Here is a 1,153,433-nt window from a genome sequence, read left to right on the forward strand (position 1 = left end):
AATCCTCTTAAAGATTAAGACTAGAATTGGCATGATGTCATCTTTATCATATTCTGTTAGTTAAAGCAGTCACAGCCAAGTCTAGAATCAAGAAGAGAGGAAATAATAGAGTGTATCCTTTCTCAGGAAGCTCCTGCAAGATGCACTCTACTACAATGATCAAGAAAGGAAAAAATTCTGTATCTCTTGCAATGCTTAGGAAATTCTCCTCCATAATACCTTGGAGTAGAGCATCTGTGCTTTTAGGACCATCCTCTTCTTCAGGAATCCCTATAATTCGGATGTTTGATCTTTTGGGATGAGATGTCGATATATGGAATAGAATAGAGAATCTAGAGATGAACCCAGCGACATATTGTCATTTGATCTTTGATAAGCCTAACAAAAACATGCATCGGGGGAGAAGATTCCCCGTTTAACAAATGGTGCTGGGAGAACTGGCTAGTGACCTGAAGAAGACTGAAACTGGACCCACATCTTTCAACACTAACAAAAATTGATTCTCACTGGATAAAAGATTTAAATTTAAGACATGAAACTATGAAAATACTAGAAGAGTGTGCAGGGAAAACTCCTTAAGGTATTGGACTGAGAAAATATCTTATGAGGAGGACCCCCCACTCCCAACAATTGAAGCAACACCAAAAACATTACTGGGATTTGATCAAGCTAAAAAGCTGCTGCATAGCTAAGGGCACTGTAAGTTAAGCAAATAGACAGCCTTCAGAATGGGAGAAGGTTTTTATGTGCTGTGAATCTGACTAAGGGCTGATAACTACAGAGAACTCAAGTTAATCAACAAGAAAAGAGCAAACAACCCCATTTGTAAGTGGGCAAGCGACTTGAACAGAAACTTTATGAAGATAACAGATGAATGGCCAACAAACACATTAAAAAGTGCTCATCATTTTTAATCATCAGAGAAATGCAAATCAAAACCACTTTGAGATATCACCTAACTCCAGTAAGATTAGCCCACACCACAAAATCCCAAAATTGCAGATGTTGGGGTGGATGTGGAGAGAAGGGAACACTTCTGCACTGCTGGTGGGATTACAAGCTAATACAAGCACTTTTGAAAAGAAGTATGAAGAATTCTCAAGGAACTAAAAGTCAACCTAATATTTGATCCCACAATTCCATTACTAGGCATTTACCCAGATGAACAAAAATCATTTTACAACAAAGATATTTGCACCAGAATGTTTATTTCAGCCCAATTCATAATTGCCAAGTCGTGGAAACAGCCCAAATGCCCATCAACCCATGAATGGATTCACAAATTGTGGCATACGTATATCATGGAATACTATGCAGCCATTAAAAAAAAATGAAGACTTTACATCTTTTTTGTTTATCTGGATGGAGTTAGAACATATTTTTCTTAGTAAAGTATCTCAAGAATGGGAAAAAACGTATCCAATGTACTCAATACTATTATGAAACCAATATATAACGTGATTACTTACACGTTCATATAAATGATTAAACACAAATATAGTCCAGCAAGAAGGAGGAGAGAGGAAGGAGAGGGGAAGAAAGGACAGAGGGTGGAGGGAGGAAGGAGAGAATTTGGTGGGATCTTGCCTATTGTGCACAATGCAAGGGTACATTTCAAAACAACTAAGAGTAAATTATAAATGTCTTACCACAAAAAAATAAGTGAGGTGATGGTTACGTTAATCTGTGTGACTTAAGCATTCACATTCTATATCAAATCATCACACTGTACCCCACAAATGTATACAATTGTAATTTAATAAAAAATTAAAATAAAAAACAAAAACTAAATAAAAATAAATATTTAATACAAAACAAGCCATACTACATAATGGCCATCCTATTTTATAATAAGATCATTTACCAATTATTCAATTTGTTGTTTATTAGAACTATGATAAAGGCAATTTCCGTATATGTAATTATTTTTCTTCCCAAGAATCATGTTCACCTCCCTGGTCTTTAAGAGACCTTAGTCTTGTGACTATCTAATTGGTTTTAATCATTCATCTCATTCTTACAACATATGATTTTATGGCTGAGACAGATAATGCCCAGTCACCATAATGAATTCAGCTTGTGTCTTAGTGACATCCAAAAAATAAATAAATCAATGTATGTAAAATGGCACAGCTTCTGTGGGAAAAAAAAAAGAGGATGACAAGGGACCTAAAATAGGGAGATCCAACATAAAAGAAAGGCGAAGAGAATCCCCAAATGCAAAGTGAAAGGAGATACCAATATGATGACTGTGAAGTTGCTCTAAAGAGCAGAGATCAAGAGCACTGAAAGTTCTATGATTAAAAACATAATAATAAACTCACTTAAATAACTAATGTGTCAGAACGTATTGAGAGGAGATTAACACTGTAGGGGGCAGAATTTGATAGTGAATCATTGATAAGTAATTTGAAATGTGAAAATGAAATGCTTAGAATCACAGCATTAAAGAGAAATTTTGCACCAGATATACATGTTTAAAACAGCAAAGATGACTTTACTCAGGACTGTTACAATAGAGCAGTGATTTTCAACTGATGCACCAAGAAAATTTTTAAAGATTAATTAAATTAGTTTTGAAAGAAGTTGAAAGCGCAGTGAGTATATTCTTTTTTTCACTCTTTTTTTTTTTTTTTTTTTTCAATCAACATAGTTTAAGTGTGCTCAGAAGTTTAACTATAGGTTTGGGTGTATGATGAGATAAAAAAAAAAAAAAGGTTGAAAAACACTTCAATAGACAGTAGAGAATGAACTCAACTCTAAATACAACAGGGATAAATGGACATGCACAGTTAATGGGCATGGTAAGGGGGCGGTCAGTGGATGGAAATTTAGTAAGAGTAACTTGGTTAGGTATCAAGAGTAGGAAAAAAGGAGATCTTGATCAGATCTCGAGGGTGATGGGATTCTGAGTAAATTGGCTTAGCAGTATCCTTTGCTAAAACTAAACTCAGTAGGCCACAAACAGGCCTAAGGATAAGGCTTCCTCAAAAGGGGGTCTCAGAGGAACCTGACTAAAGTTTGGTCAAAAAGGGAGTCTTTGTCAAATGAAATATGGCATTTCTTTTAAAAACAGATACAAAATATTTATTTTATTATTTTGTATGGATTTTTACAAATTATTTCACAGGCATAAACTATGAAAACTTCATAAAGGACTAGAAGAAAGCCCTATAAACTTGGCAAAATAAGTCAGGAAAGGCAGGTAATAGTGACGAGAAAGGGATCTCACCCACTCCCTGTACCTGCGCTCCCCAAAGACGGCTGGTACACTGAAGACAAACTTTAAATCCACTACAATTAAAAGTAAATGTGGGGAACAAGAAAAAAATCAGATTTGAGATTGACTTTGGAGGGTGAGTGGACTAGACTTGCTGGTGGGTGGACATAAGTTGAGAAAAGAAGGAATCAAGGGGGCTTCTAGGTTTTTAGTTTAAACAATAGGTAAATACAGATGTAATTTACTGAAATGGTAAAGACTGATTTTAGGCTCAGCGCCTGTAGCTCAGTGAGTAGGGCACCAGCCACATACACCGAGGCTGGCAGATTCAAACCCAGCTTGGACCTGCTAAATAACAATGACAACTGCAACCAAAAATAGCCTGACATTGTGGGGGGCATGTATTGTCCCAGCTACTTGGGAGGCTGAGGCAAGAGAATCATTTAAGCCCAAGAGTTGGAGGTTGCTGTGAGCTGTGACGCCACAGCACTCTACTGAGGGCGACATAGTGAGACTCTGTCGCAAAAAAAAAAAAAAAGAATTCTAGTTTTAAATGATTGCTAGTTACCAAATTGCATATCAAGGAAGAGGTTGAATATGTTTAGAGGTTAGTGGAGCTAGAGAAAAATTTGGAAATCATCCTCCTTCTGGAGGTTTGTAAAGGGAATGAATGAGATTGTATAGAACAAAGATAAAAATAGAAAGGCTCAGAGAAAGCCAGGTGTGGTGGCAGGCACCTGTACTCTCAGCTGCTTGGGAAGCTAAGATCCAATTGTTTGAGTCCAGGTGTTCCAAACTGTAGAGTTATATAATTGTGCCTGGGAATAACCACTGTAGTCCAGCCTAGGAAGGACAACATAGTGAGATCCTATCTCAAAAAAGAATAGGAAACTATAAAATATTCAAGCATATAAAATATTCAAAAATTTGGGATTTGAGCAAAGAAAGAACCCAGGAAGGGGAAAAACAGGATAAAAACCATTACCTATGCCAATGGTATAGGAGAAAAATTAAAAGACCATGGTATCAGGGAGCCTAAGGGTGTGTTTTAAGAATGAAAGAGGCTAAGCATAGTGGCTCATGCCTATAATCCTAGCACTCTGGGAAGCCAAGGTGAGTGGATCACCTAAGCTCAGGAGTTTAAGACCACCCTGAGCAAGAGTGAGACCCGTCTCTAAAAATAGCCAGGCGTTGTGGTGGGTGCCAGTAGTCCTAGCTACTGGGGAGGCTGAGGCAAGAGGATTGCTTGAGCCCAGGAGTTTGAGATTGCTATGAGCTATGATGCCATGGTACTCTCCAAGGGTGACAATGCAAGACTTTATCTCAAAAAAAAAAAAAGAAAGTGATAAAAAAAAAGAATGAAAGAATAGTTCACCACATGCTGATTGATCAGTAAAATGAAGTTGTGAAGAATGTTAGCCATTTTACTGGGCTAGCTGATATAGCTATAAATCTTAGCAGAAATGAAAGCTATATGGGATGGGATGGGATGTGAAAGGTTAGCAAGAAAAGGATATAAAGAAATGGGTAGAGATAGTATGAATGGGGTGCCAAGGTTAGAATAAAAGAATAAAATCCTTAGAATAAAAGGATCTGGTGTTAATGCCTGTAATCCCAGTACTTTGAGAGGCTGAGGTGGGAGGATCACTTGAGGCCAGGAGTTTGAGACCAGCCTGGATAACATAACAAGACCCTGTCTCTAAAAATGATATATATATATATAAACTAGCCAGGCATGGTAGCATGTGCCTGTAGTCCCAGCTGCTCGGGAGGCAGAGGTAGTGAGGAAGGAGGCTCACTTGAGCCAGGAAGTTGGAGTTTGCAGTGAGTTGTAATCACACTAGTGCACTCCAGCCCGAGCAACAAAGTGAGACCCTCTGTAAAAAAATGACAATCTGACAACTCTCACTCTTTTTCTAAGAGATTATAGAATTGGGAAAATACATCCAGGTGACTTGTGGTGCCTTGATCTAAAAGCTATTGCAAGAGGAAGGAGGTAGGAGCAGTGGCCAGCCCCAGCACTGAGACAGAAGGAGAGCGTGATGGTGCTTCTGGGTATCAAAACAAGAAAGCTAAAGGAGTCCTGATCTACCCCCCCATAAACAGTGTGGATGTGGAACTAATAGATCTGATTGCTAAGAACTGTAGCATAAGGATCAACCTGATTCTAGCCTAAAATCCTCTTGTGACTGAGCATAATCTGGGAAAAATTACCTTCCCTTGAAAAAAAATTTTTTTGCAGTTTTTGGCCGGGGCTGGGTTTGAACCCGCCACCTCCAGCATATGGGGCCAGGGCCCCACTCCTTTGAGCCACAGGCGCCACCCCCCTTGAAAAATTTTTATGAATGAGAAAATCTTGTCTTCATCCCCTTAGTCCTAGTCACACTCAGAAATAGTCAAAGAAAACCAACATAGATAATTAGTAATTCCACAGCAACCACATCTCAGCTACTATCAGCCTGATAGTAATTAATAAAACCAAACCCGTTGGTCTCACCTTGAGACCGCTTAGCAGCCTGGGAAACAGTATTAACCCAGAGGGCCTTGGGCACTTTGGATGGAAACCATCTTCACTGAGTTTAGCAGTAGCGAGTATCCGCCCTTTCTTCAAGAGTCCGATCACTGAGCAGAACATGGATGTCTCAAGCCAAGCAAGCAGAGAGAAAGGGGTGAATTCACCCTTCCTCTACATTTGATTGCAGTCAGGCCCTCAGTGGAGTGGATGGTGCCCTCCCACTCTAGGGAAGGCAATCTGCTTTACTGACTTATAATCCAAATGCTAATCTCTCTTAGAAACACCCTCACAGGCACATCCATAAGTAGTGTTTATTCACATATGTGGACATCCCTGATTCATTCAAGTTGATACATAAAATTAATTATTACATCATCACCTTCTAAAAATCTTTATGACCATTTGCAGTCAATACCCTTTTTAACCCAATCAATAGTAACTACTAATGTACTTTCTGTCTCTAAAGATTTGCCTTTTCTGGACATTTTATATAACCAAAATCATAAAATGCTTAGTCTTTCATTTGGCTTTTTTAACTTAACACTTTTGAGATTTATCCATGTTACAGCTTGGTCCTTTTTATTCCATTGTACAGATATGTGTATACCACGTTTTGTTATCTATTTATCAATTCACAGACATTTGACATTATTCTTTAAAATCCATTCCTGAATGTATATGGGTCACATGTATTATAAAATTTTCTTGCAGGTAGCTTACATTTCCTTTCTATCTAGATGAAGACTATATCGGACAGCACCTGTGGCTCAGTGACTAGGGCACCAACCCCATATACCAAGGGTGGTGGGTTCGAACTCAGCCTCAGCCAAACTGCAATAAAAAATAGCCGGATGTTGTGGTGGGTGCCTGTAGTCCCAGCTACTCAGGAGGCTGAGGCAAGAGAATCACCTAAGCCCAAGAGCTGGAGGTTGCTGTGAGCTGTGACACCACAGCCCTCTACCAAGGGCGACAAAATGAGACTCTGTCTCTAAAAAAATGAATAAATAAATAATGTATCTTAATCCATTTTTTGCCTGTATGACAGAATACCACAAACTAGGAGCAATTTATAATAAACATAAATTCATTTGGCTCATGGTTCTGGGGACTGGAGACTGGGAAGTCTGAGATTGAGGGTCCCATTGTGGTGAGTGTCTTCTCGCTATGTTATAACTTGGAGGAAGACATCACGCAGCAAGAGAGAGAGAGACAGAGAGAGAAGAGGGCTGAACTTGTTCTGATAGAAAACCCACTCTCTCAAGAATGACATTAATCCACTCATGAGGTCAGAGACCTCATGACTTCATCACCTGTTAAAGGTCCTTTGCATTGAGGATTAAGTTTCCAACACATGAACTTTGGGTGATGCAGTCAAACTGTAACAGGGAATTACAAGCACTTCCTCAGGACAACTGTCAGAACCTCAAAACTATTCTGTCTGTCTGTCTCTCTCTCTCTCTCTCTCTCTCTCCCCCCTAAATTACAAGACAGAGAAATGAGATTTAGCATGGATATCCCTAGTGGTCTTACAATGTCCCAGACACAAGGGCATTGAATTCTCTTGCAAAAGCCAAATAACAAAAATCAATATTCAAAATCCTAAACAACACAGGAAAATAAGGTTGGTCCTGACCTCAAAGGGTAGGAATGCTGAAGGAGGGGAGGGTTCCCACTCTAAATTAGTAGAGCACCAAAAGGTTTATGCCTAGTTTTAAGACACCAGCTGGCCCTTTGTGAGGAGGAAGAAAAACACTGCGGTGTTATTCAACAGTTACCTCCAGACCGGTCCCTGGGGAAATGGTTCCAACTTCCTTAAGCAGTGGAGCCAAAAAATTTGAAAGAGTGAGACTACCTCTTGGGGACCTAAAATATCTGCGGTGGCTAAGCTAAACTATCAGGTCAGACCACCCAAGATTTCCGGAGTGGTATTCACTTTGATTGAGAGAACGGCCCCTCCAACCAGGAGCTGGCCACGGGCTAGCTGGTGGAGGTGGTGGAGAGCAGAGGGTGGCGCCCACGCAGGCAGCAGCTGTGGGAGGAGATGGGCTGGTGAGCAGCCCCAACGCAGAGCCCACGACAACAGCAGGAAAACTGTAACAGCTGCCGAGGCCGGTGTGGAAAGGGAGCTGCCCCAGTGGTCTAGAATTCTATAATGCAATTTAGTGAGGGCCTGGAGGAAGCCCCAAGAGAGTTGCTACCAAACCTGTGAAATATAATTTGGGCACCTCAAACACGCCGAGTGCCTTCCTAACTCTGTGCCCTGAAGTTGTTCTCTCTGCATGGAATGTTCTTTCTTGGGCTGTGGCAAGACTAACTTCTTATTCTTCTGGTATGAACTAAACTAAAATGTCACCTCCCAAAGGCCATCCCTATTTGAAGGTCCCCCTGTGGTAGTCTAGCACAGTCCTCCAGGCCTTTCCTTAAGAGTGCTGCATTCATGCATTCAACTGATTCTCATACACGCTTCCCCCCACCCCGCCCACATTTTAACATCTCTGAAATCAGGATGAACCTTAAACATCAATGGTGTGTTCTAGTTTAATTGGCGACAGTTTTCCTAAGTGATTTTTAAAAGGTACGTTTTATAACTAGTACTGTTTCTGTTCAGTAAAATGAAACAGATTACATATCATATTCTGTGTTTTTTGAGTGTTTATTGATTTTTTTTGAAACAGAGTCTCACTCTGTCTCCCTAGGTAGAGTGCCATGGCATCATAGTTCACAGCAACCTCAAACTTCTGAGCTTGAGCAATCATCTTGCATCAGCCTCCCCAGTAGCTGGGATTATAGGCATTTGCCACAACATCTGGCTAATTTTTCTATTTTTAGCAGAGACTGCTATAGCTCTTGTTCAGGCTGGTCTTGAACTCCTGACCTCAGACAATCCAATCCACCTGCCTCAGCCTCTCAGACTGCTAGGTTTACAGGCGTGAGCCACCTGGCCTACAGGTAAGGGCCATGATGTAGTACATGCCTGGTGCATCCTGTGTGCCGCATAACAATTAATAGATCGACTGAATTCATTAAATTTAGGTCTCGGTTATATCTTAGAAATAAATAGATAAATAAATGCCACTGAGCACAATACTATGAATAAGCAAGTGACTTAATAAGCTTTTTGGACAAAATTAAACATACAATCTTGGTGTCAAATTCACAGGTACCCAAGATCTTACCTCAAAGTACTGCTTTTAAACAGAAACTTCCACGAAAGCAGATACCTGAAAACAAGCAACAGATATATCTGTCCAAACAAAAATGACTACTTTTTTGCATTAGACGTTTCTCAGAAAATTACTTTTTAAATGGGAGATATTAATAGGAAGTATTTATGAAGCAGCTTTCAGTGTAATGCCCGGGTGCTTTGACAAGTATGCTATTTTTGCATGTGGAAAAAACTCATTGTCACCAGTTTCTCCTGCTTAATACTATAGTTAACTCTAATCCTGTGTTTATAACCTCTTAATCTATTTCCATGGAGGAAACAGATTTGGCCTTATCTTATTCACTTGGTTCTAACTCCAGTAAGTAGAAAAACCAAGGGATTTAATATTGGCTAAAATAATTTAGTAATTAGCAAATATTTCAGGAAACACCAGTTAGAAAACATAAATGGATTTCAATGCATGGTTGATCTTTTTGAAAATTTTCCTCTGAATAAAGGTCCTTCTTTAAAACTGATGCAAGGCTCTGGATAAATCTCATTATTATGAAAGTCCCCAATAGTGAGAATTTAAATACAAAATTATGCAAAATGAGAAAAATGGGTCAGTTCTGCCACTGCCTCATTCCTGGGATTTTTGAACAAAATAGGAGTGGAGAATAAAACCATCTCAATTTCATGGTGTGCCGCATCTCCCTGTATCATTCTGAAGCTGTTTGGCATGATGGAGAAAGAATGAGATTCTGATTGTAGGCAAGTCTCACTGCTCCAGACCTCAGTTTCTGCTTTTGTAAATCTAATTGATAAAAGTGCCCTTCACAGCTTTTTGGAGAAACCTTCCAGACTTCCCTGGTCACAGTCAATGTCTCCTGATGCTTCTGGACACCCCTAACATTTTGTTTCTACTTGTAGTGTAGCAATTCCATGATCTTCCCAGTAGTACAGATGGGGGTAGATCTGCTTATCTACCTCAGAAGGCCGTGAACTCCTGGAGAGCCAAGACTATTTTTATTTATCTTTGGGTCTTGCGCTTGGAAGGCCTCATGTCCTTTTGCCATATCAAATCAAATTGCCTTATAAGATCAGCCTTACCTTATTATTCAGTTCATGTTTTCTAAGGTTTTGTTTTCATGTACTAATATTCCAGATTAGAAAAAAAAAAAAATCCAGCTCATCTTAAACCCTCATGGGTCTTTTTGTGTGACCTGGAACAAAGAGCTGGGTTGAGTCCAACCTCCATTGAAAGAGTACCTCCAGAAGTTCAGACCAAGTTCATGTCCTGAGATAGAGTTGGTGGGGCTTCAGAAGGCCCTGGAGGAGAGGGGTTCCTACAAGGTCCTAGAGATGAAAATTGATTGCCTTTGGTTCTGAGCACAGATGCTAGTGTCCTCTGCATATACAGTCTGCTCCTAATGGATCTAAATGGGTCTAATACTTATTTTCTGGGTGATGATAAACAGATCCCTGAAGACTATAGATCATCAAATTGTTGATCTTTAAGATGGGGAATCTAATACTAAAATTGCCCTACAACATGGACTATTGTGAAAACTAATAAAGACAAAGAGTTCTCAAGCACTCTGAAGCATTCAGCACCAAGTACAATGAAAACAGTGTAGCCAGAGGCCTTGGGTCTATGCCCGATGGAACCAGCCTCGGCCACCCTTTCCCATCCTGCTCCCAGCTGATGGAGGTTTGGCTAAAAATTCTGCCAGGACCCACACATCAGTCTTCCCAGAGGGAGCCCCAGGGCACAGCCTGGTGTGGGCTGAGAAAGCCCCCGAGGAAGGCAGGCCCCATGCAGGGGCATAGCTAATTTCATCCCAGAAAAGAAACCCATGAATTTTCCCAGCCCTGAGCATTGCTTTGTGTGTATCGGTGCTCTGACCACCAGTGATGCATTTGTGATACAAAACTCTAAAAATAAAATGCCTTTTATTTTAGCAAATTTTGGTTGCAGTGAACCAGGCTGCAGGCAGGATTTCGGTTTTTTATCTGCATACCACCTAAACTATTGGCCAGTTGAGGTATTTCCTTGGAAAATCAAACCAACCGAGCTGTTTGATGTTGCTTAGCCACATCAGTTGATTGGCGTTCTCACTTCCTGGCCAGTTGCTTGGGCATTTCTTAAATGGAGCTCAAATTAATTTTTTTTTCATTGGTCACTTTTCATAAAATCTGAAATCTGAAAGTTCAGCCCTAACCACCTCACAAAATGGGTAGTCTTGTTCTTGACCTCATTAACAAAGGAGTCTCCTTCCAACACACACCAACCTGGGGGAGGAAGTCAGCCAGACAGCCAGAATGACGACAGAGAGGGATGAAATAACCCCTCCTCGGGACAATGCCTTTTCCTGTTGCTGGAGACTCCTCCTATTCCCACACTGGCTTCTGCATCCGTTTCTCAACCAGGATCCTCTTTCACATCAAAGTGTCCCTCCTTGGGCTTCACAAGTAGGGGCATAACCTTAGTTTCTACAGGAAGGCATTTTCATCCCAAAGGAAAGGGAAAAACCATGTGTTTGGTTGCTATAAAATTACAAGCCACTTTCCTTGTTTTTCATTTTATAATCATGTGCATGAAAACTATAGGCAGGTTTCTGGCTACTATGGGCCAGTTGGTTCCCAGATTCCTAAAGTTCAAGCTGAAAGCATTCACAAAATTAAACTCCAGCCATGCGGTCTTCATTCATAATACCAAACAGCTCAGTCAAGAAAAGTTTTAGTAGAGGATACGATTTTTCTTTTATTTCAAAAGAACATGAAAGAGCATAAGCTAGGCAGATATTTCAGGGAGAGAGGTTGCAGAATGCCATGCTTTCTGTCTCAGACTGGGTTACTCGGACCCTTCTTGGGAGGTCTGGATTTAAATCCAGTTTTGAATGACTAAGTATAATCATTGAGGGTAGGACACTAAAGCTTTTCCAGAGTTATCATTTATGTCATTGTCAAAAGCACTTATTTAGTACCTAATATATCTGTGCATGGCAGATGTTTAAATAAGAATATCCCTGCCTTTCTGGGACCTCTGATCCGACACCTGTGGGAACAGGGGGAAAATAGTTTTCTGGGGTAGGAGACAGCGTGTCCAGTAGTATTTTCTAGATATATAACTGAAGGGAAAAATTTAAAAAAGTGAAATGCCACAAAGCTTTAACTGGTGGAGTATGTATAAAATGCAATTCATTATCTTTGAAATGGGACCCTTTGGAAGGTGATCACATTTGGGGTTTGAGAGATGTTGATCACAAGATAGTACATGTTTCAAAAAGTGAAGAGATTTCATTCTAAAAGTATTCATTCATTAATGTGTTCACTTAGTCGTTCAGAATTTACCAACTGCCTTCTGGATGCCCAGATGTGTAGCTGGCACTGGGAAAGGTATAAAAAACAAGTAGACCTCACATATATTCAGGAGTACATGACAGGACAACGTTAAAGCAATGTGGAAGGACATGGCTTGTCTCAATCCAGACAAACACAGACAAATTGGTAATTCAGAGACAGAGTTAGACTCTATGTGACTCTCACTCACTTTGGAATAGACAAGGATATAAAGTGAGAGACAGACAAATACAATTCCTACTGGACCCTAAATAACATCCAGACAAGGCTCCTGAATGTTCTTTTTTCCTCCATATTCTGATGGAGGTGGAGAAATTAAGCCCTATAGGGTTGAATTATAAATTTCTTTGAGCACTTGGGAAAATATTTATTTACCAGAGGTGAATATTTTAGCTTTTCTCTTGAGCTAGGGAAAAGGAACATTGAAAATGAATTAGCTCTTCCATGAGGGCCTTGTAATCATGCTATTATAATAAAGAAAGAAGAAAAGAAGTAAAGAAGGAATGAAGGAAAGAAAGAAGGAGGAAAAAAGGAGAAAAGAGGCCATGTGTGGTGGCTCACGCCTATAACCCCAGAACTCTCAGAGGCCAAGGCAGATAGATTGCTTGAGTGTAGGAGTTCCAGACCAACCTGAGCAAGAGCAAGTTCCCATCTGCACTAAAAATAGGAAAACTAGCTGGGCAAAGTGGCAGGCACCCACAGTCCCAGCTACTCAGGAGGCTGAGACAAGAGGATCATTTGAGTCCAAGAGTGTGAGGTTGCCATGAGCTATGGCACCATGGCACTCTACCCTGAGGCAATGAAATGAGACTGTCAAAAAAAAAAAAAAAAAGTAAAGAAAAGAAAGGCTCAGCACCTGTGGCTTAAGCAGCTAAGAAGCCAGCCACATACACCTGAGCTGGTGGGTTTGAATCCAGCCCAGCCTGCCAAACAATGACGGCTGCAACCAAAAAATAGCCAGGCATTGTGGCAGGTGCCTGTAGTCCCAGCTACTAGGGAGGTGGAGACAGAAGAATCACTTGAGCCCAGGAGTTAGAGCTTGCTGTGAGCTATGATGTCACGGCACTCTACCCAGGGCAACAGCTTGAGGCTCTGTCTCAAAAAAAGAAAGAAAGAAAAAAGAAAAGAAGGGCAGCACCTGTGGGTTCAAACCCAGCCCTGACCAGACTGCAACAAAAAATAGCTGGGCGTTGTGGCAGGCACCTGTAGTCCCAGCTACTCAGGAGGATGAGGCAAGAGAATTGCCTAAGGCCAGGAGTTGGAGGTTGTTGTGAGCTGTGATGCCATGGGACTCTACTGAGGGGGACAAAGTGAGACTGTCTCAAAAAAAGAAAGAAAAGAAAGAAGAAAGAGAGAAAAAAAAGTGCAAAGTAGAAAAAACCAGATTCCACTCTGCTAAAGCCACCATTGTCTCTGAGAAATTTATTTGGTAACATGAATGACACTGATTCCTACACCTACTGAGAAGGGCAAGGAAAGAAAACAACACTGGCAAAGCCTTTAAGGCCTTTCCTATATGGTATGTGCTTTAAGGCCAGGATCTTAGTTGATCCTTATAGTAGCTTGCCAGGAAGGTATTAACAACTCTCATTTTACAGATGAGGAGACTAAAGCTTCGTGAGTTTTGGTGGCTTGCCTAAAGACACATAGCTAGTAAGTAGCCTAACGTTAAATCCAGGCTGCCTGATGCCAGTGCTCATGAACTTTCCCTTCCCTCCATTCTATGCTCAAAGCTCCAGAGCAAAATGTACATACATCAGAGTGTTTTTCAAATATAGTCTCCCTACTTCCCTCACCCAAATTCTTTATTATTTCTATAACATTTTTATAATAGCACCTATGGTTTGTATTGGAAACTGACTGTAGATTGTTATCTGAAGTGTTTATGAATGACAATTCTATGTGAATCCTAACCCTGTGATGAATAAAACCTGTATACATATATACTTACAGTATATAAAATATTGTAAAATAAAATATTTAAAAATACATACTTTTCGCCCGTAGCTCAGTGAGTAGGGGTGCCAGCCACATACACTGAGGATGGCAGGTTCGAACTCAGCCCAGGCTGGCTAAAACAACAATGACAACTGTAACAACAATAACAACAACAAAAATAGCTGGGTGTTGTGGCAGGTGCCTGTAGTCCCAGCAATTTGGGAGGCTGAAGCAAGAGTGTCTCTTAAACCCAAGAGTTTGAGGTTGCTGAGAGCTGTGACACCACGACACTCTACCCAGGGTGACAGCTTGAGACTCTGTCTCAAAAAAAAAGATATGCTTCTATTTGTCATTCTGATGCAAAATTATACTGTATACACTGTATTCTGACTATTTATAAAGATATTTCCTCTATGTGTTTTCTATTTTTTTTCATCCTGTCATTCTTATTCCCCCGGTAATCTCTATATATCTACGGAAGAGGAAGCAAGAAGTTGTTCCACCTGTTTTTACTAATTATAGCGTTAATTCTTAGTTTGTTAGAATGCTGATTCTCTCTAGCGGCTATCTATCCCTACCTTTTCCTTAGAGCTGACAACAATTTAAATTCAAATATCTCCAAAATGGGCAATTTTATTTTACATAATGCACTAGAGAAGTGAGTTGGTTTAGACTTCTTTTTTTTCCTTTCTACTTTTGGCAGAAGGTTGTGCTTCAAAAAAGTGTGTTCAGTTGCCCTACACGATTGGAAGACTTTCTTGAGTTTTTCTACCCATATGCTACAAGCCTGACCTCAGGAGATACCAGCTCCAAGAAAAAGGGCAGGGCAGGGTATTCTAGCTCCATGAATAATTTCATTTTTAGATTCTCTTTTGAGTCTGCCAATAAGTTCCAGATGGGATGTGTTGGTGTTTTGGATGCAAGTTACCTGTCCACTGGGAGCAGGAGACTGCTAGTTTGGGCCACCCACAGGTAACAGACGGCAAAGTCACTGATGATGGTAACTGGATTCAAGACAGATTAGAAGAGAAGAAACCATAACACCCTTTAATAATTTCCTTTGCTATACCTGCAAGTTCTGCTAAAGAAAAGATTTGAAAAGTCAAGACTCCAGTGCCACATGTGCAACATTAACATCTGGACAAGGGCTTGAAGGAATTTCCATGAAAACAGAGAAGAAAAAACCCTGTAGGTCCCTGTTGCTCCCTCACTCTGCAGGGCAGCAGACCTCCCACCCAAGGATGACACAGCTGAGTGGAGATAGGGTGGGCTGGAGCTGTTGGTTTGTGGAAAGAGCCAGCAATGGTTTGGCTGGTTGGTTATACAAATTAAAACTAATTTGCATTCATCTAGAAAAATTAGTAAGTAGAAGTTGCCCATTATATGCACAAAAGTATTCCTAAAAGACTATGAATGTGTGATAAGATTTTATAGATATGACTTTTTTATAGACAAAAGTGTTTAGAAAAAGTTTCTGAATTCTGGATCTAGGTTCCTTGGAGAAAAAGCATTTGAGGTATCCTAACATATTATGTCCAATCCCTGTACCACAAACTGCATGAAGACCAACTCAGGCCAGCCAGAGTGCAACAGTACACTTAAAAATTGGTTTTCTTGAAGTTGTTCAATAAAAAAGAAGACCTTTACATCCTTTAGTGCTCTTTTTCAGGATTTTCTGTCTTCTGTTTGGAAAGTCACTTTCATATTAATATGGTAAAATTAAGTAATTCCATAGGCTTTGGAGTCTTAAAGACCCAGGTTGAAATGCAATTTTGACTTTTGGCAAATGACTCAACATCCCTAAGCTTCAGTTTCCTCACCAGGGGAATGGAGCACCCACTTTTCAGAGGTGTGAGTATTAAGTGGAATACACACAGACCATTGCGTAAGATGGGAAGCACTCGGCGACTGTCAGAGGTGAACATCACCATCGCCGCCTTGGTTTCTGTTGCTGCTGCTCCCTCCTGAGCCCCCTGCTCAGTTACCAACATGCTGCCTGCTGACGTGTGGTGTTCATGGGCAGCACAGTACACCAGTAAGGAGCATGGACTCGGAGGTCCCACTGCCTGGGTTCACTTTCCGTCTCCCTACTTACTGGCCTTTGGCTTTGAGTGAGTTTCCTCACCTCCCTGTGTTTCAGTATTCCCACCTTGACAACAGGAATGACAACAGTGCCTAATTACTAAAATTACTGTAAGCACTAAAGAAATGAATACAATTAAGTGCTTAATGGCCAGCTGCAGTGAGCTCTCAGTAACTATTAATATTTAGTTTTATGTCTCTTGGTGCAATGGAGTCATACTCTCTTTAAGTCGAGGTGCTGAACTGTAATGTCTGTGAAGTCTGCTTTCATCTTCACTACTGCCACAAGCCCAGCACTTTATTTGGCACCAAGAGGGGCCTCAATAGGTGTTGAATCTCTTCTATAGGCTATGAAGTGGCTTTCTAGCAGCTCTCCTGGCCTATGATACCACCACCAAAATTCATCCAATCTCATCTGCCTGTCCATCTGCCCTCCCATCACTATCCCACACATCTCCAGTGAACACTGCTGATTCCCTCCACTTGGACATAAACTGCCAGGCAAACAGGCCTCCACTCCATCCACAGAGGAGGTAAGTCATTCATTCAGACCAGTCATGCTGTTCTCATTCCTCCTATGGACATATAACAGAATTTTGGATCAATTATTTGATAGATAAAAGAGCAACCTTTAAAAGAGGGGGGAGCTATCTGAGAAAAAGAGTTCTCAGACACTGAATAAAAATAGACAGGAAGAAATGGTTTCTCTTCTCTCACTGGATACTGTGGCATTTGCAGGTAAGGCCTGGAATTGCTGTGTGAGAAGGAAAGCTCACCACTGAATATGACTAATGATGCACTGTTCTGTTGAGTTAATCACATCTCTACCACTCTAGTTATGGAATTCTTGTTATACTAGGTGTATATCCAAAAGACCAAAAATCACTTGGCAACAAAAATATTTCCACCAGATTGTTCACTGCAGCTCAATACATAATTGCCAAGTCTTGGAAAAAGCCCAAGTGCTCATCGACCCATGAATGGATTAATAAATTATGGTATACGTATACCATGGAATACTAAGCAGCATCAAAAAAAGATGGAGACTTTATCTCTTTTATGTTTACATGGATGGAGCTGGAAAATATTCTTCTTAGTAAAGTATCTCAGGAACAGAAAAAAAATCCAATGTACTCAATACTACTATAAAACCAATTTATAATCACTCACACTTTCATATGAGAAATGAATCACAACTATAGCCCAGGATGAAGGAGGGAAGAGGAGGAGCAATGGAAGGGAGGGGGTGGTTTGATAGAGGGAGGGTTAATGGTGGGACCACACCGATGGAGCATATTGCAAGGGTACAAGTCAAATCTTTCAAGTATTGAACACAAAAGTCTTAACACTGTGATTAAGTAAATGAGGTGAAAGCTATGTTAATTACTAGGATGTAAGCACTCCAATTTGTACAAATAATCAACACATGGAATCCCCAAAAGGCATAATGTATTCATGATCTATGTATATATGACTTAATAAAAAAAGAGAATATATGTATACATATGTATATATACACACATACACACACACACACAAGATTAGAGCTTTTCTGTTACTTGCAGCCTCAAAGTAGCCTAATAGATATATAAGATATCCCCACCAAGGCCAATGTATAATACTTATCCCAGTAGAGTGTGCATACCACTAATATTTAGCTCACTGAATTTTCACTAACTAAATACAACCATGTAACCCAGTACTTACATGAAAATTAAACTTCCTTGATAGTTAAATAAAGAAAGTGAAAACTAAGACTTTTTACCTAAAACAAGAAGAATGGCAATGATGAAAGATTACTTTCTTTTGACTTGGATGTAAAAAAGTATATTCTCACATATTTTTGGTAAGAGTGTGATTTAGCAAAAATGTATGAACATTTTAAACATGCTTACCTTTTGACCTAAAATTTTAACTTCTAGGAGTTTATCTAAAGAAAATAATTACACAGATGTGCAAAGAGGCACGTAAATCTTTATTGCTAGCGTTTCATAGCAAATATTTGGAAATAATCCAAGTAGCCATCAATACAGAATTATTTAAATAAATTTTTGTGTATCTTTAAAAAGATGTGATCTCTATGAATTGAAACGGAAAGCTGACCATGTTGCATGTTACAACATAAGTATAGTATGAATTCATTTGTAGTATTCAAGGATATACATTAAACAAAGGTTATCTGTGGGATAAAAGCATGAACAACATTTACTTTGTACACTGTTGTAGTATGTTGCTTTTTAGTGGTGCTAGTACACCAGGATGTATGTTAATTTTTGAATCAATAGACACATGTTATTATTGTCATCAGAAGTCACATTGGAAGAGCAGAGAACAAACACTCCACAGGCTCTGGATAGATATTCCACCCAACACCCCAGCATCTCCTGCCGACCCTGCATGAGGCAGGGATTCTCTCCAGGTTATCTGAGAACCACTGGTCAGATACAGACATGGTCTAGGTAGGACACTGGGTTTTCAGAGCAATCACAAGTAATTCATTATAGAAATTACAGCCAATTATCTGAATGAGAACTTTTATGTTCTTACAACTTACTGTAAGACGAATTATTTTTAAATTTCCTTAAGGATTCCAAAGATATGATATCCTGCAAAAGACAAAACTATGCAGACAGTAAAAACATCAATGGCTGCCAGGGTTTGGGGGCCAGTGAGATGCACAGAGGGAGCACAGAGGATTTGCAGGAGAGCGAAACTATTCTGTGTGATACCACATGATGGATACATGTCATTATACACCTGTCAAAACCCGTAGAATGTACGAAATCAAGAGGGAGCTTGATGTAAATTATGGACTTTGGGTGGTTCTGATGTGTCGATGTAGGTTCATTCATGTTAGTGACTCTACCACTATGGTGTGGGCTGTTAACAGTGGCAGAGCTGTGCCTGTATGGGGACAGAGGGCATATAAACAACTCTCTTTACTTTCCACTCAACTTTGCTGTGAACCCAAAACTGCTCTAAAAACAAGGCGTGTATTTTTTTAACTTATAAACATAAAAATGTTCTTAGGAAATGCAATCTTTTATTTCTTGAATGGTAAGAAAGATCAACTAGTGTGACCTAACATCATAGAAGTTCATGCTACTAGCGTACAAGGGTAGTTTCTGAGGGCCCACTGACCGCAGAAGCCCAAACAGCATTTTATCCTTCTCCTATCTAGAACACTTATCTTCCCAAAGATGTTTCCTACTTAGAGTTAAGTTTCTACCCAAGCATCTCAAGCAATACACAGAAATCAAGTAGACACAGTTTCGATCACTTGCAGTGCTTAAAATATTTATAATCCTTTTTATAGCCAAAGGCAGGCAAGCTAATTATTTACCAAGCAAGTGGAAATGATGCCCCCGGGGGATACAAAGAACTGATACATCAATTGGGAGAAAGATTGGGAGTAGGAGTTCAGGGAGTCTCAAAAGCCTCTCGGAGTGGCTCTATTTTAGCCTCACGTAAGAACTGGACCACCGTGCTACAAATGACACATTTGCTACTGAAAAGATCAAAGGGTGCTGGGAGGGCTTCTGTAGCTAGTCCTCAAGTTGATTTTCTGAGCATCTCTAATGAGCTGCAGTGAGAGAAATCTATGCTCTCTGGGGCTACAAGGTCCCAAAATGGAAAGGCTCTCTAAATTCCTGTAGAGAAATTTAATGGAGGTGAGAGATTATAGGGCCTCCGCAAGGGCTTCAAATTCCCCAGCTGAAAAGCTTTTTATAGGAAATGACAGTGATTTTATGAGTTTTGCTAATTAGAAGACCAATTAAGGCTTACTTTAAAAATTTTCAAACAACACAGTAACATCTGGACTTCACATCGGAACTGCCTCTCATCTCATCCTGCAAACATGACAGTTAATGGTTTAATTATATCCCAGGATTTTTCTATGCATACACATAGGTATACGTGTGTATTGGCTGTATTTTTAGATATCACATTGCAATGCTGTTGCTCATTCTTAGTTCTTGAAATCTTCACCGAATGACAGAGAAGTCTGAAGATTCAATGCAAAGACCAACATCTGGGACTGTGGTTACCCAACAAGTTACTGTCCAATGTTAAAATTCCTGACGTCCAGCTTACATCACTCATGAGAACACCTCCTAAACACTGCCAGCTGTGTTTTCTCAGGTTAAAAATTAAGTCATGAGTATTTTGCAAGCTAGAAACCTAGAAATGCAATCACCCTTAACAACACCCTCTCCCTTACCACCGTGTTTGATGCACAATTAAGTCCAGCCAATTCATCTCTGTCCCTGTTCATGTCTCTCCATTTTATTGTTTTATTTTTAGTTTTTGTTTTGTTTTGTCTTGAGACAGAGTCTTACTTAGTTGCCTGGGCTAGTGTGTTGTGGTGCCATCATAGCTTACTACAACCTCAAGCTGCTGGGATCCTCCTGCCTCAGCCCCCTAAGTAAATTGGGACTACAGGCAGGTGCTGCCATGACAGGTAATTTTTCTATTTTTAGTATAGCACTTCTGTTTGGGTTATTCTTGAGCTGTTGGTCTCTGGCGATCCTCCCTCCTTGGCCTCCTATCTCCATTTTCAGCACACGACCTTGGGCAAAGTCATCACAATTTCTCATCTGAACTGTTGCAGTAATGTCCTCGTGATCTTGCTCTCTTCTAATCCATTCTCCACAAAACACCTAGAGAAATCGTTTTTTTCAACGTTTAAATCTAATCATCTTGCTCACTTATCAGAAATTTTGCCTCATCCATGCAGCAAAATCCAAACTCCTTCTATTACGCTGCCTCCCTCTCCTGCCTCAGCCACTGCTCTCATGCCCCAGGCTCGAGCTATGCTGGCTGTTAAGTTCTAGAGTGCCTGTGTTCCCTCTTGGCTTAAATGCATGGACCCTGCTGTTCCCTGTGGCTGGAATCTTCTTCCTTAACCCTTCCTACTTCACCTAGTTAATGCCTATTCAGTTTTGAGATCTCAACCAAAACATCACTCTGTCGTGATTATTTTTTGGACTCTACACCTGTATGATTCTTTGGTTAATGTCCCTGCTGCCCTTCGACTGTAGGGTTCAGGCAGGCAGATCTGTTTGAGTACCTGGTTTCCTCAGAAACTAACAGTATGCCTAACATGTGGCAGAAATTGGACTATTTGCTGAGTCGATTTATTTCCCAGAAAAAGATCTTAATTTAATACCAATTAAAGGACCAGTGCCCATGAATCCATTGAACAGAATCCTAACTAAGGAAATATGGTACATGTCCCCTTGTTTGGAAAAAGAAATGTATGTACAGAGTTTTTTCTCAACTTCAGAAACTGTCCATACACGAATATACCAAACCCTGGCTTAAGGCCGGGCTGTCTTCTGTTTGGCCATGCCTGGGTAGGCAGAAATTGAATTACATATATGGACAGAGGTACTGATTCCTCCCTACTCAAGATGGAAAGATGACTTTTCAAAGGTTTAAAAAACCTTTAAACCTTTAAAAGTGTATGTACTAGTGAACTGAACCAGAGAAATCAGCCACAGCCATCAATAATTACTTTCCATCCTTTGGCGCCCTCTATTGACAATAAACTCAATTGCAGTGAAATTATATCAACACATTTCACAGCAAAAACAGATGTGGCAGGCAGGTCCTTCTACAACCACGTTTTTTTTCCATAGATTGTCTTTGGGAAAATCCAATTACTCTTTCATCAGATGCATTGGTTCATGCATTCTAACTCTTTTGCCACATCTTTAGACATCTGCATCCAGCCAATGTTAGAATGCAGAAGAAAATTGTGGTAGAATTTCCATGTCTTAAATAGCAGCAAGAAAGCATCATCTTGAAGGTGCCTGGATGGGAAATACACAAGAGCCACCAGGTTTTCTTGCCTGGGAAAACTAAAGCAATTCTATACTAGAGAAAAAGGACAACGCAAGTATTAACTTACATTATCTATTTAAATATTTTATTTTTCCACCTCGTTCCAAATAAATAATGTTAGTCCTTTTCCAAACACATGAAAAATAGAAAATGGATGAGTCAGTAAAAAAGGATAGAAAAACAAACAAATCAGGCTGGGCCCAGTGGCTCACGCCTGTACTCCCAGCACTCTGGGAGGCCAAGGCTGGTGGACTGCTTGAGGTCAGGAGTTGGGAGACCAACCTCAGCAAAGTAAGCAACCTGCCTCTACTAAAAACAGAAAAATTATCTGCATTGTGGTGAGTACCTGTAGTCCAGCTACTCAGGAGGCAAGAGGATTGCTTGACCTAAGAGTTTGAGGTTGCTGTGAGCTATGACATCACAGCACTCTACCCAGGGTGACAGAGTGAGACTCTATCTCTCAAAAGAAAAAAAAAAAAGACAAATCAGACAGCCTAGATCTGGCATAATGGCCAGCCAAATAGCAGCTTCTGGTGAATGCCAGTTCCAATGTTGTCTCTGTCCTGGCTCTGCCATTAAGTGACTTGATGAGTCACCAGCCTCCCTTGACGTCACTTGCCTCATCTGTAAAATGAAGGTGTTAAACTATGTGATCTCTGAGACACTAGCTCAGCTATTATTTTATATGTCTAACCCACTCCACCCTCCTTGGTTTCCTCACATCTAACTCCATTTCCAGAAAGAAAAGCAGAAAAGCTCTGTTTAGTCCTCAGCTATCAATTCTGTCCTGCAATCTTTTATGGAACATCAACTGTGTGTGAAGACCTGAGGGCACACGGATTAATATGTTCCTGGCCCTGCCCCTGGAAGCTGATAGTTGGATGATATAATTCACTATCCCACATGCAGGAGGAGTTATGTTTGAGCTATGAACAAATGCTACAGTAACATATTGGACAGAGTTCATAAAATGATTGTTTCAATTTAGCAAATTCAGTGAAAAATCAGTAGAGCCGCGTGCTTGGCATTATCCCAACAATACAGTAAGTTGAAGTTTTCTCTTTTTGAACCTGTGCTCTAGGTTTCACTTGGGCATTGCTTAAATATCTGAAAAGAAATGGCGCTAAAATTCATCCATCCTCTTCTGAAACGTGACTTTATTAGGAAAATGGGGTATAGAAATCATACTCTGATCTGCTCACCATGGACTCTCCTCAGAACAGCAAGACCTCTTGCCAACGTTTGCCACACAGATATCAGCCTGCCTGCAAGTTGAAAGTTTGCACAAAGCAATTTCTGGTGGAGGCAAAGGCATCAGAGCCCCCACTGGCTTTGTCGGCAGCATCTCTTTCAACTCACCTGGTCTAAACGCTGCAGCTGGTCTGTAAAATAATCCATTTCTACCTCAGCTGCTGAGACCTTCACGTCACCTATTTTTCTTCAACTCTTTGCAAATTAGAGCTCATGCTGCTTCCATTTGCTAATAGTAGCCACAGACCTGTCCCTCCAAAACCCTACACTGTAGGACAAAGACATAAGCTATAAATTCCACCAAACCTCGAAGCTATTTGGAGTTTTAAGACTCTGAAGCATTTATTTCTGTCCCACATAGAAGCATTTCCCTACAATGAAATGGAAAGACTTCTCAAAATAAAGCATTTGATGACCTGGCTGATAAAAACATAGAAATGATTAAAACATAGGCCAAGAGGCCACATGTTGCTATTACAGTGATGATGAACATGCAGCTCTTTAATTTAATCCGACAGTGGCCCTCCTGTGGGTAGACAACTCACATGTAATGCCTTACTCCAGCTGACAAGACTCGTCCCATGCCAAGCTTGGTTCCCCATTTCTTTTATTTTTAAGAAGCCATGAGTACAATCGACAATGATTAAAGCAATAGAGATTGAATTGCAGACAAAGAACATCAGGCTGATTCAGGGATGGGAAAATAAAACTCCAAACAAGTACAAGACTTAAGGGACTAACGATCAAAACATTCAAGTTTCCATTTTTTTAAAGCTGGAATATTCAACTTTCTAGTTTATAACATGTAAGAAAAAAGAGCTGACATAATCTATTAATACACCAATGATTTTTCTCTAGGAGGAGTCCCCTGATAGTCCCCAAAAGAGAATGCTTAAAATCATATACACATTGTACCAAAAAGTGTCAGAGGTGGAAGGGAGCTCATGAAACAAAGGTATTGGATCTGGCTCTCTTCGTCCATAGCTACTCCTTGCATAAAACTGGAGAAACCCTGGAACTTCATTATGGGCAGGACTATTAGCAGAACAGCATCTAAAACATTTAATCATGAAATATAAGAAACCAGAATACTTAACATCCCACAAAAATTACAGAAAAATAAAAGAAAAAATCTTTTTATTTATTGCCTCTGTAAACCTAACCCTTGAAAAAGAATATTTTCTCATAATTATTCCCATGCATGAAACTAGAGCAAATAATTTGAACCTCCTTTATCACTCAAAAAGTAAAGAAAGTCTTTTCTATCGCTAATAGAGAAGATTTTTAAAGTCCTTCTTAAACCACTTCTCAGGCGTGAGAGTGGAGGTTTGTTCTTTTTCCTCTTCAGTTAGGGCTAATATTAATGGAAACTGCACCCTTGGGGGAATTAGGTTGGCCTCCAAAGGAGATGCAGGCTCCCTCTATTTTGCATCTTCTTTCGCATTTCATCTGTTCCCATGGAACCTTCTTGAGCTAACTGATGATGTAGGACATCAATTGAGTGAGGATCACAATTTTTTAGATGAGTCCTTGCTCTGTTGCCCAGGCTGGAGTGCAGTGGCCTCATCATAGTTCACAGAACCTCAAATTCCTGGGCTCAAGTGATCCTCCTGCCTCACCCTCCACAGCAGCTGGGACTACAGGCTTGTGCCACTGCACCTAGAAAATTTCTCTTTTTTTATTTTTTTTTTTTGAAGTCTTGCTATGTTGCTCAAGCTATCTCAAATTTCTGGGCTCAAGTGATCCTCCTGCCTTAGCCTTCCAAGGGTTGGGATAAGCTTACCTGCAGGAAGGTGACTGTGGACTGTCTAATACGATCTATCTTGCCCATGTGTTGACATGACAGCTGTATTGCCTGTGGAGACTAAATGGGATGCCACAGTCATTAGTTTTTTATTTGTGTGGATGGGGCATCTTTCTGGTTGGTATTTCTTTTAGCTTAGTAGAATCAGGGATAGGATATCCATGCCTAAGAATAATGTTTAATGCAAAATCTTGATATTTATATGAATTCCTTCATTTAAATTCCTCTTTGTGACCTGCTATTTAACATGCTTTACAATGCATTTACCATGTTTCAATTTTAGTTTGGGGCCAACAGAAATAGTTCAGCTAATGAAAATAATGATTTTTTTCATGCTGTACTACATGGTAATTTAAAGCACTTCAACTAAACAAACTGTCTCATTAGAGCTCCTTGATAATGTAGTTCTGTTTGCTTTGATATGGTCAGAAATCCCAAAGATGCTTTTGGGATACACTCTCACTATCATGAACTTGCTTAAGAAGGTTATCAGACACCAGACATTGATGAGTACTCAAATGACCTATTTTAAAAACGTTTGAAGCCATTTTGTGGTGTGGACCCAGAACAAATTATCCTTATTTAATAAGTAGCTTCCAATTTGAAATCCAAAAGGCAGATGAATTCTACCACTGAGTTTTATCTTAAAAATTCCATTTTTTCCAAATGCAAGCAATGTAATTTGGTTCTTTAAGCCCTCAATGAATCCCCAACAATAAAATAAAATAAAATATTCCATTTTTCTCATATCATATCTGAAGATTTAAAAGTATATTTGTTCATAAAATTCTCATCCTATTACTACTTTATTTTTCACAGAACAGTCGCATAATAAATATTATAACTCAAAAATTCACTATTTTATGTCATATTCTCTATCATTTTTCCCCAGAAGATTCTAGATGCATTTGAATATTTCTCCCAGAAAGAAAAGATTAAGTACATAAATAAACTAAATTGGTGAAAGTATCAAGATACTATGAAGATTAATTAAATATTGTTCCTTTAACTTCAAATGCAACTGCTTCATGTAGACTAAAAGTTTAAAAAGATAAGGAATTCTTTTAGTTTTATGATGGCTGAAAATATACATTTCTCATGCTTCTAACATAAGTAAGAAGTAAGACTTAACATTTTGTTTGCTATTTTTTGTGTGAGGTGAGTTAGAGACAGGGTCTCTTTCTATCACCTAAGCAGGAGAGCAGTGGCATGATCACAGCTCACTGCAGTCTCCAAGTCCTGGGCTCTAGCAGTCTTCCTGCCTCAGCCTCCTCAGTACCTCGGACCAAGCCTTGCTAATTTTTTTTCTTATTTTTTGTACAGACATGGTCTCACCATGTTGCTCAGGCTGGTCTCAAACTTCGAGGCTCAAGTGATCCTCACGCCTCAGTCTCTCCAAGTGCTAGGATTACAGGCAGGAGACATTGAAATTAAAATTTTTTGTGTGTCACCAAAACAAATAGCCTCCTGAATTAAATACCTGTTAATTTAAATATCAGACAAACCAGCTGTTGAACATGATAGCAAATTGCACATGGACCGACTGGCTGGATGTCAGCTGGTTCCTTTGGCCTTGTACGCTATAGCAGTAAAAGTATAGATTTTAAGATCTTAATTCAAATCCAATTGCACTTGCAGAAGTGAACAGTTTTATTTTTTTAAGGCTGCTAATAATAACACTATCCTCAAGTCTGGTGCAGTGGCTCACACCTGTAATTCTAGCACTCTAGGAGGTTGAGACAGGAAGATCCCTTGAGCTCAAGAGTTCAAGACTGGCCTGATCATGTGTGAGACTCCTATCTCTACTAAAAATAGAAAAATAAAAACCTAGCCCGGGCCAAAAAACCAAAAAAAAAAAAAAAAAAAGAAAGAAAGAAAAATAAGCTGGGCATAGTGACAGGTGCCTGTAGACCCAGCTACTTGGGAAGCTGAGGCAAGAGGATCGCTTAAGCCCAGGAGTTTGAGGTTGCTGTGAGCTAAGCTGATGCCATGGCACTCCAACCTAGGGCAACAAAGTGACACTCTGTCTCAAAACAAACAAACAACAAACAAACCTATTTTTACTTTGATTTCAAAGTCTGTTTCTTTATTAGAGTAAGTAATCCTAGCTGCTATAACAGATCCCAAGAGCTCATGGCTTACCACAATAAAAGTTTATTTCCCTCAATGTCCAACGCAGTCATTCCATCTTGTGACTATAAAATTAATTGAAGTCTTAGACTCCCTAGGATCATAGAGTGAAAGGATGGACATCAGAGAGAATATGAAGAAAACTGCAGGAGTTTGGAGTTTGGGGGCTAACAGGAGGGGTGGGGTGGAACTGGGCTCAGAAGTCATACATAACCACGTCTTCCCACATTCTAGTGCACAGAACTCATTACAGGTTTACAACTAAGGATAGCACAGGCTGGGAAATGCCCTGGAGATTTAAAACATAGATTTTGGTGAACATATAACAATCTTGCCACAAAAAAATCTCTACAGCCTCAGCAGGGATTTGCTAAAAGGAATAAAATCTCACGATTGCTCTTATAACTAGAGAGATTATTATCTAATAATAAATACAAAGTCTATTTAGTAACACATTACTTTTCTCACTAAAACATGTTAAGTAATCAGTAACCGTCTACATAACACGATGTTCAATCATCTGTCTCAGGTGCCTCTCCACAGCACACAGATTCAGTTTTTCCCATTTAATACGATGAATCTCTGAGTTCTAAAAGAACTTTTCTTTTCCACTCACCTGGCTAAATTTAACTTAACTTTAATCTTGAAAGCTGGAGTGAATCAAATTAAGCATAATGTTGGGTTTTTTTTTCTTTCTTTTTCATTATTTTTTTCTTTTATTTTTGAGACCATCTTGCCCTGCCACCTGGAGCAGTGTCATCAGTGTAGCTCGCAGCAACCTTGCACTCCAGGGCTCCTACCTCAGTCTTCCAAGCGTCTGGGATTACAGGACTGCACCTTGACACCAGGCTAATTTTTCTATTTTTAATATAGACAGGGTCTCGCTCTTACTCAGTCTGGTCTTGATCTCCTGAGCTCAAAGGATCCTCCCGCCTCGATCTCCCAGAGTGCTAAGATTACATGCATAAGCCATCACACCCTGCCCTAACCTGTGTTTTCATATACCTGATGAACCAATTTGAAGCTCAAGCTGTGGTTTTGATTTATTTGTTTGCTTTCTTTTCTTTTCTTTTTTCTTCTTTTGCTATGTATTTTTGAACACTTCAACTAGACAAAGCTCAATATAACAACCCGTCTCTGAACTGATAATTCATTCAGTTTAAGTTCCTGACAGATGCCTGATTTCATGAGCCCTTGTTAATTACCAGGCTTTCCAAATTTTCTGTAAGGTCCTCTGATGCAAAAGCAAATCTACCCATTGTAAAACTCGTCTCCAAAACAAAAATTAAGGAGAAAATTGAGGAAAGAATCCTGAAACCTCACAGCAAAACCTCACAGCTTGACTTGTATCTACCTTTAAATATTACAACCCCTGAGCAAAACAACAAATAATTGACAGGTAATTTAGAGCAGAATAACTGATAGCCTTGAAACTAGCAGGGACTGACCTAGAAAGAGAGATAAAAGGAATGAGAGAGACTGATCTCTCTGTCTTAGCACAGTCCCGGGAGGTGGATGGGTGAGGGAACTGCAACCTTGGGGTCAGCATACACTTCCGGATCCATGAGTGTCACCTTTTGACTGAATCCAAATTTTACGGAACACGTCCTTTTAAGAAAGGGATTTATTCTGTGAAGTTTGGATCCAGTGGTGGGGCTGCATTTAAGGATCTCAAGGGCCACATGTGGCCTCAAGGTTGCCCCCTTCTCCAATGACTTCAACAGTTCCTATTTTGCGGGCTCTTACTCTTCCAAATGAGGATAATATAAAATGGGTTAAAGCTCATTTGGGGGCTAACGGTGACATTCACAAGGCACCCATCTACTGCATTTCCTGTCTAGAATGCAACCATCCATTGAGGCCTTCCTGGGAGATTCCTCTGACACCTGTTTCAGGCAGCCATCAGTTGACATCCTGCCTGCCTTTCACACACCAAACGAAAGATGCTTAACTCGTTGCCCTCAGTTTTCTCTTCTGCAAAATGGGAATCAAAAATACCTACCTCCTGGGTTTGGATGAAAGTTAAGTAAATTAAATGTTTAAAGTCACTTAGCAGAGGGCTTTACGAATTAAAAAGAACTCAAGTAGCTATTGTTATTTTGAAAAAGAAAGTTTAGGGTGGTCCCTGTGGCTCAAGGAGTAGGGCACCAGTCCCATATGCCGGAGGTGGCGGGTTCAAACCCAGCCCCGGCCAAAAACCACACAAAAAAAAAAAAGAAAAAGAAAGTTTAAACAAGCTCTCAATGACTTTCTTCAGTATCCAATGATCTTTTAAGTTGGTAAATATTATTTGAAGCCCCAATATCTATGTACCTAATGGAACCCTAATTCCATTCTTTCAAAGTTATATTTTAGAAAATTACATTCTACTTCTATACAGTTTAATGTAGTTTCAATTATTTATTTTTGAAAACTCAGGGGATTCAGGAAAATGGTAATGTTAAAATAGATGGCACCACCTGTATGCAAAGTTCTCCGCACAGGGGCTCAATAGGAATCTGAGGTGAAGTAGTACTTGACACACGACAGCAAAGATAGGACAGAGCTTCCCTCCAAAACGTGCGTCTATGCCTGCTAATGAACATTTACGTCTGCTAGCAGGTCACCAAAACCATGGAGTTCAGATTTTTCCAGAAAATACTTTTCAAAAATACTTTAGACAGGTGTGCCACCAGTCACCTCTTATCTTTTCCTTTCTCATTTAAAATGAGAAGGTAGCCTGGAAGCAGGACAAACTGATTTTGACTATTTACTTTTGCTTTCTGTGTGTGGAGACTAAAAAAAAAGAATCAAGCCAGTTATTGATCATCTATGATAATGGACAGTATGGTTTAGCATGAACAAACAAATTAATAAACTTCAAAAGCATGTTAGAAATGAGACTCCAACAAAAATGATGCCTAAATATAGGAATTCAAGGAGCTTAAATTTCATTTGAAAAGAAAATGGGGAAAAAAAATGAAAAGAAAATGGGAAAAAGTCAATGGTAGGCAAACACAGACAAAGAGTCATCTTTTGTCAGAGCCGGTGTCAAGAAATAACTAAGCCTTTCACCCCCTCTGCCCTTCACTGTGTATAGACTGGTGAGGGGGTGATGTGAAATGGGCAAGAGGCAAAAAAGGACAGACACAACTGAGCTGGGAAGCCACATACATGTTGATCGGTTTTTTAATAATTGATATGTGCAAGGTTATGAAATTTTCAGTGATTAATGTATGAAAACAGTTCTCAGTGCTAAAGAGAGAGAAAAGTTTAAGTACAATATGGGAAGCTTATAGGACAAAGCTAAAAATATTTCAAAGAAAAATATGCAAATTAGAAAAAATGTATTTCATAAATAATTTTATTTAGCCCTTGGGTAAAAGACAAGACCGTCTATGTCCATACCTGGTAAGGATGCTATATCTTTACCTACTACTGTTTGAAAGAAGTAAAATAAAGAGCAGTGTACAGACTCTGGAGGAGCCAGACTGTCTGGGTTCAATACCGGTTCTGCAGCTTTCCAGCTTTGTGACCTTGGACAAGTTGCATGACTTCTCTGTGCCTGTCTTTTTTTTTTTTTTTTAATAAAGTGAGGATGATCAAACAGCCCACCTCGTAATGTTCTGACAAAGTTATATGAGTTAATACCTCTAACATCTAGAGTACTCTTGATACACAATACGTATTATCCTTGAGTATTTGCTGTTATTTGCTACAACCTAGTAAAGAGCAAACCTCAAGAAAATGATGGATACTTTCAAAAAACAGCAGGAGGTATTGTTGAGTTTTGTTATTATATTTATATTTTAAAATACATTTTAGAAAGTGTATCCTATCAGTTCTCTATTGTTACTATAACCTATTTCCACAGAACAGTGGCTTAAACAACCCAAATATTATTATAGAAGTGGTGGAGATCAGAAGTCCCAAATGGGTCTTACTGGGCTAAGATCAAGGTGTTGGCAGGGCACTTCCTTTCCGGGAGCTATAGGGGAGAATCTATTTTGTGGCCTTGCCCAGTTTCTGGAGGCTGCCCACGTCCTTGGCTGCCGGTGCCCATTGTCAAAGGCAGCAATGCCCCCCTGTCACAGCTTTCTCAAATTCTGTAATTTTGATACTGATTCTTCTACCTCCCACTTCTGCACATCATGACCCTTTGTGTTCATTGGACCCACCCTGATAATCTGGGATAATCCCCCTATTTAAAGGTTGGCTGATTAGCAACCTTAACTCCATTTGCAACCTTGATTCCTCTTTGGCACACAATGAAACACATTCACAGGTTCCTGGGATTAGGGTATATATCTTCGTGGGTGGGGGTTATTAACGCCTGTCACAGAGAATAACAGTCTGAAACACCGAATGATTGATATAGTCAGCATGGTAAAGTTAGAAGAGTTCTAGAGTCAGAGTACAAGAGATCTGAGTTCAAGCCTGTGTTTGGTTATTGACTAGTTTTATGACCTCAGTAAATTTTAAGCCACTTTATCTCCCTAGACCTCTATGCAATAAGAGTTGGTGTTACATGACCTATGACTCTAGTTAGTTAAAAATAAAGGGCTAAAGTCATAGGATCATGCAACAAGGTATCTGAGAAGTTCTATGCAGAGAACAGCTCTAAACGTAGTTCTAAAATGAGTCTGCTCTTACTTGCCCTTTCTGACCCTGAACTTCCCCCCTTCCATCACTTGCAAAAACCATCCTCACAAGTTCTGGGGCACTGGCCGAGATGCAGTTCTTCTGAGGCAAGGTGTGTGAACTGTTTCATTAATCAACACACACCAACTCTCATTCCAATGTGGGAGCAACAGTTTCTATGATGTACATTCTTAAAGCAAATTTTCTCTGTTCTTGTAGCTAGACACAAGTAATTTTTTAAAACAAAGTCTGACTTTATTGCAGCTATAATTAGAAAACATTTACTTGAGCCTTGTTCTTTTTTGAAAATGGAGTGGAATAAATCACCCTTCCCAGGACTTCCTGAAACCATGAAGACCAAAAGATCATCCTTTGTTTTCCTTTCTCTTACTTTTCAATCCTTTAACGTATTTGTGGCGAATTTAAGAGATTACTTTTAACATTGAGAGAGAGTGTTGTCAAACAAAAAGGGAGCATAAAGGAAAAACCAAATCCAAGATAACTATTAAGCTAGTAGTGTTTGTCCTTGTATTGAAGATCCTAGCAAAAGAGACAAAAGAGATATTTCTTCATTTTTAAAATTCATTTTCTAAGCAGGAAATAATAGCCATCTTAGCTCTCCCGACTTTTTATAGTCTCAGAAGTGTCTTGGTAATGAAAGAGAATCCTGCTAGAACTGACAAACAGTGCAAATTCAAGCCTTGGCGATGTCACCAACTTGCTGCGTGATCATGGGCAAGTCATTTGACCTTTCTAGATTTTTATTTCTCAGTGTTGATTCAGTGGAATTCAAGAGAGAGATTGGATCCAATAAAGAGTAACAAAGAAAAAGGGATAGGGTAGAAAAGACGTGCTAAGAAGGAACCTGTAAACTGTTTTAACAAATGTCAAAATTCATATAGCACGGATTTACCAAAAATTCCCTCAATAGGGAATTGGATGGCCTAGTTATATGATTTATTCTGTCAAGCTGCCCAAGAATGCCAGCAGCTTAGAAAATTGTAATGATTAAAAGAAAAGAAAACAGGTTTCTAGAATATGTTTTGAAAATAAGAGAATATCCATATTTTTTATTTCATAATTAAACATGTTTCCATTTGCAAGACTCTATTAAAAAATGAAGATAATGCTAAACGCCCAGGTAGTTCAATTGAGCGCAACACTTTCAAGGGCCTTATTTCTCCAGAAACCAACCAATCTCTTCTTGCACTCAAAGTCTGAATTTTAACTAGGTTGTCGCCTCAAAAATGGTGATTTGGTAACATACAGCACAGAGCAAGAAAGTACGAGATCACCATCTCTAGTGCAAAAGCAACTCAAACATACCTGAGTGACAGACAATAGCCATAAAAAACCATGTGTCTTTTACTTGTGAGAAATATTAATAGCACATCTCCATACTTTGGTTAATCTCAAGAACAGACTTCAGTTTCAAATGGGAAAGAACTCAGATCTCGGGGACTCTCCGATCTATTCTGTTTTGAGTTCTCCCAGATGTCTTTAGCTGGTGGGACACAGATGCCTTTAAGAGTCTGTTCTACAGAATCTTGGAAAGTGGGTATGAATGTTCCCTGCCCTCGTCCCAGGCAGAAACAGCTGTGTGATAGCAAATCCATCAGCCGTTCAGCTGCTTCTTGTCCCAGACCTCCTATGTGGTCGGCCTGTCTTCTCAGGCAAATTGGAAGCTTCTCTTTTCTCTTTGTTCCCCTTGGCTATCTATGACAAAGGGATGGATCTCAGAGTTGTGTGGTTCAGTAGGGATATTTTGGATTAATAACATCCATTGTGCTTGGAAACTTAACATTTGTGTGGCACCACAGTAAAGTTCCTGAGTAAAATTTGGTTGTCTGAGCTAAAAAACAGGAGTAGACAATTGACATGGAACCACAGCCTCAAAGGAAGCAAGAGAGCAGGCGTGTCCAACGGAGGATACAGAGCAGGGAGTAATAGAGTTTAAATCAGTGATTTCCAATCAGTGTGCCTCGGCACACTGGTGAGCCATGAGAGGATCTTAGCTGTGCTTCAAAAATTTTTAAAGATCATTAAAAATTATTTCCAAAAGAAGATCAAAGCCCGGTATTATATATATTTTTTACTTGTTTGGGGATCAACACAATTTAAATGTGCTACAGAAGTTTAACTATAGGTTCAAGTGTGCCATGAGATTAAAAAAGATTGAAAAACACTGGTTTAAATGAATGACTTACCTTTATTTTTGAAGGCATGACCTTGAAAAGATTTGAAACCAGAAACCAGGAAATGAATATCATATAGTTGCCCCTCATTCCCAAGCAAAATAAATTTTTGCTGCCTTTTCTTTTAACATTAACAAAAACTGTGCCTTAAAAAAGGTAAGAAATCATTTCTCTGAAGTTTGTCTTGTGAAAAGAAATCACTTGTTCTATTATCTAGATTTAATTTCTTTGGGTGGAGGTATTTGGCTGGACTAACACCAATGCTCAAGCATACAGACGCAAGGCCAGAGGCAGGTCTCTGTGTAGAAATGATTTTAGTAGATGTGGCCCTTGACCTTCAGGACCACAAAATCTCTTTTTGTTCTGCAGGCTAATATCAGCAAAGCTCTCCTGTTTTTCTTTGCATTTGGAAAATTTGGATTGAATTTTATTAGACAGTTTGATCTCTTTTAATGTATCAATTTTTACTTGGTGTTGGAAAAAGCTGATTAATCAGAATGCTTGAATAACAGCTTGAATCACTAATTAAGAATTGTAATCATTAACATTCACTTAGCCAGAAAATATTTTTTGCCTCAATCTTTATTAATAGAATCATGTAAAAATGTACTGGTTGACATTGGTTATTGGAAAGGGAAATATAAGGCACTAAATCTAATTTCATCCTTTTTCTTTTTTCAGTGTGTTACTATCACACCAAAGATGTTGCAAGGCACCAAGATCAAGATTCTGGGCATCTTTGGACATTGTACAGTTGTGGGTTGAAGACTGGGATGAACATACACTGACCTTGAACTTGCCTTTGTAGCTATTACTTCTCATTAAATGACTGATACTGCATTCTTTTTTTATGATTTCTTTGTTTTTCCTGAAAGCCAAATGTGGAAACTAATTCCATTTAATTATGGCTTCATGTAATTAAGTTCCAAATAACTGAGATTTTACTGTAATATGGACAATTCTATTATGAATTATTAGATTTATCTGGGGCAACATGAACACTTACAGGGCAGAAGAAACTTAATGTCTTTAAAACTTGAAAGATGAATCTTCTTAGAACTTATTTTGGACCTGTTCCTGGTGCACCCTGATTCCAAGCATCTCTTTTTAGCTCTAAGAACGCCAGGTCTGATTGTGTCTTTGGGGACGCCCTGGTGTCTTTGTGTTGCTCAGAAGTGTTGAAGACTGTGGAACATCCTGATGAGCTCCGTCTGTCTTGTCCATCTCTAGGCCGAGCCTCCCTCTCTGAAGAGTCCTGCCTGACCCTTCTGTCTTTGGGGTTGGCTTTGGGTTAGGAATTAAAACTCTGCCTCATCGTATGCCATGTGCTCAGTTGCTATGTTTCTTTCAAATAGTAAAAAAAAATCTGGCAGAGAATAGCTTAATGCACAAGTAAAAACAAATTGAGAGAAATTATCCATCTTCTTGTACAATCGCTTCATGTACATGGACAGCAGCTAATTCTACACAGTATTAGATGTTCTTTCTTTAATAAATCAAGAAAAAGAAAAGATCCCAGAAATTTCTTTGTCATGCTTAAAAGGCTACTCCCCCACCAACTCCCTGGTTTTTCAGAAGGGTATTTGTTCTCTCTTATAATCCAGGAATGTATGTGCCTAATTGAAATAAGATGTACTCCTTAAATGATGAAAATAAAAAGTGATCAAAATAGATTTTTGTTATCCTTTGGGCATTGGGAGTTTAAATGAAAACTGCATGGCTTGCAGTGTAGGGAATTAATTATTGGTAATTGAAGTTGTAAGCTAAATTCCCTGCTTGCTTCAATGAAAATGAATCCTTTTTTTTTTAATATTGAAATAAGTGCCACTAACCTCTTGATGTCGGGCAGCAAATGTATTCAGCTACTGAGCAACAGTGAATGCTAAAAAAGCTTTATCTTTTAAACATGGAATTGTGATTAAAACAAAACAACAGCAACAACAAAAATAAAATGGTGAAAGTGGATAAATGCATTAGCAATTAACATAATAGATGCTGTTGATACTCTTAATAGACCCTGTTCTTGTTTGCCAGTTAGAAACCCCATTTTGTATTCTAATAAAAAAAGTCTAAATCATTAAAAAATACGCATATATGTGTGTACATGCTTTTTTTTTTTTTTTTGAGACAGTGTCTCACTCTGCCACCCCTTGGTACAGTGCCCTGGCATCATAGCTCACAGCAACCTCAAACTCCTAAGCTCAAGCAATCCTCTGTCTTGCCTCCCAAGTAGCTGGGACTACAGGCACTGCCACAATGCCTGGCTAGGTTTTCTATTTTTAGTAGAGATGGAGTCTTGCTCAGGATGGTCTCAAACTCCTACGCTCAGGTAATCCGCCTTCCTCATCCTCCTGGAATGCTAGAATTACAGGTGTGAGCCACCACACCAGGCCTCTTTTTCTCATTTTTTTTTTTTGTAGTTTTTGACCGGGGCTGGGTTTGAACCCGCCACCTCCGGCATATGGGGCTGGCACCTACTCCTCTGAGCCACAGGCGCCGCCCTGTCTTTTTCTCATTTTTTAAATGGGAAATGAGTGAGATTAGCATTTTTATGTTTATCACACTTCATAGTAAGACCTCAGTGCACCTTTCCTAGAAGACAATTTATACGTATTTTAGTAAGTAACACATGTATGTCTTATCAGAAAGTAAGCTTGCTTGTTGTTTAATGTGTTTACTAGAGAAAACCTAGGCACTGAACTTCCTCAGATAAGAAGGGACAGTTTGAGTCTACTTTGAATGGAACCTATCATTTCCGACCCAGGAGAAGCAATAAAATGCCTTTTCTGCTTTAACTAGTCAGTCTGTGCCTCTCCAAAGATGGGTCACGGATTCTGGAAAATCCCTCTGGGTCAGCTCCAAGGACCAAAACGGAGTTGCTCAGACTGTTCAATCGTTCAAAACTACTTTTCTCAAAAGCCTATGCTTAATGGCTTCGATGAACACTTATTTGATCTTATTGTTGTTTTACATTGTCACAAATAGAAAAATAAGGTTTCTTAGCATTCAAAAACTTCCACATTATTATTCATTTGGAAAGTAGCAAAAGTGGTTCTAAATGATTTTCTGGATCAAGATGGTAGACTAAACCACACATCTAATTTTGCTTTTCTGCAAAATTCCACTAAAACTTGAGTAAAGCAATTTTCTTTAGAAGACATAAACTCACATGAAAGAGAACACAAGAGCAGTAAATTTTGAAATGTGGAAAGCAGATTGATAACTGGCAGGGCCGTATGCCCCTGCAATTTGTGTGAAGGGGAGGCTCAAAGAATGAATAGGCTAAAATAAGGAGGATTGGGTGAAAGCATTTCATTGGCTTAAATCTCTATCTCCACCAACAGGGCACATTACGGGCAGTGTGCCCTTTCTTCACCAGAGTGTAATGGTTTATTCTCAGGAGTAAATGCACTAAAAGGCCTCTGGACTACAGAACATGAGCTACGGTTGAAGATATGTACATTGTTATCATTCCAGACCCAGAGAGATGGCATGACAAAATGCATATTGAATGCAAAGTCCAGAAAGTTCTAATCTCTTCTCCCATTTCTCTCCCCAAATGCCAGCAGCCTGATCATTCCCCTTCAGAAAGGAGATCGGAAGTTTCTTTCCTGATGCAAATATCAAGCAGGAGTTCACCTACAAACAGCCTATCTAGATCACCTGACAGAGACACACAAAGTAAACAAACCTCATTGAAGTGCTCAGAGCAATTAATAATAATTTTAACCCTTCATTCTTAATCATAAACATCTAAGAAGAATGACTAGATATTCGAGGAAAACCTCTGACATGGAAGACAGACATTAAAACAGCAACTAGAAGAAAACAACTTGGATGCAACAGAGATGCTATCAGGAGAGAAAACTTCAACAAAGCCCTTAGAATATCCTCGGAGAAATCAGAGAAACTATTTCCCTTGTGAAAATAGGAAATAGTGCTATATAGAGGGAAAATTCATAGAATAAAAGGAACTCTTGAAAGTGAAAAGATAGCTGCAATTAAAAATTCAACGGAAGAGTTGGGTGGTACCTGTGGCTCAAGGAGTAGGGCACCAGCCCCTTTATACCAGGAGTGGCAGGTTTAAGCCCAGCTCCAGCCAAAGCTGCCAAAAAAAACAGTTGGGAGACAAAGGACAAGAGAGTTCTGAAATAAAAAAGACAAGAGACAAGGAAAATAAAAGAGAAGATATAAGAAAAATAAAGGGGGCAGCCCTAAGTGACAGGGATTCCAGGAAGAGAGCACAAGAAAACCAAGTGGAAAAATCACCGGTAAAATAAGTCAACAAAAGTTTCTCAGAACTGAAGATGTGAGTTACCAGATATACGGGGCCCATCAAACGCCCCTGCAAAATAGATTCAAATAGATCTGCGTCAAGGAACATTACTGTGAAATTTCACCACAGCGGTGATAAAAAGAATATGCTATAAACTTTAAACAAGAGAAGCGATTACACAGAAAGGATCAGGAATCAGAATGGCTTCAGATCTCTCAACTGCACCAAGACAAGGGAGAAAACCCCTCAAAATCCTTGAAGAAAAGTATTCTACTGCCATGCTGGATTCAGCCAAGCTATCAAATACATATTATGGAAGAATAAGGACATTTTCAGACAGGCAATGTCTCAAAAATTTAATTCCCCTGTACTCTTTCTCAAAAGGCTAACGAAAAAAGATCAAGACAGAGGAAGACGGGGCATGCCGCAGTGTGTTTCTGCACCCTGTGTGGGGGGAGGCTGACCTTAATGGATTATAGCGCAGATTCACATGCCAAAGAGAGCCACAGTAAGAGACCTGGGAGAGAAGGACAAACAGCCCAGCGTCCTGGGGGGTTAGAAGACCTAGGAAGAAGGTAACCACACCCCTGCTGTCACCCATTTCTCAGGGATCTCTTTTTTCCTCTTGTCTTCCTTTCTCTCTCTCCTAACTTCCTAACCCTCTCCTACTTTCATATTCCCTCTCTCCCTTTCCTTCAATCAACAAGCTTTGAAAGTAGTCTTAGCTTATCCTTTAACTACAAAAAAGGGCAATTAGGCCAAAAGAGGCAATACAGCACAATGGATGAAAGAGCACGGGTCACGGAGCCAGTGAACAGTGAGCTCAAGTTCCTGCTCTGTCACTGAAGACAAGGGTGATGCTGGCAAGTCACTCGCCCTTCCTGTGATACGAAGATCATAGAGATCACTGCAACTACCTCAAGGATGCATGGGTTTATTAAATACGGTAGCATATGGAAACTAATACCGTTTATATGGATGGAACTGGAGACCATTCTTTTAAAATACCACACGTACTCACTATTAAATTGGAAATAATTGGTCAACACTCATGTACACATTTAGTAGTAAACTAAACGGAAAGCAAGTCGGGGTGGGGGGCCGGAGAGGATGGGTAAATTCATACTTACTGAGTACAATGCACACCATCCAGGTGTGGACACACTTATAACTTTGACTCAAACTGTGCAAAAGCAATTCATGTAGCCAAAACCTTTGTACCCTCATAATATTTCGAAATTTAAAATAATACAAAACCTTTGAATAGTGAATCACAGATTAAGCTCTCCATAAATGGTAGCTACATGTATAATCACATAAATTAAAGTGCCATTCATCTGGTGAAGGGAAGCTAGGTTGCTTTCAATTCCTCACTTCACTAATATAACAAAAAATATTTTGATGACACTTCTGTAGAAAACAGTACTGTCCACCAAGTATTTCTACAACTGCTCCTCAGCACATGGTAGGACTGCACTTTGTGGCTACTTATTTTCTCCTTGGAGAGAAGTGTCACCAAGAGACTGCCTCGCCTGAGGAAATGGGAGTTGAACTGATTTATATTATCTGTGGGTGAAAGCTTTAAGAAATAATGTAGAATTTTAATTAACTTTCAGATTACCAGTGAGTTTCTTCTACATTGAATTGCCTATTAACATACGCAATTTTTGGTTATAAAAAACCCAAAGGTTCTATGTATCCTCTGGGTCTGCAAATATTGAGCAATTGAAATGTGTCTAGGAATATTGAGAAATCACATTTTTAATATAATTCAATTAAGTTAATTTAAATTTAAAACTGAAGCAGCTTTTTGGTAAGTACATTTCACTTTAGCTGTTGCATCATGCAAGGTATTGTTATTGGTTCATGATAGTGAGTGTATCCTCAAAATGTCTTCTTTTTGATATTTCCTATATCTTCAGGTAAAGAAAAAACTCATTAAGGGCCAGATCAGGGGAGCAGGGAGGGTGTTCCAATACAGTTATTTGCTTACTACCTAAAAACTCCCTCATGACAGTGCCAAGTAAGCTGGTGCATTAGTTGTTAGCCAAGATTTTCAGTTAATAATTTTAGTAACTATTTCTCTATTGACATGTACTTTGTCCACTATGCTTCTATAGTCAGCCAATGATTTTGATACACAATTCAATGAATTTTTGCAGCATTTTGTCAGTTCTGCTCATTGCTGGCTGCCCCAACCTCTCTTCATCAGTGATTCTCAGAAAAATGTTTAATCCTTTTGTATACTGCCATTTTCTTCAAGGCATTATTCCTATAAACTTGGATTAACAAGTCTCTGATTTCAGTTCCACTCTTGCCAAGTTTAAAAAGAAATTTAGGAATTTGTGTTCATTGCGCTGACATTCTTACCACAGCACATAAAAACACATAACAACAATAATGAACACCACTCAGCAAGACACCTCCACACGGCCACATGAACACAGCTGTGAGAGACTGATATACCAAGGTACTGAAACCCTATCAAGTTGTTTGTACAGTGCTGGCAATGAAAGCACCCAGGGGCAAGCTTAATTGTCAGACCTCTTAAAACCACATCCTCCCAGCTCCTTCAACCCCCAAACCCTGGCAAACATTGGTCCTGGCAATATGTCTCCATTTCTTAACTTTTGTCATTTCAAAATGTTAGAAAAATGGAATTATATAGTTTGCAACCTTTGAGAGTGGCTTTTTCTATTCAGCATAATTCCCTAGAGATTTATCCCTTGCCACTTTTTAATTATAATGTCTTAACAGTTTCCTCTATGTACGTTGAGCACCACATAACAGATTGGCATTATGATTTTTTAATCCTATGATATTACCATCATATCATTACTTGTTTCAAGTTCCAAGTTTGCTGTCAGAATCTGTTAGGTTACCTGTGAGATAGCAGATGGAATTAAGACTACTAATCATCTGACTTTAAAATAGAGCAATTATCCTAAATTATCAAGGTAAGCCCAATGTAAGCATAAGGATTGTTAAAAGTAGAAGAGCAGCTGACTCAGCGGCACCCACCTGAAGGGCCACGTCAGCCCAGGAGTTTAAGGCTAGCCTAGGCAACATAGCAAGACACCCCCCCCCCACCATCTCTAAAAATAAATATATAAAATTTGTTAAGTAAGAGAAGGATCCATAACAGAGAGCTAGATATAGGACCGCGTGAGTGTAAGAAGGACTCAACAACATTGCTGGCTTTGAAAATGGAGAGAAGGGGGCTGTGAATCAAGGAAAGTAGGTAGCCTCTCGAAGCTGGGAAAGTCAAGGAAACGGACTCTCCTGGAGAGTCTCCAGAAGGAATGCAACCCTGCTGACATCTTGCTTTTAGCCTAGTGAGACCCACTTTGAACCTCAAATCTTATTAAGATAATACATTTGTATTGTTCAAGCCATTATGTTTGCAGTTGTTTCTTGCAATAGCAATAGGAAATGAGTGATTTGTTTGAACAATAATTAACAGGTGAGAAGCACTGATACAGAATACAAAAGAAGAGGATGATTTGGACAAAGCAGACCAGTTAGAGGACAAGGCCAAAGATAGATTATCAAAGACAATGCCAGTAGACACACCAGGGCTAATGAGGGAGGCCAGAAAGAGAGAAGTCAAAAGGCTGCAAGGTTTCGAGGCCGGATATTTCTGTCTCATTTGTTTTCCTAATAGATTAATCCTCTTCCTTTATTCATTAAAGTTATTGGTTTCTTTCAGTAGACTTTTTTTCTACTTGATTCCCCTCTTCATTAGCAAGCACGGCTTCTTTCTGGCTGTGTGCACAGGTCATCAAGCCAGTGAGAAATGTTCTTCAGCCTCATTCTTAAGGAATGCAGACTTCAACGACTGATGCACCATATGCTGGAAGAAAGAAATCACATAAAGCGATTACAAGGGAGAAAAAAAGAAAAGTGAAAACATCTTCTCTTGTAATTCAGTTTTTCCCTCCCTTCTGAGTTTAATATGAATCAAACAGGTGTGCGTTCAAAGTGTGCAAGTGTGTCTTCACCCGCTTTTAATCATCAGCTTCAAGAAAATTCAGATCTCTCAGAAAGGAAGAAAAGTAAACAGCTGAGCACTGCGACTCATTTACACTTCAAATATACTTTGAATTGGTTATTCCTCAATTAATCAAAAAGCCGGTGTATCCCTAAAGTAGTATAAAGTGACACCCTGTGTGAAATCAATTTTTCTTTCCAAAATCATTAAATCCAGTAGCCTGTGACTACATCCCTGCTAATTCTGGTACCAACCCTTTCATCCTCCATTAACTCTGGCATGCCTAACAGGCTGTCAAGAATAATTTCCCAGGACGTAAATAATTCAGAAATTAAAAATTAATAAATAATAACAGAGAACTACTGGGAAATAGGCTGGGTCAATTAGTGCGCTCTGCATTCTGTTTCTTCGCAGCAGGAGGGGGCAGCCACATTCGTTACTTGAATCTTCCCTTCGATGCTGAGCTCTGATTTACAGCTCTTCATTACTGGATCCAGTCAGACGCAATTACCTCCATCACTATCTCAGTTCCTAACTTCAAAGAAACCAACGTTTTCTTGTCTGCTTTTTTTCTCCTTGCAGCAGGCTCAGCTTGACATCCCTGGAATTTCTTCCACGCAGCCTAATTAATAAGTCTCCGACTTATCATATTCACTTCTCTTCTTTGATGTGCTACCTTAGTCAATCATCCCATTTAATTAGAATTTCAATGATAACTTTACTTATCTTGTGGCTAGATGTAAATTAAAATAACAGGATTTTAATTCTCTTTCGGATGGGGTTATGACATTTTGGAAGACAAAGTTTCAACACAAACATGATATTATGTACTTTTTGCTTTGTGTGTGGGGGCAGGGGAGCATTTCACAAAATTATTTTCCTCTTGCTACAGAAGAGTATTACCTGGGAGCAAGCAATAATGAAAATGCACTGGGTTTTTCTATAGCATCATTCACCAAGCTTTTCACAGGAAAACTACAGTCGTGATTTGCATAAGTAATTGGAACAAGACCTGGGTCATGGAATAAAACAAAAGGCAATGGCTATGTTTGGAAAAAAAAAAATGTCTCCAGAAAGTCAAGGCTTTGACACAATAGCCCTTTTAACTTTTTGCCCTTTTCTGTCAATTCAGGCTATTTCCCATTTTGACAAATTCTATAGTGGTTTCTTTAGACTTTTCCAAAATGCTCCAAGGAAATAAAAAGGCTCTCCTAAGAACACAGCAAACAGTAATATAGCACAAGTCGTGAGACTAATGTGGGAAGTTGGTTAATAAGTTACAGCAGACAGCAGCATTTCATTTCTAGAAAACAACAATAAGACCAGTATTTACTGAGTGTACCCTGTGTGCCAGCCTGGGACACATGCTTTGCCTCTGTTAATCCTCCTGGCATACCCATAATCTCGGATTATTACCCCCATATTACAGATAAAGAGACAATCTCAGTGAGGTTAATTTGCTTTCTGAATGCCACAAGGGTAGCCCATGAAGAGGAACAAATCGCAAGAGTTTATGAGAAAAATGGAGCTTTAAGCCTTTGAGCACAGCATTTAAACCCTTCCATGGGCTCAGCACCGTGGCTCAAGTGGCTAAGGCGCCAGCCACATATACCTGAGCTGGCGGGTTTGAATCCAGCCCAGGCCTGCCAAACAACAGTGACAGCTGCAACCAAAAAATAGCCAGGTGTTGTGGTGGGCGCCTGTAGTCCCAGTCACTTGGGAGGCAGAGGCAGGAGAATCGCTTGAGCCCAGGAGTTGGCTGTGAGCTGTGATGCCACAGCACTCTACCCAGGGTGACAGCTAAAGGCTCTGTCTCAACAACAACAAAAAAACCTTCTGTGGTCTAGACTCAAACTGTCTGCCAAACTCATGCTCTTTCTACTCACCACATTAACTCACTGAAAATAAATCTCCAGGCCAGAGTTTAGTATACACCATGTTATACCTCATTCATAATACATGCTTTATTAATAAATTTTTGATGGGTCCTTTAATGTTTACAGACATTGGCAGAAATTCAGTCTTGTGGCTATAAATACTGAGCATGTTTGTATCTAAAATAGCAATAGTTATCTCAATCATCATGAATACAATATTTTTAAATAGCAAGTACAAACAGAAAACCACATCCTGCATACACATGGGGTTTTTTGTTTGGTGTTGTTTATTTATTTATCTATCTATCTTTGAGACAGAGTCTTTCTCTGTTGTCCTGAGTAGAGTGCCATGGTGTCATTATAGCTCACAGCAACCTCAAACTCTCAGGCTCAAGTGGTCCTCTTGCCTGAGCCTCCCAAGTGGCAGGACTACAGGTGGGCACAACCATGCCCAGCTAGTTTTTCTATTTTGGGTAGAGATGGGGTCTTTTGCTGAAGCTGGTCTCAAACTTCTGAGCTCAAGCAATCCACCACCTCAGCCTCCCAGAGTGCTAAGATTACAGGTGGGAGCCACTATGCCCTACCTTTGTTTTTTTGTTTTACATTTTATCACTTCTTTTCTTTCTTTCTTTCTTTCTTTTTTTTTTTTTTGGTGAGACAGAATCTTAGTCTGTCACCTGGGTAGAGTGTGAAGTAGCATCATAGCTCACAGTAATTTCAAATTTGAGTTCTGTGGCATCATCATAGCTCATAACAACATCAAACCCTTGAACTGAAACAATCCTCTTGCCTTAGCCTCCTAGGTAGCTGAGAATACAGACATCTACCGTGACATCTGGCTAGTTTTTTTCTTTTTTACTAAACTCAGGGTCTTGCTCTTAGGCTGGTCTTGAACTCCTGAGCTCAAGCACTCTATCTGCTTCAGCTTCCCAGAGTGCTGGGATTACAGGAAGGAGCCACTGGGCCTGGCCTGTTTTGTCTCTTAGAGACAGGTTCCTACTGTATTGCCCAGGCTGGAATTCAGTGGCCATAATCATAGCTCCATGTAACCTCAAATTTCTACATTCAAGTGATCCTCCTATCTCAGCCTCCCAAGTAGATAGGACTATAGGCACACACCACCACCATGCCTGGCTGAGTTTTTTAAGTGTTTATATTTTTCGAGGGGGCCAGGTGCCAGAGCTCAAAAGTGGTTAAAGTGGTTAAAGTGCCAACCCTGCACAGCAGAGGCAGCAGGTTCAAACCTCTCCTAGGCCTGCTTAACAACAACGACAACAAAAACCCTTAAAATGTTTATATTTTTCAAAGAGACAGCCCCAAATGATCCTCCCACCTCAGCCTCCCAAAGTGCTGAGATTACAAGCATGAGCCACAGTGCCTGGCCTATATACACAAGTTTTAAAATAAGAAAATAAGCTCTTCTCACATTTTCTTAAACTATTTTTCCCCAGAAATAGTATGACTAGGAAATCATTAGTATGGCTTCGAGACAGTATGGCTAAAAAAATAAAAAGCAAAATATTTTGTTTGTTACTTTAAAAAGTGTTACTAACAGTAGGAACATTAATGGGAATTTCACGAAATTATTCTTAATCTCTCAATTATTTCCCTCCTCTGCTCTCAGTAACAATGTCCAGTAAAACAACAGAGGTTATAGTGACCGACAGAAACATATTTCATTGCCAAAGCATGACGCCACTACATTTATGCCATTGGAATCTAACCTTTCGGGGATTTAATGCAGTTGTTCCTTAACAATAGACTTTGATTCATTTACTACTTAAGACATGATTATTTAAATTAAAGTTAATTGGTTTCCTCACTCCCCTTTAGGGCCTTAGGCTTAGAACATTTCTATTAGAAAAATCTAATTCGTCTCAAATTCCTATTTCTAAAATTTAGAATGGTTAAACTGCTCTGATAATTTAACTGTTTGTCGCAAAAATTATCTTTAAATTACAGCTCAAGCAAAGTAAATAAAGGTACAGTGGCACATTTAACAGACTCAGCGGTAGTTAGGAAAGAACCAGAGCTGCAGGGTGCAAGGTGAGCACGGCCTCTATCAGGAGGTGAGAAAAGCTCAGGGTTCCCCACATAAATTAAAAAGAGAAGACATGCCAGAGCAAGGTCATCAAAGTCATGGGTATTTAAATGTTTCCTCTGGACAAATTACCCTTTTAATTTACAATTTAATGTAAGTAATATATGCATGATGGCATTTCAGTCAACAATGGACCACAGACCCAACCGTGGTCTCACAAGATTTTAACAGAGCTGAAAAATCCCTATTGCCTAATGACACTGACACCACCATACCCACCAGAGCACAATGCATTGCTCCTGTGTTTGCAGTGATGCTGGTGTCAACATCTCCTGTGCTGCCAGTCCTATGAGAGAATAGCAATACTGTTATGTACAGTATGGAATAGCTGGTAATAAATGACTATGCTACTGTTTTATTTACTATACCCTACACAATTATCATTCTTTTGGAGTGTACTCTTTCTACTTATTAAAAAACAAGTAAATGAATAGCCGGGCATTGTGGCGGGCGCCTGTAGTCCCAGCTGCTCGGGAGGCTGAGGCAAGAGAATCGCGTAAGCCCAGGAGCTGGAGGTTGCTGTGAGCTATGCGATGCCACGGCACTCTACCGCGGGCAGTAAAATGAGACTCTGTCTCTACAAAAAAAAATACACAGGAAAAAAAAAAGTAAATGTAAAACACCTTCAGGCAGGTCCTGTAGGACGTATTCCAGAAGGCGTTGTTATCATAGGAGATGATGTGGTCTCCTACGTGTGGTCTTGCCTCTGAAGACCTTCCAGTCAGACAAGATGTGGAGGTGAAAGACCGAGATATTGATGGCCCTAATGTGTGTGTTTGTGTGTTAGTTTTTAACAAAGAGATATACACAGTAAAAAAAAAAAAAAATAGAAAATAAAATAAAAATTTAAAAAGCGTATAGAGCAAAGACATACAGAAAGAAAATACTGTATTTTTGTATATCTGTACAATGCATTTGTGTTTTAAGCTAAGTGTTATTTTTAAAGAGTCAAACGTCTTAAAAAATTAAAAGTTTAGGGCGGCGCCTGTGGCTCAGTGAGTAGGGCGCCGGCCCCATATGCCGAGGGTGGGGGGTTCAAGTCCAGCCCCGGCCAAACTGCAACAAAAAAAATAGCCTGACGTTGTGGCGGGCGCCTGTAGTCCCAGCTCCTCGGGAGGCTGAGGCAAGAGAATCGCTTAAGCCCAGGAGTTGGAGGTTGCTGTGAGCCGTGTGACGCCACAGCACTCTACCGAGGGCGATAAAGTGAGACTCTGTCTCTACAAAAAAAATAAAAAATAAAAAGCAATTAAAAAAAATTAAAAGTTTATAAAGTAAGAAAGTTATAGTATGCTCAAGTTAATTTATTAAAGAAAGAAAAATATTTCTTGTAAATTTAGTGTAGCCTAAGCGTACATTATTTATAAAGTAGTGTACACTGATGTCCTAGGATTCACATTTATTCACCACTTACTTTCTGACTCACCCAGAGCAACTTCCAGTCCTGCCAGCCCCCTTCACAGTGAGTGCCCCACATAGGTGACCACTTACGATGTTTTACACTGTATTTTTGCTGTACTTTGTCTATATTTAGACCCACAAATACTTACTATGTGTTAAAATTGCCTACAGCTTAATGTAGCAACATGCTATACAGGTGTGTAGCCTAGAATAGGGCCTGTGTGATATGTGATAAGCTACAGTAGACCTTCTAGGTTTGTGTCAGCAATGTACACTCCACGGTGTTCACACAACAAAATCACCTAACAATGCATTTCTCAGAAACATACCCTAATGATTAAGTTACACATGACTGTAATTGGGCTATTCACAAATAAACAAAGGATTAATGAAATGCATTAATTCCTGGTGAACTACAGACTGTGAGGCCCAGTAATGGGACACAGTGCACAAGTTCAGTTATGAAAATCTCTCAATCTCTTTACTGTATGTCAATGACTATAAATACAATCTCATCTAGAAATAATGTTAATTTTTTATTTGAAGTTTTTCTCTAATAGAAAGCTCAAATCCAATTGCTCCCTCACCATTCCTTGACACTTTCCAATCTCTACTCATTCATTCCTTTGAAAAATAATTAATATTTTTGAGTGCCTATTATGTGCCAAGCACTCTTCTGGGAATTGAGAATGTACATCAAAAGAAAAAAGGATAAAACTCACTAGGCTTACAGAGTATACTTCCAGTGGAGACAGACAACATACAGTAAACATAATAAATAAATACATATTATGTTAGAAAGTGATAAGTGTGGGGAAAAAATGGAACATGGTAGGGGGAGCGAGAAGTGCCAACAGAGGGCAGCAACATGCAATTTAGATGAGATAATTAAGATGGACTTCACTGCAAAAGTGACCTTGAACAAAGACATAAAGGAAATTATGAGGGCAGTGCTTGTGGCTCAGTAAGTAGGGCACTGGCCCATATACGAAGGATGGAGGGTTCAAACCCAGCCCTGGCCAAACTGCAACAAAAAAATAGCTGGGCATCGTGGCGAGCGCCTGTAGTCCCAGCTACTCGGGAGGCTGAAGCAAGAGAATCGCCTAAGTCCAAGAGCTGCAGGTTGCTGTGAGCTGTGTGACACCACAGCACTCTACCGAAGGTGACAAAGTGAAACTCTGTCTCTAAAAAAAAAAAAAGGAAATTATTCTAGAACCTAAAGAGACAAATAAAAGAAAGAAAAGAAAGAAGAGAAAGAAAAAAGATAAAGAACATGAGAACAAGCCAGGCAGACACCAGGAGGGATCAGAACTTCAGGCAGAGGAGTAGCCAGTGAAACACAAACACCATCATGCCTTTGTACAAATTAGAAAAGGTGTCCCATCACTACCCCTAAATATTATTCATTACATTAATCTAAAGAGAAAAATGTAATTATCATCATAATAGATAATGAGAATAACATTCAAAAATTCAGTATCCATTCATAACATGGTAAAAAAATTAAGAAATAGTAATAATTGGCTATTTTCTTACACGTGACTCTTTGAAGAAACACTGGATGCTCTCTTGCTAAAATCAGGAACAAGGCAAAAATGCCTATTATCTACACTAATTTTTTAATTTAAGATTGTGTTTGAGGTATCAATCACTGGGATTGGAAAAAAGCATAAGAATTAGAAAAGAAGGGGTAATATATCTGGATAATATATTGGGAAATGCCACAAAATTAATAAAAAATGAATACTAATAATAAGAGAATTCAATAAAGTAATAGGGAATGAATGAATAAACACAAATCCATAGCTTCGATTTAAAAGAAAACAGTTAAATGGGAAAAAGGATGTTGTTTACATTAGCAACCAGACAGATAAAATACATAGAAATAATACGAAATGTATGAAGCCTATATGAGTAAAACATTAAGAACAGACATAATAAACAGAAAGTCCATGTTAATTAAAACAAAACATCATGAAAAAGAAAAAGAAAAAAGAAATATTTCATGTTATTGAATAGGATGACTTAACATCAGAAAGACTTCAAGTCTCTCCATGTTAATAATAAAAATTAATGCAATAAAAATTTCACCTGGTGTTTGTCTGAAGCTAAACAAGTTGATTCTAAAATTGTATGTAATAATCAGTAAGAATGGTCAGTAATACCCTGAAAAAGTAGAACAATGCAGGGAGGGGCCAGTCTTACCAGATGTTAAATCATGTTACAAGGCATCTTAACTTAAAATAGGGTGGTCTTAGAAAATGAATAGATATGAAAGGCTTAAAATTATTTTTAATATTTCATATGCCATGTTTTGAAAACAATCACAAATAATCAGGAATATAAGGAAACAAGACAACAAAACCAACAGAAATATTAGACTGTGGAAAGAGACCCTCAGAAATTCAGACAATGAAGTTATTCATCTCAAAACACGTAAATAATTATGCAACTATTCAAAGAAATAAGATTGAAGACTTTAATCTAGAAAAGTATAAACAGAGAAACAAATGGAAATTTTAGAATCGAAAAATAAAGTAACTAAGGCTCGGCGCCCATAGCTCAGTGAGTACACAAAGGCTGGCAGGTTCAAGTCTGGCCCAGACCTGCTAGACAACAATGACAACTGCAAACAAAGGTAGCCAGGCGTTGTGGTGGGCACCTGTAGTCCCAGCTACTCCGGAGGTGGAGGCAAGAGAATCGCTTAAGCCCAAGAGTTTGAGGTTGCTATGAGCTATGACGCCATAGCACTCTACTGAGGGTGACACAGTGACACTCTGTCTCAAAAACAAAAATAGTAATAAATAAAAGTAACTAAAATTACAAACATGGTGCCTGGGTTTAACTGCACATTTGACATAGCTGAAGAGAGAATGAACTGGAAGACAGGTCAGAAGATAAGAGAAGGAAGCAAGTGAAAACAAAAAGGTATAGATATTAAAGAAAGGGTAAGAAATTGTGATGGTTTTAAAATATCATCCGAACATCACACTATATCAAGAATAAGAGAATGAGGTTACTGTCTTTGAATATGGGTGGACTTGTGACAGCCTTGACCATTAGAGTAAGATGGAAGTAATGCTATGTGACTTTCAAGGACATGTTGTAAAAGCTCATGCAGCTTCTGATGTTCTCACAGAATGCTTGCTGTCTAGATGCTCTCTCTTAAGAATTTCCTTCTCAGAACAAAACTGCCATTTGTTGAGAATTCTAAGCCTTACAAAAGGCTATGTGTAGACTGTTATAGGTGAGCTGAGCTTTCAAAGCATCACAACCCAGGCATTAAATCAAAGTGTTCCCTGTGATAGTTAATTTTATGTGTCAACTTGACTGGGCTAAAGAATGCCCCGATATCTAGTAAAACATTATTTCTGGGTGTGTCTGTGCTTCCAGAAGAGATCAGCATTTGAATCAGTGTGCTAAGTAAAGATCTCCTTCACCAATGCAGGTGGGCCTCTTCCAGCACTACAATGGTACTGGTGATGAAAAATAGGAAAAAAAAAAAAGGTAAAGGAAAAATGACTTTCTTCTCTGTGTCATCAGGGCCATCCATCCTTTCCTGCCTTTGGACATCAGTGTTTCTGGTTCTTGGGACTTCAAACTTAGACTGGGACTTACACAACTGGCTTAAGTTGTGGTTCCCCAGCTTATAGATAACAGACCTTGGGATCTCTGGGCTCCTTAATCAGGAGCCAATTCCTGTAATAGATAAATAAGTAGTAAAGAAATACATATCCAAAATGCCCATTGATGAATGACGGTTAAACAAAATGTATTATGTACATACAATAGAATATTAGTTATCCTTTTTAAAAGGAATGAAATTTTGGCTCATGCTCCTGCATAAACCTTAAAAACATGACGCTAAGTGAAGTAAGCCAGTCACAAAAAGACAAAAACTGTGTGACTTCACTTCTGGGCGATACCTACAGAAGTCAAACTTACGGTTACAGAAAATAGAATGGTGGGCAAAGGAGGTGGGAGTAGAGGGAGATGGAGAGTTATTACTTAACAGGTATAGAGTTTGTTTTGCAAGATGAAAAGAGTTCTGGACAGGGATACTGGTGATGGTTGCACAACAATGTGAATGTACCCAGCACCACTGACCTGAACACTTAAAAAATAGCTAAGATGGCAGATTTAAAAAACTTTTAAAGTAACACAAAATCAAAAACAAGTGAGCTGGCTTCCAGATTCCTATAGAATAATGCCAACTACCTAAATTCAAATCTTTCCACCCGTCCTAAAAATAAAACTAAGGAGAGCAAATAAAACCATCTATGGCCACAGCATAAGTAGGAGACAGAGAGAATTGTAAATTTCATCTTATAAATGAGCAGGTAAATATTCATCCTGAGCAGCAGACACACCAAGGGAGCCGTGCTATAGAAGAGAAGCCAGGGTATCACAAAAAGTCTAGAAAGCAGCAGGGCCTAGCGCCAGTGGAAGAAGGATAAATCTTACCACCAGGAAATGAGAGTCCCATCTAGAGTGGAGAATATATCTGGTGAATGAGAGGAACTGAGGAGTCTAAAAAAGGGACTTGAAAGCATTTGAGAATAGAAACGGCAACGGGGGTCAGGGGATTGCTTCTGGAGGAAAGGAGACTTGAAGGGAAGGTACCCTTTGAAGGCATGACAATGAAGTGAAAGAAGGAAATAAGCAGTGAAAATTAACAGTCTTCAAAAATGAAGGAGAACCGCAACATCAGAAGTCATGCTTCACCCCTCTCCCCAAAAAGGCCGTCCTTCTCTTGGGAGGAACAGTGCAGTTAGTTCCACGAACAAAAGAGGGCATTCTTGAGCCTGGTAAAGCGCCCAAACTCCTGTTTCATTTGCAATTTCTGAAACTGGAGAATAAAAGATTTAAAAATATACAGAAAATGAGAGACTTATACTACTGGAATACACCTAGTGATAGATCGGAGGGAAGGAGAAAATCACAGATATTATAAAAAGAAAATTAAAAATCAAAACAGTGGAACCTTTGTAAATAGACCACTGAGGGACAGTAACAAACTGGTCAAAAGCATCCGGGCATGGCAGCTCACTCCTGTAATCCTAGCACTCTGGGAGGCCAAGGCAGGTAGATTGCTTGAGCTCAGGAGTTCAAGATCAGCTTGAGCAAGAGTGAGACCCCATCTCTAAAAATAGCCTGTGGTGTGGCAGGTGCCTATAGTGCCACCTACTTGGGAGGCTAAGGCAAGAGAATTGCTTGAGCCTAAGAGTTTGAGGTTACTATGAGTTATGACTTCACAGCACTCTACCAAGCGTAATAAAGTGAGATTCTGTCTCAAAAAAAAAAACAAAACAACAACAAAAACTGTTCAAAGTAAGGAACTAGCCTTCTGTACTGATATGTACACATGGGGCATGTCCAGTCTATGAAAATTAGGTCAACTCATGGAGGTGGTCAATGTAGGGAGGTGGGCAACTATGAAGGTTCTACTACATTAAAAAAAAAAAAAAACAAAAACTTGCGTGGCGCCTGTGGCTCAGTCGGTAAGGCACCGGCCCCATATACCAAGGGTGGCAGGTTCAAACCCGGCCCCGGCTGAATTGCAACCAAAAAAATAGCCAGGCGTTGTGGCGGGCGCCTGTAGTCCCAGCTACTTGGGAGACTGAGGCAAGAGAATCACTTAAGCCCAGGAGTTGGAGGTTGTTGTGAGCTGTGTGATGCCACGGCACTCTACCCAGGGCCATAAAGTGAGACTCTGTCTCTAAAAAAAAAAAAAACTTTCTTGGAAACTAAAACACAACACCACGAGCTACATTAAATAATCGTAAACAGTCATTTGGTAACATGCAAGAAATACTGTGAAAAATAACCCAGAACAGAGATGGACAAAGAACAAAAAGATCAAGTTTGTCAAATCAGGAGATATTGAAGAAAAAAAAAATAGTGGGGGGTGGCGGAGGACTAACAAGATGTCCAAAGGGAAAGATACTTTATTTAAAATATAATAACTGATATTGGGGAAAGAATTTAAAACAGCCAAGAAAATAAAAATTAAGAAAGCAGTAAGAAAAGGAGGCACCTGTGGCTCAAGGAGTAGGGCGCCGACCCCGTATACTGGAGGTGGTGGGTTCAAACCTGGCCCTGACCGAAAAAAAAAGAAAAAAAAAAAGAAAGCAGTAAGAAGGATCAAAGAGGAAGTGGTGGATACCGAGAGAGAGATACAACATATACTGCAATCCCTGAAGAAGAAAATTATGGAACAGATGCACTATTCAAAACTCTAATACAAGAAAACTCTCTAGAAATAAATCTTGGGTCTGCACTCCAAAGGGTCTTCCATGAACCTAGGAAAATGTATATGGAACGGCCAACTCTGAAGTATAGCTTAGAAAATCAATTAGATCTGAAAGAAAAAAAAATCCTTTGGGTATCAGGCAAAAAGGACATTAGAAAAGTCACTCGCCTGCAAGTAACTACTGGACAAAAACTACGAAACGCTGAAAGTAATTTATGAAGTTCAGAGTTTTGTTACTATTATTATTTTGCTTTTAAGCACTTCTTTGCCTTCGAGAACAAGTTGCTCCGAGTTCATGTCTATACATTTACTGGCCCAGTGCTGGAATCCGATCCTTTACTCATCTTGGAAACGAGAAACACGCGGCGCCAGCGCAAAGACTGGGAAGCGCCCGCGGGTCTCGAACCGGTTCTGCCGCGTGCAGAGAATTGTGCTAAACCACGCATTGTCCAAGGAACGGCTGAGAAAGACTTGCGTCACAAACGGTGACTCACGAGATGAGCTTTCCGACGTGACTGAGCGCCGAGGACCATCCAGTCGGATTCCGCGGAGACGACCGGAGGGCGCCCACGTGGGGCGCCGCCGAGAGGACTCAGGCTTCCCCTTCCCCCGGGCGCGCTCTTCTCTGCTGGGCGGTAACCGGGTCCACAGAGGGAGCGCCTGCTCCAACCTCGGCGCTCCCCAACAACCGCACAGGGTCGCTTTGTGATCCCATCAGCTTTCACAGCTAGTGCCTGGAGCAGGGAAAGGAAGGTGCAAATTGTATTTCAGACCTTTATCTAGGAACTTAGCAGCTAAACAAGATAAACTTCTCCCCAGTGTTACATAATTCTAAAAATCACTTCCTCTGTGCCATTTTAAAAAATTATTTCAATATTAAACACCATGAGAACATCTATTCCTTTTATATACTCTGTAGACGGCTAACCCTTCTCTTACCCAAATTCCTACTTTTCTCTGGTTAGCCACTGTCAATATTTCAGTGTGTTTCCGGTCCTTTTCCTCAATCTATATATGTTAACTGTGCACACGACATAGTTTTAACAATGGCGGGGCGCAATTTGCTGGGAATCCAGTTGTTGGGTGTTCTGTTTACTTAACAGTATGTCTTGGACACCCTTTCTCTCAGGACATACAGACCATATATATATATACATACACACATATGGCTGTGTTATATTCAAGTATAAATGTACTAGCTTTAAGTTTCATTATCATATATAAAACTTCAGTTAATGTCCTTGTACACATCTGGGCTGGGCGTGATGGCTCACGCCTGTAATCCCAGTACTTGAGAGGCAGAGGTGGGTGGATTGCTTGAGCTTATAAATTAAAGACCAGCCTGAGCAAGAGCGGACCCCGTCTCTAAAAAATAGCCTGGCATTGTGGTGGGCGCGTGTAGCCCCCAGCTACTGGGGAGGCTGCAGCAAGAGAATCGCTTAAGCCCAAGAGTTTGAGGTTGCTGTGAGCTATGAGCCATAGAACTCTACCAAGGGTGACAAAGTGAGACTCTGTCTCAAAAAAAAAAAAAAAAAAAAAGTAAAAATCCTTGTGCACATATGTACACATACACAAATGTGTTTTTAGGACAGATGCTTATGAGCAGCTTTGTGGTGTTAAATAATACACATTTAATTTTTGCAGGGAGTTATGGGTTATACAAGAGGCCTTAAGGGTGCCTGAAGCCATAGGGTCATCTTTGGTTCTCCCGGTACTTTAAAAGGCAATTCCACAGAATGTGAGGCCAGGAAGTCTGAGCCCTTGATGCCTTACCCCAGAAGATACTTTCCATGCCCATAACATGCTCACCACCTAAGCACTCGCTGAATGAACACATGCAGGGCAGTCGCAGAGATATTCCTCAGCCAGAATGCAAAATTTCCATGGGTTTTAGAAAGGCCTCAGACATCAAAGACATTTCTCTTCCAGAGACTTTTGGGTTATGTGGGATTACTCTGGACTCCTGGATTTCCTTCCCATCTCCTTCCTCCCTGTTCCCTAAGCCACCACTTGAGCACCTGCAGATAGCCATGAACTTGACAGGTCCTTTGGAGACTCACATCAATTGCTAGTTGCAAGAGAGTTTAGAGAACCTGGAATTCAGAATTACTTTTTAACAGAAGTGATCAGAGGTAAGATTTCACTGTACAAGGGAAACTGTACAAGGGATACAAATCACCTGAAGCCAAGGTGAATCAGATGGTTTCCTAAAGAATGAATATTGATTCCTTCAAGAGTTTTCCCTGCACTTTCTTCAAGTATTTTTATAGTTTCATGTCTTAAGTTTAAATCTTTTATCCAGTGAGAGTCTATCTTAGTTAATGGTGAAAGGTGTGGGTCCAGTTTCAATCTTCTACAGGTTGCCAGCCAGTTTACCCAGCACCATTTGTTAAATAGGGAATCTTTTCCCCACTGAATGTTTTTAATTGACTTGTCAAAGATCAAATAACGGTAAGTAGCTGGATCCATCTCTTGGTTCTCCATTCTGTTCCAGACATCTACTTCTCTGTTTTTGTGCCAGTACCATGCTGTTTTGATCACTATGGATTTATAGTACAGTCTCAGGTCTGGTAGCGTGATTCCTCCTGCTTTGTTTTATTGCTCAGTAATGTTTTGGCTATTCAAGGTTTTTTCTGATTCCATATAAAACGAAGTATTATTTTTTCAAGATCTTTAAAGTATGACAATGGAGCTTTAATAGGAATTGCATTAAAATTATATATTGCTTTGGGCAGTATGGCCATTTTAACAATGTTGATTCTTCCCAGCCATGAGCATGGTATGTTTTTCATCTGTTAACATCTTCGGCTATTTCTTTTCTTAGAGTTTCATAGTTCTCTTTGTAGAGATCTTTGAGGTCCTTTGTTAGGTATACTCCCAAATATTTCATCTTCTTTGGCACTACTGTGAAAGGAATAGAGTCCTTGACTGTTTGTTCGGCTTGGTTATTGTTGGTATATATAGAGGCTACAGATTTATGGGTGTTGATTTTGTAGCCTGAGACATTTGTACATTCCTTGATCACTTCTAAAAGTTTTGTAGTAGAATCCCTAGTGTTTTCCAGATATACGATCATATCATCTGCAAAGAGTGAAAGTTTGATCTCTTCTGACCCTATGTGGATACCCTTGATCGCCTTTTCTTCCCTAATTGCAATGGCTAAAACTTCCATTACAATGTTAAAGAGCAATGGAGACAATGGGCAACCTTGCCTGGTTCCTGATCTCAGTGGAAATGATTTCAATTTAACTCCATTCAATACGATATTGGCTGTGGGTTTGCTGTAGATGGCCTCTATTAGTTTAAGAAATGTCCCTTCTATACCAATGAATATTTTATGAGGAGGACTCCCCAGGCAATTTAAGCAGTATCAAAAATACACTACTGGGACCTGATCAAACTAAAAAGCTTCTGCACAGCCAAGAACATAGTGAGTAAAGCAAGCAGACAGCCCTCAGAATGGGAGAAAATATTTGCAGGTTATACCTCCGATAAAGGTCTAATAACCAGAATCCACAGAGAACTCAAACGTATTAACAAGAAAAGAACATGTGACCCCATCACAGGGTGGGCAAGGGACTTGAAGAGAAACTTCTCTAAAGAAGACCGATGCAAGATCTACAAACACATGAAAAAAAGCTCATCATCCTTAATCATCAGAGAAATGCAAATCAAAACTACTCTGAGATATCACCTAACCCCAGTAAGAGTAGCCCACATAACAAAATCCCCAAACCAGAAATGTTGGCGTGGATGTGGAGGAAAGGGCACACTTCTACATTGCTGGTGGGAATGCCCACTAATATGTTCCTTCTGGAAGGACGTTTGGAGAACACTTAGAGACCTAAAAATAGACCTGCCATTTGATCCTATAATTCCTTTACTAGGTTTATACCCAGAAGACCAAAAATCACAATATAACAAAGACATCTGTACCAGAATGTTTATTGCAGCCCAATTCATAATTGCTAAGTCATGGAAGAAGTCCAAGTGCCCATCGACCCACGGATGGACTAGCAAATTGTGGTACATGTATACCATGGAATATTATGCAGCCTTAAAGAAAGATGGAGACTTTACCTCTTTCATGTTTACATGGATGGAGCTGGAACATACTCTTCTTAGCAAAGTATCTCAGGAATGGAAGAAAAAGTATCCAATGTACTCAGCCCTACTATGAAGCTAAATTATAGCTTTCACATGAAGACTATAACCCAACTATAGCACAGGACTATGGGGAAAGGGCCAAGGAAGGGGAAGGGAGGGGGGAGGTTTTGGTGGAGGGACGGCAATGGGTGGGGCCACATCTATGGTGCATCTTAGAATGGGTACAGGCGATTGCACTAATGTACACAGCTATGATTTAACAATAAAAAAAAAAGAATGAATATTGAACTATAGAAGGAATTCACCTCAGTGGAACCTTCTCCAGCCTGCCTTGAAAGGGGTGTTAGGTCTAGGCTGATAGAAAAATAACTCATGGCGAATTTCCAGACTGCAAGCTTTAAAAATAAGTCCAGTTCACCCTCCAAGATAAATGAAAAAGTACTAATTGATATCTTGCTTCTAGTTCGTTCCCAGTTTCTTACTTGGCTAACTCCTGGGCCTGGGAAACAAACCGATTGTCCCCAAATTGACCTTTAAACAGTATCAGATATATGAATACTGAGACAAAGATATATGGAGGAAAAGTACTGAAACTAACATGTATAAGGGAAAATATTAAAACAAAGCTGTATGATGTATGGCTAACTAACTGCAAAATTCTGTTTCTGTACAATGCTTGCTTGCTACCCAACCCCAATGCACCTGGACAGCCTGAGTGCCATCCAGGATGCAGACTAAGCCTTAAAAACCTGACTTCTTAAGCACTTGGGGCTGCTCTCAGAAACCCCATGTTGGAACACTGAGGCAGTCACTGGCTGGCTCTTCAATAAAAAAACTCTGCTGTAAATTTGGCTTGTTTGGCAGTGTGGTCTTTGTGGAACTCCTGGGCACAGCAGGGCTAACAAAAAGACCCAGTCAACTAGGATAGTATCTTACCCAAGGATCTGGAGTGCACATAATCCTGATAAAGTAAGCACTCACTAACATGCCCCCAATTGGCAAAAAAAAAAAAAAAAAAAAACTATGTCTAAAACTTTGAGCCAGGCCTTGAATAAATGGATGAAGATGTAGTCAAAGAGTCTTCCCACTGGCAAGATTCAGCATCAAAAATTAATTAGGTAGGGTGGTGCCTGTGGCTCAGAGGAGTAGGGCACTGGCCCCATATACCAGAGGTGGTGGGTTCAAACCTGGCCCTGGCCAAAAACTGCAAAAAATAAATAAATAAATTAATTAATTAAATAAAATTAGGTAAAAGGCATGCCTGACAGCAAGGGAATTTTGTACAGAAGTCCAAAGGGAAGTATGTGGTGCTTGTGGGACCCACAATGATTCTGCTGCTGCAGAGAGGTATGTGAGAAGCCAGATGGGGCAGAGAATGAAAAGAAGCCATACAGGCCGGGCACCTTGGCTTGGGCCTGTAATCCTAGAATTCTGGGAAGCCAAAGCAGATGGATTTCTTGAGCTCAGGAGTTCAAGACCAGCTAGAGCAAAAGCAAGACCCCCATCTCTACTAAAAAGGTAAAAACTAGCTGAGTGTTATGGTGGGCGCTTGTAGTCCCAGCTACTCAGGAGGCTGAGGCAAGAGGATTGCTCGAGCCCAAGAGCTTAATGTTGCTGTGAGCTATGACGCCAGGGCACTGTACCCAGGGGGACAGAGTGAGACTCTGTGAAAGAAAGAGAGAGAGAGAAGAAAGAAAGAAATCAAGCCATATGATGGCAGCCTCATTAACTCAAATAGATCCCTTTTTCCAGTGAAGTAGTTATAGCATTTGTCTGCTTCAAGTTTATGTGACTGTAGTTCAGGGGCGTGTGTGTGTGTGAGAGAGAGAGACAGAGAGACTGTATTGGTGTTTTCTTCTATATGCCTTCAACCAGGCACAGTACCTGATCCAGGGGATATCAGATTTTGTGGGGTTTTGTTTTTTTAGATGGCACCTGTCTGTGCTGTCTAATTCTCAAGTTAGACTGATGCAGGGGACTTGGCCTCTCCCAAGGAACACAGACATTTTTAGTTATTACAACTGTGGAAGGGGGTGCTCCTGGCAGCTAATAGGCACAGGTCAGGAATGCTACTAAACAGCCTACGACACACAGCCTTGACCCCACGGCAAAGAATTATCCAGCTCCAAATGTCAAAAATGTCTTGTGCCAAGATTGAGTAACCCTGTGCCTAGCCCAATGGTCGATAGGAAGAAAAACAGCAAGTTTGACCCTGAACTCTGCTGTCCTAAAAACAGATCAAAGGAAGTTAAAATTATAGTAGTTTTGTCCAAACTCCTCTGCACACAGATCCCATACGATAGGAAAACCCACGCATGCTGAAAGAACCTGGGCAAAAATAAAACAATGAAAAGTGACAGGATCAAATAGGAGGAAAAAGAAGAAAATGTTCTATATGGAAATCCTCAACCTGGGCTTGGCTCCTGTAGCTCGAGTGGCTAAGGCACCAGCCACATACACCAGAGCTGGCGGGTTCGAATCCAGCCCGTGCCTGCCAAACAACAATGACAACTACAACCAAAAAATAGCCAAGCATTGTGGCGGGCTCTCGTAGTCCTGCTACTTGGAAGGCTGAGGCAAGAGAATTGCTTAAGCCCAGGAGTTGGAGGTTTCTGTGAGCTGTGACGCCACAGCACTCTACCCAGGGTGACAGCTTGAGGCTTTGTCTCAAAAAAATAAAAATAAATAAAAGAAAGGAAATCCTCAGCTTGAGAAGGAACAACATATACAGAGAAGAATATGGAATGTTCCCACCAAATGTGACACAAGCAACTACTGGCAACATTAAATTCCAGAGCCAGCAAAGCAGAAGCCCTGGGTGTTTTGCAGCATTTTCCCTCACCCCACTTCTAATTTTGGCCTCCTTTGTGGTCAGCTGATTAGTAATCTTCATTACACCTACAAAATCCCTCTAAGAAGATCTCATGTACATATCCCAGAGACTTGAAATCTTACCTCTGTATATATATACACATATATCCCATGTACATGGACCCTATGATCCACTGATTCCACTTCTAGGTATATACCCAACTAAAATTATGTATGTACGTTATCATCACCAAAAGACATGTAGTACAGTGTTCAGAGCAGTGTTAGTCATATGGCCAAAAATGCCGAAACTATTCAATGCTGTGCAACAGAATAGTGGTTATGTTTGCTCAATGGATTTCTATACAGCAGTTAAGAATGAAAAATAATATAGATGAATCTTATAAACGTAAGGTTGAACCGAAGAAGTCAGATACCTAGGATACTTACCATTTATAAAAAGTACAAAATCAGGCAAAACTTATCTTATGGAAGGAAGCACAGAGGGCCCATTTGGAATGGGGATAATATTGTCTTGATCTAGGTGCATCTGATTTGTGAAAATTGATCCAACTATATATTTATTTGTACTGATTTTTTAAAATTTTTTAATTAAATAAAATTAATAGGAGGGTACAATTTTTAGGTTACATTGTTCTCAATTCCAGCATAAAAAGTTCCATTTGTAGAAGAGCCCCCACCCAGGGGGCGTGTTATGCACCCTCACAATGTGCACATTAGGCAGGATCCCCCCCCTCATTTTCCCCCTCCTTTTGCCAAATGTACACCCCTCTCCCCACTCCCTCTTCCCCTGAACTGGACTATATTAGTGTTTTATTGTTCTTATGTGTGTCAATATTTTAAATTACTGCTTCAAAAGAATCTTAGAAAATCAAAAAAAGAATATAAACTACTAGAAATAATAGAATTCTATGAAATTATCAAGATGGCTGAAAGTAAAATTAATATAGTCAATTACATTTTTATACAGCACCAACAAACAACTAGAAGAGAGATGTGAATTACAAAAATGGTGCATAAAGAATTAAGGGAGTGTGACACTAATAAAGAAAAGATAAAGTAACCAGCGGAATAGAATAGAGAGCCAGAGCAGACCCATAAGTGTGTGGAACTTTGGCATATGACAAAGAAAAAATATCACATTGGCGGGGAAAGATTTGTGACTATTTGGAAAATGAAATTGGGAAAAAATATGGAAAGAAAGAAAATTGTATCCCTAACTCACCCTTATAAAGAAATAAAATTGTTAAATGAGTTAACAATAAGGCTTTAAATTACTATAGAATATATGTGAATATCTTATAGACTTTGGAATGCAAAAGGATTTTTTAAGTAAGACACAAAAAGCACAAACTCAGAAAAGATTGAAAAATCTGACCATATTAAAAGGAAAAACTTTTATCAAAAACATCTTAAATAAATATTACACCTCAAAGTTTCCCAGTCCAAGTCAGAAAAAAGTGTGAGATAGCTTCATCTTATTTTAACTTCACAAAAATTTATAAAATATTTTAGTAAATGCATGCACAAAAATTAATGAACAGAGAACTAAAAGAGAGTAATGAAAACAAATGAGGTTCTTTGAAATTTTTAATAATACCTCCATATTTTTGGCAAGACTTATCAAGAAAAAATGCAAACACAGACTGAAAGAGAGGTAAAAAAAATCACCCAATAGAACTAAGTTAAGTACAATAAGGGAAAACTACAATAGAGAGACCATTATTCTTATCTACTAGGGTAGGAGGGCCATTTCTCATATCTTAAGTGATGTATACCACAGCACTGTGTTTAAGTGCTCCTATCTCCTTTTGTACTCATCTGCACAGCAAAGTCTCTCTTGAAATATAGAGAACACATTTCAAGTAGATACTTTCATTAATTCATTTATTCAAAAATTACTTTTGGGTCTCTATGTCAGCCTCCATCTCAATGTCTGGCACAGAGATGAAAAGAATTTCAGAGGACAAAAATCAAAAGACTAGAAAAGAGGGAAGAAGCTAATGACAATGTCAGAGGAGAAGCAGCTATTTGAGAGTGAGCAGAGGCCTTCCATCTAGTGTCATGAGAAAGATGACAATGATGCGAGGCTTGATGGAATTAATAGGCCTCACACTCCAAGACAGACATCTATATGCCCTCAGTCACTTGCCTGCTTTCTTACTTTGCTAGTTGGACTGGAAATCCTTGAAGGGAACTTGAGTAGACATGGGATGCTCTATACAGAACCTGTCTTCTGGGACAAGAGCTAGCTCACAAATTGGATAATGCCTTCGGCTTCAGGAAACTGCCTCATCTGTGGTCAGAGGGCACCAGGTCAAGGACTGGTTCAAGTGGAGCACAAAGACTGGGACATCCTACCTTGTCTGGGACAACTTTGAGACACCATGCTATTTCCAGAGCTCCCTGTTGAAATAGCTGAGGCCTCAATTGCAGCCACATTGTGGGTCATGGATCTTGTCTTTCTCTAGGCTCTACAGGTGTATTTTCTAAGAGGACTCCCCAGTAAACCAGAACTTGACTTTCTCTCTCTCTCTCAGTATGTTTGCAGGAAACTGACTCTAAGATAAAAATTTAAAGGCCCCTTTTAGCATTCTCCCCTAGAGCCCAGGCAAATCATTCTTTACTTTTTTAGAGGTCATGAATCTCTTTGCCAATACATGAAAACTAAGGACACTTTTCTCAAAAAAATACAGACAAATGTGAACTTTTACATACTGTTTTAGAGGTTGTTCCCTCCCTACCCCAGCCTCCTCTTTACTGCCCTGCTCAAACTTTACCACCCATTAAAAGCCTCAGGTAGCTCTTTGTGCATAATCACAAGATTAGCCACCATTTACTGAGCATTGCCTCTCTGTAAGACCCTGCACTAAGTGCTTTATCTTCATAGTGCCTTTGATCATGGCATAACATGACAGTTTAGTTACTAACCATCTTCCTTTTATAGGTTTAATGGTTTGCCTAAAATAACATAGCCAATAATTAGCAGATACTGGAATAAAATCCCAATTTGTTTGTAAAGCTTGTGTTTTGAATAAATAAAAGAGAAGATCCTTGAAGGACACCTAAAGATAAGTGTCAACAGTTGGGATTTAAACTCAGGTCCAACCCCAGAGCTGGCACTAGTATCAACTGGCTTAAAGTGTCATATTGCCCATGAGAAGGAAAGAAGTTTATTTTGCTCCATTTCTGCCTTTTGCAGTTCCCCTGTCATTTATGTTTGACTCTACAACGATTTTCAATCTTGCCCTGGAGCACTAGACTGCAGCTCCACCCACAAAGGGGCTGCACGTTGCTTTCAGTACTTGGGTGCCGCGCCCTGCATTAACTGCCCACGGAGGGGCGGTGCGTTTAGACTTTCGTACAGCATGGCGGCACGCATTCAGCCACGCCGCTGGTTCTGACGCAACTTCCTGTCCTGCGCAGTCACATTTGACCTTTAAACTTGCCATTTCTTTCTTTTTCCTCTTCCGGGGACGCTGTCTAGAGGTATGGCCGGTAATTTTTTTTCTCATTTCTAGTCCTTTTACAATCGGCTGCCATCTGAGATTTTGCAGGAGCCGAGAGCCCTCAGAACGGTTGTTTGAGCTGGCGTAGAGATAAAAAGAGCAGGAGGGAGATTGGTGGTGAGCAAGTTTCCTTTTCTTAGCTTTGGAAACCTCTCGATCGATCCTGACTGCACTTCCGAAACCGTGAGTGGCCGGAGCTGACCACCCCGGCTTTGCCGCGTTCAAAATGCAGCGTTCGGAGACAGAAATGTAGTCTGGCTGGTTGACAGTAGAAAATCGCCGAACATTTTCACATCTTACACCCACGTTTTAATACCACGCTGGTAGATGTTCTCAGGGTTTGGAAGGGCGTGGGGCCGCCAAGTTCGGGGCGTGATTTCACTGTTGATATCAGTTTTCAAGACCCATGGCAAGGAAGAGAAAAATGTGTTTGGGAGGAGTTTTGAGTCTTGGTTTTAGAATAGGCAAACCGGATAGTGACTTCCTAGGTCGCTCGTGTTGGCCTTACATCTCAGTTCTGATGTCTGATAGTTCTTTAATACAACGTTAGAAGCTTGTGACGACAAATGAAGGTTTTTTTCTTTTAAGTAACAAAATTCTGTTAGGAAGCATCCTGTTAGGAAGTGGTTACAAGGCTTGAAAAGAAAGATGAGATTGGTTCAAATCTTGTTTGTGTTTAATGTTACTTTGGGTAGTTCACTTAAAATCGAAGTTGCTTATATGTGTATCTGTATGATCGATTTGTTAAATAACATTATCAAATATTTTTTCCAGTTGATAGGGGGTAAAAGCTGGTAATCTAAAGGCGTTGTTCCAATAAAGCTCATATCAGAAGATACTTTTCCTTGGCTCATATGCTACTTTGGAGCAAAACATAAAACTCTGATGTGGCAGGCACTGTGTTGTGTTGGGTAGCTTTTGTAATAAAATCCTAATAACAGCTATATAAAAGTTAGAAATCCCACTTCAGTGCTGTATATTCCCACTAAGCAGCATAGGTAAGGATTCAACTTTAGAGCTCAGTTGTTGTGCTTTGGGTAAGGCCATGTTTATCCAAACTGCTGGGTGGTGGCATTTAATCTGGGCACCACTCCCAACAAAATCAGACTGTGTAAGGAGCCTGGTAATCGGTTTTAATAAAGTGTCACACTTTCACACTTGGTTAACATCAGGAAAACTAACATTGGTTGCCTTTTATGTTTAGTCACTTGTAAATATAAGTTAAAGTGTGGAATCTTTTAAGACAACATAAGGGGTTTATATAAGAATGTATATGTGGATGTTGTATTGATTACATGATGCTGTTTTGAGGTTTGGATTATTTTTACAATGGAACAACTTGATTTTATTCCATTCTTAATTTAGGCACTCAAAATGGTGCAGCGGTTGACATACCGTCGTAGGCTTTCCTACAATACAGCCTCTAACAAAACCAGGCTGTAAGTATTTCTAAAATTTAAAATACATATTGTCATTATTCATTTACCTTACACAATGCTGACCTGTTGCCTATTTTCACTTCCTAGGTCCCGCACCCCTGGTAACAGAATTGTTTACCTTTATACCAAGAAGGTTGGGAAAGCACCAAAATCTGCATGTGGCGTGTGCCCAGGCAGACTTCGAGGGGTAAGAGTTCTTTTTGATGTTAACAAACATCATCCATGATCCAAATCTTCCAAGAATATAGACCTACTTTTAAGCCAGTGTGAGAGAAATGCAGCAAATGCCCTGAGTCAGTGCGCCATTTCCCTTTTACCTAGTTTACCATTTGCACTTAGTATCTATCAGAATCTATGAAATTTTCTGTTTCTGTTAAAACATCGCAAAATAAACTAAATATTTTCCTTATTGCAGGTTCGTGCTGTGAGACCTAAAGTTCTTATGAGGTTGTCTAAAACAAAAAAACATGTCAGCAGGGCCTATGGTGGTTCCATGTGTGCTAAATGTGTTCGTGACAGGTAGGTAAAATGTTTTAATGGGCTTGCTTAAGTGACTATGTGTATGTGCATCTATCATGCTATAAACTATTAGACGGATGAAAAAGCAACTCATTTTAAGCCAAAGTTGTGTATTATAGAATCTACAGATCATTGAAGTAGTATAAATGAATAAATGATAATCAAATTAATATAGTCAGAATTTGGGGCATCTTTATGCTAGATGTAAAAATTATACGAAACTTGGTTTTGTCTCAGCGCCTGTAGCTTAGTGGCTAGGGCGCCTGCCAAACAACAATGACAACTACAACAATAAAAAAAATAGCCGGGCGTTGGGACAGGCACTTGTATCCCAGCTACTTGGGAAGCTGATGCAAGAGAATCACTTAAGCCCCAGAGTTTGAGGTTGCTGTGAGCTGTAACACCACGGCACTTTACTGAGGGCAACATAATAAGACTGTGTCTCAAAAAAAAAAAGAAAGAAACTTGGTTTTGTTAGGGAAGCAGGTCAGGAAATTTGTTTAAGTGGTTTGGATATAGGAAGATGGGAGAGTAGAAGCTGTTAAATCAGTGGGAATTTACAGATTCTCTGCTTGAGCGGAGAGGGTTGTAGAAGCTGATGGACAACAAAGGTAGGAAAACCAGATTATAAAGGGCCTTATAGGATAAAAGATATTTTTAACTTAATTCTTTAAATTGTGGAAATTGATGAATTTTTAACAGAGTAAGGAATCTTGTGTGTGCACCAGAAACTGCTGCAGGGTGGACAGTGTATTTAGTTCAACAAAACATGCATGTTTGGAAATACGTTTTCTCTCTGTGAAGAATGAGGAAATGGCACTTAAATAAGACCTGAAGGCTGGGTAGTGGGTAGAGTATTCAAGTAGAGGGCTGGGTTTTTTGGATGTAGCATAGGTAAGAGGGGTAGTGGACTTTGTGATGGCAACATTTACTTAGCATTTGTATGATAAAACTCTTATCACAAATTTATCCAAAAAGAATTTCTATTCCCTAGTTTTTTGGTGAAGGAACCAGGACTTATGCTTAGGTTCACATAGTTGATAAGGAGTAGTACTGAGATTTGGTCCAGGTTGTATTGAAATTTTTAATCTTAACCCCACTGGATATGTAAAAGTGTCTTAGGTGATTGGTTTTCACAAATTAATTGATGTAGAAGAGTAGCAGTTGGAGATGAATGGATTGTGAGTCTCAAGCTAGAGGAGTTTGGCTTTTGCATATTATACTTCGCTGAACATAATCAGATGGGCACATTTATTAAAAATACAAATTCTCAAGCTCTAGCTTCTGGGTGTTTGAATTTATATGTATAGGATAGCCTAGAAATTAGCTATGATGCTGAGCAAGTCTTCATGTGGTCTTTGCTTTAAGAAAATTTAGAGAAATTTTAAGGGTGCCATTAGTTTTATTTCTAATCTGATTGCATCAGAGATTTGAAGGAATTGGCAATCTCAGGGTTTTGAGGCTAGGTTATTAAATAACCAGAAGTAGTTGTGGGTAACAACAGGGTGGTACAGGTTTCAGAGGAAACAAGATGAGTACTTTACTTCTGGAAGTAACTTGAATTTAACTGTTAAGGAGTACCTGGTTTTTGTTAGGTCTTACGCAACAGGGTAATGATAGTAATCAGGAATATGTACTCCTTCTCAAAATTGGGGTTCAAACTCTAGAAAATCTTCTAAATTTAACCCCCATAAAATCCTGGAAAATAGGTGTGAAGCTATTATACCTTCTTCCACAGAGAAGGTAGGTTGCCCAAGGTGATACAGGTAGTGTGTGTGGTAGCCCAGATAGGCTCTGGGCCCAAATAGGCTCTGGAATCTGCTCTTGATGAAGTTCCTCTTGTTCTAAAGTCCTTTATTCCTTAATTTTAGCTCTCAGCACATAGCCCTGTCTGTGTTGTTTTTTAACTGGAAATTTTAGAAAATGTGATTAAAATAGTCTAAGGCTAAGTTAAGTAATACCCTTATGTCCTGGATCCTAGTGAAGAAATTAAAGCTATCATAAGTGGCAGAGTAATCTGTGGAGATGATTGACTCATGAAGAGAGCAGGTCTTACAGACATGGAATTAAAGAATTACCTTAATCTAAATGTCAGTGCAAGAAGGAGACCTTAGGCTGAAAGGGTCTGTCCATATAATTTTCACTCTTAAATTTTAATCTGTAATTTTTACACATTTCACATACTTTTCTGGGTTCTCTTGATTGCTTCGCTTAGTCCTTTTATGATACTTTTCTTACTCTGTGTTAAAATATAAAGTTCACTTTTTAAAGGCTGTTCATTTTAATATCTTCCTTTCTAGGATCAAGCGTGCTTTCCTTATTGAGGAGCAGAAAATCGTTGTGAAAGTGTTGAAGGCACAAGCACAGAGTCAGAAAGCTAAATAAGAAAATGAAGGGGTTTTTTTGAGTAATAAAAATTGAGACTGATTTCTGTGTGGGGTTTTTTGTGTTGTAAATTGTTAGTATGCACATTTGGTTTCTTTGTGGTATTTGGGGACCCAGTGGTTTATAGTCCATTTTATTTTTTCTAAGGGAAACAATTGTAGGTTAATGATAGAGTATTTTGATAGCAACTCTAGCCACTGTTGTGGAGCATAAATCTCTTTCCCTTTGTAGGCTGAGACATGGGGTATTTAAACACTGGCCCTTTTATCTGAACCTTTCTTTCATACCACTTTGATCTTTATTGTAGGTCTCCTTTACATCATCAATTTTCATAGGACCGAAACCTTGCTCTTTAAGTTACTTGGATCCTTTTCTGTGCCATCTTTAAACTTTATTCTTTAGGTCAGTTCGGTTTGAAAATGGTCTCTTGGAGAGCTCAGAATTCCTTATTTAGCAAATTATTAGCTACTATATATATAAAAGCTTAGGTCAAGAGTAGTAAAATTCAAAGTCTGATTTACATTGGATTTATAATCTAGGTCAGAACATTAAAATATTATATTTGGAGAATTGTGTGATACCATTTTGACAACTCCCCCCCTCACGTCCCCCTTTTTTTACTTTTTTGAGTCAGTGTTGCCCAGGCTAAGTGCTGTGGCATCAGCCTGGCTCACAGCAACTCCTTGGTTCAAGGGATCCTTCTGGCTCATGCCTGTAATCCTGACAGTCTGGGAGGCTGAGGCTGATGGATTGCTTGAACTCAGGGGTTGGTCTTAGTAACAAGATACCTTGTTTCTATTAAAAACAGAATAACTGTCCTGTGGTCCCAGCTACTAAGGAGGCTAAGGCAAGAGGTTCTCTTGAGCCCTGGAGTTTGAGTTTACTGTGAGTTATGATGAAAACTGCCTTTAGCCACAATACTTGGAGGTGTACTTGACAGTATCTTGGCAAAGACAAGTGACAACCTGATTTTTCTCAAGACACTAAACACATCTCCAGTCCTTCTAACAACTCTATGACACATTTTTTGCCATTTTGCAGATGGCATGTTCGTGATTTTAAGTCTTAACAGGGCACCCAGGTAAATGGTTTAACAAAATGATAGCTGGGACCCCTTATTGTCATAATCTCGGGTAATGGAGATCCATTAGGTTTCCCCAAACATCTGCCAATCTCGAGGATTGTTGTACAATGATTAATTTAATTGCAATGTTGAGAATTAAGGGATGTATAAATAGGAATATAGTTGAAAAGCCTTGGATTCTAAGGTGGGTTGATAAAAAGTTCTCTAGAGATAATAGTAATTTAACCAACTTGAATAATCAACTTGTTTTATAGCCTTTATGAGTTTTGTAACTACTTAGTGGCTAAATGAACTTAAGTAAGCTTTTTGTTATGTTAAAATCTCCACCCTGAGAAAGAAACTATTATTATTTGGGACTTGTGTATTAACATGGCTAAACGAACCACACATACCTAAGTAAAGGTACATCTCTACTTGTGATGACACTTCTTTACTACCCCAGAGAAACCCCATGCCACTTTCCCCTGGGGAGACAAAGTATTCTCAGTGCTCTTCACTTGCGAATGGAAGTACTGATGAAGGCCCCTGTTCACGTGGGGTCATTTGTTACTAGGCAGGTAAACCATGATCTTTCATATTAATGTCACATTTCTCCATGATTTAGGCTTAATACTGCAAGGAGTTTTGTGATCCTGTAGTGTTTGGTATAAGAATCTAAAAATTGGTACTTTTTAGTAACATTCTGATGGTAATGTGCCTTAAAATATAAATTCGGTTTTTTGTGTATTGCTCTGTAAACTAGTTTTTGAAGTGCTCAGGACATAGTTTTGCAAAAGTGGCTGTGGAGGAGGAAGCCTAACCCTTTCCCTCTACTCTCAGGTTAGGTAGAGCAATGTGACTGAACACGGGCTGCAAATGGAACTATCAGGTTTCAGCAAAATATGAAATTAATTAACTTTTGAGAAATTTGAGAAAGCTAAAGCATTGAAATGTATGTACTTTTTAAATAATTCCTTGTATGTTAAATTTAAAATGTTTTTAAATTTGAGAAAGCTAAAGCATTGAAATGTATGTACTTTTTAAAGAATTCCTTGTATGTTAAATTTAAAATGTTTTTAAATGTCTAATTCGTAGACAATTTGGAAAAATAGAATGAAGAAAAATGTTTAATTTCACTAAGATAATTTTTAATAGTTGGATATTTTTCCTCCCATTTTGTTTTATAGGCATAAGATAGACATTTTAAGTCAAAATCAGGAGCATATTACATATGTAAATTTTTAACTCTTTCCTCATAACCACTGTGATTATGTTTCTTTTGAAAGATTATCTTCGCAAAAAAAAAAAAAAAGAAGGATTATCTTAATAGCTGCATGTTGCCATCAAATCCATGTGTTATTTAAATATTCCTTTTGAACATTTGGGCTATTTCCAGTTTTTGTCTACTGGACAAACTTGTAAACATCTTTATACCTGAATGTTTCATTTATGTTGATTACTTTTTAAAATCCACAAGCTGGTATTAAAATACAATACTTAGAAAATTGAAGAACATTGTTTAATGTGAATGTAGTGCCAACTCTATCCAAGTGACCAAAATGAATTCTGTAACTCTTTGGGGTTTTGATTTTGGGGAAAAAAAAAAGCTTTGACTGAATCCAGTTCTCTGTGTGTGACAAAGTATTCTTGACAGGTTCCTAAAAAGACATGTGAATATAGTCAGTGGTTTTCTTTGTAAAGTCTAGTATTTCTCCCTCTATTGAATTGCTTATAAATTTTATTAGAAGATTGAGGGGGTCTTTTGCCTTAAAAGCAGAAATCGCCATATGTTTGGATAAGCAAATCAAGTTTGTTTTCAGCAGCCTTATGACATAAAAACTTTACCCTAACAATTAAGAAGAGCCTGGGTTCCCCAAATTTTGATAGTCTGGGCCATGTCCAACTTTAACTGCAAACAGTGCATTTTTTTATCAATCAGTATCATGTAGTCCTTGTGGAATAAAATGGCAAAGCAGATCTGAATATTAACATTTTTCTCTAAGGTAGATTATTTCTGATAAGTATTCTGTAATTAGATGTTAAAAGTAGAACAATTGGTATGCTGGAGTTACTACCACATCTCAGCTTGTGAGAGCCCGTCATGTCATTTGCCTCTCCAGCTATGCATTCAGCAACTGTCTTGTGCCTTGAAATTGTAAGAGCATTTACACCTGGGAAATTGCTACAAAACCCACCCCACCCCCCAACCTCCAGCTCACGCCAGGGAGTTAGAGGTTAAATATTACCGTAATGCCACTGACGTTACCATCTATTATCACAATTTGCATATGATGCTGTTGGTACCAGAAGCTCTGATGGTACATATTTGATAATGACTTGCACTTAAATTTTTTTCTTATAGATGCTTATTAACACTTTGATTCTGTAAGTATCCTGGGATTTGATTTTATGAAATCCAAAATGAACCCTTATTGCATCCAGTTCTGTGTGAATGTAGAATAGGGAAAGATTAAAAATCTTGCAAAGGCAAAAGTGTCATCTCTTTAAGGAAGGAAAGCTAGATGTGATAAACACCGTTTTCTAAACCAGGAAGAGTAAAGTTAACACCATCAGTTTCATTTCTTAGTGTAGTCCGCTGTAACAAATTATCGTAGACTGGCTTAAACAACAATTACTTCTCACACATCTGGAAGCTCAGAGTCCAAGATCAAGGTGCCAGGAGATTCTATGTCTGGAATCACGATGGCCATCTCTTTGCAGTATCTTCATTCGACAGATCATTATCTTGTTTCCCTTCTTACAAGGGCACTGGTCTTATCATGAAGCCTCCCACCTCAAGACCTAAGTACCCACCGCTTAATACCATCCCATTGGGGTTTAAGATTCAGTATACATTTTGGGGGGGACACAAACATTCAGTCAAAAGAACTTTCTAATTTGAAGCGTAAGATCCATAATTCTGAATCAAAAGATACTTTCTAAATATTAGGTATTTAATAATTTTTAACTTGATTATACTGGGTGGGCCATAAAGTTAAAATTGCACAGTATTTTAAATTGTACATGAACTTTATGCCCACCCTGTATAGGTATTTTTGCCATACACTTACGTTATTTTATAATTTGTTTTAGCTTTAATTTGTTCCCTCAAAGAATATAAGAAAATACCATGTGCCAGAAACTGTCCTGCTAGATAGATACTAATAGAATAGTCAAAGCCAAACAGACTAGACTCTTCCCTTGCCTCATGGTAAATAGGACAGAGAATATTAAATGAGAAACATGTAAACATATTTGTAATTACACACACTGGGATATGAATGGAAACTCCATGGTATTGTGAAACTGTTGAGAGAACCTCTTGGGGCGGTAAGGTAGGCTTTTCTGAGGAAGTGATGGTTAAGCTTAGCAAGGTTAAGTAGGTGTTAACTGGATTGCAGTAAGGGAGAACATTCCAGATGTAGGAACAAGCAATAGCAACCAACAGCATTGACCTATATAGTCCCAGCTACGGGAGGCCAGGAGTTTGAGGCCAGCCTAAGCAAGATGGTGATAGTCTTCCTCTTTTCAAAAAATTGAAGTAAATAAAGTGAATTCGTGCAATCCAATTCACTCTCAATATTGAGAACTCTGTAATCTGAAATGTGGAACAAATTGCTAATCACTAAGAAGGAACATCCTTTTTGGCACATAGATTTAACTAACACATCTACATGGCACCAGGGCCAGATCTATGCCACTTTCCATCCTAAGGGAGACCAGTATAATCCTAGCATGGGAGGCCGAGATGGGTAGACTGACTGAGCTCACAGGTTCAAGACCAGCCTGGGGCAGAGCAAGACTACATCTCTAAAAAATAGCTGGGTGTTGTGGCGGGCACTTGTAGTCCAGCTACTTGGGGAAGCTGAGGCAAGAGAATCAATTAAGCCCAAGAGTTTGAGGTTGCTGTGAGCAAGGATGCCATAGCACTCTACCAAGGGTGACAAACGAAGACCCTGTCTCAAAAGTAAAAAAAAGAAAAGCTTTCCTAAACTGCTTATTTTTGTTAGGAGCAGAGAAACTCCTCCACATTGGGGAATATTTAAATTACGGAGTTCCTTTGATAATTTAGGCACCAACTTTCTACTAAGGAAGAAAAAGATTGAATTTATTGACTGAATAGCCCCTCATTCAGTCAGCTTCTATATTCCTTGGCCCAGGCAAATAGCTGAAGGCTTTGCCTTCCCATCTTTCTAGGGTTGGCAATAAGATCACAAAGCTTGACATGCCTAAAGAACAAATAGTCTTGGGGAAAATTCAAGTGTTTATTACATCTTTAGTGTAAGTCATATAAAGATGGTGCAGGCCATATGCTCTCTTCCATAGTAGGCAATACATAAATCAGTGGGCATGACTGTGTTCCAATAAAGCTTTATTTACAACTGATGTCCTGTTAGATTTGGCCCTTAGGTCATTGTTTGTGGACCCTGCTCCAGATGATCCTGCTTCCAGTCACAGCTGCCATGTGACTACATCTGCAACTGCATGAGAGACCTCAAGTAAGACCAGGAGAAAACTGCATTGTTAAGTCTAATCAGCCCAGTGGATGGTGGGAAAAAAATAAAATGGCTGTTTTTTTAGTCCCACTAAAATTTAAGGAGGTTTGTTACATAGGAAAATATTTAAAGTGAAATCTTTAAATACTTCTTTTTCCTCTTAAAGGATTTTAAAAAGCTATGTAGACCCATACACATTTTTAGATTTTCATCTAAAACTTCTCATTGGCCAGGCGTGGTGGCCCACACCTGTAATCCTAGCACTCAGGGAGGCAGAGGTGGGTAGATTTACTTGAGCTCAGGAGTTCCAACCAGCCTGAGCAAGAGCAAGACCCTGTCTCTAAAAAAAAAAAAATGATTGGAAGTTGTGGTAGGTGCTTGTAGTCCCAGCCACTCAGAGGGGTAAGCTCAAGAGTTTGAAGTTGCTGTGAGCTCTGACACTATGTAGGGCACCTTACCGAGGGTGATAAAGTGAGACTGTGCCCCCACCTTACCCCCCAAAAAATTGCAATGTTCTAGTATCCCTTGAAATGTCTTCTTGTAACTGGAGACGGAAGGTACCCCAAGGGCATGGAATACCTCAATTTGAAGATTCTTGCTGTGGATTTAGGGAGGAAATAGGGTTGTGCTATAATAGTCCTTCAAAGGCCTGGACTATAGTATTGATTCTGCCACTAACTATTAACACTTCTGTTATCTGCGTTAAGTCACTTACCTGCTCTGGGAGATTGGATTAGTGATCTCCAAAGTCTTACATTCCTGGATTCATTCATTCATTTTATTGTCCTGCTGATGGATTGGACCATGCTTCAGTCACTGGACGGGGCTGTGATGGTGAAGATGATCCCAGTGCCGTCCAGGAGCTCACAGTCTCACTGTTTAGTTAAGCCGATTATAACTCTTGGTAGATTAATTTAAATACATGATTCAAGCCTGGGCAGAACCTATGAGGCTTTTGGGAAATTTCTTGGGCCACTGATGTTAGATATTCTGTCACATGTAGGTCAGTTTTCAACAAATTGTTGAGTCTTACATGACTACCCAAAATCCACTCATGTAAGTGGAAAACCTATTTGTTATTATCCAAGCCTTGGTAAACTCCACTTAAATGTAAGCACACAAAGTACTTTTCATATGTTTTAATAAATACTGAAATCTCCAGGACGTAACCACTATGTAAAGTCAGGGGAAGTTATATTTTTCTCCTGAATATTACCTGGACAAAAGTAACATTTTAGGGGGAAAAAAGTCCATAAAACTTTGATCTTCTGCAAGGCATTTTAAGAAAAAATATAATTGGGTGAATTTGCTGATTTACCTTTTTTTCTTAACATTTTTGGTGCTGGATAGTGTTTGTACAAAATCTGATTAACAGCAAATTAATTTGTAGTATAATATATAAATCTATCATGTGGCAAGAGCACCTTGATTTCTAAATGTTTTGCTTTCTGAACAAGTGTGAGAACCACTACTGTGGGCAACTGGGAGACATCAAAGGGTTTTAATTCCATTAGCATTTAGAAAGTTTCTTTTACTGGCTTGAAGAATTCATGGTAATTCATTTAACAAACATTAAGTGTGCACAGCATGAATACCAGACACTGCTGGTGCTGACCTGAGGGGAATTTCTAGATTACACAGTCTCCCCACTCCCCAACCCACCTTCCTTACACCCTCTTTCCACACACAGGTACGGGTCTTGGTACAGTGGACAAAGTATGCCCTCCACTGTTCAGTCATTACATGACCTTGAAAAGTTACTTAAATTCTCTGAGTCTATTTTATGAACCCCTGAAAGGGGAATCAAAATTCCTATCTACCAAGATTGTTACACGTGCAAGGATTAAGTGTGCCTGCCACCTATTAGGTAATTAATAAATGTGATAGTTTCCTTTACATCTCTCTTTAAAAACTAATCTCACAATACATCTGCTGTGAGCCATTGTGAGAATATGAGTCAGTGTGTTCCCTCCAGGAGTATTTACATTTTTAGTTTTATGATTCCTGATAGGGGTTGAAAGACTGACTTCTGCTAAAGGAATTTCAAGCAGGTGAAACTGGTAACTCAATCTGTTCTGAGTCAAGGATCATCCTATTCAACATGAATACAAAACTAACACTGGGGTTGCTGTGCCTTTAAAAATTGTCATCAGAAGCTCAGATGAGGTTTACAGCTGAAATTTCCTTTTATATTTCAAAAACCTGAGCTTGACAACAGAGTCAGTGGTTCTCATACCTAAATTCACTTTGGACTCTTCTGGGTGAGCTTGTTAAAATTCAGATTTGTGGGCAGGCTCAGTGGCTCATACCTGTAATCCTCGCACTTTGGGATAACGAGGTAGGAAGATCCCTTGAGGCCAGGGCTTCAAAACTAGCCTGGGCAACTGCAAGACCTCATCTCTACAAAAAATTTTAAAACTTACCCATGTGTGGTGGCACATTCCTGTAGTCCCAGCTACTTGAGAGGCTGAGGCAGGAGGATCTACTTGAGCCCAGGAATTTGAGGTTGCAGTGAACTATGATGATGCCTCTGTGCTCTAGTCTGGGTGACAGAGCAAGACCGTGTCTCAAAAATGAATAACAGAAATTTAGACTCCATCTGAATTCAGACGTACATCAGAATCTCAGCAGGTCAAGCTAAGAACCTGAATTTTAACAGATCTCCTAGCTGATTCTCACCAAGATAGGACTTGAATTGCCTTTTCACAAAGATAGGGTAGAAAATACATATTATTTGGTGTTAGGCAAATATGGGGTTAAGTCATAGGTCTACTATGAACCAATTATATGACTGTGAGCAATTCTCCTACCTTCTGTATGTCTTAGTCACTTCACCTATACAAAATGAAGATGAATAGTCACAACTGCAGAGGTTCTGGTGGTTGCTGAAATACCCAGTGTTGTCCACACCACAGGGTGCACAGTCTGTTGTGGAGTTCTCAGTTCAGCTCTCTTTCCTGCTTCTAGTAAAAGAACCCCTTCTTACATACTTACAGAGAAACAGCGTGCACCAAGAGGGTCAGACTGGAGTCTCCTCATTCTGAATGATTAAAGAGAAACTATAATATTGGAAATAAACCAAAAAGTCAACTGATAGCCTCCTATGTCATGGTTTACCCCCACATTTTGTTTTTTTCTCTTTGTAAGGAATTACACACATAACAGGGGCTGAAAGTGCCAAGATGTATTTGATTAGTTCTGGGCAGAAGTGTGTTAGGGCATCTGAAAACCACAACTGGAGTCATCATTTCTGATGGGCCTAATGCTCTGGGTATTTCCTTTCAACTGAACTTGGAGAAAAGTACTTTGATATAATGTGCATACGGAAATCTTTTACAACATTCTTTAAACGTTAGATATTTTATTCGGCATATACAAAAAACATACTTTTCAATGTGTGCAAGTATGAGTAAATTCCTTGTCATTTCTGAGCTAGAATGTTTTTGTTTTGTTTTGTTCAATTGACCTCAGTGTGTATCAAAGCTCTAAACTGACAGCCCTAGAGACAGGCATCTTTTTTGTCTGGCTTCTGGCAGACAACAGAAGCAGCTGCTGCTTAAACATACCCCAAATACTTTATCTCTGGAAAGATCATTCTGGGAGGTGAGAAGGCACTTTGATTTCTTATTCCCTCTGAAATGTGTCAGGGGGAGTTGGTGGTGGTGTGGCTGGTCATTTACACAGGTCCTTGCTTCTAAGGCCATTGTCACATTTCACATGTACAATCAAATTACAACCTGGGTTCTGGCTCAAATTCTTTTGAAGAGATGTAAGTCTGTTGTTTAAATGCTATTCCTAATCTTGAGGTAAATAACACATTCCTTGGAAAAATATTCTTCAATTGCAAAAATCTATTAATAGTGGTTACTTTCAGGGATAAGGACTAAGGAAGAGGAGAAGATGATAAGGGGAAGGTAGTGTTTGCTTTTCATTTCTTTTATCCTTTGTTCTCTTTTAGGACTCGGAACATGTCATCTTGTTTTTTTAAAAACAAGAATCACCTGCATTTTCCATGTGTTGCAGGCCATTTTTGTTATTTATTCCTTATAAATTTCTGAATTGAAAAATGAAATCTACTAAGTATACTTTTAAAAGCTTAATTGGAAATTATTTTTTAAAAATTCAACTACCAAAACTTGCCAAATATACTTTTTTAAAACTTTGCAAATCTATATGATTTTGAAGGCAACTAGATACAAAAAAATACCCTGGGTTTGATATTTTATTCATCTGAAAATGATGCTTTCACAAAATACTTCTTTCATCATTGAAAGAATAAATCATTTGCATTTTAAAGATGCTCGAATGCTGGGAAGCAGCCTTTTCCATTTGTGTAATGTTTAGTTGCACTTATCTGATTGAGGCGAGTGTCTCTTAAATAAGTTTGCCTTTTCATTATGCTTGCAGATATAGTTTGTAAATCTCAAGGAATCAAGAATACATTTTGGAAGAATAAAATTATACAGGGTTGTGATTCCTATAAAAGAGAACTCCTGCCCTGCTGTGGCCACAGAAAGGAATTACACACTAGCAGCTGTCAGAAAAACATACTGTTACTTAGTTGAACTGTACTAGATTTGCAAGCAAAGTAAAAAAATGTGTAGATCTTCAATAATTTTTCTTTTTTTTAATTTTTACAATAATTTTTCTTTAAAAATTTTTAATTTCTAAAAAAAAATTAATTTCTATGTGTTTTAATCTGGATCCCTAATGCTACACAGTAATCCAGTGTTCACAGTGGCTTCCTGGAGTCTTTACCCCTCTCCCTAATCCAACATTCACTCCCAGTGGCCTTTTTTTTTTTTTTTTGAGAGAGAGAGTTTCACTATGTTACTCTCAGTAGAGTGCTGTGGCGTTACAGCTCACAGAACCTCCAACTCTTGGGCTTAAGTGATTCTCTTGCCTTAGCCTCCCAAGTAGCTGGGGCTACAGGCACCCTCCACAACACTCAGCTATTTTTTTGGTTGCAGTTGTCATTGTTCTTTAGCCGGCTCCAGGCCAGGTTTGAACCCACCACCCTCTGTGTGGCGCTGTAACCACTGTGCTGTGGGTGCTGAGCCCCAATGACCTTCTAATGGCTGAAAAATAGAAAGTATCAGATAGGAACTTATAGAACTTCCTTTTCCTCTTTGGCACCCCCAAATTTTAACATACCCAAATGCATGAGCTTTGGAGTCAGCAGGCCATGGCTCTACCACTTTCTGGCTGTGTCAACTTGAGCATGTTGCCCAATCTCTATGAGCCTAGTTTCCTTATCTAAAAAATGAAATCAATAGGGGGAGAGGGATGGAGGTTGGGTAAATTCCTACCCAACAGGTACGTTGCACAGGTATATCGCACACTACCTGCGTGTAGGACACACCTACAAATCAGACTTTAACCTTACAGATGCAAACTATGGAATCTGTTTGTACCCCCACATTAATCTGAAATTTTTAAAAAGTGAAATCAGTAATGCCTAGTCCAAAGAATTATCTGATGGACTTGCTAAGGCAGCCTAGTACAACTCCTGTGCCTGGTAGACGCTGAGTGTTGGTTGCTTTCTACCTCTAATCTCCCTTTCTCTGTCTTTTCTTTAGAAGATGGCTTCAATTTTTTCCAAGGTGAACTTTACCCCTATTGAGCTCTATCCCACTGCTCTCCTGTCATGGTCCTAATTTTGTTGTCACTTAACCCCTTCCCCTCCCTCTGACATCTTTGGTCCTTTTTCTCCACAGTTTTCTTCCTTCCTCTTATACAAACGTGCTCAAGTCTCACCATCCTTAGAAACCTCTCTCCCTTCCACCTCAGCTCTCTCACACCCAGCTGTGTTGGGTGGATAAATCACTGCCTCCCATTATTTTTTAAATTCCCATCATTTTTTCTTCCCTCTGTAATCTGGCTTCTTTTGCCAACACACTGCTTAATCTCCATGGATGAATTCACCACAAATGTATAAGCATTTATCATGATACCATGATCCAGGCAACGTGCTCGGTAATTAAATCATTATAACACTGTGTGCTTGACGTACTCACTGGCCAAAAGTCACCAGTGACCAACTGTCAAACCCAATGACTTCCATCAGTTGCACTCTATCTGACTTGTTAGGAACTTCCCCATCTGAGGCTTCTCTGCTCCTGCTCCCTCAGCTCTTCTGCTCCTTTGATCTTGCTGTGTTTACTTTATAGTATCCTCCTAATAATGTGGGTAATTCCCCAGGCATCCCAGTCAGCTCTCTTCCCTCTCTTTTAATTTTATTTTGTGAGCTTTTTTTTTGAGACAGAGTCTCATTATGTCACCCTCGGTAGAGTGCTGTGCCATCACAAGCTCCACAGCTCACAGCAACCTCCAGCTGTCGGGCCTAGGCAATTCTCTCACCTCAGCCTCCGGAGTAGCTGAGACTACAGGCGCTCACCACAATGCCCGGCTATTTTTTTGTTGCAGTTTGGCCAGGGCTGGGTTCGAACCTGCCACCCTCGGTATATGGGGCTGGCCCGCTACCCACTGAGCCACAGGCACCGCCCTATTCTGTGAGCTTTCTATAATTATACACTACATTTGATGGGTATGTGTGGACATTTTTCTAGGAAGAGAGTTCATAGCTTTTTTTAAAAATCAGCTTTGCAAAAAAAGTCTATGATGCTTCCAAAACATCAATAACAAAGCCCCTCCCTGCTCCATCCCATCCTTGGTTAGGCAAGTGATCCATTGTAATCGCTATCCCCCAGATGCTGCAGATGCCGGCCTCTCTACCCCTGGCCTCTTTCCTGCTCTGCAGAGGCTGTCTTCTCACTCCACCAAGGGCCCCTGGGAAGGGTCCTTCTGGGAAAACAGTTCTCATCAGGCAGATGGCTGAACCTGTGCCTCCCTCTTCTTGCTTGCCCTGCTGAGAGGCCTCGTGTGGGGCATGTGATATGTAGTAGGTGGGTGCACATATAATCTGAATTCCTGAGGTATAGTAGCTCCGCTCTGACCTCAGACTGTGCTATCCAGCACTTTCCCATTCTCCTCCTCTGGTTCCTGGAAAAACTTTCTCCTCTGGTCCAGCCTTTGACACAGCTGCAGAGTTGCCTGGAGCCATCATTATGCAGTTTGCTTTTGTCAGCCTCCTCCCTTCCCCGGGTGTCCAAGCCCCACATCCATTTTGTGGTCCTACTATCTCTATTTACAAAAAAGGATCTTTCATAGTTTTTCCCTCACCCTTCCTCCCTCCCCTCATTCCCAGTCTGTCCCAGGCCCTCTCTGTCCCTCATCTGAACTCCTCATTAAGGTCCTAAAAGGTCTCTTGCCTCAAGATTTTTTGTTATTCCCTTTGGTCTTGGAAACACACAGCCAATCTTTTCAATTTTAAAAAATCCTTGGATGCTTCTTTATGGCCTACATGATGAACTTTTTTTTTTTGTTTGAGGCAGAGTCTCACTATGTCACCCTTGGTAGACTGCCGTGGTGTCACAGCTCACAGCAACCTCAAACTCCTGGGCTCAAGCAATTCTCTTGCCTCAGCCTCCTTGGTAGCTGGGACTACAGGTGCCCGCCACAACACCCGGCTGTTTTTAGAGATGAAGTCTTGCTCTTGCTCAGGCTGGCCTTGAACCTGTGAGCTCAGGCAATCCACCTGCCTCGGCTTCACAAATGCTGGGATTACAGGCGTGAGCCACCAAGCCTGGCTCTACATGATGAAATCTAAACACATAGCATTGACCTCCCTCCCCAGTCAGGCTTCATTCTTCCTGTTCAGGTCACAGCTGTTCAACGATTTTTCTTTCACACTTAACTCTTCTGTCATCCAGTCATTTTTCCATCACCTTTTGGACTCCCCATCCCTCTGCCTTTGCTCAGGCTGCTGCCAAGATCTAGAAAGCCTTTTCCAAACTGTTAAGGAATCCAGCTCCTCCATCAATGCCCCAGCTCAAATATAAGGCTGCTTGTCCTACTTGTGAGAATGAATTCACGGCTTCCTCAGGTCTCTCAAAGCAATTCTCAGCTCTGCCCTTGACGGCATATGTGCAATGTGAGGGCTTCAATTTTAAGGCTATTGTGAACATCTACTCACTCCAGAAAGTAAAATTCTACAATGTCCTTTTTAATGATTGTATAATAATTCACTATATGGATGCTTTACAATTCATTTAATTAGTTCGCTATTTTTAATTGGGTATTTTTAATCTTTCAGAAGTAACTGAAGATCAAGTGGAAATTTATTTCACTAGTTTGATCAATAATTTTCTTACAGATAATAATGTCTCTTATAGCCTATACTAATTCAGAACTACGCAGTGAAGGCATTCTCTGAAATGTAATTCCAGTTTAGCTGATTGACACAATACAAATCCACCACAGTTGATACCTTCTGTACTTGGCATCCATTATGCCAATTATTCTTGGCATAATGCAAGAATAGTTGCATTATATTGGGTGCAAGCATGAAGCAGCTATGAAGCAGCATCTTGGTGCTATCATCATCATCATGGTATACCACACAGCATTACTTCTGGCCAAAGAATTCTTATGACAGAAAATAAGGAGTTAATAAAGAAACCTTTTGGAATCATATTCAACTTACTTTTAAATTGAAGAAAATAAGAATATCATGATTGCACCCAACATAATGCAACTATCCTCAATACAACTGAAAAGTACTCTCTCCCCCAAAGAGGAAGTAAACTCTTAAAATGAGTCATAGTCCTTGTCTGATATCAGGTAACTCAAATACTGAGAAGTTAAATACCATTTACAGCACACAATGGCTCTTGGAAGACATTGTCCTGCTCCTGAACATGTTGCCATCAAAAGGCCATTCCACCATCCCACATAGTTGCTTCAAGATAATGGGACTTATACCAAGATCACTGAATTCTCTGAACATGAACCAGTTTTCACAATTTATTTGCTGTCAAAAGAATTCTTTGGCCAGAAGCAATGCCATGTGGTATACCATGATGATGAATATGGCATCAAACAGGTCCACAGAATAGTGATTTTGATAGGAGCATTGTAGGTAAGGAAGGAAAATTTGTATCTAGTATGTCTTTTTTTTTTTTTTTTTTTTAGTATGTCTGTTTCAATGAGAGCCAAGTGCCTTCTGGCCATGGTCCTATGTATTTAACTTGCCACCAGGTGGCTGGCTCATCCTTCTGAAGAATGGTCCCATATTGTGGACTCCTTGTTGGTTTCTATTGTTGGCAGGTTGGACATTCAGCACTGGCCTACCCAAATCAGCCTTGGTGAGTAAGAGACCATACCTAACTTCCATACCTCCTTCCATGACCACTTCATCTGTGGGCCCATCGGGAAAGGACAGAAATGGATAGGAAAAGTGGCTGCCTGACGTCCACATGAGTGATTTGATGAAGGCATGCTGCCATGGACACCCACATTTATTGGATAACAGATCAGACAGTGCCAAAGTGGTGATGGGTAGTTAAGGTATCCTGGGAACTAACTGCCCAAAGCCAGTAACTTGGTTCTTATCCACATGATTTTGAAGATCCTCCTCTTAGTGGTTGCTATTTGGTAAACATCCACTTAGGGCACAAATATCTTTACACTTTGCACCTAATCAGAAAGATCTAGCCATACAACTCTCTTCCATGTCTCCTCAATCATTTTCCCAATTGTGCTTTTTCTTGTTTCCCCAGCATCCAGCCAAATGTTTAGCCACTGCCCATGAATCACTGTCGACCTGCAACTCTTGCCATCACTCCTTCCAGGAAAAATAAATAGCCAGGTATTGTGAAAGTTCTACCCAGTGGGAGAATTTTCCCTCATAACTTTTCTTCAATCCCACTTTCTCCCTTTTCTTCCCTCCCAAAGTGAAGCTGTAGTGCAAAGCAATCTATTTTCAGGTAGTGCCAACATACCATGAAACAAGCCTCCAGTTTTTCTTCTTCGTCACTACTCATAGGGCATTCTCTATAATGCCATAAATATTAAGTTGGAAACAAGAAGCAATGCAGCAGGACTGTGGGCCACATGCATTTGGACTATTTGTCATACAGCTTAACTTGTACCTTCAAGACCTGCTTGAACTCAATCTTATGCATAACACTTTGATTTGATGAAGGAATGCTGCTGTGGACACCCACGTTTATTGGATGATAGATGAAGCAATGGTGATGGGTAATTCAAATTTCATGACAACTTATTGTCCAAAGGCAAAAACTTGATCTCTACTAAAGTTCAGCAACGATTTCAGTGGAAATTATGGAGATTATTTCTCTGTGGAAGATAGCATAGGTTTTCTCTAAAGCCCTAGGGCTCTGTGCTATGATTTATTTATAGGCATCTGTCAAAAGCTCCATAGAGCATCCCTATCTGCCACAATATTACAAGTAATATTGGATCTGCTGAGTCATACACCTCAAGTGGCAGAGGAGTTTGCCATTGAAGAGTCTTTGAAGTTCTAATCAATGCTAGCAGCTTATTGGATTACTGAGTTGGAATAGTATGAATGAGTTGTAGAAAACCCTAAGTGGTATGCTAAGCATTGTGTGTTTTTCTTGATGGAAGGTCATGTCAGAAGCAGCAACTATCTTTCACCTTGGAAGCAATGTCTTAGGTGTTACAGATCCGTGGATCCTTGGAAATTTCACTGAGGAACACCTTCATTTTATTGGGCTTATTTTCCAGTCTCTAGCATGCATATGTCCAACCAATGTGTCTAGTGTAGTTGCTACTTGAATCAGTAGCTCTAATAAACATATCATAAATGCAATAGCACAGTGTGATATCCTGTGAATGAGAAGACAATTAAAGTCCCTGCAAATCCAATTATGACATAGGGAGAATTGATACAGTGTTGAAATAGGACTGTGAAGGTATATTGCTGACTCTGCCAGTGAAAGGCAAATGTCTTCTATGGTCTTTACCAACCAGTATAACTAAAAAAGCCATTTGCCAGATTAACAGCTACCTAACGGGTGCCAAGGGATGTGCTTCAGCACCAAAACCACAAGTGGAACAGAAGCTGCAATTGGAGTTGCCACATGATTGAGTTTACAATAATCCACTGTTCTCCAGATCTATCTTTCTTTTACAGGGGCCAAATTGACTAATTGAGTAGAAGGTGGTAGAAATCACCATTAGGCATCTGTAAAGTCCTTGATGGTGCATCAATCTCTGCATTATTTTAGATTTTTTGCTTCCACAGGTAAGAGCACTTCTGCTGGTTATACTTACTCTTTCCAACCACAAGAGCCCTGGAGAAACCAAAGTAAGGATTCTTCCATCTGCTGAGTATATTTATTTCAATTGTATTTTCCAGAACTGAAATGAGAATGGTGATGAGAGGAAAGTTCTTCTATATGCATCTCCATTATTTGAATTAATCAATTAATTTTACATTAGGCATGTACTTTGGTGGTGTCATAGGTCAATGTAACCTCAAATTCCTGGGCTCAAGCAACCCTCCTGCCTTAGCCTTCCAACTAGCTGGGACAATAGGTGCACACCCCCCACGCACCTATTTAATTAATTTTTCTATTTATTGTACACTTGGGTGATTTATTGTGCTTGAGTGATCCTCCTGCCTTGGACCTCCTGCCTTGGACTTCCAAAGTGCTGGTATTATAGGCGTGAACCACTGTGCCTGGCCTATTTACATAATTTCAAAGACAATTTTCAGAATTTGAAATAACCACACAATAACAAACCCCACAACATTTCATTAGAAGAGTTTATATTTAGATTGTGAGACATAATAGTGCATAACACTGCCTGGCACAAAGTTACAACTCAATAAATACCTGATGAACTGGGGAGACAAAAATTCTCCTGCCTGTACAGAACCTACTAGGAAAAAACAATCTAAGAGATTGTCAACCACTCTGCAAAATGTCTTAATAAAGAAATCTGAGTTAATATTACATGTTACAATCCTACAGAAAAAAAGCTACCAATTTCCTCCCTAGCTCATATTTAAATAAACTGAAGTCAATAGTATTTAATAGCTTTTGTAGCTCTAGTTTGTTTAGAACTTAGTTAAAAAACTTAACCTTATTTTGTAGAGTCTTCCTTCTCTTTTGACTGGCAGCGTTATTCCTGACTTCAAGGCTTTTTATTAAGATTTTCTACCTTAAACACAAAAATCTTAGTAGCTATCAGTTTTATGCTTTTTTTCCTTTTTCTGAGTGTGTATTTGCTTTTGTGTAGTAAGAATGCTAATTTTAGCTTTTATGTGTAGTTTAAGATGACAGGCTGTCCTAAATCTTTGTTTCTTCAAACATTTTTCCTTCTTCATCTACACAAAATAGCCACCCATGGAATGAATAGATTGTATGCCTGTTTAAGGACATGCTCTAATACCCATGGCTATATTCATTATTATTGCTTTGTTTTTTAGTTGTGTAGAGTTGAATGTGTTTAGGAATTGCTGGTTAGCACATGGATACTAACAGATGTGGTGCATATCTTTTGTACAAGGCTTATGGAATATTACAAACTTACGTGGAAAAATATTACAAAGTTTAAGATGTTAAAATATAATAATGAATTGGTTCCTGGAGCAAATTTACTTTTTGGAACACAGATAAGAAAGTGAGATTAATAACTCAATATATAGATAAATGTGATGTATTCTAACTTGGCAGTTTTATTCTTTATGAAATAAATTTTGGGGAAAAATTTATGTGTTAATAATTTCTATATCTTTTCCTACAGTATATATTATTATATAGAATTATTTACCCCAGAATATGTAGGAAGAAGGATAAGCATATAAATGTGTACCATCTTAAACACCTTAAATCCATTTTCCTTTTATAACAATTTGCCTTTTAATTCAATTGCAGACTATACTACACTTTATGAATTTATTTCACTTCCTAAGCTTCAATTTTATCAAGTGAAAAGTGGTGACACTAGTAGTTATTTAATAGAATTATCATGAATATTAAATAAGAACAAATACAAATCACTTTACCATAGAATCCCCAATGAATGGTTAATTAGTGTTAGTTTCCTTTTTGAAGTTATAAAGGAAGTTTCAAAACTTTAATACTTTATTTTTATTTTTTCAAAGCAAATTTTTTTTGGGGGGGAGGACAGTCTCAGTACATCGACCTTGGTGAGTGCTATGGTGTCATAGCTCACAGCAACCTCAAACTCTAAAACTCAGTGATTCTCTTGCCTCAGCCTCCCAAGTACCTGAGGCTACAGGCGCGCACCAAAATGCCCCATGGGGGTCTCACTCTTGCTCAGGCTGGTCTCCAACCTGTGAGCTCAGGGCAATCCATATTCCTTGTCCTCCCAGAGTGCTAGGACTATAGGCATGAGCCACTGTGCCCAGCATAAAAGCAACATATTTTTTAATTGTTCCAAAGTTTTGCTTATTTATAAAACTATGAAAATTTTCGAAACAAAGAAACTTCCTACATATTAATGCTGGTTTTGAGGCCAGGCATGGTAATTCCAGCACTTTGCGAGGCAGAGATGGAGGGATCCCATGAGGTCAGGGATTCGAGACCAGCCTGGGCAACATAATAAATCTGGTGTCTACAGAAAATAAACAAATTTGCAAGGAATGGTGGCATGTGCCTGTAGTCTTAGCTACTCTGGAGGCTGAGGTAGGAGATCACTTGAGCCCAGGAGTTAGAGCAGGTGTCCTCAAACTTTTTAAACAAGGGGCCAATTCACTGTTCCTCAGACCGTTGGAGAGCCGGACTATAGTTAAAAAAAAAAACAAAAAACTATGAACAAATTCCTATGCACACTGCACATATCTTATTTTGAAGTAAAAAACAAAACGGGAACAAATACAATTCACACTGCTTCATGTGGCCCAGCGGCAGTTTGAGGACGCCTGAGTTAGAGGCTGCAGTGAGGCTATCTATGATTGTGCCACTGGTACTTCAGCCTGAGCAACAGAGCAAAACTCTCAAGAAAAAAAAAAAAAAAGCTGGTTGCTGGTTCTGGTGTAAATGCATTTTATTAACTTTATTACTGGGCCCTACATAATCTCAGATTCATGGACCCCCCTTAAATTGGTGAATAAGCATCTGAGGCGATCACACTAATGAATAGTAAGAACAGCAAGCCTCATCTGTACTTAGAATTAGATACTACAAGGTCTGTAAATATTTTTATGATTATGGACTTCAAACAATTTCTCAGTAATTGAGTCATTAACTAACTAAAAGTGCAGAACCAGTTCATAGCATCCTGTAAAAAACCCATCAGCTTAGAAATAAGCAAACAAAAATATATAAACATTGGCTCAATAATGTCAGTATGTTCTCGTTTTGTATAATCAGTCACTCTTACTCCAAAAGAAAATTGATATTTGTAAAGTCTCGAAAGATTATATAAAAAAGAAAAACAAAATAGAAAACAAAAAACCTCTTAGAACATCCAATCCATCTCCAAACACGAATTTTCTGTTATTTTTTTTTTAAATCTATTTAGATTGTAAATGTAGCCCAGGCCAGAGTTGATGGTGGCCCATCCAGCGGTGTAATGGAGAAGAATAAATGAATTAGAGGTATTTTGTCAGTACACCCAAAGAGATCTGCTGATATTTTGGAAGCGGAAGGTTAATTAGGAAAGAAATCAGGATGAATTTCAAAATTTTCGGTCTGAGTGATTTTACCATGTACCAACAACCGCTTCTACTACATCGAGAAGTATAAATTCAACAACGTATGGCTTTCTCAATCCCTTGAAAAAACCGCCAACAGAAAAGGTAGCGCTTTCTGAAGGTTCCCATTCATCCTCCATCTCTGGGAACCTAGAGCGTCTCGTATCCAATCAGCTTCCAAAGCCCCCGCGTCAGGAAGTGGGAGGGGCTCAGACAGGTTCAGCCGTGTCCGCTTCTCCGGCTTGGCCACGTTTGAAGCCCTCTAGGTCCTTGAAGGTACATAAACCACTTTCAGATCTGTTGGCCACGAATTGAGTTTCTATTCCAATTTAAGGTTAATAAGATTAGATAATTAATTATATTTCTCCTATAATTTATTCGTTTTATTTAGGTTCTTAATTTCTTCGATGGGTATATAAACTACCTCCGAGCTTTGCGGATCTGCGGCTCCCTTCCCCGCGCACGCGCAGGTAATCACAGAAGGCGGGCCTGTTTCCGGGTGGCGCGTGGGGCTCCAGGCCCAGAGCTGTCCCGGCTGCCGCCAACATGGAGACTTTGTACCGGGTCCCGTTCTTAGTCCTCGAATGTCCCAACCTGAAGCTGAAGAAGCCGCCCTGGTTGCACATGCCGTCGGCTATGACGGTGTACGCTCTGGTGGTGGTGTCTTACTTCCTCATCACCGGAGGTAACTCGGGCTGCCGGGGGCCGAGAGGCTGAGGCGCCGAGAGCTGACCCGCCCCGGGAGGCGAGTCTGGTTGGGGGCTCTCGGCGCTGGGGAAAGCATCTCTCTGCTCTGGATCTTTTAGTAAGGCGGAGGGAAGTTCTGGGGTCCTCCAGGTTTATTTGCCCTCACTCCCTGCCTTGTATCTTGAGACAACTCATCTTCTCACGCCCTTTCCCTTTCCTTTCTCTCTAGCCTCTTATGCCATGGATCCGAGTCAAAATGTATTTTTCAAGCCCAGAATTGTTGCTCTTTTTATTGCTTGCCATACGTTGTTTGATAAAGGTGCTGAGAAAGTCCAGTTTGTCCCACTTAACTTCCACGGTTGGTAAAGTGCTTATGGGGCTGTAAACTTCTTTGTCTGCGGTCCCAGGAACCTTGGAAGAGACTTGACAGTTTTTATGTTTGTTAGCTCAAACTGAGGGTCCTGTGTTCCTTTTTACGTACTCTACAATAAATATGAATAGCATTTGCCAAAACCACGGTTTTGGTAAATATTTGAGATGAGATTTGCAGAAGATAATGGGACAGAAGTTGAGAATTTCAAAAATAAAAGTAGCATTAACTATTAAACGCTTCTGAATTATCTATCCTCTTTTCCTGTTCCTTTCAATTAGAAAATTGCAAAGGGGCGTGCCCTTGTATGTTGGTGAGTTGGCATTCTGATCGCGGTCTTTTTACATTCACCCTTTACATTTACATTACACCCTTTCAAGCCTCAGTTCAGAGAGTTAGGCAGAGCTGTGCTACAGTACTTTTAAATTTGGGGAAGTGATGTACTTAATTTGGAAATTATGAAATTAAAGCTCTGCAGATTAAGGACAGCAAAAGTTCTTTTAAGGGAATAGCCATATAATCATTATTTTTCATGTATGTTTTGTGAGAATAGTTGGCACTGAAGAGAGGATCTGAAACTCAAAGGGGTTACTCCTTCCCCCAACCTAAAATAGTGAGTTATGTTTATTTAAATAAATAACACTTTTGATGTTTTTTAGTTGGTAAGACACTATTTAGTGTTGCATTAGCACTGATACTTGCTCAGCACATTAATAGCTCCTGTATTGAATAAACAAAATTTAAAATGCATGTGCTTTTTATTTTTATATAAAACATTGAATAATAGAGTCTTCATTTGATAGTCTCTTTCACAAAACCCTTCTTTCCCTTGGAGTCAGATCCTTTATGAGAAGCCTTAGTTTTCATCCTGGCCACTGATTATTGTATTGGGGGATTCCACTGGGGGAAAGTAGAAAGGATATCTTTTAGTGGCCAAGGCCATCAGGTGTCATGCATGATAAATTATTTTTGCCACTGGGAAGAAAGAAGTCTCTTCTAAAAACTGTAACTGTGCTTTTATAAATAAATGATGTTTATTGCTGAAATAGCCAGCAAATAGGTATTGAGTTCCTATTAATTTCTAGGTACTAGCTACTGGAGATAATTAAACAAGAGGACTCAACCCTGCTGAAGCTTATAAGGTCATGGTTGAGACATCTTAAATAGCATATAATTTTTTCTATTAAAAATTGTCACAAATGGGGCGGCGCCTGTGGCTCAAGGGGTAGGGCTCCGGTCCCATATGCTGGAGGTGGTGGGTTCAAACCCAGCCCCAGCCAAAAACCAAAAAAAAATTGTCACAAATGCAGTGAAGGAAAATGAACAAGAGGTTATGAGAAAATGATGGGCGTTGGGAGCATCATGTAAATTAGAATGTGGTTCCAATGACTTGTAAGTCAAAATCTAAAGGGTTGGGGGAAAGAATATGCTCAGCACAAGGAAAAGCAGGACAGATGTGGGATCTGGAGTCCAATTAGGTGGCTTTGGTAGTTGACTGACAGTACTAGGTTGATAGCAGTAGAAATGGCAGAGAATTGAAAGCCTTGGGAACTCAACTTGGACAGAATGTAGTGCTAAGAAGACAGTGGACCAAGCCCTGAGGGACTCTAACTTTTAGTGGTTTTATAGAAAAGAAGGCTCAGTAGAAAGGAAGCAAAAACAAACAAACAAAAACATGGAGAGGAATGTCACAACTATAAGGAGGGTTTTTTCAAGAAAATTGATTTAGTAAACTGGATTGAGTGCTTTTTGGGCAGACTCGTAAGATGAAAACTGAAAAGTGTCCATTGAATTTGACAACATGAAGGTCATTGGCAATCTGCAAGAGCAACATCAGTGCTGGCAGACGCCAGATTGAAATGAATTGAAAATGAAGGGTAAATAAGAAAGGCAAAGTTGCCTAATTTTTTCCAGAAGGAAGTCTGACTCCCTTTCAAAAAGGAAGGATAGAAATAGTATTGTTAGCTAGGAGGGTCCGAGGTCTGGTGTATGTGGGTGATGTAGAGAAAGAGAACTTGGAAATACAGGAGAAAGAACAGACAGATGTCCAAAGAAGTGAAGTCCCTGAGAAGATAAGGGGGAGTGGAGTCCTGTTAATTGCCAAAGTCTCCTATAGAGATGGGGGCGTGACTCTTCTTTAGTGAACTTTAGCCACTACCAGGATTTCATAGATTTGGTGGGGAGAAGATAAGGGAATTCTTCTGTGAATGCTTTGTCAGGCTAGGGTGAGAGAGGCACAGACTTGCTTTGCACTAAGAAAAGCTAGAGTTGGGCTCTGCACCTGTAACTCAAGCAGTTGGGGCGCCAGCCACATACACTGTAGCTGGCGGGTTTGAATCCAGCCCAAGCCTGCCAAACAACAATGACAACTACAACTAAAAAAAAAATAGCTGGGCGTTGTGGTGGGTGCCTGTAGTCCCACCTACTTGGGAGGCTGAAGCAAAAGAATTGCTTACGCCCAAGAATTTGAGGTTGCTGTGAGCTATAACAATGTGGCACTCTACCAAGGGTGACATAGTGAGACTGTCTCAAAAAAAGAAAAGCTAGAGTTGAAAGTAAAGAGTAGATGTTGATGGACATTAATGTTAATGATCATGATGACTTTATGACATAATGGTGGACATTAACATTAGTGGTTATGAATCTCTTGTATTGCTAGTCTGGCTGATGGAATGGTTTTTAAATTTCCTTGTTTTAGGACATTTGTACTAGAATGTTTATTGCAGCACAGTTTGTAATAGCCATGGAAGCAACCCAAGTGCCCATCAACCCATGGATGGATTAATAAACTGGCATATGTATACCCTGGAATACTATTTAGCCATAAAAAGATGGAGACTTTACATCTTTTGTATTTACCTGGATGGAGTTGAAGCACACTCTCATTAGTAAAGTGTCAGAAGTATTCAGTGTATTCAACATTAATATGAAACCAATAGAAAAACAACTGTACACTCACACAAGAGAAAAATACAAGTGTATTCAAGTGTGGGGAAGAGGGAAGGAGGGAGAGGGATTGGTGATCTCTCAACTAACATGCACAATGTAAGGGTATACAGCTCACCCACTGGGTGAAGTACAAGTTGTGTAGCTCAGCCACAACTTGAACTTTACCTTAGAAGTGCAAATCATGTAACCTAATCATTTGTACTCTCATTAATCAGAAATAAAAAAAAAATAGATAAAATTTCCTTTTACATTTAAGCAAGAAAATTTCTCTGGTTAACCTTTCAATTTATAGAAACAAATTCAAGCATATATGGACTGTTATATTGAACTAATATACAGCCGTTAATGTTAAATCTTTATTGCAGAGTCATTCTTTAATATTAGCAATTGTTACTGAACAAATTTCCTTTATGAAATTTGTACTATTGTTTTAAGAGTAATTCTAAAACATTGAGTTTAATATCTGAATAGCTTATTGGAGACTTAGATTAGCTGAGCCTTATTTGATTAATAATACAATCAAAACAGTCCTATTTAAAAGTAAACAAACCTTCAGAGACAATGAAAACTAATCCTATTTTTAATTGAACCTACTTTGCTTTATTGTCTTTCACATAGGAATAATTTATGATGTAATTGTTGAACCTCCAAGTGTTGGCTCTATGACTGATGAACATGGGCATCAGAGGCCAGTAGCTTTCTTGGCCTACAGGTAAAAACAGCTTTTTGAATGATTTGGTAGTGGGTAAGAAGGTTGCTAGGGTATGCCTGCTTGTTTAAAAATACAGTAAAACCTATGAGATCCATCTGTATTTAGACAACAGCTATTTTAAAATGCTGAATTCTAAAATGGCAGGATGTGGGGCAAGAGCAAGATTAGAACTATATATTTATTCATTTATTAGGAAATAAAATATTTAACAGCAATCGTGTCACCAATTTAAAGGAGGGTATGAATTTAAAATGCATTTGTAGACTATTCTGTCGGGGTCAACAAACTACAGCCCTTTTTTTTGTAAATAAAGTTTTATTGAAATCAAAACATGACCATTTGATTAGATATAGTCTGTAGCTGCTTTAAAGGTATAGTAGCTGAGTAGAGTAATTACATACTCAGCCTGCAACCCTCAGATATTTACTGTGTTGGCATATAAGAAAGTATTTATGGACCCTTGGGCTAAACCATTAGAGAACAAAAATAATTTTCGAGACTTGAGGATTTCATTTCAGTAATGAAACACCACTCCAGTGTGGTTTGGTTCATCTGAACAATGCTTGTTCTGCTTTTTAAGTTCTACTTCATAACTTCTACCTAAATATAGCTATGTGTTTATATTTATATTTACAGTAATGCTATTTATTCATGGAATGCTCCTGGAAATGTTTATTTTGATTCTCTTGGGAGGGGAGCTAAAGGAGATCTCCTGAGCTGATAGGAGATCTTGATGGTAGGGAGGCTTTTCATAGTGTCTTCTTTTGTACTTGTTTGAATTTTGAACCTGGTGCATTCATTGTGTTTTCCCTGAAAATACATATACTTTCCTTATATATTCCTATGTATAATCATCCCTTTAACAGGGAAATTTGCTTTTTGAAGTCTCTGAACTCTTTGAGAGTTTGTTGGAAGCTCTGTTTTCCTAGAAAAAGACACACACACACAAATTTGCATACATTTATAAGGGTTTATAATTCACCAAAGTCCTTATGGGGTTCATGGAACCTTATTTTAACAGTTGCTTTTTCTTTTTGAGACAGAGTCTCACTTTGTCGCCCCCTGGTAGAGTGCTATGGCGTCATAGCTCACAGCAACCTCAAACTCTTGGGCCTAAGCGATTCTCTTGCCTCAGCCTCCCAAGTAGCTGGGACTACAGGCTCCTACCACAACTTCTGGCTATTTTTAGAGACTAGGTGTTGCTGTAGCTCAGGCTGGTCTTGAATCTGTGAGTTCAGGCGATCCACCCGCCTTGGCTTCTCAGAGTGCTGGGATTACAGGTGTGAGCCACAGCACCCGGCCTGAACCACTGCTTTTTAAAATATTTTCCTTTGAAACAAGGAAAATATTTTATTCATTATTACACAAAATTTCTAGAAACACTTTCAACCAATTTGAAATTAGTTTGAAATTTATAGTAAAAATGTAAATAACAAAGCTAAAGTTCTGAATAAAGGGTTCACATACATAAAATAATTGGCCTTTCTTAGCTAATATGCAAAGTATGAGTGCTTATTTTATAGGTGGTTATATTAGTTGAGGTTTTAAAACACTTTGAATGTAAGCTCCATGAAGACAGATTTTTGTGTTTCATTCATTGTTGTATACCTGGCATCTAAAACAATGCTTGATACCTAATAGACTCTCAGTAAATATTTGTTTAATAAATGAACAGATGAATATCCTGAGGTATAGTAAAATAGTTATAATGGTAAGAATAAAAAGATTAACATAAAAAGTTTTAGCATAAAACAGAAATATGGATTTCAATTTAAGGAAAAACATTTTCACTTTTCTGGAAATTTTTATTGATTGTTTTGCTATGGTTATTCTTTTCTTTTTCAGAGTAAATGGACAATATATTATGGAAGGACTTGCATCCAGCTTCCTGTTTACAATGGGAGGTTTAGGTTTCATAATCCTGGACCGATCCAATGCACCAAATATTCCAAAACTTAATAGATTTCTTCTTCTATTCATTGGATTCGTCTGTGTCCTATTGAGTTTTTTCATGGCTAGAGTATTCATGAGAATGAAACTGCCGTAAGTTATTTGTGTAATCAGCAGTGTAACTTATGTTGTAAATTAGTAAAATGATTTCCTAGACAACATAAAATCATAGGAGATTTAACTTTGATTTAAACAGGTGAAAAATTCAAGAACCAAAGAAATATGTGACTTGCTCAAGGTAATATAGTTAGTAACAAAATTGAAACTAATAGGTCTTCTTCTTGGTTGTTATCCCCTTGCCCATTCATGAGAAAATTTATTTTGTCTTAGCATCACTGACTGAAGATAGTTATTTATGGTTTTCTAAATTGCCCTGGTTAATCTGTAACATAGAATTACAGTAGTAATGATAATAGTAGGGAGTATTTTCAAGCCATTAATTGTTACTGCTATTTGAATGTTGGTATGAAGAAAACCTGTAAGCCTTGGATGGGAAAGGAGAGTTATTTTCCCACGGAGAAGGGAAAAAGATGTAGGTAGGTAGATAAGTATTTAAAGATTGATTCAGAGAAATGTTAATATATGTATATTTTTTGAGATGGGAGTACAGGTGCCCGCCACAATGCCTGGGTATCCTTTAGAGATGGGGTCTCACTCTTGTTGAGGCTAGTCTCGAACTGGTAAGCTCAGGCAGTCCACCTGCCACAGCCTCCCAAGTGCTGAGATTACAGGCATGAGCCACCACACCTGGCCTAAAATGTTAACATCTTTAGAAGAAAAGTAAATTGGTTTTTGGCATCTCTTAAATTCCACTAACAATCATTAATTTGAAATATGGACAAATTTAATCACATTTTCATATATTCTGATTTCATTGCACTAGTAACTCAGATAAGCATAACACAAAGATTAGCTCTTAGTAATTTTATTTTTAGAGACTGCTTAAATACCACTTGTCAACTCTACTGATTTCCTAGTGTGTCTGTGGCTTAACATGTCTGTTTTCTATAATACATCTGTGGTAGAATTTGCAGGCGATCAGGACTTATCTCACTGTCATCATGTTCCCATCTTAGCCCTGGCAGGGTGGGAAGAGAGGGCACAGGGTTCTTTGTTAGCTGAATATCTGTGTGGCTGAATAGCCCCCTCAGTCTCCTGCTGGTGGCTTTTAGTTTCATCTGGGGAAAGCAGTTCTGGCCATTGGCTAAATTGTACGAAGATTTAAGTACTACATCCTCTTCTTTTTGTTCCTTGTTTTTCTGCGTTGGAAATAAGTCAGCATAGCCTAGTAAAAGGTTACTATGGAAGAGACTCAAGTTTTCATAGCACAGCACAAAGAAAGGTTCCCAGAGAGGATAAAGAGGCTATTAACAATCAATACTCCAAACAGAGAAGGCATCTCTGGAGGCATGTGACAGAACAGAGGAAGTGACCTGGTTTTGCTTATAGAACAGACTTGTTCTCATTCTTCCTTACAGGGTTAGGTCTCCTGGAATGCATGTCGAGTAAGAAAAGAAGCATTTGTCGTTTAGCCAGGCTCGAGGGTGGGAGAAATTGGGTATACTCTCTAGGTTTCAGTTATAGATTATGCTTAGATCTAATCAAAGCAGGATAGTGGTCCAAAAAAAAAAAAAATCACTATTTTCTGTAACTTGTTATGCAGCAAATCTAGGATTTGAATTTTTTTTTTTTTTTTTAGATAGAGTCTTGCTTTGTTGCCCTTGGTAGATTGCAAACAACCTCGAACTCCTAGGCTCTCGGGTGATCCTCTTCCCTTAGCCTCCCGAGTAGCTGGGACTGCAGGCACCTGCCACAATGCCTGATTATTTTTAGAGACAGGGTCTCATTCTTTTTCTTTTTCTTTTTTATCTTTATTTATTTTATTTTTTTTTATTGTTAAAACATAGCTGTGTACATTAGTGCAATCAAGGGGTACAATGTACTGGTTTCATATACAATCTGAAATATTCTCATCAAACGGTTCAACGTAGCTTTCATGGCATTTTCTTAGTTTTTGTATGTAGACATTTGTATTTTGCATTTAGTAAGTTTCGCCTGTACCCATTCAAAGATGCACTGTAGGTGTGGCCCCACCCATTTTCCTCCCTCCTCCCTAACCTCTCTCCTCCCTTCCCCTTCCTTGGCCCTTTCCCCATAGTCCTGTGCTATAGTTGGGTTATAGCCTTCATGTGAAAGCTATAATTTAGCTTCATAGTAGGGCTGAGTACATTGGATACTTTTTCTTCCATTCCTGAGATACTTTGCTAAGAAGAATATGTTCCAGCTCCATCCATGTAAACATGAAAGAGGTAAAGTCTCCATCTTTCTTTAAGGCTGCTTAATATTCCATGGTATACATGTACCACAATTTGCTAGTCCATCCGTGGGTCGATGGGCACTTGGGCTTCTTCCATGACTTAGCAATTATGAATTGGGCTGCAATAAACATTCTGGTACAGATGTCTTTGTTATATTGTGATTTTTGGTCTTCTGGGTATAAACCTAGTAAAGGAATTATAGGATCAAATGGCAGGTCTATTTTTAGGTCTCTAAGTATTCTCCAAACATCCTTCCAGAAGGTACGTATTAGTGTGCATTCCCACCAGCAGTGTAGAAGTGTGCCCTTTTCTCCACATCCACGCCAACATTTCTGGTTTGGGGATTTTGTTATGTGGGCTACTCTTACTGGGGTTAGGTGATATCTCAAAGTAGTTTTGATTTGCATTTCTCTGATGATTAAGGATGATGAGCTTTTTTTCATGTGTTTGTAGATCGTGCATCTGTCTTTAGAGAAGTTTCTTTTCAAGTCCCTTGCCCACCCTGAGATGGGATCACTTGCTCTTTTCTTGCTAATACCTTTCAGTTCTCTGTGGATTCTGGTTATTAAACCTTTATTGGAGGTATAACCTGCAAATATTTTCTCCCATTCTGAGGCCTGTCTGCTTGCTTTACTTACTATGTTCTTGGCTATGCAGAAGCTTTTTAGTTTGATCAGGTCCCAGTAATGTATTTTTGAAGCTGCTTCAATTGCCTGGGGAGTCCTACTCATAAAATATTCACCCAGGCCGATTCCCTTCAAGAGTTTTCCCTGTACTTTCTTCAAGTATTTTTATAGTTTCATGTCTTAAGTTTAAATCTTTTATCCAGTGAGAGTCTATCTTAGTTAATGGTGAAAGGTGTGGGTCCAGTTTCAGTCTTTTACAGATCGCCAGCCAGTTCACCCAGCACCATTTGTTAAATAGGGAATCTTTTCCCCACTGAATGTTTTTAATTGGCTTGTCAAAGATCAAATAATGGTAAGTAGCTGGATTCATCTCTTGGTTCTCTATTCTGTTCCAGACATCTACTTCTCTGTTTTTGTGCCAGTACCATGCTGTTTTGATCACTATGGATTTATAGTACAGTCTCAGGTCTGGTAGCGTGATTCCTCCTGCTTTGTTTTTATTGCTGAGTAATGTTTTAGCTATTCGAGGTTTTTTCTGATTCCATATAAAACGAAGTATTATTTTTTCAAGATCTTTAAAATATGACAATGGAGCTTTGATAGGAATTGCATTAAAATTATATATTGCTTTGGGTAGTTTAGACATTTTAACAATGTTGATTCTTCCCAGTCATGAGCATGGTATGTTTTTCCATTTGTTAACATCTTCAGCTACTTCTTTTCTTAAAGTTTCATAGTTCTCTTTGTAGAGATCTTTCACGTCCTTTGTTAGGTATACTCCCAAATATTTCATCATCTTTGGCACTACTGTGAAAGCAATAGAGTCCTTGACTGTTTTTTTGGCTTGGTTATTGTTGGTATATATAAAGGCTACAGATTTATGGGTGTTGATTTTGTAGCTTGAGACATTGCTGTATTCCTTGATCACTTCTAAAAGTTTTGTAGTAGAATCCCTAGTGTTTTCCAGATATACGATCATATCATCTGCAAAGAGTGAAAGTTTGATCTCTTCTGACCCTATGTGGATACCTTTGATCGCCTTTTCTTCCCTAATTGCAATGGCTAAAACTTCCATTACAATGTTAAAGAGCAATGGAGACAATGGGCAACCTTGCCTGGTTCCTGATCTCAGTGGAAATGGTTTCAGTTTAACTTCATTCAATACGATATTGGCTGTAGGTTTCCTGTAGATGGCCTCTATTATTTTAAGAAATGTCCCTTCTATACCCATTTTCTTAAGTGTTCTGATCATGAAGGGATATTATCAAAAGCTTTTTTTGCGTCGATTGAGAGAATCATATGGTCTTTATTTTTTAGTTTGTTTATGTGCTGAATTACGTTTATAGATTTACGTATATTGAACCAACCTTGAGACCCTGGGATAAATCCCACTTGGTCATGGTGAATAATTTTTTTTGATGTGTTGTTGGATTCTGTTTGTTAGGATCTTATTGAGTATTTTTGCATCCATATTCATTAGTGATATTAGTGTATAATTTTCTTTTCTTGTTGGGTCTTTCCCTGGTTTAGGGATCAAGGTGATGTTTGCTTCGTAGAATGTGTTGGGTAATATTTCTTCTTTTTCTATATTTTGGAAGAGGTTTAGTAATACAGGTACTAGTTCTTCTTTAAAGGTTTGGTAGAATTCTGACGTAAAGCCATCTGGTCCTTGGCTTTTCTTTTTAGGGAGATTTTGTATAGTTAGTGCTATTTCAGAACGTGATATAGGCCTGTTCAACGTTTCTACTTTGTTCTGGCTAAGTCTTGGTAGGTGGCATACTTCCAAGTATTGGTCGATTTCTTTCAGATTTTCATATTTCTGAGAGTAAAGTTTCTTGTAATATACATTAAGGATTTTTTTAATTTCTGAGGGGTCTTTTGTTATTTCATCTTTACCGTTTCTGATTGATGAAATTAGAGATTTTACTCTTTTTTTTCCTGGTTAGGTTGGCCAAAGGTTTATCTATTTTATTGACCTTTTCAAAAAAACCACTTTTGGATTCATTGATCTGTTGTATAATTCTTTTGTTTTCAATTTCATTTAATTCTGCTCTGATTTTGGTTATTTCTTTTCGTCTGCTGGGTTTGGGATTGAAATGTTCTTCCTTCTCCAGTTGCTTGAGATGTCCCATTAGGTTATTAACTTCCTCTCTTTCCGTTTTCTTGAGAAAGGCTTGCAGTGCTATAAATTTCCCTCTTAGGACTGCCTTTGCAGTATCCCAGAGGTTCTGATAATTTGTGTCTTCATTGTTGTTTTGTTCCAAAAATTTGGTGATTTCCTTCTTATCCTTCAGCATAAGGTTGTTTAGCTTCCATGTTTTTGTATGGGTATGCAGATTCCTGTTGTTAATTGAGTTCAACTTTTATTTCATGATGGTCTGAGAAGATACAAGGAATAATTTCTATTTTTTTAAATTTGCTGAGGTTAGATTTGTGGCCTAGGATGTGGTCGATTTTGGAGTATGTTCTGTGGAGCTGATGAGAAGAATGTGTATTCAGTTTTGTTGGGATGAAATGTTCTAGATGTTGAATGGTTAAGTTTAAATCTAAAATTTCTTTGCTAGGTGGTGCCTGTGGCTCAGTGAGTAGGGCTCTGGCCCCATATTCCAAGGGTGGCGGGTTCAAACCCAGCCCTGGCCAAACTGCAACAACAAAAAAAATAGCCAGATGTTGTGGCGGGTGCCTGTAGTCCCAGCTGCTCGGGAGGCTGAGGCAAGAGAATGGCGTAAGCCCAAGACTTTGAGCTTGCTGTGAGTCCTGTGACATCTTGGCACTCTACCGAGGACGGGAAAGTTAGACGCTGTCTCTCTAAAAAAAAAAGAATAATAATTATAAAATTTCTTTGCTTAGCTTCTTCTTGGAGGATCTATCCAGCACCGCTAAAGGGGTGTTAGAATCTCCAACTACTATGGAACTGGAGGAAATCAAGTTGTTCATGTCTGTTGGAGTTTCTTTTATAAATTGCGGTGCATTCTGGTTGGGTGCATAAATATTAATAATTGAAATGTCATTATATTGAGTATTACCTTTAACAAATATGAAGTGTCCATCCTTATCTTTCCTTATTTTGGTTGGTTTAAGGCCTGTTGCGTCTGTGAATAGGATTGCAACGCCTGCTTTTTTCTGCTTTCCATTTGCCTGGAGTATAGATGACCATCCCTTCACCTTGAGTCTATATTTGTCTTTTAATGTAAAATGCGATTCTTGTATGCAGCAGATATCTGGCTTGAGTTTTTGTATCCAGTCAGCCAACCTGTGCCTCTTTAGAGGATGATTTAAACCTTTCACATTAATTGAGTATTGATAAGCCTTTTGAGAGTCTGGTGGACATTTTTAATCCTTTTGCGACTGTGGAAGTTGGAATTTGATCAAAATTTTCTGGGTGGGTTTACTTTTGTGGTGGAGGATTATGCTGGTCTTTATGAAGGATAGGTCTGAGAATATCCTGGAGAGCTGGTTTAGTTATGGCAAATTTCTTTAACATGTGAATGTCATTAAAGTATTTAATTTCTCCATCATAAATGAAACTCAGTTTAGCTGGGTACAGGATCCTGGGTTGAAAGTTATTTTGTTTTAGGAGATTAAAAGTCAATGACCATCCTCTTCTAGCTTGAAAGGTTTCAGCAGAGAGATCTGCAGTTATTCTAATATTCTTGTCCTTGTAGGTGATGGTTTTCTTTCATCTGGCTGCTTTCAGAATGTTTTCCTTCATTTTGACTTTAATGAAATTGATTATGATGTGTCTGGGGGATGTCTTATTTGCGTTGAGTCGTGCTGGAGTTCTGAAACTGTCTGCTATCTGAATTTCGGAATCTCTTGGCATGTCTGGAAAGTTCTTCTCATAATCTCATGGAGAAGAGACTCTGTGCCTTGTGAAGCCACTTCGTTGCTTTCGGGGATCCCTATAAGACGAATATTGGTTTTCTTCAAATTATCCCAGAGCTCTCTGGCAGAGTGATCTGTTTTTGCCCTCCATTTCTCTTCCTCTTTGAGAGTTTGGGAGCGTTCAAAAGCTTTGTCTTCAATCTCAGAAATCCTTTCTTCTGCTTGGTCCATTCTGTTACTGAGGGACTCTACTGTGTTTCTCTGATCTTTGAGGGCTACAACTTCTTGTCTCAATGTGTCAAAATCTTTGGTCATTTGGTCTTTGAATTTGTTGAATTCTTGAGATAATCTTTTGGGTTACTGCTTGGAATTCTAATTTGATCTTATTTGCTATCCAGATTCTGAATTCGATTTCTGACATCTCAGCTATTTTTTTGTGCATGGGATCTTGTGCTGTTTCTGCCCCATTGATCCTTGGGGATGTTGATCTACTCTGATTATTCATATTGCCAGAGTTTTTCTGTCGATTTCGCCTCATGATTGTTTTTCACCGTTGCCTCTGGCTGTCCTCAGAGTTGGGGAGGTGTCTCTCCAAGATTAGACCCCAGTGGGATCACTCTATTGTTGCTGGATCTTTGTAGGGAGTGACCCTGTGTAGTTCCTCTGGGGCTGCCCCAGCCAGGGAGTTCTGCTTGTGGGAGCAGCTCTGGAGTGTGACACATCCGGATCCAGCAACAGGGCGGGGGGTGTTGCACACGGTTCTGGGAGTGCCTGGCGCCCAGTGACTTTGGCACAGAGAGCGCAGGGCTCCAGGAGTCTCTGGCCAGGAGAAGGGCTCCATGCCGATGCTGGGAGGGCTCTGGAGGGCATGCAGCTACCAGAGTCCCTAGCCAGACAGGCTGGCCAGTGTGGTGGCAGGGAAGGTACAGGAGGGAGGATGTGGGGTTGCGCAGCTCCTGCAGTTCCTGGTCATGGGGTTCCGAGGCCCGGTGGGCATGGATGTGGGTCACGGGTGGTGGTCCAGCTCTTATTGAGGTCCAGGCGGCGCACGAGACGGGGGTCTCATTCTTAGCAGGCTGGTCTGAAACTCCTGAGCTCAGGCAAATCATCTGCCTGGGCCTCCCACAGTGCTAGGATTACAGGCATGTGTCATCATTCTTGGCTTTACGATTTGAATTTTTAGGAGAAACAAATTTATGGTTCCTTCTCTGATAACGGAGAATGGACAATCTTGCCTTTCGTGGAATATTGGCAGGCCTCAAAGGAGATGATGAGAAAGTCTGTTGGCCCACATGTTGTATACAACAAAGTTTGATTTAGTATTACCTACAAGGAAGGGGTATAGCTTTCTTTTACACAGATTACCTATGATGTCCTAACAGTTTGATAATAGTGAGTGAAACAACAACAAACATACTAAAAAATGCTGCTAGGCAATGGCAAGAGGATTGCTCGAGCTTAAGAGTTTGAGGTTGCTATGAGCTATGATGACACCTCGTCACTCTGCCAGGGTGACAAAGTGAGACACTCTCTCTCATAAAAAAGGAGAAAGCAGCATTGAACCATTTAGTGATTCTGTTTTCTGATTTATGCTTCTTTAAAGACCTAATGTCTCTGCTGTTGATATGATTTTACTGATTAAAATGTGGTTTTATTTGATGCCTTGACTTTTGAAGAAATGAGGATGCTAATAAAATAAATGACTGCCTGTTAACTATTTGCATACATAGCAATACAATTGCAATGGAAATTTAATTTTAGTTCTTTTTTTTTTTTTTTTTTTTTTTATTGAGACAGAGTCTCTGTTGCCCTTGGTAGAATGCTGTGGCATCACAGCTCACAGCAACCTTAAACTCTTGAGCTCAAGTGATTCTCTTGTCTCAGCCTCCCTAGTAGCTGGGACTATAGGCACCCGCCACAATGCCTGAGTATTTTTAGAGACGGAGTCTTGCTCTAGCTCAGGCTGGTCTTGAACTCATGAGCTCAGGCAATCCATCCACCTCGGCCTTCCCGAGTGCTAGGATCATAGGAGTAAGTCACTGTGCCCAGCCTTAGTCCCTAAATTGTTAATTAGTTCAGAATTTCAAAGGAGCAGTTTTCATTTTGAAAGTAAAAATTTTCTAATATAATTTATGAGGTAGTGTATGTGTCTCTGTGTGTATTCAAAATATTTTAAACGTAAACAGTCTTAAGAAATGTTTGGACAGGGATAGAAGACTATGGTACAAGTTTGTACTTGTTTCTTATGAAAAATAATTAATGGCCATTAAACTGTCTTTGCCCTCCACTAGAGTAAGGCAGTTTTAACTTAAAAGCAGAATCTTACAAATTAAATAAACATAAAAGATGACTTGTAGTGTGGTTGGTAAGGGCCTAAGATCAGGCAAAGTACTAGATTGGAGGTGGAGGGATGGGTTCCTACCTTTAGCCAAGTCTGATATAAACCTACATGTATAAAACTACTCTACATAGATGCTGGTGTAATTGAGGAGAAAGGCCTGCTTTACTCAGACTAGCAAAAGTGAGCTTTCAACAATTTGAAGTACTGTTTATTAAGCCTACTGAGACAAGCTAGGGGGCTCCTGAGTAAATGGGATCCGTTCAGGAAAGTTAGAGAGCTAACTCGGTCATGGGATCAGTCAGAAAAGAAGTCAGGCTTCTTTTCTTTCAAGTCCCTCTCTTAAAGGGAGAAATGAATGAACAGTTAGGATTATAGTAATACTTAAATTCATTTAGGCAATTACATGATTTGCATATGTGATTCTTTCGTAGAACTGAAATTTAGCCCTACAAATACCAAAATATTATTTTATTCATTTTTGACAGACTTTCAAACTGTTTAAGTTATGTTGCTCCTTAACACTCAAACGTTTGTCTACAACATACTTATTTGATATCGATTAGTTATTGGACACAGTATTAAGCATAAGTTTACCCTTTAGCTAAGGGATATTTTCCATTTATATTACACATAGTACTACTTTTTGGCTTTTATAGTTTATTTCCTTAATGTAACCTGTCGCCATCTCATTGTCATCAGTGTACACCTACTGTAATTTCATCCTTTCCTTCCTCCGTTTTGTTTGCTGGTTAATTAAGTGATTTGAGGAAATAGATAACTTAGCTGTTAACCTAGCTCTTTGGTTGCCTTTTAACTCAGAACTAGCTGAAGGAGAGCTTAATGGCTTGACTTTACATGTAACCGCCCTTTCCTATGTTTGAGGGTCTCTTCATTTGCTTCCAGATTTGGAGTTATATTCCATAAAATTAAGGCTGTAGAGGGTTTGGCAGCTGGGTTGTGTCAGTGAGTAAAATCTTATATCCAAGGTTCACTTTTAGGAAGTGAAAGAGGTAATTCTGAAGAAGCAAAACATTTGTACAGCTGCTGAGGACAATGTATTGTAGAGAAAGTAAGAAATTTGGATTCCAGTTTTGGGCTTGCCTCTTATTAGCTCTGAGACTTTGAATTCAAGTTCTGTGAACTCTCTTGGCCTCAAATTCCAAGCCTGTGAAATTAAGTTAAGAATGTACCTCAGAGAGTTACTGTCAAGATTAAATGGGAGGGTGTCGTATGTGCCCTCAAGCATAATATCAATGTCAGTGTTTTTATTATAAAAATAAACCGAGTCCTGAAAGTTACAAGTTTCAAATTGGATTCTGGCCACAGTTTCAAAAATAACAAATAAACCTGTTATAAACCTTTGCTTTTTCTCTGTTTCTAAAAGAAAGTGAGATTTCCATATCTAGGACCACTGGATAAGATAGTTAGGAGTGTAGAAACTTGTGTTTCTGGCCTTGTGATTTTGAGCAGACCACTTAACTGGCCCTATCGTTTTCATACTCTTCAACTGTAAGATGAGAATAATGCTTATTCACATACCTTTGTAGGATTGTTGCAAGGATTAAATGCAATAATGTATGTCATGGTATTTTGAGACATTTCTGTGTTAGTGTTAACCTAGCACAGTGCCTGTCTTAATATGCTGAAGACACTCAACGATCATTCATGGAGGCTTCTCCTATCTGTATTTGTTTTTGAGTTCTTGGTTTACTTTAATTTTTTTTGACACCATCTTGCTCTGGTGTTAGGTAGCGTCATCATAGCTCATAACAATGTCAAACTCCTGGGCTCAAGTGATCCTCCTGCATCAGACTTCCAAGTAGCTGGAATTGTAAGCACATGCCACCGTTCCCAGCTCATTTTTTCAGTTTTTTTGTAGAGACCAGGTCTTGCTTTTGCTCAGGCTGGTCTTGAACTCCTGACCTCAAACAATACTCCTACCTTGACCTCCCAGAGTGCTGGGATTACAGGCATGAGCCACTGTATTTATCAAAAATTTTAATTGTGTAAAATTCTCATACACCTGAATATAATAATTAAAGATGTTGAAATTTTCTGAGTCATAAGAGAGGGGGCTAAATGTGTCCAATAGAAAAAGACCTTAGTACATGTGTTTCAACAATTTTATTTTTTATTTCCTACCAAGAAGCCTATTAATAGTTTATTCTTTTTCTCCTAAAATTATATCTTTATAGCATTATAATATTTCTTAGTTTCCCTAAAACTTTTCTTAAGATAGGAGTATATGTAAGTTTGGCAGCTTTGAACAGGTCTTATTTAGTCTTATTTAAATATTCTTTTCCAGGCTAGACATGGTGGTTCATGCCTGTGATCCTAGCAGTCTGAGAGGCCCAGGTGGGTAGGATCACTTGAACTCAGACGCTCAAGACCAGCTGAGCAAGAGTGAGACCCTGTCTCTACTAAAAATAGAAAAATTACTCAGGTGTGGTAGCAGGAGCCGATAGTCCCAGTTACTCAGGAGACTGAGGCAGGAGGATCACTTGAGCCCAGGAGTTTGAGGTTGCTGTGAGCTAGGCTGACACTCTACCTAGGGCTCGGAGTGAGACTATCTCAAAACACAAAAATAGATTATTTTCCATCTAAATATAGGTTGACCGTAATCTGCAGATTTATAGTACATAAGTATAGGTTACATACTAGTTAGCAGGAAGAATACCACGATCTATAGCCATATGAAGAGTCAGAGGTCCAAAGTACTTATTCACATGTCAGTATCTGCAGATGACAGGACACTACTCCTAAAGAGTTGTTTGTACTCTGGTTCCATAGTGTGAGCTAGCCGTGGGGTACTTCCATAGTATGGTGAAGATTTTAGAGGATACTTGCTTAAAATCTTCTTGAGTTTTTTTCTTGTGAAGCTTTAGGTCTTTTTTTTTTTTTTTTGTAGAGACAGAGTCTCACTGTACCACCCTCGGGTAGAGTGCTGTGGCGTCACACGGCTCACAGCAACCTCTAGCTCTTGGGCTTAAGCGATTCTCTTGCCTCAGCCTCCCGAAGCTTTAGGTCTTAAATATCCTTTTTTTTTTAAGTATCCTTTTTGTGAATCATCAGGCATTATGGTAGCAAACTTATGTGAGGTTCTCAAAATCAACGTATATATAGTCAAAGAACCTTCTGATTTTTTAAAAAATGTTACTCACTTTTGAGGTGGAGGAGTTAAGAAGTATTGGGTTATATTAGAGTTATAAAGGGGGTTGTGTTAGATGAAAGTTCTCTTAACTGAGAGTGTCGATTGGCTGTGCTGATAGCAGAAGGAAGAGTGTGTGTGTTCTGGGTAGATTATTGGGTGCACATAGATCTAAGTCGTATGTAGTCAAGTGAGTCAAGCTGGAAGGGAAGACAATCATATTCTTTAGTGCCTAATATGTGCCAGACCTCAGTGTTACAGGTCATTTTTATTTTTATTTTTTTTTGGCCGGGGCTGGGTTTGAACCCGCCACCTCCGGCATATGGGACCGGCGCCCTACCCGCTGAGCCACAGGCGCCGCCCTACAGGTCATTTTTAAACACTGCCTACTGCTAAAGAAACTTGAGACTAATACAGCAGTTCTCAACCTGTGGGTCACGACCCACAGGAACTGTATTAAAGGGTCGTGGCATTAGGAAGGTTGAGAACCACTGCTCTAATAGGAGCAGCTAACATTTGTGAAGTGCTTATTACCATAGCATGAGTAGCAGGTACTATGTGAGTAGATTCTCATATAGTCGTTAAAACCCTGTGGGGTGGGCAGTGCCTGAGGCTGAGAGGAGTAGGGCGCCGGCCCCACATGCCAGAGGTGGACCCAGCCCCGGCCAAAAACTGCAAAAAAAAAACCCTGTGGGGTAATTCTATGTATAGATGAGGCAACTGAGTGAGATTCAGCTCGGCTTAAGACACAGGGTCAAAAGGAGAGATGTTCTGAAAGCATTAGTGAATTCAGAGTGTACTTACTAAACCCTTAATGTGGATATTTTTACATTATTTTTCTATTTTTTCTTGAACCTATAGATCCTTAATTAATAATGTATTTTTAAGGGTTTATTATAAAGGGGATTTCAGGGCTTAACCTGTACTTTATTAATAAAAGGATCTCCTGGGTGGTGCCTGTGGTTCAGTGAGTAGGGCGCAAGTCCCATATACCAAGTGTGGCAGGTTCAAACCCAGCCCCGGTCAAACTGCAACAACAACAAAAAATAGCTGGGCATTGTGGCGGGCGCCTGTAGTCCCAGCTGCTCAGGAGGCTGAAGCAAGAGAATGCCTAAGTCCCAGGGTTGGAGGTTGCTGTGAGCTGTGTGATGCCACAGCACTCTATTGAGGGCAATAAAGTGAGATTCTGTCTCTACAAAAAGAAATAAAATAAAAAAATAAATAAAAGGATCTCCTATTGGATCAACATGAAGTTTGACAGGTGGAGCGAAAATACCTAACTGCTAGCCAGACATTTCCTAATATAATAGAGGTATGGGAGTAGATGTTTCTGTGCACTGTTCTTGAGAGCTCAAAGACTCATTTTCTAGGCATGAATTCCTGATTCTCCCACCTTCTATTCTGGTAATATTTTAGGGTTTTAAGAAATCCCAGCTACTCAGGAGGCTCAGGCAAGAGAATCACCTAAGCCCAGGAGTTGGAGGTTGCTGTGAGCTGTGATGCCACGGTATTCTACTGAGGGCGGTAAAGTGAGACTCTGTCTCTACAAAAAAAAAGAAGAAGAAGAAATCCAAAAAGTTTCTTTCTGTAAAAAGTTTTGATTTTTGTTGCAATTGTGGGAGTCTAAAGTAGTAGATCGATTGACTCTTAACTTTAATTTTTACATAACATTTCTTCTTTTTTTTTTTGTAGAGACAGAGTCTCACCTTATGGCCCTCGGTAGAGTGCCGTGGCCTCACACAGCTCACAGCAACCTCCAACTCCTGGGCTTAAGCGATTCTCTTGCCTCAGCCTCCCGAGTAGCTGGGACTACAGGTGCCCGCCACAACGCCAGCCCATTTTTTGGTTGCAGTTTGGCCGGGGCCGGGTTTGAACCCGCCACCCTCCGTATATGGGGCCGGCGCCCTACCGACTGAGCCACAGGCGCCGCCCTCTTCTTCTTTTTTTATTCTTTGTTGTTTAGCATATTGCTTTATAACTTTATACTTTGAAAGAGAAGGTTAGTAGAACTGAGTCTTAGTGATTTATTTATGTATTTGGCTAAGGGGCAAGATATGAAATAAGAACCATAATGAGAAATCACACAGTTGTATTTTTGGATTGTCATTTTGTTCATCATAAAATTTGGACATTTTGAAATGTTGCTTCCCTTTCACTTTTTGTTTATCATTTTTATTTCTACAGGGGCTATCTGATGGGTTAGAGTGCCTTTTGAGAAGAAATCAATGGATACTGGATTTGCTCCTGTTAATGAAGTTTTAAAGGCTGTAGCAGTCCTCTGATATGAAATGTGGAAAGAATGAAGAGCTGCAGTAAAAGAAATATCTAGTGAAGTGTATTCAAGCTTGGACTAAAATTACTTCTTCGTATCAAAGACAAGTTTATCACAGTATCTTTTCCTGCAGACCTATACTGACTGACGTACCAACGATGTTAAGTGGCATTTTCTTCTTAGTTTTTCATTTCTTAAAAGTATGTTCCATATCTACAACTATAGTATTGAATAAAATTATTTTTTACAACCCCATTAACATTTTTTGGAGATAATATTTCTGATTTGCAGAAATTAACATAAAATCAGGAAGCGAGATTCCATAAGCTGAGAACTCTGGACAGCTGGTCAGCTTTACTCATGGTGCTTTGTCTTTAAACAGAGTGTGTGATAGTACATTATTTCAGAGATGTTTCCTGAACAATAAGATGTATGAAAGGAGCAGAAATAAATAATTTTTATAATTAATGCCTTTTAGTCTTCTTTTTTAACTGATAGTATTGAATTTTTGGTCTGTAAATCATTCAGTCCTATCATGTGACTGTCTTTAGCTGCTTTTGGTAGCCTAAGGTTTCAAAATATGTTTGGCAGGATGGCTTGTAGGGTAGCAACACCATATCCCTGTAAATATTCAAGCACAGTCTGTATCTATGTCAGAGTTGTAGGTATGATTGTGCTAGATGAAAGTTCCCTATAGTCATTTATTTTCAGTAGTTCAGACATTTTGTGCATATGTGAAGACATCTCTAGACCAGTCTCATCTTCACCTAATTTCTTCTAGCCAACTTTTCACTTTTCTCTGGCTGGCCCTGGGTTTTATCTATTTGTCTGATGGCTCATTCCTTCCTAAGATCTTTAGGTTTATAGTAAAATTTTCTCTGGTGAGCTTTTTGCTCCACTAAGTTCAAGGATGAACTAGTTATAGCTATTCATTAAGTCAAAAAAGGTTCATTGATTTATTCAAAAATTTGATTATCTGTTTTATACTAGGCCATACTGAAGATGTCATAGTAAGATGAATAAAAGCTCTGCCGTCTTAGACCCTACATTCTTGTAGAGAAGTTAATCAATAGATTAAAAATGTTGGTAAACTGACAGATACTGGCCGGGCACACTGGCTCATGCCTATAATCCCAGCACTTTGGGAGGCCAAGGCAGGAGGGTTGCTTGAGGCCAGGAGTTTCAGGCCATGCTGAGCAAGAGCAAGTCCCACTTTGCATGGTGGTGTACCCCTGAAGTCCCAAGAAGCTGAGACAGGATTGCTGCTTGAGCACAGGAATTTGAGGTTGCGGTAAGCTATGACAACCCCACTGCCCTCTAGCCTAGGTGACAGAGCAAGACCCTGTCTCACAAGGAAAAAAAAAATTGAAACTGTCAAATACTAAAATGCGACAAAGAAAAAAGGCAAGATAAGTGAGTAGTCTTGTACTATATAGAGAGGATGATGGGAGGTGTGGAAAAAAAGAGCTGCTACTACATAGAATCCCTGAGAAAATAAATCAAGACCCATATTGTACTTAGCAAGTTCAAAGGCTTGATTCAATATTAATTGCATTTTTTTGTTATTTGGCTATATTTTAAAACCTTGCTCAAGCCAAGTGGACAGAAACTTAACATAAAAGTAATAGGGCTTCAGAAAATGTGCTTTTCTTCACATTGATTGAAATGTAGTGAACAGTTCCTATTTTATAACTACCAGATGGTATAAGGTTTGTTGGGTATTTCTATTTCAAAGCTCTTAATGCTTTGGGGGAGGGTAATAAATGTATCTTTACCAAATATAGTGAACTATATTTAAGTCAGCATTTAGTATTTTAAAATACATAATACATTTTAAATCAGCATATAAAATGTTTTTGCTGGTAAAAGTACAATGTTTACAGGAAGAAACAAAATTATTTTACCTGTACTATTTATTTTTTTATTTTTTATTGTTTGGGATTCATTGAGGGTACAAAGAATTAGGTTACACTGATTGCCTTTGTTAGATAAAGTCTCTCTTATAATTGTGTCCCACCCCCAAGAGGTGTGCCATACAACATGACCCCCAACTTCTTCCCTCTTCCCCTCTCCCCACTTGTTCATTCCCTTGTATTAGCTCATCTACTGCCTTCATATTAGAATGGAGTACATTGGATTCTTGCTTCTCCATTCTTGTGATAATTTACTAAGAAGAATGTGTTCCGCCTCCATCCAGGTTAATACAAAAGATGTAAAGTCTCCATCTTTTTTAGTGGCTGAATAGTATTCCATGGTATACATATACCATGGCTTGTTAATCCATTCTTGTATTGGTGGACATTTAGGCTATTTCCACATTTTGGTGATTGTAAATTGAGCTGCAATAAACAAGTCTAGTCCAAGTGTCCTTATGATAAAAGGATTTTTTTTCTTCTGGGTAGGTGCCTAGTAATGGGATTGCAGGATCAAATGGGTGATATAATTTGAGTTCTTGGAGGATTCTCTATATTTCTTTCCAAAAAGGTTATATTACTTTGCAGTCCCACTAGCAGTGTAAAAGTGTTACCTTCTCTCCCCAACAATAAAAAAACAACAGCATATATATATAGATAAAAAGTGTTACCTTCTCTCCCCATCCACGCCACCATCTGCCGCTTTGAGACTTTGTGATGTGGGCCATTTTCTCTGGGGTTAGGTGATATCTCAGAGTGGTTTTGCTTTGCATCTCTGTGATGATTAGGGACAATGAGCATTTTTTCATGTTTGTTAGCCATTCATCTGTCTTCTTTAGAGATGGTTCTATTCATGTCTCTTGTCCAGTGATATATGGGATTGTTGGGGTTTTTTTGTTATTAATTTGAGTTCACTATTGATCCTAGTTTCAAGCTTTTGTCTTATTCATAATATGCAAATATCTTTTCCCATTCTGAAGGTTGTCTGTTTGCTTTGGTGGTTGTTGCGAAGAAGTTTTTCAGTTTAATTAAGTCCCATTTGTTTATTTTTGTTATTGCAATTGCCATGGAAGTCTACTTTATAAAATCTTTACGTGGGCAGTGCCTGTGGCTCAGTGACTAGGGTGCCAGCCCCATATACCAAGGGTGGCGGGTTCAAACCTGGCCCCAGCCAAACTGCAACAACAACAACAAAAATAGTCGGGCATTGTGGCGGGCACCTGTGGTCCCAGCTACTTGGGAGGCTGAGGCAAGAGAATAGCCTAAGCCCAAGAGCTGCAGGTTGCTGTGAGCTGTGATGCCATGGCCCTCTACCAAGGGTGACAAAATGAGACTCTGTCTCAAAAAATAAATAAATAATAAAAATCTTTCCCCAGGCCAATATCTTCAAGTGTTTTCCCCACACTTTCTTCGAAGATTTTTATTGTTTCCTACCTTAGATTTAAATCTTTTATCCATCTTGAATCAATTTTTGTAAGTGATGAGTGGTGTGGGTCCAGTTTTAGTCATTTACATGTGGTTATCCAGTCTCCCAACACGATTTATTGAATAGGGATTCTTTTCCCCAGTGTATTTTCCTGTTTGGTTTATCAAAGATCAGGTAGCTATAAGATGTTAGTTTCATCTCATGGTTTTCTATTCAGTTCCAAATGTCAATGTCTCTACTTTTGTGCCAATACCATGCTGTTTTGATCACTATGGTCTTGTAGTACAGCCTGGTAGGCTGATGTCTCTGGCTTTGGTTGTTGTTGTTGTTGTTGTTTGTTTGTTTTGAGACAGAATCTTAAGCTGTTGCCCTGGGTAGAGTGCCATGGCGTCATAACTCACAGAAACCTCAAACTCTTGGGTTTAAGCCATTCTCTTGTCTCAGCCTCCCAAGTAAGTGGGACTACAGGTATCTGCCACAACACTTGGCTATTTTTTGGTTGTAGTTGTCATTGTTGTTTGGCAGGCCTGGACTGGATTTGAACCTGCCAGCTCCAAAGTATGTGGCTGGCTCCCTAGCCACTGAGCTACAGGTATTGAGCCTCCCGGTTTTCTTTTTATTACTAAGAATTGCCTTAGATATACGGGGTTTCTTCTGTTTCCATACAAAACGAGGAATTATTTTTTCCAAATCTTGAAAGTATGATGATGGTATTTTAAAGGGGATTGCATTGAATTTATAGATTGCTTTGGGCAGTTTTGTAATTTTCTTTATAGAGGTCCTTCATCTCTTTTTGTAGGTGTATTCCTAGGTATTTCATTTTTTTTTTTTTTTTGAAGCTACTATAGAGGAAATTATGTCCTTGATTAGCTTCTCATCTTGCCTGTTATTGGTATATACAAAGGCTACTGATTTGTGGACACTGACTTTATATCCTGAGGCATTGCTGTATTTTTTTTAATCACTTCAAGGAGTCTTGTGGTTGAGTCTTTGGGGTTCTTTAAGTATAAGGTCCTATTGTTGGCAAAGAGCACGAGTTTGACCTCATCTGCCCCCATTTAGATGCCCTTTATTTCCTTCTCTTGTCTGACTGCATTGGCTAAAACTTCCAACACTATGTTGAATAGTAGTGGCAGTAGAGGACAACCTTGTCTGGTTCCAGTTCTAAGTGAAAAAGCTTTCAGTTTTACTCCATTCAGTTTAATTTTAGCTGTGCATTTGTCGTAGATGGCTTTGATCAGATTAAAAAATGTGCCACCTATGTTCTTAAGTGTTCTAATTAGAAAAGGATGCAGGATTTTATTGAATGCTTTTTCTGTGTCTATTGAGAGGATCATATGGCCTTTGTTTTTGCTTCTGTTGATATGGTGAATTACGTTTATGGATTTGTGTATGTTAAACCAGCCTTGCATCCCTGGGATGAAACCTACTTGATCGTGATGAATGATTTTTTTAGTGTGTAGCTATAATCTATTGGCTACAATTTTATTGAGAATTTTTGCGTCTATATTCATTAGTGAAATTGGTCTGAAATCCTCATTTTTAGTTGGGTCTTCAGGGTGATGTTTGCTTTGTAGAATGTGTTGGGGAAGATTTCTTCCTTCTTAATTTTTTTTTTTTTTGAATTTCTGCAGTATGGGTATAAGCTCTTCTTTAAAGGTTTGATACAATTTTGGTGTGAAACCATCTGGACCAGGGCATTATTTTGTTGGGAGATTTTTTTATTTCTTCGATCTCAGTTCTTGAAATCTGTTCAGGAGATCTATTTCTTCTTGATTAAGTCTAGGGAGATGGTGTGATTCTAGGTATTGACCCTTTTCCTCCACGTTGTCAAATTTCTGGGTATAGAGTTTCTTGTAGTAGTCAGAGATGATCTCTTGTATCTCTGTAACATATGTTGTTTATCATTTCTGATTGAGGTTATTAGAAACTTTACTTTTCTGTTTCTAGTTGTATTATGTTTAAGTTGTTTCGCAGGCAGGACGTGAAACCAAAATGTCACAATCTGAGGGAAAGCCTGCTAAGCATTATTAGCAGAAACAGATATAAATGGATAAGCGAATTAATAGACAGGATTGGAAACAAATTTGTCTTTGGTTTTGTCACAGAAAGGGAACAGATGCCAAAGGGTACATAGAAATGCAAAATACTTAGTTGGTGTAACTCCAGTGAAAGGAAAAGGAGGGATGCAAAGTTAGGTAGGGGAAGCTGTCAGGAAGTGATGCAGAGCTGACACCTGCCATCAGCCCAACAGGAAACTCCAGAGCAAAGACTGCCTATCAGAGTAGTATGTTGGGGAGAAATGGCTGGACCACTGTTCCACCCACTTGATGTTAGGTCTTGCCTAGAAAGTGGAAATGAGCCCCAACAAAGATAAATGGAAGCTAACAGTCATGGTCCTTGGAACTGGGTATCAAATCCTTTCTTCAAGGGAGATCTGAGCAACATGTCCTGTTTGCCACACATTTATAGAGAAAATATCCTACTTACAGAATTAAAATGAGGAAATTTTATACATGTTGCTTAGAAAGACTATATTATGATGGTTAATATTTAATTGTGAAGTATGAAATAACTTAGGTGCTCAGAGAGTGATACATTCCTGAAGGGTAAAGTTGTAAGAAAAAGATATTTTCCCACTTTGCTTGAACTGGAATCCAGGTCTTCCAAATAGAGTACTTGTTTCCTTTAGAGGCTGCTTTTTTCTGGTATCAAAGATTAGTCCATGAACACAGTAGTAGGTATAAGGCTGTGATTTACTGTTGGAACAATGGATTCCGAATATGCTTAAAAGTTTCAAATATGTTTTTATCAAAATCTTTCAATTGTTTTTTTTTTTTTTTTTTGGCCGGGGTTGGGTTTGAACCCGCCACCTCTGGTATATGGGGCCGGCGCCCTACTCCTTGAGCCACAGGCACCGCCCCAATCATTGTTCTTATTATGTGCTAAGACTTTTTTTTTTTTTTAATTTTGGGTTAATATGAGGGCACATACAATTAGCTTACATTAATTTTTTTTGTGAGGTAAAATCTGAAGTGAGGGTGATTCGAGTATTAGAATTGGGAATGTGGTACTGTAAAGACTCTGTTGCTCATTTCTAAGATATTCTATTCTATAGAATAAGATTACTCTGTAAGATTATTCACTTCTAGTTCAGAGTGGTGGGAATCATGATTTAAAATTATCTGACTTATAAAGTGTTAAAAAATGTATTATATTCTTTTTTTTTGGGGGGGAGGGAGACAGAGTCTCACTATTCTTCCCTGGGTAGAGTGCCATAGCATCACAGCTTTTCCATTCTTGAGATACTTTACTAAGAAGAATGTGTTTTTTTTGACACAGAGTCTCACTCTGTCACACTTGGTAGAGTGCTATGGCGTCACAGCTCACAGCAACCTCTAACTCTTGAGCTTAAGCAATTCTCTTAAGCCTCCCAAGTAGCTGGGACTACAGGTACCCACCACAATGCCCAGCTATTTTTTTTGATGCAGTTGTCATTGTTTAGCTGGCCCCGGCCGGGTTCGAACCTGCCACCCTCAGTGTATGTGGCTGGCACCCTACACTAAGCTATGGGTGCCGCCAAAATGGATTATATTCTTAAGAGAAAAGACAACCAACTAAATAAAATAGGCTCTGTTGGGGCAATGCCTGTAGCTCAAGGAGTAGGGTGCCGGCCCCATATACCAGACGGAGCTGGTTGGTTCAAACCCGGCCCCCGCCAAAAACTGCAAAAAACATAAATAAATAAATAAATAAAATAGACTCTGTGATAAACAAAATAATTAAATTAGCAGACAAGGATTTTTGATTTTTATTTTTTTTATTGTTAAATCATAGCTGTGTGCATTAGTGCAATCAAGGGGTTCAATGTGCTGGTTTCATATACAATCTGAAATATTCTCATCAAACGGTTCAACGTAGCCTTCATGGCATTTTCTTAGTTATTGTATGTAGACATTTGTATTCTGCCTTTAGTAAGTTTCACCGGTACCCATTCAAAGATGTACGGTAGGTGTGTCCCCACCCATTACCCTCCCTCCACTCTAACCTCCCCCCTCCCTTCCCCTTCCTTGGCCCTTTCCCCATAGTCTTGTGCTATAGTTGGTTTATAACCTTCATGTGAAAGCTATAATTTAGCTTCATAGTAGGGCTGAGTACATTGGATACTTTTTCTTCCATTCCTGAGATACTTTGCTAAGAAGAATATGTTCCAGCTCCATCCATGTAAACATGAAAGAGGTAAAGTCTCCATCTTTCTTTAAGGCTGCATAATATTCCATGGTATACATGTACCACAAGATGCTAGTCCATCCGTGGGTTGATGGGCACTTGGGCTTCTTCCATGACTTAGCAATTATGAATTGGGCTGCAATAAACATTCTGGTACAGATATCTTTGTTATATTGTGATTTTTGGTCTTCTGGGTATAAACCTAGTAAAGGAATTATAGGATCGAATGGCAGGTCTATTTTTAGGTCTCAAAGTGTTCTCCAAACATCCTTCCAGAAGGAACATATTAGTGTGCATTCCCACCAGCAGTGTAGAAGTGTGCCCTTTTCTCCACATCCACGCCAACATCTCTGGTTTGGGGATTTTGTTATGTGGGCTACTCTTACTGGGGTTAGGTGATATCTCAAAGTAGCAGACAAGGATTTTTTAAACAGATAATACAATCATACTCAATATAGTGAATCAAAATATGATAATAATGAAAAAAGTAGATTTCGGCAGAGAAGTACTAAGATAACCTGGCTGATATCATCAAGAGTTTTTCCCACACTTTCTTGTAGAGTTTTTATTGTTTGTGTCTTAGATTTAAATATTTTACCCAGCATAAGTCAAATTTTGTAAGTGGTGAGAGGTGTGGGTCCAATTTCAGTCTTTTACATTGGCTAACCAGTTCCCCTAGCTCCAGTCATTAAATAGAGATTCTTTTCTCCAGTGTATGCTTTTGTTTGGATTTATCAAAGATCAGATGACGATATGGGAGTGGTTTCATCTCTAGGTTTTCTGTTATAATCCATAGATCTATGTCTCTATTTTTGTGCCAATACCATGCTGTTTTGATCCCTATAGATTTCTAGTATAACCTGAAGTCTGATAAAGTGATGCCTACAGATTTGTTTTTATTTCTTAGAATTGTGTTGGCTATTTGGATTTTTTTCTGGTTCCATATGAAACAAAGAACTATTTTTTCAAATTGTTCCAAATACGGCATTGGTGTTTTATGGGAATTGCATTAATCTATAGATTGCTTTGGGTAGAATAGACATTTTAACAATGTTGATTCTTCTCAGCCGTGAGCACGGTTTGTTCCATTTGTTAACCTCCTTTGCTATTTCTTTTCTCAGGGTTTCATAGTTCTTTCTGTAGAGATCCTTCACATCCTTTGTTAGGTATATTCCCAGACATTTCATTTTCTTCGAAGATATTGTGAAGGGTATTATGCCTTTGATTTGATTCTCAGCTTGACTGTTACTGGTGTATATAAAGGCTATTGATTTGTGGGTATTGATTTTATGTCCTGAGACATTAATTCATTTTTTTTTCACTTCCAGGAGTCTTGTGGTTGAGTCAGCAAAAAGTGAAAATTTGACTTGTTCTGTCCCCGTGTGGATACCCTTTATATCCTTCTCTTGCCTGATTGCATCGGCTAGGACGTCTAGCACTATGTTGAATAGTAGTGGTGATAGAGGACATCGTTGTCTGGTTCCAGTTTTAAGTAGAAAGGCTTTCAGTTTTACTCCATACAGTGTTATATTGGCTCTGGGTTTGTCATAGATGGCTTCTATCAGAAGCCAATCTAAATTGGCTAAAGAAATGTCCAATCTATGCCTGTTAAGTGTTCTTCTTACAAAAGGACACTGAATTTTGTCAAACACTTTTTCTGCATCTCTTTTTTTTTTTTTTATTTGTAGAGACAGAGTCCCACCTCATGGCCCCCGGTAGAGTGCTGTGGCCTCACACAGCTCACAGCAACCTCCAACTCCCGGGCTTCAGCGATTCTCCTGCCTCAGCCTCCCGAGTAGCTGGGACTACAGGCACCCACCACAATGCCCGGCTATTTTTTGGTTGCAGTTTGGCCGGGGCCGGGTTTGAACCCATCACCCTCGGTACATGGGGCTGGCGCCCCACCGACTGAGCCACAGGCGCCGCCCTTCTGCATCTCTTAAGAGAATCATATGGTCTTGGTTTTTGTTTCTATTTATGTGGTGAATTACATTTATGGATTTATGTATGTTTAACCAGCCTTGCATTCTTGGGATAAAACTCACCTGATTGTGATGTGTAAGTGTTTTAATGTGTAGCTGTATTCTATTTGCTAGGATTTTATCGAGTATTTTTGCTTAATGCAAAATTTGATGCAGAATATATGCTCTACTTGATCAGTTGTTTGGAAAGCAAGGGCCACACAGTACACTTACTCGCCGAGTGGTGTCTAGCACTGCACTAATACCAGGAAGTCATCATTGTTCTCACATGTGCATTCAGTCCATTCTCCTCTGCTGCCAGTTTATGTCAATCTCACAAAAACTGTTCTTAGTATATTAACAATGGCTGGATATTTTTTTTTCTTTTTATTATTATTATTAAATCATAGCTGTGTACCTTAATGTGATCATGGGGCACCATACACTGGTTTTATAGACCGTTTCACACATTTTCATCACACTGGTTAACATAACCTTCCTGGCATTTTCTTAGTTATTGTGTTAAGACATTTACATTCTACATTTACTAAGTTTCACATATACCCTTGTAAGATGCACCGCAGGTGTAATCCCACCAATCACCCTCCCTCCGCCAATCCTCCCCTCTCCCTCCTTCCCCATATTCTAAGGTTATAACTGGGTTATAGCTTTTATATGAAAGCCATAAATTAGTTTCATGGTAGGGCTGAGTACATTGGATACTTTTTCTTCCTTTTTTTTTTTTTTTTAATTAAATCATAGCTGTGTACATTAATGCAATCATGGGGCACCATACACTGGCTTTTATAGACCATTTGACACATTTTCATCACACTGGTTAACATAGCCTTCCTGGCATTTTCTTAGTTATTGTGTTAAGACATTTATATTCTACATTTACTAAGTTTCACATGTACCCTTGTAAGATGCACCGCAGGTGTAATTCCACTAATCACTCTCCCTCCACCCATTCTCCCCCTCCCTCCCCTCCCTTTCCCCCTTCCCCATATTCTAAGGTTATAACTGGGTTATAACTTTCATATGAAAGCCATAATTAGTTTCATAGTAGGGCTGAGTACATTGGATACTTTTTCTTCCATTCTTGAGATACTTTACTAAGGAGAATATGTTCCAGCTCCATCCATGTAAACATGAAAGAGGTAAAGTCTCCATTGTTCTTTAAGGCTGCATAATATTCCATGGTGTACATATACCACAATTTATTAATCCATTCATGGATCGATGGGCACTTGGGCTTTTTCCATGACTTAAGAATTATAAATTGGGCTGCAATAAACATTCTGGTATAAATATCTTTGTTATAATGTGATTTTTGGTCTTCCGGGTATATACTAGCAGAGGAATTATAGGATTGAATGGCAGATCTATTTTTAGATCTGTAAGTGTTCTCAAAACATCTTTCCAAAAGGAATGTATTAATTTGCATTCCCACCAGCAGTGTAGAAGTGTTCCCTTTTCTCCACATCCATGCCAGCATCTCTGGTCTTGGGATTTTGTGATATGGGCCAATCTTAATGGAGTTAGATGATATCTCAAAGTAGTTTTGATTTGCATTTCTCTGATAATTAAGGATGATGAGCATATTTTCATATGTCTGTAGGCCATGCGCCTGTCTTCTTCCGAGAAGTTTCTCTTCAAGTCCCTTGCCCAGCCTTCAATGGGATCACTTGTTCTTTTCTTGCTTATACATTTGAGTTCTCTGTGGATTCTGGGTATTAAACCTTTGTTGGAGACATAACCTGCAAATATCTTCTCCTATTCTGAGGGCTGTCTGCTTGCTTTACTTACTGTGTTCTTGGCTGTGCAGAAGCTTTTTAGTTTGATCAGGTCCCAGTAGTGTATTTTTGAAGCTGCTTCAATTGCTGCTTCCTCATAAAATACTCACCCAGACCGATTTCTTCAAGTGTTTTCCCTGCACTCTCTTCTAGTATTTTTTTTTTTAATTTTTTTTATTAAATCATAACTGTATACAATGATATGATTATGGGGCATCATACACTCACTTCATAAACCATTTGACACATTTTTATCACAGTGGTTAACATAGCCTTTCCGGCGTTATCTCAGTTACTGTGCCAAAACATTTGCATTCTACATTTACCAAGTTTCGCAAATACCCCTGTAATATGCACCACAGGTGTGATCCCACCGATTCCCCTCCCTCTACCCACCCCCCCCCTTTCCCACTTCCCCCTGTTGTTAAGTTGTAGCTGGGTTATAGCTTTCATGTGAGAGTCCCAAATTAGTTTCATAGTAGGGCTGTGTACATTGGGTATTTTTTCTTCCATTCTTGGGATACTTTACTAAGAAGAATATGTTCCAGCTCCATCCATGTAAACATGAAAGAGGTAAAGTCTCCATCTTTCTTTAAGGCTGCATAGTATTCCATGGTATACATATACCACAATTTATTAATCCATTCGTGGATCGATGGACACTTGGGCTTTTTCCATGACTTAGCTATTATGAATTGGGCTGCAATAAACATTCTGGTACAAATATCTTTGTTATGTTGTGATTTTTGGTCTTCTGGGTATATGCCCAGCAGAGGAATTACAGGATTGAATGGCAGATCTATTTTTAGATCTCTGAGTGTTCTCCATATATCTTTCCAAAAGGAATGTATTAATTTGCATTCCCACCAGCAGTGCAGAAGTGTTCCCTTTTCTCCGCATCCATGCCAGCATCTCTGGTCTTGAGATTTTGTGATATAGGCTAGTCTCATTGGAGTTAGATGATATCTCAAAGTAGTTTTGATTTGCATTTCTCTGATGATTAAAGATGATGAGCATTTTTTCATATGTCTGAAGGCCTTGCGCCTGTCTTCTTCAGAGAAGTTTCTCTTCAAATCCCTTGCCCAGCCTGCTATGGGATCCCTTGTTTTTTTCTTGCTGATGCGTTTGAGTTCTCTGTGGACTCTGGTTATTAAACCTTTGTCAGAGTTATACCCTGCAAATATCTTCTCCCATTCTGAGGGCTGTCTGCTTGCTCTGCTTACTGTGTTCTTAGCTGTGCAGAAGCTTTTTAGTTTGATCAAGTCCCAGTAGTGTATTTTTGAAGCTGCTTCAATTGCCCGGGGGTTTCTCCTCATGAAATACTCACCCAGACCAATTTCTTCAAGGGTTTTCCCTGCATTCTCCTCTAGTATTTTTATAGTTTCATGTCTTAAGTTTAAATCTTTAATCCAATGAGAGTCTATCTTAGTTAATGGTGAAAGGTGTGGGTCCAATTTCAGTCTTCTGCAGGTTGCCAGCCAGTTCACCCAGCACCATTTGTTAAATAGGGTATCTTTTCCCCACTGAATGTTTTTAATTGGCTTGTCAAAAATCAAATAGCGGTAAGTAGCTGGATTCATCTCTTGGTTCTCTATTCTGTTCCAGATATCTACTTCTCTGTTTTTGTGCCAATACCATGCTGTTTTGATCACTATTGATTTGTAGTAAAGTCTGAGGTCTGGTAGTGTGATTCCTCCTGTTTTGTTTTTATTTCTGAGTAATGTCTTGGCTATTCGAGGTTTTTTCTGATTCCATATGAAACGAAGTAATGTTTTTTCAAGATCTTTAAAATATGACAGTGGAGCTTTAATAGGGAGTGCGTTGAAATTATATATTGCTTTGGGTAGTATGGACATTTTGATAATGTTGATTCTTCCTAGCCATGAGCATGGTATGTTTTTCCATTTGTTAACATTTTCAGCTATTTCTTTTCTTAGAGTTTCATAGTTCTCTTTATAGAGATCTTTCACGTCTTTTGTTAGGTAAATTCCCAAATATTTCATCTTCTTTGGCACTACTGTGAATGGGATAGAGTCCTTAACTGCTTTTTCAATTTGACTGTTGTTGGTGTATATAAAGGCTACCGATTTATGAATGTTGATTTTGTAACCTGAGACGCTGCTGTATTCCTTGATCACTTCTAGGAGTTTTGTAGTAGAGTCCCTAGTGTTTTCCAGATACACAATCATATCATCTGTGAAGAGCGAGAGTTTGATCTCTTCTGACCCTATATGGATACCCTTGATCGCCTTTTCTTCCCTAATTGCGGTGGCTAAAACTTCCATTACAATGTTGAAAAGCAATGGAGACAATGGGCAGCCTTGTCTGGTTCCTGATCTGAGTGGAAATGATTCCAATTTAACTCCATTCAATATGATATTGGCTGTGGGTTTGCTGTAGATAGCCTCTATCAGTTTAAGAAAAGTCCCTTCTAGACCAATTTTCTTGAGTGTTCTGATCATGAAGGGATGCTGGATATTATCAAAAGCTTTTTCTGCATCAATTGAGAGAATCATATGGTCTTTGTTTTTTAATTTGTTTATGTGCTGAATTACATTTATAGATTTACGTATATTGAACCAGCCTTGAGACCCTGGGATAAAACCAACTTGGTCATGATGTATAATTTGTTTGATGTGTTGTTGGATTCTGTTTGTTAGGATCTTGTTGAATATTTTTGCATCTATATTCATTAGTGATATTGGTCTATAATTTTCTTTTCTTGTTGGGTCTTTTCCTGGTTTGGGGATCAGGGTGATGTTTGCTTCATAGAACGTGTTGGGTAGTCTTCCTTCTTTTTCTACATTTTGGAACAGGTTGAGTAATATAGGTACTAATTCCTCTTTAAAGGTTTGGTAGAATTCTGACGTGAAACCATCTGGTCCCGGGCTTTTCTTTTTAGGGAGTTTTTGTATAGTTGATTCTATTTCTGAACTTGATATGGGTCTGTTCAACATTTCCACTTGATTCTGGTTAAGTCTTGGAAGGTGGCGTGCTTCCAAGTATTGGTCTATTTCCTTCAGATTTTCATATTTCTGAGAATAAAGTTTCTTGTAATATTCATTAAGGATTTTTTGGATTTCTGATGAGTCTGTGGTTATTTCGTCTTTGTTGTTTCTGATTGATGATATTAGAGATTTTACTCTTTTTTTCCTGATTAGGTTGGCCAGAGGTTTATCTATTTTATTGACCTTTTCAAAAAACCAGCTTTTTGATTTATTGATTTGTTGTATTATTCTTTTGTTTTCAATTTCATTTAATTCTGCTCTAATTTTGGTTATTTCTTTTCTTCTACTGGGTTTGGGGTTGGAATGTTCTTCCTTTTCCAGTTGCGTGAGATGTCCCATTAAGTTGTTAACTTCCTCTCTTTCCGTTCTCTTGAGGAAGGCTTGCAGTGCTATAAATTTCCCTCTTAGAACTGCCTTTGCAGTGTCCCAGAGGTTCTGATAGTTTGTGTCTTCATTGTCATTTTGTTCCAAAAAATTGGTGATTTCTTTCTTAATCTCATCTCTGACCCAGCTATCATTCAGCATAAGGTTATTTAACTTCCATGTTTTTGTATGGGTATGCAGATTCCTGTTGTTACTCAATTCAAGTTTTATTCCATGATGGTCCGAGAAGATGCATGGAATAATTTCTATTCCTTTAAATATACTGAGGTTAGACTTGTGACCTAAAATGTGATCAATTTTGGAGTAAGTTCCGTGGGCTGATGAGAAGAATGTGTATTCAGTTTTGTTGGGATGAAATGTTCTGTAGATGTCTGCTAAATCTAAATATTGGATGGTTACTTTTAAATCTAAGATTTCTTTGCTCAGCTTCTTTCTGGAGGATCGATCCAACACTGCCAAGGGAGTGTTGAAATCTCCAACGATTATGGAGCTGGAGGAAATCAAGTTACTCATGTCTGTTAGAGTTTCTCTTATAAATTGAGGTGCATTCTGGTTGGGTGCATAGATATTAATAATTGAGATCTCGTCATATTGAGTATTACCCTTAACAAATATGAAGTGACCATTCTTGTCCTTCCTTACTTTTGATGGTTTAAAGCCTACTGTATCTGCAAATAAAATTGCAACACCTGCTTTTTTCTGATTACCATTTGCCTGAAATATGGATGACCATCCTTTCACCCTGAGTCTGTATTTGTCTTTTAAGTTGAGATGTGACTCTTGTATGCAACAAATATCTGGCTTGAGTTTTTGTATCCAGTCAGCTAACCTATGCCTCTTTAGAGGACAGTTTAAGCCATTCACATTGATGGAGAGTATTGATAAGTCTGGTGGAATTTTGGGTATCGAGTTTTTCAAAGGTCCAGTGGACATTTTTAATCCTTTCGCCAGTGTGGAAGTTGGAGTTTGATCCGAAGATTCTGAGTGAGTTTACTTTTGTGGTATAGGATTGGGTTGGTCATTGTGGAGGATAGGTCTGAGAACATCCTGAAGAGCTGGTTTACTTATGGCAAATTTTTTCAACATATGAATGTCATTGAAGTATTTAATTTCTCCATCATAGATGAAACTCAGTTTAGCTGGATACAAGATCCTGGGTTGAAAGTTTTTTTGCTTTAGGAGATTAAAAGTTGATGACCAGCCTCTTCTTGCTTGAAAAGTTTCAGCAGAGAGATCTGCAGTTATTCTAATATTCTTACCTTTGTACGTTATAGTTTTCTTTCGCCGGGCTGCTTTAAGAATCTTCTCTTTCATGTTAACTTTAGTGAAGCTAATTATGATATGTCTGGGAGATGGCTTATTGGGGTTGAATCGTGCTGGGGTTCTGAAGCTGTCTGCTATCTGAATTTCAGATTCTCTAGGCATGTCTGGAAAATTTTCTTTCATAATTTCATGTAGAAGGGCCTCTGTGTCCTTGGCAGCTACTTCATCAGTCTCCGAAATTCCTATAACCCTTATGTTGTTTTTTTTCGAATTATCTGAGAGCTCTCTGAGTGAGTGATCTGTTTTTGCTCTCCATTTCTCTTCCTCTTTGAGAGATTGGGAGCGTTCGAAGACTTTATCTTCAATGTCAGAAATCCTTTCTTCTGCTTGCTCCATTCTGTTACTGAGGGATTCTACTGTATTTTTCATATCTTTGAGGGCTGTAAGTTCTTGTTTCAGTGTGTCTAAGTCTTTGGTGGTTTTGTCTTTAAATTCGTTAAATTCTTGAGACAATTTTTGAATTTCTCCTCGAATTCCTAATTCCATTTTATTAATCTTGTCTGCAAACCAAATTCTGAATTCGACTTCTGACATCTCAGCCAGTTGTTTATGAATGGGATCTTCAATCACATCTGCCGTATCTTTTCTTGGGGGGGTTGATCTATTCTGGTTATTCATGTTACCAGAGTTTTTCCGCTGATTCCGCCCCATGGTTTACTCCCTTTGGTTTTTCCCCTGGGGTTTTATCGAGGGCCCGTACAGTGTTGTGGCCTGAGAAACTGGGGCCCTGTCTGGTGTGGTGGAGCAAAGTGGTTCTGTCTTGTTTTCAGCTGGTTTCTGTTCGATCCTATTGCAACTTCTACTCTGGCTTGAAGTCTCAGCTGTGTGGAAAAATCAGCAATTAAGTCACCCCGCCTGCCCACCTCTGGCCCCAGTTGGAAAAGGAGAATCAAACCTTCCTACAATCGCACACCCAGGGCACCGCCTGAAGAGTCCTCAGTCTATTAGCCCAGTTCAAAAGGTCCGAATCAACTGTCTCAATCGGCACTTGTCTCGGGTGGAAGGGTTCAAAAGGTCTCTGGGAACTGGATCACAGGGGCCTGGTGACTCCTCTGACACGGCTCACCCCAGTGCAGCGTGGAGTCAGGAGGAGCTACCCAGCAAACAGAGCAGTCTGGGAAGGTTGACGTCTCCTTCCCCACTTTGCCCCTCCGTCGGACCCAGTCACTGGTATCTCTGCAGATGGCTAACCCAGTTGCCTGCAGTGAACAGACACTCCAGGGGTTTGCACCTGCCTGAATCGCAAGGAAGTCTGCCAGGCCCCCGCAGACTGCCGCTATCTAGCAGGAGGAGATGGGGCCTGACATCTTTGAGTGTTTGATGCAGGTGATGGGAAGGAGGTGTTCACTCAGGCTTAGCCCCGTCCCTGATGCATGCTGCTAACAGAACAGAACAGAACAGACAACTTTGTGAGGTTCTGTCTCTGTTCTTGTCGTCGCCTACAGGAGACGGGCTGTTTTGAGTTCAAACGTCTTTGCTGCTGGAGAATTGCGTCTGAACACCTCTCTGGGTCGGCCCCGCCCTGGAGGCTTCCGGGTTTGTGAGCCGTGTCACCGGTGGCCTCCTCTGGTTGCCCAGGGAGACAGGGGGTGTGGCCTCAGAATATCCAGAAGTGAGCGTTCTGCCGTTAAAGAAAAAACGGCTGTTGATCTAACTCCAGGGAACTGCTGCTCTGGTGTGGGCACTCAGGCGACCCTTTTCTCCTCTGTCCCACGCCCCAGAGTCAGCACTGAGCGGCCGCAGTTTGTGCTGGGTCCACACCCCTTAAGAGATCCCCCAAGAATCAGAACTCTTGGGGGATGGGCCCCCAGACCCCGATTGGGAGTGGGGCGGGGGGAAGCTAGAGTTTCATTCAGTTTCACGCAATACTACGGTCCGGGGAGGGCTCCTGCACTGCACCGCAGGGAAGTGCCGCCAAGGCTTGATTTCCCCTCAGCAGAGTGCCCTCTCCTCGCTCACGTATCCCAGAGTCAGCGCTGACCTGACGCAGCTCAGGCACTGTGCACTCCCCTCGAGAAATCACCCAAGGAGCCGAACTCCTGGGGGATAGGCCCTCAGACCCCGAGTGAGAGTAGGGGTTCTCAGCTCTCAGCGGGGAGGCCAGAGTCTGATTCAGTCTTGGGCCCCGTATGCCTGGGGAGGGTTGCTGCACTGCACCGCAGGGAAGTGCCGCGAGTCGTGACTCAGCCCGGTGCCCTCTCCTCACTTGCGCGCCTCAGAGTCAATGCTGATCAGTCGCAACTCGGGGACTGTCCACTCCCCTTGAGAAATCACCCAAGGATCCGAACTCCTGGGGGATAGGCCCTCAGACCCCGAGTGAGAGTAGGGGCTCTCAGCTCTCAGCGGGGAGGCCAGAGTCTGATTCAGTCTTGGGCGCCATATGCCCGGGGAGGGTTGCTGCACTGCACCGCAGGGAAGTGCCGCGAGGCGTGACTCCCCCTCAGCCCGGTGCCCTCTCCTCACTCGGCGCGCCTCAGAGTCAATGCTGACCAGTCGCACTCAAGGGGACTGTCCACTCCCCTTGAGAAATCACCCAAGGATCCGAAGTCCTGGGGGACAGGTCTCCAGACCTCAGTGGGTGGGAGGGGAGCGCCGGGGATTCAGGGTTGCCGGCAGAGGATTCCCAAAGTTTTATTCAGCCCTATGTCCGGCAGGAGAATGCCACGGCACCCCAGTAGGGGAGGTAGGTCCAGTTTTTAGAAGGTCTCTCCCGTGGAGAGACCGTGGAAATTAAAGGGCTCTAATTTCTGCCCGCTTGTTCAATTTCTGCCCGCTTGTTCAATTATGGGGCTCTAGAGCCGGTCTCATGGGGGAGGGGGACTCCCGTCCGCTTGGTGGTGGATTTTGTACCTTTTGTTTGCGTCCTTGTGATCACAACTTGCCTCAGCAGTGTTGATGTGCGTTCTTCAGCCTTCTCTCTTGGTGAGGCTCAAGTCCACCAGGATACTTACTAAATTCCTGTCCCTTAACTCTCCATCTGGACGGGAGCCTTTGTTGAAAGCTGGCTTCAGTCCGCCATCTTGTCTCTCTCTTCTAGTATTTTTATAGTTTCATGTCTTAAGTTTAAATTTTTAATCCAGAGAGTCTGTCTTAGTTAATGGTGAAAGATGTGGGTCCAGTTTCAGTCTTCTACAGGTTGCCAGCCAGTTCACCCAGCACCATTTGTTAAATAGGGAATCTTTTTCCCACTGAATGTTTTTTTTTTTTTTGTAGAGACAGAGTCTCACTGTACCGCCTTTGGGTAGAGTGCCGTGGCGTCACACGGCTCACAGCAACCTCTAACTCCTGGGCTTACGCGATTCTCTTGCCTCAGCCTCCCGAGTAGCTGGGACTACAGGCACCCGCCACAATGCCCGGCTATTTTTTGGTTGCAGTTTGGCCGGGGCTGGGCTTGAACCCGCCACCCTCGGTATATCGGGCCGGCGCCCTGCTCACTGAGCCACAGGCGCCGCCCCACTGAATGTTTTTAATTGGCTTGTCAAAGATCAAATAACGATAAGTACCTGGGTTAATCTCGTGGTTCTCTATTCTTTTCCATTCATCTACCTCTCTATTTTTGTGCCAGTACCATGCTGTTATGATCACTATTGATTTATAGTATAGTCTGAGATCTGGTAGCATGATTTCTCCTGCTTTGTTTTTATTTCTGAGTAATGTCTTGGCTATTCGAGGTTTTTTTCTGATTCCATATAAAATGAAGTATTATTTTTTCAAGATATTTAAAGTATGACAGTGGAGCTTTAATAGGGATTGCATTAAAATTGTATATTGCTTTGGGTAGTATGGACTTTTTTTTTTTTTTTTTTTGTAGAGACAGAGTCTCATCGTACCACCCTCGGTAGAGTGCCATGGCGTCACACGGCTCACAGCAACCTCCAGCTCTTGGGCTTACGTGATTCTCTTGCCTCAGCCTCCCGAGCAGCTGGGACTACAGGCGCCTGCCACAACGCCCGGCTAGGTAGTATGGACATTTTAACAATGTTGATTCTTCCCAGCCATGAGCATAGTATGTTTTTCCTTTTGTTAACATTTTCAGCTATTTCTTTTCTTCGAGTTTCATAGTTCTCTTTATAGAGCTCTTTCACATCCTTCGTTAGATAAACTCCCAAATATTTCATCTTCTTTGGCACGACTGTGAATGGAATAGAGTCTTTAACTGTTTTTCCAGCTTGACTGTTGTTGGTATATATAAAGGCTACTGATTTGTGAATGTTGATTTTGTAACCTGAGATGCTGCTGTATTCCTTGATCACCTCTAAGAGTTTTGTAGTAGAATTCCTGGTACAGGATTACAGATATACAATCATTACAGATTACAGATATACAATCATATCATCTGTGAAGAGCAAAAGTTTGGTCTCTTCTGACCCTATATGGATACCCTTGATCACCTTTTCTTCAATAATTGCTGTGGCTAAAACTTCCCTTACAATGTTAAAGAGCAGTGGAGACAATGGGCAGCCTTGTCTGGTTCCTGATCTGAGTGGAAATGATTTCAATTTAACTCCATTCAATACAATATTGGCTTTGGGTTTGCTGTAGATGGCCTCTATCAGTTTAAGAAACATTTCTTCTATACCAATTTTCTTAAGTGTTCTGATCATGAAGGGATGCTGGATATTATCAAAAGATTTTTCTGCATCAATTGAGAGAATCATATGGTCTTTGTTTTTTAATTTGTTTATGTGCTGAATTATATTTATAGATTTACATATATTGAACCAACCTTGAGACCCTGGGATAAAACCGACTTGGTCATGATGTATAATTTGTTTGATGTGTTGCTGGATTCTGTTTGTTAGGATCTTGGTGAATATTTTTGCATCAATATTCATTAGTGATATTGGTCTATAATTTTCTTGTTGGGTCTTTTCCTGATTTTGAGATCAGGGTAATGTTTGCTTCATAGAACATGTTGGGTAGTATTCCTTCTTTTTCTATATTTGGAACAGGTTGAGTAATATAGGTACTAGTTCCTCTTTAAAGGTTTGGTAGAATTCTGACGTAAAGCCATCTGGTCCCGGGCTTTTCTTTTTAGGGAGATTTTGTATGGTTGATGCTATTTCAGAACTTGATATAGGCCTGTTCAACATTTCCACTTGCTTCTGGCTAAATCTTGGAAGGTGACATGCTTCCACGTATTGGTCAATTTCCTTCAGATTTTCATATTTCTGAGAATAAATATTTCTTGTAATATTCATTAAGGATTTTTTGAATTTCTGAGGAGTCTGTTGTTATTTCGTCTTTGTCATTTCTGATTGATGAAATTAGAGATTTTACTTTTTTTTTCCTGGTTTGGTTAGCCAAAGGTTTATCTATTTTATTGACCTTTTCAAAAAACCAACTTTTTGATTTATTGATCCGTTGTATAATCCTTTTGTTTTCAATTTCATTTAATTCTGCTCTACTGTTGGTTATTTCTTTTCTTCTACTGGGTTTGGGGTTGGAACGTTCTTCTTTTTCCAGTTGCTTGAGATGTCCCATTAAGTTGTTAACTTCCTCTCTTTCTGTTCTCTTGAGGAAGGCTTGCAGTGATATAAATTTTCCTCTTAGGACTGCCTGTGCGGTATCCCGGAGGTTCTGATAATTCGTGTCTTCATTGTCGTTATCTTCCAAAAATTTGGCAATTTTCTTCTTAATCTCATTTATGACCCAGCTGTCATTCAGCATAAGGTTATTTAACTTCCATGTTTTTGTGTGAGTATGAAGATTCCTGTTGTTACTCAGCTCAACTTTTATTCCATGGTGGTCCAAGAAGATTCCAGGAATAATTTCTATTCCTTTAAATTTACTGAGGTTAGACTTGTGACCTAAGATATGATTGATTTTGGAGTTTGTTCCATGGGCTGATGAGAAGTATGTGTATTCAGTTTCGTTGGGATGAAATGTTCTGTAGATGTCTGCTAAATCCAAATGTTGGATGGTTAGGTTTAAATCTAAAATTTCTTTGCTCAGCTTCTTCTTGGTGGATCTATCCAACACTGCCAAAGGAGTGTTAAAATCTCCCACTATTATGGGGCTGGAGGAAATCAAGTTGCTCATATCTGTTAGAGTTTCTCTTATAATTTGAGGAGCATTCTGGTTGGGTACATAAATATTAATAATTGAAATCTCATCATATTGAGTATTACCCTTAACAAATGTGAAGTGACCATTCTTATCCTTCCTTACTTTTGTTGCTTTAAAGCCTATTGTATCTGCAAATAGAATTGCAACACCTGCTTTTTTCTGATTACCATTTGCCTGAAATATGGACGACCATCCTTTCACCCTGAGTCTATATTTATCTTTTAAGGTAAGATGTGATTCTTGTATGTAGTAAATATCTGGCCTGAGTTTTTGTATCCAATCAGCCAACCGGTGCTTCTTTAGAGGACAGTTTAAGCCATTCATATTAATGGAGAATATAGATAAGTCTAGTGAAATTTTAGGTATTGAGTTTTTTGAAAGTCCAGTGGACATTTTTAATCCTTTTGTCACTGTGGAAGTTGGAGTTTGATCAAAAGTTTCTGAGTGAGTTTACTTTTGTGGTAGAGGATTGGGCTGGTCATTATGGAGGATAGGTCTGAGAACATCCTGAAGAGCTGGTTTGGTTATGGCAAATTTCTTCAACATGTGAATGACATTAAAGTATTTATTTTCCCCATCATAAATGAAACTGAGTTTTGCTGGATACAGGATCCGAGGTTGAAAGTTACTTTGTTTTAGGCGATTAAAAGTCGATGACCACCTTCTGCCTTGAAAAATTTCAGCAGAGAGGTCTGCAGTCATTCTAATATTCTTCCCTTTGTAGGTAATGGTTTTCTTACATCTGGCTACTTTCAGAATTTTCTCCTTCATATTAACTTAATTGAAGTTAATTATGATGTGCCTGGGGGATGTCTTATTCAGGTTGAGTTGCGCTGGTGTTCTGAAACTGTCTGCTATCTGAATTTCAGAATCTCTTGGCATGTCTGGAAAATTCTCTTTTCATAATCTCATTGAGAAGGGCCTCTGTGCCTTGTGAAGCTACTTCCTCACTTTCAGGGATTCCAATGAGGTGGATATTAACCTTCTTCAAATTATCCCAGAGCTTTCTGAGAGAATGATCCGCTTTTGCTCTCCATTTCTCTTCCTCTTTGAGAGTTTGGGAGCATTCAAAAGCTGTGTCTTCAATGTCAGAAATCCTTTCTTCTGCTTGTTCCACTCTGTTACTGAGGGATTCTACTGTATTTTTTCAGATCTTTGAGGGCTGCAAATTCTTGCTTCAATGTGTCAAAATCTTTGGTGGTTTTGTCTTTAAATTCATTGAATTCTTGAGACAACTTTTGAATTTCTCCTCGAATTTCTAATTCCAACTTTTGAATTGCTCCCCAAATTTCTAATTGCAAATTTTCCTCCATTCTATTAATCTTATTTGCGATCCAAATTCTGAATTCGATTTCTGACATCTCAGCTACCTGTTTATGAATGGGATCTTCAGTTACATCTGCCATATCTTTCCTTGGGGAGGGGGGTTGATCTATTCTGGTTATTCATGTTACCAGAGTTTTTCCACTGATTCTTCCCCATGATTATTTTACACTGTTTGACTTTTCCTCTTTAGCTTTGCCAAGGACGCATACAGTGCTACAGCCTGAGAAACTGGGGATCCGATTGGTGTGGTGGGGCTAAGTGGCTCTGTCTTGTTTTTGACTGGTCTCTATCCAACCCTAGTGAAACAGTTACTCTGGGTTAAAGTCTCAGCTGTGGAGAAATACCAGCAATTAAGTCACCCTGCCCCCCACAGGCAACAATTGGAAAAGGAAAATCAAACCTTCCTACAATCACACACCCAGGGCACCACTTGGATAGTCCTCGGGCAATTGGCTCTGTTCAAAAGGTCCAAATCAATTGTCTCAGTCAGCACCTGTCTCAGGTGGAAGAGTTTAAAGGGTCTCTGGCAGCTAGATCACAGGGGTCTGCTGACAACTCAAATGTGACTTGCTCTGGTGCTCTGTGAGGTCAGGAGGACCCACCTAACAAATAGATTAGTCTGGGAAGGTTAATGCACCTTTGTCACACCCCACCTTGCACCTTTGTCACACCCAGTCACTGATAACCCCACAGGGCAGTGACCCAGTTACCTCCAATGAGCAGATACTCCAGGGGTTTGCAACTGCCTGAATCACCAGAAACTGTATGTCTCCTCAGCCAGGCTGCTGCTCTCTGCCTCTATCCGTCAGGCCTAGGTGATGCCTGACAACTTCGGGGGCTTGATGGGGGGGGGCAGTGTTCATTCAGTTCCAGCCCTGCCCCTGATTGATGTTACTGACTGAACAGAACAACTTTGCTGAATTTGTTTCTGTCCCAGCTAAATTCCCCTGCAGAAGAGAAGCTGTCTTGAGTTCACAGAACCTGCATCTCAGGCCCTGTCTTTGCTGCTGCTCGGTTAGCTGTCAGTTCTAGCCTCCTGCCCTCCTTTGTCTAGACTGACGATCCCCTGAGAGCTGGGTGTGTCTTAGGCTCATTAAAGCAGTCCTCTGGGTCAGCCCCATACTGGGAGTCAGCCGGCACCACATGTGTGTTTTCTAGTCCCCGTGTTCCACCTAGGCTGGTACTGCCTCAGGCAAACCCTTTACTCACGGGGCCTGCATTTCTGTCCCAGATCTTCTGCTGGTGGTTGCCACCTGAGAAGATGCCCAGCCTCCTCTGGTTGCCCAGAGAGACAGGGGGTGTGACTCCAGAATATCCAGGGGTGAGCCCTATTTTTGCCAAAAACGGCTGCTGCTCTGCGCCTTGGGGCACCGCCGCTCTGGCGTGGTTCCCTCTCAGCCAACCGTCCTCACCTCACTCCCATGCCGCAGAATCAGCACCAACCAGCTGCAGTCCAGGCCCTGTCCACGCCCCTTGAGAAATCACCCAAGTATCTGGACTCCTAGGGGACAGGCCTTGAATCCTCAGAGTGAGAGTGGAGGGGAGTGCTGGGAGCTCAGAATTACAGGTAGAGAATATATACAGTTTTACACAGTTTTATGCCTGGCAGGAGAGCGCCATGGCACCCTAGTAGGGGAAGTAGGTCCAGTTTTTAGGGGGTCTCTCCTGTGAACTCTGCTCATTTGTTTATGGGGTACTCTGAGTCGTTCATATGCGGGAGGGAACTCCCGTCTGCTTGATGATGGATTTTGTACCTTTTGTTTGTATCCTTGGGGTGGCAGCTGGCCTTAGCAAGGTTGATGTGCATTCTTCAACCTTCTCTCTTCGTGCAGCTCTAATCCACCAGGTTACTAGCTAGATTTCTGTCCTTTAACTCTCCTTCTGGATGGGAGCCTCTGTAGAAAGCTGGCTTCAGTCAGCCATCTTGTCTCTTGCAACCTTGCTTTGGTGGTTTCCTCAGAAATCTGCAAGCATTTTTTTTTGTTGTTCTAATTTTGTCCTGCATCAGCCAGGAAGAGGTTGCTGTGAGCTGTGTGACACCACGCCACTCTATCAAGGGCAATCGGCTGGATATTTTTTAGACAGACCTTGTATATACATTATGGAATGGCTAATGCAAGTTAATTAACGTATGCATCATCTCACGTATTTAGTACTTTTTTGGTGAGAACACATAAAATCTACTGTTAGCAATTTTTACATGCACAATTTATTGTTATTAACTATGTTCACCACAATGTACAGTAGATTTCTTAAATTTATTCCTTTTGCCTAACTCAAATTTTGTGTTCATTTCCCCAGTCCCCTCTATCCTCTAGCCTCTGGTAACCACCACTTTACTGTTTTTGAGCTCAACTTTTCTAAATTCCATTTAACATGTTCATTATCTTTCTAGTTTTTTAGGGGTGGGGTCTTGCTGTCACCCAGGCTGGAGTGCAGTGATGTGACTATAGCTCATTACAACCTTGAACTCCTGAGCTTGAGCGATCTTCCTGCTTCAGCCTCCCAAGTAACTGGTACTATAGATGCCCACCACCCAGCTGCCTAATTTATTATTATTATTTTCAGAGATGGGGCTGGGCTGGACTCCTGACATCAAGCAATTCTCCCATCTTGGCTTCCTAAGTTGCTAGGATTATAGGCATAAACTACCACACCTGGCTTATGTTTATTATCTTGACTATGGTACGGTTTCAAGGACATAGAGATAGGTCAAAACTTATCAAACCATACATCTTAAATATGTGTAGTTTTTTTTTTAATGTCAGTTGTATCTCAATAAAGCTGTTTTAAAAAAGTCAACCTTAGGCTGGGCATGGTGACATATGCCTGTAACCCAACACTTTAGGAGGCCAAGGCAGGGGGATTGCTTTGCTCAGGAGTTCAAGACCATCCTGAGCAAAATAGCAAGACCCCATTTCTAAAAAAAAATGGAAAAAATTAGCTGAGCATGCTGGTGCCTGCCTGTAGCTCCAACAACCTGGGAGGCTGAAGAAGAAGGATCACTTTAGCCCAGGAGTCAGAGCTTGCAGTGAGCTTTGATCATGCCACTGCCCTCATGAATGCTAACTTTTACCTTTTCCTCCTCTTTGGTCATTCCCCAGCCCTAAAACCCCTAGTGGTCTACTTACCTCTTTACAATAATACCTGAAATTGGCTTGGTGCCTGTAGTTCAGCAGCCAGGGCGCCAACCACATACACTGAGGCTGGTGGGTTTGAACCCAGCCTGGGCCTGCTAACCCACAATGACAACTATAACAAAAAAATAGCCAGGCGTTGGGGGAGGCACCTGTATTTCCAGCTACTTGGGAGGCTGAGGCAAGAGAATCACTTAAGCCCAAGAGTTTGAGGTTGCTGTGACACCATGGCATTCTACCAAGGGTGACAAAGTGAGACTCTGTGAAAGAATACCTGAAGTCCAGTTGTTTGTGAGTTCATGGAATTTAGTTCATATCATTTGTTACCGAGTATGCAAGAAAATTCAAATTCTAATTTCATTATCCAAAATGAGATGTCCTTTAACTACTGTTGATGCTTACTGGTGATGAGAACCACCTTATATCTCAAGGGCGCTATCTTCAGATCTCTTTGTCTTTTAGAAAGCTGTTTTTTTTTTTTTTTGCTTTACTTAATTGGTTTTAGCTCCACCCCGTGTCTATACAGAACATACCTAACTGCACAGCATAATGACAGCCAGCATGTGAAATATTAAAATCCTGTCATGTGCCTCCAGTTTTTCAGGCTCAGAAACATGAGTTCTGGTTCCTATTTGGTTTCTCCAGGTTGTCTATATCCATTTGAAAATAAAGTTCCCAAGAGAATATGCACTGTTTTTGGGGTGCTTGTGTTAATAGTTAGATCAATATAGCCTTTTTAGTGGCTAAATACCTCTCCAAATTTAAGTTAATGTCTGTGTTTTGGCAATAGTCACTATGAATCCAGACAGGCAATATCACGTGTTAGAAGGCCCTCAGGATTTGGGATCTATCCAATTTGGATTCATATGCCAGCTCTGCCAGTTACCAGCAGTGTCATCTGCAGCAAGTTACTTTGAGTCTTTGAGCCTCATTTTTCTCCTAAGAAAATGAAAATAACAATGCCTATCCCACAGGGACATTCTGAGAATTAAACGAGATAATGTACAGCCTTTGGAACATACAGGTGCTCCATAATTGTTTGTTTCTTTTTTGTACAATATTTTCTTTAAAAAAGTGTTCAGGCTCTGTGCCCATAGCACAGTAGATACGGCACCAGCCACATACACTGAGGCTGGCGGGTTTGAACCCGGCCTGGGCCAGCTAAACAACAATGACAACTGCAACAAAAAATAGCTGGGTGTTGTGGCAGGTGCCTGTAGTCCCAGCTACTTGGGAGGCTGAGGCAAGAGAATTGCTTAAGCCCAAGAGTTTGAGGTTGCTATGAGCTGTGATGCCATAGCACTCTACCAAGGGCGACGTAGACTCAGTGTCAAAAAACACATTCTTCTTAGTAAAGTATCTCAAGAATGGAAAATCAAATATCCAATGTACTCCATACTAATATGAAGCCAACAGAGGATCTAATACACACCCACAGAGGAGAAAAACTCAATTCAACTGAAGTTGGGGGGAGGGGGGAATAACAGAGGGGACAGAGGGGAAGGGAGAGGGAATTGGTGTGCTCCCACTTAATGGGAAAATGTAAGGGTGTATGGCACACATCTGGGTGTGGGACACAACTACAAGGGTGACTCTACCTAATAAATGTGAATCTTGTAACCTAGTTACTTGTACCCTCACATTAACTTGAAATTAAAAAAAAGTTAGTTCTCAGCTTATCTATAGTTTTTTCTCCCCTGGTGCATTTTATTCAATGCGTGAGTATCCATTCTCCTTTGAGAACGGGAGTGGTGGAAATGTGCGCTGGTATGTGTGATAAATACAGTTGAAACATGGAATGTAGGCTTTTATTTTCATGTCCATTAAAAACAGTGTTTTTATGATTTGTGTTGTATCCATTGCAGGGTGGCACAACACCACCGCTAGACTGAGGGCCAAGGAGCAGCTTTGTTAATGGATAGCATCTTCTCTTCATAAAGTCCATTTTTCCAGATGCCTCCTGTCAAGGATGAACCTTTGCACGTGCCTTTAAGTGCTTATGTTGGCAATGGTTCCACCTTAGAAAAAGAATTTTCTTTTGACAGCAGAGTGTGAGTGCCAGTCTAAACACAGAGCAATCAAGGTCTCACCAGGTCAATAGGTTGGAACAATGATAAATTAGAATCCACCCTCCATGCCCCACTGCCCTATTGTAACTGAGATGATAGGAAAACAACGAATAATTCGAGCCCCCCATGGCAACTGCTGTACTGTATCTCTTCACATACACTTTAAACTTGCATAATGACAAAAGTGGCCGTATATCTGTCATTGTGTTTAATCCTAACAAGGACCCAATCACCTCCTGGATCTCTTAGTGTCATAAAAAGAAATAGCTGGCTAAGTCAACAAGGGGGGGTACCATGCTGGGTACTTTGTACATATTATTTCCAATGCTTACAATAATTCATTGTAGTAGTTATTATTGTCTCCATTTTATAGGGATCAGCTGGGATTTAACTCAAGTGTGCATAGCTCTAAATCTCTTGTATTTTTTTTTTAATTTTTTTTTTTTATTGTTGGGGATTCATTGAGGGTACAATAAGCCAGGTTACACTGATTGCAATTGTTAGATAAAGTCCCTCTTGCAATCATGTCTTGCCCCCATAAAGTGTGACACACACCAAGGCCCTACCCCCCTCCCTCCTTCCCTCTTTCTCTTCCCCCCCCATAACCATAATTGTCATTAATTGTCCTCATATCAAAATTGAGTACATAGGATTCATGCTTCTCCATTCTTGTGATGCTTTACTAAGAATAATGTCTTCCACGTCCATCCAGGTTAATACGAAGGATGTAAAGTCTCCATTTTTTTTTAATGGCTGAATAGTATTCCATGGTATACATATACCACAGCTTGTTAATCCATTCCTGGGTTGGTGGGCATTTAGGCTGTTTCCACATTTTGGCGATTGTAAATTGAGCTGCAATAAACAGTCTAGTACAAGTGTCCTTATTATGAAAGGATTTCTTTCCTTCTGGGTAGATGCCCAGTAATGGGATTGCAGGATCAAATGGGAGGTCTAGCTTGAGTGCTTTGAGGTTTCTCCATACTTCCTTCCAGAAAGGTTGTACTAGTTTGCAGTCCCACCAGCAGTGTAAAAGTGTTCCCTTCTCTCCACATCCATGCCAGCATCTGCAGTTTTGAGATTTTGTGATGTGGGCCATTCTCACTGGGGTTAGATGATATCCCAGGGTTGTTTTGATTTGCATTTCTCTAATATATAGAGATGATGAACATTTTTTCATGTGTTTGTTAGCCATTCGTCTGTTGTCTTTAGAGAAAGTTCTATTCATGTCTCTTGCCCATTGATATATGGGATTGTTGGCTTTTTTCATGTGGATTAATTTGAGTTCTCTATAGATCCTAGTTATCAAGCTTTTGTCTGATTGAAAATATGCAAATATCCTTTCCCATTGTGTAGGTTGTCTCTTTGCTTTGGTTATTGTCTCCTTAGCTGTACAGAAGCTTTTCAGTTTAATGAAGTCCCATTTGTTTATTTTTGTTGTTGTTGCAATTGCCATGGCAGTCTTCTTCATGAAGTCTTTCCCCAGGCCAATATCTTCCAGTGTTTTTCCTATGCTTTCTTGGAGGATTTTTATTGTTTCATGCCTTAAGTTTAAGTCCTTTATCCATCTTGAATCAATTTTTGTGAGTGGGGAAAGGTGTGGGTCCAGTTTCAGTCTTTTACATGTAGACATCCAGTTCTCCCAACACCATTTATTGAATAGGGAGTCTTTCCCCCAAGGTATGTTCTTGTTTGGTTTATCAAAGATTAGGTGGTTGTAAAATGTTGGTTTCATTTCTTGGTTTTCAATTCAATTCCAAGTGTCTATGTCTCTGTTTTTGTGCCAGTACCATGCTGTCTTGACCACTATGGCTTTGTAGTACAGACTAAAATCTGGTATGCTGATGCCCCCAGCTTTATTTTTGTTACAGAGAACTGCCTTAGCTATACGAGGTTTTTTCCAGTTCCATACAAAATGCAGAATCATTTTTTCCAAATCTTGAAAGTACGATGTTGGTATTTTGATAGGAATGGCATTGAATAGGTAGATTGCTTTGGGAAGTATAGACATTTTAACAATGTTGATTCTTCCCATCCATGAGCCTGGTATGTTCTTCCATTTGTTAATATCCTCTGCTGTTTCCTTTCTGAGGATTTCATAGTTTTCTTTATAGAGGTCCTTCACCTCCTTTGTTAGGTATACTCCTAGGTATTTCATTTTCTTTGAAACTATGGTGAAGGGAGTTGTGTCCTTAATTAGCTTCTCATCTTGACTGTTATTGGTGTACACAAAGGCTACTGACTTGTGGACATTGATTTTATATCCTGAAACATTACTGTATTTTTTGATGACTTCTAGGAGTCTTGTGGTTGAGTCTTTGGGGTTCTCTAAGTATAAGATCATGTCGTCAGCAAAGAGGGAGAGTTTGACCTCCTCTGCTCCTATTTGGATTCCCTTTATTTCCTTGTCTTGCCTAATTGTATTGGCTAGAACTTCCAGCACTACGTTGAATAGTAAAGGTGACAGAGGACAACCTTGTCTGGTTCCAGTTCTAAGAGGAAAAGCTTTCAGTTTTACTCCATTCAGTAAAATATTGGCTGTGGGTTTGTCATAGATAGCTTCAATCAGTTTTAGAAATGTGCCACCTATGCCTATACTCTTCAGTGTTCTAACTAGAAAAGGGTGCTGGATTTTATCAAATGCTTTTTCTGCATCTATTGAGAGGATCATGTGATCTTTATTTTTGCCTCTGTTAATATGGTGCATAACGTTTATGGACTTGCGTATGTTAAACCAGCCTTGCATCCCTGGGATGAAGCCTACTTGATCATGATGAATGGCTTTTTTGATGATAAGCTGTAATCTATTGGCTAGGATTTTGTTGAGAATTTTTGCGTCTATATTCATGAGTGAGATTGGTCTGAAATTCTCCTTTTTGTTTGGGTCTTTTCCTGGTTTTGGTATCAGGGTGATGTTTGCTTCATAGAATGTGTTGGGGAAGATTCCTTCTTCCTCAATTTTTTGGAATAATTTCTGCAGTACAGGAATAAGCTCTTCCTTGAAGGTTTGATAGAATTCTGGAGTGAAGCCATCTGGACCAGGGCATTTTTTGGTTGGAAGCTTTTTTATTGTTTCTTTGATCTCAGTGCTTGAAATTGGTCTGTTCAGGAGCTCTATTTCTTCCTGGCTGAGTCTAGAGAGAGGGTGTGATTCCAAATATTGATCCATTTCTTTCACATTGTCAAATTTCTGGGCATAGAGTTTCTGGTAGTATTCAGAGATGATCTCTTGTATTTCTATGGGATCAGTTGTTATTTCCCCTTTATCATTTCTGATTGAGGTTACTAGAGATTTTACTTTTCTATTCCTTGTTAGTCTGGCCAATGGTTTATCTATTTTATTTATTTTTTCAAAAAACCAACTCCTTGTTTCATTAATTTTCTGAATGATTCTTTTGTTTTCAATTTCATTCATCTCTGATTTGATTTTGGATATTTCTTTTCTTCTACTGAGTTTAGGCTTAGATTGTTCTTCTTTTTCCAATTCCATAAGATCTCTTGTGAGTTTGTTAATGCGCTCTCTTTCTGTTTTTTGAATGTAGGCATCTAAAGTGATGAATTTTCCTCTCAAAACTGCTTTGAGAGGTTTTGGTAGCTTGTGTCTTTATTGTTGTTATGCTCAAGGAAGTTGATGATTTCCTGTTTTATTTCTTCCTGCACCCATCTGTTATTCAACAGAAGATTGTTTAATTTCCATGCCTTTGGGTGGGGTCGAGCATTTTTGTTAGAGTTGAGTTCCACCTTTAGTACCTTATGGTCTGAGAAGATACAAGGTAAAATTTCAATTCTTTTGATTCTGTTGATATTTGTTTTGTGTCCCAGGATATGATCAATTTTGGAGAATGTTCCATGGGGTGATGAGAAGAATGTATATTCTTTATCTTTGGGATGGAGTGTTCTATATGCGTCTATCAAGCACAGTTGTTCTAGTGTCTCATTTAAATCTCTTATATCCTTGTTTAATTTCTGTTTAGAGGATCTGTACAGCTCTGTAAGAGGAGTGTTAAGGTCCCCTATTATGATGGTATTATCAGATATCATATTGCTCAGACTGAGTAAGGTCTGTTTCAAGAATCTGGGAGCATTTAAATTGGGTGCATAGATATTTAGAATTGAAATGTCTTCTTGTTGTATTTTTCCCTTGACCAATATAAAGTGACCATCTTTGTCTTTTTTGACTTTAGTTGCTTTAAATCCACATGTATCTGAAAATAAGATTGCAACTCCTCTTTTCTTCTGAATGCCATTTGCCTGAAAAATTATCTTCCAACCCTTGACTCGGAGCTTTAATTTGTCTTTTGAAGCCAAGTGTGTTTCTTGCAGACAGCAAATGGATGGCTTGTGTTTTTTAATCCAGTCAACCAATCTATGTCTCTTCAGTGGGGAATTCAAGCCATTAACATTTATTGAGATAATTGATAAGTGTGGTAGTATTCTATTCGTCTTATTTTGTGAGAGTCCATTGCTTAGTTTTATCTTTTGCATCAGTATGGAGGTTAGGTTCTGTCCTTTAATTTCTGAGTGCTTACTTTGTTGCTGATCCATTGTGGTGGTCAGTGTGCAGAACAGGTTGAAGTATTTCCTGTAGAGCTGGTCTTGTTGTGGCGAATTTCCTCAATGTTTGTATATCTGTAAATGATTTGATTTCTCCGTCAATTTTGAAGCTTAGCTTAGCAGAGTACAGAATTCTGGGCTGGAAATTGTTCTGTTTAAGTAGATTAAAGGTAGATGACCATTGTCTTCTTCCTTGGAAAATTTCATTAAAGAAGCCTGTGGTCACTCTGATGGATTTGCCCCTGTAGGTCAACTGGCGCTTACTCCTGGCAGCTTGCAGAATCTTTTCTTTGGTCTTGACTTTGGACAGGTTCATCACAATGTGTCTTGGAGAAGCTCGGTTAGAGTTGAGGCGACCTGGGGTCCGATATCCCTCTGAAAGCAGTGTGTCAGAATCTTTGGTGATATTTGGGAAATTTTCTTTTATAATATTCTCTAGTATGGCTTCCATTCCTCTGGGGCATTCTTCTTCCCCTTCTGGAATTCCTATAACTTGTATGTTGGAACGCTTCATAAAGTCCCATAATTCTGACAGTGAACGTTCTGCTTTCTCTCTCTACTTTTCTGCCTCTTTTACTGTCTGAGTTATCTCAAAAACTTTGTCTTCTACCTCTGAAATTCTTTCTTCTGCATGGTCTAACCTGTTGCTGATACTTTCCATTGCATCTTTAAGTTCCCTGATTGTTTCATTTCCTTCAGCTCTGCTATATCCTTTTCTTTTTTTTTTTTTTTTTTTTTTTTTTTTAGATATTGTGTGCTTTTAATAGTTCAACACTGGTCATATTTGATAACCAGCAGTAAATTAATAGGTTAACATTTATAAATGTATACTTTAATAAGTATAGGGCGGCGCCTGTGGCTCAGCGGGTAGGGCGCCAGTCCCATACGCCGGAGGTGGCGGGTTCAAATCCAGCCCCGGCCAAAAAAAAAAATAAGTATATAAACATTTAGGTAAGCTTATGGAGAAGCTGAGCAAAATACATAAATTAGGAGATACAAGTGTCCATCTAAATTTTCTATGTCATTTTTTTAATACAAGATTTATTAAAGTTGTTCAATATACAATTTGTCCTTTTTCATTTGGAAGTCATTTATTGTAAAGGTAATTCTTTTGTCTGATGACAAACAGCAGCCATAGTGATTACTCTGGACCTCCACGTTGGATATATTCAATTTCTTCTTGAGACACAAGTTTCCTTCTGTATTTCTGAGGTAATGTTTTTATTATTTCTGCAGTGTCTGGTGGACCGTGATACATCAGCAAATCTGGTGATTTACTTCCCTTAGAATGCTGGGAAATTGCAGAAGAGTGAGACGGTAGTCCTGCTGATCTCAAAGCTTCTGATACATTGGGTTTAGGATTGTCTCTTCTGTCAGGAAATCGTATTAATGGAGTATGCGGCTTGACTACCTGCACGACCCTGCTGGCAGACGCCATCTTGCTGCCCATCATCGCTATATCCTTTTCATATTCTTCATATCGTTCATCTCTTATTTGATTCTGTTTTTGAATTTCCTTTTGGTTAATTTCCACTTTATTAGCAGTTTCCTTCATTGTTTCCATCATTTCTTTCATTGTTTTCAACATGTGTATTCTAAATTCCCTTTCTGTCATTCCTAACATTTCTGTATAGGTGGAATCCTCTGCAGTAGCTACCTCATGGTCCCTTGGCCGGGTTGTTCTGGACTGGTTCTTCATGTTGCCTGGAGTTTTCTGCTGATTCTTCCTCATGAGTGATTTCTTTTATCTGTTTCCTTGCCCTAATTTTCCTTTCACTTCCTCTTGCTCTTTAAGTTCTCATGCCTGTGGAAGTTGCGGGTGGGTTTAGACGGGTTGAACACATGCGACCACTTGTCGGTTTTCCACTGTTTTAGTCCTCCTCTTTGGTCCAGAAGTCTCTCACTGACTCCCTGTATCCTCTCAGGGGTGATGATAGGCAGATCCCACCAGCCAGAGATGCCTGGAGTCCTATCTCCCCAGACTCACAGTGCCAATCTCTTGTATTTTTATACTGGGTCAACATACACTTCTTATCCTATATTCCAATTTCTTATTAAAAAATCCGTCTTTCCCATGGATAGTGGTTACTTTGAGAGGTGGAGGTAGTGACCAGAAAGGGATATAAGGAGAGCTTCTTGGGTTCCTGGTAATGTTTCTTCTTCATTTGGTTATTACTGAACTGAGTGTGTACACTTTGGGAAAATGCATTCAGTTGTATATTTAGGATTGGTGCACTTTCTTTAGGAATATTATATTTCAATAAGAATTTTTTTCTTTTTTGAAGACAGAGTCTCACTCTATTGCCCTAGGCTAGAATGCTGTGGCATCAGCCTCGTTCACAGCAACCTCAAACTCCTGGGTTCAAGTGATTCTCCTGCCTCAACCTCCCAAGTTGCTGAGACCATAGGCCCCTCTCCCACTAGGCCTGCCTAGATTTTCTATTTTTAGTAGACACAGGGTCTCACTCTTGCTCAGGGTAGTCTTGAACTCCTGAGCTCAAGGGATCCTCCTGCTTCAGTCTCCTAGAGTGCTAGAATTACAGGCATGAGTCACCACACCCAGCCAAGAAGTTTGTTTTTTATTTTTATAAGCCAGGTTTTTTTGGTTTTTTTTTTATTGTTGGGGATTCATTGAGGGTACAATAAGCCAGGTTACACTGATTGCAATTGTTAGGTAAAGTCCCTCTTGCAATCATGTCTTGCCCCCATAAAGTGTGACACACACCAAGGCCCCACCCACCTCCCTCCTTCCCTCTTTCTGTTTCCCCCCCCATAACCATAATTGTCATTAATTGTCCTCATATCAAAATTGAGTACATAGGATTCATGCTTCTCCATTCTTGTGATGCTTTACTAAGAATAATATCTTCCACGTCCATCCAGGTTAATACGAAGGATGTAAAGTCTCCATTTTTTTTAATGGCTGAATAGTATTCCATGGTATACATATACCACAGCTTGTTAATCCATTCCTGGGTTGGTGGGCATTTAGGCTCTTTCCACATTTTGGCAATGGTAAATTGAGCTGCAATAAACAGTCTAGTACAAGTGTCCTTATGATAAAAGGATTTCTTTCCTTCTGGGTAGATGCCCAGTAATGGGATTGCAGGATCAAATGGGAGGTCTAGCTTGAGTGCTTTGAGGATTCTCCATACTTCCTTCCAGAAAGGTTGTACTAGTTTGCAGTCCCACCAGCAGTGTAAAAGTGTTCCCTTCTCTCCACATCCACGCCAGCATCTGCAGTTTTGAGATTTTGTGATGTGGGCCATTCTCACTGGGGTTAGATGATATCTCAGGGTTGTTTTGATTTGCATTTCTCTAATATATAGAGATGATGAACATTTTTTCATGTGTTTGTTAGCCATTCGTCTGTCGTCTTTAGAGAAAGTTCTATTCATGTCTCTTGCCCATTGATATATGGGATTGTTGGCTTTTTTCATGTGGATTAATTTGAGTTCTCTATAGATCCTAGTTATCAAGCTTTTGTCTGATTGAAAATATGCAAATATCCTTTCCCATTGTGTAGGTTGTCTCTTTGCTTTGGTTATTGTCTCCTTAGCTGTACAGAAGCTTTTCAGTTTAATGAAGTCCCATTTGTTTATTTTTGTTGTTGTTGCAATTGCCATGGCAGTCTTCTTCATGAAGTCTTTCCCCAGGCCAATATCTTCCAGTGTTTTTCCTATGCTTTCTTGGAGGGTTTTTATTGTTTCATGCCTTAAGTTTAAGTCCTTTATCCATCTTGAATCAATTTTTGTGAGTGGGGAAAGGAGCGGGTCCAGTTTCAGTCTTTTACATGTAGACATCCAGTTCTCCCAACACCATTTATTGAATAGGGAGTCTTTCCCCCAAGGTATGTTCTTGTTTGGTTTATCAAAGATTAGGTGGTTGTAAGATGTTAGTTTCATTTCTTGGTTTTCCATTCGATTCCAAGTGTCTATGTCTCTGTTTTTGTGCCAGTACCATGCTGTCTTGAGCACTATGGCTTTGTAGTACAGACTAAAATCTGGTATGCTGATGCCCCCAGCTTTATTGTTATTACAGAGAACTGCCTTAGCTATACGGGGTTTTTTCCAGTTCCATACAAAACGCAGAATCATTTTTTCCAAATCTTGAAAGTATGATGTTGGTATTTTGATAGGAATGGCATTGAATAACCAGCCAAGAAGTTTGTTTTTTATTTTTATAAGCCAGGTTTTTTTTTTTGATAGCACAAGCTTTTTACTTACTTATCTCTAGAATCTAATACTATGCTTGTATTCATTGTATGTTGCAATGGAAAAAGTGAGTTCATGGTTATTCTGCTCATTTACAATGGATAAATGAGATTCACATATATGGAATCAAGGGAAAGTGTTGCTTCTTTTGTAACCTTTGGCCAGGTGCAGTGGCTCACGTCTGTAATCCCAGCACTGTGGGAGGCTGAGGAAGGAGAATTGCTTGAGCTCAGGAGTTCAAGACGTGCCTGAGCAACAATGAGACCCCGACTCATGAAAAAAATGGAAAAACCCAGCTGGGCGCAGTGGCGAACGCCTGTAATCCCAGCGGCTTCTGGAGGCTGTGCCCATAGCCTGAGTCTGAGGTTGCAGTGAGCTACCATGCCACTGAACTCTGCTCAGGGGCATAGGGTGGGACTCTATCTCAATAACAAGAAAAAAAAAGTAAAGAAATAAAAAATAAGCAATGAAATAAAATTTTTAAAAAGCCAAAAAAAAAAAATTAAAAATAACCTCCCCACCCCCAAAATTGTAACCTTTGGTACATACATCACTATCTGTGTCTAACTCATACTAACTTCTAGATATATTACACTTTTTTCAGTTTACAAAGAACTTTTACGTTACCTCATTCTCCCGACAACCCTGGTATTAGGCATGTAGGAAGCTATTGCTTCTCCACAATATTAGTAATACCCTGTTTTCAATCAGTGTAACCTGGCTTATTGTACCCTCAATGAATCCCCAACAATAAAAAAAAAAAATACCCTGTTTTCCAGAAAATAAGACAGTATCTTATTTTAAGGTGTGCTCCCAAAGATGCGCTAGGTCTTATTTTCAGGGGACGTCTTATCTTTCCTGTAAGTAGGTCTTATTTTCGGAGGGTGTCTTATTTTCGGGGAAACAGGGTAGCAACAACCACAGCCACCCTTTCTTTTTCTCCATTTTTTGGGTTCCTACTGTGTGCTCACCATTGTATTTTATATAGGTGATCTTATTATGGTGGAGTATTATGACTCACCTTTTATGGATGAAGGATATTAAGCCAAAGAAGTAAATATCTTTTTTTTTTTTTTTTTTTTTGTGGTTTTTTTTGGCCGGGGCTGGGTTTGAACCCGCCACCTCCGGCATATGGGACCCGTGCCCTACTCACTGAGCCACAGGCGCCGCCCGTAAATATCTTTTTTTGTGTGTGGACTGACAATGTTGAGGGCAAACTAGCTTATAAAACATTACTAAATTCATATGAACTTAAAAAGGGCCTGGGCTTATTAATTTAATTTATGAGTGCTCTTTTATTTACATATAAAACAAATTGGTACCATGTAGGCATAACATATAACATACTGCTTTTACATATACATAAACACACCTATATATACATACATGTTTAGGTATACATAAACATATACAAACATGGATCAAGTAGCTTTTACCCAGAGAGGTAAATATCTTAACCAAGAAACAGCCGGCGGTGATCAAAAATGCCATTGAAACATTAGTTTAACTCCAAGTTCAAACCTCATATCATTTTTCCCCCTGAGAAAAGTGGGCAACAGTTTTAAACCAGAAATCATCTTAAATATGTGGATTAATTTCATCTTATAAAATTTCATACTCATTGTTGCTATCATAGTCAATATTTTTCAGATTTACTCTGTGTGAACTAACATTTTGATAAATTATAGTATTTCACTCTTCTGGTTGGGAATATGTCAGTATTGTAACAAGACTCTTAATTTATAAAATAAGTAGTTAGGATCAGATGATCTCTAACTAATCACTTTCATCTCTGATATGTCTTTGCATCTTTTTAAATTTTGATCTAATCACTCTTTAACCACTCTCTAATCACTATCTGCGGAGCCACAGATGAATTCCGTTTGACCAGCAGATGGCGTCCTTGACAAACGAATAGTACTTGAGTTAACTACTTCGTGGCTAGCTCATCAGCCACTGATTAGCCATTAGAAGCATTTATCGACTATAACATCCAGGCATTGGCCTAGAAATAACCCTGCTGCTGCTGCAGATTTGTATAATTATGTTCTTAGGCCTATCTCAAATGATTGTTTTTACATGTGGAAAAAGTTTTAAATGAATACTTACCATTTTACTAAAAAGAAATTTCTCCCTTTGGAAATTTGGGTTAGATCATTACTGATGTTTTCTAACACTAATTGCCATGATTTAAGGCCTGGAATTATATGACTTTAGCAGTCTAGGGCTCCTTTGTGAAGGAGCTGCTATGTCTGAACTTCTGTGGCCTTTGAATACCTCCCAAGAACTCAGTAGCTGGAAAATGTATCTTTTTAAGGTAGCTGTGATCATAAAGAGGGTAAAGAAATGGTGGAAAGTTGAGTAACATTTTCAAATTACACATAAATTCTAGATAATTAATGTGTTTTGCCGACAAGTGGATGTTAATACCATCTTTTATTCCCCCTAGGTATCAATTAAGTGATGCTTCAAAACAGGGAGTAGAAAAATCCAGATATATGTATTTATAAAACTTTGTTTTCTCTTTGTGTTTTCCACTATCAATTATTATTTTATAAGCAGCCACATCCAATTATAGGCAGGTCATTACATTGTACTTTAACATTTCTAAGTAACAGATGTCTTTTTTCTTTTGTGTGTGGTTTTTTTTTTTTTTTTTTTTGAGACAGAGTTTCATTATGTCACCCTGGGTAGACTGCTGTGGTGTCACAGCTCACCGCAACTTCCAACTCTTGGGCTAAACGATTCTCTGGTCTCAGCCTCCCAAGTAGCTGGGATTATAGGCACCGGGCCCAACGCCCGGCTATTTTTTTTGTTGTAGTTGTCATTGTTGTTCTAGCAGGTCTGGGCCAGGTTTGAACCCACCAGTCCCGGTGTATGTGGTTGGCCCCCTAACCACTGAGATATGGGCACTGAGCCAAGTAACAGGTATCTTGAGATAAGAGCTGCACTTTAGATGGCAATACCACCTAAAACTACTTCAGCAATCGAACAGATTCGTCACACATTTAAATAACCTCTCAGAGGTAGGCCAAGACAAACTTCTAGTTCTTCTATTTACTAAACATGGACATGTGTGCTTTGGAAAAGTCACGTTGCCCCTTAGTATAAATGCCTTTTCACTGAGATACTCAGAGGGTGAGTGACCCATGCAGGTCATCACAACCTGCTTGTCATAATATGGACCGTGTGGTTTTGTGTCCACGCCCATGAGCCACGGTCAGCATTTTGAGAAGAGCAAACAGCCATAACAGGGCAGGCTGAATACCAGCTGTATCTCCGGGTCTTCTGAGTCTAGCAACATGCAGAGAGATTTGCCTTTTCTTTCTTTATACACCCCAACCCACGCTGTCTGTGAAAATATCACATAACCAGGTTGTTACTAAAGTGAAAATTTAATAAGGAAACTGCCTTAAGAAGATTGGTTGTTTTCCTTGTCATTCAAATTCATTCTGGACCTACTCCTCTGAGGGTGTGGATCAGTGTTTGCTGGTTTAATAGTCTTTGTGTGGCACTCACTAAAACTTGTAACTCTTTTAAGCCCTGATTCCTCTCTTGGAGAGAATTTTCTTTTAGTGTTGAAAAGCTTTGTTGTTCAAGGAAGTAGGAAATAAAAATAGCTAATATTGGGCGGCGCCTGTGGCTCAGTCGGTAAGGCGCCGGCCCCATATACCGAGGGTGACGGGTTCAAACCCGGCCCCGGCTGAACTGCAACCAAAAAAAAAAAAAAAAAAAATAGCTGGGCGTTGTGGCGGGCGCCTGTCGTCCCAGCTACTCGGGAGGCTGAGGCAAGAGAATCGCTTAAGCCCAGGAGTTGGAGGTTGCTGTGAGCTGTGTGATGCCACGGCACTCTACCGAGGGCCATAAAGTGAGACTCTGTCTCTACAAAAAAAAAAAAAAAAGCTAATATTTATTAAGAGCACACTGTGCCCCGGGTATTACTCCAAGCACTTTTTATGTTAACTCACTATGTCTCCACAAAAATGTTGTGAGACAGTACTATTAAACCCATTTTGTAGAGGAGGAAACTGAGGCTTAGAAAGGTTAAGTCACTTGCCAAAGGTTTCACAGATACTAGATGGCAAGCCTGTTGTCTGGATCCAGACCCTCTGCTCCTAACCAGGATGGAGCCTTCCAGGAATGTATTCTTACTTGGCCTCAGAGGAAATATTGTATTTACAGAAAAGAGTCGACTAGATTGGAAAGTGCCACAGTTCAGGGTCTGATTCTGTTTTTTATTTACTTCTTTACAAAATTTTCTGCACTGTCCTTCTAGCTGTAGACTCACATTAACGTGCTGTAGCATTTAACGACATTTTATTGGCCTGGTTTCACTTCTCTCAGCATCTGAGAAATATACACAGTGCTCAGCATATAATGTACGTATATATCTTGCACTCATCTTAATACATGTTTGGGAATATAAGTAGAAATAACTTGGAGAATGCTTCAAAGTTTACAATGTATTTACAACATATTTCTCTTCCAATACTCCAAGCTCCTTGAGGGCCGAACCTGGTTTTGCATGACCCATTGTAACAGAGAAGAGTGCTGGACACATTCTTGGGGTTCAATAATCTTGTACTATGTGCAAAAGTTGCTTTGATTATTTGCTTATCTTTTCGCTGTTAGCATAGCAATTCTAAACACAGGTGAAAACAGATGAATAGTGTACTAACCCTCCTCGCCCATTACTTGGCTTCACCTGTTATCAATTTGTGGCCAATCCTGTTTAATCAACACTCTCACTCCCCTACTTCCATCCCAGATTAATTTGAAGTAAACTCAGATAATGAGATATGTATTTATCTGTAAACAAATACATAGTTTTGAGTATATAAATTTATTAGAGCAGAGCTATTAGGCCAAAACTATAACATTCACTCAACATTTCATAAATGTCAGTCACATTTCATGAACTCTTAAGAAGGGGAAGTTATAGCCCAAATACTGTAATTATGACCATATTTAAATTCTATGATTAGTCTCTTCTGAATGTGTTTGCTTGTGACAAAAAGGTATTACTGCCCAACTTGAATGCTTCTCTTGCCTCCAGCCACTTCTGTGCTTGGAAGGTTTTACGTTGCCTTAGATGTAGATGAAGGTTTTTCCCCCGTGACAATCTTGGCCACCTCCAACAGGCTACAAGGGAAGCGACCCTGACACTCTTCACTCAGGACACATCAATGTGCGGCATGTTTTTTCTAATTGTTTATGAAGAGATGATGGTCCATGTTGGAAAAACACAAACCAGCTGTCAAAAAGGCTCTCTTTGTGCAATAGTTCAGATTACAGCACCATTGGGCAACCCTGGACGGGATCATCCACCTTAACTTTCTGAGCTGCTGGTGTTTCGTCACTAAGTGGGTGGGCTGCAGAGTATTGAATTCTCTGGGACAATGGCCTCTGTCCAGATACATTCTTGGATACAGCGATTGACATTGCTATTTCCCCTTCTAGCTGGGGGTAAATATTATGCTGCTGGTCATCCTAGATAGCATGAGTTCCAAGAACAATTCTTTCTCTCTTTGTTTTTAAAATCAGGGGTCTTATTTAAATAGGCAGGGGCTGAAGGAAGGCTTTCTTTCCAGTGCACCTGGGCAGTGTCCTGCGAGGTTGTAGAGCATAGTGGCAAAGCCTGGAGATGCTGGGGGCAGTCTGGGTTTTAACCTTTTAACCTGGCCTCCTCCACCTATCTGCTGTGTGGGTTTGGCAATTTACTTGGGCATTTAGTGGTCAGTTTCCCTCTCTGAAATAGGGGTAATCATAGCACCTGTGCCATAAGTTGCTGGGGGATTAAATTTATTTATTCAAGAAATATTTAAAGGATGCTACTAATTGTCATATATTCTTACAGAAGCTGGCAATGTAACGGTGAACAATATCAGCTCTTGTCCTCTTGAGTATACACACACATATACACAGTAGAACCTCTAAGTTGATCACCCAGGGGACTGTAAGACAGTGGTCAACAGAGGTGGTCAACATAAGCAGCGAGCCCTACTGTGCTGATATGTACATGTGGTGCGTGTCCGATCTATGAAAATTAGGTCAACTTAAGGAGGTGGTCAACTATGGAGGTTCTACTGTAGACATGTGTGTGTATGTATCTGAACAAATAAATACATAATGTCGGGGAGTTAAGTGTTAAGGGAAAATGAATGAGGGTCAGGGTATGGTAATTTAGAGTTAATACAGCTGTCATCTGAGCAGTCCTAGAGCCAGCACTGAGAGGGCACCTGTGTGTAGCTGAGGAGACAAGAGGGTGCAGACACTGTGACTCTGCCCTGTGCTGGAGTCCAAGGTTTGAACCTCGCCCCCGCCCCATGTGTGTTAAGTCTACACCACACTCCTGCCTAGATGAAGGTGCCCAGGATTAGAACTCCAAGCCGACAACCCAGTGTTATAATGTGGATTTCTTCCCCAGACTTGCCAGTACCTTGCCACGGTTGGGATTTCCGCCCAGCTCAGAAAGGGACTCAGAGAGGGGATGAGGGAGGAGGATTGGTGTGCTCCCACCTAAAGAGCACAATGTAGGGCAGCACCTGTGGCTCAGTGAGTAGGGCACCAGCCCCAGATACCAAGGGTGGAGGGTTTGAACCCGGCCCTGGCCAAACTGTAACAAAAAATAGCCGGGCGTTATGGCAGGTGCCTGTACTCCCAGCTTCTCAGGAGGCTGAGGCAAGAGACTCGCCTAAGCCCAAGAGCTAGAGTTTGCTGTGAGCTGTGATTCCACAGCACTCTATCGAGGGAGGCAAAGTGAGACTCTGTCTCAAAAAAAGGGCACAACGTAAGGGTACATGGCACACCTCCTGGGGGAGGGTCACAATACAACAGGAACCTCACCTAACAAACACAAACCTTGTAACCTTATAGTTTGTACCCTCAACATTAATCTGAGATTTAAAAAAACCAAATAAATAAAAATTAAAAATGTTTAAAAATTAAAAAAATTTTTTACGAAGGGACTCAGCACGTGGCCCCTCTCCAGTCCTTGATGTGACAGACCTCACCTGGAGGCCCCAAGTTTTATTTGGCTAACAGGCTGGAGGACAAACGCCCTGTGTCTGTAGCAAGGACTAAGGCTAGACTGGTTTTCCTGGTCCCTGCAGCCTCCCGGGGGTGACAAACTGCAGGAAGATCAGCCAGTGGAAGCTGCCCTGTGGCCCTTACCACTCCCTTGCCCCAAGCAGTGGTCACTGAATCATCAGCCACATTTCTTTCCTAGATGGGCGCAAAGTGCATCCCCAGTCTCCAGGTCTCTAAAGAAGGCTGGGTACTCAGGAAGAGTTGGCCATGGCCTGGCTTCTGAGGCCATGCATTCCTGAGGTCCCCAAGGAGGGGAGGCCACCTGGGCAGGAAACGGCACCAGAATCCTGTCGCTTACCCTCAGATTTCAGCCTCCAACCAGGGGGTGCCTAGTGCTTTCTCAGGGCTCCCTAGGGGAACAGGCAGGCTGGGCTCTGCTGGGTAATAACTTCATGATCCCAGCTCAGTACAGAGGTGTTCTCATCTTTTCACCTCTAAAATGGGAGTGTGAGTTGGCTCTCTCACTAGCCTCATCAGAATTAAGTGATAAACCCTTGGTAAATGGCAACTATTAGCCACTGCCTCAGTGACTTTGCTGTTCCCTCAGCCTGGAGCCCACCTGCAGTCCCCAGCCAGCTGAAACTCGCTAATCCTTGAGTAATACTGACCAAAACAGCCAAACACCGTCCTCAGTGCTCCACACGCATCAGCTCATTTGTAACAGCCCTCTAGGATAGGGACTATTTATTAGCCCCATTTTACAGATAAGTAAACTGACTCTGAGGTTAAACCCAGTTCTGTATTCTTATGCAATGACTCCTTAATAATATAATTAACATGATAATCGCTCAAATAACAAGTTCACAACAGACAAAACTGGTGCAGCAAATGCTTCCTAAGGACTTCATGGGGCGAGGCCGAGACAACTGCTACACAAACTTGTCTATGAGGCAGGGTTTAACAGAGAAAGTGGAGATTCTGAAGGGCAAGGTCGCAGAGGGTGGCAGGACCAGGCCTGAACCTGGGCTTGGCTGATGACAAACCCCTTGGTAATGACTAATCTCGATTCCTTCCTCGTCATCCCCCTCCCTACCAGACTGAGCAGCTTCTGTCTCTGCCCTCTCCCTGGACTCACCTGTTGCCAAACAGATTCACCATTTGCACGGGCCATGTCCTCTGGCTAGAGCTCTCCTTTTACCTGTTTTGCTTTGGATGTCAGCTCAGGAGTTTCTTTCTTTCTTTCTTTCTTTCTTTCTTTCTTTCTTTCTTTCTTTCTTTCTTTCTTTCTTTCTTTCTTTCTTTCTTTCTTTCTTTCTTTCTTTCTTTCTTTCTTTCTTTCTTTCTTTCTTTCTTTCTTTCTTTCTTTCTTTCTTTCTTTCTTTCTTTCTTTCTTTCTTTCTTTCTTTCTTTCTTTCTTTCTTTCTTTCTTTCTTTCTTTCTTTCTTTCTTTCTTTCTTTCTTTCTTTCTTTCTTTCTTTCTTTCTTTCTTTCTTTCTTTTCTTTCTTTCTTTCTTTCTTTCTTTCTTTCTTTCTTTCTTTCTTTCTTTCTTCTTTCTTTCTTTCTTTCTTTCTTTCTTTCTTTCTTTCTTTCTTTCTTTCTTTCTTTCTTTCTTTCTTTCTTTCTTTCTTTCTTTCTTTCTTTCTTTCTTTCTTTCTTTCTTTCTTTCTTTCTTTCTTTCTTCTTTCTTTCTTTCTTTCTTTCTTTTTCTTTTCTTTCTTTCTTTCTTTTGAGACAGAGTCTTACTATGTCACCCTCAGTAGAGTGCTGTGGCATCACAGTTCACAGCAAACTCAAACTCTTGGGCTTAAGCACTTCTCTTGCCTCAGCCTCCCGAGTAGCTGGGACTACAGGCACCCACCACAACGCCCAGCTATTTTGGGGTTGCAGTTGTCATTGTTATTTAGCAGGCCTGGGCCAGGCTTGAACTCGCCAGCCTGGGTGTATGTGGTTGGCATACTACCCACTGAGCTACAGGTGCTGAGCCTCAGGAGTCATTTCTTCCAGGAAGCCCTCCCTGACTTCACCCCCATCTGAGATTAGGTGAGGCTTCCAGTCACATACTCTTAACATGACTCGGACTTTCACATATTACTCACTGTCAAAGATAATCATGTTGTCACCTTCCTTCTATCTCTCTGACCTCTTAGTTCTGGCCAGCCCCAACTCTCAGGTTTGGTCCCTCTCTCTATACTGTTCATATCATAGGGCACCTCTCCAGGACATATTGCTTAAATTCCCTCTCTAGGCTATGAACACTCACCTTTCTATCTTCAGCCCAGTCTTCTCCCTTGAACTCCAGGCTCCTGCATCCTGCATTCTATTCACCACCTTCACGGGAAGGGGTGGAGGATCTTAGAGGCATTTCAGGCTTTACGCATCCTAAACTGAGCTCCTAACCTTCCCCACCTAGGTCAGTGGCAGTTCTGTCCTTCCAGTGACATAGGCCAACCCCCCCAGCATCATCCTTAACCTCTCTCTTTCCTTCACACCCACTCCAACCTGTCAGCAAATCTTATTGGCTTCACCTACAGAATCTAAACTCCTCTTCCTCTCCATTCCCCCATGCTGGCCCAGCCTCCATCTGCTCCCACGTGGATAACCCAGCAGCCTCCTCCCTGGTCTCCTGCTCCCATCCCTGCCCCCACAGTCTGTCCCCCACCCTCAGCCAGAGGGAGCCTGGGAACACAGAGTCAGATCGGAGTGCTCAGAGCCCTGCCTCAGCTATACCTCACTCTGGGTAAGAGGAAAAGTGCTCACTGCAGCCACCAAATCCCTAGTGTTCTGTCCTGTCACCTCTCTCCCCCTCTTCTCCTTGAGAAAATAAGAAGAAACACTAGTGGCAGCTTCCCCTGGATCTTCCCAGCTGAACACAGACGAAACTCAGCGTGGAAGCCCTGCACCTGGGCCGTGTCCAGCAGCCCTCATCTGGCACACACGAGGCCACCAAGCTACCGAGGCCCTGCCTAGTCCCCCATTAGTGCCCAGGGCTACAGATGCCGTGCTCTAGAAAAGGTCCTCCTAGACCTCCGACTCAGCTCCTACCTTCTCCATCCTGTGGCAACACTGCTGTTACCCTTTCTCACCCTCCAATATATTGTGCATTTATCCAGAGTTTTGTCTGTCTTTTCCATTATGAGGACAGGGAGTTCCATCTATCTTCTTCACTGCTATGTACTCACTCATAGCTATGTACCAGGTCCTACAGCAGTGCTTAGCACTTGACATACCATAGGTGCTTAATAAATGCTTGTGAATTAATGAAAAAAAGGAGTTAATGGGCAGCGCCTGTGGCTCAGTGAGTAGGGCACTGGCCCCATATACTGAGGGTGGTGGGTTCGAACCTGGTCCCAGCCAAACTGCAACAAAAAAATAGCCGGGCATTGTGATGGGCACCTGGAGTCCCAAATACTTGGGAGGCTGAGGCCTAAGCCCAAGACCTGGAGGTTGCTGTGAGCTGTGATGTCGCAGCACTCTACCGAGAGTGACAAAGTAAGGCTTGGTCTCTAAAAAAAACAAAAAGGAGTTAATACAGATGAAGCTTTCAACAAATATTAGGAGTTACTATTGTTCACCTTTAAGTCCAAAGGAGTAGCCAGACCTAGGTAAGCTTAGCTAACGAGGAGGTGACCTTATTTAAAGACTCTGCATGAGCTGGGCACAGTGGCTCATGCCTGTAATCTTAGCCCTGTGGGAGGACGAGGCAGGTGGATTGCTTGAACTCAGGAGTTCGAGACCAGCCAGAGCAACAGTGAGACCCCGTCTCTAAAAACAGCTGGGTGTTGTGGTGGGCATCTGTAATCTCAGCTACTTGGGAGGCTGAGGCAAGAGGATCACTTAAGCCCAAGAGTTTAAAGTTGCTTGTGAGCTATGATGCCACAGCCCTCTACCAAGGTGACAAAGTGGACTTTGTCTCAAAAAAAGAAAGAAAAGTCTCAGCATGCATGATGGTGTGCTTCAGAGGAAAAGAATGAACCTGTTGATCAAATTGTGATTATGTGTTTGGACTTATGTGCAGTATTTTTTTTTTAAGTCCTTCAAACAGTTCTGTAAGTTGGGCATTTTAAGCCCAGATATTAAGAAGATGAAACTAAAAAAGAGAAGGACCTTTGCCTGCATCACACATGTGCACAGCTCTTGTACTTTCCTCCATATGACATTCCTCAAGGGTGCTGTTTTCCATGGAAGGATTCAAAGAGACCAAATGGTATGAAACCATGTGTCCTGGACAGGCCATTTGGCCTGCCATTTCCACCACCCCCTTCAGAGATAATTGATTATGGGTAGTGCTTTATGCCTGGGTCTCTGTATTCTGAATTCCATGGCTTTGCTGCCCTGATCTCAACCCATCTGCCCTGAGCCAAGGCAGCTGTATAGAAACTGACTAGTGGCCTCTATCAAGGCTAACAAAAATGCATTTGGCTGTGAAAATGGACATCATGAGATCTTTTAAATGGTGGTTGGCTGTAGCAGGAGAGGCCGACAGTGTGTTAATAAAAGCTGTGGGTGCAGCAGAGGCTAAGGACGACTAGACAGCCTGCACTCAGGAACTGTAGGCTGCCTGTCTCGTGTGGTCCTGAGTAACTGGACACTCAAGGCCAATGACTTGACTGCTGAGGGGCTTCCTGTCCTTGTTTCCCTTTGGTACTTCTGGTAAGTTTTCTTTCTTTCTTTTTTTTTTTTGTGTGTGTGTTTTTTGGCCGGGGCTGGGTTTGAACCCGCCACCTATGGCATATGGGACCGGCGCCCTACTCCTTGAGCATAAAAACTGAAAAAGCCAGATAGCCACGCTCCACGATGCCGGTATACACAGAACTGTGAACATTCACTTTATAGAACTATTAACAATAGGGTACTGTCAACCTTTCCATTTCTTTTCTTGTTCTAGATTAGGACAGATGTTAGAAAATATGGCTTCCCAAGCCAGATTTTCAATACCCTTGAGAACCTGAAAAAAAAAAAAAAACTTCTCTGCTGAGATGCAATCGGTTTTACCATACCAACAAACATCTAGGTTTAGAGTTTGATTCATAGCTCTTGAAGCCACTCTGGAGCCTCTTTAAAAGCAGAGGTTGGGGTGACTCGAGGAATTTAAGGTATGAGAAAGTAATTAGGTGAGACTGTAGGCTTTTCCAGGCTGCAAAGGTCTTTTGTGACCAAAACAGCTGGAGGAAAGAGGGGCTTGGAACAGAGGAATGTTGCCTATTTCCAGTCTGCAGGGAAGCAAGACCGGCTTGGGTTATGCTGGAAATAAGTTACATGAATTGATGTATTCACTTGATATGGTTTGTCTTCGTCTTCAGATTAGGTCATGTTGAGAGACAGGGTGACCTAAGTCAACGTGCATGCTTAGAGAGGGCAGTCACCCTCTCAGCCTTGCCTTCCTCAACAGTGGAAAGACTCACACTTGGGAAAAGCTGGTCTCCAAAGTCACAGTTCTAATAGTCTGTGAATTCAAGGTAGAAGACCTCGCAAGCAAGTACGTGGAATTATTTCATCTAGGCTGATGATCACCATAGAGGGAAATTCCTAGGGACAGATCAAATGCTATGACTTGGAAACATGTAAAAATGTGTAAAGAAGAAAATTATTTTTATTTAATTTTTTTCTTCACCAGTAAGAGGGAGATAAAAATCAAGTTAATTTAACTGGAGCACTGGAACACTGTTCAGCTTCAAGATGAGCACAAAGAGACTCTGGTGTTGTATCAGGTGAAGCAGGGGGCACTGTGCGTGGGGAGATTCTTGTGCAGTTATTTTGAGTAGACTGCACTTTCCCTTTTTGTCATCTTTCAAAACTCATTTATCCCTGCAGATTTCATTGCTGTCTGCTCAGTGCTCCCCTTAACCCTTTGTCACAAATCTCTCCTGTCCTCTAGACTTTGATCTTCTCAAAGGCAAGGACTGGACCTTATTTATTTTTGCCTCCATTATACTATGTCTAGAAATGTATAGCTCTATAAATGTTTGTTGAATGGTGAATGATATCATACTTAAATGTTTATGCTCAGGCTGACACTGAGAGCCAACTACAGAAGTGGAAAATCATAACACAGCCAGTTCCTTAAGAGTTTAATTAAGGCTGAGTAGAAACCATCCTCAACTGGATATGGGAACAAGACTGAGAGGCAAAAGGCAATAAGATTGAGAACTGATAACCTAGTTGAATATTGAAAAAGGACAAAATCCTATTTGTCTCTGTTGATTAGATAACAGCAATGAGATTGGCAAACTCCTGTTAAAGAGCCAGTCCTCTCTGATCACGTACTAAGCTACATCAGTGTGTGATGCTGTGGAGTTGAGGTGAAGGCCATCCAGCCTGGTGCTTTAGCAACAGCAGACACTTACAGGGCACATAGATGGCCTAATCCATAGCAAAGAGGTGATTTGATGCCAATATTTGGGTTTCATTTTCTTAATAGCATACTAATTACAATAAACTAATTTATTAATTTGTTTCATTTATTCATTCATTTATTTAGAAAATACAGTAGACCTTCTGTAAATTGACCAACCAAAGGACTGTAACAAACTGGTCAATCAATGGAGGTGGTCAACATATGGAACTTCTGCTGAGGACATGTTCAGTCTATGAAGTAAGGTCAACTCAAAGTAGGAAGGTCAAAGTAGGAAAGTGGTCAACGATGGAGGTTCTATTGTATTTATATTGAGTGATTTTTTCTTTTTTTTTGAGTGATTATTCTTTACCAGACATAGTTCTAAACACTGGACAAAATAGTAAACAAAGTCAATAAAAAAGTTACCTTAATGGAGCTTACATTCTAACATAGAAGACAGATAATAAACAAATGAATGAAATGTAAGTAGATATGAAAAATGCTAAAGAAGAAAGAGGTAGAAAGAGGGAGATATGAATTGGGGGGATGAGTTTATAATGTTTGATAGTATGACCAGTGAGGGCCTCACTGAGATGGTAACTCTTGAGTAGGGAAATGTACAAAGTGGCCATTTGGGACAGCATGGAAAGAGAAGCAAAGACCCTAGGGTTGAAGTGGGCCTAGTGAGCTCAAGGACCAGTGAGGAGGCTGCTGTGCCTGGAGTTGAGTGCACGAGGGGAAAGTGGGAGGAGAGAAGAGATCAGAAAGATAATGCAGGATCACATCACTCTGGGTCTTGTGGGACATGGTCATGACGGGCTTTTACTTTAAAGGGGATGGGAGGCCAATGGAGTATTTTGAGCAGAAGAATAACTCAACTTATATTTCAGCATCAGTTTGGCTGCTGTGGTGAGAATAACCCACATGAGCAGTAGCAGAGAGATCATTAGTAGTTACGAGGCTAATAGCAATATGGAGGTGAGAGATGATTGGAGCTGAGATAAGGCTGGGGCAGTGAGGTGGAGCTAGACATGATATATTTTGAAGGCAGAACCAATAGAGGAGATTGAAATGAGCAGCTAGAAAAGTTGGAGGAAAACTGGGCACATGTAATCTCCTCGAAGTCAAGTGAAGAGGGTATTTAAGGACGAGAGAGTGTCAAATTCTCTATATTATTATGTCAAATTCACCTGCTAAGTTAAGTAAAGTGAGGACTGAGAAATGATCATCAAGTTCACCTCTGTGGGGGGCACTGGTGGCCTTGAGATGAGCAGTTTCAGAGGAGTGGTGGAGGCAAGAACTCAGATGTGATGTGTGGGATTTAAAAAGTTATTTTTAGATGGGCAGATTAACAATATGCTTGTGCTAGCCGGGCGTTGTGGCGGGCGCCTATAGTCCCAGCTACTCGGGAGGCTGAGGCAAGAGAATCGCTTAAGCCCAGGAGTTGGAAGTTGCTGTGAGCCGTGTGACGCCACGGCACTCTACCGAGGGCCATAAAGTGAGACTCTGTCTCTACAAAAAAAAAAAAAAAAAAAAAAAATGCTTGTGCATTGATAGGAGTAATTTAGTTAGAGAGAGAAAAATGGATGATACAAGACAGAGGAGAATGCTGATGTAACATCTCGAGTAGGTAGGAGAGGGTAGCCTTGACTAGACGCACAGAAAGCTCATCTATTCATAGAAAGAGGAGAGAACACAGAATATATGGCGATGGAGATTGTAGAGATTCTCTTCTGATGGCTTCAATTTCCTCAGTAAAGCAGAAAGTAGATTTTCTGGGCGGCGCCTGTGCCTCAGTCGGTAAGGCGCCGGCCCCATATACCAAGGGTGGTGGGTTCAAATCCAGCCCCGGCTGAACTGCAACCAAAAAATAGCCGGGCGTTGTGGCGGGCGCCTGTAGTCCCAGCTACTCCGGAGGCTGAGGCAAGAGAATCGCTTAAGCCCAGGAGTTGAAGGTTGCTGTGAGCTGTGTGATGCCATGGCACTCTACCGAGGGCCATAAAGTGAGACTCTGTTTCTACAAAAAAAAAAAAAAAGAAAGTAGATTTTCTACTAATGAAGATGGAAGAAGAGTTGGACATTTCAGGGGAGAGGCAGCAACATGACCCAGCACTTTCCTGGCAGAAGGAGGAACTGTCCATAATGGAAAGCTTGCAACATGGAACCAGTCGTCAATGGAGAGATGTAAGCATAGGATAGCATTTGTCAGATGTCTTAGAGGGAATTCAAGGATCAGATTGAGGGTGGAGTGAGCATTGTGTTCCTTTCTCAAATCCTTCATGTTTGTTCCTTCAGGAACTTTTCTTTGGAAGAAGTTTTTAGTATTATATATAAAATCACTGATGAGGTTTATACAGATAAGTATTATATACACATATAAATATGTGTAAATATATTAGAATATTTATATATTATAATTTGCATAAGACTTTTAGAATTCCATCTTAAAACTGCAAAGATGAAAGACAATGAATTCACAAAAATCTGAAAAATTAAAAGTAAAAGTTTTTATTTAATAGTCTGAGGAAAGTGTTTGCTATTTTATAAGCACTGGAAGTCTCTAATAATCTTGTAATAATAATATCAATACATTCTCTGCTCTCAAAAAATCACTGGGAAATTGCCTCATTAACCTTTATAATACCCTTGTGAAATCCCCAGGAATTTGATGAGATTTCCATTCTCTATGATAGGCAAATGGGGACAGGGATATTTGTAGAAAATTGTGGACAGAGTTTGAATATCAGTAAATCTTGAGTTGAGTCCTGTGGGAATCATCAGTTTGGGAAAATAAGAATGAAGTAAAGTCTATTAATCAGCTTAAAATGAACCAGACATTTTTAACCTGTATCATAGATTTTAAGAACAAAAAGTCACGTCAGAAGAAATGAAGAGAAAATAAAGTCTAGCAAGCACTTTTTATTCAGGCTTTGTTGTTGTTGTTGGGGATTCATTGAGGGTTTTATTCAGGCTTTTTATGTTTTTGTTTTGTTTTGTTTTGTTTTTGAGACAGAGTCTCACTATGTTGCCCTTCGTAGAGTGCTGTGGCATCACAGCTCACAGCAACCTCCAACTCTTGGGCTTAAGCGATTCTCTTGCCTCAGCCTCCCGAGTAGCTGGGACTATAGGCGCCCGCCCCAACACCCCTGGCTATTTTTTTGTTGCAGTGTTGTTGTTTAGCAGGCCTGGGCCGGGTTCGAACCCGCCAGCCTTGGAGTATGTGGCCAATGCCATAACCACTGTGCTACAGGTGCCAAGCCTATTCAGGCTTTTTAAACTATCTCTGATCATAGGTGTTAGAAAAGCGAGGACTCATTACTGTACAGAGGGCAAGATGTATGAGAATAAAATGAATACTCTGAACAAAAACAAGAATTCTAAAGCTGCTAAAACAAAAGAAAGGAATGGAAATGAGGTTAAACAAGAGAATATTATGGGAGGTATATATAAATACCGGAGAATGAAAAGGAAAAAGCTCTGAGATGTTGAAGTCTGGGAAGCTGAGCTGACTGTAAATCATGAGACCATGAAGTGGAGTGTTTGTATGAGGGGAGGTGTGAAGGAAAGGTATGATAGTCACCTAAAATTAGAGTTCCTAGTTAGAACACCCAAGTGGCCTTGTGTTAATAATAAGCTAACATTTTATACAGAATTTCCCATGTGCTAGGCACTCTTACTGCTGAACCTGCATAGTGTTAATTTAATTCTTACCGTGGATCTATGAGTAAGTACGACTATGATATTCATTTTACCGATTAGTAAATTAAGGCATGGAGGTGAAGTAACCTGCCCAAAGTCAGTCATTAAATGGAGCAATCTGACAATCCAGTTCACTAATTTATTCTATACTTGCTATGAGGAGCAGCTATGTGAAAGGTGCTTAGTAAATATCTGTTGAGTCAATGAATGAAAGAACTCATGAACAAATGACGTAGCAGGATTTAAAGCCAGAGTGAGACGCAGGCAATGCTCAAAATGCCCACGGATGTAAGAAGGATGTCCTGCCCTCTCTTTCATCATTTTATCTTTTTTACGGGGGCTCTCCTTACCCCACATCCTCATTGCTTTCATCTTGTACCCAATTCCTTACGTTTTTCCTTAAACCACTGAAAACCATGTTTTTTCTTAGAGTTTAAGTTCTGGGATCCACCAGCACCCCCACACCTCTTCCATTTTCTTTTTAGCTTAAGAATCAATGCATGTATGTAAATAATTTAACCGTATTCAAACTTTGAGTGTCAAACAATTCTCACGGGGCAGGGATGAGAGACAAAAGCAGAGCCCCCAGACAAATGTCTTCGGCCTTGTTTTTCCAGGGATCCCCCTCTGACAGTGGTAAACCCACCTCACCCTTATAGCCTTGAAATGAGGAAAGCTTTTAATGTAGATCTTGTGTGCAAAAAATCCAGAAGGAAGCTCGACTCCCGTAGCACAGTGGTTACGGCGCTGGCCGCATACACCGAGGATGGTTTAAACCCAGCCTGGGCCTGCTAAACAACAATGACAACTGCAACAAAAAAATAGCTGGGCGTTCTGGCAGGCGCCTGTAGTCCCAGCTACTTGGGAGGCTGAGGCAAGAGAGTCACTTAAGCCCAAGATTTTGAGGTTTCTGTGAGCTGTGATACCACCGCATTCTACTGAGGGCAACACAGTGAGATTCTGTCTCAAAAAAATAAATAATAAATAAAAAATCCAGAAGTAAGAGTTAGTTTTTTAAAAGCTAATATCCGTAGATATAGGTAAAAGATCTTTGCTATGCTTTTTTGATATCTATGAAAATAAAAATAGTGATAACTTGAGGATTGCTTACTATGATCTAGTAATATGGCTGAGCACTTTATATATATTTCATCATTTAACAGCCCTGAGGGACATGAAAACTAAAGGTCAAGGAGTTACCTTGACTAACACAATAAATAAGTGGAAAAACTGAAATTCCAATTCTTTCTCTGTAACTACAAAACTGATGGTTATTTTGCACTTCAGCCCTGTAACCAATGCCCTTCTCCTGGAGATAAAAAGGAAACATTCATGGCCCCAGGGGCTCCACCACCTCTCTGAGGAGACTTTCTCAGCAAAAGCTTTTCAGCCTGCAATGAAAGCTTCACTCATCTGTTGCAGTAATTATAACATTTATTTTTTGGAAATTCTTCTAAGTCAGGTCCCACAGGTCCTAGGGAGAGATGCACATTCCTGTTCTGGAGGTCAGGGGGTAGCATTAGCCCTGACCCCATTGTTACTTCTTGCCACAGAAGTGACCCTCAATGCGTCCCTGCTCAGGCCACACCACCCCAGGTGTTGGTGATGGTAAGAAAATAAGCATTGGTGCAGACATTCCTCTCTGTGAATCCTCTTCCCTTTCTCATTCATTAGACCAGGAGCTTATAAAGATGTACATAGCTCCTGGCCTTAGATGCTGATGAGTTGTTATCATGTTCCAATTGATGAGTTTCAAATCTCTCCCAGGGTAATCCTGGTAAGGATAGGAACCTTACCGTCCTTAGTCACGCTGCCCAGTGCCTAGCTCTCCTCCGTATATAGTAGAAAATCAATTAATGTTTGTTGAATGAATGAATAGGTGAGTGAATTGGTCAAACTCCACCATATTATAGAAAAATAGCAAATGACCTTAATATCTTGGCCTTTGAGTCTTTACAAATTTTGCAAATATAGATTTCCAGACTTTGCCACAAATCTGCAGAAATAGAATCTCCATGGCAGGAGCCTGGGGGTTTGTACTAAGAACACCAGACATGTCTTAGTAGCAGGCAAATTTTGGAAACATGGCCCTAGAGTTTCAAAGAAATAAGCTAGGCAGACAGGGTCTCAAACAGTACTTCCGTCCAGCCATTTAACTATTATTTATTGAGGAGGTACTATAGGATTTCTGAGTCAGGGCAAAGCATATGTCTTTTTTCCTGCTATATAATACTGTTAACGTTGATTCGTGGGCTGTCTTTGTGTTGATATATTCTTTCACCTATTCATTCATTTGTTCATTCATTCAACAAACACATGTTGAAAGTCCTTGGCAGGCCAGTTGCATCCAAATATGCTTGGCTATAAGAGGAAATGTTCACTGAAGTTACATCTCTGGGTCCCTCTTCAGCTGCTTTCACTCCGTCTGACAGGCACTTCATGAGGTGGTAGAGACCTGGGGAGGAGGGAGAAGCAGGAAGAGATGTGGGTTGGCCCTTTGTCAATGTTACAATGCAATTCTGCCCTTGGCAGACAACAGACTCTGAGGGACTTTCCAGATTCCTTTACTGGCCACAAATGGGGTTGGATAAAATACTGTGTGCCACTGGGGCTTGAAAATTATTTTTTTAATACAGAAATCTGGGGGAGAAGGCAATGGTATCTAACTTGGACTGATTCTCTCCTGCTTATGCAGGAAGGCATTTAATTTTCAAATCTGGTTTGTCCTTACCACTTTGCCTATGATCTTTTCTTTAAGTATGGAATCCTTCTTGCCAGACAGTACTATTTATAAAGCAGAATTAAAATGCCAACCAGAATTTCAGGCTTGACCCTCTTCGATTTTATGTACGTTAATAGATGATTTTATTCATGGGTGTTTTTATTCAAGTTAAAAAGCACAAGTATGTGACAAGAAAGTGCCTTTGTGCTCAAGAGACCTGTCCTTGGAGCTGAAGCTTCTGTTGCTGTTATCTAAGCCACCTTGGTGGTTCTGAAGGAGAATTTATCCACCTCATCTGCTTCCAGCTCTTGGCTCTGTCTCTTCCCCGCCTCTAAACCCCCGGGCTTCAGGGTAACTCACTGACATCCAAAGATGTCTATGATAGGTAAGCCCCACAGATATGTGAAGCATTTACTTTAATAATTTTAACTATTGCATCACAGCTGTCTCAGTCATTACTCAGTTATTACTGTAGCCAAGTTCCAAATCTACCCCTCTCCTCTTCACCCCTCCTGCTGCCCCCACTCCCCGTTCCTCCTTTTTCTTTAGTATCTCCTATATTTGGGCACTGTGCCACAGGAAACAGCAGTCAGGAGACTCTCAAAACCCTGTGATCCACCCGTGTTGGACTAGCCTGGAGTGCTCTTGAATCACTTTAAACCCACTGAATATAATTGCTGGGAGACAGGGCCAGATGCTTTGTTAGCACAGGCCTCTGGGATGCTGAGGCACATGGAAGGCTGAGACTGCCCGGTAGATCAGGAAATTTACAAATTCTGTGCTTTAGGAACTGTTTTTAGGAGAGTTTCTTCATCTCCCCAAGTCTTAGCTTTCTTTCTAACTCACCCTTCCTTCCTTCCTTCCTTCCTTCCTTCCTTCCTTCCTTCCTTCCTTCCTTCCTTCCTTCCTTCCTTCCTTCCTTCCTTCCTTCCTTCCTTCCTTCCTTCCTTCCTTCCTTCCTTCCTTCCTTCATAGGCATGAGCCACTGTGGCCAGCTAGCTTTAGTTTTCTTAGCCAAAAAACATCTAGGGTCATAAACGTTAGCCGGTTGCCAGTGCTGTGGAGAATAAAAGGTTTAATCAGGCTCGGCACTTGTAGCTCACTGGTTAAGGCACTGGCCACATGCACTGGGGCTGGTGGGTTCAAACCTGGCCCAGACCCGCTAAACAACAATGACAACAACAAAATGGCTGGATGTTGTGGCGGGCACCTGTAGTCCCAGCTACTTGGAAGGCTGAGGCAAGAGAATCTCTTAAGCCCAAGAGTTTGAAGTTGCTGTGAGCTGTGATGCTACAGCACTCTACCAAAAGAGACATAGTCAGACTCTGTCTCAGAAAAAAAAAAGTTTAATCAAAATAGTTCTTATCATCTTTAGCTTTTCCTAAAACCTGCCCAACTTCCTGCCAACAATGTATTCCCTTTCGATCAGTGGTTCTCAGCCTTGGCTGCTCAATAGAATTACCTAGGAAGCTGGAGTGTTTTAAAAATTCTGACTCTGGGGGCCTAGACTAATTCCCTCAGAATCTCCAGGGGTGGGGCCCTAGCATCATGACGTTAAAAGTTACTCCAGATGATTCTGATATGCACATGTCTCTATCTTTTCCTTGCTACCCTTTCTTTGTATTTAATAACATGCTTGTGCCTCTAATTTTTTTTGGAAAATAGCCCACAGTACTGTCATGCCCATCTCTACCCATTTAGCTTATTGTGCGTTTGGGGGGTTGTTCTTAAAAAGGACAGGTTATGGGGTCCATCCCGTTGATCGTAAAATGGGCACATATGCTAATCCTGAGACTGGGGCGATACGAGGTGCTGGAGAGATGTGTGATGAAGCAACCCTCAAAGACACAGGAGGAGCTGAAAAGGGTGCGCGGGTGGCGTGTAAGGGGCCTCAGCCGAGGCAGACCAGCAGGGGTGTCCAAGGACTCTGCCTCTTCTCTAAGCTTCCCTATAGGAATAGGGAGAATCTTCCCTGTAACCCCCTCTTTCCACTCACGATAGTTTAAGATAAAAACCAGCAAACCACTGACATGGATAGGAACGAAACAGATGACAGGATGGGACGAGGGTCCAGGGCCAGAGTGCAGTGGGCTCCAGGAGGGGCTGGGATGAGGAACCAGCACACCCGCAGAGCTCTTTTCCCGGTCCTCCTTTTCTGCTTCTTTTTGCACAATGGTTTTCCAGCTCTTTCTCTGGTGCAGAGATTTCTCTGCTCCTCCAGGCGCAGGGCATATTGTTTCCGCAGAGTTCCTGAGCGTCTGTGTTACATGTCTGGCTAAGAGACCCAAGTCACTCTTTGTTTCCACTCCAAATTTGCAGCAAGGGATCTTAATAGTTTTGGGTCAAGCATTGCTTGTGACCACACAGACAGTTTCTCTATTGCCCTACCAGCAGCTAATTTTGTGTGCTGTTGGTGATTTTATTTCCTTTGTATAGTGGAACAATCTGGCTATGAAATGCACATGTGATAACTGAGATTCTAAAGTGCTCCTCCATCATCACAGTTTTACTATGATAAATTAATGCTCATTGATTAGGGGAAATCATTGTGGTTATTTGTTGATTCTCTGACATGTGGCCATCTGCCTTGGATAAATGATTCAGGTTAGACATACATTTTTTGGAACAGTCATCCATTGCAAAATGGAAATGTGCTGTGTCTGCTGGTCTGTATGTATGAGTGTATGCATATCTACCATTTCAACCCAGATCTTATCATTATACAAATTTAGAAACACGGTAAATGTCTCCACAACCTACTAGTTGTGGAACATTGGGCAAGTCATAACCTCTCTAAGGCCCAAATGCCTTATCTGTAAGATAGAGGATAAAAATATGAATTATTATTATGTAAGGGTTAAAAAAAATAAGGCACCTGAAATATTCAGCAGGTTTAATAATCACTCAAGATATCTTAATGATTATTGTTTTAGTTTTATTATTAAGGGATAAACCTTGATGCCTAACTCATAAGATCTGCACTGCAGGTATATATTTACACACACACACACACACACATATATGCACATCTATATGTGTATATACATATAAAAACAGGTGCTCCGTGGCATTATTTTAAAGAGATCTCAATTCAGGATGAATTCTTAAAAAAAAAAAATCTACCACCATTTGCTACAACCCAGCAGTGCTTACCAGTAGGGGTCAAAGGCTGCAGGTTCACTTTCTCTAGACCCAAGGGCAGAGTAAAAGGGGTGGGGAGAAAGGCCTTTGCCAATTGCTGACTCTGGCATGAGGCTGGTTTAGAGATAAGCATTATTGAATGAGCTTCACTTTGTCCTACACCTAAGGTGACGAAACTGACAGATGTCATGACTTCCAGAAAGAACAGGAGATAACCACACTGTCCAGTCAACATTGCTTTTGTGTAGGACAGAGTGTAAGTCTGAGACTTCATGCAAGGGACTCCCGAATACGTGACTCTCATAGAGGTTGTCCTCTCTTCTCTGGCTGTAGTCATGCTACATGGTTGGGGGAGGAGAAAGGAAATCAGCATTTTAAAATTATCTATTATTTCTAAACACTGTACTGCATGCTGTGTGCAATATAGTAGTATCCTGTTATCCTGGAGAATATATGTTCCAAGACCCCTACTGAGTGGATGCCTAAAACTATGTATAGTACAGAATCTTATATATACTATGCTTCTATCTATCTATCTATCTATCTATCTATCAAATACCTATGATAAAGTTTAATTTATAGGTTAGGAACAGTAAGAGATTAACAACAATAGCTAATAGTAAAGTAGAACAATTATAATAATATACTATAATCAAAATTATGGGAATGTAGTCTCTTTCTCTCTCTCTCTCAATCTATTTTGTTGTACTGTGCTCACCTTCAGACCTCAGTCAAATGTGGAAAGCAAAACAGAAGATAAGGGGGAACTACTGTATTTTTTTCTTTAGAGACAGAGTTTCACTTCGTTCACCCCAGTAGAGTACTCTGGCATCATAGCTCACAGCAACCTCAAACTCTTGGGCTCAAGCCATCCCCTTGCCTCAGCCTCAAAAGAAACTGGGACTACAGGCACCTGCCACAGTGTCCAGCTATTTTGAGAGACAGGGTCTCTTGCTCAGGCTGGTCTGGAACTCCTGAGCTCAGGCCATCTACCCACCTCCACCTCCCAGAGTGCTGGATTACAGGGCCCAGTGGGGGACTATTGTATTACATGAGGAAACAATCTTTGATGCAGGTAGTAGCCCCGGTTTATAAATGGGAAAGCTGAGGCTGAGAGAAAAAAAGAGAGAAAGGGAGAGAGAGACTAATGTAACAAACATTAATGTAACTACTAGCAAGAGGCAGAATTTGAATTTTTAAAGTATTTTATTGTGAAATATGCATATAAAAATTAAAACAAAATAAACATTTTAATAAAGAAGGCAGACACCTATGTAACTACAATTAAGTCAGGAAGTAGAATGAGGGCTTCCTATGTACCCTCCGAATCACAATCCTTACTTCTCCCTTGTAAGTAACCACTTCGGTGAACTTTGTAATAATCAATTCCTTGCTATGTTTAAAATTCATCAATCCCCCAAAACTATAGATTAGTATTTATTCATGTTTAGCTGTATATAAATAGAAATACACTATAAAAGTGTCCATCCTCCCAAAATTTAATTACAGATTCAGCAATCACAATCAAAATCCCAACAATTATTTTGACAAGTTGATTATAAAATGTATACAGAAATACAAAGGGTCAAAAATTAGTGAAAAAATAACAAAGTAGGAGAATTTGTTCTATTAGACACAAAGACAGTGTGATGTTGCCCCAGGGATGGACAAATAGACTAAGGCAACAGGACAGAGCCTGAAACAGATTCACACAGACACTTGATATGTGACAAGGTGACAATGCAGGCTAGTGGAGAAAAGATGACCTTTTTGATAAATGTTGTTGAGACAATTGGCTACCCATATGGGGGAAAAAAACCCTCGTATACAAAAGTCAATTCTAAAGAATGCTTGAATACTTACATGTAAAGGCTATAAGAGAAAGCTTTTCAGAAAGCTTTTCCGTAAAAAGCTTTCAGAAAGTATATTGCAGTAGGTCTTCATGACTTCCGGGTTGAGAAGGTTTTTTTTAGGGCACCAAGGCAGAAATAGAATTAATTTTATATTTGATTGGTTCCAATATCCACACCCTTTGGCTGTGACACATTTTAATAGAGGGACAAATATCTCTGTCCACTGGTTCCTTGATGCTGGGTTTACATTTGTGGAAGAAAAAAGGGAAAGAGAGACTTTATCAAAATCCTGGTGCAGATTTGGGAGTAAGACTATTTCTTAAAAATAAACACCACTAGTTTCATACATGCATGACTAACTCCACAAAACAGCATCTCCAGTGTGCAACGCCATGTGCAATGGCTCCAGCGATGTTCCCTGACAGGTGCAGCTGAGTAGGAATGAGCATGGACACATGGCCCCGGGCCTCTCTGTGTTCTTTGTCTTTTTTAAATTAAATTAAATTTAATTTAATTTAATTCTTATTAAATCATAGCTGTGTACATTAATGCAATCATGGGGCACCATGCACTGGTTTTACGTACAATTTGAAATATTTTCATCAAACTGGTTAACATAGTCTTCCTGGCATTTTCTTAGGCATTGTGTTAAGACATTTATATTCTACATTTAGTAAGTTTCACATGTACCCTTGTAAGATGCACCATAGGTGTGGTCCCACCAATAACCCTCCCTCCACTCATCCTCCTCCCTCCCTTCCCCTCCTTTTCCCCATATTCTTAGTTTATAATTGGGTTATAGCTTTCATATGTTCTTTGTCTTTCGACTTCATTTCATGCTGAACGATGCCGTGCTTGTGTAATAATGGACCATGGCTGAAGTGCGGTTGGAATAAGCAGCTGTAGCAGATGCTGCGATGTCCTGCCCATGTTCCCCAGGACCTCACTATTAGGGGAAATGTGGAAGTGTCCCAATGTAAGTACCGTGACTGCCTGAGAGCTCTTTCTTAATCCAAGCATGAGGCAAATTGATTCTTAGAACCAGCCCTCAGCTAATGATGACTGGCAATTGCAAGATAAATAGATAAAGAATTTAGCATTCTTGCCACTTAGAGTGGGAAATTCTGAGGCTAAACTCTGTCTCCCCTAGTTCCTCAGCAGGACCGAGCCCCTATTTCCTAGAATGGCAACCTGCTCTGGAACACACCCTTGGTCAGCTTTTTTCTCTTCTCTATCTTCTTCCCCCATTTCCCTGCTGGTACTTACTGAGACTGACTACTCACACCAAATCCTTCTATCAGGGTTTGTTCCTGGGAAACCCAACCTCAGTCTAGGGAGGGAAGAGACTCCTTGCAGATTAAGCCACAGGCAAAAGAAAGCAGATAGAGGATTGTCCCAAGAAAGCCCCTGAATGTAGAACTGGGAGCCAGAGGTCCGCGGTCCTGGCTTGTAAGGTAGGAGGGACAGCAGAAGAACTGCAGTTAGGGAATGTTGATTTCCAAGGAGGGGACCCAGCCTTCACTAGACTTGCATAAATGCCATAAGGACATGGTCCAAGAGCACACAGAGACCATGACGGCAAATAGCCCTGTTAGGATCACAGAGGGAAGGAGAAAGCCATGGCCAGGCTCTCAAGGGAGTGTTTGGGACAGTAATCCAGCTTGTCAGGCAAGCTGAGCTTTGGCCTTGGCCCTCGTGGCCAACTTTCCATACACGTCCCTGAAAAGTGGGCATCTTAGCAACATCCCTACAGTGCTTCCTCCTTTGAGGCTCAGTAAAGCCACAAGGTGAATTAACACTAAACACTTTTTGTGGCCAATTACAATACCTTCGATTTGAGCACCTATAGATTCAGCACTCCTCATTTTCAAATTCTATATTTTCCAGAGCCCAACAACTAACCATTTCTGGTAAATACTGGGTGGGATATCTTTGTAGAAGAGCCTACATGTTTTAGCCAAGACTCCTTTCTTTTTCGAACTGGCCTGGATTATCTTCCTTCTGGAGACTGGGAGCAGGCCGGAACTTGGTTCAATGCTTTCTGTCTCTTTCAAGCTCCGCACGGAGGAGAGATGGCAGACATCCTGCTGGAGGCAGGTGGGTGGTTAGAAATGGATAGACTATGCTTGTTGGCTGTCTCACCTTCCCTCCTGATAAACGGCTTATTTGCTTTAACTATGAATTCATACTAGATAATAGAAACAGGCAGAAAGTGAGTAAATAACCTTTTCCTCAGTTTACTTCTCTCTCAGTTCCTCCCAGCCTTGCACATTATCTATATGTATGCCCTGTTGTACATCAGATGTTTTCCAGAACCGTTCAAGTTTAAGTGGCATCAAGCTGTGGGTGCTGCGCTCAGCTGCGGCCACTGAGACCGCAGAGCAGTGGAAGGGGCACAGGAGCCCCGCCCACTTCCCCAATGGGTGGAGAAGCCCCTACTTGTGGCTCCAGTAGCCACCCCCGGCTCCTCCTGCTACTAGCAACCACTTTGGTCATCTCAGGGGAGTCTTTTCAGCCAGTAAACCACTAGCCTGTTAACAGAAAGTTAACAATTGCTGTGTCCCTGGATCTCCCCCCAGAGTCCCTGAGCCCTGGGAGAGTCAGAGCTCTGGCATGAATGGGTGGACATACATGCAATTTGCAAGCACCATGTCCTTGTAATTATTGTCAATGTAATAACATTATATTAGCATTTTTCAACCCTTTTTAAACAGCACACTTGAACCCATAGTTAAATTTCCATGGCAAACTTACATTATGTTGATCAAAAAAAGTTATAAAAAGAATACGCTTACTGTGCTTTGAACTTCTTTAAAAAATAACTTAATTAATCTTTCAAATTTTTCAGGACACATGGGTTGAAAATCACTGTGTTACACCTATATAGTACTTCCTATTTACACGCCCTTTTCTTCTTTCCATTTTCTCAGCCTGTCAGATGAGGTAGAGCTTTGTGTATGAAGCCCCTTACCCGAGGGGGGCTCAGATAGCTGCCAGTTCTCAAGATTCTCAGGGCAGGGAGCTTTCAGCTAGTTCCCCGGCTCCCTTCCTAATCCGCGGCTCAGGAGTCCCTTTCTACTCTGCATCCTCCTGTTGTCTCTAGTCTCTCAACGCAGACCAGAATGGAGGAGGGGAACGGGCTTTCTACCAGTATGTGAGACGGGAGACCTGAGTGCGACTGAGAAAGACAGAAAAGGAGTTGCTCTGAGGACCTCACTAGTATACACACACGTACATAGAACATTTAATATGTAAATTATATCACTCTAGCTGCCACTTGCTAATAATTCTCCCACATCTATTTACAAGCAGTTTTTTAAAAAATTGTAAAGGCTTTTACAAATGGATTTTCACATGGCAGATGTAAAAATGGTTTCTGAATTGTATAACACATTTAGAAAGGCTTTTTGTACTTTACGATTATATATTATGTTTATTTTATTATTATTCTTTTTTGAGACAAAGTCTCACTGTGTTGCCCAGGCTAGAGTGCTGTGGTATCAGCCTAGCTCACAGCAAATTCAAACTCTTGGACTCAAGGGATCCTCCTGCCTTAGCCTCCTAATTAGCTGAGACTATAGGCACCTGCACAACACCAGGGTCTCTCACTCTCCTTCAGCCTGGTCTCTAACTCCTGATCCCAAGGGATCTTCTTGCCTTACAGTGTGCTAGGATTACAGGTGTTAGCCACTGTGCCCAGGTTTTATGAGTACATTTTTAAAATTTCTCCTATAATATTTTTCTAGTTTTTTTAAAACACAATTCTTTTTGCTTAAGGGGATTTAACCAAAAGTGAAGGGTGGACTATGACCCATCTTCATTTTTCTCCAGGAGATTGCCTAGTTCTCCTTACATCAATAAGAAATAATTCATTAATTAAGAACAGTTCAGAACCCAGATGGGTAGGGTTTATGTTTGTGAGCCTTTGTATGTGTTTCGCCGCTTGTATTTTATATTATTGCTATGGGAGACTGCAAGTCATGTTTGAGTACATGTTACCTGAACTACTCAAGAAAAAAATTGTTTAACATGCTTAGATATATTTATAGTATAAAATCATGTCTTTGATGGAAAAATGCAGTGAAAACTCAAGAATAAAATAATAACATTTAAGTAAAATATTTAAAATAGCAGTAGTGGCTTGGTGCCCGTAGCTCAGTGAGTAGGGCGCCGGCCACATACACTGAAGCTGGTGGGTTCAAGCCTAGCCTGGGCCTGCCAAGCAACAATGGCAATTGCAACCAAAAATAGCCAGGCATTGTGGCAGGCACCTGTAGTCCCAGCTACTCGGGAGGCTGAGGCAAGAGAATCTCTAAGCTTAAGAGTTTGAAGTTACTATGAGCTATGATGCCACGGCACTTTACTGAGGGTAACATAGTGAGATTCTGTCTAAATAAATAAATAAATAAGTAAATAAATAAAAATAAAATAAAATAGCAGTAGCATTAGTTAGCATAAATGAAAAGTCAGCAGAAATCTCAAACCTCTAAGAAGCTGTTTTGCATTTTCTTCTGAGAGCCAGCTGAGTAAGACAAGTTGATAAATCAGGCAGAATAGCAGGACAGATAGGAATCTTGAGAGGGAGTATGAATTCTGGTGGGAGGCCACATTGTAAGGGTGGCGTAGGCCATATCTATTACTTTAGAGCAGTGATTGTTAACCAGTTGTAGCACACTAGTGTGCTGTGAGAGGATCTTAGGTGTGCCTCAGAAATTTGTAAAGATCAAAATTAAATTACCTTGAAAAGAAGTTCAAAGTACTGTTAGTATATTCTTTTATTACTCTTTTTTCTGGATCAACATAATGTAAATGTGCTGCAGAAATTTTACTAAGTGTACCCTGAGATAAAAAAGGTTGAAAAAACACTGTTTTAGGGAGGTGCCTGTGGTTCAGTAAAAAAGGCACCGGCCCCATATACTGAGGGTGGCAGGTTCAAACCCAGCCCCAGCCAAATTGTAACAACAACAAAAAAATAGCTGGATGTTGTGGCGGGCGCCTGTAGTCCCAGCTACTCGGGAGGCTGAGGCAAGAAATTGCCTAAGCCCAGGAGTTGGAGGTTGCTGTGAGCTGTGACACCAGCTCTACCGAGGGCAATAAAGTGAGACTCTGTCTCTAAAAAAAAAAAAAAAAAAACAGAGAGAGAGAGATTTTATCTTAACTGCTTTATTAACAAACTTATGTCATGTAAAGTGACCTGGGCACTGGGTTCCTTTTCAGTTGTGCAACTTATTTCCTTATTTGACATTTAATTATGCTCCATGATTTTTGGAAAAGGCATGAGGAACAATCTTTGGTTCAGGAAAGGCTTCAAGGAATAGCCTTGACACTCTGATAGTCTCCATCTGTGCCCCAAAGCCAACCTGAAAACTAGTATTAGCTAAGGAAACAAAAGTGTATCTTGCAAAAGCTGCTTCAAGACCAAAACCTTGGTTCTCAGCAATCAGATTAAGATTGTTGCCCCTGAACCCTTCCATACAGAAAAACACTCCTATCATGACTCTACTTAACATATATAACTCTAAAACTGTCTAGGGCTGGGCGTGGTGGCTCACGTCTGTAATCCTATCACTCTGGGAGGCCAAGGTGGGTGGATTGCCTGGGCTCACAAGTTCGAGACCAGCCTGAGCCAGCATGAGACCCATCTTTAAAAATAGCCAGGCGTTGTGGCAGGCGCCTGTAGTTCCAGATACTTGGGAGGCGGAGGCAAGAGAATTGCTTAAGCCCAAAAGTTTGAGGTTGCCGTGAGCTGTGACGCCACTGCATTCTACCAAGGGTGACAAAGTGAGACTCTGTCTCAAAGAGAAAATAAAACAAAAGAAGCTAACTATATTTTCCAAATTTCTGCCAAAATCCATAATAAAAGCAGAATAGCATTATGAAGAATGTTGTAATGAGAAGGTTTTTCCTGTTATTCATTTGTTCCCTGATGTTCATTCAGCAAGGAATAATCATATCCCTGTTAGGAAATGCTAGTTTGCAAAAAGAAAGCCCAATTCAAATTAGTTTAATGAATAGGAAGACTTATTAGCTAATGTAACTGGTAAGTCCAGAGGGAGGTTAGGATTTGGAGTTAATTTTTTTCTGTGGTTCAATCATGTGCTTCTCTTCACAGAGCTATCATTTTTTACCTTCATGCCAGCTGAGTGTTTGTGGAAGCTCCAGAGTCACACCCTCGTAGCCTGAGAACTCTTCTGTTTCATCATTCAGTTGGCCTGGACCACAGCAGGCCAATGGCCTGTGGACTGTTGCTCAAGGGATAGAAAGTGCTGATTAACTTCACCCACAAGTGTGGAAGTGCGTGTTGGAGATCCAGTTGAAGATCTAGTGCTGGATCTACCATGCAGGAAAGAGGAAGGCATACTGTATCAGCAGGCAGCAAGTGTCCATTGTATGTCCACTCCGTGGGAGATAAAAATACCAGATGACCTTCTGCTCTCAAGGGCCTCACAGAGAGATTGTTGAGATAAGATGTATTCCCAGAATACCTAAATATCAATGTGTTCTCGCTTCAGTATTCATCAAACTGACTTTGATGTTGTATTCAACACCTCAATGAAAGAGACCATTGTAATGTTTTGCAGAACTCCACGGGCATTGTGACCCTGGAATTATAGCACTTAAGTAATGAAAATAAATGTAGCAAAAGTGCTGGATAAGAAGAGGAAAAAGGCTAGCTGTAAGATCCAAAATATGAATTCCTTTCACCTAGTATATTGGTTAATGGTCTGCTCATTTGTAACAAGCTTTTCCTTCTGCTTGTGGGGAAAGAATATGAAACATTATAGTGTTCTTCCCTAGAACTCCCTAATTGTAAACTATGCCCATGTATTTGGGGAGTTAATTTGACTTGTCTCCTGCTTGGAAGCTACCACAGTAGGCTGAATACTGGCCCACCAGAAATGTCCTCCCGGGAATCCTTGGACCTGTGAATGTCATTTTATATGCCAAAAAGACTTTATGGGCATGCTAATTAAGGGTCTTGAGATGGGGAGATTACCTTGGATTATCCAGCAGGATCTGGTGTAATCACACAATTGTAAGAGGGAGTGTTATAAGAGGAAGTGTTGTTTTAGTCTTGTGTGGTTCTGTTTTCTGGGTAGAAGCCAATGCTTTCAGGCAGGAACACCAGAAGGATCGGGTAATATTTGCCAAAGCATGGATGATCATGCCTGTGTCTCACCATCTTGCCTCCAGGTCTCTTGTGAGCCATACCAGCCCTCCTCTCCTCCTCCAACATTGTGTAGACGGGCTCTAAAATCCTTTCTCTGGGTTGGCATTTTCCAAACAAATGTACATTGCAGTCACAGTAGAACTAGGGTATTAGATGTTCTTAGTCTGGCCGGGTGCAGTGGCTCACACCTGTAATCCTACCATTCTGAGAGGCTGAGGTGGGTGGATTGCCTGAGCTCAGGAGTTCGAGACCAGTTTGAGCAAAAGTAAGACTCTATTTCTACTAGAATCAGAAAAACTAGCAGGGTGTTATGGCGGGTGTCTATAGTCCCAGCTATGGGGAGGATTAGAGGCAAGAGGATTGCTCGAACCCAGGAATCTGAGGTTGCTGTGAGCAGTGATATCACAGCACTCTACCCAGGACAACAGAGTGAGACTGTCTCAAAAAAAAAAAAAATGTTCTTGTTGAGCATAACCTTTGCATTTGTATCCACTATATTTATGGACACAAATATTGTTGAGAACAGGCCTAGCAGGGGTATATTTTTAGAAAGAAAGGTATATAATAATTCTAAATTGATGGAAGTAAGGGAAAGTTAATACTTAAATTAATGATCTCAAAGTTCTTTAAGGAGGAAAACATAAAACCGAGAGGGAAGAAGGTGCTTCGACCTGTCACCTGGCAGAGCCAGTACTCTGTTCACTGCCAGTTTGTTCTGACCTTCTTGTTCTTTAGTCTGGGGCAGAAGGTGGTTCTTGCTATATTCCTTTGTCTCAGGCTCTGTGAAGCTAAAGGAAATGATAGGAAGAGCCAGGGAGAGCAGGAAAGATGCAGAAAGAGCAGGCAGGCAAAAAGATTATTCAAAAAGAAAAATAATTAGATGAAAAAGAAGAAAAATAATTGAATCAAAGTTTAAACATTGTCATGATATAGTCCCAAGTTGGGGGACTATATCATAAAACCAGGGACCTAGATGCAAATCCAGGCTTGGTGGACCCTAATTCTTATATAGCCTTGGTCCCTCTTTAAGAAAAAGAATACGCCACTATGGAACCATGAAAAGAAAACAAGAAAGAAAAGAAAAAGAATACAAAAATCTGACGTAATTGTTCTACATAAACAAGTGATCATGTAAACCTATTAACAGGAACTCTTTTGGGCAGCGCCTGTGGCTCAAAGGAGTAGGGCGACGGGCCCATATGCCAGAGGTGGTGAGTTCAAACCCAGCCCCGGCCAAAAACTGCAAAAAAACAAAAAACAGGGACTCTTTTAAGGTTTGGGAAGGGACCTGTACTAGAGCACTCCTCCAGTTGAAGCCATACTTCACACAGATCCTCCTTTGCAAGACCCAGGAGCAGTCTGCAGATGGCACTTGCTGTACAGCCACAGTCATCCCTCCCATCTCGTCTCCCAGTCCTGATCCTGGGCCAGCAGCCTAATAGCTCCTGCTGGTGATGGTGGTGATGCTTCTTGGATCATGAGTTGGCTTTTGAGGCCTCTGCAAATGCTCATGTCCTGGGAAAGCTGAAGGTATTTGGTTGAGTCTCAGGACTTTATCTAAGCAGGCCAGCTGTGCCACCAGCATCAATATCACTCAAAAATGAGGGCTCAGTATCCTCAAAAATGTATCTTTCATCCTTCCAGCAATTATGTATGTAAGTTTAGAGAGGGCTCTCAGGAAAATCCCAGTGGGCCTCCCTGCCTCAGAAACTGGTGGCATCTAGCTCCCTGGATTACTGAGTTCACAGGGACTGCTTTGGAGGGCTCTGGGAAGTACCAAGGCCTCACCAACTGTCCCTGAAACAACCTCAACTAACAGGGAAGGGAAATGGAGAAATGCTCCCTTATTTCCCTCCTGAAGTGGGACAATTCTAGAATAAGTGCCACAAAATTTGTTAAGAGAGCTGGGGTTGCCCAGGGCTGGGTTCTTTCATTATTGATTTTCTCCCTTCCCAGCCACAAGTTCCCCACTTCCTCACTTCTGCATCCTGGGATTATCTCCAAACCAAACTATCTGCTTCCAGGTCTTCATCTCAGGATGTGCCTTGGGGAAAACCCAAAGTGGCATTGTTTAAAACCACAGGGCTACTCATTAGGGAAAGTCAAGACTTCCATGACTTAATTATGGAGCTAGAGATAAGAACAATTTTCTGCTCCTTCATTTCAAGTCTCACTGTCCTGATCATTGGGCAACATAGAGGATACTGACAGTTTCTCTTTCCCCAACTGGCAGCAACTTTCTCTCCAGGGGCCATGTCTGTCTGCACTCCCAAATTATAACACCCAGAATCAAGCCAGATCAGATACAACACCAATGCGGGACTGTCTAATGCAAACATGCTATTAAAAAAAAATACTGCTTTATGTCACTTTTGGACTTGACTTGCGAAACTTTCTAAAAGACACATGGAAACAATCACAATGTAAGGATTTATGCATTTTTGGAGCAAAGCTTATATATTCAAATTATCTTTACAGTTGGATCACATGATATTAGAGGATTTTAGAGAAACTCTTAGGTTTCATTTTCAAAGCTATAAATGTCTTATTTGTATTATTTTTATTTTTTGGTAGACAAAGTGACCTAGTTAGAAGGTTCAGTTGGAATTCTATATTCTTCACAGGAGATATTTCTTCTTGGATATGCAAATTGTTATTTTGTTTGACTATTCCCTAAGCTGTTCCTGTTAATAGTGGTAACATTCCACATTTTCATTTAAGGCAAACCTTATGTAAATAACCAACTGCAGAGATTCAGGTTTTATTTTAATCCATCGAATGATCTTGACTTTTCTGAGTTTTATTTGTGTAACACCTAATATCAGAGAATGTTTGTCATTTTGATTGATCCTTCTTTTAATCAGACTCACTGGGACTTCATTGGCTACAATAAAGAGGATTAAATTAACCTTGAGTTGTTAGGCAGCTGGTGTGGGACTTCCAGAGCTGAGAACATCCTGATTTCCTCAAAGAATAGAACTTCAGGGACCGGGCAGGCCGGGTGGCCTATAATCCTAGCACTCTGGGAGGCTGAGGCAGGCGGATTGCTTGAGCTCAGGTTCCCAGAGTTGGAGACCAGCCTGAGCAATAGTGAGCCCCTATCTCTACTAATGATAGAAAAACTGAGGCAAGACGATCTCTTGAGTCTAAGAGCTTGAGGTTGCTGTGAGCCATGATGCCACAGCACTCTACCTGGGGTGCCAGAGTGAGATTCTGACTCAAAAGAAAGAAAGAAAGAATAGAACTTCAACTCTTGACTCAGAAGTGATGACTCTAAGGAGTAACTTGGAGTCTCAACCTGAGCAGAGCATAAGAAAACACTCAGCTCCCATATTGCTCACAGAAATAGTAGATCCTCACATTTCCCCATTAAGACTCAATGGTAAGTGTGAACTAAAATAAAATCTGAAGGCTCCCCCTAAGTGGCTGACTGACTGGACCGTCCTTGGCCATGAGGATCCCTGAAACTGAGTTGCTGGCCATGAGAAAAGAGACAAGACAGGCCACATCATGCTTCCCTCTCCTTAGAGATGTCCTTTGTGACTCACTAACAGGCCTAAGGCTGTGCAAGACCTACCTGCAGGTCCTCATTATACACAACAAACCCCATTGACTGTCCTGTCTGTCCTTTGTCTCTGATTAACAGACCCTTGATCTTAAGCATTCCTTTTCACTGACTCCTGGTCTTTTATTAGACAAAGCCTAACTCTTTCAGCCAGTTGTCAGCTAATTTTTAAACCTACCTATCATCTGTAAGCCCCCACCTCCACTTCCAGATGTCCCACCATTGATTTCAGACCTCACTGTCATTCCTGTCTCCCTAAAAGGTATAAAACCAAACCATGACCCCACTACCCAATCTGCTTGCTCAAAGCTTCTTGAATAGGGCTCTGGGTTCTCAAATTTGGCTTAGAATAAACCTCCTTAAATTATTTTACAGAGTATGGCTTCTTTTCCATCGACATAAGCAAAGATCTCTGAGTGCTTCCATACAAGTGAGAGATCTTTTATCCTACCCTCCCCAACCAATTCACAGGACTGAAGCTTTGAGCCAGAAATACATTCCATGAATATGCTATGGACTGAATTGTATCCCCCCAAATTCAAATGATCCCTAATCCCTAATGTGATATTTAGAGAGGAAGACTTTGAGAGATAATTAGGTCTAGATGAAGTCATGAGAGAGGGGCCCTCATGTAGGAATTAGTGCCCTTATTAGAAGAGACACCAGAGAATGATCCTTCTCTCTCTCTGTCTTCTTAGCTGCCATGTGAAGGTGAGAACAGAGTGAGAGGGCTGCCATCTGCAAGCCAGGAAGACAGCCCTCTTCAGAAGCTGACCATGTTGGCACTCTGATCTCAGCCCCCAGAATTGAGAGAAAATAATTTATGCTGCTCAAGTTTCTCAACCTGTGAAAATAATTTATGCTGCTTAAACTTCTCAATCTGTTTTGCAGCCCAAGCTTATTAATTCAGTATATAAACTCTACAAGCACCACTTGGATATGTAGAGAACTCAAATATTCTTCTTGCCACTCCCTTGGAGGCTTATAATTTAACTTACGATTTTCCTCTAACCACAGAATCAAACACACAATGACTACAGTCCAGAAAAAAAGGGTTTTGGTTATTTCCCTTCTTTTTATATGTGTTTGTTAAATATACAATATGTTGTTATCTCTCTGTAGACCTAATAAGTGTTAATTTTACCATGTATAATTTATAGTTCAATCAGTCTGGATTAAAAAAGACTAGTGCGTAGGAAATAGGTTTCTGTGAGGAAAACCTGGAATAACTGGATCTAACTTAGACAAATTTAGGAGTAACTTAATAATATTTAAAATCTAAGTGTCAATTTTCCCTTCCATGTTGAGAATCACTTTGCACTGTTATATTGGGTAAAGTGCAAAAAAAAAATAAGACTCAATCATAAATGATTTTCTTGGTTGCAGGATGGTGTACAGTGGGGTTTGGTATACCATTCCAGAAACCCCACGTAGGGTGATTGTTGGTCTGCCCAAGTCTAATCCTTTTCAAGGAGTCCCTGCCAAGGTCAGTTCTGCAGAAATACTATACGTGTTTATTTTTCCAAGAGTCCAGGAGGTATCTGCTGAAAAATAAATACACACATATATGCACACATGCTCATAGATATCTTCCAAGGAACAATATAAATTCTTGGAAGTAATACAGACTAAACAAATAAAAGAGAAGGGAACCATTTCACTAACTGATTCATAATTTATGAAGTTTACTCTGCCCACGATAAAATTGAACAATGCCCACTGTCCATTCTCAACTGTTCTATTACTGACTCACAGCAGCTCCCTTTGCTATACAAACACGCCTCTTGCTTCAAGTTTTTAACCCAGTATTTCTCAACATATGGTCCTTGGACCACCTGTATCAGAATGATCTGATATGATTTTTACATATCAGAGTGAACACTGTGAACACTCTTTTAATTTTCATTATTTATTTATTTATTTGAGATACAGCCTCAAGCTGTCACCCTGGGTAGAGTGCTGTGGCATCACAGCTCACAGCAACCTCCAACTCCTGGGCTCAAGCAATTCTCTAGCCTCAGTCTCTGAAGTAGCTGGGACTACAGATGTCCACCACAATGCCTGGCCATTTTTTGGTTGTAGCTGTCATTGTTGTTTGGCAGGCCCGGGCTGAATTTGAACCCGCCAGCTCTGATGTATGTGGCTGGTGCCTTAACCCCTTGAGCTCTGGCATATGTGGCTGGTACCTTAGCCTCTTTCTATTGTTTATTTATTTGTTACATGTACAGAATTGAATCCATCAGAGTCCTGGGTCATAACGCAGCTGTATCATTGGTTCATATATTGTCTTTTATTTTATTCAGTTACTTAATTAGATATTTTAACTAATGTAATAAATACCTGAGAATTAAACTCTTAGTCAAGAGATAGTACCTTGATGATAACTGTGAGCAGGACACCAAAACCACTCAGCTTTTCTGGAAGTCTCAGTCAAGGGAAGCCTGGACCTGCCAACTTGGCAAGAAGGTAAGAAACTCTTTTTGTTGCTGCTGTTATTTTTTTCTTTAAGATGAGATACTTGGCCGGGTGTGGTGGCTCACACCTGTAGTTCTAGCACTGTGGGAGGCCAAAGTGAGTGGATTGCCTCAGCCTTCCAAGTAGCTGGGATTACAGGCATCCACCAAAATGCCTGGCTATTTTTTTGTTGCAGTTGTTCAGCTGGCCTGGACCAGGTTCAAACCCAGCACCCTCAGTGTATGGGGCCAGCACCCTACTCACTGAGCCACAGGCGCAGCCCTACATCATTGTTTTAATTACTAGAATTCTTTAGAAATTTAGTCACTTTATAAAAGTTTGCGTGTTCTTGGGTCTTCACACTTCCACATAAAAATTTTAAATATTCTTGGCAGTGCCTATAGCTCAGTGGGTGGGGTGCCAGCCACATACACTGAGGCTGGTGGGTTTGAACCCTGCCCAGTCCAGTTAGAACAACAATGACAACTGCAACAGAAGAAATGGCCAGGTGTTGTGGCAGGTGCCTGTAGTCCCAGCTACTTGGGAGACTGAGGCAAGAGAGTCACTCAAGCCCAACAGTTTGAGGTTGCTGTGAACTGTGATGCCATGGCACTCTACCCAGGGTGACAGCTTGAGAATCTGTCTCAAAAAAAAAAAGGTTTTTAAATATTCTTACCAGGTTCCTGGTTCAGAACCCTCAATTGTAGTTGAACACCAGTAGCCTGAAGCTGAAAACCTCCCCCTTATAATCTCCATATTTCTGCTCAGGGGCAGGACATTGGTACTTTAAGATGGGAGTCTACCTACCTCCTCATTTGCCAGTAAATTTATAAACTTCTCTTTCTTTTTCTAAAACCACTTGTCCTTATTGTTCTGATGCAGCCTCAGGGACACATGTTCAATTTTTGGTAACACTGTCATTATTCTCAGATGATATAATTATTTGTGTGGAAAACACAGTAGAATCTATAGACAAATTTCTAGAGATAATTTGGCAAAGTAGCTGGATATAAGATTAATACACAAAAAACAGTTGAATTTTCATACAACTGAAGAACTTAAAGAGAAACCACTATTTATAATATTATCAGATAGAATGAAGTAGCTATGGTTCAAAAAAAAGGTTTTTAAATATTCTTACCAGGTTCCTTGAAAACCTTTTTGGAGATTTGATTGGGATTTAATTGATTGTTTGGGGGATATACTTGTCATCATTAATATTAATTTTTTCTATTATGAACATTTAATTTCACTTTCTTTAATGCTTCTTAGTAAATTCATAATTTTGACTGTAGAGATATTGAACAATTTTGTTGAATCAGACAAAAGCTTAATAACTAGGATCTATAGAGAACTTAATTTAATCCACATGAAAAAAGCCAACAATCCCATACATCAGAAGAGAGATAAACAGAACCTTCTCTAAAGAAGACAGATGAATCGCTAGCAAACTTATGATAAAATGCTCATCATCCCTAATTATTAGAGAAATGCAAGTTAAAAGATATCATCTAACTCCAGCGAGAATGGCCCGTATCACAAAATCTCAAAACTGCAGATGCTGGCACAGATGTGGAAAGAAAGGAATACTTTTACACTGCTGGTGGGACTGCAAACTAATACAACCTCTTTGGAAGGAAGAACGGAGAACCCTCAAAGAACTCAACCTAGACCTCCAGTTTGATCCTGCAATCCCATTACTGGGCATCTATCCAGAAGAAAAAAAAAAAAACTTTTATTATAAAGACACTTGTACTAGACTGTTTATCACAGCTCAATTTACAATTGCTAAAATGTGGAAACAGCCTAAATGCCCCTCAATCCAGGAATGGATTGGCAAGCTGTGGTATATATATTTAAAAAATGGAGATTTTGCAGTATTTGTATTATGGAGGTGGAACACATTATTCTTAGTAAATCATCTCAGAAATGGAGAAGCATAAATCCTATGTATTCAACTTTGATGTGAGGACAATTAATGACATGGTGGGGGGTGGGGGAAGGGGAGAGCAGACAGAGAGAGAAGGAGGGAGGGGATGAGGGAAAGGAAAAGAAAAAAAAAAGAAAAGAAAATGGTTACTAATTCTCACATAAATTGGATTTAATTTTGACCATAGTAATTATTTGGACAATAATTTTTAATTCAACTTGTTAATATGTTGTTTAGGGTATTGCATCCTCATTTATCAGTGAAATATGTTTGTAATTTCCCTTTAAAATAATATATTTTTTCTAATTTTAATATCAGGTATATACTGGCTCAGTGCCTATGGCTCAAGCAGCTAAGGCACCAGCCACATACACTTGAGCTGGCGTGTTCAAATCCAGCGCAGGTGCGCCAAACAACAATGACGGCTGCAACCAAAAAATAGCCAGGCGTTGTGGCGGGTACCTGTAGTCCCTGCTACTTGGGAGGTGGAGGCAAGAGAATCGTTGAGCCCAGGAGTTGGAGGTTGCTGTGAGCTGTGATGCCACAGTACTCTACCCAGGGTGACAGCTTGAGGCTCTGTCTCAAAAAAAAAAAGTTTGAATATCAGGTATATCCAGATAAATGATTTTGATGTATTCCTTCTTTTTTTATTGTCTATAAGATTTAGCATGATCTGTTTTTTGAAATTATCTTCTATTTTTATTTATAAATACTAGTTGTCCATTTTTTGAGACTTTGGGAAAAAAAAGAAATTAACTGATGACTCCATACTGAACCTCAGAGTCAAAACATTTTGTAATAGACAGACTTTTATCTGACAATGTGAATGTTACTTTTTTGCATTATTATTTTATTATTATTGTTATTGCTCAATATTTCGTTGCAGCAATCATCTGATTTCTTTTCCGAATGTATTTATCTTTGTTCGTTCTTTACAAAGTTTTTGTTTCTAGTCCTTATCTTAAACATTGTTATTGTTATTAAATTTTAAGCCTCTTTAATTTTGTGAAGGCAAAAACTGGAAACCAAATAAACACATATACATGTATACAGAAAATAAAAAAAAAAATTTAAGAAAACAATCATTCTTTTCTTCTTCCTGTAAGACCAGAAATGTGACTACACCGAAACAGACTCTTTCAGAAGATAATGTGCCACCTCAGAGACTCATAAAATTCCAAAGGGAACTATTTATCAGTTAATCTTTGCTCTTTATCCATTCATCCACCCCAATAATTCTTTAATTCCTTATTGCTCCTTAACAGAATTTCTGTTTTTCCCCCTCTCATAACCCATTTTATTGGAAAGGCACATAAAGTTTCTGAACCCCATTGAGGAGTTGAGTCTTAATTTTCTGAAGGGTCCTGTGTATATATACTAAATTAAATATGATAACCTTTCTCTGATTAATCTGCTTCACGGTGAGTTGATCTTTTCAGCCAGCTTTTCAAGAAGTTTTCCTTTTGCCCCAACAAATCCCCACTTGTCCTTGTTGCATTTGAAGTTGAGCCCATCTCTCTCTCTTATGCAAAACCTCCATTTTAGTGGTAGTATCTCTTGACTTTCTTATCATCTTTCACAAGGTATTTAACAACACCTCTAATTTATTTTATTTATTTATTTTATTTTACTTTTTGAGACAAAGTCTTACTCTGTTGCCCCAGGCTGGAGTGCCATGGCATTACCCTAACTCACAGCAACCTCAAACTCCTGGGCTCAAGCAATCCTCCTGCCTCAGCCTCCCAGCGTGCTAGAATTACAGGTGCAATTTTTCTATTTTTTGTAGAGATGGAGGTCTCACTCTTGCTCAGGATGGTCTTAAACTTCTGAGCTCAAGCAGTTTTCCTGCCTTGGCCTTTCAGAATGCTAGGAATACAGGTGTGAGCCACTGTGTCTGGTCTGTGTTTCCCTCTCTTAATTTTTGAAAATTTGCCTCCTTTATTTCCATTAGGAAGTTGGTAGTTAGACTTGAGCAGGGTGATGATGGATGCAGTTAGGCTACTGTAGACTTGTTTGAGGCTGATCTGAAGGTAGTGAGTTATCTCACTTGATTGTTAACGGTCAGTTACAGATTGAACTTCTTGATCTATTCTTTCCTCTCTTCTCACTACTGCACTTGATGAGCCTTAAAAAAAGAAAAAGAATAAAAAAATAAATGGGTTTGGGTCAGGCTGACATGAATTATTATGGGAATGGGGCTAGTTAAGAGCATGCAGGTGGCTTGCCTTGAGTAATGGGAATGAGGCTCGTCAAGACCTTGCAGGTGGGTTGTTTTGAAATAGAGGCTGATTAATGTCCCAGAGATTTTCTGATATGGTCAGACAGATGTGGTCATGTTGACCTAGGTTGTTTTAGAAACAGAGTTGATCAAGACTCTGGGAGATTTCCAAAAAGCAGCTGGAACCTCTCAAAATTGTGTATAAAACCCAAAATTGTGCTTTCCATGGAGCCTGCAGTCACTAGGATGGGCCTGGCTTGCTGCACAAGCTGTCAGTGGTTAATAAACCTTCCCTTTCTTGCTCTTTCCAACTACTTTGGTGATGACCTCAAGCCACCACCATGCTGCTCTAACATTTCTTCAAATATTATTTTAATTTCTCTTTAGGACTTGTGTTATCTGGCATACAACTTTGTGTATCTTCCATATCACTTATCCTTGGTTCTCAAAGCATGGTCCTCAAACTAGCAGCCTTGGCACTACTTGTGGGCTTTTCAAAATGAAAACTCACATTCTTTCCCACAATCTAGTGAATCAGAGTCTCTGAGGCTGAGGGCCAAAGTATGGTTAACAAGTCCTCCAAGTAATCCTTTTACAAATTAAAGTTTACAAACCATTGTTTTATATTTTTATTTTATTTTTTGTTGTGGGAAAGTCTGTCGATCTTATCTTCTAATTTACTGATTATTCCTCAGTTGTATACATTCTTCCAATTATCTCAATTATTTATCTCACTATTCTTTAATTCAGAGCATCTTAAAGTGGAATCAGCAGTCTCAGTATCACCAGGGAACCTGTTAGAAATGCAAATTCCAGGACTCCCACCAAAGACCAACAGCATCGGAAACTCTAAACAATTTACTTTAACACACTTTCCATGTTATTCTGATCCATGTTTAAATTTGAGCACCATTGCTTTATTCAGCTCTTATTTTTTCTTTTCTTTTTTTGTGTGTGTGGGGACAGCATCTCACTTTGTCACCCTGGGTAGAGTGCCATGCCATGGTGACATAACTCATAGCAACTCTTGCCTCAGCCTCCTGAGGAGCTGGGACTACAGGTGCCCACCACAACACCAGTTATTTTTAAGAGATGGGGTCTCGCTCTTTCTCAGGCTGATCTTGAACTCCTGAACTCAGACAATCCACCCACCTCAGCCACCCAGAGTGCTAGGATTGCAGGCATAAGCCACTATGCCCAGCCTCAGCTCTCATATTTTGAAACTTCCTACTTTTTAAAGTTTTTATGACCTTGCTTTATATTCTTTTGTGTGTGTGTGTGTGTGTATGCCGTAGGGTCTTACTCTGTCATCTAGACTAGATAGAGTGCAGTGTCATCATAGCTCACAGCAACCTCAAACTCCTGGGCTCACTCGATCCTCCCACCTCAGCCTCCTGAGGCATCTGTCACCATGCCCAGCTAATTTTTCTATTTTACTGTAGAGACAAGGTCTTGCTTGTGCTCAGGCCAGTCTCAGACTCCTGGCCTCAAACAGTCCTCCCACTGAAACGGCCCTTACAAATTGATAAAGGGGTACAAGGTGAGAACTAGAATAAAGGCCCAAGAAACACCCGGAAGGAGAAGGCTTTGCTAAAATAATGATGATCATCAGCAACTGTCCCCTTATTTGGTTGATAATAATCACTGTTCCCTCCGTTTGCTTCTTTACCCTGGACTCGTGCGTAGTTGTCCATATGCTGTTATCACCTGTTTGGAACCCAGGGGTAGTTTTTGTAATATCTTCCAGGTTCTGCATTCTAGTGACAGACAACCACCCAGACAGCAGAACTGACTCAATTGGTCTTGGACGCTCCACCCGAAATCCTGCATTCCAGTACCTGCCCCAGCAGACATTGGCAAAGGACTGAGGGCTCCACCCTGAACCAGCCAATCAGGAGACTCTGATTGTCTAATCATCTGCCCACCAAACGATCTTTAAACTCAGTCCCTCAATTACTGGGGAGGTGGATTTGAGAAATTTCTCCTGTCTCCCCACTTAGTATTATGAAGAATAAACCCTTTTTCTTCTGTGAACCCAGTTGTCTCAGGATATTGGCTTTCTCTTGTGCAGTGGGAAGATGAATCTGGCTGGGCAGCAGCCCTACCTCAGCCTCCCCAAGTGCTGGGATTACAGGCATGAGCCACCATCCCCAGCCCTTTATTTTAATATGTTTATTAAGCTAATTATAAACTCTTGATCTATTTCTTTTAATATTTTGGCCCGTTTGGGTATTTGTAATCTATCGTGTTTTTTTTTCATTGTTGAAATGCTTGTGTTGGGCGGTGCCTGTGGCTCAGTGAGTAGGGCGCCAGCCCCATATACCGAAGGTGGCGGGTTCAAACCCTGCCCTGGCCAAACTGCAACAAAAAATAGCCAGGCATTGTGGTGGGCATCTGTAATCCTGGCTACTCCGGAGGCTCAGGCAAGAGAATCGCCTAAGCCCAGGAGTTGGAGGTTGCTGTGAGCTGTGACGCCATAGCACTCTATCAAGGACAATAAAGTCAGTCTCTGTCTCTAAATAAATAAATAAATAAATAAATAAAATAATAATGAAATGCTTGTGTTTTTCCAGATGTCTTTTTATTTTAACCCGCAATTGTGCTTCCCCCTTGGGTTATTCTTTACTGGGTGAGGCAGTGAATTTGGGTGAAGGCCAGATACTCCAGCTCAGGGACAGGAACATAAAGGATAGAAAAGCACCAGGCATCGGAGTTCTGGTCAAGCTGTCACCATCTCGTACAGTAACAGTGCCAGGCTTTTCACCTGAGAAAAGCTGCCTTGGGACGAAGAAGCCCAGTTTAGATTATGCTTCTTGGCCAGAAGGTTTGGAGGAAGATGGGAAAGCAACAGTATGAGGTCAGTTAGTCTCACCCACACTTCTCCCATAGACTTCAAGCTGTGATGTTCCTCCTGAGGACACCTGGACCTAAGGTGTGGAGACACTATGTGTCCCAGAGCAATGGCAAGGGTGAAGCCGGGGCAGAGCTCCTCCACTTCCCCTCCTGCTTCCTTCCTTCACCACCAAGCTCAGCTGCCTCCTTCCCAGATTCGCCTTTAGCCCACTTACAGACACCAAGCTCAAAAGCCCCCAGCCCGAGGATGTCCTCTATTTTCCCTTGGTGGTTTCTGGTACTTTAGTCTTTGGGGAAGGAATCTAGGTTGGATTTGTTGGGTTTTCAAAGTTGGTACTACAAGCTTATATTGGCATGGCCCAGATTTCAAAGTGCTCTCTTATCTCATTTTATTCTCACACTCACCTAGGGGGTAACTAGGCAGGTGTTGTTATTTGTAGTTTACAGATGGAGAAATGGATTCTGAGAAGCAAATGACTCACCAAGGTCACATAGTGGTTGAGTGGCAGAGCTGGAATGTAACAGAGGATGGTCTGTAAAAAAATAAAACAAAACAAACAAAAAGAAAAAAACAGGAAAAATGTTTTTCATCTTTAAATGTTCCCTCACCTTTTTAGAAACTGAGGACTGCATCCCTGTCTTTGACCTCTCCAGAACAAGGCCAAAGAAAATTTTTGTTCTTTGTGTGATAGGAAATGGGTCAGATGAACTGTGGAGATGGAGATGGAGGCTCAGAGCCCGGCTGGCAGCAGCCAGACGGGCCACCCAGGTGGGTGGAGGTCCTGGTTGTGTCTTCAGCAGAGATGGGATGATTAGAATCATTAACTTAGTGAAATAACAATAGGCCCTCCCTTATTTTTCTTTCATCACATAGAAGAGTCTGAGAGATAATTGTTTTGAAGAACATCAATTTGGATTAATTTTTCTCATGATAACATTCAGGTTAACCATTTCTGGCAGAAAATTTGGTAGGTGATGTTTACAGATTGATTTTCAAATGCTAAACTAACCAGAAATTAACCCAATTTGGTCATGATATATTATTTTTAAGATATACACGCTTATGCTCATTAAGATATACACATTATCCTCATTGCTTTTGTGGGACAGGATAAAATGTCCATTTCCACTAACATCATTTACTATTTTGATCATTGTTCAGCTTCTTGAAAAATATTGTGATTGAGTTATAAGAGTTCTCTATAAATGCTGTATCAAACCCCACTGCAGATACATGAGTTGTGAATATTTCTATGAAAGTATACCTTGATTTTTTTGTTCTCTTGGCTATGTCATTTGAAAAATAAAAGATTTCTCTTAAAAAAAAGATATACACATTAAGTACATGAGTGATATTAGTAAGTAATGTCTTTTTTTCTGAGGGTCCTTTTCAGGTTTTATTATCAGGGTTAAGCTGACCTAATTGAACAAATTCTATTTTTTGATCAGGCAGGTGGCACATGCCTATAATCCTAGCACTCTGGGAAGCTGAGGCGGGTCAGATTGCTTGAGCTCAGGAGTTTAAGACCAGCCTGAGCAAGAGTGAGACCTCATCTCTACTAAAAATAGAAAAATTAGCTGGGCATTATAGTGCCTCCCTGCAGTCCCAGCTACTCTGGAGGCTGAGGCAGGAGGACCACTTGAACCCAGGAGTTTGGGATTGCTGTGAGTTCAGCTTATACCATAGCCTGGCAACAGAGTGAGACTCCTAAAAACAACAACCACCACCAAACAGTATGTTTTCTACAATATCTTTTGTGGGGTGGGTTGTGGACCTATTTTATGGTCTTATTTTGATGAAGTATTTTCAAACCTTTCTTACTTATTCACTTTTTTTTTTTTTCTATGTCACCCTCCGAGGAGTGCTACAGTGTCACAGCTCACAGCAACCTCAAACTCTTGGGCTTAAGCCGTTCTCTCGCCTCAGCCTCCCAAGTAGCTGGGACAACAGGCGCCTGCCACAACACCTGGCTATTTTTTGGTTGCAGTTGTCATTGTTTAGCAGATCTGGGCCAGGCACAAACCTGCCAGCCCCGGTGTATGTGGCTGGTGCCCTACCCACTGAGCTATGGGCACTGCCTATTTACTTTTTTTCTTTGAGACAGGATCTCACTCTGTCGCCCTGGGCTGGAGTGCCATGGTATCAGCCTATCTCACAGCAACCTCAAACTCCTGGGCTCAAGTGATCCTTCTGTCTCAGCTTCCTGAGTAGCTGGGAGTATAGGTACCCGCCATGATGCTTGGTTAGTTTTTCTATTTTTAGTAGAAACAGGTCTTGATCTTGCCCAGGCTGGTCTCAAATTTCTGAGCCCAAGCGATCTTACCCACCTAGGCCTCTCAGAGTGCTAGGATTACAGGTGTGAGCCACCTTGCCTGGCCCACATTCTATTTTTGTTAATTTTCCTTTTCTCTGAAAGTGTTCATGAAGATTAGCATAATTTACTCCTTAAATATTAGGTAGAATTTACTGTGTGGTCATGAGCCTGGAATTTTGATTTTGTGGGAAAGTCTTAAATTACAAATGCAATTGATTTCTTACTGCATTTTGGTAAGAGAGTATATTTTGTATGCTTATCATTCCTTTAAAGTTTGTTGGGATTGACTTCATGGCTCAGCATATAGTCAATTTTGTTGTGTGTGTCACACATTCTTGAAAAGAATAAGAATTCAGCTGTGTTGGGGCAGCACCTGTGGCTCAGTGGGTAGGGCGCTGGCCCCATATACCGAGGGTGGCGGGTTCAAACCCGGCCCCGGTCAAACTGCAACAAAAAATAGCTGGGCGTTGTGGTGGGCGCCTGTAGTCCCAGCTACTTGGGAGGCTGAGGCAAGAGAATTGCCTGAGCCCAGGAGTTGGAGGTTGCTGTGATCTCTGATGTTATGGCACTCTACTGAGGGCAATAAAGTGAGACTCTGTCTCAAAAAAAAAAAAAAAATAATCAGCTGTGTTTTAATTATGTAGTTAAGTTCTTGATCATGTTCAAATCTATGTGATATTGAAATTTTGTTCCATTTTTCTGTAATTCTCTATTTTTCTGTAATTCTATCAACTTTTGCTTTAAATAATTCATAATACATTATAACATGCATACAAATGTATAATTGTTAAATATTCCTGGGGAAGAATCTTTTCCTCCTACTCTTTTATCTTCAACTTTTCTGTATCCATAAGTTTTAAATGTCCCTCTTATAAATGGCATATAGTTAGAGGGGTATTTGCTGCTCAGTCTGACAATCTGCCTTTTAATTTGAGTGTTTCTACTTATTGTAATTCTGACATATATGGATTTAAATATATCATGTTATCAATAATCATATGTTCTTCTTGTTCCCTTATTTCTCCTTTCTTGCTTTATATGGAATTTATTTGAATATTTTTTCTTTTTAAAAAACATATCCAGGGTGGTGCCCCTAGGTAGCTCAGTGGGTAGGGCACTGGCCACATATACCAGGGCTGGCAGGTTCGAACTCAGCCTGGGCCTGCTAAAACAACAATGACAACTACAAGAAAAAAATAGCCAGGTGATGTGGTGACAGCCTATAGTCCCAGCTACTTGGGAGGCTGAGACAAGAGAATCGCTTAAGCCCAAGAGTCTGAGGTTGCTGTGAGCTGTGACGTGACAGCACTCTACCCAGGGTGACAGCTTGAGTCTCTGTCTCAAAAAAAAAAAACGAAAAAACATATCTAGTTTGCCTGGAAACATTGAGCATTTTTTATTCTATTTGCTACTTACCCTACTATGCACTTAGAAATCATATATCATTTTCTCATTTTTTGATGATTATGTAATTATAGCTTATATCCTAAATTCCTTAAAATCCAACATTGACTGGGATTTTTGTCCTCTTCCTCATCAGTGCAAGGACTTTAGAATACTTTGACTTCATTTGTCACACCCTGACTGAAATGTTAGTGCTATGTATTTTAAATTTGTAATTTTAGTCCTAACTTATCTATAAATATATATCTATGTCTAGATTAATGTGTTGATCTGACCAATGTTAAATTAGATTTACATATATCATAATTGCTTTCCATTTTTCTTTGCTTTTCATTGCTTTTTATTTCTTCCTTCCTTATAGCATGCCCTTTTGGTGTTTTCTTTTAGTTCCTGATTCAGCAACTTTGTTTGGCTGAGGATAAACTGGAGGCCACAGGTGCTGAGTGTCCCACAACGAGGTTTCCCGCATTCTCAGAGGCGAAGTTGGGAGAGCTCAGATGGCTCTGACTCCTCGGCCAGTCACATCTTTTAAAACTGTTGGGATCAGACACAGTGAAAGAGTAATCAATTGACATGGATGGTTGAATCTACTAATTAAATGTTGCAAAACCAGTGGATGAATTGGCTTTCAACTACTGGCAGGCACAAAGCAAAACACTGTTTATCAATCAGTGACCGTCATGAAAATGTTCATTAGGAAAAATCACCCAAGTGACACAATAACAAACACACAATAATTCTACAAGGTAATATTAACTTGAACATAATGAAACATTGGCCACCAAATGCTGACTTATGCATCCTTGCTACTTTTCGTATCAATCTCAGTGTCCTCTGTGAACTGAAATAGCTACCCCAAGCAATTAGAAATCCAGAGCTCATTTGCAACCCCTGGAGAGAATAAATAGCAGCAGTAGCATAGAATTGGAAGTGGGACTGAGCGTATGGGAGCAGAGATTACAGATATGGAAGAAAGAGGGTTTGCAGAGAGCTGGTCCTCTAACATTGTTCCTTAAAACAGAGAGACGAGTCCCCTGATAGGAATCATGCCCCATCATGCCTCACACATGTGAGGCCTGACAATTAAGTTCGTGAACTCGTCTTAGAAAAAGTGCTACTACCTCATTGCTGAATATCACTATGGTCACCTTCAAAGTACTCCCCCTTGGCCACCTGGTGACCATAGTGATATTCAGTGAGGAGATATTTAGTACTGACAGCTCTGTTAGCAATTTCACAAGAAAAGTTCCAAAATTGCTTTGAAGGGTCAGTTAGGCATTGGTACACAGCTTCCTAAGGGGAGTGAGAATCTGCTCAATCTGCCAACAGCCGATTGTTAAATATTCCTGGGGAAGAATCTTTTCCTCCTACTCTTTTATCTTCAACTTTTCTGTATCCATAAGTTTTAAATGTCCCTCTTATAAATGGCATATAGTTAGAGGGGTATTTGCTGCTCAGTCTGACAATCTGCCTTTTAATTTGAAAGCACTCCCAAAACAGCATCATTTCCCAGGGGTCAGCCAGCTCCCGAGTAGCAGGTCAATTACATTGTACTGCTTCAATCACAACAAGGGGAGAGCTTTGTCTTTACTGGAGGTGACAGTTACTCTGGCTATGGATTTTCCTTCCCTCCCTGCAATGCTTCTTCTAAAACTATTATTCATGGGCTTACAGGATAGCTCATCCACGGTCATGGTTTCCCACATCACATCATTTCTGACCAAGGAACTCATTTCACAGCAAATGAAGTGTGGAAAAAGGGTGAGGTTCATTAAATTCACTGGGCTTCTCATGTTCTCCAACATCCTAAAAAACTAGCTTGCAAGAGTGAAGACTCAGGTAGGGTCCTGGCTAGAAGGTCTCAACCTGAGAGGCTGGAGAAGTGCCCTGCAGACACGGTGTTTGATATAAACCAGGGACCAGTGTATGGTGCTTTATCACGGCATCCTTGTCCAGAAAGCAAGATGAAGAAATAAAAGATGCAGAGATTACAAAGACATAGATAAAACTGCCAATTTTCTCAGATGATGTGATTAAATATTTATAAGTCCAAAATAATTGAATTAGTTTTGGAATTTGCCAGTGAATTTAGCCAGTTGTCTGAAATCAAAGTCAATATACAAAAATCAACTGAATTTCTAAACATGCAGAACAGTTATAAAATGAAAAATTTAAGAGGATATTATTTATAATAGTACCAAAATGTATCACGTATCTCTGAATAAACCTAACAAAATGTAGAACCCTCAAGGCATAGACTGTTTCAGAACAATCTTGGAAAAGATCTTGGAATTTCCTTGCTTCTACTTGGAGTATCCTTTGATATTCTATTTGAAAATTGACAGCTTTTTTCTTGCTGTCTCTGAAAAATAATCCTCCGCCCCCTCTTCACAAAGTGCTTAGTTTATAGCCTTATTTATTTGCTTGTCCTGCCCCAAAGACAGTCTTATTGTATCACGCAGGGGGATACCATGCCTTCTCAGAGGACCAGAGGACCAGAGGACTCAGGGGACTCTCTATTTTCTTGAGGCTTCACCAGTAAAGGTGAAATGACCACCTAGGGTCATTTCCCCAGTCCTTGCATGCATGATTGGGATGGATATACAGGCAGTTCCTGTTCAATTTAAGGTTTTTTTCAATTTGAGTGGCGCCTGTGGCTTAGTGGATAAGGCGCCAGCCCCATATACTGAGGGTGGTGGGTTCAAACCTGGCCCCCAGCCAAACTGCAGCAAAAAAATAGCTGGGCGTTGTGGTGGGCATCTGTAGTCCCAGCTACCCGGGAGGCTGAGGCAAGAGAATCGCCTAAGTCCAGGAGTTGGAGGTTGCTGTGAGCTGTGACACCACGGCATTCTACCGAGGGTGATAAAGTGAGACTCTGTCTCTACCAAAAAAAAAAAAAAAAAGATTTTTCAATTTGGGCTGGCTGCCCATAGCTCAGTGTTAGGGTGCCAGTCACGTGCTCCAGGGCTGGTGGGTTCGAACCTGGCCCAGGCCTGCTAAAAAAAATAAAACAAAGATTTTTCAATTTAGCTGGGCCCGGTGGCTCACACCTATAATCCTAGCACTCTGGGGTCTCTACTAAAAGTAGGAAAAATTATCCAGGTATTGTGGTGGGTGCCTGTAGTCCCAGCTACTTTGGAGGCTGAGGCAAGAGGATCAATTGCTTAAGCCGAAGAGTTTAAAGTTGCTGTGAACTAAGATGCCACAGCACTCTACCCAAGGCAATGTGTGAAACTCTATCTCAAAAAAAAAAAAAAAAAAGATTTTTTGACTTTACAAAGGTGCAAAAGCAATGCACGTTCGGTAGAAACCATATTTTGAAGTTTGGATTTTGATCTTCTGCTGGGCTAATGATATGTGGTAGGACACTCCCTCATGATGCTGGACAGAGGTGGTGAGCTGGAGCACCAGTCAGCCATTTTCTTGAAGATAAACATTCAAGACTCTAAGTGTACTGTGTTGCCAGAGGACTTTCACAGCTCTAAGCTAATGTAAGTGTTCTTAGCCCATTTCAGGTAGGTTAGACTAAGCTATGATGTTGAAGTAGGTTAAGTGTATTGAATGTATTTTTGACTTGTAGTATTTTCAACTTATGATGGTTATCTGAATGTATTCCTATTCTAAATTGAGGAGCATTTGGACTTGGCAACTGGAGCATCCCCCAAGCCCTTGGCCTAAAAGTAAGAACTATTACAGTAGAAGCCAGTTTGGAGCCCCTGAAACTACCCCTTCTCACACCTTCCCCCCAAACAAGATGATAAATTGGAGACAATATCACATTCTGGAAGGTGATGGTGAGGAGTGGTGCCACTCTTAAAAATCTAAGGGATGCAGCAGTGGCAGTTCCTATCCATCATATCTCCTCTTAATTAGCCAGTCTGGCACAGAGACCAGATGACAACTGGGGAATGGCTGCACATTATTGTAAAGCCAGCCAAGCAGCAGTCCCAATTGCAGGTGCAGAGCAGAAGGTGGTATTGTTGCTGAGGCAGATTGGTAAGGCCTCAGCTCCATGATATGTGCTTGTTAATTTGAGAGGTTATACTTATTTTTGGTAAAATCAGAGAAGGAAATCAAAAGCAGTTTGTCTTTTTATGAAATGGATAGCAGTATTCTTTACTCTTTTGTTCTAGAGCTATGTTAATTCTCTTGGCCTGTGTCATAACTCAGTCTGCAGAGATCTGGACCATCTGGGCACCCGCAGGTTATCATAGTGATATCCTGTGATGTCCATGACACACTGAAGACTTGGCAGGAGAAGTTAGTGTGCTAGGGGCCTCCATAAGACACATACTCTCAAGAAGGTGGGAGACAAACTCTCTGAAGATTCAGAGACCTGCCATTTCAGTAGAATGGATGCTGGCTCCTTTATAGTACTCAAGGGTGGCCTGGAAAGAGCAGCAACAGAAAATCTTCCCACGGGCAGAACTCTGAGTGGTCAATCATGTTGTGTGGAAGGAGAAGAGAGGTGGTATATACACGGTGGCCATAGAGTTCATGTGCATTGTACATGAACTTTATGGCCACCGTGTATATGGAGTCAAGAGTAGTGGTGGGCTTGGCACCCATAGCTCAGTGGTTAGGGTGCCAGCCACATATACCAGGGCTAGTGAGTTTGAACCCAGCACGGACGGGCCTCCTAAACAACAGTGGCAGCCATAACAAAAATATAGCTGGGCATTGTGGTGGGTTCCTGTAGTCCCAGCTACTTGGGAGGCTGAGACAAGAGAATCACTTAAGTCCAAGAGTTTGAGGTTGCTGTAAGCTGTGGTGCCACGGCACTCTACCGAGGGTGACGTAGTGAGACTCTACCTCAAAAAAAAAAAAAAAAAAAGAGTAGTGGTGAAAGGCCTGGTTACCTGGCCGGGAGCCTGAAAGTACTAGAACATCTGAGACAAATGAGAGATGAGATAGGGGCAAATGAATTGTTACATGGAGTAAATAGCACATATTAAGTTTTTGCATCACCTTTTGATGTCCATCAAGAAGCATATACCACATAAGAGGCACCAAGTCGACAAAACGACTTAGTTGGTTGACATTAGCCACGTTTTGTCATCAGCTATCCCATAACATGCATAGTGGGCTTGTGAACAGAGTGCACACAGCAGCAGAGATGGAAGCAATGCGTGAGCCAATAGCAGGGACTCCCAGTTGCCAAGACAGTTGTAGCCAATGGGCCCTGGACTCCCTTATCTACAAGAGAGAACAACATTGGGCGCCTGATAGGAAACTATTCCTTGAGGAGAGCAGTCACGTGGTCAGTTGACTACTGTGGGCCCCTTCTATCCTGGGAGGATCAGTGATTTGTTTCCACAGGAACAGAGTGCCTGATCCAAGCGATGGGATCCCATAAAACATATTATCCAAGAGGGGAGCTGAGCACAGGGAAGATGTGCATGGGTGGCCCGTGACCAGGAGACTGACTGGCTGGAGTACACTCACACCCTCCAGAAGCAGTCAGCCCATCAGGGTCGGACACCTGCTGAAGGTGCAGGTGAGATGCCAGCCCAGACGGCGTGCCTGCAAACAGGGGCGCCATTCCTCAGGATGCTGTGTGTGCTCTGAAGCAGAGATTTCTGTATGGCACTGTGTCTCCATTAGACTTCTGGAGCCAAGAGGTGAAAACAGGTATGGTCCAATTTGCCTTCAATGACAGTTTGGAGAATTTTGTTCTTTCCATTGCTGCAACTTTGAGTTCTGCAGGGATGAGGGTGCTGGTCCAGTAATGAGGTACTTTGCCAAGAGACAAAGCAAGGCTCCTGTTAAATTATAAGCTATGATTGACACCTCAGCACCTTGGACAACTTGTGAGTGACAGGTGAGGAGTCACCATGTGACAGGGCTAGTAGATCTTAGTCAGCAAGGCTCAGTAGGGCTGTAGGGCTGCTGTTCTACAGTGAGGGTGGGGAGGGCTTGTGTGGAACTTTGATATCCCTCACTGCTCCTTGCCTAGTACTAAGTGTGACAAGTGTAGCAGCCTTGGGCCAAGAGGGTCATGGTTACCACAGTCTCAGAGGGGCAATACAATACTCAGTCATGCATAAGTGTTAGATGAAGGGGAGTGGAATTTCTTGTCCTTTTCTTTTTCTTTTTGAGACAGTCTTGTTCTGTTGCCCAGGTTACAGTGAAGTGATTTGATCATAGCTCACTGCAGCCTCCTGAGCTCAAGTGATCCTCCTACCTCTGCTTCCTGAATAGCTAGGACCACAGTCTTGTGCCACCATGCCCTGTTAATATTTTCTTTCTTTTGTTTTTGAGACAGAGTCTCACTCTGTCACCCTTGGTAGAGTGCTATGGTATCATAGCTCACAGAAAAATCTTGGACTTGAGTGATCCTCCTGCCTTAGCTTCCTGAGTAGTTGGGACTATAGGCATGTGCCACCATACCCAGCTAGATTTTTCTGTGTTTAGTAGAGATGGGCTCTCACTCTTACTCAGGCTGGTCACAAACTCCTGTGCTCAAACAATGCATCTGCCTCCACCTTTCACAGTGCTAGGATTATAGACATGAGCCACTGTGCCCTGCCTAGTTTCATTTTTTGTAAAAATGGGGTCTTGCTATGTTGTCCAGGCTGGTCTCAAACTCCTGGTTTCCAGCAATCCTCCCACTTCAGCCTCCCAAAGTGCTTGGATTATAAATGTGAGCCAGCATGCTCAGCCTGAGTGTAATCTCAGTAGTAAAGAAGAGAAATGATGAGGGTGGTGCTTGTGGCTCAGTGAGTAAGGTGCTGGCCCCATATACTGAGGGTGGTGTGTTCAAACCTGGCCGTGGCCAAACTGCAACAAAAAAATAGTCAGGCATTGTGGTGGGCACCTGTAGTCCCAGCTACTCGGGAGGCTGAGGCAAAAGAATTGCCTAAGCCCAAGAGCTGGAGGTTGCTGTGAGCTGTGACATCACAGCACTTTACTGAGGGTGACAAAGTGAGACTGTCTCTAAAAAAAAAAAAAAGAAAGAAAGAAAAAGAAAAAGAAGAGAAATGATGAGTTCAGTTGTGGCCCTGACAGGAGTTGTAGTTTGTCCTGGTAATCTCACTCTTCCGAGTCTCCCCTAAGGAAGAGAGACCCATGGAATCCCTGGGGGCTCTGCACTCCAAGATGGACAGGTAAGTGCAGCAGCCTTGGGGGCGTGCTGCTCAGCTGTCCCTTCAGAACACGGTGAGGAGGGCAGTCATCAGCTAACAGCCTCCAGCTACAGTGTCTTCAAGATCCACCACAGTGTTTAAGGGGGACATGCTATCCCTGGCACCTCCCAGCCAATGACTGAAGTTGGCAGGAGTACTAGGACCTTGTCCTTTCTGGCTAACACAGGTCTCCTTTACGGGTGATCTCACACTGGAGCTCTCCAAGATGCTGGCAAAGGCTTTCTCAGAGCTGCATCTCAGCCTAAGGCTCTGCCCACTCAACCTCCTTCCTGGCTCTTCTCTTTTCCCAGGCGTGTGGCCTGAAGGTTTTCCTGCTCGTTGCTCCTTTATGGCCCTCACTGACATCCTGCACTTCTAACTCTAGCTTGCTGTTCAATGTCTAACTATTTTGGGACTCTGTCTTGGGGCCAAGAGTACCCAAACTGTCACTGCCTCTACTTGACACCACAGAAACGAGGCAGCTACCTGGAACCTCACCAACAGGAGTGCCATTGCATTCAGGAAGGAGCCACTTATTTCTATCTCTCCCTTATTTATTAAACCCCAATTTAAGGCCAGGTACTGTGGCTCATGCCTGTAATACCAGCTGTCTGGGAAACTGAGGCCAGAGGATCTCTTGAGCTCAGGAGTTTGAGACCAGCCTGACCAAGAGAGAGAGCTGGTCTCTGCCAAAAACAAAAACTAGGCAGGTGTTGTGACAGGTCCCTGTAGTCACAGCTACTCAGGAGGCTGAGGCAGGAGGATTGCTTAAACCCAGGAGTTTGAGGTTGTTGTGAGCTAGTTTGATGCCAGGGCACTATAGCCCGGGCAACAGAGTGAGACATTGTTTAAAAAAACAAAAACAAGGGCGGCGCCTGTGGCTCAGTGAGTAGGGTGCCGGCCCCATATACTAGGTTTGAACCCCGCCCCAGCCAAACTGCAACAAAAAATAGCCGGGCGTTGTGGCGGGCACCTGCAGTCCCAGCTACTCGGGAGGCTGAGGCAAGAGAATCGCCTAAGTCCAAGAGCTGGAGGTTTCTGTGAGCTGTGATGCCACAGCACTCTAGCAAGGGTGACAAAGTGAGACTCTGTCTTAAAAACAAAACAAAACAAACAAACAAAAAAAGCAAAAAAAAAACACAAAAACAAACAAACAACAAAACAAAACCCCCCTACCCCCCCGCCCCCCAATTTATAGGTATTGAAGAAGCAGAGTATGTCAAAGAGTAATGTCTTTGTTTTCTGTCATTTATGCTGGGAAAACTCAGCACAGAGGTGTGGGTCTTTCCCCTTCCCCAAGTGGCAGCTCCAGCAGTGAAGGAGACAAACCCTCCCTGAGGTTGGTAACAAGAGGCACTCCGGGGAGGCCGCACAGACGCTCTGCCCTCTGCTCCTCACCAGTTCCCAGGAACCCTCCTCAGCGCCATCCAGCTGGATCCACTTTTAGGAATAAAAAGTATTTTTATGGTGAATTCAGAAAGGAAGCTTTTTACAACTGATTTTTCTTTCAACATCTCTCTTGTTTATCATGAAACAGGCATAGCAAAAGGATCATTTTTTGTGGAACAAAAACCAAAACACTAAATTTAATAACTCTTAGGAAGGCAAGAGAGAGATAATAGGGAAAGTCAACACTAAAATTCAAGTCATTTCCTCCAGCTCAGCACTTCAGCCCCCACGTGATCCTCTGGTGGGACTGACACCTGACATAGAGGCCCCTTCATGCTCTGGGCCTCCTCGTTTCCTTTGCTAGTGTCTGGCTAGAGGTGTGTGTGTGCACGCGTGCGTGTGTGCGTGCATGCAAACATGACCACTCACAGGTATGAGCCGGTATGTGCAAGTGATGATAAACTTGAGGATAAGGGGAAGATGGTTGGTTATAAGACAATTTCTTCCCTGACAGGTACATGCCTTGGCTAAGGGGCTACAATCTGTGAGAAGACAGCGCTGAAGTCTCTCGACTCCGACTGCTGTGCTCTGGCTATTGCTGCTGCTCCAGAAACATTTTTTTTGTTTTTTATTTTTGTGGTGGGGCTGGGGACAGAGACCAGCCAGAAGTCGGCACATGTGCTTCCCCAGATACCTTTTATGAGAGCGTTTCTGTGTATACTTCTTATTTCCCTCTAAATCTCCATGGAATGGTGATTTAGTTTTCCACCAGAGGTCTGAATTATTCATTCATTTTTTAAATATTTACTGTGTGTGATTTTTCCTGAATGCCTTTGATTTTACCACCCTAACCTTTCATAGCCTCTGCAAAAGAAAGGAAAACATTTTCTAGTAAAAATTTCGTTTACATCATATTTCTTTATTATAGTCAATAAATATACTTTTATATATGAAATCATCATGGAATTCATATTTTAAGGCACTAAGTCTCCAAAGTTAAGAAATCTATAACACTTTGCTCTTTAATTTCAAACACTAGAACATAAGAAGTAAAACTATCATTTTAATTTTGAATCTGCAGGCTTAAATTTAGTAGAATTAATTATGTCCCTTCAGAACTTGCAAGTAAGAAATTAATAGGCCAGAGGCTGAACTAATAAATAATCTTGACATGGTTTGATTATCATTTGGTGTATTCTTATTATTAATTTACTCTTTTATTTACAAATCTAAACTGAGTGCCGATTCTACCTGTAGAGAGCACAAGAGAGCTGTCAACAGATGATACACACATCAACTCATTCTCTGTAATTCTGGACGTTTATCTTGCTTTAAAATGAGAATCACTCATGTCTTGACCCTCTTACTGAGCACTGAATGTTTATCTGTGCACATTCCATTTCTCTTCCTACTGGAATTTTCTTTGGAGTCGGTGGCATTATTGAGCAATTCCAAGTGTCCTTCCTTTGACATCTGCAAGACAGGCACACAGAATTCCTAGTTAGTCTGGTTAGTGTGTGTCCACCTCTAAGCCAGCAGCATCCAGGGGACTGATTTCATAGACCAGCCCACAAACGAAAAACATAGCAAAGCAATACTAATTGTTCCTTTCTAACCTTATTAATATCTTCAATAGACGTCTCAAATGTGATGTCAACATAAAATGTAGGCTTCCAAGTCAAAATTTCTTTTTTTTCACCTGCTCACTAAACCACAGAACCACTGTTTAAATTTCATGAAAATGTATGCCAACTTTGCTAACTCCAAAGTTTCCTACAGTAAGGTTTTTTTTTTGTGGGGGGGTGGTGGTGGTGCAAGATCCTTTTCAATGTTGGGTGGACTAGTTTTTACAGTTGTGATTCTGTCTTAGACTTGATGAGCTACTCTTGAACATCTTGATTCCTATAAGTGGTTTGTATTGTTGGAAAAGACAGAAGCCACCCTGTTACCAGATCATTTGTTCTCTGTCAAGCAACCCAATGTTTTTCAATCATGAAACAGACTGTGCTGACTGCCCTGGATGGGCAGGCGGCCTCTAGGCACTGAATGTTCCTTTATGCATTTAAGTCATAAACAAATAACAAATTATGCAACAAAGCCTCTCAAGTTTTTGCCTTTCTGTTTCCTAACCCAGGGTGCTCTTTCTCACACCATGGGCAGTGCAAGCAGAGAATGGAAAAGCCCTCTGCTGGAAGCACATCAAATGCAGAAACTAGGCCACTCAGTGGCAGACGGTTCCCAGGCCCCGGCGGCCATTGGAAGGGAGCGCTGAAGTCCATTTCAGGAGTTTGGAACCGCACTGCTAAAGCTTCTGCTGACTGGAGAGAGCAATGTGTGGAAATGGGAGGCAGTGTCAGATGGTCCTCAGAGCAAACAGGAGGAAGCTCAGGCCGTTTGTTATCATCTCTCCCTATTTCAAGGCCCTCTCTGCAGGTCTGAGGGTTGGTTTTTCATTTCTGTTTTTCACATGGGAATGACTGTATAAGAGTTGTTCTACTGCAGTGTAACCTGGCTTAGTGTACCCTCAATGAATCCCCAACAATAAAAAAAAAAAAAAAAAAAGAATTGTTCTACTGTGGCGCCTGTGGATCAAGGAGTAGGTCGCCGGCTTCATATAGCAGAGGTGGTGGGTCCAAACCTGGCCCTGGTCAAAAAAACTGCAAAAGAATGGTTCTATGGCTTTATTCCTATGAAATGGTATGACACATGCTTTGGAAATTTAATCATGAGCTCAAAATCACAAGAATAAGCAAATCCTAGCATAGGGCAGTTTTGTTCTAATGATCACTATACAATTTTTTTATTTGCATTTTTTTTCTAAAATTCCCTCCATAAATAAAGTAGCCAAAACTTACCTGTGTTTTGCATGGAGTACTCTCAGAAATCACACTTTCAGTTTTCACTCCGAGGGCTCCTTCTAAAACTAAATCAAGAAAGATATAATGGAGAAGACAGAATAACATAAATATCCTTTTTTTGAGATAGAGTCTCACTTTGTCACCCTTGGTACAGTGCCATGGTGTCATAGCTCACAGCAACCTCAAACTCTTGGGCTCAAGCAATCATCTTGCCTCAGCCTCCCAAGTATCTGTGACTACAGGTGTACACCACCATGTCTGGGTAATTTTTCTGTTTTGAGTAGAGACAGGGTCTTGCTCTTGCTCAGACTGGTCTCCAACTCCTGAGCTCAAGCAATCCACTTGCCTTGGCCTCTCAGAGTGCAAAGATTACAGGTGTGAGCCACTGTGCCTGGCCTAATTAGAAATGTCTTTAAAAAAACTTTTTGGTATTTATACGAATACCTTTAATGAAGAATAGACAGATAAACGTCATGTGTTAAAAAATGTATCACTATTAAAATTGCTTTTAAATTTGTATTATATTCTTTCATCATTATCATTTGTAAGTGGAACTGAGCCTCATATCTATGTCTCATTCACTTTATGCAGAGGAGATGCTTCTGGCCCACTACCAACAAGGTGCAAGGTCTGAATTCAGATTCAAGTGACAGATTTCCCCAACTTGCACTCTCTCTTCCACTAGGCTCCATGGACCAGAGGACACACAGCCTGTGAGCAATGCTTGGAAGGTTTGGGGGTGAGTCCAAACACAGTGAGCTATGAATAACTTACGCTGACACTTAAATCTCCTAATATTAATTATCCATTTCTTATGCCATATTGATTCTTGGCTTCCTAGTCTTATCCTAACTGCAAAAGGCTGAGAAGCAAGCAGAAGAGTTGAATCTTAAAAATTTACAGAAATGGGGTGGCACCTGTGGCTCATTAAGTAGGGGGCCAACCCCATATACTGAGCGTGGCAGGTTCGAACCTGGCCCCAGCCAAACTGCAACAAAAAAATAGCCCGGTGTTCTGGTGGGCACCTGCTACCCGGGAGGCTGAGGCAAGAGAATGGCTTAAGCCCAGGAGTTGGAGGTTGCTGTGAGCTGTGACATCAAAGTACACTACAGAGGGCAATAAAGTGAGACTCTGTCTCTAAAAAAAAAAAAATTTATAGAAATGATCTATTTTCGCTCTGGGAGGCCGAGGTGGGTGAATTGCTTGAGCTCCTGAGTTTAAGACAAGTCTGAGCAAGAGTAAGGTCCTATCTCTAAATAGTAGCCAGCATGTGTCGGGCACCTGTAGTCCCAGCTACATGGGAGGCTGAGGCAAGAGGATCACTGTGACACCATGGGACCACAGTACTCTACCCAGGGTGACAAAGTGAGACTGTCTCAAAAAAAAAAAAAAATCTATCCTTTTGATAATACTTTTTACTTTCTAATCAAATTTATGTTTAGAATTGAAAAAGAAATTAATTACATGATGCAGGGAACCAAAAGGTATATTTTTATGATAAGCTATAATTCTAAATGACAAACAAAAGTCTTAAAAAATTAAATTGTAGGCTTGGTGCCTGTGGCTCAAGAGGCTAAGGCACCAGCCACATACACCTGAGCTGGCGGGTTCAAATCCAGCCTGGGCCTGCCAAACAACAATGACGGCTGCAACCAAAAAATAGCTGGGCATTGTGGCAGGTGCCTATAGTCCCAGCTACTTGGGAGGCTGAGGCAAGAGAAATCACTTAAGCCCAGGAGTTGGAGGTTGCTGTGAGCTGTAATGCCATGGCATTCTACCCAGGGCGACAGCTTGAGGCTCTGTCTCAAAAAAAAAAAAAAAAAAAAAAAAAAATTAAATTGTAATAAAACTTTTTTTTAAGCAGTTTTTGGCTGGGGCTGGGTTTGAACCTGCCACCTCCAGCATATGGGGCTGGTGCCCTACTCTTTTGAGCCACAGGCACCACCTATAATAAAACTTTTAATAATATTTTTGAGTACCAGTGTCCAGAATGTTTTAGTATCTGAAATATTAGTTTAAAAAGAAAAAGGAAAGGAAAAAAGAAAGAAATTCAAAATTAAAAACCAAGGCAAGCAACTCAACATATTGCAAAAAATTGTGAACCCTTGGCTCTGCATCCATAGCACAGTAGTTACAGTGCCAGCCACATACACTGAAGCTGGCAGGTTTGAATCCGGCCCGGGCCAGCTAAATAGCAATGGCAACTACAACAACAACAACAAAAAATTGTGAACCTGGGCAGTGCCTGTGGCTCAGTGAGTGGCAGGTTCAAACCTGGCCCCAGCCAAACTGCAACAAAAAAATAGCTGGGCGTTGTGGCAGGTGCCTGTGGTCCCAGCTACTCAGGAGGCTAAGGCAAGAGAATCGCCTAAGCCTGGGAGTTGCAGGTTGCTGTGAGCTGTGTGATGCCACAGCACTCTACTAAGGGCGATAAAGTGAGACTCTGTCTCTATTAAAAAAAAAAAAATCGTGAACCTATAGTTTAGAATGTTTATTACAAATGTTTCTTGTATTTTAAAGGTACAATGTTGTAATACTACATACTGCAGTATTTGTGGTGTGTGGTAAAATCCAGGCATGCAGGTTTCAAATACACAAGCTAGGTTAGGTGCCTGTAGCTTAATGGGCAGGGTGCCAGCCACATACACCAACGCTGACAGGTTCAAGCCCGGCCAGGGCCTGCTAAACAACAATGACAACTGCAACCAAAAAAAAAAAACAAAAAAAAAAAACAGGTGTTGTGGCAAGTGCCTGTAGTCCCAGCTATTTGGGAGGCTGAGGCAAGAGAATCGCTTAAGCCCAGGAGTTTGAAGTTGCTGTGAGCTGTGATTTCACAGCACTCTACCGAGGATTACATAGTAAGACTCTGTCTCAAAATAAATAAATAAATAAATAAATAAATAAGTACACTAGCTATTCTAAAGTAAAAATAAATTATAAAAATTAAACAGTGTACCACTTCAGTAAGAACTTAGATTAGGAGTTGTATGAGTATAAACTGAAAATCTCAGTTTAAGAGTCTACATAGTTAGTTTTCAGATATCCTTTTCTAGTTCTAAAGGGAAAGTTATACATTTCTTTCTGTCCTGCTTCACTTCCATTTTGCAAAGGGTAGAGTGATGTGTCATCGTAGCTCATGGCAACCTCAAACTTTTTTGGGCTTGAGTGATCCTCTTGTTTCAGCCTCCAGAGTAGCTGGGACTACAGGCATGTACCACCATGCCCAGCTAGTTTTTTCTATTTTTTAGTAGAGATGGGGCTGGTCTTGAACCCCTGAGCTCAAGTAATCTACCCGCGTCAACCTCCCAGGTTGCAAGGATTACAGGTTTGAGCCACCATGCCGGCCAGTTCCCTCTTGAATGGCAAGCATGTACAGGGTCAGAAATGACCAGGCTGGGGTTGGGGGAGTGTGAGGGAGGGAGCAGGAGGCTTCTTAAATGTCCCTGGACTGACCTGTCAGAATCTCATCAAGTTGGTCCACCATAAACTTTGCATCTTCTTCAGTGAAGCACATAGGTGGTTTTATTTTAAGCACATTTCTATGAGGTCCATCGGCACTGAGAAGCACCCGTTTTTCTTTCATCCTAATTAGTGCATATAAACGATCACTAAGGTTATTTAAGAATAACGTGAACATGGAGTAGGTAGGCATTCTGCAGTCAGGAAGCCCACATTTGTACCCTGCATGTGCCTTAAATTCCTCTTTTTTAGAGAGACGGGGAAAGTAAAGCAAGCTTGCAAGGGGGTGGGCATTTAGAGCCAAAACACCAAACAGGTAGGTGTGGGGGTGAATTTACTTGTAGATGATGTGCTGAGCTTCCGCTGTGGCGGGGGTCCTTTTCTGAGGGTCCTTCACTAAGTCGATTCCGATAAAAAGGCCAACGCCCCTGAGGGAGGTGAAGAAAGAAACCTTGACACACACTCTATGGACACTGAATTACCACAAAAAGTTAGCACTGTCTGCAAACTTCAGTTTAATTTGAAACTTTAATCCAACATGCCAGTCTAGCTTTCACAGTTGTTTCTAGTTTTTTTTTTTAGACAGAGTCTCACTATGTCAGAGTACCATGTATCTCATGGCATCACAGCTCACAGCAACACCCAGCTCTTGGGCTTAAGCAATTCTCTTGCCTCAGCCTCCCAGATAGTTGGCACTATAGTGCCCGCCACAATGCCTGGCTGTTTTTTGTTGCAGTTGTCATTGTTGTTTAGTTGGCCTGGGTCGGGTTCGAACCCGGTGCCCTTGGTGTATGCGGCTGGCGCTGTAACCACTGTGCTACGGGTGCTGAGCCTGTTTCTATTTTTTGTCATATAAGCTTTTTCTTATTTTAGAAAGGCTTACAAAACAACCCTTTCATGCTATTTAGTTTCTTAGGATGATAGTAATGGTAAATGTTTACATATCTATGAAAAATATCCAGTTTTTCAGGATAGCATTTTAAATAATTTTCAATGGATCATTTAGTGTTAAATTCCCTCATTTCATCTTTTGGGTGCTGAAATTATCCCAGCTTTATTAACAAAGAAACAGCATAAAAGTTGGGAAAGATACACACACACATGTTAAAAGTGGTGATACCTGGTTTCTGGATTTAAAAATGAGCTTTTGATTTCTGTTTTTTTGTGTGTGTTTTTTCCGGTTTTTATTTATAGAATAAAATATGTTATTTTCATTTTGAAAAAGGGAATCAATAACTATATGACAACTTCATGATGAACGTACCTGATATCTCCTATCAGAGTGTGTTTAGCCTTCTGTTCATTCAGTAACTCAGTGAGATAATTCCCTACTCTCACGGCATTTCCTAGAAGGTTTTCACTTTCAATTATATCCAGGACAGCCAAACCAATAGCACAAGATACTGGATTTCCTCCGTACTGCACAAAAAAGATAAAGGAAAAGACATAACAGTGGAATTCATGGTATTCCTTCATCCATGACAAATCATATATTGAAGATATAATTTCAAAATAATTTTATCTTACACTAGCTTCTCAGATTTAGAATATAGGCACAATTCTATTCATTCAGGATTGAGTGAAAATTCATTCCAAATTATATTCTTCTAAGTAACTTCTGCTACATAACTTGTATGAAAAAGTATCAGGGAATTTATTGGCTTATCTGAACAAAAACCAGACATTCAGTCGGGAATTAAGAATCTCAGAGTGGAGGAAAAGTTGGAATTTTGAGACTAATCGAATGATCTGCCATTTTTCCTTCTTTCCTGGAAAAATAATAATTTTTCCTTCACTTCTTCTCAAAAACCACTTATATTTTTTCTGATGTGGCCTGGAGAACAAGTACTGAACATTCCGTAACAGATTTTGGCGTTCTTGGGGCGGGCTCCTTGGCTTCCCAGTGGAATGTCACCTGTGGAAGAAGCAGGGAGTGGCAGGCCAGAGCCGGGGGTCCTCCCTGGAAGGAGGGAGAGTATGGGACGGTCCCAGCAGCTGCTGGAGCCTCTTTACTCTGGGGAACTCCCATCTCTGTCTCCTCCAGCTCCCCGCAACCTGAGCTGAGCTCTGAGAAGGAAATAGATTTGGATAGGGTCCGGACCTAGGGTTTTTGTTGGCCAAGTTCCCCAGGGTGCACTTTGAGAGCGGCATTTCACCCATTTCAGACCTTCCTGCACTGTGGCGGAATATTCTGTTTGAATTCGATTGCAGCAGGTACCATCTGGGTGGAAGTCATGGGTCCAGAGGAACCAGAGAACCTGGTTTAAATTTGTAGCTCATTTGCAGTTCCCAGGGAACACAAGTTCTAGGCCACCATTTGGGAACAGTTTATCTTCCAGCCCTACAGGGCATTTGGGGCACACAGTCTGAGGTGCCATCTTTTCCTCTTTGGATTCCTATTTGTTTGAAAGGCCCCGGAATTTTATGTGGAGAATTCTCTGTGCTGTCTGCATTTGTTATTTGTGGGTTCTGTTGTAACACAGAAAAGCTCCATCTAAAGGTCCTTGAGAACTCTGTCTGAAAGGTCATCTTATGACTATGAAGCTGTGTCTAAGGAGAATGGTTTTACTGTAAACCAATACACGTACTGGAGGGTGAGAAGTGGTTGTTAAGTGAAACCCTGAAGGGCAACTTGAACTCGTAGACTATCCCAGAGCTAGACTTCTAAAGTAAAATCTATTGAAATTGTGTGGGAGTGTAAATGTTTAGGTATGTCTTATGTATTATGTGTTTGTGTCTACACAGTTCTGGACTTGCTTATAAATAAGGAAGCACTCATACATTAATTAAACAAACCCAGATGCTGTTTTTATTTTTGTTCACGTGAATTTGCATTGAGTAATATTTGGTAAATTGGGTTGTCAAAAAAATTTCAGGGTATAGTTCAATGAGGGAAATATGGGTTTCTTCCATTGAAGAGCTGAGTGAAAACAGCTAAGCAATGACATTTTCTCTAGATAATTCCTGTCTTTAGATTAGAATCTTACCTTTAGCCGTAATAAGTCTTGTCATACATACTGTACAAACTATAGTAATTTTTACAAGCGTAAAGCCTATGACTTTGGGAAGTAAAACCAAGGAAATAAATTTCCCCCAAAAGAAAAATTTAGTATCTCTTATGTCAGCCATACAACATTTATAGTTCTGAGTCATCTAAATATTTGAAAAGTGTTTTTGAAATTTAAAGATGTGTTGAACGGTGCCTGTGGCTCAGTGAGTAGGGTGCCGGCCCCATATACTGAGGGTGGCAGGTTCAAACCTGGTCCTGGCCAAACTGCAACAAAAAAATAGTCAGGCATTGTGGTGGGCGCATGCAGTCCTAGCTACTCGCGAGGCTGAGGCAAGAGAATCGCCTAAGCCCAAGAGCTGGAGGTTGCTGTGAGCTGTGATACCATGGTACTCTACCGAGGGTGACAAAGTGAGATCTTGTCTCAAAAAAAAAAAAAGAAAAATTAAAAAATGTGATACAAAACAAAGATGATGTCACCCATTAATGAAAGTATCATAACCTGCATCTATAGTTTGGCATGGCCATTTCAGGAAGGGGAAAGATACACAAGGCAAAATATAGGAGCATTTTGCTAGATAGAATGAAATCTGGTTAGATCAAAGTTTGGCTGGGGTCCTAAAGTGGTTAGCAGGCAAGACTGAGCTTTAATCTTTACTACATTTTCAAAAAGCATAAGAACATTCATTATTCTTCTTAGTATTAAAACTAGAGATCAAAATTTACCGTATTGAAATACTCCATCCCAGAGCTGCTGAAGGCTTCTGCAATTTCTTTGGTTGTTACCACACATGCCACTGGGTGGCCATTGCCCATTGGTTTTCCCATAGTCACAATGTCTGGAACAAAGTCTTCGCCATGCATTTGGAAGCTCCAGAAATGTTTCCCAACTCGGCCAAAGCCTACCTGAACTTCATCAGCTATAAACACACCCCCTGCTCCGTGTACATATCTGAAAAGCAAAGAGTCAGTCTAATGCCTTCAGGTCAATGACAGTCCCCAAACCCACCCTCAAAGATACAGATCATTGAACACAAAAATCCACAAAGCCTTAATCATTGTTAAAAACTTTTCAGTTCTCCAAACCCTACGCAGATGTCATTGACTTTACAATGTAATCTTGAAATTTCTAGATTAGGTATATTCCATATTGTTTGGGTGCTGCTTAAGTAAGCTATATGGCAGTGTTTTAAGTAGGAAGAGAAAGACCTGGAATGAGTAATTTTTAGCAGGGTTCCTCTTCAAATGTTTCCAAATTGGTGAGTCTTGTGCACCAGCCAATTGGACAGAATGCCAGGCTGGGAGTTGGAGCCAAGGCCTGAAATGCCCTTGCTGGACCATGAGTAAACTCTTTCCTTGCTGGATCTTGGAAAAGGTTGGGGGAGCATCCAGGAGTCCTGGGATAGTAGGCACTCGGGTGTGGCTATTTACCAGCTAATCTGGAAGAACTTCAGTATATTAGCAACCAGTATGGCCCTGCAGAATTCTCACAGTGCCCTTAGTTTGACCAAGGATGCCCACGTCAAATACATACTCTGCCACTTTCTGGAAGTAGCCTGCTGGAGGAATTATTTGTCCGCCACAACTCTGCATGGATTCAGCAATAAAGGCAGCAATCTATACAAGAGAAGATGGGGTCAAAGTCCATTAGGCCCCACTCCTACTCCCCGAAAAAGAGGATTTCTTATAGAACAGGTTATTTTTTAAATGGCTAGGAATAGACCCATTACAAGTGGCAAATAGGCCATTTGATTAAAAAGAAAGGAAAAGATGTCTATGTTGGAAAAGCAGCTGAGTTAAAGCATTTGTTTCTGAAATTCGGGGTCAGTACAGCTGCCAGGAGACACAGAGGAGATGAGAGGGCGACTTTCATCTTTTCACTGTTAATTTAAGCGCAGTGATTCCATTGGGATGAGCTGAATAAGACTGATGTTTTGATCAGTCTTTAATATGAACCCCTAAAAATTGCCCTGGGTTCCATAGTCATTTCCGTGGTGCCTCTTTCCTCAGCTTGGTGAAATATTGCTGGAGGGTAGGATTCACACCAAGGAAACGGGAGGGTGACTCATGGCCACACCGTGTAATTACTGCGCTACATTTCTAGGTCTTGCCTTAAACCAGGCTTAGCTCAATAGCGGAAAACTAACAAAAGGAACTGTAGATGAAGCGTTCTGTTCTGAAGGATAAGAAAGTAGGAAATAGTACTGAACTGAAGTAAGTACTCAGTAGTAAGTACTCACTTACTGAAGTACTAAACTGAAGTAAGAAGAGAGAGAGCAAAAAACTCAAAAAACAAAAATGTAGGCTGGGTGTAGTGGCTCACACCTGAAATCCCAGCACTTGGGAGGCCGAAGTGGGTAGATTGCATAAGCTCAAAGGTTCAAGACCAGCCTGAGCCAGAGCAAGACCTGTCTTTAAAAATAGCCAAGCGTGGGCAGCACCAGTTGCTCAGTGAGTAGGGCGCTGGCCGCATATACCAGGGGTGGAGGGTTTGAACCAGCTCCGGCCAAACCGCAACAAAAAAATAGCCAGGTAGGATGGTGCCTGTGGCTCAAAGGGGTAGGGCGCCAGCCCCATATGCCAGAGGTGGTGGGTTCAAACCCAGCCCTGGCCAAAAACAAAACAAACAAAACAAACAAACAAACAAACAAAAAACAGCCAGGTGTTGTGGCGGGTGCCTGTAGTCTCAGCTACTCAGGAGGCTGAGGCAAGAGAATCGCCTAAGCCCCAGAGCTGGAGGTTGCTGTGAGCTGTGATGCCACAGCAATCTACCAAGGGTGACAAAGTGAGACTCTGTCTCTTAAAAAAAAAAAAAAATAGCCAGGCATTATGGTGGATGCCTGTAGTCCCAGCTACTTGGAAGGCTGAGGGAAGAGAATTGCTTAAGCCCAAGAGTTTGACGTTGCTGTTTGACATTGCTGTAAGCTATGACGCCACAGCACTCTACCAAGGGAGACAAAGTGAGACTCTGTCTCTAAAAAAAAAAAAGTATTAGATGATCAAGAGAACCAAGGCTCTAGAGTTCAGGTTCTTAATAACTGTATTTACCTTGGGATAAATGCATCACTTTTTCATTATACTTTCTTAGTAGTAAAATGATGCTGTTGGGCTCAAGAGATGTCTCATTTACAATTCCACAATTTTGGCTTGGTGCCCGTATCTCAGTGATTAGAGTGCTGGCTACATACACTGGGTCTGATGGGTTCGAACCCGGCCCCAGCCTGCTAAAAACAACAAGGACAACTACAACAAAAAAATAGCCAGGTGTTATGGTGGGAGCCTATAATCCTAGCTACTTGGAGGGCTGAGGCAAAGAATCACTTAAGCCCAAGAGTTTGAGGTTGCTGTGAGTTGTAACACTATGGCACTCTACTGAAGGCAACATAGTGAGACTCTGTCTCTAAATAAATGAATAAATAAATTATTAATTAATACAATTCCACAACTTTCCAAGTACATCTAATATTTAGAAGTACTCTTCTTATATTTGCTCATTGCTTTCTTTTCTTCTTCTTCTGTTTTTTTTTTTTTTTAGAGACAGTCTCATTTTGTTGCCCTCGGTAGAGTGCTGTGATATTACAGCACACAGCAACCTCCAGTTCTTGAGCTTAGGCAATTCTCTTGCCTCAGCCTCCCGAGTAGCTGGGACTATAGGGCCCACCACAACGCCCGGCTATTTTTTTTGTTGTTCTTGTAGCAGTTTGGCCAGTGCCGGGTTCGAACCGGCCACCCTCAGCATATGGGGCTGGTACCCTACTCCCTGAGCCACAGGCGCCACCCCTGCTCATTGCTTTCAACACTGCTAAAATAATAGTATTAATCTAATAACTACTGAATGCTAATGTTCTCAAAAAACTATCCACACCCTCTTTTAGCAGCAAGGAGTCCATATGATGGGGTTAATGTAAATTTTTTGTTCTGAAGACATTGTTCACCATTTGTGTAGAGAGGTATGGGCTATGTTTGGAAGGCAGCCATGCTCACCACTGTACCGCCAATGCAAGGCTCACCACACATCAGGTAAAGCTTAGGTCTACCTTTGTGGATATGTCCCATAAGGAGATACGAAAAAACAAGTGGATTGGGAAGAAAAGAACAATTGAGAAATGTGAATGGTGTTCCAATAATAGAGACAAAAATATTTGAATTAATTGAAAAAACAAAGGCTTCATTTTTCTTTCGGTTGTGGTTGGTTTTATTGCCACATCTATGACATAAGCCGGTTTAAGGCAAAGTATTGTCCAGTTGCACTAAAAATCCACATGAGTAACCCCCAAACGGACTGAGAATTGAACATTAAAGCTGAAGACAGGAGGGTGAAAACTGAGAAAATGAAAAGCCGTTTTCTAGCTCTTGAGGGTTCTCGCTGTGTCTTAGAAGTCCAGGCCTAGATTGGAAGAGTATTTTTCTGCCTTGGCTTACCAGGGGCAGAACAATCGCAGACTGTCTGGGTTCAGGAAGTCTGAGCCAGTTCCTGGGAAGCACCGAGGCTTCCTCATGGGGTCTGGAAGTCTGCCTCGGTCTTGGGCCCCAAGGCCAGCCTGTCTTTTCTCCTCCCTTCACCATATTTTGACCCTAGAGGCTATTCTCAGTTGGAATAGAATGTCCTTGGGCTATCACCTTTCTTAATTCTCTCTTCCTCTGTCCACACCACTGAAAGGGTCAGAGTTAGGCCAGTAGATCTAGAATGGGCATAGTGATTATATTACCAGGGTAAACAGAAGTAGATAGTCTTAGAGGCATGACTGTAATAATGCACTTTTTGAAATATGAACCAAGTAACCAGAGAAAACAGAAGGGAAGTTAGAGCTAATCATTTTCCATCTCTCCAGTGAATTACAACAGTTTCAATCCATTTTGTAAATGATGTTAAAAATGTTTCCAAAGCTGTAAATACAAACCTTTCTTCCACTGCTATGAGCTTCTTCAATAATTTTCTTCACTTCATCGGCATAAGCACTAGCTGGATCTGCGTGGTCTTCTCTGTATTTTCCCCTGTAAGTATCCGGAACTGGTGCCTGAAAATAGCAAACAATGCAGTTCCTCATTGTTTTCTCTGTGACAATTTTTTTTTTTTTTTTTGCAGTTTTTGGCCAGGGCTGGGTTTGAACCTGCCACCCTCGGTGCATGTGGTTGGCACCATAATCACTGTGCTAAGGGCACCACCCTGTGACAAACTTTTTTGATAAAAAGCATATCCGAGGGCGGCACCTGTGGCTAAGTGGGTAGGGCGCCAGCCCCATATACCGAGGGTGGCAGGTTCAAACCCAGCCCTGGCCAAACTGAAACAAAAAAATAGCCGGGCATTGTAGTGGGCGCCTGTAGACCCAGCTACTCCGGAGGCTGAGGCAAGAGAATTGCCTAAGCCCAGGAATTGGAGGTTGCTGTGAGCTGTGATGCTACAGTACTCTATAGCGGGCAATAAAGTGAGACTCTGTCTCTAAAAAAAAAAGCATATCCCAGCCAAGCTAGGTGGCTAATGCTGGTAATGTTAGCACTCTGGGAGTCCTGAGGTTGGAGGATTGGTTGAGCTGAGAATTTAAGAGCAGCGTAACCTGAGCAAGAGTGAGATCCCATGTCTACTGAAAATAGAGACATTAGCTGGTTGTGGTGGTTGGTATACACCGTAGTCCCAGGTACTCAGGAGGCTGAGGCAGGAGGATGGTTTGTGGTTGCTGTACGTAGGCTGAGCCCATGGCACTCCAGCCCAGGTGACAGAGCAAGACTCTGTCTAAAAAAAGAAACATGCCCACAAGGGCATGTTAAACAGAGGCAATTTAAGGTAATTTAAGTGATTCTCAGTGAAGAACTGACATCTTTGAATTGTGAACAGGAGCTTGGATTTGCTCCCAGACTATTATAAATCAAGACTGTGTCCCTATGAACATAAATAGCTAATTCAAATCAAAGTGTGATTATACTACTTGAAAATGTCAATGAATAGATTGCAAGGGGACTTTACCTAACAAATGCGATCAGTATAACCTGGCTTATTGTACCCTCAATGAATCCCCAACAATAAAAAAAAAAAAAGAAAGAAAATGTCAATGAATGAAAATGAACCAGCACTTATCAATTGTATCACAAACTGTAATCATTCAGAAATATAAAAAGTGCCTTAGCATGACTCCAGACCTTAACATCCTGAAGGAAGATATTGATGATTCGCTTAAGGAAGTCTACAGATTCTTACAAACACATGAAACAAATTTCCCTGTTTCAACAACTTGTTTAGTTTATTTGACCTAGTAAATAAGACTGCATAATAATTTATCACAGAGAAATTTAAATTTAGACATCATACATACTCAGTTTAAGTCTGAATTTCAAGTTGGCATAAGGGATAGAAAAAGTAACAACTTGGCGCCACACCTGGCACTCTGGGAGGCCGAGGCTGGTGGATTGCTTGAGCTGAGGAGTTTGAGACCAGCCTGAGCAAGTGAGACCCTGTTTCTACTAAAAATAGAAAAACTAGGGTGGCACCCGTAGCTCAGTGGGTAGTGCGCTGCCCACATACACTGAGGCTGGCGGGTTTGAACCTGGCACAGGCCAGCTAAAACAACAATGACAACTGCAAGAATAACCAAAAAAAAATAGCCGGGCATTGTGGTGGATGCCTGTAGTCCCAGCTACTTGGGAGATTGAAGCAAGAGAATCACTTAAGCCCAAGAGTTTGAGGTTGCTGCAAGCTGTGACACCATGGCACTCTACCACGAGCAACATAGTGAGACTCTGTCTCAAAAATAAATAAATAAATAAATAAATAAATAAACAAACTAGTTAGGTGTGGTGGTCCATGCCTATAGTCCCAGTTTGTCAAGAGGCTGAGACAAAAGGATCACTTGAACCCAACAGTTTGAGGTTGCTATGAGCTACGACGCCACGACACTCTACCAACGACCAGAGTGAGACTCTGTCTCAAAAAAAGAAAGTAACTGATAATCCAAGACCAAGAAAAATAAGATGATAGCTCTGAATAACATACTGTATTGCTAAACTAATTTGTCCATTGTAATGTTCATCAACGGACTATGAACGATATTCTCTCCTTATCTAGCTCTTTAACTTCAGCAAGTCACATAACTGTTCCAGATCTTAGTTTATTTTTCAAAATCAAAGTAATAGGCTGGATTATCCCTAGGCATTCTTCCAGCACTAACATGCAGATATTAAGATTCAAAGATACTGGGCGGCGCCTGTGGCTCAGTGAGTAGGGCACCGGCCCCATATACCGAGGGTGGTGGGTTCAAGCCCGGCCCCGGCCAAACTGCAACCAAAAAATAGCCGGGTGTTGTGGCGGGCACCTGTAGTCCCAGCTACTCGGGAGGCTGAGGCAGGAGAATCGCTTAAGCCCAGGAGTTGGAGGTTGCTATGAGCTGTGGGAGGCCACGGCACTCAACCGAGGGCCATAAAGTGAGACTCTGTCTCTGCAAAAAAAAAAAAAAAGATTCAAAGATACTTACCACATGTACAAACTCTTTCTTGACATCTTTGCCTTTCTGAAATTTGTATGGACTGATCTCAATTAAGGATGAGAGGTGACCGTGATAAGCACTGAAAAGATAAAGAAGAGTAATCACAATCACTCTGGGAGGGATATTTGTCTAATGTATGAAATACAGTGTTGTCTTTCCTCCATACTCATCCACTGAGAATGAATCTCAACATTTGTGTCAGATTTAACCCATCAGGATCTAATTTTTTATGGCAAGACTGGCCTTTTAATTTGTCTAATTTTTCTTATATATGCAAGAAAACATACAAATAGCCAAGAATGTGTCCTCATTGCCAATTTATTTTTAGTAGGAAAACCTCTGATTTCTTTGGATTATATTGCTAAATTAGATTCTCTAACTATGGCTCGGTGCCTGTGGCTCAAGTGGCTAAGACGCCAGCCAGATACACCTGAGCTAGTGGGTTCCAATCCAGCCTGGGCATGCCAAAGAACAATGATGGCTGCAACCAAAAAACAGACGGGCACTGTGGCACTTGTGGTCTGAGCTACTTGGGAGGTGGAGGCAGGAGACTCGCTTGAGCCTAGGAGTTGGAGGTTGCTATGAGCTGTGATGCCACAGCACTCTACCCAGGGCGACAGCTCTGTCTCCAAAAAAAAAAAAGATTCTCTAAATATGAAAAATGACTTTCTATATCTTCATGCAAAACTTCCCATGTATATGTTCTTTAAATGTATTTGGTAGTTACATTCTAGTCAGTTTTAAAAACAACTTCAGGTGAGCACAGTGGCTCACATCTATAATCCTAGCACTCCTGGAGGCCAACTCGGGGGTATTCCTTGAGCTCAGGAGTTCAAGACCAGCCTGAGCAAGAGTGAGACAGCCTCACATCTACTAAAAATAAAGGTAGCCAGGCATTGTGGCAGGTACCTGTTGTCCCAGCTACCTGGGAGTCTTAGGCAGGAGGATTGCTTGAGTCCAGGAGTTTGAGGTTGCTATGAGCTCGGCTGATGCCACAGCATCCAAGCCTGGGACAACAGTCTGTCTCCAAAAAACAACAACAACAACAAAAGAAACAAACCAAAACCCCACAACTTTATATATCATAGAATGGGCACATGTTTTTATTTGATATGATTTCCAAAGGATGTTCAATTGCAGGCTGGGTGTGGTGGCTAATGTCTATAATCCTAGAGGTATAACTGGGAGATCTGGAAAGGAAATTACAAAAGGCTCATGAATTGATAAAGTGTAAAAACTTGCCCTACTATAGATTAAGACATGCTACAGAGCTATTGAAATAAAACTAGTATGGTATTGGAACAAGAACAAAGAGACTGCTGGAAAAGAAACAGCTCAGAGACATTTCCATACATATACGGCAACCACATGGACTCCATGTAGATTCAATATAAGGAATAATTGAAGCCCAGGAGTTGGAGACCAGTCTGAGAAAGGGCAAGACCCTTTGTGATCTGGGAGGTGGGACAGAAGTGAAAAGAGAGCTATTAACAAAACTTAGAAAACACAAACTATTTGATTTAATCACAATTAAATATTTCTGTTGACAGACACCAAATACAAAATTAAAAGACAGATGACTGGGAAAAGATATTTAAAATATCTCAGAAGGTGGGGCAGTGCCTGCGGCTCAAAGGGGTAGGGCGCTGGCCCCATATGCCAGAGGTGGTGGGTTCAAACCCAGCCCTGGCCAAAAAAAAATATATATATATATCTCAGAAGGGATGAATGCCCTAGATGGGTGATTTTCAATTGTGTCTGCATGGTAGGATCCCTCGGAGAATTCAAAAGAAAATTATGATCTCCTGTAATCCACCTCTAACAATTCTCTTAATTGGTCTGAGGTTGGGCTGTGGCATTGTCATTTAAATCATTTAAATAATACTTCCCCAGATGGTTCTAAATTGAAGTCAAGGTTGAGATACTCTGATCGAGAATATACAATCGACAAAAAAAAGAACAAGAAAATGAGAAAATATCATGAGCAGGCAACCCTCTAGAAGAGAAATCACAAAAGCATAAAAAGTATGAGGACATACTCAAACTCATAATTAGAAAACACGAATTAAAGCAATCCTGAGGTGTTATTTTGTACCTGCTAGACTGTCAAAAATTAGGAAAAAATTAGAAAGCTGGATAATACTAAGTTTTTTTGTGAGGATATACTCTGTGTAGAGTGTTGCAACCATTTTGCACACCCAGGTGGCAGTGTTTAGTTAAATTAACAAGGTTTATAGTACACCTATAAAGTAGACCTAGCAATCCTGTTTCTGAGTATTTATTCTTAAGAACTTCTCAGAAAAACCTAAGGGCACATCACATGTACAAACATGCTCCTTGCAGCGCTGCTCGTGGTAGCTGGGAGTGGAGGGCAGTCATGGCATCTACTGAGGCAGCTGTGTCACAGAACTATGCTGTGATCCCTGAGGTAGCCATTCCCATATGCAGCTATTGAGTGCTTGAAATGCAGCTGGTCTGATTCGAGATGAGCTGTAGGTATGAAATACTCTTTGGAATTTGAAGACCTAGTACAATGAAAAGTAAAATACTTCCGTATCTTTTATATCGATTACCTTTCAAAATGATAATCTCAGATATAACATCTACCAGAATATTTTAAATTGCTTATATGGCTCACATTATATTTGGACAGCACCAAGATGAATAGGATAGATGTATGCCCAGCAACTTAGAGTTCTGGATACATAGTGCTGAGGAAAAGGCAGAAACAGAAAGCGATCATAGCAATTTTTGTAAAATTAAAACAAATGACCATAAAATAATATAAATTTTATATGAATTTTAAAAATATGCATTAAATATACTATAATAGTTGTCTATAGGTGAGGGAGGATGAGAATAAATGAGAACAAATGACCTCTCAAGGATGTCCATCTCCTAACACTCAGAGCCTAAGATATGGTAGATACAAAGTTCTCATGACAAAGGGGACTTGGAAGATGTGATTAAATTAAGCATTGACATGGGTAGGGCAGCTTGGATCATCTAGATGGTGCCAATGCAATCATAGGGGTCCTGTAGGTGAAAGGAGGCAGGAGGTCAGAGACAGAAGGAAATGTGAGGAGGGAAGCTGAGGCCAAAGGATGTGATCACTGACTGTGAAGATGTCAGAGGGACCATGAGCCAAGAAATGCAGGTGGGTAGATTGCAAAGGCAAGGAGCCCCCAGAGCCTCGAGTGGTACAACCCTATTGATACTGTAATTTCAGCTCAGTAAGATTGATTTTGGATTGCTGACCTACAGAAATGTAAGAGAATAAACTTGCATTGTTTAAGGCCCTATGTTTGTAATAACAAATATGGCAACAATAGAAAACTAATACTCTAACCATCACATAGAGTGGGGCCTAAAGAGGTCACAAAATGAGTCATATATTCAGGTAGCACTCTGTATCTGAGGTCAGTGGTGTGAAAGGGGATGCAAAAAATTACAAAAAAGTCTCCCTAGTAAACATGGCAGTGGTCAGATTTCTGTTTAAATGTAATAAATTCATATTTGAGAAGATTAAATAGTGGCTGTTAATAGTCCAAGCTAATGAGAAAGTTTTAAATTTGACTTGGCTGCTTGTTTTCTTTGAAGTCTGCTCTAAATTGTTATCTTCAAAATTAAGGGCACCGGGTGGCGCCTGTGGCTCAGTCGGTAAGGCGCCGGCCCCATATACCGAGGGTGGTGGGTTCAAATCCGGCCCCGGCCAAACTGCAACCAAAAAATAGCCGGGCGTTGTGGCGGGCGCCTGTAGTCCCAGCTACTCGGGAGGCTGAGGCAAGAGAATCGCCTAAGCCCAGGAGTTGGAGGTTGCTGTGAGCTGTGTGAGGCCACGGCACTCTACCGAGGGCCATAAAGTGAGACTCTATCTCTACAAAAAAAAAAAAAAAAAAAGAGAGAGAGAGACAAAATTAAGGGCACCACTCGCTCATAGCTCAGTGTGTAGGGCGCTGGCCACATGCCTCGAGGCTGCTGGATTAGAACCCAGCCCCGGCCACCTAAAGCAACAATGACAACTGCAACAGCAGCAGCAGCAACAACAACAACAAAATAGCCGGGCGTTGTGGCGGGCGCCTGTAGTCACAGCTACTTGGGAAGCTGAGGTAAGAGACTCACTTAAGCCCAAGAGTTGGAGGTTGCTGTGAGCTGTGACGCCATAGCACTCTATCCAGGGCCATAGCTTGAGACTCTGTCTCAAAATAAAATAAAATAAAGTATTGCAGATAATTGCAATAGTGAAGTAAATTCTCGAATTTTTCAGAAATTGTATTTTTATTTTGAAAAAGATTCAGTGGGGGAAGGGGAGAGCAGAGAGAAGGATGGAGAGGGTGGGAGAAAGGAACAGCAGAGGGAGGGAAGGAGGGAGGCGGTGGGGTCTCGGTGTGTGACGCACCATTTTGGGGCAAGATACAATTCTAAGAGGGACTTTACCTAACAAATGCAATCAGTGTAACCTGGTTTATTGTACCCTCAATGAATCCCCAACAATTAAAAAAAAAAAAAAAGATTTCAGTTACATGTCAACTGGGGCTCAGTAAGTAGTTTATGTGTGAAAAGTAACCTTATAAGGCTTCAGCCCCTACAGTACCCAAGAAAGCCTCATCTCAGGTGCATACTTAGAGAGAATTAAATATCCCCGTGGACTTAAGCTGGCCTTGATACCTTAATACAGGGGTCCTCAACTTGCGGCCCGCAGGCCACATGAGGCGGTGTGATTGTATTTGTTCCTGTTTTGTTTTTTTACTTCAAAATAAGATATGTGCAGTGTGCATAGGAATTTGTTCATAGTTTTTTGTTTTAAACTATAGTCTGGCCCTCCAATAGTCTGAGGGACAGTGCATTGGCCCCCTGTTTAAAAAGTTTGAGGATGTCTGTCTTAATACATAATTTTTAAAACACTGTTATGGGCGGCGCCTGTGGCTCAAAGGAGTAGGGCACTGGCCCCATATACCAGAGGGTTCAAACCCAGCCCCGGCCAAAAACAAAACAAAACAAAACAAACAAACAAACAAAAACACTGTTCCATTGGCTCAGCACCTATAGCACGGTGGTTACGATGCCAGCCACATGCATCAAGGTTGGTGGGTTCGAACCCGCCCCAGGCCAGCTAATCAGTGACAACTACAACAAAAAAAAAATAGCCAGGCATTGTGGTGGGTGCCTGTAGTCCCAGCTATTCAGTAGGCTGAGGCAAGAGAATCACTTGAGCCCAGGAGTTTGAAGTTGCTGTGAGCTGTGATGCTACTGCTCTTTACCGAGGGCGACACAGTGAGACTGTTTCAAAAAACAAAAAAACACTATTCCATTGCATCTGCCTTCCTCACATGTACTCATGATATTAGTCTGGATAGGATCAATGAAATTTTGTCTCTGAAGCAGTGTCTTGCTTAGCAATCTTGTGTCCAAGACTTACTGGTCAAGAGTGATCACATCTTGATGGCCTCTGAATTGCCAAGCCAGGCGTAAGGCTAAATCATTGGCTTCAGATCTATTAAAATAAACATAGAAGGGACAGTGTGACCATAATCTTCTTTCTAAAACATTTATAAATTTAAGATGTTAACTACAAATGTTGTAAGATTACATTTATTGAGAAATTATAGAGGAATATGTTGAAGTCTCTCCTCCCCCTTGAATCAGGCCTACCCTATGATCCCACTTGGCCTTCTAATATAAGTTCCCCAGGTGTTTTTAATAAAGAATGAGCTGCACAGAAGAAACCCAATAAAGGTGAAGGATACATTGTCCATTTCAAATTTCAGTCTAGTTTACTGTCTACGTCAGTAGACAACTAGTTTGAGGACATGAAGGCGCCTGCACTCAGCCTGAGATCAACAGAAGGCTTGGGAGTCTGAGGACCCATTAGGTTGGCAACGTAACTATGCTGTGTTTACTCAGTATTTGATTAGTTTCCTTATTTCGAAAATAAGGATCACATTTTTTCTTTCTGATTCAAAGAATCTAAATATACTAACCAGATACAAACGAGTAAAATAATCATTAGTGTAATTTCACTATCTGCTAGGCATTATGCTCATTATTTTACTTATATTTATTCTCATAAAGTATTGCCAGCTCGGTGACTGTAGAGGTTAGGGCATCAGCCACATACACCAAGGCTGGTGGGTTCCAACCGGCCCAGGAGTGCTAAACAACAATGACAACTACAACAAAAAAATATCCAGGCGTTGTGGCAGACACCTGTAGTGCCAGCTACTTGGGAGGCTGAGGCAAGAGAATCACATAAGCCCAAGAGCTGGAGGTTGTTGTGAGCTGTGATGCCACAGCACTCTACCGAGGGTGACATAGTGAAACTCTGTCTCAAAAAAAAAGAAAAAAAAAGAAAGAAAAAAGACAAGTATTGCCACCTCCTTTTTATGGATGAGGTTAAGTAACCAGAATGAAGTCACACAGCTCATAAGAGGTAGAGCCAGGATTCAGACTGAGGCCTCTGTCATATCCAGTCTTTGGAGACAGAACTGTTTATAATTAATCCCTCTTTGACAGTGTACAATCCCTTAAAAATGAAAGTCAAATATTATATTTCATTTATAAAAAGGCAATAATGCATTATAACAGGTTAGATTCTAAAATATCTTCTTAATTTTTTACAAAGAAGAAAGAACCATCTTTTGGCTATAAATTTGGTTTTAAAATAACTTCTTGAAAAGTGACTCACAGAAAACCACATAATGGACATTCACAGAATCTCTCATAGTTAATTTTAACACATATGTATCACTTTTAAAAATAGGAGTTTTTGCTATGTAGACAGCTTTCCCCCAGTATATAGAATTGCAGTTTGAGCATGTATTTAGGCGCACATTTTCGAGAACTTACTTTTTAATACCTGCATAACATTTTATAGAATGGAAATTATAATTTGAATTCAGAATTTTAAAGTTGGAATGTATCTATTCACTTAAATTTCCTTCTTTTTTCCTTTGTTTTTGTTGGGAAAATAATCTCAATTTCCTTAAGAAAACAAAATCAATCAAAAATCTTAAAATAAGGCCGGGCATGGTGGCTCACGCCTGTAATCCTAGCACTCCGGGAGGCCCAGGCAGGTGGATTGCTTTAGCTCACCAGTTTGAGAGCAACCTGAGCAAAAAGTGAGATCCCATCTCTACTAAAAATAGAAAAATTGAGGCAAGAGGATTGCTTGAGGCCAGGAATTGGAGGTTGCTGTGAGCTATGACACCATAGCACTCTATCCAGGGCAACAGTTTAAGACTCTGTCTCAAAAAAAAAAAAAAACCTTAAAAATATTTCAGCTTGTTTAGAAGAATTATTTCTTTGCTAAAATTTCTCATGCATGCTTTGAAAGAACTGTCTTGGTCTGTGGATTCTTTGGCTACTTAGTCTACACCCTGAAGAGGTGAACATCATTTGACCAATTAGGTTCAGAGTTGTGCAGCAAAGCAGAAGAACTAGAGAGGCCAGGCCCCTAAAGTGTGGTCACTTCATGAATGCAAGAGTCTCAGCAGGGCGGCGCCTGTGGCTCAGTCAGTAGGGCACCAGCCCCATATACCGAGGGTGGCGGGTTCAAACCCGGCCCTGGCCAAACTGCAACCAAAAAATAGCCGGGCGTTGTGGCGGGCGCCTGTAGTCCCAGCTGCTCGGGAGGCTGAGGCAAGAGAATCGCTTAAGCCCAGGAGTTGAAGGTTGCTGTGAGCTATGTGAGGCCACGGCACTCTACCGAGGGCCATAAAGTGAGACTCTGTCTCTACAAAAAAAAAAAAAGTCTCAGCAAACCTTTTTAGACATCTATGCTCCACCACAAATCAAAAGGAGAGACTTTAGTAGAAAAGGGCATGGGTGGGAAACCTCAAAACATACCCTGAATTTGTAAAATAACAAACAGAGAGTTTCTCCGGCAGGGTGGCTGAAAGGCGCTTGGCATACTCGACGATGTTGTCGTTGAGGAATCGAGAATTTGTATTTAGCAGCTCCATCTGTTTCAGGGCAGCACTGACCACGTCTGGGTGACAATGTCCCACTAAAATTTGAGACAAAAGCCCAAGAGATAAGTTACAATTCTAAGTGCCTGCGATGTGAGGGGAATTCTGAGGTGGCTTCTTCTTTTCTCGCACATGTTTTGCTGCAACTTTTACCTGCTGAGACTACTGGGCCATTCAGCCAAGGAACTGCAGACATAGCAATTCCTGAGACAAACATTAACTGTTCCAGTTTGCCTTACTTCATAAACATTTTCTTCAAAGCACTACAAAGACAGGACATTTACCGTGGGCAACGTTGTTGATGCAATCCAAATACCGTTCACCATTCTCATCAAACATGTACTGCCTCTGGGCTCGCACTATTTTGATGGGATCCGCAGCAAAGAAAACTTTGCATGAGGGCCTAGAAGTAATCAAAGGAAACACTTTTGTCTGGTAGGATCTCAGTATTTTTCCTTCTCACGGAAGGTCACCATCGGTGGAAAATTACAATTACATAGGAAAAAAAGGAAAACACAATCTGAGTGACATACATTTCTTTTCATTTCATTTCATATCAGCCTGGAACCTTTTACCTTAATCCCTCATTCATGGCATTGCTCACATTCCTTATGCTTGTTATTAAATTCACCAGGATTTGACAGCTTATTGGGAGGCACACAAATCAGGTCTCCCAAAGCTCTAATCACACGGACCAATAACTGTTTTCCTTTGGGAAATTTTGTTCTACCAGAAAAACAAAGTAACGGAACATTTTTTGAGGGTGGGAGTGTGTATCTTACTATGTGCCAGAAAATGTTACATATTTCATAAATATTATCTCATTTAATTCTTTCACTAATCCTTTACTTATTATCATTAAATAATAATGGGGAGGAGACCAAAGCATGGAGAAATTAAGAAACTTGCTCAAAGTTACAGAGCCAGTAAGAGAGAAAATCAGAATTTGAAAGCAGGCTGTGTCGTCATAGCCCGAGATATTTACCTCTCTCTCTCTCTCTCTCTCTCTCTCTCCTCCTAATCTAATTTACAAAGAAATAAATGGCATTAGAGGCTCAATGCAAATACCTAAGAGGTAAATATTAAAGAGATTTTATAGATCATTTCCATTTTCATGTATTTTGATTATTCCTGGTCTTGGATCAAATAGATTTTCCATTCTTTTTTTTTCCCCCCCGTGGTCACCTGAATTTTATTTTTTATAAGATTTGCCCACTCTAAGTTACAAAACATTTTTACCATTTATATTACACACAAAAAAATGAATAACAGAGAAAACAACAACTAGATTTCTTTTGCTTTCAAATGATTCCACATTAAAACAGTTCACAAAAATGAAGTGATTTTCAATCTACATATAAAAGACTCTCTAAATGATATCCAAGATATATTAAAAGTTTTGTTTAAAATAGATTTAACAGGTCTTGAATTTCAGCAAATCAGGCACTCTGGAGCACAAAGTAAAGGTATAACAACTATGTGGTAACTGCTTAATATTCCAAGGGGATAAGGCTCTTTGTAATATGGAAAGAAATTGAATTGGTCTTTCTACAGTGTCAAATCCTCAGACCTATTCTCCTCTGTAGACTACTCTATTCTTGTCAGTTTCATACACTTTTACTTTATAAAGCACTCCCATAGGAAGTACTTTCTGGAGGTTCTCCCAGATACATACAGCTACATTTTCAGTTGTGCTTACAACATCTGCAAAGTATGGCACATCCAAATCGAGATTCTTATGATAAGAGGCTTCATAATGACCTCTTCCATATATTTTTTGAGGTCGGTCAAATTCATAACCATTCCTGTAACAGGATCAATCTCTCCATGTACTGTCACCACAACTTTGTAATTGTGTCCATGGCCATTCGGATTGCTGCATTTTCTAAATAATTTCAAGTTTTCTTCATCACTCAGATGTTTACTGTACAGCCGGTGGCTCGCGCTGAAGGAGGTCTGCAGCGGGACACCCGCACCCAGCGGCGCCCGCCCCGCCAGGCCGCGCTCCGATTTTCCATTCTTAAACAACGAAATTCAATTTATTCTTCTAACCCTTTAATACACTATTTTATTCTTTTTCTTTTTTCTTTCTTTGTCGTGTCACATTCTTTCAAGCATAAGAAAAAGTCACCCATATTTTCAGTTGTTTGGATGAATGGAGTATAAATTTTAGTAACAGAAACATCTTGGTCTCATGGACATTTAAGAACTAAAGTTGAATATACAAGGTAGACATAAAGTTCGTGTGCAGTTCAAAATAGTTTAACACAGTGAATTGCCCATGAACTTTATGAACACCCTGTATATATGGTGTGTGTACTTTGGTGATTCCGCATGCACAACCCCCCCCCACACACACTTTGGCGGTAGTTCCGGCAGCAGATACTCACACATATCTTTTTTCATTTTTATTTATTTTATTTTTTATTTTTTTGCAGTTTTTGGCCGGGGCTGGGTTTGAACCCACCACCTCCAGCATATGGGGCCGGCGCCCTACCACTATGAGCCACAGGCTCCTCCCTTTACACACATCTTTTTAACATACTTTCTCCCTTGCCAGTCTATAGTTATATTCTTTCTTTCGCTGAATTTGTTCAGCTCTTGTCAGAAACCATTATGTTTTCATTGAGGTCTAACGCTATAGGATTGAAAGCTGATAGAATAAGTGATTAGAAAAAGTAGGGTGGTGACCCGCTAATGCGGGAAGAATCTGACCATTTTGACCCCACTTTGGCTTAGAAGAGATCTGACAGGGCTTCTAAAGGTCTAGAAATCTCACTGGCTGAAGTCAGGAGCCCGAGTATGAGAAACCGTCCTGCAGTTATCCCAAGAGAATATCGGCTCTTTCTTGCGTCCCCCGGTTCTCTCATCCCCAGCGGCTGCGGCAGTTCACTGCACATTGGACTTTGCAGCGTGGGGTCGCTGACAACCACAGCCATCATTTATTTATATTTACACATCTTTTTAAAAACCAGACGCAAAACGCGAACACTCGTACTGTGAAGTAGAGTGTTAGTCCTACTTTCACAGAAGAGGAAACTGATTTGACAGAGGTCACACAGGTAATGTGACACCCAAGAGGGCCAGAGCCCGGGTCAGTTTTGTTTGCTTACCAAGTCGCTTATAACAGGGGCGAAACCAAAGCAGCCTGGGGAGAACACCGCATTTTTAAATCGAAGTGAGGACCCAGATTGGGGGCCAATTTAAGGGTTAGTGGCATCTAACTGAAGTTTTGGCTTTTCTAACAGAAGGTTTCAAGTTTTTCTCCAGGCTGGAATACCCCTTTCCAGCTTAGCCCCGCACGCAGAAAGAAGTTCACTTTAAACCAAAATTGTCAGCACTGGTTTGTTTTCATGGCCATCATGAAAACTATTTCTGATTCAGAGTTTTCAAAAACTTTCGAGTTGGACGGGGTTGGCGAAGAGCCATCCGTCTCGGTCCCAGTGCCCTCGGTCGTCAACGCCGCGGACAGCGGAGTCGCCCATTCACCTGCGGCTGCAGCGCGCTCGCGCCGCGGGGGCGCGCTCCCGGGAGCCCGGAGCGCCGGGTTCCAGGCGCGCTCCCCAGAGCCCGGCCGAGCGCGGGGCGGCGGCGGGGGCGCGCGTGCGTGCGCGTGCGGCGGCGGCCTCGAACGCGGGGCTGGCGGACACGGTCGCCGAGCCGGCTCCGGCTCCTTTACTCCCTGCCGGGCTTCGCTGCCCGCCCTCTGCCCTGGCTGTGGCCCCCTGTCGGAGCGTTTCCTCCGGGCTGGGGAAGCCCTTACCCGATGTGCTTCCCCCTCAGCGCCAAAGTGTCCTGCTTGCTGTACAGCTCGCACATGGTGACGGGGTGCCGGGCGTCGGAGGTGAGCCCGCTTTCCAGTCAGTACGCCTGGGACTGCCTTGGCGGCCGGCTTTGCTCCCGTTATCCGTGGTGGCGTTTCCTCGCCCTGGGCGTCGGGGGCTAGGGCCATCTCTCTTTTAAATCTCGCCCTGCCTTTGCCCCTCGCCAAGCCCCTCCCCCGCCCTCCTGGTGCCCGCCGGGCGAGTCGCCGGGCTAGCCACCCATTCGCCACCCTCCCGCTGGCTTCTGTCGCTGCTCTGCTGATGCCCCTGCCCCTCCCTGTCCCTGTAGTCCCTTTAAACGCGCCTTTTATTTTTCTGAGTTTGCCTTTGCCTTTCTTTTTCTCCCTGTGAATTCTCTCCTTCCCACGTTCTCTCTGGTTTCTTGTTGGCATCTTCCTTTATTTTCTTGTAAAAATTCAGAGGTGGGAGCTCCCTGGAGGTATCAAGACTGCATACAGTTTTCTCCTTCGCACACTGCACGTAGCCTATAACCTGTCATTACTCAGCGCGAGTGTGGGTAAATAATGATCAATAACCGAGACTCAGCATGTTAGCTTCCTTGGGAGAGATCATGCATACGGTGTTTCAAACATCTACTTTAACAATAATCACATTTATGATTTCTCTAATTATACAAATTACGAAAGACATTCACATTCATAACTTACCTCATTCAGTCTTCCAAACAACTCTGAAAGATGAGTAGGAGAGTTGTCCCATTTAATAAATGGAGAAAGCAAAGTTATTCTCTGTTCAGTGATTACCTGTTTACCTGGTGGTGAACACGGGGTTCATTTCTAGGTTTCTTGACTTCCTTTAAGATGATCTTACACGGATCAGACTTGAGATTAAATATGTGGACAGATCAGATGCTAATTAGCTATAACATTAAATCGTAAATTATTCTAACAACTAGAGGTTATCTGGTTTAGCCCCTCTGTTTTTTGATTTGAACAGTGCTGCACAGGAAAGGGGAGGGCTTATTCAAGGTCATATAGATGTTACAGGAGGAAGAGGGACCTGTCGCCTATCACTATCAGACAACTGGGATAAGTCCACCAAACTTTGCTGAAGGCCAGCAATTCTGGAGAACAGTGAAGGTAGCCTCTCGGAATCTTCTGTTCTTCCATTTCCAAAATCAAGTTTTATATATGAAATTTCAAAGCAGTCTGGGTGTGGTGGCTCATGCCTATAATCCTAGCACTCTGGGAGGTTGAGGCAGCTGAATTGCTTGAGCTCAGGAGTTCAAGACCAGCCTGAGCAAGAGCAAGACCCCGTCTCTAAAAAAAAAAAAATAGTTGGGTGTTGTGGTGGGCACCTGTAGATCCAGCTACTCCATAGGCTGAGGCAAGAGGATCACTTCAGCCCAAGAGTTTGAGGTTGCTGTGAGCTATGACACTATAGCACTAACAGGGGTGACAAAGTGAGACTCTGTTGACCCTTATCTTAAACAACAATAATGGACAAAACTCATGACCTATAGTAAACAATAATCAGCATAACCTGACACACAACAACATTTCTAATTCAAAAGTTAATCTAAAGCAGTATTCCCAAACTACTCAAGATACACACTTTTAGATTATACCTGAATTTACAAAACAAGAAAGGGAAACATGAGGTGAAGGTCAGGTAGGAACTAGACTGGCCAGACTAGCTGTGTATCTCAGCCCCAGCCTACCTGACTCCATCTTATTCTTACTACATGTGCTCTCACAGCTGCTTAGCCACTGAGTTAAAACTAGATCATTTGGGTGGCACCTGTGGCTCAAAGGATTAGGATGCCCGCCCCGTATACCACAGTGGGTTCAAACCCGGCCCTGGCCAAAAAAAACTGCAAAAAAAAAAAAGACTAGATCATTTTGTTTTCTCTGTTTTGAAAGGGGAGCAGAGAAAGCCTAATTACTGCCTCAACATATTTGATAAATATTTGCAACTGAAATTTCTCCTGAAGAAAGTTTTTATTAATTTGCATTAATGTAGTATAAGAGGAGTAGAATTGCATTGTCCAGTATAGGAGGAGACGTGGAGTTCCATGAGGAGCAGTGTGCTAAAAATTCTAGGTTTTATAAATGAAGGGCAGAAGGCACTTAGGATTTGCAAGAAATCCCAATTGTGAAATCTTGATCTAGTTGTATATGTGAAAGATGCTGCAAACTGGATATCAGCCCTCAAACTACCTAGACCTGTTGAAGTCATAGGTAGTCACCTTGCCTCCGCAGAACTTCACAGTTCCTCGTTATATCTAAGTGTCTTAATTTTCTTTAAATAACCGTGTACGGAGTCTTGGGTTATATTAATAGATCTGGTTCGTCCCTAAATAGTTTGGGCTTCTTGACCTTTCTGAGATCAGATTTCTTTCTGTTGGAAAACAATCTCTTTTTGCCTCAAAGCATTATAAGTAGGGCTTAAATTAGATCATGATTTGATGTCTTTGTGGGTAGGGTCCTGGACCCTTTTCTTTTGTCTGTATTCTGTCCCACAGAAATCCAGCAATTGCCTTGAATTCACAACTCACCAATGTGCCAAATTTACATTACAACAAGCTCTTTCTTCTCAGACCTAGAATTTCACATTCACTTTCTTTCTTGACATCTCTACTTAAGTGTCTCATTAGATACCTCAGACTTGACAGGTCAAAAACAGAAGCTTTGATCCCTGCCCCCAAAATATTACATTCAATGAGCCCCCATCACCATTTATTCACTCATTTAAAATATATCAAATGCGTACTGTATGCCAATGAATGTTCTAATTGCTAGAGATACAACAGCGGATGAGACTGAACAGCCCCCAGCCCTAGTGGTACCCGCTGCATATCTGCACTGTCCCACTGCAGAGTGGAGCCCTAAGCAGAGGTGCTTAATAAGGACTTGGCATGTGGCTAGTTTGACTGGAGATGTCCTATCAGTATAGAATATGCACTAGATCTCAAAGACTTAGTAAAAAAAAAAATAAAGAGGCGAGGCGAAGTGGCTCACGCCTGTAATCCTAGCACTCTGGGAGGCCAAGGTGGGTGGATTGCTTGAGCTCACGAGCTCAAGACCAGTCTGGGCAAAAAGCAAGACCTTCTCTCTTCTGAAAAATAGAAAAACTGAGGCAAGAGGATTGCTTGAGCCCAACAGTTGGAAGTTGCTGTGAGCCCAGGTACTCTACCCAGGGCAAGAGCTTGAGACTCTGTCTCAAAAAAAAAAAAAAAAAAAGATGTAAAATATCTGAATTTTTTATATTGATTACTTACTCAAATAATACTTTAGATATACTGAATTTGGTAAAATATATGATTTTTTTTTTTTTTTTTGTAGAGACAGAGTCTCACTTTACTGCCCTCTGTAGAGTGCCATGGCATCACATGGCTCACAGCAACCTCCAGCTCTTGGGCTTATGTGATTCTCTTGCCTCAGCCTTCCAAGCAGCTAGGACTACAGGCGCCCGCCACAACCCCGGCTATTTTTTTGTTGTTGCAGTTTGGCCGGGGCTGGGTTTGAACCCACCACCCTTGGCATATGGGGCCGGCGCCCTACTCACTGAGCCACAGGCGCCGCCCGGTAAAATATATGATTAAAATTAACTTCACCTTTTAAAAAATGTGGCTACTATTAAATTAAAATTAGTCATTGGTTTGAATTACCAGTACTTTTTTTTTTTTGAGACAGACTCTCACTTTGTTGCCCCGGGTAGAGTACATGGTATTATAGTTCACAGCAACCTTAAACTTCTGGGCTCAAGGGATCCTCTTGCCTCAGCCTCCCCAGTAGCTGGGACTACAGGCGCCTGCCACAAAGCCCAGCTAGTTTTTCTATTTTTAGTAGAGATGCAGTCTCTCTCTTGCTCAGGCTGGTCTCAAACTCCTGAGCTTAAGGAATCCACCTGCCTCAGCCTCCAACAGTGCTAAGATTACAGGCATGAGCCACCATGCCCTGCCTTTGTTTCCTTTTCTTTCTTTTTTTTTTTCTTTTTTTTTTTTTGAGACAGAGTCTCACTATGTTGCCCTCAGTGGAGTGCTGTGACGTCACAGCTGACAGCAACCTCAAACTCTTGGGCTTAAGTGATTCTTTTGCCTCAGCCTCCTAAGTATCTGGGACGACTACAGGTGCCCCCCCCCCAATACCTGGCTATTTTTTGTTGTAGTTGGCATTGTTGCTGTTTAGCAGGCCTGGGCCAGGTTCTAACCCACCAGCCCCGGTGTATGTGGCCGGCGCCCTAACCACTGAGCTACGGGCTCCGAGCCATTTTTCCTTTTCTTAAAAAACATCATCATCATTTTTTTTTTTTTTTTTTTTAAGAGTCAGGGTCTCACTCTGTCACATAGGCAGGAGTGTTGATGGCATGCAGTGGCACTGCAGCCTCAAAGTCTTGGCTCAAGCACTTCTCCTGCCTCAGTCTCCTGAGTAGCTGGGCCCCCACGCCCAGCTAATTTTTAAAGTTTTCAAAGAGGCAGATCTTTCTATGTTGCCTAGGCTGGGCTAGAACTACAAAGTGATGAGATGACAGGCATGAGCCTTGATGATAGACTTGATGATAGACTTGGCCTCGAATTACTTGAATTACTTTTCTATTGGACAGCACTATTATAATAGGTGAAGGGAGTAAAAAAGCAAACAAGTTAACAAGATAATGGGTTAAATTTCTTTAATCCTGATAAGTGTCTTATAGGAAATAAACCAAGAGGGTGTGGGCAGTGGCTCAGGCCTGTAATCCTAACACTTTGGGCAGTTTAGGAGGGAGGATCCAGAGGAAGATGGGAGGTTCCTTTTAACTCAGGAGTTTGAAGTTGCTATAAGCTAGGCTAACACACCATGGCACCCTAGCCTGGGCAGCAGAGTGAGACTCTAAATTGAAAAGGAAACGGAGTCTGGGCGCATGGCTCACACCTGTAAATCCTAGCACTCTGGGAGGCCAAGGTGGGAGGATCACTTGAGCTCAGGAGTTCAAGACCAGTCTGAACAAGAGTGAAACCCTGTCTCTACCAGAAATAGAAAAACTAGCTGGTTGTTGTGGTGGGCACCTGTAGTCCCAGCTACTTGGGAGGCTGAGGCAAGAGGATCACTTGAGCCCAGGTGTTTGAGGTTGCTGTGAGCTATGATGCCACAGTGCTCTACCTAGCATGACAGAGTCAGACTCTGTCTCAAAAGGAAAAGGGAAGGAAAATGAAGGAAAGAAAAAGGGAGAGGAGAGGAGAGGGTGATCCCATTTGCCTGCACTCTTCCCAGTGTTTGGTGTTTCACCATGTATTATTTGAGCTATGCCTCTCTGCTGAGGCCCCTCTGTAAACGCACTCTAAGGTGTTTCCTCGTCCCCACGCTCCCTCTGCATGCTGAGCATGTCCTTCCCTTTTCTTCAAAACCATCAGTGCCTTCCTGCTTTCTTCCCCAGGACTGCATTGGACCTTATCTACACTGGTCTTCATTGTCCTTAAACACTTTGAGGACTTCGCATTTGCTTTCCATTAAATGGCACAGCCTCCAGATAGGTCATTCTTTACTATTTTGTATCAGATAGTTCTTGATTAATTAAAAAACTGAATCCTGACCATATTTCTCTGTCTTAATCTCCTCTTTGTTTGGTCCTCACCAATAAATCTTGTTCATTAAGATACCCCAGCCCTAGCACAGTGCATGGGGCATGGTAGGCTTTGATAAATACTTGTTGACTGACTATATGCGTGACTGACTGAAAGGCAAACACATTTTAAGACTTAATACCTTGTTTTGAAGATACAACTTCTTATGAGCTAGCTCTTGAAACTCCATTATTCTTGTGTTATTTCTTTACAAAGAGAAATATTTGAGTCACTATCTTCTTATGGGAAAGTGAGTCATTCTTGCATTAAAGATCATTTCTCTATTGTTTAACTTACTTCACAATGGAATATATAATATTAGCTAAATACCAAGGATGGTCTTTAAATAAAGAACCGACACATAATGGCATAAAAATAAAAATGGATAAAAGTCAACAAACATACTTCCTATGCAAAACTTTATCAAAAAACAACTACCGGGTAGGTGCATTGGCTCACACCTATAATCCTAGTACTTCGAGAGTCTGAGGCAGGTGGATTGCTTGAGTTCAGTGTTTGAAACCAGCCTGAGCAAAAGCAAGACCCATCTCTACCAAAAATAGAAAAAACAAGCTGGGTATTATGGTGGGAGCCTGTAGTCCCAGCTACTCTGGAGGTTGAGGCAAGAGGATCAGTTGAGCACAAGAGTTTGAGGTTGCTGTGAGCTATGACATCATGGCACTCTACCCAGGGCAACCGAGTGAGGCTGTGTCTCAAATTAAAAAAAAAAATGCCAAGGCAGTTTTGGGTACATTTTCTCACATACTTCTCCACTGTATGATTATTTGGTAAGAGTTTATGCTGTACTGTAGTGGTGTTCAACCTGTGGCCTGCTGATTTTGTGAGGATTTTTTTGTTTACCTGTGGTGTTGTATATCATGAAAAGCATGCCTGGACCTGTTTTTTGCTCATTGGCTTTTGTTAGTGTTTGTGCACTTACTGTGTGGCCCAAAACAACTCTTACTCCTCCACTATATATCAGAGGGGGAAAAAAAGGTTGGACGCTCCTGAAAGTAGAGCCTTTTCTCTCCAAGAACTGATGTTTGCTCATTTTTGGTCTGGACCCTATTGATTAACTTACTCTCCTGAGTGAGTCCTGACCTAAAGGTCCCAGATTTCTCAACAGTCCAGGCTTGACCAAACAAACCATTACTTACGCATTTTTTTTTTTTTCAGACAGTCTTACTTTATTACCCTCAGTAGAGTGTCATGGCGTCACAGCTCACAGTAACCTCCAACTCTTGGGCTTAGGTTCTCTTGCCTCAGCCTCCCAAGTAGCTGGGACTACAGGTGCCTGCCACAACGCCTGGCTGTTTTTTGTTGCAGTTTAGCCTGGGCCGGGTTCAAACCCACCACCCTTGGTATATTGGGCCAGTGCCCTACTCACTGAGCCACAGGCACCACCCTACTTACCCAGGATTGAAATGAAGAGATTTAGCCCACACAAGCTTAGGACAATAAGAATCCATTCAGTGGCCCCATATGAAAATCTGAATGGCAAATTTTAATTTTCTTGTGGGTAAAAAACATGCAAAAGTGGGTGAACTCTATGTTCCCAAGAACAGAGATTCTCTAGCTTATTAGACAGCACTCTAGATGGAATGTGGGCACTTGAATTTTCTTACTATTTCCTTTTACCCTGTCCTGCCCTGACCCACCCTTCCCTTTTCAGGGATTTATCTTTTCTGAAAATCAGACATCATCTGGGACAAGTGCTGGGCGTGGTGCTTTTCTGACATGACACATGACAGCCACAGAGGGCTTCCTTGACCCCAGACAGAATCTTGCGTGAGCAATAAGGTCACATTTCTGAACTTCACCAGAGGAGTCTACACTGCTGTCAGTGTGTGCGTATGACTGTGCACAGATCCCTCCAAGTTCAGGAGACACAGGTTAACACAAGCCATTCCATCCTGGGAGTTCAAAACCACTTTAAACAAGCCATTTGCCCACAGGGTGTGAATGTGTCTCAACTGTACACCAGTAGCAGGTCAAGGTCCTATAAACCTATCCCTCTATTCTGTTCATCCTGACGTTCTCTCAACTCAGTCCACGGGAGTCTTCCAGACCTGTGCTTGCGTGTGAAGGGGGAGACTTTTGGAGAGGGAGTAGTAAGGTTATGTTTGAAATACCTTAGGCTAATCTTAGTACTTATCGAACCCTGAGGCCAGCCTGAAAGCCATAATGGGTGAACAAACTCAAGAAGCTGTTACTGGTCCTTGTACTTCAGGACGCTCCCGATGGAGACAGGTATCTAGAATAGGCCTTCAGTTTAGTTCTAGTGAGTATTTCTTTTTTTTTTCTTTTTTTTTTGTAGAGACAGAGTCTCACTTTATGGCCCTCGGTAGAGTGCTGTGGCCTCACACAGCTCACAGCAACCTCCAACTCCTGGGCTTAAGTGATTCTCTTGCCTCAGCCTCCCGAGTAGCTGGGACTACAGGCTCCCGCCACAACACCCAGCTATTTTTTGTTGCAGTTTCGCCGGGGCCGGGTTTGAACCTGCCACCCTCGGTATATGGGGCCGGCGCCTTACTGACTGAGCCACAGGCGCCGCCCTCTAGTGAGTATTTCTAATGTTGAAGGGATGCAGAATATGCTATTTAGAGCTGAAAGCATTTGAGAATCAACAGATACTAGAAGAGGCTTTTTTCTAAATCACCTTATCTGTCTAAATGTAGAGTCTCTCAAAGGAACTTAGTGTAAGTACCCTCCCTAGGAGTTTTGCGAAGAAGGAGGATTGATTCTTGTCCCTGGAGCTAAGTAGTCAGCACCAAGACCCAAGACCAGATATGCCTAAACAGACATTGTCACAAAACTATTGATACCAGATTGTTCATCTGCTGTTAAGGTGCAGCCCTTTCCTGTGTGGAAGCCTCACACCAATCAATGCTGCTGCTTGAGTAACCTTAGCCTCCCCGTGACTCACTCTGACTGACCTGAAGACCCTGATGAGGAGATACAGGTAAACATAAACACAATACCAAATCAAAGCCCGCAAATCATACAGTCTGGAGCAGTGGTTCTCCACCTTACTAATGCCACGACTCTTTAATACAGTTCCTCATGTTGTGGTGACCCCTAACCATAAAATTACTTTCATTGCTACTTCATAAATGTAACTTTGCTACTGTTATGAATCGTAATGTAAATATCTGATATGCAGGAGTCTTAGACGACCCCTGTGAAAGGGTCACGACCCACAGGTTGAGAACTGCTGGTCTAGAGGCATGACAAGACAGGACATTTTCTGCAGACCCAAAGACGCCTGGAAAGTGGCAAACCAAGGGCCTGGGCATGGTCTTTGGGAGGGTTTTAGATGTTGGTGCTGCATCAGCACAGCCAAAGTGGTTCTGCTGTGTAGGTATCTTTGTTAAAACTACTGTCTACACTGGCATCCACTGATTTATTGTCAACAAGGTTCGTTTGCTGTCAGACTCATTGTACTGCACCGTCTTGTTTCCAAGTGTATATTTAAATGCTATTCATGGTAATTTGAGTTTGTGGGTTACTTGGACACGACTTTTTTTCCTCCACTTTTTTCTTTATTTCAGAGTAATACCCTGTTTCCCCGAAAATAAGACAGTGTCTTATTTTAAGGTGTGCTCCCAAAGATGTGCTAGGTCTTATTTTCAGGGGATGTCTTATCTTTCCTGTAAGTAGGTCTTATTTTCAGAGGATGTCTTATTTTCGAGGAAATAGGGTATGAGGGTACACACCATTAGATTATAAAATTTACAGACGACAGTTAGAAATCAGAGCTGTAGTTGTGTTCTACCCCTGAGAAGTATGCCATATATCTGTAGGAGAGGCATCCTCAAACCTTCAATCCCCCCTCAGCATAAGCGCAAGCGTTTTAGGGAGGTAGCCATTTAGAGGAACTGGGCCAAAAAAATGAATGAATTAAGCCAAAGGCATAGCGGAGGTCCAGAGGTCCACAGAACAAAGGCCCAGTGGAGGTCCAGAGGTCAAACCCAGAACAATGAATAAAGCACACACCCACCCCCACCCACCCACCCCCGCTCCCCATTTCTGGAATATTGCAGGACAATTACTCCTGGAATGCTGCAGAGTGTGAATTTTCCCCTCTGGCTACCGGCCCCTCTGCAGTTTTAAAAGGCTGCTTTTCTCACCAGTTACTAGGCCTCTAGCAGGACGGGCCTGGTGGTGGCTCACACCTATAATCCCAGCACTCTGGGAGGCCCAGGTGGGTGAATTGCTTGAGCTGAGGACTTAGAGACTAGCCTGAGCAAGAGAGGGACCCTGTTTATACTAAAAATAGAATACGAGGACAGAGGATGACTTGAGCCCAGGTGTTTGAAGTTGCTGTGACCTGTGACGCCATGACACTCTAGCCAGGGCAACAGAGTGAGACTGTCTCAAACAAACAAAAATATTCTCAATAACAACAATAACAACAAAAAGTGCCTCTAGCAGATGACCTTTGATCTCTGTCCTAGAACACCTGCCACCTCCTGAGCTACACTTAGGCCACACCCTGAATTTCGTTAAAACAGGCACCTTACCCTATTACCCTTTTCCATTTTGGGGGGCTCATCTGCTTGAAGATGCTCTCAATAAGTCTCTGCCATTAACTCTACTGGGCCTGGTTCTCTACAGCACCTTTCCACATTTTGACATTTAACAACATCCATGCATTGTACTGATTGGGTGGGAAGCTACGGAACCCCCAATCCTCTCCTCCTTGCTTTTCAAGTTTAATTGAGATTTTTCTCTCATGCGGGTCTGTGATTGCTAATCTCCTAGTTTCAAATTGATGTTGAGTACATGCAATGCTTGTTTTTCCAATCTTGCAATACTTTACTTAGGAAAATGTTCTCCAAATCCATCTAAGGTTGTTACAAAGCAGGCAAAATTCCCATTTTTTTTTTTTTTTTTTTTGTAGAGACAGAGTCTCACTGTACCACCCTCGGGTAGAGTGCCGTGGCGTCACACGGCTCACAGCAACCTCTTAACTCTTGGGCTTACGCGATTCTCTTGCCTCAGCCTCCCGAGCAGCTGGGACTACAGGCGCCCGCCACAACGCCCGGCTATTTTTTGGTTGCAGTTTGGCCGGGGCTGGGTTTGAACCCGCCACCCTCGGCATATGGGGCTGGCGCCCTACTCACTGAGCCACAGGCGCCACCCCCCATCTTTTTTTTTTTAAGGATTAATAGTATTCCATGGTGCACAGACACTACAGTTAATCCATTCATGTGTTGATGGGCACTTGGGTTGTTTCCACATCTTTGTGATCATGAACTGAGCAGCTATGAACATTCTAGTGCAAATGTCCCTGTGGTAAAACATCTTTTTTTCATTCGAGTAAATGCCTAGTAGTGGAATTGCAGGGTCAAATGGTAGCTCTACTATTAGTTCTTTGAGGAATCTGCATACTTCTTTCCGTAGAGGCTGTGCTAGTTTGCAGTCCCACCAACAGTGCAGGAATATTCCCTTCTCCTTGTGCCCATGTCAGCATCTGTTGCTTTATGACCTTGTAGGATGGACCATTCTCACTGGGGTTAGGTAAGATCTCAATGTGGTTTTGATTTGCACTTCTCTGATAATTAGGGCTGATGAACATTTTTTCATGTGTTTATTGGCCATTCCTCTGTCCTTGTGAGAAAAGTTTCTATTCATGTCTCTTGCCCAGTTTTTAACGGGGTTCTTTGCTCTTGTTGACATGCTTGAGTCCCTTGTAGACTCTAGTGATTAGCCCCTTTGTTGGATTCATAGCATGCAAATATCTTCTCCCATTCTTAAGGTTAAAACATAAGAATTTTCTAGGCTTGGCACCTGTAGCTCAGCAGCTAGGGCACCAGCCACATACACTGGAGCTTGCAGGTTCGAATCCAGTCCAGGCCTGCCAAACAACGACAACTACAACCAAAAAAAAAAAAAAAAAAAATAGTCGGGCCTTGTGGCGGGTGCCTATAATCCCAGGTACTTGGGAGGCTGAGGCAAGAGAATTGCTTAAGCCCAAGAGTTTGAGGTTGCTGTGAGCTGTGATGCCACAGCACGCTACGGAGGGTGACATGGTGAGACTCTGTCTCAAAAAAAGAAAAAAAAAGACATAAAAATTTTCTAAGTACACAGTCCATGCGAGGTCTCAATACTTTGCTGAGGAACTGGTTAGTGGATTTTGGTGGCAAGTAACAAAGCCCCAAGGTCAACCGCCGAACAACTGGGGAGGTGCCACGTAGCTCTACAGGGCTTCCATGGATCGTAGGACTCGCTTGACTCCACTCGGGTACCCGTCATTCCGGCTGCTCCTTACAGCGGTCACAGAGTCCCTGCTTCATGCCTCTCTTGACAGCTGTGCATCTATGATTACTCTGGAGAATGCATATTTCAAGGAACACTTCTCAAAAACATGGATTTAGATGATCTGAACATTGGAAATATTATAGCTGAAGTGCTTTTAGTTCTAAGTAGGAAAGGCATCATGTGAACTTCGAGTGGCTGTTTAGGGTCATGAGAATCACAGTCTTGGAAAGTATGGATTTATTTTATAGGGGAAAGGAAGGTATATTTCTCAGTCTACTCTGATGGTTAGCACTGCACAAACTTGCCTTATGGTAAAAATCACTCAGGAAATTTGTTTAAAGTGCAAATCCCCAGTCCTACTCTAGACTCCAAGTAGAGTCCCAGAAACTTGTTTTTAACAAGAATCTCCAGAGTAGTAGAGTCCTGGAAACTTGTGTTTCTTTTTTTATCTTTTTTGAGCCTCAAGCTGTCACCCTGGGTAGAGTGCCCTGGCATCACAGCTCACAACAACCTGCAACTCCTGGGCTCAAGCGAGTCTCCTGCCTCTGCCTCCCAAGTAGCTAAGACTACAGGCACCCGCCACAACGCCTGGCTATTTTTTGGTTGCAGCCGTCATTGTTGTTTGTCAGGCCCGGCTGGATTCGAACCCGCCAGCTCAGGTGTATGTGGCTGGTGCCTTAGCCGCTTGAGCCACAGGCGTCCAGCTGGAAACTTGTGTTTTTAACAAGCTTCATAGATTCTTATCATGAGGCAAGTCTGAGAAACATTAAAACTGGAGATGGCATAGAGCCAATTTAACATATCTCCTATTCTGCTCTCAGATATCACTATCTCTTGCCACTTAATTATGGCTCCAGGTCTCTCCTTGGCTCTCCAGCATCTCATCCTTAGAGCAGTAAGAGTGACCTGTTTAATAATAAAAAAGAAAATCTGGATCACTCACTCCCTTTTGATATTTCTCCACGAACCCCCATTTTCTTTCGTAATAAAATCCATGGGCCTGAACAAAGACTGCCATCCTTGTTCCCCCAGCCTTACCTTTTGCTCCCTTCCTATTACTTGGCCCTCATGTGGGTTCTTAGCGCTGAAATTCTCCTCGTGCCCACCCCATGCATGCCTCTCCCCAGTACGCTCCCAGCCTTGGGCTTCAGCTTCCAGAGGCCTGCTTGAGTGGGGCGCAGTGGCTCACACCTGTAATCCTACTACGCTGGAAGGCTGAGATGAGTGGATATCTTGAGTTCAGGAGTTCAAGACCAGCCTGAGCAAGAGCGAAACCCCCATCTCTAAAAATAGCCAGGTGTTGTGGCAGGCACCTGTAGTCTCAGCTAGTCGGGAGGCTGAAACAAGAGAATTGCTTGAGCCAAAGAGTTTGAGGTTGCTGGAGCTATCATGCCATGGCACTGTACTGCGGGTGACAAAGTGAGACTCTGTCTCAAACAAAACAAAACAAACCAAACAAAAAAACCAGAGATCTGCTTGGTGGTTTTCCAACTCTATCACCCTCTCCACCCTTCCTTAGGAAATCTAGTCTATCCCGCTTCTCTCTGTTTAGTACTTATATTGTATCCCATCTTTCCTTCTGCAGCAGTTGTCATGATTTTTGTTAGTTTTTCTCCACTTCTAGGAGGCCGTAAACATTTATTAAGTCTCTACCTGGGAGGGGGATTTAAACATTCATTAAGTGAAGAACAGGACTTGTTAGTTCTTTCTCTACCTTAGGTGGGTCTAGACATTCATTAAGAGTAGGACTCTTGGGCAGTGCCTGTGGCTCAGTGGGTAAGGCACCAGCCCATATATGGAGGGTGGCAGCTGGTTCAAACGCAGCCATGGCCAAACTGCAACAAAAAAAATAGCCGGGTGTTGTGGTGGGCACTTGCAGTCCCAGCTACTCGGGAGGCTGAGGCAAGAGGATCCCCTAAGCCAAGGAGTTGGAGGTTGCTGTGAGCTGTGATGCCATGGCACTCTACCAAGGGTGATAAAGTGAGATTCTGTCTCTAAAGAAAAAAAAAAAAAAAAAGAATAGGAATCTCAGCTCTGTGCCTGTAGCTCAGTGAGTATGGTACCAGCCACATACACCCAAGCTGGCAGGTTTGAGCTCAGCCCGGGCCTGCTAAACAACGACTGCAAACAAAAAAATAGCCAGGCATTGTGATGGCGCCTGTAGTCCCAGCTACTTGGGAGGCTGAGGCAAGAGAATCGCTTAAGTCTAAGAGTTGGAGGTTGCTGTGAGCTCTCTACTGAGGGCGACATAGTGAGACTCTGTCTCAAAAAAAAAAAAAAAATAGGATTCTTGTGTTTCTTCTGGTTCTGTTAAACTTCCTTCTAGGTTATAGAAGATTCACAACAGATAACCCTCTGACCTTCTTACGAGGCCTCCAACAGATGACCTTTAGTCTTTTCTTTTTCTTTCTTTCTTTTTTTTTTTTTTTTCCAGTTTTTGGCCGGGACTAGTTTTGAACCTGCCACCTCTGGTATATGGGGCCAGTGCCTTACTCCTTGAACCACAGGCGCTGCCCGACCTTTGGTCTTTTCCACCGCATCTCCAGTTACTGAGTTACGGCTGGCACACCCTCCACCTCCTGAACTACGCATACCAAATAGTGCCACAGTGTTCATCAAACAAGACTCAACCACTTATAAAAGTGCCCCTTTACTCTAACTCATCTGCTTGCAGATGCTCTTAATAAATTTCTGCTATTAGCTCTACTTGGCCTGGGACTTTGAGACACCTTTCCACCTTTAGACATCTAACAAACGGTCCTGGGACACCTCTTGACATCTAACAGTTTTAATTCATCACTAAGTGGTTTTATTTTATTATTATTATATTTTGTTCGTAAGAGCAACCTTTGCACTAAGTGTTTTTAAATGTTTAAAGTCTATTTTTTTGTCCCTAGCATCAGAGTTCTACAGGTCAGGGAATGGGTCTGACCTTTTCCCACTGTACCCCCGCATCTAACCCAGGGTCTGGGACATAGTAAGTTCTCAATAGGTATTTTAAAAATAGACAACAAATTTAGTGATCAGTGTAATAGCAATTATAGCTACAAATTATTGCCCTTGCCCACCATGTGATTTGCACATGTAGGTACTTGGATTTACATCTCTCCCATCTCCATACCAGCAGGGTAGATATTATCTCCATTTTCAGAGAAAAAAATCAAGACTCGGGACATATAATGATTTGCCCAAGGCCACAGAGTTGCTTTAGTGTAGAGCCAGGCTGAGATTCTGGATCAGTTTTACTCCAAAATCTATGTTCTTTCCTTCCAGTTGCCTTGAGTGTTACCTAGCATGCTGTCTGACCTACCCTCTTCCCAATACTCTCTTCTTCCGAATTTTGTATTCATCCTGTTCTCCACACTGCCAAGCCAGTCCTTGTTAACACAGAGTTGAGACAAAGCTCCTTGTAGGTTTGGCTGAAATGACAGCATCCTCAGCTTTTCCTGAGAAAGTCTGTGTTTGAGAATCACAGTGAAACTGAACAATTTTTTAAAAGCCACTCATCTATGACAGCACCCATAGCACAGTGGTTATGGCGCCAGCCACATATACCAGGCTGGCAGGTTTGAACCCAGCCTGGGCCAGCTAAACAACAATGATAACTACAACCAAAAAAAAAAAAAAAATAGCCAGGTGTTGTGGTGGGTACCTGTGGTCCCAGCCACTTGGGAGGCTGAGGCAGAATCTCTTAAGCCCAAGAGTTTGACACTGTACGGAGGGCGACATAGGAAGACTGTCTAAAAAAAAAAAAGGCCACTCATCTATGCAGTAGCATTCAGCCTATTTATGAGCTCCCTTTTATATGGAAAAAGTCCAGAAATGTCAACAAGTCTCCAGGTGTGGGTGGTGCCTGTGGCTTAGTGGGTAGGTTGCTGGTCCCATATACCAAGGGCGGCAGGTTCAAACCCGGCCCCAGCCAAACTGCAACAAAAAAATAGCCAGGCACCGTGGCAGGCACCTTTAGTACCAGCTACTCGGGAGGCTGAGGCAAGAGAATTGCTTAAGTCTAGGAGTTGGAGATTGGTGTGAGCTGTGACACCACGATACTCTACCGAGGGCGATAAAGTGAAAAAAGAAAGAAAAGACAAAAAAGAAAAGAAAAGAAAAAAACTTAAAAAGAAAAAAAAAATAAATAAGTCTCCAGGTGACTAAGTACAGAAATAATGAGTGATACTGCAGCCATAGACACAGGCCGCAGGAAGGCTCACTGCCCTGGCAGGCCTTAGTGGCCATGGCCTGCCAAGTACTTGCCAGTGAGATTCCTTTCTTCCTGGCTTGCCACTGAGATTCGGAAGGGCTGTGGAAGCAGGCCAGAAACAGCAAAAATTATACAGTACGTGGGTTCAATTTATAAAAATGAGACTAAAAGTATCTAATTTCATATTACATATTGGGTTTTATAAACTTAAAAAATTTCAAGTATACTGAAGTTTTTATAGCATTTAGCTTTTATAGCCTTAAATCTTTAAATACCACCCCTGTCCCCACTTAGTTTTCCTGATTATAAACGCCTGTGGTATCATTTGTAACAAGGGAAAAAATGCTACTATAAAAACCAGAGTCATGCTTCCTCTGGGAATGAGAGCTACCGTGGGCAGCAAAGCACCTTGAGAAGGGTGAAAATGGAGGTCTCAGGAGGGGTCGCTGGCTGGGTTGCTCTGCCTGGAGAAGGGGAAGAGTGTTCTTTATCTGGAGCTAGAGGGCTCAAGGAGAAGACAGGAAGGAGAAGAGAGGGATGAACTGAGGCCAGCAGGGAAGAAAAGGTCAAGGAAACTTTGTTTTTTAAAAAAGAACAGAGCTGTCCAATACTCATTTTGAGCTGCTCTTCACGATGCAGCATTAAGCGAGTGCATTGTACGCACACACCTTGTTCACCCTGGCATGTACCCTGGCACTGTTTCGTGGAAATTACAGGAACAAGGCTAAATTCCATACCTGGGTCCACAGTGAAAGTGGAACCAGGATTCAGCACTGGAGGGAAGGGAGCCAGTGACAGCAAGGGGCAAACAGCACCCTTAATCACAACTGGGAATCATGGTCTTCTGGACCCTGCCCTGACATCTTCCCATATGTAGAAAGGGGTTCATAGGTGATATTTCCTGGATTTGAAGGGGCATAGGAAGAGTCCCAGCTGACACCTGAGGTGCATAGGCAGAGAGTTTCCTAGGCTTGTTTCTTGTTTTTCACCTTTAGATCTCTTTACCTTTTACAGAAACTATGGTACAGGGAACAAGGCTTTTGAAGACATACCTGAATTTGAAACTGAGCTGTTTCAATTGCTTAACTCATTTGAGGCACAATTTTGTTCACCATAAAAAGGATCTCACAGGACACAGGATTTTGCAGAGGTTTAAATTAAATAACATATCATATATGGGTTAAGAGTTTCAAATACTAGCATCAGAGTGCTTGGTATTTCTTTTCTTTTTTTTTTGAGACAGAGTCTCATTTTGTCGCCCTCAGTAGAGTGCTGTGGTGTCACAGCTCACAGCAACCTCCAACTCTTGAGCTTAGGTGATTCTCTTGCCTCAGCCTCCTGAGTGGCTGGGACTACAGGCGCCCGCCACAATGCCTGGCTATTTTTTGTTGTTGTTGCAGTTTGGCTGGGGCCGGGTTTGAACCTGCCACTCTCGGTATATGGGGTGGCGCCCAACCTACTGAGCCATAGGCACTGCCCAATATACACGTTTTCTTGGATTTACAGGAATAACTTGATAGTTATTATATGTGAAGTCTTGTTGGTAATTTTCTTTTCTTCTTCTTCTTCTTTTTTTTTTTTTTGTGAGGCAGAGTCTCACTCTGTCACCCAAGGAGAGTGCCGTGGCATCATGATAGCTCACAGCAACCTCAAACTCTTGGGCTCAAGCAATCCTCTTGTGTCAGCCTCCCAAGTAGCTGGGACTACAGCTATCTCCACTCACCACTATCCCCAGCTAGTTTTTCTATTTTATTGTAGAAAAGAGGTCTCACTCTCACCCTGGGTAGAATGCCATGGTGTCATAACTCACAGCAAGGTCCAACTACTGGGCTCAAGCGATCCTCTTGCCTTTTCTATTTTTAGTTAAGACAAGGTCTCATTCTTGCTCAGGCTGAACTCCTGAGCTCAGACGATCCACCCACCTCGGCCTCCCAGAGTGCTAGGTTACAGGCATGAGCCGCTGCACTGGCCTATTATTTTTTTTTGGGCGGGAGGGTGAATTAGCAGATTCCGACTACCATGGCCACTGTCCTGCTCTAATCCTTGTGGATCTGGGACTTCTAGAAACATTTTGTTTGCTTGTGTTTTTGGTTTTTGATACCATTTTCTTAACTACCAAGGACATTATTTGAAAGACAAGATATGTATGTAGAGAAAATATATTTCAAATAAGTGAATTTGGGATCAACTAACATGAGTGGAAGGAATTGCAGCTGTAAGTCTTTATTATCTGTGAGCTAATAAAGAAACTGGGTTCAAGGGCATTTAAGGATATGTAACTTTTCTTGGCATTCAGGGTCTGCCCTCTATTGGCGAGATGTGCGTAAAAGTGCTTTTATCACTCAGAATTAGATTGAAATGAAATTTATTTACTAAGCATAGTTTTTATGGGAAGTTAAGTATGAATAAGGTAGAAAGCCCTTTAAAAACTAAAAAATAAGAATATAACTTTTTTCTTAGTGAGGGATGTAGTTAATGCAGGAAGAAGGACTGGGAGAAATGTTAAAGAAAACAGACAAGTTAGAAGCACTTTTCAATGTCATGTTTAGAGGAACATCTGCTTCAAAAATCTTGAATCAGGGCAGCACCTGTAGCTCAATGGGTAAAAGGCGCCGACCACATACACCCAGGCTGGTGGGTTTGAACCCGGCCTGGGCCAGCTAAACAGCAATGATAACTGCAACCCCCCCTCCCCAGAAAAAAAAAAACAAAAAACTGGGCATTGTGGCTGGTGCCTGTAATCCCAGCTATGTGGGAGGCTGAGGCAAGAGAATTGCTTAAGCCTAAGAGTTTGAGGTTGCTGTGAGCTGGGGCGCCACAGCACTCCACCGAGAATGACATAGTGAGACTCCATCTTGGAAAAAAAAAATCTTGAATCAAATGAGGGACTGGATACTTTTATAGATGCACAAATAAAATCCACTCCATTTTTCTCTATGCATCTAATACACTATTTAATTTTACATAACTGTGTTTTGACCCTTTTTATACACCAGTTTATTCCCCAGCATTAAACCCAATGCTTGTCTTAGAATAAGACTCTAAAAATTTGGAGGTAAAAACTTTTTTTAGTTTGTTGCAGAATACTACCAATTTAAAGGCTTCTAAATTATAAGCAATAAGTAATAGTATGCCTGCATTAAAAAACTAAAGCTTAAGAGGATTTAAATAAAAGTATTTAAACTATATACTCCTTGGTGTATAAAATATTTAAATTATATAGAGTTTATTTACTTAAATTTTATATGTGAAAGTTCCCCGAACATTTCAGAAGACACTTACAATATTAATTCAAAATATAATTATTCTTAGAGTACCGAAAAGTCCATGGAAGCTTCATTATGATTATTAGTCTCACATGACACATTGCAGTGATGTGTGTATTTTCACTCCTTTCTCTCTGATTAATGGAGGGGAATCTTAAGGTCATTCCACCACAAAGGAAGGTACTTAAAGTATTTTAAGCATTAACCAAATTTATTCCAATTACCAGCTTTTTCATTAGGCATTCCTTTTCATTATCTGATTAACATGTCTCACCAGTGAGAGTAGTGTAAATGGTTGAATAATCTACGTGTAAGGCAAATATAATGAAAACAGCACTCTTGCTATATAATGAGATTTGTTCTTCATTTTCTCTATGTTAATTTTCTCCTGTGTGTTTTGAAATACCAATCAGCTGCTCTACACTACAAGATTGGTTTTTGGTGTGTTTCCTGCTATTCCAAGACCCCCCTCCACCCCCCAAAATTTTATATATCTTCTATAGTTACATGTATATCATATTTACATATATATTTGTATTTGATGTCTGGGTCTAGAGTTAAGCTTGAAGTTTGTCAGTTTTGCCGTAATAATTGACTTCCTCCTGTGATCAGATTTTTACTCTAACAAAGAAATAGATTACTGTAAATAATTTTAAAAGCAAGGTATATTGGACTGAGGATAGCTTTTGAAAATAGAAAACTCATCAAGAGATAGTGACTCAATTTATTGTGGGATTTGATATGTATGATGAAAGGGACAGAAAATTTTTTAGCAAGTATCACAATTCCTGATTTTTGTTTGGATCATAGTGCAGGGCAGGAATTCACTCTTTCCCTTATGGACCAGTTCCAGACACTGGGAACAGACATTCAGGATATTTCTGGGGTCCTAGGGGGGCTTGTAGCCTCCTATCATAACCCCCCGTTCCTTTTTAGCATTCTTGAGTCATAGAGTAAGAAATGGAGTTGTGACACACTGCACTCTGAACATCCTCTAACTTTGCATTGTAGGTAAAAGTGTGCTGCTTAGTTCCAAATTCTGGCTCTGCTACTTTCTAGCTGTGTAAGCATGGGTGAATTTCTTTTTTTTTTTACAGGTGCAAAACAGAGGCTTTAATCCACACAGCAATGAAGGTGCAAGGGGCTGAGTGCATGGGAGGAGCCAGGAAGGCAATGGCCCGGTCCTAGGAGGAAGGCAGGCACTGGCCTCCCCTAGGAAACTACATCTGTGACTCTTGTGGCTCCTGTCCCAGCCTCTGCCCAGACCACCAGCAAGATCCCGGGTCAAGCCCCTGTGTTGTGCTTCTCAGTGCATGGGTGAATTTCTTAACCTTTCTCAGCTTTCTCGTGTGTAAAATGAGAAAACTAAAGTACCTAACTCATGGTGTGGCTGAAGGATTAAATGAGATAATATATGTGATGGTTCAGCATAATGGTATGTGGTAAGCACTCGGTGGAAGACATCTGTTACTATTATTTCTTTACTTCTGTAGCTCAGAATTTCTTTGTGGGTTGTTTGTTGTTTGCACAGAGCTTGGTAGCAGCCCACTGAGACTGTTGAACTGAATGGATAGGTCAGAGTTTGGTCACACAGCATCCACATTATATAAAGCCAAGAAACTGGTTAGGTCTGGAGGTGCTAGCAGATTGCTTTAATTCATGGCACTGGCCTTAAAAGACAAGAGGAGACTCTTGCTTCGTTGCAAACCTATCACTGGCGCTAGAGAAACATTGTTCATGTGCTTGATTCAGAGGCATCTCCCCTCATTAGAGTTACTTACTGGCTTTTTGCTGTGCTATATTTAATGTAATAATTCTAGCTATGCTTTAGTCAAAACGCAAATATTTTTAAGTGAACTCAACCCTACATTGCATTGCTCTAGCAAGTTATGTGACAGAAAAGAGAGTGCTGCAGTTATGCATGACAGTATTTTTATGAGTCGATCTTATTGCATGTTTATACAATTTTGTACTATTAACATTGAACAGGAGGAGACTAGTTCATAATAAGTTCATAACTCTAACCAAGGTGTTAATAATCTCTTTGTCCTTGTTAATATTACAATATGGTGTGTAGTACCAGGGGCGGAACAAAAAGTATTCTGGCATGTGTAACTGCTTGAATGAGACATTTGGGAGTCTAGCTTGACCAGCGATTTGACTAGGCTGTGCAAAAACAGGGGCAGATATTTAGCAAAACATCCCTACCTCAAGGTTCTTTTCTTCTTCTTCTTTTTTTTTTTGAGACAGAGTTTTACTATGTTGGCCTTGGTAGAGTGCCTTGGTGTCACAGCAACCTCAAACTCTTGGGCTTAAGTGATTCTCTTGCCTCAGCCTCTCGAGTAGCTGGGAGGGACTACAGGCACCTGCCACAGTGCCTGGCTATTTTTTGTTGCAGTTTGGCTGCGGCCGGGTTCGAATCCACCACCCTCGGTATATGGTGCCGGCACCCTATTCACTGAGCCACAGGTGCTGCTGAGCTTTTTTTAATCAGAATTTGTGCTTAAGCTGGTACACTTAGTATATACAGATACTTTTGGGACAGTAAAGCAGTCAATGAAATGCAAGAAAAAGCTTTTAGTTTTTAAGAATAACAAACACCTCACTTTCTTAATACAGAGGAGAACTTTCTTTCTTTCTTTTTTTTTTTTTTTGAGACAGAGCCTCAAGCTGTCCCCCTGGGTAGAGGGCTGTGGCATCACAGCTCACAGCAACCTCCAGCTCCTGGGCTTAAGTGATTCTCCTGCCTCAGCCTCCCAAGTAGCTGGGACCACAGGCATCCGCCACAATGCCGGGCTATTTTTTGGTTGCAGCCGTCATTGTTGTTTGGCGGGCCCTGGGCTGGATTCAAACCCACCAGCTTAGGTGTATGTGGCTGGTGCCTTAGCTGCTTGAGCCACAGGCACCAAGCCACAGAGGAGAACTTTCTAATCAAGGCAGACATTCTACTAAGGTAATACATCTGCAGAGATTTTATTTTATTCTGAAGAGAACAGTAGCTAGTGGTTTACTGAGTGCCAATTCTGGGCCAAGCTCTGACCTTAGCTATATGTATTAACTCACTACCTTGAGGTAGTTAAGTTTATAATTCCCAGTTTATAAATTAAGAAACTGAGGCCCACTGAGGTTAGATAACTTGCCTCGGTAACTGATTGAACAGGGATTCAAATACAGGCCAGTTGGCTCCTGCAATTGAGTCCTTCTCCTCTAAATTACTTGTCTTTTGGATGTCCCTCCCCCCCCCAAAAAAAAACTTCGCAAACATCAATTGAGATCACTCTAGAAATACTTTATTCCTCATATTTTTTTAAAAAGAAGAAAATTATGGAAATTTAAACTAAGTATTTTTCTTGCCTGAAAACATTTCACAGAAAATGATTATTAAAAAGACTTGGGGGAAGGGGGATATAACAATCAAAACTAATTTTTTTGTAGGTAGCCATTACATTTCTTTTTTTTTTCTTATTAATACAGTATTTATTTACCTTTCCTCTGTCAAACCCTGAGCCAACCACTTTCCCCAGGCTGCCTGGGGAGGTATGGGAAAGGAATACACAGGGCAGAGGAGAACGGGAGAGAGAACTATGGGAGGTGGAGACGGCTCCTTCACAGGGCGAAGAGGATGAGAAAGGCCACCATCAGGCAAAAGAGCCCCATGGCCTCCGAGAGGGCAAAGCCCAGAATGGCGTAGGAGAAGAGCTGTTGCTTCAGAGAAGGGTTCCTGGCATAACCAATGATGAGGCTCCCGAACACAGTTCCAATCCCAGCCCCAGAGCCAGCCACACCAACTGTGACAGCCCCAGCCCCACTGAACTTGGCTGATGTCCCTTGAAACAGCACTGGTTTGGAAGCTGCGGCTAGGGACAAGTGAGGCCAGGGAACGTGAGGCTGCCAAGATGCTGAGGTTCTCATCTGTTCATGTCCGTGTCTCTGGTCGTTTCAGCACCACCACAGACAGTGGTCGGCTCAGCAGCTGAGAGGTGCTCTTGACCAAGGAGGGGGTGGAGATGAACTTTGAGCAGGCGTACATTTTCAGGGGTGGGGGGCTTTGGCAGGAAAGCTGCTCCCAGTGCAGAGAAGACAGAGAGGGGCGGGGAGGCGGGAATAGCGAAAGGAAAGCCGATAGCCATTACATTTCTTTAAACTGTCTCAATGCCAATGTGTATTCTACAAAAGAAAATGGTTTCATAAATTAATTGATTTAAAAGTAGGTGCCGGTGTTATACATTTTTTTATAAAAAATAAAATAAACTTATGTAGTGAAAAAAAAAAGACTTGGGGGGAAAAAATCCTGGTCTACAAAGGACACTGCTGGGGAAAAAAAAAAAGGCTTGGTGACACTGTCTGCTTTTCAAGGCTTTCACGTCCTTGGTGAAAGGATCATGTTCTAAGAGTTCGGAGGTTTGGATTCTAGGCTCTTCTAGTAACAGCTGTATCACCTTAGCAAAGTCACTCAACCTCTTTAGATTCTTTTTTCAAATGAAAAATATTAATATGTTGTTATTTATCTTACATAGTTACTGAGAGAATCAGAATTGATAGGAAATGATTTAAAAAATACTACATTCTATGGAAATATAAGGTGGCTTTATTACAGCTTATTGTCATTTGCCATATATGGAATCCTGTAATCTCAGAATCGAAAGACACCACTGGTGTACCTCCCAGAGGGCAGAGTGGAAACAGCTGTAACTATTGCCCTGTGTTAAAACCCTCACTTGGTCCCTTCGTTACTTGGTAACCTTGATCTGACTTCTCTCTCTCAGCTTTATTTATAAAAGAGAGAATAATATTTACTTTTCAGTGGTATAAGGATTAAGTGTGACAGTGTATAATAGCAGTATCCTGTCCCATGTTCTCTCAGGAAATCCTCAGACAGCCAAAACAAAACAAAGCAAAACACAACCTGCCAACTGAAATAAATAAAAACAGCAAAAATAAAAAAAAAAACAACATAATATTTTGAAGATACATGAAGTCAATACATACTTAAGTATTCCCATAATAAGAAAAATGTTAAGTATTCTTACTAGTACGGCATGTGAAACGTATGAGATGCCAATGGCATCTTTATTTTTGGAAAAATAAGCAATGTTGTGCTAACCACTTACAGTTTTCAGAAGACCACAGTACCATAAAATCTTATAAGTTTTAGTTTCTTTAGGTTTAACTTTCTACACAATCAAATAATATGTGAGTAGTGGCAGTGTAGTGAGCAGAATAACGACACCCCAAAGACGCCCGTGTCCTAACACCTAGACCATGTTATGCTGTATGCCAAGGAGGAGTTAGGGTTGCGGAGAGAATTAAGATGCTGACCAGTTGACTTTAAAATAGGAGCTGAGCCTGGTTTATCCAGGTGTGCCCAGTGTAATCACCACCTCATAAAAAGTGAATGAGGAAGGCAGAAGAGGGGAGAAGCAGAGAGATGGCACCATGGGAGGACTTGGCCGAATGTTGCTGCCTTTGAAGATGAGAAAGGGGACCATGTGCCAAGGAAAGCAGGAAGGCACTGGAAGCCGTGCAGGCGAGGATACTGACTGTCCCCAGAGTCTCCAGAAAGGAATGTGCCCTGCCGCCCCTTTGAGTTTAGCACAGTGACATCCATTTTGGACTTCCGAACTACAGAACTGTAAGATGATGTATTTAGGCCTTTTTGTAGGACACTAAATTTTGGTAAGTTGTTACAGCACCCATAGAATATTAATATAGGCAGTTTTCTTTCTTTTCAACCCTTTTACCTTATTTTTCTTTTCTAATTGCATTGGTGGAGACCTTTGATACACTGTTTAATAGGAGCGGTAATACTACATATCTTTTTTTTTTTCTTTTTTGAGACAGTGTCTCACTTTGTTGCCCCAGCTAGAGAGCCATGTCCTCAGCCTAGTTCACTGCAACCTCAAACTCCTGGGCTCAAGTGATCCTTCTGCCTCAGCCTCCCAAGTAGTTGAAACTACAGGTGCCCATCACCATACCTAGCTAATTTTTCTGTTTTTAGTAGAGACCAACTAGGTTTCACTTTGCTCAGGCTGGTCTCAAACTCCTGACCTCAACTGATCTCAGAGTCCTGGGATTACAGGCCTGAGCCACTGTGTCTGGCCCCTTTCTTGTTCCTTACTTGAAAATTAATGTTTCTAAATTTTTGCTATCAAGAAATGTTATTTGCTCTAGGTTTTTAATGTGTTCATCCTTATATCAGGTTAAGGAAAACTCAATTAAATTAAATTTAATTCATTAATTAATTAATTTATTTATTTTGAGACAGAGTCTGTGTTGCCCTCAGTAGAGTGCTGTGGTGTCACAGCTCACAGCAACCTCAAACTCTTGGGCTTAAGCAATTCTCTTGCTTCAGCCTCCCAAATAGCTGGGACTACAGGTGCCACCACAATGCTTGGCTATATTTTTTGTTGTTGTTGTAGTTGTCATTGCTGTTTGGCAGGCCTGGGCCGGGTTCAAATCCACCAGCCTCGGTGTATGTGGCTGGTGCCCTAGCCACTGAGCTACAGGCGCCAAGCCTATTTTATTTTTTAATCAGAGAATAACTATTGAATTTTATCAATGCTATATTTTAATTTCCCTTCTCTTATTCTATATATTTCTTTTTGTATCAAATAGGACATAAATTAAGCCTTTTCCTTCTTGCTTATATTTTTGGGAATGGTGATTAGTCAGGGAGAAGAGTACTCTTTCAAAATTAATGAATATTTTAGCCCTAAAAGTAGAAAAGATAGCTTTATTGTTGTGGAGTTCTCAGAGGAGTACCAAAATTGTTAGATGAATCACAGAAGAAAATGAGAGCCAATTATGGCAGTAAGTTACAGATAACAGATTTAAAACAGCCCACACGTGCAGTCTATGTGGCTGAAACTATCAAAGGGCGGGTTATCTAGTCAAACATCCTTACCCAGTTTTTCTGCTGTCACTTGTGTTTATGTTCATTTTTGTTTTCTGAAGGTAGACGGAATAGCACAGGAAACTCTACAGCTACTCAACATCAAAGAGGCTAAGATAGTCGGTAGCTTGTCTGCCTACCAAACATTTCAACCGCAGATGAAGTCAACGCCGTTTCTTCCATGGTCCGGCTGTTCGGTATTCCTGTCTTCTCAGCCTTCTTTTGTTTTCAGTATTCCTGTCTTGATAGATTTGCTCATTATAAACGTGACTCATTTTCTCTCCTTGTTTCCATTCCAGCGTTTCCTTTACTTTGTGAAGTCTAAAGTCATAATTTAGAAAAGTTGGTAACTAGTTGACCAATTATTTTGTACCCCCCTGGAAAACATTTCCCAATTGGGACTTTCTGATTCTTAGATCTTGTCATTGTCCTTGAATTAGGTGTTTGGATGGAAGTCGGAATCAGTCTTCAATTCAAGGTAAGAAGTGACTCCTCGCTTTCTCGATGGAGCTGTGAGAGGAGAGTGGAGATGTGGAAAGGAGCACCAGAGAGTAAGAAGTTCTGAGGAAAGACAGCCTTGAATCGAGTCACTCCTTGGAACATCTCCTATGACCTGAAGCAGCAAGGCACCTTGGCAGACTGCATACCTCAGCTACAGCAGGTTTTGACTGAGTTAGAGCAAATAATACTGCAACATTAGAGCGGCAGTATTATTAATAGAGCAATAATAATTGCAGCATTGTCCAAACCGTGTCCTATGAAAGCTGTGGCTTTTATCCTTTTCACAGGCATTACAGTTCGCATTCTCATCTTGAAGATATTATTTGTGGAACATCCATACTGTATTATAGGGCACTTGTTTTCTGGAAAATACAGCTTGGTCCAGAAGAAGTGAAGGACAGCCCCCACTGAAGTATTTTTTGCTATCCTTGTTTTGATGTTGATATTATAATTTGTAAGAGAATAGAAAGAAAAATGTACATAGAATTATGTCTCTTTTCTTGAGGGATTCTTTGCTATCAATTCTGATCCAAATTTTTTTTTCTGATCCAAATTTTAACGTGAATTATAGGCTCTCTGTTGTATAGCACATTTACACACCCAGCTGCTTATATTATCCCTGAATGACTTGTTCTGTATCTCCTTGGGTAATTGCTTTCATGCATTTATTACTTATCTTTTGGGTGACAGTCACATGTTGGATATTAAGGACATACGAACAAACAACACAGACATCTCTATTTCTGTAACAGCCTGTAAGAAGTGCTGTGATAAATGAAGCACAAGTGTGAGGCAGCACCGAGGGCAGCTGCCTAACCAAGAGTTGAGGCTCTAGAACGGTGATTATCAACGAGTTTTCTGTGGTACACTGCTGAGCTGTGACAGGATCATAGGTGTGCCATGAAAATTTTTGAACATCATTAATTAAATTATTTTCAAAAGAATTTCAAGCACAGTAAATGTATTCTTTTCTGTTTTTGCTCTTTTTTGTTTGTTTGTTTGTTTGTTTTTGGCCAGGGATGGGTTTGAACCCACCACCTCTGGCATATGGGACCGGCGCCCTACTCCTTGAGCCACAGGCGCCGCCCAGTTTTTGCTCTTTTTTTGATCAACATAATTTAAGTGTGCCGTGGAAGTTTAACTACAGGTTCCAGTGTGCTGTGAGATAAAAAAGGTTGAAAAACACTAGTCTAGGAGCTTGTCAGAAATATAAATTCTCAAATCCCATCCAAGATCTGCTGAGTCAGAAACTGAAGGAGTGGGGCCCAGCAATCTGTGTTTCCTCAAGTCCTCCAGGTAATTCTGGTCAATGCTGAAGTTTGAGAATTCCCATACTATAAGTAGCTTCCTAACCTGGAGGGACAGTGAAAAGCCAATACACACAAATTGAAAGAAAGAAGATGTAGAAGGTAAACATCCGATGGTAAGTGGACAACACTACACACAGTGCACGAAGATACAGATAAGCCCTGCAATGAAATTACTAGATGATATTCCACTCTACTTTATATGAAAACATGTTAGCACATCTTCCCTTACCCAGCATGCCACAAATGAACTGTGAGCATTGTTTTACCTATTATTCACATTCATAAAATTCATAAGTTCCAGGGGGTTTTATTGTTGTTGCAACTTTTGTTATTTTTTTTTTTTTTTAGATGGAGACTCACTCTGTTGCCCTGGGTAGAGTGATATGGTGTCATAGCTCACAGCAACCTCAGACTCTTGGGTTCAAGCCATCCTCCTGCCTCAGCCTTCTGAGTAGCTGGCACTATTGATGCCCACCACCTTGGGCAGCTAATTTTTCTTTTTTTTTATTTTTATTTTTATTTTTTTTGTAGAGACAGAGTCTCACTGTACCGCCCTCGGTAGAGTGCCGTGGCGTCACACGGCTCACAGCAACCTCCAACTCTTGGGCTTACGCGATTCTCTCGCCCCAGCCTCCCAAGCAGCTGGGACTACAGGCGCCCGCCACAACGCCTGGCTATTTTTCCGTTGCAGTTTGGCCGGGGCCGGGTTTGAACCCGCCACCCTCGGTATATGGGGCCGGCGCCCCACTCACTGAGCCACAGGCGTCGCCCGGGCAGCTAATTTTTCTATTTTTAGTAGAGATGGGGTCTTGCTCAGGCTGGTCTTAAATTCCTGAGCTTAAGCAATCCTCCCAGAGTAGGATTACAGGTGTGAGCTACCATGCCCAGCCTAACACAGTAGGGTTTAATAGTGTTTTGAGATGTAAGCCAAGCATATGTGCCCAAATCAGCTTCACTAAAAATAGTTTTTCTTTTTTTTTTTCTTTTTTGAGACAGAGCCTCAAGCTGTCGCCTCTGGGTAGAGTGCTGTGGCATCACAGCTCACAGCGACCTCCAGCTCCTGGGCTTAAGTGATTCTCTTGCCACAGTCTCCCAAGTAGCTGGGACCACAGGCGCCTGCCACAATGCTCGGCTATTTTTTGGTTGTAGCTGTCATTGTTGTTTGGCAGGCCTGGGCTGGATTCGAACCCGCCAGCCCTGGTGTATGTGGCTGGCACCATGCTGAGCCCTAAAAATAGTTTTTCAAGGAAATTTAATCATGCTTAAACTCCTCAGTGTCCCATCACCAGGCTGATAGCTTTGTGTTGAGTAAAAAGCCTCTTGTGATCCAACCTGTGCCCAGTTTTATAGCATCAGCCATGCAAGTCATCAACCCTTGCTTGTGATCTTTCCATGCTCCCTAGCCATGGGATGTCTTCATTTGCATCCCCACCACCCATCTGTGGAATACTTGCTATCCTCCCAAGACTCAACACATGTCAACTTACTAAACATCTCTTCCCACCAAGTTGATATAATTTCTCACACTTGTCACTGCTAAAACACTTCTCAGATGGGTACAAACTGTATGTTTGTCTCCTTCACTAGATAGCAAACCAAGCATGAGCCCAACCCATAGCAGGTTCTCAAGAAATATTTTAAAAGAAATAAATGAGGTCAGGTGCAGTGGGTCACTCCTGTAATCTTAGCACTCTACGTGGCTGAGTCGGGAGGATCGCTTGAGCTCAGCAATTCAAGGCCAGCCTGAGCAAGAATGAAACCTATCTCTACTAAAAATAGAAAAAGTAGCTGGGCATTGTGGCGGGTGCCTGTAGTCCCAGTTATTCAGGAGGCGGAGGCAAGAGGATTGCTTGAGCCCAGGAGTTTGAAGTTGCTGTGAGCTATGATGCCATGGGCACTCTAGACTAGGGCAACAGAATGGGACTGTCTCCAAAAACAAAAAACTCTATTTACTGTAGGGGTATCCTTTATAAGAAATCTCACATGAAAAAATCTTTTCAATTAGGTTTGATTCTTTGAAGTAATTGGTGTGTTTTTACCTTTTGGATAATGTCCATGTGTTATTGATTTATTCCCCTTTTTTGCTATGGTCACCAGGAAGCTCAGAGCCACATCAGTTGTTCAATTTAATGCTATCATAGAATTATATGTGTTAGTATCTTTTCATTATAACTTTCTTTGTGGTCTTCAACTATGTTTATATATGGTTTTCCTAGTTCTTATTTTTAAACTTACTTATGTAAGTTCTTTATGTTTTTAAAATTTGTATCAAAGACTATGTAAAATGAAATGAAAGGATGAATTTATAAATAAGTGGTTGTATTTGCTTTCTTTGAGTCACAATTCTCTATGGTTATGATGAAGGGTGTGAGGTAGAAGGGAGGTGGGTATTAGTTACAGGGAAGCCAGTTAGGCTTTTTTAAAAGTCCAAGAGAGAAATAAGGAGGGTCAAAACTGAGGCAGTGGTAATGGGATGGTGTAAAGGGGTGGCTCTGAGAGAGGTTTAGGAGGCAGGATTGAAGGGCATTGGTAATGCTGTGTGTGAGGGGATGGGAGGGTGATGAGAGGTGGGAGGTTTCCATAACGATTTTGAGATCCCCATCTTGTTTGCCTGGATGGCAGGTGGGGAAGGTGGCACCATTCGCTATGATGGGGTTGTCTGGAGAGAAGCAGGGGGGAGGTGAAGATGCCAAGTATCTGTGGGATAGCGAAATGGACATTTCTATATCAGTTGGTCTGGAACTCAGAAGGAGTCTGTGATGAAGACAGAAACTTGGTCTTGTTGGAAATGAATGAGCTCTCCTGGAGAGAGAGAGAATGCGTGGCAGAGAAGAGCAAAAGCAAAGGAAAGGATGAAAAGTCAGAGCCTTGAGAATCATCATTAATGATCAGGGGGAGGAGGAAGAGCTGGCAGAGGAGAATGAGAAAGAAAACAGGCCAGAGTTTTCATCAACATCAATAAAGCTTTATAACAATACAATTCAGTATCGTTTGGATTAATACTGCAATAATTACACACTTTTTACATCATGAAAATGAGTCATAAATAGTGTAAAAATAATTCTGAAGATCAACTTCTCACAAACTAGGAACCCTGAAAACAAGTTTATAAAGGAAATAAAACAAATTAGAAACTGAACACAAATGCAATTATCTCCAAAACTGCAAATCAAAAGCCTCATGCATCTTTTGATTCAGTAATGGCAGCCAGAGAAATTACAATGAAATTGAATAAGAAATCAAACAGGGAGAATTCAACTTTCAATTATTTACACTACTGAGATAAACAGGTTTGTGCCATATTTACAGTGATAAGATACAACACATTCTTAGAATAATCAATTACATGAGACTGGCCCACAAACATTTTAGAAAAATGCAGTATAATCTTGCCAAAATTTTTTTTGTCATTTTCACTTATTTTGTATTTATGTGAATTTTGGGCAATATAAAAATAGCTGCTCATGGAGATGAACTTTAAAATGTGAAAAATACAAATAAAAATATAATATTTTCTAAAGAAAAATCAGATACATACATCTTTTTAACATGTTATTAAGTTGAATGAAACATTTACAACAGTATAAAGAATATTCACATAAATGCCAACAATATGTAAGACATTCTTTTGTGAATCCACTTCATTATTTTTGAGATATGTGAGAATATCAACTGTATTTTGAGAAATGTTGATACTTTTATGTTAAATAGTCAATAAATCACAAATAATGGTTCAGGATGAAAAATCTTCCTGTTCCCAAAAGGACAGTTCTGTCAGTAAGAAGCATAGGCAAATTTATGCCTTTAAATACTTTTAAATAAAAAAGCTATTAAAATGTTTATTATTATTGGATTAGCAAAACCAAAAATTTAAGTTAGAGGATTATCTTTGCTATGACATGTAACAAATCTAGCCAATATAAATGTATTTCAAGAAAAAGAAGAAGAATTAGGGACTGAAGGTTTCTATATTCTAAAACAATTTAGCAGAATCATAATTGGTCAAGTATGTTAATTCCACTAGGGATGTATGATTATAAGAGTCAGAATCACACATGATTGTTTCTAGTATTTTTTGAAAGATAAAAGTTCCTATGGACTTGACTTCTTAGAGATAATAGGTTTTTTTTTTTTTGGTAGAAATTAGAAAGTCCTACTTTTGGTGGTGTGAAATATTAATATAATTTGACTACTAAGAAATAAGAAAAAAACAAGGTTTCAAAAATGTGCATCTGTATGTCTTGTATGATCTTATTAGATGATAATAAAACACCATCACACAAGTATAATCCAGTTCAGGGTAAGACAATATATAAAAGGATAACAAATGATAACTTTCCATGCTTCAATAGTAACTTCAAAAATAAAACCTTGGAAATTAAGCAAATTTCCTAAGTGATAAAAATATAAGATACCAAAGGCAATTTTTTCATAGGTTACAGACGTGCTGATTTGACCATTTTCTAAACTAGCATATCTGTATCTACACACACATATATGTTTTTTTAAACAAAGAACATGTAGTATAAACTACTGGATGCATATGTTCTTGCTGTCCCATTAAAACATCATATGCACAGACTGTAAGTTCAAAAACAAGACCTTTCTTCTGTTAAAAATTAAAGATGCTCTCATGTCTTCCATAATGCAAGAAAGAAAAATCCTCCAAGATTGCTTTTGATAATGAACAGTGAAAACTAAAAGAAAAAAAATTAAGCATCTTTGTGTACTAGGTACTGTCTGTGGTGTGTACTGACTTCTCTAACACTGATTTTGTCATGCTAAATCAAATTATATAATCGAAAAGATGAATGAACGTAAAAGGAGAGATGAATCAAAGTTGATAAAGGCATATTATATATGAAATGAACACGAAACAAGGGCATCCCTGATACGAGTTAACACATGACATCTGTAGGTACATTGTTTTGTTTTACATTAAGAAAGGCTAGTCATTGAACCATAATTATAGCAAATTCATGAACTTTAAATATAAAATCATACATTAATTATTTAGGAATGCTATTAGAGAAATGAAATTACCCCACAGTATAATAGTTGCATTGTCCATAATAAAAAAAGAAAATAATTAGACATTAGCACCAACTGACATGAATGGAAAACAATTTTAAATCTGAAACAAAATAATTTGGCATCCTTCAGAAATGTTTTAATAGAAATACAACTTGACCTTGCCTTATTTCCAATGTATCTTTTATATATTTTTCTCAGTGCTCTATCAACAGTATAAATCAAAAGAAATCCTTAAGGAAAATATATGTTATTTACCAACATATATCAACAAACATAAGTCATTAGATCATTTAGAAATTATTTGAGGTTTCACTGTATTGATGACAAAACAGATGCTTGAAAATATTTTAGTAACCACAAGTTTAAGGTTATCTATGGCATTCAAGACCTAGCAATGAACAAAGAGGACTTTGTTTTTTCCAAGGAAATAAATGAAATGGAAGTTTACAACTTTAATCACAAAATAAGTCAATGGCATCAAATCAGTTATAGAGCAAAACCCAATACACGCACAGGACAGAAAAACATTCTTTAAAGGGGTGTGTTCAAAAAAAATTTTTTTTATACATGAAGTGATTCTCTTTTGATGTTGAGATATTCCCCTTTGAAGCTGTGCAAGTTTTAAATAGTGATCCATCTCAATACCTCTTTCTGCTAGAGGAGCAGAAAGACAGAAAGGAAGAAATACAGCCACCGGACTTTCTGAAGAGACTCTAGTTTGTTTTCCTGAAGACAATGTATCTTCCCCCCTCCAGTTCATTTTACAAATCATTTAAGACAAGTTGTTTCCAACATTGAGCAATACCTTATCTTAACATCATGCCATGGAAGGAATTGTTAGAAAATGATCTCCCTTATTTTAACATTAGTGGAATGTTACTAGATGTGTAACCAATTAGACTGATGTAATAATTTAAATGTCTATCTAACCTTGAAAACTCAATAGAAAAAGAAAAGATGATGGCATTTTGTATGAGTGATCATTTTGTACATAAAATTAAAGAGATCATAAGGATTCTTATCTTCAAATTACAGCTTAACTATTGTCACCATAAGCCAAAGGTGAGGGAAATTTCCTTCTGGCGGCAAAAACCTACGCATTAAACTAGAAATCTTCCCACAAAATGGCATTGAGACAGAAGAGAAATTAAATTCTTTAATGGGCTGAAAAGGTTACTACTAATTGAAAATATTTCTCTGAATGTGATCCTTCCACTAAGGATAAGCCATTTCAAAACATGCTACCAACTCTTTACTGTGCAAAGAAGTGCTCAGTCTAATACAGTTCGGCAACTTTTGAGAAAGATGAAAAAATACTCCCTTTATGGCAACTAGACTTCACAGCTTTCTGAGATCTCAGATTTGGTCTGTGGTTAAAAGATAAGACAAACATGTAGAAAAGTAAAAACAAAAGAGAAAGAAATCTAAATATGGACAAAACTTAGAACCATAAGAAATAGAAACTAGTTAATACTATCAAATGTGACAAAATCTTGGCTTTAAATTAATTGATAATCTTTATGAATGTTACATTCATCATGTAAAACAGTCAAAAGGTACTAAAAAAACCGCTTAACTTTCATGCTTTATAATGCTTAAAGTGAAAATATAGGTTCTTTTCTATTCTCTTCCATTAGCCCAAACAAGAAAGAAATTAGTAAAAGCTCATTTTGAATGTTGGAGACAAATTATCATGAAGGCTTTTCTCTAAAAAAATTGTTCAAAACAGATGTGACGAAAACTAAAACAAATATTTTCTAAATATTTCTGGGACTAAGAAAAAAAAGAAAAAGGATTAAAATGAATGGGAAATATCTTACTGTTTCTAGAAACTATGTAGAAAATGTTTGATATGGTTGGATCTTAGAAGAAAGGAAAGCTCTCACATCAGCTTTGGTAGAGATTGTACCAGTGAACTCCCCTCCATCTCCAGGAGAGGTTCTTTGGGCTGACCCCTTCCCAGAGCGTGCTGCTTCTTCAGCAACCTGAGCTTTGGTGGGATATACGTACCCTTTTCTCTCAGGGACAGGGGGTGCTATTCCAAGAATCTCCTATCCTGGAAGAAGTACTTTATGCCTCTTGTTATCTTCCAAAACCACCCATATTAACACTTGCTGGCATTCAATGTATTTTTTAAAAACTTCTGCAGTTCTGGGTGTTTGTATTTGTAAACCTCTTTCCTACTTGGTCACACGAGACAGTGCTGGATGCTGAAGCAGTCTTCTTCCCATGTCTTCACTGCCAAGGGCAGCCCAAGGAAAACTGGCAGCAGTAACAGGCTCAACCCCTTGATATTTCAACCAAGGTGGCCCATGAGCCCACAATGCTGGAAGCTGGAGACGAGCAATCGGGACGGCAACTCCCTCAAAATACAAGACAAACTGTGTGTGCGCTCTCCACCACCTTTATCTCTTTTTGGCAATAAGCCACGGTGTAACCCCCTTGAGATGACAGAAGGAATAAAAACTCAGATGTAATCAAAGGACTCATGAGCAGCATGCTAGCATCCATGTAGTTGCACAACAAGCAGGCGTGGCACACAGTCATGCTTTTTTAGTCAGCTTCAAGAGGTGGCGTGGGCGTGGATCAGTGCTAATAGGGAAGGTGAAGGGGAATGCAACAATAAACTCTGAAAGTGGTCAGCATAGTATATTTTTGTAGCTTTGAGTTCATATTTGGTCACAATTTCATGTAAACTATTTCATGGCACTTTTCGTCCATGCAATTAACAAGCCCAAAGTAAGAAAATAGCAAGTATAATCATCCTCCATCACTGATCTGTCCGTATAAATACATATCTTCACATTAGAGAGAGAGATACTGATTTATAATTTGCAGGCTTCGCGCTGGTTTCACAGATTGCCCCCTTTCAGATGTAAGTGGAGAAAAGATGTGTACTACTGCCAACACGTAGAAGCAGCCCTATGTAAACATATCTCAGACTTGTAAAATCTGCACTGCAGTTTTCAACTATAAATATAAAAAGTGGACCATTATATATACAACTTCATGCTTGGAAGGTTAGATTCATCACTGCAGGAAAACAGACAACAAAAAAGACAAATACGTGGAATTAGTATTAGTCTTGGATAAAAATTTTAAATGAACATTATATTTTAAGAAAACTGGTAGAACCTTGAATAAAGTCTTTGATCAATGAGCCAATTGATTATCTGACCTACGTCTTCTATATTACTTTTCTAAACTCCAGGATGTCATGAAAATTTTCATACTAGGTTCAGCCCACAGTTTTCCTTTGCCACATTAAGAATTTTGGGGTAAGTCTTTGTCTCAGTGGCTGTTCTGGGAAAGCAGAAAATTAGGATTTTATCATATGTCATAATTAAATTACATTTTGTAATCAAAGTTTATGTAATCTTCTCCAAGCCTCACGACACAACGGTGGAAAAGGGTAACGATTCTGCCGTCAGTAACACTTGACTATACTCTCTCTGCCCCTTTGATTTTTGGTTTCTCTTTCCTTTAGTGAGCCCTGCTGTGCTGTGAACCTTGTGCAGACAGACCTGCCTGCTCACAGGGATTCAAGGTGTATCACAGGTTCCAGTGTGACCTAAGGCACCCCACTTCCCTGGTTCCTCTGTCTTTTTTGTTGTTGTTGTTTGAGACGAGAATCTCACTATGTCACCCTCAGTAGAGTGCTGTGGCGTTGTAGCTCACAGCAACCTCAGACGCTTGGGCTTAAGCGATTCTCTTGACTCATCCTCCCCAGTATCTGGGACTACAGGCACCTCCACAATGCCCGGCTGTTTTTTGGTTATAATTGTCATTAGTTAGCAGCCCTGGGCTGGGCTCGAACCCGCCAGCCTCTGTGTATAATGAGCTATGGGCAGTGAGCCTTTTTTTTTTTTTTTGAGACAGTGTCTCACTTTGTTCCCCTCAGAAGAGTGCCATGGCATTGTAGCTCATAGCAACCTCAGACGCTTGGGCTCAAGCAATTCTCTTGCCTCCACCTCCCAATTAGCTGGGACTAAAGGCGCCTGCCACAAAGCCTGGCTATTTTTAGAGACAGGGTCTTGCTCTCACTCAGGCTAGTCTGGAAAGGTGAACTTGCGAGCTCAGATGATCTGTCCACTTCAGCCTCCCAGAGTGCTGGGATTACAAGAGTGAGCCACCCTGCCCAGCCCTTGGTTCTTCATTTTAAGCAGCCATATGGTTAAGGTTTTCCTGGAACTGAGGTTAAGTCTGGGATGACAGAGGAACAGAGGTCTTGATGTATGGGTTTACAGAGCTGATCCTAGAGACTTCCTTGATGTCCCCTCAAAAATCAATGAGGAAAGTAGAATGTACAGAGGAGGAGAGTAGTAGAGGCTTCTTCACCTACCCTCAGCAGTGTTTTTTTTTTTTTTGCAGGCTTTGGCCGGGGCCGGGTTCGAACCTGTCACCTTGATATATGGGGCCGGCGCCCTACTCCTTGAGCCACAGGTGCCGCCCTACCCTCAGCAGCGGTGACCGATCCAGAGTCATCCATCAGTTTATTCATAACATTTGTTTTTCACCATTCAAGAAAAATAGATGCTCTACTAGGTGTGTGTAGGAGGTCGATCCTCAGAGAGGAGTTCATTGGACATTCATGCCAATGCCAAAACTCATGCCTACAGGAGGTATTCTTTCTCTACTCTCTCACTTATCTCCAATTTTAAATCCGCTTCACTCTTGGGTGCCATAATCAATGTTTGATAAATAATCTTTTAAAGATTCTTATTTTTTCCCCCTGATTTTAAAACTCTCTTTAAAAAAAAACAAAAAACGAAAAACCTGTTACTTTGCTCTGGTGAGGTTCTGCCATAAACCTCTCAGCCCTGCCTGAAAAAAGTATAATTTAGAGAAACATTAAAAAAGATGCAGGTGCAATACCATCGAGGACAAGGCTACAAGGATATTTCTTATTAAGCAGTTTCTAACCTGTAGATGAGGATGGTTGATGCGTCTACATATCCTGTAAGTAATTTCTTAACAATGACTTCTGCCATTTATTCACTATGCCGATTACACTGGGAATCGGTACACCATTAGACTTCAGATGTAGTTCGGTAACCCTTTTGTGTCGGCTAATTTAGAACGCTGAACTATATTTGGAAAGATAAGTAACTTAAACAAAGATCAAACAGTTTTTCAAGAAATCTTTTTTATTGGGAGTAGCATGAGTAAGAGGACTTGTTAATTAGTCACAGTGATTTTACACTGCTGCCAGATCTGAACCTTAAGTCAGACAAACATTGGCCATTGTGCTTCATACTTTAATAAACACAACAGTCTTTAAAAGGGTGGTCCCATAAAATAGGACTCACTGAAAACAATCTATTGGCCTCATTTTCAAAATATAATTTAAAAATAATTTGACTTGACTATTTGGGATAGCTATGTAAGTACTCTGAGAACATTTCATATTTCTACTTGTTTCTTTGCATTCGTGTGTGTTAGGGGTGTGGTAAGCAATACTAAGGTTTTATCGTTCAGTTATTCTTTATATAAGAAAATGCTAGATTCATGACATCCTTAATCTTTTGTAGCATATTCAGTGGAAAGGTGAACATTGCAAAGAGAAATTTCTGATTTTCTAATGCCATTCATGTTATGACCAGGTTTGTCTGTTTCATGAGCCAAAAAGATGATGAGTTCTTTGCCTGTTGCCATTATTATTATGCCTTTTAAAAAAGGCTGTGATTCAGAAGTGGCCCCAAATGATTATGAACTTGGATTTTTTTTTTTTTTTGAGACAGAGTCTTATTATGTCTCCCTTGGTAGAGTGCTATGACATCACAGCTCACAGCAACCTCAAACTCTTAAAAGCAATTCTTTTGTCTCTGCCTCCCAAGTAGCTGGGACTACAGGCACATGCCACAATGCCCAGCTATTTTTTTGTTGCAGTTGTTTAGCTGGCCTGGGCCCGGTTCGAACCCTCTACCCTATGTGCATATGGCTGGCACCATAACTACTGTGCTATGGGCACCGAGATGTTGAACTCAAGGTTTAAGCGGAGCCAGAAGGCTGGATAAGGTAAGCCTAAGGCACCTCCTGCTTTGTAAAGTATGCTAAGGTTTGGATTAAAAAGTCATTTTACTACTAGATTACAGGACAAAGGTTGGAGAGTAAATGGTAATCCCAGCTCAGGATGGCATTAAAAATTCTGTCTCAAGTGAGGAAGAATGTGATGACAGGTCCATCTTCCTCAGACCCACTTGACCCCAGGTGTGATCGAGCTAATTTTCTGACAGGCTGAAAGTGGAGAATGGGAAGCTACTGAATGAATGACATTACTGAGAGAGAAAGTTTTTCTTTCCCTGGCTGTGAGTGAACCTAGCTAAGAAAGAAGTGAGTTACACAGGATTCCTTGCCAGTAAGCTGCTGAAGTGAGAGGTGACCAAAAGAGTCAGGGACCCCCTCCTACTTCTATGATCCTACCTAGTGTTGCCGTAAGTTTGTTAATGAAGGACTCCTGTCCAAAATTATGGACTAAGCCACAGGTGTTGGAGAAAACATTCAAAATGATCAGAGCAGCTTGTGTACTTCCTCCTTGCTCAGTTTTACCCTAGAGGAATTCCTTTATCCTTCAGTAGCCTGCACACAGTCCTTTATATTGGGACCACACCATGGCTGCATAAAGGCTTAGCATTCCCTGAACAGCACAGCTCATACAGATCTCTTCCCTGCTTAAAATTCTGATGTGGCTTCTCTATCTCTCCAAGTTCTGTCACAGACCATCTGTGTGCTCTTGGAAGACCCTTAACCTCTCTGAATTTCAGTTTCCTCATCTGCATCACTGAGGCTAATAAGATCTTATAGGGTTATTGTGTGCATTCAATGACATAATAGTCCCTATATGAAAGGGCTCATCGCACAGCCTTATTTATATAGAAGGTTCTCTATAAAGGCTGAATTCTTTCCCTTATAGAATACATACATAGTGATTATGGGTAGCCACATAAAGAGATGAGAATAAACTGATATCATAAACGACACCAGTTTAAGTTTAATCAGATTCTCCTAGATAAATCAAGACATCATGGAAAAAAACCATGCTTATATTTTCTGCTTTCTCAGATTTGTCACACACACACACACACACACATATATATTTTCTTTAGTTTATTTGAACAGAATCTGTTGCCCCAGGCTAGAGTGCCGTAGCATCAGCCTAGCTCATAGCAACCTCAAACTCTTGGGTTCAAGTGATCCTCCTGCCTCAGTCTCCTGAGTAGCTGGGACTACAAGTGCCTGCCACAATGCCTAGCTAATTTATCTATTTGTTTTGTTTGTTTGTTTGTTTGTTTGTTTTAGTAGAGATAGGATCTCGCTCTTTAAGACCTCAGGCTGGTCTTAAACTCCTGAGCTCAAGTGATCCTCCAGCCTTGGGTCACCCAGAGTGCTGGGATTATAGGCCTGAGGCACCATGCCCAGCCAGCTTTGTGACTAATATTGACAGGGTTCTACCATGTATTAGCAGTTTGTCTAAGTAATTAAGTATAAATAGAAAAAGTGCTAACAATTAAGTTGAATGAACAGTTTTAAACAGTAGAAGGACACAGAGTTTACCAAGACAAGCAGACCATTATCAAGAGGCACTGCCCCTTTTCATTCCAAAGAAAAGCTAAGATGGGGAAAGCCCCAAACCACGGTGTTTGCTAAAAATAGTTTTCACCCATAAGCTTAGGACAAGTCAGCAGTAAATACATTGATTAAAAGATATTCTAGAGATGGGATCTTTTCTTTTTTTTTTTTTTAAGACAGAGTCTCACTATGTTGCCCTTGGTAGAGTGCCGTGCTGTCACAGCTCATAGCAACCTCAAACTCTTGGGCTTAAGTGATTCTCTTGCTTCGGCCTCCCAAGTAGGTGGGATTACAGGCGCCTGCCACAATGCTCAGTTGTTTTTTTGTTGTTGTTGCAGTTGTCATTGTTGTTTAGCTGATCCAGCCGAGTTTGAACCTGCCAGCCTGGGTGCACGTGGCCGGCACCCCACCCACTGAACTATGGGTACCAGCCAGGATCTTTTGCTTTTTAATACCAAACCATTATCAGAATGCCAAATTCAAAAGGTCTATTCTTCCACTAGGTGAGGTTCAGTGAAAGGGAGAGTGCTGTGCTTCTTTTTAGAAATAATTCAGTAAAGCCTACCTTCTGCCAACAGCCAGGCATGGGTAATCCATCTGGCCCCTGTTTCAAAGAGAAGAAAAAAAATTCCTCAGGCTTTACAAGAGTGATCAAAATTTACAATTAACATGCCCAGAGACTTATAAAATGAACATATACCCATAAGGTGGCTTTGATCATAGTTGTCTTTTACTAATTAGCAACTCCCAATATATTACTCACTATTAATTAAATGAAGAACATTCAAATGTTTTCCAGAGTGAGTATATGTTTTGAAAATACACAAGTAATAGAAAAATCTATGGTTAATTTTGAAAAAGCAATTTATAAAGCATACTGCTGCATTCAAAGCTACACCTTTAGGTAATATATCTATACTATATTTAATTTATTATACTATAATAATATTATATTAAATTACTACACTAATTAAATTACTATTTTAAATTAAACATTCTCTTGAATTTAATTTCTTTAAAACACATATCACAATTATCTTTATTAAATAAATCAAAATAACTTCTCTTCCTGGTTATTAAGGACTATGGCCAAATGCATGATAACGATGAATAATCAATGATAAATCATTTCTATCTGAAGTTTATAGCTCTTCGCATTATTTTTCACTTTTCGACATTGAAAGTAACTGTAGTAGAACATACTCAATTGAATTAAAAAATAAGGAGTCTATACTTTTTTTTTTGTAGAGACAATTCTCTTTTATTGCTCTTGGTAGAGTGCCATGGCATCACACAGCTCACAGAAACCTCCAGTTCCTGGGCTTAGGAGATTCTCTTGCCTCAGCCTCCCAAGTAGCTGGGACTACAGGTGCCAGCCACAACAACTGGCTATTTTTTTGTTGCAGTTTGGCCGGGGCCGGGTTTGAACTTGCCACCCTTGGCGTAGGCTGGCACCCTACTCACTGAGACACAGGCGCTGCCCAAGGAGTTTATACTGTTATGGTAAAATGTTATTTATAACATTCATCATTTAATGTTATTCTTCATTAAATTCTTCAGAAGTTAATAAATTCTGAATAAAATAAGGGGTTCCTAAGTGTTGCAAAAATGCATTTTAATTTAAAGGAAAGCATTCTTCAGATACAAATGATATCAGAAAGATAGGAAGAGTTGGTATATTATGAAAGCATGCTGTGTTTTCCCCCCCAAAAATGCTTATAAAGCATAATTGGTCATTAACACCAAGCAAACAAAAGACCAGGTACTTCACACTGAGATTTGTAACTATAATTATCAACTGAATACATTTTTTCCCTATAAATACAATCTCTTAAAAGACTTTAGAAACATATATTTCTCTTTAAATAAGCATGCTTATATCCAAGACTAATACAAGAACATGCAGACCAAGTATAACCATCAACACAACCATAAACATTTTCCTTTATATCTCAGAAAATATGAATATATTTTCTTTTCAAATGTAAAAAAGAAGTTTAAAATATTTTTATTGAATATCTGGGAAAAAAAAAAAACTGGTAATGCCAGATTGGTACAAGGAGAAGGATCAACCAGTAGAATTTTAGATTTTAGTATAAGGAGGATTTGGAGTTCATGCCAATGGAGATAGGGGAGTTCTGTTTACTTTAGGAAAGTGAGTTTCAAAAGGAGAGGCATTAAATTGAAAAGGTTATGTGACAAAGAAGAGGGTTGGGCTGCAGACTATTATCATTTTTTTCGTCATCATTGTTGTTGTTGTTTTTGTTCTGTCTAGGACTTCCAGTACTACTATTAACATTTTTTGAAGATCAGAGAAGTTTGGTCTTCTTCCCTTTGGTCTCTTAATAGCACTCCCTTGAATTGGTTAGCTCTTGACAACAGAATCTTACTCCTGGAAGTTTGGCCTTATTTACAGACTGAGAGAAATTTAGTGGAAGAGGCAAAATATTTTTTATTTCTTTTAGAGAAAAAGCAAAAAGTTAAACTAAGAGGTAAACCCCAAAGTTATGGCCTAGCAGTACCTTCAAATCAAATATTTTTGTATAATTTTAAGGTAATCTTTGAATATTTATTAAGTAAATTAATAATCCAAAGAACACAGAAGTGGTGGTCATGTCAGTTGTGAGAACAACGTCAGGATGGATTTGCATTCCCTGGTAGAGAAGCATGCTTGCTCTCTTCACTCTGCAAGAGTTGCAGAAGGAGCCTGCTCATGCACATGCCTAGAGTGTTTATCATGGAAAGCTTGCTCCAGCAAGCACCACTTTACACTGACAGAGACGAGTTTGTCATAAACACAGGAACTACATGCAGGGTGGTAGGAAAGAGAAATACTGTACCAATTGGCAAGGGGCATCCAGCCCATCCAGGCCAGGCTGGCCTGGCTCCCCTTTTTCCCCCTTAACGCCACGGAATCCCTGTTTGTAAAGATTAACTCATAATGTTACTAACATAAGAAATCACTTACACACAAATTCTGCTACACAAAGGACAATAATAAAAGGACGGGAGAAGAGCAGCTCTGAAGGGAAAAGTAACATCTAGTGGAGTTGGACAAAATGAAAGGGGAGCTAGGCACATTCTGAATACAAGGGCTTGTCTGAAAACAGCGGCTTCCTCTTTTGTGGGCTATGGAATAGCGCTGGTTTCTCTTCTGATCCCACATTAAAGTTCCAGTTGCACCGGGAGACTTGCATGTTTAGATACCAGGCGGAGCCAGTGGGCAGAGGCAAGATACAGAGCCCATCAGGATAACCTGAGATAGACGTTTCTGGCATCTTAAAGTCCGTGTTACATGACCCCAATCAGAAACCCTGCTGTTACAGGTCCCTCCAGCTTGCTCTTCTCCAGTCTCATCCCCCACACATGGTATCTGGAGACAGTCCACAAGTCAGACATACCAACGGGCAGGGCGCATCTAATCCAGGAGCACCCTGTTCTCCTTTCTCCCCTTTAGGCCCCTTTTTGCCTTTCTTTCCCTTTTCCCCCTGTGGATACAAGGGTTTAAATAAAAGACAGTTTTTATTTGGGGGGGATAATGGTAATTCAAAAGATGGTTTAGCTAAGAAAACTCTGGAAGAGCATTTACCACCGTATTCTGGTTTAGGTGAGGTGTGATTTTATAAATAATAACTTACATTTTCAGAGTGACGCAGATTCTGGGCCACAGTACATAGGATTTTGTTTAAGACACTCAGCAAGATGTAAGGAGGAGACCTAAAAGTCAACTCAGAAAGGAACATCAGTGCTGACTTAGACCATCAAGTCGTAGTCATTATGAATTAGGTTCTGTTGCCACAGATTCGGATATCAATTCTACTGAAGTCAGCCAGTGGCAGGGGAAGTTTGGGGGAATAATGGCTATTTTACCCAATTTTCAATACCTGTCAACTCGTTTTTTTTCTAATACTGTAACAGATGAAAGTTACATTGAATCAGAGGAAAAAGAAAGAATATTAACAGCTTTTAGGTCTTTGACATTTATCCAGTTTTGTGATATTTTTGTAGCTCTCATTAAAAAATATTCAATATATTAAAATATACTTCTATTTCTTTAGTTTCTCATTTAAAGAAACTAAGCAAATATTTTTCTTATTAAGTCAACAACTTTTTTTTTGAGACAGAGTCTATGTCACCCTCAGTAGAGTGTTGTGGCGTCACAGCTCACAGCAACCTCAAACTCTTGGGCTTAAGTGATTCTCTTGCCTTAGCCTCAGCTGGGACTACAGGCGTAAGTAAACAAATATTAAAAGTGTTAATACTTTACAGCGATGCCAATGGCAGAAATGGATGTTTTCATAAACCTAGAGATCTTTTTTTTTTTGTAGAGACAGAGTCTCACTTTATGGCCCTCGGTAGAGTGCCGTGGCCTCACACAGCTCACAGCAACCTCCAACTCCTGGGCTTAAGCGATTCTCTTGCCTCAGCCTCCCGAGTAGCTGGGACTACAGGCGCCAGCCACAACGCCCGGCTATTTTTTGGTTGCAGTTTGGCCGGGGCCGGGTTTGAACCCGTCACCCTCGGTATATGGGGCCGGCGCCTTACCAACTGAGTGTGCCACAGGTGCCGCCCCTAGAGATCTTTTTTAATCCACTCTCTTATTGGTCTCATGCCAGGTATTTACAATGGTAAATGGGTTTCCAGCTTTGCTCACAATAAGAAAAAAAAAAAAATCTGTTCAAGAGAAGAAAGCAGTTTGACTCAGTAAAATATGAGGTAGGCAAGATAATTACATGGTGGGAATGTAGGCATGGAAATTAGTATTTAGGAATCAAGGTAAAGGTTGTGGGAAATCTGCATGATCATAAGGATGGAGGAATCAAGGAAAGGAGGTGAAAGGAGAAGGAAGGAATGCGCCTCAGCTGTTTTACATTAACATAAATGTCTCTGCATATTTATAGACGGGAGTTGGTGCAGTACAGAATTCAAAATACCATACAATGTGTATTTAAATCAGTGTATTCATTCTGCAATCAGGATGGGAGTTACTACACAACTGAATAATCTCGTAAGCAAAGCGACATGAATATTCAAAGGTGAAAAGACAGATACATAACAGAAACATGAAACGTGCCTTCAGATAAATACATTCATTCTGACAGAGTGAGCTAAAGCTCCTCATCTAAATCCTGTATGCCAAAAAGACTGCCTCAGAAGGCTCGGAATCAAAGACACATGGGTTTCTTGAATACCAGTCAGAGAGAAATTCTGTGTGGTTTAGGTGATCAAGATCAAAGGAAAGGAGCTGAGAAGCCAGGGTGAGCTGAGAGCAGGCATGATAGGGAGTAAACTGGGGGAGAATTCAGGAGTAAATTGCTCACTCAAGTAAGCTGAATCAACATCCTCCTTAGCAAATAACTCCAATGCCCCGACATGAAATTGATGTAAACTTGTTTGGGTGGATGCCTCATCACATTGGTGTGTCTGAGAGCAGGTGTGTTCGAATTCAAGTCATTATTTGATTTGTAAATCAACTCAGATTAACCACTCAAAAGAAAAATGTCACATGAATATTACTAAGCCAGGCTATAGAAATCATTTTTCGGTAGTATTTTAGTGAATTTCAAGGTTTATGGAAAAAGGATATTACTGTACAAAGAAAAATGTATCAATATTATTTATATTATTTTGTAATACATAGTGATTCCCCATGCAACCTAAAATCACTTGTTATATCAGTACATGAGGGCTCTTGCTAATTTTTATTTCCCATGTCAAAGATTTACATAGCAACAGAGTGAGACTTTGTTTTTTTAAAAAAAAAAGAATTCTATACATGAAGTGTTCACATGTAGAGTGTAATTTTGCTAAATAACAGCTTCTAATCATGAAATATGAATATGAAAATATCTTTGTATAGGTGATTAACATTACTCTGAAGATTAAGCTTGTGGCTTTATGCTTTTATAAGCTAAACTACTGGAAATTTCTTCCTTGTTTAAAAGATTATAAAAATGAGTATCTTCATGATGGTGACGTGATTTTGAGTAAATAAAATTTTATACTCAGAGTACCCATTAGGTAAATATAAAACATTGCACACAATTTTTAAAACATACTTGCCTTAGGCTGAAAGGTTATATGTACAATATATCTTAAAACATATGTATTTTGTAGTCATAATTTTTGTGCCTCAGTTTCCTTGTGAAATTCGAAAATAATTGCCTCAACTTCAGGGGGTTGTTGTGAGGATTAAAAGACATATGTGAAGCTCTTGGGAAACCATACGAGTGCTCAATAAACGTGATGAGATTGATGACGATGATGATGACGGTGGTGGTAGTGCTTTTCACTTACATGAGCTCTCTGACCAATGGGAGGCCAAGTCATGTTTAAGGGCTAAAACATATACAGAGGGCTTAATACTCTTCTTCTTTTTGACAACTCTCACTTGGCCTTGCTTTTCAACAGCTATGAACTTCATTGTTCAAGAGAATTCGAAGGATTTTAAGTTTTTAAATAGAGCAGGGGCATGAATTCATCTGAGAAATATAACTGGTTTGAATTTGAATAGGGTAAGTGCAATTTCAGCCACTTTCAGATTTTCACTATTCTGTTGAGGTGCTGAGTTTTTCTTGGTTCCTTTTGAGAAAGCAAAAAGGAAAAGAATGAAGGAGAGGAAAGGAAAAATGGTTTTTAAATTTCTTGATCCAAGAAATTCAGTCATAAAACCTTATCGCCTGACAGTGTAATGTCCTGGACATTATGTCCTGACAGTGTAATGTCCTGGAGCAGATTGCCCTGAGATAGGACCTCAACACCAACCTCAGAAGAAACACCAATATTTTCATTAAAAAATATGTAGCTGTCAGCTCTGAATCTGCAAGTGGCAAGTCCTAGTCCTTGCATAATGACTTTACTGTGGTTTATCAGTCACATTGCTTCTCCACCATTTTCAGATCAAGAATACCAAGGTACATATTTCTCTGTACTGGGAAGTGGTGAAGATAAATAAGATGCTGGTTTTACAGGACTGGATTAGATGAGCTCTCTCAAAATATCATTGTAGATTTGTGCTGTTTAACATATATTTTTTTGAGACAGAGTCTCACTATGTTGCCCTTAATAAAGTGCCATGGTGTCATACCTCACAGCAACCTCAACTCTTGGGCTCAAGTGATTCTCTTGGCTCAGCCTCCCAAGTAGCTGTGACTACGGGTATCTGCCACAATGCCTGGTTATTTTTTGTTGCAGTTGTCATGCCCGGGCCGGGTTCAAACTCACTATCTTTGGTGTATGTGGCCAGCGCTGTAATCACAGTGCTACGGGTGCTGAGCCTGTGCTATTTTATATATGAATTTTTTTTTTTTTTTTTTAGAGATAGGGTCTCACTTTATTGTCCTTGGTAGAGTGCCATGGCTTCACAGCTCACAGCAACCTCCAACTCCTGGACTTAGGCAATTCTTTTGCCTCATCCTCCCAAGTAGCTGGGACTACAGGTGCCCATAAGAACACCCAGCTATTTTTTGTTGCAGTTTGGCCAGGGCCAGGTTTGAACCCACCACCCTCGGTATATGGGGCCAGCGCCCTACCCACTGAGCCACAGGCACTGCCCTGTGCTATTTAATATTACTTTAAAATATTTTTTCAAAGTCTATTTATTTTTTGAGACAGTGTCTCACTCTGTTGCCATGGCTAGAGTACAGTGGTGTCATCATAGGTCACAGCCACCTCAAACTCCTGGGTTCAACTGATCCTCCTCCCTCAACCTCCTGAGTAGCTGGGACAAAGGCATCTGCCACCACATGTGATTTATTTTTCTATTTTTTTTATAGAAACAGGGTCTCATTCTTGCTTATACTGGTCTTGAATTCCTGATTACAAGTGATCCTCCTGTCTTAGCCTCCCAGAGTGCTAGAATTACATGCATGAGCCACAGCACCTGGCCCTAAATCTTTTACTTTTTATTAATTCAGGATCAGATAGTTGAAACACTATAACTTGAATATCTTAAAATTATATTTATTTATTTATTTGAAGTAGGGTCTTACTCTTTTGTCCAGTGTCTTAGAGTACAGTGATGTGATCATATTTCATTGCAACCTTAAGTAAAAGTGATCCTCTTGCCTCAGTCTCCTGAGTAGCTGGGAGTACAGGTGCATACCACTATGCCTCGCTAATTTTCAAATATTTTTTGTAGAGATGGGGTCTTGCTATGTTGCCTAGGCTGGTCTACAACTCCTGGCCTCAAGTGATCCTTCTGCCTCGTCTCCCAAAGTGCCAGGATTACAGGTGTAAGCCACCATGCCCAGCCTGAAGATTATAATTTTTTCTTCTATGCTAGACAGTGCCCTTATTTCCCATGGGGTAGCCTTCTTCATTCCTCTTTGAAGAACTGATTCTTTAGATCAGGCATCAGTATGTTTTTGGAGCACAGGATGGAGACAGATACAGTGTCAACACGAGCTGAACAGCAAGCAGACAGCATGAGAAGAATCAAGCAAGGCACATGCTAGAACGGAGAGGTCACCTTTTCTCCCTTTTCTCCTAGATCGCCCTTTTCACCCCGTGGACCAGGAAAGCCCTGCAGAATAAAAAGCAAACTGAAAAGATCTATTGGTGCAACTGTGGCAAAATCATGTTGAAAAACATTGTTAAGATTTCGTGTTTCTGAACTCAAATCTAACAAAAATGGCATGCCAAACAATCTTAACACTAGGTAAGGTAGAACTCAGAAATAATAGTTTTCTGATGTCTCAATTATTACTACACAACAAGTTTCTTGCTTTTTCTTCTCAGAAATGTAGAGTGGAAAGAATACCAGGATACTAGTTTGACAACTGGAATGTTCACTGATTTATGTGGATTTGGGCAAATCACTTACCTCTCTGCATTTCAGCCTCTGGACTGTAAAATGGAATTAATGATATCTACCAGAAGCTGTTGTGAACGTTAAATGAGATACTGTGTATCAAGAATGGTGCCTGAACACAACAGGTGCTCAGTAAATAGTAGCTATTATTACTTTTGCTATTGTCATTATTTGTGTAATACAGGATGAGTAGTGATTGTCTTTAGAGGCATTTACTTTTGACATTCTCTATTTTTATAGTGTTGTATTAGCATAAGATACATAAGGACTTAGTGCTAAAAGGAAAAATACTGGATAACGGCTTTGAGAACAATACATACTACACCATTCCCTATGAGTAGCATGTGAGAGGTATATGAATTTTATGCATTTTTTATAAGTGGGCATGCTGATGTCGAGTATCATTTATTTGGAAAGTATTTTGAAGTGTCAATATCCACCATCAGTTATTAATTTTATGCTAGATAATTTGTTTTTGCTTTTATGTCTATCTCATGCAAACACTAATGTGTTTTATATTGCTGTCTCCATACACAGCAATATATGTGTATGGAGACATCGCTATAAAATATAAGAATAAAATATTCTTATTACAAAAAAATAAGAAGTATTCTTTCTGCTGTTGAATGGAGACCATCACATCCATTACAACAGGAAGATGTTTATCATATTACTTACATCAAGACCAGGCTCTCCATCTTTCCCCTGCCAAAGAACCATAGTAGCTACATTAGTGTTCCTAAGTTTCATGAATAGGTTATTGCTTTGTTTAAGGTTGCCTGAACATGCAACACTCCTACTAGAACTACTTTAGAAATGTGGAAAAGATATTGATTAGAAATACAAATTTCTGTAAATCAAGTGAAGTAATGGTTAGTGTTGCAGTTCAGGGTCATGGAAAGATTTTTGTTATGTATTAGGTTACATAAACTGATATTTTACTGAAGTTTAATACTTGGTATCCAAGTTGTCAGTCAGGGATTAAGTGAAAAGCACAAATATAGTTTAGTTGATTTTAAAACACACAAGCATTAATAAAGGATGTAAATCCATGCTGCTTTAGTTTGGAAACTTAGTAGTTAGCTCATAAATCAGTAGGGAATGTGAAACTGTGTATTGTTAAGCATAGTTTTAATTTAGCCAGATGTGTACCTGGTAAATAAATATTAAGAGTGTGAAGGTTGCAACTTAAAAACTGTTTTGTTTTTTTTTTGCAGTTTTTGGCCAGGGCTGGGCCTGAACCCGCCACCTCCGGCATATGGGGCCGGCGCCCTACTCCTTTGAGCCACAGGCACCGCCCTTAAAAACTGTTTTTAAGTAATCTTTGTAAATAACTGATCCCCAAGTATAACAGAAGTCACGACAGTGTCACTCAAGGATGATAAACTCACCCTGCATGCATATTATGGTGATGGCCCTACTATGTCATACTGTGGATCCACCCAAAGTTTCTGAGAGCCTAATTTGATTCTGCCAATTAGATTTTGAAATATACTTCAAAATCAGAATTTTTTTAAGCACAGAAGTAATCATGGTTTAAGTTTGTTATTTCAGTTCATAAAAAGTATGTGGAAGATACAGGAAGATTTGAACCTTAATACAATGTACGCTTCTATTATAGTCCTACCTTTTACCCCACTGAATCAGTTACAATTTTTCCCAAGATAGTATTTTTGAAGTACAACTTAGGTCTCAACTTTAATTCTATGTAATTAAGAATTTTCAGAGGACAGAACACCATCAACATTCTATGTCCTGAAGATCATTTGTCACCACAGTAATTAGAAAGGTCAGAAACTTCAAGTCATAATACAACTTCAATTTAATTTAAGGAATAAATTTTATTAGTAAGAGTCCTTTTAGTAAACAGCCTATGAGAACAGATAAAATCTTAAGGAGGTTGTTTTAAATGGAGCTTCCACACCCATTTCTTGATTCAGTGACCTTCTAAGACAGTGCCAGATGTGAGTGTCCAGTCAGATGGCACGGGGAGGGTGTGACCTGACAGTCAGAATCCTGCTTTCAGGTTAGGACAGTTTAGCCCAGAGACTGCCTTTGACCCTCTCAATCTTGTGAAGTGTGGGTGTATGTTGGTATATGATGAACGAGTAAGAGACTCAATCGGAACTATTTCGTAAGGACACAGAACTGTCGGCATTGTAGGTAATTAGCAGGTGGTTCTCTGCTCCTCTAGCATGTTAGTCTGCCCCATAAGGGAAGGGTTAACCTTGTCAGTGACTGCTCATCTATGCATGCTAAAGGTGGGGACTGTGCATGTGACCGTGAACTCACGGGTAGGCCGTAGGGCCCTCTGGGTCCAGGCTCTCCCATAGCTCCTTTTTCACCCTAAAACGAAAAGTATAAAGTTCAGATCACACATACACACTGACGTTCACACACTTTCTCTTATGGCCTGTGTACAAAACCTCCATTTAAAGGACCATATATCAAAATCACAAGGATTCAGAATCTCTCAGGGTCACTGCCAGGGATACGGTGAAGGTAATCCACAATAGCATCATTCCAAGGGAGGGCAGTAAGAGCCTGGGGCTGCCCAGCCAGGCAAGAGCATTTCATATCTTGGATGCTATACTTAGGTTTCTTTGGCATTTGGTGAGAAACATTTGTTACTAATTATTCCAAGTTAGTACTTTTTAAAAAACGTGAGAATAAGATGCTTTTTCCTGAACACTATTTAGATAGGGAAAAAGTATGCTTTCTTCCCCTACTAAGCATCTCTCCTTTGGAGAAGCCCTTCCTGACTGCCCCTCCCCTCCCTTCACCTGGGTGTGTTTTACATCACAGCCCTCCCGTACCACACATTCAGGGAGAAGAGAACCTGCTTATTCTCTGCTGCCCACTCTGGAGTATGCATGTAGGAGCTCCATGGTCTCTGGATGATTCCCTGCAGCCCCCATGGCTTGGAATAGCATTTGACAGATCAGTAAATATTTGTCAAGTGAATGAAATAAGTCTAATGAATATAATTACATACATATTTTCTTTTCTGAAATACAGGGTTTCAAGACTTACATTGTTTACACCAAATGCTTCATGAATTAGGTATACATTACCTTCCTCACTCTGTCTCCAAGTGCTTATTTATTTGTTTATTGAGGCAGAGTCTCACTCTTGTCTTGGGTAGAGTGCTATGGCATCACAGCTCACAGCAACCTCAAACTCTTGGGCTCAATTTTCTTGCCTCAACCTCCCAAGTAGCTGGGATTACAGGCACCTGCACAACACTCTGATAGTTTTTCTATTTTTGGTAGAGATGAGGGGTCTCAATTTTGCTCAGGCTGGTCTTAAACTCCTGAGCTAAACGATGCTCCCTTCCTTCGCCTTCCAGAGTGCTGTGGTTACAGGTGTGAGCCACCACCCAGGCCCAAGTGCCTATTTAAATAGTGGTTTTGTCCAGCTGAGATGATCATTCTTATAAAGAATATGTGTTATTGGAGGTAGTTGCATGGATAGAAATAATCATGATATAATGTAAGAGATGTTCTGCTCTTCAAATAGTGTTTTCTTCAGCTGCTGTCTCCAGATAAAAATGTTTGTCAGTGTGTAGGATGAAAACTTCAGGAGTAATAGTGATGCTCGTATGCCCAGTGAAATAGAAAATGGTATCTTCTGTTATTGTACCCCAAGAAGTTGAAAGGTTAACCAGTCTTTTTGCACAAGTAAAACATTAGGTTCAGGTAACTCTGCCTGCAAGGCCATCTGATATGCTTGTGTTTCCTTCTACTCCCGATTCCCATGTGAGAAAATTTGGGGTCGCTGTTAACATTCTTCTTTAATCTCAATTTAAGAGCTTGGTGGAACTAATTAGCATTGTCATTAGAGGCATATAGTTCAGGTGAGATTACTGAACATAAATATGATAAAAGCTTGTTGAACTATTTTTTTCAACCTTAACCTTTTTTTATTTTGTGTATTTTTTTCTCTTTTCTCTTTTTTTTATTATTTATTTTATTTTATTTTACTTTTTATTGTTGGGGATTCATTGAGGGTACAATAAGCCAGGTTACACTGATTGAATTTGTTAGGTAAAGTCCCTCTTGCAATCATGTCTTGCCCCCATAAAGTGTGGCACACACCAAGGCCCCACCCCCCTCCCTCCTTCCCTCTCTCTGCTTTTCCTACCCCCCGCCCATGACCTTAATTGTCATTAATTGTCCTCATATCAAAATTGAGTACATAGGATTCATGCTTCTCCATTCTTGTGATGCTTTACTAAGAATAATGTCTTCCACTTCCATCCAGGTTAATATGAAGGATGTAAAGCCTCCATTTTTTTAATAGCTGAATAGTATTCCATGGTGTACATATACCACAGCTTGTTAATCCATTCCTGGGTTGGTGGGCATTTAGGCTGTTTCCACATTTTGGCGATTGTAAATTGAGCTGCAATAAACAGTCTAGTACAAGTGTCCTTATGATAAAAGGATTTCTTTCCTTCTGGGTAGATGCCCAGTAATGGGATTGCAGGATCAAATGGGAGGTCTAGCTTGAGTGCTTTGAGGTATCTCCATACTTCCTTCCAGAAAGGTTGTACTAGCTTGCAGTCCCACCAGCAGTGTAAAAGTGTTCCCTTCTCTCCACATCCACGCCAGCATCTGCAGTTTTGAGATTTTGTGATGTGGGCCATTCTCACTGGGGTTAGATGGTATCTCAGGGTAGTTTTGATTTGCATTTTTCTAATAGATAGGGATGATGAACATTTTTTCATATGTTTGTTAGCCATTTGTCTGTCTTCTTTAGAGAAGGTTCTATTCATGTCTCTTGCCCATTGATATATGGGATTGTTGGCTTTTTTCATGTGGATTAATTTGAGTTCTCTATAGATCCTAGTTATCAAGCTTTTGTCTGATTCAAAATATGCAAATATCCTTTCCCATTGTGTAGGTTGTCTCTTTGCTTTGGTGTTGTCTCCTTGGCTGTACAGAAGCCTTTTAGTTTAATGAAGTCCCATTTGTTTATTTTTGTTGTTGTTGCAATTGCCATGGCAGTCTTCTTCATGAAGTCTTTCCCTAGGCCAATATCTTCCAGTGTTTTTCCTATGCTTTCTTTGAGGATTTTTTATTGTTTCATGCCTTAAATTTAAGTCCTTTATCCACCTTGAATCAATTTTTGTGAGTGGGGAAAGGTGTGGGTCCAGTTTCAGTCTTTTACATGTGGATATCCAGTTCTCCCAACACCATTTATTGAATAGGGAGTCTTTCCCCCAAGGTATGTTCTTGTTTGGTTTATCGAAGATTAGGTGGTTGTAAGATGTTAGTTTCATTTCTTGGTTTTCTATTCAATTCCAAGTGTCTATGTCTCTGTTTTTGTGCCAGTACCATGCTGTCTTAACCACTATGGCTTTGTAGTACAGACTAAAATCTGGTATGCTGATGCCCCCAGCTTTATTTTTATTACTAAGAACTGCCTTAGCTATACGGGGTTTTTTTCTGGTGTCATACAAAACGCAGAATCATTTTTTCTAAATCTTGAAAGTACGATGTTGGTATTTTGACAGGAATGGCATTTAATAGGTAGATTGCTTTGGGAAGTATAGACATTTTAACAATGTTGATTCTGCCCATCCATGAGCATGGTGTGTTCTTCCATTTGTTAAAATCCTCTGCTATTTCCTTTTTGAGGATTTCATCATTTTCTTTATAGAGGTCCTTCACCTCCTTCGTTAGGTATATTCCTAGGTATTTCATTTTTTTTGAAACTATGGTGAAGGGAGGTGTGTCCTTAATTAGCTTCTCATCTTGACTGTTATTGGTGTATACAAAGGCTACTGACTTGTGGACATTGATTTTATATCCTGAAACTTTACTGTATTTTTTGATGACTTCTAGGAGTCTTGTGGTTCTCTAAGTATAAGATCATGTTGTCAGCAAAGAGGGAGAGTTTGACCTCCTCTGCTCCTATTTGGATTCCCTTTATTTCCTTGTCTTACCTAATTGTATTGGCTAGAACTTCCAGGACTATGTTGAAAAGTAAAAGTGACAGAGGACAACCTTGTCTGGTTCTAGTTCTAAGAGGAAAAGCTTTCAGTTTTACTCCATTTAGTAAAATATTAGCTGTGGGTTTGTCATAGATAGCTTCAATCAGTTTTAGAAATGTGCCACCTATGCCTATACTCTCCAATGTTCTAATTAGAAAAGGATGCTGGATTTTATCAAATGCTTTTTCTGCATCTATTGAGAGGATCACATGATCTTTATTTTTGCGTCTGTTAATATGGTGGATAACGTTTATGGACTTGCATATGTTAAACTAGCCTTGCATCCCTAGCTTGTTGAACTATTACTCATTATTACTAATGAGCAACATTTTAAAGCAACAATATTTGCCCTCAATGAACTGGCTAGGATTTAAATGAAACAGATTTCAATAAAATGAGCAAATAGTAAAATGTTCATGTTTTTACTATATAATCACACAATTTTATATGTCAAAGATTTTTTTTTTTCTTTTGAGACAGTCTCACTTTGTCGCTCTAGGTAGAGTGCTGTGGTATCACAGCTCACTGCAACCTCAAACTCTTGGGCTTAAGTGATTCTCTTGCTTCAGCCTCCCAAGTAGCTGGGACTACAGGTGCCTGCTACAACACCCAGCTATTTTTAGAGACAAGGTCTCGCTCTGGCTCAAGCTGGTCTTGAACTTGTGAGCTCAGGCAATCCACCTGCCTCAGACTCCCAAAGTGCTAGGATTACAGGCATGAGCCACCTCGCCCAGTCTGACAAAGATTTCTCTATGCTAAAACAATTTTATTCTTGTTAAGAATGTTTATTCTAGAGTTAAAAACCACAATGTTTAGGCATATTGTAAGAACCAGTTTTTTAAAATTTAACTTGATAGTTGCCTTGCATTTTGTGAAGGGGGATTGTGTTGTCTGCTAAGATTTTTTGAGGGAGGGGCCAGGCACTGCTGTAATCCTAGCACTCTGGGAGGTCGAGGCGGGTGGATCCCTTGAGCTCCTGAGCAAGAATGAGACCAGTCTCCACTAAAAATAGAAAAATTAGCTGGGCATCATGGTGGACACCTGTAGTCTCAACTACTTGGGAGGCTGAGGCAAGAGGATCACTTGAGCCCAAGAGTTTGAAGTTGCTGTGAACTGTGATGCCACGTACTCTACCCAGAGTGACAGAGACCCTGTCTCAAAAAAAAAAAAAAGAGAGAGAGAGAGAGGAAAAGAAATAAACAAAAATAAAGGGGTTTTTGAGGGAGGGAAGAGGTAACAGCTTGAGAAAAAGTAACTGAACATTGTGGATATTACTATGCTGGATAATTTGTCAAATTTGAGTCATGTTCTTCCATTTCTTTTCCAGGTATACATAAGTTAAAAAGAAAAAAAATCTGAGTCATAAAAGAAACATTTTTAAAACATAAAAATGTTTAAGGAAATAAATGATTTGTAAACCTCAAAAATAAAAAAATAAGCAAATAAATAAAATGGTTTAAAAATCTTTTTTTCTGAGATAAGAGTCTCAAACTGTCGCGCTGGGTAGAGTGCTGTGGCGTCGTAGGTCACAGCAACCTCCAACTCAGGCTCAAGCAATCCTCTGCCTTAGTTTTTCAATTTTTAGTAGAGATGGGGTCTTGCTCTTGCTTAGACTGGTTTCGAACTCATGAGCTCAAGCAATCCACCCTCCTCGGCCTCCCAGAGGTTTTAAATTTTAATTCCTGTTCTGGTAGTTTTAGGCTGTGTGACCTCTGGCAACTATCTTAATCTTTCTGTGCCTAAGTCCCACTGGCTGTAAATGAGAACAGTAATACATATACTGTAAGAATATAGGTAAGTCCTGAAGATAAAATGTGACTGTCATATATGAAACTATATATGCCGTAAATAGTAGCTATTATTAATATTATACTATTCAAAGTCTTGTTTTTAATTTTTTTAAAAAGGGCTTGACAACCTAATGAATACTAATTCAAAATTAATTTCTTTCAGTTTGATTTGGTTGTGTTATTTATGATTTTTAAAATGGGTGTGTGTGTTTAGTGGGACGTGGGGATTTAAAGGCAGGGTTCATATGCAGGAATAGGCCAGGTTAGTGTAGATCTAGTTGGGAAAATCTGCACAGATTATTTTGATATTATCAATGCCTCCCCCCGATCCAATTGAGAAACTTGGTTTTGTTATATTTTATTTATTTATTTAAAGACAGAGTCTCACTTTGTCACCCTTGGTAGAGTGCTGTGGCATCACAGCTCACAGCAACCTTCAACTCTTGGGCTTAGGCAATTCTCTTGCCTCAGCCTCCCAAATAGCTGGGACTACAGGTGCCCACCACGACGCCCGGCTATTTTTTTGTTGTAGTTTAGCCAGGGCCAGGTTCAAACTGGCCACCCTTGGTATATGGAGCTGGCACTCTACTCACTGAGCCACAGGTGCCGCCTGGTTTTGTTTTTTAAAATAAATATACTATGGCTTATTTGAATAAAGCTATCACTAAAACCTTTGACTGAGAAACTTCTAGAATAGCCTATCCCAAATAATTACTTTAAGCCAGGGGTCCTCAAACTGTGGCCCACGGGCCACATGAGGCGGTGTGATTGTTATTTGTTCCCTGTTTTGTTTTTTTACTTCAAAATAAGATATGTGCAGTGTGCATAGGAATTTGTTCATAGTTTTGGTTTTTTTTTTTTAAACTATAGTCTGGCCCTCCAATGGTCTGAGGGACAGTGAACTGGCCCCCTGTTTAAAAAAGTTTGAGGACACCTGCTTTAAGCTAATAGACTCTTGCCAGTGACTGGGTTAGAAATGGACAGATGACCCAGTTCTGGTGAATGAGGTGCCACCAGCAGTCAGCTGGCACGTTCCTTCCCGCTAAGGGAGACACAAAGGCCAGACTCTTTGTTCCCTGCTGATGTCTCTGATGCCAGCTTGCCTGTGGTCAGAAGACAAGGCCGGTCCATGGAAAGGCCACCACAGCAAAGCCTAAGTTATCCTTTGAATATTTCATTATAGGAAAACAATGCATTTCTTTATTGTTTCAGCCATTTTGAGTTTGGCCTCTGTCACTTAGAGCCGAAAGTATTCTAATAGTTCCAGCTTGAATATTTGTAGGAATGAAATATTAACTCAGGGATTTAAATGTGCACTTCTTTTCCTGGATTGAGTAATTCCAAAAAAATTTCTGAACCTCTCAAATGTAATATATTCTATAGCGTTCCAGAGCAGTTTCAGTGAAGAAATCAGGTGAGGGCAGGGAGCATCAGGTGCCTGGGCAGCTGAACACTAATGCTGGTGATTGTATATTTGACAATTTCTGAATAACACCATGTGTCAAATGCATGTTTTCTTTAGGTTGTTTTAATTTCATTCAGCCTCTTTAGTTTGCATGTCTACACTGACATATTATTCCAGAATGCCACTTTTTGCTGATTCCTTTTTCTTTAAAATTTGAAACTTTTTCAAGGGAGTCCAGATGGTTCCTCTATCAATTAACTTGGAGAATCACACTCTAGTTTAGCTCTTTGGTTGAGGGGCACTTGGCAAATACTGATATATGATCCAGTTAAGATGGTTAACATGCTGAGTAAATACAAGTGTAACACTTTACACTCCACACCATTTGACTTAAACTATGCCTTCAAAAATTCTTAGCAATTTCATTTGCTCTTCTGGTTAATTCTGCCCCAGCACTGAGATCTGATACTCTTGTGACATTGTGGAGCTATCGGAAGTAGCAGCTGATTTACCAAACGGTAAACCCTCTTGAGCCTCAAGGCATTCTGCCAAAAGACTGCCTGAGATTTGCTGCTCCGTTTTTAGTACACGGGCAGAATTTCTTCATACAGTTCTTAAGAGCAAATCTGTGTCAGCAGTGTTGAGGCTCTTAGCTTCTAAATATTTTTCATGACAATGATCTTTAGAAGTTGTTGGTTTGATCTTAGAAATAAGACAATTGCAGATTCAAATGATATAATCCTGTAGGATTCATCTGTTTATAGAGGCATTCTTAGATAAAGCCAGCCTTCATCACTGTGTGTACAGCCTGCACCATTTGCATTCACTTTGACCCCATTCTCTGGTTATTTCTTGCATACATTTTTTTTTTCTCTGTAGTTACATTATAAATCTTTTAGGTCAGGGAAAATATCTGCTTCCTTTGCAGCACTGAGTATATATTTATAAGTATTAATAAAAGACTAGGGGATGATTAACCAATTATAGTGGTATTGTTCAAAGTACTAGAGCAAAGCATCTTTATCTAAGTGGGAGGAGAGTTTTTCCATTTCACACTAGAAGTAATATCATGCTTTGTACGTATTTACTACATGAATGAATTCACTTTATAGAACACAGAATTATGGAAGTGGAAGTCATGTCAAAGAAAACACGACTAGCCCTTTTTCTTTTTTAAAGCAAATTACCTTAGACTGATGAAAATCCATCCAGTTTCTAAGACTATAAACTCGCACAGTGAAAGATTTCGACATTTTGAAGCCCTCACTATTCAAATACTTTCTTTCTATCCTATCCTGGATAGTGGGGAAATTGATGACACAAGTCCTTTCAGACACACATAAAAACTTCTGAGTTTTTCAAGGTGAGGAAAAGAAAAAGTAGGAGAAAAACAGAGAGAGAGAGGGAGAAGTTCCAGACAGATGACCAGCTGTGAATACTGCTGTACATTTTTGTGTGTCAGATATTTATCTTCCCTTCTGAACATTTTTTTTTCCCAAGGATAGGGAAACATGGCCTAGCACTAGGGAGGTTAGTGAAAGGTTTTTGTTTTGTAATGAACTGAAATGACTTCCTTATGGTTAAAGTAAAAACAAGCTATTCTTTAGCTTAAAAAAAAAAAAAAAGGAAGCATGTGTAACTTTGAGGAGAATGCTTAGGTTTTGTAATTTCCTTTGGAAAAAGGTTGTAACTCACTCTGAATGAATACAGTAGCTTTATATAAAAGATTATCAAGCAGAATATGTAGTCCTGGAAATTTTAGCCCCACTGACTTCAACTTTTTGGATGAAGGCCAGATGAAAATATCTTCCTTATGGGTTAAGGAAGGATAATCTGAACTATTTATTTTAGCGATGTAAATGTATGCATTGTTTTTATTAAGGCAGCCATCTTCTATTTTATACTCTGTGGTTTTATTCTCTCAGTGTTAGGATACTGGATTGAACTTAAGATGGTATCTATTTTCATTTAATATTAGATAGCCCTTTGTTTGTTCTGTAAACTGGTCAGTTCCAGTTCAACTAATATGGAGAAACCAGGTCTTTAGTACACAGCGTAACAACTTCTGGAGCAACTTACTCTTTCTCCTTTGGGACCTGCAGGGCCATGGGGTCCCATAGGACCATCTGTACCCTAAGAAAAAGATAAAAATAAGATGATATGAGACATCACACAGTGGATACAAGAGTAGCAGTTATAATTGATCCTGGACTTTTCCTGCGTAAATGATGCCTTAGAATGTTGCTAAGACAAAACTAATCTCCCTTCAAGGTGCTTTATCCTTGATTCTTTCAGGCAGTGGTTTTCAAGAAACTCATGCAGAAAGGATGAATTATATAACCACAAATTTTAATGAAAAGCTATATATCATATTATATTTAATTATATATTTACTTCCTGACTAAATGAAACATCTTCACTTTGTCCCCATAATTTTAAGAAGGCAAATATTCTTGTTTTTCTCTCCGGTCACCTCTTCCTCAAGCTCTCTCTGGATACCATAGGCCCCTTGTGGACACATATGCTCTCAAGCTTGTTCAAAAGCTATTTAAGACACTTACACAGTTATGCAAGTGGCAAAAATAAAATTATTAAATAAATAAGAACAGTGTTCAACTGTTGAAACTTTCTGCAACTCTTTTGGGAGCAGCAGGAGCTTAGAGGGCAGGGCTGATTCTTATGGGTTCTGCGTCAGTTGCTGCAGTCACCAGGCTTACAACTGGCAAACCAAGTAGCCGGGATGATTTAATGTCATAAATGCCTTGTGGCTTCCTTGTTAGTTCATGATTAGGATTTCTGTGGGACAGGAGGTAATATTTGAATAAATATTAGAACACTGAGGTCCAGTGAAAATAATTACTGCCCGAATCAGGTTTTTAGAATTGAAAAGCTAAGGATTTCTTTTAGTTAAAAATGTAGCAAGGAATTCAAGTATACTTGCTCATTTTCAGGAAGACTGTGATTAGATAGTCAAAGAATTGATTATAAAATTGCAAATGTATGAACTATTCCAGCACAATTGTTCCATAGTATTCCCATTTACATTCTACTATTCTGGTTTATTCTGTTAGAGCCTTGTGATATACACATAAAAGAATTCAGAGTTTCAAACTCATTCTAATGTTAGAGAATTCTCATCACCTTAACTGATCTTTTTTTCTTACTTGCTGAACTCTAAGTTCACCTTCAGAAGACTTCTAACTAGTGAATGTCTGCGGCTAAAACTCAAGAGATGGAGTTGTTAAGAAGCAAAGAAAAGAGACAAAATGACAGACTGCAGACGAGTCATTTCTATGAACAGAGAAAGTCAGTTCCAAGGCAAAAGTTCCATTCTAGGATGGAGATAAACCTAAAAGGAAAGGCAAGTTAAAAGAAATACACATGAATGTCTACTGGTCACAGACAAATCTTCTGGGATTTTAAGACGATCAGACTGGCCATTCTTCCCACCTAGCAAATTGTTCAGACTTGAATGCAGGCTTCATAGTGATGCTCTGGCAGTTTAGGCTGCACTTCAGACAAAGCTGCAACCCATCCTCTGTACATTGTTCCCCCTACGCAGCCACCTTTGTTCACCTTTCCCTTTTACTCCAGCCTCAAGTACCCTCATCATCATTTGATGGGAGGACATGGAGCAAAGGGGTTCGTCCTGAACCACAGGATTCACAGCTACAAAGCACGTCAGAGCAAGACAAGGGACAGACTCACCCGGGATCCTGGCTTTCCGTCTAAGCCAGATGCTCCCTGTGTGATTTGGTTGGTAGCAGGGTTGGTGGGTGTAACACGAATGACAAGAACAGAGATTAGTATAAGGTACTGATGAACAAATGTAACACTTCAAGCAACATAATAGGCAGTCACAGAGTTCTGGGATGAATATCACATTGCTACAAATTGTTAGTTTTTTTTTTTTAAACAACAAACCACATGACAATAAACACCCCACAGATGATGGCATTTTAATGACATTTCTATGTGACATGTTCTTATTTAGAAATCAAATTAATGAAATTTATAAAGTGGGCTACAAAGTCGTTACTGGTAACAGAAGCTTCAATCTAATTTCCATATGAAACTAATTTTCTAAAGACTGTACTATTTATATTTCTTTAGGTTCTGAAGAAAAAGTAATGGTAATCTCTTAAGAAAGGGCTCATTATAGTAATCAATCAAATTTAGCATTTCAGAGGAGAAAAAAGAGCTCTGGTTACACTTGTTAAAATAGTATTTATGTTCATCTTGAAGCATTTTGTCTAATTTTTTAAAAACAGTATTTATGAATAACAAATATAGAGTTTTAACATGTCAGGATGAGGCTAGGTGGATCTTACAGAACAATACTCAATGTCTAGGTTGTTCCTGCTGTTCACACTAGTTACCACTAGAGGGACTTCTAGGAACAGAAAAAAGCCAGGGAAAAAAAATCGTGAGACCAAGCAAAAAATGACTCTAAAACTAAATCATTTCTCAAATGATTATTTGCTTCAAATAATCCTAGACTCAAAGCTTGAATGGGAAATGAAAAATCACTTAAAAACGTAATGTTTTTAGGCAATGCATGCTTTTCTTTACCGTGAATCTAGGCTACACATAGAGTATGATTTTAAAAGGGCATTTCCAATGCTTATTTCAAGAATAAGCACAATCATTTCTTTGATATGTTTTTTGTATCTTAAAGCCCAAATATTTATTTATAGTCCTTTAAAAATATTGATTAGATCGAGGAGTATTTAAAAAAGACAATGCACTGGGCCTCAAAATTCTCTTGGCAAGGTTGCAGAACTATATCCCAATTTTATGCTTCAGATGCAGTTAATAATACAAAATGGAAGAAAAAAACCTATTCCAGCTGCAGACTTTACCAATGATGCTGTACTATAAACATTTTGGGTATTTTCAGTTTTTTATTTTAAAATTCCTTCTGTATAATCCTACTATGATCCATATAATAAGTGCAAAATACATCTTTAGTTAGCAATGATTACAGTTTTAAAAAGTGTATTGTTGTTTGTTTAATGCTAGCATAGGTAGATCTCTCAGTTAAATGTTGTATAAAAAAATAACAGCATCAGGCATGCCTGTGGCTCAGGGGGTGGGGTGCCGCTAACATGTGCTGAGGCTGGCCATTCAAACCCGGTCTGGGCCTGCTGGACAACAATGACAACTGCAACAGAAAGATGGCAAGGCATTGTGGTGGGCACCTGTAGTCCCAGTTACTTGGGAGGCTGAGGCAAGAGAATCACTTAAGCCCAGGAGTTTGAGGTTGCTGTGAGCTGTGATGTTACAGCACTCTACTGAGGGCCATATAGTGAGCCTCTATCTCAAAAACAAACAAACAACCTCCCCCACAAAAAAAAACCCAGCATCCCTAAATTTGAAATTAGGGCAAACTTTAAAGAAATCATATTGATAGTTAAAATAAAATAGAAATCCAAACCTTTTCCCCTTTTGATACTTTCTTCAATCACCATTTTTTTTAGTTTCACTTTGTCGCCCTTGGTAGAGTGCCATGGCGTCACAGCTCATAACAACCTCAAACTCTTGGGCTTAGGTGATTCTCTTGCCTCAGTCTCCCGAGTAGCTGGGACCACAGGCGCCCACTACAACACCCAGCTATTTTTTTGTTGCAGTTTGGCCGGGGCTGGGTTTAAACCCACCATCCTTGATATATGGGGCTAGAGCCCTACTCACTGAGCCACAGGTGCTGCTCACCATTAATTATAACATTTGAAAGTAAATGGGGAAATGGTAAAAATTTTCTACTCATAATATTATATCTACCTAGAATGTTGAATTAATGACTCACATCTGTCATACATTGATCTAACTGATGTGATTTAACCTATACACATATATATATATATATATATGTTTGTGTGTGTATTTTTGTTTTTTTTAGAGACAGAGTCTCACTTTATCACCCTAGGTAGAGTGCTGTGGTGTCACAGCTCACAGCAACCTCCAACTCCTGGGCTTAGGCAATTCTCTTGCCTCAGCCTCCTGAGTAGCTGTGACTACAGGCACCCACCACAATGCCCAGCTATTTTTTTTGTTGCAGTTTGGCCAGATCTGGGTTTGAACCCACCACCCTGGGTATATGGGGCTGGTGCCCTACCCACTGAGCTACAGGCACTGCCCTATTTTTTCTTTTTTAAGACAGAGTCCTACGCTGTCACCCTGGGTAGAGTGTTGTGATCAACATAGCTCACAGCAACCTCAAACTCTTACACTCAAGAGTTCCTCTTGCCTCAGCCTCCCAAGAAGCCACGACTACAGGTGCCCACCATGATGCCCAGCTAGTTTTTCTATTTTTAGTAGAGATGGAGTCTTGCTCTTGCTCAGGCTAGTCTGAAACTCCTGAGCTCAAGCAACCCACCCACCCTGGCTTCCCAGAGTGCTAGGATTATAGGCATTAGCCATTGTGGCTGGCTTAACCTATATTTTATGAGGCTTAGGTCAGTCATTCAATAAAGAAATACATGCTGACATCTACCTATGTCTGATCTATGTAAGGCATTTGCTATCATGTGGAGTACCTTAGTACTTATATCCGTGGACACAATAAAATAATGAACTTTTTCCCCAGACAGACTTTTACTTAGTTGCCCTAAGTAGAATGCTGTGGCATCATAGCTCACAGCAACCTCAAACTCTTGGGCTCAAGCAATCCTCTTGCCTTAGCCTTCCAAGTAGCTGAGACTATGGGCACCTGCCACAACACCGGACTATTATTTTTTTTTTTTGGCCGGGGCAGGGTTTGAACCCACCACCTCTGGCATATGGGACCGGTGCCCTACTCCTTGAGCCACAGGCGCCACCCCAACACTGGACTATTTTTTAAAGACAGTGTCTCTCTTGCTCAGGTCTCAAACTCCTAAGCTCAAGCAATCCACCTGCCTTGCCCTACCAAAATGCTAGGAACTTTTTTTTTTTTTTTTTTGAGGCAGAGTCTTCCTCAGTTGCCCAGGCTACAGTATAGTGGCATCACAGCTTACAGCAACCTCAAATTCCTGGGCTGGAGTGATTCTCTTGCCTCAGCTTCTCAAGGAGCTGGGACTACAGGTACCCAGCACAAAACCTGGCTAATTTTTCTTTTTTTAGTAGTGATAGAGCTCTTGCTCAAGCTGGTCTCAAATGCCTGAGCTCAATGGTTCCTCCTGCCTTAGCCTCCCAGAGTGATTGTAGGCGTGAGCCATCACACTTGGCAAATTGTCAATTTCTTTCCTCTGGCATCTTAAATGTGTGTATAAACTATTTACTAATAGTGATCTTGTGTCATATCTTACCAGTATAATCTATAATGTTCTTTATGGACTTTTATCTACAGAATGGCCACTGTATATTCACTGAATAGATAGCATATTAAAATCTTGAAATTAAAGTGTCATGTTCAATAATAATTTAAAAAAATCTCTTTTTAGCTGTTTTGGAAAGAAGGCTAGCATAAAATGCATGTAAAGGGGAAGACATATCTTTTTCATTAACAATAAAAATAAAAACTATAAAATATTCTTATAGTATCCACTATTGCCACAAGAACCTTATGACAGAGAGTTTTCCAAACAAACAACATAAAACATGTAGAACATGATGTGATTGATTAACGTAAGGAGCCACAGCACTGAGCTCACACCATCAACAATGGCAATTGCATACCTGCCACCAACGGAGGGCTACAGTTTTGGTGTCCAAGGGGACAAAGCAACTGAGGGAGGATTTTAACCTTCACTAAATTATAAAAAGCTTTTGGGAGAAATTATGAAATAATGAGCACAATACTTTTTGAAGACAGGATGGTGGGAGAAGAATTGTTAGCCCTAAAAGAAGAAGGTTGGCATGTATGTAATTGAAGAACGACAGAACATTTATAACATTGTTTGTTACAGGGTCTTCCTCTGACAGGAGGGCGTACATCAGAGAAAACAAAGCTAGGCTGACCTCTGCTCTAACATAATGTTTTCTATTTACAGAAATCTCAAAAGTAAGATAGTTGCTGGTAAACCAGAGTTGTTACTTAGGGTAGAAAGAAAAATCTGAGATTTGCACTGAAATGGAAAGATTTCTTTACTTACTGGAAGACCAAGGGGTCCTCTGTCACCCTTTTGACCTGGTTCACCCTTCAATCCTTTAACACCATTTAACCCTGGTTCACCCTAAATGCAAAAGCAAATGCCAATTTTGGTTGCTAGTATGGGTGTTTAAACTATGAGAGAAGAAAGCCAGTCTCTGAAATAGTTGCAGATTCCAATTTTAGGTAACAGCAGAGTCAGTCTAATATTTCTTCCATCAGCTCAAAAATTAACTTAAAAATTTTAAAAAGTTAATAAACAGAAATTGACAATTCAATAATATTCTAGAAAGCAAAACTCCCAAGAAAGTGTGCTCCTTACAATCAAAATACATATGAGTTCTCTTTCAAGGAAATTAGTGTTATACTGCATAGTTGCAATCAAGCAAATCAAAGACAATCAGATTGAAGGATGCTGAAAGACGTTCAGTAGGAAAAACCCACTCTGCTGGAATGAAAAACTGGAATATGCAGGACAGTGTTATAGACAGATATTTTAAGCCTTTAAGCATTTTGCCCCAGGGAATGAGCTAAAAATGTAGCAGCTGATATTTGAAGTAATGCCATTTAGCAAGTCCTCATTCACTGACAGTGCCAAGTCTGGTCCCTACATGGATTAATCAAGAGTCAGCAACAAATCACCAATCCCAGAAGGGAATATGAAGATCAAAGAACTTAAATGTAGTTTAACTAGCTGTTTGTCCAATGCTGGAATAAAGGAGGTATGAATTTAACTCTGGGTGACATTACAAAAGCCACGGTGATAGATTCTCTTGACTCTGTTTCTAAAAATCAGAAAATACAGTACACCTATTTTCCATCAGTAATAGCACATCAGACAGAAAGTTCTGACCTGCTCACTTTTCAAGTACAGCCATTAATTTGTCAAGAAAATCTTGAAGGACTTGTGAAAGGAGAATGATTTCAGATTTGAATGCCCTACAGAGCGTCTCCTGAGTGGGGACAGGAAGGGATGAAGTTACGGTCAGAAGGCAGACAAGATTTTTAACCTGAGCAGTACTTACTCAGTTTGTCTGGTGGTGAAAATCAGTGTAGGGCCGGTGACACATGAAAAGTCAGAGCCCTGACCAGTTCATAGTAGCACAGTAATGGGTTTATGCATGTATTTATTTGTTTTTGAGACAGAGTCTCGCTCTGTTGCCTGGGCCAGTGTGCAGTGGCATCATCACAGCTCACTGCAGCCTGAAATTTAGGGTTCAACTGATCCTCAGGTAGGACTCTGGGTGCTCACCACCATGCCCAGCTAATTCCTTTCTCTTTCTTTCTCTCTCTCTCTCTCTTTCTTTCCTTCTTTCTTTTTTTGTAGAGACAAGGTCTTGCTATATTGCCCAAGCTGGTCTTGAACTTCTGGCCTTCAGGAATCCTCCCACTTCAGTCCCCCAAAGTGCCAGGACTAAAAGTATGACCCATTGTATCTGGCCTTGGGTATCATTAACAAGCCTCCTGGGTGATTCTTTTCAATAGGAAATTCCAGGAAAACAATGTGCTAGATTCATTTATTGTATCATGCTAAATACATGAACTTTCAGAAGGAGTCACAAAATAATGAGCACATGGGGATGACATAGTAAATTTTTGGGATTTTGAAGATAAGATGTTCACTGTACAGCCACCACAGCAAATCTATATGTGCTGCTGTCTGTAAGGTGTGATTACCGGAACATCACAGAATCAGAGTCAATATAATACTGATGCCAAGGCTCGACAGTGAACTTCAGTTTGCTGGTCTAAACTTGAGATCCGTGGCTTTGCATGGATCTGTGTGTGCATGGTCTGCAAGTGGTCTTGAGACAGTGGACATCAGGAAAGCCTGGATGGGCTATGAAATCCTTTGGTGGAGAATCATGTATTTTTAGGGGTGGGCATTAATTGAGGTCAGTTTAAAAACAGTTTAATCCAGTAACTAAAAGACCAAACTCTAAGACTGGTCCTAAATTCTAGTTAACCTGCCATTAACTAGCTGTATAATTCGGGGTAAATAACCCAAACTTCCTGGGCCTTTAAGTTTATTATCTACAAAATCATATGTAAAATCAAGTTTGTCATCTAGCATAGATAATCTATGAGGTTCTATTCAACTTTATCATTCTCTGAAATCTATGACTTAAGTAGCAATTGAAGTTACATCGACAAAATACATCATTGCATTTTAGGTAATCAAAAGGATCTTGCGATCATGGTGTTTCTGAATGACTCATGGAAACAGTATTAGTCTTGGTGGCTTTGCTTCTAGTCATTAGTATTAGGCTGGTCTTTGCTGGCATCTTAAAAGCCAAGGAGAAGCTAAGAGTGGGAAACACTGATAGAGTCAAGAGTGAAAAAAAAAAAAAGGGCATGGAGAAGGTATAAAACCACCACAATCAAAAGCTGATAGATGGGGCTCTCTCTTTTAACTCCCTGAACGTAACTCTTCTGAGACACCAGCTAAGACCCCCAGCCTTCTCAGAGGTAAGATATTCTAAGAAGGATAAAGAAGTGTGAATTCCCATTTTTGGGAGGAGTCTGCCTGACTGGGAAAAGGAAAGACGGATTTCCTGAGTCAGACCAGTACCGGCTGCTACCCACAGAACTTGCTGGGCCAGAAGGAACCAACCTCCCCACACCCCAGGTGCAGCTGGGCTGCCTCTGGATTCTGACACCCAGTGCCAATATTGACTTTATGTCACCCAGGACTGCACCTTTTCAACGCACCAGCTTACTACTTACTTATACTTTCAGGAGTCCTTGCTCCTTTTTTCAAGCAACCTTGAGGATGAGCTACAGAATTTTTCTGTGTAGAGCAAAGCATGAACAGAAAAGCTTTTCTGTTCAAGTAGCAATAATAACATCTGACTTTTATTGGGTATTTATGAGCAAGCATGGCAGACCTTTTGCTAAGTATTTTAAAATCATACCTCATTAAATTATCACAACACTGTGAGGTAAGTAACCCAGCTGAGTAAATGGAAGATTAGAGAGGCACAATAATTTGCCTGAAGTGATACAGCCTGTCAGTGGCAAAGCTGAGATTAGAATGTGCTCCTCATCACAGAGGCTCCCTGGAAGGAGGACTTTGTTTCCAGGGCTTTTTTAAATTCCCCATGACGTTCTCTCCATCTACTCAAAGGCAAAGAAAATGTGGAGACCATCATCATGATGCAAGTTGCACTAATGCTATTGTTCTCCTGTTAACCCAAAGAGTATAGAATACATGTAAGTGGTGTGATCTTCTTCCCACAGACTTCCCATTTTAGACCAGCGACTTCTAGGGGGAATAGAAAATTAAGACATTGGAGGTCAAAGTATTTAGATGCTGCACTACTGCATGCCAAGTAAGAAGTATTAATTAAAAACATCAAAATATATCATTAGAGACACTATCAAAAGAAAAAGCATCTGGACTGGTCTGATAATCTCATCAGATTCACTTTCTGTGAATCTGTCAAGTGGTTGACTTAAGTATGTTAATAATTTAAGAAGCTTCCATAGTGACAAGGAAAAAGGAAAAAGGAGGAATAATTTTTCTCCAGGTAACGTCATTTAAATTTGTTGTGAGTCACCGTGTGTTGTGAGATTTAAATATCCAGATGCTTAAAGGCTTAAAGATTATCAACAATACTTGACAAATAAATAAAACAGGACAGACATGCTTCTGTCATGCTTCTCCATGATTATCAAGGAAATAGAAATTGAATAATCAAGGGATTTGTTGGATTACCTTTGGTCCAGGAAGTCCATGGGGTCCCTGAAAATGGAAAACAGAGCTTTTAATTAAGAATTGATTCACTGTTTCCCAGCAGAAGTGAATATTATATCAAGCAACAAAAGAGATGTAAAACAAGAATCTTCTTGTTTGAGTTATAGCTAGAGGCAAGCCAGTGGATGTTATTTATTACCTACCAAAAGTTCCTTCCAGTTTTTGGATTGCTCTGTAAAAGGAAATTCATTTATAGCAATTCTGTCTGCTATATACCTATGTGAGAGAGGGGGAAATCTGCCAGTGTTATATGGAAGAAAAAAATGGGGGAAAATGTATTTTGAATTCATATTACTCCCATTTCTCAAATTTCCATTAAAAAAGTCTAGGTGGAATATATGGGATGCTCCATGAGTTTTAATGGAATAGAGATAAGACTGAAGAGAAAGAAATTTGCCAAAGAGAAGTCTCAGACTTTTAAGTACCAAGGAAGAGGAGACCTTTTCCATTAACTCCTCTAGACCCAAAGTGTCGAAGAATCAAAGGAGACGGAATACTCTGGTTTCTCTTCAGATTGCATATATCTTTTGCTTTTAAAGGAGATGAGAAGTGAGGAGATGACTGCCAATTTTGAGGTTTTCTAGTATAATTCATCCAATTTAAAATTAAGGAAAAGATTCTAATACAGGAAGGTTAAACATTATTATTTAGATTGCATTTAATTTTACAAAAACTAATTCTTCAAGGGTCTAATAAAAATCATTTACCAGTGGAAGGAAGCCACAAAGCATGCATGAATCAGGATAGGAAAAAATACATATTTTGTAGAAAATCTAAATATAGAGACTAATTAACCAATCTAACTTGAGTTATTGTGGATTCTTTTCAACTTTCCAAATGATTTAAATAGACCATTTGTAGAGAAGAGTATTTATTTAAATGTCCAGTGAAATCATACAACAACAGAAAAAATTTTTATCAGGCAATGCCTGGATATCTGTTACATATGTCTACACTAGAATAATATTTGTCCTTTAGATAAGTTGTGGATAAACATTTTTAGGAAATGGCTGTTACTTTATCAGGTATTCTTATCTCATTTTAATAATGGTTTTAAATTCCTTCTAATTATGATATGAACAGGATATAGCATTTTCTCTAATTTAATCTTCTAACTTAAAATAGAGAAGTATAAAAAAGCCCAAAGTATACCATTTGCTTAATTCTTAATTAACCATTTAGTTTTAAGAAAATGATTGTTTTCTAAAACAGAAATAGCAGTCAGGAAGAAGTGGAAAGTTGTCTTCCTTGTGTGGCTCACATCACTCCAATGAAGCTCTTTCTTAGAGCATAAGAGGAGGAAAGAGTAATCACAATTCCTCGAGTTTGCATTATTGAAGTTTTTTAGTTTACTGGGGCACCTTAGAGATGCATGTGACCTTTATAGCCTGCTCAACCTGCCCCTATTCTGCACCGGTCCAAAGTGCTCTAACTGTAACTCACCTGGCATTGGTTCAACATTTAGAGAATGATACTTGCTTGCTGACTGCCTTCCCCACTGGCCTTATGTTCTATGAGGGCCGAATCACCGTCTCCACTGACACATACCTATAGTAAACACTGGGCCTGGCTCATGGAATCAACCAAAGTGTATGGCAACTGTGGAAATAGGCTTCATTTATTTAAAATTTTTTTTTAGAGATAAGATCTTGTCCTGTTGCTCAGGTTGGAGTGTAGTAGCTATTTAACAGGTGCGATCACAGCACACCCCAGCCTTGAACTCCCCTGGCTCCAGCGATCCTCTCACCTCAGCCTCCTGAACATTTGGGACTAAAGGTGCATGCCATCACACCTGGCTGAAGTCCAACTTTCATCATGCTATTTTACAAATACGCTTTTGAAAAAATGAACACATAGTAGCTATACATATTTTATAGGGAATGATGTGATATTTCAATACATGTACACATTGAACATTTCGTTAAAGCATCTCAAAACTCAAAGCTTGTTAGAACACTCTTTAATGGTTATAATCATTAATCTTATTTTGCTACTTACAGACTAGAGTAGTGACTGGTTAAAATGCCTGGCCAATGTTCACACCATAAGGTTGCAGTACAGTTTGCCGGATCTGTCTTTGCTTAACTCTCCTGACATAAAACCGCTCTATCTCTTCCCAACCCATGTCTGGGTGAGAGAAAGACAACACTTTAAAGTCATGTATCTCAAAGCACCTCATACTTTCTGTCCATTCCTCAGAGAGGAGCACAAACCCAAGCTGTCTGTTCAGGGTATGTGTTCACATTTTCTCTAGCAGCATGCTTACTAAACAAATAATTGCATTTTGCAGTGAAAGGAAACTTACCATGGGGCCTGGTGGGCCGTGGGGACCTGGTGGGCCTGGTGGGCCTATGATCTGTATGTCCAAAATAAAACATGGGTTTGGTTACTTCATTTAGCTAGGCAGTTCAGCTTGAATCTTGTGCAGGGGTTCTGCTAAGGCCATTGATAGTTAATAGAGGAAGAAGGATACTGGAAATTAGTGATGTGCCTGATTCTCTAGAATTTGAAATTCCTTCATGAGAATAAAAAATTTCAACAAAACAAAAACAGTTGTTCTAAAAAAAGCCAGAACAAATCAAGAGAACATTAAAAAAAAAAGGAAGTAACTGATCACCAAGAAATGCTCTAACACCATGACCGCTATTAAACTTTCAAATACTTCACTAAGCATAAACAGAGCTCCAGAGAAAATAAAAAGTATGTTCTATATTCACAAAGCTCTACTCAACAAGTGTTGTGGGAAAACCACTGATTTTCTCACGATTACACAGTCCTCTGAAAAACTGCTTCTTCCTCAGACCTCTGAGACACTTTGTCTCTCACTGTTCAAGGCCAACATATACTATTTCTACAGTTTGGCAAACAAAATGGTTTGAGGTCTTTCTACTATTGCTAAGCCTTTTAGCAAAGGTGGAACTGGGGAAAGGATAGGTCAGAGTTCCAGAAGTTTCAGGAATCACGGAAGTTCAGCTGCCATGGACTTACAGAAGGACCCTGAGGACCAGGCATTCCAGAGTCTCCCTTTTCTCCCTTCATTCCATTGGCTCCCTACAAATAACCAGTAAGCAGAATTAAGCAGGAAAAGTTATTTTCAAAGTATAAGACTGAATTTTCTCCCCCAAACTATCACCATCTTGAAATTTTATAATATTATGAACATGACGTATAAAAGAAAGACTTATCTCTTCGCATTCTAAAACAGCAAACTTACCAAAATCTCTAGGATTGTGTGTGATGTGTAAAATAAAATATAAAGTAAAGAAAAACTAGGTTGGGCTTAATTAGTTAAAAATGTTACATCTTTTATAGAGGTGCTCATTTTAAATAGGAAAGGCAAGTCTTTTAACTTAGTTTTCACTGACGTTTATATACACTTTGCTTAAAAAGAGGTCTAATGCACTGAAGTTTACTACATTTTTAAAAATTTTTTACAATTTCTACATTTTCCTCTCCAAATTCTCAGTAAAAAATTATTGGGGGAAGCCATAAAAACACCATTCCCATAGTATTAGACACATAAAGAGGGCACTCTTCCAGGTAACTTATTTTTTAATTATTCTATATTTTGGGTTTTATTTTCTTTATGGTTTATTTTGTAATAATTGGTTACCAACATCTTACACATACTAAATTAAAGTGACCAACTATATTAATTTTACTATCTTCTAGTGAAAATAAATCAGGAATATATGAAGGTTTACTTTATAATTCAATTTGGTTACATGCTTTAAAATTTCAGGCTCCTGGCTGGAGGTAATTAACAATACCCCCAAATATTTCAAAATTAAAAAATCAATGATCCATTAGATGGGATTACAGCTAATAATTTAACTCTTCTTCTGATGGGTTTATCTGTCTTATTAAGAACATATAAAAAGTATAAACATACCGGTAATCCAGGAAGTCCAATTCCTCCTTTTTCACCTGGCATTCCGGGGTCCCCCATGTCTCCCTTTGAGCCTTTGAGTCCCTGCATAGGATAGGAGTTGCATGTTAAGAAGCATAGTGACCCTTGATAGTTACACCCTACGGGAAATGCAATTCCAGATCAATTTTTTCAATAGGTGGGTTGTATGCTGAGACAATTCTTTTTTTAGGTAGTTATTTTGATAGCAACCTTCTATATCCAATCAATACTATTTCCCCTTGTAATGGAAGGGATCAAGTTCTATTAAGCCCCTATTGGGATCAATAGGACTTTGGACAATAAGTTTTCCTCTCATTGCTCCTCGATAGATTACTTCAATCAAATCTATGAAGTCTTTTTTTGTTTTGAAACTCCCACAAACTTAGTCTGATCTGGAGACAATATGATCTAGCTGCAGGCAGACAGGATCTTCATCTCTCCCAAACCTGAGCACCAACACCTTCTCAGCAGTACTTTTTATCACCTGGTCTACTTCCTTTTTGCAGGTCAGCTTGGGCAATAGGAAGCTCATCTTGAAATAATTCAAATGTTAATCTTCACCATCAATTATTGGGGCGTATGTGAAAGTATTTTTCTGGGTGGCTGCGCTACTCCCGGCCCGCAACTGCCGGGCACAATGATACGTCCCTAAAAGTAATATTCTTATCTAACACTTTCTTCTGCTGAGTATATGTTCATTAACTGTATCAAGAATCCCCTTAATTTCTTATGATTTCCTTGATGTTAGCTGTTTTTTGGGTTAAGTATGGAAACCCAGAAAACGCTAAAGACTGCTAAACTAACCGTGATTCCATTCTGAATTCTAAGTTCTGTCCACATTCTTCTGGCCATATTCTTATAGGACAAGAGTTATCAAACCATGGTTCATTAGCCAAATCCATCCCAGGGATTACTTTTGTACAGGTTGAATGCTTTTTAAATTTTTTAAAGGGATGCTAAAAAAAATACAAGATAGACACTGTACATGGCCTGCAAAACCTAGAACATTTACTGTCTGGCCTGTATTTATTTATTTATTTATTTATTTATTTATTGGACAGAGTTTCACTCTGTCACCCTGGGTAGTAGTGCCCTGGAGTCATAACTCACATCAACCTCAAACTCTTGGTCATTCTGTTGCCTCAACCTCCTGTGTAGCTGGGACTATTGACACCTGCCACAATACCCAGCTATTTCTAGAGACAGGATTTTTTTTTTATTTTTTATTCATTATTAAATCATAGCTGTGTACATTAATGCAATCATGGGGTACCATACACTGGCTTGATACACTATTTGACATATTTTCATCACACTGGTTAACATAGCTTTCCTGGCATTTTCTTAGTTACTATGTTAAGACATTTATATTCTACATTTAGTAAGTTTCACATGTACCCTTCTCAGATGCACCGTAGGTGTGATCCCACCAATCACCCTCCCTCTGCCCATCCTCCCTTCTTCCCTCCTCTTAGAGGCAGGATTTTGATCTTGCTCAGGCTGCTCTCGAACTCCTGAGCTCAAGCAGTACACCTGCTTCATCCTCCCAGAGTGCTGGGATTACAGGCATGAGACACTGCTCCCAGCTTTTGGCCAATATTAAAAGAAGTTTGGCAATCTCTGTTTTAAGGTAATCTTTGAAGATACAGCCATGCTCTGCAAAGTGGCAAGTGCCTTGACTGTTTCCCTCTTTTCAAAGGATCTAGAAGATTTGGCATTATCTTTAATTGAGAAAACAAAATATTGTCAAAATAACACATATAAACAATATCTAATTTTGTTGAAACTATAGATATTCATTTTAATCATAAATTACTTGTATTAAACTGATAAAAAATTAGCTATTTTTTCTAAATTGATAGTGATCTTATAAGTCTATTGAAATTTGAAGAGGAATCACTGGTAGCTTGATAGGGAGTATTAATAGCAAAACTAAAACATTATAAAACTTGAAGATTTGCAAATGAAACTAATGTTTAATTTAAAACCAACTGGTTTTTTAGAGTTAAGGTAGACTCTAGAACAGATGATAAAAAAAGAGAGGATATCATATATCAACACTCATGACTTTTTGTCTTTAAGCTTACAAAGTAGTGATCAATAATAATGCTTTAAATATGGTATATATCTTTAAAAATTACCTGCTCTCCATCAACTCCTGGGATTCCTGGAGCTCCTTGCTCTCCCTGTTAAGATAAAAAGTGATAGCTTATCTCCATTTATCATTGGTAACATATTATACTAAATAAAAAATGAAGCTAGTTGAGTAACAGTACAATCTGACTTTCAACAAATGCATGGTAACACAAGAATACTCTATTACAGTAGATATCTAAACTAAGTGAAATAATAATCTTTCTTGAAGATTATCCATATTACTTATATATAGCTTAGATCCAGTGTTTTTACTTTCTTCTCCATGTGAGATGCAGGCTGAAAAATACAGAAAAGGAAAACTGACAGAGATAATGTGATAGGTAAACATATCCTATAGTAACAGCCTATATGCTTTAGTTAATTTTTTTCTCCATACAAAATCTGTGTAGTTTTTCTGTTTCCAACTTCAGTAAAGAGCAAACCATACACTCAATCTAAGAAAAAATAAAATGCAAAACTTCATGAATTTACAAGACTATTTTAATTGGCACAGTTTGAACAGTAGATACAAATTGATGATTGTGAGTGTGCTATTTCCAGAAATACCTCACTGACGGATGTTATAAATCAGATAATCTTTTAGTTTATGTGGAATTACTTTTGGATCAATTCAATTTCCTATACTGTGCTGAATTAATTGGGAAGAAGGGGATTAAGAAAGGCGATTAAGCATCTGTTATTTAAATAAATCTCAGGCATATTATATAAATTTGTTTTAAATGGAATAATCTGTGGTCTAAAAAAAAATCTGTATATTTTGAGTTTGTTGACAGATTTTTTTTTTTAGGCCAAACACTGTTATATTGAAAACAAATTTATATAATATGCCTGAGATTTATTTAAATAACAGATACTTAGTCACCTTTCAGTTTTGAGAGATACTGAACAAATTCCTTAAGAGATAAGACAGTCATTTATGTGAATCCCATCACAGATACCTCTGATTCTCACATTGTGGCAACTGTGTATCAACAGCTCTTCTGAGTGTGAGGGAACTACCTCACAGACAGATTTCCAACCCCAACGGAGCTGACTTGGGGCTGTAGTTTTCTAGAAAGGCTTGTTTGCTGATGCTATAAACCACAATATTGAAATGGGTAGAGCTCTTTGCCCTGGTAAAAACTTTAAGAGCTGTGGGCTACGGGATGAAATTTGAGCTTTCCAATGTTTAAGGAAGGTATGACCTTATGGTTTTAAACAAATGAAATAAAAAAGGGGAAAAGGGAACTTTTCTTTATTTCAGATTTCCTGCTCTTTGTGATAGCAGGAAAGTTTATTTTGCCACAAACAAGTCTGCTGAGTTTGGATGCACCTGGCTAAGCCCTTGTTTCATTCACAGTCTGAATACTTGTCAGCACTGTGGGTCCAATAATGATGGCCCTGCTAAGCTTTCCCTTTAAAATATGACTCACAAGTGTTTAAAAGAAAAGCATCACTCATGAGTCATTCATTTATCCTTCACCCCTCAAATGTGGTTTGTGAGAGTTACTTGATGTCTAAGAAACCAAACAATTCTTGTTTGATAAAGGAAGGAGAAATGCTAAGTGTATAAGTTCCCATTCAATTTGACACTGAGTTCTGAGATGAGAATGAGTTCTATATTTGATTCATGCTACATTTTGCTATCTCTTGGTCATAGCGACATCTCATCCCAGTTATCCCAATCTTCTCAAGCAGAGATCAAGGAAAGCATGAAGGACGTCATCTCAGCTAACACAAGAGCTCAATTACAAGCCCATTGTGGGGTGGATGTGGTAGGGGTGACAGTTTAGTAGAAGGATGCTAAGGGTGGGAGGAGAGGAAGAATGACTAACTCCCCCTTTATATTAATCTGACCAACCTCTCCCCATCTTTCAGTTTCAACTCAAAGTCATTTGTGACTCCCCCGACTTAGAGGGGCCTTCTCATGCACATCCATAGCACATGTTCTTAATCAAACACTTATTTTATTAATAATTGTGACTTTACTTGCCCATCTCCCTCACTAAGCTCCTTGTTGAAACCTCTTACTAGTATCCTTACCAGTTACTAGTCCTTATCATAAAGCAGAGGCTAAAAACTACTTATTGCATCACTTAATTATTAAATGAATAAGAATTGTATTATAAAACCAAGGGGATGCAGGATTTATTTATTTATTTATTTATAGTGGTAAGACAGGATTTTTATTAAACAGAAAAAAATACAGAAGCAGAAAAAGCACCAGCGCCTCTGGCAAAGGGGAAGACCCAAGCTGGAAATCTCTTTCATGGGTCTTTTGTCTAGAGGAGATGCAGGCTTTAGTGGTACTGACTTTTGAATGAGATGGTCCTTTTTGCCTCTTTGTGCTTCTGTAGGCTTTTGGGCTACAGAGCAAAGTCCTAGAAATTTTGAGGTTTGTGAGCAATGAGGTATGTATTTAGCTTTGGGAACAATTTGGTTTTGGAGACTTTGTTAAGTGAGGAGATGAAGCAAGGAGCTTAGACCTTGGTTGACTCTACACAAAGGGAAAAGGAACTTGCAGATTTCCTTCTAGATTGTCTGGTCTAGATCACCGAGATAGTAAAAAGCAGAGATCCCTGCATTCTTGATCATCAGGAATAAAGACTGCATGTGACTGAAGCATTTTTTGTGTAACTTCTCTTAGGGAGACCAGAATGTGGTGGAGAAATACACAGGTAAGAATCCTACACCTTACATTACTGTTATGCAGGAAACCTGTTTGAAATTGGGATCTATGTTCCAAATACATTTTACATAGGCAAGGACTTCAGCAGTATTTTGCCTTATATTCCTTTATATAATAGAAAAATAAAATTTTCTATGTACTAGTTTTCTGTTTTTAAGCATCTTGAAAGAGAAGAGTACAAAAGCTCATATGAGCGTTATGATAGACTTAAGCAAATAAACTGGTTTAAGAAGCATAAACAAAAGATGAATCTCAAAACCACTTGAATCTTCTACAAGAATCTAATGACGAAAGCCATATTTCAACACATGTAATTCAGTTCTGAAAAGCCAGAGTCATGGGCCATGTGTTAATTGATCAAACATGGTTGATTGAATAACTAAGCTTTAGTTTAAAAGGATAAAGTTAACACAATCAACAAATTTAGAAAGAATCAAGTGACTCTAGGTTTTTACTGCTTGTAGTTGGTGTGTTTCATTAGATTAGATTAAAACAGCAAAATGAATATATAAAATACAGGAATATGTCATAAAAAAGACTCAAAAATGATTCTCCAAATTGTCATTTGTGAATGCATCATGCTACAGCTTCCCTTCTTCTTTTTATTACAAAAGAATTGGAAGTAAGGATCTTTCTCAATGTCAAAGTAAATTTCCTTCAATCTTCCTCTATTTTCTTTTATTATTTATTTATTTATTTATTTTTGTTTTTGAGACAGAGTGTCACTTGGTCACCCTGGGTAGGGTGCTGTAGCATCATACCTCACAGCAAACTCAAACTCTTAGGCTCAAGGGATCCTCTTCCCTCAGCTTTCCAAGTAGCTGGGACTATTGGAGCCTGCCACAATGCCAGGCTATTTTTAGAGATGGGGTTTCACTCTTGCTCAGGCTGGTCTTGAACTCCTGAGCTCAAGGGATACACCCACCTCTGCCTCCCAGAATGCTAGGTGAGCCACCCCACCGGGCCCTTCTATTTTTTTTTTTTATACACCACATTTAATATCTCTTCACATTTATAATTTCTATGAAGCATGTTTTTCTTTTGTTTAATAGTCGTTTTTTTAATGTCCTCCCCTTAAATTTAATTTCTGTACCTTCTTTTCTAATTTTCCCTCTGCCTTCAGTCCAAACCTTACTCTTTTCCTTCATTCTCTGAAGCAATATGGCCAATCTCAGCTTCTCTAACATTTTATAAGATTGGTTTTCAAGGACACATATTCCTGTGTACTGTATACAGTAAATGGAAACAAGTAAATAAAGAATAACCTTTGGCCCTTGTAGTCCTTGAGGTCCGGGAGGTCCAGGGGGACCCTAAATCAACAAAAGATACAATTTTAAAAAGTAATAAGTATATGTATTAAAATTCATGCTTTAAATAATAAACACATTTTGTACTTCTCCTATTTCTGTTATAATCAGATATCCCTCAGTCTTGATTATAATGGGGAAAAATTTCACTAGTTATATAATTATAAAATTATTTATATATATTATTGTACCCTCAATGAATCCCCAACAATAAAAAAAATTACTTATATATATGCTAAAATATCTACACATTTTAGGTCAAAATAATACTGAAGATGCTTTTGGGTTTATTCTGCAGATGATATAAAATTGCAGCTGTGCCCCAAATTCACCTTCTTGGAATTAATTAGCTTACAAATATTACCTGTATTTCTAGATACACTCCTTGCCCCCTTCACCCCAAGGGTTTTGATTTCTCAAGTTCTAAAGAACAAAGCTTTATTATTAAGATAAGGCCAAAGACTTAGAAGAAAATGAACAATAACTTTGCTTCATGACTTTTTCACTAAGTAGACAAAGTGATTCAATGGGGACAGATGTTGTAAAAGCTTATTAATATAAGGACACACAAAATTGTCAGATAAAAACAATTGCTACATTAGTACCATTTTGACTGGCATGCATGAACACCAAATACAAATCACAAACCACAGAAATCATGCAATAGGAGTTACCGTGACAGTTAAGGTAGTAATCCTCTGTAGAGAAAATGTATTGACAAAGACAGAGTTACCTATTTGTGTGCCAAAATACAATTATACATTTCTGAAATAGTCAACTTTTTGCATATGTTTTGGCATATTTTCTGAAGACTTATAAGGAATTGAAAAGACGCTGAAAATATATCATCCTATCTTCAACACAGTATAGTTGTAAAGACTTTTAAAAAGTTAATTTTAGAATCTCATGTAAAAAGAAATCTATGGTTGAAGAAAAAAAAGTCAAAATTTTAATTCACCCGATTAAAAACATTATACAGCAAAGTAATGCACACTAGAGTTTTGTCAGCATAAAATTGTGAACTGAGAAATTTTGCTATTGATAAAAGCTCTACTCTATCATCAGGTGGGATAAAAGCTCTACTGTAGAGAGCACTTTGACTAGAGGGTTCAGAAATATTCTATTGCATGCTTTTTCTTTTAATCTATAGCTCATCTGTTGCATTAAAATTAACTTTGTGTGTGTGCTTCTCATGACTAAAGATATTAGTTGACATACAATTAATCTGGTTTCTTTTTTTTTTTTTTTTGTGGTTTTGGGCGGGGGCTGGGTTTGAACCCACCACCTCCAGCATATGGGACTGGCGCCCTACTCCTTGAGCCACAGGTGCCGCCGATCTAGTTTCTTAAAGTGTTAGAAAACTGTAATAAAATACAGAGGGTGCCAAAAAAAATTTATGTACACTTTAAGTGAGGTTATCTACGTTATTACTTGTCAAAGTTGAATTGAAGGTATTGTTACTGGTTAAGCATCCCTAGACATGCTATACACATCCATTTTACCTGTAATTCATATACTTTTTGGGAATGGTTGATTTAACTTCCAACAAGACCTCTTAAAATGTGTATGCATATTTTTTGCACCCTGTATATTCTCTCAAAGTACGACTCTCCAAACATGATCACTAATCCATGAGTCATATTTTTGTATTAATATTTTCTAGTCTAGATCTTGAGTGAAAAGTTCTATGGGGCCTGTAAGCACTGTATGAAATCACAGAGGGGGAATACTTTCCATTAGGGGATCTGGTCATAGAGAAAATTTATTTGATTATATGTAAATTTGTGAGTATCAATTTAACACTATCTTTTTATTTTCTACTACTTCATTCCAATTACTCAAGTGGTTGTTATTGTTTTTATTATTGTTGTAAAAAATAACTATAACATTATTAATCTTATATCAAACACTTACTTGAGTTTCTAGTGACACCATGTCATCATTCTTTGGAAAGTAATATATTTATCCATGTGTACAGATGGTTAAAGTTTATATTTTATAAGAAAAATCAGTCATGGTCATTATAGCTTCAGAGAAAACATAATAGGAAAAAAAATCAGTGCATCTAAGATAAAAAGCAAAATAGCCACAAACTGAGGACAAGGTATAAAAAAAAGGAGGGCCTAGAATTTTATACCCTCAGATCTATGAAACATAAGGCATGGTTACACTTTATTCTTCAGGGATTCACCTTGAACAAGAATTGGATTTATAGTTATGAGAAAACTACTTTTCCACTCTTATAATGTAGATGAGTCATTTAAACAAGGCTATTTGAAAATTATAGAGTATAAGTAATTTTTTTATCATTGCCTTCTGATTATATATTACTTTCAACCTAGAAAACAGAATCATAAAACCTTAGAGAGGAAAGGGAGTTTAAAATTTGAACTGTGAAGTTTTTCTACCATGTGCCAATTCATTTTTTTGCCTGAACACAAACTAGTTTGTAATGTTTTCTATTAAGCTGCATAGTAAAAACATGTTGTTAACAGTAACTCAATGAACAGATAGGTTTTAAATGATTTTGTTAAATAACTATGTTTATAAGACCTGAAAATTGTGTGGCGTCCCATCCAGTTAACAGAAGAACAAATGGCAGCAAGCTGACTTCACACAGACATGGTTCTTTTTTTTTGCTTTTGTTTTTGTTTTAAACCCGTAGGTTTTTTTATTTATTTATTTATTTTTATTAAACCATAGCTGTGTACATTAGTATGATCGTGGGGCACCATACACTTGGTTCATAGATCGTTTGACACATTTTCATCACATTAGCTAACATAGCTTTTGTAGCATTTTCTTAGTTATTTTGCTATGGTTCTGACCACCATCTGGAAGCGTCGGAGTGCGGACACACAGAGAAGTCCTAAAGACGTCGGCTCACTCTGGATTTCATGTATGTGGCCCCTCTAAGTTAAAGCTACATAAACTCAGCAGGGTTTCCTCTTGAACTGCAGTAATGATTTAAAAACCAGAATTTTTGGTAGCGATAGAGAAAGACGTGCCATTCTCTAGTGAGACGTGATGTGAAACGGGAGGTGTGAACTAGAGCAACTGTAAATTGGGTAAAGTCTCAGAGGCTGCTGTGTGATTTATTCCCTGAGATGACCATAGGAATCTCTTTAGAATTCAAGGTTATTTTCTGTCCTTTCTTACAATGATGCAAGCTTAAAATTATCCATGATTTATCCTATGTAACAGGTTAAGTTAAATGGTGATGAGAATTTTTAAAAGTTTGAGTTAGGAAACAGGCTTTACTGCTAATTGTGGAAATTTAAACACCTTAAATAAAAATAAATAGCTTATGGTAATGCTTGTGTAAACAACAATTTTCAATAGAGGCAACAGTAAAGTTTTATATTTCTAATGTGGTCTGATTATAACCGTAATATACTCCTATTTATCTAATTTATCCGAGGTGTTTTCTTTTTCTTTTTTTTTTGGCAGATTGTTTCAAAGAGGCAATAATGAAATGAAATCTGTGAAATTATAACTATACATCAAAAGAATTATGTTTACCACCTCTTCTCAATCTAACTTAATTGATATTATTAGGGACTCTTAATCTACTAGAACACTATACAAGAAAGCCAATAAATAGTTTTGAATTAAAAAAATAACTATATGCTATTTATAAGCACAGCATATAGTTATTCTAACAACCCCACAAAAATAATAAGTCTTTAGGTTGGGACATTAGCCTGAGCTAGTTGACTCCGATGGATATTGACTGCTTTATAGTCATACAGAACTCAAGATAAGAAAAAGAAACTGAGATACATATCTTTTCATATCAAGATGTATCATATTTTTTTTTAAAGTATACTGCTTTCAGACACATCTATAAAAGTGTTCAGAAGCTCCCCAAAATAGCCCTGGGAATAATGTTACATTCCACAGACTCATAGAAAAATTTATTCCAATAACATCTTCATTTTGCCGATAAGATCACTGAAACCTAGATATATTAAGTGATCTCCAAAATGACTCAGCTAGTTAGTAGTAGCTGGGAGATTGAAACAGATATTTCCATTTTAGGCTAAAATAGCTTGCTTCATGCTAGATACTGTTCATGCAAAGAATGCTTTAAAAACCCATTCATACTGTTGCAGAAAATAGCCAATAATTTTGGAGAAGTTTTTGGAAGATAAGAGACTAGGCAGCTCTTAAAGGTGGTAGCAAGAATTATGATGCTACTGAAATGTCCCTGTTTAACGGACATTTACAATACTGCTAACAAATTAAGTTCTTAAAAAGTGTCCATCTACTATTTTATAAGAACTTTAAAACATAGTAAGCACACCAAAACTTTGTCTCTATCTCTTTTTTTCTCCACATATAGTTATCAACCCATGGAAAAGGGAACTATTTAGAAAACTGGCTATAGAACTTTATAATAATCCAGAAGCTGCAAATCACAAAATCCCAAGATTAGAGATGTTGGCGTGGATGTGGAGAAAAGGGAACACTTCTACACCGCTGGTGGGAATGCAAATTAATACATTCCTTTTGGAAAGATGTATGGAGAACACTTAGAGATCTAAAAATAGATCTGCCATTCAATCCTGTAATCCCTCTACTGGGCATATATCCAGAAGACCAAAAATCACATCATAACAAAGATATTTGTACCAGAATGTTTATTGCAGCCTAATTCATAATTGCTAAGTCATGGAAGAAGCCCAAGTGCCCATCGATCCACGAATGGATTAATAAATTGTGGTATATGTACACATGGAATATTATGAAGCCTTAAAGAAAGAAGGAGACTTTACCTCTTTCATGTCAACATGGATGGAGCTGGAACATATTCTTCTTAGTAAAGTATCTCAAGAATGGAAGAAAAAGTATCCAATGTACTCAGCCCTACTATGAAACTAATTTATGGCTTTCATATGAAAGCTATAACCCAGTTATAACCTAAGAATATGGGAAAGGGGGAGGATGGGTGAAGGGAGGGCGATTGGTGGGATTACACCTGTGGTGCATTTTACAAGGGTACATGTGAAACTTAGTAAATGTAGAATATAAATGTCTTAACGCAATAAGAAAATGCCAGAAAGGCTATGTTAACCAGTGTGATGAAAATGTGTCAAACTGTTTACAAAACCAGTGTATGGTGCCCCATGATCGCATTAATATACACAGCTATGATTTAATAATAATAAAAAAATTATCCAGAGGCTGTGGTGTACTTATGCTGGTCTACTTATACTAAGGAACATAACTTAAGATGTTGACTAGATATACCGTACAGCCAACAATTCTCCAACCAGTAAACATGCTTTTGTTTGTATTTTACCAGAAGATAAAGAATGAAAAGATCAGAAAAATAGGCTGAACTAAAAACAGATTTTGCAAAAACCAGATCAGAAAAATAGGCTGAACTGAAAACAGATTTTGCAAAAACCATTTAAGAAATACTAGTTAAAATAACTAATTGTAGCAAAGGACCCATAGAGGTATATATCTCCCATAATTAGATCATGCCAGTGAAATCATGAAGATGGAAAAACGATTCAAATAGGTACAAAATAGTAGAGAAATATTTCAAACAACTAATTTGGTTTTCAAACAAAGCAATGGCTTGTAATATGGCCGGGCGCGGTGGCTCATACCTATAACCCTAGCACTTGGGAGGCCAAGGCAGGTGGATTGTCCGAGCTCATGGGTTTGAGACCAGCCTGAGCCAAAGCAAGACCTCATCTAGAAAAAATAGCCAGGTAGTCCCAGCTTCTTGGGAGACTGAGGCAAGAGAACTGCTTGAGCCCAAGAGTTGGAGGTTGCTGTGAGCTATGATGCCACAGCACTTATTGAGGGTGACAAAGTAAGACTCTATCTCAAAAAAAAAAAAAATGGCTTATACATGTGAATTAACCATGTTTATTCAACCAATAATTTTTAATATTTACATGCCCAGACAATGTAAGTAGAATGCATTTTCTGTCACCAAGAAATTTACAATCTGGTAAGAGGCAAGACTAAATTCAAGTATGGATGATAAACTACTGTGCCCTGACTACTAACATGTACAGGATTAAGAGGTGGAACTCACCTGGGTGGCAACAGTAGATAGTAGAATAGGATTTAGATGGAAAAGAAAGGAAAAAAGAGTGGATGCTTACAAGGGTACATGTGAAACTTACTAAATGTAGAATATAAATGTCTTAACACAATAACTAAGAAAATGCCATGAAGGCTATGTTAACCAGTGTGATGAAAATAGTTCAAAAAAAAGAATGGAATGAACCCAGTTGAAAAGTATATTTGTGTGACTGGGTAAGAATGGTCACATAGGGGAAAACACTATGCTGTGGAGAAATAAAAGGTTCATCATAGGAAGGGCAAGATTACAGTCTTAAAATGGAGACGGTTGAGTTCAATCAAATAAGCAGTGAAAGGTCACTTAGATTTCTGAGCCAATTAGAGCCCTCAAAGCAGAGAGAAATTATTGAAATTAACCTTGGAATGATACACAAGATGGATGAGAAAGTCTGGGAGACATTATGGGAAGAAGAATTACATTAGGTATAAATGTATACCTAATAGGTATCCTAAAGTAAATAGGATATGGACCTTTTGGAAATGAAGAATAGGAAGCCTCAAGAGACACTTTGAAAAGGACATAGCAGCACCTGGTAAAACTGAATAAATATATAACTAAAAATAGTTTTTAAATGTCTCTAAAGTTTCTATCCCCCCAAATTCAAAGACTCATGGTGTCAGTAACAGAAACTAGTCTGTTAAGAAAGGAAATCATTTGGTAGGTGGGAGAGGTAATCGGTCTAACTTCATGTATGTGTGGAAGTTAGTAGGAAATGGAGCTTCCAGAGTGAAAGTATTCTTAGACACATGAAGGCCTACACAGAATAGAGCAGGAAGCGAAATAATCCAGAACTCTAACGTGGAAGAACACAGAAGGATGAATATGCCAAGAAAAGAACATTTCAAAATGATGGTGGTTTGGTATCAATATCACAGAAAAGCAAAGGTGATGAGAATAATGGGCTTGACACAGAGTTAGTGTTGACTTTTGGAAGAGACATTGCCCCAGAATGATGATAGAGACTAGAGTGCAATAGTCTAAACATGAAAAGGATGAACAGGAAGCAAAGGTGATGGAAACAAGCCACATAGTCTATTTTTTACTTAAAGGAAGGAAAAGAATTGAAGGGCAGTAGCAATAAGAAATAGAGAGAGCTTGCTGTGTGGCAACAAGGTTCTAAGTGTGTAATATGTATTTCGCCATTTGGTCCTCTCAACAACCCTGCAAGGCAGACACTGACTGCTACTATCCTCATTTTGCAGATAGGAAAACTGAGGCACACAGAAGTGAAATAACTTGCCTTAGGTCACACATTCGATAAGCAAGAAAACTGACATTTGAACCCAGCCAGCTGCAGCTCCACAGCTGAACTCCCTCTTTCAGCAAGGAGGCAAAGGTTGGTCCAACTGGCACAAGATTCACACCTGGTAAAAACTTAAATATAGTCAAAGGTAGAAGGGAAAGAAAAGAAGGGATTACAAAATGCTACAAAACAAGGAAGATGAACTGGGGCAGAGAGAAGGACATGGGTTCAGGAGAGCAGGGAGAAGGGTGCTTTGAGCAGCGGAGTCCCCTGAGCCAGGGGATGTGGAAGCTCATCAGTGTCCTGTCTGCATGTGAGGGCGGGGAGCAGTCACTTACCTGTAAGGCTTCATGGAGGTTGCCATTGTAGTCTATGATCTCGGTGGCTCCTTGATCTCCTTTTTGACCAGGTGGACCCTGCAACAAAAAACCACCCAGGGAAAATCATGGGAGATATACTAGCATATAGAGTGGACTGTGGCAGAAGCAAAAACAGCAACTTGCAGCTCTCTTTGATATTACTCCTCTACTAAGGCCCAACTGTACTTTAGAATAAATAAATAAATATGTCACAATTTTGTCCTTATTTTGGAAAAGGCAAATTACTTCTAACTTCTTGCCTCTTGTAGGTTGAAGATATGAGATCTGATTTTCAAAATGATAGAACTTTTTTTTTTTTTTGAGGCAGAGCCTCAAGCTATCACCCTGGGTAGAGTGCTGTGGCATCAGAGCTCACGGCAACCTCCAACTCCTGGGCTTAAGCGATTCGCTTGCCTCAGGCCTGGAGTAGCTGGGACTATGTGCGCCCGCCACAACACCTGGCTATTTTTTTGTTGTAGTTGTCATTGTTGTTTGGCAGGTCCAGGCTGGATTCAAACCCACCAGCTCTGGTGTAGATGGCTGGCGCCTTAGCCGCTTGAGCTTTGGGAGCAGAGCCAAAATGATAGAACTTTTAAGAGACAAGTCTGTCACTATGTTGTCTAGGCTGGTCTTGAACTCCTGAACTCAAGCAATCCTCTCATTTCAGCCTCCCAAAGTGATGAGATTATAGGCATGAACCTCTATGCCCAGCCAAGACATGATTTAATCTTTGAAACTGTTTTCTGAAAATTATAAAATATAGGTAAATATATAGCCTATATTTGACATAATATGCAAAATTTTACTGGCTTTCTCCATATTTATTAAAATAACCCCTAAACTTTTCTTACTTATCCATATCTCATAGATTGCTTCCTCATTATTTAAAAAGAACACTGTTCTGTGGAAATGCTTCTCAACAGAAATGTTGTGAAAATTAAATCAAACAGGCAGCAGAAAGGAGAGTATATATCTTTTTAAGACTTCTACCCTACTCATTAGATCTGCTACTTAATTTCTATTAGTCATGTCCTAATTCCCTTCCTTTTTTAAAAAGGCTCTAAACATATGGATTATTGCTTTCTTTATAATTGGGTTAAGTGAAAAATGGAAAATTCTATTAGCTGGATGGCTATGGACTTGCCATTGCTCATTGAACAGAGAGAAAGTGGATAGGAAAAGTTCTTTAGACTTTCTTCCAAAGGAAACTCATTTTATGTGTTAGAATACCCACACTCACTGCTCCTGATGACTAAAATAAAAAATAATAAGGAGAGGGAATAACAGGAATAATTATAGTAGTCTACCTCCAATGCTGTGATTGGGTATTATTAGTCCAGATGCCTTGTGAAAAGACACACAGACACTACTTCAAATCTGAGCTTGTAGGGGGCAAAGTTTAGATGAGAGGCACACTCACCCTCGGTCCCAGAGCTCCAGAGTCCCCTTTGTCTCCACGATCACCCTTTTCCCAGTGAAAAAAAGAAAACCTTAATTATTGGTGGTGCCAACAGTCTAGAAATCTCTCAAGTCTAACGATGTATTTGTACCTTTTACAAAGTTCACTTTTAATGTGAACTTCTGAAGAGGAAAACAATAGTAACCACTACCAAATGGCAAATGCTTATTTAAGATGAAGCTGGAAGGAAATTAAAATTCCTTTTTCACATAATAGAGTATCTCGGAACAAAAATACATAGTAACTCTCACTAGGTGGGATCTGCAAAAGCGAAGTAAATGGTTTCTATGGCACCCACAGAAAGCTTTTACCTTTCAATCAAATCATGTTCTTCCTTTTATTTGAAGAGATTTGGGGCAAAGGGACAGAGAGCCAAGCAATTGTGCTGTCTGTCCTCTGAAGAGAAGTATAGATAATTGGGACAGGGAAGGAAAGCAGAGCTCATTCTAAGCATAATTAGAAGAGAAGGGTCACAGGTCAGGCCTCCCTCAGATGATAGAGATCTAAGGAAAAGTTGGTTGCCAGTGGAGGCATTTTAACACGCAGACAGTGCTGAAGTGGACAGCAGCCAGGTGGACCAGGTTGGCAGGGCTGAAGGTCATAGCCAGGGCAAACCCAGCTCTCTCTTTCTCTTTTTCCAGCCCCCCCAGTGCAATATGAAAATATCTGAAGTTTTAATTATGGTGTAATTACGGCATCAGTAGAGACAACAGGAATAGTCTAAGCCCTCAAAATTCTCAGAAGTGTAAACTGAAACTTTGGAGAAGAAATTTGAACCCGTGTAGATTTAAAGGTTCTTTATGAACAGCCTTAAATATATAGAGGCTTGTTCCTATATAAACTTCAAAGCATTTTTATATGTCTTTCTATATACTCAGATAAGCTGGGTAAGGACCAATGAGGATAAACAGGAAAAAGGATTATAATTTTTCCTATCCACACAATGCTAAGTGCATTGACTATAATAATTAAATTTGCTATGAATAGAACATTAATAATTTCTGCTCTCTGTTTTCTTAATTTTGCACCCATTTTTCCATGTTATTAGTTGATGGCATTTTAAATAACATGATTCTGCTGATAGTATATGCAGTATTACAGACAATAAAAAGAACATGATAATGGGAAGAATTTCAATTGGTGGCAAAACTTTAATGCCCTTTTGGGAGTCTACTAAACTAAAAGCAAAGTATAATTTGAACATTTACCACAAAGATAGTTAGGGGGTGAAAAATAAGATTATATAATACATAATTTAAATTAAGTAAAGTTCTTAATTTTTTTCCAATGAAGCTATTATAAAACAGGAAATGCAACTCCTTTTAAAAGAGTAGTTTGAGGCACCAGTATATACAAAAACAAAACAAACACACAAAATGAAACACACCAATTGTTTTGAGATATCATCATAGGGATGAAATTATTACAACCCAAGGGTGGTTTTAATCTAAAATATAATTTTCTGTGGAAAAAGGCCTCATATTACATTAAAATGGTTACTAACCTTTGACCCCTTTGGGCCTCTAGCTCCTGATTCACCTGGCTTCCCCTATTGTAGGAGAATATGAAGATGAAAAAGAGAAAATGGCAGAGGAGATAAGAAGAGAAAAGAGAAATTAGCAGTAAATCAGAATAATGAAGAAAATGGAAACACTTTATTTTAACTGTTTTTAACAGCCTCAGTATACGGCTCTATCTAATGTTGGTTATTATAACACTAAACTTAAGTACCATCACCATAACGGTAGACTATTCTCTGGTCTCCCCAACCTCCATTCCATTATTATTGAAGACTTCCCTCCCATCAGTGGGTAGGAAGAGTTCTGGGAATAATTCTCATTAGGCTCAGCAGTGTTTGCATAAATTTCCTTTTCATCAGAGAGTATGTTGTTTCCTCTGTCTTTAGGATGGGTTATTAAAATAAAGTGTGACCACATTAGTTTGCCAGAAGTTTAGATGAACAAAGGTTGAACAGTCAAATAAATCCTTAGTGCTAATATTTTTAAGGTGTTACAGTCCATTAAGTTACCATAGAAACAAACACAGCACTTATCGACAGAGATTTTCTCAGCAAGTTTAAACACTCACTGATAATGTGCTAACATAATAGCACTTTTCTCTTTACATCTGGATGTGTTATTAAATTTGCTCACTGAACAGAGTAAGGTAAACAGGGTAAGTTGAATTGGAAAATCACTTTTGAAAAAGAACCAATCGGTGTGAGTTTCAATGAACTGTTTTTTATTTGGGCTGTTTTAATACCTGTTGAGAAATTTTATGCACACATTTCCAAGTCAAAGAATGCTGTTTTCCAGTGTAAGAATAACTGACCTTTGGTCCAGGAACTCCAGGCTCCCCTCGCTCACCTCTTCCAGGAGGCCCTGCCTCCCCACGTTCACCCTGTCATAAATTGCAAATCAAGTAAATAGCAGGTGCCCCAGGCTGGTATTTGGCGATTAATAAATAAGTTGAATGAAATCAAAGAAAGCAAGGACTTATTTTTTATTTACCAAGTACTCAGAACTGTATTAATCTCTTAACATGAATTTATCTCATTTAATAATCAAAACAATTCCGGATGGTTAATTTTAGGTGTCAACTTGAGAACGTGAAGGGTCACATGGAAAGCTGGTAAAGCATTATTTCTGGGTATGTCTATGAAGGTGTTTCCAGAGGAGAGTGGTGTGTGAGTCAGTGGACTGAGTGGGAAGATCAACCTTCAATGTGGGCAGGTACCATCAAATTGGCTGGGGACCCAGATGGAAAAGGCAGAGGGGAGGCAAATTCTGTCTCTCTCTTCTGGAGCTGAGGCATCCTTCGTCTCTTGCCCTTGGACATCAGAACTCCAGGTTCTCTGGCCTTTGGACTAGTAGGCTCCTCCCACCCACCCACCCCCAGAAGGGTCTTGTGGCTTTAGCCTCAGACTGAGAGTTTCCCTATTGGTTTTCTTGGATCTGAAGCTCTGGAACTTGTACTGAGTCTTAGTACTGGCATCCCAGAGTTTCCAGCTTGCTGACAACATACAGTGGGACTTCTTAGCCTCCATAATCTGTGGGCTCATTCTGCTCATAAATCCTCTCTCAGTTCTCTCTGTATATATACATTTTTTTTTATTGATTCTGTCTCTCTGGAGAATCCTAAAAAACCACAATTATTCAATGTGCTTAATAATAGTATTATACTCCCCAATTTACAGGTAAGGAAATGATTTAGTAAATGCCTGACAAATAGCTATATTGATAAATAGAAAGACCGTTAGAGGGAATTGATAAAGATAATGATTGTATCTTAAGATAGGAAGGGACACCCATTTTCATTCTACAGCCACTTTGTAAGTAATCTCTTACAAGAGAAATGACAAAGTGACTTTGTAGTCCAGCATCCTGATTTTTAATCCTGGCTCTGTTATTTACCAGTTCTGCGTTCTGAGGCAAATTCATTAAGTTCTGTAAACCTCAGTTTCTTCCATAAAAATGGAGAAAATTATAGTACTGATCTCATATTTTACAAACATAAAAGAATTCGCAATGGTGAACATACTTTTTAATATACAGGGTGTCTCAAACATTGCTCCTAAAGTCATCATACATAGGGAAGATGGGAAATTATAGCTAAAAGTACCTTTATTTACCAAATATTCATTACAAATTATTACAAATTTATAAAATATTCTTTATGTGTGGGCCACCTCTTTGTAAAATTTCTACATTTTCCCATTTGCCTTATGTTTGGTGACTATCAGGGTGACTTTGGAACATCTTATATTCATGCCTCTATGAAATATAAACGTGGCTTTTACCCTCAAGGAGCTAGTGATCTAGTTAGACAAGAGGCACATGAACAAAATAGTTAAGAATTAAGGACTAAGGCAACATGTGACAGAAGAGGGATCATTACTGGGTTCTGAATGTTGTGGATAGGATCCCTGGCAGTGAGACTTGAGTTAATATCCTGAAGGATGAGCAGCTTTTATAATTATTGCTGTCAATGACTACACCATGGGTAAGTACTGACTGCATGAAACATTTCCATACATTCTCCTGTTTAATCCTCAGGACAAATGAGAAAGGCATTGTTCCAATTTTAGTATATGTGCTGCCGAAGCAAGCACAAGAAAGGCATTGTTATCTATATTCCACAGAGGAAGAAGCCAAAACTCAGAGACATTAGGTAGCTTGCTCCAAGTCACAAAGCTTTTAAAGTGAGAGAGCTGTAATTTAAAACTGTGACCAATCTTCAATTTTTGCATAAATGTTTCTGTATATAATGTTTTTTCATCTCTCTGATTGTTTTCTTAGGATATATATTTCTTAGGATATACTGTTTTCTTAGTTGGAGAATTGCTGAGTCAAAAAGTATGAACAAGCTTAGTGCCCATAGTTCAGTGCCTAGGGCACCAGCCACATACACCGGGGCTGGCAAGTTTGAACCCGGCCCGGGCCTGCTAAAAACAACAATACAACAACTACAACAACAACAACAATAACAACAACAACAACAAAATATAGCTGGGCATTGTTGCAGGTGCCTATAGCCCCAGCTACTTGGGAGGCTAAGGCAAGAGAATTGCTTAAGCCCAAGAGTTTGAGGTTGCTGTCACCTGTGATGCCATGGCACTCTACCGAGCGCAACATAGTGAGACTTTGTCTCAACAAAAAAGAAAGTTTGAAAACTTTATATTTTATTTCTTTTTGTAGAGACAGAGTCTCCCTGTGTCCGCTGGCTTCAAGAGATCCTCCTCTCTTGGTCTCCTGAAGTGCTGAGATTACAGGCAGGAGCCACCAGGCCCAGTCAAAACATCTGAACACTTTAAGCTTTCCAAATTGCCTTCTAGGAAGATGCCATCATTTTGTACTCCCTAAACGTAGGGAAGGGAATGGCTTCCTGCATAAGAAGTAGAATTTTAATAATCGAAGAGAGTTAAAATTCAGACAGTTGATGGCATATTTATGAATGAGAGAAGTGCCCTCCTCACTGAAGGAACCGATTAATCATGGAAAGGATAAAAAAAAAAAAAAAAAAAGGATTGGATCCTTGTTGGGTAATGCAGGACTTTACATTCAAGGATCTTTATCTGTATCTTGCTCATTTTGGAAGCCTTTCTGGTTTTGTAGAGGAAGTGGGTAGATTGTGGCAAGGGCTAAGAAAGTCTCAGTACGTTTCTCAGCATTAACTGAGGAGGATGTGAAAATGGACAGGTTGGGAGAAAGGCCAGGGACTTCACTGGATATGTGACATGGAAAAGATGGTCCAGAAATCAAAGGACTCTTTTTTTTTTCTTTTGTTAAAAAAAAACCCTCTTCTCCCCTGCCAGTGACTAAAGGGCTTCTGTTGGTACATGGAATTTTTATTTTTTGAAAAAATGCACATTATTGGTGTTTCTTCTAAGATTTTACCTTAAGAATTATAGAAGAATCCTAAAACAGTTGCTATAAGATTATTTTAGAAAAAACTAAAAACATTAAAAAAAATTTAGCTATAGTTCATGACAGGAGTCTATATATCTTTACATAGAATCATTTTTGATCACAATGCCCCTAATTAGTTCTCTATTACTCTGTGAAATTATATTATTTGTTTACTTCCATCCCTTTGTGTACCTCTCCTCCAACCATAAAAGACTATACGCTTCTGCAGGGCAGAGGCTGTTTTTGTTGCATCTCCTGGTGAGTATTTTATGAGGAGGACCCCTCAGGCAATTGAAGCAGCTTCAAAAATACACTACTGGGACCTGATCAAACTAAAAAGCTTCTGCACAGCCAAGAACACAGTAAGTAAAGTAAGCAAACAGCCCTCAGAATGGGAGAAGATATTTGCAGGTTATGTCTCCGACAAAGGTTTAATAACCAGAATCCACAGAGAACTCAAACATATAAGCAAGAAAAGAACAAGTTATCCCATCGCAGGCTGGGCAAGGGACTTGAAGAGAAACTTCTCTGAAGAAGACAGGCGCACGGCCTACAGACATATGAAAAAATGCTCATCATCCTTAATCATCAGAGAAATGAAAATCAAAACTACTTTGAGATATCACCTAACTCCAGTAAGATTAGCCCATATCACAAAATCCCAAGACCAGAGATGTGGCGTGGATGTGGAGAAAAGGGAACACTTCTACACTGCTGGTGGGAATGCAAGTTAATAAATTCCTTTTGGAAAGATGTTTGGAGAACACTTACAGATCTAAAAATAGATCTGCCATTCAATCCTATAATTCCTCTACTAGGTATATACCCAGAAGACCAAAAATCACATTATAACAAAGATATTTGTACCAGAATGTTTATTGCAGCCCTATTCATAATTGCTAAGTCATGGAAGAAGCCCAAGTGCCCATCGATCCACGAATGGATTAATTGTGGTATATGTACACCATGGAATATTATGCAGCCTTAAAGAAAGATGGAGACTTTACCTCTTTCATGTCAACATGGATGGAGCTGGAACATATTCTTCTTAGTAAAGTATCTCAAGAATGGAAGAAAAAGTATCCAATGTACTCAGCCCTACTATGAAACTAATTTATGGCCTTCATATGAAAGCTATAACCCAGTTATAACCTAAGAATATGGGAAAGGGGGAGAGGGAGGTGAGAGAGGGGAGAGGATGGGCAGTGGGAGGGTGATTGGTGGGATTACATCTGTGGTGGGTCTTACAAGGGTATATGTGAAACTTAGTAAATGTAGAATATAATGAATCCCCAACAATAAAAGAAAACAAAAAAACTAGGAGGTAGAACTGAATATCACATGTGAATGGGATGGTGAAAAGATTCTTCTCTGCAAGGGGAAAAAAAAGGAAACTGCGTGGTTAAAAGGTTTGACAGCTAAGGTAGAGCAGGAAGCTAAAGCTCTTAAAGTTGAGGCAAAGGGCTGGGCACAATGGCTCATGCCTGTAATCCTAACACTCTGAGAGGCTGAAGCTGGTGGATTGCTTGAGCTCAGGAGTTCAAGACCAGCCTGAGCAAAAGCAAGACCCCATCTCTACTAAAAATAGAAAAAACAGAGGCAAGAGGATTGCTTGAGCCCAAGAGTTGGAGGTTGCTGTGAGCTATGACATGTTGGCACTCTACCCAAGGCGACAGCTTGAGACTATCTCCAAAGAAAATAAAAATAAATAAAGTTGAGGCAAAAGGGAAAAAAAAATAAATGTCTTAACGCAATAACTAAGAAAATGCCAGGAAGGCTATGTTAACCAGTGTGATGAAAATGTGTCAAACGGTCTATAAAACCAGTGTATGGTGCCCCATGATCACATTAATGTACGCAGCTATGATTTAATAAAAAAAAATAAAATAAAATATAGAAAAAGAACTGGCAAAGAAACTTTGTTGAATTACTGAATAAACAATTTTGTAGACGTATTCTAAAATGTCCTGACTGACCATAACTCCATTTCTTTACACTCATGTAGGCGCCTCCCAGGCATGGAAGTAGGCACTAAAGATACAGCAGCACATAAAACAGATTTTTAGGTATCATTACATATTTTTCTTTTCTTTTTTTTTTTTAAAGACAAGAGTCTCATTTTGTCACACTCAGTAAGTGCTGTGGTATCACAGCTCACAGCAACCTCAGACTCTTGGGCTCAAGTGATCCTCTTGCCTCAGCCTCCCAAGTAGCTGGGACTAAAGGCAATCACCATTACGCCCAGCTATTTTTAGAGACAGGGTCTCTCTCTGGCTCAGGCTGGTCTCAAACTCCTGAGCTCACAAAATTCACCCATCTTGGCTTCCCAGAATGCTAGGATTATTGGCGTGAGCCACCAAGCCCAGCCTACATTACATGTCTTTCTTAATTATGGTCCCTCTTCACTGGTTTGGGAGAAAAAAAAAAAACAGTCTTAGTTTGTATTTTAAATCTGAAATTTAGTGGTGCAAATCCAGACTGTTTATATACCTGGAAAATAGGAGTTTTGTTCAGCTAAAAGAGATTTTTAAATAATCATGACTTTCCCATTATGATACTGAACTCTCATTAAGACAGGCAATTCAGATGCCAGTTAACTTCAAATACTGTTAATAAAATGCACTTCCTACCTATATCCCTTCTGTGGAAGCACAAAAGAGGTACAGCACATTCTTTACTGTGCTGTCAGAGGTTCAGAGCAGTACCTGTTATAAAAGTACTTGTAGAACAATGTACTTGTAACAATCTACTTGGTCTGTAGAACAACGCTAGGTTCTTCATAACAGGAACTAATGTTGACTCTACATTTCGATCTTTTTTGGAAACTGCAGAATAGTTTACAATCAGTTAACTAAAGAAAAGAAATTTTGAGATGGAGTCCATTCTCTGCTGCCTGTCTGTCTTCTATCTTCCCTTACACAAGAGCAGAAACTCTATAGCAAACAAAATGCCACAAACATTTACGACTCTGGTCCACGCCTGCTTTCCTTCTACACTGACCAGCTCTCCCTTTCTTTATTACTGTCTTCACCCTCAAGGCTGCCTTCTTTTCTCACCTGGCTCTGAGGCTGCAAACCTGAATAAATACAACAGTTCTTATATCAATAGGGAATGCTCATCATTCCCTTGCTTTCTCTCTCTTTTTATTCCAGAAGGCATTTCTGTGTGAATCTGCTCAAACTAAAACAGGCATTCCTCATATTTTGTTAATAAGTCTGACAGCTCATTACGTGAGGAAGAAATTTCTTAAGAAAACAACAATTTTGCATAATTCCTCTGAGTTTCAGTCCCCCGTAGGCCATACATAGTTTCCATTTACTAGGATTAGAGTTTTTTTCACTTGACCAGAGGAAATGAGTATTCTTCTGTCAGAACACACCATGAACATATTTCTTTAACACTTGGAAATCATCCCTGGTTTATTTCTGGTAAACGCAGTACACATTAAGGCAAAGACTGCTATGGTTTAAAAATAAAAGAATGTAGTTGGATAGGATGTTGCCCCTTCTTTGATTCATGAGCCTGTCATGAGTAAAGTTCCATCATCAGAGTTGTACCTTTTTATGTCTTACTGGGTAGATAAAAAGTGAAGTATGGGCCTGACTATATTCACAGCAACATACAATTTTACATGGCAGCATAAAATTTTTTCTTGTAGCGTTCTCTCTAAGGTTGCCAAGCAGAAGATCATGGTTTTCATTATTGAATATTTCTGCAGACTTTATTCAGGGTAGATCCTTTCAGAGCATGGCACTCAGGAATCTATATGACATCAGTACTTGCCTTTGAAGTATGGGAATAGTAATAACATTTGATTTACAAGTATATCCTAGAATTGCTGGTGAGGAGCAGGAATTAATGAGTTCTAGCTCTCCTCCTCAGAATTCCTCTACTGTTTCATATGGCCAGGAGGTTATAGCATCGTATCAGTTTAGGACCAGTTTAGGAGACAACTGGAACAACAAATATATCGACCATCCTGTTGCCTTGCATAAGGCTTTCTGGAGTTAATTTTCTAGAAACTTAACTTTCTATTTAATATGGTGTTTCCATTTGAAGTGTCAGTAATGGGTAGATTAAGCAGCTTTTGTTCTCTATTAGGCAAAACTATCTGATCATCTTAATAACTGAGTTACCTTGCGTTTCTTTCAATGGACTAAAAATATATGACAAAAATTTCAGAAAAAAAGGAAGGAAGCGATTCTGCTTACCTTTGTTCCCGGCAACCCTGGCAGGCCTGGTTCTCCCTGAGGACCAATGAAACCTGGTTCTCCCTTTAAAAAGATAGGCATATGAGATCATTATTCATTTGACAGTAAATAAATAAAGCTAAACTCATTTCCTGCTCCTAGGATTTTGCTTCCTTTATTGTATATAGCTTTCTGGCTGAGATCTAGCTTCTGACTATAAAATTGACCAGAATAGGTCTGCATCAGTGAAAACACTTTGAACAAAACTTTGAAGAAGTATTAGATAGTGAAAGTGACAAAGTTAGATAAATGTCTTTACAAGCTCCTTTCTTACCTGTCATTCAGTGTTTCTTACCTCTTACCACCTTAAGATCCATTGTGTTTGGGTAGATGTGATAGGCAGCCCTTAAGATGGGCCTCAATGACCCCACCTCCTGGTGGTTAAGCCCCTGTGTAATCCCTTCTCCTTGAGTGTGGACTGGATTTACTGGCTCACATCTAATGAACAGAACATGGCAGAAGTAATGGGACAGCACTTCTGGGTCTATGTTATTATGAAGACTATGGCTTCCATGTAGGGGGCTCTTTCTTGTTCCTTCTGAATTGAATATCTTGCTTTGGGACAGGCCAGCTGCCATGTTGTGTGCAGTCCTATGGAGAAACCCACATTGTGAGGACTGAGGTCTGCCAACAACCACACGTGTGAGCTTGGGAGCAGATGACCCACCCTTGCAGAGTCTGCCACAGCCCCAGTTGACAGCCTCTGCAAACTCATGGGAGAATGAGCCAGATGCCCATCTCTGTGCTGTGTCTGGATCCCTGTCTCTGAGAAACTGTAGGATGATTAATGTTTGTTTTAAGCCACCAAATTTTGGGGTAACATAGTAGTCAAAAATAGACAACTGATAACATGGATGTGGGCAGGGAAGAGATTCAGGAAAATTAAGCATGAAAAGAAAAATCTCTCTCCTTGCCATACCTCTAAAAGCTTATCTCCACTGCCTGGAGGAGACCTAGCTGGTATAATAAAAACTATATTTGGTCTTAGTCCCCAATTCCTGGCACTAACCTCCTAAAAGCCTGGGAATTTTCTGGGTGATAGGACTAAGAAACATTTTTTTGTTGTTCATAACCAACCTCTTCCAGCCATCTCTGAATTTATGTGAATGAAGTGACTCTTAGCAGGACCCTAGATAGCTTCAGGATGGAAACTGGTTGGCAGAGGAGCCAACTGTTGACACGAGGGTTGGTGCTTTCTGCCTCATCTTCCAACCTCTGGGGAGGGGAGAGTGGCTGGAGATGGAGTTCATTCTCCAATGGCAAATGACTTAATCATGCCTATGTAATGGAACCTCCATAATCTCCCTAAATGATAGGGATAAGAGAGCTCTGAGTTGGTGAGCACATCCATATGCCAAAAAGGTAAAATGTACCAACTCCATAGGGACAGAGGCTCTTGTGCTTGGGACTCTTCCAGACTTCACACTGTGTACTTTTTTAGCTGATCGTTCATTTTCACCCCTTTACCATCAACTGCAATACTAATTACAGCATTTTTCTGAGTTTTGTGAGTCATTCTTGCAAATTGTCAAGCTTGGTTTGTGAGTACCCTTGAATTGGCAGCCGAGTGGGTAACCTGAATTAACGTGACTGGTGCCTGAACTGAGATCAGCCTTGTGAGTCTGAGTCCTTAAATCTGTTGAGTCTGATACCAACCAGGGTAGTTAGTGTCAGAATAGGATGGTGTCAGAGAATCAAAGAGTTAGAGAATTGGTGTTGGAAAAGACCTGAGACTAGTGTTCACATTGCTAAAGGTCTTGGATTGTTTGGGGAGCAGTTTTTAATGTTGTTTGATATATTTTATTTTTTTCCTAAGTTGGTAGTATTTCAATCTTTGTTTCATGATACTTGGAGTTGAACAGGAAGTTAGAGAAGGAATGTTTTACAAGATATTCTAAAATGTCATAAACTAGTTTTTAAACAAGTGAATTTTCAAAATATGCTACATAAAACCTTGGGTGTTGGGTGGGGAACAAAAGACTATTACCACCACAATACATATCACACTGATTTATAACTCAAACAGATCTAGCTCTAGCTCTAATGCTCATGAGATGGATTTAAGAAAAATAAAGAGGTTGGAGTAGGGAACTAATGCTCTAGGTTTGTTGCTTGTGAACTTTCTGTAATTCCCTATTGTACCTACCCCATTCCCTTGTACCTAATGGAAAGGACAAGCTGGAAATGTAATTTTGGGTGGATCTCTTGCTGGTCTAAAATGAAAATCTGAACTATATTCAGAGATATCAATGATGACCATTTTACTTCTAGTAAAGGAGTTTAACTTGTTTCATAAACTCAAAAATTATAAGGAATACATTTATTTACATGTAAAATATTTCTCCCAATAAAATGATGTATGCAAATAAATAAATACACCCTCCCCACTTTTAAGAGAAATGCTATGTTAAAGTCAACGTGTGTCACTGGTAATAATTTAGTGTCATGGAAATGCAAAGCACGTTAATATGTTAAAAGTCTTACAGGTAGAAAAAAACGCTTTCATATCTTCAAGTAGAAATAAAATTATCTCATGTTTGTTTAGCAAATCAAGTAGAAGCACCATTAAGACACACTAATAAAAGAAAACTTGAAAAAAAGAGTAAATGTTGCAAAATACACTTCTTATTCAGGTTAGTATTTAGTTTATAAAAGGATGAAACATGCAGGGGCATTATTCGTACACAAATAAATGAGGCTCTAGTAGCCAGACAAAACTGTTTTTTCTCCCTTTTTTTAAATGTAAAATATTATTAAAATAGTCACACTCTAATGGGGGAAGTAGTCAGGGACTCACCCACCAAAGAGTTTTGTACATATGTTTAAACAGGACAACAGAACACATGGAAACAGACTGTCATGGGGTCAATCCATGAGCCTCCCCCATAAGAATGAGACTTTAAATTCCCCTTAGCAAGCATACAGAAAGTTCTTCTAAATAGAATGTTCAGGGGAATTATTTTATTTTACTTGTTTATTCGCAACACATTTAGCAGCCTCAACAATTTTAGCACTATTAATATTGGCTAATTTTCAAGGCTTTGAGTATGATTAGTTATACTTGATCATGCCACTCTGAGAAAACATCTACTATATCTATACATTCCCACATACTTATTTCAATTAATTGAAGAAGAAAAATAGCATACTTTGAGATGACAGTTTTATGTTCATTTATTTCCAGACCTCTCCAGCATTTTAGAGACCTTATTTCCATCCTCTCTGTATTTTGCAGGGTGGGGAGGAGATAATTATTGTGTTCTTTTTTTCTCAGGATTCAAAAGCAATTGTTGAAGTATGTAAGTCATGGATATATCCATTTGTGCTCTTGAGCTGGTTGGGCTGATTCTTAACCTTCTTAAGCTTATACCAGAGGTTCTCAAAGTGTACTCCCAGGCCCTCTGGGGATCTCTGGACCTTTTCAGGGAGTCTTTAAGGTCAAACTGTTTTCATAATACAAAGGCATTATTTTTTTTGTTTGTTTATTTTGACTTTCATTTCCTCTTGTATGCACAGGGTATGAAAAATTCATTACATGGTTGTAGACTCCACATTGCACCTAACTTTTAAGAAACTACCACCTGTGGAGTTTGGAATAGTATCAAAGAAGCATATCAGTAATTATCTGAATAGGCTATTAAAATAACCTCCCCTTATCCAATTATATATCTGTATAAGGCTGGTTTTTCTTCATACAGTTTAACCCAAACAACAAATTGCAGTAAGTTGAATGCAGAAACGTATATGAGAATCCAGTTGCTTTTTAGTAAGGAAGACGTTAAAGAGATTTGACAAAAAAACGAAGAAAAGTATATCAATGTCACTTTTCTTGCTTAACTTTTTTTATCTTGTATTTAAAAAACAGTCATAATTCATAAAACATGCTATTTAACGTGTAATTGATTTAAAATTTTTCTGTTATAATTTCAGATATAAAAATATCAAAAAAAAGCTCTTTCAGTTCTAATTTTTAAGAGTGTAAAGGGATTGTGAGACCAAAATGCTCAAGAACTGCTATACAAAAATGTAGAATTATGTTAAAGACTGACTTCACAAGCTGGAGTCCTGAGTGCCAAATAATAGAAGATCTGGCATTGTTGATAGGTGGCTTAGATAAGATGTACCACAAGAAAAGGCAAGCAAAGCACTTAGCTCTCTCTCTAGAATAAAGTATACGCACTATATGCTTGTTATTATTGTTTACCTTATCTTATAGGCTTAAAGATTTAGCTATTATTAATATTATTAGTAGTAGTATTACAATCTCTGTAACCTAATTGGTAGTATTCAAGGTGACTTCTCATCACCTTTCAACCTGCCTGGGGCTACATTCAAGACTTCTTCAACTTCTCCTAAGAAGTAACCCTAAATTGCCTCATATGAGTATATCATTATCTCTGGGCAACATCTATCTTCTAGAGCAGTGAGAACTGCAAAACCAAAAGACATTTCAAACGTACAAACTATGTAAGACAGAGAAATGACAGATTTCCTAAGAATGAGTTTTCTTCCCTTAAGAAAGGAAAAGAGGAAAATGGTCATACCTATTAAATTTCCCTAAATAAATGAACCCTTAAAAATGTTTTATTGGAATTGATAAATAAATTCAGTAAAGTCTCAAGTGACAAAATCAATGTACACAAATCAGTAGCTTTCATGTATGCCAACAACAGTCAAGATGAGAATCAAATTAAAGACACAATAACTTTCTTGGTAGCAACAAAGAAAATAAAATATCTAGGAGTATTGTTAACAAGGTAGGTAAAAGAGAGAGAATTATTAAACACTCAGGAAGAAACTGCAGAGGATGTAAACAGATGAAAAAATAGACTATGCTCACGGATCAATAGAAGCAACATTGTTAGAATGTCTATACTACTTAAAGTCTTTTATAGATTCAATACAATTCCCATAAAAATACCACTGTCATTGTTTGCAGATCTAGAAAAATAGATCTGTGCTTCATATGGAACCATAAAAAACCCCAAATAACCAAGGCAACCTTACATAATAAGAACAAAGCAGGAAGCATCATTTTAACAGACTTCAAAGCCAGAGTGACCAAAGCAGCATGGTACTGGGACAAAAACAGAGACACAGACCTATGGATCAGAACAGAGAACCCAGACATGAAATCATGCTTATACTACCATCTAATTTTTAACAAAACAGATAAAAATCATATACTAGGGAAAAGAATCCCTAAATGGTGCTGGGAAAACTGGATATCACATGTAAAAGACTGTATGCACCTTTTACCACTCACAAAAATTAACTCACTACGGACAAAAGACTTAAATTTAGGAAACTGAGAATCCTAGAAGAAAAGGTTGGAAAAACTCTTAGAGTTGTCAGCCAAGGCAAAGAATTCATAAAGAAGACCCCCAAAGCAATCACAGCAACAACAAAAATAAATAAATGGGACCTGATCAAATGAAAAAGCTGCATAGCCAAGAAAACAACCAAAAGCAAATAGACAACCCACAGAATGGGAGAAAATATTCACATACTATACATCTGGTAAAGGACTGATAATCGGAATCTATAAAGAACTCAAGCAAATTAGCAAGAAACAACCAAGCAACCCCTTTTAAAAGTAGGCAAAAAAGATTCCTATTCGTCATCATCATGGGAAAATGGACATACAATAATCCAATCATTCTCTAGTGAGAAAGATCTTGGTTATTATCTTTTTGAAAAAAATATATAGAAACCTAATTATATATGTGTATCAGGGCTGATTTAATCACTTTCCACTGATGATCGTTTTGGTGGTTACTTATGTGGGTATGGAATAAGGTGAGAATGTATGCCCCAATCTGTTGTGAGCACTGTGCCATGACCTCAAGCTCTATGGCTGTCTCTAAGGGTTGTGACAAAGATTCCTAATGGCTATTCCCAAATTGATTTAAGCACTCTTCCGTGTAGTGATGAACTCTATGATTGTGTCTATGTGCTGTGAGCATAGAGACCAACGTGACTATAGAGGATACTACATATATTAATAAGATGGCCTTAGTATACTTCAAGAAAGCCAACCATGAATGAATGATAAATAGGTGATTATATAAAACATTGCATGAGGCCCAAGCTTGGACCAATATTGATGACTGGTTACCATCATTAAGAAATCCCAGATGATGAATAATATGTTTGAAATTGAGCGGTCCAAAACAAAAGAAAATCTCACCTACTGACTCTATTGGAAATGATACTTAGACAGATGTTAAGTGTATGTAAAGTTCATAATCTTAGTTTTTGCCTTCATGGTCTTAATTTTATTATTTCATTGTTAATAATTTATTTTATTGGATGTATTAAAATTATAAAAGAATCCATAAACAAATATAAATAAATATGAATAAGGGAAGCATTGTCCCATCATGAAAATATGTTGTGAAGCAGTAGAATCTATTGATATATATTAAAAACACTGAATGACATGGTTCATGGATGTTACTTCTTTTGCTAATCACCTTTTGGCTTTGTACTCCTCAGAATGGATGCATTTGAAGTGATTATGTTTGCCTCTGTGTGTCTGGCATTTTGAAACAAATGTAACAGTTAAAGTTTAAAAAAAAAAAGTAGGCAAAAGGGCACAAACTATTCAAATGAAGCTATACTAATGGCTAACAAACTCATGAAAATAAGCTCAATGTCTCTGATCATTAGGGAAATGAAAGTCAAAACCACAATGAATACCACCTAACATCAATGAGAATGGCTCATATGAAAAAGTCCCAAAAAGATGCTGGCATAGATGTGGAGAGGAAGGAACTCTTATACACTGTTGGTGGGCCTGGGCCTGCAACCTAGTGCAAATTCTATGGAAAATTATATGGAGATATGTCAAAGAACTTAAAGTAGGCCTACCATTTGATTCAGCAATCCCACGGCTGGGTATATACACCCAAAAGAAAAAAGGTCATTTTATAAAAAAGATACCTGCACTTGAATGTTCACAGCAGCACAATTCACAATTGCAAAGACGTGAAAACAACCCAGGTGCCCACCAATACATGAATGGATCAATAAAATGTGATATATGCATACTATGGGATGCTACACAGTCATAAAAAAATGGTGATCTGATATCTTTTGTGGAAATCATTCTGGAAATCATTCTTTTAAGTGAAACATCTTAAAAATTGAGAATACTCAATACCAAATTGAAACTAACTTCTCAAAACTTAAGAGCACATATGAAAATAAGTCTCAGTGAAAATCAAGCTGGGGAGGGCTGAAGAGGAGGTGGGTAAATTCACACTTATTAAGTACAGTGCACATTACCTAGGTGAAAGGCACACTTATGTGTATAACTGACTTAACTGTACAAAAACAAAGTATGTAAAAAAAAATGAGTACTCTTAATATGGGGGAGTCTTTCTTCTTTGAGAAGGACTGATACACAGTTTAAAGGTTCTAGAATCTTCTAAATGTCTAGGAAAAGGCAATAATGATAACCTAAAGTTATAGAAATACTTTCTTGTAATAAAAAAGTAAGCAAGTGTCTATTCTACTATAGTCAGAACTGTTAACAATTCTTATTAACCAAGATAGAGGGAAGAGTCTGAGTCTGGGGGAAAAGGTAGGAAGATGTAGCAAAATACTTTTAGGCAATCATCTTTGGAGTAAATCAGACTACACGAAAACAAGCTTATATACATTTTCAGGGCAACAAATAGAAGAAATAACTATATGGGAAATATATAATGATTCTCTCAGATGTTTTGCATTTTTAATCTTTAATCAATGAGAAATAGGAGAATGCTAAATTGAAAATTATTCACTTACTTGTCTGAGAAGACAAAGTGGGGGAGGAAATTTGAACTGTAATGGAATTAAGCTCTTACATTACTTTTAATAAAGGAAAAAATAAATCCAGAGGTCCCCCTCCTTTTTTCTTTTTTACTAGGCAATTACCAAAATTAGAAAATCTGAATCATAACTTCAAGGAGCTACTTTAGACATAATATGGGAACATAAAGCAGACATCATTTGAAAAGGGCAGGTGGTGGTTATCATCATCAGAGAAATAAGCATTTGAACAGGCAAACAGTAAGTAAAACAGCTCTCCCAATGAAGTGAAAACAATAAAATAGGACATTTTCCCAAACCATTAACCTTTTAAGTTAATGATCTCTTAGTGTTTTTAAAAAAAAAAATAATAAAAATGTCTAAGGAAAATGGGGGAAAGGCAGAGATCTTAAACATCTACTTTCCTGGATATATGAGGGCACTAGGTAGTAGCCTAACACTAAGTTGAGAGGAACACCAATTATTTCAGCTACTCTGCTCTAAAATTACTTTCTTTAAAATATCCTATACACACGCATACATGCCCCAGACACACACACATTTCTTTTCTCATTTCACATATACACATTTCACATTCTCCATCCTATCTTCTCATCACCATCTCAAGTGAGTTAGGATTTTAGGTTTTCATTTTTGTCATCAGTGAGCTCAAGATGACAAAGTTAACTGGGTTTCTCCAATGGCACTGATGATCGTGCAGAAGGGAATGAAGTGACAGCAACCAACCAACAAGTCTTAAAATAAGTCATTTCTTGCAAAATCAGTGCCCAGCTAAAAAGAAAGAGGAAAGAAAAAGAGGAAAGAGAAGGATGGGGAAAGAATGCAGGGCGGAAAGGAGAAAAAGGAAGGCAGACAAGAGGGGAGAGAGGAATGGCGGGGAACAGGTACCTGAATAATTTTTGTTACCCTCTCCATTACCATGACAATTAAATCCAGATGTAATCTGTTATTTTTATTTACATTGTTTTATCTTGTTGGTTTTTATTGGTTCTGGAAATCTCCAGACTAGATTTACTTCTGAGATAAACAGTAAAATCTAAACAACATATTATCTAACCTTTAAAATAAGTACAGAACCACGATTTAATCAAAGCTGGGGATAAGACTATAACACTATTTATCAGAGTCCTTAATATAATCCAAAATTTTCATCACTAGAACATAATTCATAGCTGACACCCTATTCTGCTTCTCAAGCCACATGCTAACCAGTGAGTAAATGAGCTGTCCGAGAAATAGATGGTTTAGCTCTGCTGGTGTTATTGTAAGATGGACTAATGCAGCATTAAATTCCAAAATGAAGACAAATTTGGTCTTTTCCTGCATATTGCATCTGATTTTTCCCCAAGTTCTTTCATAAGAGTTATCCTTTGGCTATCTCTAAAATTAATTAATTAGCTCATCATCATTGAGTTAAAAAATCAAACCAGGTCTCAAGACCATAACAACATATTTCCCTATACGGAGTTGGCAGAAAAGGTGAGCAGCTTTGGTTTTAGCAATTCAACCAGGGTTCAGGGAGGGCAGAAGTGATGCTGCTCATTCAGGATAAAGTACTATATAGGCTGGATGATATACTACTGGGACAGCAGCAAGCAGACCTATTTGAAAATCTGACATAGGCTGCCAATTAGAATAAAAGCTTAGAATAACCAGAGCACATAAAAGAATGAAGTCTGTGGAGAAAAACTACAGCTGAAATCAGAAGTGTGTCTTCACATTGATCTTTCCAACCAGTTAACCATAAGGGTGGCTGCACTTCAGTCTTGTAGTGTTAAGCTCAGTGATTATAAGCTATCATAACTGACGTGCTATATTTGATAATTATCCTGTTTTTATACCAAACAAAAATATCCATCATGGATTAGGGTGTCAATATTAAGTCTCTCTCTCCTTTTCTCCTTTCCCCTTTCTTTTGTAAATTGGCAATATGTACACATAGAAATAAAGCAAACTACAGAAGATTCAGCTATAGAAAAATGGCTCCTCCTCATCCTGTAAAGGATAAAAAGAAGATAGCTCAAAGATATAAGTTTTGACTGAAGCCAGGCTTCTTCAACTCATTTGCTATTATTTGTAGTCTAGCAAACAGTCTATTGAGAAATCAACTTAAATTCAAGGTCTTCTGACCAAAACCCCTAAAACTAACAAACAAAATAACCACAGAAACAACTACCATCTTTAGCAACCACAAGAGCAAAAAAAACCTGACAAGGCGAAGCTGAGAAATTCTTAGCAACATGATACTTACAAAATCAAACGACAGCCACCAAAGGCCTCATTAAGTCTTAGAATTCTATAATAAATCTTACATAATTTTTCTTCAAACCTACATTTAATATATTGCAGGAAAGTATTTTAAATGACCTTATTTTATCTTCTCAATGGTCATGGAACAGTTTACTTAATACTCTTGTCGAATTTACATAACGATGAGAAGAATCAACGAATGCTTAGCTGGATTATTCAAGGTACGAAAACAAGGGATAACCTTATTTATACAGACAGAGCTCACCAGATGTTTCCCTATAAACTTTCTGATATGCCATGCATTAAATTGGAATGGTAGCCAGAAAGTCCTAACTGATTAGCTTTTGCCCATAGAAAAATCTCTGGTTTTTCATTTATTGCTATTTGCTTTATTTTTATAAGTCATTATTAATTAAACAAGTAAAAAATGTTATTTTTCAGCCTTTCTAAAAAACCTCTAATATGCAGCGTAAACCAAGTCATGGTTTCCATGAATTTATTACCCCCAAGCAGATTCAATTTTCATTGCTCAATAAATAGTACAACGGGGCTTGAAAAATATGTGCTGATTTGCCTGGGTGCTAAAAGCATCACCAATAATTTTGATTAGCGTGTCTTGACACTGAATGCATTAGCCATACAATATTCTTACTACTTGAAGGCTAATTAGAATTCAAGTCAACATGATACTTGGTTGTGAGGATTACAGAAAGAACATTTGTTGTAATAAGAATCTCCAGCCAGCCAGTTCTGGTAATGACTGATTTGTAAAATTATAGAGGGGAAAAAAGAATGAGAAAGTATAGTCTGCCCCCAAAACACTTATTTCCCTAAGGATCAAATTTGAGTATAAATTAAGCATCTTGGTGGCTCTGATGAAAATGAACTACAATAGCAGGTTTATTTCAAATCCAGAAAACATACCTTTCTGATTTCTTTCTTTTTTTTTTTTTTTCTTCTAACGGGATCACATCATGAAAGCACATTCATTGTATTTATTGGAGATTTCATTATGGCTGCTGAAAATCTCTGAGTTCTGGTTATATGAGTTGCCTAATTGGGCTCAAATTACTCAACTTCTCAGATGGACTTTGGGCAAGCAGGAAATAATTATAAGTAACAATAACACAATGTTATTCTTTCAATCAGTATTTCTCCTTTTTCTTTTTTTCTTTTAGGAATTCATTTCACATCCTATACTACTTCCAAAAGCTTTGTTCTGCTATTTTTAAAATGTGATTTGATGTCTCTGAGGAAAGAAACCTCATCTCTAGAGGATTTAGAAGATATGTTTCTATTAGATTACTGAACACTATACTTAATCCTAAGAATGCCAAAGCAAATGTTTCTGCCACCTGTAAAAATTAGTCTTTGTATGATTTAGTGTCACGGGTGATTTCATATGATGAGGCATAAAGAGTTAGTGACTGTCTCATACCCACACGGTTCTTAAGTTCGTGATCTGAATGTCCAATTTTTGGTAATGTGGAAGCCAGAACAAAAACATCAAGCTTTGAAACGAGCTATACTGCGAAAATTTCTTTGCCACCTAAATGATTTGAAGTAATTTTTACCATATTGTGTTTCCTTTACTCTGCTATTTTTTTCTAATTTACTTTGTGAATATGGTTAGAGAAACTGGTGATATACTGAAAGGGGAAAGGAAGCACTGAAAATCGTATTCATGAAAAATCTCCTGGGTTAGGCAACTCTGAGTGAGGCCTGAGAATTTCCATCATTGCATGTCATATTTTCTTTTAGCTTTTCCTGTGAACAGTGTCAGGCAGGAGAACTTCAATAGTGCCATGTCTTATACTCAGAAAATTGTGCTCCTTCATTTGTAGTGCTGGAAATACATTTCAGAAAAGGGATACAGTGTGGTGTCACGTTTCAAGAAAAAGCAGGTTATCTTACTGCTCTTAAAGGTAACATACACCTATCGCTGCAAAGGAGTCTTCAGAATTTAGATCTATTTGCACGCTCTCTGTGGAGCATATGAAGCTTTATGTTCTACAGGTTAAAATTGCTCTCATGAGGGAAAACCACACAGGAGAGGTGTGTAACCTATGTTTCTGATATTCTGAGCTGCCCTAAGAGAAAGAAATTATGATAGCCAAAATTCACATAGCACTAACTATATGCTTTGCAATATTTTAGGAGCCATATATATATTAATTTATTTAATTCTCACAACAACCCTTGAGTTATGTTCAGATAATGCCCATTTTATGAGGAAACTGAAGCACAGAGAAATTATAAAACTTGCCCCTTATTGTTAACGCCGATGGGGGTAGAACACACTGGGATCTCTTCTAAAGTGACTGCTTTATACTGCTTAAACACTAGGGCAATATAAATGAAGAAGGGGGTAAGTAATGCATTTTCATTTTCCAAAATAAATATATGGAGAAAAATTTTAAGAAACAGTAACTTTGAGTCTTACCCTTTTATGTGATATCCAAAAGCTGGTTATAATAATCTTACCCATTAAAAATATTTGAAGGCTTGTTTAAAAAACCAATTTTCTGAGCTCAAATCGTGTTCCAGAAGATCAATGTATGCACGGTACATTGTACATAATTTAATTTCCCCCATTGAACATCTTGGCACTACACAAACCATGAATGCATGAAATAGAAATTCCAAATGTCTTCCCCATGGTGAGAGGACTTTCAGAGACTTCTGCAGGAAGCTTATGAGTAGTTTGAAATTGTTATACCTGTTCTTAGTGACTTTTATTATGTATGCTTAAGGTATTAGCACTTTTCTCTGAGTGGGACCTTGAGGTGACAGATAGAGAGCCTGCTGTCTGTATTTAGGTACTTTGCTCATTTCCTGAGCGCTATGGAAGGCATGTGGATGCTCATTAAGTTTCCAGCCATTCCCCGAGAGCAACAGGTGGGGAATCAAAGCTTCCCGGTATGTCATGACTGGTGTCCTCAAAGTCTTGGAAATAACAGATGGCATTTGCATGCTCTCTGTCGTACCAGCAGATAAGGAGGAGACGAATAGCAACAGGAAGCATTTCCAAAGCATAAGCAAACACACAGGTCTAGGAAGATTGTGACTAATGTTCTTGCCCCCACACATTCTTTCTCCATGAATGGTGGCTTCATCCCTTAACTACTGTTACTCATTCAAACTATGAAATCATGGCTACCTAATAGAAGGAAGGTAAATCAAAGGAATAAAGAACATTGCCAGGTAATGAAACTATATCATACAGTTATAAACTCTTAACTCTATATTGAGAAATATCTAATGACTACTAATGACTATGAGAAGTCTTTAAATCATCTCCTTTAAAAAATTAATTATTTATACTGATTACCCACTACTTTTCAAGAAAGCATAGCTCCCATATCCTGGGAGATGACAAAGCTTATTAGACTGAAAATAGAACCTAGGATTTGAATCAAATACGGGATAGATACCCAATAGTGCTCGACAATTACATAGAAAAGTATTTCTAGTGAACAATGAAAAGGGTTTTTGTCAATTGATAGCTTCTTTTCACACAAGTTACTAATCAGGGATAGAAAAACAAAAGAAAACATCAGAGCTATATGACCTTGACAAAATACATTTGGCGATTTACGATGACTGCAGGAATAAAAGCATTTACTAAAGGTGGCAGATCATTAACATCCCTTCCAATCTCAAAAAGTTCAAAATATTCAGCTAGTCCACAGATGACTAGGCAAATGCCAACGGTCCAGTGGGGTATTTTTCATGGTAGAGAACATAAGGTTAAAGTAGTGTAATGATAACATACAGTAGCAATTGAAACTGTTACTTGTTTTTGCTTTGGGGAGAAAGTACCAGTTCCAATTCCTTTCTCTACTAAGAAAGTGTGTCAGACCAAATAGCTTTACATCAGAATTCTACCAAACCTTTAAAGATGAACTAGTACCTATACTACTAAACTTCTTCCAAAATATAGAAAAAGAAGGAATATTACCCAACACATTCTACGAAGCAAACATCACCTTGATCCCCAAACCAGGGAAAGACCCAACAAGAAAAGAAAATTATAGACCAATATCACTAATGAATATTGATGCTAAAATACTCAATAAGATCCTAACAAACAGAATCCAACAACACATCAAAAAAATTATACATCATGACCAAGTGGGATTTATCCCAGGGTCTCAAGGCTGGTTCAATATACATAAATCTATAAATGTAATTCAACACATAAACAAACTAAAAAATAAGGACCATATGATTCTTTCAATTGATGCAGAAAAAGCTTTTGATAATATCCAGCATCCCTTTATGATCAGAGCACTTAAGAAAATTGGTATAGAAGGGACATTTCTTAAACTAATAGAGGCCATCTATAGCAAACCCACAGCCAATATTGTATTGAATGGAGTTAAACTGAAAACATTTCCACTTAGATCAGGAACCAGGCAAGGTTGCCCATTGTCTCCATTGCTCTTTAACATTGTAATGGAAGTTCAGCCACTGCAATTAGGGAAGAAAAGGCGATCAAGGGTATCCACATAGGGTCAGAAGAGATCAAACTTTCACTCTTCGCAGATGATATGATCGTATATATGAAAAACACTAGGGATTCTACTACAAAACTTTTAGAAGTGATCAAGGAATACAGCAATGTCTCAGGCTACAAAATCAACACCCATAAATCTGTAGCCTTTATATATACCAACAATAACCAAGCTGAAAAAACAGTCAAGGACTCTATTCCTTTCACAGTAGTACCAAAGAAGATGAAATATTTGGGAGTATACCTAACAAAGGATGTGAAAGATCTATACAAAGAGAACTATGAAACTTTAAGAAAAGAAATAGCTGAAGACGTTAACAGATGGAAAAACATACCATGCTTATGGCTGGGAAGAATCAACATTGTTAAATGTCCATACTACCCAAAGCAATATATAATTTTAATGCAATTCCTATTAAAGCTCCATTGTCATATTTTAAAGATCGTGAAAAAATAATACTTCATTTTATATGGAATCAGGAAAAACCTCAAATAGCCAAAACATTACTCAGCAATAAAAACATTGCAGGAGGAATCACACTACCAGATCTGAGTCTATACTATAAATTGATAGTGATCAAAACAGCATGGTACTGGCACAAAAGCAGAGAAGTAGATGTCTGGAACAGAATGGAGAACCAAGAGATGAATCCAGCTACTTACCATTAATTTGATCTTTGACAAGCCAATTAAAAACATACAGTGGGGAAAAGATTCCCTATTTAACAAATGGTGCTGGGTAAACTGGCTGGCAACCTGTAAAAGACTGAAACTGGACCCACATCTTTCACCATTAACTAAGATAGACTCTCACTGGATAAAAGATTTAAACTTAAGACATGAAACTATAAAAATACTTGAAGAAAGTGCAGGGAAAACTCTTGAAGGAATCGGCCTGGGTGAGTATTTTATGAGGAGGACTCCCCAGGCAATTGAAGCAGTATCAAAAATACACTACTGGGACCTGATCAAACTAAAAAGCTTCTGCACAGCCAAGAACATTGTAAGTAAAACAAGCACACAGCCCTCAGAATGGGAGAAAATATTTGCAGGTTATACCTCCGATAAAGGTCTAACAACCAGAATCCACAGAGAACTCAAACGTATTAGCAAGAAAAGAACCCGTGACCCCATCTCAGGGTGGGCAAGGGACTTGAAGAGAAACTTCTCTAAAGAAGACAGACACACAATCTAGAGACACATGAAAAAAAGCTCATCATCCTTAATCATCAGAGAAATGCAAATCAAAACTACTTAGTAAACCCCAGTTTACTAAGTTTACCCCAGTTTACCTAACCCCAGTAAGAGTAGCCCACATAACAAAATCCTAAAACCAGAGATGTTGGCGTGAATGTGGAGCAAAGGGCACACTTTTACACTGCTGGTGGGAATGCACACTAATACGTTCCTTCTGGAAGGATGTTTGGAGAATACTTAGAGACCTAAAAATAGACCTGCCATTCGATCCTATAATTCCTTTACTAGGTTTATACCCAGAAGACCAAAAGTCACAATATAACAAAGACATCTGCACCAGAATGTTTATTGTAGCCCAATTCATAATTGCTAAGTCATGGAAGAAATCCAAGTGTCCATCGACCCACGAATGGACTAGCAAATTGTGGTACATGTATATCATGGAATATTATGCAGCCTTAAAGAAAGATGGAGACTTTACCTCTTTCATGTTTACATGGATGGAGCTGGAACATATTCTTCTTAGCAAAGTATCTCAGGAATGGAAGAAAAAGTATCCAATGTACTCAGCCCTACTATGAAGCTAAATTATAGCTTTCACATGAAGGCTATAACCCAACTATAGCACAAGACTATGGGGAAAGGGCCAAGGAAGGGGAAGGGAGGGGGGAGGTTTTGGTGGAGGGAGGGTAATAGGTGGGGCCACATCTATGGTGCATCTTAGAATAGGTACAGGCGAAACTTACTAAAGGCAGAATACAAATGTCTATATACAATAACTAAGAAAATGCCATGAAGGCTACATTGAACAGTTTGATGAGAATATTTCAGATTGTATATGAAACCCGCACCTTGTACCCCTTGATTGCACTAATGTACACAGATAAGATTTAACAATAAAAATAAATAAATTAAAAAAAAAAGAAAATGCCATGAAGGTAGCTACGTTGAACAGTTTGATGAGAATATTTCAGATTGTATATGAAGCCCACACATTGTACCCCTTGATTGCCCTAATGTACACAGCTATCATTTAACAATAAAAATAAATAAATTAAAAAAAAAGTAGTGTGTCAAGCTCAGGAGAAAAACCAATTGGATTTCAAAGCACTGAGGTTCCCGTGAGATGTGCTGGCAGTACAGCTCTGCCAACCTATAAGAATTTGCTGAAGAAACTCTGCCCTAGCTCTTCCAAATGCCCTTTTCTTTTTAAAATGCCTCGCTGCTTATTTCTAATGCTACCAACTTCTTTTTACACTCAATTAATGCTGAATATCATTTTCTTAAATTCGTTTTAAAATTTTATGATCTCCTAATCTTTTATAAAAAGCTATCTTTTTAAAAAATGTGTAGAAGTTACTAAGAAACTGCCATAATTCAACTCTATAATATGAAACCATGTATTAATTTATGAAGTTATTTTTGCTAATTTTCAAGTGATATGAAAAGTGACTTTGACTCATTAGTAAATTATTGCTGCAGAGTGGACTTTTTCACCAAAGATACCAAAGACTAAAAATATACTAAAAGGACATATTTAGTAAATATACTAAAAAGAACTTTTATGATACTGATCTGGAAACATCAAACAAAAAGGCAGAACAAAAATTTCTGAGTGCCAACCTAAGGACAGAGTTGTCATGTTTAATAATTATACCAAATATATTCATAAAGTATTACTAGGATGCCGCGTGATCTCTGGGAACTCAGTAATTTAACATATCTATTTTAAAATCAAATTATTTCATATAACTCACAGTCGAAGCAGAACCTTTATAAAACAGTATCATAACACACACTTGAAGTAGAAATATTAATTTTATAATAGACTAATACATGATGGAGATTGATTGAAAACTTCGATGACAATGATGTATGGAAAAATGCATTTGTGTAATTCTATCCTATCAAGTACTTCTAGAATATATAAACATTTTTAGAAAGAAGCCGGTTTTCCAGGAGAAACTACAGCTTGGGCAGTGTCACTGTAAGCCCTATCAGTTGCCATGTGAAAAATATTTTAACAAATTTTCAAAATGCTTTTCACTTTTTTAAGTGGTTTAAAATCATTTAAAACAATGATTCAAAGGAAGCTTTGAGCAATTATTTCAAAAGATACTTGTAAAGTTTATAGGGACAGTCTATGGGTTGGGTCAAAATATTTTAGTGATATGATATTTGTACTTTGCAGGAAGTGGAAGTACAAACGCTTTGGAGGGATTATTATAATGGGTGAATCACAAAAACAGCTGCTTAATGTTAGATTTATGGGGATGTTAAGACTAATTCTGTTCAAAGTCTGATGGGGTCGTAAGGATAAAATCAAAATGCAAAGGTAAAGAAACATTCTAGACGTTAACAAATTCCAATGACTTTGAATTAAGTGGCATTTACATTTATTTAAGGGGCATAGCAAGATAAATAGCAGAATATACAGTCCAGATACTTCTGGCAAATTTTAGCAATATCTGTACTTAATTGGTAACTAACAAAATTTAGTCCACTGGGATGGTTGGAGGGCATTTAAAGAACAGCATTATATTTTTACTTTTCATTTTTTCCTATTTTCCTTTGATTGAGTGAATCTCATAATTACAGTTCTATGAAGCCAAGACTGTCAGTACAGTATTTACCTTTATCCCCGGAAGTCCAGGAAGCCCAGGAAGCCCTGGTTCACCCTACACAGGAAAATCACATAGCGTTATAGAGTGGTTTTCACTCAGTCACAAGTCTGGAGAAAAACAAGGCAAATGTTCCTAGCTTAATACTTTCTGTATATAGAAATATTTCTTTCAAAAAATGGTCTACTTGCAAAAAGTTTGGTGAAATCATACAATTCAGTCAACTCTTGATTCAGGAGTTGATTGACTAATTTGTAGATTTTTTTAGGATTTTCTCTCTCTTTCTGCCTGTTCACTGCCCATTGACATCTCTATCAAAAGGCAACAAAGAGGAGTAAAAAAGGAGGGAAAAACTCCCCTATTTGACTATTCCTTGGGTAAATAATTTGTTGGAGAGGTTGAAGATATTTACTGAAATAAGAATTATGTGTGCATTTCAACAATGCTTCCTATTGCAATACTCTCTCACCTCAGATAATCAAGAGTTGGCTGTATGAACAGATGGTCACATTAAGGCAAAATACATTAAAAGTTTTGCTCACTCAAAAGTGTAGTAAGCTTTCCTTTCCATTCCTGAATGATGAGAAGATAAATCAATGGTTAAGATTATACTTAACTCCAGCCTGTATTTCTGACAATTATTGAATCTGGGCAACAGTGCTTAGCAGCTTAGGGCTTATGGGACCACACAGCTGTTCCTGAATACAGGTCTGAGATTAAGCCATACATTTGGGTGAACACAGTGGAGTCAAGCTTAACCTTCTCATTTTCACAGAATTGTCTACATTATTTTAAGCGCAAAGAATGGTGAGAAGAGGTTATGTTGTTTAGACAATCTCCTGAATTCTACTGAAAATGTATACGGGAATCTCAGGAGAAAATAAAAAGTCTTCTCTGTTGGATTGAAGTGATTATTATTTGTGGAAAAAGCACGAAGGTTAAAGGATCATACCATTTCATGATGGTCAGTCAGTGAGACACTATAATGGAAGAGATAGGAGCACCAAGCTAACAGTGAAATGGTAGAAAAAAAAATATTTCTTTTAATCTAAATGCTTTAACAATCCTCATTCCAAGGAGAATCTACTAAGAACAACCAGACATTCCAACTTTAATGGAATTAAAGGATTATTTTCAAATTATGAAGAGCCATAATATGCTCTTGTAGTATCGTAAAATGACTTCTCATACTTTTAAGCTGTTTGATTAGACCAAAACAAGAATGACTTTCTTGATGATTTAAGTGAAAGATACTTCAGGAATGCAAAAGAAAAACTATTTTGTTTGAAATAATATAAATGAAAGTTTGCAGTGTGAACAATAAGAATTAATGAGATTGAGCCAGAGAAGAAAATATAATTAAGAACTTGTTATTCTATTAAAAGAATAAAGATTAAATTTAATAAAAGATTAAATTTTACATAGATGTAACATTATACATTTGATTTTTTTGTTTCCTTCTCATCCTTTAATAAATAAATTTAAGAAGATCCAGTAAAAGGGCTTATATACATATTTTACCAAAAAATTCTCTTTTACTTTTTAAAAAAGCGTAAGGCCCTGTGAAAACTATAAATTGCAATAGAATGTACAACCAGTAAAAGTAAACATATTGATGACAAATCTATAGCTCTGTATTGTTGTAGAAAAGTCTCCCAAAACTCATTTTGGAGACATCCCATTTGAAACATTAGTGGAAACATAGGTTATAACCTTACTTTCCAACAGAAATACTCATCACACATTTCCATCCCACCAAATTAAAAGCATAGCATTACTACTTTAAAGAAAGGTATTTATACACACACATACATGGACATCTATGTTTTCTAATAATGAGAAAGACCTATAAGATATTATGGAATATTTTATAATCAGATTGAATCCTTACAGAGACTTTGAACATTTAGGCTTTTTTCTACATCATGTGTGTATATTTATGTATATATGTATATTAAGTCATATATATTTTTTCTGAGATAGGTTCTTACTCTGTTATTTGACCTAGAGTGCAAGGGTATCATCATAACTCACTGCAATCTCAAACTCCCAGACTCAAGAGATTCTCCTGCTTCTGCTGCCACCTAAGCAGCTGGGACTACAGGCATGAGCTGTCCCACTGGCCCATAAGTGTATTTTTTAGTGAACAAATATTTCAGAAATTCATGTGTTATAATCTTGGATTTTTATAAGTTTTATCTTTCCAAATTTTTGTTTAATTTAATGTAGTTGACATAATGAAAGATTGTAATATAGTTAATGTGACCCTTTGTAAAACATTTCAACATTTTTAGAAAGACTCTTCTACTTATATAAATTCTCTATCTTTATACTACAAAATCTTATTTTCTTCTTCTTATTATTTTTTAAACCTTATCTTCTAGCTAGGAGATAGTTTTTTAGGTAAGTTCTCTATTCTGCCCATTCCTTGGCTTAGGAGCTTCTTTGAGTCGAGTTCTTGGCTGTGCACAGCTGGTAGGTCAGATGTGGCTCATAATTAAGAATTGGCTTGTTATTTCAAGTATTCAAAGAATACTCGTCCAAGCAGACTAAACTTTACATAGATACATTATTCTTTTAACCTTATTTCTTGCCCTTTCATCTTTCACTTTCCATTGTGGAAGACCTTCAAAGTCAGGACTGTTTTTATCTATGTACCACTACAGTACCCTGTACTGTTAGAGAAAATTCAATTGTGAGAGTTTCTTCTGATGTGGATCAGGTAATTTTATTCCTTTAAAATGAAAAAAATATATTTATGTATATATTTACAAAGATGTAAATAGATGTGGGGAAATTAGTAAGGAAAAAATTAGGCAATGAAACATAATACTTATTTATAAATCTATACACCCTTTAAGTGAACATACATATACTCCAATTCACATATCAATAACATACTTTGCTGTTGAGGCTATAAAAGAAAGAAAATCCAATGAAATCATTTATGCATTATGAATATTACTTCAGGTATCAAACTTTTAGGCTAGAAAAGACTACACAGTGGAAAGCTAATCAATGAGGTTTTTACATAGATACATTATTGTTATATGTAACATGATATTCTATACTTTTCTGGAATGTTCCTAATGCAGGAGCATAAGTGCCCACGAACGCACAGTACAGTTCTGCAACGGTGACAAAAATGCCATAGAAAATCTTGTGAACTGATTCTGCACTCAGTTCAGTTTGTCATTTTCCTAATCTACATAGGCAGCAAGCAAGGAAATACTTTACTTTTAAATCAATGTTGGGATAAATATTGCCAAATCCCAATATTATGCAAAGGGTGTGATATATTGTGGGAAGGTGAGATTGTGTTAAAGGGTAGAATCTGGCGTAAACAGTAATGAAAAGATATGATGCTCATGTCAGGACACATATGTGTATTTTTCAGTTGGGTCATGAACTTTCAATGAATCCACCCCTTCTCTCAAGATAATTTGAAACTGATTTTTAATGAAATATAAAATAAACCCAATGTTTTTATGTGTAAACCTAGAAACTTCAGAATGAAACTCAACTGCATTGCTAAATAATAATCATGATAAGGCAAATGTCTCATTAAACAATTGAAAATTCATTCGGATATTCTCCTCTGAAAACAGTGGAAACTATACAAAATTGTAAAAAATTTGTTTGCTTTTTTTTAGAGACACAATGGTCTTGCAGACAATTATTTCTTTCCTTTCTTTTTTTTTTTTTTGCAAATCATCGATTTCAAGGGTAGTTTAAATTTAGCCTTTAAGTTTTAAAGACCAAGGGACTGAAAATTAGGTTATCGAGAAGATTGGTTACTTTTCCAAACCAAACCAGACCATGTGTCTCTAAATATGTCACTAATGCCATATTTCCTAAGTGAAGAATCAGTAGAAAATCTTAGAAATTAAAGTTTCGAGTTTGCTAGGCTTTTTTAGAAAATTCTTAACTTATCTGAAACTTGACAAGTTGAGTCATTACTCTCAGACTCTTAGTTTCAAAAGAACAATTTGTTTTTAACTTAGAGAAATGTTAAGAGAATGTAAAAGACTTTCTCAAAAATTATTTACATCCCAAGTATTTAAGATAAAGCAATGATTTCAAGAAGGTGGGAACATTATTTTACTATGTCTTCAAGTTCCAGCTACTCTAATGGCATTTATTCTTTCTTCTCTTTTCTGTTAATGAGGTAACTTCTATCTTTCCATTTATATTCTACAATATCAGCTACCTCTAGACAAAGGCAGAGTCATAATCTTAAGAAATTTAACTTAATATGGAATTCACATTTACTTGTTAGCTACATTATGTCTGTTATCTAAAATCTGACTGCACTGGGCATTGATATCCAGATGCTGAGACAATAAACTGGTAACATTTGTTTCCTGCCTCAGACTCAAATGAGAATATGAATCCAAACATATTCACTGCATGTCTTCTAACTTATTTCTGAGTGAAGCACAAATCATAAAAATATTTAATGTATCCATAGATTGGTTAGTTGTTATGGCTAGTCTCTAGTTTAGTTTGTTAACAAGTTTAGTTTCTATAATATAACATTCATGGTACGAGTAGATAAGATTCACATAAAAAATTATCAGCAGTGAAGCATTTCAACAAAAGAAAAAGGAATATAATTTTTAAAGAACCATGCATCATTCTCTATTGAGATAGGTTAGCAAGTATTCATTCCTTCTCTTAAAAGATAGAGAACATGCAAGTTACCAGGAAGCATGCGAGATAAGTTGGCATTCCAACCCAACTGATCACAAAACACCCTTTTATATATACTAAGTTTGCATATTTTGCTAGGGTCAACATCAAGACCTTTCAAAATGCAAAACAACCAAATTATACTCTGTACCTACAGCATAAAAATTGCATCATTTTGCAATAATTGTTTTCATATTATGCAGTAGCTAGTAGATATGATGAATAGAGAGTAAGAACTCATTAGACAGAGAAATATTGTTACCTTTTGCCCTGGACGACCAGATTCTCCAGGTTCTCCCTGGCCAAAGAAAATGAAAGATGAAAAGGACAGTCTTACAGGAATTTTCGAAAACCCTATGCTTCTGGGTATTTCTCAGGGATACCCCAGCTTCCTTCTGGATCTGTGCATTTTATTCACTTTATTCTGTTACTGTACATCTCACTAGATAGATAAAGGAACATTTTTTTTTCAGTGAATATCCTATAGCTCATGTTTAAATCCACATTTCCATAAAAATCAATCAGAAAGGGAAAAGAGGCAAGACCTCTTACTTAAACCTTCACGGGATTTTCCATGAATATTCCCTATTGTGTTTGGAAGCTGATCATTGCAGGAGAATAGGAACAAAGTGATAAACATCAAAGTTGGTATAAGGGAAGGGAAAGGAAAAATCTATAAGCACCCAAACTGTGACTCCTGCGGTACTAACCCTGCGTTTGCAAGGTTGCCCTTACCTTAATTCCTGCAGCAGATGAGCCGGGATCACCCTAAAATGAAACCCAGGAAGATTAAACCACAAAAGATGAAGATAAGAAACCAACACCCAGAAAGCCATTACTGACTCACGGGGACCCGTGACTAATGGGCCTAACTATTCTCCATAAGACTTTGTACCAAAATGTCAACATAAGATACTAACCTTTTCCAAGATAAACAATGTACTTCCTAAAAATATGGGTTTACTTCAAATGTAAAATATATAAGGACTACATTTCTTAATATACATGTATATATGTATAAATCTCTTCCCTTGATACAATAATAAAAATGCATTACAATACAATAAATTATAATTTAGGGATCTGGAACTTTTGGGTTTATTTCTGGAATTTGTTAATGTCATCAGCTATCATTTACTGGAGTTCCCTGACCCTTTTGGTTTTCAGAAAGTCATGGTTCAACTGATGAAGTCAAAGGGTTAATGATGTTGAGGTGGGAAAAGCCACGTAACAGATCAGTTTGTTTTCCTCAGAAAGCGCTGTCCCGATTACGACCCGCACGTTTTTTGCAGCTTTATACTTATTTCACTGTAACTCGGTCACTGGGAAGCTCCAGGATGATGGATGACTTGTGGGTGAGGAAGACACATGTGAGCTCTGGGAGAAAGTTTTCAGACAGAATCTGGTTTTTTAAAAGGCACTTTAATCCACCCAGATTTTGTAGAGGGTGACTACATTTCTAAAGCAAATATGTCATAAATAGGCAGATAGGAACTAGTGGAAAAACAATATAGAGGCTAGCCACGGATGTTGCTTATTTCTGAAATGAAGCCAATAAAGGGCCTAGATTTTCAAGTTCCTTTTAGCCCTAGTCTGTCCCATGAACACACTAGAAGGAAAAAGAAAAGGTCATCTGAGACATCAAGAAAATAGGCACAGCCACAGGAGGATGGCATATAGCAGGGTTTCCTCAGCTGTCTCATCTGCACATATGCTCAAGTCAAGGAGGGCTGGGGCCCATCTCCTTGTTCTAGTTTCCAGAAACTGTTCATCAGTTTTCGTTAGGAACAGGCAGATACCAGGCCTCAGGCCTTTGTGTACAGGGCACCTGCCTCCTCTCCTAGTTCCTCTGAACCTCATGCGGCTGGCATCTTCTCTTTTTTCCAGTCTCGGCTTCAGAGGCTTTTCCTCAACCTTCACCAACCTGCCTAGACATAGCCCCTCGCGCGCACACATCTTGTCGTGTAGCCTCATGCTCTGTCCATCGTGTTTCCTGCCTATTTCCCGTCTGTCCCTCTGAGAAAGTCAGCTGCATGGGAGTAGATTTGTATCTGTTTTTATTCAGTGCCCAGCCTTTATGTATGCTCAGTACATATAGGGGGAAAGAATAAACAGATCTCTAAAAGAATTTTTAAACAGGTCAGCAAAGATCAAAATCAAAATAAGACCGTTAGGAAGGAATATAAAAGCAGCTTAGGAAGAAGAAAGAAAGTGTAAATTAGCTTGTTGAGGAGGCAGATACCTTTATGAGTTTGACATCTGTAATTGCTATTACCCAAATACTGTCTTACTGTACAAAGATACTGACTTCTCTTCCCAATCATTAACATTCAGTTGATGATGGGAAGCAACATAAATGTAGCCAATAAAATAAAACTTATCCTGTCTCTCCTACTATAGTATGAAAGCTGTCAACATCAATGAGGCAGGTCTGTAATGTTTTGCACACTATGACCTTTGAAGTCATTAAAAGCAATTTTGATTTTGCAAAGTTCCTTTTTTTAATCTTATTTATACCTCATAAGGCTCCTGGGAGATAGGGAAGACATTACTATTTCCATTTACTAGATGAGTAAATTGAAGCAATTGGAGATTGAGTAAGTGTTTGGCTTTCTAAATTCTACTGGCTGTTCTTTCTATTGGAATAAGAAAATAATTATTGGTTTATTTCATTCTGATGCGAGGACATAAAGGTTATAGTAAACTTGCAAATAAAAGAAAGTTGCTTGTATTAACTATAGCTAAAATTTTTTTCAGTGTCTTAATGAAAAGTAGTTAATCTGCTAATCTGAATAAAGACTAGGTTTACTTCTCATTGAAAGTAGATGGAAAGAAAAAAACAGTTTTCTGAAAGGCCAACTTATTTGTGGAAATCTGAGCTGTTTCATTTGATGGACAACTACGAGTGATATTTTTATTCTTTTTAGAGATTTGGAACTGTGAAATCTCAAGGAATTTTTATTTAAGTGTCAAAGCAACTGTTGGAAGACTTTTATAAGTTAAACATTTTAAAGGATAATGCTGCAAACAGTGGAAATAAAATAGTGCATGTTTATAATCCTCCTTCCTTCAAAAGTGAAAATGAATACTGGAATCAAGTAAGGGGGAAAATCCCCAACTATGTCTTAAGTATACTCTTAGCTTCAAAAGTCAGTTGGTTTGGAAGTACAAGTTTCCACAGGCTAAGCCATAGATGCAGGAATTCTGTGAGAAGATATTTGAGATAAATAAATTTGACTTTACTATTTTTCAGTCATGCCCAGTTTCCATTTTTGTTTGCGGTTATTTTCAAAATACTTGGTAGATGATTATGCGCATGTGTTATTAAGGTACTGGTGGACATATGCAGTGAATGCGGTGACATTTCTATCATTTATTAAATCACTCAATAAATATGTATTGAACATCAATTATGTGCTGGGTGTGGATGCAGGGATGCTGGAGCTTGGGAGACAACAGTGAATAATGCAGTTACATACCCATCTTTATTCTGCACACACTTTAATAATTTCCTAATATATGCGGTATACAATATTATTGATTAAAAGCATGAAAGATTTTTTTTCTGTCTTTCCTTTTTTTTTTTTTTTAATCTGGGACAGGAAGAGACTGTCATGTTTGGGAAATTCTGTGTCACTGTATATACACAAAAGACATGATAATAAGCAAATGCATGGCAAAAAAACAAAGTTCTAGCATTTAATGAAAATTAGAAGCAGCTTAAAATATATTTTTTTAAAGATTGTTCATTCAATACATGTTTATTATCTTCCAAATACATGCCAGGAACTGGGATTGGTACCAGGCATAGAACAGTGCAGCATCAAACAAAGTTTGGTTTTTTTTGTTTGTTTTTCCTTTTTCAGGGAGATAGATGTCCAATTAAGGAGTTACAATGAACCATGTTAAGGGTGATGATGACAGGGATTATAAAGAGTGCTGTGGGATAAAGGTTCACTTTGGGAACATAGGCCAATAATTGTTTCTTTAACCACATATTTTTCAAGTAACCTAACCAATCCTGAGGAGACTGAAAAGGAAATGATTTATATATTAAGTTTTCATTATCTTTTATTTTTAATTATCATGGGCATGTAATAGTTATATGTCCTTATAGGGTATACATACTGCTTTGATATAGGCACAATGTGAATTCAGTGGACTGAAGAATGAATAGATTATAATGTGGGGAAATGAAGATGAAGAGTTGGAGAAAGGAGGACAGCAAGAGTGTTCTAAGCTAAGGGAATAAAGTGTGCTGATTAGAGAAGGTCTTGCATTGATTGGGGTGGGAGTGTCCACAGAGACAGGCCTTTACATGTGATTTAAAGAAAAGACAACAATTTGTGTGGTGGCTCCAAATGTGGTGGTTTGGAGGATACAGATCAAAGATATAATGTAGATATAGATATGGAGTAAAAAGACAGCCTATTCATAGAAATCAAAACAGGGAGATCCAAAAAAGAGGAGACAGACAGGTAATGCCAAGAAAAGTGGAGCTTTCGAATCAACAGATAAAACTGTGACGAGTAGGGTGGTGTAGTCAAACCATTTAGCATGCTACATAGACACCCACTTTCACCTGGAGGGAGACACATGAGAAATCCTCAGCCTGGGCAACATAGCAAGACTGTGTTTCCACACACACACACACACACACACACAAAAAATGTAAAAAAAAAAAATAGCTTGGCATGGTGGCACACCGGTTGCCAAGCTACTCAGGAGGCTGAGGTGGGAGGATTGCTTGAGCCCAAGGCAACAGAGTGAGACCCTATCTCTAAAAAAAAGAAAACAAAAATGAAAAAATTAAAAAAATCTATATTTCTGCGTTTGTTGGTGTAATACCCCATAGAACATGACCCTTCGATAGTAATTCTACACGTGAGTGAACTCAGTCTTTGGAAGGTTATTTTTAAACCTAGAGCACTCTGTGGTTGTTGTCCAGAATACACTGAAGTCACTGGCCACAAAGAAAACCCAGCCTAGTGGTTTTTATAGTTCCACAGCATTTCCAGATGACCAGTCTGGAAAGGCTTAGATTGCTTTACCATCCAAAGGCACTGAGTTGGATCAAAAGGAAAACAGTCCTATTAAAATGAATCAGCCAATGACGTAATTTACTACATCAATGGCAGAAAAGAAGCATTTTTTTTTTTTAAATTTTACATCTTAAACTTGGTAAATGATAAATGAGTTTCACATACTGAACACAAAGGCTATGAGGAGTGTTTCCAACATGCTGGAAACAAATTATATGACAGAAGCAGGAAATGTTTAAAAAACACATCAAAAATTATATTCCAATTACAGCATTCTTGGGATAAATGCCTACAGGTCAGATTACATATTACACACGTTACAGATTCCTATTTACAATCCCCTGTTTAGACCCATTGAAAGTTTATAGAAATGATTTCCGTTTTAACTGAAGCATTTCTCATATTTAATTTCAGCTGACTAATAAAACTTTTTGATAAGAAAAGAAAAACAACCAATCGACTTGACTTCAATTTCCATGTGGTAAGAAAAGCTAATATTTATTGAAAGTTTTTTGTGTGTGAGTCAGTATGGTAAATGATTTGCATTAATATAAAATAAGAACAATTTTCTTTAGCGATGACCTTGGTCTTTTCAAAGAAAAAAGGTTGCTTTACTTATTATAAAATTAAATTTCAAAAAATGTGTGGTTAAAGAAACAATTATTGGCCTATGTTCCCAAAGTGAACCTTTAAAAATACATCTTTTAAGTATAAATTTCTTTACATAAAACCACATAGGCATAGTTCGGGCTTGGTATAAATTTTTTTCATTGAAGAAATTGCCCACTGTGTAGAATATTTCCATCTTTTTAAGCAGAGGTTAGCAATTATGGCCAAATTGAGCTGGCCACCTTCAAAATGCATGAGCTAAGAATGGTTTTTACATTTTTCAATCATTAAAAATACCAAAATAACTATAATATTTCATGACACAGGAAAATTACATGAAATTAAAATTTTAGTGTCTGGAAATAAAGTTTTATTGGAATACAGCCATACTCACTTGTTTATCTATTGTCTATAGTAGCTTTCGTGCTACAAAACAAAGTTGACTAGTTTTGACGTAGACGATATGGGCCACAAAACCTAAAATATTTATTTTCTAACACCTACTCACCTCTGCGTTTAAGTACTAATAACAAAGTTAAATATAACATCCAGGTTTATTATTTAGGTTTTCAAATTTTGACTTCAGGAGTAGTCAGAGTATACCATTAGTATTATTTATTTTAAACATATTCATGTCATATGATACCAATATGGCAGATTAAAAGAAATAGTCCTACAGCTGTGGCATTCAACTGGGGCAATTCTGTCTCCTAAGGAACATTTGGCAATTTCTGGAGACACGTTTCGTTGTTGTAACTCAGAGGTGCTTAGTCATCTAATGCGTAGAGTACAAGAATGAAGCTGAACATCCAACCGCTCCCAACAAAGAGATATCTGCCCCAAATGTCAATTTTATGCCTATAATCCTAGCACTCTGGGAGGCTGAGGTAGGGTGGATTGCTTGAGCTTAGGAGTTTGAGACTAGCCTGAGCAAGAGCGGACTCATCTCTACTAAAAATAGAAAAACTAGCTGAGCGTCAGTGGCAGGCGCCTGCATTCCTGGTTACTTGGGAGACTGACCAAGAGGATTGCTTGAGCCCAAGAGACTGAGGTTGCTGTGAGCTATGATGACACGATGGCACTCTACTCAGAATGACAGAGTGAGGCTCTGTCTTAAAAAACAAAAAAAAGGTCAATATTATAGAGTTTGAAGAACTCTTGTCTGTGAGACACTGATTCCACAGTGATTCCCAGATGACTCCTGAACATAATTACAATTGCTACGTGGTGACAGTAATTCATTCTTGCCACCTGGCCCATATTTATATTAATATTTATGAGAGAAAAAAGATAGATTTTATTTTGTGGGTGTGTTTTTATAACTAACCATTACCCATCTGTACTGTAATAATTTTCAAAGTGGAATAGTTTTATGCTCAACTATAAGCCTAAATGAATAATTCTTTTTTTCATCACTCAAATTCTTAGCTTGATTTAAGTTAAAATATATCTGACTCTATTCTATTTTAAATTTCTTAAAAGATCTTCTTAATTCTTAACATGTAGGTAAAGTAAAATAAAATATCCTTCCTATGTCAGAGATGTTGGTGAAGTATGAATCCATGCAAAAGCTATAATGATAGATGGGGGGTAAAAAAGAAAGGAGGCAGAAAGATAAGCTACAAGTCCACTGCAATGTAAACACTACACAGCTATGATTTAATAAAAAAATAAAATAAAATAAACACTAGCCATGGTTTAGAAGACCAAACAGACAAACAAAAAAACCAATGCTCCCCCAAATAAGCAAAAAACAGCCCCCCAAACCAAAGGCTGACATAATATACAGATTTCCAGATTTTGTGGGTTACCAGTTGAGGCAAACTGTCTAGACCACACTAGAGTCTCTAATCAAGTGACATGAACTTATAATCAAACACTCAAATCTTATCTCAATCTTCTGAAAAGATCTCTCCCAAAACTGGGACAAATTGACTCATTTTAGAAACTCTATTTTTATATCTTGCATATAAAAGGGTGTGTTTCATTTACACACAAGTGTTTCTATTCCTTGAAAGTCACATTACTGGAAGCTTAGCTACATTTTTTTCTAGACTTTATTTTATATCATTTTACTTTCAAAATATTTAAATTTTAAGATAGGAGCTTATGGAATAATCACCTTTTAGAAACCAAATATTTAAATGTTTTCTAATCTTGGAAAACTATCTGTCATATTAAGCTATTCTCACTCACCTCTTTCAAATCTTTCCTTTTCAAGTACATGAAATAACACATTGCTCATACACATACCCTTTCATATTTCACAAAACTGTACCTTTTCACCTGTGTCCCCTTTGGGGCCATTCTCTCCAGCATCTCCCTGAGGAAGAAATAAAAGCAATACATGTAAAATACATTGGTGACATTGAGTAAATGGTATTTTTCATGGTTATACGTTTTCTTTCATAAACACTACATATTAAAATCTGCTGCAAATGTTCTACAGAGCTAAGGCACTTTTACTTGACCAGCTGTCTGATATCAATAAAATAAATTTTATTACAATGAACATGGCCAAACAGTTTCAAACAATTCCATTATATTAACAGAAAACAGTAATTTGTGTGCCTGCCTTCTCACAGCTTGTTTGGGCACTTAAAGTTTCCTTAACTCCATCTCTTGTCCTCTGCTCAAAGCTCCTCTCAAACTCCCCATAATTCCCGGAATAAGCCTTGTGCATTACCACCTCTGCACCCTTCTTTCTACCACCATTCCTGCCACCTGACCCCTGCCCTGCCCTTTCTTTTTCCTTCTATCTGTATAAATTCTGCCCTGTCTTTAAGCCCGGCTCAAATCTCCAGGACCTTAAAGTACATGACATACTCTCAAAACCTGTGGACTGAATATATTTATCTGACACACATAGTTTGCATTCATGAAATAAACATTTTATATGTTATAAGAAAACTTTTTTAAAAATCATAAATGTAAATGAATTGGGAGAGTTTGTGTTTTCATTATTTTGAGACTTCCTATGCCTATTTCCTCACCGACATCTCCTTTTTCCCCCACAAAGCAATGCATTAGGAAAAAAGGCATTCGTTTAGTATCCATGATTTGCTTCTTTAAATTTTGAAATCTTTAATTTAAATCTTCCAGCATGTTATCGTGGAAATTTAGAGGACTTTGGAGTTAAGGAGACTGAGCCCAGCTCCGAAGTCTATGGGGTAAGTGAAATTCTTTTTGCATCAAGTTTTTCTGGTATAGTATAAGGGTAAGGATACTTTAAGCAGTTACAAGAAATAAGTAATATGCTGTGTGTAAAGCAACTAGTACTGTATCTGGCATATCATAAGCTGTTAATGATAGCCATTAGAGAAAACAATATATTATTATTCCTATATTCAATAGGCTAGAATATAGTCACTTTTTTTTCTACGTAGGATCTTGTTCTGTTGCCCAGGCTAGAGTGCAGTGGTGTTATCATAGTGCACTGCGACCTTAAACTCCTGAGTTCAAACAATCTTCCTGCCTCAGATTTCCAAGTAGCTAAAACTACAAAATTATACTACCAAGCTTGGCTAATTTTTCTTTGTTGTATTTAGTAGAGACAGGGTGTCACTCTTGCTCAGGCTGGTTTTGAACTCCTAGACTGAAGCAATCCTCCCACCTGAGCCCCCCAAAGTGCTAGGGTTACCGTCATGAGCCACTGAGCCCAGCCTCTACTTTTATATTATTTAAACATTTATTTAAGATAAGACAGGGACTATCACTAATAGTTTGCTTGGTGGGGCAGGAGTGGGGGGAGAGGAGCTTGGGGAGGGAGGCTTTCACTTTTTTCTCTTTTTTTTCTTTTATTATTTCAGATGCACATGAAGTTAATCTGCTTGGCATTTGTATATGGTGACAGACACACCACTGCAGACCATGATAGCTTGGGATTCTTTCTCTGGTGAATTCCTGGGTTGTCTCAACATTTCTCCTCTTCTCTCCTTAATTTCTACACAAAAGAGTCATTGATAACTAATTCATTTCAAGTTAATTACCATGAACTGATCGTATGCCAAATGGATGTACTGGTAATCTCTTATAAGGGCTTTTGACAGGAAGTTGATTTTCATGCTTTTGAAAAAATATTAGAAAATCTCTTAAAAAATAGAACAAAATAAAACCTTCTTAGAAAAACTGGCTCAGAGTAGCAATGAAGTGAAGGATTTGACTGAGCTGTCCCCTTGTCAAATTGTCTTTTTGTACCCCTCTATTTTGCTGTCCTTCCATTTAAATAAATAAAAAAGGCATTTATTTAAATGGAAGGAGAGCAAAATAGAGGGGTAGAAAAAGACAATTTTTTATCTTTTTTGCTTTACAGTGCTGAAAAACACAGTTAAAATAAAGAATTTTTTCTTGATCTGTAGGTGAAATTCTTTTGGGATCAGGGGTTATAATATTGATTTGAAGAAAGACTGTATCACATATGAAGAGACAGTATCACTTTTACATACTATTAAATAGCATGATAATCAGAAAAATAAGTACCACAAGATGCAGTGAGAGTCTAAAAATAATGAGGACAAGCCCAAAGCAGTAAGGAAAGGAGTCTAAGGGAAAAGTAACATGTAACACTGGGCTTCTCCTTTTGTTTTTCCTTCTGGTTTTTATGGGAATTTTTGTGGGCAACTTCCAGATAATTCTGCAGGTAAACATCTGTATCCCTTTAACCTAATGACAGAAGAGAGAGAGGGAGAGTAGAGAGGGATGTGGGTGCTGGCAGAGTACTGGAATGGCATTAGCATGAAGGTAGAACAGAGATTTTGCAGACCTAAGGATTTTTGAAAGTCACATAAAAACCCGACATAGAATATTTAAATTTATTCCCTTTCTCTTCGTTTTTAAAAAAGCTTTTTATCTAAACTTTTGTCCATACATAAGAATTATAATATTTTATTTTTCTGCTAGTTAGCAGTCTGAAGAAAAAATAAAAAACAGTGGTCATTATAACTACATCAGTAACATCATCCATCCATAGAATTCCGTTGGGTACCTCTTGGCAGGGGGTGGGTGCGCTGGACAGAAATACAGGCAGAATCATTCTTACCTTTTCTCCTTGTTCTCCAGGTTCTCCCTGAATAAAAGACAGAGATTGGGTGACATTAAATTATAAAACACTTAATTTTGTTATTAAACAAAACTTTACTGAATGTACTAGTACATGATACTTTTTGTTTAGGCTATATATAGTTGCCATATGAGTTTCCTGGAGAATTGAGTATGGATATCAATATTGAATATAATTTAATTCTTTGCTTTTATAGAACTACAGAAATGTATTTCAAGATTATCATTCAGAAACTGGCTTTGGGGCACTAAGGAGAACAACGGTGCGACCATTCACTATCTTGAGAAGCTTCGTAGTCTGCCCCTTTTTATTCTGCCCAAACTCAGAGTCAGTGAAGTAGACCAAGCATTTGGGGCATGAACTATTTTAGGGGTCTGGAGTGTAGTTCAGTGTAGCTCCCCTAAATGTCATCAACAGTCCTAAACTTGAAGCCCTTTACAATGTCATGAGTTCTCTTTAACTGCTAGTAGCCAGCAAGTTCCAAATCAGGTGTATTTTAGGAGGCTTTGATACCCTCAGGAAAGACACTAGAAGGGGGCAGAGTTTGAGTTTAGGAAAGATGTCCTTACTCTATATGATGGCCAGGATAGCATGAGAACTAAAATGCTAGATTGTTCTCTGAGGAGAATCTCATTTTCGTTTTACTCAGGAAAGGATAAAAGTGAGGGAGTTCTAAAGAAAATTATACACATTATGATAATATTTCCCTATGAAAGGCTGAGTAAGTATTGCCATAAGATCAGACTGCTTTTTTAAAAAAAAGATCAGACCTTCTTTTTTAAAGAAATAATGCAATTACTGTGGGTTTTCTTGAAAAAAAAAATTATAACTCTTTGCAGAAGTCGGTTTGGAGGCAGGACTCTTTTCATTCCCTGGAAATCAACCTGATCCTTTCGTTTCTGAATTTCTGGTCATCTTCATTCTCAAGATCCATCCTGATGGTTGCTAGGCAACATAAGAATAGCACTGTGGACATGCATTAAGCATTAACTCCTATCATTTGGCTTTTTAGCATGGACCAAGAGAGGGAAGAAGACAGGAAAACAGCAATAGTCCCAGAAGGACTATTTTCTTTCTCCTCTTGCAGGATAGAGTATATGTCTATAAATTTTAGGTCTGTCCTAGGAGCCTGTCAATAGCAATGTGATCTGTAAAATCAGCTGACAGGCATCTGTGCGTACCGATACACACAGCACAGCTGATAGGATTAGACATTAGTTTTGCACTTCAAGGGATGTTCACTCATCAAAGGATTTGGGATCTGTCTGCCTATTTGGTTTAAACTCAACTGTCACAAATCTTTTTATATTTAACAGATTCATTTTTTTTTAAGAAACAAAGAAAACTCACAATCCAAAAAAAATCCTCAGTACATTTTTCCCTGTTTATTAATTCAGATTATACAAATTATATCCATTTTTAAATTTTATTTATTTATTTATTTATTTATTTATTTATTTATTTATTTATTTATTTATTTGAGACAGAGCTTCAATCTATTGCCCTGGGTAGAGTGCTGTGGCGTCACAGCTCACAGCAACCTCCAACTCCTGGACTTAAGCGATTCTCTTGCCTCAGCCTCCCAAGTAGCTGGGATTACAGGCACCTGCCACAAGGCCCGGCTATTTTTTGGTTATAGTTGTCATTGTTGTTTGGCAGGTCCAGGCTGGATTCAAACCCGCCAGCTCTGGTGTATGTGGCTGGCGCCTTAGTCACTTGAGCTACAGGTACAGAGCCAATTTTTAAATTTTAAACATCTTTATTCTATCTCTTCTTCTGATTAACTGGTCATGTTGTGTAAGGGGTAGAGGTGGCCAAATCTTGAGGAAAAACCATAGTAGCACTGTGAACGTCATCCCTTGCCTTGTAAATATACAGATTTTTGGAAGAATAGACATAACCTACCTTTTTACATGCTCATTAAGTGGTAAAATGACAATAGACTTATGGGTTTTCTCATATTATTTAGATATCCCACAGAATAAAAATTTTAGACAATCATATTCTATTTGTTTTTCTGAATTTTAATGCTAATGAGAATCAAAAACATAATTTATTCATAAGTCACAAAATTCTATATTATACTATTGAGAAAAAATACATTCTAATGCAACAAGTGAGCTATGAAAATACTGTACCAGCTTACAATTTCATGGACATTTATGTGTCAGATGATTTTTCTTGGCTTTATTTGTACTAACCTTCTGCCCTGGTATTCCATTCTGTCCTACTGCTCCTGGTAACCCGGGATCACCCTCAAAATAAAAGATAGATACTACTAAGTAAAATAGACAAAATCAATACATCATAAAAATGATTAGAGGAAATAGCTATCCAGTAATACTTTAGACGCAGATAGATAATTCAGTGACTATTAGTGTAAATTCGAGATAGCTTGTATGGTCCAACCTTGTTATCAAGGTTAATTTCCTTTATTCACTCTTTTCTATCATTAAAAATGCTGAAGCAACCTATTATTAAAATTAACATCTAGCATGGTGCAGGGTATACCATCAGCATCAAATAAATATTTGTTGACTGAGTAAAGATACCTGAAAATACAAGAATTTCTTGGTGGAAAACTTTTGAGTGATTCATCAGCTCAGGAAAATAAAGACTAAATCATTCATTTTTCTTTTTTCGAGACATAGTCTCACTCTGTTTCCAAGGCTAGAGTGCTGTGGCATCAGCCTAGTTCAAAGCAACCTCAAATTCCTGGGTTCAAGCAATCCTCCTCCTCAGCCTTCTCAGTAGCTGGGACCACAGGTGTTCACCACAATGCCCAGGTATATTTTCTATTATTTTGTAGAGATGGGGTCTCATTCTTGCTCAGCCTGGTATTGAACTCCTGAGCATTCCTCCTACCTCAGCCTCCCAGAGTGCTATGATTAGAGGCATGAGACACTATGCCCAGCCAAGACTAAATCATTCTGTTTTCATGATAGACTTAATCGAATGAACATGTACACATCCAAATAGTGAAGAATATACACATCTTTAAACACCTTAATTCATTTAGATACATTTGATGTAAAAGTGGAAATGGCTTTGGTTTCTCTTTCAAATTTCACTATAAAAATAATCAGAATAAACACTCAAATTACAGCTTTCATTGTCATAGTGAGCAATAGGCTTTTGGACAAAAGACGATGGCTACTATTAGGCTAGACAAATTTCCCCTTTCAGAAAGATGGTGATGTATACCTGTCTTTTCAGATTTTGAATAAGCAGCTATTTTCCTAAGAGGAAAATCCCCGTGAAATGCCCAGAAACTAAGAAGGAAGGATACCTTGGCCCTTCACGCTTCCATGGGGCTCAGACTTACAGCAAATAGAATCACATTTCCACGTAAAAACATCCCCAGCGACCTTTACGGTGTGCTCCAGTTAATGGACAGCTTTCTTTTCTCCTTTGAGAGTGGTAAAATTTCTCCTTAGTTGATTTTTTTTAAATTAGTTTAATTTTTAGAGTAGTTTTAGGTTTGCTGCAAATTTAATTGATTTTTAAGAATGTTCTCTAAGTCATCTGGAAAGCAGGACTTATGTCATTTTTATATTTGTATTCTCAGCTTCCAAAACATATACTTTAATAAGCACAGTAATATTTGTTAAGTGCCAGAATCTTTACATTCATTAACTCAATTCTCACAAATGTCTATGAGGTAAATACTATTTTTATCTCTATTTTGCAGGTGAAGAAACCAAGGCACACAGAAGCTAGTAATTTATCCAGATTTATACCACTAGGGTTAAGTTTTGAACTCTCACAATCTGGCTAAGAGGTAATGCTCTTAACATATTACATTACGGGGCGGCGCCTGTGGCTCAGTGAGTAGGGCGCCGGCCCCATATGCTGAGGGTGGTGGGTTCAAACCCAGCCCCGCCACACTGCAACAACAACAACAAAAAATAGCCGGGCGTTGTGGCGTGCGCCTGTAGTCCCAGCTGCTCGGGAGGCTGAGGCAAGAGAATCGCGTAAGCCCAAGAGTTAGAGGTTGCTGTGAGCCGTGTGACGCCAGGGCACTCTACCCGAGGGCGGTACAGTGAGACTCTATCTCTACCAAAAAAAAAAAAAAACATATTACATTACATTGTATCAAGGATCCTCAAACTGCGACCTGTGGGCCACATGCATGAGGCGGTGTGATTGTATTTGTTCCCTTTTTTTTTTTTTACTTCAAAATAAGATATGTGCGGTGTGTATAGGAATTTGTTCATAGTTTTTTTTTTTTTTTAACTATAGTCTGGCCCTCCAATGGTCTGAGGGACAGTGAATTGGCCCCTGGCCCCCTGTTTAAAAAGTTTGAGGATGCTTGCATATGTTACACTGGAATATATCTAGAAATTAAGAGACAGTACAAGCGTCCTTATGATAAAAGGATTTTTTTCCTTCCGGGTTTATTGCAGCTCAATTTACAATCGCCAAAATGTGGAAACAGCCTAAATGCCCACCAACCCAGGAATGGATTAACAAGCTGTGGTATGTGTATACCATGGAATACTATTCAGCCATTAAAAAAAATGGAGACTTTACATCCTTCCTATTAACCTGGATGGAAGTGGAAGACATTATTCTTAGTAAAGCATCACAAGAACGGAGAAGCATGAATCCTATGTACTCAATTTTGATATGAGGACAATTAATGACAATTAAGGTTATGGGGGGGGAAGCAGAAAGAGGGAAGGAGGGAGGGGGGTGGGGCCTTGGTGTGTGTCACACTTTATAGGGGCAAGACATGATTGCAAGAGGGACTTTACCTAACAATTGCAATCAGTGTAACCTGGCTTATTGTACCCTCAATGAATCCCCAACAATAAAAAAAAAAAAAAGAGACAGTAGATGAATTATTTCTATCTTGATTATCATTTTGTCTATTCATCGCATTTATTTTTTATTTATTTATTTATTTTTTATTAAATCATAGCTGTGTACATTGACATGATCATGGAGCATCATTCACTAGCTTCACACACCGTTTTATTCATCCCATTTATAAGTGGTCTTTCATAATGTATAGAAATCTAATTTATGGGGGCGGCGCCTGTGGCTCAGTCAGTAAGGCTCCAGCGGCCCCATATACCGAGGGTGGCGGGTTCAAGCCCTGCCCCTGCCAAACTGCAACCAAAAAATAGCCAGGCGTTGTGGTGGGCACCTGTAGTCCCAACTACTCGGGAGGCTGAGGCAAGAGAATCGCTTAAGCCCAGGAGTTGGAAGTTGCTGTGAGCTGTGTGAGGCCACGGCACTCTACCGAGGGCCATAAAGTGAAACTCTGTCTCTAAAAAAAAAATATCCAAAAAAAAAAAAGAAATCTAATTTATGTAAAGATGATTTTTGTATGACTACCAGAGAAACTAAGCAGTGTGAAGCTTGTGGTATCTTTTTAGAAGAGCAAAATGTTTTTACTGTTATACTGGATTATTATAATTGCTAAAGTCTTAACCTGGGAGAAAGACTGCTTCCTATATAGAGTCATACTATAATTGTAACTCTTTCACTTTCCTTGGTAAAATGACAAAAATGTTGACTTAGAATAATAGTGGTGATGGTTGGAGGGAGGGTAATTGGTGGGACCACACCTATAGTGCATCTTACAAGGGCACATGTGAAACTTACTGAATGTAAACTATAAATGTCTTAACACAATAACTAAGAAAATGCCAGGAAGACTATGTTAACCAGTGTGATGAAAATATGTCAAATGGTCTATAAAACCAGTGTATGGTGCCCCATGATTGCATTAATGTACACAGCTATGATTTAATAAAAAAAAAAAAGAATAATAGTGGTGATTCCGGGAAAATATGCCATTTGTACATAACGGAGGATAAGAACTTGGAAATAGAATACCCCTGAGAGAGGACTTTCATTTACTATGCAACCAGAAAAAGAGCTATCAAGTCTTTTTACTTCAAAGAATCTACAACAGGATGCATTACTATCATAACTCATGGTTTAACACAAATAAGAGATGTTGCCAGGGAACAATGCAAACTTTGTTTAGACTTTCAAAGAACAACCATGGTAGCCAGAGTTATTTAAAAAAAAAATGGCTAAGTCCCTGGAACTGGACAAAATTCATGCTGAGATTTTGAAGCAAGGAAGAAAAACGTTGTTTAGGTATCTGCATAACATTCTTCTTAATATATGAACATTGAGGGACTAAAACTTGATCTCTTTTTTCTTTGACTTTACTACATATCTTTAAGATGAAAGGCAACCAAAAAATTGCACCCATAATCCCATCATTCTATAATAATTGTTTTCATTTTATCCTGTCTCCTTTGAGTCTTTTTTACTTATGCTTAACATATTTTCTAGCCATTGAAAGCATATTGCCTAGTCTGATATTCTGATTTTTTATTATCTTTATACCACACATTTGTTTTCAGAATGTATTCATGATTATCTTGTGAATAGTTTATCATCTATCAAAGTCAGGTATGATCATTCTTTAATCAGCTCCACACTGTTGAATACTCAGGCTGTTTCTAATTTTTGCTATTACAGATACATTAAATATAGACTTCTGTAAACATACTCATATTTTTCTGTCAAATGACTCAATTATGATAAATTCCCTGAATTTGTTTTATTAGTCAAAGGAAACATTTCTGTGGCATGAATTGCACATTTCTAAATTGCTTTTTAAAGGGGTTCTGAGTTTCATTTGCTTTCACAGGCATCCAGTCTGTGCTACTTTTTCACAAATGTGTACAACTCTATCAGTACTGCATATCACAATTTAATTATTTTTGGCCTGTTTTAGCAGGCACAGATGAGACCGTACTGTTCAATTTCAAATTTCTTCTTTGCTTGTAAGATAAAGTATTTTCTCATGTGTTTGTAATTTAAATAGGTAGTCACAAATTTATTTTTTCTTTTGCAGTTTTCGGCTGGGGCTGGGTTTGAACCTGCCACCTCCGGTATATGGGGCCGGTGCCCTACTCCTTTGAGCCATAGGTGCTGCTCAAAATTTTAAAGCTACAAAGTGAATAAAGCTGTTTCCTAAATGAATCAGGAAGAATGAAAAGAAGAAGAAACAGTGACACACAGAATTTTACTTTTCTAATAATTTATATCAAAAACATTATGTTCAAAGTTAAAGTAGAAGGATATGGAACATTTTGACATTATCCAAACTTAGTCCACATTGTATAAAAGGAATGTTAAAGATGAACTGATGTATGACTGAGCACCAAAGCCAAGCTATGGGAAACGGTGAGACTCTGATTCACTCAGCTAGCAGTGAAACTTTCCTGTATGTTTATTCTGGGCTGAGCGTTTGGGAGATATAAAGATGAAATAGACATGACAGGTGCCTGCATCCCAAAAGTTTATTTCTGAGTTGGGGAAAAATATGTATACATAATAACTCTAGGGGGCATTTAACTGAGTTTAAGAAACTTTTTTAGCAAAGTTTTCTTGCACTTCATGAAGAGGCTTGATGAATTGAAATCAAAGAGAAGTCTTAAGTGCAATGAACCATAAGTCATATTGTGTATTAATATGTTCTAATATATGAGGACAAAAATTTAAGCCACTTCAACTAAAGTCACAAGCATATGCTACTACACTATAATAGTGAAAATGTGCATGGACAGAAAAATATATCAGAAAGGTACAGGCAAGAAAATGGGAATTAGGTTGTGTGTGGGGGGGAGCTAGTTTCATGTTTGCTAGACAACATATCCATTTATTTCTGAATGCATTTCATACTTACAAACACTGAGGACATTTTTAGATGTAATAAAGAAAAACAGCAGCTAACATCTTAACTACAGGTAGATTTATGGGTTTTCTCTACTATACTTCAAATTTTAAGGCTATTTATTCCCAGTATGAAAATTCCCAAATGACTATTTCCATATTTAAGATGAAAATAAGTTGGGCTGACCTGCAAGAAAGATGGCTTGTTGCTTTCATATTTTTTAAACCAAATGCTCTTTAGAACTCTAATGCAAAACACGACCCAAGGCTTTTACAATTATATCAGGTACTGCTATTCAAGGGCAACTTGAAAGAATAGAATGATAGAAAAGAATATAGTGTTTTAAACAAATTTGAATGCGAAAGGGAAATAGGTCATTTAGCAGTCATATTGTTCATCACACTTCAACCACAATAGTTTTCCATTCCAGGGATGGGGATGGGATAAGCTGTGGGATAGACCTCAAAGATGAGCAAAGTTTACACCTGTGTTGTCCAATATGGCACCAAGAGCCACCACAGATTATGGAGCAGTGGAAATGTGGCTAGTCCTGAGGTGTGATGTGAATATATGACACAATTTTGAAGATTTTATAGGAAAAAAACCCTGTAAAGTATCTCATTAGTAATGTGGATATTGGTGGCACCTGTAGCTCAGTAGGTAGGGTGCCAACCACATACACTGAGGCTGATGGGTTCGAATCTGGCCTAAGCCAGCTAAATAACAATGACAATTGCAACAGAAAAATAGCTGGATGTTGTGGTGGGCGCCTGTAGTCCCAGCTATCAGGAGCCTGAGGAAAGAGAATCGCTTAAGCCCAAGAGTTTGAGGTTGCTGTGAGCTGCACTCTACCCAGGGTGACAGCTTGAGACTCTGTCTCAAAAAAATAATAATAATGTGGATATTAATCTAGCAATATTAATTCACATGATGTTTGAATGATAATTTTGACCATATATTGAGTTAAATAAGCTATATTACTAAAATTAATATTTGCTTCCTTTTACTTTTTTTCAATGTGGCTAACAGAAAATTACATATGTGACTTCTATTTGAGGCTTGCATCTTATTTCTCTTAATCATTGGTTTCAACTCTAAAGTTCTTTAATTATTAGAAGACATGATGAACCAAAAGCCTTTAAAAGTAGGGAAGGAATGCTATCAGTATCAAAGCAGGTCAACAAACAGCAAGACTGTAGGATGGAGATGCTAACATGTAGGGAGCTAAGTTCTACCACAGAACTCTGCCAAGTCGGCGTAGTGTGTGTGGACTCAGCAGAAGCAGGAGAAGGCTCTGGTTCCAGTCAGAGTGGCTGCCAGAGGGTCAGTGAGAGCAAGGCCTGTGTGTTGACTGGTGTCACCACAGTTGGCCAGGCATGAGAGGCTGACTTTGGGGATCAACTAACTGAGCTTGCCATCCAACCCTCTCCCAACATTCTCTTACAACAATTTGGGCTGTGAATACAAAGACTGGGCCTTTAACAACCTACCACACACTTGTTCCCTCCCCACTTCCATTGGCTCCTTCCCTCATTTCATGTACTTCAGGCAAAGGGTGAGAAGTAGCTGGAGTGATGCTGGTTCTACAAATTATCATGTCATGTAGAGTTCCCCAAAGACTCTTTCAGAATTTAAAGAAGTATCATCATTTACCTCACTCTAACATCTGTTTTTCCCTAAGCAGAAGCAATCACAAAAGAGTGAAAAATTTTAGTTGAAAAGAAGCAAGCCAGTCATTCTTATTAAAGGAAGAAACACATTCAGAGAGGGGAAGTAACTTCTCCAGAAACAAAAAGCTGCAAAGGGGAGATTGGAACCCAGGTCGGCTGAATCCTATTCTTGTGTTTCTTCTACTTGAGCAGCTTGTATCTGAAAAATTAATTCAGTTTTGTCACATTTCACTTATGTTTAATTTTAGTATTAAATAGTAAAGTACTTTAGGAAACACCCATTCGAATCCCATCATTTTGACTTCTGGTCTTGTGACAGCTTTCGTAAAGTGCACACGCTGAATTGGATGTTTGATGTTACTCAGCTCTAAAAGAGGAAGATTCATTAATATTATTTGTTGTTATTGGACTAAAAGTATTACCTGATGGTTCTTTATTCTTTAGAGATCTGATTAAATTTGGCTCAAGTCCTGACACCACAGGCTATGGAAATCCAGGACCTGCTTTCCCAGCCTCCCTCTCTTGCATCCACACACATGGTCTCCGCTTTCCCCTAGACTCATTCAGATGGGTGAGTTCTTCACCATTTATCTCAAGAACCACTCTCTCCAAGCATTTTACAAATTCAGGATTGGCTATTTGGTGCTCTCAGGAAGATATCACTGCACAGAGCTAAGTCAGTTAGTTGCATCTCGGTGGCTTCTCCTCTCCCCTCCCTGCCATCCCACCCACCTCCTTCGACCCTCCTTCCTACACCATCCTGAGAATTCAGCCTCTCTTGGTGTGGAACAGTAGAACAGTTTTTAGCTCCTGCTTGCTCCTTTTATTTTTCTTTCCTGGAGGCAGAGGAGGATTTGTGACATGGTGAAGGCAAAACAGAAAACCCTTAGTCTGTGTAATTAGGTTTTGGTACACATCAAAGAACTTGTATTCTGTTTGGCGAGTTTTGTCATGTTCACCTAATCAGCAAACTCCTTCCCTAAAATTTGAATCTTTTTGTACACATTGGTAATGTGAATACTAATCAGTAGAAAAGTAGACTGGATATCAGCCAAGAACTTAACATACAAATATGATATTTCAGGTTATTTGCTGAAATGGACCTTAGACTGATTCAAGTAGTAACTAAATTGAATCTAGTGACCAAATCTTCATTATGCTTTTTTAAAATTTACAAATGTCTAAAAGTATAAAATAAGGAAACATGAGAATTATATCAACAATATTACAGTAGGAGCTATTTCAGAAATAAGCCTACTGGTTAACACTTTTCTATTTTAGATTTCTATACTGTTAATGTAGACAGACATATATACAACACAATTTGAACAAAGAAATGGATATGTAGAGGGACAGCCAGATTTTTTTTGTGGGGGGGATTACAGAAAATAGCTTTATTTGGAGGAATTTTACATAAATGAGAGGGGTTATTTGCCTTGATGTCTGGGTAAGAGAACACTTGGATCACACTCCCAGGCCCTTGCTAACTTCCTCCCCTCTCTTCTCATCCCCTCTCCCTCTCCAGCCCTGGTCCTCTCCAGGAAGAGGCTTGAAAGTTGCAGGGCCTGACACGGCTCCTCACCAACACACACTGTGGCCACCCACGGCTCTAGGAACATGCAGGTCCACAGTGTGGGTCACAGTTGGGCATACAGACCTTGGGAGGAGGCCAATCCCGGCACTGCAAGCAGACTCAGGATCGTTGAGGCAGGACTTCTTGGCTCCTGGCACCTGGGACATGATCTAGAAGTGGGGAGACTGGGCTCTGAGTAGGAGAGTCTCTTTGTCCCTGTGGACTCCTGACCCCATGGAAAGAGCAACATCACCAGATTAAGCATCTGGAGACAAACAGGAGGCTCAGAAGAGGAGCACTGCTTGTCTGCACCCAAGGGAAGAACACCTCAGTATTTCCTTTTTAAATGACTTATAAAAAGTGCAAATGTGAGCAAAAAACAGATAGAAGGGTCTCTTTTCTGAATTAAAAAAAAAATCGTCCTCCTGGCACACTCTCATGTGGGGGGGGGGAAGATTAAGAACAAAAGCATATGGTTTAGGAAGACAAAATATCAAAATGGTTGAAGGGGATTGTATGAAGTGAGATTCTTAGAACTGGGAAAGTCAGTTACAATGCAGTTGCTCAGCCGTCTAGTGTTGCAAGAATCTCTTCTAAATGAGACAATTAGTGTCGATGGCAGCTTTCCAATGGATTAGGACCACTAGGAAAGAAATTTCTAGCTAATCAGTGTCTGACATTCCCCAAGCAAGGGAACGAGGGAAGACCTGTGATCTAACGGTCTCCAGTCACAAAGGAGCTCAGAAACATTGTTAGATGTTTAAGAAATCCTTTCACTCTTTGGATGTGGATACGAGAGAATAAAGTTCCATGAGTGATTGGCAGCAACCTCATGATCAAGAGGAGGGCACAACGAGGCCAAAGGTAGCAACATGGAAGAAGGATGAAGAGCTGAAGGAAACTGGGCTCTTAATGAGGAGGTTTAGCTGCCAGAGCAAAGCAAAGCTGAAGCCTGAACTAGTGCTGGACTTTCACATTTGCATTACTTGAAGAAACTCTTTATTTTTTCAACTGGTTCTATTCAGTTTCTATGACTTGCAGCATAATGAGCCCTTGAAAATCTGTCCTTTTTTAAGTTTAAAAACCAGTTAATTTTTTCTTTCCTATAGTTCTCAAATACCAATCTATGCATAGTTTGAATGATAAATTATTCTTTATCTCTTGGAAAGCAAAAGTACTTAATTATCAATGGAAATTATAAATGGTTTTGTCCAACTGGAAAAATGCTAAAGGTCAGAGAAGAGTCGAATGAGATAATACTTCTTATTCATCTTCACTTGGACAATAGGAGGTTTCTGAATCATGGAGGTAATTAGTGCCTCCAATTCAGAGAGGAAAATAGCCTATTCTTATTTAACAATATTTTCTAATAGACATTTATTATTTCCTTTATTTTTTTCTGATTAAACTTTAAGGTAAATTTTATAATCTCTTCTTTGACAAGTGAAGAACTAAGGCTGAGAGAAGGTGAGTAGTTTGTTCAAAGTCATAAAAATACTGAGAAGCAAGGCTGGGATTTTCTGAATTAAAATCTATACTCCTAACCACTATTATGCAGTGGAAACAGACTGCCAAGCTCTAAAGCCACCTGGGTGATGTTATGCAAAATAGTTATCTTTGCTTTGCTTTTATTTCCTCATTAATAAAATAAAGGTAATCAGAGTCCCCACCTCATTGGATTTCTGTGAGGACTGCGTGAGCTAATATGCATGTAATAATACTTAGGATAGTGAACACTGAATAAATCTTAGTAATTATTATATATTGCTTATATTCTCTGCACTGCGTAGAGAAGAGGATTTTGAAAGAAATTCACTTTCTCATGAATTAATCCTAGCAATGTTGTTTTGAACTTGGATAATTGTTATCAGCCCTCTGGCAATGTGGTCTGGTATCAAATGAATGGAATTGGGCAGATGTCAACCTGTTACACTGTAACAATAAGTTATTTCATTGCAGCCTTATTTGAATACAAATTTCAAAATCAAGAGTATTATTTATGGCTACGATCTAATGATACAAGCACAGGCTTTCTGGCTTATATTGATTTAATATTTTAGTGGTCAGAAAGTTGTCTGCGATGAACACAAAAACTCCACAGTGGTTAATAATAATGGTGTTTTAGAAAGATATTTCTACGATCCAGGTTACCTACACTTTAAATACTGCAACATGGTGACAGTTTCTCTTCCTCTGGCCAGTTCCTGCTCATTCTGTAAGTCTCATCTAAAGTCACCCAACCAGGGAAAAGTTTCTTGACCCTTCACACTCAGGGAAGAGCTTCTTGACCTTTGGGCTGCCCTGTGCTCTCGCTTAATACTTAGCAGCACTGTAATTTAACTGATTTGTAGTGTGGTGTTCATTTAATGTCTCTCTTGCTTTCATTAGCCTGGAAATTCCATGACAGCAGAGACAGGTTTAACCTCAGTGTTCATTTGGTGCCTGACACTTAATAAGGGCTGAATAATAAATACTTGAATGAATGAATAAATCAATAAGTGACACTTAATAAGGGCTGAATAATAAATACTTGAATGAATGAATAAATCAATAAGTGAATCAATGAACACATTTAAGGGAATTTAAAAAAAAAAAACACTTTTCCAAATTATACACTATTCAGCCATAAAAAAAAAGATGGAGACTTTACATCTTTTGTATTAACCTGGATGGAACTGAAAGACATTCTTCTTACCAAAGTATCACATGAATGAAGGAACAAGAATCCAATGTACTCAATACTAATATGAAGCCAACAGACAATCTAATCTATGCCCACATAAGAGAAAACTCAAATCAGTTCAAGGTGGGCAGGGGAGTGAGGGAGCAGGAAGAGAGGAGGAGGGAAGGGGATGGGTGTGCTTTCATTTAATGGATACAATGTATGGCACACCTCTTAGGAGCAAGACATAATTATAGGAGGGACTCTACCTAACAAATGCAAACATTGTAACCTAACTCTTTGTACCCTCAAATTAACTTGAAACAATAAAAAAAAAAACTTTCATAAAATGTGCATACAGTGTAATCAGATCTAATGACTCTGTAGTTTTTGTGATTTCTTCTATAAACTACAGTGTCTTTTAAATTAAAATAGAAAATAAGTGGACTTCACAGTGTCAGAATTCATCATACACATTTACTTGGTTGTTCCTTTGTTTTGCAACAGGCTGAGAGAAGCTTCACTTCCTTCCCCACTCCTTTCTTCCACCAATCCCTCAACTTTTTATTCTCCCTTCTCCCAATACTTTCATTTATTTGAATGGTAACTAGTATTCAATTTTATAGCAGCATGCCTAAATAAAGTCAGAGGGTAAAATGTTGTTCTTGTTGTTTTAAATATCTTGCTGTAATTGTTTCATTTCAAGCCAGTATTACAAAACCTCTTTGACTTTTTATTCTCTTCCAAAGGAATTTAATTACGTAAAGAAAAGAAATATATTCTGATTTACTTAATAAACAAAATTGAGTGGAAACTCGCTTTTAGAGCAATCTTGTATATAAAAATGCCCAAGAACATACGAATCATACCCAGAGATGAAGTGATTTGACTTTGTGAAGTATGCTATCATAGGAAAATGATACTGGTTCTTTAATACGAAAGGACTCATCCTCTTATTAAGTAGACAAAAAAGGTCATGTATTTTTAGAATTCTAATTTACACAATTACTAACATTAAAAGACAGAAAAATCAATAAATATGACTTAATTCCTACCTTTAACCCACAAAAGGATTGAATTTTGCAAGATACTTTCTCTGAACTATTATATAGGGTATCCTGAAAGTTGCCCATACAGTCCCCAAAACATGGGGAAAACAGGAAATTATCAGTAAATGTACATTTATTTATTCCAAAAATTTACAAAATATTCTCTATGTGCTGGCCACTTCTTTAAAAAAATTTAGAATGAATATTTTATAAATAAAGGCACTTTTAGCTATAATTTCCTAGTTTCCTCATGCATGGCAACTTTGTGGATGACTATTGGGACATCCTGTACTAACTAATCTAGAATCAGAAATCAGTCACTTCATTTACTCTCAATATCTTTATTTAAAGTCGAACATCAGAAAATCATAAATATATTGGATAATAGATCACTGGAAAATTTTAAGCTAATTAACTAGAAAATAAACATAACTATAATGCATTGAAATCTTCTAAGAATTTTATTTAGATTGTTTTAAATGATAGAGTCAAGGGAGCAAATAAACAAAACAAGCAAGTAAACACACACACAGGCAAAAATACTCAAACCCTGTGTGTTTAGTAATTATAGTAAGTAAATCAGGCATAAAAAATATTAGGTGCATTGTATAAGCCCACGGTATAGACTTAAATCAATGGCGTGACTTTTGGAAGTCTGAGTGCTTCAATTTATCTTTTCTCTAAATATATTTACAATAAAAATGCCATTAGAAGTATGCTGTGAAGATGAATGTCAGTGAATAACTGTGAGGCCCACGGGTAAGAGATGAAAAGGAATTCCAAATGTCCTAACTATAAGCTAATTAAAATTTAACGTTACTTAAGAATCACATAGCTATCTAGGATAGATTCATAGGTGACACATTAATATTAATTTTTTATTTTATGTTATATTTTGAAGTTTAAAAATAGTAATAAATTCTAAAAAGCACTTGAAAAATACATGAAACAAGATCATCCGATATTTATCTTTTGCTTTGGAAAGAAACCCCAGGTCTCTTGTTTAGAAAAATTGAGCTTGCATAGACAAAATCATTTGTTTTAATCTTGAAAATCTTTAACATTATTTTTACAGTTATAAAGAGACAAGGATGCGGACTAAGAGCTGCCTAAATTACTCTTATGCACTCTACATCCCCAGCTCTATCCTTTAGTGGCATCTGTGCAGTGTTGAGCCCTAATTATTGCTCAAATAAATGCTTTCATCTTATAGATGCCAAGAAACATAAAAATATACACAGGTTGTAATAGAATTTACTAAGAATCCAGATATTTAAAGAACTTACATATAAACACACAAAAATTGTAGGGAGCAATTTTGCTAAAGAATTCTTTAGTTAAAATAGTTCTATAACAAAATTGTTTTAAATAGCCTGCACTTCACTAGAGTGACAAATATATAAATGTACATCTCAATATAAGTGCGCACCTGTATGTGTGTGTGGGTGTGGGTGTGTGTCTGCGTGTATAGCAGGAGGAATGAATCATGGAGCACAAATACCTTGCAATCAACAAATTCAATTCATGAGAGTCACAAAAATTATGTTTGTTTCCAATATAATTAGAGAAGAAGATGTAACATTTCCTATTTTAAGGTAAGATTTTGCATTAAACCTGCCCCAACTGCTTTGGGTGGTGAAAGCAAGTCCAGATTCTGAAAACAACAGCTTCCAGAATGGGGAACAAGGATGCTAAAAACTGGTTGAACTAGAAACAAGACATGAGTGACTTTTTGTGGACTCAGTAACTCTAAGAAACTTAGAGATAAATCGGTAAAGCCCTTTCTCTCATTTTAAAAATGAAGCCCTCTTGAGCCCAGAAGAAAAAAGGGGACCCTTCAAAGATTACACGGGAAATGAAAGAACAAAGAACTCAGAGGTTAGAACAATGCTCCTTCACTACTCCACTGGTGGCGGGCCTTTGGAAATAATATGAGACCTGTCTTTCTCTTTCCCCTATCTGTAGTGCTGACATCTCAGCTACTCAATCTGTATTGGTTGAAGGGGTAGAAGGGAGACCCAGGGGACAGAGAAATATTCTACCTTCCTGAGTTAATTTTTCATATTCACTTTCTCTTTCTAAGGAATTCAGGTGGCTTCTGTTCCCTGGTTGCGCTTAAGCCTAGGGCTCCTTTGATGAAAGTCTTAAAGCATAATATTATTATACTACTACAGATACTTGGCAACATTTATTGAGCGTTTATTATATAATGCTCTCTTTAGATACATTGTGTAGTTAATGCAGCAGAGTCTTTTTATACTAAGAAACTTGCCCAAGTGAGGACATGGAGGGTTCCCTCTCCTCTGCCTCCTGCCTCCTCCTTTTCATAGAAGGATGTTTAGCCCTTTGTAGGCTGTGACACAAGAAGGAGTGAGGTTGGAGTTTAATGCATTATCACTGCTTATGTAAGTCTTTTCTCCTAATACTATCAGAAGAACTGGAAGAACATCATAAAAATAAAAATATTCATACTAGGAATCAAAGTGATCAAAATGTAAAGGATAGGAAGTGTAAAAAGAAAAGTCACTGCAAGTTTACTGGGCTAAAGCTGATCACCATTTCATCATTCTGAATGGATGGAAAAAGTACTGGTGGAAAACAGAGCTTTCTCTTAAAATAGTGTGCCTTTCTTTCTTTTTTCAAACACAAGAGAAAGCACTTTTTTTTTTCCTCTGAGACAGAGTCTCACTCTCTTGCAGTACCAGCCTAGCTCACAGCACCCAATCTCAAATTCCTGGGTTCAAACGATCCTCCTGCCTCAGTCTCCTGACTATAAGCATTGCCATGATACCTGGCTAATTTTTCTATTTTTAGTAGAGATGGAGTCTGCTATTTGCTCAGACTGGTCTCAAACTTGTGAGCTCAAGCAGTCCTCCCACCTCAGCCTCCCAGAGTGCTAGGATTATAGGAGTGAGCCACTGTGCCTGGCCAAGAACTTTTTACTTCCTAGTTGTTACTTGCCATCATTCTGATGACTGAGAAATTTTATACTCCCTTAATCACCATCTGAAAACTATCTTTTAAGTATCAAAAATACTTCTTTGGAAAAAGTGAAATTGTAATGTGGAAGAAAATGTTTTCTCATCCAGTTTTAGAATATTGTAGTGTTTTTTAAAGTACATTGTGTCATTGTAAACTCTCTTCTTAGAAAAACAAATTCTAGAATTCAAGACTCATTTCATATGCTTTAAGTATAAAATTATTACTCTATTTCAATGTTGTCTTTACTGTCTAAATGACCTGCTGTCTCAGTGAAAGAGACTAATGCTTTTTGTACTTTGTTTCCCTAATAATGATACAGCAAATACTACAAATGTTAAATAATGACCAAGATTAACAGAAGTTGCATACACAAAGTTTTAGGTTCAGTTCTCTGGAGTAGAAAAAATGAATTTAAACAACATTTTGTTGAAACCTTTATAAAAGTGTGAAATCATTTAGCTTCCCTAGGTTTTACAGAAAACACTTTAAAAATGCCCCAACGATGTATAACACGACATAAAACTGCAAATATTGACTGTCTATTTCCTTGAAATATAATTTAAAGTTGGTGACTAGGACAAGAAAATGTCACATTCCTTTCTCTCGCTAAGGAAATTGCATATTTCCTTTGCAAAAAATAAAAAATATGCAGTCTTCAGAAGAGGATATGTGATGGTTTTGAAGCTGTTTTGTTTCAGGTTAAAGGTTTCTATAAATTTTCCTGATTGTCTCAAAGTTGAAAATTGAAAAGAAACAAAGAAGAAAAAGAAAAACATTAACCTTAGGCATATAAGTTTATTGTTCACTGGTGTTACAAATAACATTTATGCTAGATTTGTTTGGTTTTTCTAAATATTATCTCAAGTTATATAATTTTCAAATCCATGTTAGAATGAATACACTTTCAAATTTAGGCTTATGTTTCCTTGTTTCTCCCATCACCTGCAGTAAATAGAGAGCTAATCTGTCTTTACTAGGATTTGTGAAACACGCAGATATGCATTGTAGTGAGTGGAAGACGCAGCAGCAGTGTGGGTGGGGACTCCTGGGGAGAGTGCAGTGTGTGACACGTGGACTCCATGACACCACGAGCCTTTGTTGAGAACACTGATCTCACGTGGAAACTGAGTAATTCTGGGACAGAGAGCTCTTGCACAGCAAAGATTAACCAAATTTCTAGAATTTCACTAAGATGAAGCACAAGAAAAGTTTAATAATGATATCTAACACTGTTGGAAGGGCTTTACCTCTAGTTATTCATTTAACCTTCACACTGACTCTATCAGGCAGAAGTTGCTATTGTCTCCCTTGTACAGATGAGGAAACTGAGGCCATGAATTCCAAGGGCTTTGGCAAAATTCATACAGCCTTGATGTGGCAGACTTAGGCTTTTAACCACTTACCAGGCTTAAAACTGTGGTTATGTTTTATCAACAGAGAAGAGAAGATGGACAAGTTGGAAAAAGTCAAAAGGAGATTTATTCTGTTTGCAAGGGTTGGGCTACTTAAGATTTCAGAATTTGATTCAGAGCACGTGGATTTAGAATACTGTGGGAAAACAAGATAGCAAGTCATAGGCCAGAGCTCTGAGGGAGACAGGGAAGTCCCTCGTGTAGCTGCCTGGCTCTTGGTAAACTGGCCCAGTGAAGGGCTTTGCTCTCTGCCACAATGCTTTCCTGAGCTTCACAGAGGTTCCAGATGGAACAGCCAGGCAGGGATGTTGGGAGCACAGACTGCAGATGCATCTGTGGGATGATGTCAGATACTTTGTCCAGCCAGTCCTATGCTGCAGGAGTAAATGGACCCACGACTTTGCGATTGTGAATAGTGCTGGTATGTTTTTTATATGATGATTCGTTTTTCTTTGGGTACGCCCTTCATTATGAACAGTACAATCGAAGTGTAGTACCAGACTTTGGCAAGTCTATTTAACTCCTAATTTTTCTGAATAGCAAAAAGAGCTTTCTTCTGGACTCAGAAGGTTTTAATGGGTTCTCTCTGTGAGAATAACTTTTGTTAAACAAGGAAATAATACATATTAGTTTTAGAAGAAACATTTTATCACAATGAATGATAAACATAGCATTCTTCCTACCCTGTATATATTTATGAGAGAGGTATAGTTGTTTGGCATACATAACTTATCAAAAGTAACACATCCAAAATATTTGCAAAGAAATTTTTCAAATAATTTCTGATTTAATGCATCTTTAAAAATTAAAGTAACCTGATAATTTGTACAATAATTTTCTTGTATTTCAAAAGTACATTAGTGTTTTTACAGCATATATACTTAGACATGAGTAATTTTGTGATTTTAATGTTCACCAAATTCTATTTAAAAAATATGATATTCTATAGAGCTCACCTTTTGCCCATTCATCCCTGGAATTCCAGGTGCACCAATAGAACCCTAAGGAGACGAAGATATAAGATTAAATAATGCTGATATAATTACAAAATGTTTCAATTCTAAATTGATATTGTATTAACTATGCTAGCCATAACTTTACTTTGCTAAAACATGTTTAACAGGTTATGTTTTTCAGATCTTATCCACTGTGTTCAAATATATAATAATATAGACAGATTCTTCAAGCTTCCTTAGAAACTATAGAAGTGAAATTTAACTTTATTTCTGAACATCCACTTACCCATAATATGATTTTAAAGAAATTTATAACATTAATTGAGATCCATATCTATCAGAAGGCTATATGGCATTTTTATACAAAATTTGTATTGTTTCTGGTTGGTGCAAAACATTTGTGACACCTTGGGGAGTCTACTCTAGAAGAGTAGAGTCTACTCTGAATCTACTCTGTTTATTCTGGTGCTTTTCAGAATAAACAGGCTTGGTTCCACATGGAAGAAGCCTAGCAGTAGCAAAAACACTTTATGAGTTTAATACCATAAAACAAAAGGTAATTAAAATAACTACTTGTTCCACAATTAAATAAGGGTCCTATTGCTGTAAACGCAAATTTCTCGTATTTGCAGCATTTTCCCCATGGACTCTTCCGGGAGTGATTTTAATGTCTTCTAGAGTAGACTAACCAAGGTGTCACAAATGTTTTGCACCAACCAGAAACAATACAAATTTTGTATAAAAAGATTACAGTACATGAGTGTGCATGGATACACGTGTGTACATGCACATTGGAGTGAGTATGAATGGTTGGACACAGATGGGTGAGCTGAGAATAAGAGCTCATTATTACCTGAGAAAATCTATGACATTTAACTGGATACAGAAACATTAGCAAATATTTTCAACTAGTGATGTCATTTCCCTCCATTACACCCCCATTCAGCCTCTGCAGAAACCATTTTTAAATACAATGTGCTTATTCTTAGTCTAGAACTAGAAAACAGATTTTTCTTAGTAGATGTATGATATTAAATTTCTTTAATAATAATGGGAGAAAGTATTTTTTTTAAACAGTAATTATAAACCTAAAACTACTCTAAAAACTAGTTTACTAAAAAGAAGTAATTATAAGCAAAATAAATTGAGATGGCAAGTTCCTTCATGTATTCAGTGATTATACTGAGTGGATCATTAAAGGACTTCCCGAAGCCTGAAGCAGTAATTTTATCCTGGTCGTATATGGATTAGGATAGCTTTACAATTTCACACCATGCTTAATAGAGACATTATTGCGAAGGACTAAGTGTTCCTGTGCACAAGTTGTCTCGCAACTCATAGGCTTTTACTTGGTTTGTAGGATTATGTTTCAACAGATGCCACATGCCTGGTGCTTGAGGGATAAAAAAGTCTCTATCTTTGATGGCTCTCAAAGATAAAGAATAATCACTTTTCCACCTGTTACAATACAATTTTTTTCTTTAGTTTTGTGCAGGTTAAAGATCCCTTCCCTACCTCCCCAGGCCTTGAGGGGTGGGAGGTGGGGGCAGGCATTAAATATTTTGTTGGCAAATGGCCATCTTCCTGCTATTGTTATGTTTACTGCTGTAGTGTGGGTGTAACTTCAGAAATTCTACATCTTCTCCATCAGAATGGCATGGTCAATTCTGGTGACTATGGATAACATTGAAATGACATCTGAGAAGTCACTTTTCAGGTTACCTCAGCAAAAGATACTAGTGGCCACTAGAATGCAGTGAACCAAGCAACAAGTGTATCCTCTGCTCTGGTCAGTTTTGTGACCATTTGCCAATTATGTCTTTGAGCAAGACCATACATTCAATCTGCAATATCATGTGATCCTTCATATTTTACACAATGTTTTATCACAATGTTTTTTTTTTGTTTTTTGTTTTTTTTTTTTATGAAGGCCAGGGCCCCCATGGTTCCTGGTCAGCTCAAGTTATCACAATGTTTTTACCAGTATTTGAATTAAAAATTCAATAACCTGCAAGTTCACCAGACAACTAAAAACGACTCTGCTGTCGACTTACTGAATTTTCAGTAATGGACTCAATTAGAAATCTAAAGCACACATTATATGACTGTATTTTTAGAAAGCAGAATGTACAAACCAGACAAAGTATGCCAGCATGGCTCACAGTAGCTAATTCCATTCACCTCTCCTACTTGCCATTAGGCCTTCAGAGTATAATTACTTTCACAATATTGTGTTTTATACACTACCTTTTGTCCTGGAGGTCCCAGAGGTCCCTAAAAAAGAAAAACAGTGAAACATGTTTTTCAGAAAAACATGTTCAGTGAACATAATGCAGTAACTGTTTAAGCTTAGATGACCAATTAAAACTGTCCTGTTCTGTAAGGCTCTTTGTTGTACTGAAATACGCTATTTTGTACATGAAGGAATAAGAAAATTTTCAGTTGGAAGCACAAAATGGTCTTTTCTTCTCTCTTATTCTCTTTTGAAGACAATTAAGCATTGGAGTAGGATCCTATGCAGTAGGATTCTGATTTAAAAAAAAAAGGAAGAATCTTTTCTGGTCCAGCATGTGTATTTCTTCAAATACCTGTAAATCTATCACAACTATCTCATTTAGGAAGCTGGAGATACTGTCACTAAATGTAGTTAAAATGTAATGCAGTTTCCCAACAAATGGAGACATTATATGACTGCCGCTTCTGCAAAACTTCAGTAAGTGGATTTGCAAAGAAAATCACTGAATAGCATTACGAAGAAATATGCTTTGTTCTATTCTTCCTCTTAGGAAATACGGTTAATTGACCTGCACAAAAACATGTTTACAAACTAGGGGAGGCCAAGGTCGACTGTGGCACCTAGTATATACTAGAAAAGGCAACAAAAGGTACTGTTCGCTGTAGTTCAGACTATGATGCTGGATCAGAGTGGGGGAATATGATATTTAGTGAGATAAAGGAGACTATATACAATGGAAATGAAGCAGTTTTGAGACTTAGCAGTTTTCTAACCACGGAGAAGAACCTATTCCCCATTTCATTTTGTAATCCTGCAGGAAGACTATCAATTTCTTCATACAATCAGCTTTAGGTTATTGCAAGTGCATCCCTCAATACCACTTTCATATATTCCTATTTGATTTACTCAACCAACCATCTTTTCAATGAGCTTTTATCTGCTGTATTTGTGTGGTCAGACATTCTCCCTATTCACCCTACTCCTTCTATTAAAAATTTTCCCTGTTTAGGGCGACGCCTGTGGCTCAGTCGGTAGGGTGCCAGCCCCATATACCGAGGATGGCAGGTTCAAACCCGGCCCCGGCCAAACTGCAACCAAAAAATAGCCGGGCGTTGTGGCGGGCGCCTGTAGTCCCAGCTACTCAGGAGACTGAGGCAAGAGAATCGCTTAAGCCCAGGAGTTGGAGGTTGCTGTGAGCTGGGTGAGGCCACGGCACTCTACCGAGGGCCATAAAGTGAGACTCTGTCTCTACAAAAAAAAAAAAAAATTTTCCCTGTTTTACATTTCTGTGGAAACAAGAGAGACTAACTATCAACTATAAATTCCCTTGACATCATGTCTCTCATCAACCCAAACCCTTCTTGCTGGATCTTTTTCCTGCATCTGAGGAAGAGTCTCTCCTCTAATGCAAGGCAAATTCATCCGGTAGACTCTGGAATCCATCCTTACCTCTGTCCACAGGGATTTGTCTTAATCAATTATCACTACATCTGCATCAGAGCCTCCACTTCTCTGAGAGTTCCTTCCGTTAGCATATAAACATGTTTAATTATTTCCTCACTGGGGTAAATTGTTTGTGAGTAAATGTTAATACTGGTAAGGGCAGCATTTAGCGATTGTGGCAATAGGAGATCTGAGAGTGAAGAAAAGGCTTTGGTTTCATCACTGCCTCTGACTCCATTTTCTCAAGCATCTCTGGAGGATTTATTTCTTAAATCATTGATGTTATAAAGAAAATCACAGAATTCAATGTTTAGACTGAGAATGTGAATGTCCAATTTACAAAGGGTTATTTCCCATTGTAAGCCTAACTGTCACTTGAAGAATATCGTTCACTAAAATTGGATATTTCATTACATTGATGTATGTGCATAATCCTGGAAGGAAATATTTCAAATGAAAACCAGAGCAAATTTTACATCAAATATTTTTAGACTAATATATCTAGTATTTTCTGATTTGGTCTTTGTTTCATAATCACATCAAATCAGAAATTGAGAGAGACTAATCATCTGGAATCCATATAATTATATTAATTATCTATTTTAACACAATATTTAAGGAAAGTCCAAGGCTATAAAGAAAATAAATATATTTTTCTTTATTGTTAATAAATTACTGCTATTTCTTTTCTTTTTGTGTTTGTGTTTCTTTTTTTTTATTAAATCATAGCTGTGTACATTAATGCAATTATGGAGTACAATGTGCTGGTTCTATATACAATTTGAAATATTTTCATCAAACTGGTTAACATAGCCTTCACGGCATTTTCTTAGTTATTGTGTTAAGACATTTATATTCTATACCTAGTAAATTTCACATAATTACTGCTATTTATGATAAAGTCCAAAAATAAAAGAAGGTTTTAAGATTTAACATTAATTCTGAATTATGGATATGTGTCTTATACATTATTCATAAGTACGCTGCCAAGAATATATTCTTAGCTACCAACAATGTACATATACTTCTTTGATTTCACTGGCAGCAAAAATGGTAGGGAGCCAAGAGAGTGTCATCTGTTATTAGGAGGACAGTAACACATACTGGTTAGTTCACTGAGCAAGATTTTACTTACATGTATGTGTTTTAAGCACCCTTAGCTAATAAAAACATTATATACCTGTGGCACTATAGAAATTAAGTTTAAATTTACAAATTTAAGCTTCCTTGTTCAAAAGTTGATTTTGAAATTAGAGTATGTTTCTACAAGTTGCTTAAGATGTCTACATTTGATTAGTCTGATGGTTTCTGGTACAAACAAATTTATAAAATACTGGGCAAATACCATAGAACTATTTGTTAACATTTTTCTAATGTTTCTTAAATTTATTTATATTTACAGCTTGCATAATGACTTGGATGAAAATGTCATAAATTCTTTATTCACTACTTAAACTAATGCTTCTCATTATTCCTATAATAAAATCAATTGTTCTAGTGATTCAAAATTTCAGAAATAATTCCATTAATATTATCCACATGATTTAATAATATTTTGGGTCAAATGGTTTTCTAAAACAGAGTCATAATCTTTTTGTCTCATCTCTATTAATCAATGAAGTGCTCCTTTCTAAGATGTTTTTTGGCAGGCACATTTATATTTGCATATACTTTGTATACAACCAATTTAGATGGAAATTTAATCTGATTTCTTTCATCTTTCAAAATAATTTCTTTGTATATGTCTCAAAATTAAAAACTGTGTTACAGATAGAATCTCAACATAATAAGCTATATTTACATAAGCTTAACTCCAGAAATGTCTACTATAATTAGAACCTTAAAATACACGCATTTCAATACACTACATGAAGTGTATGAACTTTTCATGAAAGAATTCTGCATAATGAACCTAACTTTATTGAAAAAATAAAAAACCGAATGAGTCACTGAAAAATTTTTAGTGTGGTGTTAACATCACTAAACTGCAAATAAACTATCATGCTGAAGTTTTTATGATCTTTCAGAAAAGATTATAGAGAGCTGTGCGAGATAAAGTTCAGATAAAAATTTATAAACAAAGAAATGATATAGCACACTTGATTTTCTTTCCTGTTCTTCCCAACCCCTGTGAGATCCTATTTCTAAAGATGATGTCCAATACTCAGCATATGGCACGCAAGTAAGTTAAAGAACCATGATAGTCCCCATGTTGGTAAATGTTACTCCTACTTAAGAGTCAGTCCATCAGGTTCTTAAGCATTTCTCTCTGGTCTACCTTCTTCTCCAGCTGCCTTGCTGTGCTCTTGTTAAACCTTCTTCTTACCACCTCCCTAACATGACATCCACCCAATGGCCACTCTATTTTTGGTCTCTCGCAATCCTTTATGCACATGGCTGCCTTCATGAACTTCCTGGAAGGCTATGTAACTTTTGAGAAGAGTCCAAGCTTTGGTATAGTTACAGTTCATCACATAAATCATGCTTCTGTGCCTCCAGCTAGCTACCTTTCTTTTTGCTGGTCTCCTCTCCTATACCCATTCTAAAACTCAAAGCTTGGTGCTCTTGCCCCGGGAGTTAGGTCCCCTTTCCTGTTCCTCAAAGCACTTCTATGATCACAAGTTTTCAAATAACTTACTAACAATTACAGTAATTGATTACTTGTTTATTCACACTAAATGCCTTTTGTCATGCTTATAGCTGGCACATAGCAATTGCTCAGTGAATTCTTTTTGAGTTCATTCATGTATTCATTCACATAATAGTTTCTGAGTGCCCATTGAGTGCCAGACAATGTTCTAGATGCTGAGGATGTAACAGTGAACAAAATAAGACAAAAATGCATGCTACTTCCTATTCTAGTGCATGGAAAGAGACAGTAAAAAAAATAAAATATGAAGTTGTATCAGGTGGTAAGTGCTAAAGCAAAGAGAGGGATATGGATAGGGAGAAGTAGATACTGTAGTACTTTAAACTGGAGGATTGGTGGAAGCCTCGGTGACTAAGAGGTTAAGTAGAGCCATGCACATATAAGGGAAAGGAATGTTCAAGATATGGGTGGTGCCTGTGGCTCAAGGAGTAGGGCACAGCCCTATATATAGGGGAGGGCAGGTTCAAGCCCAGCCCTGGCCAAAAAATGCAAAAAAAAAGAATGTTCCAGATAAGGATCAGCAAGTGCCAAGGCCAAGAATTGGGCACATGCTAAGTGTGTTCTAAGAACACCAAGAAAGTCATAGGTGAATGGTGGGAGATGGAGACACAGACAAGGAAGAGAGATTGTATTTGTATGGCCTTTTAGATGCTCGTAAGCACATACTTTGTTTAAGTATGACAAAAATTACAGAAATGGACAAATGAATATATAAAACAAGTTTTCTTTTAATCCCTTAGACAAAAATAGCTCAAGATAGGAATGGCAAGACTTTTCTCTCTTGTTCACTTGAGTTACTCTAACATTACCATCTTATCTTAATAGCTTCTAGATTACCCCTAAGTGCCAGAGTGGAGGAATTCAGTTTACTACTTTTATATTAAAATTGCAAAGCAAAAATAATCTTAATTACGTGATGTCTATCACTAACACTGAGAGTGTTGTGTATATGTATGTAGGCCTACGGTCTCTAATGCACTTCAGAAAGCCATTATGTAAACAATAGATAGTATCATCAACCCAAGTTAATCTTTAAGACAAGCAGTTCAGAAAAGGATGATTTTTATGACTATTATGCATTCGCTATACTACTGATTCGTAAAAAACAAATGATAATTTTAAAAAAGACTTTCCTTGATAGATCACGGAAAGGAGAAACATTATTGATTTTTTCTGACACTACCAATGTTAGCACTAATTTGATTGAGGTATTAATTACTTAAACAGAATGCGAACTTTCTAAATGATGTGCTTTAGGATGCCTCTTGGGACATGTTTTAAGGCAAGTTCTGGTTGCCTGCTATTAGGAAATGATGTAGGGGGCGGACACAGTTCCTGTTCTGTCCCTGATGGCTAACAGTAAAATTTGAAGCTCTGAAAGCTGGTCATTTCTGGATACATGAATATACAACCAGCTTCTGTAATAAAAAACAGAGAGAACAAAAAAAGAGGTGGTCTATCTGTGAAGGGAAGGATAAAAACCCCAAACGACTAAGCCTTTTAAAATTATTTCTATTTTGAGTTAAGAATTTTTCCATGATTTAATAAAAGTAAGGAAAAACGAAGAAAATACTTTTTAAAGTCTGGTTCCAAAGGGAAGAATGATAACACGTATACTCTAACTTATGGAGTCATAAAACATTAGTACCAGACTTTTTCAAGGGTTTGGTGCAACAGACTTTAATTATTACATTTTGAGAGATCTGGTCAAATGTATCATAAGATCACAAAATATATAAACTTGGTTTATAAAGAGGAAGAGGAAATTTAAAACAAATAATGGAAATTTGTCTTACTTAAGGAGGATTCATTCATGATGCATTTACATAAAATTCTTGTTCTGCTTGGATATTTGACGTGGGAAGGTTAAGAAATATAAACTCTAGCCACTGTTATATGTATGTCTAGAGTGTAATTCAAGTGATGTTTTATAAGATTCAGATTTCATGGCTTAAGTGTGTGGAAATGCCAAACTAGAAGCTATTGGGAAATGTTTTAGAATACAAGAGAGTGGGCTGAAATGTTTTCTCTGTTAAAGCTGATGATTTAAATGATCTGGGGATGAAGAAACCCAGCACAAACAAGAACAGAATAAGACAGTGCTGAGATGGGAGAGCTTCATCTCTTGTTTCAAGTCTTTCATGGATCCTGTCTTCAGTCACACTATCATTTATGTTTGCCCATGCAGGCCATATTCTTCCCTGATTAGTCTTCATGTGAAGTTTTTAATCATTCTTCAAGGTTCAGTAGTAATAACTCACTTCCTTCATGAGCTTTCTCCAGTGCACCCAGACAGAGCTTGTTTTTAATCTTTTGTGTTTCTCTAGCACATTTCAACTGTCTGTGTTTTAATATATTTACACATTTTTAACATTCACTTAGTAAGGCAGCAACTTCCTCAGGCCATATATTTAATATCTTCAGCACCTAGGTTAGTGCCTAAGAAATAATTATTTTTTCTATTCTATTCTATTCTTAGAGAAAAGGTCTTGCTATGTCACCCAGGCTGGAATGCAGTGGATCAATCATAGCTCAATGCAGCAGGCTCTAACTTCTAACTTCAAGTGATGTTCCTGCCTCAGCCTCCCACATGAGTAGCTGGGACTACAGGTGTCTGTCACTGTACCAGGCTAATTTTTAAAATATTTTGTAGAGATGAGGTCTCGTTATGTAGCTCAGGCTGGCAAATCTGCATTTTGAAATAGTAGTTATTGAACTATGATCCATAGAGAACTGGTGTGGTCCCTCAGAACCAAGCAGTCATAGCCTTCTCAACTTTCCTTTTTTTTTTAGAGACAGAGTCTCACTTTGTTGCCTTCAGTAGAGTGCCATGGCGTCACAGCTCACAGCAACCTTCAACTCTTGGGCTTAGGCGATTCTCTTGCCTCAGGCTCCCAAGTAGTTGGGACTATAGGCGCCCACCACAACGCCTGCTATTTTTTTGTTGCAGTTTGGCCAGGGCTGGGTTTGAACCCAGCACCCTCAGTATATGGGGCCAGCGCCCTACTCACTGAGCCACAGGTGCCACCCCTAGCCTTCTCAACTTAAAGAAAAAAATAAGGATTTTTTTCAATTGGTTTTTCTCTATAAAATTTCCTTAAACATTGTCTGCTAGCAAGCATCAGGAGTGAATAAGCCAATGAAAAAGGATATAAAAGTAACAGAAAAATTCAGAAATACAATCTATTTAAATAAATGAGGTCCTTTGAGCTACACATGAAAATAATTACTGACTAAATAGAAATAATTAATTTAAAATTTATTAAATTCTATTTACTGAAGTTCCACCATTATTTTAACACTTAAACTATTATATCTCCATCACTGGGAAGCAGTTCCAGGTTTGAGGCTGTATCTAGGGTTTTGTTTGTATGATGTTATTCTGTAATTTCTATTATTTGAGAAAATTGCTCTAAAACAAATACCCTGCTAATAAGATGGCATGCTGTTAACTTTATTTATGAGTATTTAGTGAAAAAAAGTTCTAAATGCAATAGTTATTTTTTAAAAAGAGTAAATTTTCTTTGACTTCCTATCTCATATACTAACTTTTTGAGGAAAATATTAAACCATGATGATTCATTTATTGGGGTTTCTCAATATCATGAGGCTATGACCTCTTTAAGGGAGGTCTCTTAAAGCTCAGGAAATTAAAGAAGTAATACATTTTTCTTACCACTTGACAAAACACCAGAACCCAAGAATAAATATTGAGCATTAAATACCACCAGCAGATTAAAGACAGATTTAGGTGTTTAAAAATCTATGTTTTGATCAGGTCCTCAAAGAGAGACTCTCTCTCACCTCTCACCAGATAGCCACAGCTAAACTTAGCTCATTTGGTCCCTTCTAAATATTTAATAAATTGTATCTTGTTCCTAACCTCAAAATAGAAATGACCCCAAAAGAAAGAAAAATTAACAGGCTTCTCTGCCCTCTGTGATTAAACATCCCTCAAGTACCATAAAAGAAACAAATTTATGGTTCACAAAGGCCTATCACCCTACACTACTCAGTAAAAAATATTTCCATTGAGTTAAGTGTAAGTGCTTTTCCCATTTTAAATCAACAATGCTGAGAAACAGGGGTTGTAAGAATTTAAATATCCTGTGATCCACAGAAGAAGGTCTTAAATTTAAAATAATACGTATTCATGCACTAGTCAGAGCTATTCTCTATGTAGGTAGATCAGGACTGTCTAAAAGAACTTTCTTCAGACCAATATTGCTCTATATTGGTCAATCCCAGAGGACAGTCACTAATCACAAATGGCTATTCAGTGCTTGAAAGGTGGCTACTACCATTTTTAGACACTGAATTTCTAATTTTTAATTTTATGTAATTAAAATGAAAATTGTAATAGACCCTTGTAGCTAGTGGTTACTGCACTGGGCAAGGCAGATCTAGACTATATAACACAAATATACAATCAGGAGAACTGGATTCCAGCCTCGTTCTGTGAATAATTACTTTGTGACCTTGGCCAAATTACTAATTCACCCTGATGCTGGTTCTTTCAGTGATAAGCTAGATAATTGTAAGATTTCCTCTGAATCTTTTACATCCTTCTTAAAAATAGCCAAACAGTGTGACTATGAATAGATGGAATTGATTTTCCATTGTCCTCATGAAAATAAATCATGCTTTTAGTTATGCCATGCATAATCAATATAAGAAGATACATAAGAAAAGTGGTTTTATAGTAATTCTGTTGCATTTATCCTGCGTATTCCTACCCCAGGGGTTCAATGACATCAGTTGGGAAAACATTTTAAAGCTGATTTCTTTGCATTTGTATCTGATTTATTGAGTGATCAATTCACATCATTTAGTTACTCAGTTTATTAAACACATTAAGTACCAACAATATTATTTTAGCTGCTGTGGACGAGGGGGGAGTGTGAAACTGTACACGTGTTTGTAATGTTTTATCAAAGCGGGTGACCAAAGCAGATGCTTATTTTGTTAGGGCTGCCTGTACACAGGGACAGACATAGGGAGCCTGTACCTTTTTAGACGTGGTAAGAAAGCTCTTGCCTGGAGGCCTTTGCTTTAAAGAGCTCTTCTCTGACTGTATTCATGGGGTTGGGAATCCATGAGTCTAAGGGGACATATTCTCCTGTACCCTGTCCCCAAACCCTGCTCTAACCTTACATCATATTTGGGATACTAAGGAGTCTGGCTCAATGACTTGGGTTGATTTTAAAGACTGTCAGCTGACTCTTTCCCGGGTCTGTTCTGAAGGTGAACCAGACCACTGGTTGCACACAACAACAAACTGGAACAGAAAGCAGAGAAATGGCTATTTAGAGGAATATGGAAGAAATCTGGTCCTGTGGGTATCCAAAAACCTGAGTCCTATAAAGTTAGAGCCTGAATCATATAAAACTGAAGGAGAGAGGAAGGTGTGGGAGAGAAAGGAAGTCTCTCTCTTTTTAGAGAGGCTTAGGGCTTGGGACTAGGCACAGTCCCCCACACTCTGGCTTTGAACTCCAAAGAGTGCAAGAATTCTGAATTTGAAGTTTCCAAGCCATTGTGAGAATAACATCTATGAAGGTTACAGACTAGAACACATTTTACTTAACAGTTTGTTACCTTGGTTTGAGACTTTTAAATATTTAAACATTTTGTATAAGAACTTCGATTTGTCCTCTTGCCCCAGAATTTGTACATTTGCCTTAAATTTGCAAATGTAAAGCACAGACTTCAAATTTTGAAAAGTTTCATCTTCATCAATGATGAAACATGAGAATTTGATGAGATTCATTATATTTTCATTGATATCTTCATGTATATAGGTCAGTATAGTTACAATAGATTGGATTCTAAAGTTAAAAGAAATGACAACTAGAGCAGCTGATTGTAGTTTTGAAAAAGACGAGAATTTTTAAGAATTTATTCCATTAAACTTAACATATGGCTATTCATTGCATGCAATTATTTATAGAATATATACAGAGTGGCCATAAAGTTCATCTGCAATTTAAAATTGCACACTATTGTAAATTGAACACGAACTTCATGGGCACCCTGTGTATATAGGTATATAAAATGAATAAACACAATTTATGTATCTGAACGTATATAATGAAAACTAGTAGGATGATAGGACTTTAGAGCTGGAAGACAACTTAATCATTTAATCTCACCACTTTCTACAGATGAGCTTATAGACTTTACCTGGAATCAGTATAAAGATAGTTAACAATAGAGCTGATTTACAGAGTATAGGTCATTAAGAAAAACAAAATGAAAAAATGAGAGAAGAAAACAGTCATTTACTCAGCCATTTAGACTATTTTTTGGTATGTGTTTCCCACAATTGTTGTGCTTGTGAATCACTGTTGAAAATGCTCTCCCAAGTCAATGTTTTGTTTCTAGGAGACAGAATCAGCTTCAAAGGAAAGTCAATGTTCTCTCTCTCTCTCTCTTTTTTTTTTCTTGAGACAGAGCCTCAAGCTATCACCCTGGGTGGAATGCTGTGATATCACAGCTCACAGCAACCTCCAACTCCTGGACTTAAGTGATTCTCTTGCCTCAGCCTCCCAAGTAGCTGGGACTACAGGCATCCACCACAACACCCAGCTATTTTTTGGTTGTAGTTGTCATTGTTGTTTGGCAGGCCTGGGCTGGATTCAAACCCTCCGGCTCTGGTGTATGTGGCTGAGGCCTTAGTTGCTTGAGCTACAGGCACTGAGCCAAAAGTCAATGTTCTAACACCACAGTGAGGTGACCTTTAGACGCCTCTGGAGAAGTATTGGCACATAGGAGTCAACACAGAGAGTGTCATTATGGGCTGGGCAACTGGAAGGGCTGGTGGTGGGACAGCACCAGAAAAAGGTGGCATCTCTTATCTGCTTTCTGGGTCCATTAGGAAAACAGCATGACAGGCTCTGGACAAAAGCACCAAGGAGGTGGGAAGAGCTCTGTAGGTGGGCCATTTATGTGTACTTCAAGGGCAAGATTAAGTGAGGATAATAACAGTTGCTAAGGCATCTCAGCAGGCAGTGTGCGCAATGCAAGTACTACAGCTTTACCAAATAAGACTTTGTTGTCAAAATCTAGTCTAATAACTATACTAAGATGATTTTGGTCCTTTTTGTTATTAAAAAAAAATATCTTAACAGCTCTTTAAATGTCTGAAAAACCGAAAGCTGAAGATCACTAGTGCTAGGATTCAGAAATCTATTACTTCCAATTGTGGTCAATCCTTGATTTTATTCTTGGGTCTGGTTTTAAAAGAGTAATTCTCTCCTTATTTAGATGAAGTCAAATTTATTAAAGCTCAAGATTCTGTCTTTTAAAATCTCACCCTGAACTTCTCAGACAACCCAAAGGTCATGTTTATAGAATAGAGGCACAGCAGGATTAAATCAATGTGGAACTGTGTGAGCTGCAGGTTTTCTTTTTTATTGTATCATAGATGCTGTTAATCTTCAGATGATTATTTTTGCAATACAAACCGTATATCCTGGATTATGAAAACTAATTCCCTATCTGGCAAACTCATAAACAGTTTTGTTAAGAGCTAATTTTAGATTATTTCTGGCTTCTTTGTTTCATCATCAGAGGCATTTTAAATTTATAAAAATTCTCTAGTTCCCCTTAAGATGCACTCAGGAAAGGAAGCATTGCTCTACAATGAACCAAAAAATGTAATGGGTTTTACGAATGTGGAAAACATGAGAGCAGTGGTGCTTACCATGTTTTCTTTGACCTGGTGGGTGAGACGGGGATGTTATGAAAAATTGATAATGTACAATGATGTGATATATAAGAGAAGAAGGTCAACAACAATAATAGGACAAAAGCAATAAATTTTACTCTCAGTTGAAGTACCTGATGTGCTATAATTCAATTAGTACCTGTGAGTCACCTGTTCTAGCCCTTCTTTTTCACAGAGTATTCTTTCTGTATACCATGTTATATCATTAGACATTTGTTTTAACAGCAATACTTCTCATTTGTAGAACTCTTTGTAGTTTATAAAACATTTCATATTATTTCACGTACTTCTCACTACAATTCAATAGACTAGGAATTATTACCTACATCAGTGAAAAGGATCACAGAACTTAGTGGTACACCCTTAAGTAGTTGCAAAACTAAAACCATTGGCATAATGTACTTATCTTCCTACCAGACTTTGAGTTTAAACCCACACAAACAATTTGAAAAAAATTTTCTAAGGAATTTTTCTCCCAAGAACATTGCAATTATGTTTCCAGTATCCTCCTCTCTCTGTGAAATGGGTTAAAAATAGCATATAGGTGCTATTTAGTTAACAAATAGAAATAGTGATTCTTTTAAGTGATTGGTTTTTAGATTAGAGAAATATTTCATATTAAGCAAATACAAAATGTGGGGTTATACACACATTACGAAAAATTACGAGGTTATATTACTTTATGCAGACTTTGAATAAAATTGTTTTAAATAGAAAATTTCTCCAGCACATTTAAAACATGTTGATTTAAGAAAATCTGATTTATATAAAACTTTACAGGAATGCATCTGTTTTATAAATCCATGCTTACCTATAATTTACTCTGGAGAATACAATTGAGTGATAATAATAATAACATGCTCAAATAGTTCTTCATTATGTATTTTAAAGTGCTTTTCCCTAATTCATCGCATTTGTCTTTGGCAACCTTGTAAGGCAGTGAGGGTATTATTGTTTCTTTACAGATGAGACATTAGGAGGTTAAGTGACTTGGCCAAGGTCAGACAGACATTCATTCACTTACTGCTATCTGAGTGATGTAGTTTTAACAAGGTAGTTAAAGAAATAAGATGCTTCCTCCTTTTTTTTTTTAAAAAGCAGTTGTGAAGGCTATTAAAACAAGGTGAATGATCTCATGAATACAATGTTGAATGAAAGAAACCAGACACAAAAGTATACATACCAAATGATTCAATTAATATAAAATTGAAATGTAGGCAAAACTAATCTATGGTGACAGAAGTCAGAACAGTGGTTACCAGTGGGATGGTGACTGAGGTAAAGGAGGATTTATGACAATGTTCTAGTTCTTGATCTGGTTTACATGTAGTTATGTTCACTTTGTGAAAATTCACTGAGATATACAATATGATTTATCTACTTTTTAAATATATAGTATGGAAGTTTTCTCTTAAAAATTTTTACATCATTAAACATGTAATTTAAATATACTTTAGAAGATCATTGAATACATATGTCCCTGAACATTTGTGATTTCAATTAAGTTTCTTAGCTGCATTCTCTTTTCTTTCTTTCTTTTTTTTTTTGAGACAGAGTCTCACTATGTTGCCCTCAGTAGAGTGCTATAGCGTCACAGCTCACAGCAACCTCAAACTCTTGGGCTTAAGCGATTCTCCTACTTCAGCCTTCCAAGTAGCTGGGACTATAGACACCCACCACAACATCCAGCTATTTTTTGTTGTTGTTGTTGCAATTGTCATTGTTGTTTGGCAGGCCTGGGTTGAGTTCAAACCCACCACCCTCGGTGCATGTGGACGGCTCCATAACCACTGTGCTACAGGAGTTGAGCCTCTTAGCTGCATTTTCAAAATGAGAACATGAACTAAATCTAAAGAATTTAAAGAGAGAACAAAAGGTTTATAGAAAAAAATCCAGTATTATTTTTATCTGAGAAAGTTTCTACATAAAATGGGAGATCAAAACACACTAAGATAACAACAGTTCATTTAGGAGTAGGTCACACGTTTATATATTTAATGATATCAAGGAATTGTAAGAAAATGGGATTATGTGGCTATTCACATAGTGTATACTACAGAATATATATAAATTAAGGAACATAAACATAAAATTTTAAAAAATCCATTTTATTTTAGAACACTGTATATTAGGATGCACTCAGGGGCATCAGGGAAGAAAGCCAATGAGAGTGATAAAAATGTGAATAGTCTGTGAATACCTGGGGACAGACAAGGGCTCCTGAGCATCCCCGGTGGTTTTCCATGTAAGAACGTCCAGAAGGAACATGTTTTGACCATTTTCCAGGATACAAATTACATGTACATTCAATGGCTTAAAACAGTTTTGGAATTTTGTATGGTAATTTTCCAAGAATCCTCCAAACTTTATGACTCCTTACCATTGAGCTAATGCTGTACTTCTCTGCAAAGTTGCCACTGAAGACAACGTTTTGTTTAATTTTTACAGATGGTCATTATTTCTTTTTGTTTCACCTTATTCTTTTAAAAAAATCTTTTATCGTAACAAAAATTTATCTCTGCCAGATATCTATCTTGATATTATAGCCCAGGAACAGAAACGTTACAGGTGGTGGGTCAGATTGGGTCTCAGGGTGGTCAGGTTTGGTCTCAGGGAATCTTCATTTCCCCAGAGATCTTGCCAAGGCAGCTCCATTTACAGCTAACTTGGGGGTTTCTCTCAGGAACGCTGCTGACTGCATCCCGTGCAGGAAGAAGCCTTTGATTTTTAACCCATTCACAAGTTTGTTCCTGACTAATTGTCATGTTCCAATGTGTTAGTTTCACTAGAACCTAGCTAACTATATTTTTAACATAAATTTTATACCCCAAACTCCTCACGCCAAGTGCCAAACAGTATGTACGTACATGCACATTATCAAGCTTACTGTGATCACCTGCCAGCTCTCTGGCAGTGTCTGAGCCCATTCATTCTGCATCCCCCATGGTGTGAGCTGTTCTCTGGCATTTGGGTTATTAGAGAATAACCCATGTTTCCCAATAGTGAAGTATTCACATCTTAAGGTAGGTTGGAAAGGCAGCTCAGAGATGGGTGTGCTGGCTCATACCCATAATCTTAGCACTCTGCGAGGCCAGGCAGAAAGATCCCTTGAGCTCAGGAGTTTAAGACCAGCCTGAGCAAGAGTGAGACCCCATCTCTACTAAAGATAGAAAAACAAGCCAGGTGTTGTGTCGAGCACCGGTAGTCCCAACTACTTGTGAGGCTGAGGCAGGAGGCTCACTTGAACCCAAAAGTTTGAGTTTTCTGTGAGCTAGACTAACTTCACAGCACTCTAACCTAGACAACAGAGGAAGACTCTGTGTCAAACAAAATAATAAAATAAAATAAAATAAAAAAGAAGGCAGTTCAAGAGACAGGAAGAGACAGGGAAAGGTACTCTGAAGGAATTCCACTCTCCAGGGCTTACCAAATACAAACAAATCATGGGAACCTGGGCCCTGTGTATCCATGAGCAAGTCCACATGGAGTCATTTCATGACGATTTTTAATGACAGAGACCCAAAAGGCACAACTTTTTCTCTCTGGGCGGAGCCCTTCAGTAAGTCCTTGAAATGCTACAGAAGGTTTGCTATGCTAATTCACAGTTAGTCACCTCTGATTCCTTTGAAACTTTCAAAATGCACTTCTGTTTAAGCTGCTAGGCATATGCCTAAATGTAACCTTTGTTTTTACAGAGCTGCTTAAATCACATTCTCTCCTTTGACCTCTTTCTGCATCTCTGTCAGTTCCTCGCCTGGAATCTCTCTCTTTTCTCCCACATCTGATGCATAATCTTGCAACTTTAACATGTAGTAGTAGTACATAGGCCATCTTATCTTTTCTTAAATTTATTAATTTATTTTTTTTTTAGAGGCAGGGTCTTGCTCTGTCACCTGGGCTAGAAGACAGTGGCATGATCACAGCTCACTGCAGCCTTAAATTCCAGGGCTCAAGCAATCCTCCTGCCTCAAACTCCTGAGAAATTGGGACTACAGGCAATTGTCACCACACCCAGATTGTATCTTGCTTTTTAACCTTTACTAATTTTAACTTTTGTGTTATAGTCTGTCATATGACAGATAACATTTGTCACACATAAATCTTGACCAGAGTTTTTATTAAGCTGGCTTCTCATTATTTTTACTATGGAAAAGATAAATTAAGATACTTGCCATCAAGCCTTGTTCTCCTGGTTTCCCTGGCTCACCCTTAGAAAAGAAAAAAGGTAATTTTAATAATGCTGTAAACATCAAAAAACAACTTGTCATTTTTTTTTTCTTTTTCCCAATGCCCAGTGGACATGTGAATGTCAAGTATATTTTTTCAGGTTAAATAGAGGAATATAAACATAGCACAATTAAAAGAGAGTTGATAAATGTTCTTTCTTCAAATGAATTTTATAAACATTTCAGGATTTAATAAATTTAGTAGGGTTTATGATATCCTCTTTATGCTGACATAAAAACGATGACATAGTATCTTTATGAGAACTCAGAACTTTCATATGTAGGATAGTGAGACAATTGCTCTTAGTGTAGTACTTGAATAAAATGAATAGAAATTGATTTTAAATTTTGACCTTCCTGGATTAATAATGGCTGAAGTGGCCTGTTTTATTATTAAAATTGATATCAAAAATTCTGCTATAGTATACTAATATTATTTTCTAACATTCAGATTACATACAATTGATTACCATGTTTTACTATCAATTTATAAGAACGGTCATTGGCAAGAAAATGTTCTTTTAGAAAACTGTGCTTGTAATGCCAATATACATAGATATTGCTGGCTTTTCAAAATAAGTATTTCCCAATTTATTTTTATGAAACCTTTTTTTGGTTGAGTGTAGTAGTTCACACCTATTGTCCCAGATACTTGGGATGCTGAGGCAGAAGGATTCCTTCAGCCCAGGCCACCAAGACTGGAATGCAATAGGGTGGCCTATGTCAATAACCACTTTATTCCATCTCTTTAATGAGATTCTGTCCCAAAATATGCCCCCTTCTTATAGTGGTTATCATAATGCATAAAAATTAACTCCAAAACTATATCTAGTTCAAATTATATTTGTGGAATTAAACAAATAAGTTAACTTGTCCTTTGTGTAAAAAGTTTTATTTCTTCCTTACATGAATAAACTATATTCTTTTAAAAAATTAGATAATTTTAGACTGTTTAGTTTTTCATATCTTACCTTTATCTTTGTTTCGTAAAAATAACTTCTACCATGCATTTAATTTCTGTTACAGTACACAATGCTCTCAGTGATCTAATTCTGTACCATTAAAGAGACATTCATTGTATCTCAGTTGGCACCCTGCAATCTACAATGGAGCTTTAAATATCCCGAAAGCTGCAGATCTCGCTCTTTGGGGGTATTATCCTTAGAAAAGGTGAGACCGTAAAAGACAGTTTTAGAATTAAACCACTGCTTTGAAGTGTCAGTGAAAGCAGTCCTAACAACAAGCAAATCAGTTGTTAAAAGTCAATTCCTCATTTTATATCAGCAAATTCATAGCAGGTTTCATAAGGGAAAATAGGGCTATCTCAGGAAAGTTTTAAAGTATTTTATATTCTTACAAAGAGAATCATTCTTTGAAAAAAATGTCACATATATGTGCGTTTGAAGATGAAAGAGAATATACCCAAACATTAATAATTCTGGTGAATTTTTATTTTTTATTTTTGGTTTTCTCTATTGTCGAAATTTTCTTTGTGAATACATATTTTCATTATTACTTTTATACTACGAAATGCTATTGAAAATAATTTTAGTTAAAGAAATACATTAAATAATCCAGTAAGAAGGCTTAATTTTATAATTTAAATCCAATATTTTTGACCTTTTCCATATGTTTCTTTACATTCCTCTACCAAACCAAACCATTCATCCAATGTCTTTTATTATTATGTCATTGACACTTGGCCAATTTTAGTACAGCTAAGTATTGAAATTACTTTTAAATCATTTCTATTAATAAACCTCACATATAACAGACAAGTGACTTTTAAGCCATACCCATCAATGTCTTAATTAATTTTACCGTCTTCAATTTTACTGTTGTTAGCAATTTTGGGGGATTAAATTGTTTACAAGGGATTAAGTATCAAAAATTTTACCTCTTCTACTTTCCATAATCAGTATGGACCTTTATTGCATCTACTATGGACCCTTTGAAAAATGTTAGCAGTCTCCCACTTCATTTTTCAAACCAATCTCTTATGTGAACCAAAGGCATGGATGTATATTACTGTAGGCAGGATACACAAGGGACTGGACACCTCCAATAACAAAACTTACCTGAAAACCCATTCAGTTGCTGTCTCCAGGTCTTTCTTGTGGTTTGCATAGGTTCCCAGTGGATTAAAGAGTAAAATAGGATGCTGCCAGGAGCACCTTGCCCTGGACTTTTCTAATATCCCGCTTCCCTCACCCACTCTACTCACTTGATCCTCTGGCCCTTCCATCCCTCACCATCATACTCCATCCTAGTCCTCAGCCCTTAATATGAAACAGAACCTGTGAGAGCAACTCATCCAAAAAGGGACTCACAGGTACTCCTGGCATCCCTCGGGGGCCGTCTTTCCCTGTGTCCCCAGGTGGCCCTCTTGGGCCTGGCGGACCTGGGGGACCTGGAGGCCCTGCCTGGCCTTGGTCACCCTGCAATGGAGAAGGGAACAGACCAACAATGACCATAAATAATAAAGACCCAGGTCTTCTTTCCAACACTTTAAATTTGTATTATTTTATCCATGTTTGCACTATGAAAAGAACCAGAACCACCAGAAACAGGGCAGCCTGTATGTAATTTTCTTGCCAGCAGGGAGCGCATAAATATTCATGCTAGGTGAGCTGAATACATGCCATTAAAATCACAGCGGCTCAGGAACCAGCACTCACAGCTTTGGGATAAATGTATCTCTGTATTGGGAGCTAGTATGACACTTTTGCATAGCTTTATCCATAACAATGCTACAGCGGTTATATTCACCTTGTTTAACAAAATGGCTGTTATACTTAGACAAATGTGTTTTCTTTTTCAACCCTACAAAATTAATCACATGAGGCTCCTGCAATATTGCATAATAATTTATAAATTACCAAAGCTAGAGAGCTCAGAAACTGGATCTTTACTCATTACAATTTAATTTGTTAGATTTTAATTAGAAAAAAATTAGATAGGCTTCCTACACCTTTGTCTTTTGTAATTAATTAATTTTATTTTATTTATTTTTAAAAAATAGAGTCTTACGCTGTGGCCCCAGGCTAGAGTGCAGTGGCATCAGCCTAGCTCAGTACAATCTCAAACTTCTGTGTTGAAGAGATCATCCTGTCTCACACCCCGCCACCACACCTGGCTAACTTTTCTACTTTTAGTGGAGATGGTGTCCAGCTCTTACTTAGGCTGGTCTCAAACTCCTGAGCTCAAGGGATGTTCCAGCCTCAGCCTCCCAGAGTGCTAAGATTATAGGCATGAGCCACTAGTCTGGCCCTCTTTTGATCATTTCATATACATTTCACACAAATGCAGCTCACTAAACGTAATTTTGTTCTAGGATATTTCCAAATAAATACCCACCCACCTCCCACACCTTTAAGAGGTAAATGGTAAAGCAACAGTACACAGAGCAATAACTGAATGCAAAGCAGAAATCAGACTTGAGCAAGAAGAAGCACTACCTTAATCAGGCGGCGTTTAATGAGCTGCTGATCAGCAGAGAGAAACCCATGATTGATTTTAGGAAACACCATCTGATCAGTCAGGTGAGGTCAAAGGTTGAAGTTCAGAGATGAGAGAGTTGAAGAATAGACATCAGAAGGCCCCAAGAAAGAAATAAAGATATATACATTAGACTTATAGTGACTATTAAACTAAACAGAACTGGCACTTGCATCTCACATTAGACCCTCTGGCTCTTCTCGAAAGAAACAGAACCCTGCAATGGGATGGTGAGACCAGAGTTTTAGTTAGCAATGAATCTTTTTTGGATGCCATCATTTTGCTGTGGGTGTTGGGTCTTGTTATGGGGTCACCCTGCCTCCTGCACTCTGAGCAGAGAGTCTAGAGAGAAGCGCCAGTTCCATTTCCGTCAGACTTGTCAACCAGCATAATGTGGCATGAATTCGACTGCCATTGTTGATGCCTGAGGTCCAGAGAGAGTACTGAGGATTATTTAATTGACCAGAAAAGTATCACAGAGCATTAGAATGCATGCATATCAAACCATCCAGGTGTGGCACGGTCCTGTATGGTTAGGCCTGCCTCTCTTCACTCGGCCTGGGGACCTCAATATCCTCCTTTCACACAGAATGTACCCTCTTTTATTTGACACAGAGTCTCACTTTTTCACCCTGGGTAGAGTGCTGTGGTGTCATAGCTCACAGCAACCTCAAACTCTTGGGCTCAAGTGATCCTCTTGCCTCAGTCTCCCAAGTAGCTGGACATCTGGGAAAAATGCCTGGCTATTTTTAGAGACAGGGTCTCACTCTTGCTCAGACTGGTCTCAAACTCCTGAGCTCAAGCAATCCACTCACCTTGGCCTCCCAGAGTGCTGGGATTACAGGCCTGAGCCACTGTGCTAGCCAGAATGCACCCTCTTAGTATATTTGACCTCACTGTCATTAAGTGAGGTCCCAAATGCCTGATAATTTATACAATGAGAGGAAGCGACCCAGCTCAACAAGCCAGTCGAACAGTCCTTGCTCACTCTTATGCTGGTTGTGGCTCTGACCATGCAGGCACAGGTGTCAACCACAAACCTTGACGGTGAGGATCTGATTGCTGTGCAGAGCAGCAACTGTAGGGAAGCCTGGCAGGCCCTATAGACAGCACAGCACCAAAACAACACGACACAAAACGTCACACAGACATATCACGGGTGGACAAACAAAACAACGTCCCTAATGTCTCCCTTTCCTCGTTCTAAGTCTGCCCTTGTTTGACACACCATAAACAAATGAGACACATGAGGTCCCCCAAGAGAACCGACCATTGCTCAAAGCATGGAACAGCGAGATGGAGATGGGACCTGTGTGTATACACAGGTATAAGAGTTGCTATGCTTAACATTTTTGAGATCTCACTTACAAAATGTTAGTACAGAGTGGAGATAACCACAGACACTGCTACAAAAACAACACTGTAATTTTCCTCTATTGATACTCTATTCACTCTGCAACTCAGGACATACAATACATATATTAAGTCTTCTTTGGACAACAGGAGTGAGTAGAATTTTGCTGTCAGGAAGTATTCCTCAAAATCAACATAGTATGACTCACAAAGAGTCTTACCACCCACACATCAAAATTTCTCTCTCCAATCATATGATGGATTTCAGGTCTCTCCTGTTTCAGGAATTTATGCAGAAGTGGTGGATGGAAATCTGTCTCTTATAACATGTGTATTCCATGTCAGGGGGATTTATGGTCACACTCTCCAGTAATCACTTCTGTCACGTAACTTTTCCAAAAGAACTTGACAGTTCACACAACCCCTTAAAGCAGAAAAGTGGTTCTGAATTCCTTAAACAAGGAGAATGGAGGAGAGAGGTTTTAAAGACTTTTACTTCAATTATTTGTTCTCACGGGCATTATCAATTGGGTAAGTCTGAGAGAGAAATTCTGCCTTTGTTCTTTTTCCACCTTTCCCTCAATTCCTTTTAAAACACAAAACATGTTTACCATACAAATAATATAAACAACAACTGCAATATATGGGCTCAGGTTTCTGCAGAGAGGCAATAAAATTAGGTTTATAGTCTGAATACATTTCTTCAATCCGCATGCCTTTGATTTTCATTCTTTAGAGCTAGAACTTCTCAGGAAGCAAAGCAGAGGAAATCTTATCCCTTTTGCCAAATCCTTTCTGATAAGGTTATTAAGTGGCTGGATAGCTTCAAGGTGACCTGTGTCCTCTTTTTCTTCCCCCTAAATAAAATTCCTTTAAATATAGATTTTGTACAAATTCAGAAATGCTACAAGTTGGAAAACAGATGTGTACAATTTGCTTTTGTTTTACTATGGACTATGAGTTTAAAATGTTATTAGATGGTAATGTGCCAGCATCTTTCCATCTGTGACTCATTAGCCCTATATTACACAGTCAGAATTTTATATATAAATCTCATATTTATGTAACAAAGAACAAAAACAGATACAAACAAGAAGTCTATGAGGGATCAGAATCTTGATTAGTGGCAATAAATCATAATGTCACTTGCAACAGGATTATCTAACAAAATAATTTTAAATTAAAAACCTAACAGCATACATGGTAGGTCTTCCAAATAATAAGTCACTTCTCTTACTTATATCCGAGCACGATCAGCTTTCTGTGTTTGATCATATTTTCAAAATGCTCACCTAAAAAGAGCCTTCCACTTTATGGGAGATCTAAAGAGGGAATTATGTAATTCTCACCTCAGACTGATTCTTTTTCTCAAACAGAAAATCTCTATTTGAGGAAGTTGATCTTACAGTTCTCAATCAACTTAATTATGAAAATAATACCATTTGGGTGTGTAGCGCTATGTTTTAAAGATTTCATTAGTGAGGTAAGCAAAAGGATTTCAGGAGTTTACATGTAGGGAAGTAAAAAGGGAACATATGGGAGGATTCTATTAAATTCTAACAAAAATCCCCTGGCCTGGGCTGCAATATCCTAGAACCCTCTGCTCTTCAAATTGGGATAAAAGTAAGTGTTAGCAATGATAAATTTTCTTGAGATCTAAAGCTATACTTTCCTAAAAAGTATATTGTAATTAACAGTAAATAATTTTTAACACTTTCATGTAAAGCAAACATTGATACATTATGTAGAATGCAAAGTTGCATAATTTTTTTAAAAAATTCACCCTTTGGTAATTGTGAAGAACCCCATTTCACAGCGGCTCCCCCCAGATCATAGAGATTCTGTCTGTTCCTTGGAGGAGTTATTTGGAGGGTGACTTTGACAAGTACTGCTGTAGATGCTTATATGTAGGGCATGGCTTTGTGTGGCCATAACTGCCAGGTTTCCCCCAGCAACCAGGGGCGGGGGTGGGGCATTCATACAGAGAACGCACTTTTTCATTAACTTTGCCATTTTTTCCCCACAATAATATTAGTCATAGTCTTTTCTAAATAAATGACATGGACATGTTTCACTTTACATTTCAGAAAACTTGCCTGGTACACAGATGGTTCTAGTGGGTGTGGGGAAAAAAAAAATTGTCTCCAGAAAAACATGGAAAAACAGTCCAGGAATAAATAAGCTGAAATACTGAAATAATTTGTATATATTTTTACCCCCAGATATTTTGGATTTTTAAGAAATTGGATGTGTAAGAGTTTGAAACTACCTTATACCACTCAGTTTTCTCCTGAGAGCATAAAGCCTCAGATGACATCATGAATCTTCATGACATATTGTGAAGCAGGTAACCATCTCAGGACCTGTGTTTTGACATCATTACAGGAAGGGCCGTATCTCCCTTTATTACCTTCCAGATAAAAAGACTCAAGCCTACCCCAAAGGGTATTGAACAAATAAATAATTCATAAGAAATACTTCTAACTACTCAGAGGTCATAAATTCAAGATGTTATTGTCACTTTTACCATGTACTCAGTAACGATGAGTGTTATATGATTACATTATAGTGAGAAAATTTTATGTTGTGTCAAAAGTCTTCTATAAGGCAAAGATAGAGCCAGAAATTCAATCCAGGTTTTCTGATTCCAGACTTTGTCGTTATTCAATTTATGTGTTATAATTTCTTTCTACTGGTTTTATAGTTTAAATATTAGAAAGCTTGAAAATTACTAACATTCAACAATATTTAAAAAGTATTAAATGTCTTCTGTGTAGCTTTTACTGGGAATTAAGGGGGGGAGTATAACCCCAAGTTATAGGTTTTAACATCTAGCGAGGAAATTGAGAAAAATAAGCGGGGGGGAGGGCATTATATAGAGTGAAAAATATTATGTAGGTGAAGCAGAGGGGCTACCAAGAAAAAAAATGTGCAATTAACATGAGTTTTGTGGAGCCATGGAAGGCCCCCCAAGCTGGATCAATGAGTAAGAGTAAAACCAAAGACAGAGGGACTTTATAGGAAGAGGTTATAATAGTCTAGTTGTAGGATTGTGTCTTAGCACTAGAAAGGGATATTTCGACAATTTTGAGTGATATTAAGGAAGCGGAAGTCACAGGACTTGCAACTTGGCTGAGAACATAAGGGAAAATGAGGAACAGAGAACAGTCCTAGGTATCAAGCTTGAAAGACTGAAGGATGGTAATGGGAACACACTAGAAGAGAGAACCCTTTCTGGGGAGAGTAGGTGGTTACGGATCTTGAATTCAGTTAGAGATTTGCTGAATTTGAGATATCTATGGACAGCCAAGGGGTGGCAGTTGAATATGCTACAAAATAGAGTAAGAATTATGAGTCACAGGGCTGTATGAAGGTACCTCAGGAGGCCAAGAGAGAATTGATATAAGAAAGAATACTTGGAAAGGTTTAGATTTAAAGGATGAGCAGCAACTACAAAGAGGATTAAAGGAAGTGGCTACAGAAGCAGGGGAACGCTAAAGTCTCTTCACAAATTCCACATGGGCAAATGATACAAAATGATAGATGCACAGAGTTTACTTTACCATTGATGGTGCTACTAATTATGCTGTATAACTGCACGTAAGTGACCCATGGTAAGAACAGGCTAACAATGGTCAATGTCACTGACAATGGTTGCTCATTGATCAGCCTAAGGGGAGTATAACCGAGATTGAAGAGCTGCGGAGGCAAAGATAAATAATTATTTTAATTATAAAAGGTCAAGGGGCCCCAAGAGCAAATCATATTGAAATAAAAACTATGTATTATGCTGAGATGAAATCTCCAAGTTTCTCCATAATGTAAATACTATCATGATCCCGTTTGCCCAAAATATGTATTATGCATTACAACATAATCATTGCAGTGGGCATGTGTGCAGCATAAATAAAGATAAATATCCCTCAAAGTTGATAAAATAACTTCTGGCTAACAGAGACCAGATGGGGAAATACTGCAATAGGATGCAAAAATATTTAGGTAAAAGAAAAACTTTAAAAGCAGAAACTGTTAGAAGGCTAAATAAGGAAAGAAAAGAAATTAAGAGAAAAAATAATTGTAGCTAAACCATTCCACATTGCAGCAAATGGTATAATCTCTCTGCTTAAAAAGAAAAATCTAAATAGCTATAGAAATCCTTTGAACAACTAAATAATGTGAGAATTGGAGCCTGTGAAAAACAGAATTTATTACTGATGATAAAAGTTTGCCTTGTAGAAATATTACAGAAAGAATTAGCCTTCTGTTGTTGAATATGATATGTTAAATGGCTCAAAAAGTTAATTTTTTTCTTTATAATGAAAATAAAATTTTAAGGCTAGTCAAGTGAATTTTTTCTTTTTTAATAGATACTCTAAGTTTCATTCTGTTACATTTAATTATACCTGTCAACCTTAGTAATTCTAAGAATTTTCTTTTTATATGTAAATGATAAATGTGAATCTTACAACTAATCATTTGGAAAAGAAAGAGAATAATGCAATTTCTACACTGACAAATGTCATTAAATACCATAGTTACTAAAACGCTAAGGGAGTGAAACCAACTTGCAATAGATCTGTGAATAAGAAGAAAGATGGAAGATAAACTTCAACACTGCCAAGTGTGAAGTATAAGAAGACGTGGGCAAACTACATACAGTGCCAAAGGCTCTACCTGTTGTACAGGATTTATTATGGGATTCTGAGGTTATTGTGAATGTTCCCTAACGACATACAGCTAAGAAAGGACAAAAAAAGATGAGACCCCATGAAAAAAGAATTTCTGAAGAAGATTTGTCTCAGCCTGAAAAAACCACAGAAGTGCAGCCACAAGATATGGGGGAGAGCAAATCAAAACCACTTTGAGATATCACCTAACTCCAGTAAGATTAGCCCACATCACAAAACTACAGATGTTACCATGGATGCAGAGAGACGGAACACTTCTACACTGCTGGTGGGAATGCAAGCTAATATGACCTTTTTGGAAAGAAGTTTGGAGAACACTCAAGGAACTAAAAGTAGACCTACCGTTCAATCCTCCAATTCCTCTACTGTATATGCTCAGATGATCAAAAGTCATTTTACAGCAAAGACATTTACACCAGAATGTTTATTGCAGCCCAATTTATAATTGCCAAGACATGGAAACAGCCCAAGTGCCCATCAACCCATGAATGGATTAACAAATTGTGGTATACGTACACCATGGAATACTATGCATCCATAAAAAAGATGGGGACTTCACATCTTTTCTTTACCTGGATGGAGCTGGAACATATTCTTCTTAGTAAAGTATCTCAAGAATGGCAAACAAAGTATCAAATGTACTCAATACTACTATGGAATCAATATATAATCACCTACACATTCATATGAATGGTAAAACATAACTATAGACCCTTAAAGTAGAAGGGAAGAAGTGGGAGGGGAGGGAGGTGAGAGGAAGGAGAGTATTTGGGGGAACCTCACCTAATGTACATGATGCAATGGTACATTTCAAAACTATTAAGAAAAGAGTATAATTGTGATGGAGATGTTAATCAATTCAATGTAAGTATTTCACATAGTATATCAAATCAGTACACTGAACCCCATAAATGCATCAATGTACACAGTTATGATTTAATAAAAACAAAAAAATAAAAAATACATTAAAAGGAGATATAAGTGAGAAAAATAAAACCTAAAACCTAAAAAAAAAGAAAAAAATTAAATTACAAAAAAGCCTCATAGTCTAGGAAGATGTAAAAAAAATTGTATTGATTTTATTAATATAAGCTTTTCTTTAACTGTATCAGTTATTCTCTCTAAATAAACATCAAGAGAGTAATTCTATCTTAGGATTAAAAATGACAGTGGTTATGATAGTGGTAATAATAATGGTCAATTCTCAGATGATCCTTTCTATGTGCTAAGTTTTATGCTGAGAGCCTTATAAATACTCTTTTAATCCTCAAACCAACCATTTGGCAGATGAGAAAGTTGAGGTGTGAAGAAGTGAAGGGTTTTGCCCACTAAATGTAAATTGCAGAGCCAAAGCTCTATCCTCATAAACAGTTGTTGATAAACATTTCTAGGAATCAAAAGTACCTAGAAAGGTACTCCCCTAAATTGGAAGCAAGGAAGAAGATCTATAGTCTGTAAGAACAGTAGGGACCTAAGCCCTGTTCCCAACACTTCTAGGAAGGCAACAATACCTCAAAGGAGAAACGGCTATGTGATGTGTCTGGACGGACAGGGCCATGGGCAGCTTGCGAGGGATTCTCCTGCCTGAAGCACAGCATAGAAGAATCCCCCCGACCCACAGATGCAGCCGTGACACACTAGGTGACTCTTCGTGGCTGGGAACTCACCACTTTCCTTGCTGACAGTAGCATCAAGATGAACAATGGAACAAATAGAAAATATATTTTCCTTTTCTAAGGACACATTGAATCAACACTGGTATATTGAGATTAGACCCTGTGCTAGGCACTTTCCATTGAGACCTACACTCTTCATTTGGACGAGGTCAAGATAAGGGGAAAAGGGCAACAGCAATGGGTTGTAGGATTTATGGGAGGTCAGACTGATGATAAGGAGAGAAAAAGCGAGAGAAAGTGAGAGAGATTAACTAAAACATTTCAAAGATTTCTTGAATACATGTTATATGTCAAATCTGACAAAAAAATTTCAGGGGTTTTCATCTACTATGGAGAGGGGATTATCACATGAACATCAATTCACATGGCAATTACATTAAATTAGTGCTTTAATTAGAGGGACAGGCTGTACTTAACCACATTCTCTCTGGGGATGAAAGTAAGGCTCCCACAAAGGTAGAAAGTGGGACAGGTGAAGACAAACAGGATGTTGGCAGTGGAAGTGGAGCGTGGACCTGAGGCCCCAGGAAGCAGACATTCACCACTACCATGAGCAAAGGAGAAGGTGCACTCAGGGAAGGCTGGCAGGGTGAGTTTGGCTGGGGTGATATTCATACATTTTAGGAAAATACTTGGCAAAGTTGGTAGGATATGGATGTAGGAAGTCTTAAAAGAAGCTTAAAGGAGGAAGTAGTGGGAGGCCACGAAGGTTTTTGTACAATTAAGGTGTCATGCCACATGTGAGCATGAGAAAAACAACCGTGGCAAAGTTATAAAGAACATATTAAAAACCTAGGTACAGCCCATGATCCCCTATCTGAAATTTCAAAATCCAAAGTCCTTATAGATGATGTTTTTTTCTTAAGGTTTTTCTAAGTTTGCAGCAAACTCATATGATGACACAGACTTCCTTGAACAGATGTGAGGCTATTTATGGTCACTAATAAGGTGGATGTGCATATGTTTCACTGTAGAATTTGAAGTTTTCATTACAAGGTGTCTCAGGCCTCTCTCTATAGGTGTCAGATAATATGCAGTGTGTGAACAATGTTAACTTTCTAATTCCTAAAAACTCTAAATTCTGAAACACATTGGACTCTACTGGTTTTAAGAAGGCATTCCTAGCTTAGCCCAGACTTAAAGACAAAGAGCCCTCTCACAGAATTAAAGAGAAGTAAGTTTTGAATTTAGGGAAATGAATTCAGTTTTGAACAATAAAATTTATTAATATAGGCAAGTCTGGAAAATGCCCTGTCTAAAAATACGAAAATTTGAATTATATATTTTAATTTGTGCCAGTCTGTAACAATAAAATAAATTGATTTTTATGATTTTAATTTTATATACTAATCAGAATTAGTCTGCTCAATTATCTGGTATACATCTTTTAATTAATTACATAAATTAATAAATAAGTGCACTGATAATTAGCATATGTTTTGCAAGTAAATGCAAAAAAATCCTGGAAAAATGTTGTCCTTTTATGAAATAAAAAATAATTCTCCAGAAGTCTTGTTTAGAACATCAATTTGATCAAAACACTGCATAATAATCTGCTTAAACTTCTCTATAAAAAAGTAATGCAAAAGTAGGCTTTAATTCAGCCCCATCTGAATGTTATGCAGTATGCTTCTGAAATATAAATTTCAAACTGTGGAGCTCAATTTAAAAATCTTTTAACTCTGAAGAAGTCTTCTCTCTGGAATGGTACATTATTACAATAGCATGCAATACAATACTATTTTACATCTGCATTTTATAAAACTTGGGGTGCTTTTGGTGAGGTTGCCAGGTCAAAGACTCATTTCAACTTGAATATACCCTAGCCATTTTCTGAAAGGAAACAGTCTACATCTGAGAGAGGAGATATCGGCATGGATCAGGAAAGTCAATCAGCACCAAGAAAATAGGGAATCTGTTAGCCGACAGAGCACTTGATCCTGAAGGGAAAGTAGGCATTTCCCTAGAAGGCTGTGATTAATTATTTTTCCCATTTGTTATGCTGGAAGAGAAAGCATAATTGTCTTGCTGTTCTTATTGTCTTTATTCAGTGTTCTGGGTTAATGAGTATTTGCTAAACTTCCTTTGTATGATATTAGATTGAATTGACACTAAAATATCTTGGGCACAGGCTGAACGTTATCTTCTTTTCTTCCTACGACAGAAGAGGCATATGGCTAGATAGCTGCAATGGATGGACAGTCACCCTTGTATTTCCTTCTCCACCTGTGAAGTCCTCCATCCCATTAAATAAAGGTTAGCCCACAGAAAATGCCCAATCACCCTCTGAGATAATGGAAATCTTCAAAGGCGATTTTAGCAACAAATTCACCAGAGAATAGTTAACTTGCAGTAGAACTCCTATAAGTACCTTCCCCTACTGGTTCATCTGGTCCTCTTCCCTAACATCCTCCTTTAATTCCCATCCTAATTTTATAGTGTTTTCCAGGGTCTATTCAATCACACAAACTAAAATAGAGACTGTTGCTTGGAAGTAATCTTTGAATTAGGCAAGCATCCAAAAGGGGCTCAAATATTGCTCACAATTTAGGATATGGTAGAACGTTCATTTTAAAGCTCTGAGATGAAACTTCATGATATTGCAAACATTGAGATAACGCTCATTATCTAATGATGCTAATAAACTTTCATTACCTAATTCTCCATGTTTCTTAACTTGTGAAAATTTGTGGAAGTTAATGTTGGGAAAGTAGCACAAAACAAATTTGTCTAAGAAAAAAATATTTTCAAGGGAAATGCCAGACTCAACTTTTGTGCAAGGCATCATTATCCTATTTGCGAAATATTAAGGGACTAATAATTTACAAATTAGACACTGGGCTTCCCTCTACTCTCCTGTTCTTTGTAGGATTTCCTTCTTTATGACTATCTTAATTAGATGTAAGAAAGAGAAGAAAATAGAGAGTGAAACCAAGGATTAATATAGATGAGCAGCACAGAACATTATGATCTGTGTCGGGAGCACTTAGGCCCCATGAGGTTTGGGGAAAATGTCAAAGGGCAACAAAGAGCATATTCAGTCAGATTCAGAAAAAGAATAATGAAGTAATAGGTCTATTTTTCTTAGCCAATTGAGTAAAATGTGAGTAGTTGATAGAAGAAAGCAATAGTAACTACTACCTATTCAGCTTCAATTATCTGTCAAACAGAAATAAAAATGGTTATTTGGATTAAAAATTGCCTAAATATTGGTAGTATTAAATGCCAAGAAAAGTGGAGATATTATTAGTGAAAAAGTTGGGAATGTAGCCAGAAAAAACAATTTTAAAAACACTGAGCATTTGCCAAAAAATACCCAACTATCCATATCATTTTTCAGGAATTTGGAGAGTGGGAGGAGTAATAGGAGAAAAAATAGGGAAGAATATAGATTTGCAAATTATAGAAAGATTGGTAAAATTGCATTAAACTAAGTCAAGACTAGAATAGATTTTTAGAAGGTTTGTTGGTAAAGTTTATAATAGATGACAGCAGAGGTATTTTAAGATTTTTTGTATTGTCCTTAGATACTAAATTGAGAAGCCTTAACTGAAAACCAATAGAAATAGTGAATTTATAACTGGTTTAACTGTCTACCCAAATAGCAGTCATACAGTTTATGACTTCAATTCTTAGTCATTCAATACTTCTATCAAGGAATCAATCTTTTCAAACTTAGGGCATAGGAATGATTTCTCCAATCTCCAGGAAATGGGAGAGGAGAAGAGATATAATATTTTTGAATTGCAGAATCAGAAGCTAAAGGGGACCTCAACAGGATGGATTGCTGAGACTAGTATACAAATAACATGAGAATAACAGTAAGGAATGGTGTGTGGATCTCATGAACATGCTATATAAATACATAATTGATCTAAGAGCTGGTAACAGTACAGAAAAAGCTTTTTAGAGATTTAGTTGTAATAAACTTTTTTTTTTTTATTGTTGGGGATTCATTGAGAGTACAATAAGCCAGGTTACACTGATTGCATTTGTTAGGTAAAGTCCCTCTTGCAATCATGTCTTGCCCCCATAAAGTGTGACACACACCAAGGCCCCTCCCTCCTCCCTCCGTCCCTCTTTCTGCTTCCCCCCCTCATAACCTTAATTGTCATTAATTGTTCTCATATCACAATAGTTGTAATAAATTGTTACATTAATATACGATATGGCAGCCAATGTTGTTTAAAGCCAATCTAATTCCAGGCTATATAAACAAGCGCTTGACCTGGATTAATGTGTTTAATTTCTGGACATTGTCCTTTAAGGAAGATACAGGTAGGAGCATTTACAGACAGCCAAAATAGTAAGGGGGTGGCTGAAGCATGGGAAGATGAGATGGAATGTCATCAGGCTCAGGACTGAGTGGAGAGCATAGCTACAGCATAACCATCAGCACCACAGGTGTATTCAGTTTATGCCAGGCCATCACTTTGTCAAAGGACAATACCAATGAGGGGTAGACTAGAGAAGCTTTCACGTTCCTTTTGACATTTCACAATAGATAATTCAAAAAGAGGGAACAATAAATATGTGTTGAATGGATGATTTAATTACTTTGTAATCTTTGAAGTGCCTATGATTAGAATAGTCTGCTTTGTAAGACAGGGAGTCCTTCGTCACTACTGGTATTTGAATAAAATTCAGGAGCCGTGAGCTTAGGATACCCTATGGGAATTTTTAGGCAATTGGCTGTGAAATGGGTTTATTTTGTAGTTAGAAGACAGGGCTGTAAGTGAATTTCTCTTATCCATATTATCTTCCTCCTCATTATTCTTTGAAAACAGGATAAGCAAGATTTATCTAGAAACTCTTTCTGGCATTGGCAAATAATTTTAATTCTAATAAAAAGAAAAATTTAACTCCGATATTAACCAGCAATTAGAACCACTATAAGAAAAAAAAAATGTTTCAGATGCATACAACCCTTTTCAATAAAAAGAAACACAGTCAAAAAAAAAAAAACAAAACTGCAAAACAAACAAACAAACAAAAATAGTTGATGATATCAGACCGGGAAAAGATTTTATGAAGAAGACCCCATTGGTAACTTCATCAACACCAAAAATAAATGAATGTGATATAATTAAGCTAAAAAGCTTCTTCACAGCTGAGGCCACAACGACAAAAGCAAACAAAGTTCTGAAGGGGAAAAAAAAAAAAAAAAGAAACACAGTCTTTTCTTTTTATTTTTAACCCTTTGGGCTATGTCTTTAAATACTGTATTTGTTACACTCAGAGAAATCCATTTTCAATTTATTTTTACATGAAGCAACAAATAGAGGAAAAAAGGGTCAAATAATACTGACTGTCAGTACGACTAGAAGGGACATTCCAAACAATTCATGAACTTGTTCTTCATCAGTGCCTCAACAGGACAATTTTGTTAGAAATGTTCACAAGGGGAGATGTTTCCATTAATCCAACTATAGAAAAATAAAGCTAGAAAACATATATAATGCTTTAAAACATAAATGTTTCTAAAAGTATAGTAACTAGTATTATAAAAGGAATTGTTTGGGTCCAACAAAAAAACGCAAGTAAAATTTACATTATGATTCTAAGTATATATGAACTTTATTTACAACTTGCGCAGATATCTAAGCTTGATCATCTTAAGTAATAAACTAACATATTATTATTTTTTAAGGTCTAAAGGAAATTCTGAAATTTAGAGTGACATTTTTCCTTAAAAGAGTGACTCTGAAGTACTACCTTCCAAAGTCTGTGATGTTTCTAATTTTAAACACATACAATTAAAAGATCAAAACTTATCTTTTGAACATTTTTTGCCTGTTAATTATTACTAGTCAATTCTATATACTAGTATAACTTAAAAAAATTCTTTATTCTATAAATTATATTTTAAACAAAAAAAACCCCCTAGCAATAACATAAATTGTATTGGAATCTTGATATAAAACAACCATGTTTAATGTGGCTGTAATTTGAATCTTTGAACAAACTTGGTATACAAAAAAATCCCCCCAATTCTATAGTACTATCTATTGATTGACAATCACCAGTGTTAGACTAATTCTATATACTTTAAAAACAAATAGTATGTAAAAATTATATTAAAAGCAATAATTTTTTTCTAAAAAAGATTTAAGTTAACTATTTTGTGACCTATTTTTCTGTATATTTTGATAGACTTTGTCATTATAATATCAAAAGAAAAATAATCTTAATAGCTAATCCAGGGATTCCAAATTCCAATGCCAATGGAGAGTGCACACATAATGTGAAATGAAATAGGCTGTGTGTCACTGCATGTAGTCCATAATGAATATCCCACCTAAGTCAGACAGACTTAATTCTGTTTCAACCAACTGAAAAAAAAAGAGGTAGACCCATTGATGCTAGATCTTTTAATTTTTTAAGAAAAAAAAATTTTTTTTTTTTTTTTTTGAGACAGAGTCTCACTATGTCACCTTGGGTAGAATGCTGTGGCATCACAGCTCATAGCAACCTCAAACTCTTGAGCTTAAGAGATTCTCTTGCCTCAGCCTCCCGAGTGGCTGGGACTATAGGCAACTGCTACAATACTGAGCTATTTTTGGTTGTAGTTGTCATTGTTGTTTGGCAGGCCTGAGCTGGATTCAAAACCTACAAGCTCCTTTGTATGTGGTTGGCGCACTATCTGCTGAGCTACAGGCACCAAGCCTCAAGAGAAATATAAAAATAAGATTCTTTAGGCTCAGCACCTGTAGCTCAGTGGCTAGGGTGTACACCAGAGCTGAAGGGTTCTAATCCAGCCTCGGCCTGCTAAACAACAATGATAACTACAATCAGGCACTGTGGCGCCTATAGTCCCAGCTACATGGGAGGCTGAGGCAAGAGAATCACTGACGCCCAAGAGTTTGAGGTTGCTGTAAGCTGTGATGCCACAGCACTCTACCGAGGGTGACAAAGTGAGACTCTGTCTCATAGAAAACAACAACAAGATTTTATATAGAATTGCTCAATATTAGAATATTAGCAACTAATTTGAGAAGGGTAATAAAATTTATCCACTACCAGAATGTGGTCCACAGGCTACTAGTTTGCAGCTTCTAATCTGTTCACTTGAGAATTAACTCAAAATATAGAGGGAAGATTGTGTAAAATAGTACTCACATTTCAATAATAAGGAAAAATAAATTGAATTCCTTTTCCTCACTACCCTAAAAAGAAATCTCATATGTTGTGACAGTTTCTCAAACTACAGCCCCGTTGGCACATGCCATTTCATTTGACACATCCTAAAATCTTGACTTCTTATAACAGTTACTATATACAATTCTGGGTAGATATCATGGCTCAAATTTGCGTTCTTCTCTGACACTTTTTATTGGAACTACTTGACTCCAAAGTGGAAGTAATACCACAGACCACTATAGAATTACAGCCTTAACATTCACCATTGTTCTGGTGACACAGCAAGCTTTCTCCATTTCGATTTTGTTTGACTTTTCTGCCTAAAAGTATAAAATGAACGATGAAGTTGTAAATCTCTACATGAGCTTTCTCAACAAATCCAAAATGTCTACTAGATCTCCAGATAGTCTCTTTTTCCTGTAACTTCTCAACAGTCATTTCCTTTTACGGTATTATTGAATAATTGTAAATGACTACTAAATAAAAGGTTGCAAGACTGAAAAGTAATTTTGGAATGGCTTCATAATGTTATATTCCAGAGTTCCTTAACATTTGAAGATCTTTTAGAAACATCACTTTGTCAACATAGAAATAATGTGTTTATCTGTGCCAGAAAATGAAAATGGCATGTGTAGGGTGGCAAAGCTCTTAATGTAAACATAGTAGTTATCTATTTGGCAGAGAAAGAATAACAGATGGTTCAAAGATAAAATATTCCTTTCCATTGTTTTCATCATCAAAATTATAAAGATTGTCATGGCTGACATATAGATTATAAATTCTTTACAATAAAGACATATTATCAAAGAAATGCACAAATATAAATAAACATATTAAATTGTAGCTAGTGGCTATCAGCCTTGCTAATGGAGATACAGTAATTACTGATTTTCAAAACATTTAATGCAACTATGCTAATGATTTACACTCTTTCCAAAGTTTATTTCTTGAAGTTCAGGTCAGCAGAATAAAAATAATAGAGAAAAACAAAGACTGAAAAATTACTATGTGCTGCTATAACTTAGGTTAAATGCAAAGAATTTATTAGAACCCCTTCCATCTCAACCTGTTTATGTTTCTACAAGGAAATTCTGCTGCTGGAATTCTAGAAACTTCTGACTTCCTCAACGCCTAAGAAATATAAAGAAATGAGTTATTTAAGAAAAGGCAACTGACTTCTCCTGACTGATATCTCCAGCTTTTCTCTAACATTCAAGTCAAGGCAAGTATTTGTCTCTCAAAACTACCTTGAGAAATACCTGTGGATTTTATGTGGAGGTCAGAACCAATCTATGGTGTGTTCATCAAGAAATGTCACTATGGGGAGGGTAATTTGTGGGACCACACCTACGGTGCATCTTACAAGGGTATGTGTGAAACTTACTAAATGTAGACTATAAATGTCTTAACACAATAACTAAGAAAATACCAGGAAGGATATGTTAACCAGTTTGATGAAAATATTTCAAATTGTATATAAAACCAGTGCATGCTGCCCCATGATTGCATTAATGTACACAGCTATGATTTAATTAAAAAAAAAAAAAGAAATGTCACTATGTTCATTTCCATCTCATTTTTCAAAGGAACAATGAAAATGTTTTCCCTTGTAGGCTAAAACATGCAAAAAGAAAAATTAAGCATTAAATTATTAAAAATTAACTTTTCTTTTATCCTAAAATGCCACACTGAATGGAAAAATACTTTTTAAAAAAATTAAGGAAGATATATCAAATTAATCCAAAAAGCTTCATAGACTGCTTTGAACATTTACCTTTTTTTCTTAATTGGAACTAGAGCATAGATAAGAATAGGTTCACATTTATACGTGTTTAGATCTCGTATATGTGTATCTGTAATATGTGTATATGTGTATCTGTAATCTGTACTTATGTACATTCTGTTTCATAAAAATACTATAAGTGCAATTGTGAATAAATACTCACAGATATGTGTATATAAAATATATCTACAGATAGACTATTTCCTATTAGTGAGAACAAATATATGTATACATGCTCACATGTTAAATGATATACCACATAGTATTAAAAATTATTTGTGAAAAAGGTGTTTGATAATTCTTAATAAAAGAAATACCTTATAAATCTTGTTAAGGATAATCCAAATAACACAGCATATGTGAATTAAAACTAAGGCATAGCTCAGAAAGCTCACTGTTCTGTTCTGTGTTTGGACATAGCTACATCAGTCTCATCCTTCATTCTGTACTTCCTGCTTCACCTGTGGAAGAATTTCCCTTTGGCAATCCCGGAAATCTCACAAAGTCATGGCCTCCTCTCAGTGAAGATGAGGTCAAGATTTTGGTGACATATTTCAAGGTTGTACCACAATTTAAGTAGTCCATATAAATAAATTAACCTAACTTCTAAAATAATAAGCCAGATGAAAGGCCCAAGGAATAAAAATACTTGCAATGCTAATCTCCCAACAGAAATGTGTTAATAAGTGTACTACAAGTTGAGCACAATAATGTTTATAGAAGAGGTATTGATACAGCCAAAAACTGGAAACAACTCAAATGCCCATAATGGTGGGATGGATAAGAAGAGCATGATATGAAATACTATTTAGCAACAAGAATAAGTAAACTACAACTCCATGCAACGAGTCGATGACTCTTAAGATGTTCAGAAGTCATTTCATTTAATTTTTATAAAGTTTAAAAACTCAGAGAAATAAGCTACAATATTAGAAGTCGGAATATTAGTTAACTTTGAGGAAAAGGGTGAGTACAGGGATGAAGCGAGGCTTTGGGAAATTGGGGAGTTACATAGGTGTTTGTGATAATTTATTGAGCTTTACATTTATGTACATTATGTCTACTTTCCTGCATATATGTTATTTTTCACAATACACCTATTAAGGGATTCATATCTGAGTCACGGCACCAAAAAAGAAAACAATTAAGGGGGTTTGTGAGGCTTCTAGCAATTTGTTGCAAATGATTTCAATAAATGTAAGACTTCCTTGAAAAAAAAAAAAAATCTTGGAAAACATTTCAATGTATTCTTGATTAACAACCTGACAGTGTCTCCCTTAGCCTTTTCCCACCCCTGCCAATAAGCTCACAATGCTGTGGCTGCCGCGTTCTTTTGAAGACGTGGTAAATGAAGCAGGAAGTACCACCTGTTGTTCCCTTGCACTTCCTAAGGTTACAGTCAGTTCCTGCCATTTCATTTCACATCCCACAGGCTTCAACCCAGAACAAGTCTGTCACTCTGCTATGGCAATTTCTCTCTCTTCTTGTTTATCCACCATAATTTCCCTACATCAATTCTTAATTCTAATAAATTACTAAAATGCCTGTCCTAGAAAGAAGGTCCTCTGTCACTAGTTCTTTGATGTTCTGGATGCTACATTTGGAGGTTCTGAGTCCACCTTTCCATCACTCACTCCTTTGCCAACAGATTCATGCTAAATTCACAAGCTAATAAAGCATGATAAGAATGCTCAGAAGTCTTCTGGTCAGGTGAAAGTGGGAAAACAATAGTGTTTTATTATTATTACCATTATTATTTGTGTATATCAACTCATTCATTTGTGCTAATTAAAAAAAGACCATTAGTGGTTAATAAGGATTTCTCTGAATGTTGACATTTTTCAAACAAAGTTCAAATAAAGCTTCCTCACTCCTCCAAAGTCACTGCAGAGTTACATCCGAAGTCAGTCCTTGAAACTGACATCCTTTTTCTACAAAGCCAGTCCTATTTGCGAATTGTGATTTACAGGCCATGTCTGTTATGAGGAGCTGCTGGACACATTAGTGCACTTATGCTTATGAAAGGACGCTGCTGTTTGGCACTGAATGACTTTCCAGAGACTCATCTCATTCAGACTTACAGGAACTGTTCTCCCTGAACATGACTTGTCAGTGCATAAGCCACATTCCACCCATTTCACCCCTAAGAGTCAAAAATATAGTCCTGGCCTCTGCTCTCTCTGTAAATCCTTATGTACCATTAAAATCTGCTGTTTTATACTTTCTTGATTTCTATTTGGTTAATCCACTTTAAATATGTCCAGTTGCAACTATAATTCTGCAACTGGGAGTGATAGAAAAATAACAGTAGTAATGATGTTGAATTTTGTTAGTGTAAATTGCTTATAAATTGCTGTATTTTCTATGTGCAGTATGTTTATTATTCACAGGTGTTAACAACTGCAGTATAAAATGGATTTTTTTTGTCTATTTCAAATACAGATTTTAGAATATTTACTAAAAGGCTTACTTTCTCTTCCTTTTAAAAGTCATCAACCCCAAATCTCCCTTTACCTTCACGTTTTATTATAGGCCTCATTGATAGACATTAATGCAACCATATTAAGAATTGGATTCAAGTAAAAAATTAAGTTTGCTTTAAACATTAGACAAAGAGAATAAAATCTTCTGGATAGTTTAATATTTGAAAAAGGTTCATTAATATATTACTTATCAAGGTAGTCTTTAAATTATTTAGCCAATATTTTATGAAAAGCAGCACTTGCTAACATTCAAACAAAAGAAATATAAAGGGAATAATATTAAATATATACATGTATATTATCTTTCACCTAGAATCTTTTGTTCTATTTAATTCAAGAAAATTACATAAAAATTAAGCAAAATTGTACACATTAGTCCAGATATATGTCACATAAAAAAGTAAAAGAGGATACTACATTTGATATAAACATTGAGTACAAAAGTATAGACAAATGACATCTTCCCTTTACTCAGTAAAATGGAGAGGAAATGATTATTTAAATATGAAGTTCACTGCGCCCAAAAGACGAAAAGGAAATTCAATGGTTATTTAAACATGTTAGTATCAGTCTCCAAAATTTTTCATCAGAGGATATAGTTAGGATTAGATTTTGGTTTTATTTTAATATCTTGTGGTCATTAATAGAATTCTCAATTAAAAGCTCACATCTCAGGCATTCCACTATTGGTTTTATAAAATATCCCCTCTTACTTTCATATATCTTATATAAAAGTTTACTCAACTGGATTACTACATTTGTTCAGTAGGGATAGATTCACTTACATCATTTTCCACATTAGAGAAAAAATACAGGATTTAGAGTGACATTATTCCTCAGCTTTTCTTAACACTCCTTCCCTCTCACCACTACCACTTGATGAACTCAGTCATTCAGCCAATAACGTTGAGGTAAAATTTAAAACACTGAATTCCAAGGAAAATATTGTCTATACCATTAACCAGTGCTTATAAAAAACAATGTATTTTCTAAATTGACCTATATTAGGACAAATTTACAATTTTTCCTTGGTTCAATTCAAAATGCCAATACTTAGTAGTTTGAAGTATGACAGAGATCACTCAAAAGAGAACTCTGATTAGAAAATATAACAAGAACATTTGCAATTCTTAATGAGCTTGTTGTTTCCATGGCAACCTCTGCTGAATCTGGAAAGCATTAAAATAATTTTCTTATAATTTATTTCTTTTCATTGTGTTATAGCCATTCCTTTTTCACAGGCAATACATTCAGTACCAAATGAGTAGTGTATTTATTAAGGCTAAAGAGAAAGGCAAGGGTTAAATAAATAAGAACATCAAATTAATATCCAGACCTAAATGTTTTAGCAGAGCCCAAAAATCTGTCTAATCACTCATGTCAACAAAGGTTAAGATAATAAAATAAACTTCTAAATGCTTTCCTTTTCTGGAACTTAATCTGTCTTGCCAAAGATGTTTCTAAGATGCTATCAGTTTTGCATAGTCCCAGCTGTTATGAAAATTTACTTGAGCACACAAGGAGGAGAAAGGAATTTTATGAAAATAGTTAAGCACAGCTCCTGGGTGGCTTATTGAAACTTCGAAAGGAGCTTAGGACTCATTTAAAACCAGCTGTTAGCTGATGATGTTGAGACCAATAACCACTAAATCTCTTATTTATCAGGGCTCTGTGTTATTTGGCAAGGTGATGGTAGCCAACGATTAGAAGCTTAATATATAATCAAAAGACAACTTCATGATGTTTGTTCATTTTCCACCTAAGTTTGTTTAATAAACTTGCCACAATTTCAGAAAAACACAGTACCCTAATTAAATAAGACATCATGAAACTTTAAAACTGCTTTGCTTATTTTTAAGGCTATATTTTAAAGTTACTAAGATAGAGGAAAGAAATATGACCCATCATCATCAAAGCTTTAGGTATCCCTGTGATTCCCAGGGCCATGGTTCATGATGAGGGCAGAGGCCCTATGAACAGGGCAAACAAAAGTCCTCTTTAACAATGAAGAAAGACATTAGTGAGTGCAGATGACAATGAGAAAAGTCTTCAAAGTCTCCAGACTTTACATTTGCAATTGAGGTTCTGGTATTGACCAGGAAGTATAATTCATTTTTTTAGAAAGAGAGGCTCAGAATAAAAGTCAAATTGACAAAATGTTTTCTAAAACATGTAAACACAGCATTAAGAACAGCAGAAAACAGACTTCATTCATCTGGTTATCCCAAAGAAAAAACATTATAATAGCAAATATAACTGGGATCTTGATATTAAATAATTTTCAAATTGGTGCCATGAAGCTGAGAAGTAAAACTTATGTTATGACAAAGTAATTGGGTATTCTTACATAACTTGGATAGGGATCAACATGGCCCTGCCCCTATATGTTCCTTATAGTGGCATTAAGGTGTTCATCTGTGGCAGAGATTCTAGGGTGTTATGATGTGGCATTCATTCATTCATTCATTCATTTTTTGGTAGTTGGCAGTACACAGATTTGTATAGACAGAGTCTATCATGATTACAAGGAAAAGAGATCCACCTATTTGCGTTCATGCTTTCCAACTTTTTCAAACTTATTCACAGAGGTATGGAATTTTAAAGTTGAAATGGATCCTAACAGTTATCTAGAAGCAGCCTGACAGTGTGGAAAAAGAGTGGGATTTGAAATTGGAGTGAGTCCCTGCACTGTCTTTTGGTGGACGTGTGTGAAAGAACTGAACAAGTTATTTAATCTGCTTAAGCTTTATCCTTGTCAGGAAAAAAAAAAAGGTAATATTTGTTCTACTAACTCACAGAATTACTTTTGAAGATAAGTGAGAGAATATATGAAAATGTAATCTGTCAATACCTAGGTTCAAATCCTGGTTCTGTTACTGACTGTTATTTTGGACAAAAATATTTAAATTTTCTAAGTCTTGGTGTCTTCATATATTAAATGGTAATAAAAAAAGTAACTACTTCAAATAGTTATACCTTCATAGATTATCTATTTTAAGAACTCAATATTATTTTAGCCATAGATATTTCTGGAACCCCTATCATTTCGCATTGATGTCAATGATTTTATAACAACTGCTTCATTGATAGGGAAGCAGTCTGGTCCACTGGAAACAGCAATAGACTAGAGAAAGCTGAGTTTGAGTTTAAACGTGGGCAAGTTACTTTATACCAGATTTCTCATGTGAAATTTGGGAATAATGAAAAGAATACATGTAATTAGGTATCCTTTGTTGAAGACTTATTAAAGATTTTTCATACATTATTTTCTTAATCCTAATTATAATCACAGAGACAGAAAGTGGTAGAATTTGAATTTGATCCCTGTCCAGCCTGACTGTAGCCTGCGTACAACACAATCATTTCACTCTACTGTATCTACTGTTCCTATTTTTCTTCCCTGATAACCTACCTCACTGAACCATGGTAAGGCTTAGACAGGATGTGTACAACTTACCTAAAAAGGTGTTCAGCAAATTGTAAGACTAAGTAATTAGAAATATTTTGTGAGGTATTATTTCCTTGTCCAAATTCCATTGAATCCCCCATAACCCACGTGTAGCTGGTCATCCAATCTCTACTTGAATGTGGGGGAAAGTCCTACTCTCAAAACTCTGTATGTAAAGCTATGAGGACGAAATGAAGAAAATGGAGTAGGAGCAGGTGACTCAGAGCACAGATAAGGCACTATCCCAATCCTAAGACTAAAACAAAAGGCAAAGTCTGCAAAAATAAATCAAAAATTAGTGGCAAATCTATATTGACATCACCCCTATAATCAAGGAGAGAAGTAGAATTCTAATGTCAAGATGCGTTCATCTGTGAAAATCTAACACTTAATGTCTCTAAAAATAAAACCAAATAATATTTATGATTGTTATAATATACTCTAAAATTGTCAGCTTGAAATTGTACATGGAAAGAAAGCTAATGCCAAAAGTTATCCCACTTTCTTCTGTACTGAATCATATGCCATCAACAGTTTTCAAAGACAGTCAAATTTCCTTCCATTCACCTTTTGACTTTTCCCAGTGTGACTTCCATTCTCACTACTTAACAAAATGTATTCTCTAATGATCCGTGACTCCAAAACACTAAATCCAAAACCTTTTTATAGACCTCATCTCTGAGGCTTTCTTTTTACTAAGAATATTTTGTTGGTCACTCTCATTTCTTTCTTTTCTTTCCTTTTTTTGTAAAGTAGTTCTTCCTTTGGTTTTCATACATTGCAGTGTCCTGGTTCTACCTATGAATGAATGCTCTCTGTCTTTTGCTGATTCTCTGTTCTCATTCTATTCCCTAAATGTGGATAGGGCTATAGGATTTATCTTAAGGTAGTCCTTTCATCACTCTTATACCCACCATTTTTTTAATCCTATGATTTCAATTCTTACTCTTTGACAGTTCAGTTTCTATCAAGTATCAAGCTAGAAGTGTCAGCCCTATCTTTATCTTCTTTTCCAACTTCTTCCCCTACATCAAAGACTTGTGTTGAATTTTCATCTCAATATTTTTCCATTTTCCTCCCTGATTGATTTAAAACAAACAAACAAACAATCCTAAACCTGGCCACACTCCACCCATGGTAACAGGGTGAATATTAATCCAATACAGATAGACTTCATCTCTCACCCTCTGCTTCAAGACTTCCCTCTCGTCAAATTCTCTATCAGTGCTGTCCCTTGTGTCCCTCTTTGTCTGTCCAGGTATTTGCCTGGCCCTTACAGCAAAGCCTATGGGTGAGATGATCCAACTTTCCTGTACAATTCCTTTTTCCTTGTCCCTTTCAGCTTTGACATAACTATGTGATACACTCTGGCCAATGATACCTGAACTGAAGTCTGCTATGAAATTCATGAGGAAAACTTTGTTTTCTTGATACAGACTCTTCTCCCTTTATCTTTCCTCCTGATACAGATATAAATGTGACGATTAAACATGAAGCGGCCTTCTTGCAATCATGAGAAAAAGGCTAAGAGATTCAGACAAACTTTTATAGTAACATCATTAAATTATATAAACAATACTATCAACGGCCTTTTCCAAAGTTGTTCGTATCTGAGAAAAAACAAACTCATAGCTTAGCCTCCAAAATATGGAGCTTTCTTCCATATTTTGTGATCCCTCTGGAATCTCTTCTGTGGCTCATCAACTTTACTCCTGCCTACTTCTGAGCTTTCTGCTCATCAGGTACCCTTACTTCCAAGTGATACCTGATGTTCCAGGCTAAGCCAGCCCTGCTGCTGACCCCTCCCTCCACTGAGGACTAGACAAGTACCCTTCCAGCCCATATCCTTATGACCTTGTCCTGGGTGGCTGACGTAGTTTCCTGGTCAAATTGGTCTCCCTTTCAGTTTCTTCCAATTCCATTCTATAGTGGATATAAACACCAAATAGATTTTCATAAAGAACATTGGTAATACTATAACATCAAATAGTCTTATGGTAATGTACATCAAGTGAATTACTTAAAAATTCTCAATGGCTCCCTATTGCCTACCACACTAGACATTCGAAATGCTCTATAATGTAAATGTCCTTCAAAAACATTTCAACCTTGTTTGATACAATTTTTAAATGTTTAACCTATTTTCTTGGCCAAAGTGGTATTATTTTGAGTATTCTTTTTAAACTGAATTTTAATTGACAAATAAAAATTATATATACTTATTGTGTACAGTGTATTATTTTAAAACATGAATGCACTGTGGAATGGCTAAATCAAGCACTTTAAAGTCTGCAATTTCAAGAGCACAATGTACTGTTACATGTATGTTACAGTACATTGTTATCTTATCCAATTGAAATTTTGTTTCCTTTGGCCAAAATCTCCCTACCCCCACACCCAACACACCCCCACCCAGCCTCTGATAACCACCATTCTACTCTACTTTTATGCATTCAAATTTTTAAAGATTGTACAAGTAAAAGACATTATGTTGTTATTTATCTTTCTATGCGGGCTTATTTCCCCTAACATAATGTCCTTCATGTTCACCTATGTTGTTGAAAATAATAAGATTCCCTTCCATTTTGCTAAATAGTACTCCATTGTATATACATACCACATTTTCTTTATGCACACGTGGAATGCTATTGTTCCTTAAGTAAATCCTGCCATTTTATCCTTGCGTAGCATTGTTTATACTATTTCCTCTTCCAGGGGACATGTACTGTTTTTCTCTTTTCCTTATCTTCTATAGATTACCCATTCATTATATCCTAGCTCAAGTGTCACCTCTCCTTCAGTCTCCACATTATTCAAAATAGGAGAACTTTCACTTTGCTAGTACCTGTCAGAACAGCTATTTAAGGCACATATAATAATACGTCACCACATAGTTTTCTTACTCAGGCACCCACAAGATTATCATTTCCATGAACACAGTGATTACAGAATAACTTATTCATACATTCAACAAATATTTATCAAATCCTTACTATTCCATGTGAAAGTGATAAGATAGAGCAGGTCCTTGCTCTCAGGAAGCTTAGGTTCTAAGGAAAAAGGAGGGCATATTTTCCAGAAAATAAGCAAGTAAATAAATAAAATAGGAACTCTTAGAACTATATTAAGTAGTTACGAAGTTCTCCCTGAGGAAGTGATATTTGATATGAAATATCAATATTAAGAACCCAATCATAAGAGAAGAGGAGAGCAAACAGAAAGCCACTAAGTTGGGTAAGGGTGCAAGGTGTCTGAAGACTGCGTGGAGGGCGGTATAGTTGGAGCACAGTGATGGTAAGGATGACTTGTGTGAGATGAGCTTGTAGGGACAGGCGGGGGCCAGACCATGAAGGCCCATGGAGGCCAAGCACACTGGTTTAGATTTCATTCTAAGGTTTAAACAAGAGTAAAGTGATATAACTTACAATGTAAAATGATCTCCCTGGCTGCTATATAGAAAATGGATTATACAGGGTCAAGAGTGGGAATAAGATTGATTGGAAAACCACTGTAATCATCAAGGACATGAGATGATAGTAGGTTGAATTTGGTGGTAGGAGAGAGAGAGAGACAGAGGGGACACATTTATTGTGTCTATAATAATAAGCAGAGTATCTTGAACATGGCAGATGCTCACTATATAGTGTTAAATATATGTCCAAATACTGCAAAATAGTTTCACATTCTTAGTTTTTATACTATCTTCAAGTTTTTACTGCTTTGAGCCATATACTATGACTTAGATATTCCTGGAAAGCCAAAGAGAAAAAAAATAAATCTCATGTTCAAGGAAATGGTATTGGTCTATAATGGAAAGTCACTTAACAAAGAACTAAAATGATGCAGTTTGGAGGGTCATATTGTTACGTTAATTCTGGGAAGAAATAAATCTTTTGAAACAAATAGTAAAAAGTGAAATTCAAAAAATCTATCATAGGATGAAAATGGACAGGGTATTCAAACAAAAAATCTCCATTTTAAAAAAGAAAAACTCCAGTCAGCATTAGCTGGAATAGGATGCCTCTGCAGAGGATGTGGGCAGAATTAATTTTCATTAAAGTGGAAACTTCCAGTTTTTACTTTTGATTTGTTTTGAAATATAAAACCTTCAATTTACTATCTTGATGTGATACATTTCCTTATGAGTAGCTAATGCTATCATGCCAGACAGTAATGTTTATAAAATTCTAAGAGCATTGAATGTGACCTTCTTTGTTTCTAAATTAGGAATCTGAGAACAGACAGGTAATTTAGGGAGTCTGCTTCTCTTTCACTTACACTGTCCAGGACAGTCAGATTCATACCCATGAAGATTCATCCTGCATTATGAATTTAATCCAAATTCTTTCAATACAAAGAAAAATTCAGGGGAAAATGAGACCAATTTTTGCCACTTTCCACCTAAAATGCTAAATGGCCCCTGAATCGTGTGAAACTTGGCCCCAGTCAGTGTGAAAACTGGCTGAAATTTGTACGAAAGGCAGTCTGGGTTTGTCAAAGTAGTTCGTGAACTTTGGCCAAACTTTCAAGGAACCCAGTCCAAGTCTTAGTTTGTAATGTAACATGAAACCAGGTGAAGTCCAGATGGTTTCGGGTTTCGTCATGAAAATTTGGCCTCGCTTTATAATCAATCATCACTTTTTGTAACGATGAAAGCTAAAACACCTTTTTGAAAATGAGGACTATGTGCATACTGATGACAGCTAAGCTGTGAATCAACCCTTCACTTCCTCTGCCAAAAGAAGATTTCTCAGAATGGAAACAGTTTCCCTCCTTACCTAGAAAGGGAAAGTTGAGTGACTTTGATATCAAAGAAATGATATTCAATATGGGGAGTCATGTTGTGAAATAATCACCACACACTAAGCAAGTGGTTGTATCCTAATCATTTCAGGTTATGAGAGTTTTAATCCATTCACATCCATGACAGTAGATGGACAAGATGTTTTAATCTCCTTGATCATTAAGGTGAGATTTTAACTTGAAGTTAAGTCATCAGCTGGAAAAACTGCCGTGAGAAACAAAATGCTTTGATTATTATTTCTACATGAAGAAGTGCTGAAGAATAGAAGGGAAAGTCAATCATAGCATTGACTTTACCTAGTTAAAGAAACACAAAGAGATAATTAGACCACAAACCTTTCAAGTTTCTATCAACTACCTTTTGTGGAAAAATCCTTATGCAGTATAAATGAATTGAATAATTAACTACGCAGAGTGCATTTTACAGAAAGGCCTATGGGGTTTCTGTTTTCAACCTGAAAGTTTTAAATGTGTTTTCCACTGCAAAAAAAATTACTCTCTTCAACCAAATACTTGCTTTTGTGCATAGTGACATGAGAAAATTGAGAGGTATGTCTGAACGGAGCCACTACATCATTGAAACAGTATGTCTGAACATTTGGGTAATAAGGCACAGATGTGAAGTAGAGGACTTGGCACCACCAAGGTAACAACAAAGCATTCACCGTTGTGTTATAATGGTTAAAAGGGCCACATCTGAGAAGCTTAAAAGAATGTCCCTTTATTCTGCAATGCTAAATTGTATCACACCTTTAATCTGCTTAAAAGTCTATAAGAAAATAAGAAATGTAAATATGCATTATTCAAACTTATAATGAGGAATAAATATGTAAAATGCATTAATATTTTTATCTATAATAAAACATATTTATGCAATAGCACGTAAAGTTTAACTGCAGAAAAAAGGCCAAATTCAATAGCAGTCCATATGGCCTCTATGTTGCAAAAAAAGGCATGCAAATCTGAAGGACACAATAGTCAATGGAAAGGTGGCTGTTCTTGACTTTAAGAATTCATTCCAGCCCTTGCTCAGTAGGTCCAATTATTGTAGAATGTTCTAGTTACAGGCATTAAGTAAAGATAATACAACAGAATATAAACATTAGTTATTAGGGGTATGGTATTTTTTGCCAGCCATCACTAAACCATGTGGCACAATGGCAGTTATGAAGTGGGGGTACTTTAATTCAATAAGTTTGGAGCCAGAAATGAATTTTCTGCCCAGGATAGGTAGAATACAACTTACCCGAGGTCCCTGATCACCTTGTTCTCCCTACAGGATAAAAAAGATGAGATAATAGACAGTTTTAGCCAAAATCTACTCACATGATACTCATTAAAAGCACACAATATAATATAGTTTAAGTCATGCCAATATGGGTTGCTACTAACTTAATTTGTTTCTGCTATACATTTTCTTACCTTATCACCTTTTGGACCAGGAGGGCCCTGAAAACAAAGACAGACAAAATTAATTAAAAAATGCATATTGTAGCCTGAATAGAACAGCAAAGCCAGTCAAAAGATTTGATGAGGTTTCTCAAGGAATTTTGGTTTGTAAGTAAAATTATGATATGCCTAGAACGTGAAAACAGTTGTGCAGCTACGTGAGTGTTATGTGTGTGTATACATACATATAAACTTACATCATCAGTATACACATATACATTATGCTAAATAAATTTTCACAAACTGAACACATCTATGAAAGTAGAACCCTGCTTTAAAAAAAATCCAAAATATTACCAGCAAGTCAGAAACTCCTATAGTGCCTTTCCTTGTCACCATCCTCCACTAACTATTCTGACTTATGACAATAGCAATTAGCTTGCCTGTTTTTGTACTTTATATAAATATAATTATACACACTATGTATCTAGCCTCTTTTGCTCAGTGTGTGGGAAATTCATATATAATTTTTAAGAGAGATGCTAATTTTATTTTATTTTTTCATTTTATTTTTACCTTTAATTTTAAAATATTAAGGAGGCACAAATGTTTTATTATTTGGATACCTTGGATAATGATTAAGAATTTTTGGTGTCCATATCAATAGAATAATGTTCATTGAAACTGATGAATTTTTTACTCCTCACCCCTCCCATCCTCTCCCCTTCTTATTTCATTGGAAAACTTCTTTGTGCCCATGTGTACCCACGTTTAGCTTCCAATTAACAGTGAGTAAAGATAGTGTTTATTTTTCTATTCTTGTGACACTTTACTTAGGAGAATCGTCTCCAGTTCTGTTCAAGTTGCTGCAAATGACATTATTTCATTCTGTTTTATGGCTGAATAGTACTCCATGGTATGTATATATATCACATTTTCTTTATCCATTCATGCACTGATGGGCACTTAGGTTGATTCCACATCTTTGCATAGTTTATTAAGGCTTTGTTGATTATAGGACCACGGAGGGCAGAGTCTCAGGGCCTGGTGGGAGTATAGTAACTGTGAGGGCAGAGCTGTAGGCCCATGGGGCAGCATGGGGTTACAAGGGCGAAGTTGTGGGGCTGGGCTTCTGGGCATCCTCTCCTGCTCAAGTCCCACAGAGAGAGCTACTGCACAGCTTATCAGTTGTTGTCTGTGGCACCCATTCTGCTCAAATGCCCCAGGGGTGTTTGCTCTCAGTCATGGGGTACGTGAGAGTGTTGACTCTCTCTGCTCCCTTCCTGGCCTGGCTGGAACAATGCAGAGGCTGCTGCAACAAGGCGAAGCCCTGTGCAGAACTGCCTACAGAATTCTGGGCCTGAGAATTCAGAACGGTGTCAGTTGCTGTGATCTGGGAATGGAAGGCACCAGGTCTGTGCTGTGTCTGCTCTCCAATGCAATGCTGCAGCACGAATTCCACACAGTCCCCTGCTCAGCCTGGGGGTTCTGTGGCAGGGGCTGGGGATCCCCTCACAGCTCAGGCAATGGTGTCTCTACGTAGGGGGAGTGTGGAGCCTCAGGGCTCTCTCCTCCTGTCCTATCCCATGTGTGGATGCCTCCCCCAGGAACCTGCTGATCTTGGTGAGTGGATCACTCCATCACCTTCTCCTACACTCTGAACATCCCCTGTTGTTTCTCTAATGATTCACAATGCTCTTTCCTCAAAAGCCCATTTGTAGGTGGGTATCCACCTGCAACCTTCAATCCTCTCTCTCTGAAATTTATCTATAATTTTGTGTGGAGCTGTAGATTGTTCTCATTGCTTTATTCCACTGAGTGTATATACTATAATTTATTTTCATCTTTTTCATTTTAGGCATTCTGGTGAAAATACAGTAATTCCACATCATGTTTTAATATGTACTTCCCCAATGATTAATCAGTTGAACCCCTTTTAATACATTTATTGGCCATTTTGTGTCTTTTCATAAAGTACAATATCTATTCACATCTTTTGCCCTTACTCCGTTGAACTGTCCTATTGATTTACTAGAGTTTTTAACATGTTATATGTCATATATTATAAATATGTGCATATGGGTAGATGCAGATTACAGTTCATTCTATATTTTGAATATATACATATTAAAACATGATGTGGAATTACTGTATTTTCACCAGAATGCCTAAAATGAAAAAGATGAAAATAAATTATAGTATATACACTCAGTGGAATAAAGCAATGAGAACAATCTACAGATTACAAATTAATAAATTTGTAATATATTATTACAAATATATTTCCCCACTTTGTGTATTATCTGTATGTTCTTTTAGAAGTGGTTTATGATGAACACTTCTAAATCCTTAATTTTAATAAAACTCAATTTAACATTTTTTCTCCTTATAGTTATTCCTTTTTGTTTTCCACTTAAGAAATCTTTGCCTACTCCAATGTTTGAAGAGGTTTTTCTATGTATATTTTAAGTGATAAAAGCATTATTGTCTCTCATATCTGAATTCACTGAGAATTGATTTTGTGTATGATGTGATAAAAAAGTCAAAATGCCTTTTAAAAAAGTGGATATAAAATTAACCAAACACCACTTATTGAAAATGTACTTTCCTTTGTTGCACAGTAATGCCTTTGTCACAAATCAGGTGACCCTATACACAGGATTCTTTAAAGAAATTTCTATTTTGCTGGGTTGCTGTCTATTCTTGAGCCACATTGAGATTTTCTTTATTTTTGAACAAAAATATTAGCAAAAAACACCAATTCTCTTTATTATTAAATTTTTTTTGAATGCATAGTGTATAGTAAGGGGATACTAATTCTAGAGGGATCAATTATGTTGTCTTTTATAGCTCTTAAAGACAAAATAATGTTTTGGGTTCAGTCCAACTGAGGAATTAGAGAATTTCAGGGCCACCTTCAATCTCTTAAATCTATTTTTAGCAGGGCTGAGAAATAAGGACAAATCTAGACAGGAAGGAAAGCCAAGGTTCTAACAAAGTAGCCCATCTTAGGTCTCTGTGGAGACTGCTGTATCACAATGGGTAGGAATGTAGCTCCACCTTTCAAAATATCTCCTTCTGCTAAGTATTTGCTCCAGAGAAACTGTACCAAATTCCTATTCCTATTCTACTTGAAGCTTTCTGGTAACAGCTGTGAGGTTATCATGAAATTAGCAACAACAACAACATAATGTCTTACATTTTGTATATGTTACCATCGACAAAGAACTTTCACCTGGTACTGCATTTAATCTCATCCACAATTCAATGAAGAAAGTATTATGAAAATCCTTTTATGGATCCTACGATGAAACTCAAAGATTATCAATGTTAGGGTTGTGAGTTACCTAAGACTTTAACTCGGTCCATGTGAACTTAAAGGCACTTGTTTTGATGCTAAGTATTAGAACATAGCTCTAGAACTAGATTCTCTGAAAGAATGATATCTCTGTATCTGACACCTGCCTTCTAAAATGCCTCCCATATATTTCAGTTTCACAAACACTGTGGAGATCTCAGGTTCAAAATAAATCCTTTCTTTCTTATCCCCCAAATGATTTTACCATTGAAAAGTAGGATAATAAAAATTATTTTTCTTACTGTTTTCAGTAAAATGTTTAATGTTTCTATTTTTTTTTCTTTTAGTGAATCAAGTAGTGATTACTAAGTACAGTCTGTGTGCCTACTTCTGGTAAATTAAATTTAAGGAATTTATTTAGTTATTTTAACACATGGAAAATGATTACTAACCCTATATAAGTAGGATTTTATTTTAGGTGGGGCAAATGAAAACCAAAGGAATGAATAATGAGAGGATACCCACTATCAGGTTTGAGGAATACAATGGATGTTCTACTCTTAATTTAAGAAGCATGTTACTTAATTTTATTTTGACATTCATGGAATGTCTGTAAAGAGCTGGGCAATATTCTAAGCACTGATGGAGGAGATGGTGGAAGAGGCTGATTCAGAAAGACAAAGTACCTGCCCTGGGCAAGCTAAATAGTGAAAAAGTCAAACACTTTCCACATACCAGAATTAAGGAAAAAACAACCCCTAGAAGATCCAGCTACCCCTCCCCATCCTTCTCTTCTACCCCTTCCCAAGCCTCTCCTCTCTAAAGTTTTGTTTTGAAGAGATTTTAGAGGCCAAGTCTCTCATCGTACCTAAAGTCTCCTCTAAAGGCACTTTGTTAGATTACATAGCATCTTTGAGGACAAAGTTGTTCTGAAATTATTTTACAGCAAGGAACAGAGATGACTTTTTTCCTCCAAGTCCAATTATTAACGCAAAAGCCACATGTGTCAACTAGAGCTCTTTAGCTAGCTTGCCCTGTGTTAATTCATGAACACATGAAAATTTGCATTCACAATGGAGCAAATTGCTTCTTCAAAAGAGGGTGTTTCTGAGCAGACAGCATGGCGTCCTGGCACCTGCCAGCTTGAGACAGAAGTGAAGCAAGGTCAACCTCCACTCACAGCTGTGGTGCCTGCTTAGGACACTACAGTGCCCACTTGTGCACTCGGGATTAACAGCAGGTGTTTTCTTCTGCTCTGCCTGAAATCCCTCTCTTCTTTTAGAATTGGACCCTCTTCACTGAAAATATGGGTTGAATTTGAAGAATAAAGTGCACTATGTTAGTAAACATAAATAGTATTTCAAAATTTGGGAACCACGATTCTTTTCAAAGTAAAAAAAATACAAATGATAAATAAGAATATTAGAAATAATTATTTTAATTAGTTTTATGTAATCAGCCTTAATTACATAAGTACTTTAAAAAAGTACTAGTAAGATTTTATTTATTAGTGTCATTATTCAGTAGTTAGAATATTTTAGAGCATTGTTAAAGTCTTAATAACTTACTACAAAAGTATTTACAAATTTCAGTGGCAAACTTCAAATTAGCCCCTGTTAAAAAAAAGTTTTTCAAAATTTACAGTAACTACCCTCTTATTTTTGTCAAGACTTAAATGGGGTCTTGCCCTACAGCAAGTTTAGTCTTCCAGAATCTATTTCCACCCAAGTAACTAAGGTTTTAGCTCTTTTTTCATGCTCTATTGTTTAATTCAATTAAATGCTAAAACCAAACTGAAAGCAAAGAGAGGCACAATGAATGACATTCTGGAAAATATCGGATTTTATTCTACTTAAAAGTAATTGAAATATAGCTGGAAAAGAAAGATACATTCATAGAGGTTGGGTATTCCATTAATGGTCTTTTATTTTATAGAAGTGTAAATTTTACCTACTTTGAAACTGGAAAAAGCTAAAGAGGGAATGATTTTTTAAAAGATAATCATGAAATAAAGATTAAACTTTGAAAGAGGTGGGAAAAAATGGAAAAGGAGCAAACCCTGGAAATTCTTGGCAGCCAGAGCTGCTGGAATAAGAATGGGATTGTGACTTCCATCCCAGAAAAGTGTAGATGAGTTTATTTTCCCTTGTGAAATATAACAAAACTTTTTCTGGCTCCCCTTTTCATTACTGTAGAATTATGAGGAACAAGTTTTATTCTCTAAGCATTTATGATAGATTGTCAGCTAAGCAATGTGCTCTGAGTCTAGAGGAGGGACATATAAATATAATTACAATTAGTGTAATAAGCTCTGTGCTGTGGGAGTACAGGGAAGGAGGAAGGTAGGAGAGCCAGAGTTGAAAGTTAAAAAGATGATAATGAAACAGGCTCTTGAAAGTTGGCCATAGATGAGGTATCCTGGGGAGTGGGAATGAAGAAAGTCAGGCAGAAGGGAAGAGGATTCATAAGAAGACACCACATCATTAGAAAAAGACCAGGAATGTGGGAGGTGAAACATATGTGGAGGGGGCAGAGGAGGTGGAGAATATCAGGAAAGAGGTTTCAGAAGGCTAGTTAACCACACTCTGATGCCTTGGCCAGATTCTGTCATCAGTTCAACAAAGGGAGGTGAAATGAAGTGTGCTTTGCTTTGTGGAACTCTGAGAGTGTGGAGCGTTAGGGATGCTTAGGAAGTACTACATGTTTGCCTTGGTCTAGGAGAGAGATGGTGAAGGTCTGGATTAAGGTTGTGTCAGTGAGGATGCAGGGAAAGTTCTAGATTCAGGAGACATTTCTGAGATAGAACTAACAGATTGGACACAAGAGCTTCTGACAGATTGTCAACATGTTTTAAGAAGTCTTACTCATTTCATGTTTTGCAGTTTAGTGTATCTGTAGAAAAGTGTTGGTCTAAGCTGGTTCAACCCAGGTAAACATAGCAGAGGCAAGCTACCAAGACAAGCAAATCATACAGACATTAAATGTGGTTTTAGGGGAATATTTCAAATCTGTGCTGTTGAAGCATCCATGGACCTAACTGGAAACAGCTGAGAGTGAGACTGAGCAAGTGAGAACACAGCCTGAGCACGCATTCTCTATCATCACCAATGAAGCAGAAGAAGCAGCCAGGATGATAACGTGGCAGACATCACTGTGCTGCTGCCACTCAGAAGTCACCCTTCTTCCATGTTAACTTCTGAATAGAGGACACCTTTATTAGACTTTCTTTCCTCTATTTTTTAAACTACGCACTGAATATAGAAATACTAAAAGCCATAATTTCCCTACTCTTCTGAGGATAGAGAGCCTGCTGCATGGACCATTCTCCATTCTCTAGGATAGCAATTTTCCACCTGTGTGCGGTGGAAAGATGTTAGGTGTGCCAGGAAAAATTTTAATGATCATCAATTAATTATTTTCTAAAGAACTTCCAAGCACAGTAAAGTATATTCTTTTCTTTTCTTTCTTTTTTTTTTTTTATCAACATAATTTAAGTGTGCCATGGAAGTTTAACTATAGGTCTGAGTGTGCTGTTTAAAAAGGTTGAAAAACTCTGTTCTAGGAGTGTATCACGACTTCATTGGTCACTGCCTGTCTGATACGGCTCTTCTTTCTGATTTGCTTCAGCACCCTTGTAAACTTTACTTTATCAATGCTCACAGTCTCCCAGGGAGTAAGGCAAGGCAAGTACTCTTCAGTCTTTCACTTGTACAACTAGAACAGAAGCCCCAGTTCTACTGATTGTAAGATTCTAGCTAGACTGCCTTACTAAGTTGGCCTAGTGTCCCAGCGAGACACATACTCAAACCACATGCTCAGAGAAAACTGAATCTGGCGCCACAGTTTTTAGCAGGTATACAAAAATACAGAAAATCATACTGCAATAGTATTAACTGAAACTCTCGTGTTTTACTCAAAAAAGTATTGAGGTGTGGCCACCTCTACCCTGCTTTTGAATCAAGTATTTTATGTAATTAGCATAAGTGTCCTTCTAACTAGAATATGAGCATATGTTCTTTCAAGTATACTTCCACCTTGAAAGCACAGTTTTTTGTTTTTTTGTTAAATCATAGCTGTGTACATGAATGCAATCATGGGGCACCATACACTGGTTTTATATACCATTTGACATATCGTCATCACACTGGTTAACATAACCTTCCTGGCATTTTCTTAGTTATTGTGTTAAGACATTTATATTCTACATTTAGTAAGTTTCACATGTACCCTTGTTGAAAGCACAGTTTTATGTTTTACTAGCATATTACATTTTGAGAGACAGTTTTTCTCCAAATCACCAAATTTGTTTGTTTTGTAGGCTTTCAACTTTTCAAATAACTTGAGCTAGTAATGTGTAAATTTTAAAGCTAAAAGAACACTTTCTGAAAAACCTGATATAAAGGTGTAAGAGGAGTTCCTATACATGAGTATCAGGGGTCCTCAAACTGCAGCCCACGGGCCACATGCAGCGGTGTGATTGTATTTGTTCCTATTTTGTTTTTTTCACTTCAAAATAAGATATGTGCAGTGTGAATAGGAATTTGTTCATAGTTTGTTTTTTTTTTAAACTATAGTCCGGCCCTCTAAGGGTGTGAGGGACAGTGAACTGGCCCCCTGTTTAAAACGTTTGAGGACCCCTGGTAGACGAATAGTGTGTTTCCACACTTGCATGCAATTTGTTTTTAAAGGCTCAGTAAAAAGTAAAAAGTGAAAGTACAATTTGGGACAATGACTTTCAACAGGTGCATACCAATGAAGGGGATCATAACGGTCTCTGACCACTCCCACCTCCCCATTGGTCTACAACCCTTAATATGAAGTACATGGAATAAAGTATATTGGTGGCTAAGTGCTTGAGTTTTAGAGTCAAACAGATCCAGATTGAAATCCTGGCTACAATCACCTGTGTGATCTTAGCAGGATCACAAATCTCTTTGAGTCTCAGTTTTGTCATCTATAAAGTTGGGGGGATGCTTACTGTTTGGCAAAAATGGACTATTACATATGAACCAATTTATATAATGTCTGATCTCCCAATAATGATTATTAAGTATGTACTCCATATTTGTAATATTTGGTAAACATAAAATAAAATTTGTTTTTTAGAGACCTGACTTGAGCATAAAGAAAGTAAACACATTGATTTCCTAAACCAAAGGGCAATGTCTTTAGAAATGTTCTGGGTGAATAGTTGAAAATATTTGGAGCATATATAGGTCTAATTCAGTTTACCTCTATGGCCCAGTAACTATTTCCAAACTAAATAAAGTAAACAAACTTCATTGTAGTTTTAACCACATTAATAAATAAAAGGAGAATAAACTTTAGGCCCTTGAACCACTTAGTTTCCTTTAGTGCGGAGTAGGAGACCAACTGGTTCTTGCAGGATTGAAAGATCCAGAAAGAAAAGAATGCAATAAAAGTCTCAGTGTTCAAAGAAGCAACATATAAAGAATTATACAAGAACCAGATTCAATGTTGCTGCAGAAAACTGTGTTTATTATAGTGTCAAACTCTGCTAAGCCAGGGAAGGGAATTATATTTATAAACAGTTTTATACCTTTAAGAGTTTACACTTTTCCTTTGCATTGAGGATTACAAGAGACCAAGCCAAAGGGGGTGGGTATAAATAGAAAAGTAAAATATCACCAGCCCCGCTTATAGAAAACAAATTTTTATGGCTATTATTTTCTGGGAATTTTCTGTGGTTAAGATCATAACTATAAGGTTTTTTTGTGATGTCCGTTTGAGCTTTGAATAAGAGACTATATGTGCCCATTATCAGCCTTAAATCATAAGCAGCTGCCATAAGGAAGCAATTAGTGGGGTCTAGCACTAAAGAAAATTTAGAATTACTAAATATTAAAAAAAGGACTCTCAAAAGTAAGACTGATATAGCTCAATGGAGTTAAGGGCTTATAAAACAGCAGGAATCAGGGACACTTACTCTGGTTTTCTTTACTAACACAATACAAATCAAATACAGTCAAATTACTGCTCCTGCCAATCAAAACCAAGGGGTCCCTCCTTCCTAGTATCATTCCTTGCCTCTATGTTTTAAGAGATTGCTAAAGTGTCTTTGTTTAACTTTGAATTTTTTTTTTTTTTTTTTTTTTTTTTACTTATTTTTAAGAGGTCAAATAAAATGAACTCCATGGTGAAAGACTTGGAATCCTAAACATTCCTTTTGTCGAAAGAAAGTATCAACTTGCTCTTTTAAAGTCCATAGTAGCCCCTGTGATTTTACAGCTCATGGTGTAAGTTATCCTACAATACTCCACTGTCCTAAATATGATTCAAATGCATTCAGAGTTGTAGTCATTTTTAAACCTTCAGTTCAATCTACAGTCAACTATTTCATTATGTTTCCTGATACACTGTCCCAACGTAGGGCTACTTAAGAAACCTGGTTTGAACTTAGCTTGAATCTTTGCTTCATTTTTAGTATTGTATGTAAAGGAATGTAGGTTTTGTGAAGGGCCACTGAGTACAATAAGATATTCAGAAGGAATGAAGAAAACAACTGTCAGAGGAGGCTGTGAGCACCTGAATCTTAGGGCACGTCTACAATTCTCATGCTTCCAGTGTAAGTTGGATCTCTCTCATGTTCAGCTCACGATAATCAAAAGCTTTTAATATGAGCTTCTACAGCTGTCCCACTCTCCAACTTCAGATTTTTCTGTCTTCACCCTCCTTCTTCTATGGAGTAAAGGTAATCCTGCCTCCTCCCCATCTTACCCTCTTTATCCTTTTTCTCACTTGTCCAATTCCTTTGGACTCTTCTCTGTGGCATCCAAGCATGTTCATTCACCCTCTTTTAAAGATAAGGTGAAGAAAAGTTGCATTTGCTCCCTCTTCCCTCATTTAGTGCCTATCTTCTTCCTTGCCATCTTCACCAACTTCCCTAAATAATAGATTAATCATGGAAAGAAGAGAAACTGGATATGAGGGAAAAAAAGGAAGGAAGCAAACAAGTCGTATTTTTATAGTTTGGTTTTGAGAAAACAAAGGAACATCAGTTGAAATGCTACTAGTCTTGGGGGCATTGTTGTCATTAGAAAGAAGAAAGCTGAGTTATGGGAAGGAAAACTGCTGAGCCATCTCACAGACCCTAGACAGGAGTAATCTTGGGCCAAACTAAAACCAAATAAACTGGAGTTTGGGGGAAAGGGGTTGAAAAAACCACAGATGATCATATTGCCAAATTTTGTGTCTAAACCTTTTCTTTTTTCACTCTGTTCCCTTTATCAGCTATTACATATAACCTCAAGGCTTTAACTATTACCTGACTTATGCCCCAAATTCTTTTCCAAACTATAATCCTGCATTCCTAGCTAGTCACCAGATATTATCATATCTGCATATTATCTAAGCCAAGATATACCATCTTGAGTTAATATACCATTAACTCAAATTCAACATTCTCAAACCAAACTTACCATTTTTAATAGCTTTGTTAAAATACAATTTAATTATAAAAAAAACATTTTATTTTAAGGGTACCATGATTTTTCAAAATTCAGATTAATAGGAGGGTTCATTCAGCCAATGGTTGTAAAATAATCATGGGGCAGAATCAGAAGAATAACTCCAGTAACATGACTAACCAGAGTAGATCAACTCCCCCAAGGAAAGATATGGCAGACACAACTGAAGATCCCATTCATAAACAGATGGCTGAGATGTCAGAAATCAAATTCAGAATCTGGATAGCAAATAATATTAATAGAATGTAAGTAAAGTTGGAATTAGAAATTTAAGGACCATTTCAAAAGTTGTCTCAAGAATTCAATGAATTCAAAGACAAAATCACCAAAGATTTTGACACATTGAGACAAAAATTTGCAGCCCTCAAAGATCTGAGAAATACAGTAGAATCCCTTAGTAACAGAATGGTGCAAGCAGAAGAAAGGATTTCTGACCTTGAAGACAAAGTTTTGAACACTCCCAATCTCATAAAGAAAAAGAGAAATGGAGAGCAAAAACAGATCATTCTCTCAGAGAACTCTGGGATAATTCGAAGAGAACTAATATTCATCTTATAGGAATACCTGAAGGTGACAAAGTGGCTTTGCAAGGCACAGAGGGTCTTCTTCATGAGATTATGAAAGAGAATTTTCCAAACATGCCAAGAGATTCTGAAATTCAGATAGCAGACAGTTTCAGAACCCCAGCATGACTCAAGCCAAATAAGACATCCCCAAGGCACATCATAATTAACTTCACTAAAATTAATATGAAGGAGAAAATTCTGAAAGCAGCCAGATGTAAGAAAACCATCACCTACAAAGGGAAGAATATTAGAATGACTGCAGATCTCTCTGCTGAAATCTTTCAAGCTAGAAGAGGATGGTCACTGACTTTTAATATCCTAAAACAAAATAACTTTCCTCCCAGCATCCTGTATCCAGCTAAACTGAGTTTCATTTATGATGGAGAAGTTAAATACTTTAATGACATTCACATGTTGAAGAAATTTGCCATAACCAAACCAGCTCTCCAGGATATTTTTGAACTAACCTCCATAATGACAAGCACAATCTTCCACCCACAAAAATAAACTCCCTCAGAAACGTTTGATCAAATTCCAACTTCCACAGTGGCAAAAGTATTAAAAATCTCCAGGGGACTTTCGAAAAACTAAATACCCAAAATACTACCAGGCTTATCAATATTCTCAATTAATGAGAATGGCTTAAATTGCCCTCTAAAGAGGCATAGGTTGGCTGACTAGGTACAAAAACTCAGGCCAGATATCTGCTGCATACAAGAAGCTCATCTTACCTTAAAAGATAAATATAGACTCAGGGTGAAGGGATGGTCATCTATATTTTAGGCAAATGGAAATCAGAAAAAAGCAGGTGTTCCAATTTTATTCACAGATACATACAATAGGCTTTAAAGCAACAAAAGTAAGGAAAGATAAGGATGGTCACTTCATATTTGTTAAGGGTAACACTCAAAATGATGAGATTTCAATTATTAATATATATGCACCCAACCAGAATGCGCCTCAACATATAAGAGAGACTCTAACAGACATGAACAACTTGATTTCCTCCAGCTCCATAATAGTCAGAGAATTTAACACTCCTTTGGCAGTGTTGGATAGATCCTCCAATAAGAAGCTAAGCAAAGTAATTTTAGATTTAAACTTGAACACTCAACATTTGGATTTAACAGACATCTACAGAACATTTCATCCTAACAAAACTGAATACACATTCTTCTCATTAGAACATACTCCAAATTAGATCACATCATAGGTCACAAGTCTAACCTCAGCAAATTTCAAGTAATAGAAATTATTCCTTCCATCTTCTTGGACCATCATGGAATAAAAGTTGAACTCAGTAACAACAGGAATCTGCATACTCATACAAAAACATGGAAGCTAAATAACGTTATACTGAATGATAGCTGGGTCATAGATGAGATTAAGAAGGAAATTACCAAATTTTTGGTACAAAACAATAATGAAGACATGAATTATTAGAACCTCTGGGATCCCACAAAGGCAGTCCTAAGTGGGAAGTTTATAGCACTGCAAGCCTTCCTCAAGAGAACAGAAAGAGAGGAAGTTAACAACTTAATGGGACATCTCAAGCAACTGGAAAAAAAAAGAACATTCTAATGCCAAACCCAGCAGAAGAAAAAAAATAACAAAAATCAGAGCAGAATTAAATGAAATTGAAAACAAAAGGATTACACAAAAGACCAATAAATCAAAAAGTTGGTTTTTTGAAAAGGTCAATAAAATAGATAAACCTTTGGTTAATCTAACCAGGAAAAAAAAGAGTAAAATCTCTGATTGCATCAATCAGAAATGGTAAAGACAAAATAACAACAGACTCCTCAGAAATTCAAAAAATCCTTAATGAATATTACAAGAAACTTTACTCTCAGAAATATGAAAATCTGAAGGAAATTGACCAATACTTGGAAGCATGTCAGCTTCCAAGACTTAGCCAGAATCAAGTGGAAATGTTGAACAGGCCTATATCAAGTTCTGAAATATCATCAACCATGCAAAATCTCCCTAGAAAGAAAAGCCTGGGACGAGATGGCTTCACATCAGAATTCTACCAAACCTTTAAAGAGGAACTAGAACCTATGTTACTCAACCTGTTCCAAAATATAGAAAAATCAGGAATGCTACCCAACACGTTCTATGAACCAAACATCACCCTGATCCCCAAACCAGAAAAAGACCCAACAAGAAAAGAAAATTATAGACCAATATCACTAATGAATATAGATGCAAAAATATTCAACAAGATCCTAACAAACAGAATCCAGCAAAACAAGATGTCCTAACAATAACTAAGAAAATTCTGTGAAGGCTACATTAACCAGTTTGATGAAAATATTTCAAATTGTATATAAAACCAGCACATTGTACCCCATGATTGCATTAATGTACACAACTATGATTAAATTTAAAAAAAAAAAAAGGAAAAGAAAAAAGAATAAATCAACTTATACAAACTCCTGGAGATGAAATGAACTTGAAAAAATTATTTTTTCTCATATCTCTAATACAGGAAGGTATTTTTGGCTGCTATCCCCTTCCTCTCTGACTCCAAACTTTTTTTTTTTTATTGTTTGGGATTCATTGAGGGTGCAATAAGCCAGGTTACACTGATTGCATTTGTTAGGCAAAGTCCCTCTTGCAATCCTGTCTTGCCCCCAAAAGGTGTGGCACACACCAAAGCCCCCCCTCCGTCCCTCTCTCTGCTCTTCCTTTCCTCACCCTGCCCTCCTTCTTTCTCTCTCTGCTCTCCCCTTCCCACACCCCCACCATGAACTTAATTGTCATTAATTGTCCTCATATCAAAATTGAGTACATAGGATTCATGCTTCTCCATTCTTGTAATGCTTTTCTAAGAACACTGTCTTCCACTTCCATCCAGGTTAATACGAAGGATATAAAGTCTCCTTTTTTTTTAATGGTGTATATATACCACAGCTTGTTAATCCATTCCTGGGTTGGTGGGCATTTAGGCTGTTTCCACATTTTGGCAATTGTAAATTGAGCTGCAAAAAACAGTCTAGTGCAAATGTCCTTATGATAAAAGGATTTTTTTCCTTTTGGGTAAATACCCAGTAATGGGTTGCAGAATCAAATGGTAGGTCTAGCTTGAGTGCTTTGAGGTTTCTCCATACTTCCTTCCAGAAAGGTGGTACTAGTTTGCAGTCCCACGAGCCGGGTAAAAGTGTTTCCTTCTCTCCATATCCACGCCAGCATCGGCAGTTTTGAGATTTTGTGATGTGGGCCATTCTCATTAGGGTTAGATGGTATCTCAGGGTGGTTTTGATTTGCATTTCTCTAATAGATAGGGATGATGAACATTTTTTCATATGTTAGCCATTCGTCTGTCTTCTTTAGAGAATGTTCTATTCATGTCCCTTGCCCATTGATATAAGGGATTGTTGGCTTTTTTCGTGTGGATTAATTTGAATTCTCTATAGATCCTAGTTATCAAGCTTTTGTCTGATTCAAAATATGCAAATATCCTTTCCCATTGTGTAGGTTGTCTGTTTGCTTTGGTTGTTGTCTCCTTAGCTGTACAGAAGCTTTTCAGTTTATTGAAGTCCCATTTGTTTATTTTTGTAGTTGTTGCAATTCCCATGGCAGTCTTCTTCATGAAGTCTTTCCCCAGACCAATATCTTCCAGTGCTTTTCCTATGCTTTCTATGCAGATTTTTATTGTTTCATGCCTTAAATTTAAGTCTTTTATCCATCTTGAATCAATTTTTGTGAGTGGGGAAAGGTGTGAGTCCAGTTTCAGTCTTTTACATGTGGATATCCAGTTCTCCCAACACCATTTATTGAATAGGGAGTCTTTCCCCCAAGGTATGTTCTTGTTTGGTTTATCAACAATTAGGTGGTTGTAAAATGTTAGTTTCATTTCTTGGTTTTCAATTTGATTCCAAGTGTCTATGTCTCTATTTTTGTGCCAGTACCATGCTATCTTAACCACTATGGCTTTGTTGTACAGACTAAAATCTGATATGCTGATGCCCCCAGCATTATTTTTATTACTAAGAACTGCCTTAGCTATACGTTTTTTTTTTTTATGGTTCCCTACAAAACACAGAATCATTTTTTCCAAATCTTGAAAGTACGATGTTGGTATTTTGATAGGAATGGCATTGAATAGGTAGATTGCTTTGGGAAGTATAGACATTTAAATAGTGTAGATTCTTCCCATCCATGAGCATGGTATGTTCTTCCATTTGTTAATATCCTGTGCTATTTCCTTTCTGAGGATTTCATAATTTTCTTTATACAGGTCCTTCACCTCCTTCGTTAGGTATATTCCTAGGTATTTCATTTTCTTTGAAACTATGGTGAAGGGAGTTGTGTCCTTAATTAGCTTCTCATCTTCACTGTTATTGGCATATACAAAGGCTACTGACTTGTGGACATTGATTTTATATCCTGAAACATATTGTATTTTTTGATGACTTCTAGGAGTCTTGTGGTTGAGTCTTTGGGATTCTCTAGGTATAAGAAGATGTCATTAGCAAAGAGGGAGAGTTTGACCTCCTCTGCTCCCATTTGGATTCCCTTTATTTCCTCGTCTTGCCTAATTGTATTGGCTAGAACTTCCAGCACTATGTTGAATAATAAAGGTGACAGAGGACAATCTTGTCTGGTTCCAGTTCTAAGAGGAAAAGCTTTCAGTTTTACTCCATTCAGTAAAATATTAGCTGTGGGTTTGTCAAAGAGAGCTTCAATCAGTTTTAAAAATGTGCCACCTATACCTATACTCTTCAGTGTTCTAATTGAAAAGGATGCTGGATTTTATCAAATGCTTTTTCTTCATCTATTGAGATGATCATATGATCTTTATTTTTACCTTTGTTAATATGGTGGATTACGTTTATGGACTTGCACATGTTAAACCAGCCTTGCATACTTGATCACGATGTATGACTTTTTTGATGATAAGCTGTAATCTATTGGCTAGGATTTTGTTGAGAATTTTTGCATCTATATTCATGAGTGAAATTGGTCTGAAATTCTCCTTTTTGTAGGGTCTTTTCCTGGTTGGTATCAGGGTGATGTTTGCTTCATAGAATGTGTTGGGGAAGATTCCTTCCTCCTCGATTTTTTGGAATAATTTCTGCAGTACAGGAATAAGCTCTTCCTTGAAGGTTCAATAGAATTCTGGTGTGAAGGCATCTGTACCAGGATGTTTTTTGGTTGGAAGCTTTTTATTGTTTCTTTAATCTCAGTGCTTGAAATTGGTCTGTTCAGGAGGTCTATTTCTTCCTGGCTAAGTCTAGGGAGAGGGTGTAATTCCAAATATTGATCCATTTCCTTCACATTGTCAAATTTCTGGGCATACAGTTTCTGGTAGTATTCAGAGATGATCTCTGTGTCTCTATGGGATCAGTTGTTATTTCATCTTTATCATTTCTGATTGAGGTTACTAGAGATTTTACTTTTCTATTTCTCGTTAGTCTGGCCAATGGTTTATCTATTTTATTTACTTTTCCAAAAAACCAACTCCTTGTTTCATTAATTTTCTGAATGAGAATGATTCTTCTGTTCTCAATTTCATTGATCTCTGATTTGATTTTGGATATTTCTTTTCTTCTACTGGGTTTAGGCTTAGATTGTTCTTCTTTTTCTAATTCCGTATGATGGCTTGTGAGTTTGTTGATGTGTTCTCTTTCTGTTTTTCGAATGTAGGCATCTAAAGTGATCAATTTTCCTCTCAAAACTGCTTTTGCAGTATCCCACAGGATTTGGTAGCTTGTGTCTTCATTGTTGTTATGCTGAAGGAAGTTTATGATTTCTTGTTTTATTTCTTCCTGCACCCATCTGTCATTCAAGAGGAGGTTGTTTAATTTCCATGCCTTTGTGTTGATTGGACGTTTTTGTTAGAGTTGAGTTCCACGTTTAGTGCCTTATGGTCTGAGAAGATACAAGGTAAAATTTCAATTCTTTTGATTCTGTTAATATTTGTTTTGTTTCCCAGGATATGATCAATTTTGGAGAATGTTCCATGGGGTGATGAGAAGAATGTGTATTCTTTATCTTTGGGATGGAGTGTTCTATATGCACCTATCAAGCACAGTTGTTGTGGGGTCTCATTTAAATATCTTATATCTTTGTTTAATTTTAATTTGTTTAGAGGATCTGTCCAGTTATGTAAGAGGAGTGTTAAAGTCCCCTGTTATTACAGTAGTATCAGATATCACATTGCTCAGACTGAGTAAGGTCTGTTTCAAGAATCTGGGAGCATTTAAATTGGGTGCATAAATATTTAGAATTAAAACCTCTTCTTGTTGTATTTTTTCCTTGTCGTTAGTTGCTTTAAATCCACATGTATCTGAAAATAAGATTTTCAGAATCTTTTCTTCTGAATTCCATTTGCCTGAAAAATTGTCTTCCAATCCTTGACTCAGAGTTTCCATTTGTCTTTTGAAGCCTGGTGTGTTTCCTGCAGACAGCAAATGGATGGCTTGTGTTTTTTAATCCAGTCAGCCAACCTATATCTCTTCAGTGGGGAATTCAAGCCATTAACATTTATTGAGATAATTGATAAGTGTGGAGGTGTTCTATTCATCTTATTTTGTGAGAGTCCATTGCTTAGTTTTATCTTACACAACAGTGTGGAAGTTAGGTTCTGTCCTTTCATTTCTGAGTTCTTGCTTTGCTGCTGATCCATTGTGATGGTCACTGTGTAGGACAGGTTGAAGTATTTCCTGTAGAGCTGGTCTTGTTGTGGCAAATTTCCTCAATGTTTGTATATCCGTAAATGATTTGATTTCTCTGTCAATTTTAAAGCTTAGCTTAGCAGGAAGTAGAATTCTGGGCTGGAAATTGTTCTGTTTTAGTAGATTAAAGGTAGATGATCATTGTCTCCTTGCTTGGAAAGTTTCATTAGAGAAGTTTGCAGTCACTCTGATGGATTTTCCCCTGTAAGTCAACTGCCGCTTACTCCTGGTAGCTTGTAGAATTTTTTCTTTTGTCTTGACTTTGGACAGGTTCATCACAATGTGTCTTGGAGAAGCTCGGTTAGAGTTGAGGCGACCTGGGGTCCGATGTCCCTCTGAAAGCAGTGTGTCAGAATCTTTGGTGATATTTGGGAAATTTTCTTTTATAATATTCTCTAGTATGGCTTCTATTCCTCTGGGGCATTCTTCTTCCCCTTCTGGGATTCCTATAACTCGTATGTTGGAATGCTTCATAAAGTCCCATAATTCTGACAGTGAATGTTCTGCTTTGTGTCTCTTTTTTTCTGCCTCTTTAACTAGCTGAGTTATCTCAAGAACTTTGTCCTCTACCTCTGAAATTCTTTCTTCTGAATGGTCTAATGTGTTGTTGATACTTTCCATTGCATCTTTAAGTTCCCTAATGGACTGCTTTGGTTCCTTCAGCTCCGCTATATCTTTTCTATATTCTTCATATTGTTCATCTCTTATTTGATTCTGTTTTTGGATTTCATTTTGGTTATTTTCCACTTTATTAGCAGTTCCTTCATTGTTTCAATCATTTCCTTCATTGTTTTCATCATGTGTATTCTAAATTCCCTTTCTGTCATTCCTAACATTTCTTTATAGGTAGAATCCTCTGCAGTAGCTAACTCAAGGTCCCTTCGAGGGGTTGCTCTGGACTGGTTCTTCATGTTGCCTAGAGTTTTCTGCTGATTTTTCTTCATGAGTGATTTCTTTTATCTGTTTCCTTGCCCTGATTTTTCTTTCACTTCATCTTGCTCTATAAGTTCTCATGCCTGTGGACTAAGGTTTCGATGAGTCCTTTTGGTACAGGACCAGAGGATGAGAAGGTTGAAGAGAAAAAGTGATAAAATAAAGAAAATGAAAGAAAGAAATAAAAGAAAATAGAGAAAGGAGAGGGGGTGGGTAAAGGGAATATTGACAAAAAGAAGAGAGGCACAGAAAGAGGGAGACAGAGCAATATAGGCATACAGTAGGATACATTGACACGACTTTAAAAAACCCCAGCCTTTGGGGGCGCCCCATTGTGTGGTTTCCTTGAGGTCAGTAGCTCTTTGCTGACCTGATTGGACACAGTGCCCCACCTCCACCAAGCAGAGAGGAAAGACAAAAATTCTATAAATCTAACCAAAACAAGCAAACAGAAAACTTTACAGGATAAAATTGGGTGAAAAACCAAATAATAGGGGTAGAAACACTAGCAAAAATGAAGTTGTAATTATTGAAAAAGACAGCAATGGGAAATTATGTTTAAACTAGAAAAATGGAGAAAGAAAAGAAAAAATGTGTATGGAAAAGGTTGAAATTAAAAAAGAAAACAACAAAATAAACAAAAACAAACAAATAAACAAAAAACCAACCAAAAACAAAGCAGTATATATTTCTTGTTGAATATTGTTTGAGCAATAGATGGTCTGGGCAACAGGGGTATGACATGTTAATCACAATGCTGATATGACTGGAGGCCTCTGCTGATTTCTCAAACCCCACAGGGTGGAGACCCTAAATCTCTCTTAAGCCTTCTTAAAAGACACTTTACACTTCTAAACTTGGCTGAGCAGAAGCTTTCCCAGGAAAGTGCTTGTTGCTGGGTCACTGCTGAAGTGGCTATCCACTTACCCAGTGTGCTAAAACCCGTCTCACCCTGCTTCTGAGCATTAAGACTGTAATGCAGTTCAGGCCCCGCCTTTAGGCTGCTCAGTCACTAGATTATGAGCTCCCACCCGATCCTTGCTCTGCCGACCCTGAGGGTGGAGCTTGCCAGGGAAGTTCTCTCAAAATGCTCCCTGTGGCCCACAGCTGAGCACTATTAGCTCCGTCAGGCTCAGCAGCTCAGCGGGGCCCTAGACAATGCCCAAAGTTCTCCGTACTCCTGTGCAAGCTCTCCCCAAGGCACTTCAACTGAGAGCCAAGTCCAAAAACAACAGAACAGTTCACAGGTAAGCCCTTTTCAGTTTGCAGTCTTGCTGCTGCTGGTACTTACACCTGGCAGCGGGATTAGACCCAATCCAATACACACAACCACTTGCCAGTTTTCCACTGTTCTTGTCCACCTCTTGGGTTCCAGAAGTCTCTCAATGACACCCTGTATCCTCAAAGGGATGATTATAGACAGATCCCAGCAGCCAGAGTTGTATGGAGTCTTATCTCCCCAGACTCACTGTGCCGAGTTGCAGGGAAGAAGTTACTTGGCCTCCATCTTGCTCCATCCTCCTATTACTCCAAACTTTTATAAATAATATTCTGTTTTCACTCTCCCCACATTTTTCTTTACTTTTTTTTTTATTAATATTAAATCATAGCTGTGTAGATTAATGCGATCATGGGGCACCATACACTGGTTTTATAGACCATTTGACACATCTTCATTAGACTGGTTAACATAGCCTTCCTGGCATTTTCTTAGTTATTGTGTTAAGACAATTATATTCTACATTTACTAAGTTTCACATGTACCCTTATAAGATGCACCGAAGGTGTAATCCCACCAATCACCCTCTCTCCGCCCATTCTCCCCTCTCCCTCCCCTCCATCTCCACATTTGCCATATTCTTAGGTTATAACTGGGTTATAGCTTTCATATGAAAGCCATAAATTAGTTTCATAGTAGGGCTGAGTACATTGGATACTTCTTCTTCCATTCTTGACATACTTTACTAAGTACAATATGTTCCAGCTCCATCCATGTAAACATGAAAGAGGTAAAGTCTCCATCTTTCTTTAAGGCTGCATAATATTCCATGGTGTACATATACCACAATTTATTAATCCATTCGTGGATCGATGGACACTTGGGCTTTTTCCATGATTAGCAATTGTGAATTTGGTTGCAATAAACATTCTGGTACAAATATCTTTGTTATATTGTGATTTTTGGTCTTCTGGGCATATACCTAGTAGAGGAATTATAGGATTGAATGGCAGGTCTATTTTTAGATCTCTATGTGTTCTCCGAACATCTTTCCAAAAGGAATGTATTAATTTGCATTCCCACCAGCAGTGTAGAAGTGTGCCCTTTTCTCCAAATCTACGCCAACATCTCTTGTCTTGGGATTTTGTAAATGGGCTAATCTTACTGGAGTTAGATGGTATCTCAAGGTAGTTTTGATTTGCATTTCTCTGATGATTAAAGATGATGAGCATTTTTTCATATGTCTGTAGGCCGTTCTCCTGTCTTCCTCAGAGAAGTTTCTCTTCAAGTCCCTTACCCAGCCTGTGATGGGATCACTTGTTCTTCTCTTGCTTATACGTTTGAGATCTCTGGGGATTCTGGTTATTAAACCTTTGTCGGAGACATAACCTGCAAATATCTTCTCCCATTCTGAGGGCTGTCTTCTTGCTTTACTTAATGTTTTCTTCGCTGTGCAGAAGCTTTTTAGTTTGATCAGGTTTCAGTAGTGTATTTTTGAAGCTCCTTCAATTGCCTGGGGGGGGGGTCCTCCTCATAAAATACTTGCCCAGACTGATGTCTTCAAGGGTTTTCCTTGCACTCTCTACTAGTATTTTTATAGTCTCATGTCTTAAGTTAAAATCTTGAATCCAGTGAGAGTCTATCTTAGTTAATGATGAAACGTGTGGGTCCAGTTTCAGTCTTGTACAGTTTTCCAGCCAGTTCACCCAGCAGCATTTATTAAATAGGGTATCTTTTCCCCACTGAATGTTTTTAATGGCTTGTCAAAGATCAAATTACGGTAAGTAGCTGGATTCCTCTCTTGGTTCTCTATTCTGTTCCAGATATCCACTTCTCTGTTTTTGTGCCAGTACAATGCTGTTTTGATCACTATCAATTTATAGTATAGTTTAAGTTCTGGTAGCATAATTCCTCCTGCTTTTTTATTTCTGAGTAATGTCTTGGCCATTTGAGTTTTTTTTTCATTCCATATAAAACTATTATTTTTCAAGATCTTTAAAGTATGACAGTGGAGCATGGCATTTCTGGAAAATTCTCTTTCATATTTTGTTGGAGAAGGGCCTCTGTGTCTTGCGAGGTCACTTCATTACTTTCAGAGATTCCAATGAGATGGATATAGCCTTCTTTGAATTATCCCAGAGCTCTCTGAGATAATGATCCATTTTTGCTCTCCATTTCTCTTCTTTAGGCTTTGGGAACGTTCAAATGCCTTGTCTTCAATGTCAGAAATCCTTTCTTCTGCCGCTCCACTCTGTTACTGAGGGATTCTACTGTATTATTCAGATCTTTGAGGGCTGCAAATTCCTGCTTCAGTGCATCAAAATCTTTGGTGGTTTTGTCTTTAAATTCCTTAAATTCTTGAGACAACTTTTGAATTTCTCCTCGAATTTCTCATTCTGACTTTTGAATTGCTCTTCAGATTTCTTATTCCAGATTTTCCTCCATTCTATTAATCTTGTTTGCAATCCAAATTCTGAGTTTGATTTGTAACATCTCAGCCAGTTGTTTATAAATGGGATCTTCAGTTACATCTGCCATATCTTTCCTTGGGGGAGGGTTGATCTTTTCTGGTTAATCATGTTACCAGAGTTTTTCCACTGATTGCGCCTCATGATTACTTTACACCTTTGATTTTTCCCCTGGAGCCTTGTCGAGGACCCATGCAGTACTATAGCCTGAGATGTTGGGGACCTATTTGATGTGGTGGGGCTAAGTGGTTCTGTCTTGTTTTTAGCTGGTCTCTATGTGCCCCTAATGAAACAGTTACTCTGGATTGAATTATGAGCTGTTGAGAAATACCATCAATTAAGTCACCCCGCCCCCAACAGGCAAAAATTGGAAAAGGTAAATCAAACCTTCCTACAACCACACACCCAGGGCACCACCTGAATAGTCCTCAGGTGATTGACTCAGTTAAAAAGGTCTGAATCAATTGTCTCAGTCAGCACCTGGGTGGGTCTCTGGCAACTGGAACACAGGGGTCTGGTGACCACTCAAATGTGACTTGCTCTGGTGCTCCGTGAAGTCCAGAGGACCCACCATGCAAATAGATTAATCTGGGAAGGTTGATGCCCCTTTTCCCACCTTGCAGCTCTGTCACACCCAGTCACTGCTAGCCCCACAGGGCTGTGACCCAGTCAGTTGTCTCCAGTGAGCAGATACTCCAGAGGTTTGCACCTGCCTAAATCACAAGGAAGTCTGTGTCTGATCAGCCAGACCGCTGCTCTCTGCCTCTATCCAGCAGGGGGTGGTAAGGTCTGTCAACCTCAGTGCTTGATGAAGACTGGGAGGTATTCACTCAGTTCCATCCCCACCTTTGATTGATGCTACTGGCAGAACAGAACAACCTTGTGGGAGTTTTGTTTCTGTACCAGCTAAATTCGTCTGCAGAAGAGGGGCTGATTTGAGTTCCCAGAATCTGTGCCTCAGGCCCTGTCTTTACTCCTGCAGGTTTCTATTTGCAGCACAGTTAGCTGTCAGCTCTAGCCTCCTGTCCTCCTTTGTCTATAGGCTGATGATCCCCTGAGGGCCGGGTGCATCTTAGGCTCAGTAGAGCGGTCCTCTGGGTCAGCCCTGCCCTTGGAGTTTCCCGGCTCTGTGCATGAGTTTTCTAGTCCCCGCGTTCCACCCAGGCAAGTACCACCTCAGGCAAACCCTTTACTCATGGGACCTGTGTTTCAGTCCCAGATGTGTTCCGCGGTGGTTGCCATCTGAGAAGATGCTTGGCCTCCTCTGGTTGCCCAGGGAGACAGGGGGAGTGGCTTTGGGATATCCAGGGGTGGGCCTTGTTGTTGCTAAAGACGGCTGCTGCTCTGTGCCTCAGGGCACTGCTGCTCCGGCGTGATTCCCTCCCAGCCAACCATCATCTCCTCACTCCCATGCCGCAGAATCAGCACTGACCAGCTTCAGTCCAGGTCCTGTCCACCCCACTTGAGAAATCACCCACGAATCTGGACTCCTGGGGGACAGGCCTCCAGACCTCAGAGTGAGAGTGGAGGGGAGTGCTGGGGGCTCAGAATTGCAGGTCATAACACCACACTCATTGAGACCAAATGAGCAAATAAACAGATACCAAGGCTACCAGACACATGAGCCCATGGACGTACAAACAGACAGAGACACATAGACATACAGACAACACCCACAACAAGAACAACAAAAACCAACTACAATAAAAATAGTGATAATCATAAAATAATTGAAAAAAAGTGGTGTTCATAAAAAAGTTAAAAAAGAAGGAGAAATTAAAAATAGAGAAAATAGAAATAAAAATATATCTATAAAAAAAATAAAAAAATAACAATAGCTCCTCCAAGAAAATGGTGAGGAAAAACAGAACAAAAAAAAAGAGAAAAGAAAAAAAAGGCACCAATCATAAAAATATTATTCTTGAAAATATGTAGAAATATACATCTATATGTATGATGTAGGTAGGGATCAACTTTCGTAGGAATATATTTATAATGCAATATATTTTCTGGACACCAGGTGGCGCTGTGAGTGGTTGCCTGGCTTATACCTGATTCACGGTTTATACTGTTACCATGGTAACCACCCTACCTGGCAGATCGCCATTTTGGAGTTTCTGTAAAAGTTTGTCACCTAACTATTGTGCAACCTCTGTTGCTCTGTTCCAGACAGCACTCCTATCCGACCTCCCAACTCAGTGCAGGAGTCCACGCTTCACAAATCTTTCCATTTTGCTCCCACCTTCTCCTGCAAACTGGCGACTGCAATCGGCTGTGGGGGAGGGTGTTGGCTGCTGCTGGCTTGTGCGGCTGCTGGCGCCTTGCGCGGCTACGATGGCAGCTGTAGCCGGTTCCCGTGGCTGGAGCATTTGGGGACCTTATTCTCAGTTTTGTGGTTCAGAGTCTCCCTTTTGAATTGGGACTTTTGAGTCCAGCCACCCGCCAGTTTGCTGCGCAGCCTGAACTGCCAGCCCCCTCCAACATTCCCCACCAGGAATCCTCCATTCTATTTAATCACTACTGTTGTTCTGGGGGAAGGCGTCCACCATTTAGGATAGTTCAAAATGTCTGTTTCCCGGTGGGATCCCTTCCCCTCGATTTTTCATCGGATTGCCCAGCTCCCTGTGGTTTTGAGTGGCTCTCTTTTTGGGTGCCACCCTCAGCTCAGGAATAAATTTTTGTCAGTTGGGTTTTGCCAGTAATTGCAAGCTGCTGTCCTCCGTAAGGGAGGGGCCTGCCGGCCAGCACAGCCAAATAGGGAAAAATCTCTACAACGGAGTCCATGGTTTTAAATTACCCCTCATTTATAGCAATCTGCCAATTCGCTGAGTGTCTCCAGCTGTCCATCCACACCAATAATCCACGTGCAGGAAAGGTCCAGACCCCTCTTCCTCTCACCTGATGACTTGGGAAAGGTGGGCTACATGTCCGTCCTGTCCACCATCATGCTCCGCCTCCCTCTCCCCACATTTTTTCATGCTGAATCAATACTAAAACAATGGGATGGCTGCTGTGAAAACCCCTGGGCTACTGAAGTTACTCAGTGACCTCCTACTTGTAGACCCAGTGACATTTCCCAGGACTGATCACTCCTCCCGGGCTTTGTTGGCAACAATTTCTTCTGGGTCTTTTCCTGTCTGATGGGGCTTTCTTTCTTTTTTAGAAACAGTGTTTCAAGCTGTCACCCTGGGTACAGTGCTGTGGCATCACAGCTCACAGCAACCTCCAACTCTTGGGCTTAAGCGATTCTCTTGCCTCAGCATCCCAAGTAGCTGGGATTACAGGCACCCACCACAATGCCCAGCTATTTTTTGGTTGTAGTTGTCATTGTTGTTTTGGCAGACTGGATTCAAACCCACCAGCTCCTATGTATGTGGCTGGCACCTTAGCTGCTTGAGCTACAGGCGCTGAGCCTGATGGGGCTTTCTTGGTCTTGTTCCTTAGGACTTTGCCGTTCTGCACTTCATACCTAACCTTCCACTTACCCCTGTCTTTTCTTCCCTTATTCCATCTCTCTGGTATCCCTTCATTTCCACAGTTTCAGCTACTACTTGTGTGCTCTGAGTGTGGCTGTTGCTACCCTGCAGGACTCTGCCCACTGTCCACTCTACATTCCCTCCTGGATATGTCCATCTTATCTCAGATCACTGTGTCCACCACAGAGGTTTGGGTTACTTTTCTTCTAAGTAAACTGAATATACTTTATTCAGGGTCCTACTGGGTCAAATTGGAACTATATTAATCATAGATAAGTCATAGATCAATCATCTTTCCTCTGAACAGATGCAGCCAGGGCTCACAGTTAGGCCAGGGTGCAGGAGCTGGATCTCAAATAGCACCTGCACCTCGGCAGAGCAGTCTTATGCATTACTTGCACCAATGCAAACGGTGCTGCTGAGCTTACTGTAAGGAGAACTTTTTTTTTTTTTTTTAGAGACAGAGTCTCATTTGTGGCCCTCAGTAGAGTGCCATAGCATCACAGCTCACAGCAACCTTCAGCTCTTGGGCTTAGGCAATTCTCTTGCCTCAGACTCCCATGTAGCTGGGACCACAGGCACCTGCCATGTAGTCCCAGCTATTTTTTTTGTTGCAGTTTGGCTGAGGCCGGGTTTGAACCTGCCATCCTTGGTATATGGGGCCGGCGCCCTATTCATTGAGCCACAGGCACTGCCCAGGAGAACATTTTTTTTAATGTTTCTTATTTGCTCCATTTTCTGGTGATGAGAAAAAAAGTAACATGTCTTCCAGAAATGCAAAACTCTACTATGTTTATTTTTTTGTAAGTAGCTCCATAACTCAGAGGGCCAGGTATAATGTTTCAAGAAAGGTGTGCTATAACTGTTCTAAGCAAAATGATAATTGATTACATTTATTTGCTTATATCAATTAAGGATGTATTAACTTTGATTTGTCTTCAACACTATGTATTTTTTTATAAAAAGAAAATTTATCGAATGAGGATTATTATAATAGAGTCTGCCTGATATAAGATCTTAAATAATTAGCACTGAATGTGCTGATTATTGGGGGGGGGGGTGGAAACCTTGAAATATAAAAGCTAACATTAACTTAGGGAAGGAGTAAACTCTCTTGCAGTCATTATGTTAACTGGGTTTAAATGTAGGGTATCCAAAAAAAGGAAGACAGAATCAAATGTTTCTGAAACTATCTTTCTAGCTGATATTCTCCATTTTTTTTTTTTTTTTTTGAGACAGAGCCTCAAGCTATTGCCCTGGGTAGAGTGCCATGGCTTCACAGCTCACAGCAACCTCCAACTCCTGGGCTTCAGCGATTCTCTTGCCTCAGCCTCCCGAGTAGCTGGGACCATAGGCACCTGCCACAATGCCCAGCTATTTTTTGGTGGTAGTTGCCATTGTTTGGCAGGCCAGGGCTGGATTCAAACCCGCCAGCTCTGGTGTATATGGCTGGCGCCTTAGCGCTTGAGCTACAGGTGCTGAGCCAGCATTCTCCATTTTAATCTCCACATTATCCAAGAAATATATTATATTTGAAATGTGATACCAGTTGAAATGTCTGGAGATACTCAGAAGGAAAATAAAATTAGTCTATCAAGAATTTTGATTAAATATAAAAATGATCCATTAAAGAAACACATATGTGAAATTATATATCCATATATAATATACTTTAAAAAGTGTAAGTAAAACTTAAATGTTTGAAACATTTCAAAGTGACTTAATTTTATTTTACTGAAGAAACAATATTTTGAACTAAACTTTTGCTATCTTTAAAGACAGTTATGCTGACTTAAAAACACACGTTTTACATAGAGTTCTATTTTATAACCAAACCTAATAGTAATAATTACTTTTCATGAATTTCTTAAATTTAACATTGAATTATTTATTCTAAATGTCTATATGCTTTGAGGTGATCGCTCAATTGAATGGTAAAGTATCACATACAAGTGTAAGATCAAGTCTTTATGGCTTTGTCTCAGTGTGAGTGCTGACGTGAGGAGGTATATATGTGGATGTTTATGAAGCATAAACAGCCCTTTAATAAGAATACTTATATGTGCCATACATGTTTTAAGTACTGGAATAAGTCAAAATGACCATTCTTATTTTACAATAAAAGACTATAAACTGAAGGAAAAAAGTTGAATAATTGGCCAAAGTCATATATGGTAGAAGACAATTTAAACCCAGTTATCTGCTTCTGAAGTCCACACCCTTAACCCTATATAATGTTTCACATGTTTCCCTAAAACTAGACTGCTAAAAGCTGATAATTTCGGAGGCACAGTCATTTCATCAATACACATAAAATTATCATTAACTCCAAGTTATTAAGTAAATACACTTAACAAAATTTAGGAGGGTGGGGTCTCAGTGTGCGACACATCTTGTACCCTCAATGAATCCCCAACAAGAAAAATTATTGTGTATTTCTTATATATCAACACTCTATAAAAATTGAAATAAAATGAATAAATTCAGAGTCATAACAATTTCCAAAGATGCAAAGCAACGTAAGAGTAACTTAATTTTTCATAAACTGCTACATGTTATTCACCTTTCTTCAGATAAAATTGAGAGCAAGATATTTGATAGAAGCATAGCACAGGGCGGTGACTGTGGCTCAAGGAGTAGTGCGCCGGCCCCATATACTGGAGGGTGGCGGGTTCAAGCCCAGCCCTGGCCAAAAACTGCAAAAAAAAAAAAAAAAAAAAGGAAGCATAGCACAAAGTTGGCAACAGAAGTTCTTTAATTAGTTTTAGTGGAAAGAATTCTAAGCTGAAACTAAATTTTGAGATGATGTGAAACTAAATTTTGAGATGATGTTATACCATTTAAATTCACAAATTACCATGTAAGAGGAAAGAAGTACAGACTAGTGTAGAATAAGTAAACTGTTACACTATGTGTACTCAAAGATATGGACTATCTGAAGGACAATAGAGCCTTTCATACCATATTTACTATTTACTTGATAAAATACAAAAAACTAAAACATTAAGATTTTCCTTATCATTCTCTTTAACATGTAACTACCACATAAGATACAGATAATGGAGAATGATAATACTTTGCAAGTCTAGCATGATTTATCAGGTTTGAATAGATTACTATTTTAATACGACAGTTCTATTGTGTACTGAGAAAAAGACTTTCTGCACATACACTGCATGCATGCAAGGGCACATACTTTTCAAATTTCTTAAAGAATGTGTATGTCCTCCCCCACCCCCCAAGTCAGACTATATAGATCTGAAAAGGCTAAATTGGAACACGGACATGAAATATGGGAATTGCTAAAGTGTTAGGTTAGAAGGAGCTTAGTATGTAATTAAAAACATGTGAATAGAAAGTTAAACACGGCCCCAAAATGTATTTTATTAAGGAATAACCCCTTACAAGGCATACACAGCTTGAGTTTTGAAAATTTTAGTAAAACATTATGAAATTACAATGAAAATATCAGAACAGGAAAAAAAAAAAGCCAAAAAAGATTTGGGGAAAAAAAGGCAAAATGACATCTTCCACTTCTTTTCAAGTGCATCTGAGAAAGTACAGATGGAAGCCTCACGCCTCCTGAGCAGTTGTCTGATGGTATTTGCATGTGGTTTTCTCTTACATTTTTTCTCACTGAGTAATATACAACATGCATGTCACTTTAGTCCTCCAAATTCCTTAGAGAATTATATCTCCTTTATGCTTGCATGCAACTCCAAAGGGGAGTTAGGAGTAGGGCTTTGAAACTCTAAAGGTTTTATGCAATAAAAAATGGCTTTGGAATGGAAGGGGTACCCTTTACTTTATATCTTGTCCTAATACTTCATTATCCTCAATTAAAGGTACTGATGGGACGTGGGGGACCAAAGAAAAGGTCAACGTATTGTAAAGAATAAAGATAGAATCCTGAGAAGGTTTTTTAAATAACTAGTTTCTACAATTAAGTTATTTATTAGCAGGAGAAGATTGATTTCTAAGCTACATGGCATTACACACCATGAATTACTACATGGCATTACCACCATGAATTACTTTCTATAACAGTCTCAATTGTTAAAAACCAAAGTTAACTCTATAAATAAATACTTACAAAATAAAATACCTTGTGTATGGCCTTGGATTAGTACTATTTTCCCCAAAGACTAAATGTCAATGTAAATAAACTCTTTTAATGGAAGGAAAGAAGGTATTCAAATTCTTCAAACCCTCTGGAAGCAAGATACTGAAACAGATAATGTTCCGTAAAATCTCAGAGCTCAGAAACCTCAGAGACTTTGTTTAAATTTCATTATCTATGACACATGGTATTACTGCTTAGGGTATTTATTTGGGGGGGGACTTGTTTTCATTTTTGTTTTCTGGTTATTATTTTATTCTTAAATTGACAGAAAATTGTATGTATTTATTATGTATGACATGATGTTTTAATGTGTATATACATTGTAGAATGACTAAATCTAGCCAATTATCAGATACACACACACATATATACATATATATAATACATATATCCCATATGGTTATCATTTTTGTGATGAGAACACTTAACTTTCACTCTCTTAGCATTTTTTAAGACTACAATACATTGTCATTATTTATACTCACCGCGTTTGTACAACAGATATCTCGAATACATTCTTCTTACCTAACTGAAATTTTGTATCCTTTGACCAACATCACCCATAATTCTCTCAACAATTCCCCCAGCCCGTGGTCAGCACCGTTCTACTCTCTGCTTCTCAATGAGGTCAGCTTTTTCAGATTTCACACATGCATGAGATCGTGTAGTATTTACCAGTCTGCACCTGGCTCATTTTGCTTAACATAATGTCCTTCAGGTTCATCATTTTTGTCACAAATGACAGAATTACCTTCATTTTAAGGCTGAATAGCATTCCATTGTATATACATACATTTTTTTATCCATTCATCCACAACTGACCAGGGCATTGGGAACTATGAAAAGCTGATCATTTTCTCTCTTTCTCAACTTCCTTTCCCAAAGCTCTTGGATCTACCATTCACAATCAATTTTTGTTGAATGTTTACCATGTGTAAGGAACTACGTTTGGTGTTGTGGAGGACACACAAGTTAAAAAAAACAAACAAACATAGATCATTCCCTTAAAGATCATAAAGGCTATTAAACAATGAGAGAAAAGATGCTTAGAAATAACTATGATACAAATGAAGGAGGAAAGTGGAGGAAGGGAATCAATACTCACCGAGTACTTGCTATCTAGGCACCACATTACATGTGTTACATACATTATCTTATTTTAATCTTCAAACTATCTGTTCAGGTAAGACATTATTATGGGGAAAAGATCAAGATCTTTTTAACAAGATCACACAGCTTGTAAGTAATAGGCCAGGATTTCACTTCTGATGTTTGACTTTGAAGTTTGTGCCCTAACAGTATAGTCATATAAAAATCTGTACCAATAAAATGCTGTGGGTATTCAGAAAAATAGAGAAATTACATTCAGTTCAGGGAGAGTAAAAACATCTTGTTGGAACAAGCAGCATTCAAATATAAAAAGTGATCATATTTGGATGTGTTTAAACTGAGTGTATCTAGGGTGAGGAGGGAATAAGTTCAGGGGAAAAGACTATTCTGAGAAATAGAAAACAAAATTGAAGAGAAAAAAGTAAATGGTTTGATTTGGTTTGGGTGAAGAAGAGAATCCAGAAAGGACATTAATGAAAAATCAATGGGAGATAAGTCTAGAAAACAGGCCAAATCAGAGGAGTTAAATGTCCAGTGAGAAGCAAGATTCTATTATGTTTTAAGTGGTAAAAATATTGAGACTCAAAGTTTTGAGGTCAGAAGAGTGACATATTCAGAACTTGGATGGATGACACAGTACAAAGTGAAATAGACTAGACACAGAAAGACAAATATCGCATGATCTCACTTATACGTGGAATCTAAAATGGTCAAATTCATAGATGCTAGAACAGAGGCTAGAAGGTAGCAGAAATGGGAGGATACTAGTAAAAGGGTGCAAATGTCAAGTCATAAGATGAGTAAGTTCTGGGAAGCTAATGTACAGAGGGGTGGTGACGCACGTGTTAATTTGATTGTGGTAATATTACACATGTATGTGTACATCAAATCATCACATTGTACATCTTGAATATATTCCATCTTTTGATGTAATACTTTAATATAAAAATAGATATAATTAAAAAAAAACAACACAGAATTATCACAAGAACAGAAACTGAGTTTGTTTACCACCATTTCACAGCCTTATGGCACCTTGTGCAGAGTGGGGCAAATAAATGTTAATACTTGCTGAATGGTTAAAGTGAATTATGATGTTAATAAGAATTAATGAGCAAATATCAGGGTGACTTTCATTTTAAGAGATTATTTTGGCCCTACCGCCAAATAATTCTCATTATTTCTAGTTTGAAATATAAATGCTCATCTGTTTCTAATTTCCTTTCCTTATTTCTGCCTTTACTCACCGACTGTTATTATTTGTTGTTTTTCATCTTTTCACACATTTTTAAAGTGGCCATGACACCATTCACTTTATCCCATCACTTTTTTTCTCAGAGAATTTTATTTCCTTTGATTCAGTGGATTCACAGCAATACCTTCTCCATTCATTTCTCTGCCCCTTTTTCCATTTTAACCACAGCTGTGTGGGCCTCCTTTTATTCTTTCTAATACCTTTTCACCATCTCATTTTCCTTGTCAAGAACCATTTTCCCACTCATTTAGGTAAATGCAAAGGCTCATCTCTCTTCCCTAAGGTCCACTTTCTTGTGCAATTTCATACTGTGACTGTAACAGGGTTCACAGTCACTTAGCCTCCCAGTCTCCACAATTCTTAACAACCTAAGCTAAATCCATCTAAGCCATCTTCAGCTTAAGGAAGATGATTGGAACTACTCACCGGATAATAGACACTTTCTCTTTTTACCACCGGTTTCAAAATAAATCTCATTAACCTGTAAGCCCTAACAAGAGAAAGTGTGATATAAAAGTAGAACTGAGTTTTTCACTCCTTAAGGAATAGTTTCATGCTGTATGACACCATGAATAAGACAGTGTGGGAATGTTTGGCCTCTGCAAGAAAACTCTCATTGACATAAACATTTGCACATGAATAACAAGTTGCTAATTACCATTCTATCCAAATCTTTTAATAAGCTTAAAAGAATACACACTCTCTCAACTTAAACATTGATTTTTTTTTAAGTTAGTTTGGAAACCTGAATACACTTTCCCATAGAAATCATAATATAAATATGATTTATTTTCCCAGCCCAGTTCACGAAAACCAATTCCTAATGTATCTTCAAGATATTCTTATTGTGCAATAGAAACAAATCATTGTTGGTAATAGTGTCTTAATGAAAAAATCCACTGAAGGTTGGAATTTGGGCTTTCATAAATGTATCTCTCACAATACAACCCAGTCACAGGCAGTGTAGATTCTCAGTGGAGGTAGGCTAGTTAAGAACAGTCTCTGGGTGATGTGGCTGATTCACATGATGGGTGGGAAGGAATGTGATTTTTAGGATTAGTTAAGGGAAAACTTGTTTGCAGAAAGCTTGTGTAGATGACAAACTCTTTTCTTCCTTCCTCTCCTTTAATCAGTTACAAAAGGAAGTGGGGAAGGTAAACTGTGTTCATGTCCTTCCCTTTCCCCATAGCTAACACGTGGTGAGAAGACACAGAGCTGGGAGGAATGAAATATAGGTAAATTAGTTATATCGTATGTTAAACAACAACAAATAAGTTATGATATTTTAGCTCAGAAATTTCATAAAATCAGGGAAATTGAAAAAGTTGACTCTTTAGGGTGGCACCTGTGGCTCAAAGGAGTAGGGAACTGGCCCCATATGCCGGAGGTGGTGGGTTCAAACCCATAAAGTGCAAAAAAAAAAAAGGTTGACACTTTAAGTCATCAAAAAAAGAGGAAAAAAAGAAGAGAAAATAAAAACAAAATTTCAAGTTCCTATTACTCTAAATATGCTATATGTGAATAGTATCTTTTTTTAGTGAGATTAAATACAGAACATGGAAATTTTAAGAGAAATTTGATCAATAAAATAAACTTTTTAACCACCTAAAACCTCTTAAGCATTTTCTAATTTGGGTCTTAAATGCATATTGTTTATTTACTGAATGTACCTTATAGGTCTAAATTTTACAGGTTTAATGTCTAGTTTACATAAATTTACTTAAGGAAAAAGGTTGGTAGTAAGGTGTTAGCTGATGTAGGATGCAATTGTATAAAATACAAAAACTATGCTGCACATGGTGGTAATCATATCTGCTATGTGGGCCATTTCTTTTTTTCTTTTTGAGACAGAGTCTCACTACATCACCCTTGGGAGAGTGCCATGGCATCACAGCTCACAGCAACCTCCAACTCTTGGGCTTAAGTGATTCTCTTGCCTCAGCCTCCCAAGTAGCTGGGACTACAGATGTCTGCCACAACGCCCAGCTATTTTTTTTGTTTTTGTTGTTGTAGTTGTCATTGTTGTTTAGCAGGCCCAGGCCAGGTTTGAACCCGCCAGCCCTGGTGTATGTGGCCAAAGCCCTAACCACTGAGCTACGGGCGCCAAGCCTACATGTGTCATTTCTAAGTGCTCATATTTTCTAGATAAAATTTATTTTGGTTCTTAAAAACCTGTTTAAGATGCACTGTTTTTTAAAAGAGATTTCCCAAGAGCAAGCTAGGAGTTGAGAAAGTAACAGCTTACAACAGATAATGGGGAAAATGAAATATATGGATGGACAGTAGCCTATCTATAAAATTCATCTATAATTTAAAAAATGTTTAAAGCAAAGCTAATGATCATAAAGTACTAAATATAAAATGTCCTTACGAACTCTTTTTTATCTTGGAAAAATACTATGAAAACAAGGTAGACATAAGAGGTAGGGCAGACTTGGGTGCATGGCCACAAAACTCTTTGCTTAGTTCTTGTACTACTGAAAGACAACACTTTACATTTTCCCTCATATCTATCCTGAATTCATTGCTTTTCTTTTGCTGTTATGTGACAAACACAGTGTGAACTAAATGACCATATGATTTCATGTTTACTAAAGGCAAACTGGTAGCCAAAATAAGGGAAAACCAGAGCAGGTCCCCATTTGATAATGCCAGTCTCAGCCTCCTTGCCAATTTTCAGAATTTTCAAGGATAGGCAGTTATGTGTGTTGACTGGGTTTCTGCTGAACCACAGTAAGTATAAGGGCTGATACGAAGCTGTCCTAAAGTACCATGATGTATTAATAGTCTTAGATACAGTGATTCATAATGCTCCTTGTTCTACCCATGCCTGGCTTCCAGGACTGGCTTATCATCTTTCTTCTGTCCATTCACTATGGCTGTAGACTCAAGACTTTACCATGACTGTGTTTTTCTTTTTACAGTTACTGCATTTGTCATCTCATTACCTTTCAATGCTTTCAGTGCTATCTTTATGTTCAGTTTTCTAAGTCTTTATATTCACTTTTGAATTTTCCACCCTGTTTTGTCTATAGGACGCTTACCCTTGGATGTTTTAGCAGGTGTAGGTGCCTCCTACCTGCACCACTGCCCACTCCAAAACAGTGCTAGAATACAGGTCCCGTATGTCCTCGCGGCCTCTTGTATCCCTCTAGCAGCAGGCCAGGAGGGCCAGGGAGTAAACATCCAGGAGTGACTCTCAACAATGAAGGAAGGGAAATCAGTGGATAAATTCATGTGGCAGTTCCTTGCACCTCAGTGGAATGACACTGGGCATTCTCTGCACAGGCTCACAAGTGCCTCAGCGGGACTGAGTGCCGCCTGTCTACAGCAATAAGCTGCTCACCACATATTCATGTTTGGGGTTTCCTGCCTTCCTCGCGCCATTTCTCCACTCCCTTCTGGCATCAACTCTCAAACTATTTATGCCTAAATTCTTAAGAACTGCCGTGGGTGAGGAAAAGGTGGTCCAGGCTAAAACAGAGGTCCTATTAAAACTTAAAATATGTTAGAGATTACAATCTTCTTTCAAAAACAACTACACTAACTTCTTTTATTGTCTGCTGTCTCCCCTTTTCTTCTCTGGAGGGCTGAGTGCTAAAGAGGTAGGAGGGTTTTAATGAGAGACTTCACTTCTGTTCCCAGTTCTATGGTGGTATCATCCAGGTGAGTAATTTGTCTCTTCTGATTCTGTGTGTTACGCGTACATACATACACAAAAACTTGGACAGATAATAATACTTTCCAGGGATGTCGCAAACATTAAATAAAAGCATACAGAGTACCTTTTACTTTTTCTTCATTCCATTATAATGTAGCCATTTCAAATTTATGGTACAAGCTGTAACTTTTACCTTAAGCCAACTTGGAATATAAGACTGAAAATCACAAATAATGGGAATACAGGTTTTCTCAGATATTAATATAAATTAATTAAAGGTCAAGCTTTTTCTCATGAGCTTAGTCTAAAAGAACTTCTTTACTGAAATATGTGGTAATTTTTGTTAATTTAATCAGACATCTTTATAGAGAGAGGTAATAAAAACCATAAATAATATTCTTTTGATTTAGTATGAAGATTTATACCATATAATAGATAAATCATGATTCTAACTGCAAAGCTATCATGAAAAGGGCTAATTTATGAAATGATCTAAGGCATAAATAGCACTCAGTACATCAAGGGGAAAGAGATAGAAGGGAGTTCAGTAAATAATTACATAAGTCGCAGGTATTAAGAGTGTCAAAGATAAAACATAATCGCATTTCCTTCTCCATAGCATCCTACAGATTATAATTAGTATCGATATTAAATTTATTGCTTATCGAGTTTGTTATACTAACTCTTTATTTCCAAAAACTTATTTCTTCTTTTGTAATTCCATCTTTATATATACTCCTCTCCTTCTTAAAATTTGCTCGTTTTCTTCAGTATGATTTAGTGCTCAATAAGATTTTCTGTTGACTGTATTAACACTCAATTATAAATCATGTCTTCAGCAGTTGGTTTATATTGAGAATGTAGAATGAATTCAATATCTGTCTATAATGAATCAAAAGTAGCTGGTAGGATCACAGTCTAAATAATCAGTCTGCATGGATTTACAACAACATTATTAGTAGTACATGATTAATTGAACCTAATGCAAACCAGTTCAGAACTCAACATTTACTGAGTCGTTCTGTCTTACATTAAAGTCCTGTGGCACTGTTTCAAATCAGTTAAGAGTTTGGCTTTATATGACACTACATTGTTAAATGTGCCATCTGGCCCAACAGCTGATGTGGCTCACACAATCCTGAAGAGGCCCCAAGGGTTCACTCCTGGGAAATATTTGGTCTACTGTGTGGTGTCATGATTACTAGTTCATAGCTTTTTTATATCCTTTGAAGAGAACTGCAGAAAAACCTCCATACTCGGGAAAATCATAAGTTCAACTACTTTGCTAGAAAAGAGTTCACTTACCTGAGGACCAGGCTGACCCTGAAATTTAAAAAAAAGAAAAAAAATTACAAAATTGTTATCCTAAGTATATATTTTTAATTGAAAACTTCAACTAGTTCTGAAAATTTTTATAAAATATTTCTAAAGATAATAATACCTAAGTTTCACTCTGAGGCTTTAAAAAATTACGTCTTAATAGTTTTTCTCTATGCTACGTGTCTAAAATCATGATGTTATGGTCTCTTACATTAAACTCTAAAATTTAATTCCCAAACTTAAGGATTTTAACATACTCCAGAACTTAATTGGGGAAAAAGAAGGCAAAAGGCACAGTATATCTCACATTATTATAGTGAATGGGTTCAAGAGAGTCTTCTAGAACAGACTTTTACTATGAGCTACATAGTCAAACATAACAGAGATAAGGGAAAAAAGAGGCATATATTCCAGCTTTAGAACTTACTGCATCTTTTAATTTCTCATTATTTCAATACCATTTTAATTTTTTAATAAGCATCTATGTTTTACTCTGTATAATTGAGACATTTAAAAAGGATATGAAAGGTCTTCAAATCATTAAAGTGCCTTATAATCCTTCACACAATCAATAGATTATTGACCTCTGGCCAGTCTAAGTTGTTTTGAATGTCACTTTCTTGTTGTTCAAACCAATAAAAATTTCAAAGCAGCTTAACTGTAAATGCTTCTAGCTAAAGAAAAAAATCACCCGTGAATAAAAGTATTGATCATATATCACTTTCTTAAAATCTCCAGTTGAATTTTGTGTCAGATGAGATTAAAGAAAAAGTTCACATTGAGTTAGAGAACCTTTAAAAAAGTAATTAAAAAGGTGCTATAATTACTGAACATCAGACTGAAAAGCGTGGCGCTATTACAACTCCCAGAGAAGGCCCAGGAACTCTCTCTCGTACCTTCTCCCCAGGCGTGGAGTTTCTTTAGGTACTTGTTCCCTAACTCACGGGGACATAGAGGATAATTCCTCAGAGCTTGCCTCATGATGTGGCTGGCCAGGTTTATCTAGCCAAACCAGAATACTGCAGATGTTACCCCAGTCCTGTGCCTTTTAGTGGTGGACAGAGACAATGAGAATAACACATCACAACACCCCAGGAACTCTTGGACATGTTATTCCATTTACTTCTTATAACTGCCCAGTATTTTTTGGATGAAGAAACTGAGATTCAGAGCAATAAGCTAAAGATCACACAGCCTAGAGATGGAAAAGCCAAACTTTAAATACAGATCTGATTTACATCATCTGTGCATTTTCTACTAGGTCATTCTGCCTTTTAGTGTGAAAGTTTAAGTTTACAGCTATGCGCGGGCTTGCTCAGATCAACCATGGCACAAGAGCGCACTTAAGTGAGTAACACTCTAACTTCCCAACCATTCTGGGGCTGCTGCTGAGTGAATCTCTGCTTCCAGACATACACCTACAGCCAGGGACCTGTATAGGAACCAGTTCAGCAAAGCATCCTGAGGGTAACAGCCCTAAAATCACTAAATATAGAAAAGTTTTCTATCAAGAACCGACAAAGGCAGGGCTTTCCATTTACGTGAAACTATGACTCTTCCCAGATCCATGTACTGTATGACATTCCATGTGTTCCCCTCTGACTTGCATTCACTCCTGTTCTCCCCCCACCCCCGCCACTCCCAGCTTTATTTTGGTCTTTCTGATGTTTTGAACTAATGAAAACTCTCAAGTGAAAACATGTACCTTTTATAGAACCCCATATTATGTCTCTTATATGTTTAGGTAAAAATTAAAAGGTAAAGTTCTCTAAAGTTAGAAAGATTTTCTTTCAAAGAATCTGTTTTAGCATAGTTGCTAAGATTTTCAGGTTTCTATGGTTGTTAACAGATGACACACTTTTCCTGTTCACCTTTAAAATGTGACATTTCTGTCATTATATGGAACAAATGACTTAGCACAATGTGTGCAAATATTTACAGGTCAGTATATAAAACATAAGTCACATTATGGATTTTGTTATTGATAGTGAGAACAACTGTAGTAAATGACAATAAAATTTAAAAGTTGATTTCTCTATAGGCATTGGAAAGTATATAGCACAAGGGAACTCAGATTATCCTGATGTGTGATATGAATTTCAGGTGTGTGTGTGTGTACGCATGCATATGCGTGTGTATGCATTTGAAAGATAGGGAACATAAAAAAGAGGAAAATGAAGTAGTTGGTAGAGAAGCTTCCCAGAGAAGCAAGGCACACCTGACAAATTTGGTAACTTTGCCCTAAAATTTGGATGAAACAATATAAGCCTTACATCTCTTAACACAAGATTCCAGGACTGCTGACACAACATCCTCTCACTCAGTATGATGTAACAATCTATTTACCGGCTAGCCCCTAAAATGCCTGTAAGAAGGCAGTTTGGCAGCTGGAGTCTCATAGTTACCATAATAGAGCCGTCTGGCCGACCAGGGAGGTGGTCAGAGGAGAGGGTCCTGTGGGAGTGGCAGGCTTGGTGATGGGGTGAGAGTTAGGGTAGAGGGACAGCAGACCAGAGCCTTCCAGGGAAAAGCATCTCAAAAGCCCTCATGACTGAGGACACTGGGTGATAAAGACTTTGTCACAGACTAGTTGCCAAAAGAAGTATCTCAGAATTTCCTTAAGCTGCTTCTGAGTAGTTAATTAAAAAATACAAGTGTTTTCATTCACTAGTGGATATTTTTCTGGTCTATTCCAATTTATAGATAGCAAATATTCTTAATAATTAACTGTGAAAGATAACTTTTTTCCTGAGTTATACCCTGAATCAGTATTATAAATTATGATTTAGGTTCACACACCACAACCTGAGTCAATAATTTAAATGGAATTCCTGAAAAGGCCTTCTACCCCCCATCAAGTAAATCACCAAAATGTTTCTATAAATACAATCCTGAATCTAGCATAATCAAGGACCAAGCCAAGTGAAACAGGGAAATCACAGAAGTATTGGAGTTAGGAACACACTTGTAAGAGTGGAGACCGCTGAGTACTGTGAGTCACTAATTTGCTGTATGTCGACAGCTAAACACAATGCCCTCAGGGCAGCTGAGGGACCAGCAGAAGAAAAAGGAACAGCAGGAGGAGGTGACTGTAGACAAAGTGGCAATCAGAATGGTGAGCTAGAAGACAATCAGCCAGAAGTGGATGTTTAACAGGAAGGTATTCAAAGAAAGTTGAAAGTTTTGTGAGGCAAGTAAACCACAAAGCAACATGATAAATGAGATGACTTACCACTGGAGAATGTGTTGTTACTTTCAGCAATTAAAGAGCAATATTAACCGTTCTTTGTTGGACTGTTACCACAATTATGGTTGCCAGAAAGTGCTAACACAATTTTCTAAATGGACAAAGTCATTTAGATCTCTGACTGAGGCAATTAGTTTCACTACATGATACTTTTTCATGGATAGTAAATCTGTGTCATCCCTTTTCAGATGGGACAAATGCTGTTTTTCCATTTAACATACACACTGACAGGCACACAAAAGTTGTAGTTTTAAAGTACAACATTGTTTTTGAAACATTGATTAGGATAACAGACTCACAAATGTCTTCATTATGGTCAATTTTAAATAAGAAAGTTCATGTACAAAAACTTGAGGGAATATGAGTATCATTTATACAACTCTAAAAGGTACTATCCTCTGCCTTGAGGTATTTAGAAAGAAATTGCCTCAATAACTCAGAAACTCACCATTAAGAACCCCAAGCATGATGACTACTTTTAGTTTAGCTCACTCATACTTAGATTTATTTTATTCTATTGAATTGAAAGAAATAATTTTTAAAAGAAATTATTTTGGAACCCTTATTGTCTTAAAAAACTCATTTGAAGATGATTGCTATAATTTTATTATTTCTTAACTTTCTCAGTTTACACACTCAGATTCAAGTTTATTTATTTATTTCATTGCAGGTGAAAACAAGACCTATAGTAGGCATCCATGTAAAGCTTTAGAACCACATCAAAGAACATGGAGTGGCAAAAAGATTGTCTTGGTCGCAGCAGGCCTTAAGGATCAATAGGACCGTCTCCTGCCTCTTGATTACATCACCTCAATGGGACCCTTAGCCTCTCAAGAGTCAGGGCATCTGTGCCAGTAAGAGGAACAGATGCATTCTATACTCACGGTGCCAGGAAGCGGGAATCTTGCCATTCTCACTACACTTTGAACTTGTTCACATTTGAATCTCCAATATTCCAGCATCCAAGCTTTAATGAGCTTCAGAAACAATTGCTAAACCACTAAAAGGTGGGAATATTCTGACTGGCCCATAGAGGGTAGACAATGATATTTCTAAAGAACCATTTGCTATTCTTACATTAGTGTTTTATTTTCAAAATGTAGGTTCCCAATCTAATATTCCAGAAAGGGTTCTCTTGGCTTCTGATCACTGTAAAATAAACACATCTATATCAAAGAGGAAGTTTCTTAACCAGTGGATTATTATTCAGATAATAAAAACAAAACTAAGGCAGCCAAAGTTTGCAGAGGCTTCAGACACATATGTGCCACAGAACCAAAGCCTGAGATTTCTATCTTGAAGAAAAATCACTACCTAGTTTGATTAAACTTTTGTATCTAATGACTATGAGATTATATCATATTACTTAGTAAATTCTGCTCTATAAATAAAGCTGAAGGTTTAAAATGGGTTATATGTCCTATACCAAAAATTCACTCAATTCAAATTTAGATGGAGTATCTATTAATTTTAAAAACTAATTAATATGTAAATATATACTCAAGAGAGAAGCAATAAAAAATAAAGCATTATGGATTATGTATATTAGTCTGAAAATGGCTTTGCAAAGACTGCATAATCTTCCAACATCTGTAAGCTGCTGCACATGCTGCTAAGGACTCTTATACACTTGACTGAAATAAACATTATTCATACTTTATAATTTATATTATCTGTTGTGTTATCCTACATATTAATATCCAGGATAGATATTCATAATTCTTACCATAACTCCAGTCACATAATATTAATTAGGTAAGAGTCTTTTAATTTAAGGTTTTCCTTTAAAAAAAATGCTTAATCCTACACAGATTTAATGCTGAAAAGAGAAAGCCATAATCTACTCTAGAGGAAAATAAATAGTTTATCTCATAATGTTTTTAAAATTTAAGAGACAAAAAGAGAGAGCAAGGATGAGCATGGAGATGGTTTGTTGGGCTAAATTTAAAGAAAATAAGAATTAATTAAAAACTTAGGAGATTTCTTCCATAATATTTGCCTTTCTTAAACAAATCACTGTATTTAAAAATTTACCAATATTTAAATAGGTTAATATATTAATTTTAAAATATTATTATATTTTCTAACACAGTAACATATTGTTTCCCTCTTATGATTAAAACATTCATATGTGAAAGATAAGACTTTAATCATACAAATTTTTGTTATTAAAAAATTCACATACAGAACATAAAAAAGGTAAAGGCTCTTACTTATGCATTAATTTTCATCTTTAAAATTTATTGGATGCCTAATAGTTTATTCAGACTTTTACTATTATAAATAATGTTTATATCTTTCTATATACAAACAGCTCCGAACTTAGGATGGTTCGCCCTATGATATATTGACTTTGGGATGGTGCAAAAGCAATATATAATCTAATAGAAATCACACTTCAAATTTTGAATTTTGATCTTTGCCCAGGCTAGAGATATGAGGTCCAATAGTTTCTCAAAATGCTGGCAGTCAGCCAAGGTTCCTCAGTCTACTGTGCTGCCAGCATTTGGGGGCAGTTGTGCTTTGTGCTTTTGCCTCCCAACTCATCTACAAAATGCCCATCTGTGTCTCCTGCTTCTGTTGAGCTAGAGAGAGGAAAGCAGATACAATTGAGATAAAGTCAAAATAATTGCCCAGCATGAAGGTGGAAAGCCAGTAACAGCCATCAGATGAGCATTACTATTTTTCAATCCACAATATCAACCATTTTAAAGGATAAGAAGTGAATCAATGATGCAGTGAAATCGTCAGCACCAGTTAAATTCACTGTCATCACAAAGAAAAGAGATTGGGCAATTGGTGATAATGGAAAAATTTCTTGTCACTTGGATGTAAGACCAGATCTAGAAGCACATACCATTTAGCCTATTGACTACCCAGGCTAAAGCAAGAAGTCATTCCTAGTGTGTCACTGATCTTACACATATGCAAATGTTTATAACAAGTCATAGATAGTCCCAACACTTCAAAAGGCATCATAATGTTCATAATGTGAAGGTAAGGGGTGAGGCAGAATATACCAATACTGAAGGTGCCAATGCATTTAGGAAGAGTTGCATAAGATAACTGTAGATGAGACATATTCATCAAAGCAAACAGTATATTTACCACCAGTGAAATTAGTTTGTTTTGGAAGTGTATGCTGGAGAACACATATATTCACCAAGAACCCAAGATAATGCCAGGATTCAAGGCATTCAAAGACTGTATAAAACTGCTTCGGGGTGGAAATATTACAAGGTTCAAATTAAAGCCTTTGCTAATCTACCATTTGAAGAACCCAAGGATGTTCAAGAATGTGAGCAAGCATACACTTCCTGTTTATTTTCTTTATAACAAGAAATCCTATACAAAACCAGCGTTGTTTAAAAACTGAATTTTGAACTGTTTTCTTCCACAGGCAAGAGAATATTGTATACAAAATAGCATGGCATTCAGGATTCTTCTGGTCTTAGGGCATTTATAGAAGAAGGCAGCATGCATCCCTACATAAGGTTGTGCATGTGCAGCCAAACATAACCCCACTTATTGAATCAGTGGACCAAGTTTCAATAGCTATATTCAGTATATACTACTTAGCCAAACATGTGCACAGGCTATTGAAGTGACTCAATGTGGTTGTAGGCTCCTAGAGCTTTGGAAAAGTTTTCAAAATGCTATCTGGAACATCACTGTGGCATGGGAAGAAGTCACAGAGCCATGCACGAATGTCATTTGGAAGAAAGTTTTGAAGACATGTGAACACATGCAAAGGTTTTAACAAAGATCCTGCTGAACAAGATAGTCCTTGGGAAGTAGCTAGAATTGGACACTGATGAAGAGGATTTTCATGAGCTTGTTGGCACTGAGGCTGAAGAGCTCATCAAACTGGAGGAAGAAAGAAGTTGAAGCAGCAGAAGTCATACCTGAGGCACCAAGAAGTTCATGGCAAAGACTCTGGCAGAGGTCTTTGCTGCTGTCAGCAGGGCAATGTGGTACAGGGAGTTAGAAGAAACAATGTCAATTAGAAGAGCATCTCAAGAGCTGACAGGCGGATTCAGGGTGCTTTTGCTTGCTCTAGAGAAATATATAAAGAAAAGAAGAAAACTATACAATTAACACTTGTTATCTTTCTGAAGTACATTGTGCCTGCTGAGCCATCAGGTGATGATGTCCCAGTGCCCTCATCAGAGGAGGGAGAAATAGCTGCCAGTCTCTGCAGCATTTCACCATCCAGCATTCAATTTTAGTTCAATGCTTCAAACATTCTTCAAGCCCAGTGTGCTTTTAGCTGTTTATGTTAATGGTGAATACCCACAAAACCATTCTGCTTTTCACTTTCAGCACAGTGTTCAATAAATGATATAAAATATTCAACGTTTTATTATAAAATAGGCCTTCTTTTAGATGATTTTACCCAACTCATGCTTAAGGCAAGTTAGGCTATGATGTGCAGTAGGTTAGGTATATTAAATGCATTTTCAACTTACATGGGTTTATTGGGACATAACCCCATCATAAGTTGAGGAACATCTATAAATATTTCACTATGTGAATTCTTTATGATACAACACTGAAATTGAATTGTTATTCTAATTATAAATTTTATGTGTATTTATATATTTATATTATAGTATAGTATATAAAATAAAGATTATATATTTTCTAGGATATAATTTTATGTGTGGATACATTGTACTTACCATATGTTGTTGTGTATAATGCACACTTTTCTGCCCAAATTTTTGAGGGAAAAATAAGGATACATATTATATACAGATAGTACTAATTCTGTCTATATAAATTTTTTAATTCTTTTATTTATGCTTATGTATTTAAAGGATAACTTTTTCCTATACCATAATATGTTAAAAAATAAATGCTACATTCCTTTATAATACAAAAAGTGCCTAAATATAAATAAATAAAAATTCAAATTAAAAAATTATACAAAAGATTTTTTTTTCCCCTAAAGTTTGGGCCAAAAACATGGGTGCAAATTATACACAGCAAAATATGGGTCCTCAGACACAAAGTAGAAAGAAGGAGGAGAAAAAGGAAAGGAAGGAAGCCAGAGAAGGAGGAAGAAAGAAAAAGTATACAAAAATACTGGTTATCTCCAGATGGCAGGCGTACGGGTAATTGTTTCTATCTTTATAGTTTTCTACAGGTCTGAACATTTTACTAGCCCCATTCCATGGTTACAAAAATATATTATCACATGACATCTAATTCACTGCTGAAAGCTTTTAAACAGATCCTTAAGTTGTTAAATTTTTTCCATACTAAAGTCATTTGCTGAAAGATCTAGGTCAGTGATTTTGCATTCCCATTTCTAATTTTCTCCCAATTCAGGATGTTTTTAATTACTTAGAGAATGTTGTAAAATTCTTAAAATATATTCTCCAAAATTCAGCAAGTAAGGGTTTTAAATTTACCGCTGTGTATGTTCCACATCACTTTTAGGAGTAGATTAGGAGCTGAGAAAGATGCAGCAGAGTTATACTGCCAGCCAGCAGTGGCAGGAGGCCCTCACTCCACCTGCACTGGGCATCCCGGCTAGGCACAAAGTTTGCTGGAACCTTTGCTGTTTTACAAACCAAAATATTTGAGTTGTATAATAATTTAGCTGCATTGTTTTTATGGAGTTGTATAAAGAACTTAGGGTTTTGACTATAAATGTGTATCAAGCTTCTACAACATAATACACATCCAAGCCTTTTCACAAACTGGCATAGAATCAGGATTAGCTACCAAGATGTAAATAAATGATCAGTTTTATAGACATATGCTTAGTAGGATACAATGAACACATGGAATACATGTGCGGAATGACACCTGCTCAGCTTCCATAGCTTTAAACACATACACCTGGGCAATATTGACTGCCCTACTAATTTTTGTCCATTCTACATATTGAATAATTTGATTTCTGCTATGTTTAATGACATCCTTAATGTCTGCTATTTAGATTGCTCCAGATAAATACTGAAAGCCAGTTTATAAACATCTCTCAGTCTGATTAAACTTATATATGTGCCCAAGTCCAATTTTCTAAATATTGTGCAGAAAGGATGGATTTGACAGTGCCTTCTGCAGCTGTCCTAGATGTTTTGCATTAATAAATGCATGCTAGTAGATTTCTAACACCCAGAATGTCAATTAACTTATAACAAATGACTCACATAATGCTTATTGCTTCAGTAAAGCAGAATCTTAAGAATGAAAACCTAGTTTAAAATTGGAGAAAAGTTTTGCAACCCAACAAGCTTATGTGCCTTGAGGGACCCAGACGTTTGGGGCCATATTATAATAGTTACCACTTATTGATTACTATAAGACTCCAGGAACTTTACAATGACATCTCTCTTTGTTATACAGATCTGCAAATTATGGGTCCTAAAGCTTGTACAAGGGAAGTTGGATTACATGTGAACGTGGCTTTGTCTGACTTGAACACTTTTGTGCTCTCACTTCCATCATGCTAGTGGCTGAAGCAATGGGCAATGATTCTTTGAATTGGATAAAAACTATAGCTGCTGTAGTTAGAAACAGCCACATATGAAGGAAGCACTTAAAACTTTATGCACACACACACACACACACACAGAAACTTTAAAATCCATGCATGGATTCTTTAGGAAGTCACTCACCCTGGTTAAGAACCCCTGGGTGAAGAAATATAAACATTTCAAGAGCAGGAAGAGTGTTCTAAAAAAGAAACTAATGAGGAAAAGAATTTAAAACAAAAACAACAAAAATAAGAGTTACAGAAATCAAGACTGGAGAGAATTTCAAAAAGTGAAGATGACTACAGTGAGGACTGCAAAGAGCATGTTGCATTTATCCAAAATTAAGTCAGAATTTTTGTTTGTTTGTTTGCCCTTGGTCGAGTGCCATGGTGTCGTAGCTCACAGCAACCCCAAACTTTTGGGCTCTTGCCTCAGCCTCCCAAGTAGCTGGGACTACAGGGGCCTGCCACTACGCCTGGCTATTTTTTTTTTTTTTTAGAGACAGGATCTCGCTCTTGCTCAAACTAGTCTTGAACTCCTGAGCTCAGGCAATCCACCTGCCTTGGCCTCCCAAGGGTTATAAGGGAATGCTAGGATTACAAGGCATGAGCCATCATGCCCGGCCAGAAGTCAGAATTTTTATTGCCATTGATGGTGCATTAAGGTGAGGAAATTAAGACAAGAATAAGCTCCAGATATAGCAAACAGGTACATATGAAGTGCCAACTCTGACTGGTTTTTAATGATTTAATGGTTGCCTGGAATAATGTATTAAGAAGGTTCTGAGTTGGGTTACAGATTTTGGGAAAAGATGCTGAGATTAATTGGCAATATCAATGAAGGCAAAAAGTGGAAAGTATATATACCAACTATTTGCCAACCTGAGTATACAATTCTTTTTAGCAACTAGGTAAAGGGAAGAAATGAAATAAGGTAGCAGGTAGAAGTGATATAAGGCTTAGGACAAGGTTTTTTTTTGTTTCTTTCTTTGTTTTGTGGTAAGATGGAAAGCACTTGAAAATGTTTATAAAGAGACAGAAAATAGGTAGAGGAAAGAAAGGGCTCATGGAGCAAAATCAGCATGTAACAGAACACAAAAGGAAAGGGCGTCAGAGAATAAGAATTAGAGGAAGGAACACCATTTGGTCTAAGATGAGAAGAAAGAGAGGATATAGATTGATTTGGATGTACAGAGGCAGAAAACGGAAATATTCTAAGTCTTCAACCTCAAGGGATTCCGTGTAGAAGCCTGCTGAGTGTGGGGCAGGTATGGAAAGAATACAATTGATCATTTATTGATTCGGTCACATAATATTTGTTAAGCTCCTCCAGTATCCCAGCCACTCTTCAGGTACTAGGAATATAGTAAATATAGTAAATAAAACAAAGTTCCAGTTATTACTCTGGGAGGGAGGCAAGACTTTAAGACAGTGAATTTCAACCGGTGTGCCTGCTGTGAGAGATCTTAGGTGTGCTGAAAAAATTTTTAAAGATCATTAATTTAATTATATTTGAAAGAAGTTCAAAGCACAATAAGTGTATTCTTTTTCTTTTACTTTTTTTTTGATCATAATAATCTAAGTGTGCCAGAGAAGTTAAGCTATAGGTTCAAGTGTTCCATGAGATAAAAAAGATTGAAATACAGTGCTTTAAGAGAATGCTTATAAATCCCACAGCATGTGGTGATAATGGGTAAGCAAAAAGTATGAGGATAAAGAGCATGGAAAACAACTCCCTAGAGCAGCGGTTCTCAACCTGTGTGTTTGTGACCCATAGGAAATGTATTAAAGGGCCGCAGCATTAGGAAGGTTGAGAACCACTGCCCTAGAGGAATGATTCTGAGCAGAGTAAAGGAGGAAAAAGAAACAGTATGTAGCAATGCCCTCTATGGCAGAGGTGTGCTTAGTACATTCAAGTAACTGACAGTGTGTCTGGACTACAGTGAGCGAAAGAAGAGAATGAGGGGTCCAGTTATAGAAGTAGGGGGGGCAGATCATACAGGAATTTGCATCATGATAAGAACTTGAGTTTTAATCTGGATGAAAGAGAAAGCCATAGGAGGAAGTTTTGCAAAGAGAAGGGACACAACCTGAAAAACAGTAGACTCTGCATAGCTGACCACCTGCCTACATTGATCATCTCTTTAAGTTGAGCTAATTTTCATAAACCAGACATATATCACATGTACATATCAGTACAGCAGGCCTAGTTCTTTATGTTGACACCTCCATATGTTGACCAGTCTATTACAGTGGCCAACTTACAGAGGTTCCACTGTATTTGAAAAGGATTCTGCTTAGCAAGGGTGTATACACAGAGAGACACTAGGAGGCCCTGTATCATTGTAGGTGAAAGATAAATGATGGGGTGGTCCAGGACAGTAGCAATGAAAGAGGTAAAAGTGGTCAGATTCTGGTACAAGACTTGTAGATAAATTGAAAGTGGGATATGAGAAAAAAGAGGTGTTGAAAATGACTCCAAAGTTTGATAGCAATTTAAAAGGTAGAGATGTTCTTTCCTGATACACAGAAGGCTATAAGAGGAATAGCTCTGGAGGTGGAAGTCCAGAGCTTGGTTTTGGACATCTTAAAAGTTTGAGGTATCTGTGGGTCATCCATGTGCAGGTGTTGGACAGAGAGGTGGTTATGCAAGTCCAAAGTTCAGAGGACAAGTTTAGGCTGGAGACATGTTTAGGAGCCTTCAGCATGTATAAAGCCATGAGATTATATGAGAACACCTAGCAATGTAAATAAGAGAACATCTAGAGTGTAAATAAGGAAGAAAAAAGGCACAGAAACTGAGTCTTCAGGCATTCCAACATTTCCAGACTGCTGAAGAAGAAAAAGCATTAGCTAGAAGGGAGGCTGCAGAGTGATGAGTGAGGCAGGATGAACACCTTGTAAGGAGATAAACAAGGAAAGGTGTTTCAAGAAGAAAGTACCAACCCACAGAGTTGAATGGGGTCCAGCAAAGTGTGGACGAAACCCTGACCATTAAATGTGTTGTGGTGAAAGTAACCAGTGCCCTTGACAAGATGCTTCTAGCAGAGTTGTAGAGATAGATGCCTTTATAGATTCAAAAGAGAATGGGAAAAGAGTATTTGATAAGTATGGACAACTCATTCCAGATTTTTGTTGTAAAAGAAACTGGGAGTTGCAAAGAAATGGGACAACATCTGGGGGGAAATATGGGGTCAAGGAAGTGTTGTTTTAAGATGGAAAATATTACGGCGTGATGTTACGCCAATAGAATTAGCATAAATTAAAACACAGGGGGAAAAAACCCAACAATACAGAAGGGAGGCAATTGCAAGACCAATAACCTTGAGCAAGGCAGAGGGAACTGGATCAACTACACAAGTGAAGAAAAGGGTTGTCCCTCGTAATAGGATACAAAGAGGGTGCAGATGTGAGCAAGTTAACGGTTTATCGGTATAGTGTGTGGAAGTTATATTCTGATTGCTTCCATTTTCTCAGGAAATAAGAAACAAGGTTACTAGCAAAGTTGAGTGGGAATGAGATGGTGGAGGGTTCCAGAGCAAAAGAAAGGGTGAAATAGCTAAGAAAAAAGAGAGAAGAACTGGATTAGAGACATACAGTAGGTTGCTGGACACCACTGTGGGTTGAGATTAGCAGCTATGAATTAAACATGAGACCAGTTAGCAGGGCTATTTTCCTCCACACACAGTGAAAGATTTGGATTTAGGTGCCCAGTAGACAGGAAGCTGGATTTAACTAAGCATAGCATCTTCCCAGGCTGTCAGAGAGGGACCAAGGGAGAAAAAGAGAGCTGGGCATGTGAGAGGATGATTACAATGATGGACCACGGCATCTGTTAGGGAGGGAAGTGAAGATATGGGGAGTCTGTGGGACAGTCACTTCCATTTCTTTTTCAGGTTTTTTTTATTCTTTCCACATTATTTTTGCGATATGCCTACAAAGCTATATTTAATACATGCAATTGTATCAATGCATTGCTCTATTATTAATAGCTTTTACTTATAATGTTTTAACAGTTTTTTAAAACATGTTTTCAATTTGTTTTAGTTATTTAAGGTTTCTATCTCTTCATGCTTATTTGCAGGAATGTAATCTCAGTAATATATAACACAGTAGTTTCCTCTTCATCCATGGTTTCACTTTCCACAATTTCGGTTACCCATGGTCAACTGTGGTCTGAAAATATTAAATGAAAAATTCCAGACATAAGTCATAAGTTTTAAATTGCATGCCATTCTGAGTAGAGTGATGAAATCTCACAACATCCCTCTCGTTCCGCTTGGGATGTGTATCAGCCATTTGTCTAGGTCAGCCACACTATATACACTACCTGCCCACCAGCCACCCACAGAGTCTGCTCCTGACATCCAGCCATCAACACTGTCATGGCTGGAAGACTGGGGATCACCCAAACTAGATGATGCCCCTTGTGGTGTTTCCCCAGAAGGTCAAGAGCAGCCTAATTCTACATCACAATGCCTTTGTCACTCACTTAACTTCATCTCATCATAGCATGGTAGCATCACACATCATTACAAGAAGGGTGAGTACTCAGCAATCAGACATTTAGAGAGAGAGAAAGAACATAGTCATACAACTTTTGTTACGGTAAATTGTTATAATTGTTTTATTTTGTTACTAGCTATTGTTGTTAAAGTCTTACTGTGTCTGATTTATAAATTAAACTTTATCATAGGTATGTATGCATGTATGGAAAAAACATAATGTCTACAGGGTTTGATACTAGCCACAGTTACGGGAAGGCACTGGCAGTCTTGGAATGAAACTTCCCAGGTAAAAAGGGACACCACTGTATAAAATCACAATGTAATATTATCTATATTTATCCAGTAAGGACTGTAAAACATTAGAATTATTGAGTATGTATGAAAATTTATGATTTCATGCCTAAAATATTAAGAAATTCTTAAATGTTACTGTCTTTAGACATTTTCATGATGAGTTCCTGTAGACTTTACTTGAATCACCCATTCCTACGTTTTCTGTGATAAGGCCAAATAAACTTTACCGACCAAGTCACAGAGCCTTAAGAACACCATTAGCGGTGTAAGCAGAGCCCTGCTAAAATGCTAGAGGAAAGGTGAGGGCACTTAGAGCACTCAGGCAGTTCTAGTCAGTAGGCTGGACTACAAACAGTAGAACTGTACTTTTACTTCATCAATGGCACCATTAGCCTTAGCAGTCAAAGCCCTTGGCCCTACTCACTTCACCCTGTGACCTCCCTCTGGCTGCTACAGACTCCCAACTCCTAGCATGCCCTTATTTCTGCTGTCCCCACAGCCCCATGACCCTACCACTCACCCCACTTATCAAAATCCCATCCCTGCTGTGGGGCTTTCACTTCTTTCCAAAGATTTTCCTGCTTTTCTACAGCACATGGGAACTTTATTTCTTCTGAACATCCACAGTCCATTATCAGAATTCTTTTATGACATTACATTCTGCCTTAAATTGTAGGTGTTGGTATATCATCTCTCCTATTAAACTACATGTTTCTTGAACAGCTAACATTTATTGTGCTGTTACAATATGCCAGGCACTACTGTTGGGTTGGTGGACTTTAGCAGGTACCATTATCAGTTTTATAGTTGTGGAAACTGAGACATTGAGTGATTGTCCAAGATCACACAACTCCAAGAGGAAATACTGAAATGTACATCCAGGTCTGTCAGATTCCACAGCCTACACTCTTTAATTATTTGTTATACTTCACAGTTCTTGGACTGTGGAAGGCATACTATAAGAATTTGATTTTTAAAAAAACACATCCTATCTATAAATTTTTATTCAGCTAACACTTATTAGGCACCTACTAAATGTCAGGCACTGCAGTGATACTAAAGAAACAAGGAGGATTAAGTCCTAAACTCTTCCATAGGAGAACGTACAGTCATAAGTAACACAGAGAAGTTAATACAATTTCAGATTCTCATACTTCCTAAGCAAACAGAAAATCTTTTAACAGAGGTTCCTATTGTGAAAACTTAAGAACATTTGTACTAGAATGTTTATTGCAGCTAATTTTACAATCATCCAAATGTAGAAATGACCTGAATGCCCACCAACCCAGGAATGGATTAACAAGCTGTGGTATGTGTATACCAGGGAATATTATTTAGCCATTAAAAAGATGGAGACTTTACATCTTTTGCATTAACTTGGATGGAGTTGAAATATATTCTTCTTAGCAAGGCATCACAAGAATGGAGAAGCAAGAATCCAATGCACTCAGTTCCAATATGAAGGCAGCAGATGATCTAATACAAGGTGGGAGGTAGAGGAAGGAGGGAGCGGGTAGAGGGGAGGAGTGGGGACTGGGGTTATGGGCGCAGGACACAATTTATAAAAGGGACTTTACCTAACAAATGCAATCAGAGGGTATAATTCTTTATACCATCAATGAATCCCACACAATAACAAAGAAAAAAATAATAAGAAAAAAATAAAAACTTAAGTTCTCTCTTCTCACTGCAATAAAACTGAAACATAGGGAGGTGCCTGTGGCTCAAAGAGTAGGGCGCCGGTCCCATATGCCAGAGGTGGCGAGTTCAAACCCAGCCCTGGCCAAAAACCACAAAAAAAAAACAAAAAACTCAAACATAAAACACCTTATTTTAACAGATAACATTATACAATTTGTGATACTGGCCTAAATCAGATACTGTAATGTTATCATCAAGTGTGTTCTGAATATGTTTCTTTTCTTTCATAATAGAAATGCTCTTAGTTGAGATAGGAAATGTAGCTTAGCATTTTTAGAGCTACTGCCTAAATTACTTCTATTGATGAGGCTCAGCAGGTTCTTTCTGAACGATTCTAAATAACTGTTGAGGTATAAAAGAAAGTGTTCTGTGGGCTGTAGCCACAGCATGCTTGGGGTCTACAGGGAGAATAAAGCACTTGCCCCGTGCCTGAATGGGTCTGTGTCCTGCCTGGAGTACAGCTGACTAGCCATCCCTGAAATTGTATAAATGAAAGGAAGTAGGCCAAGGTAGACATTTGTATTAATAATTGGTGTGCACGAAGTAAATTAAGCTATCCCACCAGGTCTTTCTCAAAGAGTGGAAAGGCAGTATAAACCTTCAGAAAATAAAGTCTGCTAACGCAGTCTTTTCAAAGCTTTTGACAAACCGCAAAGCTCAGCTATTTTTTTTTTTTCTCATCGAAAGGAAAGTTCAGGGAAAAGTTTCAGTTGAGTTCATACACAACACGTGTGTATGCACACACACAAAAAGAATGCATAGGTGTGTGAAGCATGAACTAGGACATGAAAGTTATGCAGCACTGTCCTTATTCACAAAGGCAGACAGGAGACCTGGTTCTGCCATTAAGCACGGGAGGGATTTTCACCGATGTCAGAGGGCAGGTGTAGCACAGTTCCGGGCTCCGTTAGCTCCTGTGTATATTCCCACATGAACAGTCTACAGCACAATGGAATCTGGTCCCCTGTTTGTACAGTCGTGTTTTGATGGCAGCCAGGAACAGAGAAAAGGCCTTCCCCATCAGAAGAGAGAGAGGCCAAGCGATTCAACCAAACCATGATTCTGATTTTCAGATTTGTAAAGGAAACAATAACTTTGGAACTTCTTTGCTCTTTGGTCCTAGAGAATAGAGTTTCCTAGTGTAGAAATTTTCCAGGTTTCTAAATCCTTGTCAACATCTCCCTTTTTTTAAATTATTATTAAATCATAGCTGTGTACATTAATGCGATCATGGGGCACCATACACTGGTTTTATAGACCGTTTGACACATTTTCACCACACTGGTTAACATAGCCTTCCTGGCATTTTCTTAGTTATTGTGTTAACATCTCCCTTTTACAAAGAGCACATACTAGCTAAAAAACAAAGAGAACTATTAAACTTTTAAAATAATGTTATAGAATCAAGTTTTCCTCTAGATTCTAACCGTTATAGAAGAACAAATTAATTTATTTTTACAGTGTTATCTTTTATAACAACTTGCATAAACATTAACCTTATCTAGATAATGTTAGAACCCCCAAACCAATAATCAAATAAAATTGAACAAATAATGCCAAATTATTCAAATATTTTAATTCAATAGTAAATAAATTCCCAAATTTTTTCTCAACCCTACTGACATTTAAAGTGACACATAAGCAATTAAAGAATAACAAAGTTTTGAAATTTAACTCAAGTAATTAAAGAACAATATTACAGTACTTAAAAGAAATAGATTCCCTTCAGAGTGCAATTCTGTTCCTTAATCATTCAAGGATTTAAAAAACAAAACTGTAATAGTCTATGGCTGATTAAAACCTGAAAAACATCTTTACCTAAAAATTCTCATTTCTCTTAAGAAATTGAAACCTCCACACATAGAAGCAGAACATACATTCTAATTCAGCTTGAGCGTTACTCAAGAAACACATCTGTGTGTATTTGACTTAATTAAAAAAAGAAACACATCTGATGTGATTTGTGCCATGATAATGAGAACACAGTAAACTGTGAAAAATGTCATTTCTGTAATATTCTTCAACAATAGTTCAGTAAGAAATGAATCTTTTTAACAGGTGTGGCATGATGACTTTGACAAATGGAACTTTTAAACATATAGAACATTTAAAAAGACATTCCCTTGAAAATGAATTAATTTAGAATCAACATACTATATACCATAATTCATAATCACTGCAGAGTGGGGCTGTGTCAGCTTAACAATGTTCCTCTTTCAAATTCCTATTTGGGCTCTATTTTTAGTTCATTAACTTAAAAAATGAAGAGATAGCTTAGGCATAATCTCTAAGGTTCCTTTTTAACTATGAATTATATAATTTTAGTATTTTATGCTTTATGAAACTTTTCATGGTTTGAAGATAAAAATATCAGGAAAAGGTCCTCAGGGAAAAAAACTATTTTTTTTTTTTTTTTTTTACTTAACAGAAAAGTTGGAGCTATAAGACATTCTGTCTAAAGAGTCAATACCTTGGTCAATTTCTATAGATATATCCCTTCTAAATTTGTTTAAAAGAAATTAAAAGCCTATAAATGCCAAATATTAAAATTTACTACTCTATCACGGGGTTTTTAGTATCCTACAAGATGTATTATGTGGATGTTTAGACAAGCAGCTAAAGGTGTATATAGTACACATATTCCTATTACTTGGCTTCATATGATGCCCTTGATGGAGACAAACAATATTTAGCTTGTTTTGGATATTGTATAAAAGTAGGAAGTTTGAAAGTCTGTAATTTAAGATACCATTAGATAACATTCTTGGTATCCTCAGGTATTTAAAAGCTTATCCAGCCAGGGCAAGGCAAGGTGAGAACAAATGTATAGCATAAGAAGTGTCCTTTTTAACAAGATTTGTCCTATCGATTTTCATAGCATGCCACCTGTCACAGCCACTATCAGCCAACAAAGGCAGGATAACCAAGGCAACATTACACATCTGAAATGCTGACTTCTAATCCCCAAATAAGAACCTTCTGATGGAAAACATCCCTTAACTGTTACCAAACTCTTTCCAAAAGTAATGTTTGTATTGTCTGTGGAGTCTAATTTACTGATTATATAATAAGGACATTATAAATCACTAAAAGTATTAAACTAGATTACATCTGGGTAATCTTGGTACTTTAGGGCAATACATTGAATTCCTATCACTACAGAGATAAGACAGGCCAATTTCTAGTAATAATTTACATGAATGAAAACTTCTATTTCTTTTAAACTTAGAAATGATCCAGGTGTTTTAGTTATTGGACTTTATAGAAAGTACTGGGAATTCTAGAAATGAATAGAGTGAAAGACATTTCCTACTCTTTAAGGACAGTTTTTAATGACAAAATAGAAGGTTCCCCTCCTCACAATGATAAATAGGAGGAGGTTTTCCAACCCAAATTCATTTTCCTTGTGGTTTTGATTAAAATCTGCACATAGGAAACTTTGTATTATAGGAAATATACAATTTCTATAGTGAGTTTCTTATAAATTACAATATTTGATACAAGGTCACACAATTTTTCATTTTGTTCAAAATGTTCCAATGATCTGAAATTGCCATCAGCTATTTTAGGCTTTTCAAACTCTCTTCTCCTAAACTCTATTAACTTCTCCAAACTAAGGATAAAAAAAAAAGGAATTTTTCCCTCAAAACAGGGGAGCTAAGGCGTATGGGAAAATAACGTTCTTAACAAATAAAACCCAGGGGATCTAATCAGGCAAGGGAATAAATCCTCATCATTCACAGGACTTTCAAAGTAGTAAACAATACATGAATTCTATAATAGTTTCTTTTTAACTCCTACCGTATAGTGTACGAAGTAAGTTTGTATACATATAATGACAACACCAGATCTACTTTCCAGACATGAAGTTTCAACGATTAGAGACTTAACTTTAATATGCAAAGTAGAGGGCTGGGTAGACATGGAGGGGGTGCCAGTATAAATAATCACACAACTGGAAGTGGAAGTTTAGGTCATTTCCTATCCAAGGATATAGATAGGGCATATTGGATAATGGTCAGACTACCTGAAAGGAAACCACAAGCTGATTAGTTCCACTCCAAGGGATGGATTTTAAAAAGCAGCTCTTATTCTTTACCATTGATTAGAAGTCTAAATGGAAGGCTGCATATGGCGAAAGATATATACAGTCAGCCATTATCACAGAAGGGCAATGAATTATCCAGCATGCCTGCAGAGAACTCCCTAATCCACTCTTTCAATTTTCACTCTCACCTGTGAAAAAGCCTGAAACTGTATGCCAATTGGTTGTTAATAATGCACTCTGGAAGGGAGCAAGTTGAAATTGTTCCCAAAAACTGCAAATCAAGAGACAAAGTATGAGTGTCTACTACTGTTGAATGAAATTATATATCAGAATAAAAGACCGTGTCTGCATTACAGGCCTGAAGAATGCTTTCATGTAGTCTACAAACCCCATGGGCCCAGCAGCCCAAAACCCTGGAGTGCTTATATTTCTTCTCCCAGAAGAATATCCTCACATAGATGTAACTAACGGAAGCCTCCAAAAGGAAGTTTGTGATATAAAATTTAAAATAATTGTTTTTAGATTTGTAGTTTCCAGATTGGATTTCTACTCTGCCTGCCAAACATTCTCCTCCTTTTTCTGTGGGTTAGCTTAAAATATGGATTTCATTTGTTTATTCATAGAAGGAAGTGGTGATTGAGCCACTGTGTATAGGTGTTTTAGTGCCCCTAGCTTCACTCTCTTCCCTGAAAGGATTCTGTGAGGCATGATAGCTCCAAAGTTGGGAGGAAGGGAGCACATAGTGGGGCTGCAATTAGGAAGAACCAGCCCCACATCTGTCTGGTTTGGTCTGCAGCCCACCCTGCCGCAGCTGTCTCTCAAACTTACTGACTCATGCTCACCTCAATCCCTGGTCAGCCTTGATGCTGCCCTGTCCTTTGGATGCCAGTGTGGTCTCTCTGCGGCAGGAATGCTATCAACAAATTTCCACAGGTTCCATATATTTCAAGTAAGGGGAAATGTTTCATCCTCAAATGTGTCAAGTAGGGGAAAAACCCTCTTACAGTCTTTCTCTAAAAATGTGCATGTCTGTATTTATTGGATAAGAAAGATCAAATGTAAGCATCCCAGAGTTTAGTGCTATCCACACACCACTTATGAGCCAGGTAAAAGTGAGCCCCTTTAGTCTGCCATTCCCCTTCTCTGAGCTGCCAGAAACAGCTGTGAAGGAAAAGAGAACAATGTTACCCGCCCTGTCTACTTCACAGGGCTGTAGCACCAAATGATCTATGTAAATGGGCTTTTGTTGACTAACTCCCAATTAAATGTACTACATAATTATTAACCAGGAGTGTTTATCAGGCAGGCATATTTACACATCACTGTCAAAGTTGTAAGTTTATGCGCATGGAATATGAAAACAGAATGAAGTAAAGATACAAAGGAAGGAAAAGGAAGGATTTACAAGGAAGGGAGAAAAAACCACAAAGGACAAATGTGAGGGTACATCTGTACACGTTCAGTGGGAACATGAAGAAGTAGAACTTAAACAGATGTTTACTCAAGAACATCACTGTGATGGTTAATTTCATGTGTGAATTTGGCTGGGCCATGGTGCCCAGCTGTTTGGTCAAACACTAGATTAGATGTTGCTGTGAAGACATTTTGTAGATGTGATTAATGATTATTATCTGTTCACTTTAAGAAAAATAGAGTTTACTTAATAAGATAGGGGGCTTCATCCAATAAGTTGAAAGCCTTAACAGTAAAAATTGAGGTTTCCTAGAAAAGAAAGAATTCTATCTCAAGATTCAACATTGATCTTGAAAAAACAATACTTCATTTTATATGGAATCAGAAAAAACCTTGAATAGCCAAGACATTACTCAGAAATAAAAATAAAGCAGGAGGAATTATGCTACCAGACCTCAGACTATACTACAAATCAATAGTGATCAAAACAGCATGGTATTGGCACGAAAACAGAGAAGTAGATGTCTGGAACAGAATAGAGAACCAAGAGATGAATCCAGCTACTTACCGTTATTTAATCTTCGACAAGCCAATTAAAAACATTCAGTGGCGAAAAGATTCCCTATTTAACAAATGGTGCTGGGTGAACTGGCTGGCAACCTGCAGAAGACTGAAACTGGACCCACACCTTTCACCATTAACTAAGATAGACTCTCACTGGATCAAATATTTAAACTTAAAACATGAAACTATAAAAATACTAGAGGAGAGTGCAGGGAAAACCCTTGAAGAAATCGGTCTGGGCGAGTATATTATGAGGAGGACCCCCCGGGCAATTGAAGCAGCTTCAAAAATGCACTACTAGGACTTGATCAAACTAAAAAGCTTCTGCACAGCCAAGAACACAGTAAGTAAAGCAAGCAAACAGCCCTCTGAATGGGAGAAGATATTTGCAGGTTATGTCTCCGACAAAGGTTTAATAACCAGAATCCACGGAGAACTCAAACGCATTAGCAAGAATAGAACAAGGGATCCCATCGCAGGCTGGGCAAGGGATTTGAAGAGAAACTTCTCTGAAGAAGACAGGCGTGCGGCCTTCAGACATATGAAAAAATGCTCATCATCTTTAATCATCAGAGAACTGCAAATCAAAACTACTTTGAGATACCATCTGACTCCAGTGAGACTAGCCTTATCACAAAATCCCAAGACCAGAGATGTTGGCACGGATGTGGAGAAAAGGGAACACTTTTGCACTGCTGGTGGGAATGCAAATTAATACATTCCTTTTGGAAAGAGATATGGAGAACACTTAGAGATCTAAAAATAGATCTGCCATTCAATCCTGTAATCCCTCTACTGGGCATATACCCAGAAGACCAAAAATCACATCATAACAAAGATATCTGTACCAGAATGTTTATTGCAGCCCAATTCATAATTACTAAGTCATGGAAGAAGCCCAAGTGCCCATCGATCCACGAATGGATTAATAAATTGTGGTATATGTACACCATGGAATATTATGCAGCCTTAAAGAAAGATGGAGACTTTACCTCTTTCGTGTTTACATGGATGGAGCTGGAACATATTCTTCTTAGTAAAGTATCTCAAGAATGGAAGAAAAAGTACCCAATGTACTCAATCCTACTATGAAACTAATTTAGGGTTTTCACATGAAAGCTATAACCCAGTTACAACCTAAGAACAGAGGGAAGGGTGAGAGTGAGGGGAGGGAGGGGGGAAGTGAGTAGAGGGAAGGGGATTGGTGGGATTACACCAGCGGTGCATCTTACAAGGGTATATGTGAAACTTGGTAAACAGTCTGTGAAGCTAGTGAATGATGCCCCATGATCATATCAATGTACACAGCTATGATTTAATAATTAAAAAAAAAAGAAATCCTGCCTGAGTTTCCAGCTTCTTGGTCTGCCTCTGTGGATTTTGGACTTACCAGCCCCAGTGCATGAGCCAATTCCATAAAAAAAAAAAAAAAAAGAAAGAAAGAAAGAAAGAAAGAAAACCTGTGTGTGTGTCCTGTTGGTTCTGCTTCTCTGGAGAACCCTGATGGGTGCAATCATCAAGGCTGTTTTTACTGACAGGCCCATTGCATTCTTCTCGGTCTTCATCTTATTTACCGTTTTGCAGGAGCACATGCACTTGCAACTGGCCAGCAAGGCAGTGTAGAACAAATCTCCATGCAAATGATCGTTTGTGGTCACACTGAAAAGAGTTTGCTATCTCTCAAAGTCAGTAAATATCTCCATTTAGATACCTTACCAATAACTCAAGACTCAAAATATTCTAAACTGAAGTCTTTCTTCTCTATTGGAGGCTTCTTTTCTTGAGCTTCTGCTCTTGCAGTGCCCTCCTGTCCCCACTGGAAAATCATCCTCCGCTTCTCTCTCTGGCTGCTCTTCATATCTATCCTATGAATTCTGCCATTCTTCCTGGATACCTTTCCTCAGATGAAGCCCTCAGCACCACCCTCTACTGCTGTCTGCTCTTCTTTCTTTATTCTCCATCCCAGTGGCTTCCCCAGCACGAGGCCTGAGAGCCACCTGCACATCTCTCTCCTCTCTGCTGCTACACCTAGTCACGTGTGTCTGCCATGTCTACCTCATTAATGCCACCTGACTCAGTCTCATTCTCTAGCTACATCTCCCCTGCCACCATTCTTTCAGGCCATATTATTTCTCACCTGAGTAACTCCCATACTACCCTTGCCATCTCTCTCCATTCCTCCTCATTCTTTAGGCAAGCATGATAATGCGTTCCTGTGACCATGCTATGCCCCTGCATAAGTCCTTCCACTGCATACTGTTAGGGTGACTTCTTAGCATGGCTTTCAAGTCCTACAGAGCCTCAGCCTACTTCATGCTCCGCTTTCACTATTTTTTTTTCAACAATGATTTTTTATTTATTTATTTATTTATTTATTTATTTATTTATTTATTTATTTTTCATTGTTGGGGATTCACTGAGGGTACAATAAGCCAGGTTACACTGATTGCAATTGTTAGGTAAAGTCCCTCTTGCAATCACGTCTTGCCCCCATAAAGTGTGACACACACCAAGGCCCCACCCACCTCCCTCCTTCCCTCTTTCTGTTCCCCCCCATAACCATAATTGTCATTAATTGTTCTCATATCAAAATTGAGTACATAGGATTCATGCTTCTCCATTCTTGTGATGCTTTACTAAGAATAATGTCTTCCACATCCATCCAGGTTAATACGAAGGATGTAAAGTCTCCATTTTTTTTAAGGGCTGAATAGTATTCCATGGTATACATATACCACAGCTTGTTTGTTTTTTATTGTTGGGGATTCATTGAGGGTACAATAAGCCAGTTACACTGATTGCAATTGTTAGATAAAGTCCCTCTTGCAATCATGTCTTGCCCCCATAAAGTGTGACACACACCAAGGCCCCACCCCCCTCCCTCCATCCCTCTTTCTGCTTCCCCCCCCATAACCTTAATTGTCATTAATTGTCCTCATATCAAGATTGAGTTCATAGGATTCATGCTTCTCCATTCTTGTGATGCTTTACTAAGAATAATGTCTTCCACTTCCATCCAGGTTAATACGAAGGATGTAAAGTCTCCATTTCTTTTAATGGCTGAATAGTATTCCATGGTATACATATACCACAGCTTGTTAATCCATTCCTGGGTTGGTGGGCATTTAGGCTGTTTCCACATTTTGGCGATTGTAAATTGAGCTGCAATAAACAGTCTAGTACAAGTGTCCTTATGATGAAAGGATTTCTTTCCTTCTGGGTAGATGCCCAGTAATGGGATTGCAGGATCAAATGGGAGGTCTAGCTTGAGTGCTTTGAGGTTTCTCCATACTTCCTTCCAGAAAGGTTGTACTAGTTTGCAGTCCCACCAGCAGTGTAAAAGTGTTCCCTTCTCTCCACATCCAAGCCAGCATCTGCAGTTTTGAGATTTTGTGATGTGGGCCATTCTCACTGGGGTTAGATGATATCTCAGGGTTGTTTTGATTTGCATTTCTCTAATATATAGAGATGATGAACATTTTTTCATGTGTTTGTTAGCCATTCCTCTGTCGTCGTTAGAGAAAGTTCTATTCATGTCTCTTGCCCATTGATATAAGGGACTGTTGGCTTTTTTCATGTGGATTAATTTGAGTTCTCTATAGATCCTAGTTATCAAGCTTTTGTCTGATTGAAAATATGCAAATATCCTTTCCCATTGTGTAGGTTGTCTCTTTGCTTTGGTTATTGTCTCCTTAGCTGTACAGAAGCTTTTCAGTTTAATGAAGTCCCATTTGTTTATTTTTGTTATTGTTGCAATTGCCATGGCAGTCTTCTTCATGAAGTCTTTCCCCAGGCCAATATCTTCCAGTGTTTTTCCTGTGCTTTCTTGGAGGATTTTTATTGTTTCATGCCTTAAGTTTAAGTCCTTTATCTATCTTGAATCAATTTTTGTGAGTGGGAAAGGTGTGGGTCCAGTTTCAGTCTTTTACATGTAGACATCCAGTTCTCCCAACGCCATTTATTGAATAGGGAGTCTTTCCCCCAAGGTATGTTCTTGTTTGGTTTATCAAAGATTAGGTGGTTGTATAATGTTAGTTTCATTTCTTGGTTTTCAATTCAATTCCAAGTGTCTATGTCTCCTTTTTTGTGCCAGTACCATGCTGTCTTGAGCACTATGGCTTTGTAGTACAGACTAAAATCTGGTATGCTGATGCCCCCAGCTTTATTTTTGTTACAGAGAACTGCCTTAGCTATACGGGTTTTTTTCCGGTTCCATACAAAACTCAGAATCATTTTTTCCAAATCTTGAAAGTAAGATGTTGGTATTTTGATAGGAATGGCATTGAATAGGTAGATTGCTTTGGGAAGTATAGACATTTTAACAATGTTGATTCTTCCCATCCATGAGCATGGTATGTTCTTCCATTTGTTAATATCCTCTGCTATTTCCTTTCTGAGGATTTCATAGTTTTCTTTATAGAGGTCCTTCACCTCCTGCGTTAGGTATATTCCTAGGTATTTCATTTTCTTTGAGACTATGGTGAAGGGAGTTGTGTCCTTAATTAGCTTCTCATCTTGAATGTTATTGGTGTACACAAAGGCTACTGACTTGTGGACATTGATTTTATATCCTGAAACATTACTGTATTTTTTGATGACTTCTAGAAGTCTTGTGGTTGAGTCTTTGGGGTTCTCTAAGTATAAGATCATGTCGTCAGCAAATGATCCTCTGCTCCCATTTGGATTCCCTTTATTTCCTTGTCTTGCCTAATTGCATTGGCTAGAACTTCTAGCACTACGTTGAATAGTAAAGGTGACAGAGGACAACCTTGTCTGGTTCCACTTCTAAGAGGAAAAGCTTTGAGTTTTACTCCATTCAGTAAAATATTGGCTGTGGGTTTGTCATAGATAGGTTCAATCAGTTTTAGAAATGTGCCACCTATGCCTATACTCTTCAGTGTTCTAATTAGAAAAGGATGCTGGATTTTATCAAATGCTTTTTCTGCATCTATTGAGAGGATCATGTGATCTTTATTTTTGCCTCTGTTAATATGGTGGATATAGACTTGCGTATGTTAAACCAGCCTTGCATCCCTGGGATGAAACCTACTTGATCATGATGAATGACTTTTTTGACGATAAGCTGTAATCTATTGGCTAGGATTTTGTTGAGAATTTTTGCGTCTATATTCATGAGTGAGATTGGTCTGAAATTCTCCTTTTTGTTTGGGTCTTTTCCTGGTTTTGGTATCAGGGTGATGTTTGCTTCATAGAATGTGTTGGGGAAGATTCCTTCTTCCTCAATTTTTTGGAATAATTTCTGCAGTACAGGAATAAGCTCTTCCTTGAAGGTTTGATAGAATTCTGGAGTGAAGCCATCTGGACCAGGGCATTTTTTGGTTGGAAGATTTTTTATTGTTTCTTTGATCTCAGTGCTTGAAATTGGTCTGTTCAGGACCTCTATTTCTTCCTGGCTGAGTCTAGGGAGAGGGTGTGATTCCAAATATTGATCCATTTCTTTCACATTGTCAATTTCTGCGCATAGAGTTTCTGGTAGTATTCAGAGATGATCTCTTGTATCTCTGTGGGATCAGTTGTTATTTCCCCTTTATCATTTCTGATTGAGGTTACTAGAGATTTTACTTTTCTATTCCTCGTTAGTCTGGCCAATGGTTTATCTATTTTATTTATTTTTTTCAAAAAACCAACTCCTTGTTTCATTAATTTTCTGAATGATTCTTTTGTTTTCAATTTCATTGATCTCTGATTTGATTTTGGAGATTTCTTTTCTTCTACTGAGTTTAGGCTTAGATTGTTCTTCTTTTTCCAATTCCATAAGATCTCTTGTGAGATTGTTGATGTGCTCTCTTTCTGTTTTTCGAATGTAGGCATCTAAAGCGATGAATTTTCCTCTCAAAACTGCTTTTGCAGTATCCCACAGGTTTTGGTAGCTTGTGTCTTCATTGTTGTTTTGCTCAAGGAAGTCAATGATTTCCTGTTTTATTTCTTCCTTCACCCATCTGTTATTCAACAGAAGATTGTTTAATTTCCATGCCTTTGGGTGGGGTAGAGCATTTTTGTTAGGGTTGAGTTCCACCTTTAGTGCCTTATGGTCTGAGAAGATACAGGTAAAATTTCAATTCTTTTGATTCTGTTGATATTTGTTTTGTGTCCCAGGATATGATCAATTTTCGAGAATGTTCCATGGGGTGATGAGAATAATGTATATGCTCTATCTTTGGGATGGAGTGTTCTATATGCGTCTATCAAGCACAGTTGTTTTAGGGTCTCATTTCAGTCTCTTATATCCTTGTTTAATTTCTGTTTAGAGGATCTGTACAGCTCTGTAAGAGGAGTGTTAAGGTCCCCTGTTATTATGGTATTATCAGATATCATATTGCTCAGACTGAGTAAGGTCTGTTTCAAGAATCTGGGAGCATTTAAATTGGGTGCATAGATATGTAGAATTGAAATGTCTTCTTGTTGTATTTTTCCCTTGACCAATATAAAGTGACCATTTTTGTCTTTTTTGACTTTAGTTGCTTTAAATCCACATGTATCTGAAAATAAGATTGCAACTCCTCTTTTCTTCTGAATTCCATTTGCCTGAAAAATTGTCTTCCAACCCTTGACTCGGAGCTTTAATTTGTCTTTTGAAGCCAGGTGTGTTTCTTGCAGACAGCAAATGGATAGCTTGTGTTTTTTAATCCAGTCAACCAATCTATGTCTCTTTAGTGGGGAATTCAAGGCATTAACGTTTATTGAGATAATTGATAAGTGTGGTAGTATTCCATTCGTCTTATTTTGTGAGAGTCAATTGCTTAGTTTTATCTTTTGCATCAGTGTGGAGGTTTGGTTCTGTCCTTTAATTTCTGAGTTCTTACTTTGCTGCTGATCCATTGTGGTGGTCAGTGTGCAGAACAGGTTGAAGTATTTCCTGTAGAGCTGGTCTTGTTGTGGCGAATTTCCTCAATGTTTGTATATCCGTAAAAGATTTGATTTCTCCGTCAATTTTGAAGCTTAGCTTAGCAGGGTACAGAATTCTGGGCTGGAAATTGTTCTGTTTAAGTAGATTAAAGGTAGATGACCATTGTCTTCTTGCTTGGAAAGTTTCATTAGAGAAGTCTGCGGTCACTCTGATGGATTTGCCCCTGTAGGTCAACTGGCATTTACTCCTGGCAGCTTGCAGAATCTTTTCTTTTGTCTTGACTTTGAACAGGTTCATCACAACGTGTCTTGGAGAAGCTCGGTTAGAGTTGAGGCGACCTGGGGTCCGATAGCCCTCTGAAAGCAGTGTGTCAGAATCTCTGGTGATATTTGGGAAATTTTCTTTTATAATATTCTCTAGTATGGCTTCCATTCCTCTGGGGCATTCTTCTTCCCCTTCTGGAATTCCTATAACTCATATGTTGAAACCCTTCATAAAATCCCATAATTCTGACAGTGAACGTTCTGCTTTCTCTCTCTTCTTTTCTGCCTCTTTTACTATCTGAGTTATCTCAAAAACTTTGTCTTCTACCTCTGAAATTCTTTCTTCTGCATGGTCTAACCTGTTGCTGATACTTTCCATTGCATCTTTAAGTTCTCTGATTGACTGTTTCATTTCCTTCAGCTCTGCTATATCCTTTTTATATTCTTCATATCGTTCATCTCTGATTTGATTCTGTTTTTGGATTTCCTTTTGGTTATTTTCCACTTTATTAGCAGTTTCCTTCATTGTTTCCATCATTTCTTTCATTGTTGTCAACATATGTATTCTAAATTCCCTTTCTGTCATTCCTAACATTTCTGTATAGGTGGAATCCTCTGCAGTAGTTACCTCATGGTCCCTTGGCGGGGTTGTTCTGGACTGGTTCTTCATGTTGCCTGGAGTTTTCTGCTGATTCTTCCTCATGGGTGATTTCTTTTATCTGTTTCCTTGCCCTAATTTTCCTTTCACTTCCTCTTGCTCTTTAAGTTCTCGTGCCTGTTGACTAAGGGTTACAGGACCAGAAGGGTGAGAAGGTTTAAGAGCAAAAAAGGGATGAAAGAAAGGAAGACCGAGTGATAAGGAAAAAAAAAAGAAAAATAGAGAAAGGAGAGGGGGTGGGTAAAAGGAATATTGACAAAAAGAAGAGAGGCACAGAAAGAGGGAGACAGAGCAATATAGGTGTACAGTAGCGTACTTTGATACAACCTTAAAAAAAAACCACCTTCTGGGGGTGCCCAGTTGGGTGGTTCCCTTGAGGTCAGCAGCTCTTTGCTAACCTGATCAGACACAGTACCCCACCTCCACCAAGTAGAGAGGAAAGACAAAAATGCTATAAATCAAACCAAAACAAGCAAACAGAAAACTTTATGGGATAAAATTGGCTGGAAAAACCAAATAATAGCAGTAGAAACACTAACAAAAATGAAGTTCTAATTATTGAAATAGGCAGCAATGGGAAATTATAATTAAACTAGAAAAATTGAGAAAGAAAAAGGATCTGTATGGAAAAGGTTGAACTTAAAAAACAAAACAACAATCCACAACATCAAAATAAACAAAAAAAACAACCAAACTAAAAAAAAAAAAAAAAAAAACCACAACCAAAAACAAAGCAGTATGTATATGTTATTGAATATTGTCTGGGCAACACGTGGTCTTCTGGGGTATGAGATATTAATCACAGTTTTGATACGAGTGGAGGCTGCTAGTTTCTCAAACCGCAGCAGGTAGACACCCTAAATCTCTCTTCAGCCCACTTAAAAGGCACTTTGAACTTGTTCACTTACTGAGCAGAAGCTTTCTCAGGGAAATGCTAGTCGCTGGAATCACTGCTGAAGTGGTTATCCACTTACCCTGTGTGTCAAAACTGGTCTCCCTCTGCCCCTGAGGGTTAGGGCTGCAAGGCGGCTCAGACCCCACCCTTAGGCTACTTGGTCGCTGGGTTACCAGCTCCCACCCAATTCCAGCTCTGCGACCCTGAGGGCGGAGCTTGCTGGGGCAGATCGCTCACAATGTCTGCCTGTGACCCAGAGCCAAATACTATTAGCTCCGTCTGGCTCAGCGGCTCAGACTGGGGCCCTAGACAAAGGCCAAAGTTCTCCTCACTCCCGCTCAGGCTCTCCCCAAGGCAGTTCAGCTGAGTGCCAAGTCCAAAGATACCAAAACAGTTCACAGGTAAGGCCTTTCTGGTTTGCAGTCTCGCTGCTACTGAACTTACAGTTGTGGGCGGGTTTAGACAGATTGAACACACGCGACCACTTGCCGATTTTCCACTGTTTTAGTCCTCCTCTTGGGGTCCAGAAGTCTCTCGCTGACTCCCTGTATCCTCTCAGGGGTGATGATAGGCAGATCCCACCAGCCAGAGATGCCTGGAGTCCTCTATCCCCAGACTCACGGTGCCCAGATGCAAGGAAGCTGTTACTCGGCTGCCATCTTGCTCCGCCTCTCCCACTTTCACTATTTACTCAGTAATCCTCTCCCTGAACTTCACATTTCAGCCTTGTTTAATAAGCAGCTCCTCAAACTGCCATTTCTTCTTGTGTCTTAAGGGCTTTGAAAATACCTCTTTGAAAAAGAAAATACACCCTGCTTTGATTTCTCATCTCAACAAGTCTTGGCTTTTCTCTGATCCAGAGGTATCTCTGGTCCAGTCCCCTCCATGCCCACATCTGTGTTACTGCCCATCTCTACCATCCTCCCTTTGTGCCTTGTCATATCCTGAGCACACTGCTTCTCTCATTATATTGCCATGTTTGGCTTTTGTTTTGTTCCCCCACTAGATTCTAAGGTCCTTGAAGACAGGGGCCATGTCTTACCTTCCATTTTATCTCCATGATATAACACAGAGGGCATGGCACATCGTAGGCAGCCAGTATTAGTTTAATGATTGAATTAGTGAATGAGTGGGCACTATCTATTGAATAACTATATGAGCTAATCATTAACAATCCTATAAAGTCTCTCCTGCCTCTATCCTATATTACATCCCTTATACATTTCCTTCACCATATAGAACTACATTCTTTGAAAAAATTATGCAGAAATAATGCCTGGAGATGTATGTTTGCATCTGTATATGTGCATGTGGTGTGTACCTTTGAGGCTGATATTAGCAAGTAACAAAACAAGCAAGTTTTATTTTATTTAACCCAAGAAAATGTTAAGAAAGCATGAGAACTTGCAACAAAAAGTGCATTAAAATATCAATACTGATATTTTTTAAAACAGATAAACATTTAAAACTATTTAAACCTGGAATGCTCTAGATTCTATGACTTGTTTCTAAACACACCTATGATGTGTTTCTAATTCCACCAAAGCAAAAACTAAAGTTCATTTAATACGTAAAAGAGGAGATTCTTTCCGTATTATAGCCCACAATTCAGTTCAGACCAAACAAGGCATTTAGTTAATTTAAGTCAAATTTAGGCAAGCTTCAAGATGTGCACATAATCAGAAATGAAATAGAAATCACTCTTTGTAGAGGAGGAATCACAGCATTTTAAGTTACTAGTTTGGAAGAATGGGGACATTGAGCTCTTCCCTGTCATCACACGCTGCCAAAGATTATTAAATATTTAGTCATTCATGAAGAAGCTGCAATCCCTCAAATCACTTACTTGACCTTGTTCAAAATACTAGCATTCAGGCTCAGCACCCATAGCTCAGTGGGTAGGCCTCCAGCCACATACACCAGGGCTGGCGGGTTCGAACCTGGCCTGGGCCTGCTAATCAACAACAACAACAACAACAACAACAAATAGCCAGGCATTGTGGCAGGTGCCTATAGTCCCAGCTACCTGGGAGGCTGAGGCAAGAGAATCTCTTAAGCCCAAGAGTTTGAGGTTGCTGTGAGTTGTGACGCCACGCCACTCTACCAAGGGCAACATAGTGAGACTCTGTCTCAGAAAAAAAATATATATATATATTAGCATTCAAAATAGGACAAAAATGCTTTGTAACAGCACCTTATTTTTCAAGTGGCTTCCTTGAATACAGCTACTTATTGCTTTATAAATCCAAAGGTGTCATATAGCTACTTCCCTATTTTGTTCCATAAGATAGTTACAGGTCTGCACAGGCAGACAGCCCTAGGAATTCAGCAACATGACCAAGGATTTGGTCACATGAAAGTAAAACAGGGAAGAGTGACATGATAGCCTCTTTGTTAGTAGACTGGATATCAGAATGGCACACAGGTGTCCATCCATCAACTGACAGCAAAAACTTTAAAACTGAGACATTTTAAGAAACGTCTTGAATGTTAAAAAGAAATCCAAGGTTCTCAATACTAATATGAAACCAATATATAAGCAATTACACATCTATACAAATGATAAAACACAAAAACAGTCTAGCAAAGGGGGAGGAGAGAGGAGGGAGGGCAGCGAGGGAGGAGGGGGGAAGGTGATTGGCCGGATCTTACCTAATGTGTACAATGTGAGGGTGTTCAGCATGCCCCCGGCTGATGGGCTTTAATACAACTTGAACTTTACCTTGGAAGTGAGAACAATGTAACCTAATAATTTGTACCCTAATATTAATTTGAAATTTAAAAAACTGAGATGTTCCTTTCTAGTTTTCTTTTTAGAAAGTCTAACTACTTTGTGCTATTTGTTTTGCTTTTTATTTTTTAATTGGACAAGAAACACCTTTTCAGTTCCCTCTGATTTTCACCTAGGAAGTGTCATGGAGAGAGAGAAGATTCAGTCCTAAACTCTTAGTTTTTCCCACCTCAAGAAAGTTATTCTAAAAGCATTAGTCATTTTTTTTCACAAAAGCTTTGCTACAAGCTTAACTTCATTCTGAAATAACTGGGAATATAAAAAAAAAAGATAGATAACCACAATTGTTTCTAGTGAGGAGATTACCCTGGACCTCATAACTGATATAGACCTCAGGTAATGAAGCACTATTGGTCCTGAAAGACATGGGGAGTGCTGAAAGATAAAAAGCTCTCATTATCAATGAGGTTACGAAGTAACCTGGCAGGCCTGGATCTCCTGGCCAGGCATCAATAACCTACTTTTTTTACAAATTTCAACTTGTTATTGTTCTTTTTTTTTTTTTTTAAGTCTTTTTATTTCTTTTTCTGTTCAAGGTTTCTAGCAATAATAGTTTCAATGAATGTTCTTCTTTAAAATGTTAAAAGATTGAGGTCACATTATTACACAAGTGGCATACATATCTCTGGGGATTTCTAGTTCTTTCTATTTTTTAAGGAATTATTTCCAGATGGGACAGTGGAGACTGGCTATTTACTGAATTTTTTTACCTTTTCTTCTAAGTCAACCACTGCATTCCTCTACCTCTCTTGTAGTTGGGTGACTTGACTCTTGCCAAAGCGATGTGATCAGAAATGATATAAATGGTAAAATTGTATACTTTCAGTACTGGTCAAAAAAGCCTCCCATGTAATGCTCCACTGTCTTTTCTTTCCTATTTGATGTTTGTCATGTCCATGCCCAGAATAGCTTTGCAACATGCATGTTAAAGGTGACAGTACATTCACTATATATAAGAAATAAATTTCTACTGTGGTAAGCCACTAATATTTTAAGGTCTGGCTGTTATAACAGCTCAAGTTATTCTAAAATAGATGGTACTCAGAAATAGACCACAAGAAAAAATAATGTTGCAAAGAAAAATACTGTCAATATTTTTGTATGTCTATTTATTTCTCCTCCACTTCCTACCACTTTTTTTTTTTTTTTACTTTAGCAGCCTTATTTATCTCAATTTGGGGTCGATATCCATTGTGTTCTGCTTAACCTGTCATTACATTCTATGCAGTTGGACATGGTAGCACATGTCTGTTCCATAGTCCTAGCTATTCAGGAGGCTGAGGCAGGACGATCACTTGTGCCCTCAAGGCTGCACTGGGCTATGATGACACCATTGCACCCAACCTGGATGTCAGAGTGAGACTTTATTTTCTTTAAAAAAAAAAAAAATAGCAGAAAAAGAATGAAAACAAATAGCTGCTAAATACAGCACCCCATACAAACATGGCAGCCTAAACCACTCGTAAGAGAAGACATGAAGACAGTGGGGAATCTGTTCTAGGTTAAGTATTCTTAGTTACATTCTTTTTTTCTATTTCCTGTATCAGGAGACAAGCCTATGTGCCAGGACCCAAAATGAACTACCTATCTGTGATAGCATAGGGTCATCCTACTATAATTCTGGCCCCAAACAGCTTTTAAACACAATTAATTCTTCAGGTTTTTATTTCATTGATTTTCCATAGCAACAGTTACAGGGACTGAATGCATACAGCTATTCTTGTATTTTGTACCAATATGGTACAAGATGGTTGCTCCCTCCATTAATAATAATGCCGTATTAATAGTCACTACATATTTAAAAGCATACTTTTGGATCCCACCTAAAAATAATAATATTTTAATAATTAAGCAAGAATATAACAAAGAAGTAATTAAAGGACCATTTGCTGAAAGTTCATGAAAATTTCATACTTAGTTTTGTAGACTCAAGAGGTAAAGCTCACAGTGCCACATAATTTGTTCCATAATAATTCGATGATTCACCAGTTTGTTTTAAGTAACAAGCAGTACTAAAGAACACATACTAGTTGTTGAGATCTACAGTTAACTAAGAAGTATTGAGAACACATACTAGATGTTGAGATTTACAGTTAACTAAGAAGTATTTACTATGAGCCATACATGACAAATAATAGGATAAGATGCAGCAAAGAGAGGTGGTCACACTGAAATCTTACTTGCTTGAAAAACGTCATGTGCATGGAGAACAATGGGCTTTAAGAAGAGACTGATCTGGGTTCAAATTCCAGTTCTGCCTCCTCCTAGATGTACATTTTTAGGCAAATCACTTAATTAGCATCAATTTTCTCCCCCATAAAATGAGTATAATAAATCTCTCGATCCAGGGATGTTATGAGAACTGGTATGTAAAGTGGCACATGGTAAGCAGTTGTTATAAATTATAGTTGTTAGTATATCAGGAAAAGGTTTACTTTTGTCTTAAAAATCATATCATTTTTTCAAGACGAAGTAAAGTTATCAGAGTTTTTCATCTGAACGTTTTAAAGAGATTTCTTTTCCTAATTCATCCCCCACATTGCAGAAATTGTACTGTAAGCTTAACTTGGCTAAGTCTGCTTCACTCATCTGTCAACAAGATTCTAGGGTTCACACCATGCTGACAATTGTTAAAGGTGAACGGGACAGGACAGGCTACACAAGTGCATTGTATTTCACACCTCAGAGGGTTCTAGCTACCAACAATAACATCACATCTCTGTCAGTCAAGCATAATCACAGGGCTTGATAGACTGATGCAAATAAAACAGCCAGTTAAAAAAAAGGTCTCCTGGCTCTTTTCTGGCTACAATTATAGGACTTGCTTGATTCTGTGACCTGTGAATATTAGAGTGACACTTCCTTTTGGGCCAAAAAGACAGAAAAACTGCATTCCCCCTTTTGACTCTGAAAAGGATTGAAAGTATAACATTTGTTCCATTTGAAAACCCTGAAATCATTTTGTAAATTTTGACTAAACTTTTTGCTTCTTATTAAAATACAGACTTATGTTTAGAATATCTGAGGTAGAAAGTACTATTTGATAATCAGGTAACACAATGGTCAAGCAAATCATTCCAGCAAATATGGTTGTGGTGTCTGAGCCGGATACTCAAATTGCCTGCGTGAAGTCCTTTCAAGCAATATGCTAATACATGTTACTTTTATGAAAAAGAAAAGAGAAAAAAGTATCTGACAGCACATAAAAACAAATTATATACATTATCACAAAATTGTTTCATTGCAGACATTCACAGCAGAAACTGCTATGGTAGCAGTATCTTTTTGTCAAAATGGATAAGGCTGAGTAATAAACTGAACACAGCTTCCCAGAGAGTAAATTGATATGAAGTACCTATTTCAAGTTTTATTTCAAGGTTTAAATTATAAACGATCTCAATATTCAATACAGAAACTGACAAAAGAAACACATACAGCCACACATAATTCTAGCAGAATATATTCAAGTTTTCTAAAATACATCAAATGAAGATGTAAATGTAAATTTGGTAAACTAAATTTTATCAGAAGTATAGTTATTTTTCTTTTTTTCTTAATCTTACTTGAGAGTATACTTCAAGGGGGCAATGAAAAATGATGACTCTTAATGCCAGCGAGAGACAATGAGATTGGCCTTTATCCTGTGGGCCATGATTTTTTGTTTGTTTTTTTTTTTTTTTTTTTTTTTGGCCGGGGCTGGGCTTGAACCCACCACCTCCGGCATATGGGACCGGTGCCCTACCCGTTGAGCCACAGGCGCCGCCCTTTTTGTTTGTTTTAATGAGTGCCCAATGTTGTCTTTTGCGTTATTGGAGCACTTTTTACAATGAAGTGAGAGTGAACGACAATAAAATACACATCAGGACAGCTGGGCACACTCCATAATCTTTCTGGACACAGGAAGCCATAGCACCACGGAAGCTCAGAGCCAGAAGCAAGTTTGAGGGACTTACTTGACATGGGCTCTGTGCCAAGGCTACTCACCAGAATCAAGACTATTCAACTTCTCAGACTACCTTTGTGCTTCAGAGTACAAAATGAAGGCGAGGAAGATTGTGATGAAAATGGCTGCATATGCCTGATATTTTATCCAATTTCTTATTTGTGGAGGTAGTTTAATTTTTTTAAAGATGCAAAATAAGGAAACTAAAATATCTCTGAAAATAAAATTACAGAAACTATCAGTTTACAGTTGACCCTTGAATAACACAGAGTTGAACCGCATGGGTCCACTTACACGTGGAGTTTCTTCTGCCTCTGACACCACTGAGGAAGCAAGATGCACTTTTCTTTCTTCCTCCTTCTCCCCCACAGCCTACTGAATGTGAAAACTATGAGGATGAAAACCTTTCTGATGACCCGCTTTTGTTTAATGGAAAGTGAACATATTTTGTCTTCCTTGTGATTTTCTTAGTAACATTTTCTTTTCTCTAGCTTACTTTATTGTAAGAATACAGTATATAATACATATAAAACACAAGATATGTCTTAATTGACTGTTTATGTTATCAGTAAGGCTTCTGATCACCAGTAGTCTATCAATTATTAAGTTTTAAGGAAGTCAAAAGTTATAGATGGACTTGTTACTGGTACCTCAACCCTAACATTGTTCAAGAGCTAATTATACATAAAATTAAAGTGGTACTAAAAATAGTTAAGAGTATCTTCACTGGAAATTAAAATTGTCAGCAATTGGGTATTGTCTCCAAATTACTATATTGTTGATAAATTTAATAATAATAGTATCATGTTCATTAATATTTATTCAGATATAAAAAATATACTAGATATGTGTTATAATGCCATCTCCTCTAAGGCAAAATCTGATGGAAGACAAACACTTCTTAGAAATCACATACAAAGGTTTAGAAATTAGAGGCTGAAGAGGATTTCACTATATTTTCCCCATAAAGACTCCCATGATATTTGGTTGTAAGCACTACGATGAAACCTCCTTGCATGAATAAAGATAGCATAATCAATAGATTTTTATCCTCTTTTTTCACAATTAATGATTTTTTCATCTTATCAAATATGAACAATTCAAATTACCTTTTAGTCAGTATGAAAACTCATGATTCTGCCTTATTTCTTGGATTTGATGCAATTTGCTAAATGCATTATAACTTCCTTAAAATGTAGTCAAGGTGGGGCAGTATTAACGCTTGTCATATAGATTAGCCATTTTACGTTTTTGGTCATGCTTTCATTATATGTAATTTATATCAAGAAATATGATTTGGCCCAAGGTCTTCCAAATTTGTGTAACAATGATCCATGTTATAACACAACTATAATTGATAAGAAATAGGGATGAAATGGTAAGCTCAATGGATTTGAAATTAGGCATATTTAATTGAATTTCATCTTTGCAAACCCTCTAGCTGTGCAACCTTTGGTAATTAACCTAGATGAGCCCAGTTGCCTTACTGAACAATGGCAACGGTAACATCAGAGGGATATGGGAAAACAAAATGAAATTTTCCCTGTAAAGTGCCCAGAATATTGCCTGCCATATACTAGGGGCTTCATGATGTATAATAAAAAATGTATTATAAGAAAAGGGAGAACCACCAAAACCTGTAGGTAGAGAATTTAGACTAACAGATGGCCCCAAGAAAGCCAGAGCTATTTGATTTCTTAAATGTACAAAGACCCAAAGAGGAAGTACGAGAATCCTGAGCATCACCGCAAGGCAAGGATTTAACTGCTTCTTGGCATGGCGAATGCGGGTTTCATAGAAAGAAGCCTTGAACACTCTACTCTGGACATAACCTCTGCAGTTTCCTCTGCGTAGTAGTGGTTTGTTATTTAACTTAATATGAAGAGGTTTAAACACAAAGCCAAAGAGCATAAAGGCTCCTAGACCTGGGGCATGCCATCTGCCTAGCATTAAGCAAGAGCTGGAAGTCAGTTACAGAGCAAAGTCATATCTAATATGATTTATGTTCCATCCTTGAATGTGGCAGGAAGACTGCAAAAGATATTTGGAAGCCAATGCTTCCTTTGACTAAAGTAACCGAGTATATGCTAAGCCCCTCTGCCTGGACCATGCTGGCCTGTTAGATAAGTCGCCAGTGTGGAGTCTGTGAACCCGGGAGCAAAGTAGCTATCAGGGATGAGGAAATATCTTGAGGCCAATGATCATTGCTACCGTAAATGCACAGTGCACAATATAAACACTGAGGTCAGACAACAGATATCCAGGACATTAGTCAAAAACACATCTAGCTCAAAGCTGACAAGATAATCTGTTCCTATGAGTGCAAAGCAGACTGGAATGCTGCAACTATGACCTACTCAAGCCAAGAAAAAAGAAAGTGAAACTCTCCAAGGGCTCCATCTCAGGCTCTTTATGCAGGCAAAACTCCAACAGACTTCAAAGGGAGTGTAGCCTAAGGAGGAGGTACAGCTCCAAGCCCACAGGGGGTATCATTTCCGTGATCATGTTGCCATCTACATTTGGTGGACTGGCAAATGCAAATATTTCAGATACAAGTTTAAACAGATGAAAAAAGAAGTGTGAAATAGCTTGGAGATTTTCTTGCAAAAGAAACCTCAGTATTCCAGAAAAAGCATTTAAAATCAGAAGCTTCATAAATTATCCACAAGTCCCGCAAGGGTAATTGATGTGTGATTGTATCAAAAATAAATGTGTTTTTTTTTTTTTTTCAAATTGACACATACTGTACTTAAACATATCACATGGTCATAAAATTACGTACTTAAATAATTTTCCAAATTTCAGTACTCTTACAAGCTTAGTAATACTTTCTCATTGAAGTGTAGATTGTAACTTAATGTTTTAAGGAAGTTTTAACATACATGATCCTGATAAATGCAGAAGAACCAAAATGCAGCAAATGTACTTACAGGAGGACCTATGGGTATGGGGAGTGGAGAGATAAGAAAAAAGAGAGATGTATTAGTAAATATGGAAATATTAAGGTTTAATAAAAGATTAGAACAACATCATAATCACTAGCATAATACATGGAACACAGAGATTATTTAGAATTCAGTGATTCGTTATCTTTCTTTTCTTCTCTTTATTTTTCTTTCTTTCTTTCTTTCTTTTTTTTTAGGTCACAGAGCCTTTGAGACCATCTAGGAAACATGTACTTATATCTGCATACAAAATCTTACATAAAATTTCAAGAAATATTCAGATTCCCTGAGGCCTGTCTATGGATTACTGTGAGGTTCATGTATCTTAATTAAAGACTGTCTAATTTATAAAAATTTAGATAAAGTATGAATTAGAAGGCTCTTTGGTACTTTGTGGTAGACCAGTCATAGAGAATTGACATATAACTTTTTGGAGTTTACTGAAACAGCCAAATCAGAAATGTACCTATTATCTGTTCTAAGAATGCATTTATTCAACACTACTGTAAATATGTGAAAGACTAAGTTTAATGTTAACAGAGGTTTCTTTAAAACTGTGTATTCTCATCCAAATAGAAAAAGTATAGGAAACTTTCAGTATTTCACTCAATTAAAACACCAGTTTCAAGTAACAAGGAAGTTGGAAACTGACTTTTAATATTTTCCATAAAACTTTGCATAGTGCAAAATTTTCATTCTTTTCCTTTTTTTTTTTTTTTTTGACCAGGGCCGGGTTTGAACCCACCACCTCTGGTATATGGGGCTGGCACCCTACCTCTGAGCCACCCAGACTTCTTATTTTAACACAAAGATCATTTTCACAATTATCTGACTCCACTAAGGTTTTGGCATTTCTTTTTACTTAAAATAAATTTATAAAGCATCCTGTCTTATAAAACTTTGTATTTTGTGAAAGGGTACATATACAAGTTTCCAATTATTTAGATTCAACAAAGTTTAAAGATAGCTTTTAAGAATACTCTTTTAAAAATTAAGCAAGTACTTTACTCAAATTAACACATTTTAATAAGCCCTTTTATTTCGATGTCTTTTTTAAAACAGAAGAGGAAATGAGAAGACCACATTTAATAAAAGTATTTTATTAAATATTAATCTGCTATTTGATGCTCTCGACAGGTTAGTATTTCCACTGTTTCAACCCTTAGTAATTGATTATTTTTAATACTGATAAATACTTACAGAAAATATTGAAAAATAACATTTCATAGCATGCTAGAGTCAAGCCATCTTGCAAGGAAGATGGCCTGATAAGACTTCATGTGGTCATTTTTAGCTTTTGAATCTTATACTTTATTAAACAAGTGAAACAGTAAGTGAACTCACTTAAAAAGATTACCTCGGTTTCAAAAAAATTTTTTATTTGGCTTTTCTGCTTGACTTTGCATACTGGGATTTGGCCTGAGAGGAAAAATTTACTGGGAGTCAGGACAACTGGTTCTATTTCAAGTTCTCTGCTCATAAAAAATTGCATGGCCTTGGCCAAATCACCTGACTGCTTTGGGCCTCTACTTCTTCAACTACAAAATGAAAACTTGGGATTGATTACTAAGGCTCCTGTCATCACTAAAATTCTATGGTTATACAAGAAGGATAAAAATTCCCCAAATTTTGAAAAGAATCAGAGTAAAAGCATGACAAAATTGTGCCAGTTGGATAAAATAATAATAAAGCTTTCCAAGGCATGTGCCCCAGTGTCCCAAGGCAGTTGCTTTTGCAGAGGACCTCCATTTGTTGACCACCTACAGAGATGAAAACATGGGTGATGCTGTCCTCGGTGCAGCTAAGAAAGCTTCCATTGTACACAGAAAGGACAGACTTAACTTGACCCAGCCCAAATTGGGTGCTGGCAGTTACTAAACTGTAATCAACAATATTTTGCAATTTCCCTCTTACAGTTTAATGGAAATAAGGAGAAGATTAAAAACAAAATCTAGGTCTAACAGAGAAGATTTAAACACAGACACAACCTCCAACAAGACATTATTAATTAGAAGGAACAGATGTGGGAACCTAACCAAAACGTGAATGACACAGAGCAGCTGAAAGAGAGACTTACCAGATTCTCCTCTTCGGCCCCTCTTACCTCGTTTCCCTGGAGGGCCTGAAATACAAAAAATAATTTTTTCAGTAGTCTTATCTTTTTTTTTCCTGGGTCCAAAATGGCTAGTAAATAATTTCTGTATATTTCTCACTGTTTTTAACTTCAAGACAGGAGCCAGATATTTTTAAAGGTCAGTATTGTCTTTAGTGTTTCAGGAAAACTCTCAGGTGTCATTTACTCATAAAAGCTGCATCTAATCATCTAGTGTTACTTAAGTAGGATCACTAATAATTCAGCATTTTTGTTTATCTTGCTCAGAGATCATCAATAAAGAAAAGTTTTGCTAAGAAAATTGGGGTGACATTGAGACTTTATGTTTCTTAGGAATATTTCTTTTCTGAAAGTTTCAGTATATTAATAACTAAAAGTACAAAGTCCAAACTTTGAGTTTATTTTCAGTCAGGTCTATCACGATTCATCTGAAAATACTTAGTTAACAGTTAAATGTATATATTGACATTTGAAATAATCCTTAAAAATATTTCTGTTTTATTAAATGTGAATATATTGGACTTTCTCTAATTAAGAACCATCTGACTAAAATCACAATTGGACAGTGTTTAGGAAGTAACTAGAGGCTTGATTGGCTGGCTCATTATTGACATTCAACAAATAAGTAGACTTTATGACAATCTCATTTTAAAAGTAGAGATTAACCTTTTTATCCCAGAAAGTTGCCAGTAAAGACCACCTAGCTAGTATGCACCCAACTTAGCACAAGAGCCTGGACAGTCATGTCTTTCAAGCCATTATTCTCAGTTATATAATTTCTGTCCTCATTTCCTTGAGTTCCACTGAATTATGGTTCTCAGGCAAATAGAAGAGAATAATTAGCCCACAATGAAAATTGAAGTCTTATAATATTTGCTAGGAGAAAAAGGCCAAGGAAAATAGTGAATTGTTTGGTTTTAAAGAATGAGCTGCTAAGTAGCACTGATGACTTCCAAACTCCAGAAAGTTCAAGACACAAGCAACATAGGTCTTAGTATCCAGTCGACTTTCAAAGTGATCTTGAGCTACTGGCTCCCACATGGAAACCCCATCGTGAGAAATAAAAAAAAAGCCACCAGTGGGGCAGTTAACTTCCTCCCAAACCCTTACAAAAACTAAGTCTGACCATCTGTGCTTTGTAAGAAGTCAAAAAACAAGCAATAAAATCAATGAAAATATCAAGGGAAACAGCTTTGCAACAAGACCCAAAACTGTCAATAGAAAATTCAGGTTTCTTTCTATATTCTGAAATAAAGAGATGTTTTCATCATATTCAAGGTATTTTGAATTTGGAACAGGAGGATATAAATAAGCAAATAAACCTGGGAGACCCTGATAGGTATGAAAACACACATTTATACACAGTTCAGACACACACATACACATATGTATTGATATATTTACATATTCTGATATGTACAATGTCCTTAAGACTACAAGTTATATTTTTTCTATTATAATATTATTTACAAACTATTCAGCAATTAGTATATACTTATGAAGTCTGTAGTTCACACAGTAGGCCTTTAGGAGAAGCCATTGTTTTTTTTTTTTTTTTTTTTTTTTTAATTTGGCCGGGGCTGGGTTTGAACCCGCCACCTCCGGCATATGGGACCGGCGCCCTACCCGCTGAGCCACAGGCGCCGCCCAAGGAGAAGCCATTGTTAAATGTAGATGAGAATTTCCCAGCATTGACGACAGAGGTTCTAAGATTGAATTTATACTTCAAGTGGCCAGTAAAAATAATTCACATTAAACACATGGAAGGGAAAGTCAGGAATATTCAAGGATGAATATAAAATTATAAAAACTACCAAAGGGAAATTACAATGGACGGTACTTTCAGTGACTGTGTCCTACTCACAACAAAGGTGCCAGAGGGCCCAGTCCTAACTTAGAACATGTGTTAGAAGGCTATAATTATTACCAATTGATTGGAAATTCCATTTGCCATTTTATCATTGAAGAATGTTTCTTTTAAACAGTAAAATTTATCAAGTAAAAACAATAGATTATACAAATGTTTAAAAAAAACTTAAGCTTTTAAAAACATTTTAACCATAATAGATATGAAAATGACGAAAGAAGCAACAATATCTTTGGAAGAAATGAAGAAACAAAGAAAGAATATTTCTGAATATTTCTGTATGTTTAAGGAAATGAATCAAATTCTGTGGTAAACCTGCTTGTTATATTGAGAGTTGAAGAACATAATGCAAGTAAACTAAAAAGACACTTGGCAAGACAGATATCTATTGAATGGTAGCTTTTACAAAAAACATCATGATATTTGAGAGAGAAGATGAGGCTAAACTAAGTTATGAAAAGCTGGATGGGAATCCAGACTCCACTGAATTTACAAAGAAAATACTAAATTTTAAAAAAACATGTTATAGTTGTTATAGGAAACAGAAGTTTACAGGGAACATTACACCATGCTCAGAGAACTAATTAATTATATGAAACTCTCAGAAAGACCTAGGTAAAGATGTTACTGACAGAATAAATTGATGCTTGAAGAAGTCTACTGCACAGCTAAGATTACTTGCTCTTGTTTCTGAAATTAAGCACAAAAAATAATAAATGAAATGCATGGGATGAATTTGGCAAAGAACAGCTGGCAGATCACCAGAATGAGAAGATAAAAAATCAGAAAAGACAAATATGATAGATGTTTCCCAGAAAAAACTGACATTAACAATCGTTTTTAAAAAATAGTGACCATTTCCATTCCAAACTGAGAAACGAAGCATCAGCCAGGCATGAGCTGTATGAACAAATACAGAAGCTGGAACATGACTCTTATTCACTGAATTTGGTCAGATCTTTGCAACAAAAATATTCAGTGAAGTCTATCAGCAGAAAGACATGACTCCTCAAAAGAACCTGGTTCAAGAATATGAATTAGAAGAGAAAAAGCAGAAGCCGTCAATGACAGAGGAAGTGAAAACTTACAAGCAGAGAATTCATTCAATGAAGAATGAATAACAGAAAACAGAGAGACACTTCAAAACCAGATTGCTCCTCATGATTTGAAAATGACAATTGGTTCTGCTCATGCCTCAGAAACAGGTCTTGCTAATGTTGCAAAGAGACGATGAAAACTGTCAGCCTGAGACAGAAATTAGCCAAATGGTAATGCCTTAAAGACCACTGCAGTCAGACTCACTTCATTAAATAACATCAGAGCAAGGTCTCCTAAAGGAAGCCAGTTCTTTTGGCCCACACTAGGGTATCTGAACATCCTACTCCTCGCTAAAGATGTGCCTGCCTGTGATTAGACATGTGCGTAGAAGTAAATATACACCTATCTACGGGCCTTCACATGGTCTTGAAGATGGGTGGTTATTGGAGGTAGCTGAAATGAAAACCCTCACCTGGTTCATCAGAGGAATTACCAAAACCTGTCAGTTCTACTCCTGTTACTTGGATCTATTCACTTTGCTCTACTTATATTAGTATCTCAAGGATGAGCTCAAACATAACCTGGGTACTCTGAGATTTTTCACGGGTATTATATATTTGTATTTTAAAATATTTTCAACTTATTTACAAGTAAACACAGGAAACATTTACAGAAAAGTTTCTAATTCATAATTGGGTGGGGGTTTTGGTTTGGTTTGGTTTTGAACTCTTGCTTTTTCTCTCAATACACATTTCTGGTTATGTCTGCTTTTTAGAGACAGAAAGCAAAGAGAAGCCTCGTGCCCTGGGTGATTGTGCTTTGGTGTGTTGTCCTAAAAACCTGAGAATAGGAGGAAATATAGCCATCTCCTTATAAGAATGACTTATGGTCACTAATGTCACAGATCATCAGAGAATTAATTCCTGATTGAGTGGAGGAGGCAATGTATATAAAGACACAAACTAATTGCTCAATAAATGTTAGCTCCCTCTTCTGCTTTATTTCTATTTTCTTTTTATTTAGTCAATAGTGATTATAATATACTTGCATATTCTATTTAAAAAGTTGAATATGTATGTCAATAAGATTATGAGAGATGAATAATACTTTATAATTATAATATTCAAAGAGGCAATTTAATATAATGAAGAGAACATGGAACAGAGAGCTGAAAGACCTATAGATTTTTTTACTAACAGTGTGAATTGAGCTGTCAATTAACCTCTTTGATTTTAATCTGCTAAAATAATACCAATTCTACCACATATGATTATTGTAAGGATAATATACTAAATGACTGTTTTCTTCATCTTTCATTAATACATTGAAGCTTATAAGCTTTTTCCCATTCTATATTACTGTCATATTCGTCAATTAAAACAGTTAAGACTTCTAAACAATTTGATGCATCCCAATAAAAAGTTCAAACTCAGACCTCCAGAGGCATGGAGATCTCTTAAGTACATTAGAGAAAATATCATAAAATAATTTAAATAATAGCTAATGTTCAAAAGAAATACTCTTATTGAGAATTCTGGAAGCAGAAAAATGGAGATTTTAAGGCAAAGGCCAGAAGTCGAACCTGTGGTCAGGGAGGGAAAGAATGAGTAAGAAGCAGCTTGCAGATGAAGAAGCCCTCCTGACAGATGCTTGCTGGGCTGGGGAGGCCTGGAGGAGAAACATGCACAACCCAGGCTGCTCCTCCACACCAAATGGTCCCAGGAATAGGTCTCCAACAGCTGCAGCTGGCTCTTGGGAAGAAGAAACCTGTCTGAGCACAGAGGAGACAGCAGATCATCCCTTTCTGAACCAACCTTCCCAATCCTCTAGCTATGCTCAAACACTAAACCAGGTTTACCTTCAGATCTTCTGGATTGACCTTGCCAAGTAGGCACAGATTGATTTCAGAGCCTTCCCCAAAGTCCTCCCACCTGTTTGCTTGCTTAATACCTAAAATTCCTTCTAGATGGACCAAAGCCTTTCATTCCACAATTAGAAGTTAAAGGCTTAAACAACAAATATGTATCAGAACTAGAATATTAACTAAAATGTAATTCTCTCCATACTCACAAAATGTCTGTACTACAACATCCCCAGGAAGTCCTACAAGCCAAAGGCTTACACCTGGACAATCGGAGCAGCTCTAATTTTCCAAATTGGATTGTAACCATTTGGAATAAAAGTTCCTTGGCTAAAACAAGCTTATAAATGATTCATATCGCTGCAAATGTAAAGTTGAGACCAAGTGAGGTAAACAACCTGTCCAGGGTCCCACACAGCAGATACCAACTTCCTGATTACAAACTCAATGTTTTTGATATACCACACTTTCTCTCATTTTTGAATTCACATTCCACAGACTGAGGGACTGAGCATAACCTTTCTAAAATGGTTCATTTTATCAATGGCCTGACTTATATTTTAAAACAATGGCTACTTAGGCAGATGTGTTATTAATTCTTGGGACAGTCTCCCACTAGATTGTAAGCTTTTGAGGGTAGGATTCTCTTCTTCATATAAGAGATCCTTATATCTCTAGGAACAAGCTTGAGGCTGATCACTTAATGAAACTTTAAAGGAATGATGCCTGTGGGCCATCTGACGCATGGCAGCATTATTTCGCAACAAGTTAGTTTTTGAAAAATAACATTTTTATTCAGGAGATTTATTTCCCCAAATGTTTTCAGTCGGCAGGTACTCCACTACACACACCATAGACTTGTTTGTTTTGAATACTTATCTTGTGTGTATATATTTTTCTTTCAAATTTCCACAAGGTTTTTTTATTTTTATTTTCGTAGATTTGGGGGTCTTGATATGTTTCTCGGGCTGGTCTCAAACTCCTGGGCTCAAGCTATCCTTCTGCCTTGGCCTCCCAAAGTACTAGGATTATAGGCATGAGCCACTGTGCGGCCATCCTGGTGTTTTTGTTTGTTCGTTTTTGTATTTTTTAGTTTTGGGACAGGGCCAGGTTTGAACCCACCACCTCCAGTATGTGGGGCTGGTGCCCTACTCCGTGAGCCACAGGTACCACCCGCATCCTCATGTTTTAAACGCCATGGAATGTCAGTTTATAAAAGAAAGTTAATCACAATAAATCACAGGAAATAATTTAAGTTTACAAAAACCAAGTTCTGTAACTCTCTTTACAGAGTACTATTCAGATATACAGTAGCTATTTTAAAGGTGGTGAGTTTAACTAAAAATTTAGAAAAGTAATTTTCCCCTTTTTTGGATAGTTCAAGAGACATACTAACAAATGTTTGGGGGCCTTTAGTCTTACACTTTAGACTAATAAAAATTACATAAATTAACAGTTTGTTAGTAAAACAGTAAAATCATTCACTATATTGAAGTTATAAACAACAAAAATTAGGGTGGCAAAATTTTATTTTTATACCTTAACCATATCATAATTGTAACAAAGTTATAAATATTTATAATGTAATGGCCCCTAAATTTAGTAATGAGATTTGCTTTGTCAAATTCCAAAAATTTATTTTTTAAATCAAACAAAAATACCAAATCTATCGCTTCTTAGCCTTTTGGCTAAGATCAAGTGCAAAAATACCAAATACAGAAATAATTTTATGAATACTCCTTTCATAAATATGTTAATTTTCAAGCTTTTATACCAGGAAAATTTTGATGATTTCGTATAAAGCCTATAAGTCATAAAATAAAAAAAGAAATATGTGCAGAAATTGTGTTCACTGAATGAAGATGAAAAACAATGTAATTCACGGAGCGTATAAAAAGAAAAAAAAGAGAACTCCCTTCAGGGATTAATAAATGTGGGTATATTGGGCGGCGCCTGTGGCTCAGTGAGTAGGGCGCCGGCCCCATATGCCGAGGGTGGCGGTTTCAAACCCAGACCCGGCCAAACTGCAACAAAAAAATAGCCGGGTGCTGTGGCGGGCACCTGTAGTCCCAGCTACTCGGGAGGCTGAGGCAAGAGAATCACTTAAGCCCAGGAGCTGGAGGTTGCTGTGAGCTGTGTGATGCCATGGCACTCTACCAAGGGGCATAAAGTGAGACTCTGTCTCTACAAAAAATAAAAATAAAAAAAAATAAATGTGGGTACATTAACAGTGTACACACTAACCCCCTAAAGCCAACTAGAGGGATATGTATGCATTTACTGGTTTAAATGTAAAATGCAATACTTTCTTGGGGATAGTAGCCAAAACAGTTTAAAAGTCACTGATTTAGAAGAACATGGACTATTCTAGAATGCTTCTCATTAGGAAGAGTTCTCAAGCTGCAAGGCATGCCCTTCTGGTAATGAAATTTTTATCTTTTTTTTTTTTTTTTAAGAGACAGAAGAGTCTCACTTTATCACTGATGGTAGAGCGCTATGGCGTCACAGCTCACAGGAACCTCAAACTCTTGGGCTTAGGCGATTCTCTCGCGTCAGCCTCCCAAGTAGCTGGGACTACAGGTACCCACCACAACACCCAGCTATTTTTTGTTGCAGTTTGGCCAGGGCTGGGTTTGAACCTGACACCCTTGGTATGTGCAGCCAGCGCCCTACTCACTGAGCCTCAGGTGCTGCCTCCAGAAATTTTTATTTTTGTCATGAAATACATTGAAAGCAGGACTCTTGTTTTATCTATGTCTATATTTTTCTCTAATTTCAAGTGAAAATTTATACATTGCTATTAAAATGTTTTTAAAATACAAATGGGTTACATTGGAATTATGGTGAATTTAGCTCTAAACATTATGTGATCATTGGAATTATGGTGAATCTAGTTCGGAGCATTACATGATCATTAGAATTATTTTTAAAGTGCTTAAGTTTCTCTTTCTTTTGAGAAAGGCCACTGGACCAAAATTACCTTCTAAAACTTCTTCCCAGTTACCTCAAGGTAATGTTTGTTTTAACTGGCACTAAGCATTTTGAGTTTATGCAAAAATTAGTTGATATTTATAAATTTTACAATAGGGGAAAATGACCATATTTATGTGACAATTGGAGACTCTTGCAAGAATAAACTGGAAAACAACTGAAGTTAAACAGTAAACAAAGGGGGAAGATTTTCCAAACCAAGTGCAATGGAACATTTTCTGAGCTTTATGCAGATGCTTTGTTTCCAGAAACAGAATTCCAGCAAATGAGGGATTGTCTTTACTGCTGTTTTTAATATTTGGATAATAAATATAGTAGAATATTCCATAGAAACTAGTCAAGACTACAAATAGCCTGACGTTGCAGCCCATTGACTTTAATGAGGTCTGATGTGGCACAGTTGTTATTTCTATCATTCTTTTCCCACACATAAAGTGTTTCATTATTATGGTACTAGAATGTTTTACCCTATGATCCTACAGGGGATTTATCATGACAGCTTTTTTATTTGCACTTGTAGAGAAGGTGGCTGTAAGATGTCAGAGAAAAGGGGTTGGAAAATAGGAAAGATGTGTTCTTTGTGAGATTACGTGCAACACAATGAGTGATCATTATCTATACAGTGTAATGTCTTAACATGAAAAAATGTTCGCTCCTAAGCTTGCAGAGGAAAGTTTTAAATGAGCTTTCCTGATTACATATTTCTAATGGAATCTAGAGTGGTAGAGCTTATAAGATAAAAAAAATTTTAAACTAAGAAAAAAATGACGAATTCAAGAGCTGAATGTAGTTTTTCACGTACTCAACAAATATAATAACGGTAATTTTTAGTTTACTAGAAAGTGAAATAATCTTTCTCATGGAAAATGAAAAAAACAAAAAGTGGCCTAACAGAAACTAAGATTTGTTTTCATTAATGGCTTTGGAACATCACAAACTTTTACCAAATTAAACACAATACCACATACACTGCTACACTTACGTAAATGGCCCAGATTTTTTTTTTTTTTATTGTTGGGGATTCATTGAGGGTACAATAAGCCAGGTTGCACTGATCGCATTTGTTAGGTAAAGTCCCTCTTGCAATCATGTCTTGCCCCCAGAAGGTGTGGCGCACACCAAAGACCCACTCCTCTCCATCCATCCCTCTCTCTGCTTTTCCTTCCCCCTCCCATGACCTTAATTGTCATTAATTGTCCTCATATCAAAATCAAGTACATAGGATTCATGCTTCTCCATTCTTGTGATGCTTTACTAAGAATAATGTCTTCCACTTCCATCCAGGTTAATATGAAGGATGTAAAGTCTCCATTTTCTTTAATAGCTAAATAGTATTCCATGGTATACATATACCACAGCTTGTTAATCCATTCCTGGGTTGGTGGGCATTTAGGCTGTTTCCACATTTTGGCGATTATAAATTGAGCTGCAATAAACAGTCTAGTACAAGTGTCCTTATGATAAAAGGATTTTTTTCCTTCTGCGGCCCAGATATTTTTTTTTTAAGCTGGTCCCAAAGTAATTATGTAGCATGGCTATTGCCAAAATTAGCACCCAGTAGTAAAATCATCATAACAGAAGTGGCTTAACACTGAAAATTAGTGATGGAAAAAAGGAAAGATGAAGACATCAGAGTAAGAGGACTTCAGAGGGAAAGGGCAACATGGAAGCCTGGACCCAGTGAAACAAGCATGAGAGCACAAACTTTAAAGCAATGTGTGTAGAAGTGTGTATAAGATTGCTGTCCATAAAATCCAGATAACCTGATGAGCCCATAGTGTCGTGTGGGGGCTGGGAGGTTTACAAACCACTAAAATATAATAAGAGGACAAGGATGATGGTTCATACTTAAAGCGCCATCACACATCTTGCACTGGGCTAGGCATTGAACATACATGATCTCATTTTTCTTATGCTAGTTGTGTGATCTCCATATAATTTTGGTAAGTGATGATAGAGAGGACTAGTAAGTGATGTGTTGGGGACTTATAATATATCCAGACAGTCTGACTCTTGGATTACAAATGCTAAAACTAAAAACTGAGTCATTTATTAAGCACACTACAGATCACTGTATATTCTGATATATATATGTGTGTGTATATATAACTGCTATATATATATGTATATATATATATATAACTGCTATTAAGGAAAATAGAAGCTTTAAGTCAGCTTAGAAGAAATGGGTTCATGAGTATTCTGAAAGCTTCTGTTTAAAATTTTAGTTTATAGGCTTATTTAGCTTCTCATTTTATATAAAAATAATCACGAGAAACCACTGGTCAAAAGTTAATAAGCTTTTATTTTACAAAGCTAAAAAGGAATTGTTCTTTCTTCATACACTGAAAACACCCATGTAGCCTAAGGGAATGTGATTAACACAGACTTTTGTATAAGCTCAGTTAACACACTCTTATTCTGGGGAGAAGGTTGGTAAATTCCCACCTAATCAGTACAATGTAATGGTATACGGCACACTACCTGACGAGGGACTCAATTGCAACTTGAAGTTAACCTTATAAATGCAAACTATGTAACCTAATTGTATGTACCTTCATATTAGTTAGAAATAAAATATATACAAGGTGACCATAAAGTTTGTGTGCAATTTAAAACAGTTTACTATAGTTCGCTAAATTGCTTGTGAACTTTATGGCCAACCTGTATATATATGTGTGTGTGTGTGTGTGTGTGTGTGTGTGTGTGTGTACTTTTATACCATGCCCTCTAGTTTTTATCTAGCCTATTATATGTAAACATTTAAAGTGAGACAAAGGCTGGAGATTAAAGATGGGAGCCGTGTAACAGCTTCCCTGCAACTAGGAACAGCGAGTCTGGGGAGACAAGACTCCAGGCATCTCTGGCCGGTGGGATCTGCCTATAATCATCCCTTTGAGGATACAGGGAGCCAGCAAGGGACTTCTGGACCCCAAGAGGAGGACAAAAACAGTGGAAAACTGGCAAGTGGTTGTGTGTGTTTGATTTACCTAATCACGCCGGCAACCGTAAGTACAAGCAGCAGTGAGACTGCAAACCGGAAAGGCCTTACCTGTGAACTGTTTCGGTGTTCTTGGACTTGGCACTCAGTTGAACTGCCTTGGGGAGAGCTTGAGCAGGAGTGTGGAGAACTTTGGGCATTGTCTGGGGCCCCAACTGAGCCACTGAGCTGGGCGCAGGAAGCCATTGTGAAAGAACTGCCCCGGCAAGCTCCGCCCTCAGGGTCTCAGAGCAAGGATTGGGTGGGTCAAAGTAACCTACTGACTGAGAAGCCTAAAGGTGGGGACTGAGCTGCCTTACAGCCTTAATCCTTAGGGGCAGAGTGAGATGGTTTTGGCACACTGGAGCCTTGGGCTGTTGCCCTGGGTAGAGTGCCGCGACGTCTACAGCTCATAGCAACCTCAAACTCCTGGGCTTGGCGCCGCCCAGACCTCCATAAGAGCTGTTCAGTGACCCCCAACCGGTGACCTGCATCCACCCGACCTCCACATTCCCTGGAGCCAAGGAGCCAAGCAACCCTGCGTCCTCCCTCCTGTGTCCTCCCAGCTTCCACACTAGCCCGTTCATCTGGACAGGGACTCTGGTAGCTGCGTGCCCTTTGGAGCCCTCCCTGCCTCTGTGCAGAGCTCTTCTCCTGGCCAGAGACTGCTGGAGCCTTGGGCTCTCTGTGCCAAAGTCACTGGGTACCTGGCACTCCCAGAACCATGCACACCACCCCCAGCCCTGTTGCTGGATCTAGGTGTGTCACAAACCAGAGCTGCTTCCACAACCAGAACTCCCTAGCTAGAGCAGTCCCAGAGGAACTACACAGGGTCACTCCCTACAAAGATTCAGCAACAATAGAGTGATCCCACTGGGGTCTAATCTTGGAGAGACACCTCCCAAACTCTGAGGACAGCCAGAGGCAACGGTGAAAAACAATCATGAGGCAAAATCAACAGAAAAACTCTGGCAATATGAATAATCAGAGTAGATAAACTCCCCCAAGGATCAATGGGGCAGAAACAGTACAAGACCCCACGCACAAACAAATAGCTGAGATGTCAGAAATTGAATTCAGGATCTGGATAGCAAATAAGATCGAATTAGAATTCCAAAAGTTATCTCAAGAATTCAACGAATTCAAAGACCAAATGACCAAAGATTTCAACACATTGAGACAAGAAGTTGCATCCCTCAAAGATCTGAGAAACACGGTAGAATCCCTCAGTAACAGAATGGAGCAAGCAGAAGAAAGGATTTCTGACATTGAAGACAAAGCTTTCAAATGCTCCCAAACCCTCAAAGAAGAAGAGAAATGGAGAGCAAAAACATACCACTCTCTCAGAGAGCTCTTGGATAATTTGAAGAAAACCAATATTCGTCTAATAGGGATCCCCAAAAGTGACGCAGTGGCTTCACAAGGCACAGAGTCTCTTCTCCATGAGATTATGAAGGAGAACTTTCCAGACATGCCAAGAGATTCCAAAATTCAGATAGCAGACAGTTTCAGAACTCCAGCATGACTCAACCCAAATAAGACATCCCCCAGACACATCATAATCAATTTCACTGAAGTTAATATGAAGGAGAAAATTCTGAAAGCTGCCTGACAAAAGAAAACCATTGCCTATAAGGGGAAGAATATCAGACTAACTGCAGATCTCTCTGCTGAAACCTTTCAAGCTAGAAGAGGATGGTCATTGACTTTTAATCTCCTAAAACAAAATAACTTTCAACCCAGGATCCTGTACCCAGCTAAACTGAGCTTCATTTATGATGGAGAAATTAAATACTTCAAAAACATTCACATGTTGAAGAAATTTGCCACAACTAAACCAGCTCTCCAGGACATTCTTAGACCTATCCTCCATAAAGACCAGCATAATTCTCCACCACAAAAGCAAACCCACCTCAAAAATTTTTGATCAAATTCCAACTTCCACAGTCGCAAAAGGATTAAAAATGTCCATTGGTCTCTTGAAAGGCTTATCAATACTCTCAATTAATGTGAATGGTGTAAATTGTCCTCTAAAGAGGCATAGGTTGGCGGACTGGATACAAAAACTCAAGCCAGATATCTGCTGCATCCAAGAATCGCATCTTACATTAAAAGGCAGATATAGACTCAAGGTGAAGGGATGCTCATCTATGTTCCAGGTAAATAGAAAGCAGAAAAATCAGGCATTGCAATCCTGTTCGCAGACGCAATAGGCTTTAAACCAACCAAAATAATTAAGGACAGGGATGGACACTTCATATTTGTTAAAGGTAATACTCAATACGATGAGATCTCAATTATTAATATTTATGCACCCAACCACAACGCACCTCAATTTATAAGAGAAACTCTAATAGACATGAGCAACTTGATTTCCTCCACTTCCATAGTAGTTGGAGATTTTAACACCCCTTTAGCAGTCCTGGATAGATCCTCCAAAAATAAGCTAAGCAAAGAAATTTTAGATTTAAACTAAACCATTCAACATCTGGACATAACAGACATCTACAGACCATTTCATCCCCCAAAAACTGAATACACATTCTTCTCATCAGACCACAGAACATACTCCAAAATTGACCACATCCTAGGCCACAATTCTAACCTCAGCAAATTTAAAAAAATAGAAATTATTCCTTGCATATTCTCAGACCATCATGGGATAAAAGTTGAACTAAATAGCAACAGGAACCTGCATACCCATACAAAAACAAGGAAGCTAAACAACCTTATGCTGAAGGATAGATGGGTTATAGACGAGATTAAGAAGGAAATCACCATATTTTTGGAACAAAACAACAATCAAGACACGAATTACCAGAACCTCTGGGATACTACAAAAGCAGTCGTAAGTGGGAAATTTATAGCACTGCAAGCCTTCCTCAAGAAAATGGAAAGAGAGGAAGTCAATAACTTAATGTAACATCTCAAGCAACTGGAGAAAGAAGAGCACTCCAACCCCAAATGCAGCAGAAGAAAAGAAATAACCAAAATCAGAGCAGAATTAAATTAAATTGAAAACAAAAGAACTATACAATAGATCAATAAATCCAAAAGCTGGTTTTTTGAAAAGATCAATAAAATAGATAAACCTTTGGCCAACCTAACCAGGAAAAAAAGAGTAAAATCTCTAATTTCATCAATCAGAAATGGTAATGATGAAATAACAACAGACCCCTCAGAAATTCAAAAAATCCTTAACGAATACTACAAGAAACTCTACTCTCACAAATATGAAAATCTGAAAGAAATCTACCAATACCTGGAAGCACGCCACCTACCAAGATTTAGCCAGAATGAAGTAGAAATGTTGAACAGGCGTATATCAAGTTCTGAAATAGCATCAACTATACAAAATCTCCCTAAAAAGAAAAGCCCAGGACCAGATGGCTTTACGTCAGAATTCTACCAAACATTTATTTATTTATATTTATTTATTTATTTATTTATTTTTTATTAAATCATAGCTATGTACATTGATATATTCATGGGGAATCATTCACTAGCTTCACAGACCGTTTACCAAGTTTGACATATACCCTTGTAAGATGCACCGCTGGTGTAATCCCACCAATCCCCTTCCCTCTACCCACCTCCCCCCTCCCTCCCCTCCCTTTCCCCCTTCCCCCTATTCTTAGGTTGTAACTGGGTTATAGCTTTCATGTGAAAACCCTAAATTAGTTTCATAGTAGGGCCGACTACCTTGGGTACTTTTTCTTCCTTTCTTGAGATACTTTACTAAGAAGAATATGTTCCAGCTCCATCCATGTAAACATGAAAGAGGTAAAGTCTCCATCTTTCTTTAACGCTGCATAATATTCCATGGTGTACATATACCACAATTTATTAATCCATTCGTGGATCGATGGGCACTTGGGCTTCTTCCATGACTTAGCAATTATGAATTGGGCTGCAATAAACATTCTGGTACAAATATCTTTGTTATGATGTGATTTTTGGTCTTCTGCGTATATGCCCAGTAGAGGGATTACAGGATTGAATGGCAGATCTATTTTTAGATCTCTAAGTGTTCTCCATATCTCTTTCCAAAAGGAATGTATTAATTTGCATTCCCACCAGCAGTGCAAAAGTGTTCCCTTTTCTCCACATTCGCACCAACATCTCTGGTCTTGGGATTTTGTGATATAGGCTAGTCTCACTGGAGTTAGATGGTATCTCAAAGTAGTTTTGATTTGCAGTTCTCTGATGATTAAAGATGATGAGCATTTTTTCATATGTCTGAAGGCCACACGCCTGTCTTCTTCAGAGAAGTTTCTCTTCAAATCCCTTGCCCAGCCTCCAATGGGATCCCTTGTTCTATTCTGGCCAATGCGTTTGAGTTCTCCATGGATTCTGGTTATTAAACCTTTGTCAGAGACATAACCTGCAAATATCTTCTCCCATTCTGAGGGCTGTCTGCTTGCTTTACTGTGTGCTTGGCTGTGCAAAAGCTTTTTAGTTTGTTCAAGTCCCAGTAATGTATTCTTGAAGCTGCTTCAATTGCCCGGGGGGTCCTCCTCATAAAATACTCGCCCAGACCGATTTCTTCAAGGGTTTTCCCTGCACTCTCCTCTAGTATTTTTATAGTTTCATGTCTTAAGTTTAAATCTTTGATCCAGTGAGAGTCTATCTTAGTTAATGGTGAAAGGTGTGGGTCCAGTTTCAGTCTTCTACAGGTTGCCAGCCAGTTTACCCAGCACCATTTGTTAAATAGGGAATCTTTTCCCCACTGAATGTTTTTAATTGGCTTGTCAAAGATTAAATAATGGTAAGTAGCTGGGTTCATCTCTTGGTTCTCTATTCTGTTCCAGACATCTACTTTTCTGTTTTTGTGCCAATACCATGCTGTTTTGATCACTATCCATTTGTAGTATAGTCTGAAGTCTGGTAGTGTAATTCCTCCTGCTTTGTTTTTATTTCTGAGTAATGTCTTGGCTATTCGAGGTTTTTTTCTGATTCCATATAAAACGAAGTATTGTTTTTTCAAGATCTTTAAAGTGTAATAGTGGAGCTTTAATAGGGATTGCATTGAAGTTATATGTTGCTTTGGGTAGTATGGACATTTTGACAATGTTGATTCTTCCCAGCCATGAGCATGGTATGTTTTTCCATTTGTTAATATTTTCAGGTATTTCTTTTCTTAGAATTTCATACTTCTCTTTATAGAGATCTTTCACGTCCTTTGGTAGATAAATTCCCAAATATTTCATCTTCTTTGGCACTACTGTGAATGGGATGGAGTCCTTAACTGTTTTTTCAACTTGACTATTGTTGGTATATATAAAGGCTACCGATTTATGAATGTTGATTTTGTAGCCTGAGATGCTGCTGTATTCCTTGATCACTGCTAAGAGTTTTGTAGTAGAGTTCCTAGTGTTTTCCAGATATACAACCATATCATCTGTGAAGAGCGAAAGTTTGATCTCTTCTGACCCTATGTGGATACCCTTGATCGCCTTTTCTTCCCCAATTGCAGTGGCTAACATTTCCATTACAATGTTAAAAAGCAATGGAGACAATGGGCAACCTTGTCTGGTTCCTGATCTGAGTGGAAATGATTTCAATTTAACTCCATTCAATACGATATTGGCTGTGGGTTTGCTGTAGATGGTCTCTATTAGTTTAAGAAATGTCCCTTCTATACTGATTTTCTTAAGTGTTCTGATCATGAAGGGATGCTGGATATTATCAAAAGCTTTTTCTGCATCGATTCAGAGAATCATATGGTCTTTGTTTTTTAATTTGTTTATGTGCTAGATTACATTTCTAGATTTACGTATATTGAACCAGCCTTGAGACCCTGGGATAAAACCGACTTGGTCATGATGTATAATTTGTTTGATGTGCTGCTGGATTCTGTTTGTTAGGATCTTGTTGAATATTTTTGCGCCTATATTCATTAGTGATATTGGTCTATAATTTTCTTTTCTTGTTGGGTCTTTTTCTGGTTTGGGGATCAGGGTGATGTTTGCTTCATAGAACATGTTAGGTAGTCTTCCTTCTTTTTCTACCTTTTGGAATAGCTTGAGTAATATAGGTACTAATTCCTCTTTAAAAGTTTGGTAGAATTCTGACGTGAAACCATCTGGTCCCGGGCTTTTCTTTTTAGGGAGGTTTTGTATGGTTGATGCTATTTCCGAACTTGATATGGACCTGTTCAACATTTCCACTTGATTCTGGCTAAGTCTTGGAAGGTGATGTGCTTCCAAGTATCGGTCAGTTTCCTTCAGATTTTCATATTTCTGAGAATAAAGTTTCTTGTAATATTCCTTAAGGATTTTTTGAATTTCTGAGGAGTCTGTTGTTATTTTGTCTTTGTTGTTTCTGATTGATGAGATTAGAGATTTTACTCTTTTACACGGCAAAGGCAGTTCTAAGAGGGAAATTTATAGCCCTGCAAGCCTTCCTCAAGAGAACGGAAAGAGATGAAGTTAACAACTTAATGGGACATCTCAAGCAACTGGAAAAGGAAGAACATTCCAACCTCAAACCCAGTAGAAGAAAAGAAATAACCAAAATTAGAGCAGAATTAAATGAAAGTGAAAACAAAAGAATAATACAACAGATCAATAAATCAAAAAGCTGGTTTTTCGAAAAGGTCTAGCAAACATTTAAAGAAGAACTAGTACCTGTACTACTAAACCTCTTCCAAAATATAGAAAAAGAAGGAATATTACCCAGCACATTCTACGAAGCAAACATCACCTTGATCCCCAAACCAGGGAAAGACCCAACGAGAAAAGAAAATTATAGACTAATATTACTAATGAATATAGATGCTAAAATACTCAATAAGATCCTAACAAACAGAATCCATTAACACATCAAAGAAATTATACACCATGACCAAGTCGGATTTATCCCAGGGTCTCAAGGCTGGTTCAATATACGTAAATCTATAAATGTAATTCAACACATAAACAAACTTAAAAATAAAGACCATATGATTCTTTCAATTGATGCAGAAAAAGCTTTTGATAATATCCAGCATCCCTTCATGATCAGAGCACTTAAGAAAATTAGTATAGAAGGGACATTTCTTAAACTAATAGAGGCCATCTACAGCAAACCCACAGCCAATATCTTATTGAATGGAGTTAAATTGAAATCATTTCCACTCAGATCAGGAACCAGGCAAGGTTGCCCATTGTCTCCGTTGCTCTTTAACATTGTAATGGAAGTTTTAGCCATTGCAATTAGGGAAGAAAATGCGATCAAGAGTATCCACATAGGGTCAGAAGAGATGAAACTTTCGCTCTTCGCAGATGATATGATCGTATATCTGGAAAACACTAGGGATCCTACTACAAAACTTTTAGAAGTGATCAAGGAATATAGCAATGTCTCAGGCTACAAAATCAACACCCATAAATCTGTAGCCTTTATATATACCAACAATAACCAAGCCGAACCAATAGTCAAGGACTCTATTCCTTTCACAGTAGTGCCAAAGAAGATGAAATATTTGGCAATATACCTAACAAAGGATGTGAAAGATCTCTATAAAGAGAACTGTGAAACTCTAAGAAAAGAAATAGCCGAAGATGTTAACAGATGGAAAAACATACCATGCTCATGGCTGGGAAGAATCAACTGCCCAAAGCAATATATAACTTTAATGCAATTCCTATTAAAGCTCCATTGTCATACTTTAAAGATCTTGGAAAAATAATACTTCGTTTTATATGGAATCAGAAAAAACCTCGAATAGCCAAAGCATTACTGAGCAATAAAAACAAAGCAGGAGGAATCACGCTACCAGACCTGAGATTGTACTATAAATCCATAGTGATCAAAACAGCATGGTACTGGCACAAAAGCAGAGAAGTAGATGTCTGGAACAGAATAGAGAACCAAGAGATGGATCCAGCTACTTACCGTTATTTGATCTTTGACAAGCCAATTAAAAACATTCAGTGGGGAAATGATTCCCTATTTAACAAATGGTGATGGGTAAACTGGCTGGCAACCTGTAGAATATTGAAACTGGACCCACACCTTTCACCATTAACTAAGATAGACTCTCACTGGATAAAAGATTTAAACTTAAGACATGAAACTATAAAAATAATTGAAGAAAGTGCAGGGAAAACTGTTGAATGAATCAGCCTGGGGGAGTATTTTATGAGGAGGACTCCCCAGGCAATTGAAGCAGTATCAAAAAATACACTACTGGGACCTGATCAAACTAAAAAGCTTCTGCACAGTCAAGAACATAGTGAGTAAAGCAAGTAGACAGCCCTCAGAATGGGAGAAAATATTTTCAGGTTATACCTCTGATAAAGGTCTAATAACCAGAATCCACAGAGAACTCAAACGTATTAACAAGAAAAGAACACGTGACCCCATCTCAGGGTGGGCAAGGAACTTGAAGAGAAACGTCTCTAAAGAAGACTGACGCAAGATCTACAAACACATGAAAAAAAAGCTCATTATCCTTACTCATCAGAGAAATGCAAATCAAAGCTACTCTGAGATATCACGTAACCCCAGTAAGAGTAGCCCATATAACAAAATCCCAAAACCAGAAATGTTGGCGTGCATGTGGAGGAAAGGGCACACTTCTACACTGCTGGTGGGAATGCACACTAATACGTTCCTTCTGGAAGGATGTTTGGAGAACACTTAGAGACCTAAAAATAGACCTGCCATTCGATCCTATAATTCCTTTACTAGGTTTATACCCAGAAGACCAAAAGTCACAATATAACAAAGACATCTGCACCAGAATGTTTATTGCAGCCCAATTCATAATTGCTAAGTCATGGAAGAAGCCCAAGTGCCCATCGACCCACGAATGGACTAGCAAATTGTGGTACATGTATACCATGGAATACTATGCAGCCTTAAAGAAAGATGGAGACTTTACCTCTTTCATGTTTACATGGATGGAGCTGGAACATATTCTTCTTAGCAAAGTATCTCAGGAATGGAAGAAAAAGTATCCAATGTACTCAGCCCTACTATGAAGCTAAATTATAGCTTTCGCATGAAGACTATAACCCAACTATAGCACAAGACTATGGGGAAAGGGCCAAGGAAGGGGAAGGGAGGGGGGAGGTTTTGGTGGAGGGAGGGTAATGGGTGGGGCCACATCTGTGGTGCATCTTAGAATGGGTACAGGTGATTGCACTAATGTACACAGCTGTGATTTAACAATAAAAAAAAGAAAAAAAAAGAAAGTGAGACAAATAAGAAAAATATTGCTTTTTTAGAAATTAGGGATATTGTCTGTATTATTCACTATTATATTTTCAGTACCTGTCACATAAGTAAGTTTTAGTTAAATAGATGATTTTCTTTTTTTTTTTTTTTAGCTGAAGTAATAACAACACTTCTGTAGCATTTCTTCTGATAAAAACAAAAAACAAAATGGCAGAGCATAACTTTTGAAATTAGCTGCAAGGAACTATATTTGAACTTGTCTCTCCCAAAGTACCTATTTATAAGATGTAGATAATATCTACTTCAGACTCATTCTGAACATCAAATGGGATATTTTACTTCTGAGGTGGTGGTGTCCTGCCACTGTGAAGACACATATGTATCTATGCTGCAAAGCAGCATCACATAAAAGGAAATGCTACTTATGAGATCAGTAGAACCTCTCTAAGTTGACCATCCAAGGGTCTGTAACAAACTGGTCAACATGTGAAGGTGATCAACATAAGGAAATATGCCTACCATAATGGTACACACATGTGGTGCATGTCTGGTCTAAGAACATTAGGTCAACGTAAACAGGTTGTCAAGGTAGGAAGGTGATCAACTGTGGAGGTTCTACTGCCCCTTTTTAGTCTTTGAGACTTGACTTTGATGAATTAAAAACCAGGGTGAAACAGCAACTTCTAGACGTTTTCTGCCTCCAATCCAGTTCACAAAGTTCCCAGAGCAGACCATCTTTTCTCACAATCCCTGCCTCTGCCCTATTGCCTTGTTTCCATGTGAGATCTGAAAGCACAGGGTAACCTGAGGTAATGAAAATGGATTCTGGGCTGGTCTTCCTGGGTTTAGTAAGGCTCAGCCACTTGTCAGCTCTTTCTGCCTCAGTTTCCTCATATTCAAATAAGGTAAATGTGGCATTGACTTCATTTTTGTGAAGATGTTACCAGTCAATCCATTTAGAAACTGTCCAGCACAAAGTAAACATTCTTTGAATATTACCAATTATAAGCGTTTTTCACATCTTTGAATGCTTCTCATTTGTCTACTAAATCCCTTGCAAATGATAACTTCCACATATTGGGTTCTCCCTGTCAATTCAGGCTCAATATTCTGAAAAAGAAGCCCATTGTCAAAATACTTTCATCACTTTTAGGGTCCGGCCTATCATAAAATAATTTTTCATTCACATAAGCTAGAAATAGTGAAGTAATTTTTCAGTTCTTTCTCCTTATTCTTCAGAAATTTTGTGTTTTGTCTCTTTTTCTTTGAAATAACTCTTGCATATCTCTTTCCTTCTATTTGTACTGCTGAAACTATAAGCTGGGCCATTGCTCTTCAGCTCTGCATTTATACTGGTCTCTCTCAGAGCCATCTGCACACAATTACAATGGTAATCATTTTAGCCTACTTCATCATGCAGTTCCCTTGATCAATAAGTTTTCATACTAAATATGGGAGGAATTACTTACTTCGTGGCCCAACACATTGGTTTCCCCAATCTGACCAACCTCAAGTCTCCATAATCTTTTGTCTAATCCCTGGTCAATCATCATTTTTGTTCTCTCCTTTAATTTAATTTCATAAGACATAATATGGAAATGTCAATCCTTTTTCCTTTGTCATATATTTGGCACATTTTTCTCTCCTCCACACATCCCTGAATTTATTCTTGTTGCAATATAAATTGCCTTACAGCATCGTGCAATATCACTACAAGTTTAATACTGTTTAATTTTAATAGAGTTGTTAAATGAAAGTACACTTCCAAGTATAGCTTAAAGAGGAGCTGCTATTTGACTATTTAAGGAATGAATTTGCTTGATGTTATGATGTCTTTGGAAATGTCATACATATGAAAAGTACAAAATGTCAAATTATCTTGTTAAACTGAGAACAAAATGCAGTGCAGGTTAGGATAATGGTTGGCCTCCCATAGACAAGGCTAAAATAGGTGATCTTCACCAAAAAAAAAAAAAAAAGAAAGAAAGAAAAAAAAAAAGAAAAGAAAGAAAACGAAAACATTCAAGTCCCATTTGGCCATTAAATATAATCCTTGAAATCTCCTAACCTCCCCCACAGAGCTTCATTGCCTCCTTCAAAATAAACACAGTTATTTCCTGACAGTTAAATCTCAGATTCATCCTGACAGAAAAATTCCCCAGAATACAAAAACATTATGAGTAGATTTCTATGAATAAAATGTTTCCCCATATGATTTAATAATAATTCTAGCACTTTACTGCTGCTATATCCATCACACAGCGAGCAAACATTTTCCAATGAAACTGCAGAAAGGCCAATCCAAGACATACAATCTTAACTTTAGAAGCTGAATTTCTGTTCTATGTTGTATAGGAAGTAGAACAGAGCTTTTTAAAAAACCAAAAGCCTTTTTTTTAATATACACACAAATTCTTATGCCCTTAAATAATGCAGAAAACAAATACCAAAATTTTGATGGTTTTCCATCTGTCATCTTATGTACTAACAAAGATGTGAACCTCAAAGCATGCCAAGGTTTGGATGTGTCAGAGGCCTAACTACAAGTGCCAATCAACTTTAAAAAAGACCTCTGATAAAGTAGACAAAGAGCTCTGGAACTAACTATTGGGGGCAAAGGTCAAGGGTTACAACTCTAGGTTATGAGGGAGAGGGTCATTTCAAAGTAGAATTGGAGTCCTCTCATTCTGCTACTTGACTATCATAGGAATTTTTCAAAAAAATTGGACAGTTTTATTTTATTATGATATCCTGTAACATTAGAGAGAAAATATTCAAGGAAAGAATTAACTATAGTAAGTATAAAAGGAACTATGATGCTTAGAAATGGAATTGATACTACGAAATCTATTTTATGCTCCTTACTAAAATTACTTGTTTTTAATGTACCAATAGCTGGCTTATTAGGTGTCTATGAAGACATAAAAGAAAGTGTCTTGAATAAAATGACCATACAATATAAGTAAAATAAATTTCTCACACAAAGAACTTTGTGTAAAATAGGTTCAATAGAATAAATTTTCATTAATAGTGATTCTCCATACCTATATTTGAGTGGAAACAAAAGTGAGAAAATTAAGGTCTTAATCCATTTTGACATGACCTATATTCCATCCATATGCATATTTGTAAATATGTATGACTTAATCAGGTTTAATCATTCCACATATTCAGCCTTCTCATTACACAATCAGTTAAGCAATTCTTTTTTTTTTATTGTTGGGGATTCATTGAGGGTACAATAAGCCAGGTTACACTGATTGCAATTGTTAGGTAAAGTCCCTCTTGTAATCATGTCTTGCCCCCATAAAGTGTGACACACACCAAGGCCCCACCCACCTCCCTCCTCCCCTCTTTCTGTTTTACCGCCCATAACCATAATTGTCATTAATTGTCCTCATATCAAAATTGAGTACATAGGATTCATGCTTCTCCATTCTTGTGATGCTTTACTAAGAATAATGTCTTCCACGTCCATCCAGGTTAATACGAAGGATGTAAAGTCTCCATTTCTTTTAATGGCTGAATAGTATTCCATGGTATACATATACCACAGCTTGTTAATCCATTCCTGGGTTGGTGGGCATTTAGGCTGTTTCCACATTTTGGCGATTGTAAATTGAGCTGCAATAAACAGTCTAGTACAAGTGTCCTTATGATGAAAGGATTTCTTTCCTTCTGGGTAGATGCCCAGTAATGGGATTGCAGGATCAAATGGGAGGTCTAGCTTGAGTGCTTTGAGGTTTCTCCATACTTCCTTCCAGAAAGGTTGTACTAGTTTGCAGTCCCACCAGCAGTGTAAAAGTGTTCCCTTCTCTCCACATCCACGCCAGCATCTGCACTTTTGAGATTTTGTGATGTGGGCCATTCTCACTGGGGTTAGATGATATCTCAGGGATGTTTTGATTTGCATTTCTCTAATATATAGAGATGATGAACATTTTTTCATGTGTTTGTTAGCCATTCGTCTGTCATCTTTAGAGAAAGTTCTATTCATGTCTCTTGCCCATTGATATAAGGGATTGTTGGTTTTTTTCATGTGGATTAATTTGAGTTCTCTATAGATCCTAGTTATCAAGCTTTTGTCTGATTGAAAATATGCAAATATCCTTTCCCATTGTGTAGGTTGTCTCTTTGCTTTGGTTATTGTCTCCTTAGCTGTACAGAAGCTTTTCAGTTTAATGAAGTCCCATTTGTTTATTTTTGTTGTTGTTGCAATTGCCATGGCAGTCTTCTTCATGAAGTCTTTCCCCAGGCCAATATCTTCCAGTGTTTTTCCTATGCTTTCTTGGAGGATTTTTATTGTTTCATGCCTTAAGTTTAAGTCCTTTATCTATCTTGAATCAATTTTTGTGAGTGGGAAAGGTGTGGGTCCAGTTTCAGTCTTTTACATGTAGACATCCAGTTCTCCCAACACCATTTATTGAATAGAGAGTCTTTCCCTCAAGGTATGTTCTTGTTTGGTTTATCAAATATTAGGTGGTTGTAAAATGTTAGTTTCATTTCTTGATCCTCCTGCCTCTACCTCCTGGCTAGTTTTTCTATTTTCAGTAGAGCTGGGGTCTTGCTCTTGCTCAGGCTGGTCTTGAACTCCTCAGCTCAAGTGATCCACCCACCTTGGCCTCCCCCTATTCTAACTTGATTCCCAAATCACTGTTAGTGGAATCTAGGAAATGGGTGAGAGTGTGTTTTTACAGCAAGGTGAGGAAGTACACCATCAAAGACCCGCAGGAGTGATTACAGAGAAGCAGAGAGGGTACGCTAGAAACCAAAGATGGGTATCATATAGTAACTGTGAGTGTGTGGAAGAAGAGCGTGTCTGTAAAGAATTCCTATTATTTGCTGTCCATGGCATGGCAATATTGAAATTCCCCCATTGGTAGGCCAACATCAAATTGGCATTGCTCATGAAAATACCAGCCGGTTTATTTTTTTTTAGAGACAGAGTCTCACTGTACCGCCCTCGATTCCAAGTATCTATGTCTCTGTTTTTGTGCCAGTACCATGCTGTCTTGAGCACTATGGCTTTGTAGTACAGACTAAAATCTGGTATGCTGATGCCCCCAGCTTTATTTTTGTTACAGAGAACTGCCTTAGCTATATGGGTTTTTTTCCGGTTCCATACAAAACGTAGAATCATTTTTTCCAAATCTTGAAAGTACAATGTTGGTATTTTGATAGGAATGGCATTGAATAGGTAGATTGCTTTGGGAAGTATAGACATTTTAACAATGTTGATTCTTCCCATCCATGAGCATGGTATGTTCTTCCATTTGTTAATATCCTCTGCTGTTTCCTTTCTGAGGATTTCATAGTTTTCTTTATAGAGGTCCTTCACCTCCTTCGTTAGGTATACTCCTAGGTATTTCACTTTCTTTGAAACTATGGTGAAGGGAGTTGTGTCCTTAATTAGCTTCTCATCTTGAATGTTATTGGTGTACACAAAGGCTACTGACTTGTGGACATTGATTTTATATCCTGAAAAATTACTGTATTTTTTGATGACTTCTAGGAGTCTTGTGGTTGAGTCTTTGAGGTTCTCTAAGTATAAGATCATGTCGTCAGCAAAGAGGGAGAGTTTGACCTCCTCTGCTCCCATTTGGATTCCCTTTATTTCCTTGTCTTGCCTAATTGCATTGGCTAGAACTTCTAGCACTACGTTGAATAGTAAAGGTGACAGAGGACAACCTTGTCTGGTTCCACTTCTAAGAGGAAAAGCTTTGAGTTTTACTCCATTCAGTAAAATATTGGCTGTGGGTTTGTCATAGATAGGTTCAATCAGTTTTAGAAATGTGCCACCTATGCCTATACTCTTCAGTGTTCTAATTAGAAAAGGATGCTGGATTTTATCAAATGCTTTTTCTGCATCTATTGAGAGGATCATGTGATCTTTATTTTTGCCTCTGTTAATATGGTGGATATAGACTTGCGTATGTTAAACCAGCCTTGCATCCCTGGGATGAAACCTACTTGATCATGATGAATGACTTTTTTGACGATAAGCTGTAATCTATTGGCTAGGATTTTGTTGAGAATTTTTGCGTCTATATTCATGAGTGAGATTGGTCTGAAATTCTCCTTTTTGTTTGGGTCTTTTCCTGGTTTTGGTATCAGGGTGATGTTTGCTTCATAGAATGTGTTGGGGAAGATTCCTTCTTCCTCAATTTTTTGGAATAATTTCTGCAGTACAGGAATAAGCTCTTCCTTGAAGGTTTGATAGAATTCTGGAGTGAAGCCATCTGGACCAGGGCATTTTTTGGTTGGAAGATTTTTTATTGTTTCTTTGATCTCAGTGCTTGAAATTGGTCTGTTCAGGACCTCTATTTCTTCCTGGCTGAGTCTAGGGAGAGGGTGTGATTCCAAATATTGATCCATTTCTTTCACATTGTCAATTTCTGCGCATAGAGTTTCTGGTAGTATTTAGAGATGATCTCTTGTATCTCTGTGGGATCAGTTGTTATTTCCCCTTTATCATTTCTGATTGAGGTTACTAGAGATTTTACTTTTCTATTCCTCGTTAGTCTGGCCAATGGTTTATCTATTTTATTTATTTTTTCAAAAAACCAACTCATTGTTCCATTAATTTTCTGAATGATTCTTTTGTTTTCAATTTCATTATCTCTGATTTGATTTTGGATATTTCTTTTCTTCTCCTGAGTTTAGGCTTAGATTGTTCTTCTTTTTCCAATTCCATAAGATCTCTTGTGAGATTGTTGATGTGCTCTCTTTCTGTTTTTCGAATGTAGGCATCTAAAGCGATGAATTTTCCTCTCAAAACTGCTTTTGCAGTATCCCACAGGTTTTGGTAGCTTGTGTCTTCATTGTTGTTATGCTCAAGGAAGTTAATGATTTCCTGTTTTATTTCTTCCTTCACCCATCTGTTATTCAACAGAAGATTGTTTAATTTCCATGCCTTTGGGCGGGGTCAAGCATTTTTGTTAGAGTTGAGTTCCACCTTTAGTGCCTTACGGTCTGAGAAGATATAAGGTAAAATTTCAATTCTTTTGATTCTGTTGATATTTGTTTTGTGTCCCAGGATATGATCAATTTTGGAGAATGTTCCATGGGGTGATGAGAAGAATGTATATTCTTTATCTTTGGGATGGAGTGTTCTATATGCGTCTATCAAGCACAGTTGTTCTAGGGTCTCATTTAAGTCTCTTATATCCTTGTTTAATTTCTGTTTAGAGGATCTGTACAGCTCTGTAAGAGGAGTGTTAAGGTCCCCTGTTATTATGGTATTATCAGATATCATATTGCTCAGACTGAGTAAGGTCTGTTTCAAGAATCTGGGAGCATTTAAATTGGGTGCATAGATATGTAGAATTGAAATGTCTTCTTGTTGTATTTTTCCCTTGACCAATATAAAGTGACCATCTTTGTCTTTTTTGACTTTAGTTGCTTTAAATTCACATGTATCTGAAAATAAGATTGTAACTCCTCTTTTCTTCTGAATTCCATTTGCCTGAAAAATTGTCTTCCAACCCTTGACTCGGAGCTTTAATTTGTCTTTTGAAGCCAGGTGTGTTTCTTGCAGACAGCAAATGGATGGTTTGTGATTTTTAATCCAGTCAGCCAATCTATGTCTCTTCAGTGGGGAATTCAAGCCATTAACATTTATTGAGATAATTGATAAGTGTGGTAGTATTCTATTCGTCTTATTTGGTGAGAGTCCATTGCTTAGTTTTATCTTTTGCATCACTGTGGAGGTTTGGTTCTGTCCTTTAATTTCTGAGTTCTTAGTTTGCTGCTGATCCATTGTGGTGGTCAGTGTGCAGAACAGGTTGAAGTATTTCCTGTAGAGCTGGTCTTGTTGTGGTGAATTTCCTCAATGTTTTTATATCCGTAAATGATTTGATTTCTCCATCAATTTTGAAGCTTAGCTTAGCAGGTACAGAATTCTGGGCTGGAAATTGTTCTGTTTAAGTAGATTAAAGGTAGATGACCACTGTCTTCTTGCTTGGAAAGTTTCATTAGAGAAGTCTGCGGTCACTCTGATGGATTTGCCCCTGTAGGTCAACTGGCGCTTACTCCTGGCAGCTTGCAGAATCTTTTCTTTGGTCTTGACTTTGGACAGGTTCATCACAATGTGTCTTGGAGAAGCTCGGTTAGAGTTGAGGTGACCTGGGGTCCGATAGCCCTCTGAAATCAGTGTGTCAGAGTCTTTGGTGATATTTGGGAAATTTTCTTTTATAATATTCTCTAGTATGGCTTCCATTCCTCTGGGGCATTCTTCTTCCCCTTCTGGAATTCCTATAACTCGTATGTTGGAACGCTTCATAAAGTCCCATGGTTCTGACAGTGAACGTTCTGCTTTCTCTCTCTTCTTTTCTGCCTCTTTTACTATCTGAGTTATCTCAAAAACTTTGTCTTCTACCTCTGAAATTCTTTCTTCTGCATGGTCTAACCTGTTGCTGATACTTTCCATTGCATCTTTAAGTTCCCTGATTGACTGTTTCATTTCCTTCAGCTCTGCTATATCCTTTTTATATTCTTCATATCGTTCATCTCTTATTTGATTCTGTTTTTGGATTTCCTTTTGGTTATTTTCCACTTTATTAGCAGTTTCCTTCATTGTTTCCATCATTTCTTTCATTGTTTTCAACATGTGTATTCTAAATTCCCTTTCTGTCATTCCTAACATTTCTTTATAGATGGACTCCTCTGCAGTAGCTACCTCATGGTCCCTTGGCGGGGTTGTTCTGGACTGGTTCTTCATGTTGCCTGGAGTTTTCTGCTGATTCTTCCTCATGGGTGATTTCTTTTATCTGTTTCCTTGTCATAATTTTCCTTTCACTTCCTCTTGCTCTTTAAGTTCTCGTGCCTGTGGATGAGCAGGAGCTTTCTCAGGGAAGTGCTTGTCGCTGGAATCACTGCTGAAGTGGCTATCCACTTACCCTGTGTGCCAAAACTACAGTTAAGCAATTCTTAAGTTCCACTGGTAAGCTTTGAAGTTAGTTGTTAATACTCAGCATAAGAAAGGATTACTATAAATAAAATAAATTCCCTGGATACCTGACTAAATTTGATAATTCTCTAAATATTTTATACTGAGATAAAACTGGGCACAACTAAAATAATTCTTGACTACTATAACATTTTAAGTAAAAGAACAGCCACAATTGCCTTATGCTAGCAACACTGTCTATGTTGTACATGGTCGGTTTCTTCCTCAAGAGACCTCATGAATTTGTGAGAAACGCAATTCCTAAAACAAAGCAAATCAAAAACAATTAAAGGACAATGTTAGCCCATATACAGTACAATGCTTCACTGCAAATGCCATTGGCAAAGATATTAAACTTTGACTTGAAAGAGTAGATGAAAAAGTAGACTTGGAATGTTCTTTTTTTATTTCTTTTGACTCTCCATTTTGATTATTATTATTATTATTGTTGGGGATTCATTGTGGAATGTTCTTAATACAAAAAAAATAATAAATGCCTGAAGTGATGAATACCCCAATTACCCCGACTTGATTAACACATTGTATACCTATATCAAAACATCACATGTACCATAGAAATATATATACCCAACTGTATATGTGCTAGCTATGTGTGCTCTGTAGCTCACCATGAGACTACTGTCACTGGAATATGAATTTTTTATTTAAAATAAGGTTGAATAAGCATAATTTGTCCAGCTTAATAAAGGCCTCAAATGGCAGGAGAAAAATATAAGAAATTCTTAAATAGGTGACAAAAAGCAAAGTAAATATAGTAGTAAGATAATAACATGAAGAAAGCAGTCTGTGAGGAATAACCTGGCAGGAGCTAAAGCGGTCAATTATGAGTCTCTTACAATAGTTAAGGCATGAGATAATAAAGGACCTACTGAAAAATGGTGACCCCAAAAAGACACTGAAAGTAATATTTGACAAAAATAATCAAACTGAGGCCAGGCGTGGTGGCTCATGCCTATGATCCTAGCACTTGGGAGGCCAAGGCAGGTGGATTGCCTGAGCTCACAGGTTCGAGACCAGCCTGATCCAGAGCAAGATCTCATCTCTAAAAAATAGCCGGGAGCTGTGGTGGGCACCTGTAGTCCCAGCTACTCCGGAGGCTGAGGCAAGGGGATGACCTGAGCCCAAGTGTTTGAGGTTGCTGTAAGCTATGACACCACAGCACTCTACGAAAGGCTATAAAGTGAGATTCTGTCTCAAAAAAAAATAATAATAATAATCAAACTTACAGGTTTAATAGAATATAGGAGGATAGAAGCTGAAAGTCAAAGATGGTCTTTACGTATTTGAGCCTTACAGAATAAAAAAGTTAGTGGTACTATTTAACATGTTGGGTAGATTAAATAAAATGTTCCTCTACCATTAACTAAATAGTCAGATGTCAACCTTCAGCCTTGGAAACAGTATCATAATAGTGGAACTTAGGCTGGGTATGGAGGCTCATGCCTGTAATCCTAGCATTCTGAGAGGCCGAGGCAAGTGGATTGCTTGAGCTCAGCAGTTTGAGACCAGCCTGAGCAAAAGTGACAGTCTGTCTCTACTAAAAATAGAAAAATTAGTCAGGCATTGTGGCAGGTGCCTGTGGTCCCAGCTACTCAGGATCCTGAGGCAAGAGGATCACTTGAGCCAAGGAGGTGGAGGTTGCTGTGAGCTATGATGCTATGGCACTCTACCAAGGGCGTGAGACTCTGTCTACAATATATATATATATATATATATATCTAGATAGATATAGATATACATACATATTTATGACATTTAATATGAATTAGACCCTCTGCAGAGTTTGCACTTCCTCTTTTAAGATGAGATGCAAACTTTTACAATTGAAAGTGCAAGCATCCAAACATTGGCTCTTGTATTTGGACATCTAAAGCATTCCAAGTCAGTTTTGTAGACAACCACAAAGTTCCATCAGTTAATGGATAATAAGTTGGTTAAAATAACCAACCAATAAGTTGGTTTAAATTCTGGTTAAAATAACAGAATCTGTAACAACAAATCATCAAACTGAGGCCAAACTTGTGAGGTTGTTTATATCTTTCTACTGATTCTCCTTAAAATCTGAGAAATTCTTTCCAATATTTCCACTCACATATGGTGACTTAATTCAGAATTTCTACCAACGGAATTGATGGAGTAATTGATTTGAGTAATACCAGAAATAAGGAGACTATAGAAACAGTGGACAGAGATCTAGAGACCTCCTATGTCCATAGAATCTTGGACTTCTCATCTGTGACAAGAAAGGATTGTACTGGATCTCTATGTATCTTTCCAACAACATGGTTCTAGGAGAAGTAAAAGAAAATAATTAATTTCCCAACTAGATGACCACACCTGCTCTCTAGTACCTAAAAAAGTAGTAACCATAGGTCCTTTAAAGTAAACACAAGAATGCCAGTGAAGCTGATAGGTGGCACATCCAAAAGGCAGGCATTTTAAGTGTGTATCATCATAGCAACCCACTGGCTTGAGGAAGTTAAGGGTTGAAGTAGAGCAAGGGTGTAGTAGATGCAATGGTAAGGAATCAGCCAGAGCCAGAGTTCTATTGGCTTTTCAGAACTGTGGCGAGAACTCAGGAGGAGTAATGAATGGAAGCAATGTGCTCTGCTCCTTTCAGGCTCAGCTAACCCCTGGGACTGATGGCTGCAGCTGAGAAATTCCAAAGGGATTGAGGAGGGGAAGTGCCCAAGGCATGATGCAGGCACACAAATCCCCCTGGAGTTCTAATCATTCTGCGTGAGTACACACAATCGTGAGGCACAGTTGTTTGGGCGTGCTACACACTCTGCCTCCCTCGTGGAGAAATGAGAGGGCTGCTGGGAAGTAGGAACACTCTCACCCAGTTGCATCACAAGTCCGGATAAATCAATATCCAGTCTTTGTTTGGTCATCCTAATTATCATCTTACCAAATCAGTTCTACATTCCAGAAGAGCATAGAGAACGGTCTTCTATAGTTACCTGACAGAAACATTTGTTGTGTTGTGCTATGAAATATTGATGTGGTAACCCAAATAACACCAAATGCCTGTAAGAACCTTTTCTGTGCTCTGTGTGTGTGTGTGTGTGAGTGTCAATGTGTATTTAAAGAATAAATTTCTTCTTCTTTAATTCTATTCCTTACTCCTATTTTATTGGATAAAACAACCAAAAATATCTAAAATTAATTTAGAGGAAATCATGCCAAAAGGACTAGGGAACAACCTCTATTTTTATTCAAAGACTAGCTTCAGTTTGGCTAGTAGGCCTACATTTTGAGCCCAGATTGACAAGGCCTTCTTTCTGATGACAGACTCAAATATTCACTGAATGACAAGGGTTTTTATTTCATTGCAGCAACCAATGATGAAATGCAATATGGTCAGATTAAAGGTAGCACATAACTACCCTTTTGTAGGAGTAATATCTTTGGTGAACCCACACATGCTCAGTCATTTAAATTCATAACCTGAAGCTGAGCAGAGTCCCATCAAAGTCTTCTTTGCACGCCCCACCTGCCCTGGGGTGGTACATACATCATTTGAGGCAAAGCTTAGTGACAGCTGCAGAAATGTATTCGGTGAAGTTAAAATAGACAGCAATCTAAAATAATAGTGATGGAACTATATGGACATTCATTTTTAAATGAATTAAATGATTGCTCCAAATCTAGAGCTGATTTGCAACTGGTATATACATTAGCACTGTCACGCTGGTAATTTGTCTGTTTTGGAAGCACCCTTCTCCCTAGTATCTGACTATCCCTTCCCCTGGAGCCCCCTGGAACTACACACAAAACTAAAGGGGAAAATATCTGGCTCAGAAGGAGATCTCCCAAATTCTGTTCCAGCACTAAGATGGGTATCCCTTTTGACTTGTTTGGGCAAAGTAACTGCCTGGTAACATTTTGAATACCAGCCTTCCTCCTTCCATCATCATTATAGAACTTATAACACTGTATCATCATTATTTCTGTACAAGTCAGCTTCCCTACTGCTCTCAAATACCTGGAGATGCAGAACTAGTCTAATTCATCTTTGAGCCTTAGTGTCCAAGAGAATGATAGTTATAGATATATGGTAAACCTATGAATGAACAAAACATAAAAATCAAATTTCATCCTGTCACTTTGATAATATGACATTTTCAGATAAAGTTGCTCTAATTCTTACACAGTATTTATGATTTCTTAGAAGGATTTTTCCGTAGACACACGAGGCCTTTAAATTTGCATTGGCTTTCTTTCACATAGAAAGATGGCGATGCTGAACTAAAAATTCCAAGAGAGAATTCTTTTGAGTTAGTTGTGCTTTTTGTTTTTTTGTCTCGTTCTTGCAACTTTCTCGTGAAAGTACAATAAGGTTTAAAGGAGATCATCCTATGAGTATAAAAATATCAACATTTCAAAAGTTCTTTCATCGGACTCACTATAGAAATCATCTTTAGAACTTAAATTCTTCAAATATCCATACTCTGGAATGCGTACAATCACGGAGAGCCTCTGTGTGCCCCCTGAGTCCACTACTCTCCCTCTCCCCCACTCCCCGTAGCCAACCTTGTCCTCTAAACACAATGTGCTTCTTTGACTTTCAGGGACAAAATATTTCAAATATTTTTATCTTCACAGCATTTTAAAATTAGAACCGCAGAATGGTTTTCTTTTTTCTTTTCTTCTTCTTTTTCTTTTTTCTTTTTTTTTCTTATTTCCAGTGGATAGTGTTTTGGTGCCAGACAGAAACCTAAATTTTGTTTCATCATGTTGAGGACCGTTTAGGGTATCAGGAAGCATGGTAGAAAAATTTCTTTTGGGGTGAATATATTCTCCATCTCCTGGTGGACAGTACAGTTTTTGTTTTCTTTTCCAGGGAGTAGTTTGTGTGCTATGTTTAGGCCACACATGAAAGTAATATCCCTCATGAGACTGCCTTTGGCTTATTCTGATTTTTTTGAGGCCAAGATTATGGTAATGATTTAAGGAAGAAAAGAACAAAATGGAATTGGAGGAAAAGATGGAAAAAAAGGGATTAGAGAGGTGAAAAGTTTCCCAAATAAAGTCAACACAATTAAACTATGTCTTGGAAAAAAAATAATAAACTATGTCTTGGGAAATTGAGAGGTTCAGATTTCAAAACCAAAGACATCATGAGAGTGTCCTCAATGTGTAATCAGTACTGGGTATTCTGTAGCCTGATCACCCAAGGAATGTCAAAGATTCCAGCAACAACCTAAAACCAAAAATCTATCTTCTAAGGTCAGGTCCCAATCTACACAACATCCCAACATCTACTGGGGCATGTGCCATCGCTTTTGGTGGTTCCTTCAAGGTCAGCTGTGCATATCTTCAGTAGCTTGGAAACTCGCCAGTGCAGTAAGCCCCATGCTGGACTTGGGAATCTAATCCCCTCTGTTATTGCTTTTTCACAGGTGGGAAACCTGTTCTTTTATCAAGGTCTTTCTGGTGACATATTAAAGGCTCCCTAAACTCAACATAGCATTTGCATCATTACATTTGAATGAAAAAGATAAACTCAACAAAGAAACAGGAATAATGAGTAAGCAGGATATTTAGTCTAAGGACCTGGTGCACATGCAACAGATTTATCATTTCTGACAGCCAGAGAGGAAAGGTGGGCGGTGGGAAGATGGGTGAAAGAAAGAAACAGGTTTCAAGCTCCTGAGCTAAACATTTGAAAACTCATTTTAGTTATTCATATATGAAATAGACATGTGCTACTTACTTTAAATAGCTATAAAGCAAATAAAATTAGGATAAAGAACTTTTCATTTTTCAATTCATCAAAAAAAAAAGTTACTTCTTAATCTCCTGTGATGAATCTGATAAATTCCCATATAATGGTTTATTGTATAAAACCAGCAGCATGGCTGTACAAAAGGAGTGTATAGATTTTGATGCTTACAGGCGTCGATTAGAATTCTACCTCCAGGGCGGTGCCTGTGGCTCAGTCGGTAAGGCGCCGGCCCATATACCGAGGGTGGCGGGTTCAAACCCGGCCCCCGGCCAAACTGCAACCAAAAAATAGCCGGGCGTTGTGGAGGGCTCCTGTAGTCCCAGCTACTCGGGAGGCTGAGGCAAGAGAATCGCTTAAGCCCAGGAGTTGGAGGTTGCTGTGAGCTGTGTGACGCCACGGCACTCTACCGAGGGCCATAAAGTGAGACTCTCTCTCTACAAAAAAAAAAGAATTCTACCTCCAGTAAATACGGAATTCTTTAAATGTGATTTAACTCTCTGAGTCTCAGTTTTCTCATCCATAAAAGGGAATTGATAAATATTATCTCACAGAGTATTCATTTATTCAAAAATAATCAGATAACTTATTATGGCCTGGCTCTTGGTTTGCTGATATACAGAAAATATGCACAGGCTTTTTGTAATGGAAAAGAGACAGAGGATAGAGATGACAAGTAGACCAAGAAGTATGTTGTGTATTTGTAGATTGTGGCTAGTCCTGTGAAAGGCATAGTTAAGTCCAACAAGAGGAAATAATTACGATGAGGGATGAGACAATAGATGAAAAGCATAGGTTATGACACGTGTCAAGTACTCAAGGATCACACATTCCTTCACCTGATACTTTAACCACTCGAAAGAATTTAAATATTTTAAAAATATTTTATATTTGAAACATTTTAAATATGAAAGTATTCAATGTCATGCTTACCAGGAAACTCATGCAGACTTACCAAGACAGGCAATCTAAAACCATGAATAATAATATCTATCTGGTTTTAAGGTAGGACTGTATTTCACACAGATAACATGTGTGACTAAAAAGAAGATGGAACAACAAAGAATTGGGCACTTAGTGCAAACACTTTCTGGGCCCTGTGTAAGTGCAATATTCATATCTATCTATGGCTCATATCTTTCTATGGCTCTATTTTCTTTCTGAGAGAAAAACAAGATAACTAGGATTGCCCTGAAAATGTAGAGCTCCTAGATTCTAAACATTTGAAAACTCATTTTATTCATATATGAAATAGACATGTGCTACTTACTTTAAATAGCTATATTTTAAATTATTTAAAATAACTATATAATTAAGAAATTTTAAAAATGTGTCCCATTAATATTTTGAAATAAATTTTTTTTTAAATTAAATTAGAAATTTTTTAAATGAAAAGAAAATAAAAAGAAAGAAAATTAGGAAAAGCACTAACAAAAACCCTTCCCTTCCCCAATACAACTATTGTTTGACTTCAGTGTTTAGACTTTAATCTTATTTGGATAGGCAGATGTTTCATTTTAAAGTAAATTATGAAGTCATGGAAAAAGCCCAAGTGCCCATCGATCCACGAATGGATTAATAAATTGTGGTATATGTACACCATGGAATATTATGCAGCCTTAAAGAAAGATGGAGACTTTACCTCTTTCATGTTTACATGGATGGAGCTGGAACATATTCTTCTTAGTAAAGCATCTCAAGAATGAAAGAAAAAGTATCCAATGTACTCAGCCCTACTATGAAACTAATTTATGGCTTTCACATGAAAGCTATAACCCAGTTATAACCTAAGAATAGGAAGAAGGGGGAAAGGGAGGGGAAGGAGGAGGGAGTTGGGCGGAGGGAGGGTGATTGGTGGGATTACACCTGCGGTGCATCTTACAAGGGTATATGTGAAACTTAGTAAATGTAGAATGTAAATGTCTTAACACAATAACTAAGAAAATGCCAGGAAGGCTCTGTTAACCAGTGTGATGAATATGTGTCAAACGGTCTATAAAACCAGAATATGAATATGTGTCAAAACGGTCTATAAAATCATGGTGCCCCATGATTGCATTAATGTACACAGTTATGATTTAATAAAATAAAAGTAATTGAGGTAAAATTGTAAAAAAATAAAAATAAAAGATAAAGTAAATTATGTAATCCATGATTCTAATTTTACTGTGGAAGATTTTCGTTGCCCACACATAGTGACTACATCTCATGGTGAACATCTTTGTGCAGATAACATTTTTTTCTTTTTCAAAACAGGGGGATGGAGTATCAGAAATATGACTCCTGGAATGAAGTCAAGAATTTTTTTTTTTTTGAAACAGAGTCTCACTTTGTCATCCTGGGTAGAGTGCTGTGGTGCCAGAGCTCACAGTAACCACAAACTCCTCTGCTCAAGTGATCCTCTTATCTTGAGCCTCCCAAGTAGCTCAAACCACAACACTCAGATAGTTTTTCTATTTTTAGTAGAAACGGGGTCTTGCTCTTGCTCAGGCTGGTCTCAAGCTCCTAAACTCAAGCAATCTGGCCATCTCTGCCTTCCACAGTGCTGGGATTACAGGTGTGAACCACCAAGCCCAGCCTCAATGATCTTTTTTGTGGAAACTGACACATATTACCTAATTGCTTTCCAAAAACATTTATTCTAATTTAATCTTGCCACCAGAAACAAAAATGGTTCAATTCTCCACACTTATGGCAACACTGGATAACCTCATTAATTTTGAAATTTCTTAGTTAATAGATAAAAGATATTACCTCAGTTTAACTCACACTTCCTTCTTTACCAATTAGGCTAAACTTATTTTTATTTAATAGTTACATTTCCTCTTTATAAACTCAGTTTGTATCTTTTGTATGGATGAGTTTTGAGAGAGTGTGAAACAATGAAGTCTGTATTATTTTGAAAATTAGTGTTTGAGTCTATTAATATCACTAAAGTTTTCTTTTCTGTGTAAAATGTAACCTGGCAGGTTTTAGAACTCTGCTCTCTCTGTAATTATCAGACCAATATGGTCTCTCAAATGTGGCGACTGTTAGTGATTTCACCTTGCTGTCCTTTCTGAGGTCTGTAACGCAGACTCACCACATTCTCAGCTTGCAGAACCCTCTGCAAGTGTTCTGTCTTCTTTCTGAAACCTTTTGAAGATGCTGAGATGACAAGTACCATGACCACCACACATCTCCAACCTCACCAAGACCTCTTGCATCTCAGTAGTAAATGTTGCAATCAGCACTACAGCTGCCAAGCTATTCCTTGCCCAGACGCATTAAATGAGCTGCATAACTCTAGAGAGGGTCCACATAAAATTTTATACTGCTCAGCACCACCCCATTCCAACCCCCAACATGAGCTGCCCTGACTCTACAACACAGTGCAGGATTTAATGGCTTATTCCATTCCTGCACTGTGCTCTGGGCTGTTACCTGCAATTGAGTTTCTATCAGGTTGAAGCTTTTCTCTGAGGACAGATTTACTACTATTCACTAAGTTTCCAGATGGGATCACTATACTATTATACTCACAATCTGGCCTATTTCAGAGAACCCTTGATCAAGTGTGAGAGTGTGTGTGTGTGCGTGTGCGTGTGTGTGTGTGGCTGGTGGGAAAGGAGGACTCACGTGAAGAGAAACCAAGACCTGGGTTTCTTCCCACAGAATGAAAAAGGTACTTAAACACTTTTTAACTCCTGAATATAACTTCTGTTGCTAATCTTCCTGGAGAAGCCTTCAAGAGTTTTGAAATAGTTCTAGACATAACCTCCCATCAAGAGGACATGGAGATTCATTAGACCACAGATTCCACAAGGACAAAACCTACTTCCATCCTTTGGGCTGACTCTTCTACCTGGTACACACACATTCTTTGCTCAAAAAAAATAACACAATTGCAGATCTTTAATTATTCCCCTGGGGACTCTGGCTTCATATATAGCATTTCATGTTGACTGCTAGATATTTAAGATGTAGTTCTGAGTCACAACAAATGTATCCTCTGGAATATTGCAGCTGTATCATTTTGTGTGATCTACTGATAATCGATGTACCATTACTCATTCTAGCAACAGCTTAGATGATTTAGCTATCATATCTTTCCTGGTTGCTTTTCCTATGGGCTGAAAACACTCAGTTTCATCTTATCTTTTCACAGATATCTTCAAGCCTCTATTACCATTCACCCTTAAATTCTACTAATTTTTCAGGGTCATTTCCATGACACAATAGCTATAGTAGTTTAATAAACAAAAAGAAAAACAAAAACACTGTCTTTTTGCCCAGACCCCAGTGATTCAACACACAAAAAAGATGTAGATTACTGAGGCAGAGTCAACGTTCAATATTTGTGTGACTATTTGGGCTAGTTGAGAAGTGAATCCAACTGTCTCCAGAAAATGTGACAAATTCTAGTTCTCTATCCCACAGTCTGGCTTTCTTTGCTTTGAAGAAGGAATAAGCAACTGCTTTCAAAAATTCCCATTGTCATAGAAAATGATCTGTGCAACATAGTCATGCCAAATGATACAGAACACTAAACAGGATTAGCTGATGTGTAAAATCCAAGCTGTTCTCCCAACCTACTTAAACTATATCCAAATCCAATATTCAGGAAGTTGGACTTCTAATGATGTGACTTAGTTTGAGTAATGAAATTAACATAATATCCAAAGGGAGTTCTACAATGAGAAAACGACTGAATAATTCACTTTACAATAGCACTGTCGTATAGTCATTCCATGGAACCGTTTGGCTAAGAGCTTCATAGCTCTTTCATTTAAGAAAACAGAGCTTGTTTTAGAAAACTCTTACAAAGTTACTAGAGTGAATGCCACGATACTATGTAGGGACTAATAAAGTACAAAGTCCCTAAGAAGTAGCCACATGACTTAAAAGGAATTAGTGACATGTACTTACATATTTCTACAAAAAATAGTTCCCCTGAAATAATATGTTAAAGTAACAGGAGCCTCATCTTATATGTATCTATAACAAAAAAGTAAAACGACAAAGGAAATATAATTTCACCAAAATGGGTTATTTAGTTTCTCAGTAACAGATATAAATAGGTCTTCTAAAGGCATTCAATATTTCCCTAATGGCAATATCTTCTCATAGTTTTATGATGGGAATATGATAGTCAAATATCAATTCAAAATCCAGAAAACATTTACTGAGTTGCTGATATCTATGGAGAAAGTTTCAACAACTAGAACAGAATATCATTATTAGACTCATTATTTGATCCTTTAAAATTTAATTTTCAAATGATTTAGAGGTACTTTCTACCCTATTATAATAATTACTAGCTTAGTTGTCTAAATATACTTTAATATGGGAAACATTTTAGAACTAGGCACATAAATATACAAGCAGAAAAAGAAGAAATTATAATTTATTCCATAAATTTGGGAGTAAAATCAAGACAAGACCAGAATCATGTTTGAAGGGGGAAAGGTGTTACATGATCTGAAAAAGATAGAATGACAAACAGATGAAAGATAAAATCATTATTAAAACTTCATTTTTCACCTATTAGATCTTCTCATGAAATTGTGGTAGAGCATATACTTTTAACTTATAATTTTCCCCTCTAAACTTCTATTAACACTGAAAAAAAGTAGCCCCAAAGGAAAAAAGTTAGAACTACATAATAAACACCATGAAAATACACTAAGAATGTTAACATGTATTTTACCTTTTGTGTATACTTTACCCTACACACAAACTATTCAGACTTAATGAAATGAACAACCATCATCACTTGGAAGCCCATATAAATACCACAGCAGTGAATGCTTCCTAGGAGTTCTGACAATTTAAAATTTAAATGTTTAATTATTCATAATAAATACAGCCAACCCTCCATAGGCACATGTTTAGCTTCCATGGATTCAACCAATTGCAAAATGAAAAAATACATTTTTTAAATTAGATCTGTACTGAACATGCACAGATTTTTCTTTCTTGTCATTCTTTAAACAATCCAGTATAACAACTATTTACGTGGCATTTACATTGTATTAGGTATTATATGCAAGCTAGAGATGATTTAAAGTATGTGGGAGGATGTGTGGAGGTTGTATACAAATACTAAGTTGTGTTGTATCAGGGACTTGAGCATGTGCAGAGTTTGGAATCTGATGGACTTCTTGGAACTAATCCCTCATGGATACCAAGGGATGACCATACATCTATATCCTAAGTGTTTATCACAATTCCGAACTCACAATTTGATATCACTTTATCAAAATCATGAATAGGATTTTTCAGGTGTTTTAAACTAAGCAGTACCTACTTTGTACTTTATAGTAAAATTATAACTCCCTCTTTAAGAGAGAACTTGCTCTCTTGCCCCACTGTCAACTTTAATTAACCCTAGTAACTTATTCATTTATTAATGAACTTAGCATTGATTGAATGCTTATTATGTGCCTAACCCTGATATTTTGCAGACTCCTGAGAAAATGACAAAGAAAATTTGCATATTGGTCCAATGAGGTGGCTCATGCCTGCAAATCCTAGCACTCTGGGAAGCCAAGGTGAGTGGATTGCCTGATATCAGGAGCTCCAGATCAGCCTCAGCAAGCGAGGCTCTCTTTTTTTTAAAAAAAAAAATAGCCGGATGTTGTGGCAGGTGCCTGTAGTCCTGGCTATTTGGGAGGCTGAGACAAGAGGATCACTTGTGCCTAAGAGTTTGAGGCTGATGTGAGCTCAGACGTCATGGACTCTACCGAGGGTGATGAAGTGAGATTCTGTTTCAAAAAAAAAAAAAAAATTGCCTATCATTCCTAATAAGAATATCTGCTGCATTTAAAGCAAATTATTAGGTAAGCTAATTACTGAACATTATTACTCAACACTAAGTGAACAGTTTGATACATGAACATGGGACAAATAAAGATGGAAAACCAAATAAGGAAGCACTGAAATCACATAAAGGAAAAATTTTAAAAAGCAATAAGCTTTTAGAACTAAAACACAGTGGAGGAGAGATTGTGAAAGATATATACCTGACAATATTTAAACTCAAAGCCATGTCATTGCTGTAGGGAACATGGGATAAACGATCAGTTTGTGAAATTTTTTACAGACTGGTAATGGTAATAAAAACAAAACTAGCCTCCCACCTCTTGCCTCTTCCTTCACACCTTTCTAATACACAAAAGCAGCAGCATTATCTTTAAAGAGTTTAGCTAACACCTAAAGGCAGCCTGAGGAGAGTAAACAATCATGGGTCCCTATTTGAAAAGCCCCTGAGCACCAGCCTCAAATACTTCACTCTAGAACAATGGGCAGTCTTTGATACAGGATGTCAACTGGATGAGGGTAAGAATGAAACTATTTTAAACCGGACACAGACAAAAGGCAAACTCCCTCAAGCATTTTCAAGCTATGTCCTAATCAGTGGTGCTGAAAGCTGTACTAAGACCAAGTGTGGAAGGATAAGACTGTAGGAAAAAGTAAAATTTGCAATGTAAGGAGGTCATTTGTAATTCTGACAAGGCTAGTCTCCCCACTCACTGGTTCTAGGAGACTGAAATCTTCACTTTCAGAGTAGTTTAATAGATAAGTATTCAACTCTTTGGCCATCACCCCTAAAAGATAATTCTGGGGGGAGGAGAGAATGAAATTGGTCTGGTTGTAGCAGTGGGAGTGTTTTCTTCTGTTTTCTTTTTGCTTATACTGGAAATCACCAATTTCCTGGGTCTGTTCAGATAATCTCTTTAAGTTATTTGTCTCAAATCTTTTGCAATGTCTGGGTTTCTCAATTAAACTCTTATTTTCTGCTAATTTTCCTAGACTCTCCAAAACAACAACAACAAAAATAGTATAACATCACCCATAACTCACCTCCTAGAATGTGTTGGAAGTTCTCTGTTTTGCTTTGCTTTTTAAATAAGAACCAGGGATCTTGGTACATTTAAAAGTAGCCTCCAATATTTATGATGTTCCTTCTGAGTATTTACCATGGTGTAATTGAATTAGCCCTGCTGTTTGGGGGAATTTTAGCATTAGTTTATGTCATTTTTGAGGTTATCTATCATATGTTGCCAGATACTCTCAAATCTGCCTTTTTTTTTTTGCAGTTTTTGGCTGGGGCTGGGTTTGAACCCACCACCTCCGGCAAATGGGGCCAGTGCCCTACTCCTTTGAGCCACAAGTGCCACCCAACTCTGTCTTTCTTTAATTGAATAAAATAATAGACATGAATTGTCTGCATCATCAGAACTATCAAGCACCTTTTGTCAAAAAAAATCTAATGAAGCATATTTTAAAAAATATTTCATAAAGTTCCTTTTCACAGATCAAAGATGCACATTTATTAAAATACAATAGATTAAGATTCAAGTAGATTCTAGAAAAAAGACACTATTTACTATAAGACAATCCAAATGTTTAAGTACAACTTAAAACATACAGGACAGTTACTTCTAGGTGAAATGTTAAAATGCATAGGTGGGTAAAGCTAGAAGAATCACAGGCAGAGCCGAGTAGACTACCTGGAGGAAAAAACTACAACACTCTAGACACCCTGCAAATCAGCATCCCAGGCCGACTCTCCCTACCTGCTGAGGCCCTAATCCTGCACATTTCCCTGGTATGCTTAGGAGCTGCAGCATATTGACTCCGAAAGATGCCGTTCTGAATGTGAGTGTTGAAAGAAAAGCAGCCTACAGAGCTCTTGTGTCCTGATTTCTGTTTCTGCTTACAACATGGCACACCAAATGCAAAGGAAAAAGAAATTACATGTTTTCACTGGCAAGCCTACAGAGTCTTGTGGTCGGAAGACTCTTACAATTTCTGCTGATGTTACTGGAAACAGATTGATGATCTAGGTTGTGACTGTGCTTTTTCAGAGGGTGAATGAAAGAATGGTGTTAAATAAGACAGATCATGCTGAAATACAGTTTCATCATAATCCTGAGATTCAGAATGAACTAAGGCAAAGCCTCACAATCTTTTAGGTGGGTTTTCTTTTCCCTGAGATTTTCATTTGTTTTCATTTGTTCTTGGTGTCCAGATTCCCAGCTAGACAGCTGAATGCTCTCATTGTTCTACTAAAGAAAATTCTCTATTATTCACTATTACCCCACTTTAAGGGCATTAGGATAGTTTTTAGTATAACTGAAAACTTTCTTTATAGTCATTTATGCAATGCTTTGAACTGATTCATGCATGCATTCATTCATTCATTCAACAACAACAACAACAAAAATGTCACTTTCTAAGAGAGGTACTGTGCCAAGTACTGGGGAACAAAAGCTGGAAAATAACACCTTGCCCCTGAGGATTCCAGTATGTTGACAGAGATATGGACACCTATGATAAAAGCTGTAATAAATTCAAGCTCAGAGAGCTAAAAGTGCATACAATAAAAACAGTGAACGCTAGATTATGGTGGGTGGGGTGAGGGACAGCTGGGAAAATTCTATGTCTCTTCACTGCAAAAAATAAGACAAAATATTTCTATTTATTTAGAGCAGAATTTAATTTTGGAGCTGACATGCTAATTTTTGTGTTCCATTCTTCTACTCAACCTGAAAAGTCTTATTTATTTACATTTCTAAGAATTGAATTGAGTGTAAAGCCAGTGCTGTTTTGAGGATTTTATCAGGTCTATTCTCATGGCTAGAGACTGCAGAGACATGTGGAACTGGAATCACTGACATGGAATTCAAATTCAGAATGCAAAGGGATAGAAGTAGGAAGTGAGTCAGTGGCTTTCTTTCTAGTTGGTATTGACGTGACTGTTTTACTCAAGAAAATTGGACTGTCTCAATTTCTTTTGGCACATCATCATTTCAAAATTGTGTTGTCGGGCGGCGCCTGTGGCTCAGTGAGTAGGGCGCCGGCCCCATATGCTGAGGGTGGCGGGTTCAAACCCAGCCCCGGCCAAACTGCAACCAAAAAATAGCCGGGCGTTGTGGCGGGCGCCTGTAGTCCCAGCTGCTCGGGAGGCTGAGGCAAGAGAATCACGTAAGCCCAAGAGTTAGAGGTTGCTGTGAGCCGTGTGACGCCACGGCACTCTACCCGACGGCGGTACAGTGAGACTCTGTCTCTACAAAAAAAAAAAAAAAAATTGTGTTGTCATTGTCATCATCCCCACCACATTAACAACACACATATAGCATAAGCCACAGGCCAGGCACTATGCTATTACAAATACTAATTCATTTAATCCTTATCTCAACATTATATGATAGGTATTACTGTTATCCCCATTTTTACAGATAATAAAACTGAGGCTTAGAGAAGTTATATAACTTCTTAACTACTTAGTTAAGCAGTAATGCTGGGAAGCAAGGCCAGGCAATCTGGCTCTAGAGTCTTAGCTTCTCCAGGAACCTTGAAAACATGATTAAGACCAAATACTGTAATATTTACCTAGGAAAGTTAATTCTAATAGAAAAAAAATTAAGCTTAAATTTTTGTTTTAAAGAAACAAGGAATAAATTACCTGTAGGACTTCACAAATCTGTGTCCTACTATAAAAATTGAGCAATTATTTTCCAAAATCTAAACAAACCCAACCAAGAGGATTAATTTCTAAATAAATTATTCATTAAACATAAGTACAATGTCTTTTATGTAATCCCAAAGATGTTGAATCTAGGGTCCCAATGAGTATTAAATGGGATTCCTCTTTGATTTACATTCTTTAGATATATCACAGTTTCCTATTTATTACTATTCTTTCACAATTGTATATAATTAAGTTTTGCCACCTGAATTTTATTAATATTTTCTAAATATATTATTTCTTCTCATCCTCAATGAAATTGTTCTATTATATTTTCAGCTATCATTTCACTTTAATTGTTGCAATCAGCTCCCTTAAATTACTGAGTTCATGTTATATGCCAAGCATTGCACTAGAAGCATTATTATCTCATTTGTTCCTTACTATAATTCTGAGAAGAATGGTAGTATCTACATTAAAGAGGTAAGTAACATTTTTAGAAATCAAGAAACTTGTTCAAGGTCATGTTGCTGGTGAGTAGAACAGTTGTGAGAACTCAGAAACATCACATGCATGGACAATATTATCCCCAAGTAAATCTTAATTTAATGCGCATCTCCTCTGCTTCACACATAAGAATTGATTGACACATGTTTTGTGCTTGACAGGAAAAATGCATAAAGTCCTTCCAACCTACTAAACCATGATGATTTAGCATTCAATATTCTATCAATAACCTACCAGAGTTTTTTTGCTTCATATCAAAGAACTTTGTTCTGGATCATTTATTCAGAAAAAAAGGAAAGTGCTATACAAAAATTAGAGTAAATATCTTTTCACTGGAAAGAAAATTAATTCCATTTGTTTTCAGTTACAATATTTAATAAACATTAGTAATAAATCCAAACTGATCTAAATTATTATGTTTTCAAAGACTGACATTTTGAACAAAAATAATAAGTGTCTTGGCACAGTAACTGAGAGAATGCCAGGAAGGCTATGTTAACGAGTGTGATGAAAGTGTGTCAAACGGTCTGTGAAGCTAGTGAATGATGCCCCATGATCGTATCAATGTACACAGCTATGATTTAATAAAAAAAACTCTCAGAATATTATTAGATAAGCAATACAAGTGATGAAAGGATATTTATGAAAACTACAGCATATAAAACAACTGTGATATAGCCATTTCTAAAATAAAACTTTCCAAAGGACACAAGCAGCTTCAATAATCTGATATTGTAACGAAAATTTAATGGGACTTTCTAACAAAGAAGCATTCATCTCATTCAGGACCTTCTGAGAAAGAAATCCAAGTATTTGCCAAAGAAGTTTAATCTATGAAATTCTGACACTGTTAACTCTATAATAGTTATCTGTGTGATTTACTTGTATAAATTAGCTTGTTAGTTACTGTTTCTTTTCTTTTCTTTTTTTTTTTTTTTTAGACAGAGTCTCCTTCTGTCACCCACCCTAGAAAGAGCACAGTGGCATCATCATAGCTCACTGCAACCTCCAACTCCTGGGCTCAAGTGATCCTCCTGCCTCAGCCTCCCAAGTAGCTGGGACTACAGGCATGAACCACCCCACCTGGCTAAGTTTTTCTCTTTTTAGTATAAACGAGGTCTTACTTTTGCTCAGGCTGGCCTCAAACTCCTCATTTTAAGTAATCCTAATCCTCCCACCTCAGCCTCCCAGAGTGCTAGGATTACAGGCGTGAGCCATCACTCCCAACCTGTTACTGTTTTTAAAAAGTCAAAAAAAAAAAAAAGAAGAAGAAGAAGAAGGGGGAGGGATTGTGAAAGATAAAAAAGAAAGCCTAAAAAATGAATAAGAACTTCTAAAGGGAAGCATAACAATGTGTATTACTCCATACATTCCAGATTGCTTCATTTTTTTCTTTACTACCTATTAAATATGACGGAAATACACCAACAATTTTTAACTAAAATAAAATACTTCTGTGCATATAGAATGACAGACAGTAAGCAAGTTACTGTAATAATCTTTCACAAAGAAAAATATAAAATAAGAAAACAAAAAAAGAATATCTTTCGTCTCCCTTGTGTTTCACATCACTTTCCCTTCCATCTTTGCATCTCTCTATCCTACATTCTCTTATATTCTGCAAAAAGACAACAATTTGAAGAAAAAAAGACTAAATGTGGATTTTTGCTTTGTTTTGTTAGAGAGAAAAAAATCCACTATCCACCCGTGGATATTATTTGCACCTGGGGAAGCTTCAGACTCCTCAAATGCAAAAGTTTGAAATAGAATGTATCTTGTCACGCATTTTACAAAGCGTTTGCCTGACGACCTCATCGCAAGGCAGGACTTGAGTTTCCTCATGTTTTATCCCCTTCCAGTCATGTACCTCTGTCTTGAAGGATACAACAGACGACTGCATTAATTTGTTTCATCTCTGTCCACTAAGGGAATAAATGTTCCTTGAGGGAAAGGGACACTTCTTATTCTCTTGTGATCCCTCCAGGCCTCATGCAGAGTTGAAAGGGAGTCATTAACCCATGTGTGTTGAAAGAAAAAACATAGTTAATGAAAGAAAATGAATAAATTACAGGTATGCCTTTCCCTAATTAAAGCCAGTCTTAATAATATTCTCACAAAGTTGAAATTTAAAAGCCAAAGCTATAATGAAAGAAACTGCTTATGAATTAACTCTCGAAGTGAAAAATCAGCAATATAGAGTAGAAGGAACTCATTTTCCACTGCAAATTCTCAAGATATAATAATTCCTGGTGACCCAGATGGTTGAAGCATGTTTACTTTCATATCACACACTAATCTCTCTTACACTGCAGGGGAGCCCAAACTACATTGAATTCCTTGAGAATGTGTTACGGGATGTTGTTATACACAAGCACCATTGTAGCGAGACCCACATGCCAGGTTTTTATGCCCAATATTCAGGCTGATATTCTGTTAAAGTCTGTGGGCCCAGCATGATTCATTTGTAATGCAATACCAATCTCTCCTTTAGCATAAACCAGTAGTTCTCACATCCAAGAGATACCTGGCTAGTTTTCAGGAAGTTTCATTTCATTCTGTTTTGTTTTCTAAGGTATCCTATGTGGTGCTAAGTAATACTTTTATTACTTATTCTATCTGGCATTTTTATTTTTATCCTTACAATTCTAAAAGAGCTCTCTGAAACTCACCCATAACTTTCCACATTCTTTTTTTTTTTTTTTTTTTTTTTTTTTTGCAGTTTTTGGCCAGGGCTGGGTTTGAACCCACCACCTCTGGCATATGGGGTTGGCACCCCACTCCTTTGAGCCACAGGCGCGGCCCTCCACATTCTTTTTTCAGTCTCCATGTTCAGACTTCCCAACAGCATTTTGCTTCTCCTTCTAGTGTCTGTGATGCCAAATGGTCCCAGCATCACATTCTCATTTCACTCCTGTCTCACCTCCTCTCCCAGTCTTCACTGACACTGGTGTCCCTGTTTCCCAAGGCACTGTCCTTGTCCCACTGTCTTCTCTGTCTACTCTCTCACCCCTGCAATCTGGACCCCATCACTTCTTGGCTGAGTCCTGCCTCTAAAGAGCCAGCTGTGAGCCCCACACAAGATGGCAATCTTTTCCAATTGTCATTTATTTCCACCTGGGGAAGCTTCAGACTCATCAAATGCAAAAGTTTGAAACAGAATGTATCTTGTCCTCAGATGAAGTACAGTATACTTCCTCTCTCTCAGGTTCTAATGTTATTATAAAGTTTGACCACCTCCTTTCTTCCTTGTCTATTCTGCAGTATATCCTGAACCCATTCTTTCTTCTGATTCCACTTACTCCATCTCAATTCCATTCACCTGGACAACTGTAAAATTCCAAGTGAATTAGCTTCCAGCCTCTTCCACTTCCAATGCCTTAAATATACTGCTCTTATATTAAGCTTTCTTAAGGACCACTCTGATTTTATATATGTCACATATACACACACCCACATACAAAAATCCATCAAGAGACAGGATGCAAAAACTTCAGCACTCAGGGTTCTCTGCAATCATCTACCCTTTCCCCAGCCTATTTCCCTCTGTTGCATTACAGCAGCACTGACTTACTAAATCTCTGTGCTCGCTCCAAGTGAAGATGTTTATCTTTGCACTGTAGCACCCAGAACATTGCCTAGCATATAAAAGTGCTCAATAAATATGTGCTAAAAGAATAAGTGGTGGAATACAAGAATCTTTTATCTTGAAAATATATCAACTATATTTTATAAGGATGAGGTAGAAGTTACTATAAAGTTTTCTAAAGCCAGAGAGTTGAGGAAGCCAAGGGAATAATGGGAATGGAAGCTAATAAGGAAGCCTCCAGAGGACCCTTCCCCTGAAACGATTATTAGCTCTTTTGGAAAGCACATGAGTTTTCTAGACTTAAAGTAAAGGGGAAAATGGTAACTTGCCAAAGAAGCTCCCAGTACTACACATTTTTTTAGAAGAAATTCAGTCCTCACTTTTGTTTTTTTATTTAAAAAATGGGTGTCACCTATCAGAGTCATTTGTCAAGGACTGAAAACAGTTGCAGCATAACAAATTTGAACCTTTCGCTATGAACCAAATGCAAAATTAACATACCAGCTAAAGGGTATGCTGAATGTTCAACTCCAAAAAGATTCTGGTACCAAAAGAGAAAAGAAGTCTTACTTGGTAAATTAAAACATATGTGGCATGTTTGACTCTCAACATCCATAAAACTGAAGGAATGGATGCCAATTTATCTAGTCATGACGATAAAGTTGGAAGAATAGTGGGGAAAATCCACTCTTAAATGATTATATTTCAGATAATTTCTCTTATCATTGCCCTGAGCTATATTTGTGATGAGATCTTTATAGCAGGATTGAAACTATTCAACATTAGAAATATTCAAAAACAAATAGAAAAACTACATAGACTATTCTCTAATCAGTACTTCTGATTCTGTCACTGTAATAAGGAACCAGTGTTATACTCTGCCCTGTGCTTGACTGTTGGGAATTTCTCTTTAATGGATAATATAAATATCCATCAAGTAATACTCTGGATATTCAAGTAAAACTCTGGCTAACTCTTCTTGGTAGAGTCTCCTCTTACTCATAGGAGCATAGAAAAGCTGCTTTTGCAATGTTTCAGTCTCCATCTACATACCTTCAGAGTTAGATGAGCATCACTTAAGTGCCTTAGCTTTATCACAATATCAAGAATAAGTTTACTGTTGGGACCTCTAACAGAGGGTATTGCATCTTCCGTTCTGGTGGGAAAAGGGAAGGGAGACCAGAGTCAACAGATAGCAAATCATAGGACCCTGCTGTCACCTGGTCTGTGTGGGATCCTCCTACTCAGAATGCAAGTGTGAGTATAATGAGGGCTGGCTATGGACCTGCCTATCAACCACCAGCATTGCAAAACAGCAAAATGTTCCAAGGAGCTAGTGGAGAAGCAATATTTGAGTAATCCAAGAGCCTGGCTGTATCCCTGCCCTTAACAACGCCTCTGTTAGCATTCATGCCATGGGCATTATTCTTTCTTTTAGTTAAAAACAAAACAAAACTCTCTCTTTGAGGGAACCATCATATCCAAGCAGTCTTAGTATTACAAGGAGTCTGTACCTAAAACACAGAAATTTAACCACTCTTCTCATCTTCCAGCTCCATCTGCCTCCAGCCCCCACCTAAACTGCACCAGGCATAGAAACACCACTACCTGACCTATGCCTTGAAATCAAACTGCCTTCTCTGAAGTGATCCACACACTTCCCTTGCCTGAAAGATAAAGGTAAACTCTCTAACTTATATGCACACGTCAGAAAATATCTACAATGTTTAAGTTCCTTGTTTCCTGTTCAGTGGTCTTCTGCTCTATTGAAACACTTCAGGTTTATTAAGAACATTTAATACACTACTGACTGATCTGCTGACTACACACCGAGGAAAGTGTATTACTTTTATTTTGCTTCCTGTACTTTAATATGCTCTGTTATTAAATAAAGACATTCAAGTACATACTTGAGGAAGTATATTCCTACAAAATTTATTGCTCTTTGCATAATATGTCCCACCTGTATTTTTTCTTGAATAATTAGAATTCCCATAATCGTTAAAAATTGGGTCAAATGGCTGCAGTGGACTGAGATATACGCTATGCCATGATTATTATTTAAGCCTCATTCTAAACACTACTCATATCATTATATTTTAAAAAACAACACAAAACTTGACTGACATCCAAAAAGTTAGTACAGAGGAAATTTAATACTCTGAAGCATCTGTGGTAATGAATGCACTCCTTTTTAATTCAAAATATAATTCTTTTTTTATTATTAAATCATAGCTGTGTACATTAATGCAATCATGGGGCACCATACACTGGCTTTATAGACCGTTTGATACATTTTCATCACACTGGTTAACATAGCCTTCCTGGCATTATCTTAGTTATTGTGTTAAGACATTTATATTCTACATTTACTAAGTATCACATGTACCCTTATAAAATGCGCCATAGGTGTCAAAATATAATTCTTAAATATACATGCACACACATTTACAACTTGAAATAAGATTTCAATATTAATCAACACACATAGAAAGGCATATTTTATGCTGCTCTTATTATGAGATGAATCACAAGGCACTTAGGGCAAGGCTTTATATGTTAAAATTTAGCAAAAATGTCAAAAATATTTTATACAATCCATAATTGTCAGAGTTAGTGATAATAACTGAGGCTTTGTTTTCTAGATCTTTATAACCTCATCATTTTCTAAGGTTTAAATGTTTTTTCTAATTTACCTAGGTATACATTAAACCTGAAGGTCCGAAACTGAAAATATCTTTTATTTTCTCAGCTTCAGGAAGCTACACTTATAATACCATTAGATAACAAAAATAATTCTGAATGTGTGAAGAATTAGCATAGCTGTGGCTCCACAATGAGGAAAAGGTGTGGGGGCAAACATAAGGGTCTGATGCAAACTGAACGGAGATGAAAATCACTGGTTCTGAGATTTGCTTAGTTTTGTTTTTAAATAAGGGAATTTTTATCGTACATTGACCATGTATAATTATATAAATTTATGGGGTACCAAACACTGTTATGACTCTGGCGGTACTAAAATGGTTGATTTATTTGCCTGCCTCCCCCAAAGATTTGTAAACTACAAGAGACAAAGACCTCATCCCATTCAATGTCATCTCATGAAACCAAGCACAAAGTGCCCATGAAGTAGACGTTCAATCAGTGCTGATGAATGAATGATCACTACACATTTAGCAATATTTGTTAAGGACCAGGTACTATTACAGGCCCTGAATTTATACAAGTGAATGAGACAATTTCCCAGCTTTCATGGGATTTACATTCAAACGGAAGAAATACTCTTCTCTTGGGACTACACATAACTAGTCAAATTGGCAACATGAGATCAGTGGTGATTTTGGCAAGAGAATGATGGGGACAGTAACCCAACTGAGCAGGAGAATGAGGCAGTGATTATAGAGAACTCTTTCAAGCAATTTTCCTCTACGGGAACCCTAGTTTTAACACTGTGAGGCCCTCTTAAAAGCAAAGAAGAAGCAGAAATATAAATGTCATCTTTGCCAGACTCTCTCACTCTTTATTAATAAAAAGTTTCAGAGAGAACTGAAAAAGGAGCTGCACCAGCCCATGATGAGCACATGAGGAGGGCAGCAGCACAGAGGGACGCTCAGAAAGAGCAGTTGAAAAAAACATCCCCCTAAAGAAGACAGATTAAAAGAAGTCATAACATCCTGGGGGGAAACATGACACAGAACAATCACAGTAGAGACATAACCTAACAACGCTACAAATAAAGAGCCATTTAGTCATTCTGGCAAAAAGAGCAGGTTATTGCCAATGAAATGACTGTAATCAATTTTAGGCTGGTCATTTTAATCCTCAATCTTCAATTTCTTTATTAGAATGCCTGCCTCATAGGACATGAAGAAGGGATGTGGCAATAGCTACATTTAATAAATATAGTTTCTCTTCCCTTCTACTAAGAGGAAGATACAAAAGTGCTTGGAAGTAATTTCTTACATAAGCCTATATTGATTTTATTTACTCTGCTCTTTCATAAAAAATGCAAAAGCCAACTTCACCTTGGTTCCTATTTGAATGATTATAAGGGACAAGGTCAGAACTACTTGAGGCACTTAGGCAGTTACATCTGCTATGTAACTTATTTGAGCATATCTTAGAAGTATAATTGCTGAATAGATACTTTTGCAAAGAATTTATTTAAAGTAATACAAATATGAAGCACTAAAAACTTTCCCAAAAGTTTAAATTTAAAAAATTCATAACATAAATGTAAAACATTTCTATCTCATAAATATAGTATATATATAAATGTAAAATGTTTCTGCTTCAGAATTGAAGTTATTTCTTAAGCAAAATTACTTTTCCCTAGATAGAGTTTAAGTTCAAAGTAGTACACTCAAACTGTAAAAAGCATAGAGAGGTGATAATTTTATATCATTCCTTGTTTAGCAGGCCTTTGAAAATTGATTCATGAGCATTGAATCTGAATTTGTCTCCTACTATTTCCTTTTTATCAAGTTTTCTTTATTTTTCTTCTACCTTCATATAAAAATTTTTTCACTTTGGTAAATGACTTTTCATCAATCATTCTATTCCATTTATCAAAAAGTCAAGAGGGTGTTAGGAAACTATGGAAGTGTTTTCAGAAATTAAATTTAAAATATACACCTCTAGAACTTATGGCAACTGGAAATAAGCATATTGCTCTGAAGTGGTGAAATGTAGTTATGTCTAAATGTCTTATTAAAGATAATATCCTTGTAAGTAAGTGTTATTTAAAGTTTTTTCTTTACTACTTAGGTTTCACACACATCTTGGTCAGAATGCCAAGTAGAACATTATCGGTTTAAAATTCCACTTGAAAGTTTATTTTCTGTTCTTATTAAGTAAGGTTGCCTTGGCTATCCAGGATTTTTTTCTGCTTTCCTATAAAGTGTAGAACTATTTTTTGTAGGTCTGCAAAAAGTGGCACTAGAATTTGAATGGGAATTGTGTTGAATCTGTAAACACTCTGGGTAGTATAGCCATTTTAACTAATCCATAATCATGGTATGTTTTTCCATCTGTTTACATGCTGTGCAATTTCTTTCCTCAGTGTTTCATAATTCTCCCTATAGAGGTCTTTTACCTCCCTTGTTATGCATGTTGTTTTCTTTATTGCTAATGAGAAAGATATTATGTCTTTTATTTGATTCTCAACTTGAATGTTGCTATATATGAAAGCTACTGAGTTATGTACATTTATTTGGTAGCCTGAGATTTTACTGAATTTATTTATCAACTGCAGGGGTCTCTTGGTTGAATCTTTGGGTTTTCTAGATATAAGATTATGCATCAATTTACCAGACTTCAAGCTATACTACAAGGCTGTAGTAACCAAAACAGCATGGTACTGGCACAAAAACAGAGACATAGACCTATGGATCAGAACAGAGAACCCAGACATGAAATCATCCTCATACTCCTATCTGATTTTTGACAAAACAGATAAAAACATACAGTGGGGAAAAGAATCCCTGTTCAATAAATAGTGCTGTGAAAACTTAATAGCCATGTGTAAAGGAAAAAACAGGATCTGCACCTTTACCACTGAACAGAAATTAACTCATGATAGATAAAAGACTTAAACCAAAGGCAGGAAACTGTAAGAATCCTAGAAGAAAATGTTGAAAAATCTCCTATAGATATTGGCCTAGGCAAAGCATTCATGAAGAAGACCCCAAAGCAATTACAGCAACAACAAACATAAATAAATGAGACCTGATCAAACGAAAAAGCTTCTGCATAGCCAAGGACACGATTTAAAGAGCAAATAGAAAACCCTCAGAATGGGGGAAAATACTCATATGCTATATATGAATATATAAGGACTAATACATAAGGACTAAGAACCAGAATCTATGAAGAACTCAAGCAAATCAGCAAGAAACAACAAAAAACCCTATTAAAAAATACACAAAAGACATGAACAGAAACTTTTCAAATGAAGCTATACTAACGGCCAACAAACTCATGAAAAAATGCTCAACATCTCTAATTATTAGGAAAGTATAAATCAAAACCTCAATGAGATATCACCTAACTCCAAAGAGAATGGCTCTTATTAAAAAGTCCCAAAACAAAAGATCCTGGCATAGATATGTAGAGAAAGGAATTCTTATACGCTATTAGTTGGACTGCAACCTCTATGAAAAATTGTATGGAGATACCTTGAAGAACTTAAAGTCGACCTACCAATTGATCCAGCCCAAAGGAGAAAAGGTCATTTTATAAAAAGGATACCTGCACTGAAATGTTTGTAGCAGCATAATTCACAATCACAAAGACATAGAAATAACCCAAGTGCCCCAAAACACTGATAAATAAAATGTGGTATGATCATTACAAAGATATGGAAACAACCCAAGTACCCAAGAAGACATGAATGGATTAATAAAATTTAATGGTATCAGCCATTAAAAAAATGGTGATCTAATACCTTTTTGAACAACCTAGAGAGAATTGGAAACCATTATTCTAAGTGAAATATCACAGGAAGGAGAAACAAACACATGTACTCAATACCACATTGGAACTAATGGGTCAACACTTAAGTGCACATACGGAAGTGAATCTCAAAGGTGGGAGGGGAAGGTGAGGGGGAGGGAGATAGGTAAATTCACACCTATGGGGTACAGTGCACACTGTCTTGGGGAAGAGCACATTACATGTATAACTTTGACTCAACCTGTACAAAAACAAAGTATGTGGATAAAACATGTGTACCCCCTAACATTCTGAAATTTAACCAAAAGAGGACAAAAGATTATTTTCTGAATGAACATCACTGAGAACTATAGTAGCAATAAGATGATGTAACAACTTGGGAAACCATCTTTTGGACTCAGCATGAGTGACTGACATCTTCAAGGCATGAATATATACCCCCAAAGTTAAGTGAAGATTGCTAATATTTTCAGCCTGGATCAAACAAAAAGGTATTCATTTCAAAACGAAATATTCTGAGGAAAGACCTTTCCTCAGCACAGTTTTTTTGTTTTTTTGTTTTTTTATGTGCAGGAATAGAATGTGAATTTGCTGGCTTCTCTCTTTTTTCACCCACTGTGAAGGGCAAACAAAACACAAATTTGGCAATACCTCTTGGAAGAATCATATAAGTGGAAGTTAGTGGAAACAGTTTTTGAAATGCTTCTGAATAAAGTCCTATCAACAGACTGGCATCCAAAGGTTTCTATGATCTGACCAAATCTTCATTTCTAATTCATTTGCTCTGGTCCTTCTTCCTGTAACCCCTTAGCTGCAGTTAGACTGATACCCCTCTTCTTACAAAAAGCACTTGCTCTTTGCTCATGGAAATCCTCTCTCCCCTCTTTGTCTCTCCAAATCCGATCGCTATTTTTGATGTAATTCAAATTTGTTTTACTAAGTCCTCCTCAGTCCAAAGTGCTCCTGTACTCTTAAAACCACTACAGCCACTGTCAACACAATTTAATTCTCAAGTATCATGCATTCCTTCCTGAGATGTCCTATGTTGCTTAAACTATAATCTTCACCCAAATTGTGTGTGTGTCTCTCTCTGTCTACCTATACTTTTATACACAACCACAACCCCTAACACATAAATTCACTGTGCACGGCAACAGTGCTTGGAAATACGGATCATTTCCAGAGAGTTCTAGAAGTCAGCTAAAGCTTTTCCAAGACAGTCTTCCCCACCTGCTTACTAGTAAAGTAGTGGCTCACATCTCTGACTAACCGGTCTTTGGGTGGAAGAAAACTCTGCACAATACAGTCTCCTTAACACTAGACTCAGAGAGAATCCGACTTAACTGGGCCAGGACACGTCACCACTTACTTTGAAGAGTCTGGCTGCTCTGCATAAACACACAGGCGCAGGAGCAAGTTTTCCAAGTTTTGTTGAGATGTAAGCCAGCATTTACATCTCAGATTAGATCCAAGCCCAAAGCTGAAAGATGCAGACTAAAAACATTGATGACCCGTTGGTCAGGAGCAATGGATGGCAGCCTAAGGGAACAGTAATATGACACTGAGCTTTTCACCTCAGGCTAAGACTAAGTTTGGGATCATAAGAAACTTGTGGCTTTCTAATGAAATAAAGAAAGCTATTTGTGATCCAGAGAAAGTGACCATAAGTCAAAGGCCACTATCACTGGTCCCCAGTAAGATCTGAGACAGAGACACACAGCCTGAAAAATTAAAATACACACATGTGCACATGCATGTACTCACACAACACGCCACCCACCGCCCACAGCGATTAACAGCACTTTCAGCAAAGCATACACTTCCTTGGGGCAACCTCAAGGTCCACTCTCTTACCCTCTTACTCTTTAAGAAACTTTCAAGACACTTGTAATAAATTATGGTTTTAACAAAACTGTTAAAACTTGTTTGCCTTACTGTCAACAACAACAAAAATAGATGTGAACTTGCTAACTGTGAAGGTGAACACTAATAAAACTACTCTAGTACCACTCAATTACACAGCATTTTTATTTCTTCCCAAGAACTTTTGGGGGTGCTGCAATGGAGTGAAAAAGAGCATATAACTTGGCATGAAAAGATCCAGTGTGAGTCTCAGACCTTGAGCCACTCTTTCAATCTGTGTGAGCCTCAGCCTCCTCATCTGGGAAGAAAATAACATGTTCCTATGAGGTTGTGAGAATCGAAGGCTAAATGAGCTATTGTTAGGGAAAAAAATTTAACTCTGCCAGCCACCTAACAAAAGTAAGTAAAATTCAGTCACATTTTTATTCTCTCTGGGAAAGGTTACAACTGAACATTGGTCCAATTTCCTACTCCAGGCCTCAGTAAAAGAAGACTTGAAACTTAGAGGATCCTCCAAACACAAGTGGAGCTCAAATAATATATAAAAGGGAACTATGAGTCATGACTTTATTAATGCCTTGAAAAATACAAACTGCAGCTAAAAATCACATTCCGTCTGCCCTATGATTTAGTCTAAGATGGAGTTCCTAACCCTTTTGCAACTGCAACTAAAGATACTTCAACATCTCTAATTTAATCCTTCCTTTTAAAAAGTACAGACACCCCAAAGTAGATTTAAAAATAAAATACTGTGGTCAAAGGATTAAGAAAAATTTTCAGAACTAATGACAATCCTTTAAAATTACCTCTGAGGCAGAACATGGGACCAACATTTTTAAAAGCATGTTTTTCATTAATTCTTTTTTTTTTTTTTGAGACAGAGCCTCAAGCTTTCGCCCTGGTAGAGTACTGTGGCATCACAGCTCACAGCAAATTCCAACTCCTGGGCTCAGGCGATTCTTTTGTCTCAGCCTCCCAAGTAGCTGGGACTACAGGCGCCCGCCACAATGCCCAGCTATTTTTTGGTTGCAGCCGTCATTGTTGTTTGGTGGGCCAGGCTGGATTCGAACCTGCCAGCTCAGGTGTATGTGGCTGGTGCCTTAGCTGCTTGAGCCACAGGCGCTGAGACAAATTCTTAATGCAATTTAGATGACAATGTTTTGGTCACTTCAAAATTTTTGTCAAAAGCCTTTTTCTTTTTCTAAATTCATAACAACTTAGTATTTCTCATTGCAAAAACGTTTTAGCTATTTGGAAATCTAGGTGGAAAATATTGATAAGAAATCAAACAAACTTTAATTTCAAAGGTCCCGTTTATGTGAGTAGTCAAATTCAGCACAGTGCCTGAAAAACAACAAAGCTTTAATAAATGTGTGCTGAATGAATGAAACCACATATGAATGAGTGAATGAATAGCGACTGGAGTTTGTCTTCTAGGGTTTTGTAAATCTTTTCTGCATATATAAGGTAACTTTCCAGTGAGAGACAGTGGGCTCTTCCTTTCTCCGCTGACAACTGCATGAAAATACAAAAGGAAACTCATCCAAACCACAGGCACATGATGGATAAGAGATAGAATTTAGGGCTGACAAGTCAAACAAATCTTCATTCAGATCCTGCCAGAGGAACTAAGGTTTCACAGGCAAACCCTTGGATTTAATTTTCCTCATTTCCATTACATTTGCTTGGCACAGACACTGAGCCCCATCAGAAGACGACCATTACATACATCACTATCATCCTTTAAAACATTAGCATTCACTTTGTACCAGGATTTTTTTATCTCGTTCTTTCTCTTTTTTAAAAAAAAAAGCTTTAAAAATAATTTTTCAAAGAAAATATGCAGTTTTATATTTGCTAACTTAGGCATCTCCTATTCCTTCCAATGTCACTACATTGTTCTTTTAGACTTAACTTGACTCATATTCTACGTGGTACTTGACATAGGTTCTTATGTTTGGTAGCTGACTATCAAATCATTCACATCACACAGCCTTAAAGTGCTACATTTTGGCAATGCACTATATTCCACATGTCTGAATACTTGGACTGACTAGTCACATAATGATAAACAGAACTTTTGAAATTACAGTTTCTTTAATTTCTTATGGAGGTAGATTTCTAAATGGTTAAAACATTTTGCAGTGAGAAATAAATTGTTATGAATTGTTTAGGATTAATCAGTAGATATGTGGCTTGTTGATGGTTAGTTGGCAAATCCTCCTTCAAAATAAAAATAGTATTATTCTCAATAAGACAACAGTAAAATGAACAGTGGGGTAGGAAGCCGGGGAATTTGTAAAACCAGGTCTAGCAGAATTTAATAAGGAGATCCTCACTTACTAGAGGGTCTTATTTAGAAAACGAGAGAAGAGATCAAGCTCTCATATTAACCCTGGAAGGACATAAAATGAATCACATAGGATAACAAGAGAAATTGTTTAGACTTTGCATACCCAAAGATTGGGATTTGTGCAGAAGTTGAAGATGAATTCACTAAGTGGAAGTTTGGGTAACTGAAGTGGAGTGAAAGTAGTTAGAATTGTGATGAAGGGTTAGACAGCTATTAAAACAGTGTTGATGATGTAAGATCCCAATGAACATTGTCATTAACACTTACAAACGCTGCATTTTTCATGCACAGCAAAATAAAGCATTGGCTATAAACAAACTTTGCCCTACTATCATCATTTTCTCAGTAGAAAATAAAACTTTTTCTTCTATAGTTCACTACTAAGAGACTTGCTTTATTAATATGATTATAGTCATGTGCTGTATAATGATATTTTAGTCAATGACAGACCACATACATAATGCAATCCCATAAGATTATAGTAAAGTTGAAAAATTCCTATATCCCCCCCAAAGACTCAACCACAAGACTCCTAGAAGTCATCAAAAAATACAGTAATGTTTCAGGATATAAAATCAATGTCCACAAGTCAGTAGCCTTTGTATACACCAATAACAGTCAAGATGAGAAGCTAATTAAGGACACAACTCCCTTCACCATAGTTTCAAAGAAAATGAAATACCTAGGAATATACCTAACAAAGGAGGTGAAGGACCTCTATAAAGAAAACTATGAACTCCTCAGAAAGTAAATAGCAGAGGATATTAACAAATGGAAGAACACACCATGCTCATGGATGGGAAGAATCAACATTGTTAAAATGTCTATACTTCCCAAAGCAATCTACCTATTCAATGCCATTCCTATCAAAGTACCTACATCGTACTTTCAAGATTTGGAAAAAATGATTCTGCGTTTTGTATGGAACCGGAAAAAACCCCGTATAGCTAAGGCAGTTCTCTGTAACAAAAATAAAGCTGGGGGCATCAGCATACCAGATTTTAGTCTGTACTACAAAGCCATAGTGGTCAAGACAGCATGGTACTGGCACAAAAACAGAGACATAGACACTTGGAATCGAATTGAACACCAAGAAATGAAACTAACATCTTACAACCACCTAATCTTCGATATACCAAACAAGAACTTACCTTGGGGGAAAGACTCCCTATTCAATAAATGGCTTGGGAGAATTGGATGTCTACATGTAAAAGACTGAAACTGGACCCACACCTTTCCCCACTCACAAAAATTGATTCAAGATGGATAAAGGACTTAAATTTAAGGCATGAAACAATAAAAATCCTCAAAGAAAGCATAGGAAAAACACTGGAAGATATTGGTCTGGGGAAAGACTTCATGAAGAAGACTGCCATGACAATTGCAACAACAACAAAAATAAACAAATGGGACTTCATTAAACTGAAAAGCTTCTGTACAGCTAAGGAGACAATAACCAAAGCAAAGAGACAACCCACACAATGGGAAAGGATATTTGCATATTTTCAATCAGACAAAAGCTTGATAACCAGGATCTATAGAGAACTCAAATTAATCCACATGAAAAAAGCCAACAATCCCTAATATCAATGGGCAAGAGACATGAATAGAACTTTCTCTAAAGATGACAGACGAATGGCTAACAAACACATGAAAAAATGTTCATCATCTCTATATATTAGAGAAATGCAAATCAAAACATCCCTGAGATATCATCTAACCCCAGTGAGAATGGCCCACATCACAAAATCTCAAGACTGCAGATGCTGGCGTGGATGTGGAGAGAAGGGAACACTTTTACACTGCTGGTGGGACTGCAAACTAGTACAACCTTTCTGGAAGGAAGTATGGAGAAACCTCAAAGCACTCAACCTAGACCTCCCATTCGATCCTGCAATCCCATTACTGGGCATCTACCCAGAAGGAAAAAAATCCTTTTATCATAAGGACACTTGTACTAGACTGTTTATTACAGCTCAATTTACAATCGCCAAAATGTGGAAACAGCCTAAATGCCCACCAACCCAGGAATGGATTAACAAGCTGTGGTATATGTATACCATGGAATACTATTCAGCCATTAAAAAAAATGGAGACTTTACATCCTTCGTATTAACCTGGATGGAAGTGGAAGACATTATTCTTAGTAAAGCATCACAAGAATGGAGAAGCATGAATCCTATGTACTCAATCTTGATATGAGGACAATTAATGACAATTAAGGTTATGCGGGGGGAAGCAGAAAGAGGGATGGAGGGAGGGGGGTGGGGCCTTGGTGTGTGTCACACTTTATGGGGGCAAGACATGATTTCAAGAGGGACTTTACCTAACAATTGCAATCAGTGTAACTGGCTTATTGTACCCTCAATGAATCCCCAACAATAAAAAAAAAAAAAAAGAAAAATTCCTATATCCCGATGAGGTAGCCATTGTAACATTGTAGCACAAGGGATCTTTTCTATGTTTAGACATATTAGATGAATAAATATTTCTCATTGTGTTACAGTTCCCTATAGTATTCAGAACAGTAACATACTATATAGGTTTTTAAATTATTCTATATTAACCCAGGTGTGTAGTAGACTATACTGTCTAGGTTTGTGTCAGTAAACTCTGTGGTGTTGGCACAACAAAATTGTATACCATGGAATATTACGCAGCCATAAAAAAGATGGAGACTTTACCTCTTTTATGTTTACATGGCTGGAGCTGGAACATATTCTTCTTAGTAAAGTATCTCAAAAATGTAAGAAAAAGTATCCAATGTACTCAGTACTATCATGAAAATAATATATAATCACCCACACTTTCATACAAATGATAAAACACAATTATAGCCCAGAATGAAGGTAGGAAGAGGTGGGTAAAGGGAGGGGAGGAGGGAGACCAGGTGGAGGGAGGGTAATCAGTGGGACCTCACCTATGGTGTATATTGCAAGGGTACATGTCAAATCTTTTAAGAGTAAAAACAAAACAAAACAAAAAAATCTATTAAGAGGAGAGTATAAATGTCTTAACACACAATTAAGTAAGTGAGGTGAAGGCTATGGTACCCAGTTTGATGTAAGCATTCCAAATTGTATATAAAATCAGCACATTATACCCCATACATGCATTAATGTACACAGTTATGATTTTTTTCCTTTTTTCCTGAAATTTTTATTTTGGAAAATATGGCTACTTTATTAAAAATGGGTTATAAATTTATATTAACATGTAATAGGCTTGTCACTATTATTTTTAAATAAATAAGTAAATATTTAAGTATATGCAGTCTTAATTTTTTGGGGGGCAGGGCTCAGTCTTAATTTATTTTTTTATTGTTAAATCATAGCTGTGTACATTAGTGCAATCAAGGAGTACAATGTGCTGGTTTCATATATAATCTGAAATATTCTCATCAAACTGTTCAATGTAGCCTTCATGGCATTTTCTTAGTTATTTTATGTAGACATTTGTATTCTGCCTTTAGTAAGTTTTGCCTGTACCCATTCTAAGATGCACCGTAGGTGTGGCCCCACCCATACAGTTATGATTTAATTTAAAAAACTGTTGAGAAAAAAACTAAATTAAAACAAAAAAAATTAATGTACTGTTAAAAAAATTGCCTAACAACACATTTCTCAGAACATGTCCCCACTGTTAAGCAATGCATGACTGTATTATACTTACTATTATTACTAAAAGGTTTATAGATTTTTAAAATGTCATTTACTAGCTAGATAACCAATAGAAAGTTTTTGTAAGTTCACTTTCTTCTGTTTTTTGTATAAAATTCTACATTAAAAAAAAGGCCTGTCATAGCATTTCACTCAGCTGCAGAACCAACAAACAGCTGTTTCTCCTCCCTGCTTATAGGGGATTGTTGCTGATGTCCAAAGACAAGATTACAACTGTGAACTAAAGTAAAATCTTAAAGCCCCACCACCACTTGATTGAAGGGACCCCCTCTTGGCCAAGGGGACTCTAGAAATGCCCTAAAGCTGAGTTGCTGGCTATAAGAAGGGAGGTCAGACATGCCTCATCATCCCCCTTCCCTTCTTATAACTCATTAACAGACTTAAGGTATGCTGCAGATCCTCAGTTAACAGATCACTTGATTCTGGGTTTATGTCTGGTGGCTTATCTCAGAGTAGTGGCCTTACTTATCTTAACTTACAACATGCCAAGCCTTTAGACAAAGCTTCATTTCCTTAACCAAGTACAAATCAAAGGATCTTTAACCCCCATCCCCACCCCCCAACTACCTGTAAGCTCCCACTTTGAGATGTCCTGCCTTTTCAGACTAAAACAACGTATACCTTCCAGTATTGATTTATGACTTTACAGATAATTCCTGCCTCCCTGAATGTATAAAACCAAACTGTAATCCAAACATGGCAAGTCCACTTGCTCAAGGCTTCTTGGGCATGTCTCTGGGTGATGGTCCTCATACGTGGCTCAGGAGTAACAGCTTTAAATTATTTTACAGAGTTTGGGTCCTTTGCCATTGACACAACAAATTTAGTTACAGTTGTAATTGGTGTTTATTTGTGATTCATGAATCAGGGCATTCTCCATTCTACAAAATAGAATGAGAGATTTCACTGCTCATGGCAGAAGAGTGGGTTTCTTAAGAAAGGAAAGAAGTAAAAGGACAATTTCCAAAGGGTGGTTGGTTAACATCAGGTTACTTTTCTTCTAAGAGAATTAAAGCAGAGGGGACTTATTACACTGACTCAGATAGACTGGAGTCTCCTGTTTTCAGGAAAAACCTGGGGACCTAGATGCTTCCTAAAGTTGCAGTTTGATTATGTGGCATCTAGCATGAGTGATTCCATTCTGGTGGGGTGTGGGCTGGAGGGGTTTAATGCAGGAGCTCAGTTCAAAACAATTGCCTCCCATAATTTTTGTTTAACACTTACAAGTGAGTCATGTTAATTGAAATTATGTTATCTTAGGTAAACAACAATTTCACCTCACATGCAAATATCAATCATTGAAATGGTGGAGTAATGACGGTGTTCGCCAGAGACAGATGGTGTATCACTTTTGTAATGGCCTCTGCTTCAGTAAACTATTGACTGTGCATTACATAAAGGCTTTTTTGTTGTTCCAGACATTATTTTTATGACCTCTCATCAATATCATATACTTTCTCAATTTATGGTGTGTTACTTTTCTTTAGGCAAAAAATGTAAAATTGCTTAAGCTGATACCATCTTGTGGATAAGCATGTGTGGGCCAGGGAAAGGCCCTGGGTAAACTGACATACAAGGCAAGGGTTGTGCAGAGGGGTTCTGAAACATGGGAACTTGGGGACCCAAGAATCCACCTCTAGACAGGTGGGTATTACTGTTCATGACACCAGCACCCACCTTTAACTGAGAAGCCCATAATCCAAATTGACATAATTCTGTGGTTAAGAGGACAGAGCGAGCTGTCATATCTAGAGTAAATATTTGCCTGTATGGTAGATGCAGTTTGCTTTAAGTGTACTTCAAATATTGTTGATATTATGATTAATTTTCTCTCTCTAAAATGTAGTTAAATCCTCTTATTCTCAGAAAACAAAATTTTTTTTAAGAATTCTTTTTTCTTAATTTATTTTTGTTTTTTTTTTACTTCAGATTAACATAAAGGTACAGATGATTAGGTCACAATGTTTGCGAAAAAAAAAAACTTTGACCTTAGATCATTAAAGCCTTCATCAATCTTCTTTATTCACATTGGTTTTCTGTACTAATTTAACCAATTGTACTGTCTAGGTCAGATAATTTTATCTGAACAGCAAGGAATATAATTCATTAAGAAGATAAAGAAAAAATGACCCCTATTCCTCAACCTGCTTCAAGTACAGGACATTTATATAATCACTGTTAATTACAAAATTTAAGAGATTAGAAAGCAGAGTGAAATAATGTAGAGGATAATAATTAGAAGTATGGATTTTGAAATAGCTTGTTGCTGGCCCCAGTACTTATGCCAGGTTATGAGCTTGCGTAAATTATTCGACCTGCAAAAGTTCAGTCTCCTTATTTATAAGATACTTCAAAGGAGATAATCCTTCATATGAATGTGTAAGTGATTATATATTAGCTTCATAATAGTATTGAGTACGTTGTATACTTTTTTTCCCCATTCCTGACATACTTGACTAAGAAGAATATGTTCCAGCTCGATCCAGGTAAATGCATAGATAAAGTCTCTATCTTTTTAGGGCTGCATAGTATTCCATTGTATACATATACCACAATTTATTAATCCATTCATGGCTTTAGGTGCATTTGGGCTGCTTCCATGACTTGGCAATTATGAATCAGGCTGCAGTAAACATTCTGGTGCAAATGTCTTTGTTGTAAAATGACTTTTGCTCATCTGGGTAGATATTTAGTAATGGAATTGCATGATCAAATGGTAGATCATCTTTTAGTTCCTTGAGAATTCTCCATACTTCTTTCCAAAAAATCTGTATTAGTTTGTAATCCCACTAGCAGTGTAGAAGTGTTCCCTTCTTTCCATATCCACATCAAATCTGCAGTTTGGGATTTTGTGATGTGGGATAATCTTACTGGAATTAGGTGATACCTCAAAGTAGTTTTGATTTGCATTTCTCTGATGATTAAAAATAATGAGCATTTTTTCATGTGTTTGTTGGCCATTCATCTGTCATCCTCAAAGAAGCTTCTATTCAAGTCTCTTGACCATAAAGAAATGGGGATTTTTGTTTTGTTCATATTGATTAATTTGAGTTCTCTGTAGATTCAAATTATCAGACCTTTGTGGAAATCATAACCTGCAAAAATCTTCTCCCATTCTGAAGGCTGTTTGCTTTAGTTGCAGTGCCCTTAGCTGTGCAGAAGTTTTTTAATCACTTACACATTCATATGAATGATAAAACACAAATATAGTCCAGAAAGAAGGAGGGGAGTAGAGAGAGAGGGGAGGGGTGAGGGCGAGCGGAGGGAGGGTATTTGGTGGGATCTCACCTAATGCGCACAATGCAAGAGTACATTTGAAAGCAACTAAGAGTATATTATAAATGTCTTACCACAAAAAATACCTGAGGTGATGATTATCTTAATCAGTTTGATTTAAGCATTCCACATTGCATATCAAATCATCACATTGTATCCCACAAATTTATACAGATTCAATAACAATTAAGTTTAAAAAAAAAAAAACGAACAAAGGAGATAATCCCTATAAAGCATTAAGCATGGAGGCACACAGCAAATGCACAATGATGGTTACTTTACACTCTTTTCTAATATTTAATAAGATGTTTTCCTTTAAGAGGTTTTGTGTGCAGTGGGAAAAAATATAGTAAAGTCAAAATTATTAACTTGAATCTTTTGCAGAATTTTGTAATCATATATAAGAATCATTGATTTTCTTGAGAAAAGGCAGATTTAGCAACAACAAATAAGGAATGAGAAATCTACATTAATATAAATGTTATGTTAAACTGACCTAAAAAAAGCCAGCATTAAACAGATTTCCAAAAGAAGTACTTGAATTTATTAGATAAGAGAAAGCATATTTTAATGATATTATAGCTATTTTTAATAGAAAAGAGAAGATGTGGCAAAAATACTATATTCCATTTTAACCAAAAGTTCTATTTGACTTACATGAATGTGATCCCTTGTCCATATTGGAAAGTATAATTTCTAACATGCTTATGTGTAGTATCAAAAATAAATGGTGGGAACAAATCCAAAAAATATGAAATTTGTTGAATCATAAACTGAATATTAGATGTAAAACAGGATGGGAAGCCTTTTAAAAATACATTCTTCCAAAGTTTAAAAACTTGTAAAGAAAAGGAAATGATATATTTAAATACATGAAAGTCAAGCCTTCTACATACCTAAAAATTCCACAGATAAGTCTGAAGGGTCAAGAAGAGGGGTGGGGGAATATATATATATTTATAAACTTTTATATATAAAAGTTCTGAAAAAATAGAAAAATTGATAAAGATATGAATAGTCAACTTGAAAAAATTAAAAACCACACATACACAAAAGTCCAATAGACATATTTTTAAACTATTTTAACTGTTACTACTTGGATAACTTTGAGTTACCATTCAATAAAATTAAAACAAATAGATATTTTTGTCTCATCAAATTGACATATTAAAAATGATAGCATAATGTGTGGGGGCAGGGGACATACGAAAAATCTCTGTCTTCCACTCAATTTGTCTGTGAGCCTAAAACTATCCAAAAAATAAATCTATTGAAAAGAATAATAAATTCACAGGACATTGAGCACTAGCACACTTTACTGTGGGAATTAAAATTGTGCAATTTTTCTGAAGAGCAGTTTAGCAACTTATGCATATTTTTTGTGTATGACTTTTTGTAATTTAATCTGAGAAAATAATCATGGGAGTACTCAATAATTTGTCTCAGAATTTGTCACTATAAAATATGCAGTCATTTTCAGAAGGACTATTAAGCAAACTATTTGAAGAATATTAGCTCTTCTTAAAAAGGACAAAAGTAGAATGCCAATTTAATAATGTGCAAAAATGTTCTCAAAATATTTTTAAATAAAACCAAAATAAATTATAAAAACTATATACAATATAAGCCCATGTTTATTTACAAAAAAAGGAAACATACACCCACAAGTTAGTAGTAGCTATCTTGCTTTCTTTGGATAATTGAAATAAGGAAATTTTTTTTAATTTGTTAATCTTATTTATATTATCTACATTTTTGGCCATAAGAATTTATATATATTTTCTCTACTGTATTTCTATACCTAAAGAATAAAAACAAATCTCCTCCCTAACACATAAAACTCATCTTCTCATCTTCTTAAAATGGTTAACCTCTAATAATTTCTGCTAATAATGAATTTCCATACAAATGACCTGGAAATATTTGTTTTATAGAGTGCAGTTTGGAGTGTAACATTAGAGAATAATGCTGTATGCTATCCACTGCAATCCCAGAGGCAGTGAAATACTCTCAATTACATTTGCCTCATAATTAGACTTCAGGACTGAAGGGTAGAAGACCAGGCAATGCAGCTATGAAAAGGTTACCTCACCCACACTTAAGTTGGTTTCCTCTGAAAATTGAATATAAGTTTGTTAGCTAGTTATCTCTGGTCTCAGAACTCTAGAGTCAGTATTGCAGAAAATTTAAAAGCTTCCTCTAAGGGACCTTAAGTGAAGATCTAAGTGGAATATAACAGGAATAGGAGACAACTCATTATTTCATAATGTGATGAAAGTATATTGTTTATGTCATGGAATTACCTGGGACAATCTGAATACAGTTTAAAACAATTCGAAGTGAGTCATGAAGAACCACAATTCCTCAACACGTTTTGCAAACGACTCTGAGATTTAGCCGTGATGGTCACTAGAAAGGTGGAAGCTGGGGAGGAATACCTTGTAAGACTGAGCCCTCAGTGACTGCCGCCAGGAGGATTTAGGATAGTGGGTGAAAGATGCAGTTGGTAGCAGCACATTTTGCAAAATAAACTATAGCAAAAACCTATTCATACCCCAAACATACGCCCAGGTGACCTTGTGGAAGGCAAATTTGAAAAGAATTTGTTTGTAAAAGATCAGAGTGATTGGAGGGATTATTCCTGAAAATAAAGATTTCAAAATATGTAAAAATGTAAAGCACAAAGAAAAAAAAATCTCAGTTTAACCACTGTGTTTGCAGAGCTTAATTCAACCCTCCAGCTCTGCTGTAATATTCATCAATTCCTTTCCTCTAGAAACAAGTCTAGATGTCTCTTGAACTCACCTGTGCTTCCCTCCACTTGCCTTTTCCAGTAATTCATTCCACATGTTTATCATCTTGCTCATGAAATGCTTTCTACCCAGCACGGAAAGTAGAAAAGCCTACTCTTTAGGCTGACATCCAGCTGTCTCTTTTAGGAAGCCAAGACCCTTCCAGTGCCTCTCCTGGGCCTCCCTGTCACACACCCTGAACTAATTGAGCTATTGATGAGATGTTCTTCCTCATCTCCAATAAAAACCCACAGCCAAGAGTTCAGTGAACCTCATTCCATAAATAAATAACCCGTTACACACTATGCAGACTATCATTTTTATAAAAAGCTGAAGGATTAACATGAAATACATCACATTTATGTTTTTGTGATTTTTTTCCCCCACAGGAATTAAATTCTTTATGAGGAGCATTTTTTACATGTACAGAGCAGTAACATGATGCTGTTTGCCTATAGAAATCAGTCACTTTCAATTATTCTGATTGCATTAATTTCAAATAAACTAAACATATAAGAAACTTTCAACTTTTCAGGTATGCACATGCACATTTATATGCAAAATATGTTTATATAAAACAATGAATTTTATACAGGTAGATAAACAAATTTCTAACTCTTGTGATTTTTGTCACTTTTTTCCCCCTTAACCTTTGGGTAATTCAGAAATGATTGTAATTTTCAGATCTTTTGTTACTGATTTCTAAATTAGTTCCATTATGGCCAAAGAATATTTTCTCTATGCTTTCAAACCTCTTAACTTTATTGAGCCTTGTTTAATGACCCAAAATATAGTCTATCTGGTGAATGATCCATGTCTTCTTAAAAAGAATGTTCTATTGTTGGGTTAAATCTTCTACAAATGTTATAATGGCCCAAAATATAGTCTATCTGGTGAATGATCCATGTCTTCTTAAAAAGAATGTTCTGTTGTTGGGTTAAATCTTCTACAAATGTTAATTGCACTGAGTTGGTTGATAGTGTATTTTAGGTGTTCTGTTTTGTTACTGATTTTCTGTCTACTTGTTCTATCAGTTTGTAAGAAAGGACTGTTGAATTCTCTAAGACTGCAGAATTTTTCTATTTTCTCCTTTCAGTTCTATCAATGACTGCTTCATATATTTAAAACCTCTGTTATTAGCTGCAGATACATCTAGGATTCATGTCCTCTTGATGAACTTACCCCTTATCACTATAAAATATCCCTTTTTAACTTTGATAATCATCTTTGTTATACAATCCACTGTGTCTAATAACAATACACCCAGTTCAATTTTCTTCATATTTACTCTTAGTTTGGGCAGCTAGCATATAGTTGCTGTTTATCCAATCTGACCTTCTCTGATTTTTAATTGAGGGTATGCAGCCTATTTACATTTCACATAATTATATCTGGGTTTAAATCTACTATCTTGCTATGTATTTGAGTAAATATATTTATAGATCATATAAATACTATAATCACCTCATTAGCTGGGTAAGTGTACTGCCATTCAAGAAACAAAATATTCCTTAACACAGAGGCCTCTACTGCAGGGCAAGAGAAACACACTGATGTTCTAAAAAACTCATTCTTATCCCCAGCTCATACTACGAAAAAAAATCTTACTTCATTAACTTCAAATAAACTTATACATTACTATGCAAAATAAATAAAAGACTGTGACCATAAATTACAATGTTTTTTTTTATTGTTAAATCATAACTGTGTACATTAGTTCAATCAAGGCATACAATGTGCTGGTTTCACATACAATCTGAAATATTCTCATCAAACTGTTCAACGTAGCCTTCATGGCATTTTCTTAGTTACTGTATGTAGACATTTGTATTCTGCCTTTAGTAAGTTTTGCCTGTCCCCATTCTAAGATGCATTGTAGGTGTGGCCCCACCCATTACTCTCCCTCCATCTTAACCTCCCCCCTCCCTTCCCCTTCCTTGGCCCTTTCCTCATAGTCTTGTGCTATAGTTGGGTTATAGCCTTCACATGAAAGCTATAACTTAGCTTCATAGTAGGGCTGAGTACATTGGATACTTTTTCTTCCATTCCTGAGATACTTTGCTAAGAAGAATATGTTCCAGCTCCATCCATGTAAACATGAAAGAGGTAAAGTCTCCATCTTTCTTTAAGGCTGCATAATATTCCATGGTATACATGTACCACAATTTGCTAGTCCATTCGTGGGTCGATGGGCACTTGGGCTTCTTCCATGACTTAGCAATTATGAATTGGGCTGCAATAAACATTCTGGTACAGATGTCTTTGTTATATTGTGATTTTTGGTCTTCTGGGTATAAACCTAGTAAAGGAATTATAGGATAGAATGACAGGTCTATTTTCAGGTCTCTAAGTATTCTCCAAACATCCTTCCAGAAGGAATGTATTAGTGTGCATTCCCACCAGCAGTGTAGAAGTGTGCAATTTTCTCCACGTCCAAGCCAACATCTCTGGTTTTGGGATTTTGTTATGTGGGCTACTCTTACTGGGGTTAGGTGATATCTCAAGGTAGTTTTGATTTGCATTTCTCTGATTAAGAATGATGAACTTTTTTTTCATGTGTTTGTAGATCGTGCATCTGTCTTCTTTAGAGAAGTTTCTCTTCAAGTCCCTTGCCCACCCTGAGATGGGATCATGTGTTCTTTTCTTGCTAATACGTTTGAGTTCTCTGTGGATTCTGGTTATTAGACCTTCATCGGAGGTATAACCTACAAATATTTTCTCCCGTTCTGAGGGCTGTCTGCTTGCTTTACTTACTATGTTCTTGGATGTGCAGAGCTTTTTAGTTTGATCAGGTCCCAGTAGTGAATTTTTCATACTGCTTCAATTGCCTGGGGAGTCCTCCTCATAAAATATTCACCCAGCTGATTCTGTCAAGAGTTTTCCCTGCACTTCCTTCAAGTATTTTTATAGTTTCATGTCTTAAGTTTGAATCTTTTATGCAGTGAGAGTCTATCTTAGTTAATGGTGAAAGGTGTGGGTCCAGTTTCAATCTTCTACAGGTTGCCAGACAGTTCACCCAGCACCATTTGTTAAATAGGGAATCTTTTCCCCACTGAATGTTTTTAATTGGCTTGTCAAAGATAAAATAATGGTAAGTAGCTAGATTCATCTCTTGGTTCTCTATTCTGTTCCAGACATCTAATTCTCTGTTTTTGTGCCAATACCATGCTGTTTTGATCACTATCTATTTATAGGACAGTCTCATGTCTGGTAGCATGATTCCTCCTGCTTTGTTTTTATTGCAGAGTAATGTTTTGGCTATTCGAGGTTTTTTCTGATTCCATATAAAATGAAGTATTATTTTTTCAAGATCTTTAAAATATGACAATGGAACTTTAATAGGAATTGCATTAAAATTGTATATTGCTTTGGGTAGTATAGAAATTTTAACAATGTTGATTCTTCCCAGCCACAAGCGTGATATGTTTTTCCATTTGTTAACATCTTCAGCAATTTCTTTTCTTAAAGTTTCATAGTTCTCTTTGTAGAGATCTTTCATATCCTTTGTTAGGTATACTCCGAAATATTTCATCTTCTTTGGCACTACTGTGAAAGGAATAGAGTCCTTGACTGTTTTTTCGGCTTGGTTATTGTTGGTATATATAAAGGCTAAAGATTTATGGTTGTTGATTTTTGGAGCCTGAGACATTGCTGTATTCCTTGATCACTTCTAAAAGTTTTGTAGTAGAATCCCTAGTGTTTTCCAGATATACGATCATATCATCTGCGAAGAGTGAAAGTTTGATCTCTTCTGACCCTACATGAATAGCCTTCAGCAGGGAGATCTGCAGTTATTCTAATATTCTTGCCCTTGTAGGCGATGGTTTTCTTTCTTCTGGCTGCTTTCAAAATTTTCTCCTTCATATTAACTTTAGCGAAATTGACTATGATGTGTATATGGGATGTCTTATTTGGGTTGAGTCATGCTGGAGTTCTGAAACTGTCTGCTATCTGAATTTCAGAATCTCTTGGCATGTCTGGAAATTTCTCCTTCATAATCACATGGAGAAGAGACTCTGTGCCTTGTGAAGCCACTTCATCACTTTCGGGGATCCCTATACGATGAATATTGGTTTTCTTCCAGAGCTCTCTGAGAGAGTGATCTGTTTTTGCCCTCCATTTCTCTTCCTCTTTAAGAGTTTGAGAGCATTCGAAAGCTTTGTCTTCAATGTCAGAAATCCTTTCTTCTGCTTGCTCCATTCTGTTACTGAGGGATTCTACTGTGTTTCTCAGATCTTTGAGGGCTGTGACTTCTTGTCTCAATGTGTCAAAATCTTTGGTCATTTGGTCTTTGAATTCGTTGACTTCTTGAGATATCTTTTGGGTTACTGCTTAGAATTCTAATTCGATCTTATTTGCTATCCAGATTCTGAATTCGATTTCTGACATCATAGCTATTTGTTTGTGCATGGGATCTTGTGCTGTGTCTGCCCCATTGATCCTTGGGGGAGTTGATCTACTCTGATTATTCTTATTGCCAGAGTTTTTTCTGTCGATTTCTCCTCATGATTATTTTTCACCGTTGCCTCTGGCCGTCCTCAGAGTTGGGGAGGTATCTCTCCAAGATTAGACCCCAGCAGGATCACTCTATTGTTGCTAGATCTTTGTAGTGGGTGACCTCTGTAGTTCCTTTGGGCCTGCCCCAGCCAGGGAGTTCTGGTTCTGGAAGCAGCTCCAGAGTGTGACACACCTGTATCCAGCAACAGGGCAGGAGGTGGTGCACACGGTTCTGGGAGTGCCTGGCATCCAGTGACTTTGGCACAGAGAGCCCAAGGCTCCAGCCATCTCTGGCCAAGAGAAGGGCTCTGCACAGTGGCAGGGAGGGCTTTGGAGGCTCCCAGAGTCCCTGGCAAGATCAGCGGGCCGGTGTGGAAGCAGGGAACGTACAGGAGGGAGGACGCAGGGGTGCTTGGCTCCTGCAGTTCCTGGTCAGGGCATGCAGAGGCCTGGAGGGCGGGGGTCATGGGTTGGGGGTCACAGCACAGCTCTTACGGAGGTCCTGGCAGCACCAAGCCCAGGAGTTTGAGGTTGCTATGAGCTGTGACGCCACGGCACTCTACCCAGGGCAGCAGCTCTGAGGCTCCAGTGTGCCAAAACAGGTCTCACTCTGCCCCTGAGCGTTAAGGCTGTAAGGCAGCTCAGTCCCCACCTTTAGGCTGCTCAGTCAATAGGTTACTAGCTCCCACCCAATCCTTGCTCTGTGACCCTGAGGGCAGAGCTTGCCAGGGCAGTTCTTTCACAATGGTTCCCTGTGGCCCACAGCTGAACACTATCAGCTCCATCCGGCTGAGTGGCTCAGTCTGGGGCCCTAGACAATGCCCAAATTTCTCCACACTCCTGCTCAAGCTCTCCCCAAGGCAGTTCAACTGAGTGCAAAGTCCAAAAACACCAAAACAGTTCACAGGTAAGGCCTTTCCGATTTGCAGTCTCACTGCTGCTAGTACTTACAGCTGCCAGCTGGATTAGGTTGATCGAACATACACAACCACTTGCCCGTATTCCACTGTTTTTGTCCTCCTCTTGAGGTCCAGAAGTCCCTTGCTGACTCCCTGTATCCTCAAAGGGATGATTATAGGCAGATCCCACCAGCCAGAGATGCCTGAAGTCTTATCTCCCCAGACTCACCGTGCCCAGTTGCAGGGAAGCTGTTACTTGGCCGCCATCTTGCTCCTCTCAGGTCAATTACAATGTTTTTACAGAAAGTTCATTCTGCTTTTTCTTAGCCCCACTTATATTTTTAACATAATGGTTTCACGAATCAAATATTACACGCTAAAATGTTAACTCTCTAGACAAATTAAGTGGGACTCTGCAATCTTTGTTCCTTTTTGCTGCATTACCACTTTTGTTTTCTGCATCATCTCACATTATACACTCAATGTCTATATTAGTCTATTATTCCATTACTGAAATAAAAATTAACTTCCCACTTCCTTTTAGGATCCCACCTAAAGCTGTAGGATCATACCTATAAAGCACCAATTTTCTATATATAACCACATATATATTTTCTCTTAAATTAGCAAACCAGTTTCAAAGTAATTGTTCTTACTTAAAACACACACACACAAATACCCAGAATTACTATGCTGAAATACCACTTCTCACTGAAAGAAATGAGAATTTTTGAAGAAGTGTCCAAATCTAAATTGTCTGGGTTAGGAAATGCACAAGGTGTGCCTGAAGCATCTTACTATACTATGAGCATGGAAGCTATCACAGCAACCAGGGTTCTGGCAAAGAGCTCCAAGACAACTTGGATAAATGGTGGTGCAATTTGAGCACTAATCAGGATAATAACTACAAAGTATTAGCATGTTAAATCCAAGAGTTTTTAACAATTAAAAAACATATTGATCACTCTTGAAGAATGCCAGAGAATGAATTCATTATTTTGAACGTTGATCAATAAAGAGAAAGAATTAAGCATGAATTATTTCTTTTCTATAGAAACTCTAGCTCACCATAACTCAATAAAAGATGAAATATGCCTTTGTAGAAATATTCTAGCAAATGTCAAAGAAATTTCTTGAATTAGAAAATTACTTTTCTTGCAACCCCTGATGAATTCATAGTTCCAGTTAGCCTTCATCAAAGTCAGGTAAGGAGAGCTCTTGCTCTGGAGAACAAAATCAGACATCAGGTATCTCCTGACAGAAGCTCAACATTACCCTGTGACATACATTTGCCAAAACATAAACTTAATTCTGACCAAGTCTCTAGCTCTAACTACCAATTTGAAGGAAATACGAAGAACAAAGGAATACTTTTTTTTTTTTCTGAGACAGAGTCTCACTCCATTGCCCTGGGTTGAGTACGATGGCATTATAGCTCATAGCATCCTCAACATCTTGGGCTCAAGTGATCCTCTTGCCTCAGCCTCTCAGGTAGCTCAGACTATAGGAGACCACCACAATGCCTGGCTATTTTTTCTAATTTTAGTAAAGACAGAGTTTTGCACTTGCTTAGGGTGGTCTCAAACTCCTAAACTCAAGTAATCTACCCACCTCGGCCTCCCAGAGTGCTAGGATTACAGTCATGAACCACTATGCCTGGCTCAGGAATACATTAAAAGACACCTTTGGGAATGCAACAACCAAATCCAGACTGTGAGAAACTACAGGACAAATAACAAAATTTCTTCACCACTACCAAAAATGGGGGGAAAAAGAGATAGAAGCAACCTACAAATGAAAGAAAACATAAGAAACATATCAACCAATCATAAGATGTCTGAATTCTAATTGAAACAAAAGAACTATTCATATTTACAACACAATTAGAGATGTAAGAACACTATTCAAATATATAGTGATAATAAGAAATAATTGGTATTTACTAGCTAGGGTAATGGTATTGTGGTTATGGTAGGGTACATGTGAAATTTACTAGGTGTAGGGAAAGGGGTGGGGCCTTGGTGTGTGCCACACCTTCTGGGGTCAAGACGTGATTGCAAGAGGGACTTTACCTAACAATTGCAATCAGTGTAACCTGGCTTATTGTACCCTCAATGAATCCCCAACAATAAAAAAAAAAAAAAGAATATAAATGTCTAAACACAATAACTAAGAAAATGCTATAAAGGCTATGTTAACCAGTTTGATGAAAATATTTCAAATTATATATAAAACCAGCACATTGTATCCCACAATTGCATTAATGTACACAGCTATGATTTAATTTAAAAAAAGCAAAAAAAAAAAAAAAAAAAGATTTATTCTTAAGTGATATTTTATCTTGGATTTTCTTCAGATAATCCTGGCAGTGGAGATGAGGAGTGAGTAGGAATAGAGCCCATTCTTAACTAGTCTCAACAACTAATCATTGTTGAGACTAGTTAAGAATAAATCATTTTGGTAAGCTTGTCTCAAACTTTTGCATTTATATAATTTTCTATAACAAAAAAGGTCTAAGAAATTATTTCTTGTTGTATTCGAACTAAATGCTAAATAAGGTGAAAGAAGCTCATTAAGTAGTTTTAGTTGTGATAATTTGATAATATGGAACAGAAAGAAAAATGGAGAGCTACAAAAAGGCGAACAAATAAGTCTTCATCACTTGGAAATAAGCCATTTTCCTTGTTTTAAAAAATGTAAAATGACCCCAGGAAGAGCTTTGGTACTTGTGCTTAAGGATTGCTCTCCTAAGGAAACAGAAGGTAAAGATATTACATAAAACCCCAAATCCTCTTCAACAAACTTTAATGTTCCAAGCAGCAGCTTTTCCTTTTAAACACACTTCAACTTCCTTCGTGAAACCTATCTATTTTACTTCCATTTATTGAATGTGGTTAATTTCTCGAAGCTGTAAAGTTTTCTGCCAAAATGACTTTATCCTATGACAATCTTAATTACCAAATCTACTCAAAAATATCTTACTGTTAAGGATGTCATACATCATCCTGTATTACATTTAGTGAATAAACTACTGTGCTTTCCACATTTTCCTATGAGGGACATCTTTCATCTGATCAAGAAGACAACATAGGAGAAAGAACATTATTAATTTTTATATAACAAACATAAATTTCTAAGAAACCAATGAATTATACAAATTCTTTTTCTCCTGATTTGCTATTCCTGTCCCACAAATTTCTATAGTAGATTATTATTATAGTGACATACAGCACTAGCCACCAGCATCATTTCTCAAATTTGAGAGTGATGAACTTTCCCACAAACTACACTGACTTAAAAATCAATACGTTGGTGTTTATATTTACTTTGATAGTGCAATGGGTGATTCTTCAATGTTAAAGTTTGCCCCCTAAAAAAGGAAATCTAGGAAATTCTGAAATTGTATATTTTACAAAAGAGATTTGTCATTGAGACTGTTATGCTCATCACGGCACATTATAATATTATTCATGACATATGAGTATTTGAAAGAAGTATTCAGCTGTCTTACAAACCATACAAAATCAGCAAGTGAGAGTAATCTGTATAGAAAAGGTATGGCTAAGAGCATTTTCCTTATGTCTCATTAACACTGGGAAAAACACAATGTGTCCCAAAAGTTGCCATACGTAGGTAAAATGGGAAATTGTTGCTAAATGTGCCTTTACAGTATTCATAAAATACTTATTATAATATTACAAAACATTATTATAATTTATAAAATAGTTTTACAAAATATTTACAAAATATTCTCTAAGGTGTAGGCCACCTCTTTATAAAACTGTGTAATGAATATTTTGTAAATAAAGGTACTTTTTTTAATTACAATTTCCCATTTTCCCTATGTACAGTGACTTTATGGGTAACCTTTGGGACACCCTGCATAAGAACAGAAATCAAAAGTTCTCACAAAAATGGAGCAAGTTTTTAGTTCCACAATCACTTTGGAACTACATGTATGTGCAATACTCAACATCTGTTTAAAATTTAATAAGTGTTCTAAGTTTTTCCTTTTTTTTTTTTTTTGTTGAGATAGTCTCAGTATGTCGCCCTCGGTAGAGTGCTGTGGCGTCACAGATCACAGCAACCTCATTGGACTTAAGCAATTCTCTTGCCTCAGCTTCCCAAGTAGTTGGGACTACAGCTGCCTGCCATAACGCCCAGCTATTTTTTTGTTGCAGTTATTGTTGTTTAGCTGGCTCGGGCCAGGTTCGAACCCACCAGCCTCAGTGTTTGTGGCCAGAGCTCTAACCACTGAGCTATGGGCACCACGCCCATTTTTTTCTTAAATTCCATTTAACTTTGAGTTCCATATGATCATATCTTCCCATTCTTTTTTTTTTAACCTGAAAGTATCAGTAAAAACCTTCTACATATCTCAAAAACCTTTTTAGTACATGGCGAATTTTCATACCTATATTGTGAGGATACAGTTCTTTAGCATATGGTAGGAAGTTTTTTGTTTCTTTTTAATTTTACACTAGGTTTAAAAATGCCAATTTTGTCTATGGACAAAGAAATCAAATATAGTAGAACCAGGCTGGGTGCAGTGACTCACATCTATAATCCTAGCACTCTGGGAAGCTGAGGCAGGAAGATCACTTGAACTTAGGAGTTTGAGACCAGCCTGAGCAAGAGTGAGACTCTGTGGGTGCCTATAGTCCCAGCTACTTGGGAGACTGAGGCAGGAAGATCTCCTTGAACCCAGGAGTTCAAGGTTGCTCTGAGCTAGGTTGATACTATGGCAAACCAGCTTGGACAACAGACTGAGACAACAGACAACAAAAACAAAAACAAAACAGGAGAACCTTCATTATTGACCACCTCTCTGCACTGACCACCTTCTTAAGTTGACCTAATTTTCATAGAACAGACATGCACCACATGTACATATCAGTACAGTATGCATAGTTCCTTATATTGACCACCTACATATGTTGACCAGTCTGTTAATGTCCCTTGGATGGTCAACTTAAAGAGGTTCTACTGTTACGTACTGTGTTTAGGTTATATTTATTTCTTTGCAGTCTAATTCACAAAATATATACACCTAGAAATTATAGGAGCATTTGAATATAGAGAATATTTTCAAAACTCAGATTATGTTTGATATAGACACATCCTGAAATACTGAGAAGATACAGAGAAACTGAGTGTGAGGTTCAAATTCAAAGGACAAATAATTGCTAGGAAGACCTATTCTTTTAAGGTTTTGCATGCTTTTATCATCATTCAGGGCTACTGATCATTAGAAATGTAAAGATCAGCGTTTTGTCCACATCTTCCGTATTTCTTACCCCTCTAGCCACACCATATTGTTATCTTTAAGGTACAAATTAGAAGAAAGCCCTTGATCTACACCTAAGTGTGCTATTGAGGATGCTTGGTAACCCATAACAAAGGACAGGGCCCTGTCACAGAATGCTCAGAAATTCCAGTGAGAATGCCCCTCACCCCCCTCCACACACACACAATTTCCCCCTTTTCCATTCTTGCCAACCTATAGTTTTTCACTACTTATTTTACATTGATGAAAAGCTATTAGCACCATACAATCCTGGTCCTTTCTGTTACATCATAAATAACCCCTCTCTCTTCCTCTAATCTTTCATTATAGTGATTTTTTTAAAAAACAAAATTGAAATGGTACTCATTATTGTTTCTTTTTAGATTGACTAGCAGCCATGCTTCCAAGAACTCTGAATCCAAGGTTAGAAACATACAGGTGCTCCTAAAAAAGGTACCCATGAGGGTCTTGTGATCAGGGTAGATATCCAGGGTAGATATCCAGCTAGTATTCACTCCGGAGGCCTTGTGTACTCTACTTAGCACTCAAGTCTTTGCAATCTCCTTGAAACCTCTTCACTCTTGGTTCTCATAATTCCATTCTGCTATTTATAGACTCCATATCTTCTTACTGTTCCTGAAACGTTAGTGTCCTTTACCTTCTCTGTTAACTGTTTTTTTGTTTTGCTTTTTTTTTTTTTTTTTGCAGGTGTTTATCCACTTCTCTGGCTCAAACTTAATATCAATGACTCCCAAATCTGTACCTTTAACTCACATACCCCTCCTGATCTCCAATTACCAATTTCACCTGGGCAAATTCTCTAGACCCCTCAAATGTAATTCACACAAAACTGAAAATTTCTGGTTATTCCTTCTTCCTTGCCCCAAATTCACACTACCCCAACATATGCTTCTTGTCTATTCTCTCATTTCAAACAAGTGTAATGATACTATAGAGAAACCTTTGTGTCACCTTATCTCTGTGTCACCCCACACATCAAATATGAAGTACTTCCCTTTGCCAAATAGTGACTGTAGTAATATTCAGCACTGACGTATGTAACACTTTTTCTAGGATGAGTTCTCGAATTTAATTGTCAGACCTCATATGACAATAGCTCCGATGGCCATTCCAAAAAGAGGGCCAAAATTATTTGAAAGGTAAACTAGGTATTGGTGTCAGTACTTAGCTTCCCAAGGGGAGTACCTCAAAGGTGACTATAGTGATATTCAACAATGAGGTTGTAGCATTTTTTTCTAGGATGAGATCATGAACTTAACTGTCCAACCTCATAAGTCTCCAAAGCCATAGGCTCTAGTAAATACACATTTCTCTTCCCTCTTTCTGCTTTTGTCTGCACTACTACTGCAACAGCATCCTGGTAGTCCCCATAAGTCCAGTCCCAACTCCCTGAAATTTATTCTCAAACCAGTTGGAGAGATCTTTCTAAAATTCAAAGCAGACAACATTTATTGAACATCTACAGGAACAGTTCAAATCCTCATGTGACACAATAGGCCCTTCAAAATCTTTCTCTGGCCCCTATTCCAGATTTTTCTCTACCAACACCCCCACCTACATGTGGAATCTTTACTCAGCCTTAAATTGTGTTCTCTCGATGTACTATGCCATGTTTTTGCAATAACTGTCCTCGCTGTGTGGACTGTCTGCCCTTCCACTCACTTCTCTGTATTCAGCAGGAATTGACAGCTTTACAACAAGTGTAAGAGCCAGAAACCAGTCCAGGAAAATGTGTCCTGGGATGACCCCACCCCACAGTCACTCTTAATCATCCTTAGTCTCCTCTGGACTTGAAGTGCCAATATATCCTCTTGGCTTCCCTTTTATGTTTAGTCCTCGATCTATGGTCAGTTCCTTCCTTTACAAGTTATTCAGATCACTATTCTTCACCTCTTATGTCACAGCTTGTTTATGTTTTTCTGGCCCAGTGCAACTACACCAATAATGTGCCCTCTCTGTCTTGCCTTTGGAATCTTGCTCTGAAATGTCTCTCATGAACACTTTGGATACAGCTCGGTGCTTCTGATCTAGATTTGACACCAGCCAGCAAAAATTTGACACCACTAGACATCCTCTTCTCATCCTTTAACTCTCAGCTCAAACACTACATTGCTCTATGAAGACTTCCCCTTACGTTCCCAGAATCATCAACTGTTAAGTTTGGAATAAATTTACATTATACAGCTTTCACACTGCTGTAATTAAGGGTTTGTTTTTTCTCCCCTATTAGGTTATAAGCTCTTTGCAGGAAGACTGTAGATAATGTCAAGAATGTGGTAGGTGCTTAATACAATGACTGAGGGGGGGGAAATGCTTGTTCAATGTCATTTTTCTCTGGTGGATATTCCCTTAAGACTAAAGAAATTCATGTACCAATGCATTTAATCTATACGACTGAGGTTATGGTTCCTCTAGGCTTCTAGTTGTTCTCTCCAGTCTCTGTTTACCTGTTTGCTCTTAGTTCCTTTCCCTTTATTTTCTAGTTTATTTGTACTAAATAAATACCAAGTGAATTAAAGAAATAGTAAATGAATGACTGGATTGAGTTAGTAGGACAAATTAAATTACCATACCAAATTACCTCATTCCCTTTTTTTTTTTTTTCACTTTTTATTTAAATAGATTTTGAGGTACAACTGTTTTTTCTTGCATAGATGAATTGCATAGTGGAGATGTCTAGGCTTTTAATATACCATTGCCTGAACAGTGTATATTGTACCTAATAAATTATTTTCATCTCACCTCCCACCCACCTTTCCACTTCTGAGTCTCCAACATCAAGTCACTCTGCATGACCATGAACACTCAGTTCTTAGCTTTCACTTGTTCCTGGGTTACTTCGCTTAGTTACTTCGCCTCCAGTTCTGTCTAAGTTTCTGTAAAAGGCATTATTTCATTTTTTATGGCTGAGTTGTATTACATACAAAAATGAAATAATGAAAAATGAAATGCCTTTTACAGAAATATATATATATCTCAATACCATGGAATATGTATATATATATATATATATATACACCATGGAATATATATGTATATATATATATATTTTTATACATATATAGTACTTAGGTTGGTTCCATACATGTATCTTTGCAGTTGTGAATTATGCTCTGATTAACATACTGGAGCAGGTGTCCTTTTCATAAAATAACTTATTTTCCTTTGGGTAGATACCAAGTAGTGTATCTACTTTTATGTCTATGAGAAATCTCCATACCGTTTCCCAGAGAAGTTGTACTGATTTACATTCCTTCCAACAGTGGATAAGCATTTCCTTTTCACTACATCTATGCTGACATTTTTCTTTTTTTTTTTTTACTTTTTATTAATGGGCATTTTGACAGGGATAAGGTGATATCTTACTGTGGTTTTAATATGCATTTCTCTGACGATTAGTGGTGTTGAGCTTTTGTTCATGTTTGTTGGAATCATTAGAAAAATGTCTATTTGGATCTTTGCTCACTGTTTAATGGGTTATTTGATTTTTTTTTTCATTTGTTTGAGTTCCTGGTAGATTCTGGATATTAGTCCTTTGTGATATATAGTTTACAAATATTTTCTCTCATTCTGTCTATTTACTCGGTTGATTATTTCTTTTGCTGTCCAGAAACTTTTCAGTTTAATTAAGTCCCATTTATTTATATTTTTGTTGTTGTTATTATGTTTCCTTTGGGGTCTTAGTCATAAATTCTTTGCTTAGGCCAGGGGCCAAAAGAGATTTTCCTGTTTTTTTCTATAATTTTTATGGTGTCTGATCTTACACTTAAACGTTTTTCATTCCTGTTGAGTTAATTTCTCCTATTGGTGAGAAATGGGGATCCAGTTTCGTTCTTCTGTATGAGGCTCTCTAATTTTCTCAGGACCATTTATTGAATAGGGGGTCCTTTCCCCAGTATGTTTTTGCCAAAGGTCAGTTGGTTATAGACAAACTTTTTTTTGATCTATGTGTCTACTTGTACACCAGCACCATACTGTTTTGGTTAATATAGCCTTATAATACATAGTTTAATTTGAAGTTAGGTAATGTGATGCCTCTGAATTTATTCCATTTGCTTAGAACTTCTTTGGCTATTTTAGCTCTTTTTCGATTTCACATAAAATGTAGGATTTTTTTTTCTAATTCAGTGAACAATGACATTCTCATTTTGATGGGAATTTCACTGAATCTGTAAATCACTTTGGAAAATATGGACATCATATTTATTTTATTTTATTTTATTTTCAGATTGATGTGCAGGTACAAACAATTAGGGTACAATGTTTGCCTTTGTTAGGAAGACTCCTCTTGTAGTTGTGTCCTGCACCCAGGAGATGTGCCATATACCCTTATGTTGTGCCCAATAAGTGGAAGCACAACAATCCCTCTCCTTTCCCTCCTCTTTCCCCTCTATCCCCCCACCCGTCTTGAATTGAATTAGGTTTTTGTCTTGTGTAGTCATGTATTAGATCTTATCCAGGTTTCATATTAGTATTGATACTTGCTTTTCCATTCTTGTGATATTTTACTAAAAAGAGTGTGTTTCAACTCCATCCATGTTAATACAAAAGATGTAAAGTCTCATCTTTTTTATGTCTGAATAGTAATCCATGGTATACATATACCACAGTTTATTAATCCATTCCTGGGTTTCTGGGCATTTAGGTTGTTTCCATATCTTGGTGATTGTAAATTGAGCTGTGGTAAACAATCTACTGCAAATGTCCTTATGATAAAATGATTTCTTTTTCTTCTGGGTAGATGCTTAGTAATGAGATTGTAGGATCAAATGGGAGGTCTATTTTGAGTTCTTTGAGGATTCTCCAGTATGGACATTTTAAAAACATTGGTTCTTCCAATCCATGAGCATGGGATGTTTTTTTCCATTTGAGTCATCAATAATTTCTTTCATCAGTGTTTTGTAGTTCTCCTTGGAGAGATCTTTCACCTTCTTGGTTAAGTATATTCTTAGGTATTTTTTTTGAAGCTATTGTAAGTAGTACTGAGTTCTTGATTTGATTCCTGGCTTGACTGTTGTTGGTGTATAGAAATACTACTGATTCATGTATGTTAATTTTGTAACTTGATTATTTATAAATGCTAGCAGTTTTTTTTTTTTTTTTGAGGAATCTTTAGGTTTTTCTAAATATAAGATATTACTGGCAAACGGCGATAGTTTGACTTCTTTTCCAACTTCCTATCCTTTATTTCCTTCTCTTGCCTGATTGCTCTGGCTCAGACTTCTAGTACTACATTCAATAGAAGTGGTGAAAACAGGTGTATTTGTCTTGTTCCAGCTCTTAAGTGGAATGCTTATAACCTCATTCCATTCAGAATAATGTTGGCTATGGGTTTGTCATATATGCTTTTTATTATTTTGAGGTATGTTTCTTCTATGCCTCATTTGTTAAGGATTTTTAACATGAAGGGGCACTGGATTTTATCAAATGCTTTCTCTGCAACTATTGAGATGATTATATGATCCTCATTTTTAATTCTGTTTAAGTGGTGAGTAACTTTTATTGATTTATATATGTTGAACCATCCTTGCATCCTGGGATGAAACTTACTTGATCATGGCAAATTATTTTTTTGATTTTTTTGTATCAAACTTCCTAGTATTGTTAGAATTTTTGCATATATGTTCATAAAGGATATTGATCTGTAGTTTTCTTTTTTTGTTGTGCCCTTTCCTGGTTTTGGTATCAGTGTAATACTGGCTTTTCAAAATAAGTTGGGGAGGATTCCCTCCTTTTCAATTTTATAGAACAATTTTTTTAAGATAGGTTCTAGTTCTCCTTTGTAGGTCTAGTAGAATCTGGCTATGTATCTATCTGATCCATCTGGTCTTGGGATTTTTTTGGGGGGTGGTGTTTCTTATTACTGATTCTTGCTACTAAATATTGGTCAGTTAAGGATTTCTATTTCATCCTGATTCAGTAAACATGAGCAATAAACCCTGTTGTCATGGAAAATCTTCAGGATATTTAAATGGTTTTGAGATTCCTTTCCACCCTACCCCTCACCATTCTGTAGTGATTTACTCTTTCTCATGGGAAGTAAATAGGATTAGAGACAGTGAGTACAGTCTATTTTTCATAAAGTACACCAAGGCACACATGTCCTTTCTAATCCAATACTTGTCTGACCATAATAAATATGGTGAATTATGGAATGAAATTTTTTTTTACCCCCAAATCCCTCCTTGGTTAAAAATTATGCTTGTTTGCTTTTTAGAATATATGATTTTATAAAATATTAAAAAAAAGCCAGAACTTCTATTTTACTATGCTATCTATAGAAAATCGGGTTTCATTTTTTATCCTTTGAATATATTTCCTTGATATATATTAAATTTTTAAGTAAAACTAATATGCAAATATTTTCTTACTAAGAAAATTTACCCTCAGGAAAAAAAAATTGATAGTAGTCCCTAAGAAAGTAAACTTTATGTTTAGGATGACCTGAAAATTTCATATCATTACAGAGCAGAGAAAAATGAACAAGTATATGATATAAATTACTCCATCACATTTTCACAAAACTTCCCATTTTTCTGTACAGAGTTCCATCTATTCTTACTCTAGATCTTTCAGAGCTAAACCCTTGCCAAAAATGCAAGGCCGTTGAACCTTGTATCACTTTTATAAAATTGGCAAATGGGGCGGCGCCTGTGGCTCAAGGAGTAGGGCGCCAGTCCCATATGCTGGAGGTGGCGGGTTCAAACCCAGCCCCAGCCAAAAAAAAAAAAAAACCATAAAATTGGCAAATGTCCACAAAACCTTTAAGAGGGACCACCAAAATTCATCTGAGCTTTGAACTGAAGGTCTTTGTACAGTCAAGTTAAAATATGATTGATATGGGAAAACCAATAAACTGAATTAGGAGTGGTGGCAGTACCTAGGTGTAGTTCTTCAATTTCTTTGATAAGTGGAAAATAGGAAAGGCTTTTACACTGGAGAGAAAACAAACAACTGTTTTAGTAGCACTGGGGCAAATGTGAATAATCTCCTCTTCTGATGTATTTCCCTGATCTCTTAGGGAAAAAAAGTCTCTCAACAGCACAGGAAGAAAACTGCTTCTTTAACCCCCTGATGACAGAAACAAATTGTTTTGCAGCTCTGGGAAGAGATTTGTCACAAATGTGCAAACCAGACCCTGTATCCTGGACATTGTGCAGAGCTGCAGTATCACATTTTTAGGGAATTCCAAAGTGACCCTCTAATAACACAAGAGAATTTTTAACACAAAGTTCTGTCTTGATGGCTTAACATATATGGATGTGTGTGATCTGAAATGTAATTTTGTTTTTAGTTTAAGTATTGTTACCCTTGTTACAATTCTCAGTGTGTCCAGGAGATTTCATGTTTACAGTAATATAGCTTTCAAAAATGCTAATTCTGCTACTTTTTAATGGAAAGATTTAACATCAAACATACTTAAAACTAAATAGCTATTTATGGTAAATTGGCCAATAAAGGAAGCTTGGTGACTGAGCTATCCATTCTATGGAATCACACCTTTGTACTATTTCCATAGAAGTGAATGTCCTATGGAAACCCTTTCATAAGCACAATGCATTTTCATAAGCATTTCCATACACATCTAAAGAAAGGCAATTAAGTAGTACAAAAAAGTGAGCCCTAAAAAATAGATAGGCTGAGGATCCAAATCCTGGCACTTTCACTGAGCAGTTATAAAACTGAATAAGTAACTTAGCATCTCCGAGTGTCTATTATATAATGAAGATGATAAACTTAGTGTAATACTACTTAGAATTATGAAAGTCTAAAAAGTATCCGCAATTATATAATGAAGATGACAAAACCAATCTTAAAGGATTACAATAATCATTAAGTGAGAAAATATACCAAGCACCTAGCTGAAGGTCTGGCATGCAAAAAGATGACAAATAATTGCCAATACTAGTTCTAGAGCAAGATACAAATGTATTACAGAATGAAAAGGTTGTTCTTATAGGATTTGTGAGTAATTTGGTATAACAATAAACTCTGCATATGTCATCCAGGTATAACAGAAAATCCAGAATGGATACTCAAATAAGTATCTACAAGCAATATTCCCAGTTCATCGAACAATAATTGACCATCTACTATTTACTGGCAATACAGAGATAGATGGCAGAGTTCCTATGATCACCAGGCTCATGATTTAGGACAGGGGTTCATAAAACTGTACATTTACAAAGACAGATGTTTATGTGTAAGTATGAATGCAGGATGCACAGCCAATCCACACTTGGAGGAAAGAGCTAAATTGACAAAAGGCTTCTCAAAGGATCTGACATCAGAGCTGAGCTTTCAAACACAAGGAGTTAACTAGATGTAGAAGGTGATGAAGAGTTGAGAGGTAGAATGTCCCCTGTAAGATAAGGAACCAGTGTGTGGAAGTCATGAAGATATAAGAAAGTAGTGTGTATCCTCGGAATTCTGAATACTCCAGTGAGGCTAGAGCATAGGGACTCAAACACATTTACCAAGAATATCCATATGATATAGAAATTTCATTTTTGGCAGGTACTACAGTATGATGCTGCCAACCCTATCTTCTCTACGCAAGGCATATACAATATTGGTAGCTACTAAAAATGGTAATCTGGATGCCAAAATTACTCTTGAGTTTAAACTGTGGCAGGATTACATCATTGAGACCACTCGATTTTTTATGTCTTCCAAAGTAAGGAGTGACTATCAAATTTAAGGCATAAGAAAATTACTGGCATAATAAAGAATAGCTTCACTTAAGTATTTGTTCAAGCAAAATCAAACTAATCAAATTAGATGGCTAGACCACTAATTGTTAGTACAATAGAAAACAAAATGTTATTAAAAATTAACAAATATATGCAGCCAATGAAATACTGGTAAAACAGAAATAAAACACATTAAAGTGGTTTTGGTCCAAAATCAAATTCATGTGTTAAATGAATCAAAATAAGATATAAAATTCTTGTGCTATTGCTTAGAATAACAGTATACATCTAAACGCTTATCCTAAAATCATCTTATCCAGTGGATTTAAAAGAGCAACTGAAAAAATAACCCCACTCCCAATTCTAGAGGATTTGCTTGATAAAAAAGAAAACAAATATCTTTCTTTTCTCCCATTCTATTTTTAGTTAACTCATAATTTGAAATGGCATAAGCTACAAAAAAAGCATAATTTCAAGACCGTGCCAAAAGAACCAGGGAGCAGCTGTCCAGGGACAGGTTATTCATCAGCTTATTACTTTGAAAAGAGCAGGCTAATAGATTGATTCATAGGCAACACTGGCCTCCTGGTATGATTTGGCAGCAGGAGGATTGTGGGAATGGGAATCTGAAAGTTCTGTTATATGTAGAGAAATCTGTTTGTTTACTATAGATCTCTATTGCTATGTCAATAAAAATCACTTTTATATTTGGGAAGGGTGTCTGTGTATGGGTGTGTTTGATCCAACAGTTGTCCACTTGACTATCATGATGAAGGAAGAAGGAAGCAGAGCCATACTTTAGTAAGGAGACATGAAAGGGATCCAGAACTAAAGTAGCAATACCTACCTAGACCCTTCTGATGGGGCTTCACCACTTTACATAACACTCCCCTTCCCAAGCTAAACCCCCACATCTCAGGCTATGGGAAAAGCTGTAGGATTCATGCATCTCAAGGACTTTCTTGTGGAGGAAAGAAGATGAATTCTAGCAGGGCCGAATTCTGTAGTATTGGACTGGCTAGGGATAGGTAAAGATCCCAAAATATAGATTTTTTTAAGAGTTATATCAAACATTGACAGGAAGACTTCAAGCCAGTAGGCAAGGCTACAAAATGGAAAAAGTAGAGCTTAAATATTTTTAGCTCTTTTCATTTGAACTAGGACGTGGTCATAACACCAATTTTACATCCTTCTTCTTCCATGTCGCAGCTTCCATCAATCAGCCCCACTTCTTGGGCACAGTTGATTAAAGCCTTAGAAAGTTGTGTGGATATATGTGCACCATGGAATACTATTCAGCCATTAAAAAAAATGGAGACTTTACATCCTTCGTATTAACCTGGATGGAAGTGGAAGACATTATTCTTAGTAAAGCATCACAAGAATGGAGAAGCATGAATCCTATGTACTCAATTTTGATATGAGGACAATTAATGACAATTATGGTTATGTGGGGGGAAAGCAGAAAGAGGGACGGAGGGAGGGGGGTGGGGCCTTGGTGTGTGTCACACTTTATGGGGGCAAGACATGATTGCAAGAGGGACTTTACCTAACAATTGCAATCAGTGTAACCTGGCTTATTGTACCTTCAATGAATCCCCAACAATAAAAAAAAAAAAAAGTTTCAGATTTAAAAAAAAAAAAAAAAAGAAAGTTGTATGGAGATGTAATGTGGGGGGGGTACATTGGTGAGAAGATTTAGGTTTAAGGCAATGTAAAAGATCTGTGACTTTTCACTATAACCTCTCTCCTGAAGCGAGGGTACAGACAGTTTTATCAAGGAAGCAATAGTTCTAGAACACTGATTTTAATGTATCAGTGTAGCCTAGCAGCATGTATATCTGAGATGTAAAAGAAGCTGATGCCAAGATGATGTCTCAATAACGGACATGAAACACCCCCATCTACTTACCATGTAGTATAGAGAAGGTGACCCCTGAGTTACATACACTATATAAGAGATAAGACATAGCTACCCTGATTGAAGCCAGGAAAATACTAATTGCATGTTTGAATTGTTGTAGATTCAAGGTTGAGATCTGCAACAGTGGAAGTGTCATGCTTTCAAGCAGATGGGGAAAAATATATAAAGAATTTCAACAGTTAAAAAGGATGATAGAAAATTTTATGAAAGCATCTAGTTATTCATTTGAAAAATATTTATTGAGCTATTAAAAAAGATGGAGACTTTATGTCCTTTGTATTAACCTGGATGGAAGTGGAACACATTATTCTTTGTAAAGCATCACAAGAATGGAGAAGCAATAATCCTATGTACTCAATTCTCATATGAGGACAATTAATGACCTAGTACATGGTGAGGGGCAGGGGGAAGAGGAGAGCAGAGAGAGGAAAGGAGGGAGGGGGGTGGGGGATCACGGTGTGTGACACATATTTTGGGGGTGGGACACAATTATAAGAGGGACTATACCTAACAAATGCAATCAATGTAACCTGGTTCTTTGTACCTTCAATGAATCCCCAACAATAAAAAAAAAAAAGTATTTATTGAGAGACAACTGTGTGGAAGGCATCATAACAGCCACATGAGGGGAGTATATGATGACGAATAAACCACAATCCATCCTTCAGAGAAACATGAGTAACTTCAAGTTTCTGGTCCAATGAGTAAGGAGCTTAGAAGTTGCTGCTCTGTTCCAACAAGAAGTAAAAAGCCAGACAAACTGAAAAATCAACAAATCTGATGATCTCCTAAATTTGTCAGAAAAGTGAGGTCGGGAGATAAATCACACTTGAAAAAATTGGAAAGACAGACAGATGCAGAGAATCACAACTTGCTAAAGCAGAACCCTCTGTGGGAACCAGTGCCAGGAAGGAAAACCTGAGCTATAATTGATGAATTGCTAAAGGCTAAATGTGGACCACAGTCAGAATCAGAAACTCCATGGGGGCTCCACATTTTTGAGAGTTTTATCTCTAGGAGCTCATACAAGTGTCCACAGTGAAGACTGGAGGAAAAAAGCAGTGAATATTATGCTTCCAGGTGCATGGAGGAGAGGGAAAGAAGACATTTTAAATACAACAGAACATTCTAGTCTTCTTAACAAGACCTGCCCTCAGAAGAATCTGTTTTAACAGAGCCCTGCCTCTTGGGTTTTATCAGAGCCTGATGTACTTGTAGAAAATGAAATCTCCCATTTCATCATGTTCCCCCTAAGGGAAGAAGGGAATGAGAAGCACTGGTGAAGTTCACAGCTCAGGGCACAGGCTTACCAAAATACTGAGACCTAATCCTAGAACTATAAAATGCTTCCCCTCCCACCACACCTTACTACCACATTACTAAAGACCTACTTACCACAGTTCCTTTTACCCAGTATACCATGTCCACCTACGTAAAAAGATTACAAGGCACAGTCTAAGAGACTAAACAAGCATCAGAATCAGAGTAAGATATGGTAGAGATATTGAAATTATCAATTAGGAATTTTTTTTAAGAAGTATGATTAAGGCCTGGCACCTATAATCCTAACACTCTGAGAAGCCAAGGCCAGTGGATTGTTTGCAGTTAGGAGTTGGAGACCAGCCTGAGCAAGATGAGACCCCATCTCCTCTAAAAATAGAAAAATTAGCCGGGCATTGCAGTGGGCATCTATAGTCCCAGCTACTTAGGAGGCTAAGGCAGAAGGATCACTTGAACATGGGAGTTTGAAGTTTCTGTGAGCTGGGCTGATGCCACAGCACTCTACATAGAGTGACAGAATAAGACTCAGTCTCTAAAAAAAAAAAAAAAAAAGTATGATTAATATGCTACGGAGTTTCATGGGAAAAGCACACAATATGCAAGAACAGATAAATAGATGAATAATGTGAGGAAGGAGAAATACAAAGAAAGCACCAAAAGAAATGCTAAAGATCAAAAACAGTATAACAGAAATAAAGAATGTTTTTGATTGATTCATTGGTAGACTAGACATGGCTGAGGAAAGAATCTCTGAGCTTGAGGGTGTGGCAATAAAACCTCCAAAGCTGAAAGAAAATTTATTACCAAAGAAAAAAATACTAAACCTGCCCCCCCCATAATTCTAAGAACAGAAGAGTAACATATATGTAAAGGGAATATCAGAAGGAGAAGAAAGAGAACAAGATACAGAAGAAATATCTGCAACAATAATGACTAAGAATTTTCCCAAATTTCAGACACAAAGACATACATCCAGGAGACACAGAGAAAACCAAGCAGGATAAGTGCCAAAAACCTACACCTGGGCATCCATGAAAAAAAATCTAGAAAGAAGCCAGAGAAAGAAACCACCTTACCTATTTAGTAACAAGCTCTATGGTATATGAATTACATTCAACTTCTTCCTAGAAACCATACAAGCAAATAGAGAGTAAAATATTTAAAGCATTGAAAGAAAGAAAAACACCTCATCAAAACAGAACTGTTCATCCTGTGAAATTATCCTTCATAAGTGAAAAAAGAAATAAAAGCTTTCTCAGGCAAACAAGAATTGAGGGAATTTTCTGCCAGTAGACCTGCCTTGCAAGACATGTTAAAATAAGTTCTTCAGAGAAAAGGAGTATATAGGTCAGAAACTCAGATCTTCGTACAGAAAAAGCATCAGAAAATGAATAAGTAAAATAAAAACTTTTATTTTCTTATTCTTAGTTGGTCTAAAAGATAACAATTTATTCATAATTATAGCAACAATGTATTCAATTTATGTATGTTCACATATATACTACATATTTATGCCTATGTATAAGAGAAATGGGTGACAGCAATGGTACAAGTGATAGGAGGGAAGAATTAGAAATCTTAGAAACACTTTGACCTAATCATCTGTACACTCATATTAATCTGAAATAAAATTTTAAAAAATATCTTGATACAACACTTTGGGAAGCTGAGTCAGGAAGATTACATGAGGCAAGAAGTCCAAGACAAGCCTGAGAAACATGGCAAGACCCCATTTCTACAAAAAATACAGAAATTAGCCAGGCATGCTTGTGACTATCTACAGTTCCAGCTATAGAACTGTAGACAGGAAGATCACTTGAGCCCAGGAGTTTGGGGTTGCAGTGAGCTATGATGATGCCACCACACTGTAGCCTGGATGACAGAGCAATATTCTATCTCAGAAAAAAAAATTGATATAATAAGGTATTTCCACTAACTGTGAAATCATATAATGTTACTGGAAAGTGGGCTTATATTACTTATAAATCTTATACTGAAAACTCTAGAGCAACTACTGTCACAAAAGAAAAGAATTGATATGCTAAAAAAAAGAAGAAAAACGGAATTACACAAAATCTTCAATTAAAACCACAAATAGCAGAAAACATAGAACCAAACAACAAGGGTTCACATAGAAAACAGTAACATATATGGTAGTTATTTACTCAACTATATCAATAATCACTTTAAACATCAATGATCTAAATACAGAAATTAAAATACAGTAATGTCAGAGTAGATAAAAACCAAGACAATGTATTTTGTCCCCCAAGAAACTCATTTTAAATACAATGACATAAAAAGTATCAAGTGGGAAATGAGAGATATTGGCAAATTTCAGTTAGACTGGAGGAATAAATTTTAGTGATTAATAGATCACAATAGTATTGCATGGTTCCCACAGTTACTAATAATGTATATTTTAAAATTGCTGAAAGAACAGACTTTAAGCAGTATCATCACAAAAGAAGACAATTTGTTGAGGTTATGAGTATGTTAATTAGCTTGATTTTCTAAATGTATGCGTAGAACAAAACATGACATTGTATTATTTTTCAATTAAAAATGTAAATTAAAATCAAAGTATTGAGAAAGATATACCATGCTAATACTAATCAAAAGAAAATTGTAGTAAGCATATTAGTTTCACACAGAGCAAGCTTTAGAGAAAGAAAAGTTATCAGGAATAAAGAGGGACATGACATAATAATAATAAAGGGGTTAACATAATAATAATAAAGGGGTTAACATTTTAAAAGGACAAAATAAGCCTTAATGTGTAAGTGTCTAACCAAAAAACATCAAAAACTGGTAGAAATGCAAGGAAAAATAGATAAATCTATTATTATAGTTTGAGATTTTACACCTCTCAGTCAGAAATGGACAGATTCACCAGGCACAAAAATCCATAAGGGAATAGTTGAATTAACTCAAGTGGATCCAAGTAACATACATAGACTATTTCCTCAATAACCAGAAGAATACTCTTCTCAAGCTCACAGTGGACATGTTTGGGCTATAAAACGTACTTTAACAAATTTAAAAAGAATAGAAATTATACAATATTTGCTTTCAGATATCAGTGGAATGAAACTAGAAATCAATAACAGAAAGCTGAAAATTTTCAAAATACTTAGAGATTAAACAACACACTTCTAAATAATACATGGGTCAAAGAATAAACCTCAAGAGAAATTTTAAAATATTTTGAATTAAGTGAAAATGAAAATATAATTAGTAAAATTTGTGGAATGTAGTGAAGCAGGGCTTAAAGGAAAATGTATGGAATTAGATGCACATAATAGAAAAGATGAAAGATTAAAAATTAATAACCTAAGCTTCCACCTTAGGAAACTAGGAAAAGATAAAGCTAAATCCAAAATTAGCAGAAGAAAAGAAATAATAAAAACTAAAGCACAAAGCAAATAAGATATAGGAAATAAGTAAATAAAATCAATAAAACCAAAAACAAGTTCTTTGAAAAGATCAATAAAATAGATAAAACCTTTAACAGGCTAAGGGGAAAAAAGAGAGAGAGAGAGACACAAATTACTAATATAGTAAATGAGAGAAGGAACATCACCCACATATCCCATAGACACTGAAATGATAATATAGGAATAGAATCAACAACTCTATGCTGTTCACAGACAACCTAGATGAAACAAGAATCTCATTTTACCTGAAAGGATAAATATAGACTTGGGGTGAAGCGATGGGCATCTGTAATCGAGGCAAACGGAAATCAGAAAAAAGCAGGGGTGGCAATTTTATTTGCAGATACACTAGGATTTAAACCAACAAAAGTAAGGAAAGACAAGGATGGTCACTTCATATTTGTTAAGCAAACACTCAACAAAATGAGATGTCAATTATTAACATTTATGCATCCAACCAGAATGCTCCTCAATTTATAAGGGAGAGCCTAATAGACATGAGCAATTTAATATCTTCAAGCACCATAAAAGTTGAAGATTTTAACACCCCTTTGGCAGTGTTGGATAGATCCTCCAATAAGAAACTCAGAAAAGAAATTTTGGACTTAAACTTCACCATACAACAATTGAATTTAACAGACATCAACAGAACATTTCATCCTAACAAAATTGAATACACATTCTTCTCATTAGCCCATACAACATCCTTCGAAATTGATTACATCTTAGGTCACAAGGCTAACTTCAGCAAATTTAAAAGTATAGAAGTTATTCCTTGTATTTTCTCAGATCATCACGCAATAAAAGTTGAACTCACCAATAACAGGTATCTGCATACTCATAAAAAGACATGGAAACTAAATAATCTCATGCTGAATGATAACTGGGTCACAGATTAAGAAGAAAATTGCCAAATTTTTGGAACAAAACAATAATGAAGACACAAATTATCAGAACCTGTGGGATACTGCAAAGGCAGTCCTAAGACAGAAATTTATAGCATTGCAAGCCTTCCTCAAGACAAGAGAAAGAGAAGAAGTCAATAACTTAATGGGACATCTTAAGCAACTGAAAAAGGAAGAACATTCCAACCCCAAACCAGCAGAAGAAAAGAAATAACTAAAATTAGAGCAGAATTAAATGAAATCAAAAACAAAAGAATTATTCAAAAGATCAAGGAATCAAAAAAAGTTGGTTTTTTGAAAAATTCAACAAAATTGATAAACCTTTGGCCAACCTAACCAAAAATAGAAAAGTAAAGTCCATAATATCATCAATCAGAAATGACAAAGATGAAATAACAATAGACATCTCAGAAATTAAAAAAAACTTTAATGAATACTACAAAAACTTTATTCTCAGAAATATGAAAATCTGAAAGAAAATGACCAATACTTGGAAGCATGCCAACTTCCTAGACTTAATCAGAAAGAATTGTAAATGCTGAACAGACCTATATCAAGTACTGAAATAGAATCAACTATACAAAATATCCCCCAAAAAGAAAAGTACGGGACCAGATGGCTTCACATCAAAATTCTACCAAACATTTAAAGAGGAACTAGTGCCTATATTACTTACCCTTTTCCAAAACATTGAAAAAGAAGGAATACTTCCCAACACATTCTATGAAGCAAATGTCACCCTGATCCCCAAACCAGGAAAAGACCCAACAAGAAAACAAAATTATAGACCAGTATCTTTAATGAACATGGATGCAAAAATATTCAATAAGATCTAGCAAACAGAATCCAGCAACACATCCAATGAATTATACACTATGATCAAGTGGGTTTTATCCCATGGTCTTAAGGTTGGTTCAATATACATAAATCTATAAATACAACATATCACATAAACAAACTAAAAAACAAAGACTATATGATTCTCTCAATTGATGCAGAAAAAGCTTTTGACAATATCCAGCATCCTTTTATGATCGACACTTAAGAAAATAGGTATAGAAGGGAAATTTCTTAAACTGATAGAGGCCATCTACATCAAACCCACAGCCAATATCATAGTGAATGGAGTTAAATTAAAATCATTTCCACTTAAATCAGGAACCAGGCAAGGTTGCCCATTGTCTCCATTGCTCTTTAACATTGTATCCAGCTAAACTGAGTTTCATTTATGATGGAGAAATTAAAAAGATGGAGACTTTACCTCTTTTTCATTTACATGGATGGAGCTGGAACATATCCTACTTAGTAAAGTATCTCAAGAATGGAAGAAAAAATTTCCGATGTACTCAGTACTATTATGAAACCAATTTACAATCACTCGTACTATTATGAAACCAATTTACAATCACTCGCTCTTTCATATGAAGAATGGATCACAATTATGGCCCAAGATGAAGGAGGGCAGATGGGAGAGGAAGGGGGAGGTCAGATCGAGGGAGGGTGAATGGTGGGATCACATGTATGGGTGCATAATGCAAGGGTACATGTCGGATCTATTAGTATAGAGTATAAATGTCTAAACATAATAATTAAGCAAATGAGATAAGGTGTGATATAAATGTTCCTATAAAATTAACCAGTGTGATATAAATGTTCCTAATTCTATATGAAATCAGCACATTTTAACCCATAAATGCATTAATGTACAATGATCTATGCCTTTATGATTTGATTAATAAAAAAGAGCTCATAGCTTTTTTTTTTGAAGCTCAAAAATTAATGAATTAATAAATTAAGCCCACTGTTCAAGGGATATGAAATTTCTTCCCAAGGATACCTATTCATTGTAGGACAGAATGTATATACACAAATAGCAGAGGTGTGATGTGTTTAACCAATTTTTCTCTGCTAACAAAAACTTTAATAAAGATGTCTTGCCTCCTCAAAAAAACAAATAGCAGCTATAAAAACAAGAATCATCCAGTGTTAGTGATACTAATGATTGCCTTAAAAAACAGGTTTTTGGCCGACAGTGCAGGAGAAGCAGGCACCCCCTTGCATCGCCTCCAGCTTGTGGTGAGCATGGCCCAGGGTACAGAGAGCCCCAGGGAATTAGGGGGTCTAGGACTGAAGAGAAGGCCACTGCAGTCAGTGTGCAGTGCAATTGACTTCTTCAATTGGGCCAATCGCCTGAGGACTATCCAAGTAGTGTGGGTGTGTGGTTGTAGGAAGGTTTGATTGTCCTTTTGTTGCCTCTGGAGGGCAGGGTGACTTTATTGCTGGTATTTCTCTGCAGCTGAGACTTCAACACAGAGTAACTGATTCACTAGGATAAGACAGAGACCAGCTGAAAACAAGACAGAGCCACTTAGCCCCACCATACCAAGTAGGCCCCCAGTTTCTCAGGCCGTAGCACTGTACAGGTCCTTGGCAAAGATCTAAGGGAAAAGATACAGACACAAGTCCCAACTTTTGGGCAAAGAGCTGGTTAATCACTACTCCTGGAGCCCCCAACCATGCTTCTCCTTATCTGCTCAGCTAGCCAAATGCTGTAAAATAATCATGCAGTGGAATCAGCGTAAAAATTCCTGTAACATGAATAAGGAGAGTAGATCAACCCCTGCCAAGGAAAAATAATGCAGACACAAATGAAGATCCTATTCATAAATAAATGGCTGAGATGTCAGAAATTGAATTCATAATTTGGATTGCAAATAAGATTAATAGAATAGAGGCAAAGTTGGAATTAGAAATTCAAGGAGCATTTCAAAAGTCTCAAGAATTCAATGAATTCAAAGACAAAATCACCAAAGATTTTGACACAGTGAGACAAGAATTAGCTGCCCTCAAACACCTGAAAAATACAGTAGAATCCCTCAATAACAAAATGGAACAAGCAGAAGAAAGGATTTCTGACATTGAAGACAAAGCTTTTGAACACTCCCAAACTCTCAAAGAGGAAGAGAAATGGAGAGCAAAAACAGATCATTCTCTCAGAGAGCTCTGGGATAATTAAAAGAAAACTAATATTCACCTCATAGGAATCCCTGAAGGCAAAAAAGTGGTTTCACAAAGCACAGAGGCTCTTCTTCATGAGATTATGAAAGAGAACGTTCCAGACATGCTAAAAGATTCTGAAATTCAGATAGCACACAGTTTCAGAACCCCAGCATGACTCAACCTGAATAAGACATCTCCCAGGCACATCATAATTAAATTAACTGAAGTTAATATGAAGGAGAAAATTCTGAAAGCAGCCAGATGTAAGAAAACCATAAACTACAAGAGGAAAATATTAGAATGACTGCAGATCTCTCTGCTGAAACCTTTCAAGCTAAAGAGGGTGGGCATTGACTTTTAATCTCCTAAAACAAAATAAGTTTCACTCCAGGATCCTGTATACAGCTAAACTGAGTTTCATTTATGATGGAAATTAATTAAACACTTTAATGACATTCACATGTTGAAGAAATTTGCCATAACTAAACCACCTCTCCAGGATATTCTCAGATCTATCCTCAATAATGACCAGCGCAATCCTCCACCACAAAAGTAAACTCACTCAGAAACTTTTGATCAAATTCCAACTTCCACAGTGGCAAAAGGACTAAAAATGTCCACTGGACTTTCAAAAAACTCGATAAACAAAATTCCACCAGGCTTATAAATATTCTTAATTAATATGAATGTCTTAAATTATCCTCTAAAGAGGCACAGATTGGCTGATTGGATACAAAACTCAAATCAGATATCTGCTGCATACAAGAATCTCATCTTATCTTAAAAGGTAAATATAGACTCAGGATGGAGAGATGGCCATCTACATTCCAGGCAAATAGAAAGCAGAAAAAAGCAGGTGTTTCCATTTTATTCGCAGATACAATTGGCTTTAAACCAACAAAAGAAAGAAAAGATAAGGATGATCACTTCATATTGTTAAGGGTAATACTCAATATGCTGAGATTTGAATTATTAATATTTGTGCACCCAACCAGAATGCACCTAAATTTATAAGAGAAACTCTAACAGACATAAGCAACTTGATTTCCTCCAGCTCCATAATAGTCAGAGATTTTAACACTCCTTTGGCAGTATTGGATAAGAAGTGTTACAATAAGTGTTCCAATAAGAAGCTGAGCACAGAAATTTTAGATTTAACCTAACCATTCAACATTTGGATTTAACAGACATCTACAGAAGATTTCATCCTAACAAAACTGAATACATTCTTCTCATCAGCCCCATGGAACATACTCCAAAATCAATCACATCTTAGGTCACAATTCCAACCTCAGCAATTTTAAAAGAATAGAAATTATTCCTTGCATCTTCTCGGACCACCATGGAATAAAAGTTAAAGTCAGAACAACTGGAATCTGCATACTCATACAAAAACATGGAAGTTAAATAACCATATGCTGAATGATAGCTGAGTCAGAGACAAGACTAAGAAGGAAATTACCAACAGGTGCACAGCCTACAGACATATGAAAAAATGCTCATTATCTTTAATCATCAGAGAAATGCAAATCAAAACTACTTTGAGATATCATCTAACTCCAGTAAGATTAGCCCATATCACAAAATCACAAGACCAGAGATGTTGGCATGGCTGTGGAGAGAAGGGAACACTTCTACACTGCTGGTGGGAATGCAAATTAATACATTCCTTTTGGAAAGATGTTTGGAGAACATTTACAGATCTAAAAATACATCTGCCATTCAATCCTATAATTCCTCTTCTAGGTATATGCCCAGAAGACCAAAAATCACATTATAACAAAGATATTTGTACCAGAATGTTTATTGCAGCCCAATTCATAATTGCTAAGTCATGGAAAAAGCCCAAGTGCCCATCGATCCATGAATGGATTAATAAATTGTGGTATATGTACACCATGGAATATTATGCAGCCTTAAAGAAAGATGGAGACTTTACCTCTTTCATGTTTACATGGATGGAGCTAGAACACATTCTTAGTAAAGTATCTCAAGAATGGAAGAAAAAGTATTCAATGTACTCAGCCCTACTATGAAACTAATTTATGACTTTCACATGAAAGCTATAACCCAGTTATAACCTAAGAATAGGGGGAAGAGGGAAAGGGAGGGAAGGGAGGGTTGAGGTGGGCAGAGGGAGGGATTGGTGGGATTACACCTGTGGTGCATCTTACAAGGGTATATGTGAAACTTATTAAATGTAGAATGTAAATGTCTTAAAACAATAACTAAGAAAATGCCAGGAAGGCTATGTTAACCAGTGTGATGAAAATGTGTCAAACGGTCTATAAAACCAGTGTATGGTACCCCATGATCACATTAATATACACAGCTATGATTTCATAATTTAAAAAAAAGAAGGAAATTACCAAATTTTTGGAACAAAACGATAATGAAGACATGAATTATCAGAACCTCTGGGATTGCAAATGCAGTCCTAAGAGAGAAATTTATAGCACTTCAAGCCTTCCTCAAGAGAACGGAAAGAGTGGAAGTTAACAACTTAATGGGACAACTCAAGCAACAGGAAAAGGAAGAACATTCCAACCCCAAACCCAGCAGAAGAAAAGAAATAACCAAAATTAGAGCAGAATTGAATGAAATTCAAAACAAAAGGATTATACAACAGATCAATAAATCAAAAAGTTGGTTTTTTGAAAAGATCAATAAAATAGATAAACCTTTGGTTAACCTAACCAGGAAAAAAAGAGTAAAATCTCTCATTTCATCAATCAGAAATGACAAAGATGAAATAAGAGACTCCTCAGAAATTCAAAAAATTCTTAATGAATATTATAAGAAACTTAATTCTCAGAAATATAAAAATCTGAAGGAAATTGACCAATACGTGGAAGCACGCCACCTTCCAAGACTTAGCCAGAATGAAGTGGAAATGTTGAACAGACCTATATCAAGTTCTGAAATAGCATCAACTACACAAAATCTCCCTAAAAAGAAAAGCCCAGGACCAGATGGTTTCACATCAGAATTCTACCAAACCTTTAAAGAGGAACTAGTACCTACATTACTTAACCTTTTCGAAAATATAGAAAAAGAAGGAATACTACCCAACACATTCTATGAAGCAAACATCACCTTGATCCCCAAACCAGGAAAAGACACAACAAGAAAAGAAAATTATAGACCAATATCACTAATGAATATTGATGCAAAAATATTCAACAAGATCCTAACAAACAGAATCCAGCAACACATCAAACAAATTATACACCATAACCAAGTGGGTTTTATCCCAAGGTCTCAAGGCTGGTTCAATATACGTAAATCTATAAATATAATTCAGCACATAAACAAATTAAAAAACAAAGACCATATGATTCTCTCAATCGATGCAGAAAAAGCTTTTGATAATATCCAGCATCCTTTCATGATCAGAACACTTAAGAAAATTGGTATAGAAGGGACATTTCTTAAACTGATAGAGGCCATCTACAGCAAACTCACAGCCAATATCTTATTGAATGGAGTTAAATTGAAATCATTTCCCCGCAGATCAGGAAGCAGGCAAGGCTGCCCATTGTGTCCACTGCTCTTTAACATTGTAATGGAAGTTTCAGTCATCGCAATTATGGAAGAAAAGGTGATCAAGGGTATCCATATAGGTTCAGAAAAGATCAAACTTTCACTGTTTGCAGATGATATGATTTTATGTCTGGAAAACACCAGAGATTCTACTACAAAATGCTTAGAAGTGATCAAGTAATACAGCAGTCTCAGGTTACAAAATCAACAGTCATATATCAGTAGCTTTTATATATACCAACAATAGTCAAGCTGAAAAAACAGTCAGGGACTCTATTCCATTCACAGTAGTACCAAAGAATATGAAATATTTGGGAGTTTACCTAACAAAGAAAGTGAAAGATCTCTATAAAGAGAACTATGAAACTCTAAGAAAAGAAATAGCTGAAAATGTTAGTAAATGGAAAAACATACCATGCTCATGGCTGGGAAGAATCAACATTGTTAAAATGTCCATACTACTCAAAGCAATATACAATTTTAATGTAATTCCTATTAAAGTTCCACTGTCATACTTTAAAGATACTGAAAAAATAATACTTCATTTTATATGGAATCAGCCAAGACATTTTATATCGAATAGCCAAGACATTATTCAAAAAATAATATCAAAAAATAATAACAAATCAGGAGGAATCACGCTACCAGACCTCAGACTATACTATAAATTGATAGTGATCAAAACAGCATGGTACTGGCACACAAACAGAGAGGTAGATGTATGGAACAGAATAGAGAACCAAGAGATGAACCCAGCTACTTTTCATTATTTGGTCTTTGACAACCCAATTAAAAACATTCAATGGGGAAAAGATTCCCTATTTAACAAGTGGTGCTGGATGAACTGGCTGGCGACCTGTAGAAGACTGCAAATGGACCCACACCTTTCACCATTAACTAAGACAGATTGTCACTGGATTAAAGATTTAAACTTAAGACATGAAACTATAAAAATACTAGAAGAAACTGCAGAAAAAACTCTTGTAGAAATCGGCCTGGGTGAATATTTTAGAGGAGGACCCCCCCAGGCAATTGAAGCAGCATCAAAAATACACACTGACACCTGATCAAACTAAAAGCTTCTGCACAACCAAGAACACAGCAAGTAAAGCAAGCAGACAGCCCTCAGAATGGGAGTAGATATTTGCAGGTTATGTCTCCAACTAAGATTTAATAACCAGAATCCACAGAGAACCCAAACATATTAGCAAGAAAAGAACAAGTGATCCCATCTCAGGCTGGGCAAGGGACTTGAAGGGAAACTTCTCTGAGGAAGACAGGTGCACAGCCTACAGACAAATGAAAAAAATGCTCATCATGAGAGAAATGCAAATGAAAACTACTTTGAGATACCATCTAACTCCAGTAAGATTAGCCCACATCACAAAATCCCAATACCAGAGATGTTGGCGTGGATGTGGATAAAAGGGAACACTTCTACACTGCAGGTGGGCATGCAAACTAATATGTTCCTTTTGGAAAGATGTTTGGAGAACACTTAGAGATCTAAAAATAGACCCGCTATTCAATCCTATAATTCCTCTACTGGGTATATACCCAGAAGACCAAAAGTCACATTACAACAAAGATATTTTTACCAGAAAGTATATTGCAGCCCAATTCATAATTGCTAAGTCATGAAAGCAGCTCAAGTGCCCATTGATCTATGAATGGATCAATAAATTGTGGTATATGTACACCATGGAATATTATGCAGCCTTAAAGAGAGATGGAGACTTTACCTCTTTCATGTTTACAGGGATGGAGCTGGAACATATTCTTCTTAGCAATGTATCTCAAGAATGGAAGAAAAAGTATCCAATGTACTCAGCCCTATTATGAAGCTAATTTATAGCTTTCATATGAAAGCTTTAACCCAATTATAGCCCAAGATGTAGGGGAAGGGGGAGTGGGAGGGGAGGGGGGAGGAAAGGTGAAGGGAGGGCAATTGGTGGGACCACACCTACGGTGCATCTTATAAGGGTACATGTGAAACTTATTAAATGTAGAATATAAATGTCTTAACACAATAACTAAGAAAATGCCAGGAAGGCTCTGTTAACCAGTTTGATGAAAATATTTCAAATTGTATATAAAACCAGCACCTTGTGCCCTATGACTGCATTGATGTACACAGCTATGATTTAATAATCGAAAAAACAAAAAAACAGGTTTTTATCTTTTAAAGGTAAATCTATAGGTCTTTGCTTAACAAAATAAAATCATATCATTCTATTAAATATGTCCTTCTAAATGAAATCTTATTTTCATTATTTTTACAATCTAATCTATAATAAACCTAGCACATAGTAATAATGCTTGCTAAAAGGATGAATACGTAATTAAAGGGATACTATTAAATTCCATATAAAATAGGACTTAGGTAAATTAATAACTATATGAAAATACCATATAGTAAACTGAATGTATACTGTATAGTATACATTCATACTATATATGAATACCATATATTCATATATAGTATGAATATACTATATACTTATAGTATACTATAAGTATAGTATACTTATAGTATACAATATGAAAATTATACTACAGTATATTAAAGTGTACTATAAGTACAGTATATGAAAATACCATATTGTATACTTATACAGTATCCTTATACAATATAAGTAACATGGTTGGACCAAAGATTAAAAAATAATAAGACATTTCACAGTTACAAAGAAAAATGTCCAATTGATGGGATTGGTATTGAAAAATAAAATTATTCCCCCATTTGTGTAAAGAACTGTTATTGATTTGCAATTATTCGAAGACATTCAATGAGGCTGGCTGTTGCTCCTGGACATGGGCAGGAATTAGTTCTACAGCAATCATGGACTACTTTGTCTCATTAGGATTTCTCCATCTTGAAACCCCTGTTTCTCCTGATCCTGATCTGTGTGCCTCGACACACAAATGCAACAAACTGCAGGTGGGTTTACAAGCTGAGGGATACATATGTGTAATCTACATGCTACTTCACCCCATTCTCCCCAGTCCCAAATTTTACATGAATAACTTTACATTAAAAGTTCAGAATATGTTCCATTCATAAAAAAAAATAATAATAAAAAACTCACGGGCTCAGTGTCCATAGCCTGGTGGATAGGGAATCGGCCACATACACTAGGGCTGGCAGATTCAAAGCCAGCCCAGGCCTGCTAAACAACAATGACAACTACAACAACAACAACAACAACAACAAAAAAAAAAAAATAGCTCGGTGTTGTAGTGGGCACCTGTAGTCCCAGCTACTTGGGAAGCTGAGGCAAGAGAATTGCTTAAGCCCAAGAGTTTGAGGTTGCTGTGAGCTGTGATGCTACAGCACTCTACCGAGGGTGACAAAATGAGACTCTGTCTCAAAAAAAATAAAATTCTCAAGATGCAAAAATAGAAATACACATGGAAGAACTCTACTTTCTATGATTATTTCTACCGTTCTGTTTCAAGCATTGACATTGACTATAAAACTTAATAATACCAGGGTTTTACTTTGTGCAAGATAGCATTTTTGACAATCTCCACTCCCTATTTAAAAAGTCTTTAATATTATGCAATAAAGTTCAAAAAAAATGATGCTTCCTCTATCCCATATAGTTTTGAGCATTTTATTCTGACTTGTACTCAAGGTTTCAATTAATGTCCTAAAATACAATGTTTAGTTATACCATGCAATTATGTGGGCAAAGTACTCAGAGGAGGCTAGACATTATTAGCTATAATCATTCTCCAAAATAAAAGTTTAAAACATAGGATTCTGTGAAATTTTCCATTCTGGCTACAACCTCTCCTAAGTAACACACAAACTTCTCATTTTGTTTCACTCTTCTAACGACAACAACAACAAAAAAAGAATGTCACATGAAAATACATGAGCTCACAAAGACCAAAAAAATTAAATGTTTTCTTTATTTTTTTCTCTCTCCTGATCTTTCATTGCTAGTGGTGAATGATCAGTTGTTATACTTTTTAAAAAATCGGTATGTTAATATTTGAATGTTACCCTCAATAGCAGACACTTAACAAAGCAAAATGTTTCATCTCTTACCTTGAAATGTCCTAATTCCTTGAGAGAAAAATTTCTATCCCATATCAAATAAGCAAAACACAGAATTATATAGTCAAATAATGCAGTTTTGTTAAGCTTATCTTGAAAAAGTAATTTATCTTTACCTTTGTTCTTTAGGTAGAAAAACATAAATATATAAAATATATATAATATATTTATATAAAATATAAAAATATATATATATTACATTCTCCTTCTTTTACTATAACTAGGAATTTATCAATGAATATATTAACTGTATTTGATCCTGAAAGCCTGAAGTAGCCTATTTGTCATGATTGCTTAACACTTAACAGAATTTTAAAAGGCAAAGAAATCCCTCCAAAATTTTTGCCTAGAATAGTAACAACAGAAAAAGTAGGCAGAAGTTTTCCAAGATGTAATTCCACCTAACAAAATTCTATTTGCTAATAGAATCTTTGTCTGCAGATGGAAAATTGAGTTATCAGAAAGATACGTAAACTCTATTACTACAATGTTTATAGAGGGAAGGTGTGTAGCAGACTGCTATCCCTTAAGGAACCAACCCTGATGGTATTACACTAATGATTACAAGGATTTTTTTTTTTCTCAAGGCAGTTGCTATAATCTAGTAAATAGTCCATTCAATATGCAGATTTATCCCTAGTGACAGGGAAACTAGCCTTCTCACAAAATAACACTTTTAAATTACAGGAACTGTGTACTGAGTATTGTTAGCAGGGTGCTCAACACTTGATTTCATTCAATGCGTGTATACTTTCATGGTCAGTCTGAACCAGCTGTCAGTGAACCTTCAAAGTTCAGATTAAAATAGGCAATTCCAATACACCTTAAACTAAGTATTTCTAAAATATAAAACTGTCAACATTTCACTTCATTCCTTGTAAAATCATTAATCCTAAAGTTTATGTGTCTGTGATCATTGAGAAGAACCAGTAATTGAAGAACAGATATTTTAACATCATTATTATTGTCTGATCATCAATTTTCAGCCCTGGAATCAGTGACCTATTGTAACTGAAGAGTAAATTGAATTCCACAACAACCCTTGAATTCCACTACAACCCTTGAAACAGGTACCAGTACCACATCTGAAGCCCCAGAGAGCTGACAAGATGCAAATCGCAATTGGTGGTACATATAAACACAGAATGAATGATTAACATGATTTTGACATGAAATAAGAATAAAATTTGCCATTTCTTGTAAGGTTATTAAGTAAGCAATATTTTGTAACAGTTGCTCCTTTGAAGGAAACAAAAAGATGGGAGAAGATGCAGCAGAAAGTTCCCTGAAATCACTATGCTAGAGTTCCTTCCAGTATAATTCAAGAATATTTAATATTCATTTCTGTTGCAGCTAGTGTCCTTTGCATAACACTGTAACAGGTGGTAAAAGTTCACACAAGAGATATGTAAAGTCTCTACTTTCAAGTTACTCAAAATTTCAGAACACACTGAAAAATAATTAATGATATATATAAATGGTAGTATATAAATAGATGTCTAAAAGAATGGCACAAAAATAAAATGTGAGAATTCAGTCTAGAAAGACAGGAATCAGAGATGATTTCCAGGAGGTAGAAATTGTGCTGAATACTGAAAGATGAATATTTTAATAGCTGAAAAGAGGAAGGAGAGAATCAAACATGAAAATAAGCTTGAACAAAATCATAGAAATAAGAAGTGAGTATGCTTGGTTCAACCATATAGTAAGGAAGAAAAAACCTGGCTTTATTTAGTGATCTTTTTTTTTTTTTTTTTTGTAGAGACAGAGTCTCACTTTATGGCTCTCGGTAGAGTGCCGTGGCCTCACACAGCTCACAGCAACCTCCAACTCCTGGGCCCAAGCGATTCTCCTGCCTCAGCCTCCTGAGTAGCTGGGACTATAGGCGCCCGCCACAACGCCCGGCTATTTTTTGGTTTTGCAGTTTGGCCGGGGCCGGGTTTGAACCCGCCACCCTCGGCATATGGGGCCGGCGCCCTACCGACTGAGCCACAGGCGCCGCCCTAGAATCATGACAAAAGCATTGGTAGTCTTGGTTGGTTCAATATATGGCAGGAAAGAGGATGCAAAAAACTAATTTGAAATATTTGGACTTTATCCTGTAGGCAATTGGTCATTACACCCTTTTGAAGCAAAACCCTTTCAATTTTTAGCCTGTATTATAAATATGTATTTATTTATAAATTACATATTACTAAACCATTTGGTTTATAATTAACATACCAAAATAGAAATTTAGAATTATATTAAAAAATTTTAAATACCTTATTAATCATTATAGCTTCATACCATCATTAGTTAACCCCTCAAGGCACAATATATACTAGGGATGAGGTTCTACATAATGATAATGAATGAAAGTTCATGTTTAAAAAGCCTTTTAGCTAATTTCAAATAATTTAGCAATAAGATATGGTTAGATAAACAAAGCCTTATTTGACAAAGAGCTCTTAAGGGAAGAAAGAGCTGGCTCTTCTATTTTTGAGACTTAGTGTATAAGAAGAAAAAGTATCTCATTAGTGGATTTTTTGTTGATTACTGTTGAAAAGATAATATTTTGGGTACATTAGATTAATAAAAATATTGAAATTAATTTCATTCTTTTACTTTTTAATTGTGTCTACTAAAATATTTAAAATTACTTATGTGGAATTATATTTCTATTGGATAATGCTATTCTCCATACCGATGTGGCTGAAATGTAAAAGATGATGGAAAGCAAGACTATTTTGAATGAAGTTTTAAACATACTGTTATAATCACTGCCTTACTTAATCACAATGTCTTTGCTGGGGTATTTACACATTTTGTTATTTAATATCACATATTTTATAGCTATTCAAAGGGAATATACAAGGAAGAAAGAGTCTGTGAACAGGGTGAAGAAAGATATGTGACCAAGTTATTGCCAATTAGGGCAGTAAAATCCTTCCTCTTACCATCATTATCTAGATGTAACCTGTGTTCATGAGAGGACATGAAAAGGTAGACAACACACACTGAGGCCGGTCTATCACAGAAGCCAACCCTCCTCACTTCCCCAATCACCAGGAACTCACATAGTGCCTGTGAACGGGGGCAGTGTATCTTCAGGGACCCTACAGTGTCCAAAAGCAGAGCTTGTGCTGCTGCTGGAGATGTCAGCACACTCAAAAATGACACTATTTAATAGATGACAGGGTGGTAGAGTAATGCTGCAGCTCCCTCCTCACTCTAGCACAAAGTCAAACAGAAAGGAACATCTTCTGATAGGGATAAAGGTCCCTAATTGACTTTATCCTAACTAAAAAACTCGGAGATTCATGGTGCTAAAAAATGCCAAAAAGACTTTAAGATTAAAAAAAGAAGAAGAAAGAAAGAAAAGAATGCAGCAGAGGTGGCTCATCATAAAGGCATCATTTAAGAGTGTTACTGAGAGAACAGCCAGTGCCCATCTATGTAGGTGTCAGGGAGGGAAAGCCTAGACTTTAAATAGCCTGGAGTGTAGATCTTTAAAAGATACACATGCAGGATTTGTTTTTATTTCATTTATATTTTTTAGCTTGTTATTGCTATTTTGCTCATAGACTTTTTTTTTTAAACAGAGTCTCACTATGTTGTCCTCAGTAAAGTGCCCTGGAGTCACAGCTCACAACAACCTCAAACTCTTGGACTAAAGCAATTCTCTTGCCTCAGCCTCCCAAGTAGCTGGGACTATAGGCAGCCACTAAAGCTAGGTTTTTTTGTTGTAGTGGTCACTGTTGTTTAGCAGGCCCCGGGCCAAGTTCAAACCTGCCAGCCCCAGCGTATGTGGCCAGCGCCATAACCACTGAGCTACAGGTGCTGAGTCTGCTCCCTGACTCTTAAGAAAAGTTTCCAAAGAGTCTACTTACAACACCCTTTAAAGAACTTACTTTACTTGGAACTCAATATTACTAGATTGTCTATTATCAGTAGACATGAAATAAGGGTCTTAGCTATTTGCTTTTACCCACTTTCATTAACAATATGTAAAAGATTTTAATTTAAATAAAAAATCAAAAGGTTGTTTTAGTAACTTGATCCTAGAAACTGATTTTTAATTATACACTCTATTTTTAAAAGAGAAACTTTCACTGTCTATTAAGAAAACTGGTGAACCACAATACTATGTATTAGTTATGGATTGATTGATTTTTTACATATTAGTTTTGACACATCAGAATATGGTCTCCTGGGTTTGCACTATCCTTCTCAGAAGATGAGAAATTACTGATACAGATTTTTCCTTTTTATGAGTTATAAGATTGGAATGGATACCTTTCAAATCTACTTTCAGTAATATAATCATATATACATTTTGATATAAATTTGTGAAAATATGTTGTTTTGATTTTTCCACTTGCAAATACTGAATAGCAGTATTAAAACTGTGAAGATTAATTTATGGTAATATAACATGGCACAAAAACAGGAGTATTAGTTTTATATCTTCATTTTTATTTTTCCTATAAAATACTGGCTTTGTAGACCAACATTTTCCTCCTAAAAATGATGACATTCATTGTCATTTAGAAAAACAACTTTTAATATAGAACCCAGTTACATCCAGAACACTATCTACTACCATTATATTATGCTACAGATCTACCATCAGATCTATTCTACACTGGTTTTCGAAGATAGGATATAAGTCCTTTCTTCCTTAACATTTAGTATAAAATATCTGTAAGAGAAAAAAATTTACAATTTTAATTTGTGTAAGTGTTGGAGAAAGAATACATACTGTATTCTTACATACATGACTCAAGTAATAGAAATAAAAATTTAATGGAAACACTAAACCCTATTTGAATGTTACTTTTGACTCTTATCTAATAATGTATTTACCCTTATAACTTGTAGGGACTTTTTTTAAGACTTCACCTAGTAAGTACTTGGCGTATGAGGAACTGTTGAAGGAAGAAATATATGTAGAATAAAGAAAGAAAATAATAAGCAGAGATTCAACTGTTCACCAAGAAAGGGCCAAATTTGTTCAGTGTTTATCAGGAAAGTTTCCTCTTCTTTTTTTTTTTTTTTTTTTTGGCCAGGGCTGGGTTTGAACCCACCACCTCCGGCATATGGGACTGGCGCCCTACTCCTTGAGCCACAGGCGCCGCCCAAAAGTTTCCTCTTCTTATCAAACTGTTCTTAGAAATATTAATTGTTATTATATTAGCATGTGGATAGAATGTAAGATTTATAAGGAAAGGAATTTATTGCCTTTAAAAAATTATTACTGTAATGCTCCATGTACAGAATGGTGGTTGTCACACAGTAAGCACTCAATAAATATTTTTTTAAGTGAAGGAATGGATAACTGACTAAATATGTTAATTCACCTTTTCCTCCAACAACATCTAATATGAACTTATAGAATACTATATTAATAAACATTGGAGATAAAGATGAATAAGACATGGTCCTCAACCTCAAAAAACTCCGTCAATTAAGAGAGATAGAAAATAACAGATAGTAACTGTGAAATACAGCAAGTACAATGATTGAGATTTTTCAAAAAATTCTATATGAACATATTGAACACATCCTGAGAAAAGTGCAGGGAAAGGGATGGGGGCCAGGAAATGTTTCTGGAAAGAAATGAGAATTAAATGATGAACAGCAGTCATCCAAATAAAAAACAAAGGGAAGCTACCTCAGACAAGGGAAGCATGAAGATGAGAAAAAGAAGGCCAGCTCAGAAATGACGAGTTCCATATGGCTGTAGATTAAATGAGAGGCAAAGAGTTGGAAGGGGAGACAGAGGCCAGACTGTGGGAACTGCTGGGTTTTTTTCTTATGGGTAATGAGGAGTCTTTAAGAGTCTTAAGTAGGAGATGATAGGTTTTTATATGAGATAATTACTCTGAAAACTATGTAAAAGATAGATTATACAGAAGGTGGGATGGTGATCTAATAGTCAACAAGAGAACTGATAAGGGCTTGAACTAAACAGTAGCATCTGCAAGGATGAGAACCTCTGATTTACACAATGCTCAAGACAGTGATTCTCAGTCTCTGGAGTCTGTGAGAAACAAGTGGAAGCCTGTTTCAAACTATCCATTGCCCCTCTGCTCCCTCTAAAAATTCACCTGAGTGCACCCCCATTTCTGACTTGAATCACTAACATTGTGACTATGATGTTTATAAGTAATCATAGGCCTGAAGTGTTTAGGAGAAACAATTAAGAAAGTAAAGTCATTGGGATGTGGTAATTATCTAACAGCACTGAGGAGCAAGTGATGGGAAAAAAGGAATCCGGGATCATGGTATGAATCAGATGGATGTGAAGCCACCAACTGACATGGTCAGGAAGGTGCAGAGAAGCAGCAAGTGGAGAGACCCAGATGTTTGTGAATATCTAGATGGAAAGATCAAACGGGGTTAGAAAAATAAGTCTAAGACTTGGAGAAAAAGTCTGAGCAGGAGATGTGAAGTCATCATAATCTAGATGACAGATAAAATGCACATAAAGGAATCTCTTGTAGAGTGGGAAGAAATGGAGGGTTAAACTAGAACCTCTAGGGTCTTCCTAAGGGCGGGGAAAAAGGAACTGAAGAAGAAAATGCCAAAAAGGAAATTTTAACGAAAGGAGACTCAAGAAATTGATAATCATGGGTACAGGTGAAACTTTCTAAATGCAGAATACAAATGTCTTCATACAATAACTAAGAAAATGCCATGAAGGCTGTGTTAAACAGTTTGATGAAAATATTTCAGATTGCATATGAAACCAGCACATTGGACCGCTTGACTGCACTAATGTACATAGCTATGATTTAATAGTAATAATAAAAAAGAAATTGATAATCTAGAGAGTGTTTTAAAAACAGATGGTGACTACAAGCAAAATGTAGTAGGAAAGTCCAATAAGACAGGCGCCTGGAGTCCCATGCTTCCGGGCAGTAAGCTGGTTTGGGGGAGCTTTGCCAGAAGTTCCACAAAGCTGTGGAGGTAGAAAACAGGGTATACCAAACTGAGGAGTGAGTAGAAATTAAGGAAATGTCTACATTGAAAAGAGAGTACTCTGTGAAGAAGTTAAAATACATTAACTCTTTCTGACTACACTGCTTGATTATTGTGTTGTCTCACTAATAAGAATATGTCCTTATTTTTTTAATGAAGAAAAGAAATGTACAGTCACATACATTTTCAACAATTGTGAAACCAGAAAATAAACACTATTACATCCCTGTTTTCAACGCAAAAAAAAAAAAAATTAATTCCACCTGGTTTGAAAGCTAGTATACCACACTCAAACCAAATTCCCTTGATTCTTTGTAACCTCCTATCAACTTTCAAAACAAGTGAGAACAGCTTCAGTTGAAACAGCAACTGGCTTCTCCCAAGCAACTGAAGCTGCACTTTAATGGAGCTTAAAGCTTTAAAGCTTTAATCTGCAATATAGGCCTGACCCACAGAAACTGTGAGATAAGAAACATGTCATTTCCAGTCACTTAATTTTGGGTTTATTTGTTAACACAATAGTAGATAGGTAATGTACTATGTTAAAAAACTGTGTTGAGCACTGACCTAAAGGAATGAAGGGTTTTCAACAGGAAACAACATGAAGTGTTCCTGTTTGCAATTTTAGATATTGGTAAAATTGTCAGAGCAAGCTTGAAATAATAACTTATAACCATCGATGAAAAGAAACATTTAAGCAAACAATAATTTCTGCTACAAAATTCTAGTTCTAAAGTTCAATATCCTGAATAAAACTTCCACCTCACTCCTTGCACTAATCGGTCAGCAATCAACCTAATAATCTGGGAACACTGCATACTCCCCCCTCTCCTCTTCAGATCCACTGGACTCCTGCCTTAATCTAGACCTCTTCATCTCCAACCTGCCACAAAAGTAAAAAGGTCTGGAAAAGGGCAACAAAATGTTTTACCAGTTGTCTCTTTAAAACCTTCCACTCTTTAGGTGATTTAAAACCTGCATTCCTGCCTAAGGCAGTAATCAAAGGGACACGAAAATGTTCTTTACTCTTTGTTTTCTAGTATTTTAAACCACAGACTATGGCTTTCCAGATTGTCCAAACAAAAGTCCCTAAGGGTCAGGAGATCATCCTTACTAGCCATAAGTTCCATAGAAACAACCAATTATAGTGTCTGAAGCTATGACATGTGATACCAGTCAAACAGACCTGAGCCCAATCACCAAAACCCCTGTGTTTCTGCTTGAAGTTAGGAAGGCCATCTTTGAGACAATAGTCCACTGCCCTCCTCATTTGCCAGCAAATTAGTACACTTCTCTTTCCTTTCCTCAAACCACCTGTCCTCACCTGCCTTGAGGGCGAGTACCAAATTGTTGTTAACAAACCTGGACCACTAGCAACAGCCTCCTAATCATTTCTCTACCTAGAGTCTGGTATCCATTCAGTCCACCCCCAAACTGCACCAAAATTATCTTCATGAAAGAGAAAGCTACGTATCTTACATCCATTAAATTACAGAAAACAATTTAAGCTACTATAAAAATCATACATTTACTTCTATAATAAAGCTCCCACTCATTCTCCATCATCTCCCATATAACAATTTGGACTGGGTACAGTACTGTTGTCAAAATCACAGGGGAAAAATGTTTGTACCCCTGAAATAAAATTTAAAAAAGAAACCACAGGGGGATTCGGTATAGGTTCAGTTGCTTGTTGCACAAAAATCCAATTATTGAGAGAAGGCAGACTGCTACAGAAGAAAGAAATTTTTTAGTATGTTTCGAGAAGCTGGCTTAAATCTGTCTCTCCAACTACCAGAGATCATAGTCTTAAAAAGGAGAGGCCACTTGCCTTGGGGGCAGGTTGTAGTGAATCTCACAAGGGGCTAAAGCATTGGGGCAGGTTGGGGGAGGGAGGATGGTGAATCTTAGTATCAGGAAGTCTGCCAGTGAGTCCCTCAGAATCTCCTTTGTCTTGTAGAAAATCTGTTATTTCAGGCCAGTACTTTGGGAGGCTGAGGTGGGAGCATCACCTGAGTCCAGGAGTTTGAGACCATCATTTCTGGGAAACAATTCAAAGGGTCAAGTAGTTATTGATAGTTAAGGGAGAAGATAATAAAAAACACACACGGGTTATGGAGCCAGTTACAGTACCCCAAATTAAAAGGTAGTCAATAAAAAAGTCTGTAGGATGCCTGGTGTAATTTTTCATTAAATTAGAATCTGAACGTATTAATGAGTAAGATGTCCTACATGCATCTCAAAAAAGGAGTTACAACGTTCAAGCACCTTTGATCATTATCACTACTTTTAAACACATGCTCCAATTTAAAGAAAGTAAAATACTAGAGGGGAAAAATTTTTTTCATTCTTTTTGATCAGTGAAGCCAAACATATCTGGGAGAAATATAGGGGGGAAATTTTAGACTCACATCTCATCAGAAAACCATTCCATTTACCAGCTTAACACCTCTGCATAACACTTCACAGCATAGTCTAAGTCCATGGCCCACTTGGGGAGACACAATTTTGTAAGTATTCAGAAAAAAAGGCAAGAGTAGTATCTCAGGAGCCATCAGCATTTCCAGAAGTATTATATGAATTGTTCCTGTGTGAGGCATTTACTTGTAAAAAGGAAACTGGTAATTAATTCAGTCATTTCAACTGCACAATTGTTTCAAGTAATATTGATGTCATGAAGTCCTTTAGCCAAGTAGCCAACTGTTAAGTGAATATAGAAAGTTCTAATAATCAAGAAAGGAAAATCCAATGACCCTATCTATGAAATTAAAATAAACAGAAACTTTCCACTAAAACCTTAGTTTTTATTTATCTAAATGATGTAGCCACATTCTGTGAAGTTTAATGAAAAATTCCATATACTATAATCATTTATCCTTAAAATTGCTTTTCCTTGAGCAAAACTTTAATTATTTATTTCATTCCTTTTATAACTTTGACAAGGTCAAATATTGTAGGTCAGGGGTACCATCAAGAGATAAAGTGAAAAACGCTCTTTTTTAACCACTTTTGTCATATTTTCAAATATAAAATAACTCTCCAAATCACAGTAATATAAATTACCTGGTAAGACAATTCTGCAAATTAAAGCCTATTTTTTTCCAACTTAATTGTGTAAGTCAAAATGTAAAAAAAAAAAAAAAATTCTTTGTAATTTATTAAAGAAATAAATATATTCTTCATTAACATTAGCCTTGCTATATATATAGTTTGGAATGAATTTTTACAGTCTTCTGAGGTTTTCTTGGTATTCTGAATTGGACTAACGACAGTTAAGAAGTTAAAATAGCTATTAATTAACATATATTTTCTAACATTTTGACTAATAACACCCCCATTTCTAACTAATAACACCCCCATAAACACCATGTAACAAGAAAAATCCATTTATGTCTTATCTACAATTTATACTTCACTTAGATGGTTCAGAATCATAAAGCATCCTTGGAAGAAGATCTAAAAATCATTATATGACAATATTTGTTTAATAGAAAGTGATAGCTTAAATGTTACAATATGTTTCTTGAATATCTTCATATTAAATTGTAATTGAACGAAAAGCCCCCTGCTTCTGCTTAAGGGCAAGTCCCACAAAGCTCTTCATTATTGGAATTTCCAACCTGAGAGCCAAACTAAATAACAAGGAGTAATTTGCCAATTAGAACTTCCTGCTCTTTTCTCTTTATTCCTTAAACACCATTCAGAGGCTGAAACGGTCAAACACTTTTAGCTTCAAAACAGCAACTGAAAGGATTTAATTTGTGTCTCTCCAAGGTGAACCTGTCAAGAGGCAGCAGTGATGCATTCCATGTCCCCCAGCAGCAATTTCCCTTAAAGACAGAAGTGGGCTTCCACTGTTGCAGAATATAGAGTTTCCTTTCCTCATTTCCTATTATTTTATTTCAATTAATGACCTCCAAATTTTATACTTGCATAACTACTGGGCTTAAGAATGTTATGTCATTATGTCCCTAGAATCTGCAAACATCTTCAGACCAAACCTGTGTGTGTGTGTGTGTGTGTGTGTGTGTATGTAGGAAATAAAGCATTTTACAGGTACCTGACATAAAAATTGGAACAAGGACCATCAAAACTATAAAACACAAAACTATGTGGACCTAGAGAGGGCCACAGTATCCTTTATTAGAGCAGGTCTTGGCAAATGAACTGGTTAAATAACCAGCATTAAAAGACCCGTGGCAACATTTGCCTCTCTCACTTGTACTTTCCTAATTGTAACTTGACTTAGTGTTTCAATTTGTTATTCAATTTAAAAATCCCAATAATTAGCAGAATTTAGATGCAGGTTTCTAAATTGCAAATATATTTACAGACTAACACTAAATCAGTGAATCTGTTCCTCCTTTCTAATCTGAGAAGAGAGGAAAGAGGTTCTGGGTCTCCCGGGTAAAAACTCACTAGAGCTAGAAAAACAGGCTTCACTTTGCTCACAGAGAGCCTATGCAAGACCCTGAAAGAATCACTCCCTGCTCCAAACCCTGGGCCAGAAAAGTTAGTTAAGGAGAAACTGCTTTTCAAATATTCACTTTCAAAAAGTACAATCGAACCTCTGTAAGTTGACCACCTATGTCTCTGTATACAGAGGTAGTCAACATAAGGAACTAGGCCTACTGTACTGATGTACACATGTGGTGCATGTACAGTCTACGAAAATTAGGTCAATTTAAGGAGATGGTCAACATAGGGACTAGGTCAACGGTGGAGGTTCTACCATATTTCCAATCAGGTTTTTTGTTTTAATTTATCTTATTTTCCATCATATTGATAATTTATTGAAAATGCAGTGGAGTATTTCTATTTGCATATTTAAAAGTCAATCTTAAAATGACAATGTGTTGCCTATATGAATGGTGTGCTTCTAAGGTCACCCAGGTTGAGAGAAGAGATTGTTTTTATCATAGGAGACAACTGAGGGCCAGGATCTCACACTAAGAGTTCGGGAGAGACTAGTCCTACTCAGACTGTTGTTAAGGTGGGTCTCCCTCCCTTTCTATGCAATTCTAAAAGGGTGCAGGGACTGTAAATTGAGGTGAAAATAAATACTGCAGAGAGAAATTATAAGTATAAACAATTTGAATTTCACTGCCACTGTCTCCTTATTTTGTTGTGACAATATTTCAGTTCAAATAAACTAGATTCAACAGAAATTTATACTTATGGAACCTAGAAATTTAGCAAATTTTAGTGATTAATTCTTAAACAACTCAAGCCATAAAACTTTCCAGATTAAAAAAATTAAGCTTATAAAATGAGACTTAATAACTATTTTAAAATAGTAACAGAGGTCAATTATACTTAACAGTTTGCAATTAATTCCAAGTATTACTTAATATGCAAAAAAACAAAAAAACATTTTTTGTTTTGTTTTCAGGGGAAAGCGCGAATGCAGTCCCCCACTACCACAAATTATGCAGTCAAGTTTCCCACATTTGGGGATATCGCAGGGGTCAGCACATCCAGAATGCAATGAATAAGCCTCACCCTGGGAAAACCACCTTTGTGACCATGGTATCTCCCCTGCCACGTAAGTATAGAAAAAAAAAAAAAAAACCTTGTTCTTATCTTTACAAAACAACCTCAAGTCAATTTGTCCAAAGCAAATATCCATTCTCCCATCCCACCAGGTACCAAAATTAGAAACTAGAAACTCTCATGAATGCTTGTTCATCTGTCACAGTACTGTTCCCAGAGTCTGTTCCCTGGTCTCCATTCACATTGCTCTGCTCTATCCCAGGAGCTGATCACCTGTGTCACTGGCACCAGTCTCCTTCAACTCTGAGCTATCCTCCACACTATCATGGTATTTTTGTATCTCACTGAAGTTTGATCCTATCAGTCCCTTGCCCTCCAAGGTCCTGTGGCTCCTTTTCGCCATCCATTAGCATGGTATTCCGTACCCTCTCCACTCTGGCTTTGACCACTGGCCAGTGTCCTCTGCTCTCCCTATTATATCCACATCTTGGTGTGTAGCTGCATCAGCTTCTCTCCATTTCCCAGTCATCCTCCCTGGCTTGGCTTATGTTTCCTATCCACTTTCCTTCTCAATTTTTCCTCCTTTCTCTGTCTTGTCTATTCTCAGACATCACTTCACCTCTTCTTTAAAGTCTTCCAAAACACATAAATGAACCGTTTGCTCCTCCAAAACAGTTTATTGTCACAACACAATTACTTTGTATTACCATACATATAACTCTCTGAAATAGCCTGAGTCTCAACTTCCATATACACCCCTAAACCTAGCTGTTTATTTTTGTGGCCTTACTGCCCAGCAAAATGTTTATACATGGTAAGTATTCTAAAAATATTTGTGGGATTGAATCACTTTGGCAATGAATCTGCAAGTGACAATAGACAGCAATCAAGAGTCATTTCAGGGAGAGTTTCCTGCTGGATCATTTGCCATCATTAAAGAAATATTGAAAAATATTAAATAAATTAATAATGTTTAATTCAGCAATTAAATATTGAAATACATGGAAAACTGTACTATTCTTAAATGTTCATCAATGAATATTGACTGAGGCTGCCCAAGGGCATGACAGTGCCGTTCACTGAGGTGATTTTAAATAGCATTAATAAAATATAATCCCTCCCCATGGGAATTCACAGTCTAAAAAATACAGCATTGGCAACATACACAGTACTGACTGTAAACATAAGGATAATTTATGCTGTGTAATTGGGATTAGAAGTTACTACATATAAATGAGTCTACAAAATGTAGTGAATCGATATCTGCATGGATGTTGAATTGAGGTCACCATGAAATATTTGGCACAGTATTGCCAGATATTGCTGTATTGTATTTGCAGCATCTTTCTTAGACAATTGAGATTATTTTAAGTGGATATTAAAACACATTTATATAAATAATGATGTGAAGTCTGTAATAGCTACAGGATTAGATGGATAACAATATAGACACATGCAAATAATCAAAAGGCTATTTCTGGTTTTCACACTTAATGAAAATTTCTGGATTGGTGGTTTATTTATGAACATGGAGAGAGAGTATGAGAAAGAGAGACAGTCTCTACTGTCTCTAATTTATCTAAGCTACTTCAAAACAAATTGTTTGCTATTACTTTGAGATACAGAGAATAAAGTCATGTTTTGGCCATCAAATACTATGAATGGTCACATTCTAATCTATTCTTCTGTGATTTCTCCAAAAGCTGTCTAGCCCCGTTGTGATTCCTAAAAAGAGAATCCATTAGGCTTTTAAGGTCTTTGGCAGTTCTCTCTTGTCTAGTTAATCAACTAATACCTCCTAAGGGTACTTCTGAGATGAGTGAAAACTGAGGTCATAAATTTCTAGACTGTCAGGAAAATGGGAATTTATACATTAGATAAACCCCAGGGAAGTTACATAGGAAGAACTTCTATTTCAGTCTGGCAGGAAATAAGGAGAAATATCGAGATGTGGTGAAAAGTTTCTTGCAGCTATCTAATTTATTTTAACAGCATGTTTCAAAAATAGTTTTCATTAATAGAATCAGCAGTATGCAAGTTGCATCTAAAGTAAAAGTGGGAAAAACAACTTTTTCTATGAGAATGAAACTTGAAACTTGGACTTTCATGTCTGATGATAAATTTCAATTTGAATATCTTAAACATGAATATGCATTTATATTCTTTAGCATTCTTCCATTTGAATGATCAATTTTAGATCTTAACATGATCTACACATTATCATTGAATTTCTTGTGAAAGAAACTATTTACTCTTGAGATCATGTTCCTTAATTCTAATTTTGAAATAGTAGATTATGTTCTCCATTTATTACTTTAATATTTTGAAACTTTTTAGTTCTATAAGTAAGGGGAAATAATTATTAGATATCAATCCCTATTTTCTTAACTTCTATTTTGGTCAGTTAAAAACTAGTTATGACCTGCAAAAAGAGAAATTTAAAATATTTTTAAAGGCCTTTAACTGGGCAAAAGTCCTTTCTAAAAATGCCATGGATGTTAATATTATTTAGCACTTTGAAAAATAATGTACACTATGAATGTGCAAAACACACCTAAATTGCATGCTTTTCTTTTCTTTCTTTCTTTTTTTTTTTTTGAGACAGAGTCTCACTCTGTCGCCCTGGGTAGAGTCTAAAGTAGCTGGGAGTGCAGGGGCCCACCATAATGCCTGCCTAGTTTTTCTGTTTTAGTAGCGATAGGGTCTCACTCTTGCTCAGGCTGGTCTTGAACTCCTGAGCTCAAGGAATCCCCCAACTCTGCCTTCCAGAGTGCTCAGATTACAGGATTAAACCCATACCCCCAGCCTGAATTGTATGTTTTAAAGTGATCATTGAATCTTATGTTAATGTCCTTTCAAAAAAGTATGAATGTTAATTTCCTACTTAAATTAACCCACAAATTAGCAAGCACTCTAATGACTGATGTCTTCCTAACTGGAAAAACTCCTAGGATTGTTAACCATTAGTGTCTCCTCTAAGACACACTAGACTTAGCATTCTCAACTCTCCCATAAAAATGTCATGACATTAACTATAGAATAAGCACAGAACAATTATCTTTTGTTCATTAGAGTTTCAGCATTACTGTTTTACTAAAATTACTTGGTAGAAAATTGATCTGTGTATGGCACATACAGTTCCAGTAGCTTCATTTAAAAAAAAATTCTTGATATTCCTATAAAACAACATTTAAAATCCAAATACAACACTAAAAATTATTTACTTAGTCTCAGTTGGTTACAGGAATCCCTCCAGGCTATCCCTAGAAATCCTAGAAATATTAGAAATAAACTCTCATATTGTTGGGATAAGCAAACCACCATTTTCTGACTTATCTTTTAATTATACCAAAGCTGGTTAATCTCTCATTGATTCTAAAAATAGGAGGATCTTTCATGTTTCTAAAGATGCTCTGCATATATGACTAGCTTTTATCTGATCCAATTACATCAAGTAACAGAGACTAAAGAATTGGTTACTATCTAATGAATAAAGGTAACTTGACCTACATAAAAAGGTATCTTTTATAATAAATTGCCTGTGCTGAAAAATTAAGAATTTTAAGCTAATTGCTTAATTTTCACTTAATTGGATGCTTGACTAGATGTAGTCCAATATTCTCTAATAATGTTCCCAGATGAAATATATGTGTTTAGAAGAAGAACAACTTCAACTTTTCTTTCTTTTTTTTTTTTTGTAGAGACAGAGTCTCACTGTACCGCCCTCGGGTAGAGGGCGTCACACGGCTCACAGCAACCTCTAACTCTTGGGCTTACGCGATTCTCTTGCCTCAGCCTCCCAAGCAGCTGGGACTACAGGTGCCCGCCACAACGCCTGGCTATTTTTTTTGTTTTTGTTGCAGTTTGGCCGGGGCTGGGTTTGAACCTGCCACCCTCGGCATATGGGGCCGGTGCCCTACTCACTGAGCCACAGGCGCCGCCACAACTTCAACTTTCAAATTCTCTATATGAACAGGCAATTTTCAAGAGAAAGCATGACTTTTTAATCAAAAGGAAGTAGTATATATCCTACATTAAAAAAGAAGGACTCTGAATTTCAAGTATATATGTAATTAGAGAAAAAAAAACCCTCAATAATGAATCCAAGAGAAGATTAATAAGCCTTTATTAATTATGATAAAACACCAATCGGGCAAATTTAACAAAGGCGAATACAATAAGTAGAGTTCAAAAATTATACTTGAATTCTGAGTGGTTTACATTACACTAAGTCATCAGCATATATTTAATTATAGACAGGCAAAATTCAGACTGTTAGAAATAAGGTGCTTTACACTTTAAAGGACATAGAGGCCAGGCATGGTGGTTCACCCCTGTAATCCCAGCACTTTGGGAGGCCAAGGTGAAAGGATCATTTGAGACAAGGAGTTCAAGACCAGCCTGGGCAACATAGCAAGACTCCATCTCTACAAAAAATTTAAAAATTGGCTGGGCATAGTGGTGGGTAGCCAAAGTCCTAGCAGCATAGGAGAGTAAGGTGGGAGGATCGTGTAAACCAAGAGTTCAACAGTCTGGGTGACAGAGAGAGACTCTATCAACCAATCAATCAATACTACATAAAGTTATTCAGAACATTTTTTTCTTAAAAACTATTCTTAGTAAAATATCACAAGAATGGAGAAGCATGAATCCTATGTACTCAATTTTGATATGAGGACAATTAATGACAATTAAGGTCACGGTAGGGGGAGGAGAGAGCAGAGAGAGAAAGAAGGAGGGAGGGGTGGGGAAAGGAAGAGAAGAGAGAGGGAAGGAGGAAGGGGGGTGGTGCCTTGGTGTGTGCCACACCTTTTGGGGGCAAGACACGATTGCAAGAGGGACTTTACCTAACAAATGCAATCAGTGTAACCTGGTTTATTGTACCCTCAATGAATCCCCAACTAAAAAAAAAAAAATTATTCCCTCCTGATAATATTAAATGGAAAAGTACCAGTATTGCCACAGTGGTAGTATTACATACTTGTCATATAATGAAGCATAGATTTTTACTTTAAACAGTACCTACTGGCTCAGCGCCTGTGGCTAAGTGGGTAGGGCGCCATCAACATACACTGAGGCTGGTGGGTTTGAGCCTGGCCTGGGCCTGCTAAACAATGACAACTCTAAACAAAAAATGGCTGGGCCTTGTGGCAGGTGCCTATAGTCCCAGCTACTTGGGAGGCTGAGGCAAGAGAATCGCTTAAGCCCAAGAGTTTGAGGTTGCTGTGAGTTGTGACACTATGGCACTCTACCAACGCCAACATAGTGAGACTCTGTCTCAAAAAAAAAAAAAAAAGAAAGAAAAACAAATAGTACCTACTTATAGCATTTAAAAAGAAAAACACATAGCAGCCTTATTCACAATAATCAAAAGGTAAAAGCAACCTAAGCATTTGTGGATGGATGAATGAATAAACAAAATGTAATAAATACATACATACATACATACGGAATATAATTCAGCCTTGAAAAGGAGAGACATTCTGACACATATCACAATGTAAAACACTTTTCTAAGTAAAGTAAGTTGGTCGCAAAAGGACAAATATTATATGATTCTACTTATATAAAGAACCTACAGTAGTAAAATTCATAAAGACCAAAAGTAGAATGATGGTTTCCAGGGGCATAGTGATGAGTGGAAAGGGGTTTAATGGGGAAAGTTCTGGAGATGGCCCATGGTAATGGTTACATAACAATGTGAACATACCACAGATCTATACAATTACATGGTTGAAGGGGTAAGTTTTACCACAATTTTTTAATTTTAAAATACTTCTTAGTATTTAAAAAGTACTCCATTTTTTTAATGACCAAAAAAATGAAAGAAAATAACAGCACTTGTACAGCTAGGAGCTAAGCCAAAGGGAAACATTTCACAAAAGAGAGCTCTACAGGGCGGTGTCTGTGGCTCAGTGAGTAGGGCGCAGGCCCCATATACCTAGGGTGACGGGTTCAAACCCAGCCCAGCCAAACTGCAACAAAAAAGTAGCCAGGCATTGTGGCCAGGCGCCTGTAGTCCCAGCTACTCGGGACGCTGAGGCAAGAGAATCACCTAAGCCCAGGAGTTGGAGGTTGCTGTGAGCTGTGTGACACCATAGCACTCTACCAAGGGCGATAAAGTGAGATTCTGTCTCTACAAAAAAAAAAAAAAGAGAGAGAGAGCGCTCCACTTTTTACTATAAATGCCAATGCTTCCAAAGAATAACCATGTATTTTACCACTAGTCTTCTCAAGGAAACCTAGTGGTTACCAACAACATGCCAACTTGGTTGATTTTTGTGAAGACACATAATATTTGAAAGTATTAGAAAAGGAAGTTGATATTTGTTCAATAGAATTTATACATATTTAATTATGTTTTTATATTTAATCACTACTTATACATTTTTACATATTATATTATATAATTTTAATATAATAACATTATATATACGTTTTTATATTTAATCACAATTTATACATATTTAATTATGTTTATCAACCAGTAATTTCTCAACTAACACTGACTGCCTTTAGCCATTCATCACGGTTGTAAATTCCAGGAAACTTACAAAAAGTTTAAGGCCAAACAATAGTTACATTTTATTAAGTGTTCTCCTGTGTACTAAACACCATATATACTTTTCCTCAATTACTATTTACTACAACTCTGTAAGGGCAGTGTTACTATCCTCTTTCAAATGAGGAAACCAAAGCACAAGGAGTAAGTAGCCTGATGGTTTGCAACTACAGTGTTCGATGGACATCTGTCTGATTCTGTTCTATCAACACATGGCCTCCGCCCACGAGCAATTAAACACCAGTACACTTAAGCACATGAAAATGTAAAACAAAACCAAGAATATTTTTAAAATACTCTGTTTTCAAACTAGAAATACTGCAGGGATTTTGACTAGCTGCTTTATAATAAAACAAACCTAGGTTAAATATATTTTACGTGTGAGTGGCAATTAAACTAAGGTTACCCAAGAAGATGGTGAAATTTCTATGAATGGGAATTATCAAGAATACAACACAGACGGAAACAACCATCTGTCTTATACAATCTATGTACAATATTACCCAGGGTCAATTTCTTGAGGTTCTTTTCCATTCACAAACAAGAACTATCTTAAAAATATCTTTCCCCCTTTCTTCTCTCTCCTTTACACACACACACACACACACACACACGTATGCACAAACACAAACTTTAGTTATTTCCAAAGCTCTGGGGGAAGAAGGATTGCTGAGGAAGATGTGTCTGAACAAGTTAGCAACCGTGTGGTATGACAGGGGGTCATGTCTGTGGGCAGACACAGATTGAACAGAATCCTTGGCAGGACAGCTATTCATCTACATAGTTGAGGCAGCTCACTCATCAGTAAAAACAGGAGGACACCACTGAGCATGAGGGAGAAAGGGAACATTCATGAATGTCACCAATAAACAGGTGCAAATAAGGCATTGAAATCATCAGCAGGAGATGAAAAGTATCTTCTCTATGGAATTAAAATCCTATGTCATGTCAATTGAAGCAAAGTAGACAAAAAGTCTTTCTCTTCTTTTAATTTAACTTCCCTACTCTTGAGATTTCAATCAGAAGAAATCCTTTCTAACATTTAGATATTCTGTCTTCTTTCTTCAGTAGATGGGGGAAAAGGCCTGGCAAATGTATCTTGAGCTAGCAAGGGGAAAAATGATCCTATTATACTCTCTCTTAGCTACTCACCCTCCTTCCCATTTACTTGGATTTTTCTGACCACAAAGGAAGCTCTGATAACATTCAAAATCTTTCAATGCAGGCAGGGAAGATGTTTATGGTGTTAAGTATATTCATAATATTAAATACTCTCTTTTTAAGCAACTGTGGTCAAGGGAGCAGAAAGCTAATCAAACTTTGTAGTACTTGAGGATAAAAGTCACTTGACACTATTGCTTCTACTGTTCAGAAACAATTCACATCCTTCTTTGCAAGAACACTACAGACCCAAGAAACAGAAGCAGACTTAAATTGTCTGACCTCCCCTCGCAGCCCTCAGGCTGTTGGAAAAAAGCAATACATATTTTGGTCTCAAATTTATCACTCCCATTTTCACAGTCATAAATTATTTCTCAGGCTTAAAACCAACAGGATTTTACAAGGACACACACTGTAGGGCATTTAAATTTCAGTAACTAAACTCAGATGTATGAGACAGTTTAAATCTTTATAAAAGCTCCCTGTTTCAAAACTGCACAAAACAGAATCCTAGAAAACCTGTTTACTAAAATGCTCAAAATAAGGTTAAAACTAATGTAATAAACATATCTCTTCAAAGGTCCTGGTACATGGGAGGTAATGAACGAATGAATGAATGAATGAATCTTAGATCATAACCTATCATAGCTAATCAACTAATTTTTGTTGTTATAATGTTCAATATAAATGATCACAGATTATCTTCATCAGAAAACCAACAGAACAATTCAGGTGTTCAAAGTTCTGTTTCCTTCACTCACACAGAAAATGAGTTTAGTTAAGCCAGGTGCCATTACATAAGTAGGCTAGATAGGATAAACAGGAAAATTAGCAAATGCTTTTGAACAAACTGAATCATGGCAAACAAAAGGCAAAAGCAAAGAGAACAAAGTTGAAGTAAGATGCTTAAGGAAAAACCCCCAGTTTTGGCATGAATCTAGAAGAAAAACAAAAACTGTCTATTAGGGACACAATCAGAGTGAGGCCATTTGTCAAGAGTCTACAGGAACAAACCCTAAGTGGCTGTCTTACATGTCTCAAGAGGCAGCACTGAACTGATGCCTTCAACTGCTGGTGCCGTAGCCCCAATTGTGGGAGCTCTAATTTGACCTCCTGAGAAAGAATCCCAATTAGAACTGCATAGAGGAAGCTGTTTAGACATGGAGATTTGGGTCAAGTCTGACCCAGTGTGTAATGTCAACTGAAACAAAAAACTAAAGGAACTTTCTCAAGCATGTTTTCTGTTCTAGATAAAAGCTAAGGACCTTTTAGACCCAGCCTTTGAAGTAGGCCTCCCTGGACCAGAATGAGAACAGCTCAAAAACTGAAAGCCGGCATGATTTTTTTTTCCAAGCCTACTGCTGTGCTTTGCAGAAATAAGAGAGTATTATAGCAAGGTATATATCCTATTCTAGCAAAATTTGCTAGTTAAAAATGTTTAATTCTTAATGGTCAAATGGCAAGCTATGAAAAGTATTCATCTGTTAGTGATTTTAAACCTGGCTTCCTATCTAAATTTGCCATCACTGACAATTCCTTTTGGAAGTGCCCCAAATCTATTTTATGATTCTATTACCACATCAAATACAAGGCACATTCATCTGGTGAGATACAAAAACTTGGGCCTGTTTGGGGATTTAAGAGGATAAGGGTATGAAAAATGTATATATAATTTAGGCTTTCAACTATAAATCACATAGAAACAAGAAAATAGCATGAAACAAAACAAAAATTCACTCTATCCCATCCAGTTCTTAATGCCAGTGAACCATAGATCAAAGGTTCGTATTTGCAATCCAGCAAGTCTTTCAACCCACTAAGACTTTGCATATGTACTTTTTTCCATGGATAGATACTGTACCTTTCACTAAATTCTCAAAGGAATCTGTGGCCCAACAGAATTCAAGACTCACTTTTCTAGGTTTATATGAATTTGCAGGTAGATTCTAGCTACCCATGATAATATCTCCTTTTGGTCACTTTGCCCCAAAGGAAGAGAGAACTTGTGTATTGCGGATATTATCAATGGATAAAGAAATTGAGATGAAAGTACACAAAATGAATTTTGACTCAACAAAGATGACTGGGATTAAAAAAATATCCTATCTTCAACATTAGGCTCATTGAATAATATGAGTTAAGACAACTAAAATCCAAACAGCATACTCCAGTAAGATCATAACAATTTGCAATTAACTCAGTATGGGAAACTCTCCTGGGCAGATGGTCTCCACAGTACAATGCAGAGAGTCAAGTTCTTCCATGATTTGGACAACAAAATAATTTTACCTGCTTCTTTCTGGGTTTCCTCAATATATTTACCTCACTATTTCATCACTCCTCAAGGGAACCCGGGAAACAATATGTACCATGTGTACACAAAGAAAGATAGTCATCAATTACTCATTTTAATACTTGCTGCTCTTGCTGAAGCAAGACTAAAAAGTTGCTGCAATTTTATTTCATAATTTGTTTTAAAATCACCAATCTTGCCTTTCAAGAATTTTGATAGACTTAATACTAATATGAAACCAGTAGGGGAACTAATACATGGCCCAAATAAGGGTAAAAACTCAATTCAATTCAAGTTGGGGGGAGGGGGGAGGAGGAGGCAGGGAAAAGGAGAGGGTAGGTGTGCCCTCACCAAACCTGTACAAGTAAGGGTGTATGACACACCTCCTGGGTGCAAGACGCAATCTACAACAGGGACCTTACTAACATCGTGAAGTAATCATTTGTACCCTTATATTAATTTGAAATTTAAAAAAAAGAATTTTGATAGGATATTGGTAATAAGACAACCATCTAGTACATAAAAAGCTCATCTTTTACGAGTATAGCTGCCTGTTCATGCCCAGGATGAACAGTCACTGACAGCAGAAACCAGCCTGTGGGCTCTAAGCACAGTCACACGGCCACAGTGCAGAGTGCACAGTGGAGCACCATGTCATTCCTGGCACCGAGCACACAGGGATCAAAGGCACGGGCATAGCTGGCGTGCCATGATCCACAACACTAGATGCAGATCCAGCACTAAAGCTCCAAATGCTTCCATATAAAATTACAAGGACACTGACAAACCACCTGTTGGACTAAAGAAAAAAATAAATTATGCCTCTATTAGTCCACTTCTCCCTATATTTTGCTGTAAAATTGGTTCTTTGATTTTTTAATGCATATATTCTACTATAAATGTTAAGTTTCAGTTTATCAAATGCTTTAGAGCAGCGGTTCTCAACCTGTGGGTCACGACCCCTTTGTAACAGTGAAAATACATCCTGAATATCAGATATTTACATTATGATTCATAACAGTAGCAAAATTACAGTTATGAAGTAGCAACAAAAATAATTTTATGGTTGGGGGTCGCCACAACATGAGGAACTGTATTAAAGGGTCACGGCATTAGGAAGGTTGAGAACCACTGCTTTAGAGCTTATGGGAAGCATAACTTTGTTATAACGTTTACCAGTTTGTGTTCCTTCTTACTATCAGTGACAATGTTTTAAAGTGAACCAAAAAAACCAATTGAGCATTTTCTCAACAATGCCTCCAACTCTCCCAACTAAAAGTTTCTGGGAAATACTAACGAAAAGCTATATTCAGCTGTACCAGCGGTTCTCAACCTGTGGGTCATAACCCCTTTTTAATAATGAAAATACATTGCGGCATTAGGAAGGTTGAGAACCACTGAGCTATACTCTATGTTCTTTCATTCAGAACATGTTAAATATGCAGCATTATGGTAATAAGGCAAGGTAGAAGTAAACATAAAAGATGAACAGGATGTTTATTCACTTGTTAAATAAACACCAATAAGTGTGTGTAATATTCTAGGAGGAAATCTGGGCTCCAGGGGTGAAAAGAAGAATGAGTCATAGCCCCACCCTCAAGACTATCCATGAAGGAGAAAGAGAGACGGACAATCACTGGAATTAAACGGGAGCAGTATATCAGTAGAGGCTTGTACATGGTGCTGTGTTCAGTGATTCATGGAAGGGGATACAGGGAATGAGCTTCAGAATTTTAAAGAAAATGCCCTCAGTTATAAAGTTTTAACATTATTTTTTGAAATAGTCACTTGATTCAAAATTCAAAAGGAATAAATGTTTTTATGTTAAAAACTTTTATCACACCTGTCCCTAGTTACCTAGTTGCCCTCCCATAAGCACCCAGTGTTAACACAGGAGTAGTTTCTTATAACACTCTAATATTGCTTCCCTGATTAGACAAGGCTTTGCCTGCCAATGATGCTCTCATGAGTATATTGTATTTTATTATATATTTACATAGTATATATTTTATTATGACTAAACACCATTCTGTAGTAAATGAAGCAATTCATAAAAACAGACTCCCCATGTTACTAAATACCAAGTGAGTTTCTGTCTTTACTAGATAAACATGCTTATGTTTTTTATAATACTTCAAGATAGAGAAGATAATGAATAGGAACAAAATAAAAAATATATATATATAAGATGCATTCTAGATGAAAAAAGAAAATGGCAAGAATATCTTTTAAAATATTCAGTGTGCTCGCTTCGGCAGCACATATACTAAAATTGGAACGATACAGAGAAGATTAGCATGGCCCCTGCGCAAGGATGATACGCAAATTCATGAAATGTTCCATATTAAAAAAAAAAAAATTCTCCAGTATACAGCTTTGATTAAATCTAAAATTACTGTCTTAGGTTCAATTGAATATGACTCCAGTGGGTTTGGGTATTAATGTGCCCCATGTTAATGTGGTGATTCTGGTGACAATTTTTAAAGAAAATAGATAATTTATACTGTCAGTTCTCACTTGGCTTCACAAATGGAGACAGTGTCTGTGAACAACATACATGACAGGGAATCCTCTACATCCCACTTTGCTCAGCAACCCCGTCCCACCACTCTTGTCTTCCCAGCACTAGCTTGCTCAGACTTTCTTCCAAATAACTGCAATGGCTAACAGCTAAGTAATTGGATAGTTTGCAGTAAGGTGCACAGTATAGAATTGATGATTAAAAAAAAAAGGAAAGAGCTATGGAGAGCATTAATCATGAAAATGTCAGGGAAGTCTCCAGTCTCTAGTATTCCAACCTCCACAATACAGAGTTCCGAGTATGTGGCTGAAATATGTCTAAAGATAGCGTATTTGGTGTCTTATCAACATTGGGAGCCATTTCTAGCATTCTGGAAATGGAGGAATGAAATACTCAGAAACAGAAGATATTCACGAGTGAGATGTAGAGGGTCACAAGTGGGACAGTAAGCAGACTTGCTGGCATCAGAAACAAACAGAATGAGCTACATAAAATAACAAGGCAATCAGAACAAAGAGATTGCTAGTGAGATGGGAAATCAAAGTGATTACCAAAGCACCAATAACACAAAATAAATGTTTAAAATCATGGACTTTTTAAGAGGCCAAAGAGTAAATTAACAAAAATTTGTAATTCTGACAAAATCAATTTCTTCTAGAATAGGTAAATTAACAAAATCATTAAAAGTTTGGAAAAGACGAATGCAATAAAACCATGACTAAAGTTATAAACACCAGGGCCAAATCTACATTGCTTTTTCTAATTTATGTTGTATCATAGAGGTTAATGGTACTTTTCACTTAGAGTCAAGATGCATCCATGAGTAAATAAAGCTCTAAGAAAAAAATATATAATTCTATCGCTCACAGTAGAGCTCCCTAAAAATTGAGCATATATATAAACTTGAAGAACATTTCTTTGTTCATTTTTAGTAAAGGTTGAATTAGTGAAAAACTTAAGCTGTGTTTAAAAGAGAGTGAACTATTAAGAGAAAGCAAAATTGCTTTGGGAATTGACCATAATTAATTGCAAAATAATAGATATTAGCACAAGTTCATGTTATTCAATTACCAGAATATAGAAGCCAAGTTGTCTTTAAATTAAAGGTAAAGAAAAGCAGAGGGGACTTTTGCATATTTTATATTTTTGTAGCTAATAAATTCACCCTGCCTTAACCTGTCACAGATAAGCTGCTACTATCTAACAGTTCTCTCGGGAACAAGCCTGTCCATCTGCACAATTTAGCATATTTGCTCTAATTACTGCTTGAGTAGCTTATTGTTGGTCCCCACTGATGGTCAATGAGCCTGAGGGCAGCAGGAAGAGCTGTTTGACCCAACCACTAACCCCAAGGGATGGCCAGTAACCTGCTGGCCCGACCTGTAAGTGAGGAAAGAACTAAAAATTCTTATTAGGATTCACTGTTTTTTTTTTTCCCTTAAACTCAAGAAATAAAGTACACCACAAAATCTCTTTACCAATCCACCTATGATATAACTGCTTTATATCTTTCCATTAAAATAAAATATTTTAATTTTAGAAATTTGAATATTGTTAGATTGCATATTTTATGCAATCAATATATAAAGTATCTATAATAATTTACATATTTCAACTATAGCATGATCTAGTTCAATGGTTCTCGTCTGGGGAAAATTTTCCCCCGGAGGATATTTTATAATCTCTGGAGATGTTGATTCTCATGACTGAAAGGTATAACTATTAGTGGATAAAAGTCAAAGATATGGCTAAACAGTCTATGGAGCATGGAACAGCCTCCTCAAACAAAGAATTATCTGGTCCAAATGTCAATAGTGCCAAGGTTGTTCTATTTGATAGAAAATTGAATTAGTTCCTATTATTAATTTGTCTTGTAATTTAGTAAATCAATTACTTCCTTTTTATCCTTAAATGCCTACATACCTGGATTGATTGTTTAAATATAAGCTTTCTGACCCCCTGACAATGAATCTGAATTTGTTAGGAAAGGGACAAGGGAATTTACTTTTACATCCAGCACCCTACTACCTCTGCCCTCTAAATTTTGAAAGACAGATATCTTATTTGTAGGGGGGTTCATACTTAAATTCAAGATGTTATGTTGTATATCCTTAAATATTCAAGAAACAAAAACAAATGTTATTCCAGTTACTATGTTAATATTTTAAAATTATACTGAGGCTAGAAGAGATGTTAGAGTTCATTTATAAAACCTTCTTATTTCATAGATGAGAAGATTAAGATGGGAGCTGCCTGAAATTACAGAACCAGTTAGTGACCCAACCCAGGTGACTAACTAGTGTTTCCCTCCAAACCTTAGGGTACAGGTAACATGTAGTGAATGTTTCTACAGGGCTCTAAAGTTTCCCGCATGGTCTCTCTCCCAGTCATTTCCCACATTTACGTCCAATCTTCTGCATATGGAGCCAAGAAAGTAATGCCAAATAAAGAACATTGAAAGAGATTTGTGAACATCTGTAAGATAATATAGAATTCAGTTCAAATTAGTGTAATATAGAGCCGCTGACATAAATGCAAGCATTTGAAGATATAACACAGGGGAAATATATCAGGAAAGGCTTCCTGTAGAAGATCTTGAATCAGATTCTGAAGGAGGAAGAAGAGAAAGTTGACTAGGAAGAGGTATAGGGCATTTTTGTTTGTTTGTTTTGCAGTTTTGGGCGGGGGCTGGGTTTGAACCCGCTACCTCCAGCATATGGGGCTAGCATCCTACTCCTTTGAACCACAGGTGATGACTGGTATAGGGCATTTTTGATTCAAGGAATGGTGTATGCAAAGGCCCCAAAATAGAAATTAGCAAATCAAATTCAGAGAACTGCTAATAGTTTTAAGTAACTATAGCAGGAAGAACATATTAGAAAGTGTTCAGAAATCAATTTGTCAAGATTAGCAAGCTAATTTAGAGAGGGACAAAGAATTGGTAAAATCTTCTAAGTGCCAATCTGTGTGGATTCTCAGGACACCTGCAACTACTGTACACTTGTTTATTATTCCCTCAAATGATCATATTTGTTTACTTCACTTTTGCTCTAACTACAGTGTAAGTTCAATGCGCTAAGAGTTTAGATTGCAACAAGGAATGTCTACTGGAGGTGAGGAGACTACTTCAAAATGAGCTGGACATGCATGGATGCTACAGAAATCAGAATGGGTATAACTACAAAGAATCAAAGCTTACTGGACCTCAGAGCATGTGCCCTTCAGATCTGTACTCCTGCCTTCCTTTCTGACCACAGAAGTCCCAGAAACAGCCCCTCCTGTGGTCATGGAGCCAGTCTGCTGTAACAGCTGAAGTACCTGCAAGGCTACCGGTGATACCTGAGAGGTGCTGTCTGATAAAGGCTGGCTGCACTGGACAACTGGATAACTGGAGACCTGGCAACTAAAATGCAAGTGACACTGTCTGGAAGTGTAGATGAGTCAATGTCCCCCTCTCCAGGCAAGCAGATTTTAACTAATGGGAATTTTACCTAATTCTAACAGAAGGGAGCCAGTGGATACACTTTACTCTCTTCCTGCTCCTGAGAGACTGCTCTGACATGCTTGAGTGAATGTCCCCTTTCTGATGGCCATTCTATGAGATGAAGAAATCACTGAGCAGTGTGTTGCGAAGCTGTGGGCTGGTACCGTGAACCTCTTTATATTGGTTCACCTGCCTTGCTGCATTTCCACTCACTTCCACCTCCTTGGGTTTGCACTCCCTGGTGAAGTGCTACGATGTAACCATCTGACTCAGGATCTAGGGCAGGTGTCTAGGGCAGGTTTAAACTTTTTCAACAGGGGGCCAATTCACTGTCCCTCAGACTGTTGGAGGGCCGGACCATAGTTAAAAAAAAAAAAACTATGAACAAATTCCTATGCACATTGCACATATCTTATTTTGAAGTAAAAAACAAAACGGGAACAAATACAATTCATACCACTTCATGTGGCCCACGGGCCGCAATTTGAGGACACCTGATCTAGGGTCTGGACATCTCAGGCTAAGAAAAAATTTATCCTACTTAGTAAGTGAAACTCAACCAGAGTACTTAATGTGCTGATTTTCAATCTATTGCCTCAAATCCAGCAAGGCTTAGAGATTTGTACATTGGTAAGTGGGTGGCACAGGCTTGCTCCATTGCCAGTTCATCAGCTCAAAATTATTTCCACCAGATACTACGGTCTTTGCTGCAGCCATGTAGCAATCAAGTTGTCCAGCTTTTTTGTTCTATGTGACTAGAGACTATGCAAGATGGGATATGAAGGAACTGAGGGGAAAAGATAGGTGGGCAAGCACCGCACAGAAGAGAAGCAACAGGGAAATTGAAGGAGACTAATTGCAGAAGATCAACAACTCCCACCAGCAGGACATCCCACAGCACACCACAGTGCACCACAGCCTTTGGGAAGCCTAAACAGCATAAATGGCTAAAGGTGTTTCCTGATGAATGAGGCTTTAGTTCTTTGGCAGGTAACCGAAGTCTGACTTTGGGAACAAGAACACCTGGAAGTCAGTTCAGCTCTTGAACTGCTCCAAATTCCTCACACCAGGTTCATTATGAGAAGCCACCTGTGACTCTGCTCATCAAATCCTGCTGGTTTCTGGTTCTGATCTGTTACAACACACCAAAGAGTCATTTCTAATTACAAAAGTAAAATAAATAATTCATAAGGATTTCAGCTTAGAGCCAATGTGAGATTGGTCTATGTTGATGATCACAGAATTGCAAATTGCTTCAACACTTCTGCAAAGTAATTACTTAATCCAAGTAATAAAACCTGAGTAATATAAAGTAACAAGTGGTACGGCTCAGTTTTAATTAGTGAAAATTATGAATTACAAAATGTTCTTTTTAGGAAATACTTGTGTATGAGAATGTTATGTATTCATCAAACTCTGCTTTCTTTTCCTCTTGGGCACACAAGAGTATCTAGGCAGAAGTAGATTTGTGTAAGAGACTCTCCATGATTTTTCCCTTTTCCTAGCCTGACTTGTGCAAGAGACTCTCCATGATTCTTCCCTTTTCCTAGCCTCTGCCTAATAATAAGAGATGACAAGACCTTGCAGAAAAGTTAGCACAGAGAAACAATAAAAGAATCCTAGATCCCTAACTGGATGCCTTGAGCAGAGGCAACTACTCCACCCCACACCCACACAATCCCACTATTAGAGCTGGACCTAATAGAGAAATTTTTTTTTTTTTTAATGTTAAGATACTGATTTTGGTGGAATTATTGGTTACAATAGACAACAGTAAAATAAACAGTGCATTTGGGCAGCACCTGTGGCTCAAAGGAGTAGAGCACTGGCCCCATATGCCAGAGGTGGCGGATTCAAACCCAGCCCTTGCCATAAAAGTGCAAAATAAATAAATACTGCATTAGTTACAGTTTCTAACCAAAAGAGAGCATGTTAAAAAATGGGTGTTTGATACAAATGTTTGAGCTGAAACATCTTCAGGATCGAAAGACATCTGGAATTTCAACATTAAAAAATTCTAATTTTTTTGAGCTGTCATTTTTTAAAAAGATGATTTTTTGTGTCAGTTTAGGTTTCCATTTTTACTTTTTAAAGCAATTTATGCAAATAATGAAATTCGTTTACATTTTCTACATAAGACTCCTACACATACTGTAGTTCATACTGAATTTCAGATTAGTAAAGTCCAAATTACGTGAGTTGTCTATGAGTGTATGAAAGTATGTGTATTTTTAGTTACAAGTTATGAGTTAAATGTATTCAGTGGCATATTCCAGATTCCCTACCGAACAATAAATGTATTCCATTTGACATATCTGTTAAATCAATTGTCCCAATCTCTTTCCTTCCATTACTACTTGTGCTCTGAAAACCATAAAGCTTTTCTTTTAAATATGGCTGAAACTCATTATCCTTTCTACCAATTTATTGTCCTATCACTTTTCCTTCTTTTCCTTTTATTGTCCTCAATCAAGTAAGTGTTATTTTCTTGCTTTTGGCTGGAAATTCAACTGAATCAACTTTCCAACAAATCTCTACATAGAATTTTAATGTTCCCGGTTACTTTTGGGCTCACAAATAAAAACAAGCAATTTTCTGGTGGTGCTTTGACCCTACTGTTTATTTTGGTTCTGCATTTGGAGTTGGAACAGGTGCTATTTCTTCCTCGGGCCTAAACATCAAAATATTTGTGAAATGGGCTTTGCACTTCACTGATCTGTGTCAACTCACAGTTGCAGTGAAACATATTTACAATGGAAAGATTTTGTGTTGCTGTGAGAACTCAAGTCTTACTAAGGTTCTAAATATTGCACTTTTCCATTGTGCTTCTTTCTGGAATATAATACCCAGTAATGCATTCACTGAGTATGAATTGAACATACAGATTATAGCTTGTGAGTAATGACTTTTTCAAAGAATATGAAATTCCTTTTTTTATTACTAAGTGATGGACATTTCTACTGACTTTGATATTTCTGTGACAGTTTTCTTTCATTCTAGTTAGTAACTGAGAAGTCTGCAAGAAGAAAGTACTTACAAGCAGCGGGAAAATATATAAATAATGGGGGATTAATTTTATCAAAGTTCTAGAAAATGAATGTGATCGTTGAGACCTTCATTAGTAATTTTTTAAAACAAATACCCACTTCTTGAATTTTACAAAATAGAAAGAAAATGAGAATCTTACCCTGCTAGACAGAAGTTTGCAAGGGGGAAAAGAAGCAAAAGCCTATAGGAATTTGTATAACATCTTAAGTAGGTTTAAATAATCCCTGAAATTGAAGTAGGAGTACATTTTATAAAACTCATCTTTCTCTCTCAAGAGTCCTATTCAGGATAACATGTGTGCAAATCCTAGGCAATATATGGCTGTAAAGTGAGGCAAGGGACACACAGAGAGTTAAGCCAAGTTCTGAGTTATGCCCCATAACTCCTCTATACTTTTGGTCACAAATTCCATCTATGTTACACAAAGTGAAGAAATAAAGTCTTATTCCCAATGGCTTTTTGAATGGGTGAAGAACAAGTCTGAGAACATTCAAGAAAGACAAATATTGTGCCAGGCAGTCAACTCAAAATGTATCATTATAATATTTTTCTCATTTTAAGAACAGTGTCAGTATAGTTCACTGTAAGTAAAATAAGATTTTACCCTGTTTTACTCTCGTAAAATCAGCTCCCTTCTTCCTCTCTCTCCTTACCTCCCTCTCTTTCCTGCGAGTCATACTTAATGTATATTAGCTTGGGGCTAAACACTATGTTAAGGTCTAGATATACCCCAGGGACAAGATGAATATAGCAGAAAAGACCTCACCGAACAAGTAAAAGAAAGAGAAAAGGAGTAGAAACAGACCCTATGGTTGCAAATAACTGATAAGATAATCTATAGTGACCACACAGTTTATCAATAATTTCAGATAGATGGAAGAAAGTGCATTGGTTAATGATTTCATGGAACTAGAAGAACGATTTAGTCAAAACTGTTCATCTTGGCCTCCATTCATATAGCCTTAATCCCATAACCCAGTAAATCTAGGCAAAGAGGTCAGGGATAACAGTAACTAGTTGGTTTTATTGTTGCTATTTATAAAGGTTCTTCTAAGAAAGAATGGTGAACTAACACTTGAGAACCCAACTCTCCCATAAGGGCTCACCATTTCTTTGAAGGAGGTTCTGCATCTTGATGAGCAATTAAATGGACTGCCGCAATTCCAGGCCGGAACTGTTTTCAGAATTGTGTAACAGTTCAATCATATCCTCTGAACTCTTCCTCCACGGCAACCTTCCATTCTTCCTTTCTGTTCTGGCTTTTAATTGCTGAAAATTTTAGGTGAATTTACTACAGCATGCTCATCATCATGAACTGAAGAAATACTATCAAATAAATGCAAAAGATCAAGTAAAGTACCAGCAAGATACTGGTCCCAGCAGTATCTTGCTAGTTCACTTTGTAAATGTGGCTTTGCAATTTCTCCAGAAGTTATAGTTCTTTGACTTACAAATAAGAAAAGATAATTATCATATTATGCCGACTAATTTTTTATATGTATTTTTACACACTAACCTGCACATAAATGATACTAAGGACATTCAGTCATGAAAGATTCACCAATTTTTACCATTATTTATGGTATGTCCTTTGCTAAACTCAGAATCCACTGATGAAGTTCCAGTCCCTGTTGACATATGTGACTCTCAGGAGCTACTATATATCACATTAAAGTTTCCTTGTAGGAGACACTATTTCAGCACTGTGCCAAAGACTTAATCTGGGGCCAGAGAAAACTAAACCTTAAGGCTGTGACTCAAAGTTACTTTAAAATTTGATGGAGAATGTACCACAAAAGTGTAAATCCTAAGATTCATCCTAGAGCAAATTAAATATTTTTAAGCTAAATTTCTTAGAATCTCTTCATAATCTCTTCATGTGAATTTGCTAGCCATTCTCCCTCCCCACAACTAGAGCCTCTCTTTTGGCATCTGCCGCCTGGGCTATTGCATGTGTCTCTTAGGCTACCACAATCTCTCACTCCTCCATATTCTGAAAATCATCTTGCCAAAAAATTAATAATGTCATCGTCCTGTTTAAAGCTTCCTCATGCTCCCCACCACTCTCTGGATGACACATTTTAATTCTTTAACCTGGTATAAATGTCTTTATCTAAATGTCTTCCCAAACTACCCCTCTAGCCTCATCTACTACTCCACCTCATTCAGGCAGTATGAGACTGCCCTTCATCAGACCTCACTTCTGCCCTGTGCCTACCATCTACTTTGCTTAAACATCCCTTCTCCTCTATTCTCTGCCTAGCAACCTTCCTTATTCAGCCTTTTCTAATTTAGCCAGGAATGGTTACTGATGTTGTCACAGTAATTTCTTTACCATTGTTATGAAACAAATTTGTGTATCATAGGTGATGACTCCTATTTGTCTATATTTCCTTGTCCTTCACCAGGTGTAGCCTGTAATCTTTGAGGGCAAAGGCTATGTCTTGATTATCTTTGTGTGTTCACACATATCTGTGTCTGTATCTCTACCTACCTACCTACCTACAGCTTAATATAAGCCCTCAGTGACAGCTGAATAAATGAATTTTCTGAATAATTCAGACTGAGTTGAACCACTTAGGCTAAGTTAATTAGACTCCACCACAGCACTAAAGATTTCAGTCAGACTGAATAGTCCAAAGGAATCTGTATAACAATTTATTTCCATCATAATATGATGACTTGTACCTTTTCCTCAACTAATTTATTTGGATTTATATTTAAAAGTTTACTTTATGGTGCCCCATGATTGCATTATTGTACACAGCTATGATGTAATAATAAATAATAAAAAAAAAGTTTACCTAAAGTCATGCAAACATTTGTTTTTTCTTCCAAAAGGGAAAAGAACAAAAGAGACAGATCAAAATATTTTAAATGTTCTTATTACACAACATGTCTCTTTCCAACATACTGGTATTGTCTTGCCATAAAACTTACACAACTCAGTATTTAAATCCCATGAATTATTTGAAACTATGTTATTTTATATATTCATCTATATGAAAGTGTTTTTCATATCATAGAGGATAAAACTCCATATTAATTGTAGAAGTTGAGAAAATAAATATTAGAGTTTGGTGTTTTTAGCTATAAACATTATTTCAAAGGAAAATAAATACATCATAGGACTAATCAGACTTGAAGGCAGATTTCATAAATTTTACCGAATAAATACTTTATTTTCCACAGGAAAAATGCAAGAAAGAAAATTAAATGGTATTCTATATATATTTGTCTGATATTTTATTCACTGAAGAGACAATTTTCTAATAGAAAAGATAAAAATTACAGATAAACTTTCATTTATATGCCAAAGAGTATAGTTCTTAAAATAGGAAATCCATAACAAGACTTCCTAGAAACAGTCTATGACAAGCAGCTTTTCACAAACTTTTTTGTTTAGTTCAAGTAAAGAACTGAATTTATTACAGTTCAGTGCAGACTATGTAATTCACACACTTTTTTAGAATAATGATACCTGGTGAGAACTCTTCTGTCTGTGAATGCTTACATTATCTTCTGATTTAAAAAAATGTCAGGCTGGGCGTGGTGGCTCATGCCTATAATCCTAGCCCTCTGGGAGGCACAGGTGGGTGCATTGCTTGAGCTCGTAAGTTCAAGACCAGCCTGAGCAAGAGTGAGACTTCATCTCTACTAAAAATGAAAAACTGAGGCAAGAGGATCTCTTAGAGCCCAAGAGTTTTAGGTTGCTGTGAGCTATGACACCACAGTACTCTACCCAGGGTGACAAAGTGAGACTCTGTTTCAAAAAAAAAAAAGTCCTATCCCTGAATAGCAAAGGAGATCCGAACTCATTCTACCTCAATTCAGAGTACACTTCTCCTTTCCAATATACAAGATCTAACAACTAAGTTTATGAACTCATCCTAGAAAAAGTGCTGCATACCTCATTGCTGAGTATCACTATGGTCACCTTCAAAGTACTCCCCTTGGGAAGCTATGCACAAATGCCAGTGCCTCGTCTGCTCTTCAAAGCAATGTTTGGAACCCTTTTTCTGAAATGGCCATCAGAGCTGTCATTGTATGGCACACAAAACATGCAACAACAAGAACAATGCCACTTAGCAAGACACCACACAAACACAGCTGTGAGACTCATATACCAACGTTGGGAAACCTCACCAAGTTGTTTGTACAGTGCTGCCAATGTAAGCACACAGTGGTAAGTTCACGAACTTAATTATGAGAATCTTGCATGATAACAGCTCTAATGGTCATTCCAGAAAAAAAGCTCCAAAATCACTTTGAAGAGCAGACTAGGCACTTGCTCTGGTACGTAGCTTCCCAAGGGCAGTACTTCAGAGGTGAACCAAGTGATATTCAGCAATGAGGTACATGGCACTTTTTCTTAGATGAGTTCTCAAATTTAATTGTCAGACCTCATATGGTTGGGTAGAGAGAGATCACAAAATGAGCGAGTAGAGAGGAAGAAAATGGAAGGAGAAATCAATGCATTTTTTACTTGAACTAGGCAAAATTCTTTAAAATGAATATAGCATGGTGGTATATTCACTTGTTGCAAACAGCCCAATGCAGAAATAACCTAGGTGTGATATAAAATTTTTTAAACAACAATTAAGACATATTCTCCCCCAGTTCTGTTGTCCAGATGTGACTCTGATAGCTCCTCCATACCCAGCTGACCCACAGTGTGCTTCTGTGACCATTTCACATGACAGCAGCTCCTTTGGACAATGTGTGGTGCACTCCACGAGGGAAGGGACGGTTTATATTTCTCATTGATCTATCACTGGTGCCATTCTCAGTGCCCAGTGATCTATTACTGATTACATGAATGAATACAAACCCTACCACCAGGACTCATTATCCACTATCCCTTCTTTCCAGTGAAAGGTCATGTGGGCTGAACTGGATGACTAAGCAGGAGCAGAAGGAGGCATCCCCAGGGCTCCCTCCAGGGGCACGGCCAACTTAGAGTGTTAGCACACCTGACTCATTCCAGGGTTCCCATCTCTTGTTTCACTTCATTGATTTATAAAAATCAAGTACAACAGACAATGTGATGGGCTGAGTATTTCTGTACCACTCCCATTCCTAAATTCGTGTATTGAAACCCTAATCTAGTATTTGGAAGAGGGTCTTTGGGAGGTAATTAAATCATTGGGGTGGACTCCTCAGAAAGAGAACAGTGCCCTTATAGGAGAGCCCAAAGCTACCTTTCTTTCTGCCATGTGAGGACACAGCAAGAAGACAGTTGTCTATGAACCAGGAAGGGGACTCTCAGCAAGAACCTGACCTTTGTCACACCCCTAATCTTGGACTTTCAACTTCTAGAATGCTGAGAAATAAATGTTTGTCGACCTAGTTTATGGCATTTTGTTTTAATAACTTGAGCTAAAACACAAACTAATTTCTTCTCATCAAATATAAAGTGAACAGTGTGAAATAAAATAAGCAAAAACAAGATATAAAACACTGACAACTCTGTTTCACAGTTGTTTACTTGCACATTTGTTATTCCCTGAGCTTTTCCAAGGTAAGGGCTATGTTTTACTCATCTTTGAACAGCCAATACATGACATAATACCTGACACATAATTGGTGTTCACCATATGTTTGTCGAACAAATCATCACCACACCTTGAAAATACACACAAGATAATCCATTTTCTGCAGGTGAGGAATATCCAGGACACCGCTATCAAGAGTCTTCTACTCCTTTGACTGTACTTCACAAGATAACGATGATGTGGAGTGAAGGCTATTATTAAAGATCAATCGCTACAGAGGACATGGACCTCCATGTTAACACAGAGCCAGAAATGAGGCCTAATGAGAGGTTTAATAAGTTGTTTCCCTCAGGGGATTAGGACCTGATGTAAAAGATTCAGGTATTTTAAGACCTAATATATCCTGGAGGGTCACCTGAACCATCAGTTCTAACCGCCCAGGACTACACAACAGCAATTTGCTTACTGAGCTCACTGAGAACATTTTTTTGGACTTAAAATTTCCTTGTATTTATTGTGCCAGGCACTGTCTAAGAAATGGGGATAAGAAACATAAATAGAGTTATAGTTTTGCCTTGACAGAGCCTGTATTCTACCTAGCAGGAAAAGCAGATATGTAAGCAAGCATATACAATAAAACATGACAAAATATAAAACAGGAAGCATAAGGTATCTGGAAAGACACAATCCCAAGGGGTGGATGTGGGATGGGGGCAGAAAAGTCATCCCCGAGGAAGTAATATCTTAGCTGGGACCTGAAGATTGAATTTAATTGATTTAAGCCTGTCTATAAATCCACGCCCTGACCACAATCTGATCCTTCTTGCCTCTTGTGGATCTAAGTGTCCTGCCTGCAAGACCATAATCCATCTTGATTATAATCCATCTTAATTATATGACTTTTCCACAAACCATTTCAATTCTCCAGCTAATGACTGACTCTGTTTTGCCCTATTAGGATACTAAGACCCAGGATCCCTCTGTGAGGCCAAAATTTCCAAGTTTCTCTAATGCAATTCAGTTGAATAAACTGCATCCTAGGATTTCTTAAGACTAAGAGTAACAATACAATAGTCTGTGTGCCTTTTAAATAGCCACACCTCCTTCTGTCAAGTCCTCAGGGTGTCTAAGTTGAATGGTAAAACATACAAAATCCACATCATGAAAAGTTCCGCGTGGGGTAAACAGTCATCACAATTGACTAGTAGGCAATCTATAAATATGGGAAGTTATTATGCAAATACTACTTAAAATGTCTACTCAAGTATTTAAAACATCTCACGGTGGATAAACATTCTATCTAGTAGCTTTTGATAACAAAAAAACTTGATTTTTAGAAAAGCACCCAAAGAATTTCCCAAGATTCTTCTTAAAATTGAACATTCTAAAAACAATGAGATGAGAGATATTTTTTGATAAATTAAATGTCTTTCAGTTAGATTTCTAATTTAAATATTATGAGAAATATTATTTTCAGTATATATTAACAAATATCACCTACCACAGCCACCTAAAGACACTACAAAGATAAAATATATAGTCCCTGTCCTCAGAGAGCTCACACAGTCCTTAAGGACTTAAAAGAATGGATGATCCGGGTGGCGCCTGTGGCTCAGTTGGTAAGGCGCCGGCCCCATATACCGAGGGTGACGGGTTCAAACCCAGCCCCGGCCAAACTGCAACCGAAAAATAGCCGGGTGTTGTGGCGGACACCTGTAGTCCCAGCTACTCGGGAGGCTGAGGCAAGAGAATCGCTTAAGCCTGGGAGTTGGAGGTTGCTGTGAGCTGTGTGAGGCCACGGCACTCTACCGAGGGCCATAAAGTGAGACTGTGTCTCTACAAAAAAAAAAAAAAAAAAAAGAATGGATGATCCAGGAAAAACACTGATAATGTTCCTCCCACAGAGTAGGAAGAGTCCAAAAAATACAGGTTGGAATAAAAAAAGAAAAGAAAAATTAGAAAGTTCCTAGAAAGAGTATGGCTCAGTACCTGTAGATCAGTGGCTAGGGCGCCATCCACATAAACTGGAGCTGGTGGATTCAAATACAACCCTGGCCTGCCAAACAACGATGACAACTACAACAACAAAATAGACAGGCGTTGTGGCAGGTGCCTGTAGTCCCAGCTACTTGAGAGGCTAACGCAAGAGAATCACTTAAGCCCAAGAGTTAGAGATTGCTGTAAGTTGTGATGCCACGGCACTCTACGGAGGGCGACATAGTAAGACTCTGTCTCAAAAAAAAAAAAAGTTCCTAGAAAGAATAGAGTGCTGAGTAAGTTAAGATAGCATACAGGTAGTACATTGGATTGAATTGTAGTCCCCCAAAAAGATATGTCCAAGCCCTAACCCCTGGGACCTGCAAATACGACTTCACTTGGGAAAGTTTCTTTGTAGATGTAATTATGTAAAGGATCTCAAGATGAGATCATTCCAGACCATCCAGATGGACTCTAAGTCCAATAACAAGTTGTCTTATGAAGAAAAAACACGACAGAAGAGGAAAAACAGAGGGAGAAGTCTATGTGAAGGAGGGAGGTGGAGTTATGCTGTCAGAGGCCAAGGAATGCCTAGAACTTCCAGAAGCTGGAAGAGACAGGGCAGGATTCTCTAGAGTTCAGAGGGCATGCTGACACCTTGACTGTAGATGGCTGGATGTCAGAACTGAGAAAGGATTAAATTCCTGTTGTTTTAAAACGAGTTTATGAGAATTTGTTATGGAAGCCCTCAGAAACTTATGTAGGTGGAGAATCTGTATGTGGATTTCCTGGTCTAAGAACAAATAGCAGTAATAAGTATATAAACAAACGAAATCAAATGTCTAACTTGGAAGATACTCTTCTCTTTTGTGAGGACAAAAGATAGAGTGTAGTGGAGCCTGTACTGGCCTGGATCAGAGATCCCATCTGTCACTGCCTTGCTGTGTCATTTGGACATAGTCTTTTCAGAGCCTCAAATTCATTTTCTGTAGAGTGAGTGGGACCAAGGGGAAAAATGGTGAGGGTTAAAAGTGTAGGGTAAACAAATCTGAACAAAGCCCACAAAACCATTCACCCATCACTGCAATTGGTGATTGTCAGTAAAAGCTCTACTTTTAAAAACATTAAAATAGACTAGCTTGTGTAATTTCAGGGACCACAGTGAACTACAAAACTTTTATTCTGATGAGTCTCCTCCTTGGATCAGCCCCTGTCCCATAGTGATGCTGAACTTTTAGACCAAATACAGCGGGCACCATCTGCTATCAATACAGCCTATACTCTTTCCAGCCAAGACAAGTCCCAGGCCAAGTTTATCTTGTGAGTTAACAAGAGGTGACAAGCCTGGCAGGACACAAATTCTCCCTGCATGATTGATTCAGCCATGCTGACCAGCTCCATGCTAATGAGGGCATGCCAGACCTCCCAACAAAAACATTTTTGAATAATTTAAAATGAGAGCAGAAATTGCCAGGTAACGTGACTCTCACTGGGTAACAGTTGTTCCAGTTAAATCTACTTCTGCGGGTGCCTGTATGGCTAACATCAGTGACTGCAAACTGCCTGTTATCAAGATTAACCATATAAATATTATGGAAGAGCAGAGAGACATGTTAATCTTGCGAGGGAAGACAGTGAAGGTAAAACTGGCCTAAGCTGTCATAGACTTTATGCGTTATAAAGAACAAAAGTAGCGCTTCAAACGCAATTCTCAATGAATAAGAGAATTAAACACAAGTAGAATATCTAGTTTCACCCATTATAAGTGTGTTTACAGACTGATACTTTTTTTTTTTCCAGGTTAATGTAAGGGTACAAACAACCAGGTCAAAATATTTGAATTTGTTAGGAGACTGATACTTATGATTTCTGAGTAATCGACTTTAATTTCTTACCCTAGTTCAGTTATCGATTTAAAGTAAGTTTCTTTTTATTATTCTAGCAGTTTATGTCCCCTTCTATAGACACCCTCATGCCAATTATTCAAATAGAAATAAACAATATTCTTATTTAAGTAAGAATAAACAAATCCAAATATCTGAAACACTCCTTAAGGTAGGGAATCACCAAGTACCTTTCTCCTAAGGAAATAAAACTCAAAAAATTTTCAACTGCGTTAACTAAGGGCTTATTAAGTATGGGACCAGAGGTTGTTTTACAAAACGTGGCCCTTTAGTCTGCCCCTTTGTAGAGTTAAGGGGAAAATAAAAATAACCAGAACTTTCCACCTAATGGGAGCTTTGTATAAAAAGACCACTAAACTAAGCCTGGAGCTAAATGATGCAGATTTACATTTCGCTTTGACTTTATCAGCTATGAAGAGGGTAGAGAATTGTCTGCTCACCCAGTCTCAGTTTTCTCATTTAAAAAATGGATTTCATAATACCGAGCCAATCTGCTTCCCATGAATTTTGAGACTCCAATCAAACAGAACATTGCATATGAAAGTGCTTTTATAACATCAGGCCTTATAAAGACAGTGGGATATTAATCACTCAAACAGGTAACATTAAGGAATATACTCATTTAAACAAATGCTAGACTTGTATTTTTAAAAAGAAAAAAAAAATGCTGTCCTAAAATGTTTTTCCAACATTCATCTGCCTCCAGGGACAAGAATTCAGGAAATCTTATCCTCATTTCCTAGTCTGAAGACACACTGCAATGGCAGGAGGAGCTTCAAGGTGACAATCACCACCTGTGTCCCACTCTATTAAATCAACATCTTTGAGATGCCTCCAAACTGGCAAGAGAATTACATCCTCTACTGAGTCAGAGACAGCCTTCCCTGCAACCTGCCTTAACTGTCCTCACCTCCCCCCACTGCACCTGACACAACAACTGTTTGGGCAGCTCACACCAGAGCTGCTGATTTCAAAGCCCTGTACCATTCAACTATGCGTGTTCGTCCCATCCTGTTACACCACGGTCATCTGAGACCTCTGATATGTGTTCGTGATCCTAAACATTTGTTCCTCATTCAGTTTTTTTGGATTTCAGAAACCAAACTCCCTGTTAGAAACCTTGCATGTTAGGGTAGAGAAAGGTAATTTCCATGTGTATATATAATCATTTAACTCAATTTGTTTTACAGATCTTATTATTGAAATGACCAGTCACAAAAAGCACTTAACCACCCATCTTGCTGATTAACTTTCTATGTATATAAATTTATATATATACTTTCAAATCTTTCATAAGACCAAATTTGAATTTTTTCAAGCTGTATTTTTGTTAATGTGGTCTTCCATAGTTTGGAAACCTGGAAATTTACTAGAAGAAATTATCAAAATCTTACCTTATTTCTAAATAGAGGTTTAGAAAGTTCTGTGTATATTTCTTGTTATTTAATTAACAATCAAATCTTAATGACAAAATGCTTTGCATCTGAAAACAAGAGGGATTTTCCATGGGCAAAGACTAAAATCAAACTATTATGAAGAAATTTGCATATTTTAATTATTGGGTTCTAGGGCTTTTGGGAAACAGAAGCCACAGTGCAGAAAGCACCAGAAGGTTTTGGGTAAAATGTTAACTATCCACTCTAAGAGTATGTGTGTGTGTCAGTGGAGGGTGCTGTTAATATATATTCAAAAGCATGGATATGATATGATAGAAGTATATTTTGCTAGTGAGGCCTTCATTTTACTGCTTCTATTTAATAATCTTGCTTTCAGAATTTATTTGGAGAAGAAGATATTTAGGAAGATTAAAATGTAGATAAACTGCTTGCAGTGGTCAAGTTAACTACTGAAATAATGTTAACTCTGAAGCCCAGATAAGGCATCAAATGCATAAACATTCAGGCTTTTAATTCTCTAGCTCCGATGACTAGATGGTAAAAGAAAAAACCCTGAAAGTTTATTCATTCTTTTATTGACCCATTTAAATATTACATAGAGAGTTGGGCAAGTCACTTATACTTTTTTTGCCACAGTTTTCTAATCTGTAAAGTGGGGCTAATAATAGTACCTTCTACGCAGGACTGTTATAATAGTTAAATGAATCAATGTATGAAAAGTACTAAGAATAGCACCTGGCACAGATGATGATGGTGGCGAGGATGGTGAGATTATATAAAGAGCTTGAAGAATTCAAATATTAAAACATACCAAAGAAAAAAAAGAAACATACACACTTGTATTAAGAAAGTTTTAGTAAAGTTTGTTAAATAAGCTTCAAATCTGTATTTTTGAAGTTCAAGGAGTCCATTTAAAAAATGTCATAAAGGGCTGAAATTTTAGAAAATAAAAACAGTTTTTGTAAATTATTTACATTTTCAATGAAAAAGTAAAATATTCATTGTCTAATTTTTTATATTTGTAAAATATGAAAATCTTTGATATGCATATGCTTATGACATTCCTAGAGGTTTTTTTTTTTTTTTTTTTAAGAAGGAAAGGTAGAAACAACTATATAAGGTCATAATTCCTATCAGTGATACCATCCATGTAATACACATTTCCCTGAGGTCATTTTGGGAAGTCTGCAGGGAGTGAGGTGAGCACTGTACATCAGAAAGGAAGCATTTCCTCACCAGGCTTCGGCATCATTAAATCACAGCACTCTTGGAAATAAGCTCTTAAAGATTTCGCTAGCCCACCAAACTTCTTGGCAGCCCATTCTACTTTACATTAATTCTCTTGTTCTTGACTTTGGAAAGGAGGATAGGGAAGAGGAGTACTGAGAAAAGTTGGGCACCATCTCTCTTGAAAATTCACGTACACATATCGTTTTATATTCAATTTCAGGGGCTACATAGGCCCAAGTTTATTCATAGAACTTCCTCCTCCAAAAGGTGACTATTTCATTTTGCCCTGAAATTAATTTTTATTTTAGAGACAAATACGGAACTGTCACCAGTAGGTTTACTTTTTGCAGTGTCACAGAGTATTTTGTTTTATTTTATTTATCTTATTTATTTTATTTTTTATTTATTTTTTGATACACAGTCTCTCTATTGTTGGCCAGGCTAGAGTACAGTGATATAGTCATAGATCACTATAACCCAGAACTCCTGAGCTTAAGCAATCCTCCTATGTTGGCCTTCTGAGTAGCCCTAACTACAGACACACACCATAACACCTGATTAATTTTTAATTTTTTTTAATAGATGCAAGGTCTTGCTATGTTTCCCAGGCTGGTCTCAAACTCCTAGACTCAAGTTATCTTACTTCCTTAACCTCCCAAAGTGCTGGGATTACAGACATGAGACACCATGCCCAGTGTAAATTTAATATTTCAGTAAAACATCATTTGCCCTTATGAAATCAATTAACAAGGAATTTCTATGTAAAGGTATTAGATTATATTATTATCTCTATCAAAAACATTGCTGTTTATCTTTTAAAAGTAAAAACAAATAGTCAAATGTCCAAACAGGATATACCGTATTGCTTTTATACATTATTTTTTATTTGACAAATAAAATTATTTATACTTTTGGTGTACAAATGATGTTTTGAAATATGTTTACATTGTGGAATGGCTAAATTAAACGAATACATGCATCACCTCATGCACTCTTTGTGATGAGTACGCTTGAAATCTGCTTTCTTGGCAATTTTCAAGTATACATTACATTGTTATTAACTACAGTCACCATGTTGTAGGATGTATGTCTTGAACTTAATCCTCTTATCTAACCAAAATATTGTATCCTTTGACCAACATCTTCCCAATCGCCCCCACTCTCATCCCTTACCTCTGGAAACCATCATTTTACTCTCTGCTTCTGAGTTCAACTTTCTCAGATTCAATGTGTAAGTCAGATCACAAGGGATTTGTTTTTCTGTGCCTGGCTTATTTTACTTAACATAATGTTCTAACATAACGTTGCCCCAAACGACAGGATTTCCTCCTTTTTATGGCTGAATAGTATTCTATTAGGTATATATACTTCATTTTCTTTATCTATTCAGCTGTTGACAGATACTTAGATTGCTTCCATAGCTTGGCAACTGTATATAATGCTGTAATGAACAGGGAGGAGGAGATATCATTATGAGGTGGCGATTTATCTCTTTTGGATATATATGCCCAACAGTAGGATTGCTAGATCATATAGTAGATCTACTTTTAATTTTCTGGGAAACCTCCACACTGTTTTCTATAATGGGTGTACTAATTTACATTTCCACAAATACTATACCACTTTCAAGGCTGCTGGTTATTGTTTTAAATTGTTTGTGTAAAGAACAGAGCAGGAAGTATACACGTATGCAAGAGAATAAGTTTTGTCCACCACTAAACTAAAGTATGATTATATTGATCCCATCAGCCATATAATAGTAGTTGAATAGGCATTCATCATTTTAAAAAATCAATATAACTGTTTAAAAGCAAAACATTTGATAAACATGGTGAAGTCTTAGACAACTTTCCTGATGAATAGGTACATTTGACATCTCCCAGCTGTTCTAACAGAGTGTGGAAACCCTAAGAATACTCAGATAAGACCTGGAAAATAGCATTACATAAAATTTGATTGATAGCATTACATAAAATTTATGAGACTTTCCTGTTAAACAAAACTGGAATGACAGGTATCTAGAGCCTCACTTCATGGGCAAGCTACTAACATCCCATCACAAGACCAATAGAACTAGAGGCAAATTCAGAGTCCTGGTATCTATAGATGTCAGGATAAATTATAGACTTGCACCCTGAGAACATTTTCTATTATAAGGAGGAAAAGTTTTCCTATTAGCCTTTCAAGCTTCAAGCTACTTTTCTGAGAACAATGGAATTCAAAGCATAAACAACAACAAAGGATTAGCCTAGCTTTATCAAAATCCTTTCTGTACCCACTTCCATGCTTACTATTCCTCAGTGGCTCTTACCTAGGCATCAGGAATATTTAAAACTAGGATTAGCCTAGTTACATGCAACCCTGAAAGATATCATGCATTAACCATATAGAACCATTTATCTCAATAATATGGTGACAGAATGAAACTCCCCTCCTGTACCCCCAAACATATCAGAGGAAACTTTAAAATAAATTAACACAACTAGACTATTCTCTGTCGTCACCAGCATCCTGATCCCACAACATCAAAGACTCTGATCCTTTGTTCCCACACCCCTCCTGCCACAAATCTAGAAAGGAGAAAAAAAAAAAAAGAATGAAAGGCAAGAATGTGGGAGAAAAACTGATGGCGAAACGTTTGTACCCATGTGAAATGATAGACAATTTCATAGATTTCCATTCATCCCTCACACCTCAAGCCTCTGGAGCAAAGCATTCATTTTTTAATTCATAAGAGAAAGGGAAAAAAACTTTTATTTCATTTTATAAGCTTGCCTAACTTCTCTGTGCTTTGCTCTTTCTTCTTTCCCTACTCTTTAAAAAGTTGTATTTAAAAATGATTCACAAATACAACAAGCACGAGTTTTTTTTTTTTAAACTTTGTATAGATCAAGAACTCTAACAAACATATGAAAAAATGCTCATCATCCTTAATCATCAGAGAAATGCAAATCAAAACTACTTTAAGATATCATCTAACTCCAGTAAGATTAGCCCACATCTCAAAATCCCAAAACCAGAGATGCTGGCGTGGATGTGGAGAAAAGGGAACACTTCTGCACTGCTGGTGGGAATGCAAACTAATATATTCCTTTTGGAAAGATTTTTGGAGAACACTTAGGGATCTAAAAATAGACCTGCTATTCGATCCTACAATTCTTCTATTAGATATATATCCAGAAGACCAAAAATCACATTATAACAAAGATATTTGTACCAGAATGTTTATTGCAGCCCAATTCATAATTGCTAAGTCATGGAAGAAGCCCAAGTGCCCATCGACCCATGAATGGATTAATAAATTGTGATATATGTATACCATGGAATATTATGCAGCCTTAAAAAAGATGGAGACTTTACCTCTTTCATGTTTATATGGATGGAGCTGGAACATATTCTTCTTAGCAAAGTATCTCAAGAATGGAAGAAGAAGTATCCAATGTACTCAGCCCTACTATGAAACCTCCCCAATTATAGCCCAAGAAGAAGGGGAACGGGGATAGGGAGGGGAGGGGGGAGAATGGGTGGAGGGAGGGTAATTTGTGGGACCACACCTACGGTACATCTTACAAGGGTACATGTAAAACTTACTAAATGTAGAATATAAATGTCTTAACACAATAACTAAGAAGATGCTGTGAAGGCTATGTTAACCAGTTTGATGAAAATATTTCAAATTATATATAAAACCAGCACATTGTACCCCACAATTGCATTAATGTACACAGCTATGATTTAATTAAAAAAAAAAAAAAACTCTAACAAGACATTTTGGATTCTCTAGGGCATCTTGAAAACATTAGAAACTCTTAATGCAAAAAACAAAATCCTATGACCAGTAAAGTATTCTTTGTCATTAGAAACAAGCTAAACCTAAAAGCAAATTTTCCAAGGAGGACACAACACGGATACCCCTATGTGCCTTTCCCTGGTTGGATTTTAATGACAGTCAAAATATTCAGAATAGCATTGTGATTTCTAGTGTGCAAGCTAAAATGGTAAACAAATTGATTTTTAAAGTTAAGATATTTGTGAAGCCCATATAGTAACATCTTTAAAACACACAGCAGGTTTATAAAAATGATGGGGACCGGAAACTCTCTCAAAGAGTTTCACACAATTCTTTCACAATTCTCCTTTGAAGCCCTCTTCATGAAGAAAATGCTTCTGACTAAAATTCTTCAGCTCAGCGCATACAATGTTATTATTGTCTTACACTTCAGAGCTAGGAAAAGCATATATTAGTTTTCTTGGCTCTACATTTTCATGACTGAGCAAGGATATGGCTTTGTTCCAGATAGACGTTTTCAAGGAATTTTGCTTACATGGAAGTGCTAAACCAGGCACTTTAATTAACATTCATATTTACTTTGTTGCTAAATGAAGGTAAAGATTCTATTGGCATGGATTAACTCTCATACCCATAAAATTAAAACCCCTCTAGAGGATTCTACTCTGGAAAGAGAGTGAGGTGCATTAACACTCCATTAATATCTTCCTTGGAAACATTCTTTCCAACATTTATCTCTTCATCACTTCCTGATTCTGTAATGAAATGCTTGTGCTGGCATCTAACAAAAGGATCATGTCCAGAGCCTAATGAAGTGTTAGACACCAATGTAAGAAGCTAGTCTGCTACACTGGCTCCTAGTGTCAGCTACACAATGGTACTTTCTAGACTATATTTAGCTCCAAAGTCATGGTCAGAAGCCCTAAGACATAAGGTACAATCTGAAAGAAATTTAAGTTCCAGTGCTGCCTGAACAAGCCAGTCAAGAGTTCCGTTTTCTAAGTCATAAGCCAGACACTGAGGTAATTTCCAGTTACATCCTTTACTAAAGTGAGAAACTTTCTGAAAAGGACATCCTGGAATCACAGAATTTCAGGATGGAAGAGATGTCGGAGATCACACAGAGCAGCTTCCTGTCCCTTGCTTGAAACCCTACCACAATATTCCTGCCAAGCAGTCCCCATTCAGAGATGAGGAACTCACCACCTCATAAGGAAGCTCATTCCAAAATTCTTTCTTTAATGGAGATTGAATCTTTCTACTGGGAAGTCCCATCTTGGGAACCAGTTGCTGGGTCTGCCCTCTGGGGCCTCCAGAACAAGATGAGTCGTGGAAACTTTCACTGGCATAAAATGGTTTACTGTTTTGAAATTCAAAGCTTTGTAGAAAAAAAAATTGTTGTAAGCAGTCAATCCTGTTAAAGAAAGTCATTTTTAAGGCCTTTAAAATAAAAGTATGCATCGCTTTGCTTTTTCCCTGATTATACATTTTATAGTAATAGCTTTACTTTCCCTAGGATTATTCACATCATAGGACAGCCAGGAATGAGGAAGTATTTGTTTATGATAGGTTGCTTAGATTAGGTAAATTGAGCCCTTAGGTTATGCTAAATCTATGGGCTAATAAAAATAATCAATTTCATACATTGGGTACTTAACCATATAAACAATATTGTGTTAGGGTCTTTATACAATAGTTTTGAAGCATTATTATCCTCATTTTGCAAACAAGAAAACTAAGTCTTGGAAAGATTAAACACCTCAATAGTCACCTGAGTAGTAAGTAGAGCCACAGGTTCAAATCCAGATCTGTCTCATTCTCAACTTGAATTCTTCTGATATACAAATTCTTCTTGGCTATATCTTGGAAAAGAATTTCTATACATTTTCCACTCTTTATAATTAGAAAGAAATTCTATAATTAGATCAAAGTTCTAGCACTCCATTATCCTATTTGATGAAAACAAACCTTTTTCTATTCTTTATTTCTGATTTTTTGCATATTTACTCATTTTTCCCTCTTCTTAAATATTTGTTACTTTTTGGATTTTTTCCTGTAAAAAATTAGGGAGAAATGATATACATGGTAGAAATTTTCAGGAAAGAAGGAATCTCTAGCTTTAAAGTTAACTGTGGTTGTGAATCCATATCAGATCTCTTCTATTATTTAATATTGCCTATACGAGCATCACAATTCAATTTTTTTTTTGTTCTACATTTACTGAGTTTCACATGTACCCTTGTAAGATGCACTGTAATCCCACCAATGACCCTCCCTCCACCCATCCTTCCCCCTCCCTCCCCTCCCTCTCCCCCTTCCCCATATGCTTAGGTTATAACTGGGTTATAGCTTTCATATGAAAGCCATAAATTAGTTTCACAGTAGGGCTGAGTACATTGGATACTTTTTCTTCCATTCTTGAGATACTTTACTAAGAAGAATATGTTCCAGTTCCATCCATGTTAACATGAAAGAGGTAAAGTCTCCATCTTTCTTTAAGGCTGCATAATATTCCATGGTGTACATATACCACAATTTATTAATCCATTCGTGGATCGATGGGCACTTGGGCTTTTTACATGACTTAGCAATCAGGAATTGGGCTGCAATAAACATTCTGGTACAAATATCTTTGTTATAATGTGATTTTTGGTCTTCTGGATATATACCTAGTAGAGGAATTGTAGGATTAAATGGCAGATCTATTTTTAGATCTCTAAGTGTTCTCCAAACATCTTTCCAAAAGGAATGTATTAATTTGCATTCCCACCAGCAGTGTAGAAGTGTTCCCTTTTTTCCACATCCACGCCAACATCTCTGGTCTTGGGATTTTGTGATATGGGCTAATCTTACTGGAGTTAGATGATACCTCAAAATAGTTTTGATTTGCATTTCTCTGATAATTAAGGCTGATGAGCATTTTTTCATATGTCTGTAGGCCGTGCGCCTGTCTTCAGAGAAGTTTCTCTTCAGGTCCCTTGCCCAGCCTGAAATGGGATCACTTGTTCTTTTCTTGCTTATACATTTGAGTTCTCTGTGGATTCTGGTTATTAAACCTTTGTCAGAGACATAACCTGCAAATATCTTCTCTCATTCTGAGGGCTGTCTGCTTGCTTTGCTTACTGTGTTCTTGGCTGTGCAGAAGCTTTTTAGTTTGATCAGGTCCCAGGAGTGTATTTTTGATGCTGCTTCAATTGCCCGGGGGGGTCCTCCTAATAAAATATCAATTCAATTTTTTAAAAAGCATCTAAAGAATCTAAGAATGGGGCGGTGCCTGTGGCTCAGTCACTGGGGCGCCGGCCCCATATACCCAGGGTGGCGGGTTCAAACCCAGCCCTGGCCAAACTGCAACCAAAAAAAATAGCCGGGCATTGTGGCGGGTGCCTGTAGTCCCAGCTACTCGGGAGGCTGAGGCAAGAGAATCGCTTAAACCCAGGAGTTGGAGGTTGCTGTGAGCTGTGTGAGGCCATGGCACTCTACAAAAAAAAAAAAAATTAAAAAAAAAAAAGAATCTAAGAATGTTCTAGCAGCAAGAATTCTTTAAAATCCAAAAAGGCTCACCAAAGACAATGGAAGCCCTTCTCTCAAGCAGTCCCCTACTGAAGGGTTGCTCATTTCATTTCCCATTTGTCAGTCCCATCTGACAAATGGGACAGGATTATTACATCAAAGAGACAATAAATGTAAAGTTCCCCAGCTGGGGATAATTCTGTGTCCCTCTAAACAAATATGAGAAGAAACATATACATAATATTTGCCTTCCAGATGTAAATAATCGGTTCCATGGAGCTCATTTGATAGAGAATGTTTCTGAGGAGGTCCAAGGTCATGAATTCAACATCAGCAAATGCTTTGCTCTGTTCTGGATCGAACAGAAACTGGATCGAAAACTATGTTTATCTATCTCACAAATTCAAACTATTGATGATCAATGGAAAGTAGTGTGAGAAAATAAAGAAGCCAATGCAATTTGATCATTGTCACTGGGAAAAACCCTTAAGGGTAAGATATTGGATTCAATACTGACATACAGAGTTGTGTGTCTATGTGTATTCTCTCTCTCTCTTCTCTCTCTGTATATATCACACACACACAAATCATTCTTTCTTCTTTTAAAAGACTTCTCTATGTTTTTTAACTTGTATTTAAATTAATTAGATTCAAAAACACCTATATCTAAGATTTTAGAATGCATATTCAGTCATTTAGCTTTTGCTTATCTAACATGATTTAAAAAGCACAGATAATGGAGCCACACTGCCTTCTTACAAACCCTACCACTTGTAAAATTTAAGGCAAATTGACTGCTCTCTGCCTTAGGTTTCCTCATCTGTTAGATTTAAAAAAAAAATACTTACTATACTTCATATGGGCTGGTGTGATAATTAAATGAGTTAATAAATAGAACCTCTATACGTTGTAACAAACTGGTCAACACACAGAGGTGGTTGTGTTGCAGCACAGTAAGGAACTAGGCCTACTGTATAGATATGCACATGTGGTGCATGTCTGGTCTATGAAAATTAGGTCAACTTGAGGTGGTCAAAGCAAGGAAGTGGTCAACAATGGAGTTTCTATTGTATATGCAAAAACATGCTTGAAACTGTCAGAGCTATATAAGTTTGTATTATTATTTCATACTTATATATCGTAGCATAGCTTCAAAATGAAGCTACTAAACAATTCTGAAAATTATTTTTTCTCAACCCTCTATGATGATGGCTTGACTTGATTATGGTGACATAATGTGTCAAAGCAAAGTGCAATGGAAAAAAGTGGAATTTTGCTAGACTCAGATGTATTCTTTGCCTAGGCTATACAAGTGTGATGTTTTCTCTCTCATTCTATAGTGAGAAAAGCATATCAACTTAAGAATGATGATTTAAGAATAAAAAACCAACAAATAACAAAACTTTTCTCCCTCCTACATAAAGTTGGACATTGTTAAGCATCCCCTAAAGCAAGCCACAAGAAGGCACCTACGAAGGCACCCTCCAAAAGAAGAATTAAAAAATGAGAATAAGGGAAACCTGTGACAAGAATGTAGAAGAATTTCCCACTAATTAAAGGGCCAGTGAAACTAATCAGGAAATACAGCCAACAGATGATAATTACAATATCAACTTTGAAGTGGTTAGAGCCCTTGTCCATCTCCTACCATCTCTTTTTGGTTCACAATCACAAGAGCTGCCACAACTATTCAACTGGTCAGCCATGCCTCCCCTGAGCTGCTCTTTACACCAGCCAGAATGCTGTCCTGTCCAGTTTCTCCCCTCACGAACTCTCCTTCCAAGGAAGGAAACAATTGGGCAGCAAGTTTGGAAATAGAAGGCTAGGAAAGCATGGTGGTCCTATGCATCCTGTGTACTTACTGAACATGGGGAGTTCTCTGAGAGCAATGCACTCCACAAGCCATTTTTCATGTTCCAGTTGTTCAGAGTGTCAGAGAAATGTGGAATGGGGGAATGAAATGAAGAGAAGACACTATTTCAGTACAGCTAAGCTACACCAGATGAAAGCCTATTAAACATAAAAAATTGGACATAAAAATACACGTATCAAACATCTGGGGAGATATAGATTTGAGAATCTACATCCAAGTGGTCCCAAGAATGAGAGCAAATCCAAGCCACTGGCAATCATCATCATTAAGTCTATCCCTCATCTCAAGACTGAGTAAAGAAAAATCAAGAGTGTGAAAGGAAAAAAGTACTACAAAACAAAACAAGGAGACTATCAGTCTGAGAAATAAGGAAACATCTAAACACTATTTAGAAAATCTCTATAGTAAACAAAACAATATGCCTTTCATGAAAGGAAAGAAATCTAGAAGAGACAGAGTATTATAAAAGGATCAGGTGATAAAGTAAATAATGATATGTTAAATATATATAAAGATTCTGTGTGTGTGTGTGCGTGTGTGTGGGGAGGGTAGAGAGAGAGAGAAGGTATTTTGTTAATGAAGATCATATACAACTTTTAGTGTTTTTTCAGTTAACATTAAATATTTTCTTAAATCATTTTCTTTTAAAACAGGTGCATAATATTTCATCATGTATTAGGTTCTTATGTCATATTTTTCAATGTTACAGCATATTAAGCACCTTTGTGCTTACAATTTTCCTAATATCTTTGATTATTTTTTTAGCATATAATCCCACAAATGGGTCGAGGAATTTTCTTATACATATCAACAAGTAGGTTTAAAAAAGTGTGTTAAAATTTGTTCTTCCATCAGCAATATTTGTGATTATCTTTTTCACAAAATCTACTTTTTAATCTTAAAATTTCATATTTAAAAGTATTATGTTGATAAAAGTTTTTGCTAATTAGATTGAGCACTTTTCCTGTATTTGTCTACTTGTTGTCTTCTGTGAATAGCTAATAATTGTCTCTGCCAATTTTGCCTCTTCAGGCATTGATACTCTTTTTAGTTGAAAAATCTTTCTTTATATTAAACTTATTAACGTTTAATATTGGTGGGAATTTTTCCCCACCAAATATTTGTCCTTTGCCTTTCCTTTAATTTGTGGCATTTTTCTAAATGACGTTAGTTTACAATTTTATGTTTAAAGAAAACTAACAAGACAGGGATAGAAATAAAGAAGCATAGAAGCAATAACAAGCAAAATGTATGCTTTAGAAAATATTATCAGTGATATGGAAGAAAGTACAAGATATTCTTTAAAAATGCAGAAGCAAACAAACAGATTAAGTAAAATGAGAGGAGAAAACATGTCTGAAGACAAAAGAATGCAGAGCTAGCCCAGTATTGTGGTATACTGTTCAATATAATCAGAATGAAAACAATACTAGAAGACAGAATCAAAGAAAAACTTTCCTAGATTGAAAAAACTAATTAATAAATGAGAATCATATGCAAATTCTCATTTCATTCTATGAAATCTTTTCATAGATTTCAGGCAAAATCTATGGAAAAAGACCAATGCCAAGAAACATAGCAACAAATATTAATCACAAGAATAAGGAAAATATTCACTAAACATTCAGAGGAAGGAAGTAAGAGAGGTATGGAGGAAGGGAGGGAGGAAGGAAAGAGAAAAGGAAAAAGAAAGAGAAAGAAGAATGGAAAGAGGGAGAAATTGAGGAGGAAGGAAGGGTGGGGAAGGAGGCCAAGGGAGAGAAGAGTCATACATACATAGATTGCACACACCGCCTATCTGCACTCCTATGCAATCCTACTGTGGGGATCATTGGATCTTTTCTGGGACATAAACAATGCGATCTTGGCAGAAGCAGGTGAGAGAGACTGAGGTTTTAAGGTCAGACAGTACTTGGTCAGTGTCTAAGAGAAAGGCCTGTGTGATATGAGCAACGTTTATATTATGAGGGGGTACAATGGAAAATGTTTATGCAATTATGTTTTTATAGGTCTAAAACTACCTGATCAGCTGGTTCAATTTCTTCTTTAAAAAAAATATGGAGTGGATGGATGCAGTAAGAAACGGTCAGTTATACAGGGGAGGCTAAAATACTGTAAACCTTGCAATTTCATCACTGTCTTATAGTCTATCTCTTGTCTTTGTATAAGCCTGTAGATTTAAAGCCAACTAATAAACTCAGGCACACTCATCAAATCTGACGTTTAGAGCTACAAAGCAGCATCTTTTCATCTGCTGTTTCACAGAAGGGAGCAAAATGATAATCCAAAATAAAAACTTTGAAAATGGCTTTAGTTTATGAGTTCTGAAATTATTTTAGATCTGTGGCATAAAGCCTATCGCCCTTCTGGTCTATAATAATGCTATTTTTAAGGGAAGATGGCAAATTGCTTCAGCATCTTCCTGAAAGATTGCTAATATACTCACTCACCAGATCACTATGCCAAAGCAAACAGCCTGTTGGAACAGTACACAGAAAGAAAGATTTTAAATAAGCCACAAAGCATGCTTCTTGGTTTTGTTTACATTGGTTCCACACATTAGGAAAACAGTATGTTTCACAATAAACTCAGTGATGAAATAAATTATGCATTGGCCCATCAGGTTGGGGAAAACACATTCTTGTGGGAAACCAAGAAGGACAATGCAAAAGGGAGGAGAGAATCCATGCTATTTGGCTAGGGTGACAAATTCAAACAGCTGAGGCCATGAACCCCAAACTCTCATTTTCATTCACTTGCATGCCATAGAGATTTGGTACTTGTCACCCACAAGAAAGGGACCCAGGAAACACAGAGAGCTCGGCAGCTGCTCAAAAAGATTGAGAGCTTAGTAGCCTGCTGTATTCAGCCACGTTCCCTGAAAACCTCTCACTCCAGCCCGCCACCTTCACACTGAGAGCTCTCCTATTTTCCATAAGCAGTGAATTCAGCCTTAAGAGCTGCCACACATTTTGAGTTAACAGACCCAATATTTATTGTCCCCAAAATGAGGATTATAGTTTAAATCTTCCATTGAATGTTGATAATGAGAAGAACTATGAGAAGCAATTATACCTGAAGCAATATCCTGCTTTTAAAAAATTATTAATTGAATGTCTAAGTAAGATATCACAGGAAAGGCATCTAAATATCCCATAAATGTGAGTTTCTATGTTACCAAGTATATGAAATCACTGTGGGAAACATAAGATTCAATCTCTATGCTGAAGGAATTTCTACCCTGGTACCAGAGATAAGAGTCATTACTAAATTACTAGAAAGGAGAATGTGGCAACTTCTCCAAGAGAAATAAAATTCAGTGCAATAAGAGTAGTGGTCAGAGGGGAATTAATTCCAACAAGGAGTGTCAGAGAGATCTTCATGAGTTAAGCGGACATCTGAGCTGAGTCTTGAAGAGCAGGTAGTGTTAGAAATAGAGACAGCCAAGGGAAATACTACATCTGCTTGGGACACAGCAATGATTTGGTTCGGCTGGAACAGCAGGTATATGGAGGAGAAATGGCAGCTAAAGCTGGAAAGACAGAAGCCCTGTGGTGGCTGGCTATGTATGTCAAGCTAAGAGTGATTAAGGTGTCACTAATGAAAAAAGATCTTTGCTTTAAAGAGATTAACCCAGTGATCACGTATAGTAAAGTGGTAGTAGAAAAAAGGCAGACAGTCTGGGATGGTGGGGGAGAGATGCTGCAATAGTCTCAACAAAGAGTAATAAGTTGATTCAAGTGGGAATGAGCAGTGTTACAGGTTAGGTTGTGCTCCCCCAAAAAATCATACAAGGTCTGACAATTAAGTTCATGAACTCGTCTTAGTAAAAGTGCTTTGAAGCGTGGACTAGGTACTGGCATCAGTGCATAGCTTCCCAAGGTGAGTACTTTGAAGGTGACTACAGGCTTATTCACTAATGAGGTATGTAGCACTTTTTCTAGGATGAGTTCATGAACTTAATTGTCCAATTTCATATGTTGGTATTCTAACTCCAGCACTTCAGAATGCCAGTTTTTGGAGATGCAGTCTTTAAAAGGTAATTTTTTTTTTTTTTTGAGACAGAGTCTCACTTTGTTACTCTCAATAGAGTGCCCTGGCGTCATAGCTCACAGCAACCTCAAACTCTTGGGCTCAAGTGATGCTCTTCTCTCAGCCTCCTCTGGGATGCCAAGGCAGGAGAATCACTTCAGCTTGGGCATTCAAGACAAGCTTGAGTAAGACCAAGACCCCTTCTCTACTAAAAATAGAAAAATTATTCAGGCATTGTGCTGGGCACCTGTAGTTCCAGCTACTCGGGAAGCTGAAGTAAGAAGATCACTTGAGTCCAGGAGTTTAAGGTTGCTGTGAGCTAGGCTGAGGCCATGGCACTCTAGCCTGGGACAACAGAGTGAGACTTAAAAAAAAAAAAAAAACCCCACCGGGAAGACAAAGATAGAAGATAGCTAGCTACAGGCAAAGAAAGAGGTGTCAGAAGAAACCAACCCTACTGATATCTTTATCTTGGACTTCCAGCCTCCAGAATTGTGAGAAAATAAAGTCCTATTGTTATGCAATATTTTGTTATGGCAGCCTTTGCAAACTATTAATAGTAAGGGCCAAAATGAACAGTCTATAACATAGGAATGGACAATGTGAGACGTTTGGGGAAAGCAATAGGTTACAACTAGAAGGAGAAAAGTGATGTGTAAAAGTAAACAAGACTGGCATTCAGGTCACCTGGAAGTATAAGAAATAGTTGAAATTTAGGAAATTAGAAGAAGCTAGTTTGAGAAAAAAATGGTAATTCAATTTGAAAAATGTTAAGTTGGAGTTCTGACAAGACATCCATGTAATGATATAAATTAAGTAATTGATAATGTGGCAAAATTGTTCAGGCATAAACTAAATTTTGGAGTCATCTTGACAGAGATATAAGTTGAGTATAGAATATACAAGATTGTTCAGAAAGATAATGAGGAACGAGAATAAAGATATGAGGACACACTTGAAGGAACACCTACATCTAATAGACAGAATGAAGAAACAGATTGAGAGAAATGAGTGGTTACTGATTGCAGGAGTACTCAAGTTTTATGGCAGCAAAATACAGAGGAAATTTAATCACTGTCTTATCTCCTGCTTTACGGACTTTGGCCAGAGACCTCTAACACTTCAATGCCTTCCAGAGTAATAGGATGCTAAGAGGAAGTCCCCTGTTGCTCCTGATTAGACCTCACAATTGGGGCCCAACACCACATAGCCAAAAACCAGGGGATAATGACTGCCCCTGGGGTCTCAGTCAGACGTTGTAGAACCAGCCCTGCTGCACCCCAAACAGAAAGTCATAAGATACTGACATCAACAAAAAAAAATAGCCGGGCGTTGTGGCAGGCGCCTGTAGTCCCAGCTGCTTGGGAGGCTGAGGCAAGAGAATCGCGTAAGCCCAAGAGTTAGAGGTTGCTGTGCGCCGTGTGACGCCACGGCACTCTACCCGAGGGTGGTACAGTGAGACTTTGTCTCTACAAAAAAAAAAAAAAAGATACTGACATCATCCTGAGCCTTAAACCTCTGAAAAGAAAGAGTAAAGAGTTGAGGAATAAAAATATTAATTGATGATGGGCGGTGCCCATAGCTCAGTGGGTAGGACGCTGGCCGTATACATCAATGCTGCCGGGTTTGAACCTGGCCCGGGCCAGCTAAAACAACAATGACAACTGCAACAACAAAAAAATAGCCAGGCATTGTGGCAGGCACCTATAGTCCCAGCTACTTGGTAGGCTGAAGCAAGAGAATCGCTTAAGCCCAAGAGGAAGTGAGCTGTGGCACCACAGCACTCAATCCGGGGTGACAGCTTGAGTCTCTGTATAAAAAAAAAAAAAAAAAAAAAATTGATGAACAAAGTCTTTGACTAATACCATTTTCTTTCTTTAAAAATTAGACTGTTGAGACAGGCACAGTGGCTCACACCTATAATCCTCACTTTGGGAAGCCAAGGCAAGTAGATTATCTAAGCTCAACTTCAAGACCAGCCTGAGCAAGAGCAAGACCTTGTCTCTTAAAAAAAAATAGCTGGGCATTGTGGTGGACACCTGTAGGTTCAGCTACTTGGGAGGCTGAGACAGAAGTATCACTTGAGTCCAAGAATTTGAGGTTGCTGTGAACTATGATACCATGGCACTCTACCAAGGGCAACAAAATAAGACTATGTCTCAAAAAAAAAAAATAGACTATCTTAAAGTCTACTTTTGAACACTAGCATCCTACTTTTTTACTCCATGTGAAGTGCTTATTCAGTTCTAGCAGATGAACAGAGAATTAGATCTATTAAGATAAATACATGTAATGTTGTATCAGCTAGTTTTTGCTATACTAAGGCAATAGCAATACATGTGTCTTACTGACATACAAAATAAAAATCCTTTATTAATCTGATATGTCTGTGGATCAACTGGAGTCAGCAGATCTTGACTAAGCTCATGTAGGGCAACTGGCTGAGGCTACTCTGCTCCCCATGCCTCTCATTATCCTCCTGGGACCAGTGGGCATACAAACTTGTTAAAGTGCTTTAGCAAGACCTAACTCGGACTCCTTAATGACAAGACCTCAAATATTTGGGCAAGAAGGAATGAGCAGGCTAGCAGTAAAACCATGACTTCTCATTCTGCTGGACAAGGGAAGATTATGATGGCAAAGGTGAAGGTAAAAAAAATGAATATTTGCATATATATCTTATCTCCCCACTTTGATGTCAGAAATTATTCCTTTTATAATGTCATATCCCTTACAGTGCTAATCACAGTGTCACAAACACCGTTACTGATGAGGAAAAGTTTACAAATCAATGAGCCTTTTTAATTTGGGGAGAAGTCTAACTTTAGATAAAGTTTACTAATTCATTGCAAAAATATTTGCTAAGCTTCCATAGATCCTGGGAATAACAATAGCAGATGTTCTTACTCTGTGGAACATATGAGTGAACTGAGAGAAGGGGAAAGATATATAATCAGGAAATTATGTACTAGATCAGGCAATAGATTGGGATGGTTACTTTGTAAACTACTGAGACCATCCGTCCAGTCTATCTACATGCTCTGTTCTCATCAAAAGGAAAAGTATGAAAATAAATAGCCCTCATGGTAGATTGTGTTAATGATCCTAATTCTTCACCACTCCCAGTATCCATGCACTTTATACCATGTGAATTTGCGATTTCTCCTAGTAAAGGCAATATTTTTCTGTTCCTTGGCTTTGGATTTATCCGTGTATCAATAACATGCTTTGGCCAGGATAATAGTAGTAGGTGCAATGTGACTCCCCTCCGTCAAAACTTTGGTTGCATTCTTATTCATCTACAGTTGCTGAAAGAACATACCAGGCTTAGCTCACTGGTCCCAGAAAGAGAATGAGAGGCATGGGAGCAAAGTAGCCCTAGCCAGTTGCCCTACATGAGCCCAGTCAAGATCTGCTGACTCCAGCTGACCCACAGACACACTAGCTTAATAAAATGTAATATCAGTAAGATATTGATATTGCATCAGAATAGCAGTAATTGGTTAATACATGACATATATTCATCTTAATAGATCCTAATTCTCTGTTCATCTGCCAGAATCGAATACGCACTTCACAGGGAGTAAAAAAATGTAGTAGGAAGTACCTGTACAGTGGAAGCATAAAAAACTATAACCCAGCCAGATGTGGTGGCTCACACTTATAATTCTAGCACTTTAAGAGGCCAAGCCTGGAGGATCACTTAAGCCCATAAGTTTGAGACTAGCAACGAAGTGAAAACTCATCTCTTAAAACAACTACAATAAAAAAAAAACCCTTAACCCCCAATAATATGAATTGTACAAATGGAAGAACCAAGTTGAGTATCAGCTGACTTCTCAGGACCAGACTCACATAAAGTCCATGACTCAGCCCTAAGAGCTTACTAAAATTTACTGTTTCTTAGACTGTCATATTGAACAGATCATGACATACAGAAGCCAAGGAAAACAAAATTTGTGTTTGACTGGGTCCCACATGCTGTGATGTTTTCAAACCCACATACATCTACCTAGAAGCACTCAGAATGTTTGATTCTGGAAACAAAACCATAACAAGAATAGTGTACAAAACAAAAATCAACTCTACAAGTCAACCCATATGTTTTTCATTTTCCTGTATTCTATAAAGGAAGTGAATGTGGTATAATATATTTGGCTCCCAGCATAGAGAATTCTAGGTACTCTTTTTAATTTTACATTTACACAGCCCTGTGTTACCCTCTGTCCTACCTCTGAAATAGCAACAGAAGTGAAGGAAGTAATCCACTGAGGAGTAACTGTTGTTTATTTTCTAGTGTAACAGGTGTGGACTCACACTTGTGTCTAATTCAAAGATGCTCGCTGTGCACTGCACACAGGTGGCTGAGATCAGCCAGATAAAGATCATGTAACTCCATTACAGTGAGATGAGACCTCTGGCAAATCACCAGTGTAATCTTGAAAGGAAATGCAATCAGACAGCCTTCCTTTCCGCTAGTAAGTCCAAAATAACATTTAAATATGTAGACAGTTTGGATACCTATCTAAAGTTTGCTATCTAAACAAAAAGAGAATTTCTCTCATAGTTTGTGATGGATAAAAGAATAAATATAAAAATAACATATGCACTACACATTGTAATATATGTATGCATGTAAATGTGTATATATGTATGTATAAATGCATATAAACATATGCATATAAATCTGGTATATGTTAAGTGCATTTATTCCAATATAGCTATAAATATAGACACAAATCAGGTACACCAAAATGTATTTAAGTCCATTTAATTTCATGAAATAGAACAATATTTTGACAGGATTCTATACAATGAATATGATGGCACTCCCCACTTGGTATTTACTCTTCATTTGTCCTCATAAATAGGAAGTCTGTATTTATAAAAAACTTAGTGTAGCTTATGAGAAAAGTAAAGCCATTTTCAAAGCATTCTTCTGTGCATGGAGAAGTAAGAACAGATGAATATGTTTTATCCTCCATATCTTCCACACCCAAACTACTGCCTCTGTAGGGGATTTATAAGAAAGTTACAATGCTCCTGAGAAAATCAAAATGTCTTCGCAGCTGGATGATTATCAATGTGCAAATACTAAAAGGTACCAGAATTACATTAGAGAGACTAGCCTTTAACATAATTATCATGTCACGTTAAAACACAAAGACTTTTGGATAAAGAGAATTACTATTTCTTGTTACTCCTGGCCCATTTAAAATCTGTTAAGCAGATATATATTCCACGAACACCCATTTATCAAACTATATGTTCAATATTAAATATTTAAAGTCACAAGACAATCCTTTAAAATTTCACATTAAAATTTAGAAGCACTCATTGAGAAACATAAATTCAAAAGCTTACATCTTATTTTCATAGCACTAACATTATATAGGTTGTTTCTAAACCCTCATTTCACTTAACATACGAGGCCAACACCTTATTCTAGAGTCTCTGAAGTCAACTAATAATTTCTAAGCTTTAATATCTGACAATATGCAGAGCACTATTACAGACAGAAAGTGATTGATTCAACAGATGACTAAGTTATTCATCCTGTCAAAATATTGTTCTATTCCATGAAATTAAATAATTAACAAATATCAGTGGAGTGCCACCTAACTGCAAATTGAGATTATTCATAATATGCATGAATCTTTAACATGTTGCTAATGTTGTATTCATCTGATACATTTTTCTCATTAATAAAAACCTATTTTAAACAAGCTCTGATTCTCGATAACAGCAGGATTATTTTTGAGATTATATAGGTCTTTTTTTTTTTGGTTTTTGGCTGGGACTGGGTTTGAACCCACCACCTCCCGCATGAGATTACATAGGTCTTAAAAATAATTTTTCCTTGTACTTTTATGTCAAGTGTTTGCTTTTACTTTAAACTTTTTCCATTTCATCTGACACCAGTTGTATCAAAGATTGGCCCTGGGCAATGCTTACTTCTTTCTTTAGACTAGTTTATTCAACACAAGATGGGTTAGGAGGACCCTCTACAGAAATAATTCATCTTTGCTTAGCTTCCGAAACAGTAAATTCTACTTTATTAATCACATCAGACTCTACCTATTCACACATACACAAAACTGATGTGTAGCTTTTAACACTATGCATTTAATCAAGAGAAAACGCACTCCATTTTGTCTTTCTGACAGGCTTCTTGACATCAGATTTCAACTCTTTAAGTGTTCCAAAGGAACTTTATTGGAACTGTAGAGAAAGACTCCTTTTACTCCTTAAATTCACTGATAACCAGGCAAAACTCACTGAACAATCAAATTCTACAGAGAGACTCTTGAAAGTCTATAGAGGACATCAAGGAAATGGATGTCACATAACAGTAACAACACCCTGACTGCATTCTACACCAGCACTGGAGTCTCACTTTTTAACAGACACAGCGAAGTGTTACAGATAAATCTGTTTCAGCTGTGATGAGAAAAATGTTTCAAAATCCATAAAATTACTACTCCTGTCATGCCCACACTTAAAATGGTTTACAATTTAAATCCTTAATAATGCTACAAACGTCTGGGATGCTTCCCTGAAGACTTCTAATATGTACATTTGTAAAAAACCTGTCAGATTCATGAGATTAGTTTGGTACTTGAAACTAGGATAATAACGTACATTCTTGCTCTGAGCACTAAACACTTCCCTGTACAGCATTTATAAATTGCAATTGGGGACTGAATTTAAATAAGAAAACGTACCCTGTTGGGATAATAGGGAATATTTTAATATGTTAAAAGAAGCTGACCAGTTAGTGTCAGAACATAAGCTATGTAGCCAAGTTCAGATCTTCACCTTCTATTTCCCTCCTTATATAGCACTTGACATTTTAAAAAAATTATCCAGGATTTTTAGTATATGTGCTGCTGAAGCAAGCACTATCCAAGATTTTTAAAGAACATAAAGGGTCATTAGTCAGTGAGTTCTAAGAAAACTGTTTATTAATTTTACTTAACAAATTTAATTTTAGCTAACTTTAAAGTGATAACTGATAAAAATTCAATGTATTCTTTTCACATTACCAGCACAATCTGCACTTGATGTATAATTGGAATAAAATTTCGGAAGTGGTATTTTAATGGAAATGAGATATATTTAATCTTATTTTTTTCAGAAGCAAAGTTATGGTATGGGATTATTTACCTGAAGACTAATGCCTCAATTTTATGGACATGAATACAAATATAGTAGAATGTGTACGCTGACCACACAAGGGACTGTAACACACTGGTCAACATACAAGGTGGTCACCATAACAAATTAGGCATACTGTCTGATACATACATGTGGTGCATGTCTGGTCTAGGAAAATTAGGTCAACTTAAGGAGGTGTTCAATGTGGGGAGGTAGTCAACTATCCTGTAATTCAATAACTATAAATAATATAGTAACACAAATAAGACATATTTAGGGTAGCCATAAGGGATGTTTACCAACACTCTGGTTAGCTCTCCTTCCTGGTATGTGCTGAGATTGTACTTTCCCACTCCTGGGAAGCCGGGATGGTCACTTGCCTTGATTTGGCCAATGTGAGTAAAGTTGACTAAAGATCACTTGAGACTGGAAGCTTTAAAAGCCACTATGTGATTTACCATGACTCTTACCCTCTGCCGGGGTGACTGGAAATGCTCGGGAAGAGCTGACCCATTAAATGATATGCATGAAGTGTCAGAAAAAAATATACTTTAGTTATTTTAAGATGCTGAGATTTGGGGATTGTGAATTATTACAGGACAACCTAGCCTAAATTAACAGATATACACCTTTATATATTAGATTAAACTTTCTAAAAAGCAACTAAATCATTCAGTACCCAGTCACACAATTGTTGGCTTATTTTGAGGCAGGAATATATTAAATGGTAACCTCTTCCTTTCTATTACTGGCTTTCCATCTTATATCATCAGAGTCTTTTTCCAGTGGCAACCGCACAGCAACGAGAAACACTCAAGCGTCAATGCAGGTGAGACGCCGCATTCAGTCTTGCTATGCCTGTGAGCCAACTCTTCTCTTCTTTTCGCAGCCAATATTGAGTGTGGTCTACAGCAGTGATTTTCAACTAGTATGCCGTGACAGGATATTAGGTGTGCCGTGGAAAGTTTTAAAGATCATTAATTAAATTATTTTCAAAAAAAGTTCAAAGCACAATAAGGACGTTTGTTCTGTTTAATCTTCCTTTTTTTTTTTTTTTTTTTACCAATATAACTTAAGTATGCCGCAAAAGTTTAACTACAGGTTCATGTGTGCCATGAGATAAAAAGGTTTAAAAAACTGGTCTACAGTGACTGCCTCCACTTTCATTTTACCTTATGCAGCTGGCTTCCCTTCTTTACATTCTGAGTTTTTAAAATTCTATCGGTAGATCCAAGGCTCTCTGCTTTGCTACCATTTTTTCCAGTTTCTTTCATAGTCGATGATGATTACCATCCCTGATCCTTAAAATTCTTTTTATTTCTGGTATCATTATTTTTTAGGTATTTACCTAACATATGTCTTCTCAGTCTCCTTTTGGCTCTTATTTCTCTATGTGTAAGTATTCCTTCAGGTTTTTGTCAGATCTTTCATCCCTCTTCCAGCTCCTTAATAATCTCATCCACTTGTAACGCTTCAACTGTCACTGTCATATATACAGGTTTCCTAAAACCTTCTATCCTCGGTTTGTTTCTCCTGCTTATTCAGTTACTTGATATATTACTATATTTCCTCCTAGCCATACAACCAGAACAACAAAAATAAATTCATATTTTTTGATATTTTCCTTCTATCTTTTCTTTCTTCATTAATATTTTCAACAAGTCTAAACAGATTAGTGTAATCTTCAATAATTTTCTATTCCTCACTAACCACATTGAATCTGTTCCCACATCCTGTCTGTACTCAGTCCCAATTTAGCACAAGATTACTTGTTTTAAAAGGCTACATTTATGGGTGGTGCCTGTGGCTCAAAGGAGTAGCCCCACATACCAGAGGTGGCGGGTTCAAACCCAGCCCTGGCCAAAAACTGCAAAAAAAAAGGCTACATTTACTGTTGATCCAATAATTTATCACAAAGAATAGAGTTAAAAATAATAGAAAAATTGGACCCAAGAATGTATAAAAATAATTCTATGCCACCACCAAATAGAATTTACCCCAGGTATGCAAGATTGATTAAACTTCTGAAAATCAATTAATGTAATCCATCATACCAACGGCTAAGGAAGAAAAATTATATGATCATATAAATATATACAGAAAAAAAAGCTGACAAAAATCCAACATCTACTCAATGATAAAACCTTACAGCAATCTAAGTGCAGAGGGGAAATTCCTCAACCAGAGAAAACATCTACAAACAACAGTTAACATCACGCTTAATCGTGAGAAACAAAGAAGCTCTCCAAAGGTCAGGAGCAAGGCAAGGCTGTCCTTGCTCACCACACCTATTCAACATCACTGGAAGTCCTAACTAATTCAATAAGACAAGGAGAGGATATAAGACATTATGTGTTGGGAAAAAAGAAATAAAATTTTCTTTTCCATGTATGACATGATTATTAATATGGCAAATCTGAAAGGATCAACAAAAAACTAATAAGCAAGTATAGCAAGGTTGCAGAATACAACATTAATAAGCAAAGTCAATTCCTTTCTTATATACCAGCAATAAACAATCAGAACTAAAAATTAAAAATAAATACCACTTACATTGGCACTAAAAAAACAACAGGTATAAACATAAAAATATATATGAAATTTACATGAAAAAAACTGATGAAAGAAATCAAAGAACTAAATAAATGGAGATATATTTCATGTTCGTAGATAGGAAGAATCGATATTGCTAAGATAACAATTTTTCCCAACTTGATTTACAGATTCAATGCAATCCCAATTAACGTCCCAGCAAGTTATTTTGCAGGTATTGACAAATGTATTCTAAAGTTTATGTGAAAAGACAAAAGACCCAGAATAGTCACCAAACTACTAAAGAGTAAAAACAAAGTCAGAGGATTGAAACTATCCAACTTCAAAACTTTTAGAAAACTACAGTGATCAAGAGAGTGTGGAATTGGGAAAAGGATAGACAAATTGATGAATGGAACAAAATAGAGAGCACACAAATAGAACCACACAAATATAATCAATTGGTCACTTACAACAGAGCAATGGCAATTCAATGGAGAAAGGATGGGTTTTTCAGCAGATGGTCTAGTAAAACTGGACATCCATAACAAGCAAGTGAATCTCATACCTTTCACAAAAACTAACCCGATATGGATCGCAGACCTAATGTAAAAAACAACACTATAAAACTCCTAGAAAATTAACATAAGAGAAAATTCATGTGCCCCTGATTCAGTAATACATTTTTGGATGGAAAACCAAAAGCACTATCCATGAAAGAACAAATTGAAAAGCAGGACTTCAAAATTAAAAATGCCTGTTTTTCAAAAAACACTAAGAGAAGAAAAAGACAAGCCATAAACTGGGAGAAAATATTTACAAAATAGATCATCTATCAATCAATCTACCTACGGATGCATATCTATATCTTTATATATGTGTATGTATACCTACATCTATAGGAATCTAGATGTATACAGGTATCTCCATCTATATATAGATACATGGAGAGATATCTACATCTGTACAGACAGTTCTGCATCTACATAGGCACAAGTACATAGAGGGAGATCTGCATCTATATAGACATATAGATGTAGTAGAAAGGCAAATAGGAGTAAGAAAGAGAGAAGTGGGAGGAGAAAGAGAATGAGAATAAATAATGGTAGTAAAAGGGTGAGAATAATCAAATAAATAATACCTTCTCCCCCCCAAAAAATTCTAGAACTAAAGGAAATTATAGATCGAAAATTCCCCTGCCCTAGTACCCACCTTACTGATTTAATTAAGACCACACAAAAGCATACCATACTGAAATTCAGGAAATTATATAATAGTTAAAGGAAGCTTCACATAGTTACAGATAGAAAAACAGGACACAGATGGTGGATAATCAGGAGGGATGGCATCAGAATTCTCAACTGTAATAATATAAATAGAAGACACGTAGAGCCTTCAAATGTTTAAAATGACTTCCTGTGTACAATTTCTTACTAACTAAATTTTGAATCAAATATGTCAACTGAAATGAAATTTTCAGGAATAAAAGTTCTCAAAAACTTTACCTCCCATCATCCCTTTTTCAGGGATTAATGGCTGAGATACTTCACCAAACTCAGAAGCTCTGCTAAAGAAGAGGAGATTGAATCTATTAAGAGGGTGAGGAAGCAAAAGCAATTCTCAGTCTGAGGCTGAGAAGAATCTTCAGGGGACAATTTCTCAGAGGGAGGAGAATTTAGAGCTCTAGCAGGATGCCATCGAGAAAACAAACAAAAAGAGGCCATGCACAGTGCCTCACACCTATAATCTCAGCACTTTGGGAGGTCGAGGCAGGAGGATCACTTGAGGCCAGGAGTTTAATGCCAGCCTGGGCAACACAGTGAGATCCCTTTCTCTCTAAAATCAAACAAACAGAATCCTATATGTTTGCATTTTTACTTCAGTGGTGAATTTGATAGCTCTAGCTGAGCATCTTAAGTAAATAGCAAGGAATACACAGAAAAGTTATCTAATAAACAAAAATAAAGCAACATTTAATTCTAAGAGGAATATATAATCATAGAACATTATATTGCTTAGCTGTGACACACTTCTATATAATCATAATAAAATGTTCACTGAATAGTGATTGAACTACAAATAAAATAACTAAATTGAAAGCATTGAGGAGAAAACACCTGTGTGTTGTGAGCAGAGCAGTGACAGAAATAATAGAATAAAAAGTTAGTTGTCAATAGGAAATATGTAGAGACTTTTAAAATAAAAAAGAGTAGTCCTTCGAACATATTAGTTTGAAACAGTAAATAACAGAAAAAAAAAAAAAACTAGTTTCAAGCCATTGTTTCTATGGAACAGAAATTGAGAGTGGAAAGAGGGCAGGGTTAAAAAACTTTCTTTTATTGTAAAAATTATGATGTTTTTAAACTACATATCCGTATTAGTGTGATATAAAAATTTAAAGGAAAATCTTCTATCATAAAGTATTCCAAAGCAAACCCCAAAGTGGCTGGATTACTTCAAGTTGCAATTTGACATTTTTGTAGCATATCAGTTTTGTATTATAAATTGAGATAATTCTGAAAGACGTTATACCAAGGAATCAGGAACATACTATAACCAGAAGGCTTATTTCCCTCATGCCTTAGGAATAATTTGGGAAAAAACGGCCTATATAATAGGCATACTCTTTTATTAGGACCAGAAAAGCAAAAGACAGTAACAGCGATTAAACAAAACAAAAAATAACTACCACCAGCAATAGCTTACTCAGATAATAATGTAAATACTGCACTAAGGTTAAATGGCCAATTAGGCAATTTAGAGAAACTGAAACCATAAGGAACTTTTGATTTACATAAACACGGGCTGCTTATAGACACAGCATAACTACTTTTTTCCCACAGCATCAAGCACAAAGAGACTTGATATTTTCTATCCTGTAAATAAAAACATTTTATAAAGTATGAAGTATCTTGTTTCTTAAGAAACTTGTTTCTTAAAGGTATTACAGTACCTATAAAATAGAAGACAAAATAAGGAAAATATATATCTAAGTCCTTACAAACTATTCTTCAATTGACCAATGGAAATTCATTCATTGCCCTTTCTTACAGCTAAATGATAGTTCTAATTCCACCATGTCTGACAAATTTGATTTTGTGATATAGATAAGTAAGGAAATCCCTAATGCTTCCTTCTCCAAACTTTACTATCCTAATGTGTATGTGTGTGTTTAAGAAATTTCTTTTCCATATGATTGCTCTAATACAAAATAGTAAGGACCATGACAAAAAGTGCTGAACTTATATTTGCCCTTATAATAAATACATAATTCATTATCCTCATGATTCAGCTACATCATGAGTCTCCACTGAATTAAGAAAAATCTATTACAGAACATGCATTCATCAGCAATATTATCCAAAAGCCATGTCGGACAACGTTTCCCTCTAAAACAATGAGTTGGTAGACCTTAAAATACATTAAATATTTGCTACAACATATTTCTGTACTACAGAATGACAAGAATGATGCTTTTTCAATAGCCATTCTTGCTTTGTTGCTTTAGTAATTAACCTGTATGGCTGTCTATGGCTGACTACCTGAAGACCCTATTTCCCAGCCTCTCCAGGAGCTACATGTGGCCATGGGACTGATATTGGCCACTGGATTATAAATAGACACTGACTCGTAGGATTTCTAGCTGTGTTCTCAAAAGTACAGAGCAAGGCGGCGCCTGTGGCTCAAAAGAGTAGGGCGCCAGCCCCATATGCCAGAGGTGGCAGGTTCAAACCCAGCCCCAGCCAAAAAACTGCACAAAAAAAAATAGTACAGAGCAGATTTTCTGCAGCCTTTCTGCCTGTCCCCATGATTGGAAAATAAGAATAGTCTTAGACTAAAATGAAAGTCTCAGATTGAATATCGAAGACAGAAGAATCCTGGGTTACTAATGCTGTCACTTTGCCAGGCCCCCTGATCACTTATTCAGACATACAAGAGAGAATATAAACGTCTACCCTACCTGATAAAGTTTCACCTAACACGTTCCTCAATTGTAATTCAGAAACTCTTGACAATATGCTTAATTTACTAAATGCCTTTTTCCAAAGAATCCAATGCACTTTCCATAATTTTACATCATTTTTCTTCAGTGTCTCTGATGTGATATAACAATGCCTTAAGTTTGGCTCATCCCCCAGGTTCCATGAGCAAAGTGCTCACATCAAGCTGCTTTCAGCCCAGGAAAATAACATCTGGTTCTGCTTCATACTTCTAGGCAAGAGAAATTTCCAGTTTCCAGGGACTGAGAACAAGATTATTTTAATTAATTTTTCAAAACAAATTCTTATTTATTCATAGTCCTTTCAATTCATCAAAAGTACTAGATAGCAATTTATGGTTTTTCACTATTTATCTTAAGTACAAAATGGTTAATTATCCTTATACTATACCCAATTTACCCATAATAAACAGCTTTTCCAGGTGATAAAAATTGGTTCAGATATTTATAAAGCACATTTTATCTGTTTAGAAAGAAAAATACTTCAAACATAAACATACTGTGGCTCTCAGATCTCATCTTCTCTCTCCATAAAAAGAGGATAATTATACCTGCCACAAACTATTGCACACTGATATCATAAAGATAAATGAAATAATGTATATATGATAGCATTTTGTGCTCTTAGGAAGAGTAAATCTACCTAAATCCAAGATGGTATAATTCTTCATAATGTTTTCCAGGGAGTTTTCTGAATAGCCCCAGAGAGGTCATTACCCACAACAAACTTTTGGCACCGACAGACCACCTTTCTAACAAAAACTTCATCTCTTGCACCTGCCAACACTTTTCCACTAATTGAGGGTAAGTCCAGATGCTGCTCTGTCTGGTCATCTCCAGTGCTCTAAAAGGATCCAGATTTTTTACTTCAATTTCTTGCACCAACTAAAAGGAACAGAAAACTCTCTAAATCACTGGGGTTTCAGTTGACAGGTTAACAGTGAGAACCATTTCAATCAACTTCAAATGAAAAGCAGATCTGGCAAGAACCAGGGAGGGGATAAGAAGGACAGGAAAGCCATGGTGGCAGTCTGACAACTCCCCCACGTCTACTGTCTGCTGCCATCCACCAGCAACCCAGAGGGGCCCATCCAATCAGCTTAGTGGGGCCTCCAACTCAACCAAGTGAGGTTCTTTTAGTTGACATTCACTGGTTGTATACAGAAATCTGCTTTACATACTCAATTTTGGCAGAGAATTTAGAAATAAGAATTTATGGTTATAAACAAAAAAATTCAGAATTTTATCAATTCAACCCATAAATTAAACTCCTTAACCTGAAACCCAACACTTTAGTGACCCTGCTTAACATCCTGTTTACCCTCATGCTGAGGTGAACTAACAGACTTCTTTGCTAGGTGTAGTGCCAAGTGTTTCTGCATGCCCCATGCTGCGCTAGGAAATTCCCAAACAAAGAAATCAGCATCGAATGTGTCAGCTGCCTCTGTACCTCAGTGTGTGTATATGCGATATGGCTGAGTCAAAGTCTTCCATATCAGATCATCAATTAGCTGTGGGGGCTGCAGGGCAGGCAACTGGGAGCGTTAACATCTTGGCAGTCTTCCTAGAGCATAGTTATAGTGACGTAAGGGAATATCAGAGCCTGAGTGAATTGCAGGAGGATCATATGAGGTCCTCAATACAGTTCTGCTCTCATTCCTGACAGCTTGTCCCTGTGGCTTCTATCACCAACATAACACTTAAGATATAGTTCAGGTGTTGAACATCACTTTTCATTGAAATTTCCCCAAATGTTAGTTTTCCAGTGTATGGTTTTCCCTGAAGCAAACATTGGTGAGAAAACAGCTGCTTATCTATTTTGATAACATCAAAGAAAACAGAAATGACATATTAACTATTATTTAAAAATAAGCACTAAACATTGCCCCATAATTCAAAATTTGTGCTAATCCCATTTGCAAGTTCGTGACTACTAACCATGCTTGTTACTGCTTGCTAAAGAATATTTAGCATGTTGAAAAGTCAGAAACAAAAGAAAGTGAACATTTAATTTATAATTCATCCTAATAGACATTTAGAATTATATTCTGCAGGTCAATCCTGCCTTCTCAGGGCTAGCAGTATCTGTATCAGAGCATGATCCATTAAAGAATTGATTTTCAAGGTGATACTATGACAACAGTTGCCAAGACATTCTTGTACTTTTCCCAAAACCACTGAAAGCCCTTTTTCAGTCTTTTTAAAGCAGGCCCAATGTAACTGCTACTTTCTCTAGTAATCATAAAACCAGGTTGTCCTACACTTTAACGGAACATCAAAGAAAGGAAGAAATAAACACACAGACCCATTCTGTGTGTCCTCTGCTTATCAGAGTATAACGTTCAATAATATGAAAATCATACCACAGGAACAGCTGAAATATAATTAACAACCCTGAAGAGAGTCTTGGCATTTTATCAACCACACATCAGTCAGTGCAAAACCACTTTGACTGAAGAGATAGGTTCTATCTACCAACTAGCTCTCATGCAGCCCAGTACCAAAAATAATGAAATAGCTTATCATACTATGTTCTTTTCATCTACATTCATTCATTTCACAAACATATACTGAGGTTTTGTTTCACACCCTGAGGATGAAGCCTCTCACACTGCCCAGCAAAGGTTGGAGATCCCTGCAGGGGAAATTTTTTTCCAAGAAAGAAAATATTCGTCAATTTAAAAATATACATTTTTAAATCTCATTCAGGTAGTTTAAAAACAGGAATTTTTCTCAAAAGTTAATCAACATAGCAATTTTCAGGTTTTTTTAAACTTCCAATATACCATTTTCTGAAATGAATATTAATTTTATTGAAGACACTACAAAGAATTGGATTACGAATAAAAGTGATAATATGTTCTTGTTTCCATTGTGGAGAGAAGGAGCTATAAATAAACACATATCCTACATCTTACCAAATTGAATTTTCTTATTACCAAACTGCAGAAAGCAGCAGCATGTGACAGACCATCACACAGGACACAAGGTATCCTAGCATCTCCCAATCCATTTTGTTCTTTTATCATTTATACACAGAAACATAATCCATTTATTCCTTACACTTACCTCCTGCTGTTAACACTGTGCTGAGAAACTGGGAAGCATATAATAACACCGGTCAATTGAATAAAAATATTTTATAATTGCACTGGTAATTACGTTCATTGAATACTTCTTCCATTTATATGATGGAAAATGTTATATAGGGGTATTTATTTTGCAGGTTCTCTTCCACTAGATATATTGTTAAAGAAAGATAACTTTGATTTAGAATTTTCAAGTAAATTTAACAGCTAGGTGAGAGTTCTACGAAACAAAGGATGGTCTCAAATAATGGATAAATGCTGTGCTATACATATTCAGAATAATCTAGTATCTATTTTGGTTTCCAAAATGAGGTGACACTAGTCACATAGCCATACTGAATGTAAGGACTTTATTTTTACTGTACCAAACAGCTGATAGAAGATTATGCCAGAAAAAAATGAGACCTCCTTTATTTTATATTCATATTTGACTGGATAACACAATGAACTCCTTCAGTGATAAAATCTCATCCAAATCAAGAATTATTTTCTCATTAAAAATACAGGCAACATTAAAACATAAAATGAGATGGAAAAGATTAACTGACAAGCTCTATTTCTTCCCAAATACATGACAATAAATTTTAGCATCATTGGGGAAAAATATTTACAAGATCCATAAAGTAGAATTGAAAATGTCATTGGTAATAATACTAATACATTTCATCTGCTTTCTTTTAACAACTTTTGGTAAGTAAAAGAATTATTATCTTTACAATACAAACTATAAGCATTTCTATATACTGTCTCTATCTCACTGTAAAGAATATATGATGTTGCCACTCTTTCCTAATTATATACTCTCAGCGGAAAAAAATACTCTCAAAAATAAATATTAAAATATATGACCCTTCTAGATACTAATTTTATTATAGCTCTATGATGAACCAATTTTGGAAAGGGGAAGAGGGGAGATACAATATAAAGGAGAGGAGCCTCAATAAAACAATCAGTTGAACAGGCAAAAGGCTTCTTCTAGTATAAGCATAAAAACAAATTGCAAGTCACATAATATGGTTAAAAAACTCTAATTTATATTGAATAGCTATAATACCTTATACTGAAAATTTTTAATTTTTTTAAAATTACAGATTGGTATAAAGATACAAAGAATAGGTTACATTATTTACATTTTCTAGGTAAAAAGTCATAGTTGAGCCCTTCACCCAGGATGAAATTTTTAGAATTTTAGTAACATGTTCTAAAACCTCTCTGTTCTTTCAACAAAGGAAGCTTCCTTTCCTTACGTTTTTAAAATTTACTTCTATACCAAAGCAATCATAGTCTGTGTTCAAAACAGTACTGTAGCTTTCCTTCTCAGGTTTCTGCCCATTCCCATAGAATGAAGTTTAGCTGCAACATACCTTACTTCAATGGCAGACAAGTTGAACCAGCATAATCCATAGATAAAATTGCAATGTAACCTTATTTTTGTCCTCCAGTGTCTTCAAAATTTATACAATGAGTCAAATTCTTCCCCTGCCCAAGAAGAAAACTCAGATAATTGCGACCTTTTCGATAACTCTTAGGTAATAAAAATTCCTATATTTTGTTTAAGTTGGAAAACAGTCTCAATCTGATACTTAGAACATCAGTCCTGTGTTATTATTAAATTCCCAACATCACTCCATGTTCCAACTATTTCACCTGTGCCTGAATAAAGCCTACCTCCTGGGAATTGGCACTTTTTCTTTCTGGATCATCTCCTATCCAATTTGCCAGCAGCTAGCTCTGACCTTTCAGGATGGTGTTTCATCCTGAAATGGATAATTGCAATGGAAAAAGAGGTAAGATTTGAAGAACACAAATGTTCTTACTTAAGTTAACTGACACTGTCATAGTGGGCATCTCATTCTGTGGACCTGAAAGATGTTAAGAAAAAATAACCTCAAATGTTTTAAAAAAAAAAAAGATGACAAAGAAAAGAAAAGCTTTTTTTGCAGGATGCCTATGAGGGATTGTGAAAACAGTCCTATTGTTGGAAATCCTTTTACCTTGACAAATATATTTCTACTTTGGCTGTTCATTTTACCTCTTACCAGCCCTAAGGAAGCCAAGGATTCAAATGAAGCTTCTACCTCCTATGTTCTGTTCAGCATTCCAGGCAACCAGGTTGAACAATGTCTAATATCATTTCACAATGGCTGAACCTGAAAAATGCTATACTAGTAGAAAGAATATCTACTTTTCATACCCGTATTTTGAATTCCAGGCCCTTTATTTCCTGACTTGCCTTGGAGAGACTAATTAACTCTGAGCCTCAATTTCCTCATCTATAAAATAATACGCTATTTTATTTTTTTAAGATAGAGTCTCACTATGTCACCCTTGGTAGAGTGCTGTGGTGTCACAGCTCACAGCAACCTCAAACCCTTGGGCTTAAGCGATTCTCTGGCCTCAGCCTCACAAGTAGCTGGGACAACAGGCATCCGCCACAATGCCCAGATATTTTCTTGTTGCAGTTGTTTAGATGGCCCAGGCCAGGTTCAAACCTACCACCCTCAGTGTATGTGGCTGGCTCTATAACTACTGTGCTACAGGTGCCGAGCCACTACCTTAATATTTTAATGAGAGTTCTCTAGTCATGATTCATAGAAGAATATTGATAATTGGAAGACCGGGACAATCTAATCCCAAACCCAGCAAAAGAAAAGAAATAACCAAAAATTAAACCAGAAATTAATGAAATTGAAAACAAAAGAATAATTCAGAAAATTAATGAAACAAAAAGTTGGTTTTTTGAAAAAATAAATAAAATCAATAAACCTTTGGCCAGATTAACTAGAAACAAAAAAAGTAAAATCTCTAACAACCTCAATCAGAAATGATAAATGGGAAATAACAACAGATACTACAGAGTTACAAGAGATCATCTCTGAGTACCACAAGAAACTCTATGCCCAGAAATTTGATAATGTGCAAGAAATGGATCAATACCTGGAATCACACCCTCTCCCTAGACTTAATCAAGAAGAAGCAGATCTCCTGAACAGACTGATTTTAAGAACTGAGATCAAAGATCTCCCAACAAAAAAAATGCTCTGGTCCACATGGCTTCACTCTAGAATTCTATCAAATCTTCAAAGAAGATCTTATTAATACTGCCTTTGTAGCTCAATAAGTTAAGGATAATGAGCTTCATCTAACATGAGAATCCACCATCATATTTTATGACAAATAATACAACAGAACTCTGCTATAACATGACATCCTATTACCCAATAGAAAAAATAGTGTCCACACATGATAGCCTTCATCCCTGAAAAAGCCCTGTCACATATCAGAAGGTAATGTCCCATTGTCATAATAAATAAGCCTCAACACATCCTCAACCCTTTGCCTGACTTCTTCCTGTAATCAACCACAAATATTCATGAGATTAATGATCTAGGTTTAAAAGGACATTATGTTGTGTGATTATGAAAGAGAATAAAACTTCAGACTCAGGCGGCGCCTGTGGCTCAGTGAGTAGGGCACCGGCCCCATATGCCGAGGGTGGCGGGTTCAAACCCAGCCCCGGACAAACTGCAACAAAAAAATAGCCGGACGTTGTGGTGGGCGCCTGTAGTCCCAGCTACTCGGGAGGCTGAGGCAAGAGAATCGCGTAAGACCAAGAGTTAGAGGTTGCTGTGAGTCGTGTGACGCCACAGCACTCTACCGAGGGCGGTACAGTGAGACTCTGTCTCTTCAAAAAAAAAAAACTTCAGACTCACAGAGACTAAATCTATGTCTGTGGCCTCATAAATGGTCCATTTTATTAATAACTAACCTAACCTCAAGCACACACAAAAAAGTAAAAAAATTATACTGAAAATGTTATAATGTCAACTAAGTTGTTTCGTACAACAGCACTAAACTGAGATTCCACCACAGTGAACAAAAAAATTCTGAAGGAAGTATAGACAATATTATGTCTTGACTTTGTAATTAACATTTCACATATGTTTTCTATAGGGAGAAGTCACCAAATTAATCTACCTTGTTTGTGTGTATAACCAGTGAGACTAAGAAAAGTCCTAGATTATCGACTTCATTACGGAAGCTAATAAACAGGAATTTTACAGTTGACAAAATGTATATATTTTAATTGCCAGCAACAGGACTTTGAAAGTCTCTGTTCAGACATTTTAAAAAAATCTATAAAACAAGTTATGTATTGGATGATGGCCAAGTAGAGAAAAAAAGTATCACATGAGATAAAACATACAGCAAAAGAGAAGCAAGGAACCATCTATCCTCTGCTTCAGGGAAGCAGAAGAGCATCAGAACTGATGATGTTAGAGAGTCTGGAGCCTAATGAAAGTGGGCAGTGAACATCACAGCTACCCTCTGATCTCACCATCACTGGCATAGCACTAGTGAGAGAACTCTTGACAGCTTCTATTCTGGTGCTCAGGCTAGTAATAGATGTATTCCAAAATGCTTGTTTTAACATAATATACAAGAAAATCTAAATGTACAATCTGTCTGTACTTCTGGAGATTTTACACTTAGCTTGATGCATTGCCTTTTGACAAACATTTAGCTCAGCAAATTTTATTTCTCTACACTAAGGAATATTCTAGTTCCAAAAGACCTTTTAAATCCTTTGGCAGAGATTCATTCATCTTAGTAAAAGATATACACAGTATAGCTCAATATATACACAGTCTACAGGAAATCAGGGTAACAACTTAGGTCTACTACTCAGCTACTTTGATTTGTCCTCTTCAGAATGAAGATTTGTTTTCCTAAATGAAAGTACATGTTTTCTTCTTATTCTGTATTCTAAAAGTCAATAAACAAATCATCAAATAAAACCTGGTTTATACTAGCTTTCATGATTCACATCTGGGATTTATAGCTCACTATACTTTCCACCACAATATTGCTCTAAAAATAATCCTAGAATCTAGTAAATCAAAGGAAAATTATATCATTTATTAGGGTTAGCCATCAACACTTACACCAAAAATCTTCTGTACTTTACTTATCTTTACTTCCCTGTAATTTTGATACCTGACCTCTACTCAGTATAATATGAGCATTTAAGATAATGTCTTTAAGGCTCAGCGCCTGTAGCACAAGGGTTATGGTGCCAGCCACGTACACCAAGGTTGGTGGGTTCGAACCCAGCTCAGGCCAGCTAAACAATGATAACTGCAACCAAAGAATAGCCAGGTGTTGTGGCAGGCACCTGTAGTCCCAGCTACTTGGGAGGCTGAGGCAGAGAATCACTTAAGCCCAAGAGTTGGAGGTTGCTGTGAGCTGTGACACCCCATCACTCTACCCAAGGAGACATAGTGAGACTGTCTCAAAAATAAAATAAAATAAAATAAAATATGTCTTTTAAATAGCTAAAAAAAAAAAAAGAATTGAGTATAATCTTATTATACTCAACTCTTTCACTTAGAGATCAGAAGGAAAGGTACAAGTGAAATCAGATCTGGGTTGACTTCTCCCCATATGCCAATTAGCTGCTGGTTCTTTGTTATCCAAGAATGGTTTCCACATTATATGAGGATTTCAGAGAAAGTTCCATGAGGGCAGAGGCCACCCTTTTCTTGCTCACCATGGCATCTCCCAACCTAGCCCAGTTCCTGAAATGGAAACATTTAAGTTCAAGTTAGTTAGACAGAATAAAGCAGGAGACTCTCCCCAAAGCCATCTTTTCTTTTTATTTATTTATTTATTTATTTATTGCACCATTTATTGAATAGGGATTCTTTCCCTCAGTGTATGTTCTTATTTGGTTTATCGAAGATTAGGTGGTTGTAAGATGTTAGATTCATTTCCTAGTTTTCTATTTGATTCCAAATGTCTATGTCTCTATTTATGTGCCAGTACCATACTGCCTTGACCACTATGGCTTTGCAGTACAGCCTAAAATTTGGCATGCTGATGCTTCCAGCTTTGTTTTTATTACTAAGAACTGCCTTAGCTATATGGGTTTTTTTCTGGTTCCATACAAAACACAGAATCATTTTTTCCAAGTCTTGAAAGTAGGATGTTGGTATTTTAATAGGGATGGCATTGAATTGGTAGATTGCTTTGGGAAGTAAACACATTTTAACAATGTTGATTCTTCTCAGCCATGAGCATGGTATGTTCTTCCATTTGTTAATATCCTCTGCTATTTCCTGCTAAACCTTTGCTAAGGGTTTCATAGTTTTCTTTATAGAAGTCCTTCACCTGTTTTGTTAGGTATATTCCTAGGTATTTCATTTTCTTTGAACCTATGGTGAAGGGACTTGTGTCCTTAATTAGCCTCTCATCTTGGTTGTTTTTGGCATATACAAAGGCTACTTAACTTGTGGACACTGATTTTATATCCTGAGACATTGCTGTATGTTTTGATGATTTCCAGGAGTTTTGTGGTTCAAGGCCATCTTTCCTACCTTATAAAATTAAATCTATATTAGCATTACCCCTCTCACTTATGGAATAATTTCTGGAAAGATGTGTTTAATACATTACATAGGTGACATCTGGTTCCTGGCAGCAGGTTCAGATAGATTTCTGTAGCAGGGTAGCTATCTGGCACTGATCATCAGTCTCAAATCCAGCTCCCACACACATGCCATGCCTATCTAACCCCATTTCTCTTAATCTTCTTTCTCTGCTTTTACTTTTCTTTGTAACAACTATTGTCAAAGATGTTCTATATACTTAATGTCTTGATTGTCAACTCCTAATAGAATGTAAATGCATGAGATTAGGTATTCATTTCATTCTACCCTATGCTCCTACTGCCAAGAGCAAAGTGTGGCACACAGCAGATGTTCATTATATTTGTTGGATGAATGGATGGACAGATGGATGGATGGAACAAATTAGATCCAAAAACAACAGAAAAGAAGAAACTCAGTGGGCTGCCATGGAAGAAGAGCTTTGGGAATAAAAGATAACACAGGGGCATTATGGGTTAAATTGTGTCCCCCAAAAGATATGCTCATGAACTTTCTATCCCCTGGTACCTGTGAATTTGATCTTATTAGGAAATGGTCTGTGCAAATGTAATTAAATTAAGATCCGGTCATACTAATTCAGTGTAACTGCTGTCATGAGAAGAGAAGAAACACACACACGCCAACAGAAGACAGCCACATGAAGGCAGGGGCAGAGATTGGAATTATACTGCCATGAGCCAAGAAATGAACCAAACTACCATAAACTGGAAGGTGCCAAGATAGATCCTCCCACAGACACTTCAGAGTTTGCGTGGTTCTGACATTGTCTTGATTTTTGACTTCCAGCCTCAAGAATTATGAGAGAATAAACTTCTGTTGTTTTAAGTCATGGTTTGTGGAATTTTGTTACAACAGCCTAGGAAACGAAAACAACTGGGTTTGTTAAAGGACAGAGTAGAAGATATTAAAGACAGATTTTGCCTACCTACAACATTTGCCATTGTAGTCAACCAAAGGTGATTATACAAGAAAACAACAGATAAATAACATATGTTCCTGGAGTTTTAAAAAAGAAATTCTTAAAGAATTCTTATTTTAAAACAGTGATTTTTCTTCGTGTAGTAAATTACTCTCATTTTTTTCCTAATTTTTACTACAACTATCTGCCTAACAAATGCTTTCTTTGGATTCACTAATAAATAGAAAAGTCTGACACCAAACTTCTGTGTTCTCCCAAGACAGAAGTGAATAAGCTCCCTCGGGCCTGTTTTATACGGGCACTAATCCCACTCATGAGAGTTCCACTTTCATGACCTAATCACCTTTCAAAAGGCTCCACCTCCTCATGTCATCAAATTGGTTATTAGGTTTCAACATATGAATCTGGTGGACATATGAACATTCAGACCATAGCAGAAATTAGAATGGATTTTTAAGCAAATTTTCCCTGTGAGAGCTATTAAAGTCCTTCCTATCTCTATCACATTCTGTTAATACTGGAATTATATCCCATTAGATGATATTTACCTTTTTGGGCTAATAAAAATATGTCACTTTTTATCTTAATATGAGTAAAATTTAGGAGTTTTACCGTTGTAGCTTTTGTTAGCAAAGGTTGTTTATTCTTACTTTTGCATTTTTTACACAATTCAAGATCTTAATGTCTAAAGCAATACCAAGCAAATATTTTATCCTCCTAAATTAGTTTTTCAGTTTAAAAGAAAGGGAATTTTAGAATGAGGTGTATCATCTACGTAAGAGAGAAATGAGTCAAAAAAGTATACTAGATGAAAAGATAACAAGAAAAAAAGAATTCAATAATTCAAACTAACAAAAAGTACACTAGTTTAATGAATATAAGTTACAGAAATTTAAATATTAAATTTTAATTCACTACAAATGAATTAAAGAACTAGAAGAAAATGGATTTGTAATTTAAACTGCTTTTCTTTCTAGCCACAAATAACTTCCATTAAGATTAATATTTTGCCTCTGATTGTAATAGTTAACATCTAAATAGATGTGTGATACTATACGAAGGACAAAGGTTGCTCGTCTGATAGAAAAAAAAGGAAAATTAGTTTTAGCTGAGCTATCTCAATGTTTTAAAAAATAAAATACAGTTTTCCATTTAAATAAAACAATGTAGATAATCTCTAAACTTATAAAGATATTAGACTTACATTTATGGTCAACTAATTTTTGACAAGTGTGCCAAGACCATTTGATAGGGAAAAAAATATTTTCAACAAAGTGTGCTGAGGCATCTATTCATAAGACAAAAATAAATAAATAAATAAATAAGTTATCTTGAATCCTTACATTGTATCATATATAAAAATAGATTCAAAATGGCAAATAAGGCTTGGCACCCGTAGCACAGTGGTTACGGCTCCTGCCACATACACCAAAACTGCCAGGTTCAAATCTGGCCCAGGCCAGCTAATAACAATGACAATTGCAACAAAAAAATAGCTGGGTGTTGTGGTCTAGCTACTTGGGAGGCTGAAGTGAGAGAATCGTCTAAGCCCAAGAGTGAGGTTGCTGTGAGCTATAACAACACGGCACTCTACCACGGGTGACAAAGGGAGACTCTGGCTCAAAAAAAAAGACACATAGATCTAAATTTAAGAGCTAAAACAACAAAACCCTTTGAAGTAAAAACAGCAAACCTTGCTTACTTTGGATTAAGCAATACTTTTACATATGTAACACCAAAAGTAAAAGCAGCCAAATGCAACAAAATAAATGGACAACCTCAAAATTAAAAACTTATTGTGATTCAGGAGGCAGACACAAGATGGCTGACTAAAGCCAGCTTTCCACAGAGGCTCCCATCCAGAAGGAGAGTTAAAGGACAGAAATTTAGCAAGTAACCTGGTGAATTAGAGCTGCACCAAGAGAGAAGGTTGAAGAACGCACATCAACCCTGCTAAGGCAAGCTGTGACCCCAAGGATACAAACAAAAGGTACAAAATCCATCACCAAGTGGACGGGAGTCCCCTCCCCCATGAGAATGGCTTGGAGTGCCCCACAAACAAACAAGCACAGTTCAAAAGTCCTCCCAATACACTGCACGGAAGAGACCCTCTGAAAACTAGACAGGGTCCCCCTACAAGGGTGCCACGGTGTTCTCCTACCAGGCTTAAAACTGTATAAAACTGTATATATTCTCTACATGCAATTCTGAGCTCCCAGCACTCCCCTCCACTCTCACTCTGAGGTCTGGAGGCCTGTCCCCCAGGAGTCCAGATTCTTGGGTGATTTCTCGAGGGGTGTGGACAGGGCCTGGACTGCAGCTGGTCAGTGCTGATTCTGCGGCATGGGAGAAGGAGAGGACAGTTGGCTGAGAGGGAACCACACTGGACCGGCAGTGCCCCGAGGCGCAGAGCAGCAGCCATTTTTGGCAACACTGGGGCTCTCACCCGGATATTCTGAAGCCACACCCCCTGTCTCCTTGGGCAACCAGAGGAGGCCAGGCATCTTCTCAGGTGGCAACCACCTCGGAACAGATCTGGGACAGAAACGCAGGCCCCATGAGTAAAGGGTTTGCCTGAGGTGGTACTGGCCTGGGTGGAGCACAGGGACTAGGAAACACATGCAAAGACCCAGGAAATTCCCAGGGTGGGGCTGACCCAGAGGACCGCTTTACTTAGCCTAAGATGCACCCGGCCCCTCAGGGGATCATCAACCTATAGACAAAGGAAGACAGGAGGCTAGAACTGACAGCTAACCGTGCTGCGAATACAAACCTGCAGGAGCAAAGACAAGGCCTGAGGCGCAGGTTCTGGGAACTCAAAACAGCTTCCCTTCTGCAGGGGAATTTAACAGGGACAGAAACAACTTCCTGCAAAGTTGTTCTGTTCTGTCAGTAACATCAATCAGGGGCAGGGCTGGAACTGAGTGAACACCCCCCAGCCTCCATCAAGCACCCGAGGTTGTCAGGCCTCACCTCCCCCTACTGGGTAGAGGCAGAGAGCAGCGGCCTGGCTGAGCAGATATAGATTTGCTTGTGATTCAGGCAGGTGCAAATACCTGGAGTATCTGCTCACTAGAGGCAACTGGGTCACAACCCTGCAGGGTTATTAGTGACTGGGTGTGACAGAGGTGCAAGGTGGGGAAGGAGGCATCAACCTTCCCAGACTAATCTATTTGTTGGGTGGGTCCTCCTGACTTCATGGAGCACCAGAGCAAGTCATATTAGAGTTGTCACCAGACACCTGAGATCCAGTTGCCAGAGACCTTTTAAACTCTCCCACCTGAGACAGGTGCTGACTGAGACAATTAATTTAGACCTTTTCAACTCAGCCAATCACCTGAGGGCTATTCAAGTGGTGCCCTGGGTGTGTGGTTGTAGGAAGGTTTGATTTTCCTTTTCCAATTGTTGCTGTGGGGGGCAGGGTAACTTAATTGCTGGTATTTCTCCACAGCTGAGACTTCAACCCAGAGTAACTGTTTCACTAAGGTCAAACAGAGACCAGCTAAAAACAAGACAGAAGCACATCTACAGAACATCTACAGCCCCACCACACCAAACAGGTCCCCAGTTTCTCAGGCTGTAGCACTGTACGGTTCCTTAACAAAGCTCCAGGGGAAAAGTCAAACAGTGTAAAATAATCACGGGGTGGAATCAGCGGAAAAACTCTGGTAACATGAATAACCAGAATAGATCAAACCCCCCCGCCCAAGGAAAGATATGGCAGATGTAACTGAAGATCCCATTCATAAACAGCTGGCCGAGATGTCAGAAATTGAATTCAGAATTTGAACTGTAAACAAGATTAATAAAATGGAGGAAAATTTGGAATTAGAAATTCGAGAAGAAATTCAAAAGTTGTCTCAAGAATTCAACGAATTTAAAGAAAAAACCACCAAAGATTTTGATGCACTGAAGCAAGAATTTGCAGCCCTCAAAGATCTGAAAAATACAGTAGAATCCCTCAGTAACAGAGTGAAGCAAGCAGAAGAAAGGATATTTGACATTGAAGACAAAGCTTTTGAATGCTCCCAAACTCTCAAAGAGGAAGAGAAATAGAGAGCAAAAACAGACCATTCTCTGAGAGCTCTGGGATAATTCAAAGAAGGCTAATATCCACCGCATTGGAATCCCTAAAAGTGATGAAGTGGCCTCGCAAGGCACAGAGGCCTTTCTCCATGAGTTTATGACAGAGAATTTTCCAGACATGCCAAGAGATTCTGAAATTCAGATAGCAGTCAGTTTCAGAACCCTAGCACGACTCAATCCCAATAAGACATCCCCCAGGCATATCATAATTAACTTCACTAAAGTTAATATGAAGGAGAAAATTCTCAAAGCAGCCAGACGTAAGAAATCCATTCCTACAAAGGGAAGAATATTAGAATGACTGCAGATCTCTCTGCTGAAACTTTTCAAGCCAGAAGAGGGTGGTCATCGACTTTAAACCTCCTAAAGCAAAATAACTTTCAACCCCGGATCCTGTATCCAGCTAAACTGAGTTTCATTTATGATGGAGAAATTAAATACTTTAATGACATTCATATATTGAAGAAATTTGCCATAACTAAACCAGCTCTTCAGGATATTCTCAGACCTATCCTTCATAATGACCAGCCCAATCCTCTACTACAAAAGTAAACTCACTCAGAAACTTTTGATCAAACTTCAAATTCCACAGTGGTGAAAGGATTAAAAATGTCCACTGGACTTTCGAAAAATTCCATACCGAAAATTTTACCATACCTATCAATATTCTCCATTAATGTGAATGGATTAAACTGTCCTCTAAAGAGGCACAGGTTAGCTGACTGGATACAAAAACTCAGACCAGATATTTCCTGCATACAAGAGTCACATCTTACCTTAAAAGATAAATATAGACTCAGGGTGAAAGGATGGTCGTCCATATTTCAGGCAAATGGTAATCAGAAAAAAGCAGGTGTTACAATTCTATTTGCAGACACAATAGGCTTTAAACCAATAAAAGTAAGGAAGGATAAGAATGGTCACTTCATATTTGTTAAGGGTAATACTCAATATTATGAGATTTCAGTTGTTAATATCTATGCACCCAACCAGAATGCACCTCAATTTATAAGAGAAACTCTAACACGCATGAGCAACTTGATTTCCTCCAGCTCCATAATAGTCAGAGATTTCAACACTCCTTTGGCAGTGTTGGATAGATCCTCCAAGAAGCTGAGCAAAGAAATTTTAGATTTAAACCTAACCATTCAACATTTGGATTTAGCAGACATCTACAGAACATTTCATCCCAACAAAACTGAATACACATACTTCTCATCAGCCCACGGAACATACTCCAAAATCGATCACATCAATCACATCTTAGGTTACAAGTCTAACCTCAGTAAATTTAAAGGAATAGAAATTATTCCTTGCATCTTCTCAGACCACCATGGAATAAAAGTTGAACTGAGTAACAACAGGAACCTGCATACTCATACAAAAACATGGAAGTTAAATAATCTTATGCTGAATGATAGCTGGGTCAGAGATGAGACTAAGAAGGAAATTGCCAAATTTTTGGAACAAAAAGACAATGAAGACATGAATTATCAGAACCTCTGGGATACCGCAAATGCAGTCCTAAGAGGGAAATTTATAGCATTGCAAGACTTCCTCAAGAGAATAGAAAGAGAGGAAGTTAACAACTTAATGGGATATCGCAAGCAACTGGAAAAGGAAGAACATTCCAATCCCAAACCCAGTAGAAAAAAAGAAATAACCAAAATTAGAGCAGAATTAAATGAAATTGAAAACAAAAGAATTATACAACAGATCAATAAATCAAAAAGTTGTTTTTTTGAAAAGGTCAATGAAATAGATAATCCTTTGGCTAACCTAACCAGGAAAAAAAAAGAGTAAAATCTCTAATCTCATCAATCAGAAACAACAAAGATGAAATAACAACAGACTCCTCAGAAATTCAAAAAATCCTCAATGAATATTACAAGAAACTTTATTCTTAGAAATATGAAAATCTGAAGGAAATTGACCAATACTTGGAATCACATCACCTTCCAAGACTTAGCCAGAATCAAGTGGAAATGTTGAACAGGGCCATATCATTGAAATAGCATTAACCATACAAAATCTCCCTAGAAAGAAAAGCCCAGGACCAGATGGCTTCATGTCAGAATTCTACCAAACCTTTAAAGAGAAAATAGTACCTATATTACTCAACCTGTTCCAAAAGGTAGAAAAAGAAGGAAGACTACCCAACACGTTCTATGAAGCAAACATCACCCTGCTCCCCAAACCAGGAAAAGACTCAACAAGAAAAGAAAAATATAGACCAATATCACTAATGAATATAGATGCAAAAATATTCAACAAGATCCTAACAAACAGAATCCAGCAACACCTCAAACAAATTATACACCATGACCAAGTCAGTTTTATCCAAGGGTCTCAAGGCTGGTTCAATATACATAAATCTATAAGTATAATTCAGCACATAAACAAATTTAAAAACAAAGACCATATGATTTTCTCAATTGATGCAGAAAAAGCTTTTGATAATATTCAGCATCCCTTCATGATCAGAACACTTAAGAAAATTGGTATAAAAGGGACATTTCTTAAACTGATAGAGGCCATCTACAGCAATCCCACAGCCAATATCGTGTTGAATGGAGTTAAATTGAAATCATCTCCACTCAGATCAGGAACCAGACAAAGGTGCCCATTGTCTCCACTGCTCTTTAACATTGTAATAGAAGTTTTAGCCACTGCAATTAGGGAAGATAAGGTGATCAAGGGTATCCATATAGGGTTAGAAGAGATCAAACTTTCGCTCTTCACAGACATGATTGTATATCTGGAAAACACCAGGGATTCGACTACAAAAACTCTTAGAAGTGATCAAGGAATACAGCAGCGTCTCAGGTTACAAAATCAACATCCATAAATCAGTAACCTTTATATATACCAACAATGGTCAAGCTGAAAAAACAGTTAAGGACTCTATTCTATTCACAGTAGTGCCAAAGAAGATGAAATATTTGGGAGTTTATCTAACGAAGGACGTGAAAGATCTCTATAAAGAGAACTATGAAACTCTAAGAAAAGAAATACCTGAAGATATTAACAAATGGAAAAACATACCATGCTCATGGCTGGGAAGAATCAACATTGTTAAAATGTCCATACTACCCAAAGCAATAAACAATTTTAATGCGATCCCTATTAAAGCTCCACTGTTATACTTTAAAGATCTTGAAAAAATAATACTTTGTTTTATATGGAATCAGAAAAAAAACCGAATAGCCAAGACATTACTCAGAAATAAAAACAAAGCAGGAGGAATCACGCTACTGGACCTCAGACTATACTATAAATTGATAGAGATCAAAACAGCATGGTACTGGCACAAAAACAGAGAAGTAGATGTCTGGAACAGAATAGAGAACCAAGAGATGAATCCAGCTACTTACCGTTATTTGATCTTTGACAAGCCAATTAACAACATTCAGTGGGGGAAAGATTCCCTATTTAACAAATGGTGCTGGGTGAACTGGCTGACAACCTGTAAAAGACTGAAACTGGACCCACACCTTTCACCATTAACTAAGATAGACTCTCACTGGATTAAAGATTTAAACTTAAGACATGCAACTATAAAAGTACTAGAAGAGAGTGCAGGGAAAACCCTTGAAGAAATCAGTCTGGGAGAGTATTTTATGAGGAGGACCCTGGGCAATTGAAGCAGCTTCAAAAATACACTACTGGGACCTGATCAAACTAAAAAGCTTCTGCACAGCCAAGAACACAGTAGGTAAAGCAAGCAGACAGCCCTCAGAATGGGAGAAGATATTTGCAGGTTATGTCTCTGAGAAAGGTTTAATAACTAGAATCCACAGAGAACTCAAATGTATTAGCAAGAAAAGAACAAGTGATTCCATCGCAAGCTAGGTAAGGGACTTGAAGAGAAACTTCTCTGAAGAAGACAGGTGCACGGCCTACAGACAAATAAAAGAAATGCTCATCATCTTTAATCATCAGAGAAATGCAAATCAAAACTATTTTGAGATATCATCTAACTCCAGTAAGATTAGCCCATATCCCAAAATCCTAAGACCAGAGATGTTGGCGTGGATGTGGAAAAAAAGGAACACTTCTACACTGATGGTGGGAATACAAATTAATACATTCCTTTTGGAAAGATGTTTGGAGAACACTTACAGATCTAAAAATACATCTGCCATTCAATCCTATAATTCCTCTACCCAGAAGACCAAAAATTACATTATAACAAAGATACTTGTACCAGAATGTTTATTGCAGCCCAATTCCTAATTGCTAAGTCATGGAAAAAGCCCAAGTGCCCATCAATCCATGAATGGATTAATAAATTGTAGCATATTTACACCATGGAATATTATGCAGCCTTAAAGAAAGATGGAGACTTTACCACTTTCATGCTTACATGGATGGAGCTGTAACATATTCTTCTTAGTAAAGCATCTCAAGAATGGAAGAAAAAGTATCCAATGTACTCAGCCCTACTATAAAACTAATTTATGGCTTTCATATGAAAGCTATAACCCAGTCATAACCTAAGAATATGGGGAAAGGGGAGAAGGAGAGGAGGGAGGGGGGAGGATGGGCAGAGGGATGGTGATTGGTGGGATTACACCTGCAGTGCATCTTACAAGGGTACATGTGAAACTTAGTAAATGTAGAATATAAATGTCTTAACACACACACACACACACAAACTTATGTGCTTCAAAGGACATCATCAGAAAACGAAAAGACAACTCACATAATGGGAGAAAACATTTGCAAATTTCATGTTTGAAAAGGGACTTCTAGGCTCGACACCCGTAGCACAGTGGTTACAGCGCCAGCCACATATGCCAAGGGTGGCAGGTTCAAGCCCAGCCCAGGCCAGCTAAACAACTGCAACAAAAACATAGCCAGGTGTTGTGGCGGGTGCCTGTAGTCCCAGCTACTTGGGAGGCTGAGGCAAGAGAACCACTTAAGCCCAAGAATTTGAGGTTGCTGTGAGCTGTCAAGCCATAGCACTCTACCAAGGGCGACATAGTGAGACTCTGCCTCAAAAAAAAAAAAAAGGAAAAAAAATAGAAAAGGGACTTATATACAGAATATATATTAAAAAACTCTTAAAACACTATAATAAAATGACAAATAAACCACCTTTAAAATAGGCAAAAAGTTGGGACAGATGTTTCTCCAAACAAGTTATATAACTAACCCAATAAATACATGAAAAGATGTTTACCGCCAAAAGAACTGTTTTCTTTCTTTTCATTTTTCTTTCTTTCTTTTTTTTTTTTTAAGAGACAGGAACTCTCCATGTTGCCTAGGCTGGTCTCAAACCACCCTCTCTGTGCCACACTCCCCCCCAAAGAAACATAAATCTGAATATGAGTTTTCAATTATACTTTTTACCTCTCCTATGTCATACTTTTATTTTCAAAAATTCCCATCTGTCATTCTCAAGTTTAAAAGGAAATTAAGCATCCTAGTACAAGTCACCTCCCATCATTTTGCTTTATTTATTAATGCCTGAAGGAAAAGACTAATACTTCCTTGACATCTAAGCTATAACTATAATTTTAGTTTCTTCATGAGATCATCTTTTATACGATAATATGAAATTACAAAATGCCAATTTAATGTTCAAAAAAAACCATCTTTTTGTACAATACAAAACAAAAAGCCACATTAAATTAAAGATAGTTGTACATTTACTGTTTCTATGCTATTGTAATCTCCTGAAAAATAAGTCATGTTTAATTTGTATCTGTTGTTCAATAATGTGACAGTATATAGAAAACTGTATGTATGTAGTTTTCTAATTAGCAAGCAGCCTAGAAGGTACCACATGTCATTTATGGCCTTACTTCTAATCTAATAAAAAGTAATAAATCCATGTCATAGCCACAAACTGTTTAAAGTTTTCAATGAACTGAGTCTTTGTATATTCTATAAGGGAAAAATTCATCAAAAAAGCACACTGAGAAAATCTCTGTTTTCTGGAAGATGTTTAGCATGATGTCAGCCATCTGAACTGTGGTTCTTTCATTGGTTCATTACATTTTATTTTAAAGATTAACTGATTTTGCTCTTCCGTGAACCCATATTTCTGAACTTGAAGATTTCTTGAGATTAAGCAGACATCCAGTTCACTTTAGGAACCTGTGGTTTATCTCAACTGATGAGATATTCAGAAATAACTCTATATAAGAGAATTTTATGAACAAAAGGAATTCAAACTAGATACAAAGAATATCCAAAAAGCTTTACACTAGATATCCTGTGTTTCCCCTGTAGAATGCAGAGAATTTTAATGACATTAAATATGGCATTAAATAATACCAATAATTTAATGAATCTGAAGACTAAATTAATTCTATCATGTATGGTACTATCAAGTATGGTACTAATATATTTAATATCATACATAGTACTATTATGATGAGTAGAAGTATTTAAAAATGTGTTATGCTACTAAAATCAAATCAAATGTCATAAAGATAATGTCACTAAGATTGTAATAATAGAAATAAGTTCAAAAGTACATTATTGAAATTTAAACTCTGGAAACTGAATTTAAATCCTTTAGGGAACATTGGAACAAATTTATTTCTTTTTAATAACCAAAAGTAATATGATGTATTCCCTCTAAAAAGGTTATTTTACTTTTTTCAATGTCACATTGTTTATAAGGTTTCTGCTTTTACAATTCCTCTGAAAATAATATAAGTAGACAAATACCTTACTGATATATAGGTATTTTTCCAGAAAATTTTAGGGCTGAGTATAGAAACAAGACCAAATAATGTGCAAACTGAATGTGAGGGTAAGTCTTTAGCGCCAAAAATTTCCAGGAAGCCAGAGTTTCCCAGCATGATGTCTTATCCACATCAAGTACTAAACAACATCAGATGCATCACTGATAAAAATTCTAAAGGGAAAATCCCTATATCTTTTTGTGTGAACAACTTTTCACTGAAAAATGAAACAGGTTTCAAAATTTTTCAAATTTGCCTAAACACCATTAAATCAGAGTAGAATAAAAATTCATGCAAATTTCTCCAAAGAATTCCAAAAGTGTCAACTCAGCTTTTAAAATCTATACCTGTAGGAACCACATTAAATCACTAAACTTGTTTGAAATGGTAATGGATAAAAACACAGTCAATGCTTGCAAGAGTATGCAGACACATGTCTGAATCCAGCAGGCATTTGCTGACCTTAAAATATTTTATGTAAGTGCTTCATTTTTAATACCTGTAACAAGAAAATAGTGTTAGAAGGCAATAGAGACATAGATACAAAATAACACTCTTAACACTTGCATTATTTAAAGCAATACTGTTTTTTTAGATATCAGATTGTGAGGGCACTGCAATGCTGTTAACAGTTAAGGGATTGTTCCATCTCCCATTCACACCTCTGTTAAGGGCTCTAAGCCCGTGTGACTAAAGACCTGGCCATCTTGGCCTTCCTTTCACTGACCAACCTACAAAATGCACTCAAGTGCTTCATTATTCAATAGCTATATATGAATGTTCTTATTATGTTGGTCTTCTTCAGCGTTATACATTTTAAAGACTGCATGTAAAAAATTCTAATAAGAACACAATCATGGGCCAATATTGTTGCTACTATGAATCCTAAAGAGGCAGATAAAAAAAAAATGGGTGCAAATCTCAGCACAATAGGCACATGGTGCTTCAAGAGAAACTATTAATAATAAAATTTAAAAAAATTTTTTTTTTTCAATTTCAAAAAAAAAAATTTTAAACAAAACCAACCATTAAATCACATTTTATAATTATACTTACTATCATGTTTTATAATTCAAGCATAGTTCTCTACATAGCTTTTTATTCTTTAACCTCAATTCTAAAACTTCTTAACATTTAAACAATTATATTTTTAAAAAGCTAGTTTTCAGAGAAACTTCATAACTAAAAGTTCAACTCTTATAATCTTTCGGACCACTAGTAAGCATTTATAAGAATTCATATTCCCAATTATTAATATTAAACTATTTAATTTTAGCAATCAATTTAATTACTATATAAACATTTTAATATGTTTAACCTATAAATTCTATCTCCCTTTACTTTAATACTAAATGTAGGACTTCAAATCCTTATTTCACACACCTAGTCAACTATTTCTTCAGTGACCCAAGTGAGTTTAAAAAGGTCATGTTGTTTTCACAGCTATAAACCAGACATATTCCCAAAGGAGGCTATCAGTCCTGGGCTCAAGACTAAGTAAATCTGTACTGCTGAATGGAAAAACTGCATTGTTTTAAATAACTCCCTGCCTAAACAGATTCCCTACAAATCCACTTTACTGTTTTAATAACTCTCCTTATACATATTTGGAAAGAAATGTGACTCGTTTCATTAATTCCAAAAAGTCATCCAAATCAAACTGATTTTCTAACAATAACTTGAGTGGTTGTGGGTATCTGAACATGTCTTCTGAGGCCTGAGTGCAATCACGGAAACTGACCCTCTTGCCTTCAGCTATATCACATGTAAATCACCTCAGACCAATTCCTGAAGGAATGGTATTTCAATATCTTTTTAAAGGATGCTTTCAGCTTATATACTATTAGGAAACTTTTCCTTTTTTGGCCAGCCAAAATCTCCTCATGCCACAACTTGATTTTTAATTTTCTGGCGTGTAGAGAAATAAAAATATAAATGTTCTGTTGCAATAGATATTTGCTTCATTCTAAACTGTATCAGCCTATTAATCAGGTCACCAATGTGACCCGACTCAAAAATAAATATTATTATCCTAATATATCTTTTGTAACCAGCCAGGCCTACTCTTATTAAGTTTTATCTAAAAAATTTGGGGTGCATTTTTACTATGTCTTTCTTTGGGGAAAGATGCAGATTCCCTTCCTGTAACACTCTAACCTTGGTAGACTCAAAACCTTTGTAAAACTGTAAACAGTGCCCTACCTACTGTATTCACTGGTTAGGTCTTATTAATCACCCTACTCTTTAACAAAAGATCTTATGTCCAGTAGGGCCTCATTAAAGTTGTTAAATGATAAAATCCTCTCCTTCTATTACTAAGTAATGTCTTTCACAACTAGGCATAGCATACAAACTAGTGTCTGAAAAGATCTGAGTAGAACACATATAACTCCTGTTTTGGAATTTTTAATGTTTTCTGATATCTCAATGTATTTTTTTTTAAGAGTACACATGACTTTTAGAAATAGTCACTCTCGATGAGTGCTCAGGAGTTCCAGACTAGCCTGAGCAGGGTTGTGGCAGGCACCTGTAGTCCCAGCAACTTGGAAGGCTGAGGCAAGAGGATCACCTGAGTCCAACAGTGTTTTTTCTGAGCCAGGGCTTGTGATAACAGTGATAAACAATGAATAGTATCACTTGTGTTTTTCTTTTTTTTTTTTTAATCAGGGAGGATTCATTGAGGGTACAAGATGTGTCAAACACTGAGACCCCACCCTCTTCCTTCTGTCCCTCTCTCTGCTCTTCCTTAAGAAAGAGGAGGAAAAAAAGCAATCAAATTGGTTTAGGGGCATGGTCAATCAGGTTCTGAAAAACTCTAAAAAATATATCAAAAAAAGTCATTGGAATTGCTTAGTAAAATATATGTGGAACCTTTTAAGGCCACCAAGAGGAACCACATATAGAAGTCCCTCAAGGGCTCACATTGAAAGGAATAAGACTAGTTACACTTCTAAGTTTGGGCATGTATGTTTAGATATTAGTCACCTTAATTGAAATCCTACCCAAGTTTGTCTGTATTTTTACGTATTAGACTTACTTCATTTGGGCTACATCTGTATTCCTTTGAGTTTAAAAAATCAAATCTATTTTATCAAAAGGATGTAAATTACTCAACTAAAATGTGTATGATAGAAATTTTTATTTCCACCAAGACAGGAGGAGTAATTCTTAAACTGTAGTGTACCCAGGATATTTGTTTAGAAGACACATATCCAACAATCTGATTGAACCAGGCTGGAATGAGTCCCTAGGGAATCTGCAGTAGTCATAATCCCTCAGCTACCCACGATGCAGGTGGCCTTGGAACCACACTTTGAGAAACACAGCAGTCAGTTGGGCTTTCCAATTAAATGGCTACTTCAGTAGGTACATGAAAACTGGTTCCAAAAATAATCCACAAATAACTGTTTTCAGCAAAGTAAATGTTTGATATTAACTTCCCATGGAAAAATGTCAGAGATTTATGAAAAGACCATTAAATCCACACATAACATATTCAGCTACTATTTTTAATATCAAGTCAATTGATTATCTCCTATCAATTTCAAGGAAAAATCTCAGGTTTTAAAAAAGCATAAAGCTATATCCCAAATGCTGAAGCCCCAAAAGATAAAAATCCCTAAACTCTAAAATCCAAAACATCATAATCCTAAAAAATCAAAATCCCCATAATGTTTGAGATTTAGAATCCTTAATCCTAAGAAATGTTTTTTAATTCTTTAAAAGACATTTATTGCCAGGTGTGGTGGCTTATGCCTGTAATCCTAGCACGCTGGGAAGCCAAGGCTGATGGATCGCCTGAGCTCACAGGTACGAGACTAGCCTGAGCTAGAGCAAAATCCTCATCTCTAAAAATAGCTGAGGGTTGTGGTGGGTGCCTATAGTCCCAGCTACTTGGGAAGCTGAGGCAAGAGGATTGCTTGAGTCCAAGAGTCTGAGGTTGCTGTGAGCTCTAAGGACCCCACAGCACTCTACCAAGGGGGACAAAGTGAGACATTTGTCTCAAAAAAAACCCACAATACTTATTTACATATTTTTTTCTTTTTTGAGACAGTCTCACTTTGTCACCCTGGGTAGATTGCCATGGCATCACAGCTCACAGCAATCTCAAACTCCTAGTCCCAAGAGATTCTACTACCTCAGCCTCCCAAGTACCTGGAACTACAGGTGCCCACCAAAATGCCCAGTTATTTTTTTTTTGTTGCAGTTGTCATTGTTGTTTAGCAGGCCGGGGTAGATCCGAACCTGCCAGCCTCAGTGTATGTGGCCAGCACCCTAGCCACTGAGCTACGGGAGCCACCTATTCTTAAAGGAGCTTTATGTGAGAAATATACAAAAACATGACACAGCACTTCATAAGCCACTTTATACAATAAAATAGGCAATAATAATATACCTAGTTTTGTAAGCATAAACACTCAGGTACACTAACAACAGTTGCATGAGTACAATACTTATGCAGAGAAACCATATTCATAAAGAAGTAGGTCAAAAAGGAAAATATGCAAACATATCCCCATGGTTGGTAAATGTGTGCATCAGTTATAAATGGTCATCTAAAATACAATGATGGACAACCTAATTAATTTGACAAGATCTGTAAAAAATATTGATAGGTCACCACTACATATACAGTTGCCCAAAGAGCCCAGCTTTCAAGAGAATTTGTCTTTCAGAAATGCAGGTGTACAAAAAGGACATCTCTTTATTTCCTGAAGAAGTTTCAGCATTTTTAAGCACATGAGCAATGCTTATGAGAGTTTGTCAGTTAAGTTCGTGAACTCTTCTAGAAAAAGTGCTATGCACCTCATTGCTGAATAGCACTACAGTCACCGTCAAAGTTTTTCCTTGGGAAGCTATGCACTGAGTCCACCCTTCAAAGCAATTTCGGAACTCTTTTTCTGGAACGGCCATTAAAGCTGCTGTTGTATTATCCCTGATGTCCTGAATGTCATCAAAATTTCTTCCTTTCAATTTTCCTTTGTCTTTAAGTAAAGAAAATAGTCATTGGGGGCCAAATTAGGTAAATAGGATGAGTGTTCCAATACAAATATTTGTTTACTGGCTAAAAACTCCCTCACAGATAGTCTTATGTGAGCTGACACATTGTCGTAATGCAAGAGTCATAAGTTGTTGGCCAAGATTTTCAGTCAAGATTTTCCTGATTGCTTCTCTATCAATGTTTACTCTGTCTGCTATGCTTTTCATAGTCAGCTGATGATTTTGATACACATTTGACAAATTTTTGCAATTTTTTCATGAGTTCTCCTCATTACTGGCTGCCCTGATCTCTCTCGATCAGTGATGCTCTCTCTACCCTCAGAAAAACATTTAGTCCGTTTGTACACTGCTGTTTTCTTCATGGCATTATCTCCATAAACATGGACTAACAGGTTTCTGATTTCACTTCCACTCTTGCCAACTTTAACAAGAAACTTATGAATGTTTCTTTGTTGTTCTAATTCAAACTCTGACATTCTCCTAATGGCACACAAAATGCACAAGGATAATGAACACTACTCAGCAAGACACTCCCACACATCCACATGAACATAACTTTGATATATCAAGGATATGAAATCTTACTGAGTTGTTTGGGCAGAGCTAACAAACGTTAGCTGGTGGTCATTCATGAACATAATTGTCAGACCTTATACACACAAAGTCAACGTTGTGATAATGCACTTTTGTGAAGTCAGACAAAAACACATAAAATAAATGAGAACCCTCTAAAAGTCTTTACAGAATTTACACATTCAGAATTGGAAATGATGTTTAGATGAGCTACACAGCATACCAAATTGGCATTATGTATAAAGGGGCAAAGTGGTGCATGAGTGAATGATTTGGCAGGGAAAATGTCTTGTATTTCTGCCTGCATTTTCATTTTTCTATAATCTTCTAAACGCTTGCTGCACTTGTATTTAAAAAGTGGTTGTAGTTCACCAATTTTATAAGTATATGCTGACAATGTCATCTTCTGGTTATTGCTCAGCCATTGCAAGTCAGCAATTTTCTGCTTTTGCAGCACTAATAATAATTAGCTTTCAAACTTTTATCTTTCACCCTTAAGTAGCCCTGTACACTTAACTTATCACAACCTATCTGTGAGGGAATAATTTTAAAAATCTCTTCCATTGTATCATGAGGAATGATATTCAACTTCCCCAACACCAAATCTGTAATAGAGAGATAGAACCACGCTGTTCTAAGTCCTAGAATCCAAAGGCCAGCAAGACTGGAGTTCCAATATCCAAGGCAGAAGAAGAAAAGTCTGTCCCCGCTCTCAGAGAAAGAGCAATTCATTAAGTAAGGCATGTATTTATGTATGGGTCCTCTCTGGCCCCCAGCCGACGGGACTGCATCCACCCTCATGGAGAGTATACCTTTCTCTGCATAGTCCATTCAGACTCAATACTAATCTCCTCTGGAAACATTCTCACAGACAGTCTCAAAATAATGCCGCAGCAGGTTTCCAGGTGTTCTTTAACCCAGTTAAGTTAAAATCCAAAGTATAATTAAATCTCCAAGTCCACCCATTGTCTGCATGACAACCATATACAGCCAGAATGCTAAAATACTCCTGAAAACTGAGGGCTAGAGAAAGGATTGGTGTGTTTCTGATTGTACACAATATTGCTACCCCATTTTAGCTGTAAAATTTAGAAGTGAAAATAAAGATATACAAGACACATTTTAATACCTTAAATAAAGGTATACCTTAAATAAAATCCCAGAAAAACCTTTGTTAAAAACAGAATAGTTTTAAGCTGTTGGGTTTTCCATCTCATCCCCTAAAGAAAACTGAATTTCTAAATAAATACATTTGAAAGGTCATCCTGATTATTTCAGAGACATTTTGCCATGACTCTATTCTTGTTTAAGTAAGGTTACTTACTTGTAAAAGTAAGGTTTATAAAGTTGCCAGAACACGGTATTAAAAATTTCTAAACTGGGGCTGGGCACAGTGGCTCACACCTGTAATCCTAGCACTCTGAGAGGTTGAGGTAGGTGGATTGCTTAAGCTTAAGAGTTTGAGACCACCCTGAGCAAGACAGAGACCCTAAAAATAGAAAAACTAGCCAGATGTTGTGGTGGGCACCTGTAGTCCCAGTTACTGGGGAAGCTGAGGCAAGAGTTTTAACTCTTGAGTCCAAGAGTTTAAGGTTGCTGTAAGCTATTATGCCACAGGGCAGTCTCACAAGATGAGAGAGAGAGAAAGAAAAGAAATGTTGCTTCCTTCTCCCTCATAAAATGACTTTCACCCTAAATATATATATTTAGAGAGAGAGAGACATTTCTAAACCATTGCTCCAAAGGGAAACACAGGGTTAAACTTCTGTAACCCTCTGGTCACATTTTCAGCAACCATTCAATATATAGACTTATTTTATGTGTCTTTCTGTTTAAAGATACCTTATTTAATATATTAATATATTGTTGTTTCATTAACATTGAACTCATGGCCAAAAACAGAACATAACTCATGCCTGAACAGAGGCTATCTAATACATACAACTTTGCCATAAGTCACATCACAACCTTCTTGCACTTAGGTGTGCCTGGGGGTCATTTTAAACAACAAAATCACCACAAAAAAGGACAAAAATTCAAAATCACATCATGAAATAGGTTGTGAAAGGGACACTTGTTTACCACATAAGAGTTGAACCAAGAAGGCAGTGTTATCCTGTTAAAGTGTTAGGCAACTAAATTTTTTTGCTACTCTGAACATGTCTGACAATGGCTGGGAAAGTGTATGAGTACTGATTTGGGTGTTATAAAAAAAATATTGTAGATAGGTGAATTGCAAATACAGTAACAATAAATAGGATCAACTGTACTTTCACCATTGTGGTCATTAAAACCATATTATCAAGGTAAAGTCCCTATCTTATTTTTTCAGGGATGTAATGTTGCAACAAAAGATAGTAGTGGGCCATAAATAATGTTATTTGTAACATTTTTAATGGTGTATATCTCTCCTGCCTCATGACAATCAAAAGGTATTACGTTTTATCAAAAATTTTTAAAGTAGCCACAATTAGGGCATGAATATGCAGCCTTAATTAGGGATTAGTATTGCAAATGTTTATTTTTATTTATTTTTATTTTATTTATTTGATGGGGTTTTTGTTTGTTTGTTTGTTTATTGTTTTTTTTTTTTGAGACAGAGTCTCACTATGTCACCCTTGGTAGAGTGCTATGGCATCACAGCTCACAGCAACCTCAAATCTTGGGCTCAAGCATTTTTCTTGCCTCAGCCTCCCAAGTAGCTGGACTATACGCATATGCCACAACGCCTGACTATTTTTTCATTGCAGTTGTCATTGTTGTTTAGCAGGCCCAGGCCAGGTCCAAACCACCAGCCTTGGTGCATGTGGCCGGCGCCAAAACCACTGTGCTACAGGTGCTAAGCCATATTTTTTTCTTTTTTTTTTGAGACAGAGTCTCACTTTGTCACCCTTAGCAGAGTGCCATGGCATCATAGCTCACAGCAACCTCATACCCTTGGGCTCAAGCAGTTCTCTTGCCTCAGCCTGCCAAGCAGTTGAGACTATCTGCCACAATGCCCGGCTATTTTTAGAGACGGGGTCTTGTTCTTGCTCAGGCTTGTCTTGAACCTGTGAGCTCAGACAATCCACCTGCCTCGGCCTCCCAGAGTACTAGGATTACAGGTGTAAACTACCACACCCAGCCTTATTGCAAGTGTTTAAATGCCCAGAAGTTACTATAAAATTCACTGATGGTGCTAATAACTATGTAAAGGCTAAGTTGTCAAAAAGAGAACATTTATACTAAAGTCAGAATGCCAAATCCCAGGTCCTATTTCAAAAGCAGTTAATTAGGCGGCACACAATAACTAGCACCTGTTAATCCAGCACTTCAGGAGGCCTAGGCAAGAGAATAATTTGAGGCCAGGAGTTCAAGACCATCCTAGGCAATGTAGCAAGACCTCAAGTCTACAAAAGATTAAAAAAAAAAAAAATTAGCCAGGCATGGTGGCCAGTGCCTGTAGTCTCAGTTACTTGGGAGGCTGGGGGTGGGCCAGGAGTTTGAGGCTACAGTGAGCTGTGATCATACCACTGTACTTCATCCCGGGTGACAGAGTGAGACCCTGTCTTAATAAAAAGTACTTAATCCAAAAAAAAAAAAAATCAAAAGATAGAAAAAATACATTCAAACAGATTCCTTAAATTAGTGCCACAGAGAAGAAATGGAGGTAGGAAAAAGAGAAATAAGGTATTTTTTACCCAAAATACAAATTTTAAAATGTTGATAAAATTAATTAGTAAAATTATTCACAGCCAGTGAGAGTAACTTGATATAATTGTGACAGATAACAATTGTTATTACATACTGATTACATTCCAGTATTCCAAACCCACTGAATACCCATAGTCATGTTACACATAAGATTTTAGTGACTACCAGCTCAGCTTACGCTAATCTCAAGCTGAAACACATTCTTGTTTGTGGTGTGTGATATTATATATCAAAGAAGGCAAAAATTCCCAGAGAAATCCAGGAAAGACAACTGCAGGGAAGCAGTGACTCTTTTTACATGACATGAGGTGTGTGGTCAGGGATGAGATAAAAGAAGTCCGTCTGGATGAGTACTGTAGGTAGTTCTGCTTACTTTTACTTTTTTAAACTACTCTGAATTCTGTCCTTATCATATAATAAATGAGATTTTATAAACAAGTTTATTAGTGTTTATTGGGAGAAATACTTCTTTATTGCTGGGAGGCAAAATTGAAGAATGAATGAAAGCATGGCCTCAGAATTCAGAAAGACCTGATTTAGGCTTGAGCTCTTGTAGCTCTTAAATGTGTGATCTTAGGCAAGTTAGAGCTTGTTTCCCCATGTGCAAAATAAGGAAATTAAATCTTTACACCAAATGATTGTGTTATGAAAATTAAATAGGTTCAAGCATAAACAGCCTCTAACATAGAACTTAGTTATATGTAATTACTCAACACATGACAGTTCTTTGGCACTGGATAACATCAAAGAATTCTAAAGTCATCATCTCAATTTCTTGGGTTAGACTAGATGTTACCAAAAATTCAAATATGATTACTGTTGATTCTGGAAGTCACTTACTTCTACATACAATCAATTTGCAAAATAAGTGGATAAGAAGAGAAAAATATGTCTTCAAGTTACAAATACAAACAGAAATATTTTGTCAATAAAGCCATACTAAGAATAAGAAAACATATCACAATCCATGTTGACAATATTCTCCTTGGGGTCTTTGGCACAATATCCTAAGAATTCATCATATGAACTGGTTTCCTAAAACAACATGCTAAAAAAGAAGTGACACAGTTATAAATTATTTTTTCAGTTAGTAAAAATTGCAAGATGAACTTTGATATTAAATCAGAAAATGTTGATGCTAAGCAACATTCCTAGGTAGTTGGGCTGAAATGTTGACTCATTGTTTTTAACATACAGAGTCAAAAAGACTTCATCTTCAACAGAAAGATTTTCAAACTGAATTATCCTTATAGTTATGCTACCATTTCAATACACTGTGTAGCTCCCAAGAAAGACATCAAGAGAAATAGCCGATGATAATTTTCTGGTATAAGACTGCATTCTCCTTTACTGCAAAAAAGCCCATTCAATTGGTCTGTGGTTACATACACAGAATTATTTCTTCTGTGAGAATACATAAGTAACCTCTGTGACAAATCATGTAATCTGGTCTAGACCAGAAAGGACAATACATTGTAAATCAGTGTCTCATTTCGCTATAATCACCTCCTCAAAATAGCTGCAACTGGATCAATGTCTCAGATTCTGTTTTATTATACACACATTCTTAAAAGCATCAGTGACAAAACACTAACTAAGACAGAAGAGCAGCTGGTTCCATGGCTCCATGAAAAGAATGTTCTGAAAACAGTTCAAGAATGTTTGATGCACTTCATAAGGATTCTGTTCTAAAATTTCAAAGCCACCTTAAAAAGTGATAATTGTTATCTGCAGTGGAAAAGAGGAAGTCCAAAATTTTAGAATTAAACCAAATGTTAGCAAAAACTACTCTTGGGGTACTTATGAGTTTTTCCTTCTTCCTTCCTTCCAAATATGGTTTTCACCTGCATATTATGAATTTAAGGACCTGGAGTTGTTTTCATGTCTTTGAGGGAGACACAGCTTTTTAATGCTTATCATCTGTATAGCATTCCAATTTACTTAGCAGGACAGAACAATGTGCTGCCTAATGAAAATATAATTACTCTTATAATTATCTGCTTAATAAATGTATTACTTATACTTACTTTATTTTGAGGCTGCTAAATCCATGTTCTCTTTGTTGTTCTTTCTTTGTCCTACCTGTTAATTACACTTGGGTTTCTTTTCATAGTGTCCCTATCTTAACTTATGAACATTAGAAAACAGATATGAAAAGACAGTATGTAGAGATTTTTCTTTTTCCTGGCTACTGGGGGGAAAAAAACATATTTAATTCCATTTACACAAGGAAGCCACTGAAAGACCACTGAATAAACACTTGAAGAAATAATTCAAAAATCTATTAATAGTTTTAAGCTGTATAACCTTTAGTGATATGATTCATATTCTTGAGATTTAGTTTATTCATCATGAAGGAGACAGGTAATGGCTATAATAGTACTGACCCACTGCACAAAGATATTGTGAAGAGTGACTAATAAATGAGCCATCTGACATTACTATATAGTACATGGAGCTCCATTACTCATGCCGCAGTGTTCTGCTTGGGTAATTATAAGCTTCTAGGGACCAAAGTACATAATGTACTACACTTAATACCCCTTGACAAGTACAATTCTGTCACCGTTTTCCAGCTACTGAATAATTTTATGCTCTGTAGATCATAGCTACCGCTTCCAAACATAACACTGCACTCTTACCAAGGTCCCCACCTCAAGAAACAGAAACGCAACAGAACACTGCTCAGCTTCAAATATATTCCAATTTCCTACCTATTTTCTCCTTACAAACTTGTTCTCATTGATCAGTCCATTGCCCCATACTATTTCTTGAGGCAACTCCATTTATATCTTGCTGCACTACAGAAGAAAATGACAGGCCCAAGCCTATATGAGCAAATTAAATTATTCCATGGTGTGATTAAATATGCTCCCCACATCAAAATGTTTCTTTGTATAAGTACAGATAAAGGCAAGCGCTAAAGATACAGCATGGGCAAGCATTCTCCTTCATTCTCTCCAGTCTTGTTTTCCTGAACTGGCTTCAAGACTATGCCTTCTCCTTGTCTAAGGTTATTCTATAGAAGTAAGCTTTGTTGTAGTGTGGACCACTCTCCAACATTCACTCCACCTACACATGTTTGGATTAAGCCAACTACGACAATTCCTTTCTCTTTGCCAATAATTAATATTTGTTTCAGAGAAAAGTAAGTCTATGTCAGTTTGGTTTGCTCAAGGTTTCTGGGAAAGAAAAACTAATCTGTTCTCTTTTCTCTCTCTCCTTCACCAACCTGAGGAGAATCGAAAACATCTCCAAGTTGTTGCTGGCAGCCATCTTATTTAACAAAAAAACTTGCCTCTAAATAAAGCCACCAGACAGAAGGAGGGAGGGCATGAGGTGGGATCTCATCTAATGTGACACAGAGAAGGTGTACAACACACCTCCTGGGTGAGGGGCTCTTTCACAACTGGAACTGTACTCTGGAAGTGAGAACAAGGTAATCTAAAAATTTGTGCCCTCATATTTATTTGAAATAATAAATAAATAAAGCCACCAGAGAAACACTTCCAGAATGGCAAAATAAGAACCTCCCAAAATTCACACCTCCATCAAGGCAATGAGAATACTGGCAAAAATTGTCAAAATCATATTTTCCAGAACTCTGGAAACTAACCAAAGGCCTGTAACAATCTCAGGAATGTTTGTTCAAGAAAAACAATTGAATCTCTATAAGAACAGCAAGCTTTTCAGAATTTTAACCTATCCTATTCCCATCCCTCTTTTCCTAGTTTTGTCATAGATGGCCTTAAATACCAGCGGCCTTGACACCATGGAAGCTGTGAACCCCAGTTATCCAGCAGCCACTGGATGGGTCGGAACAGGTTTGGAGCTCTGCCAGCAGCTCCAGCCCCAAAGACTTGTCACTATTTGACCTATGTAGCAGCTCCCTGGGAAAGCTCTGTTCTCAGGAATATCATCTTTTGACCTAACTCAGAGATCATAAAATAAGAAAAGCCCTATCCCACGAGTGCTTGCTAAAAAAAAAATCAGCAGCAATTGTTTAACATGATTGCTGCCTGAGGCAGTGACACCAGCTGTAGATAACAAGAGGCTGACAAAAAAAAATTTTTTTTTAAGGAAAATCTGGTTAGTGAGACATTCATAGGGGGCTTTAAAAAGCTACAATCTATATATTCCCCATGTGGGGATACACATGGCCTCTTGCATATTCAGTGCCTTCCCAGGAAAACGTGAGAAGATCCTGATCTCTCACTTCTGGATGACCTTGAGGCAACCCACCAGAAGAAGCAAAAGCTAAGGCAGAGTTGCCAACTGCTAGAGTGCTGAAGACATGCCCTAACACACAGACTCCCCCAGACGTACACACAGCCCCTCTACGAGGATGGACAGACGTACTGTTCCAAGAAATTTAAGGAAATTTCTGTCTAATCATTAGCTGACCCCTAAACGAAATGAGCAGAGACACTTCAGTGGCAACATACAACAAAGAGTACAGAATTCATCCAGTGAAATCACGGAACAAATAGCAATCTATGGGTACAGACTGTGCAATTAGGTCAAAGTATCTCCTTTTGGGGGCCATAGACTTTGTAATTGGATTCAGCTATAATTTCTTATATGGGAAAGACATTTATTATTTATTTATAGCAAAGTTATTTCTAAGTATGATCTCCTGACTAGCACACATGGGGCAGCTAGCTCTAGGTATAACCTACTTTGTGGCACATATTGTGCCATATTTCTTTGCATCCCACAGTGATCGGACACAAGGCTGGATATACTATAGTTGCTTAACACATAACACTGATTCTTGTACACTGCTTACACTTTGTCATTATTTCATTAATTATTAATTTTATTTATTTATATTAAACTTGTTTTAAGAACATTCTTTGATTTAATCTTTCCCTCTAATATTCTTCACAAAAATCATTTGAAGACAGAAATGTATATCCTATCACAAAATAACAGCTATAAAAATCATTAAGATACAAACATTTGGAGAAGTAATTCATTTAAAAAAAAACTTTCTTCGCTTTTGAAATATCACTTAAATTAGAAGTCCCAATATGCATTTAAAACATTTAATTTATAAAATTTTATTATACACAATTTTGAAGTATACATCTGAAGAATAAAGCAAGATATACTTATAAGAAATTCATATTGATTTTTCTTTAAATAGGAGTTATTTTGAGGCTAGGCATGGTGGCTCACATCTGTAATCCTAATACTCCAGGAGGCCAAGGTGGGAGGATCACTTGAAGTTAGGAGTTCCAGACCAGCCTGAGGAAAGCAAAACCCATCTCTACTAAAAACAGAAAAATTATCTGGGTGTGGTGCACCTGTAGTGCCAACTCCTCAGAAGGCTGAGATAGGAGGATTCCTTGAACCCAGGAGTTTGAGGTTGCTGTGAGCTAAGCTGAGGCCACAGCACTCTAGCTAAGGTGACAGTGAGAAACTTAGTCTCGAAAAAAAGATAAGAAAAAAGACGAAGAAGAAGAAAAGGAAAGGAAAAAAAAAAAAAAGGAAGAAAAGAATTTTCTGGTTTGCCAGGCATCAGAGGCAATAGAATCTGGCAGAGAACATTAGTTCCAAATTGGATGAAACCCAAAGCCATTCCCCAAACACCTGTAACTTCTCCAGCTCATTCTTAAAAGCTCTCATAAAACTTAAGGGTACAGCCACAAATGATCACTTTTCCCATTCAATTCTTCAGGAAATGAATAAATCATGTTCAGTCTATAGGCTTGGCATAAAATTTAGTTGATTGCTAAATATTGTTTGTATTTTAAAAAGTCATCCTAAGCCAAGAAAGGCATTTTCACTGAGTCTCCTCCAAAAACTAATTTCTAGAAATGTCTTGTTAGTTATTGTCCTACACCACATTAAAATAATCTTGTTTGTTTTAGGAACATTCTTTGATTTAATCTTCCCCTCTAATGATTTACATTATCTAAACATCACATAGAAAATATGTTAAGAGCTATGGATATTGAATATGAATCTTTTTTTATTATATTTAGCTCTCAACAGGAATTGTTATGGAAGATAGCCAGAGTCTTTTTATTCCTCTAAAACAATTTTTTTAAGTGTAGAAGGAAAAATTTCTGGGAACATTGTTATACAGTTTTAAGTTATATAGTCTTGTCACTGAAAATGAAGGAAAGGCTTCAAAATGTTTTGTAAATATTAACACATAAAATTAAAATCTAATTTTAAACAGTTTTAACTAGCAGTTATGCTATCAGGTAGGCAATAGAACATGCTAAAAAACTAAGTGAATATAATCTGAATCACTTCTGTACAAGAGATATTATTTACAATATGCTTTATTTTGTTAAAATGTTACATATTATCCAGCACTCCATAGCAGTACTTTCCTCTCCTTCACGGAGAACTAGAAAAGAAACAGAAACAGGGCTATTGTGATCTACACATTACAAAAATAAGTGCTGAGACATAACTGCTTGAATAAATGACAAAATGAGGGGAAAATAAAGCAGGGACAATTCATTCACAAGTGGAGATAAATAAAACCTTTCATACATGAGGCATTTAAGAATACTCTCTTTCAGAGCTCAACATATTTGGGGGGGAAATTAGGGTTCACCCAGATGGAACTTCTCAAATAGAAAATTTACAAGGGCATAAACCTTCAGCCACGATAGTAAAAAGAGAAATAAAATTACATGAATGAACAAGAGCGTTGCCATAAGGATTATTTAAAGCCAGCATTGGCAAATTTCCACTCATATTAATATGCAAAATTACACTGGTTAAGGAATGGTTTAACTAATGGTTGGATGGCAATCTTGGAACCAACGATTCTTAAACCCATCTCATCATTGCTAAAAGAATATACTCGTATCACTTAACAACAGGGATCACTCAGAAACATGCATCGTGTCAGACAATTTTGCAATTGCATGGAATACCGCAGAGTCTACAAACACAAACCCAGATAGTATAGCCTACTACATACACACCTAGGCTGAATGTATAGCCTGCTGCTCTTAGGCTGCAAACCTGTAAGCACGTTACTGTATTGAATACTATAGGCAACTATAACACCATGGTAAGTATTTGTGTATCTAAACCTATCTAAACATACGAAAGGTACAGAAAAAAAACAAAGGCTATGTGGAAGGTACCCCACCATGTATGTCTTTATTTTTATATTATGTGCCTGGACACTTTTCCAGACAGCCCTCAGATGGTATGAAAGATTAAAAAATGGTACAGGTGTATTGGGTATTTGCCATGAACGGAGTTTATAGGACTGGAAGGTGCTCTGAGTGAGTGGTGAGTGAAATGTGAAGCCTTGGGACATCATTGTACACTACTGTAGATTTTATAAACACTGTACAGTTAATCTGCACTAAATTCATTTTTAATATCTATTCAATAATTAATTAATTAGCTTATTTTTTACTTTACAAACTTTTAAGTTATAATTGTTTAACTCCTTTGCAGTTAAAACACAAACACATTATACAGCTATACAAAAATATTTTCTGTTATAGACGTCTTCTATTTTATTTATTTATTTATTTACTTTTTAAAACTTTTTTGTTAAAAACTAAAACACAAATGCACATATTAGCCTAGGCTTACACAGGGTCAGGATCAGCAATATCACTGTCTTCCTCCTCTACATCTTGTCCCACTGAGAGGTCTACGGAGGCCAGTCGCACACATGGACCTGTCATCTCCTATGATAACACTGCCTTCTTATGGAATACCTCCCCAGGGACCGTCCTAAGCTAACTTTTACAGATAACTTTTTATTTACATAAGTAGAGGAGTATATGCTCTAAAGTAATGATAAAAGTATAGTACAGTAAATGTATGACCATGTTGTTGTTTATTATCATTAGTATATATTATCATATATACTGAACACAACTGTATATGCTACACTTTTATACAATGACAACACAGTAGGTTTGTCTACATCACAATCACCACAAACACATGAGTAATATGTTACGCTATGATGTTCTGATAGTTATGCTATCATTAGGCATAGGAATTTTTTTAAGTTCCATTACGATCTTAGGGGATGACCGCCATCGTACATGCAGTCCATCTTTGTCCCAAACATCATTATGTGGTTCATAACTAATATGGTATCCTTAAACTTATAGAAGCATACTTCTCATTAATATCTGTCTAAAAGCCTTTAAAGCCATTACCAGGGCCACCATCTTCAGCAGACCCCCTCTCCAGTCCTGCCCTCTATCTTGGTCCAAGTGATTGTCCCCATTCTTCGAACTGTACAAGGACATCCATTTGCAGCTTTCTTGCAGTGTGTCAGTATTGTGCCTTGCATAGTAGGTGACATCATCCTGAACAGACCCCACTGACAGAAACCCCTGCAGTCAAGTCCTAAGGTTGCCAAATGGGCTAGTGATTTAATCTCTCCGTATTCAGTTTACTAAGCAGTCAAACAGGGAAGACAACAATAACAGCACCTTATAATATCATCACAAGAATTAAATGAGATAATACATGTATGTTGTCTGTGCACTAGTTTGGCAGCCTCCTAAGTTCAACAAATATTACTGTGGTCACATGCACATCTTTTAATCCTGTATTAAAGTATAAATGCTTTTCAAAACAATGCAAGGTTCAAATAAATAATTCCTTGAGAGTACTTATTTGCTTTTCCTAAAGTTGTTTTGTAATTACTTGTTAATTTGAATGGAGATTAATTTTTCCAGAATACCACACAAGGCCTCTCACATTTATTTGTTGACTTATTCCTCATTACCTTAGTACTCATCACACCAACCTATCAGAAGAAAACAGAAACAAAAGGAAAGAAAGACTTTCTGGGACTCAGGAGGGTCTTTTTGTTTTTTGTTTTTGTTTTGGGGGGTTTTTCGCTTATTTTGTTTTTGTTTTAAACAAATAAGGAGTGGCTTATACAATCTCTACAGTGCATCTTAATTATCACATTCTAAAAACCTGTAATATCCATTAGGGGTCAAGCCATTCTGGCTGTATTTTGAAGTTGTTCCTTCTCAGCTCTACCAACATTCTCCCTTAAATGCTCTCTTTCTTTCCAAAATGTCATATATATGCTTTGTATTTTCTACAGTGCCATATCTCTTCACTTTCACCTTCTTTGTCCAGTTCCTAAAATAACAGAAACTTTGTTTTAATAATCAAGATCCATTGCTAAAAATTCTATTAAGTCATATATACACCAGGGAGGGTGGTCTGTTTTCTAAATGGTTTCTGAAAACACAATCATTAAATCACCTGGTAGCCACCTAAAGGGAACCTTTAGAGGAAATAAGTCATGTGCTAACTCAAACCTATGGAGGATTTAGCCAAAAAAACAAAAAATTGGCTTGAGGAATAAATGACTCAGATAGACAATACCAGTTTTCACCTTGGCATTCCTTTAAGTCCCCAAGTTCTTTTGAGCTTACAGATGGTCTTAATTAAAAACAAGTAGTTTCTAATTTACAACCCAGGAAACATTTAAAATTTGTTGTAGCAGTAGAGTTAGTGAAACCTAGCAACCCCAATCTCACCCCTAGACAAGTACCTTCATGACTTTAATTCATTTGTACAGATTCCTAATGTGTTCATAAGTCTTTTTTATTACAAGTATAATATATTTCTATTGCATTTAATCTTCTTTTAGAAAGTTGACAGAAAGACACCATATCAAGTCTTGACTTTTTTCCACCTTGTGTCCTTAAGTTATGTCAAGCTCATAGTGAGAGCTGAATAGAGAGACCAAGAGCTGTGGGTCTGGATTATTAATGGCTGATGAACTTTACCTTTCAGATAAGTCACATTCTCTAACTATGACGTCAATGTCCTGAGCCTTTATAACATGGAAGACGGCTTGCTTGGCACATGCTTGCTTATACATTCACCATCCAATTTTTCCTACAAACACCCCAGTAACTGTCGTGCCTCTACTTTATGTCATTTGTTTAACAAGAATTCAGTCCTACCAACTATTCTTCTAATTGCCTACTCTTCTTGAAAACATTTAGCCTCATTTTTTCAAAAGGCAAACCCTAGCTTTGGAATAATGGATGTCCTTAACTGGTATGCACTCCACTCTGCAATAAACACACATAGCAACACACAATTTGTCAAAGTTTTTCAAGACGTGAGGGAATGAGGTTGAAGTTCAAATTCAGAATGGTAGTTTTATGGTCTGGGAGACTAGCCAACCTTAGTCTTCATAAAATGGAGCTTTAACTGAATGGGGCCTATGGTATAATCCCAGCAGACCAGAAGTCACATATTATTTTGAATGATTCTTCCCTATTACTGAAAACATGCATTCTATGCAAAGGAGGCTTTCTGCTGACATTATTTGTATTTAGACACCAACACCTATGAAAATAGATGCAAGTGACTGGCTTTGTATTTTACTAAAGTTTTTCATAACTCTTATTTCCCAAGTTTGAGAAGTTCTTTATGCATAATAATTATTCCTTATTAACTTAGCAAACATACTTGTGTATCCTTTCTTTTGCTTTATTTTTATTGAATATATTTAAGGTTTACAACATGATGTTTTGATATAGTTAAATGATTGCTACAGTCATTAACCTACCCATCATCTCATGTAGTATCATGTGTATCATAAGAGCACCTAAAATCTACTCTCTCTGCAACATCCTATATAATATTATTAACTATAGTCCTAAAGCCGTACATTATGTTTTTAGACTTATTCATCCTACATAACTGCAACTTGGTACCCTTTCATCTACACCTCACTTGTCTTTTGTCAAATTCTTTTCTTTTATTTTTAGAGACAGAGTCTCCCTGTGTGCCCTCGGTAAAGTGCCGTGGCGTCATTTTGTCAAATTCTTAAAAAGGCTTTTTCTAAGTAGATTTCATTATCTCTAAAAATTTCAATTTCTTGATATTAACCATTCTAACTAAACTACTCCTTCACTTGATAGTTATATTCACAAGCTAAATAAAGTTTTTTCCCATTTTTTATTAAGTCTTTTGTACACAGATCATATATACATTTATGTCAATTTCAGTGTGCTGATTATTTGTACAAATTGGAGTGCTTACATCATACTAATAAATATAATTTTCACCTCATTTACCCATTTATAGCATTAGGACATTTGTGTTCTACACATGATAGATCCAACTTGTACTTGCAGTGTGCTCCATAGTTGTGGTCCCCCTACTATCCTCTACTATCCCTCCCACGCCTTCCCCTTTCCTCTCCCTCCCCTTCCCTCCTTCATCTTAGGCTAAAGTTGTGTTTCATTTTTCATATACAAGTGTGAGTTATTATAAATTGGTTTCACAGTAGTACTGAGTACATTGGATACTTTTTTTCTATTCCTGAGATACTTTATTAAGAAGAATATTTTCCAGCTCCACCCACATAAACATATAAAGTTTTTTAATGTAGGGTGGAAAAGAAAATAGCTAAACATAATATGATTTAAAATTGAGTCTTCCTCTCTTTTTGACTGCAAGAGTCCTCAACACCATCAACACATACAAAAAAGACAGCTCTGTGGACTTGAAAAGAAAAGGCCTATCAGCCAGCTCTGCTTGTGAGATGAGAGGAGCCTCTGGTGCAGCTGTAACTAAGCCGAAAGCTCTCTAGGACCAGATAGTTGCTCTTTATTCCAAAACGAATAGTTTTTAAAAATCTGTACCCAATTTAGAGGGTTCAAATTTAACTCTACTAGAGTGGAGAAGAGCCACAAAGATGATTAAAGAGTTGGAAAGTAATATCTACAGGGAAAGATTAAAGAAACTGGGATTATTTTTCCTGGTAAAGGGAAGTCTGATGGATGATTTAATAACATTCTTAAGATATGTGATCAGTTATTCCAGTGACCAGCTGTGGACAGTACCAAAACAAATAGCCTTAAATTCCAATATGAAGAACTTAGGTTAGATCTAAGAAAGAATTCTCTGAGAGTGAGGTTGTTTAATATTGGAATGGAATATCCACTGTAAAGCCTTTAAATCTGACCTAGATTACCAACTTCCTATAGTAGGGGGTTGTGCTAATGGAAGATAGGAGGATAGATTTTCTCACTGTCCCTTTTACTCCTGTAAAATGACGATTTGTATCCATGATTTTTGAGCCAGACTGTCTTATATTTTGGGGGCATACACAATCACTTACGTAGGAAAGTACTGAAGGCAGTGAAGTTAAATATCAAAGATTAAAATAGTCTGGTACACAGAGGCTCCTTTCTATATAAAGAACTCACAGGCCTGCACCAAGCATCCCTAGATTCTAGTAAATTCCCACCTTTCTTGCTCTGACCATCATACACAGACACTATCCTCTTTAACCCTCCTAGAATAAGCAGAGGGATATAAGAAGATAATAAACAGAAGCAGATTTGTTTTTCTCATCATGAAAAATAGCCCCCAAATAGAGATTTAACTCCCTAAATCAAGGTAAACTGGGTATGCACAATAGCAAAAACATGGTGTCTGTACCATAGATTATCTTTTTTCCTTTTTCCAATAACTTAGTATCCATTGAAATACTAAGAAAAGCAGAAGAATATCCTTAAATTCATGGAATGTGTCAGGGAAAGTGCTGTCATTTTGTAGACCCTCCTATGATTGATTATGCTGCATTTGAAATTACTCAGAAGATCCCACTCTTCCCCTTTTACTGCAGTAATTTGCAACAATTTTAAAGGACTTTACAAAGTGAATAAAAAGGAGTTGAAGCATCTGTACTACAAGGCACTTAAGCCTTAATTCACAAACTGCAGCCCTGAGAAAACTCTCCAGGGCTTAGTGACTTTCTGCTATACAGCATATGAAAGGCATCAGAACATTCGAAAAAAAGATACTCAAGATGTAATATTTGGGCTGGGTGCAGTGGCTCATGTCTGTAATCCTAGCACTCTGGGAGGTCTAACTGGGTGGATCACCTGAGTGCAGGAATTCAAGACCAGCCTGAGCAAGAATGAGACTCCATCTCTATTAAAAATAGAAGAACTAACTGGGCCTTGTAGTACCCCCGCCTGTAGTCCCAGCTACTTGGGAGGCTGGGGCATTAGAACAACTTGAGCCCAGGAGTTTGAGGTTACTGTGAGCTCCGATGCCACAGCACTCTACCCAGAGTGACAGAATGAGACTATCTCAAAAACACACACACACAAAGCAATATTTTTAGAATTGTTATCATCTTCACTTGAGTGATTCAATAATGGCAGCACTTGCGATGCTAACTCCCAGAGCTTATATAACTAAAGGTATATAATTACAGACACTCAAAATTAAGTGTCTAGGTGATGCAGTGCCTCACAGAATATTCAATGAAAAGCATGAAGTAAATCCTTTAAAATTGGCTTCCCAGAAATTCTCAAGCCCATGCTAATGTAATACATGATAAACCTGTGCAACATGAGAAAAATGTTCTGTGGCTTGATTTGTTCATTTGAGATATTTATTTATATTTTAAAGTCTCTATTCAAATAGGCATAAATTCAAAATCAATAAACTGGTTACCTTATGATTTTAAACTTTATGTTAGCCTCAATATGGCACTATAATTGATAAAGATAAGACAAAATGTTTCTATAAGTTCAGTTAGTTACTATCATATCTTAGGAAGAGGTTAGATGAACATATTATGTATTATCCAAATCACGATTCTTTTGAGAGTGAAGGGGACTATATTATTTATTTTACCGGAACAGTAAGTGAAAACCCGAATTGTCCTGAGCAAATCAGAAAATACGGACCTCCCTATCATAGACCAACATGATTCAGGGTGTTATAGCCAAACACAGAAACCTACATGGTCTCTAGTTCTTGGCCCTCTGGGTTAAGACTGGTACCTAGGAGATAATTAACTGGTATGAAAGTGCATAAAGAATGTTTATTTGGAAAATCAAAGGATCTATTGAAAAGCCACTCCAGGGAAGTCCTCAATGATGGAAACCCAACTTGGAAAAACAAAGATGTCCTACCATATGCTGAAGTATGGTGATGGGAGAAGGAAAGGCAAGAAAAACCCAGAGTTCCAGACGAGCAGGGAACTATCAGCAGGACTGACATTTCCCTTTGTCAGACTGTCATCATTTCCACCAATAAACATGCATAGATTCAACTATGGCAAAACCTGCTTCTGCTCACAAGTGTGGCCACAGTATATTTTGATCCCACATGGAGGTTGGAATCTTCATTTGTTATGCAGGCAGTTGTACTGGACAAGTCCCCTGCCCCAGCCACTCTGTTCAATCAGCAGCAGTGAATACATGTGAATGTGGAGTGAGATTGGACTTATGCTCTGCTTATCTCCATAGACACAACATTTACGAGCAGCACTAGAATCACCCTAACTTCATAATTGGATTGAAAATGAGCATTCATCAATCCCCTCCCAAGCCAGAGCACCAGCAACCTCCCACCTTCCAGGCAACTCCTCCTCTCATGACCTGCAGAGGATCATCTGTTTCTCAGACATCAGACCAGCTCTCTAATAAACAGCAGATTAGTGAGGGGTGGGTGAAAAAGCCACCAAGCAGCTACACCATTTTTCAGGGACAAAATATGATAGTCAATGTTTATAAGAAAACAAATATAAAGAAACAGCAGTTAAACCCCTTGGTAAGTGAAGCAGCACTACTCAAGCCAGCTCCTGGGTCGAATCTCCAACTACTTTTCTGACATCTATCAGATAAGAAAGTCTATCAGTAGCACAATTAACTCTGTGGTTTATGAAATTATTCAGCATACACTTAATGCATACCTACTAGATGCCAGACATCATAGGAAGGACTAGGTATTTAACCAACTTAACTAATTTATAAACATAATAGAAACAATCCAGAAGTCATAAAAATTCATAAAAAAGTCATAATTTTTTTCTCAAAATTCTCATAGCACTCTATCTGGATTTCTTCTGTGGAACAGTCAATATCCCACACTGTAATTCTTTTTTTTTTAATGGATATAGAAGAAATATTTTATTTTTTATTTCAAATTAGTGACAGTACAATTGTTTAGGTTACATTATTTTCAATTCTAAGGTAAAGTTCAAAGTGTAGATGAGCTCTTCATGGGGGTGGGGTGCTGAACACCCTCACTTGGGTGAAATCCCACCAATTGCCCTCTCTCCTCCCCTATCCTGTCTTCCCCCCTCCCCTTTCCTCTCTCTCCTCTCACCTCCCTCTTGCTAGACTATATTTGTGTTTTATCTTTCGTGTGGCTGTATAGTTGTTTATACATTGCACATTGTAATTCTTTATATGTGTTATCTCCTAATTGACTATAAGTAACTTTAGGCCAAGATTCATATGATCTTAATATCCCCATTCTCCTCATAGTCTCCAGAGCATAATATAATTCTATGAATAATTAATATATTAATGAACTATTTGCTGTCCACCTTGGCCTAAAATAGATTCAGTTGTTCTCAACCTGTGGGTAGCAACCCCTTTTTAACAACGAAAATACATTGCGGCATTAGGAAAGTTCAGAACCACTGGGCTAGATACTTGGGGCTGGGAGGGATCACTGTCATATTCTCTACAGCTAAAATCAATTTTAAAATCTAATAGAGGAAACAAAATAACAAAAATGTTTTATGTATCAGTGTAATACAGTAAATAACCGTAATTCCAATGTCAATAATCCTGAATTTGGCACACTTTGATCAAGAAAGGATGTAACTTTACCTTTGCATTTACTAAAGAAAGAGTCTACTAAAAAGAAAAAAACTTACTACATATTCACCTATTTAACCTTTCTAGGTGAACTATATTTAGGTATATTAAAATACTAATTACACTTAAATCTTATGTTTTCACTAAAACAGGCTCAATAAGATTTCCACTTTATCAACAAAATATTTGTTAGCCAGAAAATTGGGTTATTGTATGAATACTTGAAATAATGCATGCCTGAGAGGCTTACGATAAAACACAAAGTGAGATAACAATAGTCTCAATATGAATTGTCACCAATACAAATTATACAGAATTAGTATGGCCCAAACAACACAAAAGCTTTAAGGCACAATATATTGGGGGAAGTAAACCTACTAGCCATATATATTAGTCAGGTTTCCCCAGAGGAACAGAGCAAATAGGATATATATATGGAGAAGGGGCAGTGAGGGAGATAGAGAAAGAGATGGGTTATAAGAAATTGGTTTACATAATTATGGAGGCTAAGAAGTCTCTTGTCCCAAAATCTGCAGTTGACAAGCTGGAGAACCAAAAGAGCCAATGACATAGCTACATTCAAGTCCTAAGACCTGAAAACTAGGAAAGCCAATGGCAGAAGTTCCAGACTGAGTCTAAACCTGAATGTAAAACACCTAAGTCTGAGACTGAAGGCAATCAGGTAGAGAGAGCAAATAGTCCCTTACTTTACCTTTTTGTCTGTTCAGGCATCTCAATGGATTGGAAGAGATTCACCTACGTTGGGGCAGGAAATTTGCTTTTTTCAGCATACCAATTTAAATTTACAGACACACCCAGAATAATGTTTAACCAAATATCTGGGTACCCTGTAGCTCGGTCAAGTTGACACAAAAGATTAACCACCACAGGTTCATCCTTGTTAACCCATATACATCTTCTTAAACCATACTTAATCTCCAAATAAAGATAGTAACAAGGTTATAATTCTTCCTAACATGATGCCACTATTCTGCATATAACCAAAAACACACTAGCCTTTTCCCTAGAAAAAGAGATAAAGTGCTTAAATGATGTTTATATCTTCTTCTTGATATTCCATCATTTAAATATGATGATAAAAACACATAAAAAAAGCTCATCATCCTTAATCATCAGAGAAATGCAAATCAAAACTACTTTGAGATACCACCTAACCCCAGTAAGAGTAGCCCACATAACAAAATCCCAAAACCAGAGATGTCGGCGTGGATGTGGAGAAAAGGGCACACTTCTACACTGCTAGTGGGAATGCACACTAATACATTCCTTCTGGAAGGATGTTTGGAGAATACTTGGAGACCTAAAAATAGACCTGCCATTCAATTCTATAATTCCTTTACTAGGTTTATACCCCAAAGGCCAAAAGTCACAATATAACAAAGACATCTGTACCAGAATGTTTATCGTAGCCCAATTCATAATTGTTAAGTCATGGAAGAAGCCCAAGTGTCCATCGACCCATGAATGGACTAGCAAATTGTGGTATGGAAGAAAAAGTATTCTATGTACTCAGCTCTGCTATGAAGCTAACTTATAGCTTTCACACTAATGTACACAGCTATGATTTAATAATAATAATAAAAATAAATAAATATGATGATAAATATCATCTTCTTGGTATCCCACAACTTAACAGTATTTAATAGTATGATATGAAGTCAATACATTTTATGTTATATGATAAGGGAATTAGACAGGGAAGAAAACAGATACTTGCTTAATATACTTACATATATACACACACAAATACTCGCTTAATACACTTACATATATACACACACACTCACACACATAAACTACTAACAAAACACAGAGGAAATACTCATGACAATTCTATTCTAATCCTCATTTCTGTAGCTGGTGATGTGGTCATAGATGGTATCCACAACCCCATTCTGTACTCCCTTTGTCTTCAGCAAGCACCTCAGCTGATTCTGGTTTTTACCTGGTAGAGTGATTCAAACCTTCATTTCTGAAGGTCTGGACCATTAGTAGTCCTATCTGGATCACACTGTTGTATTTTTCTATTGACATTAATCACAAGGCATGGCAACACTAAAAGATGCCCTAAGGGATTTCCTATATTCTATATCTACTCCTCCTTACTTCCACTATAGATAGCAGTCCAATTTCCCCTTCGTGGGATTAATCACCCAAGCCAGCACAGTAACTCCCTTCTTTGTCTTTGATTCAGAAGCAGAGGAATCTAAAGTGGTCAAGCAACAGTCTTAACTTCCATTTCAATGGAATTATTGTTCTAACTTCTGGTGAGAGCATTCCTCCCATGGGAACTAAGACCTCTAGACCAGCAGTGCATAAGGTCATGGGAACAGGAAGGAAAATTTTTTTAGGGGGTCACCAGGGGTAATTATGAGTAGTGCCATTCCCATTTCTATTTCTTGGTTCCTGGGCCCATGAATTCTGGCTATGGAAGAAACAGCATTGTATTGCATACTGATTCAAAGCATATACAGCCTTCTGGAGAACCTTGCCCCAGCTGGGTAAGGCATTGCTAACTAGCACTGAGTCTTCACTCTAACAAGGTCATTCCACCATTCTATCAAGCAGCTTCAGAATGATAGGGAGCTTTAGAAAGCCAGTGAATTTTATAAGTATGGGCCCTATGCCCTTCTTTTGGCATGAAGTACTTCTTTGATCAGAAGCAATGCTGTGTATACACCATGATGGTGGAAAGACATTCTGTAAGTTCTTGGGTGGTAATCTGTATTCCAGTAAGAACAAAATGCTGCCTTTTTCATGATGGAAGTGGTTTCATATAATCAACCATCCACCAGTCAACTGGCTGGTCACACTGGGGAATGGTGCTGTGTCAGGGACTCAGTGCTTGTCTTAGCTCTGAAGACTAAGCCCTGATGAGCGGCTCTATCCAGGTCAGCCTTAATGAGGGGAAGTTCATGTCCCTGCCACTATGGCCACTTTGTTTATGAGCTCATGAGGCGAGAACAGGTGTGGCATGGGGAAAGAGGCTGACTAGTATCCACAAAAATTGTCATCCTATCCACTCAATTATTAAAATCCTCCTTTGATGAGGTCACCTTTTGGTGAACATTCACAGAGGGCACAAAGATCTTCATGTTTTTGCCCACTGCCAATTCAGACAAATCTATTCACATACCTCGTCTCCAAATTTCCTTGTCACCAATTTTCTACTCATGTTCCTTCCAAGTCCCTAATTGTCTAGCCAAACCATTGGCCACAGCCCATGAATGAGTACATAATCACGTGTCTGACTATTTCTCCTTCTAAGCAAAGTTTACAACCAGGTGCACTGCTTAAAGTCTGCCTCCTGGAGAATTTCCCTTTATCATTGTCCTTCAGGGGTATCCCAGGAAAGGGCTGAAGTGTTTTCACTGCCCACTTTCAGATAGTTCCTGCATATCATGCACAACTATTTAATATATGAAAGCAGGCCCAAGTCTCCCCTCCTTCTGTCAACTCATCATAGAGAATTTGCTGTTAGGTCATAGGATGCCGGATAGAAGAAAACAGTCAGTGTAGCAGGAGTTGGGGCTGTGGGCATTTAGGCCACTTCATTGTGTAACTTGTACCTTCTCTTTACTACTAGAAATAAAGTCATTTAACATCTTTAAATAAAATCAGGTGAGAAATCCAATTTCAGAAACCCCAGAGTCAAATCAGAAAACTTATGCTAAACATTCTGTTGAACCACCTAAGTACCAAAATCTGTATTAGTCAGGGTTCTCCAGAGAAAGAGAATGTAAAGTAAAGACATTTATTATGAGGAACTGGCTCACATGATTATAGAGGCTGAGAAGTTCCAAGATTTGCAATCATCAAGCTAAAGACCCAGGAGAGCTGGAAGTATAGTTCCAAAATGATTCCTAAGGCCTGAGAACCACAAGGCCAATGGCTTTGATTCTGAGCCCAAAGGCAGGAGAAGACCCATGTCCCATCTTGAAGACAGTCAGCTTCTCCTTGTCTCTGCTTTTTTGTTCTGTTCGGGCTTCTGGTACTATATTTCAGATGGTTTGCAAAGTAAAACTTACTCAATAGTTAAATGGTGACAATTTTTTCATTCAGAAAATGTGTAGACCGTTAATTAATTTTCTTCAGATCAAATTCACCTTGGATGAATATGTACAATTGCAACTAGTTTGGCCGTAAGCAATTTTTGAGGCATCTTCTCACACTGGGCTTCATGTCCCCCAGGGGAACATAAGTCCACAGGGTACCAACAGGGCACATACTCCTGAAGCATTCATTTCACATGAATATTTGAGAGGCCACTGAATTTTTGTGATCTTAAAGGTTTTCAATTTTTTAAAAAATAATGAGTTGAAAGAACAATCAGGGATAATAAGTAAATGAGTTTTAGTTCCAAGTCTTATTACTTGTATTTTTCCAATTTCCCAGTAGTCTCATTTCTAAGACCTGTTTTTGGTTGACATAATGTTAGTGCTCATGGGGCTTTTGTGGCAAAATGACAAAAATGCTAAGAATTAAAAAGACCTAAGTTTGATCTCTAGCACACTGCTATCATTACTGGGAACCTTGGCAAGTCTCTTTAAATCTTTAGGCCTGTTTCTTCCTCTGTAAAACAAGGTGGTTGCACTAGATAATATCTAAAACCTCTCCCTAGTCTATATTCTGTGACTATTTTTAATATTTTATCTTTAAGATGCCAGAGCACAAAAAAGTCAATTGAATCAGGAAGTCTCCTGTGGATCACTTCCAAACCCCTAACAAGAACTTAGCTAACTTGACCATATTTGCAATTTTATCTACCACCCACAAAAAAAAAGAAAAAAAGGTGGTTTGTATCATTCTATATGAGTCAGTGTTTTGTTGAGATAAATTCTTTTCACAATAGCATCTGTTCAATCTAGTGAAATTCCTACTCTAATTGCTATATAAAAGATCATTATATCGCTCATAACATCTGCACAAATACAATTTCTAGATATGTGAGGGGGTTGGAAAATTTTTATTTCATATATCATGTTCCCACAGCTTGTCTTCACGCTGCACTTAAGAATCCAATTTGAAGATAAATTTTCACCCTCAGTCTGAAACGTAACTTCACATGTTACGTTTATTATTACAATACACTCTTTGTAGTTCATATCTTATATTTTTAGAGTATTAATTCATTCCATGCTTAAAACAGAAAGATAATCACTGTGCTATTTATCTATGAAAGATGATAATGTACAGTTTAACATCATTTAAGCAAAAGAAAATAGTGACAACTTCTCTTAATGTAGGAAGAGTCCCCATCGGGGAAGCAATTTGAACTAAAAGGAAATGTTTGGCTAAGAGGAAAAGGAACAAAAGGAACAAATGAAACTTGTCAAAGGATCACTTACTGTGTTTTGAGCCTTTTCCCTCGACACATTTAGTGCTCATAATATGTAACTCCATTAGGTAGGTACAGTTCCCATTTACAAGTGAGCAAACTAACATCAAAGACACAGCTATTCTACAGCTAACAATAGCGTAGCTGGGATTCAGGCCCAGCTCTGTTTCCCTCCATGGGGTGATGCTGAGTTCAGATTAAAGGTAATTGGACAGCATATACACTCGATGATGAAGTGGGCATATTAAAGACAAAGAAATGAGTCCCAGATTGAGACTTTAAAGGCTGCAGTACAGAAAAGAATTCTAAAGGAGGAATTAGGGAAAAGGAGAACCAAGGTTTAACAATGGTCCCTAATGTAAAGAAGGAAGGAGAATTTCAAAGGAGGGATGGTAGGTTAAGCATTAGTAAGTTGACTAAATATGAGGAAAAACTGACAACCTAAAAATTGTATCACCCTTAACCTACGTAAACACCTATAAATCATCAATACCTATTATCCCCCACCAATTATTAACAGAGCCCAATTGAATCTTCACATCTTCCTTACCAACCCTTTCTTTCCATTCTTCCTGCTCCCACCCAACCTTAGACTTTATCATTTAACAGTTGTCAGTAGTCTCGTCTTCATTTGGTGTCCTGGGCCAGCTCTACTTCATACTTTACAGCTTAATCTTCCTAAAACACTGTTTTGATCATATTACATTTCTGTGCAGAAATCAAAATGGCTTTCCACTAACCATACAATATTATTACAGTCTTTTCCACTAACCATATGCATTTTTATGTTTAAGTTGTTCCCCAATATTGCAATTGTCAACCTGCAAGTTCTCTGACCATTTTATTAGCCGTTTGATCTTCTATAAATTAGCAATTCTATCTGTGCCTCTATAAAATGTAAATAAATAATAATATAATAAATTTATATGTAATATATAAATATTTTGCAAATAGAACATATGTAAAACACATGAAACAGTGCCTGCACAGCTTAGTAAGTTCTCAACAAATATTACCAATCATTATCATATTAAGTTTATAATAAAATAATGCAATTATTGTTGCTATTACCTTTTCAGCCAAATACTCTATAGCACCCCAAGAAAATGTTATTCATTAACAATAAGAAGAGCATTGCTGGCCATGGTGGCTGATGCCTATAATCCTAGCATTCTGGGAGGCTCACGAGTTCAAGAGCAGAGCTCAAGCAAGAGCAGAGACCCACCGTCTTTAAAAAAAATAGTCGGGCATTGTGGCAGGTTTTATAGTCCCAGCTACTCGGGAGGCTGAGGCAAGTGAAGCGTTTGAGCCCAGGAGTTTGAGGTGAGCTATGATACCCTGGCACTCTACTCAGGTGACAAAGTGAAACTCTGTCCCAAAAAATAAAAAACTTCTACAACTACCAAAAAGGTATCAATAAAATAACATTTTTAAAAAACAATAAAAATAGCAACGTTGGTACTAAGATAAACACATGTATTATGGCTCTAAGGTTATGCTTTTAACCACTATGCTATAATCTCATGATGAAGTTAACCGATTAATCCCCTAAAATATAACTCCAAGCATTTATTCTTGCTACTTCCTATATATAATGAAGGCTCTCATCCTCAAATTATTGAATTCTTTTTCTTTTTAATTGTTGGGGATTCTTTGAGGGCACAAAGAACCAGGTTACATTGATTGCATTTGTTAGGTAAAGTCCCTGTTATAATTGTTTCCCACCCCCAAGAGGTATGTCACTCACTGTGACCCCCCCCACTCCCCTTACTTCTTCCCACTCTCTGCTCCCTCATTCCCTCACCCCTCACCATGTACTAGGTCATCAATTGTCCTTATACAGAATTGAGTACATTGGATTCTTGCTTCTCCATTCTTGTGATACTTTACTAGGAAGAATGTGTTCCACCTCCATCCAGGTTAATACAAAAGGTGTAAAGTCTCCATATTTTTTAGTGGCTGAATAGTATTCCATGGTATACATATACCACAGCTTATAATCCATTCCTGGATTGCTGGGCCTTTAGGTTGTTTCCACAATTTGGCGATTGAAAATTGAGCTATGATAAATAGTCTAGTGCAAATGTCCTTATGATAAAAGGATTTTTTTTTTTCCTTCTGGGTAGATGCCCAATAATGGGATTGTAGGATCAAAAGGGAGGTCTAGTTTGAGTTCTTTAAGGATTCTCCATACTGCCTTCCAAAAAGGTTGTATTAGTTTGCAGTTCCACCAGCGGTGTAAAAGTATCCCCTTCTCTCCACATCCACCCCAACATCTACAGTTTTGAGATTTTGTTATATAGGCCATTCTCACTGGGGTTAGGTGATATCTCAGGATGGTTTTGATTTGCATTTCTCTAATAATTAGGGAAGATAAGCACCTTTTCATATGTTTGTTAGCCATTCATCTGTCTTCTTTAGAGAAGGAAATTATTGAATTCTTAAATACAGTCACTAAAAATCCAACCCTTTCTACCCTTTTCTTTCTTTCTTTTTTTTTGGGGGGGGACAGAGTCTCACTATGTCACCCTCAGCAGAGTGCCATGGCATCACAGCTCACAGCAACCTCAAACTCTTAGGCTCAGGCAATTCTCTTGCCTCAGCCTCCCAAGTTGCTGGACTACAGGTGCCGGCCATTTTTTGTTGCAGTTGTCGTTGTTGTTTACTTGCCGGGCCGAGTTCGAACTCACCACCCGTGGGCACCGAGCCCCTTTCTACCCTTTCAAGGCATCTTCTTTCCAGCCCAAGTTATAGGGCTACCAATTTTGAATTCCACTTATACTTTCAGCTCTATTTATCTTACAGGGAATGTACCAGTTTATTGTTAGTAAATTTTCTTTCTTTTTTTTCTTTTTTGGAGACAGAGTCTCACTTAGTTGCCCTTGGTTGAGTGCCGTGGCATCATAGCTCATGGCAACCTCAAACTCTTGGGCTCAACCGATTCTCTTGCCTCAGCCTCCCAAGTAGTTGGGACTAAAGGTGCCTGCTGCAATGCCCAGCTATTTTTAGAAACAAGGTCTTTTTCTGGCTCAAGCTGATCTCAAACCTGTGAACTCAGGCAATCCACCCGCCTTGGCCTCCTAGAGTGCTAGGATTATAGGTGTGAGCCACCACACCAGGCCCCTTGTTAGTAAATTTTCACCTCACAATATTTTCCTACACAAACTTACATTTCCCTTTTAACTACATTGTTCTTTATGTTTTATTTCCCTTCCTAAAGTCCTTAAGGGCAGGAACTACGACTTACACATCTCTGTAATGTCACCATAGCCTAGTATAGCATCTTACACAGAGTCAATCCCTACAGATGTCGGTGTGAAGGTCACTGATGGCCTAAATGCAAGCAGTTACAATAGAGTGGTTGAGAAAAGAAACCAAACTACTTTTCACAATATGAAAAATCAAAGTTTTCAGATACTGAATCTCATTTTTAAGAAATTATCTCCCAACTTTAAAAAAATCTATTTTTATTTAAGATGTTTATTACTGCAAACTGTCATCTGTTTCTTCCAAATATACTGTTGATACTTCTTAATTACTAGACAAATGGGATTTCATTGCCATAGTGACAAAAAAGAAAAAGTCTGTAGACAGGAACTACAATTCTGTCGCTATGACTGTCATTTTCCCTCCCTATGCCTTTCTTTCGGTTTAACATAAAAAGTCCAACCGTAAAGTTGATTAAATTCAATTACATAAAGTACTGCCCTTGTTCTGATGCAACAGAAACACCACATTAAACTACAATAGCAGAGTCTTACCAATAATTTTGAATATCCCCAAGGATTGCAGTGAGGATTACCAAAACCATCGATTTAAATAGGCAATATGTATTCATATTTCTAAGTATTTATACTCATATAAACAATCTTTCATATATGTGCAGGCAGGAGATATTATCAATTTCCATTTTTATAGCTATCGCTGATACCTTTTCATAGCTATTTCTGATACCTTTTTATAGCTATCTCTGATACCTTTTTATTTTTAGAAGTGCTGGGCAATAGGAGGCAAGAGAAGTGATATTTTCATAAGTTAATTCCTTAATTTGGAGAGAGCTATATAGCGAAGTGTTAACAATAGGGACAACAGTGGGTCAAATTAAAAGATGTGGCTACAACGAGGAAGGAATAAAGTTTTTGGAACCAAAATAGAAAGTAAACACTTCAACTTAGACAAATATCCAATATGGCTTTTAATATATCTTATTTCCCAAAAGAAGTCTCACCTTGAAGCCATATTTTTTAAGTCAAAAATAGGTAGCAGTATTATATAAATTTTAGTATACCTTTATCGTGTAGATGTTAAGAATGATGTTTATAAAGATTTTTAAGTATGTGGAAAATGTTTATTAAATTAAGTAAAAAAGTAAAACATTATAGCATATGATTTCAGCTATGTAGAAAAAGCATTTACCATTAAAAAAGAAAAAATACATGAGGTCTTGCTTTGTCACCTAGGCTTAGAGTGCAGAGGCGTGATCATAGCTCACTCCTGCCACAGCCTCCTGAGTAGCTGAGACTATAGGAGTATGCCATCATGCCTGGCTTATATACATGTCATAATGCAATCCCTAAAACTCTCTTATCTTAGCCATAATCAAATTTATCTATTTTTAAAAAAAGATTGTGGTAAGCATCGTATTATAAACACTGTAGGCCTAAAAGAGCCAATTCTCTGTAGCTCATCAGGAAAAGCAATAAATTAAAAAAAACAAAGTCTTCATCAATTTTTCAAAGTGTATATTCTTTTTTTTTTTTTCAAACACAGGTCCACTTTATTTCAGGAAAAAAATGGCAAAGGAAGGATCATTTTCTTATTCATAAAGTCTCAGGGAAATCTTAACAGGTGGTGAGATTTCTTTTTTATTTTACTTTTTTTTTATTGTTAAATCATAGCTGTGTACATTAGTGCAATCGCCTGTACCCATTCTAAGATGCACCATAGATGTGGCCCCACCCATTACCCTCCCTCCATCAAAACCTCCCCCCTCCCTTCCCCTTCTTTAGCCCTTTCCCCATAGTCTTGTGCTATAGTTGGGTTATAGTCTTCATGTGAAAGCTATAATTTAGCTTCATAGTAGGGCTGAGTACATTGGATACTTTTTCTTCCATTCCTGAGATACTTTGCTAAGAAGAATATGTTCCAGCTCCATCCATGTAAACATGAAAGAGGTAAAGTCTCCATCTTTCTTTAAGGCTGCATAGTATTCCATGGTATACATGTACCACAATTTGCTAGTCCATTCGTGGGTCAATGGGCACTTGGGCTTCTTCCATGACTTAGCAATTATGAATTGGGCTGCAATAAACATTCTGGTACAGATGTCTTTGTTATATTGTGACTTTTGGTCTTCTGGGTATAAACCTAGTAAAGGAATTATAGGATTGAATGGAAGGTCTATTTTTAGGTCTCTAAGTGTTCTCCAAACATCCTTCCAGAAGGAACGTATTAGTGGGCATTCGCACCAGCAGTGTAGAAGTGTGCCCTTTCCTCCACATCCACGCCAATATTTCTGGTTTGGGATTTTGTTATGTGGGCTACTCTTACTGGGGTTAGGTGATATCTCAGAGTAGTTTTGATTTGCATTTCTCTGACGATTAAAGATGATGAGCTTTTTTTATGTGTTTGTAGATCTTGCGTCAGTCTTCTTTAGAGAAGTTTCTCTTCAAGTCCCTTGCCCACCCTGAGATGGGGTCACGTGTTCTTTTCTTGTTAATATGTTTGAGTTCTCTGTGGATTCTTGTTATTAGACCTTTATCAGAGGTATAACCTGCAAATATCTTCTCCCATTCTGAGGGCTGTCTGCTTGCTTTACTTACTATGTTCTTGGCTGTGCAGAAGCTTTTTAGTTTGATCAGGTCCCAGTAGTGTATTTTTGATACTGCCTCCTCATAAAATATTCACCCAGGCCGATTCCTTCAAGAGTTTTCCTTGCACTTTCTTCAAGTATTTTTATAGTTTCATGTCTTAAGTTTAAATCTTTGATCCAGTGAGAGTCTATCTTAATTAATGATGAAAGGTGTGGGTCCAGTTTCAATCTTCTACAGGTTGCCAGCCAGTTCACCCAGCACCATTTGTTAAATAGGGAATCTTTTCCCCACTGAATGTTTTTAATTAGCTTGTCAAAGATCAAATAACGGTAAGTAGCTGGATCCATCTCTTGGTTCTCTATTCTGTTCCAGACATCTACTTCTCTGCTTTTGTGCCAGTACCATGCTGTTTTGATCACTATGGATTTATAGTACAGTCTCAGGTCTGGTAGCGTGATTCCTCCTGCTTTGTTTTTATTGCTCAGTAATGTTTTGGCTATTCGAGGTTTTTTCTGATTCCATATAAAACAAAGTATTATTTTTTCAGGATCTTTAAAGTATGACAATGGAGCTTTAATAGGAATTGCATTAAAGTTATATATTGCTTTGGGCAGTTGATTCTTCCCAGCCATGAGCATGGTATGTTTTTCCATCTGTTAACATCTTCGGCTATTTCTTTTCTTAGAGTTTCAAAGTTCTCTTTGTAGAGGTCTTTCACGTCCTTTGTTATGTATACTCCCAAATATTTCATCTTCTTTGGCACTACTGTGAAAGGAATAGAGTCCTTGACTGTTTGTTCGGCTTGGTTATTGTTGGTATATATAAAGGCTACAGATTTATGGGTGTTGATTTTGTAGCCTGAGACATTGCTATATTCCTTGATCACTTCTAAAAGTTTTGTAGTAGAATCCCTAGTGTTTTCCAGATATACGATCATATCATCTGCAAAGAGTGAAAGTTTGATCTCTTCTGACCCTATGTGGATACTCTTGATCACCTTTTCTTCCCTAATTGCAATGGCTAAAACTTCCAATACAATGTTAAAAAGCAATGGAGACAATAGGCAACCTTGCCTGGTTCCTGATCTAAGTGGAAATGATTTCAATTTAACTCCATTCAATACGATATTGGCTGCGGGTTTGCTGTAGATGGCCTCTATTAGTTTAAGAGATGTCCCTTCTATACCAATTTTCTTAAGTGCTCTGATCATGAAGGGATGCTGGATATTATCAAAAGCTTTTTCTGCATCAGTTGAAAGAATCATGTGGTCTTTATTTTTAAGTTTGTTTATGTGTTGAATTACATTTATAGATTTACGTATATTGAACCAGCCTTGAGACCCTGGGATAAATCCGACTTGGTCATGGTGTATAATTTTTTTGATGTGTTGTTGGATTCTGTTTGTTAGGATCTTGTTGAGTATTTTAGCATCTATATTCATTAGTGATATTGGTCTATAATTTTCTTTTCTTGTTGGGTCTTTCCCTGGTTTGGGGATCAAGGTGATGTTTGCTTCGTAGAATGTGTTGGTTAATATTCCTTCTTTTTCTATATTTTGGAAGAGGTTTAGTAGTATAGGTACTATTTCTTCTTTAAATGTTTGGTAGAATTCTGACATAAAGCCATCTGGTCCTGGGCTTTTCTTTTTAGGGAGATTTTGTATAGTTGATGCTATTTCAGAACTTGATATAGGCCTGTTCAACATTTCCACTTCATTCTGGCTAAGTCTTGGTAGGTGGCGTGCTTACAGATATTGGTCGATTTCTTTCAGATTTTCTTATTTGTGAGAGTAGAGTTTCTTGTAGTATTTGTTAAGGATTTTTTGAATTTCTGAGGGGTCTGTTGTTATTTCATCATTACCCTTTCTGATTGATGAAATTAGAGATTTTACTCTTTTATTCCTGGTTAGGTTGGCCAAAGGTTTATCTATTTTATTGATCTTTTCAAAAAAACCAGCTTTTGGATTTATTGATCTGTTGTATAATTCTTTTGTTTTCAATTTCATTTAATTCTGCTCTGATTTTGGTCATTTCTTTTCTTCTGCTGTGTTTGGGGCTGAAGTGTTCTTCTTTCTCCAGTTGCTTGAGATGTTCCATTAAGTTATTGACTTCCTCTTTTTCTGTTTTCTTGAGGAAGGCTTGCAGTGCTATAAATTTCCCTCTTAGGACTGCCTTTGCAGTATCCCAGAGGTTCTGGTAATTCGTGTCTTGATTGTTGTTTTGTTCCAAAAATATGATTTCCTTCTTAATCTCGTCTATAACCCATGTATCCTTCAGCATAAGGTTGTTTAGCTTCCATGTTTTTGTATGGGTATGCAGGTTCCTGTTGTTATTTAGTTCAACTTTTATTCCATGATGGTCTGAGAAGATGCAAGGAATAATTTCTATTTCAAAGTGCATATTCTTTTATTTAGAGTTTCTTTGATGAAAGCGTCATAATATAGAGACAGAATACCAAAATAGCCACACATATTTACCTCCCCATGGATCACATAAGGTGTTTTTAAGCTCTTTATGCCCAACAGTATTTTATTAGAAGGAATGATTCTCTAGCAATTTGCCCATAAATACCTTTCAAACTAAGAGGAATAATTTTTTATTCACAAATTATGACATCCTTTTACAACATATGCTGGAGAATTGCTGAAAATATATTTCAAAAGAACACAATAATAAGCATTTAAAGAGTAATAAGCCTTTTGTTGTTTTCAGTTCTAAATTCGTTTGAATTACCTTGATTTATGACTTAAAGTATGGCAGACCCAAAAGGTTCAAATTCTAGCAATAAAAATAATTAAAATATCGGAAAATAAGATTGATATGAAAGGGGGAAAAGTTGAATGTTGGAGGGAAAGAGTTGGATATTGGAGGGAAACAGGGAAAACTCGGTAATAATGTAAGTGTATCAAGCTCTGGATTTCACCTAATGATGATCAGAAATGAGTTTATATTATAGCAAATTAGGTTAGATATTAGAAAGAACTGCCTAATTTATATTGTAGCAGATTACTTTAGATATGAGAAAAAACTGCCTAATTTAAAGTGTGTTGGTTCTACAACCCATTTCTGTAGAAAACTACACTCTGTTCCACTGGAAATTGTTTCAGTGTTGATGGACAGAATGAAACTCTGAACATTGCTTAAAGCAAAGTCTTCTCTGCCTTCAGAATTTTATACTGTATTCCTGACTCACTTTCTGTCAGTGAGCACTGGGCTCTGCTTTCTACTGTGTGCTTTTTCTAAATTATCTTCTCTAGTACTACCTTGAAAACATACCTATCAGAATAACATAAGAGATACTATGCACTACCAAAAAGGAAAAAACAAAACAGCACCCCTCAATCATTCATTCATTAAATAAACATTTGCCAAATATCTTCTATGGACCAAGCCCCATGAGAAGCTCTCAGTATACAAGGATGAGCAAGAGAACTCTTCCCTCATGCAGCTTACAGCCTAAGGGAAGAGACAAGCCACCTAATAAGAAGTAACAAAAGGATTCAAAGTACAAAACTTTTATTTTAAAGTACTGAATTAATTCTTTAGAATTCAGATTTCTATGGAAGTACATAAGTAGGCAAACTTAAGCTTCGGGAAGAAAAAGAAGCTTACACTGAGGACTGAGGGTGAGGAGGGTGAAGAGTCTCTTATGACAGCATAAGTAAAGAAGGCCCAGAAGTTGTGAAAGAAAAAAAGCAGAAAATAATGCGATTGGCTCAAGGACAGCCAAGAGGGAAGGGGTGAAAGATGAAGCTGGGAAGGCTGATAGAGGCCTCAACAAAGATCCAGTCAACAATGTTTTGTATGTCTGGGTTTTATTCATAGTTCTACGAATCTCGGGATAGACTCAAGAACAGTAGGGGAAATCAAGTTGGTAGGTTGCTACCATCACCCAAGGAAAAAATATTGGTTGGCAGGACAAGGGTAGTATAGCAGGAGGAAGAGAAAGAGGAGGTGGAAAGACAGGACTTGGGGAATGAGAAATTGTGGTAGGGGATGGGTGCAGATAGCTCTCAAGTATCTGGTTTGAACAAAGATCATTCACTGAGAGAAGCACAGGGGAAGAGCAGATTAGATGTGGAAGGCAGAATTATAAATTAAATCTAAGCCATTCTGATTTTGAGATACCCAACTAAAGATCTGCCCTGCCTATTAAATTCCTTTAAGGAGATTTCAAGTGTGATCCACCTCCACATTTACAAACATCTTCAGCAATCCTACTTATTCACACTATGATAAATAATTGCTAAATGTTAAATAATTAATTTCACTTTTCATAGAGACCAACATTACCTTTGCTGAAGTGAACATTTCCCAATGTAAAAACACAATCCAAAAGAAAGGTTAATAAGTAGACCTCACAATTTCTAGTTAATCTATTTATAATGTCTTTTTTTTTTAATTAAAAAAAAAACTTGAAAGTTCAGGTCCAAGTTCATGAATCATGCTCTTGTTTAGACATATTTGACATTTCCAGTTTTAAGCATGTCACTAAGATGGAAAAATTCATGATTTAGTAAGCTGAGCAAAGCTCACTGATCATCCCATATTTAATTATAAAATCTTCAAGTTTTCAGGGCAAACCATGAGCTATATCTGTTCAACTCTCCTCATCTAACCTATTAACCCATCTATTAACATTGGAGAGCTGTAATTCTGCAAAGTATTTGGACTGATGGTCATATATGCAATAAATACTCTGAGCTGAAGACCAAAGCACAATTTAAACAGCACTGCTTCCTTTAAACAAATTATGAGTTCTCTTTAGCATTTCTTTTCAATTAGCAAAATTTTCCTTATACTCTATTCATTATAATAAACTTAAAATTAAGTCATTAAATGCCTGTTCTTACATGTATTTTCTTACTATAATAACAGTTTACATTAAACTGGAACAGGAAGTATTAGTGGTGTAATGTCATTTTATCTATATAAAAAATTAAAAATATAACAACTTAAGAACGGCAATTCTTCTCCAGAACAGCTACTGTGCTATATATCACCAGACTTAACTAATTATTGTCAGAATTGTTGATTTGCTTTTTCTCATTACCTACCTGCTAAATGACTACTTAAAATAAACAACATTAAGAGTATAAGCATTCAGAAAGTCAACCTAATAAAAGAAAAAGGAAAGAATGTAACCAATTTTACCAGTATATATTAATGTTTTAAGCAACAACCACAACCAAGTCATAACAGTGCATACAGCCCTTACTCTGAGTTCCTCTCATATGAATTTATAGCTTTTCCATAGTTCTTCTCTTCTCTCAGATACTTTTCTATTCCTTACTCATCCTTTTTCGCTATTAATACTACCTTCAGACAATTCCTTTGCTATAATTTTGTTTATTTTTTGAGACAGAGTCTTGCTTTGTTGCCCTGGGTAGAGTGCCATGGCGTCATCATAGCTCACAGCAACCTCAAACCCTTCGGCTTGAGCAATTCTCTTGCCTCAGCCTCCCAAGTATCTGGAATTACAGGCATGCATCACTACACCAGGCTAGGTTTTTCCCCCACCCCCATTTTTAGTAGAAATGGAGTCTTGCTCTTGCTCAGGCTGGTCTTGAACTCCTGAGCTGAAGCAGTCCATCCAAATCAGCCTCCCAGAGTGCTAGGATTACAGACGTGAATCACCATGCCCCGCTTAAAGTTTATTTTTATTGTTTAATAGGATTTTCTCTTTAGAAGTAATAGGTGTAGTAATTAAGAGCTAAAATCTTGGACTCCAATAAGACAGAGTGAACTTCTGCTACTAAAAAGTTACACAATACATGAAATTTACTTAACCTCTTTAGGGCTTATTGATCCGATCTGTAAAATTGGTAAAAAATAAACTAAGATCACACATGAAAAAGACTTAAATCAGTGCTAAGTAGTCAGAATAATGAATATCAGCTATTATTTTTATAATGTGCTTGGAAGGTTATGGGTGGACAGCTGAGGAAGTGAACAAGCTAAAATTATTCTCTGGAAATGAGGAGGTGAAGATGAATGACCTTCAGAAATTCTCACATGACAATGGAGTGGTTTGAAGAGCGAATGCCAGTATCAAGCTTATGTCTTAAGCAGTGAAACTGACAGTATTTTTAAAAGGCCCCATTCACGCCAAAATATACTTTGCGGACATTATTAGCACTAAACTTATCAAGATATGGGGTTCAGGGGAGGGTATGCTAATAATCTAGGACAGACTTTCATAAATGATTGCCTCTGGACCAGTTGACATGATCTCTTCAGTTTATGATGTTTGCATCCATTACCACCATCTAAAAAAGTATTCATTGTAGGAAGAGAAGATAAAGCTTATTTCCAACCATAGGGAAAAAAAAAGATATACAAAATGTAAATACACATCTTTTTCTGTACAGTTGAATTACATGTTTTCTTCTAGCAAAAACCAAGTGGCAATTATAAATTTCAACCCAGGACTTTTGTGCCCTGTCAGCTTTGGGGGAGTCCTCTGAAAGTCTTTACTATTGTAGTCCAAGTTTATTCTGCCTTATGTCTTAATTAGATTAAACTGCATCACTTGAATCTGAAGTCATCCTAAAGCACATGGTAGGGAAGCTAAGGAACCCAAATGCTGAGCTACCATTCTTAAAACCAGATGAGAAAAGTCCACAGTTTTTGTGGGCTTGTTAAAAAATGATCAGTTTAGTCACTCTCCAAATATAGTGTCAGAAACTCCCATTCATCAAGCACTACCAGTGACACCCAGAAGTACAAATTCTCATTTCTATTATTGGCAAAATAAAAAGCCCACTAAATCTGGTTAATTCCCCTTTTTACCTGTTATTTGAATAAAAGCTTTCTAAAGTCATGGTAAACAAAAACATTTTCAAATCAAAACATTAAATGCTCTTTATTATTCAGTTGTATTCGTGGGCTCATGCCTATATTTGAAAGGCCAAGGTAAGAAGATCACTTGAGGCCAGGAGTTCAAGACCAACCTGGCCAACAAAGGGAGATACCATCTTTTAAAGAAAAAAATAAATTTAAAAAAATTAGCCAGACATGCACCTATAGTCCCAGCTACCTGGGAAGCTGAGTCAGGAGATTTCTTGAGCCTAGGATTTCAAGGCTGCTGCAGAGAGGTATGATCATGATATTGCGCTCTAGCCTGGGTGACAGAGCAAGACCCTCAACTAAAGCAAAGAAAAAAAAGGAAAAAATTGTATTTGTAAAGATCTAGGAATCTAAAAACAGCAACAACAACAAAAGAAACCAGAAAATAATCCAATTGATAGAAAATGTCCCTAATCAAACTAAAAAAAAAATCCATTGTAAATTTTTAGCATAATAATCAAGCAACACATTTTACTTCCTCCTTTTTCTCCCATCAATCAATACAGTTTTGTATAACTCCCTTACAGATAACACCCTAATCCAAAAATCTGAACTCTGAAGTGCTTCAAATTGGGGCTTTGAAGCACTTTTTGAGCACATGATGCTCAAAGGAAATGCTCAATGAAGCATTTCAGATTTTGGATTTTTGAATTAGGTATGCTAACTATAAGTACATGATACAAATACTCCCCCAAAAAGAAAAATCTAAAATTCAAAACACTTCTGGTCCCAAGCATTTCAGATAAAGGATACTCAACCTGCATAACAGAGCTTTAATTAAATCCAACTTCTTTTCAGGTTTGGATCTAGCCTGCATTTTCTTTTCTTAGTTATGACATACACTAAACAAGATCATTTGGTATAGAAAAAAATGTGCATTGATCTCATTAATGTACACAGCTATGAATTAATAATAAAAAAGAAAAAGAAAAAATGCGCATTGCAGAGCGAATCATTTTGGGGAAAAATCTAACCTTTAAAATATTAAGATTAATTTACCATAAAGTCTGGATCGCATATAAATCATTATACTGATTGAAAACTCACTTTCAACCATTTTCTAAAGATGTGAATATCTGCAGTATATTAGAAAGATCACACTGAACAAAGCACAATTACTTTCATCAAAGGTAATGGCATAACTATTAAGAGACTTGGGTGACTAAGGATGTCTGCAATAATCTGAGTATATTCATTTTTTTATCTTTTTTTCAGATGACTTAAAATTAGAGAAAGTACTCATACCCATTTAATTATGATCACTATATATATTTTATGCCATAAATCACTGTTGTAAGGTAGAAAAGTAATGACCTTTGTCCTAGTTTATCAAGCACGTAGAACATAGCTTCTTGCATGTTCTAGAAAAATACAGTAAATAGCAGGTACTGTTATTTCTTATGGGTAGATAAGCTGGTTGGTTTAGAACCTCTTTTACCTTTCACTTCTTGTACAATGAACCTGTGTAATCCATTCAAAAAACAACAAAACATTCTAAAATGAAATACATACAGCCAACATAATGCACGTATGAGTACTATCATTTATGAAACAGAAAGAGTACAGGCCGATCGATCTCAGCCTAATACATATGAACTATAAGAAGTAATTTCTAAAGAGAACTACTTCCACTGCCCCAGGGAGACAAATCTAGTTGCCTTGATGCTCAGCAGTGAGCTGGCCCCACAAGTGTGAGTTGACTCAACAGAAGATAAGCTTCCCAGCCTCTGAGATTCAAAGGTTCCCAGCTTGGAGGCTTCCCTAGCTTCCCTGCTTCATGGTTACATTACTGTTCCACCTCCACCCAATCCTGTAACTATTACTATCTTCCCCTGGATCCTTCTCCTAGAAAATGTAGCCTAGTACTCCATGACAGCTCAGAAATTTTGGTACACTTAGTTACGTCTCCACTCTACACTGATGGTATATCACATATGTGACCAATTCTTTTTTTTTATTAATATTAAATCATAGCTGTGTACTTTAATGCGATCATGGGGCACCATACACTGGTTTTATAAACAGTTTGACACATTTTCATCCCCCTGGTTAACATAGCCTTCCTGGCATTTTCTTAGTTATTGTGTTAAGACAATTATATTCTACATTTACTAAGTTTCACATGTACCCTTGTAAGATGCACCACAGGTGTAATCCCACCAATCACTCTCCCTCTGCCCATCCTTCCCCCTCCCTCCCTTCCGTCTCCCCCTTCCCCGTATTCTTAGGTTATAACTGGGTTATAGCTTTCATATGAAAGCCATAAATTAGTTTCATAGTAGGGCTGAGAACACCAAGTCTTCTTTGTACAAAATTAGACCAGTTAATTTACTCAGTAACTATTTATTGAGACTTTACCACGTGTCAGGCCTTGTGTTAGGGACTGGAAAACTTATGGCATATAATTCTTTCAATAAAAATTAGAATCTATTGCAGTGATTTTCAACCAGTGTGCCATGAAAGTATCTTAACTGTGCCATGAAGATTCTTTTTTTTTTAGAGACAGTCTTGCTTTGTCGCCCTCGGTAGAGTGCCATGGCATCACAGCTCCCAGCAACCTCCAGCTCTTGGGCTTTAGGCGATTCTCTTGCCTCAGCCTCCCGAGTAGCTGGGACTACAGGCGCCCCCCACAACGCCCAGCTATTTTTTGTTGCAGTTTGGCTGGGGCTGGGTTTGAACCCACCACTCTCGGTATATGGGGCTGGTGCCCTACTCACTGAGCCATAGGTGTTGCCCTCCATGAAGATTCTTAAAAATCATTAATTAAGGCTGGGCATGGTGGTTCATGCCTTTAATCCTAGCAAGCTGGGAGGCCAAGGAGGGTAGATGGCCTGAACTCACAGGTTCGAGATCAGCCTGAGCTAGAGCGAGACCTTGTCTCTAAAAAATAGCCAGGCTCTGTGGCAGGTACCCATAGTCCCAGCTATTTGGGAAGCTGACGCAAGAGAATGTCTTGAGCCTAAGAGCTTGATGTTGTTGTGAGCTATGATGCTATGACACTCTACTGAAGGTGACAAAGTGAAACTGTCTCAAAAAAATCATTAATTAAATTATTTTGAGAAAAGGTTCAAAGCACAGCAAGTATATTTGTTTTACCTTTTTTCTTGATCATAGTAATTTAAGTGTGCCATGGAAGTTTAACTACAGATTCAAGCGTGCCATAGATAAAAAAGGTTAAAAGACGCTGATCTATTGGGAACAACCCTGGAGAAAATGAAAAACAAATGGATTCTAAAGATCATAATTATCTAATATATAGCCAGCATAATCATTATGTTTCATTTATTGAATATCTTTCTATGTGCCAGCATTATGCTAAATCCCAACTATATATTATTTCTAACTCTTTAACAGATACTACTATTTCTATTTTATGGATGAGGAAACTGAGGCTGAAAGGACTTAAGTAACTTGCCAAACCCAAACAGTTGGTAAATAGCTGAGCCAGAATTAGTGACAGCTCTATCTAGTTCCAAAGCCTAAACACTTCCCACTGGCTACACCACTCTTGCCTCAGTGGAAAATAATCAACATTCTTTCGGTATCAATTTTGAATACAGTACTATTTTTCTTTTTCATTATTATTGTTACACAAAAAATATTTAAATGAAAAATTCCTAATAACATGGAAAACTAAGCTGCAACATAAATTTGATTAAGATCAATAGACAATGTTCACAGTTAAAGGAAGTTGGAAGAGAAAATACCCCATTTTACAGAGCACTAACTTCTACTTTACCTAGCTGAAAATTATATTATGTATTTTCTTTGGACTTCTTTTCTCTTTGACCTTAAAAAAGCAGCTAATAAAAAGAACAGTCTTTCCTTTACAAAAATAAATTAGATGAATATAGTTCTTTCACTAAGGTGATGAAACTTCCCAGAAGACCAACTATGTCAACTTGTACCTTGTCCTCACAGTAAAGTGAAAATTCCATCTACCATCTTGGATTTGCTCTTTGGAGGCCTAAGTTTTCAAAGCTTCTGTAAATCATTATATTAAATATTACTGAGTGTCAGTCACATGCTATAAACTATGCAGAAGAGAAATTTGGCCAGCACCTTTCCAGGGAGTTCTTTATGTCAAAACCTTCAACCCTGGACACCATAGTTATTTTTCATGCTGATGATTTCCTTTTAACTACAAATTTTAAGATAGGGGTTCAGAACCTAGAAAGAAAGTATATAACTTTTACAGTAGTCATGCTAAGTTTTTTTAAACAATTTGTGGGGGGGAAAATCCCAGATTCTCTCAAAATTCTAACAATGTTCTCATTGCAAGTGCTATTTTCAGGAAATTCTCATTCAACCTAGCATATAGCATATTAGTATAATTTTTTTAAATCAAGGTACTTCTTTTTGGGTGTATCCTAATAAAATCACAGAGGAGGATGTTAACGGCTTGCAATTAACATGCAAATGAACTATCACTTGCTCCATGACATATTAAAATACACAAAGTTTGCCAGGTATAGTGGCTCACACCTCTATTCCTAGCACTCTGGGAGGCTGAGGTGGATGGATTGCTTGAGTTCATGAGTTAGAGACCAGCCTGAGCAAGAGTGAGGCCCCATCTTTAGTTAAAATAGAAAAATTAGCCATGTGCAATAGTGCATGCCTATAGTCCCAGCTACTTGGGGGCCAAGGCAGGAGGAACACTTGAGTCCAGGAATTTGAGGTTGTAGTAAGCCTGATAATGCCTCTACACTCTAGCTGGGACGAAATAGCAAGAAACTGACTCAAAAAAAAAAAAAAAAGATACAGCAAGTTGTTACTGCCCTCATATACCCAAATTTTAAAGCAAGAATATATAGTGAACATCACTTCCTCCAACTCTATTATGTAAGGGGTATAAAACAGAAGTGATTATGACAGTATTAGCTAAGATTGGCCAAATAATCTCCTTTATAATATGTGTTCATTGATACTGTATTATTTTTGCCAATTCTTCTTCATAAAGCCCTTTGAAAGCAGTTTTTCCATCAACTGGATGTTAAGTATGTACTATGGACAAAGCACTGTGGAGGCGAGATAGGCCCAGAAGTAAATTGAGATGCAAAATTGCATTACTACAGAGAACAATATATCTAGTCCTCATATAGCTTCTACCTATGCTTGGAACCTATGGGGGTTCCAAGCCTTGTCATCTGAACTGACATTTGAACAGATTCTGAAGGATGAGCAGGCATCTACCCAGCAGAGAATGAGAGTGGAGAGAACTTCTGAGGGAGTGAAGGCTTCCTGTAACCAGGTACTAAGCACTGTGTCATGTGGAACAGAAAAGGTAGGATGAGGTCAATTTGGGCTCCACCCAAAAAGCAATGGGGAAGAAATGGAGGTATTTCAACATGATTTAAGATTTCCATTTTAGTCTCAGCACCTGTAGCACAGTGGTTATGGCGCCAGCTACATACACTGAGGGTGGCAGATTCGAATCCGTCCTTGGCCAGCTAAACAACTGCAACAAACAAATAGCCAGGCGTTGTGGTGGGTGCCTGTAGTCCCAGCTACTTGGGCAGCTGAGGCAAGAGAATCACTTAAGCCCAAAAGTTTGAGGTTGCTGGGAACTGTGACACCACGGCACTCCACCGAGGGCGAGACTGTCTCAAAAGTGAGACTGTCTCAAAAAAAATAAAAAGGATTCCATTTTAGAAACGTCCCATTTGATCTGCAATTCCTCTTCTAGGTATATATCCAAAGGACCAAAAATCATTTGGCAATAAATATATTTGCACCAGATTGTTCATTGCAGCTCAAATCATAATTGCCAAGTCATGGAAGAAGCCTAAGTGCCCATCAACCCATGAATGGATTAATAAATTGTGGTATATGTATACCATGGAATACTATGCAGCAGTAAAAAAAATGGAGACTTTACCTCTTTTATGTTTACATGGATGGAGCTGGAAAATATTCTTCTTAGTAAAGTATCTCAGGAATGGAATAAAAAGTATCCAATGTACTCAGTACTACTGTGAAACAAATTTATAATAACTCACACTTGCATATAAAAAATGAAACACAACAGTACTTCAAACAAACGTGAACAAGCACACTGAAATTAAAAACAAAAATAAAAAAATTTAAAAAAAAAAAAAGAAAAATGAAACACAACTTTAGCCTAGGATGAAGGAGGGAAGGGGAGGGAGAGGGAAGGGGAGGGGGTGGGAGGGATAGTAGGGGGACCACAACTATGGAGCACATTGCAAGTACAAGTTGGATCTATCATGTGTAGAACACAAATGTCCTAATGCTATAATTGGGTAAATGAGGTGAAAGCTATGTTGATTAATATGGTGTAAGCATTCCAATTTGTACAAATAATCAACACGCTGAAAATGGCATAAATGTATATATGATCAATGTACAAAAGACTTAATTAAAAAATAATAAATAAATGGATTAACAAATGGTGCAAATGTATACCATGGAGTACTATTTAGACACAATAAAAGATCGAGACTTTAAAAAAAAAAAAAGAAAAAAGAAACATCCCATGTATGCTCTGTGAAGGATCAATTGGAGAAAGGAGGACAAAAAGGGGGAAGAAGGATGTCTGACCTGAGTCTATGACCAAGGGAATGATGAGAAATCAGGTGCCACATACATACAGCATTATCTTTTTTGTAATTCCCCTGGATTGAGCCACTGGCCCATGTTCACCACATTCTCAGTTTATAAAAACACAGAGACTATGCTAATTGTCTGAATTACTAAGCAGGTCTTCCAATAAAAAGTAATGAGATTTTTAAATTAAAGATTAATTATGTAAGAAATATATCCCCAATGTTTTATTAAACTAGATGCTAATAATTGAAATTTTTAATTTAACTCAAATTAGCTAAATGCCATGCAGAGCCTTACATAGTCCTATGGAAGGACCAAATTGGCACTAAATGATATCACAAAATTGGGCCACTGAATAATGATTAACATACAGAAAATTAATGTAACCTTTACAGTTCTTGCTTGCCAGAAGACAATGCATGCCAAAGTGTCAAATAATATATTCTCATAGGATTATTACTTTGGAAAGCAATTACATGTGACCCAATGTCTCTAATATTATTAAGAGCCCTAAAAGCCATCTTTCTCAGTTGATCAGCAATCCTATTTTAAGAGTAACCACTCTGCATCAGCAGAAAACCCATCCTAACACCTAGAAAAAGAAGAGACCAACATCTATAGCTTGAGCAAACAGCATTACCTCTGAGGCTTAGTTTTCTTTTACAAAAATTGTGACAGTAATACCAACCAGATCTGCTGTCCAGGTCATAACAGAAATCAAACGAGATGACTATTGTGATCAATTATAAACTGTAAAAATTAATTAGTTAAGGGATATTGGAAAAGGCATGTTTTCTCCCTATGGCAAAAAACAGTATTCCCTACTACACAGACCTGAATTCTCTTTCTTCAGAACTCACAGCACAGTCAGCATACTCACTTGAAAAATCAATCACAGACAGCGTTATGTTTCTTTGTATATATATTGTGATCCCATACTTTTTGCAGCATCTTTTATTTTCCTTTCAATCAAATATTTCATCTATTGGATTTTTTAAAAATCTTGATAACCAAACATCCAAAATCTACCTTTTAATTCTCTAATTAAAGATACTCTAATTCATTGGGTACAAATTACTTTCATCTCAAATTTCTAAGCTATATGCATCAGACATTAAAAAAAAGATGAAAAATATCTTTAATAAGATTCTAGTAAGTCAACAGCTACTCTTCCTTTTTTCTTGAAACAGAGTTTTACTCTGTCACTGTAGGTAGAGTACCGTAGTGGCATTACAGCTCACAGCAACCTCAAAGTCTTGGGCTCAAGAGATCCTCTTGCCTTAGTCTCCCAATTAGCTGGGACTACAAGTGCCTGCCACAATGTCCAGCTAATTTTTTTTCTATTTTTAGTAGAGAGAGGGTCTTGCTTTTGCTCAGGCTGATCTCAAACTCCTGTGCTCAAGCAATCCACCCATCTCGGCTTCCCAGAATGTTATGACTACAGGAGCCACCAGGCCCAACCAAGAGCTACTTTTCTTAGCTTTACACTGGTTTTCACAGAAAGAAATCATTTCCTCAAATTAGTGAACAAATATGAAAAGCAGAATATTGACTTCCATGTAATAAATGCATAATAAAGATTCCTTCATCTAATATTTTATATTAATATTGTTGAATACCTGGAAAATATGCCAAAATATCCTAGGTAGTCATTTAAAAATGCTAAAAATTATCTTCTCAATTGATTTCTGTTAAAACAAATAACTTAAAAATTCATCGAAACATACAAAACTATCTCTTTTTAAGTTAACTCAGGTACTTAAGTTTCCCAAAAATATTAATATAAAAATTATATTTTATATACAATCAAAAAATAATTACTAAATTCAGTCAGTTAAACTGGCACAATGGATATTAAGTAGCCTGGTACAAAACATAAGGTTATAATACTTAAAAATTTTCTAGAAGGCTAGGTGCCCATAGCTTAGTGCCAGGGCTGCTGGGTTCAAACCAGGCCTGGGCCTGCTAAAACAACGACAACTACAACAAAAAAATAGCCAGGCATTGTGGCAGGTGCCTGTAGTACCAGGTACTTGGGAGGCTGAAGCAAGAGAATTGCTTGAGCCCAAGAGTTGGAGGTTGCTGTGAGCTATCATGCCATTGCACTCTACTGAAGGTGACAAAGTGAGACTCCGTCTCAATTTTTAAAAAAATCTAGAGACATTATATCATTAGTCTCCTTATATAATAAACAATTGACTTTATGAAAATTTTCCAGATGTGTTAGCACAGTAAAAACTATTAATTATATGTTACCACAAATAACAGAGACCCAGAGTTATTAGTTGCTGAACTTCTCTTTGGCTGTGTTTAAAATACAAAATTAGTTTTTACACAGAATGTACATATATTCACAATGGCCCTCTTTATGAAGCTAATGTTTTACTAAAACCTCTTTTGCCACTCTACAAAGGGGCAGTTTGAGCCTACCAGCAAAACAGCTGAAAAGAACAGTAGCAAATGCCCCCCTGCTAGGTCTGTAGAAAGTGCATGCTCCCCTCATGAAGGCAGCCTGCTCAGCATGGTTGGGAGGCAAGTACTGGGCCCATTGTGTGCTGTGTATGATCTCAAGTGGAGAAAACCAGCTGTCCTTTTGCCCTGAGAAAGGACCCCCTGTGAGCCTCTTCTCATGGATCATTATAGCTTCCTTCAACACTGACACTAAACAGGCTTTGAACTGACTGCTGTCTGTCACAAAAAGTTCATCTCAAGCCACTTTTCCCCAGAGTTTTCTAGGGTTTAGTTTGAGGTGATCAACCATGTCCTAACAAAAAGATTAGTGTGTCCAGGCACAAAGCGAGACACAGATGTGAGTGACCCTCTTTGCAACATCTTGCCACACAGAATAGAGAACAGTGAGGGTAGTCAACTATAGAACACGCAAAGGTGCCTGAGGGAAAAGGCAAGAGGCTTGGTGAGGGCGTCTGTCTTCACTTGGAAACAAGTGCTGTTTAATGCCAACAGGCATTCTCCCAGAAAGTTGTAATCATCCTGTCTCCTTCACTCTTTCTGCAAGAAATACACATAGAAACAACAATTTCCATTTCACCTTAGGCAAAACTAAGGCTACAGTGCAATGTCAGGTTTCTCTCTGTAAAGGTTTTTTAGAAGGCAATCACTTGTCAGGGTGTAGAATTATAATAGGCCCTAAAAGTTGTCTAGCCATGACTCGGTACCAGAATGGCAAGAGCCTTTCTACAGTGTCTTTAGTAGAAAGTCACGCGAGCATTTTCCTTCCTCTCAAACTCCCTCCACCCCACCTTCTCCTCAATCCACTGGGCAAACACCTACCTGCTGTTCAGTGTTAAACTCAAAGGCAATCTCTTCTGTAAAGTCCTCCCTCACTCACTCCTCTCTCCATTTGCTTCCATAGAGCTGGTTACAGTTAATTATCATCACGGGTTCTTACCAGATAATAAGCCCTCAAGGATAAACAATATGTCTTATTTCTTTGTACACCAAGCACAATGCTTGACACATAGTAAGCACTTCATAACTATGTATAGTATAATTCTTTTTCTTCTGGAAAAGGGGGCAATCCTACAAAGCTGGGGTTTATTCAACTCACTGAGAAGAGAGTACAATGTAGAGGAAGTCTTAGCAGGATCTTCAAAGGAGCGGAAGAGGTTAGAGAAGGGAAACTTCACTGTTAGTCATTAGGGCAGTTTCAGGATGGAATTTAGTAAGTGTAGGCTACGCAGGAATTGGTCTATGTCAGTGATTTTCAACCCATGTGCCATGAGAGGATCTTAGGTGTGCTGTGAAAATTTTTAAAGATCATTAATTATTACTGAAATAAGTTTAAATCACATAAGTATATTTGCTGTGAAAATTTTTAAAGATCACTAATTATTACTGAAAGAAGTTTAAAGCACATAAGTATATTTTTTTTACTCTTTTTTTCTTTCTTTTCTTCGAAAAAATTATGATCAACATAATTTAAGTGTGCTGTGGAAGTGTAACTATAGTTTCAAATGTGCCATGAGATAAAAAGAAAAAAAGAAAAAAAAAAAGGTTTAAAAAACACCAGTCTATACTGTAATTCTTGAATTCTGCCAGTAGTGTGAGCCACCACATCAAAAGAAAAACCATTTTTAAACAACCTTGTTAGTGGGAAAAATAACTTCCTTATTTTTAACAAAGATTTATCAACTGTTTACTTCCATCCCTGCATTCAAGGTCTGCCCTCAAGTAGAAATCACCAACCACACTCCAGAAGGCAACCACCATGCTTTCCTTAATGTCATGACAGCAACCTCTAGCCCTTGTCCATTTTTTTTTTTTTTTTGCAGTTTTTGGCAGGGGCTGGGTTTGAACCCACCACCTCCAGCATATGGGGTCAGTGCTCTACTCCTTTGAGCCACAGGCGCCGCCCACCCTTGTCCTTTTTGAACTAAATATTTCCATTTTCTTCTCCTCTTACAACTATAAGATAAGTTTTAGATCCTTTCATCTCTATTGCCCTCCTCTAGAATTGTTCTAGTTTGTAACCATTTCCTTTAAAACCAAATAAAATATCACATGCATGATTCAAACTGTGCATCAAACAACAGAACCTACCTACTTTCTTCCAGGACAATCCCGTGTTCAATACAGCGTTAATTATTCCCCTTAGCCTTCTCTTAGGTATCCCACTACCCTTGCTCCTGGAAGGGCCGACTGAAAACTTCAATGGATTAGGATCTCTGTTTTCTCAATGATCAATGTATTTAACCAAACAGAAAGAAGCCTGTGTATAAAGTCCATCATTATCCACACATCTGTACTAACTTAGAACTTTTTTAAAAGCACAAGATTACAAGCAGTTGCTTCAAGTAATTAGCCTGGTTGAAAGGCAGGAGTGGGAGAAATATTAACTGAGTTCTTCCATTTTTAAACAGAATTTTTTCTTTAATTTCCTCTTCTGAAAGTATCTAACAACTAATTGGGATTTGTCCTACATATAAATATGGGAACAATGATGTCCCAAGAGAACCTGTGTTTTCATATATTTTAAACAATAAATAAGACTCTTTGTTGAGAATATCAGCATATAGATCACAGAAAAATTCCACTCAATAGTAAATACCTTGGGAATCTTTCAGAGAACTTAGATTATACAGCATTTCCACATGTCTGTTTCTGATCCTATAGTCCAACATTTGAGTTTTCCAGCCTAATTAATGCATTTTATTGTTATTATCTTACGCCATACCTTGCATATGAATATTATTTTTCATTTGTAGAACTGCAAACAATGCTACTATTTTAAGGAGCATGAGCTGAATCAGCACATCAGCAGAGGTCACCTCTCTACAGCATGACAGACCTTGATCTATATAGTTTTAAACCCAGTATAATCTACTTGGCAGACGGCATGCAACTATGCAGCTTTATAAATGCACAATGATTATATCCTCTGTCTCACATTCATATTTCTTATATATTGAAATAGCATACTAAAATAAGAAATATTTGGCAGTCTCATCAAAGAGATGGGCTAGAAGTCTTAAACTACTAATTTTTATAGAATTTAGTCCTATAATTCTTTGGGAAGTGTTTTACATGATTTTCCTCTGAAAGGTGTATTTGTAGAATTAAAGAGTCATTTACCAGCTCTTAAGAGTATTCTGAAGAACTAAATATACTATCAAAGATATGAGAAATGCATTTTTTATGAAAATTTAAAATATGCTTCACTGAGTACTTCCATCTTACTAATTGCAAGAGATTATCTTCCATTAATGATATAGTTAAAATAAGAATATTAACATTGTCTAGGTTTGATTCAGGTTATAAAAAGATTGGTGACTTAGACATGACATTCATTTCCCATAAGGGACATTTTCTTGACAAATGATTTTTTTTTTTTTGGAGACAGAGTCTCACTATGTCACCCTTAGTAGAGTACCATGGCATCACAGCTCACAGCAACCTCAAACTCTTGGGCTTAAGCAATTCTCTTGCCTCAGCCTCCCAAGTAGCTGGGACTACATGCATCCACCACAACACTTGGCTATTTTTTTGTTGCAGTTGTCATTGTTGTTTAGCAAGCCCAGGCCAGGCTTGAACCCTCCAACTTCGGTGTATGTGGCTGACACCCTACTCACTGAGCTACAGGTGCTGACCCATGACTTCTTTTTTTTTTTAGAAAGGATCTTAACCCACTTATCCTGCTCTAACAAAAATAACACAAACTGCATAGCTTATAAAATTAAAATTTATTTCTCATAGTTCTGGAGGCTGGGAAGTCAAAATCCAGGTGCCAGCAGATTCAGTGTCTGGCAAGTGCTGTCTTTACCTCTGGCTGAGTCCTCCCAATGTGGAAGGCACAAGGTAACTCTCTGGGACCCCTTTTACGTGGGTTCTAGTCCCATTTATGAAGTTCTTCCCTCATGACTTAACCACCTTCTAAAAGCCCCATCTCTTGCGTCTGTCATACTAGGGATTAGGTTTTAATATATGAATATTGTGGGGACACAAACATTCTGACTATAACAGAAAGCAAACTAATCCTCCAACTGGTTGTAAGTGGATCACAAGTCTATTCCAATTTCTGCCTTAATTACATAGCTTACTATAAGGTTTTCAGAATCAAGGACCAAGGAATGCAATAGATTCAGTGTTTAGCTGTAAGAAAATAATTTTATGAATTTAAAAAAAAATCTCTCTTACAATTAGAAGCATGCTATAGAGTTTTTGAAATGTTAGAAGTTTATAAAAGCAAATATCCTAACAAACGATAAACATATACATATACATAAATGTTGGAAAGTATCCTGGAAATTTACTTTCTAACCCAATATTTACTTTCTGCAGACCAAACTAGTTCTGAAAACTTTACAATTAGGGGTACAAACATGAGTTTGTAGTCTGCTCTAACAAAAAAACTCCAATCTAGGGATACTAATGGTACTGAAAGATACAACAGTGTCAAAGATCTACCTTTGGGTTTGCATTGTTTTAATGAGGAAACAGGATGCCTAGAGTTCTTCCACTCTTAAAGACTCTGCTATAAGAACAAAGATAAAAATACTAAACACATCAACGGACTGAACAATGAAAATGAAAACATAAGCAGTTTTGAGGCTTCCTTTCTCTTGATCACCAATGTGCATTACTATTTGTTCAAAGGAAGTTTTAAGACAAAAACAGCCCAAATGTTCATATATTGAGAGTATTTTGTAAATTACACATTCAATAAAATTCTATTCAGCTACCAAGACAATGAAGGATGAAACAGTATAACCTACAAAATATTCTTGCCAAGATAGCCTGAATTTATCAAGTTTAGAGGAAACACAAACAATAGAGGAGAAATGAAATAATATCATGCATAAACAAGTAGATAAACTGAAAACATGGAAGTGATACTTTAACAAATACAATGAATAAAACTTGGGGAGGTGCCTATGGCTCAGTGAGTAGGGCACCAGCCCCATATACCAAGGGTGGTGGGTTCGAGCCCGGCCCCAGCCAAACTACAACAAAAAATAGCCGGGCATTGTGGTGGGCACCTGTAGTCCCAGCTACTCGGGAGGCTGAGGCAAGAGAATCGCCTAAGTCCAAGAGCTGGAGGTTGCTGTGAGTTGTGATGCCATAGCACTCTACCAAGGGCAACAAAGTGAGACTCTGTCTTTAAAAAAAAAAAAAATACTTGAATAGATCTTGGTTTGTGGGGAAAAAAACCCGTTAGCTATAAATACATTGATGAGACAAGTGGGGAAACTTAAAGATATATGGGATATTAGATGACATTAAGAAATTATTTTCCTAGGCACAATTGCAGTATTGTGGTTATATCTTTATTCTTAGAAAATTCATACTGAAATATTTAGTGGTAAAACATCATAATGTCTACAACTTGCATTCAAATAGTTCAACAACACATGCACACAGATAGCTACAAACACATGTAGATATAAATATATGCTGTAGATAAAGAAAGAGAGCACATATAGGAAAATGCTAGACTTGGATATTAAATAAGAAAAGAAATAAATCCATTAATTGGGAAAGTAAGTATAAGAAAATATTTTACAATTTTCTCAATAAGAGAAAAAGCTCCAATTTTAACCTAAATGGTGTACAAAGGGCTCTTTTAAATAAATTTTATAGTTAACTACAAATTATTACATACTAGTTAATCATTCACTAGTTTTCAAAGAATAAAATTACAATGAAAACTAAAACTTATCAGGGCATTGCCCAACTTTTGATTATTCAGGATCCAATCCCACAATCATAGAGTACAGAGGTTGTTATAAGTTGACTTGAGGTCATTCTCTGAAATTCCAACATCAACTTCCTAAGAAACCTATATTCCAAATAAATGAGGTATTAGGAATGGAAAGAACAATTATTTTGATACTTTAAGGTCCTTTTTAATCAAACAGTAGACATTCTAAACAAACTGCCTTCAGAATGTTTAGGTGATCAGATAGATGGTCCCTTTTAGGAGGCATGGGGATATAAGCTGGTTGTGACCTAAAAGGGCACATTTTACAAACAGGAAGCTCAATAGCATTCAAGGCCAGAAAAAGCCACTCCCAAGTTCTTAAATATATATTCAATGGTTATTAATCTAGGTATTTCCAAGAAAACTAGTTTAAAAAATTGTACCCAGCTAGTTAATAAGGAGAAATACTAAAGCAAAAAGAACTATAGAGTGGGCGGCGCCTGTGGCTCAGTGAGTAGGGCGCCGGTCCCATATGCCGGAGGTGGCGGGTTCAAACCCAGCCCCGGCCAAAAACCACAAAAAAAAAAAAAAAAAAAAAAACAAAAAAAAAAAAAAAAAAGAACTATAGAGGATGTTTTTTGGCTCGGTACCTATAGCACCATGGTTATGGCACAAGCCACATACACCAAGGCTGGTGGGTTTGAGCCCAGCCTGGGCCTGCCAAACAACAATGACAACTACAACCAAAAAAATAGCCAGGCATTGTGGCAGGTGCCTGTAGTCCCAGCTAGTGAGGAGGCTGAGGCAAGAGAATCACTTAAGCCCAAGAGTTTGAGGTTGCTATGAGTTGTGATGCCACAGTACTCTACCGAGGGCGACATAATGACACTCTGTCTCAAAAAAAAAAAAAAAAGAACTATAGAGGATGTTTTCTTTTCAAGACTATAGTTTTATTTTAGAGCAATATATGCACTTTTGCTGGTTACTTTGCAAACTTTTTTCCCTAAAAGCACTCCTTCCCCAGAGCAGTGACTGTTTTTTTCCGAGTCACAGTCAAATGTGCTATTGTTAATACAGTCATAAATTCTCCTAGCTGATCTTAAAGGTGTGTCAATATGCAACCTGCAGACAACAGAAAACCAGCCTAATGGAGAAATTGATGATTCATATAGTTAAATTATATTTTTACCTCAAATTTGCTTTTAAAGCTAGTTCATCTCACTTTTTTAATATGAACACTAAAGCTCATACTAAGCAATTCTTCAGCTACTCCAAAATATACAGTAGAATGTTGATGGATTCCTGGCTGGGTTTTAAATCCAGCTCCCCAAAGAGTAAGAATAACAGAATCCAAAGTTCCTGCAAAGCCTCTAGGACAAAACTTCAAGAATAATTATTGTAATGAAAATACTCTTTTGAACCTAGAAGACTACAATATTTTTTCCCTCTAAAGCACCAAAATTAAGCCAGTAACAGAAGTGGAAAAGAACTAAAATTTGTTACATACAAATTGCAACAAAACAATTGAGACAGACAATGTAAAGATTTTGCCCACCAAAACATAACTAATTTGTGGTAAAGAGTAAAAAAAGGAACAGATTTTGGAAGGAATTCTGAGAGGTCACTTAACTATAGAATCAAGAACTTTTCTTAATGATTTTCTTAAATATCATTTGCTGATCTTTTATACGATGATTATAAGTATACACCACCACCTCTCCTTTTTGAGAGTTCGTTACAATGTCAGCAGGTATGCCACAAGGCCAGCACTTTCATTCGCTTTTTTTTTGTTCTTGACACAGAGTCACTTTGTCACCCTTGGTAAAGTGCCCTGGCATCACAGCTCACAACAACCTCAAACTTTTGTGCTCAATGATCTTCTTGCCTCAGTCTCCCAAGTAGCTGATACTAAGGCACCCACCATAATGCCCGGCTATTTTTAGAGACAGGGTCTCACTCTTGCTCAGGCCCATCTCAAACTTCTGAGCTCAGGCAATCCACCTGCCTTGGCCTCCCAGAGTGTTAGGATTACAAGCATGAGCCAACTCACCCGGCCTTTTAATTCACTTTCTAATGTGCAACTTGGCTGTATGCACCCTGGGCTGTACAAATGTTCATAACATTTGAATCATCAGTTCCACTTATGGGTAATTATAAGCAATGTACACAGACACGTATAGCAGATTATTCACTACAAAGTTCTTTATGAAAACACTGAAAATAATCTAAATATACAAAAAAAAACTGTTAAATCATGGAAAATTTACATGAATTTCATACAGAGATTTAGCACGGTTTTACAATGAGTATGTACTATGTTTATAAGAAACTACCTTTGCAAAAAAAGAACATCTTTTTAAGTTTACTGTGTTCTAGATATGTCTTTGAAGTCTTGAGGACCTTCATTTAAGCTACATATTATTAGGTATTTGATTCAGACTCCACTTAAATACTTATTGGACCTAATTATGACTAGTTACTATTTAAACTCTACTGTTCTATCCATGATGGAGCATTAAAGATCATATCTTTTCAAATGTTATAATATTCTTAATGAAAATAAGAACAGGCCATATACTCTGAAATGTATTACAAAGAAAATAGCATTAACCAGGGCAAATAACTGTGTTGAAAGAGAAGAAATTTATATGAAATATAAGTTACTTCATTTTTCTCCAGGAGTGAAAGCAGTTAAGTTAGGTAGCTGCTGTAGCTAAGTTAGGTAGCTGCACTAACAGCTAATGTTCAGCCTTTGGACCAGATTAAATAATACTCAAAGACATGCTTTGCTTTGCAAAGTGCTTTTTAAAATTGCTTAAATGCTTTTTTAGGTTTCTTACATACTCCAACCGGATGGCAGGATAGCCGCATCTAACAAACTATACTCATTACGTTACTTGTCTGACATTTTAAGCTTGCCTCTGGCTTTAGACTTCAGTCCTATCTGGAGGAACTTCATTAACATGACGTGTTGTTCTCTTTCTCTTCCATCTCCTTTCTAGACACTCATGAAGCTCCACTTATGCAAGTTGGGAAGCACTTTCTTTTTTAACCTTGAACTATCTCAGCTGAAGTTTTACAGACCTCCAAATTCTTTCACTGTAAATAACCCTGGTGGAAAACATTTATCAATTCACAGAACAGCTTACTCTTAGCCATATTATTTTATCTAAAAGAAAAAAAAGAGTTCTATGACAAAAGTGTTTAGAAAACATGACATATTCTGCATTTTGGAGATTCACAAATCCTATAGTAAACAAATCTGCTTATATGTGTTTAATTCATTTGGTGTTGAAAACCTTCTTCCTCAGAACATTTGTTAACGTGAGGAAGAAATGGTGATCTGAAGAACACACTTGAAAACACTGCAATACACAAAAGACAACTAAGTGGATAGATAAAAGGCAATTCCAAAGGTGCTCGTGAATAGATTATTGGCAAGTAAAATGGAAATTCTACTAGAAAGCCCCTGGGTTTTTGTCTCAAACTCTCCCATGCTTACACATTTTATCATAGAATCAAAAGAAAACACTGTTAGTCAATTTTCATCAAATTAGTAAGTTATTTGAGGCCAAGAAATGTTGAAATTTAATTGAAAGGATCATGATTCCAACAAATCCTGACAAGTTGGATTTTATAAAAAATAAACATGTAGAGAAAATATATATAAAGTCATAAATTTGCCTCTCTTCTCCCCACCCAGAAAGAAAAAAACTGTACAACAAAAAGTGAGGAAGACAGGACTTAAGTACATATGAAAAATACTTGGAGGGTTTTCATCTATGCTAAATTTAGAGTCAGTCAATGAAATTATGAGACCACAAAAAAATTATTATCAATTTAGGCTGCATTAGTTAGCAGCATGATGTCCAGAACTAGGGAAGTTTTCTTCTTTCCCTCCTCTCATACATCCTTGTCAGGTACACCCAGAGCTTCATTCAGAATCAGCTGTGCTACTTTAAAAAATAGACTGGAACCTCTGAATGAACTAAGGGCATTTATTCTAAAAATAAAAACATCAATAGGAAATGTAAAGGGTGAAGTGGCTTTTGGGGAGGGGGAAGTCCAGTTCTCACTGTCTATGTTGCCCAGGCTAGACTCAAATTCCTTGGCTCAAGCCCCCCAAGTTGCTTCTACAACATCCAGCTTAAAAGGCAATTTTAAACAGTTGAAGAGCTATTCTAGTATAGAGGTACACAGCATTCTTATGATGTAGAGTAGGAATGGTGTACAGAATCAAACGGTAGATGCAATATAAGGACATAAATCTCAATCTATCAAAAAGACAAAATTTTCTAACTTGTCCAAAGATTAAAAACCTATTTCATAAAATAATCATAAGTTGAATGACCAGTTAGCCAGAATATCACCAAAGGAATTCAATAATCAAATGCAATGTAAATCTAGATAACCTTTAAACACTTTCCCAATGCTAAGATTCTAAAAGACTAGCAGAGGCAACACTACCCCTTGGAGACATTACTAAAAACAATGTAATTCATGCAATAGAGAAACAGAAATATCAGTGCTAGTGAGTGTCAGAAACAGGATGCTGACTTAGAAGAGCTGACTGTTCATCTTTAAGCATAGTCATTATTAAAACTTAAATTTTATAAACTTATGATAAAATTAATTACATTAAAAACAAAACTAATGAACAGTCAAAATATCACTTCCTAATGTCACTTTATTAACTTGAAATCAACCCTGGTGGAATGGAATATTTACCAATATTACAAATCAGAGCCTTTTGTTTTTTGAAAGTAGTTGTGAAGCATTTATCATCAGCACACCACATCAGTAATATATTTAGTCAGGAAGTATTTTTAGGCTCCCACAAATAAAGCCTTCTTGGGTGGAAGTAGGAATCAAAGTAATCTTACTCAGGACCCAGGAAAATCAGAAACAGGAAACAAAATAATCTGCTTTTCTATTGGCCTAGAAAGATTTTAAGAAGACCCCTTTGGCAATTGCGGCAACACCAAAAATAAATAAAGGGGGCATGATCAAACTAAAAAGCTTCTGCACAGTTTAGGGTACCACAATTACAGAAAACAGACGGTCTTTGGAATGGGAGAAGATTTTTGCATGCTATGAATCTGACAGAGAGCTGATAACTAGAATGTATAGAGAACTCAAATAAATCTACAAGAAAAGAGCAAACAACCCCATTCATAAGAGGGCAAGAGACTTGATCAGAAACTTCTCTGAAGATGACAGACAAATGGCCAACAAACACATGAAAAAAATGTTCATCATCCCTAATCATCAGAGAAATACAAATCAAAATCACTCTGAGATATCACCTAACTCCAATGAGATTAGCCTACATCATGAAGTCCCAAATCTGCAGATGCTGGCATGGATGTGGAAAGAAGGGAACACTTCTGCACTGCTGGTGGGACTGCAAGCTAATACAAGTTCTATGGAAAGGAGTATGAGAATTCTCAAAGAACTAAAAGTCAGCCTTCCATTTGATCCCACAATTCCATTACCAGGTATCTATCCAGAAGAACAAAAATCATTTTACCACAAGAACATTTGCACCAGAATGTTTATTGCAGCTCAATTCACATTGCCAAGACGTGCAAGCAACTCAAATGTCCATCATACCATGAATGTGTTAACAAAATATGTACACCGTGGAGAACTATTCAGCCAAAAGGAAATATGGAGACTTTACATAATGTGTTTACCTGGATGGAATTGAACACATCCTTCTTAGCAAAATGTCTCAAGAATGGGGGGGCGGGGGGAGGGGGAGGGCTTGGCCCAGTAGTTATGGCTCCAGCCACATACACCAAGGGGGGTGGGTTTGAACCCGACCCAGGCCAGCTAAACAACAATAAAATGAAACACGAATGGGGAAGAAAGTATCCAATGTATCCAGTACTAATATGAAACCAATTTATAAACAACTACACACCCACACAAAAGGAAAAACCTAAGTATAGTTTAGCAAAGGAAAAGAGAAAGGAGGGAGGGGGAGGAGAAGGAGGGAGGGTGATTGGGGGGGTTCTTACCTAATGTGCACAATGTCAGGGAGTTCAACACACCCCCAGGTGAAAGTCTCAACTACAACTTGAACTTTACCTTAGAAATGAAAACAATGTAACCTAAACATTTCTTCCCTCATATTAATCTGAAATTTAAAAAATAAATAATAATCTTCCCTCCAATTAAACTGTGGTACATAGACATGTATACAACAGAATACTCTATAGCCTTTAAAAAGAATGACATATCAATTTGTGTTGGGAAAATACCCCACAAACTCGTAACAGGAGGCTCCTCTGCAGAAAGAGATGGAATATTGCGGACCATTTTTAATTCAAATGCTCGAGTTGTTTGTCACGTGCAGGCATTATAACAACAACAATGGTGCAATCAAACACAAAGAGGTCGAAAGCAGCCCCTAGAGAGAGAGAGGAGAGAACAGCTTTGACAAAAGCTGGAGAAGCAGAGATAGTTGGTCAGCCGCAAAGGGCACTCCAACTGATGCCTGTTACTGAGGAGATGATCCCGTACATGTGGTTCCTGACCTGATCACCTTTCATTTCCTGTTTTTCTAGAATTAGCTGCAGATTTGGTATTCCTGCCTGCCTTATTCACTGGAAATACTTAAAAGAATGATTCTGAACTAGAAGTGACTTTTTTGCCCCTTTTGGTTGTAGAAACCAAGGGGTACAACTGGCATCCAGTAGACAAGAGCCAGGGATGTCACTGAACATCCCCAAGTACACAGTCCTGCCCCTCAAACAAAAATTAACCACTTCAAAACAGCAATTACTGCAAGGTTGAGTATCCCTACATCACTATTGTGTAAGGCAACCTAATTGGATCTGTGTTCTTTACAATCCAGGAGAGTCTAGTTAAGACCCAGAGAGTCTGACTCCACAAGAAAACATGGCCACAGAATCTGAACAATACTTAAGCCAGCAAGGCTCCAGTACCCGCCATGGAAGGTAGACTGGGAAATGGCCAAAAATGTGACACTTGACCTAACAACTGGCAGAGATAATTTACAGAAAAACCACCTAATTGGTGTACCACCAGCATTTCTGCAAAGTATCATAGCACTCACTAGAGCACTTTTCAATTTTCTCAGAAAAAAAAGTAAAAAAAAAAAAAATTCAAATACCAATTTCTCTAGTAACATGTTGCTACTTTTGAAATCATGTAAAGTGAACTTGAATTATGAGTTCAAATGCCAATTATCATTTGCAGTTGTAAATCCATTAAAATTGGACATAGTTGACTACAGGTGATACTTTTTTTTAAGCTTTTAATTCTCTTGCAGTCTTCAGTCTGCTTATCTGAAGCCATTAGTCTTAGCAGCCTACTTATTTCTCTAAATAGTAAGGTGTTTGGCACAGGGTCTTATGCACAAAAACAATAAATACTTTCTTAGTGAATTGAATGAAAGGATTTTCTGCTATACATATGGCTTTTTCACCTTTGCTAGAGTTGATTGAAGTTAGGTAATACCAGAGGTCAGTTATCACTCACATTATATAGTTTTTATATGCTAATGTCTCAAATGTTTAATATCTATAATTAATTCTCTCCTGTACCTAGTAAATGAGACTCTCAGAACATAAGCCACTTCTGAACGGAGATAAATATTTCCCTACAAAACCCACCAATCACCTTAGTTTCAATGTGTCCCTGCTCACATGCAGCCCCCATTCTGACATATTTTTCTTTCTAGAATGTACAGGCAAGGCCCTTAACTGGCTTCAGCCATTGTTCTTCCAGAATCTAAGTGGGCTCAGACAAAAGGTGGCAGTAACTGAGAAAATCCAAATACCTGGAAGCGAGGGCCATGCTGTCTGTAGTGGGGGTAAGGTGAGAACTGTGTCTAGGTGAAAGGAGAGGTAGAGAGATATCAAAGAAGGCAGCGGCCAATGGATGAGATAAGGAACCGAGAATAGGCAAGCAGCAACCCATGAGTGACAGGATGAGAAACGAATGGAAGCATCCAAGAGAAAGCCAAACTAGTAGATATCTGAAGTCAAAGCCACGATGGCCAAAATAGCAACACAAAATCCCCAAGGCAATCATATGTTCACATCATGTAAATGTGGCCTGTGTAAGAAGAATTTCTCCATCTACAAAGGTCCCTCAGGCCTTCCTGCATTGGCCTGACTCAGTCCCAGGAATAACTAAGGACTTCCTCCTGTACACCTTTTGCTAGAGGAAAAGGCTAGGTATTTTTGTAGATTAAACATCATTTATGTCTCGGTGCCCATAGCTCAGTGGTTAGGGCACCAGCCACATACACTGGGGCTGGCGGGTTTGAACCCGGCATGGGGCCTGCTAAACAATGACAACTACAACAACAAAAATAGCCAGGTGTTGTGGGCGCCCATAGTCCTCGCTACTTGGGAGACTGAGACGAGAGAATTGCTTAAGCCCAAGAGTTTGAGGTTGCTGTGGGCTGTGATGCCACAGCCCTCTACTGAGGGCAACATAGTGAGACTCTGTCTCAAAAAAATAAAAAATTTTAAATAAATAAATATCATTTATGAGCTCAAAATTTTAAATACAGTAATAGAGTCAGTATAACATGCTCTGTTTGCTCTGTCGCTAAATATACACAGTGAAAAATATAAGACATGAGCATGGAATTGATTTATTCACAAACATTTTCTTTTTAAATCAAAATTCAGTCACTTGCAAAATCTGTTATGATTAAACATTGTCATCAGCCCCTTATTATATCTTACTTTTCTGGTTATTTTATATTAGATATTTATAATGACCATGATTATTAATAAAGATGGTTCCCTAGAAGTGAAGAAAAGGGAAAAAGGATAAGGCAATTGCCTGCATATAAATTCCCAGAACACGAGGCAAGGTCAGCAACTCTTTCCTTAATACAAGGTACCCATAAAGTCCATGTTAAATTTTAAATTGCACACGGACTTTATGGTTACCCTGTGTTAGTGAAACTACTCACTGGTACCTAAATGCAGGAAGCTGAATCTTCCAAAGTGGTATCTGCCTTAAACAAATTATCAGTGTATAATTTTAAATTTTACATGTCTGTAAATCCTTCCAATAATGCAGACATAGCAATGAGCACGGGCCCCCAGGGGCCTACTGTATAAAGTATATACAGTCCAAACTAAAAGGAACTGCCCTTTAAATAACAAACTTTAATAACAATAAGAAAATTAAGATAGGAACATGAAAGAAAAATAATCACTTAGGTCAGGTACAGTGGCTCACACCTCTAATCTTAGCACTCTGGGAGGCCGAGGTGCGTTGATTGCTTGAGCTCAAGAGTTCAAGGCCAGCTTGAGCAAGAGGGAGACCCCTGTCCCTACTAAAAATAGAAAAACAAACTAGGCGCTGTGGTGCCCACCTGCAGTCCCAGCTACTTAGGAGGCTGAGGTAAAAGGATTACTCAAGTCCAAGAGTTTGAGGATGTTGTGAGCTATGATGACACCACGGCACTATACCCAGGGTGACAGAGTGAGACTGTGTCTCAAATAAATAAATAAGCAAACAATCGTTACAACTATGGACAGTTAAAAAAAAATCTTACCTAAAAAATTGTTTCCCAGGCCAGGCGCGGTGGCTCACACCTATAATCCTAGCACTCTGGGAGGCCCAGGTGGGTGGATTGCTTGAGTTCAGGAGTTCAAGACCACCCTGAGCAAAAGCAAGACCCCATCTGTACTAAATATAGAAAAACTGAGTCAAGAGTATCGTTTGAGACCAAGAGTTGGAGGTTGCTGTGAGCTATGACACCACAGCACTCTATCCAGGGTGACAGCTTGAGACTCTGTCTCAAAATAATAATAACAATAATGTTTCCTATTTAATTGCTTTAGTAATATAGGGAAAATGTGTGCTCCAGTGAAAAACTACTCATTGTCTATAACACATCCTTCCCGCTTAACTGATTCTGATTCTTTGGGATCTATTTCATAAGCCTAAGTTGTAGATAACTAATAGCATAGCAAAATAACTCTTGTTCATAGACATGCAAATTCTTTTGAAGCACAACTGACATCCTTCCCCAATGATGGAAAAGTCCAGTTTGGCCTCCTTTATACATCAATTTCAATACCCTTGGATTATAAATGTAGTTCCTTCTTTAATAATTTAACTAAACCTTTAAAGCATGATCATTTTATATCTGTATGAAAGTCATGATTTTACCTTTTTTGAAAATGATCTTTTGAAAGTAATTTTTAAGAAAACAATGAGTTACTATTTAAAATTTGAGAAAAACATTAATATTTGCTATTGCTGTTTCCTCAGTCATGCTGCTGGATTGAATCATAGGTTCAGCTATTGCCTAAGAAAGATACAGAGACTTCGGGACCTAAGGCTAGTGAAGCCCCAAACTAGATGCCAATAGTAATCAAGGTAAATCGTCATCAATGAAATGGAGGCACAACAGAGTTCATATTCATGTTGGAGAAGGGGAGGGGGAAGAGGTAGGAGAGTGGCCGACTAGAATGCAGGGTATTATTTAGGAGTATAGAAGATACTCTATTTTTAGTCTCATAAATAATATGGCCACATCCCAAAGACAATCCTGTCCACTCTGCTTGCCAACAACGAAATACATTAGGGCAATGTTCACTGAGGACCTGTTTGTTGTGTTTATTCTTGATTTTTAGGAATTCAATGAACATTTTAAACTCATCACACCCTATAAATGCAAAAATAATGTGAATGTTTAAAATGTTAGTGGCATATGATTACAATTAAACAAAAGTGGAGACATAATAAGTTGAAAATAGTAAAAAAATGATATAGGATACACACATGCAGGGGATCCACTGATTATAAAATTACTGTATCTGAAATTTCTTCTTGAGGATTGATGATAGAAACAAGGGTTTTCTGCTATCATTTTTATAAAAGGCTTAAAAGAATAAAACATATTCTGAGTCTAATATGTCATGAGCTCACATGTAGAAAACAGAAAGTATACCCTAGAACTCTCAATTCAAGGATAGTTTTTTGATTAAAAAATAAATAAATGCCTTTTTTAATATTCCAAAAATGGTAACATAGATTTTACCACCAACACAAAGCATTCCTTATATAGAACTTGATTGTAGAACCAAACCAATATTCAGAAAAGTATCCTTAGAAGTAGCTGAAATTTAGAGCATTATATTATTTTGAACAGAAGGAAATTATATACAAGAACATAAGAGGCCTGGTTTCTTTATGGATGTAATTTCTCAGTGCAAGAGTTTTTCTCTTATTAAAAACTTCCAGATGCATAACATGCAGTGTGGTACAAAGTCACCCTGTCAGATTTGCTGCCTAAATGCCTGTGAGACTGTCAGTAGGTCTATGGGGCTTAGGAGGTAAATTTAGGAGCTACAGTATGTTTGGTCAAATTTCTTTTTCATAGTTTACAGTAGCTTTGGTCAGCATATATGATCTTTCCAGCCTTTATTATTTGATCAACTTTCCTATCTTTGTTGCTTTACTGATAATTGTCTTCTCTCATAAGGCAAAGTGATTAGTTAAAAAAACAAAGTCATTTTCCCTTCCAGACTTCCTTAAAGTCCATACTTTGAGATGGTGTATTAAAGAGAAAATAAATTGCTTACCAAAGCTTGATGACTTGTACAATTGCTGTGCATTCTACTAGGTGTCCTAAAAATAACTGAGGAAGGTATTTCACTTGGCCAAATAACTGTCCACAACTAGCTACTCGTACGGTAAGTAAATAGCATTGCCGATGACAGTGGACATTCATTTCAGTGAGAGGTAGAGTATTGTCTTTCAAATTTCACTTTATAGTACTTGTCACAAGGTGGTTGTAGTCAGATTTAAACTTTCTCTGTAAAACGCACTGTATATTTCATTCACTGTTAGCTAAAATATTGTTAATTCTTACAGATTTGTCCATTATTATTATAACATAGATGCACAATTTATGTATTCTCATTGTGATGTCACTTTAAATTTGAATATAACAGAATCATTTTGACACACAGCCAAAAGTTAAATCAAGTAAGAAAGTCTCAAAGATCTTAGAAGCATCTTTTTAATAACAATTTTCTCACAATGTCAGTTTTCTATAAATAATATAATTTGGGAGAAGAGTTATTTTTCACATGTGCATATGCTACCTTGTAAACTAATAGTAACTATTAGTCAAAACATCAACTGCTTTAAATAAATGTACAAAAAAGCAATGAAGGCCAGGCAAGGTGGCTCATAACTGTAATCCTAGTACTATGGGAGGCCAAGACAGGAGGATCACTTGAGGCAGGAGTTTGAGACCAGCCTGGGCAACATAGCAAGAGCACATCTCCACAAAAAAAAACCTTAAAAATTAACCAGGCATGGTGTCATGGGCCTGTAGTCCCAACTACTCAGGAGGCTGAGGCAGGTGGATCCCTCAAGTTGAAGATTACAGTGGGCAGTTACCTTGAGCTATATAATCATGCCACTGCATTCTAGTCTAGGTGACAGAGCAAGACTCTGTCTCTTTAAAAAAAAAAAAAGACAATGGATTGCTGTAACTTGGTAATAAAATTCCATATTATTATATAGATTTATATAGTAAGTCAAAATATAAAGGGAAAAAAAGTGAAAATACAATGCAGAAAATTGTCATTTAAAAAACAAGAACAAGGTTGGGCGCAGTGGCCCATGCCTATAATCCTAGCACTCTGGGAGCTGAGGAGTATGGATTGCCTGAGCTCACAGGTTCAAGGCCAGCCTGAGCCAAAGCAAGACTTTGTCTCTAAAAATAGCTGGGCATTGTGGCGGGCACCGTAGTCCCAGCTACTCGGGAGGCTAAGGAAAGAGAATCACTTGAGTCCTAGAGTTGGAGGTTCCTGTGAGCTAAGATCCCACAGCACTCTACTGAGGGTGACAAAGACTCTGTCTAAATAAATATAAAAAATGAAAAACAAGAACAATACTATGACTTGAAAACTTAAAAATATAATGACTTTTTAAAAAGGGGATGCAATGAGATGTTGATTGCCTAATGAACAGTACCATGCTCCACTACACAGTACATTTACCCACCTTTCAATCTCTATTATTACATCACCTTTTGCTAGAATACTACATACAACCCATGAGAGAGACAATACTACATTAATAGTCATTTCTGGATCCCATTAATTATAATAAATAATTTTACTACCACCATTTCTAGTAATGCCTCTAGTACAGAATTTTGAATGTAAGTTCTATGTTAACAAGTATAAGTTATCTCAGATGAGGAGATTGGACTTTCAGTAATTTTCTAACAGTGTCCTTTGGAGTCCTAAGGTTCTTTGGAGATGCCTCAAAGAAAGGGATGGGCAGCAGAAAGACACAGCATGTAGGGTTTCGGCCTTCATCCCCTCTAACTTCCCAGGTCAATCAGTGTCATGAACATGTATATGATTTCATGTGCTCAGGTTTCTCATAAAATTTCATTTTTAGGTTCAGCCTCTTAAGAAATGTTGGCCAGAAATCCCGGCTCATGCCTATAATACTAGCACTCTGTGAGGCTAAGTGAAGTGGGAGGATTGCTTGAGCTCAGGAGTTCCAGACCAGCCTGAGCAAAAGCAAGACTCCGGCTCTACTAAAAATAGAAAAATCAGTAGACATTGTAGTGTTCACCCGTAGTCCCAGCTACTTGGGAGGCTGAGGCAGGAAGATTGCTTGAGCTCAGGAGTTCGAGGTTGCTGTGAGTTAGGCTGATACCATGACATTCTAGCCTGGAGCAATAGAGTGAGACTCCAAAAAAGAAAAGGCAATGTTGTAAAATCCCTAAACTATTCCACCTCCAAGATCTGTATTAGCTTTCACATGCTATGACTCACAAAGTTCTCAGAGAAAATGTTTCAAAGACATGAGATGAGACTGTTAGTGTACAGAAAGAGATGGACCATAATAAAAGTCTTCAACCAAGCCAAGTTGTCAGATCTTTACTATAATCCTCATGAACCTTCATAGAGAACCTTCTATAGAGAGCTCTACAATAAGCCCTTGAGATAAACAGATACAAAGCAGAGCTGCTTTCAAGGCTCATAAATGGGATTGGTAGAACCGGACTCTAGACCCATTCCCTTAGGAAGTGGAGACAGTTATACCATGAGACCAATTACCAGTTAGTATGTCAGAATCTGCCTCCAAAGGTCATGTGATCTTTTGCCCCTTTAACTCCCAACCAGGTTGATACTATCCTCGGAAAAGTAGTGATTTAAGAAGCTCATTTCCGTTTGAACTTTGTCTGCTGTGACCTTGTACCCTAATTCTTACAGTTTAAAAAAAAAAAAAAAAGGTTCTTAGTATTCCAAAGTTCACTTAGAAGTCCTAAAACTTACCAGCATTTCTGGCATGACTTCAAAGTAAAAACATTGGTTTTCATATGTGGTTTGTAGAAATCACTTTTATCTTACAATCATATCACATGTATCTTAGAAATGCTGGCTACAGTCTGGAGCCCCTGAGACCACAAACTGGAGTTTCATAATTCCTGGAAGGGTAATACAAACAACTTATCTTTGATAGCTCCCAGAATCGACCTAAGACACAGGAATGTTGAGTAAGGTATCGATTTTTCTTGACGTATTTAATTATAGCATTCTAAAGATCAAAAATAGAGGTATAATACAGAGCTCTAATGGAGAATTCTTCTGCCTCCTAAATATTGTCCAGAAGTAGGTAACAATAATAACTCCTAAACACCAGGCTTTCTAAGTATGATGGTAGAAAGAAAGGATCCTAAGAGTTAGGGGACATAGATGGCTTTTTCCTCCCCTTTTTTATTCTCCTTACATGTGAACTCTTTATTAAAGAAAGGAAAAGAACTATTTGTCCCCCACAACCAGCTACTTCTATTAGGCATATTTAGACTCTCAATGTAACCATAATGTACAAATTAGAGCTCACTACAACTCATACAATTTACTCAGTCACTTATCCTAAATGTGAAAATTGTATTTTAAAATGTCTTGACCACATTTCAAATACAGAAATAAAAACTTTGTGTACAATTATAATCTAGGAGACCAGACCTCCTAAAACCTAAATTATTAATGTCCGAATGAACAGGCCACAATTTTGGCATTCTGGCAAATACGGCCTGCATGGTTTTATAGCAAAAAGACAGATTTAACAATAAGACTAAGGAACGCAATTATGAGGAAAAAATAAAGAATGCATTTCAACTATCATATTGTATAGCAACTGAAGTTGAAATTGAGACTTCAGATGAAATGATGTCAAAAGCATGATAGTGGTTCCAAATGATTCTTGCAGGATTCTGAGAAATTACAAAATGTACGCACAAAATCCCAAACTGGTAAATTCAATTACATTTAGTTCATTTATCTCAGCTATTTGAATATTAGCCTCAAGTTCTTATTTTTACATTTATCTACTCAATGAACTTTTTGATTAACAAAAATGTTAAATTTACTGAATTCCTGTAAATATCTTAAGGCTCTAGTCTTCAGATATAGGTGGGAGAAATTATTTGCTTCCTGCAGGAATTTTTTCTATGTAAACAGAAGTCAAGACACAGAAGTCAGCTGGGAGTTTAATTAGGAAGGAGCAGACAGAATGAAGTCCCACCATTCAGCTCAGTTTCTCCTCCTTGTGGTCACAAAGGGGAGGTACCTACCATCTGGTGGCATTTCCTCAAGGAATCCTACCATTTAAACAACTTACAGAATAGTCATTTGGAGAAACATATGATGCCAAGAAAAAGTGCTCAGTTTTATACTATGTAAAGGGATCACTTATCATTGTTGGTGAGAATGTAAACTAGTGTAACCTCTATGGAGATTTCTCAAAGAACTATTATAAAAGTAGATCTACTATTTGATTCCGCAATCCCACTATTGGATTACCTACCCAAAGGAAAAGAAATCATATCAGAAAGAGACCTGCCTCATATGTTTATCATAGCACCTTCATAATCATAAAGACACGGAATCAACCTAAGTGCCCATCAACTGATAAGTGGATTGAGAGAACATGTTTTTTATACACACACACACATACACCATGGAGTACTACCCAGCAATAAGAAAGGATCAAATAATATCTTTTGTAGCAACTTGGATAGAACTGGTGATCTAATCTTAAGTGAAGTAACTCAGAAACATAAATGCCACATGTTCTCACAACTAGGAGCTAAAATATGGCTACATAAGGGCACACAAAGGGTATAGTGGGCCTTGGAGAGTCACAAAAGAGGAGAGTTGGAGGAAGCAGGGGATGAAAAACTACCTAGGGGGTACAATGTACACTATTCGGGTGATGGGTACACTAAAAGCGCAGACTGCACCACTAAACAATATACACATGTAACAGAATTCAACTTGTACCCCCTAAATCTATTTTAAAACATTACGAATTAACATTAAAAAAAAAAAATTGTAAGTGCTCAATTTTAATTTGTAAGTGATTACCACTTAATTCTGAATCACACTCTTCTGTATTTCATTGCTTTTAAAAGCCATATTTGAGATACTGTTTTTTAATTGTAAGATTTCTGAACAAATCCCCAATGAAGCAGTAAATATCTATGTCTAAGAACTGAATACACAGGCATGCCACAGTCATTTTGAACACAAGCTGGGTAAAGAGGAGTGTTAAATGTCAGGGTGTATTAAAACACTGCATGGACCTTCACCATATTGGCAAACCAGAGAGGGTGGGGATGCTTCTATGTTTAGCCGTCACATAATAGACTACAGCCTGCAGCCCAGACTGACTCAGACATTATTTTCACATTCTCAGCTTCCATTGAACCACCAAGTAATGTTTATAAAGTGGTAGGACGGAATAAAAATGTTTCTTCATGATAGATCTTAGATGGTTTCCACTCAAGATAACACAGATTGATGTTATTTGGATAAATGACTAGTGGTATTCCCCTGCAGCAGGAAATTACCCCCAACTACCACCAGGCTACAAAGTAGTCCTGATTCTGGCATATTTCCTCACCAGCTCTCCATTTACCCAGTCCTGTAGGTGAGAGAATGTTCCTTCTCCATTCGGAGCCCTAATCCTGACATTCTGATACTGTTTTTGTTAATGCCACGTAGTTGATTTTGCACAACTGCAAAGCAATCAGAAGCTCAGTAGGTTATTATGTTCCTGAGAAGCTACTTGTACCTACACCTAATTCGACGGAGCTAGGCATAATTTATACCCTTCTTTTAAACAATTTCCAGATCACGGAGTAGCAGAATTACTAAGGTAAGAAAGAGAAAAGAGCTTGACAAATGCAATTAGTGTAACCTGGATATTGGACCTAGACTTCAATGAATCCCCAACAATAAAAAAAAAAGAAAGAAAGAAAAAGAAAAGAGTATTTCAAGAATTAGCTTCGTAATAACTTATAGACAAGAAAGGCAAAAGACAAACTAAGAAACAAGCATACTTCTTCAAGAGGCAATTTGTCCTTGGTACTTTGGGTAACAGGGCATTTTGCCAGCTATCACTATTGAAGCAACTAAAAGTGTTACACTCAAACTGTTGTACTCATTAGGACTGAAACAATTTAACATGTACTCATTAGGACTGAAACAATTTAACATGAATCTTTGAAGGCACTTTGGATATCACATTATATTGTTTGGCCTTGTAAGAAGTGGGGAATAACTGCTATTCTCATTTAAATAACATGTATAGCATTTCAATTTGCTTTCTTCCTGCAAACTGTTTCTTACTATTCTTTACCTTACATTATTGAAAATCTGCCCATTACTGTCCCCTTGCTTGATGTACTCTTTCCATTCATTGTATAATGTATTAAAAAAAATGTACAGCATAAGTGAAAAACCATGTCAGTAGGAAATATAAGTTTTACGTGATAAAGTAAATGTATGTTAACAAGTAATTGAAAGGTTCCTTTTTTTTTTTTTTTTGAGACAGTCTCACTATGTCACCCTCAGTAGAGTGCTGTTGCATCACAGCTCACAGCAACCTCAAACTCTCGGGCTTAAGCAATTCTCTTGCCTCAGCCTCCCACGTAGCTGGGACTATAGGTGCTTACCACAGCACCCGGCTATTCTGTTGTTGTTGTAGTTGTCATCGTCGTTTGGCAGGCCCAGACTGGGTTCAAACCTGCCAGCCCAGTGTATGTGGCCAGCGCCCTAACTGATGAGCTATAGGCACCGAGCCTGAAAGATTCTTATACAATAGGAAAGGGTACACAACCATAAGGTTACAGTTAACATTTATTTCCACCCAAAATTGAAAAGATGCCATGGGTGGCGCCTGTGACTCAGTAGGTGGGGCGCTGGCCCCCTCTACTGAAGGTGGCAGGTTCAAACCCGGCCCCAGCCAAAATCGTTGGGCGTTGTGGCAGGCGCCTGTAGTCCCAGCTACTTAGGAGGCTGAGACAAAATAATCACCTAAGCCCAGGAGTTGGAGGTTGCTGTAAGCTGTGTGACGCCACAGCACTCTACCAAGGGCAATAAAGTGAGACTCTGTCTCTACAAAAAAAAAAAAAAATGCCATGAAGTCAGTTAACCAGTGGCTATATTGTTCACATTTATGAATCTGAGGTATGGTTGCTTACCTACATTTATTCTTATTTTGTACACAATTATTTTCAAAGACTTGTAGGGTATATAGAGACCTCAGAAATTATCTTAGTATATCTCTCTAGCTAAATTCTCCAAGCAGATGACCAGCTGTTGCATTCAAGGATCATCACTGAGTACACAGTAGCAAGTGGTACTACTCAGTACCTCACACAGAAGGTTTCTCTTCTTACTCAACCTAAATCTTTTCAGAAGAAAAGAGGAGAGTAAATCATCATCATCCTATCTACAACAACCCTTTATATATTAGCAGTTACCTTTTTGTTTCAGTTGGGGTATCAGTGTAGGTATACCAGGTATCAGTGTACCTTTATCTGCCCACAAATTCTTGCAAAACCAAAAGCAAATGAGGCTGTGCAAAGTAGCTTTATCCCTTGCTAGAATTTTTATTTTTCATCAGAAGCCATATTTTCTCCTCCTGTGAATTCTAAAAGAGAATTTCACTTTCTTTCACCCCAGAGAAAAGAAAAAGAATCCTTTGTATTTACAAAGATGGAAAATATTTTGGTGACATGCTCAAAAGCACACTATACTTTTACTTGGTTGCACTTATCACACCTATAAATTCACAATACTTTTAAATAAATGTCTATAATCTTCATGGAAATATAAGCTCCTTGAGGGCAGACACCAAGCCTGTCTTGTTCATCAACATTTTCCTAACATCTAACTAGCATTTAACTTGGAGAATCAACCAATATCCTTCAAAATCATTCTTGTCCAGCACTCTTATTTTGGAGATATGAAAATAGAATCTATAAAAGTCATTCTTGCAAAGAACTTGCTGAAATTGCATAATTTGTTAATCACAAAGCCAGGATTATAACTCTGGATCCCTTATTCCCCATTTAAATTCTCCATCCATTACACCAGAGGGGTTCTTAGATCTAATACCCTGGGCAAGCGACACTACTGATGAGTAAGATACACAAATCTCTATGATCTAAACATCTTTTGGTTGGCTTCCTGGTTCCCAGTGTTTTTTATCAGTTGAAACATAGACATCTTTGCTTAAATATACCTGGTTTATGCATATTTTATGTAGGACTGTAAGAACAGAAACCAAAACAAAATTCTACAGCCATAGCAAAGAGCCAACTAATTCTCTCAAATTAGAGAATTTTACAGAGACCAAACCACAGATGCCAACTGAATTTCTGTGCCTCAGCTGCTGCTAAACACAGCTTCAATTTGTATGGATTTTTTTAAATTATTATTTTTTGGATCGTCGCCTGTAGCTCAAGAGGCTAAAGCACCGGCCATATACACCAGAGCTGGCAGATTTGAATCCAGCCTGGGCGTGCCAAACAGCAATGACAACTACAACCAAAAAAAAAAAAAAAATAGCCAGGTGTTATGGCAGGCGCCTGTAGTCCCAGCTACTTGGGAGGCTCAGGCAAGAGAATAGCTTAAGCCCAGGAGTTGGAGGTTGCTGTGAACTGTGATGCTACAGCACTCTACCCTGGGTTCCTGCTTGAGGCTCTGTCTCAAAAAATAAATAAATATTATTATTTTGGGGTTTCTTTAAAGCAAATATTTTAGAAAATAGGGCTTCCTATGAGCACATGAGAAAAGTAAATGCGAATTTTCGAGTATGACAAAGATGATCTAAAACTGAATTGTGGTGATGGATGCCCAACTCTATAAATTTTTTAAATATTAAAATGCGTAAATATTATAAATTATAATACTGCTGCTAAAATAAGTCTGAAAATGAATCAGATCACTACTTCATTTTATTATTTCATTTATTGGTATTAAAACGATAAAAGAAACTCTTTAAAAATTCCAATGCTCCGAGCGGCGCCTGTGGCTCAAAGGAGTAGGGCGCCAGCCCCATATGCCGGAGATGGTGGGTTCAAACCCAGCCCTTGACCAAAAAAAAAAAAATTCCAATGCTCCTTTAAGCCCAGGTCTTATCCACTTCAATCATGGTTTATCTAAAAGGTCAAATGTTTTCCTTGCAATTTTGGTAAAAATAATTTAGGGGACTAATATAAAAGTCTACAAGGAAACCAATCTTTATTGATATAGCAAAAAGAAATATTGACTAGCATGACTAATCTGCATGAAAAATCTATAGATATATTTTTTAATTAAACATAGTGTTCTAGACCAAAACTTGCCATTAGTTAGTCATGAAATTTTAAGCAAGTTATACAACATCTCCAGCTCTCAGTTTTCCTACCTATTTCATGTGTTTCGGAGGCAAATTATCACCCTATGAGGAAGGTATTATTAATATGAGCCATTTTTTGAAGATAAGAAAATTGGAACATGGATAACTTTATTAGTTTAACCAATGTCACAAAGTTATTTAGTACCAGATCCAGGATTCCAATCCAGAATGACCCAGATCCAAAACCTGGACTCATTCTTTATTCCTCATTAGACTTTGGGCTGTTGATTCTGTCAGGTGTGGGCATAAATCCGGAGCTTGCCTTTATTACATTAACTTAATTATTTTCTCTGAGTCCTAGTTTCCTAATCTGCAAAATAAGATTGCTAATACTTAACTCTCTGGTTTTTTCGCAAAATTAGAGTGCATCCCCTTAGAAGTCATTCAGCCTAGTCTATTTCATGCTCTCCCACAGAGGTTCCTTCCTGTGCATTTAAAAAATTCTATAAATTCTTTGATTATCTTATAGCTTACCTGGATAAAGCTCACTGGGATTGAGTTCTAGCAAAAGCAATTAGAGTGATCACAAACAACATAGCATTACTTCTCTGCTATCAGTCCTTGGCTCTGTGACTGAAACTGTCAACAGGAGTGTCAACTTCAAGGGGTGGGCATCTGTCCACAGGAACTGAGCTGAGGTCACAGACTTGTCTCACTCTGCCCTACAAACAGATGTCTGGGTGACAACTCTTAGTCACTGCAAACCAGGGTTAGAGCCAAACCAGGTGGGAAGTACTGTATCTCCTTTCTAATCCTCTTGGCCAGTCCATTCATTCCCTAAAACAATACCTCACTGATCATCATTCAAAATAGTTCTCCCGGGATATTATGTTCAACAGAATACCTTTATTTGGATAATATCTGATTATTCCACAAGCAAAAGAGACTGTTTCTATAACAGCAAACCTGTTTGAGTCTGTTTACTGACCGGAATGCACACCTTTAAATGTTTACCTTGCAAGTAGCCAGATAAAAAACTGAGGTGATGTGGAGCTCTAGTGGTAGGAAGTAAGTAAAGCAGCTGTTAGCAAGAGCCAACAGAAAAGCCAAGGAAATCACCATTTATTATTAAATCAACATGCTAAGATGAAAAATGGTTCAAAATAATCTTCTAAGATAACATAAGGTAAATTCTAAATGTAATAGCGTTCTTATGGATCACAAGTTAGACTTCAATAACTAGCCTACATTAAACATCATAAAGCAATTATATCTTCTTGAAAAACAGGACTCAGTGCTATTGTGGCCACTTTTCTATTTTGCCTCAACTTTACTAAAAATCCTATTAATTAACAACTAGTTATTTTTCACACAGCTATCAAGAATGCTATATGCAAAAAGAAAAAAGCTAGACTCAAAGTCAGTGATTTTTCAATCAGGGTGTCATGGCACACTGGTATGCTGTAAGAGGATCTTAGGTGTGCTGCAAACAATTTTAAATATCATTAATTAAATTACTTTTTAAAGACATTTAAAGCACAGTAAATGTGTTCTTTTTAATTTTTCTGATCAACCATAATTTAAGTGTACCACAGAAGTTTAACTGTAGGTTCAAGTGTGCCATGAGATAAAAAAGGTTGAAAAACACTCCAAGTGGTATGATCAGTGAAGTCCTGTACCATCTGTGCCTGGGAATTTAAATAATCCCTCCAGGCTGAAGAAGTTGTTATGAATTAATTCCTGCACTAGAAAAGTATCTTCCTTGAATATCTGACTTCTGAGGTCTTTCTCAACTTAAAACAACTAAGAATGAAACCTACAATGTCAAACATTAACTTTTGGTTTTTCTGGTACCTGATATATATATATATATATATATATCTTCTCAACCAAAAGGGCTTCATTTAAAACACACAGCTCCATTATAGTCAACAATGTAGCAGAATACAAATAGTACAGTTTTGTAAGGTACAACCTAGAGTTGACATTTAAAATTTCTAACTATGGTGCCCAGTTTAGCTGTGTCAAAACAAGTTATTAGGAGGGGTAAAAAAATCTCAGAATATGAAAAAATATAGAAACTAGGCTTTCTATATATAAGTATCTAAGTATACGTATCATGTTCCTGGATGTTAAAGAAAATAAAGAGACTCACTTTCCACGAGATAATGAAAGAAACTAAAATGTTTATAAATATATTAACAATGTTTATCTGAAATAAACAGATGAATGTTTATTTAATGCTCTATTCATGAATGTTTTTCATGGCTTATATCAGTTGAATCCTCTAGATATTTTCCAATGGCCATATTCCAAAGGCTTCTAAATTGTTAAGTCTGTGGATGACTAGCAAGCCTCAGAGGTCTGAAAAGGAAGATTTCCTGAAGACCCCGGGAGCTTTACTCATGATGTCCCTTCTTCATCTTTCTACTAATATCCTGTCCTGAACATAGTTCCCTAAAGAAGTTGCACAAAAAAAAAGGTAAAAATATGAGTCTTTTCTAAAAATATATTAAGAATGCAATAGTTTGTAAAGGGAAGCTCAAGGAAAGAACTAATTTCCTTTCAGTTCTTATCTTTAGCTATAGGATAGAATATAGAATCTTTCTGATACAATAGGGAAAAAGCCAGCAATGAAGTGAAGGTGTTTAGCTAATGTAACAGTATGCCAAAGGGAACCAAAAAAGAAAAAAATTCTGCATTAATGCAACATTACCCAACAGGGAACTCAGAATCTAACAGTTCTGCAGTCCATTTTCCCAGACATTAAAATAATTTAATGAAATTGAACATTTTTCAATCTGTGAATTCTAAGAAGTCTGTCTTTGTACATCATCTTGGCTGCATTTTTCTTGGTGATTATTTCTACTTCCTTTGCTTTTCCATAAAAAACCTTGATGTGCTGCTTAAAATATTATTTAAATAATATTTAGGGCTTTAGTTGCCATCCTTTTGACTGAGACATGTTGATTTTATTAAAGCAAGTTGGGTCTGCATACTTTCTTTACTACTATTGTAGGTAGAGTTGACAGACACAGGACCTTTGTTTTTAAAAGGTCTGTTCTGGAGGAAACTTTGTTAAATAAGTTCCACTTTACCTGCTGGGCAGTTACACTCTGAAGGTGCCTCTCTTGAGATTCTTATTTTAGCCATATGTTCATACGATCTCTGTAGGAAAAGAAGAGGTATTACTAATCATCAGTAGCATTGTAGAAAAATGGATTCTTTGGGGACTCTCTGGCCTTATGCTTGATTTTCCAGCATTTGATAGCCTGCATAACTAATATTTACATATGTGCTTGAACTTTAGTCAACAGGTAACCATGCCCAAGTTCTAAAAAAAAAAGAAAATAACCATTAACATGGTATCAAGATTGCTGGAATTGTCTAACATCTTTCTTCAGTCTTCAACTATCACCACTCTCTCCCTCAGCTCAAGCATACGTAGTCAATGCAAAAACCTGGCACTAACAGGTCAATTAGCATAAAACTGGCAACAGCCAATATTTTACATATGAGGGTTAACTAGTTTATCAAACTGTGCTGCAACTACTGACAAACAGCCACCCCTTGTTAAGAACAAGTTCCAGAAAACCCTCCAACTGCAAAGGTGCCCTAAAACATAACAAATTCCTTTTAACACTCAACTCTAATGATTCTGCATTCATAAACATCCCTGGCATTGCATCCTTTACCAAAAATAAAGCTACTTAATTTTTTACATATGTGCTTGGATTTTCTTTTTTTTAGAACTTGGGCATGGTTTCATATTAACTGTTAATATGAAAATATTTAATATGTGAAAGTGTTGATTTTAAATAATATATGGTGCTACTGCACTTTAAGAGTGACGACCTTTTCTATGTTAATAACACTTATGACCCTAACCTTCTTATAACACATGAAAGATATATTAACTCTACAAGAAATAATCCGCACACAATTGGGAATGACTCTTAACGCAACTTCAGGAAACTAAAAGAGATAAAAATACCCCATTATCAATTCTGGCCACCCTTCCCCCTTTCCGACATTTATATATGTTTAGCATTCAAACATGAAGGAAGACTAAGGGACGATGACCAAGGCAGGGATGTAAATATTAAGGCATGTACATACACAAATACATGATACACTGAGCGCAGATTGTCACCTAACGCGCGCACTCGGCCACACCAAGTGTGCATACAGTAAGGGTAGAGGTCGGTCATGCACACAGAATAGCGCCTGGGCAAGATGTTATCCACGTGCAAAATGCCCCAGCCTTTCACACCTGAGCCAGAAGTCGCTCCACTTTCTCTTGCACTATGGCCTTGAGCTGATCCAGGCTATCAGGCAGCAGACGAATGGAAGGGGCCCCTTTGGCAGATTCGAGAGCGGCGATTCTTGCCTGGAGATCGTTGGTTTTCACCCCCAGGTAGAGACAAGACATCACCGCCACCACTGACAGGAGGGCCGCCAGGACGGCGCACGGGGACAGGGTCCAGGTACAACGCTGCCCGGCAGGGCTCGGGTCCTCAGATCCCGGATCCCGGGCCCCTCCTTTCTCCGCGTGCTTCTTCACCAGCATCGTGGCAGGGTCGCCTGGCTCGGCTTCGCCTCCCACCCTCTTCCACCCCCAATAATCTTAAAAAGGAGAGAAAAAGGAGGCTTCGTCCAAAGTTCGGTCCCTGTGGCTGCACAACTTGTTGGCGGAGTCAGAGCCCGGGAGCTGAGATGGACCTCCGCTTTGCTCAGCGACGAGACCAGCCTGCGAGCACCATCCTCCGCTTTCTTCTCTCCTCAGAGCTGGAAGGGAAAAGCACCCTCAGTCCGAGGAACCGGGGGTTGGTGGGGTAAAAACCTAAATGACACCCCCTCGGACAGTTCTCCCAACTACCCGGGGACTGACTCTTCTCCCGAGGTCCCCGGAGCGGCAGCGCAGGGTTCGAGCGACAGCCGGCGAGGCGCGACGAGGGGCGGCCGCTGGCCCCCGCCCCGCGGCTCCGGACCTGTTGCGCCCGTTAGTTTGCCCTATTTCTACCCAGTCGGTGTCTTTCCTCACGGCGACCTGATTCCCACCTGGATTCGGTTTCAAGGCAAAAAGGCTGAGAGAAACCAGGAGAGCGCGGCGTAAAGGGGGCGTCCAACGGGGAGAGGAGAGAGGAAAAGGCAATAAAACCAAGCAGCAAATGCAAGTCGGAAGGCCGGGGTAGCGGCTGCCCGAAGTATCTCCGCAGCTTCGCGTGCGCGAGCTTAAATACCCTTCGCGATGCTCGTGTGTGAGCGTGTGTGTGAGTGTGTGATGCGCGCGCTCCGAGCGCGCCGTCCCTCCCCCGACCCCCGCCCGGCGCCCCCCCGCGGCTGCGGCTGCACAGCGCCCCCTCCCTCAGCCGCGCGGGAGCCGCCGGCTGATCAGAACGCGTTCACCTAGGGCCGGCGCGCCCGGCACCCCCGAGGGGGCGGGAAGCCGGGGTGGGAGCGGAGCGGGAGGTCTGTCATTAGCATAATATATGCAAATGATTGAGCGGCCGCGGCGATTGGAGAGGAGCTTGGCGACCCCCTCCCCCTGCACAGACTAACTTCAGCGGCCCCCCAAGGCCACCTCTCCTGCTGGGGCCTGGGGCCGGGGGCCGAAGCGGGGTCTGGTGAGAGGAAAGCGGCAGTTTGGGCTTATACTGAGTCAGCCAGGGACACCCCCCACCCTTTATCCAGGTTAAAAATGGAGAAATGGCCTCCAAGAGAGCAGAAGTGAAGTAGAATGCTTTATCTCCCCGGATCTTCACTCAAGCAGCCGCAGGAGCTCTTGCTAGCTCGCTCTGAGGCAGCGCTTTCCCCTCCTCCCTCACTTTCCACATGCCCAGAGGCAGAGTGTCGGCTGGCTGACGTCGGAGGTGATTTTCACACTTCCCTTCTCTTCCCACCGCGGCGCGGCGGATTCTCCTACCCGGGGAAGTTTTCTCTCCCTTCCCCCAGTTTCCTTCTGTCTTGATGGTGCGCAGTCTCCTCCCAGCTCTGTATTCCTAGTCTGTACTAGGGTGCTAATGTGTTTTCCTGATTCCCTGTTTTGTGGGATTGGAAAAGCGAGTGTTGAGGTACACATATTTCTCAGAATTTAAGAAAGGGCTGAAGAATGAGGTCAATTTTTCCTCTTACCTGACTCTCCCAATGCTAGTCCCTGTGGGTCAAATTATAAATCTCTAATGGGATTTCTGAAGGTAACAAATACCATTTTATAGCTAATTGACTTTGGGAGGAAAAGAAACCCCACCTCTAACTCCGAAGACGACCTCCTTATATCCTTCTCCTAAGAAATATATATTTTTCCTATCTTCTTAGTCATTACTTGCTATTGTAAACAATCAATAAAGCACTGCATTAACCTAATCTTGCTAGAAATGAAACTGGGTAAGGAAATTTAAACATAATCGGGATGAAACAGACATAATATTAAAGGAAAACTCAGGAATTTGTCATAAAATCAAAACCATAACGTCTTACACTTGTTTTACACAATGATTCTCCAAGGATAGTCCTGAACCAGTAACATCAGCGTCCCCTAGGAACTTATGGATCATTCAAATTCTCAGGTCCCAACGCAGATCTTCTTAATCAGAAACTACTACTAATACTGTCAGGTGTGGGGACCAGTCTTGGTTACTGGTTACTGGTGCCCAGTACCTAAGGATGGTTAATGGTACCAAGTTGGGAGTAAATGAGCAGAGCAAGCATTTGCAAAAAGACAAAGTTTATTAAAGCATAGAACATTCCAAAAAAGGAACCAGTCAACCTGGCAAGTGTAGGAGATATTGAATTTAACAGGATTTCTTCATTTTAGCTGACTCCCTAATTCTATATTAAAAGGGGGGTGGAATATTCATGATTTTTCTTGGAAAAGGGTGGAAAATTCCTCGAATTGGGCTCCCTCCCCTTTTCTATCCTTGTAAGGCAATTTCCAAGGGTTGCCATGGTATTTGTAAAGTGTCATGGCGCTTTACAAATACCATGGGTGTGATGACCCAAATGTCATGGGTGTGATTTTTACTATGTTAATGAGGATAGTTCATTTAGGGAGGCTGTTGCCTCAGCATTCCAAAGACCCCTCTATCCAGACCTTGATCCTATCACCACTTTGTGGTTTTTCTACCTTTTTATGCTTGGTCAGTCCTTGGAGACCCTCTATTGTAGACCAAACATCTGGTCAGTCCTTGGGGATTCCTTGACATGTCATCTGTTCTTTCTTGGGAGCCCCCTCTGGTCATTTTGTTCCTCCTATTGTAGACAAAGCATCTCCTAGCATCACTTATTTCTTCAATGGACACCCCTTAGACGAAGCATCTATTCCCTAAAGTTTGAGAACTTGTGCTTGTGCAACACTTTCCAAAATAACCTCATAACCTGGTGATGCTAGCGAGGAATTGCTGTCCCTGTTTTATGTAAAAGGAAATACTTTTCAAGTCACATTTAATTGTGACCAAGAATGCTTCTTCCAATAAAATGACTCAAGAAAATAAAAAGTACTGGCTCGGCCGTAGCTCAGTGGTTAAGGCGATGGCTATATACACTGGGTCTGGTGGGTTCAAATGTGGGACAGGTCTGCTAAACAACAATGACAACTATAACAAAAAAATAGCCGGTGTTGTGGTAGGTGCCTGTAGTCCCAGCTACGTGGTAGTCTGAGGTAAAAGAATCACTTAAGCCCAAGAATTTGAGGTTGCTGTGAGCTGTGACATCACATCACTCTACTGAGGGTGACATAGTGAGACTCTGTCTCAAAAAAAGAAAAAAAAAAAGAAAAGAAACAAGTACAAATGTTTTAATCTTTAATCTTTCTAAATGTTCCGATTACCTCTCTATCCATTCCTTAGTCTCCTTTACAGGCTTATCCTCTGCCTGCCTTCTGAGTGCTGGTGCTCCTTGGGTATCTGTCATGTCCTCTTCTAATTCTGTGTACTGTCCCAGGTAGAGTTCCCACATGCCATCCTTACATAGATGAGACATAAATCCACATTGCAAGCCTAAACCTCTCTCCTGAGCCTCAGATCCATATACACTGCATTCTCCATTTGGATATCCCACTGGCAATTCCATCTTAACCTGCACCTTACCTCCAACTTCTGCTCTTCTTCTGTCTTCCCATCTCAGCAAACGGAGCTGCAATCCAGCCAGTGTCCCCAAGCCAAAATACCCAGTAATTGGGTATTTTCTGACTTTTTCCCTTGCCCTCATCTCCTCCTTCACCTAGATTCTTTTGATACTTCCCATTGTCCTTAGGTTGAAGACTGCATGTCTTAACAAGCCCCCCACATCTACCTAGTGTTTGCCATCTCACCAGATTCATTGCTCATTCTTCTCCAAGGTATGGAGAAAAAGAGAAAAAAAGAGACTTTTCTTTTGGACGAAGCACCACTCAAATTTTCAGTAGAAGAGCCATTTTCTGATCTGACTGACGCTGAAAATAGATTACACATTTAATTTGGATGATGCAACATTCTTAGAGCATGCTTTGTGGAAACTGGCCATGAGAGAAAGTACATTAACAAGTCTTACAAGCTCTCAGAACTATCTGAGAGATAGAGTTGGAATTTTGTGGATTTCAAACATTTATCCGGGGGATTATATTTGCTTTATATCTTTGGTGGGCACAATACCTCAGGAATGTACCAGCCATTAGCACTAACATTTCAAAACCCAGTAGAGTCTCTGCCGTCAAGCATAGAGAATGCATGGATCAGCAAAGCTCTGGGGGTTTGAACTCATATTGTTCTTTAGATTCATCAGAGCACAGTTTTTATTTTGTTTCCTATGTGGAAGAATCAAAAAAAAAAAGGAAAAATGATACTAAAAATGCTATAATCCAACTGATTTCAATTTGCCTAAGACTAATATCAACAGCAGTAAAAAGAAAGCAGGTGATTAATTGTAGAGCAGGTGTGTGGTGGGAAGAATAATAGACCCCAAAGATGTCCACGTCCTAATCTCCAAAACCAGTGAATATGTTACCTACCATGATAAAACAGATTTGGGAATATAATTAAGTTAAGGATCTTCAGACAGGGAGATTTTCTTCAATTGTATGGATGGGCCCAATGTAACCACAAGAGTCCTTATAAAAGTGAGGCAGGATTTCAGAGTGAGAGGAGATATGACAATAGAAGCAGAAGTCAAAGTGACGTGAGTGCTGGCTTTGACAACGGGAGAGGTTCACAAGTCAGGGAATATAAGTAGTCTCTAGAAGCTGGAAAAGGCGAGGAACGAGTTCTCCCAGAGCATTCAGAAGGAACACCACAGCCTTGCCCACTCCTTGATTTTAGGACTTGTGATCATCAGAACTCTAAGTTTGTGTTGTTTTAAGCCACTAATTTGTGATAATTTTTTACAACAGCAAAGAAATCAATCTTTATTTGCTACAGCATCATAAGTGATATTGGAACCACCAGATGCCCTATAATTCAAACAGGCCTTATAAGAATAAATCCCTCCCTGTCAAATGTTTATGAATTTCTATTGTATTGACATGCCCACTGGGGAAGACTGAGGTGATATGCTTTTTCCCATGACATGTAAACCTAGGATGCCTTCTATAAAGGCATATTATGCAATGAATAGAATAAAATATGTTCTATTTCCTTGATGCCTCCCATTGGTGCAACTCAAAACCCATAAACCAGCTAAGCTGTATAGTCCCTCTCATCTCTCTCCCCTACTCATGCCCGCCTAGCCAGGATCCTGAGCCAGGACTCAGGGTTACCACTAGTGCTGTCGTTACCAATCTCTGAGTCACCAGAAAAAAAGAAATAGACTTCTGACAGAAAGGAATAGCAGGAAGTTAAAGTGAGAAAGAAGGCACCTGGGAGAAAAAGTAAGAAAATCAAGATAAAGAGGAAACAAGAAGATAGAAAAAAAGAGCTTTTTAAATGGGTAGAAGTGTTCATTAAAAAAATAGACACAATTCACTTCCATATGCCTCTATGAGGCTGATCAGTAAAAGATACAGAGCCTAAAAATAAGGAACTACATGTATCAAATTTTTTGATGATTTATGTGTATTTTGAAAACTTACCTGAACATAGTAAATAGCTGGGACAATCACAATATGCTGTTTTTAGATATTAATTACATTGCCAACAACAAAGTCAGCTTAGTTAGGAAACATCTTTTACCACCATAAATTTTTGAGGTGAATTAGTTTCCTAAAACCACAGTTTTAACCAAGGTTCACCTCCAAAGTTATTAAACAAAAGTGAATGTATAATGGCATTTGTGGTCATCTTTGTATACCCACAACCAACTACTGTGTCCACTAAGTACCTTAATAAAGAAAATGGAAGAATAAATTGTATGGTATTAAGCAGGCAATTTTATGAACTTCAGATGAGAACATTTCGGCTCGGCGCCTGTAGCTCAAGCAGCTAAGGCACCAACCACATACTCCTGAGCTGGCGGGTTCAAATCCAGCTCAGGCCCGCCAAACGACAATGATGGCTGCAACCAAAAAATAGCTGGGAGTTGTGGCAGGCACCTGTAGTCCCAGCTATGTGGGAGGCAGAGGCAGGAGAATCGCTTGAGCCCAGGAGTTGAAGGTTGCTGTGAGCTGTGATGTCATAGCACTCTACCCAGGGCAACAGCTTGAGGCTCTGTCTTAAAAAAAAAAAAGATGAAGTTTCCCAAAAGGAATGGAGTAGGCAGTGAAGAGTTAACTGAAATTTAAAAGATGCAGTTCTCCCACACCCAGGCAAATTTCAATAAATCACAAACAAATTATAAATATCTTTAGGAGCAGAAGAGCAGAAAAGAAGGATTTGGCTGTCAGTGACATACTGAAAAATTCTTTTTCAAACAGATCAAGGAACTGATCCCATTTACATAAGCCTGGTTAAGCAAGGGTATGAATCCGATAATCTGGATAATGCAAGCCCTTCAAAATCTCAATCCTCTGTATAGGGTCAGTTTTATGTTTGTTGTTTTGTTTTATTTGTAGGGAGGTGATAAATTTTTTCTCAAATCTTAAATAACAAGGTAACAATCCCACTTATTGAGTTTTTCCCCAAATTTACCATTATTAATGCTAATTGAAATAAGCTGCAACTTTTCACTGAATTTACCAAATCAACTTTTTTATAATGCTCTGTAGGCAGAACATATTCATATCACTGAGTCAGCTCATTGTTAAAAACAGACTCTCTGGGTTCATTATCCAGCTTTTAACTTTGCTGTGCCTCACTTATTTGAGTCATTTATAAAATAAGAATAATAACACGTAACCATTATGGTCTTTTGCTGTAAATAAATGGGATGGTATGTGAAGGCATTACAATGCCTGGTAGATATTAAGTGTGGTATACATTTAGTTCTTATCAATACTTATTGTTATTGTTACTTTGTAAGTATCAGTTTATTAATCCATAGATACTGAAAGGCAAAAACAAAAGACACTTGTATACTATGGGGCATCTGTATATCCTAATTATGATTTTAGTCCTGTTTCAATACACAAGAAGAGATTAGCAGCATCAGGGAAGCCGCTCAGCTATTGCATGATTTAAAGAATTCCCTACACCAGAAAACTATCGATGTGTTTTATGTCATTTTAGATTAGTTTTGCCCATTCTAGAATTTCATGTAAATAGAAGCAAACATTATGCTTTCTTCAGTTTCTGGCTTCTTCAATGTAATGTTTTTGAGATTTACCCATAGTGTTTCATGTAACAGCATTTGTTTCCTTTTTATTGCAAAATAATGTTCCATTGTTTGAATATACCACGACTTTTTTCTACTCACTTATTGGTGGGCATTTGGATTGTTTCCAACTTTTTATTATATGAATAAAACTGCTATGTTTATTTCATAAACAAGTTTTGAATTTTGTATATCTCATAAATAATTTCATTTCATTAAGAGATGACAAATTAGCTAATATCCTTTTTTAAAGAAACAATATTTTATTTCAACATATTAAGAGAGCACAAATATTTTTGCTACATGGATACCTATAATGCTTACATCAGAGCTTTTATTGTGCCCATTATCCAAATAGTGTTCATTGTACCCCAAAGGTAAGTTTTGCCTCTCCCTTCTTGTTGATTTACTATGAAGCTTTCATATCTCTGTCCCGTGCGTGCCTACTGCTTAGCTCCCAATTATTAGAGAGTTTATCTGGTGTTTGTTTTCCCATACCTGAGATACTTCACTTAGGATAGTGGTCTCCAGTTCCATCCAAGTTGCTAAAAAAGACAGTATTTAATTCATTTCTATCATAGTCTATTTATTAGAAGTGAACCACAGCCTAGTTCCTACTTAAGAGAGGTAGTAAGCCTCACCTATTGAAGGGAAGATCATCAAAGAATTTGTGTACATATTATAAAACCACTACAGCTATATTCCTAGTTTCTAGAATACCACATGTACGTATCATCAACTTTGTTACTTAATGCCAAATTATACCCCAAAGACGTTGTACCACTTCATATACCCATTAGCAATACATAACAGTTTCTCCTTTTCTACATCCTCACCGACAACTGGCATTATAACACTTTTCATTATTTTCTTATCTTCACATATTCTACTAAATCTGTGATAATTGACATTTTAGCAAGACAAACAAAATTGAGTCCTTTACAACACTTACTACAAGACCAGAAGATGGTGATGGAGTGGGATATGTGGATAATGTGACTATCTGGAGGAAAAGCACCAACGATAGTGGGGATGGGCCAAGGCCCTGAAGTGCATGCAGCCCTGGTGTGTCTGAGCAAAAGCAAGGAGGTCAGCATAGTAGGAATAGAGCAAGAACAGTCAAAGAAGTAGGAAGAAAGTTAAAGGGATAACAAGGTAGAGGGTAGATCACAGGGAATCTTGTAGAGCTTCAGGGAAAGTTCTTCTGGACAGTAGAGATAATTACAAGTCATCAACATAAAATCAGTGGTTCTCAATTTTTACTGCACATTGGACTTACCTGGACTGTCTGGAGCCTCAATTCTCACTGTCTTTTGGTTTCTTGTACCTACTACTGTTTCCCTTGGGATTCTCCTTCTCCACATGGCCTCCTGGTGCTTTTTGTTTGTCTGTTGTTGTTTTTTGAAGGACAGAGTCTCACTCTATTGCCCTTGGGAGAGTACCATGGTGTCACACAGCTCACAGCAACCTCCAACTCCTGGGCCTAAGCGATTCTCTTGCCTCGGCCTCCTGAGTAGCTGGGAGTACAGGTGCCTACCACAACACCAGACTATTTTTTTGTTGCAGTTTGGCTGAGGCTGGGTTTGAACCCTCCACCCTTGGTATATGAGGCCGGCACCCTACTCGCTAAGCAATAGACACTGCCCGCTGGTGTGGTTTTTTCATGTGGTTTCTTCATCAGAGTAGCTGGGCTTCTTCTCAAGGAACAGTGTCACTCCCATTGAATGTTAGAGGTTAAAGCAAGTCACATGGCTAATACCGTTTCAAGGGAAAGGGACTTCAGAAAGGCATGAATGCAGGGAGGCATGAGTCACGGGGGACCACCAACATAATGGACTACTATGTCAGGGATGTACAGGCACCAGATAAATGGATTGTAGATCCCAGTGGATTTGCTGGAGTTAGGACACTCAAAGCAGGGAGATGGAAAAATTGGTGGCCACTGAAGAGTGGAATACTTGATATAAGGAAAGGATTACTGGCAATGGCAATGTCAAGGGCAGTGTTTCTCAACCAACCATGGGGGCACTTTAGAAATATAACCCATACCCCAGAAGATTTTGATACAATTAGGCTGCGGGGGGAATGTCATTAATGATACTTAAAAGCTCCTCAGATAATTCTACTTGAGAGCTAATTCTAATTCAGAACCACTGATGTAAAATACGGCCTTGGAAGTGAAAGGCTGAGGTAAGCAGCACAACAAAATGATTAGAGACAACAAAGTTAAATAAAAAACTGTTATGTTTACCTGGATGGAGCTGGAACATATTCTTCTTAGTAAAGTATCTCAAGAATGGGAAAAAAAGTATCCAGTGTACTCAATACTACTATGAAATCAATATATAATCACCTACACATTCATAGGAATAGTAAAACATAACTATAGTCCAGAAAGTAGAAGGGAAGAAGAGAGAGTGGTATAGGGAGGGGGGAGGAAAAAGGAGGGAGGGTGTTTGGGGGGGGGCCTCACCTAATGTGCATGATGCAACGGTACATTTCAAAACTATTAAGAAAAGAGTATAATTGTGATGGAGGTGTTAATCAGTTCAATGTAAGCATTTCACATTGTATATCAAATCAGTACATTGAACCCCATAAATGCATCAATGTACACAGTTATGATTTAATAAAAAAAAAAACTGAGATGCTGGGGGTGTCTCAGTTGAGATTATTGGGTTGTCAACAGTTGAAATGATTATTATTGAAATAATCATCTTCAGACATTGTAGTCACACACCTGGCAAACTGAATGGAGTGGTGATAGATAGTAAGCAGTTAGGACTAAAAGATTCAAACAAAGAGGATGAGTAACCCCAGGTTTCTGGTTTGTGAAAAAGTGATGGATGGTACCACTGGTAGGAATGGGTAAATATGGCAGAAAATTTTATTTATGGGGAAAATTTTCAGATTTTTAGGAAAAATATAAAGACATAATGTGGCTGGGAAACTGGATATCTACCTTTAAAAAATAATGAAATTGGATCCAATTCGTATCCTACACAAAAATTAATCCAAAAGTAATCAAAGATCTAAATGTAAGAGCTGGAATCAAAAAGCCCTTAGGGAAAAGACATAGGGGTAAATCTTTGTGACCTTAGTTTAGACACAAGTTTAAAATTCAAAGGTAATCAAAGTATACAAAGGTGGTTATATTTTGGCAGTTCCACAAGAAGTTAAAGGTAGAATCACCCTGTAACCCAACAATTCTACTTTTAAGTATATATACAGGAGAAATTAAAACATACGTCCACAAAGAAACTTGTACACAAATGTTTATCATGGCATTATTATAGCTAAAAAGAAGAAACAACCCAAATCCCTATCAATGAATGAATGGATAAACAAATTGTGATATGTACATGAAATGGACAATTATTCAGTCATAAAATGGAGCAAAGTACTAATAAATTTCACAACTGGATGAAGCTCAAAAACATTATGCTATGTGAAAGAAGTCAGTCACAAAAGTCACATATTGTGTGCCTACTTTTATAGGACATATTCAGAATAGGTACAGCCAGGGAGACAGAAAGCAGACTAGGGGCTACCAGGTGACGGCCAGTGATTACTTAATAAGCATGAGAGGGTCTTTCTCTGCGGTGACAAAAAAATTTTGGAACTAGAAAACGGTAGAGAGTATCTAACTTTTTTTTTTTTTTGTAGAGACAGAGTCTCACTTTATGGCCCTTGGCAGAGGGCCGTGGTGTTACCCAGCAACTTCCAAATCCTGGGCTCAGGTGATTCTCTTGCCTCAGCCTCCCGAGTAGCTGGGACTACAGGCACCCGCCAGAACACTCAGCTATTTTTTTGTTGAAGTTTGGCTGGGGCCAGGTTTGAACCCACCAGCGGGTAGGGCGCTGAGCCACAGGCGCCGCCCAGGAGTATCTAACTTTTTGAATTCACTAGGCAACACTGAACTGTATATACTCTGCAATCATTAATTATATGTTATGTGAATCTTACCTCAATTAAAAAAAAACTGTTCAATCCCACCAAGGGTATATGTGAAACTTGGTAAATGTGGAATGTAAGTGTCTTGGCACAGTAACTGAGAGAATGCCAGAAAGGCTTTGTTAACTAGTGTGATGAAAGTGTGTCAAACGGTCTGTGAAGCTAGTGAATGATGCCCCATGATCATATTAATGTACACAGCTATGATTTAATGAAAATAAAATAAAATCATAAAAAACTGTTCATTAAGTTTCTTTCCATTAATACCAAGTACCAGCAGAACGAGAACATAAAAACGATGTTGAGATTCAGCATCCCACCTACACAGCATGTCCACCACAGACATGTATACAAACTGAAGTAGAATACAATATACAGTTAAAATTTATAGGGGGAAAATTTAAAGCCAATTTTACTGAGTTCTCCCAACACAATGTGTTTGGCACGATGTCCCAACATCCCTAAAACAATTATTTAAAACAGAAGGGCTTGTTTGTGAAAAGCACACAATTTTTCCCCAGAGCGTGTTGGCATCTCAATGAATATTTGAGGTCATATTTTGAGATGTTGCTTACTATAATCAACTGTATATTTAGCTCATTGCTAACATGGTGCCCATGTTCTTATCCTTGTCACTAACGTGTCTGGGTCTAAGACATGATGAAGTTCCCAGCAGCCAGCATTGGAGAGAACTCTGCAAGCAGAGAGAGTATAGCATCAGGCGGTTCTGGCAGTGGGCACAGGGAGTAGGGTAGATTATATGGGCATCTATTACACTTCTAGCACCTGAAAAACAACTTCCTCTGATCTCGGAATCCAACTCTTACAACAACACTGGTGTTAGGTACAATTTTGTCCTCATGACTTGACTACTCCCATGTTATCATAGTAACAAATCAAATCCAGGGAAACTTACAGAATCCCAGCTTCATAAAGTCCCTGCTTTGGGTCCTATAAGCAAGTACCACATGGGATCTTGTGGGCTCCCAAACTTATGGTCCAACTCTGTCCACACCTCTCTTCCCCCACTTCACACATATACACACAACCTGCCCCTTGGCCCCCCTCTGCGGCCCCACATGTATACCCCAACGGTAAGTTATTCTCTTTGGAGGACAGGCCTGAGGAAAAAGCCTGGGGAGGCCTGAGAAATGGACCTCAGCATCGTTTGGTAGAAAATTCCATTGTCCAGTACCCTAAGCATGCTTGGGGGTAAAGGTCAGCACAGCACTGGAACTTGGCCCAGTGGACTCTTCACTGTTAGGAGAATGGCTTGAGAAGGGTCAAAGAGGGCCCTTGGGAAGGTCAGACCCCCAAAATAAGACTGGTACTGCCTCAGGCTAATGTTCCCATGATTTTAAATAGCCTCATTTCACTGAGGACTAGCCATAACTGAGTGAGTTACAGGGGAAGAAACTGCATAGAGAAAGCCAAGCCACCATCCTGCCACAGGGAAAGGGGTGTGTCACATGCAGTTTCTGGCCTCAGATGTTTCTGAGCTTCTCATCTTGTCACTCTAAAGCCCAAAGCACTGCTCACCTGATTCTCCCAAGAGGCCAAAGATCTAATGTGTGTGTGTGTGTGTGTGTGTGTGTGTGGCGGGGGTGGGGGGACATGGAAAGAATGGAGAGTTTTAGCCAAGGGAAGGTGGGTAGGCCTGCGGCTCTCTGACTCCTTCCTTAGTCCTACTTCACTTCAGGGCCTCCTACAAGTGGCAAATGCCCTGGGATAAAATAATTACCAGTTCACAAATTTATGCATTTAGTCCTGCCCTGTTCCTTTTTTTTTTTTTGCAGCTTTTGGCCAGGGCCGGGTTTGAACCCACCATCTCTGATATATGGGGCCAGTGCCCTACTCCTTAAGCCACAGGTGCCATCCAAGACCTGCCCTGTTCTTTTAAGCAATTCTTCTCTGTCTTGTTAGGTCTTTGATGCTGTTAATGATGTTTCCTATATTTTGTCCAGATATTACAGTTTATTTTGCAATAAAGTTGGACTGAATTACAATCAACTATTACTGAAAGTGGGGGTCCCAAAATGGTTTCCAGATATATGGCTTTTGACAAATTGTGTTTCAGTGAATAGACCCCAAAAAGAGCTTCAAGTTTCCTTAAATCATCTTCGAAAAGGAATTATTTAACAAACACTCCTTTAACCAGCATTTACCAAATGTTACACTATTTAAGGGACTGTAGTAAACCACAGAGAAGACGTGAAAACAAAAATTACACAAGTTGTGCTATTATGAGAAGGTATAATCTTGAGAGAGAGTCAGACATGTGTATAAATAATAAAGGAGTGAAAGAGGAAGGTGAAGTGCAGAAAATGAACTGAGTCTGGAAGTAACAAGCCTCCAGATTACAAATTGGAACAGAAATGTCATGTTTTGTGAGGACTATAAATCAAAGGTCTCAAAATGTTAGGCCACAGACTGAATTCAGCCCACAGACGTGTTTGGCTTGGCCTACATAGTGTTTTAAAAATAGGAGATTTCCCATTTAAAAAAAAAAAAAAAAGTTGGATTTCTATCTTCTGGCAACTATCTTCATTGCCAACTGGCAAGCATCAGCTGGAGCTGCATAGAAGCTGCCTCCTTGGAGAGGGCCTAATTTTTTCAATTCACCACATTTCCCATCAGTCCTCCACCATCTTCCTTCACAACCCTCAGAGTTCACTTTCTCCATCTAATGAAAACTGCTATATAAATGCAGCTTCCAGCCCTTCCTCTTGGAATGAGAGAGCCAATTTTAAGCCTTCAAATCTATCCTCCCCTATACCCACACACACATACTCACATTGCTAACCCTATATTTCTAGATAGAAAATCCAGACCACAAAGTCTCTCCACCACTATCAGTGACTTAAATATCCTTCCTGTAGGCACTTAAGTTTATGACCTCCGGGTGTTGATCCTACCCCTATAGCACAGTCAGTGGAGAGCCGGTCCATGAAAGCTCTTTTCCAGCAGTCTTACTACCAGAGGCTTTAGAGAAGCCACCCCCTAAAGTTCTGTCCCACAGTAGAGTTTAGGGATTGTGTCCTCACTATTAAGGTATATATTGAGGCTTGAATATCAGATTCTAATATATCTCCATAAGCCCTTCAGGTATACGTAATCATCTGATCATGCTTAAGGAGAGGAAAATTTGTAGTCTAGCCCAAAAGTGCAGAAGGAATAGGAACTCAGCAATAGGAGCTCAGGGAGCCTGGCTCTAACTTCATACTAGATTCCCAGTATTGAGAACGTTCCTGGAGCTTGAATTAACTACCCTATTTCCCCAAAAATAAGACAGTGTCTTATTTTAAGGTGGGCTCCCAAAGTTGCGCTTGGTCTTATTTTCAGGGGACGTCTTATCTTTCCTGTAAGTAGGTCTTATTTTCGGAGGATGTCTTATTTTCCGGGAAACGGGGCAGTATAATCACAAGGTTTTCTGGAGCAGTGGGGAAAATAAAATAGACATCGCTAATTTGTGATCATGGTTAAGAATAGCCTTATTCCATACCAATGTCTCAAAACCTGTTTTGGTTTTGTTTTAGACAGAGTCTTATATTGTCACCCTCAGTAGAAGACTGTGGCTTCCTAGTTCACAGCAACCTCAAACTCTTGGGCTCAAGTGATCCTCTTGCCTCAGCCTCCCAAGTAGCTGGGACTACAGGCACCTGCCACAACTCCCAGCTATTTTTTTTAGAGACTGGGTTCACTCTTGCTAAGGCTGGTCTTGAACTCTTGAGCCCAAGCAATCCACCTATCTCAGCCTCCCAAATATTCTAACCATACACTCCCTGTTGTCTTCTCCCTCAGGGGCCTCTGTCAAAGAGGTATCCCTTTTAGCTGGCTAGTCGAGACATAGATGATTAAATCTAATTGATGAGTCATACAACAGGGCAGAGTTTAGGTGAGTGAATAGCATGAACTTCCGGGATCTCATCCTGTAAAGAAGAAGTAAGGAGCTGGAAGCACAGTGACTGGAAATATAAAGTCTAAATGCATTTAAAGGAGTAAATAATTGTGCACTAAATTGTGGAATAGGCAGGTAGGGCAGCTTAACGCTGGAGACAAGCACAATCCGAGTCACCTGAGGGTCAAGCAGCTACTGTTGATGTTAACACCTTAGAGCAAGGAGGGATCAGATGTTTGGCCCAAACTAAGAATATTCAAAATCCTTCGCCCTTTTTTTTTTTTTAAGACAGAGTCTCAAGCTGTCACCCTGGGTAGTGCCATGGTGTCACAGCTCACAGCAACCTCAAACTCTTGGGCTTAAGCCATTCCTTTGCCTCAGCCTCCCAAGTAGCTGGGACTACAGGCACCCACCACAACACCCGGCTATTTTTTGGTTGTAGTTGTCATTGCTGTTTGGTGGGCCCAGGCTGGATTTGAACCCACCAGCTCTGGTGCATGTGGCTGGCGCCTTAACCACTTGAGCTACTTGTTTTCCCTTCTCACTGAGTCATAAGAATTCTTTACATGTACTGGGTCCAAGTCTTATCTGAGACAGATGTACTTCAAGTATCTCTTTCTTTTTCTATAACTTGCCTTTTAATTATTTGGGTGTCTGTTAAAGAGTAGAAAAGTTTAATTCATTTCAATGAAATCCAATGTATCAATGTTTTCCTATGAGTTCGGACTTTCAGTGTTCTAAGGAATCTTGGCTTAACCCAACCTTAGGTTCTCCTCTAGAAATTTAGAGAAAGTTTTAGTTGTGTAAATATTTGGGCCTATAATTTATTATAATTAATTTTGTGTATGATGTGAAATAAGGGTCCAGATCTTTTTTTTTTCCTATATGGTTATCAGTTTTCCAGCACCTTTGTTGAAACGACTATCATTTCCTTCCATTGAATTACCTTGGTAACCTTGCCAAAACTCAACCAACAGTATGCATAAGTCTCTTCTGGACTCTCTATATATTATCTATATCCCTATCCTGATGCCAATACAACACTTCTTGAAATTTGTCAATCTCTATTAAGTCTAGAGACTAGGTATTATAAGTTCTCTAACTTCGTTCTTGTTTTTAAAAATTGTTTTAGCTATTCTACTTGTTTTAGCTTTCCGTGTAAATTTTTAGAATCAGCTTGTCAAAACCTACTGGGATTTTGGTAGGTATTGTGTTGGATCTATAGATCAACTTTGAGAGAATTTATACCTCAATAATACTGAGTCTTCAGTGTATTACTCCATTTATTACATCTTCTTTAATGTCTCTAAGCAATGCTTTTGTAATTTTCTTTGTATAAGTCTTGCACATATTTTGTTAAATTTATCCCTAAGTATTTCACATTTTTGGTGTATTTGAAAGTAGTCTGGTTTTCCAAATTTCGATTCCAATTGATCATGGGAAATACTTAGAAAAGCAATCAGTTTTTGAAATATTGACCTTATATTTTGCTACTTCATTGAATGCAACCATTAGCCTTGTAGGGATTTTTTTTTTTGGTAGATCTCTTAGGATTTTCTATGTATACAATCATGTTGTCTGGAAATACAGATGTATGTATGGCTTTTATTTCTTTTTCCTAATTGTGCTGACCAGGAATTCTAATAGTACAATAGAAAGGGTGTGAGTGAGCATCCTTGTCTTATTCCAGATGTTGAGGAGAAAGCATTTAGCTTTTTGATAATATGTATGATGTTACTTTCAGGCTAAATGACCTGAATCGGATTTAGGAACTTTCATTCTTTTTTTTTTTCTTTTTTTTTTTTTTCTTTTTGAGACAGAGCCTCAAGCTGTCACCCTGGGTAGAGTGCTGTGGCATCACAGCTCACAGCAACCTTCAACTCCTGAGCTTAAGTGATTCTCCTGCCTCCGCCTCCCAAGTAGCTGGACTACAGGTGCCTGCCACAACACCGGGCTATTTTTTGGTTGTAGTTGTCATTGTTGTTTGGCAGGCCAGGACTGGATTCGAACCTGCCAGCTCTTGCGTATGCAACTGGTGCCTTAGCCACTTGAGCTATAAGTGCCAAGCCAGGAACTTTCATTCTATTCCTAGTTTGCTGAAGTCATTTTTTTTTTACGTATGAATATATGCTGAACTTTGTCAAAACCTTTTTATACACTTCATAAAATAACAATTTTTTTTTATTTTTAGCCTATAAATATAAATAATTACACTGATTGATTTTGAATGTTAAACCAGCTTTAGATTCCTGGTCCTATTTATATAGTATTGGGGATCAAATTTGATTTCCATTTCTTGTAATATCTTGGTCTGGTTTGGTGTATTGAAGTAATACTGACCTTATAAAATAAGTCAACAAATGTTTTCTCCTCAGTTTTTTAGAACAGCATATGTGGGATTGGTAATATTTCTTTATAAATAAGAAATCATCTGGGACTAGGGTTTTCTTCTGGGGAAGGCTTTAATTACTAATTTAATTTATTTGATAGATAAAGATTATTCAGACTACTGGAGTCAACAATGTAATACAAGAAAAAGCCAGGAAGGCTATATTGCTAGTATGATGAAAATTTGTCAAATGGTATACAAAACCAGTGTATGTTGAAAAAATAAAATAAAATAAAAATAAAGAAAGAAAGAAAGAAATTTGCCTATGGATGTCTGTGGCTCAAAGGAGTAGGGCACTGGCCCCATATACTGGAAGTGGCAGGTTCAAACCCAGCAGCAGCCAAAAACTGAAAAAAAAAAAAGAAAAAGAAGAAGTTTGCCTACTTTATTTAAACTAGGAAATATATTGGCACGAGGAAATATATTGGCACAAAGCTGACCACAATATTCTTAGTTTGATTATCTCTATTTTTTGCCTTCTGTCTTTTCATTGGTTTCTGCTCTTTAACATATTCTTCCTTTAATTGATTTTGAGTTTTCTTTCCTTTCACTTTTTCTAGGATTTTTTTTATTTATTTATTTATTTTGAGACAGAGCCCCAAGCTGTTGCCCTGGGTAGAGTCACAGCTCACAGCAACCTCAAACTCCTGGGCTCAAGCAATTCTCCTGCCTCTGCCTCCCAAGTAGCTGGGACTACAGGCGCCCACCACAATGCCAGGCTATTTTTTGGTTGGAGCCATCATTGTTGTTTGGGGGGCCCAGGCTGAATTCAAACTCACCAGAGTAGGTGTATGTGGCTGGCGCCTTAGCCGCTTGAACCACAGGCGCTGAGCGAACTTCTTTTTTTCTAAGCCATACATTTCCCTCTGAACACTGCTTTACTGCATCCCATGAATTTTAATTTGTTGTATTTTTATTTTCATTCGATTCAAATTATTTTCTAATATTTCTTGGGATTTCTTCTTTTGCCCATACTTCATTTAGAATTGTCTTGTTGAATTTCCAAATATTTGAGAGATTTGGCAAATATCTTTTTTTATTGTTTCCAATTTAATTCCATAATAGTCACAGCGGATTCTTTGTATGATCTCAACCTTTTAAATTCTTTGATACATGTTTCATGGGCATCTTGGTAAATGGTCCACATACGCTTAACAAGAATTTGTTACTCTGCTATTGGTAGGTGAAGTGTTTTATAAAAATCGATTATGTACAATTGGTTAATAAAGTTGTTCAAGTCTTGTATTATCCTTAGTGTTTCTTTGTCTATTTTTTCCCATCACTGATGGATAGATGAGCCTTGGAATCTCCTCATATAATTGTGGTACATTTTTTGTCTCTTCTTTTTTAGGTCTTTTTTTATTGCATGTACTTTGAAGCAGTATTTTGATGTGTATCCATTTATGATTATTATATATTCTTGATAGATTCACCTCTCTGTAATTATGAAAAGATTCTCTTTATCCCTAATAATATTTCATGCTGTCAAATCTGCTTTACATGGTATCAATATAACCATTTCATATTTCTTGTGCTTAATGTTTACATAGTATGTCTTTTTCCATCCTTTTTTTTTTTATTATTTTTATATTTAGTTTTTGGAGACAGTGTTTCACCATGTCAGTAGAGTGTCATGGTGTCACAGTTTACAGCAACCTCTTGGGCTTAAGCGATCTCTTGCTTCAGCCTCCCAAGTAGCTAAGACTACAGGTGCCTGCCACAATGCCCGGCTATTTTTTGTTGCAGTTGTCATTGTTGTTTAGCTGGCCGGGGCCAAGTTCGAAACTGCCAGCCTCAGTGTATGTGGCTGGCACCATAACCATTGTGCTACAGGAGCCAAGGTCCATCCTTTTATTTTTATTTATTTATTTATTTATTTATTTTGAGACAGAGCCTCAAGCTTTCCCCGTGGGCGGAGTGCAATGACATCACAGCTCACAAAAACCTCCAACTCCTGGGCTCAGGCGATTCTCCTGCCTCCACCTCCCAAGTAGCTGGGACTACAGGCGCCGCCACAGCCCAGCTATTTTATGGTTGCAGCCATCATTGTTGTTTGGCAGGCCTGTGCTGGATTCGAACCCACCAGCTCAGGTGTATCTGGCTGGTGCCTTCGCCACTTGAGCCACAGGCACTGAGCCCATCCTTTTATTTTTAACTATCTGTGTCTTTTTATTTAAAATAGAAATTTTTGTGTATGTATCTCCCAGTATATAGTTGATTCTTGCTTTTATCCAGACTCTGTCTTTTCATTACAATGTTTATGTATCTTAGTGATTATTGACATAGATGAGTTAATATCCACCATCTTGCTATTTGTTTTATGTTTATCACATCTGTGCTTATTCTCATTTTTTCCTTTTTCTCAATATTGTGAATTAATATTATATTGGCAGGATATGAGTATTTAACCTGGTTTAGTACAAAACTCAACTGATATCAATATGTGGGAAAAGGATAAGTTTATCCTACTCCAAGCCTGCATGAAATGTGAACTTTTAAACCATTTTCCAAGAATTGAAATAAAGAAATAATGTCGGGCGGCGCCTGTGGCTCAGTGAGTAGGGCGCCGGCCCCATATGCTGAGGGTGGCGGGTTCGGACCCAGCCCGGGCCAAACTGCAACAGAAAAATGGCCGGGCGTTGTGGCGGGTGCCTATAGTCCCAGCTGCTCTGGAGGCTGAGGCAAGAGAATTGCGTAAGCCCAAGAGTTAGAGGTTGCTGTGAGCCATGTCACGCCCCGGCACTCTACCTGACGGCAGTACAGTGAGACTCTGTCTTTACAAAAAAAAAAAGAAGAAGAAAGAAAAAGAAATAATGTGTCTGAAGACTTACCACTCTTTCTTCTCTCAAAAAGAGAAAACGTTTGGGCTCTATTTTTCATAGACTTCTGGGGAAAGAAAAGAAAAGACCAGAGCTTTCACTGAGGCTTAAGAAAAGGGTAAACAGGAACTTCCCATGTGGGGCTGGGGATCGCTGAAACCTGTGAGGTGCAAGATGAAATGTTATCCGTAAAGGACACTATTCAAATGTACAGGAGCTGGAAATTATGTTGGTATCTTTGCCAGATGATAACCAGCCTTTCTAGCAATGAAAAGTCTCCCACCACCACCACAACTCATCTACCTTCTGAGTACTCTCTGTGGATATGTTCCAGCTCTCATATTGAAAAATGGGCCTAGCAGGGTGGTAAGGATAACCTTCTCTTTTTGGCTACAGGGGTGACCAAAGGGAGACCTACAAGTACGTTCATCAAGATTGCGAAGCATTTGTATACCTGATGGCTAAATATAGTCGACAGGATAACAAAGCATAAAGATTGAAGTCAGACTAACCTGGCCTTGAACCCTGGCTCTGTCCTTCACAGTAGTGCCTTTTCGTCTAAGTTTCAGAGTAGTTGTGAAGATTAAATAATATATGTAAACAATTGAGAACAGTGCCTGGTATATAGTGAGTACTGGTAGTTTTTTGCTTTTTATTATTGCTTCACTTTATAAACTGTTATGCACCGAATGTCTGTGTCTCTTCAAAGTACACATGTTGAAATCCTAAACGCCAATGTGATGGTATTAGAAGGTGGGACCTTTGGGAGGTGATTAGGTCATGACAGAACCCCCATGATTGGGATTAGTTCCCTTATAAAAGAGACCTCAAGGAGCTCCCCTGCCCCTTCCACCATAAGAGGATACAGAGAGAAGACGGATGTCTGTGACCCCGGAAGCAGTCCCTTACTAGACACCAAATCTCCAGTACCTTGGTCTTGAACTCCCCACAGCCTCCAGAAGTAGGAGAAGTAAAGGTCTGTTTTTTAAGCTTCTCAGCCTATGGTGTTTTTGTTATAGCAACCTGAAGGAACTAAGGCAACTAGGATCCATAAATCAATGTGAATTTTATTTTGGATCTTTGCCGGTCTTGATCATATCCCTACACTGATGAGAGACTAGGAATTAAATGAATAAATAACAGATGGCATGTTTGTTACACCATATTTTACATGTAGAAATCATAGCCTAGTTGAAAAACAGGGAAATTTTTAAATATGAGGCATGACTGTATGAGTAAATGATTTATAAATAGAATAGTAAGTGATGTCAACTTTTTTTCTCTAGTCTTTTATATAAACTGTACAAAGTTGCCAAGCTCTCACTCCTGAGCAAGAGTCATTTAAACCCAAGCAGGGTTTGGCAGGCTATCCCATGCTACTGTGTGATAAACTATGCACACCACAGAAGTTTTGTTTTTAGAACTCTGGCATTCTAGCTTGTCCTGGCCTCTGGGCCTATTCTTTTGGTAACCACAGTTGTGTCTATGCTGACTCAAGCTTGGGTCTCCTCAGAGCTTTTAAATATTCATATTGTTATTTTATCATGACTAAGGTTTTATCCCAATACAAATTCTATTCCCCTGAGTTCAGAATAGAAGCAATAGCTGCACCATCCCCTCAACTGTTTATCCTATTTAAAACTCTCCATCACCCTTTGTTCCTAAAGTTATTCCCTTATGGCTAGAGTTCCCAGGCTTCCATGGGGCCTCAACTTATTTAAGGAGGAAGGTTAACACACATACAAAAATAGAAAACTGCATAAACCATAAGTATACAGCTTCACAGATGTTTACAAAATGAACACTCCTGTGTAACCTGTGCCCACTTTAAGAAACAGTCACAATCCTTGTCCCTTTCCCCATTAGAGAACTACTAGTTTAGTTTCAACTTCTTATTAACTTGCAATAAAGGGAATCAAACAACACTGACTTGTCTTTATCTGAGTTTTTTCCTCAATACTATGTTATGAGATTTATTCATATATTTGCATATGGTTGTAGTCCATTTATTCCTGGACATTTATTTTTCTTTATTTATAACACAATTTATTTACTCATTTTACTATTATCGAATATTTGGTTGGATCTAATTTTTAGTTATGAGAGACAGCGCTGCTGTAACACACTTGCTTAGTGTTGGTAACTACACATTTCTGTTGCTTTTGTACCTAGAAGTGAGATGGCTGGTTTATATAATTCACAAACGTTCAGCTTTAATGGATACTGCCACCCGGTTTTTCAAAGTGGTTCCAACAATGACTATCACCCTTAGTGCATGACAGTTCCGGGTGCTCCACGCCCTTCTCAACACCTGGTATTGCAGAACCCTTTCTAAGTCTCTCTTTATGCTGTACAGCTCACCTGCCTCCCTCTGATTTGAAACTGTTTTTGGCTTCTCATCCCCACCTTTTATCCCTGTGCTCCCTTTTCTAATAAGTTTTTACATTAAAATTAAATTCACCCATCTGGTATTACCTTATGTGTACTATGAGTAAAGAAACGGCACTACATATCATATAGCCTCCGTAGATTTCCCATATTTAACTTTTCCCACCTGGGAGCTATTTGGTATTAGCTGTCATAGGTGTGCTAGTAGGCAAACATGCAAATTTTATAAATCTATTTTTTTAATCTTGCTATGTTAGATCCTAAAATATAAAGAATCCTTTAAAATGATTAAAAATAAAGTCAATGGGAATAAGATAGCAATATTAGAGACTTACTTTTTCACATCAAGAAGTATGACTCCAGTGCCATAATATTGGAAACATCATACAGATTAAAGCTTGATGCAAGTGTATGATATCAAGTCCCTCTAAGATCTGCTTCTTATTAAATTTATCCAAAAGAGAATTCACTCACATTCGTCTTCCTTAATGTAGTTCCTTTTACGAGAAAAGAGATCATGTAAATTCTTAGGTATTCAATTTCCCTCTAAAGCATTTCTCAACCCTAAATTTAACTTTTTCCAAAAGTAGAGGATAGATGAGACACTTCAAAGGTAGCACTTCAGGTAATTTTCAAATCCACCTTATGTTCATGCATCCTTCTTTTTACTTAAATGTTTGGCCATCTATTTAATACACATAGAATTATGAGGAATAAAGTAGGGGATTACAACATGCCTGGTTTCAAATAACTTATGGCTTATAAGAAGTAGGTAATACATACTCATAAAGAAAACCTTTATTTGTAACTCCCAATTTTTCTTTATAAAGAAAAACATCCTTAGTTTTCTGACTCTTTTGGATAAAGAATCTTATTGTTCACTTGAAACTTTATATTAACTACAGCAAAGCAATCTTAAATTATTCTTTCAGAAACCAATTTCTCCCTAAGTTAAGAGATTTCCATCTACTGGTTTGTGCACCATTATGCACTGAAAACAAACAAACAAACACAAAACCTGGTTTGATTATGCTCCCTTTTATAAATAATTTCAGGCTGTCTTTCTCTCTTTCTCCTAGGAAAAATGGGCAGTGGATCTAAATTCCTTATTCAATAACTCAATATTCCAACTTGAATGCAAATTATAAACCTTGCACAATGGGGTCAATTTTACTATCTGGAGCATAAGAATATAGTTCTTAACTTTAAGTCATGATTTTGAGAGCTAAGTTTTGACTTATTTAAAATTATTTTCCCCTTACCATTTTTATGTTTTATGTCGTTAGTAAAAGAAAAATGTATCGTGCCATAATTAAAATTAAATTCCTCTCTTTCAGATATCTATAAGCCTATTAGGCTCCTAAACTACCTTTTTCGTTTTTAATTGACTTTGCCCAGACTTCATTTAAACACACATATACAAGTCACTCTATTCTCCCCTTGAGTCATGCATTTAGTTCCTATTAACACTAATGGAATTTATATGCATGCATGCCGAGGGAGAATAAGCCCCTTAAACACCTTTTTAATGGAACAGTTTTGTTTCTTTCCATTCCTCTTCACACTCCTCTGTTTGGACTTTCTCTTACCAATCTGTGCTTCCAAATAATGTCGTTCTGATTCCTTTTTCAGCTCTTATACTTTATTCTTTATTGAATTCCAGTGCTCAAAGTGGAACTTGACTTCCCCTCTTTTATTGATCATTCCTGGAAAAAGCAGCATGACTAAATCATTACTACGGTATTAGATTTTCTGGTTTCAGAGTGAAATTCAGATGTTGCTTTCATTCCAGTCCTTTACTTTCCAGCAAATATATTAACCCACAGACTATTTTTTATTCTCCTGAAGACTTCACTAGCCAGAAGCCAATTAAAATAATGAATATTTGCCTAGGAGGCTAAAGATTTTTTCCATGTTAACATGAAAACAAATAGGCATGTTTTTAGACTCTCCCACTTTATAATGCTTTTATTTGTTTACACCTTAGGGAGTTTCTAAAAAAAATTTTTTTTTAAGTACCTACTACATAGAAATTCAGCAACATTTTCAAATTTAGAACAGCAAAGTATCAGAAAAGCAAAGTATGCCTTTGGAACTATAAATCTACAGGAATTAAACCTCTAATGTGCATGCTAACAATCATATTTTTTTTTTAGCTCTTACAAATGTTTTATTCCTTATTGTTCTTACATTTAGCTTTGTCGATGGACTTTCCAAGTTAACGTTTTTTTCCTTCTCCTTTGTAAAGTGAGGGGTTGGATGAGACTGCTAAGACTAAGTGCCCAGCAGAGGGCTAAACATACTGCATTAATTTGAGTCACATGAAATTGCCATTTTGGTAGATCAAAACTGACTGCTGAATTAAGTGTTAAAAAAAACTATTGAAAAGGGTTATTAAAAATTGAACGAAAAGAGGGGCTGTGCCTGTGCTGTGGCTCAAAGGAGTAGAGCGCTGCCCCCATATGCTGGAGGTGGTGGGTTCAAACCCAGCCCTGCCCAAAAACTACAAAAAAAAAAAAATTGAAGGAAATGATTGAACAAATGAATGAAATCTCCTTCAAGTGGGGAATTTTATTTTTATTCAATTTTCAACAATTAAAATATATCGTAGTTTAAAGTAGTAAAAATATACATTAAGCAATGAACTTTTCCAGTCACTTAAAAATAAAACTCTAGAACTGACTAGTTTCAGTTGTTTTCTCATTCATTTGTGGGGTTTTTGTTTGTTTTGGTATAACAGAGTACAATTAATTAATTAATGTTAATTAATTGTTGCTCTGAAAGTAAGCTTAAATTCACATTACAGGGCCAGATGCAGCAGCTCACACCTATAATCCTGAGTCTGAGGTGGAAGGATTACTTTATGCCAGGAATTTGAGACCAGCCTGGGTAAAAGCAAGAACTGGTCTCTACAATAAATAAATAAATAAAAACAAAACAAAATTACCCAGGCATGGTGGCATAGCTATAGAATCCAGTTACTTAAAAGGCTATGGCAGGAAGATCACTCTTAGATCACTAAGAGTTTGAGGGTGCAGTGAGCTCTGATGATGATACTCCATTCTAACCCAGGCAATAGAGCAAGACCCTACCTCAAAAAGAAAAAAAAAAATCACATTATTAAGAGATTATAATAGAGACACACTTGGTCTGACAAGTATGTTTGCAAACTTATCCTGGTAAAAGTACTACATACCTTATTGCTAAATATCACTATGGTCACCTTCAAAGTACTCCACTTGGGAAGCTATGCACAGACTCCAGCACCTAGTCCCCATTTCAAAGCAATTTTGGAACTCCTTTTCTGGAATCACCATCAGAGCTGTACTCATACAGCCAAAAAACACCCAACAACAATAATGAACACCACTCAGCAAGACAAGGCCACATGTCAACAGGACACAGCTGTGAGACACTGATAGACCAAGGTTATGAAACCTTACCAAGTTGTTTGTATAGTGCTGCCAACATATGCACATAGTGGCAAGTTTATGAACTTAATTGTCAGACCTCTTATAATGACAGCTCTGATGATCATTTCAGAAAAAGATTTCCAAAATTGCTTTGAAGGGTGGCCAAGGCACTGGTGTCAGTGCATAGCTTCCCAAGGGGAGTACGTCAAAGATGATGATAGTGATAGTCAGCAATGAGGTATATAGCACTTTTTCTAGGATGAGCTCATGAACTTAATTGTCAGGCCTCAATATGGAAATCAAATTGATATATGAAAAGGTATGTGTGAAAAGAATTGAGGATAAACATAAGAAAAACAATAAATTTTATAAAGAACATTAGGTAAGAAAAAACAAAAACTTATATAGCATCTTAACTGTTCAGTGAATAATATTCAGATATCAAAATAATATGACTGTTGAGTTATTTCAAAATATTATCTAAAAATATAAATGTCAATACCAGCAGTAACATCTTTTTTTTTTTTCTTTTTTGAGACAGAGTCTCAAGCTGTCACTCTGGGTAGAGTGCTGTGGCATCACGGCTCACAGTGACCTCAAACTCTTGGGCTTAAGTGATCCTCTTGCCTCAGCCTCCCAAGTAGCTGGTACTATAGGCACCTGCCACAACTCCTAGCTATTTTTTCATTGTAGTTGTCATTGTTGTTTGGCAGGCCTGGGCTGGATTCAAACCCTCCAGCTCTGGAGTATGTGGCCCTAGCCGCTGAGCTACAGGCACTGAGCCCAGGAGCAATATCTTGAAATGTTGAAGTAGATTATGACAGGAAAGTGGAACTAGGGGTGCAAAAGGGGAAATTGCTGCTTTTAATTATGACTTAGGAAAACTCCTTGATCACACATCCTACGGTACCATGAATTCCAGGGTTACTGAATGAATTAGTAATGGGCTCCCAAACTCTGAACTGGACTTTAATTATTTTGTTAACTTCATAATACTCAAACCCCATTATGCCAAATTGAATATTTTAACTCAACTTAGAGCATTATATGTGGTCTTGTATCATTTTCATTTTAAGACTGTGCTCATGTTAATATGAAAAAAACAAAATTAATTTAGAAAAGCTTGACTTTTTCTATTGAACCTATCCAAATTTTACTCTTTTAAGCAATAAGATCCAAATTGGACGGTGAGGGATAAACTTGAGAGAGGAGGCAAACCAGGTCATGCCTAGGTGACCTTAACTAGATGTCCCAATCCTACCTTTTCTTTTCTGATTTCTCACTATTTCCAACTACCTTTTTCTCACAGCTGGCTGGCATGAAGGTGCAGGGCACTTTCGATGGCACAACCAGAATGAACAGGATAGGAAAAAACATTCAAGTTTGTTAGTTTTCCTGCTGTAAGCCTCAATGCAACCTAATTATTTCAGCATTAAATTTTGCATTAATGCAATAAAATGACTTTCATTAGATTGTAGTGATATATAAAAAGTGTGAGAAAATAATATAGTTCATGAAAACTGACTTTACATTTTCTGACTTTCAAGGTTGGAAAATTTAACTGTGCAAAAATGTTATCAATACTCTTTTTTCATTAATGTATTCTTCATTGTGTCTAATTTATTATGGAAATAAAGTCTTTGTCAGAGCAATTAATCAGATCAAATCGTTTTGGAAACTTTCCGGAGCTGTGAAATGTGGAGTCCTTGCATACAAAGGTGAGCATTACACATGAAATATGGTCTTTAGTAGCCACTTAATCAGAAAAGCTTTTCAGTCCAATGCACTGTCATCTTGCAGTTGAAAGAAGATCCTATTTAAATAATGGCTTTTAACATTAGTCCCTTGATGATTCTGGAAAGAAATGTACCCACATAGTGGGGACAGAATACAAGCAAAATTATGGGAAGGAAACAGATTAGGTAATATTTAAAAGGAAACCCATACATGAACCTACGTCTATGAATATCTTCTCTTTTGGACAGAAGTGGTAGCCCACCTTGCTAGGTAACTGGAAGCCCTTTGGGTGTGAAAACCCAGAGAAGCCCCAGAATAAACTTGAACCTAAATTCCAGTTAGAATCCCAAACTGGTGGCACTTGGTATACCCTACTCTACAACTGCTACTACCATACTATTGTTCTAATGTGTTTATGCAAAAATCCTTTTTCTTTGGTTGGGGCCAGAAGTTCTTGAGATCAAGCTGGACAATAGAGCAGGACCTCATCTTTACAAAAAAAAAAAAATAGAAAAATTAGCTAGGTGTCATGACACACATGTGTAATCCCAACTGCTCAGAAGGTTGAGGCAGAGTTCAGGGATGCAATGAGACATGGTTGTACCACTAGACTCCAGCCCAGGAGGCAGAGCAAGTCTCTGTCTTTAAAAAAGAAAAACAAAAAACAAACAAAAACAACAATCCCTTTTCTGTGAGTGCCACAGCATATTTTTGTAGAGAGAATAAGCAAAGCACAGTGTGATTAGGAGCATGAACTCCCAAGCTATACTCCTGGGTTTAAACCTTAGCTTCTCCATTTCTTAGGTATGTGACCTTCGCAAATTATTTAACTGCTCTATGTCTCCACCTCCTCATCTGTAATATGAGGGTAGTGATAGTACCTGTTTCGCAGATTTTCTATAAACATTAAATGACTTACTACATGCAACAGTGCCAGGCATGTAGTAAGCACGTTGTAAACACTCCTGTCATCCAACAGGCTGAGCTCAATAGTTGCTCACACTCTCTCTTTTTCACAGACACAAAACCCTCCCTCACATACACCGAATCCCTTACATTTAAACTTAGTGCTTATATTTAAAACCCCTGCTAGGCACTTATTTATTCCTATCCCATGGATGAAATCTTGAACCAGTCTTATAACTTTTCCATAATTTGCCAGGCGTGGTGGCTCACACCTGTAATCCCAGCACTTGGGAGGCCAAGGCAGGTGGATTGCCTGAGCTCAGAGGTTTGAGACCAGCCTAAGCCAGAGTGAGCCCTCATCTCAAAAAATAGCCTGACATTGTGGTGGATGCCTGTAGTCCCAGACACTTGAGAAACTGAGGCAAAAGGATCACTTGAGCCTAAGAATTTGAGGTTGCTGTGAGCTATGATACCACAGCACTCTACCCAGGGTGACAAAGTGAGACTCTGCCTCAAAAAAAATTTCCATAATTTTCAAAATGATTCCAAACATGCTCTGTCCCAAGATGTTATGTTTGAGTAATTAAAATATCAAGTAGTATAAACTCATTAACATTTCGAACTTCTATCTAATGTCAAGATTTTCCTGTACCCCAGCTTAAAACCCTGGAAGTCTTTGTGTGTTGGACAGGATGGGAGAGGATATGAAGGGTCAGTTTCTGCTCTCCCTCCTTTTCTGCCAGCATCTTCATCAGTACCCCTGGCCATTCTAGAAATGGATATTATGGGAAAGCCCACAGCAATGACTGCCACGGCTGGTGCAGTTGTGATCTGGCATGGAAGCACTCTGAACTTGGCAGTTGATTAGAGCAGGTACTTTCTCTAGCAGAGTGGTTTTGAAGTTTTCTTAGAAGTTTACATTTTTTTTAAGGAAGAGGACTTTTTCTCTGTCTGGTCACTAATAACGCCAACTCTAATCCCCTGGGCATTTGGCAATCCACCCTAGACTCTCTCAATTGGGATTCCATCACCATTCAGACATCCCTCTTGGCAGGATGACTTTTAAGTTGGCTCAAGGTAGAGTCTACTCACTCCCCTCTACCAAGCTCCAATGGTTTCACTTGCAACACAGGAAAATTTATGCATCCCTGCCTTTGCATGAAGGCTTGGCTCTTCCTTTTAGTCTTTTGCATCGTGGGTCAGTAAGACTAAGCATGCACACTCAACTCCATCCACCTCCATCCCCCTAGTTATCAACTCCTGGGAACACATGTCAAGTTTCCAGGAGGTCTCATGAAAGCTTCTCTACCTTAAATCACAATGTGAATGTGCGTAGTCTGAATAGCCTCCTCCTTTCTACAGTTCTGGAAGGACTGGTTACTCATACCCTAAGTGTCCCTGAAGGAATCTCCTCCCCAGCTTCTTTGACCTCCACATCACATGTCCTGAAGAGGCAATCCAGCACCTCCTTCAGCACATGGTGGTGATTGGATGTATATTGGTTTATTCTCAGCCTTTGGAGCCTCAGCCAAAACTGTGATGCAAAGTGTTCCATTTTATTTTTTTTTTATTTTTTTTCTTTTATTTATTTATTTTTTTTATTAAATCATAACTGTATACAATGATATGATTATGGGGCATCATACACTCACTTCATAGACCATTTGACACATTTTTATCACAGTGGTTAACATAGCCTTTCCGGCGTTATCTCAGTTACTGTGCCAAAACATTTACATTCTACATTTACAAAGTTTCGCAAATACCCCTGTAAGATGCACCACAGGTGTGATCCCACCGATTCCCCTCCCTCTACCCACCCACCCCCCTTTCCCACTTCCCCCTATTGTTAAGTTGTAGCTGGGTTATAGCTTTCATGTGAGAGCCCCAAATTAGTTTCATAGTAGGGCTGTGTACATTGGGTATTTTTTCTTCCATTCTTGGGATACTTTACTAAGAAGAATATGTTCCAGCTCCATCCATGTAAACATGAAAGAGGTAAAGTCTCCATCTTTCTTTAAGGCTGCATAGTATTCCATGGTATACATACACCACAATTTATTAATCCATTCGTGGATCCATGGGCACTTGGGCTTATTCCATGACTTAGCTATTATGAATTGGGCTGCAATAAACATTCTGGTACAAATATCTTTGTTATGTTGTGATTTTTGGTCTTCTGGGTATATGCCCAGCAGAGGAATTACAGGATTGAATGGCAGATCTATTTTTAGATCTCTGAGTGTTCTCCATATATCTTTCCAAAAGGAATGTATTAATTTGCATTCCCACCAGCAGTGCAGAAGTGTTCCCTTTTCTCCGCATCCACGCCAACATCTCTGGTCTTGAGATTTTGTGATATAGGCTAGTCTCAGTGGAGTTAGATGATATCTCAAAGTAGTTTTGATTTGCATTTCTCTGATGATTAAAGATGATGAGCATTTTTTCATATGTCTGAAGGCCGTGTGCCTGTCTTCTTCAGAGAAGTTTCTCTTCAAATCCCTTGCCCAGACTGCGATGAGATCCCTTGTTTTTTTCTTGCTGATGCGTTTGAGTTCTCTGTGGATTCTGGTTATTAAACCTTTGTCAGAGATATACCCTGCAAATATCTTCTCCCATTCTGAGGGCCGTCTGCTTGCTCTGCTTACTGTGTTCTTAGCTGTGCAGAAGCTTTTTAGTTTGATCAAGACCCAGTAGTGTATTTTTGAAGCTGCTTCAATTGCCCGGGGGGTTCTCCTCATTAAATACTCACCCAGACCAATTTCTTCAAGGGTTTTCCCTGCATTCTCCTCTAGTATTTTTATAGTTTCATGTCTTAAGTTTAAATCTTTAATCCAATGAGAGTCTATCTTAGTTAATGGTGAAAGGTGTGGGTCCAATTTCAGTCTTCTTCAGGTTGCCAGCCAGTTCACCCAGCACCATTTGTTAAATAGGGAATCTTTTCCCCACTGAATGTTTTTAATTGGCTTGTCAAAAATCAAATAGTGGTAAGTAGCTGGATTCATCTCTTGGTTCTCTATTCTGTTCCAGATATCTACTTCTCTGTTTTTGTGCCAATACCATGCTGTTTTGATCACTATCGATTTGTAGTAAAGTCTGAGGTCTGGTAGTGTGATTCCTCCTGTTTTGTTTTTATTTCTGAGTAATGTCTTGGCTATTCGAGGTTTTTTCTGATTCCATATAAAACGAAGTAATGTTTTTTCAAGATCTTTAAAATATGACAGTGGAGCTTTAATAGGGAGTGCGTTGAAATTATATATTGCTTTGGGTAGTATGGACATTTTGATAATGTTGATTCTTCCTAGCCATGAGCATGGTATGTTTTTCCATTTGTTAACATTTTCAGCTATTTCTTTTCTTAGAGTTTCATAGTTCTCTTTATAGAGATCTTTCACATCTTTTGTTAGGTAAATTCCCAAATATTTCATCTTCTTTGGCACTACTGTGAATGGGATAGAGTCCTTAACTGCTTTTTCAACTTGACTATTGTTGGTGTATATAAAGGCTACCGATTTATGAATGTTGATTTTGTAACCTGAGACGCTGCGGTATTCCTTGATCACTTCTAGGAGTTTTGTAGTAGAGTCCCTAGTGTTTTCCAGATACACAATCATATCATCTGCGAAGAGCAAGAGTTTGATCTCTTCTGACCCTATATGGATACCCTTGATCGCCTTTTCTTCCCTAATTGCGGTGGCTAAAACTTCCATTACAATGTTGAAAAGCAATGGAGACAATGGGCAGCCTTGTCTGGTTCCTGATCTGAGTGGAAATGATTCCAATTTAACTCCATTCAATATGATATTGGCTGTGGGTTTGCTGTAGATAGCCTCTATCAGTTTAAGAAAAGTCCCTTCTAGACCAATTTTCTTGAGTGTTCTGATCATGAAGGGATGCTGGATATTATCAAAAGCTTTTTCTGCATCAATTGAGAGAATCATATGGTCTTTGTTTTTTAATTTGTTAATGTGCTGAATTACATTTATAGATTTACGTATATTGAACCAGCCTTGAGACCCTGGGATAAAACCAACTTGGTCATGATGTATAATTTGTTTGATGTGTTGCTGGATTCTGTTTGTTAGGATCTTGTTGAATATTTTTGCATCTATATTCATTAGTGATATTGGTCTATAATTTTCTTTTCTTGTTGGGTCTTTTCCTGGTTTGGGGATCAGGGTGATGTTTGCTTCATAGAACGTGTTAGGTAGTCTTCCTTCTTTTTCTACATTTTGGAACAGGTTGAGTAATATAGGTACTAATTCCTCTTTAAAGGTTTGGTAGAATTCTGACGTGAAACCATCTGGTCCCGGGCTTTTCTTTTTAGGGAGGTTTTGTATAGTTGATGCTATTTCTGAACTTGATATGGGTCTGTTCAACATTTCCACTTGATTCTGGTTAAGTCTTGGAAGGTGGCATGCTTCCAAGTATCGGTCTATTTCCTTCAGATTTTCATATTTCTGAGAATAAAGTTTCTTGTAATATTCATTAAGGATTTTTTGGATTTCTGATGAGTCTCTGGTTATTTCGTCTTTGTTGTTTCTGATTGATGATATTAGAGATTTTACTCTTTTTTTCCTGATTAGGTTGGCCAGAGGTTTATCTATTTTATTGACCTTTTCAAAAAACCAGCTTTTTGATTTATTGATCTGTTGTATAATTCTTTGTTTTCAATTTCATTTAATTCTGCTCTAATTTTGGTTATTTCTTTTCTTCTACTGGGTTTGGGGTTGGAATGTTCTTCCTTTTCCAGTTGCTTGAGATGTCCCATTAAGTTGTTAACTTCCTCTCTTTCCATTCTCTTGAGGAAGGCTTGCAGTGCTATAAATTTCCCTCTTAGAACTGCCTTTGCAGTGTCCCAGAGGTTCTGATAGTTTGTGTCTTCATTGTCGTTTTGTTCCAAAAAAATGGTGATTTCTTTCTTAATCTCATCTCTGACCCAGCTATCATTCAGCATAAGGTTATTTAACTTCCATGTTTTTGTATGGGTATGCAGATTCCTGTTGTTACTCAATTCAAGTTTTATTCCATGATGGTCCGAGAAGATGCATGGAATAATTTCTATTCCTTTAAATTTACTGAGGTTAGACTTGTGACCTAAAATGTGATCAATTTTGGAGTAAGTTCCGTGGGCTGATGAGAAGTATGTGTATTCAGTTTTGTTGGGATGAAATGTTCTGTAGATGTCTGCTAAATCTAAATATTGGATGGTTAGGTTTAAATCTAAGATTTCTTTGCTCAGCTTCTTTCTGGAGGATCGATCCAACACTGCCAAAGGAGTGTTGAAATCTCCAACGATTATGGAGCTGGAGGAAATCAAGTTACTCATGTCTGTTAGAGTTTCTCTTATAAATTGAGGTGCATTCTGGTTGGGTGCATAGATATTAATAATTGAGATCTCGTCATATTGAGTATTACCCTGAACAAATATGAAGTGACCATTCTTGTCCTTCCTTACTTTTGATGGTTTAAAGCCTACTGTATCTGCAAATACAATTGCAACACCTGCTTTTTTCTGATTACCATTTGCCTGAAATATGGATGACCATCCTTTCACCCTGAGTCTGTATTTGTCTTTTAAGTTGAGATGTGACTCTTGTATGCAACAAATATCTGGCTTGAGTTTTTGTATCCAGTCAGCTAACCTATGCCTCTTTAGAGGACAGTTTAAGCCATTCACATTGATGGAGAGTATTGATAAGTCTGGTGGAATTTTGGGTATCGAGTTTTTCAAAGGTCCAGTGGACATTTTTAATCCTTTCGCCAGTGTGGAAGTTGGAGTTTGATCCGAAGTTTCTGGGTGAGTTTACTTTTGTGGTATAGGATTGGGTTGGTCATTGTGGAGGATAGGTCTGAGAACATCCTGAAGAGCTGGTTTACTTATGGCAAATTTTTTCAACATATGAATGTCATTGAAGTATTTAATTTCTCCATCATAGATGAAACTCAGTTTAGCTGGATACAAGATCCTGGGTTGAAAGTTTTTTTGCTTTAGGAGATTAAAAGTTGATGACCAGCCTCTTGCTTGAAAAGTTTCAGCAGAGAGATCTGCAGTTATTCTAATATTCTTACCTTTGTACGTTATAGTTTTCTTTCGCCGGGCTGCTTTGAGAATCTTCTCTTTCATGTTAACTTTAGTGAAGCTAATTATGATATGTCTGGGAGATGGCTTATTGGGGTTGAATCGTGCTGGGGTTCTGAAGCTGTCTGCTATCTGAATTTCAGATTCTCTAGGCATGTCTGGAAAATTTTCTTTCATAATTTCATGTAGAAGGGCCTCTGTGCCCTTGGCAGCCACTTCATCGTTCTCCGAAATTCCTATAACCCTTATGTTGTTTTTTTTCGAATTATCTGAGAGTTCTCTGAGTGAGTGATCCGTTTTTGCTCTCCATTTCTCTTCCTCTTTGAGAGATTGGGAGCGTTCGAAGACTTTATCTTCAATGTCAGAAATCCTTTCTTCTGCTTGCTCCATTCTGTTACTGAGGGATTCTACTATATTTTTCATATCTTTGAGGGCTGTAAGTTCTTGTTTCAGTGTGTCTAAGTCTTTGGTGGTTTTGTCTTTAAATTCGTTAAATTCTTGAGACAATTTTTGAATTTCTCCTCGAATTCCTAATTCCATTTTATTAATCTTGTCTGCAAACCAAATTCTGAATTCGACTTCTGACATCTCAGCCAGTTGTTTATGAATGGGATCTTCAATCACATCTGCCGTATCTTTTCTTGGGGGGGTTGATCTATTCTGGTTATTCATGTTACCAGAGTTTTTCCGCTGATTCCGCCCCATGGTTTACTCCCTTTGGTTTTTCCCCTGGGGTTTTATCGAGGGCCCGTACAGTGTTGTGGCCTGAGAAACTGGGGCCCTGTCTGGTGTGTTGGAGCAAAGTGGTTCTGTCTTGTTTTCAGCTGGTTTCTGTTTGATCCTATTGCAACTTCTACTCTGGCTTGAAGTCTCAGCTGTGTGGAAAAATCAGCAATTAAGTCACCCCGCCTGCCCACCTCTGGCCCCAGTTGGAAAAGGAGAATCAAACCTTCCTACAATCGCACACCCAGGGCACCGCCTGAAAAGTCCTCAGTCTATTAGCCCAGTTCAAAAGGTCCAAATCAACTGTCTCAATCGGCACTTGTCTCAGGTGGAAGGGTTCAAGAGGTCTCTGGGAACTGGATCACAGGGCCCTGGTGACTCCTCTGACACAGCTCACCCCAGTGCAGCATGGAGTCAGGAGGAGCCACCCAGCAAACAGAGCAGTCTGGGAAGGTTGACGTCTCCTTCCCCACTTTACCCCTCTGTCGGACCCAGTCACTGGTATCTCTGCAGATGGCTAACCCAGTTGCCTGCAGTGAACAGACACTCCAGGGGTTTGCACCTGCCTGAATCGCAAGGAAGTCTGCCAGGCCCCCGCAGACTGCCGCTATCTAGCAGGAGGAGATGGGGCCTGACATCTTTGAGTGTTTGATGCAGGTGATGGGAAGGAGGTATTCACTCACGCTTAGCCCCATCCCTGATGGATGCTGCTAACAGAACAGAACAGAACAGACAACTTTGTGAGGTTCTGTCTCTGTTCCTGTCGTCGCCTACAGAAGACGGGCTGTTCTGAGTTCAAACGTCTTTGCTGTTGGAGAATTGCGTCTGAACACCTCTCTGGGTCGGCCCCGCCCTGGAAGCTTCCCGGGTTTGTGAGCCGTGTCGCCGGTGGCCTCCTCTGGTTGCCCAGGGAGACAGGGGTGTGGCCTCAGAATATCCAGAAGTGAGCGTTCTGCCGTTAAAGAAAAAACGGCTGTTGATCTACCTCCAGGGAACTGCTGCTCTGGTGTGGGCACTCAGGCGACCCTTTTCTCCTCTGTCCCGCGCCCCAGAGTCAGCACTGAGCGGCCGCAGTTTGTGCTGGGTCCACACCCCTTAAGAGATCCCCCAAGAATCAGAACTCTTGGGGGATGGGCCCCCAGACCCCGATTGGGAGTGGGGGGGGAAGCTAGAGTTTCATTCATTCAGTTTTACGCAATATTACGGTCCGGGGAGGGCTCCTGCACTGCACCGCAGGGAAGTGCCGCCAAGGCTTGATTTCCCCTCAGCAGAGTGCCCTCTCCTCGCTCACGTATCCCAGAGTCAGCGCTGACCTGACACAGCTTAGGCACTGTGCACTCCCCTCGAGAAATCACCCAAGGAGCCGAACTCCTGGGGGATAGGCCCTCAGACCCCGAGTGAGAGTAGGGGTTCTCAGCTCTCAGCGGGGAGGCCAGAGTCTGATTCAGTCTTGGGCCCCGTATGCCTGGGGAGGGTTGCTGCACTGCACCGCAGGGAAGTGCCGCGAGGCGTGACTCCCCCTCAGCCCGGTGCCCTCTCCTCACTTGCGCGCCTCAGAGTCAATGCTGACCAGTCGCAACTCGGGGACTGTCCACTCCCCTTGAGAAATCACCCAAGGATCCAAGTCCTGGGGGACAGGCCTCCAGACCTCAGTGGGCGGGAGGGGAGCGCCGGGGATTCAGGGTTGCCGGCAAAGGATTCCCAAAGTTTTATTCAGCCCTATGTCGGGCAGGAGAACGCCACGGCACCCCAGTAGGGGAGGTAGGTCCAGTTTTTAGAAGGTCTCTCCCGTGGAGTGTAGTGGGAGGGCCTTTAATTTCTGCCCGCTTGTTCAATTGTGGGGCTCTTGAGCCGGTCCCATGGGGGAGGGGGACTCCCGTCCGCTTGGTGGTGGATTTTGTACCTTTTGTTTGCGTCCTTGTGATCACAACTTGCCTCAGCGGTGTTGATGTGCGTTCTTCAGCCTTCTCTCTTGGTGAGGCTCAAGTCCACCAGGATACTTACTAAATTCCTGTCCCTTAACTCTCCTTCTGGACAGGAGCCTTTGTTGAAAGCTGGCTTCAGTCCGCCATCTTGTCTCCCCAAAGTGTTCCATTTTAAATTGTGCGATACTTGTTTTTAACTACTGTTCATGTCTAAACCATTCTCCTCATTCACTGAGGTCTTGAATTGCTAGATCCATCTTCTTTTACATCTTAACATCTCTTTCAGTGGAGGGATTTAATTTACGCAAATTTCATTTTACCTGCCTGTAGAGCAAAGGGTGTGAGTAGTGAAAAGATAAATAATAATTTAAATAATACTTGCAGTTCTACTCTAAACATAGCCAGGCATTGTGACGGGCATCTGTAGTCCCAACTAGTTGGAAGGCTGAGGCAAGAGGATCATCTGAGCCCAAAAGTTTAAGATTGCTGTGAGCTATGACATCACAACACTACTCAACCCAGGGCAACAAAGTGACACTCTGTCTCAAAAAAAAAAAATTTGAATTTTCATGATTATTCCTCTCAATGAGTTTATAAGCCTGTCTAAGCTCCAGCTGGAATGGGGTTTGCTATTTTCTAGGATATAATCTGTCCTTGATATGCTCTCATGCCACAAATATCTCACCTTACTGATAGGAGTTTATTATTTAACAATGTATATTTTTCATACATGTAGGCTTTAAATGAAAGTCACAATGCATATGGTTCTTAATGAAGAAACACTGATCTTTTCTACAGCTAGAGGGAAAACTGAAAGTTATCTTGTGTTAAAAGAGAGAGAAAGAGAAATAGAGAGGCAGGAAGAGGGTCGCCAATTCATCCTGGTTTGCTCAAGGCTTTCCTGGTTTTAGCACAAAAATTCCCATATCCCAGGAAATTTTCAGTCCTGGACAAACCAGAATGGTGGATGGCCCTGCTAATATATTCCAGTGTGATGGTTAATTTTATATGTCAACTTGAGTGGGCAAAAGGATACTCAGTTACCTGATAAAACATTATTTCTTGGTAGGTCTCTGAGCATGTTTTTGGGAAAGACTAACATTTGAGTCAGTACACTGAGTAAAGAAGATCCACCCTCACCAGTGTGGGTGAGCATTGTCGAACCATGGAGGGCCCCAATAGAATAAAAGGGTGGAAGAGGGCAAATTTGTCCTATTTTCTCGAGCTGGGACACTCATTTTCTTTTGCCATTGCACACTGGAGCTCCTGGTTCTTGGGACTGAGGGCTCTAGGACTTACACGGGCATGCCCTCTCCATTCCCCCAAGTTCTTGGTCCTTTGGTTTTAAACTGAGAGTTAGAGTACTGACTCCCCCGGTTCTCAGACTCTGGACTCAGATTGAATTGCACTGCCAGTTTTCCTGGGCCTCCTGCTTGCAGATGGCATATTGTGGGACTTCTCAGCCTCCATAATGTGATGAGCCAATTTCTGTAACAAACCTCTCTTACATCTCTCTATATAAATCCTATTGGTTCTGTTTATCTGGAGAACTTTGACTAATACAATCAATGCATCAGGAGGAACAGAGGTTCTTAGAGGAGCGTGAGGCTGTGCCAGGCACACCATAGCCCAAACTCCTTTCTCCTCCTGCCTTTCTCATTGCTTTTGCCCAGGTTAAGTGAGAGAAAGAAAAACAAACTTTCGATGAGTCTTGACATTAGCCAAAGGACTAGAAAGCTGGGTTACTAATATTTTATGCAAAGTTTTTAAAAAGGGATTTCTAGAACTTTTTACTGTGTACTTCTCAAAGACTCCTTTATACCACAAGGAGGAAAAGGAAATGAACCATGAATAGCAAAGTAGTCTTCCCTTAGCCACACAACAATTATGGGGAAGATCTACAGTTTCCTGTACTTGGCCTAGCCTGCTGAGCCATTTTTCCTTATTTAAACCTATCTGGGCTTCAGTTTTGTTTTGTTTGTTTTTCAATCTTTAACCTTTCAAAAAAGAAATAATATATTTTTTGTCTAACACCCTGAGTGATGATGAGGATCAAATAAGAAAAACTGGGTAATTTATGTGAAAAATCCCTCCTCAGACCTTTTGCCTTTAAATTTCCAGGCCACTCACGTTGCCAGCTCATTTTGGCCTAGTTATAGCCCAAACACTAAAACTTGCCAGTCCAAAATTCCTTACCACTTTTTTTCATTGTACATGCCAAAAGAAAAGCAAGTAATAAGAAAAAGCAAAATAAAATTCTTGGCTAATGGAAGAAAGTAAACAGGTCTCACTCTCCTTCTATTACACATCCCAGGCTTCTTCTAGAAAGAAGTCCTAGGTTTATATGATCCAGAAGAGTGTTGTCTAATGACAGAAATTTCACGTGAGTTAGGAAGTTATGACAAAAAATAGATGGAAGAACTATTTGAGTACTGAAAGAATTTTAGACAGTTTTCTGAAACAGTACTAAGTCCTTCATCACTGATTCCCTCAAAACCTCATTAACATCCTGAAGAGTGCCTGGTGTGGTGCCTCACACTTATAATCCTGGCACTCTGGAAGGCTGAGGCAGGAGGATCACTTGAGCTCAGGAATTTAAGACCAGCCTGAGCAAGTCTTAAGACCCATCTCTAAGAAAATAGCCAGGCATTGTGGCAGGCACCTGTAGACCCAGCTACTCCTAAGGCTGAGGCAAGAGGATTGCTTGAGCCCAAGAGTTTGAGGTTGGTGTGAGCTATGATGCCACGGCACTCTGCCCAGGACAACAGAATGAGAATCTGTCTCAAAAAGAAAAAAAAAAGAAAGAAAGAAAACCATCCTAAAGTGATAGAACAACTGTTCAGAGATAGAAACCCAACTGATAGATCCTAATAGTCAAGTTGAAGTGATCAGATGAGTTCTGTTCTACTTCTAACACATTTACACACTAGCATGATTTTCTAAAACTATGACCACTTCCAGGGACAAGTACAACCAAAACCAAAAGAACAAAAGTAAGTCAAATGTTCTAAAATTAGCAATATGTATCCGAAGTTTTCCCTGAAGAAGCTAAACTGCAGCCAGGTTGGGAATATTAATCCACAATACTGAGGTCAGCAAGCATGGATTAATGAGTGAGAATGACTGAGATGTGAGCCTGTTCAAATGGCTGCCATCACCCTTACATGTGTTATCATGAAAGTTTTGACATACAGAAAAACAAGAAATGTAAAAATCCATGTTGTCAGAAGGAGCCCTCCCAGCAACACTGGTAAGCTGAGCAAGTTGAAACTTACACAGTGAATCAGAAAGGACATTGTCAACTGTGTTTCTTGGAAGTGAAATAATGGACCACAACAGAGTCTTTGTTGCAAAACTTCCCATAGACTTCCCACATAGTGACCCATGTACTTTGTACTGGTTGATCTTTATTTACTTTACAGATCTATTCTGTAATAGGAAAGAGAAGTTGGGGGATACATTCTGCATCCTTTCCTATCCAACTCCCTCTTGGTCTCTTTCAGGCTCTAGTTTGACAGTGGCGGGGTTGCCCTCTGCAGGGTCAGAGCGCCTGCTGGGTAGGCCTTATGGAATGGCTGCGTTTTCACAAGCTTTCAGTAAGACCGTTTCCTCCACTGACCCTTCAGGCCTCACAGTTAGAATAGCTTCCACTCATACTAGTCCTTAGATAACCATTTCTTCCCCCCACCCCCTTTTTTTTTTTCAGATTAATGTGAGAGTACAAATGTTTGGGTTACGTTGTTTTCATTTCTAAGGTAAAGTTCAAGTTGTAGTTGAGCCCTTCACCTGGGCACCCTGACAATGTGCATATTAGGTGAGAACCTGACAATCACCCTTCCTCCTCCCCCACTTCCCTCTCTCCTCCCACTCAATAGATTATACTTGTGTTTTTCTTTTGTGTGGGCACGTAGTTGTTCATATATTGGTTTCGTATTAGTTTTGAATATGTTGGATACTTGTTTTTCCATTCTTGAGTCATCATTTCTTTCTTTCTTTCTTTTTTTTTTTTTTTTTTTTGAGACAGAGCCTCAAGCTGTCACCCTGGGTAGAGTGCTGTGGCATCACAGCTCAAAAAAACCTCCAACTCCTGGGCTCAAGTTGATTCTCCTGCCTCCGCCTCCCAAGTTGCTGAGACTATAGGCGCCCGCCACAATGCCCGGCTATTTTTTTGGTTGCAGCCATCATTGCTGTTTGGCAGGCCCAGGCTGGATTCAAATCTGCCAGCTCAGGTGTATGTGGCTGGTGCCTTAGCCGCTTGAGCCACAGGCACCGAGCCGAGTCATCATTTCTCGTTGGTTCTCATAACCATGCCAGCTTTTGTAAATAGGCTCTCCATTAAATTCTTTTTTAATTAGCCCTCTTAATTGTATTATCTGCTTTCTACGAGGACATCAACTGATACATATACAAATAAATGAATAAATGAGGAAACCTATAGCTTATACAGGTTTAAAAAAAAAAAAAAATAGGCTCAGCACCTGTGGCTCAAGCAGCTAAGGTGCCAGCCACATACACCTGAGCTGGCAAGTTCGAATCCAGACTGAGCCCACCAAACAACAATGATGACTGCAACCAAAAAATATCTGGGCATTGTGGTGGGCACCTGTAGTCCCAGCTACTTGGGAGGCAGAGGCAAGAGATTCGCTTGAGCCCAGGAGTTGGAGGTTGCTGTGAGCTGTGATGCCACAGCTCTCTACCCAGGGTGATAGCTTGAGGCTCTGTCTCAAAAAAGTAAAATAAAATAAAATAAAATAAAATAAAAAAGAACCTTTTATCTGAAATTTTTACATAATATCAGTACCTCAATGTTTCATTATATTCCATAGAGACAGTGCAAAAATCAACTCCTTTCAGAACAAATTCTTCATTTTCTCTAGTTTTCTTATAGGGGCTCTTTTGAAAAATCTTAATTATAATATTAAATTTTTAACTATCCTCTAAAATATTACTTCCATCTCTTGGGGACATTTGTAAAGATTTTATTTTTGTATAATGTCAAAAGAGAACATTACATAATTTTGTGTGTGGATTCCAAAACCTAGAAGTAAATTGGGGACCCATTACATGAAAATTTTTAGCTAAAATATATAAGAAGGTATCTAGCTTTCTTGTTCCCAAAACACATCAAAGAAGATGAGCATAAAGTCGGAGATACTGGACTTGCTGAAGAAACCAAATGAAAACCCTCGATTCTAAAGGAAAAATAATCACCACAGGGAAGACTGAAGACCTTTGGGCAATAGATTTAGTACCAGGGTGATGCAGCTATAATTCAACTCTAATATGTCTTTACTTTTCAAAGCTCTTCCCCATTTAGAAAATGTTTCCACATATATTTAAACTTGCTGATTGTCTCCCAAGCACATTTCTCCCCTTTTACCTTGGAAACAGAACTAGAACTGAGGGTTTTATTGATTTTTTTTTATTATGAAATCACAGCTGTGAACATTAATACAGTCATGGGGCGCCATACACTGGTTTTATATACCATTTGACATATTTTCATCACACTGGTTAACATAGCCTTCCTGGCATTTTCTTAGTTATTGTGTTAAGACATTTATATTCTACATTTAGTAAGTTTCACATGTACCCTTGTAAGATGCACTGTAAGTGTGGTTCCACCAATTACCCTCCCTCTGCCCATCACCCCCCCCACCTCTCCCTGGGTTTTAGTTGAACACATAGCCTCCAAAGCAAAAGACTATCTCTCCCAGCCTCCTTAGCAGTTAGGTATAGATAGCCACATAACTGAGGGCCGGCAAATGAGATGTAAATGAAGTAAGCGGTTTGTACAGAAGTGTTCCTCTTCCCCCACCTCCTTTGTATTGGCTGGGATGCAGGCAGGATTATTGGAACTTAGACCATATAATTTAAACCACAAACAGCATGCAGATCGCAGAGCAACAATACAGGAGAGGCCTTGGTCACTGGTGATGGTGCAATTGTCCTACTAGCCTTGGGCCATCTACCTCCAGACTCTGTTCATGTGAGAGAGAAATACATTTCTAACTTGTTTAAATCATTGTTAATTGGTATTTTTTAATTATATAAAGCCAATCATAAATCCTAAACCATATAGTTTATGCTACCTTATCTAATTATAAGCTAAGTTAAATTGAATGAGGGCAGAGTCAATGAATTTCTTCACTGCTGAATCCTCATCATACCAGTACAAAGTAAGCACACACACATGCACACAAAAAATTTTTCTAATTAAATGAACAGATGAATGAGCCATAAACACCCTTATTTTTAAATTTAAAAAAGATTATTGATTGGATAATGTTTCACAAATGTGATTAATAATATTAGAAACACTTGACTCGGTGCCCATAGTACAGTGGTTACGGTGCCAGCCACATACACCTAGGCTGGCAGGTTCGAGCCCAGCCTGGGCCTGCTAAAACAACAATGACAACTGCAACAAAAAATAGCCAGGCATTGTGGTGGGCACCTGTAGTCCCAGCTACTTGGGAGACTGAGGCAAGAGAATAGCTTAAGTCCAAGAGTTTGAGGTTGCTGTAATTTGTGATGCCACGCCACTCTACTGAGAGTGACATAGTGAGACTCTGTCTGAAAAAAAGAAAAAAAAAACAAAAGAAATCTTAGTCAACATATATTCCAACATATGATTATTTTAGCAAATATTTTAATATGTTTTGAAAATAACAGAAGTACTTGGTGAGTTTCATTTCAAATATACTCATATCAATACTCATTCTCTGCACCTCTTAATATGGGAGGATTGTGGCAAGAAAAGCAAAAATAACTTATTTTAAAAGATTTTAATTAGAACAACTTCCAGAGACCTTTCACTGAGGAGAGCATAATTTTGTCACTGAGCCCAAATGACAAAAGATTAGACGTCTAATCAGAATGGTTGACATATTCATTTAGTCATTCATTATCACTTACGGAGTGTTTGTTAAGGGCCAGATCCTGTCCAGTACACTGGGGATTTAGCTGTGAACAACACACACATGATCCCTGCCCCAACACACACATGAAAGGAGGGAAGAAAGATAAAAGCATAAAACAATTTCTCAAAAAGCAATTATAAATGCATTAATAAATTGTGGTATATGTACACCATGGAATATTATGCAGCCTTAAAGAAAGATGGAGACTTTACCTCTTTCATGTTTACATGGATGGAGCTGGAACATATTCCTCTTAGTAAAGCATCTCAAGAATGGAAGAAAAAGTATCCAATGTACTCAGCCATACTATGAAACTAATTTATGGCTTTCATATGAAAGCTATAACCCAGTTATAACCTAAGAATATTGGGAAGGGGAAGAGGGAGAGTAGGGAGGGGGGAGGATGGACAGAGGGAGGGTGATTGGTGGTATTATACCTGCAGTGCATCTTACAAGGATACATGTGAAACTTAGTACATGCAGAATATAAATGTCTTAACACAATAACTAATAAAATGCCAGGAAGGCTATGCTAACAAGTGTGATGAAAATATGTCAAATGGTCTATAAAACCAGTACATGGTGCCCCATAATCAATTAATGTACACAGCTATGATTTAATGAAAAAAAAGCAATTATAAACATGAATACATGAATACACCTCAAGAAGTATTACTTATACCAGGGCAGGTATGCTCTAGTCTCAGTATTATTTATTTGTTTATTTATTTTTATTGCTGGGGATTCATTGAGGGTACAATAAGCCAAGTTACACTGATTGCATTTGTTAGGTAAAGTCCCTCTTGCAATCGTGTCTTGCCCCTAGAAGGTGTGGCACACACCAAGGCCCCACCCGCCTCCCTCCTTCCCTATTCTGCTCTTCTTTTCCCCACCACTTCCTCCTTTCTCTCTCTGCTCTCCCCTTCCCCCACCCCACCATGACCTTAATTGTCATTAATTGTCATCATATCAAAATTGAGTACATACGATTCATGCTTCTCCATTCTTGTGATGCTTTACTAAGAATAATGTCTTCCACTTCCATCCAGGTTAATACGAAGGATGTAAAGTCTCCATTTTTTTTTTTTTTTTGGTATTTTTAAATTTATATCACAGCTTTATTGAGATATAATTCACATACTATACAGTTCTTTAAAGTGTACCTTGGAGTGATTTTTAGTATATCCACACAGTTGTGTCATCACAATTTCAGAACATTTCCATCACCCCAGGAAGATAACCCTGTGCTCATTAGCAAATGACTCCCTATTTTCCCCTGTATTAGTTTCATAGGGCTGCTGTAAAAAATTACGACAAATGTAGTGTCTTAAAACATTAGAAATTTGTTCTTTCCCTGTTAAGGAGGCCAGAAGTCCTCAATCCAGATGTCAACAGGATTTGTTCTTTCAGAAGAATATAAGGCAGACAGCCTCTCTGCCAGTTTCTGGCCAGTCCCGGCAATCCTTCATATTCCTTGGCTTATAGCTGCATCACTTCATTCTCTGCCTGTCTTCACGTGGTCTTTTTCCCTCATGTCTCTGTATCTTCACACTGTGTTCTCATAAGGACACCATACCCATCCCCTCCTCAATTCAGTAGGACCTTGACTAACTACATCTGCAAACACCCTATTTCCAAATGAGATTACATTCTTTTTTTTTTTTTTATTATCTTTTTTTTTTTATTGTTGGGGATTCATTGAGGGTACAATAAGCCAGTTACACTGGTTGCAATTGTTAGGTAAAGTCCCTCTTGCAATCATGTCTTGCCCCCATGAAGTGTGACACACACTAAGGCCCCACCCCCCTCCCTCCATCCCTCTTTCTGCTTCCCCCCCCATAACCTTAATTGTCATTAATTATCCTCATACCAAGATTGAGTACATAGGATTCATACTTCTCCATTCTTGTGATGCTTTACTAAGAATAATGTCTTCCACGTCCATCCAGGTTAATACGAAGGATGTAAAGTCTCCATTTCTTTTAATGGCTGAATAGTATTCCATGGTATACATATACCACAGCTTGTTAATCCATTCCTGGGTTGGTGGGCATTTAGGCTGTTTCCACATTTTGGCGATTGTAAATTGAGCTGCAATAAACAGTCTAGTACAAGTGTCCTTATGATAAAAGGATTTCTTTCCTTCTGGGTAGATGCCCAGTAATGGGATCGCAGGATCAAATGGGAGGTCTAGCTTGAGTGCTTTGAGGTTTCTCCATACTTCCTTCCAGAAAGGTTGTACTAGTTTGCAGTCCCACCAGCAGTGTAAACGTGTTCCCTTCTCTCCACATCCAAGCCAGCATCTGCAGTTTTGAGATTTTGTGATGTGGGCCATTCTCACTGGGGTTAGATGATATCTCAGGGTTGTTTTGATTTGCATTTCTCTAATATATAGAGATGATGAACATTTTTTCATGTGTTTGTTAGCCATTCCTCTGTCGTCATTAGAGAAAGTTCTATTCGTGTCTCTTGCCCATTGATATAAGGGACTGTTGGCTTTTTTCATGTGGATTAATTTGAGTTCTCTATAGATCCTAGTTATCAAGCTTTTGTCTGATTGAAAATATGCAAATATCCTTTCCCATTGTGTAGGTTGTCTCTTTGCTTTGGTTATTGTCTCCTTACCTCTACAGAAGCTTTTCAGTTTAACGAAGTCCCATTTGTTTATTTTTGTTGTTGTTGCAATTGCCATGGCAGTCTTCTTCATGAAGTCTTTCCCCAGACCAATATCTTCCAGTGTTTTTCCTATGCTTTCTTTGAGAATTTTTATTGTTCCATGCCTTAAATTTAAGTCCTTTAGGGCGGTGCCTGTGGCTCAAGGAGTAGGGCACCGGTCCCATATGCCAGAGGTGGCAGGTTCAAACCTAGCCCCGGCCAAAAAAAAAAAATTTAAGTCCTTTATCCATCTTGAATAAATTTTTGTGAGTGGGGGAAGGTGTGGGTCCAGTTTTAGTCTTTTACATGTGGATATCCAGTTCTCGTAATACCATTTACTGAATAGAGAGTCTTTCCCCCAAGGTATATTCTTGTTTGGTTTATCAAAGATTAGGTGCTTATAAGATGTTAGTTTCATTTCCTGGTTTTCTATTCGATTCCAACTGTCTATGTCTCTATTTTTGTGCCAGTACCATGCTGTCTTGACCACTATGGCTTTGTAGTACGGCCTAAAATCTGGTATGGTGATGCCCCAGGCTTTATTTTTATTACTAAGAACTGCCTCAGCTATATGGGTTTTTTTCTGGTCCCATACAAAATGCAGAAACATTTTTTCCAAATCTTGAAAGTACGATGTTGGTATTTTAATAGGAATGGCATTGAATAGGTAGATTGCTTTGGGAAGTATAGACATTTTAACAATGTTGATTCTTCCAATCCATGAGCAAAGTATGTTCTTCCATTTGTTAATATCCTCTGCTATTTCCTTTCAGAGGATTTCATAATTTTCTTTATAGAGGTCCTTCACTTCCTTCATTAGGTATATTCCTGGGTATTTCATTTTCTTTGAAACTATGGTGAAGGGAGTTGTGTCCTTAATTAGCTTTTCATCTTGACTGTTATTGGCATATACAAAGGCTACTTGCTTGTGCACATTGATTTTATATCCTGAAACATTACTGTATTTTTTGATGACTTCTAGGAGTCTTGTGGGATTCTCTAAGTATAAGATCATGTCATCAACAAAGAGGGAGCGTTTGACCTCCTCTGTTCCCATTTGGATTTCCTTTATTTCCTTGTCTTGCCTAATCGTATTGGCTAGAACTTCCAGCACTATGTTGAATAGTAAAGGTGACAGAGGACAACCTTGTCTGGTTCCAGTTCTAAGAGGAAAAGCTTTCAGTTTTACTCCATTCAGTAAAATATCAGCTGTGGGTTTGTCAAAGAGAGCTTCAATCAGTTTTAGAAATGTGCCACCTATGCCTATACTCTTCAGTGTTCTAATTAGAAAAGGATGCTGGATTTTATCGAATGCTTTTTCTTCATCTATTGAGAGGATCAGATGATCTTTACTTTTGCCTCTGTTAATATGGTGGATAACGTTTATGGACTTGTGTATGTTAAACCAGCCTTGCACCCCTGGGATGAAACTTACTTGATCATGAAGTATGACTTTTTTGATGATAAGCTGTAATCTGTTGGCTAGGATTTTGTTGAGAATTTCTGCATCTATATTCATGAGTGAGATTGGTCTGAAATTCTCCTTTTTGTTTAGGTCTTTTCCTGGCTTTGGTATCAGGGTGATGTTTACTTCATAGAATGTGTTGGGGAAGATTCCTTCTTCCTCAATTTTTTGGAATAATTTCTGCAGTACAGGAATAAGCTCTTCCTTGAAGGTTTGATAGAATTCTGGAGTGAAGCCATCTGGACCAGGGCATTTTTTAGTTGGAAGCTTTTTTATTGTTTCTTTGATCTCAGTGCTTGAAATTGGTCTGTTCAGGAGCTCTGTTTCTTCCTGGCTGAGTCTAGGGAGAGGGTGTGATTCCAAATATTGATCCATTTCCTTCACATTGTCAAATTTCTGGGCGTAGAGTTTCTGGTAGTATTCAGAGATGATCTCTTGTATCACTGTGGAATCAGTTGTTATTTCCCCTTTATCATTTCTGGTTGAGGTTACTAGAGATTTTACTTTTCTATTTCTCGTTAGTCTGGCCAATGATTTATCTATTTTATTTATTTTTCAAAAAAACCAACTCCTTGTTTCATTAATTTTCTGAATGATACTTTTATTCTCAGTTTCATTGATCTCTGATTTGATTTTGGATATTTCTTTACTTCTACTGGGTTTAGGCTTAGATTGTTCTTCTTTTTATAATTCCATAAGATAGCTTGTGAGTTTGTTGATGTGTTCTCTTTCTGTTTTTCTAATGTAGGCATCTAAAGCGATCAATTTTCCTCTCAAAACTGCTTTTGCAGTATCCCATAGGTTTTGGTAGCTTGTGTCTTCATTGTTCTTATGCTCAAGGAAGTTAATGATTTCCTGTTTTATTTTTTCCTGCACCCATCTGTTATTCAACAGAATGTTGTTTAATTTCCATGCCTTTGTGTGGGGTTGAGCATTTTTGTTAGAGTTGAGTTCCACCTTTAGTGCCTTATGGTCTGAGAAGATACAAGGTAAAATTTCAATTCTTTTGATTCTGTTGATATTTGTTTTGTGTCTCAAGATATGATCAATTTTGGAGAATGTTCCATGGGTTGATGAGAAGAATGTATATTCTTTATCTTTGGGATGGAGTATTCTATGTGCGTCTATCAAGCACAGTTGTTCTAGGGTCTCATTTAAATCTCTTATATCTTTGTTTAATTTCTGTTTAGAGGATCTGTCCAGCTCTGTAAGAGGAGTGTTAAGGTCCCCTGTTATTATGGTATTATCAGATATCATATTGCTCAGACTGAGCAAGGTCTGTTTCAAGAATCTGGGAGCATTTAAATTGGGTGCATAAATATTTAGAATTGAAATGTCTTCTTGTAGTTTTCCCTTGATCAATAAAAGTGACCATCTTTGTCTTTTTTGACTTTAGTTGCTTTAAATCCACATGTATCTGAAAATAAGATTGCAACTCCTCTTTTCTTCTGAATTCCATTTGCCTGAAAAATTGTCTCCCAACCCTTGACTCGGAGTTTTCATTTGTCTTTTGAATCCAGGTGTGTTTCTTGCAGACAGCAAATGGATGGCTTGTGTTCTTTAATCCAGTCAGCCAATCTATGTCTCTACAGTTGGGAATTCAAGCCATTAACATTTATTGAGATAATTGATAAGTGTGGTAGCATTCTATTCGTCTTATTTTGTGAGAGTCCTCTGCTTAATCTTTTACATCAGTGTGGAGGTTAGGTTCTGTCCTTTAATTTCTGAGTTCTTACTTTGCTGCTGATCTATTGTGGTGGTCAGTGTGTAGAACAGGTTGAAATATGTCCTGTAGAGCTGGTCCTGTTGTGGCAAATTTCCTCAATGTTTGTATATCCATAAATGATTTGATTTCTCTGTCAATTTTAAAGCTTAGCTTAGCAGGGTACAGAATTCTGAGCTGGAAATTGTTCTGTTTAAGTAGACAAAGGTAGATGACCATTGTCTTCTTGCTTTGAATGTTTCATTAGAGAAGTTTGCAGTCACTCTGATGGATTTGCCCCTGTATGTCAACTGGCACTTACTCCTGGCAGCTTGCAGAATCTTTTCTTTTGTCTTGACTTTGGACAGGTTCATCACAATGTGTCTTGGAGAAACTCAGTTAGAGTTGAGGTGACCTGGGGTCCGATATCCCTCTGAAAGCAGTGTGTGATATTGGTGATATTTGGTGATATTTGGGAAATTTTCATTTATAATATTCTCTAGTATGGCTTCCATTCCTCTGGGGCATTCTTCTTCCCCTTCTGGGATACCTATAACTCGTATGTTGGAACGCTTCATAAAGTCCCATAATTCTGACAGTGAATGTTCTGCTTTGTCTCTCTTCTTTTCTGCCTCTTTAACTATCTGAGTTATCTCAAGAACTTTGACCTCTACCTCTGAAATTTTTTCTTGTGCATGGTCTAACCTGTTGCTGATACTTTCCATTGCATCTTTAAGTTCCCTAATGGACTGCTTCAGTTCCTTCAGCTCCGCTATATCCTTTCTATATTCTTCATATCATTCATCTCTTATTTGATTTTGTTTTTGGATTTCCTTTTGGTTATTTTCCATTTTATTAGCCATTTCCTTCATTGTTTGCATCATTTCCTTCATTGTTTTCATCATGTGTATTCTAAATTCCCTTTCTGTCATTCCTAACATTTCTTTATAGGTAGAATCCTCTGCAGTAGCTACCTCATGGTCCTTTGGAGGGGTTGCTCTGGACTGGTTCTTCATGTTGCCTGGAGTTTTCTGCTAATTCTTCCTCATGAGTGATTTCTTTTATCTGTTTCCTTGCCCTAATTTTCCTTTCACTTCCTCTTGCTCTTTAAGTTCCTGTGCCTATGGACTAAGGTTTCGATGAGTCCTTTTGGTATAGGACCAGAAGGATGAGGAGGTTGAAGAGCAAGAAGGGATAGAAGAAAGAAAAAGAAAGAAAGAATGAAAAGAAAATAGAGAAAGGAGAAGGGGTGGGTAAAAAGGAATATTGACAAAAAGAAGAGAGGCACAGAAAGAGAGAGACAGAGCAATATAGGTGTGCAGCAGGGTACTTTGACACAATCTTAAAAAAAATCCAACCTCTGGAGTGCCCAGTTGGGTGGTTCCCTTGAGGTCAGCAGCTCTTTGCTAACCTGATCGGACCCAGTACCCCACCTCCACCAAGTAGAGAGGAAAGACAAAAATGCTATAAATCAAACCAAAACAAGCAAACAGAAAACTTTACGGGATAAAATTGGGTGAAAAAACAAATAATAGGGGTAGAAACACTAGCAAAAATGAAGTTGTAATTATTGAAAAAGGCAGCAATGGGAAATTGTATTTCAACTAGAAAAATGGAGAAAGAAAAGAAAGAAAAAATCTGTACAGAAAAGGTTGAAATTAAAAAAACAAAACAACAACAACAAAATAAACAAAAAACAAACAAACAACAACAAAAACCAAAAAACAAAGCAGTGTATATATCTTCTTGAATATCGTCTGGGCAACAGGTGGTCTTCTGGGGTATGAAATGTTAATCACAATGCTGATACAACTGGAGGCCTTCACTGATTTCTCAAACCCCACAGGGTGGACACCCTAAATCTCTCTTCAGCTCTCTTAAAAGGCACTTTAAACTTCTAAACTTGGCTAAGCAGAAGATTTCCCAGGAAAGTGCTTGTCACTGGGATCACTGCTGAAGTGGCTATCCACTTACCCAGTGTGCCAAAACCAGTCTCACTCTGCCCCTGAGCTTAAGGCTGTAAGGCAGCTCAGTCCCTGCCTTTAGGCTGCTTAGTCACTAAGTTACCAGCTCCCACCGGATTCTTGCTCTGCAACCCTGAGGGCAGAGCTTGCCGGGTCAGTTCTCTCACAATGGTTCCTTGTGGCCCATAGCCAAACACTAGTAGCTCCGTCCAGCTCAGTGGCTCAGTCTGGGGCCCTAGACAATGCCCAAAGTTCTCCACACTCCTGCTCAAGCTCTCCCCAAGGCAACTGAACTGAGCGCCAAGTCCAAAAACACCAAAATAGTTCACAGGTAAGGCCTTTCCGATTTGCAATCTCGATGCTGCTGTACTTACAGCTGCCGGTGGGATTAGGCCCATTGAACACACATGACCACTTACCAGTTTTCCAGTGTTTTTGTCCTCTTCTTAGGGTCCAGAAGTCTCTCACTGACTCCTTGTATCCTCAAAGGGATGATTATAGGCAGATCCCACCAGCCAGAGATGCCTGGAGTCTTATCTTCCCAGACTCAGGTGCCCAGTTGCAGAGAAGATGTTACTTGGCCACCATCTTGCTCTCACAATCTAGTCTCAGTATTATTATAAAGAAAGCAGTCCAGGAACTAAGGAGTAACTCCAGCCAAACAACAGGAAGAAAATACTTGCCCTCAACAAACTTCCAAAAAGTCCCTCCCCTCTGCTACTTGCCTCCCTCCTCAGACACACAAAGCATCTCATCCCCTAGCCTGAGGCTCCATCAGACTCTATATTTCTACTTGTTCCCCATATCCTACCTCTCTGATTTCTTCCCTACTTCTGTTTCCCCACCTCCTCCACCAACGTCCCCAAATCCTCCTTGGAGGTAGGAGAATGGAGTAAATAAACCAGCACTTTTTAACAGTAGAGAGAAAAAAAATCAGGAATGTTTTCTGGCATTAATTTTTATTACTGCACAGAAGGAAACTACAGGTTTAATAGAAGAGTTCAATGGGAAGGCCTAACCAGTCTGGTAAAATGGAGGAAAAGTCCCTGGAAAGATAACATTTGAGATTGAAAGAAGAGGTTAGCAGAGCAAGGGAAGAAAAAGACCTGGAGAAGGAGAAAGAAAGGAGAGCGGTGTTGGGTAACAAAGGGAAGTCAGTGCTGTGAGGGCAGAGGGGGTGAGAGCCTTGGAAAAAAACAGGCTGAACAGCCGGGTCACGCAGGCTTTTATCTGCAGAGCAATAGGAAGCCACAGAAGAGTACATACATTGTTCTTATGCATACGTTGTATTTATGAATATGCATATTTATATTTTTCAGGTCAGATTTATTAGTATTTTTGGCAACACTATTCTTTTAAAGGCAACATTTGTGATCTTTTACTGTAAACTTCTCTAGCCTACTCTCATAACATATTCACCAAAGTATTTTTTCTTAATTTGGAATGAAAACAATCCATATTCATTCATTCTTTTAAGCTCACTTTTCTTTAAAACAAAAATTGCATAGAAAAAGCAAATACATCCTACACCTACAAATGTATCCCAATTTGAATTACTGTAAACTATTTGCTGAAATACCCCAACTAAAGTTATTCCAGGAAACACAACATAATTATAGCTCAAAATGTGATTTTGTTGTGAAACTCAAAATGGACTTGTGACACGGGTTAGTTTTTAAACATTCAAATGTACACATCTTTTTCTGTGCTGGTAACAAAGATTCCTTTTCTCTGTGTTCACAGTGAATGACTGTGTTCAGCAGGAAAAAAAAAAATCCATCTCTCATACTATTCTTTTCCTAAACACCTGGTTATTCGGTTTTAACAAGGTGACTGGTTTCCACCATAACTCAGCTATTTTTCCACTTGGCTGGGTCCCCCTGGACCTTAAAGTAAAAATCTATGTAACATTAGCTTTCCTACTAACACTCTATGGGTTCCCCCTACACCAGCCACTAATTTATGGGTAATTCAGTGAATAAAGTAAATAGGGATTCTTTCCTCTGCTCTTTTGAATTTCTGCTAGATAAATCAAAGGCAATATTATTCAGATGTTTTTGGTTCTGTGTTCTATTTACTTGAACCCATGTTTCAGTGATTTATAAGCACAGGTAGAACTCTTATACCTGGTGCCAGCTCCTTTCTTAGTTTATTGTGCATTTGAAGTAACCATAAAGTGAAAGTATTTCCAAAATCCTTATTTATAGGATTAGAATAATGGCTGCCATTTACCTTTCAGACCAAAGACTTGTCAAATATAACTACCTAGAAGGAGAGTTATTCCATAGTTGCAGTTACCCTTCCAAATGCTGTAGAAATGTAGGGAAAAATGATCTTCACATTGAACCACCAGGTTGCATATTTTATATGCAGCAGTAAAGAATTTACCTGGTCCTTACTGAAATCATTCCTAGTTTGAGAGCAGATCGGCCATAAACACCCGGTAAATAATACTGGCTTTAACCAGTATTAATTAAATGGAGAACTTAGAAGTTAAACACAAATTCCTCTTCCCTATCTGGCTGTGGAGGGAACAGTATTATATACATTGGGGTTTGAAATAAAAGTATTGTTCTTAGACCTAGGTGAATGAACCCTTGTCCTAAGCTCCATGCTATGGAGGAGCCTCCTCTTCCCCATATTGCAAGTAGTCTGCTGTGTAATGAGGGTATGCCCACTCAGAGCCTGCGCCATCTCTTCTGGACCACTTTCTCAATTCTGGGACCCCAGAATTTCTTGCCCAAATAGTCCTCAACCTGCTTCCAGAGTTTCTAGACCTAAGAGTGACCAAGAAGAAGCTATCAGCCATGGAGTGGATGCAGCCTGGACATGTGAGTTGGGGTGTCACACATGTACATAAAGCCCCTTGCCATGTGAGATGGAGCCAGCGATGGGAAAGAGGACTGGCTCCTTCCACACCTCCATGCTCTGGTAGGAAACCCCAGCTTAGAAGAAAGAACACCTCTTACTTAACAGTTTGTTAACTCCTAACTTGTAAATATTTACATATATGGTTTGTGGGCCTCTTCTTAGATTCTTGCCCCAAATCACACAATTGTGAAAAGTGGGCCTTTAGAAGACCATGCTGAGTTCAGTGACATCAGTGACTAACAACAAATTGGAAAACTCTATATCTTTTCTAAACATAAATCACTAGAACTTTAATACAAAAGTTCATACAAGAAATGGTGAGTAGAACTCCACTCTTTAGATCAAACAGTAGCTTCAGTCTCTTAAGTTGTGCTCTTTGTTCATGAAGCATGAGGAGCCAAAGAGAACATTCTTCCCTCTGCCACAAGAATTCCATCTGCAGAACAGTGGCTCCCAGGCTGCCAGCTGCTCTTCACTCCCCTGTTGTAAGAATGCAGCTGAGGTTGAAAACTTGTCACCACGTTGGAGCCAATATCCACCTGTCCCTCTTGTCAGTCTCTTTCTGTAAAGTCTTCCCAGGATTTAAAAACTAAAGCCATAAAAATGGGATTTGCCTTGACTTTTTCTAGAACAGCTACACACCACACATACATCATACGCTCCACAGGATGGTGTCTCTTAAAAACTGTGATATTTAAAAATAAATAAATAACAGCTGTACAGTACTGTGAATGGCCATGACAGATATTCTTAGGAATTGTTTGCTTATTCAAATCATTGAGTATGGATTTTATATTTGAAGTAAATCAAAGAGAGAGAGAAAGAATGACAAAAGGAGAGAGGAGATGTTCACATCTATTCTGTATACAAAATCAGATCGATAAATTTAGTCCATTTCTCATAAATAAAAAAGTTAATATATATAATTGTAAATGTCATGAATACAGGCTTTTTATATAGTAGGAAAGAAAAATTCTACTATACAATATGCCTGTTAATATGCCATTATTTTAATAACCAATAAATTATGAAAATATATAAATTCTTAGTGGACTTTGCTTCAGTTTTGAAATTATATATAAGAGCACATCAGATCATTAATACAAAGAAATTATTATGACTTATGGAAGAAAAACCTTTTTTTTAACTAGCGGAAAGAAAAGTATTATAAAGATATTTTACATATCTTAAACCTTGTGTCCAAAATTGAAGAGGGAGTGTAACTAAATACATAACACGAAATTCCTTTGGGATCTAAAATGTTTGAGCGGGTCTGGGTGTGGTGGGAGCCTCGTGCCTGTAATCCTAGTACTCTGGGAGGGTTAGAGGTGGACTGCTTGAGCTTGGGAGTACTAGTCAAGCCTGAGCAGGAGCAAGACTTTTCTCTAAAAATAGCCAGGCATTGTGGTGGGCACCTGTGGTTCCAGGTACTTGGGAGGCTGAGGCAAGAGGATCACTTGAGCCCAAGAGTTTGAGGTTGCTGTGAGCCAGACTGAGGCATTGGCACTCTACCCAGGGTGACAGAGTGCCAGAGTGCCAGAGTGAGATTCTGTCTCAATCAAATCAAATCAATCAATCAATAAGAAAGATAAGCTTGACTGGGAAATCAGGAATAAGCCTAGCTCTAGCCCTGGATCAATAGGCAGTGTCTTGGGCTGAGAAACTAAAGTCCCAGCCGAGTCAAGGTTGGGGTATGGTGAGCAGTAGTTATTCACACATTTGGGAGTACTTTCCTTGTTCTGCGCCTGTCTTTGTTGCAAACAAATGTTATTTGTGTAGTTTTTTTTCTTTTTTAACAGCTTTGCACAACGGTTATCTATGCAAACCCTTTTAATAAAGAATTCAAAAAAAGAAAAGAAAGAAAATTGACTTCTATGCTTTCCAGGACCATGTGGCTGCTACTTAGGAAACAGAAGGGGGACATTGAGTTAGGTATTATACATCCCAACTTTATTAATTATGATTATAAATAAATGGATTCTCTAAAGGATATCTTTTTAATATCTATTAATTGGGCTCAATCCAGATATAAGAAGACTAGGGCACTATACCACTAAAATAATTAAAATACAAGAGAACAATCAGAGCTAACTAGATGCAGTGGCTCACACCTGTAATCCTAACACTCTGGGAGCTGAGGCATGTGGATTGCCTGAGCTCACAGGTTTGAGACCAGCCTGAGCCAGAGCGAGATCCATCTCTAAAATAGCCAGGCTTTGTGGCAGGCAGATGTAGTCCCAGCTACTTGGAAGGCTGAGGCAAGAGAATCACTTAAGCCCAAGAGTTAGAGGTTGCTGTGAGCTGTAACGCCACGGCACTCTACCAAGGGTGACAAAGTGAGACTCTGTCTCAAAAAAAAAAAAAAATTAAGAGCCAAAAGAGAGGCTAAAACAATATATAGCACACATACTAACATAGACTCACCATGACACAGTTACGGGGAGTAGGTCCTTAACAGAGCTGCCCTTTAGAGTGAAATCTTTAAAGATGGGATCCAATTGACGGATTTTGACTGAGCTAAAGAGAATGACTGATTAATAGTATTTATCCGATCTGTATACATGCTGATCTCTAATGATCTTTCTAAGTGTTTTAACTTTTAAGAAAGAAAGCACATATTCTCATTAGTGTATTTGACAGGTTAAAAGTGTATATGCGTGATGGAGAAAGAAAGAAAGCACATATTCTCATTAGTATATTTGACAGGTTAAAAGTGTATATGCGTTAGGGATACACTGTAAGACTACACTGTAGACTTACAGAGCCTCCTGAGCGTGTCTATTTTGTCTATTTTGTTCATCAGAGATTGGTAAGGGAAAGCAAATACCTTCATTGACTAGATGTAGCTTAGCAATTCCTAAAACAGAGCTTATCAATGAGAAATTGGCCTGAAAAGTTGCTTTCCAGTGCTCAACATTTCGGTCATGGAAAGTGACATGAATGTCACAGGCTGTGATTTTCTAACTCCCTAATTTGCTTTCCCTCGCGCTTACCACTGTTTCTTTTGGAGAGGAGGTAGCAACTGGAAGCCAGCCGCTGAAGGTTAGTTTCTTTCAGTTACCACTCTCACTTCACAGCCTCACCGCCTCTCCCTTCCCCATCTCCTTTACCTTTAATGCTAGGAAATTCCAGCGTATGCCAGGGAGCCAGGAAGGGCTTTGTAGTAAAGCTTAGGTTTAGCAAAATCTAGACGTGTTTCAGCCCTTTCTAAATCAGAACTTGTAGCTCCACCTGGCAAGGAACTACAGCTCCTTCTAAAATATACACCTTATCCAGGCACAACGTGAGCACTCAGTGCCACACACACGTTAAATAGTAATAACTGAAACATTTGCTCACCATAACCTCCATGTATGTTCAAATAATATGGGCTACTAAATTTCACTACACATGTACTTTTTTACCACCTCTACTACACAGAAAGCTCATTCAAATTTAAGTCTCAGCAGTACTGACACATGTTTATTTATAGGAGTATTTTTTTAGTCTTGGTGAAAAGTCAATGTATACACTTTCAATAATTTCAGTAAATAAATAGACTGTATCTTTCCTGTCACGGTCTTCATGGTAAGCTTATTATTATATATAGCGATGCTGTTTTATTAATGTTGACTGTGCCATTTGTGTGTCTATGTGTGAATGGACATGGACATACATGTAGATGAGGATAGTGTAACTCATAAATGCTTCCCATATGCCAGGTGACGTGCTAATCACTTCACTCGTTTAACAGTTACTTGTTGAACACGTCTGATGAGTCTGGCACTGGATTAGGTGCTAAGTATGTAGGCGCTAAAAAGACAAACATGGCCTTGGTCCTCATGAAGCTTATACTCTGGTGGAGAAGAAAAAGTATTTTTAAAAGCATGATAGCAAAGAAACTAACCGTCCAAGGGCTTGCCTCTCGAATAAAATAGAATTTTTGCCACCATGAGGTAGAAAATGGGGGCAGAATGTTAGTGTCAGAGGAAAAGGCACACACAAGAATGAGTGGTGAGTTTGAGAAAGTAAAAAGGGCTCAAGGGGAAGGAGGGAAGTGGTCAGTAGTAGTGCCCAGGACAGGAAGGGCTTGTTTAGTGCTTTTAGGAAGGAATTTGGTCTTTACCCCAAGACAATGGGAAGGTGTGTAGGGTATGCAAGCAAGCTAGTATCACCATCAGTTGTGCATTTTGTAAGATTACCTTTGCCTCAGAGCGGAGCAAGGATTAGAGACAGAGAAACCAGGCAGAAGCCATTGTAAGAACCAGGCTGGGAACAATCTGCATTTAGATGCAGAAATGAGGAACAAAGAGAACAGATTCAGGAAAATTGGTGTGGTGTTGTCATCAGGACTTGAAGACAGATGGAACTGTCGGGGGAGACACATAGGAGAGAAAGAAATAGAGATCTCCACAACAGCCCTGATAGGTATAAAGTGGTAGAGCCCACACCTCTGGGAACACAGCCAACATTTTCTTTACTGTGGTGACTCAGCTATTTCGGTTCTCCATTTAGATACTTGGTCTAGAGGGTGGTCATCAACTTTTAATCTCCTAAAGCAAAATAACTTTCAACCCAGGATCTTGTATCCAGCTAAACTGAGTTTCATCTATGATGGAGAAATTAAATACTTCAATGACATTCATATGTTGAAAAAATTCGCCATAAGTAAACCAGCTCTTCAGGATATTCTCAGACCTATCCTCCACAATGACCAACCCAATCCTATACCACAAAAGTAAACTCACTCGGAAACTTCGGATCAAACTCCAACTTCCACACTGGCAAAAGGATTAAAAATGCCCACTGGACCTTTGAAAAACTCGATACCCAAAATTCCACCAGACTTATCAATACTCTCCATCAATGTGAATGGCTTAAACTGTCCTCTAAAGAGGCATAGGTTAGCTGACTGGATACAAAAACTCAAGCCAGATATTTGTTGCATACAAGAGTCACAGCTTAACTTAAAGACAAATACAGACTCAGGGTGAAAGGATGGTCATCCATATTTCAGGCAAATGGTAATCAGAAAAAAGCAGGTGTTGCAATTTTATTTGCAGATACAGTAGGCTTTAAACCATCAAAAGTAAGGAAGGACAAGAATGGTCACTTCATATTTGTTAAGGGTAATACTCAACATGATGAGATCTCAATTATTAATATCTATGCACCCAACCAGAATGCACCTCAATTTATAAGAGAAACTCTAACAGACATGAGTAACTTGATTTCCTCCAGCTCCATAATCGTCGGAGATTTCAACACTCCTTTGGCAGTGTTGGATCAATCCTCCAGCAAGAAGCTGAGCAAAGAAATCTTAGATTTAAACCTAACCATCCAATATTTATATTTAGCAGACATCTACAGAACATTTCATCCCAACAAAACTGAATACACATATTTCTCATCAGCCCACGGAACTTACTCCAAAATTGACCACATTTTAGGTCACAAGTCTAACCTCAGTAAATTTAAAGGAATAGAAATTATTCCATGCATCTTCTCGGACCATCATGGAATAAAACTTGAATTGAGTAACAACAGGAATCTGCATACTCATACAAAAACATGGAAGTTAAATAACCTTATGCTGAATGATAGCTGGGTCAGAGATGAGATTAAGAAAGAAATCGCCAATTTTTTGGAACAAAACGACACTGGGACACTGCAAAGGCAGTTCTAAGAGGGAAATTTATAGCACTGCAAGCCTTCCTCAAGAGAATGGAAAGAGAGGAAGTTAACAACTTAATGGGACATCTCAAGCAACTGGAAAAGGAAGAACATTCCAAACCCAAACCCAGTAGAAGAAAAGAAATAACCAAAATTAGAGCAGAATTAAATGAAATTGAAAACAAAAGAATTATACAACAGATCAATAAATCAAAAAGCTGGTTTTTTGAAAAGGTCAATAAAATAGATAAACCTCTGGCCAACCTAATCAGGAAAAAAAGAGTAAAATCTCTAATATCATCAATCAGAAACAACAAAGACGAAATAACAACAGACTCATCAGAAATCCAAAAAATCCTTAATGAATATTACAAGAAACTTCATTCTCAGAAATATGAAAATCTGAAGGAAATTGACCGATACTTGGAAGCACGCCACCTTCCAAGACTTAACCAGAATCAAGTGGAAATGTTGAACAGACCCATATCAAGTTCAGAAATAGCATCAACTATACAAAACCTCCCTAAAAAGAAAAGCCCGGGACCAGATGGTTTCATGTCAGAATTCTACCAAACCTTTAAAGAGGAATTAGTACCTATATTACTCAACCTGTTCCAAAATGTAGAAAAAGAAGGAAGACTACCCAACACGTTCTATGAAGCAAACATCACCCTGATCCCCAAACGAGGAAAAGACCCAACAAGAAAAGAAAATTATAGACCAATATCACTAATGAATATAGATGCAAAAATATTCAACAAGATCCTAACAAACAGAATCCAGCAACACATCAAACAAATTATACATCATGACCAAGTTGGTTTTATCCCAGGGTGTCAAGGCTGGTTCAATATACGTAAATCTATAAATGTAATTCAGCACATAAACAAATTAAAAAACAAAAAACGTATGATTCTCTCAATTGATGCAGAAAAAGCTTTTGATAATATCCAGCACCCCTTCATGATCAGAACACCCAAGAAAATTGGTCTAGAAGGGACTTTTCTTAAACTGATAGAGGCCATCTACAGCAAACCCACAGCCAATATCATATTGAACGGAGTTAAATTGGAATCATTTCCACTCAGATCAGGAACCAGACAAGGCTGCCCATTGTCTCCATTGCTTTTCAACATTGTAATGGAAGTTTTAGCCACCGCAATTAGGGAAGAAAAGGCGATCAAGGGTATCCATATAGGGTCAGAAGAGATGACCTTTCACTCTTCGCAGATGATATGATTGTGTATCTGGAAAACACTAGGGACTCTACTACAAAACTCCTAGAAGTGATCAAGGAATACAGCAGCATCTCAGGTTACAAAATCAACATCCATAAATCGGTAGCCTTTATATACACCAACAACAGTCAAGTTGAAAAAGCAGTTAAGGACTCTATCCCATTCACAGTAGTGCCAAAGAAGATGAAATATTTGGGAATTTACCTAACAAAAGACGTGAAAGATCTCTATAAAGAGAACTATGAAACTCTAAGAAGAGAAATAGCTGAAAATGTTAACAAATGGAAAAACATACCATGCTCCTGGCTGGGAAGAATCAACATTATCAAAATGTCCATACTACCCAAAGCAATATATAATTTCAACGCACTCCCTATTAAAGTTCCACTGTCATATTTTAAAGATCTTGAAAAAACAATACTTTGTTTTATATGGAATCAGAAAAAACCTCGAATAGCCAAGACATTACTCAGAAATAAAAACAAAACAGGAGGAATCACACTACCAGACCTCAGACTTTACTACAAATCGATAGTGATCAAAACAGCATGGTATTGGCACAAAAACAGACAAGTAGATATCTGGAACAGAATAGAGAACCAAGAGATGAATCCAGCTATTTACCGCTATTTGATTTTTGACAAGCCAATTAAAAACATTCAGTGGGGAAAAGATTCCCTATTTAACAAATGGTGCTGGGTGAACTGGCTGGCAACCTGAAGAAGACTGAAATTGGACCCACACCTTTCACCATTAACTAAGATAGACTCTCACTGGATTAAAGATTTAAACTTAAGACATGAAACTATAAAAATACTAGAGGAGAGTGCAGGGAAAACCCTTGAAGAAATTGGTCTGGGTGAGTATTTAATGAGGAGAACCCCCCGGGCAATTGAAGCAGCTTCAAAAATACACTACTGGGACTTGATCAAACTAAAAAGCTTCTGCACAGCTAAGAACACTGTAAGTAAAGCAAACAAACAGCCCTCAGAATGGGAGAAGATATTTGCAGGGTATATGTCTGACAAAGGTTTAATAACCAGAATCCACAGAGAACTCAAACGCATCAGCAAGAAAAAAACAAGGGATCCCATCGCAGGCTGGGCAAGGGATTTGAAGAGAAACTTCTCCGAAGAAGACAGGCGCACGGCCTTCAGACATATGAAAAAATGCTCATCATCTTTAATCATCAGAGAAATGCAAATCAAAACTACTTTGAGATATCATCTAACTCCACTGAGACTAGCCTATATCACAAAATCTCAAGACCAGAGATGTTGGCATGGATGTGGAGAAAAGGGAACACTTCTGCACTGCTGGTGGGAATGCAAATTAATACATTCCTTTTGGAAAGATATATGGAGAACACTCAGAGATCTAAAAATAGATCTGCCATTCAATCCTGTAATCCCTCTGCTGGGCATATACCCAGAAGACCAAAAATCACAACATAACAAAGATATTTGTACCAGAATGTTTATTGCAGCCCAATTCATAATTGCTAAGTCATGGAAAAAGCTCAAGTGCCCATCGATCCACGAATGGATTAATAAATTGTGGTATATGTACATCATGGAATACTATGCAGCCTTAAAGAAAGATGGAGACTTTACCTCTTTCATGTTTACATGGATGGAGCTGGAACATATTCTTCTTAGTAAAGTATCTCAAGAATGGAAGAAAAAGTACCCAAGGTACTCAGCCCTACTATGAAACTAATTTGGGGCTCTCACATGAAAGCTATAACCCAGTTACAACCTAACAATAGGGGGAAGTGGGAAAGGGAGGGGGGGTAGAGGGAGGGGGATCGGTGGGATCACACCTGTGGTACATCTTACAGGGGTATTTGTGAAACTTGGTAAATGTAGAATGTAAATGTTTTGGCACAGTAACTGAGATAACGCCGGAAAGGCTATGTTAACCATTGTGATAAAAATGTGTCAAATGGTCTATGAAGCGAGTGTATGCTGCCCCATGATCATATCAATGTATACAGTTATGATTTAATAAAAAAAAAAAAAGGTACTTGGTCCACCTAAGATGCCTACCATGAGGAAAAATCAAAGTACTTTTCATTTAATGGGCAAGCACTAGCTTCATTTCACACAAAAAACAAACATAGTTTATATAAAAGCTCTATTTGGGCGGCGCCTGTGGCTCAATTGGAAGTTCAAACCCGGCCCTGGCCAAACTGCAACAAAAAAAATAGCCAGGCATTGTGGCAGGTGCCTGTAGTCCCAGCTACTCAGGAGGCTGAGGCAAGAGAATCGCCTAAGCCCAGGAGTTGGAGGTTGCTGTGACCTGTGATGCCACAGCACTCTACCGAGGGCGATAAAGTGAGACCTGTCTCTACAAAAAAAAAAAAAAAAGCTCTATTTGTCAGCTCAGCACCTATAGCTAAGTGGTTAGGGCACCAGCCACATACACCAGGGTTGGTGGGTTCAAAACCCGCCCGTGCCTGCTAAACAACAATGGCAACTAAAACAAAAAATAGCTGGGCATTGTGGTGGGCGCCTGTAGTCCCAGCTACTTGGGAGGCTGAGGCAAGATAATCTTTAAGCCCAAGAGTTTGAGATCGCTTTGAGCCGTGACACTATGGCACTCTACTGAGGGTGACATAGTGAGACTGTCTCAAAAAAGAAAAAATCTCTATTTGCACTTTTTTTGGCTTCACCTGAATCTTTTTGAAGACCTGTGAATAGACATTGAGACACAGTTTCTTAATGATTATGTTTTCCTAACACTTGATTATTAAAATTGTCTTGGTTTACTTCTCTGGCACACTAAGCTACATTAATTTGGGACTACATGTATTACTAGGAATCATGAGACTATATGATGTTTGAGTCCAACAAACAGGCTCTCAAAATTTATTTAGTTGCTTGGCGATCATGTCATAGCATCATGAAAGATAAAATTAATGAGAAGCTGGCAGAGTATTTCAAAAGCCAGACAACTCTCTTCTGATAACTTTCAGTCAACTTCTAAAACTTGAAAATTAGCCTTATAAGACCAGTAAGGTTTCAGTGTGAAGAAGAATGGACTTGACCCCACAATGCACATTCCTTAAGAGGATAAAGTGGGCATTTTATGAATACCCAACTTCAAAAATTTATGAATAAATTTATGAAATTTATGAAGTGGGTATTCATAAAATTACTTAAAAATTTTGTTAAGAGCGGCACCTATGGCTCAGTAAGTAGTGCCCTGGCCCCATATACCAAGGGTGGCAGGTTCAAGCCCAGCCTTGGCCAAACTGCAACAAAAAATAGCCAGGTGTGGTGGCGGACGCCTGTGGTCCCAGCTACTTGGGAGGCTGAAGCAAGAGAATCACCTAAGCCCAAGAGCTGGAGTTGCTGTGAGCTGCAATGCCATGCACTCTACTGAGGGTGACAAAGTAAGACTCTGTCTCTTAAAAAAAAATTTTTTTTTTTTTTTGTTAAAATGTAGGTAACACAACAAGTTTAATCCTGCAACATGTTGGATAATTTATTCATAAATTTATGAAGTGGGTATTCCACCTACTTCAGCTGAGTGTGAGTAGAAGTTTCTACAGATCAGATGTAGAGAAAACAAAGTGATGGCAGCTGTTACATCAAAACCCCCAATTTTTAAGACTTTTTTTTTTTTTTAGAGACAGAGTCTCACTTTGTCACCCTTGGTAGACACCCTTGTGAGCTGGAATCACAGCTCACAGCAACCTCCAGCTCTTAGGCTTAGGCGATTCTTTTGCCTCAGCCTCCCAAGTAGCTGGGACTACAGGCGCCCGCCACAACACCTGGCTATTTTTTTGTTGCAGTTTGGCCAGGGCCAGGCAGAATACACCACCCTCAATATATGGAGCTGGCCCCCTACTCACTGAGCCACAGGCACTGCCCACAACCCCAATTTTTATATATCTGAAAATACACAAAAAGTTACTGAAGACGGCTTGATGATGTCTACTACCGATGCTAGTGTTATAATCATAAGAATATACATACTTTGGAAGTGTCTCAGAAGTAAGTCCCTGTCTTATACGAGAGGGGAAAAATGCACATAGAGAGGATATATTTGGCAAATACTTTCTCTTATTCAACAAATAATTCTCCCAAATGGTGCAATGCTGATTCTTCGATGCAATGCTCAGTGAAAACAAGAAGAATAGAATTACAATTTAATACAATGTCATCCAAATAGCATATACACAGAACAAATAAACCAAACTAAGTAAGTGGCTGAAGTATTATTCCAAGAGGACAATATATAAGGAACTAACTAGACAAAAATGAATATTAGTTAAAGCTGACATTAAATAGAGTAGAATGTGGAACACAAATGGGTACGCACTCTGACTGCCCTTAAATATTGCAGGATTAAACTTGTTTTTGTGTTACCTACATTTTAACAAAAATGTTTAACTTTCTGTTTTTATGTAATCATTTTACAAAAGTGACAATGTATTCATTATTCTTGGAACCAACCCAAAAAAAACTCCCTGGTGGTTTTTATGGGGGTAGAGAAAGCCAAGGTCAAGATGAGCTATGTCTTTGTGGTGCAAAGATATTTGCACCAAAATGTTTGTTGAAGCCCAATTCATAATTGCCAAGTCGTGGAAGCAATCCAAACACCCATCAACCCATGAATGGAGTAACAAATTAGGGTATATGCATACCATGGAATATACTATTCAAGCATTAAAAAAGATGGAGACTTTGCATCTTTTATGTTTACCTGGATGGAGTGGGAACACATTCTTCTTAGTAAAGTTCAAGAATGGTAAAAAAGTATCCAATGTACTCAATACTATTATGAAATCAATATATAAACTATGCACTCATATAAATGATAAAACACAAATATAGTCTGGCAAAAGGGAGGGGTATGGTGGGGGAGGGGAAAGGGAGGCAATTGGTGGGAGGAGGGAGGGCATTTGGTGGGATCTCACTTTATGTGCACAATGCAAGGGTATATTTCAAAATAACTAAGAGTAAATTTTAAATATCTTACCATAAAAAATAAGTGAGATGAATGCTATGTTAGTCAGTTTGATATAAGCATTCCACATTATATATCAAATCATCACATTGTACTCCATAAATGTAGACAGTTGATTTTAATTAAAAATTAATAAAAAGAAAAAAGACGAGCTATGTCAACAGAACAGGATTGCTTTCTAATGAACTGGGATGAGGAAAGAAGGCAAAGCTGCTACCTCAGAGAAACCACAAGAACCTCTCTGTTTTCCCTAAAAATTTATGTAAAGATCTTTATGCCCAGGTCTTGTACTTTAAAATAATCCACTATAAGCCAAACTTCCAAAATATTAACAGTGGTGATTGAATTTACCAAGAACACACTGTAACTTTAGGGCTCGCAGAACAGCAGAAAAGGTCATGACATCATCTGCTTCAATAGTAGAAAGAGAGGGGTGGGAGTGGGGCAAAGCAAGAGGGATGGAGGGAGGAAATCGTACGAAAGGGTAAGTAATCTATAACAGAGAGCAAACTGCCTCAGTCCCTATAAGACCAAAACTTTTAAATAAGGTTTTCCAAGAACAGTAATATAACAGCAAGATCTGTTTTCTTTTTATTGAGATAGGGTTTTGTTATGTTGTTCAAGCTATTCTCCAACTCCTGGCCTCAGCAATCCTCCCACTTTGGCCTCCCAAAGTGTTGGGGTTACAAGTGTGAGCCACCACAGCTGCTGTAAAATCTCAGCTGCTGTAAAATCTCACTTACTTTGTGCCAGGCTCTATTTTAAAGGTTTCATATATACTAACTTAGAGGTACATTGATGCGTTCACTTAACACATGAGGTTACTGAAGCACAGGGAGGTAAATAACTTGCTCCAAATAACTAGCTAGTTGAACAAGGATTTGAACCTAGGCAATTCTTGCTCTAGGATCTAATTGCTGTATCCTTAATCTGTATTATGATATCTCTAGCTCCTCAAAGCACTTCCCCATGAAATGTTTGTTACCAGTCTCAAATGAGATAAAGCGCTTGCACCAGAACCTAACAATTAGGGCATTAAACACTGTTCCGTTTAGCTGACCTTGGTGGGGTGGGGGGGTGGGCGTGGCTTTCCTACATGAAGAAGCAGTGCCCTGATTCATGGCCCGGCTCAAGTTGCTTATCGCATCTTCAACTGGTAACAAAGACTTCATAAACTAGCAAGAGTTGGCAAATCACCTTTTCCGTGGCACAACTCTAAAAGGTTCTCTTAGCTGGATCTGGAAGAGGGGAGGGAACTGAAATTTTTAAACAACAAAACCACACTTGGCTTTGTCCATATGGTCCTGAAAACAGCCCTAGGAAGCAAGTGTTAATTGACAGCTGAAGCTGAGCCACAGCAGTTAATGAAATGTCCAGTTCACGGTCTCACAACCAGCGGTGGAGTAGACAGGACGTGAACTTAGATCAGACTGGTCCGAACAAACTGCAAGCTGTGCCACACTGCCCTCCACTTGCCAAGAAGCCACTCAGACCAAAGATATAGAAGAAAGCAGGTCCACGACCCTGAGCAAATTGGTGAAGTGGGCACATTTGGTGTTTGGTTCTGTTTCTATTCTCCATTCTTGCTCCAACACCATCTCTCTAGCTCTTTATTTCTTTTTTTCTTTTTTTTTTTGTAGAGACAGAGTTTCACTTTATTGCCCTTGGTAGAGTGCCATTGCATCACACTGCTCACAGCAACCTCCAGCTCCGGGGCTCAGGTGATTCTCTTGCCTCAGCCTCCTAAGCAGCTGGGACTACAGGAACCCGCCACAACACCTGGCTATTTTTTTGTTGCAGTTTGGCCACGGCCGGGTTTGAACCCACCATCCTCGGTATATGGTGCCAACGCCCTACCCACTGAGCCACAGGCACCACTCCCTCTATCCCTTTCCTATCCACTCACCCTCCAGAGAAGTCTCTCTTCTTAAATTTTTTTTATTTTTTCTTACTATTTTTTTTTTAATTGAGACAAAGTCTCACTTTGTGACACTTGGTAGAGTGCTGTAGCATCACAGCTCACAGCAACTTCAAACTCCTGGGCTTAAGTGATTCTCTTGCCTCAGCCTCCCAAGTAGCTTGGACTACAGGTGCCCGCCATAATGCCTGGCTATTTTTTTTTTTTTTTTTTTTTTTAGCAGGCCAGGCTGGGTTCGAACCCACCAGCCCTGGTGCATGTGGTCGGTGCCCTAACCACTGAACTACAGGCGCCACCTCCTTTTTTAAAATGTTTTAATTTATGCATTTTTAAAAGACAGGGTATTACTGTAACCTTGAACTCCTGGGCTCAAGCAGTCCTCCCATCTGAGCCTCCCAAGTAGCTGGGCCTATGAACCATGAGCTACTACCTTCACCTAAGTTTTGGGTTTTTTTCTTTTTTAATTTTTTTGTAGAGACAGGTTCTCACTATGTGAGAACTGGTCTCAACTCCTGGCCTCAATCAATCTTCCCTCCTCAGCCTCCAAAAGTGCTGGGATTAAAGGCATGAGTCACCAAGCCTGGCTAAAATATCATCTTTTGGCATATCTAGTCAAAAATGTCTCCTTGAGTTCTTCCCTAATTAAGCTACGTGAGTTATCTAATCAGACTTTCTCCAGCTTGAGCAATAATAAGATTTTCTGCTAGTCCAATTAATATATGCCCTATGATGTTAGTTTAATCTCACTACATTCATACTGGAAGCACAACTTGAAGTTTAGGACACAGAAATGGTCCTTCCACCATCTTTAGGGTACCTGTGCAATGGAGGGAAGGGAGGCTGAGAATGAATGACTTCCCTTTCCCACACTCATGAGCAGGTCCAGTCTCACACTGACCCTTCTGTGCTCTGCCCTCAGCATCTTAGTAAGCCACCAGCTAAAGCACATGTGAATCCCAGAATCCGCAAGTTGGAAAGTCAAGTCTGAACTTCTACCTGAAGAGCTCAATGCCCAAGAGATGGTCATCCAAGTTCTGCATAAACTTTTTGTAATAGAGAAGTAATCACTTTGAACACTACAGCATATTAATTTCATGAGATTCTAAAAAGTTCTTTCTTCATATTAGGCTAAAATCTGCCTCTTCATTTTGTCTCTATTGCAAGAGGCAAAATTTTTCTCTTTTATAGCAATATAAAAATTTCATCCTTCTTCCACTCATCACGTCACATGCTGGAAACCATCCTTATAAATGTTCCCTTTTTCGAAAATAGTGCCAGTTCCCTCAGCCTTCCACCATTCAACATGACTTCTCAAATCCAGTCACTTTTCTCTAGATACACTCCAGCTCTACTGAGATGGTGATATGGGTTCTAGAGTCGCTTGCCCAGGTTTGAATCCTGGTTCTATCCATTCTTAACCGTGTGGATGGGAAAAATTTTAAGCTTTCTGTCTCATTTTCTTTATCAACAAAACAGAGTATCAGCTTTATAATATGGCTGTGAATATTCAATGGTATAATGATGTAATAAAGCATATAGTGAGTGCTGAAAATTTTAACAGTTACCATTACTTCAGAGTACAGTGAGACTATACCTTTCTTGTTTGGAAATTGTGATTCTTTTTTTTTTTTCCCCCTTTTTTTTTTTTATTGTTGGGGATTCATTGAGGGTACAATAAGCCAGGTTACACTGATTGCAATTGTTAGGTAAAGTCCCTTTTGCAATCATGTCTATTCTACTAAAATAACCTAAAATTATAGTTGCTTCCTTCCCAGCCCATATTCATCCTCCCATTTAACAAGTATTTATTATGTTCCTACTGTGAGCAAGTGAAAGGATGGGTGAATTGTTAAACAGATTCATCAGGGTAGTCCTCGCTGAAAAGGTGAGCAATCACTGGCATCAAGGGAATTAACTATGGTTATTCCTAAAAATAATAGCATCCCACAGTGCACAGATGCCAAGGCGGGGACCATGTGGCATGTAAAAGGAGAACATTGTTGCTGGAGCCCAGGGAGTGAGGCAGAGAGTGGAAGAAGGGACGTCACAAAGGTAACCAGCAGTTAGATCTGGTGGGGTTTTACACTGAGGAAAACCGAAAGCTCTTGCAGGGTTGAACAAGGAAGTGAATGATATGATTTGTACCTCAAATGGATCACTCAGGATGCTGATTTGAGAAAATATTCGAATAGATTTCCTCTCCTCACCTCCCCAGGCTGAGGAGAAGATAAATCAGATTATTGCCTTATTATAGGAGAAAGGTAATAGGGAGGTAGCAGTGACGGGGAAGAGGAATTGTCAGATTCTGGGTATAAAGACGTGTCCCCTGAAAGCCAAATGAATCAAATGTATCAAGTGGAAGAACACAATTAAATCTATCAAATGTGCCTGGCAGGTCAAGCAAATGAGGACTGAGAATTGGGCTTACCCTGCTAGCAGGTTGGCTGTCTGTAATCCTAGCACTCCGGGAGGCCAAGAGGGAAGGATTGCGTGAGCTCTGGAGGTCAAGACCAGCTTAAGGAAGAGCAAAAGCTCCATCTTTGCCTATAGTCCCAGCTACTCCTATAGGCTGGAGAAGGAGATTGCAGTGAGCTCTGATGCACTCCAGCCTGAGCTGCAGAGCCAGACTCTGTCTCAAAAGAAAAAAAAAAACAAAACAAAAAAAGAATTGAGCTTAATAACCTAAAGATCAGGGACAACCCAGACAAGAGATTCAGAGGACGTGCTGGGGGCCAGTCTCACTGAAGTGAGTTTAAGAAGAATGGAAGCCAGGCAGGGAGAAGCACTAGAGACTGGATATACCCTCCTGCCCTAAATCACTAAAAAACTGGACAAAATACATGAAACAAAGGTTTTCAGACATCAAAACTGGCAGCCCAGGACAGAGATCCCCAAGTTACACCCTGCCTGTGCTTGCCAGGATACAGAGTTCTGCCTGAAGAGAGTTTCCAGGGCACATGATGGGAGGGGGAAACTAACAGAGTGCCTGAGTGGAGGAGACAGATTTGAGAATTCAGGGAGTAGGCCAGGCACGGTGACTAACACCTGTAATCCCAGCACTCTGGGAGGCTGAGGCAGGTGGATCACCTGAGCTCACGAGTTCAAGACCAGCCTAAGCAAGAGCAAGACCCCATCTCTAAAAATAGCCAGGCATTGTGGCAGGCGACTGTAGTCCCAGCTACATGGGAGGCTGAGGCAAGCAGATCAGTTGATCCCAAGAGTCTGAGATTGCTGTGAGCTATGACACTACAGCACTCTACCAAGGGTGACAAAATGAGACACAGTATCACAAAAAAGAGAGCATCAGGGAGTCTGAGGAAGGGCAAGAATTTGCAGAACAGCAGTGTGGTGAGAACCACATAGAGAAAAGCTGTTAAGGATGCAGGGATTCCTGTAGAGGGGCTGCAGCTGACGAAACTCCCCACAGCCAAAGACAGAACCACAGAGAATAAGAAAGAGGAATAATTCCCAGAATCACACGGGGCTGGAAATCATTCACAGAGTCTGTAAGAAAAGCATGTTTCAGTGCTCGTGGGAATTGTTCAATAAAGAGGGAACAACTGAAGGTGTAGGAGAGGAAGGGGAGAATTCTCCAGCAAGGTCTCCGTGGTAGCAAGAAGGTGCCTCCCCAAATAGAGGCAGGAGTGTGTGCTCGAGATAATTCTGTCGCAGGCAGGAAGGTAGCAGATGCTGAGCGGAGAGTAGATATCGGGGGGACGGGGGTGCCTATGCAAGTTCTCTCACGATCGCTTCAGTTTTCTCAGTTAAATAGGCAGCAGGAGCATCAGCTGAGGAGGATAAGGGGAGGTCTCTGGAGTGTGAAGGAAGAGGAGAATGTACGGAATAGTCACCCAGCACAGTGAAACAAGAAGTCCTAGTGCAACCTGGGTGTCGCTGTGGTTCTACATAACAGCATAGAGGGCCTGGTTAGTCACAAACATAACGTGAGGTCTTCCCAGTGGTTGTGTTTTTCTCTAGCCACTTGCAGCTGCACTAGGGGAGGTGTGGGCTGGTCAGAGTTGGATTTCACCTGGGTGGTGGATTTGCTAAGTGAGTAAGATGAAGAGGGGTGGAGGGGGTGGTAACCCCTGTGTCATCATAGTTGACTTGGATTGAATGTAGTCCTTTTTGGTTTTTCTCTCATGAGCTGCTATTATAACAGATCCTCTCTCTGCTGTGATTGATTCTTTTCAACCTAAGGCCATTCTACTCATGTTATTATTCCAACCCAGTCATCGTTAACAGCTATCCTTCCAACTTTGGGTCCCTCAGCTTCTCTCTTGTCTTCCTAGTGACCAACAGAGATACTGCCCAGGACAAAGTCAGGGGCGGAGTCTGTTGGATCTTCTCTAAAGACTTCTTCTTGGGTTGACATCAATCTACTGTCAACATGCTTGGTATATGTACTTTACCAGTTTTATATCCTGGGAACTCTACAACTGTCAAGTTAAATTGCTCTTTCTTTTTGCAATGACATCAGGAGAGTTTATCAAATGCCTTGCTGAAATTAAGATATCCATATGTATAGCATTTCCCTATCTTTCAATGTAATTGTTTTAAAAATTCCAATGAAGAGCTGGGCGCAGTGGCTCACAACTGTAGTTCCAGCACTCTGGGAGGCCAAGGCAGGTGGATTGCCTGAGCTCACCAGTTTGAAACCAGCCTGAGCAAGACTGAGACCCCATCTCTAAAAAACAGCCAGGCATGGTGGCGGGCACCGGTATTCCTAGCTGCTCAGGATGCTGAGCCAAGAGACTCACACTAGCCCAAGAGTTTGTAGTTGCTGTGAGCTGTGACACCATGGCACTCTACCAAGGGTGACCAAGTGACGCTCTGTCTCAAAAATAAATAAAAAATAAATATAATAAATAAAAATTCCAATGAAACTAGCTTGACCCGATTTGTTAAATTTATATTTGCTGTTAGTAATTAATGTTTTGTGTTTACTTTAAGTGTTTTAAAATAGAATAGCACTCTTCTGGGCAGGCCAGGTATATTTGCTGAAAGTGGGAGACTGCAGAATCACAATGGCTGATGGCTGAAGTACCTTCCTCCTAGGCCAACCAAGCACCTCCTACTTCTATATAAGTTCTAATTTAGTTCAAGATTCACTCAAGTTACCCAAGTAGAGGGGGTCTAGGTATAAAAAATACTGGGGCAGACACTGCTAGTTACTTACCTACTTTTCTCTTTTTTCCTTACCAACTGGACTCCAAATTTTGTCCTGGTCAGCAATCCACTAAGCTGAAAACAGAAAAATGTGGGGGAGCTATGTTTCTTAACTTTGGGAGGGCTAGGAGTCCATATCACTGTTTAGGTAATGAGACAAAGACAGGATCATTGGTGGGGGAGTTTTGGATGCATATGTGAAAAACACATTTACCTTCATCATTTTCTTCTTCTGACATGGAGATAGATGTGAGGCTGGAGGCCACCAGATGGAGAATGTGTGGATGAAAGCTACACCTCAAGGATGGCAAAGAGGAAAGTTGAAGATGCTCAGTGTGTCGCTGATGTTGGGGATCTGCTGCTCCAGCCCTGAACTGCCCGCCTCCAGACTTCTTGTTTTTTTTTTTTTTTTTTTTTGGGGGGGGGGTTATTTTTATTTATTTATTTTTTTTTTAGAGACAGTCTCACTTTATTGCCCTTGGTAGAGGGTCATGTCGTCACAACTCACAGCAACCTCCAACTCCCGGGCTTAGGCAATTCTCTTGCCTCAGCCTCCCAAGTAGCTGGGACTACAGGTGCCCACCACAACACCCTGCTATTTTTTGGTTGCAGTTTGGCCAGGGTTGGGTTTGAACCCGCCAACCTCGGCATATGGGGCCGGCGCCCTCCCCACTGAGCCACAGGCGCCGCCCCAGACTTCTTGTTACATGAGGACTGCAAACTCCCATTGGGCTAAGTCACTAATGCAGAGTTCCTAGTCTGTACGGCAGGACCTGTCCATCTTCACATGCACAGAGGCTGGAAAGCTGCCAGTCACCAGAGTAGCCCGAGGAGCTGGCTGCTCTCTCTGCCTCTCCCCTGCTTACAATTACTACATGGTCTGTCTCTCACGGTATATATTTATTTTTCCTGAACATTGATTTATTTTCCTTTCCCTAACTACTAGTTTCCTTATCTAATCATGTGTCTGTTTTCTAAATCAAACCTTCTACTTACCAGTAATTTCTTCTCTCCCTCAACTTGAGTTTACCTACTGTTCACAAGGGCCTTTCCAAAATATCTTTACATTATGACTTTTGACGTTCAGCTCCCACATCAATGTTTTCATTCTCTGTTATTCCAAATTCTGGAGAAGAGGGTTATTGTCCTGTTATATTTAGGCCACATGCCAAGGTATTGATTGGCCACTGCTAGGTCTGGCAGCTGTAATTTTGGGGATGGATGGTTTTAGGAAGAGAGAAAGAAACATGGCCACCTACAGGTCCTCAGCAGGGACTCTGGGAAGGTCAAGGCTGGCTATAAGGGATATGGCAAGCATCATAACATAACTTTTATCTGGAACATTGTGCCAACTGAAAGCATACCCACTCCAACCTGTGGCTCAGTGGGTAGGGCGCCGGCCCCATATACAGAGGGTGCAGGTTAGAACCCAGCCCCAGCCAAACTGCAACAAAAAATAGCCAGGCATTGTAGTGGGCACCTGTAGTCCCAGCTACTCAGGAGGCTGAGGCAAGACAATCACCTAAACCCAGGAGTTGGAGGTTGCTGTGAGCTGTGATACTCGACTGAGGATGATAAAGTGAAACTCTGTCTCTAAAAAAAAGAAAGAAAAATAAAGCATAGCCACCCTTTCAGGCCAAAGCCAATTAATGTCTCATTATAAGTTATGCACATTTCAGAAAACATAACCTAATAAACTATGGCTAGGAAATTCCAGGACTCAAGTCCTAATCCCAATTTTTCTATTAGCACACTATGTGAAAGTTTGAAGATCTCTTTGTGCCTTACTTTCTTCATCTGTAAAAATAGGGAACTCATATCTATTACCTCTTGAGATTGCAGAGAGGAACAATAAAATTGATTTGCCAAGTGTTTTATTGCCATAAAATGCTACGTTGAAAATGGCCTGTATTTAAATAGCCTGATTTGTTGCAGTATGTAATAAATGCTATTTAGAGAACATATTCTAAATAAATGCATGTTTAATTTTTCTTTTTGCTGTTACTTTTGTGAAAACCATTAAAATCCAGGAAGAATGCTATGAAATGTTAAAGTCTTCATTCACACTAATTTTTTTCTTACCCCCAAAATAAAATTCTGGTCCCATATTCTTAGTTTATCACAATTCACTCAGCTAAGGGTTAAGTAAAATAACTATGTCCCAGACTTTATGCTTAAATGTACAGGATCAAAAGTAATGGGTGGAGTCGGTACTGACTTCCAAGGTGCTCATGTGTTCCCAGCTCTATTTTCAGTGATGTTATGTTGGTAGCTTGAAATGAGGAATGAGGGGTATTTATACCACAGAAATTAGCAAATCTACAAACGAGGTCCTTCCTCTTTCTCTTTTGCAGAGAGCTAGTTATTGAACATTTACTGCACATCACTGGATTTCACGTACCTAGAACTGAAAAACACAGAAGCAAACACACATCATCATCAACAATAAGAACAGCAAAAATAGGCCTTGTAAGCATCAGAAAGATAATTTTTTAAATAATATACAGTCTCTTCTTTTAAAAATTTGTTCATGGTACTTCAATGTACTTTGGTCACCTCAACAGAAAATCATTTTGCTTCCCTGGGCTTCAGTTTCTTATCTGTTAAAAGTGAGGATTAGGCTCAACGCCTGTAGCTCAGCAGCTAGGGTGCCAGCCACACACACCAGAGCTGGTGGGTTCAAATCCAGTCTGGGCCTGCCAAACAACAACGACAACTCCATCCAAAAAAATAGCCAGGCGTCGGCAGCGCCTGTGTGTGGCTCAGTGAATAGGGCGCCAGCCCCATATACTGAGGGTGGCAGGTTCGAATCCGGTCCTGACCAAACCGCAATTAAAAAAAAAAAAATAGCCAGGCATTATGGCCGGTGTCTGTAGTCCCAGCTACTTGGGAGGTGGAAGCAGGAGAATCGCCTAAACCCAAGAGCTGGAGGTTGCTGTGAGTTGTCACGCCATGGCACTCTACCGAGGGTGACAAAGTGAGACTCTGGGCTCGGCTCCTGTGGCTCAAGCGGCTAAGGCACCAGCCACATACACCTGAGCTGGTGGGTTCGAATCCAGCCAGGACCTGCTAAACAACAATGACGGCTACAACCAAAAAATAGCTGGACATTGTGGCAGGCGCCTGTAGTCCCAGCTACTTGGGAGGCAGAGGCAGGAGAATCATTTGAGCCTAGGAGTTGGAGGTTGCTGTGAGCTGTGATGCCACGGCACTTTCCCCAAGGCCACAGAGTGAGACACTGTGAGCTGTTGCTGTGAGCTGTGACCCCATGACACTCTCCCCAAGGCCACATAGTGAGATGCTGTCTCAAAAAAAAAAAAGTGAGGATTAAATTTCAGTTTACATCTTTGTGTTACTCAGCCATAAAGTGAAAAGTAATTCACTCACAGAATGTTTCTTGTAAAAATAATAGCAATAATGATAAACCAGAAAGGAAGAAACCAGGGTTTCAGAGCCCTAAGACACAGATGCAGGGGACCTACCGCAGAGCCAGCTCTCAGAGACAGAAGGGAATTTGGAAACTGGGTCATCCTTGGAATCCAATGAGCTTTTACAACCCAGTAATCCCCTTGCTGCCATCTTATCAGCAGGCTTGTGGGGCCCAAATTCAGAATTGTAACATTACTATGACCTTGCAGCTCTTCAGCCCTGCTTCTCTGTCTCTCTCAGCTTCTCCTCCTACTGCCAAAAGGTCTCAACTCCCTTACAGCTTCTCTCCGTCCCCTGGTGCCTGCATTTCTGTATGATGTATCCATCCACTGTGTATCTCCCAGCTTCTGCCCCCATCTCTTTCTTGCTGTCTCTATAAGCTTTGCATTCAAAGCTTAATAAAGGACAAGTTTATATCTACTTTGCTCACCACTATATTCATAATGTCTGGCATAGTGCTTGGCATAAAAAGTATTTTTTGAATGAATAAATGAATGCCTTATTTAGGTCAATGCATAGACTGTCCCACTCCAGATCTATTTGTCAAGAAGACAAAGTTACATGGTATAGAATTTGTTAAAATCTGTTTGCTCAGCAGGAGTGTGGGCAAGCCCTCAGAACATGAATATTCGTCTATAGATACTCACCTCTGAACATTCTTTATCCAGCAGAGCTAAGAAATCGGGTTGGTTTAGGAGAGGGGTTAATAAATACTATCCTTACCAGTTGTTTATGATCACCTAAAAAACTTCCACCAATTACCAGGTGAGTTAGTTTTCAGCTAGGGTACTACAGGTGTCCTCAAACTTTTAAACAGGAGGCCAGTTCACTGTCCCTCAGACTGTTGGAGGGCCGGACTATATTAAAAAAAAAAACTATGAACAAATTCCTATGCACACTGCACATATCTTATTTTGAAGTAAAAAAAATAAAACAGGGACAAATACAATCACACCACCTCATGTGGCCTGCGGGCCGCAGTTTGAGGACCCCTGACAGTGAACAAGAGCAGGTCATGAGACAAAGTTTTGAATGCTGTAATTTTATTTATTTTTTTATTTTTTTGAGACAGAGTCTCACTTGGTCATCCTTGGTAGAGTGCTGTGGTGTTTCAGCTCATAGCAACCTCAGACTCTTGGGTTCAAACAATCCTCTTGCCTCAGCATCCCAAGTAGCTGGGACTATAGGCGCCCGCCACAACGCCCAGCTATTTTTTAGAGATGGGGTCTCACTCTGGCTCAGACCAGTCTTGAACCTGTGAGCTTAGGCAATCCACCTGCCTCGGCCTCCCAAGTGCTGGGATTACAGGTGTGAATCACCATACCTGGCTTCAAGTGCTGCAGTTTCTTTGGGTATCATCCCAATGAGGGAATAAAGAAATGGGGTAGGGCGGGGGGAGAAGTCAGTGAATAGAAGAAAATTCTTTTGGTTATTAATTTTTAAATCCCAAACATCTAGAACAGTATCGGGCAGTAGTTGGCCCTCAGTATGTTTCTTAAGTAGATTAACTAAATTGACAAGACTACTTTGGATCCATGGAAATATAAAATCTATCCTCAGAATCCCACACGTACTATCCTGGACATTTTGTTCCAAAACAGAGTGTATTCACTACATGATTGGAACTAACTGCTTTGCCAAATTCAAGAATTGTTTCTGATACTTGAGAACATTGCTATTTTTTAGTCAAAGCTGTGTTGCATACTTTACTAATTGGGAACTGTGAAACTATGATACTACAGTTACCACTTTTAGGACAAGAGAGGAAAAAAAACTAAGAAGATCTTTTAATTTCCTGAACACCCAATAATATCTATTACTAGTGCCCTTGGCACAGACGTAACACGTCTATGACTGAGTGCCCCAAGTACACTCTGGGGAATAGAGTGGATTGTTATTTTCTCTGTTACATTTACAGGTATCTTGTCATTTGTGTTTCCTCTGGCTCCCTTGCTAAATTATAAACTCCTCAAGAGTTTACACTTTAATATATGTCTTCTGCTTCTTTTATAATTCTCCAGAGTACCTAACAGAGGGCTTGGCACATAAAGGCTTGTCAGTAAACCGTGGCTGATGGGTAGAATTGCCCCGCTAAGTAGGTGGAACAACCCTAAGCAAGCATTAACCGCTAGAATTTCTTGAGTCCTGAAAGTAGGCAGTGTCTAAACCTGGAAAACAGTCTGCTCTGGCCACTTCGGTGCTCAGGAATAAGTAAACATTTCATTTCTACAGCCACTGAGTTTGTTGTTTTTAAAGTCATCTCCAGCAGCAAATAAACATACAGTGACCTTATTCTTTCATTTCTATGACCCTCCGGTATACCAAAAACAGTAAGCAGAAGACAGGCTCCAAGCCTGGCAATAGACAACAGAAGAGCATTCATTCTAAAGGTGAGTACTAAGAGACACAAGCTGTGGAAAGTGTATCTGAATTCTGTGAGTTCTTATTGATTTGCATAAGTGAAGGTTTTAGTGGTAACATTGGACTCGAACTCCTGAAATACTAATTTATTTGCTTTTTAAGCCTTCTTTTGGTTTCCATGAGCAAAATCAGAAGCAAATGTGTGGAGTATTATGCAAATGACTAATGCTAACTCCTTGAGAGTAACCCCTGCTTTGTGATTTGATAGGTTCAGGAGCTGGGAGGAAGGATTCAATTTTCAGCAGCTCTGCTCTGTCCCTGAGGCCGCCATGTGTTCCAGCTCGGCCTTGATCTGCAGCCGCCTGTGTTTACTATGTGACAGACAGCTGTTCCCTCCCAGCTCTCCACGACCATTCCTCCACCTCACACACCATCCCTGTGTAAAATGAGGCTGTGGCAGAAACTGCAGCCCACCATGAGCAGTCGTCTTTGGCTGGAAGGCTCAATAGCAGCCCAGACTGATTATCCAAGGGTCTCCCAAAGGACAGATAAAAAGGCAGGCAGAAGAAATGCCCTACTATGTAAGCCTACCAAGAAATAAAGCTTACAGTAGGCCACAAGGAAACCTACTTGTACTTTCTATCATATCTGGTTCTATTTTCAGCTGTGACAGCTTTCCCTTCACCTGCTGGCTCTTTCTAAAATAAAGACACCAGGAGACTGAACCTCGGTGAGGCCGGTGATGGAGAGCTCCCTGAGAAAGCACACAAATCACACCTGGTACGGGGCCACTATTGTGTCCAGCACGTGCCTGCTGTTTGTAAAATGTCCAGTCCTCATTCTTAGGCTCAGCAGTCTCACCACCACATTTTTATTTGCTATTTTAAGCATGTGTGTGTGTGCGCGCGCGCGCACACACACTCACATGCATGTTTTTAATCCTATGTTCTAGTTTACTTTCTTTTTATATTTCCTATTTCTGGAAGACAGTGATTAAAGGGAAGTAGCAACAATTGGAGAGCCCAAAGTATAGAAATTTACCTATTCCCTTAGGATGACTTATTTTATCATTTTCAATGAAAAAGAGCCCCTGTGGCCCCCTATCAGAGAGACTGAAGAGGGAATGAATGCCTGCTGGAACTGGGAGGTTGGACTGGTGACCTCCCCTGTTCCTCCAAAATTAGCAATTCTATGATCATCATGTGTGGAACAAATTGCTTGTAAAATGTTTTTCCAAGAAAACTGTCAAACTCAAAAGCAGTTGATTCACACAGGTAATTGCTAATAAAATTGATGTCTTTTCTACATAAACAAAAAGAGAAAGGTAGAGAAGAATCATTCCACGGGACTTGCCAGTAGAGAGATCCACCCCGGCGGTGACGGAGTCTGCCTCACAGCCTCACATTTGCAATACTATCCTTACGTGGCTGAGATGCAGTTCCCAGTAGAGTTCTCATTTTCAGAGCTGCATAATTTACGCCTTACTTGACATTACTGACTTTAACCTGGGAAGAAGTACTCGATGACAGACTGTGAGATTTATTTTATCAATTTGCTTTGTAACTAAGAAAACGAATACAAAAACAAAAAGCATAGAGGTGAATTTACATTTCAAGAACTCTCTTTGCCTATTGCAAATCTCATGTCTATTTGCCTATTGCAAATCTCATGTCTATTTGCACTAATGCTCTATGGACACTTAGATCACATTTTTAATTAAGAAAGGAACAGAAATACATAAACAGAGCAATGGCCACCCAAGGAGAGTGCAGAACAAGTCCTGCTGTGAGGACCCCCAGTAGAACATTTTTGTGCCATTGAAACCTATGAAAATAAAAAGTCTGGGACAGCCCTGAAGGGTGAAAAAAGTTTTGGTTTTTTGTTTTATTTTTTAAGGCAACTTAACCAGTGCAAGAAGTAGAGCAGAGAAACGGAATGTTGTTGTTAACTGTTTGCCCCAAACATTAGGAAAACAAGTTAAAAGATAATTGTACAGAGCGTTTGTAACAGTCTTAAATTATTTTTAGCACTTTTTAGTTGGTAGGATCAGCTTCTTCACCCTGTAAAGACGCCTCTGACTACCTATTCATGTCACTACCTACCAACTTGAAAATAATTGTTAAAATAATCAAATGCAAATTGACACCACATCAGAGACCTTAAAATACATTTTCTGTCATTCTGAAGAGTAAGCGCTTGAAGTACCAGAGAGAGTCAAATAATTGATATTACTATTCTCATTACACAGATGAGGAATCGGACATCTAGAAAGATTATTTAACTTGCCCCAGCTATCCTGCTAGTATTGACTGATACAGAATTTGAAACTCTGCTTGACTGATGGTAAAGCCACATGCTTCCCACTGCACTAGTCAACCTTTCAACCCCATTGAAAGGAGAGCTCTGCATAAAGCTTGTTTTGTCACTAATGAGAGGAATGGTCTCCATCCTGTTGAAGTGCATCATTCTTAAATTAACACAATTAGGGCGGTGCCTGTGGCTCAAAAGAGTAGGGCATTGGCCCCATATGCCAGAGGTGGCGGGTTCAAACCCAGCCCTGGCCAAAAACTGCAAAAAAAAAAATTAACACAATTAGTACAGACTCCTTTTTCCGATCAAAATCAATGACTAAAATATCTAAACATCAGAAATTAATGTGTTAAAATAGCCATTCATGGGCGGCGCCTGTGGCTCAAGGAGTAGGGCACCGGTCCCATATGCCAGAGGTGGCGGGTTCAAACCCAGCCCCGGCCAAAAACCACAAAAAAAATAAAAAATAAATAAAATAGCCATTCATTCAGCTCTGGAGGCCTTTCTATTGGCAGCATGAATGTTTTGAGGTACAAAAGAGCTGCTGAATTTGAGGAGCACTTTTCAGTAGCAGCCCCTTACAGTGAAAACTTCTGGTAAAGCTTCATTTGTTTGACAATGAGATTAATTTCCTACACTGAAAATAGGATTACCACCAAATCACAAATAGGGATCTGGATGGCAGATATAGTGAGTATCGTGGTTTTGACCAGTCGGGGCAGAATAGAAAAGAGCACACCGGATAAGAAATCAGGATGTTGTGGGATCTAATCCTGACTTTCTGCTTGCGTTTCTGAAATAGTCAGATTTCTTAAGCTCAGTAAATCTAAAGTTCCTGTTCTGTGCAATGCACTAAATAATCTCTAGCTCCACTCAGCTACAAATTTCTATGACATATTCAACATACCCACTTGCTGTATCAAAGTTTCCGCTAGAGACCACCTTTGAATAGTATTATTTTTTTAAAAATAAGTGATTTGAAAAATTCATCACTGACACTGATTAGATCCACATGTTCCAATAATACTGCATTATCTAGCTTAAATCAACGAACATTCTCTCTCATGCTTTGGAGAACTAGACAGAAAATAGAATGGAAACCACTTCAAAGTTAATGAACTGACTGTCAAGGCTATCCATGGAGCCCTTGATCACTGCTATCTGTGTTTACTTCCCACATAATTGAGGGACATTCTGGAAAATACCTGGCTTATATTCTTCAAAAGTGCCAAGGTCAAAAAAGGTTCAGAAAACTGTTGTAGATAAAAGAGAATAAAGACACTTAACAATTAAAAGCAATGTATACGGCTGGATTGGATCCTGAGTGGGAGGAAAATAGCAATATAAAACATACTATTGATACAGTTGATAAAATTTAAATATAGACTCTAGATTAAATAATAGCATAAAATCAATGATAAATTTTTACTATACTTAAATTAAATAACAGAATTCCTTGTATTCAGCAAATGCATGTTGAAGTATTTAGCGATAAAGGGACACTATGTCTCTAACATTTGAGTTTGGACAATTAAGTTCACAAACTCATCCAAGAAAAAGTGCTACATACCACATTGCTGAATATCTCTATGTTCACCTTCGAGGTACTTCTCCGGGCCAGCACCTACTCTACCCTCCAGGCAATTTTGGAACTCTTTCTCAGGATTGGCCATCAGAGCTGTCATTGTATTAAGACTGACAATTTAGTTTTTGAACTCATCCTAGAAAAACTTCAATGAAAGGTGGACGAGGCACTGGCATCAGTGCACAGCTTCCCAAGGGGAGGACTTCAAAGGTGACCTTAGTGATGTTCAGCAATGAGGTATGTATCACTTGTTTTAGAAAGAGCTTACAAACTCATACTCTTAAATGGTTCAGGAAAAAAATGTGAAAATATGTATTTGTATATATGTATAAATCTCTCTTACATGAAGACATTTGTATATATCTGGGTGCATCTACATACATTCATACATACATAGAGTGCCAGTAAGATACACACATTGTAAGAGAGGAAAAAACCTGTATTAAAATTGTAATATTCAGTATATACCGATAACAAAAGATGAATAAAAGTCATGTTTGAACACCTTTTGTAATTGCTGACGTTGCTGTCCACTGGCCTAGTCAGAGACATGGAGGTAGACACTGCAGACGAAAAGAATGATTTATTAAGGGATGGCTGGTGCTCGCTCAGGCACAGCAGCAAATGGCCATTCTTATTCACATTCTTATATACCCAAAATCATCAGATAGAAATGATCCAAGAACAAGGAAGACAAAAGGTAAAGATGCCTTGTCAGAGTTAATCCAGTAAAGTACGTACACACCTTTCTAAACCAAGAATATCTTGTTTAGAGATAAACAACAATGGAGATGAACCGCAAAGGGCTGAGTTGTCTGTTCTGTATGCCTACTTCTCTATATGATTAACTGAAAGTTTTTGTGTAAATAGAGGTAGGGGATTAAGTGCAACAGTCCATTGCCCCAGGCAGATGCTCTGTCTCCAGCTACGACTTGGCGAGAGCCCTCCAGAATATTCTTTCCTTAAAGGCGTGACTGACTGCATTTTTCAGCAAAGCCGCTTATGTGAGCTGGGGAGAATATCCCCCAAAACTCACACCTAGCCCAAGTACTGGAAACGTCCCTTCTCAGGGTCTCCTAACTTCCAGGAGCACAAATGAGACCGATTCACCTACAAGGGTGCAGTGGATTGTGCTCCTTCAGCTGAAGTCAAATGTGACTTGAAGATACAATTCTAATACCATTTTTTCCCTTAAAATGTACATACCTTTTTTTGGCCCCCCTTGTATATGTAGAGAGAATCATAAAAACAAATGGGGCAAAATATAAACTATTGGTAAATCTGTGCAATAGGTACAGATTGTGCAATGAGAATTCCTTGACTATTCTTGTAGCTGTTTGTAAGTCTAAAATTATTTTAAAATAAACTTTTTAAAAATTGGCTCTGGTCAGACTTTTTTAAAACATGCTATTAACTACCTTGTGGGTGAACACCTATTGTCTTACATTCCTAACAAATATATCAGTGCAATGTATATCCTATTTTATGTGAATAACATCCTCCTGTGTCTTTGACCTGGTCCTTTTCTTTTTCTTTTTTTTACAGTTTTGGCTGGGGCCAGACTCGAACCCCCCACCTCTGGTATATGGGGCCGGTGCCCTACTCCTTGAGCCACAGGCACCACCCTGATCTGGTCCTTTACTCCCTTTAGCTCTGATTCTGAATACTTCCTCCCCTATTCTAGCCATGTGATAGCTACAGCTTCGTCACATAACATGACCATAGCTGGTTGGCTCATGAGTAAGCACCTGCCCCAAGATTGCCCAACCTAAAATTTTCTCCATAATTTTTGCACTGGTTCACCATTATTCTTTGGTGGTTGTCCTAGTTTGGACTCTCCTAAAAGTAGACTCTGAAATAAAGATTTGGGTACAAACAGTTTATTTAGGAGCTGATCCCAGAAAACCTGGTAAAATGGTGTGCAAGTGAGAAAAGAAAAGAAGGAAAGCAATAATAAAAGGCTTTCAACCCTACTGGGGCCTTTCTAAGAAACCAATAGAATAGAACTCACAATTATCTCCCCAAGTATGAGGAAGTATAAGAGAGGCATGAATAGGGTGGCGCCTGTGGCTCAGTGAGTAGGGTGCCGGCCCCATATACGGAGGGTAGCGGGTTCAAACCTGGCCTCGGCCAAACTGCAACCAAAAAATAGCTGGGCGTTGTGGTGCACGCCTGTAGTCCCAGCTGCTCGGGAGGCTGAGGCAAGAGACTCGCGTAAGCCCAAGAGTTAGAGGTTGCTGTGAGCCGTGTGACGCCACGGCACTCTACCCGAGGGCGGTACAGTGAGACTCTGTCTCTACAAAAAAAAAAAAGAGAGAGAGAGAGAGGCATGAATATACCAATTTCCCATTCTCAGGGGCTAAGGGTTACTCCTGGCCTTACGAACCACCTGGCACTTTTGTCCTGCCATCCCAGCCCTTTCCCTCAGCTGGAGAATGTCATCAGGTAGAGAGATGGATGTTCAAGGTGGAAGCCTGGGACAAATAGGGGAACAATTCCCCAATTGTAGGTGACCTCGAGGATGGACCCAGAGTACATGGCCAGTGAAGGAACAGTGTCTGGTACGGTGGTTAAAGTGAAGATTTCAGGGATTTCTCAGTGGGCTGTGTTTCCTTCCACGTGGAGGAGTTCGGTTTACAGGGAAACAGAGGGAAGTGGACATGCAGAGAAAAAGACACAGAGACGCTGGCAGCAAGCGAAGCCCCGATTCCAATTATTCTTTAAGCCCATATGATAGCTTTGCTTGTTCAACCTTTTCTTGGAATCAGTGAGAAATTAAAATCATCTTTAGAACTCAAAAAATTTGAGTTGTGTTCCTTTCACGTAACAAAAAGAAACCTATTAAACTAAATAAGATGTCACCTACATTCCTACGACGAGATTCTAGTGTCATCATCCCCAAAGTCTGTCATATAAACATGATCCGAGTAGAATAACAATCATAAAACTTCAGCTCTAACCTCTCTATATCCCTTAGTAGCGGGGTTTTGCTTTATTTACTTTTTAATTGAGACCATTTTTAAATTGCCTTAAATATATTGTTTATTTAACCACCTCTGCATACATCTTTGTACAACCCAAACTGATCAGACTTGGTAAAACATTCTCCACCTATCTTGAGGACATTTTTGTGGAAAAAGTACCAAATGATTTCTACTTTTAGAAAGGGCCAGACCTTTTTTTTTTTTTTAAGAAATGTGTTCGCTGGGTATAAATTATACACTAACTGAAAAAATGTCTGGTGGTAAAAGAAATCTAAAAGGAAGTGAAATACAATTTAGCCTAGAAAAACAACTCAAATAATTTATTTGGAGGGACAGGAAACAAAAACATATTTATTTCCTGATCCTGAAAATACAGCAGTGTTTTGAGACCTAAGGAAGATGGATGATTTTAATGTGCAGCTAAGCTGAAAAAAATGAAAAAGAAAAAAAAACAAGATTATGTGTAGCACACACACTCTTCCTTTATAGACAACCCATTAAAGAACAGTCCCCAAACACATTTTTACATTTCTCATGAGATTTTGGAATTTTTACCATAAAAGCATATGTGGAATATATACAAGTTAAGATACAGTCAAATCAAAAGTACAGGAATGCATATCACAGATGACGGCCATCAGCAAGTGTGCTATGCCCCACGCTGGCTGTTTAACTATGAAGAGTCTATTGTTCGGGCTCATTTTCTTTCCTAGAGTAATATTTCAAATTATTATATAGGATATTTTACTATATAAAAAAAGACCTTAAAGGTAATGCTTTAGATAGTTAACAGTTTAAACAAGAAGCTCTGCTTCATTAGGCTTTCGCAAGCCAATCATTCTCTTCCCTTTTTAATTTTTTTTTTATCTGTTTCATTATGGCTATATTTACACAAATAGGAAATTGAAAGTTTGTTTCATTTTGAAAATATGAAATGGCCTTACTAGATTACTCATACAAAAGCAATCATCTGAGTAAAATTTATTTTGAAAAGCAATTCAAAAGCAAGATATTTTCCTGAATTATCTGGATAGCTGTTAACTTTATAATTCATTCTATCAGAATAGATATAACCCGAATATAATTTTACTATATTGTTCTTTGAAAATGGTGAATGATAAAAATCAATGCCTGTCTCTCACTTTATAGAAAGCTAATGCAAACACAGTTTTCATTTCTCAATTTTTTGTCTTCCCTTTACTTCCCTGGTGCAAGACATCTAGATTCCTCTTTTGAAAAATGCTACCAAATGGCATTAAACACAGGAGCTCAGGAATCACAATTACTTCGCAAGTTACTTAATCATCATATGCCCCAGTTTCCAAATCTGTAAAACTGAGATATTAATAGTACCCAATTCATAAAGTTGTAGTAAGGATCAAATAAAATAAATCTAGTAAAACACTTAGGAAGTAATTGAAAGCAGGGTCTTCTTTTTTTTTGTTTTTGAAACAGAGTCTCACTCTATCACCCTTCATAGAGTGCCATAGCATCATAGCTCACTGCATCCTCAAACTCTTGGGCTCAAGTGATCCTCTTGCCTCAGCCTCCCAAGCAGCTGGGACTATAGGTGCCTACCAAAACTCCTGGCTAGTTTTTCTATTTTTAGAAAATAGAGGGCAGCACCTATGGCTGAAGGAACAGGGTGCCAGCCCCATATACCAGACAGAGGTGGTGGGTTCAAACCTGGCCCTGGCCAAAAACTGCAAAAAAAAAAAAAAAAAAAATAGAGATGGGGTCTTTCTCTTGCTTAGGATGGTATCAAACTCCTGAGCTCAAGCAATTCACCAGCCTTGAAATCCCAGAGTGCTGGGATTATAGGTCTGAACCACCAAGCCCAAACCTGAAAGCAGGGTCTTAAAAAGATATTTGTACACCCATGTTCATAGCAGCACTATTCATAATACAGGAAGGTGGAAACAACCCAATGTCTATCAACAGATGAATGGATAAAGTGTAGCATACACATACAATGGAATACTATTCGGTCTTAAAAAGGAAGAAAGTTCTCAAACATACCTCAACATGGATGAACCTTGAGGACATTCTGCTAAGTAACATAAGCTAATCACAAAAAGACAAATACTAGGCCGGACATGGTGGCTCATACCTGCAATCCTAGCACTCTGGGAGGCCAAGGCAGGTGGATGGCTTGAGCTCAGGAATTTGAGACCAGACTAAGCAAGAGTGAGACCCTGTCTCTCTAAAAAAAATATATATATATGAAAAACTAGCACTGTGATAGGAGCCTATAGTCCCAGCTACTTGGGAGGCTGAAGCAAGAGGATCACTTGAGGGGCGGCACCTGTGGCTCAGCAGGTAGGGCGCCAGCCCCATATACCAAGGTTGGTGGTTTCAAACCCAGCCCCAGCCAACTAAAACAGCAGTGGCAACTGCAACAAAAAATAGCCAGATGTTGTGGCAGGCACCTGTAGTCACAGCTACTCAGGAGGCTGAGGCAAGAGAATCGTTTAAGCCCAAGAGTTGGAGGTTGCTGTGAGCTATGACGCCACAGCCCTCTACAGAGGGTGACATAATGAGACTCTATCTCAAAAAAAAAAAAAAAAGAAGAAGAAGAGGATCACTTGAGCCCAACAGTTTGAGGTTACTGTGAGCTATTATGCCATGACACTTTATCCAGGGCAATAGAGAGTTTGTCTCAAAAAAAAAAAAAAAGACAAATACTGTGTAATTTCACTTATATGAGGTATCTAGAATGGTTAAACTCATAGACAGAAAATAGAACGGCAGTTGCCAAAAGGTGGAGATTGGGAAGTTATTATATAATAATTTATACAAAGGTTTAGTTTTTCAAGGAGAAAAATTCTACAGACTTGTTTGCATAACAATGTGCACATACTTAACCTATTGAACTATACACATGGAAATGGCCACGAAGGCAAACCTTGGGTGTATTTTACCATGACAAAGAAAGAAAGAAAATGGAAAGAAATGTCTAAAAATAAAATATTTTATTTTACCTTCAAAAAGGAAAATAAACTTATGGCATAAAGAGCTTCAGTAGAAAAGGACAATTATTTTCCCCTTTCTTTTTGAAATTTTTTAATTCAGCTTCAACATCTTTATTTTTTTTATTGTCTCTCTCATCACGAGGGGTTTTGTCTATTTTTGTTTCTTTTTTTTATTAAATCATACCTGTGTGCATTGATATGATCGTGGGGCATCATTCACTAGCTTCACAGACTGTTTGACACACTTTCATCACACTGGTTAACATAGCCTTCCTGGCATTCTCTCAGTTACTGTGCCAAGACACTTACATTCCACATTTACCAAGTTTCACATATACCCTTGTAAGATGCACCGCTGGTGTAATCGCACCAATCCTCTTCCCTCTACCCACCTCCCACCTCCCTCCCCTCCCTTTCCCCCTTCCCCCTATTCTTAGGTTGTAACTGGGTTATAGCTTTCATGTGAAAACCCTACATTAGTTTCATAGTAGGGCTGAGTACATGGGGTACTTTTTTTTTCCATTCTTGAGATACTTTACTAAGAAGAATATGTTCCAGCTCCATCCATGTAAACATGAAAGAGGTAAAGTCTCCATCTTTCTTTAAGGCTGCATAGTATTCCATGGTGTACATATACCACAATTTATTAATCCATTCGTGGATCAATGGGCACTTGGGCTTTTTCCATGACTTAGCAATTATGAATTGGGCTGCAATAAACATTCTGGTACAAATATCTTTGTTATGATGTGATTTTTGGTCTTCTGGGTATATGCCCAGTAGAGGGATTACAGGATTGAATGGCAGATCTATTTTTGGATCTCTAAGTGTTCTCCATATCTCTTTCCAAAAGGAATGTATTAATTTGCATTCCCACCAGCAGTGCAAAAGTGCTCCCTTTTCTCCACATCCGCGCCAACATCTCTGGTCTTGGGATTTTGTGATATAGGCTAGTCTCACTGGAGTTAGATGGTATCTCAAAGTAGTTTTGATTTGCATTTCTCTGATGATTAAAGATGATGAGCATTTTTTCATATGTCCGAAGGCTGCGCGCCTGTATTCTTCAGAGAAGTTTCTCTTCAACTCCCTTGCCCAGCCTGTGATGGGATCCCTTGTTCTATTCTTGCTAATGCATTGAGTTCTCTGTGGATTCTGGTTATTAAACCTTTGTCGGAGACATAACCTGCAAATATCTTCTTCCACTCCGAGGGCTGTTTGCTTGCTTTACTTACTGTGTTCTTGGCTGTGTGGAAGCTTTTTAGTTTGATCAAGTCCCAGTAGTGTATTTTTGAAGCTGCTTCAATTGCCCGGGGGGTCCTCCTCATAAAATACTCGCCCAGACCAATTTCTTCAAGGGTTTTCCCTGCACTCTCCTCTAGTATTTTTATAGTTTCATGTCTTAAGTTTAAATCTTTAATCCAGTGAGAGTCTATCTTAGTTAATGGTGGAAGGCATGGGTACAGTTTCAGTCTTCTGCAGGTTGCCAGCCAGTTCACCCAGCACCATTCGTTAAATAGGGAATCTTTCCCCACTGAATGTTTATAATTGGCTTGTCAAAGATTAAATAATGGTGAGTAGCTGAATTCATCTCTTGGTTCTCTGTTCTGTTCCAGACATCTACTTCTCTGTTTTTGTGCCAATACCATGCTGTTTTGATCACTATCGATTCGTAGTATAGTCTGAGGTCTGGTAGCGTAATTCCTCCTGCTTTGTATTTATTTCTGAGTAATGTCTTGGCTATTCAAGGTTTTTTCTGATTCCATATAAAATGAAGTATTGTTTTTTCAAGATCTTTAAAGTATGACAGTGGAGCTTTAATAGGGATTGCATTGAAATTATATATTGCTTTGGGTAGTATGGACATTTTAACAATGTTCAACCTCTTTAAATGTCCTATGACACAATATCAATAATAAATATAGGAGCAAGTCTCCAGATTCAAGTGGAAATAAGAAGTTGACTTTTCTCTGGGATCTTCCAAGGCGGTGCTGGGTGGGGACAAGCCCTGTGAGGAAGGAAGAGCCTGCATGGAGATATCCGAGCAGGGATCAGCAGCACAAGCCGTGCGCTGGCCACGTGTGCAATATAAAAGCCAGCAGCCAACCAGTTAACTGGTTATGTAAATGAAGGAAGACTACTACAGGTTCTGGTTCTTGGTCCAGCAGTAGATAAACTCTCCACAGACCATAAAGAAAGAACAAGAGGTGGCCACATTCAAGCACAAGATGGATAAATAATATCCATCAGACCTCTGGCATTCAAAGTTCACATCAACTATTCCGACAGCAGAGGTACTGCTGAGAGCTGCAGAGACGCTGAGTGACCTAAAGACACACAAAGAATACAATGAAGTAACCTAACCACTGGGGAAGGGGCTATAAATTCCAAATGCCTTGAAGTAAACTTAGCAAGAAATATGCAGTGTTGACATACAGAAAAATACAAAATTTTACCGAGTAATCTAAAAGAAGTCCCAAGTAGAGTAAAGCACCTTGTTCTCAGACTATAAGAAGTAATGTTGTAAAATGTCAAATCTCCCAAGTTTCATTTATCAACATATTTCAATTCCATTCAAAATTCCAATTCCAAAAATATATAACAAAATAATAAAGAGTAGAATTAAAGCTGTTAAGTAAAAATATCTAGACAATGTAATTCTGGCCTGATACTAAATAGGTAGATGAATAAAAAAGATCCAAAATCCAGGGAGACATCTAAAGTACATACTGGTTTAGAATTAAGGACATGCTTTTTTAATCAATAGAGAAAGAGTAGATTTTTAATAAATAGGTGCTTTAGAATTTTGTTCACTCTGGGAAAAACACAGTTGGATTCCTTATTGATTTATACATGTTTTCAATCACATTTAAGAATGCAGTCAATATATTTCTTGAATAAATTTCTTTTAAAAAATAAAAAGAGAGATCAAATGGCCAATATAACTTTGAAAAAATTTTAAAACACATTGCAATTTAAAAGTGCAAACTAAAACATTAAGATATGAGTTTAGCCCATCAAATTGACATTTTAAGAAATAATAGCACACATGCAGATAAGAGTTCAAGGAAAGGGGCATTTTCATTAACTGCAGGTGAGAATGCAAATTGGGGTAATCTTTTAAGGAGCAATTTGGCAATATGCTTCCAAAATGTTAAAAAATGTTCAGACCTTTCTACCCAGTTCTGACCCCCAGAAAAATGTTTAAGAAATAATGAAAACTACCAAGAAATAGTATGAACGATGTAACCTAAAGATCTTCCTGCTGCAAAACACTCAGAAATGTTGGATTTTAAATAAATTCCTTTTTAAAAAGCTGGGGGAAAGAAGTAAGAAAAGGGCTCGGCATCTGTACCTCAAGCAGCTAAAGTGCCAGCCACATACACCAAAGCTGGTGGGTTCAAATCCAGCCCTGGCCTGCCAAACAATGATAACAACTACAACCAAAAAATAACCGGGCATTGTGGCAGATGCCTATAGTCCCAGCTACTCAGGAGGCTGAGGCAAGAGAATTGCTTAAGCCCAGGAGTTGGGGGTTGCTGTGAGCTGTGATGCCACGGCACTCTACCCAGGGTGACAGCTTGAGGCTCTGTCTGAAAAAAAAAAAAAAAAAGAAGAAGAAGAAGTAAGAAAAGAGATAGGGATATGGGGAGGGGGAGGAGGAGAAAGGAGAGAAGGACCCAGAGGAGGAAGAGAGAGAGGGTGGTGAAAGGAGAGAACTGTAAAACACAACAAATATGTCTGTTAACTAAAACTTCGGCAGCCCCGGAGCAGTTCATTGGTATTTGTAATCAAAAGACTTTTTTTTAATGTGGAAAATAGATTTGAATGATTCAAAATTCAAGTTTTATAAAAGAAAAGAAGGGGAAAGACATATTTATTCCCAAATATTCCCTCAAACCACTCCCATTGTTACCAGTTCTTATGCGTCTGTACAGTCTCTGTTTATTGTTGCAAATGTGTATTGGCAGACTTTTTTAAATCCATATGCTAGCACACTGTTCTGTACCTTGCTTTTTTCACTTAAAATGAGATTATTCCCTTGCTGCATATAAAAAGCTCTCTGGTTCTTTATATTTTTAACCATTTAATGGTTGAACTATAATTCTTTACCCAATAGCCTATGGACAAGCAATTAGATGGTTGTCAGTCTTTATTTTAGATAAAGCTGCTGGTGGCTGTGACCCTCCCTTGACATTCCTTGGCTTGTAGTCACATCACTTGAATCTCCGCCTCTATCCTCAAAATGTCTTTTCTGTATCTATCTTCTCCTCCCCATGCCTCTTATAATAATACCTGTCACTAAAAGTAGGCTCCATCTGGATAATCCAGGATAATCTAATCTCAACATCTTGAATTAAATCTGCAAAGACCTTTTCTTCCAATTATGGTAATAGTCATGGACTCTGGGGATTAGAAAATAGACATAACTCCTCTTGGGGCCACACTCTGCCCACTATAGACATCAAGTCTTAATAATTATTTTGAATAGACAATTGAGAAGTCACATGAAATTAGAATTCAGGAAAGTGATCAGGATTAGGAATGTAAATTTGGAGTTCTCATTTTATAGACGTCTTTAAGCCATGGAACTGGAAGAGATCTCTTAGGCTAAAGAAAAGAAAAAGCATAAGGGTTGAGCCTTGTGGCCCTACATAATATAGAGGCCAGAAAATGGATAAGAATTTTTTATTATTTAAAAAAAAGGGGGGGGGAACGGGGCCAGGTGCGGTGGCTCATACCTGTAATCCTAGCACTCTGGGGGGCCAAGGCAGGTGGATTGCCTGAGCTCACAGGTTCGAGACCAGCCTGAGCAAGAGCAAGACCCTGTCCCTAAAAGTAGCCTGGCGTTGTGGCAGGTATCTGTAGTCCCAGCTACTTGGGAGGCTGAGGCACAAGGATCACTTGATCCCATGAGTTAGAGGTTGCTGCGAGCTATGATGCCAAGGCATTCTACTGGGGGTGATAAAGTGAGACTCTGTCTCCAAAAAGTAAATAAATAAATACATAAATACACAAAGGGAAATGCATGCCTCACAACAGTAGTCTCTAACCTTTTTGGCACCAGGGACCAGTTTTGTCGAAGACAATTTTTCCACGTAGGGGGAATGAGGAGCTCAGTCAGTGACGCAAGCCATGGGGAGCGTCTGGCTGAGGTAAGTATAAATGAAGCTGCCTTGCCTGATGGCCCAGTTCCTAAGTTTCATGGACAACAGCTTTTCCCTGGTGGGCAGGGTGATGGGATGGCAGGGGTAGGCAAAGCTCTGCAGCCGGGCCCTCAGTAGATAGGTACTGGTACGTGACCCGGGGTTGGTGACTGTAGCCCTGTGAAGCTAAAACTTACATGTTTTATTCACTATTGTTTTCTATTATCTTAAATGGCTCTTGGCATTTAGAAAACACTCTAAAATTTTTTTTGCCAAATGATTATTTTTATTTTTTATTTATTTATTTATTTTTAGAGACAGAGTCTCACTTTGTCACCCTCAGTAGAGTGCTGTGACATCACAGCTCACAGCAACCTCCAGCTCTTGGGCTTAGGCTATTCTCTTGCCTCAGCTTCCTGAGTAGCTAAGACTACAGGGGCCTGCCACAATGCCTCGCTATTTTTTGTTGCAGTTTGGTCAGGACCGGGCTCAAACCTGCCACCCTCGGTATATGGGGCCAGCGCCCTACTCACTGAGCCACAGGCTTTGCCAAAAATGATTATTTTTAATTGGGTTGCCAGTGAGATAAGGGAAAAAATAAAAACAACAGACAAGTACGGTATCTCAGAATTCAAGTAAAGAGTATTGGGCGGGGCATGGTGTCTCATGCCTATAATCCCAGCACTCTAGGATCAGAGCTCAGGGTAGATCACCTGAGCTCAGGAGTTGACACAGCCTCCAAAAAATAGCCAGGTTTGTGGCAGATGCCCATAGTCCCAGCTATTTGGGAGGCTGAGGCAAGAGGATCACTTGAGCCCAAGAGTTGTAGGTTGCTGTGAGCTATGATGCAACAGCATTCTATCAGGGGTAACAAATTGAGACTCTGTCTCAAAAAAAAAAAAAAAGAGTATTATTTGCAGAAGGGGTTTTTCCTCTTCTGGATGCTGAGGGTCACACCTTCAGCCCTGCTGTCTGAGGGCCCGGGCAGTCCATGCAGGCCTCAGGACACAAGAAGATGGCCACAGCCATAGGGCACTGCAAATGTGCCAACAGTTTCAACAAGGTGTTCAGGTGGCCCTGGAGATGATTGAGCTAGCACAGCTGCAATACACGGTATAGAATCCATTTTACTTCTGGGGAAAGAGCAGTTCATGGGCATGAACATCATGCCTGAGTGAGGGGTCGGGGGTCACATGGCCCAGATTTAGGAAATCTGTCAGTCTATCTCCAAAGCCCTGGTAGCCTATTACTAGTAACGTGTGGATGAGGCTGCCAAGAAGGAAGTGGGAGACATCTTCAGCCAGTATGGCCAGGCCCTGATGGTGGCTGAATCTCCTCACTGCCAATCCAAGATGTTTGTTTGGAGACACTGGTGGCAGAAATAAGCCTACCATGAGGAGCAGGCATGGTCCACCTTATATTAAAGGACGGTTGCAGGATTTGAGGATTTTACAAAAGGAGAAAGGAGGGACTCTTCCAGGTTACGATGATGTGAACACACATACCTATTTGTATACATGGGAGTAATATAATAAATGAGTTTTGTGTAATACCTAAAGCTACAAGTGTGATTAAAATAGTAGAGGAAACAGCAGCAATAAAATTCTCAAACTCAGAAAGCCAGCAGATGTGAGATAACTGATTTAGCACTCCCAAGAAACCCAAATCCTTAGCTGGCACCAAGGAAAGTTCAAAACCAACACAATTTACACTATAGTTCTCAAAATGATTAGAATTTGGCAATACTAGAAAAATCTGAAACTGAATGCGAAAGCAGCTTTCCTAAACAAGGAGGTGCGGGTGCAAGCTGTCTGGGAAGCAGTTCAATTCCCAAATCTCTCACCCCAACCCAGATGAAACAAAAGGGACCCATGAGACCATGTGGTGATCCCATGTCTAGTGGTCCAAGGCAGCCACCCCAGCCTTCTTCCCCAACACGACTCCCAGAATGCTGGCAGCCAGACATTTACACTCCAGAAGAGACATTAAAAAAAAACTGTTCTGCAGAATATGACCTGCACAAGAGAAAGAGCTATATACCAACCTCAGAGTTTCCCCTATAAACAGCCTACCCAGATTCCACTTCGGTGAAGCTCAAAGCTAACTCCTTCTCACAGGCTCAGTATGACGATCAGTTTTTTGTTCTTTGTTTAGAGATGAGGTCTTACTCTGTCTCTCAGGCTGGAATGCAGTGGTGTGATCATAGCTCACTACAGCCTTGAACTCCTGAGTTCAAAGGATCCTCTTGCCTCAGCCTCATCAGTGGCTGGAAATATAGGAACCTATCATCACACCCAGCCCAATGTTCCACACTTTATGAATCATGAGCAGAGAGCAAAGGGATTACAAGCACAGTGAAGAAAGCATTCACCACAGAAGATGGAAACCAAAATCAGCAAGTGAAATAAAAAAGGCAACTTTAGAGGAGAGAAAAAATTCAAAAATGTATCATTAACTATCAAAAAGAAAAAGAAATTTAATTAAGATGCTATAAAAAGAAATATTCAGAAAACTTAGGAAAAAAGCTCTAAAATATTAAAAATACAATGGCAGAAGTGAAAACTTGGATAGGTGGATAGGAAGATAAAGTAAAATCTCTCAGAAAAGTAGAAAGAAATGTTTAAAAATAAAATATTTTATTTTACCTTCAAAAAGGAAAATAAACTTATGGCATAAAGAGCTTCAATAGAAAAGGACAATTATTTTCCTCTTTCTTTTCGAAATGTTTTAATTCAACTTCAACCTCTTTAAATGTCCTATGGCACCATATCAATACTTAATAAATATAGGAGCAAGTCTCCAGATTCAAGTGGAAATAAGACGTTGACTTTTCTCTGGGGTCTTCCAGGGCGCTGCTCGGGGGGGACAAGCCCTGTGAGGAAGGAAGAGCCTGGACGGAGATATCAGAGTGGGGATCAGCAGCACAAGCCATGCGCTGGCCGCGTGTGCAGTATAAAAACCAGCAGCCAACCAGTTAACTGGTTATGTAAATGAAGGAAGGCTACAACAGGTTCTGGTTCTTGGTCCAGCGATAGATAAACTCTCCACAGGCCATAAAGAAAGAACAAGAGGTGGCCACATTCAATCACAAGAAGCATAAATAATATCCATCAGGCCTCTGGCATTCAAAGTTCACTTCAACTATTCCGACAGCAGAGGTACTGCTGAGAGCTGCAGAGACGCTGAGTGACCTAAAGACACACAAAGAATACAATGAAGTAACCTAACCACTGGGGAAGAGTGAGACCAGTTTTGGCACACTGGGTAAGTGGATAGCCACTTCAGCAGTGATCCCAGTGACAAGCACTTTCCTGGGAAAGCTTCTGCTTAGCCAAGTTTAGAAGTTTAAAGTGCCTTTTAAGAGGGCTGAAGAGAGATTTAGGGTGTCCACCCTGTGGGGTTTAAGAAATCAGTGGAGGCCTCCAGTTGTATCAGCATTGTGATTAACATCTCATACCCCAGAAGACCACCTGTTGCCCAGACAATATTATACAAGATGTATATACTGCTTTGTTTTTGGTTGTTTTTGTTGTTGTTGTTTGTTTATTTTGTTGTTGTTTTGTTTTTTCATTTCAATCTTTTCTGTACAGATTTTTTCTTTTTTTTTCTTTCTTTTCTTTCTCCATTTTTCTAGTTGAAATACAATTTCCCATTGCTGCCTCTTTCAATAATTACAACTTCATTTTTGCTAGTGGACCCGTCTTATTTGGTTTTTCACCCAATTTTGTCCCATAAAGTTTTCTGTTTGCTTGTTTTGGTTTGATTTATACCATTTTTGTCTTGCTCTCTACTTGGTGGAGGTGGGGTACTTTGAGCAGGTTAGCAAAGAGCTGCTGACCTCAAGGGAACCACCCAACCGGGCACACCAGAGGTTGGGGTCTTTTTAAGATTGTGTCAAAGTACCCTATTGTACACCTATATTGCTCTGCCTCCCTCTTTCTGTGCCTCTTTTCTTTTTGTCAATATTCCCTTTTACCCACCCCTTCTCCTTTCTCTATTTTCTTTTTATTCTTTCCTTCTTTCTTCTATCCCTTCTTGCTCTTCAACCTTCTCAATCTTCTGGTCCTGAACCAAAAGGACTCATCAAAACCTTAGTCCACAGGCACAGGAACTTAAAGAGCAAGAGGAAGTGAAAGGAAAATTAGGGCAAGGAAACAAATAAAAGAAATCACTGATGAGGAAGAATCAGCAGAAAACTCCAGGCAACATGAAGAACCAATCCAGAGCAACCCCTCCAAGGGATCATGAGGTACCTACTGCAGAGGATTATACCTATAAAGAAATGTTAGGAATGACATAAAGGGAATTTAGAACACAGATGATGAAAACAAAGAATGAAATGATGGAAACAATAAAGGCAACTGCTAATAAAGTGGAAAATAACCAAAAGGAAATCCAAAAACAGAATCAAATAAGAGATGAATGATATGAAGAATATAGAAAGGATATAGCGGAGCTGAAAGAACTGAAGCAGCCCAGTAGGGAACTTAAAAATGCAATGGAAAGTATCAGCAACAGGTTAGATGATGCAGAAGAAAGAATTTCGGAGGTAGAGGTCAAAGTTCTTGAGATAACTCAGATAGTTAAAGAGGCAGAAAAGAAGAGAGACAAAGCAGAGTGTTCACTATCAGAATTCTGGGACTTTATGAAACGTTCCCACATATGAGTTATAGGCATCCCAGAAGGGGAAGAAGAATGCCCCAGAGAAATGGAAGCCATACTTATAGAGAATATTATAAAAGAAAATTTCCCAAATATCACCAAAGATTCTGACACACTGCTTTCAGAGGGCTATCGGACCCCAGGTCGCCTCAACTCTAACCGAGCTTCTCCAAGACACATTGTGATGAACCTGTCCAAAGTCAAGACAAAAGAGAAGATTCTGCAAGCTGCCAGGAGTAAGCGCCAGTTGACCTACAGGGGAAAATCCACCAAAGTGACTGCAGACTTCTCTAATGAAACTTTCCAAGCAAGAAGACAATGGTCATCTACTTTTAATCTACTTAAACAGAACAATTTCCAGCCCAGAATTCTGTACCCTGCTAAGCTTTAAAATTGATGGAGAAATCAAATCATTTACGGATATACAAACATTGAAGAAATTCACCACAAGACCAGCTCTACAGGAAGTACTTCAACCTGTTCTACACACTGACCACCACAATAGATCAGCAGCAAAGTAAGAACTCAGAAATTAAAGGACAGAACCTAACCTCCACACTGATGCAAAAGATAAAACTAAGCAATGGACTCTCACAAAATAAGATGAATAGAATACTACCACACTTATCAATTATCTCAATAAATGTTAATGGCTTGAATTCCCCACTGAACAGACATAGATTGACTGACTGGATTAAAAAACACAAGCCATCCATTTGCTGTCTGCCAGAAACACACCTGGATTCAAAAGACGAATTAAACCTCCGAGTCAAGGGTTGGAAGACAACTTTTCAGGCAAATGGAATTCAGAAGAAAAGAGGAGTTGCAATCTTATTTTCAGATACCTGTGGATTTAAAGCAACTAAAGTCAAAAAAGACAAAGGTCACTTTTATTGGTCAAGGGAAAAATACAACAAGAAGACGTTTCAATTCTAAATATCTATGCACCCAATTTAAACGCTCCCAGATTCTTGAAACAGACCTTACTCAGTCTGAGCAATATGATATCCGATAATACCATAGTAACAGAGGATGTTAACACTCCTCTTACAGAGCTGGACAGATCCTCTAAACAGAAATTAAATAAAGATATAAGAGATTTAAATGAGACCCTAGAACAACTGTGTTTGATAGACGCATATAGAACACTCCATCCCAAAGATAAAGAATATACGTTCTTCTCATCACCCCATGGAACATTCTCCAAAATTGATCATATACTGGGACACAAAACAAATATCAACAGAACCAAAAGAATTGAAATTTTACCTTGTATCTTCTCAAACAATAAGGCACTAAAGGTGGAACTCAACTCTAACAAAAACGTTCAACCCCACACAAAGGCATGGAACTTAAACAACCTTCTGTTGAATAACAGATGGGTGGAGGAAGAAATACAACAGGAAATCATTAACTTCCTCAAGCATAACAACAATGAAGACACAAGCTACCAAAACCTATGGGATACTGCAAAAGCAGTTTTGAGAAGAAAATTGATCACTTTAGATGCCTACATTTGAAAAACAGAAAGAGAACACATCAACAAACTCACAAGCCATCATACGGAATTAGAAAAAGAAGAACAATCTAAGCCTAAACCCAGTAGAAGAAAAGAAATATCCAAAATCAAATCAGAGATCAATGAAATTGAGAACAGAAGAATCATTCAGAAAATTAATGAAACAAGGAGCTGGTTTTTTGGAAAAGTAAATAAAATAGATAAACCATTGGTCAGACTAACAAGAAATAGAAAAGTAAAATCTCTAGTAACCTCAATCAGAAATCATAAAGGGGAAATAACAACTGATTCCACAGAGATACAAGAGATCATCTCTGAATACTACCAGAAACTCTATGCCCAGAAATTTGACCATGTGAAAGAAATGGATCAATATTTGGAATCACACCCTCTCCCTAGACTTAGCCAGGAAGAAATAGAGCTCCTGAACAGACTAATTTCAAGCACTAAGATTAAAGAAACAATAAAAAAATCTTCCAACCAAAAAAATGCCCTGGTCCAGATGGCTTCACACCAGAATTCTATCAGACCTTCAAGGAAGAGTTTATTCCTGTACTGCAGAAATTATTCCAAAAAATTGAGAAAGAAGGAATCTTCCCCCAACATGTTCTATGAAGCAAACATCACCCTGATACCAAAACCAGGAAAAGACCCAAACAAAAAGGAGAATTGCAGACCAATCTCACTCATGATTATAGATGCAAAAATTCTCAACAAAATCCTAGCCAATAGATTATAGCTTATCATCAAAAAAGTCATACATCATGATCAAGTAGGTTTCATTCCAGGGATACAAGGCTGGTTTAACATACGCAAGTCCATAAACATTATCCACTATAACAGAGGCAAAAATAAAGATCATATGATCCTCTCAATAGATGCAGAAAAAGCATTTGATAAAATCCAGCATCCTTTTCTAATTAGAACACTGAAGAGTACAGGCTTAGGTGGCACATTTCTAAAACTGATTGAAGCTATCTTTGCCAAACCCACAGCTGATACTTTACTGAATGGAGTAAAACTGAAAGCTTTTCCTCTTAGAACTGGAACCAGACAAGGTTGTCCTCTGTCACCTTTACTATTCAACATAGTGCTGGAAGTTCTAGCCAATACAATTAGGCAAGACAAGGAAATAAAGGAAATCCAAATGGGAGCAGAGGAGGTCAAACTCTCCCTCTTTGCTGACGACATGATCTTATACTTAGAGAATCCCACAAGACTCCTAGAAGTCATCAAAAAATACAGTAATGTTTCAGGATATAAAATGAACGTCCACAAGTCAGTAGCCTTTGTATATGCCAATAACAGTCAAGATGAGAAGCTAATTAAGGACACAACTCCCTTCACCATAGTTTCAAAGAAAATGAAATACCTAGGATTATACCTAATGAAGGAAGTGAAGGACCTGTATAAAGAAAACTATGAAATCCTAAGAAATGAAATAGCAGAGGATATTAACAAATGGAAGAACATAACATGCTCATGGATTGAAAGAATCAACACTGTTAAAATGTCTATACTTCCCAAAGCAATCTACCTATTCCTATTAAAATACCAACATTGTACTTTCAAGATTTGGAAAAAATGATTCTGCATTTTGTATGGAACCAGAAAAAAACCCATATAGCTAAGGCAGTTCTTAGTAATAAAAATAAATCCAGAGGCATCACCATACCATATTTAAGGCTGTACTACAAAGCCATAGTGGTCAAGACAGCATGGTACTGGCACAAAAATAGAGACATAGACACTTGGAATCAAATAGAAAACCAGGAAATGAAACTAACATCTTACAACAACCTAATCTTTGATAAAACAAACAAGAATATACCTTGGGGGAAAGACTCTCTATTCAATAAATCGTGTTGGGAGAACTGGATATCCACATGTAAAAGACTGAAACTGGACCCACACCCTCCCCCACTCAGAAAAATTGATTCAAGAAGGATAAATGACTTAAATTTAAGGCATGAAACAATAAAAATCCTCAAAGAAAGCATAGGAAAAACACTGGAAGATATTGGTCTGAGGAAAGACTTCATGAAGAAGTCTGCCATGGCAATTGCAACAACAACAAAAATAAACAAATGGGACTTCATTAAACTGAAAAGCTTCTGTACAGCTAAGGAGACAACAACCAAAGCAAATAGACTACCTACACGATGGGAAAGGATATTTGCATATTTTGAATCAGACAAAAGCTTGATAACTAGGATCTATGGAGAACTCAAATTAATCCACATGAAAAAAGCCAACAATCCCATACATCAATGGGCAAGAGACATGAATAGAACTTTCTCTAAAGATGACAGACGAATGGCTAACAGACACATGAAAAAATGTTCATCATCTGTATATATTAGAGAAATGCAAATCAAAACAACCCTGAGATATTATCTAACCCCAGTGAGAATGGCCCACATCACAAAATCTCAAAACTGCAGATGCTGGCGTGGATGTGGAGAGAAGGGAACACTTTTACACTGCTGCTGGGATTGCAAACTAGTACATCCTTTCTGGAAGGAAGTATGGAGAAACCTCAAAGCACTCAAGCTAGACCTCCCATTTGATCATGCAATCACATTACTGGGCATCTACCCAGAAGGGAAAAAATCCTTTTATCATAAGGACACTTGTACTAGACTGTTTAATTGCAGCAATTTACAATCGCCAAAATGTGGAAACAGCCTAAATGCCCACCAACACAGGAATGGATTAACAAGCTGTGGTATATGTATACCATGGAATACTATTCAGCTATTTAAAAAAATGGAGTCTTTACATCCTTCATATTAACGTGGATGGAAGTGGAAGACATTATTCTTAGTAAAGCATCACAAGAATGGAGAAGCATGAATCGTATGTACTCAATTTTGACATGAGGACAATTAATGACAATTAAGGTCATGGTGGGGGTGGGGGAGGGGGAGAGCAGAGAGAGAAAGAAGGAGGGAGGGGTGGGGAAAAGAAGAGCAGAGAGAAGGAAGGTGGGAGGGAGTGGGGCCTTGGTGTGTCCCACAGCTTCTGGGTGCAAGATATGATTGCAAGAGGGACTTTACCTAAAAAATGCAATCAGTGTAACTTGACTTATTGTAACCTCAATGAATCCCCAACAATAAAAAATAAATAAATAAATAAAAAGAGGTGGGAGGAAGGGGAAAGTGGGGGGGATGGGTGATGGTGATCTCTCACTTAATGTGCACAATGTAAGGGTATGAGGAAATCCCTAAAGGAAGGGCTCGACTAAAACTTGAACATTGCCTAAGGAATGCAAACAATGTGTCTTAACCATTAGCACCCTCACATTAATTTGAAATAAAAAAATAAAAACTGAAAAAGAAAATAATGGAGACTTTACCTCTTTTATGTTTACATGGATGGAGCTGGAAAATATTCTTCCAGCTCCATCCATGTAAAAAGTATCTCAGGAATGGAGAAAAAATATCCAATGTACTCAGTACTACTGTGAAACCAATTTATAATCACTCACACTTGCATATGAAAAATTAAACACAACTTTAGCCTAGGATGAAGGAGGGAAGGGGAGGGAGAGGGTAGGGGAGGGGGTGGGAGGGATAGTAGGGAGTAGTAGGGGGACCACACCTGTGGAGCACATTGCAAGTACAAATTGGATCTATCAAGCGTAGAACACAAATGTCTTAACCCTGTAATTGGGTAAATGAGGTGAAGGCTTTCTTGATTAGTAGGATGTAAGCACTCCAATTTGTACAAATAATCAACACATTGAATCCCATAATGGCATAAATGTATTTATGATCTATGTACAAATGACTTAATAAAAAAAAAAGAAATCAAGCATCCCACATACTCAATAATAAGTTGAAAATACTAGATTAACAACTATAGGACCACACGTGAAAAACATAATTAAATTGAAGAAGGGGCGAGGGGAAGAGGAGTTTTGGCAAGTTCCCATCTAATGGGTATAATTCAGGAGGATACAGCACCACCTGGGTAAAGAACTCAACTACAACTTGGACTTTACCTCACAAATGCAAAGAATGTAACCTAATAATATGTGCCCTCGTATTAATCTAAAATTCAAAAATAAAGAAAAGAAAAAAGAAAAAAATCAAAGTGAAGAAAAACAGAAAGGAAAGAAAGTTAGAGTGCCATTCCAAGAAGTCCAACATCTGAGTAACAAGACAAAGAAATCATCAATGAAATAATTTAAGAACATTTCTTGGATTTAAAGAATAATGAGCTTCCAGACAGAAAAGGCCCACAGCAATAGGCACAAAGGGCACATCATCAAATTTTATAACTCTAAAAAAATAATTTCTTAAAAACTTTCAGGGAGAATAAAACAAATTACATACAAAGGATCAGAAATATCTTTTATCTCTTGAAGAAATAAATACTGAATATTTACAATGACACAGTATGATTATGGATTTTGACTTAAAACTTTGAATTAAAAGTTGGGTAGGAAATGGAGGGTAGGCTGTAGATGCAATGCTATTGGGTACATGGGGATTCATCATGTTACTGTTTCTTTGAACATATTTAAAATTTTCTATAATATAGAGCTCTTTTCATTTAAAAAAATAATGATGAGAATGCTTTGGATTTCTCAGCAACACCAGAACAAGAAGACAATGAGGCAATGGTCAAATATCTGGGGAAAATAAAGCTAGAATGCTATATGTAAACAAACTATAAATCAAGTTCAGGGGACGTGCCCCAGCAGATGCACTGACTTTAAATGAATGGATGGGAACCCACCCATGGTACCAGGAAGTAAGACAGGGTATTTGGATACAGATTTAGGTAGGTTTGTATATTTGATAATGAAAATAGGAGGTAGTTCCTTCAAATTGCTTCTGATTGTTTCCTTTGAGGAGTTGATAGCCTAGTGTGGGATATGCACATATAAACAGGTAAGATTTATGTGTACTAAAAAAAAATTTATTGCATTCTCTAATAGAACTGTGAACAACAGCTTATCGGACTCTAGACTTGTGGCTCAGGGAAAGACTTATGGGGCAGGCAACACTCAAGATGAGTCAATAGGCTCCTGCCTGTAGCTCAGCAGCTAGGGCACCAGCCACATACAGGCTAGTGGGTTCAAACCCAGCCCAGGCCTATCAAACAACAAAGACAACTACAACAAAAAAATAGCCAGGCATTGTGGCAGGCACCTGTGGTCCCAGCTACTTGGGAGACTGAGGCAAGAGAATCACTTAAGCCCAAGAGTTTGAGGTTGCTGTGAGCTGTAATGCTAGGACACTCCACCAAGGGTGACATAGTGAGACTCTGTCTCTAAAAAAAAAAAAAGTTGTTTAAAACAGTATTCTAGAAGAGGAATTAAGGATCTAGAAGAATGGTCCACAACCTTTTTGGACACATTATTTCACTTTACCTTTATACAACAACGGTAATGACTATTCCAACAGTAATGGCTATACCAAGGACTGATTTCATGGAAGACAACTTTTCCATGGGCAGGGGTAAGGGATAATTCAAGTGTATTACATTTTCTGTGCATTTTATTTCTCTATTATCATAACACTGTAATACATAGTGAAATAATTATACAACTCACAATTATGCAGGATCAGTGGGAGCCCTGAGCTTGTCTTCCCCCAAATAGACAATCCCATCTGGGGGTCATGGGAGATAGTGACACCCAAAATGTGTTAGTTATGTCCTCAGTTCCACCTCAGATCATCAGGCATTAGAGTCTTCTAAGGAGCATGAAACCTAGATCCTTCACACACACAGTAGGGTTCATGCTCCTATGAGAATATAATGCTGCTGATGATCTGACAGGAGGCGGAACTCAGGTGGTGATACAAGAGTGATGGGGAGCGGATGTAAACACAGATGAAGCTTCCTCTGGCTCACCTGCCACCCTCCTCCTGCTGTGCAGCTGGGTTCCTAAAAGGCCATGCACTGGTACTTGTCCAAGGCCCAGGGATTGGGGACTGCAGATCTAGAAAATTTAGGAAACCAGCATGGTAAGTTTCTTAGCGTCTCAAATGCGTCTCCTACCAATGGACTTCTACACTCAGTCTTTGGAATATTCTGGCTGAATATTCCACAAAAATTTTTTTAACTAAGTTCACAAAAAATTTTTTTAACTAAGATTGAATTTAGTCTCAGCTATTATTTCATTTTCTTAATTCAGCATTGTTTATCATCATTTATTCATTTGCTAGTTCATTCTACAAAAATTTTAAAGCACACTTGTATAGACACTATTTATTCGAAGCAGTCCTTGTGGTGTCTGTAGTCTTGTGGGAAAGGCAGATGCCAAAGAAATATAGGCACAATTAAATATATAAATGGCACTCTTAGGTGGCACAAAGTTTCTGCCATATGACACAATCAGAAGGTTCAAATATGTCTTTATCATTAAGGTCAACTTCAGTCTTACAAATACTTCCTAAGGGAAAAAAAAATACTTCCTAAGTATAATAGTAATTTTTAGGTTGTTTATTATAAACAAGGGCCAAAAGGAAAACCCTAATTTGGTCTTTACTTTTGCTCATTTTTAATGAAAACACTAATCACTGTTTACCCATTTCTGTGAAACTCCGAATTTTCATCTGCAATGTGTCCAGGCCTATTGGATGGACTTCCAGCATTAGTAAAATGACAGAATATATTACAAGGAAAGTATTAAGAATATACAGATTCATTTTCTTTTAAGTTTAAAAACAGGGAGTCTTTAACTCAAATGAAGCTTCTATTTAGTGAATTAGTAGGTCACCATAACCAAAGGATTGTAAGTCACAATTTAACTGAAAACCAGAAGAGTAAAAATAGCAAAGACTAAACATACAATATCCTTCTTTCTTCATCTCTGCTTCTGAAAGGTGTGTCTTTCCTGAACTATGAATCATTGCCACAGACCTTGAAAATTTGTTCCATAAGAGGAAAGTACCAGAGCTCGTCATGGACCTCACTGCCTAGGAGGGGAAAGGCACACACGTCTATGGTTTGGACAACTCTCATTCCCCATGGGTTGCATAAAATGGAAACTAATGTTACAAGAGAAATATTCCACATTATCTCACTTTACCTTTGTACAACAACGGTAATGACTATACCATTAGCAGGCTGGCCTTACTGCCTCCAAAGCTTCTTGAACTTCAGTTGTGGGTATTGTCATAATCACTAACATCATAATCACTGCAACTCAATCCTAACAGGTAAAGAAAGCATGATTCATAAAATTTCCATTCTATGCTTGATATTTTGGCAACTATTGCTAGTCTATAGGCCTGGTAATGAAATAAATAGAGCTTGAATTTGCAGCCAGAACCAAATTAAGGTTTTCTCTTTCTTTTAAGATTTGACTTGATTGCTACAGAAATTTACCAAATTCACAATAAGTGATTCTATATTAACTGAAAGTTTTTCAACATTGTTAGACCATAGCATTGTCTAAAGCAATGGTTCTCAACCTTCCTAATGCCGCAACCCTTTAATACAGTTCCTGTGGGTCACGACCCACAGGTTGAGAACCACTGGTCTAAAGTCTACAGAGGATACCAAAAAAGTGCATACATATTTTAAGAAAGGAAATGACTTCTGCAATTACAGGAGGTGCTCAAACATGACTTGTATTCATCTTTTGTTATTGGTATATGTTGCGTATTGCAATTTTAATACCATTTTTTCCTTTCTTAAAATGTGTATACACTTTTTTGGCACCCTCTGTATATGCTATATTTTTACCTTTGTTGCATGTCCTAAAATTTCTACTTTTATACATATATTCCCTTTGATTGTTTTCCTAAAAAATAAACACCAGCATTGACTTACTAGTTTCTCTCCTGACACAATTTTCTTTCCATATATGAAATAAAAGTTGCCCATATAGCAGGGTGTTCTGGCAGGCACCTGTAGTCCCAGCTACTTGGGAGGCTGAGGCAAGAATCACTTAAGCCCAAGAGTTGGAGGTTGCCGTGAGCTGTGACACCATGGCATTCTACCAAGGGTGACATAGTAAGACCCTGTCTCAAAAAAAAAAAAAAATTATAAAAGTTGCACATGATATCTTCTTCAAAATAATATAAAATGAGTTACATATCAATAATTTTCTTATTTATCTTCCCAAAATAATTGCTCAAACAATCATGATAATGAATTTGTGAGTGGAATTGCTCAAACAATCATGATAATGAATTTGTGAGTGGAATTACATATGCGTTATGTTACCTACTGTATTTCTTTACCGTCTTTGGCTCATTCAGGGTGCAGCAGCAACACCTAGTGGATGTTTTGGTATTTCTCAGTGAAGAATTATTTTACTGCCTTCCAAGTATGAAATTAGTTTGTTTTAAGGAAAGTTATTTGTGTGGCAAATAATTGCTGATAATTATATTTCTTAACATTGTTCTGGAGAGCAAATGTATGAATTTACAGAGTTCACTGAATATAAAGAATATTTTATTCTTTTTTTTTTTTTGAGACAGAATCTCACTTTGTCACCCTCAGTAGAGTACCATAGCGTTATAGCTCACAGCACCCTCAAATTCTTGGACTTAAGTGTCACTTGGGACTATTGCCTCAGCCTCCCAGGTAGCTGGGACTACAGGCACCTGCCACAATGCCCAGCTATTTTTTAGAGACGGGGTCTCACTTGTGCTCAGGCTAGTCTTGAACTCCCAAGCTCAGGCAAATCACTCACCTCAGCCTTCCCAAGTGCTAGGATTACAGGCGTGAGCCACTGTGCCTGGCTGGAATATAAAGACTGTTAAGGGCAGCGCTGGCCCTATATACTGAGGGTGGTGGGTTCAAACCCAGCCTCAGCCAACTGCAACAAAAAATAGCCAGGTGTGGCAGGCACCTGTAGTCCCAGCTACTCAGGAGACTGAGGCAAGAGAATCACCTTAGACCAAGAGCTGGAGGTTGCTGTGAACTGTGATGCCACAGCACTCTACTGAGGGTGACAAAGTAAGAGTGTCTCTAAAAAAAAAGAATATTAAGAAATTTTTTTCAGTGCAGTTGCAGGTGTGTGGAAGTTAAAAAGGAAGAGAAAATGATGCAGGATAATCAGCCTCACAGTTATTGTGTAAAGATAAGAGAGAAATATTTTTCAATAAATATGAAAATACACATATAGTCAGTGCTTTAAATTTAGTTTGTCATATTAATTATTCATAAAGTAGACTTTATAAGGAAGCAGAGTCAATGCTTGAATTGTCAGAATTATAATTCTCAGAGTAGGCCATTCATTCTCACTCACATTCCTGTATATCTATGGAAAGATGCCCAACAGAGGTATTAATGCTACTGTAATAAAATCAAGGCACAAAGGAGGAAATTATGTAGGGCCAGAGGGGTATAACCTTTTGTTTTTTTCTGTTGCACACTGGAACAACAGGAGTTGTCCTGGGCCACACATTAAAAACACAAACAGGCAGAAATGTTGGCGTGGATGTGGAGAAAAGGGAACACTTCTACACTGCTGGTGGGAATGCAAACTAATACATCCCTTTTGGAAAGATGTTTGGAGAACACTTAGAGATCTAAAAATAGACCTGCCACTGGATCCTATAATTTCTCTACTAGGTATATACCCAGATGACCAAAAATCACATCATAACAAAGATATTTGTACAAGAATGTTTATTGCAGCCCAATTCATAATTGCTAAGTCATGGAAAAAGCCCAAGTGCCCATCGATCCACGAATGAATTAATAAATTGTGGTATATGTATACCATGGAATATTATGCAGCTTTAAAGAAAAATGGAGACTTTACCTCTTTCATGTTTACATGGGTGGAGCTGGAACATATTCTTCTTAGTAAAGTATCTTAAGAATGGAAGAAAAAGTATCCAATGTACTCAGTCCTACTATGAAACCAATTTATGGCTTTCATATGAAAGCTATAACCCAATTATAATCTAAGAATATGGGGAAAGTGAGGGGAGAGGGGAGGATGGATGAAGGGAGGGTAATTGGTGGGACCACACCTACAGTGTATCTTACAAGGGTACATGTTAAACTTAGTAAATGTAGAATATAAATGTCTTAACACAATAACTAAGAAAATGCCAGGAAGGCTGTTAACCAGTTTGTTGAAAATATTTCAAATTGTATATAATGCATGGTGCTCCATGATCGCATTAATGTACACAGTTATGATTTAATAAAAAAGAAAAAAAATAGCCAGGCATTGTGGCAGGCACCTGTAGTCCCAGCTACTTGGGAGGCTGAGGCAAGAGAATTGCTTAAGCCCAAGAGGTTGCTGTAAGCCGTGACACCATGGCACTCTACTGACATAGTGAGACACTGTCTCCAAAAAATAAATATAAAAATTTTTTTAAAAGGATGGAAAAAGACATACTATGTAAACATTAAGCACAAGAAAGATGAAATGGTTATATTGATACCATGTAAAGCAGATTTGAGAGCATGAAATATTATTAGGGATAAAGAGAATCTTTTTATAATTACAGAGAGGTGAATCTATCAAGAATATATAATAATCATAAATGGATACACATCAAAATACAGCTTCAAAGTACATGAAATAAAAAAAGACCTAAAAAAGAAGAGACAAAAAATTGCACCACAATTATATAAGGAGATTCCAAGGCTCATCTATCCATCAGTGACAGGAAAAATTAGACCAAAAAAACGCTAAGGATAATATAAGACTTGAACAACTTTATTAACCAATTGTACATAATCTATTTTTACAAAACACTTCGCCTACCAATAGCAGAATAACAAATTCTTATTAAGTGCATATGGACCATTTACCAAGATGTCCGTGAAACATGTATCAAAGAATTTAAAAGGTTGAGATCATACAAAGAATACTCTGTGACTATTATGGAATTAAATTGGAAACAATAAAAAAGACATTTGCCAAATCTCTCAAATATTTGGAAATTCAACAAGACAATTCTAAATAAAGTACTGGCAAAAGAAGAAATCACAAGAAATATTAAAAAATAATTCGAATTGAATGAAAATAAAAATACAGGGCGGCACCTGTGGCTCAATTGAGTAGAGCGCCAGCCCCATATGCCGGAGGTAGCGGGTTCAAACCCAGCCCCGGCCAAAAACTGCAAAAAAAAGAAAAGAAACATACAACAAATTAAAATTTATCGGATGCAGTAAAGCAGTGTTCAGAAGGAAATGTATGGCTTTATACACTTTTGTTAGAAAAAAAGAAGTTGAAGATCTGTGGTCCAATCTTCACCTTAAAAAAACTAGAAAAAGTGAAAGGAAATAAAACCCAAAATCAATTAAAGGAAGAATATGTTAAAGAGCAGAAACCAATGAAAAAAATGTCTGTGCCTACTTTTTGTGATTTCCAACATGACAGGTAAGCATAAAAAGTGCTCACAAAATCAGCATGCAGCCCCCTGATCTGCAGATTGGACACCCGTGAGTAGGCTATCCTAAGAGTCAATATACAAATGGACTTAGCTAGGAAAAAAGCTATGCTAATGCCAGTATTCTCATTGTCTTCTGCCACTGTAAGGATGGATTTGTCAGACATGTCATCAAAATACATGTGGGAGCAAGGATTTTATCCATTCATGGAGAAACATAATTAGCTGCCATCTAAATGTATTGATACAGTATTTAATATTGTTTTAATACTCTCACCACTTTTTCTCCTGTAATAGTTTAACTTCACCGACTCAGCATTGCATTAGAGATTAATGACCCAACAAGGAACTGCTGTGTGCGTGGTATTCAGAACAACTCAGCTATGGCTCCCTGTTTTAAAGGTTTCACCCAGTTTATTCCTAGAATCAGACTTACTAGAAATATTCAGGACTTAACATGTTATAGGGTCAGAGGGAACACAATGAAGAACTTTGCAAAGGGTAAGAAAAGAATGGAGTCACTTCTCTAGAGTTCAATTATATAATCACTTGTTTAATTAATATCACCTTTCTCAGTTAACTTCTACATGCAAAATCTTGATCGGGTCACTGTGGACTATGTAGCAAGGACTGATAACTTACACCCAGCCTGTGGCCGTTTCCATATACCCTGTGATCTGGGGATACTTCTTTTTTTTTTTTTTTTTGAGACAGAGTCTCACTATGTCACCCTAGGTCAGTGGTTGTCAACCTTCCTAATGCCATGGCCCTTTAATACAATCCTGTGGGTCACAACCCACAGGTTGAGAACCGCTGCCCTAGGTAGAGAGATATGGCATCACAGCTCACAGTAACCTCAAACTCCTAGACTTAAGCAATTCTCTTGCCTCAGCCTCCCAAGCAGCTGGGACTACAGGCGCCCGCCACAACACCCGGCTTTTTCTCTTGCAGTTGTCATTCTTGCTTAGCTGGTTAGGACTGGATTCAAACCTACCAGCCTCAGCATATGTGGCTGATGCCATAACCACTGTACTATGGGCACTGAGCCGGGATATTTCTATATTTAAAGTTTGAGAAAAAGGCTTGGCACCTGTGGCTCGAGTGGCTAAGGTGCCAACCACATACACCTGAGCTGGCAGGTTCAAATCCAACCCAGGCCTGCCAAATAATGACGTCTGCAATCAAAAAATAGCCGGGCATCTGTAGTCCCAGCTACTCGGGAGGCTGAGGCAAGAGAATCGCTTGAGCCCAGGAGTTGGAGGTTGCTGTGAGCTGTAATGCCATGGCACTCTACCCAGAGTGACAGCATGAGGCTCTGTCTCAAAATAAAATAAAATAAAGTTTGAGAAAAAAGGGGGTGAGAGCAAAGATATGTGACAGAGATACGTCACCCGTAAAATATTGACTAACTGGTCTTTTATGGAAAAGTTTGTTGACCCCTGCTATAGAGAGAGATCTAACATTCAAAGAACTTAGAGTCTAGAAGGTATTTTAAAATAATAATAAAAATAAATACAATAACTAATAAAATTGTGACCACTGTGTGTCCAGAACTGAGTTAAATATATTATATTCATTGGCTTATTTAATCTTCAGCAGAAAAAAAACCTATAAGGTAGTCAACAATTATTACCAACCCAATTATTATTAGTTAATGAATAACCCAAGACTCAAGAAGGCAAAGAACCAAAATCACATACATGACCAAATCTGGGATCAAAATCCTGGTGGTCTGACTCAAAGTACTTAACCACTCAGTTCAGGTACGTACCCAGGTAAGAACGACAAAAGGTAGAAAATGATAGATGTCCCCAGAAATATAAAGACACAACATACCCTGGAAAATAGAGGTGGCAGATGACACTTCCAGAGGGATGTTCAGGGAAGGTTTGTGGACAAGACAGCTTTGAAACTGTGCCTTGGAAGATGAGAACAATGTAGATATGTGATATTATTGTGTAGGACAGCCAGCTGTGTGACAGCTGAGACGCAGAGGCATGGAGGGCATTGAGGACAATGAGCAGTCCCATCAGACGGGAGGAGACTGTAGAGAAAGAGACTACTGAGAGCTGAGGAGACAAGCTAGAGGAGAGCTACATGATGGATGGTGCTGAATGCTGCACTAAGGGGACAAGGGAATTTAAATAAATGAGAGTGACTGAACACTTATGACCAAGTGGTTGACTCAGTCAGCCCTTCCAAGATTAATCTCACAAAGGTATGGGTAAGAGAAAGAAGAACCAGCAGAAGAAAAATAAATTAGGAAGCTGCTAAAATAATCCAGTCCTGAGAAGGTAAAGATCTGAACTAGAGAGAGTGAGAAGTGAGTGTAGAGAGAAAAATGTGCTGTTATGGGTCCCACCTGCCAAAGCCACCAAGCAAGGTAAGAGGGAGGAGGTTGGTGGTCCGCTAAAGATGACCCCCTGCTGCTTCCCCAGACTCCATATAAAAGTTAAAAATTGCCTTTTTTTTTTTTTGAGACAGAGTCTCAAGCTATTGCCCTGGGTAGAGTGCTATGGTGTCACAGCTCACAGCAACCTCAAACTCTTGGGCTCAAGCAATTCTCTTCCCTTACCTTCCCAAGTAGCTGGGACTACAGGCACCTGCCACAATGCCTGGCTATTTGTAGAGATGAGGTCTCACTCTGGCTCAGGCTGGTCTTGAACCTGTGAGTTCAGGCAATCCACCCACCTCAGCCTGCCAGAGTGCTGGGATGACAGGCGTGAGCCACCGTGCCTGGCCTAAATTTGCCTTTGTATGACATTTTCACTAAGTTTTCCCCAGCCTTATATCTCCACACCACCAACCATGCACATGCTCACGCACTCACACAAAATCAGTTTTACTGACTAAAAGTCTCAATATTGGTTCTCTTAATAAAGTCATTACTTAATATTTACTGGAATAGAATTTCACGTGAATAAAAATGCTAATGCATGGCTGGGTGCAGTGGCTCATACCTGTAATCCCAGCACTTGGGACGCTGAGGCAGGTGGGTTGCCTGAGCTCACAGGTTTGAGACCAGCCTAAGCCAGAGCAAGATCTAGTCTCTAAAAATAGCCAGACGTTGTGGTGGGCACCTGTAATCCCAGCTACTTAGGAGGCTGAGGCAAGAGAATTGCTTTAGCCCCAAAGTTTGAGGTTGCTGTAAGCTGTAACGCCACAGTTCTCTATCCAGGGCAACAGCTTGAGACCCTGTCTCAAAAATAAATAAATAAATGTCTTTTTGGCAAGGGAAATACGAGACATAAAATTCAGTCTCTGCCCTTGAGAAGTTAAGCGTTCAACAGGGAAAATTAGGGGCAATGGGAACAGATGTATTAAATGAATATAGGACATACAAAGTCAGAAAATTAAGTTCACAAACTCATCCTAGAATAAGTGCTACATACCTCATTGCTCAATATCACTAAGGGCTCGGCACCTGTAGCCCAGCAGATAGGGCGCCAGCCACATACACCAGAGCTGGCGGGTTTGAACCCAGCCCAGACGGGCCAAACAATAATGACAGCTACAACCAAAAAACAGCTGGGCATTGTGGTGGGTGCCTGTAGTCCTAGCTACTTGGGAGGCTGAGGCAAGAGAATCACTTAAGCCCAAGAGTTTGAGGTTGCTATGAGCTGTGATGCCATGGCACTCTATGGATGGTGACAAGGGGAAACTCTGTCTCAAAAAAATTAAAAAATAAAAAAATTATTATCACTAAGGTCACCTTTGAAGTACTCCCCTTGGGAAGCTAAGCACCGTTATCAGCACCTAGTCCACACTTTGTTTCAATTTTGGAACTTTTTCTAGAATGACCACCAGAGCTATTATTGTACAAGGTCTGACAATTAGAATTTTGATGCAAAGCCATCTGGTCCCGGACTTTTCTTTTTTGGGAGATTTCAAACAGTTGATGCTATTTCAGTGCTTGATATAAGTCTATTCAACATTTCCAATTCTTTCTGGCTGAATCTAGGCAGGTGGTGTATTTCCAGGTATTGGTCTGTTTCCCCCAGATTTTTATATTTCTGAGAATAGTTTTTCATAATATTCATTAAGGAGTTTTTGAACTTCTGAGGTGTCTTTATCATTTCTGAGTGATGATATTAGGGATTTTACTTTTCTGTTTGTGGTTAGGTTGGCCAAAGGTTTATCAATTTTGTTAATCTTTTCAAAAAACTAACTTTTTGATTGATTGATCTTTTGAATGATTCTTTTGTTTTTAATTTTGTTTAATTCTTCTCTAATTTTGGTTATTTCTTCTCTTCTGCTGGGTTTGGGGTTGGAATGGTCTTTCTTTTCCAGTTGCTAGAGATGTCCCACTAAATTGTTGATTTCCTCTCTTTCTGCGCTCTTGAGAAAGGTTTGCAACACTAGAAATTTTCCTCTTAGGATTGCCTTTTTTTTTTTTTTTGAGACAGAGCCTCAAGCTGTCACCCTGGATAGAGTGCCATGGCATCACAGCAAACTCCAACTCCTGGGCTTAAGCGATTCTGTTGCCTCAGCCTCCCAAGTAGCTAGGACTACAGGCGCCCACCACAACATCTGGCTATTTTTTGGTTATACTTGTCATTGTTGTTTGGCAGGCCCAGGCTGGATTCCAATCCGCCAGCTCTGATGTAGTGGCTGGCATCTTAGCCGCTTCAGCTACAGGTGCCGAGCCATCTAAGGACTGCCTTTAAGACCAAAAATCACTTTACAACAAAGATATTTGCACCAGAATGTTTATTGCAGCATAATTCATAATTGCCCAAGTCATGGAAGCAGCCCAAGGGCCCATCAACCAATGAATGGATTAACAAATTGTGGTATATGTGGGCAGCACCTGTGGCTCAAGGAATAGGGCGCTGGTTCCATATACTGGAGGTGGTGGGTTCAACCCTGGCCCCAGCCAAAAACTGCAAAAATAAAAAATAAATAAATAAATAAATCTGAGGGAAGTTTTTTGAAAAAAAAATGTGATATATGTATACCATGGAATATTATGCAGCCTTAAAAAAAGATGGGGAGCTTATCTCTTATATTTACATGGATGGAGCTGGAACATATGCTTCTTAGTAAAGTATCTAAATAATGGAAGAAAAAGTATCCAATGTACTCAGTACAATTATGAAACCAATATACAATCACCCACACTTTGTTTTTTTTGTGAGACTGAGTCTCACCCTCAGTGTCACCCTCAGTAGAGTGCTATGGCATCACAGCTCACAGCAACCTCAAACTCTTGAGCTTAAGCGATTCTCTTGCCTCAGCCTCCCAGTAGCTGGGACTACAGGTGCCCGCCACAATGCCTGGCTATTTTTGGTTGCAGTTGTCAATGTTGCTTAGCAGACCTGGGCCAGATTCAAACCCATGACCCTAAATGTATGTGGCTGGCACCCTTGCTGACTCAGCTGTAGGAGCTGCCCACCCACACTTTCATATGAAAGATAAAACACAACTATAGTCCAGGACAGCAGTTCTCAACCTGTGAGTTGTGACACCTTTGTGGGTCAAAGGACCTTTTCACAGGGGTCACCTAAAACCATCACATACACCCCATACAAAAACAGGTGTATAGTTGGGGGCCACCACAATATGAGGAACTGTATTAAAGGGATGTGGCATTAGGAAGGTTAAGAACCATTGGTCTAGGATGAAGGAGGGAAGGGGGGAGGGGAGGGGCGAAGGTGGGTTGAGGGAGGGTAATTGGTGGGACCTCACCTATAGTGTATATTGTAAGGGCACATGTCAAATCTATTAAGAGTAAGGTATAAATTTCTTAACACAATAATTAAGTAAGTGAGGTAAAGGCTATGTTAACCAGTTCGATGTAAGCATTCCAAATTGCATATAAAATCAGCACATTGTACTACATAAATGTATTAATGTATACAGTTATGATTTAATAAAAACATTTAAAATAAATAAATAAATTTATTAGCCTGCCACTCTATACCTACATTGGCAGCACTGTACAAACAATTTGGTAAAGTTTCATAACCTTGGTATGTCAGTGTCTCAGAGCTGTGTTTGTGTCAACATGTGGCAGTGTCTTGCTGAGTAACATCCACTATTGTTGCCGCGTGTTTTTCTGTGCTGAGTGACAGTTCTGATGGCCATTCCAGAAAAAAAGAGTTCCAAAATTGCTTTGAAGGGTGGACTAGGCACTGGCGTCTGTGCATAGCTTCCCAAAGGGAGTACTCGGAAGGTGATTGCAGTGATATTCAGCAATGAAGTATGTAGCACTTTTTCTAGGACGAGTTTACAAACTTAATTTTCAGATCTCGTATAAATAAACCAACACAATGATACCATCAAATTGTATTCCTATGGAGCATTTAAGGAAAAAAAATTTTAATAGCTGAATAATCTAAACAGGTGAGTTTGCCCACCTTCTTATTCGCTCTTTACATATACGAACTTTTCTTTCAACCTCCTTTAGTAGAAAAGATTTTGGGGTTTTGTTTTTTGTTTTTTTTTTTTTTGAAACAGAGTCTCAGTATGTCACCCTCGGTAGAGTGCCCTGGCATCACAACTCACAGCAACCTCAAACTCTTGGGCTTACGTGATTCTCTTGCCTCAGCCTCCCAAGTAGCTGGGACAACAGATGCCCACCTCAAAGCCCAGCTATTTTTTTTTCTTTGCTCAAGAATTGCTTACGCGTAAACCTAGCTATTTTTTGTTGCAACCGTTATTGTTGTTCAGCTTACCCAGGCTGGTTTTGAACCCGCCAGCCTCAGTGTATGTAGCTGTGTAACTTCAGTGTAACCACTGTGCTACGGGCACCAAGCCAATAGAAAACTTTTTAACATGCTACTCACTCCCATCACTTCTTAGAGAGTATCTGGGTCTCATCTGGACAGATTGATGGTGGTGAGGCCATCCCAAAGGGTAAAATATGATTTGGTAAATTCTGAGGACTTACCATAGAAAGTATAGAATGGCTTGTCAACCTGAGATTGTTGTTGAATACTTAAAGCCAAGACAGAGATGACAATGTGGATGAGAGGGAAAGCAAACTCAAGAGACATGAGAGGCTATATTAATTAATCCCTGAGCTGAAAGAGGAGAGTAAGGACCCAATCCACAGACACTGGAAGCCAAGAGAATGGAAGAACAGAATGCAGATGGGGCCAGGCATATGGAATAGTCAGTCCTTATTCGCAAACCCCAGCGAAGCCTGGCCTGGCTTGCCAGGGGAAGAGGCATTCCTCCAATTGATGCCAAATGGGACAGTCACAGTCTATCCACCATTATGTCTCTGGATTGGTAGATAAGACAACAGTTCTAACGAATCTAAGTGTGCGCACACCAAAAGGATGACAAACAATAAAAGTGTTAAGAAATAATCAAATAAGATTAATTAGGTATATTCTTACAGGAGTGGGTTTTGACTCAGATTTCAAAGCTCATATTCCAGGCTTTCTTTGCTATTACTGACTCATCCGGTCCAATTTTCAACATGTTATGAGATCCTTTATGCCCCAATGTGTCTTTGAATCCCAAGTCCCATTGCCCTCAGTGGGTGAATCATCGTTGAGCCCACAGGAAGGATTCCAGTAAAGGAAGCGAGCAGGCTTGTTGGAGAAGTTATTCCAGTTACTCACTGGACATGCCTTATTTCACTTTATGGATTTGCAGTGTAGCAGCTGTGTTTCAATTTCTCCTATATGGCTAGCTGCAGAGAAATGTCATCAATTAAAACTGACAAAGAGAGGCCACAAATTACTTTACCAGTTCCCCCCAGGTTGACAGTCTATAGATTACAAACAAATCTTTAAGTGCTTTGCTGGTCAGTTGTATTATTCTGTAGTTCTTAAGTATCTATTTGAAGATCTAAAGCAGGTGATGTTTTCGGCACAGATCCAGAGTTTAAAACGTGTGTAATATAACGTAAGCCTACCTATAGTTTTATGAGAATTTCTGTTAAGCTTTTGGGGGTTTGGTCTGTGTGCCATCATCCTTCATTTACAAAGAATACATTTTTTTAATGATGGTGTTTCCCATAGATACTTCCCATTGTTAGAAAGATTTACCCTGAGTCAAGTATAAACCACTGTCAAACTCTCGAAACATTTCTGCCTCACATGTATGTTCCAATGTTCCAGCATACTGAACTTGATTCTTTGTGCACTTCTCTCTTTCTCTCGAAATCTTTAAGAGGCCCTTGGAGGTTTTGTGTGGTAAGAGAGAGTTTGCGGGAAGAAAGGAGGGTTTGGAGAGTGGAGATGTGGAAAGAGTTCCTGGCAAAGTGGCTTTGCTTGGAATTGTTCTGTCTGCATGACACCTTAGCAATGCGAGTCTGTAGGAAGAGAGGCCGGCAGTGTGCCAGCTGCTCACTGGGAAGGAGCGATGACTGCTGTAGACAGGCAGCAGTAGTTTATCCCACTTCTTCAAAATGCTGTCAAGAGACTTCTTGGCCAAAGAATGAATCCTTGGGCCACTGAAAAGGGCAAGTTGATCCACATGTTTATGTCCAGGTGAGAAGCATGGAAAAAAGGTTTCCTCTCCCCTATACCTAGGAGACCGAGTCCTCATTCTGATTTCACTAATAACTAGCTGTGTGGCCCAGGGTAAAATTACCTAGCATCTGAGTTCCAGTTATTTTGTGGTGAATGAAGAAGGGGATTTGAGTAGACTGTCCCTGTCTCTGACATGCTGTGGGCCTATAATTTATCAGTGTATCAGGTAGCCTCCATAAGAGTGGAAGTCTGGTGCCATGGCTCTTCCAAAGCTTCTCTTGTCTAGCCATGTTGGGCCAAGTCCTGCAGTTTGTGGGATTAACACAAGATACAAAATAACTGCATGTCATCAGAAGCAAAAAGTTTGGAAAAGACATTTCCCCAAACTAAATTAAATATCACTTTTCAAAAGATAACAAAATGCTTTAGAAAGAAAATATCAACGCCACTACAAATCAACATCTGAGGAGCATCCCTAGAAAACATCTGGAAAATAGCATTAAGTTAACAAACCACTAGATAAGATGTTTGATTTCCCAGTCACTGATGTTAATAACTGCAAAAGCAGTTAAAAAGCCTTACGAGGAATAATATCTTGGCACTGGATGAATAGAAAGAAACCCAGCTGTTTGCACTTGCCGTATAACAAGTGCCAATGCACACATTGTAATTCACACAGTCTGCTGAGCTCTCAACAGCAAACCACACAATGTGATGGAAAGCTCCTGATTAGGCAAGAGTGATCAGGCTGTGGAGACTAAATAATAGCAAATGCTTCCTTTTACTACAACAGCCCACTTCCAGGGCAACTTCCTTGTGAAATGTTGTTTCTCATTATATATTTATTCATTTAGTTTTACTAGAAATTTATATCATAGTCTGGAAAGAACGTCTATTTCCAGGCAAAAGTGCCTCTAAATCATACCAGATGTTGGAAACATTATGAGACTGGCCCTAAAAAGAAGAGAAGGGGATTACAGCAAGGACTCTATCAGAGACTGCCAGAAAAGGAAGGGGCCCATGAAGAGAGGGCATGAAGAGAGATTAGCCGATAAGCATGCGAAAGCAAGATCATATGGATCCTCAAGCTCCCTGCCTCAAAGGGGCAGAGGATTTTACCCATCCTGAAACCCAGATTTTGAAAGAGACTAAAGTGAATACAAAAGAAAAAAGGAGTCTCCAGACATCTTGCCAATATGTTATTTTCAATGCTACTTTAGGCACTCATTGAAATCAGCAGTTTTTTTAGAATTAAGAAGGAAAACTCTGGGGAGGGAGGGTGATTGGCGGAATCTCACCTAATGTGCAAAATGCCAGAGTGTTCAGTATGCCTGCTGGGTGAAAGGCTCGACTACAACTTGAGCTTTACCTTAGAATTGAAAACAATGTAACCTAAACGTTTGTATCCTCATATTAGTCTAAAACTTAAAAAAAAAAAAAAGAAGAAGGAAAATTTCTGATCAACTTGGCTATCTTTTCATTCTGTGATTGTTGAACGCCTAGTATATATCAGGAAAGGTTCTAGGTATGGAAGGAGGCACAGAATAATAGTGAACAAAAAACCACATGGTCTATTCAAGTGATCTGAAAAAAATTAATTGCTGGCCAGGCATCGTGGCTCATGCCTGTAATCCCAGCACTCTGGGAGGCCAAACTGCGTGGATTGCCTGAGCTCAGGGGTTCGAGACCAACCTGAGCCAGAGCAAGACCTCCTCTCTAAAAATAGCCGGGCATTGTGTTGGGCACCTGTAGTTCTAGATACTTGAGAGGCTGAGGCAAGAGAATCGCTTGAGCCCAAGAGTTTGAGGTTGCTGTGAGCTGTGATGCTACAGCACTCTCCTGTGTATAACAAAGTGAGACTATTTCCAAAAAAAATTGGCTCAGTGCCTGTGGCTCAAGCAGCTAAGGCAGCAGCCACATACACCTGAGCTGGCGGGTTCGAATCCAGCCAAGTCCCTCCAAACAACAATGACGGCTGCAACCAAAAAAATAGCCGGGTGTTGTGGCGGGCGCCCATAGGCCCAGCTACATGGCAGGCGGAGGCAGGAGAATTGCTTGAGCCCAGGAGTTGGAGGTTGCTCTGAGCTGTGATGCCACGACACTCTACCTAGGGCGACAGCTTGAGGCTCTGTCTCAAAAAAAAAAAAAAAAAAATTAATTGCCATCTCTAATAAATGTTAACAAGCAGTGCATATAGGAAAGCCTGAGCTCACAGGTTGGAGTCCAGCCTGAGACAGAGTGAGACCTCGTCTCTAAAAATAGCCAGGCACTGTGGTCAGCGCCTGTAGTCCCACCTACTTGGGAGGCTGAGGCAAAAGAATTGCTTGAGTCAAAGAATTTGAGGTTGCTGTGAGCTTGTAATGCCATGGCATTAAAAAAAAGAAGAGGAAGAAGAAAAAGAAAGAAATGAAAAAAAGATTAGAGTTAATGTTATGTAGCATTTCCATTCTCCTACTGGAAACAAAATGCATATGCATGTATGAACTAAGAAATATGAATTGTGTGATTTTGGTAATTCTATCTATGATATTTGCATTTAAACTGACATTATACAATATAAAGATGAATGGTAAATTCACACTAATATTTAAAAATTTTAATGTGTCTTTATTTACAATGATATTCAATAAAACGTAAAAGAAACCATAATAAGTTGAGAGAGGCAGGGATCAGTGGCTCATACCTGTAATCCTAGCAGGTGCATCGCCTGAGTTCAGGACTTGGAGACCAGCCTGAGCAAGAGCAAGACCCTGTCTCTAAAAATAGCCCAGTGTTGTGGCAGGTGTCTGTAGTCCCAGCTACTCAGGAGCTGAGGCAAGAGAATCACTTGAGCCCAAGAGTTTGAGGTAGCTGTGAGCTGTGACATCATGGCACTCTACTGAGGGTGACAAAGTGAGATTCTGTCTCAAAATAATAATAATAACGATAACAATAATGATAATAAGTTGAGTGAGACTTTGGAAGAAAAAGGAAAACATATTTTTTCATCTTTAGTGGCACTTCTTCCATGTTCTTTTGAACAAGACACCTAGCATCTTCATCTTGAATTTTCATCTTTCTACTTTCATTATGCAAGCCCTGGAAATTATATACCAGGCCCTGCATAATACATACCCTGCCAAGTTGTGGTTGGCTATTTACTTGCTGAATTCCTATTAGATTGCCCCACTGCATGTATGAACTAAGAACACAGTAAGCTAGAAGGAAGTGGCAAATAAAAACAAATCTGGTGGGCAGCACTGACAGCTCAGTGGGTACCATGCCGGCAACATACACCAAGTCTGGCAAGTTCAAACCCAGGCCGGCCTGCTAAAACAACGACAAATGCAACAACAACAACAAAAATAGCTGGGTATTGTGGCAGACGCCTATAGTCCCAGCTACTTGGGAGGCTGAGGCAAGAGAATCTCTTAAACCCAAGAGTTAGAAGTTGCTATGAGCTGTGACACCATGGCACTCCACCCAGGGCGACAGTTTGAGACTCTGTCCCCACAAAAACAAATCTGGAGTTGACAAAGAAAATACTTTATTCAAAAAGATTATTGCAGCTCGGCGCCTAAGACGCCAGCCACATACACCTGAGCTGGCAGGTTCGAACCCAGCCCGGGCCCGCCAAACAACAATGATGGCTGCAACCAAAAAACTGCTGGGGGTTCTGGCAGGCACCTATAATCCCAGCTACTTGGGAGGCAGAGGCAGGAGAATCGCTTGAGCCCAGGAGTTTGATGTTGCTATGAGCTATGATGCCACAGCACTCTACCCAGGGCAACAGCTTGAGGCTCTGTCTCAAAAAAAAAAAAGATTATTGCAAGAGGAGGAGAGGGACTGTTGCAATAGGGAAAACATGCCTGCCCCACATTCTACAAGTGTCTCATTGATCTTTTTTTTTTTTGAGACAGAGTCTTACTTTGTCACCCTTGATAGGGTGCCATGGCGTCATAGCTCGCAGCAAGCTCAAACTCTTGGGCTCAAGCAATCCTCTTGCCTTCACCTCCCAAGTAGCTGGGACTTCAGGTGCCTGTCACAACACCCAGCTATTTTCAGAGATGGGGTCTCAGTCTTGCTCAGGCTGGTCTCAAACTCTTGAACTCAGATGCAGGTGATCCACCTGCCTTGGCTTCTCAGAGAGGATTACAGGCGTGAGCCACTGCATCTGCCTCTCAATGGTTTTTATAAGAAGAGATTAGGACACAGACATCAGCACACACAGAGGAGAGACCATTTGAAGACACAGTGACAAGGTGGCCATCTACAAACCCAGGAGAGAGGCCTTAGAAGAAACTGTTGTATCCATCGCAGCCTGTAAAGATAGACTTGGACTCCAGTTTGGTAAAATCAGATGGTGATTTTATTACACCTGTGCAGGGGACCACTGTTCCCAAAGGCAGGCAGCCCCAAAGTGGAGGGCAGGTTGATTTTTATACCTTTTTTGTGCCACGTGGCAAACAAGCTACTACAGAAGTGGAATATTGTGGTTAGTTCAGGGCAGGGTTACAGCTTGAGAAACACAGCTTGAGTAAGTTTCTACTATTGTTTTTCCACCAGGAACTAGGGGGGTTTTCCAGAACTTGGGGACTCTCTGTGCTTTCTCGTTCTGAAGCCGTTTCTCAGAATCTATGGGGGGTGAGGAGGGTGGGGGCTGGGGTTTGGGAAGCTAACAGGCTTTTACATTCCCCACTGGTCTTTTTGGGGAATCAAACCCTTGACTCATCTGAATTGCTAGAAAGGGGCTGATAGTGGGTATGCATTCTTTGTTTTATGGTTTGGAATCTTTGTTGTATGAATGCTATGAGGTGGTTGAAAATGATGGGGCTGCATGTAACTCCAATTAGAGGAAGCAGGAGTGGTCCAGCTATAGCTGATAAGAGGGCGGTTAGCCATGGGGACCAGTTAAATCATGTTTCACACCAATTATCATTTTCTTTCCGTAGCTCCTCCCACTCATGCAGACTCTTTCTGACTAAGGCTAAGCTGTCTTTTATGACTCCAGAGTGGTTGCTATAAAAACAACATGTTTTCCCTAGGGCCACACAAAGTCCCCCTTGTTTTAGAAATAGTAAATCTAAACCCCTTCTGTTTTGGAGAACTACCTCCGCCAGTGAGTTTAAAGATTTCTCTAAGTGGGCAACGGAAGTTTCTAGGTTTTGGAGATCTGAATCAATTTGAGTTGTGAGTGCTTTGAAACGTGGGCTAAGGGGCTCAGTCGCCAGGCCCATGGTGCTCATGGCCGTGGTGCCTGCTAACCCTATGCCTACAAGTAGGGGTACTAAAATGGGGGCTCTAGTTTGTCTTTGTAAGCCAAAGAGATGTTCTCGTCCCCCTTCTCCGAAGTAGACGTAGACTTGAGGAGAGAGATGGGTCAGGACACAGACTTGGGGGATGTTATATAAGGTTAGGGAATTAACACAAGGAGTTAAACCAATGGAGCATGTGACCAAGTTCCTCTGGGGGCTACTAAATAATAAGGGGCCAGGCGGCAGGTGGAGTTGGAGAGTTGGATGACCTTTAAGCAGTTATCTTGGCAAGGGGAGTGTTCTAAGGGGTATCCTGGGGATGTATACACAGTCCTCGTCCTTGTAGATCTCCTAAGGTTAAGGTGGGTGTGGAGCCTCATGTACATATGCTGCCGTTTTGCTGTAAGGCATTGGATGAGGCATTCAATATCTGGGTTGAGGAAGACCCAAGGGTTGCATTTGTAGCTACTCCTACATAGTACGGTGGGGCTGGGTTTAAGCAGAGCCAGCAATCATTTGTTAGATTGGTATTTGTGGTATTTGCTAATTTAAGCATGGCATCTAAAAGAGCAAAGATAGGGGATGAAGAAGCAGGGGTGGCAGGGACAGGAGGTGGTGTTTGGTCCAGGATGGTGGGGATTGGGGCTGGTGGAGGAACCTGGGGGGGCTCTGGATTAAGTATAGGATTTGGGCCTATTGGTTTGATAGGAGGTGGCCAGGGGGGTTTCTGGATGGTAAACAAAAGACCAGGGTCTTATCCACTGACATATAGCCTGATCCCCCATGTTAAGCCCGTCCTCCATCCTTCTTTCCACCAGTCTTTTATAAATAGCTTGATAGGATTGCAGGTTTTACTTCGGGTACAGCTCCCAGACCATTTCTATGGAATCCTATCTGTGGATCTTTGGTTATTCCCCATGATGCTAAAGTTTCACAGCCCCAGTTCTTACAATAGTAGGCCCCTACCTCCGCACATGATTGTCCATCTGAAGAGAAGCCTAACACAGTTGCAGGGCATAGATATAAATCAGTATTTCTGAGTTTTTTTGCTGACCACAGACTCAGTCCCAAGGTCATCCGTACCTTGATGGCGTTCTTCTCCAGCTGTCGTCGAACAGGACGCAGAAGTCAAAGCAGAAGGCTGGTTGGGTATCTGTTGCTGAAGTGCAGGCGACCTCGGTGCCATCTTTGGTACGGGAGAGGACCCGGTCATGCGGGGTGAGTTGGTGTTGGTTGTAGTAGTACCTCCTGCTGGCTCTGTGGCTGGTGTGGAGCAGGCTGCTGAAGATGAGAAGGGAGATCTGCACAAAGTTTTAGGGGGGGTCCTTGGTGGGCTCCAGGTGCCATGTTGCGGGTATATGGTTCTCAGCGGCCTGGTGTGGGTGTAGTGGAGCCCCGGCTTCTTCCCTCTGACCTTTATGGCTGTTGGGGTAGTTAAGATAACAAGGGTAAGGACTCTCCCATCAGGGGGCTAAGGTTTCTGGGTTATGTTTCTTTACCCAAACCCAATCTCCAGGTTGAAGGTTGTGAAGTTGCTCTAGCGGTGGGGTACTGGTGGGCTCAGATGTGGTCGGCTAAATTGCATCTCGGAGGTCTATACATAGTTCTTGCAGGGCCTGTAATGAGCTCAAAAGTTTGTGGTTATGGATGGGGGCTAACAGCTTGTCAGTTAGTTTTGGGATTATAGGGGGTGGGGTTCCATGGATTAGTTCAAAGGGTGTTAAACCTTGGAAGTAGGGGGTGCATCGGGCCTGTAAAAGGGCAAAGGGGAGGAGGTCTACCCAGTTACCACCAGTTTCTATATGTAATTTGGTTAAAATTTCCTTTAATGTTCTATTCATTCTTTCTACCTGTCCTGAACTTCGGGGCCTACAAGCACAATGTAACTTCCAAGTAATGTTTAATGCGGCCTCCAGCTTTTTGGAGACCTGGGCAATGAAGGCAGGGCCGTTGTTGGACCCCAGGGTGAGAGGCAATCCAAATCAGGGAATAATGTCAGTGAGAAGGTGTTTTGCCACTGTTAAGGCTGTTTCCTTTTTACAAGGGAACGCTTCTGGCCAATTGATACTCTGAAAAGGTATCAAGTAAGACTAAGAAGTATTTATATCCATATGGCCCTGACTTGATTTCGGTGAAGTCGAGTTCTCAGTGCTCCCCTGGATTGGTGCCCTGGAGGCGCAAACCCATGTGGTGAGGCACCCAGGTGGTATTTACCTTGCTGCATGGGAGACATCTGGAAGCTACGTCCTTAGTCCATTCGCAGAGACGTGGAACGTACAGGTAGGTGTTTGGCGATAAGTTGGCTGAGTTTTGTGGCTCCAAGGTGGGTTCCCTGGTGTAGCTGGTTAACGAGTTGTCATCCTAATGTCTCTTGGAGGAAGGGGCGTCCATCTGGGCAGATGAGCCAGTCTCTGGGACCTGTTAGGCAATCCAGCCGTTTACTTTCTTCTCAGTCTGTTTCCAAGTAGACTGGTGATGGTGACAATAGGCGGTCCGGTAAGACTGGAAGAATGTGGGCGGGCCCCACTAATCTTAGGGCAGCTGCCTTGGCCCTTTGATCGGCCAGCGTATATCCCCTTGTGACAGGTGAGTCCGTTCTTTGGTGTCCATGGCAATGGATGATGGCGAGTTGTTTTGGCAGCCAGATAGCTTCCAGTAGGGCCAGGATCTCTTCTTTGTTTTTTATGTTTTTTCCACTAGAAATTAGGAGTCCTCTTTCTTTGTACAGGGCTCCATGGACATGGGCGGTGGCAAACACATACCGGCTGTCTGTGTATATGTTGGCCACTTTTCCCTCAGTAAATCGCAAGGCTTGCATGAGAGCGATAAGCTCTGCCCTTTGAGCTGAAGTCCTGTGTCCCAATGCCTGTTCCCAAAGGACCTCCGTGAGAAAGGTAACTGCTGCCCCGGCTATGCATTTACCTTCATGGATGTAGCTGCTGCCGTCCGTAAACAGGTTAAGGTCAGCGGTCTGGAGGGGTGTGTCTTTTAAGTCCAGTCGCAGGCAGGAAAGGGTATCCAGTGTGTCCAAGCAATCATGAATGGGCTGTGCTGGGTCGTCGTCCATCTGGCAGGAGGGTGGCTGGGTTTAAGATGGCTGTCTTGAGGAATGTTACTCTGGATGGGTCAAGAAACAATACCTGGTACTGAATGACATGGGAGTTGGAGATCCATCGGTCAGGGGGACTTCGGAGGAGAGTTTCCACGCTGTGGCCCCCAATGACCTGCAGGTCCTGTCCCCAGGGTTAGTTTCTTTTCTTCTCTGACTAGTACAGCCATAGCGGCAATGGCCCACATACAACCCTGCCATCCAGAGGCGACTGGATCAAGACGCTTGGAGAGGTAGGCAACAGGTCTCTTCCAGGGGCTTAGGGTCTGGGTAAGGACTCCCTCTGCCATGCCCTTGGTCTCAGCTATGAAGAATTGAAAGGGCTTGGTGATGTCAGGAAGGGCTAGGGCAGGCACGGAAGCGAGGGCATGTTTCAGCTGATTGAAGGTGTTCTGTTCAGCCTGTCCCCATTTGAGGGGCTTGTCACCTCCCCCTGTGCTGGCATATAGGGCATATTTCTGCAAAGCCCAGGATCCACAAACGACAGTATCCAACTGCCTCCAGGAATTCACGTACTTGCCTCGTGGGGGCTGGTTGAGGGATACGTTGGATGGCTTCAATCCTGCTCTTAGAAAGGGCACATTAGCCTCCTTATAGTTCATACCCCAGGTAAGTTGCAACCGTGGTACACAGCTGTGCCTTTTTGGTGGAGACGCGGTATCCCAGTCTCTTCAGCTCTCGGAGGAGATTGATAGTGGCGTGCTCACACTCTGGCTCCGTCTCAGCAGCTAACAGGAGATCATCGACATATTGCAAAAGGGAGACACGCTGATGAGCATCCTGAAACAGGAGGAGGTCTTTACTCAGGGCTTCATTGAATAAGGTGGGGGAGTTTTTGAAGCCCTGGGGCAGGCAGGTCCAAGTCAGCTGTCTGGTTTGCCAGCTCTCCGGGCCCACTCACTTGAAAGCAAAAATAGGTTGACTAGCAGGAGAGAGTGGAATTGTGAAGAAAGCATCTTTCAAGTCGAGAAACTAAATACCAAGTTCTAGAAGGGGGGATTAGGATGAGCAAGGTGTAGAGGTTCGGGATAGTGGGGTGGATCGTGTGTGTTTGGTCGTTCACCTCCCTTAGGTCCTGGACAGGTCCGTAGTCAATTGTACCAGGCTTTTTAACAGGGAAGAGGGGAGTGTTCCAGGCCAATTTGCAAGGGACTAGTGTGCCCACTTCTCGGAGTCAGGTAATGGCACTGCAATGCCCGTTCTGGCTTCCTGGGATAGGGATATTGGCAGACTCGGACCAGGGTGGCTCTGCTAGAGACCTGCACCACCACTGGCAGTTGGTGGCTTGCCAGTCTGGGGGATTGTCCTCAGCCCATACCTGCAGGATTAGTGACCTCCAAGCGCAGAGGCACTCTTCCTGAGTTGGAATCCTGATGAGTCCTTTTAAGAACAGGTATTCATCCCCAAGAGGGGCGGAAAATAAGATATGAGCAGAGCTGTCAGGTACCGTCTGGATGGCTCCAGCCAGTTCAAAGGAGACGGGGGCCCAGAGGTTTTGCAGCAGGTCTCACCCCAACAAGGGGTATGGGCAGTCCAGCATGACCAAAAAGGAGTGGGTGATAGTGCCCCTACTCAAGTCAGTTATGTGGGCCATGGTCCAGGGGACTTCCTGGGGTTCCCTGGTGGTGCCCATGATTGTCGCCCTTTGCTTTGTGACAGGTCCTTGGGATTTCTTTAAAACTGAAAATGTTGTGCCTGTGTCTATTAGGAAGTCCACAGGATGGCCCCTGACTTGTAAGGTTATCATGGGCTCCCGGGACCTGAGGGGAAGGAGCCCCGACTCCCTCAATTGACATCTTCCCCGATGAGGATTTTAGCCGGTGTCTGTGCCTTAGCTGCCTTATGGGGGCATTTTTCCAGTGTCCCATTTCTTTACAATAGGTGCATTGATTTGGCTTTGGGGGTGTCTAGATCCCCTGCCTTGTGGAGCTCCTTGGGCTCGGGGGTGCTTCTGGAGGGAGGCTATAACAACTTTGGCCATTCATTTTGTGGTGACCACATCCAAGGACTCCCGGTTGTTAAAGACCTGCAGAGCTACCTCCACCAACTCACTGAGATTTTTCCCTTCAAAACCCTCAAGTTTCTGCAACTTTCTCCTGATATCAGGGGCCGACTGTGCAATGTAGGCTACATTTATAGCCCACCAATTTTCAGAGGCCTCCAGATCAATGGGAGTATAAATTCTATAGGCCTCTAATAGCTGTTCTAAGAAAGCTGCAGGGCTTTCTGTGGGTCCCTGAATGATTTCACTTTAGATAAATTGGTTGGCTTCTTAGTGGCCACCTGGAGGCCTTTCATTAGAATCTGGTGGTACTCGAGTAGAGCTCTCCTACCTTCATCAGAGTTAGGGTCCCAGGGGGGTTGGTCACTTGGGAAACGAGCCTTGAGGAGAGCCGCATTGGTGGTGGGCTGCTTGTCTCATCCCTCAACAGCTTTTCAGGCTGCCCTCAGGATACGCTCATGCTCTTCAGAGGTGAACAGAACCTGGAGGAGTTGTTGACAGTCATCCCAACTGGATTGGTGGGTGAAAAAGATAGTTTCAAGAAGAGAGATTAGTACTTGTGGTTTTTCCAAAAAAGGGGGGTTTTGGGTTTTCCAACTGTACAAATCACTGGTGGAAAAGGGAACATATATCATGAATGGCTGTCCCCCTGAGGCTTGGGTGGGGGCTAATTAGCCTAGCAAATGAATATGGTCTTGGGTGGCGCCTGTGGCTCAAGGAGTAGGGTGCCAGCCCCATATACCCAAGGTGGCAGGTTCAAACCTGGCCCCGGCCAAAAAAAAAAAAAAAAAGAATATGGTCTTCTCATTTTTGAGCTACTTTGTATATTCTGTACACAAGTCTTGGTCAGATATATATGGATTGCACATACTTTTTACTGGACTAACCTTTCCATTTTCTTAAGTCTTTAATTTTCATGAAATCAATTATTTAATTCTTTTATATTATGGTTTTTGCATTTTGTGGTGTAATGCCCTAACTCCATTTTGTTCATAGAGCCAAACTTACTCTATTTTGCTAAGGACTTGCTAAGGACTTTCAACAACAGGAAGCTCAGCAGAGTTTAGCAAAAACTGCAAAAACCTGTGAAACCACAGCTCCCCTTTGTAAGCACTCCCTTACCCTATAGATCTAATTTTGCAGGTGTTGGCTTTTGTGAAACTGGGCTTGCTTTAAATGCACCCTCCTCCCCCACCAAAATCAGCTGATAAAAGGTTTCCACCCATGCTTCTAGGGTTTGAAGCATAAGCCTGCTCTCAGCCCAGCTGATCAATAAAGGACCCTTGCTTAATTTGGACGTAGTGTGCTGGAGTTTCTTGAGTCCACTTGCTTCGGATATAACAGTGAAGTCATTCCCAACTCCTCCCTCTGCTTCATTATATCAGCTAGGGTCCAATGAGGGGACAAAAACCATACAAGTTATTTAAACATGAAGGTTGAGGGTGGCGCTGGTGGCTCAAGGAGTAGGGCACCGGCCCCATATACCAGGGGTGGCAGGTTCAAGCCTGGCCCCAGACAAAAAAAAAAAAAAATAGGAAAGTTGAATATAAGTATCTGTTAAGTAGCAAAATGTGGTGAACTACTAAAAGAGATAAAAGTGGACTCTGAGTAGTATAGAAACAGCAACCGAAGGTGGCAGGTACTACCTCTAAAACCAATAAAAAGAGTACAAGAAAGAAAATTTTACAGTTTAGAGGTAGAATCTCCCCCACTAAAGCTGAAATTCAGATCTCCAAGGAGAGGTAACATTTAGCCTGCTGGTAGCTGTGAAAACTTCCGGAAGATGGTAGCCACAGCAGCCTATTCACTAGGTGATAGAGAAACTTGATGGAGGACACAGACCTCAAGAGTTCAGCAGGACTCAGTTCTCAAGATATGAGAACTGAGTTAAAACCACTCCAAGCAAGGAAGTGAAGACCCATAGGGGAAGGAAAAGGAGAGAAGGGGAGGGGAGGAAAACAAAGGGAAATAATGCAGGGGGGGGGGATTTAAGGAAGCCAAACAGGTAGGAGGAGAAACAGAAAAGTGCAGAGTAGCAGAATTTGAGATTTGAATATCTAATGATGCTGAAAGAACTGTCCCAAGGCCAGTATTTTTTTTTTTTTTGAGACAGTCTTAAGCTGTTGCCCTCAGTAGAGTGCCCTGGCATCACAGCTCACAGCAACCTCAAACTCTTGGGTTTAAGCGATTCTCTTGCCTCAGCCTCCTAACTAGCTTGGACTAGAGGTGCCTGCCACAACACCTGGCTATTTTTTTTTGTTTTTGCAGTTGTCATTATTGTTTGTAGCAGGTGCGGCTCGATTTGAACCCCCCAGCCCTGGTGTATGTGGCTAGCACCCTACCCACTGAGCTACGGGTGCTGCCACAAGACCGGTATTTTGTATTTCAGATTTTTTTTTTCTTCTGACCCATCTTCATCAAATCCTGTTTAACCTTGACATCTTTCGATATTAGCTAAGATACCTCCACTTCTAAATGCCCTTTCTTTCTCTCTCTTTTCCTTCTTTCCTTCCTTTCTTTCTTTTTCTTTCTTTCTTGACAGAGTCTCACTTTGTCACCCTGGGTAGAGTGCCATGGCATCACAGCTCACAGCAACCTCCAGCTCTTGGGCTTAGGTGATTCTCTTGACTCAGCCCCCTGAGTAGCTGAGACTACAGGCACCTGCCACAACGACTGGCTATTTTTTTTTTATTGTTAAATAGTAGCTGTGTACATTAATGCAATCATGGGGTACAATGTGCTGGGTTTATATACAATTTGAAATATTTTCATCAAACTGTTTAACATAGCCTTCACGGCATTTTCTTAGTTATTATGTTAAGACATTTATATTCTACAGTTAGTAAATTTCACATGTACCCTTGTAAGATGCACCGTAGGTGTGGTCCCACCAATTACTCTCCCTCTGCCCATCCTCCCCCATCCCCTCCCCTTCCTTTCCCACTTTCCCATATTCTTAGGTTATAATTGGGTTATAGCTTTCATATGAAATTAGTTTCATAGTAGGGCTGAGTATATTGGATACTTTTTCTTCCATTCTGCTTGGCTATTTTTTATTGCAGTTTGGCCGGGGCCGGGTTCAAACCTGCCACCCTTGGTGTATGGAGCCAACGCCCTACTCACTCAGCCAAAGGCCTCTAAATGCCTTTTCAAAGCCCCAACCCCAGTACCAACACATGGTTAGGTCTTCTTCGGCTGCCAAATGCACTAAGCTCCTCAAAGTATGAAATAATTGTTTATTCTGCATTGTATCTGCAGATCATAACATACTTCTCCGTATGTTGTTAGCATTTCAACATTTGATGAATAAATGTTTTTTTCATGCTTTGTCATGCTCAGCAAAGTGCTGTGGTGTCACAGCTCACAGCAACCTCACACTTTTGGGCTCAAGCGATCTTCTCTTCTCAGCCTCCCAAGTAGCTGGGACTACAGGCACCCACCACAATGCCCAGCTATTTTTAGAGATGAGATCTAGCTCTGACTGAGACCGGTCTTCAATGTTCAACCTGTGAGCTCAGGCAATCCACCTGCCTCAGCCTCCCACAGTGCTAGGATTACAAGCATGAGCCATTGCACCTGGCCAAATTGAATTCTTAAAAATCTAAACAAATTACTTCTCTCTGCTCTGTCCCAAAGCACTTTACTTGCACATCTATTGTAGAACTCATTACCTATTATTTTTGTATGTTGTTTCCTTTCCCCAAAAAACTGTTAACTTCTACTAATCTTTGGATTCCTTTGATTGACAAGTATTGAGCATTTCCTGGAGTAAGCATTTCCTGATTATTTGCTGTATTAAATGTCACCAAACTGATAAAAGCTGACTATCATGTAGTAAAACTGTTTTTGTGGTTGCTTATGAACTGGCTCTGAAGATGTCCTTTTATAACTTTATCAGGATTCCTGCAACCTTGGGGTATTGAGGTGCATAATTGGCTGCAAAAAACAGATTACAGGTTGAGTATCTATAATTCAAAAATTTAAAAATCCAAAATGCTCCAAAATCCAAAGCATTTTGAGTGTCAAAATAACACTCAAAGGAAATGCTCATTGGAGCATTTCTGGTTTCGAATTTTCAGATTAGGGATAAGCAACCCACGGTTTAAGTAGAAAGGAGAGAGAGCTTCTCACTATAAGGATTAGGAATACAGCTAAGACTCTGGAACGGCTTTGAATCAGGCCCTTAATCACTGGCAGCGGAACTCTACAGCACTCCTCTCTGCAAGTTCTCCACTCACAGGGATATTCCATTTAGACTTTCAGTCTTTTCCTAAATTTCTTCCTTGGTAACAATGAGAGAATTACGAGACACAGGAGAGACACTGGTAAGCATTCTGTCAGGTTGAACATGACCTCCTTCAGCTCCAGAATTTACAGCTCCTCCATTTAAGAGATTCCAAACCGAGAAGGGATTATTTTATCCTCAGTCCCAAATTGATAGTGAAGAGACTCTAACTGATTTTTTTTTTTATAGTTTTTGGCCAGGGCAGGGCTTGAACCTGCCACCCCCGGTATATGCAGCCGGCGCCCTACTCCTTTGAGACACAGGCCGCCCCTCTCTGACTTACCTTTTTAACAATTAAAATTTTGTTTTTATCAGGTACCTACTCCGAGTCTGACTAATGTAGGGTCATGTAGCAAACACATGGCTAAGAGTTTATCCTTGTAACTGAGAATCAGGGAGTGGCGGGGGGAAAGAGGAAAAGAAACAGAGGAACTAGATGGAAGTAACTAAGTTATCCACTACACCAATCAATCCACCCAGGTCAGAGGTGAAAAGGAAGAAACCAAGTCTTCCCCGAAATCTACACAACAGTAGGGCTGGCCCTCAGTCTGGATAGTAAGCAATCCATTGTAGGGAGGATAGGGTCAGGTTTGATGTGACTTGCTGGACATGAGAGCTTGGAACTTTATTTTTTTGTCACTCTTAGTCGAGTGCTGTGGCATCACAGCTCACAGTAACCTCAAACTCTTAGGCTCAGATGATCCTCTTGCCTCAGCCAAACATGTCTGGCTAAACTAATCTTTCCCTGTCTCTCTTTTCCTTTCTTTTTTTTTTTTTGAGACAGAGCCTCAAGCTGTCACCCTAGGTAGAGTGCCGTGGCATCACAGCTCACAACAACCTCCAACTCCTGGGCTGAAGCGATTCTCCTGCCTCTGCCTCCCAAGTAGTTGGGATTACAGGTGCCTGCCACAATGCCAGGCTAATTTTTTGGTCGCAGCGTCATTGTTGTTTGGCGGGCCCAGGCTAGATTCAAACTCGCCAGCTCAGGTGTATGTGGCTGGCGCCTTAGCTGCGCCTTAACCACAGGCGCCGAGCCTCTCTTTTCCTTTCTTATTTTTCTCTTATCTTTTCTTTCTTTCCTTCTCCTCCTCTTTCTCCTTCTTCTCTTTTGTAGAGTTGGGGTCTCATTCTTGCTCAGTCTGGTCTTTTTTTTTTTTGTAGAGACAGAGTCTCACTTTATCGCCCTCAGTAGAGTGCTGTGCCATCACACAGCTCATGGCAACCTCCAACTCCTGGGTTTAGGCAGTATGTGGGGCTGGCGCCCTACCCACTGAGCCACAGGCGCTGCCCTTAGGCTGGTCTTGAACTCCTGGTCTCAAGTGATCCTCCCATCTCAGCCTCTCAAAGTGCTAGGATTACAGGCATAGTCATAGGCCAGAACTTGTCCCATGGCCCAAACAAGTGCAATCCAGCCACCTGTTGGGATGATGTGGTGACAAGTGCTACCAATCACTTTTCCTCTGCCACCACTTTCCCCTCACCATATTCCCACCTTAATGCTTTAATGTCAAAATGGAGATGATGCTTAATCTAAAATTTAAAATGAAAAGAATAGGACAATCTTATCAGAAAGAAGTAGATTTCTAATGTTGAAATTTTAGGTGTATGATGAGTGGGATTATAGACAGCAATGAATGTAGATAGAGAACTTCTTGTTCTCTCAAATGAGTCCATTGTGTAAACAGCTTTGCTTAGGTTGGTCTGTGGTGCTGAGATTGTTTGTTAAGTGTTACATGCTATGGAATGTGGAGTTGAAGGATTCCAGCAAAATTAAATAATACTGTATTTTAACTTCTTTAGTTCTGTATTGTCCTTATCTGTAATCCAATGCATAAAATTGTTCCCTTTTATCAGTGCCTAAAAACAAACTATTTTTTATTCATTTGGTTTTTATATTACTATGCATTCCTTTCAGATCAATTGCACGAATGTAAAACTTTTCATAAATCCCAGTCTTCCATCAAATCAAAGCACATCTATACATTGTCCACCAGATGGCGATGGAAATCCACTGACCTTGTAGATCAAGGAAGAGAAAATGAGTCAAGATGAAAGGGCTGGGCTTTCTGACCTGTCCTTAAAAATAATCATTAAGTAAAAGAAGACTGTTTTGTTTTGAAGCTTCAGATATTGGACTTTTTTAAATGTTTAGAAAGATATATTAATGACAAAGAATTAGGACTGGCACAGTGGTCCATGCCTGCAATCCTTGTAGTCTGGAGGCCAAGGTGGGAGGATGCCTTGAGCTCAGGAGTTCAAGACCAGCTGAACAAGAACTGATTTAGTAGAGATGTGTCTACTATCTTCTAAAAATACTATCTCTACTAAAGATAGAAAAAATTAGGTGGGCAAGGTAGCAGGCACCTGTAGTCCTAGCTACTCAAGAGGATGAGCAGGAGGATCGCCTGAGCCCAGGAGTTTGAGGTTGCTGTGAGCTAGGCTGATGCCAGGGCACTCTAGCCTGTGAAGCAGAGTTAGACTCTGTCTCAAAAAATAAAAACATATATATTTTTAGTAACTTAAAACTACTACAAAATCTAGTGTAATTAGATAACATCTTCTGATTCTTTTTAAACAAAAAAATGATACTGACCATCACTTCCTGAATAGGTTGCTAAAATACATTTTGTAAGTTCTTGTTTATCTATTCTTTGAAGCTATCTGGCTGGGGAAGGAATTGAAAGTGTCATTCCTCTGGCTCAGCACCTGTGGTTCAAGCGGCTAAGGCACCAGCCACATACACCTGAGCTGGAGGGTTCAAATCCAGCCGGGGCCCACCAAACAACAATGACGACTGCAACCAAAAAATAGCCGGGCATTGTGGCAGGCACCTGTAGTCTCAGCTACTTGGGAGGCAGAGGCAGGAGAATCGCCTGAGCCCAGGAGTTGGACATTGCTGTGAACTGTGATGCCAAGGCACTCTACCCAGGGTGACAGCTTGAGGCTTTGTCTCAAAAAAAAAAAAAAAGTGTCATTCCTCAATATGCTTGAAATGTCGTGTACTTCTCATGTCTAACTAAGGTATATAAGAGAAAATCCCGTTAATGGACATCATTAGCTACCAGAGACCTTTGTCCCTGGTTTCTGGAGTCTTTCAGGCAACCCTCTTTTCTTCCTCTGTGACTTCTATTTTTTCATGTACTCAAAAATTATTGAGATAATAATGTGTAATCTCAGGGGAGATTTTCAATCTCTGTGAGTTTCAGATGTCTCATCTGTAGAATTAAAATATCTCCTTTTTTGTGGAAATATTCACATACATAAAACAGTGCCCGGCACATGGTAAGTGCTCCAAAATGGGAACAGTTATTATTTTTATCTAAAACTTTTACTTGGTTTGGTGCCTGTAGCACAGTGGTTACAGGGCCAGCCACATACACTGAGGGTGGTGGGTTTGATCCCAGCCTGGGACAGCTAAACAACAATGACAACTGAAACAAAAAATAGCTGGGTGTTGTGGCAGGCGCCTGTAGTCCCAGCTATTTGGGTGGCTGAGGCAAGAGAATCACTTGAGCCTCACAGTTTGAGGTTGCTGTGAACTATAATGAGACCACAGCACTCCAGAACATGTGTCATAAGTCACCTAGATTTTGGGAAAAAAGAATAGCTTGTCCCAGACATGGCTTCTGGATTAAGTTTGTACAATCTGCAACTGAGGTGCCATGTGAAATAGTTTCTGTGGAGAGTCTCATTTGAAAATAACAGAACTAATTTTGTTTTGTTTTGTTTTGTTTTTTTGAGACAGAGTCTCAAGCTGTTGCCCTGGGTAAAAGTGCCATGGGGTCATAGCTCACAGCAACCTCAAACTCTTGGGCTTAAGTAATTCTCTTGCCTTAGCCTCCCAAGTAGTTGGAGCTACAGGTGCCCATCACAATGCCCAGATATTTTTTGGTTGTAGTTGTCATTGTTTGGCGGGTCCGGGCTGGATTCAAACCCGCCAGCTCCGGTGTATGTGGCTGGCACCTTAGCCCCTGAGCTACAGGCGCTGAGCCTATTCCTTTTAAATATAACCAAATAGAAAATGTTATTCCCCGGAAATTGTCCACAAGAAAACTTGTCATGCAGAAAACATTCAGGAGGAGAGAAATATACATTCCTGGGGATGCAGGAAGAGCGAGAGAGAGAGAACTGGAAGACTCTAGCTGTCCTGTGTGGATGGTCAGGAGATGTACAAGAAAAGCTTCTCACTTTTACACCAAGTGGGAAGAAAGTAGTGAACAAGGTGGAAGGAAAATGGTGTGAGAACAACATGAAAAGACTGAGGATTGAGAGAGGAGAATGTTAGCAATGGTCATGACGAGGGAACTTTGGAGAGAGCAGAGGTAGAGAGAGGAATTGTAGGAAGCTGCACTTTCTATTTTTCTGTGAAAGATCTCTGTATTACTCCTGAGAAAACTCATAATAGAGATCTACATTATTTATCAAAATTAGGCTCAGGGCCTGTAGTTCTACGGCTAGGGCGCCAGCCACATACAACAGAGCTGGCGGGTTCAAATCCAGCCTGCCAAACGATAATGACAACTACAACCAAAAAATAATAATAACCAAAAAATAGCCGGGCTTTGTGACAGGCACCTGTAGTCCCAGCTACTTGGGAAGGTGGGGCAAGAGAATCGCTTAAGCCCAAGAGTTTGAGGTTGCTGTCAGCTGTGACAGCACTCTACTGAGGGCAACATAGTGAGACTCTGTCTCAAAAAAAAAAAAGATAGGCTGGTGCACTGGCTCACACCTGTAATCCTAGCACTTGAGAGGCCAAGGTAGATGAACTACCTCAGCTCATGGGTTAGAGACCAGCCTGAGCTAGAGGGAGACCTCGTCTCTAAAAATAGCCAGGGGTTGTGGTGGGCACCCGTAGTCCCAAATACTTGGGAGGCTAAAGCAAGAGGATTGCTTGAGCCAAATGCCACAGCACTCTACTGAGGGGGGAGAAAGTGAGACTCTGTCTCAAAAAAAAAGATGATAAAAGATTCAAAAACAAATTCATAATAATAAATACATAGTTAAGTGACACAACACATTTAATAATGGGAACAATTCCGAAGAATAAACAGTGAATCATGCTGTTTACTGTGGACTGAATGTGTACCCCACCAAACTCATATGTTAAAGCCCTAACTCCTCACGTGATGGTATTGGAGATAAGGCCTTTAAGGAGGTAATTATAGTGAAATGAACTCATAAGGGGGTGGCGCCCTTACAAGAAGAGACACGAGAGAGCTTTCTCTTTCTTTCTTTTTTTTTTTTTAATTAAATCATAGCTGTGTACATTAATGCGATCATGGGGCACCACACACTGGTTTTATAGACTGTTTGACACATTTTCATCACACTGGTTAATATAGCCTTCCTGGCATTTTCTTAGTTATTGTGTTAAGACATTTATATTCTACATTTATTAAGTTTCACGTGTACCCTTGTACAAGGCACCGCAGGTGTGATCCCACCAATCACCCTCCCTCCGCTAATCCTCCCCTCTCCCTCCCGTTCCCTATCCCTCTTCCCCCTATTCTTAGGTTATAACTGGGTTATAGCTTTCATGTGAAAGCCATAAATTAGCTTCATAGTAGGGCTGAGTACATTGGATACTTTTTATTCCATTCTTGAGATACTTTACTAAGAAGAATATGTTCCAGCTCCATCCATGTAAACATGAAAGAGGTAAAGTCTCCATCTTTCTTTAAGGCTGCATAATATTCCATGGTGTACATATACCACAATTTATTAATCCATTTGTGGATCAACGGTCACTTGGGCATTTTCCATGACTTAGCAATTATGAATTGGGCTGCAATAAACATTCTGGTACAAACATTTTTGTTATAATGTGATTTTTGGTCTTCTGGATATATACCTAGTAAAGGAATTACAGGATTGAATGGCAGATCTATTTTTAGATCTCTAAGTGTTCTCCAAACATCTTTCCAAAAGAAATGTATTAATTTGCATTCCCACCAGCAGTGCAGAGGTGTTCCCTTTTCTCCACATCCACGCCAACATCTCTGGTCTTGGGATTTTGTGATATGAGCTAATCTTACTGAAGTTAGATGATATCTCAATGTAGTTTTGATTTGCATTTCCCCGATGATTAAAGATAATGAGCATTTTTCTATATGTCTGTAGGCCATGTGCCTATCTTCTTCAGAGAAGATTCTCTTCAAGTCCCTTGCCCAGCCTGACATGGGATCGCTTGTTCTTTTCTTGCTTATACGTTTGAGTTCTCTGTGGATTCTTGTTATTAAACCTTTGTCAGAAATATAACCTGCAAATATCTTCTCCCATTCTGATGGCTGTCTGCTTGTTTTACTTACTGTGTTCTTGGCTGTGCAGAAGTTTTTTAGTTTCATCAGGTCCCAGTAGTGTATTTTTGAAGCTGCTTCAATTGCCCGGGGGGTCCTCCTCATAAAATACTCGCCCAGACCAATTTCTTCAAGGGTTTTCCCTGCACTGTCTTCTAGTATTTTTATAGGTGCATGTCTTAAGTTTAAATCTTTTATCCAGTGAGAATCAATCTTAGTTAATGGTGAAAGGTGTGAGTCCAGTTTCAGTCTTCCACAGGTTGTCAGCCAGTTCACCCAGCACCATTTGTTAAATAGGGAATCTTTTCCCCACTGAATGTTATTAAATTGGCTTGTCAAAGACCAAATAACATTAAGTAGCTGGGTTAATCTCTTGGTTTTCTATTCTGTTCCAGACATCTACCTCTCTGTTTTTGTGCCAGTACCATGCTGTTTTGATCACTATTGATTTATATTATAGTCTGAGGTCCAGTAGCATGATTCCTCCTGCTTTGTTTTTATTTCTGAGTAATGTCTTGGCTATTCGAGGTTTTTTCTGATTCCATATAAAACGAAGTATTATTTTTTCAAGATCTTTAATGTATGACAGTGGACCTTTAATAGGGATTGCATTAAAATTGTATATTGCTTTGGGTAGTATGGACATTTTAACAATGTTGATTCTTCCCAGCCATGAGCATGGTATGTTTTTCCATTTGTTAATATTTTCAGCTATTTCTTTTCTTAGAGTTTCATAGTTCTCTTTATAGAGATCTTTCATGTCCTTTGTTAGATAAACTCCCAAATATTTCATCTTCTTTGGCACTACTGTGAATGGAATAGAGTCCTTAACTGTTTTTTCAGCTTGACTATTGCTGGTATATATAAAGGCTACCGATTTATGGATGTTGATTTTGTAACCTGAGACACTGCTGTATTGCTTGATCACTTCTAAGAGTTTTGTAGTAGAATCCATGGTGTTTTCCAGATATACAATCATATTATCTGCGAAGAGCGAAAGTTTGATCTCTTCTGACCCTATATGGATACCCTTGATCGCCTTTTCTTCCCTAATTGCGAAGGCTAAAACTTCCATTACAATGTTAAAGAGCAGTGGAGACAATGGGCAGCCTTGTCTGGTTCCTGATCTGAGTGGGAATTATGTCAGTCTAACTCCATTCAATACGATATTGGCTGTGGGTTTGCTGTAGATGGCCTCTATCAGTTTAAGAAATGTCTCTTCTATACCAATTTTCTTAAGTGTTCTGATCATAAGGGATGCTGGATATTATCAAAAGCTTTTTATGCATCAATTGAGATAATCATATGGTCTTTGTGTTTTAATTTGTTTATGTGCTGAATTATACTTATAGATTTACGTATATTGAACCAGCCTTGAGACCCTGGGATAAAACCAACTTGGTCATGATGTTTGATGTGTTGCTGTATTCTGTTTGTTAGGATCTTATTGAATATTTTTGCATCTATATTCATTAGTGATATTGGTCTATAATTTTCTTTTCTTGTTGGGTCTTTTCCTGGTTTGGGGATCAGGGTGATGTTTGCTTCATAGAACGGGTAGGGTAGTCTTCCTTCTTTTTCCACATTTTGGAACAGGTTGAGTAATATAGGTACTAGTTCCTCCTTAAAGGATTGGTAGAATTCTGATGTGAAGCCATCTGGTCCTGGGTTTTTCTTCTTAGGGAGGTTTTGTATGGCTGATGCTATGTCAGAACTTGATATTGGCCTGTTCAACATTTCCACTTGATTGTGGCTATGTCTTGGAAGGTGACGTGCTTCCCAGTATTGGTCAATTTCCTTCAGATTTTCATATTTCTAAGAATGAAGTTTCTTGTAATATTCATTAAGGATTTTTTGAATTTCTGAGGAGGCTTTTGTTATTTCGTCTTTGTCGTTTCTGATTGATGAGATTAGAGATTTTACTCTTTTTTTTCCTGGGTAGGTTAGCCAAAGGTTTATCTATTTATTGACCTTTTCAAAAAAACAACTTTTGGATTTATGGATCTGTTGTATAATTCTTTTTTTTCAGTTTCATTTAATTCTGCTCTAATTTTGGTTATTTCTTTTCTTCTACTGGGTTTGGGGTTGAAATGTTCTTCCTTCTCCAGTTGCTTGAGATGTCCCATTAAGTTGTTAACTTCCTCTCTTTCCGTTCTCTTGAGGAAGACTTGCAGTGCTATAAATTTCCCTCTTAGGACTGCCTTTGCAGTATCCCATAGGTTCTGATAATTCGTGTCTTCATTGTCATTTTGTTCCAAAAATTTGGCGATTTCCTTCTTAATCTCATCTCTGACCCAGCTATCATTCAGCATGTTATTTAACTTCCATGTTTTTGTATGAGTATGCAGGTTCCTGTTGTTACTAAGTTCAACTTTTATTCCATGGTGGTCTGAGAAGATGCAAGGAATAATTTCTATTCCTTTAAATTTACTGAGGTTAGACTTGTGACCTAAGATGTGATCGATTTTGCAGTATGTTCCATGGGCTGATGAGAAGTATGTGTATTCAGTTTGTTGGGATGAAATGTTCTGTAGATGTCTGCTAAATCCAAATGTTGGATGGTTAGGTTTAAATCTAAAATTTCTTTGCTCAGCTTCTTATTGGAGAATCTATCCAACGTGGCCAAAGGAGTGTTGCAATCTCCGACTATTATGGAACTGGAGGAAATCAAGTTGCTCATGTCTGTTAGAGCTTCTCTTATAAATTGAGCTGCATTCTGGTTGGGTGCATAAATATTAATAATTGAAATCTCATCATATTGAGTATTACCCTTAATAAATATGAAGTGACCATTCTTATCCTTCCATACTTTTGTTGGTATAAAGCCTGTTGTGTCTGCAAACAAAATTGCAACACCTGCTTTTTTCTGATTACCATTTGCCTGAAATATGGATGACGATCCTTTTGCCCTGAGTCTATATTTATCTTTTAAGGTAAGATGCGACTCTTGTATGCAGCAAATATCTGGCCTCAGTTTTTGTGTCCAGTCAGGCTAACCTATGCCTCTTTAGAGGACAGTTTAAGCCATTCACATTAATAGAGAATATCGATAAGTCTGGTAAAATTTTGGGTGTCAAGTTTTTCAAAAGCCCAGTGGACATTTTTAATCCTCCAGCAGGGGGAGGTGCGGCCTGACAACCTTGGGCACTTGATGGAGGCTGCGGGGTGTTCACTCAGTTCCAGCCCCGCCCCTGATTGATGTTACTGACAGAACAGAACAGAACAACTTTGCGAGAATTTGTTTCTGTCCCTGCTAAATTCCCCTGCAGAAGATAAGCTGTTTTGAGTTCCCAGAGCCTGCGCCTCAGGCCCTGTCTTTGCTCCGGCAGGTTTGTATTCAGTTAGCTGTCAGTTCTAGCCTCCTGCCTTCCTTTGTCTATAGACTGACGATCCCCTGAGGGCAGGGTGCGTCTTAGGCTCAGTAAAGCGGTCCTCTGGGTCAGCCCTGCCCTGGGAATTTCCCGGCACATGCGTTTTCTAGTTCCCGCCCTCCACCCAGGCTGGTACCACCTCAGGCAAACCCTTTACTCATGGGGCCTGTGTTTCCATCCCAGATCTGTTCCCCGGTGGTTGCCACCTGAGAAGATGCCTGGCCTCCTCTGGTTGCCACCTGAGTAGATGTCTGGCCTCCTCTGGTTGCCCAGGGAGACAGGGGGTGTAGCTTTGTAATATCCAGGAGGGAGCCCTATTGTTGCCAAAAACGGCTGCTGCTCTGAGCCTCAGGGTGCCACCGCTGTGGTGTGGTTCCCTCTCCGGTGTGGTTCCCTCACAGCCGACCGATGTCTCCTCACTCCCGTGGCACAGAATCAGCACTGACCAGCTGCAGTCTAGGCCCTATCTACACCCCTTGAGAAATCACCCAAGAATCTGCACTCCTGGGGGACAGGTCTCCCGACCTCAGAGTGAGTGTGGAGTGGAGTGCTGGAAGCTCAGAATTGCAGGTAGAGAATATATACAGTTTTATACATTTTTATGTCTGGCAAGAGAACGCTGTGGCACCCTAGCAGGGGGGTAGGTCCAGTTTTTAGAGGTTCTCTCCCATGGAGTGTAGTGGTAGGACCTTTGAACCCTGCTCATTTGTTTGTGGGGCACTCCGAGCCATTCTCATGGGGGAGGGGACTCCCGTCCACTTGGCGATGGATTTTGTACCTTTTGTTTGTATCCTTGGGGTCACAGTTCACCTCAGTGGGATTGATGTGCGTTCTTCAACCTTCTCTCTTGGTGCAGCTCTAATCCACCAGGTTACTTGCTAAATTTCTGTCCTTTAACTCCCCTTCGGAGCCTCTGTGGAAAGCTGGCTTCAGTCAGCCATCTTGCTCCGCCCCCCGAGCTTTCTCTTTCTAACTCCCCGAAATGAGAAGGTGGCCAGGCCATCTGCAAGCCAGGAAGAACACTGAAGGAGATAAGGAAATTTCACCCTGTAATAGTCTCCTTGGTATAAAGAATATTTTGAATTGGGGCGGCGCCTGTGGCTCAGTCGGTAGGGCGCCGGCCCCATATACCGAGGGTGGCGGGATCAGACCCGGTCCCAGCCAAAACTGCAACCAAAAAATAGCCGGGCGTTGTGGCGGGCGCCTGTAGTCCCAGCTACTCGGGAGGCTGAGGCAAGAGAATCGCTTGGGCCCAGGAGTTGGAGGTTGCTGTGAGCTGTGTGAGGCCACGGCACCCTACGAGGGCCATAAAAGTGAGACTCTGTCTCTACAAAAAAAAAAAAAAAAAAAGAATATTTTGAATTAAAGGCCATTTCTGATCATAGAAAGCATTGGAAGAGGCCTTTCCTCTACATAGAACTTAACTAACCTGATTAAGAATCAAAAGAGTCGGGGCGGTGCCTGTGGCTCAGTGGGTAGGGCGCCGGCCCCATATACCGAGAGTGGCGGGTTCAAACCCAGCCCCGGCCAAACTGCAACCAGAAAGTAGCCGGGTGTTGTGGCGGGCGCCTGTAGTCCCAGCTACTCGGGAGGCTGAGGCAAGAGAATCGCCTAAGCCCAGGAGTTGGAGGTTGCTGTGAGCTGTGTGACACCACAGCACTCTACCCAGGGCCATAGGATGAGACTCTTGTCTCTACAAAAAAAAAAAAAAAAAAAAAAAGGAATCAAAAGAGTCCACCAACTTCCTTTTCTGAATACTAACAGACCTCCTGCCAAATCACTTAAAACACAATACCTGGCCAGGCACGCTGGCTCATGCCTGTAATTCCAGCACTTGGGAGGCTGAGGTGGGTGGACTGCCTAAGCTCACCAGTTAGAGACCAGCCTGAGCAAGAGCAAGATCCTGTCTCTAAAAATAGCTGGGCATTGTGGCAGGTTCCTATAGTCCCAGGTACTTGGGAGGCTGAGGCAAGAGAATCACTTAAGCTTAAGAGTTTGAGGTTGCTGTGAGCTGTGACTGTACAGCACTCTACCGAGGGCAGCAAAGTGAGACTCTGTCTAAAAGAAAATAATAATGATGATTAAAAAATTATAAAAATTTAAAACACAATACCTGTCAGGTTAATTTACAAATCAATCTGTTTCCCCCATCTACACATCCTCCCTAGCAACCGCTTGCTGCATCTATACTTTCCACATTCTCCCCATCTCCCTTCTAAAAGGCATCTATAAAGGTCTCTGACCATAACTAAGACATTGGGTCATTCTTGTGGTTCCCCCTATCGGCATAGTATTTAGAAATAAACCTTTCTCTTACTAATCTTCAGTAATTATAAGTTGATCTTTCAATGAACTAACCAAGAGAAAAGGGTGGTTTTCACTATGATCCCAACCAAACTGGCACTCTGATTCCAGACTTACAGCCTCCAGAATAGTGGGAAAATAAATTTCTGTTGTTTAAGTCAGCTGGCTTATGCAATTTTGTTATGTCAGCCCAAGCAGACTAATTCTTTTCTGTACAACCAACAATGATCAGTAAGAAGAAAAGTAATTGACAACTGAATGCACTACTGAATATGTGGCAAGAGGATCAGCCACCCATTAACCCATTAGGATATGATTCAAGCATTTAAGAGAGTACTGTTGCTATAGAAAGGCAGGGAAATGCCAGGCATATTTTAATTTGCACAACATCAATGTGTGTGGTAGTAGGTGTGAATATTCAGGAGGTGCTAAGAAGTGCCCTTAGGATCAAGGAGGGGCATTTCTTTCCTTAATGAACCTAAGTAAATGAAAAGATGACCTTTGAAATCTTGCTACTCAAAGTGTGGTCCATGGACCAGCAGCATCAGCAGCACCTACATCACCTGTGACCTTGTTAAAATGCAGATTCTTAGGCCATCTCAACCCTACCCACTAAGAATCTGCATTTTGCTAAGATCCTCAAGAGATTCACATATACATTAAAGTCTGAGAGGTGCCACTTCATAACTTGGCAAAAAGGAGAAGAGTAAGTATGGTCTAAAACTTTAAAGGACTGGCTCATTGTTTTCCTTGTTAGAAATGCATATATGGCTTACCCTGGACTTGTGAATATGGGGACTGAATATGGAGCCTTTCAAACCTAACCTGTACCTATGGAAGAAAGTTTCTACAGTTCTTTTTTTTTTTTTTTTTTGAGACGGAGTTTCACTATGTAGCCCTCGGGAGAGTGCTATGGCCTCACAGCTCACAGCAACGGCAAACTCTTGGGCTTAAGCAATTCTCTTGCCTTAGTCTCCCAAGTAGCTGGGATTATAGGTGCCCACCAAAATGCCCAGCTATTTTTTGGTTGCAGTTGTCATTGTTGTTTAGCAGGCCTGGGCCCAGCTGGAACCTGCCAGCCTCAGAGTATGTGGCCGGTGCCCTACTCACTGAGCTACGTGGAGTTTTCCTCTTTCTTGCTCAGGCTGGTCTTGAACTCCTGAGCTCAAAGGATCTGCCTACCTCCCCTCCCAGAGTTCTAGGATTATTGGTATGAGCCACTCAGCCCAGCTTAGTGTGCATTTTTAATCCTTCCATTTTCTAATTTACTTGTCTTTCCTATACTTAGTCTGCCAACTGATAGTAATTGCTGCACTCAATGTACCTATATTAACAGCATTTCTTTCTCCAGCTTTCTGAGTCATTGCTTCTAAACTGCTGTAGGCTAGGTAAGTGGATAACAGCAAAAATCACAGCATGTCTAAAATAACAGCCAAATACTCCACGTTAAGAACTTGAGAGAATTTCCTGTAAGTGTATGCACTTTTTTGCAGAGATTGACTATGTGGTAATTACTTGCCTGATAATTCTATCCTTCTTCTTTTTTTCTTTTTTTAGAATCTTAGTTGTGTCTTAGACAGTTGTGACTTACATGAGAATAAAATGACATCAACATATAATCAAATAATATGAAGGTCAGGGCGGTGCCTGTAGCTCAGTGGGTAGGGTGCTGGCCACACACACCCAAGCTGGTGGTTCGAACCTGGCCTGGACCAGCTAAATAACAATGACAACTGCAACAAAAAAATAGCCAGGCCTTATGGTGGGCACCTTAGCCCCGGTTACTTTGGAGGCTGAGGCAAAAGAATCGCTTAAGCCCAAGAATTTGAGGTTGCTGTGAGCTGTGACACCAGGGCATTCTACCCAGGGCAAGAGCTTGAGACTATCTCAAAATACTAATACTATCACTAATAATAATAATAATAATAATAATATGAAGGTCAGTGAAATTGAGAGAGGATAGCTGAGAAGGGTGAGGTCTAGAAGAACAGGTCTTCTCAAGGAGACCACAAGGATGCACATGCACACAAGTCCTCTCCATGGTGACTCAGCTCTTGGGAATTTGTAAACTTAACTTCCTGAAACTTGGAAATTTCCAAGTTCTGTGAAATCCTATAGTTCTGTAGGGGTGGGAATAGCATCATATCATCTGCGAAGAGTGAAAGTTTGATCTCTTCTGACCATATGTGGATACCCTTGATTGCCTTTTCTTCCCTAATTGCAATGGCTAAAACTTCCATTACAACGTTAAAGAGCAATGGAGACAATGGGCAATCTTGCTTGATTCCTGATCTAAGTGGAAATGATTTCAATTTAACTCCATTCAATATGATAATCTCCTTCAGGGGATGATCAAAGTCCTTCCCCCACCTGCTATTTCTCAAATTCCTTCAGCTTAAAATATTCAATATGCTAAGGTGGCATATTTTGGGTTAGCAGGTCCTGAATACCATCATAAACTGGCTAGAAAACATTCTATGGCAAATTAATGAACAAGTGGAAGAGGTTTGGGGGCTAAAGATTATAAGTAAGATGTATTACACATTGAAATATAGGGTCCCAATCTTCCTTTTAAGGATACTCCCCTTAAGAGGCAGGGTTCACCTTCACTCCATATATCTCTGGTTACAATGGGCTTCTTATACCCAGGAGAATACATTCCAGGGTCAGAACTCCAATTACCTAGCTATTCCCTTACCCACATAATTGTAGCCCTTAAAACAAATTGAAAAAACTCCAGGGAAGCACTGGAACTTGTAATGTGTAATCCCTTTGATGGAGCAGAGTGTGATCTTGTGCTCATTGTGGGGCTTAGGTTTCTGCAGAGAAGGTAGAAATGCAGTGGGAAAGGGCATGCCCCTTTGTGTGTATTGAGTATAATGCAGTTGAAATTCCTGGCATTCAAAAGTATAAATCTAACTTCTAACATCCTATTTGTAGTTCATTTAGAGCATTAAGATGAGAGAGGATACCTGAGAATGACAAGGTCTAGGAGAACAAGTCTTCTCAAGGAGACCACAAGGATGCACCCAGGGTCCTCTCCAGGGTGACTCAGCTCTTGGGAATTTGTAAACTTAACTTGGAAATTTCCACTTGTGTGAAATCCTGTACTTCTGTGGGGGCTGGAATAGCACCTCCCGCTTGATTCAAACTGGCTAATGAGAAAGGTACCTGTGGGTCGGAACTTTTTCAATGGAGATAAAAAGGGAAAGACCAAGCCAGTTGGGGAGTATGGCCATTTGGAATTCTATGCCATAAGCTCCTGGCCAGTGAATGAAGCCCTTTCTCTTATAAACATGGTGTTTGGGTGCTCCTTCTCTTTGTTGCACCTCGTCTTCCTGCAACAAAGGTATCAAGTATCATTAATTTACAGCAACAACTAAAGGGAAGCTTAGCATTACTAGGATTACAATGCACTTTATGCTTTGCATTATCTTTCCGTAAATTGGACTTCTCATTGCACCAGAAATATCATCTTGTTATCCAGTTCCAGCCTCCGTCTGAGATGGGAGCACAGGCCACAGGGAGCAATTTCATTTTCAATATGAATGATGGCATACTCATCACTGGATGATTCCAAGATGGCAAAACGACTTGGGTAATGTAGTATAGGGCTTGCCAGATAGTTATGCTGGGACAGACTAGACGGATTGATTCAAAGATGTCACTAATGTAGACTAAACAGTCTGAGTTCTTATGGATGCCCCAACTTCTCCGAACACCAACAGAATGTTGCCAAGAAAAGAGAAGATAAAGTTTGCCTTCCGGGACAGTAGGGCACAGGCTCCATATACCCGGGGTGGCAGGTTCGCCCCGGCCAAAACTGCAACAAAAAAAACAGCCGGGCGTGGGCGGCACCTGTGAATCTGTGGGTAGGGTGTCGGCCACATATGCCGAGGGTGACGGGTTCAAACCCAGCCCTGGCCAAACTGCAACAAAAAAATAGCCAGCCATTGCGGCAGACGCCTGTAGTCCCAGCTACTCCGGAGGCTGAGGCAAGAGAATCGCCTAAGCCCAAGAGCTGGAGTTTGCTGTGAGCTATGGGCGACAAAGTGAGACTCCGTCTCAAAAAAAAAAAGTTTATCTTGCGGCATGCCCTTATTCCAATTCCCCCTTTCTCTTCTCTAGATACTTTGTCAGTTGGAAAAGTTTTGAATAATGCAATTCTTATCGATATTCTTGTTTATCATAGAAAAATGTTTCCTCTTTCTTTGTGGAGGAATCATCCACTCCAAAAGACTAGGAGCTTGGACGTCCTATTTCCTTTGGAGTTTGGAGGGCGGGGGGAAAGAGCAGAGATAAAGTATAAAAAACCAACTCCAAGATTTCTTCCTCTTCGGAGGAAGGGTGGGTGGGTCAATTGGTTCTGGCGTTGCCCAGGGCCCCAGACATCAACCTGTGGATCTTAAATCCCCTTCCAGTAATGCCAGGCCCGAAGCGGCCGTCCCAGCCTCCGGCCGAGATGGGAGCAGGCGACAGGGTGCGAGGCTCAGCCCTGCTGCCTCGGCCTCGCCTGGGCGGAATCAGCCCTCGCGGGCGGGCTTTACCGCCGCGGTACCCGGGGCCGCCTCGGGCCTGCCCGCCCGGCTCCCGGCCTGCAGAGGGCGCTGCGGCTGCGACGGCGCGAGGCCAGCGCGTACCGGGCACGACCTGCGGTGGGAGTCCCGCGGTGCGGGGCAAGGTCGGGCGGGCCAGAATCCCCGCGCCCGCGGCGGCCGAGCGATAGCGCGGGGCTCCGCGGTGGAGCGTGAGCACCCCAGCTGCGGCCCGGAGTGACTCCCTCGGTGACGCCGGGCGCGTTCCTTCCTCTTCCTCTCGCCTCTCCGGCCCCGCCTTTCCTTCCCTCCGCCCACCTCCCCGAAGCGGAGCCGCGTCGCCAGCAGCGCCGTCATGTCGGCCCCCGCTGGGTCCCCTCACCCGGCCGCCAGCGCCCGGATCCCGCCCAAGTTCAGCGGAGCGGCAGCACCCGCGGGCCCGGGCCTGGGCCCAGCGCCGCAGCAGCAGAACGGTGAGCCGGGCGGCCCTGGCGGAGCGCGGGGCCTAGCGCCGGCTGGGCGGCCTGTGCGGCCAGATCGGGGCGGGGCGGGCCGGGCCGGGAGGGGAGCCGGGGCCAGCGACTGTCCCGGGTTCGGGGTCTGGGCGCGGTGCGGAGGCCCCGGGCCCGGGGCTGGCCGCGGGAGGAAGGGCAGGGAATGAGCTGTGCGGGACGCGGGGGAGGGGTGCCCCTGGCGTGGGGGCCGGGGCCGGCCTGGGGAAGCTGGGGCCAGAGTTGTTTATGTAATGTGACCCCAGGCCGGACACCGCGGGGGCCGAGTAGGGGCAGTTGGAATGAAGGGGCTCACGCACCTGGTAATCCCTGTTCCCAGGCTGCCGCTCGCGCGAGTTGCCCCGAGCGACCCCTCCTCTGAGGGAGCAGACAGGAAGCCGAGGCCGCCGAGTGCGTGGTCTGGGAAAGGCTGGTGCAGCCGTCCGGCAGGGTGGATTGTACCCTTCTTGCATGAGGAAAAAATTGCTTTGATTTCTGAGGCCCAGCGGGCATGCTGCCTGGAAGAGAACTTAAGTTTGCGCTCAAGTTTGTAGACAAAGGGGTGTAAATATGCTACATAAGTGTAACTGTAACCCTGACCCAGTTCGGCCTCAAGATCTGTCATTGCTGCCGCTGCCGCTAAGACATTTGGAGTTTGCGTGTAGTGTTTGAAAGGGAGCAGGTGTCAAACGGATTTAAACGAATATCTTCAGATCTGAAGTGTTTTTCCTCGCTCCACTTTCAGAAATTGAAAAAACGTGCCAGAGTTGGCCCTACTTTGAGGCAAGGCCTTCATTCAGGCAGCAGCCAAGGCAACGTGAAAGCCTGCATGTTAAGATCGGAGGCTTTTAGTATGCAGGAGTTTCAGTTGAAAAATGATATCCATTCCCTAATCTTGAGATTTGCAATGTTCATGAATAGAAGTGGGGGCGGTGGGGGGGGGGGGCGGTGAGGGGACTCTCTTTCTAGGCCTGATAGTATTTCAGATAAGAACCTTAGAAAGTAATTGACTGAATTAAACAACAAAACAGTACAGTCTGTCCCACGTTGTTAGAACAGAACTATGCTAGTACTCTTCAAGTATTGACCTATTATATCTAATTTGCTAATGAAAATTTCCTGAACTTTATAAATCAGTTTAGCCAACATCTTGAGTTTAACAACTGATGCTCTTCCAAAACGTTCATCGTTTATCCTGAGAATCAGGTTGAATTTTCTCATAATCAAAAGTGATGGTTTATCCTTAACGGATCAGCCATACTTGTCAATATTATCTACTCTACTTTTTTACTTACAGCAGTCATTGATTACTATAATGGTTTTGAATGTGAATGGTGTTGGTGTTGTACACCTTTCCTGAACTTACATAATAACAGTTGTGAGCAGTTTTTGTTTTTGTAACTTTAATATAAATTTTTGTTTCGAAAACAGCTTTGTGTTTGAAGGAACTGGAACATAATTTTATAGTAGTTCCCAAGTCTTTTAGAACATTGTAGACCTGTGTTTATGTGATTCAAGGGTTGTGTCCTTCCTTGGTTTTCTATGTGTTATCATCTTAGCAATTTTTGAAGTGGCAAATACTTATTTTAGCCTTATTAATTTTGTGAACACTCAAGAATGCCAGGATATTTACATAGCCAAATATGATCAGGTTGTGAAATCTGTAAGAACAAATCGATATTTTGATGCCAAATCTAGATGATACTTCATTTCCCCCATTTATAATCATTATCTTTCTTTAATGTTGCAATAATCATTTCAACATTTGTCTTATTCTAACCACTTGGATACTCAAGTTTAGAGTAGTAGAAAAGACAGAATCCCTACCTTTATTCTAACTTTACCTGTATTTTGAATTGGTTGTGGCTGGCCTTGAGAGATTTGACTGGTTGTTGGGGTGGGAGGGAAGAGCTATCTCTAGGCAGAGGTTACAGCATGAACAAAAAGCCTGGGAATGTGAAAGGGGAAGGCCTGTTTCAAAACCAAGCAGTTGAGAGGGTGCTGGGTCATAGGGAAACCCAAGACACTGAAGCTGAAAGAATGGTTGAAAGGCACCAGGCCTTCAATGTCTCACTAAGAAATTAGGGCAGCACCTGTGGCTCAGTGAGTAAGGGCACTGGCTCCATATACGGAGAGCGGCGGGTTCAAACCTGGCTCTGGCCGAACTGCAACAAAAAAATAGCCCAGTGTTGTGGTGGGTGCCTGTGGTCCCAGCTACTTGGGAGGCTGAGGCAAGAGAATCGCCTGAGCACAAGAGCTGGAGGTTGCTATGAGCTGTGATGCTACGGCACTCTACCGAGGGCAACAAAGTGAAACTGTGTCTCAAGTAAAAAAAAAGAAAGAAAGAAATTTGGGAATTAAAAATAAAGAATAGGTACCCTGCCAGATTTAGCAGCTTAAAAGAAAAAGAAGAAGAAGAAGAAAAAAAAAAAAAAAAGAATAGGGTCCGGTTTTTTAGTTTTGTGTAAGGGATTAGTTTAGAGAAACTATCATCTGTTTTTGTTTTTTTTGCTAATCTTAAATCATTTTTGCTACACGGGATCATTTTTAGATAAATTTAAACAGTTATTTGGGTTTCCGATTTATTCTTGAGTTCTACGTAAACTAGTTTGCTTTTTAATATGTCTCTGTGGAATTCCAGACATGGTGAAAAAGAAGTAGATCAGAAATATAAGTATATAACATCACAGAAGACAGAATTGTAGAATAGAAATGTTATATAGAGATCACTTAATTCAGTGGTGTGTTGTAATATGAAGTATATTTGGTCTTTGTCCTGGGCTCCTGTCAGAGCTCCTAAAACCCTTAGGATTTCCTGGAGTGTCATTTGTTACTCATAATGAGCACCTTTTTGCTCACACTTGAGTTTATGCTGATTAGGTAAGTTGGGGTGGGATCCCCTAGATAGCCTTGGGTTGTGGCAAGTAAGACCAAGAGATTACAGAGTTGGAGCTTGCAGTTCTTACCTGCCATCCTCTGGGTGAGTGATGGAGGAGGCCAGGGAGGAGATTAAGCTCGATTAAGCTTTGTAAGAACTCATGTTGAAGGATACAGGTTGATGAGCTGCTGGATTTCTGGACACGTACAGGTGCAGGGAGGGCAGTATCACTCTCCCCAGCACTTTGCACTGTGTATTTCCTTCATTTGCCTATCGTTTGCATCCTTTGTAATATCCTTTATTTTAATTTTTTTTTTTTTGAGACAAAAGTCACACTATGTTGCCCTCAGTAGAGTGCTGTGGTGTCACTGCTCACAGCAACCTCAAACCCTTGGGCTTCAGCCATTCTCTTGCCTCAGCTTCCTAAGTAGTTGGGACTACAGGCCCCCGCCACAATGCCTGGCTATTTTTTGATGCAGTTGCCTTTGTTTAGCTGGCCCAGGCCGCGTTTGAACCCGCCAGGATGGGTGTGTCTGGTGCAGTAACCACTGTGCTATAGGCGCCGAGCCAGTCATATCCTTCTTTTTTTTTTTTTTAATTTTTTTTTTTTTTTTTAGAGACATAGTCTCACTTTGTCGCCCTTGGTAGAGTGCCGTGGCATGACAGCTCATAGCAACCTCCAGCTCTTGGCTTAGGCGATTCTCTTGCTTCAGCCTCCTGAGTAGCTGGGAGTACAGGCGCCTGCCACAATGCCCAGCAATTTTTTGGTTGCAGTTTGACCTGGGTCCGGGTTTGAACCTGCCATCCTGGGTATATGGGGTGGACGTTCTACTCACTGAGCCACAGGCACTGCCCAGTAATATTCTTTATAATCAGTAAGCATGTTTCCCTGAGGTCTTTGAGCTGTCCTTGCAAATTAATCAAACACAAGGAGGGGGTAGTGGGAACCCCATTAAAACAGTTTGTAGTTTTTTTGTCAGTTAGGTGACAACCTACTACTAGTGCTTGGTATCTGAAGTTGGGGGGGCAGTCTTGTGGGGTTGAGTCTCTAACTGTGGGATGTGACTCTGACTTAAGATGGATGGTATCAGAATTGAATTGAATCAGAGGATATCCAGTTGGTGTCCCACACTGGAGAAATGCTTGGTGTGGGAACCCTCCTCCCCATAATCTGGTCACAGAAGGGGTCAGTGCAGAGAGAAGAAGGGTAGAAAGATAAAAGTATGTTTTTTTTTTCCTTTTGCAAATGGTTAGCAAAATTTTTTTTTTTTGAGACTTACTATGTCGCCATCAGTTAGAGTGCTATGGCATCACAGCTCACAGCAACCTCAAACTCATGGACTCAAGAGATTCTTCTGCCTCAGCCTCCTGAGCAGCCGGGACCATAGGCGCCTGCCACAGCCACCGGCTGTTTTCAGTTGTAGTTGTCATTGTTGTTTAGCAGACCCGAGCCGGGCTCGAACTGCCAGCCTCGTTGTATGTGGCCAGTGCCCTGCTCACTGAGCTATGGGTGCCAAGCCTGTTTAGCAAATTATTTTAAAAACAGATTTGTTTTTTCAAAGGAAATTGTGTATAAAGCAGGCTTTGATAGAGAAATCAGAAAAAAGCAAAGCAGTTAGGTTAAAATAGACAGAGGTCCGGTTGTTTTTGAAACACAGTGTGAAAAACACCTAATTCAGTTCATTAATTTTACAGATTAAATCAAGATTCAGAAAAGTTAAGTGGGTACATTTTTCTCCTATTCCAATGCAAGCTTTTTGAGGGTAATGGGTTTTTTGTTGTTGTTATTGTTGAGACATAGTTTCACTATGTCACCTTCCGTAGAGTGCTGTGGCGTCACAGCTCATAGCAACCTCAAGCTCTTGGTCTCAGGCGGTTCTCTTGCCTCAGCCTCCCGAATAGCTGGGACTACAGATGCCTCCCACACACCTGGCTATTTTTTTTAATTGCAGGTTGGCCGGGGCTGGGTTTGAACCTGCCACCCTTGGTATATGGGGCTGGTACCCTACTCGCTGAGCCACAGATGCTGCCCAGTAATGGGTTTTTCTTAAACGTTTATTAAATGAAGTCCAGTTTGCTTCTCCTAATTCCAAGTCCAATCTCTTTTTAACACATGATAAGAAATTTCTTTTTCAAAAATTTGACATTGTTTGAGAAGGGTACAGAATAAGTAGAAAACTAAGTCTTCAATAATCAATTATTACTTGTTTTCTTGTTTAACTGCTAACATGTTTTCCTCTACTTATTTGTAATTTGACTTCGTTGAGTCTGAAATCATTCGCTCTCTCTTTTTTTTTTTTTTTTTGCAGTTTTTGGCCAGAGCTGGGTTTGAACCTGCCACCTCCAACATATGGGGCCAGTGCCCTACTCCTTTGAGCCACAGGTGTCGCCCTGAAATCATTCTCTTAAACTTCCTTTTTTTTTTTTTTGAGATAGAGTCTCACTTTGTCACCCTCTGTAGGGTGCTGTAGCATCATAGCTTACAGCAACCTCCAACTCGGCCTCAGGTGATTCTCTTGCCTCAGCCTCCCAAGTAGCTGGGACTACAGGTGCCCGCCACAATGCCCAGCTATTTTTTTTAGAGCTGGGGTCTTGCTCTTGCTCAGGCTGCCACCCTCGGTATATGGGGACGGTGCCCCACTCAGTGAACCCACAGGAGCTGCCCGAAATAGCATCTTACTTATTCATTTTCTAATGTTTTATTAGAAATGTATTCATGTTTTCTAGTATTTCACTGTTTATAACTGTCCAGTCTCATCTTGGTTATGGTTTAAAAATCATTTTCCTTCCACTACGAATTAAACAGTAAAATGTGATTGCCACATTGTGCTTCACCCGTCACATTAAACCCATCACGACATAGTACTACAAAAATTCATTTAAGGCTCAGAGCCTGTATCTCAGCGGCTCCATATACCGAGGGTGGCAGGTTCAAACCCGGCCCGGCCAAACTGCAACAACAACAACAACAAAATAGCTGGGTGTTGTGGCGGGCACCTGTAATCCCAGCTACTCTGGAGGCTCTGAGGCAAGAGAATTGTCTAAGCCCAAGAGCTGGAGGTTGCTGTGAGCTGTGATGTCACAGCACTCTACCGAGGGCAACAAAGTGAGACTGTCTCAAAAAAAAAAAGATGCTATTTAATCCAGTGGCCATTCATTATTTTCCTTTTAGGAACCTGGAAGAAACTGTTTTCTTTGAGTTTCAAATGTTCTGGTAGATGTAGATGTTTCTTAGGTTCTTCAATGTCATCTTGAATTGCTAAAATAAGTGACTCTAAAGAACGAAAATTTTTTTTTGGTCTGAGGTAGTCAACAGCAGCCAACAGCCACGTAGCGGATTCCTCCAGACAAGTCCTCTTTGAAGATATGCATGAAAGGAGTTTCCATAGACGTTTTTTGTATTCTGTAGTATGGATTCCATCCTCCACCTAAAATGGTCATCTCTACGCTGCAGCACTGGCCCAACCATAATAAAGGCCGGTATATAAATCCACTGGAAGATTATCTACTACTTTTTTAAATTTTTTTCCCCAGAGACAGAGTCTCACTTTGTCACTCTTGGTAGAGTGCTATGGTGTCACAGCTCACAGCAACCTCCAGCTCTTGGCCTTAGGTGATTCTTTTGCCTCAGCCTTCTGAGTAACTGAGACTACAGGTGCCTGCCACAATGCCCAGCTATTTTTTTGTTGTAGTTTGGCTGGGGCTGGGTTTGAACCTTCTACCCCTGGTATATGGGGTTGGCGCCCTGCTCACTGAGCCACAGGCGCAGCCCAGATTATCTGCTTCTTGTTTGGGAAGTTAGATATGGGGATGCCCAGTTGCTTGGAGCCACTGCTGAAGTCCTAGTACCACTTGGCCCCGGCAGAAGTCCGGCAGGTGCATCATGCCGGGTTCTTTTGGGGCGGGGCTGCAGCTGGTTTGCACTTCCAGGATAGCTATTGTTTATGTAGTGCCTGGACCTCTGACCAAGCCAGACACATGGGAAGTGAGCCTTGTAGGCCTGCCTGGTGCATGATGGCCTAGGCGCCACCAGTTAACACGCTGCTGACCCAACTGAGACTGCTCAGCTACTCAGGGGGTGAATCTCTACCGTGGGAGAGGCAGCAACCACAGAAGTAGTTGCGGTTGAGTCAGCTACTGCATCAGACTGGCCATTGAAAGAAATCTGTGTGTGGCTTGCTCCTCCTATCCCTTTCATGTATTTAAGATCCAGTCACTAGGGTGGCACCTGTAGCTCAAGGAGTAGGGCACTGGCCCCATATACCAGGGGTGGCGGGTTCAAACCTGGCCTGGCCAAAAACTGCAAAAAAAAAAAAAAGGAAAAGATCCAGTCAGTATTTTAGTCTTTATTTTCTTTTGCTTTCCGGCTCCCTGCCCTCATCAAATCCACTCTTGGAAGGTTTTCACAAATAGGCCAACTTACTTGTACTTTAGCTAATTGGCTGGCTTGTGGGAAGGTGGGTTTAATGCGTTTCAAGTTTTCAAAAATTGTGTGTCTAAAGCCATGTATAATAGGAATTTAGGATGAAATTGAAAGAGGGAGTAATAAAATAATGCCTTGCCTAGCTAGTCTTAACTTGTTTTCCTAATATTTCTGAGAAACAGGTATTGTGAAATGATCTGTAAGCCTGGCTTTGGAACCAGCAATGCCTGGCTTTTTTCCTGCTTACCAACTATTTGAATTTGTAGGAACATGAGCTTTTATGGCCCTGTTTATTTGCCTGTTGAAAATGATAGTGATACTTCACAGAATTGTGAGAATTATATGAGATTCTCTGTGGAAAAGCAAATACCTCATATGTAATAGATTCTAAGTGCATGTTGGTTATCTTTGGCTCCTTATTCTTAGTACTCATTGTTGTGATAGCCAAAGACGATAACTTATGTGTGGCAGGAATAATCTGTACTTAATGCAGTGAGATTTGGTCCAGATGGTAACATAGGCTTTGTCTGTAGGCTTTGTCTGCCAGCAGTGTCTGGGCTAGCTAGCCTAGTGTGTGATTGCAGTTTGGGGAAGATAAGAGGGAAAGAACACAAGGAAACATTTCTCTCAGTGCTCTTAACTGTGTATTGACCACTAAACGGATACCAGCCTTGGTACCAGAGCAAGATCCTAATCTTCCAACTGTGCCAGGCATAATCAGTCCTTTAGTTGTTGGGTCATGAGGAGATCTGGGGATCCGAGGGAGGGGCCATGAGCGTGGAGCAGGTGAAATGGGAACAGGACCAGAGCTGTGACAACTTAGCAGCTGGTTCAGAAGTATTAAAAAAAAAACTGGAAAAAAAAAAAAATATATATATATATATTTAAAGACAGAGTCTCACTTTATTGCCCTTGGTAGAGTGCTGTGGTGTCACAGCTCACAGCAACCTCCATCTCCTGGGCTTACGCAATTCTCTTATCTCAGCCTCCCGAGTAGCTGGGACTACAGGCTCCTACCAGAACAGCCGGCTATTTTTTTGTTTCAGTTTAGCTGGGGCTGGGTTCGAACCCACCACCCTCAGTATGTGGGGCTGGCGCCCTACCCACTGAGCCACAGGTGCTGCCCAGAAGTATTAAATATTTTAACAAAGATGATAGTTAAAAATGTTTATTGGGGGTGGATATTAGCAAGCTTCTTGGTAGTTCAGTTATTAATGAATTACATTTTAAGATCTGGTTCTGCCTTTCAAAGTTAGTGTGAATTTTTCTCAGTAGGATAGAGGAACTTGTACTTTGCTGACCTTGGTTTGTGTTAAGGTAATGAAAATGTTTTTTTTTTTCCTTCCTTCCTTCCTCCCTCCCTTTCTTTGTCTCTTTCTTTCTCTCTCTCTTTCTTTCTTTTGCAATTTTTGGCCGGGGCTGGGTTTGAACCCGCTACCACCAGTATATGGGGCCGGCGCCCTACTCCTTTGAGCCACAGGCACCACCCGGTAATGAAAACTTTCAATATAACTTTTGAAAAAAAAAATTAAAATTTGATTTAGGAAAAGATTTTTGAAATGTTTTTTGATATAAATAAAAATTAAAATATTTGATATTAAAAATGTTGCTTCTTAAAAAGAAAAATAAATGTTGCTTCTGTGTTGTGGAAAGAATGACCATGCTATTATGGAAATCTTAGGATTAGTAGAACTGGAGACAGTTTATTATTTTTATTTTCTTTTTCTTTCATTTTTTTTTTTCTTTTTAAACAATAGTTATGTTGTAGTGGGATTTGTGACTATTATAGTCTTATCCAAGTGTCTTGCTATATTTTCATGTTTTGTTTTATGTTTATATTATAAATCTTTCACATTTATATTAGGGCTGGCCTTTTTATGTAAAATGTTTTCTTGTATAATGGCTATGTAATGTTGGAATAAGCCTATGTTGATAGTTTGTTTTCCTTGAGCTTTCCTTTACTTTAAATTTATGATAGTGTCTTTTAAATGGTTTCTCAGTACCAGTTAGTCCTGTGATATTTTCCTACTCCATTCTCAGTGTCACACCTTCCCCTTTTTCCTCAAACCTTCAATCTTTTCCTCCCACCTCCCTTTCAACTGATAACCTTATTTTACTAAGAAATTGGAAGCAATCTGAAGACACTGTACTAATCTTCCTACTTCCAAGTCTGTTAGTCTTCCTGCATATTATTATTCATGCTTTTTCAGAGACAAATTCACAGATTACTTTGTTACAGAATTCCATTCCCTCTCTTAAGAACTTTGTCCCTCCAGTTATCTGCTATAGCATCCATTTTATTTTATTTTATTTTATTTTGAGACAGTCTCACTTTGTCACCCTTAGTAAGAGTGCCGTAGTGTCATAGCTCACAACAATCTCAAATTCTTGGGTTTAAGTGATCGTCTTGCCTCAGCCTACAGGTTCCCACCACAATGCCTGGCTATTTTTAGAGACGGGCTCTTGCTCTTGCTAAGGCTGGTCTCGAACTTGTGAGCTCAAGCAATCTACCTGCCTCAGCGTCCCAGAGTGCTATAATTACAACCATGAGCCACCTCACCCGGCATGATTTTTTTTTGGTACAGTGATTAGACATTTCATGAAATACTTGCCTTATGAATTTTGATATTTGTGTCAGATTTGTTTAATGCAGGAATAGAGTCAATTTTCCTTTGGCGGAAATCTAGTTTCTGAAAAATTATGAGATGGATATATCCTTTAGGTAGTTTTCAGATGAATTAGTCTGGCTGAGGAAGGCATAGAGGTTTATAGAAAATCAGAGGCTTTAGCTAGCTAGTACATGATATCAACCAGACTAACCAGCTAAGCAGCTCCATTGAAAAGGTGCATAGACTGTTTGCTAAAAATCTTTCATTTCTCAACTCAGATTGGTTCTAGTGAGTACATAATGTTTTAGAATCATCTGTTTATCTCTTTTATTCTGAATGTTTTACTTGAGGCCAAGAATAAATTTTTTTTTTTTTTTTTTTTTTTTTTGAGACAGTCTCACTCTGTTGCCCTGGGTAGAGTGTAATGTCATCTTAGCTCATAATTACCTCAAACTCCTGGGGTCAAGTGATTCTCTTACCCCTACCTCCTGAGTAGCTGGGACTATGGGCACCCGCCACAATGCTCGACTACTGTTTGGTTGTAGTTGTCATTGTTGTCTGGCAGGCCCAGACTGGATGTAAACCCCCCAGCTCTGTTATATGTGGCTGGCGCTTTAGCTGCTTGAGCTACAGGCACCGAGCCATAATAATTTTTTAAATTTTTTTTCTTTTTTTTGAGCCAGAGGTTTATTATTTCGCCCTCCATAGAGTGCTGTCGCGTTACAGCAACCTCCAACTCCTGGGCTTAAGCGATTCTCTTGCCTCAGCCTCAGGTAGCTGGGACTACAGGCGCTGGTCACAACGCCCAGCTGTTTTTTTTGTTGTAGTTGTCATTGTTGTTCGGCAGGCCCCAGGCCGGGTTGTAACCCTCCAGCCCCCATGTATGTGGCCGGCACCCTAGCCGCTGAGTTACAGGCGCTGAACCATGAGCCAGCCACTATGCTGTAAACTTTGGGGATATGATAGAGGTAAGAGCAAACTAGCTGCAGTTTTTCTGTTGCACTGTTTAATGATTAGATAATTATATTCCATGTGAAAAGCTTTGTCGGAGGAGTCCAAGATACTGTGTAAGCAACGTTAGGCAGCCATGTATTTGTAGGGCTGGAGAATACTTTTCTAGAAGAGCTGAGCTGAGATATGAAGAATAAGTAAAGAGTTGGCAGGCAAAAGGGGGAAGAGGGAATTTTGGAAGGTTCCAGATAGAGAAAAGAGTCTGAAAATTCAGAGGTCAGGAAGCATGGCTCAAAAAACACTTAGTGTGGTAAGGATGTGTATAGAATGATGATTGTTAGCCTTTTTATACTCTTGACTACTTTAGTGTTTACATATTTTGTGGTAATCTTGACAGCATTAAACTTTGAACACTTGTATTTTATTTTTTTGAGATAGAGTCTCATTATGTTGCCCTCACAGCAACCTCAAACTCCTGGGCTTAAGCTATTCTCTTGCCTCAGCCTCTCAAGTAGCTGGGACTACAGGTGCCCACCACAAAACCAGACAATTTTTTTTTTTGTAGTAGTTGTCGTTGTTTAGCAGCCCCGGGCCGGTATATGTGGCTGGTGCTCTAACCACCGAGCTATGGGCGCCAAGTCAGACTTGGATTTTTTTTTAAAGCAAGTTTTAAAATGTGTCCTGTTTTCACTTGATCTTCCTCAGAAGCCTTTAAAAGGCATCTTAAAGTGAAACTTTATTCTGCCCCAACCTCTTTTAGGGCCTCCTCAGGCAAAGCTGCAGCATACAGTCTTACTAGATATTGTGCTGTTGGCTTTTTTGGGACAAATTGTACTTCTTCCCTCTAGCTCAGAGTTCTCTCTCTTTGATTTAACCATGTCAGAAGGCATCCTTAGTTGTAGCAAAATTAAATTTTATTTTCTTATGAAGCTTAGGCAGAGGTGTGTGAAGGATTTGTGGTATATACTGTTATGTTAAGGCATACTTGTTGAAAATTATTATAGGAACAGGCGACACCCATAGCACAGTGGTTACGGCACTGACCACATACATGCACCGAGGGTGGCAGGTTCAAACCCAGCCCGGGCCCTGTAAACATCAATGACAACTGCAACAACAATTAAAAAGAAAAATAGCTGGGCATTGTGTAGGCACCTGTACTCCCAGCTACTTCGGAGCCTGAGGCAAGAGAATCGCTTAAGCCCAAAAGAGTTTGAGGTTGCTGTGAGCTGTGACACCAAAGTACTCTACTGAGGGCAACATAGTGAGACTCTGCCTCAAAAAAAAAAGAAAAAGAAAATTATAGGATGGAATGAAGAGTGATGAAGCAGGAGAGTGAAGCTGGGGTCAGATCATGAAGGGCCTTTGTATTAGTTTTCTATTTGCTGCTGTAACAAATTACCACAAATTGGTGACTTAAAACAATATAAATTTATCATCTGTTGGTTAGAAGTTCAGCTGGGCTAAAATCAAGGTGTCTGCAGGGCTGCATTTCCCTCTAGAGCAGGTGTCCTCAAACTGCGGCTCACGGGCCACATGAAGCGGTGTGAATTGTATTTGTTCCCGTTTTGTTTTTTACTTTAAAATAAGATATGTGCAGTGTGCATAAGAATTTGTTCATAGTTTTTTGTTTTAAACTATAGTCCGGCCCTCCAACGGTCTGAGGGACAGTGAATTGGCCCCCCGTTTAAAAAGTTTGAGGATGCCTGCGTCTAGAGGATCTAGGAGAGAATTAATTCCATTCCTATTCTAGGAAGCTTCTGCCTACATTCTCTGGCTCATGGCTCACTTTCTCCTTGTTGTAAGCCAGCAACATTGCACCACTCTGGGGATTCTTCTGTAATCACATCTTCTGACTTCTTTTCCCCTCTTCTACTTTTAAGGATATTGGTGATTATGTTAAGCTCAGGTGGGTAATCAAGGTTAATCTCCATTTTAAGGTCAGTTGATTAACAACTTTAGTACCATCTGCAACCTTAATTCCCTTTGCCATGTAAAGTAACATATTCACAGGTTCCAGAGATAAGGACATGGACATACATCTTACACATAATTTTAAAGAATTTGCATTTTTTTTGGATGGCAAGAGAAACCTTTGGAAGGCAGTAGACAGACAAATAGGATCAGCGCCTGTAACTCAAGTGGCTAAGGCACCAGCCACATGCATCAGAGCTGGCCTGTTCTAATCCAGCCCGGGCCTGCCAAACAACAATGGCAATTATAACTAAAAAATAGCCAGGCGTTGTGGCGGGCACCTGTAGTGCCAGCTACTTGGGAGGCTGAGGCAAGAGGATCACTTTAGCCCAAGAGTTTGAGGTTGCTGTGAGCTGTGATGCCATGGCACTCTACCCAGGGCAACAGCTTGAGACTCTGTCTCAAAAAAAAAAAAAAAAAAGACAAATAACATAAGATTTGTCTTTTTAGGAAAGTCACTCTGGCTGTGCTTGGTATTTGTCTAAAAAATTTTGTCATACAATTAGTTTAGTTGGTCACCTTTTTCTACTGATGTTTGAATAATGTTTTGTTTTGTAGTAATTTTAGATTTACAGAAGTATTGCAAAAATAGTACAGAAAGTGAAATACCCTTCATTCACCTTCCTCTAATGTTAACATCTTATAAAACCATGATAAATTTATTAAAACTAGGAAATTAGCATTAGTGAAATACAATTAACTGAACTACAGTTTTTTTATTAATGTATTTCACCAGTTTTTCCACTAATGTCTTTTTTTTTTGTTCTAGAACTGTCCAACAGTTTTTTTTTTTTTTTTAATGACCTTGATAGTTGAAGCATACTACATTGAGTTTTTTGATACTTTCTCATGATTAGACTGGGGTATTTTTAGTAAGAATACATCCACAAAGATGAACATTACATGTCATGGCCATTTTATAAAGGGGGGTATCTTAGCTTGGCCTACTATAGCAAAATATCATAGACTGGGCAGCTTAAACAATAGGCATTTATTTTCTTAAATGTTTTAGAGGCTAGAAGTCATTCAGGCACCAATCTGATCAGCTTCTTATGATGGAGTGCCGTTCTGCCATGTCGCTGTGTACTCACATGGCCCATCCTTGCTCTGTGTACATGAAAAGATCTCTTTGGTAAGGGCACTAAGTCTATCATGGTGATCCTCTCCTTATAACTTAATCTAAACCTAAGGCCCCACCATCTAATACAGTGAATTTGGATGTCAGGGCTTCAACATAAGCATTTTGAGGGACACAAATATTCTGTCCACAGGGAATGTCTGTCAAGTTTTTCCTCCACAAATTTATTTTTTTCCTTTTCTTACTCTGTTCCTTAGGAATGATTCATTTAATACCAGCCTACTTTTGAAAGAAAGGAAATTGAGCTCTACCTCTGGGAATGATGTGTATCAAATGATTTGTAGGCATATGTTAAAATCACCACAGTAATTAATAAATATTCTTGGGGAGATACTTTGAAGTGACTCTACTATTCTGATCTTAAAATTTTACTCCCTAATTTTAGCTTTCCTCAGTGAATTTCACTTGCAGCATTTATTACTGTAGAATTTTTTTTTTTTTGAGACAGAGTCTCACTTTGTCACCCTTGGTAGAGTGCCCTGGCGTCACAGCAACCTCAAACTCTTGGGCTTAAGTGATTCTCTTGCCTCAGCCTCTCAAGTAGCTGGGACTACAGGTACCCGCCACAATACCTGGCTGTTTTTTGGTTGTAGTTGTCACTGTTGTTTGGCAGGCCTGGGCTGAGTTTGAACCCACCAGCTCTGGTGTGTGTGGCAGGCACCCTAGCCGCTGAGCTATAGGCACCGTGCTATAGGTGCTGAACTATAGGCACCAAGACCTATTACTGTAGAATTCTAATGGTAATTTCTTTTTCCCTCATTCCATCAGCATTTATTATTTAGAATTTTTTGAAAGAAGAGTTGCCTCTTTAACCTCATTTTAAAATTCATTCATTTATAATATCATAAATTCACAAATATTTGTTTTATTTTTTGGCTTTATAATACAGTAGTATTGGTGTTTAATTTTTTTTTTGTTTGTTTAGGTTATTCCAGCTATGGCCATTGGAAGCTTATTCAGGTTGGCTTCTGTGCCCTTTTGCTACCATTCTTTTGTTTTTTGGACACTCCCTCCCAGCACTAAAATCAGCCTTTCGTCCAAGGACATCTGGTTCCTTTTGTATTAAAGAGTCGTGGCATTAGGAAGGTTGACAACCACTGAGTTAGACCACTTTATTATAGCCTACATTTCATCCTAGGTTTTCATGATATCTTGGGTTTTGTTTTGTATTTTTTTGAGACAGAGTTGCAAGCTGTTGTCCTCTGTAGAGTGCAGTCGCATCATAGCTCACAGCAACCTCCAACTCTTGGACTCCAGCAATACTCTTGCCTCAGTTTTTCTTTTCTTTTTTTTTTTTTTTTATTGTTGGGGATTCATTGAGGGTACAAGAAACCAGGTTACACTGATTGCATTTGTTAGGTAAAGTCCCTCTTACAATCATGTCTTGCCCCCAAAAGGTGTGGCACACACCAAGGTCCCACCCATCTCCCTCCTTCCCTCTCTCTGCTCTTCCTTTCCCCACCCCTCCCTCCTCCTTTCTCTGCTGTCCCCTTCTGCCACCCCCACCATGTTGTTAATTGTCCTCATATCAAAATTGAGTACACAGGATTCATGCTTCTTCATTCTTGTGATGCTTTACTGAGAATAATGTGTTCCACTTCTATCCAGGTTAATACAAAGGATGTAAAGTCTCCATTTTTTTAATGACTGAATAGTATTCCACGGTATACATATACCACAGCTTGTTAATCCATTCCTGGGTTGGTGGGAATTTAAACTGTTTCCACATTTTGGCGATTGTAAATTGAGCTGCAGTAAACAGTCTAGTGCAAGTGTCCTTATGATAAAAGGATTTTTTTCCTTCTGGGTAGATGCCCCCAGTAATGGGATTGCAGGATCAAATGGGAGGTCTAGCTTGAGTTTTTTTGAGGGTTCTCCATACTTCCAAAAAGGTTGTACTAGTTTGCAGTCCCACCAGCAGTGTAAAAGTGTTCCCTTTTCTGCACATCCATGCCAGCATCTGCAGTTTTGAGATTTTGTGATGTGGGCCATACTCACTGGGGTTAGATGGTCTCTCAGGGTGGTTTTGATTTGCATTTCTCTAATAAATAGGGATGATGAACATTTTTTCATGTTTGTAAGCCATTCGTCTGTCTTCTTTAGAGAAGATTCTATTCATGTCTCTTGCCCACTGATAAATGGGATTGTTGGCTTTTTTCATGTGGATTAATTTGAATTCTCTATAGATTCTAGTTATCAAGCTTTTGTTTGATTCAAAATATGCAAATATCCTTTCCCATTGTGTAGGTTGTCTCTTTGCTTTGGTTGTTGTCTCCTTAGCTGTACAGAAGCTTTTCAGTTTAATTAAGTCCCATTTGTTTATTTTTGTTGTTGTTGTTGGAATTGCCATGGCAGTCTTCTTTATAAAGTCTCCCCAGGCCAATATCTTCCAGTGCTTTTCCTATGCTTTCTTTGAGGATTTTTATTGTTTCATGCCTTTAAGTCCTTTATCCATCTTGAATCAATTTTTGTGAGTGGAGAAAGGTATGGGTCCAGTTTCAGTCTTTAACATGTGGCTATCCAGGTCTCCCAACACCATTTATTGAATAGGGAGTCTCTCCCCCCAGGTATGTTCTTATTTGGTTTGTTGAGGATTAGGTGGTTGTAAGATACTAGCTTCATTTCTTGGTTTTCTATTTGATTCCAAATGTCTATGTCTCTGTTTTTGTGCCAGTACCATGCTGTCTTGACCACTATGGCTTTGTAGTACAGCCTAAACTCTGGTATCGTGATGCCCCTAGCTTTATTTTTATTACCAAGAACTGCCTTAGCTATACGGGGTTTTTTCTGGTTCCATACAAAACGCAGAATCATTTTTTCCAAATCTTGAAAGTACGATGTTGGTATTTTAATAGGAATGGCATTGAATAGGTAGATTGTTTTGGGAAGTATAGACATTTTAATGATGTTGATTCTTCCCATCCATGAGCATGGTATGTTCTTCCATTTGTTAATATCCTCTGCTATTTCCTTTCTGAGGATTTCATAGTTTTCTTTATAGAGGTCCTTCAGCTCCTTTGTTAGGTATATTCCTAGGTATTTCATTTTCATTGAAGCTATAGTGAAGAGAGTTGTGTCCTTAAATTAGCCTCTCATCTTGACTGTTATTGGCGTATACAAAGGCAACTGATTTGTGGACGTTGATTTTATATCCTGAGACATTACTGTATTTTTTGATGACTTCCAGGAGTCTTGTGGTTGAGTCTTTGGGATTCTCTAAGTATAAGATCATGTTGTCAGCAAAGAGAAACAGTTTGACCTCCTCTCCTCCTGCTTGGGTTTCCTTTATTTCCTTGTCTTGCCTAATTGTATTAGCTAGAACTTCCAGCACTATGTTGAAAAGTAATGGTGACAGAGGACAACCTTTTCTGTTTCCAGTTCTAAGAGGAAAAGCTTTCAGTTTTACTCCATTCGATAAAATATTAGCTGTGGGTTTGTCATGGATAGCTTCAATCAGTTTTAGAAATGTGCCACCTATGCCTGTACTCTTCAGTGTTCTAATTAGAAAAGGATGCTGGATTTTATGAAATGCTTTTTCTGCATCTATTGAGAAGATCATATGGTCTTTATTTTTGCTTCTGTTAATATGGTGGATAACGTTTATGGAATTGTGTATGTTAAACCAGCCTTGCATCCCTGGGATGAAATGTACTTGATCATGATGTATGACGTTTTTGATGATAAGGTGTAATCTATTGGCTAGGATTTTGTTGAGAATTTTTGCATCTGTATTCATGAATGAAATTGGTCTGAAATTCTCCTTTTTGTTTGGGTCTTTTCTTGGTTTTGGTATGAGAGTGATGTTTGCTTCATAGAACATGTTTGGGAAGATTCTGTCCTCCTCAATTTTTTGCAATAATTTCTGCAGTATGGGAATAAGCTCTTCCTTGAAGGTTTGATAGAATTCTGGTCTGAAGCCATCTGGACCAGGGCATTTTTTTTGTTGGAAGCTTTTTTATTGTTTCTTTAATCTCAGTGCATGAAATCAGTCTGTTCAGAAGCTCTATTTCTTCCTGGCTAAGTCTAGGGAGAGGGTGTGTCCAAATATTGATCAATTTCCTTCATATTGTCAAATTTCTGGGCATAGAGTTTCTGGTAGTATTCAGAGATGATCTTTTGTATATCTGTGGCATCAGTTGTTATTTCCCCTTTATCATTTCTGATTGAGGTTCTAGAGATTTTACTTTTCTATTCTAGTTCGTCTGGCCAAAGGTTTATCTATTTTATTTGTTTTTTTTTTTCCAAAAAACCAACTCCTTGTTTCATTAATTTTCTGAATGATTCTTTTGTTTTCAATTTCATTGATCTCTGATTTAATTTTGGAGATTTCTTTTATTCTGCTGGGTTTAGGCTTAGATTGTTCTTCTTTTTCCAATTCAGTAAGATGGCTTGTGAGTTTGTTAATGTGCTGTCTTTCTGTTTTTCGAATGTAGGCATCTAAAGCGATGAATTTTCCTCTCAAAACTGCTTTTGCAGTATCCCACAGGTTTTGGTAGCTTGTGTCGTCATTGTTGTTATGCTCAAGGAAGTTAATGATTTCTTGTTTTATTTCTTCCTGCACCCATCTGTCATTCAACAGAAGGTTGTTTAATTTCCATGCTTTTGTGTGGGGTTGAATGTTTTTGTTGGAGTTGAGTTCCACCTTTAGTGCCTTATGGTCTGAGAAGATACAAGGTAAAATTTCAATTCTTTTGATTCTGTTGAGGTTTGTTTTGTGTCCTGGGATGTGATCAATTTTGGAGAATGTTCCATGGGGCAATGAAAAGAATGCATATTCTTTATCTTTGGGATGGAGTGTTCTATAAACATCTATCAAGCATAGTCTGGATGTCATTTAAGTCCCTTATATCTTTGTTTAATTTCTGTTTAGAGGATCTGTCCAGCTCTGTAAGAGGAGTGTTGAAGTCCCCGGTTATTATGGTATTATAGGATATCATATTGCTCAGACTGAATAAGGTCTGTTTCAAAAATCTGGGAGCATTTAAATTGTGCACATAAATGTGTAGACTTGAAATGTCTTCTTGTTGTATTTTTCCCTTGACCAATATAAAGTGACCATCTTTGTCTTTTTTGACTTTAGTTGCTTTAAATCCACATGTTTCTGAAAATAATATTGCAACTCCTTTTTTCTTCTGAATTCTGTTTGCCTGAAAAATTGTCTTCCAACTCTTAACTCCGAGTTTTAATTTGTCTTTAGAAGCAAGGTGTGTTTCCTGCAGACAGCAAATGGATGGCTTGTGTTTTTTAATCCAGTCAGCCAATCTATGCCTCTTGAATTCAGTGGGCAATTCAAGCCATTAGCATTTATTGAGATAATTGATAAGTATGGTAGTGTTCTATTCATCTTATTTTGTGAGAGTCCATTGCTTAGTCTTATCTTTTGCATCAGAGTGGAAGCTAGGTTCTGTCCTTTAATTGCTGAGTTCTTACTTTGCTATTGATCCATCGTGATGGTCATTGTGTAGAACAGATTGAAGTATTTCCTGTAGAGCTGGTCTTGTTGTGGCGAATTTCCTCAATGTTTGTATATCAGTAAATGATTTGATTTCTTCATCAATTTTAAAGCTTAACTTAGCAGGATATAGACTTCTGGGCTGCAAATTGTTCCGTTTAAGTAGATTAAAGGTAGATGACCATTGCCTTCTTGCTTGGAAAGTTTCATTAGAGAAGTCTGCAGTCACCCTGATGGATTTGCCCCTGTAGGTCAACTAGTGCTTATTCCTGGCAGCTTGAAGAATCTTTTCTTTTGTCTTGAGTTTGGACAGGTTCATCACAATGTGTCTTGAAGAAGCTTGGTTAGAGTTGAGGCGACCTGCAGTCTGTTATCCCTCTGAAAGGAGTGTGTCAGAATCTTTGGTGATATTTGTGAAATTTTCATTTATAGTATTTTCTAGTATGGCCTCCATTCCCCTGGGGCATTCTTCTTCCCTTTCTGGTATACCTACCACTCGTATGTTAGAACGCTTCATAAAGTCCCATAATTCTGTCAGTGAACATTCTGCTTTCTCTCTCTTCTTTTCTGCCTCTTTAACTATCTGAGTTATCTCAAGAGCTTTGTCCTCTACTTCTGAGATTCTTCTGCATGGTCTAATGTGTTGTTGATACTTTCCATTGCATCTTTAAGTTCCCTAATTGACTGCTTCAATTCCTTCAGCTCTGCTATATCCTTTCTATATTCTTCATATTGTTCATCACTTAATTTGATTCTGTTTTTTGGATTTCCTTTTGGTTATTTTCCACTTTATTAGCCGTTTCCTTCATTGTTTCCATCATTTCCTTCATTGTTTTCATTATCTGTATCCTAAATTCCCTTTCTATCATACCTAACATTTCTTTATAGGTGGACTCCTCTACAGTAGCTAGCTACCTCATGGTCCTTTGGGGGCGGGGGGATGTTGCTCTGGACTGGTTTTTCATGTTGCCAGGATTTTTCTGCTGATTCTTTCTCATGAGTGATTTCTTTTATCTGTTTCCTTGCCCTAATTTTCCTTTCACTTCCTCTTGCTCTTTTTAAGTTGCCGTGCCTCTGAACCAGGGTTTCGATGAGTCCAGTTTTCCACTGCTTCTGTCCTCCTCCTGGGGTCCATAAGTCTCTTGCTGACTCCCTGTGTCCTCAAAGGGATGTTTATCGGCAGATCCCACCAGCCAGAGATGCCTGGACGCTTGTCTCCTCAGACTCACTGTGCCCAGTTGCAAGGAAGCTGTTACTCAGCCTCCATTTTGCTCCTCCTCCAGTTTTTCTATTTTTAATAGTGACAGGTTCTCTCTTTTGCTCAGGCTGGTCTCGAACTTGTGAGCTCAAGCAATCCCCTGGCCTCAGCCTCCCAGAGTGCTAGGATTATAGGCATGAGCCACTGTGTCTGGTCTCTATCTTTCTGTCTTGACATAGGCATTAAGTCTATGAATTTTCCTGAGAAATGCTTTTGTTCTGTCCCAACGATTTTGATAGTTTGTGTGCCCTTTGTTGTTTAGCTCAAAGAATTTTTTGATTTCTATCTTAATTTAATTCTTGACTCAATAATTGTTCAGCAGCAGGTTGTTTAATTTTGATGATTTTGCGTAGGTAAGTTTGAGTGTTTCTCTCTCTCTCACTCTCTCTCGATACTGAGTCTCACTCTCTCACCTTGGGTAGAGTGCAACGTCATCATAGCTCACAGCAACCTCAAACTCCTGGGCTCAAGTCATCCTCTTGCCTCAGCCTTCCAAGTAGCTGGGACTATAGGCACCAGCCACAACCCCTGGTTAGTTTTCTGTTTTTAGTAGAGATAGGGTCTTGCTTTTGCTTAGGCTGGTCTAGAACTTCTAAGCTCAAGCAATTGATCCATCTGAGCCTCTCAAAGTGCTAGGATTACAGGCATGAGCCACTATGTCCTGATAAATTTAAAAACTTTTAAGAGAAAATTATCTAAAGGAATCTGGGTTTGATAATAAATTCTCACCTATATTAAAAGCACAATCAGTAACAAAAAATACTGAGAAAGTAAAGTTTTCAAAATTAAAAATTTATATCCAGTATTATATTAAGAACACTAAAACTCAAACATAGGAAAATAGACAATCCAACTGAAACTTGGTAAAAGATCTCAAAAGATAATTGCCAAAGAAGACATATGGATGGCAAATAAAAATATGAAAAGATGGTCAATGCCCACTATTAAAGAAATGTAAAGTGAATCACAAGGAGACACCTCTACATAACTATCAGAGTGACTAAAATAAAGAAGCTAAAAATATCAAATGCTAGCAGAGATATGGTACAAGGGAATTCATTGTTGAAGGGAATAAAAAACATAACCATCATCTTAGAAGATAGTTTTGCAGTTTGTTATAAATTTTCATATATATTTACATATGAACCAACAGTCACTCTCCTCACTTACACAAGTGGGCCGAAAACTTGTATTCACACAAAGCCAGTATATGAATGTTTATATAGCAGATTTATTCATAACTACCAAAGGAAATAATCCAGATGTCTGACAACAGAGAAATGTATAAATAATCCTGGCACATACCGACAATAGCTATTCCCTCCACTTGTCATTATGCTATGTCAACTGTTTCTAAGCAATAAAAGGGAATAGACTACTGATCTGTGTAACAACATGGATGAACGTAGCTAGGTGAAAGAAGCCAGACTCAAAAGGTTATACATGCTATGATTCTACTTATATGACATTCTGAATAAGAGGGACAGAAAACAGCAATGGCTGCAACGGGGTCTACATGAGGACATTTTTGATGGTACATGGTATGGAGGTGGTGAATATATGACCATATACATTTGCATCTGTCAAAACCCATGAAGCTATACTTTATTAAGAATGAAAGAAAATTTACCACATGCAATTTTTTCTTTTCTTTTCTTTCTTTTTTTTTTTTTTTCTTTTTTTGAGACAGAGTCTCACTTTGTCACCCTTGGTAGAGTGCCATGGCATCACAGCTCACACAACCTCAAACTCTTGGGCTTAAGTGATTCTCTTGCCTCAGCCTTCCAAGTAGCTGGGACTACAGGCACCTACCATAATGCCCGGCTATTTTTTTGTTGCAGTTGTCATTTTTTAGCTGGCCTGGGCCAGGTTCGAACCTGCCAGCCTCAATGCATATGGCCAGCACCGTAACCACTGTGCTATGGGCACCAAGCCTATGCAAATTTTTCTTAAAAAAAAAAAAAAAATTGTAACCAGGCTGGCACAGTGGTTCAAGCCTTTGCTGCATAACAACATACTCCAAAATTTAGCAACTTAAAATAACACATATTTATCTCTTTTCTGAGGGACATAAACTTGGGAGTAGCCAGGCTGGGTGGTTCTGGCTCAGGGTCTCTCATGAGTTGAAAGTAAAGCCGTTAGTTGGCTATAGTTATTTCAAGACTACTGAATTTGAAAGATCTTCTGGTAAGCTCACTGATATGGGTGTTAGGAGGCCTCAGTTTCTCTTTGGGTGTCATGCAGAAAATTCAGTTCCTTATTGCATGGGCTTCTCTGTGAGACTGTTCATAGCTTGGCAGCCTGCTTCTTCCACACTGAGTGTTCTGAGGGAAGGACAGCTAGAGCCCAAGACTGGACAAATCTTGAAAGTGATATATCTGCTGTATACTATTGCTCACACAGACCAGTCCTTGTACATTGTGAGGGAGGAATACATAAGGGTGTGAATAACAGGAGTAGGGATCACGGGGGCCATCTTGGAGGCTCACTACCACAGTGGGTCTGTAACAGTATATCTTCTGTTATGAGTTGGAATTATGGAGAAGGAAATTAACTGGGTCACCATTAAGGTGGGAACTATGTTTAAAAATTAGTTATTTCTTTGCCCATCCCTATAAGTGCTTGTTTTCTTTTCCAGGTCCAGCACAGAATCAAATGCAAGTTCCATCTGGGTATGGATTGTATCATCAGAACTATATTGCTCCCTCAGGACATTACTCTCAAGGACCTGGGAAAATGACCTCATTGCCATTGGATACCCAGCGTGATGATTACTACTCTGGTCTCTATTCAGGATCAACACAAAATGTGGTGACTCCCAGCACGGTAAACCAACAACCAGGAGCACAGCAGATGTATGGCAGGGGTCCTCCTGCCCCACATATTGTGGGCTCCACACCAGGATCTTTCCCAGGTGCTGCTTCGCCAGCATCTCATTTGCATACGAGTGCCTCCTCGCCCTACTCCTCTTTTGTGAATCACTACAATAGTTCAGCCTCGTACTCTGTCAACTCTTCTGTTGCTTCTCAGGGATTTCCCTCCACTTGTGGTCATTATGCTATGTCAACTGTTTCTAATGCTGCATACCCTAGTGTTTCATATCCCTCTCTGCCTGCTGGTGACCCATATGGGCAAATGTTTACCTCACAGAGTACTCCACCTGTCAAACCAGTTACAGATAATTCATTCTCTGGTCAAAATACAGCGATCAGCCATCCATCACCACTTCCACCTCCACCGTCACAACAATACCACCAGCAGCAGACCCTTTCAGGATACAATACTTTGTCATGGTCAGCTCCAGGCCTTCCGTCAGCCCAAGATAATCTCATCCGAAACCACACAGGATCCCTGGCCGCAACCAGCAACACTCCAACAAATACTGGTAAGTTGAAGGAAAAGTTAACCAAAACATGCTTGAAAATTAGTGTATTTCCAATCATTATTTGCATGAAGGTTAAAGATGATATTGTCTAAGAGAAAAATAAACTATTAGCTACTTTTGTAATGTATTTGCTTTATTCTGTTGTGATAATTTTGCAGCGTCTCCTGAGCCCTTTCCCCTCACCGATTCCCAACTGGCCAACTATGTATCTGCTTCGTCTAGCTTGGTTCCTTGCTACGATTGGGATCTCAGTCAATATTTAATTATGTATTTTATGCATCTGCAATAGTTGTCTTTAGTATGAGTTAGGTGTAGAGCAAAATGAAAGGGTTTGATACGAGGACATGCATTGTTGGCTACTATTTTCTTTTTTATACTATTAAATGGTTCAACCTTGGGACAGTTATTTTTCTAACAGAGCCCCACTCAGTATAAAAAAAGATAATGGCCTGCAATTACACTGGTTTCCCTACATTAGACTGTTAGTGACTTTAACAGAATGTATGTTTCCTACACATAAATGCTGTTTTCTCATTCTCACATTGGTAAGGTAAGCTAAAAGAAAGATGGGGAAGGTTGGCGCGGTGGCTCACGCCTATAATCTAGCACTCTGGGAGGCTGAGGCAGGTGGATTGCTTGAGCTCACAAGTTCGAGACCAGCCTGAGCAAAAGCAAGACCCCATCTCCACTAAAAAATAGAAAAACTGAGGCAAGAGGATCGCTTGAGACTGATTCGGAAGTTGCTGTGAGCTACAATGCCATGGCACTCTACCCAAGGTGACAGCTTGAGATTCTGTCTCAAAAAAAAAAAGTGGCAGGTTCTTGGTAGGGATAGATACCTCTGGGGAAGGCTAACTCCCCTGGTAAACATGTAGATTGCAGCTGCCTGCTCTGTGTAGGTGGCCCCTTCCCTTACACCTGGAAGCCCTTTCCTCCCTGCCACATGGAAGGCTGTGCCCAAGATGGCCAGTTGGCTATTGGTAGCTAGGCAGTTCCTTGGGGACTATGTGGGGCTCCCAGTCCCTGTTGTGCGGCTGGGCTTCAAGGTTTGATCCTCACCCCATGTGGCCATGGCCCCCTTCTTCTGATCAAGGTAGTCGTTTGAAGTTGCTCTGGCCCACCCCCACTGGATTCTGGATCCATTTTTGTTGCAGTTGTCATTGTTGTTTAGCTGGCCTGGGCTAGGTTCAAACCTGCCAACCTTGGTGTCTGTGGCTGGTGCCGTAACACTGTGCTAAGGTCACCAAGCCTGTTAAACTTTATTTAAAATTAGAATTTTAATATTAGATCGGAACTGTACATTGGCAATCATGTACTCTTTCATTGCCAAGTCATTTACAAACACATTAAACTGCAACCAACAAATAGTAGATTAAGTATTTTTCTTATATGACAGGAAGTTTAGGTGGATGCAGTGGATCCATATGTTCTTTTTTTTTTTTTTTTTTGAGACAGAGTCTCACTTTGTCAACCTCAGTAGAGTGCTGTGGTATCACATCTCACAGCAATCTCCAGCTCTTGGGCTTAGGCGATTCTCTTGCCTCAACCTCCCGAGTAGCTGGGACTACAGGCGCCCACCACAACGCCCGGCTATTTTCTTGTTGCAGTTTGGCTGGGCCGAGTTCAAACCTGCCACCTTTGGTATATGGGGCCGGCATCCTACTCACTGAGTCACAGGCTCTGCCCCCCCTTTTTTGGAGACAAAGCCTCAAGCTGTCACCCTGAGTAGAGTGCTGTGGTGTCACAGCTCACAGCAACCTCAAACTTTTTGGGCTTATGCAAATCTCTTGCCTCAGCCTCCCAAGTAGCTGGGATTATAGGTATCTGCCACAACACCCAGCTATTTTTTTTAAAAAATTTATAAAAACACTTTATTTTAAAGACTCTCTATAGGACTTCAACATCTTATTTCCAGACTATAACCCAGCTATTTTTTTTGTTGTTGCAGTTGTCGTCATTTTAGCTGGCTTGGGCTGGGTTCGAACCTGCCAGCCTCCATGTATATGGCTGGCACCCTACCCACTGAGCTGTGGTCACCACCAATCCATATGTTTTTGTTATCCTTTCTCTTGCCTCTCTGCCATTCTTAGAATGTTAGTTTATAGAAACAATATACTTATATGTTTATAGGCATGATTCAGAGTTATAAGCAGAAAGAAGGGAGAGGGGAAAGGGGATGGAGGTAGAATGGTGGCAGTGGGGAAAGACTTCATTTTATGTATCATGTGGCTAGCTGTTTTAAAAGATCATTCCTAGCTTTAGGGAAGGCTGGAAAATGAATATTTAGCCTGCTAGCCTCCATAGCTGAGGAGGCAAGAAAGAAAAAGGGTTTAACATCGAGTGAGTCTTGAGTGAGTCAACTTAAAGTATCTTGTCACAATAAATCTGGTTGTGCACAGATTGTGATCTTCAAACCCAATTTACTGAGTTAGAATAGAATATCCAGGGTAGTCCTGGGAATCTATTTCTGACTTGATTTTACATGATGCTTTGAAACAGATCCAAATTTTACTGTAGTCCTTACGTTTTGCATATGAGGAAAGCTATCGAAGAAGAGTGTGAGGTCATTAATGCTAGAAACAGAGGTTGGTCTGGAGATCTGTTTCTTCTGACTCTCAGTCTGTCCCTCCCAGACTCTGCTTTCTGTTTTCTAGAAATTCTGTTTTCTTTCTTCTTTTTACAGACTAGCTTCTTATAAGGTCCCTTTGACTTAAGGATTTTGTGACTTTCATAACAAAGGAAATACAGTTAATTTTTATCTTATTGAGATGAGAATGATACCCTGGATGGAAACCAATTTATTTTTATTTTATTTTTTTTATTATTATTATTTTTGAGACAGAGTGTGACTTGGTCACTCTTGGTAGAGTGCCTTGGCATCTTAGCTCACAGCAACCTCAAACTCTTATGTTTAAGTGATTCTCTCACCTCAGCCTTCCAGGTAGCTGGGATTACAGGCGCCTGCCACAGCATTCAGCTAGTCTTTAGAGACAGGGGTCTCGCTCTTGTTCAGGCTGGTTTGTGTTGAATTCGGGAGCTCAGGAAATCCACCCACCTCGGCTTCCCAAGTGCTGGAATTAAAGACTTAAGCCACCGCGCTTGGCTGGAAACCAGTTCAAAGTGCAATGTATTAGAGAAATACGCGGTTACTTGCTAATGATCAGATCAATCAACCAATTGGGAAAGACTTATTTAAAAAAAAAATAAAACTGAATGAAGAGGGAGAATAATTTGGTCCTTTAGGCAAAGAGGTGGGGTATATTTTCATTTTTTTTTTATATCTTAGTACTGTACTGTGAATATCATAATATAGTTTTAGAAGTTAATTTGTGTTAAGAAGTCTTGGTGACCATAGCACAGTGATTACGGTGCCAGCCACATACATGGGGCTGACGGGTTCGAACCAAATGACAACTGCAACAAAAAATAGCCAGGCATTGTGGTGGGCACCTGTAGTCCCAGCTAATTGGGAGGCTGAGGCAAGAGAATCGCTTAAGCCTAAGAGTTTGAGGTTGCTGTGAGCTGTGACGCCACAGCACTGTACTGAGGGTGACATAGTAAGACTGTCGCCCAAAAAAATAAAAAATTGTGTTTGGATTGTTAAATTACTTTTCTTTTCTTTTTTTTTTTTTGTAGAGACAGAGTCTCACTTTATGGCCCTTGGTAGAGTGCCATAGCATCACACAGCTCACAGCAACCTCCAACTCCTGGGCTTAAGCGATTCTCTTGCTTCAGCCTCCCGAGTAGCTGGGACTACAGGCGCCCGCCACAACGCCCGGCTATTTTTTTGTTGCAGTTCAGCCGGGGCCGGGTTTGAACCCGCCACCCTTGTTATATGGGGCCGGCGCCTTACCGACTGAGCCACAGGCGCCGCCCTAAATTACTTTTTAATTGTAGTTCAGAGGTTGACAAATACATCTCAGGCTAACATGAAACATGCTCTTCACCATTTCAAAAGAAATGGAGGTTACTTTTAAAACCCACTTTACATTCAGTATTGCAGAGGTTTTCAAACTTTTTCCGTTGATATATCTCAATATTTTTCACAGTGTAACAGTGTCCCATGTAACTTAGTAGTAGTATTAGTTCATAAGGTATTTGACACATATCACTGTATTTTTCTCGAAAATTTAAAATATCTCTTGGAACCCTATGAGTTGCTGCTGTGCTTTGGCGTGCCTAGATACAGATTTGGGAACATTGAGATGAACGTTCTAGAAAAACAGGCAACTTAATTGCTTTGTACATTCTTAAATTATTACATTAAAGAGAAAATTTTAGGTAATAAGCATAGTTTTTTGTAAAGTTCAACCTTGAGTAAGTGACAAAATGATTGCATTTTTAAATTACTTGATTATATTGGGTTCATTTTCAGATATACTGAAAGTCCTCAAGCAATTTGTAGAGTTAAGAGATGTAAAAGTATAAACTTGAGTTAAGCAAATATCAAAGATACGGTGATGAATGCCTGTTGTTATTTTTACACAGTTGACAAGTTCACATTGAAAACATGGAATAAAGGGGACTTTTAAATGGCATCTCATTTGCTTCTTTATTTTAGAAAAGCATGTTAGTATATTATAATTTGGCACTAGAACTCAACATTAATAAAAAGTTTACTCCCAGTGTTTATGTTTGGGGTGCTATATTAGTTTTTAATTTAGGCTGAACATAAGTACAGCTCTTTTTTATTTATTTATTTATTATTGTTAAATCATATCTGTGTACATTGCAGCTCTTTTTTAGTTTGAGGTGAAGTTGCCTGAGTGTGTGACTTGGGAATGTAAAGATACCCATGGCGATAGCAAGACAATAATTATAAAACTGTATAAATTTGGGTGCCAGCCCCATATACTGGAGGTGGCGGGTTCAAACCAGGCCCTGGCCAAAAACTGCAAAAAAAAAAAAAAAAAAAAACCCAACAAATTTAAAGTCATTTTCTTAATTTGTTTTTAGTTTGTCTTTATTTTGAAAAGCACATAATTTTAAAAATTGGCAAGATGTCTTATTGCCAAGATATTTTTGCCAGAAAAATTATTTTGATTCAAATTATTTTCAACATTTCTTATGTTATAAAAAATCACATCTTGATAGCATCTTATAAAATAATTGTCGGATTAATACTGTTTTATGATGCATAGTTTTGTACAAGAAACATTTAAAATGCTACTTGTGGCTCAGCTCCTGTAGCTTAAGCGGCTAAGGCGCCAGCCACATACAACAGAGCTGGTGGGTTTGAATCCAGCCTCGGCCTGCCAAACAATGACAACTACAACCAAAAAATAACTGGGTGTTGCGGCAGGTGCCTGTAGTCCCAGCTACTTGGGAGGCTGAAGCAAGAGAATCCCTTAAGCCCAGGAGTTCGAGGTTGCTATAAGCTGTGATGCCATGGCTCTCTACCCAAGATGACAGCTTGAGGCTCTGTCTCAAAAAAAAAAAAAAAAAAAAGTTACTTGTGTAAAAACAATAAGCACTTAAAGAATCCTATAAAAGTCCACTACTACACAGCACAGAGATATAGTCCAACATAAGGACTACGTGCCTGAGGAAAAGAAAGTACCCTATAGTAGATGATTATCTGAACAAAGAAATATAAATTAGAATAAAATGCTCATAAATGGCACACATAGTGCAGTACAAGAAATTATTTGCAGCTTTGGAAACTTGCATTGCGTAGTTGTGAGAGGAGAATAACATAATTTTGCTCCCTCACACTCTTACTCCTTCGGTTTTTCTAAAGATACTCTTGAACCTAATCATCTTTTCTAACTCTGTACCCACCACTTGTAAAATTTTCTGCATAGCTTTTCTTTTTCTCCAAGCTCAGAAGATGAGATGTCCGTCTTCGTGTTCACTTCCTTCAGAATTTGTCTTTATCTATTATCCCCTCTCCAGTGTGTCAGTTTTGCAGCCCTACTGCGTTGTGGCATTGGACAAGTGAGAGGAGTTATGACGGAAACTCATAAATCAGCAGTCGTCAAAGGTTGATAAGCACCATCAAATCTGTTTGAGAACTTTTCTTCTGTGAACAGAGTAGTAGATACCTGGAGGAGGAGGAACCTAGAACAGGAAAACTGGCTAGGAGGAATTCCTACAACTGACTGGGTGAAGGATGATGATTTGGTCTGGGTTTCATTTAGTGAAGATAAATGGTACCCTGTTTCCCCGAAAATAAGACAGTGTCTTATTTTAAGGTGTGCTCTCAAAGATGCACTAGGTCTGATTTTCAGGGTCTTTCCTGTAAGTAGGTCTTATTTTCGGAGGAGGTCTTATTTTAGGGGAAGCAGGGTAGAAACGACTTCACGGATTTGTTGGTATATTTATGAAGGAAAAGGAAGAATAAAAGATGACTTTAAATTTTCTAGCTTGAATAACTTGAGTGGGTGGTAGTACTATTAATTAAGAATTTAATTTCTCCTAGTTCCTAAGAAATTTTTAGGAACAATTACATAAAATAGGGTTTACTTTATAGTACTAAAATTATTCATAAAGTAGTATTCCTACACACCCTTCAATACCTCTGCTGGTAGAGTGGAGGACTGTAGACTGGACACACGGCTGCCGACATCCATAAAGTAGTATTCTTTTAAGAGGCTGTCTAAATACCTAATCTTCATATATGTTGTCTATGAGAACTTGTGTTCTAACTAACAGCAAAGTAAGAATCTACTGAGAACTAAGGAACTACCTTAATTATCAAAAAAATAGAAAAGATGTATTCTTTTTTTTGGGGTAGAGTTCTGTGTTGTCACAGCTCACAGCAATGTCCAACTCTTGGGCTTAAGTGATTCCTTGCCCCAGCCTCCCAGGTAGCTGGGACTACAGGCATCCACCACAACGCCCGGCTATTTTTTTGCTGCAGTTGTCATTGTTTTTAGCTGGCCTTGGCTGGGTTAGAACCCACCAGCCTCTGTTTATTTGGCTGGCTCCTTAACCACTGTGCTATGGACACCAGGCCCAAAAGATGTATTCTTGAATCATGTTTCCTATCTCTAAACATCCCATAAACTAAACAGTAATATAGCAATTCATTTTGTACAGTACCAGCTTTATAGGCTGTTCCTTCCGTTAAATTCCCTTTGTAAAAAGGCAGTTCCCTCTTGGTTGACATGTTTCTCTGGTCTTTGGTGTTGGTAGACCTTGTTTCCATTTGTTCAACAAATATTTGAGAGCCATCTATCTGCCAGGGGTTGTTTTAGGATTTATAAATAGTAAAAACATTTGATTCTTATAAAGTTTACAATCTACTTAGAGAAGCAAACGTTATCCAAATAAATACAAATGAATGTAAAATGTATATTTCTATTTTATATCACGAAGCAGAGACACATGGTACTTGGAGAGTATACTTCAGGTGCATTTGGCCTACCAGTCATGAAACTTAACAGAAGTCTTCCCTGAGGGAGTGATATTTTAGTTGCAATTTGGAGGGTGAATTCTTTGGTATAAAATACATCACAGGTGAGGTAAATATTTTAATGTAAAAGGGAAAAACATTATTCAAACTTTTCATAGAAAATATAGGAGACTATTTCTAGAGCCTTGGAGTAGGGAAGGATTTTTTAAGGACAGTGTACACAATGCTACCATAAAGTAAAAGCATGATAAACATGACTAATTTTGAATTAAAAACTTCATTGAAAGACAACATCAAGAAAACAAAAAGCTAAGCTGTGAACTGATGGGGAAAAAATAGCATTTCCCCAGAATACACAAGTAACATATACGGATTAATAAAAAAACAACAATGAAGAGAGAAATACATGAACTATAGGTATTGCATAGAAGATGAAACGAAAACATATCCATTCTCATTAATAAACAGAAAAAGCAGATTAATGCTAGAATGGATATATCCTTATATCTAGAATCCAATTAGTAAAATTTTAAAGTCTGACAGTGGCAAGGAGTGGTAAGGATGTGGAGTAACAGGAAATTTTTTTTTTCTTTTTTCTGAGACAGAGTCTCTCTATGTTGTCCTTGGTAGAGTGCCGTGGTGTCACAGTTCACAAAAACTTCAAAGTCTTGGGCTTAAGTGATTCTCTTGCCTCTGTCTCCCAAGTAGCTGGGACTACAGGCGCCCACCACAACGTCCGGCTATTTTTTGGTTGTAGTGTTACACCCGAGAATCAGAATCCCCAGTGACCATACAAGAGAGCCAGACACCGATGCAAATCACACGAGGGCGTTTATTCAGGCTTGAGCCAGGGCTGCCTGTGTTCCCAGATGCAACTGGGGCCGAGAGCCCTGTGCTTGTCGCCCGTGGGGTTTTTATGCAGTGGTTATGGGGTGAGGGGTGTGGGAAACAAAGCCTGGCCTTTGGGTTGGTTATCTCTTATGTTGACACTAGAATTGAAGGCTGATAGGGTCCTGCCAATCTCAATGGCGGGGCTGGGGGAGTGGGGGAGGGTGGGGTTTTGACTCACTCTGGGAGATAGGGACGCATCCCAGGAGATAGGGAGGGGGTGGTTTACTAAGAAACGAAACAAAGGATTTTCAGATTGCTTTTAAAATGGAGGACAAAAGCCTGAAATGATGAAAAGCCCAAAATAGCATCACTGGGTCCTTAAGTAGTTGTCACTGTTCTTTGGCAGGCCCAGGCCAGGTTCAAACTTGCCAGCTTTGGTGTATGTGGCTGGTGCCCTAGCCGCTGAGCTACAGGCACCGGTCTGTAACAGGAAACTCTTAAGGCACTGTTGGTAGGCGGGAATATTGGTTCAATATTTTAGGAAAATTTGACGTTAGTAGAACAGAAGTGAACAATACCTGCTGTCTTCTGTGTACTGTGGAGAAGCCCTCTTCAAGCTATATACATATGAGTTACTTGGGATCTTGTTAAATGTGAGTTCTGATTCACTGGGTCTATTATAGCTTAACCTGAGATTCTGTAATCTTCTATCTGAGGTATTGCTAGTCCACAGAATATACCTTGAATAGAAAGGCCCGAGAACACCACTTCCTATTTAAGATATGTGGCACTTATGGCAAATGATAACAATTGTTTGGGATGCTAGGTTAAAGAGACAACTTTGCTCTCTAGGCCAGAGACCTCATTTCCCACAAGGCTGCCCTGGAGAGCTAAGGGATTTGATATCTCTTGCTGGACACCTCTACCTATTTGAGCTGTGGTATACTCATTGACAAGCTGTGCCCTAGAGGAACTTGGACCAGGAATATGTTCACAAGTACTCATAGTTGCACTGTTTGTGAAAGCAAAACATTGGAAACAACCTAAAAATCCATTTATATTAACTATATAAATAAATTATATCTTTCCAGTGAACGTCTAAACACCTCTGGAAATGATGAAATACAGCTGAGGTCATTAACATGAATGAATTTCAGACATCTAATGTAATAAATTATGGAATATTTGCAGTATGCTGTTATAAAGGTTAAAAAACAAACAAAAATAATGTGTAAGGATATTTATATGTATAATAACTGTTTAAAAACAAACATGAGAATAATAAACACAGTTCAGAAGGGGGAAAGGGAAAATCTTCTGTAAGGAATACACCGATAGCTTGAACAAAGCATTGGAAATGTAGTCACAAAGTTGTATTCTGAGTTCGCGGGCATTTCTTTTACTGTGCTTTAATATATATACATGTGTATATGTATATAAATACATACATATAATTATACATACATAGATTAATTTTTCTATTTTTAAAAACTGTTACAGATTTAGGGGGTAAAGTCCAGTTCTGTTACATGGATGTACTGCATAGTGGTGAAGTCTGGGCCTTTAGTTTATCCATTGCCCAAGGAATGTACATTGTACCCATTAGGTTATTCTTCATCCCTCTACCCCCTTACACTTCCCAACTAGTCACTCTTCAGAGTCTTCAATGTGTGTTATTCTACTCTCTACATCCATGTGCACATATTATTTAGCTCTCAAAAGCGAGAACGTACAGTATAACTTTGTGTTTCGGAGTTATTTCATTTAAGGTAATGGTCTCCAGTTCTATCCATGTTGCTGCAAAAGACATTTCATTCTTTTTTATGGCTGAGTAGTAGTCCATGGAGTGTGTGTATGTGTTATACACACGTACACTGTTTTCTAATCCAATCATCTACCAGTGCACTATTAGATTCTGTGACTTTTCTGTTAGGAATTGTGCTGTGATAAACATGCCCATACTCCCTCCCTCCCTCTTCCTTTTATAGTCTAGTCAAGTTACAATCATTTACTTGTAACTTTTTTTTTCTGAGAATTCATACCCTTCTTCTTTAGTCAGCTGTCTTGAGAGTACCAGCATCATATATACATAATTTTTGGTGATTATATATTTCTAAGTTTTTACTTAAATATTGTTAACTGTTCTTGTTACTCTTATAAGTAAAGAAAAGAAAAGAAAAAAGAGTAAGTTATAAGAACTTAAAAAAGTTATAAGAGTAACAAGAACAGTTGCTTTTTTCTTTTCTTTTCTTTGTTGCAGAGACAGAGTCTCACTTTATCCCCCTCAGTAGAGTGCTGTGGCATCAGCTCCCAGCAACCTCCAACTCCTGGGCTTACGCAATTCTCTTGCCTCAGCCTCCGGAGTAGCTGGGGCTACAGGTGCCCGCCACACGCCCAGCTATTTTTTTGTTGCAGTTTGGCCGGGGCTCGGTTTGAACCTAGCACCCTCAGTATATGGGGCTGGCGCCCTACCCACTAAGCAACAGGCGCTGCCCAGTATATTGGCAGTTTTCATATCTGTTATCTGTCACTGGTTTAAAACAACAATGATTCATTATTGGTCTTGGTTCTGTGTGTTGTTTGGGCAGTTCATCTGCTGTTTTTTTTCTGGATTCACTCACATGACTTCATTTAATTGGAGTGCGCTGGACTAGAAGATTCTAGATGGCTTCACTCACATGTCTAGCAGTGGTGTGCTCTTTACCTGTGTAGGGTAGCTTCCTTACATGGTTGTCTCTGCAGCATTTTAAGAGCAGAAAGGCGTAAAATACAGGGCTTCTTGAGACTCGAGGTTTAGGACTTTCTTTATTCCTTTATTTCTGTCACATTCTATTGATTAAAGATAAGCTATGATTCAAGGGGTGGTAAATAGACTCCCCCTTGATGAAAGGAACTTCAAAATATTTTGACAGTGTTTTCAGTTTTCCACAATGATAGTTTGTCTTCCTCCTAAAAATGATGAAGTACCTTCTACTCCTTTCCCCATTCCCTGTAAGTACTTACATTACATATACACTATTTTCATCTGTCATCCGTATTTGTTTGACCCAATTGTGTAGATATATGTACAAGGTCAGATAATTAAGTTCACAAACTCAATCCTAGAAAACGTTCTATATCCCTTATTGCTAACTATTTCTATGATCACCTTTGAAGAACTCCTTTTGGAAAGCTATGCACCCACCCCAGCACCTAGTCCACACTTCAAAGAAATTTTAGAATTCTTTTGGTGAAATGGCTGTCAGAGCTGTCATTGGTATGAGGTATGACAGTTAAATTCATAAAGTCATCCTGGAATTAGTGCGATGGGGAGTATTGATGGCCATTCTAGAAAACTAGTTCAAACATTGCTTTGAAGGCTAATGTCAGTGCATACCTTCCCAAGGGGAGTACTTTGAAGGTGATCTTAGTGATATTCAACAATGAGGTATGTAATACTTTTTCTAGGATGAGTTCACAAACTTGATTGTCCTAACTCTTATGTATGCAAATGCATATGTATTTATGCTTATTTATTATACTGTCACTGCTCATTGCTAGCCTTTTTTTTTTTTTTTTTTTTTTTTTTGAGACAGAGTCTTAACTACGTCGCCCTCAGTAGAGTGCTGTGGTGTCACAGCTCACAGCAACCTCAAACTCTTGGGTTAAGCGATTCTCTTGCCTCAGCCTCCCAAGTAGCTGGGACTACAGGCGCCTGCCACAACGCCCAGCTATTTTTTTATTGCAGTTGTCATTGTTGCTTAGCAGGCCCAGGCTGGGCTCGAACCCTCTACCTTGGTGTATGTGGCTGGCGCCCTACCCACTGAGCTACAGGCACTGCCCACATCACTAGATTTTTGCCATAGATTTTTCATTTATCTCTTGGTTGGAAAACCAGAAGGTCAGCATTTTTGAACCAGAGGCAATTCTGTCCTCTATGAGACGTTGGTAATTTGAACTATCATGTTATCCACTTGTACTTCGTTCCAAATGGCCAACCTAGTAGTATGATCAGGCCATTTGTTAGTTACATGTGAAATAAGGCATGTAGTTAAAAAGAGCAAATGAGAAGTGACAGATTATAGGGCAAAATGAGATCTGAGCTATTACTAGAAGGAATTCAGAGACCACATTATTGCAGAGTCAAATAACCTCCATTCATCTTCTTACCTGAGACACATATTGCAGAGTATAATAATTAATATTAATAGGTAGCATTAATAAAGAAAAGCTATTTGAGTTCATTTTGTTTAAGAAGGTAAGGAAGCTTGTGAATGTTTTAGGAAAATTGCCGTTAAAAATTATTAAAGCATGGGTGGCGCCTGTGGCTCAAAGGAGTAGAGCGCCAGCCCCATATGCCAGAGGTGGTGGGTTCAAACCCAGCCGTGGCCAAAAAACTGCAAAAAAAAAAAAGTTAATAAAGCACCCACGGCACCTGTGGCTCAGTGGGTAGGGTACTGGCTCCATATACTGAGGGTGGTGGGTTCAAACCCGCCCCAGCCAAACTGCAACAAAAAATAGCTGGCCATTGTGGCAGGTGCCTGTAGTCCCAGCTACTCTGGAAGCTGAAGCAAGAGAATGGCCTAAGCCCAGGAGTTGGAGGTTGCTGTGAGCTGTGACACCAGAGCATTATACTGAGGGCAATAAAGTGAGACTCTGTCTTTAAAATAAAAATTATTAAAGCCGGCCAGTCACAGTGGCCCATGCCTATAGTTCCAATACTTGGGAGGCCGAGGTGAGTGGATTGCTTGAGCTCACGAGTTCCAGACCAGCCTGAGCTACAGCGAGACCCCATCTCTAAAAAATAGCCTGGCGTTGTGGCGGGCGCCTATAGTCCCAGATATTTGGGAGGCCGAGGGAGGATAATTGCTTAAGCCCAAGAGTTTTGAGGTTGCTGTGAACTTAGATGCCACAGCACTCTAGTGAAAACAAAGTGAGACTCTGTATCAAAAAAAAAAAAAATTATTAACGAATTTGATGAGTAATTTTTTAATTGTTTTGAAAATCATTTCTTTGGCCCACATTCCTCTCTAGATGTACTAGATAAACATGAAGCTATTGAAGTTTCTGTAAGGACTGTAAATTATTTTCTTAGTTTGTTTTAACACATTTCAAGTTTGGTGCTGTGGATGAAATAATTCCTTGTGTTTAGTTGCAGGCTCTTTACCCTGTCCTGTTATGCAAAATCCCAAGTCCAGCCTCACAGTATCTTCATCAGCATCAGCGAGAACGCCTCCCATGGCAAATCGCCCAGTTGAGCCTGTGGCCTCAGTTGTACAGCCATCAGAGCAATTACAACAGAAAGGTATTTGAGAAATTTATTATTTTTAAATTTATTAAATTTATTATATTTATATAATATTCATACATATACTCAACAATAATATACTCATACATACACATGTATTCAGATAGCTGATTTTTTAAAAGTCAGACTGTATAATTGTAGTCTGTAGCAAATATGAAAAATGTAATTTATAATCCTAGTCCACAACTATTTTCTTTTCCTTGTATTAACCTCCAGTGTTTGTTATATGCTTTACATATTACAATCATAGTTTATATATCATTTTGTATTTTGCTTTTACATTTGTCAAATTATTCACAGTTCCTCATCTGTAGTACTTATAGCTATTTTCATGGTTAATAATCCATTGTATTGGCTCAGCACCTATAGCTCAGTGGCTAGGGTGCCAGCCACGTACACCGGACCTGGCATGTTTGAACCCAGCCCAGGCTTGCCAAACAACAATGACAACTACAACCAAAAAAAAAAAATAGCCGGTCATTGTTATGGGCGGTTGTAGTCCCAGCTACTTGGGAGGCTGAGGCAAGAGAATTGCTTAAAGCTCCAGAGTTAGAGGTTGCTGTGAGCTGTGACACCATGGCACTCTACCGAGGGTGACATAGCAAGACTCTGTCTCAAAAAAAAAAAAAAAAAATCCATTGTTGAGGTATTATTGTTTACTAACCTATTCCTCTATCATGGGACATTTATTTCTTAATTTTAAAATGTTACTATAATTTCTTTGGGCACAGTGGCTCACACCTGTAATCCTACCATTCTGGGAGGCCAAGGCAGGTGGATTGCCTGAGCTCACGGGTTCAAGATCAACCTGAGCAAGAGCAAGACCCCCATCTCTCAAAATAACCAGGTGTTGTGTTGGGCACCTGTAGTCCCAGCTACTTGGGAGGCTGAGGCAAGAGAATCACTTGAGCCCAAGAGTTTGAGGTTGCTGTGAGCTATGATGCCATAGCACTCTACCAAGGGTGACAAAGTAAGACTCTGTCTCAGAAAAAAAAAGTTACTATAATTTCTTTTAAGATAAAGTAACCATTTTCTTATTTAGTGACTCTCCACATCTTATTTGATGATTTCTGTCCTTGTCATTACTGATAGTAGAAACTTACTACTGACACAATTTTAGGAATGGAAGGGGTAAAATGAAATTGTAACCTATACTCCTGCATCATGGATAAACTCTGTAATTTATGTTTTTGTTAAGTATTCTCTATGTGTCAAATAATTGATAGGCTGTGTTGTTTTGACTCTTTTTCCACATTGTCTTTTCTGTTGGTGGTATTTTCATACTTTCTGTCTGATTAAAATTTCAAAGTATTTATGTTTTAGTTTAATATGTACTGCATTTTTCATTTGACCAGATAGAACTGAACTGTTTTTAGGAGCCTATAATTTGTCTTTCCATAGCAGTCATTATAATATTTTAGAGACTGTACACTATGTAATGATAGTTTCTAATTTGGGGTATGAAGAATTTACTTTCTTACATTCTCAAACATAGAAAAGGAAAGAAACACCACAAGTTCTTGGGCTGGTCTGAGTGCTTATACATGTTAAGTGTTTATGTAGTCATCAGAGGTCTTTTTATCAATTGGTTGGATTATGCAATATAGATTTTCTTATTTGGTTTTATAGGAGTATAGATTGTAGCACCAAAGAGTGTTCATTGATTTCTAATAAGCCAGTTGGTATATTGGGAATAGAATAGTTCTTATTAAGCATTTGCCTTCAAAATGAAGGGCTCATCACAAAGTTTTGGTTACAACAAATAGCAAAAACTTAAAGGTAGGTCAAAGCTCTAACTAAATTAATGGTGGTTTTTTTGTTTGTTTGTTTGTTTTTTGAGATAGTCTCACTTTATAGTCCTTGGTAGAGTGCTGTGGCATCATAGCTCACAGCAACCTCAAACTCCTGGTTTTAAGAGATTCTCAGGCTGGTCTGGAACTCGTGAGCTCAGGCAATCCACCCGCCCTGCTTCCTAAAGTCCTAGGATTCTAGGCGTGTCTAGGATTCTAGTCTAGGATTCTAATCACTGTGCCCGGCTATGGCGTCTTTTTATGTCTTCTATATTTATGGCTGTCTCCCAGTTCTTAAATATCTTGCTTTTATTGACCCTTTACATTACACTTGCTGATATTTGTCTTCCTATTGTATTTTCTTTTTCTTTTTTTGTTTTTTTTAAGAGACAGTCTCTTATTTTATCGCCCTCGGTAGAGTGCCTTGGCGTCACAGCTCAAGCAACCCCCAACTCTTGGGCTTAGGCAATTCTCTTGCCTCAGCCTCCCAAGTAGCTGGGACTACAGGCGCCCGCCAGAATGCCCGACTATTTTTTTGTTGCAATTTGGCTGGGACCCGGTTCGAACCCACCACCCTTGGTATATGGGGCTGGTGCCCTACTCACAGGTTCAAGATCAACACAACTGCCCTGTGTTTTGACTATCATACTTTAAATACCATCTTACTATATTATTTTATAAAACACTTTACTGCTAAAAGATCGTGTTTCTTCTTTTCAAAAATAGATTTGGAAAGAGAAGATACTGCCATTTATTAACACAATGTATCAGATATTTTATGTTTATTATCTTATAAGTCTCTGTATTAATCCTATGACATAGACATTATGCCTTAACCCTGAGATTTAGGGGTTAAATAACTTACCTGAGACTATAAGTTATAGTAAGTAATGGAGCAAAGGATTTATAACTTGGATCTCTCTGCCTTATGTTCTTTCTTAAAATAAGGCTGATTTTTTTCCTTGTTGTTTATTGTTGGCAAACTCTTGATTTACCAAAGATAAGCTTCTTGCTTAAGTAACAAAAAAGGTAACACTGGGGACAGTTGTACTTTTTATTGTTCTTTTTCTTAAGTAGGAGATTAATCTCTTAGTGGCCTCTTTGTCTTTCATAGATCTAGGATACACAACCTAATTGTTTATATGAGTTAGGGCTACCACACATGGTTGTACAAATTACAGTGTTCATGATTGAAGTCTCTTGGAGTTCTACAGTGAGCCATCTGCATAGTATACTGTGGACCTAATATGACTACTAAAATATTAATATGTAAAAGGCATTAGCCTGTTTTCTTTCTAGTTGCAAAGACACCCTTACTTAGTTGCTCTTCTAACTACCCACCTTTTTTTTTTGCTTGTTTAGAGGCGAGATTTCAAATTTTTTGAGTATCTTTCAAAAAAAAAAAAAATCTACGAACTTTTTTTTTTTTTGAGACAAAGCCTCAAGCTGTCACCCTGGGTAGATGCTATGGCATCACAGCTCACAGCAACTTCCAACTCCTGGGCTCAAGCGATTCTCCTGCCTCCACCTCCCAAGTAGCTGGGATTACAGGTGCCTGTCACAATGCCCAGCTATTTTTTGGTTGCAGTCATCATTGTTGTTTGGTGGGCCCAGGTTGGATTCGAACCCACCAGCTCAGGTTGTGTGTGGCTGGCGCCTTAGCCGCTTGAGACACAGGTGCCAAGCCTGAACCTTTTTTAAATTGACATGTAATTTTTTTGAAAGCATCTCCCTCTGTCACTCTGGGTAGGTGCCCTGGCTCACAATCTCTTCGGCTCAAGCAGTCCTCCTGCCTGAGTCTCTCTAGTAGCTGGGGGCTACAGGTGCCAGTTGTAATGTCCGGCTAGTTTTTCTATTTTTAGTAGAGATGGGATCTTGCTCTTGTTCAGGCTGGTCTTGAACTTCTGAGCTCAAGCATTCCACCTGCCTTTACCTCCCAGAGTGCTAGAATCACAGGTGCGGGACTCTGCGTCCGGATTACATCTAAAATTTTTTCATCAAAAATTTAAATAGTTGTAGTATGTAATTTGTAACATATACTCACATATGATGACTTTTTTTTTTCCAGTTTTTTTTTTTTTGGCCGGGGCTGGGTTTGAACCTACCACCTCCAGTATTTGGGCCCGGCACCCTACTCCTTTGAGCCACAGGCGCCACCGCATATGATGACTTTTAAAACAAAGATGTTACATTATTTTTTTAAGGGTAGTTCCTAGAATGATATCTACCATCATCTTTTTACAAAATACCCAAATGCCAAATGAGCCCTTCTTTAATATTTGTTTGTTTCTTTTTTTTTTTTGAGACAGAGCCTCAAGCTGTCACCCTGGGTAGAGTGCTATGGCATCACAGCTCACAGTAACCTCCAACTCCTGAGCTCAGGTGATTCTCCTGCCTCACCTCCCAATTAGCTGGGACTACAGGCACCCGCCACAACGCCTGGCTATTTTTTTTTTTTTTTTTGGTTGCAGCCGTCATTGTTGTTTGGCGAGCCCAGGCTGGATTCGAACCCGCCAGCTCAGGTATATGTGGCTGGCGCCTTAGCCACTTGAGCCACAGGCGCCGAGCCAGTATTTGTTTCATTTTTCCTTTTGAAGCCATAACTCCTCCCCTGAGGAGTTTCTAGCTTAAGAATACATTATATAATGTATTCTTATAAGAATTCTTATAATGTATTCTATACATTATAAATACATTATATAATGTAAATACATTATATAATGTATTCTTAAGCTAGAAACTCTTTCATCCTTCTATGCTTTTCTAACACAAGAATATTGAAGTCTTAAGATGTGTTTTTATTTGTATTTATTTATTTATTTTATTTTTATTTTTTATTGTTGGGGATTCATTGAGGGTACAATAAGCCAGGTTACACTGATTCAATTGTTAGGTAAAGTCCCTCTTGCAATCATGTCTTGCCCCCATAAAGTGTGACACACACCAAGGCCCCACCCCCCTCCCTTATTTTTTGAGGGAGTTTTACTATGTCGCCCTCAGTAGAGTGCCATGGTGTCGCAGCTCACAGCAACCTCAAACTCTTGGGCTTAAGGGATTCTCTTGCCTTAGCCTCCCAGGTAGCTGGGACTACAGGCGCCCACCACTACACTCAGCTATTTTTTTGTTGTAGTTGTCCTTGTTGTTTATCAGGCCCCGGCTGTGTTTGAACCCACCAGTTTTAGTGCATGTGGTCAGCGCCGTAACCACTGGACTACTGGCCCTGAGCCCTGAATATTTTTTTGTTGTAGTTGTCATTGTTGTTTAGTAGGCCTGGGGCGGGTTTGAACCCACCAGCCCTGATGTGTGTGGCTGGCACCCTAACCACTGAATTATGTATGCCGAGCCAAGATGTGTTTTCTTTTCTTTTCTTTTTTTTTTTTTGAGACAGAGCCTCAAGCTATCAACCTGGTATTTGCTGTGGCATCACAGCTCACAGCAACCTCAAACTCCTGGACTTAAGCGATTCTCTTGCCTCAGCCTACCAAGTAGCTGGGACTACAGGTGCCTGCCACACAACCCGGCCATTTTTGGTTGTAGCTGTCATTGTTGTTTGGCAGGCCCGGGCTGGATTTGAACCTGCCAGCTCTGGTGTATGTGGCTGGTGCCTTAGCCCCTTGAGCTACAAGCGCCAAGCCAATGTGTTTTCTTTTTTATGACCATAAGTCTATAAATGTATGCCATTTTTTTCCTTTGGACTAAGCTACCCTTACAATTTATATTGTTAATATAAAGTTGATTAATCCAGTGTAAACATTGTGAATTTTGGGAGTATTTGTACTGGAAGTACGTTTTTTTTTCTTTTTAAGACAGTGTCTCACTTTGTTACCCTTGGTAGAGTGCTATGGTGTCACAGCTCACAGCAACCTCTTAACTCTTGTGCTTAAGCAATTTTCTTGCCTCAGCCTTCCAAGCAGCTGAGACTACAAGTGCCCGCCACAATGGCTGCCTATTTTTAGAGATGTGATCTTGCTCTGGCTCAGGCTGGTCTTGAACCTGTGAGCTTAGGCAGTCCACCTGCCTTGGCCTCCTAGTGTGCTAGGATTACAGGTGTAAGCCCCACTGTGCCTGGCCTGGGAAATATATTTTTATTGGAAATATGTCTTTTATTGAAATGAATGGGCTCTTTCTCCTCCTCACCATAGCTTTGCATATGGTTCATTATTAGAATGTGGGTTTGTATCAATTTCATTTCTATTTTCTATTTGCATACATATGATTGACACAAAACTTTGTTCACATAATGTGGATTAGAATGGTCTTCGAAAAGAGTTCTGTTAAAGCAATATTGTTCTGTTTTGCTTTTTTTTTAATTGGGATAGTCTAACTTTGTCACCCTCAGTAAAGTGCTATGGCGTCATAGCTCATTGCACTCTCAATGTCTTGGGGTGAAGCGATTCTCTTGCCTCAGCCTCCCTAGTAGCTGGGACTATAGGCACCTCCCTGTAGTTTGTTTGTTTAGTAGGTCAGGGCCGGGTTTGAATCTACCAGCCCTGGAGCATGTGGCCAGCGCCCTAACCACTGAGATATGTGTGCCCAGCCTGCTTTCTTTTTAATCTTTTTCAACTCCTGAGTTACATATCAGAAATTATTGTGGTTTCTTAGATTCTTTTTTTCCAGGTTGTAGATAGTTGCTAACATTGTTATTCCTTTCTTTTCTTTTCTTTTCTTTCTTTCTTTTTTTTTTTTAATAAGGAAAAAGCATTTAATGAACTTCCATCCATCTAGCTTCAAGCCACCAGGATACAAGCCCTTCCAAGACCCTTTATCTTCTCTCTAGCTCTTCTGCTGAAGAATTTGGCCTTCACAGTAACTGGTTGCTTTGGGAGTGTTCTCTTTCCCAGAACTTTGTAGCAGCCCAATTGTCCTATACCAGTGATGGGAGCAGACCTAGTCCTATTTTGGGCAGCATTTACCCATGTCTCTTCACTGGCCAGTGTCCACAATTTATCAAGGTTGACAGTTGGGCAATAGCTCAGGTTCCTCTTTAAATGGTAATGCCTCCATACCAACTTTCCTGAAGTAACCTGGGTGACATTTGTTGAAGTTGGTCCTGTGGTGATGCGAGCCACTGGCATTACCTCAGCTTCTGGTAGTAAGTGGTTCCAGGGCTTCCTGACAGGGCTGTGACCATGGCCCTGAAGCTTTCAGGTCTTCCTCAGTCTGGGTGGTATGTCAGCTGAGATGAAAGAGACATTGTTATTATTTTCAGGTAACAGTTTACAGTTTGTAAATCCTTTAATTTTTGTTATCTCGCTTGTTCATCATGTGGAATGATCATACCATATCTCACCTTTTATAAATAAGGAAATTGAAGTTTAGAGAGGTAGAGAGTTCTTTTTTTTATGACCAATGACTTCCTCTAGGGATAGGTACTAAGAATGGCTAAATAATTGTTTTTTAAATTAAATATACACAAAAACATGTCTTTATAATTTAGTGGTAATAGCTAACACTTATTTACCATGTAATATATGTCAGGTACCATTCTAAGCATATAAAACATATTAGCTCATTTAATCCTCACAACAACTGTTTGAAGTAGTACCCGTTTTATAGTTGATGTAAGGTAAAGAACAGTGATTAAATAGTTGCCCAACGACACACCAACAGTAAGCGATGGAACCTGGAATTGAATCTGCAGCCCCTATCTTTATGTGCAATGTCATGTTACTTCTCTGTTAAGTGTTTCCTATTTTTACTACATTTTATACAGGATTCTTTTTTTTTTTTTTTTTTGAGACAGTCTTAGTCTGTCACTCTGGGTAGAGTACCCTTAGCATCATAGCTCACAGCAACCTCAAACTTTTGGGCTCAAGTGATTCTCTTGCCTCAGCTTCCTGAGTAGCTGGGACTATAGGTGCTTGCCACAACACCCGGCTATTTTTAGAGACAAGGTCTCGCTGTGGCTCAGACTGATCTTGAACCTGTAAGCTCAGGCAATCCACTCGCCTCGGCCTCCCAGATGCTAGGATTATAGGTATGAGCCACAGGCCCTTTTAAAAGGACTTTTACAAGACTCTTTTAAAAGTAGTGAGTTCTGAGCAGCGCCTGTGGGTCAAAGGAGCAGGGCGCCGGCCCCATATGCCAGAAGTGGCGGGCTCAAACCCAGCACCGGTCAAAAAGTGAAACAACAACAGAAAAAATTAGTGGGTTCTTTGACAATAGTGTTCGTAAAGGCAAAATAATTAAGTAAATTTGTCATTTTTCCCATCACCCTATTTTTTCATTTGTCTGAACTGAGAGTATGTCACTGAGAATGAATCCCTTTTGAAGCATATTTTATCTTTAAATAAAACATGTCTGTCAAGATAAAAGAAAGTCTGTAAATTTAGGGTACCTTGATTAATCATTTAAACAAGGAGGAAACTTTCCCTTTAGTGTAGCGGTTGTCAACCTGTGGGTCGCGATCCCTAGGAACTGTATTAAAGGGCTGTGGCATTAGGAAAGTTGAGAACCACTGCTTTATAGTGCCTGAGACATTTGTATACATTAGAGCAATATGTCATAGGAAGATTTAGGATGAATTAAAGTTGTGTGTTTTCCTTGCAAAATGAGACAAAGCTATTGTTAAAACAAGCACTTTTTTAGGTAGATAAATTTTAGGAAAGAGTACTTATGCCAATTAATATCTGAAAATTGATTCCCTTAAAACCGTTCTTTTGTGGGAACCCTTGAAAAGTCATGTAGTGTATGTACCTAGATTTCAGCTTAGAAAAGGTAATAGTTGCTCAAAAGTCTTAACTCTTGAGTCTATAAAAGCTAACCTCTACAAGTGATTCGTTCTCTTAAGGTTAGTTTGATTTATCCCAGTATAGCTGTATCTAGGAAACTGTGAGGATATCTTTTATTAAATAACTCAAGGACATGGTGTCCTGGAAAGTTTTGCCCAAAAGTGCTTTAATGATAGGCAGTTTAAACTGAATGTCCTTTTTAAAATATTGGGCCCTGCAAATAACAGCTATTCATCATGTTATGTTCTATAAAGTGTTTCTTTCCTCTTAGTTTATTATATTCATACCTTGAAAGTACTGGTTGAGATAGAATACATTAGGGTATAACATTCCCTCTCTTGGCTCCATGCCCATTGCTCAGTGGCCGGTTTGAACCTGTCCCAGGCCTGCCAAACAACAATGCCAGCTGCAACAAAAAAGTAGCTGGGCGTTGTGGCAGGCACCTGTAGTCCCAGCTACTTGGGAGGCTGAGGCAAGAGAATTACTTAAGCCCAAGAGTTTAAGGTTGCTGTGAGCTGTGACGCCCAGCACTCTACCAAGGGTGACATAGTGAGACTCTGTTTAAAAAACAAAATCCCTCTCCATTTGATGGCAGCTGTGGTGGCAGGTACTTAGGTCCTCTGTGTACATTTCTACAGTGGGTTTTAGTGTGAACTCTTGGAGAGGACGTCATATTCTACCACTTCATATATATGATCTGTGTATCTCATACATAGGTTCTGGTTTTTAATGAGGGTCTGAACAGAGGCACTTTGGGAAGTGCTCATAACCATTCAAATGTCCTAGAATAGATGACTTGGCTGTCACCCCCTTTGTGGCTGTCACTCCCCATTTGTTGTAATCAGTATGTGCTATACCTAACCTGGATCAGGGCACTGAAATATGCTATAATTATTATTCTGGAACTCTTACCATTCTTCTGTGGATTAACCGTATTTTTTGTACAGTTAATATTCCTAAGTATTTAACAGTTTACTTGAACAAACAATGGTAGGCCGAATTCTGAATTACATTAAGAGTTATAGGGTTTAGGTTGAGTGCTTTGAGGTTTCTCCATACTTCCTTCCAGAAAGGTTGTACTAGTTTGCAGTCCCACCAGCAGTGTAAAAGTGATCCCTTCTCTCCACATCCACGCCAGCATCTGCAGTTTTGAGATTTTGTGATGTGGGCCATTCTCACTGGGGTTAGATGATATCTCAGGGTTGTTTTGATTTGCATTTCTCTAATATATAGAGATGATGAACATTTTTTCATGTGTGCAATCCCATTACTGGGCATCTACCCAGAAGGAAAAAAATCCTTTTATCATAAGGACACTTGTACTAGACTGTTTATTGCAGCTCAATTTACCATTGCCAAAATGTGGAAACAGGCTAAATGCCCACCAACCCAGGAATGGATTAACAAGCTGTGGTATATGTATACCATGGAATACTATTCAGCCATTAAAAAAAATGGAGACTTTACATCCTTCGTATTAACCTGGATGGAAGTGGAAGACATTATTCTTAGTAAAGCATCACAAAAATGGAGAAGCATGAATCCTATGTACTCAATCTTGATATGAGGACAATTAATGACAATTAAGGTTATGGGGGGGGAAGCAGAAAGAGGGAGGGAGGGAGGAGGGTGGGGCCTTAGTGTGTGTCACATTTTATGGGGGCAAGACATGATTGCAAGAGGGACTTTACCTAACAATTGCAATCAGTGTAACTGGCTTATTGTACCCTCAATGAATCCCCAACAATAAAAAAAAAAAAAAAAAAAAAGAGTTATAGGGTTTAAAGCTTGACACTTGAATCTCCAGCACTTTTCAAAACAAATTGTATCTTTTCTCAGGAAAGAAAAATTTAGGTATATTGTGTGACAGTCTGTTAATATGGTTCATTGACAACCACAGAAAATAAATAATAATACTCTAGTCTGTCTTTCATAGGTTTGCTCTAATCATGCATTCAGTAGTAGTTCTTTAAATTTTATCATTTGCTTCCAATTCAGCATTGGCTGTTTTTCTAATAATAAGTGAAATTTGTTCTTATTCAGTAAATCTAGAGAAAGAGAAGAAAATACTTATTTTATAATACATAGAAACATGCTCTGTACTTTGGTTCCTTTGATTAGTCAGAGCCAACAACCTGCTTATTCAGTCATGAAAAGAATGTATTCTTGGCTTGGCCCCTGTGGCTCATACAACTGAGCAGACATGTTCAAATCCAGCCTGGGCCCACCAGACAACAGTGATGGCTACAACAAAAAATAGCCAGGTGTTGCAGTGAGCTGTGATGCTACAGCATTCTACCCAGGACGACAGCTTGAGGCTCTATCTCAAAAATAAAAAAGAAATAGCCAGGTGTTGTGGTGGGCACCTGTAGTCCCAGCTACTTCAGAGGTTGAGGCAGGTATATCACTTAAGCTGAGGAGTTTGAGGTTGCTGTGAGCTGTGATGCTTTGGTACTCTACCAAGGGCGACAAAGTGAGACTCTGTCTCAAGAAAAAAAAAAAAGAATGTATTCTTTTCTGATTTTTCTTCTATTCATTGGTCTTATTTAGTTGAGCACAATAAATGGAATTTTTTTTTTAGAGTCTCATCTTAACTGCCCTCAGTAGAGTACTATGGTGTCACAGCTCACAGCAACCTCCAACTCCTGGGCTTAGGCGATTCTCTTGCCACAGCCTCCCGAGTAGCTGGGACTACAGTTGCCCACCACAATGCCCGGCTATTTTTTTGTTGTACTTCGGCCGGGGCTGGGTTTGAACCCACCACCCTCATTATATGGGGCCAGCGCTCTACCCATTGAGCCACAGGCATCGCCCTATGTGTACTTTTTTTTTTTTTTTATTATTGTTGGGGATCCTATGTGTACTTTTTAAAGTGCAATGTTAATTATATATTGAGAAAGTATTTCATTTTGAAACAAGTTCTTCAATTGATGAATTTCTTTGTTATGAAACTGTTAATCCATTTTATCATACCCTTCTTAGTATAGTTAACTCAAGGTCTAATATTAGTTAAATTTTCATTTTAATTAGGCTTTTGTTAGAGGAACATGCCTCCAAATTTGGTTTTTCAAGGTATTAGGTTTTTTGTGTGTGTTTTTTGTTCGTTTGTTTGTTTTTGAGACAAAGTCTCACTTTGTCTTCATAGCTTCATAGCTCACAGCAACCTCAAACTCCTGGGCTTAAGCGATTCTCTTGCCTCAGCTTCCAAGTAACAGGGACTAAGGTATCTGCCACAACGCCCAGCTATTTTTAGAGACGATGTCTCACTCTGGCTCAGGCTGGTCTTGAACCTGTGAGCCCAAGCAGTCCACCTGCTTCAGCTTCCCAAGTGCTAGGATTACAGATGTAAGCTACCTCACTACATCAGATTTGTTTTTTGTATTGCCTCACTTATTTTACAGTGATTTTTACTTTTTCAAGTAAATTGGTGATAACTGCTAAGATGTTCCAGCAAAATTGGCAGATTTTTCTAAGTCGTAGTTGGAAGATTAAAGCTTCACTCATCTACTATTTAACCTTTGCTTCTCTTCTAAACTCAAATTTTACTCTTTAAGAGCTTTTATCATACTATAGAGATGAGTTGCTTATCCCTGCTACTCCAGAAAGCCATCTGAAAAAGACAGTGAAGAAAACATGAGAGCACTAGCTTGTGGTTTGGTGAGGCAGAGCTTTATTGTGCCTCCAGTGTTACTACGTGTGTTCTTGAGCACCCCACTGTTGCTGGATTATTTTTTCTTTCATTCAAAGTAGAGCTATAAGATTTCCTCACAAGAATTATAATTATGTAGTGTTTTCATTTTTAATTAAGGATATTTTTATCCTCGTGCTTAAAAATTGTCTGAATGTTAATGTTTTAAGTTCTGATTGTAGTAGATTAATTAATAGAAATACCCAATCAACTTTTGTTAAGGGAAGGATTGTACAGTTACATGTACTAGTTATTGTGCCTTTTGCACAGAATTTGCTTTCTTTTGGTTTATCTCACACAGAGGACCAGTCTTATTCACCTACTTCAGACTCACATATAGGCAATAGGATGGTCTAACAAGACTGGCTGTTTCAGGAAATTTACTTTTCTGTAATCTTCACACATTTGTAGGGATACAGTTAATAAACTTTTTTTTCCTTTTTTTAGTATCTTGTATGACCAGAGAACTATGCCTGAATACAATTCTTTTCTTTAACTGTCATTTTTTTTCCTTTATGGGTACTGAGTTACCATCAGGGTGGCTTAACAGAAGGAAGGTACCAAGTTTCTGTATGTATTTTGTGTGCTGCACACGTTCAGTTTAGTAGAAATGATCACTGCCTACCAAGAATATACAGTCCCAAAGGAAGTATACCACAAGGGCCCTAAATTCAAAAAAGGTAAATATATATAGAGAGAGCTTAGTTACATTTCCAGAGAATATCGTTGTGGTTTTCTAAATATCAGCATAACGTGTGGTAGTTTTTTCACATTTAAACCAGGTCATGTGAAAGCTGCTTTTACTAAACTGCTTTGCAGAGATTTTCTAACGGTTCTAGTTTTGGTAATAAATTTGCTGTTATTAATATGCATGCTGAGATGTTCTTTGGAATGTCAGAGTTCTTTCTCACTTTTAATGCAATGTCAAAGTTTTATTTCTCGTCTTTCCTGTTGGTTTGACTGTTGTGTTTGTGCTTTCCACTTTACAGGCATGCAGTATGGTGAATATGTTAATAATCAAGCTAGCTCCGCACCAACTCCCTTGTCATCAACTTCCGATGATGAGGAAGAGGAGGATGAGGATGAGGAAGCAGGTCTGCTTTAGCTTTACACCAGTTCTTGATCTTTTCATACTCAAGTTTTCTTTTCTTTCCACAGTCTTACTTAGCCTTTAAAAAACGTGTTTCTCTGAAGATTTAGCATGATGAACTTACTAGGTTTGGGTTATAAGAGGTTGGGTCACTTGAAGTGTTTGTTTTGTTTTTCCTCCTGTGGACATCTTTACCATTTATAAATAATAGAATTAGAATACATCTTTCATGATGGTAGAGTGCTCTCCTCTTTCAGAAATGCATTGCCTCCCATGTCACATGCAAAAGAATGAGTCCTGATGGAAGTTTTTTTTATTGCCCTCAATAGAGTGCCGCGGCGTCACACAGCTCACAGCAACCTCCAACTCCTGGGCTTAGGTGATTCTCTTGCCTCAGTCTCCTGAGTAGCTATGGCCTCCTGCCACAACACCTGGCTATTTTTTGTTGCAGTTTGGCTGGGGTCGGGTTTGAACCCGCCACCCTCGGTATATGGGGTTGGCGCCCTACACAGGCACCACCCTTTTTTTTTTTTTTTAGACAGAGCCTCAAGCTGTTGCCCTGGGTAGGGTGTCCTGGCATCACAGCTCACAGCAACTTCTAACTCCTGGGCTTAAGTGATTCCCTTGCCTCAGCCTCCCAAGTAGCTGGGACTATAGGTGCCCGCCACAATGCCTGGCTATTTTTTGGTTGTAGTTGTCATTGTCTGGCAGGCCCAGGCTGGATTCGAACCCACCAGCCATGGTGTATGTGGCTGGCACCTTAGCTGCTTGAGCTACAGGTACTGATTGCTCTAGCACTCTTTTAGGAATAATGTTCTATTTTCTGCTTTACACGCTACTTTGGTCTAATCAAAATGAGGTGTGTGGATTTTATAATGGTGATAGAGAAATAGGATACCCATGGTGACAAAGTGAGACTCTGTCTCCAAAAAAAAAAAAGACATTAAACAGGTTCTAACAGATAACAATGTACACAACTTCTTCAACTAGCAAGGTATAAACTACTACTTTATGAAGCAGAAAAGCAAAAAAATAACCACAGATTTCTGGGCCTTCTAAAAACATAACAAGAAGGGCCAAAAAGACTTCATGAAAACACTGTCCAGTTGCAGTTGTTGCAGTTTGGCTGGGGTCGGGTTTGAACCTGCCACCCTCGTCACAAGCTGTTGCCCTGGGTAGGGTGCCCTAGCATAACAGCTCACAGCAACTTCTAACTCCTGGGCTTAAGTGATTCTCTTGCTTGAGACAGTTTATGGCCCTCCGTAGAGTGCTGTGGCATCACAGCTCACATCAACCTCAAATTCCTTGGCTTAAGTGATTCTGTTGCTTCAGCCTCCCACATAGCTGGGACTATAGGCTCCTGCCACAACGTCTGGCTATTTTTTAGAGGTGATGTCTTGCTCTGGCTCAGGCTGGTCTTGAACCTGTGATCTTAGGCAATCCACTTGCTTTGGCCTCCGAAGTGCTGGGATTGCAGGCGTGAGCCACTACACCCTGCCCCTGTGTAATGTCTTTTTATGCCTTTGTTAAGTGAGCCCTACTGAAAATTAAGCAGTTAAGTTTCTCCATTAATTGTAACACAGGTTGAATATCCATTATCTGAAATTCTTTGAACTAGAAGTATTTCATATTTCTGATTAGGAGGAATGTTCAACCTGTAGTTTAAGGCTTACCCAGTAAGTGATCTTTTAGGTTACTATAATTTTTTTAAACAAAAATTTCTATTTTCTGGCTCGGCACCTGTAGCACAGTGGTTATGGAACCAGCCACATACACCCAGGCTGGCAGGTTTGAACCCAGCCTGGGCCAGCTAAGCAACAATGACAACTGCAACAGAAAAATAGATGGACATTGTGGCGGGTGCCTGCAGTCCCAGCTAGTTGGGAGGCTGAGGCAAGAGAATCACTTAAGCCCAAGAGTTTTGAGGTTGCTGTGAGCTGTGACGCCATGGCACTCTACTGAGGGTCACATAGTATGAGACTCTGTCTCAAAAAAAAAAAAAAAAACAATAGCTCTATTTTCTGTATATATTTAAATCATTTTATATGATTTGAGGGAGATAAAATTAGGGATAGTAGGTAGGAAGTAATTTTCCTAACTTTAAATGTTTAAATACCTGTCTATCTTTCTGATTTTTTAAATTTATTTTATTTTATTTTTTGGAGACTGAGTTTTCACTATGTCGCCCTCAGTAGAGTTCTGTTGAGTCACTGTTCACAGCAACCTCAAACTCTTGGGCTTAAGTGATTCACTTGCCTCAGCCTCCCAAGTAGCTGGGACTATAGGTGCTCGCCACAATGCCCGACTATTTTTTTTGTTGCAGTTGTCGTTGTTGATTTTAGCTGGCCGAGGCTGGGTTCGAACCCACCAGCCTCGGTGTATGTGGCCGATCCCCTACCAACTGACCTATGGGGGCTGCCAATCTTTCTGAAATTTTTAATAATTTTTTATTTTATCAAACTATAGAAAAGTTGTAAGAAGACTAAAAGAAATTTTCATGTACATTTTACCCAGATAGACCATTTTTGCCCCACTTGCTTTATAACTCCCTGTCTAAATATTTTTTTCCTATACCATTTGAAAGTAAGTCAGAAAAAATAAAAAAGGAAGGAAGTCAGAGACATCATGAAGTTTACTCCTAATATTTCAGTATATATTTCCCAGTTACAAAGACAATGTTTTCTTAACCACAATACAATTATCAGGAAATTGAACACTGATGCATTACCTGATATGTAGTCCAAAGTCAGATCTCAACAGTTGTCACAATTAGATCTCTTATAGATGTTTTCATGATCCAGGATCCAATTAAGGATCACACATTAAATTTGGTTTTCATGTCAGTCTATAACAGTTTGTTATATTAGCCTTTCTTTCTCTTTTTTGTCCTTGATATTTTCAAAGAGGGCAGATCAGTTTTTTTATAAATGTTCTTCAGTTTGGGTTTTCTACATTATTAAGTTCAGATGATGCATTTTTGGCAGAATTCCAAACTAAACTAACATTGTGCTCTCAGTTCACCCTATTTGAGGCACACAATGTCAATTTGATCTAGTATTGCCGAGGTTAACTTCAATTATTTGATTAAGGTAGTATCTGCCAGGTTTCTCAACTATAAAGTTACTATTATTTTCTCTTGATATTAAGTAATTATGGGGAAATTTTTTGAGACTGTTCTTTCTTAAAATATCACCCATTAGTTTTGGTTTACTTTGATGACTTTCTAACTCAGACATTCCTTCTATTGATAAGTTTGGGTTTTACTGTAAAGAAGAGCTTTCCTTCTTAATTTTTGATTTCTTTAAGTTCATATTGACTCATGTATTTTTATTTTATTCAGTGGGTTATAATCCATTACTATCATTAGTTATTTGGGTAGCAGCTTGATGTAGATTTGGCCAGTGGCAAACTAGCTGTGATGTCTTTTGAAAATGTTCCCGTTTCTAGTAATTGAGCACTTATTTTAAGTACTTTAAGGCCACAGTAAGACATTCCTAGCTCATCTTGTACTTGCCCTGCTGCAGCCCTGGAGTGAACCATTTTTCAGAGGAATTTGGGTTCTTTTAGTGGAGGAACGTATTTTAGAACCAAGATCTGATTGCAGTGTGTGCTTATTGTTACTGATGGGTGATTGTTCATAGGCCTTGAAGCATTTTTTTTTTTTTCAGTATATAGATTACACATGTCTTCAATGTATCTTTTTTGAGACAGAGTCTCACTTTGTCACACTTGGGAGAGTGCTCTGGCCTCACAGCTCACAGCAACCTCAAACTCCTGGCCTTAAGCGATTCTCTTGCCTTAGCCTCCCAAGTAGCTGGGACTACAGGCACCCACCACAATGCCTGGCTACTTTTTTTTTTTTTTTTTTTTTAATTACAGTTGTCATTGTTGTTTGGCAGGCCCAGGCTGGGTTTGAACCCACCTGCCTAGGTGTATATGAGTGGCGCCCTAACTACTGAGCTGTGCGTGTCGATCCATTTTCTTATGATTCTTATTTTGCAGATTTCAAAAATGTATCATTTTATATTATGTTGTCAGCCTCAATTACTTCCATTTTTGTTCTACTCACAGTAAGGTATTGTGAGCAGAACATGAAAATTTCTTTTGGTTAGATACAAAAATAATTGGAAGATCAAAAAGATTTAGCATTTCTTACTTTCTTCCTATCACCTTATTTTAACTACTTTTTTTCTTGAATATTAGCCAGACATGGAATCTCACACCTGTAATCCTAGCACTCCGAGGCCAAGGGAGAAGGATGGCTTGAGGTCGGGACTTTGAGACTAGCCCAAGCAAGACCAAGACCCCATCTCTACTAAAAATAGAAAAAAATTACCCTGGTATGGTGGTGCTTGTTTAAAGTCCCAGCTTCTAAAGACGCAAAGGTAGGAGGATTACTTGAGCCCAGAAAGTGTAGGTTGTAGTGAGCTAGATTGTGCCACTGCATTCTAACCTAGATGACAGAGAAAGACTTTGTTAAAAACAAAAATTCTGAGTTCTTAAGGAATTTAGATTTTTAATAATACCTAACATTTCTGAGTGCCTACTGTATGGTAGTCCACGTACAAAAGAGCTGGTATGTTTCTCTGGGTTTTTGTTTCAATTTTTCTAGATTCAAACCCTGACTTTGTCACTTACTAGCTTTATTACCTTAGACAAGTTTCTTATTTTATTATTTTAATTTTTTTTTTAGAGGCAGAATCTCATTGTGTTATGTAGGCTGGACTCAAACTCCTGGGCTCAAGTGATCCTCAGCCTCCTGAGTACCTGAGACTGTAGACATGGGCTACCATGTCCACATTAAATTTTTTAAACTCATTGAGTCTCAGTTTACTCATCTGTAAGATGGAAATAATAGTATTGATACTTACACATAGTTGTTTTGAGGATTGAAGACATTCTTTATAAAGCTCTTAGAACAGTATTTGGTAAAGGATAAGAACTCAGAAAGATTAGCTGTTGTTACTACTAACCTTGAGATTATGTTCTTAGTGTATTCTCAGCAATCCTGCAAGGCAGAAATAGTCAACACTATTTTACAGATGAGTTGAGGCCTGACCATGTTAAATAACATTTGCTTGTGAACGCACAACTGCCAAGTAGCAGACTTCACACTGAGGTCTGTCTGCAGACAGGTATGAAAAGGACATTTCTGTCTCCAGTAAGAGACCAACCACACAAGTGGGGGCAAGGTAAAGGGTACATGATGGTAGTCAGTGTGGTTTACTTACATGTCATGCAGCAACATAGTAAGACTCTATAATAGAGGGATGGGAGGGAAAGAAAACCTGGCTTTAAAAGGGATTTTAGTTTTATTTTTTTGAACCCTGCTCAGTTATAAGTTTTTTTTTTTGTTTTTTTTTTTTAATGTAAAGTGGTTTTAAAAAAAAAGTGGCTCAAATTGTTGTGGGGATTATATATAAGTTTCAAAGTAGAGATTTAGAGTGCTTCACTTTTTAAATATTTCAGTGATATTTATTCCCTTTATTCATGAGATTTTTGCCTGTTTGGTTTATGTGGGATTGTTCTCTAATTTCAAAAAAATTCATTGAGCAGTGGTGAAAAATCAACTAGTAGATTTGGAAATCAGAAGTTATTAGGTTAACAGTGTTAAGTGTTGAAGAAAATTTGGCTGACATCTGAGGGGAAAATTGGATTTATCAAGAGTTTCTTTTTTTGGTCCCACCCCCCACCCCCCAGCCCCTGGATTTGTAGCATTATTAGGGAAGGGAGAGGGGAGAGAGAAAGTGAAGAACATTCCTGAGTCTCTTGTTGGTATCTGTCTAGTGTGCTTAAATCATAATACTAGCTTTGTGGAGGAGGTATTATAAAACATATTATTAATGAGGAGCTTATTCTCTCATCTGGTAGGTGGTGGACAGGACATAGAATTTAACTTATACTTTCTCCATGGTGTTTTTTATTTGGTTAGTTTTTTGATTTTTTTTTTTTAAGACTATCACTTGGGCTAGGGTATAGTGGCATCATCACAGCTTGCTGTAACCACCAATTCCTGGGCTTAAGCGATTCTTTCTCAGCGTCCCGACTAGCTGGAACTGTAGGCATGTTCCACTTTACCAGGCTAATTTTTCTATTTTTTATACAGATGTGGTCTTACTGTGGGTGGTCTCAAATTCCTGGCCCTAAGCTGTCCTTCTGTCTTGGCCTCCCAGAGTGCTAGGATTACAGGCATGAGCCACCACGCCCAGCCTTTTTCCTTGTTTAGTGCAAATTATGAGGAAATAAAATCTCAAATAATCTAGTTAACTTCAAGTTGAGCAATACTAGTAAATACATAGGCTTTGTTGACTTGTGTTGCTTGTCTTTCATAGAGAGAGCAGCTTAAGCCTTTTAAAAAACGCTTAAATGCTTCAGGATATTTTCCCTCAACTTCAAGGATTCTGAGCTTTTCTTTTGATCTGTTTTCTTCCTTGCTTCCTCAGATTTAAGCTTCCCCTCTTCTTTCAAGCTATGACATAGAGCCAGTAAAAGAGTGGAGGGAAATCCTTTCTAACTGCAGCACTACATTTATACTGGACCCCCATTTGATCTCAGAATATTTATTATCACTAATTGTGGTATGAAGAGACTGAGGCAAACTAGAGCTATCTAAGGTTTAAGAGTGGGACAAATGCCAAAGCTATTCATTCATCTGAAACCAGCTTGTATTCTGAAAGCAGTATTCTGCATGGTATCATGGTTCCAAAGATCATTACAGTAGCATAGGTCTGGCCTCCAAATGATGGGAAGCAGATGTCATCTATGATTACCAAACAACTTGAAAGGTATGGTAATTTCAAGAGTGAGGAAATGCCCCTATATTTAGGAGGGGAAATTATTTCCCATGGGCATATAGGAAAAGTTTCACAAAGGATTTGAAATTTGAAGGGTAAGTAGAAGGAATTTGCCATGCAGAGAAGGTGTATCTAGGCTAATAGACCAACGTGCGCAGTGGATAAACACAAGAAAATTTGGTGTATTGGGTGAAGAGTGAGCAGTTTGGTGTGACCACATCTCTAAGGTGAAAACGGGAGGATGGTACAGGGACAGGTAAGAGGTACAGGTGAAAAGGACAAATTGTGAAATTCCTTTTATGATGCCATGAAGGCATTTAGACCTAAGCTGGGGAAGGGAAGGTTTTTCTTAGATGACAGAGAATGCCATGGTATTTTTAAAACAGTTTTTATTGAGATATAATTCACATACCATAAAGGTCATCCATTTAAATTGTGCTATTTTGTGGGTTTTAGCATATTGACAAGGTTTAACAACCATAACTACTATATAATTTCAGAACATTTTCATCCAAAATAGAAACTCTGTACCATTCATTTACCAGTCACTTCCTGTCTTACCCTCCCATGCAACATAAACGTGCCGACCCCAGACAGCCACTAACCTACTTCTGTCTCCAGGGATTTGTCTGTTTTGAACATTTCACATGAATAGATCTTATAATATGTGTGTTTCTGTGACTGACTTCTTGCTCTTAGCATAATATTTTCAAGGTTCATCTGTGCTGTGGTGTATATCAGTGCTTCATTCCTTTTTATTGAAAAATACTTCTATTCCCGTTATGTGGATGAATTTTACTTAATCATTCATGATCTGATGGACATTTGTGTGTTTTTTTAAGCTACTATGAATAGTGCTATGAATGTTTGTTGACAGATTTTTGTGTGGGGTTATGTTTTTGTTTTATTGTGAGTGGAATTAGTGGGCCAAAACGCCATGTTTAACCTTTTGAGAAACTGCCAAATTATTTTCCAAAGTGACTATACCATTTTATAACCCCATGAGGATTCTAGTTTCTCAGTATCCTCACCAAAACTTGCTATTCTCAGTCTTTCTGGTTATAACCATCTTAGTAGATTTAAAGTGGTATCCTTTTGTTTTAATTTTTATTTTCTCAGTGGCTAGTGATGTTGGAGCATATTTTTATTTGCTTATAAGCCCTATGTTTATCTTTTTTAGATAAATATATTTGAATCATTTGTCCAATTTTAATTTGGCTGTTTTTTTATTGTTGGTTTCTAAGAGTTTATTGTGTATTCTAGATACAAGTCCCTTACCTTATCAGATATATGATTTGGAAATATTTACTCCCATTCTGTGGGTTGTCTCTTTACTTTCTTGATAGTATGGTACCTTTAGACCACAAAAGGGTTTAATTTGATGAAGTCCAGTTTATTTTTTGTCTTTCTGCTGCTTCCTCATGCATTTGATTTTATATCTATGAATCTGTGGTCTAACCTATAATCATGAAGATTAACTCCTACATTATGAGGGTTTTATAGTTTTAGAACTTATATTTAAGCCTTTGATCCATTTTGAGTTAATTGTAGTGGAAAGTGTAAGGAAGGGTTCCTTCTGTATGTGGATCTATCTGGTTTATCCAACACCATTTGTTGAAAAGAATATTCATTCCCTGTTGAAATGTCTTGGTAAAGTGTTTAGTTTTATTGAGGTAAAATAAAATGATAAAAACCATTTGATATTCCGTGGCATTTAGTACATTTACACTGTTGTGCAGCTACCACCTCTATCTGGTTGAGTATAACTTTATGAAGTACTAAACTAGATTGAGTTAAATAGAACTAAACATTTTATTAATATCATCTAAAAGCATCACCTATGCTTGGCTCGGTGCCTATAGCTCAGTAGCTAGGGCGCCAGCCACATGCACTGGAGCTGGCGGGTTCGAACCTAGCCCAGGCCTGCCAAACAATGATGACAACTACAACCAAAAAATAAAAATAGCCAGGCGTTATGGTGGCTGGCTGTAGTCCCAGCTACTCGGGAGGCTAAGGCAAGAGAATCACTTGAGCCCAAGAGTTGGAGGTTGCTGTGAGCTGTGATGCCACAGTACTCTACCAAGGGCGACAAAATGAGACTCTGCCTCAAAAACAAAAACAAAAAACCCAAAAAACTCTATACTCATTAAGCAGTAGCTCCCCATTTTCCTTTCCTCTCCCCTTAGCCTCTGGTAACCACCAGACTACTTTCTGTCTGTCTGAAATCACCTATTCTGGATATTTCATATAAACAGAATTACATAATATGACTTCTTTCACTTAACAAGTTTTCAGGGTTAATTCACATTGTAGCAAGTATCAGTACCTCATTCCTTTTTCTGGCTGTATACTCCATTGTCTAGATAGACTATTGTTTATCCATTTTTCTGTTGATGAATAATTGGATTTTGGTATACTGTTTTGTAATGCTATGACTGCAAGACTTTTGACCTTATGTATCAGCATTCTGCTTTAGTTAAAATTTCACAAATATGAGAACAGAAAGAAAAAGCCATTACTTCCCTCCCATTCTTTATTGAGATGCATGGTATATTTGTGCATTTTTTTTTTTATTTATCATGAAGAAGGTACTTAGTAAATATTAGTGTCTTCCACCTATTATATATGTGATAGGTGGCTTCATATTTGCTATCTAGATCAAGCCTCACAAGAACACTGAAAAGCCCACATAGAACATTTTAAATTTTTTTCTCATTTTTTGGAAGAAAATATTGATGATTGTTACTTATCTAAAGTTATATAGCAAGTAAATGACAGAGTCTAATGTAACTGCAATCTTTTGCCTTAGCATCGTGTTTTTTTACTGATAATAAAATGTTCCTACACAGATAACATAAACTGTTATGCCTTGAGTCAGCATACCTAATTCTCATGGGTATCCAAATTACACGTATTCCATGAAGAATAATATCTATTCTTTTTATATCACAGTTGAAAAATAACCTAAAATGTAGATGTAGGTTAAACACAGTTATAATATTGGTGCTAAGAGCCAGGGATAACCTCTACACTATAGAGTTTTGTCGTGCTGTGAACAGACCAAGATCTCTAACATGAAAGAGACCGTGTGTGTTTTTGGTTTTATTCATTAGTATATTGCCTAGTGTATCTATCTAGGGTAATTATAGGTTCTCAATAAAATACTAACATTTGTGAATGAACAAAGGAAATATATTGTATGTTCTATTATTGGTGTGACCAGAATTCATAAATTGCCACTGAACTTTCCTTTTAATCTTACAAGTTTTGAATGAATATACATAATAAAAGTTCTTATAGTCTAAGACTTATTAGAGTGCCTTTCATTTATAATATTACCTTATGGAAGATATTATTTAATCTCTATTCTCTCGATGAATAAACTGAGGCACAGAAAAGGTTAGTAATATGGTAGGTAGAAACCAAAGCTATAGACTTCCTCTTTTATGAATATTTCATACAGATGTGCTATTATAAAAGTCATTAAATTTAATTATCTTAAAATACTCTAATACTGATAAAATATATTTAATAGTATCAGATTTAGTAGATGTAATTCTTAAGGTGTGACTTTATTAATATTTTTATCAACTAAAATTTGCATTTAAGTATTTGACTACTTTTAATATTTGATGTCTGTTTCTCTCTAAGATACCTAAAATAGTTTAGCTTAATTTAACCCCACCCATCAGCTTCATATTTTCCCCACTCTCATTCCCTGTTCTCATTAACAGAAGTTCATAGATGATTTTTAAAATATCTTTAAACATTAAACATTTTACTTTTTTACTAGAGTCAAAATTTTGCTACTTCAGCAAAAACATCTTTATCAGAATTACTAAAAGCTAAGACACACTGTCATTTAAACTCAGTAGATATTTGGTTTTCTTTTTAGGTGTCGACAGTTCTTCTACCACAAGCAGTGCTTCTCCAATGCCCAATAGTTACGATGCACTAGAAGGAGGCAGCTACCCAGGTAATTGTTTTGTGCTTGCTTGATATTTGTTTTAAAACTATTGACCATCGATGTGAACATACATTACACGTAATTAGCAGGCTATGTTTTTCTCAGCCTTTATTTAATAGTATTAACTGTCATGTAACAACTAGCAGTGTTGTTTCTGGGAGGTATAAGGACATCTTTTAAATTTTTATTGTCATGCTCTTTATCTTTGTCCTTTTTCTATAAGGCTTTTTTTTTTTTTTTTTAAAGAGACAGGCTTTCACCATGCTGCCCAGATTGGTTTGAGCTCCTAGACTTTAGTGTCTTCCCACCACAGGCTCCTGAGTAGTTGGGACCATAGGTGCATGCCACCATGCCTGGCTTAGAAGACTTAAATTTTCCTCTTCATTCCTCATTTTTCTTATTTTTAAAAAACTAACTTTTTTTTTTTGAGACAGAGTCTCAAGTTGTCACCCTGGGTAGAAGTGCCGTAGCGTCATAGCTAACAGCAACCTCTAACTTGGGCTCAAGTGATCCTCTTGCCTCAGTTTTTCTGTTTTTTGTTTTTTGTTTGTTTGTTTTTTGTAGAGACAGAGTCTCACTTTATCACCCTCGGTAGAGTGCCATAGTGTCACACAGTTCATAGCAACCTCCACCTCCTGGGCTTAGGCGATTCTCTTGCCTCAGCCTCCCGAGTAGCTGGGACTACAGGCGCCCCCCACAACGCCTAGGTATTTTTTGTTGCAGTTTGGCCGGGGCTGGGTTTGAATCCGCCACCCTCAGTATATGGGGCTGGTGTCCTACAGGTGCTGCCCCAGTTTTTCTATTTTTAGTAGAAACGGGGGTCTCGCTCTCACTCAGGCTAGTCTCAAACTCGTGAGCTTAAGCAGTCCACCTGCCTCAGCCTCCCAGAGTGCTGGGATTACAGGCATGAGCCACCGTGCTCGGCAAAAAACTAACTTCTTAAATAAATTTCATATGTCTGCTTTCATGCTTAGGTTTTTGCCTCTGAATATAAATGGTCCTTAACTCTTTGTTTGCCCTATTGCTCTTAGCTGCCTTTAGGTAGATAGATTCATCAACTTGGGGGTAGACTTGGGGACAGATTTGGGGATATCACTTTTAACCAGATCCGGAAGTAACTTTTGTCATTACAGTAAACTACCAGAATGATGGACAGTTTTAAAAGAAAAAAAGAGTTAACTTTTTTAATTAATAGCTACTTTATTTTAACATCTTATACTTGATTTTTCTTATTTTCCCAGTTCCTTTCTCTGATAACCTCACAACCATACCTGACCTCCTCTCCCTTTTTCTAGTTGTTCCAAACTTTAGGACTAACAGAAGTATTTGCCCTTCTCTCTTTTTTTTTGAGATGGAATCTCAAGCTGTCACCCTGGGTAGAGTGCGATGGCATCACAGCTCACAGCAGCCTCCAACTCTTGGGCTTAAGGGATTCTCTTGCTTTGGTTTCCCAAGTGGCTGGGACTGCAGGCGCCGGCCACAACGCCCGGCTATTTTTTGGTTGTAGTTGTCATTGTTGTTTGGCAGAACTTAGCAGCTCCAATGTATGTGGCTGGTGCCCTAGCTGCTTGAGCTACAGGTGCTGAGCCTGCCCTTCTCTTTATTTCTTATCTCTTTGATAATAATCCAGGAATCAGTAGAAAATAATCTTTTCAGCTTAGTATAGAATTTCTTTTTTATATTTTAAGAATACTTGAATAAGCTACTCAGTCTTTTATGGTTAAGGATTTTTTTCTCCCTAGTAATTTTTGTGTGTATGTATGTGTGTAAGAACTTGTAAAACATTCCAAAAGCAATCTATTATCAAACTATTCTACTGGCTACTTGAGAGGCTGAGGCAGGAGACTTGTTTGAGCCCAAGTGTTCAAGGTTGCAGAGTCCTATGGTCAAACCACTACATTTTAGGCTGGGCAACAGAGTGAGACTATTATCTCTTAGAAACAAATAAAAAAAATTTTAGAAGAGTTACTTCATTCACTAAAGCAATGTTTTTCAACCTTTTTTTAAATCTCTCGTGGTACACTTGAGCCTATAGTTAAACTTCCATGGCATACTCAAATTATATTGATGTAAAACAAAGAATAGACTTACTATTCTTTGAACTTCTTTTGAAAAAAAATTTAATTAATGATCTTTAAAAATTTTCATGGCACACTGGTTGAAAAATCACTTCACTAAAGAATGAACACTACAACTATATAATACCTTATGAACTCTAAATTAACCTGAAGTGAAAAGTCCATTGTGGTATATAATTAAAAGATCATGGCCCCGGATTGTTGCTTATGGCTCAAGTGGCTAAGGCGCCAGCCACATACACCTTAGCAGGTGGGTTTGAATCCAGCCAGGGCCTGCCAAACAACAATGCTGGCTGCAACCAAAAAATAGCTGGGCATTGTGGCAGGCGCCTGTAATCCCAGCTACTTGGGAGGCAAAGGCAGGACAATCGCTTGAGCCCAGGAGTTGGAGGTTGCTATGAGCTCTGATGCCATGGCACTCTACCCAGGGCGACAGCTTGAGGCTCTGTCTCAAAAAAAAAGATCGTGGCCCTTTAAGTCAGACTTTGGTTTGTTTGTCTGTATTCATTCACTTAACAAATTTTAATCTTATAATAAACTGTACTTTTGATAGTAGGTCAGTGACTTTGAGCAAGTTTTCTAGCTATTTATCCTACACCCAAATTAAGGAAATATGCAGACATCTGTAAAAGTGATATTAAATGAATACTGTATGTCAGATACACTAGACAGATTTTAGGACTATGGAAATGTATGAAATACTGTTCTTTTCCTCAAGAACGGGAGAAGATTTAGGCCTCCGTGTTTATGACTCCAATTTTTTTTCTTTTTTTTTTTTTTTTTTTTTTGAGACAAAGTCTCACTAACCTTCGGTAGAGTGCTGTGGTGTCACAGCTCACAGCAGCCTCTAAATCCTTGGGCTTAGGCGATTCTCTTGCCTCAGCCTCCTGAGTAGCTGGGATTACAGGTGCCCGCCACAATATCCGGCTATTTTTTTGTTGCAGTTTGGCTGGGGTTGGGTTTGAACCCACCACCCTTGGTATATGGGGCTGGCACCCCACCCACTGAGCCACAGGTGCCACACTAGTCTTTTTCTTTTTCTTTTTTTTCTTGAGACCGAGCGCCAAGCTGTTGCCCTAGGTAGAGTGCTATGGCATCACAGCTCACAGCAACCTCCAACTCCAGGGCTGACTCCAGTTTTTTATTTCTCATGCTGATGACTTATTTTGTTAATTGAACTTTACTTACATTCCCATCACCATGAGGAGGGACAAGCAAGAGATCTTAGGATTATAGCACTGTGTCAAAACTGTTACTCTTATTAGAAATCTGAGAGGTTTTCTTAGAAACTGACTTAGAAAGTCAATAAGCTGACCTCGTCTAACTAGTGCAAAATGATAGCAGAATGTCTAGGAACCTATCTTCAAAATTAGAACCAGTAGAGTCAGTAGAAAGAGAAAGATATGATTCTTTAAGGCACTTTCTAAAAATAACTTTTATTAAGTCAGATGCTTATAAGAACATATTGTTGCAGAGTCTGATTGCTGGTGAGTATAATGAATATATATATATATATATATATATATATATAGTTGTTGTTTTTTGGAGACAGAGCCTCAAGCTGTTGCCCTGGGTAGAGTGCTGTGGCATCACAGCTCACAGCAACCTCCAACTCCTGGGCTCAAGCAATTCTCCTGCCTCCGCCTCCCAAGTAGCTGGGACTAATACAGGCACCCGGAATTTTTTTTTTTTTTTTGGTAGCAGCTGTTGTTGTTTGGCGGGCCCAGGCTGGATAGGAACCCACCAGCTCAGGTGTATGTGGCTGGCGCCTTAGCCATTTGAGCCACAGGCGCCAAGCCTATAATGAATATATTTTATAGAGTTGACTTTAAAATCAGACTAATACCACAACGAATTGTTAATAATGGTTGTGTGTTGTAGAGTAACTTCAGAGTTTGTTTTTGTTGTTGGTCTTTGGTAGATGATGTTTAAATTTTCTACAGTTATTTCAAGTCACATTTTACTTTTTGTTTTAAATTTAACTAATAAAGGAACATTAGTTTATTAAATAAATTTTATTTGGCATCTATTACATACCAGACACTGTTCTAGGAGCTGAACTTTATTCTAGACACCACCTTTTATATTTATAGTTTTGCTTAGTAAATAACTCAGATTTCTAGGGAATTGTGGAATCAGGCCTTCAGTGGACTTTATTTATAAACGTGGCAGGGTCAGGTAAATGGCAAGTTAGGAAAAAGAATGGTTGGCACCCTTTTTATTGCTTTGTTTTGTTTTCTGCTTCTTAGCCCTGTTCCTGCTGAGAGTATTTTTTAAAAAACCTTTATTAGCTATTGGTGTGTGTATAAGTATGGTTCTCATCTACCAATTGAAGTATTTGTTGGTTAAGTGATAGGAAATATGTGGTGTTCTTATAAATACTCCAATAAAAAAGATGGGTAGAGCAACATGTAAAACAAAATTTGCAAACTATTGCTAATTATTGAGGGTTTATTATTGTATTTCTTCTACTTTGTGTGTGTTCAGAATGTCTCATAATAAAAAGTTTAAAAAAATAAAAAGGGAAATGCCAAAGATTATGGCTCGCTCTTGAGTCAGGTCTTTAATGCTGTGTTTTTCCCTTTGTTAGATATGCTTTCTTCTTCAGCAAGCAGTCCTGCTCCTGATCCTGCCCCTGAATCTGATCCTGCTCCAGCTCCAGCTCCAGCCTTAGCCCCTGCTGCTCCTCAGCCTTCAAAAATGGCTAAGCCTTTTGGCTATGGCTACCCAACTCTTCAGCCTGGTTATCAGAATGCTGTAGCACCACTTAATTCTGGAGTGCAGCCCAGTAACCCCGCTTATTCTGGATTCCAGCAGTATCCTCAAGTATGTATTTAGTCATGTAAAGACATTAGTAAAGTTGTAAAACTTCTCACTTCTGACAAATCCCTGATGATTCAAATGGATCATAGATAATAATACACAATACAGATGAGCCTAGATTAAACATACTTACAGTTTGATACAAGGATTTTTTGTTTATGTATATGTAGAAAAAGATAAAATGAAATACAAATGTCAAATTTTTAAAGAGGTTAAATGTAGATCAAGATATTAGATATGATTTTTGTTTTCTTCAATGTACCTTTATTTTTCAGAGTTAATTTTATAATCAGGAAATTAAAAGGATTATGTTAAATTTTTTTTGTTTGCTTTTTGATTATGTTAAATTTTTGAAATTCTTCTATTACTAAGCTGACATTCTCTTCAGCAAATGACATGGTAAAATGTTATTTGGGATTTAGATTTATTTTGGTCTCACTCTTCACTTCAAGAACTTTCTAGGACACATCATTGACCTTGGTTAGTGCTTTTACACTCTTCAGTTCACATGTTCACTAACTGCCTCTAGGACCCATCGCTATATGACTTTTTCTGGACTACCTTGTGAATATTGTATCAGTTTAAAAATTGATATGTTTACCATACTGTGAAATACAGGACAGTAAATATTTCACATTCATGTAATATTTATTGAGAGGAAAATAAAATATAGGGAAATAATTGAAATGGCTAAGCATTTTTACTTATACTAAACTGATATATAGATTAACCTTATAGAAATTTCACCTTATGGTGAAGTAAGAATGAAAATTAGAGATAGGAAAATAATAATGCAGTCTCCATTAAAATACCAAAATAAATCTTACTTTGAAGAAATAAAAGAAAGCAATTTTTTGTTTTGTGTGGAACCAGAAAAAACCCATGTAACCAAGGCAGTTCTCGGTAATAAAAACAAAGCTGGAGGCATCACTGTATCAGACTTCAGGTTATATTACAAGTCCATAGTGATCAAAATAGCATGGTATTGGCATAAAAATAGAGACAGACATATGGAACAGCATAGAAAAAATTAGAGATGAACCAGCCTCTTACATTGCCATCTGGTCTTTACTAAACCAAATGGAAGCACTGGGGAAAAGAATCTCTATTCAACAAATGGTGCTGGGAGAACTGGATAACCACATGTGAAAGACTGAAAACTGTGGACCCACACCTCTCACCACTTACAAAAATTGACTCAACAATGAATAAAAGATTTAAATCCAAGAGATGAAATGACAAAAGTCCTAGAAGAAAGTATGGAGAAAACTCTTGATGATATCAGCCTATGGAAAGATTTTATGAAAACTCCATTGGCAGTCACAACATAACAAAATAGATAAATAGCCTAAAAGCTTCTGCACAGCTAAGGACATGATAATTAAAGCAAATAGACAACCTTCAGAATGGGAAAAGATATTTGCAAGTTATGAATCCGAAAAGCCTTCATAAACAGAATCTACAGAGAATTCAACTTAATCAACAAAAAAGCGCAAATTGGCCCATCTGTCAGTGGGCAAGAGACATGAACTGAGCCTTCTCCAAAAAAGACCAGCGAATAGCCAACAAACACTTGAAAAAATGCTCGTCATCCCTAATCATCAGAGAAATACAAATTAAACCCTGCTCAGATATCACCTAATACCAGTGAGAATAGCCCACATCACAAAATCCCAAAGGTGCGGGTGCTGGTAATGAAGGTATAGAAAAAGGGAACACTTTTAAACTGTTGGTGGGACTACAAACTAATATAGCCTCTTTGGAAAGAAGTGTGGATAATTATCAAAGAATTAAAAGTAGACCTTCCATTTGATCCCATAATCCCATCCCTAGGCATCTACTAAGAAGAAAAAAATTATTTTACCATGGGGACATTTGCACTAGAATGTTTTTTTGGAGCTCAGTTTATAGTCAACAAGATGTGGAATAGCCAGGCATTGTGGCGGGCGCCTGTAGTGCCAGCTACTTGGGAGGTTGAGGCAAGAAATAAGCCCAAGAGTTTGAGGTTTCTATGAGCTGTGATGCCATGGCACTCTACCAAGGTCAATATAGTGAGACTCTGTCCCCACCCCCCCAAAAAAAGTAACTTGGGTTATTAATCACAGTTGGAATGAGCTTCAAAAAGCCAAAATATTTATTCATTTATTTTATTTTAGAGATGGAGTCTCACATTGTTGCCCTCAGAAGAGTGCTGTGGCATCACAGACAGCTCACAGCAACCTCCAACTTCTGGGCTTAGGCGATTCTCCTGCCTCAGGCTCCCGAGTAGCTGGGACTACAGGCACCCGCCACAAAGCCTGGCTATTTTTTTGTTGCAGTTGGGCCGGGGCCAGGTTCAAACCCGCCACCTTCCGGTATATGGGCCCCACACCCTACTCACTGAGCCACAGGCACCGCCCAAGCCAAAATAATTAGAAATAGAGTCTTAGCAATCCAACTACTCTCACCTTTTCTTTTTTAACTTTTTATTGAAATATAATCTGTATTATATATAAATACAGATGAACAGCATACAACATGATGAATTTCTACTAATTGAATAGTCACTTAATCAATAGCCAGAAGCATCTCTCAAGCTTATGCTAGTCATTTACCACCCAAAACAAGGGTAACCACTATCTTGATCTTTAAAAGAGTAGATTAGTTTTGCTTGTTTCACATACGTGTGTGTGTGTGTGTGTGTGTGTGTGTGTGTGTGTGTGTGTGTGGTGTCAGGGACTGACACCGGCGAAGCAGGTTTTTGCACATCTAGTTAAACCAAACCTGCAATACAAATCACTGATGGGGTCAGTTCCTGACTTTCCACCCCCTACCCATGGGTTTACAACTGTTAAAGTGTATATAAGTGGAATCTTGTGTATGTACTTTTTTGTCTTGATTCTTTTGCTCAACATAATGCTTATGGTGTGGTTATAGTGTATTCATTTTCATTGTTATGTAGTATTCCATTGTGTGACTCTAGCAACAAATGATGCTGTTCTGAACATTTCCGTCCATGCTTTTTTAAGTGAAAAAAATATATAGATATAGGTATATAGATATGAATTGGATTGCTAAGTTATGGGATATTCATATATTCAATTTTAGCAACGTTACTTTAATCCTGAATGATTTTCCAAAGCAGACATTCTGACTTACACTTTTTAAGCAGTGTGTGAAAGTTCTAATTTCCTTACATCCTTGTTAACACTTGGAATTTTGACCCTTTCTTAAATATCAGACAATCACTTTCTTTTCATTTTGTGAGGAACTTGAGACTCACATAAGTAAAATCACCTGTCCAATATGAGGCTTGGTTCTGAGAATGCAAAAGATCTTGTAGTTCAAAACAGTATTAAGCACTTTTTTTCTCTTTAATTTGTGGGAACTTGTGTACCCTAAAATCAGACTCAGATATCTCTCCAAGGAAGGTTGCAATTAGCTATTTATTTTTGTCTGATAAAAATTTGAAAGAGTTTTTTGGACACTACTATTTCAGGATCAGTGAACAGTAATGATTTAGGCAGATAGCTGGGACCTACATTTAAATTCTTATCCATCTACTAAAAAAAGATCAGAGATTTTCATCTAAGACTATTTGTCAAACTAATTTTGAAAAAGCTATTTTTGAAGTTCTGCTTAAGAATATCTTACTTTGGGGGTGGTGCCTGTGGCTCAGTGGGTAGGGCACCGCCCCCATATACTGAGGGTGGTGGGTTCGAACCCAGCCTCAGCCAAACTGCAACAAAAAATAGCCAGGCGTTGTGGCGGGGCGACTGTAGTCCCAGCTACTCGGGAGGCTGAGGCAAGAGAATCTCCTGAGCCCAGGAGTTGGACATTGCTGTGAACTGTGATGCCACGGGACTCTACCAAGGGCAATGTGTCTTGGAAAAAATAAATAAATATAAGAATATCTTACTTTAGCTTTAAACAGACTTCAATAATGTTGAAATGTATTTAAATGTTCCACTTAGTGTAACCCAGTAAAGAGAATTCTGAAATCCAAGGCTTTTATTTGTATTGACTAACTTGAGATAACATTTATTGAGTAGTGGGGAACCCCAACAATTGTCCTTCGAAGAAGAGAGAAACTTAAAAATTTGTTTTTTAAGATTGAAAAAGACAAAAAAGGTTGATGTTTAAAAAAAATTAAAATATTTTTAACAAATATATGAAAAACCAGATATTTTCTACAGCTTTTGTTTTTTATTATAAATTTAGTGATATGAATTATAGAAAATGCATATAATCACAAGGAAGAATCTCAGCCAATTTTGTACCAAATTATAGACAGCAACACTTTGGGTTTCCTTCCAGGTTTCTTGCTATGTAATTTGAGGGGAAAGCTAGTGAAGAAGCTAATAATTTGTTTAAACAAATAAGAGATGAAAAAATATGGACATTGTTATGGAAATTTAAAAAATTCTTCTAATAGTGTAAGAAGAAACCACAGACTTCATCATTTTGATATCCGTATGTTTTATAATAAGTTTACCATTTGTTGGGCACAACTCAATGTCAAAATCGGCATCCTTTTGTATAACCCCCATACGTACATACAGTCGTGCACTAGGTGACATTTATTGACAGACCACATATACAATGGTGGTCCCATGAGATTAGAATGGAGCTGAAAAATTCCTATCACCTAGTGGCATCGTAGCCTTCATAATGTCATAGTGCAGTGCATTACTCATGTAGTGATGCTGGTGTAAACAAATTTACTGCCCTGCTAGTCACATAAAAGTAAAGTAAACAGAGTTGTACACATTACATAATACCAGTTTATGATAATAAGTGATTGTGTTACTGGTTTATATATTTACTTTACCTTTCATCATTATTTTAGAGTGTATTCTTTCTACTTATGAAGAAAAAGTTAACTGTAAAACAGCCTCAGGCAGGTCCTTCAGGAGCTGTCCGGGACCAAGGCATTATTATTATAGGCTAATGTGTTTGTGTATTACTTTTTAACAAAAACATTTAAAAAGTAAAAAAAATGAAATAAAAATTTTTTTAAATAGAGAAAATGTATAGAATAAAGCTATAAAGAAAATATTTTTATACACCTATACAATATGTGTTTTAAGCTAAGTGTTACTATGAAGGAGTCAAAAGGTTAAAAAATTTAAACGTTTATAAGGTAAAATAGTTACAGTGAACTAAGATTAACTTATTATTAAAGAAAAATAATAAATTTAGGCTCAGTGTGCAGTGTTTACAAAGTCTGTAGCAGTGCATAGTAATGTCCTAGGCATTCATAGTCATCTCCCTCTGACTCACCCACAGCAACTTCCAGTTGTGTACGCTGCTTTCTTGATTAGTACCCCCACACAGGCATACTGTTTTTCTATCTTTTATACCACACTGTTTATATACACAATCTGACATTTATAATAATATTGGTGTTGTTATTTTGAGAACAGTATACTATAGGATAAAACAACGCTTTTACCATTAGGGACCAAGATTTCTAGCAAAGGAGAAGAGAGATGAGGTATAAAATCGAAGAAGTTAATTAAAACCTTGTAGTTTAAATTTGAATTAGAAATATTGATGTGAACTCAACCATATCTCCTTCTATTTAAAAATGTGTGTTTTTCACATGAAAAAATGTTCATCATCTCTATATATTAGGGAAATGCAAATCAAAACAACCCTGAGATATCATCTAACCCCAGTGAGAATGGCCCACATCACAAAATCTCAAAACTGCAGATGCTGGCGTGGATGTGGAGAGAAGGGAACACTTTTACACTGCTAGTGGGACTGCAAACTAGTACAACCTTTCTGGAAGGAAGTCTGGAGAAACCTCAAAGCACTCAAGCTAGACCTCCCATTTGATCCTGCAGTCCCATTACTGGGCATCTACCCAGAAGGAAAGAAATCCTTTTATCATAAGGACACTTGTACTAGACTGTTTATTGCAGCTCAATTTACAATCGCCAAAATGTGGAAACAGCCTAAATGCCCACCAACCCAGGAATGGATTAACAAGCTGTGGTATATGTATACCATGGAATACTATTCAGCCATTAAAAAAAATGGAGACTTTACATCCTTAATATTAACCTGGATGGACGTGGAAGACATTATTCTTAGTAAAGCATCACAAGAATGGAGAAGCATGAATCCTATGTACTCAATTTTGATATGAGGACAATTAATGACAATTATGGTTATGGGGGGGGGACAGAAAGAGGGAAGGAGGGAGGTGGGTGGGGCCTTGGTGTGTGTTACACTTTATGGGGGCAAGACATGATTGCAATTGCAATCAGTGTAACCTGGCTTATTGTACCCTCAATGAATCCCCAACAATAAAAAAAAAAAAAAAGTGTGTTTTTTATGTCTAGCTTTTGCAAATGTTTGGAAGTAATAAGAGCGTCATAATAATGAGCACATTTACTACCCAGATTATGGCTTCTAGATACCGTCCCCCTACTTAAAAGGAACTAAGATTCCCTTTTTAACAAATGAATAATTCCAGGTTTGGAGGAAGAAGAATACAAAATGTGTGAAAAGCAAGGAAGTTAACGAAGACTAATAGGTTCATGTCAAAAGGACACTGGGGCCAGCTTGAAAGGATTCTTGCTGGCCAAACATTGGGTAGTTGGAATATCATTTGAATTATTGTAACAAAAAGCCAGAGCTCATGATAATACTAAAAATGTAGGGAACAGAGAAAATAAGCAAAGCAAAACTCATTGAAAGCCATTATACATTTTTGGGTGGCGCCTGTGGCTTAGTGGGTAGGTCACCGGCTCCGTATACTGAGGGTGGCGGGTTCAAATACAGCCCCAGCCAAACTGCAACAAAGAAATAGCTGGGCGTTGTGGCAGGTACCTGTAGTCCCAGCTACTCGGGAGGCTAAGGCAAGAGAATCGCCTAAGCCCAGGAGTTGGAGGTTATTGTGATCTGTGTGATGGCCCGGCATTCTACCGAGGGCGATAAAGTGAGACTCTGTCTCTACAAAAAAAAAAAGAAAATGGTTATACATTTTATGGCATAAACACGTGAAAACTGACCATTGAAAATAACGTGAAAACAAGTATTTATCCCTCCTTTCCAGTATGAACTGTATTTAGGGAAACCAAATTGTTGATGTTGAAAAGCATTCTTGCTGAAATTTTGTTGCAAATTTTAATCTTGCTAATAAGATTGAAATTTATTCAGTATTTTTGCTTTGAGTTTTTTTCAAGTATGCTTTGAATTGACTGCCTTATTAAGTCATTAAATTACCAAGCCAGATTTAAATTTTCTTAACCTTTGTTTTTTCTGTGAGTCAAAATCCTATAAATGGTATAAGAAATTTTACTTATGTTTTATTGTTATTTTCTTTTGTTTTCAATTGCTCTTTCAGCAGTATCCAGGTATGAACCAGCTGTCCTCTAGTCTAGGAGGATTGAGTCTTCAGAGTTCTCCACAACCAGAAAGCCTGAGACCCGTAAACCTCACTCAGGAGAGGAATATTTTACCCATGACTCCTGTTTGGGCTCCTGTGCCTAACCTGAATTTAGAACTCAAAAAATTAAACTGTAGCCCAGAGTAGGTATTTGCTTTTTAATCTTTCTTAAGTAGCATACTTTGATGAAAACATTGTTTGACTTTCACAAAAAGTAAAAGTAATATGATATTCTTTGGAAGTTGTGTTAATGTGGCCTTTTCTATTTCTGTTGGTAAGTTCTCCATGTAAAATTCAGTTTAGCTCATGCGTTTCTGTTCCCATCTCTGTCTCAATCCATTCCCATTCCTCTGTCACCAGTGCTAGGGAAATTACTTGTTTGAATGAAGGGTTTCTGGGACCTAAATCTAACTGTATTTTTAAGTCTTTTCCCTCACCTTTCAATTATAATAACTTCTAATATCTTTTTTTTTTATTGTTGGGGAATCATTGCTAATATCTTTTAATTAAGATGGAATCTTTAAAATTTTATTCTCTTTATCAGGCTTTGCTTGAAAAGGATAACTTATGTAATACCAAGAACAGGTTTAGAATAATGATTTGTCTCTGAATTTTCTCTTCCCATAAATATACATTATCCTTTACTGAGTTATCATGGAGAAGAAATTCAGCTGATAGATTGCACCTGGCAGCCACCAAACTGTGGGGTATGCCTTCTGTGTGGTTGGGCGCTGTCACTCACCTCACACTGCCTCCAAAGTCAAATGTTTTTTGTTCTTGCATGTTTTCAGTAGTTCTGTCTCCTAAAAATAGGCCATTCCTCTGGATTTGTACATTTTTTAGAGACCTTGATCCTGGAAGTTTCCCACTTTATAAAGTAAATTCTAGTTTACAGAACAATATTGTCTTCTTTCTTGCTTTGGGAAAATTAGAGTTCTTTGGAGCCAGTATTTTCCTTTCTATAAAGCAAAAGTTTTCTAGCTTTTTAAAAAAGCTAAAAATTATTCTTTCTCAACTAAAATCTTATGTAGAATTCCAATACAGAAAACAGAAAGTGGTGCTGCTTTAAAAGTTTACCCCTCTTCCACACACTCTGCCGCCATCACTCCATCAGTGCCTGAGTAGTATCAAAATAATTTCTATGACAGTGTAGGGCATCAGAGATTACAGGTTGAAGATAGCTGCCCATTATTTTGAGTGTAAGCTACTGTCATGTTTTTGTGGATTGTGGCCTTTGAAGTATGAATGGTTAGGCATCCCCTAAGTAGGTGAATGTAGTATTTGTGTATGTATATGCGATCCCCCATAGGTAGGGGAATGGTGTGTATTGTTCTGCCCGGTTATGTTTTTTTTCTGAAAATATCCCTCTTATGAAAATAAAAGAGTAATTAGGAGAACAGGCTTTAGAGTTGGACGGAGCTAGGTTTTTTTTTTTTATAGTTTTAGTAATAAGTAGCTATAAGACAGGCCAGGCCTGTAATCTTAGCACTCCAGGAGACCAAAGCAGGTGGAGCTCAGGAGTTTAATACCAGCCTGAGCAAAGCAAGACCTGTCTCTACTAAAAACAGAAAAACTAGCTAAGCACTGTGGCAGGTGCCTATAGTCCCAGCTACTAAGGAGGCTGAGGCATAAGGATCTCTTGAGTCTCAGAGTTTGATGTTGCTGTGAGCTATGATTCTATGGCACTCTACCCAGGGCAACAAAGTAAGACTCTGTCTCAAAAAAGGGGGAAAAAAATAGTAGCTATGAGATTTTGTGCCATTTACTTAACCTCTTGAAGTCTTGGTTTTTTCCACAGTAAAACAAGAATAATAATAGTGGCCACGTGCAGTGGTTCACACCTCTAATCCTAACACTTTGGGAAGCCTAAGGCAGGAGAGTCACTTGAAGCCAGGAGTTCAAGACCAACCTGATCTAGAACAAAGTGAGGACACCCCACCACCCCATCTTTACAAAAAAAATTTTAAAAATTAGCTCAGTGACTGAGACAAGAAGATTGCTGGAATCCCAGGATTTTATAGCTATAGTGAGCTGTGATCACACCACTGCACTTCAGCCTGGGCAGCAGAGTGGGACTTTGTCTTAATAATAATAAAAAAAAAAAGAACAGAAAATAATAATAGTGCCTACACATTAAGATAAATCATTAATTCAATAACTACTGAATGTCTTCAAAGTTAAGTGCAAGGCACTGTTTCTGTGTTTTGGAGATAAAATTGTAAACAAAACAAAGTTCAAAACTTATTTGCATTAGGGAAGACATTCAGGGAGCCCCATCTCTTTTCTCTGCTGCATACTGGAATAAGAATTATCTTGACCCACACATGAAATACGCAAACACTAACGAAAGCTTATGAGCGAAATAAAAAAAAAAAGGTATGTGCATAATATTTGTGATATCTGCCACCAGAGATAAGCAAAAATGTCCTCACATAATCCACATGTGGCTCACAAGCCACGGGTTGGACACCCCTGTGGGCAGAGCACATAGCACATAATGGCGTACAGTGAAGAAAAAGAAATCTGAGGAGGGAATCAGGACTAGAGGGTGACTCTTTAATTGAGGAGTCTGTACAGGATTTCCCAAGGGATAAACATTTGGGTAGAGATATCAATAAAGTGAGAAAGCAAGCCATATGACCCTCTGGGAAAAGAGTGTTCCAAGCTGCATGAAGAGCAAATGAGAAGGTCCTGAAGCACGAACAAGCCTGGTGCATTTAAGGAACACGAAGCCTGGAATAGATAGATGTCTGTGTATCTCTGCATAATACTAAACACCCTTGAAAATTCCTTTCCTGGTTTCCAGTACCTCTGCTACTTACTTCTTCGGCTGCTCCTTCATTACTGTGTATGTTGACCTTAACTTACAACTTTGTTAAAGTCTCATGAGGGAAATAGTGCTAAGGTGACATAAAGACAAAACTATCTGATCTCAAGTGGAGAAGACAGAAAAGATAAGATACACAGCCAACTAAAGCAAATCAGACTTAATGATACCATAGCTGTATGAGCGCATCTCAGCACAGAAGAAAAGGCGATTCCTTCTACTTTGGGGAACTATGGGGTAGGGTGGTTTCAGAAGAAACAGTAACTTTGATGAGTCTTGTAGTAACAGTGAGAGGTAAAAAGGAGGCAGGAACAGCATCGTTAAAAGAAAAATCAGTACAAAAAAGATTTTTTCACTCGTGATTTTACTCCCCTCACCACTTCATGTCCTGCAGGTTTGTCATAATGGAGTAATTGTCTTTTCCTGAATGTGTTGAGCTGTTCCATCATGTCGAGTCTTTCATTTTGGTCTTTCAACATGTATTACACATATGTCTGTTTAATCAGGACCTTCCTGCTTATAGTTACAATAACATGCCCAAATGATTTTCACTTATGACCTCAGATGTTCCTACTCTGATCGCTAATGTTCTTCATGTTGTTGGTGTGTTTTGCAGTTCATTTCGGTGTACTTTGACAAATATTCCACAGACACAGGCTTTACTGAATAAAGCGAAACTTCCTTTAGGATTGTTGTTACATCCCTTCAGAGACCTAACGGTAAAGTAGTAACATTTTAAAATGTTGTGGGTACTGATAAGTATGCTCTGAACAAGGTACCTAGATTCTGTGTCTTCTTAGAATTTTTTTGTTCTTCTTTGAAATTAAGAAATAATCATTTCTGCTACTCGGGAGGCTGAGGCAAGAGAATCGCTTAAGCCCAGGAGTTGGAGGTTGCTGTGAGCTGTGTGAGGCCACGGCACTCTACCGAGGGCCATAAAGTTAGACTCTGTCTCTACAAAAAAAAAAAAAAAGAAATAATCATTTCTGTCACAATGAATTTGGCAAACATTTTGTGAGCACCTGTTTTGTGACAGGCTGTGAACTAAGCAGTGGCAATAGAAAGATGACTAAATCATTAACCTTGCCCCCAAGAAGTTAACAGGGGAAGGAAGTTAACAGGGAACCACTACTGTGGTTCTCTACCCTTCCTATTGGCACTGGGTTTATATCTAACAGGGGAAGATATAAAAACAAATAGTTATAGTGCTGTATGTTAATTCATATAATTAATCAAATTCTATGAGAAATGATTCTCTCTGGGTACAGTGGCAAAAATTTTCTATAAGTGATGAAATCTGAGTTAGATTTTAAAAGATCAGTAGTTTGAGTAGCCAGAAAAGGTAGATAAACTTAAGGCTTAAGAACCAATAATACTGTTCAGGTAGAGAGGAGAACTGATAATTCCTTAGCAAATTAAATAATTTTGTAATAGGGAAAGTCAAGCACTTTAGATCTGTTGAATAAAAACATTACTTGTAAGTTTCTGCAGTCTGTTTGGTTTAATACCTAGCTTGCTAGATTTTTATACATGCTTCTGGTATGTCATGCAAATATGTTGAATGGAAACCTAAGTTTTTATGCTTCAGAAATAATTTTATTCAGAGATGTTATACTTAATAAGTTGCATTTCTCCCTTCTACTTTATTACTACTGTGGTTCTCTACCCTTCCTATTGGCACTGGGTTTCTTTTGCTCTCATCCATCCAAAAAATATTTATTGACTGCCTATGGTGCTGGATGCTGGGATGTAAAAGTCAGTAAGCTTCTTTATGGAGCTTACTTTCCTACTAGGAACTATGGAAAGGATTACAATGAATAGAAAGTAAAATAAGTATACTATGCAATAAGTATCCTGAATTTATTCATAAAATAGGTACTATTTAATTACTTATAATACTATTACAATCTTTGTTGTTGTTGTTGTTGTGACAAAGTCTCACTCTGTTGCCTTTAGTAAAGTGCTGTGGTGCCACAGCTCACAGCAACCTCAAACTCTTGGGCTTAAGCGATTCTCTTGCATCAGCCTCCCAAGTAGTTGGGACTACAGGAGCCCGCCACAACACCTGACTTCGTTTTTTTTTTTTTTTTTTTTTTGTTCCATTCTTGTTTTCTCTGTCGCAGGCCAGGTTCAATCCCACCAGCCTCAGTGTTTGTGGCCGGCGCCACATCCACTGAGCTATTAAGATTGTAATCTCTAAATCTTAATAGCTCAGTGGATGAGCTTAATCTCTAAATAAAGGTAGTTAATTTCCTATACACACAGATGAGAGTATTTTCCCTAAATACAGATACCATATACGATACTTTCTGTAAGTATATACAGTAAATTTTTATACATGTGACATCCTCTGGGACATGAAATTCCGAGTAATTTTTTATTTTCTCATTTTTAGTTAACTATATTTTAGTTAACTATATTAACAAATTTTTATACAGTGACATCCTCTGGGACATGAAATTCCGAGTAATTTTTTATTTTCTCATTTTTAGTTAACTATATTTCCTGGGTTTTTATTTTTTAATTTTTTTATAAAGAATATGTATTTGGGTAATAAAAATAGTATATGTGAAAAAAATTAAATAAAAACATATAATTGTTCATGTGTAGATGGAAAAAAAGCTGGAATGAAATAGATTAAAATGATAACAGGGATTAGTTCAGGTACATAATATGTGATCTCTAAATCTTTTTTCATATTTTCTAAATTTTCTGCATTGAATATAAAATTCCTTTTCCAAACTAAGCATAGGAATGTATTTTTAAAAAGGCACACTGTGTTTGGCCTTCTTTTGGCCTCAGCAGCCATCAGGACTACTGTGGCTGTGTGACAAGCAGTGCCTAATAGTCTAGTACCAAAACAAAAACAAAGGCAGATGTTTCTCTCTTACTATTATTTATTGAGTCTATGTGATGAACTCTAACTTGTATTATTTTCTTTGCCAACCAGGCTTTTTTTGTTAGCCATAGTTGTTACATTTAATATGACTTTAGTCATTGGATTTCATTGATGTGCTTCAATGTAAAATCACACAAAAGCACAATTAGGGTTGCTGTTCTGTATAGGGAGTAGAGCAGCATGTGTTCTGTTTTTCCCTTTTTTTGACTACAACAACATCTTTATGTTCTAGCAATTACCAGTGATAACATCAAATACCATTGTGAGATGCCGATCTTGTCGAACTTATATTAACCCTTTTGTATCCTTCATTGATCAACGTAGATGGAAATGCAATTTGTGCTATAGAGTTAATGATGGTGAGTTTCAGATTCTTAAAATCAATGTTTTAATACTATTTTCAACATGTTTCAACATTTTTGTCATTACCTGGTTTCTTTCCTCATTGCTTTCAAAGAAACTTTCATGTCATTTTTAGCGGAGAGAATACAGGTTAGGGCTGGGGATGTTTCATTTTGGCTAAGGGGACAGTGAGAGTGACCGTAAGGGCAGAATACAAATAATACTCATGAAAGAAACAGTGGTGCTTGTGGAGATGATGCTTGTGTCCCACAGTTAAGATTGTTTTTCGTTTGTACCTTTGGTCATTCAGCTCAGATAGCTCTTTGCCGGTGTGTATGGATGCATGCATGTTTATGTGTCTGTCTATTGTCTTATTTTTTTCCCTGTCATGATATAATTAATAGGATACAAGTCTAAGAAGCAAGGTTATTTATGTCCTGGTTTACTCACATGATTTCAGAACATAAGTTTTTTTATTCTTCTGACATGCATTTTTTTTTTGAGACAGAGTCTCACTTTGTTACCCTTGGTAGAGTGCTATGGTGTCATAGTTCACAGCAACCTCAATCTCTTGGGTTCAAGTGATGCTCTTGCCTCAGCCTCCCAAGTATCTGGGACTATAGGCACCTACCACACACCTGGGTATTTTTATTTATTTATTTTTTGAGATAGTCTCACTATATTGCCCCTCACTAGAGTGCTGTAGCATCACAGCTCACAGCAACCTCAAACTCTTAAGCAATTCTCTTGCTTTAGCCTCCCAAGTAGCTGGGACAACAGGCGCCTGCTACAACACCTGGCTATTTTTTGTTGCAGTTGTCGTTGTTTAGCAGACCCAGTGTATGTGGCTGGCGCCCTGACCACTTAGCTATGGGTGCCGAGCCCCACCTATTTTTAGAGACAAGGTCTCGCTCTGGCTCGGGCTGGTCTCGAACCTGTGAACTCAGGCAGTGCACCTCCCTTGGCCTTCCAGAGTGCTAGGATTATAGGCATGAGCCACTGCTGATCTATATTTTAAAAGAGGGCTTACACAATTTATTTTTGACATTAAAATATTCACATAACTATTGGTAAACCCCATATAAACATTAGTGATAAAGCTGTTCAATTTTAGGCATGCATATATGTGTTTAGTGACAAGTTATGTATTGGATTTCTACGTCTTATCTAGTTCCTGAAGAATTCATGTATAATCCCCTTACACGATCCTACGGAGAACCTCATAAACGACCAGAAGTTCAGAATTCAACTGTGGAATTCATTGCTTCTTCAGATTACATGGTAACTGTTTAGTGTTAAAGTTGGTTGTGGGATACAATTGTATTGCTCATGTGTAATTGCTGTTAAGTGAATCCTTACCCAGATTTTGAAATTATTTATAGTATTAATTTTTAAAAATAGTACTTAAAGGTTATATATATATATATATATTTTTTTTTTTTTTTTGTGGTTTTTGGCTGGGGCTGGCTTTGAACCCGCCACCTCCGGCATATGGGACCGGCGCCCTACTCCTTGAGCCACAGGCGCCGCCCCTTAAAGGTTATATTTAACAAAGAGAAAACTCTTCCTGAAGATTATTTGTCATTGTAGAAGAATGTACTATATCATTAAGAATTGTTAGTAATGTTTTATGATGAGCACTAACATCTGTAATTTTGTCATTTTTAACTCAATTACTTATGTGGAATGAATGTGGATATTCTTCTATCATTTGAAATATAGATATTGTTCTATCATTTAACATTTAAGGCCTTCAAAACAGAAAAATGTCTATTTTTGCCCAAAATTAAGTTTCCAGGATCTTAAATGTATCACCATCTTCATAGTTCATCCAGTACAAATAAATGGATATTTACTTCACTGTAAATTTTGTTCTTATTTTCTTTTTGTTTCAATCATAAAATTCTACCAATTCTTTAATTGTATTCACTGTAAGATTTCATTCTTCTTTCCACTTACAAAATGAGTTTTTTGCCTAAGTCTGCCCGTTTTCTCTACCCTATCTTCTCATTTTTAATGTATTTATAGTAACTAGATTTCTTCCATATCCTCATTTCTAATCCTTGCCTGTAAAAATTTAAATGCTGCTAGTAAAAAAAAGATGATTTCTTTTGTCTAGGCTAGAGTACAGTGCTATGATCATAGATCTGCCATAGCCTCAACCATCTGGGCTCAGGTGACCCTCCTGCTATACCCTCCTGAGTAATTGAGGCTATAGGTACATACCACCACACCCAGCTAATTTTTCCCTTTTTAAACTTTTTTGGAGGATGCGGTCTTACTGCATTGCCCAGGCTGATTTCAAATTCCTGGCCTCAAGTGATCCTCCTGCCTCAGCCTCCCTAGTTGCTGGGATTATAGGCATGAGCCCAAGGACTTTCTTTACACTTAGCACTTAACTCTTAGGATTCAGCCACCATTAGGTGGTACAATCGCTAGTACTAATGGCAGATTGTTAGGTTTAAAATTTATTGTTATTATTTTTTGAGACAGATTCTGATCTGTTGCCCAAGCTAGAGTGGCATGACTCCAGCCTAGCTCACAGCAACCTCGAACTCCTGGGTTCAGGTGATCCTCTGCATCTGCCTCCTATGTCGTTGGGACTACAGGCACCAACCAAAATGGTTGGCTGTTTTTTCTTTTCTTTCTTTTTTTTTAATCTGTTTGTAGTAAAGATGGGGTCTTGCTCTTGCTCAGGTTGGTCTTGGACTCCTGAGCTCTAGGGATCCTCCTGCCTTGGCTTCTCAGAGTACTAAGATTATCGGGGTGAGTCACCATGCCTGGCATAAAACTTTAAAAAAATAAAAATTTTGGCTTGGCATCTGTAGCTCAAGCAGCTAAGGTGCCAGGCACATACACCAGAGCTGGTAGGTTTAAATCCAGCGTGGGCCTGCCAAACAACAATGACAAGTATAACCAAAAATTAGCCAGGCGTTATGGTGGGTGCCTGTAGTCCCAGCTGCTTGGGAGGCAGAGAATTGCTTAAGCCCAGGACTTGAAGGTTGCTGTGAGCTGTGACACAACAGCACCCTAGTGAGGGGTGACACCTTGAGGCCCTGTCTCAAAAAAAAAAAAAAATATATATATATATATATATTTAAATGGGTTTAGGATGGTGAAAGGATTTAGAGAGTGCTTAGCACTAAATAAACAAGCTTAATTAAAAAAAAAAACAAAACACGTCTTAATAGGTGAGAGAGTGAGACCTATCTCTTGAAAAAAAATTATTTTTATTTTTATTATTATTATTTTTTTTAGAGACACAGTCTCACTCCCTCGCCCTTGGTAGAATGCTATGCCATCCTAGCTCACAGCAACCTCCAGCTCTTGGGCTTAGGCAATTCTCTTGCCTCAGCCTCCCAAGTTGCTGGGACTACAGGCGCCCGCCACAACACCTGGCTATTTTTTGTTGTTGTTATTGTTGCAGTTTGGCCGGGGCCGGGTTTGAACCCACCACCCCAGGTATATGGGGCCAGCACCCTACTTACTGAGCCACAAGTGCCGTCCAAAAGAATTTTTTTTTTTTTTTACAGCGGTGCCTGTGGCTCAAAGGAGTAGGGTGCCCGCCGGCCCCATATACCGGAGGTGGTGGGTTTAAACCCAGCCCCAGCCAGAAAGTGCAAAATAAAAAATAATTTTTTTTAAGATATTTTAGCCAATAGTTCTTACTGCAAAAAACTTTTAACCCATCAATTTAGGTATTACTGTGTATTGACTGCCTTTATCCATAACCAACTTTACAAAAAAAATTGAAGGAATGTAATTTTTATTAGTACATAAAATTTTACAAAACAGCAATCCTGTTGTGAATTTTTTTGTATAATATAGTCAGCAAATATTCAGTAGTGATAGTGATGTAAAAAGAGTAACTTGTACCTACTAAATAACATTATTTTTATTCTTTTTAGCTTCGTCCTCCTCAACCTGCAGTTTACTTGTTCGTGTTAGATGTGTCTCATAATGCAGTGGAAGCTGGATATTTGACAATTCTGTGCCAGTCACTGTTAGAAAATCTAGACAAGTAAGAATTTTTTAAAATCATATGTGTATATGTATATAAATGTACATAAATATGAGGTATTTATGGGTTTGGTTTTTATTAAGTTTGATTCATTTGATTCATTTAATAGTTAAAAATAGTTTAAAAGAGTACTCCTTTTCTCCTATACATAGAATAAGGATCCTGCTACTTCAAAATGATTTATGATATGGTATCTAATTTAGACTTGTCTAATTTATTTTTCTGATTTAGCTGATTTGAACACTGAGATCTAGAAACTTGGACTTGGCCAGAGTATAAGGAATTAGATGAAACTATTATCAAAAAGAAAAAACATCAAGTGTTGGGAAGGATATGGAGAAAAGGGAACCTTTGCACATTTTTGGGAATGTAAATTAACACAGCTATTATGGACAACAGTGTGAATGTTCCTCAGGAAATTAAACGTAGAATTACATATGCTTCAGAAATCCCACTGGATCATATGGTAATTCATATGGAAAATAGTTTGTAGAAAAGATACCTGCACTCTGGTGTTTATTGCAGCATTATTCACAAGAGCCAAGATTATTATTATTTTTTTTTTTTGCTTTTTGAGATGGAGTCTCACTATGTTGCCCTTGGTAGACTGCTGTGGCATTACAGCTCACAGCAACCTTGAACTCTTGGGCTTAAGCAATTCTCTTGCCTCAGTCTTTCAAGTAGCTGAGACTGTAGGCGCCCGCCACAATGGCTATTTTTATTGTTGTTGTTGTTGCAGTTATCATTGTTGTTTGGCAGGTTTGGGTTTGAACCCACCAGCTCTGGTGCGTGTGGCTGGCACCCTAGCCTCTGAGCTACAGGCACTGAGCCAAGAGCCAACATTTGTAATCAACCCAAGTGTCCATCATTAGATGTATGGATAAAGAAAATGTGGTGTGTGTACACAAATGGAATATTCTCCCACTTTTAGAACGAAAAAAATTTTGTAAAAAAATTTGGTCATTTGTGATGCCAGTGATGAACCTAGATGACATTATGTCATGAAATAGGGCAGGCACAGAAAGACAAATACCACATGATCTCACTCATAAGTGGAATGTAAAAGACTTGATCTGGAATAGTTGTTAACAGGTCTAGGGTGGTGGCAATAGGGTGGGGGTTGGGGAGAAGTTGGTCAAAGAGTACAAAATTTCGTTAGGAAAAAGTTCAAGAGATCTGTTGTACAGCATCATGATTATAGTTAACAGCAATATATTATACTCTTGAAAAATGCTAAGAGACTAGATTTGAAGTGTTCTCACTGCAAAATAATAACTTCATGAGGTAATGCAAATGTTTACTAGCTAGATTTAGCCATGTTTATATATTTCCAAGCATCTTGTTTTACATGACAGATACATACAATTATGTCAATTAAAATAAAATAAAACTTAAAATAAATGAAGGAATTTTTTTTAGGAATCTGGATGAAGAGAAATCTAGCTATTTTTTATGCCTGAGCAAGGAATTTTTTACAAGGTAATTTTAATTGCACTTAATGAGAGGATTAGCCAGATAAAGGGAAGGAGGAAGGAATTGCCTTTGTGCTAAGTATTAGGAAGCCAGAAACCGAGCTCTTCATTTTAGCACGTTAGTAATGAGCTGCATTGTGGAAGTAGAAATAGATTATAAAATAGGTGGCTTACATCTGGCTCTTATTCCTTCCTTCAAGATTTGTACTGAAGGAACCTTTTAACTAGATTTAAAAATGAACTTTCTGAAATTCAGGTAAGCAAAGTCATTTGTGCATTTCTTTTTTATACTCCATCACCCACAAGAGATAGGACTTAACATTGTTGGTCAGAGTGGTTCATTGTTGCAATGGCTCTTGGTGTGTTGAAGATGTAGGGACGGTTATGTATGAATACTTTGTCACAAGTACTCTTGGAATTCCATAAGATTCTCTTCCATCTTCCTTTTGAGCTTAAGAAGCTTTGTCCTGTGTGCTACTTTTAGTCACCACAGTCTGCATAATTACTGATCTTGACTTGTAAAAGAAATTGATAACAGTAAGGTATCCAAATTATTTTTTATTTCAAAAATCTTAGGGAGGGCTTGGCACCCGTAGCGCAGTGGTTATAGTGCCAGCCACATATACTGGCCTGCAGGTTCGAACTCGGCCCGGGCCTGTTAAACAACAATGACAACTGCAACAAAAAATAGCCGGGCATTGTGGTGGGCACCTGTAGTCCCAGCTACTTGGGAGGAGACAAGAGAATCGCTTAAGCCCAAGAGTTTGAGGTTGCTATGAGCTGTGACGCCACGGCACTCTACTGAGGGCAACATAGGACACTCTCAAAAAAAAAAAAAAAATCTTACGGAGTATAAATGTTTTTTGTTACATGGATGAATTATATCATGAAGTGTCACCAGAATAGTGTACAGTGTACCTAATAGGTAGATTTTTTTTTTTCTTACTCTGTTACCCAGGCTAGAGTGCCATGGTGCCAGCATAGCTCACAGCAGTCTGAGACTCCTGCCTCAGCCTCCCAAGTAGCTGGGACTACAGGTGTACATTACTATGTCCAGCTAATTATTTTTAGTTAAAACAGGGTCTCACTCTTGCTCAGGCTGGTCTCAGATTCCTGAGTGCAGGTAATCCTCTCATCTTCGCCTCAGCCTCCCAGAGTGCTAGGATTTTTATAGGCGTGAGCCACCACTACACCTGGCCAGTGATTTTTATCCCTAACCCTTCTCCTGCCCTCCGCCCTTCTTTGTTTTCAATGCCCATTACCCCTCTTTATGACCATCTATATCCTTCATTTAGCTCCCACTTATAAGTGAGAACATGTGGTGTTTGTTTTCCCATTCCTGAGGTACTTAATATAATGGTTTCCAGTTCCATCTAAGTTGCTGCAGAAGACATTATTTCATTCATTTTTAAGGCTGAATGGTACTCCATCCTGTGTTTGTGTGTGTGTATGTATGATACACACACACCCCCCACGTTTTCTTTACCCACTCATCAGCTGGTGGGCACTTAGTTTGGTTCTCCATCTTCACTATTTTGAACTGTGCTGTGATAATTTGGGTGCAGGAGTCTTTGTATAAAAAGACTTCTTTTCCTTTGAGTAGATACTCAGTAGTGGGGTTGCTGGGTTGAATGGTAATTTCCATAATGCTTTCCATAGCAATTTCCCACCAACAGTGTATAAAATGTTCCCTTTTCACTGCATCTATGCCAATATTCGTTATTTTCTTGCTTTTTAATATTGACCATTCTGACAGGTATTTCATGTGGGTTTTTTTGGCCATTTATGTATCTTCTTTTAAGAAAAATGTTTGCCCACTTTTTGATGGGGTTATTTGTTTTTTCCTTACTCATTTGTTTGAGTTCTTCGTAGATTCTAGATATTAGCTTTTTTTTGAAATATAGTTAATTTTTGTATATGGTGAGAGATAGGGATCCAGTTTTGTTCATGCAAACATGTGGCTGTACAGTATTCCCAACACCATGTATTAAGTTGGGGATCCTTTGCCTAGTGCAAGTTTTTGTGTGTTTTGTCAAAAATCAGTTGTTCTTAGCTATATGATATTGCTTCTGGGTTTTCTATTCTATTCCATTGATCTTCGTGTCTACATTTATACCAGTATCATGATGTTTTGGTTATCGATAGCCTTTTTATAATACAAATATTGTAATATAATTTGAGGTCATGTAACATGAGGCCTTCACATTTGTTCTTTTTGCGTAGGATTGCTTTGGCTGTTAGTTACTCTATTTTGATTCCATATGATATTTAGGATTATTTTTTCAAGATCTTTGAAAAATGATGTTACTATTTTGGTGGAAATTATGTTGAAACTGTAAGTCATTTTTAGCAGTATGGACATTTTAGATCTTCAAGGCTTTAAACATTTCAGAGATATTGAAAGATTTGCTTTTAGTATTTGTTAGTAATTTAGAGTTTTTGTGTTTGAGGGTGAATTATTTGCCCTCATTTTAGTCACAAGGACTGACTTCACAATAGCTTTAGCAATGACTATCAATGGAAGACCACACTGCAGAAAGTGGTTTGTTGATTTTTTTTGTTGTGTTTTGTGCTGTTTGTCTTTAAACACCAAATTTTAATCCCAGCAGGGTACATCCTTCCTGAAACTTGCATTACCAGATTGATACATGCAGTGGATGGAATAAGCTCCTATCCCGTTTCTTTCCTTCAAAATTCTACTTAATATATTATTCCCATACAAAAAAGCATGAAGATCTGTCCCACCTGTGCAAAACTAAAGATGAAAAATTGAGAATGGAAAATAGTATTAAAAATTTTTTTTTGGATTGCAGCGGAAAGTAGAGGCATTAGAGATATTAGGAAAGTAAAAAATATGAAAATTATAAAGATGATAGTATAGAGCAGTAGCATAACAACATGGTTTTGGGAAAGGGCTCAGGAAAGAAGAAGAGTTTGGAGAAGAATTGTTTGATGGTGGAGCAGTTCAAAATTCAGTTCAAAATTCTGTATTTTGAACTTCGGTAGATCAGTAGTCTCCACTCTTAACCAATAATAAATGACTCCAATACTCAGTGACCTTAGAAATCTCAAAGAAATGAAGATTAGTCTGTGGAGACATCATAAATCTTGACCAGTATTTGTAAGCTGAATACCCACATCATTTGTTCCATTCTGTTCTCTGAAATAGTTTTGACCTGCCTTGTAGACTATATGTGAGTAGCCTGATCAGTTGTCCATAGCATTAATTACTCTTCATACTTTGATGCACATATTTTGGCCCCTTATAATATTTGAAGATACTGGTATTTTAAGGGCATTGCTAAAACAATAAATTACGTAACTGAAGATAACATAGTTGGTGGTACTTTGAAAATATACTTATTACAAGATGAGACATCCATTTTATGATTAATAATGAAAGCTTGACAGGCAATGAAATGCCAATTCTTTTATATGGAGGAGGTGACTTTTGAAAAAATTTTAAAACATTGATAATAGTGTTTTAGTGTTCAACTAAATGTGGTTTTTGTTTAAAATTTTGCACATTAAAATCTGATTTGCGTTATATTCAGTCTTTCTATTATTTTTCTTTATTTTTTAATTTTTTTTTTGAGACAGAGTCTCACTGTGTCACCCTTGATAAAGTGTGATGATGTCACAGCTCACAGCAACCTCAAACTCTTGGGCTTAAGAGATTCTCTTGCCTCAGCCTCCCCAAGTGTCTGGGACTGAAGGCACCCGCCTCAATGCCCAGCTTCTTTCTGGTTGTAGTTGTCATTGTTGTTTGGCAGGCCTGGGCTGGATTCGAACCCGCCAGCTCTAGTGTATGTGGCTGGCTCCCTAGCCACTGAGCTATAGGCGCCAAGCCTATGTATTCAGTCTTTTCTTAGGAAATACTCATTTGTCATTCTGCTCATCAAGTGCTTAAACAAAATATACTATTGTTGTAGGATTGGGACTGAAAATATGAATTAAGTTTTCACCAGAAAAGAACATATTTTAAAGGAAAGTTAGCAAGAAATCCTTGTGTTTTTTAATCATTTCATTTTTAGTTTGGTTTATTCTTATTTGAATACGGAGTAGTTCAGCTTTCTGAAGTGTGAATTTTAAATATGTTAGTGTTTCATCTGAAAATGGAAAATTTCATCCTTGCTGTTTTCTGATATATATTAGTTTAGAATAGGAGTCAGTGTTCTGTCCCCTATAAAACAGCATATGTGTAGTTGTTGTTAGACTTAGTTTACTATTTCATGATTTTCTGAAATAAAATATGTTACTGAGGACTTAGAATTTGATATTGTCTTTTTCATCTTCAGACTTCCTGGAGATTCACGAACAAGAATAGGATTCATGACCTTTGATAGCACTATTCATTTCTACAATTTACAAGAAGGATTATCACAGCCTCAAATGTTGATTGTGTCTGATATAGATGGTAAGCAGTCAGAAAAATAAGTTTTTTCAATTATAGATGTTGAGATGGGGTCTGATTTATTTTATAATACATGTTATATATGCTGTGAGAATAATTTCATGCTCTTTGGTATTTTAAAATAATTGACTTTCTGGAAATACCTTGATTCTAAGTTTTTTTTTTTTTTTAATGCCTGTGTCTGTTATGAAGTAGGACAGTTAAGTTCATGAACTCATCATAGAACAGTGCTACATACCTCATTGCTGAATATCACTATGGTCACCTTGGTAGTACTCTCCTTGGGAAGCTATGTACTGACACCAGCACCTAGTCCACTCTTCCACACGATTTTGGAACTTTTTTCAGGAATGGCCATCAGAGTTGTTGTCATAGGATGTCTCACAATTAAGTGCTTTAACTTGTGCTTCATTGCAGAATATCACTACAGTTGCCAGATGGCCAAGGGGAGTCCTTTGAAGGTGACTGTAGTGATACTCAGCAATGAGAGGTATGTAGCACTTTTTCTAGGATGACTTTGCAAACTTAGTTGTCAGACCTCATAAGATAAGAGCTCTGATGGCTGTTTCAGAAGAAGTTCCAAAATTGCTTTGAGGGGTGAACTAGGGGCCGGCATTAGTGCATAGCTGTCCAAGGGGAGTACCTCAAAGGTGAGCATAGTGATATTTCAGCAGTGAGATATGTAGCACTTTTTCTAGGATGAGTTCGTGTACTTAATCATGCACCTTTGTAGTATACACACATATGCATAATGTATACAAACTATATATACTTAATAAAGCAAAATTATAGTATATATTAATGTCTGACCTGATAAGAGCTAAGATTTTCTAATTTGTTATATTCTCTTGATTTAACTTATTGATAAAATGTATGTTTTTCTCATAGATGTTTTTCTGCCTACACCGGATAGTTTACTTGTAAATCTGTATGAAAGTAAAGAGGTGAGATTGATTTGTTTTCTTAACGTATCAGAACATTTCTGTTATTTCTCAAGTATTTACTAAAATATGTAACAGTTATTAATATATAAATACTGCAAACAGTAGATAATTTATTGACTCTTCAGTTTACAGTCTCCAGAAATACACACACTATACTCTGGAATATTTTAAAGAAGATTGTCTTGAATGCTCAGTAATCTAACTTTTAATCTTTGTTTTCCCAGCTTATAAAAGACTTATTGAATGCATTACCAAATATGTTCACCAATACAAGAGAAACACACAGTGCCCTTGGTCCTGCGCTTCAGGCTGCCTTTAAATTAATGTCTCCAACAGGTGGCCGTGTGTCTGTATTTCAGACACAGTTACCTTCCTTGGGTGCAGGACTTCTGCAGTCCAGAGAAGATCCTAATCAGAGGTCAAGTATAAAGGTATTTTTATATTTAGTTTCTCTGTCACATTCAGGATGGTGTTTTCTACCTTTGTAGACTGTGTAATTATTTATTTTTCTACTTCTTTAATAATTTTCAAAAAGCTGAAAGAATTAATTTCAGTGCTTCTTGTTTTTGTGTTGTAGTATTTCATTTTTATTACTTTGTAAGTCATAGACATTTAGAAATCATTTACTGTAATCCTTTCATTTTACAGATGAGGAAAATATCTTGGTATTTAATGGTAAAGATGTGACTTGATTTTCTGACTCTAGTGCTCTTTTCTGTTACACAAGTGATAACAGCTTACTAAATGCAAGCTAATATAATTTAACATGTTCATACTAACAAACTTTAATCTATAAAACAGGTCATTGTATAAAACTTAAAAAGTAAGGCTGGACATAGTGGCTTATGCTTGTAATTCTAGCCCTTGGGGAGGCTGAGGCAGGAGGATCACTTGGGCCTAAAAGTTTGAGGTTGCATAGAGTAAGCTATGATATCAGTGTACCCTGGCCCTGGCAACAGAGCAAGACTCTGTCTTGGAAATAATGAATTAATTTTAAAAATAGGTGAAACTTGGAAAGTAGAATAAACATATAAATCATCTGCAGTCTCACTATTGGAATATTACCGTTTAGTTATACAGACACGTATAGGCATAATTGGGTATCATACATATATACAGTATTTTTTTAACTGGGCTTTTTCATTGGAGAGTATTTTGTGAGCATTCTTTGAGGCTCCTAGAACTATGAAAAATGTATACATATACACACTCTGGAACGTTTTAAAGAAGATTATATTATATACATATGTATATGTGTATGTTCATGTTTTAGTGAATGGGAAATTAGTTTGATACCTTTCCAGTCATTGAAACATTGAAATACTAGTTATCTGTAGTATTTTCACTATCAAAAAAAAATATATATATATGAGGCCGAACACTTAGGTTTTACATGAAGATTTGGACAGGACATTTTTTTTTTTTTTTTTTTTTTTGAGACAGAGTTTTACATGTTGCCCTCAGTAGAGTGCCATCTCAGCTCACAGCAACCTCCAACTCTTGGCCTTAGCTATTCTCTTGCCTCAGCCTCCCAAGTAGCTGGGACTACAGGCACCCGCCACAACGCCCAGCTATTTTTATTTTTGGTTGTAGTTGTCATTGTTGTTTAGCAGGCCTGGGCTAGGTTTGAACCCACCAGCTCTGATGTATGTGGCTGGTGCTGTAACCACTGTGCTTATGGGCGCTGAGCCAGGACAGGACATTTTTAATCCCTTCTTTCAAATAATAAACTGGAACATGCCTTTTTATTTTTTTCATGAGTTCTGTCTGTCCTCAACTTACATTTTGTAAAATGCGGTAACTATTTACAAGTATCAGTTAAACAGTTTTAATAGTGTCATAAGTCTTTAGTCGCATATTCAGTTTTTACATATGATAAATTACTAGAAGTAAAATTATTGGATCAAATGGCATAAACCTTATTTAAGTTATTAAAGAATAGGGCATATTTTCTTCATTTGGGTTTTTTTATCAACCTGTACTCTTAAGAGTTCTCATCCTTTAGTCGCCATTGAGTATTGTTGCTTTTTTACTCTTCGCTAATTTGCCAGAGGAAAATGGTGTATATTTTGCTTTTTCATAGTAATTGTATTTTTAAATTGCTTTTTAGAAAGATGCTAATTTTAAAACAAAATTTTAAAACTCATCAACAACTATAGCTAGCATTCAGTTCATTGATACATTATAGTCCATGCTAAATTACTGTGATATTTGGAATACAGGAAGCTATTATATACATAATTAATTCTTTGGTATAGTTTCGTTGTTTCTTGTTTAACTTTCAAAAATATTCTCTGTCTCTCATTCAAAAGCTTGAGTATCTGTTCTGGTGTACATCTTCCTTTCATATCTTTTATTCTGTATTTTAAAGTAAACTATAATAGGATTAAGCCAGGTTCAGTGACTGTAATATCAACTGCTCAGAAGCCAAGATGGGAGAATATCAGCTTGTGATTCTTAACAGGTGTGCCATGGCATACTGGTATGCCATGAGAGGATCTTAGATGTGCCTTGAAAATTTTTAAAGATAATTAATTAAGGGTGGTGCCTGTGGCTCAAAGGAGTGGGGAGCTGGCCCCATATGCCGGAGGTGGCAGGTTCAAGCCCAGCCCCGGCCAAACTCTGCAAAAAAAAAAAAAAAAATTAAATTATTTTAAAGAAGTTCAAAGCACAGTAAATGTATTCCTTTTTTTAGTCTTTTTGATCAACATAAGTTAAGTGTGCTGTAGAAGCTTAACTATGGGTTCAAGTGTGCCTTGAAATAAAAAAGAAAAAAAAAGATTGAAAAATGCTGGCCCAGGAGTTTGAGGATGCCCTGAGGTATGAACATACACCACCCTCCAGCGTGGATGATGCAGTAAGGCTTCATCTTAAAAAAAAAAAAACAAACAGGATTAACATTTTGTTAAGCAATATTATATGATTAAGAACTTGGAGACTGTTGGCAAGTTACTTAACTTCTGGGGTGAAAAGAAAAAAAAAAAAACCTAGAGATTCTTTCTCCAGTGCCACCATCTCAGTTCAGGTTTCTTCATATCAAAAGGAGAGCCTTCCTTAATCTTGTACTCTGTCATGTACTTGTACTCTACTGTTGTTATGTAACAGTACATAATAATGGTTAGTAGTACTCACTCTGGAGCCAGACTTCTTAGGTTTATATTCTAGCATTCTCTCAATAGTTATGTAATCTTGGTCAAGTTACTTAATCAGTTTTTGCCTCAGTTTCCTCATCTGTAAAATTTAGATAATAATACCTTTGTGAAATATGTGTTATGAAAGTTAAATTATTCAATTTATATAAAACATTTAAATTATTCAATTTATATAAACCATCTCAAGCAGTAAGATGCTTATGGTGCATAAGTGCTTTTTATATAGGTAAGCTGTTGTTATTATAGGAAATCTGTGCTGACTGCCTAGACATTTTAAAAAACTTCTTAGTTTGGTTAAAGGGACAGAAGATATCCTTTTTCTTATTATAATGAGTGACATAAAAATATGTGCATAGTTAAAGACTTTTACCTCTTTCCTTATGATCTATTGACTTAGGTGGTACAACATCTTGGCCCTGCAACTGATTTTTATAAGAAACTCGCTTTAGATTGCTCAGGACAGCAAACTGCAGTGGATTTATTCCTTTTAAGTTCACAGTATTCTGATCTTGCTTCTCTAGGTAAGCAGGTATCGTTGTGTTTATCTGTTCACATTAACATTTTTAACACAGTATTAAATGTAAACTCTTCAGTAAGCACTCTCAGTATTTTTGGGAGAATTAGATAGAGATTATCTATGAAAACTATCAGGATATTTTAAAGCACTATGCAAACATGACATGCCATTACTATTTTGTTTATGTAAAATGATTCCCTGTTCTTAGTAGTAAACTTTATTGTATGTTATATTTTATTATAGTAGCTAATACTTTTTGTATTTCTCTCTAAAGCTTGCATGTCCAAGTATTCTGCTGGGTGCATCTATTATTATCCATCTTTCCACTATACTCACAATCCTTCACAAGCAGAAAAATTGCAAAAAGACCTTAAACGATACCTCACAAGAAAAATTGGGTTTGAAGCTGTTATGAGAATAAGGTGCACTAAAGGTATGAAATTGTAAAGTTTTATGTTGTTTTATGTTCAACATGTTTTATGTTGAATACTTGTATCAAAGTCAGTGAGCATTTCATATATTGCCTACCTATGATCATAACTGTTGATCATAGAAGACTTTGTGTAATCCAGTTAGCCACACATTTTGCTGTCCACCAGCCCAATCAACGACACAGAGGTATCACTTTAGACGGAATGATTTATTTATTAATTAAGAGAAGACTGAGGCTCGCTCAGGCCTACAGCGATTGTACATCTTTATTCACTGTATTATATATCCAAACTCATCAGATAAGAATAAATAAGAATAAAGAACAAAACCATTAATTGAGACTGCCATAAAAAATTTCTCCTCAGCATAAATGTTACAAAAGCATGTACACGTCATTTCTAAGTCTGGAGCATATAACTTAAAGATAAACTACAAGGACACCTGGCTGTCTGTTCTGTTCGCCACCTCCCTAAAAGGTTAAATGAAACTTTTGTGTAATTTGAAGTTAGGGAATGAAGAGCAACAGTTTAGCCTCAGACAGGTGCTAAATCTCCAGCTACGACTTGGCAGGGGACCTCAGGGAATCATCTCTCAAGGCCTTTTCAGCAAGCAGGGAAGAATTAACCCCTGTGTCTCTGCTGTTTTAGTAATCAGGGAGGAATTAACCCCCAAGTCTGTCTTATAGCCGAGAATAGAATTTTCCCGTTTTAGGTTCTCATACCTCAAGGAGCACATATGAGACAAAGCCACCTTTCTGGGGTGCTGAAAACTGTGCACCTTCACACACCCTGTTTAAATATATAGAGTTATTGAGCTAGGCATGGTGGCTCATGTCTGTAAGCCCAGCACTTTGGGAGGCAAGGCAGGAGGATTGCTTGAGCCCGAGAGTTCAGGATTAGTTTGGGCAACATAGCAATACCCCATCTTACAAAAGAATAAGAAAAATTAGCCACATGTAGCATCTCGTGACTATAGTCCTAACTACTCAGGAGGCTGAGGTAGGAGATGACTTGAGCCTAGGCTGCACTGAGCTATAATCACACCACTGTACTCCAGCTTGGGCAACAGAGCAAGATCCTTTCTCTAAAAAAACGTGAGAGTGGGGGCGGCTCCCGTGGCTCAAGGAGTGGGGCGCTGGCCCCATATGCCAGAGGTGGTGGGTTCAAACCCAGCCCCGGCCAAAAAAAAAAAAAAAACGTGAGAGTGTGTGTGTTGTGCAGGGTGGCTACCCTGTATATACATACATATATATATATATAGAGAGAGAGAGAGAAAGAGAGGTGGATATTGAATAATTATTGCCCAATTTCTTAAATAAGTGGACAGAAGTAATGTTTTGCTTTACTCATGAAGAACCTAAGAGAAACTCTGTTATCAGAAATCACTTTAGGAGAATAGGGAAGATCTTCAATGAAAATTGTCAAATTGAGGATCTGTGCCTTTATAATTCTTTAATTTACATTTCCTTGTTTTTTTGTGAATGCTTTTTTGGAGGGATTCAGATTCCTTATTTTATTTTATTTATTTATTTTTTTTGTAGAGACAGAGTCTCACTTTATGGCCCTCAGTAGAGTGCCGTGGCGTCACACAGCTCACAGCAACCTCCAACTCCTGGGCTTAGGCGATTCTTCTGCCTCAGCCTCCTGAGCAGCTGGGACTACAGGCGCCCACCACAACACCCGGCTATTTTTTTGTTGCAGTTTGGCCAGAGCTAGGTTTGAACCCTCAACCCTCAGTATATGGGACCGACGCCCTGCTCACTGAGCCACAGGCGCCGCCCTATTTATTTATTTTTTTGAGACAGAGCCTCAAGCTGTTGCCCTGGGTAGAGTATCATGGCATCACAGCTCACAGCAACTTCCAACTCCTGGGTTCAAGCGATTCTCCTGCCTCTACCTCCCAAGTAGCTGGGACTACAGGCGCCCGCCACAATGCCCAGCTATTTTTTGGTTGCTGCCGTCATTGTTGTTTGGCGAGCCTGGGCTGGATTCGAGCCCGCCAGCTCAGGTGTATGTGGCTGGCGCCTTAGCCACTTGAGCCACAAGTGCCGAGCCAGATTCCTTATTTTAAATCTAAGATGAGCTGTATAGTAATCTTCATTTATTTACTTTTGTACATTAGGTTTATGTCTGACTTCAAACCACATATGAGAAAAATGTTAGTAAGATTATATAGGGCAGCACCTGTGGCTCAAAGGAGTAGGGTACCGGCCCGATATACCGAGGTGGTGGGTTCAAACCCAGCCCTGGCCAAAAACTGCAAAAAATAAAAAATAAATTAAAAAAAGATTATTTATTAGTGCAGTGGCCCATGCCTTTAATCCTAGCATTCTGGGAGGCCAAGGTGGGTGAATTGCCTGAGCTCAGAAGTTCAAGATGAGCCTGAGCAAGAGTGAGACCCCATCTCTAAAAAAGTGTGGCATTGTAGCAGGCACCTGTAGTCCTAGGTATTTGGGAGACTGAATCAAGAGAATTGCTTGAGCCCAAGAGTTTAATGTTGCTGTGAGCTATGACGCTACGGCACTCAACCCCAGGGTGACAGAGTAAGACTCCTTATCAAAAAAGAAAAAAAAAAAAAGATTAGGTATCAGTGTAAGTTAAATGTTGTCTCCCTTTTATGTAACCGGCATTGGTTTTTTGAATTAGTATTTTAGAAATTCACCTACACTTCAACTTCACTCCTCAGTTATCCTTTTGATTAGCTAGAGATAAAGACACTACTGTTAACTTCATCTTTTATATCAAGTTTTCTCTTTTTTAGGTCTTTCAATGCACACTTTTCATGGAAACTTTTTTGTTCGTTCCACTGATTTGTTATCCCTTGCCAATATCAATCCTGATGCTGGATTTGCTGTGCAGCTGTCAATTGAAGAAAGTTTGACAGATACTTCCTTAGTGTGCTTTCAAACAGCCTTATTATATACATCAAGCAAAGGTATTGGTAACAGAAATGAAGGGTAGCCTGCAGGAATTCTCCTGTCCTTTACACACTCTTAAGTGGGGAAAAAGAATGAATACACAGTGGGAACTAATCCAGTTTACATTAGTTAATCAAATGTATGTCCCATTATTTGGGGAAAAAAAATGAATACACAGTGGAAACTAATCCAGTTTACATTAATCAAATGTGTGTCCCATTATTTTCTTTCGTTTTGAACTCTTTCAAACCTTTAAGTAATATACTTTTTTTTTTATTTATGGAAGACTTACATTTCTAAGATCATATGCTTCTGGCAAACAATTCACTCTAAATCTAGCTATGCCCTCCTTTGCATTATTTCTTGCCCCATAAGATTAAAAACTACATAGCAATAGGCCTTCATTTGTTATTTGACAGTCTTAAGTTTTCTGATACTTTACTCTGTTGGATGTAGTGTAGAGTAAGTGACGTTAAAATAAAAACTAGAACTTAATGTTCAACTATGTGTGAAATACGGTGTATATTCATAGTCTACCTTTAGATTTGGAGAGTGTTTAATTTTCTTTAGAATATGTTAACTGTAAAACTTTGTTTTTATATCTGTAAATCTTGTTGGGAATTTAATCCAGTCAAAGCAATAGCTTGAATAAAATATGATTTATTTGCTTTGTTTCTAGTTGGTACAATGTTTTTTTTTTTTAATGACTTTCATTTACCATTTTGTTTAGGTGAGCGGAGAATTAGAGTTCATACACTTTGTTTGCCAGTGGTAAGTTCACTAGCAGATGTATATGCAGGAGTCGATGTACAAGCCGCCATCTGCCTTCTCGCAAACATGGGTGAGTACAAAATGAAGGAACAGGTGAAATGTTTTTTTCATTTTCTTTTCTTTCTTTCTGTCTTTCTTTTTTCTTTTCTTTTTTTTTGAGACAGAGTCACTATGTCACCCGCAGTAGAGTGCTGTGGCATCACAGCTCAGAGCAACCTCAAAATCTTGGGCTTAAGTGATTCTCTTGCCTCAGCCTCCCAAGTAGCTGGGACTACAGGCACCCACTACCACACCCAGCTATTTTTTGTTACAGTAGTCGTTGTTGTTTAGCTGGCCCAGGCCAGGTTCGAACCTACCAGCCTCAGTGTATATGGCTGGCACTGTAACCACTGTACTACAGGCGCTGAGCCAGCTTGTTTTTCTTTTCTTTTATTATTTTTATGTATTTATTTTTAGAGACAGAGTCTCTCATTTTGTTGCCCTCGGTAGAGTGCCATGACATCACAGCTCATAGCAACTTCCAACTCCTGGGCTTAGGCGATTCTCTTGCCTCAGCCTCCCGAGTAGCTGGGACTACAGGCGCCCACCACAATGCCCAGCTATTTTTTGTTGCCGTTTGGCCGGGGCCAGGTATGAACCTACCATCCTCGGTATATGGGGCCAGCGCCCTAGTCACTGAGCCACAGGCGCCACCCTTGTTTTTCTTTTAAACTAGAAATCTCTTCTTTAGAAAGTATTATGTTTTACACTTTTATTCATTACAGTGTCAATTAGAGACAGTTCCTGTATTTCTTCCTAATTTTAGTTTAAAATTGTTTTGTGGAATTTATAATCACTAAAATCTGCAAAAACCTAAATGTTCTTGAACTAATGGATATATACAAAAACTGTTGTATTGGGCGGCACCTGTGGCTGAGTGAGTAGGGCACCAGCCCCATACACCAAGGGTCGTGGGTTCAAACCTGGCCCTGGCCAAACTGCAACAAAAAAAATAGCCAGGTGTTGTAACGGGCACCTGTAGTCCCAGCTACTAGGGAGGCTGAGGCAAGAGAATCACCTAAGCCCAAGAACTGGAGGTTTCTGTGAGCTGTGATGCTACGGCACTCTGAGGGTGACAAAATGGGACTCTGTCTCTAAAAAAAAACCAAACCAAACAAAAAAAAACTAATTGTATATATATATACAATGTAATACCACATACAACCCAGCAATAAAAAGGAATCATTGAGGTCAGGAGTTTAAGACCAGTCTGAATACAAAAGAGGAAGATCCCATCTCAACCAAAAATAGAAAAAATAGCTGGGCATGGTGGTAAATGGCTATAGTCTCAGCTGCTTAGGAAGCTGAGGTAGGAATATTGCTTGAGCTCAGGAGTTAGAGGCAACAGTGAGTTACAATGACACCATTGTTCTCTACCCAGGGTGAGAGTACAAGGCTCAGTCTCAAAAAAAAAAAAAAAAAACCATTTAGAGAAAGGAATGAACTATTAATACTTGAACAAACAAGGATGACTCTTAAGGACCTTGTACTAAATGAAAGAAGTTAGATTTTAAAAGCTGCAATACAAGGCTGGGTGTAGTGGCTCATGCCTGTAATCCCAACACTCTGGGAGACCGAGGTTGGTGGATCACTTGAGCTCAGGAGTTCACTACCAGCCTGAACAAGAGTTAAGACCCCATCTCTACTAAAAATAGAAAATAAAAACTAGCTGGGTGTTGTAGCAGGTGCCTGCAGTCCCAGCTACTTGGGGAGGCTGAGGCAAGAGGATTGCTTGAGCCCAGAAACTGAAAGTTGCTATGAGTTATAATGCCACCAGCACTCTACCGAGGGAACAGAATGAGACTCTATGTGAACAAAAAACAAAAAAACACTGCATACGTATGATTCAGTTTATATCACATTCAGGAATAGGGAAAATTTTCAGATATAGAATGGATCAGTGGATCAGTGATTGCCAGGGCTGGGGAAGACGGGGGAGTTTTACTGCAAAGGGGCAATAGTGATGGAAGTGTTGTCTATCCTCCTTGTGGTAGTGATTACCTGACTATGCACGTTACATGTAACCACCATAGAACCACATTCTCAAAATACAGATTTTATTGTAAATAAGCTTTAAAAAAATTTCTTAGGGGCTCGGCGCCTGTAGCTCAGTGGTTTAGGGCACTGGCCACATACACTGGGACTGGCGGGTTTGAACCTGGCCCGGGCCTGCTAAACAACAATGACAACTACAACAACAAGAAAAATAGCCTGGCGATATAGAGAAACATTTGTTTCAAAAAAAATGAACGAATAAATATATCCCTTAGGGAATTTATATAGCACTGAATGTTTTTAACAAATTTACCTTATAGATTAATTTAAACATGAAACAAGCCTTGCTAATTTCCCATAAAGTCCTTGAAGGAAACAGTCATTAATACTCATTTGGGGCAGTACTGTTATAGCATTTACTAAAGGATCCCAATTTTTAAGTATTTTATTTCTAGACTTTGAACTAATTATACCAAACTGATTGTTTTTCAATCTAATTTTATTTTTAATGCTTAGGCATATGTATAGGTTAGCTAATATGTAGAATAAAATATATTCTTTGGCCCGGTGCCTATAGCTCAAGCGGCTAAGGCGCCAGCCATATGCACCAGAGCTAGCAGTTTCAAATCCAGCCCAGGCCTGCCAAATAACAAGGACAACTACAGGACGGCACCTCTGGCTCAAGGAGTAGGGCGCCAACCCCATATACCAGAGGTGGCGGGTTCAAACCCAGCCCCGGCCAAAAACTGCAAAAAACAATGACAACTACAACCAAAAAATAGCCAGGCGCTGTGACGGGCACCTATAGTCCCAGCTACTTGGGAGGCTGAGGCAAGAGAATCACTTAAGCCCAGGAGTTGGAGGTTGCTGTGAGCTGTGACACTACGGTACTCTACCCAAGGTGACAGCTTGAGGCTCTGTCTCTCCTCCTCCCCCCAAAATATATATTCTTAAGGAAAATAAGCCTCAAATAAATAAATTAGATAAATCTTCAGTATATGCATGAATGCTTCCGTTCTTCATTGTGCCCTTTAAAAAAAATTATTGACCTAGAATGCTTTGTAAAGAAGATTTTAGAGGATCAAAAGGGATAACTCAGATTGCAGGATTTACATTGGATGTGCAGGAAAAAAAAAATGATACATGTGACTTGCATTTGAATAACTGAAACCTCCCCAGGGCTTTCTCAGAAGTACATGGATAGTATACATGCTCTAACACCAGTGGTGGCTGAGTGTTTTAGATTTACAAGATTAACAAATAAACATCCAACAGAAAGTCGGCTTATTTTGATTGTCAGGTTTACTCAGTTCAGAAAAAAATGTACAAAGAGAAGTGAATTTTTTTATCCTAAAAACCAAAATAAATTGTTTTTTAAATAATGCATATAAATTTTATATCTTGTAGTGTTCATTGGAATCTAATGATTAAATACTTTTCATTTTGGTTGCTTTATAGCTGTAGATCGATCAGTTTCTTCAAGTCTGTCAGATGCAAGAGATGCCTTAGTAAATGCCGTAGTGGATTCGTTATCTGCGTATGGCTCGACTATTTCCAATTCACAGCACTCTGCACTGATAGCGCCCTGCTCCCTCAAGTTGTTTCCTCTCTACGTTTTGGCCCTTCTCAAACAGGTAGCTTTCTATACATTGTTTTACTTAATACAGGTTTTAAATTTTTCAGATACATGTAGGAAGAAATGAAATCTAAGTTGTTGGTTTTTAATACATAACATTGGAAGAGTCATAGCGGAAAGGTGAATGGAATGTGATGGTGTATAAATACACGATGGATCCAGTGAAGCTAGATCTTCTCTTTCTTTAGTACATGTGAACATTTTGGATAAATGTGTTCATATCTCCTTCTTAACATGTCCTTCTAAAGGGATTCTAAGGATAGGTTTTAATATTTATTGAATACCTTTTCATGTCTCAGGCACCATAATAGGTGTTATGTGTCTGTCATCTTATTTAATCCTTACAAAAACCTAGAGAGGCATTATTTTTCTGGTCTTTCTTATGATGACAGTAGTTCAGAAAAGGCAAGTAACTTGCTCCAGTGTAGAGCTGAGAATTGAATCCAGGTTTATCTAATTTGAAGGTCTTAATCCAGATCTATCTGATTTAAATTTCATGCTTTTCCCAGATTTATAGTATATATTTGCTTTAACATTTACATTTTATTTTAAAACATATCTTTTTCCTTGTAGAAAGCATTTAGAACAGGTACAAGCACACGCCTGGATGATCGTGTACATGCCATGTGTCAGATAAAGTCTCAGCCACTTGTTCATCTGATGAAAATGATTCATCCCAACTTATACAGGATAGACAGACTGACAGATGAGGTATGCATTTTAATGCATTTGAAATTTTTAAATTTGAGTATATTTAAGTGTCTTGATTCTACAGATAAGGTGATAATAAGTATACTATCAACTATTTTTTTTTCCATTCATTTTATCCAGCCCTGATAGTGGTCTTACATTAAGCACACATCTTGAATCTCACTGGATGATAGGTATTGGAGGTTTAAAAAATGGTTTCATATCAGAAGTAATTTTTCTTGTGGTTTTAGTATAATATTTCTTACAAAGCTAAGTTGTAGAGTGGACATTTTTATTTGTATTTTACAGATAGTGACAGTTTCTGATATGATCGGTTGAAATTTTGATTATATAGTAAGCCAAATATGGAATCCAATAATAATTTTAAGGTGCCAGTATGTAGTAGCGTCTTCGTTCTTCTATGTGTGAAAACTATATTCTTTGGCTCAGTTCCTATAACTCAAGCAGCTAGGGCACCAGCCACGTACCAGAGCTGGTGGGTTTGAATCTAGCCCAGGCATGCCTAACAACAATGGCAATTACAACAGAAAAATAGCCAAGTGTTGTGGCAGGTGCCTATAGTCCCAGCTACTTGGGAGGCTGAGGCAAGAAAATTGCATAAGCCCAAAAAGTTTGAGGTTGCTGTGAGCTGTGATGCCATGGCACTCTACCCAGGGCGACAGCTTGAGACTCTGTCTCAAGAAGGGGGGCCGGGGGAGGGGGGAATATATATATTTTCTTTGGAATTAGTATTAATTAAATATATATATTTTCTTTGGAATTAGTATTAATCCCAAGCATAGTGTTATGTTACTGAAGAAATGTAAAACAGTACCTTGCAATTCAGCAGAGTAGTCAGAGTCAACAGTTATATTTCTAATATGTCCTGTTAACAAAAGGGAAGGAAATGTGAGAGATCGTTCTGTGTATTCATGTCTTTACTTTTTTGATTTGAATACATTTGAGGGTAGTAATTCTACAGCCAAGATGGTAACATATAATCAATAAATACTTTTTGCATCCTACAGAGCTCTCAAAGTATTATTTTCCAGTATTTCATAAGGAGTAGCTATTACCTCTCAAACTATTTTGGCAATAATGTAAGCTCAAATTTTGTCTTTTTCTTTTCAGGGTGCAGTACATGTTAATGACAGGGTTGTTCCTCAGCCACCTCTTCAAAAATTGTCTGCAGAGAAGCTGACGAGAGAAGGTGCTTTCCTTATGGACTGTGGCTCTGTAAGCACCCTCTACTGACAAACTTCATACTGTTTCAGCTGTCAAAAAATGAAACAGGGTCCAGCTGTCTTATTACAGAGGAGGCAGGGAAAGGTAGATTAGGAACTGAGAGGCAATAAATTGGCAGACACTCCCTGGTGGTCTCTTTGGAAAAACCTTTCTTTCACTCTGCTTACCAACTTAATTGGACATAATTTTATACTGATATTTATATTGCTACATATATTATAGGTTAATAAACTTTTATATCATGGATTGATGGATTGTATATACTAGATAAAGAGAAGTAATGTCTGTCTTGAAGTACTTTACCATAAAGAATCAGAAAATTTAAAAAGACCTGAAGAGTTTTATCTAGTTCAACTTATATCCGTTGTTAGAAATTTCATTAATCATTTAGGAATTCAGAAGTCTTTGGATGGGGCTAGTGGTAAAGGGTGTCAGAATGGTGAAGATAGATTCAAAATAATTCTTTATGAGCTGGAAAAGAATTTGGATAGCCACAGAAGAGAAGGAAATAAATGAATTAAACTATAGAGATAGTAATTGAAAGAATGGATAGAAATATAGTGAGTCGATTATCCTGATAAAAGTATTGAATTCTAATGGAGGAAATAAGTAAAGAAAAGAAATCTATTTTATTAGAAACCTTAAAACTTAGGCAAAGGAGATAAGAACCATTCTAGATTCTTAGATGGAGATTTACACTGTTGTTATAATTTCCATGTCACTTTTATGTTTGTCTCTACTCTCTTTGACATGGTATACTTTACCTCTTTCATGCATGATAATTTTGAGAAAAATAGCTATAATGGATTTTTTAACTGTTAGTAAGTTTTAATATTTTTTTGCCTTTTGTTTTTAGGTTTTTTATATTTGGATTGGGAAAGGCTGTGACAATAACTTCATAGAGGATGTTCTTGGGTGTCCAGATTTTGCATCAATACCACAGAAAATGGTCAGTGGATTTTCTACAACTTAAACTTTGTGTTTGTTTTTTGTTTTTAATTTTTTGTTGACATAAAATTCGAGTCAGTATTTTAACCATTTACAATGTATGATTCAGTAGTTTTTAATGCATTCACAATGTTGTACAACCATCACCACTATCTAATTTCAAAATATTATGACTAAGAAATACTTGACTGAATACCATATTTTGATTATCCTTCCATCCACTGATGGACATTTTGGTTGTTTCTACTTTGGGACTTTTAACAAACAGTGCTGCTACAAAGGTTCGTGAACAAATTTTTATGTGAATACATGTTTTCAGTTCTCTTGGGCATATACCTAGGAGGGAATTACTGGGTCATTAAGATAACTTTGTGCTTAGGTTTTTGAGGGTCTGCCAAAATGTTTTCCAACAACTTTTAACTTTTGATTTAAATTACTTTGCTCATAATAAACATAATTTTTTCATTAGATTTTTACTAAATGTGTGCTAACCAATACCAAAGAAATATGATTCAGAAAGTAGTATTATATAATTAATTAAAAAGGAAGACCTACCTTATTTTCCAAGATATTGTAAATATGTCTTTCATCCTGAAATTGATAGAAATTCAATGTAATTCCTAATACAACCTGTTTTGTTTTGTTTTTTAATTTGACAAATTAATTCCAGAGTTCATTTTTAAGGCCAATAAATGAGTATAATAAAACATTTGAAAGGGAGAGTAATGTCAGCAAAGGGTGAAAGCATATTAAAAAAAACCCCACTAAATAATATAGTGAACTTTATTGTAAAGGTAAGGTAAGTAGAACAGAATAGAGTTAAGAAATATATCTACTAATTAAAAATAGAATGTGGTAAAGATTTCATTTTAAATCACCGTGGAAAAGATAGGATATTAGAAAAATAATCTTAGGATCATTGATTAGCCATTAGGGCAAAAAACAAAGGTGGTTATTTACTTTACATCAAAATAACTTACAAATGGATTAAACTTTTTTTTTTTTTTTTTTTGAGACAGAGTCTCATTTGGTCATGCTCCTTAGAGTGCTATGGCATCTTAGCTCACAACAACCTCAAACTCTTGGGCTTAAGCTATCCTCTTGCCTCAGCCTCCCAAGTAGCTGGGAATACAGGTGCCTGCCACAGCACCCGGCTCTTCTTTAGAGAGACGTGATCTCACTCTGGCTCAGGCTAGTCTCGAACCAGTGAATTCAGGCAATCCACTGTCCTCGGCCTTCCAAGTGCTGGGATTACAGGTATGAGCCACCATGCCCAGCCCTGGATTAAACATTTAAAAATTAAGAAAAAGGGAACCATGCAGGTAACTAGAAGAAACATTTGTGAATATTTATTTTTTCAATAATATGAAAATAAAAATATATAATAATAAAATAGGTAAGGCCATGTGTAAGTCAGTGATTTTGAAAGGACAATAATAAATCTAAAAGCAGAAATGTAAATCATTTCTATTTGGTAAAAAATAAATAAAAAGACCAAAAAGCAAACAAAAAAAAATCGTAAGATTATGCATAACTCGTAAGACTAAAAAAGGGCTAAAAACTTCTTTAGTATAAAAAGTTCTCTTACAAATCTTTAAAAGGAAAACTTTCCCTTTTCTCTAAAAAAGCTTTTTAACAGGCAGTTCAGTGGGGGAGAAATGTAGACTTATGAATTAATAGCCTCACTTGTAATTAAGGGAAACAAAATAAAATAATAGTATAGCACTTCTTTGATTTAACAGATTGTCAAAAATTTTTAAATTTGATGAATGGCTATCAAGCAGCAGGTGTAGGACAGTAGGCACGTCACACATTATTGATTGGAGTGTATGTGGTATTTATGTTGCCTTTCTGGAGGGCCATTTGACAATATCTGTTATAGTTAAAATCACATACTCTATGACACAATAAGTTATTCTACTCCTAAGAATAATATATCCCCTGGATATTTTCACTAAAGTTGCCATATGTTCACCCATGCTTTTAGCATTGAATAAGTGATACCTATGCATTTCTTTATTTATTTTTTGAGACAGAGTCTTACTATGTCGCCCTTGGTAGAATGACATGGTGTCACAGCTCACAGCAACCTCAAACTCTTGGGCTTAAGCAATTCTCTTGCCTCAGCCTCCCAAGTAGCTGGGACTATAGGTACCCGCCACAACACCTGGCTACTTTTTTTGTTTCAGTTGTCACTGTTTACCTGGCCCGGACCAGGTTCAAATCCGCCAGCCTCAGTGTATGTGGCTGGTGCCATAACCACTGTGCTACGGGCGCTGAGCCTATCTATGCATTTATTAAAAACAATAAAGTCTGGAGCATGATGTATTCCTGCACCTGTATTCCTGGCTACTTTAGAGACTGAAGCCAGAAGATCTTTAAAGTTCAAGATTGCAATGCATGATGATCATGCCTGTGAATAACCACTGCATTCCAGCCTGGGCAACATAACAAGACTATGTCTCTTCCAAAAGACCAAAAAAAAGGAATGTGGTTTGAAGAGAGTCAACCCCCATATGTATAATTAGAATATGATCCCATTTGTATTTTTAAAAATGTGTTTGTGTATATAATAATAATAGCTATACATACTTAGAAAATATCTGGAAATTTTATATCAAAAGGAGAATGTGTTTTGTTTTTATACTTTTTAAATACTGACATGAATTATGAATATAATTATCCAAAGTTTTCTGTTTAAATTATATACTACACTTACATACTTTGAATTATTTAGTCTACTTTAAAGTTGGCTTTAAAAAAGAAAAATAATTCTTACCTTTATAGTGTATATACACACACATACAAATAGAGTTTTAGATCTTTTTAAAATAGCTAGCTGCACATTTATAGAGGGTGCCAAAAAATGTATACACATTTTAAGAGAAAAAGCTATCCTATTCATGATTGTCACGTGGTGACAGTAGCATTCATTTGATGAACTCCATCTTTTGAGTGAGTGTCATACTACATATTGGTTCTGTAACTCAGTTCACCTTCAAAAAGTAATACATAGTTTGTTTTTGGTTTTTGAAAGCCTTCTTTCAAAGAAGCTGCAGTACAGAAAATTGGAGAACCTTAAATGGAAAATAGTTGAAAGAATAAAAGTAAAGATGGTAGTGGAATAAAGTCATAGAAACAGCTTTTGGAATTTTTATGGTACACCCTTGTCATTTACTCTAGTAAAGTCAGAGCACCTATACTGCTAAATGATAAAAGTGCAAACACAGGAAAAATGAGGACTATCTATGTATAGCACTATACTTCTAATAAAGAGATTCTAATATGTGATTAAAAAAAAAGTAATACATGGGTGACATCTCTTAAAGAGTGCGTAAGTTTTTTTTTGCACCTTGGTATTTACACATCTACACTTTTCTTTAAATTTTCTTACCTTTAAACTTTAAGGATTAAAGGAAGCATGAAATTTTCCCAGAATGTCTATTTTTAGAATAAGATATAATGTATAATTGTTAAGAGAATTTGGTACTCAGTGGTAGCTTCCTTCATGTGAATATTTCCTTTAGAAGAAACAGGTGAAAAAAAAAAAACAAAACAAAGGTGCCAGTGACATACTAATGATTGTGTTTGTTTTATTGACTTCTCCAGAAAAATACAATATTCAGGTAAAGTATCAGTGACATACTTATCATTAAATGTATTTTGTTGACTTATCCAAGAAGATAGAAACAAAGTTGTGAACTATTAAAATGTCATTTGTTTGGTTGCTTCTGTTGGGGCTGGGGAGTAGAGTGCTGGCAGTTGGTTGATGATAGAGGAAATTGTGATTAAGTGTTAATACTGCTAAAGTGTGTAAGAAACAAAATAATTTCTGAATTACTTTTATCAGATACACCTTCCAGAGCTAGATACGCTTTCATCAGAAAGAACTAGATCCTTTATAATGTGGCTTAGAGACAGCAGACCACTAACTCCAGTCCTTCATGTGGTAAAGTAAGTACTTTCATAAGTTAATTATGAAGTTTTCTTTTCCTGTGCAATCTGTGTGAAACTGCTTATCTTCAAAACAAACGAAATAATATCAAAATATGTTCTGGTGTTAAAATATTGTTACTTGATTCATATCCTCTTGAGTTCCATTTTCTGATGTTTCCATGTATTAGTAATTTTTTTCAATGTCTAACTATTCTTTTTAATGTACATTTTTAGATAAATGCCCCTTTCTATTTTTCAGAGATGAGAGTCCTGCCAAAACAGAATTTTTTCAGCATTTGATTGAAGACCGGACAGAAGCTGCATTCTCTTACTATGAATTTTTGCTTCATATTCAGCAGCAGATTTGTAAGTGAAATGGAATAAAATTGAGTAAGAAGAAAAAGATCTATATCCTAGGTAGAGCATAATCTGTCAGAGAAGTGCATAGGATATTTGAAATGAAGTCATTTATTGTTACAAGACATAATGCACAGCACCCTGTCTGAGGCTTTGGCAAAGGGAAAAGGGGAAGAAAGAATGTGACAGATTTTCTTCAGCCTAAATTAATGGTAATGATGGTGTTGTTTGCACCAAGTATATTTTGAATTGGTTTCTACACATTTCCAGTAGTATGGCAGTATAGTGCTCTGTTCCTTGCAAGCTGGCAAATTTATGTAGCTATGTGGAATGATATGTCATAATGTAAAATTAGATAAATTCTTTTTTCTTATAATTAATATAACATTTCTGGACTTGAACTCTGAGAAGAGATGCCAAAAGGCAGTGGTACCGTGTTCTTTGTTTATATGAATTACTTTTTAACAAGGAATGATTCTTATTCATTAAATGAATTCAACATTTTCCCTGTAAAAACAATAGAGTTTCAGTACATGAACTATAGAAAAAGTATATATATAATGTACATAAATGTTACATTTGTAAAGAAAATGTAAAAATTTAACTACAGAATATGAATTGCTGTAACTGTGCTGCATTGTTGGATGACAGCTCTTTTTGTCATGGTTAGAGAATGAGGTTGACTAATGCATATTATGAATGGAATCCACAAAGGAAACACAAAACTCTTTGTATTCTGTTAAATCTTTTATGTGGATTTATTTATGATCAACCTACTAATTAAAAATATTTTGCTTGACAGTATGGCTTGGTGATTTTTGGGGGGTTTTCGTTGTTGTTTTGGTATGGGGTTGGTGATTTTGTTTTGTTTTAACATAGAGGATGTATTGAATTTAACTACTTAGAGAAATGCAATGATACATATATGTAATTCGATAAGTTTTTCATTTGTCTGTGGACCTTACCAAGTACTTCCTGTGGTTTGTATTCTAAAAAACAAATGGTGCTACTTTCAAAAATATATTTAATTACTGAGCATAATCTTAAATTGTCTTTCTCATTTAAATTAGATTTTTTTATATACTTATCGTGAGAAAATTTTAATAATTGTGTGTGACTGTCCTATTTTTAAATTGACTTTAAGATTACCATCTTGAAATTTTAGAGTGATTTTATTCTAATCCAGAAATAATAGTAAGAGCTTATTTAATATAAAAACTTTCTTTTTTTTTTTGAGACAGAGTCTCACTTTGTCACCCTTGGTCTTAGGCTCAAGTGATTCTCTTGCCTCAGCCTTCCGAGTAGCTGAGACTACAGGTGCCTGCCACAACGCCCAGCTATTTTTAGAGAAAGGGTCTTGCTCTTGCTCAGACTGGTCTCGAACCTGTAAGCTCAGGCAATCCACCTCCCTTGGCCTCCCAGAGTGCTAGGATTACAAGCATGAGCCACCACGCCTGGCCCAAATATAAAAACTCTTTGTAGAATGATTTTAGAATGGAATTTTTTTTTTTTTTTTTTTTTTTTTGTAGAGACAGAGTCTCATTTTATTTATTTTATTTTTACATATACATGTGTTTATTAGGTTTCCATTTTTTTTTTGCCTTCACAAAATTAAAAAGGCTTAAAATTTAATAACAATAACAATGTTTAAGATAAGGACTAGAAACAAAAACCTCGTAAAGAATGAAGGACCATAAATACATTCAGAGTCTCATTTTATCACTCTTGTAGAGTGCTCTGGCGTCACAGCTCACAACAACCTCCAGCTCTTGGGCTTAGGCAATTCTCTTGCCTCAGCCTCCCGAATAGCTGGGACTACAGGCACCCGCCACAACGCCTGGCTGTTTTTTTGTTGCAGTTTGGCCAGGGCCAGATTTGAACCCGCCCCCCAGTATATGGGGCCGGCACCCTACTCACAGAGCCACAGGCACCACCCTGTAGAATGGAATTTTATTTTGTACACTGTGAAAGTCCCCTTCAACAAACTGTGGAAGGAAAAGACTCTTCGTGTGTGTGGTCAGTGATTTTTACTGGTTTTGTGCTTTTGTGGATCTCTTTTCTCTAGATAGAAATAAAAAGTATTCTCACATTCTCTGATGGGAAATTAGAGGTTAAATGACTCGCCATAAATGACATTATTAATTAGTGACAGTGCTGATGGTAAAGACCCAACTGCTCTTTGTACCCACTACCAACTTCCACCCTACTCCCCGCCCCCAGGACTGTATATGTTCCTATACCATGCCGCCTCCAGCAAGAGAGACTCTTACGAACATTAGAAGAAACTGCAGTACCTTAAGGAAGATATTTTATAATTTATTCATCTTTTTTTCTTTCAATTTAGAGATAAGATCTATATCAGCCAGAAAATTGAGTCTTCTCCATCTGCTTGCCTTCCTATGAGAAGTAGCACTTCATGCTAAATAAGTGTGCTGGTAGTGTTTGTGTATCTGGCTTGAAACGGAAGGCAGCCTTAATCAGGGGACACAGTAGCTATTAACGAATAGCCTTCTGACGGGACATGAGCTGATCCAAACATAAAAGTCCTTTCTTTAGATCTCCTTAGTAAACAATACATAGTTCTGTAGCATTTCAGGTTTTGGATCAATAAGCATCCCTTGCCTCTAATTGCTTACCTGTGATATAATCACTTCCTACTAAGTGAGTTCCTAAGAGTCACTAAAATTGGTCTGTATCCACAAGTGCCAGTCAGTGTGGGGTTTTTTTGTTTGTTTTTTGAGGCAGAATCTTACTTTGTCACCCTCTGTGGAGTGCTGTGCTGTGATAGCTCACAGCAACCTCAAATTCCCAGGCTCAAGCAATCCTCTTGCCTCAGCCTCCCAAGTAGCTGGGACGATAGGTGCCCACCACAATGCCTGGCTTTTTTTTTTTTTTTTTTTCTTTTTTGAGATGGGATCTTGCTCTTGCTTGGCTGGTCTCGAACTTGTGAGCTCAAGCAATCCACCCACCTCAGCCTCCCAGAGTGGTAGGATTACAGGCATGAGCTAGCATGCTCACCTTCAGTCAGTGTCTTAGGATTCACTCAAGACTCTGCTTCTGCTCCTCTAAGGAACCTCATTTCCTGCACGAGGTGTATTGTTTTGCAAGAATGCCCCAAAGTGTATATATGCAGATACTTTCACACAGGTAGCCCATCAGGCAACTGTTCATGGTTTTGCTATTATTTTTACTTTTTAGGTATGTATCATTTTAGATTGATAGCCATTGAGATTGCTTTCAATTACTTGGTTAGTGTATTATAATATACATTGCATGTTTTTATACTGTACTTTTCTAGTTTTCTATATATTTTTAGCCAAAATAATTACACTCTCCTTGGTAAAACAAGTATGTATAACCTACTCCTCTACAATACTCTTAACACTTTATTGATAATATAGCCAGTAAATACAGTAGAATCTCCATAGTTGACCACTTCCTTAAGTTGACTGGATGTTCATAGACTCCTTAAGTTGAACCTAATATTCACAGACTGGACAAGCACCACATGTACACATCAGTACAGCAGGCCTACTCCCTTACTGAACATTTCTGCATGTTGACCATTTTGTTACAGTCCATCGGTGGTCGAGTTACTATGTGTTCTAATTTGTATGACTTGTAAATGGATTTAAGGCAAGTGTAATATACAGTAGAACCTCTATAAGTTGACTGCCCAAGGGACTATAACAAACTGGTCAATAGGGGGAGGTAATCAACATAAGGAAGCCGGCCTGCTGCGCTGACATGTACGTGTGGTGCATCTCTGGTCTATGAAAATTAGGTTAACTTGAGGTGGTCAGTGTAGGGAGGTGGTTAACTGTGGCGGTTCTACTATCTGTATTCTTTTGAAGTTAATTGGTTTTTGTTTTATAATATTAAATCATATGTTTAAACTCATTCTCTTTAAAAATAAACAATAAGCAATGTTTGTTCCTCTCAATTCTTTGTTACATAGGAATTGCTTTACAGAAGGAATTATATTTTGGATCTTTTTTGAACTTCTTATCCCAATTCAAATCTCTCCATGTTCCCATCCCAGGGTAGCATACATAACAGAACACATATATGTAATTGAGTAACTGGAAGGAATGATTAGTCTTTCTTTTTTTTTTTTGTAGAGACAGAGTCTCACTTTACTGCCCTCGGTAGAGTGCTGTGGCGTCACACAGCTCACAGCAACCTCCAGCTCTTGGGCTTATGTGATTCTCTTGCCTCAGCCTCCCAAGCAGCTGGGACTACAGGCGCCCGCCACAACGCCCGGCTATTTTTTTGTTGTTGCAGTTTGGCCGGGGCTGGGTTTGAACCCACCACCCTCGGCATATGGGGCCAGCGCCCTACTCACTGAGCCACAGGTGCCGCCCTGATTAGTCTTTCTTAACAGTGGAATCATTCTGCAGTGATCTTGGGAAATCTATAAAACATTCTTCCAGTTAAGAGGACTCTTCCATTTTCAATGAAATTTTTTATGGTTTTATTTTTCCTGTGTTCAGTTTTTTTCAAGTTCTGCTTTTTTGGGACTTTGGTCTTACAACTTGCATAGTAACAATAGGATATGCTTGTTACATGTGCGTCCTGTTAGAACCTGGGAAATTTTAATGGAACAGAAGGTACAATATCTCCATTCTGTTTCCTATCATCAAAAACTGATAAGTAATTACTTGCAGACTTAGGAATAACAGGAATAAATGGAGAAATAGATGAATGTTTAAGCAAGAAAGGTTAAAACGTAAAGTTGGGTTATTTAGTAAGTACTGTGTTTGCAAGCAGTAAGTGATCTTTTGAAAGGTTTTTCTCAGAAATGTAGTGAACCTATATTATATAGAATTTATGCAAATCTTTTGGGTCATAATCTGGGAAGAAATAGGAAAAAATTATAGTGGAGAATGAGTATGAACCAGAAATCTCTTGAAAGGAAAAGAAGGCTAAATAGACGTCACTATAGGAGCTGACCTCATTCACATCCAAGCGTTGCCCCTGCCATTCCCCTGCCTGGAAAGCCCTTTCATTCCTTTCCTGGCTTTCCTCACTGATCACTGCTCATCCTTCAGAACTTAGCTGAGAGGTCACTCATCCTGGCAGCCTTTCCTGACTGCTCCCTCATATGGGTCAGATACCCCTCCTGTGTGTATGTGTGATACTTACTGTGTATCGCTACTAGACCCCCATTATACTGTGTTAAAATTGACATTTTCCTTTAAACATGGGAACTAGCTCTCTTTGTCTTAGTGTCTCTCATTTCCAGCACATAATTGACATTCAGTAAATGTTGAACCAATGTTAAAAAATTCCAATTAGAAAATGAGTTGAAGATCTGTGAACTAAAGTAGGGTAGTATCTTCTAGATGAGAGGAGAAACATACTATACTAAGCCATATAGAAATTGAAAGGAAATCTGACAGACTAGAAATAATGACAGAAAGTGGAGGAAAAACCCCATGAAAATTCAGGAAATTCAGGCTGAATTTTCCACCTCTGAAATCAAGATTAAGTGATCTGGAGCATGTTGCAAGATCCCTTCAAATACGAAAAGAAGTTTGCTGTTCCTTGTGTTGCTTTCCATAATGCTGGACACAATGCTTGGTGGCTTTTTTGACCTTAGAATCTATAATGCACCACATTCCAGTGTGCTGCTCTAGCCTATAACCAAGCAGCCTGTCAGGGTGCCAATCTGGGATGCAGTCAGAGGAGGAGAAGGCCCTATATCAGTGGTTCTCACCCTTCCTAATGCCGCAATGTATTTTCATTGTTAAAAAGGGGTCATGACCCACAGGTTGGGAACTGCTGCCCTACATCAAGACAGGCTGCAGTGCAAACTGTTCTGCCCCTTGGGCTTAACTCATCCCCCAGGTCCAACTGGGAGCATAGGTGGCAAATGCAAATGCCATATTGAGCCTCAACTGGAGATCAGACCTCTCTAGGGTTTTGGAGCACAGCCAAGCCCTCTTCTGCAAAAACATAGTTTTGAGACTAGCTCCTAGATTGCTGTTGAACTGTCTGCCACAGGATATCGAGTGCCCTTGTGGTCTGAGCTGACCAGTGTGAACTAAGCAGTTAAGTGTGAATGTGCCCAGCAGCAGTCTATCATTAAATGGAAACAGGGTACAAGGCTTGGGCTCAGCAGGTCCTAGAGTTGAATGAGCAGATGGCTCAGACTCTTACACCTGCTCCTGCTGCATCACCTTGACTCCTTCGGGTCAGATCTGTGGCCCCATAATGTGTTTTTCTTTGATCACTTAACCAGAACCGAATGTTAAGACAAAATGCTGACACCAACTGGACAGCTGTAGTATTAGTCTAGTGGTGAAGGGAAATCCCCTTTGTGGGCAGAACCTCAAGCAGTACACTGATTGCAACTTTGTCTAGACTGAGCTAGATAAGAGATGTGGAACTATACAGCTTCATAGCAGTAGCTAATGACTAGTTACATGGGCAAAGACTTAAAAGGATCAGGATTAGAAAATTGGTGCCAAAGAGGTTTGGAGAGTAGGTATTTAAGTGGACTTCATGAAATGGACACAGAATATGAAGATATATTTGTGTTCCATATCAATGCACACCAAAGGGCATCTATAGCAAGTCTACCTTAATTAGGTTGCCAAGGTGACCCATCCTGTGAATGTTAGCCTCCTATAGCCATTGCCAGTATTTGTTCAATGACCCATGTACAAAGTTGCTTTACCTGTAAGGATCGAAGCTATTCTTGGGTGAAATATTACGAACATCCTCTCACAAAGGCTAGACTGGCTAGCACCACATTCCTAACATATCTTCAGCTAAGATCTGCTTTGTTTCCTTATGTATCTTCATGCTTTGGGGAAAACTGCTTGTCACCTGATAACATGTTGATTACACTGTAATCCTTGATCTTGGAGCAGTCTGTCCTCAATAGAATAGACACATAATGTGCATAGGGTTTTGCCTGTCCTGCCTGCATTGTTTACCAATACCACCATCTGGGATTACAGAATTCCTTCATCATTGTCATAGGACCTCCACGACATTGCTTCTGATCAAAGAACTCATCTCCTAGCAAAATAAGTGTGGCAATGAGAATTCACTGGTCTTACAATAATGTGCTACCCCCACAAGCAGCTAACCTGATGGATGGAATGTCCTTCTGAAGACAACAGTTATAATGATAGCTGAGATACTGTCCTACAGGAAGCAGTATGTGCTTTGAATCAGCAACCGACATTTCTCTCCTATAGCTGCAAACACAGATTAGAGAATCAAGAATTGGAAAGGAAAGCATTCCCTTAATGTCTTTACAAAATTTTAGCATCTTAATTCGCAAAGGGACATAATAATAATGTTCCACTGAATTGAAATTGTAACTACTTCCTGGCCATTTTGAGCTTTTTTTTTTTTTTTTTTTTTTCATTTTGAGCTCTTTATATCAATAGCCAGAAGGAGATTGATCCTAATTATGAAGACAAATTGATTTGCTCACTCAATGAGGCAAGGAGAACTATGTCTGGTACCCAGAGGATTTTCCAGAATACCTCTTTTAATACTCATATATTCAGTACTGAAAGTTACTGAAATACACCAACCCAGTAAAAGAATGGGTACGATTCCAACTCTTCAAAAATAAGGTTTGCATCTCCCACCAGGTAAAGAACATCGACCAACATTCTATACTATGCTAGAGGGAAACTGGAAGGCAATCTGAGAGATATAGTGGGAATAAATTTGACAGTGAAAAAGAACTCAATTGTAGCTATGGATCAGTCACAGTTATGTTAACGGCCTCTAATAGAATATGGGTTTTGGTGCCAAAGAGAACAAAATTTGAATTACAGAATTAGTACCTCTGCTGGCTGAGACTTGGGCAAGCCTCTAAACTTCTTTGAGTTTCACATCCCTACTAGAGATAACATCCTTGGTGGGAGTTTTGTGAGAATTTATGTGCAATCAGTGTGTAAAGTTTCCTTTGCAGCACTCAGCACATAGTAAATATTCAATAAATGATAACCCATGTCTTGACAAAATAGCACAATGGTGTTAGTCGTAGTGTTTTTTTCATATTGAGCCTGCTCTTTGCCATTATACTACCTGCCAGTTTCCACTTTCACTGAAATTCTTCCCCACTTGATGCTGGAGATTAAAAATTCTCATGCAGATACCTCAGTTCAGACTGCCTGGGCTCAATCTGCCTGCCTTCGCCTCCGAGTAGCTGGTACTGCAGGTGCACACCACTGCACCCCGCTGGAGTCTTCTTTGCAAACATCAGAAGCCACGCTCCCACCAGCTTAAACCAAAAAGGAAATTTCTACCTTACCCAGCTGGGAGAGGCACTAGGCAAAAACTGGGACCTTTCACAGGCGGAGCAAGATGGCAGCCGAGTAACAGCTTCCTTGCATCTGGGCACCGTGAGTCTGGGGAGATAGGACTCCAGGCATCTCTGGCTGGTGGGATCTGCTATCATCACCCCGTGAGGATACAGGGAGTCAGCGAGAGACTTCTGGACCCCAGAGGAGGACTAAAACAGTGGAAAAACGGCAAGTGGTCGCGTGTGTTCAATCCATCTAAACCCGCCCGCAACTGTAAGTTCAGTAGCAGCGAGACTGCAAACCAAAAAGGCCTTACCTGTGAACTGTTTTGGTGTCTTTGGACTTGGCACTCAGTTGAACTGCCTTAGGGAGAGGCTGAGCGGGAGTGCAGAGAACTTTGGCCGTTGTCTAGGGCCCTAGTCTGAGCCGCTGAGCCAGACGGAACTAATAGTGTTTGGCTGTGGGTCACAGGGAGCCATTGTGAGCAATCTGCCCGGGCAAGTTCTGCCCTCAGGGTCGCAGAGCTAGAATCGGGTGGGAGCTGGTAACCCAACGCCCAAGTAGCCTAAGGGTGGGGTCTGACCCGCCTTGCAGCCCTAACCCTCAGGGGCAGAGTGAGACTGGTTTTGGCACACTGGGTAAGTGGATAGCCACCAGCAGTGATTCCAGCGACAAGCACTTTCCAGGGAAAGCTTCTGCTCAGCAAATTTACAAATTCAAAGTGCCTTTTAAGTGGGCTGAAGAGAGATTTAGGGTGTCTACCTGCTGGGGTTTGAGAAATCAGCAGCCTCCAGTTGTATCAGAACTGTGATTAACATCTCATACCCCAGAAGACCACGCGTTGCCCAGACAATATTCAATAACATATGCATACTACTTTGTTTTTGGTTGTGTTTTTTTTTGGGGGGGGTGGAGTTGGTTGTTTTTTTATTTATTTTGATGTTGATTTTTTTTTTTTTATTTTCCATGTTACTTGTACTTTTTTCCTTTTTTATTATTTTTTATTAAATTATAACCTTGTACATTGATGCATTTATGGGGTTCAGTGTTCTGCTTTGATACACAGTGCGAAATGCTTACACTGAACTAAGTAACACATCTATCACAATTATACTTTTTTTTTTTTTTTGAGACAGAGTCTCACTCTGTCGCCCTCAGTACAGGTCTGTGGCATCACAGCTCACAGCAACCTCAAACTCCTGGGCTTAAGCAATTCTCTTGCCTCAGCCTCCCAAGTAGCTGGGACTACAGGTGCCCGCTGCAACACCAGGCTATTTTTGGTTACAGTTGTCATTGTTTAGCAGGCCTGGGCCGGACTCAAACCCGCCACCCTCGGTGCATGTGGCCAGCGCCCTTACTCACTGAGCTATGGACACTAAGCCCTCGTTTCTTAATAGTTTTGAAATGTACCACTATATCATGCACATTAGGTGAGATCCCCCAAATACTCTCTCTCCCATAATCCCCCTACCCTACCCTCTCTCTCCTCTTCCCTTCTACTTTGTGGACTATAGTTATGTTTTGCCATTCATATGAATGTATGGGTGATTATACACTGATTTCATAGTAGTATTGAGTACATCAGATACTTTTTTTTCCATTCTTTTTTTTTTTTTTTTTGTAGAGACAGAGTCTCACTTTATCGCCCTCGGTAGAGTGCCATGATGTCACACTGCTCACCACAACCTTCAACTCCTGAGCTCAGGCGATTCTCTTGCCTCGGCCTCCCCAGTTTTCTTTTGTTTTTTAATTTCAACCTTTTCCATACAGACCCTTTTTCTTTCTCAATTTTTCTGGTTTAATTATAATTTCCCAGTGCTGCCTTTTTCAATAACTAGAACTTCATTTTTGCTAGTGTTTCTACTGCTATTATTTGGTTTTTCACCCAATTTTATCCCATAAAGTTTTCTGTTTGCTTGTTTTGGTTTGATTTCTAGCATTTTTGTCTTTCCTCTCTACTTGGTGGAGGTGGGGTACTGTGTCTGATCAGGTTAGCAAAGAGCTGCTGACCTCAAGGGAACCACCCAACTGGGCACCCCCAGAAGGTGGGGTTTTTTTAAGGTTGTGTGAAAGTACCCTACTGTACACCTACATTGCTCTGTCTCCCTCTTTCTGTCCCTCTCTTCTTTTTGTCAATATTCCTTTTACCCACCCCCTCTCCTTTCTCTATTTTTCTTTTTTTTTCTTATCAATCGGTCCTCCTTTCTTTCATCCCTTTTTTGCTCTTCAACCTTCTCACCCTTCTGGTCCTGTAACCCTTAGTCCACAGGCACGAGAACTTAAAGAGCAAGAGGAAGTGAAAGGAAAATTAGGGCAAGGAAACAGATAAAAGAAATCACTCATGAGGAAGAATCAGCAGAAAACTCCAGGCAACATGAAGAACCAGTCCAGAACAACCCCACCAAGGGACCAGGAGGTAGCTACTGCAGAGGATTCCACCTATAAAGAAATGTTAGGAATGACAGAAAGTGAATTTAGAATACACATGTTGAAAACAATGAAACAAATGATGGAAACAATGAAGGAAACTGCTAATAAAGTGGAAAATAACCAAAAGGAAATCCAAAAACAGAATCAAATAAGAGATGAACGATATGAAGAATCTAAAAAGGATGTAGCAGAGCTGAAGGAACTGAAACAGTCAATTAGGGAATTTAAAGATGCAATGGAAAGTATCAGCAACAGGTTAGACCATGCAGAAGAAAGAATTTCAGAGGTAGAAGACAAAGTTGTTGAGATAACTCAGATAGTAAAAGAGGCAGAAAAGAAGAGAGAGAAAGCAGAACGTTCACTGTCAGAATTATGGGACTTTATGAAGCGTTCCAACATACAAGTGATAGGAATTCCAGAAGGGGAAGAAGAATGCCCCAGAGGAATGGAAGCCATACTAGAGAATATTATAAAAGAAAATTTCCTAAATATCACCAAAGATTCTGACACACTGCTTTCAGAGGGATATCGGATGCCAGATCGCCTCAACTCTAACCGAGCTTCTACAAGACACATTGTGATGAACCTGTCCAAAGTCAAGACAAAAGAAAAGATTCTGCAAGCTGCCAGGAGTAAGCGGCAGTTGACCTACAGGAGCAAATCCATCAGAGTGACCGCAGACTTCTCTAATGAAACTTTCCAAGCAAGAAGACAATGGTCATCTACTTTTAATCTACTTAAACAGAACAATTTCCAGCCCAGAATTCTGTACCCTGCTAAGCTAAGCTTCAAAATTGACGGAGAATTCAAATCATTTACGGATATACAAACATTCAGGAAATTCGCCACAACAAGACCAGCTCTACAGGAAATACTTCAACCTGTTCTGCGACTGACCACCACAATGGATCAGCAGCAAAGTAAGAACTCAGAAATTAAAGGACAGAACCTAACCTCCACACTGATGCAAAAGATAAAACTAAGCAATTGACTTTCACAAAATAAGACAAATAGAATACTACCACACCTATCAATTATCTCAATAAATGTTAATGGCTTGAATCCCCCAATGAAGAGACATAGATTGGCTGACTGGATTAAAAAACACAAGCCATCCATTTGCTGTCTGCAAGAAACACACCTGGCTTCAAAAGACAAATTAAAGCTCCGAGTCAAGTGTTGGAAGACAATTTTTCAGGCAAATGGAATTCAGAAGAAAAGAGGAGTTGTAATCTTATTTTCAGATACATGTGGATTTAAAGCAACTAAAGTCAAAAAAGACACAGATGGTCACTTTATCTTGGTCAAGGGAAAAATACAACAAGAAGACATTTCAGTTCTAAATATTTATGCACCCAATTTAAATGCTCCCAGATTCTTGAAACAGACCTTACTCAGTCTGAGCAATATGATATCTGATAATACCATCATAACAGGGGACTTTAACACTCCTCTTACAGAGCTGGACAGATCCTCTAAACAGAAATTAAACAAACATATAAGAGATTTAAATGAGACCCTACAACAACTGTGCTTGATAGACGCATATAGAACTCTCCACCCCAAAGATAAAGAATATACATTCTTCTCATCACCCCATGGAACATTCTCCAAAATTGATCATATCCTGGGACACAAAACAAATATCAACAGAGTCAAAAGAATTGAAATTTTACCTTGTATCTTCTCAGACCATAAGGCACTAAAGGTGGAACTCAACTCTAACAAAAATGCTCAACCCCACACAAAGGCATGGAAATTAAACAATCTTCTGTTGAATAACAGATGGGTGCAGGAAGAAATAAAGCAGGAAATCTTTAACTTCCTTGAGCATAACAACAATGAAGACACAAGCTACCAAAACCTGTGGGATACTGCAAAAGCAGTTTTGAGAGGAAAATTCATCGCTTTAGATGCCTACATTCGAAAAACAGAAAGAGAGCGCATCAACAATCTCACAAGAGATCTTATGGAATTGGAAAAAGAAGAACAATCTAAGCCTAAACTCAGTAGAAGAAAAGAAATGTCCAAAATCAAATCAGAGATCAATGAAATTGAAAACAAAAGAATCATTCAGAAAATCAATGAAACGAGGAGTTGGTTTTTTGAAAAAATAAATAAAGAAACCATTGGCCACACTAACGAGGAACAGAAAAGTAAAATCTCTAGTAACCTCAATCAGAAATGATAAAGGGGAAATAACAACTGATCCCACAGAGATACAAGAGATCATCTCTGAATACTACCAGAAACTCTATGCCCAGAAATTTGACAATGTGAAGGAAATGGATCAATATTTGGAATCACACCCTCGCTCTAGACTCAGCCAGGAAGAAATAGAGCTCCTGAACAGACCAATTTCAAGCACTGAGATCAAAGAAACAATAAATCTTCCAACCAAAAAATGCCCTGGTCAGATGGCTTCATTCCAGAATTCTATCAAACCTTCAAGGAAGAGCTTATTCCTGTACTGCAGAAATTATTCCAAAAAATTGAGGAAGAAGGAATCTTCCCCAACACATTCTATGAAGCAAACATCAACCTGATACAAAAACCAGGAAAAGACCCAACCAAAAAGGAGAATTTCAGACCAATCTCACTCATGAATATAGATGCAAAAATTCTCCTCAAAATCCTAGCCAATAGATTACAGCTTATCATCAAAAAAGTCATTCATCACGATCAAGTAGGCTTCATCCCAGGGATGCAAGGCTGCTTTAACATACGCAAGTCCATAAACGTTATCCACCATATTAACAGTGGCAAAAATAAAGATCACACGATCCTCTCAATAGATGCAGAAAAAGCATTTGATAAAATCCAGCATCCTTTTCTAATTAGAACACTGAAGAGTATAGGCATAGGTGGCACATTTCTAAAACTGATTGAAGCTATCTATGACAAACCCACAGCCAATATTTTACTGAATGGAGTAAAACTCTAAGCTTTTCCTCTTAGAACTGGAACCAGACAAGGTTGTCCTCTGTCACCTTTACTATTCAACATAGTGTTGGAAGTTCTAGCCAATACAATTAGGCAAGACAAGGAAATAAAGGGAATCCAAATGGGAGCAGAGGAGGTCAAACTCTCCCTCTTTGCTGACGACATGATCTTATACTTAGAGAACCCCAAAGACTCAACCACAAAACTCCTAGAAGTCATCAAAAAATACAGTAATGTTTCAGGATATAAAATCAATGTCCACAAGTCAGTAGCCTTTGTATACACCAATAACAGTCAAGATGAGAAGCTAATTAAGGACACAACTCCCTTCACCATAGTTTCAAAAAAAATGAAATACCTAGGAATATACCTAACAAAGGAGGTGAAGGACCTCTATAAAGAAAAGTATGAAATCCTCAGAAAGGAAATAGCAGAGGATATTAACATATGGAAGAACATACCATGCTCATGGATGGGAAGAATCAACATTGTTAAAATGTCTATACTTCCCAAAGCAATCTACCTATTCAATGCCATTCCTATCAAAATACCAATATCGTACTTTCAAGATTTGGAGAAAATGATTCTGTGTTTTGTATGGAACCGGAAAAAAACCCGTTATAGCTAAGGTAGTTCTTAGTAATAAAAATAAAGCTGGGGGCATCAGCATACCAGATTTTAGTCTGTACTACAGAGCCATAGTGGTCAAGACAGCATGGTGCTGGCACAAAAACAGAGACATAGACACTTGGAATTGAATTGAAAACCAAGAAATGAAACTAACATCTTACAACCACCTAATCTTCGATAAACCAAACAAGAACATACCTTGGGGGAAAGACTCCCTATTCAATAAATGGTGTTGGGAGAACTGGATGTCTACATGTAAAAGACTGAAACTGGACCTACACCTTTCCCTCCTCACAAAAATTGATTCAAGATGGAATTTAAGTCCTAAAGGACTTAAGGACCTAAAGGACCTAAGGCATGAAACAATAAAAATCCTCAAAGAAAGCATAGGAAAAACACTGGAAGATATTGGCCTGGGGAAAGACTTCATGAAGAAGACTGCCATGGCAATTGCAACAACAACAAAAATAAACAAATGGGACTTCATTAAACTGAAAAGCTTCTGTATAGCTAAGGAGACAATAACCAAAGCAAAGAGACAACCTACACAATGGGAAAGGATATTTGCATATTTTCAATCAGACAAAAGCTTGATAACTAGGATCTATAGGGAACTCAAATTAATCCACATGAAAAAAGCCAACAATCCCATATATCAATGGGCAAGAGACATGAATAGAACTTTCTCTAAAGATGACAGACGAATGGCTAACAAACCCATGAAAAAATGAGATATCATCTAACCCCAGTGAGAATGGCCCACATCACAAAATCTCTAAACTGCAGATGCTGGCGTGGATGTGGAGAGAAGGGAACGCTTTTACACTGCTGGTGGGACTGCAAACTGGTACATCCTTTCTGGAAGGAAGTACGGAGAAACCTCAAAGCACTGAAGCTAGACCTCCCATTTGATCCTGCAATCCCATTACTGGGCATCTACCCAGAAGGACAAAAATCCTTTTATCATAAGGACACTTGTACTAGACTGTTTATTGCAGCTCAATTTACAATCGCCAAAATGTGGAAACAGCCTAAATGCCCACCAACCCAGGAATAGATTAACAAGCTGTGGTATATGTATACCATGGAATACTATTCAGCTATTTAAAAAAATGGAGACTTTACATCCTTCGTATTAACCTGGATGGAAGTGGAAGACATTATTCTTAGTAAAGCATCACAAGAATGGAGAAGCATGAATCCTATGTACTCAATTTTGATATGAGGACAATTAATGACAATTAAGGTTTTCGGGGGGGAAGCAGAAAGAGGGATGGAGGGAGGGGGGTAGGGCCTTGGTGTGTGTCACACTTTATGGGGGCAAGACATGATTGCAAGAGGGACTTTACGTAACAATTGCAATCAGTGTAACCTGGCTTATTGTACCCTCTAATGAATCCCCAACAATAAAAAAAAAAAAAAATTCTCATGCAAACTACTGCCACCTTATCTCCCTCCATGTTTACTATGTTCAATTTATTAACTTACATTTGCTTCAGACCATGGACTACAGATGGATGTACAGAAAGAATTGAATCTTAGCCTATGAAATCCACGTCATCAGGTTTGATGTTCACCAGGTAGCTATAGTTGCTGTGTTTTGTTACCAAGTTTGTTCCAAGAAAGCTATTTCTGTTTTGTTTTGTTTTGTTTTTTAATTTTAGAGACAGTCTCACTTTGTCGCCCTTGGTAGAGCACTGTGGCATCACAGCTCACAATAACCTCCAGCTCTTGGGTTTAGGCGATTCTCTTTCCTCAGCCTCCCAAGTAGCTGGGACTACAGGTGCCTGCCACAACGCCCAGCTATTTTTTGTTGCAGTTTGGCTGGGGCCAGGTTCAAACCCGCCACCCTCAGTATATGGGGCTGGTGCCCTACTCACTGAGCCACAAGCACCGCCCCCAAAAAGCTATTTCAAACTTTAACTTTCTACCTGGTGAGTGCAGTGGCTCACACCTGTAATCCTAATTCTGGGAAGCTGATTTGGGTGGATTGCTTGAGCCCATGAGTTTGAGACCAGCCTGATCCACAGCAAGACATAGTTCTAAAAATAGCTGGGCATTGTGACAGGTGCCTGTAGTCCCAGCTACTTAGGAGGCTGAGACAAGAGAATCACTTAAGCCCAAGAGTTTGAGGTTGCTATGAGCTGTTATGCCATGGCATTCTTCTAAGGGTGAGCAAGTGAGACTCTGTCTCAGAAAAAAAAAGAAAAAGTTCAATACTCTATACTAATAAGTAGATTGTGTGGAAAGTTTTTGTTTGTTTTTAGACAGTCTCACTTAGTCACCCTTGGTAGAGTGCCATGGCATCTTAGCTCATAGCAACCTCAAACTCTTGGTTTCAAAAGATTCTCTTGCCTCAGCCTCTCAAGTAGCTGGGACTACAGGTGCCTGCCACAGTACCTGGCTATTTTTTTTTAAGAGACAGGGTCTCATTCTTGCTCAGGTTGGTCTCAAACTCTCAGGCAATCCACCCTCCTCAACCTCCCAAGTACTGGGATTACAAGCGTGAGCCACTGCGCCCAGCTCCAAGGTATGAACTCTTAAGACTTCGAGCTTTTGAAAATGCTATGTAAAAGGGAACATAGCTTCAATTTTTCATTTGGCTAGCTCCTGTTCCTCTTCCAGTTATTAGTGTGTGCTGAAGTCAGCCTGTCCCTCAAACCCAGTCTTAATGTTTTTGTAGGCCCTTGTACTTTTCCTAATATAAACTTTGTTCCACTTTATTTAATCCTTGTTTTTCACTGTTTAGCTTCTCATTATGTTTTGTGTAGGCAAGAAACCCATCTTTTTTATTCATCACTCTACCATCAGAGCCTAGTAGAACCTATCTCTGGCATATACCCCCATATACTGATAACTAGAAGTGTGTGCTTATTATTTTTAAAAGCGATTGTACTTTTAAACTTTGAAGTCCTTTTTTATTATCAATCCATTCATTCAGCAAGTATTTGAGACCCTCCTATGTGACGGGCACTGTGATCTATCACCAGCAATGAATAAACAGACAAGGTCCCTTGTGTCAGGTAGTTTACATTCTAGTTGGGGGAGACAGATTTTTAAAAATGTATAAAATGTCAGGTAATGATTAGCTGCTAAGAAGTACAAGCAGAGTAAGGGCTAGCAGCAGGGAGTAGGAGTTAGTGTAGCCCACTGGATCTGACAGGGCCTTGCAGGCTGTGGTGAGGGCTTTCAGGCTCACAGCAAAAGAGGTACAAATCTTTTGAAGGACTATGCCCAGTGTTGTGATGTGATCTGACCTTACAAAGATGAGTCCAAAGGCATGAAACAATAAAAATCCTCAAAGAAAGTGTGGGGAAAACACTTGAAGATACCGGCTTGGGGAAAGATTTTATGAAGAGGACTTCTATGGCAATTGCAACAACAAAAACAAATGAGACTTAATTAAACTGAATAACTTCTGTACAGCTAAGGAGACAATGACCAAAGCAAATAGACAACATTCAGAATGGGAAAAGATATCTGTATATTATGAATCAGACAAAAGCTTGATAATCAGGATCTACAGAGAGTTCAAATTAATCAACAAAAAAAGAGCCAACAGGATCAGTGCTCATAGCCAATGGTTAGGGCACCAGCCACATGCACCGGGGCCAGTGGGTTCTAACCGAGCCTGGGCCTGCTAAACAATGACAACAACAAAAAAATAACTGGGTCTTGTGGCAGGCACCTGTAGTCCCAGCTATTTGGGAGGCTAAGGCAAGAGAATTGCTTAAGCCCAAGAGTTTGAGGTTGCCACGGCACTCTACCAAGGGTGACATAGTGAGACTCTGTCTCAAAAAAAAAAAAGAGCCAACAATCCCATATACCACTGGGCAAGAGACATGATTACAGAATCTTATCTAAAGAAGGCAGATGAATCAAAATCTTTGTGCCCTCAGGAATCCCGAACAATAAAAAAAAAAAAAAAAAAAAAGATTAGTCCAGCCAGCCTATTGTAGGCAGCAGAAGAGGCACGGTTGGAATTGGTGAATGGTTTATGGAAGCGCCAGCCTTCTAGGCATAGTTTAAGTGGAAGGTGTTCGGATTATGATGAGCAGGTTACAGTGCCCTGAAACTTTGGAATTGAACCTAGAAGCTTGGATTAATCCTTATTGATGATTCTTTCATAACAATACTACATTCTATTTGCTAATATTTACGATTGGTCTCATCTATTTATGTAAGATTGCTCTGCAGTTTGCTTTCATAGTGCTTATTGTTTAATTGCATTATTAGCCTTATGCTAGTTTTATTAAATGAATTGGATAGCTTCCCATCTGTTTTTGATGCTTTGGAACAGTTTGTATAAAATAGCTAAAATTCTGGTGTATAGGATAGATTATTTATTATTGTTTGGGATTCATTGAGGGCACAAAGAATTAGGTTACACTGATTGCATTTGTAAGGTAAAGTTCCTCCCCCAAGAGGTACGCCATACACTGTGACCCCCACCCCAACACCCTCTTGCCTCCCCTCCCTCCCCCCCCCACCATGTATTAGGTCATCTGCTGCCTTCATATTAGAATTCAGTACCCTGGATTCTTGCTTCTTCATTCTTGCGATGCTTTACTAAGAATGTGTTCCACCTCCATCCAGGTTAATACAAAAGATGGAAAGTCTCTATCTTTTTTGATTTTATCTGTTCTTAAAGGTTTGGTTGAACTGGGCCATTAAGCCTCTGGATGTGGTGCCTTTTTCTGAGTAAATCATTGACCACTGCTTTAGTCAATGACTATTAAATCTATTCAGGGTCTCTTTTTTGAGCCAATTTTGTATAGTTTTAACTTGACTTTTCTCATGTGAACGTCAATGACTGAAATTTGGGGACTACCTTTATTGAAAATTAAATTATGTTGAAGTCCTAAGAATATGATACAGAGCTGGAACTGGGGTGAAGCCAGTGAGGCGTCTTCCTTGGGTGCAAAATTATAGGAGCAACAAACATTAGTCATTAAGGTAAGTAATATTTTATTTTTAAAAATGTTTTTAAGATAAGTAGTATTTTAAGGTAGTATTTCAAAAAAAAATCAATCCAAAAACCTATAATAAACAACACCAAAATTTTAAGTAAAGACGGGATTTGACCCCATACATCATGATTCACCTCACTTAAACTCACCCTGATTATCACCTTAATCCTGGGTATGATATCACACCTATGACTATGGGAAGGTCAAGTGGTCAGATGATTAAATACATTTTCTTTAATTGCCATTTCATATGATAATTTTATAATGCTGTCTATAGAGAGGATAGAAAAGATAATTCTAGCACGTTTGTTTTTGCATCATCGATAGTTTTAAAAAGTGTTTCTAGACTTTATAACTCACAATTAGTAATGGTATGTAAATGGTTATGACTGATTTTTCAATTTGGAAAAACTCCCATCTTGTTTTTTATATGAGTCAGAAGATATTCCACAGACTAGCTTGTTAAATTTTTTTTTTTTTTTTTTTTTGAGACAGAGCCTCAAGCTATCCCCCTGGGTAGAGTGCTGTAGCATTACAGCTCACAGTAACCTCCAACTCCTGGGCTCAAGCGATTCTCCTGCCTCTGCCTCCCAAGTAGCTGGGACTACAGGCGCCTGCCACAACACCCGGCTATTTTTTTGGTTGCAGTCATCATCATTGTTTTGGTGGGTCTGGGCTGGATTCAAACCCGCCAACTCCGGGTATGTGGCTGGCGCCTTAGTGACTTGAGCCATAGGCGCCGAGCCATAGCTTTTTAAATTTTTTTTTTCTTTTTTTGTAGAGACAGAGTCTCACTTTATCGCCCGGGTAGAGTGCTGTGGTGTCATAGCTCACAGCAACCTCCAGCTCTTGGGCTTAGGGGATTCTCTTGCCTCAGCCTCCCGAGTAGCTGGGACTACAGGCGCCCGCCACAACGCCCGGCTATTTTTTTTTTTTTTTTTGCAGTTTTGGTTGGGGCTGGGTTTGAACCCACCACCCTTGGTATATGGGGCCAGCACCCTACCCACTGAGCCACAGTCGCCACCCCCAGACTAGCTTCTTGATCCATTTATAGCAAACATTTCTTTTTTGACAGCCACAGTCTTCTGGTAACCCAGCATTGTTCAGCATTGTTGAACACACTCATTGCAATACAGTCTATGACCCTGTACTTTTTTGACAGCCACAGTCTTCTGGTAACCCAGCATTGTTCAGCATTGTTGAACACACTCATATTGCAATACAGACTATGACCCTGTACTTCTGTGTCACAACACTAAGTAAAATTAGCCTGGTAGGTAGTAGGAGTATTGTGAGCCATTTCTACACTGTCACAGTGTAATAAGAATACATGGAATGACCATGAGCCCCATAAGAATGTCCACTAAACCCAAACTAAATGTATCTCCAGCTCAACTTTTTGTTCGCTCTTGAAAATGGACGTGTCCACTCTGCCACTTGACAAAAAGTGCTGTGTAACTTGAAATGGGGTGGTTGAAGTGGAAAGAGACAGTGGTCAGTTAAAATACTTTAGAAATATTACAAAAACATACGAGCAAGTGAACACTCTCCAATGCCTGGGAAGAGACTGGGCAAGAGCCCTGCAAAGAGCCCTGAAGCTTGAGCTTCATAAATGTCACAGTAAATCAACTCTGCCAACACATAATTTCTCAATAAATGCTATTTTTATTACTACAGAGTTTCCCATAGCACTTAGTACCTGCCTACTTTGAAGCATTTATTACATACTTAGATTCTACATGTAAGGGCAAGTGCTGGGCTTTATTAATGTTTTACCTGCTTTAAATTAGGGATTTGGTTAACAAATAAATGAAAGTATGCTAGTGGAAAGGAAGAGGTATAGCAAGAAAGTACACTTTTGACTAATGAAAAGTCTGAAAGTTGTAGACGCATATAGAAAGGGTAACAATATGCAGAGACAATGTGTTTGTGTCAAGTACTGGAAGGCAAGGATAGAGACCTCAGTGTTGCCACCCAATGAGGTTCATCTGCCCACTGCTGAAGAGAAAGCCAGGGTTTATAGCAGGGTTTATCCTACATAGAGTGCTAAGTGGGGAAATTGGAGAAATCTCTCAAATCTGCCTCCCCGAGAATTGGGGGGACAGTGTTTTTACAGACAGGTAGGCAGAGAGTTAGGCAGTCAGGATCTGCTAATTAGCTAGTTTCAGGGTGGAATCAGCAGTCTTTTGATAGGGGCTGCTGTCTGGGTGGATCAGGTGATCACTGGAATATAGTTCCTTGTGGAGGGAGAGTCTAAAACCAGTTGAGTCAGTTCCTCGGTCTGAGTGGGTTAGTCGATCTCCTGGAATGCGGGACCTAGAAAATGTCTCAAAAACTACCCCTAGGTTCCAAACAGGTGATGTTTTCTATGGAGAAAACATACAATTACCAGCTGCGCCCTCTTTACAATTACCAGCTGCACCCTGTAGAGGAGCAAAATGAAGCAAACAAGGGGACAGTGAATGATTATCATTATTTTAGCTAAACCTGTTCCTTTACGGAGTTACTTTAGCACTTGCCTTGCAACCCTTCATCAATTTGAAAGGAGTTTCATCAAAACTGATGAGAAATACAAATAGGAAATAGGTATAGAAGGAGCCTTTGGTTTTTTTGTTGTTGTTGTTGTTGAGACAGAGTCTCACTTTCTTGCCCCCAGTAGAGTGCTGTGGCATCATAGCGCACAGCAACCTCAAACTCTTGGGCTTAAGTAATTCTCTTGCCTCAGCCTCCCAAGTAGCCAGGACTACAGGCACCTGCCACAGCGCCTGGCTATTTTTGCAGTTGTCGTCGTTTAGTTGGCCCAGGCTGCATTCAAACCTGCAAGCTTGGGTGTATGTGGCCGGCGCCCTACCCACTGAGCTATGGGTGCCATCTGGAAGGGGGTGGGAGGGTCTTTAGAACAACCAATATGAGCCAGATGCAGTGACTTATGCCTATAATCCTAGCACTTTGGGAAGCTAAGTCAGGAGGATCACTTAAGGCCAGGAGTTTGAGACCAGTCAGCGAGACCTCATTTCTACAAAGGGAAATTTTTAATATATAAAAATGATAAAACATGGCTCAGTGCCCCTAGCACAGTGGTTATTCTGTAAATTTACTCTGTAATTTCACTAAAAATCATTTGCATATTTTTAAAAAGTGAAAGTTATGGCATATAAATTATACTTTAATAAAGCTGCTTAAACATTTTTGAAAAGTGAGGTCAGGGATTCACATATATATTTTTTGAGACGGAGTCTCACTACATCACCCTCAGTAGGATGCGATGGTGTCACAGCTCACAGCAACCTCAAACTCTTGGGCTTAAACAATTCTCTTGCCTCAGCCTCCCAAGTAGCTGGGACTACAGGCGCCCGCCACAATGCCCGGCTATTTGGCAGGCCCTGGCTGGGTTTGTACCTGCTAGCACTCCCCCTCCCCCAGTGCTGGTATATGTGGCGGGTGCCCTAGCCACTAACCTTTAGGTGCAGAGCCAAGATCAGAGATTCAAATGTGAAAAGGCTATAACAAGTAAGTAGTATTTGTGAACCAGCTCACGTTGAGTAATTGTTTTGTCTCTCAATAAGAATCTCATACACTGTGGTAAAGTTTATTGTACACCAAAAATTTCTGTGTGTGCTAGGTGGCTTTGTGGATGGGGCATTCTCAGTAATGCCCTTTTGTCTGCAGTGACTGGAGATTGTCTCACAGTTTGCTGACCTTGCCTTTCTGTCCAGATTTTGTGCTTCAAAATGGACATCTCCCTTCCTCCTAATAAAATTTTTTTCTTTCATTTGGAGCACTACTCCAAATAGAAAGAAAAGAGTCAAAAAAAAAAAAAACACAACAAAGAAGAAGGAATTCTGATAAGAAAAGACTTCCTTTCTGTGTCTCAGTAAAACTTCTTAAACAAGAAAGAAAAAAAAAAAGAAAGAGTCAGGTAAAGTAATTTACCTTCCCACGTGAACTTAATGTTTTAAATGGGTCAGCACAGATGCTGGTTAACACATGTGAATCAATCTTTAAAAACAAGATTTTTTTTAAAGTAAAGTTTTTACTGTAGTAGAGACTTCCAATTCTTTATTTTTTCAAGAGTGATTTGCTACATGTATTGTTGGCCAATTTTGATTCATTAACTTGAGCCTCTTGTAGATTTAGCAGATAAAAATAAGGAATGCCCAGTTAAATTTGAATTTAGATAAACACCAGATTATTTAGAGTATATCCCAGATATTTCATTTAAAAATAAGTGTTATTCATGCAATATTTTGGATATACTTATATTAGTATTTGTTGTTACCTAAAAACATTGTTATCTGAAATTCAAATTTAACCGGGCATCCTGCATTTAACCCAACAACCTTAAAGTTGTGTGTAAGCTTAATTTATGTTGCTTTTAAATGTCTTATGTTTATTTATAAACAAAAAGTCTCCAAGACAAAAAAAAGCATTAGATTTCCCAGTTGTTGGAAGAACTAAATTCTGGTCTGAAACCTCCTTCAATTAAAACCTGCTTTTATAGGCCTGGCATGGTGTGTCACACCTATAATCTCAGCGCTTTGGAAAGAGTCAAGAGACTCGCTTGAGGCCACGAGTTCTAGACCAGCCTGCGCAATACAGACAGACACCCCCCCCACACACAAAAATTTATGCTGTGGAAGAGATTTTCCCAAAGTGCTCAGGTTTGGGCCACTGCTTATTGAAGTGCAAACCTCCAGAAGATTGTAGGCGGCGGTAGGGTGAGGGGAACTGACCATCTGCTTGATAATGTGCTCACCAGTAAGCAGAATCCCCTCCCTCCAACTCCCCCCAGTCCCCCAACACCAGCCTTGGAGCCCTCTGACAGGTGCCTGGGCAGACCCTCTTCTCCGCCTTTACAGTGACATCCTAAGGGGGGCGGGGGGTTAGAGTGACGCCACCAATGCTTTGTATATTTGTTTATGCAGGACAACAGAACAAACAAAAACAAAACATTGGTGGGGGCTAGTCTTTGACACTTCCTCCACAGGCGACGTTACCGCTCAACAGGGGACGAGACCAACTTCCAGAGGGGTCCCGTCCCCCTGGACCCCCACCATTTTCCGTTCCCCGTCGGGGTGTAGTGGAGAAGATTGCTCTCCTCGGAGCACTGAGTGACCAGAGTTAACAGCCAGTTTTGAAATCCTCGGCCTGCCTGGTACGAATCGCCCGCTCTCGTTCATTCCAGAAAGGGGCTTCAGCTAGGAGAGGCCCCTGGAAACCCAAGATGGGGAGGGCGGTTCACTGTCGCCGTCGCTCGTGTTTTTTTATTTGTTTGTTTTTTGTTTTGTTTTGGGGTCGGAAGGAAGCAAACAGCGCTGCGCCGGGGTGTGTACAAAGCTGAGAAGTGGAAACAGGGACACACCCTCCCTCACCCGCCCCTGCTCGAGCGGCGCGGCGCGGGGAGGCGAGCGGGCGGGGCGGGGAGCGCGGGCGGCTGCGCCCACGGCGAGCGTCGGCTCCGAGCCGCCGGCGCTGACGAGAAGCCCCGCGCCGGGGCGGGCAGGAGGATGCTCCCCAGGGCCCCCTGGCCGCGGCTCCCGCGGCTGCTGCCGACCCTCGGAACCGGAGCCCGAGCGCGTCCGAGGCCGCTGCCGCGGACGCCCCAGGTGAGACCGGGGGCGGGCGCAGGGAAAGTTGGCGTCGGGCAACTTTGGCGGGAGCACAGCCCGAGCGGCCGGACGGTTCCCCGGCTCCCCGCGCGGCCGCGACTGGTGGCGTCGGGCAGCCGGCCGGAGTCCCGGAGTCCGGCCGGGGGAAGGAAAGGCCGGAGCCTGGGGGCGGCGCGCTGGGGGCCTGGCCCGGTGCGGGGACCACGGAGCTGCGGCCAGGCGAGCGGCAGCTTCTCGCCGTCCACGCCGCGACGGGGAGCAGGACCCGGAGCCGCTGTGCCGTCGGCCGCTTCCCTCTCGCCGGGGAGTGGGGGAGCCGGGCCGTGTGGACATCGCGGGAGAGTAAAATTTCCGTTCTGAAAACTGCGAGCACTTCCCCTCTGATGAGGGAAGAGAAAGTGGCGTTGTGTTCAGACGCCCGAGAGACGGGTGAATCATGAGTGTGTGCTGCTGAGTAACAGTTGGCCTGACACGGTTAGTGAATAGCGTCTGCGGAGAACCGTTGCTTGGAGCAGGGAGTGGATGTGCGCTGGGAAGACGGGGCAGAGCGGGCAGGGTGCTAGGACCGTGATGGAGGCTGACAGCAGCCAACTCTGAGCCAGACCAGGAAAGACAGCTTAAAAAAAATAATAATGCTGTCCCGGGTGTGTGTGTGGCTGGGGAGGGACTTGTTTCAGAGTTCAGTTGCTTCCTCCATTCCTCCCTTGCATTAGCGTGAGTAAAGTAATATCTTAAAGGGAAAGATACTTATTTTTAAAAATCTTATAGCTGTGCAGTTAGAAAAGCAAAAAGTAAACAGAAGTTGTCATATCGCTTTCACTTTCTGTTTATTTTAGTTTTTTAATTTTTTTTTCCTTTTCTTCCAACTGTCTGAGGGCTTTAGAGTTTGGATTGATGCCGGAAATACTTAACTGAATTTTTAAAATGATTTTCTTGAATGGTTGAAAGAGAATGAGGAAGCCCATTTTGTTGTTAATATGTAAGAAAAGGGACAAATTCCTTAAAATGTAAAATGGTAAACTTATCAGTTGGGGCTGGGCACAGTTGTTCAGGCTTGTAAATCTCAGCACTTTGGAAGGCTTAGGTAGGAGGATTGTTTGAGGCCAGGAGTTCATTTATTCTATGGGAACATAGACCTTATCTTTACTAAAAATTAAGAAAAAAAAAAAGTTGGCCTTGCACACTTGTGATCCTAGTTACTTGGGAGCCAAAGGCGGGAGGATCCTTGAGCCCAGGAGTTCAAGACTGCTGTGAGCTTGGATTGAGCCACTGCACTCCAGCCTGGGTGCAGAGTCAAATCCTGTCTCCAAGGAGGGAAAAAAATAGAGTCATTGGGAACATAGGCTTTTTCCACTTTTAAAAATTGTACTTTCACTACAAGTCTTCCATTTCACCAAGATTTATCAAACATTAAAACAACCTAGTACAAGGAATCCTCTTCCCCACATAACATTACAATGATTGATTGATTTTTATTTAATCTATTCGACACTTTGAGTAGCATTTTTATGGATTCCAAGACTGGCTGCCCTTCCTCAAATTATTAACTCCAAACCCTTTTCTCTGTATTTTTCAACTGATGCTATATAGTGGGTGTTAATTGCAGGCCTCAGCAGAAATGTGGATGCCCTTTTAAAAAGAGTAGAAATGGGGCTTATAAGGCCTAATAACAGGGAAATAGTAGTATTTTACCCCTGGCTGATTGTGTTAAGACGCCTTATATGTGAGTATTTCTCTTTTTTTGAGACCGAGTCTCACTATATCACCCTCGGTAGAGTGCTGTAGCGTCACAGCTCACAGCAATTTCAAGCTCATGGGTTTAAGCCATTCTCTTCCTCAGCCTCCCAAGTAGCTGGGACTGCAGGTGGCTTCCCCAATGCCCGGCTATTTTTTTTTTTTTTTTTTTTGTAGTTGTCATTGTTTAGGCACTGGCCGGGTTCGAACCCGCCAGCCCCAGTGTATGTGGCCAGTGCCCTAACCACTGAGCTACAGGCACCGAGACAACATGTGAGTATTTCTAATTTGCAAATTTGTGTTTTAAGTCAATTCCCCATGCTATAAAGACAATTTGCGTTAAGTAAAATTAAGCAAAATGGATATAAAACTAAGTTTACACAATGTAGAAATGACAGAATTATAATTTGCTAACAAAGATCATTAAAACAAATTCCAGTAATCCATTAAAAATATTTAGTTTATAAAATTTCCACTTATACTTTGAACTGTGTCTGTAGTGTAAAATAGGACATAACTATATAACTGTTTCCTTTTGCCAAAGGTTGGATATAGAATACGTAGTAAAGAAGGAAACTACCATTCATAGGCAACTTCTACATGCTAGATCAACATAAAGATGCTTTTAGTTCTGTAGAGTTTATTCTTATCTGCCCTGAATCCACTTGACTTTCCCCACTTTCAGCCATTTCCTGCTTTGGACACCACAAGTCACACTGATGCCATGATGACTGGCCACACATGCTGGTATTTTATATTCTACAGATAAATTATTATAATTTTCTGTCACACAATTTTTATATCAATTAGTGTATTTCACATGAATCTCTATTGAACTCAGAATAAGTTTTAAGAATACTAAATAAGAATATCCTTATTTATAAACATTAAATTTATAATACGGTGGCTCAGCACGGTGGTGCCGTAATCCTAGCACTTGAGGATGCAAAGGTGGGAGAACTGCTTGAGGCCAGGAGTTGAAGACCAGCCTGGGCAGCACAGGGAGGCACCATCTCCACAAGAAATTAAGAAATTAGCTGGGTGTGGTGGTAGGTCTGTAGTCCCAGCTGTGGCAAGAGCATTCCTTGAGCCCAGGAGGGTGAGGCTGTAATGATCACATCACTGCACTCCAGTCTGGGTGATAGAGCAAGTCCCTGTCTCAAAAGTAAATCTTTACAGCCATTCAGTGATGGGTTGTATCTGCTTGGCATAAGATTCATAATAAAAGTTCAGAAAACAACACCTTCCTATTCAGGCCAATGATAAACTACTGAAATCTGTTTATTATTATTATTATTTTTTTTTTTGAGATAGTCTTACTTGTCACCCTCAGTAGAGTGCTGTAGCATCACAGCTCATAGCAACCTCAAATTCTTGGGCTCAGGTGATTCTCTTACTTCAGCCTCCCAAGTGCTAGGACTACAGGTGCCCACTACAACACCTGGCTATTTTTAGAGACAAGGTCTTGCTCTGGCTCAGGCTGGTCTTGAACCCATGAGTTCAGGCAATCCACCTGCTTTGGCCTCCCAGGGTGCTAGGATTACAGACGTGAGCCACTGCACTCAATGTTTATTCTTATGTGTCAAATGTGGTGGAACCCAAGAATAGGAGCTCTGTTATTCTTTTGGTTAAACGTACACCCTGATGTCCTGAATCAGAGAATAAATAAAATTCATTTAAAATGATTCTTTCACATAAACACCTTGGTCAAGTTATAAAAACGTTACCATCTCTTGGGCAATTTATCACTACACAGTCCCCAGTAGAAAACTAAGACTGTTGAAAACAAGTGAAAATACATGATATGGATCAGCAGTGCAGAAAAAAGCCGAGATAGAGGAGAGAATGCCGTGCCTGGGGAAATCCAGCTGTGCCCACAGATTAAACTGGATCATAGAGGCTGCGCTGCCACAGCTCAGTTTCAGCCTGGGAGCCACGTATCTTGACAAGATCCTGGTGTTCTGTAGAAATGTTTTCACTGAAATTGTCCTCTTACCATCATTATATGTAGTATGTTTCCTTTTCTCCTCTGTGTACCTCACATCCTTAAATATGTAATTCACTCCTATAGGAAGACATTTCTTTTTAAAACATGTAATTTATAAAATCGTGCCTCTATAGCAGAAGAAACTTTGAAGGATGTTCTGATTTAGTTTTTATAAAGGTTCTGTTTAACTCTTCTAAGGGACAGAGTAATCAACATCATCACATAATTGTAGATTATCATTAAATATTTTGAGAGTAAACACAAATGCTTGCAATTTCTGATTTTAAAATATAGCATTCTTATTTGAGTCCATGAAAAGGAGGTGATTGTTTCTGAGATTAAGTAACTTCCTATAGATCAAAAAAATGACAATTTGCAACATTTTTAAAATGGAAATGCTTCTATCATTTTGTCTGTGTGATAAAAGACTCAGAAGGAATAAAGGCAAGCGTGTGTGAGTTTGCTGCTTTAAATGCTTTGAAATCTTACCATAAAGAAACTGATAGAAATATACTGGCTTGTTAGGAGTTTTAGCTAGAACTACTAAACCATTTTTTGCAAATAAAATTACCTGGCTGTAGGGATGTTTTTCATTCTAAGGTTTCACTGTTTTGTGGTTGTCCCACTTGATGTGAAACATCTTAACACCTAAAGACAAATATTATTTCTATATATTTTTGCCACAAACATTTAAAAAGCGTCTGTGACTTGACAGCTTATAAAATCCTAGCTTGCAAGGGCTTATCATTGGTGGTATCTGAAGCAGGCATTCCCCATTATTATAATTGGTCTTTGTGAAGTCTTTCACACTCCTATAAGAATGCTTATAGGAACATTTAGTAATTTTGAAAAATACACAATTCTTATGGTAGTTGAATAATTGCCTGCCTGCCTTTTGTGGGTGGGGAAAAAACCCAGTTTGTTGACAGGGATACATTTGGTGTAACAAAATTGTGTTTTAAAAAACACATTTAGTCTGAAGCACAAGCAAGCAGGAACCTATTTTATTATCTTTGGCTGAAACATGGCCCGGTGTACATGATCATGTCCAGTGGCCACATCTCTGCTTGTCAGCACTCTGGCGAAGCGGTTGTCAGGGCAATCTGGAGCTCCTGCTGGTGTTTCTCTGTGGGAGGAGGCAGGATTGAGTGATTATGGTGCCTGGTGAATTGTATCTACACAGAGAGCCCTTGGCTAAATGTGCCTTTCTTAATTTGAGTTTTCTGCTACTTAGATTGAGAAACTCCTTGATAATTTCATGCTGTAATACAACACTTGAATCTCCATACATGTATAAAATTTTTAAAAATAAAGTGTACTTTGTAGAGAAGCCTAAATACTTTTTTTTTCTTTAGAGACAGAGCCTCAAGCTGTCACACTGGGTGGAGTGCCGTGGCATTACAGCTCAGAGCAACCTCCCAACTCCTGGGCTCAAGCGATTCTCCTGCCTCCGCCTCCCAAGTAGCTGGGACTACAGGCACCTGCCACAACGCCCAGCTATTTTTTTGGTTGCAGCCGTCATTGTTGTTTGGCAGGCCCTGGGCTGGATTCAAACCCACCAGCTCAGGTGTATGTGGCTGGTGCCTTAGCCGTTTGAGCCACAGGCGCCAAGACAGCCTAAATGTTTTTTTAAAACGTCTAGAAACAAAGCATATGAATGTTTTAATCACATCACAAGATGTTAATTTGGTAATTCTTTTTTTCTTTTTCTTTCTTTTTTTTTTTTTTTTTGAGAAAGTTTTACTGTCGCCCTCAGTAGAGTACAGCAACCTCAAACTCTTGGGCTTAAGCAATTCTCTAGCCTCAGCTTCCCAAAATAGCTGAGACTACAGGTGCCTGCCACAACGCCTAGCTATTTTTTTGTTGCAGTTGTCATTGTTGTTTAGTTGGCCCTGGCTGGGTTTGAACCCGCCAGCATTGGTGCATGTAGCTCACGCCGTTACCACTGTGCCAGGGGTGCCAAGCTAATTTGGTAATTATTTTCATCTTTTGAGTTTAATGACCATATTGTTTTTTTTTCTTGTTTGTTTTTTTTTGAGACCAAGTCTCTCTCTGTCACCCTCGGTAGAGTGCTGTGGCATCACAGCTCACAGCAACCTCAAACCCTTGAGCTTAAGCAATTCTCTTGCCTCAGCCTCCCGAGTAGCTGGGACTACAGGTACCTGCCACAATGCCCGGCTATTTTTTTTGTTTCAGTTGTCATTGTTGTTTTAGCAGGCCCAGGCTGGGTTTGAACCCGTAACCCTTGGTACTTGTGGTCAGCACTACAACCACTTTGCTATGGGCACCGAACCAAGCGGTTGTCATTGTTGTTTAGCTGCCTCAGGCTGGGTTTGAACCCACCAGCCTCGGTGCATGTGGCTGGTGCCGAAACCACTGTGCTATGGGCACCAAGCTGACCATATTGTTTTTGTTTGACACTTCCCTACTATTTTACCTTTTGTATTTGTAATTGGTTTATTGTATTCTATAATACTGGTTTTAGAGCTCTCTCCTAAGAGCATTTGCTTGTGTGTGGGTGATTGTATTTATACTCTAGAAAAGACATTGATGCACTCAAAACTCTAGTCCAGTTTACCTATTATACATATAGTAAACACTACCATCTTCCCAGCACTTAGGTATTAGTGCTTCTCTTTTTTAGAGTTTATTTTTTATTTATTGCCATTAAATGATATTAGTGCTATTTACAGCAAACTCTTAAGCTGGGAAATCATTTTGTATCTTAACAGATAAATACTGTATTTGTTGAATGAGGTGTACCTATGAAGCATAGGTAGAAAATCTGAGGCTAAATATTGGTTGATTTAACTAACATTGACTATATAAAGTAAATATGGGATAGAATTAAATAGGTAATTTAGTTGGTGTTAGGCAGTAAGGACATCTGAGTTCCAGCCCACCTGGCCCTGTCACCACTTAGCTCTGTGAACTTAGCCCAATCATTTAGTCTATTTGGGCCTTCCCCCCTTTTCAGAACAGGGGGGATTTTTCTAATTGGTCTCAAAAGTCTTTTCCATCTCTAAAACTAGCATTTTGTTATTTTACCAAAGGTTATGAATATGCCATTGAACAAGTATTGTGAATGTCAGAATAGTCGTCTTTAGTGACTGAAAAAATCTTTTATGATCTGAGGCAGTAAAGTGATAGTTTTACCTACTAATGGTAATAACTCTTTTTCCCTTCCAAAAGAAATTGAAGGGCCTGAGGCCTGTAATCGCAGCACTTTGGGATGCTCAGGAAGATCGCTTGAGACCAGGAGTTTGAGACCATCCTGAGCAAAAATGATACCCCATCTCCATAAAAAATAGGAAAATTAGCCAGGCATGGTGGCATGTGTGTGGAGTCCTAGCTGCTTGGGAGGCTGAGGCAGTGGGGTTGTTTGAGCCCTACAAGTTTGAGGTCGCAGTGAGCTATGATGATGCCACTACACTCTATCTAGCTCCCACCCAGGAAATAAAGCAAGACCTTGTCAAAAAAAAAAAAAAATTGAAATTTATTTAATATGGCAAGACACAGTGGCTCATGCTTGTAATTGTAGCACTCTGGGAGGCCGAGGCAGGCAGATTGCCTAAATTTAGGAGTTTGAGACCCCCCCCCCCCCGAGCTAGAGTAAGACCGTCTCTAAAAATAGCTGGGCATTGTGGTAGGCGCTTGTAGTTCCAGCTACTCAGGAGGCTGAGGCAAGAGGATCAAGAGTTTGAGGTTGCTGTGAGCTATGACGCCATGGCACTCTACCAAGGGCGACAAAGTGAGAGTCTGTCTCAAAAATAAAAAAAATTATTTGATGGGGTTAACATGTCATAATGGAATAGATTAAGTCTCTTTAATACTTCATTCTGTTATTACTAGTGTTTGCATCTGTGAAATACTGCTTATTCAAGAGTATCTAATATTAGAATCCTAAAACCTCTGTATAATAGTGGGTAACCTATAGGCTGTAAACCAATAGGTGATAAAAGCAGCAGAAAATGTGTCATATGGTATATAAAACCAGTGTATTTACCCCATGATTGCATTAATGTACACAGCTATGATTTAATAAAAAAAAAAAAAGAGTTTAGGATTTAGATGTATACAGAGGGAGGACACAGGGAGAAGATTGCCCTAAACGAACCATGGAAAGAAGCGTCACCTCAGGAGAAACCCAATCTGCCAACAGCCTCATCTCCTAATATCCAGTCTCCAGAATTGTGAGAAAATAAATATGTATTAAGTCATACAACAGCCTCATCTACTAATATCCAGTCTCCAGAATTGTGAGAAAATAAATATGTATTAAGTCATACACACAAATAGCTGGGCGGTGTGGTGGCCACCTGTGGTCCCAGATACTTGGGAGGCTGAGGCAAGAGAATCACTTAAGCCCAAGACTTTCAGGTTGCTGTGAGCTGTGATGCCATGACACTCTACCAAGGGTGACAAGTGAGACTCTGTCTCCAAAAAAAAAAAAAAAAAACAAAAAAACTTTATTTTCAAAAATGATAGCAGGCAATATTTGGCCCATAGGCCTATAGATTCTATGCCAAGATTTTGGCAGTACTAAGAGATGTTACCCTAGAAGACAAATTTGGATCTAGCAATTCAGTATATGTATAGTGGAATTAGGTGAGTAAGTACATTAATAAGGGCTAGTCACAGAGCCATGGTTATTGTCCAAAGAGGTGTGATAATAGGAATGGGTAAGATGGAAAAACAAGAGGAAGAGTGTGAAGATGTGCAGAGATTGGGTGCAATGGCTTATGCCTGTAATCCTAGCACTCTGGGAAGCCACGGCAGGATTGCTCGAGCTCAGGAGTTCAAGAACAGCCTGACCAAAACTGATACCCCACCTCTACTAAAACAGAAAAATTAGGCAGGTATAATAGCATGCACTCAGGAGGCTGAGGCAGGAGGATCACTTGAGCCCAGGATTTTGAGGTTGCAGTGAGCTGCTATGACAATGATGCCACTGCACTCTACCTTGGGCAAGATTCTCTCTCTCTCTCTCTTTTTTTTGTTTTATAGAGACAGTCTCACTTTATTGCCCTTGGTAGAGTGCTGTGCCATCACAGCTCACAGCAACCTCCAGCTCTTGGACTTGGGCAATTCTCTTGCCTCAGCCTCCCAGGAGCTGGGACCACAGGCACCCGCCACAACGCCTGGCTATTTTTTGTTGCAGTTTGGCCAGGGCCGGGTTTGAACCCACCACCCTCGTTATATGGGGTCGGCGCCCTACTCACTGAGCCACAGGTGCCGCCCCAAGATTTCCTTTGAGACAGAGCAAGACTCTGTCTCAAGAAAAAAAAAAGATGTAAAAATATGTAGAGATTTCAGTAGTTTTCTGTGGTTAGGCTTAAACCTAACCCTGAGGCCATACTTCCTTGCAAGTGTGAGAGAAGAGCATTGGAAGGCTGGGACTAAGATGGAATGGAATGGATTGCTATCTGAAGTTGGGAAGAATCAGAGTCACATGGTGAGTTGTAATTCCTATGGGAGAGGTGACACTCGGTGAAAAGGGGAAGGCTTGGGTAAAGCTTGTTCAAGAGGTAATACTTTAGCTCAGGGGTTTATTGCAATAGCTTTATTTCTTTTTTCTTTTTCCTTTTTTTTGAGACAGAGTCTCACTTTGTTGCCTTCAATAGAATGCTGTGGCGTCATAGCTCACAGCAACTTCAAACTCTTAGGCTCAAGCAATTTCTTTTTAGAGACCGAGTATCACTTTATTTTCCACAGTAGAGTGCTGTGGCATCACAGCTCACAGAAACCTCCAGCTGTTAGGCTTAGGCAATTCTCTTGCCTCAGCCTCCCGAGTAGCTGGGACTACAGGCACCTGCCACAGTGCCTGGCTATTTTTTTTTTAGAGGCAAGGTCTTGTTCTGGGTGAGGCTGGTCTCGAACCTGTGAGCTCAGGCAATTCATCCACCTTGGCCTCCCAGAGTGCTAGGATTACAGGTGTGAGCCACTGTGCCCAGCCCCCAGTAAATGTATTTCTGTTTTTGAATTGTCGTTATACCATGTGTATGATTTGTCTTTCATTTAAGCCCTGCATTAGAGCTTTCAGTATGTGTATGTTTTTCCTCCTTTTTTTCTTTGTCAAACTTTTTTTTTTGTTTGTTTTTTTGAGGCAGAGCCTCAGGCTGTCGCCCTGGGTAGAGTGCTATGGCATCACAGCTCACAGCAACCTTCAACTCCTGGGCTCAAGCGAGTCTCCTGTCGCCTCCTCTTAAGTAGCTGGGACTACAGGTGCCCTCCACAACGCCCAGCTATTTTTTGGTTGCAGCCGTCATTTGTTGTTTGGTGGGTCCAGGCTGGATTCAAACCCGCCAGCTCAGGTGTATGTGGCTGGTGCCTTATCTGCTTGAGCCACAGGTGCTGAGCCTTTTGAGTGAATTTTCAATGTTTCTATTTTTTTAACTGCTGAAACAAAAGACCCAACAAGAATTAACTTTTGTATTCTTTTTCGTTTTTGTTTTTTTGAGACAGAGTCTCACTTTATCACCCTCTCTGCCATGGCGTCATAGCTCATAGCAACCTCAAACTCTTGGGCTTAAGTGATTTTGCTTTTACTCAGGGTAGTCTTGAACTCCTAACCTCAGGCAATTCACTGTCTTGGCCTCCCAGAGTGCTAGGTTTTCAGGTGTGAGCCACTGTGCCTAGCCTTATGTCTGTATTATTGAATTTTGTGTGTGTGTGTGTAGTTTTTTGGCCAGGGCTGGATTTGAACCCACCACCTCCAGCGTATGGGTCCGGTGCCCTACTCCACTGAGCCACAGGCACCACCCTATCTCTGTTATTAAAGCCATTTTTTCTCTTCTAAGAAATGATTCTGAGGTAACCTCTGCAAGTCAGACAGGAGCTCTACTCCACACAGTCATTCAGGGACCTAAGCTGACCTGTTTTGCTATCATCTATACATGGCTTCCAAAGTCAAAAAAGCAGAGTTGTTTTTAGTCTCGTAAGGTGTTGCGGGCTAAGCCTGGAGTGTTACAAGTCACTTGTGCTCATGTTCCACTGAATACTAAATTGAATATGTCACATGGCCTCATTTAGCTGCAAAGGGGCTAAGATACATAGTCATGGCCAGAAACCGCATTCCACTTACAACTTGATTACTGTGGAAAAAGGAAGAATGGATTTTAGCAGAAATCTAGCTGTATCTGCCACAGTACCCTTGTTTAGAAACAAGAGACTATTATTTTAGAGATTGCTACATTTCCAAGGCACTATTTTTTGAGACTCATTTATAAATGTTCCTCAGCAATAGATATTTATAAAAGGCAGTACTCTTAATACAGTGAAATTTTACTTCTCCCTGAAAAACATAAAAAGGAAACTGTGAATTTTAGCATTTTTAATTTGGGCTAGAATAGGAACATTTGGCACCTTATTGGGTTCATTATAAGCTTCCCTCCAGGCTGAGGGAAGTCAGCCTGTAGTCTCTTAACAGGAAAGAGTGTAGTCTCACTTGTACATGCTAAGGCTAAGGAAAAGAGAGAAAATGTGTCAGTCTATGAAACTAGTGTATGGTGCCCCATGATCACATTAATGTACACAGCTATGATTTAATAAAATTAAAAAAGAAAAGAAAAGAAAAAAAGATGTTAAGTGTTCTAAGATAATATAGTCAACTGTAGTTCAGGGCATATTCAGAAAAGCATGACCGTGTATAATGTTTCCTAACTGCATTGTTTACTTAGTAACATAATTTTGGCTTGGGTTATACACATGGATTTTCATTTTATTTTTATTTTTTAAATGTCTCACAATGTTTGTTTATTTATTGAGACAAAGTCTCAAGCTGTTGCACTGGGTAAATTGCTATGACGTCACAGCTCACAGCAACCTCAAAGTCTTGGGCTTAAGCAATTCTCTTGCCTCAGCCTCCCAAGTAGCTGGGACTACAGGGGCCTGCCACAATGCCCTGCTATTTTTTGTTGTTGTTGCAGTTGTCATTGTTATTTTAGCTGGCCCAAGCCAGGTTCGAACCTGCCAGCCTTGTGTATGTGGCCAGCGGGGTAACCACTGTACTACGGGTGCCGAGTCATCAGTCCTTTTTAAAATACTGTCCACAAGGTGAGGGGGGAGGCACACCAGAAGATGATTGAGACGTTGTGGATGATTATAGGAGATGATTAAAGGGGCTGCATATTTTTAATGTGGTGAAAAGGAAGCAAAGGAAAAGCAAGATAATTATATTCAAATATCTTAGGCAGTATCCTGTGAAGGAAGGTTTTCATTCTGTGTTGCTTCAGAGCAAGGAAATTGCTCCCAAGAATAAGCAGAATAGGTAAGTAGGCAGAGTTCAACTCAGGTTAAGAGACTTTTGTATACATTCTTGTCATTCACAAATGGATAGACTGCTTTTTGAAGTACAGGACTCTGAGATTACTAGAAGAACCCAGGCAGAAGCTAGAGAAGCATTTGGAGAAGCCACTAGCACTCTGGGGACTGATTACTGGAGACACCATCCATATTATACTGTAGGAACCTGCTAAGTGAATGCAACAGGAATTAGGAAGCAAAACCATTTTTCCTCCATCAATGTCTCTCCCGCACCCTTTACAGAAAAAACTTTAGCTCTGGCTAGCAAATGAGAAATATTTAAAGGCCTCAGATCTGATTTCACAGAGCAGTCACAAAGGGTAGATTTGGAGTGGACAGACAGTATGTTAATAACCATCATAGGAAGAACAGGCCAGCACTATGCAGTACTTGAAGGTTTTACAACATGCTCATGGGCATGGCTAAGCTGGTCAGGCTGAGGAGGGATGGGAGACTGGGCCAGACTGGTCAGGTACTGGTGAGGGAGCACTAATTCTAGTTACAGTGCTACAGCCTGTAACAGAAATGTGGGAAGCAGCACTTGGCTATTCCAGAAACAAAGATGGTTGGACAAGACAAATTTTTAAAAAAAGTATGAGATTTATAAGTGCATGAAAAAGTTAAACTGAGTAGGTAAGAAGATAAGGAAGGGGTAGGTAATTGAAAGGAAGCCAGGCTGACTTGGGTAGAGGTAATTGAGACCCAGGACTGGCCCAGATCAGAATGGAAGGTCAAGTGAGGTAATGTTAATCTCTAAGGATCTTTTTATCTATAATGTTCTCTGAGGACTCTTAGGTACCAGGCTTTGATATCCATCATAAAGTCAGAAACTGCTGAAGTTTGAAGATTGATAAACTCAGATGCCTTGGTAAAAACCAGACTGTTGCTATTTGTCCCTTGCTCTGCCCACTCTTCACCATCTGCCTCCCCCAGTAAGACAAAGATTTATATTATTTATAGTATAGTAACAATTTTGGGGAGGTGACTTTGTTTTAGCCTTTTAATTTATATGATATTATTAATCTTCTATAAAAGGCTGAGGTTTAGAATGTTTGTTGTGAGGTTTTGAGGTTTTGCCTGAAAGCAGCACAAGGGTGCTGCTCATACCTGCTGTTCCTTTGAGCTGGAGCTTGGCTGCTCTGCTAACAGGTTATAGTCTTTCTTTGCCTATGGAATTCACTTTATTATGAATCCAGGAAGATTCATTTAATTAGCTTATTCAGTTTAGTGGGCTTATGGTGCCATTTAGTGGAGTATGAATTTGTCTCAGTGACTAAGCATTATAATCAACAGTTGTTTTTATGCCTGCAATTATGTGAAAGCCAATATCAGGTCACCTCTCTTGGAGAGAAATTATACTATCCAAATGTACCTTTTGCACTGAATTAGGATGAAATACTTTAGTATTTATAGCTATCCCATTTACTAAAGCTCTTAAACATTAGAAACATTAGGAAAAGGTCTGTCTTTCATAAGTATAACAGTGACCATTAAAATTATTAATATCACATTTTAATATAGTAATATTCTTGGTTTTAGAACAACTTTGTTGTCTGTGCTAGTCACCTTGCTTTTCTGGAGACTTTCCTACTCTTACATACGTGGTTCAGCAGAATCAGCCATCTTAGTATACCATGGCCTTCATTTAATTGGAATTGGGTCTGGGATTCCCAACTCTGCTGATTGCTCTTTTGAATAATAGAGAATAGTTAGAGTTGTTTGATAGTGACCATTTTCTACTATATGGACCAGGAAACAGTGATAGTCATTTTGTAGTGATAAGCTCAGTGACACTGACATGTATGTGGAGAGGATGAGAATGAAATATGGAGAAAGAGGTCTTCCCACCCTCAATATAACACTTCAGTCCTTCATTCTTATTCATTTCTGAGGCTTAATTGAATCCTTCTATACAAGCTCCATAAGCAACATTATTAAGCCTTTAAATTTTGATCCTTGGTAGATGTTTATGCCTTTCATTTGAATAACAAATATCTATGAAGTGATTATTCAAACTTACAGAAAAAACTAACATCTCAGTAGAGAAATGGGCAAAGAGCATGAGTGATTCTCAGTAAAGGGAATAAAAAATGCAAATAAATGTGAAAAATAGCCTCACTGATAGCCAAAGAAACAATAGTACAAAGATTAAATTTGCCTTTTTTTTTCCTTTTGCTTATCAAATTGCCAAAGAGGGGAAAAAAAAAGCTTAAGACTACTCAAAGCATAAAGCATAGCATGATATTGAAACTCTTCAGGACTGCCTGGTGAAAGTATAAAGTGATTCATGGTCCCAACAGGAAACAGATGGCCCACTCAGATTAGAAAAGATAATTACAGGAGAGTTTATATACAAAAGGATTATTCACAGAGATGTGATGCAGAGGCACCACTAGGGATGGTACTATAGCCTGGAACTAGTATTGATGGGAGGCCAGGAGAAGGAGTTTTGAACTATTATCTTGAGTCAAGGGCCAAGGTGAATACCCCAAAAAAATTTTTTTTATTGTTCCTTTAAACATTAACATTCTGACATTCATTAAAACTGAAATTGCAGAATTCTCAGTCCAGGCTAAGACTTCAGGTGTTTTATTCAATCATTTTAATGAAGGATCTAATTTTTTCAGTCAAACCTTTTTTTATACCAGCAGCTATTGAAGTCTGCACTCCTTTTTTTAATTTATAATATTATATGTAACAATAGCTAATACATAGCATGTATCAGAGCTGCCATCAGCTCTTTCTCATTCTGTGCCCCTCACTACAACCTTGGGAGATAGGACCTGATATTACTCTTTATTTACTGGTCAACCGATGAACCAACTAAGGCTCAAACTCAGCCTGTTGCATCTAAGACCTGTAGTCCCAACAACCTATCCACTGTGCTGTAGAGGTATCCTCCCTTACCTTGAAAACAAACAAGTTTCTTTTCAAGCTTTGATTATGCAGATTCATTTGAACAAGAGCTTTGAATATTGCTGAAACTTGATTGTTTAATAAGCTGAGGTGGATACTTGAATTGTTTAAGAACTATGAAATTAAATTTTAAAAGCTACCCTAAAGGTGACTTAGCTCTACCAGCTTTGTGTAGAAAACTTGTTTATGATATGAAAGTATAAAATTTTCTAAAGCCTTCTTTAGAGGTTTCCAGATAAATAAACTGCTGATAAAGTTCCAAATAAACTTTTTTTCTCCCAAAGAAACAATTAGCTTTATAAAAGAAGAAATTGTTAGTTAATGTAAATTAATTAGAAGCTATTTTAATTCTTTGTATAGTCAGATATCAAGTGTGATTTCAAATAATCTAAGAATATTGGGCAAGAACTTCCAAAAATGTCAGTATCATATTTGTATGCAAGATTATAGCTAAACTACTCTCTCTCCTGTAACTTAAAATCAATTTCCCAATCACCACCCCTTCCCCTCCCCCAGAGAAAATAGCCCCATGTCTGATATAAAGTTATTTTCTTAAATGCTTATAAACTAATATGTAGTAATATAGTTACTGACATCTGAATAGTTGGCGATGTATGAAAATTTGATAACTTGTAAAAGGTCACTTATTTTTTTTTTTAATTTTTTCTTTTTGAGACCAAGTCTCACTATGTCACCCTCAATAGAGTGTGACAGCTCACAGCAACCTCAAACTCTTGGGCTTTAGCAATTCTCTTGCCTCAGCCTCCCAACTAGCTGGGACTGCAGGCACCCACCACAACGCCTATTTTCTTGTTGCAGTTGTCATTGTTGTTTAGCTGGCCTGGGCCAGGCTCAAACCCGCCAGCCTCGGTGCATGTGGCTGGTGCCGTAACCACTGTGCTATGGGTGCCAATCCAAGGTCACTTATTATAAAGTACTTTCTTTTTTTTTTTCTGTGGTTTTTGGCCGGGGCTAGGTTTGAACCCGCCACCTCCAGCATATGGGACTGGCGCCCTACTCCTTGAGCCACATGCGCCACCCCTATAAAGTACTTTCTTTTTTTCTGTGGTTTTTGGCCGGGGCTAGGTTTGAACCCGCCACCTCCAGCATATGGGACTGGCGCCCTACTCCTTGAGCCACATGCGCCACCCCTATAAAGTACTTTCTATACATACATCTCACAGAATTTCTACACAGTTTTGTCATATATCTTTCATAAGTGGGAAAATTGAGGCTTAAAAAGGTTAAATAAATTAATGTAATTAGTAATTAATGGGGCTAGGATTCAAATTTAGGTCCTCATAATGAATCCTGTACTTTTTTTTTAATAAATTTATTTATTTTTTATTGTTTAAATCATAGCTGTGTACATTAGTGCAATCAAGGGGTACAATGTGCTAGTTTCATATACGATCTGAAATATTCTCATCAAACTGTTCAACGTAGCCTTCATGGCATTTTCTTATTTTATGTAGACATTTGTATTCTGCCTTTAGTAAGTTTCACCTGTACCCATTCTAAGATGTACGGTAGGTGTGGCCCCACACATTCCCCTCCCTCCACCCTAACCTCCCCCCTCCCTTCCCCTTCCTTGCCCCTTTCCCCATATTCTTGTGCTATAGTTGGGTTATAGCCTTCATGTGAAAGCTATAAGTTAGCTTCATAGTAGGGCTGAGTACATTGGATACTTTTTCTTCTATTCCTGAGATACTTTGCTAAGAAGAATATGTTCCAGCTCCATCCATGTAAACGTGAAAGAGGTAAAGTCTCCATCTTTCTTTAAGTCTGCATCATATTCCATGGTATACATGTACCACAATTTGCTAGTCCATTCGTGGGTCGATGGGCACTTGGGCTTCTTCCATGACTTAGCAATTATGAATTGGGCTGCAATAAACATTCTGGTACAGATGTGTTTGTTATATTGTGACTTTTGGTCTTCTGGGTATAAACCTAGTAAAGGAATTATAGGATTGAATGGCAGGTCTATTTTTAGGTCTCTTAAGTATTCTCCAAACATCCTTCCAGAAGGAACGTATTAGTGTGCATTCCCACCAGCAGTGTAGAAGTGTTCCCTTTTCTCCACATCCACGCCAACATCGCTGGTTTTGGGATTTTGTTATGTGGGCTAGTCTTACTGCGGTTAGGTGATATCTCAAAGTAATTTTGATTTGCATTTCTCTGATGATTAAGGATGATGAGCTTTTTTTCTTTTTTTTTTTTTCTCAGCTCTGGTAAATTTCTTTTTATTTTATTTTCTGTTGAGATATTTATGGAACATGTTTTGAATATATAATTTTATATTTTGCCATTTATCCTTAACATGGTAACATAAGCATGTTATGTTATCTCCTAGTCTTCGTAACACAATGGCTATGTAATGTTTATTGAGGATGGCAGTTTATTTAACTATATTTCTGTTAATCACTTGGGTTGTTTTCAACTTACTGCTATTATATCAGCAATGTAGCAAATATCTGTATGAGTAGAATTTTTTTTTTTTTTTACATTTCAGTTTTTTTCTTTAAAAGGAGTGAGTTGTGTACAGGGGGGTTAAATGCTTTATAGACAAGAAAAAAAACTGCGCTGGAACCAATGTATTCATCACCATCACTTTCATCCTCTTCATCTTCCTCCTCTTCATCTTCTTCGTCTTCCTCATCTTCCTCCTCTTCCTTCTTTCTCTTGCTTTTTTCTGCCTTGACGACTCCCTTTTTGCTGCATCAGGCTTTCCTTTAGCTCGGTCTGCAGCAATATCCTTTTTGTATTTTTCTTTTTTTTTTTTTTTATTTATTTTTTTCTATTGTTGGGGATTCATTGAGGGTACAATAAGCCAGGTTACACTGATTGCAATTGTTAGGTGAAGTCCGTCTTGCAATCATGTCTTGCACCCGTAAAGTGTGACACACACCAAGGCCCCACCCCGCTCCCTCCGTCCCTCTTTCTGCTCCTCCCCCCATAACCTTAATTGTCATTAATTGTCCTCGTATCAAAATTGAGTACATAGGATTCATGCTTCTCCATTCTTGTGACGCTTTACTAAGAATAATGTCTTCCACTTCCATCCAGGTTAATACAAAGGATGTAAAGTCTCCATCTTTTTTAATGGCTGAATAGTATTACATGGTATACATATACCACAGCTTGTTAATCCATTCCCGGGTAGGTGGGCATTTAGGCTGTTTCCACATTTTGGTGATTGTAAATTGAGCTGCAATAAACAGTCTAGTACAAGTGTCCTTATGATAAAAGGATTTCTTTCCTTCTGGGTAGATGCCCAGTAATGGGACTGCAGGATCAAATGGGAGGTCTAGCTTGAGTGCTTTGAGGTTTCTCCATACTTCCTTCCAGAAAGGTTGCACTAGTTTGCAGTCCCGCCAGCAGTGTGAAAGTGTTCCCTTCTCTCCACATCCACGCCAGCATCTGCAGTTTTGAGATTTTGTGATGTGGGCCATTCTCACTGGGGTTAGATGATATCTCAGGGTTGTTTTGATTTGCATTTCTCTAATATATAGAGATGATGAACATTTTTTCATGTGTCTGTTAGCCATTCGTCTGTCATCTTTAGAGAAAGTTCTATTCATGTCTCTTGCCCATTGATATAAGGGATTGTTGGCTTTTTTCATGTGGATTAATTTGAGTTCTCTATAGATCCTAGTTATCAAGCTTTTGTCTGATTGAAAATATGCAAATATCCTTTCCCATTGTGTAGGTTGTCTCTTTGCTTTGGTTATTGTCTCCTTAGCTGTACAGAAGCTTTTCAGTTTAATGAAGTCCCATTTGTTTATTTTTGTTGTTGTTGCAATTGCCATGGCAGTCTTCTTCATGAAGTCTTTCCCCAGGCCAATATCTTCCAGTGTTTTTCCTATGCTTTCTTGGAGGATTTTTATTGTTTCATGCCTTAGATTTAAGTCCTTTATCCATCTTGAATCAATTTTTGTGAGTGGGGAAAGGTGTGGGTTCAGTTTCAAGTCTTTTACATGTAGACATCCAGTTCTCCGAACACCATTTATTGAATAGGGAGTCTTTCCCCCAAGGTATGTTCTTGTTTGGTTTATCAAAGATTAGGTGGTTGTAAGATGTTAGTTTCATTTCTTGGTTTTCAATTCGATTCCAAGTGTCTATGTCTCTGTTTTTGTGCCAGTACCATGCTGTCTTGAGCACTATGGCTTTGTAGTACAGACTAAAATCTGGTATGCTGATGACCCCAGCTTTATTTTTGTTACAAAGATCTGCCTTAGCTATACGGGTTTTTTTCCGGTTCCATACAAAACGCAGAATCATTTTTTCCAAATCTTGAAAGTACTATGTTGGTATTTTGATAGGAATGGCATTGAATAGGTAGATTGCTTTGGGAAGTATAGACATTTTAACAATGTTGATTATTCCCGTCCATGAGCATGGTATGTTCTTCCATTTGTTAATATCCTCTGCTATTTCCTTTCTGAGGATTTCATAGTTTTCCTTATAGAGGTCCTTCACCTCCTTCGTTAGGTATGTTCCTAGGTATTTCATTTTCTTTGAGACTATGGTGAAGGGAGTTGTGTCCTTAATTAGCTTCTCATCTTGACTCTTATTGGTGTATACAAAGGCTACTGACTTGTGGACATTGATTTTATATCCTGAAACATTACTGTATTTTTTGATGACTTCTAGGAGTCTTGTGGTTGAGTCTTTGGGGTTCTCAGAGTATAAGATCATGTCGTCAGCAAAGAGGGAGAGTTTGACCTCCTCTGCTCCCATTTGGATTCCCTTTATTTCCTTGTCTTCCCTAATTGTATTGCCTAGAACTTCTAGCACTGCGTTGAATAGTAAAGGCGACAGAGGACAACCTTGTCTGGTTCCAGTTCTAAGAGGAAAACCTTTCAGTTTTACTCCATTCAGTAAAATCTTGGCTGTGGGTTTGTCATAGATAGCTTCAATCAGTTTTAGAAATGTGCCACCTATGCCTATACTCTTCAGTGTTCTAATTAGAAAAGGATGCTGGATTTTATCAAATGCTTTTTCTGCATCTATTGAGAGGATCACGTGATCTTTATTTTTGCTCTGTTAATATGGTGGATAACGTTTATGGACTTGCGTATGTTAAACCAGCCTTGCATCCCTGGGATGAAGCCTACTTGATCATGATGAATGACTTTTTTGATGATAAGCTGTAATCTATTGGCTAGGATTTTGTTGAGAATTTTTGCGTCTATGTTCATGAGTGAGATTGGTCTGAAATTCTCCTTTTTGTTTGGGTCTTTTCCTGGTTTTGGTATCAGGGTGATGTTTGCGTCATAGAATGTGTTGGGGAAGATTCCTTCTTCCTCAAATTTTTGGAATAATTTCTGCAGTACAGGAATAAGCTCTTCCTTGAAGGTTTGATAGAATTCTGGAGTGAAGCCATGTGGACCAGGGCATTTTTTGGTTGGAAGCTTTTTTATTGTTTCTTTGATCTCAGTGCTTGAAATTGGTCTGTTCAGGAGCTCTATTTCTTCCTGGCTGAGTCTAGGGAGAGGGTGTGATTCCAAATATTTATCCATTTCCTTCCCATTGTCAAATTTCTGGGCATAGAGTTTCTGGTAGTATTCAGAGATGATCTCTCTTTTTTTTTTTTTTTTAAGTTTTTTTTTTTTTATTTTTTTTATTTTTGGCCGGGGCTGGGCTTGAACCCGCCACCTCCGGCATATGGGACCAGCGCCCTACCCGTTGAGCCACAGGCGCCGCCCAGAGATGATCTCTTGTATCTCTGTGGGATCAGTTGTTATTTCCCCTTTATCATTTCTGATTGAGGTTACTAGAGATTTTACTTTTCTATTTCTAGTTAGTCTGGCCAGTGGTTTATCTATTTTATTTATTTTTTCAAAAAACCAACTCCTTGTTGATTTTCTGAATGATTCTTTTGTTTTCAATTTCATTGATCTCTGATTTGATTTTGGATATTTCTTTTCTTCTACTGAGTTTAGGCTTAGATTGTTCTTCTTTTTCCAATTCCATGAGATCTCTTGTGAGATTGTTGATGCGCTCTCTTTCTGTTTTTCGAATGTAGGCATCTAAAGCGATGAATTTTCCTCTCAAAACTGCTTTTGCAGTATCCCACAGGTTTTGGTAGCTTGTGTCTTCATTGTTGTTATGCTCAAGGAAGTTAATGATTTCCTGTTTTATTTCTTCCTGCACCCATCTGTTATTCAACAGAAGATTGTTTAATTTCCATGCCTTTGTGTGGGGTCGAGCATTTTTGTTAGAGTTGAGTTCCACCTTTAGTGCCTTATGGTCTGAGAAGATACCAGGTAAAATTTCAATTCTTTTGATTCTGTTGATATTTGTTTTGTGTCCCAGGATATGATCAATTTTGGAGAATGTTCCATGGGGTGATGAGAAGAATGTATATTCTTTATCTTTGGGGTGGAGTGTTCTATATGCGTCTATCAAGCACAGTTGTTCTAGGGTCTCATTTAAATCTCTTATATCTTTGTTTAATTTCTGTTTAGAGGATCTGTCCAGCTCTGTAAGAGGAGTGTTAAAGTCCCCTGTTATGATGGTATTATCAGATATCATATTGCTCAGACTGAGTAAGGTCTGTTTCAAGAATCTGGGAGCATTTAAATTGGGTGCATAAATATTTAGAATCGAAATGTCTTCTTGTTGTATTTTTCCCTTGACCAAGATAAAGTGACCATCTGTGTCTTTTTTGACTTTAGTTGCTTTAAATCCACATGTATCTGAAAATAAGATTGCAACTCCTCTTTTCTTCTGAATTCCATTTGCCTGAAAAATTGTCTTCCAACCCTTGTCTCGGAGCTTTAATTTGTTTTGAAGCCATGTGTGTTTCTTGCAGACAGCAAATGGATGGCTTGTGTTTTTTAATCCAGTCAACCAATCTATGTCTCTTCAGTGGGGAATTCAAGCCATTAACATTTATTGAGATAATTGATAAGTATGGTAGTATTCTATTCATCTTATTTTGTGAGAGTCCATTGCTTACTTTTATCTTTTGCATCAGTGTGGAGGTTAGGTTCTGCCCTTCAATTTCTGAGTTCTCACTTTGCTGCTGATCCATTGTGGTGGTCAGTGTGCAGAACAGGTTGAAGTATTTCCTGTAGAGCTGGTCTTGTTGTGGCGAATTTCCTCAATGTTTGTATATCCGTAAATGATTTGATTTCTCCGTCAATTTTGAAGCTTAGCTTAGCAGGGTACAGAATTCTGGGCTGGAAATTGTTCTGTTTAAGTAGATTAAAGGTAGATGACCATTGTCTTCTTGCTTGGAAAGTTTCATTAGAGAAGTCTGCGGTGACTCTGATGGATTTGCCCCTGTAGGTCAACTGGTGCTTACTCCTGGCAGCTTGCAGAATCTTTTCTTGTCTTGACTTTGGACAGGTTCATCACAATGTGTGTTGGAGAGGCTCGGTTAGAGTTGAGGCGACCTGGGGTCCGATATCCCTCTGAAACCAGTGTGTCAGAATCTTTGGTGATATTTGGGAAATTTTCTTTTATAATATTCTCTAGTATGGCTTCCATTCCTCTGGGGCATTCTTCTTCCCCTCTGGAATTCCTATAACTCGTATGTTGGAACTCTTCATAAAGTCCCATAATTCTGACAGTGAACGTTCTGCTTTCTCTCTCTTCTTTTCTTCCTCTTTTACTATCTGAGTTATCTCAAGAACTTTGTCTTCTACCTCTGAAATTCTTTCTTCTGCATGGTCTAACCTGTTGCTGATACTTTCCATTGCATCTTTAAGTTCCCTAATTGACTGTTTCAGTTCCTTCAGCTCTGCTATATCCTTTATATATTCTTCATATCGTTCTTCTCTGATTTGATTGTGTTTTTGGATTTCCTTTTGGTTATTTTCCACTTTATTAGCAGTTTCCTTCATTGTTTCTATCATTTCTTTCATTGTTTTCAACATGTGTATTCTAAATTCCCTTTCTGTCATTTCTAACATTTCTTTATAGGTAGAATCATCTGCAGTAGCTACCTCCTGGTCCCTTGGCGGGGTTGTTCTGGACTGGTTCTTCATGTTGCCTGGAGTTTTCTGCTGATTCTTCCTCATGAGTGATTTCTTTTATCTGTTTCCTTGCCCTAATTTTCCTTTCACTTCCTCTTGCTCTGTAAGTTCTCGTGCCTGTGGAAGTTGCGGGCGGGTTTAGACGGAGTGAACACACGCGACCACTTGCCGGTTTTCCACTGTTTTAGTCCTCCTCTTGGGGTCCAGAAGTCTCTCGCTGACTCCCTGTATCCTTGCAGGGGTGATGATAGGAAGATCCCACCAGCCAGAGATGCCTGAAGTCGTATCTCCCCAGACTCACGGTGCCTAGATGCAAGGAAGCTGTTACTTGGCCGCCATCTTGCTCCGCCTCCGATGAGCTTTTTTTCATGTGTTTGTAGATCATGCGTCTGTCTTCTTTAGAGAAGTTTCTCTTCAAGTCCCTTGCCCACCCTGAGATGGGATCACTTGTTCTTTTCTTGCTAATAGATTTGAGATCTCTGTGGATTCTGGTTATTAAACCTTTGTCGGAGGTATAACCTTCAAATATTTTTTCCCATTCTGAGGGCTGTCTGCTTGCTTTATTTAATATGTTCTTGACTGTGCAGAAGTTTTTTAGTTTGATCAGGTCCAAGTAGTGTATTTTTGATACTGCTTCAATTGCCTGGGGAGTCCTCCTCATAAAATATTCACCCAGACCCATTCCTTCAAGAATTTTCCCTGCACTTTCTTCAAGTATTTTTATAGTTTCATGTCTTAAGTTTAAATCTTTTATCCAGTGAGAGTCTATCTTAGTTAATGGTGAAAGGCGTGGGTCCAGTTTCAATCTTCTACAGGTTGCCAGACAGTTCACCCAGCACCATTTGTTAAATAGGGAATCTTTTCCCCACTGAATGTTTTTTTGGCTTGTCAAAGATCAAATAACAGTAAGTAGCTGTAATTCATCTCTTGGTTCTCTATTCTGTTCTAAACATCTACTTCTCTGTTTTTGTGCTAATACCATGCTGTTTTGTCACTATCGCTTTATAGTACAGTTTCAGGTCTGGTAGCATGATTCCTCCTGCTGTGTTTTTATTGCTGAGTAATGTTTTGGCTATTCGAGGTTTTTTTCTGATTCCATTTAAAATGAAGTATTATTTTTTCAGGATCTTTAAAATATGACAATGGAGCTTTAATAGGAATTGCATTAAAATTATATATTGCTTTGAGTAGTATAGACATTTTAACAATGTTGATTCTTCCCCTTTGTTAATATCTTCAGCTATTTATTTTCTTTAAGTTTCATAGTTCTCTTTGTAGAGTTCTTTCATGTCCTTTGTTAGGTATACTCCCAAATATTTCATCTTCTTTGGCACTACAGTGAAAGGAATAGAGTCCTTGACTGTTTTTTCGGCTTGGTTATTGTTGGTATATATAAAGGCTACAGATTTATGTGTGTTGATTTTGTAGCCTGAGACATTGCTGTATTCCTTGATCAATTCTAAAAGTTTTGTAATAGAATCCCTAGTGTTTTCCAGATATACGATCATATTATCTGCGAAGAGTGAAAGTTTGATCTCTTCTGACCCTATGTACCCTTGATCGCCTTTTCTTCTCTAATTGCAATGGCTAAAACTTCCACTACAGTGTTAAAGAGCAATGGAGACAATGGGCAAGCTTGCCTGGTTCCTGATCTAAGTGGAAATGATTTCAATTTAACTCCATTCAATACTATATTGGCTGTGGGTTTGCTGTAGATGGCCTCTATTAGTTTAAGAAATGTCCCTTCTATACCAATTTTCTTAAGTGTTCTGATCATGAAGGGATGCTGGATATTATCAAAAGCTTTTTCTGCATCAAATGAAAGAATCATATGGTCCTTATTTTTTAGTTTGTTTATGTGCTGAATTACATTTGTGTATTTATGTATATTGAACCAGCCTTGAGACCCTGGGATAAATCCCACTTAGTCGTGGTGTATAATTTTTTTGATGTGTTGTTGGATTCTGTTAGGATCTTATTGAATATTTTAGCATCAGTATTCATTAGTGATATTGGTCTATAATTTTCTTTTCTTGTTGGGTCTTTCCCTGGTTTAGGGATCAAGATGATGTTTGCTTTGTAGAATGTGTTGGGTAATATTTCTTCTTTTTCTATATTTTGGAAGAGGTTTAGTAATACAGGTACTAGTTCTTCTTTAAAGGTTTGGTAGAATTCTGATGTAAAGCCATCTGGTCCTGGGCTTTTCTTTTTAGGGAGATTTTGTATAGTTGATGCTATTTCAGAACTTGATATAGGCCTTCTCAACATTTCTAGTTCATTCTGGCTAAGTCTTGGTAGGTGGTATACTTCCAGGTGTTGGTCGATTTCTTTCAGATTTTCATATTTCTGAGAGTAGAGTTTCTTGTAGTATTCATTAAGGATTTTTTGAATTTCCGAGGTGTTTGTTGTTATTTCATCATTACCATTTCTAATTGATGAAATTAGAGATTTTACTGTTTTTTTCCTGCTTAGGTTGGCCAAAGGTTTATGTATTTTATTGATCTTTTCAAAAAAAAAAAACCAACTTTTGGATTTATTGATCTGTTGTATAATTCTTTTGTTTTCAATTTCATTTAGTTCTGCTCTGATTTTGGTTATTTCCTTTCTTCTGCTGGGTTTGGAGTTGGAGTGTTCTTCCTTCTCCAGTTGCTTGAGATGTCCCATTAAGTTATTAACTTCCTCTCTTTCCATTTTCTTGAGTTAGGCTTGCAGTGCTATAAATCTTCCTCTTAGGACTGCCTTTGCAGTATCCCAGAGGGTCTGGTAATTCATGTCTTGATTGTTGTTTTGTTTCAAAAATTTTGTGATTTCCTTCTTAATCTCGTCTATAACCCATCTATTCTTCAGCATAAGGTTGTTTAGCTTCCATGTTTTTGTATGGGTGTGCAGGTTCCTGTTACTGATTTCAACTTCTATTCCATGATGGTCCGAGAAGATGCAAGGAATAATTTCTATTTTTTTTTGTTTTTAGTTTGCTGAGGTTAGATTTGTGGCCTAGAATGTGGTCAATTTTGGAGTATGTTCCATGGGATGATAAGAAGAATGTGTATTCAGTTTTGTTAGGGTTAAATGTTCTGTAGATGTCTGTTAATTCCAGACGTTGAATGGTTGAGTTTAAATCTAAAATGTCTTTGCTTATATGCTTTTTGGACGACCTATCCAGCACTGCTGAAGGGGTGTTAAAATCTACAACTACTATGGAACTGGAGGAAATCAAGTTGCTCATGTCTGTTTCTCTTATAAATTGAGGTACGTTCTTGTTGGGTGCATAAATATTAATAATTGAAATGTCATCATATTGAGTATTACCTTTAATAAATATGAAGTGTCCATTCTTATCCTTCCTTATTTCGGTTGGTTTAAAACCTATTGTGTCTGCAAATAGGATTGCAATGACTGCTTTTTTCTGCTTTCCGTTTGCCTGGAGTATAGATTACCATCCATCACCTTGAGTCTATATTTGTCTTTTAATGTAAGATGTGATTCTTGTATGCAGCAGATATCTGGCTTGAGTTTTTGTCTAGGCAGCCAACCTGTGCCTCTTTAGAGGACAGTTTAAACCATTCACATTAATTGAGAATATTGATAAGCCTTTCGAGAGTCCGGTGGACATTTTTAATCCTTTTGTGACTGTGGAAATTGGAATTGGATCAAAATTTTCTGGGTGGGTTTACTTTTGTGGTGGAGGATTACACTGGTCTTTATAGAGGATAGGTCTGAGAATATCTTGGAGAGCTGGTTTAGTTATGGCAAATTTCTTCAACATGTGAATGTTATTGAAGTATTTAATTTCTCTGTCATAAATGAAACTCAGTTTAGCTGGGTACAAGCCCTGGGTTGAAAGTTATTTTGTTTTAGGAGAATGAAAGTTGATGACCATCCTCTTCTAGCTTGAAAGGTTTCAGCAGAGAGATCTGTAGTTATTCTAATATTCTTCCCCTTGTAGGTGATGGTTTTCTTTTGTCTGGCAGCTTTCAGAATTTTCTCCTTCATATTAACTTTAGTGAAATTGATTATGATGTGTCTGGGAGATGTCTTATTGGGTTGAGTTGTGCTGGAGTTCTGAAACTGTCTACTATCTGAATTTCAGAATCTCTTGGCATGTCTGGAAAGTTCTTCTTTGTAATCTCATAGAGAGGAGACTCTGCTGTGCCTTGTGAAGCCACTTCGTCATTTTTGGAGATCCCTCTAAGATGAATATTGGTTTTCTTCGAATTATCCCAGAGCTCTCTGAGAGAGTGATCTGTTTTGCCCTCCATTTCTCTTCCTCTTTGAGAGTTTTGGAGTGTTCGAAAGCTTTGTCTTCAATGTAAGAAATCCTTTCTTCTGCTTGCTCCATTCTGTTTCTGAGGGATTCTACTGTGTTTCTCAGATCTTTGAGGGCTGCGACTTCTTGTCTCAGTGTGTCAGAATCTTTGGTTTTTGGTCTTTAAATTCATTGAATTTTTGAGATATCTTTAAATTCATTGAATTCTTGAGATTCTTTTGGGTTACTGCTTGGAATTCCAATTCGATCTTATTTGCTATAAAGATTCTGAATTTGATTTCTGACATCTCAGCTATTTGTTTGTGCATGGGATCTTGTGCTGTGTCTCCCCCATTGAACCTTGGGGGTGTTGACCTACTCTGATTATTCATATTGCCAGAGTTTTTCTGTCGATTTTGCCTCATGATTGTTTTTTACCGTTGCCTCTGGCCATCCTCAGAGTTGGGGAGGTGTCTCTCCAAGATTACACCCCAGCGGGATCGCTCTGTTGTTGCTGGATCTTTGTAGGTAGTGACCCTGTTTAGTTCCCTGTGTAGTGACCCTGTGTAGTTCCTATGCTTCCACAACCAGAACTCCCTGGCTGGGAAGCAGCTCTGGAGTATTACACACCCCAATCCAGCAACAGGGCGGGAGGTGGTGCTCACGGTTCTGGGAGTGCCTGGCACCCAGTGACTTTGGCACAGAGCATCCAAGGCTCCAGCATTCTCTGTCCAGGAGAAGGGCTCTGTACAGAAGCAGGGAGGGGTCCAGAGGACACGTGGCTACCTGAGTCCCTGGCCAGACTAGTGGGCCGGTGTGGAGGCAGGGAGGGTACTGGAGGAGGGACACAGGGTTGCGTGACTCCTGCAGTTCCTGGTGAGGGCATGCGGAGGCCCAGCAGTTGTGGTTCACAGGTTGTGGGTCGCGGTGCAGCTCTTATGGAGGTCCAGGCAGCGCCAAGCCCAGGAGTTTGAGGTTGCTATGAGCTGTGATTCCACGGCACTGTACCCAGGGCAACAGCCCGAGGCTCCAGTGTGCCAAAACCAGTCTTACTGTGCCCCTGAGGGTTAAGGCAGTAAGGCAGCTCAGTCCCCACCTTTAGGCTGCTCAGTCACTAGATTACTAGCTCCCGCCCGATCCTTGCTCTGTGACCCTGAGGGCGGAGCTTGCCGGTGCAGTACTCTCACAATGGCTCCCTGCAGCCCACAGCTGAACACTATTAGCTCCGTCCAGCTCAGTGGCTCAGTCTGGGGCCTAGACAATGCCCAAAGTTCTCTGCAGTTCTGCTCAAGCTCTCCCCAAGGCAGTTCAACTGAGTGCCAAGTCCAAAAACACCGAAACAGTTCACAGGTAAGGCCTTTCCGGTTTGTAGTCTCACTGCTGCTTGTAGTTAACGGCTGCCTGTGGGATTAGGTAGATCAAACACACACAACCACTTGCCAGTTTTCCATTGTTTTGTCCTCCTCTTGGGGTCCAGAAGTCCTTTGCTAACTCCCTGTATCCTCAAAGGGATGACCATAGGCAGATCCCACCAGCCAGAGATGCCCGGAGTCTTATCTCCCCAGACTCACTGTGCCCAGTTGCAGGGAAGCTGTTACTCAGCCACCATCTTGCTCCACCTCCTCTGAATCCTGTACTTTGAATAAACTACATTGCCCCATTATTTTTCTTCTTTCAGTTTTTTGGAGCACAGGTAATAAACTAGACTTGGGCAAAGTCAAGATTAATCCTATGAAGGAAATCCTCTTAATTCCTGGATGGTTAAAAACAAGTCACAAGACAGAGCGGCTTGCTATTTGAGGATACTGGGATTTTTACATCCCAGTTTTATTTCACTTGTATATCCAAATCCTGTTCATTGGAGTCCCACCTTCAATATTCCTTAACAGCTCTCTTTCTTAACACTTGATTTCACTGCTTTCATTGCCACTGATTATGGTATATAGACCATTGGCTTTTCCCCATGATTTGTACTTGTTAATTCGGTTAAACTAGAATTTCTCTGAGATCAAGGACCCTGAGTTATACTTTTGTACTTTAAATGCATAGCTCTGGATTTGAAACTCAGTGTGTGTAGTTGATATTTTTTTCCTTCAAAGCATATATTAGTTGTTGAAACTCTGATTAATCCTCACCTTTCAAGCAAAGCAAGACCACTACCTAGAGTTATCCACTTACTCAAGGGTGTTACGTGCAGGAGGAGGCATTCACATTGTGGATAGGTAATGTATGATGCTTTTCTGGAAAATGACCATTAATGTATCTGAGGAAGGGGAGCCATATTTCAAATGTATCAGTGCAAAACTTCTGACCACTGCTACATAGAAAAGATTTTTCTGTATTGCTGTCAACTTTAAATTTATTAAGAGAATGGGTTAATAAAAATATATAAAATCTGACTGAAACTAGTGATTAGGTGAGAGAAGAAATAATGAACCAAATCCTTAAAGGAACATAAAACTTAAAAAAAATAACTTTTGCAATAAACTTGAAACAAAAATTGAAGGCATATGAGAATATTCTCTAAAAAATAGTTCTAGATTTTAAAAAGCAACAACCATTAAATGACAAGTCATAAAGCTCTTTTGTTACATTAAGTAGTGAGATCAAAATCGTAACTATTTCTAAAAAATGGGCCTATATAAAAATAACAGGTATAAACCTATGCTTTGTAAATGAATTCAAAAGTAATTCTGTTCTTAGACATTGTAAGTAGTACTTTTGCTGCCTTTATTGTACTGAAAAAAATGATTACACCAGAAAAATTTGTTAGCTAACAGTGTAATGACTATAATATAATCTAAAATACAGAAACCTTAAAGAGTTGCATTTAGTATCTCATGGACAGATATAAAAAGATTCAATTGTTTCTTTTTTGCAGCATGGACAGATATAAAAAGATTCAGTTGTTTCTTTTTTGCAGCGCCTGTGGCTCATTGAGTAGGGCACCACCCCATATATCGAGGGTGGCAGGTTCAAACCCTGCCCCGGCCAAACTGCAACGACAACAACAACAACAAAAATAGCCAGGTGTCGTGGTGGGCACCTATAATCCCAGCTACTCGAGAGGCTGAGGCAAGAGAATAGCCTAAGCCCAAGAGCTGGAGATTGCTGTGAGCTGTGATGCCACAGCACTCTACCAAGGGCAACAAAGCAAGACTGTTTCAAAAAAAAAAAAAGAATTAGTTTAACTACTTATTTTAGTACTTTACGTTTGCCATTGTAAATAATAACTTTACCAAATTATTATTTAATATTTTGTGAGGACCTATTTACCTTTGTGTCCTAACTGAAGGACAAGGTAGGATTGTGGGTGATCTGGCAAAAACTTCTTTAACAATATGTCATCTAATTCTCATCTTAAAGAATATTCACACTTGGGCAGTGCCTGTGACTCAGTGAGTAGGATGCTGGCCCATATACCAAAGATGGCGGGTTCGAACCCTGCCTGGGCCAAACAGCAACAAAAAATAATCAGGCGTTGTTGCAGGCACCTGTAGTTTGTTTTGTCTTCTTAGAACAGTGGTTCTCAACCTTCCTAATGCCATGACCCCAACTATGGTTGGGGGGGTCATCACAACATGAGGAACAGTATTAAAGGGCCGTGGCATAACGAAGGTTGAGATCACTGTCTTAGAAGGAGAGAGGAAGTGAGAGAGTGAAAGACAGTGGGGAAAGACAGAAAGAACAGGAAGACAGTGGTGTGGCACCACCTCAAAGAAAGACAAGGGAAAAGCCAGCAGCTGAAACTGATTTTAAAGGGGTTGTAAATTGGTGGGGTACAGTAGAGAAACTGCTGAATCTATTCCTTTCTTTCTTCTTAGTGGCTGGGATGGATGTCAAAAGTCCAAGAGCTGGCTCCCCTAGCCTTTCTTTAGAGATAGAGGATTATTGTTATTGCAGGAGATGAGGCAGAGTTTGCCCTCTGAGATAGGGCTGAAGCTTGAAGCTCCTTCCCTGCTCCTTACTCAGGAACGCTGTGAAAATAATAGATTCTGAAAAACAATTACGAAAAAGAAAGATTTCTATCTGTTCTGCCTATTCAGCCCTTTTCAGAAGTTGTACAAAACTAAACTCCCCCAGGGTACCCGTTATCTGGAGAACTCAAAGGATTGACATTTAACTATTACAAGGAAATTGTAGGATTTATTTTTATAATTCCTATTATTCCTTCCTGTTATTTTTATAATTTTTGCAAAGCCACTCCTTTTATTAACTTTTTTTTTTTTTTTTTGAGACAGAGTCTCAAGCTATCACCCAGTGGAGTGCCATGGCATCACAGCTCACAGCAACCTCCAACTCTTGGGCTTAAGTGATTTTCTTGCCTTAGCCTCTCAAGTAGCTGGAACTACAGGTGCCTGCCACAGCACCTGGCTTATTTTTTTTTTTTTTCTTTTTGGTTGTAGTTTTCATCATTGTTTGGTGGGCCTGGGCTAAATTGGAACCCGCCAACTCCAATATATGTGGCTGGTGCCCTAGCCGTTTGAGCTACAGGCACTGAGCCCCTTTTAGGAACTTTCAAGGGAGTCTATCTGCAGAAAAGCACTGGATTCACTCTAATCCAGGAAGCTCTTTTCCCCTCTCTGCAAATCCTGAGCTTGTGCCAGATACCTTAGCTTTCACTCCACTTGCTTTACTTTAAAGCAGTAGAGAAAGTCCTTAGGTTTAGGGATCTTGGGCAGAATCCTATAAATAACCTTCATTTTTGTCACCACGATATGTACTGGGATCTGGAAACAGATAAATATGCACACTCTGTTTTACTGTGTTTAGTCTAAATCGACTCTTCACTAGTGTTGGTCACACACATTCCTGGGTAAACTTTAATTACAGTTTGTGGAAATCTGCATATTTCTGATTTGGAGTTTTTTAATATTTTTGTTTTTATTTTTTAGATCTCTAATCAGTAAGATTCATGAGGGCAATTATTACATTCTGTTTGTTTACTTTGATATGCTCAGGCCTAGTGCCTGGCACAAAGTGGAGGCCCTGCATATATTATTTACCTGACTGATTTTTGTCCATCTGCCTGACCATGCAAAATATTGTCTTATCATATCTTAGATAAGAATGTTAGGAACATCTTGTGTTTCTTCCCTCTAGTTCATATGCATCCAAAAATTGTGATCAACAAATTTGCCTTGTAGGCTGGGTGCCCATAGCTCAACGGTTAGAGCGCTGGCCCCATGCACTGGGGGTGGCTGGTTCAAACCCGGCCAGGGCCTGCTAAACAAAACAAAATAAATGTCCCTGGTAGTAGCCTTCCTACATTGTTCCTTTTTCTTTCTTTTTAACTACATAGAAATGCTCCTCAAGACAAATTCACATCAATTATCTGTTTTGTTTTTGTTATTTTGTGAGGAGTGGATTTTATTTAAAGCCAGTTTCTTTTGCAGACTGTTAGAATTATGGTGAGTAATAACATAAGTCCTTTTATCTCTTAACTCTAAGGGTAAGATAGAAATCCTCTAATCCTTAATTCCATTACCTATAAAAAAAAATTTAAAGATATATAAAAGTAGGGGTCTGTTGGAAAGTATTTATGAATAGGAAGGTATTTACAATTGTGTTGCTATATAACTGGCTTGCTTTTGCTTTTGTTTGCATATAATTTAAGTCCTTTCTACTCCAGTTTAAAAAAATTGATTAGAATGGTAAAAACTGGCTTGGCACCCGTAGCTCAGAGATTAGGGTGCCAGCCACATTCACCAGGGCTGGTGTATTTGAACCTGACCTGGGACTGCTAAACAACAATGACAACTACAACAAAAAAATAGCCAGGGGTTGTGGTGGGTGCCTGTAGTCCCAGCTACTTGGAAGGCTGAGGCAAGAGAATTCCTTAAGCCCAAGAGTTTGAAGTTGCTGTGGACTGTGATGCCACGGCACTGAACCAAGGGCAACATACTTAGACTCAGTCTCAAAAAAAAAAAAAAAAAAAAAAAACAGGTGAAAACAAAATCTAATGTAGTTTTTGTGTTTTATCTGGTTGTTTTGTGAAATTTAAAAAATTGACCTTCTTTTTACTGAAAAGCTCATGTAGAATGAATAAAGGAAAACATAATTGAGTTTTTTTGTTTGTTTGTTTTTTTAAGAGATGAAATCTCATCTTCAGAATCCTGGGCACAGGGGAATCCTCCTGCCTCAGCCACCTAAAGTGCTTGGATTATAGGTGTGAGACACTGCACCCAGCCCCAATTGAGTTTAATTTTTTTTTTTTTTTTTGAGACAGAGTCTCACTTTGTCGCCCTCAGTAGGATGCCATGGCATCTTAGCTCATAACAACCTCAAACTCTTGGGCTCAAGTGATTCTCTGGTCTCAGCCTCCTGAGTAGTTGGGATTACAGGAGCCTGCCACGATGCCTGGCTTTTTTTAGAGATGAGGTCTCACGGTGGCAGAGGCTGGTCTTGAACCTGTGACCTCAGGCAATCTGCCCACCTTGGCCTCCCAGAGTGCTAGGATTACAGGTGTGAGGCTCTGTGCCCAGCCCCAATAGAGTTTAAAAAATTAATTTTATTAGATTCATAGTACATATATTATAAGTTAAATATGTGTACAAATTGTCACAAAAAATAGTTGGCTTCCACATATTCCCTAAAAGCAATTAGTTAATACTTTTAGCTGAGTGGGTTTACTTTTGTCTTTATGGAGGATAGGTCTGAGAATGTCCTGGAGAGCTGGTTTAGTTATGGCAAATTTCTTGAACATGTGAATGTCATTGAAGTATTTAATTTCTCCGTCATAAATGAAACTCAGTTTAGCTGGGTACAGAATCCTGGGTTGAAAGTTATTTTGTTTTAGGAGATTAAAAGTTGATGACCATCCTCTTCTAGCTTGAAAGGTTTCAGCAGAGAGATCTACAGTTATTCTAATATTCTTCCTCTTGTAGGTGATGGTTTTCTTTCATCTGGCTGCTTTCAGAATTTTCTTCTTCATATTAACTTTAGTGAAATTGATTATGATGTGTCTGGGGGATGTCTTATTCGGGTTGAGTCGTGCTGGAGTTCTGAAATTGTCTGCTATCTGAATTTCAGAATCTCTTGGCATGTCTGGAAAGTTCTCCTTCATAATCTCATGGAGAAGAGACTTTGTGCCTTGTGAAGCCACTTCATCACTTTCGGGGATCCCTATAAGACGAGTATTGGTTTTCTTTGAATTATCCCAGAGCTCTCTGAGAGAGTGATCTGTTTTGCCCTCCATTTCTCTTCCTCTTTGAGAGTTTGCGACCGTTCGAAAGCTTTGTCTTCAATGTCAGAAATCCTTTCTTCTGCTTGCTGCATTCTGTTACTGACGGATTCTACTGTGCTTCTCAGATTTTTGAGGGCTGCAATTTCTTGTCTCAATGTGTCAAAATTTTTGGTCATTTGGTCTTTGAATTCGTTGAATTCTTGAGATATCTTTTGGGTTACTGCTTGGAATTCTAATTCAATCTTAATTGCTGTCCAAATTCTGAATTCGATTTCTGACATCACAGCTATTTGTTTGTGCATGGGGTCTTGTGCTCTGTCTGCCCCATTGATCCTTGGGGGAGTTGACCTACTCTGATTATTCATATTGCCAGAGTTTTTCTGTTGATTTTGCCTCATGATTGTTTTTCACTGTTGCTTCTGGCCGTCCTAGGAGTTGGGGAGGTGTCTCTCCTAGATGAGGCCCCGGCGGGATCACTCTATTGTTGCTGGATCTTTGTAGGTAGTGACCCTGTGTAGTTCCTCTGGGGCTGCCCCAGCCAGGGAGTTCTGGTTGTGGAAGCAGCTCTGGTGTGTGACACACCCAGATCCAGCAACAGGGTGGGAGGTGGTGTGTACAGTTCTGGGAGTGCCTGGCACCCAGTGACTTTGACACAGAGAGCCCAAGGCTCCAGCAGTCTATGGCCAGGAGAAGGGCTCTGCGCAGAGGCAGGGAGGGCTCCAGAGGGCACGTGGCTACCAGTGTCCCTGGCTAGATGAGCGGGCCAGTGTGGAGGCAGGGAGGGTACAGGAGGGTGGACACAGGGTTGCTTGGCTCCCGCAGTTCCTGGTCAGGGCATGCGGAGGCCTGGCGGGCGTGGGTCATGGTGCAGCTCTTATGGAGGTCTGGGCAGTGCCAAGCCCAGGAGTTTGAGGTTCTATGAGGTGTTACGCCACGGCACTCTACCCAGGGCAACAGCCCGAGGCTCCAGTGTGCCAAAACCGGTCTTACTCTGCCCCTGAGGGTTAAGGCTGTAAAGCAGCTCAGTCCCCGCCTTTAGGCTGCTCAGTCACTAGGTTACTAGCTCCCACCCGACCCTTGCTTTGCAACCCTGAAGGCGGAGCTTGCCGGGGCTGTTCTTTTACAATGGCTCCCTGTGGCCCACAGCCGAATACTATTAGCTCCGGCTGGCTCAGTGGCTCAGTTTGGGGCCCTCTGCTAGGGAATTTTTACTGCTTTTTACTCTTATTAGTGGGACACATTTTTATTTTTATTTATTTATTTTTTCGAGTTCTGCTAGGGAATTTATTTAGTTGAATATTCACAATGGCAATAAATTCCCTAGCAGAATTAAAAAATTTATCTTAGTAGTGGAACTTATTTTTATTTTTTTGAAACAGATTCTCATTATGTCGCCCTCCGTATAGTACCGTGGTGTCACAGCTCACAGCAACCTCAGGCTTTGGGGCTTAAGTGATTCTCTTGCCTCAACCTCTCAAGTAGCTGGGACTACAGGTATCCACCACAACGCCCAGCAATTTTCTTGTTGTAGTTGTCATTGTTGCTTAGCAGCCCCTGGCCAGGTTTGAACCTGCCAGCCCTTGTGTATGTGGCCAGCGTCCTGGGACACATTTTTAAATCTCTGTTATATATACTATTCTAACCAATGTATCTTTTTTTTTTTTTTTTGAGGGAGAGTTTCCAGCTGTCACCCTGGGTAGAGTGCTATGGTGTCATAGCTCACGGCAACCTCCAACTTGGGCTCAAGCAATCCTCTTGCCTCAGTTTTTTTATTTTTAGTAGAGATGGGGTTTTACTTTTGCTCAGGCTAGTTTTGAACTCATGAGGTTAAGTAGTCCACCCACCTCGGACTCCCAGAGTGTTAGGATTACAGGCATGAGCCACTGTGCCCGGCCCTGACTAATGTGTTTTGTTTCTATGGATCTTGAAGATCTTGTGGAATATTTTTTAATGGTACCTTACTTTTAGTTGAATATGCACAATGGGAGTATATTGTCTGTGGCTTGAGTCATTTACTACCAACCATGAGTAAATAACACAGCTCTCAGTCTTTCATCTGTTATCCCTGATTTTATTCATCCCAGCTTTGCTTTAATTTGGACTTGACACTCACTTCAAACAGGAGTGACTTAGCCTGCTTTGCTGACTCTTTGATTTTCTTCAAAGAGTTGCAGAAGTATGTCTTTGTTTTAAGCCACTGAAATTTTAGTAAAGAAGAAATGAAACCTCGGATAATTTCACTATATTAATATTTTAGTATTTCTTCTTCCATTCCTTTCTTTGTTCACAAGAATGTTTGTATATTTGGTAACGTTCTTAAAACGTTACCAAAGTTGAGACATGGTGATGTTAAAGTTGCCATGGCCAGCTACCCGTATGGGCAGGGCTGCCCAGGAGCTGCAGGACAAGCCCCAGGAGGCCCTCCAGGTAGCTATTACCATGGACCCCCTCATGATGGAGGGCAATATGGCAGTGGGCTACCCCCTGGTGGTGACTATAGAGGTCCTGCCCCTGGAAGGCCTTATGTACCACCAGCTGATGGGGGGACCATATGGCAGTACAGCTCCAGGAGGCCCCTATGGTCAATCACCTCTAAATTCCTATGGAGTTATCTGGTCAGCTGAGCTCTTGTCCCTAGTTTTCCCTCCTCTGCCCTGATGCCAGGGTTAAGTATTCATTGGCTTGTCAGCATTGGCACCTGTTTTCCCTCACCCGGGCTGACTCAGAGGAGCCTCTTTTCTCCAAAGTGGAATTTGACCAAGCATGAAAGATTTGCCCATGGGACCAGTGGCTTGGATTCCGCCACACTCACACTCACAAGTCCTCTTGCATTAACTTTTAGCTGCCTGAGGTCTGTCCCTGTTCAGGAGCTTAGACAGTCTACTCCCTGGGCATCTGTGGCCAGGTTACTGCCCTTTGCAGCTCAGACCCCTCACATACCTGCCATACTTTGCTCAGCTTCAGTCCCTAGGGAACAGTTGTCATCTCTCCCTGCCAATGCTTTTTTTTTTTCTTTTTCTAATTCGTGGTCAAAAGTCCAATGAAATTGGAAGCTTCAATAAAAGATGACCCTCTGGAGAAAAAAAACCCAGAAGAAAAACATTACCAAAGTTAAGGTACAAAAGTGTAAAATATACTTGATGTGGATTTGTTCTCTTCCAAGAAAGTAAGAACATGGCTTAAAATTGTAGCTAATATCTCACCTTTCAAATACATTTGTGATTATGAATTTTCAGTATTTGTAGATTGACTTTAATTTTATTATGTCTGAATATATGTATATTCAGTTGTCCAAAACCTCAATAGCTAGTTTTATATTAAATATTCACCATTCTAGGGCCATGTGCAATGGCTCACACCTATAATCCTAACACTCTGGGAGGCCGAGGAAGCTGGATTGCTTGGGCATAGGAGTTCAAGACCATACTGAGCGAGAGTGAGACCCCATCTCTACTAAAAACAGAAAAATTAGCCAGGCGTTGTGGCACACACTTATAGTCCCAGCTACTCAGGAGGCTGAGGCAAGAGGATTCTTCAAATTCCTTCAAAGTGTCATTGTCATGAATCTTTCTTCCTATCATTAATATTTTCTTGAAAACAATTATAAAATATGCATAATCATATTTTATAGATTCATGACTTATTACCCTTCTGTTATTCAACAGTTGGATTGTTTTTAATTTTTTGCTGTTGTAAATAATGTTAGTTAATTTCCATAGAGATAAAATCTAATTATTTAGTTATTGAGCAATAAGAAGTAATATGCAAAGATTTCCCTACTTTTTTTTTTTTTTTTTAGAGACAGGCTCTCACTATGGTGCCTAAACTGGAGTGCAGTGGCTATTCACAGGCACGATCCTGCCATTGATCAGCATGGGGTTTTAGCCTGCTCCATTTTCAACCTGGGCTGGTTCACCCTTCCTCGGCAACCTGATGGCCTACCACTCCCAGGAAGTGACCATTGATACCGAACTTAGTGCAGGCACCCAGTTTGCATAATACAGTACAGCCCAGAACTCTTGGGCTCAAGCAGTCCTTCTCCCTCAACCTCCTCTGGTAGCTTAAACTACAAGCATGTGCCACCACACCCAACTATTTTCCCTACTTTTGATTATTTTTATGCCCAGGTAAAATGTTCTCAAGACTAGGAGAAAAATCAGGATAGGAGTAATTTCCCCATATTTCTTAGAAAAGCCTAAGAAGTCTTGTTTTCACATGTAACTTTTGGCATTTTATATGCAGCACATGTCATTGGTCCTTCTTTGCATCTACTTTGCCCATCTATGGTTTCAGTTGTAACTGGGGAAGATAGTTTCTCATAAATTTAAGCTCATCTTTCGTTGCTAGTGTTCCTTCTGAAGCCCAGTCTGCACCCGGTCTTTCTGCATGCTACTCAATGCCTTCTTCAGCAGCTCAGGAGCCAGGGAGTGTGCTAAGCCTGTGTCCCTCCTTCCCTACTCTGTCACCACTCATCTGGCTGAATAAATGTTGCTTTCTTCTGTCTCTCAGGTGGACAGTGCTGGGAGATATTCTAAATGCTTTTTCTAGGTGTTGGAGAATTAGTCCCTTCTTGTCTAAAGCAGTGATTTTAGTAACACATTAGTTTTTATTCCTTTTCTGTCTCATGCCTTCCATTCTCTTACTCTTGCTTTGTAAGATCATCCAAATAAATTACCACATTCAAACATTTGTCTTAGGCTCTGCTTTTGGGGAAACCCAAACTAAGACTCATGTTATGATTGTGACTTTCTGTTTACTGTGCTTCTTATTAAACTCATACAATACACTTTTACGTAATTAAATGGCAACCTGGTAACAAATTATGATTGGCAAAGATAGAAAATCACTGAACCAAAGTGAAGTAAGGAAGTAAAATATATTATAGACCTGTAAGGAAATAAAATATCTTATGACCTGACTATGAACATACGATTTTCTAGTAAATACTATTAGTCTTTAAACAGTTGTACTGTCTAAAACATACTTAAAAATAATGGTCTTTTTCCCGAGATTCTTTATTGCTATGTCTTATATGCAACAAAGAAAATTGTTAACATAATGGTAAGCTTCATAGAGATGTACTTACTACCCTCCCCAAACTTACACAGCAGAAGAAATCTCAGTTAGTTTCAAGTTCATCATTAAAGATTGAATCTATGATGTGTTGCTTTTCTTGAAAGTCCCATGCTTTTAGGATGATTGTTAGTGAGTCCGTAATTGTGTTTTGAAGTCATGTTGCTTCTGCCTGAGAAATTGTAGTAGTAATAATAATAATAATAGTCATAGTAATAGTGACGTTGTGACGCTTACTGAACGCTAAGGTACTTTATGTAACTGCTTGTCTTTAATACTATATTAATCTTGCAAAGGTAGGTACTGTTATTCCCATTGTATGTGTAAAGATAAGGACACGGATTGAGAGAAGCTAATGTACCTACTTCACATAGCTATTGGAGTGACAGTTTGGATGACCATCCCTTCCTGCCAGACTCAGCTCCGTCTTTTAAACACTTTATGCTAGTTCTTTATCTCATCAGATCGTTTATGAGGTCTCTAGGGATTAATACAAGTCCCTAAGGGCAGTGTTGGAGGTAGTTGCTGAGTCAACTACAAAGCATTCTGTTCCTTCTCTTGTTGCTCACAGGCACTGCAAATGCCAGACACATGCCTTGATTCCTTCTAACACCAATATAAATTTAAATTTTGGTACCCAAGGCAGAGGTTTATAGAGGGACTCCTTCTGGCTCACCAGCTCCAGTAACAGGTCAGGAATGAGGCCTGTCTGTACCTCCTGATTTCTTAATGTACACTGTAGACAGGGAACAGTTTATCACTGGACAGCACTAATTGTGGAAAGTTATTGCATCAGAATTTTTATTCATTTAAGTGTGGGGTATTGTGAAAGTTTTGAGAGAAGACTGTGTTATGGTCTATTATTTCACTTCCAAGAAACACAGTTGACAGCGTCCTTTCTGTTTTACCTGGGCCAAGTTTCAACTTGCTCAGCTTATCAGTATTGTTAGGAGGGCTTCATCTGTTTCTGTCTGTGTGGATTTTACCTTTCTTGATTTTGTGTATCTCACAACTTTTGTAATGACCCATGTCTCAAAGAGGATTTTATTTGGTCCTCCTCATTACTAAAATTTGTAATACATGTACCCTGAAAAGCCATTTATGAAAAAAACTCCAAGTAACTTGCTAGATACAACAAAAGAAGGTGGTAGAAGAGAAATACCTGTGAGAGCCTCCCAAGTGAGAGGTGTTATAATCTCATACACATATGGATTAGCATTCAGTTTTTATTATAACTGACCTGCTCCAGTGATTTGATGGCAGTAATTATTTTTCTTTTTTTTTTGAGACAGTCTTACTATGTCACCCTCGGTAGAGCGCTGTGGCGTCACAGCTCACAGCAACCTCCAACACTTGGGCTTAAGTGATTGTCTTGCCTCAGCCTCCTGAGTAGCTGGGACTCCAGGCACCCGCCACAACACTCAGCTGTTTTTTGGTTGCAGTTGTCATTGTTGCGGAATTGAACCTGCCAGCCTTGGTGTATGTGGCTGGTGCCCTACTCACTGAACTATGGGTGCATAGCTAGCAATAATTATTTTTCTCCTTGTTATTGATGTAAAAAGAAATAGGCATTGATTAGGTGTAAAAAGCATTTATTAATAATACATTGTCTTTATGATGCTTTGCAATTCAGAAAACCTCTTCCTCTGAGCTTCTGAGTAAATCCAGGTGGTAAAGAGGTAGCTTTACCCCTACTTTATGGGCAATGAGACTAAATAACCTGCTCAAAGAGCAAGAAATTCAGCCTTCTCCTAGCTATAAACCATAGTACATCTTACCAGTTTGATTTTTTTTTTCTGTTTTTCCATGGCTATTAATAGACTGGATTAGTTGGAAAGGAATAGGGGATTAAAAAGAAATATTAAGACAATATAAAGTATATTTGAGGCTCTAACTGTTATAAATTATACAGTTAATGGCTCATCTGGTTGGGTTTTTTTGCTATCATTTAAGCCTCTTCCCGGAAGAAACCAAGTTATTTCTTTTTCTTTTCTTTTCTTTTCTTTTTTTTTTTTTTTTTTGAGACAGTCTTACTTTGTCACCCTCGGTAGAGTGCTGTGGTGTCACAGCTCACAACAACCTCAAACTCTTGGGCTTAAGTGATTCTCTTGCCTCAGCCTCCCAACTAGCTGGGACTACCAAGTTATTTCTAATATATCAAACAGAAATGTTACAAGATAGATGAAATGAAGGCCTTATAACACTTGGAAATGCTCAGAAGAAAAAAATGCATGAATTTGTTAGCAATATCGAATTATCATGTACTGAGCGAAAGGAACATAATGTTCTATACTGACTGCATACAGGAGAAATAAAGCAAATTTCATCCCTAAGATTTTATACTATAATTAGATAAGGGGCAGAGTATGTAGAGTATTATCATTTTGTACTTGTTCCTGCTCAATGCTAAGTCACAAAATCATAATGTCACTACTAGAGTTATTGCCTAGCAATAATTAAATCATAGTGAAATGACTTTAGTATATTTGCATCTCTGTAGTTGATCTGCAGAAAATATGAACATAAAATAATGTGTAAATTTTATGACATAAAGATATGTATTTGTTTTTCGATTACAATTATATGCTTCTTGTAAAAACTTGAAGAATACAACAGTATTAGAAAGTGAAAGACAGAAGCCTGTTTATTTTAAGTAAAATATTTTAATAAGAATTCTAAAAGGAATATAATAACCACAGTTTGTCAGTCACTCTTTCAATAGTAAAAATGCTGTTTCTTGAAAGAAAGGACAGTTCAGCTCACAACTCACACAAATGCACTGAGCTTTTCTTTGGGACTGCCACCAGACTTTGGTAAGCAACAGGGATGTTTTAAGGCTGTTTACCTCGTCATCGCTCAGAATGTTCTCTTTTTAAAAAATTTTCAATTATAGGTACATAATAGTTATGTATCTTTATAGGGTACATATGATGTTTTGATAAGGCATAAATGTGAATTAATCAAATCAGAGTAATCAGGGTGTTCATCATCTCAGATATTTAACATTTCTTTGTATTAGGAACATTCCAATTCTACTCTTCTAAGTTATTTTAAAGTATACACTAATTTATTGTTGACTATTGTTGTGCTGTCAAATGTTATTAATTCTATCTAATTATATAACTATATTTTTGCACCCATTAACCATCTCTGCTTTATACACCCCTCCCCACTACCCTTCCTAGCCTCTGGAAACCATCCTTCTACTCGATCTGTCTGTGAAATCAATTGTTTTTAATATTTAGCTCCCATATATGAGTGACAATATATGAGATTTGTTTTTCTGTGCTTGGCTTATTTCACTTAACAGAATATTCTCCAGTTCTATCCATATTGTTTCAAATGGCAGGATTTCATTCTTTTTTGTGGCCATATAATATTCCATTGTGTATGTGTACCACAATTTCTTCATCCATTCATCTGTTGATGGGCATTTAGGTCGATTCCACATCCTGGCTGCTGTGAATAGTGGTGCAATAAACATGTGAGTCTTTTTAATACCCTTAATTCCCCTCCTTTGGGTATATACCCAGCAGTGGGATTACTGGGTCACATGTTATCAAGAGTTCTATTTTCAGTTTTTTTGAGAAACCTCCATACTGATTTCCACTGTGGTTGCACTAATATACATTCCCACCGGCAGTGTATGAGGATTCCCCTTTCTCCACGTCCTCAGCAGCATTCATTATTTGCTTGTCTTTTTTGATAAAAGCCATTTTAACTTGGGTGAGATGATATCTCATTGTAGTTTTGAATTTCATTTCTCTTGTGCTAATCCTGTTTGCCACATGTATGTGGTCTTAGAAATGTCTATTTAGAGCCTTTGCCCATTTGTAATCATATTATTTTTTATTGAGTTGTTGAGAACTCCTTCTATATTCTAGTTATCAATGTTTTGTCAGATGAGTAGTTTGCAATATTTTCTCCCATTTTGTGTGGGTTGTCTCTTTGTCAATTGTTTCCTTAGCTGTATAGAAGCCTTTGGCTTAATGTGATCCCATTTATCTAATTTTGCTTTGGTTGCCTGTGCTTTGGGGATATTACACAAGTAGTCCTTGCCCAGATCAATGTTCTGAAGCATTTCTCTAATGTTTTCTTGTAGTAGTTTCATAGTTTCAGGTCTTAGATTTAAGTGTTCAATCCATTTTGATTTGACTTTGTATGTGATAAGAAATAAGGGTCTAATTTCATTTTTCTGCATGTGGATATCCAGTTTTTTTGGTACCATGTATTAAAGAGACTGTCCTTTCCCCACTTTGCTCTTGGCACCTTTGTATAAGATAAACTCATTATAGATGTATGGATTTATTTCTAGGTTCTCTATTCTGTTCCAGTAAGGGCCTGGTGACTTTTGAAGTCAGACTGACCTGGTTTGAACTTGTACCCTGTGATTGGGGCCTGCAAGTTACCCTCAGAGCCTCATTGGCTGTTATGCATGAGTGACATTATGTTACTACCAAGCAGATGTGTAGTTATCAGTTCAGCAATTCAGATTTAATTATGCTGTCAAAGTGGGATCCAGGTGCCTTGCCTAACTCCTTTCCATTTTGTAAGCTAAAGTTTCAGAGAAACTGCTGTAGGAAAAAGAGTGGATGCTGTTGTCTATAGCTATTGGAAGTTAAAGCTGGGATTTAATACAAAGTTAAATGGAAACTGGAAGAAGCATTAGGGGTTTGCTGTTAGTCATTTTTTTAGATTGAACAAAACATTTTAATCTAAAATATTAATAAATTTCATTTTATAAAATGCAGTTGTAAAATACAGTTTTAATTTTGTATGGAAGAAGAGGTCCGGAAGACAAAACCATGTTTCCAACAAGAATTGGATTTCAAGGAAGCCTGGGTAGTATTCTACTTGTAAGATTATATTAAACAAGTTGAGTTGCATTTGCTGCATCATACTATGTTATGATTAAAGCAGGCTGATTTGTTTTCTTCTACTACAAACAAATTTTATTTGGGGATTCTGTTAAGCACTGAGGGGTGACTAGAGAAAAGGAAGAACCATGGGACTTAATATATTAAGAATGTTGTTAACGTAATGGGTGAATGATTCCATTATATACAATTTTTGCTAGGGAGGTTGTTTTTTTTTTTTTAATAAAATTAGCATAATTAACTTAAATATAATGATGTCTAAAAATAAAATTAACAGCTCAAGATGTACCACAATTTTCAATTTTAATCTACTGGCCATTGTTAACTATTATTTCTAAATATACAGAGGGGTCCCAAAAAAAATGTATACATATTATAAGAAAGGAAAAAAACAATATTAAAATTGTAATACTCAGTATATACTGATAACGTGTATTATTTTGTATATTGTTCCTTGTATCTCTTATAATTGCAGAAGTCAAATGTGACTTGAGTATAGCAATTTTAATACAGTTTTTTCCTTTCTTAAAATGTGTATTTATTTTTTTGGCCTCTGTAGTTTCTTGATATTTAAAAAATTTCCTCAAAAGATATTAAGTTTATCCCCAAATATTTTCTTTTTTTCATTTAAAAGCAAAAATCTTACTTTGTTCATTCCATTACAAAGGAAGTAAAAGAGCATTTGATTTCTTTTCACAACACTAGAAAATACTTGTTTTGTAAGTTTTTATCCCCAAATATTAATTCTTCATGATTTTTTGGTGACTAAAAGAAATAACCAATGTTTACTAGCATCTATGTGAAAGCATTTTTTTTTTTTTTTTTTTTTTTTTTTGAGACACTCCCTGGTAGAGTGGCATGGGGTCATAGCGGACAGCAACTTCAGACTCCTGGGCTTAAGTAATTCTCTAGCCTCAGCCTCCCGAGTAGCTGGGACTACAGGCACCCGCCACAATGCCTGACTATTTTTAGAGATGGGGTCTCTTTCTTGCTCAGGCTGGTCTTGAACTTGTGAGCTCAGGCAGTCCACCTGCCTCAGCCTCCCAGAGTGCTAGGATTATAAATGTGAGCCACTGCGCCTGGCCTTATATGGAAGCATTTTGAAAGGAATGGTACAAGAAGTAGTTTTGTAAAATTACAAGAAGTAATTTTTTGTTTTTGAGGAGGAATTAAATTAATCTCAGTAATTATTTGCGGATAAGGTGATTGGCTACATGATTTGGGGAAATTTAAAGAATCTGGGTTTTGCCTCTTCAAATGGAATCTGTTAAGCAATTTATGAAATGGTTTTATCCTTGTGCTTCTACCACATTTTTTCATAACCCTATTAGAGCAGCTGTCACATGGTCTTTTTTTTTTTTTTTTTGAGACAAGAGTCTCACTATGTCACCCTTGGTTAGAGTGCTATGGCGTCACAGCTCACAGCAACTTCAAACTCGTGGGCTTAAGCGATTCTCTTGCCTCAGCCTCCCAAGCAGCTGGGGCTACAGGTGTCTGCCACAACGCCCAGCTATTTTTTGGTTGTAGTTGTCATTGTTGTTTGGCAGGCCCAGGCTGGATTTGAACCTGCCAGCTCTGTTGTATGTGGCTGGCGCCCTAGCCCCTGAGCCACAGGTGCCGAGCCAGTCACATGGTCTTATAGTCATTTATGTGATCATTTCTTCATTCAGTAGGTCTCTTTATGAGTGCCCATCATGTGCTGGGCATGGTCTCTGGTGTTAGAGATAAAGTCATGACCATAAGAGATAAGATGCCTGCTCTTTTGAAGCTTTGCTGGGGAAAGGCCAATAAAGAAGTGAACATATAAACAAGTGATTTAATTTCAGAACAAGGTAAGAACTAGGAAGAAGTTAGCACAGAAAGGGGTGTGAGACAAGGAGTTCTTGGGCAAGAACAACATTGGATAGGATGGTCAGGTAAGACTCTCTTGAGGGGGAAACATTTGATTGAGACCTGAATGACGGGGCACAAAAATTTGATGGAAGGGTATTCTAGGCACAAAAACAGCAAGTGCAAAATCCCCAAGAAGGAAGAAAATTGGATTTAAGAATGTGTATAAGGGGCTCAGCGCCTGTAGCACAGTGGTTATAGCTAGCACCAGCCACATACACCCATGCTGGCGGGTTTGAACCCAGCCTGGGGCAGCTAAAACAACAATGACAACTGCAACAAAAAAATAGCCGGGCGTTGTGGTGGGTGCCTAGTAGTCCCAGCTACTTGGGAGGCTGAGGTAAGAGAATTGCTTAAGCCCAAGAGTTTGAGGTTGCTGTGACCTGTGACACCATGGCTTTTTTCTATCGAGGGTGATATAATGAGACTCTGTCTCAAAAGAAAAAAAAAAGAAATATTTATTAGGAATGCGTTAGCAGGCCAGTCTGCCTAGAGAAAATAGAGTGAAGGAAAGAAAAATAGAGGATGAAGTCAGAGAGGTGGGAAGAAGCGAGACAGGGCAAAGATTTTAAATTTATTCTAAGTGGTAATGGTGGGATATTGGGTTTTTAGCAAGGGAATAACAAGGTCTGGTTTATGCTTTTAGATAATAACACTACCTATTATATGGAGAATAGATTATAGAGTACAAAAGAAGCCTAGAAACCAGTTAGGAGGTACTTAAAGTAGCTGAGGAGACATGGTTGTGGCTTGGATAAGGTTAGAAACAGGTAATAGAATGAATTTGATTGATTTGAAGTTTATTTTGGAAGTAGAGCTGATAGCACTTGCTGAGAGAGTGTATGTTCAAATGAGAAAAGGAAGAATGAAAAAAGACTCTTGGTTTTGGCTTAAGCAGCTGGGTGGATGGTGGTACCATTACTAAGATGAGGTGAGGGGATGACTTGGGAGAGAAAATAATTTCTGACCTGCTAAACTGGAATTTTCTTAAGGGAGAAGAAGAAGAAAATGAGGTCCAGAAAGTTTAAGAATCTGGGCACCGTGCTGCAGATAGAACTAAGACTATGATTTAGGCAATCTAGCTCCATGGTTAAAATTATAATAGTTCAGAGCAGGGGTCCTCAAACTTTTTAAACAGGGGGCCAGTTCACTGTCCCTCAGACCATTGGAGGGCCGGACTATAGTTTAAAAAAAAAAAACTATGAACAAATTCCTATGCACACTGCACGTATCTTCTTTTGAAGTAAAAAAAACAAAATGGGAACAAATACAATCACACCGCCTCATGTGGCCCGCGGGCCGTAGTTTGAGGACCCCTGGTCTAGAGTCTAGGAGGAAGGGATTTAAGGCATAGGAAACCATCACAGAGGTATAGAGCCAGGAAAGTGTGAAACATTCAGAGCGGTGGTTTGGGACTTGATGCTAGAGAAGAATTATTTGTGGGACTTAAGAGGTAAGGTCTTAGAGAAACTTAGATCGTGTTTCCTTCTTTGTCTCCCTAATTAAAACTCAAACTGTTTTTGTGAGAACTTTTTTTAAAGTGGACAATTTCTTTAGTTTTGTTACCTTATATATAAGTCAGTTATTGTATTGTGTTACACTTGTTTATTCGCAAATATATTCCACATAAAGACAATAAGGTTCTTGAGGGGAAATGCATATACCATGCCTCATCTGTATCTGACATTCACACATGCTCAACACAATGCATTTTTTCTATCTCTGCTTCTTCAAGGACAGAAAAGTATAGGTCTACTAAGAAATGGAAAGTCAAGTCTCGTGACAGCCAGAATTTACTTTTTCTTTTTTTTTTTCCAATTTGAAAGCAGTCACTGATTTTTTTTTATTTTTTATTTTTTTTAATTTTTATTTTTTTTGTAGAGACAGTGTCTCACTTTATCGCCCTCGGTAGAGTGCCGTGGTGTCACACAGCTCACAGCAACCTTGGGCTTAGGGGATTCTCTTGACTCAGCCTCCCAAGTAGCTGGGACTACAGGCACCCGCCACAACGCCCGGCTATTTTTTTTGTTGTTGTTGCAGTTTGGCCGGGGCTAGGTTTGAACCCACCACCCTCGGCATATGGGGCTGGCGCCCTACCCACTGAGCCACAGGCGCCACCCAGCAGTCACTGTTTATTAACTGACCAGATTACAAAAACAATCAGGGCAGATACCTTAGTTCATTCTTCTAATAAGCCTATTGATTTGGTCTTCCCTGTTACCAGCATCTCCACCTTCTACAAAGTGGGTTGTTTTTTTCTTCATTCCCCCCACCCACCCACCCCCGATGATAACTTAAAGGGCCACAAGAAGTTATTTGCTTCTTTGAAGCGTTTTCCAACAGTATAGATCTCATGAATCAGATCCTCCATGCAGGTGATGCCATATTTATCCAAGAGATCGCGCAATCAAACTATTATCAGTCAATGCAATTCCTTTCTTATTGATTTTGCCATAACCACATTTGTAGATTAGCTCATTTACTGACTTCAGATTTGGGTACCCCCATGCAATATACAGTTCTACAATCTTCAGCATGTTAATGGAAGCCTTGTTGAGCTTAACAAAAGTTCCATTGAAGATCTGGCGAAGGCAAAGAAGCTGCAACACCTTTTGTACCTTTGGACTCACACCATTGATACCTCTAATCCTGATGACAAATGCCAATTTGGGTTCTGCAGGTACATAGAAGTTGCCAGCTTTTCTTGCCATCCTAGCCATCCGAATCTCATTTCTGTACATCTGCCTATATTCTTTATGATAATGCTTAGCTTTTTCATAGATAAGCTTCCTCCTTGCCTTTCAAAGCATCTTTTGGGCACACTTCTTTCTCAGACGCTTGATCTTCAGCTCTGTGAAATTTGCTTTTTCTTAAGGGTTTCTGGCACAGCAGGAACCTTCTTTTTCTTCTCTTCAACATCCTCCATGGTTCCAGCTGGAAAAGAGGAGACAGCCAGAATTTATTAAGTACCTACTAAGTGCCTGGGACTTTACACATAATCATCTCATTTATTCTTTACAAGAAGAATGCAATGCAACTTCCTTACAATTACAACAAGGAAGTCAAGGCTCAATAAAACTAAGTAAATTATTTTTAAAAATGCACAATTGGCTCGGCACCTGTGGCTCAAGCAGCTAAGGCGCCAGCCACATATGCCTGAGCTGGCAGGTTCAAATCCAGCCTGGGCCTGCCAAACAACAATGACAGCTGCAACCAAAAAATAGCCGGGCGTTGTGGCAGGCGCCTGTAGTCCCAGCTACTTGGGAGGCTAAGGCAGGAGAATCACTTGAGCCCAGGAGTTGGAGGTTGCTGTGAGCTGTGATGCCATGGCACTCTACCCAGGGTGACAGCTTGAGCCTCTGTCTCTAATAATAATAATAATAAAAAATGCACAAGTGATAGGGAGCAAAGCAGGTACTCAGAGTCACGCTCATCTGGCTTTAAGTCACGCACTCTGCATATACACTGTGCCAGCAGCCTCCACCTGCTGTGGCCTGGGCTCTTGCACTTGTGTCTGGTTAGAGCCCATTTCCTTCATAGACAGCTGCCTTCTCTCTTCCTACGCTCAAGAATGCAGGATCATCATCATGGCCACTCTACTGGCTATATTTTTGGCTTCTAGGGAGAGCCCCACCCATTACACCTAAAGACTGTCTGCTGCTATCCAAAACAGAAGAGGAAAGTTCTGACCTCTCTGAGAATTGTTAAGAGCTAAAGTTAGAGCTCTTCTCCAGTCTACACTTCACTAGAAATTGATTTGGGGAATCTAAGAATATAGTAATAAAATGTAAGTGTTTTTGCTATTCTCTCACTCAACAATAATCAACAGAGAAGACTTCTGTCACCTCTGGTCACCAGGAATTGTGTGGCCATTTCTCTCCGTCAACAACTAATCAGGCAAGTCTGCAGGGGACACCAGCAGCTGGGTGTCTTCTAATTAAATTCAGTCTAGACACTACTGGCATATGATGCATAGGTTGAGAGCTCAGTCCCACGAAGATTGGCCCCCACCCAAATTCTGATGCTAATTGCAAGCCCCAGGTTGTTTGAACTGTGCTTCTGACTGACTGGCTATAAATTGGGGTTCCCATGATCCCTCTTCTCAGATTCTGCTAATTTGTGACAGCAGCTCACAGAACTTGGAGAAACACTTTACTTACATTTACCATTTTAAGGGCATTACAAAGGACACAGTTGAAGAGATGCACCGGGCAAGGCATAGGGGAAGGTGCAGCCCCTCCAGGATCCTCTTCCAGCTATCTGGAAGCTCTTCCAGCACAGGCCTTTTTGGGTTTTTATAGCAGCTTCATTACATAGGCGTGATTGATTAAATCATTAGCCACTGATGATCAACGTAACCTTTAGCCTCTCCCACCGTTTTGGAGGTTGGGAGGTGAGGCTAAAAGTCCTAACCCTCTAATCTGTGCCTTGGTCTTTCTGGAGACCAGCCCTCTATTCTGAAACTTCCTGGCTTTCTAGCCATCGTTCATCAACATATCGAAAGATACCTATCACTTTAAAGATTCCAAAGATTTTCAGAGTTGTATACTGGGAAACAGGGATGAAGACCAAATACATATTTCACAATATTTCAGGGAATATAGTCAGATGGTATATAAGTTCAATGATTTTCAGCTGCAGAATTTCCTTTTTCCCTGCATTATATGCACTGCCTTTTCTGGATTCTGTTATCTGAGCTGACTTGTTATTTGAAGAATTCCTGAATTTCACCATTTCACAGCATATGGAATTCCTTTTAATTCTTTATATGATAGTTTATTATCTTCTTCACTTTTCTGCTGAGATATTAGATCTTTAGATAGAGGTTAGTGGCATCTCAGGACCAAGGTAATATAATTTGCCATAGAGATAGTCTTTTTTTATTTTATTTTTTACTTTGAGATAAAATCTCCCTTTGTCATCCTCAGTAGACTGCTGTCACATCATAGCTCACAGCAACCTCAAACTCTTGGGCTCAAGCAGTTCTCTTGCCTCAGCCGCCCCAGTAGCTAGAACTATAGGTATCTACCACAATGCCTAGCTATTTTTAGGGTCTCACTCTAGCTCAGGCTGGTCTTGAACCTGTGAGCTCAGGCGACACACCCTCGTTGGCCTCCCAAATGCTGAGATTACAGGCATGAGCCACTGCACCCGGCCTATGTATGGCTTTTGATGACAAATAACACATTTCTAGTTTATGAGCATTACCCAGTCTCTCATCTTTGTGACTCTAGAAATTTGTTTTTCTTTTTAACCATCACATTTCTTCCCCTGCCACACATACATTGAATAACTACTTAAGAATGTGATATGCCTTCAACTCACTGTAGCTCTATTTTATTTATGACAGGAAATAAGTCTTGTAATAGAGTGAAACTGAGTGCCTATGTCATGTGTAGTAAATACAGTGATAAATGTTAAATATCCTTATATAATTTGGACACAATACATGCGTACATGATTTTCCTTAAAGAAAGAAAAGGACAGGCTCGGCGCCTGTGGCTCAAGTGGCTAAGGCGTCAGCCACATATGCCTGAGCTGGCAGGTTTGAATCCAGCCCGGGCCCGCCAAACAACAGTGGCGGCTGCAACCAAAAAATAGATGGGCGTTGTGGCAGGTGCCTGTAGTCCCAGCTACTTGGGAGGCAGAGGCAGGAGAATCGCTCAAGCCCAGGAGTTGGAGGTTGCTGTGAGCTATGATGCAACAGCACTCTACCCAGGGTGACAGCTTGAGGCTCTGTCTCAAAAAAAAAAAAAAAAAGGACAGTGGATGAGGGAAGAAAAGGAAATATAGTTTCAGAGATGTGCCAGTTACTATGTCAGATTTATTTATTTACTTATTTGAGACAAGGTCTCTATTGCCTGGGCTAGAGTGCAGTGGCATCATCATAGCTCACTGCCCCTCAAACTCCTAGGCTCAAGTGATCCTCGTGCCTGAGCCTCTCAAGTACTTGGGACTACAGGCACATACTACTATGTCTGGCTGATTTTTTCTATTTTTGTAGAGACAGGCTCTCATTTTCTCAGGGTGTTCTTTAACTCCTGGCCTCAAGTGATATTCCACCTCTGCCTTCCAAAGTGCTGGGATTACAGACATGAGCCACTATGTCCAGCCTTACTATGTCAGTGTTAAATCTGTTTTTGTTTTGTTTTGTTTTTTTGCCTTGCTTTGTGATACTGGAGATGGACACTGTAAACATTTCCCCTTTGCCAGCTGGCATAGTGTTAGACTTTGTCAGTAGAATTGGGGAGACCATGCAAAATGATAGCAGTAGGAAGGTTCTGGTTCTTCTCAGTTATGGTCCTTCTTTCCTTTATTCAGTGCAAGAGCCCAGTGGTCCTCATAGATCAGCTTAAGCAGCACTCTGTTCTCTCCCACCTGCCGCCTGTTTTAAGCAGCTCCAGCCATAGCTTTAGGCCACTTTCCTCCCACTGAGAGAGCTAGTCAGAGCAGATCCAGCTTACACTCGCAACAAACACCAGGCCCCTTTTCATCCTGTCTCTGGCTTAGTTCTTGGGAACCAGAAACTGCATATTTCTTATATATCCATAGCCAAACCCTCTTGGAAGAGGTCTGAATGACAGCTTAGATAAATGCTATTAAACTCTAGATTGAAACACTACCTCCCTACATTATTGAAGTTCATTTATAGCAGAGGTCAGCGTACTTTTTCTGTGAAGGGCCAGATAATAAATATTTTAGGTTTTGTGGCCACATATGGTGTCCCTTTCATATTCTTTTTCTTTTTTATTTTTTACAACATTTTTAAAAGGTAAAAAGCATTCTTAGCTCAAAGGCAGTAGTTGCTAACCCCTGGTTCAAAGTATGAATATAGCAATATCTTTTTGAACTAGAGAAATCCAATCTAAAATAGTGAAGTCTGAATTTTAGACTTATTGTTAATGCTGCATTAACAAATCACTCTAAAACTTAATGGTTTAAGACAACAGTAATAATGTATTAGCTTTCACAGTTTCTGTGGAGTAGAGTTTGGAAATCGATTGTCAAGTCACTTCTAGTTTGATGTCTCCAATGAGGTAGATGCTGGCTAGTAATGATTTTTTTTTAATTTTTATTCCCTTTAAGTCACGGCCAGTTATTATATTAGTTTTTTAGAAATATGAAGATATGGTGGCTGAGTGAATGTCAGACCCTGAGGCCAGTGCTCCAAAATGATGACTGAAACTACAGTATAGGCAAGAAGGTATGAAGTTGGAAAGTAGAGATGTAAGGGGAAGATGATATGATAGAAATACATACACTGTATCCAAATCCTTCCAGGTAAATATACAAAAAAGAAAAAAAGTACATAGACTGTATCCAAATCCTTCCAGGTAAATATACAAAAAAAGAAAAAAAATACATGCACTGTATTTTAGGAAGGGACCCAAAATGAAATGTATGATTATAAATTTTAACATTAAGAGCCAGGCATGGTGCTCACAGCTTTAATCCCAGCACTTGGGAGGCCAAGGCTCACAAGTGGATTGCCTGAGCTCACGAGTTTCAAGACCAGCCTGAGCAAGAGCAGCACTGCATCTCTAAAAAATAGCCAGGCATGTGGCAGGCACATGCAGTCCCAGCTACCTGGGAGGCTGAGGCAAGAGAATCGTGTAAGCCCAAGACTTAGAGGTTTCTGTGAGCTACGACAGCTATGTAGAGAGACATGGCACTCTACCGAGGGTGACAAAGTAAGACTCTGTCTCAAAAAATAAATAAATAAATATTTATAACATTAGAAATGGTAGAAGGAAAGAACTAGCCATTAAAAAAATAAAATTTAAATCATTCTGGCTTTTAGTTAAAGTTTTCTGTTTTACATTTATTTGAATAGAATTTAATATTTTGTAAGGAATTTTGAAAAGAAACTATAACTGTACTATTAATATAAATGCAAAGCACTTTATGTGTTGATTTGCAGGACTTGAATAGTGTTGGCAACTGTGCCTCCCCAGGTGACCTCAACCTGCCTTCTGTCATCTCAGACACCCAGGCATCAAAGCAAGGAAGACAACTTTGTTAGCACCATCTGGCTACACCTCAGAGTATCAGTTCTTTTCCTTTGAGACTATTCTCAACAATAATTGGCTTAGGTTAGGAGAAAAAAATGATGTAGATTCTTATCTGAGAGGGGCTTCCTATATAAAGCTTTCTTTCCTAAATTATTGTTTTTTCCTTTGGGGCTCTGTTACTTTCTTTTTTTAATTCTTTCCATTGTCATACAAAGGAGAATTTAAATCTCAGTTCAAGAGACCAGTCCATATTTAGTTGAAAACCTTGAAGATTAACATTTATACAGGAAATTCATAATGCTTAGTTTAATGAATTTTTTCAAAGTGAATGTACCATATTTTACGACCTAGATCAAGAAATAGAATATTACCAGCACCCTAAAAATTCCTTCATGCTTCCTTTTAGCCACTACCTAAACCCTGAATTATTACCACAACCTGACTTCTAACACCATAGATAACTTAGGCCTATTTTTGAAATTTATATAAATGGAATCTTATAGCATGTATTCTTTTGTATCTGTCTTTTTGCTTAACATTGTGTTTGTGAGAGTCATCCATGTTGTTAAATTGCTACAGAATTTATCTGATGAATATACCATTATTTAGTTATTATACTGATGATAATTTGTGTAGTTTCTAGTTTTGCTTATTATAAAAAGTACTATAGCTGTTGCACTTTTAATTAAACACACATATAATTATTTCTTTTGGCTTATACTTAAGAGTGGAATTGCTGGGTAGCGCCTCTGGCTCAGTGGGTAGGCCGCAGCCCCATGTACCGAGGGTAGCGGATTCAAACCCGGCCCCAGCCAAACTGCAGCAGAGGAATAGCTGGGCGTTGTGGCAGGCGCCTATAGTCCCAGCTACTTGGGAGGCTGAGGCAGGAGAATCGTCTAAGCCCAGGAGTTGGAGGTTGCCGTGAGCTATGATGCCACAGCACTCTACCGAGGCAATAAAGTGAGACTCTGTCTCTTAAAAAAAAAAAAAGTGGAATTGCTGAGTCATTAGATACGTGTGTGTATTACTGCCAGTTTTCCAAAGTGGTAGTTTATACTCCCACCAATGATATGCAAGAGTTTCAGTTTGAACACAGACTCTTAGTCATATTCCTAGGATAGAGATCTGATCGGCCCAGCTTGGAGCTGCTGTCTGGTCAGTAAAAATGAGGGAGGACTGGAAGTTACATAGTTACAGACATGGTTTTGGTTTTTCCACTGCTACTGTGGGTGTAAATAGGGGCAGTTTCTAGAAATTTAGAAGATTATATGAACTAGGAAGAGATCCTAAAAGGTTTCAGTCACATGTATACAATTAGATGCGAAAGAAGATGTTCTGGTTTGGAGATACAGCTTCAAGTCATCAGCAAAGTAATGCAGTTGAAGTCATGTGACTCGGTGAGTTTGCCCAGGGAGATTTCTTACATGAGAGAGAAGATAGATAACCTATGTGAACTTCTGGAAAACACCAACATTTATAGGATAACAAGAAGAGAAATCTCTAAAGGAGACTGAGAAGATACGATCAGAGATCCAAGGAAATGTTATGTCACGGAAGCCAAAAAAGAGATTGTTTCAAGGAGGAAGGAATGATCGAAAGAAGTAATTGCTTCTACAAGGTCAGTAATTAAAACTAAAAGTTTTCATTTGATCTAGAGACAAGTGAACCAGTGGCCTTCTGAGAATAATTTTAGTGAAATAATAGGGCAGAAGCCAGATTGCAATGGGTAAAGAATGTGTAAAATGCGAAGAGGTGGAGATAACAAATGTCACCAAACCTTTCAAGTCACTTAACTAAGGAAGAAGAGAGGATGGGCGTAGAAAGAGGGTAATCAGAAAGCAGGAGAGGCTTGAGCAGATTTATCTGCTAATGAGAAAGATCTTATCACCAGCTACCTGGGAAGCTGAGGCAAGAGAATCATTTGAGCTCAAGAGTTGGAGGTTGCTGTGAGCTGTGATGCCACAGCACTCCACCAAGGATGACAAAGTGAAACTCTCTCTCAAAAAAAGCCACTTTCTTTGTTCATCCATGAGAAGCAACTCATCATCCATGTAAGTTTTAGCACGGGATCATGGCAATACAGTCGCACCTTCAAGACCCACTTCTAATTCTAGGTCTATTGCTATTTCCATGGCATTTGTAGTTAACTTCCTCCACTGAAGACTTAAACCCCTCAACGTCATACATGAAGGGTTCCTTTGGCAACTATAGGTGTTCACCATGATGCCCAGTTAATATTTTAAATTCTTCCAAACACTTATCACTGTGGATATTTTGTCTACCTCCCATGAATCATGAATATTCTTATTGGCATCTAGAATATTAAATTCTTTCCAGAAGGTTTTCAATATACTTTGCCTAGATCCATCAGCAGAATCACTATGGTAGCTATAACCCTACAAATATATTTCTTAAATAAGAAGACTTGAAAGTCAAAATTACTGATTTATCCCTGGACTTCAGAATGGATGTTAAGTTTGCAGGCATGAAAAGAACATTCATTTCCTTGTGTATCTCCACCAGAACTCTTGGATGACCAGGTGTATTGTCGGTGAACAGTAATATTTTGAAAGAAAATTTTTTACTGAGTGGTAGACCTCAACATGTGCTGTCATCCATTTTACAGCTTATAGGCAGAGTAGATTTAGCATAATTCTTAAGGACCCTTGGATTTTTTGGAATAAACGAGCATTGGCTTCAATTTAAAGTCTCCAGCTGCAGTGGCACCTAGCAAGAGAATCAGCCAGTCTTCTGAAGCTTTGAATCCAGGCATTGACTTCTCTTTAGCTATGAAAGTCACAGATGGCATCTTCGTCCAACAGAAGGCTGTTTCTTCTACATGGACAACCTGTTGTTTAGCCACCTTCAGCAGTGACCTTAGCTAGGTCTTCTGGATAACTTGTTGCAGCTTCTATATTAATACTTCCTGCTTCACCTCCTTTTATGTTATGGAAATAACTTCTTTCCTTAAACATCATGAATTAACATCTGCTATCTTCCAACTTTTCATCTGCAGCTTCTTCACCTCTCTCAGCCTTCATAGAATTGAAGAGAACCTTGGCTGTTTATGCCAACTGGCTCACACCTATAATCCTAGCACTCTGGGAGGCCAAGGCAGGAGGATCCCTTGAGCTCAAGAGTTCAACACCAGCCTGGGCAAGAGTGAGACCTGTCTCTACAAAAATAGAATTGTGGTGGGAATCTGTAGTCTCAGCTACTCCAGAGGCTAAGGCAGGAAGATCACTTGTAAACTCAGGAGTCAGAGGTTGCTGTGAGGTACGCTGATGCCAGGGTGCTATAGCCTGGGTAACAGAGTGAGACTGTTTAAATAAATAAATAATAAATAAATAAAGCCAGCCAGCCTTGCTCCAGATTAGGCTTTAGCTTAAGGGAACATTGTGGCTGATTTGTTCTTCTATCCAGACCACTCAAACTTTCTCCATATCACCAATAAGGCTGTTTCACTTTCTTATCATTTGTGCATTCACTGGAATAGCACATAATTTCCTTCAAGAACTTTTTGTTTGCATTCATACCTTAGTTAACTGTTTCTCACAAGAGGCCTATGTTTTAGCCTACCTCAGCTTTCTTTTTTTTTTTTCCTCAGCTTTCAACATTCATGCTTCCTCCCTAAACTTAATCATTTCTAGATTTTTCTTTTTTCCTTTTGAGATGGATTCTTGCTCTGTCACCCTGGCTGGAATATAGGGGCACAGTCATAGTTCACTGCTTCCTGTAACTCGTGAGCTCTAGAGATTCTCCTGCCTTAGCCTCCTGAGCATCTAGGAATACAGGTACTTGGCACCATGCCCACCTAATTTTTAAAAATACTTTTTAGAGACAGGATCTCATTATGTTGCTTAGGCTGGTCTTGAACTCCTGGCTTTAAATGATCCTCCCACCTCAGCCTCCCGAGTTGCTGGGAGTATAGGTGTGAGCTACCATACCTAGTTCCATACTAGTACCATACCATACCTACCATACCTAGCTTTTGATTTAAAGTGAAAGACATGGGATTCTTCATTTGAATACTTAGAGGCCATTATTCTATAAAAAATGCAGTATTTGTGAAGCACAATAAAGCAAAGCACAATAAAATAGTTACAGGTATCCCTGTATTTTCAGTCATTATATACTTTGGTTTTATCTGTTCTCTGTGTATTCAGATCTCCAGTGAAGGGATCTTCTGCCTTTCATGTTTGTCACAACAAAGTGCATAATAGCTTGGAATTATGTGCTTGCTAAAGAAATCCTGATGTATTACGTATAGTCAGTTCCCATTTGTTTCCCAATATGGAACTGCTACCTTTATCATGCAGAGATCTTCACATACTTCTGCAGTGTATAAACGTTGTGACTATAAATATGTGTACTTGTTTAAAAGTGTATGTGTATATAAAAATCCATGGTCTAGACCATATATATGTAAATAAACAATCTTTGGTTAGTCAAAATGGATAATAATTGTATTGATTTTATAAAATATGACTATACTTTTGGAGTTTTTTAATGATCTTGAGCCGTATTGTTTTGAATATCTTTAATGGTGATAAGAATTTATTCTTTCATGGGGAATTTAGTAGTCTTAAATCACCAAATGTTACTAGGAACTAAGTCTGTTGCTTTTTCTTATCCAGTTTTCAGCCTTGTATCTTAAATCTTTTTAAAGTAAATTACAGATCTAATGAAATCTGTGGAATACAGATGAGCAATCCCTGAAAGAGCAAGAATAACAGAGTTCTGACTACTGGATGTGGAAAGGGCGAGTTGCAGCACCCTGTTATTTTCGAAAGCCTCATACTGAGACTAGTGTCAGATGTGCTTTTGTAGCAGGGTAATTAAAGTTGTCCTAAAATGACTTATATTTAGAAGTTCACTATTTTTATTTTTCTGTGTCAATGTATGCTTTTCAATTAAGGAATCCAAACTGCTTCTCTGTGATTTGTATTTATATGCAAATTATGCTAGTTCCTGCTGCTGTCCAGTGTACAGCAGTGTTTCCTCTTCACCCCAGTCAGTAAGTTCTGCTTCCTTCTTGAAGTCACATTGCTGCATCTGCCCCCTACCCAGCTTAAGCTTGATTTCTTCTTGGGTCTTATTTTCTAGTTATTGATACTTGACCTTTTTATAAGGCATCTAGAATGTGACATTGTATTACAAAAAGCTATTTTTACTTTAAAGGGATGAAAACAGTGAAAAATAACGAAATTTAAAAATATTTTAGTCTTGGCACCCATAGCTCAGTGGTTAGGGCACCGGCCACATAGGTTCGAACCTAAACTGAGCCTGCTACAATAATGACAACCACAACAAAAAAATAGCCGGGCGTTGTGGCAGGCGCCTGTGGTCCCAGTACTTGGGAGGCTGAGGCAAGAGAATCGCTTAAGCCCAAGAATTTGAGGTTGCTGTGAGCTGTGATGCCACGGCACTCTACCCAGGGCGATGTAGTGAGACTCTATCTCAAAAAAATTAAAATTAATTAAGAGATACATAAATACATTTGAATAAAAAATATGGGAAATAATATTATGTACCTTATATGGTTGTTGTGAATGTTAAATAAGATACTGACTGTAAAACACACTTAGCCATACAGGGAGGGGAAGAAGAACATTGTAGACAGAGAATAGCATGTGTTATGTCCCTGAGGAACTTGTCATGTTCTAGAAATTGAAGGAAAGCCAGTAGGACCAAAGAAAGGTAAGTGAGGAGAAAGGAATAAAATGAAATGGATACAAGAAGCAGTGTCTAAAGTGGTGTAGCCTCGTACTGGCCATGATAAGTTTTTATTTATTTATTTTTGAGACAGAGTCTCACTATGTCACCCTAGGTAGAGTGCTATGGCATCACAGCTCACAGCAACCTCAAACTCTTGGGCTTAAGCGATTCTCTTGCCCCAGGCTCCCAAATAGCTGGGACTACAGGCACCTGCCACAGCACCCAGCTATTTTTTAAGTTGTAGTTGTCATTGTTGTTTGGCAGGCAGGAGCTGGATTCAAACCCACCAGCTCCAGTGATTGTGGCTGGCACCCTAGCCACTTGAGCTATAGGTGTTGAGCCGATAAGCTTTTATTTTGTTGAAGTGTAAAGAGGATCCATGGAAGGGCTTTCAGTGGAAGAACAGGGTGATTCTCTTCACATTTTAGGATGACTTTTGCTGCTTTGAGGAGGATATCCTAGAAGGAAGCAAGGATAGAAACTAGTTTGGAAACTGGTACAATAATGATGGGGGCCTGGACCAGAGCCTTAACTAAAAATGGAGCAAAGTGGGTAAAGTGTGCAAGTATATTTGACAGCTTGCTGGAAATGATGGATTAGAACAACTCCTGGGTTTGCCTTGAGCAACTAGAGGAAGGTTGTGAGTCAGTTATTGCAGAGGGGAGATAGGACCAGAGGAAGAGGTTTTACAGAAAAGTCAAGAATTTAGTTCAAATAAATTCAGTCTCCCATGTCTGTGATTATATAAGGGGAGATCTCGTTAATCAAACATTTGGATGTTCTACTCTGGGTCTCAGGATAGGTTTGGGTTAGAAAGCTGAGGGGCTGGAGGCTGATGCCAGATGGCAGTATGTTGAAGAGGGAATTGAGAATGAGGAAACAGGCAGTGTGGACAAAGTGAAACATGGGCTAAGTAGAGAGCCCATGAATGGGGCAGTAGCTGGAAGGATATGTGATTATCAGAGGGTTTGGAACGTTTAAAGATGAGAATCAGTAGTGTATGTTTGCCTGGTGAGCTGATATATGTGTGTGTGTACTTGTATAGAGGTGAGAGGTAGTGCCGTAATGGAGACACTATTAAGGGAGAAAGCCGGAGGGATACAAGATGGCAAGCAACCGAGGAAGGACTGGCTTTGGAAGAAGAGGGCTTATTGCAGCAGGAAGAAAGGAAGAGGTGGTAAAACAGAGTTCTAAGGATTTCATGGTGAGAAGATGAGAGGGTTAAGAGTAAGAGTTGGCCATGCCAAATAGGTGCATTGGGAAGGGCTTTCCATGCAGGGAGAGATTAAATGAAAGGCAAGGAAGCATGCAGCAGTATACCATAGTCAAGAAACTGTAACAGGTTGGGTGTGTCTAACAGGGCGGCAGGTGCTGGGGATGATAAGGTGAGGCTGGAGAAGTGGGTAAGAATGAACTCATGGAAAGCTTTTTTGAAATCCTTTTTGCAACAGAAGTCTTTAAATTAGTAGGGCGGCACCTGTGGCTCAGTGAGTAGGGCGCCTGCTCCATATACAGGGGGTGGCAGGTTCGAACCCAGCCCGGCCAAACTGCAACAAAAAAATAGCAGGGCGTTGTGGCGGGCGCCTGTGGTCCCAACTGCTCGGGAGGCTGAGGCAGGAGAATCGCGGAAGCCCAAGAGCTAGAGGTTGCTGTGAGTCCTGTGACATCATGGCACTCTACTGAGGGCGGTAAAGTGAGACTCTGTCTCTACAAAAAAAAAAAAAGTCTTTAAATTAGTCATAATTAGCTTTGATTGTAGAAGATTGGGATGGATTTAGATTTGGAATGGATGGGGGAAGCCGGTTAGGAACTATTATAATAATCCATGTGAGATGATAAAGATTTCAATTAGTACCAAGGGGATGAAGGAGAGAAGATGGGTTTGATAGGCCTTATGACAGTTCAGTTGTATAACCTACCGGTTGATTTTATGGAATGTTAGTAGTAGAGGATGACTCTTAGCCCTCTGGTTCTTTCGACAGGTATTAACTGGAACCAGTTTACCAAGAAAAGGAATAACAGTGTTGAGTTTGCTGAATCTGTGGGTTGTCTGAGTAAAAACATCTAGTAAGTCTGCTTGGGGAGTGAGCATCAGGAGGGAGGAAGGCATGTTGCTCTGAGGTTGCTTAAATGTGTTATTGTTTAATTCTGAACCTTATAAAGATTTGCATGTTTGGGTTCAGACTACTCCTAATTTAGGGTTATATTGAGAGAATATTAAAAAAAATATTCCCACAAAAGCTTGATGATACATAATCAGAATCCTAAAACTAGTAATACTTTATGAAATCACGTGGTTGCCCCTAATACTTTTCTTTCTTTCTTTCTTTCTTTTCTTTTTGTTTTTGAGACAGTCTCACTTTGTCGCCTTGGGTAGAGTGTCATAGCATCATGGCTCACAGCAGCCTTAAACTTTTGGGCTCAAGAAATCTTCTTGCCTCAGCCTCCCAAGTAGCTGGGACTAGAAACCCATGCCATCACACCTGGCTAATATTTTATTTTTTTGTAGCGACATGGTATCTCTTTAGCCCAGGTTAGTCTCAAACTCCTAGTCCCAGTCAGTTCTACTGCTGAAACCTTCCAAAATGCTAGGATCATCGCTGTGGGTCACAGCTCCTAGCTTAAAGAAGTATTTTGATAGAGAATTAATTCTAGTGTGTTTTCAAGTAGTTATATTTTTCTCAATTTGATGTGGTTTCACTAAAGACAGCATGGTAATAGCCATTATCTAAACTTGGAGAACTTCTACATGTATTTATTTATTGAGATTTGCATCTGTTTTAAGACATATGCTTTTTTTCATCTTAGTAATAAATTACGTTTTTAGAAATAAAACTCACATGAACTGCCTTAATCTGAAGATGATTATTTTATTAACAGTAATCACTTAGGTTGTGTTTAATACCATAACATGTATTCAGATTTTTTGTTTGACTTATTGATGAGATTCTTTTTACTTTGCGCATATTAGAACATTGTTTGAATCAGTGTTATCTTTTCTTTCTTTCTTTCTTTCTTTCTTTTTTTAGACAGAGTCTCACTTTGTCACCCTGAATAGAGTACCACGTTGTCACAGCTCATAGCAACCTCAAAAAGCGATTCTCATGCCTCAGCCTCCCAAGTAGCTGGGACTACAGGAGCCTGCCAAAATGCTCAGCTATTTTTAGAGACGAGGTCTTGCTCTGGCTCAAGCTGCTTTCAAACCCATAAACTCAGGCAGTGTACCCACCTCGGCCTCCAAGAGTGCTAGGATTACAGCCATGAGCCACCATGCCCGGCCCAGTATTATCTTTTTTATGTCTTCAGACCATGAACACACTTTAACTACTGATTTATTGTTTTAATAGTGCACCATCAAATCCCGCAAATTGCGATTTGTAAAAGAATTCATTGTACAATTAATAGCAAATTATTGCTAATAATTTATTGCAAGGTGATGGATTTAAAAAATGAATCAATATGGTATAGCCACCATGTTGTGACTATGGCACAAATTCCTCTGACACAGTTCTTTTCGAACCAATTCTTCAATGCCCTTTCTTCCTAGTACACAATATTTTGTTCACACAGTGCATCATGATAATCATTTGGTGTTCATTAAGCACCAATACAGTTGTAAACACAATCACCAGTGCAAGCCCTAAATACATGTTGCATGACGAAGTGACAATTCAGATGTTGTAGACTCAGCAGTGCTATTCAGTAGAACTTTCTGTGATGATGAAAATGTTCTATTCCTGTGCTTTTGCTTTCCAGCAGGACAGCCACTAGGTACACACAGCTATTGAGCGTTTAAAACATGGCAACAGGTACTAAAAAGTTTAATGTTTTATGTAATACTAATTGATTTAGATAGCCACATATGACCTGTGGCTACCACATGGGATGGCACAGATCTAAAGTAGTGTTTATCAAACTCTAATGTGCCTGTGAATCACCTGGGGATCTTGTCAAAATCCAGGTTATGATTCAGTAAGTCTGGGCTGAGTCTGTGATTGTACATTTTTAATTAGAGCCATGGGGTTGCTGATGCTTCTGGATGAGGACAATACTTTGAGAAGAATGTTATCTAGAATATATATGCTCACATTCATTTGCTGTAGATCATTACCTAAAAGGAAAAAACAAATTTTGAACTTTCCAAAGAACTCTAGGACTTTTCAGGGGTCCTTGTGCCCCAATTGAAGAACCCTGTTCCAGTGTGTTACGGCTACTGTGTACATAGCGGCAAAGCATACAGCCAGAGAGGTTTAGTGAGCTTTCCTGAGGGATTGCTGGGGGATGTGTGGGAAGTGAATTTTCCATTGTACTTGTCATGTAAGATTAAAAAGAATCTTTTTGTAAAGACATCTGTTTCAACTTTCCCACTCTTAAAAAAATAATGTAAGCTTTGTCTCCTACAGGTTTTGTGTGAGAAGCTGTGTGGAAATCTGAAATACTACCAGTCACACCTTTATAGTACAGTGGTGCCACCTGATGGTAAGCTTTCTTATCACTTCTTTGATTCAGATGCTAATTGTCGCTTTTTTCCAAATTAAGTGAGTGCTGTGAATTTTTAATAAAATAGGCTTTTTTTGCACTATCTCCATCCTACCCACCCCTTGGTTAGGTTTAGGTCCTCCCTTTTCTGTTCCCATAATCTCTGCTGTCTTTTGCCATATTTTCACTCCAGTAATCAGAGAAGTTAGAGATGAATAAGAAATAATTTCTGTCCTTAAAAATTTAACTCTGTGTGTGGGAAGACTTTATAAACAGATGATTATAATACAGCATAGTACATGCTACAATAAAATGTTAGAGAATGGTAGACGGTATGTAAATTGTAGTACTGTTTTTTTGGTTTTGTTTTTGTTTTTTTGAGACAGAGCCTCAAGCTGTCGCCCTGGGTAGAGTGCTGTGGCATCACAGCTCACAGCAACCTCCACCTCCTGGGCTCAAGCAATTCTCTTGCCTCTGCCTCCCAAGTAGCTGGGACTACAGGCGCCCGCCACAACACCTGGCTGTTTTTTGGGTCTAGTTGTCATTGTTGCTTGGCAGGCCAGGGCTGGGTTTGAACTTGCCAGCTCAGGTGTATGTGGCTGGCGCCTTAGCAGCGTGAGCCACAGGCACTGACCCTGTAGTACATGTATTATGTAGGTACTATACATGAAACACAAACTTTTACGTGTAAAGGACTTTAGAGTATTGTGAACTTCACGTCTAAGTATTCCTTTTAGAATTCATATATTTAAGAATTTCCTCTTAATGTAAAATTTTTCTTTTCTTAACAGAAATAACAGTTAATTATAGACATGGCCTTCCCTTGATAACACTTACTTTGCCATCCAGAAAAGAGCGTTGTCAATTTGTAGTCAAGCCAATGTCATCAACAGTGGGATCCTTCCTTAGGGACCTACAAGATGAAGACAAGGGTGTCGAAACTGCAGCCATCTTCACAAAAGGTATACATATATGTGTGTATTTTACAACTTTGTCCCAGGACTGCTTTCCCTCTTTTTCTGAACCTTTGTTTGGTTCTTTACTTTTCTAGAAAGAAGTGTATGCATTTAATTCCCTATATAGGAAATAATTAACCAAGTCCTTCATTTTTACACATTGGTATTAAAAAGCAATGGAATAAGTTTAATGTAAATTTCAGTTACTTATTTTATAAGCTTAGCCTAAACATTTTTTCCCTTGAGAGAATTTTAGTGGTATAGGCATTAGCATGTAATTTTTAGCAAGATTTGAATAATTAGAAAATAAAATGCAGTTTCAATGATTAAAATAGCCAGGGAGTAATTAAAATATATAAAATATACAAATATACGGCTCAGCGCCCATACCTCAGTGGTTAGGGCACCAGCCACATATACTGGGGCTAGCAGGTTCGAACCCAGCCTGGCCCTGCTAAACAATAATGACAACTACAACAAAAAAGTAGCTGGGCGTTGTGATGGGTGCCTGTAGTCCCAGCTACTTGGGAGGCTGAGGCAAGAGACTGACTTAAGCCCAAGAGTTTGACGTTGCTGTGAGCTGTGACACTATGGTACCATTCTACTGAGGGCGACATAGTGAAACTCTATCAAAAAAAAATATATACTAATAAAATAAAATAAATATACAAATATATAAAGATGAATATCTTTGTTATATAGCAATTACAGTCTAGTATGTTTTCTGACAGAACTAGTTCTTAGGAAAAATATACATTTTTCAGCCAAGACGGTGACTTAACCCCTGTAATCGTAGCACTTGTGGAGGCTGAGGAAGGAGGATTGCGTGAGGCCAGGAATTCAAGACCAGCCTGGACAACTTAGTGAGACCCCATCTCTACAGAAAAAGTAAGAAAAAATAGCTAGGTGTGTTGGTACGTGCCTATAGTCTCAGCTACTCGGAAGGCTGAGGCAGGAAGATCCCTGGAACCCAGGAATTTGAGGTTGCAGTGAGCTATGATGCACTGCATTCTAGTCTAGGCAACAGAGAGAGACCCTGTCTCAAAAAAAGGGGGAAAAAAAAGCCACATACAGTGGTTCACACTGATAATCCTAGCACTCTGGGAGGCTGAGTCAGGTTGATTACCTGAGTTCTGGAGTTCAAGACCAGCCTGGACAACATAGCAAGACCCTGTCTCTACTAAAAATAGAAAAACTAGACAAGCATTGTAGCACATGCCTGTAGTCCCAGCTACTTGGGGTGCTGAGACAAGAGAATCATTTGAACCCAAGAGTTTGAGGTTGCTATGAGCTATGATGCCATGGCACTTTACCCAGGGTGACAAAGTGAGACTGTGTCTCAAAAGAAAAAAGAAAAAATATATATATGTATACACACACAAATATATAGATACATTTATAGATATATATGTATATACCTTCTGTATATCTACACATACACACACACACACATTTTTAATGCCAGTAGAGGATTTTAATCATTTAGGACATTTTTTAATTTAGAAATAGCTTTTATGTTTTCATGGTCTAAAGATGATCTTAGACTAGCAGCCCCTAAAATAGAACAAAGAATTCTTGGTTCAGCGCCTGTAGCTCAAGCAGCTAAGGTGCCAGCCACATACACCAGTGCTGGCCGATTCGAATCCAGCCTGGGCCTGCCAGACAATGACAGTTACAACCAAAAAGTGGGTGGGCGCTGTGGAGGGCACCTGTAGTCCCAGCTACTTGAGAGGCTGAGGCAAGAGAATCGCTTGAGCCCAGGAGTTTGAGTTTGCTGTGAGCTGTGATGCCTCGTCACTCTACCCAGAATGACAGCTTGAGGCTCTGTCTCAAAAAAAGAATTGTTTACATAAAGCAGAGTAGAGAAGTGGGAGAGTGTGTGGGCAGGGGTGGGCTCATATTTGAGCAAAGACCTGGAGTAGATGAGGGAAGAAGCCACGTAGATAGGAGAAGTCTGTAGGCAGAGGCCTAGAGATAAGAGACTCCAGTGTGGTTGCAGAAGAGTTGAATGGAAGGAGGAAGCATTTGAAAGGTGAGGAGGGGCAAATCAGGAGAGGCTTGTAGGTTTTTGTAAGGAGCATAGATTTAATTGGAAGAGCAGCTTTCTTTTTGGTAAAACCTGGATCGGGGCCATGCCTCTGTGGCACAGTGTGCTTCGTTATATTTCACCCTTGAGCTAGAGGACATCCCCCTGGCACAGGAACACTGGATGTCCCTGAGCCTTTCCACAGGGGTAGGCCCACCTTTCTGACCTTCTGTGAGCCCTCATCTGCAAACCAAGAGCTCAGAAAAGGTAGAACTTAGCCGGGCATTGTGGTGGGCACCTATAATCCCACCTACTCGGGAGGCTGAGGCAAGAGAATCGCCTAAGCCTAAAAGCTGGAGGTTGCTGTGAGCTGTGACGCTACAGCACTCTACTGAGGGTGACAAAGTGAGACTCTATCTCTGGAAAAAAAAAAAAATTAAAAAAAAAAAAAGGTAGAACTGAGCAGTTCTTGCTTCATAGTATATGCTCATTATAAATATTTGTTAAGTGCATGAAATAAGACAGGTTAAAGCCATGATTGATACCCTGTTTATTTC

General features: G+C 38.6%; 7 protein-coding genes, 1 long non-coding RNA gene, 2 other non-coding genes and 1 pseudogene across 19 annotated transcripts in view; 6 read left to right on the top strand and 5 right to left on the bottom strand.

Annotated features, from left to right (window-relative positions):
• Window positions 1–64,404: 64,404 nt before the first annotated feature.
• RPL34 (ribosomal protein L34) lies at window positions 64,405–84,023 on the top strand. Of its 4 annotated transcripts, XM_053564105.1 has the most exons (6): window positions 64,441–64,637; window positions 65,820–65,893; window positions 65,981–66,080; window positions 66,309–66,412; window positions 83,525–83,562; window positions 83,977–84,023. In XM_053564105.1, the coding sequence occupies exons 2-6, from the start codon at window positions 65,829–65,831 to the stop codon at window positions 84,006–84,008; spliced, it is 339 nt and encodes a 112-aa protein (XP_053420080.1). In that variant the 5' UTR covers window positions 64,441–64,637; window positions 65,820–65,828; the 3' UTR covers window positions 84,009–84,023. The 4 variants fall into 4 exon arrangements, with proteins under 4 accessions (XP_053419943.1, XP_053420080.1, XP_053419864.1 ...); XM_053563968.1 differs by lacking the exons at window positions 64,441–64,637; window positions 83,525–83,562; window positions 83,977–84,023 and adding exons at window positions 64,405–64,434; window positions 68,713–68,830; XM_053563889.1 differs by lacking the exons at window positions 83,525–83,562; window positions 83,977–84,023 and adding an exon at window positions 68,713–68,830.
• A 5,369-nt stretch (window positions 84,024–89,392) lies between these two features.
• OSTC (oligosaccharyltransferase complex non-catalytic subunit) lies at window positions 89,393–110,576 on the top strand. Its single transcript, XM_053564161.1, has 4 exons — window positions 89,393–89,595; window positions 93,535–93,628; window positions 95,474–95,671; window positions 110,021–110,576. Exons 1-4 carry the CDS (start codon window positions 89,457–89,459, stop codon window positions 110,037–110,039), a joined length of 450 nt encoding a protein of 149 aa, XP_053420136.1. The 5' UTR covers window positions 89,393–89,456; the 3' UTR covers window positions 110,040–110,576.
• A 33,736-nt stretch (window positions 110,577–144,312) lies between these two features.
• On the bottom strand, window positions 144,313–144,757 carry LOC128588423 (alpha-ketoglutarate dehydrogenase component 4). The gene has a single exon (XM_053595225.1). It carries the CDS (start codon window positions 144,755–144,757, stop codon window positions 144,446–144,448), a length of 312 nt encoding a protein of 103 aa, XP_053451200.1. The 3' UTR covers window positions 144,313–144,445.
• A 60,865-nt stretch (window positions 144,758–205,622) lies between these two features.
• Window positions 205,623–233,388, bottom strand: ETNPPL (ethanolamine-phosphate phospho-lyase). Of its 2 annotated transcripts, XM_053564202.1 has the most exons (13): window positions 233,250–233,388; window positions 229,771–229,889; window positions 229,365–229,524; window positions 226,939–227,013; window positions 221,508–221,598; window positions 218,946–219,062; window positions 215,579–215,661; window positions 214,771–214,996; window positions 212,302–212,456; window positions 211,376–211,465; window positions 211,032–211,162; window positions 207,576–207,643; window positions 205,623–206,193 (listed from the first exon to the last, which is right to left on the bottom strand). In XM_053564202.1, exons 1-13 carry the CDS (start codon window positions 233,303–233,305, stop codon window positions 206,068–206,070), a joined length of 1,497 nt encoding a protein of 498 aa, XP_053420177.1. In that variant the 5' UTR covers window positions 233,306–233,388; the 3' UTR covers window positions 205,623–206,067. The 2 variants fall into 2 exon arrangements, with proteins under 2 accessions (XP_053420177.1, XP_053420259.1); XM_053564284.1 differs by lacking the exon at window positions 211,032–211,162 and having other exon boundaries at window positions 206,058–206,193.
• Window positions 233,207–263,599, top strand: LOC128567374 (uncharacterized). Its single transcript, XR_008374888.1, has 4 exons — window positions 233,207–233,330; window positions 241,722–241,835; window positions 253,702–253,921; window positions 259,937–263,599. It is a non-coding gene; the product is annotated as an uncharacterized LOC128567374 (long non-coding RNA).
• On the bottom strand, window positions 256,056–256,692 carry LOC128567259 (ATP synthase F(0) complex subunit C2, mitochondrial-like; annotated as a pseudogene). The gene has a single exon (XR_008374840.1). The product of XR_008374840.1 is annotated as an ATP synthase F(0) complex subunit C2, mitochondrial-like (transcript).
• Window positions 263,600–264,250: 651 nt separating the features above from the next.
• Window positions 264,251–799,664, bottom strand: COL25A1 (collagen type XXV alpha 1 chain). Its single transcript, XM_053564529.1, has 37 exons — window positions 798,686–799,664; window positions 797,511–797,580; window positions 517,273–517,317; window positions 515,181–515,188; window positions 474,553–474,570; window positions 437,002–437,028; window positions 436,826–436,852; window positions 408,166–408,237; window positions 407,038–407,145; window positions 404,654–404,689; window positions 388,674–388,700; window positions 386,427–386,471; window positions 368,616–368,669; window positions 366,394–366,420; window positions 363,634–363,678; window positions 356,440–356,472; window positions 355,967–356,002; window positions 351,025–351,069; window positions 332,572–332,634; window positions 325,284–325,352; window positions 324,457–324,501; window positions 322,914–322,958; window positions 321,473–321,550; window positions 314,457–314,480; window positions 313,741–313,785; window positions 309,792–309,836; window positions 307,633–307,713; window positions 306,729–306,791; window positions 306,046–306,096; window positions 303,702–303,728; window positions 293,995–294,048; window positions 285,015–285,068; window positions 283,401–283,427; window positions 282,381–282,434; window positions 276,751–276,828; window positions 274,476–274,514; window positions 264,251–269,374 (listed from the first exon to the last, which is right to left on the bottom strand). Exons 1-37 carry the CDS (start codon window positions 798,980–798,982, stop codon window positions 269,372–269,374), a joined length of 1,965 nt encoding a protein of 654 aa, XP_053420504.1. The 5' UTR covers window positions 798,983–799,664; the 3' UTR covers window positions 264,251–269,371.
• LOC128591605 (U1 spliceosomal RNA) lies at window positions 636,781–636,944 on the bottom strand. Its single transcript, XR_008381592.1, has one exon. It is a non-coding gene; the product is annotated as a U1 spliceosomal RNA (small nuclear RNA).
• LOC128592121 (U6 spliceosomal RNA) lies at window positions 649,143–649,249 on the top strand. Its single transcript, XR_008381772.1, has one exon. It is a non-coding gene; the product is annotated as a U6 spliceosomal RNA (small nuclear RNA).
• A 151,165-nt stretch (window positions 799,665–950,829) lies between the features above and the next one.
• SEC24B (SEC24 homolog B, COPII coat complex component) lies at window positions 950,830–1,061,430 on the top strand. Of its 5 annotated transcripts, none has more exons than XM_053564641.1 (24): window positions 950,832–951,169; window positions 974,509–975,255; window positions 988,575–988,727; window positions 1,001,929–1,002,033; window positions 1,012,719–1,012,799; window positions 1,017,459–1,017,694; window positions 1,025,031–1,025,215; window positions 1,028,516–1,028,618; window positions 1,031,031–1,031,157; window positions 1,032,312–1,032,421; window positions 1,035,049–1,035,161; window positions 1,040,932–1,041,050; window positions 1,041,936–1,041,991; window positions 1,042,216–1,042,422; window positions 1,045,541–1,045,664; window positions 1,045,935–1,046,093; window positions 1,048,853–1,049,026; window positions 1,049,740–1,049,850; window positions 1,053,273–1,053,448; window positions 1,054,024–1,054,161; window positions 1,055,272–1,055,376; window positions 1,056,242–1,056,334; window positions 1,060,184–1,060,287; window positions 1,060,529–1,061,430. In XM_053564641.1, exons 1-24 carry the CDS (start codon window positions 951,052–951,054, stop codon window positions 1,060,641–1,060,643), a joined length of 3,759 nt encoding a protein of 1,252 aa, XP_053420616.1. In that variant the 5' UTR covers window positions 950,832–951,051; the 3' UTR covers window positions 1,060,644–1,061,430. The 5 variants fall into 5 exon arrangements, 4 of the variants coding, with proteins under 4 accessions (XP_053420616.1, XP_053420675.1, XP_053420844.1 ...); XM_053564700.1 differs by having other exon boundaries at window positions 1,025,034–1,025,215; XR_008374903.1 differs by lacking the exon at window positions 1,060,529–1,061,430 and having other exon boundaries at window positions 950,830–951,169; window positions 1,055,272–1,055,378; window positions 1,056,243–1,056,334.
• Window positions 1,061,431–1,085,274: 23,844 nt separating this feature from the next.
• Window positions 1,085,275–1,153,433, top strand: part of MCUB (mitochondrial calcium uniporter dominant negative subunit beta) — a 110,352-nt gene continuing 42,193 nt past the window's right edge. The window contains exons 1-3 of the mRNA XM_053565045.1: window positions 1,085,275–1,085,481; window positions 1,149,819–1,149,894; window positions 1,150,686–1,150,856. Coding sequence (XP_053421020.1) covers window positions 1,085,383–1,085,481; window positions 1,149,819–1,149,894; window positions 1,150,686–1,150,856 — 346 coding nt within the window. The 5' untranslated portion in view covers window positions 1,085,275–1,085,382. The remainder of the gene's footprint in view (window positions 1,085,482–1,149,818; window positions 1,149,895–1,150,685; window positions 1,150,857–1,153,433) is intronic.

This window comes from Nycticebus coucang, chromosome 1, assembly GCF_027406575.1.
Source record: "Nycticebus coucang isolate mNycCou1 chromosome 1, mNycCou1.pri, whole genome shotgun sequence".
Lineage (NCBI taxonomy): Eukaryota > Metazoa > Chordata > Mammalia > Primates > Lorisidae > Nycticebus > Nycticebus coucang.

Excerpts from the sequence above, each read along its gene's own strand:
- RPL34 (XM_053563968.1), top strand. The coding sequence starts at position 65,829 with ATGGTGCAGCGGTTGACATACCGTCGTAGGCTTTCCTACAATACAGCC. Across the intron at positions 65,894-65,980 it reads GCCTCTAACAAAACCAGGCT|GTCCCGCACCCCTGGTAACA; the intron begins GTAAGTATTTCT and ends TTCACTTCCTAG. Across the intron at positions 66,081-66,308 it reads GCCCAGGCAGACTTCGAGGG|GTTCGTGCTGTGAGACCTAA; the intron begins GTAAGAGTTCTT and ends TCCTTATTGCAG.
- OSTC (XM_053564161.1), top strand. The coding sequence starts at position 89,457 with ATGGAGACTTTGTACCGGGTCCCGTTCTTAGTCCTCGAATGTCCCAAC. Across the intron at positions 89,596-93,534 it reads TTACTTCCTCATCACCGGAG|GAATAATTTATGATGTAATT; the intron begins GTAACTCGGGCT and ends TCTTTCACATAG. Across the intron at positions 93,629-95,473 it reads GTAGCTTTCTTGGCCTACAG|AGTAAATGGACAATATATTA; the intron begins GTAAAAACAGCT and ends TTTCTTTTTCAG.
- LOC128588423 (XM_053595225.1), bottom strand. The coding sequence starts at position 144,757 with ATGATGGGCAGCAAGATGGCGTCTGCCAGCAGGGTCGTGCAGGTAGTC.
- ETNPPL (XM_053564202.1), bottom strand. The coding sequence starts at position 233,305 with ATGTGCGAGCTGTACAGCAAGCAGGACACTTTGGCGCTGAGGGGGAAG. Across the intron at positions 227,014-229,364 it reads TGTTATTTTACAAATTCAGG|ATCTGAAGCCAATGATTTAG; the intron begins GTATGTTTTGAG and ends TTATTTTAATAG. Across the intron at positions 211,163-211,375 it reads GCTCAGCACATCATCTACAA|GATGAAAGAAAAACGGGTGC; the intron begins GTAAATTCACCC and ends TGCACTAATTAG.
- COL25A1 (XM_053564529.1), bottom strand. The coding sequence starts at position 798,982 with ATGCTGGTGAAGAAGCACGCGGAGAAAGGAGGGGCCCGGGATCCGGGA. Across the intron at positions 407,146-408,165 it reads TTAAACGCCGCCTGATTAAG|GGTGACCAAGGCCAGGCAGG; the intron begins GTAGTGCTTCTT and ends TCTCCATTGCAG. Across the intron at positions 274,515-276,750 it reads TGGATGCCCCTTGCCAATTG|GGGCCAGATGGATTACCCAT; the intron begins GTACAGTATTTC and ends TCTTTGAAACAG.
- SEC24B (XM_053564641.1), top strand. The coding sequence starts at position 951,052 with ATGTCGGCCCCCGCTGGGTCCCCTCACCCGGCCGCCAGCGCCCGGATC. Across the intron at positions 988,728-1,001,928 it reads AGAGCAATTACAACAGAAAG|GCATGCAGTATGGTGAATAT; the intron begins GTATTTGAGAAA and ends TCCACTTTACAG. Across the intron at positions 1,053,449-1,054,023 it reads TTTTGGCCCTTCTCAAACAG|AAAGCATTTAGAACAGGTAC; the intron begins GTAGCTTTCTAT and ends TTTTCCTTGTAG.